The following is a 912,076-nucleotide window of genomic DNA, read 5'->3' as shown; positions in this document are numbered from 1 at the left end:
AAAAGAAACTGATTCTCTTTTACTTATCCAACGCAGGAGGATCAAGTACATTATGTACCGAATACTAACAGAAAAATATTTTGTCGCAACACAATTTTCGACCTCATCAAATTTATGTTTTTAATGTTATCACTGTCATGACATTGTAAATATTTTTGACATCACCCTTCTCATTCAATTATTTTCAATCAATAAATATTGTATTGACAGAAACAAATTAAAAATTGTTAGTAATTGAATCTTTCTCAATTCATCTCTCTTTTGTTTGAAACAAAAAATAGACAAAAATATGAACTTGATTAATCTTCTTGTCCAAATAGAACGAACATTGTATGGACAAGTTGTGATAATTACTTGATAGTGGTTATTTGCTCACGGTCAATTCTGGGGATTACCGTTTGATAGAGCGAATACTAAAACAATCAAGTTCTACTCTTGACCCAGTAAAATTTTATTCTTTCGATTGTTGATGTATTTTTCGACATTGATATACAAATATTTTCCGGAAATCTTACTCGATGCCATTAAAAATTGGAAAAAATAACAATTTTTTATCTTTGTCGGTGTTGACCTCTCATGAATGATGATTGAAATTTATTTTGGGACGCGTTTCGGTCTCAGTGGACCTTCGTCAGCCCTAAGTACAGATTTTAAATGAAAGTTCAAAAACAGGAAAAACAGTCTCTCACCTAGAGTGGACAATTTCGAATGAAGGCAGAGATTGAAAACATAAAAACATAATTCGCTTTCGCGGGCAGATGTAATGGAGCGCCAGAAGAAAGCGAAGACAGCCAGACACTCCAAAATACAAGCCTACTACATCGAGAGCGTTAATCAAAACCAAATTCTGTTTCGAAAAGAACTTTATTTCTGTTATCTCCAACCAACCGTACTACAAAGACCGTGTCCTTTGTGAAGCGTTTTCGATCAAGTTGAATGATCCTTGCTTGAATAAGCAGATCAAATTCGCTGAAGTTAAATTTCTGTAATGGAGCATCTGTAATTCGCTTTCTTCTGGCGCTCCATTACATCTGCCCGCGAAAGCGAATTATGTTTTTATGTTTTCAATCTCTGCCTTCATTCGAAATTGTCCACTCTAGGTGAGAGACTGTTTTCCTGTTTTTGAACTTTCATTTAAAATCTGTACTTAGGGCTGACGAAGGTCCACTGAGACCGAAACGCGTCCCAAAAATAAATTTCAATCATCAATTTTTTATCTTTTCTACTTGCAAAAAAGGTTTATGATTTGTGAGTATGACGTATTTTTGTGCATCTATCCGATGCAGGTGTTTCTGATTAGGCTGAAAAGGATGATGTAACGAGATTTTACGTTATCCTGGTGGCGCGGGCACAGCGGCGAGCGGCGCGTTACGCGCGTTTTAGAAGCCCTTTTTGGGGCGAGCGTTCACTCCACCAGCGCAAGAAAGGGGAGCCCAAAGTGACGCGCCACGGGCAGTCTAGTTCCACCAACCTCGGCACCAGCACCACACTAGCGCCAAAAAACGATTCCCTAGATAGTAGTAAGGAAAACCTTCTTTCGCGCCTACGGAAATACGACATTGCCAAGCTCTTCTTTGCCAAGCATTCCAGACTTGAGCACTTGCCCCAGAAACCCCGCCTTCAAGGTGAAATTACTAAATGCCACGGGCAACAGTCGCAAGCTTAATTACAGTACGGCGAAGGGACTTGGGCTTCCTTAATTTGCGCTTGCCAAATCCTGTGTTTTTAGATTCTAAAACATGGTGAAAAAGTTCATCCGGCTTAGCCTCGGCGATTCTAAGTTGAATAAGAAAAGATGCAAGATGTTTTGGGTAATAATAAAAAATTGTTATTATAACACTTTTTATTGTCAACTGGTTTTCTTGGTTCAACAAACCCGGGAAAAATAATATTTCATTACTGAATTTAGGCTATATTTATATCGCCAATAGCCAATATCATATTGGCAATATGATTCTATTGACGGGTATACCAACTTAACAACGAGAAATCTGAGTTCTTTGGAATCATCAGTAATTAGCCACCACAAATGGTGTTTTCATGCAAAAGCGGATGAAAGGAAAAGATGATGCTATTTATGCTATCGTCGGATTTAATTAATTATCTCTGAATAAGTAATTATAACTTTGGGGCAATCACTAGAATCCCGATTCAAAGTAAACCTTTTTTATCTTTTTGTCTTTTTATCTCGAATGTAAATTCAAAGTACCGTAAAAACGCTGTTTAATGTTTTTGAATAAACTAGAATAAACCGTTATGTAATGGTAATAAATGGTATCAAAGGTAGTTCATTATCATGAAATTGACACCGTTGGTAGATAGTGATTGTTTTTCGTTGGAAAAATTTACAGACTAATTCGCTCGTCCCTCGTCTATTTGGTATTATGTTTGGCTTGCTCTAAAGCTGAGAGGGGCCGTCCGCCAAATCCGATAATAATCATTTTTTGAAGGTCTGGGGGTGTCGTTACTGCATTGTGGTCAAAACAGATTTCGCCCAAAATTGGCGTAATTAGACGACAATTCTAAAAGGAAACAACGTGCTTTGTGGTAAGCACCGCCACTCATCATATTACGTCGACTCAACACCTCAACAACTCAACCTTTTTTAACGTAATCTAAGAGTACTAATCTTGTTTTTTTTTTTAATTAATAATCTTTGAAGATCATTTTATATTTTCTCTGAAGATAAATGCCTATTAATTTCCGCAAAACAAAAGATTTCAAAGGTTCAATAGTCATATTTTATGCTTGGTACTTTGTTACAGTAAAAAAACTTAGAAATGTGATTCTCTCATGCAGCGAAGACTTTACTAGTAATAATTATCCCTTTCATTTTAAACGAATACATGTATTTTAAATAATATTTATTTTGAATATCTGGTATTTAATGTCATTCGGAGTCGAGGAAAAAAAGTGTTTCATTTTAAGATTTTTGATGTTTTCTCATTTTCTCTCTGTTTGCATTTGTTCATTTGAAAATCATGGCGGGGTACCTTGAAATGCGTCAGTGATAAGGCCGCGTCCCAGCGGGGGCCTCTTCTCGTGTCAGTTGTCCATCTCTTGCACAAAAATCTTGGAGGAGGGAGCTGGCCTCTGAACCTCAAAGCGTTTTCGCACTCGTCTTTTCACACGCACTTTGGATAAACGTAGAGACTATAAATTACAAAAGAACTAGAATCAAAACAAATATACAGAACGAGAGAAAAACTCACAACCCCGCGGCTTTCGGGTCAATAAAAGCATGACAGAGCTAGAGGAAGATGATATCTTCTTGAGGACGGACGACAAAGTCTATTTTCAGGTGCATCTTTTGCCAAAAATATCTTTTTTAAAAGTATTAAACGTTTGATTTCCCAAAAAGCAATTGGATCACATCTTCAAATTTAGCAATTTCCCGTTACTGAAATCGTAATAGATCTCACCGATTCTATTTAGTGCACAAAAACGCATGAGAATAAACAAGATACGACGAAAATCTGCTTAGCAGCTGGGTCATTTGGAACGAGAATTTGCTATGCTGAGAAAACTCAATTCAGGAAAGAGGTTAATTCTGCTCCGGGTCAAAAAAGCTTTTTAATTTGAAATTTTTTTATTCAATCAGTCTTAAATTCATAAAACCTCATTAAAAGCCCCGTCGAAGGAGAAAAAGTCGGTCCTCCAAACACCCCTGAATGCGTTTTTGTTATCAACCAGGCTCTATCACTCCGCGCGCTTCACGAAACCTTGACCCATGCGAAAGAAAACAAACCGCACAAGGTAAAAACGATATAATTAATCCTCCCGGATTAACGATTTTATGCTCCAATAATATTTTAGCGAGGTCAGAAAAAGATCAATTATCAAACGCCGCTTACTGAAGAGCTCAAGCTCATAGCTTGGGTCAATTAAATGATATGAAACGCATTTCAAGAGCATTTTAGGAACATTTTTTACAAATAACTAGCGCTATAAAAATGCTTTCTGTCATCTAATTGACCCCTTGTTAGCTAAGTACGATGTAAGTTACCATTTTTCGCTATCAGATTCTCGCTTCGATCAGAATCTGAATTTCGATTTAGGAACGCCTAAATCTTCGTTCAACTTCCATTAACAAAAAATTCAAGCAGCCCTGTTCCTCATTATTGAACTCGTTTTAGACATCAAAAAGTGGATCCTCCCACGCAAAAACTCTTCTGTACGGAAATGCTGTGCAGCTGTTGCATCAAACATCTGGGCTTTATTTGTGCGTCCTGCCGACGAGTCAATGTACAACGGATAAATTGGCTTTCGACGTGGGCCTGGGCGACAATCCGAATGACGAAGCTGCTTGGTGGACTGTTTCTTGCGCGTCGAAGAACAGATCTGAGGGTGAAAAAGTCCGGGTCTCCGATGACATCATTTTATCCTCCGTTTCTTCCGAGCGATATCTCCACTTGAGCAACAAAAATGACGTTAAAGTCATCGAAGACGAGATTCCCATCACCGACGAGCATGGCAACGAGACCGGCGAGGTCGAGAAAATGAACCGAGAAGTAAAACTAGAAAACTACCTTGCCCATGCGAGTTTCCAGCGATCTCTTTGGATGATCGGCCCGATTCAGAGCGAAGTGAAGCAGGGATTCGTTTGTGGAGGCGATGTACTGAGGCTCTTTCACGGTCGAAATTCGGACGACTGCTTGTGTAATTTGGATGTCAACGATGTCAACATTGACCCAATCCGGACTGCGATCTATTACGAAGGAGGCAAGGTGTCTATCCGAGCGCGCTCACTTTGGCGTGTTGAACTTACCAAGATCAAGTGGTTCGGAAGCCATCTTCATTTTGGCCAACAATTCAGGCTGAGACACATGACAACTGGAAAGTTTTTGATGATGCGAGCGGACAGAAATCTCTTTATTGCGGAAAAGGATGAGCATGATTGGACAGATGAAGCGTCAATTTTCTGTTTCCGTCAGAACAAGGACAAGATCGAAGTGACAGGCGAATATGAACCTGAATCGATGGGCACGGAAGAGATTAAATACTCCGAATCGCTAGTCGTCCTTCAGCACTGTTCCAGTGGACTCTGGGTCACCTACCAGGCCCAGGAAAACTCGGCGAAGATTGGCAAGCAAATTCGTCGAGCGATTGCTCATCCAGAAGGTCACATGGACGATGCATTCGCTGTTGGAAGATCTCAAAGCAATGAAGCGAAGACAGCCATGGTCATGCTGACGACTGTCACAACGATCAAAATGTTCTTGACACACATGATCAAGAATTTCCAAAAGATCAAGGACCTCAAAACCGCCGCCAACGCCGTTCATTTTGTTCCAAAAGGAAAGGCTAATCTAGAGGTGCCATTGGACGATATGGAACTTCTGATCCAAGACTGCTTGGCTTACTTCAACCCCGACGAGGGAGAAACTGACGAAGAAAAGCAGCAAATCGAACGACTCCAAAGATGCCAACAGGATCTATTTCAAGCGGAAGGCATCGTTGATTTGCTCTTGAAAGTTATTGATAAGCTGACCGTTTACACAGCCACGCAGCATCTGCAGTACCTGCACAAAGATCAAGTCGAGCGACTTGAACTTCTTTTGGTCAATGTTTACAAACTTCTCGCCGGAATCATCCGCAAAAATCGAGCAAACTGCGCAAAGTTCTCAAAAAATCTCGACTGGCTCATTGGTCAGCTTGATGCCAGACAAAACGCTTCAGCTGGTATTCTCGCAGTTCTTTCAGCGGTCCTCGATGATTCGACAGAAGTTCTCAACATGGTCAAAGAGCGCCACATTGTGTCCATCATTTCCCTTCTCGAGCGTCACGGACGAAACCCGCTTGTCCTCGACGTTCTTCAATCGCTATGTGTGTGTAACAACATCGCTGTTCGTTCCAATCAAAATCTCATTTGCAATCATCTTCTTTCCGATCGAAATCTCCTTCTCCAAACAACAATGGTCAACCAAATCGTTTCAATTCGACCGAACTTATTCGTTGGCTATGGAGAGCGCTCAGCTCAGTACCGAAAGTGGTATTTTGAAGTTTTGGTAATGCAAATGGACGAATGTTCTCTGAACCAAGCTACTCATCTTCGAGTTGGTTGGGCAAATACCTCTGGCTTCGCTGCCTATCCCGGCGCTGGAGATGGATTTGGAACATGCGGCGTTGGAGATGACCTGTACTCTTTCGGTTTCGACGGATTGAGCCTATGGACTGGACATCGATCGAAATACATCAAACAAGACAAAGTCGAGCTCTTCAAGAAAGGGGATATCATCTCTTGCTGTCTTGATTTATCAGCGCCGTCAATGTCTTTCCGAAAGAACGGAAAGCCCGTTCACGGTATGTTCGAGCGATTCAACCTTGAAGGGATGTTCTTTCCCTGCGTTTCGATGAGCTCGGGTGTCGTTGTCAAATTCCTCCTTGGTGGAAAACACGGTGAATTTACATTCATGCCACCACCAGGATACGCGCCTGCTCATGAAGCTCTCCTCCCTGAGAGAACTTTGACTGTCGAAACAGTCCGTGGCCACTATGGAGTCAACGAAAACTGGAATCTGAATGGACCGGCAAAAACGTTGGACCAAGCAGTTTATACGCCGGATCCGATCGACACTAAAAACACAGAGCTACCAAAGGCGCTAGAACCTATGCTCGACAAAATTGCCGAAAATCTTCATGAAATTTGGGCTTTCAATCGAATCCAGGGTGGTTGGACTTTTGCGCTTGTACGAGATGATCAAAAGAAGCAAAATCCGTCTCTTACTTCATTCGAGCGTCTTCCAGAAAGCTTGAGATCTTTCAACATGACCATGGTCGAGCAAAACTTGCGAACCATCATCGCACTCGGCTATCACGTCGGCCTTGCTGATGAAGATGCTGAGTACAAATTACGCAAGCTCAAGCTTCCAAGACAGTATTTGATGACAAATGGTTACAAACCGGCGCCACTGGACTTGACTCACGTTCGACAAAGCGACAAAATGGAGCAGCTTGTGGAACTACTCGCGACAAATTCCCACAATGTCTGGGCATCCGAACGAATCAAACAAGGATGGACTTACGGTTTCGAACTTGATGTCAAAAACAAACGCAACTTTCGACTTGTGCCATTCGCCTTGCTTGATGAAAATGCAAAACAAACTAACAAGAACTCAATCCGTGAGCTCGTTATTACTTTGATGGGCTACGGATATGCAATCGAAGCTCCAGATGAGCGGATGACAACTTTAACGAAGAAAGACGACGAGCACAGCGACAATCCTCGCTTTCGAATGTTCCGCATCGAGTCTGCTTATGCTGTTCGATCTGGCAAGTGGTACTTCGAATTCGAAGTCCAAACCGATGGCGAGATGAGAGTTGGTTGGGCAGCCCCTGAAGTGAAAGCTGACCAGCCAATTGGCTTGGACGACTTGAGCTACACTTTCGATGGTTTCAACGCGGCCAAATGGCATAACGGCCAAGAAGCGTACGGTAAACGATGGAGAGTCGGCGATGTCATCGGCTGTCTACTCGATTTTGATGAAGGATTTATCTCATTTTCTCTCAATGGAGAACTGATGATTGACAACCAAGGCGCAGAACTCGCCTTCAACAACATCCCTGATGACATTGAACTCGTACCAGTCGCATATTTTGACGAAGGTCAGCATGGAATCCTCAATCTTGGCAAAAAACCTGAGACTTTTAAATTCTTTCAAATGTATGGTGTTCAGGAGGGTTTCAAGCCGTATTGTCACCAGATCAGCTATCCACTCCCGATTTGGTACACGAAGTCACTCCCAAGTTTTTCTCCAATCTATGAGCATGACCAGCTGAGAACTATCAGAATTCAAGCAGGAATCACGACACCACCAATTCTCCGACTTCAATACAAATCCTTTTCTTCTTCATCTTCAAGAGTCGTTGACATGCCGAACTTTATTTACTCACGACTTTCGATGCCAGTTCGAATCTTGGAGGTACTGAAAAAGCACCATCGGATCGAGTGAATGTCTTTGACGCACCTGAAGAAGTGGATCAGTTCGATCGAGATCTTGATATTCTCAAGGAGCGTGAGAAGGAAGAAAAACAAGCAAAACCGAAAACTTCTCTTGGACTGAAGCAACTCCTCAATCGCCGGGGAAAGAAAGAAGAAGAAGAAGCTGAGCTATTGCTAGCGGCAGGAGCATCTCAAAAACACAATCGATTGAAGATGGATGTGTTGCCTTCAATGACTTACAATTTGGGCGACTACGAGCATCAAAATCTCTTGGCTGGTAGCCGTTACGTCTTCTCTGTCAAAGTCTTCCCCGGTCAAGAAGCTAATAATGTGTGGATTGGCTGGGTAACACCAGAATACCATTCCATGAATCCATCCATATTTGACGATCGTCATCATATCAAGACTGTGACGATGACATTTGGTACTGAACGTGGTGAGATCAAGGAAACCATCTGCCGAAGCAATGCTTTTCTTATCAACGCCGGGATGGCATTATCCTCCCAGAAAAGCGATAAAGATATGAACGCGGGCTCGACAAGCGGTGGTACTATTATCTCGTGCATTGTGGATGTCTCCAGTGGATTACTCAAGTTCCGCGCAGGGGATAAAGAGCTTGATATTGTTTATCAAGTTGAGGCAATGACCCAACTTTATCCTGCGTGCTTCTTCAAACCGAGCACATACAATTGCATTCAATACGAGCTCGGACGAACAAAGAAGGAAATGCCGATCTCCGCAGCTATGCTCAAGGCTGACAGGCAAAATGTAGAGCCAAGTTGTGCTCCTAGACTCCAGGTCCAAAAAATGCAGGCAGTCAACTGGGCCAGAATGCCTCAGGATTGTCTGACTCCAATCATTTCGAGAAATAAGAAAATCCGTGATGGATGGAAGGTCCAAATTGAGAAGCCAATGCAGTTTTGCGCTGTCTTTCTTCCCGAAGAAAACCGCTCTGTGGATATTCTAGAGCTGACTGAGCATCCTTCTCTTCTTGAATTTCATTTATCGACGCTGAATTTATACAAAGCGATGTGTGCACTTGGAAACTTTAGAGTCGCACATGCGCTTTGCAGTTACATCGATCAGCAACAGTTCCTGTATTGCATCAAGTCATCTTATCTTGATGGAAGGCTTCGGGAAGTTTACCACGATCTTTTGATCGATATCCATCTTGGTGCTCATGCGAATTCACGAGAGCATACTCAAGGAGAATTTATCATTCCGCTGACCGAAGAAACCAAGCAAGTCGCCTTGTATGAAGATCCAGAAGTCAAAGACCCTGGACTTCCCGGAATGGGTCGATTCACTTCGCTTCGACCAGATATGCGATGGAAAACAGCTAACTTTGTCGTCCCAGTGCAGCAATATTACACAGAAGTACCAGCGTTCCCACTTGATCTTCTCAAGCATCACGTGATTGAAAACTTGATCAATGCTGTTTCATCCCAAACATCGCCTTACAAAATGTACGCTGGTGGAACTCAGGAACATTTGTTCGTCCCGCTGCTCAAAGTGTGTGACAAACTTCTTCTGATGCAAATCTTTGACGATGAAGACCTGGAAAAACTGCTTACAATCATCCATTCCCGCTATCTCGGATCAAAAGTGGAAGGATACGAAGAATTGAAATACAGAGTTGGAGAAGGATTGCTACAAATGCGTCTTTGTGAATCTATCAAACTTGCACTTTGTTCTCTGCTTCACCATCTTTGCGACTACCAGCTGAGACATAGAATCGAATCGCTTGTTTCCTTTGCTCATGTCCTCGCGGGAGAAATGCAGAAGAATCAGCGCGAAAGATACGATGAGGTGATGCACTCCATCAATATGTCTGCAGCAATGACCGCCAAGATGACGAAAGAATTCCGATCGAGTCCATACGATCAAGCTGCGACAATCATTCGCTTCAAAAGCGAGGATGACGAACTCGACAGTCCTTGCCCAACGAACATTCGCCATATGATGTGGAACTTCCACAATGACTTGATGATGCACTGCGGCGAATCGATCCCAGAACAAGACGAAGAGCTCGAAGATAATTCGATGGTCAACAAGATAAAGCGAATGGGTAAAGCTCTTTACAACTGCTTCAGCCCGAAGAAAGAAGAACTCGACGATCTTGAAATGGTCAATATTCCGATTCACAATCTGCAGCAGCTCATCGCTGTGACAGCGGTTCACTGGGCGGAAGAAGCGGTAATCGAGAACCCGATTCTTGTGCGTGAGATTTTTGCTCTTCTTCATCGACAGCACGATTGCGTTAGAGAGCTTTGCCGAGCTCTAGAGAAGACTTACTGCATTTCTGAAATCTCCAAAAACGACACGATGGAGCTGATTTCTGATCTTTCTCACATCCGCTCTTTCCTCGCAGTTCAAATGGGAAAAGAAGAAGAAACAATGATCACCCAAGATCTGAGTCGAATCATGAACAACTGCGTTTTCTACCAACATCCGAATCTGATGCGTGCACTTGATATGCACACTACTGTGATGGACATTATGGTCAATGTTCTTGGAGCATCTGCTGAAGTTGGAAAGCAAGTTTCGACCGCGGAAGTTCAGTTCCCGAAGATTGTCGCTGTGTGCAGTAGATTTTTGGGATACTTCTGCAGAATCTCGAGAGTCAATCAAAAAGCGATGTTTGAGCACTTGTCTTTCCTGCTTGATCATTCAACCTTCGGTCTTGATACGCCATCAATGCGTGGATGCACTCCACTAGATGTTGCTGCTGCATCACTCGTAGACAACAACGAGCTTTCTTTGCAAATCAAAGAAACTCATGTCGAACTTGTTATCAAATATCTTCGAACTTGTGGTCTTCAATCTTCTCAAACTCTTCTAGAGCGAAACTACCCTGACATTGGTTGGAATCCCCTCGAAGGAGAGAGATACCTTGATTTCTTGAAGCAAGTCGTCTTTGTATCCGGTGAATCGGTTGAAGAAAATGCTAACTTGGTCGTCAGACATCTCATTCGAAAACCTGAATGCCTTGGTCCAGCATTGCGAGGAGAAGGTGGCCAAGGTTTGCTCGCTGCGATGCGGGAAGCGATGGAGATCTCGAAAGATCCAAGCCGAGACACAGCAAATATCGACGCAAAGAGGAAAATCTACCAAGATGAAGAAAATGACGACGAGGAAGAAATCCATCTTGGCTACTGTATCCTTTCCTTCTATTCGTCACTTATTGATCTTCTTGGCCGATGTGCGCCGGAACAAACGCTGATTTTGCAGAACAAATCAGAAGCGCTGCGAATCCGCTCTATCTTACAATCTCTTGTTCCGCTTGAAGATCTTGTCGGTGTCATCTCACTTCCATTCGACTTGCCTAGAGTAGAACCAATCACGGAAACTGTTATTCAGCCAATGATGAATTCTTGCTTCGCGCCTGAACACAAAGCCGCAATGCTGCTCTTCCTGGATCGAGTTTATGGAATTGACGATGTTGATTTCTTACTGAGAATTCTCGAAGACGGATTTTTGAACGACATCCGAGCAGCTGCACAGCTTGATACTCAACAACTTCATGTTACTGACATGGCGTTAGCTCTCAACCGTTATGTTTGTTCGTCCATTCTTCCAATTATCACCAAGCATGTTCATCTTCTCGCAAAAGCAGAGCACCGAGATCAACTCATTGACTCTGCGCTTCATGCAATTTACCGACTTTCGCAAGGTCGAGCGATGACAAAAGCGCAAAAAGACTTCATCTCCGAGTGTCTCTGCGCTATTGCGGGAGTCATCAAGCCTATCTTGATGCACAATCTTCTCAGAAAACTGACTTTTGACATTCCAAGTTTATCTCAACACGTTGTTGTACCGATTCGAATGCTGACTCTTCATTTCGAGCGCTCTTGGCAGTACTATTGCTGCCCAGATGGATGGGGCGAAAATGGCGTTGCATCCGATGAAGAGCGCCATCTCACGATGAGGCTCTTCTGGGGTCTCTTCGAAGCTCTCGTGAAGAATTTCGATCCTAACATGGTTAAATGGGCGCTTCCATGCCTGTGCGCGATCGGAAACGCTCTGCCACCAGATTATGCAGTTCCGAGTCTCGCAGACGACGGAGCAAGAGAGTGTCAATTGGACAAAAATGGCAACTACGATCCAAAGCCGATAAACACTTCCGGCCAGCGAATTGATCATCGATGCGACGAGTTCATCGAACGATACAGTGAGCACCTTCACGATATTTGGGCTTCAGAAAGAATGGCAAACGGCTGGAGATACGATCCTATGTTCAACGATCAGACGAAGGAACATCCTCTTATCAAGCCGTATGGAAACTTCACAGATCGCGAAAAGGACGTCTATCGAACGAACATTCGCGAGGCTATTCGAGCCCTACAAGTTTGGGGATGGAGAGTCGACCGCCGAGGTATGCATAGTGGCAGTGGAGGACCAGCAGAATTTGGAAGACGACCATCAATGTCATCCAAGCCTGATTACGTGGTCGATTCCAGCAAGGGATACACACCAAAACCCACTGATTTGTCCGGAATCACCCTCACTCGGGAATTCACGGCGATTGCCGATTCTATGGCGGAGAACTTCCATAACATCTGGGCGAAAAAGAAGAAAATCGAACTTGAGGAGAACGGAAAATCTCATCCCATGTTCGTTCCTTACGATACGCTAACTGCCAAAGAAAAGGAAAAGTATCGAAACAAGGCCTACGATATGCTCCGTTTTATTCAATTCTCCGGATTTGTGTTGAATAAAGCAAGTAATGATGATAGCTACGACGCAAGAACATCTCAAGAACGTCGATTCTCGTTCATTTTGCTTCACCGATTGCTGGAATTCTTGGAACTAGCGCGAAACTACGTAGAAGAACTCATGGTCGCCATTACTGATCATCGTCAAAATCAGCACACGCAAATCCAAGCTATCAAAAACAACGAAACAGACATGGAAATTGAGCTCGGCGACACTCTTCATTTCACTTCTGATTCTGTGAAATTCTTTGCCAAAGTCGTTTTACCACTTATCCAAAGTTACTTCAAAGCTCATCAGCATTATTACGTCACACCAAAGAGTGCAAAAAATGTCGGCATCAGTGCCTGCAACAAGGAAAAAGAGATGATCGTCACTCTATTCTGTGCTCTCGCGGCTCTTATGCGACGAAAAGTAAATTTCTTTGGTGAAGATGCTGAAGTTACGGTAGACTGCTTGACGAACCTGACGAGATGTATCGACGCTGCGACTGTCATCAAAATGGGTCCTGACCACGTCAAGTCCCTCCTTGTCGTGTTTTTCAACGATGCAGCTGTTGACATCGAGCTTGTTTTAGATTCAATAAGGATCTGGCATCTCGACAAGAAGTCCGTCGCCCTTAGAGCTGCTCACTGCTGGCAGTACGCAACGCAAGCGCTGATTCCAATCCTGACAAAATTCTTCAATCATGTCGGTGACAACGAGTTCGGGCGAGACTTGCTAATTGAAGAAATGCAAGTCGCTTGCTATAAAATTCTCAACGCTCTTTATCCTCTTGGAACTGCCAAGAATCATTTTATCCCGCATTTGAAGACTAAAAAAGTGCCGGAAGATGTGATTGAAACGATGGAAGATCTTCTAGAAAGGAACCGATCAGCTTTTGGAGAATGCCTCGCTGCTCTGGCAAACTGTTTCCCTGTTGCCTTCCTCGAACCAAGGCTGAATCGATACAACACTGTTTCCGTCTACAACGCGCTTTCAATCAAAGATCGACAGGTCCTCGGTCTGCCAACGCGAATTGAGCAGCTTGCCCCGAATCTTCCGACATTGAAGATTCTGCTGAGAGATATTGAAGATTTAGCAGTCTCTGGAGCTCGATACGATGATGCACCTGAAATGATCGATGTCATTTTGCCCGTGATTTGCTCCTACGTACCCAACTGGCTCGAAGAAGGGCCAGAGGGGAAGCCAGAACAGCCAAATCACTGCACAGAAATAGGCATCAAACATGCAAACGATACCCTTGGAAACGTCCTCCGATTAATTTACAACAACCTCGGAACTGAAGAAGCCCAGTGGATGAAATCCATCGCCAATTACACTCAACCTCTTATGGCGAAGTGCGGTTCTGACCTGCTCTATTCTCACTTCCTGCCGATTTTAGAAAAGACTCTCAAGAAAATCGAACGAACAGCTGCAATCGAGGAAGACATCAAAAGCGATCAGAAAATTGCCGTTGGAGACGTTTCCGATCTTGAAATGATGATGCTTGAAGACTTTGGTTTTATCTCGCGAGATATTTACGCCTTCTACCCACTTTTGGTTAGATTTATTGACAAGAATAAGATGGATTGGATCGCGACAAAGAATCCAGAAGCCGAAAGTCTGTTTTGGAAGGTTTCAGAAATCTTTGTCGCTTGGGCGAAATCCGTCAATTTCCGTCGAGAAGAGCAAAATTATGTCGTTCAAAATGACATTGACAACATGGCTGTTATCACATCCGACATCACTGCTCACAAACTTAGACGACATCGAGAAAAGCTCAAGCGTCGTGGAGAAATCTACTCTTGGGGAACTTCTTTGATTTGCGTTGCACCAAAGCGGCTGTTGCCTGTTGGGTTGAATGTTTGCGTCGCAGGCGAACACAAAATCGTGCAAGACGCAAAGATTCGACTTTTGAAAAAGAATCTGAAGCAAATGTCATGTATCACATCAAAGAAGAGCTCGAATACATGGAACTGGAGGATGAGTACGAGTTCTCCGGCGACGATCTGGACAAGCGAGCTGAAATCATTTTCCGTCTTGCGAGAATCCACTGCCATCTTTACAAGATCGAGCATCCGGAGGACAAGGGACGCGCTGTTTGGGAGAAACTCATGTCGAAATCAAGGAAGAAAGCAGTTGTTAGCTGCTTCAGAATGACACCACTGTACAATATGCCTGCTCACAAGGTCATCAATGTCTTCATCAAATCCTACAACAACCTTTGGCTTGCAACGGAAGAAAGAGATTTTGCTAATGCACTTATTACCGCATTGACGAAGCCGCAAAAGACGATTGGGCAGGAAGAAACTAAACCAGATGACCCGCCTAAAGCGCTGAGCGATCCTCTTTTCCAAATCATTCAGGTGTTCAAAAAGAATGCCGTTCAAACCCCAGCAAATGAAAACATTGAAGCAGATCCTCTCTACCTTCATTACGCGGAGCTTATGGCTCGATCTATTGGACCTTCAGAGCTCGAAGGCGGAGAAGATCAGGAAGAAGATGATGAAGAGGAGGAAGATGACGGAAACTTTGAAGACAAGGAAGTCGAAAAGCAGAACTTGCTCTTTTGTCAAAGTCGTCTCCACGAAAGAGGAGCTGCGGAGATGGTTCTTCTAGTGATTAGTGCGTCGAATGGAAAATTATGTGACATGGTTGTGGCATCACTTGATTTGGGTATTTCCCTGCTTCAAGGTGGAAACGAGACAGTTCAAAGAAAGATGCTTGTTCACCTTCAGGTAAAACTCGAGACAATTAATAAGTTTTCAGAGAAAAACTATGAATTCCTATTATTAAAATTTCTCTTAGGAAAAACGCGATTCCAAATTCTTCACATCCCTACAAGCTCTCATGCAACTCTGCAACGTTCTTGATCTTGACGCTTACGAACGATCTATCAAAGCTGAAACGCTTGGCTCTCAGCAAGCCTCCCTCGAAGATGCTGAGAACAAAGGTACTTTTTTCGCTTTATTTCTCGATATCATCGGTTAATCTGGATACAAAAAACATTGCCAATTTATTATATCTGGAATTAGGAGCTTCGAAGATAGAACCTTACGTCATTGATAATGATGAGCCAGGTGGTAGAATTTATCAATACACAAGTTATTTATGGTGTGAATATCATACGCACTGGTACTGTCATGATATTGTTAGGCACCATAAAGTAATTTCACAGTATATTTTATACTGATATTTTTGCTCAAGCACTGCGTCAAGTTCTGCGTAACTACCAAAGCCGCTCACCTAATCAAATTTACGACGAGAACTTAACAGAAGCTAACTCTTATTTAGGCCAGCAAACAAAGTTCACAATCATGCTCTTTCGATTCCTCCAGCTTCTCTGCGAAGGTCACAATGAAGACTTCCAAAACTACCTAAGAACACAAGTCGGCAACAACATTTCAATCAACATCGTCATTTCAACCGTCGATTACCTCCTTCGCCTGCAAGAATCAGTGTCTGATTTCTACTGGTACTACAGTAGCAAGGACCAAATTGACGACCAAGGAAAGGAGCACTTCTCATCAGCGATTGAAATGGCTAAACAAGTTTTCAACTCGCTGACTGAATACATTCAAGGGCCTTGTTTCTTGAATCAAAATTCACTTGCTCATTCGCGTCTTTGGGATGCTGTCGTTGGTTTTTGGCATGTTTTCGCGCAACTTCAATCAAAGCTCTCAAAGGACTCTGGGAACTCTCTTAATCTTCTATCAGCCCTTCTGGATTTGCAGCAAGATATGATCGTTATGCTACTGTCCATGCTTGAAGGAAACATTGTCAACGGAAACATTGGTCGCCAATTGCTTGATACTCTCATTGAAGCTCAACAAGACGTTGGCCTCATCATCAAGTATTTCACCATGTTTTTGAAGCTCTCCGAAGTTGTTGAAACTGAGAAATTTAAAGAAATCGACCAAGAAGGCAAAGGCATCATTACAAAGCGCGAGTTCCACAAACAACTGGAATCAGCAAAGAACTACGACCCAGAGGAGATCGAATATGTACTCAAGTGCATCCAGCCCGATGAAAATGACAAGTTCAACTACAAAGATTTCGTCGATCAATTCCACAAGCCAGCTGAAGAAATTGGCTTCAATTTCGCACTTTTGCTGACTAGTCTTCACGAGCACAGTACAAATGACAATCGATTGGATAAGTTCCTTGATATCGGCAAAGAGCTTTTGGACTATTTTGAATCGAATTTGGGACGCATTGAAATTCTCGGAAAATCAAAGAGAATCGAGCGTATCTACTTCAATATCCAGCAAAGCTCTCTTGAACAGTGGGAAAAGCCACAGATTCGAGATTCGAAACGAGCATTTATTTTCGATGTCATCGCCGAAGGTGGCGAAAACGGAAAGATGGAGGAATTCGTCAGCTTCTGTGAAAATACGATTTTCGAGATGCAACTTGCAGCGTCAATTTCTCAAGAAGGCGATGAAGATGGCGATGAAAACCAAGATCAAGGCGAGAATGAAGATGAAGAGCACGAGATCCAGCGCCACAGCTTTTGGGACTCTGTCAAACATCAGTTCAACACGATTATTGGAAACATAGCCTATGTTTTCACGGCAAAATTCTTCAGAAAAGCGTTCAGAACGCTGCGGCATACGACTTTGCGCGATTTTGTCATATTTATTTTCATCGTCATTTATCGAGCAATAAAGCTATTCGGAAGGATGCTTGCAAGTGTTGGCAAGTTTGTTGGAGAGTGGCTCATTTTCTACCTTTTCTCTGGTTGTCTGATTGAAATGATGAAGGAAAACACCATCACTGGTGTGATTGAGGCCATTCCAGAGCCAACTCAAGATGGCATTGGCACTAGACACGAGGATGATGTCGAGGATGACGAAGAAGAGGAAGAAGAAGAGGAGGAGGAAATTGAGGAAGAATCCACTCCGGTCATTGGCCAGGCACTTGGCCTTACCTTCAAGTCTGATGGCACGGCCGCCTTCACTACTTATGTCGAAGATAAGTCCTGGAAAGGATTCGGCGACCAAGACTTCGACGAAGCAGCCCGCAACCTCGGCATGGAGTACGACGAAGCTGCATTCAATCAGCAAGTCGAAGCTCAAGCTCTTCGTGCTCGACAGCGACGAAATTCAGAAATTGGCTCTTCTAAGAAGCTCAAATCGAAAGACAAGAAGAGTTCTTCGAGCAGACTTGATTCTGAATCTGGAACTTGGCAGACGTACCGTGAGCCTTGCCCTCGACCGCTTAAATATACCAGCATCGAAGAAACGAAAGAAGAGGTTTCTCCCTGGAAGCTCCGATTCCAGGCTTTCTCGACTGCATTTCTGGCGTTTTTCGCTCGAAATTACTACAACTTCAAATCTGCAGCTTTGATCATCTCTTTCTTACTCAACATCATTCTTCTCTCTCTTCGCTGGGAGTCCGAAGACGAGCTGGCTGAGGACGAACATGTCATAGCTGAATCAGAAGTTTTCGAAGGAAATCTGGACGATCAAGAATTCGGGGATGAAAGCAATGAAGTCCTTGTCTTCTCTGATTGGATGTTTGAAAATGTCAATGAAGTTTTCAACTGGTGCGCGTTCTTACACACGATTCTATCGCTTGCCAAGCTTGTTTCTTACTACGAGTTGAAAGTGCCTCTTTTGATCTTCAAGCGCGAGAAGGACATCTCCAGGAAGCTAGAATTTGAAGGTCTGTACATTTCTTGTCAGCCTGACGAAGACGATTTTACATCAATGTGGGACCGGTTGGTCATCTCCTGCCCACACTTTCCAATGTGCTACTGGGACAAGTTCGTCAAAAAGAAGGTCTTGGAGAAGTATGGCGGTCAATTTGAACGAGATACTGTCTCTGAGCTACTGGGCTTGGACACTTCCGTCAATTTGAATATCTCTCCAAAAGAGCGACAAGAAGCTGAAAACGCAGAAAATCAAAATAAGGGGCCACTAGCGTTTATTACTGATCACGACTGGCGATATGGTCTCTGGAAGACTGGAGTTGTCTTGACTGACAGAACGTTCCTGTATCTACTTGGATACACGGCTTTCTCTTTCGCCGGTCATTTCAATAGATTCTTCTACGCTGCTTCCTTGCTCGATGTTGCTTTTGATGTCAAATCACTCCAGGTAAATCCGAATTGACTTGATCCTTTCCTAACTTTTTCTCAGACAATCATGGCCTCTGTCACTCACAACGGAAAACAGTTCATGCTCACTGTCGGTCTTCTTGTTTGTGTGATTTACTTGTACACTGTTGTTGCATTCAACTTCTTCCGGGACTACTACAACAAGGGTGAAGATGGGGAGGACGATTGGAAGTGTCAAGACATGCTCTCTTGCTTCAATTTCCATCTGTAAGCTTTCTCGACTCAAAATTAGTTTTTAACAAAGCTTTAAAGTTACGCCGGTCTGCGAGCAGGCGGTGGTATTGGTGACGAAATGGACCCACCAGGAGATGATGACTTCCTCGCTCGATTTGCTTTTGACATCACATTCTTCTTCTTCATCATCGTCATCATTCTTGCTATCATTCAGGTAAAACAATCGCTTAGAATTCAAAATAACAGTTAAAATAGGGTTTGATCATTGACGCTTTTGGAGAACTTCGAGATCAACAAGAACAAGTCAAGGACGATATGGAATCAAAGTGCTTTATCTGTAAGTTTATTTTTTTTTCATAATTTTATCATCTTTTTAGGTACTTTGGGAAAAGATTTCTTCGATCAAGTCCCCCACGGTTTCGATACGCATACGATGCAAGAGCACAACTTAGCTAATTATCTGTAAGTACCTTTACATGATTTCATATTCTTCAATCTACCATTTAGATTCTTTATTATGCACCTGATCAACAAGGACAAAACCGAGTACACTGGACAAGAATCATACGTTTGGAACCTTTATCAAGAGCGCTGTTGGGATTTCTTCCCGGTGGGTGACTGCTTCCGAAAACAGAATCAAGAAAAAGGCTTCGAATAATAATTGCTTATGTTATTCTCCGTTCACTGTTAAATTAATTTGTAAATAAAACAGATTCAGTCAAAGCTTTACGCGATTTTTCGCCGACAGTATCAAATATCCAACTAAAGGGACAACAATAGCAAGCGCAAACATGATTCGAATATTTCTTCTGGCATCATTATCTGGATTCTTTCTCGATTCGAGTCGAACAGTGGTGGAGTCATCGCCGGTATGTTCTTCTTGCTTCGGAGAATCATCGGAAGAACCTGAACTTGTCATGTCTCGCACCTCCGTAATCAACGTAACTGATGATGTTTGGTCGTTTGTCCCTTCTCCCCTATATTTTTCTTCTGGTGAGTCGACTGCATTCAAAGCAGCCTCGAAATCTGCGGGCTTATTTATTGCGGTTTCAACCAAACTATCCATTTTCTCGAGAAGAGAAGTGTGGGTTGGAAGATCTGTCTTGACTTTTTGCGTCTGTTCTCCGTCATATTTTGTCTCTGAAAGTGACTTGACTCGATCACAGACGAGATCATCGAGCGGAATAAGTTTCTCTTGATCACTGTTGTTCCCGTCAATATCATTTCCAAATTGATTGATTTTTCCGTTGATGGTGTGGATCTCTCTAAGTGATTCTGCGTTGTGTACCATTTGCGCACTACTCTCTACCCACTGATCGATCTCTTCGCTCTTTCTATCTTCTCTTCTCATATCAAAACCGAAATTATCGGCTCCTGATTCAGAGATTGAACTTGTATCGCCACCTGGGCTCCAAGAGTTTGAGGATGCAGTTGCCTCCGATTCTGAGCTTGAACTTGAACTTGACGAATCGGAGCTTGACGGCGAGCTACTCAACGAAGATGCATCAGACTGAAACTCTTCCTTTCTAAGAGCCTTGACTAACGTCTCATTTGAGTCCAAACACTTTTGAACATCTTCAACAAGTTGAGTAAAATCAGCGCCCAGTTTCACCTGGAGATTTCTGGCGCAATTTTCTGTGGCTTCAAGAATTTCTCGCTTTTGGACCTCATTATTGCCGTCTAGGAAGATGTTTATCATCTCTGGAATCGAGTTAAGCTCTGCGTTGATGACAGGGGCGCCGATAACCTCTATTTGATCATTTTTACTTATGTCATCGTCAATCAGCATAATTTTGATCTTGTTACAGCGTTCTTCAACCAAGAAAAATTCATACTCCAGCTTTTTCCAACTGTCCACAAGGTTTTTGAATATATTGGTTCTGTTCTCAATCGATCGTTTGGTTTTGCTCATTTGATCCGATACAACCGATGACTCTGAGCTTGACGACGAGCTACTCACCGATGATGCATCAGACTCGAACTCTTCATTTCGGAGAGCCCTGACGAGAGTCTCGATTGAATCAAAACCTTGGTGAACATCTGCAATAAGTTGACTGCAATCAGCACCGAGATTTGCTTGGAGTTTATTGACACAATCTTTAGTGACTTCGAGAACTTCTCGCTTTCGGATCTCAGCGTCACTCTCCTTCCTAAAGAATTTGGATCCACAGCTGAGGGAATTTGTCTTACCTTAATCTATCAGTCATTGGGTACTGCTCGACAGACTGGGCGAGCACTTTCTGAGCCCACTGGTCAGTATCTTCAACTGCCCGCTTGAGCTTTTGAACTTGTAGTGCCGATTTCGAAAGGGCCACTTTAGAATCCGTGATTCGTTTTCCGATATTATTGAATCGCTCTCTAAGTGCCACAAATGACAAGGAGAACTCGGTGTCTTTATCGATAAACCCATGCTCATTAAGCTTTCGTTTGGTTGACATCAACTGCTCGAGATCGTTTTTGACCATCACAAGATCAGTGTAGACCTGAGTAACCGCAGCTTTTGCTTCTTCAATTGTCGTACCACTGAGAGAGACTGCTTTCACTTCTGTGGTGGCTAGTTGCGCTTCGGAATCGGAAAGTTTAGCTTCGACTGATGAGGTTAGGTCTTTCGTGCCTTCTGGAAAACGAAGAACTTCGATCTTTTCTTTGAGTGAAGTGAACTCTGGAAGATCTTTGTATTTTTCTTCGAGTGAATCGACCACATTCAAGGCAATCTGAAACTCTGCGGGTTTATCAATTGCGCTTTCTCCCGAATTCTCCATTTTCTCAAGAAGAGAAATGTGGGTTTGAAGATCTGCCTTGACCTTTTGCGTCTGCTCTTCGACATCTTTAGTCTCTAAGAGTGCCTTCGTATTCTCCATCTTTAGGACACAAATATAATGCTGCTTTTTGCCGCACAAGCGTTTTATATTTACACACGTTGCATGCGTGTCATAAATCAGAATTACTCATTAATCTAGCATTCGGAATGCTGCATTCTTCTTATATTTGCTTTCAGCTCGATTGAGCAAGAAAGGAAGAGTAATAATATGATTCTTATGTGTAAATATTAGTTATGCTCACCAATTACCAAGATAAATAAGCTCTTATCATTAGAGTCTTATCATTGTCAAAGACTCGAAAAATAACCCCTCGAAGATATGACTGCTAATGATGACTTTATTTGTATGTAAAGCAGAGAATATCACGCCTTTGAGCGGTATTTTAGTGAAAGGATGAGGTACCCAATCAATCGGAAGCCAATGGCAAGAGCAAACATAATTCCAATATTTCTTTCGATATTGTCCGGGTTGTACCCGAACCTGTTCAATATTGTCTCGCCACTTAAGTATTTTGTTCCTGGAGGGTAGAACTCTTCGCATTTTTCATTCGAGCTTCGAACCTTCAAAAAGTCATAAGAGTGTCGAAAGAATCGATATCTTACCACATTGTTAGCATCGTTTGTATTAACAAACTCAGTGTTACAGTAACCAAGGTTCTCCCACTGTCCGCTGTAGAGATTTTCCGACCCGTAGTAAAACCATGACAGGTACTTAATCCAGATGAAGTATTTCGGAACCGTGTCCGATTGTAAAAAGAATCCGCCAAAAATCAGCATCGGCAGCATCATCGGTGAGGCGATAGCGTTTGCTGCTTCGACTGACGGACTCAAAGCTGAAATCAAGTAGCCATAGCCAGTCGCGCAGAAAGCTAAAAAAGAGCTTTTGAAGACAAAGCGTCTTTGAGACTCGTACCGATTTGGAATAAAGTCAGCCATTGTAAGAAAAATGACCCGGCAGCAGGGTTCAAGCCGACCATATAATACGTGATCGCGGTATAAGCAAGGGGCATTAAAATCGTGAAAGGAACCAAGGCTAACATATCCGCCATGATAGCCGTCCAAAGCTGGTAGAGACCAGAATAGTACTCGCGTCGCAAAATGATCGCCATTCGTGGGAAGGTGAAGACAACGAGGAACATGTAGTTGAACTTGAAAATCAATTTAAAAATTGAACTTATTCCTAAACTTACAGAAAAAGAGCAGACATATGCAAAGAGTGCGCCGTTAGAGTTGAAAACATCCTTGGAATCGTATGGTTGTATGGTTGGATTAGACGTGCTCACACCTAAATTTTATTATAGATCAGTACTTCCCGCATAAAAGCTTACCCGGCCGAGCAGGGCGCAAATAAATGAGCCCAATGACTAATGCAACAACAAGATTCTGCATGATTTTGATCACAACCAATGTTTTGTCCCGATACTGAAAGAAAACTGTATTAACCCAGGCAAAGAGGATTATCAAAGCATACCTGAGCGATCATCCCGCGAATCAAAACTTTCCAAAACGCATAAAATGGATTTGGCCTGAATTCTTTCGACGCCTTGATCATTTGTTTCACATAATTATCCGATCCGTCTGTTATTAGTTGATTCTCCATGGCCATTGCGTATTTTGATTCTTTGTATTTGTCGCAGATCTGGCCGATTCGGACTTCATTTGCATCCTTGTCGCTGGTTCCTGTTTCCAAGTCCTTGAATTTCGAGATCTCGCGGATAAAATGATCGGCTGGAATACGCCTGTTTATTCAATCCAGTCAGGGACAGGGCGAAGCCGACCCGAAGAGGAGGCCATGCCTGTTTATTCAATCCAGTCAGGGACAGGGCGAAGCCGACCCGAAGGGGAGGCAACGCCTGTTTATTCAATTCACTCAGGGACAGGGCAAAGCCGACCCGAAGGGGAGGCCATGCCTGTTAATTCAATTCAGTCAGGGACAGGGCGAAGCCGACCCGAAGGGGAGGCCATGCTTTTCATTCAATTCAGTCAGGGACAGGGCGAAGCCGACCCGAAGGGGAGGCCACGCCGAGTTAATCGATTCAATCAGAGAGAGAATGTAGCTGACCCAAAAGAGAGGCCACGCCCGTTTGTAAAATTAAGTCAGTTATTCTCTCTCGTGCTCGATGCTAGTGTTATTAGCTTCGCTAACTCTCTCCTTTTTCTGACTACAATAAATGCTAAGCTTATAACCCTCAACTTAATCTTAGATTAAACTCAACTACATTGCACCGCGGTTTAAAATCATTGACGAGGCTGAGAAATTATTCTTTATGTCGATTTTATTGCAGGATTGTAGAATCTGGACGTACAGGGCAGTATTTAAAATCTGAGAATATTAAAATTGATTTAAGCCCGAGTTTCTTGCTTCGAAGAGTTAAGCGCAGACCGGGCGGGCGCTCTCGCGAGTCGAGCGAATCTCGGGCCTGGGGCCTATTTCCGATTGTCGACGAATCACGGCGCATTTGCGAGTTACTAACACTATCATCGAGAAAAAAGTAATAGAAAGAATAAATTTATCTAGACACTATGGTAAAGCTATCTTCGTCCAAGAAATCGTGTTCATTTATACTTAATCGCATATTGTGAGAGCAAGGTTGGAATTTCTATAAATTAACTAGGGACCTTAGACGCATATGAATTAAATTATTTTAAATGTGTCCGGGGAGAGCGAATATAGCAAAATCCGCCTGGATCTTCGGGTCGGCTTCGCCCTGTCCCTGACTGGATTGAATAAACAGGCGTGGCCTCCCCTTCGGGTCGGCTTCGCCCTGTCCCTTACTGAATTGAATAAACAGGCATGGCCTCCCCTTCGGGTCGGCTTCGCCCTGTCCCTGACTGGATTGAATAAACAGGCGTGGCCTCCCCTTCGGGTCGGCTTCGCCCTGTCCCTGACTGAATTGAATAAACAGGCGTTGCCTCCCCTTCGGGTCGGCTTCGCCCTGTCCCTGACTGGATTGAATAAACAGGCATGGCCTCCCCTTCGGGTCGGCTTCGCCCTGTCCCTGACTGGATTGAATAAACAGGCGTGGCCTCCCCTTCGGGTCGGCTTCGCCCTGTCCCTTACTGAATTGAATAAACAGGCGTGGCCTTCCCTTCGGGTCGGCTTCGCCCTGTCCCTGACTGAATTGAATAAACAGGCGTGGCCTCCCCTTCGGGTCGGCTTCGCCCTGTCCCTGACTGAATTGAATAAACAGGCATGGCCTCCCCTTCGGGTCGGCTTCGCCCTGTCCCTGACTGGATTGAATAAACAGGCGTGGCCTCCCCTTCGGGTCGGCTTCGCCCTGTCCCTGACTGAATTGAATCAACGAGCGTGGCCTCCCCTTCGGGTCGGCTTCGCCCTGTCCCTGACTGAATTGAATAAACAGGCGTGGCCTCCCCTTCGGGTCGGCTTCGCCCTGTCCCTGACTGAATTCAATAAACAGGCGTGGCCTCCCCTACGGGTCGGCTTGGCCCCCTGCCTGACTGAATTGTATGTGCTTGCGTGTCTTTATCCCAGACAGATTCATTCCCAACAAGTTTTCAAGCAGTTGGTCTTCCAGTTAGTGAGTCCTCCGGGAGGTCCTCCGGCGGAAAGCGGCGGAAGTTGGCCAAATGTGGCAATATGTGACCAAGCAAGGCTATTTATTTTTTTTTTTTATATTGGTCTTCCAGCAGTTTGTCTTCCAGTAAGTGAGTCCTCCGGGAGGTTCTCCGGCAGAAAGCGGCCGAAGTTGGCCAAATGTGGCAATATGTGACCAAGCAAGGCTATTTATTTATTTTTTTTTATATTGGTCTTCCAGCAGTTGGTCTTCCAGTAAGGAGGTCCTCCGGGAGGTCCTCCGGCAGAAAACGGCCGAAATTGGCCATAAGCGGCAATAACAAGCCAATCATAGCTCTTTATTTTATTTCTTTTTTGTTTTTAAATCTTGGTCTTCCACGAGCTTGTCTTCCACCAGAGGGGTCCTCCGGAAGGTCCTCCGGCACAAAGTGACCGAAGTTGACCTCAAGTGGCCATTTACTGACCGAGGAAGGTCATTTATTCATTTATTTTAATATTGGTCTTCCAGGAGGTCTTCCACCAGCGAAAGTCCTCCGCTCAGTGTTTTCCGACAAACAAGAAAGTTCCAAACTTTTGTTCATTCTAGGGAAATGAGAGCGAGGCCGGAAGGTTTGAAGGTGGATTCTAGGGTAAAAAAGGGCGCTCTTTTCATTGGTTACCTCCGTTTTGCCTGAGGCGGAGGATTGTTTAACAAACTTGTGAAAATCCTCCGGCCCAAAATGAAAAATCGCCGATTTCGAGCCAAAACACGTGACCAACCCCTACTTTTTTTCCAGATTTGGAATCCCTGGGATCCAAGGAACAAGTAGAGGTGTCGAACTCGACGATTCAAAAGAGGGATGAAGACCCATGTCGGAACCTAATGATCCGCAAGATTCTATCGACTGTTTCCTTTCTCATTTCCGCAGATTCCTTCGAGAGTCGCAAATCGGCGTGAAAGTTCAAATGCTCGCGAACAGTCAATGCTCCGACAAAATGATCGTCTTGTTGGATATATGCGCTGATTTTGGAAATCTGGTCTTTTATCGGCGCTCCGGCAATGTTGATGCTTCCTTTGATACTCAATGTCTCCACATTTCGATGCGTTAAGGCATTCATAAACGTCGATTTTCCAGCTCCGGAGCTGCCCATGATCGCCATGATCTCGCCGGACTTGGCGGAACCGGTACATCCAGTCAAAATCGTCTTGGTTACTGTTTGCTTACTGCAACAACCCGCATTTGGCTTCTTTACTTCTGCCGTGACTATGAAAGAAATGTTCTAGAAGAGCTCAATCAAAAAAAGTCGTAATTTACTAAATTTATGACCCGTTCACGACGGGGGCAAAGAGGTCGTCTTAGACCGATTGTCTACGCTTTTTATCTATATTGGTATCTGTTAATTTCTGATCTTCTGAGAAAACAGAGAGATCTTAATTTTAACATCGCCTAAAGGTTCCAAAATAAATTGCTTTGTTTGCATTTATAGTCAGCAGTTTACAAAATGTACTTCAGAAAAAATGAATTTTACACTATCCTTGACTAGAATTTCTAATAAAAATAGCCTCGCAAACCTGTCAAATCATTCCAATCGACCTGCACATTTTTCTCTCTTCCGAAAACGCTCAGCTTTCGCTGATCTTCGAGATCAACCATCTCTGAGTTCGTCGCGCTGCCAACTGCACTGTCCCCTACCCCGTGGGCGTCCATTTTTATAGAGGCGTTGACGTTCGTATTCTTTGCTACGTTGTTACTCTCTCAAGACGCAACACGGACAAAACATGGGTACTAAACCGAGAAATTTTTAATAGCCCAAAGCTGTGTTGAAAATATTTTGAGGCGGTGCTCGATTCGGATCAGTGGTGCAGAAGAGTTCGAATTTTGAATTTTTATTGTCAGGAAACAGTTTTTTGAAGAATTTTTCAAATATATTTCAGCGTGTATTCATACCCAAAAATAAGGCGCCACATTGGGGAATTCCACGAAGGGAGTTGGCGACGATTCCTCTGCTGAAACCAACCAGGCCTTCTGTTTTCAGGAGGCTTTGGAGAACTGATCGTCCTGATTTTGCATCAAGATCGCATTGATATCTTTGAAGATCGCAATAAACGAGTAAATGAAAGTCTTTTTACCTAGTCTTGACAACATCCATTGGATTCGTCACTCCCCAAGACAACAGACCGGCAAAAGCACCAGCTATACAAATTCTCGTCGGATCTTCAAAACCCTTGTCCAGCAAATAAATCCCAAAGATTGTATACGGCAGATAAAAGCAAGAATAACCGACGGAATCGCGAGATAGTTGAGTAAAAAAGCCGCGGAAAAGACCAGGTACTCCAGAACGAGTGAAGATTTTTTTCGTCATTTGAAAAGGCGAAACCATGTGTTTTCCTTGAACTCTTTGGCACTACAACACCATTCTCTTTCTGCATGCAAAAATGATAGCAACGAACCTGAATTTTGATTAACTCAACGGGACTGAGACAAGAAACGGCGCATCCAGCCGCAACTCCACCGACCCACATTTCCCCATTGTCGGATCTTCTGGATTCATAGCTACTTGCCTAACTCCTGCATTGTACGCCGAGAAAGCAACTGCATTGACTAGAGCGACACTTCCAAGAGGAAACAACATCCCCTTGAAAAGAGATTTCGCCCCTTCTTTTGCCACCATCGTCTTCATGCAATTAAAGACGCCTGAGTACTGTGTGGTTGTTTGGAGCCGAACCTTGACTGTATCAAAAGGATGGGCAGTGATGACGCTCAATGCTCCACCGACACCTCCTGCGAGAAATTCCCTTCTGTCGATCATGAGTGATGAATTCTTATGCTCTCTTTTAATTTGTAATGATTGTTTTTGAGAAAGTACGAACTCTAATTTTACAAATATTTGTCGCTGGAAAACCGCCCAGTTTGTCAACAAAAATGGATTTTTTCTATATTTCTGACCTGATTTCTTTCAGATGCTTTTTCTATCATTAACTATATAAAGTTCGTGAAAACATATAAAACGAACTTTTACGGAACATTTTATCTTGTTTCGAATCGAATTTTTAGCAGGCCAAAACGTGCTTACCGCAAATATACGGTCGACAAATTGGGGTCTCATCAGAAAATTGCTGCTTCTCGCGGATCAAAGCTAGGTGCGATGAAAAAAATTCTAGGAGTAAATTTTATTCTGACAGTAAATCTATTAATTATTGATACTCTCAGTTAAGCCTTATTTAGTATCGAAAATCAACCACGCCTGGAAAAATTGAAGTAACTAGGTATCAAGGATGGCGTCGAGGAATGAGCGGTTACTCGGGCGGCTGCACTCAAGATGACATTGATAACGAAGTCTCGGCTGCAGAATCGTCCGAGAATATAAGTGGCGTTGGATGGATTCCCGCTTGGTACACCGTGACGAACATAGAAGACAACCCGGCCATTGATTCCAGTAAGTTTGTTTTTGTATTAATTTTAACTGATTGAAACTCTTTTAGATTCGCATTTTTGCTTTGGAAGCTACACGTTCGAACTTGATCTAACCCAAAACGGAACCACTGAATACCTAAGCAGCTTTGAGCATTCTCTTAGGGGTTGCTGCACAATTTCACTCACCAAAGATGACGGTAGCTCATTCGGTGGTGAATATGGATACAAAGCTTACGTCAATGATGTAAACAACAGTTCGCCCCAGTTCATCTCTCCTCCGATTTGGTATATGCTTGACGGCTGTGGCGGACAGACCTACATGGTCAATCCAGTCGATCCAGAAGGCGATACTGTCCGATGCCGTTGGTCGACATATGACGAGGCTAGAGCGATGTCCTGGAATACTGGTCTCCAGCAGTTCTCCCTTGATGAAGAAAACTGCATCGTGACTTACCACCCTGAGTTCGATCAAACTGGGGAACTTCCCCAGTGGGGAAGGCTCGAAGCCAATTGCGATCCAAGTCGAAGACTTCGATTCTAATGGAAATCTTTTGTAAGAGCTATTTGCAAATTTTTTCTTAAAAAATATTTTTAGGCACTCGGTCCCTCTATCATTCGTCGCCGTTGTTTTTACTCCTGATTTAGAGGGGTCAAAGTCCTCGATAAATAATCCTCTTTACGCAGGAATACTTCAAGGAACGGACGATCATGACGAAGATCACGAAGGTCGACGGCGCAGATCTTTGGACCATCCATCTCAACAGGCACGATCAACTGAGCCGGCTCACTGTCTTGGCAGACCAAGCTTCAGTGGAAACTCTCCGGCCCAAGGAATGAAGCTCTCGTGGAACTGGTCGCCAGGTGTGGAAATTGTTATTGATTGGGACGCATCCTACGAAATGGGCGGAACTACTTTCTACGATATCACTCGATACCAGTTCTCTCGTCCGACAGGAATGACTTGTTCAGCTTTTGATAGCAAAGGACAAGCTACCTGCTCCTGGTTCCCAACACCTGAACAAGTTGTTCAAGGAGATCATCCACATTGCGTTGTAGTCTACGATAGATTCGGTCGCGCTTCCGATCGCCAGTGCATCACCATTCGACTCGTCGACATCGATGAGTGCGCCACTGGTTCTCACTCGTGCACTCCTCTTGAAACTTGCACGAATACAATTGGTTCCTACACTTGTCCCTGCATAAATGGATATGAGAAGGATGCAAATGGCGTTTGTGTTGATATTGATGAATGCTCCAGGGAAACCGACACGTGCGATCGGGTTAAAGATAGATGCGAAAATCTCGTTGGTTCCTTCGAATGCATTCGTCTTCCAATGCCACACACCGACGCCCTCTTGACTATTCAAAACTGGATCGATATGACTGCTGATGTCGTAGCTTCGCATGGCAGAGCTGGAAAATTCAGAGTTCGAATTGACAAAATCCTGCGAAACGGTATTTTTACTTATGATCCGAACTGCACACAGGCTTTCAATGCCAACTTGCTTGGTCAAAACGACTTTGCTGTTTGGGAAAAGATGCGGTCCGTTCAGATGACCCCTGTACTCAAACTACAAGAGTTCAAGCTGGATTGAACGCATGGGTCGATAACTATGCTTGCAAAGCGAATAACAACAAGAGAGAAACGAAACGAGTTTCTAAAATTATCGAAAAACTCACAAATCCTTACTGTTGAAAACTTGATTTGAGAATATAATCAACTGAATATCAATAATTCTCGTCAAAAATAAACAAAAATATATCAGCTTCTTCTTTTTTATTGAAATGAAGAAGTTTTAATCTTTTTATTTGCAAGATATATTGGTACGAATAAATGAAACAGAGTAATGCTGCAAAAGAAGAGACCCTGATCCAGTTTCTCTTCTTGTTCGGTGAATCGAAGGGCGCTGACCGTTGATAAGAATATATTTACTTAGAAGATGTCGTCCTTTTGGTATGAGCTGGTAGGATTCAAATTTTCCTTCTATTCGAAGAACTGTTGCTTTGGACGGATTGATGATGAGCTTCGTAACCCTGATTATTAGTAATTTTTTGATAGTAATAAAGCGCTCTTACTTATTCTTATTTGTACAGACATTGTAAATTCGGTAAAACTGCTGATTGTCGTCAAACGTTTGCAAAGAAGAAATCCTACCGTGGATGAATTTTCTAAAATAGAAAGAAATCCAATAACTCGGTGTCGGTAGAAGATCTTCATTTACTTTCGAGGCTATCAATCTTAGTTTATTTGAAAAGGCTTTGTTCTTCAAATCCTTCGATAGCCGTTCATAAAGCGTAAGCTCCACCAAACGCAGTTTCCCTGCAAAAAGAGTGTATTCCAGTAAGAGCGCTCATCGCCAACTTATCGGCCCAAAGAAATGAACTGACAAATCTGTCAGAAATGTTCTTCGCTCCGCCACCAAATGCTAGCGCTCCTTCGGAAATGAATGGCTTCTTATCATTTTCCTTGCTCGTTTCTGTCCATAATTTTGCTTCATCTTCGTATGCCTTGCAAGTGGCTTTGAAATATAATGATTTTAAAAACATCAACAATCTTCAATAAGCCATTTCATAAAACGAAGAAGGGCTGATAAAGTCCTTGACAGTCGCGTTTCGCCCGTTGAGAGTGTAATGATGGTAAGCTGCGAATTCTACCGGTGGCTTTGTCTCGAGAAATTTTGAAAAGTAATTGAGCGCTGTAGGTCCTCTCCCAGTCGTCGACGGGCCGATCAACTTGGAGCTGTGGAAGCCTTTGCGCGCAAGAATCAGCTTCAAAACTTCAAAGTCGTTTGCTTGTTGCTCAGGTGTCATTGTGTAGTTGAAATGATGAAGATAAGAATTCGGCTCATTCCCAAGCTCAAAATCCGGAAAGAAGTTTTGCTCCTTGAAGAAGTCGAGAAGTAATTCTACATTTTTCGAATTCCAGGATCCGTCTTTTGAGCGAGAGTTGAGATTTAGTCCAAAGAGCATTCTCTTGCTTGTATTTCTTGAGAAATTGATGAGTTTTTCAATGTCCTCTCTGTAAAGAGTGACGGGAAGAAAAGGCTTCTGAATTTTATGAAGACTTCGAAGATCACAAATTTCTTCCGGATTTGAAGCATTTATAAACGTCATTTGATCTGCTCTTTGGTAAAAATTATTCTTTGGGAGCAACATCATTTTACCAACCTAGTTCCGCCGAATCTTAAATAGCCAGGTCTCAAAGCTGCTATGTATTTTATGAAACGGGAATTTTCAAAAACACATCCTTGGTTGTTAAAGAAAATACCAGGACCAGCCGCTATTGATATCAAATTCTCTAAAAACGGATTTGTTTGCAAAGATTACAGAAACAGTACCGGATATTCTTGGTGATCGATCCCAAGTTATCTGAATTCTTCTCTCTGTCAAATGCAGTGATGCAGTTGCAAGCAATAAATTGCTGATAAAAAGACAAAAGACCATGACAAAACTACTAGCTTACTCTAGCAAAGTCAAAGTTAAAATTGGTATCGGTAGGTGTGATTTGGCACCCTATCAATATTAAAAAATATGTGGAGAATTATGAAAGTGTTGTTTGTATTGAACTTTTTGGAAAAGATGAACAGAGCAATAGTAAACAGTCAAGTTAAAACAGGGAAATCATGTCAGAGAGAGAAAGTCGCTTTTCAGGGGAAGGATGGAAGATTTCGTCGAAGATTGATCGCATTTCTTTTCGAAGATGTTTTTCAGCGATGAAATTTCGAATGACTCGGTTGTTTTCGAATTTCCATGTTCCGGTGAGCAAAACGTAGAGAAGAGCTCCTAGCGCCCAGGAGTCAGCTGATTCGGTTGAAGAAACACCATTAGTGAAGATTTCTGGTGCCCAGTAGTCGGGAGTTCCTCGAGGAGTGGAGGAATCACTGATGACGGAAGCGCAGCCGAAATCGATGATGAAGATTTGAAGAGTTTCAGGATCGATGAGGATGTTCTCGTCCTTGATATCACGGTGGGAGATACCTGCGCTTTTCATTTCGTCGACGGCTTCGAGAACTTGTTTGAAGATGAAGAGAGCCGCTTCTTCGGAAAGAGCACCGTGTTGACGGACGAAGTCGAAGAGGTCAGTGACGTTGTCGACCTTTTCCATGACGAGGACGAAGGACGATTTTCGCTCGAAGAAGTCGATTGGCTGGACGACGGCTTCGGAAGCTTCGGCGGCTTTGAACTGAAAGTAGATTTCGGAAGGAACTTGACGACCGTCCATGGAGATGTATTCGGAGACGCAGGTCTTTGGAATTTGCTTGATGATGACAGCTTCGCCAGTGGAAAGGTCGAAACCGGAGTAGACGATGCCATTGGCGGATTTGATGATTTCTTCTTCGATGGTGAAGCTTTTCGAAAATCGTTTAGCATCGGCAGCGATGATTTCAGATTTGTTGAAAGTGAAAGTTTCTTCTTCGGAAGTGTATCCGGATTCGATAGAGTGTTGAGACATTTTTAATCTTTTTGCTTTGTGTTTTGTTTTTGTGATAAGTCCCATAGACAGGAGATTGCTTATATAGATGGGCAGAAAAGGGCGCCAGAGTCAACTGGTGGCAATCAGGTCAACCCAGGTGAACAATCAGGTCAAAGCGCCTATTCCGCGAAGGGAAACTGATGACCAGCTGACATTATTTCAGGCTTTCGCTCGCGGCAAAATCACTTTGAAAGTTACGGCTCCTCTTTGGTCTTTGTGGGTAAGTATTGTTAATAAGTACTTTTGACAAGACACAATAAACAATTTTTAATACACAGAAGTAAGGTCAAAATGTTTGTTTATTGAAAATATGTTTCACAAATCTGAACTAATGCTGATTTTGGTTCTTCGAGCAATGACAGATTTCTTCATTGAGGCTCGACCAAGATTTTGGAAAACACTTTTGACTGCACTATTTCTTCGTTTTCCTCCGGTTTGAAAATTTGCATTGAAAGCTTGTCGTTTTCTGAAGTTAGTGACGCATTTCTGTCGATGAACGAGTCGTTCTCCCAGTATCGGAATCTTCTTGAATATCCACACTTTCAACATACAGAAAGTAGCAAGGGTCATCTGAATCAATGGCATTCCAAAGGCAAAACAATAGAACTGAAGCAAAGTTCTGGCAGCTCGTTCAATTGGTGCACTTTAATTTTCTGTGTTTATTCTTTCATAATGTTGATGCTTACCCTAAAGCTTGAGGAGGTTCTACAACGACGTCATTGAGCATTCCAAATACTGTATTTGAAATACAACGAAATTCCCGACAAAGGTTGGTCCCCAAACTCCCAAGTAAGTAACTAAAATCAGCTCCTAATTTACAGTATTATCGAGTAAATTACCCATTGTATCAAACCAAAGCAATTCAACAAGCATGAAGAGGATGGGAGCGAATTCTTTGTTGAAGAGCACCCACCTCGGAATCGGAAACGGCCGAGACATGTCTCTGTAGCGGTATCCAAGTCCGAACCATTGTGTCCACCACGTAAGCGCAACAAAAAGCCTCATCGGAGTCTGAATTTTAAACATATTGTCGAGTGCCATCATTTGCAAGGATGCCATTTGCAACATTTTACCTGACAGTTGAATAATAACGACAGAAGTTTGTTGACAAACTGAACTTTGCCTCCAAATCCATCAATGATGAGTTCTCGATTGAAGTTGACGTAAATTGTCATACACACGGCTAAGAAATTTCAAATATCCTTTGACAGAACGAAGAGACTCACCGATCGGATAGTAGGATCCACTGAAAAGTGCTCGTATTCCTTCCCATTTTATAGTGACAAGAGTTAGCGCCGATGACCAAAGAGCCAGAATGATTCGAATGATGATGTATGTTCTGTCATTGGTGACGAGAGTTGAGGAAATAAAATTCATCGCAGGTTCTTGGCCGAGTTTACAAGCTTGCGCATATTTCTCCAGTTTCGTGAGGGGCTTTTCTCCGATAAGTTTCAAGGGGTCGATGTTTTTACGCACCCACCAAGTGAATGCATAATTTGAAAGGGCAAGGATTTGAAGAGTAATTACCACTAAAAACCGGTAAAAATAATTTGAAAGTACTTGCGCCAGATTACGTATTGACAAATTTGTGTACCATTGTAGCATCACCTCTTTAGTAAGTCCCTTGTCGATCCAGTATTGAGGAATGGTCTCATTCCAGTTTGGCCGAAAACCAATCATCCTTTAAATTTCTGTTTTAATTTTTAATTTTGCCGTAGTTTTGGTACCTGGAAACAAAGACGAATTCCTGTAAACTAAATTAATCTGTGTTATCAACAATATGTTACATAATTCTAGAGGTTATTTTGTTTTTTCTTGGAAAATGTTGACCTTTCCTGGAATTCGTCGGATTGCTTTAATTTTTAAAAGTTGATTTTGTTTCAAAAATGACTCAAGGAAAAGGAAGGAAGGCGAAAAAGTTGCGTAAAAGGGCTCAAAATTGAATTCGATCCGATTGAGATCAGACGAAAGGCCAACACTGCCGTTGAGCTCAACTCAGCAGGTTTAATCTTGCTTAGTACAAATTCAATCACGTCTTCTATCAAGGAATCCCAGTGATTTTTTGGCCTTTTTACCAGTTCGACTTGAATCTTTTGCTTTTAAAATAGCTCCAGCAATCTTTATAATTTGCCCCCAAAATGCTGTACTGTTAGAAAATAATATTCATACAAACAAGCTTAGCAAATGTATATCTAAGTTCAATTTCATCATTAGAAATTATCCAGCAAAGCAATTCGACTCAGTCAAAGCCGCCTAGCTTTTAATACTGATCTTTCTATCAAATCTGGCGGATCATGACAGCTCAGGTGGCGCTCCAGAGCGGCGCGCGCTCGACTGTCCGATGTTTTTCACAAGGATAGTACCGATTTTTTCGTGAATCTTCAAATTCTGAAAGAGAAACATATCCTTGAATCTGGCTTTTGGAATTCGTGGAACAGAGAAACAACAAAATAAATCTTGTCATGGTCAATGTGGAGACTTTTCTACTTGGTAAGTTATTCAAGCCATTTTATTCTTCAAATTTTTTTACAAAAATAATAAAATGCAGCATAAAAAAAGTAAAAATAGGCCACGATCTTCGATAAATTTCGCCGTTATCAACTTTATTTTTATTTTTAGATAAGAAATTTCCCGCTTAGCCAAACTTTTGATGAACAAAAATTGAATATTTCTACTAACTCAAGATACCTCAAGAACTATATTTTGAGTAAATATCAATTGACCCGTTGGATTGACCAGTTTAGAATTAATCATGTCTCATTTTCAGGGTATTTCAAAAAGGTTTTTCTTTCACATTGCAATACGAAGTGATCCCCTTAAGAATTTCCACTCCGAATATGGCCAAATTTTAGAGCCGCATAAATCCGCGCTTTATCCGTTTGTTTGAACCCGGATGATCCTCTGCAAATTACACTTTCTGATGTGAAGCGGCAATTAGCAGCGCCACTTTCAGATTTTCAGATTAGCGCAAATCGCAATTCGAAATTATTTCGAAATAATTCGCCGTGTTCTGAAATGACGGTGCATGCGGCGAGAGCGGATCGTCTGTCGCAAAAAAAGCGAAACTCGAAACCGCCTTCTGAAACGAGTACTGATCCCTTCTGAGCGCTCGATGACTGGGTTCTGTCTTCGACTCATTTTGGAAGGCAGATTTCCCTTTAGAGACGACTCTAACTGGGTATATCCGGCAGTCTATTATTGTGCACGTAGATTTGTACAACTGGGTCGCTAATCCTGGGTAAATTCAGAAATACGGATTTAGGCGAAACGTAAGCCAGGGTTTTTGGGATTATTTTGGAATCTATGGAGCTTCATTTTTAAGGGGATAAGCATCGATAAGCCCGATTTACAAAGGGACTTTTCTGCGGAGTTAACGTAGTGACGCCCTTATTTTATTATCCCAAAAGAAAATTCAAAACCCTACTTTTGCTTTACTCTCATTTTTAGTTTGACTCAAAAGTTCAGCCCCTAAAATTTTCGAGCTTCAACGTGCCTCTCATTTCTATGCTAAACAGAGGTCAATTACGTGGCCTTCCAAAATCATTATTCCGCTGACTCTAATGATCACAGTAATTAGCAAAAAATGAGTTAGAGAAGTAGGAGAATCTGCTGATCTGCTTCTTTCTTTTTTCTAATTTGCGATAAACAGGGTCCACGACGTAAGCTGACTGAGAAAGTGGCCTTTAGCGCGTCCGAACTGGCTGGGCTTGCCCTTTCTAGCGCAGCGTGTACTAGTAGAACAAAGGCAGAATTCTAAAATGCGTGAAATTCGAGAGAGAGACAGCCCCGTTTTTGAAATTTTGAAAATTTTATAGCTCCTTTTTTTTCAATTTCTTTTTCTGACTCATCGTTTTCATTTTTGTTGAATCGATCTTTTTAGACTTCAAAATTCGTTATTCTAGCTTGTTTAGTTTTCTGATAAGAACAGAACAAAATTATTTTATTTATTTCATATCTCTGGAAGACTGAGTAAACAAAGGGATGAAAGTTATGGAACAAAACTTTCTCGCAGCTGCGCAAAGAAAAGAAAGACGAAAAACGTTGTTGGTTCTTGTGACAACGTTGACGTCGGGCATTTCGCCTTTCGCGTCTTCCAAACAAGCGCTCGTCCCCTTGAAAGCCCTCTAATCCCCGAGTTCAGTCCCACCCTCCAAGTTCAGACTCACTCTTTTTTGGAATTTCTTATTAATTTTAACCCACTTTCTAATGCGATCCAAATCGCTTCAAAAATGTTGAAAATTTTAATCGTGTCATAAAAATGCCAAAAATGTAAAAGAAAAATTAAAATTTTAAGCGGCGCTAGAATTCACGTAAGAAGACGTGTCTTCCTCTACGTTCTAGGACTGATTAAATCACTAACTAACTAATTTGTGATTTTCAGGCCTTGGTTTGTCAGAAGCTAGTCGGTTATCGAGCAAGTTCAATCCAGCACGACTAGCAGCGATTGATAGACCATGCGAGGAGGGCAAGAATTCCACAGGAATGGAATACCATAAGTCGGTACTTCGACAAATTGTACAAATAGATTTAATTTTTCAGCGTTTTTCGATTTATCTGAAATAGGTTGTCTGAAATGGTTATCAACACCTCCTCTATAAAGAGGCTCAATTTAATACTGAGTTGTTCATACTAAACTTAGCTATAAAAATTGAGTTTTAACTCGTCAACTCTAAATTCCGCAAAAAAGACTACCCTTCAAAATGTCGCCCCGACGGCCTCTGGGAGCCGAAGCAATGTGATTCTTCCAAATGCTTCTGCGTCAACCCCCTGAGCGGCGAAATCGACATCACAACCATCGCAGCTCCAAGTGCCCATTTGACGTGCGCGGAAATGTGTCTCGGAGGCGACTGGACGAAATGGTTCAACACAGATGATCCAGTCACGTTGACCGGCGAGCTGCGCCGCGGCGATCTTGAAACGCTCGATCGAGCAAGGCTTGAATCTAAAAGATTATGCCACGCGCCGATCGGATTCAAGGTTTGTTTCCTTGCTGCTATAATTTTCTTTTCTAAAGCATGAATTTTCGTTCACACGAAGACTGATTTTTGTTTTTAGGTCGGTTTGGCCAGCACACGATCTTCTATCGACATCGAGAATGTTCCTGGACTCTTTGTTGAATATGAAGGACCAACGATGGGTGTGCGCTGCTATCCAAATGACAGTAATTGCGACGACTACATCATCAAATTCTGCTGCCCCTTGACCTCTATCTGTCACTGGTCGGAGTGGTCAAACTGGTCTAGTTGTTCTTCCACATGTGGGGAGAAAGGAATCCGTCATCGAGAAAGAAAAGAACTGTTCAAGCCAAGGAATATCGATGAATGCCCAGGTAAGGATTATGAAGTCGAGGACTGCGGTTCAGATTCGTGCTGCGCCGTCGATTGCGAATGGTCTGCCTGGGGCGAGTGGAGCGAATGCAGCGCCGGATGCCACGGTGGCTCTCGAACCCGCAAGCGGGAGAAAGGAACGGAGTTATTAGAATTTGTGATTATGCTAATCGGCGCGATCACCAGTCATCGCTGATGCAAATTGATCGGATATAGAGGCCGCGACTTTGAACGTCGCATTATGAGAGTTTAAATAGAAATGCCAGATTGCTGGTTAGAATCCACTTTGTTTAATGAAAAAAATCAAGTAACCTCAAGTTAACTCCTAAAAGTAACAGAAGCAAGTTGCGGAGGATCCTGCTCTGGTCGTCCTGAGCAGGAGGAGACATGCAATCCAGATTGTGGCGTGTACGGCGTCTGGGACGGAGAAGGCAAGATTCCATTGATTGAAGATGTTCTAATGTTTGAAATGGTTTAGGATGCACCTGCGACGCGGGTTGGTTTGGACAGTGCTGTCGCGAGGAAGCTGATTTTTCAGACGAAATGACCGCTGATGACGCCGGAGCCTTCTCCTTTCAAGATCGATTTGGCGGTCGCTTTCCATCCCGTACTTTTACCTCCTCGCTCATTAGCGCGAATATAATTGATGAAGAAGAACCGGTTGCTGACCCATGGGCCGATGCTGTTGAAGCAAACTCAGCTGCGGAAAACGAAACTTGCCAGAAATTGATGAAGCGGGAAGCGCCGCGCAACGGGCAACTCACATGCCAGCGACATCGTCAGACAACTTCCATCGCATGCAGCGTAACGTGCAATCCAGGCCACGATTTTGTCGAAAAACCAGCGCACAAGTATTTTTGGTAAGCTCAACCAATATTTATTTTTTTCTTTAAAATTGAGTCAGCAATTATCTCATTCACTGTATTCAATATGGAGAAAAGAAGCTATTCCTACATCTCTGTTGCTAATTATTGAAAATATATTTTAAAATTGCATTTTCAAAGCAATATTTTAGTAATTCATCAGTCAACGTGTATTTTCTAGCCATCCTTCCGGGGTCGTCTTCACAAATCCTCCAGGGAGATCGCTCGATTGGCCGGACTGCACTCGCAAACATTCCACGAAGGGACAACGCTCTGACATTTACATGGAGTACAAGTTGGAGGATGGAGATAATTGCGAGGAGAATCTTCACGAGCTCAAACAAGCGTTCAAACAACAGAGCCTCAAACAAACAACAGATGGAATTCTTGCCTTGCTCCATGGCGAACCTGTGCTTCCTGGGTTCGAGTAAGCAGATCTTAATTCGTGCATAGTTCAATTTAAAACGTGAAGAAAGGGTGTAAACACGCAAGGTTTCTTTGCGAGATTAATTCCGTGGATTTAGCTTCTTTACCCGCGTCCGAATGCGCTGCGGAAGGAAGGAGGAAGTGCTCAAGACGGCTCAAGTCGAAGATCAAAGGCCGGTGTCGACGCTCATCTCCGCACGATCGTCCGGCTTCGGGAATCTAGAACCAGGTACTAGAAACAAACTCTCGTCAACCTAAACAAGCATCTCCAATTTTAAGAAGCGCCCTCTCGAACTTTGCTCTCCAAAGAGGAATTTCGCCGCCAGAAAAAGAAGGCCAACAGAAAATCGAGACGACAAGAGCGAAGAAAACAAAATCGCAAAGATAGATCAAGGCGTTCAATTGACAATTCTAGTGTATTCGTCGAACTTAGACTTTTGCAGTTCTCTCAACAAGGTAAAATTCGAAGATACTTACGTACATATTACACTTCTATTCAGCATCTTCTTCAACAACTTTCAACCTCCCCGCCTTTCTCAGAAACCATTTCAAAGCAATGAACTCAACCCTTCTCGACCTCCGATCTCACAAACGTGGCAAAGAACATCTTCTGGCGAGACTACAGCTCGCAGAAATCGCCGACGATACAGTAAAAGAAGACCGCTGCCTAAATGGAGAAGTGAAGAGAATTCATGATGGCGAAGAGATTTGCGGTAAAATTTAAAACTCATTAGCACTTTCTCTTTATGCTTTCTTTAATCTAGTGGCGTGTCCCGCTGGAACTTATCAGAAAAGCTCGCAGTGTCTTCAATGTCCTGCTGGAAAGTTCAATCCAAAAGAAGGCCAGACCAATTGTAGGCAGTGTCCAGCTGGTAGTGAATCTACAGTAGCTGGTGCCAAGAGTTTATCAGACTGCTAAAGTACTCTTCTCATCCAACGGAATTCATATTCACTTCAAGAACAATATGAATATTCAAAAACTGAAACTTGAAAATTGAATCGCCTGTACATCTTTTATACATCTTACTGTACATAATAATCAACATAAATACTCGATCATACACACGACTAACATGATTGTGTGTGAAACATATTCTGCGCAAGAATCAAGATTCGCAATAAAACAATATTTCTACAAACTGTGCGGGCGAACCTGAATTATAGAAGTGCAAGAGTTTAAAATTCATAGAAACAGATTTGCTCAAATGGGTCTTAGTAGAAAAGCACTTGCCATGGGAAGGAGGTATCAGATGAAAAGGAGAGGGATTGCAAGCTAGCAATAAACTGTTTTAACAAAAAAAAAGAGAGAGAAACGTGAAATTTAAACAATCATCCCAAAAATATAGCAGAGATAAGATACGAAAGCGCGATGTTCGCTCCGTCCGGGGGCATGAATGTAACGAAACGATGCTCAAACTTCCGATCTTCTGCGACTACTGCGACGATTACATTTTCGGCAACGATGCGTTCCGTTGCCGAGCATGCAACGTGCTTATTCATAAATCCTGCATCTCCCAGGCAAAAAGGTCAAGCCGCTTATATTGCGCCATGTGACTAAAAGCATTGTTGTTCAACCTTTTTCGCGCAGATAATCTTCGACTGCCCAGGCGTCGATCATGGGCGCGCCGCCGAGGGCTCAACTGTTCACGAGTACCGAGAGCGCGTCGTTAAGAACCCGGCGCAATGCGATCAGTGCGGGGTTATGTATGAAAATAAAGTCTTTCATTGCGCGCACTGTGGCATCAGGGCGCACAAAGATTGCTTGAATTTCATTCCTTCTACTTGCGGCATGGCTGGTGATCAATTACGGGGAACATTGCGTATTACGGTGAAAATAAATGTTGCATAAAAACATCGAGCATCAATGTTCTTTCAGACTTATTTCGACGACAGTAGATTGACAGTACATGTTCATGAAGCAAAACACATCACCGCAATGGACGTGAATGGAAAATCGGATCCTTACGTAAAAATATCCTCCTACCATCGAGGGAGTGGTTGGTCAGATGGTTCAAAAACGCGAACAAGGAAGAAAACGCTCAACCCGAACTGGAATGAAAAACTGACCGTTTTCCTTGACACCGCTGATACAGCTTGTCGAGTGCTTATTGAAGTGTATGATTGGGATGGGTTTTCGGATGATGATCTTATTGGCGGATTCTCGATTTCAGGAAATGAGCTGATGAAAAATCCGGCGGATGGGTGGTTTAGATTGTTGGGAAAAACCGAGTCGGTGTTTTATAATATTCCTGTTGGATATTCAAAGGAAAAACTTGAACAGATCTGGGAAGAAATGGATGAGTATGGGACAGAAGATTGAAAGTGTTTTTTAAGTAATATTAAGTGATGAAGGAGAAGAATCTGGAACTGCTATCACTGATTTTAACATTCAAGGTAAATAAAAGATTAAAAGAGTTGCATTTATAAAAAATGCATTAGGAGCAATTTCAAATGGGTTTTTTGGACAAGTTCTACTTGCAATCAACGACGACGACGAAAAAGTGGCCGTGAAGTGCATGAGCAAATTGAAAGTCGCTTCGAGTGGTGCGATCAACGACGTTTTCGCTGAACGGGATGTGATGATTAAAGGATCGCCGTACATTGTTGAGCTTTATAGGGCCTTCCAAGATACGGAAAATTTGTACTTTGAGCTTGAACTCTGCGAGGTTGGCAGTCTGCTCGATCTTTATGGTAAAAAATGAAGAAAGTAAAATCTTGAGCTTTTTTCAGAGTTCTACGAAGGTAACATATCGGGCACATCTGCGAAATTTATTCTTGCCGAGGAAAGTTTTCTTAGCTTCTGCAGAAGGTTAGGTATATTTCAACAAGACCTCTATTTTTGGATAGGAGATAGGGTCATAGAATATTTATATTTTGAAAACAGAAATCAGATCATTTGTGCCATTGAATTTCTCCACGGTATCTACATAATTCATCGCGACATTAAACCTGGAAACATTCTGATTACTGGCCGTCTTCACGCAAAACTTGCTGATTTTAACATGTCGAAAGATCTGTCTCAATCTGAGGATCACAAAACCACAACGCTTTGCGGATCCCATGGCTACATTGCGCCTGAGGTTTATTCTGGCGCCAGGTATGGCATTAAAGCTGATGTATGGGCTTTCGGAGTGTTGATTTATGAAATGACGGAGAAGAAACTTATGATTGAGGCTGAAGACTCTACCTCACTCAAACAGGTAAAATATAAACAGACCTATTTCATATCAATTGATGACTTAAATCTGCTGATTTTAAATTTCTATTCTCAATCTTAAGAAAACACTCGAATTCGAGCTGGACGGCGATACAATAGAATCAGACGCAAAAGAACTGCTTGTAAAAGCATTGAAAACGGCACCGAAAGAGCGCGCATCAGCAAGAAAACTGAAGCGCACCTCGTTTTTCGAAGACATCGAGTTCGAAAATCTCCACGAACAAGATTCTCCAATCGATTTCGCTCCGCCTGAATTTGGGCTGGATGATCCGCAATCTCTTAGGAACTGGTTAAAACCATGAAAGCCGCCTTGATCATACAAAATATAACCAGCAAAAGAACTGACTCTGACGCAACAATTCGACAAAAAGATTTCAAAAACTTCGACTTCTCCGTTTACGAATAATTTCAATTCACTTTATTTCTAACTTTGTACGAGTTGATGTGTAATTCGTCGTATACCGAATTCGCCAGGAAACTTGACCGATCCATAATCGTCATTGGACTTTTCTTCTTTCGATCGGCGGTACTTTTCTTCTTGTTGCTTTTCCAATTATCTATTAGAATAATTCAAATAAATAGACATTTACCTGACAATAAGGCATTGCGTTAAATAGATCCAGCGGCGTTTTCGTCACTTGTCTCTCTTGAACAACCTTGGACTTGGAATTTTTGGGCATTTCTGTTTTCACGCGGAGCGAGGCTGTAATGTGCCGTGTGCCCTTTGGGCCCGTTGCTACTGGGGCCTTGCCCTTGGCAGACATGGATCTCTCGGTGCTATTTCCGAAATCGTCCATTTTTATGGATAGCGACAAAAGACGATGGGATTATGATTGTTTGAGTAAGCAACGAGAGCGATAGAACATATACTCGTTGTATTTTATTGCTGCAAACCACATATACAAAACTGCAGAGAGTAAATATTAAGTCTTCCGTTGCTGAAGTTCTTTAATTCAGAAGCTCTCAGATAAATAAAAGAATAAAGCGTCAAATTTCAATTTTTCGAATTTATTAAAATATATATTAAAAATCTACACCAGTGAAAATATACAGTTATAAACAGAATGTGCAAGGAAATATACAGTAACGGACAAATTTACAAGTTGCACTGGGCTTTGATAGAGAGAAAGCTATTAACAAGCTTGGAGAGCTTCAAAGAAACGCGCTCCCGGACGAATTCAGAGTTAACTCCTAGCTTTTTGTGCGATCGGACAGTGTCGGAAATGGCCAACTCTTTCTTTGTCAATTCTTGTCGGACAAGATCGTTCATAACTCGAACTGTATCGGCGATAGTAGTGAAGACGACCATTTCAGAAGGGGTGTATTCAAGCTCTCGTTGAAGCATGCTGAGTTCGGATTCGAGAGAGACGAAGAACTCATCGATCGGAGCATTGACGTTAACTGGGTGGTGTCGTCGTCGTCGGCTGCTGAAGACTTTTCTCTCAAGAATGTCGTTTTCGTAGACTTGCTTGACAACATTAGACAAGTTGATGAGGTTCTTCATTTGGTGGTTGCTGCAGAAGTGGTGGAAGGATCGAGCCGAGATGACGGCGACGAGTTGGAAAACAACGACTATGTTCATGGCTTCTAGTTAGTTTTTCTCGGATTCGCAAGTGAGTAAATATTGAAAACCAAACGGTTGATTGATGGAGAAGACCTTGGCAGCGGAAGTTAAATACTCGGAGGGAGGAGGCGCGCGAGGGAGCAACAGGCGCGCCGGATTCGAAAAGTCAAGGTGCGCGCTGTTAAAAACAGGTGCTACACACACTTCCTGGAAGCTAGAATCATTAGTGGCAAGGTGTAGCTTGTTTCCTTTGAGGATTCTTTACTCAGACTTCGTATTTCAAATACGGTATTTGCTTGAATGACATCGAGACTTATTCACATTTTCTTGACTCAAAACAGGATCGGAGCATTCAATTGGGAAGTAAACAGCTTCTTATTTTAGTGAAATGAAATTTTTTTATCATAGCTAAAAAGTATTTTGATAAGGTATCTGACAGCGAATGAGTTCACTTTAAATCCAAATTCTAACTTGGGTCTTTCAAGAAATTCTCAAGATCAGCATTTTCTGATAAACTGTTTTGATCAAGAGTACTATAAATCGATTTGATCTCGGATCAAGGCCAAACACAGGTCATAAAATTGACTTTCTCCGAACTCGGTCACGATACCGATCTGACCTTGAATTTCTCGGAATTGTCTCCACGCCGCCCCAATTTCATCTCATTACAAGCTCATCCAATTATGAAATTCTCCACAGTTCTTCCTCGTTCAAGCTTGCATCTTCGTTATCATCGTTATTTTTGCCAACAACAGAGATTATGGCAAAGTATCAACGACAGAAGAACTGTTGTGGTGTTCGATAAAAAGGTGGCTGGAGAATTGATTTGTAAATCACCCTTTCGAGCGAAATGACTATTTTGGTTGCGCAAGATCGCCACTTCATCCGACCGGTTCAACCAACCGGTATTTCCAATACAAATGCCTCTCAAATCCAAGATGAAATCTGTCCCTCCCAGCTCGGTTTATTTTGAAATAAAAGAAGAGATATTAATACTCCCTCTTGGAAACCAAAGTCTTCAGCCAAAAGAAAGTCAAACCGCAACTGCTTATTTTGACCTGAGATATATTCTGACCTCTACAAGGGGATCCTTTCCGCCTTTGAGAAAAAAAAGGACTTGAACGCTTTCCAATTCGAGATTTGATATTTTCCACTTGGACTAGCGCCTGTTGCCGGACTTTGCTCCCGTTTCCGTGAAAAATCCGGATTCCGGGCTTCGATTTAGCAAATCGCCAGTTCAAGTCAACTGATTTTAGCCATGTTCAGAGAGAAAGGATTAAGTTTTATTCTTGTTGGATTTATTTTGAAAGGCAAGTATTTGGATAATCGTACAGAAAGTGTTGAAAGTTTAGGTAATGTGGATATAGGTAAAAGAGAGCAGGTAAACAAGATTCTTCATTTGATAGGCAAAATATACTATTTTTAGGCTTCTATATAAATAAATATGAATATGGTGTTAGACTCGATGACACGAGAAATGACAGTCGAGTAGCTCGAGTACAGTAAAATGCATCATCATATTTTAGTGAGGTAGATCATTGATAGTTTTTTCGCGTATTTTGGGCACGATAAATGGGGTTGAACTGACTTGCTATTGTTGCTTTTTGAGTTATTCGAAGGGACAAGCGCCGGCTAGTTCGTTTCCGTTTTGCAGAAGTTCCTGGGCGGTGAAGTGGCCTCCTTCCACGCATCGTTCAAGTCCGTGGCCTTGCACTAATTGAGCGAGGAAACCTTAATTAGAAATTAACATCACCAAATGAATAGGGAATGAGATCAAACCTCCGATGAAGAAATCGCCGAGGCCTGAAGGATCAGAACTGCTCTCGATCACGTCCACTTCGAATTCGTGCACTTCATCGTATCCTCGAGCAACTACTGTCGGCCCAACTCCCTGATGAAGACAGTAAGGTACTGTAACGATGCATTGACGATTATACCTGTGTAATGACGACTACGCGCGGTTTGTTCGAGTTGACCTTGGGCAGAAGGCACATTTTTCGCGCAATTTCTGCAAGATCTGTCGTTTCAAACTCATTTTCTTGGGCAAAGGCCACGGCAGTCTGAAAAATTATCATTTTCAAAATGTTCTCTCATCAATTATTCAATTTCCCGCTACACTCATGTTAATAGAGGCTCTTTTGTCTTGCTTACTGTAATTTATACAGTTATACTCGGTGTTCTTTTTTATGGGAGGAATGAATTTGATTTGACTCTGATTTGGGTTATTAATTAAACATGTATCGATTATTTAGCGCTCCTGGATGGAGGTTTTGTTTTTGTATTTTTGGGATATTCTTCTGAGATGGGGAAATGGGCTTGTTGTCAAGATTCTTCTGCATAAACATGCAGGTGCCTGCCCGCGGGGCCCGGGCGATTCGTAACGCTCGCTATGGTCGATGGTGTGGGCGACTGAACGAGTTAGTGCGAAGTTTAGGAATTGTTATTTTTAATATTGTCCTTCCTAAACAGTCCACTACCTCATTGTGTCATGTTCTTTAACGATCCCACTCGTATATTTATCGCGCTCTCTCTCTCTCTCTTTGTCTCTTTTTTTTGCATTCTGAGGAAAATTAGGGGATGGAGTCGATTGTGGATCGGTGATGGAGAAGTAGATTGTGGAATAGCGCTCAGTAGTTTTTTATTAATAGTTCTTGAGCTATTACAACCACTACCTCAACGACACCAAGCCGATCTGAGTTTTTAGAGGGAGTCTCCCTCAGGGAGAAAAGTGGGTTCGGGTTTCTCTTCATTGATTTCCTCCTCGTGGATTCTCTCTTGCTAAATTTTCAAGAACTGAAACGGTTGGTAAAAGTAAGCTCTCGCAAGTGGTATCTCTCTGATGCGAGTCCGGGGCATCCATGGGGCGTGGGTTGGTTTGGCGAGTCAGGGGTTAACCTACTCTTCTGTTTCTTTTGGGAGTTTTAATCGGGGTTCTGGGGGATGGTAGGGCTTTGTTGGGCCACGTTTGGGGGGAGCGGACGAGGTGAGAAAATCGCCGCCTTTTGGTCCCCTCTTTTTAGCAGCTCTGTGCTCCCGGAAAGAGGGAAACCCAAAATGCGGCGGGCAGCAGCAGAAGAGCCTGAACTTGACAAACGCGCCCGTCCCTGGGGGCAGCGCAAAACGCAGACGGCGCTGGGCGAAAATTAGAAGGACCGACCGCCCCCACTGGCACCTGCTTCGATACCAGTGCTAATGCCGGTTACATATAAAAAGTATAAACTAGTCAGGATATCTCAAGTCTAATTCCTCCAAAAGACGCATATCGTTCTCTATATGCATGTATCCAAAATAAGCAGAAACGACAACTAATGTACTGATAGTATTAAGAATAGACTCCACTTCTAATCGCCGAAAAGAAAAAAAAAAGAAATCGACAAAAGAGCCCATTGTTTTAGACGTGGCGTTATTGTGCCGGATGATTAACCTTTTCCACGTGTAACTAGGCTACTAGACGAAAAAAATGATCAAAAGTACCACTGAGGTTTAATTGGGGTCTTACCTCTGCATTGGTGAACAAAAAGTCGACGTATCGAAGGACTGCCAGTTGAGTGTCTTTGTACAGTCGGCAGAGCTGGGGATTTCCAAGTGTTAGCGCGAAGGTTTTTCCCTTTTCAGAGGACATCTCACCGACTGCCAGTGCTGTTTCAGGACAAACTAGAATCGGGGATCGGAACTGGTTATTTTTTCTTGTTTTTTACCTGTTAGGAAAAGGCCGGGAATGAAAAAGTATTCAGCTTCCTTGACTCGGTTCCAATTCTCCTCTGAATAAATCAGTTGAACCTTGGCTCTGGTTTACCGGCGACTAGAACTAGCGTAGCGGCCACTTACCCAAGTCCAAGTGTCTTTGTTTGGAGTAAGCGTTTCCTGCTGACAGGTGAGTAATTTGAGTAACGCTGCTGGAATCGACGGACAATTTCGCCACACAGCCGGTGGAGTCGCTTTCTTGCTCGTAAAAGAGGGGCACGATGCCGGCAGCGGCGCAGGCTTCGGAAATACGCTTGCCATTAGCATCAGCTCCCACGGCGCCGATGATGGAGGTGACTTTGGGGAGAGGAAGCATCCACTAGAAAAATAGAGTTAGAGCGGTGTTCGGTCAATGCTCCGGTTAAAAATGAAGGGAGCTTTCTGGAATCACGCCTTGGTTGATGGAAACTGTGACGGTGTTCATACTGAAACCCGGATGTCAGTGAATTTACCTGTGCTACCCGGACCACATTTAGGGCTCCTCCGCCGGGGAGGAATTCCGTTGAAAACCAGCCACATAGTTCATCGTAAAGGGAGATCTGTTTTTCGCCGGCGACGGATCGAGAACCAGCAGTCAATTCAAATCTGAAATACGCCGTAAAGAAATGATTTCATTGGCGAATCAATAATCAAGAATAATAACTGAGGGTCCAATAAAGTTACCTGTCTAAATAACCGGCTCCAACTTTGGCCTTGATCTCCAGCAGCGGCAGACCGAATCCAACGAGCATGTTTTCACTGAAAATCAAGGATCAGTACATTGAGAGGAAAATTCGACTACTCACGTGATGATAACCTCTCGCTTGATAAAGTCATCCTCGTCCTCCGAATCTTCATCAGACGAATCTGTCGTGTCCGATTCGCCGAAAAAACTCGTGTCAGAATCGACTTCTTCTATTAACTCCCCGTCCTCGTCAGAATCGTCGTCGGAATCTTCTTCCTCAGAGTCGTCTTCTTCTTCTGAGCTGTCGCCGGAGTCTGAAAAAACCCAATTTTAGAATCTCAGTAAAATAATCAGTAAAATGACATCAATATCTAGTAATTGATCTAGTAATTGATAGTTGAACAATAAGAGTAAAATTGTGGAAACAAAAAAATGCGAAAAAAAAATTCTCTGGGAAAAAAAGCAGCACGTGCTCTGGACTTCCTCTTTTGAAAAAATGAAATTCTGAGTGAGTAATTTCACCAATAGCGAGGCGGCAATGAAGGCGACTAATAACTTCTCGAAAAAAAATCTCAGATGCTGGCATACGTCATCGATGACGTAGTCATTTTCATGTAAGAGAAAATGAACAAACCATAAATTTTGTTACTTTTAAATGAATATAAGTTTTTTATGCTGATAAGATTTGACAGATCAATAATAGCTACTGCCCGTAATACTCGTCTTCACCTACCATTAAAATCTAAAAACTATAACATAAAACATGAAAATCTCCTACCATCAGAGTCTTCTATAGAATCTTCATCTTCTGATTCGTCCTCTTCATCCCTTTTTCTGCTCTCGTCCTCCGAGCTCACCACGCCTCCCATTTCTTTTCTCTTATTTGCTTTTTTTCTTACAGTTAGTCACTCTTTCTGTAACTCTTCTCGCGCTTGATAAAATTGGAGCTTGAAAAGGAGGCTAATTCGGTGGTGCCGTGGCGGGCGGTGGTGGTGATTCGCCGCTTTTTGTTTTTCTCGTTTCTCTTTCTTTTTTTTTGCTGGCGTTTCTCGATATTTTTTATATTCTACCGGTGTGCGGGGGTCGCCCTGGCCTCTCAAGAACTCTGAACACCACGTGAAGCTCCTATGCTACTAGACCGCGGTCGCCACCACACCGCGGTAAAACGCCGGTGAGATTCGCACACGGGCGCGAACATCCACCATGGAAACTCGCCACCACACTTTACTACATCGCCCGGCGAGAGCCCGGTGGTGCTGACTCCACCAACGCCAATCTAAAAAATTCAGCAATCAACAACGATTTTATACACTTCAGCTCACAAACATACTTTTTCAGGCGGTTTATTCTTGATGATAATCAACAGCCGCATCATGAAATCAACGAGGAGAAAAATCAACTTTTAGATCGATTTTATTTCGAATGAATCTTCATTGATTACGTTGACTTTGATCGAAAATACATATAATTTATTATAATCAAGGTCTATGTATTGATTTTATTTTGGAAATTAATAGATAACAAAAAACAGTAAATGAAAATCAAAAAGAATGGTCTAAGGAGGACACATGCCACTTGACGCCCTAAATACCATCGGTCGTGTAGAAGCCTCTGTCAGACTGTAAATAATCTCACTGCTTGTCACATTGTTGCCATCCCATTGCAGTGATTCTACTTCAGCTCTAAAATCGACAAAATAGTGAGCCAAAACGCGACGAGATTTACCCATCTGGATCAACACCGCCAACAACAAGAATCTTCTGACCAAAAGAGATCACTCCCGGTCCTTTCACACCCTAAATTTTAAATATTAGCGCAAGTTCTGACCTCTGTAAAAACCTTTTGAAGAGTCCCAACGTTCGACCAAACATCGTTTCGTAAAAGATGAATGTCCAAAATGTCCACAGAAGTCGACGGATCCTTCCCGCCAAGAGTCAAAAACCCATTCTCAACCTCCACGCATCCTTGAGCAAAGGACACTCCCGGATGGTCAGCAATTTCTGTCCAACTTGAAGCTCCGAGAATCTCGACTTTTTGATTTCCACCACTGTATTTGCTTTTGACAGCAGTTGGAGTCCCATTGTACGAGACAAGGCAGCCAGAGTAGTGATCGTAATTTGATTGGAAGCCAAGTTGAGTTACTGAAGTTCCGTCGAATATTTCGCAGTCCGTATTTGGTGCAGAGCCGAAACAGATCAGAACTTGAAAAATGAAAATAAACTTATCCATGTCAACTTCCATACTGTAAGATTTCGTTGGTTCAACAACAGTCAGGATCGACGAATGACTCTGAACTTTTAGATTGAGCCTGACAGAGAGCTCAACGAATTCGCAGCAGTGAAGCATCGCAATCTGAAAGTCAATGAGAAAACCTTATTTATCGACGAATTGTTACCTTGTAATTATCAGTACTTCCGAACAAGTATCCGATCCCTTTCAAGATCGCATATTTCGATCCAGCTACATAGTTATCGTTTCCACTAACAGCTGGGGTTTTGAAAAACTGGTCTTCAACCGTTCCGTCGGCTGAAATCAAAAAACTAATTTGCGATTGCCCGTTCTTTCCAGACAGAACCATGGCTGTATCACTCGTCTTTGATTTCAATTCCGATTTACATTCAACCGTTACAGCATCTACAACGCTCGTTGATGTAGAAAATCTGGGGAAGGTGAAGGAATGGTCGCATATTTTTCGCGCTCCAAGCACATTTCCGGTCGAAGTAAGATTTTTACCATTCATCACGTTAAACGTTTTAGTGTCGACTTTTATGTCGCAGTCAACAAGATTGACATCGTGTTCAATTGACGCTGTTGAAGCATCGATTGTAATTGTATCTCCAAGTTTGTCTCCCCTAAAATGATGAAAAAGAATCTAAAAAGACCCTTTCAAACCTCTTAGAGTTAACATAACTTCTGCTTCACGAGGAATCGAGGCAGATGTAATCAAACTTCGAGAAAGTTTTGCTATAAAAATTTTTATAACAGTGTCACTCAGATCCTTGATTCAAACCTTCTTTCGACATATTCAGAGTCTGAGTATTTGTTTCAGTATTATTACAGAAGAGTTCTTGTGCCGGCGACAGAAACATATTCAAACCATCAATTTCTGTATAATGAAGAATAAAAGCTGTCGATTGATTGAAACATTTTTCGTAGGAGATCTCTAATGTCTTTGATAGCTGACACTCATTTGAAATCGCCGTATTCGCAGTAATGTTCTCAGTTGGTGAAACATACAGGTCCGTAAAATTTGTCGAGAATGCGGGTTCCAGCGCTGAGTAACACGTCTGATTTAGCGAGAGAACCGCATGTGTTTGATTGCAACTTAGGTCAAAATATTGACAACTTGAAGCTTTTGTGATAAAAAATTTATAAAAGAGCAAAAGCAACATTTGTTTCTCTCTGAACTCTGAATTTTTGTGTATATTTTACGGGTATTATGAGCATAATAACTGTTTGTGCAATCATGACGATCAGACGACCATCGTTAAAGCTCAGACAGGATCAATTAAAAATATGCAGATCCGGCATATTTTCTCCTCAAACTGCCTGACAACTGTCTGCTTTCTTGCGTTAAATTGATATCAAGCTTTTTGTGTACTGGTTAATATATTCTAACTAAAGATTGAATAAAAACGGAAACGAAACTCAACTAAACGTACACTTTGCGTGAAAAGTATACAGTGTTTCTTTTGGTTTTTACAAAATTTCGTTACAGTAAGATGTACTTTACAGGCATAAGGGGTCAAGTGCGTGTAGTTTAAATGTTTTTTTAAAGATAGGAATGTCTTTTTTCCCGCTTCAAGCGATGTAAGCAACATCTGAATTTTGCGGCGGACCGGCCCGGGCAGCGGTGGAGGAGGCGGAGTAGACGTAGATTCACTGTTTCTATCTTGTTTTATCTGGTCGCTGAACGGACGGATTGGCAGCAAGCGATGACCCCCTGATGCTAGAGCGGAGATTCATTCCGAAGCTGAGAGTTCTTTGTAGAGGACCAGACTCGTATTTCCAAAAAGGATGAACACGCCAAATATCAAAACTGAAGATAAAAAATAAGAGCTTGACTGTTAAATAAATTACTTACTGATAAAAGCGCAGAAATTATCGAACGATTTATAGTCCCAATTTTCCATTTTCAAGTGAAACATTGTTGGGAAAATCATAATTACAGTCGATCCACTGACAGCGCCAGCCAAAGCCAAGAAGAGGCCGAAATCCGCGTTACTGACGACGACGCAAAAGACAAACAAGTAAATTGAGACCATTAAAGTGTAGAAAATCGCAGCCGGGAAAGGTCGGCCTTTTCCACGAGGAAGGTCGAGCTCAGCGGGGACAAATGGCTGAAGAATAAATTGGATGAACAGAAGAAAAAGTCGGATTTCATACCGCTGGAAAACTTGGCATGAAAGTATGAATGAGTTTCCAAAGCGTGCTCCTAGCCGGGTAAAGTGCGAGTGGAATTGAAAATATGATGCAAGTCATAACGAGAATGTTGCAGACAGTAATTGCGTTCGAGCCATCTGTGTGAATAAAACTAGAAATTTGGCTCACACTTTTGGTCGAGCTGTGCGTTTTTAGTACCTGTAAAGTTGGATCAGTTGGGGCTGCGTGTGATTGAAGAATGACGAGTAGGCAAAGATGGCAGCAGTCATGTACAGAACAGTGCAGGGAATAAGCGCGCCGTAAATCACTTAAAATGCACTTCAATTTAGCACCTTCAAAAGAGGGCCGATGAGTCAAACTCAAGACACGCCTATTTCAGTTTCTCTTACCTTTGTTCATTCTCTCCAAGGATCGAGTCTTGACTTCCGCAAAAATAGCCAGCACGTTGCAATGACTCATGTACGCAAAGATCAAGATTCCAGCGGAGAAGATCGACTGCGAGCTGAGATTCACAAACTTGACTTCGCACTCGGTCGTGATGTTGTGGTTGAATTTGATGATGTCGGAGTTGTTCTTGTTTCTAAAAGGATAGTCGATTCCTGGATCTTCGCACATTCCAGCGACTTCAGGTTGTTTCGCGACAATCATAACGACAAAAGTACCCATAGCGAACATGCCAATCGCTGAGGTAAAACCAAGAAAGTCGATTCGCTTGCAACAGCCAAGTGGGAAGAGAATTAAAAGAAAAACTGAACGAGGCTTGAAACTTGTTGAATAAAATCTAGCTATTTTTGAATCAAAGCCTTTCCTAGAAAGAGCCAAAGAGTTCCATTATTGTACCATTGATTGGTAATCTCTGCTTCTTCGTTGAACATTTTAACGATTCCAATGGCGATATCTGGCATTGTATCCTCAATTAAAATTATGATTGGTTATGAATCCTAAGAGCTTTACCTTGATAAGAGTCATGTAAGAGCAAATGCATGAGAAGAGGTAGAACAAGATGCAAATATTGTTCATGATGAGCACTTTCTTTCCGAAAAGAACACAGGCTATATCTTCGTAGGAATAAGCAATCGGGTGATCTTTACGTTTCAACTCGTCGTTTCCGAATTCGGTGATTTTGATGTGCTCCAACGACGTCATGATGTGATCATGTCGGCTTTCCATGATATCTTCAAAAGCAATGTAAGAAAAATTTAATTTAGAAAACTGTAAAAGAAGAAACCCCGGGTGCTTTACCTTCACAATCATCATTCATTTCATCGTCGAGCGTCGAGTTGAGTTTCTGCATTTCGTTTGCGTTGTTCTCCGCTTCCCATTTGTAAACTCTTGTTGCTGATTTACACACCAAATTCTAATCAACAAAATAATCAGAACAGTCAGTTCTTTTTCGAATCAAATTTGCCACGATACTAACTTAGTGTCAATCATTCAAGAGAGCACGAATGGGTTGTGAGTCCGAACATCCGCGACATTTCGCCTAATTCAAGTTAGGGAATGAAACGGACAACAACCCAGGGTTTAAAAAGATCAACGAAGATACCAAAATTAATGACAAACAAGAAAATCAACAAATTTTCAGTTCTAATTTCTCACGACCAAAAAATAAACTCAACCACCCCAAAAACTCACTTACCAAAGTAAATATCGAAATCGCCACCACCAGAACATTAAACACCATGTAAGGAATGATCCCCATATTTGCAGCGACAGATCCAAGTCCGATGATGCCAGATCCGATCGCGACATTCTGAATTCAAAAATAAGAAAACGCTGTTGACCTTTTCTGCTTTCAAACTGAAAAAGGCCCTCATCTGACTTTTCTTACGTAACAAACGTTAAACTCATTAATTTTATCTTTATGACCAATTTTTAAAGCGCACTATTAATAAAAGAAAAACGCAAAAATTGCCAAAGGAGTTCAGATATTATAATAAAATTTCAACTTACCAATAAATTGAACACCGATGAAAAGTAATTAAGCCAATCTGCCACGGTCCAATTCATTCTCTTCTGTAATTATAAGTCTCTAGTTACTCTCGGAATGTAAAGTTCCTCCTCTTGAGTTAATCGCTTGGCGAGGGAACTGCCACGTCGTGGGTTCAAGGATCAGGTTCGTTTATTTTCAACTGTGATGGTATTTTCTTCAGTGTCGTTTATTATCGGTCAGAACGGGGTCTAAACCCAGCAAGGCGTTAGTTTTTTAATTGTTCGGAAATTTTTCTCGCTGGGTAGAGGAGAAGGGGCTCTAACAAAAGATCGAACGTGTGAGTCGAATACGAACGAGAGGGAGATTTTCAGAAAGAGAGGGTCTCAATTTAAAAGAGCCACGAATTCAAAAGAAAATTGAGATTCAGAATAGGGCAGATTTTCAATGGAAGGTGTTTTGCCTTAGAGGCGTCAGGAAACATATGCGTGCGCATGAATCTTAACACCCGAAGGGCTTTAACATGTTTCTCCTTTAATTCTAGGGTACTTTAGGGGGATTTTAGAGAAGCTATCGGGTTTTAAAGGGCCCAAGCTCATTTTAAAACGAAGTGCATGTGCAAAGTTCTCATCGTTTTCTTAAGAAACCGTGAAAAAAAGAGGGATAGCTAGACAGGAACTTGGATCAGAGCCATCACGTTTATGGAAAAATACCGACAAGCGAAGCATATTAAAAAATGGCGTAATTATAATTTCGTAAACCGACCAACTCAGACCAATAAAAAGATTCTCAAAAACAGAAGATTCTCTTATATTTTTGGTATTCTAGCTGAAAATGTATTTCCCACTTGGTTTAATGGATGAATTTCTAACAGTAGTCGCTCTTGTTGAAATATTCTCTTTATGGAAAGTTGAAAATACTTTGTCTGAATTATGTCTATCAAAACAGTGCATTTTCATCACAAAATCGTTGTCACGCTCTTTTTTTTCTCTGAGCATCATCACATGTCGTCTGACCCCCTCGTTAGAAAGCAGAAAAATTACGAGGGATGTAGCCTCTTTGATCACCCTCCACATAATTATCTCTTCCATATTTGGATAATTGTAAATTAAAGTTATTTTCCTTGCGGCGACTTGGACCGGAAGTCAAAAGTTTTATCTGCTTCTATAACTTTTAATCGCGAGAAAAACACAGGGCATAAATAGGTCTTCACTGAAATTCCATCTCTTTCTCGTTATTGAAAAAACCGTTCGTCATTTCAAGTGGGCTTGTAAGAAGATGATTAAACTTGGGCTCGAAAGTGTTGACACTCTGGCTCGCTTCTACTCAATTTTCAGTTTCAAGCGCGAGCCCAATTCCCAACTTAGCACCCTTTATGGACATGAAATGCCGCGTTTACCTGAAACAGTTACATTTCTCTCGTCATTAAAATATGTGCAAAGGAATTTTCGATGGCTCTTGTACTTGCTGGTAGATAAGAGGCTCTTTTTTACATTTCAAAGTAAAAAAATACTATTTTATTGAATTCTTAGGAAATGATTCGTTTACTACGCTCTGGCAAGTGAGGATTCAGCACAAATAACGGTATATTTTTACGACAATTTCAGTTATTCCGAATCACCTCCGCTAGTTAAAAGCTGCAAGACTTCAACTTCAAACTCACCTTTTTGAAAGGAAGGCGTGGCGTACTCTACTAGTCTCTGACTTGAAAGAGGTAAGAAGCCTGAGAGATGGCTGCTTTTATCCATTCGGAATGCAGCTTTGACGTAAACTATCTTTGGTTGCTGATCAAGAAGGGGAAGGAGGAATCCGTTGTTGTTTATTGTCTTTCTCACGATCGAAGAATATGATTGTTAATTAATCTTACTTGGAATCAGATATTAATTCGAGGAGAATTCTCTTTTTTCTGCTCAATAATCACATTTTTGAGGAAAAAACCTCTGAAGGCGAAGAAAAAGATGGTCTATCTTGGTAGATGTAGCGAAATAAGAGTCCTCCTCTATGTCTTCATTTCGCTGATTCTCTTTGCGCTTCAAATTATCATAATCATGTTATTCAGAATCCTGTCTATACGGTATAGACTATTGGTATAGACTATACCAATCTTGATTTGGTTTTCAACAAGACAATAAAATTAACACACTGTAGGACCTGCATTAACGATGATAAAAGAATCCCATTTGTAGATTTTGCGGATTTGGTTCGATCATCTTTCAAACAGATTGGGACCACTCATTCCCGTAACTGATCATGGACTTACAGATAAGTACGTAAGAATCTCTTCAAGGCTCCCTAAAGAATGCATAAAAACAAGCTCAGGCCTTGGAACACGGCTCTTGTCAGCGGAATGAACGGGAAACTTAGCCCTTGACTTTTCTTTCGGGAAGAACGCGCCCAAGTTAAGGTTCTTCAATGACCTGCCTACTTACCAGCAACAGGAGTGCCCCCTGTTTTAGCTCAAACAAGTTCAGTGCTATTGAATTCGTTAACCCGATAACGAGAGCGGGAGCACTAAGTGCTCCCAGAGCTAGTTGTTGCATTGTGATTTTCTTCAATATGGAGGTAATCCAAAAATTCAAAAAAACTTAAATTCTAACACCTATTCCTCACTTAGTTTGACTTTAAGAAATTTTCATACTTTATATTTAATCCCTTTTTTTTACAAAAAAGGTGCAAATTTTTGGAAAATCGTCTCGAGAACTCAATGTTACATAACATTCATCAACAGAGCGCGCGTTCTTTTCGCGTTTTTCCTCACAAAATAGAGTTCTCAAGAGTTCTAGACCGAGCATTTTTCAAAATTACGACGAAAACCCCGTCTTACAGACCGAGAAAGCAAGCAGTTTTGTCCTCTTTTTGCTTAAAATTGTTCTAGATGGCCTGGGTGCACTAAGTGCTCCCGCTCTCGTTATCGTATAATTTCAAATTCGCGTTATCGGGTTAACATAGAGTTTTCATGCCCTGATGATTTCAAAAAACTTTTTGTGGGGCCGGAAATCGTAAAAAAACTGCTAGTGCAGTTTTCTCCAGCTCGTCAAGACGAGTCGAATGATGGGTCTAACTCCTGATAATTCTAAGGATTGACCGGTTTACCGGCTGGTTACCGGAAAATACGTTGTCACCTGCCGTTTTTGTTCTAGAAGTGATAGACTTATGTTTGACACCGGAAATTGTTCCTTATAGTCAGTTCTCCTGCAGGCTAAAAGATGAAGAGTTTATCAATACTCTGAAGAGAGTTATCACTAAAAACAGTAATTTTTACTAAAATTATGTTGTTGCTGCACGTTCCTAATTTCTAGTCCCATTTTCGCGAAAAATAGTATTTTAGTGATAACTCTCTTCAGAGTATTGATAAACTCTTCATCTTTTAGCCTGCAGGAGAACTGACTATAAGGAACAATTTCCGGTGTCAAACATAAGTCTATCACTTCTAGAACAAAAACGGCAGGTGACAACGTATTTTCCGGTAACCAGCCGGTAAACCGGTCAATCCTTAGAATTATCAGGAGTTAGACCCATCATTCGACTCGTCTTGACGAGCTGGAGAAAACTGCACTAGCAGTTTTTTTACGATTTCCGGCCCCACAAAAAGTTTTTTGAAATCATCCCCTGCAATGAAAAGAAGACAAATAAAAAAGTGAATTGAATTTATTTTTCTCAACAAATAGAATCATATAACCTTTCATAGGTTAGATATTCGTGTAAATCTCCGTCTGGAGCTTATTTCGCTTCGGCTCTTCTGGATAAGAACACAGGAGGGTCGCAAACGGACTAAGAGCGAAAACACGTGAACGCTCTCGTTCACGTTTCGTGGCATACCAGTGTCTAGGCAACAGCCTTCTGAAATTTTGATAAATCGTTGGTCCTTATTAATATCCGAAAGTGAATCGAATATGAGCTTACCGAATCTTCAGGTTCGAAGGATCATCGTTGCCTCTTGGTGCGGAAACCTGCCACTGGGCCATCGCAGGAAAACCTGCAGCAAATCGCGCATCCATTGCCAATAGATACTACATATCCCAGCAGTACCTAGACGCAATGGGAATCGCTTCTCTCATAAACACCCTAAAAAGGATAAAATGTAAGAAAATATCAATGAATAAATTTGGCACTCAAAAAGAGGGGAATCGGGACAAAAGTCTAACCCAACTCCTGTGATAAACATGTCTAGTGGACAGTAGTAGTGCTAAAAGGAGTAGTAAGAGTTCTCTTAATCTTGGAAAAAATTTGAAAAAATTTTGATAGCAGCTTCGTGTATTCTGAAAAAGTGAATTCTGAGTCGCAATCTGAGTGATCTCAAAGCGGCGCCGCGTTTCCGACTCGTTGATTGGTCAGTTCCGGATGCGCATGTGCACCTTATGGGCCATTAGGAGGGGCGGAAACATACTGCACTTCGCCTACGATTCTTTGCTGCTTCTACCGCTGGACTAGTGCCTGTACTGCACCCCCGAAAAGACCTGGTCACAATTACGCCCTCTAGCGTGCAGAGGAGTATTTTTTTTCATTAATTTCCGGTGTCGATAAAGCATCAAAGTCGAAGGTTGTAATAAATACAACTTGTAATAATTTAGAATGAAGACAATTTTCAAAAGCTTGGACAGATTGCCCGAGGCGCGTGATATTTATATAAAGACTTCTTCCATGTGTGATTCCTTTTTGCCTCTTTTCCGTGATTGACTGATGAAAGGATAAGGACAAGCCGTGGTCAAGCGAGTTTATTTTTGGAGATTAGAAGGAGAAATGACGAAATGTATGCTAAGAAAGAAATTACTGTAATTCAGGCGTTCGGCCAGCAATTGAGTTACTTATTAAATGTTTTTGGCCTTGCTCGGTTTTTGATCAGCGGATCGAGATTGTCTCAATAAGCTTTAAATAAAGGATAGGGCAGCATCGAATAAAATGCGAGTCTCATTTTCAGAAAAGGCAAATTGCGACTTATTGCTCTCCGCAAGACCGTCTTTCCTCTCAAAACAGGAGCTAATTAATTGAATCACCGTCTCAACGAATATTTTTGAAGGGAGATACAACAACTCCTCCCCCACCAGATGTGTCGATTTCTAGCTCATAAAATATTAAACCAGTCAGACAAACAGGCCGAGCTTGGAAAAATATAACCTGAATAGAATTGGACAGAGAAAGGAAGAAATAACGAGATTTCGAGTCTTCAGGTAATTAAAAATCTTGATTCTAGTGTTAGGACTTCGGCAGACGCTTGTTACGTCCCCGAATGTCCCTGAATGTCCCTGAATGTCCCCGAATGTCCCCGAATGTCCCCAAATGTCCCTGAATGTCCCCGAATGTCCCCGTCGGAAAATTTCTGGTCCTTTAGAATGTGCCCCTTTCTGACCCCTTTAGCTCTTGATTACATGGATAAATAGTTTATTTTATCTAAAGTATACATTCTGTTAAAATATTTATCCGCGGAAAAAAGTTATTCAGAATTATTCAACAGTCGAATTTCTGCTGAAACGCGCGCCACGGTTATAATCAGGCCAGGGGGCCTCCCGTTCTCTTACTGGGCGCAGAAGAGACACGCATTGACAAACACGCCCGAGGGCAGCAACTTGCTCAGAAGGCTAACATCCCCTGCCGTCGCAAGAAAACAAAAAAGAACTAACTAGATAAGCCGAAGAGACTGCCCACCCAAAGATTAGCCAAAGCCATTGGGGTGTCAACTGCGCAATTTTTTTTCTATTCTGATCTTGTCAGACTCGATCTGACGAAAATCTTTAACTTTATTAAATAAGATTTTTATCAATTGCATTTTAAAGCAATATTTCTCTTCACAGCGAAAAAGTGGCCGAATCGATCATCTCAAATCATCATAATTTACCCTTCAAGATTTTCGCCCGTGCGGAAATGATTGATAAATAACCTCATCGTCTTCCTGAAAAGAAAAATTGACTTCGACTAACTATCTTCAATTTTTCTTGTGAGAGAAATTGTCCCACTGTATTATTGACCGTAGTTGACACCCTTAAGTCAAGATACAAATTACGCAGTGCGGCTCGCCATCGCTGCAGTCACTGTAGCCTACAGTCTTGCGGTATCCACACATTCGTCAGGGAAGAGTTGTCGAGCATCGTGCAAATCATGTGATAGATAGATAAATTAACGCACTCTGTTTATTGCAACTCGCTGTTCGTTTAATGAAGAAGAGAGTGGTAATTTTCACTTGCTTCTGACTCTCGTTAAAGTTGATTGAAAAAAGAAAGGAGGAGCAAAATAGAACGACGAAAAAGACAATCAAAGTGCAATTACAATTCGAACCAGCAGAAGAGCAATTTATAATCAGAGAACAACTCGGTCGCCTTCTTCATATTCAATATTCAACAAGAGATAAACGAGCTGAAACACACTAAGAAAAAATGGGACAATATGGGTCGAGATTGGAGCCAAATGTTGAGCAGAAGAGCTTTGAGAGATTCTCAGCTGTGACTTGTTCCGCCCAGGGCTGGAGACCAAGTAGGTAATCGACGATTGGAAAATATCCTGTAAGAATCGCAATCAGCTACAGTCAGTTATTCGCTTCATTTTTCATGAGAAATCGCCCAGCAATTATGCTCTCTTTTCAGAAATGGAAGACAGACACATCACACTAATGGAACTGAACCCCGGGGTCTTCCTCAGCGCAGTTTTTGACGGACACGGAGGAGCGAAGACAGCAGAATTCGCTGCAAATCACATTCACCAGATGATCAAGGAAAGTCAGTTCTTCGAAAAGAGCGACTACGCTAGAGCCTGTGTTGAAGGATTCATTCTGTCAACGGGATCAATCTGAGACGATTATTTACAGTGTCATTTTTAAGCGTGTCTTTTGCGCTCTTAAAAGAACTGTAACATCCAACATTGAAGTAGAAAACAACTTCCTTATAATGATTTTCCATTGTTGATCCCTGTTGAAAGACGGATCGATTGATATCGCAAAAGGTAGAAGAATGTTCTGGCTCGACCGCCTGTGCAATTCTCATCGACTCGGATCAAGTTTATTGTTCAAACATTGGCGATTCGCGAGCTGTCGCTTCTATCGCAGGTAAGCCTGTACCTGCTGACCTTTGGCATACTTTTTTGCTCACGCGATCGTAACGTTATTCAAAATTCCTATTGACGCTGTTCTTGTCGATAACTATTGTCAATATTGAAAAACTTGCGGAATCTCTTCATTGATTTCTAAATAGATCCTTTCAAGGCCACGTCTGTCCGCTGAGTTTCGACCACAAGCCAAATCGAAGGGATGAACTGAAGAGGATCGAATCTGGCGGAGGGTGGGTCGAGTTCAACAGAGTCAACGGTGCACTGGCCATGTCAAGGGCTCTTGGAGACTTTTTCTTCAAACAGAATATTGACAGGCATGGTTAGATACTGTCAAGTTTGCTTGTTTTCTATAAGTTTTCTAAAGGCGTGCTTGATCCTTATTACTTCTGTATTAAACTATAGGAGAGTAACTATTGAATCAAAGTTGGCTATTTTCTTAGTAAGTCACAAGTTCACATCTTTCTTTTTTTACGATTTGTCTAACCCGAGCACTAAGCCCACTTCACAAGCAAATTGTCACAGGTGAGCGCCTTGAAAGAGTAACACAACGGTTGACACGTCGTTTGATTTGTAGCGATACCCGATGTGATAATCTGCAAGCAGAAGGAACTTGAGTTTCTCGTTCTCGCCTGCGATGGCGTTTTCGACATGATGACCAATGCTGAAGTTATTAAATTCGTGCGGAACAAGTTGGCACAGAAGATCCATCCCAAGGAGGTTAGATTACTTGTTTTATTGTGCCGCGTTGAAGAAAAAGTTCAAGGCAAATTGCAGTAAATCAAAATTCACTTGAATTCCAGCTCGTAATTGATTCTTGACAGGGAAAGTCAACATAGTTCGGCAATGATTTCAACTGTTTGTTCAGCAGTGTCTTTTTTAGATCTGCCAACGCTTGTTGGAAGTGTGCATCGCCGAACAACCCTCGACCTCACTGCCTGGCTGCGACAATGTTACAGTCACAATTATCTTCCCGTCTGATCTCGCTTCCATTTATAAAAAGTAAAGCGTTTTTCAAAGCTCATTCTAACTTTGTAAATTCAGATGTGCAAAGCCAAAAAGTTCAAAGAAGCCAACTTTAGCAATGTCCGATTCCGATTATGCTGCTGCATGCGGAGAGAATAGCGCGTAAATATAACTGTACATAAGACTAAAATAAAACGAGCTCCGTATCAATTTGGTTCTCTACTCTACTGTGCTGGAATTTTACAGAACAATTCCAGGGAAGCTTTGAAGCGTCAGTTTCACATCTTACAGTGATGAAGTAGGGATCAAGATCGCCCTAATTAAGCCCCACAACAAAGAAGTAATAGTGACTGGATCAAAGAGCAGTAGTACAAATTGTATCGACGTGAGATTTTCCGCGTGATCGGCTTGGCCAAAGGCGCTCGCCTCGAATTAGATCGAGTTTTGATTTTACGACCCGTTCAATTTAGTAATTGTGCCGCCACGAGCGGTCGATAATTTGTTGATTCAGCCTAGTAAGTCGGAGACAATGTTTGGTACCCTTTTTAGAGCTTGCTTGAAAGTTTCAAGCGCTCTCCCATGAATTTTAGGGATCAATTACAAGAATTAGGCTTCTCGAAAACGTCCAATAAGCATTTTTTGTCTACAATCGGGTTCAAGAATAAAACCATCGACCCTTCGATGACTTTGAAAATCCTCTCAAAGAACTGTTCAAAGGAGCTGGATTAAAATAGCAAGACAAAAATAGCGAAATTTCCATTTTGAAAAACTCAATTTCCCAGCCAGTTCAAGTATAACTAGCTGCTTGAAGGGATCAGCAACGTCAACAAACTCCTTCCTTGTGAGATCAAACTCAGTTTGCTCGATTGATCCCTTCCTCAATCCACGTGGCGAGGCGCGAGAAATCGAGCAGCTGCTAACTCGGACGTCCGAGGATCAAACGAGGCTCACGCGGACAAAATTATTACTTTTACTTCGATCTTCAAGGCTTCAAGCGGAAATGAGCTACGGCTGTTTGCTTTTTCATTTCCGAGGGATTACCCTTAGGACTCTTCTTTGAGGCAACAAGATGCGTGTAAGATGCGCGGCTCAAAGGGAAGATACATCCGGGCGTAAGAAAAGTAAATTAAAAAAAAAGAAAGAAACATGTGAAAATGTCTGGCTCCTTTTGCCAGACTCTGACAGTTAGGGTTAGCGTTAGGGCAGTCAGAGCCAGCTTAACTTGCTCCTCTCTAGTTGACCATTTCAAAGGAGGACCTCTACTACAATTCTGTTGATGAAAATCATTAGATCAGATCATCAACTCTTACTCATAAATCACTAAAACTCTCGATACAAATTTACACCCATCTTATCTCGTGCGCATCGCGCTAATCCCCTCCCTGTCACTTTACTACTCTTAGTACTTTCGCTCAACACGCGTTTTTATGACAATAAAATGTCACCCTTTTAAAATTTCCCCGAAATTAAAAAGAAACCTTTTTTTTGAACGGCGTGATCGTCAAAACTTTATGGAGCGAAAATCGTCCGCACGGGTCTCTTTTTTTTTCTTGGCATCTTATCAAACGATTGGGGCTCTTGGAGACGAGGAATTTTCAAGCTTGAAATCTTGGAAAAAGCCTCCTGGGTTTAGGAGATCCTCGAGGTTGAAATTTTATCGACATCAGATAATTTTTAGCATTTCCAGCAATTTCCAAAACGCACGTGCAGTTTCCGGTTTGCCAAAAATTTTCCATAAAGATGAACCTGAAGCCAAAGCCTGAAATTTTCAACCAGCAAGTTCTGAATTTTCCGCGAAATTCGACTTCGACAGAGAGATGCGCATCGCGGGTGGCCTAATTAATCCGCTAAAAACGGCACTTGAAAGGGGAAGAGATACATTTTGTATCGACCGTTGATTTAGCGGAAAAATATAATCGGCGGTACTGAAGACGGATTTTTGGGGGTACCTACTGCCCTTGTATTTTTGGCTTTGAAGTAAGCGTTCTATGAAGTCAATCAGAAATCGATCTTCAATTCAAGATTCGCATTTGGACTTCGATTCTTTGAATTATTCATTTTAAATCTAAAATCTAGCAACTAGAATCAAAAATTAAAATTCCAAAATCCGGGCTGATCCCTTCTACTTTATCGTATAATTTTGACACTTGTCGTTCTTTTCTAGCGCCGCTTCTTTCTGTCAACTTTAATTCCTCCACGCGGTGAACCAAAAAGCGAAACCTCCTAATTTTCAATCTTTCAATCCAACCGTTCCTTTCTTCTTTCGCGCGGAATATTTGTGGTCTGGTAGAAGTCTCCAATTGTGGCAGGGTGAAAAAAAAATTTTTTTTTCTGAATGGCTCATCTGAAAGAGCTTCTCAAACTGTATAAAAAACGTTTTTACAGTCTGCCCAAATCTTTGAAATTTTCGAGATTTGGACTTGTCAGAGGTGGAAATTCCGAAATTTTAACTGCTCGTAGAGCAAAATTTTTCCATAACAAATTTTTTTTTCTATTTTTTTTCGGAAACTCTATAGTCGAATCTATGTGCTCGCGAAAATTGAAGCAGATCGGGCAACATTTGGGCTGCAAAAATTTTTTTTTGAGGATTAGTTTTGCATTAATTTTGCAAATATAAAGCATATACTTTTATTTAATTACAAACTACAAAAAATTAATCAAATAATGCTCTAAAGTCACTTGAGGTCATTTGAGGTCATCTGAGGTCATTTGAGGTCACCTTTTTTTAGCCGGTAAATTACATATTTTTATTTATTTGAAACATGAAAACGATTATTTTATCAATTTTAAAAACAAAAAATAATTTTTATACCGTGCATATGTGTAAGATGCAAATGTAAAAGCACTTTAAACTAAAAAGAATGAGGCATGTTGTGTTTGTTCCTTCTCGTTTTGTTCTTCTTTTAAAAATCTTCTCAGTCAGAAAATCCAGGCATTCTGCGATGAAAATTTCCTTAATATTTTTAAAATTTAAAAAAATAAAGATACAAGCAATTACTTTTTTTTCTCGACGGCATAAGAGAGAGTTTAGAGCAGTCAAAGAAGATTGTTTGACGATCTGAAACTTTAACACTGAGGATTTCGACCATATTTTTCATGTTTATAAATACCTTTCTTTCGTTTAGGAAGACTCCGTGGTTCTGCATAACTGTCATTCGCTGTTAAAATTTGTTTTTCGACGCTCTATTAAAAATAATTTAAAAGGCAAAGATTTCAGATAGTAAGATATTTGAAGTTACTGTAAAATATTCTTTATTTAAGGACTTGTTTGCTTAATATCCATTTTTCGAAAAGAATGATGCCGGGGGCAGGGTCCTTAAATCTAAGCTTCTATGAGTATCCTCAATTTTACCTGAATAATTGAGACGATTAATTGACGAGCATAATTGTCTTTCAGATGAACTTTATCTGGCGAAAAAAAATGCTGTTTGAGGCTTCTGAAGAATCGGTACTCAAAAACATTCAATTTTTTAGTTCTATTTCCAATTAAATGAAAACCTCTTCCTGTTTTACTCGATAATAGTTAGCTAAGCTAGGTACTTTTGCACTTAATATCTTCTTGAGCCATTTTTGTGTTGATTCTTCAATTGTTCTAAGCGGCTTAGCAAGTGGAAAAGGTTGAACAAAGAGGATTTTTCTTGCATTCGTAAACAGCGATGTAAGGGTTCTATGTAAAACCTTTGAAAAGTTCTTTTATTTTTATTTTGTTAATTATCTTTATAATCGGACATAGATAAAAAAAATGTTCTTGCGACGATTTAGATAGAGAAAGAACTATCCTGAATTGCTTTATCTAGGTCAACATCTTGGAATGCCAGTGTTGATGCCTTCAGAATATTGTTGTGTCCAGCATAGACTAGAACTGTTCCGGAGACGCGCGAATGACAATTTGTATGGCAATTTTCGCATAAAAATCTCTCCGGTAGATTTTCACCATAGTTCCAGGCATTCCGGCTCTTGATTTGAAGAATTGGTCTTCTTTCCTCATCGCAGATTTGTCCTACTTTCATCAGGACTGCTAATTCAGTTAAACAGGCACCAGAATATGACGTAATAATCCAGTTTTTTTTCTTTAATTTGTGTTTTCCGAAATATTTTATCTAAAGTGGTGTTTGAATAATTTCTTACTTTAGCTAATGAAACACATATATAAGGGGACTCCGCGGAAAACCAAAAGCAGGTCGCACCCTCATATTTTGAAAATTTTTACGCGTCTACTTAAAGATCTCAAGATGCTCATTCAGAATCGCGATTAAAAATTGTATCGGGGGCATCGGGATATAGATATGATGGCCGCCGAAAAGAGGCCCACAAACCATAAAATCGAATTTTTCTCGAATTCCCAATACCCCCGATATGATGTTTATTCGCGATTCTGAACAGGCATATCAAGAGCTTTAAGAAAATGTGTTCAAAATTATCTCTCCATAAGGACGCCCCCATTAAAGTATTTTTTCCGCGTAGACCTAACTGTTCTATCATCTTTTTATATTCAAACAGTCCTGTGAATCTCCGAGAAGGAAATTTGTTTTTCGTATCCGAAGAAACATGGTCGGCGCCAGCACTCTCGTTCATGCCCTTTGAACCATAAAGACTCCATAACTAATGTATGATATTAAGGATAGAACATGGATATTATGGATAGAACATCGGCTGAGCGCGGCTGCCCGTTTAGCGCCCCGCCATGACCGTTTTTTCAGAGACCCGTCAAATCTGAACGGTAAATGATTTTATCTTTATTATTTTTGCTTTATGATCATCAAAGCCTATTCTTTTATACAAACAATTTGAAAATATCAAAATGGGATAACTTGGTCAAAGTCTCGGAATGAGAGCGACTCTTTCAAAGCCCTCTATAAAAATCTAAAGATTTATTTTGAAACTCAGACTAGAAATAAAAGGAAAGTAGAAGTGAAATAGAAGACTAAAAGTGAAGAAGTCGGAGCTCTACAAAATCGAAGAATATAATTCATCGTTCAGATTAGACGGGTCTCTGAAAAATATATAACGACGGGGCGCTAAACGGGCAGCCGATCTTATATTTTACGCTTAAGATGGAGAAAACAATTTTTCAATTAACTAGTTTTCCATTTTTCTAACATAGATATTGCGCTCATTTTTCTGACCTGTGTCGAGGCATCACCCATGTTCCGTTATGAGAACATACAGACAGTTTGAATCGATGATAAATATTAAATATCTTCTGTGTTTCAGGATTTGATTGAAGAATGGCTGTTTTATTTTATAGTCACACGGGCAATAAAAAAAAAATTATAAGCATTCTGAATTCAATGATTTGATTTCTTCTTTCTTTTGCCTTTCTTTTACTCACAGAAAAGAGAATTTCAAAAACAAGAATTAACAATTAGGAATATTTGTATTTAACAACGAGGAAAAAAAATGTAATCGTGATATTTCCAGATCAGGAAAAACGGACTCTTTTCGATTCAGCATTGACTTCACTTGAATGCTGTGCGACTCTTTTTGATGGAGTTGTTTTATTGCACACCCAATGACTTAAATTTATGAACTGTATTTATTAATATTGCCATACTTAATTTTTTTGAGTTGATTTTCCTTGATCTCAAGAATATTCGACGATGTTATTTCTGGTGTTCCAGCTTTGAATTCTTGCTCAATTCTTTAATAATTTTTATAAATAATTTTAAGCAACAAATAATTTTAAAGATTTTTTTTAACCTGTTGAGCACATAGACCGCGCAATCACGATTCGTTTGCGGAACATTTTCGCGTTTTTTCTTCCAAGGGCCCTGATCATTCAGAATTTTTCCAATAGTATCAAGAAGTTTTTTTTTCGAACTATCAATGGCGTTTTGATAATTTCCAATAGCCCCATTTGTATCATAGACAGTAACTGAGCGAGATTTGACATTAACGATCAAGAGTGCCGCGTGGTTTTCATCTTTTGATGACAGCAATAATGGTGCACAAATTTTTTTTCGTTTCTTAAGGCTTGGGTCATTATAAGTGCCTTGAGTCATGTTTCCGACGGAAGATGTAGGATATGAGCAAAAATCTGTTTCTCGAATTTTAAATTCGGACAAGATAACGATTTTGACCCCGGACTTTGGAAATTTCCGCTTTCAGAGAAGATTTTGATATTTCGCTTAAGAAAAACAGAAAATTAGGTTTTAAAGCTCTAGAGTCACACCTTTGGCGGGCCACAGGGTAGAGGATACTGACTGTTTTATTTGTATTTTCTAATCTTAAGAGCGCAATCTTAATCAGGGTTCTCTAGAGCATATAGCCCTGTTTTAGTTAATGACGTTCGGTCGTTAAAACCCTTAACTGAGCTTGAATATCTGTTGCAGAGTAGACGTAATCGCTGATTGTTTGTTTGTTTGATAATTCTCGAAGATTGACGGGTCTTCTTTGAGGCTGATTTTTATTATCAATAATTATTGTTCCGTCTTTCTGTCCGATTTTTCTGGAAAATGTGTTTCCAGAATTTCGAACACAGAGACTAATTTTTCCACTGGAACAGAGATCGCAGCTGCAGACTATGTCTTTTGCATAAAGAGCTCCTCTTGCTGCGTCGAAGTTTATCATACGAATCGATTTAATTGACGGTATGTTGAGATTTACGGAAGATTTCGTGGTCTCTTCATTTTTATTCTTGAGAATGGCATATTCTCGCCCAGCAAAATTTTGTTTTGCGCGTTTTTCTTTTTCTTCTGTCCGCAGCTTCTGCTCATTTTCCTTCAAGAATCCGAGGCATTCATCAAGAGTACCACAGCGATTTACAAGTTTCGCATTTTTTATCGTGGTAGCGCAGTGACTATGGGCGCCATCGACGAGGCCTCAGAATTCTAGAATTAGTTTCGCGGAAAAAATACCTTTTCCATGGCGGCTGGTTTTGAAAATATAAGTTCTCCGCAGGCCATCGTTATTTGAAATGGCATGGTGAAAATGTTCCCTCGATTTGAATTCAGAGCTCGCATTATGTAAAACAGGGTTCGGGAAATTCAAAGATCTTATAAATCCGCAAGATCGAAATAGACCATTACCTACCGACGAGCCATAATGGAATTATCGTCAACATTAAAATGCAAATTTTAACCCTTTCGAACCCTTTCAGAAATCCTGTTAATGACTGTGAAATTTATGTTTCGATTTTTAAAATTTTCAACAATCATTTTTTCCGCCTCAATCGGCGCTCCGGCAAATTTCTTCTCCATAAGAAAATGAAAGTATTGCATTTTTTGTATTTCGTTTTCATTCCATCGAGCGACCGCCGTTAAAACGTTACAATTCAATCCAAGGCGCCCGGCTTGAAGATATTCATGCTATTTTTAGGGTTCATGTAAACAAGCCAAGCGAAATTAATGAATTTTCTGATCCCGAACTGTGACGCAGTATTATTTTGAAGAACAAACGTCGAGGCGTAGTCAAGCTTTCCACGGGTCTCAGAAAGTTCTTGCTTATAGACACACTTGACGTATTCATTCGATACAATTTAAGACCCTCGGCTCAAGATGAAGACTCCCTGGCTTAACATCTCCATGTTCATATACTTTAAGATCTTCTTTATTTCTGCTCTTGTCGATGCTATGGGCAAGTGTTTCTCTCGTCATACTTTTAAGCTGATCGAAGAATTGCCGTATTGGCATTTTACCGCGAGTTTCGCTACCAGAAACAAAAGCTGTCTCAGCTTTAACTCCAGCTTTGAGGAGTTCGAATCTGTCAAAGGCAACGGTCTCGTCAGGATGCATTTGTACGACTTTTTCGAATATTTCTCGATCAAAGTCTTCCATAAATTCATCCGGACCAACGCAACTCTTGTGAGTGCAGTCGCTGCAGGATGTTGAATTTTTTTGGGTGAACAAAGCAACTTGTCTTCTTTTTACGATCAGTGACACAATATTGTTTGTCCGTTGTTGCACAGGTGCTCCTTTCCAAGATTTCTTTGAAATTGAAGCCTGCCAATGCGGGAACGTCTTATGGAGGGGGGCTTTTTTATCCTCAAGATCTTGTTAGGACCTGTTAACGGATTCTGCGATGAACTGTGATATCTAAGAAAAGAGTCTCCTGTCCTAATTTCTTTCCAAGGCTCTGCGCAGCCTTCTCATAAGTTCCCTTGTTAAGGCAGGACTAATAAATGGTCTTAATCATATCATGGTGTGATTTCCATTACAGTGACAATAAATTTATAATAATTCACGATTTAAGACCCTATCTCGCAGGCGCATACAACTTGCGTTGTACGTGAGGGCGGAATGTAGTAAAATGGAGTCATACTTTTGAACTCCTTCAAAGTTAGGTGTGTAAGCTGTGGATATTCACTAATAAATTCAGCGTGAAGTTCTTCAAGAGTTTTTTTCAGTATTCTTCTCGAAGTGGTCAGAGACTGAGTCGTTGGTCGTAGCAAGTCAATTTTATGGGTTCGCGTATCACATTTTTCACGAAGATATTTCAAGACAGTGCGGTCAAGAATTAAGGATTCCCTTAGAGTTGCTTTCTTTTGACTCGGATCAATGAAAGCTCTCTCGTCAAGAAATGCGTCTATTGCCGAAACAAATATAGGATTATAGACATGATGGAGATCGTAAAATTCATTAATTTTATAATCCAATCTAATGAAATATTCGCGGCTTTGATCTGATTGAAATTGGCATAATTTTCCCCAGATTCTTTTTCATCTGCAAGCTTCTTCAGTTTCTTTTTCTAAAGCGAGGTCGCTCAACTTTCCGATATTTATAATAGGGTGTTTTTCCATTTACTCTATCAATATTGTTTTGGACTTTTTGACCGGTCCTTAATTCCAAATGTCGAGGAAAGAACATGAATTCTTTCTTGCGAATTATTTTCTTTTAATACCGCTTTTAAAATCACGTTCTCATTTTTCCAAGTTGATTTGTCAAGCATATTTTTCATTATTTCACTAGAATTATAATCTTTTATAAATTGTTCTATTCTTTTATAAAATTTTCTCTTCACAAACCTTGGTAAAAGCTGCATTTTGATGAGAGTATTTTGATTCTGCTCACTCAGGTTTTGCATTTCACTTTTAATTTCCTCGGTTGTTTTCAAAGTTGACAGAGCTTCCAAAATACTTGGAACGGAAGATGTACTGGCAATTTCTTCAAGTGCACCTATCAAGTTTTCTTTTTCAAGTTCAAGCCGCTCAGCGGGATTTTCATCTATCCAATCAGGATCAGAGTCATCTTCCTCAGAATTCGTCGTTTTATTCTTTTTAAGAATAGAGCGAGGCTGAATGTTTAGTTCCTGCTCTTGGTTCTGTTCAACACTTCCTTCCTCTTCTCTAGAGGCGCGTGATATTTTTTCGAGACGAACGTCAGCATCCAAATGCTCTATCGTTGATTTTGATAGAATCCCGACTTCTTGAGGCATAAAAAGCATCTGCTCACTTGCCTCGACATTTTTCGTTAACACTGTAGGCAAATTTTTTGATGAATGCGGTGCCTCTTGATTTTCAAGAAGATAAGGCTCTTCAGATGATTTTTGCACCCTGACAGGTTCTTCTCTAACAGCTTGAACTAGACCGGAGCCGAAGTCATCTTTGTGATTACTCACGTGGTCTTCAATATGCTCTAATGGGATCCTCTGGCAGCATATAAAGCAGGTTGGCAAAACGCATTGTCTGATCTCATGCTGTCGTTTTACCCGGCCATTCTGTTTTGTTGGACGACTTCCACAGCATTTGTAGGCATCTTTTCTCTTCAATAGCTTCACATCATAGTCTTTGCTTGTGACGGAAGCCGTACAGTTACCAAGGTGATTATTGTATAAATCCAAAGAAGAAAAGTGCTTTTTGCAATCTTATTTTTGATAAGAACACAGCATACTTAGACAATCCTGATAATTATTATCTTTCCTGTGCAGACTCGACCAGAGCATATTTTAACATGATCATGAAATGCTGAGGCAGTAGAAGATGTTGGAAAATTATTTCCACATTTACGACAACAAGAGTATCCTTTGATGGATTTTAACAGCGCTCAAGCTAAAAAGCTAGACAAGTCCTGGGATTGAACAACGGTTTCCCGCGTCCGGCCGGGGTGTGCTACCACTGGATCAACTCGCCGAGATCTCTATCGAGATTTTGAAATGATACTCTGAACGGTCGGGCCTGAGCGCTGCTAGGACCCATCACCTTTATAATTGGACAATTTAATCGATGGACGAGACGTCGGTCCATTGTATCTATTGGGTTGTAAGCGGTCGTTTGGGCAGACAAGTAAAGATAGAAAAATTTTTAGGTAAAATATTTTTCATTCTTTGAAGGTCTGTTCAAAAGGCCGCCTACCACCCTTTTTGTATTAAGCTCTTTAACTAAAAACTTTGCAAAAAGTTTTTCTGCTTCTTTCGCCGTAAAAGCGGGAGAAGATTTCAGCTTAAGAATGTTAGAAAATTCTTAAAAAAAAACGATTATACCTTTGAGAGAATATCACCTAATTTTGACTTTTTCTTTGACGATATTATCTTTGTCACATCATTGATTATTTTCGTGGCAAGTTTATCAGTCATTGATAGAAAACTAAGCTCTCTTAGAGAGTCTGCAGACCGTTGATCGGTGATTTCGACCGATGCGGCGATCTCGCGGAGCCTACTTCTTGCCAGAGCTTGCCTTAAGCCTGTTGTTTTTGCTTTTGATTCTTTCTTGAACGCGTTTCTTAGGGAACGAGTTGAAGAATTTGTTCTGGTTAATGGAAAATTCTTCGTCCGACTGCACTCAAGAAGACTTGGTCTATGAGTGCTTGGTTTGCGTGCGATTTTTTGGAAGCGTGATCGTGTGACATTTTCAGTTTTCGTAAGCGCCTCAAGGTGACCATTTTGCGATTGTTTTATCATTTCCATCGTTTCTTCGTGATCTTGCAGATATTGATTCTCCGGTGTGTCCATCGAATTTTGAATTTCTGTCCCGTTGACATGATTGTAAGTGTAGTCGGAATCTTGTATATCCTCACTCACATTTTCATGACCATAACTTTGCAGGTGCGAAGAGCAATCTGCTTCCGCTCCTAATTCATTCACTGAAGACGTCGATAATTGAATTTCTGAATCCTCATCAATCGTAAGAGAACTTATATCTGGCACAGAAGGCGCTCGTTCGTTCATTATGTCGAAATCTGATGAAGATGGTACACTTGGAACGCATCCGTTCATTATGTCGAAATCTGATGAAGACGGTACACTTGGAACGCATTCGTTCATTGTGTTTATATGGTCAAGATCAGGGTCTCGAAAAATACGAGGCCAGGCGGCAGCCACAACCCACTCATACTCTTTTGGTTTCCACCTCTTAGAGACCCACCTCCGCTGGCCGCCAGGGTTCAGCGGCCACTTGGTGATTCATCTTGCGTTAACGCGACCCAGTCCGAATTTTACATTATCCGAGGCTGAAATTCGGTCTCCAGTGGAATCCAGCGGCCAGCGGCTGGCTTTGCCGCCAGAGCGTGGATTCGAAAAATGAATGGAGGCCGTAAGCGAAGGGCGCGCGGAGTATGAATAAATCCTCGCCGCCGCATGGCTGCCAATTTTTCGAAACCCTGGTCAAGATTCATCACACTTGGAACTCGACCATAAAAAACCTCCGTTAAATCAGTCAGTTCAGAGTTATTCGCCTGAACCTCATCGTGGGAATAAACAGAAATGGTGTCAATATTAAGAATTGACGGAGCTGTGCCAAGCGGTTCATTTAGATTATCAAGTCTCTCGAGATCAAGAACACTGAAATGCAAAATTAACTTTAATTCAATCAATCTTGAACGAATAAAAACCTTGGTACTTGAAGAAGATTAACAGGAGCTTCATTGGGGTCAAAGTCATAGTTAGACACAGCATCAATAGAATCGATATTCATGACGCTTGGCGCTGGACCAAGTGCGCATAAATCATCTGGTGGTGGTTCAACAGGCATCATAGAGACGCCAAACTCGGACATCGTCTAAATACTTTAACAATTAATCCTTATCCAAGATTTTATCGAACAAATTGCTTAAGGGTAACAATCACGTAAAAAATAAGGAAAGAGTGAAAGAAAAGGATAAACATCGTAGAACATTGACATCATAACAGAACTTCTCATCCACGACGACGACTTAAAAAAGAAAAATGAACTCCACATCATATAATTCGATTTTACCACAAGTTTTTTGGAAACAACGATGTGAGAGAGACAAATTTTCCACACAGTAATTCGTAATAACCCTGATGTCGTCCACCTTGATTGTAAGATCGTCTTATTCTTTGTTGGAGACGTAGCTCATCATATGCACGATGAAGTTGATATATTCTGTAGTCTAAACACCTCGTCATTTCCAAAACATCTATTGTTTCTTTAGATATTTGATTCCAATTTGAAGGCTTGTCAAGTTTTTGGAAGAAAAAACTTTTAACCAATCGTTCAGCTTTTAATCTGAGCCATTCTTTCGAAGAGATCGTCTTAAATATAACAGCAAGCTCAAGAGGCCTCTTAACCATAAATTTTGCAATTTCTCGATCGTCTAGATCAGAGCTGGTTATTTGATAACTGTCGTCACTCGAAAAGAAAAAGAATTAATTTTTAGAGAAATTTTGGAGACTTTTAAAGCGCTTACTTCTATTATCTTTTTTCTAAAGCTTTCTGAAGATGATTGAACGAGACGAACGCGAAAGATAGAAAAACGACGCGTAAATATTAATTCGCACACTAAAATTTTTTTGACAGATCATAGGACGCGAATTCGACAGCCATGATCCCGATTATAATCGAAAATTCATATGATAAGCGGTACCGCACATTCAAAAGAGCAATTTATGACAGGCCCGCCCTGAAAATGGAAAACGAAAAACGACTCGACAGTCATAGTGGCTTCGGTTCTTTCCAATATATCTTCTAATGCCCTGTACATTTGCTTTGGAGCAAACTCAGGGAGTTGGCTTTGCACGACACGAGACATCATAAAGGTAAGATTCGCCATGGTCCCCGAGCCATCATTTGACACTTCGAAGGAATTAAGGAATCGTGGGATTTTTCCAAGGTATTGTTTTCGAGCATCCATGGTTTTAACTAAGCAGATCAATTTTTATACTTTTGAAGCAATAATCAACGATCAGAAAGCAGAAAAAGCGGGTGTGCGCTCCGCGCCTGTCTTAAAGGAAACCCGCAACTTTCTAGAATTGATGGCCTTGAGGGCGTTGTTGAATTCAGGTTATAGGGACTTTTGCTGATTTCTAAAATGGTCTTTATAGCCTCGATGGCCATGATGTCCTTGATGGCCTTGTCGACAATCTCTTTTTCTTTTATCGCCAGAGAGAAATGAAAAAAATCGGTCAAAACGAAAAACACAAAGAAACCGACTTAAGCCGACCACCCACCGACCAAACCCCACCACCGATCAAATCAAAAAAATCCATGGTAGGATCGTTCGGTGCCAATATAAACCCCACCATTTCCGACTAGGTCGAGTTTTTGGTCGGGTCGATGGCCTTGATGGCCATGCTGGCCGTGATGGCCTTGATTGCCTTGTTGACAATTTCAGGTTCATCCCTATTAAAGGTGTAACGAACGTAAGTGATCTTAATTCTCGGTCCGAGCCAGAGTTGCAGATTTTTGAAAATTTTTTGTGAGCTGAGCTAGCTGAGCTGTGGTCGAAATTGAGCTGAGCTGGCCCCTTGAAAAGCAACTGAGCTGAGCTGGATTTTTCGAAAAAATGAACTGAGCTGAGCTGAGCTTGGGCTAATTTGAAAATTTTTGAGCTAAGCTGAGCTGACAATTTTTAAGCTGAACTGAGCTGAGCTGGCCCCTTGAAAAGCAACTGAGCTGAGCTGAATTTTTCGAAAAAATGAGCTGAGCTGAGCTGAGCTTGGGCTAATTTGAAAATTTTTGAGCTGAGCTGAGCTGACAATTTTTAAGCTGAGCTGAGCTGAGCTGGCCCCTTGAAAAGCAACTGAGCTGAGCTGGATTTTTCGAAAAAATGAGCTGAGCTGAGCTGAGCTTGGGCTAATTTGAAAATTTTTGAGCTGAGCTGAGCTGACAATTTTTTTAAGCTGAACTGAGCTGAGCTGACCCCTTTGAAAACAACTGAGCTGAGCTGAGCTGAGCTGGATTATTTCGAAAAATTTGAGCTGAGCTGAGCTGAGGTTTATCTGTTAGTTTTTGAGCTGAGCTGATGATTTTTCAAACTGAGCTAGCTGAGCTGAGCTTACAATTTTTTCAAGCTGAGCTGAGCTGAGCTAGCTGAGTTGAGGTTAAAATTGAGCTAGCTGAGCTGATCTGACTTTTCTCGAAGAACCATTGAGCTGAGCTGAGCTGAGCTGGCCCCCTTGTAAAGCATCTGAGCTGAGCTGAGCTTGGGCTTATCTGAAAATTTTTGAGCTAAGCTGAGCTGACAATTTTTTTAAGCTGAACTGAGCTGAGCTGACCCCTTTGAAAACAACTGAGCTGAGCTGAGCTGAGCTGGATTTTGTCGAAAAATTGAGCTGAGCTAAGCTGGGGTTTATCTGTTAGTTCTTGAGCTGAGCTGAGCTGATGATTTTTCAATCTGAGCTTGCTGAGCTGAGCTGACAATTTTTCAAGCTGAGCTGAGCTGGGCTAGCTAAGTCGAGGTTAAAATTGAGCTAGCTGAGCTGAGCTGACTTTTCTCGAAGAACCATTGAGCTGAGTTGAGCTTGCTTTCTTCAGAAAAATTAAGCTGAGCTGAGCTGAGCTGACCCTCACCTCGAAATCGCTGAGCTGAGCTGAGCTGAGCTGTAGCTCATCTAGCTCATATAGCTCACCTCAGCTAGCTCACAAAATTTGTAACTCTGGTCCGCGCTATTCCGATTTACGGAAAAATGTAAAATGAGGGAATTATAATGGCCTAAATTCCCTTTTATAATTTTAGACTTGTAATAGATATATCTGTTTAAAAAATAAGTCAAACGATAATTATAATAAATAAGTATAAGAAGGACCACCGAACATACTGTTTTTTCAGAATTTTTCTGCGCGAGGCCCATCTAGGCCAAAACCGTGGGGAAGTCTTTAAAGCATACCTTCTGTCTTCGTTTGAATTCTACTTTCTTTGGAGTCAGTCGTTGGCAGGATTTCTTCTGTTTTTGATTTTTCTGCAATTAACAAGCGTCTTATATAATTTTAAGAATAAATATATATATTTAGTATACCTGTCACTGGTATCGAAAATTATTAACAATCTTTCTCTTAGCTTTCTCTTCTTCTCTTTCAATTTTGTGTGTTTCACAGAATTAACTTTCTCGAAGTGAACTGCCAGCCAGAAATTAGTTTGGAAATTTTTTCATACTGTGATTTTGATTGATGCATCCATTAAATAATCATTAATGAGCGAGGTAGTTCCGGAATCGCGAGCGCATGTGTACACTTCACCGTCGATCGATATTGAAACAAAAAATTTTCAAAATCAAATGAGCAATATTTTTGCTCAAAATTATTATTTTCAAAATTAAAAAAATAAAAAATGTAATTTAACGGCAAAAAAATTGTTCTCAAATGACCTCAGATGACCTCAGATGACCTCAAATGACCTCAAGTGACCTCAGAGCACTATTTGATTACTTTTTGTAGTTTGTAATTTAATAAAAGTATATGCTTTGTATTTGCGAAATTAGTGCAAAACTAATCCTCAAAAAATTTTTACAGCCCAAATGTTGCCCGATTTGCTTCAATTTTCGCAAGCACATAGATTCGACTATAGAGATTCCAAAAAAAAATAAAAAAAAAATTTTGTTATGGAAAAATTTTGCTCTATGAGCAGTTAAAATTTCGGAATTTCAACCTTTATCAAGTCCAAATGTCGAAAATTTCGAAGATTTGAGCAGACTCTAAAAACGTTTTTTATACAGTTTGAGAAGCTCTTTCAGATGAGCCAATCAGAAAAAAAAAAATTTTTTTCGACCTGCCACAATTGGAGACTTCTACCTCTGCTCTTTTTCGCCTTTCCGTCGATTCCACTTGAAAGGTCTCGCGACCACAAAAATCAAAGATGTGTATTTATTTGTTGTATATTGCCACGCAGAAAAGGGGGATAACACTTTTATAAATAAGGATTAGACTTCGAAAATTCTCACCTTTGCTTTGCCGGAAGTGGGGAGGACTTTCAAGTGGACTTATCCGCCTGTCGTTATTTCCAAGTAAGATTCATTTTTTTAAATTCTACTACCCTAGTAGGTAGTGGCTGTCTCGAATAAAGTATGTATTAGTTACTTATATAATGTGAGTATTTAGATAGATAACCATAAGCTGGTAATTTTTCAGGACTTTTTATATTAAACATAAGATTCCCGGATGATAACTCTCGATTATTTCATCCATTTTTTGATTCCAAAACGTTTACACCCTTAGATAAAAATGATTTTCAAAAACCATGGCAGGATGTTTATTTCCTTGTTCCTGACCTGAGAAAGAAGGGCAGGCCCGATGCTCCTTCACCCAATAATTTGTTGATTGTGCTCTGATCTCCTTTGATGTACCGCTCGAGCGAGCTTGGCCGACCTCGGCCAGCTGGGGCGCTTGCTATTTTCCGCCCTCGCGCGCCATTTCCCGGCGCTGTTTTCTCGGATTATAAAACTTTTGCTTCGTCCGCTTCGGAAGCATACAAACTCAACAAACAATTATTCTAATTTCAAACAACCTTTCAACAAGAAAAATGACTACCGAGAGATTCGACTACAACACTTTCTGCGAAGAACTTTTCAACCTTCCAATGAAGAACTCGTCCATGCTCGACGATGATCGCTGGGCGGACATGTCTACCCTCCGCTGCCGAGAACTTGTCATGCAGCCGGCGAAAAAGAATCTGAAGAACCAAAGAAAGAGAACCAGAAGAAGCCGTCAAAGAATTTCATCACGAAATTAATGAAGCTCTTCGCCTGCGGAGTTGAAAAACCAGAAGTTGTTGCTCCTCCACCAGAGTTGAAGAAAACCCCAATGACAACCAAACAATCCGACCCCTGCTTTCGCCTTGTCGAGCTCAGCTACCAAGCAGAAATGGTAAAACTTCAGGAAGAAATCGAAAACCTCAAGGAACAGAAACGCACTCTCGTCATCAAGAACCGACAAAAACGACTCAGCCGAAAGATCAGAAAGGCGAACATCGAGAAAGAAGCAAATTCTTCATCTGGTGTTTCTTCAATGGACTCTTCAAGCGACCTTGATGTTCTTTTTATTTGCTGATTTGAATTTTCACTCTTTTCTGCCTGTAAATTATTTATTGCAAATATCTCCAACATAATATATTTCGAAAAACAAAACCTTGTTCCATTTTCATGTTTGAGCGAGACTTGTATTCTAGCAACGGTATCAGGGCATTTATACGGATTAAGAACCATCTTTGATGCTAAATCCTTTGAGTACGATCAGAAGACCGTCCCGATTGAAGTGGTCTGCCTCTTTCATGATTCCGAGTTCGAATCAATCACCCTCAGCGTCCTTTTGAGTACTCTTGAGGCTTCATCCCTCAATCCTTGAATAGTGTGCCAATGATTGATAATGAGCCAGCGACCGTGACTACTCAGACTTTTATTTTGCCCAGACTCATAATAGGTTTTCTGATGGTTTGTTTACTCGTTGATTCTACGCCTTCGAAATCAATTCGTAGAGTACATATACTCGTCAATTCTACTTCTTCCATTGTTGAACTTTTCTAATTTATCACCTGAAAGAGCTTGTGATGAAGATAACAACGAAGACGTCAAGGTTCAAGAATTTCTAAATGCGAGAATAACCGATTTAAGCTATTTTATCACGGGTTTCAATTTACTTGCATCAGGTGCTGGCCTTGCTTGCTGTCTCCTCGAAAATTTTGGTAATAACGATTACAGAGGAAACCTTTGAAAATGTTTTTAGTTCTCGAACACGAGCCACCATTTTCGTTGAGTGAATTTCGAAAACGTAAGAAAACACCAATTCAAGCTGCAAATTAGCTATATTTTTAGCCAAAATACTCGAAATCGCAGCACAATCGGCGTCCCTTTTCGTTACTTTCCTCGTTATCCTCTCCTTGATCATTAGGAAGAATGGTGAGATTTTCTTGTGAGACGAGTTGAGACATATCTTTTGAAGGGTTTTCTAAAGTCGTGTCCGCGATTTCGATATTGGATTGCCTTCTCTCTGGTGGAATTTTCATCTTCTTTATGATCATGTTTCAACATGTTTAGGGTTCAAAATGCACTTGCAAAAATACATAATAAGTCATCCGCGAACCCTCTGAAAGATCTGATGTCTGAAGGAGAGGATTCGATCTGGCACTGGTCCGTCACAATCTCTTTCGCAATGCTCATCCTCAATGCCGCTCTGAAAGCTGCTTCTGCCGGATTGATTCTTGCTCTGCTACGGCTTTTGAAATGAAAGACGACCAGCAAGATTTTCCAAAACGATTCAAAAGCCGTCCAAAAGGTCAGCAGAAGTGGCACCTATCGAGCTGGTACAACAGCAACAACTACAGGTTCAAAAGATTGAGCCAGACAACACTTCGAACCGCTGATTCCGGGTTCTCACTTTTCAATAAACACTCTTGCTTCAGATTTGGGAACCTTTTATTAGTCAGATATCCAAAGAATAAAAAACTTGCCCTGTAAAAACTCACCTGCAAAATAAAAAACACAAACGATTGAAGAACATTTTTAATATTTATTGTTGCGATAAAAAGAATGATCAAACACCACCTTGTGGCCGGTATTTTTGAAGGAAAGAGTAATTAGGAATGGTAAACAAAATTAGGTCACGAGAGGCCAAAAATTATTTCTATCTGAGGTCAGAATATTTTTTAAAAAGAAGAAATCGTACGATAAGGCGGTTCCAGGCTGAGTACGGCGAATCCAACATTAGTTTAGCAAGTTTAAATTAAATAATAATAAAGCAACGATCAATTCTGTAGTTAAAGGTTTTAAGGTAAAAGCGGAGAGGGGAGGAGCAACAATTGTCTAACAATTGTAAGACATGAGGATTGGATTGAATTTGTCTTGAAGCAACATTTCGGCGGCACGCTGACGCTGAGGTGTACCTTAAAATTCGTTGTCTTCCTTGCTTTCAGAAATATTTGAATTACCTTGAGTTGACATAGGAATTGAACTTGGACGGAGCAGGACAACGACAGAAATAATCACGTGGTGAACGTCGGAGAGCGTCGCCGTGATCTTCGACGCTAGAATCGGGCAATGAGGCACTTCCTTCGTCGTTTCAACGAGGCAAATCATATGCCCGTCGACTTGACAGACGCAGCAGTTAATTATTGAACTAGAAACAAAAATAGAAAGTTTCTCCTTCCTCAAATAAATCGTACCTATTACAACGACGCAGGGAGGCTTCGAGATCAGTCGGGTGAAACTGGAAACCTCTGTGCTGAATGTGTTCATTCATGTTGCCAATAAAATAAAGCGACAGCTCTTTTGAATCTTCACAGCGCTCGAGGAATCCCAACATTCCTAAAATTAATAATAGATTTTCTTATATCAGCATCAGAGGATCGATTATTGATGAATTTTCAGCCGATTTTTCAAATAGCAAACCTGTTCGCGCCCAGGTCCCTTTTGCCGTCCCCACTTCAAGTTTTTTGCAAAGCATGCTTTGAAGTGTCTCAACAGGAACGTATGGATCGCCTCCAAAAGAAGAGACGAAGGTATTGCAGATGTAGTCAGATCTGATCCATATCTAGGCAATCATTTACGACCAAAAGAGACTCCTGTTCTTACCTCTCCCAGTCTGCCAACTCCGCACTGTCCCTGGTTCATCACATCAGCAATGACGATCTCCATTCCAGGAAGAATACACCCTGCTTCTTGAAGTGTTGCGCAGTATTTCGAACCTCTAGCTGAAGATTTGATCCTGCCATTCTTGAGTCCAGTCAAATCGACGCAGGAAGTCCTCAAGGGCCTGGCAATACCACTTCTCAGTGAAATCAGAGGAGAGGGTAATAAAGAAGTGGAACAAGAAACGGCCCGAGGACTGAGTCCAACTGTCTCGAGGAGCTTGGAAACGCGCGAGAGAACATCGGCGTCTGGACGAACATTTTGGAAAACAACTAAAAGATGAATAATGAACGAATGAGAACCGTCAATTACCGTTGAAGCTTCTGACATTCGTCAGTTTTGCGGTGGCGATGCTCTTCTGCTGAACCCACTGAATCTTCTTAGCAAAAGCGGCGCCAATGAAAACATCTCTTGCATGAGGAATGGTATTTTTGATCCATTCGGGGAGATTCTTCTCTATTTCCGCAACCTTGTGCCAGACCAGACTGCACCCGGAATGAACTGGAAGAGAGATGAGAGTGAACAAACCGAATCCTTGCATAGGATCTACGGCTAAATCCAACTCGCGGCCTGGGTACACTTCTGTCTGATCTTTCAAACTTTGCGATAATCTAAGCAAATTCTTCCAAGTGAACTGCCGCCCGACAAGAGAGCCAACTGGAGTCACTGTAAAGTCAAGCAAGCACTGAAGCTCCAGTGTTGGTGGACAGTACGGTATTCTCGCCAGAGATGTATTCGTCATGGAGTCCATTTTACTTGGATTTTCGATTTCAACAACATGAAGATGCGGAATGGCTTCAGTTACTTGTGCGTAGAGCTTCTTAGAAGCAACCATAGCAAAGCTTGCTTTGGATTCTTCGGCAATAACTTTGAAAGTTCCCAAATGATCAGAACCTGCGCGGACTGGAACAGGTACAGCTCCACGATACCAACAGCCGTATATCGCACAGAGAAGTCTTATCGGACAATTGTAAGCGACAAGAACCAGGTCACCATGTGCTACTTCATGCTTTCCCAAAATGATAGATATTCTTGTTGACATCTTGTGGAGTTCTGGAGCTGTCAATCGCAGTCCCTTCGGTCGTGTTCCTTTTTCAAAGGGCTTCGAGAACTCCTTCGATCCAAAAACGTCTATCAATGGATGTTCGTCAGGCATGTCGGAGTTCTGCTTCACTCTGGACGCCAATCGTTGAGCAAGTGTCTCCATCTGGCCAGTCTTTTCCTGAAGAATGCGTCCAGAAGCGTAGCTGAGTTCAGTTCCTGAAATGACCGCACCACAGACCATACCAGCAGCACCAACAACGCATCCAGGCGCGATCGAGCTTGGTAAAGATGTTTCTAGCGTTCGCCAAGGCAAAGAAAGGCAATAAATACTCTCCAAATCGCCAGATGAATATTTCGACTCAATCAACGAATAGTCAAGTGTGCCATCTGGATTTTGAGGAAGAGAGAAAGGAGCGTGAAGAGAAATGGAATAAGGACTGATACCATGTAACTGCACCAATCCATCAACAACTGAATCGACAAGACCAGAGATTTGCTCGTCGCTGAATGAGTCAGAACTCAACTCGGCGGAAACAACAAGTTTGTAAGAGCTAGCGATTCTAACCGTGTAAACGTGACAGCGCTGACGGAAGATCATGGCGCTCTTATCAGCTGTGATGATTGTAGCAAGTAGATCCCACTGAATTGGCAAAATGGAAATGTTTGAGTTTGCATCAATATCTGCTGCTGCCACCGGAAAGTGCTCTTCCGCGCTCGAAATGATGAAAACCTTGTCATCAAGTTGCGCTCCAATCAGGCCTGTATCTACCCAAGTTCCTGGCACACCAGTTATGCTCATATTGAAAACGTTATCCGACAAAGTTGGCAAGTTAGCTAAATGCTTTTCCTTCAGCGCATCTGAACGAACCCAGATTTTTCCAGTGTCTCGATCGAAGCAAGGGACGACTTTCTTTTCGTCGTCTTTTTTCTCCATCTTTGCGCAGATCAGTTGTAGCTCAGGAGAGATGTCTAAATAGCCAGGGAAGAGAATGCATTTCGGGCTCGGTTCAAGATGTAGCTCAATAAGTCCTGATTGCAGCATGAGGCGATCCACCAACAAAGCTGTTGAACTAAAGCCGCTATTGGTCGGATTAGCAGACTTAATCCTTCCTAGAAATCCAGCTGTATCGGACCAAACGATTCCAAAGAGCGCTTCCGGCTCAATCGCTATTCTGCGTCTGATTTTATAACACGCGCTGACGGCGTAATTAAGACACGTCGGGTGGCGGCCATCGATCAAATTGATAGCCTTCAAATTCGCCAGATCGCATGTGAATGCCAAGTCTGTTGCACTCGCCCAGGAGAACTCACGCGCGCGGCAGAAAATGTCACTGATGCCGTGGCGATCCGCGATGCGGCACCATACTTCTGGACTTTGCTTGGCCAGCTCGGGTGGAAGTATGAACAGTTCACTTCCAACGAACAGAGGTAGTAAAACACCGGAGATGAGGAATTGATTCGAGTGCGATTCTAGCGACAAGATACGCGAGCTAGAACTCAATCCAGTTGCTTGAGCCATAAGGCCAAGTTGAATCGATAAGGACTCTTGAGTGGTTGTAATTGTTGTTATTTGACCACCAGAACTCCGGAACATCAATAATTTGCCGCTGGAAACGCGGGAGGGCTCGACCCGCCATTTTGCTGGAGGTAGCGTTTTGGAAGGAACCGTTACTTTGATCGAATTCCAAAGACTGAAGCGTTTCCCTTCGTCTTTCTTCCCGGAATTCTTGGCAAGAAGGGGCGTGGTAAAGACACATTGAACATCGAGACTTTTAAATTGAAGCATCTCGCCTTTTGTACAGTGATCGGGCTGGGCGACACTGATTACGTTCACACCAGCCATCAGGCAACCAAAGAAAGCCGTGACAAAGTCGAGATCGACGTGAGGAAAGGAGAGTGCCACAGTTTTTCCCGCAGCAATCTGGAGCGATTCTTGGATCTGTCTCGCCACCGCCTTGATGCGATTGAAGAATTTCATTCTAGACCAGCATCGAATTTTCCCACCGGCGCGCCAAGTGGTGATCTTCCCGCCACCGATAAGGATAGACTCTATCAGTTGGCTGCTCGCTTGCGAAGATAGCGCCTCGCCGGAGAGAACGTTGTTGACCTTTGGGGCGGTAGCGGAGAGATTGGGAGCGCGGCGGGGTGAGCGGATGCATATCGTGTCGCGGTAGTGATCCGATAATTGTAATTCTAAACCAGAATCTTGAAGAAGGAGCAGAAGGATTAACCGCCCGTGAATCAGAAGTGAATAGTAGGAGTTAAATTCTATACAACGACCGCACGTGCAAGACTTAAAATAGCAGCCTGTTCAACAAGATATTTTAGTCATCAACTATTCACACTGTCCGCTAATTTTCACGCTCATTTTTGTTCTACAAACCTTTGGGCTTTCGAATCGCTTCTAGCAACGATTTGATCTTGGGCTTTACGGCCTTTTGCGGCGAAACTGAAGATGAAGAAACTGACATTGGCGCAGGCGAATTTCTAAGTGGACTGGGAGCAAGATTAGGCATCGTTTCATTTTCAGGGACGAGATCTGGCTTTGAAGATCGATCAATGCTAGAAGGAGCTTTCTTCGTCGAAGAAGTATTTGAAGAGCAGCAATCGTCGTCGTCATCGGTTTCTACATCGTCGAGAAGAACAGAGGGGAATGACTAAGAAAGATTTATTAACCGAGGACACGGAGGAGAATTGAGAGATTTGATGGTTAATTAAGATGTTCCCATTTGTTCCAAAAAGGTCAAAATCAAAAAGGTTACCCCTTCTAAATGTATTCATAGTCTGCGGTAGCTAAAAATGAGAATTAATTCTTTCCGCTTGCTTGGCAGCTGTCCAAGAAAAGACCCAGAGTGCACGAGGTGCCACCGTGGTGGGAAATGTCAGCGCAATATGCAACACCACTACTGTAGAAGCTACATTCAGCGCACTTCAGATCATTCCGGATTAAGTTGGAATTTGAGGTCACGCGCGAAAGTACTTGGGTCAGATTTTCAGGAAAAGGGATGGCAGCGAAGGGGCTTGCGTAAACACGGGCCTTGACTAAGTGGTGCTTGAAATCGTGCCAAAAAAGCTAGAATGCTTTCTAGTTGAAGTGAAAGTTAGAATTACGCGAGTTCTGTTTGGTTTACGCTCAATCTGGGTATACAACGGAACTCATGATTTCAAGAGCCATTTCTTAGAAATCGGAGAAGTCCTGTAAGAGATCGATTGAATCCAAGTACCTCTTGCATGAATTAATCCCTAAAGAATCCTCTCCCTCTTGACATTGAGCCAGAAATGCCCCCATTACGGGGGTGCTGGTTTAAAAATTAAAATTTTAATATAAAAATGCATTGAATATTCATAATCAGAAGCTCCCGCTGCCAATCCAGATATAGTTTAGCGCTTGTACGAGTTTAATTACAATATGGACAAATGCGGGCAGCGCGCCAGCGAATGGGTGATACACATGTTTTTGCTCATTACAGATAAGTAGGAGCATCAGAAGGAGATCCTGTTCTGGTTGATGGATCCTCAATGAACTGGTAAATAAAGGTCTCAATAGGGGGCTCTCGGAGTTTTCCCACCTTATTTCTGTAGCCTCTAGTACAGCGAAATGGGGACGTAAAAACATAATATCCCGAGTAAAAGTTTGTAAATGAACCCACCCTAAATTTTAACAGATCAATAACTGGGCAATTAGAGTTTTAAAAAATTTCACACCGGCGCAATAAAAAGTGCTACAAAATCAAGAAATTACCTGGTTGACGAGGTTTTCGATAAATTGCTGTGCATCGGTTGGGCTCGTTAAAATCTCCTTGGATCCTTTCTTTCTTTTTTCGCTTTTGCTCCGCGGCGGAGGCGTCGGCTCCACCAAATCCTCGGTCATTCTTCTGATTGATTTGGGGGAGGTTTCGATCTCTTTTTCTATCGTTCACATTCTATACAAAAATGATTTTGGTAACTCAAATATATTTCTAATTCAAATAAGGAATGCGCAATAAATAGCGCGTCATTAGATGATCGAGAACCCGTCAAGGTTTAAATATCGATTCAGGAAAAATAAGCTTGAGAATAAATAAACTTTCTTGGAGCAAAGAAAAAAGTTACTTTTGATAAAAAAAACTTCACGGTCGGAAAGTTTTTGAAAGAGTATTTGCCCTAAGCTGCGAAAGAATCAACAGTAAACTATCCAAACAGCCTGCCTTTCAAAAGAGCGACGTGAACTTGTCAATTCATTGGATTATGGAACGATGTGATGAAATTGTGAATTAGCGGACAAGCAAGGTCGTGTTTTTGTTTAATAAGAACGAGGGCGTTTCGTTAATAAGGGCATTTTTGACAAACAACAGACTTTTAAAGAAAATCATCAGTCTGCGCCGCCTATTTTATACGAACTATAAGGGGTTTTATATTGCAAAAGCAAGACGAAAAAAGCCTTTGATAAAACTGCGTTTGCTTTAAATTTGAGTAATATTTCATGATAAATTGTGCGACGAAATTTATCGTAAAATTTTAATTTTACCTCAGGAAATACGACGGTTTCTTAGCATAAATCATTCTTAAAAATCTTCGGGGTCTCTTTCAGAAATTCTCTCGATTACCGAAAAATGAACAATTTTGACACCAGCAGGGGTGAAAAACGCGAAAAAATGCAAAAAAGCTACGCTCAGTGTGGAACGCGCCAATTGCGCCAGCGCCGGTGGGCTCGAGGGCGCAAGTAGAAGAGAGTGAGAGTAGAGCTCTTCTCTGCTGGCTTCTTTATCTTTCCTTTTCGTTTTTCAAAACAGGGGATTAGTTGAAAAATTTATGAAATTAGATTTAGACGGGCGAGTGGGGGAAATCAGCCTTGCGGTGAAAGCGGGAGGGTGAAAAAACATCGAGAGGCAAATTAACAATTTTTATAAGCGTGGAGAAAAAGAGAGCCCGGTTCCGGTTTGTTAGGTTGATGAGTTGGGGCCAACACGGTCTAAAATAAGATAGCAGGTGTGTCTATTTCACCCGCCTGGGATCAATTATGCATCACGGTTGTTTAGAAAACCAGTCCACGGAAAGAGTCAGAAAAATCTGAGTGTAAAAATATTTTGAAAAATCCAAACTGAATATCTCTTTCTCTAAAAACCTTTCTGAGGTTGGAAGAAATAAGAGTTTATATAAATATGTTTCTCGAAGCGGGGATTATTAAGTGTCTGTAGATAACATAAGCGGCTGTAGAAATTGATTCTCTGGCAGCCTCTTAATACTGTATCATCTGTATTAGATGCTGTGAAAAGCATATTTCTAAGTCGTAGAAAAGGTAATCGAAATTTGATCTTGGCAGTCTATACATTTTTGCTCTTGGCGCGAGTTGGAGTGAGTTGTGTATCTGATAAAGTGCACTTGAAAAATCCATCTCGCGTAGTAGCAAAAAAAAGTGATGAATAATTCGACCACCCTTAGTTCCCGTCCTACCACTGTACAGCCGGTTGTTCACGAGGTAGCTAGATACCAGAATACCAAGTCGGTCCCCTGAGACCCGTCATTAATAAAAAACCATGAGCGAAAGTAAATATCGAAAGTAGAAAAAGAGAAAGATAGTTTGAAACGAACTCTAGTGGGAATTATTAATGAGTTGGTGTATATTCTGTTTGATAGTTAGTTGTATACTTGTTCAAACTAATTAATCGCTGATGGATGATTCGGAGTCGAGAATGATTAAATTGAAGATGATACTAATCAATAGCTTCAATTATAATATTTTAATATTTACTTTTAGTTTCAGAAGACTGTTTTTTAACTGAAGGGCTGAGGAAAAAGGGGATAACATTTTATTACAGTTGTGCCATCTTGAGGCGTGAAACTAAAGGGTTCAATAAAGCCGTACTTAGGAAGGGATTTGTTCGATTTTTTTTTCGGCGAAGCAACAGATGCAAATTTATCCGCGAATCGTTTGATAGCTAATTGCAAAGGCCCCCCTAAAGCTCATTATACATCGATTTAGCCGCCAAGTCTATCTGAGGACTGTCATCTGACAGGGGAAGAGGGAGAAAGCTTCGTCTTCCTCACACGTGCTTCTGATTTTTTGACAGATGGGGACAGAAAAGACTTGGCAGCGCTTCAGGAAAATGTCATTTTGTCTGATTATTTTTCCCTAGAAATGAGTAAACCTAGAAATCATTTGACTGATTGATACTCTGAAGATGGCTTATAAAACTGACCCTATGTCCTGAAAAGGTCCTAAAAACTCAGAATCTGAATCTGAAATCTCTAATGAATCAAACACTCTGAGCAAGCCGCTATAAATCAGCGCTATGAATCCTTTGGGACGGATCGCTAGCCATTTCTGTCTAATTGGTACACTATTTTTCGTTTCCTCTGATTATTCGCGAAATCTGTAGATGAACTAATACCGAATATCAAAGGGGAAAGAAGAACAATTAGTTGTGGTACGAGTCTTTTTTCATTCATTGTGTGAATTTTGGTGAGAAGAAATTTTTTTGGCCCTGGTTGACTTTTTTACTTTTACAATTTTTCAATGGGCCCTTGTTTTTGTTCAAAACTCGATTTATTTTGCGGAAATGTCACAGCGCTCTGAAATTAAGGTCAGTCGAGCGATTCACTCAACGGGGAGCATCACTCCTCCCAATCGGAATAGCTATAAAAAGGGTTGATTTATAAGTTCATCTTTGGCAACAACTAGAATTCAATTCAGTTAAAACAGTCATTGCATAAAGGCCTTTTTTCTTTCTTCACAATTTGTCCGATGCTTGTTGAATTTCGAAGACGTCTTCAAATCGAGACCGCAATCGGTGCAAATAAAAGTCCCGTGAGAGGCGCGCTCGTGAGCGTTGCGCTTTACATTGCTGGTGAATTTTTTCGTACAGAAGTTGCAATCAAAGTCGGTGATGTTGAAATGCGCCGCCACGTGATCTTTAAACTTGAGCGCGTTGCACATTCGCGTTGAGGTAAATTTGGGTTACCAATTTTTGAGATAAAAAGTGCTAACTGAACACGACTGGGAATAATCTAATATTCGTTGTTGATTTCAGTGATTTTAGCTGAGTCAGATAATTTGATTGAGAACCCGTGTCAAAGATAGCATTCCGCGCTCCTATTTTCATGAATACTGTAATGCCTCTGCAGCGCATAATCAATCGAGGCCTGATAATTACAAGATGGATATTTGCACTTGAGACAAGCCCGAGCAGAGGGTTTTCGTTTTCCCATTCCATGGAAGCTCGCCTGGTGTCTGAGCAACGAGCTTTCCGAGTTGGCGACAAATTTGCAGTCAGCGAAGTTGCAAGGAGTGTCACTGTAATTGTGCTTTTCTTTCATGTGCTGGGTGAAGCAGAAGTTGTAGTGCTCTGATGTTTCTTTGCAGACAGTACAGTAGACTTAAAATTACAATTTGGCCTTGCATGGATCCTCTCTTTACCTGTAGGTTTGAAAAGCTCCCAGTTAAAGCTCTCCCGATGCTCGTAGAAAAACTCGAATTGATCTTTTGGAATTCCAGCTCTTTTCGCTATTCTTTTGAATTCTTTTGGAATTTTCACTTCCTCTTTCTTTCTTGATTTCTTTCTCTTCTCCTCGATATCGACGATTATTTTCGGAGCTTTAATGATTTTGAAGCTCAAAATTCGAGTCTCAGTGTTTTCTTCTTTGATTTCATCTTGAAAGGTTTTTAGCGTTTCTGAATAGTTGTTGCTTTCGAAATAATTCAACAAGAACTTTTCGATTCTTCTTTTACTCATTCTTAAAAAAAGAACTTTAAATTTCGCTACACTAGAATTAAAGCTCTTCGAATAATTTGAAAATTTCAGATGCTGTGATGAAGCTGTTTTTCTTTATAGCTTCCAAGATGACTTCGTATTTTCTTTCGTTCGCCTTGATTTCTTTTATTGCTTGATAAAAACTGGCAGCGATGATTTCTTCTTGCTTCGTTTCGTCGTCGGAGAGCTAGAATAAAGATTTTAAATGAATAATTTAAAATTAATCTTTTTTTAAGAGGACTCTCTAGAATTTAGATCAGCGAAGTTTTCAGAGATGTTTGGAAAATGAATGTTCTCTAGTTATGACGTAGCGCAAGGATGAATCAAGAGCAAGTCCTGAACATCGGCTTAGCGGGTGTATCCTGCGCAACTGCTGGATTATGCGTCCATGTAAATCTCCCATTTTGTCAGTAAATTCTATAACGACTGTAGCCCTTTGAAACTGCGATGGTTTTTCAACAAATCTCTAATCGCGGGCAAGTGCGACCATTTCCCGTTGTCATGAAAGACATCATAGTTCAAGAGGGGTTTTCTGGCTGGTATCGAGGAATTACTGCTTCCCTGGCTCGAGAACTCATCTACTCATCTCTTCGACTCGGCTTGTATGAACCCTTCCGGGAGCAATTTGAGCGTGGGATCAACAAGGAATCCGATATTCAGCGAATTGCTTCGAGAATGGCAGCAGGTGCCACCGCCGCTGGACTGGCCGCGACAATAGCGCATCCGACCGACCTTTTCAAAGTGAGAGCGCAGGGTTATCAAGGAAAACCACCACCGCTTTATAAACTGGCGAGGGAAGTCGGGGGAAGTCCATTGACACCGTTTGTTTTATATTAACCCAAGCTGGGGAGTCTATGCTCTCCGACCACAGTTATCACAGAGGGTTCCCTAAACTACCAGAATGTAGCTTAGGGTCTGATCTGTGGCGTAGGGGTACTTAGAAAAAGTTATTGTCACATGTTCTTTGACTTATGACGTCATTAAGCCGGAAAAACCCGATTTCGCTCATTTTGACCCCTTTTGGGGAGTCTATGGACTCGGAGTACAGACATCATACAGTGCCTCAATGCAGCTAAAATAAGAGGTAAAGGTCTATTCTGTGGCGTAGGGGGGTTAAAATAATCTCAGGATGTCCTCATCCCTTTTCTAGAGGGGTTCAAAAAACGGGTGGATAATATAAAACAAACGGTGTCATTGAGATGGGCGAATTATTATGAAGGTGTTGGAACAAGTGTTACTAGAGCAATGAGGAAAAAGGGTTGACATTTGAATGGTTTCAACGCCAATATTTGGAAAAACTTAACCCACGAAAGCATTGGAATCACCTACGTAGCCGTCTACAACGAAGTCAAAGATTTCCTCAAGAAAACACCCGATCATCATCAAAACTCGATGAAGTCGTCCTCCCTCCAGAATTTTCTTCCATTTTTACATTCGTGGAAAGATAGCGATTACGACAATTACGGTCATAATTCTGCACCAAGCGAGGCTGAGCGATTGGGACTGATTTTCTGCACAGCGATTATTACTGGCTTTGCTATCACTTGTTCTAGGTTCAGCGACATTTTTTCAACAAATATGAAAAGAACATTTTAAGCTCGCCATTTACGAATGCCAGAACTGTGATAATGACCAACCCTGGGAAGTTTAACGGTTTGTTTCCAGCTCTAAGCTACATTCTGAAAACGAATGGGCCGCTGGGATTCTTCCGTGGATTTTCTGCTCAATGGGCGCGACTTGGACCGTATGCTCTGATTCAATTTTGCTGCTGGGAACAATTAAGATACTATGCCGGCCTTAAACCTATTTAATAAAACTTTATCTACCTTTGATGCGTACATTCGAGCAATTTGCAGGTCACGTGAATTCGTTTTTTCCTGGAGCCTTTTCAATAAGGAATAAACTGTTGTTCCTTCAGTTCCATTGAATACTGCTTCCGCGGCTTTCCCAGCGACGGAATATAAAATCCAGCTCTTGAACTTTTCTTCGTCAGAAGTCGAGGTCTTCTTGCCCGTTTCTGGGAGATCGACGACTTTTATGTAAGCGTTGAGCTTTAGATCTGCGCGTTTTTGGAAAGAGACGAGGGCTGGAAAGACGGAAAGAGACTCAAAATGAAGGAGTATAATGAGAAGATGACCAGCTTCGTGACGGTAGATTCGCTCGCTTTTTGCAATTTCTGGAATTTCAACTACTAAAACAAAGATTTGGGGAAACTATTCGTTGGGGTTTTTTCTACCTCCATGGAGAAAATTCTCACAGCGCATGAAGTTCTCCACTTCCGTCAATTTACTGTTCTTCTCACATTTGTACTTTTGGAGATAACCATCGTAAATCTTCAATTTTCGTAAAATCACGATTTTTCCGCAAGTTCACCATTTGAGCTGTAAAAGGCAAAGTACCGAGTAACGTCTTGCCCGTTCCCACAGTTGCTCGATACATTGTTTCTTTTCTGTCTTCCCCCGCGGCGAGTGTGGAATCCAGAGAAGTCTCGTGACGTCACAAAAACGACGTTCAGTGAGTAATGGAACGACGTGAGGGCGTAAAAATGCGACCAGTCTAAAAAGAGAGAAGCGTTAGTGTCAAAAGCACTGTTGCATAGATTGAAATAAGTGAACTCATCGTCATTGACGCAAAAAATCTATTCTCCCATGCTCTGAATAATCTCAATCGTCAAGTATCCTTTAGTATACTTTCTCCCTTTTATAAACAACTTGAGTTGAATGAGTGTTTCACAATCTCTAGAACACTTGTCGGCCAAAGTGTTTTTGGCCATTTTTTAAAACCTGATTTCAGTTTGAGTTTTTCGAAATCAGAAAATGAACGCAATCAAGCCGCTGCCAGAGATACCAAAGATCAAGTCGCCAATGCCTAATGCAACTGGCGAGGGACAGAAAGAAGAACTGATTCAAGAGGGAAAACAGATTATCGAAGGAAGAATTCAAATTTCACACATTATGTAAGCTAATAGTATCAAAAGTATAAAATAATTAATCAAATTTGTAGTGACTGTAATGACGACGTTTTCTGCTGCAAAGTGAGTCCTTCCCAAAAACTCATTGCGATCTGCACCAACAAGGGCTTGGTCATCATTTACCGCATTTCGGACGGACGAAAACTCCACAATCTAGTTGATACAGACACAAGACAGAAAAATCTACCAGCAGTTACTTGCCACTGGATAAATGAAGATAAACTTGTCGCTGGATATTGTGATGGAAAAATCAAGGTGAGTCTATTTCGATTCTACAGCTTATTCTTATAAAAACGAATATTCTTATCCGGTTGCAGATTGGCCAAACAAAAAATAGCAGATTAGAGGCTGTAAATGGGCAATCGTTAAAGAAGCTTATCGTACAATTGAAAATGATTATTTTCAGGTCTGGAATGTCAGTAACAGCCAGTGCTTGCAAACAATCGAAGAAGATCGAACAGTTTACCAAACTATGGTCACCCCAACGCAAGATGCTCTCATCACAGCTGGAAAAGATTCTGACATCCATGTTTATGACCTCGCTTCTCTGCAGAAAATTAATACTTGCAAAGGTACCCTTTATCCCATTTTCCCTTCTTAATTCATTCCAAGCTTCTCCATCATTGGAGCGCATGGACGGACACCGAACCGCAGTCTACGCCCTAAAGCATCATCCAAATGAAACTTGGAACTTTGTCTCGGGCGGATGGGACGATACCGTTCAGTTCTGGGACCGAAGACAGGAACGCGCCACGAAACGCATCTTCGGTCCTCACATCTGCGGCGAGAGTATTGACATTGACCCCAACGACCAGACGATTTTGGTAAAAATAATAACTAAGACCTCTTTTAATAGCTTTTTAGACCGCTTCTTGGCGAAGACATGATGGAATCCAAGTCTGGGACTATCGAGAAGGAACCCTTCGCAAAACTATTCTCGGTAACGAAATTCATTCTCTCTACTCCTCCCAACACTAATTCTAGAGCACCCAGACGAAAGAAGTTCCTACTACACGGCCCAATTCGTCGGTACCGATTCCTTCCTCGTTGGCGGAAGCAACAAAAACGTCTTCAAAGTCAAAGACCAAAAAATCAGCACCGATTTGGCCGTCGTTTCTGAAATTTCAAGCGGCGTTGTTTGCTCCGATAAAGTGTAAGATAATCTAGGTTTGAAAACACGGCTGAAAAATTTTTAGGCGATATCAGCAAACTGGCGATGGAATTAATTGCCGAGTTGCCTATGGTTACGGTTCGAAAGTCGCCATTGCGGACGTTGCTGATGTCGAAAACCATGGAACTCTCATCTCTTCCCCAAAGTAAGAAAAAAGCAAAATCATGAGCCGCCACAAAAATAACAATTGTCTATTGCCGCTTCTTTTCCATTATTCCGCTGAAAACACTGTAATTTATACATTTTATATTCACAAATAAATATATTTTCCTAACAAATAGGTTGAATAAGACTACAGTTTATTACAAGATAAAGGCAGGAGTTAGATAGAAATAAATGGAAGCTAGAATTATAAACGAAAGCATCGAAGACAGAGCAGAATAATCTTCCTTGATCTCAAATTACAGTAATCAGGAATTGACCCATTTTCTCTCTTCTCCTCGAATGAGCAAACTGTCCCGCTCTTTTGCTGCGACTCTGTTCGTATCTCCAGCGGCAACTCTGACCCAGCGCGTTCCCTGGCCACAGGAGGAACAACTGGTTTTGGGATATTTTGAAAATGTAATTGCTCGTTGAGTTGGGCAGTTTTTACACTGGAACCAACGCTTTGTTGCTTCTTTCCAGACGAGGTTGTGGTTTTGCTTCTTGCAATTTTCGTGAGGACTCCAGTAGGTGTATTTGCAATCTAAAAATAAGCTAGTATTCAATCTCCAATAAATATCGACTTTGAGTGCCAAAAATTTCCTTTAGTACGATTGCTATCACTGATAGCCTATCAGCTTAGTCCCACGCTGTGAGACGCCTAATGCGCCCTCTTTTGGCTACAGTTGTGGGTAAAATCAGATACGAAACTAGATTTATACAGACATTTCTAAACATTTCTATTTATAAAATGAAAACCAAATCGATAATTACGATTACGGAGTCGCCACATTCATTCACATGAATTTGTAATGTGTGAATTATAATATTTCTGTCACATAAAATTTAATGCTATTTCTTGAATGAAACACATAACAAAAGTACCTTTGCAAGTCACAACTTGAGCATCTGCCTTCATAACACCATCCATTTTCGTCTGTCTTTCCTCCTTCTTCTCCAGCACGGAAAAGTAGAAATCCTGCTCGGCGGACATCAAATCCTCCACGCTCGCATGGTACTTCGACTTTTTCTCCAGTATAGCTTTGATATCGACGCAGGAAGTTTTCTGTCCCATAAAGGTCCGTTCAACTTTTTCTTTCTTCTCTCCTATGCTTTGAGAAACGCGCTGGAGAATTTTAGATTGTTTATTTTCTTCTGGACTTTTGGCGTTTTTGCTCTTGAGAACTGCCGCTGCTCTCAATTTTCGCCGCTCTTCGACAGATTTTTATCATTAGAGACTCCAAGCTTCGAAAACAGCGAGTTTCCCATTTTCGGCCCTCCCGTTAGATTCAACCCCTTTGAAAGGCCGCCTCCAAGAGTAGGAGCGTTTCCACCCTGCGACGCTTTTTTAATCGCTTCCTCTTTTTGTCTCTTCAGTGCTTCCCTCTTTCTAGCTGCGAATTCCTCGTTCTTCTGCTTCAAAAGCTGCGCTGCGGAAATGCTGGACACTTTTGGATCTGGAGCTTTCATTCGTTTCGAAGCCATCAGACTTTCATTTTCGTGGGATCTTCCCAAAGCGGCGGCAAGCATTCGTCCTCCGTGCATCGAGCTTTTTACCATGACATTCGTGTTTTCAGCCGGCATTTTTCCAGCTTAAATCATCGTTAAAAACGCTCTTCAAAAAGTGGTAAGTACCTGGAGCGTTCATGACAACGATTCCAGGATTCTTTTTCATCTCCTTCAATCCATCTCTGACGCCCTTGTTCGCATGACTTTTGGCCAATGAATCAAGCATCGAGTTCTTGTTGCACGCTGGATTCTGCGAAGGAGGAAGCGCTTGGAAAGTCTTTCCACCAGAGAAGAAAAAGTCGCCTTTGGTCTTTTGCCACGCACTTCCAGCGCCAGAAAGACCGTGCGTGCCAGTTTTTGCGCTCAATTCGCCACGAGCGGAACTTGCTCGATTCCACTGCTTCATCACATGATTCGGACAGAGTTGGGAGACGCTGAGATTCACGAACTGCCGGCAAGGCTGCCCTCTAGAATTTTTTTATGACAATAAACAGGAAAGTGATCTTACTGTGCTGTTTTCGATGTGCAAGTGCCCAGATCTGCGGAGAAGCCCATGATTTTGAAGCAATCGGGTCCCTGGAGCATGAAAGTCGGGACTTGTTCGTATTTGGAATCTCCACGGGCGGGCATTTTCTTCGGATTGACGACGAGGCAAACAGCTCCGACTTGAGTCTTCCAGTATTTTTTGTGGTTCTTTTCGAAGGTTTTCAGAGGCGAAAAAAGACGACAAGGGGCAAAGCGCGCGAAGGGATCAATTGATGATGATTCAATAAAAAGTATCAGGGGTAGAAATCGAAAATTCTCTCACTAGAATTATGATAAAAAGGAAAAAAGTAGGGCTCGTCCGGGATTTGAACCCGGGACCACTCGCACCCTAAGCGAGTATCATACCCCTAGACCAACGAGCCAACTGATCATTATACAAAATAAACAATTCATATCTCAGCACTTCCTGTGCCTCCTCTGAAAACCCTTGCCTCGCCAAAAGCCATGATTTTGATCGTTCTCGGAATGTCTCTAAGATTTGATAAGCTGAAAATCGTAAAGGGGTTTCCTTTCTTGTCAAGAGTTTGTGGCTGCACTTTTTGGACGACGATGCCGATCGTGGCGAAGTCGACTTTTTCATCCGCCCCAGTCGCTAGAAAGTGGCAATGCGTGAACTTGGCCAGGCCGATGTGCGCTTCTACTTCAAGATGGGATACTTCTCGGTTTCTGTCAATGATTTCTAAATCGATCGGACAATTTATATCAAGACATTTCCAGTCCTACTGTAGGACTCCTACATGTCCGAAGTTAAAATCATTCCTGAGGACAATTCCTGACAAGCCGCATACTGCCGATTCTCCTTCCGAAATCGACAGCTTCTGCAATTTCGTCTCACTACTCGTCCCCGCAAGACTTGAAGCAGTTTTCTTCGTACTCTGCATGACTCCCATGTCCATTGCCGGAGCAGATTTCTTCGATTTCTTCTTTGGCGAAAAATCAAAGTTGGTTTTTGACGATTCTGGAGCTTTGGTCGGATTCTTTGGAAGATTCTTTTTCTTGAGCGGTTTGAGAGAAGCAGAAAGAGAAGATGGCTTTTCCTCGAAAATATTCGTTTCTTCTTCTTCGTTTTCTTCTTCGAAAATATTCTTTGGCTCTTCATTATTTTTCGTCCGTTTCGCTGGAGAGGAAAAAATGTTGTCGGATTCGTCTTCCATCAGCTCATTCATCGGTCTTTTCCGCCTGTTCTTCAGCTTGAGCAGTTCCATCTTTTTCGCATCTCTTTCGGCCGGAGTTGGACCGGCAGCGTAGGCATCGTGAACTTTTCTCCGCGACGCTTGATTTTGCTTGACAATGTCGGAATCGGCGATTTCTTCGGTTTCGACTGTATCGAAGCAGGAATCGAATACTCCTGCCAAGTCATCATCGGACGATTCGGAATCGGACATCCCAGAGATCTCCCTTTTCAAAGTCTAAAATTCTGAAAATAATTAGATTTTTTGGAAAAAAATTTAAGCTGGCTCAAACAGAGCTTAAAGCTGAGGAAAGTTCGAGTTCATTTCTTTATGTCTCTTTAGAGCTCAAACTCGAACTTGTTTCAGAGCAAAAAATTGGCAGTAAATCTTCAAAAAACTGCTCAAAATGTCGATAGAATTCTTCATCCCTTCTTTTTCTCTCAATTCCCCATTGAATTGGCTCTAGAGTTGCGCAATGGTTGGGCGCTCACTTTTTGCGCGTTTCGCCCACGCCGCGCGCACTCAGAGAGCTCCGAAATAAGGAATTCGCACTTTCCGCGATTTCGAGAAAAAATAATGAAATGACTTGAAAGAAAAGCAAAAACTAATCATGCCTGCAAGTAGAGCCTGGAATTAGAGACCCTTGAAAGAAGATCAAAAACGAAGATGGAGCTGGAAGAAGAAGATAATTTTCTGCCAGAAGACGAGTTCAAAAGATTCGTCAGAGATGTGGAAAATAACGACAGTCTTTATTTGGGAACGACGCTGAGAGAAGTCTACAACAGAAATGTAAGTGTTTTCATTTATTACAATAATCGAATGCGAAGGGATATGTCGAATTGAATATCTTGATTTCTCATTTTAAAAAGCTCATTATTCTTTTGAAAGATAATTTTGTCTGGTTTAAAAATGACTGAGGCTAAAAAATTTCGTTTGGAGTCATGAAAAGATTAAATATTAACGCTTTTATGAATCCTTTCATTTTCGAAATTCCAATGAAGCTGGAACGGGCTCTTATTTGACCTCTTTCATTGGAAATTTTTCAGCAACATTTTTGATGCATTTTCGTATTTTCAGCTTCACGATCTCTTCGAAATCCGCCTGGCCACGCGAGTAGAACACTACGACACGCAAATCGAGTCAATCTGCAATCATCATTACGGAAAACTGTCGAATGCAATTTACGAACTTCGCGAAGTCACCGATCTCGTCAAGAAGCTACAGTCGCAAGTGGCCGAGATCGATTCTCAAACGAAGGACACTTGCGAAGAGGTCGTCTTCAAAATGGCCGAGAAGCAGAAACTTCAAGTGCAGCGAAAGAATATTTATATGTCAATCGAGCAACTGGAAGGTCTACTGCCGCTTTTTCAAAAGTTTATCAAACTCAATCAACACATGAAGAAAGAAGAACTCTATCGCGCGTTGAGATCTATTCAAGAAATTAGCGAAGAGCACCTCGAAAAACTCCCCTCAAGAATGAAGCTGAAAAAGTACCTGCGAGATAATCTTCTAGCGAAGCAGAAGAAAATATACGCAGACAGTGAGATTCTCCTCACAAATTGGCTCGATTCAGCGCGCGCCAATTCCCTCATCGTCGGAAAACTCGCGATGGAAGAAGACGAAGACGAACTCAGAGCGCTCGATTTCAAGCCGATTTTCAAATGCCTCCAGATTTCAGAGATGCGAGGCATTTCAGTCGATTTCCATCACAATTTTATCGTTCAACGAAACAAGCAATTTACCCAAATTGTTTCATCTCCACTCACGAGCGTTCAAAAGCTAGAAGAGTATTTGAACAGTATTGTGGGATTTATGTACATAGAAGAAAATATACAGGTATGCATATTAAAAACAAGGCCCTAACCTAACCCCTTCCTTATTCAGAGTTCAAACAAGCACCTATCCGAGACCGTGGCTCAAATGTGGCTAAAATTCGAGGACCGCATCGTCACCAACATCAAGTCCTATCAATCCCGGATAAACGATCCTATCGAATATGAAAAAGTCAAGAACCTCATTAAAAGCCTCCGCGTCGCGCTGAGGCGAATTAACTTGGAAGCTAGCAGCCTATCTAGTGTTCAAACTATGCTTCGCGAACAGTATCTTGAGGTCTTATTGGGTAAGTTCTCTTCCTTGATTTCAATGAAAAATTAATAATTAAAATAGCCCGCTACGGTGAATTCTTCGACCTGATCTTGAAGCAAGACAATTTCGCTCCCCTCATCGTTTCTTGTCAAGAAGAAGAGCTCGAGATCTTTACCCTTTTTCCGTTCAACTCTGAAGAAGTCAGTGGCAATTTTGGCACGCTAGAGTCGCCTGGCTACGCTGGAAACAAATATCCTAAGAAGTTGCCGTTCTCCAGAATGGTCCTCCGTATTTTCGGCCGGATGAAGGAATTCATCGACGAGTACTTTTTGTATTTCTCTGGCTCCGATCTGAATCGAATACAAAGGGATGATCAAGCAAGAAGGGCGGTGATTAGCCTCATCAAACGCGCCCTCCGGCAGACCATCAAGACGAAACTCGATCAGGACAATGTCGGACTAAATGAGCTAATGCAGGTACGCTTGCACTGGGATAAAAAACCTCCTTCAATTCTTTTTCTAGCTGTCGATAAACGTCGGATGTCTGGCGAGCGCTTGTTCAGAGCTTTGTGTTTACATTCAGAAGAAGACGTTTACAGAAGAGCCCGCTCAAGTCAAGTCCCTGTCGAATATTGGAGCTCAATCCTTCAAAGGTTTGTCTTCAAGGAGTTTTCTCATATTACTGATTTTGTAAAGATATTCGGGCGGAGATTCAAATGCAAATTCCTCCGCGAATCAAGGCAAAAGTCGACCAAATCCTCGAACTTGGTTTCGACGAATTCGACTTTACGAGCGAAGAGGATCCGACCGGGCCTAGTGATCATATTCGTTCAGCCATAGATTTCCTTCAGAACAATCTGAAAATGCTGTCGAAACTCTCCCGCCAAGTTCAAGTAAGATTTTTCTCCCTTAGACTTGACTTCTATCTTGGAACTTCTATGGTTTGTTTTCGACCAATAAGAAATCAGTGTTGTCTGTTTAAACTAATCAAAGACCATCAAATCCCATAATGACTCCACATCGTTTCAAACAAGACACCTTCAGGAAACAACCCTCTTCGTCGTCTGCAAACACATTGGTACAGTACTAATGGAATGGCTGACAGAAGACGAGGAGCCTTCGATGGTATCAATAAACGGACTACGGCAAATGTTGATTGATGTCAATTATCTGGAGTTTTTCGCTGGTGACGCGATTCCAGAGTTCTCAGAAGCCACGGAAACATTTGTCGCGATCCATCAGCTGTTAGATTTGACGATCAAGAGCGACTGGCCGCAATATCTTTCTTCCTACGGTAAAAAATCGAGTACAGTCAGTTTTCACTGAATTTTCATTCAAGGAAGCGCAGAGTCGCCATATTTGCGAATTCAGCCGAATCAAGCGCGACAAGTCTACGAGAAAATCATCCGCTACCAGGAAAATGAACAGTCTAGCTCTGGGTAAGCTCTATTCTTATATTTTTTCTGCAACGGAAAATTCTAGCGGAGGGATGATCTCGGCATTGAAGCAAAAGAATCGCGACGCGGATCGAAAACGACTCTGGGGCGAAATGATCAAAAACTCAAGCAGCTGGAAACTGGCGCTACTGGCAGCTAGTACTGTTTTTTAGACTTTTTTGTTTTTCAGTTAACACTCACCGAAATTCCACATTATTACCTTCATCTCAATTTTTATTTAAAAAAGGCCTTACCCGTCGATTTTTCATTCATGACATGTTACACCCTGCTATTCCTTCAGCATTTACGAAATGATCCATAAATATGAAAATTCAGAAAACTTAAACAGTAACTCTTTTTTTTAAAAATACTTTTTGGGGTCAGGTCAGGTCGTTTTGGGTCAAAGAAGTTATTTTGGGGTCATTTTTAGTGCTAAATTTTAAACTTTTTTATAGTTTTTTGTGATAAGTTATCATTGGAAAAGTTCTAGAAACATTCCCATGCTATGACGTCCCCAGTTGTAAAAAACGGAGGCAGTGGCGGCGTCTGATTGGCCCCCGCAAAGGCAGGGCAAGGAATTAACCTGCGTCCGGGTCGAAAACTAGCGAGAATAACTTACTGTCAGTTCTTCAGAAGTCCGAGAACTGCTTTATCCCACATTTTCTTCTTTTCTGCGCTTGTTTTAGGAGACTTAAAAATAACCTTTATTAATTTTAGATCGTGTCCTTGCGGTACGATCAGCTAGTCAGCTAAAGGTACGTTTTCAGTAAAAAAAAGTAAAACAACCATTTTCTAGAACATGTTTCTAGCGTAAATTTATAATAACTAACCAACCAGTTTCTCTCAAAAAGTGCAAGCTAATCAGGCGCCTTTAGCCTTTTCCGGTCTTCAACCTTTTTCTCACCCTCTCTCCGAATCAACAGACGACGACATCAGCGCTATAAGATTTTTTTTTGTTCAAAGGGAAGTGACAAAAATGGCTATCTAAAATGAACCCCGCACGAGCATCAAGGTGAGAGCTAGAAATGATAAGGTGGTTACGTAACAATCTAACTTTGCAGAGAACGAATTTCATCATTCCCTTCTACTACCAACAATGTCGAGCAAGAATCTGTCGCTTGTTTCTTCCGGCCACCAGGCCCGTCAACGAGAGATAAACCATAGGCCGGGCCCTAAGGGCTCCAAAAAAGGTGAAAAACTCCCCTTTCAAGCGTGATTCTTACACATTTTCAAAGGCCATGGTCAGAGTAATCAATCAAAGACCAATCAAAACCGAAATTGGGGTTCGAACCGGGCGAGCAAAGGCTACCCGATGCCCTCCGCTGGAAAGCAGAATTTAATCGCTGAAGCGCTTGACGATGGACCGGTCATGCAGCCGGGGAAGAAGAACAACTTCAATCATCTTCTCAGCTTCCAAGATTACTCTGGTAAGCAAATCCCTCCTCCCCCTTCAATGATCAATTATTCTAGCTCCAGCTCATTCAAATAACTCCTCTTCTTCTTCTCACAATCGTCGAACTCGATACAACTCTTTCAAACGACCAATGCGCTCAAAGGTGAGTGTCTTCCATGATCTTCCAAATTAAAAATTCCTTCAGGAGGATTTTGTGCAAGCAAACTCTCAATTCGTCATCCGCGAAGGCTGCGAGCTCGAAATGGAACCATTCAAGTACGATCCGGACTTGTCCATTCCTTGGAAATTCATTGAAGTAGCTCGATTCTTCTCCCAGGAGCAAACCGAGTGTCCGATCTGTCTCCACCCGCCCATCGCTGCGCAAGTCGGTCGCTGCGGCCATGCTCATTGTTACTCCTGCATTTTGAAGCTGCTCACCATTTGCGAAAAGCCTCAATGTCCAGTTTGCTTCGGCCACATCAAAAAAGCAGATCTTCGTTCAGCCATCCTTGAGGTCGAGAAACGCCCACGAAAGGGGACCAAAGTCGAATTCGTCAAAATGAACCGAGAACGATCCTCCGTCGTCGCCAAAATGGTATCAACGAAGATCTCCGAGAACGGGTCTTTCTTCGGTCGATATGAGCGGATTGTGGAAAAGAAGGCGAACGAGATTATTTCGAATGTGCTGGACCGGGAGGAAGCTGAACTGGCAGTCCAAGAAGTGGACACAGAAGAAAGCGAGCGGCCGTTTATCCAACAAGCAAAGCAGCTAGTCGCGCAACGAAAAGGAGAACTGGAGAAAATTGTCTCGAAGAACAAAAACTCGAAAATGCAAGAAATCGAAATCAAACCCAAAAAGGAGAAATCTCCTGCCGAGGAAGCCAAGAAGGTTGAAGAAGGCAAATCTGAACCTGAAAAGCTTCCTCCCAAAGAGCAAACTCCGCAGCAAATCGCATCTGAAATCATCTCTGATCTTCTCGGAAAAATCAATTTCGCAGAAAAACGAGAAGAGAAAGAGCTCACTCCTCCAATCAGCTTGAACGATGTTGAAACCAGCTCGATCGAATCCGACGATAGCGACAACAGCTACTACTTCTATCAAGCGGTCGGATGCACCAACATCTTTCTCGGATCTCTGAACGCAAAGTGCATGACTACAGAGTTTGGAACGATCAAAGATGCTCCTGAGCGATTCTCAGCTTCGCTTGTTGAATTGGAAGATTTCACCATGGAAATGGTAAGATTTCTTACTCTTTTGCTTTTTCTAGCTATTGTTAAGGATTTGCGAAAGCGATTCCGCTATCTATCTCATCTTTCTTGCGGAGAAAGCTTCTCGCTTGCGTATGTAAATATTAACGACCTTGGATTGTCCAAGGAAACTCTCGAAAAGCACAAGAGTCACATCACAGCGAAGAAAAAGAAGATCAAAACTAAGGATCGACAAGAAAACAAAGCTTCTGCTGAAATTCAGGTAAATCAACTCCCAATCACTGCCCTTTTATCCCTGTATTAGGAATACTATGACCGGGAGCTCTACGGAAAATACCGAGCTCCGGAGTTCGAAATTTCCTCTGAAGAAACCTTCCCCGATTTGATGATTAGCCAAGAAGAAAGCCCAGAACTCAGTCCAATCAGAGCGGTTGACGCTCCAGTCAAAAGTATTTCCGGCGCTTGGGCGAAGAAATCCAACGCTACTTTCGATCTTGAAGCTGATTTCGCTCCTCTTGGCGGTGGATCCTCTCCCCTTCTTCCCGGCGGAAGCAGCGGCAGTTTTTGGGATTCAATGAAGAAAACATCCGCTTCTGAGAATACAAAGGGACAGGCTAAAAAAGCGCCCACTTCTCCAGCTGCTTTTGAGCAAGACGGTAATAAATACTCAAGTTTTCAATTCTCAATTTTTGTCAAGACTTTTTGCCGCCACCAACTCGAACTCTCGGCGACGAATTCGCAAAAGCTCTCAATGCCGCAGCGGCAACCAAGGCCGCGCCCAAACCCGAAGAAGACAAGAAGCCGAAACGCGCCCAGAAAAAGAAGAAGGGCATCGTTCTCGCTTTCTAAGATAAATTTCACCTGTTTCACAAATCTAACCTACCAAACCATACTCATATTCAATGTTCTAGGTCAATTCATAGTGTGACTGGTCCAGCTCATTAATAGTGCCTGTTTTATCAATGATCTGTACCACGTTTGGACGAGTTCAGAATAAATTTAAATCTTTCATAAAAAACGCCTTTTGAAAGTTTTTAAAGAAAGCAATTTTCAGAAAGATGTTTCGAGAAATTCGAAGGCTGAATAAAATCCAAAAGGGAGCACTTTTTATTTGCGATGTTCAGGAAAAATTCAGGCCTAACATCAAGGTTCGCAAATCACTCTAAAAGAGCAATCAGGAGCAGAGTTGTTAAGTATTTTGACCAAATGGTCGCCAGCACTTCGACAATGTTCAAATTCGCCCAGATCATGGAGTACCCAGTCGCAGTAACGGAGCAATTCGCCAGGGGACTAGGGCCTACTGTTGAGGAACTCGCAGATGTTCGCCCCTTTGTTCTTTCTGACAAGACTCAGTTTTCTATGATGACTCCTGAAGTTGATGCATTCATGGAAGAGCACAAGCCCAGGTTTAGCGCGTTTTTGGCCTCTATTTCATCGGTCCCTCAGTGACATCTTCATCTGTGGCCTAGAAGCCCACGCTTGCATTCAAGGCACAGTTCAAGATCTGATCGAGCGAGGAATCAAGACTCACGTGATCATGGACGCAGTGAGTGCCTCTCATCAGGTCAATAGATTCTCCGCCTTCCGGGAGATGGAAAACATTGGCGCCACTTTAGTCACCTCCGAGCAAGTCATCCTGCAGACTCTTTCTGATGCCAAACACCCAAAGGCAAAGGTCAAAGATCGAATATTTCTTAACATGAGTAGCGAAAAGTTCTCCTTTGACCTCGATCTTAGTTCAAACCTGCCCAGCAACTGCTTATAAAATATCCGATGCAGGACTCTGGCCTAGAAGGATTCTTTTAATTCTACTGCCTGTTTCTCTTGCTTTCCGCAATTCAAACATAATTTATTCGAACGAAACTCTATTCTTGAAACTTCTCTAATTTCCCATCGCCTCATTCTAAACCTTTCAGAGCGCTGAAATACTCGAAAATGAATCAGAATGATAATGAAAGAATCAATGCTCCGATCGTTCTTTCATCGGATAGTGAGGAAGAGATGCCAAAGGGCGTTCTTGAGGAGCTGGAAGAAGATTATGAGCCCGCCAAGAGACGAAAGATTGAGAAGATAGACACTAATGTTATCACGATCGAGTCTTCAGAAGAAGAAGAAACAGACCCCGAAAGTGAAGACAGGTAAGACTTTTTTTATTATTGAATTTCGTAAATATCCTTAACACATACAACTCAAGTGACATTGTCGAGAGCAAAGATCTCTTCATTGATGGAAACAAAGTTGGTCAACGATGGGCACCGCCGAAGAAAGAATTGAAGCCGCGCCGTGCGAAAAAAGCTGAGCAAAGGAACGTACTTATCCGTGACTTTCGTCTGAGGAATATGGCCATGCCGAATCGAAATCTCAAAAGCGAAACGCGTCATCCGATCCCAGTCGTGATTGACAGAAGCGTGGCTGAGTTCTTCTACAAGCGAGATCTAGGGTACGAATCTAAGGAGAAGATGAGACTCACCGATTCCGATAACCACGGTGGGAAATATGATGGTCTAGTTATGAGTTAAAAATTTTCACTTTCTTTTCGCAACTTACATACACCTTACAACTTACATGTATTTGGAAAATTTTGTTAGCGTGCCATTTTTAACTCTATTAGTCTCGACGCTCGTCCTGCGGACTAAAGGAATCGAATACAGCGCTCACTACTATCTTGAGCAGATACATGATGTGATGTACCTTAGCTACGAAGGAATGATTAAATTCTCCCGGTCATCACTCAACGACATGCGAGACAAGAATCGAGAGCACTTTGGAATTCCGCCGTTTCCAGTGGAATTTCTCTGCGGATGCGACTGCGAAGATGGCTGCTTGACGATGAAATGTCCATGCAAGAGGCGAACTGTCATTCAAAACAGTTCGAAAAAGAAGCACGAAAGTTTGACGAGAAGTACTGGAAAAATGCGGATGCTCAGAACGTAATCGGCTATGATCCCGAGACCGGTCTTTTGACAGAAAGTACGTTGTATCCTAACTCGACAACGAATATCTTGCCTACGCCTTCAATCTACGAATGCAACAAATCCTGCAAGTGTCATGATCGGAAAGTCGTCTACTGTTACAACAGCATGACCTCGAAAGTAAATTGCCGATACAAGACCGAAATCTTCCTAACAACGGACAAAGGCTGGGGATACCGGGCGGCAGAGGACATTCCCGCTGGAGCTTATATAACCGAATACACCGGTGTTGTTCAACCACATTCGACGCACTTCGACCCGGAAGATCCAAGTAAGAAGATTCAAATGAACAAAGACAACGCGGTGGAGATGCTCGATCATTTCTTTAGAGAGTCACTGTCCCTCGTGGAGGAAAAACACAACGATGGCTCAAAAGGAGAATTGAACAAGTTCGATAAAGAAATAGCTCGGTGCACTTTGAAAGATAACGGCAAAAGTGTACGAAATTATGAGTTCACAGTGGACCCAGTTCTTGACATAATCGAGAGGTTTCGTGAGAAAAAGAAAAAAAGTCCTCTCGATTGGTTAGCAACAAAGCACGAAGGTGAAAGCCCCTGGAATGTTGAGGACAAGTACGAAGAGGAGCGTATCAAGATCGACGGAAAGAACTCGACCGAGCTTATGAAATTGTACGCGTACGATCAGGCCTATTACGGAGGATTTTCGATGGATGCGAGTGGTTATGGAAACGAAGCTAGGTTCATGAATGGCTGCTGCAGCTCGGATTATTCTGTAAGTCTTAATTTTACGATTCAAGAAGTCAAAATGAAAGAAGAGCATTTTTAAAGGTTTCTTTAGAACATCATGATTGTCTTGATTTACGATAATCGGCAAGACCAGCGATTCCCGAAGATCTGCTTCTTCACTTGCAAGGATGTCAAGGCGGGAGAAGAGCTCGAGTTCGATTACGGCTACGGTGAAAATTCCAAATACGAGTGTAATTGCAACGGCTGCAAAAATAGGAAAAAATAGACTAATCTGTCATCATCACTACTGCTTCACAATCTTCATTGAAATCGCCTCACATTTTTCACTGGAATTTACGGATACGAATACAAACTGCCAATAAATAAAATGAAATGAACGACGTTCGAAGGAAACCAACTTTGAACAGAATGTTTTTCGAGATTTTTTTACGAGGCAGGGCATTTTGATTCTCATCTTCTTCAGTCAACTTTCTCCTGGATTTGTGACGTTCAATGCATCTAAAATTAATTTATTCGATCAGGGTCCATACTTGTAATGCTTCCGCCGTGAGGCTACGTATCTCAATGTCGTATGAATTTCTTTCCATGCCAAAAGATGGTTGATCACATAATTGCTGTGACGACCTCAGAGTCTTCATGCTAGCCGCAGAATTTTTAAAATATTGAAAAGCCAATTTCATGCAGCTAAGTGTATTCAACCCAAGACGATTTTGTGGCATTTTTAATAAAAACAGATTTCTAAGAGTCGCAGACTAAACCACTCTTTGATCTTCAAATACAGGTTCGAATTGTTTGATGAGAGCAATGACTGATTAAAGCTACTTCCTTCCTTTCCAAATGGAATTACAATTGTAAAGATTCTGGAAGTAACAAACTTTCCCTTTTTACTTAGATAAATCGGGATTTTCTTCGTTCAAAATATATCTGATAGAGATGATTTCAAAAAACTTTTGTGGGGCCGGAAATCGTAAAAAATCTGTGAGTGCAGTTTTCTTCAGCTCGTCGAGACGAGTTGAATGATGGGTCTAACCTCTGGTAAATCTAAGGATTTACCGGTTTACCGGCTGGTTACCGGAAAATACGTTGTCACCCGCCGTTTTTGTTCTAGAAGTGGTAAACAGATGATCGACCCAGGAAATCGTTCCTTATAGTCAGATCTCCTCTAGGCTCAAAGATGAGGCTCGTATCAATACTCTGAAGAGAGTTATCAGAAATGGGACTGAAAATCAGGAACGTGCAGCAACAACAAAATGTACGTAAAATTTACTGTTTTTACTGATAACTCTCTTCAGAGTATTGATACGAGCCTCATCTTTGAGCCTAGAGGAGATCTGACTATAAGGAACAATTTCCTGGGTCGATCATCTGTTTACCACTTCTAGAACAAAAACGGCGGGTGACAACGTATTTTCCGGTAACCAGCCGGTAAACCGGTAAATCCTTAGATTTACCAGGAGTAAGACCCATCATTCAACTCGTCTTGACGAGCTGAAGAAAACTGCACTTACAGATTTTTTCCGATTTCCGGCCCCACAAAAAGTTTTTTGAAATCATCAGATTTTAATGACAGAGAATTACGTTGGTATTGATATTCGTAAGTAGACAGATCCTTACTTTTTAAATTAAAGCTAATCCGACCTTATGTGATATCCAGAGTGAAAGCTCGTTAGGCGATTACAGAAATGATCCGGATCTGTGCGAGATGTTTGATTCAAGTTTCTTGGAAAGAAAAGTCGATGACATAAGTAAGATTTTTGCTTTCGCCATCTTCTTGTTAATCTGGCACTCCGTGAGAATAATTCTGTGAACAGAACTATTCTGTGGAAAACAGAATTATTCTCACCATAACACCCCCTCCCTTTCCGGGAGAATAATTCTGTGAAAAATAAAAATTATTAGACGAAAACAACTTCTATTCTAAAAATATAGAAGTTGTTTGCTGCCAAAAACTCATTCAACATTGCGAAAAGAACCTCCATTTACCCAGCGCTCTCAAATGTATCCAGTGAAAGCGAAGAAAATGTAATGAATCTGAGCAAACCAACGAACAAAGTTGAACCTCATCAAGATTTGGAAGCCAAGAAAGCCAAAAAGAATGATATCTTTTGGAAATTTCGCTGTTGCAGATTAACTTTAAGTGATTCAAAATAAAGTTTATTTGCTTATCAATAAACTTTTATCAGAAAATTGACAATAATGTTGGCGTTGATTGTCGGCGTTTTGGTGGCGGTGGCGCCATTTTTCGCCCGCTGCTCGAACTCACTCTAAACGCGCCGCTGACATTTCTCTGATCATCACTTCGAACCACAAAACCTGCCGCTACTGGCAATATTTTCACTTTTACTTACGCGTGTTTGAGACTGCCTCGTCGCGGGAGTACTCTGGGAGAAAGAGAAACAAATTATGAAGTTCCTAGGGGTCGATCCGAGAAGATGCTGGAACCCGAGTAAACTTTTTCAAAAGGAATCTGAAAAACCCGTTCCGAGACCTGCGAGTAGAGATCAAGTTATTGACTGGTTCAAGAAGACTCAGAAGCCGAGAAGAGTCGTTTATCAAAAGGATAATACCATTTATCCATGGTTCCATGGTAAGCCCGATTTTTTATTGAGAGAGAATATGTTTGTCAAAGAACATTTCATGTTGCAGCTGCAGGTATCTTGGCGCGTCCTCAACCATGTCCGATAGCGTCTTGATTAAACCCTTCAGGTGGTTGATATCCTTCATCTGGTCGGGTAGATACTCGGAGGAAATGATTTCAGCGATGTGGGGTGCCTGGCAGTGGGAATTTATCAGCACGTCGTCGGTATTTTTGCAGGTTCCGCAGCCGTCTTCAGCAATTTTTAGCAGCTAAAAAGGTTGAAGAATACTTTTTTCTTTATAAAAAATACCGTTTTGAGCTCATCTGTTAGAATTATCTCCATCGCCAGTGAAATCTTCAGGGATTCAAGCATGCTAATATCGTCATGAATCTTTGCCGTTTGGAATTTTATGTCATAAAATTCGGCGACTACTCCTCGCTCAAGTTGAAAATTGACAAGTTTTTCTCCGTGGCCCCTTTCCTCCGTGGCTCTGTCTTCAAAGAAGTGAGCTAAATTTGGACGGCGATTTGTGTGGAACTTGAATTTTTGAGCGAGAGAGTAGTAGAAGTAGGAGGCGGTGAATTCTTTGTTGATTTGCGCGTTTAGGAGTTGGTCGAAGTTGCACTCGTCGCGGGTTCTAGTGCGAAATCATTATTTCTGAGGAGATGTACGTGTAGAATTACCTCTGACTTTCTCTAGCTCTCGTTTGAGATCCCCATTCAGCTTCATAATCCAAATGGTTTGTTCGATTTTCTGGGTTGGCAAAAACCACGGATGCAAAAAATAAAATTCGCATCGTTTTCTCGCTCTTTCTAATTTTTCGCCCCTTTTATGGGCTTTTTGTTTATGATGTCTTGAGTACCGCGTAAATAGTCCAAGCAAATATAAGCAGCTTCAACCTTTATTCCACTCTTTTGTGTACTATCTTTGTTTTCAGGGTTAATATCGCGGGCAGAAGCGGAGGAGCTACTTGGCGAGGATGTGGAAGTCGGTTCGTTCCTCGTTCGTCTCTCAGACAAGGTCTTTGGCTACACGATAAGCTTCAAGGATGAAGAAAGGATCAAGCATTTTCTGATAGACGCGTCGAAGCCGAAAAAGGTCAAGTTCGACGGAAGCGCGGAGAAAACGCACAAGGACCTCGCCGCGCTCGTCGAATACCACCAGGTAGGAAATCGAGAAATCAAGGAAGAAAGTGATGATCATGTTTTCGGTTCAGACAGCGCCGATCAGCCCCGCCGGAGAGATACTCAAGCATCCTCAGGGGCAAAAAGACGAAGACAAAGCAGACTACTCGGACCTCATGTCAGACTGAACCATTTCTCAAGGCTCACTGTACTTTCTGACTGTTATTCTATTTTCATGTACAAAAACTAAATCACGAATTCTTTCCTTTTTCTTTCCGGCTTCGTATAGTAATTATTACTAATGATTTATTAGCAATGGAAAACTAATTGCCAAGAAAAGTATGCATTAGTAGATGATTTGCGTCTTTCTTATTATTTATATTGAAAACACTATCTAACCTCTTAAAAATGACGATTGAGCGCGGCGATTATTTTAAAAGAAAACTGATGCTTTATTTTTCTTTCTTTGAAGAGCCTTCATTTCAAGGCGCTCCGCTTAGAAACTGACGTTGAGTCGACTTCGAAAAGCTTGATTTTTTTTTAAATTATTTTTTTTTAATAAGAATTGGTGCGGTGTGTTATACCACACTTGCACCGTTGGTAATTTATTAGAATAAATTATCAGATATATTCAAATGCGCTCGGGGCAGAATAAAACGACCAGGGCTTCTTAAAAGATAAAAATAGATCCCCACTGAGATATTATTTTTTTTAATAAGAGACAGAGGGGCCGGACAAACGCGCTATTGCATGCAGCTAGAGATTTTTTGGTATGTTACTTTTATGAATTTAAAATTCAATTATCTTTACGAAATTTCTTATTTATTGTCATATCTATAATATTAAAAAAATATTTTTTTAATATTTATTATTTTTTTAATATTGAAAAATTTTTTGATATTGAAAAATTGAAAAATTTTTTTTAATTAATATTTTTTTTTAAATAATATTAAAAAGTCCCAACTTCAGATTTTTCATTATTATTCAAGACAGTCATTTGATGATATATGAAGGAGAATATAATTTGTAGTCAATAATCTTAATTAGTAGCCGACTAAATTTCGCTGAGTTTACTTTTAGTCATGGGATAATTATTTTTCTAATAATAGATTTCAATCTAAACGGAAAACGAGATGCATGGGAAGCTTCGATTTCTGCTTAGAATATTAAATATAAAAAAAGCTATCGATCGAAACTCGGTTTGAATTTTATTTTCAAGATGAATATCGACTTTTTTCTTTTCTGCTTTTTAAATATTAGAATTGAGGCAGAATCGAGTGTGGTAATATAAAAAAAAAGAAGAGGAGGTATTTTATTTGCTACTAGCCTGCTCGAGCGCTAGGCCACGAGATTAGATTAATAAATATTTAATAAAATATAATTACAGACTGAAGACGAGCTGGCCAAGTTGAGAGGGCGACCCCCAACCGAATTTAATTAAATTTTTGAAAACGCTTTTTGCGACCTCGGGCAGAGTTAAAATATAATTTTATTTCGATGCTGGATAGAACGCGCCAGTCTTTCCGAATTAGCTTTTTTCATTAAAAAAGACTGCCTATACAAAAGCTTGTTTAAAGAGAGAGCTAGAAAATAATAAAAGAAAGAAAAAAGTAGGTGGCAAGAGAATTTTTTTATAAAAAAAATTGATAAAAAAGACTTTGAACAGCTTGATTTTCTTGTATTTTCTAGAGGTCTTGGTTAGGGTTAGCCTTTCCCGGTTAGGATTAAAGTTAGAGTTAGGGACTCCAAAAGTTCTTGGCTTGGCAACCTGTGTCCAAAACCTGAGTCAGGGCCAGAAAGAGCTCGAATGAAATTTCAAGCCCTGAGTCAGGTTTTGGACACAGGTTGCCGAGCCAAGTTAAGGGTGTATCTATGAAAATTCTTCAAGAAAGTTTTAATTGAAAATCAGCTCTAATGATGACTACTCCCTTATTATCTTAAAAGCGCTAACGAAAATAATTGAAAAAAAAGAAGCTAATGAGCGGAATTATTCGAGAGAACAGAAAATTAAAAAGGGCGCTAGAATTTGGAATTATTTCTCGCTTGAGTGATTAAATTTTTTTCTGGATGACAAAATTTTAGTAGCCAAAGAAGTGTTTTGCGCGCGGGGAGGATTTGGAAAGATTGCGGAGATTTATTTTTTCGATAAAGAGGAGTAAAAATACAGAGAGCGGGAAAAGACGCAAAAAAGTAAGTTTTAATTGAATTTATGTTTGGTTTATATGATAATAGAGTATTTGATTAGAGGGGACATAAATTCAAAGATTTTAGCGAGTTAGTTTTCGACTCAATTAATTAATTGAAACTTGATTTGAATTAGTGAAACAAAAAGTGAAATAAGAAAGAAAAAGGAAAGAGAGCGTAAAATTAAAGTTTGAAAAAAGGTTGCGTAAAATCGCAATCAGCCCATTTTTGGAGCGGCGGTGGGTTACTATTTTTTTAAGGCTGGCCTGATTTCTCACCCCTTAGTCAAATAATTAAATTATCGCCCGTCTAGTTGTAAACACTGGCGAAAATATTTTTATTCCCTTTTTGGACAGAGCAAAAAACAAAGGAAGAAAATAAGAGAGATTTGAAGAATTTTTATGCTTTACTATCCGGTAAGAAATAAAACCCAGTTTGGTTACTTTGATAGACTTTATTTTTGAAATTAACAAAACATAATTGAGCTTTAATGCGCTAGAGTTGCTTTGGGTTATGTAAGGGTCGGATAAGGGCTAGGAAATTTATGTCCGTGGTCGGCAACCTGTGTAGAAAACCTGAGTCAGAGTCTGAAGATCAAAGCGGCTTCGCAAGAATTTTATTGATTTAAACTGTTATAATTTCAATCTTTTCTAATTTTCTAACCTAACCCTAACCCTAACCTGACTCAGGTTTTCTACACAGATAGCCGACCCTAGTCCTATCTTGGGACCCTTCAATTTTAGTTTAAAGTCTGAGGTAATCGTAATTTTTTGTCCAGCTTAGAAAATATTGATTTTAATTTTGCTTCCTTTTTCTTCATTCTGAACTTTTGATACTTTTGGTATCGATGAGTTTTGTATTTTGTTTGTCCTGGCTTTAAAAAGCGGAGGAAAATAGAAGTTAAAATTAAGCTGTAAATATTTAATTAGCAAATATAATTAAGAAAAAAGGAGAAGATAGGAACGAGTTGTTGCAGAGAAGAGTTGTTATTTTCATAAGTAATATATTAAAAATAACACTTTCGCCAAAACATCGCGGCGGTTTAGGACTCAAACAAGATTCAAATTAAATTGGAAAGCTTCGATTCTATTTTTGACGCTTTTAATTATTTGATAAGGAGACGAAAATTGGTTTATTTTGGCTAACGAAAATAAATTAAGACGCTTTACGAATTCGCTAGAATAAGAAAAGAGAAAAAGGTACGAAAAATATTAAAACGAATAAAGCAAAAGCAAAAGCCCGGTGCAAAAAAGATAATACTAAAAATGAATAATTAACTTTATTTTTGATTAAAAGATTGAATATTTATCCAACGAAGCCGGCAGAGGAACAAAAAGAGAGAAAAAGAGAAACGAGATTAAGATTGGTTTTAAATTCAAATTTAAAATTCGCGATTTGGAAAACTGGAAAAAAAAGAGAAAAAGAATAAAAAATTTAACAGATTTTTGAGCGGCGATTTTTCGACAAAAGCCGAAAAACAAAACCGAATTAAGCCGTTAAAAGCCATCCTGGTAAACTGATTTTGAGCTGTTGAAAAAAGAGAAAGTGATTTTCAAAGAGATTAAAAATGCCACAATTTTATGACTTTTTACCTTTTTAAATTCAATAAGGAATCTGTTTTTTTCGAAGACTTTCGAAGTTAAAAAAGTAGAAATTATCTTCGTTGATTTCTTAGTTGTCTGGTGAATAATTTACGTCCTGAGCAGTAGTTTAAAAATCAATAAAAAACTAAAACGGCGATGTAGTGATTCTAAAGAATGTTAAAGAAATAATTTTATCACTACAAAAGCTAAAATAAAAATGATGCCTAAGCATCAAAAACGCGCCATAGCAAAGAGAGTGAAAGAGCTTTTTAATACATTTTTCTTTGTGAATAGCTTGAAGATTTAGCTTTTCGAAAAAAAGAAAAGATAAATAAACGCTAAATTAATTTAGCGCTCAAACAAAATAAAGAAAATATGGCTCCAGCGCGTTGCCATTTATACTTAGTTTTACCACTTTTTAAAATGGCAAAAGAGATATTTGAATTTGAAATTCGTTTTAGTAGTTTTAGTAAGAGTTGTCAACAGATTTGAGTCAGCACTATCGTGTGTAAACTCTGCTTCATTAACACATTTTAAAATACTTAAATGAGCAAAAAGAGAATAACACATACAGAATCAAGTTTAAGAGTATTCCAATAGAAAATATTTCAAAACGAATCCAATATCTATATTCAAGATGGTCCCCCTTTTAAAGGATTCTAGAGGTTAAAATTCTTCAAATTGGGGACTCTTTTGATGGATATTGAATACATTAACCCCTATACGGGAGCCCGCCTAAAGAACCCCCTTACGGGAGGTGTACAATTTTTGTCGATTTGGCCTTTCTTTTGAGATAATCTTCTGAAAATTTCAGATTATACTAAAACGAATATTCTCTTTTAAACTGCACTTTTAGATTTTTCGAAAACTAAAGATTTAGTGCTAGAATTTGCTCTTTTCATAATATCATTATGTCATTTTTTTATTAAATATTCATGATACCACTCTGAAAGTATGATTTTCAAATTCTACATACTTGAAAACCTATAAATAATATCTAAACAAGACCTTAGGGATCTCCAAAAAATGCTGTCAGTTTTTTTCTTTCCTCGGAGCGCGAGGGTGGAGGTGAGAAAAACGGTACTTGTGCAGTGCTCGCGTGGGTTATCACGTTGAAATTTTGCGGAAAGGTGTGTAAGGAGTGCACAAATACTCATTAGAGTTTTCAGGTCATTTCGATTCACCGGTTCCATTTGGCTGGCGATTATATCCCGAAATCGACAAAAATTGTACACCTCCCGTATAGGGTGTCAACATCGATTTAGTAAGGGTATCTCTTATGAGTCCAACAATTTATCAAATCGATGTTGACACCCTTAAAATGAGGGCCCCTCAGAAATTTTTGCCCGTTAAAATAAAGATCCCCTTATTTACTTCTTACGAGATAAATGAATGATCCGTTTAGCCTAAATTTTAATTTCTCATCGAACGACAAAGAGTTAAAATATTTAAAAAGAAATCAAGATAAAAAGTTGCAGCCAATTCTTAATTCCAATTTGAGCCAGTTGGCGATTAAAAATTCCCGCTTTCTTGTTTGTAGATTTTTGTATTTGAATTGAATCAAATATTAACATAAGTATTGATTTTAGTTTGTGTGACTTAGTTAGTTCTATTTAATCAAACTCTGGCAAATCTCAACTTACGCGATTCAAGGCAGAGAAAAAAATCTTTTCTTCAAACAAAAAATAACCAGCCACTTTCTTTTAGAATAATAAAAAGAATATCGAGATGGAGCCAGAGGTCGTCGAGGATGATTTCCAGCGCTTTCAAAAGGAGAATCATGACAAATGGAAGCTCATCGATGAATCGCTAGAAAAATGCCTCGAAATCGACGGTCAAGGAGAAAGTGTTTCGTTTCAGGTAAAAAAGGATCATTTTTACAACTTCCTTGCTATCGACCAGCGACGAATCAATAATTTTAAATTTATTGCAATTTAATTATTTCACTGCTGCTCGTGGAGGCATTAAAACCGCCTTCCGCTGCTCTTATTTAACGTTTAATTAAATTGAATAATTAATCTGATTAAAGCCGCCCGATCAAAGAACATGAATTCAATTTTATGACTCGTTGGAGAGTCATTTCGTCGACAATAAATGGAAGTAAAAAATAAGGAATAAAATTGAAGTTGAATAGTTACCAGCAAAAAATTGCAAGAAAAAGGAGTCAATATTAGTTTTCGTTTCAAAAAGATAAATATTAAAAGCCAATTCTGTCAGTCCAAAATATCCAATCTTTGCTTTCAATTTTTGATAACCGTGAAACAACTGTTATTGAATATTATATAATATAATTTCTTCAGTTAAACCGATTGAAACACTTACTGACGAAGGTCTCAAAATTCGAAGACTTCCGCTTTCACTGGTCATCCCTTCGGAATTGCTACGAAAACGGGCAGCGAATAAAGAAGAAGGACTCATCTACAGATCCTATGGAAGAGCTTCTCAGTCCAAACTCGATTTCGAAAGACTCAAATTCGACCTCTTCCGACGTTTCTGCGCAGGAATGCTCGGCTGACAACAACGAGGAGAAAATCAAAAGTGATGATACGATCGAAATTGATACAAATAATACAAACGAGAACAGCAATGGAGCTGCTTCGTTGATGGAGATTTTCGGAAAAGCGGGATTTCCAAATGGCATTCCAGGATTACCAGGTTCGTAGAAAGAGTCAATCTGTAGCTAACTTCGTACAGTTCAAGCGCTCAACGGGCAAATACAGAATCCAATTCAAGCCCTCTTCGCTGGTCAAAACCGACCGTCACTCTCAGGTAAAAGAGGTTATGCCGACCCGAATCCTTAATTTTTCACCAGAGCTGGTATCGACAACATCCTCAATTCTACGAGAAAACTCGATGAATTCGTTGAATATCGCCAAAGCAATGGCACCAGAGCAGAATGTTCCCGAGACTGTTCTCAAAGTCTGCACACACTGCGGAAAAGGCTTCGATGATGAACTTCAATTACTTGGTAAAATAAGCTCTTGTAGATGATTTTTGACAAAAGTTCTAGAGCACGTGCAAAAAGAAGTCCAGTGCCAGGAAAAGCTCAGAATGATTGGTTTACGATTTTGCCTTGTTTGTAGAAAACCATATGATAACGTAAGATAAGACTCTGAAATCCATTTTTTCAAATACCCTCTTTAGATTCGCAAGTGCAAAACACACTACACGAACTACCGAAACAGCTCTGTCAATCCTCGAGAAAAGTCGAGATTTCTTCATCGAATCTTGGCTGATATCATCCGCTTCCCAAGTGCCAAAGACCTTGAGGATTACGGCCCTAGAATGCCTCTTACTCCAGATTCACTTGGCCAGGTGAACCGCCATCAAGCTTATCAAGTAATATATATAACATATTCGAAATATATCGTTTTGATTGGTCGAACAATCAAAATTTATTAATTTATAATTTATAATTTTTGTAAAATAACAAAAAACGTTCAGAAGGAAATCCAACTTCCCCAAATTCCCCAAAAATGCCGAGCATGTGATCAAACCTGTTCTTCGCACAGTGATCTTCTCGGCCATTTGGTGATGACAGAAAACTGCCTTGCACAATACAAAATCATCGGGAAGCTCTACTGTTTCGTCTGCGACAAAAGCTTCGAGCACGAAAAGCAAGCCGAAACGCATTACAGAAACTCACTGTACAGCGGCCATCAACAAAACCGATCCATTCACAAGCAGTACTTTGACTTAATTCGAGAACGAAAGACGCCAGGAAAACGAATTAGCAAGCTGCCGGCCAATCTTTCTGGTAACTTATTTATTGGGCGTTCTCCTCGTTGATTTCAATTTTCAGATTACTCGATGGACTTTTTCTCTGGCAATCAATCCGCAACAGTCTCAACTTCTAACTCTCCACCGCAAAACAACCCAATTTCAATGACACCACTGTTTGATCCTTCCTCAGCTTCAACCCTTCCTGTTCCAAAACCTATCAACGAACTCATGTGCTTAATCTGCAAGGAGAAATTTCCATCAGAAGAAGCTCGTTTTGCTCACCTATCAGATCCGACCGTCGCTTGTCATACAGAAACTCCATTAACTTTTAAAACAGTCTGCATTCTCTGTATAAAAGACTGCGAAACGGTTAGTCAAAATCAATTCCCTATTATTTCAGCTAAAAATCATTCTAAGGAGCAAAAACTATCAGCACACTTACGACTACACCGAAACGAATGGCACCAGAAATACTACGAGCTCTTTTATCGAAAACGGCCAGGCAAAAAACGTCGCTTGTCTGACGATATCGACATGCACTCGGCCTCGCTCTCCCAATTCATCTCCCAAAACTACGCCAACGAAACGAATCTCATTCCAAATTCCTCCTCGAGTATGCCAAATCCTCTACAACTCCCGAATTCATTGTTCAACACGAACGTCGCAAAAACTGAACCGCTCTCTGAATTCCCAACCCTGCTCGAATTCTCAGGTCACTCACCAATGCAAACTTTGCCGCCTGTGTCTTCTACGCCACTGAGCCCAGGACTGAAAACTGAGCCAGGCGTTCAGCTCAATGCCTAATTTATTATTTCTTTTGTTTATTTACTGCTGTTGAAAGAAAATAAAAACGTTTTGAATATCAACTTTCTTCAAAGCTTCACCAAAGGTCTCCAGCGAAGCAGAATTCTTTGCAGCTGTTGAGACAGACATCTGGTTCTGTAGCAAAAAGAACTGGGTACTGAAGAGGCGGATCTAACTCGCGGATGTGGTAGCCTTTTCCATCTTTGAACTTGTTTCATAAAAATATTTTTTTAGTAAAACGGATTTTTTCCAGTTATCAAACACTTGCATGAAGCATCATCTTCAATTTCAACTCGTTCGATTGTTTCGCCGACGAGCAAGATGTGATTTTCAAACATGAGTGAGGAAACTTGACTCATTCTCTTTCGATAAATTTCAATAAACATGACTTTTTCATGATCTTACCCGACTAAGACGGCCAATCCAAGTGAATTCAAAGGTCGAATCATTCCGGCCAAAAACATGAATGTCTTGGACGGCATTATCGCCATTATGACCACCAAGAATGAAACTTTTATCCGTCTTCAGATCCGAAACAACGGCCACGTCCGATATTCCAGTGACTTCGGGAAAATCGGCAATGGTAGTCCATCCATTTCGACCCAAGATTTCAGCTTTGTTGTTCAAGGAACCGTCGGCATTGACACCACCAACGGCGAAAACCTGAACACATTAGTTCCTAGCAGTTGATTTAGGTGTGATTTGCCTGTGTCTAGAAATAGGGATGAAAATTGCATGTGAAAATTATGGTGGAATGAAATTTTCAATCAGAACTTTTAATCGTGCAATTTGAAATTTCTGAAATTCTGAAATTTTAAAATTTTCAACCTCAGTCTGAAAAATTCCAACGCCTCCACGTCGATGAGAAAACGAGGTTTCTAGCACGATTTCGACACTATTTTCCCCGTCGAACTCAAAGCACGCTGTATCCTTGTGGCCGAAGCAGAAGTAAATTACTAAACGCATTTTATTTCTAGGCAAAGAACACTCGCCATTTACCGTCATCTTCGAATCCAATTTCGTTCTCAATCAAAACTGCGGTTCCATTGACTTGATCGAAGTCGTAGCCAAGTTCGAGGTCTGAAACATCGATCTCACTGAATTCGAGCTTTACTTTATTCTCTCATTTTGCCCTGATCTATTAGTTAAAACTCGTGACAAGGTGCCTCTGGTGGTCCAGTGAAGAAAGCAATCTGCCTTGGTGTTGAGGCTCCGCCGTACATAAATACTTCCGGACGGTATTAAAAGTAAATTCGAAATAAAATCATCAACTTTAAGACCACATTCCTTGTTCCTTGAATTCAAAATAGAACGCTTTATCAAGTACCATTTGATTTCTTGGTCCGTATCTGCGTCTTTCAAAAACTTCGCCATCTACGCTAGTCATTTTTCCTTCAATTCGATGTTCGTTGTCGAGAATCATCGCATACTCTCGGCATTCATAACTTGAGTCTTTACAGGGACAGCCGCCAACGCATTCGCTTCGGCAGGGACACTGCTTCATTTCGTTCAGAAATTCTTATCCCGGTTAAAAACGTATTGACTGTTTCTAGCGCTGAATTTTTAACCATTCCTTGACTACAATCAAGCACGCAAGTATCCGTCTCGCAATGAGTAACGCAATAGTCCTGCTTTGCAGTAGCTCGGTGCATACAGTAATTGTGCTCTCCATTGTTCAGAATGTCAGTACACTGGCAAAATGGGCTCGGGCAGCCTTCACAGCCGCCCGGACAATTTTCGCCACAGGGACAGGCAGGGCCGCAGCGGCCGAATTCAGCGACGCATTCGTACTGGCAATTCTGGTCGGCGCAGCTTCCGTAGCACTCTGCAAAGTCAGCTGCACATTTATCATTGCATTGAGCAGCTGCTGTCTCGTCCCTGGAATAATATTAGAAGGCTCTCGGTAGATTTTACGCACTGGCAAAGTTCTTCAGAGCTGTTGAAGGCGGAAAAGACGTCTGAGCCAGCAGCAAATAGGACTGGAAGACTCAGACTTGGTAAAACTCTCATAATCTCAGTTTTCGAAATCTGACAGACTGGATTTCGCTTCAGTTATGTTTTAAGGATGTGCAAATGTTCAGTTTATCGAGAGTTCCGAGTTGAAATTTGAAAGACATTAATTTTTATACTGTATGAAACATGAAAACACGTTTCTTCTTACGCTCAGGTTCACCGGAGATCACGTAGCATTTTTTAGAAATTGAAGTAGAAAAAGGAAAACTACAGTAAATAGGTAAAAAGAATGCTGAATTATCTAAATTAGTTGACTCGTCAGCAAAACTTTAGTCATTGAAAAATTATTCAAGCTTAGAGTTTTGAGTCAACCGAACATTATTCTAGTGTTTTCTATTCATAATCATGTTTTGAAATTGATTTTGATGATGTTTTTGTGTTTTTTCAAGCAGAAACGTTCCAATTGAAGGGGATTTCCTGTAATTATTCGATGATTGAAGCTGTTTTCGAGCTATTTTTGTTAAACAAAAGGTCGGCATCGCCCAAAATCAATAAAAAACAGAAAGCGCGCCAAGTTCACAACGCAGCTCGCCCGGGCAAACAGAGTTTTATTGACTTGATTGTCGACGACGTTGATTCCTTCGTTGCGCCGAGTGCCGAGTTCATTGGCTACTCAGTGGAATGGCGCGCCAGGGACGGCCTCTGACTGGCGATTTTAGAGCTCTGCGCGCAAAATGCCGCGCGGGCAACCGTTTCAAACACGGCGCCCTTTGCCACTTTTGAAATCGCCTTGAATCGCCTATATAAAGAAGACGCGGAGAGACAAGAACTCAGTTAGAAAAATTCCTTTCTTCTTTTTAACTCCACTTCACCATGAGAGCAAGAGAAGGTAAGCTACTGACAGTTTTTAAAATAAAAAGAAACAGTGAAAATCCCAAATTTATCGAAATATTTTCCCTATTTTGAACCTGTTTTGAACCAATAGGGAAGAAACGATACCAGAAGAAGTAAAATTAACGCGTTTGTTTCTAGTGATGAATAAATTTCCAACTCCAGTTTCGCCCAATCGAAGCTGACTTCGCAACATTCCAACGCATCAAGCAACACTTTGACATTCCAGCCAACCCATCCACGGACGAACCTGGACCGCTAACCTTGGTGCTAAAGGGGTTTTTCACCAAGCTGCTTACTGGTCCTTTCCTCCCGATGAGTTCTTTTTCGCACATTTTTTTGAGCTGACTTTTTCACAACTGCCTTATTTTTCAACGTTGGTTACGTTATATGACTGTTGAGGTCATCAAACCAAGCGTGAGTCTTTTTTAAAACTGCTAACCTTGTCCCGCATTTTTTGAATTTCAAATGATAATTATGTTTTATTTGCTCACTTATTCCATTCCAGCATTGAACTGTTCAAACTGCCACTTTGCCGTTCTGGAACACTTTTTTTATCAAAGAAGTGAATTTAGTCGGCAGAGCTTTCTCTTTTTATTTGCGCCTAATATATATTTATGCTGCCAAAAAGGTCTTCGATTTTATTGTTGTTATGCATCAAGCAATTAGAAGCTCTGAGGTTTTATTTACATTTTCAGAAGTATTGAACAGAATCTCGTTGAATAATTTAAATTGAACTTTTCTTTCATTTTTTCATAATGAATTGCATATCAGCTCCGTGATTGCTTCTTGAAGATCGTGTTCGAACCAGATCTTGAATGAATGTATAGATGGGTGATTTTAAAAAATGTCTTTCTTACCAAAGGTACCATTAATCCCATGGCAGTGAAAAAGCCGAAATTGGCGAGTAGTAGTCGTCGGAACTGTTGATTTCTGAAAGCCTTTGCCTGTGCTGCTGGATCATCAAAGCTGCCAATCACTTCTGGATCGTCAATAATGTCGTGCAAAACTGGAAACAAGGAGGAGAGCGAAATGTACAAGAAAATTCCAGCCAGAGCTCCGAAGAAATATTCTTCCGAATGCTCCAGCGCTGGTTTGAGCAGCATTCCAAGAATCACCCCTATAATAAGATTTCATTGAGAAAGAAGGATGATTTTAGAACTTACCGACATAGACGAAAGAAACGGCGCCGAGCGATAAAAGATTTTCCCAGAAGTGGTTGAGCCCGGCTTTGCTCAGGATCACCGCGTCGCCGAGCTTTTGGGGGATGAGCTTGATAATCATCGCGGTCAGAATCGCAATTCCCGCGCCCAGCTCATCTGTTAATGTCAGCGCAAAGGCTTAACTAGGGTCAAATAGTCCGATCATCAACCTTCAAAACCGAAAGAAATTGGACCCTTTCCTATTCCCTCGATAAGACACTCGATCGAGATGCAAAGCAGTAGAATCCACGCGACCATATCGACCTTGTGCCACTCTTGCTTGCCGTGATGCGAGTCATGTGACGATTTTTTCTCCGATTTGCTCGACCCACTCGTTTTTTCGTCGTCATCTTCGACAGGCAAATTGACAAGAGGAACTCCAGTATTACGGCGCTGCTTCAATTTCGCGTAGCTAGTGATAAAATGTTAATGGTTGATTCGTATCAGAAAGTTTTAGAGGAACCTTTCTGGTCAAATATTGTTAATGATCTTGGCAAGGATTTCTAGCAACATATGGAAAAGAGGAAAAATGAGGAAAAAACTTGGCATTTTCTAACTGTCAGATTTGAAGAAAAAACTGACTGAGGTCTTATCTGGATAAGAAGACCTCCAGTTCAAACCTACGGCCAGATGTTTCCATTGTACTTACTGTTCTCCATCCTTTTCGAAATCTCCATCACCGCTCGTCGATTCGTCCTTGCTTTTCGCATCACTCTTCTTTTCGTCACCAGATGTTTCGCCATCAGATGAAAAGCCCTCGTTTTCAATTTCCGTAACCGCGCCAAACTTTACTTTCGATTTCTTGGGCGTTTTTTCGTTTTCAATCGATACGTATTTATCGACATCGACTTCCGTGACATTTTCCTCCGTGATCGTCCCTATGAATATGTCTCGTTAATCTGCGGTTACTACAGGAGCTTGGACAAAGTCCACCGGAATATTCAATTGAAAGTTCAGGGAATTTTATGTTTATTCAGAGGGAAATATCTTTGGCTATCATAACCTCAGTGCAAATTTTTGTCTATTTCGTCAAAACGCACTACTGATAGATAGCTTTTATTGGAGCTCTTACCATTTACAAGCTGTCCATCATTCTGATTTTGATTCTGCAGCTGTAGATTTGACTGGTCTGCCAGATACTTCAAGTTTGCCTGGTAAATCGATGCTTTTCCTGAGGAGGAGTTAGTAGATTCGACGGGAAAGGAGCAGTTTTCCGGCGAGCAAATCGGAGCTCGGTGCATTTGAGCACGATTCGTTGACATTTGCAGATATGGTGGAGTTAAATCAGCTTTTTATTTTGTTTCCGAATCAAGGTTATTTTACTCCTTTAGGAAGTGAACAAGTTCCTGACTCCAAATCAGTGGAGTGAATCATTGAATCAATCGAGTTTATCGACGGCGACTCTTGCCTCGACGATGATGACAGTAATTGAGGAGTGCTAACAGAAGGTAAAGTGTGCGTGGAATTATGGGAGGCGTGATTTGATAGTTCTGATTTGGGAAAGAAGCCGCTGTTGTTGCAGTTTTGAACAGGAGCTAAGTGCTGATGGCCGCACATGGTGGAGCAGCGATTTTGTACGGAAGGGGGAGTTGGTCGACCGTGAGGCGCAATCGGAGCGGCCGCGCTCGTTAGATTATGATGCGAATGGGTGTGATCAAAGAAAAGGTTGCAAATTTTGAGACCGCTTGGATTCTATTTCCGATCATAAATTCGTAACCCTAATCAGTATTGGACAGGTGAATCGATGCGAGCCTACTCATCGAGGAGGTCGATACACCTGAGCACATTGAAATTCTGGATCTAGCTGAATTCTAGCCTCAACACAGCAAAATAAGTCAATCAAACTTTCATCGATTCGCTCAAAGACAAGAGTCTTTTCCCAAAATTGAGTCTTGGGAAGAGCCTCTAGTCGAGCCTTCGAGTTTGTTATTATTGGTTAGTCATGCTAAATATTCAATCCCGGAATAATATTATTGTTTTGAGGCCGTTCATTTGCGTATAGAACTTCTTTCGCTCAAATGGCGAGCTGCCGAGTTCATGACAACTAGGCGGCGCCAGCGATTACGCGGAATTAAATGCCGATGAGCCGACGACCTTCTTTTAACATAAGTGCATGCTGTGTAAGGGTACATATACGGGGCGTAACCAAATGAATGGCGATGACATTTGGATTTCGATCTTTTTTGGACCCTGTGGCTTGAACTATAGTGTTGGAAAGGCCAGATATTGGAGACACCAAGTTTCGAACGTCTGTTGATGACGACGTCTGTGTTAGTGTGAGCAAATCAATCAGTTTTCAGTTCAATCAAGAAAGCAATCAGTAGCAATTAATAGAATCAGACGGGTTGGTAAGCGATTTACTCACGGAATGCCTGAGATGCTCGACGCTGAGCTAGGAGGATATTTGCTTGGGAAGGAACGCGCTTTCTTGTTGTCGGAATATCACTGCCGCCCCCGTCTAAATTAAAAGTTGAAGATCAGGTTGAGAAAAGAGCTGAATTACCGATTTTGTCGACAGAGAAGGCGGTTGGGATGTTAGCCATTTTCGCGGCGACGGATATGGACTAAATTATGAATTTTCCCAATATCTAATAATTTGACATGTGATAGTGCTTGATTTATGAGATCGTTAATACTGGAAAGGATGTTAATTTTAGATGACAGGGCGGCATGTTGAGTTAAATTACTGTATAAGACGCGTATGAGTTCCGTGGTTATAAAAAATAATGAATTCTAGCGTTGCTTTTTCTTCAAATATTTTCTATGCGCATATGGCAAAATATTTTTCCTTGTTTTTTTTTCTTTTGCTACGACATTGAAATCTTACAGCGCACAAATTGAGCGCAAGGTTATTCTTATTGCTGACTGTAAACTTCACGTGATTTGAGGGTCTGAAAGTGGCCTTTTGAGAGGCGTGTTCGAGCCGATTGTACCTGCTGTCGGTTGCCATACTTGCGCATCTGGATCAGAATGTCTTCGTCGTTATCTTCAAGCATGTCCTCCGGGTTGTCGAGCTCGGCGAGGTGGGTGCCATCTTCGTTGGAAAATGCGATTTGGAGGAACTAAAGAGGTATTTTAAGATGAATCTAGTGACTCTTCCGACAGAATTTCACCGCATATTTCTCAATAATTCATTGAAAAAGATGATGCTATTTATCTAATTACAAATTAACGATGTTTCATTGACGTCGATTGCTACTCATCACTAAGTCAAAAGAGTAACAAAACGAGAGGCATAAACTTCACAATCGATCCTACAAAAAATGACCGCCCTACAAGAAAACCAGTGGTCGACCTTGAACACATCGTAAAAGAAGACATTCCGATTTGGGAGAATCAAAATCATCAACTAACTGACCTTTTGGAGATCGTAGAAGATAATCGTGCATAAATACAGAACGCAGACGACTGGTATAAATTGCTGCGTCCCACCAATCGTCAGCGTGCAGAATTCTACGAAGAAATCAAATAAGCGTTATTCTAGCGCCTCTTACTGTCTTCCAAGTTGCCTCCAGCTCTCCCACCAGGGCTGCCAGGACAGACCTGATCGCAATCATCAACAATGACGGATTTGTGATCATAGAAGAGCGTTTTCTGGACATTTTTGTAGTCCCCGCATTTGATCGGATACTTCTTTTCGGCCATCAAGTCGAGTGATTCCGGTATAAGTTGGAAAACGGTGACACAGAGCATCGTTCCCATAGCCAGCGCAATTAAATAAGTCATAAGGTCAGTGTACCAGGGTTTTCCCATTATCGGGTTGAGAAGAAGTGTCACCTTATTAACGCGTTTTAACGGAAGTTCAGAGCTTCAGTAAGAATTTCGGAGTAAGAATTGTTACCTTGGAGAATAAAACAAAGGCAGTTGCACCGAGCATGGCAGTACTCCACTGTAACACATCCATCTTCCCATTTTCTTCCAGCTCTTTATAGCAATCGCCACCTCCGCCACCGGCGTAATTTGTTGCGTTCGGGAAAGTAATGACATCTAAAACGAAATTGAATCTTTTCTCTGAATGTCGATACATGCTGATCCGACAGAAGCAGTTTACTATCTGACAAGAAATCGGATAAATGTCGTGGATAAAGGCGAGATTGGGGGAGTAATTAGGTCTTTATTGCTTTGGCAAAGACACTTGGTCAAAATATGAACCGATTGAAAGTTTAAAAAATATATTCAAATTCAAAAATAAACCAAAAGTTACCTAGTGGATTATTTTCAAAATCCATCTTCACTCATCAAAATCTTCAAAACTCTATCTCGTAAATCTCTCTTGGAATTTTATTCTACCACTTTCTGCAATTCTTTTAAATCATCCGATAAAAAGGAACGAATTGAGAAAGTGGGAGAGTTTTGGATAGATAGCTTCACTAATATTTGAAGTCAAATGTCAGATGATTCTCTGCTCCCAAAAACCAAACTTCAAGGTGAGAAGTGAAAATTCTAGGAGTGAAAATTCTGTGATCTGAGATGAATAAAGAGAGCATAGGATAAATACAGTCATCGCGGGCCGTTCATATATTGAATGGGCGATAAAGAAGGGGACGTATTTATGCTCGTCTGGGAGAATAAGACAGGAGCCTTCACCTGTCCATTCGGCTTCCTCTCTCTCTCTGGGGCCGTGGTGGAACAGCTGGCTATTACCTTTTAGGGAGCTCATGATCAACAGAGCCTCAGGATTCCCCATGAGTTTCTCTGTCAGAGTCTATCTCTGGCGCGTTTCTTCGCTTGATCTATCTCTAATATGCCAGCACTAGAATCATCGCGCTAAGCTCACGTGTAAAAAGAATTAAGACTTCCGCGGGTTTTCCCATTTCCAGTCTTGATCCTTTCTCAGAATCTGATAACTATTTATCATTAAGGCGATCCTGTGGAAATAGCTCCTGCTCGCCCCTGTCCCTCAGGGAGCGAAAAAAAAACTAAAACCGCTGAATATCCGATTTCACTGGCATTACTCCGCGTTAATTCTTATAAGTTCGATATCTTTTGCAAAAGAACAGAACTAACTTTACCGAGCAAAGATACTGAGCTAGCTTTCATTCACAATAAACAAGTCAAAAATTGTTAAAAATTCTAATTCTTTATTAAAATAATCAATTTCAAAGCTTCATAAAAAGACATACCATCACCAACCCAGTCTTTTATCTTCCCAACGAGACCTTCTCGACTGCCTCCCATCTCTATTCTTTTACTTGAAAAGACAACCTTTTTGGAGAAACTATTTCATGGAATTGAAATAGCAAAGGGGAGAAATGAAGAAGTGGCACATTTTCAGATCCGATTGTTCTACCAATTTTTTTCTGCTTTATATAACTGTGCTTAGTCTGGCTTATTCTATTGGCAGTGGATTAAGGTAGTCTGTCGCACCAAAATCCGAACGGTAGATAAACTTTTTTCGTTTTCACTGGAGCATTTTTTGTCGAAAATCTTACATTTCAGTTCGTTCAGAAAAATTGCAGCATCAAAAATGGTCTCTTGAATCATCGTTAACGATTTTTTGGGTGTGTTACAGTGCTGGAAGGTTCATTTTTGGTTTGATCTTCCGTCTTGATTCACACGCTCCAATTTCGATTAGCTACGGGTTGGCACCTGCCAGGGAGCATTTACTGTTTGTTATTGGCAACAGCTTACAGTATTGACTTCTCCAATCATTTTACTGACGATAGTTCTGACGTTTTTTCGTAAACAATGATTTGTTGTTTCAAATGAATGAATTATTGACCTCACTGATGCGATTTTTTTTGCAAAGTTTTCAGAAATTTTCACGGGCGGAAATTTGAAAATCATTTTTGCGTCAGCGACGAAATTATGTGTTGACTTTCGGAAGGACACTGCTCGGGCTGATAGTCGTAAAAATTTATAAGATCGCACTTCCGCCAATTCCTGTTCCGAATTCCTCAAGGTTATTTAGTTATGTTATGAAATAACAATAACAGGGTAGATAAGCATGCTCGTTTTGCATGCCATTTCATCCTTTTCCAAGCAGAATGTTGTTTTGTTCACTAATAGGATTAGGAAGCTCCCCAAAAGCTTCAAAATGAAAGGGCTTAATTATCAGTTTTCAATTATCATTATAAAGGTCAAGTCATTTTTTGAAAGGATAATTATAAACCTCTGTCTTCCGTATTTTGCCGAATATCAAGAAAAAATGATGAATTTGTGATTTTTTAAACGCGATTTGCTCTATAATTGCAATTAAAACATTTCTCGAACAATGTTTTTAATTTCGAAAAATTGCCAGACCCTTGGCACCCAAATGATAAATAAACTTGAATTTCTGCTAAATATCAAAAAAATTGAAATTCGTTCGACAGCTTCTCGATTTTTTTATGAGAATCTTATTGAGATCTTTTGTAAAAACTAAACTAACTATATACTCATTCATTGTATTTATCCTTTACTTCTTTTGAGCATTCTAATACGACCATAGAATGCTGCCAGTCAATGACATTTACGCTGATTTCAAAGTTCAAAGCAGTTTTTTAGATTAAATAATAAGCTCATTTTTATCAGAGAAATCAATTAAAATGCTTAAAACAGCATTCAATTAACAAGTTGTTTGTTGCTCAAAGGATAAACATTGAGGAGGGGAGCACTGGGATGAAGGACTAAAAAGCAAGTCTGATTTCTTTCAGTAGAGCCATCAGCTAGAGAAAATAATGAAGCTCTCTGCTACGGTTATTTCATCCGTAGCTTCTCAAGCAGCGCTCAATAGGAACCCAAATGGACAGGAAGATATCGTCTACACGCCTTTGCAGGTACAAAATAAAACAAATCTTCTTTTTTATCGGTTGATTTTAGGCAGAGCTTTTCGAATTGAACGGTTTGGGCTCAATTCCTGACATCTTGATCAGAGACGGAAACGAATCAGATGAGCTTACACCAAAGGAGCTTGAGAAACAATTCGGTTCTAACTTTCGCGATGAATTGGACAGGCGTAAAGAGAAGATGGAGAAAAATGGGGGTACCAAGGGATTCATGAACGGCGAAACGATCGACGGAACCTTCGGCGGAACGTGGCGAATTATCCGCGATATTAATGGAATATGGCATGTGCCAATGTTTTACGGTGATGGCCAGGCTTGGGTCGACAAGTCAAGAAATATCCCTTTTTGGGGAGATCAAGCAAATGTTGTCATGTCCGGAAAAGCGATGATTGCGAAAATCCAACAAGAATTTGAGCGCGCGTCTTGCCTTACTGTCGATGTTTTTGAAGAGGAAGCGGCAGTTCTTGCCTTTTTCGCCAGTCTTGACACTGATCCAAATTACGACACTAGCAACGGCGGCTTCATCCATCCTCTCTACGCTGATCCATCGACCCGAAACAACATGTCTCGTCTCCAAGCCTTAAATTCTAGCGGTTGTTGGTCATATGTTGGCCGCGTCTTCCAGAACAACCAGCCAATTTCCTTCATCGACGAGTGGTGCGCCGGTAGTGTCGAAGCTGGCCTCCACGAAACGATGCACGCGTTAGGTTTCCACCACGAACAGTCCCGATATGATCGAGACTCGAGAATTTGGATAGATAACAATGTTTGCCCGAACGCGAGTCTTTTCAGCGCCTTGAGTTATAAAGTCCCTCGTAGCCAATGGCCAGACATGCTTAACCAGTGGGGTCGAGAGTACGACTACACAAGTATCATGGAATACGAATCTTGGGTCTGCTCCGCGTCTGGCACTGGTCATACGGTTGATGGATCGCTTGACTCTGCCGATGGAAAGCAGTGGAAACGATACGGATTCACTACACACGGAGGAGACTATATTCCTTCCGAGAGCAATCTCGACAAGCGATTTGCCATGTCCGACATTGCCCAAATTAACGAAATTTACAATTGCAACGATCGATCAAACGATCATTATTTCAAAACATACATGCTCTATTGTGACACAAATCCAGACCTTGCTTATCCTGTTGGCTGGCGATGCGACGGAAGCTGTGACTGCCCATCGAGTTGTTCCGATGAGGCAAACTGCAACATAGTCCAAAAAACTGGGACTGGCGGAACTCTTGGCGGCGGTGTCGGCTCTCTAGCGACTGGGGACTGGATGAATTTGGATCAGTTGAAGGCTATGTCAGTCGGCGTCCGTACTGATCGAGACGGTACAGTAGGCTATCCGTGCTCCAAATTTGGCTATCGAATCGTTGACGACGGCTCTGGAATCAAATGCGAATGTGCTCCGTGGGCAGGAAATGGTTCTGAATGGGGCTCGGACGTGGATCTGTCTGTCGAAGGAAATAACTGCGACCAAGTCCATCCAGATCAATGTACTAATTCTTGTTCCGGTATCACTGACGCTAACTGCGTCCCTGACATCACGAAAAACAACGGAGTCGATTGCTGCGCCGATACTGACACAGAATACAATATCGTCAATGGTGCTTGTGTAGAGAGGAATCGATGCGAAGATGGAACACATCATTGCATGTCCGAAGCGTATGGCGGCGAGTGCACCTGGACGACTGACGTTGGATACACTTGCAGTTGCCGACGAGGGTATCTCGGACAAGGTTGCAGTTACCGAGCTTTTCAGGAGAACGAGGGAGGGTGTAATAGCACCTGGGAAGATATTCTTATCGGGGCGAATGTTAACGAATTCCCATTTTACTCAACTTGTCGACTAAATGACGACGTTTGCACTGATACGAGTGATCAAGGACATGATTGTGTCGCAACCGCTACTTGTACTAAAATAGAAGAGCGATATTCCAAGGGGCTCACTGCCGGAACCTACACTTGTACGTGCCCATCAGGAGAGACTGGCGATGGAAAACTCTCAGGTACCGGTTGCTCTGGCGATGTCTGTTTCAACGATCCAAACTTGTGTCCAACATTGGATAACGAAGGAAATACCATCAGTACTTGCCGCGGCACTGGCGACGGAACTCATGTTTGTGAATGTCCGAGCGATACTCATACTGGTGATGCAACTGAGAACGGCTCTTGCATTAAGAAAGTCAACGAATGTGATCTTGGAACGCACGATTGTGGAGCAAATCAAATCTGCACCGACCTCGATGTTGCTTTCACTTGCGATTGTTTCATCAACTTCGAGACATACGGTTTCTCAAAAACCGGCTCATACGAAACTGGCGATCTTGTCTGCACTGACGTGAATGAGTGCGACACCCTCACCCAGCCTTGTGCTGTCAGAAACTCCGCCTGTACCAATCAAGTTCCAACTGAGTGTGACGTGAGCCAAGATTTAGGACAGTGCTCAAATTTCGCGAGCTACTTTGACCCAGCTTATGGAAGCAACTGCCCTATCAACGCATTTTGCAACACTCATACCTGTGCCTGCGATGCTGGCTTTGTTTCCTCTGACTTGGTGATGTTCTTGAATGAGGGTAGCGTGACATTCACTGGTATTGACTGCGACACTCCTGAAGCATACAACAACTGCGCTGTAGCCGGCGATGGAACTGGCTGCACTGATCCATTCTGCGACCACCAGTGCACAGATGCCCCTTGCGTCGACACTGGAGATCTTTCCTTCAATTCCGAGCTCGATGGATACGCTAAAGGATACATTTGCGATTGTGCATCGATTGGAATGTACGGAGATGGAATTGGCGGTTGCACCCCTGCCACATGCCCTGCCAATTCGTCGCCTATAGGAACTGGTTATTGATAAACATTTTTAAAAGGCTAACCGTAATCGGATTGCTAACCAAAAGCTAGACTCAACTGATACCGTCTTCCATTCTAATAGCTTCCCTGCTGTCGTCGAAGACTGGACCTGTACTTGTGATGAGGGTTTCATCCTTTCGAGCAGTGATTCGGGAGATGCAAAGGTAAACTACAGTTATTTCTGATTTTCCATTTTAATTAGAACCCTACTTGTGTTGTTGATCCCTGTGTGGCCCTTGCCTGTGACGCAACAAGTACGACCTGCTCTCGAATTTCCGAAACCGAGGCTGTCTGCACTTGCAACGATGGCTTCGAAACAATCATCGGCACGGACGACGCATGCCAAGACATCGATGAATGCACGTCAGGAGCACACAATTGCCCAGCGATAACTACTGCTTGCGTTAACAATGATGGCGGATTCGAATGCGGTAAAATTTTATCCAGTTATATAAAAATCTCTATTCTGATTATTGCTATTATCATTCCATGCATTGTAACTATATTGACTCCCATTATATTATCAATTAATTTTAGTTTGCAAAATAAATATTTTTCTCATTCAAAGATCCTTCTTGTTTGCATGATCTCATATATACAGATTATTTATTCGGCATATGGTTTTTTTATACTAAAGCAGGTGTGTGTATACGTGTGGAATGGGTTCGTCGTAGAAATAAAAATATCTTTATTGGAAAGCAAAAATGGCACAAATAATTATCACAGTAGTTAGTTATGTAGTTTTTAGCGGCTACTGCTGGAGCAAGTCGATAATACAATATTTAGCTGCTACAACAAATCGCAAAAAAGGATGAAACTCGATTTTGATGATCATTTTTTAACGATGCAGTAGATAGGAGAGGTTGCTTTGGCTGTGTGTTTTGAAGAAAGAGTTGAGTAGAACGAGAAGAGTTGAGTTAACGGTCCTCTGAAAGGTCTATCAAGTCTGGTATTTTGGGACGTTTTGCTTCGGCGATCGCTGCTTTCCACATATGAGCATTTACTGCGCCAAAGGCTTTGAATCGGTAGCACTCGCCTGAGTACTCGTCCGTCAAACTAAAAATGGGTTATTTGGGGTCTTTTCTGCAAAATGTTTTACCTGAACTCATCGGCATTTGGACATTCTTCCGAAAATACAAAATGAGAAAGAACCATTTGTTTCGCGCTATCTCTATGAAACTGTCTTCTGTCTACTATCCTGGAGAAGATAAAAGGGCTCCTCGACTCGTACAAAAGTAGCACGTTATCATTGCCATAGCCATTTCCTGAGGCGTTTGTCAGCACAATCCAGTACCGTTTCCAGTACTTGATCGCCATCTTCTGCCCCTTCTTCGCGTTTTTCTTTCGCATCAGGCATCCTTCTTGAATAATTGCTTCGGGAGGAATGTCGTCTGGAATGGAGAGTTTTTCCGAACGCGTTGAGAAATTTGATGATCCGTTGCTTCCTAAACTGCCTTGATTGGGCTGAGGACGGAGGCTTTGTTTCCGGGTACAAAAATATTTAACGAGCCTTATGGAAAAATAAAATCGGGGAAGCCCCCTCATCATTCGTCAAATTTGCCGCGCAAATATATTTCTATCCCGTTCCTTCTCGTAAAGCGCATACAGCTAATTCCATTTCCGGGCAAACTATTTCGCACGCCATTGATGCTCCCCGGCGAGGAAGATTGACTCAATGGATGATCATCCAGCAAACTCACTGTAGGCTGGTGTTCTGTACTCAAAAGCTCGTGATTGTGTCTGGGGGAGCGGCCGAGGGAGACTGTTCTTCTGTGACCACGGGTGAAGCGAGAAGTGACTGAATTTCGCGGCGCGGGATTGTTCAAGTCGTCCATTGTCCCGAACTTCTTCGACTTTTTATCAAATTTGGGCTGGAGCTCGTAACTTTGCTGAAGAAGAGATATAAATTTGCGAACCTGAGAACCGTTGGGCGGTAATGATTATTAGTTTTTGGGCAGCTCAATTGTGGGAAGATCCGCTCATTAGGCCAATTAATAATTCAGCTGCGTTCAATAGACAAACCTTGTAATTGTCGTCTTCCAAGAAGCGCTGCAGCTCGCTGATGTAGTCGAAACTTTTCAAGTAGGATTGTATGTAAGGTAGACTTGGCAAATCCGAGTAGTCGCTCATTTGAAACTCGCTGAAAATGAAAATGAAATATAAAGCTAGCTCAAATAAGTCTGGAGTGATTTGTTGTTGATTTCAGTCAGTTTACCTGATGAGACGTAAAATATTGTTCATTTTCATAACTCTGCTTTCTGGCTCAATTCCGTTGACGATCGGATTCGCTACGTCGATGTACGTCAGTTCTTTGAGAAACAAGCCCAAGTGCGGTATACAGGGAAGCTGGATCGCCTCGAATTTTTCCCTCAAAAGCTGGTGCCCGTCACCTTCTGGAACAAATTTAGACAGGACTTCGAAGTGTTTCCTGTCGGCTCTTGAGATCCTCGACCACGTATCGGTTAGCCGGTCAATTGCAACGTGTCTGAGCGCGCTTATGATCGCCAACATTCCGTGGTAGTTTGAAAAGTCGTGAAGTCGCCTGGCGATGCGAATGAACTGTGTAAGCACTTCCACTCGTAGTTTCAAGTTTTGCGTCTGTAAGATCACCGAGATGGCCCAGAAAGAAGTCCTGTTGAAGCGCTGCGTCATTTCGACCACGTTGGGGGATAGCTCCTGTTTGTTGCGCCCGCTCCATCCGACACAGGTCAACTGAAACCAAAAGCGTAAATATTTTTGCGAGCGGGTACACGAAGGTGAAAAATAAATAACAATGTGTTAGTAACCTCATTAGTCCGTCAACAGGGCAACAATGCGATCAATAATCCCGCGACTTATAAAACTGTCATTTGTCTTCATAAAGGCATCATTTTTATTGTAATAAAATATTTATAATATCAACAAAGAATAAATTTTAAGATAAGCCTGGAAATAGCAACCCCTTACTGTATATGTTTTCTAAAAAAGCATCTAATAATTAGCTCATCAGCGAAATTGGCAGACACGCGATACGCTCTAATAAACCACTCACTGATCGACAGGTGATTCCTCAAAAATACAAATTTCATTTTTATTAGTAGCGAAAGCCATAAAAAAGATAACCATAAACAAGGTCTGTCGGCTGCGTCCTTTCAATTTCGTGGAAGCACGGCTACTACTGTACTAACGAACCGTGACCGCGTGGCGAGACATTTATCGATTTGTGGAAATAAAGGTCACATGATCTGTTCTAAGTTTATTACCACTCCGGCAGATGGGAGGGATCGATTCTGACTTTGATTTCGGCCCGTTCATTAGACACGCGCCCAAAGTTCAAAAGACCAAAATAGGATCATTATTGATGCACATGTGTATTGATGATAACGAGCCACTGATGATCATAAATTCTGAATCAACGAGTCCCTTTTCCACTAATATGATGAGCGCTCACGTGTGAAAACACCGGCTAAAGAACATCATAATTGCATTTATAGGCTATAAAATTAAGTTGAGCCATGAAGTCAGTTGTAAAAGCGGGTCTTAGAGTCTGTTCTTTCTCCAAAAAAGACGCTGGGTCTTATCTTATTATAAATATGGCCCGAAGATCTTTACTTTATTCCGGTTTCCGATAAGCCGAAAGTCTTTTTTGGCCATTTTGATTGGTCGAAAAAAACCTAACTAAGGCAAGCTAAGCTAAGAAAGACTAACTGAATAAGCAAAAATAACAACAAGAAGAGCTTTTGACGTGAAAGGAAGTATTGATTTAATTCCATTAACTCTTCGCGCGTCAAAAGTAAAAAAAAAGGGGTTGACGATGAACAGGGCCATTCATAAAGAACAAAGCGGCGCACTGAAAGGCGTCACACCCCATTGAGACGGGATCAATGCGATTCTTTGCTCCAAGACAACGTTTGCGCAGAAAATAATAAATTAAGACTTCGCCAAAAAGTTCATGCTCTCATGCGGGGCTCCAAAAAGGTGCCACGCTCAAGATAGGTTTATGTGTTTTACTAGAGTCGTTTATACTTCCGCTCTAGGAAAAGAACACGGTTCAAGGTTAATTTCGAAAGGGAAAAAGGAAGCAGCTCTTCCTTATCCAAAATTGCTTCTAAAATAAACAAAAATCAAGCATGCCTTTACCCAGCCCCCTTAAGTCGACCAAAAATGGCAAAGGCCAATTTCAATAAGGAGTTGAGATTCGAAATCCTAGCACCCCCCTTTCTTGTGCTCATTAGAAAGTGCGCAAATTGGCCAAAAAATAAGGATGTAACGCACGATAAACGATTCAAAACGATAATTTGTTCTTACCTCGTCCGGGCGGATATTCTGAAACACTTCAAAATCTTCCTTTGTAATCTGTGTCGCTATATCATCTGCTGGAATTCTGGTGACGTCGAACAGCACCGGATCGAACATTTTCTCTCCTCCATCCGACGCCATTTGGCGAGGAGGAGACCGACACTGAAAATACCCCATTTTCGGATTTCTTCTTTAATCTCTTTCTTTGTTTTTTTCGTATTTTTCAATATACTGGCAGTTTTTTTATTTAAAAAAGGTGAAGTTCAAATTTTGAGTTGTTGATATAACTTGTCAAGTTATTTTGCTTCTTTTTGACAAGCTTGTCTTCACATTATTTTTCTCAATCTTTTTTGAGTTTTAAATTTTTGGTTTCAGTTTAGCGCCATGCTCGTAGTGCGGCGCACGCGCGCGCACTTGGCGCTTCACTGAAACTGGTGAATGAAAGTTGAAGCTCAAAAAAGGGATGATACAGGGTTTATTTTTTAGACATACGCGTATAGGCACGTACAGCTGCGTATCCACTTGAATATCGGTGATTTTCTTTTTGTGAGAAAACGGTAGAAAGGGCGCTAAAAATAAATACACAAAGATCTTCAACGACGGAACACGATTATTTATCCACGAGATTAAAACTGAAAAAGACGGTAATTGTAAGCTAGAGTTACGTGCCAAGAAAGCCGCTCGGCCTACTGGGCATACGTTCAAAAATAATATTCAATTCCAAGAATGGACTCTCACGAGTAGAATGGTCGGAAAAAATATAAATTTTCGATTTTGACAAAAATTTCAACTAGGGGGAAAATCATTATGTTGATCGTTTTAGTCATCATCGAAAACCTAGAAATCACCTGGAAAAAACTTCTTTTCATTGCCTGGGGCGATTCTGAGAGCATTTTTATGAATTTCCTACGAACTGCCATATCTCACGTTAGAGATGATGAAATCACGTGATTGATACATTTTTAAAAAGCTCAGTTTCTGAGGATTGGAGGAAAGAAAAAACAGGGAAACGCTCGTCTAAATTACCAATTGGTAATGCATTACCAATTTTGGTAATCCATTACCAATTTTTTGTAATGCATTACCAAACTTCCCGAAAAGTGCCAATTTTGTTTAGTCAAAGAGCCCTTGTGCGCTCCGCGCCTGTGTGATAGAAAACGTTTGGGAGTGATTTACTCATTTTTTGGACAAAAAATCAGAACTTATGAAAAAAGTTTGGTAATGGATTACCAATTTTTGGTAATGCATTACCAAAAATCTTTGGTAATTTAGACGAGCGTCCCCGAAAAAACATTTGAAAAAAGTTGATGTTGACTGGCAAAAATAATTATTTCAAATTTTCGGCCAATCAGAAATGTCGATTTTCCGAAATGATTTTTACGTTCCCCCAATCCTCAGATTCTGAGCTTTCGAAAGATACCTTCATCCCTTGGTTTCATAAAGTATAACGTGAGCTATGGCTGTTCGAAGGCGAAAAATTTATATTTTTCCCGGCCAATACGCGAAGCGGATCACAGACATAATTTACGAGAGTAACGGAGGGAGAAATAATGGAAAAAGGCCAAATAAATGAGCAAAATTTTCAAGATTTCAGAAAAAATGCACTGTTTTCTATTGAACTATTTGGAAATCAACAAGGACTAATCCGATAATCCTGGAAAAACGGCGGTCATAAATTCCCAGGAAAGCCGCAGGGGCGAACAAAGCAGGGGATGAAAAATCTAAATTTGTAATTGCTAAGTCCCGGCGCGGAGTCAAATGATCCCCGCTGCGATTTCCCACAGGTGCGGGTCTCTGTTTCGTGGCCGGAAAATAACGCGATAGCAGACCTTGAGGCTGTGGTTTTTTTTCTTTTCTCCTAAAGTTGATTGGAATTGGGAGATACCGCATTTGCGAAATATCAATTCGCCCCGGTTGATAATGGCCGAACCGCAAGACATACACAAAATACGCAATGGACAAAGATTGGAGAGATTAAAGCTCTTTTGCACACGAGATTCGGTAAGATGAGAAGTGGTCAATTAAGGGATAGTGGCGCGCGGTCGATCGTGTATTCACAGGCGCATTTCGCGATTTTCGCTATTTCTATTTCCTCTTCCGGTGATTTTCTATTTCCGTTCGCGGTCCGATCGCCGCTCTCGCCTTCGCTCTTTATCGCGAGAATTGGATTTGGACCTCGTTCGCGAGCGCCTAAAATTCAAATTCAACAGCATGTTACATAATCCCCTTGATATGCAAGCAGTGATAAGGGAACGTTCGGAATCGCTTTGATTTTTGGACTTACGATCTGCGCTTTCTATCCTTGCTTCTTCGTCGATCCCTATCCCTTCTTCTTTCACGATCCCTATCAGAAGCATCTCGGCTCTTTTTCCTATCCCGATCTCGTCGATCTTTCTTCTCGTGGCGATGACGAGAATCACGTGATCTCGATCTCGTTCGTGTTCTTTTTCGCTTTGGCCTTCAAATTTATCAGTTACTCGACAGTTCATTACTGTTTCTTTGGGCACTTACGAGTTCTTGGTAACCGCTTGTTCGATATTTGGTGAATCAGCAGCTATAAAATTCATCGTAAACATAAAAATCAATTAATTAAATAACGACCTTGGCAAATATGAAAGCATTAATTGATCACATGATTTAGATGAGTGGATTTGCTCATTTTTAAATGACCTTGAGAATCGAGAAAAAACTAACGAGCATGCCAAATTTCAAGCGCGGGATGACTAGAGACTGACTCTGCCTCATAAAAAATTTCTAGCAAGGTATTCGAGGAATGCGAAATAAAACAAAAACAGAGGCCCGTGATACGATAAAATGATCTTGATACAAATTTAATTTAAATATCGTCAGCTGGCTCGGTCAAGAGACGATAAAATATAGATGATCGATCAAATTCCTCTCTACTTTTTCCCCTTGCAAATTAAAAACGGAGTCTATTTGTCTCAGATAAAGGATTAATCTGACGTAAAATGGCAGGACTGTCTTCCGAGGACAACTTTTACCTGGACTGTTTTGACCACTGGCCAAGGGCGAGTCTAAATCTTGCGAACTGGCGTTGAGTTTTTTCAGCTGTTTCTTTTTGATTTCTTGCAGTTGCTTCACTTTTTCCATCAGCTCATCAAAAGACCTCTAGAATTACATCTCAATCTTACTCTTTTTGCTCACTTACAGTAGGATTCGTATAAAGCTGCAAAATCCTTATCGCGATCGCTTCAACATCTTCCGTTTTCGCATCGTACAGTTCGTACCACTGTTTGGGCTCGGTCTCTTCATCTGACCCGGGCAGCGGGATTTTGAGCATCCGAGCGGCCAGAAAGATGCAAGCACAGGCGATCACTTCCGGTTGATACTCGCAAAAGAGAGTAGTTCGAAATGAATCATTCATGTAGTTCCAGGCAGTCTGAGCATCGCGGTTTTAAAAATTGAAGGCAACAAGGAAAATTACCCGAGTAACACGGTTTTCCCCTTAGATAACTGGCTGGTGTTCCTTTTAAGACAACTTATTTAAATAACTCTTAGGCTCTTATCTACAGAAATTCACGGAAGTAAATAAGCTTTAGTACTCTGAAAACTTTTTGCACGCTCCTTTGAGCTCTTTAAAAATACTTTGATACCCACGAGCTCACAAAAACAAAGGAGGAAGATGATTTAAACCACTTTCCTGAACGAGATTTTCTTTGTTCCTCTCGGTTTTGTAGATCATATTCAGATACATAATTATGATCTTGTGAGGGTGCTGCACGTGGACGCAGAAGCCAAGTTCGACGATTTCAAATAACTCGTTCAAAAATTTTTTCTAACACCCCCTTTTTTTGTGCTCATTTGAAAGAGCGTGAAAAACTGGTCCAGAAAATGCTGGTCTTATCATCGGTGACGTCACGAGTGGCGCGCGGGCGCCCCTAAAGGTCTAATTAGGTCAATTGCGGGCTACGCGATTTCTCCGGTCATGCATATCGCACATGCATGGTTAGCATCTAGAATTGATCGTCGTGAGCAGGGCTACATGTCCCGGCCAAAATCGTCAAAATCGGACCACGTCTTCACCAGCTGGTTGACCGGCAAATATCTCAAAATGACAAAATCACTTACTTTTGATAAAGGCAACCTACCGATGGAAGTAGGGGTGGCCCCGGACTCGAGCCCGAGTTACTGCCGTATTCGGCCACTTAGTGCCGGAGGACCTCCCGGAGGACTCCTCTGCTGGAAGAAAAGCTGCTGGAAGACTAATATTGAAAAATATAAATACAAATAAAATTTAAAGCCATGATTGGCTAGTAATTGCCGTATTCAGCCACTAAGTGCCGGAGGACCCCTCTGCTGGAAGAAAAGCTGCTGGAAGACCAATTTTTAAAAATAAAAATACAAATATAAAGCCTGGATTGGCTAAATATAGTCGAATATGCCGCATTTGGCCACTTTCTGCCGGATGACCTCCCGGAGGACCCGCCTACTAAAAAACCGACTGCTGGTAAGCCAATATTTAAAAAAAAAGAATAAATAAAAAGCCTTGCGACATCTGGCATAACTCGATCACTTTAGTTCATACGCCAGTTCATACTTTTCAATCAGACTCAAAGCGAAGCCGACTCGAAGGGAAGGCCACGCCCGTTCATTCTTTTCAATCAGAGTCAGGGCGAAGCCGACCCGAAGGGGAGGCCACGCCCGTTCATTTTATTAAATCAGATTTAGGGCGAAGCCGACCCGAAGGGGAGGCCAATCCCGTTCATTCTTTTCAATCAGAGTAAATACGAAGCCGACCCGAAGGGGAGGCCGCGCCCGTCATTCTTTTCAATCAGAGTCAGGGCGAAGCCGACCCGAAGGGAAGGCCACGCCCGTTCATTTTTTTAAATCAGATTAAGGGCGTAGCCGACCCGAAGGGAGGCCAATCCCGTTCATTCTTTTCAATCAGAGTACATACGAAGCCGACCCGAAGGGAGGCCGCGCCCGTTCATTCTTTTCAATCAGAGTCAGGGCGAAGCCGACCCGAAGGGTAGGCAACGCCCGTTCATTCTTTTCAGTCAGAGTCAGGGCGAAGCCGACCCGAAGGGGAGGCCAAGCCCATTCATTCTTTTCAATCAGAGTAAGGGCGAAGCCGACCCGAAGCTCTTCTGGTGAATAAAAAGCTGCTGAAAGACTTATATTAAAATATATAAATAAAAATAAAATTTAAAGCCATGATTGGCTTGTTATTGCCGTATTCAGCCACTTAGTGCCAGACGCCCGTTTATTCTTTTAAATCAGATTAAGGGCGATTAAGGGCTTCAATCCAATTCGCATTGACTCTTATTGAATAAAATGATTAGACGTTGCCATCCCTTCGGGTCGGCTTCGCCCAGACTCTGATTGAAAGGAATGAACGGGCGCGGCCTCCTCTTCGGGTCGGCTTCGTTATTTCTCTGATTAAAAGAATGAACGGGATTGGCCTCCCCTTCGGGTCGGCTTCGCCCTTAATCTGATTGCAAAGAATGAATGGGCTTGGCCTCCCTTCGGGTCGGCTTCGCCCTCAATCTGATTTAATAAAATGAACGGGCGTGGCCTTCCTTCGGGTCGGCTTCGCCCTTACTTTGATTGCAAAGAATGAATGGGCTTGGCCTCCCCTTCGGGTCGGCTTCGCCCTGACTCTGATTGAAAAGAATGAACGGCGCGGCCTCCCCTTCGGGTCGGCTTCGTATTTACTCTGATTGAAAAGAATGAACGGGATTGGCCTTCCTTCGGGTCGGCTTCGCCCTTAATCTGATTTAATAAAATGAACGGGCGTGGCCTTCCCTTCGGGTCGGCTTCGCCCTTACTCTGATTGCAAAGAATGAATGGGCGTGGCCTCCCCTTCGGGTCGGCTTCGCCCTGACTCTGATTGAAAAGAATGAACGGGCGCGGCCTCCCCTTCGGGTCGGCTTAGTATTTACTCTGATTGAAAAGAATGAACGGGATCGGCCTCCCCTTCGGGTCGGCTTCGCCCTTAATCTGATTTAAAAAAATGAACGGGCGTGGCCTCCCCTTCGGGTCGGCTTCGCCCTGACTCTGATTGAAAAGAATGAACGGGCGTGGCCTTCCCTTCGAGTCGGCTTCGCTTTGAGTCTGATTGAAAAGTATGAACTGGCGTATGAACTAAAGTGATCGAGTTTTGCCAGATGTGGCAAGGCTTTTTATTTATTCTTTTTTTTTAATATTGGCTTACCAGCAGTCGGTTTTTAGTAGGCGGGTCCTCCGGGAGGTCATCCGGCAGAAAGTGGCCAAATGCGGCAAATTAGACTATATTTAGCCAATCCAGGCTTTATATTTGTATTTTTATTTTTAAAAATTGGTCTTCCAGCAGCTTTTCTTCCAGCAGAGAGGTCCTCCGGGAGGTCCTCCGGCACTTAGTGGCTGAATACGGCAATTACTAGCCAATCATGGCTTTAAATTTTATTTGTATTTATATTTTTCAATATAAGTCTTCCAGCAGCTTTTCTTCCAGCAGAGGAGTCCTCCGGGAGGTCCTCCGGCACTAAGTGGCCGAATACGGCAGTAACTCGGGCTCGAGTCCGGGGCCACCCCCTACTTCCATCGGTAGGTTGCCTTTATCAAAAGTAAGTGATTTTGTCATTTTGAGATATTTGCCGGTCAACCAGCTGGTGAAGACGTGGTCCGATTTTGACGATTTTGGCCGGGGCATGTAGCCCTGCTCACGACGATCAATTCTAGATGCTAACCATGCATGTGCGATATGCATGACCGGAGAAATCGCGTAGCCCGCAATTGACCTAATTAGACCTTTAGGGGGCGCCCGCGCGCCACTCGTGACGTCACCGATGATAAGACCAGCATTTTCTGGACCAGTTTTTCACGCTCTTTCAAATGAGCACAAAAAAAGGGTGTGTTAAAAAAAATTTTTGAACGAGTTATTTGAAATCGTCTTCGGCAAGGATCTTGTGTTCCATTTTTATCAAGTCTTTTTTGATCTCGTGATAGACTTTCAAGCCTTTTTGATCGAAGACCATCGGGATGCAGGGTTTTCCAAGCCGCTGCTGCTCCAACATATGGAAGACGTTTATCACGTCACGTGGCCGCCGGACGTCTTCTTCGATCTTCGAGGCGAGCCATATGGAGGCTTTTGCCGCGACGCAAACATCACACGTGACCAAACTTTTCGTAAAGTAGAATCGCTGGAAAATAACTTGAGCGCAGGCGATTGCTACTTGCGGTAAATCGAGGTAAATCCCGGCTTTTTGAATCAACTCCGCTCCGATTTTTCGTAAATCAATTTCTGTTTCTTCGTCGATTCCGTCTTCTCGCGATGGAGTGTTCTCTATTTTTTCCTCTAGAAATCATCATTTAGCCAAAAATCCAAGAGAAACACTGTACTTGAAAAGATGGTATTGTCCAGTTGTATCTCAATAGCGTGATAATCGATTCCATTCGCTTGAATAACCATTCTAAATCAGATGCAATGTTAATCAACAAAATGGAGGTTAAATTTGAATGATGAATGTGAATTTTTGAAGAAAGTTTTTTGATTTGAAAATAGTTTTTCAGTGAAATTTTAGTTAGGGTAACATGTTCTTTTTTTCAATTTTTGAACTTTAATCGGACCAAAGTACGACAGTTTTTGATTTGGAACCAGTGGCAACGAGGCGGGAACTCCAGTCGCATGAGATGAGATTTCCGGCGGATTCGGCATTTGCTCCGTCGAGTAGTCTTCCTGTATTTACGTCCCAGCAGGAGATTCGCCCATCCTGACCTGTTGCCAGTGCTAGTCCTCCACAAGGCTAAAAGAAAAGAGGTCAGATCTAGTTCAAAGAAGAAGTTATTTTCGCTGATCGCAGAAATTTAGAAAATTACCGAAAGAGAACATCTTGAGTAATCAGCAGTAACTCTGAAGTCGTTCTGAAGATCGCTGAGTGTTATTCGCACTTGCATCTGTCTTAGATCAATGACCGCCAAGTCGTTGTTTCGCGTCAATGCCAGTAACGACTGACCAAAATCCGCTGGAACAGCAATACCGGTCGGTCGACCAGACAAACTGATCACTTGCTTTTCATCTTTTGCCGAAGCTCGAATGTCCGTCACGTGAATTTGTTTGTTGTAATGCGCCGACATGATGAGTGAACCGTCCATCGAACCGTTACAGACGTCGATGCACTGGATAAGCATTAATTGAAGATTGATCAAATAAAACAGGCGGGTCTACCTTTGATCCAGGCCAGAGGGTTTTTGTGCACGAGGTTTTCGTCAAATCCCAAAGTCGAACTGTACGATCTTGTGAGCCTGTCACGGCCGTGCTTTGTGTTAGATATCGTGCTGTAGTTACAGGTCCCTGAAAGAAAAAATGGAAAGGATGATAGACCGACTTTACAGAGGCCTCTTTTATAACAAATCATTTCTTTTCTTTCCCTATAAAAATCGAACCTGATGGCCGGTAAGTGACTGAACAATCTTGCCCGAGGACAGATCCCAAACTCGCGCGGCTTGATCATTCGACGAGCCCAACAAGTGTCTTCTGTTCTTTGAAAAACTGAGACTCGTAATAGCAGCATTTGCACCTGAATTTATTCAAATCAATTCTCGTCCAATTTGATTTTTTGAAATCTACCTTTTAGTGTGAGAACAGGGGATTCGATTCTCGAAGCAGGATTTCTGACGTTGTAAATATTGACACATTTGTCTTCGCCAGCTGTGGCCAAGTGCGCCCCGTCAGGACTGAACTTGACCTCGAAGACCTCTCCATTGTTAGCTTCGAATTGATTGATCTTCTTGATCGGCGGAGAGCTCCTAGCGGTGTACGTTATTTTCGCATCCGGTAGAACTCCTTTAGTCGCGTCTCGGATCAGATTTTCTGCGTCGATCTTTTTCTGCAAATCCTTCAATTTTGCGGCAGCTATTGCTTCTGCATTCGCGTATTCGGCTATTTGCTCTCTCGCCCTGATTCTAGGGTCAAAAATTGAATAGTCATTAGTCGGTTTTCAGGTTGTTTTTGTAAATTTACAAAAATAACTATTTTTGTAAAATAGTTATTGCTGCGTTTTCCCGTGTTTTGGATATTTTGACCCTGTTCCTTAGTAGTTCTTTCGTCAAATGACCGTTTTCAGTTCTCAAATTTTCGCACTGTTTTTCCAGTTGCGAATATGCAAGCTGCAAAGCTGCATGTTCGTCGAGAAGCACTTGATGATTTCGTTTTAGCTCGCGAATCGCTTCTTCGCTATTTTCCGCGCCGTTTTGGTAATTTTGAAGTTTCATGTTTTTCTCGTCATTTTCAATTTGCAAAAGGCGGAGCTTATCGTCGAGTTCGGAAACGAGGTCTTTTTTTCGCGACAATTCTTCGGCCGTGGACGCTTTCGAGCGGAGAAGCTCGGTCAGTTCTTCTTGGAGATTGAAGCATTTTTGCTCGAGATGGGAAATTCGCGCAGATCTAACAGAGTCAGATTCGCCAGAAACTGCAGATTCGCGAGGGGATGAGCGTGATTCTTCGGCTAGGACTTTTTCTAGTTGCGTTTTCTCCTCTTCGAATCTAAAAATTGTGTTTAGGGGTCTTTTTGTGACAAAAAATAACCGAAATTACGATTTATTAGCATATGAATTCGTTTTTACTCACTTATCAGCCCTATTCTGCGCAGCATTTAGTTCTTCAATAAGTTCCAGCCAAACATCGTATCTTTGTTTTCTTTTCTTCAAGTTTTCTCTGATGAAATCTGTACTCATTCTACCTCTGCGCTAGAATTTCCTACAAAATGGAATTTCTCTCACGCTCGTTTATTCGCCGCGGAGCCGCCCAATAGCGAATTATGCGCCAATCCCCAATTCCCTAAACGACAGTTAGGTATTTTCTTCATGAGCTTCCAAGAGACATTTCTGTCTGAAAAAAACGAGAATTTAGCCGTGCTAAATTTTTTTTATAAAATGTGTTTTCTAGAACATGTTTGGGAAAAAATGTATTTTGGCAAAATTCGAATTTCAACTTCATTATTTTCAAAATGGAACTTAGCGACGTGAAACTGGCTGCAGAGGTACTTCCTTACGGTAAGTCTTTTAATAGTTATTTTTATATAATTCGTTATTGTAATTTTATTCATAAATTGTTAGTTTTAATAATAGAATTACTGATTCTAAGCTTCTATTAATGAAAAAAGATAAATTATACTTTATCCAATCAAAATTGAAGAAATATGCTGATCTGCTTGGCTTGCGACTGAAAAATACGTAGGTGTTCATACATAAAATTTTTGGAGCAATCAAATCTCCCAGTTACGCCAATTTTATTGGGAAATTCATTAAAAGTTTCAAATTTTTGAAAGAAAAATTTTTAGTTGTATCCTGTTGCGCCGTAAGCGTCGGCTACAAAGCTGCAAAAGGTCTTCTGAATCAAGTAAGAAGACTCGATGATGTGGAGAAACGAATCGGCACGGTCGAGCAAAAAGTGGAACAAACCCACAAGAAAATCGGCTACCTTTTTTCTGATAGAAAATCGCTCAAGGACAAGATCGATCGAACCGTAAGTTTCCTCCCTTTTTGTCGGAATTAATTGTGAGTTTTCAGGGAGATTCGATGAGAAACAGCAGCCTGAACATGATGAAGAAATTCACCCATTACGACAAAATGATCGCTACGAGCACGAATATTGCGACATCTTCTTCTGATCTTTCGGTAAATAAATTATTCTAGAGACATTTCAAATTGTTCATCCTTTTTTCAGAAAGATCGACTCCGAGATATGGATAAGCGCATTGCTGCAATTGACGCAAAAGCGAACGAAATTCTCGCTCGACAACGAGAATATCCCGGTCCTAGCACTCCAGCACCTTCTTCAACTACCCTTTCCGAGCAGAACTCAGAAGAGGAATCCGTCGAAATCGTCGAAGTCGAGGAAGAAGTGAGCGAGCGGTCTTGTCTCTCAGGCGCAACGGGTCTACAAGAATCTTTTCCCCCGCCCCTGACTTTTGAAAACCCTTCTCCTGCTCAAAATTGGGTTCATTCTCTCCCGATGATCCCAGCAGTTAGTGCTGGTATCTCGGTTACCCCATTGAAACCGGTGACACACATTCCGTTCAGTTTAGGGCTCTAAATTTTTTGTTTTTCAAGATTTTCTCTGTCAATCTTGATAGTTATCTGCCTAAAGAAATTCTCAGTATCCTAGAGCCCTTCTTTCAGACCCAACTGGTCATTCATTGACCCCTTGTCGACCCCAATTAAGGCGATAGCATCATTCTTCACGGCAAGTCCACAAAGTACGAAACCCCAAGATCCTCCCGTGTCGAAGGAGAGCTGATTTTCGGCAGTGGAGATGCTTCATTTTCGTCGATTCCCCTTCCTTCTGGCAATCCCCAAGTTTCACCTCTTGCATCATCAACTCCGCTCGACCGAGCCAAACTTTCTTCACTAAATCTTGCGCTGTTCCAAGCTCGCCGCGAGCACATTTGTTCCAGACTGAATAAAATTAAACAAAGTTCCAGCTTCCGTTCAACAAACTGAATGCTGGCTCTTCGTTACTATTTATTTTAAAAAATCCTATAGGACATATGTCTCTTTCCATTGTTGAGTTGTAAAAATCGTAGAATGTCATGGCTTTCAAATCTGGCCAAGCAGGGTGAGGCACTCCTGGATAATTTGGATAAGCAAGCGGGTGCAGCGATTGAAACCGCGGAGAAAAAAATCGAGGAGATAAAGGAAAAGCGAGAAAATGAAAAGTCCGATGCTGATTTTCCTCCACTCTCTGGTGGGATGGACCGGTCCGCTTCAATGACATCTATGAATCGCTCGTTCGGACCGGTCAGGACCGCAAGCCCGAAGCATTCAAGAAACAGCTCGAGGGATCTCCGGCTTGACCGAGAATTGACCAGTTCTCCCTCTCGTCTGACCGGTTCACCTAGGATGTCTCCTGTCCCTCGCCGCCCGGTGAAAAAAGATAAAAATTCCGATGATGAATCTTCCGAATCCGGAATGAATCTTCTCCGGAAGCCTCCAACGCCGCCTAGTGGTAGAACAACCCCGGGAACAAACTTTGGCAACGATAGCGAATTCGAAGTCGTCTCTGCCCCTGGATCCGTTGTTGGAGAAAGACGAGATGAACCGATGGACCTTCAGTTGGAAAACAAACTTTTGCGGCAGGAAATGAACTCGTTGAACATGGAGATTTCAAGGCTCATGGATGTTCAGAGCAGGGGTGGATAATTTGAAATCATTTCATTATTCCATTTTTTCCAGAGCAAAACTGGCTTGATGAATCAGTCTGAAATTTTCAGGACTGATTCGAATATATAAAAGATGATAACATGCGAAATTTCAAGCCGATTTATCAAGCCAAATTTGCTCTAGAATAAAATGGAATAATGGTTGATTTCAAAATATCCACCCCTGGTTCAGAGGAAGACTGAAAGGGAACTGACTCTGACGAATTCTGAGTTGCAGAGGAGAAGACAAAGTGAAATTGATGAAAAAGATGCTGAGTTAGGAAAGGGATTTATTATTCTGTTAGTTTACCGTATTGAGTTCGGAGAGGACTAGGTCTAAATCAAGATTCAGACTCTGAATTTCAGAGTCATTTATAAAGAATCATTTTGAGCTCTAAGTTAACGACTATCGTTGTTCGAGTTACTTATTCACCGTATCAGCTGGTAATATGAGAATTCGAACCTACTCAGCTGTTCCGATCTCGCATGGTGAAACATGCTGCATGTTACATGCATATTCCCTGATCTTATCTAAAAATAAATCTTCTTTGAAGCAGTAGCGATGAAAGAAAAAGAAACCCGCGCCAAGGAAATCGACGAGCGGGAGACTCAATGGGAAATCGAAAAGTCAACGCTTTCAGAAGCTCTTGCCAAAGCTCAAATTCTCCTCCAGCAAGAACGAACTAAAAGTTCGGAGGCTCAATCACAGGCGAGAACGTTCAAAACTGGCATGGAACGGATCCAAGTCGAATTTGAAGAATACAAGGTCAAGTCGCAGCGAATTCTTCAATCGAAGAAGAAGCTCATCGAATCGCTGAAAAATTCTGATCCAAATGCGCAAAAAGAAGAATCGGAAGTTTCTTCTGAAAACCAGGGTAACAAGAAATGATTTTTAAAAGTAATTATGTTTTATTTCAGCTCGCTGCGTAAAACTAGAAGAGCTTCAACATGAAAATGATTTGCTAAAGGATGAAAACAGAGCATTCGCAACTCAAGTAAGTTCTTTTTCCGATGCCCAAAGAAGTAAAAATATCATCAGATTCAAGACCTACGCGCAGATCTCCAGCAAGCTGAGTCTCAAGCAGCTGAGGACTTTGAACAATCCAGTAAGAATCTCATCACTTTGTAAATGTGTTAATTAGGAATTCTAGTGACGCGCTATAGCGAGATGGAAGTCAATTTCGAGCACAGTCAGCAGAGGCTGAATGAAGTTACGCCAGAGCTAGCGCGGCTGAGGCTAGAACTAGGGCAGAGCCAGCGCGAGAATGACGCAGCTAGACTTGAGCTGAGCAGACTGACGGCTGAAAAAGATCGTGAGGTGCGTTTCTATCAAATTACAATATAATATCCTCGTTGATTTCATCAAGTTTTAATAGTATTAAAGGAGCTCATTATGTAGCCGCGTAACTTACTATAACACAAAAAATGGGCGTATCGTAACATGTCTCTAGGATAGAGCAAGTTACATAACACCTCATTTTTTGTTGGACAAATCATGGCTGTGACTTAACCATCACGCGTTTTCTCGCGCCAGGGACTCCTTTATAAAAGAACATCGCTCTATATTTCACCTTTAATTTCCTTTTTCGGTTGAAATAACATTTTTCTCGATGAAAATTGGCAATTCAGATCGGCCGACTGAGGAGCAAAGTCATGTCGCACGCGTCAAACGCAGAGCTGGAAAAGAGACTGAGAGCGCTGACAGATACGCTGATTGAGAAACAAACGACAATTGAGGCACTTTCGTCCGATAAATCAGCTCTTTCGCTGGAGTTGGAAAGGACGAGAATGCGATCCGTAAGTACTCTTTCTTGATTACAGCGACCATTTCCTTTTGTCAATTAGTTAAATAACATCCATAGAATCACACACAAAACAGTTCGCCAGTCGTTCGAAAACGCGGTCACGTGGAAATCGACGCCGAATCCCTCATCACCGACTCTACCGACGACGCCGTCGGGAAAATTAAACGCGCTGTTGGAGCTCTCGATAAACTATCAATCCGAATTGGTGTTCTTTTGAAGCGGTATCCAACAGTCAGACTCCTCGTGCTCGTATACATGATCATGCTCCACGTCTGGGTAATAAACTTTCGCAGTTGATTATTGAATAATCAGCTGTTACGTAACAATTACGCTAAAATTTGTTTCTAGACAAGCGTTGTATTGGTGACTTATGAACCTGAACTTCACGGTTCCAACTACCCAACGCACCCAGAAAATCCTCACGAAGCAATGAACGCCATTTTACCAGATGAACCTGATGAGGGACTTCTTGACTGAAATTTTATTCAAAATCGCCATATCTATTCATCCCCCTTTCTATCATCTTTTTTACAGTTCAGAGTTTCGTTACCTTGCCTTCATATATTATTATGTGCAATATGAACATAGAAAGCCTTTCAGAAAATGTTTTTCCACCCTTTTTCTTTTCAGAAATCGCTAAACATGGAATACTTCACCTTCGAGTTTTCGTTGGAAGTTGCAAACAAAGTCGGCGGCATCTACCAAGTGATCAAGTCCAAAGCACCCGTTAGCGTTGACGAGTTGGGGTATTCCAATTATGTTCTCTTTGGTGCCAAGAAAAACGACCGAGCGTTGAGAACAGAAGTTGAACAATGTGAGTTACAAAATCCAATCATGCAGCGAACGATCGAAGCGATGCGAGAGCGAGGCGTCGGTGTAACAACTGGTAAATGGCTTATTGAAAGCGTTCCACAAGTCGTGCTCTTTGACATTCCATCCGTTGCCGGATATTTGGACGGTTGGCGTCGAGAATTCGCGGATAAAACAAAGATCAATGGACCATTCGAAGATATTGAATACAACGATACGATCCTCTACGGGTTTGTTTGCGCGTGGTTCATCGGCGAGTGGTTGCACCAGTACAAACTCGCCAACGAGGATCGAATTCCGCTGACTATTTGTCACTTCCACGAGTGGCTCGCTTCCGTGGGGATGATCATGGCGAGAATAAGAAAGCTTAACGTTGCGACGATTTTCACAACACACGCGACTCTTCTTGGCAGATATCTCTGCGCCGATCCCGCCTTCGACTTCTACACGAATCTCCACACCGTTGATGTTGATTACGAAGCAGGAAGGAGACAAATTTATCATCGATATTGCATCGAACGCGCCGCTGCATCGCTTTCACATGTTTTCACCGCCGTTTCTCAAATCACAGCAGACGAGGCCGAACACTTGTTGAAGCGAAAGCCAGATGTAATCACACCAAACGGGCTGAATGTGAAGCGATGGTCGGCTCCCCACGAGTTTCAGTCGCAGCATCAGAAGTCGAAAGAAAAGATTGAACAGTTCATGCAAGGCCATTTCTACGGTCATCTGGACTTTGACTTGGATAACACGATTTACATGTTCACTGCTGGCCGATACGAATACAGAAATAAGGGCATCGATCTCTTCATTGAAGCGCTCGCTAGATTGAACAAAAAGTTAATGGACGAGCAGAGCGACGTTACTGTTGCTGCCTTCATGATCTTCAACGGAAAGACAAACTCATTCAATGTGGAATCCCTCGAAGGCCAGAGCCAGTCGAAAGCACTTATAGAATCAACGAGAAAATTGCAGGAACGCATCGGCCAACGGATTTACAAATCTGTTACACAGGTAAAGAAAGCTTTTAGTTATCACTTTTCAATTTCCTTCTCTAGGGTCATATTCCAGAAGCCTCAGAAATTATCGGCGACGAGGACATGTACGAGATCAAATCAAAAGTCTACGGCGCAGAAGGTCGGCCTCTCCCTCCCATCACGACCCACAACCTCGTCAACGACGCAAAAGACCCCGTTCTGAGCAAACTACGTGAATGCAAGCTTCACAACAATTGGTGGGATCGCGTAAAGGTTATTTTCCATCCAGAGTTCCTCAAGCCGACAAATCCTCTTTTACCAATGGACTACATGGAATTCGCGCGAGGCTGTCACTTAGGCGTCTTCCCTAGCTACTACGAGCCGTGGGGTTACACTCCTGCTGAGTGTACTGTTATGGGCATTCCCTCTGTAACGACAAATCTTTCTGGTTACGGTTGCTGGATGGAGGAACACATCGAAAATGCCTGGCAATATGGAACTTATGTGATTGACAGACGATACCCGGTATGCTTTTCTTCTTATTTTCTCAATAAAATGATCATTTAGGCTTTTGAAAAGGCAGCAGAGGACCTGGCAGACAACATGCTTGGATTCTGCAAACAAACCCGTCGCCAGCGAATCATCCAGCGAAACCGAACGGAAAGACTTTCCGACTTTTTGGACTGGAAAAACCTCGGACGATACTACACAGAAGCACGAAAACTCGCCCTCGCGCGTGTCCTTCCAGAGGTACTTCGCAAAATCCTTTGAAGTTTTCAAAGAAATATTCAGAATATCCAGGAAGAAATTGAGCTCTTGCATAGAGCGAAAATGGGTGCTTTTAAAAGAACGCCTTCTCTTGCGAATTTGTCCATTGCCGCTTCTCCCTTCAACTCCAGACCTGCTTCTCGCCTCGCTTCGCAAGATGATGACGAAGACGGAGAAAGTTGATTTATTTCGCACTGATAAATCTTTTAATTTCGAATTTAAGAAAATAATAACGAGCCGATCGAAGACATCTACGACGATGATGGCACTTTGATGTTCTCAAAAGACATGAATGAAGTAGAAGAAAAGACAAAAGACCTTCGTGTATATTAGTAACTTCTGTATTTGTAGCAGACAGACTTCTGTATATAACAACTATAAAAACTTTCTGTTATTTCCGAATTTCACGCTTTGAACTATTGGTGCTCCTGAAACCGAATACAAAGAATGTTAAAACCACCCACATTCACCCACTCAATAACCTGAACAACAACGAATTTAACTAGACTTAAGAGTTTTTTCAGCAAGTCAATTCAATAGCATTTTATTTAAAATCTTTATTTCAACGCAGCTTATCATCCTCCATCACTTCTTGAATTTACAGTTAGGGCTAGCCTTTCCGAGTTTTTCTCTAAAAATCATCGAGACCGCCAGCTCTGGCTGTAATCGCATGCATCTTTTATCAGTTCACTTACAATGTGCCAATACAATTTACCTTTTCTTCCTCAGGTTCAACCAGACGGCTCTTACGAGTCGCACACTTCTATATTTCTGTTTTTATCTCACTCTAGCCATTATTAAAATAAATAGAATTAAACTTTGATAAAGTCATTCTCCTAAAAATAACAAAAGTAGAATGGAAAGTTCTGGTAGCTCTGGCCAGATTGCGTTGAGTAAGAGGGAGTCATCTTCATTCCGAGACGTTATGGACGAAGAACACGTCATTGAGGTTCTTTTCCTTCATCAATATTGTTACTTACCGTTGTTTCTTCAGGGTTGTGTTAATTCTTGGCAAAAGGCATACGATGAAAGACGACTAAAAATGAGAGCAGGCGTTGAAGCTGATACTTGTCCGTTGATGTTCGCATTTACCAAGCAGATTTCTGCTAGAATTCAAAAATCGACGAAGAAAAAGTCCAACAGTGGAAAAGTCGCCGACGATTCGATTCCCGTTTCAGTCGCAGTCTTTGCAATCAAACCTGTGTACGAAGCAGTCTTTGGAAAATGGATGCTGACTTTGAAGCGATCTTTTTGGAGAACTTTTGAGAGAATTATTAACGATCGTGCTCTTTGGAGTTCTGACGACTGGGATTGTGCGACGATCTTTCTGGAAAAGACGACCATAGGTAAAGCGATGTTTATATTTGCTAGAATTTACTGTATTTAGGAGAGATAGCGATACTGCATGAACTGAGGAGCCAGAAAAAGGAAGATCTGACAGCCTATTTTTTGAATAGCATGTTCAAGCTCATGAAGAATTTGTTTCTGAAGGTCTTCTTCGTCACAAGGGAAAAGAACGAAGTTCTTGTCTTCAAGCGCCAGACTTGGAACAAGCTCGTCAAAAATCATCTCAAATCAAGAATCGAAAAAGGGTGGATTCAAGAAGTGTCAAAAGAGAAAGTAAAATCGATGACAAAACATGGCATCAAAATTCCCAACTTCGGCTTTATTCCAAGTGGAGAGAAATTCAGACTCGTCGCCCCACTGAAGCAGCATCTTTTGCGAGTAGAACGCCCTTTGGTTATTTACAGAGACTCAGAAAACATGAAAATTAGGGAGCGAACCGCTTCGCAGGATGAAATCAAGGAAATCTTCTCCGCGAAGCTTCAATTTATCAGATGGATTGCTGCTACCGACAGTATCACAAGAATAAAGTCAATTTCTCTCCCGGAAGTTCTCCCATTCATGCAGAAAATTGACACTTCTTCCTGTGTTCTCGCAAAGACAGACGTCAAATCAGCCTACGATGGGATTCTAGCGTCAAAAGCATACAACTTCTTTCTCGGAAAACTCAACAATTTTTTTGGAGAAGTCGAGGAGCGAGATAAATTTAGATGGATTTTCTTCAGAAGAAGCGAACAATCCGGTAAAATTGAATACAAGAGAAAAGAAGAAATTTGTATCTTCGACGAGGAAGAATACAAATGTTTCCGATTACGAGACATTGAAAAGCTGTTTGAGTTCTTGAAACAAACTCCGATTCGATGGGGGAAAAAGTGCTATACGACGCGTTTTCTCCTTCATTCTTCGCCTCTTTCTTTTCCCCTGGCGGAGTTGTACATAAAAGATACGCTGAATGTGGCTTACAAGAAAGCAAACATCCCGGATCTTCAGATAATCCAGTACATGGACGATATCTTGATTCATGGTCAATCTAAAGAGCAAATCTCCACCTTCTACGACGCGCTGAAACCGCTTCTTCCTATGCATGGCCTTTCCCTCGAAGAAATCACTTTCCTCGGATACAACAAGAACCTCACCACAAATGCTGTGACGAAGAAGATCCGTCGGTATGACCCAGACTTCACCAAACGAATGAAAGCACCACTGCGAGAAAGAATCAATTACTTTCAATTTCTCGCCAAAAATAAACTTAACAGATGTCTTTGCCAAAAGATCATAATTGAGCTTGATGAAAAATCCACGAAACAAGTCGTCTTCGCTGTTTTCCAAGAAATCGCTCGCTGCTATAACGCCACAAGAAAGCATGTCCATCTTCAAAATGACCAGATTCACGAATTTCGATGCCCAGAAGAATTTTTCCACAAGTGTTTTCGTCTTGTTTATTCTCGGTTGGTAAGGAACGAGAAGAGATTTTTCAAAGGAGAAGACTTCTGGAAGCTGAAACGATCTTTTCTGCGAATCACTAGCAGATGAAGTCGAATATTTTCTGTAGCTGCTGTTTCCTTCGCAAATGCCGCCATTTACCCAAAAATCTTCATTTATGCCAATTTTTTGACTCAATGCTGGTTGGAAAGCCCGATTATTTCCCTCTCAAGCCACCCTTCTGATTTCCACGATTTTAAATCCCCCATTTTTCCACTGCCCATCAGTTGTCTCTATGGCGCAATTGGTTAGCGCGTTCGACTGTTAATCGAGAGGTTGCTGGTTCGATCCCAGCTAGGGACGCATCTCTTTTTCTTGGGATCATCTGTACAATAAATGGGTTCCACCAATCACTTAGCTAGAAGTTAATTTTTCAGAGAGATATTTCTGATTTCGTATAAGGAAAAAGTGGGAGAAAATGTCGCTAATCGACCAGATAAATTCGATGGCAGAGGATCCTGCCACGCTATTGAGATTTCTTGGTGATCCTGTTGTAAAGGTAACGAATCGGAAAGCCCTTTTTGCCTTTGATAGCATGGTTTTAGAAAAGATGCAGATTGGTGGCGTCCGAAACACTTCCCTACCTCATCAAAAAAGTCAACAGTGATTTCGAAAAATTCGCCGAAGTCAAGGACGAATGGCCAGATATTCTCAGAATTTTATCAAACGGGCTTGACGGAGGAACGATGCTTCGGCTTCTCGAAATGGCCGATCCAATGGACTTGTGTGCAGCTGTCCTTCCTTACTTCAATATCGCCATTCGAGAAGGGCTACTTCATGATTTATCGATGTACAACTGTAGTTTGATTCTGTCGTCGTTTTACGGTTTCAACGAAGAGTACCGCCTCATTGGGATAGAGGATACGGATGAAATGCCAGTCTCGACTGCTGATCCAAGTGGACTGAACATCGCGGAAGAAATGCCGCTTGCAAAAATGAAAGAACTCCTCATTAAAAATCACCCCTTTGCCAAAGCGATCCTCAGTCAGCTACAAATTATTGCGATCATTGTTGATAATTTGACGGTTTTTCGACCCTGGCAGGATATGAAGCAGGAGATATTTCATTTGCTCAATGGGATCATCATCAGAATTGCCAAGATTCCTGGATCTGAGGTAAAACTCAAGTTTTCTACAATATTTTTAACGATAACAAACATTTCTATCCAGCCATCTGATTGGCCCTGTATCGTTATACAGTACACTCGCACAATTTGGCCCTTTTTTGTTTTTGCGATATGTCGAAAAAGGGCCGAATTGTGCGGGTCCGAATTGTGTGTCTTTTAAACACTAGTAAACTTTGTTTCTTGTGTTAAAATTTGATGTGAAAATCGAATGGATAGTCTCATAGGAAATGATGCTCCTTTCCCACTGAATCGCTCCTTTTTCACTCGAACTGAGTCGAAACGCCGATCATCGCCGAATAGTCGAAGTGTTGGTCATGTGAAGTTAAAGGTGACAAGAAAGCCTGTCTATGAATGGATTTCAGTTCGTTCCTATTTTTGAAATCTGCTAAACACGCACACTCATTCACTCTGATCCTCAAAAAGGGATGTAAGATACCTAGAGATAGATAATTTTTTGCGCTTTTTTTCAAAATGAAGGAGAGAAAAACCAAGCCAAGGAAGAAATTAGGGTCAGGGGGGCAAATTGTGCGATTTTCTAACGTTTTAGCGAAATTCGAAAAAAGGGCCGAATTGTGCGGGGCCAAATTGTGCGAGTGTACTGTAATTCGTCAAAACATAAATTTCAAAAGAAATCTTAAAGCGCCCCTATCAATTGATAACGTGATAAGCGCAGCGGGAGAGCCAGGCCCGATGGCTTAGTTGGTTAAAGCGCCTGACTAGTAATCAGGAGATCCCGAGTTCAAATCTCGGTCGGGCCTTTTTCTTGCGATTTAATCCCTTTTTCAGTCTGTCCTGCGTAACTTCGACAACCCAGTCATCGGTCGTTTCTCGGAGCCAGAATTCATTGATGATCGAGAATGGAACGATACATTTGATGCGTTTATGGAATGCTCGAAAACTCTCCGATGCCATGACTTTTTCCTCACCTCGCTAATGAAACAAAACTACAGTAAGATTTTCAAATTCGAGTGCGAAGTCGAAGGTCTAATCGTCCACCTGTTGGAAAGTCCGCTTTATTATGTCTGCCGATATGAATTCCTGCTTGAGCGGTGGTCGCCACTGATCACTGCATGTCTCGAAGGTAGCAAAAGTTTCCTCGTCCAAGCTGCGATTCTCGTTTTACAGCGACTCTTCAGAAGATCAGGACATTCCCTCTACGACGTCGGGTGAGAATTCATAAAAATGAACTTCGAAATCAAAGGAGAGCATTTTTAGCTTCTGGGACGCGTTGTGCAACGTAGCCATGTTTTTCAACAGTCGAAGTATCCGCCTTTTGACCATTCCAGTCCTCCAACTCGCCTGCGAGAAACTACACCCCCGTGCAGCGTACTGCCTCTTCCTCCGCACTCTAACACCAAATTGCCCGCAAAAAGTTGCATCATTCATAATTCCCAGGATCAAAGATTTCCTTCTCTCTCCAGCTGGCCAAGAAATCGACCAAGAACTTATTTGGAATCGACTATTGTTAGAAGATACGGCTGAATTAGCGTCGAAGGCGGACTTTGTGATTCCTGTATTGAACTTGATAAAATCCCTAGAATTACACAATCAGATTCAAAAGCGATATAAAGCTGGCTGTATAAGGCACGGTTTAAAATTATTCTATCATCTTCAAGGAGGCGAATATAGCAACTGCATTTGATTTTAAACTCGAATAAAGTTATATGAGGTTCATACAAGATGATGTCCACGAAGCCCGAAAATATTATGAGCTCAAGGTCGAAGAGGGAAAAGATGCTAAAGAAAAAGCTTTCTTCGCCCAAGCCATGACCCAAATAGAACTCATTGGCTTCATTAATAACTCGATTCTTGAGCTTATGGGCTTGGATTTATTTGAGGGATATTACAATAAGCAGGATAGCGTCTACAGAGGACATGAAGATTTTTAACACTTTACTGCTTCAAAATTGAAATTTCAAATTGTCACTCCTCTTGTTCATACATCACTTTTTGAACTCCAATTAACGGATAATATTTTGCGTATCATTAGTGGTCTCATTTTCGCTGTTTCTAGCATGGGTAGCTTCGAGTACGATTCATCTGACATCCCCGACTCTGTGAGAAGCTACCTTCGGGGCTTCCAGAAGGCTGTTGATCAACAAAATGTTGATGAAATCCTCCAGGTATTGATTTCTTAGGGACAATCGTTTTACATATCTTAGAACTACGAAACCGATTGGAACAAGATCAACGAGCGCTACTACAAGACCACAGCTTGGCCACATTGGAAAGCAGTTGAAGAGCTTCTCGGTCCCGACGAAGTCTTCATTCTCCTCTACAAAGGTATCAACAAGATCGCTACTCTTTGACTCACTCTTATCATCAGAGCTCTATTTCCGCCACGTTTACATGCTCCAAAACGGGCCAAGCCACCAAGATCGAACTGATTCTTTCAATAACTACTGCGAGATTTTCAACTACATCCTCCATCCAGAAGACAACCAGCCTGTGCAATTGGAACTCCCAAATCAGTGGCTCTGGGACATCATCGACGAGTTCATCTACCAATTCCAGAACTACTCTCAATACCGATCCAAACTCCAGTCCAAGAGCCAGGAAGAAATCACTGCTATCTCGGACGCTCTTGATGAAAACGTTTGGGGAGTTCACTCCGTTCTCAATGTTCTTCAAACTCTTGTCAGTACTTCTCGAATCAACCAGCAGTTGAGCGCCTACAACGAGAAGAAATCAATGGATGAGGTTCACGATATCGGTGGTATTTTTGGTCAAACGCAGCTTTACAAAATGCTCGGCTATTTCTCCCTCATTGGGCTCCTTCGACTTCAGTGCCAGCTTGGCGATTATCACCAGGTAGAATGAACTTTGAGGGAAATTCAGAGCGTCGTTTCCGGCCTATGTAAAATTTTATTAATCCAAAAAGTCAGGCTTTGTTTAATCTGGATTTGTAGGCCATGAAAGCGATTGAAAATGTCTCGCTGCGAATGAAGACTACCGCTGCTTCTGACGCTGCTGATTGCCTCATTACTACTTATTATTACGAAGCCTGGTGCAAGATCATGACCCGAAAGTACCAAGACGCTATTGATGCTCTCCAGGAGGTTCTTCTTTACATTGAGCGAGGACGAAAAACGATCTTGAACAAGGAATCACAGGTGCTTTTGCCCGGTTTTCAACTGATTTTAATCATAGATTCAGTACAAAAACGATATGCTTAACAAGATGCAAGACAAAATGTTCAACATGCTCGCCATGTGTATCGTACTCTACCCCTGCCGAATCGACGAATCGCTCGAGCAAAGCATGAAAGAAAAGGTCACCTTTGACAAACTCAACAGAATGCAAGGTAAGATGACTGTCGACCTTGATCTTTGAAAAAGTGGGCGCGCCAATGGGGGATTCTATGTCAAAAATATAAAATTTTTGTTCCTATTTAACCAGGCATTTTTAAGACGGTGATGTCAAGATCTTTGAGGAAATTTTCAATTTCTGTTCGCCAAAATTCGTGAGTCCGACTCCACCAGCGATCGTCCCGCCATTCACCAATACTCATCTTGAGCCAACTGTTAGACAGTGGAAGGTCTTGGAAGACGAGCTCGAAGTTCAATCAAAAATTCCTGGCACTAGAAGATATCTCAAGCTTTACACAACCATGCCTCTTTCCAAGCTCGCTGGTTTCCTCGACGTTACTGGTAAGCTAATTTCATACATCTTCGGAATCCTAATCGTCTTCAGAGCCCGAATTGGTATCACTGTTGATGACGGCCAAGTACAAGCTCAAGAACGCCTCTTCGCAGTCTGAAACCGCCGATGACTTCCTCCACCCCGAAGTCGACTTTTTCATTGATGACAAGATGGTGCACATTGCTGATACTCGAGTCGGATCTCGATACGGTGAACAGTTCATCCGAAAAATCAACAAATTCATCGAAATGGAAAAAGTCATCACGAGCCAGTAAACTTTATCCAAGTCCAATAATCAACAACAACCAACTGCTCTAGCCCCATTATTAGGTTAAATTGAATTGTCGAAGTTCACTTCCCGTAATGTTCCTCGCACTCAACGTTGTTATCTGTATGCATCACTGTTCTTTACGCCCCTAGGAATTCAACTTGATTTCTAGGGGCGTTAAAGGGCGAGATTCGAACGAAAAATGAATGGTTTAATAAACTGAACTCAAGAATTATTCATACACTCTTTATTCGGACGGATGTCGCCGCCAATAAAGATCAATGCCTTGTCGATCTATCTTTATTGTCCCTATCTCTAAGGCGGGTCTATGTGACTTTTGGTGATCTTTTGCTTGTGATTTAATCCTTCCAAAAGTCATTGACTTGCAGTAATTTTCATTGACATGTGTGGTGTCTCCACTTCGGAAAGTAATAACTCGTCGTAAAAACGTAACGGGAATGCAGCTGGAATTGAGGCGGTGGTGTTATTTGTCCGGCAATTGAATTTATATCGATCCCGGGAAAATAAATCCTCGTGAAAGATTAAGAATTTGCACTTTGGCTCTAGGAAAAGGCATCTGAACCTACCGTTGTGATATTCCGATGTCTAAGTTCATGATAAAGATAAAGTAGGCCTTATTCAATATGGAGCCATCGTTACTGGCGTCAACTGTGTTGGTAGGTCATTTACAGTCGTTTGAGTACAATTTAATGAGTCAAGATATTCTAAGGTTTAGTCACTCCTTTTTGGCCCCGTGATTGTTCACAAAGGCGCTCAGTACTGTCAACTGGTCACCAATTCTAAGGAGCTTCCAGTTGTTTTCTGCTGAGTTGTCCTATCGAGAGCGCCCTTCCTCAAAAGAGCGCCCTGAAGTTTGGGGAGCATCTCTTGGTCAACACCAGGGGCTATATAAAGACAGCTTACCAAGATATCGAGATCTAGTCGAAACTAGAATTCCGAAATTTGAACATCCACCAAAATATTTTCGAGAGATAGCCCTTCACTCAGTTGCCCTAAATGGGAAGAAATACCCTCGATGTTGAGAATCCTTCTCATATGGGATCCAAAAATCTTCGAAACATTCTTCCAAACGATCTTCAGTTTCAAACGAGAGTCCCCCTCCAAATGAACATAAATATATGACCTGGCTAATAAACACGATCAAAATATGCTTGGCTATTTGGTTCGTCTATGTCTTCATTTTCGCGATTGGATTATTGTCTGATTCTTTTCAAGTTCTTGGTGGTGCATTTTTGAATGAAGGTATGATGCCCAGGCAGAGAGTAAATGATGGTCTTTTAGTGATTGAACATGCGGAAGCATATCTAGAAGACCCATTTTGCGGCCTCTGCATGGGAATTCTCTTGACAGTCCTTTGCCAGTCGTCTTCGACCGCCACCTCAATTTTCATCACACTTGTTGGATCAGGATTGTTTACCGTTAAAGTCGGTATTTACTGTATCTATGGAGCAAACGTTGGAACTTCTATAACGAGGTAATAATTCTTTATGCATCAATCATAAACTGTCGGTTGGATAATATTTTGACATCGATGATGATTGAATGCCAAAGATTTAAAATTTGATCTATGGTTGAAGCTCAAAACTGAGTTTTTCCTAGTACTCTTGTCGCTTTCGGAAATGTAGCCACACCAAGGGAATTCAAAGCCGGTATGGCTTGCGCCGCGATTCCAGCAGTTTACGATTATCTTATTGTGCTTGTTCTATTCCCGTTAGAAATTTGGTTCGACCTCATGGAGATGTTTGTTACAGCTCTCGCACCTTACCCACCTGAAGAGTGTCAGAAAGACCCTACTTTACCTGAATGTGAGCACCACGATACTGGTTTCGATCCTATTGCCGTTATTACAGAGCCGATTCAACAGTATATTTTGGTCATTAACAAGGCTGGCCTTGGAGAAAAAGACTACCATGGCAGCTTCGTTCAATATTGCAAAGATAACCTCACTGCTATTAATGAAACAGAGCATGATCCCTGTTTTTATCCGGACGACAGCAATTGTCCTCCAGTGAATGGATCAACATATATGACTCCTGGAGAAAGATACTGCTGTTTTTTCGGCGATTACCTTAGCGACGAGACCTTTTCCGTCAAGTTCACAGATTCCTGCATCGAGAAAGAAAAACACATGTTTGTTAATTCGTGCATGTCTGACGAAGCGATCGGTGGTATTTGCTTTGCCATTGCGTTTGTCCTCATGTATGGCGCGGTATGTTTCCCTTAGAACATAAAAATTTGTACATTCTATGAATTTAATTATACAAAACAATTAGTCGAATAGTAAACGTATGAAATAACTAAAATATTTTTAGCTCGTTGGTGTTGTCAAATGCCTCAAGTCGGTCCTTGAAGGATCAATTCAGCAAGTACTAAAGGACAATATTGACAAAAACCTTCCATACCCATTCGGCTGGCTTACAGAATATCTCTACGTTGTCGCTGGCTTAGTGTTGACCATTGCCGTCCAATCTAGTTCAATCGTTCTCGCCATTTTAACACCGATTGTGGCAATCGGTGTTGTGAGCATTGACCGAGCTTATCCGATCACCATTGGCGCTAATATCGGTACAACGATTACTGGACTCATCGCTGCCTTTGCGAACGCAAGTGGCAATTTCCACGATGCTCTAGCGGTCAGTAATTTCAACTCTAGTTTTTACAAATTGCATGAAGTAATATTAAAACCCTTCTAGGTCTCACTCTCCCATATGTTCTTCAATATCTTTGGTTTTATCCTGTTCTTTTTGATTCCGATTACTCGTGCTCCAGTGATAAAAGCGTCGAATTGGATAGGAAAAATGGCCAGTAAATATCGATGGTGGTCGATTATGTACACTATTCTTGCATTCATTGCTCTACCTCTTATTTTATTCCTTATCTCGCTCTTCCCCTTGGACAGTGACAAAGGATGGATCACTTCTTTCGGTAAATGACGATTTAATTCCTTTCAAATCTCACTCATTTGATAGTGATTATGTATCTTATTGCCGGTGGCTTCATTTTCGTCGCAACTATAACTTGGCTTCAGCAAAAGCATCCAAAGTTCCTACCAGAATGGTGGAAAAACTGGAAGTGCTTACCGGTCTATTGCAGATCTTTTGAAGCTTAGTAAGTAAAAGTCAGAAAATCATCACTAAGCAACTGATTTAGCGGATGTACCCCGAATGAAATACATGATGAAGAAGAAGATGAGGAAAAAGAAGACCTAAACTTAGATGAAAACGAAAATCTTGCAGTCGAAAATGAGGCCTATGAGGAGTACCAAGCCACCGGCGAAAAACCAAGCAAACGAAACACCGAAAAAGAGGAAGAGAAAAAAGAAGAGCACGGCGATGACTTTGCCACTGACTTTTGAACACCTGATCTAGTAGATTGTCTGAGACAATTTGTCTCAATTGCCTTTTTATAGTTTGGAATTAATATATCTCGCTGTTTTTGAATTCTTTCTGTATATTTAGCTTTAATAAATTATCAGAGATTGCCCAAAGAGAGAGAGAGAGAGATATTTTTTAAGGCTTTATTTGGTTAGAAAAAGAGAAGGAAAGGTGGGTTTATTCAGACGACTTTCTTCTTGTACGGCACTGGCTCATTTTCCGAAAGGCAGCGGAAGTATTCAGCGGTCCACTTCAGCAAGTCTTCAGGATCAGTTCGAATCGCTGCCTAGATTTGATAGCTGTTAGTCTTCCTTGATATCAACGAGCTCATTATCTCATAGAAAATGAGCTGACCAAACAGATATAAAACGTGTCTCTATGCAAATTATTTTCTGCAAATAGAATTTTCAAAATACCTTGGCATAAGCCTTGAGCATTTTAGGCAACTCTTCCGGAACTTCAAAATTGTCGTCCATATCGATCTTTAATTTTCTCTGTTTCTGATGGATCTCGCTTTGCTCTCGGCTTTGTCTTAAAATGTCGTCGAGAATAGGCAAATTTTGTCTGAATAGCTGCTGATCAAATATTCATTGTTTCCATTGAGACCGATTCGCTTTGATCAAATGAGGCGTCACTAGGGCAAGCTCAAACACTTGCTTTCAATTAGGGTATTAAAATAGGAAGTTCTAAATGCATCAATTGGTTTTCTCTGTTTGGATTAATATACCTGCGTTTTTGCTCGACTCGATTTGGTTTCTAAGGTCAAATTGGTACTGCAACGCCGTAATTAGTATTTGCATCGTGTCAGTAAATGTCAAGGCACTATTTTACGAAGAATTTACGAAATTTATTTTAATTGATAGATAGTAGAAAGTCTAAGTACAATAATCGAAAGAAGTAACGAAAACATGCGGTCCATATCCATGATGACCCTGCTCTGCAATAATATCAGCTGACAAAAAATTTTCTTCAGAATCTTTTTCAAGGTATTAAATAAATCTGAGAATTCAAAACATAATTAGAGGTAACCTCGCCTAGAATTATTCGTTGAATAGGATGATCATCACCAAATATCTGCCCAGGGAAAACGAAAATTGTTGAGTCCATCAATAAAAGTGACGAATAAGTAATATACTAAGGCAATAAAATTAAAAAAAAATACTAATAAAATTATTTGACTTTTGGGAAGCCGCCGATAAGAGACCACTTTTTCTTCCTCAATCGCCAAATTTCATTAAGTCGGCAATCAAGCTTATCATCCAATCCACCAATTGTTAGAAGATCTCCAGAGGGAAGCCCGAGTGCAGTGGTTCCATGTTCTATAGATCTTTAATGAAGTTATATATTTTTCGAGTCTATTTAGCTCCTTTCTACCTTGGATGCTTTGGCAGAGATTTCCAGCCGTCTTCTGTCATCATCTCAACTCTTCCTCTCGCGTCGTGTCCTCCTATCACAGTCGGATTATTGTTGTAAAGGGCGAATCCACTGTGCAAATGTCCTTTTTTTGTTCCAAAAGTAGATGTTGCAGTAAACCCATCGAATCGCTCACAAGATTGACCGATGCCAAAATATAAATCGTTGTCATTATTGAAGCAAATCAAAGCTAAAAAAGGTAATAAAAACTATTCTTTTTTGTAAAAAAACCTTCGCTGCCGTCCTCAATGGTGAGAGCAGCATGACCAAACCAATAAGTTCTGTTAAGTTTGACATTTAGTTCCGTGAACTCGCATCCGTCTAATCGAACAATCTACAGTAAACAGCATTAATATTTTTTCAACACTTGTTGATTACCTTGCTAGAATTATAACCGCCTCCGAAGAAGTGAAGTTGATCGTTGAGCAAAGCGCTTTTTGCGTTGTTGAGATACCAATGCCTTCGGTCATCGACTTCGGGAATGTTCAAATGCAAATTTGTGCTAATCGATCCATCGGCAAGCAGCGTGTAAGGTTTATAGTTTCGCCATAAACCATCGGGAATAACATTGATCTTCGTCGATAGTTCAGACGAGTAAATAAAGCTTTTGATTTCTGTATCACGGTCGAACTTGAAAACCCGTAATTTCATTCTTTCTTCGACTTTAAATTCAGGCACTACATTCATCGATGCAATTTTTACGCCATCTTCGTAAACATCGAAAATCGTCAATACGGAATCTTTTTCAAAAAGCTCGATTTTAAGCTTTTTTCCATGACGAAAGTCTCCCTTCAAGATGAGAATTTCACGGAAGAAGTCAGATTCTAGCAAAAATGAACCATTTGCGAAAGTTCCAAGGGTGAAGAACGATTTTAAATTGAAGAACTGGCACTCGATCATTTTCCGTCCGATTTTGATGGCTCTTTTTTGCTGAAAAAAAGAGTATTTTTTCAGCAAAATTCTTTCATACCTGCATTTCAAACTCAAGACTCCAAATTTCAGATTCATCAAATTTTAATTCAAAAGTAGAGATATGCCTCAAATGAGCAAGCGAAGAAAAGGAATCGTCCGGAACAATGGTAAATGGGTGCTTGCCAAAGATTCTTTTTGGTATTTGGGGAAAATTAGGTTGCGAGGCAGCATTTTTTGCAAAAGCTGGGAGCACATCGTCGTGAAACGCGAAAAAGGGATTGCTCATCACGAGCATTTTTCGTGCAGCTTTTTGTTGGACAAACTCGAGCTCGATGAGATCGAAGTTGAACTCGATTTCGAAGGTAGCGTCAAAAACGTAGTTCTGGATGTAAAACCTTTCGTTGTTGATGACTCCATTGCTGAAATATTCGCATTCGTCGTTTATGTTTCCATCCTGATCGGTGTAAAAGATCATCCGGAGAAAATAATTTTGAGAAGCAAATTGACTGCTCTTCGTAATTTACGAGGGAGCCGATCCACTCGCTGCCGAGGACTATAAACTTTCCCTTTGCTTCCAGTAACAGTGAGTACAACGTATTTGAAAGGACTACGCTTCTAGTCACCAGAAGAAGCATAAGTCGTCCAACGTCAATCAAGGGGATAACATGAACTGGGTCTAAATCCTTAAATTCAACTGGCAACGCAATTTCGTCTTTTCGCCATCCTTTCTCGAATTCTACACTTTTACTGATCCAATTCAGTGCCACAGTCGTTGAAAGCTTGATAAATCGGTCACCGAGCCTGATACTCATCAGATTGAAAACTCCGTTGAAGCTGATTGACGACACCTTCGAGTTAAAATGATTGCTAGCGATGAAACCATGACCTTCTTCGAAACGGTTCAAGTTGTATTCCGGCGCGTAGTAAAAGCATTTGTCGACTCTTCCGGTGGGTGAGCTGTTTTATGGTCAAGAACGCTCGAAATTTAAGAATCCTAAAATTGTCAAATCGATTCTAAGACCGTTCTCAAATAACAACAACTGGGAAAATCTGCACGTCCTTCTCTTTTCTTAAAACTTCGATTTGATGCGTTCCAATAGACGAACCGAAGTGAAAAACAAAAAATCCTGTTCTTCAAAAATATATTTCAAAATGTCTAAAAGGAAAGTTTACTTTCTAAACTGTCGATTAGGGATGAAAGTCGAAAGGAGCGAAGGTGCATCGGCTTCATTTATCTTCATCAAATTTCCCTTTGCATCGACCAAATAATGTGTTCCATTAAGAAAAGCGGCGCCTGTTGACTTTGTTTTGCTTTTAATTGTTAAGAAATTAATTGAGTCAAGAGTTGGATATAAAAACATTCATGAGGAAAAAGTGTGTCCTGCATTACTACAGTGGGTATGGTCAAATTAGCAGGTGGTTTTTTTGGCAGATTTCGACAAAATATGCTAAATTGACCATTTTCTCAAAAATCCGATTTTCGAGAACAAAATTTTCAAATCATCAAATTGGGTACTAACAAAGAAAAGGAACAATTTAGATAAGACGACATACTATATGAGTGAGTAATATAGTAACGTACACCAAAGGAAGCGATTTTTCGGAGCCAACAAGATTGCTTTATTTGGCCTACCGGCCTATCAAAACCCTATCCATCAAAATCATTCCTTTGGTGTCATGTACTCTTTTACCCGCTCATTTGGTGTCTCGTCCTATCTTAATTCTTCTTTTTCTTGGTTTACTCCTCAAATTGTTGTTGTTAAGTTATAAATTATATGAGTGAGTTTCAGGTCTGACCCGATGGGTCTCTGAGTAGTTTTTCAACAACTCTCCGACTGTCTTGTTCCTAATTCTCTGTGAAAACGACTTGTTTTACGTTAGAAAATGATTTTTGAGCATGAACTATTCATAAAAATCAAGGGAAAAAGACCTAGCCATTAACTTGCCATCAATTTGCCATCAGCTTTCCGGGATAATTCCTTCGGCAAGACAAGGCAATGCAAGTATTTTATTACAAACTTGCCATTTTACTTGTCATTGGCAAGTTGGTAAGTGGCAAGTTGCCGACTCGAGAAAAATATGGGCCAATATAATTTTTCCGGGAAAATAACGATTTTTAAAATTTTTTCGATTTTGAGCAAAATCTGCTAATTTGATCGCTGCTAAATTGACCATACCCACTGTAGTTCTAAGTGAGTACTAGTTGAGTTGTTCAGAGCCTCAAAAGTAGAGAAAATAAGCGGGAACCTCTTCCATTGAACAAAACCATCACGATTTTCTTGTCGTTTGGTGATCAATCCGATGCCTTCCTCCGTCTTATGGTGATCTTTTACAGTTGAAATTAAGGCGCAAAAGCTAATGAAAATCACCCTGAGCCAACTTTCCTTTAGCGAATTTAGTCTTTTTCAGGTCCCAAAAAGGAGTGAGCCTTTGCTCATTCTCAATTTTTTCACACTGATAAAAAGGACAAGGACATCCTTTTTGGCAATATTTTTCAAATGGGCAAACTTCTCCAGCAAAGTCATAAGATCTCGTCAGCTCAAAGCATATTAATTCACAAGGGCTGAAAGCTATATTTCTTTTCGATTGCAAAACAAGCGATTGGGAGCAAAGATGGCGACAAATGAAACGATCGTAGAACTTTTGCTTTTTGCATCGCAGCGCGTTAATTTCATTTTCTTTTTCAGAAAATTCTAAGGAAAGTTCCTTTGGTCTTTCTGGTAAGACGATTTCCACTGGTTGAGTAAAGTTCTTGCTTCCAACACAGTCATGAAGAAGATGCGCGCAGTAGTCCATGTCAGTATTCAGAAGGCATTTTTTGAAGCCTGCTTGGCAGACATTTGTCAAGTAAGTTGGTTGAATACGAGATGCCAGCATCGAATAATAATTTGCTGAGATTTCTATTGAACCGACTTTGAACCGAAAAGATTACCAATGAGGATGACAATGGTCCAGAAAATGCATCCTAGAACCATGTAAGTTGCAAACTGTCTATGCGTACCATTCCCACTGAAAAAGAAGGAGCATGTCAGATCGAAAACATTTTGCTTCTTTTATGATGACAGTACTTACTGACGAGCAAAGCGCTTCCAAGATTTCCAGAACCTCTCTTCCTGATACTCATCCGAAAACAAGCCCTTGAATTTCTCAGGCGCTGCTGATTTTTTGTTCTCTCTGTCTATGACTTTTCCAATATTCATTTTCTTTGCGTCTCTAGCATTTTCGATTCCCCTGTTGATTTTCTCTTTGATACTTTGGATTCTACGGCCTGTCTTTTTGATGAATCCAGTCTCGATATCATCATCTTGGTTATTATTCGCCGATTCGTTGAAGCCTTTTTTAAAGTCCTTTGCTCGTTGAAAAGCATTTTTCATAGAAGGTTCAAGCTTTTTCAAACTTGGGATAAAAACTCCCCCATCGAGCTCTAGCAGTGTCTTTTTTACTGTATCTGGAGAAAGTACAAGCCCTTCAGCCGTCTTCATCACAGCGCCGACACAGTGACATTCCAAGCATTTAACTTTTTGCAGTGTTTCGTCTTTTATTTTTTCAGCTACAATTTCCTCCGATCCATCAGAAAAATATTCCATTTTTTTGCTTGGTCTCGACAATCTTTTCTCTTGTTCACTCATCCACTCTTTCAATTTGTTCGTCTTTCTACGAAGAAGACGCGTACCCTGGGATTATTTCAAGCCCATCTGCCCTTCAACTCAGTTTAAAATAGAAGCATGAATCGGACGAGATTACATTCAATCTGTTGAAATGGCATCGATATTTTGATTATAATTAGTTTTAGTATAACATAATTTGTTTCGAAGTAATATTAATGGGAGGTGGAAATGAAAGTTTATTTTCAGATAAACACTAGAAGGCTTCAGGCGATCCATGTTCAATTCAATGATGAGCTCCCGATTCATTTTTAATTAATAAACGCCCTAAAATGAAGCTTTTTTCAAGTTTGATTGCATTTTCTATAGCAGAGAATAAAGCCCGAAGACCAAATGTGATCCTTTTAAACTGCGATGACTTCGGAATCGGAGACTTCCAAATATACAACAGAGAAGCGAAAGTACCAACGCCAAACATTGACAGACTTGGCAACGAAGGGGTCAAATTTCTCGATGCTCACAATGGCTCAAGTCGCTGTTCACCAAGTAGGTACATGCTCATGACCGGAAGATACGCGATGGCAGACAATGAGTACCGAAAAATTCTCCCTGGCGAGCCTCAGTTGGCAGAGATGTTCAAAAAATCAGGATACAAGACGGGAATCTTTGGCAAGTTCCAGCCATTGAGCTACTGGCTCGTGAATCAAAACGAAACTCGCGAGGAAACTCAAACAAGAAGACTTCTTGACGCCGAATTCCACGCAGAAATGAAAGGGCTCGGGAGGAGCTTCAGAAATCTACGCACATCAAACTATAAGCCCGGCATCTATGAGCAAAAAATAAGTCCTCTCAACCACGGCTACGATTACTCCTTTACGAACAGCTTCATTTGCTGCGAGCCAGGAGGATTCTACGAGAACGGAAAAGGAATCGAGCCAGTCGACACTTGGTTCAAACAACAAGCATACCCCGAGACAACGCCAGAAGATGCACCGAAACCCTACAACCCAGAGACCGGAGGCTGCACCACTTTCCCCACTACTGGCTACATGGGCGATGCTAGGCAAGATGAAAAATTTGACTCTGAAAGCGAAGACTTACCAATTTACTTTTGCAACTTTCCTCGGCAACAAGTCGCTATGAAATCATATGACACTCGTTATGCCGAAGAAATGACCATTCCCAAGCTTGAGAAGTTTATTGATGATAATCAAGACGAAGAGTTTTTCGTCTACTACGGAATGCGATCTGGTCATGGTCCCTTTAACACCCCTTTGCGATTCAGAAATCAAACAGAAGTTGGCAACTTGGGTGAAATGATCAGGGAAGCGGACGAAATCGTTGGAAAAATTCTCAATAGGTTGGAAGAAAATGGTATTGCTGACGATACGCTTGTCATGTTTATGACTGACAACGGACCAGCCATCTCTGCGGAAGATATTCTCGCTAGCTTTGGCCACAATCAGCGGCAGCTGGATCTTCCCAACGGAACAGTTGAACTGGCGGGCACGAAGAATAGCCAAGGAGAAGCAGGCCATAGAACGCCATTTTTATGGCGTTATCCAAGACGCTTTTCGCCAAAAGTTCTTCATGATCCGAAAGTACCAGTTTCTACTGTGGACATTTACGCTACTCTCGCGGAGTTGATCGAGTATGAATTAGGAAGGTGATAAAATTTAACAAAAAAACTGTCGCTTTTGATCATTATTAAATTACCAAAAAGACTGCAACGAAGCTCCAGACAGTAGAAGCCTCGTTGGATACTTAGAAACCGGAGAGGCAAAAGAACAACTGAAGAAAGTTCCGATAATGACGCATGCGAATATCAGGGGCTTGAATGCTTCACTTCGAAAAGAACAGTTTAAATACGTTCCCGGTCTAAAAAGTCTTCACAATTTGGAGAGGGATCCTGAAGAAAAAGATGTAATCCACCTTTTTTATTTATAAGATTACCGAGAATTTTTTTAGAATCTTTACGAAAAAGAAGGATATCAGAAATTCGTTGGGTATTTAGATTCTTACTTGAGTGACTATCTTGAGTACATCGACAACCGAGAAGCTACAACTGACAAGGGCGCAAACAAGGATCACTGTTTTCCGCGATTCAAGCGTCTGCAAAAGTATTTTTAAAGAATTAAAAGCTGCCAAAATTCCGAGTTACTATTCTGCTTCCTGAAAATATAAAAATAATACAATCCGATCAAATTTAAAAACGCGAGAGACTACCATTATTGAAATATCATTGAATTACAATACAGTTTAAAAATCGTGAAATCAATATGATCATCTAATGATTCTGAATGAGAGTAAACTGTTTACAATGATCAATGAAGCACTCTTTTTCGCGCCCATTGTAGGAAGAAATATTCACTTGATCAGTAAATCGTAAAAACGTCCCCTGACTTTTTGGGAGTAAGCCGCAAGAATTTCGTGACGCGGGAGTTGAAAAAGAGAAAAAAATGGGCCAAGTACCGTCTTATTTTGTTCATATCAGTAAGCTAAGAGTTTTTTTCGATTTGATCGGGTATTTAGAATCTAAATTTTAGATAATGACTTTTGCGATGGTACCTGCTCTAATATTCAACAGTGCCAGGCAATTTACACGGCAAAGGAAAATTTCAAATAAACTAATATACACATAGAAATACACTTTATTTTGAAAATTTAAAAGTCGGACCTTATCAAATTGGTCCCAGAAGACTATTACTGCACTCTCAGTAATGAAGCCAAGTCTGGATTTATCGCGCTAGCAGTCGCCATTTTTATGATCTTGGTCATCGTTCTCTTCGTATGCGTACAGGATAGATGGTAACAATCGAATAAATTTATACGATACACTGGATTTCTACCCTTAATTTTAGCATCCGCATTGATTCCGTTGCCCCGCATAAGGAATACGACGAAGAAAGGGAAAAGAGTGGCGGCTGGTTTTTTCAACCTGAATTCGCCAAACTCGAAGAGCCAGTTGAAGTCATCGAAACTGTCTTTCCCTCATTTCCCAGCAAGCCTCCTCCAACAGTAAGAAGAGAGACACTATCTCAATTAAAGTAACAATCTTTTCAAGGAGGAAACAGCAACAGGCTCGACGACACCAGAAATAACTTTTGAAACGCAAAAAGTTTATCCTAAATTGAGTTATGTAATCAAAGGTAGGAAAAACTGCCCTGCAGAGCTATTAGAGCTATTTTTAAAAAATGATTATAGAGAGTCCGCAGAAAGCACCGATTTCTCTCGATGAAGATCTTGCACCCATTTCCGACATTTATGAAAAAATGACAACGACTACCACGTCCGAGTCAGATTCCGATCTTTATGCGACTCCGAGAAAAGTGGGTAAGATTCCGCATATTGAGGAGAACACACTCTGCCCAACCGATTTCGAAAGCTTTGAAACTTATCATTAGAGACTGAAGAGATTGAAAATAAAGTTGATTTTTTGCATTTTTATTTTTTGTCGCGTATTTTGTACAAATAGATAAAGAGTTGGAGTTTTGGGTAAAGTGTTTTGTTTTCGCGTAGTAAGGATGAAGAGATCAGTTTCCTGTGTTTTCGTTTGTCTGAGAATTGATGGTGATGGAGGTGCGTTGCCGCTTCGACGCCGGATTAGAATGATCCTCCCCGGTTGAGGACGTTGGACTGGTCGGACGCGCTTGTTTGGCTGCTCGCTTGAGCGGCTGACTGCTGACTACCGACTGCGGCAGACTGATGGAGCCCGCCGATGGAGCCGGACAGGTGACTCCCGCCCGCGAACTGGGCTTGCTAAAACTTGAATTAGTCCGTTTTTGCAAATTGTAGGCAAAAAGAAGCTGCGAGCTAGCTTTTTGCGTACTTTTTATAGCAAAAAACTCACCTGCAAAAGGGCCGCTTGCTGATAAGCTTGAGTCGGGTCCATGTAGCCCATCAAGCCGGATGGGTCCATCGCCAGCTGGGCTGCCAAAAGCTCTATAAAGCGTGTTTAGAATTGAAAATAAGGGTTGATGTCTTACCTTGTTGCTGCTGAAGCTGAAGAAGAGCAGTTTGGTTCATCATTGGCTGGTAACCATAAGCCATTTGAAATCTAAACGAAACGATTAAATATTCAGCAAAACACATGGTCACTGATTAATTAAACTACCTATCCTAAGGCTACATAAATAAACGCCAAAACAATCAGTTGTAACTTGTAGTTGTGACGGTTTGCGTTTTAAAAACCTCTCAAACCCGATAAATTCTTGTGATTTTTCCCACGAAATCCTTTTTTTTCAACTGTTGCTCCAACATCAACAACGCAAAAACGGAAGTGCACAAAAGATAAAATTTGAAATAATGATTTTTTGAAATCAACGATTATAAAATAAATTGAAAACGGTATTTTTTATAACAACAAATACACTCAATAATGAAATAAACGAAAATCTGACACCAACAATTTGAGCGAACCTGTCTGAAGAGACTGAAAACGCCGACATTTTCAGTCAATAATAATTAGCTAAAAAGGTGATTTGAGTCCGGAGTGTTCATTTTAAAATTCTAAATTTGATGAAAATTACCCAGCATTTTGAAGCAAAGCAGCTTGTTGTTGCTGCATAGTCGTGTACATGCCGCGTTGAGCCATCATTTGGCTCTGTGGAGTCATCGCTGCTGATTGATACAATCCTCCAAGGCCGCCAAGTGGTACTAGAGAAAGGGGGTTACTGAAGGAAGAACTTTCATTTGAATGACTTACTTTGCATGAGCCTGGGCTTAGCGCCAATGTAAGCAAGGTTCACATTCGCCTTGCGACCATCGATAATTGGGTTGGGTTCTTGAATCGCTTTCTGGGCGTCTTCTTTTTTAACCATCGTAACCTAGTATGAAATAAGCTTTATCCAGAGAATACTCAAGAGTTTCTTACGAATCCATATCCTCGGCTCTTTCCAGTCTGTCGATCTGTAATCACAACCGCCTCTTCTATGTCTCCATAAACTTCGAAAAACTGTCGAAGGGAGTCGTCAGTCGTGTGATAAGGAAGTCCACCGACGAAGATCTTCGTCATGGTAGTGTCCTTTTGTTGAGGGCCGAGCGACATTTCCGGGCTTTTCTTACTTTGCTTTTCGTAAATTGAAGGTTCTTCCAAAATTTTTATGCGTCTCTTTTTGCGTTTTTGTCTCACTAGAAAGGTTGTTTTGGAGATTTTAGGTTTTGTGATTTGTGAGAAGCAAATCGCGGGGGAGACTTTATACAGTGCTAAAGCGCGGTGCCCTTGGACTCGCGCCCCAGGCGCTAAGCCTGACACCCGTCACATGCCCGCAGCTGCCACAATTGCCAATTTCAAAGGGGTCAACACCTAACGTTTAAGTTTACACCTTCCGCCCGCTTTTCTTGGAAACATGCATATCAGAGGATGTTCTAAATTGACCGGTTTTCTTACTTGTTACTCTTGAGTTTTTTCGCTCTTTTCATACGAGAAGAATAGTTTTTTCTCTATTTTAGTCTCTCGATTTTTGTTTGAAGCTAAGGGTACTTTCGGTAAAAAAGATAATCTGAAGGTGCTCAAATGGCGGAAGTCGAGAATGAAAGTATCGGGCGAGTTGATAAGCCTCGTTGACAGGACCTTGTTTACGGATTAAATACTGTTCCCTTCTTCTCTGACAGTTTAATATTTCTCAAGGAGGGACACACTTTCTGGCACCAGTGTAAATATCGTTATCCTCGAAAACTTGTTTGTAATTCTTATTGAACTTCTTATCAATAACTTATTGTCGGGGACTGTAACTTCCTTTTTCTCGATAAAAAAATTGTGAGACTTGTTATTAATAAATTACCTTTATGATCAGATCAAACCGGATCCGCCCCTTCTCTTATTTCCTCCGCGTCTTAGAATAATTTAGCGAAATGTCTCAATAATCAAAATTCTCAATGTTTTTTGGCAACTGCTTTCAAAATTCTATTGCAGAAATGGTATTGAGCGGCCATAAAGTGAAAAGTTCACGGCGGCGAGAGCAAATGATGCGCCGCTTCTGCCAAAAGAGTTCTTTTCCAACCGCATTTTTCGCCAAAGGCTCGCATTCGACACGCCACAAAGGAAGCTCCCCTTAACACTATAACGATCCGAGCTATTCATACAGCTTTTATGTGCTTTTATTGCAACAGCTTTTGATGGAGATTTCCATCGATTAATCAAATTGATGAGGGAAGCTTGGAAGAATTGTGCAAAGTCAAGCGGACACTTGTCGGCAAAACACGATCACAGAGGCTTATCACTTCATATCGTTTGGCCTGGCACCTATTTTTGGGCACACGGGAATTAGGACTGCCCGAATTCGCAAAATTTTCCGCCTCCCTAAAAATAGAAAGTCAAATAACCTTGAAATTTTCAATTTGATCCCTCGGGATTAGAACACTCTGGAGCTATAAATTATGCGAATCTTTGACGTAAATGAAATCTTATTCTACCTTCTGGTGAATATGCCAAAACAACTGCAGCGCGAATAATCAAACCTTTGAGGTACTTAACAACTTTCAAATCGGAAGTCATCCTCAACCCTTGTTTTCCTCCGAAAAGAAATCTATTGATTTTTTTGCTAAATGCCAAATATTCTTGAAGAAATCGAGAGAAGCTTGAGTGAGTCTAGCAAAGAGTTTCGACTTGGCGAACATGAGAATTTAGTTGAGTCAGAAGAACATCTCGCTTTCGCTCATGCCGATTTCGCTGCGTCTGTGAAGGAAAACCGAGAAATGACGGAAATCAGAGTGGATCTTCTACAAATCATTTTTCTATACGCTGCTTATGCTTTTTCTGCCATACTTGTATTCTTTGTTATACTGATGTTATTCAACTGCCGGAGCAGAAAGAAAACAGTTGTTGTTGTTCCTTCTGTTTGAGAATTTTTCAAATATAATTACAGTTGCCGAAGTTTTTATTTTCTATTCACTGTTTTGTTCAGGGCAGTAGAGGGTGAACAGTAGTCTACTTGGTGCTGAGTCTTCCAGTGCATCAGTAGGACAATTTTCTAAGAAGCAGGTAGACCTTTTCGTCGATTTTGATCTCAGAAAGCGAGTTTGCTTCGCCGTTCAATCGCATGAGCAGGCCTCCATATGAAATGTACACCTCTCTATAAAAAGGTTTACACCGAAAAGATGTAGTGGGCTTACAGTCTTGTAACAGTGTCCGCCTCGTCGCCCGAAATCCGGTAGACCAGTCCGTGCATGATGTAGTCAAAAGCAGCGGTTCTGGTGGACTTTTCTTCCCATCGTGGATCGTATTCACCAGCATCAGGCTCTCCATCGTCGTTCAAAGTTGTCGCCAACATCAATCGGAACTACAAAAACATGTCACTCAAAACACTACTCCAAGTTATCAGACGCACCTTATCACCAGGCTGAGGAGAGTAGAGCAACGAGTTAACATCAAGAATGAGCTCCATCTTGCTCGATTCGCATTCTGCGTGAATCCGCTTCACTCTCTCAAATTGCTTTCCTTCAGGGTCGATATCTTTGATGTTAAAAATCTCCTCGTACAACACTCCAGACATTCTTTTTTCTCGTTCTAAGCCAACAAAGCTTTCAATATCATAAAAATTATACTTTGAGTGGTGTGTTTTATTTTCAGTGTCAGTGAGAGTTGGAGGATCAATGGAATGTTGGAAGCATAAATAGTGAGATGAAAGAAAATATACAGTAAGAAAAACTAGTCGAAGAAGAGCTTCTTTCGAACATTATCGGTGATAGGCAGTTCTGATGCCGCTGTGGACTGGCGAAATGCGATAGGAGTGTTGCCATTGGATCGAGTTTGAGAACGAGTTTTTGAAATCATCTTCCATTTTTCGCGAACTTCGTTTGGATAGGCTTCTATTCTCTAAAAACAAAATATGAGGTGAAAAATTAAGGAGAAGGTCTTACATTGTACCAAGACATGACAGAAGAATATGCTTTCAGTTTCGCTCGGACAACATCTTTGCTAATTGAAATTTGTTTTAGTGCTTCAAAAACATCTCTGTCAGTTTTCGATGGTTTGTCTGCCATCAAGAAGAGGTTCTCATCATCTCCAAGCTGCATGTCCGTGAAATTAGAGCACAGCATATCAATCGTTGAATCCAGATCAGCTTGAGAGCCCCCCGAAGCTGAGCCGCTTTTCAGGTACTCGTTCATTTTCTCCAATCCTTCTGGTGATGTAATGTCGACGAACTCGTCAAGAAACGGCCATTTTTCGAGCAACGCGGTTCCTTGTTTCACGCACATCGGCCTTGTTATCTTTTCAAGACCTTTTTCATAATCTGTGACTCTGATTCGCCGCTGTTTCTCGCTCTGGACGAAGCGCATGTTCATCCTTCTTTTGGGCGTAGCTGATTGCACGATGGAAGAAGCTTTCGCAGAGGAGATTGGACCAGCTACTGCTCGAACATTTGGACTGTTCATCAGTTCCTCTTTCGTCAGCGAAGAGCTAAAAACACAATTGAAATCAAGGAAGAAAATGATTGGCGTTACGTGGTCATAATTCTCGGCGCAGAATCATCCGTTTGTATGATCGCAAGACAAACGGGCTTCTCAAATAAAAGATCTTCAACGTCTTTGCTCAATGGAGCCCTCTCCTCATCCTTTGCCACGATTTCCTCGGCCGTTTGATTCTCATTGTTCTTCATACTTCGCAAAGTTTCCCATTCCTTTCTCTTTTTGAAAAAGCGAATAGCTTTTAAACTCCTAAATAAAAATGAACATATTTCTCAACGAGTCAGTTTACTTGTTTCGGACGGCGATATGAAGAGGAGTGTCGCCTCTGGTGATGGTTTGTCTAGGACCGCAAAGTTTTTGAAAAAGATAGAGATTCACAATCCGCTGGGAGTATTCGCAGAGAAGAGATTTTGGCACATCAGGATAGTGTTTTGTGAGGTAGTTGTGGTCTTCAAGGAGGGAAAAGATCGCGTTGAGGATATTTCCAGCGTCGTACTGGCAGCAAATATGAACTAAATTTCATTTTTAACCCACAACAGACAAAAGATCGGCTCACCTAAATTCGACCAGTTACCAGGACGGTACGGCACTGGTGTATCCGCTTTCGATATCAATAAACGAGGATTCTTCATCACCTCCTCCATCACAAAATTGTACGCAGAATCCTTCTTCGCTTGAATCTCCGCAACGATCTTATTCAAAAGCGGCTGCTCTGGCGCTTTGAACGGCGACTTTAGCTCGCCAACGAAGTTTTTCGCCACTATCTCTTTCGGTTTTCGCAACGGACTTTCGTTCGGCCCTTGTGATCGAAAAACGGCCAACTCGGGGCGCGATGCTCTCGGTCGAACTGGCGTCTTCAAAACGCCTTTCAGCCAGAGTTCCGCTTTTTCGCGCTCATCAAAGATAGCGAATCGCGGAGCACTCGATTTCATCTTTTTCTTGTGCTCGTTGAAATCTTTCATGTTGTCGAAAATCAGATTTTCACTGTTTTCAAAACGCATCGCATAGAATTTTCCGTCTGACGGATTTCGAGGTGGAGTTTTTGGCGGCTCCTCCTTTGCCTCGCTGTTAGATGGCGCAGGAGTGTTCTCTTTGTTATCACAAGACTCTGATGAGCATGAAGACGTCTTGCTTTCGAAGATTACTTTGGCGATCTTTTTGACGACGATCTTCTTTGTCATCGCACTGAGAACTCCAACTAAAAAGTCTATTTCGCCCAATATTCAACGAATTTCAGAGCAAACCTTTAACTCCAACCTCCTGGCCTCTTTTCCGAATCTCGACATCTGGTAATTTGAGCAACTCTGCAACGATCTCGTCCATGTTGCTGAAGTCACACAAGCGTTAGCCTTTTTGATACACTTTAAAAGTTTAATTGGCAGTTAAACATGGCCTAAAAGATGGAGCAGATAACTGTTGACAGTCAGACATGCCGAAACTGAAAATTCATTTTCGTCTACCGGTAAAAGAAACATGAAAGAAGTGAATAAGATTTGTTGTCATTATCGGCCGTAAACAAAACACTCTCTGTCATCTCTAGTCTCTTCGTGGGCTTCTGCTTCGCGAGCGTCGCTTTTCCCGGCGCCGTTCGGGAGATTTCGATCGTTCCCGGCGGCGCTCCCGCGATCGGCTACGTTTTTTCTCGCTTCTTGAAGACTTGCGATCGCGGGATCGGCTTCGTTCTCGTCTTTTCTCATCTTTACGATTTGATCGTCTGTCTCTGAAAGAAATCAACTGTAGGAAAAAAAGTTGTAGAGAGAAAATACCTGCTAGAAGATCGAGATCGTCGGGATCGTTTTCGATCTTTGTCATCTCGTCTACTCCTATCTCGGTCTTCTCGTCGCGATTCTTTTTGAATTCTTCGCTCCAAACGCTCGTTCTTTTCGTCCATATCTTATAAAGATAATGCTTCAGTGGCGAAAAGTGTCGTCGTTACCTTTTTTGATCTGTTGTTGAATTTGATCAATATTCTTTTGGAACTTCTTCATTGTTTCTTTATCAGCTTTGTGCGATTCTAGCTCCAGTTTTTTCGCGTCGATTAATTCCTGAAACACTCATCTCTTCGACCTCTACTGGAACTTTTTACCTGAGGAATGCCATTAGGATTGGATTGCGCAGAAACCAACATTGGCCAGAGCTCGCCCATGAACAGCCTTGCGTTCTAGTGAAGAAAAGGGTTTAGTAATGAACTCAAACGGGCGGTGTTGCTTCTTGTCGGGAAGCGAACAAACCTCAGTAATTTCATTTTCAGAAGTAATTACTGTTTACTGTAACGAATAGTACGATATGGAAAGAGAGTGCAACTGGGTCCAGTTGGGAACAGTTTCAAACTGAAGAAAAAATGTTAATAACTGAGGTTAAAATTTTAATTTCAAATTGCGAATTTTCGTTGTTTTATTCTGGCGAGAGGGAGGAGGGGAATTACCTTGGCGTTGAGGAAGCCAGTAAGGTTGATTTGCACGACTTTTGGGTCTGGAGTGTTTGTTTCTTCGAGCTGATTGATAGCTACATTTTAGGTGCAAATTTTACTCAAAATAACTTGCTACATTTGCCTTTGAAAATTAAGTTTGAACCTTAGCATAATCGATGACGACATCGTCTTCGAAGCCGAGAATTTCCGTCAATTTTTCGTGCACCCACGGTTTCAACGCATCCAGCTTCACTTTCCGCATATCAACAGGTTCCGCCAATGCTTCAGAAAATTTCAAAGTCTTCATTAGCTTTTTGGTCTTATCGCCAAATCGCGTATCCTGGTCAGCGGTTGTACCGCGATAGTAACCTGCGTCGGTCATTCTAGAGCCGAAGGATGGATCATTTAAAAGGCAAAAATTAGTGAGCAATAAATATTTAAAAGATTTAATAGTGGTGGATGAACTTGTAAACAACAGTTTAGAAATTGAAGTTTTCAATGGTGGGGATTTTTAATTGATCAAGTTTTCAGTGGTGGTATCTTCGGGAATCTGTGAAATCGAATCGTTGACAAGTGAAGGCTCAATTACGCTGTAAAGACTCGCCACATCAATGAATTCCTCCAGGGAATCCACGACAATGAATTCTTCGTTGAATGTCTTCACCAACTTTTCGCAGGACTTCTGAAGAGAAACAGTGTTCTTTCGGATGAACATTTGCAGTTTCTCTGTGTATTCCTCTCCGGCGCTAAAAATCAATGTTTAAAACTGCCGCGGCGTGTTCTGATTGGTCACCTGTCAGAAATTGCCTGCTCGTCAAAAAGCTTGTCCAAGATTTGATCAATTAGGAACCAGAACAAAATCGTAGGCTTGTACTTTTCAAAGGGGAGTTCCTTTCGTTCTGCCTCGGTGACTCCCTTTTTCGGGTTAATTGAGACTTCACGCATGTGGGTACAAATGATCATTTTCTTCAAAAAGTCGACTCTGCATTTAATCCATTCCTTTAATAGAATTTTTTATATCAATGAAAAGTGAGAAACAAACACACCTCTTTACTAAACACGATAAGGGCTGATGTAGCTTTGTAGAAGTAGCCAGAGACGGCCCAAGATGAATTAACGTTGAAATCGTCCAGGAAGGTTTGAATCGGCGTTTTCAAAGAGCTCTTGAAAAGAAAATCTTTTTAGCAGCAGTTAATTATTTTTGTTTTTACCTGAGTTTTGAGGGTGTTAGTCGTGTACAAAATGTAGTGAATCAAGTGCGGCAAGAATTTCATGTTACTCTCCGGTCCTCCGCCGCCCGCATCAAGGTAGAATTTGCCATTCGTTGAAAATCGGTGCAGCATCAATTTGATGTTGTGAATAAGCCAGGTGACATCGGGAGATACGCCAGTAGCGTCGCGAACAGACTCGTTGAATTTCGCCATTTGGGTTGAGAAATCAGACTCGTTGACTTCAGGGCCCCACAGTGGCAAGAGCGCGTTGCACCGGGTACTAAAATAGTTTTAATTAAAGTTAAATTTCTGTTGATCACCTGTTGTTATGAAGGAAAGAAGTCTCCCACTCATCCCTGGATCGTTTAGCAACAACCGCTTTTTTGTGACACTCGTTGTGGATCAAATTGAAGCTGGACACTGTCTCAAAGCCGACGGTCTTCCTCGAATTCGCTTCAAACGGCTCGACAGTAGCTCTCTTGCAGAAACAGTAGATCGACATGATTTTCTTCGGTTCAAACTGGCATCCTTCTTTGCAGATGACACAAAGAGGCCCGTCTTCTGCTTGTTCGAGCTTCATTTTTTCGGATTTGCGGTCGTCAGCTTTGATGGTTCCGTCGGTATTCTCCGCCATACCGAGTTTGAGAAGTGTTTTCATACGATGCGATTTGCCGACTTTAGCTTTTTCCTTGCGAGTGGCCCGGCGGGCTTCAGAGACGCGCTTGAAAACATCACTATTGTCTCTGAGAGCTTCGAGAGCTTCCTCCGCCAGAGTACCTGAATTATTATTAGAAAAAGTAGAGTTGTAAGGACTCACCGATTCCGCCAGCAGCGACTTGTTCCAATCGATGCAACTCAGGAATTACCATTTCTCCAATAAGCTTCTGGCATTCAGGATGCCCAGTAGCGAGTCCAGCTAAAATCCGAAGAATAAATGGAAGAACGGGTCGTTCAAGAAGATCTTTCCATTCATCAGATGCGTAATTCTTATCCGAAGGTGTTTTAGCTCGCAGATAATCGATTGCCTGTCGAGGCAAATTTCTAGCGTACATGAGATCCTTCAAATGCTTGCCACCCGGGTTATCGGGCTTGAGACCTTTGAGGATGTCACAGAAGCACTCGAGGTAGATCTTGTGTTGTTCATCTTGAGACTCGTCAAAGCTAGATAAGTTGGAAAGGACGCTATCGAAATGGTTAATCAGCTGCTCCATGAGTTGCTCATCTCCGAATGATAAGAACGGGATCATTTCCATCAGTGACATGACGATATTTTGCCGCGACTGAACAAACTCGGAGTCGATAGCCTTAAGAAGCTTCGTCAGTTCGTGTTTGTGGCCTGTTTCTGTTTCCTGTCCGTGGGTTGCTGCTTCAGCTAAAACTCGATTCATGATTGCTAGGATGTCCTCGACGAGTTTTGCTTCTTTTGCTTCGATGCAGATGTTCAACAGTTGAAGCATGATGTTCAACATGGAAGCGGAGGAGTTCTCAGCGAGTGCGTCTCGGCAAACGCGAAGATGGACGCAGAATCCGAGCAATTTCAATCCAGCGCCAAGAAGCGGTCGTGATCGAGAATTAAGAGATCGGATGGATTCGAGTTTATCGAGAACCGTCTCCAATCCATTATCGACAGCAAGATAAGATGCTCGTTTGAAGATCTCTTCTTCATTTTGATCGTCTTCCGGTAGCGTCTCGACGAATTCTTCTGTCGCTTCGCCCATCAATCCTCGCATACGATAGATGACTCGCATTGGCACATTGGTCTCGTGGTTTTGAAGCCATATCTTTTTGTAGACATCTGCGACGGCCAGGTCAAGTTTGACGATTTTGTTCGAAACTAATAGCTCCAAGCTCGTATCGTCGTCGACCATCGCGATGAGCTCTGTATCACGGCAGATCTTGTTCTTCAAATCGCGGATTGTTTCTCCAACGGCCGAACTTGGATAAGGATTGTTGACCATTCGACCTGGTAGAAATTCTTCTTGCAGAGGATCTTTGTCGATTTGAACTCGGAAGGACTCGTCCTCGGTTGATTCAGGACGGATGATATTACAGAGTCGCTCGAAAACAAACTGACTCGCCTGGAAATCATCCTTAGAAAAGTGAGAAAGAGTTTTGAAGCAAATCTTGACAAAGTCACGTGCAATATCTTCGCCTCCAGAGGTCAGTGTCTCAAGGAGCTTGAGAAGACCATCTTGGGCGTCGTCAATCGCTTTGGTTCGTAAAGAGAGACTCTGCAGAGACTGAGATAGCCTCGCAGGATTGGCTTGATCATCTTGAAGGGCAGATCTTTCGATTTATCAATGATGATGTAGAGCAGTAGGACAATCGCGTCGAGGGTTTTCCCAACTCGAAGGTCAGTGCTAGAAGAAATCGTGGTCATCTGAGAATATTCAAGTTCTTGTTTCATCAACGCATTGATTTGAGACATCAAAAGCTCGCCAAGTCCTTTCAGTAACAAAGAAGAAAGCCCAGGCGCAAGTTCTTGTTCTTTTACAAGCAGAGTTCTGAGCAATCCAAGATACTCAACAGCATATTCTCCGGCTTCATTGACATATTTAAAGTAAGTCACCATTAGATCGATGATTTCGGTCTTCCTGTTCTTGGCCAAATTGCTGACAACATTACAAGCTTGAATTCTAGCTTCTTGAGACCATTTGCAGAACATAAGTCTTGGCAGCCAGTACGACTCTGGAACAGATTTTAATGATGGTTCCTCTTCCTCGTCGATTCTAGCAGTTGTGCGGGTTTCGTATTGATGATCAGGATCGCCATCTGCCCATTTTCGGAAATTGACGTCATAAGGAGATGGTGTTCGGCTCTCCTTGTTGTTTTCTTGGCTGCTGGTTTGCTTCTTGAGAATTGCTAGACAAGGGAGTAAAATTCCATTCACGATTGTCGTTCCAGATGAAACATTGTCACAGAGTTCTGACGCTTCGAGGAAGATGGCCATGGCCGCTTTGATTCGATATTCCCATCCGGAGTCTCGATATTTCAGCGATTGCTTTAGGAGCTCAAGATCTTCTCGAAGAAGAACATCCAGCCGTGCAATTGATTGATTTTGCTTGGCGAGAGAGATGATCTTTTCTTTGAGTCGTTCTCCTAGTTCTTTTGAGGCTTCCTTCGAGCCGCGAACAAGTCGACAGATTGCTCTTCGGATGAGCTTTCGTAAATTCGAGCTTCCAAGGTTTGGCGGAGATGAGAGAAGCTTTTCCACGGCGCCGTCAGCGATAAGAGCTTCGCGAACAGATGTTATCTGACATAGAGCTCGGACGAGAGTGAGATTGTTCTCTGCTCCATTCACAGCACAGCCGTAGCAATTTGACATCGAAATTGAGTCATTTTCCCCAGTTAGTTTCGGCGTTGATTTCACTGCATTCAAGCAGGGCTGGTAAATTCGCGTCCTAAAATCTGTCGAAAATTTTAAGTGCACTAAAATTAGTGCGCGAATTTATTTTGTCGAGACTTTAGTGACTTTCGCGTCTCTTTCGCGTGTGTCTCGAAAAGTGTCGAAAATAAGGGCTGCTGATTGGCCCGCCAATGAGCGCGGGCTCTTTAATTCTGAAGAATACGTAAGTTTGAGAATTTCAAACTTCGTTAATATTAGAATTTCAAAGAGTTTCAATAAAGTGGATTGGGTAATCGAGGGCGTGAATTTTAATATATAGTCAAAAAAGACTTTATCAATCCATTTGTTAATTTTCTTTATAAATATAAAGAAACAATCTTTCTGTGCTGGATTTGAATGATAAGCTTAGACTCTTTAAGTAATTAATTTTTTATTGAAGCTTGTTCTTCCTGCATTTTCCCTTTCTTGTCAATCTTCTTGTTGTCGTCGTTCGACTAATCTTCGGTGTCCTCAAAAGTCTGTAGCAGGAGCAGCCTTGTGCAGATTGTTAATATAATTCATAATTAACAAAATCATAAGGGAGATCTAGAAGCAGATTTACTCCCGATATATTTTACTCTTAAAATATAGCATTGCTTTATCCTAGAAAACTAAAAAAAAAACTTTGGGAGGAGTTCTTCATTAGCAGTTATCAAGTAAGCGTGAGTTTGGGAGGAGACCTCCCTTCTAAATTATCAAATATATGTGATTCTGTGAATAAAGAATTATATAAAGATACTGAGAAGAGCTCGTAGACCACGAAAGTAGGGGAAAAGGTCGGACTCATTACCAATTGATAACCCATAACAAATTTTGGTAATGCATTACCAAATTCGCCAAAATAGTGTCGATTTTTTTCATTCAAAGAGCGAGTGTGCGCTCCGCGCCTGTAAAATAGAAAACTTGTGGGGTGTTTTATTCATTAACTTGGCGAAAAAATAAATATAAATTGATAATCGAAAACCGAAAATTGGTAATGGGTTACCAAAAATTTCGACCGTTCCCGGAAAGTAGAACGTATCAGTCAAGGCTGCTCCAGCTTCAGAGACTGTTGAGGACAGCGATGAGAAGTTGTTGGACGATGACAAGGAGAAGAAAGGCAAAAAATGAAGAAAAGCAGGAAGATCCAGCTGCGGATGGCCCTGCGATAAAAAAAATTAGGGAGAAGACCTCCCTAGCAAAGCTTATCTTAGCTCATCATTAAAATATTCGACAAAAAGAATTTCCAACAAAAGTTGACTTTTATTCCTTTCAACTTTTTTGTTACCAAATAAGGACACTGGAAATATATATTTTTTTTCGCAAAACTGAAAAGTACTTGTTTCAAAGAACTGATACGCTCAGGTGAAAGAGGATGATCGATAACCTTAGCTGACTTAATTTGGTGGGGGACTGAAAACGATTTTTTAAAAATTAATTTGTGTCATACATTGTGGTATTTATGATGCATTGATTTTTAAATATCTAGCAGTTTCAGTTTGAAGAAATTCTTCCCTGACAAAAATCGTCTTCCATGAAGCTATCATCCGGGAAGAGCCCATTGGATGATGAAAAAGAGCCTCTTTTTTCGCGTCTTTAGTGTAGATCAGCTCTCGAAAAGTCACTAATTTCCTCAAGAGGAAAAATTAGTGTCATTTTAGTGCACTTAAGGCGCGAAAGACGCGAAAATGTCTCTAAAAAAAATTAGTGCACTAATTTTTTTTTCTTCGAGAGAAAATAGTGCGCTAATTTACCAGCCCTGCATTCAAGTTTGATCTTCTCTCATAATCTGCTAGTGTTTCTCGGCAAGCATTTGCTGCTCGAATCATTGATGTGATATCGTTATGACTTGTCTTGCACTCATTGTATTTTGTAACTAGTGGCTGAGCCTTGGGCTTTGCTTCTTTTTTACAATCCTCTTTGCCGCCGTTTTCGATTTCGTAGCAAGAGTCCTCTAGCTCACGTCGCTGGACAATTAGTTTTTCCCAGGTTGCGTCAGCTTTCACAAGCTGCTTTTTGAGTTCTACTTCTGCTCGCTTTCGCTCGTCTTCTGTTTCAACTGGATCGGCGATGGTGCAGTTTCTTGATGACATTGAAAGACTGAACTTGGCATAACGACAGAATCCGCACTGGGTACAAATGTAAGGGTCCCGCTCGTCGTAATTGATCATTCGACATTTGTGACACTGGAAAACATTCTCGCCGCAGTTGCCACAGATTCCTGGATCTGTGTGAACATTGTTCGAACATCGAGGGCAAGGAAGCGTTTCAGGGATCGAGTAGCTCTCGTCGTAGAAAGATGAAAACTCGATGATCAAGAAGTTCGCCTTGATTGAAACTGGAAGATTGAAAGTGACTTCTGACTGTCCCTGCGAGAGTTGGATTGTCTTCGCTTTCAACCAGAGTTGTGGTGAGTTCTTCAGCTCGATAATCGGGATGCTTGTTCTTGTCGTGTAATACAAAGTCATTGATTTCACATGTCGCGTTCGCTTCACATCGGTCAGCTTCATACTCACCCGCTGGATTTCCTGGCCGGCTTTGAGTTTATAAATCTGAGCGGTAGTTGTGTACTTTGTATCACCCTTGAGGCCCGTGATCGTTGATGATGTGAACTCCTCGTTCTGAGTGTTGCAAGAGAGACAAAGCTGGGATTCAAGATAAAATCCGCCGAAAGAAAGCTGCTCCGCAAGTCTTGAGTAAAGTAGCGAATTCGAATGTGTTGATAGTTGAGTCAACTGCGAATTCAAAGTTCTTGCAACAAGATCGCCGTATCCCTTGAGCGTTTCAGCCGGGATATTAGATTTAATCGTGAAGAAACCGAGGAGATCGGTGTACTGGATGGCTCGCTGACCAAACCGAATCGAAGAGTTGAACATTGTCCACAAAAACTTGACGAGTACCGGCTTTTTAGCATCAGAGCAATCCGCAAACAGCGTTTTCATCAGCGAGTGCATTGCCCATCGGACGCTTTCCGACTCGGAGAAGAGATTTTTTCGAACGAACAAGGGATGAGAAATGAGGCTCGATGGACGCTTACTGTCGAGAAATTTGTCCACAAAGTTTTCGCCTGTATTTTTGGCGCTTCCCTGGGATTTGGAGCGCTTACGTTTTTCGCAAATCGACTCGGATTGTTTTCGAGACTTTTGAGTGCCAATTTGAACTGGAGATACGATCACTTCAAGGAGCTTGATGACGTCCTTGTTGCAGCATTCTATGTTCGTCGGGAGATTGAGGATAAGCTCGATTATATGAGGACGATTTTCCACAAATTTTTGCCATGATCCTGGTCGCTAGGAAGAAATTAGTAAGTTGGGGGAATCGAAAATCATCAGTACCTTTTGAGCAATCTCAACAATTGACTTGAGTTCTTCGTAAAGCTCAGAGAGCTGACTGTAGGATAGATCTAAAGAGTCATTGTTCGCGTAAACCTGGAGTTTTTCGAAGCTCTTGATCAGTCTCTCCCGATCGAGGCGAGCTTTGAACTTTTCAGCCGACTGCGTAAAGCAAAGACCAAAACGCTTGCAGACATTAATGAACCACTTTGACGATTCCTCGCGGACGATGACTTTTATGACTAGATCAAGCAGCAGCGGTGGAACTTGAAGAAGAGCATCTCTTTCTTTTAACGCCTCAAGAAGACGTAGCATGGCGCTGACAGTGCCAAGTTTGTTGTTTGCTGAGTATTCTTTTGGAATAATGAAGGGCTTCTGATCTGCTTTTTCTTGCTCTGATGATTTTTTAGTCGTAGATTGTGAGTTCTTTGGCGTAACTGAGACATTGTCTCCAATGTAGCTGGTGAAAATATCGATAATGCCATGATTGCTGATTTGCTGAGAGATGATGGAAGTAAAATCATTGTTGAATCTGAGGAATTCGGAGAGAATAATAATATGAAGCAATGATTTAGTCTCCTTGATTTTTAGCACAAGGCTCGAAATGACGCTTTCAATCACATCGAGTTCATCTGGCTCATTAACGTCCAATTTCGACAGTGCAGCGAGAATCAATTGGTATTGGATTCGAACGTCATTCTTGTCATCAGCAACGATTTGGGAAATCAGCTTGATAGCGAACTGTCTTTGTCGCTCTTTCGAGAAGATTGGGTCTTCTGATGGAGATGTTTTTACTTCAGCAGGTGTGCTCGGGATATTTTCGTCTTGTTCTTTGTCGCTTTCGATTGTGTCCGGCACAGTTGGAATGGGTAGCCGGCTAATTGGTGGATCAGGACGCCGTTCATCCGCCTGAATAGATAGTGCAAGGGCAAGATCTGCGATTGAGGAGTCGTTGTCCTGGAGAAGTCGGTCAAGATCGATGCCTCTGATGTCACCAGGGATTTCGACCACAATTCCGTCATTCTGGAATCCTTCTCCGCCGCCTTCGAGGATTTCACTAGAGAAATCTTCTTCCTCCATATCTACATCGTTGTCATCATCTTCATCATCATCGTCCTCATGATCTTCGCCGTCAATCGTCCCCGTTTCATAATCGTCCTCGTCTTCATCTTCGTCGTCATCTTCGTCGTCATCATCGTCGTCGTCTTCATCATCATTGTCGATATCCATTATCCCTTCTTCGGCGACAACAGTATCATCATCGCCATCTTCATTTGTGTCTTCAACGCAGATGATTTCTGCGCTGTTTTTCGACGTCAAAGCACCTCCCGAGTCAGGAAGCTCAAATTTCAACGCTTCAAGAATCGCATCTTTCATCCCAAGAACAATTTCAGGTGATTCAGATGAGTAGTCAAAGAATTTCGTCGCATTCTCAAGCTGACTTGGATCAAGAAGACTCACCATGCTCAGAATAAACACAATTTTCCTCGTTATATCGCGGAAATTCGTGCATTGAGGGTAAACATCTGGTTTGTAGCAAGAACCAGAGGATTCGATGAGATCGTGGAGGGTCTTCGCAATGAGCTTGAACGCGTTCAAAGACTGGGTATTGGTGAAATAACCGCGGAAGTTTGCCGGACGGTTTTCCGCGACGACGTAAATTTGATCAATCAGGGTTTGCAAAATCATCCAGTCGAATTTTTTGAACGAAGGGAGCGCTTTAGCTAACTGAATATCACAGTACATGTCAAAGTCGACTGCGGGCAAGATTTCCTTGAACTGCTGAATCATTACTGGCGATGCAGTGTACGGATCGACGAATTTCCAAGTTTTTTCGAGATAATGCGAGCGCTGAGATGCTTTCGTAACCAAATTTGCTCCTGATACGTAGCTCTTTACCGCTGCCCATCGAAGGGAGTCAGAATCGTCTCGAGGTCCCTTGAAGAGGGACGACTTCTTGGCGAGTTTGGTGTCGTTTCGTTTTTTTCTCGTTCATAATCGCCCTGCGGCTGGTTTTGTAGAGTCTGATTGCGTCGACGACGATTTTTCGATCAGCACTTGGAGATGGGACGAACTCTAGAGTGATTTTTCCGTCCAAATTGAGAGCTTCTTCTGGAGTCAGAATAATGTCAAACCAACGAGCTTGAGTGACGTCCCCAACGGTGACAATTCGGTTGAACTGAGTGAGCTCGACGGAATGAGGAGCCGATTGAGCATCATTATCTCCAAAGTGAAGTCTCAGGCCACGAACGATCTTCGCTGTTTTCACCGAAAGAGTGAAGGGACCCTTCCATGTCACGTAATGCGAGTTGGTGTTATTTCCCGGCTCGAGACATCGACGAAGACGCTGGCGATTGTAAACTCGCTGCAGCTGGTTTGACTGGTACTCGAGCTCTGAGTCTGTGATGATTTCAAAATCTTCCAAGAAGGTGGGCGGGTATTCTTTGCTCGTTTCTTGGATTACAGGGACTTGTGTATTTTGAAGAGCCATGTTTTTCCAGTACTCGCCTTTCTCTGCTTGCGCTGGGTTGATTGTCCATCCTCGAAGAGCGCCGTCTTCTGCGATAGCAAGAATCGACGACGTTGGTTTCTCTGTACCGCGAAAGTTGTGAACGATCGCGGAAATGTCCAGAATTGGTCGAACATCCCCAAGAAATTCGACGTTGATTTCGCTCTCTGTAAACGTAATTGCAAAACTGTGTGGGCCGTATGAAGCAGTGAGCAAACCAGGATGACCAGTAGCCTCGCGGAGATTACGAACGTATTTTGCGCTCGACGTATTCCCAGAAGAAAAATTCGGAGCGAGCTTGATCAAGCCCTCTGCATCCTTGCTCTTCGCGTCCTTGTCGAAAGATCTTTTTTGTGTTAGCATTTCTTTCATCAGAGCGGATAGTTCTGGCATTTTAGCGACTGTTGACACTGACCAACAATTGTTTTCGAAAACAGGGCAGCTAAGAGCGAAGAAAACTTGCCTCTTGTGGGTGCCTTTCTTAGTGCTTCCGATCGTGTATGCAAGGAAAAGAACTCCAGTTTGAAAGGAATAGAAAATCGTGCCGTTGGAGCAAATCTGCAGATCGTTTTTGGGAACTAAGACATCGTTTCTTATCTGAACTTTTTCGGAGATTGTCACTTCTCCATGCTTGGATGCTTTATCTTCGTCGGTGACTTTTTTGATGAAGACGCTCTCTCCATCTTTTGACAAAACAAGGACTAGTAGATGAAGTTCGGTCCCAATGAAAAAATACGTAAAGTCGTGAATTTGGTCGCTCACTTTGAAATTGAAAAGTGGACACATAGGATCTTCTAAGAAATTGAAGATTTTTACATTTCTAGTGCTTGAGATCGCCAAATAACCGGGAAGTTGAGGAATCCAACGAGTTTGAGTGATAAAATCATTGCTCGGAGTATTCAAATGGAGGGAAATTTTCTCCCCAAAAGTACCATTATTTATTCGGTGGATGATTGCTTCGCGAATTCCACTCTGTAGGATGAATCGACCGTACGGAGCTGGTAGAACGTTCATAACTGTAAATGAAGCTGTATAATGACTCTGCCTCGAGACAGCGTTCGTGGAGCTGTTGGATTTTCGAGAAAGAAGAGTGGAAAGTGCGAGGAGTGACATTTTATTCTTGTCCTGGAGAACGACAATGTATTTCTCACGGTTTTCTTCAAGAACTCCGACAAAATTTCTGTGAATTGAATTCTCAAGAAGCACTTTTCTTATAGCCTCGTTTCCGTCAGGAGATAGAGAGGGTTTGACGTTTTCCAGCGCTCCTTGATTGGTCTGGAAATCGGCCTTGATATAGTTATTCACTGTTGCTTTTGTTGTCTTTTGGAATCTATCAAGCAGCGCTCTTGCCTTCTCTTCCGCAGTTTCTTCATCTTTTGAGGATGATTCTAGTGAGACGCAGACAGCTTCGATTTTCGGTATCATCTTTGTAAGAGCATCTTTGCACCTCTCTCTGATGAGTGGATTCGTTATGTTGATACTGAGCGTAATTTCTTCCGAAGCGTTGAAAATACCTGCCGATGTTCCCGTCTCGGGCTGCTTTTTGCCAGGAGTGACGCCTGGGGATCTTGGAGTCAGAGCAATGCATGATCGACGACCAGGAGTTCTGTCTTGCGCTCCGCAATCACAAAAGAATGATGAATGCTTCGCATAACTCAGGTTGTGCCCCTCATGACAAACGACAGCGCATGTAGAACAAACACCAACGCTGTCAACCATATTGCAACTGTGACAGTGGTACCAATGCTGGCTCTGGAACTCGCGCTGCGTGTGAGTATAAGTGCACAGTTTCGCATCTTTCGCTGCTTTCTCGCTCCGGGGTGTGTCTTGCTTCCCTCGGGTGAATTGACTCACGACATCAGACATCCAACGCGATTCATCGTCCATCGATAAATAAATCGACAGTTGAGTTAGGTACTCAAACGCTGGGTAGAGCTTTTCATTCTTATCGATCGTTTTCGGGAGCTCTTCCAGGACTTTTTCAATCTCTCGGAGAATGTGGACATGCCCATATCCTAGACTAGTCTCTCCCTCTCCAAATGATTCATTTTCTTCTTTGTCAGCTTGTACTAAATTCGCGATTTCAACAAGTTGTTTGAGATCATGCGCAGTTGCTCCTTTACTGATTTGCGCGATCAGCTCTGTGGCGATGCTTTCTAACAGCGTTCGTTCGCATTTGGCGTTGATAATTTCTAAAAGCTCGGAAACATCCGTTTGGGTGGCGGATTCTGCTCGAACAAGATTCAATAACTCGTCGGTGAGAAGCTTCATCTTAGTTTTTGTGACATCAGCAGATCGGTGAGTCAAGAGAATTTTCAAAAACTGGCATGTTAATCCGTAGGATTCGTTCGTGATCAAGACAATGTACTGAAAGATCTTGAGAACAGTTTCCTCGTTCACGAGAGTTTGATTAGGAAGAAGCCGCTGATCCAGCACAAGTCGGATTCCTTCATGCGAACCGATAATGAACGATCTCGTCACACTTCCTTCATCAAGGCTCAAATCGATTAGCTTCATGAGTTCGCCAAGAAGCAGTTCGTTCAGCAACGATTCTACTTTTTCATTAGTGGTGAATTCCTTCAAAGGAATTTTTTCGAGGTTGTTGAAGATCGACGAGTTTGCAAGCTTTACTCCGGCGATCACCAAGGCGTCGATGTTTTGCGCACTGACAGTTTTCAGCTGCTCGATTTTTTGGAGCTTCTCAATTGATGCTGTAATTAAATCGCAAAACATCTGGAAGGTGATTTTGACGATTTTTTCTGTGTTGTATTTTTCCTCGAACATTTCGGCCGCTGTTTCCAGCGCAAAAAGACCACCAACTCCGCCAATTGAGATGACGTTATCTTTCTTGACATTTTCGGTATTCTTGATGAGTGCGAGAAGCCCATCGAGACCAAATTTGTCGAATTTAAAGATGTTCTTCGTATCTTTGTAGCTTCCCCACTGCTGCGCCTCGTACATCTTTGTTCGGCAGGAGACTTTAGCTTGTTCATCGAAGTATTTCGAGCAAAGTAGTTGCAATGGGTTGTCGTCAGCAGTGTCGATCGTCTTTTGCGCGAAGAGAACGATGTTTTCGATGTAATTATTTATCACTGCGGCGCCAAAGTCGATGACTTTTTTCGCAAACTCCCCGGAATCATCTTTTTTCAATTGATTCTTCACCATGGCTAAGTAAAACCCAAGAGTCGTAGCGGTTTGCACGTCCCAACTGGCAATATCTCCTTTCCCAATTTGCGAACTGGCGAAGTCGAGGACACTGTCGATGGTCTCGATTCCCCCTTGATCATTGGCAAATATCTCCAGGACCGGATGGTATTGCTGAATGTTCAATTTTCTCGAAAGTCGCAACAAAAGGATGATGTTTTCTGGATTGATGTTTTTCAGCATTGATGCGGATAAATCCCGGAACTTTTCGTCTTTGTCAGTCTCGATCATGGAAATTAGCTGGGCCTGTAAGATCTCGTCGGTCATACAGTCTTTTGACGGTACGAGAGCTTTTTGAAGGTCGATCCTTCTTTTGATATTCCTTTGAGTTCTTCAAAAGTTTCTTCTTCAAGATGAACCTTGTTTTCAACGAATACATCGACTCGTGCGGCCATGATTTTATGAAACAAGGACTTCTGGATCTTCTTTTCTTCGTCTTCTTCTGAAAGGATGAAGTCGAAGAGATTCAGGATTTCGAAAGAATTGACGATCGAGGTCGAACTCGAGGATAGTTTCTCGAAAATTCGGAGGACAGTCGAAGCCAGGTTGTTTTCGGGAATCTTTTTGATTTCCAGTGTCATGAGGGCGAGGATGTTCATGATTTGCGCGGTTTTGTCGAGCTTTGCGCCGGCAAGAATTCCATCGATGGCCAGATTGAAAAACTGTTGGAGCCACTCATACTTGGTAGGATCGTTGAGAGATTTGATGAAATCGTCGATGATGAGGGTGATATTGAAGGAAAATCGCTCATCAGACTCGTCATAGATCCCGAATTCCTTCCAAAACTGACCGAGAGGGAATTTAGAAGTGTGTTTCTGGAAGATTTCCATCAGCGTGATGTTGAAGGAGACGCTCCGACGGAAGCGGAGATTGACGATGCTCTGGCGGAGGTTTTTCAACTCTTGGATGCTCAAACTGTCGATTTCGTCGAGAACGCGGAGGATATCCGATTCATCGTCGTCGTCGCACTCAGCGAGAGTGGCGATAGCGAGGGGAGTGACAATTGGCAGGATTTTCTCACGAAGATGATGGTTCTGCACGATTGTTTCTCCACTAACCCTGATGACAAAGATCTTTGCTTCGTATTCCGCATTTTCCGCAGCGGCGCACATTTTCGCCACGCCTTCAATCGACGCTTCATCGTTGCAAAAGTCAGTGAGGAAGCTCTTCCCGAGATTCTTCATTTCGTTGATGTTCGAGTTGTCGATGAGCATTTTAGACAAGGCGTTGATGACGTGGGTGAACATTTCATTCTGCCTCTCGCTCGGTAAGGTCTTGGAAGTGTAGGTCAGGAATTTGGAAGAATAGACGAGGGCGTTGATTCGAGGAGTTGAAAGCTTTTCAATGAGGGCTGTCGAAAATGCAAGGAGATGGGGCTCAGACACATCGGTCCATCGGCGGTAGACTTTCAGACTTTTATAGGCATTTTAAATAATACATTTTATAAATCTAGCTTATTATTTTTTAGAATTCGGAAGCCAATTTCCTGTGAATCGAGAAATCCGGATTTTCTTCTTTTGTTTTCTCAGGATATTTCTTGGTTCCGTTGAAAGAAACGTCAATGAACTGTTTCCCATCGAAGGACTTAGAAGATAGTCCATAGACAACTCCAATTGCAGCATAATCGCCCCAATTCGTGTTCAGGATTTTCAGCAAAAAGTCAAATTGATCTTGGCGGAGGCCGGCGTTTGAATAGAGTGCAAAAGAAGCCGCCAGAACGGCGCTTTCTTTTCCGATTTCGACATTTTTCAAGCTAGGGAAAAATAAAATATTCATGTTTGATTTAGGAAGGATTATTTTTGGCTTACCCGTCAAAGCAGCGCGAGTCGATTTGAACTCTGTGGCGGCTGTTTTTCTGGCGAATATGGGACACTAACTCAGCCCAGTCCATATTCACGGCAGCTCGGGCCGTTTTTTGAAGAGTTACGCAGGCACACGAATTTTCTAGAGATACTTTATAGATCGAAACTTGAAGTTTCAGTAAACAGAACTCATCAATTAATAATAACAAATGTAACAATTGTTAAAATAAAATTTTTATTTTTTTAACAAATATTTTGTCACAGAAAACAAGAGTACCCTATAAGATACATTTGTTATATCAATCATATAATTCTATGAACTCTAGAATTCATTTTTAAAAATAATTGTGAAGAAAGAGGAAGAGGTGCACAGTCAGTCTCTTAGCATTCAATTCATTTTTGTATTTACAAACTTTAAAAACTTTAGTTTTCTTTTCACACAAGCGTTTTTCAAGGAGAATCATTGACGAAAGTAAGCGAGGGCGGCCAATCACCGCGCGAAGGAACATTCAAGCTCGAGATATTTCGCAAAAAGGACACTTTTCTGCGTAAAATCAATAGTTAGAATCAATGAGGGAGCATGTTATTATTTATTTTATTCAGAGTTATCTCAGAAATTGAAAACAATCTCTCGAACAGCGAATAAAGTGATGATTTTTCAAATGTACCGTTTCTACTTCGATGTTGTAACCATTGAAATAAGTGTCATTTTATAATATCATTTTCTTGAATAGGTGTAAAATTTTTACTGCAATTTAAAAAACCCAGATTAGATAAGTCCATCGTACAAAGAAAGCGCACTGACAATTGCCGAGTCCAGTTTCGCCGCTTGAATAAACTCTTCTTTCGACAAATCCCCGTTTCCATCCTTAAAAAATTCTCATCACTCTTACATCAAAGTCTTTAATTACAGTGTCGACGAGCGAGAAGATTTTCTCGACCCTTTTCTCTGGCGTATTTTCTTCCAAGTTCTTGATCGCGTCGTCTCCGAACATCGAGAACATCGCCCTGACAATTTGAAGCATTTCTTCCTTTGTGATTGCTCCGTCTCCGTCGATATCATACAGTTTGAACGCCCCTGAAGATGGTCTCAAAAGCCGTTTTACAAAATGAAGCTTACATTCTAGTTTTTGCTCAATTGAGCCGCGGGAAGTCATCGAAATCGCACTCAGAAACTCCGTAAATTCGATCGATCCATCGCCGTTTTCGTCGAAATTTTTGAAGAGAAACTTTGAGAACTCGGTTGGATCTCCTTTTGGAAAGAATTGACAGTACATCTTCGTGAATTCGAATTGATTCATCGCCCCGCCAGGACTGTCAGTGTAGAAACATTCGTGCCAATCGATTATTTCGCTCCTGGAGACTAAAAGTTTGGATTGAAATAAAATTTATGGGATGGGCGTCTTACAAGGCGTGCTCTTTTCAAGCTCAAGAATCTCTTCTTCGCTCAATTTTGCCAAAAAGCAGCCCATAACTTCTTCCTTGTAGTTTTCGTATTTGAAAATTGATAATGATTTCGAACTCATTCCAGCTTTATATCTCCCTTTCCGCTAATTGCTAGCGCTCGTAAAACTCAATTCAGATCTCAATCAGTCGGAAGCGGGGTCAAATTTTCAAGCCCATTGGCATCATTGGTTCGACTGAAGTTGTCTTTGATGAAGTAATCATTGAAGACCCTCTAATGGAGCGTCTAATAATAATTATTTTTGACCGACTGCTTGTGTGTTCCCTGCCATAAATAAAAAATAGTCAAAGGTTAAAACCCTTCGTGTGGGGCCCCTGACAAGAAAAATAAAAACAGCTGCTATAAAAGCATTGGATAGAAGCTCTTGGTGGTCATTCGGATGATCCAGAACACAAGAGAATTAATTGAGAAATACTGGTGAAACTTTTTCCTACAGTGATGACACAAACTTACACTCCTCCCTACAATCGAGTTTATAAAATTTATATCCCCATACTGGATAAAGATAAATTCAATCTATAAAAGGAAAATGATTTTTTCCACTAGGAAGTACTCCACCATGACTACAGACCGCGAAGATCTTTAAATAGGCTTTTGGTACTTATTGTCATCATTTCCTATCGAAAAAATATATCATTGAATTCAATCAAAGCTCGTTTTTTCATCGAAAATATACGATGTTGTTAGCATTCAACTAGAACCCGTGAATCGAGGTTAATAGAGTTATTGAGCGACACACCCACCGGCTCAGAAGGCAACTCGCAGCTGGTGAAATAGGTTGATGATCTTTGTTGATTTTGCTTGAATTTATGAACATGTCACCGTCTTTTTATTAAGACTCGCTTTGGTATTTTAAAGGTCTACCCTAAACCGAGTGACCTACTTTTACGAAATCCCAAGTTATGGCCAAAATAAGCCAAAATTATGATCGATTTCGAGATTAAATTCGGGATTTTATTGAAAGATTGCCATAAAGCTTTTTGGCAGACATCGAGACATCAATTTGGCACACATTTAAAAAAGAAAACGATCATGGTGGTCCTGCAAAACTGACCTATTTCCTTTATAATCACGAAGAATTATAGCCTCTTCTTTTATGATTTATAGAAATGTTATCAACTAATAACTACCGGTTATTTATAGCTTTTGAGATTTCTGCATCTATTCAATCCTGTATTAATCAACAAATAAAGTTGTTTGCGAGTTGTTTTTTTACCGCAACGGAGTGGTAATTAGTTTATTTACGTAAATCCGAAGGATTTTTTATCTTTCTCGTGACTATTACTCCCACGAGAAAGACACGAAGGAAGATAAATAATGATAGATGGTGGAATTAACGATTCGAAAAGTAGGCGCTTTCTGATCCTTCATAAAAATGAAAACTGGTCCCGCCCAGGTTAGTGGGTCATCAGACCGCATCCTCGTAAAATTGTTATTCACAATAGCAATAAACCATTTTTAGATGGTACGTTTATTCAAGTGTATCGCAGTTTTTATTTTAGGCTGTTTCCGATGCCGTCGGAACCGGAAAAGTAGTCTGAAAGGGGCATTTCGTATCCACCACCAAACCAGTCAATCAACCAAAGATGGTCAATTTCGAGCCTGAAAGAAAATGCTGTTTGGAAATTTTATGACAGTTGGCTTACTTTGCCAGGAACCAGTCATGAGTTCCCATTGATTCCCAGTCTTTCATTTCAGGATGGTGTTTGAAAAGATTTCTTCTGGCGAGTACCCATTCTTGCGAATGAACAGGGACCTGAAAATTGTCGAAAAACGATCAAATTTAAAGCCTGTAAAAATGACAGTCTTTCTCAGACCCCAGCGACCCAGATACTGTCAAAAGTGAATAGAGAGTACCTTTGTCCAGCTTCCATTCAAAACCAAGCGAACACAGCGTGGATCTTCTGGATCATTTGTGACTGCAAATAAAGTTTTCATTGTTAGGAAACTTATGCTACCCTTATGTTAGAAAAAAATACCTGTGCCAGTTCCACATGGGCCCGAAGCGGCTTCTGAAAAACATGTTTTGAATCAATAACTACAATCAAGCGAGATAGTCTTTTTTGACGCTCCCACGAAGAGGATGAGAACCAAAAAGACTGATGATCTTACCTGAGACAGCAAGCGACGCATAATTGAAGGCTCGCAAATCTGCCATGCTTTGGTCTAGGGAGCTTACGAAAAAGTAGGGTTGACCTTTTTTCATGCTCAGAAAAATTGAATGATTCGAAAGTTGAGTGTTTTTCCAAGGTCACGTTCGATCTTGTTCTTCGTTTTCGAGCAAGTCCTGTTGAGTTTCCTGGGAATCCTTCCGCAAATGAGATAATATTTGAAAAGGGTCTGTCTGATTTTCGGATTTTTTGCTTGTTTTTAGACATGAGGTTATCGTAGGTCAAATTTACTTATCGATCTGGTTTTTTTCCATAAATCCGTATCTTTTATCGCGGGAAGAGTGGAGATCGTCGATAAGGAGCCCCAAAAAGTTCGTCTCATTAGCCAACGAGCAGTTGCAGCCTTGTCATCATGGTCAGGTCTTGGTTCTCTGAAGACCAAAGAGCCAAGTGTCAAATTTGCAAGAAGAAGTTAAATTTTCATGCCTTTCTCTTATCGTTTGTAAAATTCGAAATTTGGATTGTCTTGTCTTAGCGAAAGACGCGAACTTGGCATAACAAATCTTGAGATCTTTTGCGAGCTTTCGCGCAATTATCGATAATCTTCACCTTTTTCAAATTGCAATCGACCTTCAAGAGTATACTTATACCATCATTTTTGATGGTCATTAAAAAACATAACTGTCGATTCTAAGGAACTATTGTTATGATGAGGATTGTTTTGTTTACAGACACTTCTCATGCAGGATTTCCAGAGCTCTGTGAGCCACTGATTCTCGTTAATCCCGATATTATTATTCCGATTTCGGACTTTGCTCGGCTCAACTCTATTTGTTAGCAGCTGTCCCTAATGTCAAAGTCCACACAAGGGTACTATCGGCCTTCGAAAACAAGAAGCTGATTTTCGTGGAAAACAGATTTGAATTGAAACGAAAACCGTTCGGTGCATGCTTTTGGGCATTCGATACCATCAATTCTGGTTAAAAGAAAACCTACGACGTGACGCAACAGATCGCCACGGAGAGATCGCGTTCGACAATACGCCTCAGACGGCACCACAACTCCACAACGACCCCGAGAGATTCAGGCGTTAGAGAGTACCAATAAAACAACCCTATATAATTCAGATTGAATCGGTTTTCCTTATCATTCCGTAAACTCGAGAAAGATGTCAAGCAAAGAAGTAAGTTACTATTTTTTAATGGCGAAAGTATCGATTTTGGTGAAGTCTAAAGTTTGAATTTTGTGAAAATGTGACGGTTTTTTTAATGAAAACGATTGCTTTTGAATGCCTTAAAATGATTTCACAATAGATTCAATATGTTTTGTTCTTCACAAACGACCCCGAGGTGTTTAAACTTGAACTCAGTCACCCCTCATGCTTCTTTTTCAATGAAAAATTAACGCTTGTCTATTTTTAGGCACTTCAGCATTACATGAACTTGGACACCCGTGGCAATGTCCAAGCCATGTACGTCTGGATCGATGGTACTGGTGAATCCATGCGAGGAAAGACCAGAACCTTGACCAAGGTCCCCAAGGATGTTTCTGAGCTGCCAGAATGGAACTATGACGGTTCCTCCACTGGCCAGGCCGAGGGTTCAAACTCTGATTGCTACCTCAAGTAAGTTTCTTTGCCTTTATCCTTTTTTATAATATTCTAGGCCTGTTCGAATCTTCCCAGATCCCTTCCGAGGAGCTCCTCACATCCTCGTCCTCTCTGAGGTCCTCGACTCCGACAAGAAGCCAGCTGGTACCAACCACCGAGCTTCTTGCGCCCGAGTCATGGAAAAAGTCAAGGACGAGAAGCCATGGTTCGGCATGGAGCAAGGTAAGTAACTCTCCACCTCCACCAGACATAGAGCTACTGGCGCGCATGATACTTACATAACGGCTCAGCACAGCGCCTGACGTTTACTAAGATCTAAATAAGGAGATACGGTGCAGGTTTCATCAAAAATGCATATTTCGAAAGATCGCATCATAAAACAGAACCTCATTAAAACCCGGCCCTAATGATGAAACATCGTAAAACTAATTATGGGCGTTGACCTAGATACCAAATGACACACCTTTCAGAATGGACCATGCTCGACGTTGATGGCCACCCTTACCGATGGCCCAAGCAGGGTTACCCCGGACCCCAGGGCCCTTACTATTGCGCTGTTGGATCCAACAACATCTACGGCCGAGATGTTGTTGAAGCTCACTACCGAGCTTGCCTCTACGCTGGCATCCAGATCTCCGGCACAAACGCTGAGGTTATGCCTGCCCAGTGGGAGTTCCAGGTTGGACCCTGCGAAGGTATCGAAATGGGTGATCAGCTCTGGATGGCCCGGTAAGAAAGCATCAACGCATAAGATATCTCAATTCAATATCAGATACCTCCTCTGCCGAGTTGCCGAGGACTTCGGTGTCGTCTGCAGCTTCGACCCCAAGCCCATTAAGGGTGACTGGAACGGCGCTGGTTGCCACGTCAACTACTCCACCGAGTCCATGCGACAGCCAGGTGGACGAGAAGTCATCTACAAAGCTATCGAGAAACTCCGAGGCCGACACAACCTACACATCAAGGTAAAATGGCCTCGTAAAAATTAAGTACTTACTAAATGAAATCAGGCTTACGATCCACAAGGTGGCCGAGACAACCTCCGACGACTCACTGGTCTCCACGAGACTTCTTCCGTCATGGACTTCTCCTACGGAACTGCCAACCGAGGTTGCTCCATCCGAATTCCTCGACTCGTCGACGACCACGGCTGTGGATACTTTGAGGATCGACGACCATCTTCGAACTGCGATCCTTACGCTGTCACTGATGTCTTCGTTCGAACCACTATTCTCGATGAGACTGGTGACATTGCTTTCGAATATGAGTAAGTGAAGTCCTCTTATTACGGTTTCTAAAAAATCTTCAGTCCTTATGAACTCACCGCCCACATGAACCGAGACAAGACCGTCACCAACAAAGATCTCAAGCTTTCGACGGTCAACGAGTCTGCTGCCAAAGCCGCCGCCGAACTCGCTGCCAAGCTCGCAAGCACTGCTAAGTTGTAAACACCTTCTCTGTTGAAAACGACAACCGTAAAATTCTATGCTTTAACTCGACTCCTAAGGGAAAATAAATATTTTAATTCGAAAAATATCTTGTTGATTTTTAGGCTTTATTTTTTATAAAGACAGGGTTGAGGAAAACACGGCACAAATGAAAGAAGTAGGGAATGAAGTTTCATTCGATGAAGAAAGGAGGACTAAAATGATGAGAAGGATAAAATGAATAAATACAGAAATTAGTTAAAAAGGGTTAGGCTCTCCGCTGGTGGAGCAAATAGGCGATCGAAAGATTCGTCCTCGTCGTTGAAGGATGAAGATCGGGAGAAGGAGAGAAGATTCGGGTTTGGAAAGTGAAGGCGAGCCGATCCGAAGGGGTATGAAAGTTCGGGCTCCATCTGCGATCGGAAAGAAAAGATCTGGTCATCTCGTCGGTGAGGCTTGGAGCGGGCGAAAGAATTGAAAGAAAAATCATCCGGTGATGAGTTGCCGGAATCGAAAAGATCTGGTTTGCGGTGGACTTCGATTTTTGGCGCAAATTGGTCGAGCTTGATTTGGTCCAAGCGGCGGGAAAGATCGCTTAGATTGTCAGCGAAGCGAGGCTTGGGCATTTGCCAGGAGCTTGCGGCGGAAGATGGCGGAGAAATCGGCTTTGGTTGGGCACGAGTCGGCGTTGGTGGAGAAATTGGAGCGGGATAAGAGCTGGGCATTAGTCGCGACTGACGGTTGTGCGAGGAATTGTAAGAAGAAACTCGAGGAGGGGAAGTTCGCTTCGCGTTGTTCTGCTTCCAGGAGGAAATGTTTCGGCGAGGCTGAAGATATGCCGAAGTGATGAAAATGTGGTCTTCCTTGAAGCAAATTGGATGATCTTCGATAAGCATTTGCGCAACTTGAGAATCAGCAAATGTGACAATGCCGTAGAAGATGCCTGTGTTGTTCTGCTTGATCTGGAGCTCGTAGTCTTGGTCAACGAATTTCGGAAAGCCTGAATGAGAGATTAGACAACTGTTTTGAAATAAATTTAGCAAAGAATGCAAATGAGAATAATTGAAAAATAACTTACAAAGAAGCGAGATGGCGTAGTCCAGGAAATGCTTGAGACTGAGCTGGTCATTTGTAATAGACTTGGAGCGCAAGTAGACTGAGTTTTCGATGTGCACTACTGCATCAATTTGAGCATCAATTTGTTCTCCCATCTTCTGATAAAGTTTTCTGACCGGAAGAGAACTCATTTTGTTTCAAGTTTGATCTCTGCTTTGGAAAAGGTTTTTAGTGATTTGACTGGAGGTGAATGAGCTGTGAATGACCTCAAGGACGCGTGCCCAGATATGTATAGAGCCTCGAGTTGGCCACAGGATGGTGCTAAGGCGACAGAACTAGCTGCCAACACACGCTGACGCTGCTCCGGATCGGCAGCTGACGGATATTCAAAAATGTCACGGGACAATGTCAAATGCAGAGTGTCTATTTGATGTGACCGGTTGGTCCGGCGCGGCGGGACGCAACACTAAGACACCAGCTGCTGATTATTATCAATGTTCTATCACACGCGATCAGGAAAAGATTACCAGGAAAAGTGATCAAGAAATACACACTGTTTCATAACAGCTGAACACTACATTTCCGGTCCCTTTTCAGCCTCTTTGGCCAATGAGAGGAAATACGTATGTATGTAAAAAGAGTTTTCAGATTCCTGCCGAGTTTTCAGGTAATGCTTTCTTCGATAAAAATCCTCTAGAATATACATTATAAAATTTCGTAAGTTTAGCTTTCCTGTCATCATCCCTCTTTTGCTGAAAGTATCTGCTGATGAACCTGACAAAGAAGAAAGAACAGCCAAATTTCTGGAGGAACATAAAGAGGCATTTACAGTCATCCGGAATCGAATAAAAGCAATACTTTGACGATTATGTTTATATATTTTGAACTGTCTATTCAACAGGCTGACAAAAATGAAAAATGTGCTTGGATCGTTTGAATAAAAAATAAACTTTTCAGTAGTTTTATGAAAAATGAGTAGTTTGGAATCTTAGAAGTTCCAGTCATCGGTATCATCAATTTGAACGTCGCATTCGTATTTCTCGCGCTCTTCTTTTTCTTTTGCTGCTTGAATTCTTTCTGCGTGAGTTACGTTAACTTCCATTTCATCGTCCGCACTAGAATTTTGAATGAGTGAAATTGCTCTCTACAGATGAACTTATTACTTTACAACATCATTTTCATGAAGCTTATTGTAGTTTGCTCCTGCTCTGATTGGAAACCTAACCATATCATCCAAAAACATGGTCTTCAGCGCTTGCGGTTTGATTTTCGCCAGTCCAGGGAGCGAATCCGCCGCTATATCCGCCACGGAACCATCAAAATTGACTAATCGATGGGAGCAAAGCTTTGCTCGATTTTCTAGCGCTTTTTTTCTGTGATCAATCGCTGCTGGTTTATGCAGGGCTCCGGTTCCGAAGCCAGAAGGTTTGACTGGATTGGGGTTCCAGAAACTCAGACTGCGGCAAGACACAGCAGCTTCGTAGTTTTTCAAATGATCGTTACCGTAGCCCATGAATTTAGAAAACTGATCGGCTATGTTTAATTTGTTTGAGATTTGCATGAGTATTTTTACCGAAAGAAAAGTCGTCCATAAAGTGGTTGTATTGCTCCATATTCTCCCCTGGAATATATCTGGGCAGATTCTCATGCAAAAACTCAGAGAAGCTACTTGGCATGAATCCTGCATTGAGGCACTGTGCTTCTGGCTCTGGATACTGTAGTTCGCGCCGCTGAAGACTCGGTTCGAGCGAGAAATTTCTAAATTTGAGAATTTTAAAATTTTAATCCAGCTCTAAATTTGTTCCGGGTCAAGGGGGTCGTGCGGATTACAGCGGATTAGCCGAGGTGTAATTTTGTTTTTGTCACATTTTTACCTGAACTTTGACTGCTCCCGGGTGTCTAATCTTTTTGAGTAGAGGATTCGGCCAAGCGCACGAAACAGGAGCAGCTTTGAATCGCCCTGCTCACAAGTGACCTTGTTTGTTCCTGCTACGCGTCTAAAAGAACAGTCATTTACAGTTAACACGTCAGTTTGACACTGCCAACCATGTTTTCAAAATATTTTTTTACCTCGAGTTAAAATGGACCATATTTAGTGCCTGTCTTACATCTCCATCCGCTGCATCGACGATTTCTTTTATGTCCTTAGTGCTCAAATTCTTGAATTTTCCCAAGACTTTTTTCATAGCCGTCGCGGCAACTTTTAAAAACTGTACATGGCGGAATGTGACGAGCAAATTTGGATACAGCCGGGGCGTATTTGTGATTATGATTGTAGGGATGTGGGCCTTTTGAAGCGTTATTGCAATTTTCTCAAATTCTAGTGGATTCTCTGCGAGCGAATAGGGCAGTTCTTTAATGACGAGCAGTTGTTTCCGAGTTTCACTGCGGAAGAGAGTTCTTTGGTAGACAAAGCTCATGAAATCGCGTGCTGAAGGGTCACGGAAGACGGCGTAGGAGACGTCGAAGAGGTTTTCTTCCTCTGTACTTGAATCTTCTGCACACACATATTCTTATGATGGCTTAATGGGGCATTTTAGTAATTCAAATTTATTATTTGAATCGAAATGGGAGTCGGTTATACTTTTATTTGAGCCATTCCTTGGATATCGATTCTTTCTTCGTGGCAGACCGATTTTATAGCTGTTAGTTTTCCACAACCATTTGGACCAGAAACGAGCAATACTTTCTGAGTCGAGCTTCCGCTTCCTACAACTGATGCAGAAATCAGCCACGATCGGATTTCTTCAGCCTTCTTTTTTGTACACGCAAGTTCTTTGACAGGGATCGGTGCTTCTTCGCTGATAGGATGCGGTTTTGGACGGGACTTGATGATTCTGCGTTTTTTCGCTGGCGGATCTCGCGAATCTGAAGTCGATCGGGTTTGCTGGTTCTCACGCTTTTTGAGAACCCCTTTCGGTATCGGCGGAGCTTTGAAAGTCTGAGCGTCTCGTTCGGCTTTGCTCTTGGCTAGAGCCGCATCGAGCTTGGCGATTTCTGCCGAGTTATTGAAAATGTCATCATCGTCATCAAACGGGTCCTCTGAGTCGGAAGAAGATACGAGTTTATGAGCCATTCATTTGACTTTCTAGAGCGCGAAAATGAAGAAAGGGATTTCAAAGAAAGCTTGAATTCAGGAATATGGAAAGAACAAGATCAGTTGATAGGTGAATTGTTTGAAAGAAAGGAAAACTACGGAAGGGCTGGTTGTTTCATGCAGTTGAAGTTGGCACTACTGGCTGGGTCGTATTATTACTGACAGATTTTGGCATTTGACTTGGCTGATTGGTACTGAGCTGATTGTTGGGCTGATTCTCGTGCGAGAGCTTTCGAGAGTTTCCGCTCTCGCTCGCCTGGATTGTCGGAGTGTTTTTAGGCGACGGAGTTGCTGTTTGTATCTGTTGAGGGTTGGGAATCGGCTTGTGTCCGGGAGGAAAGCGAGGAAGATCTGCCACGGACAAACTTATCGTTCCTGAATAACGGAAATGATGCTCTTTCTCGCTCAGTGCAGTTTAAATTTACCGTCAAAAGTCTGCACATCCCGCAATGCTTGAATATACTCCGGTTTATTAGTCATTTCATCCTCTGAATCCGACCCTAACACTGCAAAACTTTCCATGCTGAAGAAAAAGGCAATTGAACAAACGCAACAACACGAACGCTTTAATATTTTTTATATTTATTTTCATTGTTTTTTACCCTGTCTTGGACCTGACCATGTTCCAAGAGTATTTACACAGTTTTGAGACCTGTTTTCAAAGAAAGAAATAAAGGGCAGCGATGTGGCAGTGTAGTTAGAAGGGTATAAAGTAAAATTAAATGAAAACAAAACTTAATCAAGTTGGACAATTTTTGAAATATTGGTTGCTATTAAGAATAGTAGTAAAATGTTGTGATTATGAATGGGTGGGCTTCTCTTTATATATTCAATTTTCTTCTCATTTTCTTGAAGCGGACGGGAGAGAGACAGAGAATGAGCTACATCTTATTCGTTTAATTGAATTGCGGGGAGAGGGATGGTTCTTTTTTCAGTGACAAGTTATTGTTGTATTGCTAAAGCTGGATGATGGTGGTAATGATAATTTACGTTTCGATCGTTTTATCCTCTGAAATCGGTTTTGAACTTTTCTTTTTTCCTTTGTTGATGTTTCAGGTGTCGGTACTCCTCTATGATTTCACTTTTTCTGACTGGAAGTGTCATCTCCTCAAGTCTAGCACGCAGACGGATCCATCCGAGCCACTGGCGCCCAATTTATCGCCTCGCGAGTTCCAGCAAATCTCGAAGAAGCCGCCTGTGCCACGATACGAGTGCACCAACTCGCCAGAATTCGTCGACCAAATGTGAATCCATCTGTCGAAGGAGCCAGACGCGAGTAATTTTCCGTCCGGGCTGAAGCTCACGGAGTATACTGGCTCTTCATGCTTGGTTAATCTGTGGAGACACGTGCCGCTATCGACGTCCCAGAGACGCACGGTGGAATCGAAGCAGGCTGAAGCGAGGAGGAGATCTTGATTGGGCAGCGGAGAGTTGCCGCCTGACGGTGACCATTTGATAGTGTAGATTTCACTTTGATGCGCGCAGAGATTGTGGATGTACCTCTCCGAGTTCGTCTTCCAGAGTTTCAAGGTCTTGTCGTCTGAGCATGAAGCGAGAAGCTCACCAGATGGATCCCATTTGATTGCGTTGACTTCGTTCTCGTGCCCAGTGAATGTCTGAAGGAAAAATTTACGATTTGAAAGCAAAGAGTATTGTTCAAAGGCGGTTTCAGGTGAGAAACAAAGAAATCTTATTTGCTGCTTCACAAATTACTTACGATAACCGGCGTCGTTCTGCCCATCTGACAAACATGAATTTTCTTATCAGTGGAGCATGAAGCAAATATCGTATCGTCCTTCCAATCGACATCGAGCGCCGGCGCTTCGTGAAATGGAAATTGCTGCTTGACTTCTGCATTCGCCGCGTCCCAAATGATCGTCGTTCTGTCCACACCGGCCGAGAGGATGTATTTCCCGTTTCGATTCCATTTCAGGGCGAAGATTGGCCCCGTGTGGCCGTGAAGGTCGCTCACGAGCTTCCCGTCGGTGGACCATATTCTTGCGTACCCATCGTACGATCCTGTCGCTAGTTGAGTGCCCGTACTGAATTTTCGAATGAAGATAAGGGGCTTATCTGGTGATATAATCAAATTGAAGATTTATATTTATTTTTGATCGAAGAAGAATATTTTTATTTCAGTAACGTACCTGTTCCAATCTAAACTAGTCACATCTTTGTTCGCCAAAGTCGGAGCTGGATCACGTGCATCAACTCGCCTCGTATGTCTCAACACCATCGAATCGCCAACGGAAGAACTCGAGTCCTGAAACATTGCTTGATTTCTGGAGACAAAGTGCTGCTTACGGTTAAATTCCATATCCTAGCCGTCGAATCTCCAGAACCAGAGGCAAGCAGGTCGGAATTGGGCGCCCAGGCACAGATGAAGACCTCGCTTTCGTGACCAGCCAGTGTCGTCACTCTTTAAAATCATTTAGAGCTGTTTTTTGGGACTGAAAATACCTGGACTGCGGTATGAGAACATCCGTTAGCGGCTCCAGCGGAGGATTCGCCGGCGCGCGTACACCATTTGGCACCGAGTTGTGGAGCCTGTTCGGCTCGTTGCTATTGTAGTTGTTTCCATTTTGTTCGGCCTTGATTTTCTTAATCGAATCGTTTCCTCCGCTTGTCAAAGACTCGTCACGTTGACGTTTCAGCTCCAAAGACTTTTGCTCTTCCAATTTTCTGAATAAAAATAATAATCATCAAAATAAGAATTTCTGGACGAAACTATTCTCAAGAAGAAAGCTAATTAGTAGCATCCATCAAAAGAAATATTAAGTATTTGAGCGGCCAACATAGACAGATGCTACGTCACGTGCTTATTGTTCTTTTTTCATTCTCAATGAATAAAAAAGAAGAGGACATACTTTTTTTCTTCTTCGGCGACGAGCTCGAGCAGCGCTTGCCGCCTTGCCATGACGATTTCGGGCATGGAAGCGTCAATCAGCGACAGTGCTTCTGTAGAACGGCCTTCTATTATGCTTCCGTCTTCGTTGAGCATTATTTCCGACTCGACATACTGGAGACCTTTCATCAACAACGCTGTTCAAAAGGGATAGAAAAATAGCGGCAACGAGAATTTTTATAAAAAAATTATAATGTAACGAATTTAGATAAGCATTTTTTATTGTCATTTTGAATCATTCGATGATAATAATATGTCATTATTTCAATTTACTGAACATTAAGAATATAAAATTCAAAAAAAAAAATGCGTTGAAACTAAAATCTCTTTAATTTTTATCATCCGAAAAATTGAGATTAGGATGAACAGTCCGTTTTTCAGCGAAAAGGAGGCGAAAACGGATAATTCGATGAAACGCAAAAGTGGTTCGTTCCAATTGGAAAGTTCGAGCGCAATTCTCAGGGGAGAATTTTTGTTTTTAAAATTATACAAGACTGAACTCGCTTGTTTTCGACTGTAATTCTACAGTAACCACTGTTCTTTGGCTTGTTTTTCGTTGGCTAGGGCTTTTTAAAGTGGAAAATAAAGGTATTTACGAAATAATACCAAATATTTTGAAGTTTTTCTTATCGAAAATAATTATTTCTTCGAGAAAAAACGCGAAAAAGAGCTCTGTAAATTACAGAATAAAACGGTGAGGAAAGAAGAACCAGTGACGCGTTGAGTGGAATGGTCGTCATGCTCATTTTCGATCGAAGTCAAAATCCGAGCTAGTGATTGGCTGACACTAAAATCGAAATTTCAAAAAGATGCGTCTGTGAGGGAGATTCGTTTTTCGCCCCGATACCCTTAATTTTCTACTTCCTTCTTGTTCCCTATTTGTTGGCAAGGGTCTACTTCATCTTCTCAGCTAAAGCAGGGGTGAAAACCGGCGCAAAAAAGCCGCGGAAACCGGCATTTTCTGATCCCATTCCTATTAGCGCCGCTGGAGGGACAATTCCACCTTTGACACAGGCTTGTGTGACATTCGATTCCTCCTTGAAGACATATGCGGAGTGAATGTATCCAGACTCCTGTAGATATCTGTATACCAAATAGTTGATTTCGTCACTTCCAACGCTCATTTTTTCGCATTATTTTCGTCCCATTCGTTTCCCAATAATTTATTCGCAATTTCTCGTAATTTTTCTCTTTCTTCCGACTGTATTTACTGTAGGAAAGCGTCACTTTTACTGGAAAAAAAAACTCAGAAAGAAACTCGGGGAGAGATAGGCCGTGGAGCGATGGCCGCGCGCTGGGGACGGAGGAGGGCAATCAGCTCCTGGAGGAGTGTGGTACTCGCCAAGCAGTGTGGTAGATTAGTCTGGTAGCGGGGCTGTAAAGGCGCGATTCGATAGGGCGCGCGCGCCAACGAACAACGCCCAAAGGCGAATCAGCTTTGAGAAACGAAGGAACGAGCCAATTTCCACGATGAATAGCCCCGGCAAAAGGGCCCTTTCACTACCGAGCTCTGTCGCGATGGACGAAAGAAAAAATAGAAACGCGAGCTGGAATAGGCGACGGCCACGTTTGGAAAAGAAGCTGCTACTGAAAAGAATATGCCCTAGAAGAGGAGGATGAAAGAGTGTCATTCGTAGAACGAGATCTTTTGGAAGCGAGGATGCTTTGGCGGGGAAAAGAATGAGGATAATGGATGGGCTTTTCTAGCTGAAGCTTGCTTGGAATTTTCAAGGATGAGAAGGGCGGAGTTCTCTATCGAGCAGAATTTATTGCGACAGAATTATACAAGACACAAAAGAACTTTTGTGGCAGTTTCTCTTTAGAATCGGAGCTTCTGGAAGAACCACTTGTTCTTGCCGGTCTTGTATCGTTCCTCGAACTGGAGCTTGACGGACTCGATGGCCTTTCGTTTGCCAGCCTTGTCCTAAAAACGAATGGTGAAGAGGTGAAGGGTTTAAAAGGGAATCTACCTTGATGCCCTCCTTGTTGACGACAGACTTGTTGAGGGGAACATCGACGGAGTATCGGGTGGGCATAAGGTGGTTGTAGTTGACGACCTGAAAAGAGAAGGGTTGAGTTTTGTGAAAGAAAGTCGGTAGCGGTCGCCCGCGAGGTCACAAGTCGTCATCCTCTTTTTTTCAAAAAGGAGTCAAACTTCACCCAGTTTTTCGATTTTTGTACGATTCAAACTCAAGCTTGAATTTCCCGAAACCCAGGAATTAAGGAAGAGCTGATCATTCTCGAAAAAGGTGCCTCAAACTACCTTCACAAAGGGCTTGATTCGGCATCGCTTGGTGATGCGCTTCTTGCCCATGTCCTTGGTCACTTTTCGTGGGTATCGGGCGATACCGGCGACGAGGGCGTGGCCGTATTGTCGGTCCTGGACACCTAAATTGCCAGATTAATATCACTGATGCTAAACAAGTTCTTACCATCGTCCTGTTGTTTGACAATGAGGGCCTTTCGTCCGGCGTATCGGCCAGCGAGGAGGATGACGACCTTTCCGGGCTTGATAAACTTGACCATGGTCGCTAGTTTGAACCGACTTGAGTTATCTGAATAAATGCGAACGTCGATTCATAAATTTTTAAAATTAAATTTAAAGTTTTAGAAAGATTAAAGAATTTTTGAGCTAATCGGTTGTATGGACAGAGAGACAGTCATCAACGGCTTCCGCCTCTAATTGCTGCCATTTGAGGACTCTTCTGATCGACCCCTGCCAGTGGCTAAACTCTGTGACGCTCCAGTCGCGCTCGTTGTAGCTCGGTTCGACAGTGTCCTTCAATTCAGGCTCTGGCAGCGTCGATTCCTTCCAAATGCCGCAGCTGATTCCGGCGAAGTAAGCGGCGCCACGGGCCGAGGCCTCGACGTCGACCGGGCGACGGAGCTGCTTGTTCGTCAAAGTTGCGATCTTCTCACAGATCAGGTTGTTTTTCGAAACGCCGCCATCGATCGTCAGTGAGCGTAGATCGATTTCAGTCTCGCTGTGCAGAGTTTCCACTAGCTAAAAGGAGAAATAAAAACGGGGAATGAAAAAGAAATTTGGGGTAGTGAATTCTGAGATTTTGATTTTCAGACAGCCAAGAGCTGATCAACATAAAGAAATTAATGCTAAAGGTCGCGAAACCAAACTCTTTTTTGTCATCACTAAATCGGAATGTGAATCGAATCAGGGCCAAAATAACCAGATAGAAGAGTGAATTTTTACCTGAACAGATCTGAAAGCAACAGAGTTCAAAATCGCCCTGGCGCAGTGATGCTTTGAAGTGTCCGGTCCAAGCCCCAGCAAAGCGCATTTCGCGGTTGGATCGTTTATCGGCGAGCTCAGTCCCCAGAGAGCAGGAATGAAGTGAACTCCTGCCGTGTGGTTGACCTCGCGGGCGACGGCTTCGGAGTCTTTTGGCGAAGGATAGAAGCCGTTTCGCGCACCCCACTCTACTGCGGCGCCACAGGCGTTGTCGTCGGCTTCTGCGAGGTAGGTGATGTTACCGCCTTCTTCGAGCTGCCAGCCGACGAGCGGGTAGGCGCCCTTGACGGAGGGGTACGGTTCAGAGCCGGTGTTGAGGTCGACGAAAGCGCCAGTGCCCATCGTGATCTTGCAATCGCCGACACTGATCATTCTTTCACCGAACATGGCAGCGTTGGTGTCACCAGCAATTGCGAGAATCGGAAGTCCGAACTCTTCGAATCTGCCGAATTGGGAGCCGCAAGTCGGTACGACGCGGGGAAGGCAATTGACCGAAATGCCCATCACAGCGAGTACGATTGGGGACCAGCCGATGGTGAAGGGGTCGTAGACACCGGAGCCAGTTGAATTAGTGATTTCAGAAATGTGCTCGTTTAGGTTGCCAGCGTTCATTTTTCGAATGATCCATGAATCGAGACAGCCCTAGAGAAGATTAAATGGCTAAAGAAGAACGTAGAGATCTTACCCAAACGATCCTGCCTTGTTCCGTTTCCTTCTTGATGCCCAGCTTCTCTCTGAGCCATAGCAAGCGAGGTACCGTCATTCCTGTCTTTGTTTTGACCACAGCGCCAGCGAGGAATCTCCTCGTAAACGGCTTGGCAAAGAAGTGAAGAAGGGATGAAGATTTGTTTAACATCATCAACCTAAGGAAATATATTCATGAGAGGGTAAATAAACCGTTGAAAAATATAATTTTCGATCAAGATTTTCTCAGACAGCCAAGAGCTGATCAACATTTTTGTTCTGCTAAGGGTCGCGAAACCAAACTCTATTTTATCATCATCGAAATTCAAAGTTCTGGCGTATTTCGTTGAATAATGAAGCTTTACCTGTATGAAGAATTGATGCTGTCGACAATCCTTTTGCACCGTACATCCTGCCATGTAATGAAGTTGTGGCAAAGTTTAAAACTTTCTCGATCCCAAAAAGTTCCCGTGTTTCTTTGCAGCGACATTCCGATTCCTTCGAGCTTGATTTTCTGCTCTTTTGCCCAATCAACAGCACTTTTGATCACATTTCTTATCGCGTTCCAGAGCTGCTCTGGGTCGATTTCCGACGCTCCTGGTTCCGGCACAAGGACAATGACTTTGTCGGTGAAGGAAGCGTGCTTTTTGCCGTCGCTGTCATAGACGACCGAGCGCACTGAAGTTGTTCCAACCAGAGTTGGTAAAAAAGTATACTTCACTCGCCCTTCAGAATGAAGTATACTTCATGAAGTATACTTCAGGGCGTTGCAGGGCGTTGAAGGGCGTGAAGTGTACTTCCGCCCTTCCTCTACTTCAGCCGCCCTTCCGCCCTTCACTCTACTTTAACTTGGTTCTGTCGGCCATCAGAATCCATCCGCCAGAATGTTTTCAAATTTTGCGCTTATTGGCTCTCAGGCGCCATGATTTAAATCACGCTGATTGTTGAAGATGAACCGATAGCTAAAGTATACTTCAGGGCTTTGAAGGGCGCGTGAAGTACACTTCACCGCCCTTCAAGAATGAAGGGCGCCCTGCAGATTTTTGAAGGGCGAGGAGAAGTATACTTTTTTACCAACTCTGGTTCCAACATCCAGGGCGACGACGTATCTCATTTTCTCTTCTATCGCGGTTTTGAAGCAGTGGAACTGGCGAAAACCAGAGCCGGGTGTAGGATTACTTCTTGTTTACTTATTCGATGGATTTTGCGAGAGACAAAATCACTTTGGGGCGTTCCGATTTCTGATTGGATGATTTTCGAATTCCAAGATCTTCCGTAAATTTCTGTTTTCAGGATAGATGGGAAGGAGCGCTTCTGCGAGCTCTAGAAGCTCCCCCACGTGATCATTTTGAATGATGAGGAAGATGCAAAAGGAGCCAATAGAACAGTCTGTAATATGCGTCCGGAATGCTTTGGCAAATAGCTCGAAATCAAACAAAAGTGGACGTTTATTATGCAACCAGCGACCATGCTCCCAGGCGTGATAGTTAGCTCGGTGAAGGTCGGCGCAGCGGTACACCAAGTCCCATTCTGATTTGACGAGCTTTTCCGTCAGTGGCTGCTTTTTTAGGAGAAAGCGGCGATGAGCGAAGGGTTCAAGAGCTTTGGGAAGAACTTCTAGAGCCAGACGGGAAATGAGCAGTTGCCAGGAAGTGTCAGAATTGGGGGCTTTTCGAAGACGGCGCCAAAATCGTTCAGATTGAGGGAGAAAAATCGCTTCTAGCCAGGAATTTGAGGGAAGGTGGTGACGGAGGAGCTTTCGGAGAGCAGATTTGGTGATGCCAATGAAGTTCTGGCCATTTTCGGAATAGAATTGGACTGGTTCTTGAGCTAGAAATGAGATTCAGGACATTTGTTGAGCGAAATGGAGATTTATTTGTTAAAGTATGCTAAAGTTCGAAAGTCGAATGAATAAAAATCAAACCTGAAGGCAAAATTTCCAGCTGAACATCAACAATCTTCTTCAACCGCAATTGTTGAATAATTTCAATTAATTTTTCTTCTCTAATTTGCTCATTATCACTTTCTCTTCTCAATTCGGCCGGGACGAGCCCTTCCATAAACGTCGGAAGAATTTAAAATTGAAAAAGATAAGTTTCGCATTTCTTCGTAGTGGCGCGCGCGTTGATTGGTCGGGAGCGCCGTGAGCGTGACTTCTGCACTGGTTCGGTCCGAAGCTGACTCATTTCTTTCTCCAGAGCCCAGAAAGCGTTCTCTCTGGGACTTGGTGCGGAATGGAGACGTCATTCTCTCAGAAAATCGACTGATATAAAAGAGGAGAATCTTTACTGACGAATTTAACTTGCAAAGCTTCTCAATCAGATGACTGCCGCTCAAGATCACCAATATGTTCAATTATTCGCGAGCAGCTTTCTTCCACGTAATAATATGATTGAAATTGTCTTGTAATGCATTATATAAAGCCTTTTCCCTCAAAGTCAGCCACATTTCACTCAGAACAATTTTGAATAATTTTAAGAGGAAATCGGTAAATGTCTTCTTTGCAAACTACGGATCTCATTTCTGAGGACCCGGTGGCAGTGATCATAACGAATCAGCCAGAATCATACTCTTACAAATCTTCGAACGGAGATTTTCGATACGGCCTCCTCAGGAGCTGATCCGAAAGAAACAATCATGAAATATTTTGTAAAGATTCAGAGCAAGGAGCAGCTGCGGCGCTGATTTGAGCCTGACGCTCAAAGCATACTGCTGCCCATGCTTTCTCCATCAATCCACCCAAGATGGACTTCGACGTGGAAATTCGTGTCTTTGTTGTCTTCTTTCTCTAGCGTTCTCAACAATACCTATTGGCGTTAGTTTTCTAAAAAGAGCTAATGAAGTGTAATTTTAGTGCTGCTCTGCTCAGGGCTCTAAATCTGAGGCGAAAATCAAAAGTCCGGTCTGTCCAGGTCCGGGCACTTGGCCGAAATTTACAAGTCTGGTCTGGTCTGGTCCGAATTGGAAAACCCGGACTTTAAGTCTGGTCTAGTCCGAAAAAGTCCGAAAAAGTCTGGTCCGAGAAAAAAGCCTAAAAATCCGGTCTAGTCCGGTCTAGTCCGAAAAAGTCCGAAAATTTTTCGAATAAAATACAACAAAAACTCGATTTTTTTTTCGAAAATTTTTCTACGCAGATTTTTCTACGGGTTACTCGCGCGGAGACCCGTGCGAGTAAATCGAGTAAATGGGTAAAGGACAATCCCGAGCTACTCGCGAAAATTTCGACTAGAAAGAAGAAAATTCGCTCGTCTGATTGGCTCGACAAAAAGGGTTGCGGGTAATCGCGAGCTACTCGGGGGAAAGGAGAAAACAAGTAGCGCGGGTAGCCCGTGAAAAGACTCTCCGTGCGAGTAACCCGCTGAAAAATCTGCGGGCTGCCCGGAAAAACAATGCCGGGTAAAACCAAAGGACTCGAAATCAACAGCCATGGACAGTTGTGTTTTTCTTGGTTTATATTTTTCGGACTAAGTCCGGCGAAAAAGGCAAGTCTGGTCTGGTCTAGTCCGAAAATTTTCTCAGCCAAAAATCAGAAGTCTGGTCCGTCCGGCCGGACTAGACCGGACGGACTTCGGACTAAGTCCGAGCCCGGACTAGTCTATTTAGAGCCCTGGCTCTGCTGCATATTGCAATTTTTTACAACAAGCAATTCTTCTTGGCCCTTCTGGTGGTTTTATTGACCCATCGACCGTTTTTTTTTCGGCAAATTCTTGTCTTACGATTAGTTCTTTTTTGGCACCTGTTTTCGTAAGATACTCTTCAAGATCCGTTCCCACCAGGGATGTGGATAAGCAAAAATTTTCCTTTGTTTTGCGCTGCGATTGCGGAAATTTTTCGAACTTCTTTTGCGCTGTTTTGCGCTGCGGAATCCGAAAATCGCGCAATTTGCGGAATTTTGCGCTGTTTTGCGGAAAATCAAAATTTGTTGATTTTGCGAAAATTTTGCGGATTTTGCGCTTTTTGCGGAATTGCGGATCGGGCAGATGAAACGCAATTTGCGTAATTTTGCGAATTTTGCGGGATTTTCGCGCATTTTGCGAAAATCTGCGAATTTCGTGGTCTTTTTGGCCCCATTTATTTCTACTTGAAATGAAGAAATTTTAGGGACATTATTCCGAAGTTATACAAAGTTATTTTCAAGGTTTTCAAAAAGAACCATAATTGAGCTGAAAACGATGATAATAAAGATTTATTAAATGATGGGTGTGGGTGGGGTTGGGGACAGAACTGAGATTGATCAACTCAGAGTTCCAAGCCTTTGTCAAGCCCCTTAAATTTAGAAATCAAGGAACGGGGCTGAAACGGCCCGAAGGGCCGTCAAGCCCCTTAAATTTAGAAATCAAGGAACGGGGCTGAAACGGCCCGAAGGGCCGTCAAGCCCTTAAATTTAGAAATCAAGGAACGGGGCTGAAACGGCCCGAAGGGCCGTCAAGCCCCTTAAATTTAGAAATCAAGGAACGGGGCTGAAACGGCCCGAAGGGCCGTCAAGCCCCTTAAATTTAGAAATCAAGGAACGGGGCTGAAACGGCCCGAAGGGCCGTCAAGCCCTTAAATTTAGAAATCAAGGAACGGGGCTGAAACGGCCCGAAGGGCCGTCAAGCCCTTAAATTTAGAAATCAAGGAACGGGGCTGAAACGGCCCGAAGGGCCGTCAAGCCCCTTAAATTTAGAAATCAAGGAACGGGGCTGAAACGGCCCGAAGGGCCGTCAAGCCCCTTAAATTTAGAAATCAAGGAACGGGGCTGAAACGGCCCGAAGGGCCGTCAAGCCCCTTAAATTTAGAAATCAAGGAACGGGGCTGAAACGGCCCGAAGGGCCGTCAAGCCCCTTAAATTTAGAAATCAAGGAACGGGGCTGAAACGGCCCGAAGGGCCGTCAAGCCCTTAAATTTAGAAATCAAGGAACGGGGCTGAAACGGCCCGAAGGGCCGTCAAGCCCCTTAAATTTAGAAATCAAGGAACGGGGCTGAAACGGCCCGAAGGGCCGTCAAGCCCCTTAAATTTAGAAATCAAGGAACGGGGCTGAAACGGCCCGAAGGGCCGTCAAGCCCCTTAAATTTAGAAATCAAGGAACGGGGCTGAAACGGCCCGAAGGGCCGTCAAGCCCCTTAAATTTAGAAATCAAGGAACGGGGCTGAAACGGCCCGAAGGGCCGTCAAGCCCCTTAAATTTAGAAATCAAGGAACGGGGCTGAAACGGCCCGAAGGGCCGTCAAGCCCCTTAAATTTAGAAATCAAGGAACGGGGCTGAAACGGCCCGAAGGGCCGTCAAGCCCCTTAAATTTAGAAATCAAGGAACGGGGCTGAAACGGCCCGAAGGGCCGTCAAGCCCCTTAAATTTAGAAATCAAGGAACGGGGCTGAAACGGCCCGAAGGGCCGTCAAGCCCCTTAAATTTAGAAATCAAGGAACGGGGCTGAAACGGCCCGAAGGGCCGTCAAGCCCCTTAAATTTAGAAATCAAGGAACGGGGCTGAAACGGCCCGAAGGGCCGTCAAGCCCCTTAAATTTAGAAATCAAGGAACGGGGCTGAAACGGCCCGAAGGGCCGTCAAGCCCCTTAAATTTAGAAATCAAGGAACGGGGCTGAAACGGCCCGAAGGGCCGTCAAGCCCCTTAAATTTAGAAATCAAGGAACGGGGCTGAAACGGCCCGAAGGGCCGTCAAGCCCCTTAAATTTAGAAATCAAGGAACGGGGCTGAAACGGCCCGAAGGGCCGTCAAGCCCCTTAAATTTAGAAATCAAGGAACGGGGCTGAAACGGCCCGAAGGGCCGTCAAGCCCCTTAAATTTAGAAATCAAGGAACGGGGCTGAAACGGCCCGAAGGGCCGTCAAGCCCCTTAAATTTAGAAATCAAGGAACGGGGCTGAAACGGCCCGAAGGGCCGTCAAGCCCCTTAAATTTAGAAATCAAGGAACGGGGCTGAAACGGCCCGAAGGGCCGTCAAGCCCCTTAAATTTAGAAATCAAGGAACGGGGCTGAAACGGCCCGAAGGGCCGTCAAGCCCCTTAAATTTAGAAATCAAGGAACGGGGCTGAAACGGCCCGAAGGGCCGTCAAGCCCCTTAAATTTAGAAATCAAGGAACGGGGCTGAAACGGCCCGAAGGGCCGTCAAGCCCCTTAAATTTAGAAATCAAGGAACGGGGCTGAAACGGCCCGAAGGGCCGTCAAGCCCCTTAAATTTAGAAATCAAGGAACGGGGCTCAAACTGTCCGGTTTTATTTTTGCCGGCAAAATGACCGGTCGGTTAAATACGAGATCGGGTGATTTTTCAGTTTTTCTTCCACGAATTACCGCCGAAGATGATGAATGCGGATTTGATTCGGAAATCTTCACAATTAACATCAAAAAAATGTAGAAATTCTACGCCAAATCCCGCAAAATTGCCTTTTGGGGACTGCAAATGTATTGAGATTTTGTGGAATTTTCGCGCAAAATGCGCTTTTGCGCGCAATTTTGCGGAAAAATTGCGGAAATTTTTGGGGCTGATTTTGCGCTGTTTTGCGCTGCAGAATGAAAAACCCCGCATTTTGCGCTGTTTTGCGGATTTTGCGCTGCGGATCCACATCCCTGGTTCCCACTAGCTTTGAATTCAGGGATTGGGTTTTATCACAGCGAACCAGCGAATGGAAATACGACAGAAACATGGAATAAATGGTAGCATGTTATTGTACGTAACAAATTTGAGCGACTGATTACTGAATATTTCTCAGGGATTTTTTTGCTGCTTTCTTTTGCCTTCACTGTGCAATGGTCCAGCACGAGCGAGAAGTGAACTCATTGATGTTCTTGTCCGTTTTGAAATAAAATGGAAGATTCTACCCAAAGATTTATTGTTTCTTACAGGCCATGAACTTATGATTAGGAGAGCCCAGCAAGATATTCTCGCCCCAAATAACGAAGATCGACGCCATAGTAAACTCTGCGCCATCGTCGAAGTAAACCTGTTCCATTTTGTCAGAATTAGAGAGGATTCGCAGGACTTCGCTTCCTAGAGGCATCTTGTCATCTAAAAAGTATCTTAGAAATGAGCAGCAAAAATCTTCCTTTACTGGGGAAAAACTTATTCCAAAAGAATCTCCAGGCATGTTTACTTCCAGCAAGGTAGATGGAGCCATCTGGTGCATTCCAAAAATTGTCCATTGTAGGAGAACTAGCAATTGTCCGAGTAAATGTAAGATCTCCGTTCTCGAGGATCTCATAAACGCCAATTTTGTCATCGTAGCAGTAGATGACAAGCACTTCTGTCTTTCCGTCAATCTGAAAAGAATAACGTCAAAAAGATCGGAGAAAGAATCGCACCGTTCGAGTAGTGATCCCATTTGCCATTCCAATATGATAAGATGTTTTCAATTCGCATTTTTGCTCGTTACAGTGAGCGACGGAACCGAGCTTGAGAGTTGAATATTGCTCGATCATTCTTTGGATAGGAGTCTTGTGCGTTGAGTAAAAATCATTTGTGCCTAGAAGTTAATCAATGAATGTATAAAAAGTATGTATCTTACAGTAGAACTCATCGGGCCCAACAGCAACAACATCATTGACTGATCTGAGAACGTCTGGGTTGATGAAGGATTTGATCCAAACAAGCTCATTCGTTTCAATTAGATATTCAAACTTCTCAACTGCTTCCACCGACAAATCCTGGTGGTGGTTAACAATAAAGACGTAGATTTTGTCACCATCTTCGAATAAGTCCAGGCCGTGGGGATTGAGTTTGAGATCCTGTGACGACTTGATGGTGACTTCTGTGAGACGAACTGGCGAAACGTTCAGGTCCATGACGTAGATGGCACTTGGTGCTTCATTTTTGATGAAGGGAGGGTATGGGCCGAGGCCAGAAGTGATGAATGCAAGGCCATCGGATGTCGTGGCGATGTCTTCAGCACCGTATTCTTCGAGGAGGTAGTGGCAGTTGTAACCTGATTATTTGAAATTTAATCAATCATATCAACGGTTTCTTATTTTTACTTACCATCAAAATGTTTTTCTTTCTGCAAGTTCTTATCTCTCCATAATCCGATCGTAATACTGTATCTCTGCAAGAATATTCCAACAAAAATACTACAGACGATTGTCCTAAGAGACCCCGCCATGGCTTTTTTTTATAAAATTTTTCGCTCGTTCGAACAGTAAAAAGATCGTTTTATGGGCCGTTGCTCTAACAGTGAGTCATTAGATGAAGATGAAAGATTTTTTTATTTTGCGGATCGATCAAATAAGCGGTCATTAGGCGTTAGAATGTTGTTTTCAGAGGGAGGGAAGCAATCAACGATATGCTGTGGGGATGAACAGAGACTGAAGTTGGAACATACGGAGATCTTTCGCCGTCGATGTCGAGAAAGACTTCTTTGCTCGTCCTGAAAATTGTTGTCTTCGTAACTCTTTGATTTTACTCACGATTTCGGAATCATTTTTAAAGATGAAGTTTTTATCCTTTGAACCTCTGGTATTTCTTTCTCCAAGTTCGTGACCGTTTTAAGATCGCTCAATCCAAGAAGAAACTTTGTTATCGTCGCTTTCGATGTTGATTTCAAGACGAGCAGGGTCATCAAAGGTTGACCCTTTTCGTCGAATTCTTGGAGAGCTCTGTTCGTTCTAGCCGCGCTGTCGTAGTTAAAATGAGTGCCAGTCGTGAAGATCACTCCTGTAATCGGCCCATTAATCGTTTTCACCTCTTCTGTTGTTTCATCCATGTATTCTAAGGATCCATCATACTTTCTCAAGTTGAATATCCTCTGTACAGCCATGGCAATGAACCTATTGCTCCCCAGACTTGATCGATATTTCTCCGATTCAAAGTCAATGTCGGCTGCGATCCCCCACATGCCACAAAGAAAAGAAAAACGTGTCTGAGACTCGTTGGAATGAATTTCCCAACGCAGGATGGTACTTGGAGTAGGACTCCCATTAGCGAAGATGATCAGCATATTTTGAAGGAGATTAGGATCGTTGTGGATTCCAAGGACGGTGTAAACGATGGTCGCTGCGAGCGCATTCCCAGAACCTCCAGGAATTGGTACGAGACAGATTTGTTTAGAAGCTTGTTCCGCATCTTCTCGGCTCATGATTCCATTGACGACTTCATGAAAGAGCCCGTCGCCAGAAACGACGGCGATTCCAGTGTACTCGCCAACCTTCAAGTTCTTGGCAATCTCTTCCGCGTGACCTTGATGCGTCGTCGTAACAAGTTCGTGTTCGATTTCTGCTTCAGCCATGATCGGTAAAAGTTGCTCACGAGCGATTTTCGCAGCGAGGCCTTTACCAGAAGCGGGATTTACAAGGACGAGATATCTTCGCTTGAGTGGAATTTCTTCAGACGAATTCTGTTTATTCGAAAATCGCGCTGCAATTTTAATTTTTGTCGCCCAAAGATCAGATTCTTCGTACGGGATACACAATTATCTAGTTTATCAACCTTTAAAAATCAAATATTTATATATCCCAGATTGACAGTTGCTCTTTTGAATCTTTTTCATCAAGCGTCATCAGAATTTTCTCCCGCTTTCGTTCTTTCCCACCGAAGGCTTTCTTTACGAACGGATAATGGAAGACGCAGAGTTCCACTTTTTCACCTTCCGTTTGAACATGGACACCTGAACTTCAGTTCTGCATTCTTACTCAATAATAACCTGTTATATTCTGCAACTGCGCGACAAAGCCATTTTTCCCATCTTCTCTCAAAAAATAAAGCTCACTTTCTTGCAATTTCACATCAAAACGGGCAATTTTTGAGGAAGAACTCGTTCTCTTGACGAAGAAAAAGTCCTGCAACAAATAGCTCATTTGAAAAATCGAACTTTTTTTTTGCTGAGGAATGTTTTTAGTTCGGAGGGGCGGTCGATTCTTTTCTCAAACAAATGCTCATTTTTCGTTTACTCTGCAGGAAAATCACACATTTAATAATTATGGCTTGTTTTATGCAAATAACTTTGAACGGGTTTTCCAAGGAATTTTTCAGTATTAGCTCGAGGTTCAGTTGACGCACTTTTCTAGTGACTCGCGGGAACACGACTTTAGATGGTGAAAGCTGTCTTCGTGCGATTTATTTCTGGACTCCCACCTTTTGAGGGCGAGACCGCAATGCAACAAAATGGCAATGATAAAGTTTCCTTAATTTGTGTTTGAAGTAGGCATGTTCTATCTTTGATTAATAAAAAAGAATAGCCATTGTTCTCCTTGTTATAAGCAAAACATTGACTTTTAGTCTTTATATCGGAATCATTTTATAACTCATGAGAGACCTTCATGTCCCCTGATTTATGTATCAGTTTCCACCTGCTTATGTCTTAGCGCACCTTGCCTCATGTTCCGACGATGAAATTGAAGTGAATAAGATTTCATACGAAGTACTGCACGATACAGTATAATCGTCCTCCCACGTTGCGCAGGCACCGCAAAGGGTCAAGCCTTTCAGATTCCAGTACCATAGGAAAGAATTAACACTTCTGGAAACCAATTTAGGAAGTCTCAACGCATAGCTGGGCAATTAAGATTTTATACTCGTCACAGACAGAGATATACTGACTTTTGCTCAACGACGATCTTTCAAAAAGGTAGGAATTCTTGAAAACAGGTGCGTGTCTTAAATCACAAGTTTTGGGATTAATAGACCTTGAAAAGGCAATAAGCACGTCTGGCTCGTGAGTTCTTCGGGTCAGAGACGTCGTTAACTGATTCTCCTGATTTATTTTCAAGCGAATCCTCCACAGCTGCATTAATCGCGAAGCCAGGAGACACTAGAATGGACCAGTATGCAAATTCAGAAGCAGACCTCAATCCACTCACGAGAGAGTTCTTTGGCTTCCCAGGAAATTGTTTGGTTTTAGTATTTTGAGAGTAAAAGTAAGAACAAGAAAAGAAAACGATTGAAAGCCTGGCTCCTAGCTGTCTTTGTTTTTTGCGTTCTCATTATGTTCCAAAGGAAATTTTGAGAATTCTACTGACCGTTTTTTGACAGATAATTTGTGAAAGTCAAATACTATCATTTATATGGTCTTCAAAATTATTGAGTTTATTTCGAAGCGTCAAGAAAAAAGCCACAAGGCCTCAGTTGATTTGCAAGAATACGATGAAAGAAGGTGAGATCGGCTACAGGTGAGCTTGAAATCAAGGAAGAGAATGGAAAACTTTTAGGTGCAATCAATGCCAGAAAAAGTACGGTGGCCTGCTGTGCCATGCGTGTTTCGTCGAGAGTCCACATGCCTCTCATAAATACACCCAAGTCAAGGTGATGAGCGGAGTGAAGCCTTGTCACTGTGGAAATATGAAGAGTTTCAAGCGCAAGCCGACCTGTAACAACCATTTGGCGCAGAAGGGCATTCTCAAAAGCACAAGAAACATAGAAATTAACGTAAGAAAATCATTTCTCAAACATAACTTATCAAAATCACTCAAAAAGGGATTCGTGATTCCAGTAAGTCCAGATGGCATTCCGATGGTTCAATTCGCAAGAAAAACGAAAACTGGCGATGATAAATTGGAATTAATCGCAGATGGGATGGCGAGTGAACGAAAAAAGTCACATGTTACGTTTTTGAAACAGTAAGAACAATTTTAATGAAGAATGAAAATCTTCAATTCAAAGCTCGCTTTACGGACACCCTGGATATCCCCCAGTGCCTGGTTCTCGACGAGCAGAAGGGCTGGATCCACTAGAAATGGCCGTTGAAGAAATCATATCATCCCAGGAAGGGTTGTCGACAGGATACCACCTGAGCGTGGATTAGGAGCTCGATTTGATAATGAGCGGGAATTCATCGCTCTTTTCCACTTTTCAGCCGCAAATAACTCCGCAACCCAGCCACAGTCGAGTCAAGAAAGCTACGAAAACGACATGCTGTATGGATTCAAGCGAAAGGAAGGTGCAGAGAAGGGCATGAATTTCGCAGACGTTGTGCAGCAGATTTCAGAAAAGTCAAAATCCGATAACCGAAAAAGATCTACAGCGTATGCTAAGGGTTGCACAATATGTTCATCTACTTTTTATGAAAATGAGAAACGAAAAGTTCAACTCTTGAATCAGTTCTTCCATCAATGGCGCGTAACTCGAGAAGTTGCAGTGTTGTCGTTACTAATTCTACTGACTCTTCCTTGATTCCAAGCACGGACTCGTCTTTTTCCTCTAACAGTACTTACTCAAATAGGTTTGGAATAATGGGAGAAAATCAAGCTCTTCCACCGAGAATGCGCTCACACTTGTGGACTAACGATTCTAACCCACTTTTCGATGTTCGGCCTTGGAATCCTGCGCTTGAATCGATACGATAATCAAAGAGTAATCTCTTCCCTGCAAATATCTGTACAAAGAAAGTCAAAATAAAAACCAAATACAAGTTCTACCGTTCTTTATAAAATCCAATTATTTCAGTCAAGGAGAACCTGCTGTGTTTATTTTTGATCTTGAATGTGAAGCTAGTCCAGTCTCTTTTGTATCGAAAAGTGCTTCAGTAAGATGCTTGATGCGATGAAGGCCCGTCTCATTTTGTTTTTAACAAGATTGAATTTTTATTTTTATACAAAAAATGAAAGAGACAATTAACTACACAGAATTTCTCGTGGCTCTTGAGGCAATTGGGATCATTTAATTGAAAATTGACAATTGTTCCTCTGAACATGATTTTAAATTGAACTCGTCATAATCCGACAAGAGTGTTTAGTCAACAATAATTCTGAGCTGGAATAATATTTTATGAAAAGCGTGCTTGTATGAATAGGGTGCTCCGGATGTCTTGTTGTGTGAAATCGTATCGGCTCTTTTTATCCAAATAATAGCGTTCCGCGACACTCTGAACAATCGCAGTAAAAAAACGAGAGAGAGGAAAAAATTAGGAGAAAAGAAAACAGTTGAAGATCCCATGTAAAGAGAATTATCGATACTTGGTCAAAAATTAAGCTACGTTCAATAAAGACAGAATGTTTAACTTTTAGATAGACATTTTTAAAGTATATTTTCGACCTGAAACTAAGCAACAGAAATGCGAAGAGAAATGATAGAATTAGGACCAACAAGGGTTGACCGAAGAACTGCATCGACGAGGGAAGAGTCCAACAATTTGAAGAATTATACCCAGAGACATGCATTTCTTCCGAAAGAGAAGAGGATGCCAGTCAAGGGAAGCAATATCAGATTACTCAAAAGGCAAGAAATATCGACCATTCCACTTTTGACACGTGATTTAAGAGACCCAACGTCAGATAGTCAACTAGACTCATTCGAGCTGCGGCCAAGGAGAACTGCTTCATCCAGTGTTTTACAAGAAATCGCCATTTTACGTATGAAATTTGACTTAAAATGACTAGTAGCATCAAGATCATTTTTGAAGCGTCACCCATGTTTGTGGAAGCAAAGCGCAAAACTGTGCCTCTTGAAAACTTCTCAAGTGAGCCGATTCGGAAGTCAGCGGCCACTCAGCGGACTCTCGCTGCTTACCATTCTTCAGGTAAGCTACTGTATCTCCTTCAGCTCCTCTAGAATCATCTTCAGACGTGGAAACGCTGCGAGAGAAGCTCCGTCAAAAAACGCCTCCAGTTCAAGTGCCTCAACTTGCCAATAACAGAACAGAAACAGGAAGTCCAAAAACGCCCAAAAATCGGCTAAGAATCTTCACCGTCGAATCGCCAAACATGCGCCCTAGAACTCAACTATTCCGGTAGCACGCAAAACTGTACTTATCTGATTTGTCTTTCAGAACTGGCTCGGTTTACCAAGGCTCGCATCGGCCACGCACAACTTTACCGATCCGGCGCTCGTTATCGGAGAATTCATTTGCTTTCGCAAAACAGAGCCCGATCAGAAGGGTCGAAGGTACTTTTTCTCGCACTTTCAGTCATTTTTCTTACTGTACTTATTTTAGAAAAAATGAGTCTGCGTGTACTTGGAACGACGAAGTCTTTTCACCAAAAGCCCTGAATAAACTGTTTTCAATCATTGTTTACTATCTTGATAAATAAAAAACCTAAAAGCTAAATCAATTAAAAAATCATAATTAAATGTATCTTATAAAAATCAATATTTTAGAAAATAGTCTTCCTTGACTTCTGAAAAAAAATAGGTTTCTTCGAATTATTTTTAATGACTCATTATAATGACAGCTACAACTCCTCTGATTCGATGAAGTAAGTGGCTCGTTCTCCTTCTGAAATCGGGCCAGCCAATCAGTGCGCGCGCCTTTTTTGAAAGCGCGCGCGGAGCATCAAACTCTAGCAGAACACTTATTTTATTTGTCTTGCAGAAAAATGTCTCGCCGTTCGCTGAGACTTATCCAAAAGTCAGAGATACAGCCTGAGTCCGCAAAGTCCGACGAAGAAATTCGAGAGGAGATTCGTCGTGATTTAGGTAAGCAATTTAACTTTTCCTATAAATTTAATTTTACGCTTATTAGATATTTTGGTTATAAATTGAGTGAATCGATATTATATTCTCTTTTCTAGAGGCGATCCGTGCGAAGAATTTGGCAGAAAACCCAAATGCGTACGATGAGTTCAAGGAGACATCCGAATATCTCGACGCTCTGCCAGAAACTCCCAAGATCAAGCCAGTAAAAGGGAATTTGAAAAAATACCTAACAGAGAGAAAGAAGAGGGAAAAGTTCTTGCTCAGCTCGGCTGGACCTAAATCCGTCCCACCAAAGGCCAAGCCCGCTGAATCGCTGCCAACGCCAAGGGTAAATATTCGACCGTTTTTTGATATCATCACAACCGAAATCTTTAGGAAAAGTCAAAGGTCGTCAAATCGTTGAACTTCGCGCCGACGAAAACGCCTCAGCGAAAATCGACCAGAGCAGAGCGGAAACGATCCCCAATTCGAAATCAAGGAGGACTCCCGCCCAAATCGCCGTTTCGATTTAATCCGACAAGAACTGAGTCTCCGATGCGACGGGTGAACTTTGGCACAACCGATGACAAAAAGTTATTCGTCTTTGGGTAAGTTTTAGCACACTTGAAAACGGAGTTTAACAATTTTTCTTTAGTAAAAAGGAGGCGGAAAAGAAAGAGAACGAACCGCCAAAAACTCCAGTTCGTCGGCAACCGAGGAAGACGACGTACAAGCATGTTGTTGGCAACTACAATGTCAACAACTGCAAGTACGAAAAGATGAGCGCCCGGGACCGTCGAATGGCCTACTCCGCACAAGTCGACAAGAGGAACTTGCGAAAGAAGGGAGTAAAAGAAATCACCAAGCGAGGAAAGCCGGACAAGAAAGCAGCATTTGCGAAGAAACGCGAAGGAATCGTCGAAAGCCTTCGAAAGATCTAACTGTAACTCGCCTGCTCTCACACTTCACTCAAATCCTTGTACATTTATCACTGAAAAAATACAATAGAAAACCAAAAACAGTTCTGCGTAAATTATGCAAAGTACGCATCAGAAATTATGGCAAAAATGCTTTCTAGAATTTGACATTACCCGTAATTTTTCAATTAAGTGGCTCCTAGTTTGTTGAAATGGGAAATATTGTCACCGCTGGTCCCAACGAAGTCGTCGTCATTTCAGGCGGCTGTGTAGTAAGGGCGCCAAATAAGTTCATAGTTGATGGACGAGCCTGGAAATGGTGTATGGCGGATTCGATGCGAATGTCACTGGAAGTAAGTCCTATCTATCCGAAAGTATACAACTGTGCAACGAAGAATGGTGTGCCACTGAATATGCTCGCTTTTGTCCAAGTTAGATCCGAGACTTTTGCCTAGAGCTTGTGGAGAATTTCTTGGAAGGAAACCGTATGAAATTGAAGAAGTTGTCAGAAAAATATTTGAAGGTAAAACTGCTAAAACGACAGTGATAAATTATCACTGATAATGAACTTCAGGTCATATTCGAAAAACTTGCGGGGACTGGGAAAGTGAGCAGATTTCAAAAGAACGAGAGTCATTTACGAAGACCGTTATGTGCGCAGCAGTTGAAGATTTGCTGGCAGTTGGCCTTAAGATTGTTCGCCACTTGACTCTCTTAGACCTCAGTGACAACAACAGAAACATCTGACAGTCAAAACCACTTTCTCTGTTCATTGTAATTACCCAAATCAACAAAAACTACCGGCGAAATCAAAGAAGACGACTTCAATTTTAACAATAAATATATATTATATCTTGGAATACAAAAATATACAGCAATCGTGTGTACAATAAATTACATATATATAAAAGATGTTTTACATCTGATTCTGCTGGTTGTGCTGTCGATTGATGAAGGACTCCGACACTGTTCCAGTCAGGCGGCTTCCGTTCCAGTTGAGGGGAGAGTGCGGGTTGTGGAACGCGCTGTAGGGGTTCTGCTGATTCATCGACAGCATTGACTGATGCTGAGCGCTCAGCGAACTTCTTAGCCGAGGGCCAGTTGGAGACTCGTGTCCTCCTTCAAGGCTCATTTCTGGAATTTTGGAGTTCAAAAGGAGAACTTTTCAATAGTCAAAATACTTTCAGTCAAAAAAATAAGCCTTTCCTAGAGATGAGTACATCGAAGTGGTGGTGTGATGACTAAGTCGAGAAAATGAGCGACTCGGTCTTGGAGCAGGAAGCGCGGCGCACTGGCTCAATGACGAATGAAGGCTCATGTCAGAGAAGCCAGGGACGACTTCGCGGTATTCGACCATTGTGCCACGCGCAGGAATTCGTGGGTGCGGCTTTTTCTTCAAATGATCGGCTTAAATGTGATTGAGGGCGTGAAAAGGGGAAGAAACTTACAAGGAATGAAGACGCTTCTAATTCCGTGATCTTTTCTGTAGTGGATCGTCGCGCCGGCTTCATTTTCGCGGTACCAGAACTCCATGTTGCCGCCCTAAGTTACATTTAACCAAAGTCTCAAAGCATGTATTTGTTGACTTACATTGTAAGAGTTCAGCGATCGAACTGAATTGGAGGAGGAAAGGCTGAAGATTTCGTTCCTGCCTCGTTTGTGGTAGTCGACAGAGTCGATGAGATCCTTGAGCTTGGCATTTCGACAGCACATGTGCTCCAACAACGAAATCACCTCGGGTTGAGGGTTTTCAAAAACACGCTTCAGTGCATCTAAAAATACTCATCGTTGTCATCAATCAACGAAAAAAAGAGTACCTTTGCAGGAATAGGCAGCGTTGTGATTTTCAAACTGGATAAAAGCGATTTTGGGCTTGCCATCGTTCTTATCCGGAACTTGGGGGAACTCGTTCTCGATCAACTTCGCTGCATCGGGGCAGATTTTTGAAATAAGTTTTTCAACGTCGTCTTCTGTCACGTGATCGCTCAGCCTTCCGATGAAGAGTTTTCTCTTCTTATCTTCTTGGTTTGATTCCTTGAAAATAGATTATAACGGTTTCTAGAGCTCTTTTATTTCGAATAAATGAGTGAGTAAAACTGATAAGAAAAAGTCGATAAATTGACAATTTACCTCCTCTAGCTCCCAATGTGACGGCTAGAAACAATATTTATCTACTTGAACTTGCATTTTCTATCATTGTTGACACCCTTAAAACTTACCTTGATATTGAGTAAAACTGGACTTCCTTTGAACGTCGTTTTATCAAGTGCTTTTTTGTGGATCATCGGTTTCGCAAATCGAATGAAGGCAATTTCTTAGAGGTATTTTAGAAGATTTTTCTTCTGATAAAACTTACTCTTTTTGGTACCGTAATCCTCTTCTGGGATCTCCCTGTCAAAATGAATTTCGTCCTCAGCTTCTTCGAGCGGAATGTGAAGGTATTCGCAGAAATGCTTGCAGAGAGTATCTTGGGTCCAATCGCCCGGGATTTGCCCAACAAACTACAAAAATTACCGCTTTTTAAGATTAATAGAGAAATGATTTACCAGTTGGCGACATAACATATTGGTGGCATCGCCGGATCCTCCGCCGTTTGATCTCATTATCGTTGAAGAAGTGCGGGCGAACGTTTCTTTCAGCGTAGAATTCAAACAAAACTTGTCAAACGGCGTCAAAGTAACTGAAGCGTTGGACAAGAAAAGGGCTGACAACAACTGATGATCTAGAGATTATCGACATTTTCGAATTTTTTTTATTCAAAAATAAGGACATTTTCCACTAGAAACTCATTCTTGATCAGATCTTTCGAGGAAACTGTATATTTTTTGTCGAAAATGACAACTTGTGCTGTCAATGCGAGCTTTTCAAGCCTTATGTGATTCAAGAGTATCAAAATAATCTTAAAAATTGAAGGTTAGTAAGGAAATTTAATGCTTTTTCGGACAAATTTGACCAAAATCGTTCAAAATTTCCATCTAAAATGACAACTAGAGCGTCTTTATTGAGAGAATTGATGAATCAAAGTTCCCTGAATACTCCAAAACTGTCTTCATTTTGTGAATAAACTTGGCACCGTTTCTGGCAGGAGCAAATTTCACCCGTTACAATTTTATGGGGAAGCTTATCCCATTGAAATGCTGCGCCACTTGTTGTAAATCGTGCCTTGACAAGGGCGCTATTTGAAAAAGAATTTCTTCGAGGAAATTCAAACTCACAGACAATCCGTCTCGAGGACTTGCTCTTGATTTGATTATTTTGAATGTTGTTGGAAGGATTAGAATAAGCGACATTGCTTGACATTTTCCGGGGTAGAAAATTAATTTCCAAGCAAACATGTATCGTAATTATGAGCATCATTTTTCAGCTTTTTCAGCAAATCTCGCGGTAATCCGTGGCATCTGAAAAGTACCGTTGACTTTGGAGAAGCGCCAAAAAGATGAAAAATTTATCAAATTTTTTCCAAAATTCTGTATTTTCTTCGTAGCTTGATCGTTATTTCAAGTTCGTAAAAAAAGCGGGATAATTAAAAGAAAAGGAATAGTTTCATATTTTCCGCGAAAAGTAGGGTCCTCGAGATTTTGGATTGTTTTTCCAAGTTTACGATTTCTGGTACTTGCGAAAAATGTTGTTTACGGCGCCCTAGCGTCGCCAAAACTAGAATTTTATATCCAACACTTGGTAGTTATCCGTTTCGTGTCCGGATTACGTATCACTTATAATCATGAAGTGTATTTTCACAAAAAAGGAAAGCTAATCATCGTGCGCTGTTGACCCAGGTGCCCCGCGCGATACTCGGGTAAATACTGTCTCTCGAGCAATTACATATAAAAGCTACGAATTCGAAATGAATTTCAGAATTGGAATTGACCATTTTAAGATTCTTTAGTTGTTCGGAGCTTCTATTTGCTTTTGAATGATAAAGAAGTACCCGGAATTAAATTATTGATACTGACTGACCATCACAGTCTTCAGCGATAGACTATCATTGGTAGTTATCAAAAATGACTACTCTAATGGCCGGTCGGGATCAATAACTTGAATCACGTGAATCAGTACTGATTCGGAGGAATTCTAACTCCAGTCACAGACAGACTAATAAGAGAAAATAAATGAAAGTTATTCATCTGAAATATACAGTCAGGTTTTTATAATAACAATCAGTTAAATCCAGTATCTGACTGTATTCCCTCGATCTAAGTGTGTAATTTATTTATATCTATTTGTTACAGCAGTTAAAAATGGTTAGACTTTTGGTGCTGGTGCTCGGCGCCAGTCTGGCGCGGCGTAGGTGTCGCTGTTCGTCCAATCAGCGCCGCCGTCGAAAAACGCTGGCTACTACGGGCCCATTCAAAAAGTCAAGAAAGAAATTTCAAAAATTCACCAAAACCGAAACCGAACTTGAAAAACTTTCAAAAGAGAATTTGAAAAGAAGACTTTCTAGAGCATGTTGTTATGAAAAATGAAGAAGGAAAAGCATATGGCAGTTTGTAAAGAACGATGAAAAATAATTTGACTCCCGAAAATGAGGAAAAAGAGATGAACGACAATTCCGTAGATCCGGTAAGGCCACAGACCGGATCTTCCATTGGACAGAAGTTTAAGGGCATCGACAGGGAATTGACTCAGTGTCAGGTACAGTGAGATAGAAGGAGAATTCATTAGAAGATTATCAATTATAATCAAATTAACGCTTCTTCTATTCTTTTAGCGGAGATTCCCGTCTCACAAATGGATAATTTAATTACTGTATTTTTATTTTCAAGATTCTCAAAATAGCAGAATCAGAAAGCCTATTTTCGGAGCTTGTTTTCAAAACTGAAAGCTTTTCTTTTCAAAATTGCCAGTGGCGGGTTTTAAATTTGTCATCACCTCAAATTGTCAAGTTTTGATTATTTTCGGAAGTTCTTAGCCACCAAAAAATGTCCAGCGAAAATATTTAGAAGGGTTGAATTTCGCGTTTCGAATTTGAGAGTTGAAACTGAACCCTAAATTGCATTTAATTATTCGGGATCGATAAAATTTCGAAAATTCCGCTGCGTCTCCAGATGCCAGCTAAGTCAACTTTCACAAAAAAGATCAATACCGACCACTAACAACCTGCTTCTTTTTGAAAGTTTTGAAAAGAAAGAAATTTATTAGACGCACAAAAGATGATGCCCCGAATTCGATTTTCATAATTGCGAATTTGGCAAGTCTGTTAAAAATCTAAATTTTAAAACGCTTTTAGCAGGGTAAAGCGAATTTCAGATGATAAAACAGGTTAAGCTCTCTCGAGAAAATATTTGATAAAGCGTTAATTCGCGAGCTTATCGGTTAACTCTCCGCCGGACGCTTAGATTATTTTGGAACAGCCGTTTTAACCCTTACGCGCGTAATGGCAATTCTTCCGCCTGAATGCGTGAAAGGGTTAAAATGGCTGCTCAAGAGTCAACTCTTGATAAGCTTTTGCATTAACTCTTTTCTCGAAAGAGAGCTTAACCTGTTGTTATCATTAAATTTCTGACCAGCCGCTTTTTTCGTACTCATTCTGACATTTCTTTGTAAAATCTTAATTTTATCCTCTTGCTCATGCTATGACGGCTAGAAGCATCATAAGTATCAAAAATTGCCAATTTTTGACACAATAGCACAACCCCTTGCCGGGGCTTTCTTAGAAAAAAATTTATGTTCCGCTTCATTTTGTCACTTGTCAATTTACCGGGTAAAATTTCAAAGCGGCTTTGTTCGAACTTACACGGGTGTGACCTTGGACTTCCGATTCAAGCCAAAAAATCAGTTTTCACAAAGGCCCTAGTCTAAATCCTTGTTATAACTTATAAGCGGTATTTAATATAATGAATCATTCGTAAAGAATCTCATCTTTATCGAAAATCGGAACGGCTAAAAATTAAGTGGACATGAAGAATTTTCAGAATATCGGTACTACTACCGCCGATGATCGAATTTCCTCTCCGATAGATTTGCGGAAAAGATTAAATTTCCGCCCTGCATTCCAAATTAAGGCCCTCTTTTGCAAGCTTAAATTACGTAAATTAAATTCTTCTAAGCACCAGATAACCTTAAAAAGAGAAATGGCTTTAAAAGATCAAAGCTGTGTTTAGTTATTATAGTTTTATTTACGGGCGCGAAATGGCATGTCAAAAAGTGATATACGATTGGAGCAAGTTCTGAAATGCTAATTGAATTAATTTTAGCGGCGGAGAATCGTGGACAGGATTAAAGATCTCAACCAGTCGACGGCAGAAGGGAGTTTTAGTCTAGCGCCAAGATCGTCTTCTCATGACTCGATTCACACCTTGCTCAGAAGACAGGAGTCTACTGAGAGTAGGCACATTCCAGCGAAGGGTCGAACCTGAAATTTGAAATATAAAAAGGGCAATCTATTTTTCAACCCTTCTGAAAGACATCATCAAAGACATCCCCCGTGAGATCAAATGCGCACAATCAGACCGAAGCGACGTTGCAGAAATCGAGGAGCTAACGCGAGAACTTCAGGAAGGCGTTAATTTAGCGGTTGATAATTGCTGACTTCGGTATTTTTTACAGAGCGCGAAAATTGCCATCTCTGGATAAATATTTGAGATTATTTCGTTTTTACGCGTTTTACGGTGATCTTCGATTTTAGGATGAAATTTACTGCGCGTTTAATTTCAAATAATATTTGATGATGAAGAATTTTGATTGAAAGCCAATTTTGTTACGCGAAACAATTAATGATCAGATAAATCCAACTCAGGTGCTGACACGGGGAAATTAGCTAGAATCCCCGTTCTAAGAGCGCAACATTCATCGCTCAGATTTGCTTGCGCTCTAAATCCCTATCTCTCCCTCTCTATTCATGTTCACGAAGCCAGACGAGGTGCGTTTTCAAGCACTTTGGAGTGCCATTTTTTCATCTTCAAAAAGAGAAAATGCAAGCACGAAAAAAGGTGTCCTTCTTCGAGTTACTCCTACTTGATGCTATTGAGAATGGGCTCATGAGAAGGTTAAGACTCTTACAAGTTTCCTGTAATCTGTCAAAAAGAATCATTTTTGTTCTTTGAAGATTTGAGCCTAAAAAAGTCAATGACCCGAAATTTCATAAATGCTACGATTTTGCTAGGAAATGGGAATTTTTCTTTTAGTAGAATACAGTAGGGCCTCGCCTGTATTTGGCGAATCCACTCAGGTGGGCCGAGAAAAAACGCTGAGTTGGAAAAAGGCGGGATTATCAGGATACGTAGAGCGAAAAATTACTTCCTCATAAATAAAAAGAAGATCGACGATAATGAAAATTATGTTCAATTATGAAAAGAGTCGTTCTTATTTGCCATTTCGGTAGATTTAGCTAAGATTACTATGTCACGCTGATTGATTATGTAAAGCTAGAGCTTTTGCTATTATTACTTATTTGGCTATTCTAACGAAGCGACAGAAAGGATTTCACATCTATCATTTTATGCCCTCATCACCTAAATCGTCACGTGTGAGTGGCGTTTATCTCAACCCCGAGTCGCATATGTGACGTACTCTCCAAATTCATTATCCCCCGGCTACTCCCGCATTTCCCAAAATCCTGGATTTCCCAAATCCTGGATTTCTCAAAATCCTGAATTTCTCAAATCGCCAAATCAGGATTCTGCCGATTCTGGATTTTGGGAAATGCAGGATTGGGAAAAGCAGGATTTTGAGAAATGAAGGATTCAGCTAAAATTTGAAGTGGTCTCCTTTTGCCCAAGAAGAAGCCAATCCTGGCTTCTTCAACCCCGATCCTGGCTTCAATCATGTCTTCTCCAATATGACCAATGATTGGCAATATCATTGATATAATATCAATCATGGCTCCTCCATCGTCAATTCTGGTTTGTAATCGTCAATCCTAGCTTCACCGACTTCAATAATGGCTTCTCGAATGTCAATCCCGGGTTCTTCGACGTCAATCCCGACTTCTTCAACGTCGATCCCGGCTTCATCAGTTTGAATCAAGGATTTTCCAACAAGAATTTAATCTTGGAGAAGCCATTATCGACATTCAAGAAGCAATAATAGAGAACTGAGAAGCCGGGAGAGACATCTGAGAAGCAAGGATTGAAGAAAGTGACGGCCGGATCGGATTTTAGAAGCCAGTATTGACGCTGTAGATGCCAGGATTGACGTTTGAGCCACCAGGATTGACGTCTGTAAAGCTAGGATCGAATTTGTTGAAGCCAGGATTGAAGTTGGTGAAGCCAGGATTGGCTATGGTCCATAGACTATGGACCATAGTCTATGAAGAAGCCAAGAGAATAAAGTTATATGATCAATCAATATAAATTTTGTTAAGTAAGAAAACTAACTCAAATCTATACTAATCTGAGTTGGATTTTTAAACCAAGCAAGAAAACTTATTCAAAAGAAAAAAATCCTGCATTTCCCAAAATCTAGAATCGGCAGAATCCTGATTTGGCGATTTGAGAAATTCAGGATTTTGAGAAATCCAGGATTTGGGAAATCCAGGAATTTGGGAAATGCGGGAGCAGCCTTATCCCCCTTATGCTCGCTTCGTATCAAGCTCAATTGCAGTCCCATTTCACAAACAAGCCCCGAAATCGCCGTCTCCAGAGTAGTTATTTTAACGCCCGAAAAGACACAAGCAGCGTTGAAACAAACGAGTCAGACGAGTCAGACAACGCAGAATCGAGAACAAAACGCGAATTTGAGCTTGAGCTCGCAGCTAACACCGAGATCAACTCCTAGATCCCAGGCGACTTTTTCGACTGGTCTTCGTCAGAATGGATATTTGAACTCTAGCTTTAGGAGATCGACGGCTAGATCTCAGAGCTTCAGATCAAGGCCTTTTTCTGCTGGAAACAAAGGTTTGTTGCTTCAATTTTTATTCCACGATTTTCAAGTCCAATTTTACTGAAAGAAAAGTTTTTGATAGACTTTATTCCAGATCCTCTCCGCGCCACTGCTGACAGCATTTTCACGCGCCAGAGACCGTCAAACGTCACTGGGTCTCCAGGAGTTTTGGGATTGACCAAGAGTACCAAGCTTCTGCAGCAGTACCAAGGACCTTCGAGAAAGTCAACCGTGGGATCGGGAACCACTTCTGGTTCAACTACAAGTTCAACCACGAGCTCGGTAATTATGACGCCACGTGGCGAGGTCACTGATGGCTCGACTGGAGCTCGACCTGTCACTACTGATCCGGAAACGAGACAGACGAAAGCGCGAAAGCTGCCAAATCGCTCCCAATCATTCAGGTAATCGCCGCTTCCGACAACTGGAGGGCTTAAAAGTCTCGACTTCAGAACTGCCGAGGACAATCAATCCCGACAAGTCAAGTCAACCCGCGAAACTTCGATCATCTCGGGCTCGACAACGCGCAGCCAGAGTTATCAAACGCTAGCGGAAAATCAACAGTTCCGCTCCGATGAAATACAACAGAAATGTTCCACTTGTCAACCCGGCACATCAGCTGTAAGAAATTATGTTGAGCTTTTTATAGATAACTAGCGTATCTAATTGAGACTCGGGCGCACATCTTCGAGTTTCTATTCTTACTCTAACCTTTTATAGGGAATTTGAGCCAATCAGAGGGTAGCATAAGTTGTCTCAGCTAATCAAACTAAACTTAATTAACAAGCACTCCAAGAACCATCAAAACTAGAAATATGATCAGCAATTCAAATAGATTTCACTAAAAATTTTTTCTAGGTTCCAACACGGGCTGTGTTACGCTCTCCAAAAAGTTCATCGAGTCAAGGTGCTCGCCGTGCGCAAAGGCCGACAGGGTTTATTCACGGGTCTGACCCGTCGATTTCGATTGGCACCTCAGATGAAGAAGATGCGGGGATTAGACTGAACGGCTCAACCTTTAACGGATTTCGTTATCATGCGGATGAGCTGCAGAAGAGCACTGCTTCATCTGCCACGAGCGCGGGCATCTTGTCAGGGGAAGAGCCACCACCTTACCACGAAGTTGTCAGACAGAGAAAAGAGTACAGGTTAGTTGCTTCAGTTTATTACAGGAAAGATGTCTCTCTTTGAAAAGACGGTTGACATTTTCATCAGAGCGGGTGCACCGCGCACTGGCCCTCCCCGGGGAGCCCTTTTGTGATAAATTTTCAAAATTATAATTTCGTGTTTGTTAAGCGAATCGAAGATGATTTCATCCTCGGCGCACACGCCCCGGGCACGCCGCCACGTTTCGCCCGATTCAATCAACGCAAGTAAAATTGCCACCCCAAGCCGGTTGAATCTACGCTCTCGGCCGCAAGTTCGCCCCCAAGCCCCTGCTCCCGCCGCGGGCGTGCACCAGATAACCAACATTGACTCCGATAATTCTTCGAGAACGTCGAACAAATCCTCGGCGCGTGATACTAAATTGGCCCAGCAGAGCAAGAGCAAAGAAAGTTTGGAAGTGAAAACAAGCGAGATACCGTTCATTGATGGCAATTTGGTCAACCAATTTGATGCTGTTCGAATAAGGTACTCATCCTTGATTTCAACATTTCTTAAACCTATCGAAAGAAACAACTCAAGTCAGAGACATCTAATGCGCGAGCAGAGAAATAGCTACATTACTGCAGTCAACAACTCCAAGCCAGACTACAGGAAAGAGCTCAAATATTTGTAGGACAATTTTTATTGAGGAGAGGGCTAGAGATGTTTGAGAAAGCCTTATCTCGTGAACTCGAGGATAATATTTCGGGCTTTAGAATAAATCCCAGTAAGATTCCCAGTCCAAATAAATGGTATTAATTACCCGTAGTAAATCATTGAAGATTTGATAAATATGAGCTTTGAAAGCAGAAACGAATTCAAATTCTCACTGGAGTCAATTGGAGACGCAGTGTCAGAAAGTAACACTGGTGAAATCGCGATTCCCCTGGGACGCGCTGGAAGTATGGATTCTGTTCTGACAACGACAAAACTCTCTACTCATGACGGGTGAGTACATAATCATCTTCTCAACGCACACCTGTTTGCTTTCCTCTTTGGAATTTCAAGAGCTTGTTTGAATTCCTACAAAGTTCTGCTGAGCTATAAAATTGTTGACTAGATACTCTCTGGCGTTAAAATAATAGTCTAAGATAGATCATTGTCGAGTGATTTCAGAATTCGATGATCATCGCCGTAATTCGTTTCTAAATTTACAGCGGCAATAAAATTGTCCCGGCTCTTCTCTTTCAAAATCATAAGATCAAATATTAAATAAAATATATTTTTGCAGTATTGGCGAAGCTCCACCTAGCCGCGCTCACTCAGTGGATCGCGTTAACACGTCAGGTGCCCATTATCCGCGCAAAAGTTATGTCGAAGCCACCGGTGTTCCATCCAAGAGGATCCGCGGGCGGCCCCGATCTACAGGCAAAAAAGATGAAGTCAACGGGCTAAAGAGAAGGCCAAGTCTCAACAAACAGATGAGAAAGAAATTCGAAAACGTTTTTGGTTCAAAACCCAAGCAGCAGAACAATCTTGACTTGTTGACGAGGATACGCGAGATTCCGGAAACGATTTCTGGAGAAGTCTTCAATATTAAGGTACAATAAGGAAAAAATCATCTAATTTTGTTGCTAAAGTGGGTATTCTCGGAAACAGGCTGGTTTTGAATTATTTATGGATTGGATTACCCAGTAGCATTTAATTAGCGCCTTGATAGCATGTAGATGTTTGTAAATAAGTCTCAATTGCCAAATAGACCGGACAAAGTCACTTTGACTTCTTTTTCAGCGCAAAAGTTGGCAAGCAGCATTTGTGATGATTCACGCCGGTTACCTGTACGTTTGGAAGTGTCCGGAAATGTTCCGCAATACTCGTCACATGGTGTGCCAGACGAATGATCAATTTGCTTCTACTGTGGATATGTCCGCCCTGCTTGTAGACGTTTTTCTTGGTGGCTGCTTGTGCGACGTATCCTATGGGACCAAGAGGCATCATGTCTTCAAAATTAGCATCGACGAGCGCAATGAGCTGCTTATTGAGGCTTCAACGTAAATAAGCAATCAGAACTGTCGGTTTTTGACTTTTTCCAATTTCAGGAACGCCGAAATGAATGAGTGGGTACAGAAGATTAGGGAGCTCGCTCAGAAGTTTCAAAAACCAGAGGATCTGGAGGAAATGATCAAGAAGAAACTTGATTCCGATCCAAAGTACAAACGCGCTCCAAACACAAGGTAAAAATCTTTTTCTATGTCTTTTCTCCAACCAATCTAGACTCTCTATGGGTCCTCGCTCGCCATCTCAGCATAAAAAACGCAACCGAAAAACGTTCGGAGTCCCCTTAGCCGATTGCCCGATGGATGACGACCTTCCACTCGTTGTGACGACTTGTTGTCGTATCATTGAATCTCAAATCGAAACTGATTGCCATGGAATTTATAGAACTGCTGCCAACGAAAGAATCAAAAACGAAGTCGAGGTACAGCGCCCCACTTGGGGACGGGCCTTTTATTGTTGTATTTTAGGAAGAGATGAATAAATGCATGGACAACATCCATCACTGCGAAGCGTTGAAAGACGTCAAGATCGCTGCTAGTGTCCTCAAGAGCTTCTTTCGACAACTTCCAGACCCATTGTTTACGGATTCACGCTTTTATGCTTTTGTCGACGCCGTACCTGACGATACCTCCCAAAATATTGACGAGGGTAAGAATTTAATTTTACCTGTCAGATTTTACCGCTCTTCAAATATATGGCCTTCTGAACAAAAATCAAATTTCAAATTCTTTAGAATCGCTACAACGCATCCGCAGCTTGCTCATCACTCTACCTCAATATCACTACAACACGGCCAAGTACTTTATCACTCATCTGAAGAAAGTGGCGGACAACCAGAAGTTCACTGAAATGGACTGCCACAATCTCTCAGTAGTTATCACGCCTACACTTCTCCGCCGCAAAACGGATCCTAACGATTATAAAAAACCACCTCTCGTAAATGACGAAGCTAGAACACTCAAAAAACAATACAGGTACAACTTCACCGAATTGAAATTTTTACTTACTCGATCCTAGATTAATGAATGTAATAATCGACAAATCAAACTGGTTGTTTTCGTCTTCCACCACTGCACCACCTCCAGTCTCTCCGACGCAGCGTTCGCCCAGAAAAGACCCGCACAAGTCCGATTTGACGGAACTTTTCTCCAACTTGCCAAATATGTCCGCCTCGGCCGCATACAGCATCTCAGACTCGGGTTCGGAATCAGGAAGTTCAAAGACGAAGAAGAAAGGTCCCAGCTGGCTCAACAACTTTAGACGAAATTCAAAAGAAAATGTGAACAAAGAAGATTCCCTCTCGGAAAACTTTGTTTCTTGTAAGTTCTCTTTCTTGATTTCAGCCAATAATGATCCTCCCTAGCTCCAAAGAAAATCAAAGCCATACCTGACCAAGTGCACAAAAGCCGCAAAGAAAGATTGGAAGTAAAAACCCGATCATCGGCACAGAAAAACGCGAAGGGAACGAAGAGCCCGCGAAAGAATGAAATCAAATCGCAAGTACCCGCTTCGCCAGCCAAGGAAGTCAAAATCAAAAGAAGGCACACGGTGAACTCGCCCGGTTCTAGCTCTGGTGCACGCGTACCGCACGCAGCTGACGAGTTTACCTGTTAATTATTTTTTTTTAATTCTATTTCTTTAAACTCTCACCAACTTTAAATATCGCTCTAGAACTCTGTCTTACAGTTTACTGAAGCCCATTCACATTCCAATGCTTATCCATACTGTTTTCAACTTGCAGAAGGCCTGTAGTTAATATCCTAGGAAATTAACTGTAGTTCTTTTGCTCAAAACATATTCAAAAAGTTCACTTTCACTGTATGTCACATTATATATATTTATGTAAATGACACTCGGCCAATCCTTTTTTGAAACTTATTTATTACCTCAATGTCTCTGCAACAACTTAAAAAACGCCAAGGCATTTTGTTTCCACAAATAAATAATAAACCATCACAATATTTAAAACAGCCGTTGATTTTGTAGAAAAGGTTTATTTTTAAATAATTACAGATATGGAGGTTTGAAGAAGATTTGAAAATGTAGGGAAAAATGAGAAAGAAAAGAATTTTATCTTATTTATAATCGTTATTTTTAAGCTTACATGTACATGCTAATACAGAGAGGAGACCGTGGAAGATTTAAAGAAATTGAAAAATTCTAGTTGCAACTAGCATCCGCCAGTAATTGTCGTTGCTCGCCGCTCATTCCGGTGAACATGACCTCGAATTTGATCAGCAAATCTCCTTTTTGCGATGGATTTTTGGAGAGCGGCATACCAAGGCCGACAACTCGGATCTTGTGCGCGGTATCGTTGAGCGGCTTGAACTTGTGATGATGCTTCTTTCCGTCCAAAAGAGGAACAGTTACAGTCCCGCCGAGGAGAGCTTCGCGAAGAGTGATTTCTGCGGTGTAAACTGAAAATCATTTTTAGAATGGTACAATAAAACGGTACTGTACCTAAATCATTTCCCTTTCTTTTAAATCGCGCATGATTTGCCTCTTTCAAGACGAAAATGATGTCTCCAGCCGAGTGATTGGGTTTTTCGTCGCCTTCGTTGTTGAACGTAATCTTCGTGCCTTCTTTCCAGCCGGGCTTGACATCGATAGTGAGGATAGTTTCTTCTGGACGGTACACTCCTAGGACAATGAAAAATGGATCGAAAAGTACTCATTTACCGGTTGGCTTTCGACGACTTCTGGAAATCTTCATCCTTTTAGTAATTCCATGATAAAGATCTTCTAATGAAATGAAAAGATCATGCTCCAGCTTGTCGACCTTTTTCAACGGTCGGTGCTTCGCTCGAGAACCCATTCCGTTCGATCTAATGAGCGCTTTTTATCAAAGAAAGAGCTGAAAATAGAACTTACCCAAAGTCAAACCCGTTGCTTTCAAATGCACTAGAGCCGAATCCGCCGAAATCATCATGATCCATGAAAGAACTTCTGCTGCTGTTTCCGCCCATGCTGTTGAAATGACTTCCAAAGAGATTGTGCGCCCTTGACGATCCACCTCCAGCAGCGCCACCGAACATCATGTTGAATAAATCGTGTGGGTCGAAGTTTTGGCCGTATTGAAAATTGCTCGATCCACCACCGGCTCCTCCACCGCCGCCAGGAGTTCCATTGAGGCCTTCTTCGCCATATCTGTCGTAGATTTCGCGTTTTTGCTTGTCTTTCAGGACTTCAAAGGCCAAAGAGATTTCTTTGAACTTTTCTTCTGCGCCTGGACTTTGGTTCTTGTCCGGGTGGTATTTTAGCGCCGCTTTTCTGTACGCCTAGAATCTTACTTTTACTCGAGTGCTGATTAAATTCAACATAATTAAATAGGGAATATTTCATTAAATATAAACCTTCTTGATATCGTCATCTGACGCGCCTCTGTCGATCCCGAGAATTTGGTAAAAATCTCTTCCCATTTTTCGCTTAATTTTTGCAAATTGGAAAACTCCGTGAAATCAAAAAACTTTTATACGCGTAAATTGCCTACGCGTAATTAATGTTAACAAAAAAGTAACGGACTTTTCTTTTTGTTTGATTTTTTTTTTCGGGTCGAAAGCGAGGCGCGCGAATATGAGTTTTCGAGAATTTTCTAGATCAATTGTTCCTCACGCTGCGATTGGCTGCTTGGAAATCCAAGCGCGCTGATTGGACAGTGAGAGAGAAAGAATTTGGGCTGGGAAAATCCACGCCCTTAGAGCTAATTCGACAAAATTCTAGAAATCCGTGGATTCATTATCACTAGTCATTTCCTGGCGTAATTGAATAATCATAAAACTACTAATTTTATTATTTTAATCAGTCCAGATTCTTCTCGAATCATGAGGGAGGTTCAATTTGTCGGTGAAATCGACATTGAACTTCAAGGAGTCATCGGATCGACTGCATTTCTAGGTTTTTATCAACTAATTTCTCACTTTGAATCAATTTACAAGGGTCTAACATCGTCAATGACGACTTTACCGACGATGAGCAAAGTCAGCTGGTCATCGGCGGGATTGATGGATCTCTTGTTATTTATGAAAACCTCGAGAGCGCCGATCAAAATGGTGAAGATTCGATGATCCCTGTTTTCACTTCTAAGGATTATGGAATGATAGCTTCGATCAATCAAATCACTTCTGGAGATTCACAATGGCTTGTTGTTTTAGGTAACTGAATTGAAGGAAGTAGACCTCGTCCATCCTCTTGTTCTTCCGGTATTTTGATGGTATTCTTATAGGAAGAAACGGGTTACTGTCACTGACGAAATTCATCAGAGCTGATGACGGTAAGACAGTCGAAGAAGATGTCATGGTTTCGTACGATATTCTGCGCAATGCGATTATGATGGAACTGATCGACAATTACGTCATGATCCAGCTCCCAGAGGGAAAGTTCCAACTCTACAGCTTGATTGAAGACAGCGAAGACGTTCTCACAGTGATTGCTGTCAAATCTTGGGACATGCGAGAAGAACTGGAGAAAGTCAAGGAAGATAACGACAAAGAGGAGAAAATCACATTTAGCAACATAACGAAAACGGGCAAGAAAGGAAATTACATCTTCTCGGTCATTGCTCACATTCAAACTGACGATTCTACAAAGCGGTTGTTGATTTCCTTCGACGAAAAGAACGAGACCACATTGAGATCGTTGGCTGTTCCGAAGTCTGGTAAAACCGCCCCGCATATCATCGGAGAATTATGCAACCAGGATGGACAGACATTTTTCTGCTCGGCGGAAAAGGGCTCTTTGGATGCTTCAATTTTCAAGGAAAAATCCGCTAGCGCAATCACTTGCTGCGGACAAGTAAGATATCTCTTGCTTTCAGTTTTTAACAGATTGTTTGAAAGCTTTACAGTCAGAAGAACGGACTGTCATTGAGCGAAGAATGCGACGAAAACCTGTCGACAGAAATAACTGCCCCGATCATCTCAGTTTCAAAGCTTGATGTTCTCAAAGATGGAAATGAAGAACTCGTTATTTGTACGGACAACGGACTAACTTACATCATTTCTACAAATCCCAACCAAGATATAATCAAATATCACCACAGAAGGTAACCAAGAGTAAAAAATCCTAAAGCCAATTTTTAGAGGAATTCGATTCTTGACCGCGGGTAGATTTGGCGCTACCCCCTGTTTTGTCTATTTGACATGCAGAAATCATGTGCAGGTGTTTCGAAATGTACAGTTGCCCTGGCTAAGTTCAAAGGGGATCTTGGAGGTTTGTTATTTTTTCTTCAATTTTGTTTGGTTATGTTTTTAGCGGCTTGAAGATCATCCACAGATTTCCAAATTTTTCCGAGAAAATGGCTGCGCGACACCAGAGCAAAAGAAAGAAATGATGAAGAAGCTTCTTTACAGTTAAAGATTTAGAGCTTTTCCTGCGTTTTCTTGCACTCCCAATGATCACTTTAAAATTTATAGTATAAACTCTCAATGACATGTATTTTTTTGGTTTTAATACGAGTGAATGATGATTTGGAGAGAGCACGGTTATGAGAATTAGATTGCATCATGATAGAAAATTAGAGAATGAAAACTGTTAGAAGAGGAATGCGCACAGATCATTGGGAAAAGCGAAAATGAGAGTTGAAAACGACTTCAGAAATTCTTGAGCTTCTCATCGAGCCACACTTGGGTAAGATCTTCCAGGTCTCGAACATCGAAAACTTTTGAGATTTTGGACGAGTCGCGGAACTGATTTCGACTTCCAGAATAAGCCATCATCTGTCGAGGGGCTCCGCCATTAGGGGAGACGAAGATCAGAATGAGAGGGTACTGAACTCGCCCATCGGATCGCTCAAATCTTAATATTTTGTTATCATTGAAAGATAAATAAATAAGCTTCTTTCAATACAAAAATAAATATTAAAAAGCTGCTTACTTGCAAGAATACATGATGAAACGGGGCTGAAGATGGGGAAGCTCGTTCTGTAGCTCTTCGATATCGCCTATGTCTTCAATTTCGTCTTCAATTTGGACATCCATCGTTTCCATGTCGAGCTTGAAAATGATCGCAGCGTTGTTTTTCTCTTTTCGGAAACGAAACTTCTTCATTTTATCCAAAATCTGTAATTTTCAAGTTCCATTTGGAATTTTCATCCAGTTATTTGACTTACCTCAGGGCTGAACTTGGCCATGTCCGTATTGATCCCTTCATTGTGCATTTGATAACTGAGACTCATCGTTATTTTTTCTTCAAAGTTCCTTTTCTCTCTTCTATCGAGCAAATGTTCAGTCTAATCAATTGAACTCCCTAAATACCCATAAGCACCGCCTACGGGCACAAAAAGCGGTCGAATCAACTCTGCTCTGATTCACATTTCCTCACTCACTCGAATTTATTGATTTGCGATGGTGGATTGGACAAGGGATGAATAATAAAACTGGTTCTTTTTAAGCAGTTTAATCTCTTTGGGCGTACTTTTGAATGGACAGGGATAAGATCTCTTTGTCTTGCGTGAGTCAAGAGTAAATTCTGAGGTCGTAATTAGACTTGCGCTGACTCACATGGATAGTTATATTTATTTTGTCCGACTGAAAGTAGACACTTTCGACAGACGTTAACTTTCACAAAAGTTCGATAGCTATTTAGTTAGTTAAATGATATAACCTATATTTTTTAATTCAATTTGCGATCTTGTGTCAATAGAAAATTCGACGCTAATTTTGTTAAATGTCGCATGTGAATATCTCGTCACCTTTCTGAGTTTCCGTGAAATTCTAATTGCAATAATATTCACGAGCAGCAAATATATTTAGAAATTGCTCAGCGGAAGCATAAAGTTTCTGGAACTAGCTGAGACTGACGATTTCTTTCGAAATTCTCATTTTCAGTTAGATATTTTTTAGCAATAATTTGTTGAAAAGGTGCGATAGAGATTATATTTTAGCAACTACAAGCACTACTACTACTACCACGACGACGACGACTACTACTACTACTACGACGACGACGACGACAACAACCATAAATGAAGATGGCTTCTCTGGCAACTGCGGAGTCGGAAAAACCGTTTCAGATTTCAGTGCTCAGAGAGGATGCTCTCGTCCGATGGACTGCGCAGAAGGAGCTAAACTAGAGATTTTAGGAAGGGTCGAAAAGATGAAAAACGCTTTTGATTTTCCACGAAAACCCCTAAAAAGACGAGTGGCATTTCAAAAAACAGCGACGTTACGGGTTCGCTGGGAGAATAACACTTCCGCCAAGTCTTCTCGACCAGAGGTGGTCGATTCTTCTACAATTTCCGAGCGAGAGGAGGCAAGGAAACTTTCAAATGTGGAACGCTAAATTTTTCAATTTTTACAACAACGGGAATGACGTTCTTATAACGAAGAAATTCTGGAATACTGACCAGAAGGATCAAAGCTCATTTATCTTCATAGGTAAATTCGAAAACATAAAAGAACTTTTTCTAAAATGAAATTTAGTCGACAACATGAATGTTGCTGTTTTGCCAACGATGGTAACCTTCGCTGACCGGCAAACTAAACATCAGTGCTTTGACAAGTCCCACAGCTCGTTTGCTCGATCAAATGCGCACCAAAGTATCAAGCCTTCTTCATTCTTGAAAGCACTCAAATACCACGAAAAGAAGACTAATGGGAAGAAAGCCACTCTTGCTCGAACTACTGATGAAGGATCAAGAGTCGAACAAGCGTTGGAATATATCACGAATATCAGAACTGGATGGAAAAATGGAAAGCCAGTCTACGGTTTCCCTTCCCATAACCGCCGAAGAGAATTCTGAGTTAATCTCTTCTTGTTACAAAAATATATATTGTCTTATAAAACAGAGTAAAAGAGACATTTGTGGCAACATGAGATGATGAGTTGAGAAAGGTTGTTCGACAGTTGCATTTCTTCATTCTTTTTCGGCTCCGACGAAGGTGCCAGCGTATTCCGAGTGTTTGACACCGAAGGTGTACTTTGGTGGGATTTTCTTGTTCACAATCACCTGAGAACACAGGGTAAAGGAGAGGATAAAAAGGAAATAAAACCTGTTCGGGTCTGTGCGCACCCGGGCCCGGTTTTCGCGTACTATCAGAAGGCAACTCATTTCGCGCGGTCATTGAGTACTGAGGCATCTTCTTTTTGTATGTCGATGGATCAGTCACTTTGTAAGTGCCTGGTCCGGGCGTCTGAAAAACATACTCTTCCTTGATTTCAAGCGAACCATTTTACCTTTGCCAGATCTTCAGTAAATGATCCAGTTGTTGGCTTGAGTCTCATCGAATAAGCAGGAGTTCCTTTTTTGCTGATGTTTGCACGAGGGAGCATGTATGCCGCGGGTCCTACAAAGGGTAAAGCACTTGATCATAGTACTCAAAGTACCTGGAGTTTTGTTGGCATATCCAGATTTAGCTCGACCGCTGAGGGAATAAGCTGGAGCGGCTTTGTAAGCAGCCCGCGCGTCTTCATTTTTGTAGGTTCCCGGCCCTGGCGTATTGAATGCAGTTGCCGATTTTGATCGTGAGTAGATTGAGTACTAGAACTCTTAGATGAAAAGAAAAAAATTGAAGGGAAAATAACCTGTGGAGCACCGTTTCGCCCATGTCTTGTCAGAGAGGATTCAATGTTGAATTTCGGTCCTGGAGAATGATTGTTGGTGTATTCTTTGTGTCGGACTCCGAAGCTGTAGCTTGGAGCAATATTTTTTCGAGGGTCATGAGTGCTTCCAGATAAGCTTCCTGAAGATGGTGTTAGAAGAAAATCACGAGGAACTGATCATATAAGATACAGTTTCCTATCGTAATTGTCGAAGAACCTGCATGCTATTTGCTCAGTGCGGCTGAAAGCAGAATACACAATTCAAAGTTTGAAGACGCTTATTATCGCGCCCGCTCTAAGAGCAAATTCAATATTTAACCCCGTAAAATCACAATATTGCGGACATTTTAGGACCCTTTCGCATTTTTATGAGGAATTGACGCAAATCCTTTAGTTCAGAATTTCTGATAAGTTTGGGATTCTGGTTTCTGGCGGAAACTTACGCTCAATGTATCTTTTGTGAGGTGGTGCTTTGTCCACATGATCTGATTAGAGTTTGACAAAGACACACGCTCTCCGACGGGACAGGACAATGCCTCTCAATTTGCCACAAGAAATAATAACGGTAAATAGCGCGATTAATGAATTTTCTTCATAGATGAAAAGTGCATTTGTCAGCAGAAAAGTTCAAAGCTCTCTTAATATTTGCAAAAGAACTGTTGGGTGGGTCCTGTTTGAAATGTCTTGGGAAGTCGAAATTCGGAAGTAAGCGTTTCCGCCTCATGTCTTTATAGTCGTGCCGTTTTCAATGCTATCAGATAGTTTTCAAAACCATTTTAATGATATAAGGAGCGTCTTCGCGAAAACATAAACTTACCAAGTGCTGGTGGGAGGGCGTACTTTGGACCAGGGGATTTAAAAGCGGCAGAAATCGGACCACGAGGGCGGTGAGGACGCCAAGTTCCGACCCAGGGACTTTTTCGTGGATTAATTAATTATCAAAAGGAAGCTTCAAAATAAAAAATAACTCAAAACATTTATCAAAATTCAATTAATTCCCAAAATTCTAACACACAAAATGACCTCGAAACTACATTATTAATCCGTCGCCGTCGACCATTCTGAATCTTTGGTGCGTAGAAGGTCTCTGAGAGTATGCTCTAAAGTAGGCAGCCGAGCGCGGTGCACTTGGCTCGGGTGGTTTGCTTTCCAAATAAAAGGACTATTCTGTCGACGTTGACGCGAGTAGACTCAGATTTCGCTCTGTTTCCAAGGGAATCTCACTTCAGAGCAGCACCACCCAAATAATCAATCAAGACATCACGTTCGCAGGCTGATGAGGCGAATCGCAGCTAACTATCATGAACTTAAAACAACAATATACTCATCTCTCTTAATGAAAAAATCTAATTCACCAACAAAAGAAAATCAAGGAAGAGTGTCTTTTTATTCTTCAGGACAGGTAGAACACGGTGGCTTTCCGACGAATTCATGGCATCTCTTAAGGTTGTCAGATCTGTGCGAATCGAACATGAGCCACTGATAGATCCTAGACGGTGCTAAGAGTTTACAGCCAAGAACGTCTCCTTCTCGTGATTCAACTGTGACTAAATTCGCGACTCCATCTTTTGGGAACATCTGCACTCGGTCCTTCCCTAGATTACCTAAAAAATAGACTCATTATCCCCCGCCATATTCACCATTTGAGCTGTCTGCTTCACGAGGAATGATTTCGCAAGAATTCATCATGTAAAACTGGATCTGCTGCGGCGCGAGCTTGCCAAGAACATCGTGGAGGAGTTGCTCTAAAGAACGATGTTAGTCTTCCATGTTTTCATGAAAAACAAGACTTTGTAAATCGGCGCACGTTACTTGTCCACTAGCGTCAATAATTTTAAGAGCATGTTCGAAAGGAATCTCGAAAGTACTGAAGCTGAACGATTCTTCGTCATCATATAAGATCTTGTTCTCGACAAGCTCTGTGAAGATATAAGCAGTGTTGTCGCTGACGTAGGGCTCAACGCTGTCGATGTCATCAACAAATTTATGATCAACTTCCATGGTTGATATTTCTGCTTGGATTTCAGCTGCCAACGGATTTCCTTCCTCGTGGTCCATTTCAAGCAATAAATGCGACGCTCGGAGCGATTCCAAAGCAGAATCAGTAGACAACTGAGATTAAATTAAAATTACTTACATCAGCAGTATACGTACCGCCATATTTAGTCTATCGTTGTCAATGAAATGTCCCAGATTGATCGTTATTCTCCGGAAAATTTGATACGGCCTTGTCTGGTGTCGTAATAGAAATAATGGTAAAAATGTCTCTAGATTTTCTCTAAGGACTATCTCGTGACAATTTCCTATATTTAGTCTCAAGATCCGAGTCGCCGATGAATTCAAATGGCTCCAGCGCATTTGCAAATTTTCTAAAGTTTCCGAATGCGATGAGATCTAGGTAGTGATTTCGCGGTAATTCCTCGAGGAAAAGTTTCGGAACGAAGCGGGTGAAGGTATTCACTCCGTCATATTCGCCAAGCAAAGAGAAAATTGGAATAGAAGTTGAAGCCCATCGCTCAGAAGTGGGAGCCCAACCCATTGTGATGAGCCCAGAAATTGGGGTGAAGGCGCTCATCCTGATGTAGTCGAAGATGTGATCGCAAAGCTCAGCGTGGCACATTAAAAAGTTTAAATCGCCATTAGATCCTTCCTGCGCGTTCAACTCGCTAAAAGCTCCGTTGACAATCGATCGAATGTCCGCCACATGCGAGTTCTCGTTGAACGCGAAATCGCCATTGATCGCCACGAGGTTTTCAGTGAAATTGCCAAACTCGTACTCATTGAGCATGAAATCCCGGAAGCGCTCGTATCCTTTTGGGTCGTAGTAATCGCCAGATTCGGCTTTACCGGCGAAGAAAAGGACGTTTGCTTCGGAGCATTTTATACATTCAGGGGCGACCTGAATGATTCAAAGACTGAATAAATTACAAATCCCTCTCGTAAGAGCTCGTCAATCTACAGTTTTTATCATATTTTGCCAATCAGAATCTCACTTTATATTGATAAATAAGATAGATAAGGACTTCTCTTCCATCACAAACACTTTCTGTCATAACTTATGACTCATAAGTAAGAAGAGTCAAATATAAAATACTTTAATCTGTACCTGTGCCAACGACGTCCCGGCAATCACTGATAAAAGCTTCATAATAAATTTTCAACTGCACTTGCCACAAAATGAACCCGCCTTGCCTTTCCAACTTCCAACACATGTTTCCCTTCCCACCACGTGTCTAACTCTTACGCGATCTTTTAATCACATCAGAAGGGGAGTTTACAACCTGCCCATGCAATTTGTGCTGGAGCGATAACCCAATTCAGATTACTCTTCTTCAAGATCAAGTCAATTATTCTGAGCGAAAGAATCGATCTCGAGGTCGTTTCATCATCCTTGATTTATGCATTTGTTTGAAAGAATTGTCAATTTCTCTGCCGCGGCAAGAAACCGTAAAGAAATTATGGAAACTTGATGAATTATAAATGAGAAGACCGGCAACGACAGATTGTAAAACAGGCATGGTCCATGGACATGCCCTGAGATCGTCTATTTCTTGTGTATTATTTATTAATATACAAAAAAAAAGTAACATTTTTGCCGGTTTCACACATAGATAAAAGCATTCCATTCAAAGAACAGTATGTCAAATACTGTAACAGTAGTTAGCAAAAGTGGAAGGTTCAATAGGGGAGGATAGGAAGATTTGCGCAGTATAAAAAGTTGCAACTTTAGGACTGATGGAGTTTTATAAATTTGACAAATGGAAAATGCCAGAATTGAGAAAATATCAAGAAGAGTTTTTGCTCTTCTGATAGTTCACCTGACATTGAAAGTTGTAGTTCTGATTGAGAAAAAGGTGGCACATTTGATGAAAAGGGGTTTGGGCACAGTGCCCTAGGGAAAGACTGACTTTGCGGAAATGAGTTTTTACACAGTGGCAGTGCTTATTTCGCATTCTTGTCGATTTGAACTCATTATTTCTTCATAGCTATAATGGTGAATAAATCAGTATTCAGATATTATATTGACGGTATATTTTTATGTTTTTTTATGATTGGCGACTTGGTAATATCGAAGACATACAAATATGAATTGAATTTACGATAAAAATGAAGATGTCTGTCAAATATAATGAAAAATGAAGTTATCATATCCAAATTTGAAATTTTAATATTTCTTATTTCGTGAAATCGAAGCTCACCTTGGGGGTTTGACGACATCATCATATTCGGGCGGCTTTTCGCTCGCCATTTCAGATGACTGTGCATTTGCCGGTCGACCCAAACGGGATATTTGCGACAATTCGCCGCTAAAGTATCCCATATTCTACAAAAAGCAATGTTACGAGAATCTTAAAGAAGCTAACGTACCGAGAAGAACCAGAATCTTTCCTTCTTGAAGATGAAAATCTGCGCGAATATGTACAGAAGGCCAAGGCCAATGAGGGCGGCAAATGCGGCCATGAGAGCAAACCATATTCTGATTAATAGATTTCCATCAGAGTAAACATGGGAGACAATTTGGAACGGAATCGATTCAAAAACAACAGAAATATAGCTCTTGCTTGGTCAGATGAACAAGCTGAATTTTCCACTCGATTTGCGCTGTAAAAATAAATTCAAATCACAAAAGATTGAATTTATTCTCAGCTGAGATAAGCAAAATCTAGCTTAATCAGATTCTCCCGTTTTGTGCCCATTCTTTGGCGAGATTTCTTCAAGTTCTACAAGTTCTCCAAAGAATGGGAGGGTCAGATAAAAAAACAGACAGATAAAACTATAACAAACGAGCAATAAAATGGTTGGTCTTTCGATTTGTTAGCTTGTTTTATTTAAAAAACAATAAAAACGCGTCAATAATTTTCAATTTAGAGCTTATCAATCTTTCACAAAACATCGCCCAGATCAGGGCACTTAGACAAGCTAAGGGGTTTTGGATGAATTTGAAGCGGATTTTAATGGATTTTCGAATGCGAAAAGAGATTCCATTTATAATTCAGCAATCTTTCGATCGTTCGTCGATTCTTAGATCATTTTTAAATAAAGGGATGAAAGATTTGAAGGAAGATCTCAACAGAAAAACGGGTTTTCGTGGCTAAAATTTCCAATTTCTCGATGGAAATCCTTTCCTAAACTCCTCGTTTGTCTTCAACGCCTCTCTAAAATCCGGATCGAGTCCAGTCGGGTCCTTTGCTTCGCCAGAATCGGCATCCCAATGATCATCTTCTTGATTTTCATCTGAAAACAAAGTCCTCAGCAAATCGTCTTTGCTATCTTCATCCAGTCCCTCATCATTCATCTAATCTTCTATCTTCCTCTCTTTTCCCGGCGATAATTTCTCAAGTAAAAAGCTTTCCTCTGAGCTTGACCGGCGCTTTGACCGTCGTGGAAACTCGCAGTTTTAGTTTGGCACCGCGCTGCAGCGCGACCCGACCGACCTCCCACCCGCCACCGCTGATTGGCCACTCCCACGGGGCTTCCCCCTTTTTCAGCTTCTTTCAGTTCAGCGCAACGAAAAAAGTCGAAAAACCGCAAATCCCGGGTTTCACTTACTTATTCATAACTTTGTTTCGCTCTCCTTTGACGCGCTTTTTTGCGGTTGGATTCTAATAACTTTTTATAGAGTCGACCAATTTTGGAGTTCTTGGGCGCAAAATGATCCTCGTTAAAAATAAAAATTTTCCAATGCATTATTTTTCCGATAAGAGTACCTTAAAGTACTGATAAGAAGAAAAAAAGCGATATCTTCAGTTTGAGATCATCTTTTGGAGTCGCTATTTAGAGACGCGTCTTTGATTCTTTCAATTTCGTGGCTTCCCGAAGCTCCAATTTATTCATCAAGTCGCACTGGATACACGACGTTTTCCTCAAACCGACGTTTTCCTCAACCGACGTTTTCGTTAAACCGACGTTCTCGTCAATGGTCAGAACGTCGGTTTGATCAAAACGTCGGTCTAATGAAAACGTCGGTTTTCCCTAAAAATGCGTGGGCGCCTTGAATTTGGCTTAGACTCAGCTTGGAAACCGACGTTTTCGTCAAACCGACATTTTCATTATGTTTCAAAACTTAAATTGTTAAGCGTTAAAGTGTAAGAATAATTAATAGTTGCATTAAATGAACTAATACAACTAAAATATATCTTTTTAAAATGTATACAAGACTGATAAAATGTAAGAAGATCATTTTACCGCATAAATTATGTAGACAAATGTTTGTCCGATAAACATATCGACTTTTATTAATATTTATTTTTTTACTTTTTTATTTTTCTTAATAATAAATTCTGTTATCATTTTTCAAAGTTTACAATTAAATTTTTAATCCAAAAAGAGCCCATTCTCATTCGCTCTGATTGCCCCCGCATTTTTTAGGAAAACCGACGTTCTCATTAAACCGACGTTTTGATCAAACCGACGTTCTGATCATTGAGGAGAACGTCGGTTTAACGAAAACGTCGGTTGAGGAGAACGTCGGTTTGAGGAAAACGTCGTGTATCCAGTCGCACTTGACCTTTTCGAAGCGTCAGATGATGCTTTTATTAGCTGGATCTTGTGATTGAAAGGTCACTTTATTTTATTCGAAAAACACAGTTTACAGAAGTAAACGAAAATAAACAGGGCAATAAAGCGATTATGCGGTCGAATTTGCTTTTAATTTCAAGAAAGAATAGGCAGTTATTGGATAAAGAAGAATTTTTCGATTAATTTTAAAAAGGTTATGTATTTGAGTGGCAACTTTGGTTCGAAAGCTGAAGATATTCTTCGAGATCTTACGAGAACTATGGACCATAGACTATGGTAAAAATGAAACACATGTTCTCTTGCAGAGTTTGAAAAAATGGTGAGCGCGAGCGAGTGAGCGAGCGCTCATGCTCACTCGCTCACCATAAAATTCCGGGCCGCCGCTCCCGCTCACTCGCGCTCGCCAACAGTCATTTTAATTAATACACCCTGGAGACAAAGTATTACGATATTTGAGAAATTTCTCTTTTAATCGCGTTAGAATGCCCGTCATTGTCTTTCTAAATTAAATTATGCGTTAAAAATTACAATTATGATAATTTTCAAGGAAATTCTCGCTAGAAAGGCCCCCGAAAGCTGCGAGTGAGCGCGAGCGAGCGAGCGAGCGCTCGTGCTCGCTCACTCAGCAAAAATATTTCGGGTCTGCGCTCACGCTCACTCACTTACGAAAAAAATTGAAGAGTGTCTGCTCGCGCTCGCTCACTCACAAGAGCTATGACCATTTTTTCAAACACTGTTCTCTTGATTGCTACATTTGTATTTTTCCACCGCATGTACCTAGGTACATGGCGTGTTAACATTTTTATTCAAGCTAGTTGGAATGGAGGGGAAATTAGCAGATGTTTCTATCGCGAGTTTCTTCGCTGTCTTTTTTCTTCAAAGGGGCCTTTGAGTCGCTGTTCCAGTTGAAGTATCTGAACATGATTGTTTGTTATTTTAATATAAGTAGCAGGCGAAAACGCACTTTTAATCTGGCCGTGTTCTGAAGAATCTCCGAGTTTCGTCTCATAATTTTTTGTTCTTTTCTGAACTTGACTTCCATCCGAAGAGTCTCTTCTTCCGTCGTCTGTAGATCTTCCTCGACCTCGTCAACTTGGTGCTGAAGCTCGCGACATTTCGTCTTCAGAATTCTGTTTTCTCGTTGAGCCTCGTTTGCCATGTGCATCAAGTCGTTTTGCTCCTCCAAGTGTTCTTCCTTGATTTTTTTTATTTCTTGGAAAAGACTAAAAATTTAATTTACGCTTTTATTAGCATTTTGAGTCAAAATTGTTGACGGTAAGAATCTTACCTTTTATTTCTTTCATTTAATAATTCTATTGTTTTCTCCAGTTTCAGACGCCTATTTTGGTTGATCTTTTCTTCCAAAATAAGCTAAAGACAGACATTACTATTTTCTCTATCTCCCAGGCGGCAATTACCATGGTAATCTTTTCCGTCAGTGCGTTCAATAATTTTCTAGCGCATGAAAACGGGGGCGCCTGTAGCCCAAGCTTGTCAAATGCCTTGTCGAATCCTCCCAAAAGCTCTTTCTCTGGCTTTTTCTCCTGTAATCGCCTTGTCAACTGGACGTTGTGTCTATAAAGCTCTTCGTTCTCTTCTTCGAGCTGTTTGATCAGCTTCAAATAACTCTCTTTTTCCTTTTTGTCAATCATTTTCTGCTGCATCTTTCCTGCCAACGCAAGAAAACGCTCGCTGCAGTGATTTTTTACGATCATTTGCAGGTGGCCTCCTTCCGTTTATCTTGTCCAGCGGCGGTTTCATAAGTTTAATGGTTTCTTCCATGTTTGCACACAAAAGATAATCTTCTGCTTCAAACATGCCGATTCTGACAGCTGCTGCTAGAGTCTCAAAAAAGAACTGCCATGTCTTTTAAGAACAGTAAAGCGGAGTAAATTCCTTGAGAAATTTTGAAAATCCCGTGATTCGGTGAAAGATAAGGATAAATTTGTCGACAAAGTATTAATTGTCTTTATCAGTTTAAATTTGGCAGTATAATCGATGATCAATTTTTTTGAAGTAAGGGGTAATATCAGCGATAGAAACCATACATTATATATTTAATGATTCGATATTGGTATTCAAATCGGGCTCATTAAAAAACCTTCGATGCCCCCTTTTCCACTGGTTGTGCTAATGATCCTGGAGCGCGAAACATATGGAAAAGGGTACCATCATTTTTACCATAAATGGTGGCAATTACGCTCCCTCGCGCGCCATCTGCCGCTGCCTCGGATTGATGTGTTCCATCGGATATAAAAACGCGCTCTCACTAATGATCATCACTCGCTTCCATTTCCAAAAACAAAAAAGCACCTCAACTTATCAACAAACTTCAAAATGCTTTTTCCTCTTCACAATCTTCCAACTTTTCGCCACCATCGTTGCCACTCCGATCTCTTCCAACAACGTCGTCAACCTCAACTGGCAGCAGCGACAGGCTTTCATCAAGCTCCGCGGACGACGATTCCGACCGCGAAAATGCTACCTTACATATTGCTATTGAGCAATTGACAACGAAAAGCACCGAAAATGATTGACATTGGATTATTTCTTTGGCACTTGGCCGTTTTTGTAAAAGATTGCAACAGAAGCTGGTTTTCTTTTCGCATTGTTTTCAAGCTCTCGGATGAGCTCTTGACTTGTTCCTCTATCTCTATCTTTGCCCTGTTTATATACACTTTCTGCAGATCCATTTCTTATATTATCCGACTCTCTGTAAATACAAGAAATCATTCCTAAGTCGCTTGTTTTTGAGAATGTTTATTTTGAATATAGATAATAGAAATTCTGTAGATTTTGAAACTAAAGAGAAAGATGATGATGATGGTTTTAATAGGCAGTTAATAAACACATTTATAAATGAAAGCAATGAAAAGAAGTACGGAATGCTAGAATCAGGAAGAGGTAAAGCAAACAAAAAGCGAGGTTAGAGATCAGTTACTTTCGGTGCTTGGCGGATCTTGGTCTCAACTGGTGTCGAGGAAAAAATTGGAGTCATGGTTGTAAGATGGGTTGGTTTTGGCGGGAGCTCTTGTTTCGGCCGAGGTAGATTGGGTTGTTGAGTGGTATTGTTGTTACTTGGCTTTGGGAACAACGGGCGGCGAAGAGATGCTTTCCGGGCGAAACCGGAAGCCTGAGGGACTAAACGATAAGTTAGGAAGACTTCGATGGAGAAAATGTAAAACGCGTAAATGTCTAGACTTTAGCTTTGAGCTACCTTTTATGACAGTTATTGGGGAAACTGGCTCTGACGTTGGTGATGGTGTTCTTCTTTCGGGTGTCGACGGTTTCTCTTTCTTTTTCCATGGAGAGGTCTCGGGAGTTGGGTGCTCGTTAATGAACGTCATAGCATGCTCAAGAAGTGTCCCGATTGAATCTAAAAGTGGAATTTCCAAAGTCGTATCCGCCACTGAAAATAATCCTACCAAGTCGTTCTCGCTGCTCGTCAAGAGAGCGGTCCAGCTCTTCGCGTTCAAGTGCGTTTTCGCGATGACGTTTTTCCATTTTAGCGTTGAAGAGGCGCCGCTCTTCCTCTTTTGAGAAAATAAATAAACGAAGGAAAACTGTAAGTTACCTCTTCTACTGATATAAACTGACTCGTCAGTACTCATCGCGCCAAAATGCAAACTCATGGGTCGAAGAGCCCGTGACGGCGATCTGCAATTATCCATCCACGAGTTGAAAACTTCTTAACTGAACTTCGTGAATAATTAATAAAGTTTGAAATAACCTAATTTATAATTGAAATCAATAGTAAAGAGTAGAGAATAAGTGGCAGTATACATTGTACAGCGGAATTCCCAGATATGGATCGTGTAAATGAATATTGTTCGAGCTTTAGACAAGGAATGATCTACCATCTACATCCATCATATCGCTAAAAATTTCAAAAGTCAACAATATTTCATGGGGTTCTACTCACCCGTTGGCAACATCTTCGAAACTTGCATTTCGCTTCGGCCCGTTTTCGACATTGTCTTTCACTTTATATGTAACTCCGGTAAGGCTAAAATCATCAGTTTCAAATCAACAAGGAGAACTTGACTTACCAATAACGATCTGGCGGAATTCTAGGGCCGGAGAAAGGCTTGATTGCGGGGAGTGGAGTGGAGTTTTTGGACTTTGTCATTTCTTGAAGCAGATCAATTCTAAAACGGAAACTTGAACCGATCGATATTCAAAGCGGATACTCTACCGTGGAGGCATTCTACCAGTTCGATCGCCTCGATTGGACACGGCCAGTTTCACATCGTCCAGGTCGATTTGCTTCTTGCGCGCGTGGTTTGAGTAGACTTTTGCCTCTTCCAGTACTTCTGTCGTGTACCTGTAGGAGAACTCGAGCATTTGCTGGACGACTCGGTCTTCGTATTCTGTCACTCCCATGTCCTTCAAAATAGCTCGCATGGCCAGCTCATCTGTCGGCAGCTTGTTGCCCTTTGAGTTCCCACTCATTCTAAAAACGAGAACATATTGTAACTAGAGAATTACACGAGTGGCAGTATCAGTAATTTATTTATTGAAACTCTGCTTTTAGTCTATTCAATTCAGCTAATTCTTCAGGAGTCAACTTCGTCTCATCGTCGCCGAGCACCATTAATTTGATCAAAACAGCTGCTACATCTACATTCAGCGAGTTGCCAAGCAGAGCGTATCGCTGAACATTTTTTTTATTTGAAGACAATCGAGAACATTGTACGTTTTATTGTTATCATCTAGTCATTATTTTGTTTGAAGATAAAAATATTCTCTAACGTAGAACCTATTTATTTTTTCAAATTGTTTAACAAGTTTTTTATGGAAAAATAGAGTGAGTTGTAAACCGACTTTATTACACATTACCTGTCTTGTTGTCAGATCTGGCGGGAAAGAAAAGTCTTTGGGAAAGCCCATAAGGCCAGCAACTTCCATTTCTGTGAAGTATCTCAGCTCGAAATCTTCCGGTTCTCTATCTTTTGTCCGATCATTTGGGTCTACTTTTTCCATCATGTCGATCATCGATCCAGTTCCTACAATCATGATTAAAGAATGAGTCTTCTGCAAATAGATCACCTTGGGCATATTTTCCGTAAGCTTTGGTAAAACAAATACTTCTCGAGCTTGAAGTTCTGACAATGTCCAAAACGTTCAGGAATCTCCTTTTCAACTGATCGGTTAAAACATAGATTTCTTTCCAGACTTCTTCTTCAAAGTCTAAATCTTGAATGTATCGCTCGAGCGAGTGAATCTTCTCCTTTATTTTGAGGCCAAGAATCTGTGAATTGGCGTCAGGGCCATCGTGTCGCACAAAAACGTCCATATTTTCGTACATTTTGACACTTGCTTTTGGAATTTCTCGCGCTAAATAAGGGTAAAATATATCTTCGGACTCCTTTGGAAATACCTTCATTTTCCGCTTTCAAATGATCGGCGATTTCCTCTTCATTATCTGACAGGTCTTTTTCTATTTCTTCTGTCCCTTCTTCTACTTTTTGTCGCTTACTTTCTGGTTCGCCAGTGCTCTTTTTCTTCCAATTAATGACATACGGATCAAAATGAAACTTCATGTGCTTTCCCCTCTTTGCAATAAGAAAATATCTCGCTCTTTGATTCGGCGTCCCCAAATCCGTCGGTGAGATCAAAAACTGTCTGTAGATAAAGTTTCTACTGTCCAGCGCCGCTAGTAAGTCCTTGCAGGTCTGAGATTTCTCGAAGAACTTGACGTTTTCCATGATGATATATCGGGGAAGGAATTTCTTCTTTGAGGTCTTTATTTTTTCAATAATGGATAGAAGCGGCTTCGTGCGCGGATCCTCTTTGTCTTTTTGCTTTCCGTTGCGGGTAAAGGGTTGACAGGGCGGCGACATGGCAAGAGTGTTGTAGCCTGAAATTAAAGGAAATTTTACGGCTTCGGTAGAAATCTTACAGGAAGTTTGCTCCCAGGGCGCTGCATTGATGTCCGTGTTGATCACATCTTTCTCCATGCTCATATGATTGAGCTTGTAGCAGCTTGTTGCGTTGTTGTTGATATCCATGGCAGAAAGAACCTGGAAGAAATGATAACTTGGATTGAATTCATAGTGTTTTCTTAATGTATCGAAGAAATAAATTCTTCGTGTAGAAAAGATTACCTTGTACTCAATTTCAGTTGGTGCTCCTTTGAGATCATTTTTCGCCTTCTCAAAGGCCGCATGGAAACCACCGATGCCACAGAAGAGCTCTACGACTTTCAAATCAGGCATTCTGAAATGATGGAAGGATAATTTATGCCTTTCCAGAACGACATTTGCAAATTACAATAAAATTAATTTAATCGAAAAATCTCAAACAGGAGGCGGGCGTTCTCCTTTTTGAGATAATTTTGGTTGAAAAGAAGCTGCGCTAGAATCGTTCTCTTCATGTGATTTCTTTTCGTTCTTGAGTTCTTTCATCATTTCTACGATTTGACGGACGAGAATTCGATTCTTTTCAGCGTCGATTTGCGTTTCTCCTATAAATAGCCCCGTTATATAAATTTCTTGATGAAGTTCTTACTTGGTGGCTCTGGAATTCGACCATCAACAAAAGAAAATTGCGGGACTCTTGAATCCAAAGCAGGATGAATTTCAGGGTACTCTACTAGCCGTCGCTTCTTGTCTTCGTTCATTTCCCACTTTCCTTGCGGCATCTAAAGCTCTCTTTTAGCACTAGAATATTGAGGGATTCCTATACCTGAGGCCATTTGTTTCGAATCCTCCAATCTGCGTCAATCGTATGCGATCGCGGAGCCTTATCATCGAGAGGCACAATCTTGTCGATTTCGTCAAGGTAATAATATCCACGGAAATCCCAGTGCCTCTTGTACCCAAATCTGTTGTTGTAATAATACTTAATTAGGCAAAGCAATAAAAAAATGACGGAAATAAATTGATCGATACCTTGAATCTCCTCCTATCGTTTCGCTCAAGAAGAGATGTCAGGCCGAATTTGCGCACTGATAGTCTGTTCATTCTGCAGGAGATAAAATTGAGAAAGAAGCTTACAACATGCATAATTATTATTCAGAGGAAATAATTAATCTACGTAGAGTGACTTTAGCAGCATAATAAAATCATATTTTTTGGTATTATCTGTGTATTATTTTGTCAGGAAAAGAAGTTATTTATATATTTTATTTGATAGAATCGGAATGATCAAGAGCTTTTTTCATCAGCAATAGAAGTTCTCAACGAGACGGAATTTCATTTAGCTCAATTATGATGGTGATTTCTTCGTCCGTTCATACATTTCATCTAAAAGCTCTTCTAGACGAGACGCATCTGCTGATGATTCTTGAGTAAATGCCAGAGTTAGGTGTTTACTGGCCGCCTTTCTGTCTGTGTAAAAGCTGCCGTTTGGCCCAAGGTCTTCTGGTTTTGACGCTACTCCGTGAACGATGCAATCAGCCCCTTCTTCTGCCCTGAAAAGATATTGAAAGAAAGACAGCAAATAATGGAGCTTACGTTCTGAGCTTATCCTTCATCTTTTCATGGAAATCTGGCATTGCCCCTCTGAGCGCAGGAGTATCCGCCCAACCAGGATGCGTCGTCAAAAACTGTATCGATGGATGCTTCTTCGCCCAGACATCTGAATATAATTTTGACAATCTGAGAGAAAGAGACACAATTGGTTATTATCATTCCATTATCATAATAGAAATATTTTTGCTATTATTAGCGTCAATTTTGATGCTGAATTGACCATCATTTTTATGTGAGTCGTGAAAGATGATGCTAATACCTAAGGTCTGTAGCCTACTGAATAAATCATGACCTAGAGCTCGGGTTCTAGTGGCTTTACCTGTAATGACTACTTGTTGTCGTTTATGCTTGGCATAAGCTTTGGTCGCATCAAACCCAGACTTTTTCCACTGCATGTCTTCAAGCTCCAACGCCTGGCTATACATTCCTCCCGATGTTACTGTGACAACTCTCGATCCCTCCGCAAGCGCTTGTGTTTCGATAAATCCCTTCGTCAAAATGTACATTCCAAGTGTATTCGTCGCAAAGTTGATTTCATACCCGAACAAGTTCTCTGCACGGTCTACCATACAGCCTGCATTGTTCACCAGAGCGTACAGTTTCCGTCCTCCAAGGTGTTCGGTGAAGTCATTCACAAATGTATGAACAGTGTCCGATTTGGAAACATCCAAGATGTGGAGCTTAACGTTGTCGGCGGAAACTTGAGCTCGGGAAATAATTTCGTCCAGGGCTTTCTGGCCTCGCTCGGGAGACCTACAGGCAATGTGGACTTCTGCACCCATCTAATACAGACGTAAATCGGGGAATGGAAATTCTATCCCTCACCTTAGCGAGTTTAATAGCCGCTTCGAATCCAATGCCCGAGTTTCCGCCAGTAATGACGACAACTTTGCCTGTTAAATCATCCTGGAGGGGTTTGAAAGTTTTCTGCGCTTTGATAAATGCGGGTCGCGTAAAATCACAATATCCTTTTATCCCGAAACTGAGCGCGCGGAACCAAGACATCTGAAAGAAATAGAGTAGAAAACAGGGAAGAATCAGCGATTTGAAGGACCAAAACATTCTTTAACTTGGAAACATGTGATTTCGGAAATGAAGAAAGATTAAGACTTATCAGTTAGAAATTTGTTTTAAATGTTGAGTTATGTTGTGCTAAAGATGGCAAGACAGTGAAATAGTGAATTATTCTTTAGTAGATTCGTAAATATCATCCAATATCGCAACGAGTTTTTGTCGATCGGCCTCAGTTTCCTGAGTTCCAAAATAGTGCTTTGCCGCGGGTTTTCGGTCGGTGTAATATGTTCCAGACGGGGCAAGGTCAGATTTGTCAGCGGCGGCGGCGAAGAAAATACAGTCAGATGATTCTTCAGGGCTAGAGACAGACATTAGATAGAAAAAGAAAATATGACTCGTACCTTCGAATGGCTTTAGCTCCCAAATTGTAAATAAACTCTCCGGGGACAGTATAAAACGGCGTGTCCTTCGCTGCCTTGGTGTTACAGTAGCCTGGGTGTCCGGTACAGAAGTAAATGTCAGGATATTGCGCAGCCCAAACATCAGTGAGAATAACTTGATGGCGTTTTTGTGTGCAAGCGAAGGCGTAAGCATTGATTCCGTTTTTATCAAAACTTCCTTTTTCAAAGTTGAGATCTTCAGTTACACAAGGCACGATCATCATCGAGCTGGAAGTTGTAGAAAAAACACGGGAACCAGCAGAAAGGGCATTTGAGGAGAGAAGGCTCTTTGTAAGGATGTACATTCCCAGAGTGTTCGTGGCGAAATTCATCTACAATTTTATAAAGAATCTTTCACGATACCGAGTAGCGTTATGTTATAGATCGAAATATCCTCCGGATTGAAGGATGATGACTTTCTATCAAAATAATTGTTGAGTCATCACTCATCCTTAAATTTAGAGAGAATTTTCATCAGTTTCATAATCTGTTCTACCATTGAATCATGTCCAGTCTTTGATTTCGACGGAAAAACGTGTTTCATAATCTAATTTCTATTCCAACATTTAATATTCTCGTACCCATGAGATTCAGTTTTTTCCAAAAAAGAATCAAAGCGAAAATCATCAAAATAATTGCGCATTTACCTCATAGCCCTGGCTATTCTTCTTCCTTTCGTTGATTATTCCACCTGCGTTGTTCACCAGACAATACAGTTTCTCTTCATTTTCCTTGAGCATTTTTGAAAAATCCGCCGCGAACTTATGAACATCTTTGCATTCGGAAACATCGAGCAGGTGGAGCTGCACTTTTTCTTTTGAAACATTTGCTCTTGAGACGATTTCGTCGACTGCAGCGCTACCTCGCGACTCGTTTCGGCAAGCAATGTGGACATTTGCACCGAGCTAGAACGAGAACTTTATTTCATTCTAAAGACATTGTTAACTTACTCTAGCAAGTTTGACAGCTGCTTCAAGACCAATTCCAGAGTTGCCTCCGGTGATCAAAATCGATTTTTCGGACAAATCCGTTGTGATAGGTTTAAAATCGCGCTTCGCCATCAAATAACAAGGCGAGAACTTCATGTACTTCAATACTCCATCAAGTCCGCAAAGAGCTGTTCTCACTAGATTCGCCATTCTCTCTGATTTTCAATATTTTTTTGCTTTGAAAGTCGAAAAATACTGCGATCTTGGTCAGAGATGTTACGTAATAGCTGGCTAATGTTGCGCGAAAGATCCGTACATCTAATCAATGAATCTACTGTTTCCACAGTAGCCGGTTGTATGTATTGAAGACTATTTGGCTTTATTGAATCAAAAGAATCAGAACGTACCGGTGTAATTAACAGAAATAATAATCATACATGTAATCAAAGGAAAATTGAACAAAAAGGATTTTTATAACTTATTGCAGCCCAAGGTCTTTGGCAACGAGGGCGGCAGTGGTCGGATGCATCGATGGACGATTCTTTTTGAAAGTTTCCACCGCTCTTGGCAGCGCGAGGTCCCAATTCTTCAAGTCTCGGTACAACGGTCGTGTGAATTTCATACGCCCCTAGAGAAAGAGTCAAATGAGGTCAAAGACGAACTCGGGGGCAAATTTACCTGTTCGGTGACCATCGCCAAAGCATTATCAATAGCTGGCTTGAATCGTGATTTGAGGCCAAGGTGAATCCATCGGAAACGCACTTCCGAGTTGTGCGACTCTGAAATGCCCTTATAAACATCGGACATTTGCTGAACCTGCTCGGGTGAGAAGGAACTATCGAGGACAAGCTGGTCGAGGAATTCTTGAAGCTGACCGGAATTGAATGAGGCAATATCATCCGCACTTGGAGCACCGTCACCTGCGCGCCACTTTTTCGCCAGCTGAAGAATCTGTTAGAAAATCGGCGATTCATTTTTCTCCAAATTCGGAAAAGTATGAGAAAAGGAACGCGAAATAATCTATGAAGTATGATCTCCCCGTGAAATGGCTCAGCCGATCCATGAACAAAGGTTCGACTGGAATTTGAATTCAAGGGTAGAATATTGATCAAAAATTCAAGAGCCGGGAAAGAAAAAGCATCAAAATTTTATGATTTTTGAAACTTACAGCGGTGCACACATCCTGTAGGCTTGTATCGTACTGTGGCTTAGGAACAGGAGGCATTCCAGTGTTGTTGAACCAAGCATCCCAGTCGACCTTATTCAAAATAGCGGTATCTTCTTCTGAACCAGAGAAGTGCTTGAAAAGAAGGTCCTTCCATTGTTGAGTATCCAACGCTTTGTAGGAGAATGCCTCGATGTAGGCTTCGAAAAGTGATAGAAAAATGGCTCAATAAAAGTTTTTACCTTTGAGGAATGCCTCAAACTTAGGAACACTCAAAAGAGTCTCAAGATGGTACAACAGCGCGAAACCTTTTTCATAAGGAATGCTCGAAAAGGCGTCGTCGGGGTCGATTGACCCGGATTGCTTGATCACCAATTTGGTGAATTCATGCGTTTCGCCCAAAAGCTCGACTTCCTCGATTAAATCTTTATTGAGGTACTCTTTTTCTATCACCGTTGCCTTTGAGAAAGCCTTCAAACTTAGGAATGCCAACGAGCGACTGGAGGTGGTAAAGAAGCGAGAAGCCTTTTTCGTATGGAATCCGGGAGAAAGAATCGTCTGGGTCAACAGAGCCATCGTTTTTAATCACCAGCTTGGTGTACTCATGCTCTGCTCCCAAAGTGTCTACAGTTTCCACAAGGCCTTTTCAAGGTTCTCAACTTTCTTGAAATCAACGAAGACTACCCCGAATCAAAGGGGATAAAAAAGTGTACCTTTCCTGTCCAGCCACCAATTGCCTGGAACTCCGCAGTCGGCCTATTGTAAATTTTCTCGACGATCTTTCGCTCAACGAAAACTGTATGTCCTTCGTTGAGCCAGAAATGCTGCCAGTTTACGTTAGTCACTAAGTTTCCTGTCCAGGAGTGGGCGATTTCGTGAGCAACGACGTTTGCGAGAGATTTGTCGCCGGCAAGAAGAGTCGGAGTGACAAAAGTCAGGCAGGGGTTTTCCATCCCTCCGTAGGGGAAAGAAGGAGGGAGGACGAGAAGATCGTACTGTCCCCAAACATAAGGGCCGAGGAGGGACTCTCCCGCCTTGATGAAGTCTTCAGTCTGCGAAAATTCAAAAGCAGCCTTGTCGACGAACTCTTTCTCCGACCAGACTCGCGATCGAGGGCCAATTTCTCGGCTCTCCAAAGCGCCGGACGCGATCGCGACCAGATAGGAGGGCATAGGAACATGTTGGGAGAAGTAAAAAGTGTTGACAGAATCGGTTTTCTCCGTCTTATCGTGTTGGAGATTGGCGCTCATCAGGGCGACGAGAGGAGCAGCAACGGAGACCTTGGCCGTGTACTTGATCTTGACTCCAGGAGAATCTTGGCAGGGGAAGAGAGAGCGGGCGTGAATCGCCTGGCACTGGGAGAACATGTAAGGGTGCTCGCCACCGGCGGTTTGCTCCTTTGTAAGCCACTTTGCAAGGATACTCTTTGCTTATCAATGATTTTATTGAAATAGATATCGAAAAATTTGACTATGAAACTAATGAAGTTTCTTTTTCGAATTCCAAGAAAACACAGAAAAATCAGTAGCAAATTTAAATACCCCGATAAAAAACATAAGTATCCATTCCTGAAGAGCAGAGCATTTCTCAGTCGTGTTGTAAAAGATCTTTACGACGAGATCTTCTCCTTTTGGTGGTGGAACATCAGGAAGAACAATGATAAGCGGTTTGCCTAGCGCTTCTGATTTGCCATTTTGGCCAGCTTGGCCGAAGGAAAACTTCATTTCGTTTCCCTCGATCAGGACTTTTTGAACATCCAGTTCTCGGGTATCCAACATGAATGTACAGAGGCCTTCTTCGAGGACATCGCAGGTCAATTCCGCTGACCCTTTGACCTGTTTGAGGGAATAGTCGATAGTCCAGTCGAAATGGATTGATTTCGTTCGAATTTTGGTGATGTCGCTGAAGCAGCATGGATCATTCTCGAATTCGACCATTCTCTTTCTTAGAAAATGAAATCAGCGACAGTAATTACACCTTGTAAGTAATAAAATGGAAATAAGCGGGCTAAAGAGGACATAAAAACTAAGTGTATTTGCACAAAGCGGTATGTTTGCACTTTTTGAGTAAACAAAACAAAAATCGCTGCTTAGGGAATCGATTTTTACGGAATTTCTAGCTCTAGAATCATAGAATTCGCCCCTTGGAAATTAAAAAAACTCTAAAAAAAGGTGGAAAAATTGAATAAATGCCAAAAAGAAGCGGATTTATTCCCACATAATTTTCATGAATTCTTCGACAAATAGATTGAATAATAATAATTGAATTCCGTCAGTAATTGAATGATTTTCTCGTCAAGAAAATTTTGATTTCGGAAGACTCGTTTTGAAAGTAAGAAGCGAATCCTCTGTCTTCCAGCAGCGCGCAGAGGGAATGCGTAGGCGATAAATTTTTCGCCGATTTGATAAGTCGGGAAAAGGTCATTCCCTGCGAAACCGGAAAACGAAGACGTTTGTCAAAAAGAGAAAAAAAAGATGATAGACCCAAATCATGACTTAGCATATTACGCTATGACAAGGAACCAGAATGTCGTTGATTCACTGACATACTGGCAGATTTGGTACGTACAAAGCTCAAAATTTAATTGGAAACTCATCATTTTTAGGGAGGAAAATGGGCGAGACAAGCTCAAACCCGAGCTGAAACTAAAGACCGAAGCGGCAGTAAAACGATTGAACCGCCAGTTGAGAAAAAACGAGCAATATCTGGAGCAGCTCGATGTGCTGGAAAATGAAGCGGATCTGGCACTCAATTCCGGGGTCGAAAACTATCCAGAAACGGCGAGAGCGATCAAGTCGAAGAAGTTTGTCCGTCACTGGAGCGTCGAGGACAAGATCTTCTTTGAATTGGAAGAGACCACGAATAGGCTCATTCCGAAAGAGCCTTTTATTCATCATTTCTACATGGAGGGGCGGGATGGTCCGCGAGTGTCCGTTGAGCTAAACGCTAAAAGTAAGTCCGAAGTACTCATATTAAGTTTATTTGACTTTTTTAGGAATAAAGGCCGCAGTCGTCGATAAAGAGGGGCATAAAATCAGAGAACCACGAAACCACGTGTATCTGAAGTTTGTCCCATCTGGAATGACTGAAAGAGACGAAATGGAGATGGTTGTGGAATTTTACAACAAAACGACTAAACAAAACGTCGTGGATTTCATTCTGATAAAAAACAACAAGAGGGAAGAGAGAATCTACCTGCGAAAAATGCTGAAGACGAAAAAAGCGATAGACTACGGGAAATCCAACTCGCTGGTAAAATACGTCAACGTCGCGATTGGCGTCCGAAGGTGGTTCAATGCAGCCGCGAAGAAGGACATTTTGGACGAATATGACAGCAAGAGGAAAGAGCTGACGGCCTCAATCGACAAATCGGACTGTTTCAGTTTCTCTCCTGGACTGAATGAGTTCAAGGAGGTTTGGCAGAGGAGTGAAGAGCTAATCCTGCGTCTGGCTAACATCAACATTGCCTACGATGAGTAAGTTCCTTCAATTCTAGTATTTTGCTTAAATTTATTAGGGATCGAATATTTGCGGACCGCGAAATACCAGAAGAGATCCAATATCCAGACGATTCTCGCAAAAACAAAGATGCCCAAAAATCGTCCAATTGATTGGATTACAAATCGGTAAACAAGCTCTTCTCATTTTCCAATTTGTAATCCAATCTTTAGCCAGAACCCTTCACAATCTTTTATTGCCACATTATCTTCACAACCAGCAAAAGTTGCCCGACCATACGCAACCTACGCCCTCCCAGCTCTCCGAAATTCAACCCCTTCACCAGCCGAACAAGTTCACGAACAAACCGAAAAACCCAGCCAAAATCCAAAAAGTGAAGAAGTTTCTGCACTCAACGAAAATATTGCTCTCAAAAAGGATCAACTAGCAGCACTAGAAAAAGCCTACAAATTGGTGGGATCGAAGCCTCCTGTTTCTTCAAAGAAAAAGCTGCCGAAAAAAGGAAAAACTGCAAAAGACCAGCTTTTTCTTTTCGCCAGAACTGAACTGTCGCCAATTCGACCCCTACCGCATTTGGAAGCGATGATGTTAAAACTAGAGCTACTAAAACTGCGAAACGGCCTCAACACTGAAATCCTCACTGCACAAGATAAATTGGAAGAACTTCAATAACCAAGTGCCTTATTTTCTTCACATAAAATCACTGTCAATTCAAGCCATATTCACTTCAATTTCACCCTGCCAATTTTGAAAAAAAAATTCGGACTTCACTGCTGCAAAAAATAAATTTTGAAGACCTAAAAGAAAACCTCCTATATTTTCCCTATCAGAACGAAAATGACAAATGTCGAGCTCGTGTGTGAAATTCTTGATCAGTTCGGATTCGAAAGCGATCCAGTAGCCAGTTTGGGTAAGCCGCGAAGCTCGGAACAGGCATAATTAGAAAATAGAGAAAAATATTCAGCAGACGGAGGAGGAAATTAACAAGTTGAATGATCAAATTAGCGAGTTCACAAATGAGGCAAAAGAGTTAGCTGAGAAGTCCTCTGAATTGTCAGAAAAGACGAGGGAAAGCGAGAATTCTCAACTCGTCGAGCTCGAATCTTCACATAAAGCGCTGTTAATTCATGTCAGGGATGGAAATTGACGCGTTGGTTTACTCTGAGTCCACAGTTTTTTTTTTCAATCGATCGATCGAGTACGATCAGGGTTTCTAGATCGGTTTCTCTCGTGTTTACGAAGAGGGTTTTTGATCAGCCAGTTGATAACAGGGGATCAAGCTAAAAATTATATAAACTAAGGAAAATGGTCCTTGGAATAAATAAACCCGCGACGATGGACATTCCGCCGACTTATGCTGAGGAAAAGGAATTTAAATTTTTGCCCTTATTTCTTGTTTATAACAATTTATTACATTGAAAATTCCTTGATAAGCTCTTTCCGGATAGGGTAACTCAAGAAGATATCGACCTAGAACAACAAAACATTGAAGAGAGACTTCAAACTCATGCTCAACGCATGGCAGGTAGAAACCAGCGTTATCTTCATCAATTAACTCGAATCGCAGAATTTCAAGTGGAAGAATCCCAGTCTCGAGCGTCTCTTCTTTCCCTCACCCGCCAATCCATCAACACTGGATTCTTTCTCTCCCTCGTTGTCTTGTGCTTCGTTCTTTTTGCAATCGTCTGGGAAGAAGAAAGAAGTGTGCAGAGTAGAATGCAAATGGAGCACATAAAAGAAACTCTTCCCTGCTGCGAGTATTTTGGCGAGCAATTCATGGGCCTGAGATCAGCTGTCCGCGTTCCAGCCGGCAAAAATACAACGATAAGGTAAACAAGAGTAACCTTTGAAGCTTTCTATATCCAATAATTCTAGTTCTGTCGAAGAAGTAATCCACTATTGCGACGAGTTAGAGCTTCAAATGATCTATCACTCTGACATCAGCGATTCTCTTTCAACCTGCGCCGTGCATCTTTACGGAACAGAAAATGTCAAAATCGGCGATTCAAATTCAACCCAATTCGAAATCGAGCCGGCGATCTGGGTGCGTCACAATCGGACAGCAGCGGCCATGTACGACTACATTCAACACGATTACACGAATGCCAAGAGAAAAGGCTACGGACTCTGTCGATTTGAAGGCTCCTGCGAATCGTTTTACAATTATGTGCGCATTTTCAATCTTGGCCCCCAACTGTAGAAACATTTTTACTGAATAAAATCAAACCGTATTTTTTATACTAAACCTCATTTTCCGACCTATTTTTCCACAAAAATGCATTTTCCATCCCTCAAAAGATACTCTTCAACGAGCTGGAGCAGATTTCCTCCGACATCAAGGACTCCTCCGAAAACTTTTCAAAAGCGACGGAACACTACTCAAAGCTGAGAAAACTGTGTTCCAGCATTTCAGCGACTGAAGCATCAGGGGTCAAAGACTACGTCGATGAATACTGCCGAACTTGGCAGCGAGCGCTAACAGAGCCGCTCGAACAAGCTGTAGCTGTTGAACTCGCCAAATTAGGATTCCCGGATAAATTGAAAGAAAACAAGTACACAAAGGCCGACACAAAGGCTCTTAAAAATCAGCTGTGCCGGTTGGATGATCTCAACCTGCCGAAGCATCTCGCTTCGGGTCAAAAAGCAGCGATTGTAGCACTCGTCGCGCCGCTCAGGAAGAAATTTTCAATCTTCTTCTACTCCGCAAACTCAAAATTAAACGACCCAGCGAAACCGGAATACTTTCTTTCTATTATTTACAAGTGGATCAACGAGTATCAAAACTTCATCACGACGATTGCGGAAGAAATTTTTGACGAGTTCTCGGCCTCGATTGAATTCGTTGCAGAGCTGTTGAGAATTGCAGCGCGAAAAGTCGAAGACGATTTTGAATTAGAGCTTGATGATGAAGTTTTCAGTCATATCATCGATGAAATCATTTCGAATGACGCTGAGTTACAGCTGTTTGAACCTACTATCGCAGAAATGCACAGGCCTCTTGCGATTCTGGAGCATGACGATATTGCGGCGAGGTAACGAAAGAACATTTTTGACGGTTTACGAAAGTTGACTTTCTTTTAGATGGGTTGGCTTGGAGCTAGTGTCGTCCAGAAAAATGCTAGAGGAAATTATCAGTGGAGAGTTTCCGATCAAATCAGAAGAAGTAGCGATGCAATTCTTTGATATCCTGCAATTAACTAATCGACGATGCCAGTGCTTGTCTCAGAAAACCCGGACAAAGTTTTATTTTCAAGGAAATCGTTTATTTCTAGCGCTTTTCCATCTTCAATTAGGTTGAAGTGCTAGCGTTTCATTTTACGATTTACTTTTTATTATCAGAGGCAAAGTCATTTTTAAAGAAATTGTTGAATTGTTCGTTCTGTTTGGTGCAAATAGGTCTCGAAATACTAACTTTAAAGGGTTACATTTCATTTTATAATTGATTTTTATTTTATTTATTTTACATAATTTCATTCAGTTTTATTAGGCATAAACATAGACAATGTTAAATAGTAAATAGTGTACAGATGAGAAAGTAAAGTTAAGAATTTCTTGGTTTAATAAACAACGCGGGTCTGGCAAAACGATAACCACCCGATAATTATTTATAAACTGGGTATACAAAAACTGGCGAGGTTCACAGGAAGAAGATACTTCTCAAGTGTGGCCCTATATTATATAAGTTATATAAGATATTAAATAATTTGTAATTTAATAGGTTCAACATCTTATCTTGAAAAATTTAATTAAGAAAAGTCATTTTATATATTTTCTATGTACTATTCAGTTTTAAATTGGGTACACAAGCTTTGCAGAAAATTTCAATTCAAGAGAAAGGTCATTTTATGAATTAATATCTAAAGTCCAAAAGTCGCCAAGAACTGCTCGATAATATCAGCGTAAACGTAGACGAGGACTCCGACGATGAAGGCGAGCATGTAGGGATTGACAGCGTGCTGTTCCATGTTCTCTCTTGATTACTCCTCGTTTTTTTTTATCTGAGATATAAATCGATAAGCGTAGATTGAGATTTAGTTGGATTTGTTTTCGAGCTGATCGAGTCTTTACTCTCTATTTGGCTTTCTTTTGTTTTATGCGGCGGTGTTGGTATTGAGCGGATTCTTATATGACTTGGTATCTAAGCTCGTAAAATAGCGCCCCACGAAATGCCCCTACTAAACAGCCAGGCGGAAAATCATACCTTTTGTATTTCGCTCCTTTCCGATTCTTATCAATCAGGAATCGAAATTTACAACAGTAGCAATATAAAAAACGAGTGCGACAGAGCTTGAAATTATCGACGAGTTCCGGCTTGGTTTGATTCAGCTCTCTGATGTGGGGTCGATTTCGTTGGATAAAGTCTGCGCGATTGTGAACACGATTAGCTGCATTCGGACGAGTCTAATCGTATGGGAAGAAGATCGACCCTATGCTCAGCCGTTGAGGGATAGCCCACGCTTTCAGGTAGATTAATATTCAAATTTATCAATTGTAATCAATGTTTCTATTCAGGAAAAATATGATCAAGTGATTGCGAATGTTCTTGCGTTTGAAACGGCCCTGACGAAGCAAATCGTCAACAACGCATATCAAGACATCAGGTAGTTGGAAGTAAATCAATAGTTTTAATTTCCTTTGATTTATTACTGTAGCTTATTATTACTGTAGTGACGCGCTGTATGCGTATAACGCGGGAAAATTGGCGCATATAAAGGAACTGGAGCAAGTTTCATCGTCGTTGCTGCCATCTTTGTCCAAAATACAGGTAGAAATCGCCTATTACTGTCATCTCACTTTTGATAAGATTCATCTTCAACTCCTGGAAACAAATCTTCTTCCTGAAAAGAGCCGCCAAACTTGCGAGCAACTAGCGATAGAAGTAGACAAGCATTTGGCGAAGAAACTAGTGTCATTCGAAACGATTGTAACAAGCAATCCTCTTGTCAGCTCACAAATTGAATCAGACCTTCTTCATAATGTTTTTTCACTGTTTTCGAATTCTTTACACGGCTCCGCAGAAGGTTTCTTTACAAAGACGACCGAAGGGTTGAAGAAACTGAGAACCTTAGATCAAATTGGAGAGCCGGATATTTGCTGATCCCTTTTCTATAGAAGAATAAAGTGCAATATTGAAAAGCAGCACGAAGCTGATGTTTTTGCTTTTAGAAAAAGTAAAATCGTTCATGAATCGGATAATCCGAAACGGCGGTTTAAAAATCAGCATTCGGCGTTATGCCACTGATCCGTTTAAAATCCTTGGTGTTTCGCGAAATATGTCCAAGAAACAAATCCACACCGAGTACCTGCGAAAATGCATGAAGTGCCATCCAGACATTTTCCCCGACGATCCAGTCAAAGCGCAAGAATTCCAAAACCTGCAAGCCGCTTACGATAAAATCATGAACTGGGAAGAGCATCAGCAGTTTGAAACGAAACAAAAAATGGAACAAGAGCGTCAAGAAGAGCGGGAAAAACGACAAGAGCGCCCAAGCACGAACTGGTTCAGTAATCCGACTGCGAACGAATGGGACCCTGATCGGCTCAGATTTGGGGACAGCATTATCGAAAATAATATTGATAAGGGATACAAACAAAGAGCTTTTGGCGGCGTTTCACAAATTCGAACGGATTTAGGAAAGGATGGTTTCAGAGGGCCGGAGAGACAATATCAAAATCTTGATTTCAATAGAAGATATGGGAAAGAAGTTATAGGAATTGGTTGAACATTATTGGATGCCTAGCAAGATATCTCGTCAAAATATACCTATTTGCTTTCAATTTTCAACCCATTTGAAAGATGATGATGTCGGACTATTTGGTGCTGCTTGGCGAGGAGTAAAGAACAAATTTGCTTCTAAGAAATAACCTGTCCAGTTCTTATTCTTGCTTCAAAAATAAATAACCAGATTCCAACAAAAGCTATTTTTTCTCTATCTTAGAATGGGTAAAAGTAGGCCTCGTAGAACATCACTAATACCTGACGATATTTTTGGAGAACAGGTAAAAAGTTCTTTTCAAATTTGATTTTAACGGTACATTAGGTGCAAAAAGCGCTTAGAAAACTAAAGAAAGCGACGACAGAAAGACTGTACATTTCACTGAAAGATGAACTCGAAGATATGACGAAGGATGAGTTCAAAATCAGACTAGAATCCATGTGGGACGCCGATATTATCGAGGGAGAAGAGAAACGCGGTAATTTTACATTTTTCCCAAAGAAAGACGACGGGAGAAAATCGTCATCGGACTCGGCCGGGTCCGTGCAGCTGAAAACGCCAAAGAAAAAAGGACGACCTGCGAAAAAGCAATCTTTGGCGGATAATAGCAAAAATCGGTCTATAACTGAGTGGGTGAAAGTAACGCCGAAAAAGCAGGAGTATAAAGAGGAAAATGGACAAGATTCATCAGAGGGAGAGGACTCAGATGCTTCAATGTGAGTTGTATTTTTCAGTTTATTATCAGTATTATTAGTAAGAAAGAGTCCAACAACAACAGTAACTAATGATGGATGTGCCGTTTACATTTTACTCCTTTTAATTCATCGTTCTAATATAATGGATTGGTGAAATTTAGTGACTAGCGTATATATCTGTACCATGATCCAAATGAGGGCGCTATATTCTCAGGCGTGCGTGCTCAGCATGGGACTATTGACTAGAGATACCCAGCTGTCACAAATCTATCATTGCTGATTAAGATCCAATTTTACGATAAATAAAAATCTTTCTTTTTACTAAATGGAAAATTCAGTGATGAAGATGTTCAAATCTTTGTGGACTCCAGGTTCGACGACGATCAAGTTATTCCAAAAATCGATCCTGCCAATGGTAAACTATCATACGTGCTTATCTATTCTATCATTGTGTTTAGTTGAGTACTTCATCGAACGCCAAGGCGATCCAAAAACGCTACCTCGCTCTCCTCAAAAATCTGTCGCTGAGAAAAAGCCCGAAATCACCCTTCTAAGTAAACGGAATTGGGACACGACCGATCCAGACGTCATCCACTTCCGCTGCTACATCAAACTCCTGCGCAATATCATCCGACGAATGAAAGAGGAAAACCAGCACGGAACAACCATCAGTGCTATTGACAAGTACATTCAACAGAATTTCTGGCTCGAGGGAGTCGAACTCGGTGAATTCAAGAGCCAATTGAGGCTGGCGATCGGGAGGGGAGTTACTGCGAATTTGCTTGTAAGAACGAGCCATGATTCCAACAAGTTTCACAGGATCGAGCTCGGAAGCGATGATTCTGAAGATGAAGAGGAGAGTGAAGAGAACTCTCAAGGTCGGGATGGAGACAAGTTTAAGTTTTAACCATCTATTTCAATAATAAACGTTCTTTCGATCCCAAACTAAAGCAGCTCCACCAATGCCAATTTGCCTCAATTGCTACGGCACCGCTCGATACAACCTAAAAGCAAAGATGGAGTATCTGATTTCCTGCCGATCCTGTGGCAGCTCTTTCCATCCTTCATGCATCCGTATGACGCCAGAATGCGCTAGCTGGTGCTACAAAAATTCTTGGGATTGCGACGAATGTAAACTTTGTAGAATCTGTAACGACCCGGTTGAAGGCGAAACAGGCCCGTACAGTGGGTCGGTTTGCTCGCAATGTGATGCAGCAGCTCATTGGAAATGCGAAAAAGTCGGGCCCAGCAAAAAGATGAAATATCTCAACTGCTCGGAGCACAAGGATTTCAAGCCGAAAAAGTTCGCCAAGAGTACTCATAGCGTCCGAAGACCTTCGATGATCAAATCTGAGGTGATTTCAGAGACGACAGAAGAGCCAAAAGGTGTAGAAAAGGGCCTCCACGACGCAATGAGCAAATACTTTACTCCGAGCCCGGAAGGAAGAAAAACGAGAACAGCTCAAGGTCACGTGAAAGAACAAAAACAGCGAAAAGCAGCCTTAGATCCTCAAGAACGTCCTTACAGACCAATGATTACCGCTGCGGATCAGCGACTCTACCGACAAGTACGATGTCAAGCAATGGCTCAAATGGGCGAAATGGTGGCCGAGGAAGATTTACTGACGAAACGATGCCCCGCGAGAATTCAGTTTGCGCAGTATGATATTGTCACGTGGTATTCAAGTCCGTACCCAGTCGAATATGCGAGGTTAAATAAACTGTATCTATGCGAGTTCTGCTTGAAATATATGAAGAGTAAAAAAGTAGCCGAGCGGCATCGCACGCAGTGCAAAGAATTCCACCCACCGGGGAAAGAAATTTACAGACACGAAGGTCTCTCAGTTTTCGAAGTAGACGGGAATGCCGCTAAGTTTTATTGCCAGAACTTGTGTCTCCTTGTCAAGCTCTTTCTCGACCACAAAACGCTTTACTACGATGTTGAACCTTTTCTGTTTTACGTGTTGACGAAGAACGATGAAACTGGATGTCATCTTGTTGGTTATTTCTCAAAGGAAAAGGCCTGTCAGCAGAGGTATAATGTTTCCTGCATCATGACTCTTCCACAATACCAGCGATCTGGATATGGCAGGTTTCTGATTGACTTTTCTTATCTTCTCTCCAGAAAAGAAGGACAGCATGGTTCTCCCGAGAAGCCGCTTTCCGACCTGGGGCGAGTGAGTTACCACGCGTACTGGAAATCCGTTGTGCTAGAATACATGTCAAACTTTGACTCCTCAACCCTCTCGGTCGTTACGATTGCAGACTCAACCGGAATGAGTCCACACGATATTGCATCAACTCTCCAGCGGCTGGGCATGCTTGAGCGTGATCCAAAGACGAGGAAATGGAAAATTCACTCGCGACAAGATCTCATCGACGAGCACAAAGCTAAAGAAGCCAAATCCAATAGGCCTCGATTGTGCGACGAAGCGTTGAAATGGACCCCTCTAGGAATTTCCGTCATAGAAGAAGAAAATTCAGAGGATGAGGAGAAGAAAGAATTAAGCGATGTTCCGGAAGAGCAAGAAAAAGACGATGATCAAGAGGACAAGAAAAAGTCAGTATTGGAGCAATTGAAAGCAGAGGAATCTGCCCAATCGAGCAACCCGGATCAGACGCCGAAAATCAACAAGAAAAAGAGAAAACGGCGGACGAGGGATTACGATTGGAATACAAAGAAGCGGAAAACAAGGAAAGCTACAAGGTAAATTTCTCTCTCACAGAAAGGGCACTTAACTCTTTTTCTAGTGAAAGCGAAGATGAGCCAAAAGGATCAAGAAAGTCCTCAGCGACTTCCTCGAGCAAAATCACTGACGATGAGGAGTCTAGGGACACCTTCAACGCATTCGATGATGATTCGAATTCGAGAGGTACCAGATAAAAACCAAACGAAATCAAAAATTATTCAAAAACTTCAGATCCTTCCTTTCATACTTCTGCAACTCTTCCCCGCCGCCGCTTGTCCCGCCGATCGAAGGATCTTCACGCTGACGACTCCGACTAAAGCTCTTTCACAAAATTCCATCTCAATTTTCTGTTTTCCATTATTTTCCAACTTACTGAACTTAGAAAAATTATTTTCAAAATCATTACGCACCAACTACCACTTGTCATTAACAGCCCCGTTAATTCATACTTTACCAACAAAATTGCTATCTTTAAATATCTCACATGACTGCCAGATCCATACTTTAATATTTATCGTTATTCGCATTCTATCAAATCGGAAGTATACAATTAGCCTGGGTCTCAGACCCAGGATACCCCTCAGAAGTGACGCCTGGGTCCAATTCCAAGGATTTATTTAAAAATGGGCATTTTAGGCAGACTTCTTCGATTGATTCTCTGAAAATTCTCAGATCTATTTGCCCCTTACCACGGGGCTCCGCCCCTTAGGTCCTAAAAAGCCGGGGTCTAGTCTAGGGTTACTTAGGGTTACCTTCAGTAACCCTAACTAACCCTAGCCTATCCCCCTCATGTGAGTTTGTTCCGTCATTTTTGCAGGTGCCCCCTAACACTAACCTTAATTATTATTAGATACTAGACTGCTTATCAATCATTTATAGGAGGAAATTGTTTTTTTCTTCTAATAACGCTCATTTCCTAAGTTTTGGACCCAGGCGTCACTTCTGAGGGGGTATCCTGGGTCTGAGACCCAGGCGTCACTTTTGAAATGAATCCTGGGTCTGAGACCCAGGCTAATTGCATCCTTCCATCAAATCAGAATGGCTCGTGTCAAGAAAAGAATCGAGGGGATCAAGAAGGGCCAAGGCTCTTCGAATCCCGATCGAGCGGTTAAAAATGCTTCAATGCGATCTCGAGGCACCATCAACCGACTGAACATGTACAAATCTGGTGGACGAGCAATTCGAAATCGGGACGGCAAAATTGTAAAACCCGCAGAGTTCCAGAGCCAGCTAAAATCCGGTGCAGTCGCTCGAGTTGAGCCGAACAGAAAATGGTTCGGCAACACTCGCGTCATCGGACAAGAAGCGCTCCAAAAGTTCCAAAAAGAGCTTGGAAACGCGGTCAAAGATCCCTTCAAGGTTGTGCTGCGCACTTCAAAGCTTCCACTGTCTTTGTTGGATGCAAAACCTATGGCGGGAAAGGAGAAAGTCCATATTTTGGACACAGAGCCTTACAGGTACCTAAAGGAGTCAGTTTAAATTCAGTTTAAACCGTTCTTTAGTGAGGTTTTCTCAAAGAACAGGCGGAGAAAACGACCCAACTTGAGTTTTGAAAGCTTGGAACAAGTTGTCGAGAAAGTCACAGAAAAGGAAGAAAACTACGATATGGAAGGAGATCAAGATCTTGTTCGAGAAAGTGACGGAACATTCGACCATCAGAGGTAAAAAAAAACTTGAAAACAGAAGTCATGATTCGTTAAGAAATCCATTGTTGAACGCTGGTCAGTCCAAGCGTATTTGGGGCGAGTTGTATCGAGTCCTCGACTCTTCAGATGTCATCATTCAAGTGCTTGATGCTCGAGATCCACAAGGCACCAGATGTCACCACATCGAAAGATATCTCGAAAAGGAAAAGCCACATAAGCATCTCGTCTTTTTACTCAACAAAGTCGACCTGCAGCCTATCGCTGTCACGAGAAAATGGGTTCAGCTTTTGACCAAAGAAAGACCAACTTTAGGTAGATTTTTTTTTCAGAATTTGATGGAATCTAATCATAATCTAGCCTTCCACTCGTCTATTACAAATCCCTTCGGCAAGGGTGCGTTGATTTCGCTTCTCAGACAGTTTGCTCTTCTTCACAAGGACAAAAAATCTATCTCCGTTGGTTTCATCGGCTATCCAAACGTTGGAAAGTCATCTGTTATCAACACCATGAAGAAAAAGAAGGTAAGTGCCTCATTTGTGTTTGAGAATCGACTTTCTACTCTATCTATCTACGTTTATCTTTTCTATAGGTCTGTAACGTTGCACCTATTCCTGGTGAGACCAAAGTCTGGCAGTTCGTTGCACTCACAAAGCGAGGTAAGAAATCTCCACAAAAAAATATCACTCACGACAACTTAAGTATTCCTCATTGATTGCCCTGGTGTTGTCTACTCCGGTCAGCAGCATGACGAAACCGAACTAGTTCTCCGGGGCGTCTGCCGAGTTGAAAATATAGAGGACCCTCCTTCTCATGTTCCCGAGGTTCTCCGAAGAGCTGAACATGTTCACTTGGCCAAGTTGTATCAAATCACTGGCTGGGAAAAGGACGAGACTGGAATTGAATTCCTCGAAATGATCGCTAGAAAGCGCGGTAAACTGCTCAAGGGAGGCGAACCGGATGTTCATTCTGTCGCGAAATCCGTCCTCAGAGACTGGCAATACGGAAAGATTCCGTACTTGACTCAACCAGATCCTAACTATGTCACAAAGGTAGGATTATAGCTCCTAAATCAGTAAATATTTGCTCGTTCCTAGGAGAAAATCAAAGAAAAAGAGCGGCCAGAAAGCGAGGCAGATAAGAAACAACGAGAGGAAATTTCCAACAAGCGAAAGGAGATCGAGGCAAAATTGAATGTGGAACAGGAACTTGATGAAATCAAGGAGAAGAACATGGACGACCCAGAAGAGTACGGTGCCGATGAGGGCGAATCTGAAGCAGAAGAAGAAGAGGAAGACGCTCATGAAGACAAGGAAGAGATCCCTCAATCATCTAGCGGGCCAGTTTCGGAAAAAGATCTAATTATGGCCAAACTTGCCAAGCTGAGAAAAGCAAATAAGATGGGTAATAAAGAACTGTCTTTACTCCAGTTTACACAAAATATTGTTTAGGTATTCTACAAAGGCAAGACGCTGTTAATCGAAATGCCGCTCGTAAAAGAAAGATGGAGGAATCTGTTGATTTGGGCAAAATCGCTCGCGAGGCTGACAAAGAGGAGAGAAAAGCCGCCGCGCAAAAGAAAAAACTCGATGAAAAATTCAAGGACGACGAAGAGGAAGAGACACTGCCTGGCGTGGGACTCCCTAGGCCAAAGGTAAAACAATTCTTTTCGCTTCCACAAATAACAAATTTTTGTAGGTTCAAAAGGAAGGCACCGCGAAGGAGCGAAGAGCTAAAGAGAGAAAGGAAAAGGATACCAAGGGAGAGAATTATTATACGAAAGCGAATGTGAAGAACAAAAACAAGGATAAGAAGGTCCAGGAAGAAATGAAGGCCAAGTTCAAGAAGGGAAACAAAAAGGGCCAAATGAGGAAGTGATTTTTTCTTTTTTGTTCTGTACAAAATCGAACCTCTGGAAATATATTTATATATTCGAGCCCTATAAAATCATGCTAAATAATTGCCGTTTATAGAACATGAGATGCTCGACAAGGCAGGAATCTTAGAGAAATGGACAAATTACTGGCTCGGTTGGCAGCCAAGATACTTTTCGCTCGAAAATGGAATACTTTCGTACTATCAAAGTGAGGACGAAGTCGTCAATGGGGCCAAGTCCGCCATTCGGTAAGACATCTGCAATTTGAGCGAATAATTACTTAGTTGGCTTTAGAATTTCTGGTGCCGATGTACAACTTGACCCGGTAGATCCGAGACGCTTCGACATCAGCATTGGAAATGGGCAGCGTTTTTCCGTGCGCGCTCAGAACGAGCAAGAACGCCAATCTTGGATCATCGCCCTGGCGGCGACAAAGCAAAAGTCCAACGAAATTGGTGGTCTCAAATCCACCATCAAGCGGAGTGACAAAAGCGAAAAGGTCACCCGCAAATCCACAGAGCTCAAACTCTTCTGCGATCTCCTCAAGCAGCAGACTACCGATCTTCAAGATTCACTCGTTATCGACGTCGAGAAAGATGAAAAGATAGATCCACAAGCGCTTAACGAAAAGACAAAAATGCTCTCTGCCACTTGCGATACGTTTCTGAAAACGCTCAACGATACTATGAAACTTTTTGAAGATGCAAAAAACAGCATCAGCAGTCCTCCCATGTCGCCTAAATCCGAGCGAAAAGGATTTCGCAGAACACCAAGCACCACTTCTTTACCTGTAAGCTAGCTATTTTCGTCGTGCTCTCGTTAAAAATACGTTTAGACTGGACTCCAGAGCCCCAATTTGCCTAGAAAAACTGATAACTTAAAAACCCACCGTCGTACAAACAGCTCCAACGTCACTTTTACCTTCCGAGATCGTTCTGATTCCCCATCGTGTTACGACACTCGTTCCTTGCACAGCTTTCATGGTGCAATCAGCGAGCTTGACACGCCAGATACGTCCGAAACTGCGAGTCACAAACCTCTCGGAAGGAGGAAAACACCCGATACGCTCAGTCTCGATTTGAGTAAATCGAGCAATTGCATTCAAGTCAGCGAGGATTCGATGACTCCTGAGTTCGAATCTCCAAATGAAGATTTCAACCCTCCAGCTATTGAATCGAAAGAATCAGTCAGTGTCAACGACTTACCTGTTGAAACTCCTGTCGTGGAGACTGAAATCAAGGAAGAGAGCGAAGAGAAAGTTGAAGAATCGTTGGTCGTGGAAAAGATGTTTTTCAACGAGATCGAACATTCCTTCGCCAAAATCTCGATGATTCATAGAAACGAGGAGCTCGAAGTTCCTGTTGATCATTTTCTCTCAGCTGCAGGTAGCTTGAACAAATTAGTAGCGGATCAGCATGTGATTTTTAAGGTGACTTGCTTCCAATTCTCGATAAGCTGGGTTCAAAAGCCTTTGCTCCGGTAAAAATGGACATCAATGGTAACATCACCAAAATCCGGAAAAAGTGCGACTCCGAAGCAAACAGCTTCGAAACACTCCAGGACATAATCAGAAGCGAGCTATCGACAGGAACGACGAAAGTGTCAAACTCGGCTACAGATGCAATCATGTGGCTGAAACGAGCGCTTTCGTTCGTCGCGCATTTCCTCGAAAACATTGTCAATGGAGAGAAAAATCTTACTACGGTCAGTTTAGTCCTGAAAACGTCGGACTCATAAAATCTTTAGGCGCTGCAAAAAGCATATTCTGTAACCTTATCAAATCATCACAGCTGGGTCGTGAAAGGTGTCTTCGCTCTTGCTGTCAAAGCTGCCCCAGATTACAAAGACTTTATTAGGTACAGCAACCAATGTTTTCGATCATCAAGTTTTTTAGGGCTCTCTCTTCTGATACCGCAGATCTGGAATGTGCGACTTTTCAGAAGACGCTCCACGCGGCCCTGTCAGAATATACTTCCGCTCTGCAAAAACAGCTTTCAAATCTGCATTCATTTTATTTATCTAATAACCTAGAATCTAATAAACTTGTGTAATCATTCAAACAACATGAAAATCCATCTATCTGGGTTTTCTCCAAGGTGTTTATTAGAGATTATATTTTCTAAAAGTACATATTCGAGTTCTAAGATGCAGAAATTGTTATCCGTGAATTTCTTCTATTCTTGTCAAGAGTTGTCAAAAATTCTACCCTTTTTCGATATAATTTTGCCATATTTATTCAATTGACAACATTGCCTGAAGTCTGTTCATCGTTTTGACAGGAGCATCGGTCGAATTTGTCATTGGCATCACTTGTATACTTCCCTTTCTAACTGGTGGAGGCTTTTTAGTGGCGATTTTCTCGGCTTCGATATAGTTTGAGAGATCTTTCACGGTCGAGATTCTATCGATCCTTCGCAGGGCCTCGACAATCTTTGGATATTCCGATTGCACCAGATGCACAGGAAAGTTGACTACAAATGCTTCTCTTTCTTGCGAAAATACGAGGAAATGTTCGTGTTTCGTATGCAGCAGCGAATTCAGTCGCCTGAGAGGCTGTCTGTTGGAGACTTTTGTGAAGTTGAAAAAATCCCCCTTGCTGGAAACAATGTATATATCGCTTTTTCCCCTGGAGACGCTCGCTTCTATGAATTTTTGCTGCAAGAAACAGGCAAAGTTTCTTTCAAAAATCCGGGATTACATTTTTTAACGACCTTTTGAACGTACTTGTTGGAGATATCAGAGTTGAGAAGGATAAGATTGTCAGTAGCGTCCGATTGTGCCCAGCCAAGTTGAAACCAGTTTGCTCTGTTTGTCGTCACTCTCTCTGGAATCGCTTCGTTGCCGATTTCCTATTTTCTCCTTTAGTTGTGGATAAGAGGATATACCTTACCTGAAACCAGTTTTGAACCTTTTTGGCGCTGATCTCTTTATCGTCCGCGATACCGAGAAGCTCAGAGTGTCGCCTGCTCAAATAACCCGCTGGAACAACTTAAATAACCTGTCAATCCAAGATCAATTTTTGTGAAAATAAAAAAGAATCAAGGTGAAAATCTTTCCTACACTTTTTCTCCTGAAGAGTGTTGTTATCGAATGAAAAAGACGTATCAAAGACATCATCATTTTCCTCTGTCATAATCAAAAAGCTTTCCGTTTCGGGTTCTCCCCTCTTTGGTTTTCGAATTCAAAGTCTCAAAGTGGCACTGGAGTAAAATCAAAAGTGCCACTTCAATTACAATATCTAACATAACTCTGCTATTGGAGATTTCACAGTTACTGAAACACGAGAATGACATTTTTTCCAAAAGATCATAAAGCTGAGCTGCTCAAACACCGAATTTCAGAAAAAGACTGCCGCTCTCCAAACTCAAGCAGAGCAAATTTTCCGCTATGATAAGAGCAAAAACACTTCCGTTATCGACTATTTATTAGTTTTAAGGAGCAATACAGTCATTTTACTGTACTGAGCAGTCCTTTATATTACTTTTTTTTGTCTAGTCGAAAAATAAGGATTGAATAATTGTAAAACTTTAGAAATCTATTTTTTATTTTAAATTCTTTACCTATTTTCTTCGGATTCTTAGGAGCCACTGAAGGTCTTCTAGTGATTGTATTTCTCCTGTTCCCGGAAGCTCTATTTTCAGGCTCGGGGCGCTCCGCTAAGCTTCCTAAAGCCATTGTGACACTTGCAGTAAAGAAAGTGTTTATTCAAATGCCAGTCCTCTTCGCTATTTTTTGCAACACAAACAAACTTGTAATTCCTAAGCTACCCTGACAAGTACTAACACTTCATTCTTTCCCAAGATCATCTTCTCGTTCCCTGCTTCTGTGACAGAAGTTCTACCCAAGTTCTCCACTAAACATCGACTTGATGGTTCCATATTTATAAAAAATCTACAATCTTGGGTGCAACTTCCGAAGACTTAAGAAAGATACTCCTTCGAGCCTGTCCTTGATTTCTTCGAGCTAGCAACGGATTCATTGTCTGTCGATACTTTCTCATGCTCTTCGTCGACTTCTGGAATTCTGTTAAAAACAGACGCTCTCCGGAGATCTCTAAGGCTCTCCATTTTATTTTCAACTTTGAGTTTTTGGATCTCGTGGCTCTACGACGGCGTGAGAGTTTCTCTCTTGTCCGAGTTGTGCCACTAGCAGATAGCATTTTACGAGGAGACGGAAGCTCCGCGACACTGAATAAACTATTTATCTCTCGTTTTTATAATTCCAGTTTCTAGTAAAACGTCCTTTCTTGTGTTACGAGTAGTTCTGAACAGATTCTTCGCTGACTCCAAGACTTAAAAATCTGTCAACCAGGACAAACATAAAAATCCCAAAGATATTCAGCTGAAATTTTACGGCCGAAGAAATTTCAGAAAAAGGTCATTTTGAAAAAGAAAATGCGTCTCAATTTTTATAATTTTCGTTTCTTACTCTTCACTGAAAATCTGCTCTTCATCTTCCTCAATTGCTTCGAGTTCGAAGAGTCCAGCTGAAACAACTCGCATAATTCTAATAAAAAGATCTCTCCGTGCCAGTTGCGGGCTGCACCCTCGACAGAAGACGATTTTCAAACATTTATTGCGCTAATGATGCTCATTCAAGACACTGAACAAATCGAACTCGACAGCTAAGTACTTTCGACATGCAAGCTGGTCTTCTTCCCAGCTGACCTCAAGTGTTCCCAGTTTTTTTGGGGGAAACTTCAGAAATATAAGTTCTGAGCCTCATCAGAATATGTAAGAGTCAGGAATCCTGGCTCAGGATCTTGAGCCATTGAAAGAAAAGCCACGTAGCCCTAATTAGGGTTAGGGAAGAGGGAGTACCTACTGGGTTAGGCTTAGGGGCTGCCGGACCGCTAACTCTCTATTAAACCCAAGTTTACCCTTCTGCAACAGAACTTCTGCTTTAGTAGGGAACAGACAAGATCAGTTTTTCAATGAGAATTTATTCATGAGGTTGAAAACAGACCTACTCTGAGTTTTCTAGACAAAATGATCATTTCTTCACCAAGATTCTAGACAATCTACCTCAACAATTTCCAACCACCGCAGACTCTCCTGGCAAGAGACGCATCTGACCTTCAAAATTGCCACGAGAGTCGCGTAAAGTTCATCCTCACCAGAGATAAGAAAATCGGCGCAAAGTTCGCGTGTCCTGATCGCTGACGCAAAAAGAACAAAAAAATAAATGGCCTGTGGCGGAGTCCCAAGCTCAAGGAAAAAGTTACCTCCCCGCCGTTCCTGCGCTCTAATTCGCCAAAGCAACTTGCTCTGACGCAAACCCCAGACTTCACAACGACAAGTTTCCAAAACGAACCGCGTCGGAGGGTTAAACTCAGAGATAATCCAAGAAGAACCGGTCGAAATTTCAAGGGAAGAGGAATTTCACCTTTTTTTCGTAAAATGATGAAAGAAGAAATGAAGCGCGCCGATTGGCTGGCGAAAATGATGCGTCACGTGACGCCGACCAGTGAGCGCGATTCTCAGCAGAAATTATTCACGATTTCGGGAAAATACAAAAATTTACATCGTTTTCCAAAAGAAGAGAGTCGACACAGCTGATTGGTCGGCTACGCGAATCTGATTGGCCGAGGCAGAGAAAGGGAGCCCAGAGGGAAGAGGGCACAAGGTGGCGCCACCCACAAGAAGATAATTGTTATTTCAATTAATAAATTTTTGGAGAAAAAGAGATTTCATGGTGCTGCGATTCTGCCCAGTCTGCGGTGGATTGCTGAAGGTTGGAGGGCACGGACCAAATGTGCAAAGAATGGAGTGCCTCACGTGCCCGTATATTCATAATATTATGTAAGTAATAGTTTATCAGATTTTATGTTTATCAATATTTGATTTTTTTATCCTCTTTTCATTAATTATCCCTCGATTTTTGTAATTAATCAACACTATCACGCAATTTCAGCGATTATCGTAAATTTAATTTCATTTTTATCGTTGTTAACCACAGTAAATCATTACATAATACAGATTTCACTTCCAAATAAAGGACTAATCTATTCTTACTACAACAGTAAGAGTTTACAGATCTGTGTCTTATAGATTTTGGATCCGAAACTTCGATCAATAGAAAGACTGCTTCATTCATTCAGAGATAAACCTAATTGCTCCTTACCGTATAATTTCAATCTTTCGTCCAGTTATTCAATTTACCCGTAGTTCAACTTCTTTTGAAGAATTTAAATATTGATTCAAGAGAACGAAAGGAGATCAAAATGAGCAATCAGTTCATTCTTTTTGAAACCATTTCAAAGCAAACAAAGGCTTTGAGCATGTCTAGCCAATGAAATTTATGATCATTTTTATGAAAAAGAGAGCATCCTTTTTGATCACCCGACTCTAGAATTCTAAAAAAGAGCTAGCGTAGATGACGTGATAATTAGCGCGTCCTTGACACTAAATTTATCAACTCACAACTGCTATTTTTCTCACCGCGCTATTTTCGCGTTTCTCCATTCTTTTTTATTTTCATTAGAGAAATGGAATGTTGAAAATTCATCTGTACCGTTCAGGGAGCCGCTGACCAACAAGAAATTTCCCCGTCTGAAGGAGCTGCGGGATGTGATGGGTGGAGACGCAGCTTGGGAGAACGCCGACTCCATGGAAGAAGCGTGCACGAGAGAAGGATGTACCAATCGTCGAGCGTATTTCTTTCAGCTTCAGACGCGTTCAGCTGATGAGCCCATGACTACTTTTTACCGCTGTACAGTTTGTGCTCATCAGTGGAAGGAATAGACCGCTCATTCCTCTATTTATTCTCTGCAAAACTGCCCCTCGAAGTATACTTATTCTAACCCCTTCGTCTTTTCAGCCACGCTCCTAACCGAGCCACGAAGCTCCCAAAATGCCTGTAGTCCAGGACAAATACACCATCGATGTTACCAACCGGTTTGGTATTTCCGAGGACGTTGTCGAGGACTCAGGTGACGAGATCGAGAATGTCGATCCTTTTGCTATGATCAACGAAATGCAGGCTCAAGCCGAGGAAGCTAAGAAGCAGCCCAAGAAGAAGGTAATAATTTCGAACTTCCGGATGTGGGATGCTTAACCATGGTTCTAGGTTCAGAAGAAGGCTGCCCCTGCTCCCGAAAAGAAGGAAGCCCCCGTTGAGGACAAGAAGGTCGACAAGAAGCGAGGACCAGGTGGAAAGCGTGAAGGAGGACAAAGACGAGACGGACAACGACCACGAGGCGACCGACCACCCCGAGGACCCCGAGAGGTTAGTTTCTCTACTCCTTTCCTTTTGCCATATCATTCCTTCAGGGAGGTGACGTCGATGGAGCCCGAGAAAACCGACCGCGACGCGATCGTGGCGACGGTGAGCGACGCCCCCGTCGGGATGGTGAACGACGACCGCGACGTGAAGGAGAAGGTGGACCCCGACGATTCGATCGCAAATCTGGCGATCCACGATCTTCATACAAGGTAACAATCTTCCCTCTCAGCCCTTCCTAACACTACACACAGGGTTCCGACAAGCGAGAAGGCGCCGGCCAGGGCAACTGGGGCACCGAGAAGGACGAATTGAAGGGCCAGACTGAAGCTGTCACTGAAGAGCGACCCTCTGAGGAGAAGGCCGAGGGCGAGGCCGCCCCAGAAGTCGAGGCTGCTGCTCCAGCTCCAGTCGAGGAGGAGGACAAGACCATGACCCTTGAGGAGTACAAGAAGCAAAAGAAGAACGTTATCAAGAACTCAAATGCCCGCACCGCTGCTGCTGCTGCTGAAGAGACCGATCAGAAGGAGGTGAGTGCTTTCTTAATTGATCCCATTACTCATAATTGATTTCAGTTCAAGCGAGAGAAGAAGGGACGAGCTGCTCGATACGAGTCTTTGGACTTCAACGCCGTCGCTTTCCGACCTGCTCGACGGGAACGAGACGGTGACCGAGACAACCGACGAGGTCCTCGACGAGATAACCGACGACGAGATGAAAAGGTAATAGCATTAAATTTCTATATCCCCCTCAAACATGATTTTTAGCAGGAGTCTGGCTTCAACCTCGCCGGCGACGACTTCCCCTCTCTCTAATAATCTCTTGTCGATTATTATCGGGTAAGAAATTACTCTCCTCCCCTTGAACCCTAAACTAACCCGCTTCCTTCAGGTGTATCCTGTGACCTGGCCTTGGTCGGTCTGCTTCGTGGCAACTCTCGAATCTACTCTCAAAAATTAGACCAAAAATAAACAAAAAAATCGAAAAAAACTCTCCAGAAATTGATAAAATTTTCTTTCTGTGCCAAAAACCACTTGAGCCTACTCCCCTTCTCCGTATTTTTCTTAAAATCACACCTTTTAACTTCACTCAATTGAAAGCAAATGATGTCCTTGTTTGTGTTCAAGTAGCTTGTCAAGTTATCCTGAATCGATACTCGTATTTTGAACATTAAAATTCATAACTAGAATCGTTCTAGTAAAAAAATGAAGGGGCAGTTGGTCTTCTAGGCATTCATCGCAGGAGCAGGTGTTCTTATTAGTTTCTACATCTCCTGAAACTCCCCATACCACTGTTATCCCTCAATATCTTCCTTAGAGTTCGTATCAAAACATTTTCCTTGGCTTCTCGCCAGAATCCATCCTAGACCCACCGCATTTCCTCCAAGTTTTCTCACCACCTAAGTTCATGAAAACCAAAACAATCATAAAACAACCGCCACCGCCGAGTAGGAATTATTCATAATTATCAAAAGTGCTCTCTCCTGACTACTTAACTGTTGGCAGACCTTGTGCATTATTTTCGTCATACAATCTAGTGCAAGTTTTATTTAATAAATTATTGGTTCATCAACAATCAAAATTATTATTAATCGTTGTTGCGTTTTTGAAGATGTTGGATCCAGTCGATTATCGATGCATTCATTGCTTGGCTAAAATGAAAGAGATTGTTACGCGTGAATCAAAGACGCCAGGGCTTATTTCTTGTCCCAAATGTACGAAGTTGAGGAAAAAGCCGATTTCTGGGCAATTGGGTCGCTATTCATTTGCATTTTAAAGCTAGAAAAGAGTTGAGTGAACCCTGCTTTCAGTGATCATTATTTCGAATACCCCGATTTAATCATCATCCTCGATCTTCTGGCGATGAACAAAAAGACATTCAATCACCTCGTTTTCAATAAAAAATTGGGGAAACGGCCCCTTCAATTGGGTCTACTGGGCATTCTTTGTGATGCATTTCGACGCTGGGCGATGTCTGATCAATGGACAATGGATAGTTTTACGTTTAACAATCTACAGGACGTTTATCGAACGCAACTGGATTTTTATGAGTACGCGTTTCTTGCACTTAACGCTCATTTAGTTAGGTAAATTAAAAAAAAGCTTAGAACTCGAACATATCGTTATTTAAGTTTTCTGTCCCTTGTTCCCTTCGCTTTGACGTACATGTCCTCACAACTGGCCTCATTTTCCCGTGCGTTTCTCCTTGCCTTATCTATCAAGATCGCCTTCATTCCCCTACTCATCTGGACGCCGCGCAACATTTTCTACCTGCCATGCGGGCTCGCCTTTGTCATCAGCTTCTGTTTCCAGGCGATGCAGATTACCTCTCTTCTTCAAATTTCCGAAAAGAAACATTCGGCAAGAGTCTTTCTTTTCGCCGTAGCCAACTGCATGATTTCTACTTTTCTTCAGTTCTATTTGTATCTACCTAATCAAAACTCATTCGAACTGTAGAAACCTAGCGATCTTTCCCGTTTAAATTCGGTCTAATAGACAGTCATGTCGGACACATCTGATACCGAGAGCACCAGTAGCGAAAGCTCCGTCAAACAGGAGCCAAGAGAAGAGCTGTCGATGGAAGAAGGCTGCTCTATTTGCGAAATTGCCGATGCCAACGACGTCGACCCTCTCGTTTATTGCGACCAATGTAATGTTGCTGTGCACAAGCTGTGCTACGGGATTCAAACTATTCCGTCAGGAGACTGGTACTGTAACACTGTATGTTAGAACATTTGAGGTCGCTATCTTGATTGACTTTTAGTGTAAATACTGGCGAAAAAGGAGATCAAAAGACCCTTTAACGAGCATGAAGCCGCTCAAATGCGTACTCTGTTTCGATGTAAGAGGCGCCATGAAAGAGGTCTATCCAAAGAGAGGCAGCGACGATACTTGGGCACACATTCTTTGCGCCCTTTTCTTCGAAGAAGTTCAGTTCAGAGATCCAGAAACGAGCAGCGGTATTTCCCATATTGAGTCGATTCCTCACTCCAAAAAGGTATCAGACTAATCCCTTATTTTCAAATATATTTCTTTCCAGGTCACAGCAGAGAAGAAATGCGAGTTTTGTACCCGAGAAGGATATCTTCGATTCTGCGATTGCGGCTGCGGCAAAGCAGTAAGTTTTGAAAAACGAGTTGGCTTCTATTTGTTAATTTTCAGTTTCATCCCTCCTGCGCATCCAGAAAAGGCCTCTGTCTGATGCTAGACAATTCACAAATCGAGAGCAAGCAAACAACGGAATTCTTCGTTTTCTGCTCCCAGGAAAAGTGCAAAGATAAGAAGGCGGCTCATTCGAGGCATATCCTAGAAACGCTAGAACGTAAACGAAAGGAAGATGTGAGAGTAAGTAACGCTAGCCATGAATTTGGAAATTAATGTTTGAAAGTTAAAGGATGCGGCGAAGAGAAAACAACTCGAGAAAATCAAGAACTTGCCAAAGGTAAACTCAACGTTTCCAGGTACCGGGAGGCCCAAGAAATCTTCAATTCCAAAGAGAAAAAGCTCCGACGATGGCTCTCTAGTTTCTGAAAATGGTGAATAGAGTCAGTCGATACAATCTTTTACAGTTGTTTTTGAAGGAAAGAAAGTAAAGCTCGAATCAAAGCCAAAAGTAGACGATAAAACGGAAGCGAACGCCTTGAAACTTTTAAAAGAAAGCTTCGATGAATTCACTAACATCGCCGAGAAAGACGACTCACTTACGCCGATGAAGATGTTTTGCAATTTCCTGGATCGACTTGATGTAAGACTATTGCGTTAAGGGTAAAACATCAAATCGGAGCGGCGCGTCACGCTAGATCAGCGCCCCGCCGTGACCTACTTTTCAAAGGGCCGTAACTTCTGAACGGATACACTTTTTTTCAAACTTTCTTTTGGAGTGAGATAATTGAAGCCTTTTCTCTTTGCATACTAAAAATAAGCGAAATCGTAAACTTAGAAGTGGGAGAAACTGACATGAGTTGGTTAAAATCTATCTCCTCTCACAATTTTTATCCGATTTTTCTGAAACTTAGACCAGTCAGTAGAGCTTCGTTAGACCTAAAATTTGGTTTTCTCAGATCGAATTTTGAAGGTCTCTAAAATTTTATATGATCGCTTGAAATGAGCGCTCTCAAGCCACGCCCGCTTTTCTCTGATAAAAAAGCGGCGCGGTTCAGCACTCATTTCTAAGGATCATATAAAATTTTAGAGACCTTCAAAATTCGATCTGAAAACCAAATTTTAGGTCTTACGAAGCTCTACTGACTGGTCTAAGTTTCAGAAAAATCGGATAAAAATTGTGAGAGGAGATAGATTTTAACCAACTTATGTCAGTTTCTCCCACTTCTAAGTTTACGATTTCGCTTATTTTTAGTATGCAAAGAGAAAAGGCTTCAATTATCTCACTCCAAAAGAAAGTTCGAATAAAAGTGTATCCGTTCAGAAGTTAAGGCCCTTTGAAAAGTAGGTCACGGCGGGGCGCTGATCCAGCGTGGCGCGACGCTCCGATTTGATGTTTTACCCTTAAGTGATCGATCTTTTATCGCTAATTTAGGAAGAAGAGCACAAATGCCACCCAAAATTACGATCGACACTTCAGTCTCTCTGGGGCATGCATTGCGAAGCTTTGAGACTCGAACATGAGCTTGAAGAAGTTCGAAAAACGCAGAAATTCATGGAGACGCAAATCGAGTTTCAGAAACAGATAGGGTTTTCTGATATTCCAACGTTTCCATACAAGAACCAAATCATAAATCCTTATTTACTACATAAACGCGTACAAAGTCATGAATGATCCGCCAAATGGACACTACTCGCATATGAACGGACACAGCAGAGACTCTGATGTTTCCGGTAAAACCATCTTCTTCAGCTCTATCCTAACCGATTCTAGATACGACAGGCGAAGCGATCGAAAACGGCGACTCAAACTCGACGGTCTCAGCCCAGTCCTCCCAATTCCGGGAAGCTTCTACCACAGAACCCAGCGCCAAAAACTGAACTCCTCCTCATTGCCTCTATTAAAAATTTCTGAACTTCGTTTCAACATGTCAATTTATCTTATCATTTACTATATTGCTGCATTTCCCTTGACTTCACCGCTCAGCATTCAACTTACTTGTGCTAAAAACAGCTGAATTAGGGCCCGTTGAGAATGAGCAAAACTAGTGAAATCTATCTGTAAATATCGAAGAGCTGATGCCTTCTCAAAATAAAAATATCAAAAGACAGAAACGATTTAAAAAAGAAGTGTTTTAAAAGATTCTTCTTCCTCTCTTATTACTCGCATAAAATTTCGAATTTAAAAGTTTGCAAATTGAAATAATCGCATTCATTTCAGCACCACGTCTCAGCGTTTATCAACGTTTACATAAAAATTTTCAGCCTCGCGGAAATCTCGGAGGCTCTCTTTTTGTCGGTTTTCCGACCAGTTTCCATTTTTGTTATTGCGCCACCAAACAAAATGATAACTTGTGTGATACAAAAATGTGAAAGCGTTTTAGAATCTCATTTAGGCGACTTTGCGGCGCATCAATTCCACAATAATATTCATCCCTTTTTAAGCATTCAGGATTTGAATAAAACTTACAGACTAAAAAAGAGAGACAATTGTTAAAAGAGAGATAGCAACGAAGAGAATGGATTGGCTTGTGAAAATTCTGCTCCTAGGGAGCACGAAGGCAGTTCTAATGGATAAAGACTTTGGGGTCATGTTGGATATTTATAAGTCAAAGGAAAGTCAGCAGGCTATTTTACCCGACAATGAGAATTACTCGGGCTGGTCATCTTGGAATAACTGGTCCCAATGCACAAAAAGGTGCGGTACAGGGCGACAATCTCGCTACAGAACTTGTAAGACAAACATCGATGAAGCATTCCAGCTCTATCTCGTCGGCGATTTATCTTTCGAAGACTACCTCAAATTGACTCCAACGTGCGAGGGCTCTCCTGTCGACCACCGTCCGTGCAACAGACACGTTTGCGGCGCCAGCTGGACTCCTTGGCAATCATGGTCCGCTTGTTCGAAGACTTGTGGATTCAATGGTGAGCAAATTCGACGGCGAGACTGTGCGATGGAAAGTGCAAGTTCCAAAACTGCTTTTTGACATCGAATGTGCCACTGAATATCTACCTAAAGTCGTTCGCCCAATGCGAGGGGATCAGGACCGAGATTCGAAAATGCTCCGTCAGTGTTTGTCCGATTGCTTTCTTTGATAAGTCGGAATACAAGCAGAAACAGAAAGCTATTGAAAAAGGAAAAGAAATCAGCAAATGGACGGACTGGGTATCCCAAATCGTTCTCTTCCAAAAAGTTACTGAAAAAGTCGAGTACATGATAACAGCCAAAACAACTGCATACTTCCTGAATATCAGATGGAGCAACCATCTTCAAAATCCAAAAACAGAACTTTTCAATACCACCGCGAAAATGCTTGAAACTGCTATTGACAAGTCAATGCTTACATTCGCCGGCTTTAGAAAAAGTCACGTGATTCAATTTGCAAAGGATGAGAAATCGAGATCAGAAGATGATGAACTGGGGACTTATGTTCGATTGATTCTAAACTTTGACACGATGGATACTCGGGGCAACGGAGAAAAGATTATGGAAGAGTTTCAAGGACGCCTGGCGATTCTCGAGAGCCGATGGAGAGAGTGGGATCTTCTCGATGTTCTTCCAGGGACACTCGGATTCCAGGTTTCCGCTAGAAGCGAGGATGTTGACGAGTGCGAAGAGAAAAGCTGCTACAACGAAGGCATCTGTGTTGATTTGGCCGGGGATATTGCCTGTAGATGTAAAATGGAACACTATGGAAAACGTTGTCAACACACACGTTATCACACACCTCCTGCGCTAGAGATTCCGTTTGTCTCTGTCAGCCCGAAGGAAGTTACGCTCAAATGGGTGCCACCTCCAGAAGACCCATCCATCGGAGCAGAGGTCGAGTATATTCTCATGAGCGCGGATAACGGCGTCGAAAGCAAAATCCCAAAAAATATCACCGATCTAACATTGAATGTTAACCCTGAGCAAGAATACAAACTCAGGTTTCAAATCATTTATAAAAATGGATTGAGATCATTCATTCGTGAAGTTCCATTCCGCGCAGCACCAGAATTAGATAAGCCATTCGTCGTTTCAAAAACTCATGATGCTATTCGACTTCAATGGAGGGCAAAGGAAAATATTCAGCAGTATCAAATTTATATATTGAATAAATTCGAGGAAGGAGAGGATCGTCTGCAAGAAGTTCTTTGGCACGGAGACGAGAATGAAGCGTATTTGAGTGGATTGCTGTCTGATCATAACTACCGACTCGCTCTTCTTGGAGTGGTAGAAGGAGGAGCCACGAATACAGTTGAGTTTGATGCTAGAACTCTCCTCGCTCCTCCAGAAGTCGACTGGGACAGCTCAAAAGTCGGCTGGACATCTGCTGTCATTGAATGGGCAAAAGTACCAAGAGCAAACGGATACAACGTTGTTGTTTACCAAGGACTTGCATCAGTCGAAGAAAATGAGCTTTACCGAGTCGAGCTTCCGCCTTCTGAAAATAGCGTAGATATTCAAGGACTGGACTACGAAAGCACATACACCTTGGACATTTCTGCCATCTCGAAAAACGTGAATTTCACATCCAAGATCAGTTCTAACTCGTTCACGACAGAGGCTGAGCTTCACCTGCTCAATAAGGTTGTTCCAGTTCAAGTTCGAAATATCAAAACTACTGAGGCAGAATTGTCATGGGTGTTACCAGAATACAACATCACCAAACAAACTTTATATTTGGGCACAGACGGAAAATTCGACCTTGACATCGAGGCCAATAATTTTATCATGGATTCCTTCTCTCCGTTTCAATCCTACGTTGTTTCGGTCGAAATCGTCGATGAAAACGGATTGTACTCGGACCGCGGGGAGGGCACGACGTTTACCACCGCTCCAGATTTTGGACATGTTATTGCTACAGCAACCGACGCTTCAATAATTTACCGATGGAAGGCCGTGGAAAATGCGCGAAAATATTACTTTAGGGTTGACAAAACGGAAGAATTTCAACCAATTCGTTCGGAACAACTTGTTTTTCGCCGGGAACAGCTTGAGCCAAATACGGAGTATCTCTTTGAAATTTACGCAGAAATTGATGATGATGTTCAAACTGATTCTGTTGAGTCAATTGTTAAAACTGCACCAGCGTTGGGTCAGTTTACAATTGAGCTTGATGAAGAAGATCGATCAGGAAGTGCGATTATGCTTTGGGAAAGCGATCTTACCTTTGATGCGATTTCTATTTCATCAGAACCTCCGATTGCTCAATTAGAAGGATCCGAAGAATTTCTTATTTCGTCTTCAAAGTCTTCATTTAAAATTTCAGGAATGAAACCAGCTACTCATTACCAATTCTTCTTCCAAGGTGTTCGTTATGACGACGAGTCTGAAGTCCGCAGCCCAGTCAAAACGGCAGAACTTATAACAGCGTTGTCAAAGCCAGTCTTTATCGAGTCATTGGATTCAAACAAAGTTACTGACGAGATGATCAGGGTGAACTGGCGAGGAGTAGCAAGAGCAAACGAGTACGAGATCAAAATCGACGATGATGAAGATCGCAAAAAGTTCATCTCAGCTACATTCGAGCGAAGTGCGATGTGGAAAGGACTCCCCCCAGATGTAGAGCACCGAATTCTCCTTCGGGCGATTTCATCCCAAGCTCCACCTTCGGAATGGGCTGAAATGACAGTAACCACGCGATTGAGTTCCCCAGAGCTGTCTGTCAACTACGTAGCACCAGATAAAGTTGGTCTTATTATTTCAAATGTTAAATCAGGCGATGAACTGTTTGCTCAAGTTGCTACAGACTGGGAAGATCTTAACAGCATCAAAACTTATCCAATGTTTGAAGCTGATTCGCCAATCGTAGAAATGATGCTTGACGATTTGACTGCAGGAACTGATTACGTCGCTAGAATTCGTGTCAGAAGTGGAGAAACAGGATTGCTAAGTTTTCCTGAGTGGACTGATGTAAAAGTATCAACAGAGCCAGATGTGCCACAATTTAGCTGCGTTCCCCTCTCAGAAAGTATCTCTTGTAAATGGGCTTCAAAAAGTGATCGAGTTAAGACGGTTGAGGTTCAGTGGAATCAAGGAGGAGAACCACAAAAGTTCACCACATCCGAAAATCCCTTTGAGATAGAAAATTTGACGCCATATGTTAATACGAAGCTCCAAATCAAATCCTTTGCTGGAGAAAATGAAGAGTATTCGGCGACTGAATGGACTGAAGAAATAGTTGTTAGAACAGAGCCAATGCGTCTCGTCGGCCAAGCGTTGTTGGATAATCATGTTGAGGATCTTAAATCAGAATCGAGCAAGATTGAAGACTTTTTGAGAAAATCTTTAGCGAAAGAGCTCAAAAAAGATGAGATACTCGACATTTCTCTTATAAATGTTCTGAATGACCCCGAGAATCCAGAGAAGAAGTCATTCGTTATCTTTGAAGTTGATTTAGGAACAGTTGTGAATGACAAACTCATGGCTAGGTTTAGTCTCATGTATCCGCACAAATCTCCTGAAGGTCTTCAAGTGATTTCCGGGAGCAGAGGAACTAACTCTGTAGGCATTGAATGGGATCGTGCACAAAATGCCGTTCAATACGAGTATCTTTGCAAATGTGAGAGCATGCAAGATTCTCAACGAACCGATACAGTTCGAAAACCATCTGCAGAAATCGTCGATCTTTTACCAGCGGACGTGTGCAGCGTTAAAATCAGAAGTAAAATTGATGATATTTGGTCGCTCTGGTCCGAGCCGGTTATGTTTTCTACTCTTCCTTATCCGCCAATGGTGAGGAAAGTGCCAAGTCAAACTTCCTCGCTTCTTATTGAAGTACTCAATCCTTACAAACGAACAAAGGGATACGAAATCAATTACTACTGGTTCAACAGCTATGGTAAAAAGGAACTCCCTAAAAATCCCATTTACGCAGGCGAAATCATGCCCGAATTCGTCGATCAAGAAAAGCGTGGAGAAATAATTGTTCAACAAGATCGTCATGTGATAAAGATGCCGAAGATGCGTTCTGGTACCAAGTACTACATGACCGTCAAGAGTTTGATCGATCAAGACGGACGAATGGATGTCTCAGAAGAATCTCAAATTGTCGCTCTTCAAACTGGGCCAGATGCAGTCAAGCCATCTTGTGAATCTGGACTTACAACTGACAAAGAGCTGGTTATTAGTTGGCTTGATGTGAAGGGCGCCGCTCAGTACCGAGTCGAGCTTCGAAGCTTTGGTGTCAATGGCGATCTTGGTCCGATTCTCAAGGAGAAAACTATCATCGCTGAAGATCAGTTGGTCAGAGGATCGCATTCGTTCAAGATTTCACCACCGGGTGGCATGTCAGGAATCGAGTACCAAATCTCCGTCTTTGCAATATCTGATAGCCGAGAAGTATCCGATAGCCATTCTGTTGTGTGTGAGTTGAAACCGTCCCCACCTGAGTTTTTGCAAATTCAGACCTTCAAGCCTGGTGTTATCAAAATTGCATGGCCGGAAGCGTATGGAATAGTGAGCTACGATGTAAACGTGAAGAATTCAGACAATGAAGTTGTTTACGAAGAGAAGGAATTCCCCCTTGAGAGCGTGCTCGTTCATGATCTTGCTCCGGGAGAAAAATTCTTTGTCGAAGTCTATTCGGTTTCCGCTTCTATGAAATCATCGCCCGCAAAGAAAACTTTCAAAATTGTACCTGAGGCACCGTTGGTGAAAGTTATTCCAAGTGAAGATGAAGAAATTGAAATCTACTTTTCAAAAGTTCTCGGGGCTGAGAACTACATTATCGCGATGTTTGACAATAACATGGAGCCCGTTTCAGGCATCGCTGAGTTTGGAACTCTTCCTGCTGATCATCCAGGAAGAATAACTTTCCATAAGCATTTATTGACTCCTGGCATTGTTTACAAACTCGCTGTTGGTGCTGTTAATTCTGGCGGAACTTCAAGTCCAAAGCTCGTTGATGTTATTTTGCCGCCACCAAAAGTGGTGTTGGAAAATATCAAGGCCATCGATGGGTCACTAGAAATATTCTGGGAACGAAGCGAAGGAGCTAGAAGATATGAAGTAAAAGTCTTCCTCGTCAAATCTGAAGAGACCCTGAAACAGACATTTATAACCTCCGAGCCTTCTCTGAAAACTCAACTCTCGTCCAAACTTGCCTATCGGTTTGAAATTCGTGGAGTCAATGAAGGTGGCAAGAGCCAAGCAACAGTAGGAACGTTTGGTATGGACATTCCGGTTTGGATGCAGTGGGGAGCTTGGGGCGAATGCAGAAGCGATGATGGGAAGAAATGCGGCTTTGGTTCTCGAATTCGTTTGAGACAGTGCTCGGTTTTCTCGACATCAGAGTATGGAATTACAGAGCAGTTGCTTACTGATGAGTGCGAGGGCGACAGTGCTGATAAAGAACCTTGCAACGCTGGTGTTGACGATTGTACAGAGCTTGAATCAGTGACAAAGCATAAAAAAGTAAGCAGTAGTTCCTCCGAAGAATCGACGGATAAACTGACTGATATGCAGCTCTGTGAGAACTTTGCTGCTTGTTGCTTGAAAAACCAACCAAGTGGCCTTGACAGCTGGATGAGTGTCGATTTGGAGGGACGAAAAGAAGTTTCCGCAGTGCGAATTATGCTTGGGGAAGATTTGAGATCATTTGAAATTCGAGTCGGCGAAACCCCGGGAACTGGAGATTTGTGTATTGCTCAGCAGGAGACCTTATCAGCGATGCAGATTCCGCAAGTGATGCTTTGCACGAAACCGTTGCAAGGACGATTTTTATCGATTCGCAAACTTGGTTATGAATCCATGACTATTTGCGAGATTGAAGGCTGGGGAAGACCAGTTAATGTTTTCTGGTCTGATTGGGCTGCTTGGTCGCCATGTTCGCGTACGTGTGGTGCTGGAATGAGGCAACGAACGAAAGAGTGCATCGGCGGAGATATCGGAGATGAGGGCTGTCGAGGACTGCCAATTGAAGACGAGGAATGTTCTGATGGGCCGTGTGAAGGTGAGATTAATCTTGCATCGGTAGGCTTACCGGACTAAATTTCGACCCATATTTCTAGCTTAGTTGGGTGGTCATATGACACAGTTTTAGAAAGCCTAGCTTCTGGGCTTTCATGTGGGTACAAATTCAAGGGGTCTGGGTCATGCCCGCAAGGCAATTCATGGGACCTGAAGTCCCAAAATAGGTACTAGAATCCTTCAAACTATTTTTTCAATACCCGTCCGGGCTCGAGAGTAGTCAAGAGTCATATATTTAGAAAGCTCAGGCTCTGAGCTTTCAGTAGAGATCAAGAAATCTTAGTGCCAAGCGGTTTGTGGCCAACTGGAGGCGCTAGAAGTTAGCGGTGAAAATCCGGAAATGCCGGAAAATTCGGTTTTTGAGTTCTAAACTCTACAATTATATGTATAAAACATATATAAACAATAATTAATGCATTAAAAAGTTGAACCGCGGTCGAACCGGGTGGTCAACCTGGTGGTTCATCGTGGGCCATATTTCCATGTTTTTGAAGGTTTCTTGAGTTGAACCACCCGGTTCGACCGCGGTTCAACTTTTTAATGCATTAATTATTGTTTATATATGTTTTATACATATAATTGTAGAGTTTAGAACTCAAAAACCGAATTTTCCGGCATTTCCGGATTTTCACCGCTAACTTCTAGCGCCTCCAGTTGGCCACAAACAGCTTGGCACTAAGATTTCTTGATCTCTACTGAAAGTTCAGAGCCTGAGCTTTCTAAATATATGACTCTCGACTACTCTCGAGCCCGGACGGGTATTGAAAAAATAGTTTGAAGGATTCTAGTACCTATTTTGGGACTTCAGGTCCCATGAATTGCCTTGCGGGCATGACCCAGACCCCTTGAATTTGTACCCACATGAAAGCCCAGAAGCTAGGCTTTCTAAAACTGTGTCATATGACCACCCAACTAAGCTAGAAATATGGGTCGAAATTTAGTCCGGTAAGCCTATGCATCGGGACTCAGCACGGTCGACTTTTCCGGAGAATCTACGTCGCTTTTGACCGATGGCTTTGCTACAAGGAAAGGATGAATCGTTTGTCGTATGAATTTTTTATTGAAGTGCAATAATTCATCCATTATTTCAGTTGCTTTAGCACATCATACACTTACGAGCCTTTTGTTGAGATCAAGTTGGCGCAGAAATTTGAAATCCACTCAATAAAGCTTTCTTCCAAAAAGCTAATTCCATCACTAGAAGTTTATATAAATGATAAACTCTGTAAATTTACTGATGTTGGTGAGAATCTCATACTCTGTGACGAGTTTTTACTTGGCGACACTGTGAAAATTCGCGTTTTCGGGATTGAAACACAGCTCGATTTATGCGAAATTGGCGTTTACGGAAGCTCTCTTGCGCAGTGGATGAATTGGTCAGAGTGGAACGAGTGCAAGAATGACTGCCACTTTGGAAAAAGAACTCGAGAGAGAAAATGCTCTGGCGGATTTGAATGTCACGGAGAATGGACTCAAGCAGACTGGTGCAACCGAGGAATTTGTGAAAAACATAGAAATCTATTGAACCAGAAGAGCGAAATCCACCTCGATTCTGCGTATGATTTTGCTCCAGGAAGTCTGGTTGCTGATGGAGAAACTGATTGTTTGAAAGCAACTGCGGAAAGGAGCACCTGTTGCGCGATGAGCCGAATCACTACTGAGCCCTCTCTTGCTGCTAATCTCGGGAAATTGACTGAAGTGAATACTGTTCGAATTCTTTTGCCGGATAAAATCAGCTACAATAGGCTGCAAGTCAGACTAAGTACGACAAAAGATGTTCATAAATCGGCTCTTTGCGCGGAAATGGTATGTTTAAAAACGTCTATCATAAATTTAATCATTTCAGACCGGCCTTACCGGGAAAACTGGACAATGGGTTGAATTTGTATGTGAAACAAAAATGGTTTCCACGTGGGTCATCGTCACGATTCCTGAAAGTGCTACTTCTCTAGCATTATGCGAAGTCGAGGCTTACGGTGCTCCTATTCGTTCTGAGGTACTATTTTATATTTATAAATCAAACGAGAGCTGATTTAGGTTGAATTGATTCAATCCGACGAGGTGAAACTGGACATGTGCATCGACCAGCAGTTTCAAAAGACGACGATGCGAGATTTGACATTCGAGGAAAAAGTCGACATTGTCAAGCTTCACAATGCGTACAGACGACAACTAGGCGGCGCAAATGTTTTCCAAATGACTTGGTCAAATGAGCTTGCAGATAATGCTAGATTCTTTGCCAAACAGTGCGAATACAAAAATTCAGTCAAAGGTTAGAGAAATAAAAGGAATATAAATTTAATTTCGTAGCTCTGGCGAAGAAAATCATCGACTTCAATTATGGCGAGAGTATTGCAGCTGTGGAACATAACACTGAACTTGTCGACTGGGACCACGTGGTTTACGATTGGTACACTACCGAGCGCTTCTATGATCCCGTGAAACAATCATGCTCAGGAGATTGCCGACCTTATAGAAACATAGCGTTCTGGGAAAGTACTGAAGTTGGTTGTGGCATGGCAGAATGCGAAAACCTTTTTGACGGAGAACAAACATTCGAGAAAGGAAGAATGATTATTTGCCAGTACAGAACTCAAGAAAGGAAGCGAGAAGCTCCGTTCTTTCAGGGTCCAAGCTGCTCTTATTGCGGCCCAAATTCTGTAGGCTGTGAAAATGGCCTATGTGTTCCTAAGATAATTGACCAAACGTGCGAGTTTATCACAACCACAAATGCGCCAGCTATCATAACCACTCCTGCTCCAGCAACAACGGCTGCATCCCTTCCATTTTTGGATCCGCAAATGACCAAAGCCCCAGAGATCCAAAAACTCATGCCGAAAAAGCGCTTGCCATTTGTTGGAACCCAACGAAACGGTTTCATCGATTCACAGAGTTCAACATCTTCAGAATCAAAATGGTTTATCAGAGTTCCTGCGGCGAAAGGATATGAAATCACTGTTATGGAACTTGAGCTTGATTCAGAGTGTTCAGACTCGCTGATTTTTTGGGACGACGAGTCAAACGCAGAACTTTATTCGATGCGATCATGTGATCCGAAAGTGCTAAGGATGATGATGACAAAGGAACCTGTCGTTTTGAAGGCGAATAAAATCAGATTGGAATTCAATCAAAACTCGCACCTGAGCGTTCGAGGAAGCGGCTTCCGACTTTTCTATGATGCAATCATAGACGAGAACAGTCCTCTTTTAGCTACTTCTGCGCCAGACTTGTGTGCGCTTCTTCAACCATGCGGCGTCGGTGGAAATTGCAATAACGTCGATGGCGACTTCGTGTGCGAGTGCAAAGATGGCTTCAAATCTGTCAATGAAGGTCACGGGTGCATGGATGTCGATGAATGCAAAATTGCTGAGGAAGATGACGATCTGCAAAAATTCTACTCGATTTTCTATGCTTACCCAGATTTCTACGACTTTGCCCTCAATGGAATGATCTTCAACGCTACGGACGATGATCTCAGACAAATTATCGCTGGCTCAGGAACCAATTTGAAGAGCGCTTCTTCTGAACAAATTGTGTCTGTCGGAGAAAAGCTCAATGATTGCAGAGTCTTTTGTGCAGGCGCGGAAAACGAGACGAGGTGTCTTTTGAAGTGTATCACAATGGATTACGATATTACTTCATTTAACGATCAGCTGATCATGCAGTTGCCGTTGTGTATTTCGAACTGCCGGTTAGTCTTTTTTATATTAGAATTTATAAAATGATATTTTAGATATATCGAAAATATTGATGATTCTCTTGCTTGCTACGATACTTGTGTAACGAAAGAACTCAAATATCCAGCAGAACTTGCATCCGAACAACGGGAATTCATGGCTACCTGCATGTTGGAAAATCCAAATGTAAAGTTCGAAACTTGCGGCGCTGTTTCGGCACTATCCGCAGTTATCACTAAAGAAGATGACGAGAAGAAGAAGACACAGATGGCAATGAGATGCTGGAATAAATGTAGTGGCGCTAATAACGAAGCAGAGTGTTCCGTGGAGTGTCTCAGTGAGACTCTTGCACCAGGTACGAATTAGGAAATGTTTCAGGTCTCAATATTTTTGTAGAAGTACGTCAACTTGCCTCTTGGATTTGGAGCTGTTCAGCTGCCTGCCAGGACACAAATAACGGAGCTTTATGCTTTACTCTTTGCTTCCAAGCTAAATCTGAGCCACTTATCGAAGAGTCTTCAGTGGCGATGCTTATGGACTGTTCAGAAATATGCGCAACATCTGATGCTAATTGCGTTGTTCGATGCCTCGTTCCAGAGCCAGAAATCCGATCGCTAGCACAAGAACATGTTGTCTCAACCCTTGTCCATTGCTTCGAAGAATGCAAGGCAGAAGAAGATGGTCTTTCCTGTGTCATGTTCTGCGTTGATCAAAGCCCGACATCATACATCGTCGCCTGTGCGGATGAATGTCACGTGTTCCACGAGCCAATACTTTGTCAATATCGCTGCGTTTTTGGCTTGATCGAGAGCGACAGCTTTGCAAGAATTTACGAAGCTGCAGAAAAGTGCCAGCAAAAGAAAGCTGATAACGCTGCTGAGTGTTTTATTGACTATTTGACCACTGGAATGAATATGCTTTACACCCCGTTGCAAATGATAGGCTGCTCTGAAGCTGAGCATCCTGGAGAAGCGGCAGTTTGTCTTCGCTCTCTAGCTCTGCCTACTCCAGCGGGAGATACAGTCATGGAAATATGCCTTGCTGACTGTAGCTTTGGTTCTGCGGATGGCCGTTGCTTTGTTGGCTGTCTCCTGAAAAATATAAACGCTGGTATCGTCCTTAATATTTCACCAGAAAGCTCAGAAGTACTCGGAGACACAGTTCAAAAATTGATGACTTGTTTCAACTCGTGTCAGCACTCGACTACGTCTGGTTCAAGTTGTATGGCCGAGTGCATATTGACAAGCCCGAGCAGGCAAAGTATCCCGTCAATTTTACTGACATCAATGTACGACTGCAGTTTGGGCTGTGACAATGTTGATTGCGTTAACAAATGCTTCAACAGACAACTTGATCTGCACTACGATCTTCTTTTCCATATGGCGATTGATTTATGCGATGGTCAATGCAAGAAATCTGACACAGTTTGTCCCGTTAAATGCGTTCTTTCCCGAATCCGATACAGTCCCGATGAAATGATCGATGTCGATAAAGATGTTATTCTACCAAGCTTAATGTTTTGTGGAACCATGTGCAATAGTAACGATATGAGTTGTCTGCTAAAATGCATCTCTCAAGAGACAAATATGGCGGTAAGAATTCCGACTATAACGATCGAGGAAAGCTCCGGCGGTGGATCTGGCGACGACGAAATTGAATTTATCGAGGTCGAAACACTCAATACTTTCTTGGGTAATGAAAATATTGACGAAAGCAAATTCAAGGCTTTGAAACTTTTGCAGAAGTCTTCTCAAGAACTAACTTGTTCTCTTTTCTCTGAGTGCAGAAATGATATCGGTACTTTTGGATGCTCGTGTCTGCCAGGAATGAGAGAAGTCGACGATCACTGCATTCTTGGAGACTTTGGCTTTGGTCCCGTTCTTCCAGACATTTCCGCTCCCGTTACTCTTGTTGATGAGGAAGGTGAAATTTCCAATGTCGGTTTTCCATTTGCTTATGGAAATTCTCTCTCGGCACCGACAGAATGGCGCGTTCAAGTCCCTGATGCAGTTTCTTATCAATTCGAAATCGAAACGCTCGATCTTGATGACATTGTCGACGGATGTGATGACTACGTTGAGATCTTTGATGCTTCTGCACCCGACGAAGCGATCAGAATTGACAGCTGCAAGGGTAGCACAAGAAGTCAATACTACCGACGTCGACGAGAAACGAGCTACGGAGCCTCTCATGCGGAGATTTCCGAGCGCATCAATCTCTTCGAAGTTTCTGAAATCGTGATTCGTCTTTTTGTCGACCCTACTAAGGCACAGCGTCGCGGTTCAGGATTCAAGCTCATCTACAAATCTTACAAAGATCAGTGTAAGAGCAACAAATGCATGCCAGATACTTTGGAAGATATGAAGTGCCACTCACGCCTCGACGATTTCATTTGCGAATGTCCTCGCGGATATGTTGGCGATGGAAAACGATGCTGGCCTCTCATCGATGTCAAGCTTGAAGAAACCTCAGGAGTCATCGAAGGCTTCTTGAATGAAGCGGCTTTGAATCGTTATATTCTCAGCAACTATTTGGCTGAGAGCTATCACGTGGAATTTATCGCTGTCGAAATGGAAACGCGTGATTGTAACGACCACGTTCTCGTCAGTGATGAGCGCGGGCAAATGCAAATTTGCCCGTACGATTTGAGAAACGGCTTGAAGAGAACTTTCTTTGGAAATAATGTGGTAATGCAAGTTGTGCTTACGCGAAATTACGATACACCATTCCAAATTTTCTTCAACGCTAATATTCCAACAACCACTACTACCACAACAACCACCACGACCACCACCACTACCACAACTACTACAACCACAACTACAACGACTACAACTACAACGACTACAACAACGACTACGACCACAACAACGACCACAACAACTTCAACAACAACAGATATGTTCGATAAACTCGGTGCTATTTTCGGTAAATACGAGGCGAATATTACCACAACAACAACGACAACAACAACTACGACGAAATCGACCGAGTGCTATCTTGGTATGCTTGAATTTGGACTCCTCATTGAAATCGATGCCAGACACAATCCAGTGAGCGTAATGGATACCTTCCAGGAGAAAATTCAAAAGTCAATTTTGGAGAATACAGATGGTGTGACTGAAGCTCAAGTTTATTACAGTCTTGAAGAACAGACAGAAAAGAAACGAGGAGACATAAAGTTATTTGCCACATCTATCGGTTTCGAGATGACTTTGGACAGTGAATTTGACGTAAAATTGTTCAAGAAGGCAATAAAAGGAGAGATTGTCCGATTTACATCGCACAAAGCCCACGATTTTATTCAGGAACAAGTTCATTAATATTATAGACAACTCAGTGTGTACTAAATGACGGCATTACTGTTCTGAAACTATAAATTTTTAATGTCACAAGCGGTAAGTGACGCCTGTTTATTCATCAGTGACTGCTCAGAAATGAACTTTGGCAAGGTTGCGTCTTCCATGAAGCTTCTTGATTCTTACGCAGTCAAATGCCCTTCAGACGCAACGACAACCACTTCTACTACAATGGCATCGACAACAACTTCATCTTTCAGAGAGTTCGAAGGAGATTCTCCACTCGAGATTAAATTCATCGCTTCTCTCTCTATCGATGAGCTTTTAGCCCAAGAAAACATCAGAAAGCATTTTATGAATATCTTACCTAATCCCGTCGTTACCCTCGACTACAACGATGGAATCGATTATGAAGTGACTGTACGTCAATCACTCGGACAGTTACCCGAAAACCTCATCGGAAACATCGCCAAATCAATCTATGATATTCTACCTGGGCTTGAGCTTATGGGAGTTTCTGCGTGGTCAGATACAGTTTCGGTCGACTTCGATATACAGACAACGACAGGTTCTACGGCAACAACACTTTCGACAATCACGACTCAATCTATGTTGAAATCAGACATGATCAAACTTGAGGATAAAAGCGACATGGTTTATTTACGATTAAAGCTGGAGCATCTCTATATCGAAACAAAGGACTTCCGATCAGACATTCGGGCGCTTTCAAGCGTCTTGGCGGATCAGCTCCGTGCTTTTTACAATAATCTCGCGACCATATTGGCGACGAACACCAGGCCAAAAGCGCAGGAAGACTTCAGCTCCGGTTTCGAGGTCAACGTTCTGTTCATGGTTCTATTCAATGAAGATCACTGGAACTCGAATCACTTCGATAACTCGATGCTGACAGCTCTTCTTCAATCTGGTTGTGAAATGCTCAATCAACAGACTTCTGCATTCTACATTGTCGAAGATTCCTTTTCATTAGAACTTATCGGTCCGGATATCATTACCTTGGAAAAGGTTAACAACGTTTTGCCAAAACGAGGATTCTATGATCCAAGAGAAATGAGGACTACAACGCCGTCGATGACATCAACAACTACTCCACAGAAAAGTGTTTTTACCCGAATCATTTCGTCAACAACAGCGGTTATGACATCAACGACATCATCAACATCAACGACGACGACATCAACAACGACAACATCAACAACAACTACATCAACGATTACTACCACGACAACGCCGGAGCAAACCATTACTAGACATTTCATCATTCTAGACATCCTTTACCAATATCTTGAATCCGATATTGTGGAAGAAGGAGAAGTCTGGCGAATTCTCGATGGGCTCGTCGAAGTCATAGAATTGGAGTACAGTGACATTGCTCGACTACTGATTCTTGAAGAAGGCAACTTCGACAAATACTCTTATTCAATCGTGATTACTACAAAGTCGTCTGAAGCTCTTCCGATCGCTACTCTACGATCTTATTTCCGCAGCGCTCTTTCAACCTATCCATCAGTAAAAGGTCTAGATGCTCGATATCAAGGAGGAATAACTCAGTCTTCTCCCGATGAAAACAAAATGACAACACTAGAAGCTCAAGTTCAAATCGATCTTCTTTCCTCTGACGACATAATGGATTTTGATGAAGTGATGGGCCTAGTCTGGGACGCGCTACAAAGTTTAACAGGGCAGATTTCACTTTATCAGATCACAGATTTGATTCCTGTTGATGAACGAACTATTCGAGTACACGTGACTTTCGATGTTAATGTGATGGAAAATGCACCAGATGATGATATTAGACGGATGATTGAATACGAGGTTGAATTTATTACGCAATACGCTGGCCTAGAAATATCAGACTTATTCCTCGAAAAAATTGCTGTTCTCAATGATACAACAGATGTCATCTCAACAACTTCTACAACGACTACAACAAAAAGTCAACAGCGAACAACTCCCGCTCCCAAAACGCCATCAGTTTTGAAATTGCTCCAGGCTCATGTCCAAATGTAAGACTTTATTAAAAAACAACTTGCCAAGCATTAATTATTTAGGTACGAAGGCAAATCAAAAGCAAAGTCACCAAAGAAATCTAAGAAAAAGTCCTTCAATCCGATCCAGATTGACATCCCTGTCGCTTTCGAAGCTACAGGAAATGAAGTTGTCGTTCAAATTTCGTTCGAAGCTGCTCTCAAGAAGAAGATAATAATCAATCGGCTTGAAAACGTTGGGCGACCGTATCAAGGGCCGACTCAAGAATCCTCCATTCCAGGAATGACGCTGCTTTCTGTCAGCCCACTTACAGAAGATGGTCTTTGGTCGGCAACCTTCAAGATCCAAATGGGCTCCGAAGATCAGCCACTGGCCGAGATTGATACGATTCTGAACGCAAGAATGATCACTGAAAAACTCTTCCCAACTGGCCCTGCTACAAAACTGAGCTAAAACGCTTTTGAATTCTATCTGCCTGTAAATAAACCTCAACATCAATATCACAAATTTATTCTGGCAGCAAAAGTAAAACTATTCTTGCGACTCCTTGTCTGAGTAAATAAGTTATTTGAAATAACTTAAAGCAATCGCATTTAAAATTCAGCCAACAGGATACGTCGACATCGTGGCTCTTGTAATATTTTTTACTAAATCATCCTTTTTCATTCAACTTGGCCTTCAAGCTAATTAGAAGAGTGCTACAGTAAATGCTGAGAACGCATTTAAAAAAACAGTTTTCAAATTAACAAGGTGTCTCCCAAAGTACTCTTGTCCGTGATCAATCTTTGGATTATGAGCGTATTGAACAAGGCCCCTGGGAGCTTTGCCGTTCAGATTCTGCAGCTTTTCAGAGCTTTTTGAATCTCTTCCAGCCTTCTTCAACTATCAATTATCAGCTGTTGTGCGCATAATCACTCTCAAGTGCACAAGTGTACATTTTTACTACCGGAGAATGATTCCGTTGACGATAAAAATAGACGCCAGCACCATTGACGCTCATCTCATTGACGCTTAATTTGCTCATCTCGGTGGCGTATTTACTTTTACGATCTGATTATAAAAGTCGAGGGCACAAGTTCAGAACCAGAAAAAAATAACCAAGAAATGAAACTTTTTACCCTCTCCGCTTTATCCGCCGGCGTTTCTGCCCATTCCTGGATCGCTTGCACCGATTATTTGGAGAAGAACGCAAGATACTACGACCACGATCTTTGCCGAGCGTGGCCTCGAGATGCTCATCAGTATGCTCCAATCGGGCAGACTTTCGGTGGAGACCGAGGATTCGACCATCGGCCCAATTCGGGATCGTCTCCTTGCAAGTCTTCCCGAAACAACAACAACTACCAGAGCGGCCACCACTCGACGGTCTACTACCAAGGCCAGCAAGTCATCCTCGCTCATCCGATGAAAAACCACGGAACAGGACCGTGCACGAACCCCTACATTCCCGACAACGGAAACTGGATCTACGCAACTGCTCAAACCAACCCCGGTCAAGCTGACCAGGTCTTGAGCGTTTTCAAACAAAACGAAGTCGCCAACCTCGGAAAGTCGCCAACTGGCAATGGAGTCGACACCGAAGCTTATCCAAAAGTGGGTTACGCCAACGCTCCTGCTTTTTGCGAAGATACAGATAAATCTCTTGGAACTTACTCTTTCAACATCCCAGAAGATTATCCAGTTGGAAGCTACACTTTCTCCTGGGTTTGGGCTTTCAACCACGCAACTGATTACTACTCTACTTGTTTCGAAGTCGAAATTGTAGCCGACAAAGCTGCTAGAGATAGCATCATTCTCGGGCGAGGCCAAACTGATACTCGGGCCATTTGCGATGCTTCTGGCACATCGACTGGAGAAAATGGATCAACTGTAGGCTGTGATGGCAGTGGACCAACTGACGCCCCTACGACGACCACAACAGAAGAAACAAGCACTGGAGGCGGTGGAAACAACCACGGAACTGGTGACGCAGAGATTCGAACTAATCAAATGACTGGAAACATCATCCTTCAACCAGCACAAGGAGGAACAACACGACGAGAAATCCACGTCGTCTTCTTTGGCGAATGCAGTGACGATGCCGTTCCCAACTTTTGGTACGCCGACTTTACCGGAACAACAAACGGTGACGGATCTCTCCTTCGAAAACGCCGCTCAGACGGATCTGGAATGAGCGAAAAACACTTTGTTCTTGTCCAAACTGAAGCTGAAGATATACAACGAGCGAAAATTGGATTCCACTGGGGATTTAGTAATGATGGCTGCGAGCTATTAGAAATGCCTGCTGTTGTGCATGTTATTGATTCATAATCTTATTCTTTTGTAGACAGTTTTTGAACTTAAATAAATTTGATTTGAAAATGAATAATAAAGTGTTCCTTGTGGTAACTATCAACCACGTTGTCGTGTACTGATACGGAAGCGGCTGTCCTGCAGGAATTTTGCTCGATCTCTAACTCTAGAATGCCAAGCGAAAATAACGAGAATCAAATTTAAAATTTGCGTGGTTTTATTTGTGATTTGAATGCCGGAAAAAGGCGCGACGCGGGGTTAAATAGCAGCGAGATTCAATCAGTGTTTTTGAACAAGCGGTTGTTTTTGAAAAACAATTTTTCTTTTGAAAACAAGGAAGAGAGCCCGTGGCTTTCTTTAGCGGTTTTTCTTGCGGGAAATCCTTTCGGATCGATTTCTTTTCGGATGATGAGCTGGTCGAACTTGCCAAGCAAGTTATTTTCAAAGGATTTTGAAGCCGGCGCCGCGCGTGACGAGATAAAACGCAAATTAATTTTTTTTGATAATAAAAAGCAGAAAATAATAACAGCCACTAAAACTTCTCACTATGTGACCGTAGAAGTGACTGTTAATTAGGATTGAAATATAAAAAAGGATGAGAAAAGAAAAAGAATATGTACAAAATTTTAACAAATAAATTGAATAAAATTTGGTCAGGATTTTATAAAATAAATTTATCAAAATTGAAATCATAGAAGAAGCAAATTCCAAGGAACATACCCGGGGGAAGTTACTGTCGCGGTTCGCACCGTATCTTCTCTTACGGATGAGCTAGTTTGCGACAAGCGGACGCACTGACAGAGAGTTTGTCCGACCCCACGGCACCGAGATGATACGACGGTTTATCGGCTCGTTGGAGTAGTTGTTGTTGAAGAAGGTGTTGACGGCTATCTTGTTGTAGAAGTTGAATCGTATGAACTGTCAATAATCGAACTTTTAAAATCGCAAAGCAATGATAAGAAATATCAATAAATAGATTAAACATGCGGTTTTGCGAATTGCATATATTTGATGAATGGACGTCAGATCGCACTAGAATAGTCAGAAACAAATTAAGATTTTTTCCAAAGTATGCGTACATACACATTAATCCTAGACTGAATAAACCCTTAATTAATTTCCGACCCGTTGATTATGATGAGAGCATATGAGCATTCCAATGATAAAAGTAGAAATCGTAAAGAGATGACATGATGATAACACAATTTTGGGTCAATCTGGCTCGTAAAAACTGACCATCTTTTCATTTTGAGAAGAATATCGTGAAATGATTTTTGGAAAAATGTCTGATCAATTTGGTGATACCAAGCTGACAAGACAAATTTAAACTAACGTAGAACCGAATTGACGTAAATATTTGGCCGTGAAATAAATTTTTTGTGTTGCTTGAGGCGTTGTTCCCTAAGGATATCACTGTGACCTTCCATGGGTCGCAAACGAGCATCTTTGTCGCCTTTCTTTTTCATATTTCAGTTTCAAAGTCTGGAAGAAAAACAAGAACATTTTTACGCATCGGATGATTTGGAAATTTTTTCAGCAATTCTGTTTCGATAGATGCCTGTAAGATTGTCTTTGAACAGTTATGAAATTTACAGGGTAAATCATAAAAAGCGCAAACAGTCTTTAGCTCGGGGACAGTAAGTTCGTACAACGTTCGCTCTTTTTGCACTCTAAAGACCGCAAAAAAAAGAAGTTGTCCGTTTCTCGATTTACGCCAATTCGGATATTCTCTACGAATAGTTTCCTTCACTTTTATCTGAAGTTTCGCCCTTGATTCCTCGAGATCAAAGTCCTGATTCATTTTAAAAAGAATGAATAAAAGTGAGTCTCTTGTTAATTCGTTTAGTTTGATAAATATACCATTTTCAACATAAGTCTCCTCTATGTCGTCTGTATTTTTCCATTTATCATTTAGATGTTCAAAAAAGTCAAGATCATGATTTTCCATTTTAATTAGAATTGACATGTTTTCCAAATTATTTTCGACTGTAAATTTTGCAATTTTACGCTCGACAACGGAATCATCAGATTTTTCCCTTCTACGTTTAAGAGCAACTAGCGGATCAATTTCGGGCAATTTATCATACGATGTCAAATTAACAGAAAGCTCAGAATCAGAACTTGATTTCTCGGAATCAAGCACAATATTTGATCCATTTCCTACTTGATTCAAATCAGGTTCTTGATTACGATAAATTTTCGGTAATGGCATTTCTATCAAAAGAGTCGATGAGGATGAAAAATTTTCTTGTTCTGAAGAAGAACTAGACCGCTCCCGATAAGATTCCGATTGTAATGACTGATCTGACATTTCAGAGGATAAAGGTTCATGCGCTTTTTCCGATTCTTTTTCTGTAGAGAAATCTTCATCAAACCGACCAAGGGAATCCTTCGAAAAAAGACAGTTTTCAGAAAAAATTTCAAAAAGCTCGAGATCATTTTCTTGTGGTTTAATCACAGTCTTGGGGTATTTTTCAACATCATTATTCGTCTCTAAAATTGAATTTCGCTGAGAATAAATTTTTATATGCTCTGCATGTCGCCTAAATTCGTCCTTATCATTTTTAACAGTGTACCAGAGACCACTCGGGGATTTAAACGTTACTTCATAAGGACCTAAAAACGGGGGAAATTTTTCGCGGAAATTTTTGATAAGAACTTTATCGCCTAAATCATATTCTTTGAAACGGGGATTATCAAATTTGATCATTCTTTTTTGCTTTTCTTGTTCAATTTTTGCACGAATTTCCCCAAAGTTGACGTCGATTTTATCTCCATATGTACGCCAATAAGGGTCTTGAAAATGATGACTGCTATTTACACCAGTTTCTACACAAAATGGGGTTGTTCCGAGTACTGTATGTAAACTACTGTTTATTTCGTGAACAATTTCAAATAGAAAAATATCCCAATTCACCCAGTTTGAACGAGCCCTGAGCCTGGCTTTTATTGTTCTATTGACGTTTTCAACTTGCCCGTTAGATTGGGGATGACGCGGGGGAATATAATGCACCCCAATTTTATTTTCTTTCAAAAATTTCTCAATCAGAACGTGTTCTTTGGCGTTATCTAAAACCATATATTTTGGAAATTTTGGATTTCTAAATAAAACGCTCCGGAATTTTTGCAGTAAATAGTCCGATTTTTTAGAAGATAAGGGCTCCGCATAAACTTTCTTGCTAAAACCGTCAATAACCACCATAACATATTTATGACCAAAATCAGTTTCTTGAAGTGGACCGATTAAATCGAAGTACAAAATTTCAAAAGGGCCGCTTGGTGTTTCAGATTTACCTAGAGGAGGTTTGTTAGGCTGTAGATTTGGTTTTGAAATTTGACATTTGTGACATGATCTTATAAAGCTCGCGACCGTATTTTTTAATCCCGGCCAAAAATACTTCCTAGAAATTTTTTCGGCTGTTATATCGATTCCAAAATGAGAGTGATCATGATATTCGCTGCAAATTGTTTCGGTCAATGCCTCGGGGACGCAAAATCTTTTTTGATTCGCTGGAGAATTTATAGCTAGTTCCCCGGATTCAAGGATTTCAAGGTCAGGTCTACGTAAAAAGAATGGGTAAAGCTCACTTGGTGGGTTATTTGGCCATCTATCAATACTTACAAAACGTCTAACTTGTGATAATACTCGGTCAGATTTTTGAAACTCTACAAATGATTCAGGGGTAAATTTTATTTGATTGATTGAACAATTTAAAGTATTACGACTAAGGCAATCACTGATTTTCATTTGATGAGTCTTTCTTTGTTCAATTCGAAACGAAAAGCCTTGAAGCTCCGTAAACCATCTCTGAATTTTTAAATTACTTGTCTTGAAGGATTGAGCGTATTTTACACAAGAATTATCAGTGATCCAAAGAAAATCGACATAAGCAAGATAAGCCCTCCATCGTTCCATACATGTTTTCCCACTATAAAGCTCTTTTTCCAATGTCCCGTATTTCTGTTGTGCCGGCGTAAAATTAAGCGAGTGGTAAGCTATCGGTTGCAGGCACTTATGCGAATGATGGTGATTTTTATTTCGCTCCGCGCAAAGATAAAGAACTCCACCGAGACTATGATTTGATGCGTCAGTCTCAAGTACAAAAACTCCGTCATTTAGTGGGGGAATTTTAAGCTCAAGAGTGTTATGACAGATGATACTTTTGAGCTTTTCAAGTGAAATCGTTGCCTCTTTTGTCCAACAAAATGAACCTCTGTACGTTTTTGAAATTTCCACTCCGAGGGGTGCGAAATTTTTAATAAATTTTCTGTGCTGCGAAAGAAGTCCAAAAAGTGATTGTGCCTCCTCACGGTTTCTTGGAATAGAAAGATTTTTAACCGCTTCGATTTTGTCCTGTGATGGCCGTATTCTCCCGTTGAAAATTTCAAAACCCAAAATGCATGCTTTACGCTCAAAGAAACTCGCTTTATCAATATTTATTCGCAGATTATTTTGATCTAAAATTTGAAAAAATTTAGTTAAATTGGCTAGGTGTTCTTCTTCTGTTCTTGAATGGACAACTAAATCGTCAAGATATGCGCAAATTTCAGTTTTTGGCGTGTCTCGTAAAATAACATCCATGCATTTTGCGAAATGAATAGGGGCATTTTTAAGACCCATTGGAAGTCTTTTCCAAGTGAATTGTCCGTCTTCAGTCGAAAAAGCTAGTTTCTCTCGCGATTCCTTATCCACGAGGCACTGATGAAACCCTTTGCGCAAATCCACACAAGAAAAAATAAGGCTATTTTCTAAAAACCCTAAAACGTCCTCAATTTGTTGCAACGGATGATGCTGCTGAAGCGTAAATGAATTTAATTTTCTGTAATCAATACATAATCTGAATGTTCCATTTCTTTTTCTTACGAGTAACGCAGGGCTATTATATGGTGAATTAATTCGCATTATCATGTCTTGCCGAAGGTAGGAGGAAAGAGTACCGGACATTACTCCCCGCAAGGCGTATGGCGTTCTGTACATGTTGCTACAAATTGGGCGATCAGTTTCCAATTCAATCGAAAATTTTTCAAGGTTCGAGACAGGCAAATCATCGTCCTCATCTTGAAATAAATGGGTGTACATACCAAGAAGACCAAAAAATACTGGCTGATTGCTTTTCGATAGATCGCCTATTTTCAAGCGCGAAAGAAGAAAATTCAGATCTTTTTTTGAGGACTTTATGCTTGCGATCTCAGCTATTTCCGCCAGTTGTGCAAAGGCCGTGCCAGCAGGAATTTTAACTGTAGAATTCAAGGGATTTATTACAAGAATACGAAAAAATGGATTCTCGGGATCAACTCTCTGAAATGATTCTATTAATTCGAGCTTCGAATTTTTGAGCTGGCTTTTTTCTAAAAAAAGGTTCATTGATCTTTTTAAATGAGGAATCCTCAAATCGATTATTTGCTCACTTTTGCCTCTAAATGTGTAATTTTGATCAGAAACGGCATAAAAACTGTCATGCTCAATGTTATTAACTTTTGGGCTTTTTGATGAATTATTACATAAACTCGCCATTCGCTCGATGGGACCAGATTTTAATAGACGATTACGATGAAGATTGATCATTATTTCATTCGATTTGAGTGCTTCCGAACCGAGAATTGCCTCACAATTGTCATTTACAATGTAAAATCGCGATTTACCCCATTTTTCCGTTTTAACATAAAAATCACATTCAACATAACCAAGAATTTCAATACTTCCTCCACCATAATTTTTAGCAAAAATATCAGGGGCATGAATTTTAACATTATCGGGAATAAATGATTTGGGCAAAAGATTAAGTTGGGAACCTGAATCGACGAGCATTTTTATTTTCTTTGAAAAAATTGTCATTTCTACAAAATATTGTAATCCAATGCGAAAAATTGAACAAGTCCTTGGAACTGGTGCCTGACCAGGGCTTTCAGTTCCGTTTACTCGTTTTTTGAAGTTTCTTCTCCCTCGACCCGAGCAGCTCTGTAAATTCTGTCGGGATTATCGGGACAAGCCGTTTTCATGTGGCCTTTTTTCTGACAAAAATGACAGGTTATAAAGGGGCAATGCGATCTGAAATGAGTGTCTGTGTTACAAAATCCACAAAATCGTCGAGGCCTTGGCCGATCTGAGTTTGGCGCGCCCAAATTTCGACTTTGAAAATTCCGTTGCTGGTCATTTTGACGCGTCAAACTCTGATCGTTGCGGCGATCAACTTCCAATTTTGCAATTGTCGCCGTTAGCTTTTCGATTTGATCATGAAGCGCACATGCCCGTTTTTCCGCCGCCTCTTCTGATTTTTTCTGTTCAATTTTCAATTGAGCAATTTGATCTTCGAAGGACATTGTCGATTTCGAAATTAAGTCAGAAGTCGACTGGAAGAACGAGCCAAGTTTCGCGTCAATTTCGATTTGGGCAATTTTGGGGATAGTCTCATTTCGTTTTCTTTTGTCAAGAAATTTGGAAATTTCCTCGGGGGTTTTTTCAAGCATACACTGATCGCGAAGAAAATTCTGCAGTTCGGGCGTGAGCGATTTTCTAAATTGCGCGTCGATAATGTATTCTCTCGCGTCCGGTTTCTGCGTTATTTTCTCCGCAACCGTTTTTACACGTGACAAAAAAATCTCGAACTTTTCATTATTCTCGCTCTTACGAGCGAGATTTTCCATTTTTTCTTTGTTCCGAAGGATTTTTTCCTCAGGCGATTCGTCGCCAAAAACAGACGTCAAAAATGACAATTTTTCCTCAGCTGATTCAAATCCGTAAAGATCTTCCCCGTATTCCCTAAGAAATTCTGGCTCGCATGAATTATAAACAAAAGAACTTGACAGGCGCGAAAATTGAGCCTCGAGGTCCTCTTTGTTTTCGGGTTTGTTTTCGGCGAGAGATTTCTCAAAAATCCATTTTGCTCGCTGTAATTTGTCTTTGATTGAAGAGTTAATCAAATTAAATTCAAAATTTCTCATTCCTAATCTTATCATCTGATTTGGGGAAACCGAAAAAAGCGCATGACTCTTGTACAGTACCTCTTCAGGAGTTGGAGTCACCATGATACGGAAGCGGCTGTCCTGCAGGAATTTTGCTCGATCTCTAACTCTAGAATGCCAAGCGAAAATAACGAGAATCAAATTTAAAATTTGCGTGGTTTTATTTGTGATTTGAATGCCGGAAAAAGGCGCGACGCGGGGTTAAATAGCAGCGAGATTCAATCAGTGTTTTTGAACAAGCGGTTGTTTTTGAAAAACAATTTTTCTTTTGAAAACAAGGAAGAGAGCCCGTGGCTTTCTTTAGCGGTTTTTCTTGCGGGAAATCCTTTCGGATCGATTTCTTTTCGGATGATGAGCTGGTCGAACTTGCCAAGCAAGTTATTTTCAAAGGATTTTGAAGCCGGCGCCGCGCGTGACGAGATAAAACGCAAATTAATTTTTTTGATAATAAAAAGCAGAAAATAATAACAGCCACTAAAACTTCTCACTATGTGACCGTAGAAGTGACTGTTAATTAGGATTGAAATATAAAAAAGGATGAGAAAAGAAAAAGAATATGTACAAAATTTTAACAAATAAATTGAATAAAATTTGGTCAGGATTTTATAAAATAAATTTATCAAAATTGAAATCATAGAAGAAGCAAATTCCAAGGAACATACCCGGGGGGAAGTTACTGTCGCGGTTCGCACCGTATCTTCTCTTACGGATGAGCTAGTTTGCGACAAGCGGACGCACTGACAGAGAGTTTGTCCGACCCCACGGCACCGAGATGATACGACGGTTTATCGGCTCGTTGGAGTAGTTGTTGTTGAAGAAGGTGTTGACGGCTATCTTGTTGTAGAAGTTGAATCGTATGAACTGTCAATAATCGAACTTTTAAAATCGCAAAGCAATGATAAGAAATATCAATAAATAGATTAAACATGCGGTTTTGCGAATTGCATATATTTGATGAATGGACGTCAGATCGCACTAGAATAGTCAGAAACAAATTAAGATTTTTTCCAAAGTATGCGTACATACACATTAATCCTAGACTGAATAAACCCTTAATTAATTTCCGACCCGTTGATTATGATGAGAGCATATGAGCATTCCAATGATAAAAGTAGAAATCGTAAAGAGATGACATGATGATAACACAATTTTGGGTCAATCTGGCTCGTAAAAACTGACCATCTTTTCATTTTGAGAAGAATATCGTGAAATGATTTTTGGAAAAATGTCTGATCAATTTGGTGATACCAAGCTGACAAGACAAATTTAAACTAACGTAGAACCGAATTGACGTAAATATTTGGCCGTGAAATAAATTTTTTGTGTTGCTTGAGGCGTTGTTCCCTAAGGATATCATGTACCGCCTGCATATTTCAGGAGAAGAAAGGAAATTGTCCACCTATTAGGTGTGAAATATTAAATAAGAGGAGACCTCGCCGCTAGAGTGAGCACTATAGTTTCGGTTTTATCCTGAAGCGATCTTTGTCTGAGTCAGAAGAATATATCTGCAGGCGCTTAAATCAAGCAGCTACGTGAAACTTCTGCAACCTTGAAGTTCTATAAACAAAGCCTTCTTTACTTGAGTTGATTGGATTTTATATTCTCTGGGGAGAGAAAACGATTTCGCGATTATGATTGACATGAGCTCAGGACCGGGATCAAACGAGGAAAAGTAAAAACACGGCGATGAATTTTTCACCTGAACTTGAAAATAGAGAATTTGTGGAAATGTCGGTTTCGTATCAGAACTTGGGATGACCAAAAAATATGATTATTTGACTGTGGGAATAAATTCCTCATTAATCATTGTTAAGAATTCGTACTTTTTTGTCGCGTAGCATAATTGTCATTTATCAAGATTGATTTAAAAATAAGCGCATTTTATGGTCATCGCTTTATGAACTCTGAATCTGAAGCATTTTATCAAGAAGGGATGGAAATAGGTAGAGTTTGAACTCGTTAAAAGAAGATGAAGATTATTCTGAGATTCTGTCCCCAATCGGCGAAAAATGCATGGTCGGGGAGAATTATAGATTTCTTGCAAACTGTAAGTTGGATTTCTCTATTTGAGTTAAACAATCACGATCAGCGATTTTTGATTTCAACCGCGAAAAATCGAGGGAAATGACGGTTGAACGCTCAAAATGGATCGCCACTGCAAAAGGGCTTTCAATCGCGTTACTTGGTGCTGGAGTTGGGTACGGCTGTCAGTCTGTTTTCGTCAATCAACTTGCTCAACAGGAACAGATTCATAAATTTATCTATCTTACCGTGATTCCAACATGCATATTATGAGCCTGCTCAGGATCCACCGATCAATGCTATGGAATCGCTATTTTTCCGCTCTGCCTTTCAGACTGGGGTTAATAGTGTTCTTCATAAACATGTCAATTCGTGGCTGCAATTATCATAAATTATTTTGACAGATGAAAAGCGATGTCGACCCCGGTAAAAGTCGTTAATATTTCTTCCGGCAGCATTAATCAAAAATGTTCATATGGTTCCGCCAGAAGGTTCACTATCATTAATCACCTATAATTAGCTCATGAACTCTTGGGTAACATTTTTCAGGATATCAAATAAGGGTTTTCTCAATCGCCTTGTGCTATATTGTCGCGACCATGGCAAGTTTTCAAGCCTTCACGATGATTGCCCCAGGAGCGGCGCTTGGTACAAGATGCTCCACTCGGACATTCTTTGCGATTTTGCTTTCTTTCTTTTGCTTGAAAGAAAAGATTCTCAAGTTGGAGATATTCTCCGTAAGTCAATTACATAAATCAACGAGACATTATGATTGAGCATGATCGTTAGGTCGTTTTCTGTACGATCGGATTGATTTTCTACGCTGGCGATTCGATGACTAGGAACATGGATGTCAATAATGGGTAGTTATCATATGGCAGACTTTTGAAAATCAATTACTGTCATAGATCTTCTCTTCCTCAAAATGTCATCACAGGTCTAGGCTTCGGTCTTTGCGCCGTCGCTGGGCTTTCAAGAAGTATTGGAATGACGATGTATCGGAAAATTAAAGGTATTCGCAGAACGTTCTGAGAACCAGGCTGTCAAATCATCTGATCTGAACTAATTGCCTATTTCTTCGTTTTAGGGTCCAAAAGTCTTAAAACGATAAATATTTTAGTCGAGATCGATCCAGTCACGATCGTGCTTGTGCACTCTGTGATGACTGTAATCGCCGTCATTCCGATTATGCGTAAGACAAGTTAAATGCATTTCTTAGTAAAATCGAGTTTAGTCGAGTTTGAAAGCTTCAGTTTACCGAAAACCTCATCTGGCTGGGTTTACTTGGTTGGTGCTTGTTGTTCGGCGACTATCGCTACTTTCTGCAGCAATTGGTCCCTACAGGTTAGTGGTACATTGTAAGCTGTGTTTGTCCTTAATTTTTAAAGTTTCACCGGGCACTTGGAAACACACCGAGTGGCCAGCTCAGCCCCAGTAATAATTTAAACACCACTGTGGTCGAAAACTTGAAAACTTTGCAGTCTGAAAAAACACTAAGAAATTATTCAGTATATCAACCCTGGACTCGCTTCTGTCGCACAGAATACTGACATCATAGGATTCGTTCGCAAAAAGCTTCGACATAAGAAGCATATTTGTATGCAAAGAATTTGATTTTGACAACGAGGTCAGTTTCGGTAACATTAGAACATTTGGTGATTAAAACGCTCCCGTCTGGATTGGAAATCGCCGCAGTTATTTTTGTTTTACTCGGGACAACTTCATTACCACTTTTCCGATACTGGGAATCGCTCAAGGAAGGTTGCCAGTAGTTCCATTACAAGATTACCTCGCTACTTTTTGACTGTACTAATTCAATTGGTTTGTCAAATGTAGTCAACCCTAGAAAAGAAGGAGCGCGAGGACGAAGATGAAGATGCTAAAGCCCTTCTTAAATAATTATTTATACTGCTTTCATAAAGGCCTGTACAAAAAATATCATTTTAATAAATTATTCAGAAAAATATACACTGATAAATTCTGATATCAACTAGGAATATCAAAATGAATCTTTCGGCACTGCCGTTTTTTCGTAGGAACTTAAGATTTATAAGCCGAGAATAAATAAATTATTGAACAGAGATATCAGATAGTGTAACAGGCTTCCTAGAACCATCCTTTCGGCAGATAATCGATATTCATATGATCTTGGATTCGCCTAAATTTCGTGTGAAAACACGGCCTTGAACAAATTGTACTCACTTGACTCGTTCGTGGAGAGCAACACCAACGACTTGCTCGTTGAGCCAGCAGTCGTTGACCTGGGCCATGAAGATTCCGCAATCGCCGGACTTGGTGCCACCTTTGCCTGGAACATCGGCGAAAATGTGGTTGTAGTATTGCTGCTTGTCGCGGAGGCACTTCTGGAAGTTCATGTAAAACTCCTGGCAGTGATCTGGTGGAGCTTGCTAAATAATGAACTTGAGCGCGAATTCAAGAACTTATCGAGTTACCCAGTAAGTGTTAAGCTTGGCCTCGGCTCGCTGAGCCCGGGAAACCTTCGCTGGTCGCTTAACAAGACCTTCAGTACCCCAGATCTTCCAGATATCGGCACCAAATGGGACACCATAGGGGAACCAACCGCCCTTGGGAGTTCGGTCGTGAGTGGGATGAGTGGTGTCGATGCTGTTTGGCCACTGGGTTGGAGGTTTGTATTCCTGAATCAAAAATTAGATCAAAAGAAAGTACAATTATTTAACCTTCAGGAACCAGTTGTACTGGTTTCCTCCATCGTCGACTTCGGAGTGGTAGACCTTGTGTCCTCCCATCTGAAAGAAAAGGAGTTAATAGACTAAAATTCATGTTGAACATTTGCTTGGTGTATTTTAGTTTAGGAGTTTATAAAGCAAAGGGAAAGTAACATATTTTTTGGATATGAAATTGTGAATGGCAATTTTTATCTTTACTTTTTGGTTCTCAAACAGGGGGATAGGTTGCAGATGGAAAAGTGGATGTTGGCAGGTCAATATCGATATCAATGTCGAAATCGTGGGCAGAGTACAAATCGTCGGGAGCTACTTCGGGCTTTTTCTTCTCGTCTTCGGCTTCTTCCTCCTTTTTGTCACCTTTGCCGCCCGAGAAGGTTAGTGATTCGTAGTGCATGTCGATGTCGGTGGTATAACGCTCGGCGAGTAGGTTTTTGATTTGGACCTTGTTGTCCTGTGTCGTATTTGAAACTGACAAAAAATAGAAATGAGATCGAAGAAGGGGAGTTACCGAGAATAGGGGCAGTTGTCCGCCTTGTGAACGGATCTACTTTGTCGTTATTTCTGAACTTGGCCCATTCTTTTTCGCAGACACTTTCCATGCCTCTAATCTTCCTCCGACTACGCTCGTTGATTTCCGTTATACCAGCAATGTCGACTTGCCGATCGCGATTCAGTTTATTTGCCTTCTTTTCAATTTCTTCTAGTTTACTATAAAATGAATTTTACTTCACTTTATATGTGAGGCAACATACGATTGAATACTAGCGACTTCTTCTATGTTACCAGCCGTCTCCGCGGCATCTCGCATTTTGAGCAGTGTTGTTTTTTGTAGCGCAAAGTTAATTGGATTTGTTCTATGTTTAGCCTTTTCTTTGACCATTGTGTCTACCTCTCTATCAGTGATAACATGTTTTTTCATTCTCTCGAGCTCTTTTTGCTTCTTTTCGATTTCTCCGACTGTTGGCAGCCCGCTCTTTAGACAGTGTTTCTTCCAGAAATCGAACTCGCTGAAAGTTTCAACGGTCAGTTCTCGTCAGGTAATTTCTACTTACGTATCAGACCAGTCGCTATTTGAAATGAAGCACATTCTGAAGGGACGGTCAGAGTTGCCTATCCTCAGGAGAAGAGTTTTGTTTGTTTGGATTTTCGTTGCTTTTGGATCACCAGGGTCTAAAACCGGTCAACAGAGGATTCATTGAGGAGGCTAACGAACCTAGTTTATAAGTTTTCGAGCTTTCTCCAGTATCCTTTATTTCTGCGATTCTATATCGAGCGCCAGACTCGTCTCCAAGACCAATAGAGACACGAACATATGTTCCGACAACTAAAACAAAATTTGATAACATAAAGAGGACAGATTTGTACTTGTATTTCGGAACCAGGGCATGTGCATCCATTGGCAAAGTCTGAAGCGCGACATTTTTGCTGGCTTGAGCTCTTCTTTGGACTCGACTTTTTTGCGTTTTCTAGCGAGCTCTTCATCTTCTTTATCGTCATCCGAGGAGCGTCTTCGATCATCATCTAGAGAGAAAATTTAAACTTTAAAGGCAACTAGAATATCTTTACCAGAGTCAGAATCAGAGCTAGCTAGATTATTGCGTGAATCATCTTCATCCTCTCCTTCCGAATCAGATGAAAAGTAATCGCCGACGTTGAGTGGCCCAGAAGAGCTTTTATTTGCCTCTTTCGCTCGCTCCTTCTTTTCGCGCTGTTCCTTCAGTCGGCCTAGAGCTTCGTTTTGATCGCGTTTTTGATTTCTTGCTCTCGCTAGAGCAGGATCAGAAGGCCTAAAGGATGCAATAACGCTAATGTTCAAACATTTGTTTTGCGCTTCTTACTCTGGAGAGCTAGACTTTTCTCTTGCTCGTTTTGGAGAATCGTCGTCATCATCGCTATCCGGTTTCTTTTCCTTATTTCGTTGCTTGATCCTCCTTTCAATTTCCCAGCGTTTCCTCTCTGCTTCTCGGCGCTCACCTCTGGCAAAAAGAACCTGTTCTCGTTCCATTTCCGTCATAGCCTCGATCTGCTCTCGATCCTTTTCATCACCGATAAGATCGTCTCCGAGCCCGTCGTCGAACTCATCCGACTACAATAAGAACAAGCTAGTAAGAAGCTCTTGTTGGTTCTTTCAAACCGCTTCGGAATCTGAGTCAGAATCATCCTCGATCTTGGGCTTGTTGCGCTTTTCCTTCTTGATGCGTTTGTTCTTCCCATTAGTGTTCCACTCGTTATCGCTATCGGAGGTATGAGATTCAGAAGTGGCAAACTTTGAGACTTTCGGATTGTCCTCCTCTCCACTAAAAAGCGCTGCAAAAGCGTTCTCCTCGTTGTTTTCTTACCTGGAGTCATCCGAGTCTTGGATACGACGCTTGCTCATTAGATCATTCTTGATACTGCAAATATATTTATTTTAATTTCTTGAAGCTTTTTCATACACTTATATGTATTGAGCCTGCACAAATGGTTATATGCTGCGTTTTTCTTTTACAAGAGATACAGATAAAAGCGGCGTTTTAATAAGAAACATGTTGAAGAAAAATACAAAATTTTTGAAGAAATAGCTGGCAGATGAAGAAATGGACAAGGTTGAAGAAAGTTTTATAAAATTGCAAAAAAAACATAGATAAAAGACAGTAGCGGCGGTTGTTGGTTGTTTAGGGACTTTGAAAGAATGGATTTTGACGCTTTTCCGATGTTGGAGTCAGCTTCGACTGGTGGAGAGCCTTTTCTAATTCCTTTTTTAGAGTGAAGATATTTTTCAAATGAATATTGGTAATCGTTAATCGATATTTATATACATATTGAGACGATAATTCATCTCAATATTGGATTATATAAAGAGGATATCTTTCAATCTTTCCTTAGTTTTTGACCTGAACCAGTCCCGTTCATGGACAATCTGATTTAGCTCGTTATCTGAGTCCCATATTTTGCGCTTGAGGGCGGCGATCTGCATGTTTTTCATATTCAAATCGGTAAGGAGCTTGTTATTCTCGTATGTGAGCTGCTGATTTTCTAATATCAGCTCGTTTAGAAGGGTTGAACAAAGAAGCCAGTAGCATAAAGCACGAGATACAACTCAAGGCGCTCGCAAGTGATAATATTTAGATATTAACACTAGCGCAAAAAAGTAGCCAATAGAAGTTGACAGGAAAACTATTCTCCCTCCTAGGTGAAATCAAGGAGGAGTACCACTATATTTACGAAAGTAAGTTAGTGGCAGTTAATTGTTTACTAAATTATCGCACTGATAATTCATCTGAATAACAAATTCTAGCGCGGGAGCTCGTAGATAAAATAATAAAAAATAACTGTGACAACCCTAACCGTTGACAGCTTCACGTCCAAGAAGATACTGAGTGTTGTGATTACCTCTAATAAGTGCACTGATATCTCCATTTTTCTCGTTCGTGTTTTTCCTGTTTACGTTATTCGCCGCCATCTCTACTATTTCTCCCCGCTCCCACTTTCTTGCCTGATCAATTTCTAAAGCAGAACTAGGTTTAGAAGAAATCGCGGCTCAGAACACTGTCCCTTGTGCTCCTTTTCTGCCGATCGCGACTGAATAAAATATTTTCGTCAGCGAAAGTATTCCACGGACGGCAGGGTTATCGACCAAGCTGCGCAATTATTAATCGAAAGAAGAAAAAAAAAAGAAAATTGCAGGCTTTGTAGGCCGCGTATAGAGAAATGGTCAAATATTTGTAGGTAGCTTGATATTAATATATTCACTTACAATCTGCATGATTGCACGAGCATACGTCAATTCTGCTCATAATTTAAATGACGAGAACGATTATTTTTTGGCGTACAAAAGGGAATACCTACAATTTTAGGGTCTTGAATTATTGATGTCCCCGCTTTAGACAAGGGCGTTTGACAATGAATGGCTTTTAGGCAGACAGAAAGAAAGGTTCACTTCAAAATATATTTTTAGATAAATAGCAGTGCAGTTCATTGAATTTCTAGTGATTCACTAACGTGATTCTCAAGTGCGCGTTTTCTTAGTTTACTAAGGCTTCCGAAAGTCCGGAATTATGAAGAGTTAGGAAATTGGTATAATATGGCTAGTTAAATGAAAGAATAGGACACAGTAAAAATGTGTCATATTCTTGGTATCGGCAAATTAAGAACACTTAAATTTAGTCGGTGCCGAAGTATTTTTTGCAGAAATGAAGTGGCGGCGTTGGATGAATTTCACTGGTGTTGATTCTTATCTCCGGATAGGCCTTGTTGATTGCTCGGATTCCACAAGGAGTAGCGAAGAGCGTCAAAAGGATTATATTTTCCAGCTGAACGTTATGTTCCAAAAGGACTTGTTTAGGTCAACAATGATGCTCAGATTTCTGTGTGTTTCGGAATTAGGATGGAGGACCTTTCCCTTTGACAGCTTCAATGACTGTTAATCCATGAGTTAGAATAGGATACATCAACAAAACGGTGCGCTTTTCAACATCTGGCGGAACTTTGGCATAATACACTTGCGCCTTGCGAGTATCTTCATCTGTCTAAAGTTCGACGTTAATTACCGCTCAAACAAAAGCAATTGCATAAAATGTCATGTCATTGCGCTACCTGTATGAGAATCTTGCCAATTCTTATGGATCTGCAGCAGTCGCGCAAGCCTTGCTCCATCGCTTCGCCGGATCGGATAATTGACACTCCACAAGAGCCCTTTTGAAAAGCCAGTCCTTTGTATTCGACTCCATTTGGCGTCACAACCGTCGTTTCCTACGAAAGAATATTCAAAATATGGCATAAAAAGTTACACTTTTATTGGTATCAATCTTGTAGGAAGTTCCTACTAGGAAGGGTTTTCTCCTTGATATCAGTTATTCACAGTGATGAAATTAGCGAAAGAAAAAACTGACTCGTTTGTCTTTACCTTGTAAGGAAGTTGATTGAGCCCTTCTTCGACAACAAGACGAATTAGCCGATCAGCGGAGAATACAAAGTCAGATCTGGTGCTTTGAATATCTCTGAAATTCAAAAATTTACGCTTCACTTGTTTTCGTTTCAAAGCGAACCTGATGATTGTCTGCAATCTTCTGATCTGATCGGTGAGTTGTAGAACCTGGACGTTAAGCTCCGCCGAGTAGTCAAGTTTATTCTCTGTCATTGGGGTATTGGTCAGACGCCTCGTTTAGCGAGTGATTTTAGCGCAACTTGGCCGAGCCCTTGCCTGCCTCTGTCGTCGGCGAAGGCGTACGTGAGGTATCCAAATCCACATTACACATTTCTGATTCCACACTTACAGTGCCCTCCGCGTTGTACGTCATGCTCCTTAAATTTCAAAATCGTAAAACTCAGGGTTAGTTATAACTTGTAAGTAAGATAGAATCAGTGATCAGGAGGAGTATCAGTCAAGCAGTAAATAAAATTAAAGCATTTTGCTTATTTTTGGACTTCAACAACTGTCGGTTCAATATTGTAAAGTCCCTGGACGACGGTTTGTCGCTCAATCAGGGCTAGGTCTCTGAAAGAAAAAGAAGATAAATGACGAGTACTGGTTGGCTCCTTTTATACCTCTGCGCCTGCTCCAAAAGTTCCTGGCTAACCGTCATCCCCTCGTTACTCTCTACCGCAGCAAGCTCAGCCGAGTATTTTCTCACGAAGTAGCTTCGGAAATTGTAATCGTTGAATTTCTGTGACGTCTTCACGGTTTGTTTCAAGACCTGAATCAGCTGGGAACGCATTCTTTTTCTTATCTTAAAACTGATTTTGAATTACTTGCGCGTTCTAAAAGTCAATATATTTTCTTTCTACAACCCGTGTGACCTGTGATATTGGATGTTTTGAACTCATTACAAGATTATTCGTGAGCTTATGTGATATTTTATGTAAAGAAGAAAGAAGATCAAAACACATGTGTTGTTGCCAGCAGTTGAAAGAAAAAACAATGTAAATGTAAAGGACTATCCGTAACAGGCATTTTTGATGCAATTCAATTGAAATTAGAATAAAACTATTGGAACACGATTGTGGACAGCATGGCGGAGAGACATTGCACAATATTTTCGCCATTGAGGACCTCGGACTGCTCCTCCAGATGTCGCTTCGGGTCGATCTTGCCATAGTTGCGGATGTCGAGCTCTTCTTTGGTCAATTTGGACTCGTCGTCGATGTACTTTTTGTAGTTTTTCGCAAGTTTCACCATTGCTTTGATGGATTCGGTATTTCGCTCTTTGCACTTGTCGAATGGCTCGATTTTGAGCGAATCTTGCCACTTAGAGAATTTCTGTTATTGACTGACCTAGAAGAAGGCTCACCTTAGATTTATGCAAATTCATCAACATCTGCTGTTCATGTTCATTTTTTCTGTAAACGATAGGCATTGAGTAATAGTTTCTGTTCAGACCATGGATCAGCGCTAGAATCATGATTAGTTTCTTGATCCTAGTCTTTTATACCTTGGATTGATGGCTTTTGGAGATGACCAAGGTTGGAAGTTGTCTGGCGAGGCTCAAGGCCGAGCATGATACTCTGGGTGGAGATTGTTCGGAAAGCGTCGATGACGACTTTTCCCTTGACAGATTGAATTGGATCAATGACGACAGCGACTAATTTTGGCATAAATTATTATGAGAAACGATCTTGTGGTTTCATACCTGCTCGCTCGCTGAGAGCTTCGAAAGATTGTTGAGTATTGACGTCAACACCTGATAACCAACAACCAAAGCCGGGGTGAGAGTGATACCACCCAACAACCATCTCGGGTCGACCAGTTTGCTTCAGCATATCCAACATTTTCGCCTGGAAAACTGGGTCTACGGCTTCGACAGACACTCCTGTTCCGGACTGCGGCATGGCAAAGACATCTGCAACTCTAATTCGCAGTAAATTAAGGCGAAAGAAGCCAATGTGTGTACCTGACGGTGTAGTCATCGACGAACTCGCCAAGCATGAGTCCCATGACTTCGAAGGGAACTCCCGCTCGGCCGTGTTTCATCATTTTGAGCAGCGCCAAACTGGAAATGTGAATCTGCTCGGCTGTATCGTACTGCGTGGCTTCTAAAAATATATTGTAATCATAGTAAAAACGGTTTCCCGTTACCTTGACCAGCAGCACCCATGCCGGGTCCACCACGTCCAAGTTGCAATAATCTATCCATCTCTTTCTATAACAAAAAAAGGGATGAAAAGAAGAAGTAGTTCAATAGATTTTTTAATTTTGCAAACTCGTCAGAAAACAGAGAGCTGAGAAAAAGAGAGCTAGAGTAGAGAGTAAGGGCAGTAACAACACAATAATCCAACATTGTGTTTGAATGAAAAATAATCAAAAAAATTGAACTAAAATTTATTTTAAGCCGTCGGGTTGGTGCGGTTCGATTCGGCTTCTTTTCTCGCCGTGTCTTGGAGCAGTTGGTGGTCGATTTCCTCGGCGGGGAGACGGACGTAGCGCACCACGGAGCCGCGGATGAAGCAGTTTTTCACAGAAAGCAGGTGCGGGTATTTGTCTGAAAAGGGTAGATAAAGACATGATTTGGAGGAAGAAAGGGGAACCTTGCTCAGTGACGAAGATATCGTTCAACTTGATGTTCAAGTACTGGTCGACTGAGTGAAGCGTGCCTGTGATTGCCAGATCGTTTTTGAGCTCGACAGTGACTTCCTTGCCAACCAGCGATTTGAAAAATGAATAAAACAGCATTCTATAGAGCCTGTATTTAAAAAAAATCTGCGGAATGAATGATTACACAACTTTAAAGGCAGTTCATAGTTACAGACTTACAGTAACAAAAAGATTCGAGGCTGAAGAAGAGCGTGGAAATAGTTTTATGACAGATCAAAGAGTAGAAAATAGATAAATAAGGGGTGGAAATCATGCTTTTTCTCGATTGACGACGGACTCGTCGAATTGGATCATGAAGGTAGTGCCTTTATGCCAATGCGTCGTTACTTTGCAGGGGAATCCGCCGGCACAGAGAGTAGCCTCAATGACTCCACCAGCAAAAGCGGCGCAGTTCAGCGAGGATTTATCTAAATGACGGATTAACAGAGATTCTAGACCAATTTTCTTACCTTTTGGATTTGAGATATATTTACAAATAATTGGCTCTTTCTCGATTACGTAATAGTTTCTAGGGTCGTCAGCTGCTTGTTCAAGTTTATCAGCTTCCTGAAATATGAAATAACGTCAGGAAAGATTCCTTTGAGTACCTTGCCAAACAGTTTCGTCCACAATGTCTTTTTGATGAATAGCAAGATGTCCAAAATTTTGTTATCGCGCTTGTTTTTCTTGGTGCAAATTTTAGAAAAGCTTTGAAACAGGCAAGGGTACCTTTTCTCTGTGATATAGCAAGTCAATACTCCTCCATCCGACATCTTTGCCCATTTCTGCGAGCATATCTGCCACATCGTCTAGCGAGTTCGCTCGATCCTGGCAATATCTGACCATTTCAGCGAAAAGAAGTGTGTACAGACTGAGGCTGAACTCCTGATTCCCCTTGCTCAGGGGACGCTCGAGTATACTCTTCGTCTCGTCACGTGACATTTCTCTGAAGAGGGGAAACTCAAAGATGGGTTACGAACAGTATTAGGCATTGGTCTAGTTTGTGGAAGTTACAGAAGTGGTTTGATTATTTTCTACACGTAATAGTCATTTTGATTTGATTTGCTCGCCCTCGAATTCTTTGAGATGCATGAGCGATGCGTAGCCAAAAAATAGAGTTTGGACGAACCAGGCCTTGCAGAATTGTTCCTTGATGTTCTATAAAAACTCATCATCTCCAACCCGAGAAACTGGTCTTTTACCATTTTGGATGCAAGTTTATACGCATAAATAGCCTCGCCAACATGCGCGGCAACAGCGGCATACCACGTGACTTGCAATAGAACAGGGTAGTTGTCAACGAGCTCCCTGGTCAGCTTGCCTAGGATTCCGAGCTCTTTGTGGGGCACTGAAGATGGCTCGTAAACGCACCAGCCGAGCAAGCTCATTCCGAAACTGATCGGCAAGACCCACCAGATACTCGTCTTTTTGAAAAATTCGATCTTCGTCATTCTATATGTTCTCCTTTTTGAACCTGAGTTTAGATCCCATCTATTAATAAAAAAATGTCTGGCCGAAAAGACTTCACTCTCTACACTAGCGCTAAGAACAACGAGTACTGAAAGATTGAACCCTACCGCCAACAAAAATAAGGCAACACATTCACTGAGTAAGAGTCCCTGTATCTCAGCTCAAAGAATAAATCCAGGACGTTTGAATTTTTTGAGTATTGTTTTTATGAAAAATCTTGGATGAGAAATTGCACAGTTTTATCAGTAACAGTTACATAAATATAAAAGAAAAGGTATTGATGAAGAACTTGAAGGAGGACGGGTGCTAGTGGTTGTGGTCGTGATTTTTTAGATGTTCAAGGCTACTGTTAGGCGGAAATTTTCCGGGATGAGGTCTCTGATGCGCTTGAAAACGACGCTATCGATGCCCATCGGCACGGTGAAGTGGACCGTGCAGCGAGTAAGAGGGAATTCGATCAGATATCCTTAAGATAAGGCCAGGTTATCAAAAAATCTTTGACGAAATATTGACCTTTGATGCACTTCATGACAATTTCCGCTCGTCTAAGGCACCAAGGAGCTGTCATAGTTTCATGCATCGTGTTTGTTAGAAGCAGGGGAATCATTAACGAAGCCAAATCCGCCTAGGAATGCATAAATACATGGAAATCAAATGGGTCGATCACCTTGAATGCTTCTTTTATGGCCAATCTGAGTGCTTTAAAAGTCGGATGTCTCGATTCAACCGACTTTTCCGTGTGCAGTTTTCCGACATATAGATGGAACAACACGTGAGCCGAGGCAGAAAGGTTCGAGTGACGAGTGATGATTGGAAAATCCTCTGGGAAAGAGTCAACTTTATCGGCAGCGAGGATTAGCTGTTCGTCAATAGAAGGGAATAGAAAATCCGTGTTTTCGATGCAGCTTCGGCGGACTTCGTCGAACTGCTCATCGATGTACCCTTCAAGGACGATCATTAGTCAGTAATGCAGACAATATACTGTACTTACGGATGGAGGTATTTGTGACAGGAAAAACGATCCCAGAAGGCCTTCCAGCAAACAAATTAAACAAACTCTCCAGTCTTGCTGTTTTTGAATTCCTTGGCGGTTTTATTTCTTCTGCAAGATTGCATTGAACTAATCTCAAGTTTTGCGTGAGCTTCAGCTGATTTCCCAGGTTCACAGTGAATGACTCTTGATTTGGAGGAATGTGATTTTCTGGTACTTCGACCCAGTCGCCTTCTGTAACATCTTTGGGTTTCAAATTTCCACGAGCAGCTTCTTTGATCAATCGCTCGGCATTAAAGATGAACTCGGCGCGTTGTTTCTGCTCTAGAATCTGGATTTCATCCCGAAAGTGCGACTCAATGCGTTCCCGATCATCGAGATGACGTTTTATCGTCGCATCGACAGAGGACTCGCCGAGTTCTTTTTGATGCCGCTCAATCATCTTCTGGATCGAAATTCCTCGATTCTTTACGATGATTTTACGCTGATTCCGCATCCGTTGTTCCAACTCGATCACGTGAGTAACCGCCTCGGAGTTGACGAGTTTCTCCATGATGTTGTATCGGCCCTGGTCGAAGATATCGATCTTTTTCTTCTGCTTACTCGGCGTTTTTCTCGATTCCTCGAAGTCTTCCAAAAGATCGTCAAGCTCGTCCATATCAAATTGCTCTAGAACCTCATCCTCAGCGTACTTCTCAAAGTACAGCTGATCGGAAACTCGTCTTATCTCCTTCTCAAGCTCTCCAGCAACCCCGTGGCTCAACCCATGACCGACAATCAGCCTGTGAGCGAACTCAGAGGGATTCAAATGCCACCGCTGAGCCGGACAAATCGTCTTGCTTTTGGGAACCTCGAGTTCCAAATCACCCACTTTTAAAGTCACCGTTTCAGAATTGACACTGTCTGACATTCTGAGGAGATCGGGAAATAAATAAATAATTTATTGGAAATTTGGAACATTATCTTTGAACGAAATTGAAGAAAATAGTAATTGAAGAGGTAAATGAAGGCTGAAGCAGGTAAAAATAGAAACGGGAGTGATGATACTCGCAAAATTTTGCAAAGATTTGCGATAGACTCAAAAACAGAATTCAGCGCGAAAATAATAATCCTAGAGAATGCGAAGAGTACGATGAAGCTCATTTTTCATCAGTGGATTTCAGTCGACGTATCCTAAAAAAGCAAGTGAAAAGATTAATCTTAGTGGCGGTTATTTACCAGAGGAGCACCAGGAAGATCTGCAGGGGTCTCTTCGTCTTCGCTGTCCTCGGTTGTTTGAGGCGGAGTTTGAGAAGGACTGATTGCATTAGAAATCACCTCACTGATTTATCTCTGTTAGAAACAGCTCTAGTGAGAAACGAACCTGATAGGAGTGAACCACTTGCGAAGAAACTCGTTGATTCTAGCAGACTTCTCGTCCACCAAATCGGTCAGTGATGCGCGTGTTTCTAAACTATGGTTAAATCAAGATCCGAAACAACTTTCTTACCAGTCAATTGTTGTTTACAGTCGTCAACAAAATCAGTGACTTTGATTCGGGTTTCATGAAGTTTTCCAACGTTGAGATCTTTTCGTTTGTATCCTCGGCGGAGATTTCGTCGGACGTAGACGTCGTAGTCTTTAACAATCCGGCAGATGATGTCTTAGAAAGAGATTAGACGCTCAATCATTTTAAAATGACTAACCTGATGTAGAGATTCCCGGAGTTCTCTGAGTCGCAAGAAACATGCCAGCTTTCTTGACGAATCCATATGCGTCTTCAGCAGAGCCAATCGTGTACGGCTCATCGTCATGCGCAACGAAATCAATTTGGTTTTCGTCCAAAAACTCTTGATCAATGATCCAGGGCGCATTCTGGACGACCTCATCCGCGTACTTGCAGTGCCGGATGGCCTCGTAGCGTTCTGTGTCGGTCATGACGGTCCTGCCCTTGAATTTGTGGGTGACAGCGTCTGAGACGACGCCAACCATTAAGTAGACGTTTGGGAAGGCTTCTTTTGCTTGCTTGAGTTGTCGGGCATGTCCTAAAGCAATTTTTATGCGATACAAAGAAGAAAAACTTACCTGCATGAAACATGTCATAAATTCCATCACAGTAGACCCTGACTGGGCGGCTCGCTGTTCCAGCAAGTGCCTCTTCTCTGCCAATTCGGACGAAATTTTCCAGTCGCTCAGTTTCGAAGGAAAAGGGAGCTTCCAAACTTTTTTGGACTCTTGGCTTCTTTGTTTCGTTATTATCGCCGTTTTCAGTTTCAGAGTTTGTGCGCTTTCGACCGGTCATTTTTGCCTAACTGAACGGTTTATAAAAGATCAAATAACAATATTGGAATGATTTAGGGTATTCTAGAAACGAACATAGGAATAAAAGGGAAAAATGACAAAAGCAAAAATCGAAAAGAAATAATCAGAAGAAATTGTTAATTGAAAGTGGGGGTTGAAAGATCAGTGCATGAGGAAAGTTGTTTGGTAGAATCAAGAGCGCAGAATCATACAGTTTTAAATGATATATTCGGAGATGAGTTCGAGGGGAAGGCACATAAGTGGAGGCTACATTCCACGATAAAAAATTAAGTAAAAATAAATAAACTTTGAAATAACAACGAGCATTAAACAGTGAAGAAGAACGGCGCGGGTTATCACGTCCTTTTCTCAGTTTTTCATCAATAATTTAACAGAATCGTTTATAAAAAATATGAAAAACGAGCCTGGCGAGCCATCGATTCCGATTTCACCAATTGAGCAAAAAGTTGTACTCTTCTTTCTTCGTCTTGATTAACTCTTCCGTATCCGAGAAGTTCTGACTCTCGGGCTCAGAATCTTCCTGCTTCGGAATACTGCTAGGGCTCTCTTCTTTTTGTTGCCTCGTGATTTCTTTCACTTCAGGTAGGGGCGCTTTAGGCTTATCCTTGATCGTCGGGACTGGAATTATTTATTCAGAACTGGTTCCTTGGAATCAAATAGAATCGATACGCGTTTAGTTATTTATTTGAAAGAAAACGGATTGAAGATGAGGATTTTTTTTTCATAGGTCGATGGTTGCATTTAGCGAGTTGACAGAGTGAGAATCAAGTGAAGAGGTACAGTCGCCTAGAAAAGCGGGATTTATCATACCGTTGTTGTTGAAGTCAAGTCGGGATGGAGGTGGAGTCGGCGTGGAAGGCGTCAAAGAGGATGAAATTTCAGAAACGTCGCTGATTCGACGCGTTGAAGGTGCTCGAGGTGGTGGTGGAGGCTTTGCTCGACGAGGAGGTGAAGTTGTAGAGGGCTTGTTAGAACTTTTAGCTGAAGACGGAGGAGTTTCACGGGAAGGAGGAGGAGGGGCGAGTTTCTTCGGCCTGGAAGACGAGGGAGTGCTCGTTGCACTTTTCGTTTCTTGGACGAACCCCTTGGTGGAAGCTGCTGTTTCTAGCTGCGCATTGATTTTCCCCATGAAGTCGGAGTTGTCCTTGGCTGATTTGATAAGTGATGGTTTTGCTGAACGAGAGGCATTAAATTGGAAGAAATGGGTTAAAGAGTACCGCTAGTTTGTTGATCATCGTCCAAAATGTAAAATTCATTGATTTGACTTTGAGTTTCCCAATGAAAAGGAGCTGAAAACCCGTCTTGGATATTATTTTTCTTCCCGTAAAAGCCCTGGCCGGTGGTTATCTGTCGCTGAGGATAAATTCCCTCTGAAAATTTTGCTTGAGAATCTCAGAAAAATCATTTTTGTCCGACCTGTTGGGGGAGAACGAGCTCTACTGTTCTTTCGATACATTCGTCTAACATTTTCGGGAACAAAATGTCCGTCGATAATGTCTTCTTGTTGCTTTGTCGAGAGCTTATTCCACTTTTCTCTCGTGTAAGCTTGCTTTACTTGCTCGATTTCGCTCAGAATACCGGCTGATAAAGGATCAAGCTTGCTGAAATAAGCGGCTAATCTTCGATCTGCTTCTTCTTGCGAGCAAGGCATTCTAAGAAGAGTAATTCAGTGACATTATCTTTTGATTCTTTCGGCAGTTTTGTTTGGCAGTACAGCTTCTCTATTCTCTTTCTTCACCAATCTCCGGCTTGGTCTGGCAGCTTTTCTGAAAACGTCAATTAGGAAGGAGGCTGAAAAAGAGGATTAATTACCAGTTGCTGATTTAAGCCTCTGTGTAATCTCTTTCCACATCTTTTCGTATTCAGTCTCAAACTCGCTCGCTGTATTTTTGTCTTTGATCAATAAAACATTTTCATAGTTTCCGATAGCCGCCTGGCGAGTCCAGTTCATTGAGCCAGAGATCACAAGTTGCGAGTCTATGATCGCGAACTTGTGATGAAACAGCCCGTGCGTGTGGTCGTGGATGAACTCGCATCCTGCAGAGGTGATCTTTCCAAGCTTTGAACCAGTCGTCATCATGTACTCGCTGTCAATTATCAGTCGAACTGGAAATGTGTGAATACATGCAGAGAAAAATATTCATAGGTAAGTGGTGCTAACTAAGTAACGACCGATGAGGATCACCATGATTCTAAACTTGATAAAAACCGAACCAAATGATCTCCCGCTAAGATATGATGCTCTCTGGCGGCATCTTACGGTTGCTACCCCGAATAAATATCCGCAGAAGAGCTTGTTAATTTGTAAAATAAAATGAAACTACAGTTTCAGGAGACTCATCTGAATTAAAAAAACAAGATATAGATGATAATCAAGTCCCCATTCTTGTCGATTACTAGAGTTTAAGAATACAAAAGTACCTCTGACTCCTTCTTTCAATTTGTCCAAAATCGCTTGTGTAAGTTCTTCTGAAGTTATTTCAAAAAGAGCCAGGTCAATGGTTCTCTTGGCATTTTGAATAGTTCGTACGAGCTAGAAAAAATCATTTTAATTTTTTTGGATCTTGCTAAAATAAGCTTGTCACGTCTAAGTACACGTACCCGAGCCAATGGCGCATCTCGATCGTGGCAGTATGAGCAGCTATCGTCTCTGAAATCGATGAAAAATGAAAATATTTTGAACTGCCCACCTGCACTTCGAAAATAATAAGTTCCAGCAAATAATTCTTTTATCTGGGAAAAAGAGCGTTTCGATTTCGAAAGGTTTTTTTAAATGCGCATCGCGGTATTTTTTCAGTGCCAGGGCCGCGCGGAGATGGCTAAATATCAGCTCGAACTGTTGATTGATTTTTTCTCTCTTACCAGACTCTTCGATTTTGATAGATTGCATAGCCGAGAAAAGCTACAGCAGCTACTGTGGCTGATGTTCCAAGAGCAAAGCTTTTGACCAAAGATTCGACCATTCTTAGAAGAAATAAAGATGCCAGCAAGATTTGATTTCTGATGCGAATTTGTTCAAGTTTGAAGAAGAGAAGAAGTGATCTCATAGATGATGATCGATCCAGTGTTGTTTCCTGGAAGTCTTGTGCCGCCAATATCATCCTCTAAATCCAGCTCAAAGTGGCTAAGAGGCAGCACTCGTGCATTGAGCTTCCAGTATGCAAAGAAGGGGTCAAGCTGGACCGATGTGCTTCGTTTATGAAATGCTAGAACAATGGGTTCAAAACTGATGAATTTTGAGTTAGTACCGAGAAGACATTTGGAACTTTCGTTTTTCTTTAAAATCTCAACCACTGTTAGAAAAAAATCATTCCAGCTGGAGACATCTGGGTACAAACAATCAGCTACCAAGACAATATCGATGCGATTCATGTTTTGCAAGACCTCCTTATCACCCCATTTGAGTCTCTTCACTTCTGTCTTCGCCACTGTCTGGTTAATTTCCAACGCTTTCTGGGCGGAAAGCAAGCCAGATTCAAACCCATCCGTAAAAACGACCAACTCAGCTTCTTGCGCTGCCACTAGCCCTGGCAGGCCACAGCCGCAGCCAAGTTCAAGCACTTTCTTATCGCGACAGATGCCTAGCTTTTGAACCACTGCGGATAGAACTACTGCGCTCGCCCACAAATGCGTCCCGTGATAATTTATATTTTCACCGTCCATTTCGTCTGGAAGCGTTTCTACTACTTCCACTCGTACATTTTCGTGAAAATATTTTCGAGGGATGAATTTCATTCTGGAATTCAACATCTTATATACCGGTATTTAACCAAGCGGTGAACCCGCGGTAAACTGTGGTTCTTGAACGATTTACATCTCAATTTTTCCTGCAATATTTGGTAGAAATTTCGTATAAATTTGGAGCTATGTTTATTTTTGTCGTTGTTTGACAGGAGAAAAGTTATTTCTTTATAATGGCAGTACAAAATATGAATTCAAAAATGAAATTCGTTCAATATTTTTCCTAAACTTTGATCTTCTTATAAGTTGGCATGATTCTAGCTTAATTTGCTAGCAGAAATAATATATTATTTAAACTCAGGAGACAATATACAGTGTGGGAAAGATGTAATGTAGAGAAACAGGGAAAAACAGGCTCGACTGGATCTTTTTAAAGTTGGGGACGAAAGAAAGAGAAGGAAAGGTGATAGCCACACGCTGTGACGAAGGGTTCTGATTCTTTTGTTGTTCTTATTAATTTCCTTGAGACTTTTGGTACTCTGCGAGTTTACGGTAGTATTCGGCCCATTGCGCAGAGTAATCCTGGTTGCCACCAGAAGCCGGCTGAATACCAGTTAAGATTACAAGAGTATTAAGAAATATGCGAAAAAGACGGATGTTCCCATACCTATCTTGTTTATATCTATTACGTGAAATTTATGAAAGTAACTTACCGCTGCGGATGTAGCTGGAGCAGCAGCAGCGGCTGGAGCCGCTGGCTGTTGTTGCTGAGCAGCTAAGCTAGCCTGGTAGCTCTGGGGCGTTTGCCCTGTCTTTCTGAAGTACTCTTCCCACGCTTTTGAATAATCAGGTTGGCCACTAGCCGCGGGAGCAGCAGCTGCTGCTGGAGCTGATTGCTGTTGCTGCTGAGCGAGCTAAACAATATTGAAATCAAGGAAGAGGATCTCTTATTTCTACCTGAGCGTAGTACTGCGCCCAAGCAGCACTGTAATCCTGTTGCTGTCCACCTCCGTTGCTGCTTCCGTAGCTGTTTTGTCCAGTGTAAGAATAACCGGTTCCAGAAGAGTTGTTGGCGATGGCAGCGCCAGGCGGAGCAGGACCGCCGACCTTTTCTTGAATGAGTTTTTGAGCATGAGCGATTTGCTGCGAGTTGCCGCGGATAGTGAAGTATTTCCAGTCTGGGTGCTCGGCGGGTGGATTCTTGTTGATTTGAACAAACGCGCCGGTCTTTTCTTTGATGCTGTTGATGGTCTCGCCACCTTTGCCGATGACGACTCCGGCTCGACTGGCCGGGACGGGGTAGTCGACTTGCTGTTCTCCTCCTCCAGCGTGGTGGCTGTTCATTGCGTCTTGTTTTACGTATCTTTTGCCGTCGAATACCAGCTAAAATCCAAGTTAGTCGGAGGAGAAGTTCTAGAACCGTACCTTTGGCATTGGCTGCTTGCTTCCTTCAACCTCTTCCATCTTCTTTCGCACGACTTCGAGGACTTCTTTCTGCGCTTGGAGACATCCCTCTTTCGGTCCTATAATGTAGCACCCTCGCTCGAGAATCTTTGGATCATCAGGGACAAATTGAATACGCGTCTAAAGAGGTTAAGCGATTATAAAGAAGAGAGACAAGTACCTGCGTTTGCTCTTGAATTCTGTTGATAGTCTCTCCAGCTTTTCCGATGACAACTCCAACTGACACTTTTGGAATCATGAAAGTAACTTGGTCCTGTCCATCGGGGACTTTTGTATGAGTGATGTTTTCCTTTGCAGCCATCATTTTATGCACCTCAGCGACAACCAAATTCACCTAGAACATCTTTAGAGCCTTTCACCCGTTGGAAAATGTACCTTTTCTGGAGGACCAGCAATTCTAAGCGGCTTAGGATCGCCAGTATTGACGGTAGAATCCAAATTGACAGAGCAGCCAAATTGGGAACGGAGATTTCTCAAAGTATTGCCACTTTTGCCGATGACTATTCCACACTTATCGTGTGGGATGATAATCTCTTCCTGAAAACAATGAATTGATTTTGATGATTTATCTTGGTGAGTCATTATTTTACGCCCAGTTCCGAAAAATGAAACACTAACCTTGAGAATAGAGAAAAATCTGTCAAAATAAAATAAAGTAATTAGCGCAATAAAAGAGTTCTAGAAACATACCATGACGTTTCCATCGATTGACGCGGTAGCAGCGACATTTTGATTCATCAATTCGTTGGCCGACGGTGCTGGATGTCCGTTGTAGCTCTCTCCTTCTTTCACCGATCCGCGAGCGATGATGTCTTGGAGCATTTTCTTCGCCGCTGCGATTTGTTCGGGGTTCCCAGTGAGCTAGGGGCGTTGAAAATGGCGTAATGAATTCATACTCACTGTGCAAGGTCTGGTAGTTCCACCAGTACTCTGTGGCACCACAGCGACGCGGCAACCGGAATCGGCTTGGATCTTCGTAATTTGATCTCCGCCACGACCAATGATCAGCCCAACCATTGCATCCGGCACGGGGTATTCCTCAGTCGTCAAATTTTCGCCGCCGAAAAGGTCGTTCATCGGCCGCTTCGCATCAGGAGGACCGTCTTGGGTGTAAAGTTGAGGAGCTCCGGTCGTGCCAAAGTCTTCCATGCCACGCTCTCGCTTTTGCAAATTGAGAAAAGTTCGTTATAAATGTTTCGAAGCTTCGAGACTGGGGATTACTTGCTGGGACTGATTATTTATACACTACGCTTATATAAGCATAATGATACATAGACACAAGGATGGAAACTTAATATGATTGATTGTTCCAATGTGCGCGTTTGAATATTGCAGTTCTCGAAATTATGTTAAATCTATAATTTAAAAAGTAAGGACATCTGCAGATATTTTCACTTCATCTTCCATAATTACTTGATGGGCTTATGATAATTCGGCATTTCTCTTGGCTCAGTCTACTCAAACTAACATCTATTCATATTTAATAACTGGTAGTTATCTTATCAATAATAAGTTATCATTTAAAAACTGGTTCAACGTTCCTTAAGATTGTTTCCATTTTCGACAGCGCTCATCTTCCTTTCTTGTTTTTAAAAGACGCCCTTGAACATTGATGTTACTTGTGAGTTCTCTCTTTTGCTCTTTTTCGACCTTGAATTTCCTGACCCCTAATTTTGGCCCTCAAAGAATTCCTATCAATTTGGCTTTCAACTTGATTCTTATCAAGAATTCCTTGAGAGCCAAATTAAGCGATAAAACTAACTGGAGATAAATGAATTCGTAATAACTTCCATGTAGCAGAAATAACATGGTACAGGGAAAGTTACCTTTTTGAATCTTCTTTCGATAAAGAAAGAAGATATATTTTAATTCATATTTCGATTTCATATTTTCCGACCGGGTGAGTATGTGTTTTTTCTGGTAGTATATTTTAAGTTTTTCATACAGAAACTTTTTTGATCAGAAAAAATCTTTTTCAGGCAAAATTTCAGGCGAAAAATCTGGGAAACAGACAGTAAAATGTCGAATTTCAGAAAAGGTTTTTTCGATGCCAGAATCGTGGTGTATCAAAAAATGGGTACAGTAATACTGTTATTTACAGCTTTGTCGGACAGTGACTGTATAAATTTCTGGGCAGTATGCGTGAATACTCTGTACAAATATAACTGTGTCTCTTTTTTTTCGAAGATCGGGGGAAAAGCTAGAAAAAATGCGACCCCAGGGACGTGTACCTTGTTTTTCAGAAGTGTTTTTCTGTGAATTGAAGTTTTCGACTTCCAGAAGGGCTCAAATTGAAGATGGACGATAATAACTGTCTGAAATTGTGACTTGTAAAAATGCTGCAATTGTTTTATCGTTTTTTTTTTCTTTGCACCAGTGAAAATAGACGGCAAAATTTCAGATTCAGGGGAACAGAATTTCGAATCTCTGAAATTTTTGATAGTTTTTGAAAGAAAAAAAGCACTGAAATAGTGAGAAAAAGGCACTGTTCTATTTTTCCGTAGCCTCCTACTTCAGCTCTACCTCTCGACTGGGGCGGGAAGGGCTACTAATAGTGACTCACTGAGAAAAAAGATCAATACGAAGAGAGAATTCGCCCCTCGGGCGATAGACTGTAGTAACAGGTTTTTTTTTATTCTGCTCCAAATTGGTGGAGCGTTTTTGGAGGTGTTAGAGTCGAGATATTTCAATTCTCTCTTTTGCTCCAAGTTGGGGAGGGTCTGTAGTATGTTAATTAAGCTTTTGGTGTCAACACCATAACTGGTGGTGGAGTAACCAGGTGGTCAAAAATACACTAAAATCATAGGAAAAAATCTTGATGACGTCATTACTCCACCACCAACACTGGTGTTTGCTCCAAACATGTCAAGAATGTTTAATATTGATCTAAGGAACACCCCTAAGTGATGAAATTGCATATCTATAGACTGTAAGCATTTTTCAATTTTATTAAGTCCCCCACGACCAGTCGGAAATTCCGGATTCATGACGTCATTGCTCCACCACCAGTGATGTCGATGGCACCAAAAGCTTATTTAACACACTACAGACCTTTCTCTACATGACACAAAAGAGAGAACTAAAAAATGTTGAGTTTAAGGTAGTCAAAAGTGCTCCACCATTTTGCAGCAGTATAAAAAAAAACCTGTTAGTGCAAAAAGTGAAAAAGTGAAATGAAAAGAGGTTGAAGGTTTTTGGTTTGAAATGATTTTTATATTTAGGGGTTGGCACTGATTTTACGAAAAATTTGCAGTGAACAGATATAGATAGAATTGTATACAGAGAGAGAGAGTGGGGTGAGATAGGTCTAAAAGAAGAAGCAACTCTGGTAGAGGGTGGACTTCTGCTTCTTCTCGGGCTTGTTCCCGTTTCTGTCGATGAGGTATTTGGTATCGAGCATGTTGTCGATTCTTTCTTCGTACTCGCGCTAGAATTTCATTTAGTTTAGTAAAAGGGGATGAGATTATTTGCGAAGCGGGATAAATAAAGCTGGATGGAATTAAAATTTAAATTAATATGCGCTATTTTCCTTTATTAATAAATTTCTTGTTTTCACCATGAATCACCATCAGTTTTTTTAGTTTTGATTCAAACTACTTTTTCATCAAAATACAAACCTTCAATTCCTTATAGCCAGGATGCTTAGTGTTTAAAATGTACTAAAACATAAAAGCATTTAAATTTAAAAAGCGAAGCAGCGATAAATCAAATATATATAAGAGCGAAAGAAAACTTACCGGGTTGGCAGCTGGAACTTCTTTGCACCAGTTCCGAGCGCGGGCAGAAGCGAGCTGGGCGTATTTCATCGCGTTTGGCATGGAAATCGTTCGGTTACAGCGCGCGAATCCGTGGCAGAGGTAGTAGCACAGACCCTAGAAATTTAAGGTTAGAGGGTTGAAATCATGGAGGAATCACGATCGAAAAAAGCGACACTATGTGACAATATCACTGACATAGACTATGTCCTTTGTAAATGATTACCTGGGCTGAATCAGCGTTGAGCTTGTTCTCATCGTACAGGAAGTAGTAGTGGGTCGGGATGCTCGTGCCCTGGGAAGAGAGTTAATTTTAGGGAGAAATCGGTAGGGAAATACCTGAATGCCCATGGAGGATTGAAGGTAGAAGTCGAACTTGTCACTGCTCGTGATTTCAGTATCGACGACGGTACCAGCTGGGAGATTCTTTCCTTTCCCGATTTGTAGATCGGGATTCATTGATCCAAATCGGGTGTTGTGCATCTTCGACGCAACGATGTACGTTATTTTCGGGCTAAAGAATTGATAAGAACAGGGGCTTAAAATGACTTAAGTCATTCTAAAGAATTACCAGTAATCATCTTCAAGTTCCCTGCAAGCATTTTGAATCGCTTTCACCTCGAGCGTCATGACTTGCGCCATGTCGGCTTCGTTGACTCCCGGGCGGAAGAAAATGATGGCTTGGGGCTTTTCACGGGTGAGCTTGTAAAAATTGACGAGCGCGGCGGATTCCATTTCTTCCAACTTCGTGGCGAAGTTCGGCTCCGAGGTCGTCCTAGCCACCATGTTGAAGGAAGTGGCGTTTTCGTCAAAGCTCGAAGCAAGAGTGGCGATTGTGACACCATCCATTTGGGGCTTGTTGATGTCCAGGGCTTGAATCATCACCGGCACCTCGAAAAGCCTCTGGCTTTCGGGTTCAACGGCGAGTTTTAGGTCGACGTAACAGGAGTAACCGCCCAACTTGGCGTTGATCTTCGCCAGGAGCATTTTGCAGAGCTGGCCGTTCGCGCGCTCGAGATTTTTCAGCACCAAGCACTGGGTGAGCAAATCAAAAGTTCTCTCCGCATATGCTTTGATCTTCGAATAATACTCGGAGAATTTCTTGTCGATTACGCATAGAACGAAGTCGTATCCTTCGCCTTTCGCCCAGTTTAGGTAATCGTAGATGTCGCCGGGGTTGACACTATTGACATGGTCGCAGTGCCCGAAGTCGCGCATTCCAAGCTCAGCGGCATTTCTGCGAAGCAGTTCGGAGAAATCCCAGATCTTGTTCGTCGGGTTGAAGTGCTGGACATTCATGTACATGGCCGTCCATCTCTTTGCCTGGGCCGGTTTTACGAAGCAGAGCGGGTTCCAGCTTCCATTACGAATTTGAGCAGTGCCATTTCCGTAATGAAGCTCTGGCGCATCTAAAACTCGGGCGTCGGTTCGCACCATTTTCTCGTCGACCTTTAATCCGGCGATTTTGAAGTCTTGTTCGAAGAGCGCTCGTTTCTCGTTCATCGCGTTGCCAATTTCTCTAAATGTGTCAGGCGCCGGTTGGGAAGAAAACTTGATCATAGCCGCCACTTCGCGATCAGCAAGCTTTCCCTTGACAGGTTGACGGCCCATGATGTGGCAGAACTCAATGGGATAGTACTCTGGCCGGGCGTTTTTGCCAGCAGTGTTGATGCACGGTAGTTTTGGAAATCGAAGCGGACCGTACTTGTTTCTGTAGTAATCGGCCACGTTTTGGCTGTATTCTGATCCATCGTCGTGACGAACTTTGAAGCGCAACATCACCGCGTTCTCTCGAGAAATGTCCATTACTTTTCGGGTTCTCATTCCAGCTGGGGATTTGATGTTGATCAGGAGACCTTTGAGCGCTGTAAGAGCTGTGTTGAAGAATCGCGGATTCGCCCAGACGTCTTCCCTGTCCACATGCACTTCTTGTGTCATATCTGCAATAAAGTCCAGAACGTGACATGGCTTGTAAAAGACCGCGGCTTTCGTTTTTGCTTGAATTGAAAGTCCGCCCATTGTGTTTTTCACCGTGACGTTCAGGCCTTTCCAGGCGATTTTTCCCGGTGCGATATCGAATTTTGGAATCGAGTTGTAATTCGCTTCCGTAAGTTCTGGGTAGTAGGTGCTGCCGACTTTGATGTGGCCGAGCGCAAATTTGTGCTTGATGATGGTTTCTTTCACGTGCATGATGATCGGGTCGATCGCTACGCCCTTCTCGAGGCGATGCATGGAGAGTTCCCAGATTTGCGAAAGGTCGTTCGTGCAGGTCAATTTCGCCGCAAATTCGCCTCTGTGTTTCTGCCAGCGGAAGGGAACCATCGTTTCTCCATCGCTTATGTATTCGAAAGAATAAACCTTATTTCGGCCGTCGAAATAGCAGCGAGGAGGAACTGTATGATCGCTTGAACTCGAGCTGGAAGATGACGAGCCGGGTGGTGAATTTCCTTCGACGACTTTGAGCCACTCGCTGAAGAAAGCCATCGATTCTTCGAGGCTTACTTTCTTCCCATGTTCGTTCTTGTCTTTTTCGTATCCACTTTCGAAGCGGTATTCAAACAGCTTCAACTGCCTAAAATTAGGTAAATGACTTGATTCTGTTGCTGTTGACTTACTGATGGGCGATGCTCGTTTTATAGTAATTCGAAGCGACTTGGATTCTCGCACCTTTAGTTCCTCCAGCATTCTTTGGGACCATTTCCAGCACCTGCATTCCTCTTTTCTGCTCTCGCAGATAGCCTTTTTCCGTCCCTTCGCTGTCCGTAGATTTCATGGTTTTTCCACTTTCTCTAGAGCCAGAAGTGCTGTCTTGTGGTGTGTGGTTGCCACTGCTCGACGAACGTTTCTGGTAGCTGGCGCTTTCGCTGCTGGTCATTGTATCGATTGTCGAAGACTCAGTCATTCGCGCTCCTCTTCCTCGTCCTCGACCTGATGATCTGGGTGGAGCATCGTACTCTGAGCGGACATCAAGATCCGTCATTTGCGAAGACAGGGACTGAACGTCTGAAAAGATTAAAAACTTGGCATTTTAGATTTTTGCTTACCAATATCATCGCGCTGAATTCTAGCGGCGCGGCCTCGCCCCCTGCGATTTCCCTTGTCCATTCTTTCAGTCCGATTTTTTTTCTCTGAAAATATATCTCTTATTATTCGCACGTGAAACGGTAGGTTTAGGGTAGCTGTCAAAAGAGAGAGTAGATATCATTGGTCCGGAGCTGCGTTGGTGGTCTCGAAAAACTTCCCACTCCTCCGGCAATCACCAATAAAATGGGGTCTTAGGGTTGTTTATGACTCACGTTTACGTTATTTTTTCTATCTCTGAAAGAATGATAAGACCATTTCGCGAGTTCGGGCCGTTTTAAACGGTCGAATGACTCGGCCCTTTTTCAGCCTCAGCCCAAGTCACAACGGCTCCGCCTGTGTGAGAATGACTTGTTTTTGCTTTCTCTCGCAATTTTTATGCTTGTGTTTGCTTTCTCTTATGTTTGATCTTGTCGACAGTATTTGATTGTTTGATAGGCTTACGTAATCAGTGGAATGTGGCTTTTTTCACTTGTCTCTTATATTCGCGATTTACTTCTCTGTTAATTTTGGCTCGAATTCAAAAAGAACGAATTCCCAATTTTTGAATTTGAATTAAAAAAAAAGTTGAATGGGGACTTCCAGGGGAGCGGACTATTGATCCGAAAATTTGCCACGCTGTTAAGACCTATTGAGGTGGATAAAGCGATTTGATTAGCCGATAGGACCCATATGACATAAAATTGAAAAAAATGGTTCGATTCTTACCAAAAAACAGCTCTCTTGGAATTAAAGTAATTACCACTAGTACCGGTACTCAGTACAGTTTCTATCTAGAAGAAAATTTAGTACAATTTTGCGCTTCTAGATCATACTTTTTCTCAGCTACAGTCTAATAGACTGATTTACTTTCAGAATTGGTGCATTTGCAGACTCCTAGACTTGACCAGTTGTTCCTAGAAAAGAAAATGCTTATTGATGATTGATGTTCTCGAAAATTATCAGTTTCTCACAAAAATGAAAGTTTCATCTCATGATTTTGGTACATTTTGATACAGGCATGGAAGTACAAGCAACACAAAAGAACCAGTGGACTTTCTGGTCAATTATTCACTTTGGAGGGATTTCCTATTTTTTCGCGCGAGCCAATAAAATTGCCGCGCTGTTCATTCCTTCAAAATTCCTCCGAGAGAACGAAAAAGTGAAACGAAGGCTTTAACTTTCGTCGTTTTAGAATGGTGTCGATAGACATTTCAGATGATGATTTTGTGTACGAAGAGGAGTGTCAGCGAAATCCACACTCCGTCCAGACCTGGCTCCGGTACATTGAGCACAAGCAGGATGGAGGTTTTGAAGGATTGAACATGATTTACGAGGTGAAAATTTTGATCCGGAAATCTATTTCTTTACCTGAATTTTTCAATTTTTTAGCGAGCTTTGAAGCAACTTCCTGGATCATACAAGCTCTGGTACAAGTATCTCCGCGAACGAAGAAGACAATGCAAGGGTAAAATCATCGTTCGTTTCAGCCCTTTTTCATCACCTTTTCAGGCCTTTCCATCCAGCATCCCTCGTATGAAGACGCAAATAACGCTCACGAGCGCGCCCTGGTCTTCATGCACAAAATGCCTCGAATCTGGATCGACTACGGCGAGTGGTTAATGCGACAAGAATACGTCACTAGAACTCGACGAACATTTGACAGGGCTCTTCGAGCGCTCCCCGTGACTCAGCACAATCGAATCTGGATGGTCTACATTAAATTCTTGAAAAGACATGACATCACCGAAACCGCGGTTAGATGCTTCAGACGATTTGTGAAGCTCTCGCCCGAATGCATTGAGGAATTTATTGACTACCTGCTCAAGAACGATCGAATGGATGAAGCTGCGAGATATCTTTCAGGCACTGGGATGAGATAATTTCAAAAGAAGATCATTTATCTACTATCTTTATTCTGAATAGGCGGTTCTTGTTAACTCAGAGCTTTTAAGTGTGCAGTTTCATTTTAATCGTATCAATATTTTTGAGTAAAAAAACATGACTATAACTCTGTGTACCAGTACCCGAATTTTAAACTATCAAAAAGTGCGACATCTGTTAAATTTTCTACACCTTGAAATAGTCATTTTCATGCCAATCTGAGACATCGTGAACGACGACAATTTCAACTCCCGCAACGGTAAATCGAAGCACCAGCTGTGGCAAGAGCTCTGCGATCTGATCGCAAAACATCCTGACGAGATCAAGGGATTGAACGCCGATGCGATCATTCGTTCCGGCTTTAGAAAGTTTACAGATCAAGTTGGGGAACAATGGTGTCTCTTGGCCGACTATTACATCCGACAGGCGTTGTTTGAGAAAGCCAGAGATGTTTATGAAGAAGGAATTCAGAGTGTTAAGACTGTTAGAGATTTTACGCAGATTTTTGATGCGTTTGCGGCGTTTGAGGAAGAACTGATTTCTAACTCTATGCAGGTAAATCAGTTGAGATTCTCTTCAGAATTTATCTTCATGTTCAGGACGTAACCGATGAAGATGAACTAGAAATGCAGCTTGCTCGTTTCGAAGACCTCCTTGAGCGACGACCCTTCCTGGTCAATTCCGTTCTTCTTCGCCAAAACCCCCACAATGTCCACGAGTGGCTTAAGCGAGCCGAGCTTTACAAAGAAAAACCTCGTCAGTGCATCAATACATTTACCGAAGCTCTTCAAACTGTCGATCCGATGAAAGCAGTCGGCAAGCTTTACAAGTTGTGGGTCGCGTTCGCCAAGTTCTACGAAGAAAACGACCAGATCGACGATGCTCGGACGATTTTCGAGAAAGCGGCGAAGGTGCAGTTCCGATCTGTGGACGATTTGGCCGCTGTCTGGTGCGAATACGCCGAGATGGAACTCCGTCAAGAGCACTACGATGGTGCTTTGAGCCTCATGCGACGAAGCACCGCAATTCCGAAGAAGCGAGCGAAGTACTTTGACAATTCCGAGCCCGTGCAAAACCGTGTCTACAGAAGTTTGAAGCTCTGGTCTATGTACGCTGATTTAGAGGAGAGTTTTGGCAACTTCAGCAGCACAAAGCAAGTGTACGAAAGAATAATTGATTTGAAAATTGCAACGCCGCAGATTATCCTCAACTTTGCCTTGTTCTTGGAAGAAAATCAGTATTTCGAGGAGTCTTTTAAAGGTAAGAGATACTGAGTAACCCAGATCGTCTCTGAGACCTCGAGTTTGCGTCTTACTCAACCTGACATTTTGCTAAATACCAAGCCCTTCCCCTTGTCTTGAATCATCTCCCTTTCTCATGAGTTTCTCTTCCCTGTCAGTTTGTGCTCGACAATAACAGTCTATTTTAGCGTACGAGCGAGGTGTGGAACTCTTTACTTGGCCTCATGTTTTCGACATTTGGCAGACGTATCTTGTCAAGTTCCTCGATCGCTTCAAAGGAAGCAAGTTGGAGCGCGCGCGAGATTTGTTCGAGCAATGTATTCAAGGAATGCCGACAGAGTTCTCGAAGAAGATCTTTTTGCTCTACGCAAAGTTGGAGGAAGAACATGGGTTGGTCAAGCGATCGATGGATATCTACAAAAAATCTATTGAAAAAGGTTAACACTGCTGCTGCTTATTCAATTTCTTACTGATTATTTCAGTCAAAGAGGATGAGAAACTCGAGGTCTTTACGATCTACGTCAAGCGGACGGCGGAACTGCATGGGATCACTGCCTGTCGACCAGTTTACGAAGACGCTATCAACAAGCTCAACGCTGATGGAAGCCGGGAAATGTGTATCCGTTACGCTGAGCTCGAACGGTAATCCTCCTACTTATTTTGTCATTTTTAACATTTCAATCAGAAAACTCGGCGAAACGGACCGAGCGCGGGCTATTTTCACCCATGCTGCGAATCTGTGTAATCCAGACGTTCACAAGGACTTTTGGTCCAAATGGGAATCGTTCGAAACTGAGCACGGAAACGAAGATACCATTCGCGAAATGCTCCGCGTCAAGCGCCAAGTCGCAGCTACTCATAACACTCAGGTCAATTACATGGCCGCTGCTATGCTTGCTCAAAATGCTGAACCGACTGGTACAATCGCCGATCTCGCTCCTGATGAGGAAGATGACGGCGATGGCGACATGAGAATGATGGAACAGCAAGCAGCCCTGTTGCATGCGAAGAAGGCGAAAGAAGTCGAGGGTGGAAACATCCGCTTCGTCGCTTCAAGCACCAATGCTCTGCTCAAGAAAGATGCTCCTCCAGCCGAAGCTGTCGGAAACAAGGATGAAATCAACCTTGATGATGACGACGACGACGATTCTGCAGGAGAAGAGCCATCAATGGACATCAAGAAGCAGACCATTCCTGCAGCTGTCTTCGGAAAACTTGCTGAGGACAACTGAATAAGCACATTTCCTTGAAAGTTCTTTGATCACTAGTAAAATTGCAATAAACACAGCCAGCAATCTTAAAAAAAGAGAAAGAGTTATCTGTTACTTGACGATTGATAACTCTTACACAAACTTGTTTACAACATCTATTGTTCACGTGAAAATGTGCCTGCTCTGGAAATGTCTCGTAAAACTTAAAATGGCAAATACCTTACGTCACTTTGGAGGCCCTACTGTGGAGCCATCTTGTGGAACTTTCCGTATATAAATACGACCTCCCGAGGCATAGAATCAATCTGGAAAGCTTTTCTCGATTAGCACATCTTTTTCATTCTTCTCCTTGCTAGTGTTCATGGGACTCTTTGATAAGAAATCTAAGCATGTCAGAGAACTTGTAAAGGTAATTTTTTACAGTAATATTATGTCTATCATTTAATTAATAATCAACCTGTTTCTTAAACTTTTGATAGTACACAATCGCATTCGATGGAAACGCTCCACTGGCAAAACGAGCTGACTACCGACGAGCCTACTCGACAGAATACGTAAACGTCATCGGAATGACTGAAGATTTCAAGTTCATCACGGAAGAGACGCCCCTCAGAGTTGTCAAATCCTGCGACAGTGTGAGTATCATTTCCTATTTGAAAGTATGAATAGAATCGTTCAGGTGGATTTGCTAGCACAAGATCACAACCAAGGAATTCTCGATTTCGCTCGGTTCATGAAAGATATTCGCGACTCCATCGTCGATGGTGGAATGATGAACGTCTAACCACTTTTCTATTTATGTGTCTGTTCTCGACAAGAATCAACTTGTTCTTTATTTGAATGTAAAAGATTTATATAAATAAAACAAAGCGCATATTCATTGAACATTTTAAACTCCAAGAAGCTTCTGCATGATGAGTCCAGGCGCAGAGTACAGGAACAGGCCGAAAAGGAGCAGGACTAAGAAGAAACAGAGTCCCTTGATGAGCCACCATTTGAATCTGAATTCGTAATACAGAATAAACAGGTTAAGAGAGCGTTAAACTCCTGGAGATTCGGGTCTTTAAAAATCACAAATAAGAGTATATTTCCTTCTTCATCAGGAAAGATACATCACATAAAATGGGTCATCATTTCGACCCTATCCTAGTATCTTCTGCATGATCAATCCGGGCGCAGAGTACAAGAACAATCCAAGCAACAACCCAATCAAGCCGAAAATAATGATTTTGATCAACAACGATTTGAACCTGAATACAAACGAGATACATTTTTCAATTTTGATCGATGCATCAAAATTTAACATGACAAAACAAAAATTACTGTCTTTACCGGACGCAGATGAGGTATTGAATGGATTTGAGTGGGGTCATGAACCACACGAATGAGGTATCAGGGCGGTTTGGCTTTTCAAGTGGATCCGGTTCTTCTCGACCGCGACCAGCTGGGGCCTTTTCAGCTTCCTCGAAGGTCATGAGGTGGATTTCTGCTTCAACCTTCCCCGTAACTTCTTTTTCACCAGTCGGGTTTGCTTCATCCGTCCGCAGGAATGGCCACCAACCTTTTATACGCCGCAGTTGGAAGAGCTAAGATATGATGGCTTCAAGTAAAATTTAAAATTGAAAATTAAATACCGAAACAGTAGGAATATTTCCGTTTTCTAGCGTACAAGTTTCTACAGTGCAACTTTTCGCTGTCTTAGCGCCTCTTGGCATTGCATTGAGATCAAGAACCATTTCTCCCAAGAAATCATCGGCAGAAAAGTGATCCGCATCCCACACTTGCAACGTCAGCCTTGCTGGAAGCCTGAACTCTGTTTCGTCCCATGATAAGACGGATTCCTTCTTCGAGACGACTATCTTCTGCTCGGCGACGAGATAATCAAACTAGAAAGACGCAATTACATATTTTTTCAACTCTGGCAAACCTAAGCATTCTATATTTTTACGAGTGAGATTAGCATCAAAAGTCAAAAGGATGAGTCTGTCATACGGTGGTCTTTAAAAAAGCTGTGCATTGGATTAACTGACGCAGGCATTTGACATATAACGTAGCAATATTGTGGAATTATACTTGGCAATTTTGATGGGTTGATGATTTACGCCCTTCGTGTGAAATTCACGTAAAAACGTGAATTCAAGTTGGCAGGGAGGCTACGTAAATAACTCACGGGGAACATAAAACGCCAGTTGAAGTTGCCTTCGCCCGTTAAACTTCGATAGTGAATGTCAGTCTCTTGTTTATCCTCATCCAAGCCGTTTATCCAGCCTTTGACGTAAATATCTGACATTTTCTCGCCAGTGAACACATCGTCGTCTTCACAAATGACTTCATCTGTGTTCCAAATGATTACTCTCAGTTCGTATTTCTTCGGCTTTCGCGGTGAAATATCGACTAAAGCAATCATCAACAAAACCATCAGGCAAGATTTCGTCACCTGGCGGACCGGGTGCAGGCATGTCCATCGGAAACATATCAACCCACATCTCAACCTTTCCTTGCTCGATGCCCGGATTTTCTGGATTATAGAGTCCTCGACATTCTACGTGCTCTGGAACAAGGCTCACTCCAGCTTTCGGCATGTCATGCCAGTTTTTGAGAGCGATCAGAGCGGCATGCTCAGATGTGGCTTTCCTAAAATAATCATAGAAATGGCTAAGAATAAACATTTTTACCTTAGACCATTCTCGTCTTCGATTTCTTGCTGGCCAGTGAATGTTCTTTTGCCGATTCTAACTTTTCCATTTTCAAAGTAAGGACCATCCAGTTTCGCTTCTATTTAAGTTTTTAAAAGAGAGGTTTTGTGATTAAGAACCTTTGCAAAGTTTTGTTAGAATCTGCGTCGGCTTTTGTGGATCTCTCCACTGATTATAGCCGAAGATTGCATATCTTTGACTGTAGCCACAAGTAGCGCGATGCTTTGAATAGAATCTGTTCTCCAGGTCGATCTGAAGATTGTCAATTTAAATCAAATCTCTTGAATTACCTTTGTTTCACCAATAAGATCATCTCCAGAAAGCAAATCCCAATCAAACACTTGAACTGATAGCTGAGAATCCATAGGGAATGTGGCTTCGATGTCGAAGCACTTCCCGAAGACGGGATTTAACTGTTTGCTCACGTAGTTATCCTTGTCGTTTATGGTAGTTCCGCCGAGAGTTATTTTTAGGTAGGGATCAGCCTTTCCATTTGGATCCATTGGATGGAGATCGTTACATTGTACAATATATACACGGCAAAGGACATGAATCGGCTCATTTGAAGGAAGCCCTAAAGAGTTTTGAAAGCGCTAAAACTCGGTAGCTAACCTTTGAACATTCCATTCACTGGACAAGGCTGCTCAGAATCCTTTGGAACAGGCATGCGATAGATTTTAAAGCCACCTTTGAAGCCTCCCACGACTCGGTTCTCGTCTGATCCATCATCGGACATCTGAAATAAGTTGAGCCTTTTCGAAAGTCAGAAACATGGAAAAATCATTGAGAAAGATCGTATAAAAAAGTGCGGTTGATTGAAAGATATAGGAATTGTCAAGTGGTGCCTCGAGAATTCCTCTGTATCTCGGGTAAATATAACATGCATAAATAAAGATTAACTTACTTCATCTCGCGTCTAAATAGTAGGTGAATTGTCTATCAATTATCTCATTCAGTATTTTTTAACTATGAGACTGTCCTTGAGGCCTTTCAAGTCTTACCTTTCCTCTGTAGAGTTCAAATGAATGGAACAAATCGGTGAAGCCATTGAATTCAGGTTGCGCTTCAAGTTCTGCGTCGAATATTTTGAGCTCTTCGATGATCTTAGATTTCTTTTTACGACGATGCGAAGGAGTCAAGCGCTGAGCTTTCTGGACCGCAGACATGATGTTTCCAGCAATCAGCTTTTTGGCACCAGGTTTAGTACTGTTATCACCGCTTGTGTGGTTAGGTACTGTTTCATAGGTTCAGGCAGAGTTTTTGTTAGTGTTTTGTGCAAGGTTAGATTTCACCCAGGAGAGTTAGTGTTTAGAATAAAAATCTTACTTCCTCTGGTTCCTCATCAACATTAGGAACATTGGCTCCCTCAAAATCAGGGTCTGACTGAATCTCAGGTGGCTTTGGCAACGAAGGCCGGTTCAGTTTTGACGTTCTCGGTGTCTTTTGAATTTTTGAAAATCTTAAACCTACTGAAAGTGATCCGTTACAAACGAATATAGATAATTGTCGAGTAAGAACCTAGCTGATGATTGTGTTTCACTATCTACAGGGGGATCTTTTGAGTTCTCCGCAGCATTGTTGCCGTTTTCATCATCAGACGCAGGTTCTGCGTTTTGTTCGGCTTCTGCTTTGTCCGCTTTATTCGTTTCTAAGAACAGTTAGATTGGGAATATAAACTATTTCAACCTTTTGAGGCAAAGTACTTGCTCCACCAGTCGAGCGCAACTTCGTCCGTGGCTTCTTCTTCGTCATCTTTTTTTGAATCTTCGTCGATTGGAACAAGGACCGCTGATTTTGTCTCTTTTGCCGCGACATTTTGACTTTCGTGAATTGATCCCTGAATGACTAAACTTGCCTCATCAGCAGCAAGGGAGTGTTTGGGCGGACACGTGTAGAAAAATTTGGATACATTCCGAATGATATGAGTTCCAAGGAGAATATCTTGGCCAAATGTTCGCGTGTCTTTCGCCTTGATCGTTATTGGAGGACATAAGTACTGATTGTCGGGAAGCTCGACGTCTTCGATAAATTTAATAGGTATGCTAAAGTTGGGATTTTTCTTGTAGTTCTCGATGATTTCTGATTCAATCGATTTTCCCGCGATTTCGACTTCGACTCGTGGGTGATTGACTGCCATCAAATTCACGCGCTTGAGGTCCCTGAGTCCCCAGAAAAGAACTTCAACGCGATGAGGTGCTAGAATCGGTCGGATTCCGCGAGGTACGGAGACGCAGACGCCCTGTTCTGTGATTCTCTTGTCGACAACCTTTATGTCGTTTTCTTTCATGGGAAGACCTTTTGACTCGCACCAGATTCTCCACAGCTTCTTTTCAAGAGTTCTTGAGTCGACTGGTTGTTGGAGAAGCTCGAAGCAGGCTAGAACTTCACCAGCTCGTACTGTTCCTCTGTAAACTTGATACCAGTCCAAAGTTGGTGGGAAATTCGGCTTGTCGTATGGATCGCCGGCCATTTTTACAACTGGTTTGGCGATCAACCGCCCAATGTACTCCGCTTTTTCTTTTCCGCCTTGCCCTAGAAATGACATTTCTTCGTCTTGGTCGAAAATTTCGACAATGACCATCGGCGGATCGTTTTGGAAATCTTCTGCTTTTCCATACATTGTTATGTCAGTCATTTCAATCATCTCGTCCCACGTGGGTGAGAGGGTCTTATCAATCACTTGTGTTCTTCCGACACATGTTGAAAAAATGACCTTTGCGAAAGGATCTGATAATCCCGAGCTATCCGCAGCAATAAGCCCTCTGCCTTGGAAAAGATGGCTGCGAAGAACGAATTGTTGTCGGTCTTTGTAAATGATAAATGGAGGAGGGACTCCGACAGGGAGTCCCGGTGGAAGATCGTAACCGTTTGGAAGGCCTCTGAGGTAGTCTTTTTGTTTTTCGCTAGGCCAAACCACATGTAAATTTCTAGTTTCGCTTGAATTGTCCAGCCAGAACTTCCAAGTCCTTTGCGACCAGGAAGGGTCAGAAAGCGAGTTTGAATCTTCCCACAATGTTTCCCACTCTCTTCCTCAACGATTGAATGAAAAACTTGCCGAGCGCTTATTTTGGTAAAAGCATGCCGCTTTCCTCCTCGAAGCATCCAGATAATGATGTCTGGAACAGAGTCTTGTGGCTCTGCCATTAGTTTATTGAGCGTAACGAGCAAGTCATTCGCCTGGGCAAGTTTTTCGTCAAGATTTGACTTTCGAACTTTTCTGACAGCCGCAGCTTCGTTTGATACTCGTTCGATTTCGCGGAGACATAGACGCTGACGTTCTCGGTCGAGGCGAGTGCGTCCAACTGCGCTGGCTCCTGAGATTGAGTTTTGATGATGACAACAAGGAGGGATAAAGTTCATTGAATAATATCGAAATTTATATACAGTCAAAACGCACAATTCCGGAACTTTTTTTCAGCGAAAATGGCAAAATCTCCGGAATTGTGCGGATTTTCGATAAAAAATTTTTCTCCTCTCAAAAAATCTGTTTTTATGGGGTCAAGCTCACTATGGCCGAACCTCGAGGCTGAAACCGAGTTTTCGAGGTTTCCTCCTTTGAAAATGCGATGAAAAAGCAAAGATTTCATAAAACGGACATTTTCTTTACAGAAAAAAATGAAAAATCCAAAAACACAAGCTGAGATTCCCAGTATTTCTCTTAAAAAATGCCCGAAGTTCGATTTTTTTTCGAAAATCTCCGGGATTGTGCGATTCAAAATTTTTTCGGCTCACCCCTAAATCTCCGGAATTGTGCGTTCCGGAATTGTGCGTTTTGACTGTAGCTCATATTATCTGAAACTCATTCCTGTCTGATTTCCAGCCGACTTAACAAGTCTGAGATACGTAGCAGTCCCGTTGGCAAGGTCGTCCATTACCGCTCTGAGTCGTCTTTCGGGATGCTCTTGTTCAGTCCTCGTCATTTCTTCCACATCGTCTATTCCTTCCCTCAGCTTGTCGCAAACGCGCTCCAACAAGTTTGTATTGTACAGTCGCCGCTTGTGATCGTGCCAGTAAGAAGTGACATAGCAACACGGTTTACGCTCGTTGAAAGGCATATGATAATATTGTTTGTCGTTTGTTAATGGACGCATGGAAGGAGTTGTAGAACGGCAATCTGCAGCAGCTTCTGCGGAAAATGAATGAACCGACATGTTCGATTGACTGATAAGACTGTGGACCGAGTTATTAAAATTTTTAATAAAGTGTTTCTAGAACGTCTGTTGACATCCCGACCATTTTATCATTTTCAAATCAGTTCGACTATTTCTTATCTAAAGTAAGCATGTTTCTCCAATTTCCCTGTTATCTTTAGTCAAAAGACTGTAGGCCATAATTTAAACTGTAATTTAACTGTATCTTCAGAACATTTATCAACAAAAAATGAAAGCTACCAAAAAATTTTGGAAGAGGATGAAAAAATTTCTGATCTGTTCAGCAGGGACCAACGACGAACCAGAGGGTCCTCCCATGGTGCCTTTGGCTAGGTAAGAGTTTCTTGCAAAGAAATATTAAAAAGTTGAAAGTTCTCATAATTATTTTAGCGCTCGGGCCACCGATACGGTTTTCCGAAAGCCGCTGCCCTTGGGTAAAAAAGCGACAAAGCGACGACAGCAGGAGAGGCCTAAGAGCGCAAGATCTTTCTCGTCCGTTAAGAGCTTCCGGCTTACGCCATTCGCCAAGAACTACGATGAAAATCGTGAAAAGGAGGAAATCGCTGCTGAAATTTTGGACTCGCTGCTCTCATTCATCCCAGGTAAAATTATTAGATAATCCTTTATGAAATTCAATTTAGAAGAATTGCCGCCAGTCACTCGACCATGGTCAGCATCTACGGTCCGCACTGTTGTCAGTGAGATGACGATTCCATCGCCAGTCGAGACTCCTCGGGAAAATTCGGAGCCAAAGGTAAGAAAAAACAAAATTTAATATAAAAACAATATTTTCTAGTCAATCTGGCAAAAGATCGCCGCCTGGCCAGTATTGGGACTTAGAAAAGTGTCGCCCTCCGTCTGGGGCGAAGTGAGCCCACGAGACAACCTTCGAATCTCCCCCTCTTCAGTCGGATCTACTGAGCTCTAGTTTTTTTCGTTTGATATGAAATAAATTTATTTATTTAACTCTATATCTTTCAGTTTTTTAATCTTAAAAAACTGATGGTCGAATTGGTTGTTATTTGATATTCGTTTGATTCTAGCTTATTTGAATAAGTGATTAAAGATAGGATAACTCGTCCTTTTTGTGTCAGCATCATCATGATCGTCATCAGCGTCCTTTTGACGATCACTTTTTGAAGGAATATTTTTTCCATCCACGACATTTCCATAATTACCAATCGATACTTCAAAGCTAATCGGTTTATCAGTCGCTTTTTTGTCGATCATTGATGCTTCGAGGAAAGTTGTAAAGAGGAAGAACTCTTCTACTCTTCCCAGACTGTTTTCGGAGAGACTTTGAATCGGTCTCGGCTCTGCTTCATCATCAGAATCTTCCATTGCATTGTCATCAGCTGCCTCGTCGATCAGCTCAATATGACAAGCAACTACTAATCGGCCACGGAAAGCAACTCCTTCTCCGATTCCATCATTCAATTCTCCATGCTCGCCAGTGACAGAGTAACCTCGCGGAGAGCCGTATAAATTTATGTACGTCGGGCCAAACGTTGGCAGGTATCCTTTATCTCCTTGATTGGAGATCTTTGACATGTCCAGAAAGTGAGTGGCAATGACGCTGTCTTGCATCCCGTCGTTTCGAACTTGGATCTGAAAGATCGAATAATGAGCAAGGCGTAAATGAGTATATCTTTTACCTGAACTCGTTGACAAAGAGCTGGAAAGAGCTCTGTAAACTGCAGCATTTCATTCCATTGAGCTTCGTAAGTATGTTCCGTTGAAGTCCTTCTTTTCTGCCCAGCGAAGGAAATTTCTACATACGGATCGATCAGATCCCTGTTTTCGCCCTTGATCACCGACTTGATCTTGCCGACCGTGTCGGAGGACATTTTCGGCAATCCTTCGGCGTAGAAGACGCGGAAATAATATCGCGCCATTACTCGTTCGGTAATTCCATGAGGGAGAAGAAGATTGTTTTCTATGTCGTCTTCTTTGTCATTATCAGTAGGTTTGATGCTTCTGAGCATATCGCCTTTTGCCAACACGGAGATGTCCATCTTCAAATATCCTTTGCAAGCGGCGTTTTTTCCGTCGGTCAAAATCGCCCATCGATGAAAGAATTGATGATCCGGTGCTTGAACATGGTTCAGTGTAAGTTCAAATTAACTCAAGATTAAGATTCAGAAAAATTGAATATTCAGTGAACCGAGCCTTCATAGACTGTTCGGACGTCCATTTTGAAGCGGCCCACGAGAGTTCCACTTCGAAGCATATTCTTTGAGTGCAACACCGTCAACGTCACCATTTTGTCCAAAAACACGCCGCGTGGTATGTTGAAATCAAAGACGAATACTTCGTTGTAATAAGGGCAGTTCGTGGAGGACTTTTGTGATGTAAAACGGCACTCGTCGCCGACTGTAATGAGTGAGAACGGCAGTTAATAATTGATCTTTCAAATGAAAAAATTGGTAAGTGACGAGTACTATCAGCGATTGATATCTTATCACTTTTCCTTTAACTTCCACCACTGGATCCATGTTCGTTCCCATCAGCTGACGGGCTTCAATGACAGTAATTGTGACTTGGAATTGGTTATTCCTGAGTCCGATTTGACTCTCGGACGCCATCTCTGGCTTTGAGCGTTTGTTCGTGCATGGTTCCGTGATGACATTATTCGAAACGATTGACTGTCCATCGCTTAGGGGATCTGTCTGCGGCATCGGCAAATGGGTTTATGATTTAGTAGGATGAATAATGAATAGCGCTCAGAAAAAAATCAGGTCGAGAGAGCTTTTTATTCAAGTTGAATTAGCATTGACCGATGCCGAAATTGAATTGACGCTGCTGCTGCAAATGAGGTGGGATCGCAGTTATCGGCTTTCTGCGGCTAATTTGGAGAATAACGATAATAGATTGAAAGTGCTGGAGACTCGCCAAGAATAGAAATTTTCAAAATTAGAGCTTGAGTTCGGCAGAGATTATTTTTTTGTTAGTTATGGTTAGGGTTAGCCCTGTCCTGGGAAGAGTTAGGAAGAACGTGCATTGAAGCGCGGTTAGAGGATTCTCGTGAGTCTACCGGGCGCTGCTTTTTCTGCAGCCCGATGGCCTTCATCAGCCCTTTGGACCTAGTAGATTTAGTTTTAAATGTGACGCCTTTCAGCGGGGGTAAATTTTCTGAAGACTGAGCTTCGCATGCGGGAAAGAATGTGGACGATCTTCGTTCGAGACTTTCAATTAATTCTAACTTGTCATTTTCGGGTTATTTTGACTCAAAATTTTTGAGACTCATTCCTAGACTTGACAATTGGCGATCGATTCTCACAAATATCTTTATTATTAGCGGCAATAAGCGGCATCAAATCGAGCTCGTCCTTCATTTTTTCTCTCGGTTGAATTATTTAACACAACAACTCACTTTCGTGACAGGTGGACATCTACTACGACCTTGTTTTCAAGGCGCCCGGACAGATAGATGTTAGATGATGTGGAAAAGCGGTAATTTTTCGGCGGCGAAAAATTACCTGGCTGGAACATTCAGCGATCCCTCTTCAAGAATATCGGCGTGCGAAGCTTTCCGATTACGTAACCTTTTCAAGCCCGAGATGCTTGACATAGCGATACTGTAACATAAAAATTCAGCATCTGTAACTGGTGAAATCAGCAGTTCAGAACAACGAGTAACAAAGAGAAAAAACGACGAAAAACTCATGAAACTTTTTTTATACTTTCTCTGCGTTTAACCATTTCATTAAAGAATTATTTTATAATTTTTAATTAGATTCAATTAAAAAAATACCACAGAGAAAGCCTTTTTAATCCGAGTTCGAAGAGCACTCTCTTGCGCCCTCTGAGTAAAATGAATTCGTTAAAATGAAATCATGGAAGAGACGTTAGTTACAAAAGTAAACCTTGGAGCTGAAGCCCGTCGCCCCGATTTCGAGTTTTTCGACGAACCACTAATCATGTGATTTTTTTGAAAAGAAAAAAAAATTGGTGCTATTGAATGTTAGTAAAAATTCTCACAACGCGAAATTTACCGAGCGTCGCTTGTTCGCGAGCGGATTAAAGGCATGTTTTCACCAGTATCGGAGCTAGTAATAGTAAGCATAAGTATCTACCGTTACAGTAATTGTTAGAATGTTTGTTTGAATTCAGAAAAGAACGGGCCAAGTGTTCGAAGGATCATCAATGATCCGGCCTTGCGTGCATTATTCAATTCGGGTGTTAATTTTTAATGCAAGACGAAGAGCCCTGTAGGTAGATAGATATGTGTAATTAGATAAGTACCGTAGTGAGCGCGCATCTGACTCTTCGTCTAGCTCAAAAGCCGAGTTTGGCCGGCCAGATGGGCGGAACTCCTCGGTTTGCCACGAACCAACGGTGCCATCTGGGGCCGAGTAAGTCAACGTCAACCTGAATGAATGAATTATGCAAAGCCGGGTGAGCGCGTAAAACTGTGACTTGCAGTCTGCGGAGACGCACCTGATTGTTGCCTGTAACGCACAGTTATTATCGTCTAGAAGCGTTTCGGAGACTTCAAGGAAGCCGACTTTCACGACTTCTTGGAGGACCATGACAAATCGACCAACCACCTTGTTTCGGCCGAAAACAAGACTGTTGTAGAGACAGACTTCGATGACATCGCCATCTTGGACATCAGAGGCGACAGGCCATTCGAATTTCTCCCCGAAAAGAGCGTCAGCGCCACAATTTTGCAATAATCTCGTTGAATGAGATAATTCTTCGGAAAAACATAATTTTCAATAACCAAAGAAATCAAGAATTCTACCTCTAAACGTAATTTTTGCGACCCTGTCTCCATGTCCCTTCAGCCCTGAAATCGAGTGCAAAGTCAGGGTAAGACTCATTGTTTGTTGGTTCTTCTTTTTTTCTTAGATCTCTATCTATTGAAAAATTCGGGGTAAGAGGGACTCGTCTGCCCTGCTATCCGGCGGGTGACCAGAATGGCCGGACCAAGCGGGTGACAAGTCCGCCCTGGCCAGACTGCCCTTCTACGCAGGGGACTGCGAGTCTCGGTGGGAAATTGCTAAGTGACCGTACAAAATCTTGATCATAAGGGTGTTCCGACAGTGCAGCTTATCTGCACTAGGTTCATTTTTCAGAGGATCAAGAGCATTTTTCTTCAAATATTTTCAGGAAAAAGGCTATTTATACAAAAACGAATATGAAGATTCCGAAAATCGAGTTTATAACTTCTGAAAATGAAAGTTTCTTCATGAAAACATGCATCAAAGACCATCCTCTTCTTATCTAATTATATAACAGCTGTCTTATGATCTTCTTTCCTGTTTGAATTTCCTTTAATGTTCTTCCAGCTGATCTTCTGACACTTATTCTTACCGTCACGGTGAAAACAAGTGAGCTGTACGCTATCTTTGTAAACGCTCCTGACTGTAAAGATGAATCGTTGATTACTGGGATGTGGCAAAATCTCTGAGCCTGCTTTACCAATTGGCAAAGCTTTTTTGAGTTTCGAAAATATCTCACTCATTTCTTTTACTTTCTGATTGAACGAGAAGGACAGAACAATTAAATAGCTTTCCGTTAGGTGAAAACATAAACGAAGCATCTGTAATTACTCCGACAAAGTCAGAAGATCAGCTGGAAGAAAGTTAAAAGAAAATTCAAACAGGAAAGAAGATCATAAGACAGCTGATATATAATTAGATAAGAAGAGGATGTTCTTTGATGCATGTTTTCATGAAGAAACTTTTATTTTCAGAAGTTATTACCTCGATTTTCGGAATCTTCATATTCGTTTTTGTATGAATAGCCTTTTTCCTGAAAATTTTTGAAGAAAAATGCTCTTGATCCTCTGAAAAATGAACCTAGTGCAGATAAGCTGCACTGTCGGAACACCCTTATGATCAAGATTTTGTAAGGTCACTTCGCAATTTCCGACCGAGACTCGCAGTCCCCTGCGGAGAAGGGCAGTCCGGCCAGGGCGGACTTGTCACCCGCTTGGTCCGGCCATTCTGGTCACCCGCCGGATAGCAGGGCAGACGAGTCCCTCCTGACTCAAAAATTCTAGTTCCGATAATGCTTCATGGTTTCTCTGATTGCCGAGGGCGTGAGGTTATCGGTCTTGTGTTTGGTTTTCGGAACGGCTCTAGCCCAATCAAGCACATACATTATTCAACCTTTAGGAGCATTCTTTGCTCCGCGGCTCCCCTCCGGTACGTCCATCTATAATTTCACAAAAGGAGAAGAAATCGACGGCCCAGCCGGCGGAGCTCGCTCAATTACTCCTTGTTAAAATCATTTAGGATTGTTGCCGTAGGGGTAGAATTGTTTAAGACAAAAAAAAAACGATTAACGCTTATATTTCCTATCTGTGTTTGACCTTCTGTTGCAGTAAGAATGGTAGTATGGAATTTTTCTTTGAAAAATAATCTTCGTTGATCTCACTCAAGTTTTTCTTCCGAGAAATCATTTGGCACGCATTCAAAGAAGATCTGCAAGAAGACATAGATCTTGTCGGAGCCTGGAAAATTGACATCGAAGTAGAAAAATGGAATGTAGATCAAATAACCAGCAGCAATAACAGCCGCTCCGATCAAGTACTCCAAGCTGCAAAAAGGATCAAGCAGCTCTTTCTTTGCTCAATCCCTTTTCATAATTGATCCTTTCCTTGGCTGCATAATTATTGGAATGAAAATCGATGCCAAGTTGGTAATCAAGCTTAAAATGGTTCTTTAAGAATATAACCTCTTTCTGCATTTTTTATGTGAAAAACCCATACTCAGACAATCGGAATGATCTTTTATAAGTTTGAATAAACGTTTGAATAATGAATTTAATTCTGTTTAATCTTCAAACATTCCAGAGGAACTCGGAATTCCCTCTTGTCCTTTTTCTTAGCGCTTTTGAGGGTTAACCTTGATTTCTTCCAAAAATACCGGTTTCAAATCAACCCCGTATCGGAATACAAAAATACTAGCAAACACTCCGCTCGCTAGAATCCAAGTCAAGGGCGAGACATAATCAATAAGCGAGGCAATATTCGTCGACTCAGGAATCACCATGATAGTCGCAATGATCAGCAGAAAGCTTTGGCCGACGAGAGGCGTCTTTCGCTCGTATGAAATTAGACCGAGATGCTTAATTTGCATTTAATTTGAGAATAATTGACCATAATCTTGTCAACGCTAGACAACTATTTGCATATTCATAGGCCGATAAAAGTCTTGCGGACAACGGTCTAGCGAGACATGAAAATTGAAAAGCCAAGAAAACCTTCGGCAGCTGGTTTTTTCGCGCTCCGATGAAGGGAATTCGCGAATATGCCCAGCAAATACCATTCATTGATCCAAGAGTACTCTAATAGAAGTTTTTCATGCCCGAAAAGATATTATCTTTGTTGTTATTGAAAACTTGACAGCGCGATTCCAGCGGGAATAATCCACGAAAACGAGCCAAAAATTCGATCTCCGAAAGTGACCGCGACTGCTGATGACTGCAAAAACTCTGCTGGAGTCATCACCGTAAAATATGCAATATTGACGGTAACATATATGGTCGTCGTGAGCAAGATCGAGGCGCCAATGATGATTGGAATATTTCTGCTAGGATTCTTGATCTCTTCGAAACACTGGCACACGCGCTCCCAACCGCCATACGACCACATACAAGTGTAGAAAGCCACAGCGTAGTCGGCCACGTTGGTTGAGCTGCCCTCGAATCCAGTTGATAAACTCCCTGTCTGACCAATGATGATATTGTAGATTCCAGCGCCACCGATCATGCCCAAAACAAGGATCTTACCCGCCATTGTTACGATCTGCAGCTTGTTTGAAAGCGGAACTGAGTAGCCATTCATTACTGAGAGGAGGAGAACAGCGATGAATGCGACCATCTTTACGAGTATCTGAGGCGGATAGCATCCGGGGTAAAACGGCGCTAGAATATTATCCGCCAGCGTGAGTCCGACGATGACCAATCCCGCAGGGCCATCTATTACCGACCAGAACCAGCAAACAAAGTACGCAGGGACTGGGCCAAATGCTTCGTGCCAGTACGCTCAAGTAGGCTTTACTCAGAATATAGACAAGTTTTCCAATATTCAATTTTTCGAACAAAGCGCCTTAAAATTATCAATATTCAAAGAGCCGTTCCGTAAGTGCCACCGGATTGCCTTATTAATAAGGCAACTTCTAAATAACTGAAGCCACACAAGATCGCATTTATACCACATGCTGCCCAAATCAACAAACTCGCACCTACGGAGCCAGTGTACCCAAGCACCAGCGTTGGGTTTGTGAAAATGCCAGAGCCAATAGTAGAACCTGCGGCCAAACTAATGCCGCCGATGATTCCCAATTGTCTCTTGAAAGTATTCTCTTCCATGTTTAGCTGTTTCTGGTGCAACAGAAGCCCCCAAAGACAAAAAGTACCGCGAACAAATATTAATTTTGCATTTTATGGAGACATTTTTTGACAGCCGTGCAAGAACTCTACCCTGCAAAAATTAAGCATTCAGAATGAGATTTATTTCTCTCTAGTGTTGGATTGAAATATTCTTTTGTGTTCGAAGTTCTTCAAATAGCCATTATCTCCACATGTCTTCCAGCTAAAAAATTAGTATTGCTCTGAAATCGTTCGCCGAAAAATTGCTCTTACGGATGAATTGTCGGATTAAGTTCTTCATATGAATAAAAAGCAAAATAATCGGAAAAACAAGATACAGTCCAAGAACGATTATAACCAGCAGGTACGGGACACTGAGCTAAATACGCGTTTATCTCTTTTTCGAAATCGAAAATCTGTCAGAAAAAACCTTTTCAACCTGCGGGAAAAGCATCACATGTGTTTAACATAAAAGTTAGGCTGCTGTTAGTTGAAGTTTGGACGAGGCAGTCCTGACATTTAATGGAGCCTGCAATAATGGTATGTGAATAATTGAAAAGATTAAGAATTACTGAGCACCACCGGCTCACCGGGTCACTGGCTTCAAAGTCTGACCACTGCATTAGAATAATAATTTGCGACCTCGTCACTTGGAGAATATCTCATCTGGGTTCTGCCAACTAAACCCCGATAATGGACCGTTATTAATGGTGTGGGAGAAGGTCCTCTCCTCTTAGGCATAGTAACTGGCTCGAATGGCGGACAAAGTCCCCGGAGAAGTAGTGCAGTGGTAGCACACCGGTTCATGAACACGGAGGTCCCTGGTTCGACCCCAGGCTTCTTCAATACTTTTCACTCGCCTTTGCCTGATCCTACAAACTGGTGAAGACAGTGGGTTGTCTAGGTAGCCAAAACAAACCCTAAGCTGAGATTGACAAAGGTTCACTCAGTAGCTCAGGAGAAGCTGAAGGTTGGGAGGGTTGGTAGGCTTGTAACGGTTGGGGACCGTGGCACCAGACAAAGAACCAAAACCCAAGGCGGCATATGTAAGACGAGTTGTTAGAGCAGTTACTAGGGAGTTGTGGGAGAAGGTCCTCTCCTCTTAGGCATAGTAACTGGCTCGAATGGCGGACAAAGTCCCCGGAGAAGTAGTGCAGTGGTAGCACACCGGTTCATGAACACGGAGGTCCCTGGTTCGACCCCAGGCTTCTTCAATACTTTTCACTCGCCTTTGCCTGATCCTACAATGGTCAATTCTTTTTTTTAAGCTTTATTAATATTTTGTGTGGCAGTTACTGTAGTCGTTACAGTCAGTTATATTCTCGGAACTATCATTAGGAGGAACATGGTGATAAAAATATCAATAAGAAAAAGGATCAATGCGAAAAAATGTGATTATTTACAGAAAAATCTTTAAGATTCGTATTGCGGCTTGAGTTTCCACCGCCTGGTTTTCGGATCCAAGACCGCCATCTGCTTCAGAACAGCTTTGAAAACTGCCTTGTCCTTTACATTTCCATCGAACTTGGCGATTAAATCGTCACTCGTGGGCCCTCGCCAAAACTCTTCGATGTAATTGCGAAGATTATTCGCCAATTTGTAGTTTGGATTCAGCTTTGATTTCTTCAGAACATTATCTGGCAAGGCTATGGGCGCTTCTACCTCTTCCTCCACGGTTCTTCGCTGGCGCATCTTTTGAAGGAGGGATGAGGAAGATCCTTTCGTTTTGATCGACTTGACTTTCGGCTGTCTAAGGTTCTTGTGAAGGGCGGCCACCGCGGCTTTAGCTACTTTTTGGGCTTCTTCGTCGATTCTTTTGTAGTCTACAAAAGTAGAAATATTATTTTGAACTCATCAAAAATGTATATCGCTTACCAGTGCCCTGTTTTATCGCCGCTTGATCGACTGCTGTGTCCATCACGCACCCTGCTTTCTTAAACAATCTCGCTAGTACCCAATCCTCCGTCTTCCCGTAGTCCTTCTTCTCGCCAACATCGATTTTCGACGAACTCTGGAGCCCTTCTATCTTCTCTCCGTCAATCGTATCTGTCTTTTTCGGCTTGAGATGAGGAAACTTTTTGTAGACCTTTTTCAAGCTCTTTGAAATCGAGCTTTCTTGTGCTTCTGCAACTTTTTCAGCTGCTTTCTCCAACTCTGTCTTTTTCTTCTTTTTGTCAATCTTGATATCCGCGCCGATCATTTTCAACGTTTCTGCCGTATCTCCCTTGCCAAAGAGCAAACATGCCATGGAAGCTTTGTCGAATAAGCGCTGATCGTTGTGCTTGTCGGATAAAACATGCTGGGCCACGCTGTGCTTGTAGATCTGACGCTGATAGATCCATTCTTCAATGCTGTCAGTGGTAATTAGACGGTAGATCGCGACATTTTCTTTTTGTTGAGGGCGATGGATTCTAGCCGCAGCCTTAAAAACTATTTATTGATGAAGAAACATTGAAAAGGTACCTGTTCGTCCTGTCCTGGATTCCAATCAGGTTCAAATATTACAGTTCTAGTCGCCCCATGAATGTTTAGCCCGACGCCTCCAACACGCGAAGTCAGCACCATCGCAAATGCTTCTGGCGAATCGTTGAACTCATTGATGAGCATTTGGCGGGTGGCAACAGCTGTCTGGCCGGAGATTGACAGAACTGGGACATTGTTGCGATTGCACATGCCAACGATCATTTTTAGCGAAGGCAAGCACTGGCAAAAAACTGAAAAGTGCTCCAATTTTTAATTTATTATTTTCTGATAAAACTTACCAAGCACTTTTCTTTTTTGCTTTCTCCAGCCACCCAGAAGCGAGAGTAATGCTTGCATCTTTCCACTAACTGTCGGGTTTTTAATAGAGCGAGAAATTTGTTCATCGGTAATTTTCCCCGTTTCAGCATCTCCCACAAAATAGGGATGCGAGACCAGCTGCCGAAGTTTTGCGAGAATTCCAAAGCAGTGAGCGCCCTCTAGTAGAGCGTCTTTGACTCGTTGAGTCCCAAGATAACTTCTGTAGACTGCTTCTTGCTCCTCGGTCATCTTTATGAACAGCGCGTTGTCGGATTTCTCTACTTTGACGAGGTTGATGTCTGATTTCAATCGACGAAGCAATAGAGGCTTGACAATCGCTCTCAGCTCCTCGGCACATTTCAGCCCGGTCACGATTTGCATTTGATTAGCACCAGCCAAACTCCCTTGCTGAATAGGAACCGCTAGTTCTACTGAGAAAACCTCTAGTTTTCCTAGCAATCCAGGCTGGACGAAGTCGACCAGGGACCAGAGTTCTGTGAGCGAGTTCATGATCGGCGAGCCTGTTAGGATGATCCGCTTGGTCGAATTGATTCGCTTGATGTTGCGAGTTGTCATGCATTTTGGATTTCGAAGCCTGAAATCAACAAGGAGAATGCACAAACGAAAAGCAAAAGTGCTATCCTACCTGTGGCCCTCATCGCAAATCACCATGTTCCAATCAATGTCCAAAAGCCCTGATGCATCAGAACGGACTTTTTCATATGAACTTATGTAAACATGATTGGGTTTGATTCTTCCAGAGTTGAATATTTTGACTTTGATCGCTGTATTCCACTTTTGAAACTCTTGCACCCATTGCTTTTGAAGCGTAGCAGGGACAATAATCAGGATATTGTGAAGCGTTTTGTCGGCAAATAGGCCGGATAGAATCGCAATAACTTGAACAGTCTTGCCAAGACCCATTTCATCGCCCAAAATCGCCCCTTGACCGTGGCCAACGCGTTTCCAAAGCCAGCGGACACCGTCCTTCTGGTGGTCTTTTAGCTTATCCCAGATCGACAAAGGAATTGGGAGGCCTTCAATTTTTTTAACTTCCGAAGAAGGTATATTAGAAATGTCTGGATTGTCGAAGACAACAGCTTTCTTCTTTGTGCTTTTCGGAGGGCGATCCCTCTTGCGCTTCTTACTAGGACCTGGTTCTGATTCCGAATAGTCAGACTCCGACTCGTACGACTCTGAAGCTTCATCTGGGCGTGCTTCATAATCCGAAGCATCGTCTCCGCTCAGTTCTGCTTCATTTTCCCCGCCCCACTCTTCCGAATCACTCATTTTTTCTAAATCCCTGACAAAAATAACAATGTGTTTGAATTTTGTGGTGATGTATCAATGTATTGCCGTGATGATATCACTATTTTACAAGTTTACAGTAAACATATCCGAGTATTATCCGTTATTTCTCCTGTAGGCTACATAAAATGGCAGTATCCTTTTAAAATTTATCATAAGCTTACAGGAGAACGTAAATAAAATAGCAGTGGCGAATATGAGACAGAACTAGCAGCAGAGAATTGTTTCTCATTACTTCAATTTTCGTAAGCATGTTCTTTTCTTCTCGAAGGTGCCAGTGTCGGGATAGGTGAAGTGCCAGGAGGAAGGCTAGTTGATGCGTGTGACTAAATTTGAAGCTTCAGAAAGAGTATTAGACAGATATTACCTTTGAAGTGTCCAAGTTCACAGAATTTGGCGCTAGAAAATGATTTAAGTAAATAGAAAATAGATAAATAAAATAGACGTAACTGTTACAGAGAATCTTACCAATACTTTCAAAATAATTATGACTTACGAACAGGGACAGCTGGGCCAATTGAAAAGCTCAATCTGTCCCTTGGACTTCTACGCGGATCAATGTCCGCGGTTATGGTTTCCTGGGAAGACTCTCCAGTAGTACACTCGCCGGATTCATATTCGATGTCAGTTTCGACATCGAAGGTGTAGCGAAGAATTATCCGGTTGAAACGCTCGGGAGTCTTCTGGTAGCTTTTCTGGAAGTACTCGCACATTTCCAGAGAGCGCATCATTTCTTGATTGAGGAAATACTCCTGCACAACGTCTTCAGATGTCTTCCCAACATCAATAACGAATGGCTAGAGAGCGAATGTTTAAAAAACTTGGAAAATCTATCAAAACAAACCTTGTAAAACCACTTGACAGCGGTAGCGTAGAAATCTTCGAAGCTAGTCACGTGGGCAAAGATGTCTTCAACGATGATGACATTGTACTTGCTCTTTCGCAACTCTTTCTCCATTTTTAGGAAAAAGTTTTCGCGCTTTTCTCGCTTCTCGTAATCGGTGAAGTCCGGATCCTATAAATATAGAAAAAAGTATAAAAATCAAGTGAATTACGTCATGTTTGTCTTCCTTGAACTCGTCGACAAAATCAAGCCGTTTCACTTTTTTGCCGTTCGCACGCTCCATTTCTTCAATTTTTCTGGCTACAGTAGTTTTGCCTGAGCCTGAAATATTTCAAGTAGAAATATGCTGAAGACACAAAACCATTATTTTCTTACCTGGAAGACCTCGAATAATCAAAGCAACTTTATCACCCTCAATCTTTGTCCTGATAAAACGACTTTGGAAAAAGTCTCGGTCAGTGACTTTTTCGCCGACAGGCTCAGCAATATCTTGAGTATTTTTTTCTGCCTGAAAAGCTTGGGCTTGCGCACGGATATCTTCAGTAAGTGCATTTACTTCTGACTCAACTTGTGGTGGCTGAACGTTTTCCTGAGCTTTTTCAGGGACTGAAGCAGTCGCAGGTTCCAAGTTCGGAGGTGGAACATTAGGAATTTGATTCAAGAAATTATAGGGATCTCTGGTTGCAAACTGTGGAATAAGCCCAGGAGCGGCAACAGGTGGTGGCGCAAATGGTGGAAAAGCCGGGTGCATAAAAGGAGGCACAGGCGGAGGAATCGGAGGAACAGGAGGACCCATTCCGGGCGGAGGGCCGGACATGAAGTTGAAATTAGATGGCTTTGGCGACGGAGAAGGGCTAGAATCTTCGTCTGATGAAATTGGCACTTCTTCCAGTTCCGAGAGCTCGCTTCTCTTATCAGAGTTTTTCTCTTTTTCCTCTTCAGTGTAACTGCGTCGGAGAGTCGCTCTTTCAGAACTTTTGCGAGAGTCGCTTTCAGATTTCTTCTTCGATCTTGAGCGCTCACGCCGAACTGAGCTAGATCTGGATTTATCGCGTCTGCGAGATCGTGAGCGGGATCTCGAGCGGCGACGACGGTGACGGTCTCGCGATCTTGATCGAGAGTGCGATCTTCGTCTCCTCCGAGGACTTCTTGATCGGCTTCTGGATCGTCTTCTTCGAGGGCTTCTTGAGCGAGAGCGAGTACGGGAACGACGTCGTCGACGGCGCTCACGGGATCGAGAGCGGTCACGAGATCTAGATCGAGATCGTCGCTTCTTTTTCTTAGCAGGTTCTGAAGATTTCTCGTTCTTTTTAGGAGTCGGTTCAGGTGACTTTTCAGCAAGCTGGGCTTCGATGTCCATCCTCAATTTCTTCTGAACTGGCATCTTTCCGGAAACCATCTTCAGACCTTCTTCTGCCAACCTGAATTTAATGTTATTGAAATTATAGAAAAAACCAAGAAATAACTATAACAAATAATTTATTATTTGATTAATATTATTATTTGAAATAAATAGCATAATGAGTATACTTTTTAGTTCTTGCCAGTCTCTCCTCCATCCTAAACGGACTCATTTAACACCCTTTTGTTTTCCAAGTTTTACCTCAGTTGAGCAGCAGTTTTAGCATGCTGATAGTTTGAGATTTCTCTCTGCAGCCTATTATTTTTGATCATTTCTTCCCTATCCTTGTTTGTCGCAATTACGCTTCCTCCCATTTTTGCAAGACCAGCATTGATTCTTGTTTGAAGCTCTTGCTGTCTCTCCCTAACGGCATGTTGATTCGCAATTTGCCTGGCTTTTTCTTCCGCAAATTTAATCGCTTTTTGCCTTTTCGCTTCTTGCTCTAGGACCGACGCGTCCTGTCTCTTTTTCTCAGCATCTTTTTGCTGAGGTTCTAGTCGCTTGATAAACTCATCAGATTTCTGCTTTTGGAGTTGCTTTTTCTCATTTCTTTTTGCTTCAAGTCGTTTGTTAAGTTCTTGAGCTTTTTGAGCGGCGATTTCTTGAGGGCTTGGCTCTTCTTCGTGGGTGCTAATATCCATGTTATCGTCATCAGAATCGTCGATCAAGATCACGGAGTCATTTTTTGGTGGATTGCGCGGTTCAGAAGCAGTTTGGCCTCGATTCTCGGATTCATCAAATTGCGGTAGTTTTTTAGGAGAAGCATTTGCTGCTTTGTTTCGCAATGTTTCAGAAGATTCACTCATACCCAAGGTCACTGAGTAAACATTCTTTGGCGGTCCCTCGTTTGGAAGGGCTTTCCTCACGCTAGAAATGGAATTGATGGCGTTGGCTCTCAAAGTTTCAATGCTCTGAGATTCCAGAGCCTTCTTTCGCAACGTTTCCGGGGATTCACTATCCGTGGATTCCTGTCGTTTTCGTTGAAAATCGTGTTCTTTCCTCTTAGCCGAAAGCGCTAACTCTTGCCTCTTTCTGTGCAATTCTTCGCGCTGCTTTTGAAGTGCTTGACGCTCACCTTCAAGTTTCTTCCTTTCTGCCAGCATTCTTCTACTTGGCATCGTACCACTATTACCCAACGGACTGAACTCGTTCACAGTAACTGTCAGCTGTTGAACCTGAGAATCCGGAGTCATCGGTAAATTGTTATTCGGACCAGGTTGACTCGGTGGAGTTTGGCGAGGATTCGACACTGGTCGAATATTATGATCCTTTCTCTGTCTATTAGGAGAACGAGTGCTTTGGGGAGGACTGCGCCTTCGAGGAGGGGTTCTACGACGGGCTGGCGGAGATCTTTCACGACGCTTATCAGCGGAAGAATTTTCACGGGAGCTTCTTTCTTTCGACGTGTGAGATGAGCTTTTGTCACGAGAAGGACGTCGTTCTGGTGATTTCGATGAGGATTTTCGGCGCTCTGATCCTCTTTTTCGTTCTATAAATGATAGACTGACTGTTAGAAGCGGGAAAAAATTACCTTTGTCCCGTGACGGGCGACGACTTGGAGATTTCCGTCTCTCTGGTGAGTCCGCAGACGATCTACCTTTCTTTCTGTCGCGATTTGGTGAATTCCGGCGTTCTAGGGACCTACGACGAGGCTCTGGTGACCTTCGGCGTTGAGAATTCCATTCAGGAGATCGACTACGTGGTTGGTCTTCTGCGATCCGAGACAACTCTTGTTCTCTTTGTTGATAAGTTGTTCTTTCTGGTGGAGTCGGATCATTCCAATTTGTTGGTGGCTCAGCTGACCAGTCATTTTTGCGACTATGCCATTGTTGTGGATCTGGCGACTTTCCTCTAAGAGCTTGATCGCTTCTTGTCGGAGGATCATTCCAACCAGATGACGGCTCTAGAGACCACCCTCGATTAGCCCGTGGAGGAAGTTGACGTGGATCTGCTTGAGCTTGCTCGTAATTGTAAACGGTTCCGCTTGCGTTTCGAGTTCGATTAACTACAATTGGTGGATCTCGTTGCACCAATTCCTCTCTGTTCTCCTTGTTGTCTCCTTGACTGTAGTCGATCAGTCTCTTCGGCGGGGAAATATTTTGACCCGGGCGGACACGTGGATCGATCGGCGGATTCGGCTCTTGAAATTGTCTCTGACGAGGAGTGGTTTCTTCAGAAGGAGGCTGATTTCCCAACAAAAAATTTTGTCGTGCACTATTCCGCCAATCAAGTTCTGCTTTTATTGTTCTTGCATCTTCGCAGATAAGATTTAGCGCTCGTTTTGAACTTGTATATATTTCGATTGCTCTATCTATTTCTGCTTTTGGTCGACGAGACGCTTTCAGCGCGTTGACATTATCAGCAAACTTATTTAATTTTTCTACATTTCTTGGATTTTCTGATCGCTGAACAAGAGATTGCCAGTGTTGTTCGAGGGCTAGAATGATTTTGTTCCTTTGTTATGAGTTAAAATGGGCATAAATTCACCTTCATTCGAAACTCTTTTGATGATGTTTATGATATTATCCTTTTCGAGAAGATCTTCTTGGATGAGCCTCTCTTTTTCTCGGGCAAAAATTTCTCGTTGAATCTCTGGTCTTTCGTCATAAAACTCGGGGCGTCCGATGAACGATCGCATTGGCTTTTTTACGGGTTGAAAATTGGTAAAATAAGAACTCTTAGGGTTTCTTCAAATAATCCTGTTTAAACAACAAGCAGCGCAGTGTTATTTAGTGCGCCTGACGCGCTAGGAGATCAATCGCATTCTACTAATCGTAAACATTAGTGTGTTGATAGTGTAATGTGGAAAATACAACCGATCCTGAAAGAGCGGGTTGCGACTATTGAATAGAGCATCAAGCTCGAGGAAATACCAAGGCTTCGGCGGTTCGTCAATCCAACCACTTGCTGCCTGGGGATGATTTTGAGGAGGAGGCCTTGAAGGCGAGTCTCGATGGTTCTGATGCCCATCGAAACGATGGGCGTTAGACATGATTAAGACAGTTTACCGATTTCTCTAAAGATCTAAAAGTTCCAATGTTAGTGCAGAACAATATGATTTTGGAAAAATTAGTGCGACGCAGTGATATTATTGCTTTCTCTCCATTTTCTCTCATTCCATCTTTTTAGATTTTTCAACTGAAAAAGGAAAAGGACCGCCAGGAAGGGAAAAAAGATATCTAGAGAAGAAAAGTTAAAAAATCCGTTCCTTGTTAAAAGTTGACTTTGTTGGAATTTGTACGCATCACTTTCACCCACGTCGATCCATCTGTAAACTGATGAAAAACTCACTTCCATGTCACTTACCTATATTTTTCCGGCTTCACCATTTCGTAGCCATAAATATCTCTTATTGATAGCCCAAAGCTCCCTCCCTGTCCTATTTCTATGACTGTCGGTGTTTTTGAGTAGTCCATCCTTCCCTCTTTATTCTTATAATTGAGCAAGGCATTGATCATGTTTTGCCAAAGGATTTGTCGGGAAAAGAGAGTCTTGGGAAGCAAGTATTGCAAGTTCTTTGCTGAGTAAAGGTCTACGCTTTGATACAGGTTGAAAGGCTTCGTCTTGGAATTCAAATTTGCGAAATTCCAGACATCAAGAAATGGCTCTCCACCTTCAAGTTCGGAGAGCAGATTGGATAACTTGTCCGCACTGCGCTAGAATCCAGTGTTTTTCGGTAGAATACAAAATTAAACAGTAGAATGTCTCTGAACGCCCCTATCTGCCTGTTATTTTCTCTAAATGAATCTGATTGTTCCTCAATGTTCGCTCGAAATTCCGAAATGTCTCTAAAAATCGCGAAAACTCCCTACTTTTACCACCATGTTCCCCATTCTCAAACAACTTCTCACGGCAAAATTGAATACTCCCGAAAGGAATGTATTACTCCGTTGAACTTTGCCATAAGAAGTTGCCCTATTCTCTCATTTTTTTAAGTTCAATACTTAGCCATATTTTACTGTAGAAACCTAGAAGTTCAATAATATGTGCACAGATGTTTTCTTACCTGAAAATGCATCGTATTTAGCGCTGGATAATTCGGAATGACTTGAACATCCTTAATGTTATACTTATTCGCTTGTCTGGCAATGTACTGAATGCCAACTGGGTGCCCTGCGATCAGGATGTTGTATCTGTCAATTCTAGCCGCCACATCGACTGTCGTTGGGATCCCATACTCCTCATGCTCTGGAATGAGCAGCGCATCTTCAAGTGTGAATCCCCTTGTCTTTGAAACGTAATCTCTAGCATCGTGGCAGGCCAAATTAATCTTGTGCCTGTTCTTCACGGAGCAAATGGCAGCATGCGTTTCCATCTCCTTCTCGGAAGCCGCTACTTCGTCGCATAAAAAATTCGCGATGGCAAAAGCATCTTCTGTCGTTATCAAGTTCGAAACGACCAAAGCGGCTAGTTCTCCGATTCCAAATCCAATGGCGACTTTTAGCTTTGAAAAGCGAGAGTCGGTACTGTAAAATTCTCTGTACGCGCAAAGATTGAGTGCCAAATTTGCAAGAGTTTGAGCACGGAAATCTGTTTGAGAGAAGACACTTTCTGAACGATAGAGCTCTTTGGGGATACTGGTGATGTCTTGGAAGTCGGGGGAGGAAAGGTATCGACGGCCGATGCCAGGGAAGTTGCGACGTTTACCTGGAGATAGGGATGTAAATGTGAAGCTTTTCTCTTTGAAGAAGAGTGACGAAGATAAAACGGAGAATCGGGGGAACACCGCTGTTTATCTTGGATTTAGAAGGAGGAAATGAAAAATAAGCAAGTATGAAGGCTTTAGCATGAAAGCGCATTTTTTCAGCTGTGCATAAATAATTCGCCAATTTAAATTTGAGCTGAGATTACCCTCTCTACAAATCTTGAGAAAAATGGTCATCTCTTGATGATCATTTTCCGCCCTACTGATAAAAGAGCGTGATACAAATTAAGATTCGGAATTCGGTCGTTGTTGATTTCAAAAATCAAGCAACACATTTTACATCCCTACCAGAAAACAGCACAATCGCATCGTCTGGTTTGTATTCGTTCAAGAGTTCCAGCTTCCAAGCTCCGCGATTAGATTCGTCGATGATGTACCTTCCATCGTATCGCTTTGGGGAGGCTTCGTATCTTTCTTCACCGGAGAATCTGTTCAGCTTCTTGGAAACATTACTGTTTCTTCGCAAACTCGACGTCCGAACAATTCGCCGCAAAATCTGCCCAGTAAGCATTCTTAACAATTTTATAGCTTTAATTTCCCACCCAGAACAAAAGATATAAACCCATCCCCCGCTGGGTCGATTCCTCCCCAATTTCAATGTTCGAATAAGGAGTTGAAACTTACACACACGAAGAAAAAAAGTTAGATGCTAGATTTGTCGGGGCTCAATGGAGAGAGCTTGATAACTTGGGGAGAAGAGTTCAGATCTCATAATGATTCTGGGATGTATTTCTTTGACGAGAAAAATATCGATTGCCAAGGTAAGAAACGCTCTAAGATTGAGGTGTAATGAGCGCTGTCAGTGAGCGCCTCTCATTAAAATTTGACACTCGTTAGGGTAGGAGGTCTGCCAAAGACCTAGTCTAAAGACTAACGAAAAATTCTAGTGGGAATAATCGCTCCATCTGAGAGCGCAATGTTCATGCTGAAAATCATTTCGATCTCTGGAGAACAAGAGTGCGGAAGCTTCGTCCGTTTTCACCTCGGAACGCAGGTTTCTGGACCTTCTGCAACTCCAAAACTCTGCACGGATAAAAACGACGGGCAGCTCCTCATCCTCCCTTCTGATAAAATCCTCATAAGATTGAAGACTGATGATACTCCCCTAATTGATGCTCAATTTCAACTTACAGCATGTGAGCTTTCAAAGCTAAATACAGTCACTTACAGTTGATTGTTCTTTCAGACGAGCTGTCAGGCGCAGATCATAAATGCCACGAAGGTTTGTTCTCTTGTGATTCGGGAAAATGTATTCACGAGGATTTCCTCTGCGACGGGAAAAATCAATGCCCGGGCGAAGAAACCGACGAACTGGCCGAAAACTGTCCCGTAAAAATAGCACCCCCTGTGGCGATGAATAATAAATCAAAGGCGGGAGGACTGATTCTGGCGCTTTTACTGTCAATCAGGAATCAGGGTCGGAGAAACACAATTTGGCGTTTTATGAAATTATTAGTAATTAATCATAAAACAGCTCAGGTGGGTTTCGGAATTGGTTGGGAAATCTTGCTCCCGCTCTCTCTGGTCTTGAAAATATAAACCCATTGTGTCATACATGTATGGATAGAGCTTTTAAAGATCTAGCAACTCTGCATTGGAATTCCCAATATATGAAAAATTATCAGTTTTATCGGAGTTTTTCCTTCAAAACTGGGTTGCATTTTTTGAAAATTGAACAGCACCGGGCATGAATTTAGAGTTGATTTCAACATTTCAAACGCCTGAAAACCGGTAATTTTTGGATGATTGGGCATTCAAATGCAGAGTTAATCAATCTGAGGGAGATAGAAAAGAATCTGATTCATAATTTTGGTGAAAAACCGATAATTTAGATTAAAACCGGTAAAGAAAAACCGGGAATTTCTAGAGATATTGAAAATTCCAATGCAGAGTTTGTAGAGCTCGAAAAGCTCTTTCGATACATGTGTTAAACGATGGGGGTTTATCAAATAAGTCCGGAGCTACAGCCGGAGCAAGATTTCCCAACCAATTCCGAAACCCACCTCAGATCCATTGACAGCGTAATTTTGATCGGTTTGACGGGCGTATTTTTGTACAGAAAACATCGGAAGAAAAGAAGGACGATTTCACCGAAATGGAAATTCAAAAGAAGATTTGATATTGGTAATGATTTCGTTCAGAAAAAGTTGTTTAGAATTAAAATCTTTAGACGAGATAATAAGAAAATCTGAAGAGATTAAAAATGATCAACAAGCTGTCAAATAAAATTGTGCTTGAAAGTTTCATGCTGACAAGAAATTATAGAATTTACGATTTGTTGATAATCATTTTATTCCAAGTTCTACTCTCTTTTGAAAATATTCTTAATTTTCTCTCTGGAGACTTCTTTATGACTTTTGCTTCTTTTCACTCAGTGGCGGAGCGTTTCGCCTCTCGGCCAATACAAATTCGCGCTGCTGGAAAACCAGTTTTACCCCTGAAGAAACACCCTATCCACCTATTTGCAAATATTATAGCAGAGAAAATGTCGGAAACCGAAAATCCAGCAGTGGTAGAAGCACTGGCGAAGATGTTCCCGTCGGACGATCCTCTCGATTCTGTCGATTTTGACGTTACTCAATATATAAATGCGATGTTTCCTAATGAGCAGAGCTTGAGTAACTTGGATGAAGTGATTTTAGAGTTGAGTGAAAGGATAGAGCATCATGAAGGAGCGGTTCAATAATAATGAAAGAAATTATTTGATTTTCACGCGGCTGGGGGCGAATTGGGCCTGCCTCGTAGCATGAGAGTCGCGAAATTCGTTGAATTCCAATAGGAAATGGCCAAATTTTTGAACCAGAAAACAGGTGAAGTCTCAAATCTCATCCGCGAAGGCCACCAAGACGGAAAACAATCCGCTCAAATGCTCGACGAAGCCCAAGTCGACCTCCAAAAACTCGTCTCCTCAATCATGGAGATCAAAACCAGAGCTGAAGAATCGGAAAGAATGGTCTCCGAAATCACCCGTGACATCAGACAACTCGACCAAGCCAAAAGAAATCTCACCGCTTCGATTACTACGTTGAACCATTTACACATCGTGCTTGATGGAGTTGAAAATTTGGAGAAAGCGACGACGGCAAGGGATTATGGCCTTGTCGCGACGCTTTTACCTGGTGTTTCGAACGTTATTGAGCATTTAGACGTTTACAAAGACTCCGTCGAGGAGATTCAAATCGTCACTCAGCGCATGGCAAAAATCCGCACCGATCTCTCAACATTCGTCACCAAGGACTTCTCTCAAGCCTTCGCCATTTCGTCAAAAGAAAAGCTCGATATTCAAAATGTCAAGTCGGCATGTCAAGTCGCCGATTGTCTTGATGTTACAGTGAGGAATGAAGTTATTAGCAGTTTTATTGTGTCGCGACTGTCCGAGTACAAGTTGCTATTTGACTCGAGCCAGGAAGTGGCTTGGTTTGACAAGATTGACAGGAGATTTGCTTGGGCGAAAAAAGCGCTGATGGACGTAGAAGGAAGATTCGGAGAAATCTTCCCCGCTTCATGGGAGATTTCGGAACGAGTAGCGGTTGCTTTTTGCAAATTGACGGTAGAAATGATGTCGAGCGTTTTGGAACAAAGACATCACGAACTCGACGTAAAACTTCTTCTCTTCGCGATCCAGCGATCGAGGATGTTCGAAGAGCAACTTGCGAAGAGATACAGTGGCATTACAATCACCGGCAATCAAACGAAACCCGAGCATGAGGGGCCGAAAGAATCAACAAATCCTTTTGAGAACGATTTTGGATCCGAAAGCGGTAGTCAATCAGAACTCAGCGAAACGAAGCTCGACGAGAAACTAGCGAAGAAGGAGAGTCCCTTCTCTAGAATGGTCACGTGCGCGTTTTCGAATTATTTGTCAATCTACGTCAATGCTCAAGACCGTTCGTTGAAGGAACTTGTGCAGCGATTTGTTACTGATTTTGCTATAGAATCTAGCCAGACTTGCGAAGTCCTCCCTAGCTGCGCTGATCTGTTTGTTTACTACAAGAAATGCTTGGTTCAATGCAGCCAGTTGTCGACAGGAGAGCCACTTTTGAATCTTTCCAAGATCTTCGCCGCGCATTTGAGAAACTACGGAAACAACGTACTTATGAATAATTTACCAATCAACACCAAAACTACCAACGCTGCTCAGGTAAGAAAATGAGTTAAGGACACGGATGGATATTTTCTTTTCTTTCAGTCAGCGTTATCCCAAATGACTGCGTTACTGAAAGAAGAGTCGGCGACGAGATTAACGCGGCATGATTTGGCTCTGACTTGTCTCTTGCTCAACTCGGCGGATTATTGCATAGACACGATCTCAGCACTGGAAGATAAGCTCATTGAGAAGGCCAGTCCTGAGTTCAAAGAGAGAATCGGTAAAATATTTCTACTTGCTGCCATCGTCAAATTGCCTCTTTCAGACTTCTCTCCCGAAAAAGACCTCTTTTCCGACGTCATCAAAACCAGCATCGGCCTCCTCGTTCAAGACACCGAAGGAGCTTGCGGACCCGCTTTCCAAGCTCTTTTGAAAACAAACTGGGCCGCCTTCCACAATGTAGCTGGTAAGTAGCTTTAGTTACGTAACGCTTCCGTTGAGCATGAAAATTTAGATCAATCTGCTTATGTAACTGCGATTTTGAAGCATCTGGAAGAGCAAATTCCGTACATAAGAGATTTACTTGCAAATGCGAGGAAATATTTTACTCAGTTCTGCATCAAATTTGCCAGGTAAGCTCCCTGATTATTTGGACTAAGAGCAGGTCTTAATCTTTGAATCCTAGCTCCTTCATCGGCAGATTTACATCAACGCTGTTCAAATGCAAGCCAATCTCCACCATCCCCGCGCAACAATTACTTATTGATACACAAGTTCTTCATTCCGCGCTGCTCAACTTGCCTTCCATTGGTTCTTCAATCACTCGCAAGCCGCCACTTTCCTACACAAAGGTACCTTTGTCTGGCCCCCTCTCTGAACTCTGCTTACCGTTTTCCTCAGACCGTGAGTTCAAAAATGTGTCACGCAGAAAACATCCTCAAAGTGGCAATGAACGACCACAACGACCCAACGCAATTCATTCAAAATTTCAAAACGCTTCTTCCTGACGGCGATGCTGATACGTTCAAGAGGATTATTGACATGAAAGATCTTCGGCGATCCGAAGCGACTTCGCTGCTAGAAAAATACAGAGGAAATGTGACCACGGCAGAGGATACGGAGCAATACAGCTTGAGAAAACTAGAAAGACTTATTAAAAATCGCCTCTAAGATGCGTCTTCTAATTATTTAACAATATTTGTGCAATATCTTCATTTTTCTTGTCACACACTGTCCGATTTCTTCAATCAAATAGCAATTCACCTTGATTCTCCCTCGTTTAGCTAGATTTATGAACAGAAGAAAACGAAATCCTTCAAATTTGAAACCATCCGAACGGAGAATCATGCGTGTTCCCTATTTAAATTATTATGGCAATATATTCATTTAAAATTTCTTATTTTTAAACCCAATGTTTTAGAAAATGGACTCTCCATCGGATTTGCGGGCTTTAGCCGATGGGAAAAAGTACTCAGAAACAATCCAAGCTGCGATGCGCGTCCCAAGCTGCATTTCGCTACAGGGATTTGACAGTGACGATTCTCCAGTGCATGAAAAGAAGCCCTTCGAAAAGATTATCCTACGTACTCCGCCTACAACACTAAAGCTCGACGACAGCTCCTGTTGGAATCTGCGCAACTCAAAGGTTTATTATATTTGTTTGTTTGATTCCACGCTGCGGGATTGAACCATTTTTCAACAAAAAGCGACAAAAAGGATTGATCCTTTATTTGACCTGAAAAAGTAGCGCGCTAGAGGGGTCGATCGGGTGATAAGATAAAGCCATAAATTTAGATTTTTTCCTGGCCTAAATTTATCAGACCGAAAATATTGAAATGAGGATAAAAATGAGAGAGGGACTTGAGAAAGACAGATATGAAAAATTTGTCCAAAGAAACATTCTAGCGGCGAAGAATTTTAATGAAAGAAGAAATAATGTAAGAAATTTTTAAATGCTCTTCTGTTTTCATAAGTCTGCAGTATATTGCTGGCGCAGTGGCCATAGCTAAAAATATGAAAAAAATAAATATAACAAGGATTCTTGATTGAATCCAGTGGATTCACCTAGTTGATTTCCTCGCAAATATCGATTTTTAAAATTTGATTATCAAATAAAAACTCTATTTTACAATTTTATAAAGGAGAATCCAGCAGCGCATGAAAACACAAATCCCTAATTATCAATCAGCTAATTGCTGATTAACTTGAGAACAAAGAAATGTTCAGGGGCCGGGCGACCCAGCACCATCGGCCAGGCAACTCGTCGATAAATCAATGCTGCAGCTGAAAGAAAACCTTCCCATGGAGGGAGGCATCGAGCCCGCTTCGGATGGCGACGTCTTCCTTTCCGAAAACAGTCAAGTGATGGACTCGTCGTTCTTCGATCAAATGAGCGAGGTGGAAAAGCTGAGGCACCAAATGTTCAAGGTGAACAGGCGAATCACAAAGCTAGAGAGACTCAACTCGTCGCTAATCGAGCAGAAGCAAATCGCTACTTACATCGCCATCGCTGCCCTTTCACTTTCTGTTTTTACCCTACTCGTCCGAAGAAGTCCATGATCAAAAATCGAGATCTATTCCGAAGAGTCTTCTAACTTAAACTTCAAGAATTATCAAAGTGTTCTTACTAAAAAACCAGTCAACCAACAAAGAATTCATCATCATCATTCAAAGTCGTACCTTTCTATAAATTTTATGTAAAACTCACTTTCGTCGAGCATCATTCATATTTTTTCACACACAAAAAGCAAAAACCAATCAGTTATCTGCCTCTGTAACAGTACAGTATATATTTGTTTGCAACTAGAACAAGTAGCGGTATGTGTTCACTCTCAAAACTTATTAAACTCCTTCTTTTCGTAAATAAATCTTTTTTGATAAAAATAAAAAAGGTGTCGTTACTCTCATTTTTACATGTTTGAGTGATTACTAACAGTATTTGAGTGTTTACAGATGCATAAAGGAGGTCAGCAGATTTATGTGATTTTACAAAAGCTGAGAATTCGTTCGTTAATTTCTTCGCAATTGATTTTTGAGCGCTGAGCACGTAAAAATTGACGACAAATTATATATGCCCTTTACTTTTAACTCGCGGGCTTGAGATAAAGAGAGAGGTTTGATGGGAGGAAAGTCGAGCGTTTTGACGAATAGCGCGTCCAGCGAGCATAGGGATGTCTACCTGGATATTACGATTGATGAGATTCCGGCTGGAATCATAGAGATAAAGCTCCGGGATGATATTGTGCCGAAAACTTGCAGGAGTTTCAGAGCGCTTTGCTTGGGAGAGAAAGGCAAGGGTTTGAGGACGATCTGTTGCTAAGAAAGCCTAAAAATGTGACCCCTGAAAAGGACTGACGTTCAAGGGCTCGAAATTTCATCGAATCATTCCTGGCTTCATGGTTCAAGGCGGCGATATTACAAAGGTTCGTTGTTCAAAAAGGAGTTCTGTGATCATCTTTCAGGGAGATGGAACTGGCGGTAAATGCATCTACGGAACGAAATTCAAGGATGAAAACTTTGACCTCAAGCATATCGGACCTGGAGTCCTTTCTATGGCGAATGCGGGTCCAGATACCAACAGCTCTCAATTCTTCATCAGCCTCGACAAGGTATGTATGCCAGCATAACTTTTGCAAGACAAATTGAAGACCGACTGGTTGGACGATAGACACGTCGTCTTCGGTGAGGTGAAGAGCGGCATGGATGTTGTGCGACTCATGGAAAAAGCTGGAACGCAATCTGGGTCGTGCACTAGGCTTGTGGAAATCATAGATTGCGGAGTGCTTTAATTGAAATTATAACGAAGAAACACCAATTGACAATGTCAGTCTTAAATTCATATCGATCAATTTTCGGTTGTTCGGCAAACTCTTCCTGTTCAAGTAAAATAAATCAACCGGTAAAAAAGACTACGTGGTACACGTTGATTGGCGATCTTGTGTCTCACGCAGAATTGAGTAATATTTGCTCGTTAGTCGATTCTGTTTACGTTCTCAGAGAATTTCTTAAAAAGGATTTTTGTGAAAAAATGTCGAGAAAACTCGTCGATGAGCAATTTGATCCATCGTTCCCGAATGACCATCCAAAGAACTTGATTCCAGGTAGATACTCATTTAATACCAAGGTTAATGATTCTCGAAAGAATTATGCCGTCACTTTTACAACCTCGGCTGGGCGACTGGAACGGGTGGCGGGATCTCCATCCGTGATGATGATGATATTTACATAGCGCCCTCAGGCAGGTGGTCGAAATTTTTTTGAAGAAAGTTTCTTAAGAAAACTTTAAAAATGACCATCGAAAGGGGTTCAAAAAGAGCGTATCCGACCTCAAGATCTTTTTATGACCGACATGGCCGGATCTAAGTTTGAAAAGCCCTGTGATGAAAAGCTCAAGCTCAGGTATTCATTTACCCCTCTTGTTCTTTTCTCACTCTTCCTAGCGAGTGCACTCCACTTTTCATGAACGCGTACAATATCAGAAATGCAGGGGCGGTGATGCATTCCCATTCTTCTAAAGTTGTCTTGGGTGAGCGAGTTTGATTCAGTCTCAGCTTTGAATTTTGATTCTAGCGTCTTTGATATTCGGAAACGAGTTTAGAATCAGCCACATTGAAATGATCAAAGGAAAGAGTTCAAGCTCAGCAAATTGATAGACAAAGAAACATGAGCTAAAAACTCTTACGAAGGCATTAAAAAGGGCAATACTGGTGTGAGCTACAAGTATGATGAGGAAGTTGTCATCCCTGTAAGTTAACTTGAAGATGATGTTTTGAACAAAGTCCGTAGATAATCGAAAATACGCTTTTCGAAAAAGACCTGGAAGAATCTATGGCAAAGGCGATCCGCGACTACCCCGAATCCAATGCCGTCATCGTCCGCCGCCACGGAATCTACGTCTGGGGAGCGACCTGGCAACAAGCGAAATCGCAAGCGGAATGCATCGACTATCTTTGTGAAACAGCAGTGGAGATGAAAAAGATCGGTGTGCCGATTTCCGGTGGCAGCACTGAAGTTTGAAAAGTAAAAGAAATCTTATTCATCTGCGTGATTCTGTTTTTGAATAATAAACCAGCTCAAATATAAAGTCAGTCTTTTCAAAGTGGGATAAGGATAGCAAAACAGTTTTGAGAGGATCTTTTTCAAAAAGAAAATTGAGATTGAGATGACGACAAACCTGGTAAGAGGCATTTAAAACTTCAATTATTTTTGGAAGAAAACATGCAATTTAAAAAGTCATATTTCCAGTCAGAGTCCGTAATTGCATCCCTGAGAAAGTCGTTTCTCAAAATCGACCGAAATGGCGACGACAAACTGACGATTGAGGAGCTCCGGGAAAGCATAAAAGCCAGCGGGTCGTAACAAAATCTATATAAGCAGGGGTAGCATAGTTAAGTTTCGTCAAACGCAGTAAAGATGGGTTTACCGTGCGGATTAGAAGAAAATGTTAAGAAACTTTTTGCGAAAATCGACTGCGACAAGGATCAAGCATTAGATAAGGATGAGCTGAAGATTATTGTTAGAGAATAAGGGTGCAAAACTGATCTTCTACCTAGTTTTAATAAAATGTCGAAAAACGGTATTACCGTTTTAAAACGGTAGATTGAAAAATTAGGACCCGAATAAAGCCAATTTCGAAAAAGTTGGAGTCGAACTAACTGAAGAAAAACTCAACGGCATGGTCGATGTAAGTTCTCATTACTTCCACTAGGTTAAAAAAATCTTCAGAAAGCCTTCACCGACATGGACAAGAACAAAGACGGGAAGATCACTCTCAACGAATTCCTCGCCAGCTCCTGGGCTCTTGTTCTTGGCTGAAATTTCAAATATACGAGAAACTAACAAAGCTATTTTTTTGTAAATGAAATTTATTGTACAGCGCGCTCAAGCATGGAATCAAGTTTCTTTTCTTGTTAGTAAAAAAATCGAAATGTTACGGTTAAAAAGTTTTCAACAAAAAGTTTGACGCAATAATCCCCTTTCACGGGAGCTTGGTAAACGTCTCAGTAACGTTCCAATTCTGCTGCACGCCGAGTTTGAATGATTGCCACTTATTGAGATTGCAGACTCGTGTAGGGCTAGGGACACTGTTGTCGCAGCAGTGGGCGCATCGGGAGCCGCCGCCGGAGTTGGGGTGACATTCGCCGGCGTTGTAGCGCCAATCACTAGAAATTAATTTCAGCACTAAAGTTGACAAGAATTATTTAATCATTCATACGGCAATAATAATTATGGATCAGGGTATAAATTGCGTTTTATTATCGTCAAGTGTATTGCCTTAAAATTTACAAAGTCTTCACTTGTTTCTGCTATTATGGCTCTTAATTATAGGCTATAATTTATAGGTTTTTAATGGAATACTTACGGAACGGAATTCAAGCAAGAAGTAACCTGCTTGCATCCCATCTGAACCATGTACGGTTTCGCGGCCTGTCGCCTTTCAATCGTAAAGCATGAATTTTCGTCCCCACGGCACTCCAACATCGCACCACTCTGAATGCACTTTGTCCAGGGGTCCTCTCCGCTGTTTACATCCACGTTTACTGAAAAATCTCGCTCAAGAACTTTTCCCTTGTTTAATAAAAACCTGAGCACGTGAAGCAATGCTGAAGCTTTTCAGGATTTGCGGCCGTGTTTCCTGCAGTGCTGACTCTGTTCTTCTCCGTTTGGACGAACTTTTTGAACTCATCTGGGATGCTCTCTAAAACTTCCTTCGCCGTTTCTTGGAATTCAATCTCTTCTTGCGATGCTCTGAGGGTCGGTTGTTCTGCTCGTGGGGCGAGATTGAATCGTCTCTCAAGATCTTTAATTTCCTCGGCGGAAACTGGAACTCCCTTTCTTCTCTTTCGCTCAAGTTTCTTGTTGTACTTCTTCTGCGCCTTCCCGCTCCCGTTTTGAGCAGATAAAAGTCCGACGCAAAGCGCCAGGAAGAAAAACAACTTCATCCTTTCCTCTCTTTCAAAATGGTAGAAGATGACTTCCGCATGAAGATTTAAATGAAAGAATATGGTGACATCAAGCGGATGATATCGGCTAACGAGGATCAGGCTCAAGACCGGATCCGCTTAGCAACTGCTGCACAAACGTGTTTAATCGTTTAGAAATGAGCCCGAGCGGCCGGTTTTCACGTGTACCTAAGTTGTTCTAGCTCGATCAGCATTTCGAAACGAATTTGAGGAAAAATCGATCGATTTTACCGTATTTTTCAATTTCCTGATTTCCTTCAAATTCAACAAAACATACAAATCGCCGCTTTTTCCCAAAAAACATCGACAAATTTATCTTCTTCGAGAAAATAATGAAATAAGATGATGATTTCAATCCTCTTTTTAACCCTTGCGCAAGTAAGTTCCAATTTGAACCAAGAATTTTAATTCGAAAAAACTGGATTTATTTTCCTCACCTGTCATAAAAAATAATCTTTGATGACGTTTTCTTTGACCTGCGCATGTTTTAACCCCTGTCGGCCTCTGGGCATTTTGATTGTCAGAAAAAAGAGCTCTCCAATTTGAAAGTCAGTAGCAGTTGATCCCCGATGAGATTACTCGCCGGAGTTGTTTCCGCCGCTTTTGCGCAGAATTGCGAGCCCTTGGCTGACGATCCCTTTTATTCGGTAAAACTAGAGCGGGTCTGAAATAGAGATGGAACTTTGATTTAAGAGTATTGCACAAGCAACGACTTTGAATGATTGTCATTTGGGTTCGATTGCGAATAATGAACAGTGCAAAGTAAAGTGCCAAAATGGCTGGGAATTAAGCTCCAGGTCTTGGAGCCATTGGGCTAAATGCAAGGTCAGTTATCAAAGAGGATTTTTTATGAGAGAATTTTTTGAGTCTTTTTGGCTTTTCAAATTAAAAATTTTCAGTGCAACGCTGATAATGCTTGTCACTACACTTACGGCGGCAACTGGGGAAGCGGAGAGCAAAACAAGTTCCCCGAGTTCGGATGCTGCTTGAAGCCGGACAAGAAAGTTGGATCAACGTCTCAGAAATCCACGCTCAACAGAAACTACGGTCAACGATATGCCGAGGGTGATGCGAGTTTTGTCATGTTCAACTTGTTTTTCAAAAATACTGCAGCAGAAGCGACTGATGGATATTCATTCTTGCTCGTCATTCCGACCGTTTTGCCAGAAGATGTCACTGTTTCGGGTTTCTCACGATTAGAACTCGCGGATATCTATCGAGATGAGCAGAAGGGGCAGACTCAAGTTAGATTAAACTCCAAAGCGGGATATGAAAATCTTGCAATTGATCAGAAGATGGCATTGATCTTCGCTCTGGAGGTGGAGTGAAAAATTTTAACAGCTTAAATCACTTAACACTCTAGTCAAACGGCGCTACAAATGTAAAGGATTTCGCTGACACAAATGCCATTCATGCCTATTTTTACTCTTCTCGATACAACTGCTTCTGCGCTGGCAACGATGCTCTTTGTCATCATCTTGATCCTCCTGCTACGAAATGTATGTTATTTCCTTCACATTGAAGGCTTCGATTGTCCTTTTAATCAGTCTGTAGTTTCGAGTTTCAACATTCAAGTCTTTGGAACAACCAAGTACGGGAAGGAGCCTGTCAAAAACCAGATCGTCGAGATCCTCCAGCGCTACGATATTGCTACTATTCAGGCCTGCCGAAAACACCCAACAAGTTAGAAATTTATTTTTATAGGAAATCCGTGATTCTACCCAATCTGCGTTCCCAAATCTCGTTGGTGACATCAACCTCGCTGACGACAAGTACGATTGGTTCACTGGAGAGCGACAAGGAACAACCACGAGCAAGGAACAAGTTGGATTCATCTGGGATCGGAATATGTTTTCCAAGGTATTTTTCTCAATAGAACTCTATTTCAATGTGCATTCTCAGGTCGATGGATACGATTTCAACGATACGACAACCGCCTGGTTCGAGCGACCACCAACAGTTCTCGTTCTGGAGCGCACCAGCCAGAACGCACCTAATTTCAAGACTCAAAAAGTCGGAATTATCTCTGCTCATTTGAAGCCCGTGACAGGAGTGACCAACATGGACACAGAAAACGAGATCAATCACTTGAAAGATGTCGAGGACGATCTTCGAAGCCGTCATCCATCTCTTGATGACGTCATCATCGCTGGCGATTTCAATGCAGACTGCGACTACGTTCGTGATCCAGAGGATTTGACGCTCTTTTCTTCCGGGACCAACTCGTGGCTCATCTCCTTTGATGACGATACAACCGTGTCGAGCACGATTTGCGCGTACGATCACATTGTCCTCTCTGGTCAAATTCAGAACAACGTCGTCGCCGGCTCCGGGCAAGTTTTTGACTACCAGAACTACTACGACACTGATTCGATCTTCTACGACGGCGAGCCGATCACTGAACAGATTTCTGATCATTTCCCTGTCGAGTTCGAGTTTTTCTAAAATCCGGAATAAAGAGCTACATAAAGGGAGCTTTCATTTTTCCTGAAAATCATCTCTTTTTGAAATCGAGTTCATTACTCGGTTTGCTAAAGGTCTTTGGAACTTCGAGGAAAATTATTTAAAGGAGACCTTGTTTCAACCGCAAGCGGGGTAAATCCCCTTAGCTGAGGATACTCTGGGAATCACTTCAATTAGGTGGTACGTCTTTCGTTTACCGGTTTAGGTGGCGCAAGAGCCTAACCACCATGGAATTAAACAACTATAAATACCCATCTCTGTCTTGGAGAAAGCATCAAAATCGAAATACTCGATCCAAAGCAAAAAGAAACAACCTCCAAAAATGAAGCTTTTCAGTCTTTTCTCTCTTGGTGCAATGGCCGCCGAAACTGGCTTGAGCAGAAACCGACGAGAAACCGAGTTTACATTTACTGGAGAAGAATCTGTTGATTTCTTCAACGAGTTCCTTGCTGAACTCACCGGTAAATAAACCCCCCCCCAAAGCAAGATAAAAACTGTTTTTAGACGGAACTACTGATGAACTCGACCAATTGATCTTCAATCTCAGCGGTGGAGAACAATCTCGCTTCATCTCCGAAGTCGAGTCGCGAAAATTCCGACAATTGAAGGTTGTCGTTCTCTGGCTCCAAAAAGAGCAAAAGTTTGGCCGATACTGCTACTACGGATGCTACTGCTTGCCAGAAGGATCCCACAACATCGCTGGTGGCGGATACGGCAAACCAAAGGACAACATCGACCGAAGCTGCAAGGACTTCAAGCAGTGCTACCACTGTCTCAAGAACGAATACGACGGCGAAAGAAGCTGCATTGGCGAAGAGGTCGGTTACGGATTCCAACTTCTCGAGGAAAACGGAGTCAAAACCGTCCAATGCACCAACAGAGAAGGCTCTTGCCGACGAAACGTTTGCGAGTGCGACTTGGCGCTCGCCAAGGGACTCTCTAAATTCGAAGACGAATGGGAAGAGAAATACCACTCCGTCAAAGGTGGCTTCAACCGAACTGAAGAGTGCATCCCCGGCGGTGGCGGAAACGGCTACAATCCAGCTGTCGGCTGCTGCGGAGACAAGACAACCTTCCCCTTCAACGAGATTGTCCGAGCCAATCAATGCTGCGATGGACCCTTTGCCAAGCCCGCTGGACAGTGTTATTAAAAAGAAGTTTTTTAACATGGAAACAAAAGATAATTTTGAAGATATCTTTCCATTCAAACTGTTTTCTTATCAATAAAAATATCCATATTTACTCGACCATTTATTGACCTATTTGCATTGCTTGAATCTGATGATTAACAGTGGACAAACAGTATTTTCCCTTTTTCGGCAAAAGAAATGCAAGAAAATGAAAAAAACATCGCAGATCATCAGTTGATGTTAAAATATGATCAGAAAAATTGAAAAGGATTTTCTAAAACGGAGAGGAAAAGTCAGAGAATGCTTTCAATGCCAAGGGTTAGCAATTAAAGAGCCACAAATATTTGAGTGATTATTCCTAGTTTCACAGAAACAATGAGAACTATCCATTTTCCTCCCAAAACACGATCGTATTGTACTATATGCGCAGCAGGTACCGCTCTCGTTCCCATTCGCGAGCAAACGACCGATGCTAAATTTATATGTCCAAAGAAAAAGTGCAAGAAAACGTACAAATTCGTCGAGTTTTTCAATGCAACTTGCTGTGAAGACCCTCCTCCAAAAGAGCAAACACCATTTGAGCAATTGAAAACCTTGCAAGATAAGCTTCAGATGGCTCAATTGATGGAAACCGCGATGACGGCGCAAGTAGAACGAGCGAGAAAGTATCTTAGAGAATGTGAGGATAAGCAAAGAAAACTTGCCAACGAGTCTACTCGTATAGAATCTGAGATATTATTGATGACAAATGAAATTTGCAAAAAGAATCGTAAGATTATCTTGAATAAGCTGGCAAGCAAACTCTTTTTTTAGAGCCAAACACTTGCAAAGTATGCTTTGAAAACTACAATGAAAACGATCGTCGGGAGTCGACGATTCCATGTGGTCATAGATTTTGCTATTCTTGCTTGACACAGTTGTACGAGTGTGGAATTTGCCGAACCGGTTTTAACAATAACCAGATCATCAAACTATTTTAATTGTTATTCTACCAGTTCAAAATTGTTGCAACTTACAATAAAATTTTAAAAGAAATATTCACTTGAGTAAAGCAAGCTGTGTGTTTATTGTGTGATATTTTACAAATAGATAGCGTTCTGAAATTGAATGGGTTAGGCAGATTGAGGATAGCTCTTAGCCGCGGGCGTCGTCGACTACCTCGTCGTCGGTTTCGACAACTCGGCGCTCAGCTCTTTGATCTTTTCCTTTTCCAAATCTGTCGTTTCGGATCTCTCCTAAAATATCATTAGAAGTTTTTTCTTATGAGAAGCAGAGTACCTTAATCGAAGATAAACTAGTGTCATTCTCCGATTTCGACATTTTCAAGCCGTTTTTCTCGGGAGTCGTTGGAAGATTCAGTGATTCATCTATTCCAGAAGCCTAAATAAACATGTAAAAACAGATAAAAAATGAACGTTTCTTACATTGAGGGTTGAGTTATTTGAGTTTCTTGAGTTGTCAAAGCTTGCGCTTCGTTGAGGATTAATCGGAAGATAGCCTAGTGGTGGGCGCTTGGTCTTTTTCTTGCGCGAGAGCTTGTTTTTAGCAGTTCGCATCTGAAACGTTTAGTAAATTTACTGGCTTTAACTTGTCGACTTACAAAGTCCCTGATGTTTTCGCTTGTTCCAGTCGCGTTATAATACTCGACCAAGGGATAATGAACGAGTTTCTTCTCATTTGCCTTGCCATACAAAAAGCATTCTTGACAGAGATCATGTCGGAATCGCTAAAAAAGAAATGGTGAGTCTTCCTTGATTTCAATGAAATTCTACCTTGAGGGATTTGTATCTAAAGCCAGTGAAGTCCTTATTGCTACAGCATTGGCATTTGACATTATGAGTGACTTTCTCGGCTGAAATCAGTCGGTGGAGGACTGGAACCCAGACCATTGATTGAGGTTCAAGTGAGCACCATTTCATGAAGTCGTCCATGTGAAGGGTTGGACTCTTGGGATTTCCTCTGAAAGGCGAATTTGATAATTAAACAGTGCAGTTAATAATTCACCTGTATTGGAAGCAGCTTTCGACAGTCGGATCCACGTTGAGTTCGCCTCCGACAAAGGCGACGTGTTCCTTGAGATGGTATGGAATTTGCACCAGCGCGTAGACAAGAGCTTTGAGGCCTTCCTTGTTCATCGTTTTCTTCGCACCACTGGCAGCGGTGAAAAGATATCTGTACTTCTGCTCCAGCTGCGCGCCGCACAAAGCAACGAGGCCAACCTTGACACAGAGAACTGGAATGGTTCCTTCTCGCTTAGGGTTGAAAACGGAGAGTAGCCAATTGAGAGTCAAGTCGGCCTAAATAATTTATGATCGGGAGAAAATTTATCTGGTTTTTACCTGTTGAGCGCGCTGCTTAGAATTTTCGTACAGATCATAAAGAATCTCAGCCAAAACGATCACCTCGATCGTTGCATTCGGATCAGGAGAAACAGTTCTGAATGCCTTCTGCATATTGTCAATGTTGAAGTAGTCCAAAGTGAGCTTCTTCTGGATTTTACGGAGCTTGATGGCGGTTCGATAAGCGGAGAAGCGCATTTTGTTGAGAGTTTGTAGACCGTTGATGAACTCGGTCAGGACTGGGTGAGTCCATACTGTCTTCTTTGTCATGTGATTAACGTAGTAAGGAACTCCGTTGTCTTTTTCTTGACGTTCCCAGTCAACTGGCCTGGTGTTAATGGCGTCATTCGCCTCGGGCTAAATACGAGTAGACATAATTCTGAGTTGATTTGGTTACCTGGAGTTTTGAACTCTCAGCACTGCTTCTTGCATTTAGGGAAATATCTGGTTGGAAAGAATCGTCAGGTGAGTCTGGCTGAGACATCACTGGCTCTTCTGGAATCATGACCGTGACTGGCTCTTCCATGATAATCGAAGCTGGCCGAGAGGCACTCTTTGAGCTTTCTTTTTCCTTCTTTGCGCATTCCCATCGTTCGAGAACTGTGTCGGCGTCTCGTTGAAGCTCGGAATATCCAGCGAGTTCTCCATTGAGTTGCTTTTTCATTTCAGAAATAAAGACCTCTCCGGCCTTCACATCGTCGGTTGGGATCTTTTCGCTGTGCCGATCACAGATTTCATTGATGATTTGAATCTTTTCTTTGAAAGATTTCAACGACTCGATTTTTCGTAGAATGAGCTCTTTTCGTGCGTTGACACTTGTCTGCAAATCTGTCCAGGCGTTCTTGAATATGATGAGTGATAAAGTTGAAGAGTATTCATTTTACCTTTGTTTCAGACTGTCTGTCCCTCAGATTTCCAAGGACTGCTTGGGTAGAGCTCTCAAGCGTGGATTCTTCAACTCCGAGTTTTTCAAAACTCTTGAGCGCGTCCGCCGAGCTCTCCAAAGCTGTCTCGATGACAGATTGCTTCGCTTCCATTTCCACTAGAAGCATTCCACAATCATTCGCCTTTTTGTTGAGAGCATCTTCAACAGATGGAGAGGAGGACAAATCGCCGATTTCGGAAGAAGGCTGTTTGGATACAATCCAAGCTGCGTACTCTTCAAGGCTGCCGGAGATGTTTCGCCAGTGATCGACGTCGATTTCGATGCGCTTCTTGACGGATTCTGACCGGTCAAGCTTCGCGGAGATTTTAGCGTCAACTTCATTGAACTAAGATTTATCATAATAGTCGTTGATTGCTAAACACTGTAATTACCTTTGAAGATAAGTTGTAACTATCAACAGTGACGGAAATTTTCTCCAGTGCTTTTCGATGCGATTCAAGCTCTGCTTCAAGATCCTTAAAATACTCGTCAAGATCCATTTTTTCTCTTTATTTTATTAAATGGCCTTATAAAAGAATACCTCCCAGAGAGTATCCAGATATCTCATCTTTTTTTTCTTAATAAAATTTGTGGGAACTTGCTTCAAGCTCACTGACCAGGCCAAACAAAACGGCTTTTATGAACTCAAAAGGATCAAAAAGCCTCTTCCGCGTGCTCTCAAGAACCCTCGGTTTTAGAATGAAAAATTCGAAATCTCAAAAATACAAATCAAAAATCGCAAAAATGGGGCAAGTGATTTTAGGCGCATGAGTTGGCTTTGGACCGCGGCCTAAAAATGGAAGGTTTTGTAAATTTAAAATTCCGGGAGCACAAAGAAAACAATAAAACGAGTAAATTTGGAAAACATAAACGGCCTAGATGCCAAAACAAAGGCGATTTTTTACGTTTGAGTTTCCAAGAATAGAATTTGAAAATTCCATTTTTTACCTTTTCGAAGCTCTCTAAAATGAGCGAAATTCTCTTGGAGATTTCACTCGTACTTGCCATCGGCTTGTACTTTAGTTTGTAAAGTGCGACTGCAGCTTTGATTAGCCAGTCGAGCTCAAGCATCTCTGCAAATTGATAAGCACTGCTTTTTTGTCCTTATCAACTTGTTTCTAATCAATTTTTCGCTTGAAAAAGATCCGCTCTTCAAAATGGGACCTGGAAAATAAGAAAAAGGGAGGATGCTTTTTGAAACAAGATAAATCAAATCCTCCCCGACAGGAACAATTTGAGAGGCAGGGGAAACCCTTTGATCGCTTGAAAGGTCATAAAGTCCGATTAATTCCCCAATTTAGTTAGCTGGCTTTATTCTCCCGTTCTCTTATTGTTACCCAACTTACAAGGGAGAGGTCAATTTTTAAATCACTCCAGCTGAGATTGTCGAAATCTATCTCAGTAACATTTCTTTTTTCTTGGCTATCACTCAGGAGTATATTCTCTGTGCTCTTCGAAATCTCTTGGGTACTAGAAAAATCAGAACTGCTCTTGTCACTCGCCAAAAAGAGCGAATTCCGATTTCGCCAAAACTTTGGCCTTCTCATTTTTCAGTTTTTCAAAAAGCAAAGGTTCCAAGAGATCCAGGTTCCGAATGAAAAATGTGACAAGGAGGTGAGATCTGGGCTGGGTTGCACCGGATCGTGACCTCACGGGATTTCAATAATTGACACGGCGATCGCCTCAAATTGCCCGTATCGGAAGTGCTTTTCACGGAATCAATTTTGCGAGAAAATAAACGAGCACAATCGTATTTTCATTGAAGTGGTCAAAACCGCGCCCCGGGCCAAAGATACTATCTAGGCACATTGCCAGAGGACCATTTCATATTTACAACATACCGAGCTAGCGGTCAATCTGGCAAGAGCTTGTTCAGCCTCGAAGATCACACGCTGCGCCTCCATTTTTCGACGGTCACCCGCTGCGCATCGCTCAAGTCTTGTCGTAGTTTCATGACGACAGATTCGCAGAGAATATCTTCCTTGATTTCGAAGTTAAAGCCGTATGTGTCGTTCGCTTCGTTGACTTCGTGGCGTATTTGAGATTGCTTGGACTCAATTTCGAACATGGAAGAATTTAGTTTCTAAAGATACAGTCATTTTCTGTCAGATGAGTTTTTCCACACCTCATATTGCTCAAGAAGATCATGGCTTTCCTCAGTAGTATTGGTAGATCTATTCTCAAGAGTAATGAAGGTCTGGTGAGCAGTTTCGAGCTCGACAACCAATTGGCTTTGAACCTCTTTGATGGTTTTGGAAGTTTCCTTGACGATCTGAACGTCTGTCTTTTTCTTTTGGATCAAAGAGTGGATCTTTTGCATCTTTTCTTCATCTTCCTCAGAAGCGCTCTCGTCAAGGAGGCATTTTTCGAATGATTCTAGACAAAGTTTATGCTCAAGTTCTCATAATCACTGTACCTATTTGCTGCTCCACAGTGTTGATAGAAGCTTGGCATCCATAAACCATAACTGAGCTCTTCGCAAACTGTTGTACGCTCTCGTATGTTCTCGTAACTTCTTCGGATTTCTGCTCGTCAGTCTGTTCGATCTTCATGATTTTCTGATCTTCAAAGTTGTCGATCAAATTCTGGGCCTTTTCAAGCATCTCCTGCGCTTTTGAGTCGCCTTTTCTCGGACTGGTGGCTGGTTCTTTCGCCTAAACGCCCATGATGTCAATTAAAAACATACCGATACTATCTGGACCCTTTTAAAAAATTAAGAAATTGCCTCAAAGTCGCTTTTGGATGCAGGCAAAAAGGAGAGTGTATTAACTAGATAATTAATAATTGAGGACGCTCAAAGAACACAGAAAAATCGATGCTCTTTGCTGTGCTCAATTTCCATATTAATTTTGCATTAGCAACTACAGTACCGAGTTGTACTTACCGAGTTGACTTTGAATTTGAGCGCCTTGAGACGATCAGCAGCGTCCACCACCACGTCGTGCGAGATGTTCTCTGGTCGCAAGTCTTCAAGCAAAGTATTGCACTCTTTCTCAAATCCACTCCAAATCTCTGCAACTGCATCGAACGCGTTTTTCTTCTCGGCATAAGTTTCCTCGAGGGCCTTGTATTTGGTTGACGCGATAGTGCGGAGATTAGGATTGTCTTCGTCGTTTTCAGTTTCGAGATAAGCTAGGATGAATTAATATAAAGATCAATTCAAACTTGAGTAAACCTTTGACCTCGTCGAGCTTTTCTCGTTGGACGGAGAGAATCTCTGCTTGTCTAGTGATGTACTTAGGATTGCTTACTCCAAGGGTCGAATCTTCAAGCTCAATCTCGATCTTCGAAAGCATGATGTTGATTCCTTTGATGTCATCCTTGCTCTCACCAATTTCCTAAGAAGCGGTTACTATAACGGATTAAAAATGATGAACGATTGAATCACCAAATGTGCGGAATTATAAGATGCCCGATTCACCGGTTGAAATGATTGAAATTGATTGATTTATTTTTGAAAAAAAGGATGCGAAAAATTTTACCTTCACCGAGTGCCTCTCTTTTGGAATCGGGACATTTTCCTTATTAGAAAAGATGGGCGAAAGTTCTGGCCGTTTGGTGACCGAGATCTTTTGGCCCGCAGTTTTTGCCCGGCTAGGGGTAGATCTCGTTGGTGTCTCAATGACCGACTTATCTGCTTCTGCTTCCGATTCTGAGCTCGAGCTCGAACTTGAATCGGAGCTTGAGCTCGAAGAGCTTGACGACGAGCTACTCACCGATGATGCATCAGACTGGATTTCTTCATTTCGGAGAGCCTTGACGAGAGTCTCGGTCGAGTCCAAGCCTTGGTGAACATCTGCAACAAGTTGAGAGCAATCAGCGCCGAGATTCGCTTGGAGTTTATTGACACAATCTTCAGTGGCTTCGAGAACTTCTCGTTTTCGGATCTCAGCGTCACTTGCCATCCTTAAGAATTTGGATGCATAGGCGAGGGACTTTGTCTTACCTTAATCTGTCAGTCATCGGGTACTGTTCGACCGACTGGGCAAGCACCTCATGAGCCCACTGATCAGTATCTTCGACCGCGCGCTTGAGCTTTTGAACTCGTCGTGCCGATTTTGAAAGGGCCACTTTAGAATCCGTGATTCGTTTTCCGATATTATTGAATCGCTCTCTAAGTGCCACTAATGACAAGGAGAAGTCGGTGTCTTTATCGATAAATCCATGCTCATTGAGCTTTCGTTTGGTTGAGATCAACTGCTCCAGATCGTTTTTGACCGTCACAAGATCAGTGTAAACCTGAGTAACCGCAGCTTTCGCTTCTTCGATTGTCGTACCACTGAGGGAGACTGCTTTCACTTCTGTGGTGGCTAGTTGCGCTTCGGAATCGGAAAGTTTAGCTTCGACTGATGAGGTTCGGTCATTCGTGCCTTCTGGAAGACGAAGAACTTCGATCTTTTCTTTGAGTGAAGTGAACTCTGGAAGATCTTTGTATTTTTCTTCCAAGGAATCGATCGCATTCAAGGCAATCTGGAACTCTGCGGGTTTATCCACTGCGGTTTCTCCCGAACTCTCCATTTTCTCAAGAAGAGAAATGTGGGTTTGAAGATCTGTCTTGACCTTTTGCGTCTGCTCGTCAACATCTTTAGTCTCTGAAAGTGACTTGACTCGATCACGGACGAGATCGTCCAGTGCAATAAGTTTCTCTTGAACACTGTTGTTCTGGTCAATATCATTTGCAAATTGCTGGATTTTTTCGTGGATGGTTTGAAGCTCTCCAAGTGATTCTGCTTTGTGGACCATTTGAGAACTGCTCTCTACCCATTGCTCAATCTCTTCGCTCTTTTCATCCTCTGTGCTGGCTCTGATCTTTCTTTGAGCTTCTGCAATTTGAGAGTTGATGTTACTGGAAATCCCCTGTCCTTTCTCTTCAAGATACTCGCTCATGATATTGCCGTCTAGGAAGACGTTAATCATCTCTTGAATCGAGTTGAGCTCTTTGTTGATGTCAGCCTCGTCGATAAGCTCTGCTAGTTTTACTGTATCCGCGTCAGACTCTTCAAGTGCACTCTTGATCCTGTTGCTGCGCTCTTCTACAAGGGCGAATGCATCTTCGAGCTCTTTCCAATTGTCCACAAGGTTTTTGAAGATATGCGCTTTGTTCTCAATCGATCGCTTAGTCTTGCTCATTTGATCGGATAAGAGCGATTCCATGTCGTCCACATTTTTACTCGGGTTAGGCCCTTTCTGGATTTCTACAGACCAATCGGAGATCATCTTGACTACTACTTCCAAATCCTCCAGTTCAGCATCGAGCCGGTCGTACATGTCTAATTGCTCCTCTAATTCATTTGGATTTACTGGTAGCCGATCAGAGTCTAAGACGGCATTTGCTTTCTCCACAAAGTCGATTACAGTCTTTCCTTTCTCTGCTAGTTTGATGGACAGTTCTTGGTTGGTCTTGATTTGCTGAAGTCGCTTATCCAAGTCTTTACAATCTGCTTTGAGATTCTCAGGAACAGAGTTGACAAGTTCGAGGAATTGGCCTTTGTCCGTTCCATTGTCGGTTTTTTCGAAATCTTCGATGATCGCTTCGGCTTCAGCTTTGACGTTCTCTATTTGTTCTTTCAGAATTTCGATGCTGCTCATAATTTCGGCGAATTCGACTTCTGAGAAAAAGGGATGGAAAAGATAAAATATAGTCGATGGGAATTAAGTTTAAGTGAGGAAATGCGTGACAAGTCACTCCATAAGCCTCCGGGCTCAACTAGGCCCGGCCCCAGGGGAGCACTTTGAATAGCTCCAATAAAATCAAACTAAAATAATCATCTGTGAACCCCTTCAAAAATGTCACGTTGTAAAGCAGCAGTTGTGAAAGCTAGGTTTAATTGCGATTAGCGCTACATAAATTTACATTTTTCCATCCCGCGTTCCTTCCAAAACAGATTCTTCGAGCTTCGATACCTCATGCGATAGATCCTCGCAGGATCTGACTGTGCCAACGTAAACTTCCTCGTATTTGTGCAACGATACTGACCACTCGGACAGTTTGTGTTTGCGCTCATCGACCATCTTCGTGACTCGCTTCCACTCTGCGTCGAGGCTGGAGACACCTGCTCTGTAACTTTCCTGAGCAAAAGGTCAAAGCTTTGCAGTGATAAAATAGCAGTGCTGTATATTTTTAAGACTTTCCTTTTTCATATCCCAAGAATTTCAATTGTGGAATGTTTCTTTCTTTGAAGAAAACTATTCTAGTCGAAATTTATATTTTGCTTATTTGGGAATTGAAATCAAGGAAGAACTCGCCATATCGGCGCGAGAACCGCGAGATAATCGCCCTGGATAAGTGTTTTGACTAGTCAGTCTGTCGAGTAACAACTAACGAGTATATATTTGTTGCTAAGGTGATTTGACCTTTCCTGTTTGGTTTTGGCTCGGTCAGCTAATTCCTCGCCATGCTGAATAACTTCTGAGACGAGCACTTCTTTCTGAGTAATCACTTCGTTCAACTTCTCGTACTTTTCAATGTTTTTCTCCAGCTGGTCTTTCACAGTCACGTTGAAGGGTTCGTTTGACACCTGGTTTTCCACTTTTTCGAGCCACTAGAATACAGTAAATATCCAGACAGATAAGAGGATGGGATTTACATCGCTGAGGAATTTGAGCTTTTGCTCATAATCGATGGATAGATTCAAATCCTCAACCAATTCATTGAGTTTTTGAATTGCTTCTTCGAGCGCATCTCGACATCGCTTCGTGGCTTCGCTGATGGAATCGTCTGAATATTTAAATCATTTTTATATATCGACAAGTTACTCTCGCCAGATTAATATTTAAGGCCCAACCGGCGTTTATTCGATATATAGATCCTCTTATCGCTCAATTTATCGTAGAAAAAAGGGTTGAAAACGCATGATGTCTCTATTGATGATATTCACTCTTAATGCCAAAGAAGTGCTCTTACCTCCTGTATTGAACTCATCAAGCGTCTTGTAAGCCTTGTTCAAGCTCTCTAGATCTTCCTCAGCTTTGCTCTTAGTCCAAGTCAATTCGTTGACGCCGAAGTCGTCGAGCATCTCCTGGCACCACTGCGAAGCCGCTCGAGCCTCTTCTTCGATCGTTCTGAAAAATGAAATATAAAAAAGGAACACGTCGAACGGTTTTCACGGTAGACCAGCACTCGTTAAACATTCATCAGTTGCTGCTTCTCGGCAAAAAAAGTAATGCACAAATTAATAATGGTATTCAATAATTTATCATCTGATGCAATTACCGGCAAAAATAGTGAGTTTTATAATGATATCTCTTGGCGACAATCTGATATGAAAGTTCTGTGGTTATGAAGCGTTCAGAGAACGCGGGGGCAAACCACTATTTAGGTGTACACATCGATTTCAGATTGATTTTCCTCCCGCAAATGAAGAAATACCGACGCTTAGCGTCACTTCAAGGCCACGCTTCTTCTTTTTCCCCTAATTGGCGATTTTTTATCATTCATATTAGATTTAAGCTCTTTCAAAACCTTATGAAAACTAAAAAAATAAATTTTAATTCACGCGGTGGCGTAATTTTATCTTCCGCTGACAATCTGATTGGTCAACTGAAAATTATCTCTTAAAACCTTTTTTCGTTCTAAAGAAGATCGGATTTATACATCTCTACTAGTAAAAATGCAGTATTTTAGTATCGCCCGAGGCGCGTGGAAGGTACGATCTAGGCGAGACCGTCCTCCGAATTAGCGGGAAGCAATTATTCCGAGATCGATTTAAAAGCGGCAATAGCCGATTTCAACCCGCTTTTCCATCTCATTATTCAAGTAAGCTGCTTCACTCACTTTCGACAGCTTCACCTTTTCATTCTATCTTTTTTTATATTCAATACCTCTCTCGAAAGCTGGAGGGGATGAACAAGAACTCAGTGGAACTCGAAGCAACAAAAAAGCGCAGTCGGCAGTATTGATCATTTTCTTATCGATCGAGCTGTCTTTATCACTTACAGTACACCTTATTTAGGTGCACTTAGCTACCTCATTAGCTAAATTAGGGCTACTCAGTGGGGACAGTATAAAGGATAGGTCATTTCAAAGTACTATAAAAAATAAAGAGGGGCTTTCAAAAGGATAAGCCCTTTATCAACCGACATTTTTTATATAATTTTTATATATTTATTTGCACAATAAAGCCTATTTATAAAGAACAAACGTTTAGAAATTGAGAATTCTTGGGGTCGATTGAACTTCATTTAAAAGTACCTGGCTATCCCTTCCAATCTATGACTCGTATTCTGCATGTCTCTGAATGCCTTTCTATCTCCTTCCATTTTAACTCTCTCGCCTCGCGCGGGTTCAGGACTTCTCCGCCGCAGAGGTCTACTTTAGGAATTTTTCTTTTACTTTTTGCAATAACTCAAATAACTTGCCCGCTTTTGCTGCTCAAACGTTTGATGTTTGCTATTTGACAACACGGAGCAGAGAAAAAAAAATGAATCAGAGCTCCTCTTCCGTGCCTTCTGGTGCTCTGCCCGCAGGTGTGTTGGAGCAACTCCACTAGAAATTTAATGGCGCTCGAGCGAGCCGATTTATGGAACGTCACGAGGCCATGACAATTATTCAAACGATAGAAGATTCACTGTAAACGCTCGAATAAAGAAAAAATACACCGAGGACTTTTTGGTCGCTTGTAAAAGAGTCAAGTTCTAAGCGTTCAAAATTTTTCAATAAAAAAGCCGAACATCACGGCCATTGATGGACATGAACGGAAGTACTTGGGCACAAGCCAAGCGATTTTAAGGCACACTGAAAAATGGCTTCCGGGCTTATTGATTTTCTATCATAAAGATATGTCCTGTTTCTATCAGAAAACAGACGAGAAGGCTGGAAATAGGGAGAGACAAAGGTAGCCAAAAGAGTTGGAAGTGGTTATTTCAAATAGCTGTATAAGAACTCAGTATCATATCAAACCTTTGATACGATATAATCAATCTTTCAAGAAGATCTTTTCCTGGAGAAAAAAAGCTGCAAAAAGAATCTATCGCTGAGATCGGAACTTCAAGAGCCGATCAAACAATCCCTGACATTTGCACATTAGCCATAATGACATTCCACGATTTTCTTTGAAAAACTCGAGCACTCCCTTAAAAATTAGACCCGAACTTATTAATATGCCAAGTAATGTTATTTATATTTCATAAAAAGCGCATTAATCTGCCATAGATGGCGTCAAAAGACGCGCAAAGTTTGGTTTCAAGGGTGGCGCGCGAGGGTTAAAAATTTCACTAGGAACTTGAATTGGGGGGATTTAATATAGCCCAAGCCCCTTAAACTTTTCATCTACCTAACCGCATTCAGAAAATTTTTAGACAGAGATTATTTTTGAACATGTTTATTTGAAGACGATGATTTTGAATAAATTTGTATTAGGTAAGGAAAGACATCTGTGGGAAATCGGAATTCGGCGGAAATGGAACCTGTCAAATTTTTATGCTATTTACCGCGAACGACTTCCGAAATTTTTAAGTGCGAGTTGTGGACCCCACAATGTGGAGTCATTGAAAAGCAAATTAAGGGAGTTACCTATAGAAACCATAAGTGTCTGTACTTTGATAATTTTAAAGAATTTTACTTTAAAGTGAAGCCGAAATTAAACAATAATCTCCATCCATTTTTTGATGTTGGATAAACGCATATGAATACGCAAAATATGATAGGATAACTTTAAAATTTCAAAAGCTGAATTTGGAATTTCCCTAATCCGGAAATTTTTCTCCGAGCCAAACACTGGTGGAGGGTCCTTGAACGCGAAAAATGACCTTGGCTATCCTCCAAATTAATAAAAATTTTTAGGGTTGTTGTTGCTTTTTCAAGTGGGCCACCCACGGAGCTTCAAGAAAAGGCGATTCCGGAAAAGGTTTAGTTAGTAAATTTGAGCTTTTTAATGAAAATATTGCTCAGAGGAGATACTTGCGAAGGAGTTACGTATGATACTTGCAAAAGCTGCCAAGATCTGCTTCAAATACAAGTTGAAAGTAAGAAGTTCCTTCTAAATTTCCCCTTTCATAATAAATTTTCAGGCGAAAGGGGTTACTCGGAAAATGAAACTGGCCGCCGAATGCCGCCGAGGATGAAACGAATGGCCAAGTATTGCCGAAATCTGTGGGAACCGGCTGAGCTTCTCATAAAATCTCCTACTTCCGGACGGACACCCTTAATTATTCATCCCCACTAAGGGTTTACGGGCTTAGCCTCTTTTTCACACAATTTTTCATCTTGTCTTGAGGATGAAAAATTCGTGAATCGCGATCTTTTTAAATAGGCGGCGTGTACCCTTAATATCGCGCTAAATTTAACTTGACACCTGTCGAGTGTTTCCTAAGGGGATGCGCGGGGCGTTTCCGGCCCTCTGTACTTGTTTTCCAACCTAGACTCAGCCAGGTGAAGTTCCTCCCATCGGAGAAGCCCTGTTGCCGCCGCTTCAGCCGTGTTTGTTTCACCGGTGTTTGCTACTGACCGAAAAACAATTGAAAACAACGAAAAGAAAAACTTTCTCAAGCCCCTTACTTCACATGTCATTCTATCGCTCTTTATCGATGTACCCCAAAAACTACTCATATTTCCTTCCCATTTTCTGTCTGTTACGTCTTGAGCTATCCAAAAAATAAAAAAAATATGCGAAAAATATGTCTTACTGTTCATTTTCTAGCGCTTTGAAGCGGAAAAGAGAAAAGCGGAAGCAGTGACAGGTCATTTTCTCAGCGCGGGGGTGATCGATCCGTCAACGCTCCGGGAAACGCTCAGAGTGAAGCGCCGAGCCAAGGAAAATATAGATAAGGCTGTACCATTTGGCAAGTGATGATTCTAACACCTGTGTGCTCTTTGATAAAAATGGTGCATTTTTTACTTAGAAGCTAGAAAAAAATATAAATTCATAAAACTTACTCGGTGGTTTTATCATCGCTTTGGCTTGATTGAACGATTTGCTCAGTGACAGTATCTTTGATTTTCTCAGCGACAATGATTTGTTCTGCTTCGTCAGCAATCTGCTCCACCTTTCCGGAAGTTGATTCCGCCTCGGAAGTGACAGTAGTTGGCGTGTCGGTGAAGCGCAGCTCGCCCGTTGATTTTCGAGTTTCGACATTCAAAACGACCATTGTTGACTCTTCGTTGATTTCAGAGGATTTGGAGGAAACTGTGATGCTAACGGGTTCAGGAGAGGCAGACTTGGCCTTGACTGACTCGGCCTCTGATTCCTCAGATGCAGAGCTTTCAGAAGTTGAAGGTTTGGCTTCTTCCTCAATTTGCTGAATCGGCGAAGGAGTAGCGACAGGCATGTCAACGATGACTTTCTTGACATCAATTATCTCGTACGAAGTTGTCACACTTGCAGTGACAGAGTTGACATCAATCTTCAATGATTCTGTGTCGAGTACTTTTTCGGCAATGATGATTTCTTCCTTGTCTTCCAAAAGCTTGACGTTTTCAGGAAGAGGGTCAACATTTTCTTGCTCGGGCTCTGGGGTAACTTCTTTTTGAGGTTCTGGTTCTACTGGTTTCTCGGGTTCCTGGGCTTCTGGCACAGCTTCTTGCTGAACTTGCTCTGTTTCTGGCTCTGGCTCTGCTTGCGGTTCGGGTTCGGGTTCAATTATGGGTAGAGGTTCTGGGGATGGAGTTTTCTGCTGCTGTTCTTCTTCAACTTGTTCCTCAGAAATCTGCTCCTGAATTAAATCTGAAGTCGATTCCCCTTTACTGATCAAGACTGGACTAGAGACAGTCTCTCTGAGAAGAGGTTTAGGAGAAGAAAGAGGAGAGTTAGAAAGAGGAGGAGAGATTTCTTCGATCTTGGACAGATCCATCTGCGCCTCGTACCATCGTCCTTCTAATCCAGTTTGACAAAACGCTAACCAAATTAAGTTTGGTTGCCGTTTTGTGAAAACTGGCCTTGAGGATCGAACACTTCTACGGTGTCCTTTTTAGCAACAGTCTCCACGATCGTGCAACCATCGCGGAAATTGAACTCGTTCAGGTTCGCACCATCTTCTGGTGGATCTTGTTCTTGAGACTGTAAAACGCTATCTTGGGAACTTGCGAATTCCTGTGAAGAAATCTCCTGAACAGTTTGCGAGGAGGCGAAACTGAACTCGCCAAAATGGGGAATGTTTCCCACGTGAGGCACATCCGCATTCGTTGGAGTTTCAGCTCGATTGTCTTTTCGGGGTTTTCCGAAATTGGCCTTTTTCTAATATTCTATTCCCGTATCCGATTTTCTTTTTTACCCATTCCTTCGACATCAGTTCCTTCCGTGCAAGAATAAAACGCATCAGTAGAAGTATTATTATCCTCCACAGCCGTGTCATATTCGCCACCAGAAGTGGCTGTTTCATAGCCAGCTTCTGTATCAGTACTGATATTTCCAGAAACATTCACTCCTTGTTCATTATCTTCTGCGCTTTGTGTTCCGGCAATGGAACTCTCCTGGATGTTCTGCTGTTTGAATTCGACCTTGACTGGTTCTTTCCACTCATCGTCTTCCCAACCTTCCCAGCCGGAATTCCATTGGCCACCGCTTTGTTTCTCTTTATTTTCACTCATTTCCGGCGCCGCGGGGGCGTCAGCGCTGACTGAAACAGGCTCGTCAACCTTGCCCTCGTCGCCAACTGTTGAGGAGCTGTGAACAGTTGCCTTTTTCATAGATCACTGTATTGCGGTGTGTGTAAATCAAAACTCACAGCTTTCTGATTGAAAAGTTCAAGGTCTTTCTCAGCTCTTTCCTGAAGCGGGTGTTTCACTCTTTTCAAGATCTGCATCAAGATCATGCGAGCTCACGCTGATAGAAGTGTGTTCTTCTGTGAATCGAAGAGTATCACTTGACTCGGAACGCTTCATTTCTGTGATCGTTGTTTCAGTTGTAACCTCGATTTCTGTCGTAGAAACCTCCATCTGAAGTTCTTTCGATTCCGAAATGACCTCGTCAGGCTCACAGTAAACACTTTGATAAAATTTACAGTTAGCAAGAGATTATTTTACTGTATGACTATTATAGACATCATAGCTGTCTGGTCCATCGTCTTGAAAGCAGGCAAATGTGTTTCAGCCCAATTATTATTTATAAATTTTTCCTGAATCTGTCAGAAACGGCGTTAGTATTGCTTGAATCAGGGTCGTACGACCCAGACACGTCAACAGAGTCCATAGTTGTCATTGAAGGACTTGCTTTTATGGTCGATTGAGACGTCGTTTCAGCATCCGAAAGTTCATCCTCTTTTGCGTCATTTGTAACCTGTATGTCAATTGCGGTTTCTGATGCATTTTCTTCGTCAAAATCGCCAGAAGAGCTGACGAGCTGCTGAATCGAGCCTTGCGAGCTCATCTCTTTTGTTTCTTTGGGGATCTCTTGCAAATTTTCTTCTAAGTTTATTTCTTCCTCTTTTGAGGAAACGACTGGATCGGCCTCTGCAGGGGTGGTGATAACAGTCTGCTGCACTAAAAGTTCAATTTTAACACTGATGACTTGATAGGAAAATGATTAGGCTGGATGAGTTGGTATGATCTTCAAGATGAGAAACCATAAGTATATTTAAGGGTAAAACATGAAATCGGCGCGGCGTGGCTGCCCGTTCAGCGCCCCGCCGTGACCTATTTTTCAGCGGCCCGTCAAATATGAACGGAGAGAGTATTTTTCATAATTCTTTTTGCCATATGATCATCAAAGCCTGCACTTTGAAAAAGGCAGTTTTGAAAAGAATCGTGAGCGTAGAAGTATGAAAAAATGGGATGACTTGCTCAAAGTCTATCTCCTCCAACAATTTTCGTCCGATTTTTTCCAAATTAGAACCATTCTGTAGAGCTCCGTCTACTCTACAAATTCGTAGACTAACTTTTTAAATTTTAATCTCATAGATTATTAGACGGAGCTTGGAAATGAGCGCTCCCTCGAAAAAAGACATAAGCAGGAGCGCAGCGTGTGAAAAAGGCGGCCGCGGAGTGATAGCGCTCATTTCATAGCTCCGTCTAAAAATCTGTAAAATAAAAATTTAAAAAGTTAGTCTACGAATTTGTAGAGTAGACGGAGCTCTACAAAATGGTTCTAATTTGGAAAAAATCGGACGAAAATTGTTGGAGGAGATAGACTTTGAGCAAGTCATCCCATTTTTTCATACTTCTACGCTCACGATTCTTTTCAAAACTGCCTTTTTCAAAGTGCAGGCTTTGATGATCATATGGCAAAAAGAATTATGAAAAATACTCTCTCCGTTCATATTTGACGGGCCTCTGAAAAATAGGTCACGGCGGGGCGCTGAACGGGCAGCCACGCCGCGCCGATTTCATGTTTTACCCTTAAACAAATAAAAACATATATTTTTCAGGCAGTAATAACAGTGAGCACTACTAATTATAGATAAGATTTTTCCGATATTCACAGAACAAGTTGACTTACCTTCAGTACTTTCGCTTCTGTAGCTTGCGAAGCTCAGAACTTTCTCAGATCTGATCTTCTGGTTTTCTCCAAAAGAAACTGCTTCAGAAGATTTCAGTTCTTCCAGTTTTGGCTCATCCTTTTCGACAACGAATTCAGGCAATTCTTTTTCGCCTTCCTTTTTCAAGACAACTTCGATTTCATTTTCTTTTACTGGCTCAAATGGAATTTCTTTGAATTTTGGAGGGACGTCGAACTTTTCTCTTTGTTTCTCTTCCTTGATTTCATTCTCCGTGACATTTTCTGGGGAAATTTCTGGTGTCGAGTCTTCCATGTTTTCACGGTTAGTTTCTTTCTCTGAGTCGTGAACCTGAGCAGGTGCCTCTTCGTTGATTGCGACGGGATCATCACATTTTTCGCGAATTTCGCTTTCATCAGCCTCATGATAAGATTTGGCTTCTTTCTGCGCAGACTGTATGATCTCACTAACTGTCAAAGCCGCAAAAGATTCAATTTCTGCCGCCGATCGATCTGAAGCTACGGTAATATCATCTGCCGCCGCTGCTGGAGATACTGTGTCTTCTAATGACTCCTGCAGATGAGGTGAGTCAGGTTGGAGCTCAATAGCTTCAGGTGATAAATCCTCTGATTGCTCTGGAATTTCAGCAGTTTCGTTTACAGTTTTTTCAGTTTTAACTTTTTCTTCGGTCCAATCCACCTTACAAACAGATTCTTGAGCTTCCAAAGTTTGATCTTCTCGAGGCTCAGATTTTTCTTCGGTTTCGACAGGTTTTTCATCACTATTTCCGACAGATTGTTCTTCAACAACGGCTACTTGTGGCTGATGGTCGTTCTCTAGCATTTCACCTTCTTCAGCCAAAGGCGCAGGCTCAGCATTTTCTGACTCTTTCACGGAAATTTCTTCTTGTGCATTTCTATCAGCTGTGGGTTCCATGAGCTCTGGTTGTTCGGCAAGGCCAACTTCTTCTTGAGTATCCAATGGAATCTCTTTTTGGTTCTCTTGTTCTTTATTTTCGTTTTTAACTTCGTCATTAGCAGATTTTTCGACTGAAGATTCAACCACAGTTTCGTGAGTGTCCTCAATAATTTCACTTGGCATGGTTTCTATCTCTTTCTCAGAACCATCGAGCTTCTCTTCAATTTCGGCCGGCGTCACTTTCTCACTCTCGGCTTCTTCAGATAACGAGCTCGCAAGTGGATCTGTATTAATTACATCTGCATCGTGGGAAATGCTCTGGGAGGGCTCTTCTAATTTGGAAACCGCTTCCAAATCGCATTCTGTATCTATCGCTTTCCTTTCGTCAGCTTCTGTTTTTTCAACAGGTGATGAAACTTGGTTCTTTGACAGCTCAACAGGAAAGTATTCTTTCGCAGAATCGGATGAGTCGATTTCTTGGGCTTCTGGAGAGTCGATCTTGAAGTTTCCTTTTAAGCGTTTTATTTTATGATTAATGGAAAATTCGTTTCATCGACGGAAATTGCTTTTTAAAAAGAATTTTTTTTCCATTAGACAAAATTCTTCTAAAATATCTATAAAGACATGAAACTCTTATTATTATGGTTCCTCTAAAAATATCTCAGATTTGATAAAACGCTTCCTAAAAGATCTCTCTGATCAGGCATCCTTTCCCTCTTCTCGATTTCTTCCGTAAATCCATCCATGAGCTCATCGAGTTCCGCTTCCAGTCTCGCTTTTTCATCTCCTGACTTGAGAAAGTAATCTTCAGCGTCGATTATCTCAGGTGAGCTCATAGAAGGCGCGGGTGAGATCGTTTTCTCCTGCACGTGATCGCTGAACGCCACCGATTTACGCGGCTGTGCCATGGTTTCTGCGGTTAAACCTGCCGGCGGAGAGATCGAGCCGAATAGGTCGTAGTCGACGGCAGGTACGGGCGATTTTACAGTCGGCGAGGCCATCATATCGAAGTTGCCATAAAGATCGAGCGATGAATCTGTCAGCTCATCTTTTAGTTCAACGGATTCATCCAGCTGGGCGATCTTTCCTTCCAGCATTGCGATTTCTTCAGACTTCGGTGAAGGTGGACGCTCTGAGATGCTCTCTTTAACATTTTCAGTAGATTCGGTGAATCCAATACCAGAATCCTCCATTGGAAGATCTTCTTGCTGTGGAGGTTCTTTCGGAAGCTCTTGAGGAACGATGTCAGGTAAATTTATTCCAGAATCCTCCATGTTCTTCGGAGCTTGAACAAGGACTGGAGAAGGAGATTTTGTTGGCAAGTTTTCTTCGATTTTTTGAGATGCTTCCGTCGCAGCTGAATTTAGTTAAAAAATTGAAAATCAAGCTCGATTCTACCTTTAATTTCGTCCAAGTCTAAAATATCAAAGTCTTCATCCTCAGTTTTCGATTTTTCTTTGACAATATCGTCCACAATGTTATCAATAACTTGATCGACCAATGGCTGTTTCTCTGGCTGCGAGTTTTGCCTCTTCAAACTCTTGAAAACGTCCTCAACTTCTTCTCTTGAAATCTTTCGAACTGTCTCTGGGGTTTTGACAATCTCAGAAGCGCTCTTCTGCTTGAGGATTTTCTCAGCGACAGTCTTGATTTCTTCTTCTGCCATTTTTCGGTTGTTGATTCTCTCAAGCGCAACAAATGCCTCAGTAGCCTCCGAAAAGGCTTTTAATGAATTTCAAATGCACAGCGAGCTTATCACTCCTTCAACTTTCGTTTCAAGCCTCTTTCCCTGGTTTGCGCGACGCGCGATGAACCCTTCATGCCAGGTGATCTTTTCTGAGACGCTCCAGAGGCTTCTTTCACTAGAATTTTTAGTAAGAATGATGATCTATGGGAACATTTATCAAAATGTTTAAAATGACGGCTTGTTGTTTTATTGATTATAAATTATTATTAAAAATTTAAAAGCCACAGCGAAAATTGCTGCTAAAACCTTCAGTTGGTGATTTTTAGAAGTTAACCTTCGCTAAGCGGGGGTTGAATTACGAGATTCAAAGTGCGAATCTGTTGAGCTTCGCATCTGCCCTTCAACAGCTGATTACTTACCCGTAGTTGTCCTCCTGAACGCGCTTTGCTTCATCAATTCGCTTCGCCAAGGCTTCTTTGAGCTCCATTTCTCGGACAATATCATAGCTTGGCGTAAAGTTCAGCTTGAATTCGCCACTAGAAATGTCGTTCAATGTCTCTTGGGTAATTTCATCATTGCTTTCGGGCTCTTCTTTTTGCGACTTTTCTTCAACTTTTGAGTTATCTTGGCTTTCGGGCTGTTCATTCTCTTGAGGAGCTGGCTCTCCAGGCTGAAAATCGTCGGATCTTGGGGAGCTTCGATCAAGGGCCCTTAAAAATTCCTTTAGAAAACAGTATTTTATTGATTATCAGTGAGATACTTTTAGTGAAAATTATTTCAACTGAAATTTTCGCAAAATTATACCTGAAAAATAGGAAAAGACTCAAAAAGGCGACACCAACTGGAATACTTAAAATTCGTAAAATATTTCCCCAAGTTAACTCTCTTCGTGAAATTGCAAGCATTCTCTACTTTCTATAAAATTCTCTCCAATCCGACATGAAAGTACAGTTATGTCAGTGAAGTTGAGCTAACAAAGCGAATGTTTACTTTTTATGAAAGTTTTGGTTCCCGAGGTCAGGTTAAATGAGTATGAGTTCAGTTCTAGTTCAATGACTCATTCGGATAATTTTATGCTGAAGATTTATAGCAATTAAATTAACAATTTTTCTATTAAAAAAATATTACCTTTGATTGTTATCATCATTTTCCTTCTCTTCCATGATGCTTCCACAGGAGGATCTTCCCCTCCGAACGTGTCCTCCTTTTAGACTACCAGTCGAAGTCTTGCGCGTTTGTCGTGGCGATTCTTCTGTTTCAGACGCGGATGTCTCCTGCATTGCTCGCACTTGGTCCTCAGTTTCTTCCGCGACCAATGAGACCATGGGTTTGAGTGCGATGTGGTGCCTCTGAGTTCAGGAATCTAACACTTCCCCAGTCCTTTTTTTCATAAACTGAGCTAACCCGAACTCGAATTAAACCCAAAACTTGGGCATTTTTTTGGTTCCTTTCCTGTGGGAATATTACTTCGACGTCACGTGGGTCGACATTTTCGAAGTTACCTGGCTCAACAAGCTTTTAACAATTTTTCATTAATCCAAAACTTGTACTGAGTATACAGACAACCTAACCCTAACCCTAACCCTAAATGATCAAAAATAAACTGTTTCCTTTGGCGAAGGTGAGGGTGGTGGCGGAAGTGAGCCTCCATCAGTCAACAAGTCAATAGATCCGTGCAGAAGATCCCTTGATCCGCCATATTTCTCCGCTCTCATGAGCTCATCCAGGTCCGAAGGCAGCGATTCATCGGAGTTATAAGATTCTAGCGAGGAGGAAGAAGAGGAGGAGGAAAGAGGTTGCTTTGAGAAAATAGGATAGAATAGCGAGGAAATTCAGAAGGAATAAAAAGGAGGAGTAGAGAGAAGATGGAATTACCTGGTTTTCCATAATTTGGTTCCAGTAGTCGATTTTGCTTTTGACTTTGGAAATCAAGCTGATGTCTCGGGGATCGTCCAAAAGATCTAGCAGCTCGTAAGCGCAGTCATTATACTCCTGTTGTCAGCGCTTAATTAACTTTCTAGCACGGTCTTTTTTGCCAAGAAATATTGCTCAATATTCACGATTTTCAGATTTTTTTCTTCGAAAAATTTAACTCTATAAAAATCTAGTTTATAATTTACGGTGGCAAATATGTCGTATTTGTCTGGTAGACACGTTTAATTATGTTAATTCTGGCAGACTGCACCCATAACTTAGTCACTTTGTTTTGTAAAGATAAGAACTTTTAATCATAAATTTTTGTTCATAAAACACTTAATCTATTATGCCCTACAGCTTTAATGACGATCAAAGTTTACCATAAAACGTCACCAGATGAAGGAAATTTTAAGCACTGTTCCTGTAGTAATGAAGTGAACCTTTCTTTATCTCTTTGGAAGGCCTTTTCGAGCTGAGCCTAAAATAGTTCCTTTGAAAAAAGATTGAAGAAAAGGTGTGAGTCTAATGACAGCTGGAACTCCGGAAGGCACACGTCTCTAGAACTTTTCTTCTTGCCTCGGTGTACTGCCCTTATCAGCAAGCTCAAACTCGGCGTGAGTTTATCGCCATAAAACATAATCGATCAAAAGACCCGACTCAGGGCTGTCAATCTTCTGTGCTTGAAAAATATCACGAAATTACCTCTTATTACGAATTTGTAATTCGAAAAAAAGAGAGGAAAAGCGAAAATTAGAAAGTGATCATGGCGTTATTGAAAAGTGTTGAAACAATAAATCAGGACAAGCTGGGTGTCTTCGGCATTAAAATTTACGCGGTAGAATTAACCCCTCAACCTGGGCCGCGGTTAGCCTTCCGCAAAAAAGACGTCAAGTTCGAATGAGGCTAAAGCTGCTAATTCGCGCCTTCGAGGACGATAAGAGCAGTTCTGAGTTAATTTAAGGACATCTAATTAAATCTCCACTACAGTAACAAATGTCTAGTAGACAATTATGTAAGACTCATGAGAAATTTTCTGTTAGTTACAATTCTCCACTCAACAACGAGCATTTCCCCTTACCTCTCCAAATCTCACCTCAGTCAGCTCGAATTTCGCCTTGGCCTCTTCAAACTTTTTCAACCCGCTGATCTTCTTTTCAATTTCCTCGTTTCTTCCATTGACAACGGCCATCACGGCCTTGCGGTCCTCTTCTGTCGACGAATGCATGGGGAAATCATCGATAATCTTGGCTACAGAATCGACTGCATTTTTCAACTCAAGAAGAGCATTTAGCAAACTTTCGCTGTTTTCAAGCGAAAAATCTTTGATCCGGTTGATCTTTCAACATCTAGTCGTGGGATTTCAGTATCATGGTACACGTTTTTCAAGAAGTACCCAGGTGTGACTTGTTTTTTCTTTGATAAGGCACCGAAAAACAACTCCTTACAGAAACATCGTTACTGAAAATCAATCAACCAGTTCCTAATTTTTCGACTTTTTCTCCAATCAGTTTAATCTGTTCGTACCACTGATCGGTCACCCCTTGGAACTTGTCCATCACTAGAACTCCTAATCTCTGCTGCAGCGCCTCCACCACGTGAGCAGTGACCCGGAAGAGCTCCCAAAGCTCGGCGGAGATTTCATCCTTCAAATCTCGTCTGATAGACTCGACGTTGTCCCGCAGACTTTCGATTTCCCGGATTCTCAGTTCATTTTCATCGTGCAGTTTTTGTAGCAATTCGACTCTTTCCAAATCATCCTCCAGATTAACACTTTCTGCGTTTTTCTTGATTTCGCGAATTTTCAAAATCAGCTGGTGAGCTTGCTCTTTGAGCTTGTTCGCGCCATCCAGCGTCCGGCTTATCATTACGGTTTGGACGAGGCTTTTTAGGCTGGACCGGGACGAGATAGAGCCTTCTGCGTCGTAATCCTTAAGCTCCTCGTACAGATAACTGACGTAAAGCTGAATGCATTTCGAGTCGGGCTTTTCCATCAAATCGGCGACTTCTAAAATGGGCGCAATTTTCAATCGCTCTTGTGCCACCGTGAAAGCTTTATTTTTGATTACGAAACGGTAAAATGAAAAAACTTCTGCTGCAAAATTTTAAGTTGAACCTTCAAGTTTTCGATTAAGCAGCTGAGGAATTTGCGTAATTACGTAACCTTTGCCTAGTTGAATCCGCTGCTCGGCCGAAAGGTCGCATAACTTTTCCCAAGTAAGTTCCTTCTCCAGTAAGCCGTTGTTCAACAAGATGGCGACGAAGATCTTCCCATCTACCCAGCAGCTTTTGAAGTTGTAAAGCGGGAGGACATATTGGTGGATTTGGCGTTTTACCCAAGCCATGAGAATTACGTCTGGGGCATGATCTTCGTCCAAATCTACGTTTTTCATCGCCAATTTGACCTGAAATCGTGAAAAATGATAATTGTGAAAATTTTGATTTTTATGATTTTTTTGCTTAGTTTTGGCCTAGTCAGCGTTCAGAATCTGAAATTTGAGTTTCTAATTAGAAAAAACTCTTCTCGACTTGTAAAAATAAAGCCAAGTGGGCGTCCTTCAACATATCCTGGTGCTCCTTTAATTGAATGAAATTTGCCAGCTTTGCAAATTGCCAAAATTGAATTTGTCTAACTCGCAACTCTTGAACATGGACGTCCTTGTGAGCCTGATGGATAAGATAGCCGTTTACTTAGCGCAACAGATTCAGAGAATCCACCACGAGTATGAAATTTAGGAGAGAACAAAAAGGGGATAATCGCATTTTCTAGGGCGGCACAAGCGGAAGAAATGAGCTGTTTTCAGCAGTGCATTACTGCAGGATTTCCGAGGTTAGTTTGAGTGCCAGAGTAAGGCTTTCTCAGCGTTTTTAGCGCTGATTTTTAATTTCATGGATCGATTTAGATCTCGAAAAATCTCCCCGAAACGAAGAAAAGAAGAAAAATCAGAGCATCATTTTCACCCTCCTTCTCCTTCAAATCAAGGAAGACGCTTATCCGAAAATTACCCGTATCACTCGGCCGCGGAGTCATATCATAATTACCCACAAAGTAACATCCACCCTCCAAGAAGATCATCAGATGGAGAGAGCTTGATGAATTCATTCAATGGCTCTTTACATAGCTCGTTTGGCAGGAAGGAAAGGCGGACTTTTTTCTTTTGAAGTAAGGCCGAGTCTTCTGATAAAAAATGGAACGTCCCTCTTATCAGTTTCCGCCCCTCGCACCAAGAAAAATATTTTCACGAAAAGAGAGTCCCGTTACGGTTATTGACGGCTCTAGCACTAGAAGAGCCATTCGTAAGTTACGCCGAAATTCGAGCAATGCTGGCTGTTGAAGCATAATTATTGATAATTTAAGCTCTTGAGTTTCGCTTGATAAGGCTTTTCGCTGCCTTAAACCTTATCATAATTTTAGAAGAGTGGCAACAACCGCCGAAGTACTCGACTTATCAATCAGTAGGAACGGGCTATTTAAAACGCGCAACAATGACCTTTTTCAAGAGGACATTTCGGACATCAAAGAATCTAATTATTAGCTCTATAAAAAAGGACCTGGTTTGGATCTAAGCCGTGAATCAGCATTTGGTTAAAAAAACTATCTTCTGCAAAATCAAGTTCAATTGAAAAATAAAGTGTACCTGAAAGTGGTGTAAAATTGTCCATACGATTCCAAGAGTGATCTTTTCATTTCCGGCGACTAGTTCGGCCGCTTGAATGTTGACAAACTCGACTTGATTCTTTTCCAGGGTATCGAGGCATTTATTTACGTTTGTTTTTGAGTGGATATTTGATGAGCCTCGCTCGGGTTTCTTAAATGTACTGTCAGGTTTTCTGTAATTATACTGTATTAGCAAAAGTGACTTTTGAATCAGACGTTTATGTGTTCTTGAATCAAAGATTTTCTGAATGAATTTTTGAATAAAAAATAAATTTATTTATTCATTAATTTTTAAAATCAAGGGCTCCCATTCAAATCACGTGGGAAGATTCGTCAATCAGTTTTTTTCCCTTCACCTGATGCAAAGACGTTGGCAAATTCTTAATTTATCAAATGAATAATCTAAATAAACAAGAATAAAGCCAGAAAATCCACAGTACTCGTTGTCAAATATTCATAAAACGAAGAAAAAAATCGCGAGAGCATAAAACTCGCGTTGACAGATTTAGAGCAAGTCTGACCTTTTTCCTGGTCATACTGTACTATCTTCCAGTAACTTACGAGTTTTGAAGTGGTGAAAAAATTAACAATCTTCAGCAGCCGTTTTCCATCCCGCAGATCTTCGAATAAGTTGTCAATCGGCTGGTCTTTTACCGCCGCGGAATTAAGAGCCTTCGTAAATGTTCTGGCTTGGATTTTTTCGATTTCATCGGACTGAGAATTTATTCTGTCGGCGAATTCGTCCTTTTCGTTATTTTGCGTTTCGTTCTGGGCCATTTCGTTTTTAGCGCATTTCTGAAAACCGAAATTTCGCATTGTGAAAATGTTATTTTGAGTTTCCTCTCGTTAAGATAATAAGCTAAAAAGAGTCGCGGGAAAGGAGATCAGTTAAATCAGCCTGGAGTTAATTTTAGACAAAGATCTCCGAATCACGGCTCCCCACAGTGCAAAATCAAATGTCAAATACAGTCAAAATTGAGAAATAAAGATGACTTTTTTGTTCAACTAATTTTTTAATTAAAATTTTTTCTTTCTCTATTTTTTCGCAAAATTCAAGTTCGAAGTTCGAACATTCATTGATCCATCTTTCTCTTTTTGAAAAGAACTTGTGGGCGCTTTTTTCAAGTGTTTTTTCTCTCTCTCTTTGGGAGAATCGTCAATTCAATTCGAAAATGTTTCATAATGAGCCGTATCAAAAGGGATTAATTAGGAAAGCGACAAAGTGGTGTGTACTGGACAGGAACGGAGGGGAAGGGGGAGAATTTGCTCAGCGTTAGAATTTGTCGAAATTGCGGCCAACGCGGCACTTCTATTGTCTCCATCTATTGTCCATTATTATCTTGTAGTTTTGTATTTTTGAGAGAAGCAAAGAGATCATTTCAATCGAGAATTAAAAAAGACTGACACCTTGATCTACTTATAAGTTGTATACAAGAGCTTATGATAAGTTTAACTGAATCTATTCAATTATAACTTTTTCAGAAGGACTAAATTGTAGGGCAATTTCAAGCTGAATGCCTGCCCTTCAGGTTTATACAGAAATTATTCTATATTTCTAAGCAAAATTGTTTATTCAAGCTCTTCAAAAAAGCTCAACAAAATTTGCCTATCTGAAGTACCGCCTCGTTCCGCGCGTGTGAGTGGGGCCGATGATTACCAGCTTATATGCCCGCTTATTCAAACCTTCTCTTTCTCTGACTGAGACCCTGTTTGGTAAATTTAATTTAATATGGTATTATCTTCGTGATTTCCTCTCCCCTTGAAATTCCATTCTGCTCGACAGTTAGCCTACGGCCAGACCTTTTTGTAATTGTACGTTTGGTTTGGCAAAAAGGATGAAAACTAAGAAGGTTCTTGAAAGCTCCAAGATCTTCTTTGTAAAATTCTTCTTCTAGTTATCTCTCGTGTTTTTGTTAAATAAAGAATTTTAAAGGGATACAATTAAACTTGGCGCCCAGATGCTGGAGCAAAGCCTGGAGAAGCGCCTCCACCACGCAACTTCACGTGGGTGGAGTAACTCAACCGAGAAGTGAATAACCCAGCGAGCATACCATACGTTATTTATCTTAATTATTCCAAAAGAGCCGGCTGAACTTTAAATTTAGATTTTTCCAAGTTGGGAATCATTAGGGTTAGGGTTAGGGCAGGGGTCTAAATTCGCAGTGCGAATTCGCTATATTGCGAAGCGATGCGAAGCGAAGCGAATTCGCTTTCGCTTCGCTTCGCACTGGAGAGCAGAATTCGCTTCGCTTTCGCTTCGCAAAAAATCCCAAATTTTCGCATAAATTTTCGCACAGCAAGCGACTTTGCTATTCGGAAGATTCTTTATCAAAGAGTTGGAGAGGGGCATTATTGATGCCGTTATAAATTCAAGTTTTCTCAGTCTTGTCAAGACGAGTCTAATGGTGGGTCTAACTCTCCATAAATCCAAGGATTGACTGGTTATCAAGCTGGTCCTACCCCGGAAAACACTTTTTTATTGTAAGTGCTGTAGATAATCCTCTATTTTTGAATGATCAGAATGATCTTTATGAACAGGGCTTATCTAGAATCGAAGATGATCTCATCTCCTATCGAGCAAGGGTGACCATTCGGGCAAGAAATCGTCGATTGGGCATCCGAATGCCCGGCCGAAATCAATGGCCAAGAGTTGCGCCGTCCGAATGCCCGGTCGAGCTGGTGATGGAATTTTCAATAGATTAGGGCTAGAAAAATAAGTTTCGAAAGGCTTTTGATTCAGTTAGAGGAGCAAGAGAGCAAAATTAGTTGTAAAGAATGCGAATTTTAAAAATTTTCCTCGGCGCGGGCTTGACCAACTGCCCGAAAGCGCTGAATTCCCCGAAAGTGCCGAACTTGCCGAAATGCCCGAAAAGCCCACTTTTGCCCGGCCAAATTAAAGGGGCTGAGCCGTCCGAATGCCCGGCCGAACACATTTTGCCCGAAAATTGTCCGTTTTCCCCGACTTCCCGATGCCCGAATGGTCACCCCTGATATCCAGTTTATAATAAACTTTATTACTAACTTGGAATAATCAACAGTTAGACCCACCATTCGGCTTATATTGACGAGCTGAAAAAAGTACAGTAACAGATTTTTTGTAATTTTCTGCCCCAAAAATAGGTTTTTGAAATCATCTTTTCTTTTGAGTGTCTGATTGCTAAAGATTCTTGCCAGAGAATGCGTTTCAATTCAAGCACAAAAATTTTCGCTTTTTTTCGCAATTTTCAATGATATTTCGCTTCGCTTTCGCTTCGCACATGGGCGAAAAATTCGCTTCGCTTTCGCTTCGCAAAAAATTTGAAAAAATAGTTCGCTTTCGCTTCGCTTTCGCACTAGGATTTCGGCTGATATTTAGACCCCTGGTTAGGGCTAGGGTTAGGGTTAATAATAAACTTTAAAACCGTAATTATTTTTGCTTTAATTATTAATTAATTATTAATTAATATTAAATATGATTAATATTTTTGAAAATCAATTTTTTAATCTTAATTTAATGCTTGAGACTCAAAGATTTAATTAACGTTACAGTAAGATTCTTACCGTAAGAGTAAACATAGAACGATTTTGGTATGAATAAGAACAGTCCTTCAATCAGAATTCAGAAGGTCCCCGTCCACTTGACCAATATTTGTGTAGTAATTGCTCGCTAAGTATGATAACGCAAATTTCTCTTTGAAAAAAATCAACGCAAAACTGCTTTCCCATGGATTTTTCAAATTGAAAAACGCTCTCTAAAAATCGTGAAAAAATCTCATTCCTGAAAACGTGTAAATTTGAAAGGCTTCCTATTCTAGCTGTAAAATATGGGCAAACATGTTCAATTGGAGCATGGGCTTCCTTATGTCGAATAAACTAGTGTTTGAGACAATTTGACGCGGAGAAATATTTTAAGACAAATTTAAAGGGCTTTTTATTAATTCGGTCGGTAAATATGAATTATCCTTAAGGGGGAGGTCGACGAGAATCGGGATTTCTGTAACCAAAAATCCGGAAAAACCTGCTTAGATAGGCGAATTCTGACTTTTCAGGTGGAAAGAAAAGTGTTTGAAAAATACAGCGGCGAAAACTAGAAAAAAATTTTTTTCGAAAAAATTTTCAAAAAATTGGGTCAAAGTGGGGGTTACTCGTAACCAAAAAATCTCGAAAACGGGATATTTTTTTCTTCGTCTAATTTATTAAATAGTAAGTTGAAACCCTTAAAAATACAGCGGCGACAATATAAAACGGGCTGCTTTTATATAAAAAATTTTTTATGTTTACTAAAAATATGCGATTTTCCTAAAAATCGTCATTTTTGCTCATTTTTCACGGAGAATTTTACCAAAAGCGCCGAGACTCGAAATTTTTTACTGATAATGATAAGAAAACCATTCAAAAACAATATCTAGTGAATAAAAATCGGATTAAGATTGTTTTTGGGTGAAATAACCAACTTTACAATTTTGTAAAATCTCGAATTTCAGACACAAAATCGAAGATTTTGTTAAAAAAAGTTAGTCAATGCCCAAAAAGCTGGAGACCAAAAATGTTCCTTTTTTATTAAGGAATCCAAAAATATAACCAAAATTTTGAAAAAGCGAAAAAATTTTTCTCGTCGACCCCCTCCTTAAATCTATCGTAGTTTAGAATTTTCTGATAAAAAATAAAGCAATTTTTAAAGGCTGAAAATTATTTGCACTGAAGGTGCGGCTCCTTATTCTGATTATTTTGGTATAAAATAATATATTTATTTGAGAAATATGAATTACCTTTTCTTTAGTTTTCCTTCTTCTAACCCTAACTTTGGGCTTTTTTTCTTTATCTCTTTCATTTGCATTGTTATTCTCTTGCATATTTGACGCTTTTTTGACGGTCGTTACTGAGATTTGGGGATTGTCAGCAGAAAAGTTTGGAATGTGTCACGGCTGTTGGCTCTCACTCTCTGCAAACACAAGCCAATTCAATTGAACAGCTTACACTCAATCTTTATCTACAAGCATTTTAAAGCTATTATAATTACTGTGCGTGTCCTCTTGTGTATGTGTCGATTGTGTAGTGAAATTTCCTTGATATAAGAAATTAGGAGGCAGAATGCCCGGAACGCATAAAAATTCTAAAGCGCCTTCTTCTTGAGTCTATAAATCACTGCCTAACTTCAATATTGAGAATATTGAGCAAAGAGAATGGCGACATTTGCCGACTTTGCCCTTCTCATTTACAGAAGTCGCCACTTTTATGTCCTGGCGGAAAGGGACTCGTAAATCATCCGGTCTTAAAGCTATCTTCATATCTTTTTAATAAAGATGGTGATAGAGAAAAACGTCATCAAAATATACCTCTAAAAAACTCCTCTGTCAGTCGTCGCTAGAATTCTTTTTATAAAAAAAAACGTTGACACTGAAATATCTATTATTTACATGCACCTGATAATTTCATCGTTTGCAAATATCACCACTCGTCATTTACGAGATAAAGCCATTTTAAACGCTGCCGGAACTTGAATGTTCTGAAATTTCATTTTCATTCGTTTTTATTGTGGCTCGAACTTTGTCCCAGATTCTGAGAAAAGCAGACTTTACGTTGCCACTTATCGCGAACTGCGTAATAATCCCTTCTGGGAATGTGAAGCTGCTTCCGAAAGCACTCCTCATTTAAAAGCTACTGCCGTCGTTAAAATTCCAGCGCCGCACACTCCGCGCTCGTGATTTCTCTCTCTCTTTGCTCTCGAGCGCCGCCTGCGCGCGCTGCCGAGTGACGCTATAAAAGCGCGCTTCTATTTACATTTGCTCATATAAAATCATCCGATACAGGATATTTGATCAGTAGTCTCAAGAAAGAGAAACTTCATAAAAGAAAGTATGAAATTCGCAACTGCCCTTATCGCTTCTGCCGCCGCTTTTGATCCTGTCAACTGGCCAGGACAATCCGACGAAGATCCATGCGGAACTCAGGTTAGTTTTTATGATAAAAATGAGAAAATCTTAACAAGAAACAAGCTTCAAGCTGCGTCCTAACCCTCTATCTTTAGATCCAATTCGAAAAGACTGCTGTCAACTCTACTTGCACCCTTGATTTCAACGGCTACAACCCATGGAGAGTCTTCCTCGGTGGTGAATTCATCATCGACGAATATTCTTTCACCAACTTCGACGGTATCGGATCCGACACCATCGATGTCGTGATCTTCTGGGAACAATCTTTCGATGCCTCTACTGGTATCCTCAACAACGCCACTTGCGGAACTGACGTTGACGTCACCCTTTCCTGCACCGACGAAGGCTACGCTCTCCCCGGCCTTTACTTCATGGAAACCGCCAATGACTTCCGAATGGCCAAGGAATCCAACTACAACTTCCAGGTAAAATATCTCAAAAAACCTGATTTTCAACTCTTTTATCAGGTCGCTGGTGCCCAGCCCGGAGATGTTGTCGCTATGCAGCTCAATGACGCCGTCGGAAACGGCTTTGCCTGCATGAACTTGACCACCAACTCTGGTGAAATCAACGTTGACGGCATCAACGTCATCCAAGATCCATGGGGTAACCTTTACTCTGATACCGGCCTCGTGACCATCAACGTAAGCGTTTTCTCCGTATACAAAATCTAACCGTTACTCCTCAGGTCGCTGACTATGCCAGTAGCACCGTCAACCTCTTCACCACTCAGCAGCCCGGACAGCCATGGGAGCCATCCCTCTGGAAATCCTCTGTCAGCAACTAAAGCACTCTAATCTGCCAAAATTGACAAACTGTACTCGATGAATTACATATAAATAAATCAAAGAAGCGCTAAACTCATGTTTTTTTATTAGATAGGGATTTAAAAAACTGGCCGACGAGGGGCACTCGGGCGATTTTGATACGCACTCCTTCGATTTTGATGGAGAGGTGAAAGTAATCGATCGCTTTGGGTCGTGCTCATGGAAGTTCTACTCATCGGATCTTGGTACGGTCTGTCGGCATAGGGAACTCGATTTCGCTCAGGAACAAGTTTCGAAGCCGAAGCCCCTTTGTGACTCGCCATAATTTGTCGCACTCGCGTTTCATTTTTGAAAGAATCAAGCTTGACTTTGGTTTCTTTTAGTTCTTTGAGCGCGTCTTCTGCGTTAAAAACTGCCTTCTTGGTGCCATCGTGTCCGGTGTTGAATTTGAAGTTGTCGAATTTCTCAGACCTAAGATCAATTAATCGTATCTGACGTATTTTCCTGTATATTACTTGTAATTTAACTTCTCGGTGGTTGCAACGCGCGCTCGCAGCTCGTCAAGGTGCACCATGTAGTTTGAAATGTCGAAACCTCTATGTCATGGATCAAATTTTCCCAGGCGTAATCGAAATTAAATTGGTACTCAGACTCTTAGTCACAGAACTTCTATGGCAGAAACTTAAGTAAACATTGATTACGATAAAATATTATTGATCTTGATCATATTCATTCTTTTTCTAGGAATAGAACGTAAGAGGAAAGTAACTTATTATTGAAGATGACCAATTTTTGATGCCTCATCGAGCTTAATACAGTGAAACCCCAACTTAAGGCCGAGCAACTTAAGGCCACTTTTTTGAAAAATCTCCGAAATCTGTCATCCGAAAAAAATCCAACTTTAGGCCACTTTTTTTTCAATTTTTATTCACAGATTCACTTTTTAATAAAAAAAATCGTTATCTTCGGCTGCTTCTTTGGCGATTTTGAAGTCGATGGCTTTTCAGCGTCGGCATCTTCTCTCACTTGAACTTGTGGTACTTCTTCAACCTCCATCCGCGTCGGAATGTCTTTTCCATCATGTGTCTTTCGAAATAGCCCATTGATAATCTTCTTTGCATCACTCTTCTCCGGCGTCTTCACTATAATCTCTGCATATCTTTTTTTCTCGGCCAATGTCATGCTGATTCTCGTTTCTTCTTGCGACATGTTTGCAGCAAATTTTTTTTAAGAGAATGAAAACATAACCGAAGGTTTGATTCAAATGGCGCATTCAGTTTTTACAATTCATACTTGGTTCGTGCGAGAAATTTCTGATAAGGCCCTCCGCCTTTCATTTTTGATTCCCATGATTCAGTCCCTTACTCCAGAAATAGAAAAATTTTAGCTTCATCCAACTTAGTTGTAGAATCACCCAACTTAAGGCCACTTTTTAAATTAGCTGTCATCCAAAAAGTGGCCTTAAGTTGGGGTTTCACTGTATTTGCAAAACGCTCGACTGAATCACGGGCCCATATAAAATGCCGTACTATTTTCCTCACAGTGCAGAATTGATAAAATGCAACGATTGAACATTTGGTCCAGGGCTGGCAAATTAGGGTCCTAACAGCCGCACTACCGAAAAATTGTTAGGGTTCTAACTCAAAATTAGTGCGAATTAGTGCGGCATCCCCGTCCTACCCGTCCTATTTTTTTTCCTTGATATTTTTTCGTCTATTAGGACTGAATCGCCGCCCTAACCGTACTAATTATGAGGCTCTTTTTCATCATCCAATCGGCGCGCGCTTCCCACCAGGCGCGGAGGACAAATTGGTGGAAGATTGAAAAAAGAATAGAGCTGAATGGATAAGAAAAACGAATGACCCGCCATGATTGGCGGACCAATAAGCGCGCGCCTCTTTTAGGACGATTTTAGTGCGGCTTTTTCCAACTCGTACTACTCGCACTAAAAAGTTATAAAATGAGAATTAGGGTTCTAACAATAGGGTTCTAACTCAAATTAGTGCGGCTGGCGGGACCCTAATTTGCCAGCCCTGATTTGGTCAGTGATAGGAGACTTTTGTGAAGAGCAAACTGACGATTCTGTTTTTTCCGGGTATTTAGCATGTTTACTTGGCCTATCTGCACTCGCTGGAATGGGAATTTTACTCTTGACTGGCATTATACTTTGTATAATTTCCTATTTGATCTATTACATTCTTTGGTCGAGATATTTATGTATCGTTAGAAAGAGAATCAAAGAAAATCCTAACGCAATGCCGCTTGAAGAGTAAGTTTTAATAAATATTTATAAAAAATAAAATTCTTTAGAGCAGCAACTGAGCCGAGATTCCATTACTGGTTTTGTGGAAGGTATTGCTACAGATGTTGTGTCAAATGGAAAGTAGATGATATTGAAAATCATGTCAGCGGCTTGGAAAATGACAGAGAGCAACAAAACTCTGAAATAGACGCGGATCAAGTCGGTCAACTCGATAACCCGTTTGAGGCAATCCCTGTGGAAGATTTGCCTCCACCTTACGAAGAGCCTGAGAACCCTTATTAATGTTTTCCAAAAAATGATCCTTTCCTTCTACGTTTCGGTAAATTACCGACATTGTACTTGAAAATGCTCCTTCTGATTATCTTTAAACTTTCTGTGTTTGATTCTGATCGTAAAAGTCGATCATTTTGCTCCTTTTTCTGAGTTGACAATAATTTTTTTTCATCGACAAGAATGTCGTTACGAGAAATTATATCGGTAAAGAGCTCATTGTAAGAACTCGAGTCCTTTATTTGCTTGGCAACTTCTCGCAATCCTTCTTCATAAGGCTTGGCACGTTCTCGGAGAATCAAATGGCTTTGATACTCGAAATGACTTGCGAAGGAAACATTACAAGCTGGGCAGAAATACTCGAAGCCGTCCATCTTTTGAATCGTTGTTGATTTCTTCCCAGCGTAGATGACTGTATCCTTGTATTTCGGAAGACGCCAGGGCTGACATCTTGGCTGTTTCGCTTCAGCCTTCATTTTTTGCTCCTGGATTATTTCTTGTCTCGTTTTGCGCTCCTTTACATTTTTCCGAATGCTAGCAATCGACGAGGTCGCTCCAAATTGCGTCGCTCGCTGGATCACAGAAGAACCTATGACACTGTCTCGCTTTTGAAAAGCGAGCGACATCCGTCGCCCATATACAGATGTCCTCCCTTATTTCTGGTTAGTCATTCGTTGTTTCACTCGAAACTTATGAATTTTTGAACCAGGCCTTGAACCATCCCTAATAACAGTTCCACATTAACTAGTTTGTCCCCACCGTTTTGTTTTGAGAGTCAAACTCGCTCTAGAAAAACCTCTAAAACTCAATTTTGTGCAGTTTATTTTTATTTTCAGTAAAGCATTTTTGAAAAAGCTATCCTTCAATAGCATCAATAACAATTTCCTCGTCATCATCTTCTTCTTCTCTGACAACGGATTCGTCGATTTCTCCTGTTGAATCAACAAGTGGCTTGACGTCCATCGCTGCAATTTCCTCAGGGGACTTGTATCTGGAAGAAATTTTTAAAAAGAGTTATGCTGAGAGTGTTTACCTTGGATCGTCCAGGCCGAAATTGAGACCTCGATCAAGATCGACAAAGATTTGTTGAACACCTGTTTCTGGAGCTCTGAGATGTCTAAAAAGGCATGAAATTATTTCAATTCTATTCTGACTTGACCTTACCCGTATGGAAGAAACGCGCTCTGTTTGCCATTTGAAGACATGTCGTATCTTTGTTCACAGGAAAAATGGAACATCATGTAGACGAGTTTTCCTTCTGTGACTTTCTGCCAATTCATGACGTTCTCTGAGCCAGTGGTAAACATGACTGCTCGGTTGTGTCTTGCTTCGATAGTGATATTCTTCCCAGTGACTGGATTAGAAAGAAGTAAATTCCCGCCTTTGTGAGAGTCGGACAGGAACCAAACAACAGCGTAATCAACATGAGGAAGTCGAGATTTTTTCTGTTTCTTCAAGGAAGAACCAGAGCCAAGGACGACTGGCTTGGTGTAAGCCGGTTCTTCGTCTTCTTCGGCTGCGTGGTGCATGACAAAAGGAAGTGGCCATGTGAAGTAAAAATCGCCGTTGCCTTTGAAGGTCTTGATGACTAAAATGAAAATTAATATCATCATACATTTTCCTGAAGAAACTTACGGGCATGCGGAATATTTTGCATGAGCGCTGGAATGGCGTGATCGTAAAGACTAGGGGACCAGATGGCAGCTCCGACGACTCCTTCCTCGTGCTTCATGTGACCAAAAATGTCAATGGCCGATCCTGGTTTGCCTTCATAAGATCGTTTTTCTTCGACCCACTCGGTCTCCTTTTTCTTGAATTCATCCCATTTCTTTTTTGCTTCTGGAGAATTTTCCTCGCCTGGTTCAGATTTTTCCAGCTTAGGCCGTCTTTGCAGGTGCTCTCTTTCGTCGTCTGATCCTTTGTAAATCATCTTGTCCCATCCTGGATACGTGAGGGTATTGAAGTACAGATCCCAAATCGTTCGATGGTCTTTTCCCTTCTTCCCGACATGATCGAGCATGTAAAGTGCGATCTGCAAGACTTGATTCTTTACATCGTCCATGAGCAAATCATCGATGATCAAATGACCGGGAACTTTGGCGAGGCAGTTTCTAGCTGAGGGACGGGCCGAGTTGATGAGTTCTTCACGGCGGATCCAGAAGTCGCCATTTGGCTCGAGAGCATTTCCAACAGCGGTTTCGAGGTAAATGTGCGCATGGAGGTGATTGACGAAATCTTTGTCAACTTTTTCAGAGTTTTATTTTGAATGATTCAATATGTCAAAAAACGATATCAAATGAAAATATAGAAAATTTAAACTTTTCCTTGATCAATTGGTTTCGGTTTCACTAGTTGAGTATCAAGTTGACTGTAAATCGAGCCAACAACGATCAGTAGTCCGACCAAAAACTGCGCAGCCGCTGCCCAAACATTAAAATTTCTCTTTCCATCTTCGCTTTCGACTATTTTTTCCACATTCTCCTCGTTGTCTTCTGTTTTGGTCACTCTCTGCCTGACGCTATCAGCAGCCATTTTGAAATACAAAATGAAAGAGAGAGTGTTTTGTTTTCAGAAGGTTGATATTTGAAAAATGCCGGCGCCGCCATCCTTGGTCACAAAACCAAAGTTGAACCAGAGGTGACCGGAGAATTCGGTTCGCTGCCTCGGGCGTTACTAGGGGGGAAAACGGATTCGGTTGGCCCAACTCCCGCCGAGTATAAACGTGCAGGAGGTGTTAAGCCGAGTGAAGGAGATGCAAGGGACCACGCCGCCGGTGTGAACTCCTGCAGAGACAGCTCCTGTCTTATTATCAACTAGGGTAAAATTTATCGCTGATCACGATTATGAAGTCGTAATTTGTTATTAATGTCAAAAATTCAAGATGAATCTCGCTCTGGAGTATCCAGATCTTGATCGACAGGCCCCTCTTATTCGTAAATTCAGCTTGAAGAAATCGTTTGTTGACCACAGAAATGAATCAGGATGAAAAAATCTGATTCTGGTGATGTCCATCTTCGGGCCATTTTCTTTCGAATGCTTTTCTTGATAGACTTATCTTCTCAACGGCCTCTTTGACCTGTGCAACCCAATGTCATGACAATATCATAGTTACTTTCAAACCGGAAGTAATTAAGATTGTTACTTTGATTCAAGCAGCTGATAATAATTGGAAGTGATTTATTTCGAAAATCTATCATCAAAAGACTTTAACGATAGCGCCATCAGAATCAGTATGAAATTTTACCCTGTCATGGAAGTTTTCAGAGAATTCTAATTCTTAGTCTTCCATATTTTCAGTTTTGAAGATCATCTAGACCGTGCTTGATCACAATTCCCGACTCAAGATGCCCCCAGTTTATGTTTACTCAAGGACTCACACCGAGTCTCGGTGACCGAGACTTGCTCCGACTTGGGCCCAGGAGCAGTCTTTGCAGGAGTGCACACCGGCGGCGTGGTCCCATGCATCTCCTTCACTCGGCTCGACACCTCCTGCACGTTCTCACTCAGCGGGAGTTGGGCCAACCGAATCCGTTGTCACCCGTTACTAGCGCTCCGTCATATTTCCAGCGGTTAACGTATTTTAACGTGCCCTTTTTCGGTCAGCAACAAAAAAAACTCATTTTCAGAATTGTTATGGGGCAGACTTCATCAGAAAGATGAGATTTCTCCGGTCATACATGTAATTAATTAAAATGAACTTCCACGTTAATGATTACGAAAGCTAATTATCCTCTTCATAATTTCTTTGTTTCAACAAATTGTTCAAAATACCAATTTAGTTGAAAAAACATCCCTTAGGCTTATCAAAAGCTAAGAGAACTCATAAACTATCAGCAATTTCAATCTCTCCCACCGGTTGTTTCTCCAAATCATTTCTACCATTCTCCAGCCCGGTGGGTCCACTCGATCGGCCGCGCTAAATCTATTTTGGCTCTTGAGTAATTCACACAGCAAAGGAGGAATTATTTTTCTGAGCCATCGCCAAGCTACATTTTATATTTTATAAACAAGCGCTCGAACAATCTTTCAATTTGGCAGTTATTTGTTTTTCCTACAAAGCAGATTCCTCCGGCACTTAATCATTGCTCGTTAATGCAATTAGGAGAAAATTGCAATCAAGCAGATTTTCCTCTCGTTTCGAGAATGCCCTAATAAGAGGTCCTATATTCTGTAGATTTCGATGAAGAAGCATTAAAGTTGCAGCGGTGCCAATTTCGAATTACTGTCCTTTTTCAAATTGACAAGGGACGATGTTGGTTTTTGATAAGTTGCGTGTGATCGATCGGCGGCTCTCCCACATGATTTTCTTTCAATGCCGCCTTGCCGCCGACATCAGCACTGAGCCATTAGCGGATTAGCTCGACAGGGATTACTACTACCGAGCGGCAGGTGCAGCGCCTTCCTCAAACCCCCTTTTTCACCGTGACTTTCGATTTTTAGCTAATCATGAATGATCAACAGAGGTCCCCTAGGAATCCTAGGCTAGGATTTTCGACTAAAATACGAAATTTGGATTTTCGATAAATCTGGGAAACTAGGGTAAAAGATTGTCGATTTTCAAATGAGAAGCATCTGCTAATGACTGTTCCTTCCCCTTTTGATATTCCTGCGAATACGAAGCTCGATGAAATTCTCGATTTCGTAAGTCAGTCAAATCCCCTGTTGAATTTTAGAATGTCTTCTCTTCATTGTGCCCGTAATTATGAACAATAACGTCTTTGTGACCAAAAGTTCCGGAAGATTTATCATTCCCTTTTACGGGTTTACCGGACTCGCGCGGCTCCTGCCTGTCTCACTTATTAACAAAAAAACGAGTTAGATAGGAACCGGGATTGTCTAATCCCCTCGTACCTAAAAAGGGATAAACCGAAGCCAATTTCCCAGTGACAATTCGAAACAGGATTTTGCGAATGGCAGGAAGTGAATAAAATAAATTGTCGAAGGAAAAAGGGGGAATGTGATTCCACTTTGCTAAAGGAAGGTGTTAAAATAGCCACGTTTGGATATCCGAAAGTCGAGCCGCAACTTCCGTTTTCAAAAGAAAAATAATGAAACTGATAATACACAAAATAAATTTTTATCAAAAAGAATAAGTCGGAGAAAATGGGAGATCTTTGATGTTTGAAAAAGGGGTTGAATTTTTTAATCCTATAAAAATGATGACTCATTTTTTTGGGTCAATTTTGATAAAAATAGAAAAGTAAAGAGGACAAGATCTGTGCTTTAGAAAGACTCAGCCAGAAGATTTGAGCTTGTAATAAGAAGAAAGCATATTGGTGAGCGTGTGATTGTATATGGAAGTGGTAGGGGTACAATTTGGGGACCGCGATAAGCCCACCGCGGGAAATCAATCGGACTATTTATTCTGGCTGACCGGTGCCGTGTTCGGATCAGCTTTGCGCGCGTAACCATGAATTACCATGACCATATAAGATTTCGATGCTCTTTAATCTCAGCTTATCATCCTACTGAGAAAAACTTATAAATCTTACTGTACAATTTTTTTCTTTGAGACTTAGATTTCAAACTATATTTTAATTAGCCTTTTGAAAAAATCTTCTGTAAGGAGACCCTTATTTTGCTTTAAAATTTGTATTTATAAAAAATCTACAATTAATGGTCTCCAATTTATGTTTTCGATCTCACAGCGCAGCGGAAACTAAACATACAGGACCTTTAAGTCTTATTTACTTCCGGTTCAGATTAAGATTTAGTCCTTAGCAGGAGCTGCTAAGAGAATCACATATATTTTGACGGTATATTTTGAAAGCATGATTTACCAGAAGAAAGAGATTTTGAAGCGATACCTTCAGAAGGAAACCGAGCCAGTTTCTGATTCGTCCTCGCCTTGCAGTGATTTTTGCGTCGACGATGGCGCTGTCGACGAGTGGTGGCGCCGCAGCGCGAGCACCAAAGCCACTCCGCCACCGAAGCCATGTTCCACCTCCTGTAGCACCTTCGACAATTACCCCCGAGCATTTACATCACTCAAATCAAACTATCACAGCTCAAAAGCAGAAACTCAAAGCTCCAGCTTTGATAGCAACAACAATCAACTTTGCTTTTTTCGATCAGAAAATTCAATCGAACAAGAGATGGAGATGATATGTCAAAAAGTAGAGAACCAGCTCAAAAAGGAACCAAGAACTTTTCCTCCATTTTATGGACAAAAGTTGAGCACAGAAATTCAAGGAAGAGTTCTTAATTTCAACCGAAAACTATAAATCTATCCAAAAATGATGAAGTCTGATTTTTTTTAAATCATATTTTTCCGAAAAGTTATCTCTAATCACAACTTTCAACTCGTCTTTAGCATCATCCTCATGCACATATAAGAACTTACGAAAGCCTCAATTTCAGCACCGATAAATCTCCATCCCTCCTCGGTCGGAGCCACTTCTCAGCCGGTATCTTTGACTCCTTCTTTGGAGAAGCTTCAGAAAACACTGAAGCGCAAGCTCGAGCAGTCCGCTAGCAGTAGCTCTCCTATGTCAGCCAAACGGTCCCGAAAATCAAGCTCAGATGAAGCGATAGATTTGAGCTTCAAAACTACGGACAGTACTTCAGAGACGTCTGCGGAAGAGATTCCAAATGCGCCTTCGCAAGGAGCCAAAGATAATGATATTCATGGTAAGTATATACGAGCGTATTCCGACGTCTTTTTTTTATTGGAAAATATACAGGATAAGATTAATCATCAACTGTTTTACGGGAAGAATCTCACTAGTTTGAAGAAGAAAAAAATTAATAAAATCATATTTTTGAGAAATTAAAACGGCCTAGAGATCTGATAAAAATTCAATTCTAGCTGGAATCTCCAATCGAAACGTCTGGCGACCCCCTGGAATCCCCACCGCTCCAGACCCAGCTCACCTTTTCCAGCAAAATCTTCCAGCAAACACTTCTTCAGCTCCAAATCCAAAAGCCCTTGCCGAGCTCCTCAGCATAATCCGCAGCAACGGTAAGCTAAGCGTTTTCAAACCACAGCTTTAAAACGGCCAGCTTTTGCTTGGGCGAAGCTACCCAGCTGAGTACACGCGCCAAATCAGACGCGGCGGTCTCTTATCGCGCTTTTTCGGTGATAAGGTTAGAATAACAGTAAAAAAGGACAAGCTCAGAAAGGTTTCAACCTCAAATAACAAAAAGAAAATACTTAGAAAAGGAACATACAATCATAATTTAATATATCTTATTATATTGCCCCTTCATATAAGATTTTTGGTTATATGCAGTCTCTTATAATTTTTAACAAAAATACCGAAACTAAGCATCACTTTTTCTTTAGCAATTATTTTATAAGTATGTTGGACAAGGATTTTAAAATTCATTTTCAATGCGTCTCTGTTGCTGCTTTTACGCTCTATCACTTTTCATAATTACAATAACTGTCTCAGATCAAAATGTATACATGTACTTATGCATGCTATATTTAAATTTAAATCCAGCAAGTGCGTTTTTGCATGAATATATACAATTGCATTTGTCTATTTTTTGACTTTGGGAAAAGTATGAATCAAGTTATGAAATGCTTTCATAACTCGAATCAAGCAATAACTGCGCTAAATCTATTGTCTCTTGCGCCAGCAAGCGCTGCACTTCATTTGAAATACTTTTACCGGACCTCAAAAAAAAGCAGCATCAGAAAATAAGTACACTACCCTTTCCCCACTTTTTTATGTAAACTCTTTTGTAATCGATTGCTATTTGCCTTTAATTATGGGGGTTTTGAAAGCTTGCATCCACGAGTGGGGGCGCATGTTTTTTTACGCATGAAAAGATAAAGACTTCGATTCTTAATCAAGACGTCCTGATTCATGCGTTTTATGAAAACTGATAGTTAGAGATATGAATATTTTATTTAAAAAGACGCTTACTGAAGAGAAACATTTAGAAAAACGGAACATGGAAATACCGACCGCGCCAGCCCGTTTTCCGCCCGCCACTTTGGGGCGCCATTCCGCTCCGTCTCTCAACCAATCGCCGACTGGCCCGTACGGTCCCCTGCGCCTCGGACACACTCCTCAGGCCCTGCCGTTTCCTTCCATGCGTCCGGGAATGCTTCAAACACCGCCAGGGATAGGACAAAGCCTCCCCGCAATGCAGCAGTCAAATCCAGCTCTCGGCCTCCTGAATCTTCTCAACAAATCGCCATTGCTTGCAAGTCTTCATTATCAACAGCAGCAGCAAAAACAAGCGGCTCATCAGGCGATGTCTGCGAATCATAGACCGCCAGTCAGTCTGAACAGCCCTTCAGTGATGGATATCTATCAACTGGTTTCAATGGCGAGAGATAGTTTGAAACCAAAAGAAATCGTAAGTGCACATAAAACCATATATCTACCAATATTCCTTAGGAGGCACGGGGTCAAATGGTAAACCACTACCACCAAATAGCAGTGATCGAGCAGCTCAAGAAGCAGTCGGCTATGATAACTTCTCAGGTGATTTTAGATGCTGATTATACAATGTTTTATATAAGACATCAAATCAGTGTTCACTGATCCATGAATCTGTAGCAAGGATTTGAGTTCTTTTCTCTGTGTGCGATTCCTCAAATCATACATTAATCTTTTTAATAGCACCACACTCGACAATATAAATTACAAAAGTACTAAATTCAATTGCTTTAAAATTGCTCAATCTCCATCCATACTCCACTGCAGATTGACAGCACTCCACTTTCTTACCATTATTTTCAGATTCAGCTAAACAACTTGCGAAAGATCTGCCAAGGAGACAAGGGCGGCCAATACAATTGTCCGAGTTGCCTAACTTCCTTCGTCACACTGCGAGAACTGGAGGTAAGACAAAAATATCAATTAGACGTCGCGTTTTGACCATTTTACAATATGCGAAATCTTCAAGACATAATCCTGTAATTTCTGTCGCATCTGATCTAATAGGCATGAGGATCATTTAAACAAATTAAGCATAAAGGCCAAGCTATAGTTCATTCATTGAACCTATATTTCGGTTCATCGAAATATGTTCACCGGAGAAAATTTACGGTTGAAATAATGATGCTTTTTTTTAATGATAGGCTCGGAAATATACCGTAGCTGAAAAATATCTCTAATGCATTGTTTTCCATGCAAATCGAAGGCACTAAATCTACGGAAGGTTTTTCACTTCCTTATCCGCTGGAAAGAATGATTCCAGGTTTTCGCTCACAACAAATGCTCAAGTACTTTCGATGGATTAGCAAAGGGCGCTGAGGAAGAGACTCAACCTTTTTTTTTCTTGGCGGCCGTTTTTCAAAATTGAAGGGCCCGTCTTCCTCTCGCGTCTTGATTCCCTAACTGGGTGGCGTATTTTCACCAAAAACTGGCTAAAACGCTCAGGGCCCTCAAGTGTCCAACAATCAGCCACAATGGGCTCACATCGAGTACCTAATCAAACAACGCCGATACTTGACACAGAGTGTTGCCAAAATCCAACATCATATTCTTAGACATTATAAAAATAGAACTTTTCATCTTTGGCGCTCTTAAAAATTTCATCTCTTCAAAAATGCATCCCTTCTTTTTCAATACCAGTTCTATAAAACCTTATAAACACTCAATCAAATTAAATCTAATCATCTAATTAAGTCTCATCGACGAGTAATCCACGGCGTTGTCGATGACCATGTGGCACACGACGAGGCAAACTCGGAAGAGTCGTCCGGAAGCGTCTCAAATGACAAGGTAAATCTTTAATTTTCTAATTTTTCTAAAAGCTCTATCAACCAGCTGTATATTTTTCCTCCTCGAAACTTCAAAGAGCAAAGCCTGACAGCTTAATCTGTAATCAGAAAGATAGGACAGGAAATTTTTTGAAACGCGCTAGGAAAGGAAGGTTTATTCTGTTATCTGTTTAAATTGTGCTTTTCGCCGGTTTACGGGTTATTATCAGACGTGCTTATCGCGTGTTGCTTTAGCTGGACAGCGCCCGTCCTTCCAACCCACCGACACCTGCTGCACCGAGAGTCGGCCAGGGTTATCAAATCTGACAGATTCGCAAATCAGCATATACAGCACTGCTTTTCGACGTCTACCACCTTAGTTTCAGAGCAAATAGACCTCGAAGTTGCTTTATTATTTATGGTTAGATTTAGCCAGGGATCGTGGTTTCGATATTCTGCCTTTGTGGCATTGATCGGTGGCTTTTCGTTAATCGTTTTCAGATCGTCAATCCAATAATAAAATATAAAGTATGATCCGGCTGATGATCACTTATTCATTGCGTCTTTTTTTCGACGATTTCGATTTGTGAAATTGATCGAGTCTCCGCAAGAGTCTGACGAGAAGCTGGAATTAGTTATTCATGAGTAAAAAAGGGGAAGTCGATTCAATTCACTCCCCACTTTGTTAATTTTTAAACCAGGAGCATTTCAAATCTACCTGCTCACCTGCGGGACTAAAGAACGTTGATAAAGAATAATTACCCAAAGCAGCCGCACGGGGATTTAAAGACACATACACAGTCGAGAATTCTTACGTTCGATTTGCTCAAAGCAACATCTGTGAACTTTTATAAGTTTTAACAATAGTAGCGTTTTATACCACTATTTTCAAAGCCAAAAAGAAACCGTAATTTCTTTTCAATATTTTCCTCGTTGATATCAATCTCAAAGTATTTGCATAACCAACCTCTGTGGGAAACTCATTCTATAGCGATAAGTGCAACAAGAGTGGAATTAATTGCATATTCTTCAGGAAATACGCATGTGGTAATTGTGGTTTATGATTTCACACGGGCTTGTTTGGTTTGTGATTTTTTCTAGCGCCCGCAGAAAATGAGAGGGGCGAGTCGCTTATCGGCCGAACCACAAAAACAGATACAGAACCACGCAGAATTAAAGTCACACTTTTCAACACTGATAAGAATCCGCCTTCTTTTTTTTACTTTTCTTTTGTAGATTTTCGAATGCCACGTCTGCCAGAAAGTTTTCAAGCGGTCTTCGACGCTGTCAACTCACTTGCTGATCCATTCTGATACGAGGCCGTTCCCGTGCCCATTTTGTGGAAAACGATTTCACCAGAAGTCGGATATGAAGAAGCATACCTACATTCATACAGGTTCTTTCTCATCCCTTTTTTTTTGACGCTCTAACGCGTTAATTTCAGGAGAAAAGCCGCACAAATGCCGCGTCTGCTCGAAAGCCTTCTCCCAGTCCTCGAATCTCATCACTCACATGCGCAAACACGCCGGAGTCAAGCCTTTTGCATGCGATCTCTGCGACGAAGCCTTCCAAAAGAAAGTAGAGCTGCGTCGCCACACAGAGGCAGCCCATAATGTGAAGACAAGATAAACATTGTCGCTAGAATTAATTAGCAAATGAAGTAACTAATTAATTATACAAGTCTGAAAAGGACTTGTCCATCGTCTGCGAATCAACTCACTGATTTAAAACTTTAAATACTGCTATAATTACTGTTATTATTATGTCACTTCCGTAGTTTGTAAATTTTTTTACTTTCGATTCAGTGTCTTCTTATCTGTTCAAAAACTCATCACATCTGTCTATACAAAAATCATATTTTGAAAATGAAAACTTGCATGAAATAAACTCTCGTTCAGCTATCTTCTGACGTTTTTGACACCATAAAATCATATCAAGATTTTCGTTCGCAAGCTAAATATTTGACCATTTTCCCTCGTAGCAAAAGAAAGATTCAGTCCTGTTCTGAAGGAAAAATGGGTAATTCACCGCCACAGCGGCACGGTCCTCAGCCTCATGGTCATCAAGAGATACACAATCCAGAGACCTACGTTATGATAGCCAATCTAAAAAATAAGGTTGAAAATTTGGAAATGCGCAATAAAGGTCTAAAGGTATTCTCGTTAATGAATTTTTATTTATATGTAATTCAATATAGAGAATCTACAACAAAAGTAAAAGAACTGTGGCCACTCTAACTCAAGAGATAGAACTTCTGAAGATGCAAATTGATCAAAATCGACGGCCCGAAATTCATCAAACCACCAGGAGAGGTCATATAAATGACATTATATTTTGAGACTTCATATTTTTTCACCCATAAAAGAGAGTTTATCGCTGAAAATGACGCTTACGAACAAGAGGAACGCCAGCTTGAGGCAGAATTTCAAGCAACCATTCGAGCCACGCAGGCGAATGCCGGTGCTATAATCCAGGCGCGAATAAGTAACGAGCCCGTAATATTTACAGTAGTTTCTGACTTCCTCACTAGATTTGGACAAGTTCGAAAACTGCGTTATTTGCACACGTCAATACGATAATCAGGGTCATCATCGTGTCGTCCTTCGCCCCTGTGGCCATATTGTCGGAGAACGATGTTTCCTAAACTGGGGAGGAGACAAATGTCCCTACCAATGTGAGTTTGTTGGAGGTCATCAAAGAATTTATGTCGGAGTGTGAGAAAAGATCCAATTTCTGTTCAGTTAATTTGTATGCTTTGCAAAAAAATTTGTTTGAGGGCTCATTTTTTGAAGATTCTGGCTCATTCAGAGTTCGATCAGATGGGAAACCAAAGCAGTAACGAGGCTCATGCAGAGAACTGGCGATTGAAAGAAGAAAATAGCAATTTAAAAGAGGAAAACCAAAAATTGCAGCAACAAGTCAACGAGCTTCAGGTAAAGCTGACAAGTCCGCTAGACTCATAATTACATAAGACGACTCTCAAAAGCACGGAAAATTTGGTCAGTGATCTGAACGACTTGGTCTGCGATGCATATTCTACGAGAAATCAGCCGATTCCCATGCAAACTCAAAATAGATTCATGACGTATATGATGACTTCTCAAAATTCCCGGACTAGGCAACGTGACCTAGAGAATGAAATCGCTCAATTGCGGCAGTCTAGGACTAGAGTTGGGAATGAAGCTCTTGCTCTTAGACAAAGTATGCTTTCTTTCTCAGAATTTCAATCATTTCATTAGATTTGGACAGATTAGAAAGCTGTATCATTTGTACAGAACCCTATGACGATGAAGATCACTTCCGAGTTGCGCTAAAACCATGTGGTCATATTCTAGGTAGATCAAGTTGTTCTGAATAAAGCTAACGCGAAATTTGAAGGAAAAAGCTGTCACGAAGACTGGGGAACTGGCAGATGTCCGTATCATTGCAATGGAATCGACGGCCACTTACGAGTTTATCTCAGCTAGAAATACTTTTTTATGAAACTGTAATAATAAATTTTATTGATATTTCACGCTTAGGAAAAGGTAGAGTTTTTTCTCAAATACCCTGTCGAAAGAAACTATGGAAACAATCTTATAATCACAGAACACTGCAAATAATGCCAAATCCTTGTCAATAAATTCATGCTTACGAAACCAAAAAGCTTCTCAACTAAGTGAATTTTTACTATTTTCAATGGGAAATATAATTGCGAACAATATTGAAGACAACAAGAGGAACAAAAAGTCGACCAAAAATGAAGTTTATTATCAAACATACGAAAGAGAAATTGATACGCACATTGCAAAGCTTGAATCAGAGATTGCATTTTTGAAGGGGAATGGAGCAATGAAAAGCAATGGAGGCAGAGGAAAAGACAATGAAATCGAGCAGTTGGAACTTCAAGTTGGAAGACTGATGAGCCAAAATGAAGCATTGAAGAGAGCGAATAATGAAGATAATGCAGTTCAGCAGAGTCAGATTCAATCGTTGGTCGATCAAAATGAGAAATTGCAGAGAGAAATAAAATTGTACCGGGAAAAATCGATGCTCAATAAAACAAGTATCAATAAAACTCAATCAGAAGCCTCCGCAAGACCGAATTCATCAAGACCAACAGTAAATGAAGCTGTTACATGCATTGTCTGTTATGAATCCTACGATTCTGGAAATCATAGAAGAATAAGTCTTCAGCCGTGTGGTCACATGATTGGGTTTAAATGCCATAAGGAAATCGGAAGGAATAGATGCCCTTATAGCTGCGAAAACGTGAGATCATATGAGTCAGAAGAAGATGAAGGTGATAAAATGTGTTATTTTTATTATTTAATTGATGATTACATAGACACTGACGCAATGAGAATTTGCGTGGTGTGCGAAAATACTTACGACGATAAGGACCACTTCCGGTAATAATATTTTCATTCCATTATGGAATAACTGCTATTAGCAGTTATTAATTGGTGTTTTAGAGTTGTTCTCAGACCATGCGGACATATGCTTGGATCAAAGTGCCACCAATCTTGGGGAATAGACAAGTGCCCATATAGCTGTGGGAGAGTTGATGAAGCAATTAAACTTCAATTTTAAAATCTGCTTATGCGTACCTAATAAATTCTAATAGACAATCATCTTCGCTCTTGATGATTAGGAACGGTAGCTGTAAAAGCGGGTGACAGCGTCGGATCTTTTCTAATTATCAACTTTTTCCAATTTTTTCAAGAAGGTCAAGGAAATGCCAAGAAGAACTATTTGCCTAGAAAATGCTCAAGTCTCAGTCGCTGCCGAGTAAATTCAAGAGTTTTTTTTAATATTTTCTAAGTTAGACCTTTAGATTGAGATTTGAAGCCCACATGACTACAGTCACAAAAGCAGTCATTGAAGATATCCACCTCCAAAGGAAGGGGTAAAACAGGAGACTGACTGTCTGAGAGAAATGAATTTTGGATAAGAAAGCTTATGGGTAGAGTGCAGAAGAATATAAAATATGAACTTATTCTCGTTTTGAATATTTACCACGCCTATTGAATAAGAGAAAGGAAGATAAACTCAACAACAAATTGATAATTCAAGCCTTTTTCCAGTCTCCGTTGATACTGTTTGACCCTTGAAAAGTCGCTGTAACGCGATGAGGAGACCAAAAATCTTCCATGATATCATCGTCCTCGTCGACGGGTCAGATTCTTACAACAACAAAGTCTGCGTGGATGGAAAAGTAGACGGAGCAGAAGCTTTCACTGCTACCCAAAGGATGATTGATCGAGTACTGCTGCCTGGTCTGCGAGAAAGACTTGGTGACGACAGAGCTACTTTTACGATGGTGCAGTTCTCGGGCATCAAACAGCTTGAACATTGCTACGAACCTGGAAGCGGAGGATTGACGGAAGATGGCCTCATGCATTATAAAATTGAAATTGAACCGTGCACTCTTGAAGCGGCTGAAAGAACTGTAAGTCATGATTGCTCGATAATACTCGGTATAATATTTATCCACAGATCTTTTACGATGATGGTCTAGATGGAAACGGACAGCTTTTCTTATGCCTTCAGGATCTCAATATCAAAGGAAACTTCATCGAAGGCAAGTTCGAGGAAGCAATTCAAACAAAATACCAAAGAAAACGCTCGATGATCATCGTTTCCGACGAAGAATGGGACATTCTCACCCTACAAAGTGCTTTTGGCGGCAAAACTGGAGAAAAATCTCATGTTAGAATAACCATGAAAATCAAGTGCTTATAATATTCTTCAGATAGCGAAAGTCAACCGAGAAAATTACGAAGTCTATCCAATTATCGTCCGGCCAAACGAATATCATGATCTCGAGGATGATTTTATTAAAAACGAGCTTGCATCAAAACCCGAAAACTACAAAAAAGTATTCACTGGAAGATTCGATATCGAAATGAAGCAAGCGCTGGAAGAGATCATCCGCGAGTTTCGGTAGCTTCTAACCCTAACCTCACCGCTTTTCTAATAATATTAAGATATTCTGGATAAATAAAAGACTTTTTCTAAGGTATATTTTGTCATCTGCGGTTTTTGCAGTGCTTGAGTTGCCATTGTATTTCTCATTAAAAATGCAAACTTTGAAGACTCCAAGACTCTTTTTTCTGTCTCCCTAATTCAAATCTAAAGAGAATCATCTGGTCGCAGGAACTTCTTATTTCCGCGGATGAAGTTTGTTTATTTAGTTCAACTGATAAGTTCAGTCGTTTTTGCTGAATCACGTGATTGTTTGGGCTTCTGAATTTCATAACTAAAAAGTACACAGATCATTTACGAAGCCCTTGTTAGTAACTTTCCTGTTTTTGCTTTCAAAGGATTATGCTCTTTAGTTGAGAATAAACAGTCGATGAAATCGTATCGAATGGACGAACTATCAAAGTATGATTTCTAGTCAAGTCTTGTCGCTTTACAGTTTATAGCTCGCTGAAGAAGTTGAAGGAAATCATCGCGAAACAAAAGTTTGATCAAAAAGCCGGAAGGACAAAATATCTGTCACTCAATGCAAGAAACTATTTATAAAACCACCTGTTAAATAAATTGACTTTTTTTTCTATTTTTGAATGTAAAAAGACGACATTTGATAGCTTCAATATTAATATAATTACAGTAGTAGCTTTGTTGCAAGAGAAAGTGCAGTTGAAATATTATTTGTCTTTGAAAAACGTAAAGTTGGAGTCTTTGGAAATGAGAGGGAGCAAGGAAAAGGAAGTTGGTCGGGATCTTTCTTTGATAGCATCATCATCGTTGAGGGAGATAGAGATAAAAGTAAAGGCGAACTTAGACAGTAGTAGTGGAGAGGAGGAGTCATTGAAGAATTTTGAAGCACAGCTGGAATGAACATAGCAAGAACATGAGTCATCAGTGGTGAAGTCGAGTGTTGGGATTCCTCCTCTGAAAATAGAGATGAAAGTCGGTTCTAGGATTTTTTGCTTACCGGTGGAGGAGGTCGAGCACCACGAGGGGGAGTCGGAAGAGTAGCACTTCCATTCATCTATAAAAATAGTTCAGTTTTTGACTAGAAAGTGAGTCAAACCTTCGATGATCGAGCCGCTTGCACCATCAGTTCCGGTGGCGGTGGAGGCAAATCAAAGCCAATAGAGCGATTCGATTGATCGCCTTGTTCGTGCACTTGGCTTGACAGCTGTTTGATCTGGGAGATGAATGGAGGTGGAGGTGGAAAATCGCCACGGCGGAGTGGACTTGCCGGAGCTTGGTTTGGGTTTGAGTCGTTGTAGAAATTTGTCATTGGAGGTGGTCGATGGAGAGTTAATTGCGGTTGCTGGGGTTTGGGAGCTTGGGGGAGGTTTTGAGCGGGAGGCGGATGCATTATTGCTTGATGGACTTGGCCAGTCGGAGGCATCGATGGAGGAGCTGGCTTTTTCGGCGACTACGGAAATGTTTTAATTGTATTTTTTTTTGTTAATTTAGTGAGATCAAAATGTTGCGTGTGTAATAAGAATTACGCGTTTTGTAAAAGCTCTCACCGATTGGAGGCCATCAACTTGGAGTGTCTCCAAGCTGTTGGGTCTCGAATTCGACACCGGAAGTGGGCCAAACGAGGGCGGACGTAGCGACAATAATGACGATGGCCTCTCCACGGTCGAGATCGTATTTCTGTAATTTTCGATCATCTTTAGGCCAAGTTTTGCGAGTCGTAACGCCGTGATCCACTGAAAAGTTCACGGTCACAATTTTGTTTTCGTAAAAAATGGAGTTACCTTGAGCTCGTCAAGTTGATCTTCGACAGCGAAGAAGCGAATGCGCTCGTTTGGGTTGTTAGATTTGTTCATCTTTGTCACTTTCGGATGTCGAACTGCGAAGCCATTTGCTAGAGGCGCCTTGAACTTTGACTTCCATTCGACGCCTCGGAATAGGAGCATTGCTTGAAGATCGACGATTTCCTCTGGCGCTTTTTCGCGAGCTGATTCTTTCTGAAGGAGACTTTGTAGAACTGTATTTCGAAATCATTTTTTACCTTGAAAATAAGCAGTTTATGACCTCGAAGCTCAATATATTTCTTGTTCCATTTATCCTTAGCGTCGTTTTTGTAATAAACAGTGTCTCGCACAACGCTCTGGCCATCGTACCCCGGGTAGTTGAAGCCGCCACGATCGGGGAACCATCTTTGGAGGATTTTGTGTCGCTCTTCTCTACTGGGCTGGCCTTGGGCTTGCTTTCGCTCGAGGATTACCTGTAATTAGCTTGTTACTCGGGACAATAAAAGGATAAAGTTACCTGTGGATTGGAAAACAGGAGCCACTTGTCCTTTCGCTCGAGGAAATGAATCTCACAAGGTGTTTGTTCCCAGTTTTGAATCACCTTGAAAATTGGTAAAGAATGAGGCAAAAGAAGCAGATCTTACCTCACAAACATTTTCATGCTCTTCTAAAATACGCTCCGTAGCCAATTCCGGATTGTATTCAAGCAGCGAATGTTTTGCCGTCAGCCTGACTCGGTGCTTTTCCGCCATAAGCTGGGTGATATATCGCACGGACATGCCCTTTTCGACTGGGATCAGTTTGTAACTCCCTTCGCCGGAGAAAATTCTCACGTGCTCAGCAGCCTAGGAAGGCATTTTAAAATCCCATAAATAGAATGTTCAAACATCCAGGACAATCACATGTTAATTTGATTTTTAATAAGTTAGTAGACATTGAACAACATTCAGCACCTCATAAGGATTAACTGGTTTCAGCTGTGGAGGAGGAGAGGGAAACGTCGTGTCCGTCGAGAAACCCGAGTCCCTGCTGAAGTCTGTATTGACAGACACAGCGGGAGACGACTTCTTATCAGCCACAACATTATGCCCTGCCGAGCAGCTCAAGCTGACGAAGGGGGGCAACGGGTCAACGTCGTCTCCGTCACTTGATTGATCCGACGTCAGTACTGCGATGCCCTGCACAGTTAGATCATTAGTAAGTCAGCCGTTTATCGAGGTCGATAATAATTATTATTTCAAATCAGTTTTGAGAGCTCATGGATCAAAATTAAATTTCTGGACATAAGCGCCCTCGTTCTCTCAACCAATCAAAAGAAGATAGCCGCAACTTCTGATTGGCTGACAGAAGGAGGGCGCTTTAGCCCTTTGGATTCTTTTTTTTCAAACTGATGTTTTGAGTGCTCAAAAATCCAAAGATCAAACTTATTCTTCACCCACAAAAGAATGCAGCATTCTGAATGCTAGCTCGAAATGCAAGAATAAGTGAGTCTAATCGTTTCTAGTGCAAATTTTTGTCTCATTCAATACCTTGATTTTCTCCATGAAGTTGTTTACTTCCGGATGCATCGGTTGGGTGGTCGGCTTTTCAGCAGTGGGCTGAGAAGGAACTTGGACTTGATGTTGATTAATCTCAGCTTTCTTCTCAGGCGGGATGTATTGACGATTGCGCAAAATAGTTGGCGTCTCGGCAAACGGTGGTATCCTTTGATGATCCGACGGCCCGTCGAACATCACTTTCTCACTCGGTCTCGCCGTTACAGGAGGCGTCAGCGCGGGAGGAGGAAATTTAGGCGGCGGAGGAGGCATTTTCAGCGAGTCGGAACTGCCCGTGCTCGATACGCTCGCCTTAGGCGTGTTTGGCGGTGGAGGCAAAACTTGTTGTAATCTTGGTCGGACTGGGGGTTTTTGCGGCGATGCTCCAGCTGATTGGAGAATTTGCGGGGGCAGCCCTGGTTTTGGGAGCTTTCCGACTTCGGGAGCCTTACTCGGGAAAGAGTTGAACTCGTTTTCCTCGATTTCAGCTGACGATCGGAAACTCACCCTCTTCGCAGTTTGAACTTTAGGCGGCGTCGTAACCAATCTATTGATCATTTCTGACGATTTTTTTCTTGGCGGAGTTTGTTTTTCAGGTTCTTTCGGTTTCTCGGGGTTCAAATCGGAGCCCAATGAGTTGAGGGAGTTCATAATCTGGTCCAGGCCATCATTATACGTTCCCTATAACATTCATTCATATTTTTCTTTGAAGACAAAAAAATCAACAAATCGGGACTTATCAAAAATTCACGAGCCACACCTGTCAGGCAACTCGCTACCCAACTGGCAACATCACCGATAATCCAATAAATTTGACAAGTTTGTGGTTTTATGGTCGCTCATAAGAAGATTGAGTGGGGGTTGTAATTGGGATTTTTGCTTGGGATTTCTTACCTCAGAATAGGATGAGTCGGGTGGCTTTTGTTGTAACTTGGGCGGTTTAGGCGGCGTGACCTTCTTGATCGTTTGGAAATCATTGGACAAGTCATTGGAGAGGCCGAGGCCGCTTTCAGCGGAGACGGAGGATTTCTCAGAAGTCACAGAAGTGCTCGAAGCAGGTTCAGAAGGACTCGTATCGAATCCAAGTTCACGGGTGACCGCATTCAGGTCGTTCAGTAAATCGTCTAGCGCATCCATATTCGATTCTGCTGCATCTGAACACGCCATTTTAATTCACTCTTTAACTCTTTGTTAGAAGAGGTGATATATGAAAGAAAGAGGGATTCTGTTTGAGGTTCCACTCAAAAATTGAATGAGTGATTAATTGATAATTGAGGCTATCTTGAGCCTTGAAGTCTGACGATTCAGAGGTTCAAATGACTGCGGCTTTCCCATCTTGCTTTTATTACAGATAAATTAATAACTAACCAATAGTAAAAAAGACAGTATAACCGCAGTATTTTGAACATCTGAATGGTAATAATCTTGAAAAGCCAGCTTTACAATATTGAGTATTTTTCCCACAGTCGCTGAGACCTTCTCTATAAGACCCTAACTAAGTAAAAGCAGGATTAAATTCCGGAAGCCTATTGTACATTGTACAAGGAACAGAAAAACTTTACATAACAATAAAGTTGCTCACAAAATCGTGTTGCTACATAAATACTCAGACATAATGAGAGCGGCGCACGTGATTTCTGACTACTGCTACTTTTCTACTGACTGCTGCTGAGCCGGATGATCCAGCTTATAATCCTTCGGCGCTGCGCTCAAAGACGCTAGCGAATTCCAGACGCACTTTTATACCAAACTCGCGCGAAAAGAGTATTTATGAGCTTATTAAGTATTTTCGTGTGGAGGGGCGTGTTCTTGACTTAAAACAGGATAAGCCCTTTTGTTGAAGGCGCTATTGATTCTGTTTTTGACATTTTTTTTTCGAATCGCGAATCGATTTTTGGCAGCGAAATTTTCGCAAAATGCGTTAATAATTCAGCCCGGCGAGCTTTTAAATTGATAATTAAACACATCCTCAAATGCGACAGGCCAATCTGTTATTTACAGGGCCAATGTCAGAAAGTCACTAAATGTCGAATGAAAAAAAAGATGAGACACAATATGTCACATATGCTACGATAAGGAATAGACTTTTCTGAAAATAGAAAGCTATTATTTCAAATCAAAGCTTTTAAATTAATATTGCGATAAAAACAGTTTCAGCGGAGTCATGAGAAAAACCGCTGAGCTCAAGCTTATCATAAATCAAAGAAACACTCAAGTAAAACGATTGTGAGCAAGTTTAATACACAACGAAAACCAAGCTGCTTTATGAGAGATCCACGCGTGTTTTGTTTATATTCAAAATCGGCCGCATTTCGGTCTTTCGTTCAAAATCACTCAAATGGACCATGTTTCGGCGTTTTATCGACACCTGAATGTCTACATTGATTGAGACTCTACAACAGCAGTTGAGCTTTAGCTTGTTCCAAGTTAAACAATTTTTATCGCCTTTTTTCCCAAAGTCGTTTTGTGATTGTTCACTGACGAAGAATAAAATTTATGAAAAATGGAAGATGATTCAAAATTTAAAAATTCAAAAACGCGTTTTGACAAGCAGACCGACAGAAAAAAAGTCTGACAGAAAAAAGTTATAAAAATAAAAGAGCGCGGCGCCGTAAAATAATCAAGATCAAAGCGACAACCCCTAGCCGCCGGTTTTCATGTTTCCCCTCTGTCTTTTCTTCTATCTTTTACCGATTCGTTTCTCTGTAGAAGGATTCTTTTTTTGGTGGATTTGCTTTCGAATTTGTGGTCAATTACAACTCTCTCGGTCCATTTTTAAAGTTACGATGGCGATAAAAAATGTGATTATTCACATGGACAAATATGTATTACCAATAGTAATCACCAATGCTGTAAGTTGAATGGAATTCGCCAAATTTGGTAAGGGGACGAAATAGAAAATACGAAGCGAGAATGAACTGAATTCGAGCGTAAAATTGGACACCAAGACATAAATAATTGTAAATAAGAAGTCTGCACAAACAACCTTTTTTTATGCTGACTTGAGAATACAAATTCCTCAGCGCATATTTCATCTAACGCAAAAATCTATAATTTCTATCAAGAATATTTACAACTGAAACTAGAGTGAAAATATGCCAGATAGAGAAAGTTTGCTAAAGTCGTAACTTTCATTTTCCTCATTTTTTGAGGACCTGTTAATTTTCTTTTCTTGAAAATTTGGCTCCTTTTGTCCCTTTTCCGCGCTTTTTTGGCTTGGGTCCACGGCGCGTTTTTCTTTAATTATTTCCGTGTTGCTCCTTACTTCGAAACTTGAAAGATTGGAGACTCCAAGCGAAAAAAGCACTTTTGGAAAATCGATCACGTGTTTGAATGATCATACAGTAAAGAACATTGGGGGATAAGAATTTATATTACGCTCACTTTCCATATGTTCCGCCGCGCATAAATTACACGCCTGATGTAAATTTAATGCCGCGAAATCGCACTAGACCCAGATTTTGTGGAGCACCGCGGAATTTTTGTCCAAATTTATTCTTTCTGAACTTTTTTTGTAAAAAAATCTTTAAATTTTCAACGATATTTAGTCAGAAAAAGCTATTTTCTGACTTTAATATGATTTTAACCGCAAAAATGATCCAAAAATATGCATTTTTACAGCAGTAAACAACTCATTTTATTATATCAATACACAGAAAGCTTCATTTTACTATATAATTTAGATTTTCTTTAGGAAATATATTATTTTATTGAATTCATTTATTACCTAGGTCATGATGAAATTATTTTTTTCTTAGTTGGATTATTTTCTCCAAAATCTTCTTTTAAATCTCTTATTCAACCTTCTTTACTAATTTATTTCTTCGTATCTCTCTTATAAGATCAAAAGATAAAACTTCTTTATTTCAAATTTCTTTTATTTTTAGTTTTTCTGGCTTCGCTCGGGTGATTCAGCAGTTTTAGTGGCGAGTAGTAATACTTTTCAAAATGGCTGAAAAATTGAGAAAACGCGCGTGCGCCAGCGCCGTCGGACTTTTTGATTGGTCCATTCGGCTGATGACGTCATCGCGGACAGCCAAGCGGGGGAGCACGGGCCAACGCGCCCGATCACGCGTCGCATAGATTTTCAAAAAAACTCTTTTTTGCTCAATTTTCAGGTTATCAAAGCACTTTTCGGAAATTATACTGTGTCAACTCGGTACAGCCACGATTGAAGAGCCTTGCTTGATATTCAAATATAATAAACATTCGAAATTTAGCGCAAAATTCAGTATCTTCAATTTGAAAGGATACTCAGCGGAAAATACTGAATTTTCGCGATAATAATTGTAATGTATATTTTAGCTAAAGATCAAGTAGAACACGGCTATCCTAGCTGTACTGAGTCGACACAGTATAATTTCCGAGAAATACTTTGAAAATCAGGATATTGAGAAAAATAAAGGAGTCGATAAAAATCAGAATTTCTTCTTTAAATATTTTGATAAATCAAATAATTCTATTTAGTAAAACACTTATTGCTGATAACGTTTCAGTGATAAGTAATCAGCCAAAACTCCATTTTTGCTAACATTGAGAGTAAAAGCTTTCCCGTTTCAATCTGTCCTTTTTATCTGTTTGTGTCCACGTCAAATTTGGCTGGTACAGATAGTGCCACTTCCGTGACTCCTTTGTTGCTGTTAAATTTGAAAGAGATCCTTCATTCAAAAACGCGTCTAAATTCGAATAATTCTGTTTGAACTTTTCGAGAGCCGCGAATTTCGGCGCCTTGAAAGTTTGAATTCAAGAGCCAAGATCCTTATCTCCAAATACTAGTGTAATGTACAGTCATGCTTCACTCGAAGAACGGCTACCCCAATTTTCTGGAGTTTGAAAAATTTGGAGTACTTTTCTGGAAGTTGTAAAAATTTCGTAGGTTCCGTTTGGAGCAACGAAATTTCAAATCGATTTTTAAGGGTGTTAGAGTAATAATTAAGGGTAACTGACCCCGGCAAAAGAAAGAACGGGCCCGGGCCCACATTTTTGCCGGGGTTTGAGGCCGGGAGGCCCTTAACACCCTTAAAAATCGATTAGAAATTTCGTTGCTCCAAACGGAACCTACGAAATTTTTTACAACTTCCAGAAAAAGTACTCCAAATTTTTCAAACTCCAGAAAATAGTAGCAGCCCGAAGAACAGAAGAAATTGGCCGCACCCGAAATTGTAAATTTGAAAATTTATGTTTTTCAAATTTGCTTTTGAACATTCATCTTGGTGATTTTCCTCGTTGATTTCAGCACACTGACCTTGAAAGGTCAAAGCTTGGTACTCAGGAGTGAAATTTTAATTTATTCGTAATAGAGGCAGTAAATAAGAGCAGGGTTCCAATTTTGCTGAGCGATGGAGTGGATTTTGAGCGGAGTGGAGTGGAGCGTGAGCGGAGTGGATCCACTCCACTCCACTCGCTCAGCCTATATTTTTAGTATCCACTCATTCGCTCCACTCCACTCCAACCTGTAAAATCTACTTTGGAGTGGATTTTGAGTGGATGGAGTGGATTTTGAGCGGATGGAGTGGATTTTTGTCTTTAGCGCCCCTTTTCTCGTATTGTGATTGGAGACCGAGTTTTGTCCATTTTTAAATGAAGAATCAAATTCTCTCAGGGGATAATCAAGAGAATAAATCACTGATATAATATCAGGGTCAACCTTCAATTTAGGACCAACTCCTTCATAAAAGTTTGATGGTCAGAAAAATGAAAGGCTTCCTCACGGCGTGCAAAGAAGACTTCGGTTTCTGTCTGCTCGTGGGGGCCCGACCTTTTTCAACCTCTCTTCTTTACGCCCCCTCTTTCTCTTCCTTTCACCCCCTTTCTTAAAACCCCTTTTTTCAGAAAAGGAAAGGCTTGCTCACGGCGTGCAAAGATGACTTCGGTTTCTGTCTGCTCTTGGGGTCGAACCTTTTTTGTTATTCTGCTCTCTTTCAACCTTTTTGATAACCCTCCCCCCAACGACCCATTATAATGGATTATGAAATGCAAAAAAAAATTTTTAATCGCTCAAACTTCCCTAAAAATCCGCTCAAAATCCACTCAAAATCCACTCCGCTCACCCACTCCACTCGCTCAACCATTTTTTTGGGCATCCACTCACCGCTCCACTCCGCTCAAAAAATTTTTTGGGCTATCCACTCATCTCTCCACTCCACTCCAAAATTTTTTCGGCCAAAATTGGAACCCTGAATAAGAGCGACAGCGTAGAGAGATTCATTTTGAAATCGCACTGATCTTTTAGGCTCATTTTTTAGAAAAAAGAATTTTAAATTTTCGGAAGAAAAGAATTGACCCTTTCATAAAATCGTCAGTAGCTTCGTTCCAGAGACATCTTGAGCCCAAGAATATCGAAGGTTTCTCTTGCACGCTTCCGATCATTACTAGAGCTATGTGTTTGAAGTTTTCAGGGCTATCTTCCTTCACCATTTCAGAGATTCGTGAGGAGAGGTCCATACTCTTTATTGGGCTCTAGAATTCATGATGCCCGAAGTTGTCAGAAGAGCCAATCTTGATGAGCCCTTACCCATGTTCTCGCCTTTTCTGGATGATATTCTCTGCTTCCTAAGACGATTGACAGAAAATTTTTGATTTTTCGATCGAGGAAATCATGCTTGATTTTTTCCTGAAGAAAATTTTTATTTTTACTTTCTCAATAAAAACAGCTACCGGCACTCGAGTTGAGTATTTCTTTTGTGGCTTTTCTTCCGGTTCAAAGTTTACCGCCTTTTTCGCTTCTTTTCCCTTCGCTTTCTAGTGTTTCGAGCTCAGATATGAGTTGTTACTGGGACGGTACCTTTTTCTCCTTCAGTCCTCTGGGCGGCATCGTTATCAGAAAGTGTGAGTTTTATATCAAATTTGAATCGATGCTGTCCAGACAGAAGGGGTAGTACGATTCCTGATTGTGTGTAAATACTGCGTCACTATAGCGACTATGCTCTGTATAATTGGAACGGTGGTCCTAATCTCTCTGAAAAACGATCGACAAAGGAGATCGGAAATGGAAGATTTCGTCAGCAAGGAAAAGCGAAACTTGGCGATTTTGCAATGGCTGCGAAATCTGTTTGTCTTGGGGAGTGTACTTTGCGAGCGATAAGGAAAATTTTCACAGCGATCGGACGAGTAAATACGGAACCACTTTCGGGGTATTTGCAGTTTGATTACCATAATTTGCAATATTTATAGTTTCTTCTCTAGAATAATAACTGTGACGGTCCTTTCCAAGGGTTCAGCCTGGCCGTTAGACTTGTGGGAAACGGGGCCAGTTCAACTTAACGCACAATTAACGTCACCATGACGTGCTTTTAAGGTTAACGAAGTTTTCCAGCCCACTTCCGCCTTAAAGACCCCCAAACACCATACCTTTTCAGAATCAGTAGAAAATTTTAAGAATTTTGACCATTTAAAATTTTAGAAAACTCCACTTCCGGTCTATTCTAGAGCCGGAAGTTGACCAAATTTAGGTGTTAGGGTGAAGTGTGACCTATCAAATTGATGCTCAGAAGATTTTGTATCATCCTGTAATCAATATATCAGAAGAAATAGTCCCAAATATGGTCAAACCGACCGGTAAAATCATGTAAAAATGGCATAAAATGATGAATTTTTTCAGTTTTTCCGGTTGGTTTGATCCCCGTCGGTGTTCACTCTTTTCTCAAATGATAGGAAATCATCTGAGCATTAATTTGATGGGTCACACTTCACCCTAACACCTAAATTTGGTCAACTTCCGGCTCTAGAATCGACCGGAAGTGGAGTTTTCTGGAATTTTAAATGGTCAAAATTCTTAAAATTTTCTACTGATTCTAAAAAGGTATGGTGTTTGGGGGTCTATAAGGCGGAAGTGGACTGGAAAACTTCGTTAACCTTAAAAAAAGCACGTCCATGTTCTCAACCTTAGTGTATATAAACAAGGGTTTGAGCATACTGAAGGGTACCATATGTTCACCAATAAAGAATATAAAGACAACTTACCACGCAAATCACTTATTTTATGCTACAACAGTAATAAAGATTGAATATCTTTTAGAATTTGATTCACTTTCTTGTAGAGATGAGCTCACAATTTGAATTTCTTATGACAGGTACGAGTTGTCTTCCAAAGAATAAAACTACCAATAATTTATTGACAATAACACTTTTACCGAAAATATCTTGATATTATAGAGACGCAATTCACAGCAGTCCATCAAAAAGATTGTGATCCTTATTACAACCATCGAATGGGGAGTGTTGTTGTCTACAACAGCCAAAGACAACAGCTTCTTACTGTGAGATACCAGAACGACGACATTAACTGTTTCGAGTGCGAGGAGCATTTTACAGCTGAGCATCATAGTCTAGGAGAAGTTTTGACGACTACAACTGTCAAAGAAGATAAATGCTGTTTTTTCTGTCCTTGGCCGGTAGGTTTTCGAATGCACACTTCTTCTTTACTATAAAGTCTATTATTCGTTTGTTTAAAGACGATGCGAGAGAAAGGTATTTTCGCTGGACAGGAGCATCTTGGAAGTTTAAGGTTATTGTGAATTTCTGTAGATAAATTATAAATAAAAGTTAAGATCGAAGTACAACTGGGCCGAACCGGTTACTGGAGAATTGATTGACTCTCATTCAAATCCTGTCTTTGACTTCAACTTTCCAAAACGACAGAAACACCAAATTATTTTTAGGTTATCTATAATTCTGTTAAAAATATTAACGCTTTTTCCCGTTTAGCCAAGGAGGGAATGAAATTGCAACTCTGGACAGTCAAGTGGAACGCATCACTGAAAAGAAAAAAATCTTATTCTTCAAGGCTAAGATGCTGAAAGACCGCAATTACATTACTACTGTGAACTTTCCGCGACATCTGCCGATTCAAATCAAGCTTTGTAAGTTTTGTTAAATTAAAAATAATTGACCTACCTGTCTTCAGGTCTATTGATGAAAACAGCAATGAGGGCTCATGAAATTTACATAATTGAAAATCCGAAACCCGATGACAATTGAAAACCTTGAGAACCAACTGTCATCCACTATTATTTTCATTTATTAATAAACTAAATCACCAGCATGAATCCGATGACTATCAATTGAATCGATTCAATTCTTCGATTTCCTAAGCTTGGAGCATCGTTATCACTTATCACTGATAACTTATTAGAAAATAAGAATTTCATATCGAATATGAATTGATACTTTCCAGATAGAAGGGGTAGTACAATTTCTGGGATCCGGGCGGTGCAGGTACCAAATTGGTACCCGATAAGGAAAATTTCCACAGCGATCGAACGAATAAATACGGAATCACTTTTCCAATCTCCCTGGCAATAAAGCGCCTTTATAAACAGGATATTTATGAAATTTCCCAAAGATTTCATAATTTTCTCTCTAGAATAGTAACAAAGATTGAATATTTTTTAGTATTTTACGCAGTTTTTTTTAAGATGAGCTCGCAATTTCAATTTCTTGAGACAGGTACGAGCTATCTTCCAAGGAATAAAATGACAAAAAACAACCGAAACTATCTTGATATTTTAGAGACTCAATTTACAGCAGTCCATCAAAAAGATTGCGAACCTTATTACAACCATGAAATGGGAAGCGTAATCGTCTACAACAGCCAGCGACAACAGCTTCTTACTGTGAGATACCAGAACAAGTGCCTTAGCTGTTGCGAATGCGATGTGCAGTTTTCAGCGCACCATCATAGCCTTGGAGAAGTTTTGTCGACTACAATTGTCAAACAGAACAAGTGTCACACGATGACTCGCATCTGTTCTGTTCTGTTCTGCCAATGCCCGGTTGGTTTTCAAAAACACACTTCTGCTATTATTTACCGTCGATAATATTTTGTTTAAAGACGATGCAAGAAGAAGGTATTTTCGCCGGACAAGAGCAACTTGGAAGTTTAAGGTTTTTGTGAAATTCTGTAGATTAATTATAAATAAAAGCTCAGAACAAATTACGGCTGTTGCAAAACACCTACAGGAGAACTGATTGACTCTTACTCAAATCCAGTCTTTGACTTCAACATGCCACAGCCCTCATTCTCAAATCGACACGGAGAAGAGCAAATTATATTCGGGTATTCATAATTCTGTTTAAGATATTAACGTTTTTTCCCGCTCAGCCAAGAAGGAAATGTTATTGCAACTCTAGACAGTCAAGTGGAACGTATCACTGAAGAGACCAAAATCTTATTCTTCAAGACTAACATGGTGAAAGACCGCAATTACTTCGCTACCGTGAATTTTCCACCTCATCTCCCGATTCAAATCAAGCTTTGTAAGCTTCATTTCTTTAGCAAGTTCCTAACCAATTTGTTTTTTCTAATAGGTCTATTGATGAAAACTGCGATGAGAGCTCATGAAATTTACCGAATTGCGAATCCGAAACCATCAAGCAACGGCGGTGGAGGAAATTGATAAACCAAGTATTATACACTTTTCTTTTCATTTTCTAATAAACCATATAAACAAGAAAACATTCTAATCCGATGACTATCAATTCTTTGATTTCCTAAGCTGATATGCATTGTCAGCTGTGCGCATTTCCGACATGCACTTGACTTGGGTCGGTCGGCGATCAGCTGACTTGGTTGTTTTACGACGCAGCGAAGGTGCCAGAAGCTCATACTTTCATTCAACCCCAACTCAACGTAACCCTGCCTAAGAGATATTCACAGATTTGAAGAAGGAGCTACTGCAGCTAAGAGAAGGATTAGCTCCCTACCGGCTCAAGAATTACTCTCAGGTGAGTAAGCGTCCCTTGCGTAAGCGATGTGCAGAAATAGAAATTTCTGGTACAGGCTTAGGTGCTAAGTGTTAACTTGCTACCCGCGTCTTAGCTCGTCTATCTGCACACATCTATGCGAGATTTTTAAAAATAATATGCCCAGGCGCTCCAGTTTTGTACTTTTTTGAGTTGCAGACGAGAGATCTAAGAAGATTTGAGCGAAAATTCTCACTGAGATGTCGATAGCTTTTTAGTTGTACTTTGAAAATGTTAATCAAAACTATAAATAGACATTATGTCCCTGTACACGTTTAAAATGAATCATTATTATTGAGTTCTTACAGAAATCATTATAATTTCATTTTTCAGACAATACGATATCGACACTGCCAAGTGACCAAACCCAAATGCATTTTTCCCCATCCAAGGAGGGACAATGTCACGCTTCTGACGAGCAGCAAGTTGCGCTTGTCGAAGCTGAATCCACTTTCGATGGCTCCGGACTCGCCACCCGTGATGCCGTCCCAGAATCAGCAGCTACTGCTGCAGCACACATCTCTTTTGGGTACGAGATGAGCGCGCAGTCTGCTAATTCTAACAATAACTCCAACCAACAGGTAAAAACATCTCTATAAATCTAGTTTCTAAAACCCTCATTAGGAAGGAGATGAAGAGGAAACCGTAGAAGCTGAAGCTGAAGCTCCGGAATCCGCTGAAAACCCCGTCGAACAGGTTGCTGAAGAAGCGCAGCAAGAAGAAGAAGAAGAAAACATTGAAGGTAATCAGTTTTCTTTTGTCCTTTTTTCTTATCTTGAATTTTAAAAATAGGCGAAGCAGTTGAGGAAGCCGACCTCGCAGCTGATAACGATGACGTGCAAACCCTTTACTCTGAATCGATCGCTACTGCTATTTCTGCCCTCGAAGATGACGCCGAGTCTACCATCACTGAAGGTTCCACCTGGGGAGATGACTTCTCTCCTTGGGAGCTTCAGGTCAAGGCCAACGAGTTCACCGTCCGCGATCTTGTCACAATGAAGAAGGAATACCAATTCCGAGTTGTTGCGGTGAACAATGCCGGTCGATCTCAGCCATCAAAGGCTTCCGAAATCTGTCAGCCCCGACCCGACCAGAAACGACCCTCGCCACCACGAGCTCTCAAGAATGTCGGCACCACTCCAAGCTCTATCTCGCTCGAGTGGGACGTCCCTGAGAATGATGGTGGCGCTCCAATCCTCGGCTATGCAGTGCAAATGCGCGCTGGCCGATCCAAGCAGTGGAAGGAAATCGCTGTTGATGTCAACGAAACCAACCTCCATGTTCCAGATTTGACTGAAGGCATGGACTACGTTTTCCGCGTCCACTGCTACAATATTGCCGGTATCTCTGACTGGCATGAAAATCTCGACCCTATCACCGCCAAGTGCATGTTTGATCCTCCTGGAGTTCCTCGATCTCTTCGAATCATGGATATCACCGCTGAAGCTGTCGAGCTCAAGTGGAGAGAACCAATCTTCAACGGTGGTACTGAAATCACTGAGTACTGCATTGAGCGCCAGGACAAGGGTACTCCCAAGTGGAAACTCGTTTCAACCGTCCCTGGCGATTCTAAGCAAGCTATTGTCAACGATGTCACTGAAAAGGCCGAGTGCCGATTCCGAATCTACGCCAAGAACGAAGCTGGTATCGGTGAAGTCTCCCAGCCTACTGAATATGTTATGATCCAGGATCCACTTTCTCCTCCATCCCCACCATTTGATGTCCAGTTTGTCCAGATTGCCGCTTCCTTTGTCTCTCTTAAGTGGAAAGCGCCCGCTGACAATGGTGGATCTGACATTCTCGGCTACTACATTGAGCGAAACATGGTCATGGCCGATGGTACTGAAGAATGGGCTCGATGCGCCGCCACCAAGGGCGACGAAACTGAGGGTAACGTCACCAACCTCCGATCTGGCCGAGAATACAAATTCCGTGTTGTCGCCTATAACTGCGCCGGTATGTCTCAGCCATCGGATGCCTCCGCTGAAGTTGAGCCAAAGGACCCCGACAACAGCCCATGGCACAAAATCTCGGCCGAGAATGTCACTCTCATTGCTGGACAAAAGTTGCGCATCCGAGTTCCATTCGGTGGATCTCCAATGCCCACACTTACCTGGCAGAAGGATGAACGCGATTTCAAGAAAGAGCTCGGAATCCGACTTCAATCTTCATCTGCCGAATCGTCTATCTTTGTGGCTGCTGTTCGACGAGAACATCAGGGTCGATACTGCGCTGCTATTGAGAATAAGATCGATACGATTTATGCCACTTGCCGTGTCATTGTTCAGGACCGACCTGGTGCTCCACAGAACCTTCAGATCGGCGAAGTCACCAAATCTACTTGCAAACTCACCTGGACTCCACCACAGGACGACGGTGGATGCCCAATCGAATATTACTCCATCTTCAAGCAAGAAGAGGGACGCCGAACTTGGGGACTTGTCAATCCCGAGGTTACTAAGTGCGAGTGGAAAGTCGAGGAGCTTATCACTGACACAGTTTACACCTTTAAAATTGTCGCGCACAACAAGGTCGGTGCCGGTGAGCCACTCATCTCTGGCGAAAATACCAAGGCTATTGACCCCGTCGATCCACCAGAGCCACCACAGGATCTGATTTCCAAGGATGTTACGTCATCGTCGGTCACTCTCCGATGGAGCCGACCTGACCGAGATGGCGGAGCAGCTATCATTGGATATTGCCTCGAATTCGCCGAGAAAGACACTGAAGTCTGGAACCTTCTCTGCGGCCAACTGGACGGTACGAAATACCAGTGCCGAGAACTCATCGAAGGCAAGGACTACGAGTTCCGAATCGCCTCGATCAACCGCGAGTTCCACTCCAAATGGGCTTACTGGCCAACTGCTATTCGAGCCTCTGATCCACTTGCTCTTCCACAAATCGAAGTTATCAAGTCTAAAGAAGCTCAGGAAACTTTCGAAGCTCGAGCTGGTCGGGATTTGAAAATCGAATGCAACGTCTTTGGTAACCCTTACGCCAAAGTGTCGTGGTATCATATCGATGAGGAGGGACAGAGTCTTCAAGCTTCCGAGCAGCGAGCTCTTGACATCTTCTCTGCCATTTTGGGTATTGTCCAGCCTGAAGATATTCCACCAGAGCTCTTGACTCACGTTAGCGCCCCTACAATCGACAACCTTGATGAAGGTTACGAAGGTGACGAAGCCGGTGGCGCTAACAAGATCGTCCAGAAGGGGCAAAAAGAAGAACTTCCACCACAGCGACAAAAGGGTGCTGCTTTCTCCACTTTCTTGGAAGCCAAGGACTTCCCTATTACCGAAGAAAAGGTTGAGCTTACCGTCGAAGTCAAGGATGAGGACGCCGCTGTTGTCTGGAAGCGAGATAACAAAGAGCTTAACTTGGGCGAGAAATACATCGCTTCCGCTGAAGGTCTCAGGCGAACTTTGACCATTACTGGCGCTCGACTTACTGATGCAGGTCGATTCGGTTGCTACAAGGGTGTTAACTCTTTCACCGATGCCGTCATCACTTTCCGAGATGAAGATGGAAAATCTCAAGCTGATCTTGACCGAGAAGCCGCTGAAGCCGAAGCACGAGCTAAGGATCCTAACCGAGCCCTTACTGTTGCGGAACAGAATGAAATCTTTCTCCAGCGACTCTTCAGCGAATCGCAGCCAAAGCTTCTCGAATCTTCCGACAAAGTCACCGTCTCTCAGACCAAAAAAGATTCGAAGAATGGTCATTCCGAGCTCATTGTCAAGAACTGCACTCGAAAGAACCGAGGTCGATATTTGATCATTGCCGAGAATAACCAAGGACGAAACTATGTTATCGTCAACATGAATGTTTTGGACGTTCCCGGTGTTCCTCAGGAACCATGGACTTACTCTGACCCATGGAACAACGCCATCACTCTTGAGTGGAACGAGCCTGAGGATGATGGTGGAGCTATGATCTCGGGCTACACTCTTCAGCGAAAAGAACTCGAGCGACAAGCTCTTGGCTGGACTGTTGTTGCAACTAACATCACTACAACCATGTACCGCGCTACCAATCTTCGCGACGACAAGACCTACCAGTTCCGAATCGCCGCTGAAAACAAGCTCGGACACTCACCATGGCTCTGGTCTCGAATTTACAAGCCATCGCTGCCCTTTGATCCTCCAGCACAGCCTGATGTCCCTGTCCTTACTGACATTCTCGTCGGACAATGTCGAGTCAATTGGACTGAACCCGCTAACGGTGGAAGTCCAATTCTCGGCTACTACCTCGAGAAAAAGTCGGACCAAGGAGAGAAGTTCATCAAGGTTGTCCGAAAGAAGATCGAAGACACCTCTTACTTCATCAACGAGAACTTGTTCGCCGGCAGAACTTATCAGTTCCGAGTCATTGCTTTCAACGAAGCTGGCTCATCAAAGCCCTCTAACCCAACTGCACCAACTGCTATCGAAGATCCAACTTACGCTCCTGGCAAGCCCGTTGTTCGAGTTTCTGATTCTACCAAAAACTCTGTTCAACTTGAATGGAACGCTCCTGAAAATGACGGTGCCGTCGGCAAGGAAAACCTTCGATATACTGTCGAGCAGCTTCTGGAAGAAAACGAATGGTCTGCTCTTACTACCGAGCCGATCAAAGAGTGCCAATTCAATGCCACTGATTTGAAAGAGCATGCTCAGGTAACTTTCCGAGTGAAGACCGTCAACAAGGCTGGTGAATCCGAGCCCGCTCTCATCAAAGAGGTCATCGCCAAGGATCGATTTGAGATTCCTCTTATCAAACTTGACGAAGAATTCGAGCGTGAATCTGTACGACACATGGCTAACAACCGATTTTGGCTCAAGGCATCCGTTACCGGACGACCCTTCCCAGAAATCATTATCAAGCATGGTGATAAGATTCTTGATAGCGAAAACGCCCCTGAGATCGAAATCTCTACTGATCAGGTTACCGGTCGACTCGAAATGTACATCCGACGCCCTCAGCGATCTCATCACGGTAACTACAAGATTACCGCGCGAAACTGCGTCGGCAGCAAGAACGTTACCACAAACTTGAACATCTTGGACGTTCCATCTCCACCAGAGCACGCCCGACCCGCTACTGTCACGAAAGACTTCATCCAGGTCGCTTGGAACAAGCCTCAGGATAATGGCGGTTCTCTCGTCACTGAGTACGTTGTAGAGCGACGTGACATGTCGATGCATGCTTGGCTTCCATGTGGCAAGACTGAGAAACTCAGCATGGAAGTCAACACTGTGCTTGAAACTCAGACTTACGCCTTCCGAGTTTGCGCTGTCAATGCTCAAGGCCGCTCAAAATGGGCTGAGACAACACCAGTTGTTTGCCAAGATCCCCTTCATCCTCCAGGACGACCTGAGCACGTCAAGGTCATCAACAAGCTCGACGACAACCTCGTTCTCCAGTGGGTCACTCCACGAAATAATGGCGGTTCCAAAATCAAGGGATACATTGTTGACATGCGACACTATCCCAAGAAAGAGAAGCCAAAGAAACCAGAGCCTAAAGAAGGCGAGGAGGCAACTGAAGGCGAAGAAGCTCCAGCTGAAGAAGTCGAAGAAGTCAAGCCCGACACTCCCGAGCCAGAAGTCGACCTTGAGTCCATGTCTCCTGAAGATCGAAAAGCCTACGTCAAAGAGCAAAAGCGCCTTGAAAAGGAGCGACTTGCTGCCGAAGCTGAGGCGGAGGAGAAACTCTGGAAACCATGCAATAATTTGCTCATCCAGCCACCCAAGATCATTACCGATGCTATCGAATATAAGGTCGAAAAGTTGGTCTTTATGGAAAAGTATCAGTTCCGTGTCAAAGCTGTCAATGATGTTGGCGAGTCTGAACCTGCTATGACTCAGATTCTCACCTCCAAGGAAGACGATTGTGAGCCAATTATCAACATTGATGTCGGTGTTCGCAACGTAATCACCGCTTACAAGGGCGATCTTGTCTCTGTTCCGGCTTACGTCCACGCTGTGCCACCAGCTCACGTTACCTGGACTTTCGAGTCTCTTGATGGACCTCGGCTCATTACTGAGACTCCCAAAGATCTTCCTGAGGGCCAGGAACCAGAACATCATGAGCTCCACGTTATCGGCGACAACAACAACCTCGTCATTCGAAAATGTACTCGAGACGATGTCGGTTTCTACATCTGCCGAGCTGTCAATATTCACGGTAGCAAGTTCTGCCGAGTCCAGCTCGATGTCAACAGCGTCGCTTCTCCTCCACTCAATTTTACCATTGATGATGTCACTGCGGACAGTGCTCAGCTTGATTGGCGACCACCAGAGGATGATGGTTCTGATGATGGTGGTGATTCCATTATGAACTACGTTGTTGAAAGACGAGAAGGTCGCAAACTCGAATGGATCAGCTGCTCTCAGACTGTTGTCGAAACCAAATACCGAGTAACCAAGCTTCAAGAAGGAGTTGAATACCACTTCCGAGTTGCAGCTGAGTCTCGATTCGGTGTTGGCGAATGGGCTGAACTCGGTCCAGTCGTCGCTAAGAACCCTTACGTTGTTCCCGATGCTCCAAGCACCCCCACTATCGAAGAGAATCGAAAGGATTTCATCATCGTGACCTGGAATCCACCAAAGAACGACGGTGGCGCGCACATCGAAGGTTACTGGCTCGAAGTCCAGGACACTGACAACATCCGATGGCGAAAAGTTCAGCGAGCTCCGATCACCAAGCCACCAATGCAAAAATGCGAATTCCGATACACTGATGTCATCGAAGGCATTGAGTACCGATTCCGAGTATCTGCTGTCAATGCGGCTGGAACTGGTGCAGTCAGTGGTGTTTCTGAATACGCCCTCGCCTCTGATCCCATCTTCCCTCCATCTACTCCCGGCAAACCAGAGGTTGACGACACTACTGACAATTCTATTTCTCTCTCTTGGTCTCAACCAAGCAAGCTTGGTGGAACTCCGCTCATTGGTTACATCATGGAAATGATGGACGAGATTACCTGCGCCTGGCAAGTTGTCTCATACCAATCTGAGGAAGATCGAGCTGCTAAGGCGGCCAAGGCCGAGGAGGAAAAGGCCAAGGCCGCTGAAGCAGCTAAAGCTGCTGAAGAAAAAGCTGCGGCTGAGGAAGAAGGCAAATTTATTAAAGCCTGGGCTGCCGAAAATAACATCGAAGGCGATCTTACTGATGAACAGAAAGAAACTGCTGCCGATGCATTCAAGAAGATGAAACTCAAGGAATCTCTTGGCCTTGGTGGCGGTGAGACTTCCCAGAGAGTCCGCGCCAAGGTTGCTCAGAAGAACTACGATAATGATGATTTCATCAAGCAGACTATGTTCACCAAGGACAATCTCCGAAAGGGTTTCAAGTACCAGTTCCGAGTGAAGGCTGTGAATAAGGCTGGTGAATCATCATTCTCGTTCTCCACTCCTCCAATTGAATGCCGAGAACTTATCGAAGCTCCACTTATCAGCATTGATGCTGGTCTCCGAGACGCTTTGGTTATTCATTCTGGATCCACTCTCCGAGTGAAAGCTACCATCGACGCTCGACCAACTGCTACTCAGAAGTGGCAATTCGAAGAGAGCCAGCCAATTAGCGAAGATGCAAAGATTGAGTCTACTGATTCAACTTCCACTCTCATTATCCCAGCTGCTAACCGAAAGCACTCTGGCAAATACACATTGATTGCTAAGAATGCTGGTGGTGTTCGCCAGTGCGCTTGCCGAGTTATCGTTCTCGATACTCCCGGCAACCCACAGAAGCTTCAGGTCGTCGGTGTCACAAAGAAGTCGGTCAAACTTCAGTACGAGCCACCAGCACTCGACGGTGGTGCTCGAATCTCTCACTATGTTGTTGATAAGCGACGAGAAGATATGCGAGGATGGACTCGAGTCGAATCCGTTATTGGCGGTCTCACCTACCAGTGCAATGACGTTCTCGAGAATGAGTCTTACTTCTTCCGAGTTTCTGCTGTTAACCAGGTCGGCCAGGGTGAATTCGTCTATACTACTGACCCAGTCATCGCACGAGATCCAGTTGGTCTTTCTGAGCCACCACTTCACCTCAAGATCAACAAGATCACTTCAAAGACCTGTTCTCTCACCTGGAAGGCTCCAGAATTCACTGGTAATCTTCCAATCACCACTTATCAGGTCGAAATGCTCAAGAAACGAATCTCTGCCGATGAGTTCTTCCAAGACGAAGCTCACGATGCTCTCGGTGAAAAATTGGAAGCTGCTGTCAAGGCTGCCGCTGAAGTCAAGCCCGCTGATGGTGAAGCTGGACCAACTGATGTTTCTAGCCCACCTGGACCAGTCTCTGTAATGGACTCTGGTATCGACAATATCACCCTCGGTTGGGTTCAGCCAAAGAAAGCTGGCATTATCAGCAGCTACATTGTTGTTGGTATGAAGGGCGGTTCTACTCAGTGGGAAGAGTTCGATGTTGTCCACGATACTCGATACAAGGTCACCGGCATCGCCCAAGGCGAATGGACTTTCGGTATCATCGCTGTCAACGCCAAGGGTAAATCTGCCCCTGCTTCTCTTCCAATGATGGAATTCGACGGTCAGCATCCACCAATGGTCGCCTCTGAGCACCGAATTACATACGAAGATTATCTCGCGACCAAGCCTCGAAACAACGATGGTACTCAATCTCCTGAGCGACGAGCTCTCAAGCAGCGACGACTCACTAAACGAGATCTTGAAGTCTGGGAAGCCTGCAACAAGGTCATCATTACCGATACCGAGTACACAGTCAAGGGCCTTAAGCCAGGCTCGACTCCTTCCTTCCGAGTAATTGCTATCAATGATTACGGTGAGTCAAGACCATCCAACGTCGTCGGTCCCGTTACCTGCAAGGACGACATTATTTTCCCTGGAATCGAAGTTCTCGGATTCAAGGAAATTGAGAACAACATGAAGCTCGATATCAACGCAAAAATCACCGGTAACCCGATTCCGGAGGTTGAATGGCTCAAGAACGATCAGCCAATTACTGATCCACGAGTCAAGGTGAAGAATGAGGTTGGCTCCAGTAACCTCATTATCGACGAGAGTGTCCGAGACGACAAGGGATCGTACACCGTTCGCGCAACTAATGCCGCTGGCGTTGGTTCTAAGCAGATTATGGTCGTCATTCTTTCCAAGCCTGGTGCACCTTCTGGCCCAATCACTCTTGCAAACTGCACTGCTTCCTCGCAGTCTATTACTTGGCTTCCTCCAGTCGATGACGGTGGATGTCACATCAGCCACTACATCGTTGAACGATGTGTCACTGACCGACAGTACTGGGCTCCAGTTGGTGAAGAGCTCAAATCTTGCGAAGTTACTTCTACAGAGCTTCACAAGGGCAAGCACTACATCTACCGTGTCGCTGCTGTCAACCAGTACGGCCAAGGTCCTTACCTCAAATCTGAGCCATTTGTCGCGAAGAACTTGTGCGAAGTCACTGGCCGAATGGAACCACCACTCGTCGATGGCGTTCTTCGAGATTCCATGACTGTTCGATGGGATCCTCCAAGTGACAACGGCGGAGCTGCTATCAATGGGTACATTCTCGAAAAGCGAACTCGAATCCAGCGAAAATGGACTCGAGTCGTTCATGAGCTCATTCCCAACGAAGAATATCGAGTTCGAGGTCTTAACGAGGGCACAGAGTACCTTTACAGAGTTGCTGCTGTCAATGCTGCTGGTACTTCTGAATTCTCTCAGCCTTCTCTTGGTGCTATTGCCCGACCACCAATTCATCCACCAAGTGAGCCAAGAAACTTTGCCGTCCATGACAAGACAGACAGCACTGTCAATCTTCGATGGAACTCGCCTGAGGCTGATGGCGGATCAAAGGTCCGAGGCTATTTCATTGAAAAACACTACGAAGGTACTCGAACCGTTCCAGAAGATCCTGAAAAGGAGCCCGAGGAACTTTGGGAGAAGGTCTACGGCCATGAAGTCCGCAGCCATGACGTTACTGTCAAGGATCTCGACCGATCTAAAAGATCAAGTTCCGAGTCTTGGCTGTCAATGAAGCCGGTCAGTCTGAACCAGCTACTCTTGAAGAATACGTCGTTGTTGAAGAAATCAAGATCGACCCTGAAATCAAACTCGATGCTCTTCTCAAGGATGGCCTGACTGTCAAGAACGGCAAGCAGCTTCGACTTGTTGCTTATGTCACTGGTCGACCAGAGCCAACCGTTTCCTGGAAATTCAAGGGAGAAGATGTACCAGAACTTGCTCGAATCGACAGCTCAGTCATTAACCACACTTTGACCATCCGATCTTCTGAGCGAGAACACGCTGGTGTCTACACAATCACAGCTCAGGCTGGCGAGAAATCAATCTCTGCCGACATCAACGTCAACGTTTTGTCCGTTCCTGGTCTCCCTGTTGGCCCAGTTAACTGCACCAATATCGTCAAGGATTCAGTCACGCTTGAATGGCAGAAGCCAGAAGACAATGGTGGTACTGAAATCACTAACTACATTGTCGAAAAGCGAGAATCTTCTCGACGATCCTGGACAAAGGTCTCGATGTCTGTCACTCGAACAAAGATTGTCATCCAGGGCTTGCAGCCTGATGAGAGCTACATGTTCCGAGTCGCCGCTGAAAACGTCATGGGCGTTGGACCTTTCCTTGAGACTGCTCTTCCAATTACTTCTCGAGATCCTGTCGGCACTCCTGCTCGACCTGAAGAGCTCAAGTATGAAGATGTCATGCGAGATCGAGTTCTTCTTAGCTGGAAAACTCCTGCTTTCGATGGTGGTGCTCCAATCACTCACTACGTTGTTGAAAAACGACGAGTCGGTCAGGAGCGATACGTTGAAGCCTCCGAAAAAGCTTTCTCTGACTGCCAGGCTACTTTAACTGGATTCTCTGAAGGTGACAACTTCGAATTCCGAGTCATTGCTTTCAACGAAATGGGTGCTGGAAAGCCATCCTTCCCCACCAAGCCTTGCATCTGCCGAGATCTAATCATTATGCCAAAGCTCGACCTTGATTGCCGAGAAAAGCTTATCTGCCGAGTTGGTAACTCTCTCCAGATTCCTGCCTTTATCGGTGGCAAGCCTTCTCCACGAGTCACATGGACTCATAACAACCACGAGCTTCCTGCTGCTGATCGAATCCGAACAAAGAACACCGCAACTACCTCAATGCTCTCCATCTACAACGCCGAGCGAAAAGACTCTGGTATGTACAATATCAAGGTCGCCAACAGTGCTGGTGAGAAATCCGCACGAGTCGAAGTCGTCATTGCTGACAAGCCTGCTCTTGTCCGCAACCTTGACGTTGTTGAAGTCACTCGTGAGTTTGTTCTCCTCAAGTGGGACGATCCTGAAGATGACGGCGGTGAGACAATCTCCAACTACGTCGTTGAAAAGAAGGATATGCAGCGAATGATGTGGCTCACTGTCAACAACGCCTGCCTCAAGAACGAAATCCGAGTTTCTAAGCTCAGAGAAAACGGAGAATTCCAGTTCCGAGTCATGGCTGAAAACAGCTACGGTCTTTCCGATCCTGTTGACACTCCCACTGTGGTCATTCGAGATCGATACAAGATCCCAGATGCCCCTGACAATGTCCGAGCCAAGGAAACTTTCAAGGACCGTGTTCTTCTCGAATGGAACAAGCCATATGATGGCGGCAAGCGAATTCTCAACTACCGAGTTGAGAAACGAGAGACTCAATCCGAGCGATGGATCCGAGTCACAAAGGAGCTCATCACTGAGAACAAGTACACCGTTCGAGAACTGCTCGAAGGAAACGAGTACGAATTCCGAGTTATGGCTGAAAACTCCATTGGTCTTTCTCCGGCATCTGTTCCATCCAAGGCTGTGCTCTGCCGAGATCCAATCAACCCACCATCTATGCCAATCAACATTGGTGTAAATGCTATCAAGGGCAGCACCGTTTCCATTAGCTGGAACCCACCACGACACAATGGAAACTGCGCCATCGATGGATACATTGTTGAAACAAACAAGGTCGGCACTGACGTCTGGAAGACCTGGTGTACTTCTGAAACTCAGAAGACTACAAGCTTCCTCATTCCTGACCTTACTGAGTCGTTCGAGTACTACATTCGAGTAAAGGCTGTTAATGCCGCTGGCACTTCCGAGCCCGGAGTTATGCGAGATACTGTTGTTGTTGTCGAAAAGCTTGCTCCACCAGAAATCACTCCCGATGGCAACATGGTCAACGAACGAGTAGTCAAGGCTGGTAGCGAGCTTGTCCTTTCAGCCGTTATTTCTGGTACTCCAAAGCCAACTGTCAAGTGGATCAAGAACGACCCCGTCAATGGCGATAAAGAGATTGAGTCTAAGCTTATTCAGACTCAGGACAACCGAACTAAACTCATCATCGTCGACGCTCAGCGAGCTCACACTGGCCGATTCTGCATTCAGGCCGAAAACTCTATGGGCAAGAAGGTTGCTTCCTGTTTTGTGTCCGTTCTTGACATTCCATCGCCACCACGTGACATGAAAATCACTGAAGTTCACGCTGAGTCTCTTCGACTTTCTTGGAAGACTCCATCTGACAATGGCGGAACTGTTATCAGCCACTACCGAGTTGAGCGAATTGCCAAGGGCGATGGAAATCAGGATTGGAAGCCTATTGCTCTTTCTCACAAGAAGAACAACATTGAGGTCAAATATTTGATCGAAGGAGAAACTTACCGATTCCGAGTTTTCGCAGAGAACTGCTTCGGTATGGGTCGACCAGCTGAGACTGATGAAGTAATCGCTCGAAACCCAATCCATCCTCCATCTATCCCACAGAACTTGGAAGTCACTGATATCGACAAGGATAACATCTCCCTCGCATGGAACCGACCTGGTCGAGATGGCGGTTCTCCAGTCACATCTTACAGAATCGAAATGTGCACTGAAGAAGAAGTCGAAGATGAATACGGCGAGAAGCAGACAAAGATCAGCGCATGGGAAGACTACAAGACCGTCTCTACTTTCAAGTGCACCGTTACTGGACTCATGGAAAATGTTGCCTACAAATTCCGAGTTCGAGCCATCAACGAAGCCGGTGAAGGTCGACCTGACTCAACTATTCCAGTTGTTCCAACTGCTAAGCTCATTTCTCCTTCAATCAACATCAACGTGAAGATCCTTGAAGGCTTGACTGTTCGAGCTGGTTCTACGATCACAGTGCCCGCCATGGTAAAGGGTATTCCTGCTCCGGAAACCGTCTGGGCAAGTGCTAGCGGCGAGCCACTTGAAAGCACTGAGGAGAACCGAGTTGAGATTCAAGAAGAAAAGGGATCTTCTATCCTTTTGATCAAAAAGGCTCAGCGAGGCGACACCGGTGAATACTCTTTGACCGCCAAGAACGATGCTGGTGCAAAGACTGCTGTCATTCACTGCACTGTTCTTGATCGACCAGAACCCCCAGTTGGACCCATTCAAATGGAGGAAGTTACTCCAGAATACGCTGTTATCGGCTGGCAAGCACCAAAAGACGATGGTGGAAACACAATCTCTAACTACATCGTCGAGAAACTCCAGCAAAAGCCTGTCAAGGAAGGCCTCCCACCACCAAAAGAACAGTGGTCAATGGTTTCTTCAAAGGGCAGCCGAAACAAAATCAAGGTCCCCCGACTTATTGCCGGCAAGTCTTATCTCTTCCGAGTTCGAGCTGAGAACAAATATGGCGTCTCTGAACCACTCATTTCTGAGCCTGTCATTGCAAAGCACTCTTTCGAACCACCACAGAAGACTCTCCCACCAAAGGTTGTCGATATCATCGAATCTGCTTGCACTGTAACCTGGAAAACTCCTGAGTCCGACGGTGGAAGCCCAATCCTTGGTTACACTATTGAGCGACTCGACAAGGAAACTGGCAAGTGGGCCAAGTGCAATCACGAGCCAATTCTTGGTAACACTATGCGAGTGAAGGGACTTTTCGACGGACGACAATATCAGTTCCGTGTAACTTCCGAGAACGCTGGTGGAAAGTCTAAGCCATCTGATCCTTCTGAAGTTTTTACTGCTGAGCGACCAGTTACTGCTCCAGGCGCTCCATTCAACATCAAAATTCTTGATGTTTCTAAGAATTCTATCACCGCTACTTGGAACAAGCCACTCAAGGATGGAGGAAAACCAATTCTTGGTTATTTCCTTGAGCTCCAGCTGTATGGACAGGAAGACTGGAAACGAGCTAATCAGAACGCTTCTCTCTCTAACACCTACAAAATCAACGGTCTCAAGGACAAGCAGAAGTACCGACTTCGAGTTTGTGCTGTCACTGAATTTAGCGAATCTGAGTGGGCTGAGCTTTCTGAAACTGTTCAGTGCAAAGATATCCTCATCGAGCCCGAGGTGGAAGTTGAACAAGGTGTCCGAGGTGTCCACAACTACCGAGTCGGTAACATCGTCAAGGTCGGAGCAATCATCCGAGGCAAACCCGCGCCAGAAGTCACTTGGAGCTACAAGGGCAAACCTATTGAATCTGAACGATTCTTCTTCAAAGAAACTCCCCTCGGTGTTGAGATGAAGATGAAGGACTCTGTTCGATCCGATTCTGGTGATTACATTGTCACTGCAAAGAACGAAGCTGGCGAGGCTAGTGGAAAGATTTCCATCAATATTCTTGACAAGCCCGGCCCATGCCGAAATATCCGAACTAGCTATCCTTCCAAGGGTGGCTGCGTCGTTTCTTGGGATGCTCCAGAGGATGAAGGTGGCACTGAAGTCATCAACTACGTCCTTGAAATGCGAGAGCCACAGCAACCAGGATTCAGCTTCATGGGCTGGTCTTTGGTTTCTTCCGAAGGCACCAAGCGAATGATCAAGGCTCGAGGCTCTGAAGGTCACGACTACTTCTTCCGAGTTACTGCCGAAAACAAGTGCGGTCAAGGTCCATCCGTCGAAACCAAAAGCCAACTTGCATGGTCGATCCATTCGTTAAGCCAATGCCTGTTCGAGATGTCAAGATTCACTCTCGAGGCAAAGACTTCATCGAGTTCACTTACGAACGACCTGAATGGGATGGTGGAGAGCCAATTTCTCACTACAAGGTTCTCGGAAAGAAGGGTGCCTCCAAGGAATTCGAAGAGCTTGTTAACCGAGAAGCTTTCAAAACCAAGCGAATCAAGGTCAGCTCTGGTATTGCCGAAGGTGACAGCTGGACATTCTCCGTCGTTGCCACGAACAAGGCTGGTAACTCTGACCACGTGACTGTCGGCCCTATTGAAATGAAAGATGACGCCGCTCCACCAACTTGCGAGATCGCTACCAAGCTCGAGAAGGGCAACTTGGTCGTCAAGGCTGGCACTACCCTAAAACTTCTTGCCAAGGTCTCTGGAATCCCATACCCTGATGTCAAGATCATGAACGGCGATAAGGACATGTTCAAAGTGCCAAAATGCTCGGTTAACAACAGAGAAAATGAAACTGAGCTCGTCATCAATGGTTGCGCTAGAGAACACTCTGGCAACTACAACATCGTTGCTACCAACGAGTACGGAGAAGCTACTGCTACCTGCAACATTACTGTTATCGACAAGCCTGCTCCTTGCACTGGTCCTATTCGATTCATTACTGTCATGAAGGATAGAATGACCCTCTCATGGGATTTGCCAAAGGACGATGGAGGAACTCCAATCACCAACTATTGCATCGAAAAGGCCGCTACTAACAGAATGGTTTGGGGCATCGTCACTGAATCTATTCGAGTTCCAATCGTTACTGCACCTCATCTTGTTGAAGGAAATGAGTACATCTTCAGAGTTCGCGCTCAGAATAAGATGGGAGTTTCTCACTACATCGAATCTAGCCCAATGGTTGCTAAGAACCCCTTCTCTCCTCCTTCAGCTCCACCACAGCCTGAAATCACCAAGTTCACCAAGGACTTTGTTCAGCTTAGCTGGGCTGAGCCAGAATCTGATGGTGGCAAATCCATCCTCGGCTACTTTATCGAAAAACGAGAAAAGAAGGGTGTCAGATGGGTGCCATGCAACATGCATTCCGTTCCTGACCGACGATACAAGGCTCTTGGACTGTCTGACCAGATCGAGTATCAGTTCCGAATTCGAGCTGAAAACGAAGTTGGTGTTTCCGAGCCATCCATGGTTTCCAAGCCAATCAAGCCTCATGATCCTATTGTTGTGCCACAAGCCCCTTTAGGCTTTAAGATTGTTGATCAATCAGCCTCTTCTGCATCTCTTTCTTGGGCTGCTCCAGCTTATGATGGTGGATCTCCACTTATCGGATTCGTCCTTGAATACTGCAAAGAAAAGGATAAGGCTTACAACTTGTGGTCTCGAATCGATATCAAACCGTCTATTCGAGTCAGTGGCTACACCGTTGCTTCTCTCAAACCCGAGGAAAAGTATTTCTTCCGAGTTGCTTGCATTAACAACGCGGGAACTGGAGAATACGCCGAGATCGAAGAGCTCTTCCAGCCCGAAGACATTTCTATCGAGCCCTCGATCGAAATTGCCAGAGAATTCCAGCAACGAACTTATATTCGAGCTGGTCAGCAACTCCTTCTTCAGGCTAAGTTTTCTGGTCGACCTGCTCCAACTGCCAAATGGTCGAAGGTTGGCGAATCTATCAGCCGACGAGCTGATGTTGACATCAAGGCTGATTCTACTTCTCTCTTGATCCCAACTGCTGATCGAAATGACTCTGGTCGATACACTCTTACGGTTTCAAACGAAAAGAGCTCTGCCTCAGTCAACATCAATGTTACTGTCCAGGACACTCCTGGTAAAGTCCAAGATGTTGTCGTCAAGGATGTCACTGAAAACGGTTGTTCCATTACTTTCAGCGCTCCAGACAACGACGGTGGTGCTGAAATCACACACTACAGACTTGACAAGCGTGAGTCTGACCAAAAGACCTGGTCGCGAGTTGATCACGAGCTCACCCGACAGTCTGTCAAGGTCGATAAGCTATTTGAAGGCAAAGAGTACTATTTCCGAATCGTCGCTGTCAACAAGTGGGGTGAAGGTGTTGTCTTTGAAACTCTCAAGGCAACTCGAGCTCGAAAGCCTCTCACCGAGCCCGGACCAGTTGGCCGACTCCAAGTTAGCGAAATGGCTAAGGACCGATGCACTCTTACTTGGGAAGCTCCTGCTGATACCGGTGGATCCAAGATTACTGGATACACTGTCGAAATCCGACCAAAGGATGCTGACAATTACAGAACTTATCGAGATATCATCGATACCGAGTGCACTGTTCACGGACTTGAGGAGAACTCGAAGTACATGTTCGCTATCAAGGCCAAGAACGAGTCTCTTACCGGTTCTCGACGAGAAACTGAATGGATCACCGTCAAGGAGCCTGCTGAGAAGCCCCTTATCAACATGATCAAGGAAATGCATGTCAGAGCTGGCGAGCCAATTCAGATTGACGCTCTCGTTTCTGGTGAGCCTAAACCATTCGTCCAGTGGGTCGATGGTGAAACCATGGAAGAAATCGCCGAAACTGATCGACTTTCTACCCAGCGAACTAACAAACGAGCTACCATTCTTTGCATGAAGTCTAACCGAGGAGATTCTAGAATCTACCAGCTCAATGCTAAGAACAAACACGGTGTTTCTTCTGTCAAGTGTGAAGTCACTGTTCTTGATGCTCCTACTGTTCCAGTCGGCCCAATTGTCTTCACTGATGTTTCCGTCGACTCTTGCACTCTTAACTGGGAGCCTTCCGCTGATGATGGTGGATGCGGTATCAATGGATACATCGTTGAGGCTATGGAAGTCCAGGTTTCTGGCTGGAAGACTCTTTCTTCCACTGTCAGCCGATGCGTCTACCGCGTTGACAAACTCAACAAGGGCTCTGAGTACATCTTCCGAGTTCGAGCTGAAAACAAGGTTGGCCAGTCTGAATCGCTTCTCTCCGAGAACATGGTCGCCAAATACCAATTCAATCCACCAGAAGAGCCAAGATCGCTCAAGATCGTTCGAATCACTCGAGACTCTTGCCTCATGTCTTGGGAAGCTCCAGCTAATGATGGCGGTGCAACTATCAAGGGTTACAACATCGAACGCAAGGAAGTTAACTCTATCCTTTGGTACAAGGTCAACAAGGGTCTGATCAAGCGACGAGAATTCAACGACATTTCTCTCATTGAATCACTCGAATATCAGTTCCGAGTTGCTGCTGTTAATCAGTGCGGACAGGGAGCTTTGTCTAAGCCAACTGAGCCTGTTTGCATCCGAGAGCCTTGCGATCCACCAATGAATCTTGAAGTTGTCGACGTTTCCAACAGCCACGCTGAAATCTCCTGGAATGAACCACGAAAAGATGGTGGTACTCGTGTCGTCAGCTACACGGTCGAAATGCGAAAACTTCCTGATGGTCTCTGGTGGGAGAAGGCACATGCACGCTATCCCAACAACCACGCCACTATCAAAGAATTGGAAGAAGGTGCTCAGTACGAGTTCCGAGTCTGCGCCAAGACTATCGCAACTGTTTCTCCTTGGTCTGAGTCCCTTGGTCCAGTCCTTGTTCGACAGGAAATTCTTCCTCCATCTCTTGATGTTGCTGGACTTGATAGCAAAAATCAGCTTGAAATCAGAGCTGGTGAAGAGCTCGTTATTGATGCTAAATTCCAGGGCAAGCCAAAGCCTGAAATCAAATGGATGAAGGGTGAGGCTCCACTTGGATCTTTCGGTGAAAGCCAGACCATCAAGACATCTTTGAACCGATCTGTCTTCACTCTCAAGAATGTGAACCTCTCTAGCGGTGGTGACTACGTCGTTTCTGCTAAGAATCCATCCGGCGAAGCTGTTCAGAAGGTCAAGGTTGTCATTCTTGACAAGCCTGGTCCTCCAGAAAATATCAAGATCTCTCGAGTCTTTGCCGAGAAACTTAACCTTTCTTGGGATGCTCCTGCCCTTGATGGTGGTTCTGCTGTCACAAACTACGTTGTTGAGAAGCGAGAAACCTCTCGACCAACCTGGGTTGTTGTTTCTTCGGCTATTGTCTCGACTGACTTTACTGTGCCCAAGCTGATTGCGCAGCACGAATACGTCTTCCGAGTTACTGCTGAAAACAAATTCGGTCTTGGTCAGCCAAAGATTTCTGAAGCCGTTGTTGCTAAGAATCCTTTCGGTCCACCAAAGGCTTGCAACCCACCAATGATCCAGAACTCGACCGCTTCCACTGTCACTCTTTCATGGAAGGTCCCATCTGATGATGGCGGAAAACCAATTTCCGGTTACTACGTTGAAAAGCGTGAGACTAAGAACTTCCAGTGGTCTAAGGTCAACCGACGAGCTGTTCTTGATCGAACTTACAAGTGCGGCGGACTTTCTGAAGGAACTGAGTACGAATTCCGAGTCATTGCTGAAAACAGCGCTGGTCTTGGTGACCCATCTGGACCTTCTCGATCTGTTGTGGCTGCTGATCCAACTTATCCACCAGCACCACCAGCCTTCCCCAAGCTCGCCGATATGACTCGATCATCTGCCTTTATCAAGTGGACTAAGCCCGCCTACGACGGAGGTCTAGAAATTACTGGCTACAACGTCTACATTGCCAAGCCAGAAGACCCAGAAAAATTCGTCAAATTTGGCGCTTCTAAGGTCTGCAGCGTCAATGTTACTGGTCTTACTGGCGGCCGAGAATATCGAGCTCAGATTACTGCTGTTAATCAGGCTGGCGAATCTGAACCCTCCGTTCTCGAAGAGCCTTTCATTCCAATTGATATCGTCGAAGTTCCTGAGATCGAGCTCGACGCCACTTGCCAGCGAACAATCATGGTCCGAGCAGGTGCGCCAATTCGAATCTACGCAAAGATTTCTGCTCGCCCTGCACCCAAGGTGAGCTGGAGCAAACTTGACGGGGAGATCGCACTCAACCGTGCTGAAATCAAGCAATCTGATTGGGATGCTTCTCTTGTCATTACCGAGGCTACTCGAAATGATACTGGCAAGTACATCATGCTCGTTGAAAACAATGCTGGCAATAAGCAAGCCCAAGTGAACGTTCGTGTTCTTGATTCTCCTGGCCCAGTTAATGCTTTGGCCGTTAAAGATATCAAGTCAAACACCGTACAACTTACCTGGGAGCTTCCCGATATTGATGGTGGATCTGCTGTCAGCAACTACATCGTTGAGAAACAGCTTTCCGGACGAAAGGCCTGGTCTACTTTTGCTACTGAAAATCCCAAGTGCTCCATCAACGTCACTGGACTTGAACTTGGCCGAAACTACAACTTCCGAGTTCTTGGTGAGAACGAATATGGTGTCGGTGCTGGCGCTGTGATCGGCCCAATCCGTGTCTGCCAGACTCCTGGTCCAATCACAAAATTCGAGATTACCGCTGCAACTAAGACATTTGCCAACTTTGTCTGGGCCAAGCCAGAATACGATGGCGGCTCTAGAATCACTGGATATCTCATCGAATGGTGCAAAAAGGCCGACTTTGATGCAAAGAAAGAAAAATGGATCGAGCTCAACTTCCAGAAGAACTGCATCTACAAATGCACTGGTATGGAGATGGACGTCGAATATGTTGTCCGAATCTCGGCCAAATCCATTGCTGGAGTCGGTGAGCCACGAGAAAAGATCATCGCTGGCCGAGATCCATCTGAAAAGCCAACCGTCAATACTTCTGACTACCCAAGCAATACTGTTTATCTTCGAGAGGGAACTTCCAAGAAGATCAAGATTCCTTTCACTGGTAAGCCTAAGCCAGAAATTCGATGGAAGAAGCTCGAAGAAGATGATCTCTATGTCACTGTCAAGGAGGATTCTCGCACTGAAATCGACAACTCCACATGGTGTTCAATGTTTATCAACAAGAACGTGCACAAAGAAGATGCTGGTTCGTACCAGATGATTGCTTCGAACTCTGCTGGTGAAGTTTCTGCTAAGATGCGAATCGTTGTCCTTGGACGACCTGAGCCTGTTGAAAAGCTTGAAATCGTCGAAATCAATGCTGACTTCGCTCTTCTCAACTGGAATATGCCGAAAGATACTGGCGGAGCTGATATTTCTGGCTACACTGTTGAAAAGCGAGACAACGACTCCTGCAACTGGAACTTGGTGTCGAATTCTGTCAGCAGAACTAATTGCCGAATCTCTGGCCTTGTTGCTGGACTCGAATACACTTTCCGCGTCATGGCTGAGAACCGAATCGGTCTTTCTACCCCTGTTGTGACTGAAACTGCTCTTGCCAAGTATCCATTCGCCGTTCCATCTGCTCCACAGGATGTTGCCATTAGCGAGATTCACAAGGAATCTATGACCATCGACTTCAGCCCTCCACGAAAATCTGGCGGCTCACGAGTCACTCACTACATCGTTGAATTTAGAGAAAACAACTCTCAATTCTGGAAGGAAGGATGTGAAACCAGATCGACTGAAGGCCGAGTCAACGGTCTCATCGAAGGCCTCGAGTATCAGTTCCGAGTTCGTGCTTGCAACATTGCCGGTGCTTCTGAACCTTCTGATCCAACTTGGTGCGCTAAGGCTCTTGATCCTTGCGATGCGCCCTATGATCTCAAGGTTGATGACATCACCGCTTCTACTGTTTCTCTTTCTTGGGTTGGCCCTAAGTACACTGGTGGTCACCGACTTGCTGGTTACGACATCGAATACCGAAAGCATCCCGGAAAGATCTGGCAGAAGGCCAACTTCACCGGCGTCCAGACCCTCCACTACACCGTCACCGACCTCATCGATGGCTGCTGCTATGACTTCCGAGTTATCGCTCGCAACACTGCTGGCTGCTCTTCCAAGCCTTGCAAGCCAGTTGTCGAAATCGACGTTAAGGATGTCTACATTCCAGCTTCTGTTGAATTCGATCAGACTCTTCTTGAGGGCTGCACTGTCCGAGCTGGCCAGGATATCTTGATTACCGCTAAGATCAGCGGCAAGCCTATCCCACGTGTTGCCTGGATGCACGGTAACGCTGATGTCCGCGAAAACGACTTTGTCAAGATCACCAACGGCCCCAAGACCTCTGAGCTCTTGATCAAGGATTCAAAGCTTAAACACGCTGGCGATTACAACTGCACTGTTTCCAACCACTACGGAACTGCTAGCTTGTCTTGCCATATTGCCGTTCTCGACCGACCTGGCGCTGTTGACCAAGTTAAGGTCTACGGTGTCACTGAAGAACGAGTCCGACTTCAGTGGTCTCCACCAAAGGAAACTGGTGGCAGCGAAATTCAGCGATACATTGTCGAAAAGCGAGAAACAAGCCGACTTATTTGGACTACTGTCGATGATGATTGCAGACAGACCAACTGCACCATCAAAAGATTAATCAAGGATAACCAGTACATCTTCCGAGTCAGTCCCGCAAACAAATACGGAACCGGATATCCTAAAGAATCCGAAGCTGTTGTCATCAAGAACGACTTCACTGTTCCAAGAGCTCCTGGAAAGCCAAAGATCGCCGCAACCATGTCTGACTCTATCACCATCACTTGGGATAGACCTACTCATGATGGTGGCAGCCAAATCACTGGCTACCAGGTTGAGCGTCGTAACAAGAAGAACATGAACTGGGTCCGCGCTCACAAGAGCGCTGTCCACGAGTGTCGACTTCGTGTTGCTCACCTCCAGGCCGGTAACGAGTACGAATTCCGCGTTTCTGCTATTAACAAGGCCGGTGTTGGCGCTGTATCTGAAGCTTCTGACTACGGAACTGCTCAGGATCCACTCTACCCACCATCCAAGCCTGGATCGCCAAAGATTGTTGACTCTAACAAGAATATGATCCATCTTCGATGGGCTAAGCCAATTCATGATGGCGGTGCTCCAATCAAGAACTACATCGTCGAAATGGCTGTTCAAGACGCTGCTGCTGATGATATCAATTACCAGCCAGTCACTGCACTTCCAATTCCAGATACTGAGTACAAGATCACTGGACTTGATCAGAAGATGATCGCTTTCCGAGTTATTGCTTGTAATGATGTTGGGGCTTCTGACGCTTCTCAGGACTCTGGATGGGTCACTGCCGACGATATTGTCGAGCCACCAATGTTCGAGCTTGATGTCGAATGCCAGCGCACTATGATGGTCAAGGCCGGCGCTACGTTCCGAATCAGCTTGAAGATGAAGGGTCGACCAGAGCCAACTATCACCTGGAGAAAAGCTGAAGGCGACTTGAACGAGCTCGCTGTTGTCGACACTCAGAAGGGTCGATCTACTCTTATTATCGAGCGAGCTACTGTTCTTGATTCTGGACGATACGAATTTGTTTTGGAATCTGCAGCTGGATCTAAAGATGGCGCTGTCTCCGTCAGAGTTATTGATGCGCCATCTGCTCCACTCAACGTTCGCGTTGCCGATATCGGAAAGGATGATGTCAAGCTCACTTGGGATACTCCTGCCAATGACGGTTGTGCTCCTATCACTCACTACATTGTTGAGAAGAAGACCGCTGATAAAAAATCTTGGACTACTGTCACGGACAAGTGCGAGCGAGAAATGTGCGTTGTCAAATCTCTTATCACTGGCGAAAGCTATTTCTTCCGAGTCAGAGGTGTCAACAAGTACGGCGATGGTAAAGAAGGCGTCACCGAGGAGCCATCGATCATTGCTTCTAAGCCTGATCAGCCAATGTCTATCGATGTTGTCGAGATGACCAAATCTACTGGCCAGATCGCCTGGACTAAGCCACTTTCTGATGGAGGATCTGCTGTCACCGGTTACGTTGTGGAAATGGCCCTCTCTGTTGTTGGTGCTGAAACCTGGCTCGAACAGGGCACCACAACCAAGAACACCTACACCTGCACCAACCTCAAGGAGGGTGCTGGTTACGTTTTCCGAGTTATGGCCAAGAACGCAATCGGCCTTTCTGAGCCTATTGAGACTCGATTGACTGAAGTCGCCAAGGACCACATCATTGCTCCTGATTTGGATATGCGTCAACTTTACATGTCCAGCTACACTTGTCGCGCTGGCGAGAACGTCGACCTCCGAATCCCAGTCATCGGTAAGCCAGCTCCAGTCACTCGATGGAACAACTCCGAGGGAACCTGGAGAGAAACTCAGCGAGCAAACACAGAGATGTTCACTGAGAACGGCATTCTCTACACTCGACTCCAGATCGCCGATGCTGTCCGATCTGATGCCGACGAATTCGTTCTTACTACTAAATCATCTGCCGGTGAGAAACAATCGAAGCTCCGATTCGTCGTCTTGGATCGACCATCTATCCCCGTTGGACCAATTGAGTTTAGCGACGTCAATACCACTTCCGCTACTCTTACCTGGTCTGCACCAAAGGAAGATGGCGGCGCTCAGATTGCCAATTACATCGTCCAATGCCGCGAGTCCGACTCTGACCAATGGGTTGAAATCGCTGGTACTGTTGTTCGAGCTTGCTACAAGGCCAAGAACTTGCGCGCTGGTTCTGAGTACAAGTTCCGAGTCTTTGCTGAGAACCGATTCGGTAGATCTGATCCTCTCGTCTCTCAGAACTTGAAGGCTGAGTGGCCATTCCGAGCTCCATATGCACCAAGTGCCCCAACTGTCGTTGAAGCTAGCCGAAACTGGATCAAGGTCAAGTGGAACGAGCCAGCAAACAACGGTGGTGACAAGATCACTGGCTACCTCTTGGAAAAGAAGGAGCGATCTGCTCTCGTCTGGACTTCTGCCGTTCGAGGCTCACTCAAGGCTCTCCAAGCTCAAGTCAGCAACCTTGCTGATGGTGCTACTTACGAGTTCCGAGTTTGCGCTGAAAACCGAGCCGGTAGATCTAAGTGGTCTCAAGCTTCTGAAGGAATCATGTGCAAGGATCAATGCGAGCGATGCGGCAAGCCCGAACTTCTTGAACTTGGTCGAACATCTTCTTTGATCGCTTGGGAAAAGCCTGCGTACGATGGCGGTGCCAAGATTACTGGCTACACCATTGAAAAGGAAGAAGAAGGTAACAAGGGCCGATGGCTCAAATGTAACTTCTCCAACGTTCTCGAGACCCGATTCAACGTCACTGGCCTCGAAGAAAACACTGCCTACAGATTCAGAGTTCAGGCAAAGAACGCTGCCAACACTCTTTCTGAATGGTCCGAGTCCTCTGATGAGATCACGCCTAAGGATGAAATCACTTCTCCCAAGGTCTTGATTGATGCCAAGTACAAGGATGTTGTCATGGCCAAGGCCTGCGACAGCCTTAAATTCATGGTTCATCTCCAAGGAACTCCTCTTCCTCAAGTTAAGTGGACCAAGGATGGCAAAGATCTTGTTGAAACCAAGAACGTTCGAATCCGAAACGATGAGCGAGAAAGCTGGATCGAGATCAAGGAAGCTTCCCGACTTGATACTGGCACTTATGGCGTTTCTGCCCGAAACATTGGCGGTATCGACAATGGCGAGATCCGAGTGCGAGTTCTTTCCCGACCTGGACCATGTGACCACCTCACTGTCAAGGTTATGAACAAGACTACTATGCGATTGAGCTGGGACGCGCCAGTTGATAATGGCGGAGCTGATGTTTCTTCTTACACCATTGAAAAACGAGAGACATCTCATCTCGCCTGGACTTTGGTTGGCTCTGACATCACTTCTACCAGCTACAAGTGCGCTAACCTTTTCGAAGGAAACGAATACATCTTCCGAGTCGCTGGTGTCAACAAGTACGGCAAGGGTGAAGTTATTGAGTCCAAGGCCGCCAAGGCCAAGAACCCATACGATCCCGCTAGCAAGCCTGGCTCTCCTGAAGCCTCAAATGTTGTCGATGGCTCTCTCACTCTCACCTGGACTCGACCTGTCGAAACTGGTGGCGCTGAGATCGAAAACTACGTCGTCGAGAAACGAGACAAGGACGGTATGCGATGGGTGCGAGCCGTCAAAAAGCGTGTCTCCGAATGCCGAACTCGAATCTCCGGACTCGCTATGGAGCGATCTTATGAATTCCGAGTCATTGCTGAGAACGCTGCTGGCCAATCTGAACCTTCTGATCCATCACCATATGTGCACATGGTCAATCCTATTTATCCACCATCTGGACCAACCAATATTCGCGTCGAGACTTCTACCAACACTTCTGTCACTCTTGGCTGGAACAAGCCTAACTTCGATGGCGGCAGCGATATTATTGGCTACGCTGTTGAGTACGCTATTCAGCCCGCTGAAGGTGTCGAAGCTGAGTACCAGAAGATCATCATCCGCAACACCAACCTTCACTACACCATTCCCGGCCTCTCTGAGTTGAACAACTATCTCTTCCGAGTTATTGCTTTCAACAATACCGCTGAGTCCGAAGCTGTTGCTCTCTTCGATCCATACAAGCCGCAGATCATCATGATCGCTCCCGAGATCGACTTGGACTGCTCTATCAAGCAGGCTCTCAAGGTCAAGGCCGGAGTTCCTCTTCGTATCAACGGAAAGGTTACTGGCAACCCTGCCCCATCCATTTCCTGGAAGAAGGACAACATGCCACTCCCAGATCGCGTCTTTGTCGAATCTGGCATGGGCAGCACTCGACTCGAAGTTGAGAAGCCCAACCGAAACGACTCCGGCGCTTACGCTGTCACCATCTCCTCCTCTGCTGGATCCAAAGAAGTTACCGTCAACGTCGTCATTCAGGATACTCCCTCTGCTCCTACCGACATCTGCATCAAGGAAAAGAGCACCGACTACGTCACTCTTCAATGGAACGCTCCCGTCAACGATGGTGGATCTATTGTCAGCAACTATGTCATTGAGATGAAGGAATCCACCAAGAAAGCATGGAAAACCGCCGCTGAAAATGTCACCCGACAGAACTTCAGAATCGAAGGACTTGTCCGAGGCCTCGTATACTTCTTCCGAGTCAAGGCCGTCAACGAATTCGGCGAAGGCCCAGCTTGCGCTCTTGATGAAAGCTTCCGAGCTTCTGGACCACCTGGACCAGTTGGCCGAATCAACGTCACCGACGTCGGAGATGGATATGTTGCTGTTGAATGGAACAAGCCAGAGGACGATGGCGGAGCCAAAATCAACAGCTACAAGGTCGAATACAAGCAGATTGTTCGAGACACTATCAAGGTTTAATACCTTTTTATGACTGTACAATCTTTCCTGTAAACTTTATTTATCCCCGCATAATCACAAATTAATTAAAAAAGATGGAATATGATTTCCACAATCCCAAATTAGCTGGTTATCAAAAAATCCTTGGGTAACAAAATCCGCAGTCGTCTTTTCACCTGCACTTTAGACTTGGCAGCTTCAAGCGCCGTCAGTGCTCTAGAAAAAGTCGTGCTCGGGCCCATGGGTTGAAAAATAAAAACCACCAGTTGGGCAGCACTCCCACTTATTCTCTAAAAATGTGATTATGTGAGAACCTGTTTTTGTACTGCGATTGATGTTTCAAATTTTGTGCACTTTTTTCTATTCTGTTCTTGTTTTCACTGTACCCAGCTTTGGAATTCAACTATCTGAATAAAAAACATTTGGAATGAAACAAAGGGTAGTTTGTTTATAAATTTGCAGGCTGTTTTTACGATTTATTGCAGACGAAATTCTTATCTAAATCATACTGGCATCGCCCATGGGCAGAGTTGAGATTTTCTGAACGGTTTATTTTTAGGACATTTACGCATCAAATTGACATGAGAAAATCAGCAGACGAAATAAAACGAGGATTTTGTATCATTTTTGTGATTCTACTTATTTCATGGATTGTCCCGGAGAGTTGGAATTTCTCGATCTTTGTGAGGAAGAAAATCAGAAGCAAATTCTTCAAAGAAAGACCATCGAAATTATCGGTTGATCGAGAGCTTGCGAAGAGCTCAAGAACGCTTGAAACTATTCTTGAAGAGACCTGACTTGCTTTATTTTGAATAAAAATGACAACTGCATCATTTTGAAATTTTGGCATGGGAAGAGAATTGCACTTTCTCCAGGTGAACTTTTGCTTGATAGAGAATTGGCAACGTTGATTCGTATTTGACGGTCAAACACGGTTGTCTTCGCGTGTGTGCCCGAAGCCGCGCGCATCTGATGTTGTTTATCTGTGTGTCCGTTGCAAATGTTGCTCTCGGTTGTAAATTTGTGTTATTTGCTTTTCGGTCTGTAGTTACTGATTGACTTGCAGCGGCGATGGAGGCAAGAGCTACGCGGGTCGTGCTTACGCCGCAAGCGGGTGCAAATGTTGCCGCGGGCGAGTGGGTGAGATTCCTCAACGAATGCAAAATCCCATATCGTTCGTTTCGTTTTTTTGTTAACTTCCACAGAAATTGGTGGTTCGCTGCGGTGATTCGGCTGATTTAACTTTTTTTTCGCTAATTTTTCGATTTGATTTTCGATTTTTTTTGATTTTTCTTCAATCGGTGATGAATACGGGATGATGAATCACACATATCTTTTATATAAAAATCGTAAACCAAGGAGTTAAAAACCAGGCGCTTAAATAACACAGAGATATGAAAAGAGATCGATCATCCCTTGGAAGACTGACGTAAAGAACGCAGAAATTGCCTCTACTGCTTCCATGAGCCTGAACTCTGCTGGCTCAGATGATGGCTCGGAACCAGCAGTGCAACATCCAATGAACCCAAGGGTTGAGGCTAAAATTAAAGGTAAAGAAATGACTCAAACGTTCGAAATTGCGCGAATGTGAGACTTAATTTTTGCCACCCGAAATGCAAATTTAAACAGTGACTGTCCAACAACGTGGTTTTCATGCCAATTCAAAATTGCAAATAAAAATGATGATGACTAAAGAATCCGTAATTCATCATCTTGTGATCTGACATTTGGACATTTGCCGTAGCTGTACTTTTATAAGTGCATTTGATATCATGTAAATATCCTTGTCGCAAGAGGGTAAAGGGTACTGTTTGCAATGGAACTAAATCAAGAACTTCAAATATTAGCCGAGCAATTTTGGCATGCCCACTTTGGTCAGCGCTTTTTCGGGACTCTTCCTTGATTTCAAGATGATGATACTTCAAATTTACTAAAACCGAATTTAGCGCTATGCCTCAGAACTGGATTGGTGATGAAGCAGGAGAACGGCCAGCGGAAGTACACAAATCCTGCGCTTACTGGAAAGCCGGAGAAGGGGACCGAAATCTTTATCGGAAAACTGCCACGAGACTTGTTCGAAGATGAGTTGTATCCAGTACTCGAAAGCTACGGCCCGTAAGATTCATGGAAATTATGCTCATTTTCATCTGATGTCTCTAGCGTTTTCGAGTTACGAATGATGCTGGACTTCAACGGAAACAACCGTGGATTCTGCTTCGTCACCTATCAAACAAGAAATGAGTCTCAAGCTGCTCTCAAAGGAACTGTATTCTCTAGAATATCATCGGAAAACTCACCTCCAGATCTTTAAACGAGTCTAATTATGCTCGAAGTTATGTACACCAGCAGCCTTATCTGTAGCTGTGAATGTGATTTTTTGAATCTCCCACGCTGCGTGAATGTGTCAGATCTCTAATTTTGTTATTACACCCTGTTTTTTTCGCGGAAATGCGGAACGAAACAGTCGAGAGAATGGATTTATTCTCAGTAAAATTCGAAATGGTCGAGAATCCAGAGGAAGGAATCAATAATTTTGAAATCAGAAAGGGAAGACTACTCGGCGCTTGCCAATCGGTGGACAACTGTAGACTCTTTGTCGGTGGAATTCCAAAGACAAAGAAGAGGGATGAGATTATGGAGGAAATGAAGAAAGTCACAGAGGGTAAGAATCGAGAGTATTATTTTCACAACTGCTTATCTCAGTTTCTGAAACAGAGTTATTTGCTCTGCTTTCACGAATATTTATCTAGGATAAATTTTTCCATTCGAAGCTTCCAGACCCTTTCCCTTTTTTAATATTTCTGTAGGAGTCGTTGATGTCATCGTTTATCCTTCTGCTGCGGACAAAAGCAAGAACCGAGGATTCTCTTTTGTCGAGTACAAGGATCACAAAGCTGCCGCCATGGCTAGAAGAAAACTCATGCCCGGGCGAATCCAGCTCTGGGGACATCAGATCGCTGTTGACTGGGCTGAGCCAGAAATTGAAGTCGATGAAAGGTAAAAATGGTCGCTCTTGAATACTTCTTCAATGATATTTAGCGTGATGGAAACGGTAAAAATTCTCTACGTCAGAAATCTGATGCTCCACACGAGTGAGGATACACTTGAGGCGGCGTTTGCCAAGGTCACCGGAAAGGGAACGATTGAACGTGTCAAGAAGATCAGAGATTATGCATTCGTACATTTCAACACGCGTGAGAATGCTCTCAAAGCGATGAAGGTACAATTAATCATCATTATCAAATAGCTGAGTCTTCATTACATTTCTTCCTAGGAGCTCAACAACGGCATGATCGACGGCGCTCTCGTCGAAGTCGTCCTTGCTAAGCCTGTTGATCGAGATAGCTACGTTCGTCACTCCCGAGCTTCGGAAAGAAAGGTCATCCAAACTCCTCAGATGCCTATGCTTTTGGCTTACGGAGATGCAACTGCTCAATCCTTGGCTGCTGCTCAAGCTCAGAATGTCTACGCAGGCGCTCCACTGTACTATCAGATGTACCAGCCAGCGCTCGTGCCAGAAGGGGTAAGCTAAAAGCTGCTAATTTCCGTGCTTTTAATCGTGATTTCTCATTTTCAGCGCCAATCAGCGTTGCGCAAACCGCGAGGGGCAGGAGGCACCCGCCCACTGGGTGGCCGGACCTATATAGGGTAAGGAATGAAACACAGCACGTGATTGGCTAAAAATGACATCTAGTCAGCCCATGCGTGCTTCGGAGAGTTCTGATTGGCTCTCATCATCATCTGGTGCTCCTGGTCCAATGAGCGTTCAGGAAATACGGGAGAAGCCCCGCGACACCACTCATCCCTACGCCTACGCCAATCTCGAGCGGCACGCTCAACCGGTCGACCAAAACGCCCACACTGCTCCCAATCCAGCGGCAGCGCAAACTCACCTCCTTTCAACTCTTGGAGGAAATTTGCAAGCTGAATCAATTGGGGTCCCCAGTTTACCAATTACATTCATGCCAGGTAAACCATCTCCAATCTAAGTGAACAATAACCGATTCCTTCATAGGTTGGGGTCAAAGTCATGTACTTATGCCACATAACCCTAGCGAATGGGTCTACCCTCAACCAGGTAAATCTCAATTAATCTACTGAATTCTAACATGATTACAGATGGTAACACGCAGTGGATGCCGATGGTCTTCAACCCCTGAAGAAGCGCAGTCGCTCGCTGCCGAAGGAATCCTGGCCCTCTTGGGTATCCAAGGTAAGAGAGTCGATTTAAGTTCTTAAAAATTACTCAAATGCACAAATTCAAAAATTAACTCATAGTCGCCCATGATTACGAGTAGTCAGCCCGATCGACTATTGTCTGTAATTCACTGTTAATAAACTAACATCCACCCGCTACTCTCTGATTCTATAATAACTCGCAAAAGATTCAAAAGGAAGCTTAGATTCAAAATTCGCATTATCTATTTCGCTCGATCAAAATGCCCAAATTCTTCGATTCAATGATTCCTATTCTCGATTTTTTAAATTGAATTTTGAACCCGTAGTTGCTGAAGATGCACAGGATAATGCGCAGTCATATCTTCCACAAGTGGAGAACGAAGTGCAGTAGATTATTGCTCTCGTAAATAACCATCAGTCGAAAGAATAAACTCATGAAAAGGATATTTACTGCTGTAGTTGAAAATCTATTTGAAATCATGGATGAGTACCCTGCAGGAGCAAAACGAACAAAAACTTTGAATTATTGGAATAATTTTTTATCCAATAGTCTAATGCATAAAACATAAACATTTTATTGAGTATAAAAATAGAAAATTTCAATGGGTAGAAAAGTAAATCAAGAGAATTGTCACGAGTGTCACGCAAGTTGCTTCAGATAGGTTGCGGCATTTTCGATAATAACAAGATCTTCGTTGTTGAGCGAAGCCGAGCACATCGGGCAATGTCCGTCAGAATTGACTAGCTCGGCGAGGGGTTCAATCAAAGCGGGCGACTCGCAGGTTGGGCATTTGGTGAGGTCCTCCACAGTCACATGGCGGCCGGTGGCTATGCAAAAAGGGGAGACTTCACGGCAGAAGGGGCATGTTAGCTGAAAATGATTAATAAACGGCGAAAAACTAGCTTTAATTTACCTCATACGAATCGAACTTTTTCGAACAGAACGGGCAAGGAGTTGCTTCAGCAGGTGGATCTTCTTCATTGGCTCCTCGACGATCTCGCACGAGTTTCTCAATAGGCCGTCGATACTTCTGATCCACGGCTTCTCTGAATGATTTTTAACAATTCATCGAGGCTTGTGCGCATTCTTACCGATATTCTGGCCTCATGAGTAGCGCCGCGTACTCAAAAGCGGACCGTTGAAGTCCAACTTTATTACATTCGATGACCGTTTTTGTGAGCAGTTGAACAATGTGCTTGGGAAATTTCGAAATGCTCTTAGCCACGCGAGTTAACAATCTCGCAGCAGTCATGTGATCATTTCTAACGGAGAGTGTCGGGCGAATCAGCAAGTATGAGTGAAGAAGTAAAAGCGATGAAGACATTTCTGCGGGGAGGCGGATTCCTCGAATGCGCAAGTCTTTGTACATTTGAAACAGGAATTCACGACCTTGAAATACTCGATTGAAATCATGGAAGATAATTGATATTTTACCTTTTTATAATCGCCTTTCAACTGATGATCGCGGGCAATGATGATAGCCGTAGAGGCCGCCTCTTGGTACTGATCGAGTGATACATAGAATTGGAACAGAAACTTCGCATTTTTGACTAAAATAATATAAGGATTGCATTTTAAAGAGAATTAAACCTGTCCGTCATCATGTTGGCCAAGCAAAAGTCCAAAAGAGTGCGGCTGAGCTAGGGTTCCGCACGATTGGACCAAAATTTTTCATTTTAATAAAATTTGGAGATTCCACCAAAATAATGCCTAGAAATTCATTCCTGGCCTCTGTTTTTCCAGAAAATCCCCCTTCAGCCCTTTTAAGGGCTTCAAAGTATATTTTGCCAAGGAGGCCTGCTGCGCGCTGATTGGCTGGCGCTCTTCGCGGGAATATGAATCGAGTACTGCACTGCACCGTCACCCTGGAGTTGGCTGAGTGGTGAGCGCTTCTCTTCGCGCAGACGAGATGGCGAGCTCGAATCCAACCCGTGTCTCATTTTTTCAAAAGCTTTCTAGCTTGGAAAACACGGATGGCCATTTCAGCCCCGTTCCTTGATTTTTAATTTAAGGGGCTTGACGGCCCTTCGGGCCGTTTCAGCCCCGTTCCTTGATTTTTAATTTAAGGGGCTTGACGGCCCTTCGGGCCGTTTCAGCCCCGTTCCTTGATTTTTAATTTAAGGGGCTTGACGGCCCTTCGGGCCGTTTCAGCCCCGTTCCTTGATTTTTAATTTAAGGGCTTGACGGCCCTTCGGGCCGTTTCAGCCCCGTTCCTTGATTTTTAATTTAAGGGGCTTGACGGCCCTTCGGGCCGTTTCAGCCCCGTTCCTTGATTTTTAATTTAAGGGGCTTGACGGCCCTTCGGGCCGTTTCAGCCCCGTTCCTTGATTTTTAATTTAAGGGGCTTGACGGCCCTTCGGGCCGTTTCAGCCCCGTTCCTTGATTTTTAATTTAAGGGGCTTGACGGCCCTTCGGGCCGTTTCAGCCCCGTTCCTTGATTTTTAATTTAAGGGGCTTGACGGCCCTTCGGGCCGTTTCAGCCCCGTTCCTTGATTTTTAATTTAAGGGGCTTGACGGCCCTTCGGGCCGTTTCAGCCCCGTTCCTTGATTTTTAATTTAAGGGGCTTGACGGCCCTTCGGGCCGTTTCAGCCCCGTTCCTTGATTTTTAATTTAAGGGGCTTGACGGCCCTTCGGGCCGTTTCAGCCCCGTTCCTTGATTTTTAATTTAAGGGGCTTGACGGCCCTTCGGGCCGTTTCAGCCCCGTTCCTTGATTTTTAATTTAAGGGGCTTGACGGCCCTTCGGGCCGTTTCAGCCCCGTTCCTTGATTTTTAATTTAAGGGCTTGACGGCCCTTCGGGCCGTTTCAGCCCCGTTCCTTGATTTTAATTTAAGGGGCTTGACGGCCCTTCGGGCCGTTTCAGCCCCGTTCCTTGATTTTTTAATTTAAGGGGCTTGACGGCCCTTCGGGCCGTTTCAGCCCCGTTCCTTGATTTTTAATTTAAGGGGCTTGACGGCCCTTCGGGCCGTTTCAGCCCCGTTCCTTGATTTTTAATTTAAGGGGCTTGACGGCCCTTCGGGCCGTTTCAGCCCCGTTCCTTGATTTTTTAATTTAGGGGCTTGACGGCCCTTCGGGCCGTTTCAGCCCCGTTCCTTGATTTTTAATTTAAGGGGCTTGACGGCCCTTCGGGCCGTTTCAGCCCCGTTCCTTGATTTTTAATTTAAGGGCTTGACGGCCCTTCGGGCCGTTTCAGCCCCGTTCCTTGATTTTTTAATTTAAGGGCTTGACGGCCCTTCGGGCCGTTTCAGCCCCGTTCCTTGATTTTTAATTTAAGGGGCTTGACGGCCCTTCGGGCCGTTTCAGCCCCGTTCCTTGATTTTTAATTTAAGGGGCTTGACGGCCCTTCGGGCCGTTTCAGCCCCGTTCCTTGATTTTTAATTTAAGGGGCTTGACGGCCCTTCGGGCCGTTTCAGCCCCGTTCCTTGATTTTTAATTTAAGGGGCTTGACGGCCCTTCGGGCCGTTTCAGCCCCGTTCCTTGATTTTTTAATTTAAGGGGCTTGACGGCCCTTCGGGCCGTTTCAGCCCCGTTCCTTGATTTTTAATTTAAGGGCTTGACGGCCCTTCGGGCCGTTTCAGCCCCGTTCCTTGATTTTTAATTTAAGGGGCTTGACGGCCCTTCGGGCCGTTTCAGCCCCGTTCCTTGATTTTTAATTTAAGGGGCTTGACGGCCCTTCGGGCCGTTTCAGCCCCGTTCCTTGATTTTTAATTTAAGGGGCTTGACGGCCCTTCGGGCCGTTTCAGCCCCGTTCCTTGATTTTTAATTTAAGGGGCTTGACGGCCCTTCGGGCCGTTTCAGCCCCGTTCCTTGATTTTTAATTTAAGGGCTTGACGGCCCTTCGGGCCGTTTCAGCCCCGTTCCTTGATTTTTAATTTAAGGGCTTGACGGCCCTTCGGGCCGTTTCAGCCCCGTTCCTTGATTTTTAATTTAAGGGGCTTGACGGCCCTTCGGGCCGTTTCAGCCCCGTTCCTTGATTTTTAATTTAAGGGGCTTGACGGCCCTTCGGGCCGTTTCAGCCCCGTTCCTTGATTTTTAATTTAAGGGCTTGACGGCCCTTCGGGCCGTTTCAGCCCCGTTCCTTGATTTTTAATTTAAGGGCTTGACGGCCCTTCGGGCCGTTTCAGCCCCGTTCCTTGATTTTTAATTTAAGGGCTTGACGGCCCTTCGGGCCGTTTCAGCCCCGTTCCTTGATTTTTAATTTAAGGGGCTTGACGGCCCTTCGGGCCGTTTCAGCCCCGTTCCTTGATTTTTAATTTAAGGGGCTTGACGGCCCTTCGGGCCGTTTCAGCCCCGTTCCTTGATTTTTAATTTAAGGGGCTTGACGGCCCTTCGGGCCGTTTCAGCCCCGTTCCTTGATTTTTAATTTAAGGGCTTGACGGCCCTTCGGGCCGTTTCAGCCCCGTTCCTTGATTTTTAATTTAAGGGGCTTGACGGCCCTTCGGGCCGTTTCAGCCCCGTTCCTTGATTTTTAATTTAAGGGCTTGACGGCCCTTCGGGCCGTTTCAGCCCCGTTCCTTGATTTTTAATTTAAGGGGCTTGACGGCCCTTCGGGCCGTTTCAGCCCCGTTCCTTGATTTTTAATTTAAGGGGCTTGACGGCCCTTCGGGCCGTTTCAGCCCCGTTCCTTGATTTTTAATTTAAGGGGCTTGACGGCCCTTCGGGCCGTTTCAGCCCCGTTCCTTGATTTTTAATTTAAGGGCTTGACGGCCCTTCGGGCCGTTTCAGCCCCGTTCCTTGATTTTTAATTTAAGGGGCTTGACGGCCCTTCGGGCCGTTTCAGCCCCGTTCCTTGATTTTTAATTTAAGGGCTTGACGGCCCTTCGGGCCGTTTCAGCCCCGTTCCTTGATTTTTAATTTAAGGGCTTGACGGCCCTTCGGGCCGTTTCAGCCCCGTTCCTTGATTTTTAATTTAAGGGCTTGACGGCCCTTCGGGCCGTTTCAGCCCCGTTCCTTGATTTTTAATTTAAGGGGCTTGACGGCCCTTCGGGCCGTTTCAGCCCCGTTCCTTGATTTTTAATTTAAGGGGCTTGACGGCCCTTCGGGCCGTTTCAGCCCCGTTCCTTGATTTTTAATTTAAGGGGCTTGACGGCCCTTCGGGCCGTTTCAGCCCCGTTCCTTGATTTTTAATTTAAGGGGCTTGACGGCCCTTCGGGCCGTTTCAGCCCCGTTCCTTGATTTTTAATTTAAGGGCTTGACGGCCCTTCGGGCCGTTTCAGCCCCGTTCCTTGATTTTTAATTTAAGGGGCTTGACGGCCCTTCGGGCCGTTTCAGCCCCGTTCCTTGATTTTTAATTTAAGGGCTTGACGGCCCTTCGGGCCGTTTCAGCCCCGTTCCTTGATTTTTAATTTAAGGGGCTTGACGGCCCTTCGGGCCGTTTCAGCCCCGTTCCTTGATTTTTAATTTAAGGGGCTTGACGGCCCTTCGGGCCGTTTCAGCCCCGTTCCTTGATTTTTAATTTAAGGGGCTTGACGGCCCTTCGGGCCGTTTCAGCCCCGTTCCTTGATTTTAATTTAAGGGGCTTGACGGCCCTTCGGGCCGTTTCAGCCCCGTTCCTTGATTTTTTAATTTAAGGGGCTTGACGGCCCTTCGGGCCGTTTCAGCCCCGTTCCTTGATTTTTTAATTTAAGGGGCTTGACGGCCCTTCGGGCCGTTTCAGCCCCGTTCCTTGATTTTTAATTTAAGGGGCTTGACGGCCCTTCGGGCCGTTTCAGCCCCGTTCCTTGATTTTTATTTAAGGGGCTTGACGGCCCTTCGGGCCGTTTCAGCCCCGTTCCTTGATTTTTAATTTAAGGGGCTTGACGGCCCTTCGGGCCGTTTCAGCCCCGTTCCTTGATTTTTTATTTAAGGGGCTTGAGATCGGCGTTGGACTCTGAGGTGATCAATCTCAGTTATGTCCCCAACCCCGCCCTCACCCATTGTTGTAAAAAGTCAAATTATCCAAGATTTTTACTTTGTTATGGTTTCTATTTAAAATTTTATCGAGAAAGGGCTTTTTCACCAACAAGGACAAAATCGCGGAAGCTTAGAATAATCTTCCTTCAAATCGACTCTTGAGAATGTCTTCCTCATCAGCCAATCAGAGCGCGCCTCCTCAATTTTCACATAATGATAAATAATGGATAATTTTCAAATGGACAGCACATAAAAACCTTGAATTTTTAAATTTGTTTTTGCAGATTTGTGATTTTTAGGGTTGATTCTATCTACAGTGTTAAAGAAAAGTTTGTGCTGCCACTAGAAGTATGAAAAACCGAGAGAAATCGGCGACTCCGATGGTGAATCGGAATATTATTGTCATCATTTTTTCGCCGTATTCGAAAACCCATAGTTTATAAAAAGTCTATTTTTGATATAATAAGGATTCGGATTTTGAAAAATAAGGTCCTCCAATCGTGCGGAACCCTAGGCTGAGCTTCTCATCTTTCGCTTCTCCAACTGTTTCAATCGCCAGCGAGATATTTTCATCATCAGCGGATTTTACTCGGAGGAAGTGATTCAATGCTCTGTCGTATTCGCCTGCTTTCAGGAAGAACTTGCCAGACTAAACAGGATTGATTAAGATTGTTTTTAGCTAAAAATACCTGTAGGAAATTGCCATCGTTTTCAAAGTGAATCGCGATCGATTTGAAATCATCAATGCCCCCTCTATTTCCGATAATTTCAGCGTACGTCTCCATTTGCGAGTGCTGCTGGGCCAGTTGGAAAGCTTCTGTGTTACAGTCAGAAAGAACGAGAAACTCAATGGCGCTGCCGTAATCGCCTTTTTGATGTAGTATCGAGCTATTCTATCGGCTCCCTCAAGCGAGCCAGTTTCCTTCACAATTTCTTCAGCTTCAAGAGTCCTGCCCGAAGAAAGCAGCAATCGGATTCGAGCGTCTTCGTCTCCAGCTCGGCCATACGCAGTCAACGCTTCATCGATCTTGCCTTCGGCCTCTCGAGTTTTTGCAAAAGCCATGTGGATCTTGACAGCGTCAACTTTATCAATAATTTCAGCGACTCGATTCGATTCCTTGCCCTTTAGAAATGATGCGGCAGCTTTTTCCCAGAACTCTCCTTTTACATAGAGCATGCCAGCTTGAGTGTACTGTTTCATTTTGTCTTGATAAAATATTGTTAAAATTTGAAATATATTTCAAATATACCTAGGATATCAGCGCATTCTCGCTTCAAGACCTTTGAGCTAGAATTGTTCGCCAGTTGAAGACCTCTCCTCAAATCGCCCATTCTCAACGAGCATCGAGCGATTCCAGAGCTCGCCAGGAATAACTGCTCCTTCGAAAGCGTCTTCGCTCCGTCTTGAATTGCTCGTTCGTAATTACCAAGAGCGCCTGAGTAATTTCCTTCAAATTCTTGCTGCGCAGCGTATTCACGAGCAATTTCTGGTATTCTCTCTGGAGCGAGTCGATTTGCCAAGGAGAGCGATTCTTCCCAATGTTGGAGATCTCTTCGAAGTTCTAGCGCAGCAATAGGCTCGCTAGATTGCAAGAAAGCTTTCTGCGCGACGTCAAAGTTCCTCAACAAAACTGAGCAGGCCCCGCGTAGGTAGAAAATATCTTCTTCGTTTTTAATTCCATCAGATTCAAAACCATTCCCGCATGTTGGACCTTTTGATAGAATCGCATCGCTGCCTCTATTTCGATACACCTAACTGCACCTTCTGCGGCTTTATTCCACGCCTTTGGATCGTCAAGTTCGGCGCATATTTCTTGAGCAGAAGGCCAGTTACGCAGTCGAATGGCATTTTCTAAGTCGCTCATCTCAGCTGGCCCGGATCCTTTATGAGAAGGAAGGGTGATTCGGTTAAGTTTTCCGGAGCTTGTCTGAAGAAACAAAAGCCCGGAAGATAGTAATAGCGGCGATTGCCCTTTTGGTTTGCGTCCGATCGCTACTTGTTCGACTTTTTGTCCCTCGACGTGAAGATCGTGCACGGAAAACACCACCAGCTGGTTTTGATTATCCCAGACTGTAAAGACATGCGTCTCCACAGCGTCCCAAAGGCAGCCATTTACCCGTCCAGGGAGCTCGCCAACTTCCATGAGAGTATCATCTCCAGCTGTGTAGACATAACCCTTGTTGACATCGTCAATGAGAAGGGTTCTAGCACCGGAAGTATCGCAATACATCGCGGTGATCGTCTTTTTGACATCCAAGCAGTTTACTTCTGTCCATTCATCGAGGAGAAAAATCTCAATTTGCCGCCACTTGTCGCATAGATGAGCATTTCTCCACGAATTTCAGCTGCGATGATGTTACCGTCTTGAGACTTTCCATCGGGGAAGATCTTCACGGATTTTTCAGGCGTCATTCCATCATCGACAATCAAATGCAACTGAAGGCGACCATCACTGAGCAATCCAACAGCGTAATCATTTCCAACCGAAACGCGTTTTACAGAGCCAACGTATTCTTTCTCCGTCAAGCTTCCATCATCCAGTTGATGGAATTTCGCCTTGTTGTTGAATCCGTAGCAAAGATCTGCAGGGCCAAGACCGACAAAGCTGGGCTCCATGCCAAGCTTGATCTTTTTCGATTCCGTGTTTGGTTCAAAAAGCGTCATTTCCGACAATGAGCTGAGATAGGCGAGTTTATTCCCATTACTTTGTCCCATAACAGTCAATTCCGTCAGAAAAACGTAGATCGTTCCGGAATTACTGAGTGCGGCAATGAGCGCGCCATTGTCCGACCATTGGATGGCCCTAAAGCCGCCGGCAGTTTCGTCAGGAATCGGAATGATCGAATCCGTCACTTTCATATTGGCAACTGAGTGGACTCGAATTGAATCTTCTCCAGCTGTTGCAAGCTTGATCCCATCATTCGTGAGCTTCATAGAGCTGCAGAATTCAGAGTGATCTTGAATGTTGAAGATTTCTGTTCCGATTTCAGCAATATGAGTAGAAACGCCGATAAGTCTTCCTGTATCAAAGGCGATCGCTAGATATCCGTCGCCATACCAACTGTAGGAAATGATCTTCCCATAGCTCGCTTGGAAAGAAAGCTCGGATTGCTCCTCCCCTTCGTATCGCCACAGGAAGATGGAGCGTTTTTCTTGAAGGACTGAAATCGTGTCTGGAGCATGCGATCGCTGGTCGCTCTTCATTGAGCCAAATTGAAGATCTTGTGGTTCCGCTCGAAGTCGTTGTGAAACAATAAGGTCTCCTTTTGAGTCATTAACTGAAATCATCCCGTCAATTGATGCCAAAGCCAGTCGGTTATCTTTTGACCAGACAGCGTGCGAGATCTTTTTCCCGTGTTTTCCCAAGACAGGTACTTTTTTATCGGTCTTGAAATCGACTAGAATCAACGATCCTTTACTCGTCCCGATAGCCAGCGAATTTGTATTCATGCTCCAAGCCTGGCAAACGAGCTGATCTTTCAAATCAAACTCAATCACCCTCGATTGCTTGTTTGACATCATCAGGACGGTGAGACTCTGCGACTTGCTCGGAATGATGGAGAGAATCTGCCCGTCAGAATCCCACGCGATAAGAGCTTGCTTTGCCGCATTCTCGGCGACTAATTGCCCCGACCGGTCCCAGAGTTTGACGCTGTCTTTTGACGCAAGAGCCAGGACGCTTCCTCCGCGGGATTGCCACGCAGCAGCGTGAGGACTCAGTCCTCGCAGATCGAACAGAAGTTTCCCAGACATTCTTAAAACATAAATTTAATGATTTCGAAAAAGTTTTCAATATTATTTCAATATACAGAAATTTGTGATAAATTCTAGTCAAGTTTTGGGTTAGATAGATGCGTCAAAATATCTGGAATCCCAGTTGCCGATTTGTCGACCCCGCTCCCTTTCGGAAGACAGGAACTGATGCAGGAAACAAACGATTTGGCACAGAAGTAAAACATGAAAGTAGAAACATCTCCGTATCGTATGAAACTGAAGCCAGTAAAGGAAAGCGCCTTGGCAAACGCGACTGGGAGCAATTCTGCGTCGAGGGTGACAATCGGGCTTGTTCGGAAAAGAAGGAAGAGGAGGACTTTGCTCAACTTTGAAATCGTTGAAATCGCTAGAAAAACAATGATTAGCTCTAGAAATTGATTCTTTGTCCGCACTTTTAGAAATTGAAGCAGAAAAAGACGCTTCACTTTGAGCATTTTGCTTCACCAATTCCTGTCGTTTTCGTGTGAGCCTGAAAAGACCTTAAAAATTGCCCAGAAGAGTTCAAATTAGACCTGGCCCATTTGACGAAGTCTTCGGTTTCAGACAATCCCTTGAGTTCTTGATCAATTTGAAGGATTTCCTTATGCGCCTGGGATGGCGACTTGAATTGTTTGAAAATGAAAGTCAGAAGAATATCTATCGTTGTAACGAAAATCACCGCCAATGCCAACATTTTGTCTGAATGAAATGATCCCTGTAAAATATGCATTCTAGAGTCGTATGCTGTAGGCATGTTTGCAAGAAAATGATCAGTTGCTTTTCGTCGCATTTAGCGAATGAATTTATTTCTAAGGAAAAGGCAGTTTGTAACTATACAGAAGCTTCTCCGCAACGGAGTTCGTTTTCTCCGCGCATCTGTTCACAAAAACATTTGTTTTGAGCTTTAGCTCTGCAACAGTTGTAGATACAGTAACAGTTATCGTAACTAGAAGCTCGATTTCGATGAACACGAAGCCCGTAGTTAAACAGGATAAATGCAAATTAGTTCAAAGAGTTGTTTAAAAGTTTGAAATTGGAAAGAAAATGGGGAACTATTCAGTTTTGATTTCAGTCGTAACTTGCGCCACTGGAGCGATTTCTTCCTCGCTGCTTGTTTTGGAAAATGGAAGCGGGCTGAGCGACTGCGCGTCCGAAAGAGGAGAGTCTGAACGGGAGTACGAGTCCACTCCGGAATCGGTTTCCTGGAGAGAGTTGAGCTTCTCCTGACGTTTTTCTTGCACCTGGCGGACGAAATCACGAACCTGGAAGTATTTTTGAATTATCAGACTTCTTCATTTTCGATATTCGCACTGATAGGGGTTAATGACGAACCTGATTGAGCATTTTAGTCTTGATTGCTTCGTCGTCATGAAATTCCATATTGCAGTCTATTTCCAACACTGGAATATCGTGCATAATCTCTTCGTTACTAAAAATATAGGATAAATATGCTGTTTTTCCAAAAACTTCTTCAGAAAAATCATTAGGGAAAGACATTTTCAATCTTGTCTTGGGCCTCTGGTTGGCTTGGTTGAAAACTTACTGGAATTCGCGATTGTGAAGCCACTTTTCGTGTTTTTCGTGCAGCTGGGTGAGGTACTCCAAGGTTACGCCCTGTTCTTCTGGCCGACCTCGTTTTGCCATTCGCTTATCGCAAACTTTGGGATCACAACGAAGGTAGATGAATCCATCCAGCTGGAGATCGCCAAGGGATTCGAGGAGATAAGTCGACCAGTCTTTGTAAATGGCCCACTCGGTCTCCGTCATGAGTCCGGTTTCGAAGCAGTTTCGTGCAAAAATGTAGCTATGGAAGAAGTTGTCAAATGAGGGGAGGTTGAAAGGGGGTTGAAAACGTACAGATTTGAATACACGCTTCGCTCGTTTATCGAGCACGAGACCGAGGATGGCCGCTGACGGCGCATTTTCTCGGCGTGCATGCGCGTCACAAAGGTGAAGCTCTCCATAGTGTAGGCCCAACGCTTAGGGTCAGTGTAGAACTTGCCCAAAATCTCTTTTTTCGCGTTTTGCTCCTAAAAATGGACCGGTCAATTACTACAACAGCGACTTTCAGAAATTACAACAGCGAATTTTTATAAATGAATTTTTCAAAATGGAGATGGTTCTTAGGGATGCTCGGGCGTGTTTTCTGTACGATATTCAACCCCTGTTAGTACTAAATCTAACTACTTACCGGTCGGAATGGATCGAACGTTCAGACAAACGAGCGACGGTCCTTGGCCCAAAGGGCTCCCGCTGCAAGCGCATTCGCGAGAGCAACGCAAAACTCTGGAAAGTGTACGACCAACGCTTAGCGTCGTCGTAGAAGAGCTTCAGCAAGTTGCCGCCCGATGAGCTTCCCTTCAAAAAAGAAGGTGTCAATTCATTGAAACACGAAAAAAGGACACAAAAGGGGGAAATTTTAGGGGGTCGCGGATGCGGCGAGCCGGCCCGCGGGAACAGCTCAATTTCAGAAAAAAATCAGTCCGAGAACCAGCCCGAGCATCCAGGAGTCGAAATTCTGAGTTGAAAATGGGGATAAATGAAAATGATAAAAGCATGCAGGGTTTGAAAAGGACCGAAGTGCATGATTCCGGTTCTCTAAATGTCACAAATGATCCTCATTTGAAAATTTTCCATAAGGCTAACGTAAAACTCTTTAGCAGGAGGAGTTGAGAGCGAAATTCGGCGAGTAGGAGACGGAATTTAGATCATTTTTGACATTTTAGAGAGACGAAATCTTCGTCCGTTTAGGCTTCATGAAGAGAACAGTTTGGATTTGGGCTCTTTATGAAACCAAATTTATAAATGTAAATGTATATAAATGAGTAAAGAGTGACTTTACCTCCAGCTCAACAGGCTACAAAATTTAAATTTTAAGCGGGAGTGTTTTAACAGTTTACTCAACTAATTTTAGACAACGTCTTTTTTACTCATTAAACACTCATTTTTTCGTCGGTTTTTTTCCGCGGACGATTTATGATGTTTTCGGGAGCGAAATTTTACGAGTGGGAACTTACATTTTTGCCCTCGATCTGGGTCCAGGTGGAGACTGGTTCCGGTGTGATTTCCCAGTCTTCAGTTCCAGCCGCTTCTTCGAGGATCTTGATGAAGGTCGATTTTCCAGTGGCTGAAAGCGGTGAATTTATTCAACGAAAGAAGAAAAATAAATTAACCCGGATTTAAATTATCGATTACGTCAACGGCCAGAAGATTCCAGGCCGTTTTTCATTATATATTTCTACCTTCTATAGAATCTAAACCTTCTTTTGTCCATCATTTTGTCTATCAAATGACTGTATAAAAAGCTTCTCTATAAAGAAAAAATCCGGACAGCGAGTTCTGTTCAATAAAAAACTCGTCTGTGATTCGCCCAGGGCGAAGAAAAGTGCCCGCCCGCCGAGTTTAATTTTTTAGCTGACTGTAGATTTGTAGCCGGTCATTTCAAGAACAGTAAACTGTGGATTTCAAGTATTTGTGACTTACCAATGTTCCCTTCAATGCTGATTCTAACAGGGTTCTTTCGGGCTCGCTTGATAAGAGGTTCCATGCTCCGTAAAGTGCTTCTAAAAGGACAGTATTTAGATTTACAGTTAGATTTTCAGCTGACAAAATGCAAGTTCAATGCTTTTAATAAATTAACTCAAAAGGAAAAAATCCGAACTTGAGTTTATACAGTAAATATTGATCATTCTCTCTTATTTGCCTAGGTACAGTAACTCGGATATTGTATCAATATCTCTGGCTCAAAATTTTGAAGATCAGACTGTTGGGCTCTCTAGGATCCAAATTTGAATTCTGAGATAAGAATTGTTCGAGTTGAGAAAAGAGAGTTTGAAAAAAAGGAAAAATTGAAATTAAAAAAAAGCAGAAAGTGCGCGCGCGCCACAAAAATGCGCCTTATTTCGTCGCTAGAAAGCCCGCCAAATCGTCATTTTCGAATAGAAAGAAAGGCTTTCGGCGCGAAATCAAGACTTTTTAGAACGGTTGACAGTTTACCGACAGATTTTGCTACGAGTCACGAGCTTGGAATTTTTCTAAAACGCAAATTTTAGAGTAAAATTCTTACAAAAAGGGTCGATAAGAAGACCATCATCGTCAATTGAGAAAATAAATTGATCTTCGAATCAACACTTTTTGTAGAAAATACTCGATTTATAGTCGATCTTTTCTCTCAACATAAAACACCTTCGCTATTGAAGAAATATTCTAGCGCCCTTGAATTTGAAATGTATGAAGTCCCCAGAATATCTAGAAATTTACGAACCTCAACAGCATTTACTAAAAAATTCTCTCTTTGTTCTCGAAAAACTTTCGCTTTTTTGTCTTATTTTCCGCGTGCCAAAATAAAATCTGACAAATCAGAGAATTTCAATTGATTTTTTTACAAATGCCATTTCTTACCTCTTTTTTGAAAAGTTGGGTTTTTTAAAAATTTCTTATTTTTTCGATCTTCTTTTTTTAGATCTGACGCGTTTTTTCTGAACCGTTAGCAGGAGCGGCTTGAAGAGGGATCGATCCACTCAGCACGTGGCGCAGGGCGCCAGATTCCATCACGATGGAGTTAGTGGGTTAATTCTTAACCGCATGGGACAGAAGGTGTATTCCACTGCACTTAAGGACTTTTCAGCTAAATAACTTCCGAACGAATTGTCCAAATTAGATGAAAATTAAAATGGTTGTTCCTTCACTTTATTGGAGCATGTCTGCCAAGTTTCAAGGAATTATCGGATACCGACCGCCCTCTGCACCGGATTATATGCGGCCTAATTGCCCTCCCGCTGAGTGTTTGCACATTGAAACCGAACCAATATCAAGAATTTCTTGTACTAAAAGGGCTTTTATATGTTTTCGAGACTACTGATTTCAAATATTGACTTTACCTTGTCGAGAAATCTAAGTAAGAGATATTTTTTGAATTCACCCATATAAAAATGGGATTTTTTCTGCAATAAGGAAAAGAGATATGAAAATTTTGAAAGCAGATTTGAAATCTACACCCCGAAATTAGTATTGGGTATAATTTTCAAGTTTATCCAATCAGTAGTTTTCTTAAGTGCAGTGGAATACACCTTCTGTCCGAGCGCCTTTATCCCCCGATCTGTCCCATGCGGTTAACCTGAATGGGCACTCGTAAAAATCATCACGAAAACAGGTCGGCTGATCGACGATGGAGATGTTCATCAATGATTTGTCATATGAAAATAGGTTTATTAACGCTTTTAAAAATAAATATTTTTTCATGTTACAGATAGTACAGGAGCAGTTACAGTATTTACAGAAACATCAGACAAAGAAGATTGATCCTTCTTTAGATTTTCTCATTTGATCCTCTTAGATACATTTCCCAGGCGATTCCGGGCATGTCTTTCCTCGTAATGATCAATTTTGAAGTTACGATTTCATCAGTTGGACTTCCCTCGAATCCAACCAGTAGTGAAAACGACTAGAATAGAGATAATTACAGTAAGCGCATTGAAAGGATGTTAATGAGAGCCCTGGCGCGGCTCCAGAAATCAAGGAAGACTCACCTTTTTCGACTTGATCGTTTCTTTCTTCTTGTTCACGGTAAACAATCCATTAGCAGTGGCAAAGTGGAATTCAACACTTTCCGCAAAGACATTTTTAAAGGAAATGGGAATTTGCGTCTTTGCCCTGAGGGAAAACGGCCCGAGGGGTTGGGGCACCGTGCATTCCGACACCAGCGGGATTTCGTACTCGCCTCCTGCGTTCGAATTCAACGTTATGTAACAATTTTGGCGACCTATTTGAGTCGGTTCAAAGGTCACTTCGAAGGTGATCTCGGTCCCGTTTGGTGGCGATTGCGGCGCGGACACAGACTTTTCATGCATAAACTGAGGAGAGGAGCATTTGATGATGAAGTCGGTCTTCTGCCGTGTGTAGGATCGGATGCGGATCGTCTTGGTCTGTGAGCTTCCAAGCGGCGCAGAGAAGGAAACGACTGGTTCTGGATCAGCGAGTTTCGCGGTGAGCAAGAGTGGGAAGTGGAACGCACCTAGTTCCGGTGTAAAACAGGTGATTGTTCCTTCTGTTTGGCCTGTTTTCAACGGTTGATAGTCAAAAGTGCAGGAGCCGGTGGAAAGTGGAGGCACGTGGAAAGTCGGTGGAACGATGATATCCGCTAATTTGCTATCCCAAGTAAACACGACCTCTTTCGGAAGAGGATTGGGTATTGAAACTGTGTGGGAAACAAGCTGGCGCACTTGGGATGAAAGCTTAATCGTTTCAGACTGCGGCTTTGGCTGAGTGAATTTGAAGTTGACCTGATACGCGATAAACTCTCCAGTGGACGGATTCCTAAAGGTGACCTTCGCAGAGACCAGGCCTTCTTTGAAAGAACTGACTCTGAGAGTATAAGCTCGTGTTTCTAGCGATCCAAGGTCAATGTGATTTTTGCCATCAACAACAAGGCTCGCATCGAATTTCTCTGGCTTGATGGGCTCGATTTCAACAGCCAAGCGTTGTGTTTTCTTCAGCCAGTTTTCGACCCTGATCTTTTCTTCGTAAGCGCATTTTGCCGGAATATCCCGCTGTGGAAGATTAATAAGTTTCGGAGGCTCGGAAATTCCCTGAAAAACGTACGCTTGCCCTTGGCCATCTGGAAGTTGAAAGAACAGATTCGCCTCGTGCTTGTGACTTGAACTTGTCATTTCCATCGGAGTGTAGGTAAAATTCATCGATCGCTGCAGCTGAGGCTCGATGATAAGCAGATCGCTTTCAGGCTGCCAGAAGTGAGCGTAAGCACCGCGAAGTTGAACTCGCACTGACCAGCGTTGATTCGTTGGGTTTTTAAGAGTGATTGATTTCGTATCGCTTGTACGCACTGTAGCGTTGAAAATAATTGGAGCATCTTTTGTCAGTGTTGGTGGAAGAGAACTGCCTGTAAGAGTCAACTGTAGCGGCTGTGAAAGACCTTCGATTTCGCATCTGACTCGTTCTGCGCGAACATCTCTACTGACATTCTTGGGTGCAAAAACAACGACCAGAGGCTGTTGAGTTCCTGGAGAAAGATATCCTTTAGCAGGACTGATGGTGAAATATTTGCCCAGAGCTGCAGTGTCCCACTTGAAGCTTGCACCAATATCGCCCGTATTTTTAATCATGACTCGTTTTTCACTTGTCGATCCTTGAATAATCGGACCGAAGGGAATCGCGTCCAAGTCAAGCTCCATCGAACGCGCAACGCAGCTTCCGGAGACAGTGACAAGCTTCTTCAGTTGACCGTAAGCTTCGAGGATTATATCAGTCTTGAACTGCTGGATGCGGGTTTTTGGTGCGAATACCACCTCTATCTCTCTTGTTTTTCGAGGTTCCAGATGAATCGCCTCTCCTGGAATGAACCCAGTAAGGTAGAATGTTCTCGAGTCTTGAAGAACTTCTTCTTTTGAATTCATCTGCAGATGAAAGTCGACAGGAACAACGGATCTATTCACTATTGTTAATTTCTTTCTAGCAATCGCACCAAGCTGACGCGCTCCAAGTTTGAGTTCGCTGTCTTTGAGCTTCGTTTTCAATCCGATAGAAAGATTCACACCAGTACCAGTCACCGGTAATTTGAATTCTGAAGCTCCATTGACGATGAAAACGATTTCTTCGGAAAACTCTTGGGCAGCTTTTGGCTTAAAAGACACAAAAACGTTCGTTGACTTCTTTGGCTCCAAAACGATCGGTTTGAAATCAACCTCAATCCATGATGAAGCTTCTGACTTGGCCAAGTCTAAGGAGATCTGTTGATCGGAGGGGTTGGAAATTTGGATCTGTGTTTTGTAAGTTGGCATACCCGGTTCGTAAATGAACCGAGACCCAAAGTCAAGTTGAGAAGGATTAAAAAGAACGGGTGGGCAACGAGCGGACCCTCGAACAGCGATATTGAAAGTCTCTCCAAATTGAACTTGAATTTTCAAATCACACCCGTCCAAAGTGCTTCCAGGTCGCGTTGGGGAGTAGGTGAGAATGCCCTCAACAGTCTCGAGTGGAGGTATGACAAGATCATTTTGAAACGCTAGTTGAACCTGTCTTCTGAATTTCTTTGGCAAATTGATATCGATGGCTACCGCATGTTCGGACTGATTGCTGATTTTTAACGTTCGCATGACTTTTGTATTGACTTCGACGACGCCGAAATTAATCGGATTTTTCACTTTCGGGTTGAACATTACCGACATGCCGTTTTCTTCATGAGATGATATATTTACCGACATTTCATGTGCAAAAGCCTTGACGTAAACTGACAATGGTGAAATTTTGCCATCAACAAGGATATTCAAAGGATGAGCGAGTTCACCAGGGAATTTGGTTCTCACCGACACTTCGACTTCGATACTTTCTTTTGGCTGAATAATTCCAGATTTTTCGGAAAGCTGTAAGTCCCAGCCAGCAGCTTGAGTTGCTTTTGGATCGTCGTTGATTTTGAACTTGACGGGGGTGGGATCTGGGTTGACGATTTTGAACGATTTCTTCTGCGTATGATTGGCGATTAAATCTGGGAAAGAGATGTGCGTTGTATCGACGATCAGCACTGGCTCTCGAGGCATTGCTTGGACGCTGATGACCTGTTCGATGTGGCCAGCTTTAAAGATCCAAGTCTCGATGGATTTTTTCGAGATTTTGGACGAGTATTCAAACTTTAAGATTTGCTTGCGCCCTGAAAGTAATGAACCCGACGGAGTATTGCACACTAAAGATTCATCAGCATCCGTATTGTTTCCGATTCGTTTTGTTAGAGACCACGGAAGATCGTCTCCGGTAGAATTTAGGATCCAGATTGAAGTGATGTATTTCTTTCCAAGTCCAACTGGCTCGAGTTTTACTAGAAGTTGCTCTTCATTTATTCTTTCTAAAGAAACCTTGTGTTTGTTGAAATGAGGAGAGTGAACTTCAGGCAACATGAACTGCACCCCCGGTGTGAATCCAGATCCACTCAAAGCCATTGTCAGAGCACCAGAATTTTCCATGTTCGGCACGCGGCAAAATGCTGTCATATCATAATCTTTCTTTTCTGTTGGATTGAAAAAGACACTGATCTGCATTGATTCGCCTTCCTTGAGCCTTCCGGAGTCCGGATGGAGGCTGAAAACTGGGTCGCGCATGTTGAAGGGCACAGCTGTGTGAATATGCGATCTGGAAGCTGTTGAAGGCCTAAGGCTCTCGCCCGTGTTTCTGTCAACCAAGTCAAAAGTAAAATCAACGATTGTTGAGCCAGTATTCTTGAGAGTTATCTCTTTCCTCGTTTGATTGAACAACTCGACTTGCGAAAAGTTGACTTCTTCAATTTCTAGCTCTGGTCTTGAATAATCGACGATTCCAGAAACATAAATTGGCAAAGCGCGAGCATCTCCATTTGTTTCATATTTTGGTTCTTCTTCTGTTTCAATGACTTTTTCCTTGGTTCGTCCTCCTGATGCGTTTTTGCCGTCGATCCATTTGATTATTTTGAGCCGGTCATCCCATTGAACCGTACTACTTTCTTCCTCGTAAATAATCGGTAAAATCGTGCATTCCACAACATCGCCGTCAAGTTCGATCGTTTCCGATGATTGCAGAGCGACGAGAATGTCAATGGTCGACTTAGCCGGAATATGCCCAACAGAGGGCTCGAACGAAATCGCGTGATGCTCATCCCATTCAAATCGGACTGCAGAATTGAGATTATTCGAAATCGTGAAGCTCTTTCGTTGCGTTTCGTTTATTGCTATTCCACCAAAATCAAGAGCAGCTTGCGAGTATTTTCCAAGAAGATTAGTAGGCAATGACGGGAGATTTGTCAACATAACGTCAGGTTGAATACACTCGCCGAAAAGCAAAGCTTCGCTGATTTCAAAGTCGTTGTTGATGATTTTCATGGCGAGCTCAGCTTCGAAGTTGCCGATATCAGCAGGGCAGAAGAACACTTCAAGGATCTTCGTCTCTCCTTGATTGAGACAAACATCAGTTCTTTCATTGATGATTTCTTCTTTATCCATAATTTTGAATGCGGGTGAGTCTGAAATCGCCAGCCGTGCCCTTGCTGGGAGTCTTCCAGTGTTTCGAAGCTGTATGTTTGTTGAAGTCATTTCTCCAATCATCGCATTTCTAAAATTAAGTCGTCTCATACCATCGGTAGGGTTTGCGGCAGGATGGACAAGCTCTACTCTCGGCAAGTAAGCTTCAGCTTTCATCGTAAAAACCAACGGCTTAGCTTTTGGTGCGCCTTCCACAGCCGCTTCAAATAGGGCGCAGTATTCACCAATTGCTTTTGGCTTGACTGTTACTGTTACAAAAACACTTCCATGTGGAGTGATTTGACCCCGTGGTGGGTCAAATTCGAAGCTGTCTGAAACCCGTTGTCTGTCTTTTGGAATAAGTGGTTTAACGGAAGCGACGAAATCGCAGGGTAGTTTCGAAGGGTTGAGGATCTTGAAGCGAACGGAATTCGGAACGCCGACTGTGGAAAACGGAAAGTTGAACTGACTCTCCATCTGGCCATAGATGCCACATTGCAAGTCAAAGAGTGGCAAATGAATTGCTTCTTCGATTGAGTGAAGAATTCTGTGTTCTTCAAAGATCGCTTCGATATTCTTTGTGTCAATAACTGGCTGGCATCCTTCTGCAATCAGTTTATAGTTGATTCCTGCCGGGCTTTTACGGACATCTCTGTCTGCGATTTCAATGGCGATGAATTCTTCGAATTTCTTTGACGCCTCTACATTGCAGTCAACATTGATGACGATTGATCCTCCAACCGGAACATTTCCATAGCCAGGTGAGATAATAAAAGGCCCATGAGCGAGCTTCATAACTTGTGTCTGCTCTCTAGTCAGTTGACCAGGTCTTCTCGACTGAGCGGAGCTCTGGCGCGAATCTTTGGTTCTCTTCGGCCGCTCTGACTTTGGTGGAGAGCCAGGTTTAACCAGTTTCGAAATAGCGAACTTGAAATCGAATTCTCCATGATTTTCAATCTCAAAGCTTCGTTTATGATTTCCATACGGAACTGGGCCGAAATTGACATCTTTGGAAGGCGTGATCACATATTGAGAAAACACTGATCGAGCGGAAACTTTGATCGGAATCGCTGCGATAGTTTCGCCGATTACTGCTTCTATCACGTGACATTTGATTATCGGAAGATTAGCCAGGTGGAACTCTTCAGGTGGGTTGAAAACGATGTTTACTTGCATCGGCCTATCGTTGGGCAATAAAGAGCCCTGCTGCGGCATGATTTTGAAAAAGCGCGACAGTTCGCTGTTGAAAAGATGATCTTCGAGAGTAAATTTGAACGAAATCTCATATCGCCCGCGATTTTTCAACGTACAAACTTGCTTCATTTCATCATGAACCTTGATTGTGCCGAATTCTAGCCCGCCATCGCAGCCCTTTGGAAAGCTCATGTCCATAGCTACATCGTAAGCTTCTGCGAAAACTGGAATCGTTTCGGATTGACAGTCGCCGATGATATTGTCAGTATCGCTCACGACAAGGCGTATGTTTCGCTTGTGGTTCTGAGCTTTGAGCGCTCTGAAATCAAGGATGAAATCAAAAGTTTCCTTCGGATTGATAGTTCCCGAATCGCAATTTCTTGAGAATTCGTCGCCCAGGTTGTCCAAGCCTTCTATTCTCCAGTTTATTGGGAGATCAGTCGGATTGAACAAATGCAAAATCTGACTCGATAGACGATGGAGCAGAACTTTTCCAAAGTTAATTGGTTTTCCTTCGCCGTTCCATGATATTTGAACTTCTGGGCGTACTCCGGTTACTTGAACGGGGAAAATCGCAGGAACAGGGTTGTCGGACACGCAGACGATAAGAGCGTCATCGTGAGTTCCAGAAGATTTCGGGAAAGCATTTATTGTCAAAATCTTCTTCTCAAACGGAGCCAGATTCATGTTGAACGGTTCAAGTGTAAAAACGGAGTCTCCTTTTTTCATGGCAAATGTAACTTCAGATTCAAGGGGACCAGAGTTGACAATTTTGAACTTAGCAGCGCCAGAATCTTTTTCCTTCGATTCCATCTTCCCAATGAGCGCCGGTTCAAATTTGACGATTGTTTTCTTTTTCTTTTCGACAAGAGTCCCGACTGGTCGGACAATTCCATCTGAACTTTCGACTGACTTGGGTGGCATGAAGATTTTCTTGATATCTCTGACAATGTCTGGGAATACGCAAACTCCACGGACTGCTATTTTAAAGACTTGTCGTGTGCTAACTGTCTCGAATGAGAGTTCTCGATCGATAGTTCCGACTTTGTTGCAGTCGAACTTGACCCTAAGCGTCACTTCTTCGCCTGGCTGTAAGACCCATCGATAATCCTGCAGTCGATAAAATTTGTCTTCTGGCTGCGTTTCTGCTTCCGGGAGTGGCGATGGAGTTGGGCGATCTGTTTTTGCTCTGCTCGCATTGCTGGAGCCTCTTCCCTTACCTCGATTTTTCTTTGAGCTGCTTGATGGTTTGTCACTTGCTTCCGTCATTACTGATTCTGTCAGTGATTCTTGAATACGATCATCTGAGTGGATATTTGGATCGTCTTGATTCAAAGCAATTAGATCGAAGAACTTCGGCTTGTCGTAATAAGGCGGTTGGCGTCTTTGCGGCTTTGGAACGACCGTGAATTCGATAGGCTCAGGAATTGGTGGTCCGTTTACTCCAAGACCTAGGTCGTCGTCTACTTCTTCAACAGTTGGTAGCTGTTCGTAGATTTTTTCGAGCGAGGGGGGCTCGCACTCGGCTTCAATTTCGATCATAATCACGCCGACTTCTTCCTTTTTCAATTCGTTCTCAATCTCCGCCGCAATTCTTTCTTCCTCGGCTTTTATTTCTTCCGGTTTTAATCTTGATTTCACTTTCTTCGGCGACTCATCTTCCTGAGTCTGTTTTACTTGTGAGATAACATCTTGTTCGACCATATTCCAGTATTTCAATATCCACTCTACTTTATCACTCGGCTCAAGTTGCGTTTCAGCAGCATTGAAAAAGCGGAGCGCAATTAGTTTTTCAGCTGGTGATTGTTCAGGAAGATCAGTTTGTTCTGAGATTTTTCTGCCTTTTCTCCGTCTAAATCAGAGTTAAACATGAAATCTTACAGAAAAGCAAAGTGGGCAAGACCGTCTTGCCAAGACGGTTTCTACATTATGAAAAAGGCTCATTAGAAAATTTCATTGAAATTTTAAAATCAGTAAATAATAAAAATCATGAATATCAGAATTTTTCATGCATCGGTTACCCAAGATGCAGGGATGAAGCAACACTCTCGGCTCGAGAGAGAACGCGATCCCGTGTTGGTGGTGGTGCAGTGCTGTTGAAAAGTATTAGTGAATGTTTCACACTTGCAATTTAATTTGATGACTTCGACTGTACCTGTTTTCTCCCATTGAACTTGAGGCTCGACTAAGTCCTGGCTGATCGTCAGTTACTCGGCCTGAAGTTTTGTTTAGCATTTTGAAACAGTTGGAAAAATCGTTAGAAGCGAAAAATGGGGTTAGTCAAAATATATTATAAGAAAAGTATATCGTTGTTTTTTTTCTAGTGGGCTAAAAGTACCAGGCTCGGCAATAGCCACCGCTGTTTTAACTTGACTCCATTTACTTTTCTCCTTCTTCCCAGATGGGGCCTCATCTAAAAAAAGAACAAAATGGCTATTTCTAAAAACAGCTGAACAAGAAAATTCTCCAAATTTTCTTTCAGAAATATTTTTGATTCGAATTTAAAAAAATATTCTTTCATGGCAACTATTTAAAGTTTACCAGTAGATGGCGCGCGCGTATCACTGAATAGCGAGCGGGTGGATTGGCCCCGGGCGAGTGCGCCGCGCGGTACGCTCTCTGAGCTACGCTCCACTTCCGTCTCAGAGCGATGTCGTCGGTGGGTAGAGGATTCCTCCACCACCGACGCAAGTTTTAAGTTTTCCTTACTTTGTCGGCTATTTAAGCGAGCTCGCGGAGCTAAAGTTAGAATTCCAATTTTTTATCGAAATTTCATTTCAATTTTTACCTGAAGATTTCGTCGAGTCGCTCTTATTGAGATGCAATTTTGAGCCCTTCCCTTTTTTCTTCGCGCTTTCTGCTTGGAGCTCAGCTAGTCGTTCGGCTTCTTCTCGCTTTTTCTCTGCAATTCTTTTTTCCTCAGCGATACGTTCTTTCTTTTTCGCAAGTCTGAAAATAAACCACCTTAAAATATTCTTTTCATTTACCGAATATTGTCAATTCGTTTCTGTTCTTCTTCTGGCAACGCATCGTACTCGTCCTCGGTCATATCTCTGATCATTTCCATCTCCTTCCTGACCCGTTCTGCCTCTTCCTCTTCTGCTTTGCGCTTTGCTTTTTTAACCCTTTCCAGGTAATCTGCCATGGTGAGTGGCAAATGAAACACCCGAAGATGTTTTCGATTGTTAAGTGCTTTCAGCAAAACTTCCATGCTGTCCTTGAGCTTTGTCAGAAAACTCGACTCTATTCCGTCGAAAATCACTCCTTTGTAGAATTCTTTTTCTTGAAGTTTTTCTGAGATGATTTCAGCGGCGAGATCGACTGGTAAAACTGTTGAGACCAGTGGGCGGTTAGCTTCTGCAGCGTCGGTAAGTTCGCTTTCGAGACGCTCGATGTTTTTCTGGGGAAGAAGGCTTTGGACTTTTGGCTCTTCCGGGATATTCTTGACCTTTCCTCCTCTTCTCGACGGCTTGCTTGTATTCTGAGTGACACCGGTTCTCATAGTCATCACAGAGGCATCATCTCTCAACGCAGGAGCTTCCTTTGTCGTATCTTCTGATTCCAATGCATTCATTCTTTCCTGTTCCAATCTTCTTGACTCTTCTTCGCACTTTTCGCGAGCTGTTTTGCTCGCAGCTGATTTAGGGGACTGAACTGCACTCGCGAGTATTTCATCGATGGTTACAACAACAGTATCGTATTTTTCAGACATTTGCTTTGCCAAAGTTGACTTGCCACTGAACGGCGCTCCCCAGATAATTCCACTGAAACCAAGTCGATTTCGCGCAGCAAGACCTTCTGGCGAATTGTCGATTCCAGAGTGCTTCTCCAACGCGAGCTCGAGAGGGTCCTTAGGCTCAGTTTTGATCAATTCGTCGTCTTCTGAAACGGAAGGAGGAGTCTCCTCTTTGATGTATTCGATAAAGGGTAAGCTCTGCCCGGGTCTTCGAGTCGGCATTCTTACGTTTTGGAATGCATTAAAGTTCTTCTCGGCCAAATTTCTTATCATCTCTTCTTCTTTCAAATATTTCTCATCAAAGTCCAACGAGTAAAATTCCACCTCGACTTTTGAATTATTTTTGATGCTGAAAGTTTCTGTTGCTCCCGCAGAATCAGGCATAATGGGACCGAGCTCAATCGGTGATTTGGAGAAAATGAGACTTGGACAAACTCCAGAGCCAGAGACGTTAAATTCCATTCGTTGGGTTGAGTTGTCGACAAAGATGAGAAGATTTTCTTCGAAAGTGCTCTCTTCTGTCGGCATGAATTCCACCTGAACTGTAGATCGTTCTCCCGGCGCTAGAATGCCTTCTTCTGGAAATACTTGAAAGATTCGCGGGAGAGGCTTTTGAGCTTCTTTCAGTGCCTTTTTCTGGTGCAATGGAAGTCGAGGATCAATGAAGAATCTCTTGTCTTTGTACTTTTGCCATTTCCAGGATGACTCAACCTGCAGCTCATTGTAGAGTTGCACAGTCACGACTTTTACTCGACCACATTCTACCTCGCCAAAAGCAACGTTGATTCTTGGCTCTGGAGTGTTTTGTTTATCCAGAGTGGCTAGAAGTCTAGGCATTGTAACCAAAGCTTTTATATGAAGATTCACTACCGGTCCTCGCTCGATTTGAATAGGAACACATACTGGACCGACTTGACCAACTGGTAAGTCAACAGATCGTGGATCGAATGTGATTTCTACTGAGACGGTATGACCCGGCTCCATTTTCCCAATTCTAGAGACTTCGCAAAAGAAGCCAAAATTATCCAACTCCCGTACATCAGGTGCAAAAGCAACAGGCATGTCTCCGAAATTATCGATTCTAATGAGTGCTTTTCGAACATCACCGAGAATAACCGGTCCAAGATCAAGCTCATAGTCTGCCAAATAGAAAGGAGGTCGTTTTTGGTAGATCATCAGCTCATGAGCAGGCATATCCTGGGCTTTTGCCGAAATGATGAGTCTTTCTGCTTCTAGCTCGATTTCCCGCTCCGAAATATCCGGCCGTTCCTTCTCCATATCTCCACGAATATGATCGATGATAGCGGAAAGATCTTCATCTCCTCCTTTTCTAGGCAAATCAAGAGATATTCTAGGGAAAACTGCATTTCCAGTAATTTTCATCTCAGCCGGAAGAAAATCAGCAACAATAAGAGAAAATGCTTTCTCAAAGTTGTGCGGGAAGCCAGGAAGATAAATTATCGTAATCTTGGCCTCTTCAAAGGATCCAAGATGACCGTGAGTTGGAGATATGAAAAACTCGTCGTGATTGATTGCTGACAAATCTTTTATTCCTCCCAAAAGGGAGAAATCAAAAGGAACAAGAGAAGTATTCTTGAGCGTGAATTGTCTCTCGGCCAAACTGTCGAACATCACTTTTCCAAATTTTATCGTCTCGCTTGACACACTGTATCTCACATCAGCGGAAGCTCCAGCAATGTTCAGCTCGTACTGTGGCCCGCCGTCTACTTCACAAACAGCTCTACAGAGAGCATTGATGTCTTGATGACCATTGAATAGAATTGTTGTTTGAATTTGCTCTCCAGGCTCCAGTTTGCCGAAAATTGGACGAATGTCAAAAACATCGTCGATACCTGGTAAATCTCTGGCTAAATCAGCAAGCTCAGGTTCTGTTCCGTCAGTATTCGTGGCTTCACGAGAAGGCGCACTTGTACCAAGCCCAGATGCAGATCGAACAAGAGCGTCCTGTTGCTCTTTTCGATTTGAAAAAACTCCCAACTCATCGTCAATCTCGAACCACCAGCGATATTCTGTCGTCATTGGCGATTTATTCGACATTGTAACAACTGCTGCTTTTTCAGTTCCGTTTCTGATCGGGCCAAAGTTGATGTCCGCGTGATTGAACTCGATATTCGGAAAGTTTAGTTCGCCAACAAGCTCGACGACATCCTTACTTGGATGATCTTTGTAATCAATGAGAAGCTGAGAAATTGTTTGTGAAGATCTGTAATGCTTCTGGAAGCCAGTATGGAAAACGACGTTGACTTCTACAGTTTGGCCAGGGGATAAAATGTGACTGACACATTTCTCACCAACTTTTCCAACATAAAATGGCGAAACAGTTTTGAGATCAAAGCGTAAATCGACATCTCCACTGTTTGTAATTTCTGTCGATCCTTCAACATCCTGAAGCTCGTCTTTAGTATCCTTATCGAATCTGAATTCTAGTTTCTTTTGAGAAATAAGAAGGACTGGTTCGATGAATTGACAGTGAATTGGAATGCTGAAGATTCGCTCTCGTCCTTTTTTCCGACCGATAACAGCGTGGCATTGGAGTGTCTCTCGAACTGTTCCAGGTTCCGGCGATAGGCCTAAGAGCTTGACTTTGATACTTTGCCCTGGTTCCAACTCAAAATCCATCTTTGACAGCTCGAAAATGCTCTGTGGTGGTGGAGGCAAGTCAGGTGCGCTTTTGAATTTTACATCTTTTGATCTTTTCCGCTCTTCATAAGCCCTTCTCTCGTTAATGTCTCTTTGCGAAAGTCGTTCGTAACCGGCTACAAACCAAGTGAGCGCATGATGCCTTCTTCCGAAATTTGTGAAGGTGATTTCTTTTCCAAATTCTCTCGTAGCAAATTGACATCCCAGATCTAACCCTGCTTTTGGTCCGCCCAGAGCCGGTCGGGCCACGATTGTAGTACCGATTCCTTTTGCTCGAACAGGAATAATGATCTGATTTGCGTGTTCAACATCAATAACCATTTCATCTCTAAAATCAAGGGTATCATCAAGGACTGCGTTTATTAAAATCTCAGCGTGTGATTCTGGCTCCACAATTTCTGGGTATTCGAGCTTCCAAATATTCTGATCCTTTCTCATTGACACAGATATTTTCGCAGGAATCGGAGACTCATTCTGCAGCGTGATTTTATGAGGATTTTTTTGAGGCACAAGCACTTTCACATTCCCTAGATCTACTTTTGTCTCGATAGGAATTAATACAGGTCCTGCAACAGTGCCAGTTATTGTCGTCATCAGCGGTTCATCTATTCCGGCCATTTTTAAGCCGACGGTGTTGTTAAACGCGCCAAGTTTGGAAGGCGTTACTGTTATTGGAACGACAAAATTTGAATCTGGATCCACACAGCCTTCAGGATAAAAGGACTCAACTTTGAGGGAAGCATCAACAGGAGGTAGAAGTCGATAGCGCGCGGAAAGACGAGCATGGTCATTTTGAAGAGTCAAAGAGGCGTGGTACTCATGGCCGAGAAATAAGCAGCCAATGTCGAGAATGCTTTCTGTAAGCTGAACCGGTGGTGATTGGACTTGAGCCTTTATCGGAAGAACTGCAACACGCTCAGCTATATTTGGAATGTCGACGTAGACAGATCCTTCAAATGCTTTCTGTTCATCTCCGTTATAAACCAGTTCGAGCTCCACTGACTCCTCTGCTTCAAGAAATCCCTCATTGATATCGAATGAAATTTCTCGCGCTGTCGACTTGATTACAAAATTCACAGGAACGAGGGAAATGTTTTTGAGGGAAATTGTAGTTGATTTTTCAAAACTCGTGGAGATCAGGCCGAGATTCAGTTTTTCAAGTTCGAACGACATGCTTGGAGCAATAACTTCACCAGAAACCTTGAGGCTCAACTCTGTATTTGTCCCATCGATTTCAAACTTGAATTCTTCTTCGAATGATCCAAGAAGCTGCGCATCAATCGACAGGTTGATTAGTTGATAACCATCTTTCATGACAATCCCTTCTGTTGGATCGAACGAAAATTGGTTCCGAATTTCTGATTTCTTTTCTCGAATTGAAAAGATTCCCTCAATTTCCCCGCGGTTTTTCATCACAATTTCATAAGTGTGCTTTGAACCGACGAAAATTTTTCCAAGATTGACAGAATCGTAGCTCAGCCGAAGCTGCGGTCCGATTCCGCGAGCTTCGATCGTCAATGGAATTCGATTTTCGCGACCTTGAATGTCACAGAAAACAGTTTTCTTATACTGTCCGATTCGATCTGGCTTGAAAACCACGTGAACCTCCATTTCTTTGCCCGGAAGGATGATTCCTTCGACTGGCGAAATTTCCAACTCTGCTTCTTCTAGCACCATTGGATCTGTAGAAATCAGATCTCGCTGGTTCTGGAAGGATTTTGTGAGGATAGAAATCTTATCAGCAAGCTCGGGATTCGCGCTTTGTTCTTCAAGAAATCTTTTTCGTTCCTTGTCTTCTTCCGCTTGAATTGATTCTAGCGTCGCAGTTTTCGCTATATCTTCGTCTTCCTTCAATGCGTAGCTTGAAAAGAAGTACTTCACGGTTTCGCTTGAGTTATTCATTATCTTGAAGATTTGAAAATTCGCCATTTCAATGTAGGTAGGCATTATTGAAATACTCTTGTGAGACAATCGCGCATCGATACTGATTCCATTTCCTTGAAGATCAGAGAAAATTTCTTCCCCTGTGTCGTAGGAAATTCTCATTTCCGCCTCGTACTTCATCGCGAACAGGGGACTGAATTCTACCGTCATCTGCATCAACTGCCCAGGTTCAAGTTCCCCGCTTGATGGACTCGCTGAAAAAGCTGCGGAACTGAAGCCAACTGTGAATCTCGCGGTATCTGTTCCGATATTTCTCAACAGCAGTGTCTTCTCTCGACTCATTTTGACTGGGGAGTCGCCGACGTCGATCACATCAGGAAAATCAACGACTCCTCTTGCTCCAATGCATTTGATGGGAATGATGAACTTCTCCCGCTCTGATGTCACGATGATTTCATGAAAATAATCCTTCACTGCGTCTGGAATAAACCGGAGTTTGTAAGTACTGGCCATTCCAGGAGCCACTTTCTTCGCATGATCTGGCGGAGCAATCACTTTGAAATACGGCGAGTCCTCTGCTTTGACCCTTACGAGTCTTGGTACTGCGTCCTTGTTTCGCAATTCAAGAGGAAGCTCATAAGTTTGAAATGGCTTGAAATTCTGGAACACGAAATCAGAAGGATAAGGCTGGAAAATGGTCTGGTCAAGGTCTACTCGACAGGTTTTCTGGTACGATTTATCGCCGAGTTCCAGGAGTTCGACGATTTGGGGGACTTTCATGTGGCGATTCGTGTTAAAACGGTCGTTTGTGTCCAAACTCATGGATGAAATGTACTTTTTTGATTCAACAAAGTAAATTCAAAACAAACTACAGATAAAAATCTTTGCGAGAGTAATGTTTGTCGATCTTTCCTGAGATGGCTTGATCTTCTCAAAATTCTCATTTTCTGGTTCTTTAATCAACACAGGATTCCTCGGCGCCACAACATAACTGACCATTGATTGTCGAAGATCATCGGGTAAGTTTGAGTGGTTTTCCGAGATAACCACGGATCTCTTCATTTTTAGATTTTTTTCTCTTGGATTTTAATCCGTCATTTTAACAATTAAAAAAATCTCGGAGTTAGTTTTTTGAGATAATGACGAAGATTTCTGGTTACTACGGAGAGGGAAAAGAGCGCGTTGCTATGGCGATAATTTTGAGGCGATGGGCAAGAAAATAAATGAAGAGTTCTTGGAATAATTTTATTCATTAGATTTTTTCTTGAAGTTTTTGATAGTCTTTTGAATCCAGGACAAACTCTGACCAATGCTGGTATAAACACCCGCTTGTCCTTCTCTTCCACAGCCGATACCTCTCGATACAACGCCGACTAGAGTTGCATGTCCATCCACATCACAGATGAGAGGTCCACCAGAATCGCCTTAGGAGAAGTTTAAATAGGATTCTTCAACATCAAAGCTACCTTGGCAGCTATCAATTTTTCCGTCGAGCAGTCCATCATTATCCAGATCTGGCATCCCCGCATAAATGTTAAAATCTAGGATAATATTATTCCTCAGAATACGCAGGAAGAAAAACCATGTTTATAAACGTCACTGTTCATGAACGCTGTCATCGGCTCTGTCTTCAACTCCACATAATTTCTGCTCATGATATTTACTCCAACTTCAAGAATAGTTTTTGATTTTTGGGGAAACAATATAGTCACCTGATTGAAATTCCTGAAAAGCACCATCGCCTTTTTCATACAGCGAGCCTCGTCCAGCAGTCCAACAGGCTTTCCCGTCTTATTTTCAGTATAAAAAAGATGAGAAAAATTCTTACTTACGGTTTAATTTTTTAATGTCCGACAAGCATGGATATTGAATACCATATTCTTCGACTGACGGAATCTTGATCAACGCTTTCATGGTTCTTTTGATGCTCATGCTTGAAAAATTACTCATAAAAAACCATAATCCATATCATATTCTTCCTGTTCAATCGGTCGATAATTCGATTGAATAGTTAGGTACTCAGGATGAAGAAAAATTCTCTCTGTGGTTATATTGACTAGCGTATTATTTGGAGTTTCAATTTCGATTTCAAGGTTATGAAAGTCATATAAAAAATTATAGTCGAGACAATGAGCAGCTAAAATATATATAAAACAAAATTAAGAGAAAATAAATAAACCTGTAGCGATCCATTCATGGGAAATAACAGTAGCTCCACAGAATCTCAAGTAAGCAAAACCCGGCCAAGTTTTTACGCTAGCTTTTTCGCCATTTACGATTCTCAGATGTTTTCGCTCGCCGGTTTCATTTTCTCTTGCAGAACATGTCGTCAGATTTGATTTAATTTGATTCTCCAGTGGCTCAAAGGAAGGCATGCATTTCAGGTTCAACTCGGCGAGGCTTATTTCCAAAATATCATGATCTCGTTCATACTTATTCTCCCTCTCGTACTTCCAGTCTTGCGCCCGGAAAGTCCACTGGCACAAGGAATGCTTGCAAAAACACGCAGCATAAATGCGAGGGTAGATTTCGCCTTTCATTTTGACCGGCTGATTGTTTGTGCATTTTATAATTGCCCTGCTTCTTCCGTTCTTGCCATGCTTGTAGTTGACTCTGAATTCATGGCTGATCGAGAATTCATCGCAATCGAGGCCGTCCTGTTTTCGTCGTATGGCCTCGCAAGTTCCTAGCTCTCTTTTCAGTTCCCAGCGATTAAAGCCTCGAAGATAGATGCATCTGGAAGTCTCTCTTCCCTCGAGAATATGATTTTCATTGCAAGTTAGAGAGCACTCATTATTTTCGCATCTTATTGATCCACCATCGATGTCTGTTTCGCTTTTTGGAGATTTCAATTTGACATAATTATGACGAAAATCTTACGTTTCCTGAATCTCGAAGACCTTATCAATTTTTTAAAACTTTTATCTTCGACGCTAAAGCAAAATTCGAAATCAAAAGTACAAAATATCTCATTCTCTGTTTCACTACCAGCCTCCTTCGCCTTTCACCAAGCTTAGCTGCTAAATGTCAACGAAAACAATCATAAAAACTTCTTTTTCAATCCTTTCACAGAAAACACTTCTCGCAAGATCAGATATCAGTTTTTACGAATATCTTGAAGGATGATTTTATGAGGAGTTTATATTTATTGCCGAAATGTTGATAAGATAAATTTTGAAATGAAGAAATTCGAACGAACGATGACAGAATATAATTGTGACGATACATGTGAAATAATGATTAAATAATGAATGAAGTCTACTCTTCACCGGACAAAATTGACTGGAAGTAGAAGGGTTTGAAGATGATTCCTTCTCCGTGGTAGAACTTGTCGTTGAACTCGACCCAGTGGAGACGCATCGCGTGCAAGAATGCAGAAAGACCTTGAAAAAATAATTAAAATTCGTCCTGATAAGAGCTCTAATACCTTCCATGCAAATGAGAATACCAACAGAGAGACATGCGAAAGCCCAGAAGACCAAATAGCTCATGATCGCACCGACAGAGCCAGAGCTAGACATAGAAAGACCCATTTTCAAAACCATGTTCCAAAGGACTTCCGACAACTCAGCGTGAGCCAAGGACAGGGCCCAGAGACGAAGGTAAGAAGCAGTGTGCGAAATGCAACCAAGCGCGAATTCGATCGTGTGAATAATCTGCAGAATCGCCATTCCGCCGATATCGAACTCTTCAACTTCTTCTTGAGGCTGTTCTTGAGTGTTTTCACGCGCAAGCTCGTCTCCGTCGAGGATTCCTTCTGTATCGTCGTTGCCTTCGATTTCAACTCGGACTCCGCCAAAATTGGCCGTGCTCCGGTTTCGTCGGTCCTTCCACTCCTTGTACTTGATGTACGGCTTGGCACAGAGCATAACTGGCAAGCTGGCAAAGGCGATGAAAAGCAAGAACTTCTGAACCAATCCTTGCGCCGTCGCTTCTCCGTCAGCATTTAGGGAACCGTAGACCCATGTGTTATCATCCTTTGTTGGAGTCTTCAACATGAACATGCCAATAAGATTGATCAACAAAGAAGGAGCACTGCCAGAAGTCGTTGCATCCCAGAATATCCACTTGATGAAGATAGTCAAGCAGAGATAGACGAAGATGCAGCCCATGAAGAGACATCGAGGAATCCACTCCCAAATGATCGTCACGTGATCGTTGAAGTGCTTGTGGTTAAAGTAAGAAAGAACCAAGCCAAAGCACATGTGAGTGACTCCCAAGATAACGGAGCCCTTCATCTTGAACGAGTCGATGAAGACGATCTTATTGCTAGAAAGCTGCCAGATCGGGTCCATTCCATAAGGATACGGGCCGTCAGAGGTGTAGTTCGGGTTCAATTGGATCGTAGATTCAGCGGGAGCAGTTTTCAGCCAATCTTCTATGCCCGGTTGGTCACTGACAGTCCAGTAAGAGCCGAAGATATTCAAAGATTTGGAGAAAATATCGTTGTAGATAAAACCGGCGTAGGTAGAGAACAAGCCCATGAGCAGAATGATATAGCGTCCGCTAAACAAGATCTCGATCATTTCGTTCAAGTCCTTTTTCCGCCCGATTTCATTTTCCTTCCAACACATGAATGCAGCGACCAAAGCCATGATGATTCCGTGGCCCATATCACCGAACATAACTCCGTAGAGGAACGGGAACGAGATGATGGTAAAGAAAGCAGGGTTAATTTCGCGGTAGTCAGCGACGCCATAGGCTTCGATGATGGCCTGGAAACCGGTGGTGAATTTGTCCGTGCGGAAATACGTCGGAGGGGTCATGTTCGTCTTGATTCGGTGAAGAATGGAGTTGACAGAAGCTCCGCAGCGCTCAGTTCCACGACGCAGGGCTAGTTGTATCCGATCAATCTCAGCCACTGGGCACCAGATTTCGCCAATCAGGCATCGTTGACCAAGATCAACGGAGAACATATTCAGCGAGTGGTAAATTGCAGCGACTTTTCGAACCTTGATGAACCAGACTCGAATGTTTCGCGCGACCTGGGCGAGGATGCGATTTCGCTGCTCGTTCGTCGTTTTCAGAACTTGATCGAGGTCTTGGATACGGGTCATGACATTCATAGCGACTTCGCGGCGCTCTTGAGGGTTTTCCGGGCAGGGATAGATCGAGGCTTTGAGCGACTCGCAGATTTTCTTTGTTCGGCTTCTGAGCTGTTCACCTAGAAAAGTCTTGCAAAAGTGAATCTACGCTTTGGGGAATACCTTGGTAAAAGATGATAAACACGGACTTGTGAACTTCATGTCCAGTAACAGGGTCTTTCAGGGGTGTATCGATTTCGATGTGACGCAAAAATACATTTCCTAAGAAACATTTCTTAAAACAAATCGATCGAAACGGAATTCTAACCTCGGCAGGCTCGCCAGAGTATTCGTTCAAAGAGCGGAATGCGCTCTCGGACAATGACTCCAGCAATGAATCCAAGTCGAAGAGGATTGGTAGACATCTCCTCATGTCCAGTGCTATTCTTGGGCTCAATTACAATCCAAAGAAGATGTGGCAAGGGCCGATGATCTACCCACTATTCTAGTTTTTTGCGTAAAAATTGATACTGATACGTGATTTGTTTAGCACCTTTTCCCCTACACACAATTTTCAAGCGGAAGCGACTAGTACCGTCAATTGTGAGCGGCTAAGCCAACACCTAATCGGCCCAAAATGGAAACGAAGAATGAACAATCAGACTTATACAGACTTACAAGACGAATACGAGGAGATTAATCAAAATTCACCAAATATAGTTGAAGGTTTCATGCTCGGAGAATACTTGGAATGGGTAATCATCAAATAAGAACATGCACGTGACAAGAAAATTAAGAAAGAAAAACGCCTTGGCCGATTTTTTGTTTCCGAATGCGTTTTTCCTCGTGCAGCAAATCAGAGCCGCGTGAAACATGAAAAATAACAATATGAAAGTTTTTAATGGATCTGAAGTGAGCGGGCCTGTTCAGTAACCGAATTCTTTCTTCTTCGCCAGTTTCGGGATCGACAGCGCCCGGTCGTTGCGCTGCGAAGTCTTGGGCTTCTTCGAAAAAGCTCTGAAAAGGGGTTGAAAGATGGCTACTTGCTCAGACTGACCTGGGTTTTTCGGAGAACGTGCTTGAGCTCCGTCAATTCAGAAAAGTTCTTATTTAGCTGTTCTTGATTCTGCGAGACTTCGCGCATCTGCTTCTCCAGCTGTTCCAGGTCGTTTTCCAAAGGAAGCGTTTCCTTAGGCAAGGGAGCTTCGGGACTCTCATTGTTGTCGATGACCGGAATATCGGCTTTTGAAGCTCTTCTTCCAAGTAGCGAAGTTTTCTTTCCATCTCGTCGCAGCGGCGAAGTTCTGGAACAAACTTGCGCTGGAACGCGGAGACATCAGCGTTCAAGTCGCGAAATTGAACCAGACCAAGTTCGCCAAGCTCAGAAATGCAGGAATAAGCGGCATCGGACTAGGAAAAAATGAAACGAAAGCCAATTTTATCAAAATTTGAATAAAATCATCGGTCTAAACTTGAGTTTTCTTACCTGCAAGAAGAGCTGTGCTAGGCACATCTCTTCCGACCGAAGAATCGACGACATTTTAGATAGCGAAACAGAGGCTTCTCTACTCCCTCAGTCCACTTCGCTTCTGAATAAAAAGAAAAATAAGATGTGCGGCCAGAGGGGAAACTCGGGGTGCGAAATCAATACAATGACAGCGCGTACGATTCCCCAGGGAACTATAAAATGAGCAATGCGACGAGCTTTAGGTAAACAAAGTAAGAAAGTCAGAAGTAAACTCATTTCATGACTTACAATTTAAGAAAAAAAGAAAAGAGGGTGATTTTTAATAATTTATTAATTTCAATATGGAAAGTACGGAATGATTTCAAGAAGCAAGGTCTGAAACGATGATGTTTTTTTAAGAGAAGCAAATGTAAATTCTTTTGTAATTTAGGGAAAGAGCAAGCGACAGAAATGAAAGTTCAGTTATTCACCATTTATTTTTTATATAAGCAAATTAATTTTTATGTTTCAAGAAGCGAGGATGGAAATAAAGAGTTGAAAAAGTTTAGGCGCTAGATATTCTTTGTTTGAACAAGGCACGGAAAATTTGATGTTGCGAATTTCAAATATACAAAAAGTACTCGAACGATAAGAAAAAAAAAACGTAATGAAACAGGATAAGATTTAAATAATAATTACTACTAATTAAATAAAAAGCAATCAAACTGCTGTCTGATTCTTTTGATCGGCGGCGGGTTGTTCTGAGCTCGTACAGTTGTCATTAGTGGTAGTACAGTTTTCCGTTTTTGCAGTAGCGGTAGAATCGTTACAGTTGTCTCCGTTTGTATTACAGTAGTTGTTTTGATAGAATTCTTTCGCCGCTTGGAGGTCTTTTTCTTCAACGATAGAGGTCAGGCGGTGGGCCGAGTTGAAGCGGTTTTTCGATTTGTTCCGTCTTTTCGGGCTAAAATTACTGTAATCGTTGAGAAAAAAGGCTTGATGATACCTTTGATCAGTTGTTAATGACTCCGATTTTGACCGATTCGGACTTGATGCTGAGTCTGATTTTGGCTTGTAAAGATCCTGAAGAGTTTGGCCAGGTTGAACTTTGAGTCTTTCTGCGGCGGATATTCGATCTTTCTTTGATCCTCCTGAGATGTTTTGGAGAAGAAGGGATTTGAAATTCGCTGTGTTATTCTAAAATCATTTTTATTGGCCGCTTCTTTGGCAAGATATGAACCTTTGTCAAGAGATTCTTCGCGCGTCTTGAATCCGAGCGGCCTCTAGAAGATAAGCTTTGAGTGGCTCTCAAGCCTAAGCCAAGTCCAGCTGGTCTTCTTCCAGGCGAAACTGACGAAGAACGGATTGGGGAAAGTGAAGCAGGGGAAGAGGTTCGTTCGAAGACTTCATCGTCTTCCGGTTTTGGCAGCGGCTCGGTTTCAGAAGTATCTGATAAAGCCCGGTTGGGATTCTCGATGACAGTGATTTCTTTCGAAAGGTTGAAAGAAAAGAGCTTTTTTTTTGGTTGCTTAGCAAGAAAATCTTATCAGTGTACTTTCGACCTTTTCCTATCGAGTCTTCTTCTAGCGTGCTGTCACTTTTCGCCGGGCTTGAGGGGGCTCCGAAAAGAATCTTCTTCGGTGAGACTTTTCTAGGGCTTGAAACTGGCGAAAGAGAAACCTTTTCTGGCTCTGGTGAAGAGAAGGTTCTAGCAGGCTTTTCAAATGCCTCTTCTTCGCCGTTTTCAATTCGTTCGATCTTTGAGCGGCGGTGGAAAAGTCGCGCAGCTAGTTCATCTTGCATTGGATTGCAAGACGATGGTGGGAGGGGATTTTTAGTTGGCGATTTTGGGATGTTCTAGAAATAGAAATAGCATTTTTTGGGTGATAATATTTGTTACCTTTGGAGGAGATGGAAAAGCGAACTGCTCCAAATTTGAGGAAATGCCTGATTCTGAAGCGTCAGACGGCGTCAGTACAGACATTTCGCAGCTATTGACAGCGCTCAAGTAGCTGTCCGATAGACCAACGAGTGTCGAGGGCCTTTCAATCAAGAGCGGCTCGGGCGAGGGACTTTGCGGTTGCGAGTCAGAGTGCGAGTTTGGGATTGAATCTGAGCGTGAGGGTGGTGGTGGTTTGGGACGCGCGAAGAGGAGCGGCTCGGAATCCGTCGTGCTGAATTCTGATTTTGCTGATTGTAGCAGGGGAGAGAAGGTGCGATGGTCGCTGATGGAGGAGTGATTATTGAAGCGAGAGTTGTGCTTCATGAGGTTATGATCGTTCAGTTCTTGCACACAGCGATCAGGAAGAGTTTGAATCGTGCTGCCTCCCGTCCAATAACCGGAAGAGCTTTCATTGTTTTCTGCCTGTAGCACCAAGCTGTTCATATTTAGCGGTTCTTTAATTTGCGTTGGAGAAGTGGCCGTCAGTGTCGAGTTTAGATCGCCCAGTTTTTCAGGCTGCTTGGTGGCTTCTTCTGCTTCTTTCGAAAGGGTTGACGGCTGGCTTGGGATTTGTGTGGACCTGTCTTCTAACGATTTCTGATCGAGAAAAGTAGATATAAAGCTGGATCTTCGATCATCTTCAGGCGAAAGTGCGACCGTTCGATTTCGTCTGCGCTTCTCTCTGAGTCGCTGCTGGGTGCGCCGTGCGATCATCGACCGCCGGACCAGCGCAAGCCGCGTGTCACCGAAGCCATGAATGTCAGAAACAGAATGGGTGGTCTTGGACCGCTCCGGGGATGTCGAAGCGTCGGAATCAAGGAGGAGACGGCCTTTGCTCGGTGGTAATTGAGCGGCGCCACATGTGGCGGTCGTGTTTGTTCTTCTGATTGTTCTTTGCGGGTCGGTAGGATCGACTTGTTGATGATTGCCGAAGATTGGAGAGGGGAGCGACTCGGATGGACGAGTACTTGGTGGGTTGATTATCATTTGCGTCAGTGGAGAATTGGATTGTGCGGAATTTTGTCTGAAACAGTAGTCAAATGGTGGAAAAAGGGCTTTGGGCGTATTGACCAGCTTTCGCAAATGATCCACGATTTCAAGAATACGTACCGTGGCAGTGATAAGAGAAGAATATCGCTTTCAAGCGACCTAGGCCTGATCATCGATCCAGATCGTCCATTTCTCACTTCAAATGGCTGAAGTAACGGATCCTCGTTGATGTTCAACTTGCTCTGACAGCGTTTATTTTAAATGTCACAGAAGTTGGGGGATCCATTTTCTCCGAGAATATCCATCATGGAGAGTCCCCCAAGGGCGCAAATTGTAGCTTAGGGTCTAATCTGTGGCTTAGGGGGGTTTATAAGTTCTAGTGATAAGTCATAATTACGTAATATTACGTAATTCATCCTGATATAGAGTAATTACATATAATATTGATAGAAACGTCGATTTTACCATCAATCGACGTCATTTTTCTTCCTTTTTTTCGTCTGAGGTCAGTTGAGGTCACCTGACCTCAAATGACCTTTCATTTCTTTCTGCAAGGAACTATAATGTCCCATACATCATTTTGATTGTTTTTTGATGCTGATTAAAATAAACGAACATAAAAGGTCATCTGAGGTCACATGACCTCGATTGACCCCAAAATATCAAAACTTTACATCTGATACACCATTTTCAATGGTTTTTCGACTCTTTTTTGATAAAAATTAATGTTTCGGGCCGTTTCAGCCCCGTCCCTTGATTTTCAAATTTAAGGGGCTTGACGGCCCTTCGGGCCGTTTCAGCCCCGTCCCTTGATTTTCAAATTTAAGGGGCTTGACGGCCCTTCGGGCCGTTTCAGCCCCGTCCCTTGATTTTCAAATTTAAGGGGCTTGACGGCCCTTCGGGCCGTTTCAGCCCCGTCCCTTGATTTTCAAATTTAAGGGGCTTGACGGCCCTTCGGGCCGTTTCAGCCCCGTCCCTTGATTTTCAAATTTAAGGGGCTTGACGGCCCTTCGGGCCGTTTCAGCCCCGTCCCTTGATTTTCAAATTTAAGGGGCTTGACGGCCCTTCGGGCCGTTTCAGCCCCGTCCCTTGATTTTCAAATTTAAGGGGCTTGACGGCCCTTCGGGCCGTTTCAGCCCCGTCCCTTGATTTTCAAATTTAAGGGGCTTGACGGCCCTTCGGGCCGTTTCAGCCCCGTCCCTTGATTTTCAAATTTAAGGGGCTTGACGGCCCTTCGGGCCGTTTCAGCCCCGTCCCTTGATTTTCAAATTTAAGGGGCTTGACGGCCCTTCGGGCCGTTTCAGCCCCGTCCCTTGATTTTCAAATTTAAGGGGCTTGACGGCCCTTCGGGCCGTTTCAGCCCCGTCCCTTGATTTTCAAATTTAAGGGGCTTGACGGCCCTTCGGGCCGTTTCAGCCCCGTCCCTTGATTTTCAAATTTAAGGGGCTTGACGGCCCTTCGGGCCGTTTCAGCCCCGTCCCTTGATTTTCAAATTTAAGGGCTTGACGGCCCTTCGGGCCGTTTCAGCCCCGTCCCTTGATTTTCAAATTTAAGGGGCTTGACGGCCCTTCGGGCCGTTTCAGCCCCGTCCCTTGATTTTCAAATTTAAGGGGCTTGACGGCCCTTCGGGCCGTTTCAGCCCCGTCCCTTGATTTTCAAATTTAAGGGGCTTGACGGCCCTTCGGGCCGTTTCAGCCCCGTCCCTTGATTTTCAAATTTAAGGGGCTTGACGGCCCTTCGGGCCGTTTCAGCCCCGTCCCTTGATTTTCAAATTAAAGGGGCTTGACGGCCCTTCGGGCCGTTTCAGCCCCGTCCCTTGATTTTCAAATTTAAGGGGCTTGACGGCCCTTCGGGCCGTTTCAGCCCCGTCCCTTGATTTTCAAATTTAAGGGGCTTGACGGCCCTTCGGGCCGTTTCAGCCCCGTCCCTTGATTTTCAAATTTAAGGGGCTTGACGGCCCTTCGGGCCGTTTCAGCCCCGTCCCTTGATTTTCAAATTTAAGGGCTTGACGGCCCTTCGGGCCGTTTCAGCCCCGTCCCTTGATTTTCAAATTTAAGGGGCTTGACGGCCCTTCGGGCCGTTTCAGCCCCGTCCCTTGATTTTCAAATTTAAGGGGCTTGACGGCCCTTCGGGCCGTTTCAGCCCCGTCCCTTGATTTTCAAATTTAAGGGGCTTGACGGCCCTTCGGGCCGTTTCAGCCCCGTCCCTTGATTTTCAAATTTAAGGGGCTTGACGGCCCTTCGGGCCGTTTCAGCCCCGTCCCTTGATTTTCAAATTTAAGGGGCTTGACGGCCCTTCGGGCCGTTTCAGCCCCGTCCCTTGATTTTCAAATTTAAGGGGCTTGACGGCCCTTCGGGCCGTTTCAGCCCCGTCCCTTGATTTTCAAATTTAAGGGCTTGACGGCCCTTCGGGCCGTTTCAGCCCCGTCCCTTGATTTTCAAATTTAAGGGGCTTGACGGCCCTTCGGGCCGTTTCAGCCCCGTCCCTTGATTTTCAAATTTAAGGGGCTTGACGGCCCTTCGGGCCGTTTCAGCCCCGTCCCTTGATTTTCAAATTTAAGGGGCTTGACGGCCCTTCGGGCCGTTTCAGCCCCGTCCCTTGATTTTCAAATTTAAGGGGCTTGACGGCCCTTCGGGCCGTTTCAGCCCCGTCCCTTGATTTTCAAATTTAAGGGCTTGACGGCCCTTCGGGCCGTTTCAGCCCCGTCCCTTGATTTTCAAATTTAAGGGGCTTGACGGCCCTTCGGGCCGTTTCAGCCCCGTCCCTTGATTTTCAAATTTAAGGGGCTTGACGGCCCTTCGGGCCGTTTCAGCCCCGTCCCTTGATTTTCAAATTTAAGGGGCTTGACGGCCCTTCGGGCCGTTTCAGCCCCGTCCCTTGATTTTCAAATTTAAGGGGCTTGACGGCCCTTCGGGCCGTTTCAGCCCCGTCCCTTGATTTTCAAATTTAAGGGCTTGACGGCCCTTCGGGCCGTTTCAGCCCCGTCCCTTGATTTTCAAATTTAAGGGGCTTGACGGCCCTTCGGGCCGTTTCAGCCCCGTCCCTTGATTTTCAAATTTAAGGGGCTTGACGGCCCTTCGGGCCGTTTCAGCCCCGTCCCTTGATTTTCAAATTTAAGGGGCTTGACGGCCCTTCGGGCCGTTTCAGCCCCGTCCCTTGATTTTCAAATTTAAGGGCTTGACGGCCCTTCGGGCCGTTTCAGCCCCGTCCCTTGATTTTCAAATTTAAGGGCTTGACGGCCCTTCGGGCCGTTTCAGCCCCGTCCCTTGATTTTCAAATTTAAGGGGCTTGACGGCCCTTCGGGCCGTTTCAGCCCCGTCCCTTGATTTTCAAATTTAAGGGCTTGACGGCCCTTCGGGCCGTTTCAGCCCCGTCCCTTGATTTTCAAATTTAAGGGGCTTGACGGCCCTTCGGGCCGTTTCAGCCCCGTCCCTTGATTTTCAAATTTAAGGGGCTTGACGGCCCTTCGGGCCGTTTCAGCCCCGTCCCTTGATTTTCAAATTTAAGGGGCTTGACAAAGGCCGGGAGGAGCCTGAGTTGATCATTCTCAGTTGCGTCCCCAACCCCGCCCACCTCCATCTGATTTAAAAATTTACTTTGTCCCTATTTTTGGTTTTTTTATGGTTTTTATTTTATTTTTTTTTAGTTAAGTTTCGTGAAATTATCGAAGGGGCCTGAATGGTGGCCTTATTCTGGAAAAAAGAGAGAGAGAGTCTAGAAAGATGTTCTTCTCTTTCAGAAAAGGGAAACGGCCCTTTAGAAAAGGGAAAATGGCGATTTTTAGAGAAGTTCAACTTTAGAGGTCAATTACGCAATAATGACTCATCTCTAGAATTTTTAAACCCCACCATGCCACAGATTAGACCCTTAGCTACAATTTCCACCCTTTGGGAGTTCCCTGGGATGATTATTTCGCGAGAAAATCGATCCCCCAGCTCGGCCGTTTTTTGTGACATTTAAAATAAACGCTGTCTCTGCAGTCTGACTACACTGAAGATAATCATCGCTATCAAGAATTTATAGCAAGAGACAGACCTTTGTGGACGGCTTTTGATGGCGAAGAGACGGCGTTCTACATGAGAGGGCGACCTGAAAGGAGGAGTGGAGACGACCCGCCGCGGCGTGTTTTGAAGTTGCGCTAAAAATAACATAAGAATCGGGTTGGTTTTAAAATAGATTTATTCCGCCGCTAGAATATTATTCAATATTATCTCAAGATTAATGAAATCAAACTAGCAGCCGCTAATCTAAGATTCGGATAAATATTGATCCGGTTTTGGTACTCTTCTATGATTTCAAGATTGCTTACCTGATGTTTTCGGATTTAGACTTTTAATTTTCTCCGTGAGTGCATCTACGCGAACGGATATTTTGCGAATTCGTTCGTTTCGAACCCAAAGTTCGCCAGCATGCTCGCCGAGGATTTCTTCCGCATGGCCGGCGAGGCAGGAAAGTTGCCGGATAACATTTGTCAAATTCTGGTTGCATACGTCTGTGGGAAGGGATGATAACAGATACCCTAGGTCTGCGTTATCGTGTTTGGTAATTCTACGCGCAGCGGGAAATATAATTTGATAAGGAGATCGATAAGCTCATTCCCCGCGAATTCAAGTTTCTTGTGTCCTTCTTTTACTGGAGCTATTGCTTGATTTTTCATGAGAAAATTTTGTTCCAGTAGCGAGAAAATTGAATGACATTTAAATTTACGTCCATTTGAAATACCGTTTTTATGCGTTTGCCGCGCGTGCCTCTAAAAATATTATTACCTTCGTTGAGTGATTTTCTATTTTACCGCTAGAGCTAGAATTACCATTTTTTATTCTAGCTCCTCGAGAAACAAAAGCACAAGCTTGGTAAACAAAAAATGCGCAGTTTCAGGTGCTCAAGTGCGCGTTACTAGTGTAGGATAATCTCCCTGAATCAGCTATCTTTCTACAGTAAATAAACCCGGCTACAGGCAAACATGAGAAACCCCTGAGCTTTTATTCTCAGCAGCCAAGCCGGAGGAATTTTTCGAGTAGCTTGCAATTTGCAAATATTTAAAATTTAATACGAATAATCTCGAAGCTTCAGATTTGATAAGGCATTTCTATCGCCAGTTATCGGGGTTTTATTAGAAGAAATTTAATACCAAAAGGTAAAGAATTTCATCTAAAAATCAATCAATAATTGGCGATAAGATTTTCCTACCAAATCAAATTCTTATCCATCTAAAATGTTTGCGAGCTATTCGGAAACAAATCACATCTGCTTGATCATAAAATCTAATGGATTTTGACAGCCAGCCACTTACTTTTGTAGTTGTAACTTGTTCAATTTTGGGCTGACAGACCTTGCTGAGCCAGCTCAAAAAATCTAGCTCAGCTCAGCTCGATTTTTGAGCAAATTTCGCGAAAAAAAATCTGGCTTACGTAATGCTTGAGTTTGTTTGCAGTAGAACTTGTACTGTAAACTAGGGCTCGCCAAGAAAACTTAAAACTGTCAGCAGTTATGTTTTTCTTGTTCTCCATGTTCTAAAACCCAAAACTCCCCATAAAACCATACCCTTAAAGTCAGGCGAAAAATTTTTAGAGCGAATTTTCGATAAAAATGGCTATTTTTCGGGTACTGATTGGTTTTCTATAAAAATAATCAAACGAAATCTTAAAAGAGCGCTTTTAATTGACTTCTACTTGTAGCTTAGATTCTGAGCTTCAATTTAAGGGTTCGTTGAGGGTCTGATGACAACATCTTCTGAAAAAAAATTGGTCTTTTCTGAAGAAAAATCGAAATTTCAGATATTTTTTTATCAGTTATTCGAATTTTTTTCATGGTTAACTTGGATTCTCCGTAGATCTGAGATTAATCACCTATAGAACAGATCATTGCGCTTTATTTGCGCCCTTTGCCGCGCGGGGGCAAATTGGGGAACTCGAGATATTTAAGGTTTTCTAGGTTGAAACGAGGCCAAAAAATGGTGAATTTCAAGGATTTTGAGCGAAGATTTTTAGTCAAAATCCTGATTCTCCCCTTGAAAGTACCTAAGGTAGCTTATTTAAAAGAGCATAAAAAGTTACGCTAAAAAATTGAAAAAAATATTGAAATTTCCGAAAAGATGACGTCATAGCACGTTATTGAAGTCCAAAAACTGGAATTTCGGCCTAGCTCTAGAATTTTTTCCCCAAGACTTACGAGTGACATAAGCACATCATTTGAATCAGAAAAGAACGGGGATCATTTTAAGATAAAATTCGTAAGGGAGAATCGACATCGACTTTTTTTTGGCGAGCCCTACTGTAAACAGAAAATAAGCAGTGAGAATATTTGCAAGGCCATTTTTCCTGCTAATGATGGGTTACATTTTTCCTTCGAAAAAAAAACTTGACAAATAACTCTCCTCGCTGGTAATAAATCTCGCGCTAATTATCATCAATCAACCGCCTCTCAACATTTCTATTTAACCCTCAAACACCCGTAAAAGGTCATAAACCGAGGAGGAGGCCATCGATAATCGTCTTTTCATTCCATCCCTTTTCCTGAGAAGCTTTCGAAGGGCGCCGAGTTTTGCTCTGATCGTTCGACAAGAAGTTCCGGCTGGATTCGCCGCTGGGCGAAGGGCTCATTTTGGCTCCGAAAAAATAATCTCTTGTCGCTTTTTGTTTGTAATTACAGTCAGTTGAGGTCACCAACGGTCAATTTTAATTATACGCCTAATTAACAGGAACTTTACAATTCTTTCTTTTTGCAAAATTAAAAAAAAAACGCCACGAAATCGATATGTTCGACAAATAAATCAGCGACATTCCATATTTTTCCTCATTTTTCTTTTAAAATCAGTGATGATTCACTTTATCTTACTTCTAATAACATTTTCAAATATACACGATTAAATATTTCTCAGTGAAAAAGATTATTTTTTAGCGAAAGTCTGAAAATTGAGATTTTCCAACTATTTTCTTTCGAAAAATGCTAAATTTCGAAGCCTTATCATTATCCACTAGAATTGTTCTTTTCTCCGGTCTTCCTCAATTTCATTATTCTCTTAAAAATCTTCAGTTCTTCGTCCAGAAATCTCTTGAAGAAAAAAATGACGCCCGAAAGTGAGTTTCTAGCGCTGAGTCAAGCGCGTAGTAGAAAAAACGAAAAAATTTCGAAATCGCTGAAAGCAGCTCAAGTCAAAGAGGGCGCGCTCTTCCCCGCGGCAATTCACCGCGAGCGGATAGTGCGCCCACGCGTTTCATTTGGCGCATGAATTTTTTATGCATTTCTTTCCGTTTTTGATAGTTTTTCAAGTGATGCCCTGTACCTTTAACTTTAATTTTATGAAAATAGGTCAATTAGCGAACTACCTTTGTATTTTCTCTCAGAAAACATATTTTTGATGAATTAACACTGAACTAACACAGCAACTATCCGACGAAGTATTTTATCTGACCATAGATTTCTTATTTCCAACATCAGCTATCCTTTTGACCCGTCAGTTCCCAAATGCTTGTACACAACAGAAACGTAAGCCGCCCGCTAAATTAGATTTTCACACTTCTGTCAGGTGCTTCTGACGCGACATTTTAAAATTTGGACATGAGACTGGAGCGCCTGTAATTGAATCCTCTCCCGACCGAAATCCATTCCCAAAAAAGCGCCCTAAAATTTCAAGAATCCAAGCAAGGTTGCCCTTGATTCAAATTCACGATCACTTCAAGTGGAGTATCAGCCAACATCGTCCCTCTCGATGATCATGTTTGATTGTTTATTCAAAAAAAATGTCACATGTGCAAGAAAGAATTAGGGCAGTAAATAGGGTTTAGGCTTCCTCCATGTCAACAAGGTCTTGCCAGTGGGTGACCGAGTCGTCGTTTTCGTAGGGGACTTTGTTTTTGTCTGGTTGGTACATGTGTTTTTGGGACTTCATGTGTTCCTTTTTTCGCGATTTTTAATATGATCCCTCTTTTTAAAAAGTAATACTGTTTTCGTTTAGTTAATACAGTTCTCCTTTAGTTATTTCAGAAAATTTGTAAATCGCATTCCTGAAGACGATTTGGCTCAAGAAAAGTCTTTCCACATTCGCATGCGTGGCGCATTTTCAAAGGAGGAAGGGTCAGTGGAGTCTCAGGATGCTTAGATTCGTAATGTCGTCGCATTGAAGCCCAGTAAATTGAGCTGAAGAAACAGTCCTATTTTTGAGTTTGACAAGCGAACTTCTACTGAATTATTTTCATCAATCACTTTTCAAACTCCTTTCCTTGTGCATAAAATTGCGGCAATAGTACGGATTTAGCGGTGGAAGACCCTTGTCCATTCGCATTTCCGCTTTTCGCTTATTCGTGCATTCCATCAACCGCGCGTTGAATTCTGATTCACCCGCTGGTGCGGGAGTTGGCTCTAACCGCTTCAATGTATTCCGGATGACTGGGCGAGCGGGACTGGGAGTTCTAGTGACGAGAAGATTGTCATGAGTTCGCTTTTTCGCCAGCTTTGGCTTGGCATGATCGGGGCCGATCGACGGCTAATGGCGGGTTTCGCCGCTCGTCGGAGAACTTGAGCTAAAATGGGATGAAAAGGCGGTTGGAAGAAAATTTTAATACCTTGTGATTCAAGAGGAATCATAGACATGGGTGGGGGTTCCTCGATGACGGTCTTAACTGGAGACGGTTTTCTCTTCGTTGATTTCGATTTCGGCAAATTCACCCGGAGCCACTCTTCCGCCTTTTTATGCCCCTCCCGATGGGCGCTGTAGATTTCGTCGGAGGAAAAAGAAGCGGAGCAGGTTACGCATTTCAGTTTTAACTCGACCATCTGAAAAAGAAAAAGTTTCAATAGAGGATCATGGCTGATTATAATAAAAATCTAAGGCAGCGAGGAAAAATATTTTATATTTTTTCAGGATCATCAGGTCGTTGCTTTCTTTCAGGAACTTTTTGAAAAGAGGGACATTTCACGCTGTTTTCAGGCCAATTTGAGGAACCGACGTATCCATAGGGTCTTCGTCAAAAGCAGACATTTCGAGTGAGTCCATCGAGGGTACACCGGCTTCCTTCGAGGGAACTTCTTCCAACGGTAGGTCGATTGTAACTGGCATCTCTTCTGATGGCAGTTCTGGCTCCTTTTCGGGTTCTTCGGAAGCGTTGCTTTCCGGGCTATCAGGGCGAGGGGCGATTGCAGCAGCGCGACGCTTCAGAGCTTGGCGAGGCGATGGAGTGTAGACTTGTGGCGGTTCCTCCTTTTCTTTCTTGTACTCGTCATCGGATCCACTGAAGTATTCGCCCTTTCTCTTGTGGCCGCGTTCGTGATGCCGGAGATTGGAAATTTGACTTTGAGAAAGTGGGATTTAGTTTGGCCTTGAAAGATTTAACTACCTAAAGAATTTCTTGCAAACTTTGCATTGAAAAGGTTTTTCGCCAGTATGAAGTCTGGTGTGATTCTTCAAGTGCTGTGACTGGATAAAGCCTTTACCGCAGACCTTGCATTGATAAGGCCGAGCACCGGTGTGAATTCGAACATGGGTGGTCAGATGAGCTTTCTGACGGAATGTTTTGTGGCAGTGAACGCAGAGATAGGGCTTCTCGCCCGTGTGACAGCGTTGATGTTGGTCTAGTTGCGCTAAAATGAGTTAGGTTTCGCAAGAAATGAATTTGTGATTACCGAAGCTGCGGAATTCCTTATCACAGTACTTGCACTTCTTAGGCTCGCCGTTCGCATATTCTGATCTGTCCACTTTTGAGGGAGTCATAGGCTCTGGCAAATTATCGCTCACGGGATGAAGAGCCAAATCCACCATGCCTTCTGAATCTGGAATAGCTGTGCTTGGATAACTACGTGCCGCCTTAAAATCTGTCATTTTTGGGGACCAGTGAGTAGTCTTACCTGGGCATAGGATTTTCTAGGGGTTTTTATAGGAGGCGAGTTCTCAACTCCTGGGTCGTATTCTTCGTCTTTCTCATCAGGTTGGTAATCGTCGTCAGAAGTGAACTTTCTAGCTCGAGCTGGGATTCGCAATTTTCTCTTTGGTCTTTTTCGATCTGCAGGTGGCTAGAAATCATGATAATTTTGTGTTCTCACGAAAATAATTTGTATACTTTCGGTTTTATATACGGCTCATTCTCATTTTGAGAGCAGAGCTTCTCAAATACCGTGAATGGAACATTCAGAAGATCATCGAGCGGCTGCATCTCTTGATGATGCGGAGGAATCTCTTCAAGCTCTGGAGGGCCCGCTAGTTCTAGAGGAGGAGGTCCATCATCTTCGTCGTCTTCATTTTCAGACATTTCGGGAATGGATTCGGTTTCGGCATTATTCCCAGTGACTGGTTCATCGTCCGAGAAATTCATCGGATCGTATTTGTCCTCTCGGTCTTTATGGAAGAAATGAGCATATGTAAAAGTGTATTTTTCATATAAAATATATAGAAATACAGGTTTATATATAAGTCGATATGAATAATTATATTCCAACCTTCTTCGGATGCAGGGGTTGATTTCATCTGTTCTGCATTTATTTCAGTCTTGACGGCCGAGAAGTCGAAGTTAAAGTCTTCCGCCTCGGGCTCTATAAAAACAAGAGTTGACGTATCCGAATAATGCAAGAAAAATATGCACCTGATTCGCTCTCATCGCTGTCATCACTCCCGCCATAAAGATGGCTGTAGTCTTCTAAGTCATCAATGTCGAGTCCGACTTCTTGGAGTTTCGTGCGTTGGAGTTCGCGGCACCAGACAAGAGCATCGTCGTGGCCTTTTGAGGTTCAATGTTGCTGTCATAAAAATGGCCTAGGGTGCATTCAGGGGTATATTCATAAATTAGTCATTTTGAGCGAACCGGTTGTTGGCTAATTTGACTGATTATAAATCCGATTTATAAGGGTTTCAGGATTCTAGGGTGAAATTATAAGGGTGCATGAATGAACTTTCCTTTTTGATGCGCGTCTAAAAGCCATTGAGACTTGAATTTGACCTCGCAAGTGGCACAAGTCAACGCATCTCTCATGTCGATCTCCGGAATGGACACTCGGGGAGTTGCTGCCGCTAAAAAAATTGTCGATTTTTCTTGTTATTCGCAAAGTTGAAAAAAGTGGAAATAAAGAGGAGTGGCGCCTGGGTGAGTTCTCGTTGTGTGGTGGAGGAGCAAGAGTGGCGCCTTTGAAATTTCGTTGCCGCGGGCCCGGCTGGGGACTAGCCATGCGAGAATAGCGTAAATGCACAGTACTTGTGCGGTCAATCTACCCGCCCGTGAAACTCTTTGCAGCTTGAGATTAACCCCGATATTTAGGCCAGGCTGACTTCGTAAATAAACAGCCGATTTGATGGGTTTCACGATGAAATCATAGAAGAAAGCCTCTGATAAAGCTAACTGAGTCTTCATCTCATATCAGTTCTGGTAGATTCTATGAAAGCAAACTTCAAAGCGAAACGTAAATCGATTAACATAAAAAGACCAGATTCTCATAAATCCTGAGTATCGAGAATTTACTCGATCCGGTGCGAAGAACAAGATAAAAGTAGATTGAATGATGCAGTAAAATATTCGATTCGATGACTGTAGCATCATAACAGTACCTTGAGATGTCGACTCTCTATATCCATCATCAGTGGCTTCTTCCTTGATTTCAGTCAGAAACGCAGTTTGCTCAAGGTTATCATCTGGCATTTCCAACAAGCTCCGAAGCTGAAGCTTCATTTTTGCGCGTCAAAAAGTGAATTCTTTTCTGAAGAGATCTGAAAGATAAAAATGATTTTTGCACATTTAACAATTTTTAATAAATGAATGAAAATTAAAGAGTGGGGGAGACGTCATTTTACCCTTACGTTTTCGTGATAAGATGGGATGGGATGAAAAGTGGTGCGTTCTCTAGAACGGAATAGTAATCCGGGTTTCTGTGAAATCTAAAAGTCGTCGAATCAGGGGCAGCGATCGAACCACCAGACGGGGCGCCCAATGAGCGCGCCTGATTCTTCTCCTTGTTTTCACTTTTCACGATTTTCACCTTCTTTCCCACGCTGTTTCAGGCCTGCCTTACGATTTCCGGCAGTTTTAATCTCTTGATTAACCTCAAAAACCTCATCTTATAAAAAAAAATAACTAGGTTGAAAATTTTTGCAAAAAAGTTCTTCTCCATGATTTCACTTTATCTTTTCCCGATAAATAATTTGAAGAAGGCATTCTCTGAACAACGAGCCTGTCATATAAATGCTTTCTTCCCTTTTGTCATTTCAATTAAAGATCTATAAAAAAAGTAATAAAAGATCATTTCATAATTTTAGATATCTTTATTTAAATTGTACAGATCAATAACAAGGTACAAATAATTGCGGTCCACTTGTTTTTCATGAATTGCATTTTAGCGTGTTAGTGTTTTTATTTGTAAAGATTATTGATTGCTCCAAATGGTTACTCGCTACATTTTCTCAATATAAGAATCATTCAAAATGCTTCAAGTAATCCTCAATTATTGTCTTTTTATAGAGAACCCAAGATCGACCCAAGATCTCAATCTTAAAATGATGGTTTGGTCCCGGATTGATCCAAAAAACATCCTAAACTGGTCTGTTTTTCAAAGTGGAAATAACCTCGTAGGAGAATAACCCCGTTAGCTACTGCATATTGCTTTGAATAAATTTATAGAACGTTTCCAAGGGCAGTAGGATCTCGTGGTGTTCGGCTATCACAGTCGTCAAATATAATATAAATTGACGATCGTTATCAAACATTGCAGCCAGGTATAAAAACGACAGGAAGGCTAATAGCGTCCTCAGCATCCGTAAGAGTATTTTCCTATTTTTAACCAGCGTGAATTTGGCGTATTTTCAAGAGAGACGGAATTATGTTTCAAGTTTTGACACAGCAGGCAAAACGATTAAGGCACTCGGGCTTTTAAACTTCATCTTATCTAAGCCTGAGTTCACGAAAAGCCTTTTGAAAGTATCGTGCTACTGGTATTCTCCATTTTGCTTGTTGTATCCGATGCATTTTGCCTCGCTGTTGAAGTGAAATGGCAAAACGGACTCGATTTGATCCCCTCATTCGGAATCGGAATCGTCGTTGGAATCTTCGCCATTGCTGCTGGAAGTATAGGAATCGTTGCTTCGAAACTTCACACTCCACCTCCATTCTTCAATAGATTCAGAGCTGCTGGATGTCTCGTAAGTATTCTCCCTTCAGTGTTCATTTTCTGAGAGATCTAGGGCAATTTTTCTGGATCTCTTTCGATCATCGGTTTCTTGTGGATCTTACCATCCCTGGCTTGGCATGTCTACCAAGTTTCCATGTACCCTTCCTACTGGGAGGCCGTCTTAGGAAAAGGTATGAACATACCGTTCCGTCTTGTCAAAACATTTTTAGCGATTTTGATCTCTTTCTTCACATTTCATGGGATTCAATTCTTGAGTATCATGGTCGTCATGTTCGTCTCTTTCTTCTTGGCCAATTTTCACGGCTCATCCTGCTGTTGTCGCGTAAATAACACTGATCATTTTCTTCGATAACATTGATTTTCAAAGGATCCATTGAACCTAACGACCGTGGCGCCTCTGTCAGATCAATTCCTCGGCGAAAATGTGCTTCAAACTGAACCAGTTCCTCCTACTCAACCTTCAGTCAACACTGTAGCTCAGCAGCAACCCCAGCCCTTGACGCCCTTCCCTGCTCCTTCTCTTTACCAATCTTACGAACAAGACAAAGCGATCGAGAATCCAGACGTTTTCATCTTTCCGGCGCCAGGAGACATGGAAATTTCTCAATCTCAAGCTACTGGAACCCCCGATAAGGATAATAAATCTGAGGCCGTCCGAGCAACGCAAATATTGAGCGCAGTTGAGGAAGAAGATGCAAAAGACGAAGCAGAATTTCAACTTTAGATGGAGAAATCGATGGTGGACGAGAAATCCGAAGCTTGAATTTGGAAGCTTATCTTTTCACTGTTATGATTTTCCAGAAAAAATTTTAATGATAAAGTTCATACTTCACTCAAATCAATCAAGAATATCTCGATAACTCATGAAAGAATGGTGCACCAAGTTCAAACCGGATCTCAACCCTTTGATAAATCCAGAATAGTCTTCCTTTCTTTATAAAGCGCCTGATTTCCTCACTTTTTACCAGTTCATTTTTCGAACAAATAGACTCTTGAAAATGTCTTTTTATCGCTCATCTAAGCTTCGAAACGGGAAGAAGATCACTAGGTTCCGACATGGGTCTTCATCCCTCTTTTGAATCGTCGAGTTCGACACCTCTACTTGTTCCTTGGATCCCAGGGATTCCAAATCTGGAAAAAAAGTAGGGGTTGGTCACGTGTTTTGGCTCGAAATCGGCGATTTTTCATTTTGGGCCGGAGGATTTTCACAAGTTTGTTAAACAATCCTCTGCCTCAGGCAAAACGGAGGTAACCAATGAAAAGAGCGCCCTTTTTTTACCCTAGAATCCACCTTCAAACCTTCCGGCCTCGCTCTCATATCCCTAGAATGAACAAAAGTTTGGAACTTTCTTGTTTGTCGGAAAACACTGAGCGGAGGACTTTCGCTGGTGGAAGACCTCCTGGAAGACCAATATTAAAATAAATGAATAAATGACCTTCCTCGGTCAGTAAATGGCCACTTGAGGTCAACTTCGGTCACTTTGTGCCGGAGGACCTTCCGGAGGACCCCTCTGATGGAAGACAAGCTGGTGGAAGACCAAGATTTAAAAACAAAAAAGAAATAAAATAAAGAGCTATGATTGGCTTGTTATTGCCGCTTATGGCCAATTTCGGCCGTTTTCTGCCGGAGGACCTCCCGGAGGACCTCCTTACTGGAAGACCAACTGCTGGAAGACCAATATAAAAAAAATAAATAAATAGCCTTGCTTGGTCACATATTGCCACATTTGGCCAACTTCGGCCGCTTTCTGCCGGAGAACCTCCCGGAGGACTCACTTACTGGAAGACAAACTGCTGGAAGACCAATATAAAAAAAATAAATAAATAGCCTTGCTTGGTCACATATTGCCACATTTGGCCAACTTCCGCCGCTTTCCGCCGGAGGACCTCCCGGAGGACTCACTAACTGGAAGACCAACTGCTTGTAAACTTGTTGGGAATGAATCTGTCTGGGATAAAGACACGCAAGCACATACAATTCAGTCAGGCAGGGGGCCAAGCCGACCCGTAGGGGAGGCCACGCCTGTTTATTGAATTCAGTCAGGGACAGGGCGAAGCCGACCCGAAGGGGAGGCCACGCCTGTTTATTCAATTCAGTCAGGGACAGGGCGAAGCCGACCCGAAGGGGAGGCCACGCTCGTTGATTCAATTCAGTCAGGGACAGGGCGAAGCCGACCCGAAGGGGAGGCCATGCCTGTTTATTCAATTCAGTCAGGGACAGGGCGAAGCCGACCCGAAGGGGAGGCCACGCTTTAATTCAATTCAGTCAGGGACAGGGCGAAGCCGACCCGAAGGGGAGGCAACGCCTGTTTATTCAATTCAGTCAGGGACAGGGCGAAGCCGACCCGAAGGGGAGGCCACGCTCGTTAATTCAATCCAGTCAGGGACAGGGCGAAGCCGACCCGAAGGGGAGGCCATGCCTGTTTATTCAATTCAGTCAGGGACAGGGCGAAGCCGACCCGAAGGGGAGGCCACGCTTTTAATTCAATTCAGTCAGGGACAGGGCGAAGCCGACCCGAAGGGGAGGCAACGCCTGTTTATTCAATTCAGTCAGGGACAGGGCGAAGCCGACCCGAAGGGGAGGCCACGCTCGTTAATTCAATCCAGTCAGGGACAGGGCGAAGCCGACCCGAAGGGGAGGCCATGCCTGTTTATTCAATTCAGTCAGGGACAGGGCGAAGCCGACCCGAAGGGGAGGCAACGCCTGTTTATTCAATTCAGTCAGGGACAGGGCGAAGCCGACTCGAAGGGGAGGCAACGCCTGTTTATTCAAATCAGTCAGGGACAGGGCGAAGCCGACCCGAAGGGGAGGCCACGCCTGTTTATTCAATTCAGTCAGGGACAGGGCGAAGCCGACCCGAAGGGGAGGCCACGCCAGTTTATTCAATTCAGTCAAGGACAGGGCGAAGCCGACCCGAAGGGGAGGCCACGCCTGTTTATTCAATTCAGTCAGGGACAGGGCGAAGCCGACCCGAAGGGGAGGCAACGCCTGTTTATTCAATTCAGTCAGGGACAGGGCGAAGCCGACTCGAAGGGGAGGCAACGCCTGTTTATTCAAATCAGTCAGGGACAGGGCGAAGCCGACCCGAAGGGGAGGCCACGCCTGTTTATTCAATTCAGTCAGGGACAGGGCGAAGCCGACCCGAAGGGGAGGCCACGCCAGTTTATTCAATTCAGTCAAGGACAGGGCGAAGCCGACCCGAAGGGGAGGCCACGCCTGTTTATTCAATTCAGTCAGGGACAGGGCGAAGCCGACCCGAAGATCCAGGCGGATTTTGCTATATTCGCTCTCCCCGGACACATTTAAAATAATTTAATTCATATGCGTCTAAGGTCCCTAGTTAATTTATAGAAATTCCAACCTTGCTCTCACAATATGCGATTAAGTATAAATGAACACGATTTCTTGGACGAAGATAGCTTGACCATAGTGTCTAGATAAATTAATTCTTTCTATTACTTTTTTCTCGATGATAGTGTTAGTAACTCGCAAATGCGCCGTGATTCGTCGACGATCGGAAATAGGCCCCAGGCCCGAGATTCGCTCGACTCGCGAGAGCGCCCGCCCGGTCTGCGCTTAACTCTTCGAAGCAAGAAACTCGGGCTTAAATCAATTTTAATATTCTCAGATTTTAAATACTGCCCTGTACGTCCAGATTCTACAATCCTGCAATAAAATCGACATAAAGAATAATTTCTCAGCCTCGTCAATGATTTTAAACCGCGGTGCAATGTAGTTGAGTTTAATCTAAGATTAAGTTTAGGGTTATAAGCTTAGCATTTATTGTAGTCAGAAAAAGGAGAGAGTTAGCGAAGCTAATAACACTAGCATCGAGCACGAGAGAGAATAACTGACTTAATTTTACAAACGGGCGTGGCCTCTCTTTTGGGTCAGCTACATTCTCTCTCTGATTGAATCGAATAACTCGGCGTGGCCTCCCTTCGGGTCGGCTTCGCCCTGTCCCTGACTGAATTGAATGAAAAGCATGGCCTCCCCTTCGGGTCGGCTTCGCCCTGTCCCTGACTGAATTGAATTAACAGGCATGGCCTCCCCTTCGGGTCGGCTTTGCCCTGTCCCTGACTGAATTGAATAAACAGGCGTTGCCTCCCCTTCGGGTCGGCTTCGCCCTGTCCCTGACTGGATTGAATAAACAGACATGGCCTCCCCTTCGGGTCGGCTTCGCCCTGTCCCTGACTGAATTGAATCAACTGGCGTGGCCTCCCCTTCGGGTCGGCTTCGCCCTGTCCCTGACTGGATTGAATAAACAGGCATGGCCTCCCCTTCGGGTCGGCTTCGCCCTGTCCCTGACTGGATTGAATAAACAGGCGTGGCCTCCCCTTCGGGTCGGCTTCGCCCTGTCCTTGACTGAATTGAATAAACTGGCGTGGCCTCCCCTTCGGGTCGGCTTCGCCCTGTCCTTGACTGAATTGAATAAACAGGCGTGGCCTCCCCTTCGGGTCGGCTTCGCCCTGTCCCTGACTGAATTCAATAAACAGGCGTGGCCTCCCCTACGGGTCGGCTTGGCCCCCTGCCTGACTGAATTGTATGTGCTTGCGTGTCTTTATCCCAGACAGATTCATTCCCAACAAGTTTACAAGCAGTTGGTCTTCCAGTTAGTGAGTCCTCCGGGAGGTCCTCCGGCGGAAAGCGGCGGAAGTTGGCCAAATGTGGCAATATGTGACCAAGCAAGGCTATTTATTTATTTTTTTTATATTGGTCTTCCAGCAGTTTGTCTTCCAGTAAGTGAGTCCTCCGGGAGGTTCTCCGGCAGAAAGCGGCCGAAGTTGGCCAAATGTGGCAATATGTGACCAAGCAAGGCTATTTATTTATTTTTTTTATATTGGTCTTCCAGCAGTTGGTCTTCCAGTAAGGAGGTCCTCCGGGAGGTCCTCCGGCAGAAAACGGCCGAAATTGGCCATAAGCGGCAATAACAAGCCAATCATAGCTCTTTATTTTATTTCTTTTTTGTTTTTAAATCTTGGTCTTCCACCAGCTTGTCTTCCATCAGAGGGGTCCTCCGGAAGGTCCTCCGGCACAAAGTGACCGAAGTTGACCTCAAGTGGCCATTTACTGACCGAGGAAGGTCATTTATTCATTTATTTTAATATTGGTCTTCCAGGAGGTCTTCCACCAGCGAAAGTCCTCCGCTCAGTGTTTTCCGACAAACAAGAAAGTTCCAAACTTTTGTTCATTCTAGGGATATGAGAGCGAGGCCGGAAGGTTTGAAGGTGGATTCTAGGGTAAAAAAGGGCGCTCTTTTCATTGGTTACCTCCGTTTTGCCTGAGGCAGAGGATTGTTTAACAAACTTGTGAAAATCCTCCGGCCCAAAATGAAAAATCGCCGATTTCGAGCCAAAACACGTGACCAACCCCTACTTTTTTTCCAGATTTGGAATCCCTGGGATCCAAGGAACAAGTAGAGGTGTCGAACTCGACGATTCAAAAGAGGGATGAAGACCCATGTCGGAACCTAAAGATCACTGTAGCTTTTACAAGTGATGAGGAGGAAACTGATGATGGCCGCGCTGGCGGAAATGCTTCAGATTCGGATGATATTCCCATTTTGGACTTGATTCGTACAGTAAGACATGATGAACCGATTGATATTTTGACGCTGCTGGAGATGGACGAACAGGTCAACCAGAACAAGAAAGATTCAAAAGGTAAAAAATGCTCATTCCAGAATCGCGATCGAAGAGGTCATTGAAACTTTCTAGATTTTATTTCAGCTGTCCGATATTTTCACGACTTTCTTCAGTCGATCACCGTAAGAGATTCGAGAGCTCGTATTTTTTAAAAAGCTAGATTTTTAAGGTAACGACTAACTTTTTTTTTTAATTATCATAAAAAGGGTTAACATCTGATAGAAAAAACAATCAGATTGGGTCGATTGGTACTTGTCAGAAATCGGCCTATCCGCTTGTTTGAGTTGTCAATTCCGGCAATCTACTCTTAGAGTCCCGATTTCGCGATGATCAGCTGCAGCGCGAGAGCGCGATTTTCCGTCCCTAAAGGAAAAAATAGCGCAGCGCTGATTGGCTTCTGTCCCAGCGCCTTGGCCAATTCGGCGCAAAAAACTGTGCGCGCCAATTTTACAAATTTCCCTTTTTTAGTATTCTGTCTGTTAGAGAAAAAGGCGTAGGAAATGAACCTACTGTATCGGCTACAGAGAACTTCCTTTTTAAAACTAAAATAGAAAAACATTGAAGAAAAGAGAGATTTTCATTAGAAGTAACTACCTGATTTGTACCTTGAAATCAAATTCATATCATTTTGATTTTCAGACAGCGAAGAGGAATTCTTTCGGGCGATGGAGTTGATTCCACGGGCGCGGTTGACAACTGCGTTTCTTGAGTCAAACGCGTCTACTCATGAGTCCGTCTTTGGAGCCATCGCTGAAATCGTCGACAATGCATAGTAAGTACACTCTTTTCTCCCCATTTCAATCGAATGTCACTGACTTATTTCTGTTCAGTGACTCTGGTTCCCCAAAACTCGAGATCGACATAAAAAGCGTGGAAGAAAACGAAAATCTTCAAGGAAAAAATTACATTTATTTCCGCGATCTAGGGTATGTCCCCTATCTGTAATCCTCTTTTCTACTCCTTTTTTTTCTAGCTGCGGAATGACGTCGAAAGAAATGTTCAACGTCATCGCTTATGGCTACTCGAGCAAGAACGACAACCCAGAAATGATCGGCATGTACGGCAACGGGTTAAAATCTGGCTCGATGAGAGTTGGAAACGACTGCCTCGTCTTGTCGATCAAAGATGACGAGCTCTCCGCACTCATGATCTCTCAAACATTCATTAAATCCTCTCATGCTGGATATGAGAATGAAAATGTAAGAGTTATCTCCTCTTCCAGTGCTAGAATGTCTCCTTTTTTTTCAGAACGAAGTAATCTGCCCTCTGCCGAGCTGGAAGATGGTCTACGAAAGCGACGGGTCGGTCAACTATCGCCCCATTTACGATCCATCAAAGCCAGAAAAAGACGAAAAGATGCGACACGAGACAGAAGTCGATCTTATCACGAGCTACTCGCCCTTCTCCAACGAGGAAACTCTTCTTGGTAAGAAACCTAGTTTTAGTCCTTTCTTTGAAGATTCTTCAAATAAAATTCCATTCTAGAGCAATTTTATGGCCTGGAAAGCCAAGGAACCATCATCATTCTTTACCAGCTCAACCTGAATGAAAGTGGCGAGCCAGAATTGAACGCTGAGCTGGACGACAACGACATTCACGATGTTGGAGATCATGGAAACGCGGCGAAATCTCTCAAAGAATACCTCTCAACCCTCTACCTCAAGGTGAATTCACGCTTTTTTCGTCTTTTTCATCATATTCTTAAGCCTAAGATGCAAGTCTTCCTCCGCGGCGAATTTATCCGCCCAACTCGAATCTACGATCTGATGTACGAAAGACGCAAATACAATCTTCCAAAGGGCAAATTCCGATCGACGGCTAAGTCTAAAATCGCAGACTTGACAGAGCAGAAAAAGAAGAAATTGAACAAGATCAAGAAAGTCAAATCTGAGGTAAGCACAGTAAACTTTTTTCCTTCGTACGAAACTTGGGCTTTTTTAAAGATAGTTCGCCGGAAACTAAACGAAATCTGATTAATCTTCTAAACTTACCCACGGATCTATAATCTTGATTAACTCATTTTCAGATCGCCACTTTGACGAAAGAAGGGTCCACCAACGCTAGCTCTCTCCAGCAAATTCGCAAGCTCAACATGACAGTCGACAAGTACGAGAGTGACATTCGCCGCTTCGACCTGGAAATCAAGCAAAAGGAAAAAATCTCCAATGTCACCGATTTCACCCTCACCCTCGGCTACAACATCCGCGAGCGACAAAAATCCGGGATCCGAATCTTCTCTAAAAATCGCCTCATCGTTGAAGTCGAAGGACCGGAAATGGCGAAATGGCCTCTTGGTGTTTTGGCGGCGGTGGATGTTCCAGCAGCGTTGATGCAGCCGAGCATGAGCAAGCAGCGATTCGCGGATGATAGAGAGTTTAGGTACGTTTGATTGTATGTTTATTACTTTATTGGTTGTTTTATGGAATGATCAATTTTGAATTCAGGACTCTTGTGAAGTTGTGCCAAGATCGCGCGCACGATTACCACAAGCGAATCAAAATCGAGTTCGAGCAGTGGTGCCAGTTCGGCTACCCCACCAGCGATCCATTGTGCGAGAGACAGGAAACCCAGGCGACAAACCGGGCGGTTGAGAAGGTAAAAAGCACTTCTCGACCTACTCTTTTCAACATTTTTAAAGGCTCAACCTCCATTTTTCCGGTGCACGAGAGATGACTGCGGCAAGTTCCGAAAAGTCAATAATCCAGACGATGCGAATCCTGCCTATTTCATCTGCATGGATTTGACCGATCCTGTAAGTACTCTCAGTCAAGCGTTGGTCAAGCCATTCTTGTCACCCAGAAGTAAATCCCACTTTGTGTGTGCGAGCCAAGTGCTAATTTCTAGCGACTTTCTTATTACTTTGTAAAGAGAATTTTCTTAACCAAAGATATTTATGTTTATTTATTATTTCGTTCAGAAATACAACAGCTGCAAAAACGCCGAAGAAGTCATCACAACGAAATCGCTCGAGATGTTGCCCGTAATCAAAAAGGAATCGCGCGATGTCGAAGAAGTCGCCGTTTCTCCCGAGCGTCGAAAAATCCAACGGCCATCTGCCAAGACAAGCGAAAACGGCAACGGCGCTACGACAAGTGCGAGTGGAAAAGCACCGCCAGTGATTCGCGACGCACCGATTCAGAACCGAGGTCGAATTATTTCGGATTCTGAGGACGACGAGCCTATTGTCAGAAAGAGAAACTTGAGAAAGAGACGCTCTGGACATGGGCCAGTAGGAGCAGAGGTGACTTCTGGCTTTGATCGACACAGAGCAGTGATTGGTGACAGCTCGGAAGAAGACAACAGCGATTATGGAGGAAAGAGCCCACCGGTGAGTCTGCCTTGATTCCAAAAAGGTTTTACTGACCCTTTTTCTGTAGCCAAAGCGCCGGCATCGCAAAGAATCGGAGGAAAACTTCGAGGAGCGTTTGCTAGAACTCGAGCGCACTGTTGAAAAAGAAAAGGCTGCACGAGAGAGAGTAGAGAAGAGAGAGAAGGAGTACATGAAAAAGCTCCATCAAACGGTGAAGAATTTCTTCCCGTCAAGCTGGAGGGACAAGCCCGGCCTATGCCACAAGGATATCGACTCCTGGAATCTTGATGAATTCAAGGAGAAGGAGGATGCGTGGCGAAAGGCTTACACCTTGGTAAGAGGCCATTCCTATCAGTTACACAACTAACTAATTGTTCAGGACCTGAAAGACACGATGGCCCGAGCAGGGAAGAAAAAAGTAGCAACTGCGAAACGCGAACTGCTCAGAGAAGTCTTCGATCTCATTCAATCCACCAGCGATCAAAAAGAGCTGATTCAAAAAATCAAGGGCGTGGACAACAAGATCGGCGAGGAGATCAAAAAATATAGCAAAAACAAATAATTCATAATAATGCTATCACATGTTTCCCAAATAAGACCTAACTACTGCCATAATTCTATTGCTTCTTGCTCCATTTTTATACGATATTATTCCCAAATTTTCCCACGCAAAGGTTGAAATTAAAAAGCTAATATTCTTACACTGATAAAAAGATATGTGCCTGAGACCTTCACACTCGAAAAAAAAATCTTCTAGTTCAAACTCTAGCGTTGCTAAAGCCCGTATTCTTTTTAGATTGAATGGAAGCTATCAATGCAACATTGCGTAGGACGCCGGACATTGTAAATTTAAAGTCGTGCACGCTCGCGACATCGAAATCGGATAAAAATCAAAAGAGCTTCATATGTGGGAAGTATGTGATCCAGTATGACGAGGATTCAAAAGTGCGACTGTTTCTTTCAAAGAATGGTTCCTGTCTTAGAACCATTACACTGCCAGGAAGGATAACAGGTGTGTAAACTCCTAGACTGTTCTATTAAGAAATTCTTAGTAATCGAGCCATGGGAAGATGAAAAAATCATCTTCTGCGCCTTCGAGAGTAGAAAAACCGACCACTGTGGGGAAGTGCACCTGCTCTCATTGAACAAATCGTTGACGGCGATCCGAAAATTCAAAATAAGCTCCGAAACCGTCACTCACATTCGCCCCGTTTTCCTTCGCCCAACGCTGTCTCACAAAGCTGCCCTTCATCCAGATCTGATCGACTTCCACGGACTTGCTGTTTTCGCAACCAGTTCTGGAAACATCCTCTTTGTCGATTTAAATATCGGTGAAGATCATCGTATGTCTCCTGCGCTCACAGACTTGGAATACCTGGACGTAGACGTCATTTCAGAAGTAAGAAACGATCTCTACAAATCCGACTCCTGCCCAGCTGTCTTCGAGGGAAACCATCGTAGATCGCAAGACGCGGCCATTTCCACACTCACAGTCGCTGTCCAACAGTCACTACTGCTAATAGGCTACGAGGACGGAGTTGTGAGCTTTTACGCGCTGAAAGAAATGAGGTCGATCCACGAGAGTCCAAATGAAGACGAAGAGTACGGCGTCATCAATCGGATCATCATCCAAGAGCCTGGAAACGACCCGAAGAAAGTGTGCTACATGTGGCAGTGCTCGCAGTTAGACGAGCAGGTGCAGCTAGAGATGTTTGCGTTGGAATTTCGAAGGCGGCATCCGACGAAAATTGAAGAAAAGGAAAGGAGGATGTTTTACGATGAGTTGGTGAGCGTCGGACATAGATTCTCGTTTTGGCAACAGGGAAAACTCACAAGGTAAGTGATTCTTACTAAGAATAGATTTCTCTCTTCTTTGATTCGAGTCTCAAATAGTTTTTAACATTATTTTCTCTAGCGCCTTTGCCGTCGAAAACTTCCACGAGCATCCATCTGATTCCGATAGTTGGGAAGATGCAGATATTTATGCCACTCCCAGCGAGAGCTACGTATTTTTCGGCGTCGAGGAAGACAAATTCCGCATTTACATGTTCGAGCTCAATGGATACTACAACGCGCGCTGTCCTGCGAGTTTGGGATCAAAGTCGAAATGGGATCGTCGATTCTTTTCAATTCTCAACATTTCGGTTGAAAAGCCAGAGGACATCAGAATCCAGTCGAAGTTTCTGAAACATTTCGAGTGCTCCGACCGCGGTGGGCCGCTGATGATGACCGAATGCCACGTGGAGGATCCGACGGAGCCTGAGAGCATAACATTCACACTGGACGCGATCATCGACAATTTCTACGAAGAGAACATCGTCCATAGTCGGCAAAACACGGCGCTAAGGCTACTCAAGAAGCTCGGAAACATGGAGGAGTCGGCTAACGAGGTTCACAAAGAGCTTGAGTTTGCGCGACTGACGCTGAATCAAGTAAAAAAGATCAGTGGAGGCTACAAGGATACGTATTCGATAATGGACGCCATTACGAACTTGTCTTACGATGAAAAGGTCGACAGTATCCTCACCAGCGCGCTGTATTTTGGTCATCTTGACGACTTGACTAAATTCTATGGCGAATCTGCAACAGATAATGAAAAGTCAAAGGCATATCTGTGGGGCAAAGAGAACATAAAGCGCATCAAGAAGCGATTCAACAAGCTCATCGCGATACTGTACGTTCCTGTAATGCGAACTGAGCAACGATTCAACAGGCGAGAAACTTGGAAGCAGCTAAAAGTTATCGAGCAGCTTTTCTTCGATCTTCATCGATTCTACTTGACGATTTCGAACGCTGAAGATTATTTGACACGAGGTTGCCAAATCAATCAAAAGTATGCAGATGTCCTCGCTTTTCTCGTGAAAAGCTCTATGTTGCCCGAAACTGAGGATCGCTCCAACTTCGGCTGGAACTACGAATGCATCAGGAACATTTACGGCAGACATCGAAACGGCAAAGAAGACGCGCTAATGATCGATTTGGTCGTCAAAATGGTTGAAAAAGTGGCTCATTGTGAGTTGGAGACTTGGAATAAAGCGATGCAGTACCCTCCGCAGTCGCTGAAGTGCATCATCGACCTGATTTTAAACATTGACGTGCGTCCTGTCATCACTGGATCACTTCTGTGCTACGCGATTCTTGATATCCTGCGGACAAATGATCTGACCAAGAATGAAGCGCCGGTGGAAGATCAAATCTTTGCGGTGCTCAACGCACTCGGCATGAATCGTAAACTCGTCAAATACATTCAGGCCTGCTGGTTCTTAGATAATGGCTACTACAAAGAGGCCGTGAACTCTTTCAACAGCGGGTTAGCCGAGCCAATTGTCTTCACTCACCACTGGACGCGCATTTGCTCGATTTTGCTCGAAAATGACCACGTCAAAGAAGCCTTTGCGATCTCTTCAATTCACACGCCAGAATGGAGCTCCTCAGCGGAACTGCTTGAGATCACCTACCTAAGGATCGACATTTACTTGGCGAACAAACTTGTTTTCGAATGCGTCCGATGTATTCAACAAACGAGAGCCGAGGATCCTTCACTGGACTGGGAAAACGCCTTCATTTACATGGTCAAACATGCCCGAGCACAGGGACTTCTCAGAGAACTATTCAGCTGCCAGCTCTCTTACGAAGAACAGCAGCTTGTTTTTCAAGGATCTCCAGATGATCAGTCGACTTCTTTGTATAGAAAGCTTCTCAGCTTTTCATCGCCGATGCCAGTAAAGCCTACTCTCAAAGGAACGCCCCACCCGCTCTCAAGAAAAAGACTCCAAACTCCCACCAAGGCATATTTCAGCCCCATGATGCGCGATCGAAGAAACTCATCGATCTTCCAGGAAAAAGACGACATCGCACAGGCCCTCTTTTCGTCGCCCAGTGTATTGCAAATGAAAAACCTGATTCAAGAGCCGAATTCATACGAGCAACTCACTTTGCCTCCAAAGCCAGTTCAGAGCTCTCTGACCAACTCTCAGAAATCCGAGCGCGAGGATCGAGTCCGTCCAATACGATTCAAGTCAGAATCTTCAATGGAATGCTCCGGTCTTGATGTTTCTATGGCCAGTACGTCTTCTGAATCAGCTGTCGAAAAAGCAGTTGAATCAAATATCTCGACAGAGGGAACTGACTCTCACCAGTCTGGCTGCATCTTCCCCGATTCCCACTCGCAAGAGAAGGCTCCGATTGAAATTATCGACGAAAGCGAAGACGAAGGTGTTCTTCAAACATCTCTTGACAAGGAGATTGATCAGAACAACGCTTCTGTCTACGATACACCCGATGTGTCGATGCTCCGACCTGACAGTGTCAACTCTAACAAATCTGAAACGGTCGCTGTTCAGGATGAATCTTCGAGAAGTTCCAATGGAACTACTGGTGCTGTAACCATCGACGTCTCTAGCGTGAACCAGCATCAAGAAAAGCAAGAATCGCAAGAAAAAGCTGCTGAGAATGGCTCGGAATCGGAAGAAGCCGAAGTGCTGGATCAAATTCAAAAGGGTCCGACTGACTCAGATTTGGAAGAGAATCCATCAATTATCGCCATTCCAGAGATGGTCAAGGTAGGACGAATTTTGATTTGATTCTTTTCTAACATATTTGTTGTAGAACCCGGATGTCGAAAGAGTCGGAGCAGAATTACGAAAAGATACGTCGATGGATGGTGATCGCATGACTGTTTCTGATACCGAAAGCATGGCACAAGAAGATCATCTGCTCCTGAGGCGACATACCGTCCACATGAGCGCTTCTCAGCCTTTGAAAGTTGTGGAAGAAATGAAGGAAGACCAAAATGAGAAAAAGAAAGACGCGGAGGCGGAAATTGAGAAGGTCGAAGAGGAGGAAGAGCAAACCGGGCCAGTCACACCACCGAACGATAAGAAATATGCAAATATGAGCCAAAACTTTGAGCAAGAACTAGCTGAAGTCGTTGAGAAAGAAGTCGAGTCATTCGAAGTGGTCGGAAAAGAGAATGATCGGCCAGACATCCCTGAAGAAGAGCCTTTCGTCGAGGTTGAAATGGTTCAAGAGCCGGTGGTGCAACAAGAGCCTGTAAAACGTAAGAAAAAGTTGTCAACGGGAATTGAAGGTGTCACGTATCTAGAATCATCGTGTGACGAGGATGAAATCGTACCTGATAGCGAGATGCCAGCTTTGGAGCCGGTCTTGGAGATGCCAGAGGAAGAAACAGTTGCGGAGAAAGAAAGTCACGACTTACCCGCTCCTGACGAAGAAGGAAAAGCGGTTGACGATGAAGTCGCTGAACTAACTAAAGCCGATGAAGATTATTTCAACCCTGTTGATCAGCAATCGGCATTGACGAAATCTGAACTTCTTCAGAAACTTAACGAGCTTGAGGACGCTGAACGTAAGAACGCATCCGAGATTTTCAAAACTAACTTTCATTTAGCCGGAGATCTGCGAAAGCTTCACAAAGTTTTCTTCAACAAGATGGCAGTCGTTTCGAAAACTACCAGAGGTAATCATGCGTTTTTATGATTCGATTTGTAACTCTTCTTCTAGCGACGTATGAGAAGAAAATCCGAAAACACATCGAAGACAGGCTGGCCGAAATCGCTCCTGGAGCAGCTCAAAGTAGCAGATCATCAAGCCGTGCAAGCACTAGCTCGAGAAAGCGAGGAACTACTCCAAAGCCCGTCGAAAAGCAAAAGAAGGCTGCGGCGACTCCAAAGAAATCAAAGTCCTCACCGCCGTCCAGGTAACTCTTAAAACCATCATTTCTTTTTTATTACCGTTGTTTTTAGAGTTGACACGCCGCTAAGACGCTCCTCACGAATCAGAAACAAGTCTGAATCTGATATGTCTGGAAACGAATCGGATGCTTCTGTCAGTTCCGTCGGCTCAGCTCGGTCTAACAAGTCGACAAAATCAACTGGCTCTCGTGCTAGTCGTCGGACTAGAAAGCCTTCTGCTGCGAAAGCACTCACGCTCAAGCCCGTTCCTGAGAACGAAGAGCCTCTCTTTTCCCCTCCACGGGCTCTGAGCAAGAGCCAGCCGAAAGACGGCGACCAAGAAAACGTCGAGCCCATTCCCTTTTCGTTTTCGTAAGTGTCCTCTTCCTTGATTTCATTTAACCAAATGCCTTTCAGAACCCCTAGTAAGCGCGGAAGAAAGCGTTCAGTCGATGATCTCGAGGATGCTGCGCAATCGCCCGCCAAGGCACCTCGAAAATCAGCCTCGCAACCCGTCACCAGTGAGCTCGTTGCAAATGAACCTACGGTAGGCAAAACAAAGTTTGTTAACCTTTAGCTTTTATTCTTCAGACGCCGCTGAGACGAAGCTCAAGGTCCCGACGAGGCTCTTCCCGCTCACAAAACTAATTTATGCTCACTTAGAACACATTTTACATAGCACTGCCTTTTGAATCTTCGAAATAAATAATCACAGATTCACTTTAAAAATCCTTATTGAAGAAATTCGCGAACTTCGCAGATTCTTCTAGACATGTGTCTCATCCCTTGCTCTTTTTTCTTTGATTGAGAAAAATATTGAGCAGAATAAGGAACTCATAAAGTCTTCGCCCGTCTACGCTTTCTGTCTTGACTGGCGATATTTTGACGAAAATGAGAAGCAGGAAACCCCAGCTGAAGTGAGCAAGAAACTCGAGCTTCCTTTCGATATGATTATCTTGTCCGATTGCATTTACTATGAACGTAAGGACTCGTATTTTAACTATAACTGACTCATATTTAGCTGCTGTGAATTGGCTGTTTTTGACACTAGAATCGCTTGCCAAAGAAAACTGCGAGATCTTCATGTCCATGGAGTATCGGCCAGAAAAGGTCCCGCTGGTGAAAGAATTCTTCCAGAAAATGAAAAACGCAGGCTTCAAAATGTCGATCGAAAAAGAAAATGTTCCAAAAGAACTGCGATGCGATGACATTGACATTTTTAAATTTGTTCGATAACTTTGCAATACAATTTTATTCTTAATTATTTCTTTCACTTTGCATTCTTTAGATAATGAAATTGAATCTTTTGTAAAAAAATGGGAAATCAACTAACGGGCCTTTCTCCTTCCCAAACTCAACCGATCGAGCATTATCTCCAACACTACCTTCCAAATGTGATTTGGTCGAAATGCTCAATCAAGAGTCACATGGGCTCGACCCGATTTATGAAAGTTGCGAAGCTTGAGCACGAGGTGGAGAGAGAAATCGTAGTAAAGATATTCGTCGCGCCAGAGAAACAAGATGTCGACCTGGAACAATATGGAGAGAAGATCAGAGAAGTGGCCAAAGAGCTCGACGAGTTTACTAACTGCTTGCCGTGGGCACTGGTGCTTTCAACGGAACATGTTGGGTTTCTCATCAGACAGGTAAGAAAATCAGATTTCGATTTTTCATCAAAAATTTCAAGCATATGTCTCGATCGCTCTACGATCGTCTCTCCATGCGACCATTTCTGACGATGGAAGAAAAAAGTTGGATCACGTATCAGCTGATAAACGCTCTCGCGAATATCCACTCGAAAAACATCGTTCACGGCGATTTGAAGTGCGAAAATGTTCTACTGACCCAAGACGACTGGCTTGTTTTGGCGGACTTTGCCCATTTCAAGCCTTGTAACTTGCCTGTAGATAATCCAGCCGACTTCACTTACTTTTTCGACACCTCGAGAAGAAGAGCAGCGTGTCTAGCACCGGAGAGGTTTTTAACAAAAGACAATGCGTGTTCTGAAAGGTTTGAATTTCCGATTGAAACTATCGCATCAATTAATTAGAAACGAGATAACCGCTGAAATGGACATCTTTTCTGCTGGTTGCATCATTGCTGAAATCTTCCAAGACGGGAATCCCCTCTTTTCATACGGGGATCTCCTTTCATTTGTGGAAGGAAAAGCGCCGAATCTATCAAACATCCCAGATGGCTACAGGGAGATGGTCCAGTCGATGATCAAGAGATGCCCAAATGATCGACCAACAGCGCAGGATTTGTTGTTTTCAGACATCTTTCCCGCCAGTTTTAATGGATTCTTGTTCAAGAAAATGACGGCCTATAAAGACAGGGAGAAACATCAGTCAAAAGGTAAACTTTATCTCAATCCTCAAGCACGAAAGAATTCTAGGAACGCGAGGAGACGATGTCATTCGCCGCCTGAAAACCGACCTGAAAGATTTTCTCTCAAAGCTTTCCCGGGAAACACTCGTCATCCCTCTCAATCTCATCCTTTCCGCCATCCGCAGCTGTGATTTTCACCAGTCTTGGTTCGATGGATTCGATATTCTGGTGCAAATGTCGACGAAACTCGACTGTGTGATTGTTTTGGAGAGAATCATGCCAACTCTATTGAAATTTACAAGAGAAAGCGACTCGAGATTGAGAGCTGCTTCTTTGACTGCCTTGCATCAGATAGTTTTGAACTTGGATACTGCCGGACTGAGTGAACAAATTTGCGAACAAAACGCAGAATATTTATTGAAGGTAACTAAAAAAGTCAACTTCTGAACCTCAAAAAATAATTTTAGGACTTGAAAGATCTCGCCAACGATGACATGTTTCATGTGAAGCGTGTTTATGCAAAATACATCGGAACGTTTGGCCGCTTTTGCTACCTTCTCTCGAAGCGATGCGAAGATGATCATGTCTCTGAAACCGTAAGAACCGTCATCAACGATTGCGTTACAAATGTCATGACGGACGATTCCGCCGAAATCAACCGGGAGTTCCTTCACAGTTCGGTGATAGAGCTTGCCGAAGTGTTGGGCGCAACGAATATCGGAGATACAATTTTGAAGCACATGATTACCTATTTGAATAAAAATCATTCCTGGATGCTCAGAGCGGAAATGTACAATTCTCTGCCAAAAGTATTGAAGGAAAAGGTTTAATTACATTTCAAAAAAGATAAATTGAATAAAAAATCAAACCTGAAATAGTCGATCGGACTCTCCGGCGATTTAGTCGACGTTCTCCGTGGGCCGATTCAAGAAGGCCTCACCGATTCCGAAGATCCAGTCATCCTCGCCGCTTTGAAATGCTTCACCTGTTTGGTAGAAGCTGGACTCATGTCGAAAAGCCTTACTCTTGATGTTGCTCATCGCGTGACTCCTTTTCTTCTTCATCCAAACTCGGCAATTATGCTCACAGCTGCCCGATTCTTCGTCACTCTTGGTCAGATTATGAATACAGCAGAGAAGATGGTTAAACTGGTTCCAGTCATTTCGAAGTTTTTGAAAAAGAAAAATCACGCAGCGTTGAATTCCCTTCAGACGTTCTTGACGTTCCTTCGTCCACCTCTATCAAGACTTGTTTACGAGCAAATAATATCCAGTTCATTCTCAAGAGAGTTGATAAAGCTTCTAAGAGACTATCCTCATCACGAGCTAGATGAGCTGGAAGATCTCGTCAATTCCGAAGCTCTGGATGAATTTCTCAAGGACACATCGAACTCTTCGAGCTCCTGGGAACTCGGTCAAAAGAGAAGAAAATTCGCAAGTCTCCTCAGCCGATTGAATCAGATTCCGATGACAGGGACTGATCGAGAAGCGCTTGAACTTATGTCAACCTTGCTCGAAACCCGTCACCTGAAAAATCAAGCTCGAACGCCGATGAAAACGACTTCTGGCGTCATTTATCTGGACGAAGTCGAAGGAGAGCGACAACGAAGACCATCTCGAAGCATGGGCTCCGGGAAGATCAGAAATGTCGCCCATTTGAAAGTCGAGCTGAGTAAAAATGAGAAAGAAAAGAACGTCCTCGACAAGAAAATCCTCTGGGCAACCTCTTACTTCGAACATAACTTGCCAAAGAAGGAAGAAATAAAGAAAGAAGGCACAAAAGTGATTAAACGCTATTCGAACTCGAAGATTGCTCTACGAGAAATCGTGTACGAGAAGCGAAAGGAAATCAGAGATCAGTTTGAGGAAGATCTATTGGACGTTTCTGACGAGAATTTCGACGGTTTTGATGGAAGTTCAAACGACCAGTGGCTTCCACAAGGTCGTCTTGTTGGGCACATCCAGGAGCATACCGGCTCCATTAACGAAATCACTGTCAATCCAAAGTGTTCATTCATGTGTTCAGCTGGAAACGACGGCTTTGTAAAAACGTGGTCGATCGATCAATTCTGGAATTATTCCAATCCTTCTGAAGCGTTGAAATCGAAGAACCAGTGGCGCCCGGACTCCGAAATGGCGATCAAAAGAGTCCAATTTTGCGACAATTCTAAAATCGCCATAGTCGCGCAGAAAGAAAAGCCAGACTCTTTATCGACCGGCAGTATTTGCTACTCAGACATTGAAATGTTCAAGACTCCTCTATGGAATAAAGTCATTGACGCGAAATATGGAATCGTCACTGATCTTTGCACGACGCAATCGGACAAGGGGCAGATTTTTGCGGCCACCTCTGCCGGACAGATCTTGTCGCTCGACCCGAGGAGTAAACATACAGTATCTCAGTCGTACGAGCTCGAACATGACGTGCGTCTTGGTGGCTTGACTTCAATTTGTTCCGATAAGCGACAACAATGGCTTGCTGCAGCGACTGCTCGAGGATCTGTCGTTGTGTGGGACTTGAGGTATCAACTGAGAGTGATCAACTTTCAAGCGGCAGAGAGGAAGATTCAGAAGATTCTTCCAGTACCTGGGACACAGTGTGAAGTGGCTATTAGCATCGATATGAATAACGATGTCGGCATTTGGAGCTTGAACTCTGGATTCAGGCAAAAAGCATTTTGGTCCGCCAAGGTAATAAGCTACAGAAGTATCATGTCTACAGAATTCCATTTAGGGTATCCCTCCTTTAACCACTACAGTGCACAGCGGTTACTCTGCAACTTCCATGGTCTTTTCTCCAAGCGGCGGGGTTCTTTTCACCGGTGGTAGTGATATGCGAATTCGTGGGTGGAATCTTGCCGATGCCAAGAAATCAAGAATGGTGGTTAATTCGGCCAGTTCTCAAGCGGAGGGCCATCGCTACGATGTCACATATTCCGAGAGAAAGCTCGAAGGAATCGAACTGATAGAAGAAAACAGGGATAACATCGTCCAAGTAGCGCTAGAAGAATCAGACTGGGGACTGATCGGTCCACCACCGGGTCACTGGGATGTCATTTCTTCATTACAGTACATTTCAAAGGTAAAGAAAGTCTATCATCAAGATCTCATCATATGTTCAGAGTCAAACGGGCGACAAACTTCTGGCATCAGCTTCCCGCGATGGCTGCATAAAATTGTGGAAATAAAAACAAAATTCATTCTCATTCAAAAACTGTTCATAAAAAGTTCTACGTCATATTTACTTCATTCTCAAATAAGGATAAACTATTAATAAATTATTCGACCTTCAAAACAAAGTCAAAGAAGAGTTTTCGCTGAAAACCTTTCCCTTATTCAAAATTCTCAATTAATCAAAGAAAAAAATCGAAGGCAGTGTGCGCAGATCGCGCTCATTCTCCCTAGCAACACAAAAAGACTTACTAAGATACCAAACAAAACGCGTTTTTGTGAATTTTTTTAATTTTCGCAAAGCAATCTCTAGAACATCCCTTATTTTCCTGAAAATAAAGCAGCAGAGAATCAGATAATCAGTTTACGAAAAAAATGGGCCTCGATTACTACGCAATTTTAAATGTGCCGCGTTCCGCGCAACTCTCGGACATTCACTCGGCGTACCGCAGATTGGCGCTAAAGCTTCACCCGGACAAGAACAAAGATGGAAAGAGCCAAGACGGTAATTATCGAAATAAATGTTCGTTGCTGATCTTTTGCTAGAATTATTCGCTCGAGTGGCAGAGGCATACGAAGTATTGAGACAGCAAGATTTGAGAGCTATTTTTGATCAGTTTGGCGAAGAAGGCTTGAAAAAGGGACTCCCACAGGTAATTTCCTCAGTTTTAGAGCTCCCCTGAATCATTTCTAGTCAAATGGTGGCTGGTCGAAAGGATACATCTTCCACGGTGATGCTAACAAGGTCTTCAAGGCGTTTTTCGGCACTGACAACCCTTTCGCCGATTTTGCCGTAAGTCTATCTTTAGTTTTCTGTTCATTCATTCCTAAAATTTCAGGTGCCCGATGCTAAAAAAGGAACTTTCGGTGGAAAAATTCAAGATCCAGCAATTAAACGCGAGCTTTATCTGACGCTAGAGGAACTTTACCTCGGCTGCGATAAGAAAATGAAAATATCGAGACACGTGATGAATGAGGTAAGGGACCACAAGTCGAATTATACGCTGAATTCGTTTAGGATGGACACACATCATCTGTACGCGACAAAATTCTTTCAATCAGAGTCAAGCGCGGCTGGAAAGCTGGAACCAGAGTCACTTTCAAAGAAGAAGGAGATCAAGGACCAAATACTATTCCTGCTGATATGGGTACGTTCTTCCTCCAAGATATAATAGCATCAATTTTTCAGTTTACATTCTGAGAGAACGAGAACATGCTCTTTTCCAGCGACGAGGAGACGACTTGGTCTATAAAGCGAAGATTCCACTTGGCCAGGCACTTGTCGGATGCGCCGTGGAAGTTGCCACTCTTGACGGTCGACTACTCACTATCCCTATAAATGATATCGGTAAGTCTTGCCATAAATCGACGTATCTATCCTTCTTCTAGTTCACCAGACGTATACAAAGACAGTCTTCGGCGAAGGAATGCCAATCACGGGCGAGGACGGCAAAACCGGCAACCTCATTATCGAGTTCGACATCATCTTCCCCGAGAAGCTCTCTCCACCCGAAAAAGCGCTGATCAAAGACGCCCTCCTCTCGAAGAACCACCAGCTCAATTAGCTAATTAACCGCTTTTTATAATATAAATATCTGTTTACATGCTAAAATATATTTTCATAACAAAAATCAACATTTTGTTCAATTTTTTATTCAGTGGGCAGGCATTTAGAGGAAGATTTCATTTTTTGAAGGAATAATTAGGAGATCATCGACTCTTCCGAGTAAAATTGGAGAATTGGAGGCTAATCTAAGGTCCTTAGACTAAGGATTGACGACTCTTCCGGAGAAAATTGGGGCGCCATATTCAGGCAAATTGGCGTCCTCGGTTTTGAGAATGAGGCGGAAGTAGAATGGTCGGTCAATTTTGACTGGCATCGGGAAAGATCGGTACATCATTGAGAATGCGGTAACAGCAGCTCCTTCAACTCCGTTTTCATCGACGTCGAATTGGACAATGTGCTTCGCTTCGTTCAAAGATGTAGTTGGGTCGTTATCGCCATAAATTGGCTCCAAATGTTGACCGGGGTTCATGATCGAAGTGCAGTTCTTATCGTAAAGCATGGTTTTCAATTCAAGCTCGGTCGAAATCGAAAATTTTGGCATGAACAATCTGGCGCGGCCCAATCTCATCTTCTTCACAACTGATTGGCTTTCTCTGTTCATTAGCTCGAGAAACTCTTTGTGGTCGCTTTCGGTCTGAAGAACTTTGTCCGGCATCCAGATTTGAAGAGCCGAGAAGGTTTTCTGGTCAGGAGCGAATCTGTCATCATCTTTTAGCAAAGCAAGGGGAAGGTCAAGCACTCTGAATGGTTTCTTCGCATCCCAATCGTAGAACATGTTGAAGTGGTCGGTCCCGACGAATCCATCTCGCTCCTCGCATGGTCCCTCGTTCATTTTCCAACAAATGGTGGTTGGACTGAAGGAAGAAGTCCAGCTTGCTTTGAAGTAAAGGGTAGAAATGAGCAGGAAGAATGTATCAGGGTCGATTGGCTTTGGAAAAGCTTGTGGAATCTTTCCTTTTGTTTGTTCGTCAATGAAATCATTGATCTTGGATGGATTTTGAAGAGGATTTTTGAAATCGAATGTTTCAGATATTTGCCCAATTTCTGTGGAAGGTTCTGAACCATTGATCGGTCGGTAGAAGATTTTATTTGCCATTCCCAGCTCATACAAGTCTCCAGCGTATTTGGTGATTTGATTTTCAAACCGCTGAGCATCTTCGTTTCCAAATGCTTCCTCGAGCTCTTCTCGTGCTGGACCAGAAGTTGATTTCTGGAGAACTTTGATTGCACTGAAAATATTTACTGGCGATACGGCGATGTTTTTGGAGAAATCTGTGTTTGAAAGAAGATAACTAGAGATGTCGGTAACTCTTTGTTTTACGGCTTCTACTTCGGCGAAAAGTGGATTTCCGCTGGGAAAAGCGCTGCAGGGATTGGCGAGTGGGATGAGAAGTCCGGAAAGTTTCATTTTTTTCGGAAGTCTCTCTCGTTTTTCTGGTTATTTGAATGACTAGATTTAACGTAGACACTCAACTTATATCCCTGCCGGAGGGAGATTTCAGGTGGATGATTGTAAGTGCCCACACGATGCCTCCTACGAAACGATCAAGTGCACCTTGCCTTCTTAATTACTTCAATCTAAATAATCTGGGCTTTCTGACGCCAAGTAGTTAGCTGTCGATATTTCTTTCTTTGAAAAAAACAAGCAATAATAACGTCGGAATTTAAATAAATAGTAGTTTATTTCATATAAAAATTATTAGTTGCAGTAAAGATTCAAGGTCGTGGAGTTGCCTTCAGATCGGATAAGATGCTCTTCTCCGTCGATCATCTTTGTCATTCGGTCGTACTCGACCGAGCAATCGGAGTTGTAAGAAAAATCCTAACCGTTCACAAAAAACTTCCAAATGAAATAACAAAATTTTGTTCACAAAAAATTGTCTAGAACGGGCTAAATTTGGTGAACGTTCCTGAGTACATGTTTGACTTGAGAAATCGTCGCCAGCAAGAATCTCTTTGTAAAGCGTATTCGACGTGATGTCGTAAACTCTCCAGTTGTTAGGTTCATCAACGCTGGCATCTTGCTCGATGAGTCGCAAATTTTCGAACCTGTTTGATGGGCACACTTCTCTAGAATTGATTTAAGAACCAGTTACTATCTGAAACGTACCTTTGTCCCATTAAACTTTGAGCTTCGGTTTGGTTCAGATTTTCGGAGTGGAGAGTTCGATAATAGGCTGGGATGAAATACTGCGCTGCGACCTCTGAAAATGTCGATAGTTTTCAAAAATCTTCCAAAATTCGTAGTACTTAGGCAAAGAGATTGATGAGGAGGCTCGAGTTTAGTTTTATTTGATCCTTCTATGTTGACTTTGCCTGTATTTGCTGCGATGAAGTCTTCGATACTTGTCTGTTAGGAAAAAATTGGGATGTTGGAAATTATGTTCGAGGCCTACCTTATCATCTTCATTGTATTCATGCAGCTGTAGTTTGAAATCGTCATCACATATGCAACATGGTACCTAAATCACTCCTAACAATGAGTTTGAAAGGACTCTTACCATGACAATACTGGTTTGAGTAAGCCAAGGCACCACACAAATGAACACGATTAAAGCTAGCCCCAAAGGGACAATTATCATCCAGTAAAAGATAAACTCTCTTTTCAACTAAAAAATAAACTTTACTTTTCACGAGTAAAAAGCCAGGTCACCTGTTTATCGTCTAAAAGATCCTCTTCTTCATCATCGTACTCATTGTCGTCATCGGAAAAGCCATCCGAATCGTAATCGCCGAGAAACATATCATCATCATCACAAGTAATTTCCAATGTTGGAGCTTGAAGCAACGATATCTTTCCCATTCTTTATTATTCAGACGACTGGACGAAAGAAAGTAATGAGAAGAAAATTATAACCAAACTTACCTCTGTTACGGGGAGAACGGACCGTTGGAGGTCTTGACCTGAAATGAAAAACAACTAAAATCGGCTGAAGGAAAATTAGCATTCTAGAGAAATAAGGGTCTTCCAATTTTCAATGATTTTTAGTTGATTAGTCCTCCTTGATTTCAGACTGAATGATACTGTATCATTTTCTTTTCCAGGAAAGACCATGTGGCAAAACAAAAATGCCGAAAAAAATTATTTCTGAATAAGGTGATTTTCGTGGAAAAGAATTTGGGTCGTCAAAGTGGGAAAATGACGGAATGGCACTTATGGAATGTCGGAAGTCCGTTAGCTTATCGTTATCAAAGTTGCCAGCTTATCGGCAATACGTGTTCATTTCAGGCGCTAGAATTTTTCGCGGTCATCAAGGAAGGGCCCGAACGTGGGAAGCTATTTCAACAAAGATTTTCTTCCGCGAAAGAGGCTTTTCTTCGATGAAGTTTTATGGAACAACGATCGTTTTTGGAACGAAAAAACGTGAGTAGTTAAATCTCACAGAGCTCAACTTGTAAAATCCTCTACTTTTTGACATGGTCAGTGATATAAACCACGCTTCTCTTAGAGACTAACAAACCTCCGCCCGACAGCTTACAAACAGAAAACGAACGCTCACAAAATGTGCTGCATTGATTTTCTTTGAAAGCTGAGTTGACCCTTAGTGCTTGACAGCGATTTTCAACGTGCTCCTGTTTGTCGAACTTGTCATGGGTCCTCTCGTGAGAAAGATTAAGAACGAAAGAGGGTGAACAGAAAAAGTTCACATTGCAATATCTACTTCACTCTTTCGAAGCAGGAAATTCGGATGAAGATTGCAGGGAAACTGGGAATTTCGCTGTTGACCTGAAATATTCCAAAATAGTTCGATGCGATAAAGATTTTATTGAGCAAAGCAGAATCTTTTAAAACATCCTTTAGTACGTCATTGAGAACAAATGTAAATAGAGCAGTTCGCTTTTGACCTGGTTTATGGCAGACATTGACATTCAGCCCTACTTTTTTAAGAAAAGAAATGGTTTTCGATTTATATTTTCAAATTTTGATAAGTTTTAAAATTCAAATAGCTTGAAAGTGAGCATCTCTTCTGCTGAAATACTGCATCAGCAATCCGGAATTTAGTCACAAATGTTTGGCTAATCCAATCTTACAAGAACTCTACGTTCACTTTTCATTGAATTCATTTTTAGGCAAGCTGTGTTCTATTACAATAATTTGGAAAGCCAAATTTTTCGACTTTATATCTAATAAAATACCGTATAAATCGGTGTGCAGTTAGACAAGAGATTGAGAAATATATATTTTAATCTAGTTGAGGCTAGTTCCAGCTTTGACCCAGGGTTGCCTCCATCCGGTTGCCAAGATAGACAGCTTTTTACAAGGCCATTCGATCTTTTTTAAAAAGACAATAACAATCGTACGTCGCGTGATGTAGCCCCTGATGTCATTTGAGAATAAACCAACAAGTATAAATTCTAGCGCTCTTGAAGTTCAACAATTTTATTCTCAAAAATCTGCGTTGGAAAAGAGCCAGAAAGAGAAATAATTTTCGACAAATTCCGTAGAGCGAAGACTGCATAAAATCTGAGTTGTGACATTTGCTCAAATCAACTGGGCGCAGATTCTTTCTCAACTGGCAGCGGCGTTATTTGAATTCGAGAGATATTGAAACAACATATTCACGATATTGAGGAAATCATTGTTTTGGATGGAGAAGAATTTTGAACAGAGAATGTGATCGATGGGAAGGGTTAGAAATAAAGAAGAAGAGGCCAAGGCGCTGCAGGAAGCAGCGCAAAAGGTAATAAACGAGCAGAATTTTGTTTGTGATGGATTTTGAGTCTGAAAATTTTCTAAAATCTGAAAATTTCAGGAAAAAAACAACAGTTTTTATTTATGAGAGACTCGGTCTTTTGATAGAAAACTTGACAGAATAAGACTAAAATTGTTAGTTTTAGAATCTAAAATTTAGATCAAGTTTTGAATTATAAAAGTTATGTAAAATAACCCTAACCCTGAACTAGAGTTTAGCTAGTCAGAATATTCCGGACAGTAATATACTACTGAATCAATAAAAGTTTTGTTTTCTCAAAGATGAATATTTAAGTATTACGACCTTTATCGCTACGACGTCTTCAGCTTTCGTTATCTGCCAATACTTGCTTATTTTCTTTCTGTTGCAAACTGTATTATCACTGTTGTTATTTGCCTCTATCCCGGCTGGCGAAGGGACGATCAAGCCGGTGCTAATGTCAATGTCAAGGTCAGACTCTGATTTTGGGAATAGCGATTTTTATTTGACAAAAATTAAGGGTATCTTTCTTCTTGACGGGGTTTGGTTCCGCTGTACAATGAACAGTATCATTCGTATTCAGGTAATGATAGATTTTTTTTTGAAATTCGGATGTTCGAAAAAATATTTGAGAAGCATCGTTTTTACTGCGCTACAAACTGGAATGAGTAAATTGTGGTTTTAGTGCGATTTCTACGCTAAGTCTATCCTGGGGCTCCCTGCTTGGGTTCAAGTGATGCGGTAAGTCTGCTCCACGTTTGAACCGTTTTTTGAAAATTTAGAGGTCGGGACACTTGGGGATTTCGGAACTTCTTCGGTAACACATGTTTTTAGTACGTTTTCTGTTGCGTCAATTGTCACTTCTGCTCTTGCCGCGTTTCTCGGGCTGATACAAGGAGATTGCTCTAACTGGGCGGACATGAGTCCGAGAGGAAAAGCTAGAGTCGGTAAGTTAGAGATTTCTAGCGCATGATTGAGACATTCTCTCTAGGTATTCTTTGTGGATGCTTAAATTTTGCCACGGGAACGATGCTTGGAATATGCGTGTCATTGTATGCATCGAATATTTTATACGAATATGAACATCCTCATAAAGATCAGCGATTCAGGAAACTAGTCCAAGCTCACTATAATTCATAGTCTATGAACCCTCAAGATCATCGAAAAGAAAATGAAAATTGATTTGGACTCATTAAAGTTATGAATTCGGGCCGTGTATTTATATGGGCTGGGGAATGATGTTTTCAACATACATTACTGGAGCAATCTATTTCTACACCGATTGGAGGAGGTAATGCTAATTTTCAGCTCAATCTTTTTTTCTTTCTCGAGCTCACTGGTATTCTTCAGTAGACCAGGTTATCTTGGGTTACAATGTTGATAAAACATTTTTTTTCAATGCTGAGCGAGATATAAGGCCAAAGATCGATTCAAAATTTGTTTAAAAACGTTTCGATAAATTTAAAAATTTATGTTATCTGCGTTAGCGCGCTCTAAACGAGCTCCAATTTGCATAAAACAAATCTCCCGCTTCCGAAAAAATCGTCTCACACACTTTCTTGATGACTTTTTCTCGAGCTCAAATTATGCAATGACCTCGTTTACGATGGAATATAAAGGAGTTTTTAGAGCTTTCCGGACGGGCTGTTGTAGTGACGATGCGCACGATTTTAAAGAACGGCAAGTTGAGTCGCCGATGGAACCAAGGCCTCCACAGGTAATGATGCAATAAGAGAAATTTTTAATCATCGATGTTATTCTAGCAATACGCGCCGATTCCCGTTGCAGAGTCGACAGCAGAGTCCACTTCAGACTACTCATCGGCGAGTCCGTCCGTGGCCGGCAGCGCACCGTGGTTGTAGTCAACTTGAACCGTTGTTTTTTCAAGCTCTTGAAGCTCCGTTTCTGTCCAGTTTCTCACATTTGATCCAACACGAATGCCTCGCAAATTATCTGCTTGTGAATAAAGTGCCTCTCTCAATTGAACTTGCCCTACTTTTTTCATTTTAGGAAAACACAGCGAACTTTTTTAGGTTTTGCCTTATGCAAATATAAAGACAATGGTAAATATTGACACATGAAACTTGACATAGTCCCCTGCTGAGATCGATGGGAGCGGTCAAGGAGACGGGCTGAGGTATAAAGAGGCGGTTATACCGAAAAAGGTCATTCAAAATAAAATGAAACAAAAATGAAGAAAATCAAGTAATAATTGTTTTTTGAATATCTACTACTATTTGATGTTTTTCATGAGATACTAACAACTTTGTCCTCAACTCAGACGAAGACTGTAAAATCTTGATAAAATCACCTGTGAAAATATATTTCGTCCATTTGGACTTCTTGAACCATACCTTGATTATGACCTGAAATTCAGCTTGAAATTCAAGCCTAGAACAAATATGAAAAAATAACAATGTGTTATGATTTATTAACTGAATACAGTATAATCCTGAACTCTTTAACATTCTACTTATACTTCTGTAACAGAAGTTCTGTTTGAAAAGCTCAAAATTAGTCGATAAAAAAGGACCCTCAGTGAACCTAACACCTTTAATAATCATGCTTTCAGTTAATCACCAAGCCCAATCGTCACCAAAGGAAGTGATCATTCTCGTTCCAGTCATTATCGACGCGATGACTCTTTTCGTGAATTTTCGATGTCAGCGCCACCTTTCGGCGTTCGCATGCGCCATCCACGCGCGCGCTTAGCACCGCGCGTTTGGCTCCTTGATAAGGCCTCAAACTCGAGACCAGTGATTTATATATACACATTTCCTTTTTTGTCACTTCCAAATCGTCGAAAAGTCAGAGCAGTTGTAATGGGAAAAATGATGCTGTTGAAGAAACTTTTGTTGTTTTTGCTGATTTTGATGATAAAAGCAGAGACTGTTTTCTATGGTAAGCAGAAAAAAAGGCTTTTTTCTAGTTGCAGTGCAAATTATACTGTAGTACCGAGATATTATATTGATGGTGAATGATGGTGGTTTTTATCTGAAATAGACATTAATTGAGTTATTTTTATAATTGTTATTTCAGGAACATTAAACGCAATCTTGTATTCCAGTTATGTATATGAACTTTATCCTTTTATTTGTATTGATTTAATCACGACCCACGCGAATAATTGAATATTTATTTGGGGAATTCGTTTTTTTATTGTGGTGTTCAAAATGTTGACTAGAAACTTCGTGAATGAAAAGACATCGCTAACCGGTTTTAGATACTGCTCAAAAGCTGGATTGGTACGTGAACATAACCGAGTTCCCGGACCATATCCAGGCTCAACTGGAAGACAAACGAGTAAGTCCCCTTTATTGCTTTCTCTGAAAAACTAAACTCGTTCTTTCAGTCCGTCCGAGGCTTTTCTCGATACCCGAATCCGCGCCCAAGCGAGCAAAAAATCCAAGTGCGCAAGTTTGTTCAGATGAAGCAGCTGATCAACTTTATGCTTGGAGCGAAGGCGATGGGACAATATGACAAGTGAGTTGATCAGTTGGGGGCTAATTGCGAATTACGGGTTCGGAAGTATTCCACCCTGTGGTTTGAGAAATGCATAATCCTGTTCGTGAAAAAGGATCCTCACGGTTTTCTCTTTTAGATTTTGCGGATATGGTTGCTGGTGCTTTCCGGACGGATCGACGGACATTATGGTTGGAAAAGGACCCGCACTTGACCCAATTGATAGGTAAGAATCCAGTTTTTAAACCCCTAGTTCCCTTGGTAGATGGTTCCGAAAGGATGAGCCGGCCCGAAAGTTCTAGTAAATGTTCACATTTACTCCGTTCGAAAATTTTACAATTTTACAGCTCCAGGAAAATTCTCGCTTTGTTATAAGTTTCCAGCGCGCGTCTAAACGTCCGATCAAGCGCTGGACCGCGCTGCGCGCTAAACTTTCCCATTCCTTTTCCGAAATCAGAAGGACTCATCAACCACGGTGAGGTTTATCGAGACCAGCTTTTTCGTGGGGAACTACCTCTCGTGGTCATTTCGTCAAATTTGCCTCTCGTGGCAAGTTGCCTCTCGTGGCCATTTGCCTCTCGTGGTCATCACGTATCTTCTAACGAACCTTAGGGTATCCAAATTGTTCTCGAAGAGGAGATTTCACGCACCTCATATTTTTTAGAAGTCAGGTTATTCTCGAGTATTCTATAAAGAAATATCAAGATAGAATATTTTTTTGAATAATTTTATTATTTTCTGTCAGAAAAAAACTGGAAAAGAGTATGACTTTTGATCAATTCGTTCATATTTATTAATAATTTCTTTTGGCTTGTCTCAAGAAATAATATCCCAGTAATACCCATGCTTCTCGAAGTATTTTTGAAAGAATCTTTCACACCCAACTTATCATCTGAATGCCTTACGTCAAATAAGCCGATACGTGATGACCACGAGAGGCAAATGGCCACGAGAGGCAACTTGCCACGAGAGGCAAATTTGACGAAATGGCCACGAGAGGTAGCTCCTCCTTTTTCGTTTCTTACAAATTCATTTTTGACTTGGGGTTGGATTGAGACGTGCAGTTTTTGGGACTATTTTTGATGATAAATTTTAACAAGGAGTTTAAGGGTTAAAAAATTTTCAGAAAAATAAAGCTTTAAATAAAAAAAAAACTTTCGGCAACGGTAAAAAAAGAGGCCGAAAAGGCTCATTAGTGGTAATTGAAGCAAAACTCGAATGAATGTGAATGAAAATTAGTCCATATGGGTACAATTATGAGCTCATCTAATGCGCTTTTTTAGAACTTGCTTTCACTTGCGACAGTGCTACAAATGCTTGGAGATGGAAGGATGCGACTACAAGGATACAAGATTGGGTCCAACGGGTCAATCCGATTAATGAAAATTTTTAAGGTCGAGAAAGACCAACATAGGACCCATTTTCAGCTATTCTTTCAAAGCCGAAATTGATGATATCACGGGCGAAAGAAATATCGTTTGCGGTAAGTTCAAGCTTCGAATAGACTTACTGTGTCGATTATGGTATCTTCACGGTATCGTCCACGTTGATTGATCAAAACACAAGAATTTCAAATGCCACGGCAGCGTCTTTGTGCCAAAACCATTCGCTTACCATTGGAACAACGGTCGTTTACCTCAAGCATTTCAGATAGCAACCAAAACTCGTGTCGGCGAAATCTTTGCGAGTGCGACCGAGAAATGGCCCGCGGAATCGTTCAAGAATCTTTGCAATGGAAGCAACAGCTCCACGAAAGGTTTGGTTTTAATCGTGAGCAAATGTGTTCAGGTGGTGGGCAGCCCAGCGCGCCTCTTCAGGAAAAATGGAAGTTTAATGGAACCAAGGACAAACAGGAAAGGGTCCAAAGGACTCCAGTTCCAGGAAATCACTACCTGGAAAGTTACCCTAAGCCGGCTAAAACAATATAATACGGCGGTATAAAGACGTGTGCGATTTGTTATTTCGAATCGGGATTTTACGCCTCTCAGCACGTCAGACTGTTCACCGGAGGTTCTGAATTATGCTTCCGGAAATCGGCTCGTGCCCCTTATCAATAATAATTAGTCAGTACCAGTCATTTATTCCACGTTTCGTTTTATCTTACAAAAGTTAAGCTGGAAAATCAAGTCAAAAAGAACAGTAGTTCGAATTTAGTTCAATTTTGAAGGGTTTGGGAACGAATTTATTCTCCTTATCGCCTTTTCTGACAGTCGCTTCACCTTGACTATTTTTCTATTTTTCCTCGACCCTCGAAAAAGCCGGAACAATGCTGTGGAAGCTATCCAAAACGTCACCCCTTCGACGCTAACAAGAGCCAATGCTGCGACAACCGCCTGGTCGGAATCGGAAGCTGCTAGAAACTAATAACTAGTACTTTTGACAAATGTATATAAAGAAGAAAAATAATAATAAGCCTGTACAAAAATTCTAACCGAAGAAAGCCGACTTTGATTTTTTCAATCTGTAAGAAATTGAATTATTGAGAACAATTGAACAATAAAATCTTGCTCCTGCTAAGGAGCTCTGTTTATACCTGAAAACATTTGTTGATTTTCTCATTTCACAAGGACCATAATTTTGAATTTATATGGCCATTTTTATTTTTTTCTAGGACAACGACAGTTGAGAATATAGATGTACTTACACCAGAAACGTACTTTCGGAATCTTGTAGCTTAATATACAGTGAAAACCCAAAAATTGGCCGGGTTTCATATATAAATTCCCGAAAAAAGCGGCCAAATTTTGGGTTTTTTGCCGAAAGAATTAAAATAAGAATGACTAAAACGCTTTAAAAAAACTAAAATTGATCAGAAATAGCATCACTTGGGCCCAATTTTGATGGAAAATTTTTTATTTATGAAAAAGCGGCCAATTTTTGGGTTGATTTCAGGTTCCAAAAAAGACGGATTTAAACAAAAAGCGGCAAAATTTTGGGTGGGCAATTTTTGGGTTTTCACTGTATCGAGATCTTCAGGACTGTATCGGTTTTGTATATGTCGCAAATGCATACAGTGTATCACTGATTTATCACAAAAAGTACTCATGTTACATGAGTCATGTAGCTTCATTATCTGTTCTGAACTAATCTCGCTTCCTAGAATCCGCTGGATCCCGCGTTATGTTCAGCGCGTAACTTAGGCGGGCTCAATTAAAAATTATGGATCTCAAATAATGAACAGCGCGTTGCGCACGTTGTCCGCGATCTAGTGTCGCCGGAATCTGATATAATCAAGCCGAGCACCGTTCAAAGCCTAAGCCGATGATTTTGTATTTAGGGACTTTTTTGTTTTCGCTTTCGCGCAACGAGGCGCCTTTTAGACTATAAGAAAGCTTCCGGAACTGGTATTTTTCAGAACTGTTACAATGTTCTATTGATTTTTATTTCAAGGCGAAAATAGTCATTGAAGAAAAAACTCCTGGGATACTATTTAGCGCCGAGAAAGAAATGCGGTGTACTCAAGGAACAGCGAAAAGCCGCGATAATTTCGCACCAAGAGAAAATAGCTAGGACTCCATTAATTTCTCCCCGGGTAAAAATTGTATCAAAAGGTTTATGAACGATCTAATCTTTGAAAAAACGTGCCTAACGCTTGAGCATCAACCGGGCAACTCAAGTAGCAATCTCCTACCCATAAAAATTTCCTAACATACTCGGTAGAATAACAAACACGCGGCTCGACAATCTGAACTGTCTGAATCTCGTGCGGTTACAAGATTATGAATTACAGCGAAGAAAAAATGCATGCCGCTACGATTAGGGCGCATTGCTAAGTGACAATTGACATTTGACAGGACAGGCTGGCCTATTTGGTTACGGAATATGGAAGGTGCATTTTTACGTGAAATCAATCGGACAAAGAGAGCTCTAAAATAGGGTTGGCCATCTTTGGGTCGAGGTCACGTGGGGTGAAAAATTTGGTCATATTTAGGATGGCCAACCCTACTCTAAAATGATCAAGAATCAATTTGGTGCTGCTAAATAAGGGTTAGGATTAGCATTACATGTTCGGAAATATACTTGTTCTGGAGGTAGAAAAAGATGGAAATAACGCAAAGCTCTTAAAATTGCCGATTACAACAGGCACCTGTCCCGACTTCATGGAACGTATTATTTTGAACTCATGCGGATTTGCACTCATAAATCTTTCCTAGATGTCTACTTATCTGCGCACGTTGGCACGTTTGGTTACAAAAATTACGAATAAGAAAACCCTCTAATCTACCCTAAATATAACTTTTTCTACAATCAATTAAAGACATTTTCGCACTAGATCATTTGCCACGTCAGTCTCTCAAATTAGAGCTTGAAATCAGAAATTCCCTCGTTCAAAAATTTCTCAACATAATTTCATTTTAAATCACTGCGTTCAAAAAGTAGGGGAGAACACGTCGATGTTCAAATGCTGCTTTAAGCGGTGTTCGACAACTCTACCATTTCTTTTTTGATGAAACTTTCTAAACCCGAGCTGCTGCGCTTGTGAAGAGCTTTTCGCCACATTTCCACATTTTAAAAGAGCATGTAACATCATTCTCTTGCGGCCGAGTGCTCTAAGTGCTCGTCGGGGCCTTCCGGTCCATTCAATCTAACTCCTTTCGTAACAATAATAACCGGTCATTTTCCTTCGCCGTAGATTGCCGCTGAGTTTTGTGAACTATTCGTCGTGGTCAAAAACGATCATCTTAGATGATAGATTCATCATCATTTCAACAGTATTTCAAGAGTTTTAGCGGTAAGAAAGAATGAATGAACTTTTAGTTCATAGAGTTTTTTAGCGAAAAAACGAAGAATCATTTGGAAATTGCGTCTTATAGACTTGCTCTTTCGTATTCAAAATATTTATTATCGAAGTTTTCTTGAACTGGGAGCCGTCATTTAGAAGACCATCCGGGTGAATAATGACCATTTCTGTTTGAAAAATATTTTTCGCCGAGCAAAAGTGGCGCTTATCAGTTACGTCTGTGCCAAAACCGGGCTGATTGCTCGGTGTTTCTTATCGGCGCGCTAGAATGGAAGCAAGGAAGCAACTCGGTTTTGGGAGCTGTTAATTTCGCGAGCAAATTGTCGCGAACTTTTAAATTTGATCAATTTCGATCAGAGGATGTGCCTAACGTGCACAGGGCGGCGGAAACGGGTTAATTTTTAGATCTTGTTTTGGGAGTCGAACTCAACAGAAAATAAATGAAAATTGATTGGCTTTCGGATCGATTTATTTATTTAGTTAGAAGTTCATTTGGTTTGGTTCTTGAGATAAATTGAAGGCGAATGTCGTCTTTTGGAATTCGAAGAAAGGGATGAGCTTCAATGTCCATATTTCCAGCAAGTCTTAAAAATCCAATTTTTAAACACCAAAAATTTGGTCGTACCTCTTTATTTCGAAATTTTCCACCAAAGTCGTCGCAAATACGAAATACTCCTCAATTGCCAAGGATTTTCCGATACAATTTCTAAGCCCAACAGAGAATCCGCAAACCTTTGGGTCATTTACGAATTCGCCATTTTCGTCGATGAAGCGGTCAGGGATAAATTTAGAAGGCTCACGGAAGTTTTTGGGATCGTGCATTATCGCCGTTAGGGACCCTAGAATCTATTGGCTATTATATTTGATGATTAGTGCACCTAAGATTTGAGAGTTCTTGGGAAAGGTGAACCCTTTGATTTTCGTGTCTTCAGAAACCATATGAATGAGTGTGTCTGTCACCGGATTCAATCTTCTGCTTTCGAGCAAGACAGACCTCGTAAACGGACAGTTCTCTTTCTTCAAGTCAGTATCCATCGAACGAGCAGCTTTGATTTCTTCGAAAACTTTTTGCTGAACGTCTGGATGATCTGCTAAGATCATTGATAACCATGTCATCGTATTTCTAAATATATAAAGAGGGATTCAAGAATATAAGGCTTACGCGAGAGTGTCGCTAGCACCAAGGAAAATGCCAATAATTGTCGCAGCAGCGGTAAAGTAGCCCCATTTTGGTTCAGTTTCTGCGTCGATTAGCAGAGTATCTAAACAGTTTTTAGGAGAAGAATGGACAGGTTTATGGTTACCTAGATAATTTCGCGGATTCGACGGGTCAAGTGTTTTTCGTTGCTCTTTGATGATCTTTTACAATTTTATTTTCAAGAATAAAATCACTCAAACCTCAAAAACATAACCATGAAACTGTGGAACCGCGTCTTCAAAATGTCTAACTGGAGTTTTACGCCAAATTTGATTGTAGTAATCACTTTCGTTGACCTTGAGAAAGATCTTTTTAAATTCAATTTTGTTCAAAATCGCATTACCCAACTCGGCACAATATTGCTGCAAACTTGCTTCAAATTGTAATGCATTAGTCCAGCAAAATAGCCGTCGATATATTCCGCGATCTTCGTAAACTCAGGGTCTTGGAAATCGTAATTCAGTCCGAAAGCAAAGCCAGAAGTGACATTCATGCTTCCATTCATGAAGATTCTTCTAGGGTCAATTCCAGTTGGGGATGCGCCAAGACGATTGAGTTGAAGGCAGATATTTTCGGCTGAAGATTCGATGATCTCCGCGATTTTATTTTTCCCAACAAGTCTCTACAAAACACGTCAAAACTACTAAAATATCAAAATAGCGAGACCTTCATCGTATCATGCCATTGAACCCTTGATTTCTTATGAAACTGATCGTATCGTCCATCAGCAGTTCCAGCTCTATCTCCAAGGCCATTCTTGATCAGTGGATCATTTACATCCAGCAGAGAGTGGGGAATCTTGTGGTAGTCTTTTCTGTCGAGCATGTTTTGAATAGTTTTGAGCGCTGTTTCCGAAAACTGGCGATTTGAGATCTCGCGCTTTGAGAAGGCTTCTTTCATAATTTCAAAGTCGGCGATGATGAAGAAATTACTTTGAAAGGAGTTTTCCACGAAGTTGACAAGTCATTTAGCTACTCTCTTAAAACTTTCCCTAAAAGTGGATCCAGGAAAAAGACGTGGCCTGAAGATCTCGGGCAATTTCCCATCATCAAGGCCCTTTTTCAGCACCTTGAAATTCTCATCCCTCGTCTGTGGAAAGTCATAAGTAGGAATCGGATGAAATACTGAATATTTCAAAACAAAATAAGCAACTTTGCAAAGTGCATAACATCCAGCCACTGCTCCAACGTCATAAAGTAATTTCTTTCGATCTCTTTCGAAAAGAATAAAATGAAGCTTTTCTCTCAGATCATCCATTTTTTCATTCTGCTCGTTAAAAAAATATTCTGGTGATGTTTTGTCATCTAGCGAAAACTTGACCCTAGGGCTTTGTTGGGCTTTCAGGGTGGTCGATTCTGTAGTACGATTACTGTAGGTAAGTGACAAATCTGATTATAAGTTGATGATTTTTATTAAAACTTTATAGTGGACAGTTTATTTTTTTCTCGGAATAAATTGGAGGCGAACATCATCTTTTGGAATTCGAAGGAAAGGATGAGCTTCAATGTCCATATTGCCAGCCAGTCTTAAAAATATTGAATTTCTTGTACTCAAGAATGAAAGTTTTCAGACCTTTTGATTTCAAAATTCTCGACCATACTCGTTGCAAATGCAAAATACTCTTCGATCGCCAATGACTTTCCGATGCAATTTCTGAGCCCCACTGAGAATCCACAGACTTTTGGGTTGTTCACAAATTCGCCATTTTCGTCGATAAACCGATCGGGAATGAATTTCGAAGGCTCAGGAAAGTTTTTAGGATCGTGCATTACCGCCGTTAGCGACCCTAGAATTTGCGAGTTCTTCGGAAAAGTAAACCCTTTGACTTTTGTATCTTCAGAAACAATATGAATGAGTGTGTCTGTTACGGGATTCAATCTTCTGCTTTCCAACAAGATCGACCTCGTCAACGGGCAGTTTTCTTTTTTCAAGTCAGTATCTATTGAACGAGCAGCTTTGATTTCTTCGAACATCTTTTTCTGCACTTCTGGGTGATCGGCGAGGACCATCGAAAGCCAGGTCATAGTGTTTCTTAATATAAATAAAGGCAAGTCGCGAGGAACTTTTCTTACGCCAATGTATCGCTAGCACCCAGAAAGATAGCAACAATAGTACAGGCAATTGTAAAGTATCCCCATTCTGGGTCGTTTGATGCGTCGATTAAAAGAGTATCTTAATTTTTCAAGAAGATCGATCGAAGATTTCAGTTCAAAGATTTTGTACCGAGAAAATTTCGAGGATTTGCAGGATCAAGAAGTTTTCTTTGTTCTTTGATCATCTTGATTAATTTTAGAAATGTTCATGTCACCTAGCTCTAACCTTGAAAACATAAGCATGAAAAAGCGGGATAGCATCTTCCATATGCCTGACAGGAGTTTTTCTCCAGAGCTCACAATACAAGTTACTATGGCTTAGCTTTTCACGGTTCTTTTATGAATAATAGCTATTCAAAAAGATTTAAAACCGTATCCCAAAGAGGAACCATATTGTCGCAAACAGCTTTCATATTGTAATGAAAAATGCCAACAAAGTAACTATCAATGTACTCAGCAATCTGTTTGAATTCTGGGTCTTCGAAATCGTAATTCTTTCCGTAAGCAAAACCAGAAGTGACATTTATGCTTCCATTCATGAATACTCTTCGTGGATCCATTCCAGAAGGAGATGACCCAAGCCTCTTGAGTTGAATACAGGCATTTTCTGCCGAGCTTTGGATGATCTCAGTTATTCGATTTTTGCCAACAAGTCGCTAGAAAAGTCACTGAAGATTACACTGCGTTTTTAAATTTACCTTCATAGTATCATGCCACTGAGCTCTGAATTTCTTGTGGAAGTGGTCATAGGGTCCTTCGGCAGTTCCAGCTAAATCACCAGCGCCATTCTTGAGCAGCTGATCATTCTCGTCCAAAATAGATCGTGGTACACTGTGGTAGTTTCGTCTTCTCAGAGTATCTTTGATACAGAGCACAACTTTTTCTGAAAACTGACGATTAGAAATTTCGCGTTTCGCGAACGCTTCTTTCATGATTTCGAAGTCGGTAATGATGAACATGTCACTTTCAAAAGTTCTCATAGATTTGTCCCAAAGAATCATCCTATTTGAGCTTTTTCCTGAAGGTAGATCCGGGAAAAAGACGTGGTCGAAAGATCCTTGGCAGTTTTCCTTCATCAAGGCCTTTTTGCAGCACCTTGAAATTCTCATCCCTGGTCTGTGGGAAATCATACGTCGGAATCGGATGCAACAGTGTATATTTCAATATGAAATGAGGAACTTTGCAAACTGCATAAAGCCCAGCTACAGCTCCAACTTCATAAACCAGTTTTTTGCGGTCTCGTTCGAAGATGAAAAAAAGGAGTTTTTCTCTTAGATTATCCATTTTTTCTGATAGTCGTAAAGTATATTTAAGCTCCTGGCTCCGTATTTTTAATCGATCAAAAACTTGACCCTAGGGCTTTGTTTGATGAAGGATTCTGTAAAGAGAAAGTGCAAATATTGCACCATTCGTTGTTTAAATTTAAGCTGAAGTTTCGTTCTAGAGCAAAACATAGTCCATCCATAAATAACCGTGGTTAATGCTTAGTCTGACTCAACGCATGCTCGGGGAATATATTCAGCAAAAATTCGTCTAAACGGATTCACGTACTGAACAACGTTTTGCATCAACCGCAAGCGTGTTTCCATCCCGCTCTGGTAAATGTTTTCCTTGTTTTGATCCTCTCAAGAATTCCGTCCATCCATGTCAGCCATTTAATAAAAGTAAATAATGCGCAGATTATGGGCAAGTCCTTGCGCAACGGGAAAAGAAAGGCTGCTATTTTTAGGGAACATAATTTTCGATCTGTTTGAAAAAATGTGACTTTTGATTTCTGAAAAGGGAGGGGACTCCCTTACGTGAGACTTTCATTTTTACTCATTAGCGTAAGAGGCTGGAATGGGCCCCTCCAAGGAGCACGTTCTATAATTTTTAATTACTGTATTTTTCTTCGATTTTGTCGGTAAAGAAGGAAGTGTGAAAGGAAAATGATTTGCGATATTATTTTTGAGATTTTCATTCCCGAATTGAACTGGTAAAAAGATGGTGGATGGAACACGGTTCTTTTGAAAATGCTGCATTCGCTGGACGATTGCCGATAACGGGCTGTTTTGGACACTGGAGTGGCAATTAGCGTCCCTTGTGTAATGGTTCTCCAGCTGGCACCAGCGTGACCGCGCTTCGACATGAGTTCTTCTTTTTTGCGTTTCTTAGTTTACGTCACGGCTTCTTTACCGTAGCTCCAGTGGGAGAATGTTGACATTTTCTTGAAACGATACTTGATTAACTTCCTGTCAGATAACTCGAAATTATCTAGGCCGTCATTTTTTCTGGGCCAAAGTTTCAGTACGAGGTTGACTCAGTTTCGGCGTAGAATGTTAGAAAAAATGTTGAATATCAAAGAGAAATTCAAGTTGGTGAAGAGAAGTTGTCCACCTGGACATTTGCCGATAAACCAAGGGCCACTTGCGCGACGTTTTAATACTTTTTAATCTCGTGGTTATTTGGTTCTTTTTTCTGGGTTCTGGCCAGTTGCACACGTTGCTGTAGAAATGAGCATTGGATGAGCATGAATTTAGACTAAGAATTTTGTGTGAAAATTGCAAATGCTATCTGTAGGAGACATAGGAAAGGTTTCCTGCATCTTCCGATTATTATGTTTAAACATCCGTCGATTCCCGCATAAGCATCTGTTTCTTTCATGAGAATGACAATTATGCTTCCTTGCATAAATTGCTGATTTAGGCTTAAAGTTTTCAAAAATGAAAATTTTCGTCCATTCTACGCTTTTCGGAGCATGTCTGTCAGGCTCACTACGGTAATTAAAACATTTATTTCCTATAATGATTTCTCTCTAGGGATCAGCCTTGCAAAACTTCTATCGAATCTTGCAAGAAAAGCTGCGATGATATCTTGTGTCTCAATAAATGCAAGGAAATCTGTGCAAAAGAGGAAGAAGAGTCATTTTCCATTTTTTCTATCGGGGTCCCATACAACCAGGTCACTTGCCCGAACAGGCTTGTTTGTACAATTTTATATAATTATTATTTCAAATAATCCCTCAAGTAATTTTTATTGAACAATCATGAAGCTACGTTTTTGAGATGCCAAGCGAGCTAATTCGCCCTTTTTCTATTGCTCAAGATAAAAAATTTGAAGACGTTGGATACACTTTTCTGAATGATATTTTCTATCTTCTTGGCGGTTACCAGAATTACCGAGCGATCGCTACAGTACAGAACAGCGAGTATATTCTTCTCTCCGAGACATTGCCATTCAATTTCTATACTTACACCGGAGCAAATGTTAATATAAATAACAAAGGTTATTTAATTTCTATCAACCTGAGTTTTCATCTTCACTAGCTCTTATGTGCTTTTCGGACTCATCGGGAAACTCATGCATGACATTTGATGGTCAAACAGCAAGGTCATTAGAAAATACAAAAAAAAAAATAAATCTTGTTAGAGAATTAGGAAAGAAATCGCGATTTAACCATCAATTTGGTTCGTTGTGTGAAAAGAACGGCGTGGTTTATGGTGGTGGTGGTCGAGAAGATGTGAACACTATCGAATTTTATATTGGAGATCAATGGCATTACAATCCTGCTTACGACAATCCGTAAGCTCTTTTGTTTCTTATGAAATATTTATGAATATTTTATAAGGGCGGGCTTCCGGGAAAGCACTTGCTTGACGGTTCCAGAGGGAATTCTTTACTTTGGCTATCCCAAAACTTACCTATTCAATACTGAATCCTTGACATGGAAATCTACCGGGGATGCGGTAAGTCTGGCTTAATAAGCCACATAAATTCAATTTATTATGTTGATGATGATCTTGCAGAAATATATTTCTAGTGGGTTTATGGAGCTAAAATAAGATTTGTTAACAATCAAATCTGGTCATACCAAGGCTACTACAATAACTACAACCTGAGGCTCTACTGGGATGGTGATAGAGTTACCGAAGGAGACCGAAAAATGCTACCAATAGGCTACGAAGCACCCAAACCAGTTATTCTTGATGAAGACGAATTTGCTCTTATTGAATAAATTGTACTTAATTTAGTTCTCCTCATTAGCTCAATAAAATTCGCAAATACTTATTCAGATTTATAAGCAAAACGGCTCCTCATATGTATTTAATATGGACTATATCGTCTGATAACACAATAAGAAATTTTCTTCTGTAGAAAGTTTCTAGACCAATTTTGCATTCATATCTCAAAGCAATCCATCGAAAAATCATGGAGGAGAATGATCTGTTTCCATGCAGGGTTTGATAAATTTTGCTGTCAACACAACGTTCTCGTCAGCAAGTAATCTAAGATAACTAATCTTGTTCTATCTATTAGAGTTGCTAACAAAAAATTGATCTCGGGATAAGCTTATTTATTCTTTTTTATTTCCAAAGATTATCAAGTGAGTTGAGTAGTAGGCATTTCTCACGCTCCCAGATCATCAAGTTATGGCAGAGTCTTTCCCCTAGCGAGCTTGCCAAATAATTTTCTCGCGTAGTAGACTCACCGTTGTATTTTCAAAACGACTTTATGACTAAAAGCTCGTAAATATCTGCACATTCAAATTACGCGGAGCGAGAACAAAGCTAAAAGATCTTAATAAATTGACGCGATCGAGAAAGGAATAACAAATAAAGATGGTGAAGTTCGCGGAGAAATGTAAAACGATGAAGGCATCGACTATCGCCAAATTCTGCACAATAATCAGGTCTGACCTCGTCTAAAATCAATGACTAAAGAATTCTAGCGCTACTATCGCCATGATCGCGTTAGCAACAATGAGAGGCGATGTGAAATCGTACTGGAGATGGACTTTTGGACTCTCCCAAAGGTACTGATCAATGTTCACCAAATCCCCTTCCTTTTAATTTCTAGTGCTTATTTTCTCCTCCATGTTGGCTTCTGGCTATCAGTCCATATGAAACGAGCAATGTATCTGGGTCAATACAGTCTTGACGAGTTCGCCAATCTCGAAGCCAGGCGATTTTTTCTTTCAATTACTCTTGCCACAGGTAAGAAAATCCACCTTGATGATTCTTACTTTTTTCGTTTAGTGGCGTTTTTGTTCTATTTCTTTTCTTTGATTATTTATGGCATGTCCTTCACCGCAGATGGGCCAACATTTTACCCAACAAATAATCACAGCGGATTCTTATTTATTGGCTTGTCAGGTGAGAAACAATTATGGCAAATTTCTCACTATTTTTAAGCAATTTCACTTGGTGCTTACATTTTCGCTTCCGTGGCGATTGACCGGTCAGACGGATTGATGCTTTATGTAACAGGATTTCACGCCCTTCGCAACTCCAAAAGCGTTCCAAAAGAACAGACCTACCAAGTCATTTCGCGCCAACAGTCTAACAGACAACTGCGGCCTTCTCAATCGCAATCAACAATGAAATCGACTGGAAATGCGACGAACAGCATCAGCCAGCACCAGCTAATTGTCAATCAGTCAAACCAAACAAGCCGCGTTGCCTCCTTTGCTGATAGAACATCGACAAAATATGATTCGCTACGACACGATTCAAGCAGCAAAACTCTACCTAAGCCAACTACTAAACCTCTACGTAAGTGAATAAAAAATGAAGTAGCGGGTTTATATTTTGATCGGTTGTGTTGATTATTTTTCCTCTTGGCTGAAAATTCAAACTTAGGATAAGAAATCTTCTGTTTTTTTGATTTACCAATCGTTTAATCTTTTTTATAGAAATTCAACCAACTCGCCAATCCCACCACAACTCAACCATCAGTTCGCCAAAAAACACCTCGTTCGACGAATTCGAACACTAACGAACACAAAACACTGAAAAACAAGCATTTACAAAGCAATGATTCTTTTATTTCTGTTTATAAATAATAAATCATCTTCGAGTTCAGCTATTTTGCTCCATCACATTGATGAGCACATCGAGTTTGCGTACACGAATGTTCCAAGATCTGATCCAGTTTTTCCAAGGCGGGCAGTTTTCATAAGTCGGCTTGATACTCTCTAAGAAGCCGTCTTTGATGTATCCAGTGCCGCTCGAAGATCTGGCGCCAGTGATGGGATCAGCAAGGGGGACGTGAGATGTGGCACATTTGGCGGAGAGTTTATCGACCAGAAAACTTTGGAAGAACTTGTCAAGAGCTTGCATGAACTTCTTTCGACGCGCGGAGAGATTGGCCTGTTTTTTCTTTGGAATAACGTCTGGGTATTTGACTTTGCCCTCGATGATTTTCATCATCAGTTCTGAACAAAAACGATTAGGAACCTAAGTTTATATAAGAAAAATACCTGGAGTAAGCGGTTCGCCAGTTTCAATAGTCGTCGTTGTTGCTGTAGTTGTGGTTCCCGTTGTTGTCGTATAAACAGTTGTTGTTTCTTGTTCATCTTCAACAATAGCATCTGGAGGACTGTAACTCGCCATCGTCTCTTCAATCCACTGAGTCATGGCCGAAACCCTAGTGTAGACTCCAGGAGCATTTTTCATCGCGCAGCCCCAACCTCTAGAAACGATTCCTTGAACCACAGGGCGACCATTGCTCGGGCAGATGAGCGGCCCGCCAGAATCGCCTTAAAATCAAAACTCATTAGCTTTCGAGCTCTCAAATCTACTCGAGAAAATTGAATTTACCTTGGCAAGCGTCTCTTCCACCGTCGGTTTCTCCGTCCTCGTCTTCGTCAAGAACTCCAGCGCAGAACTCATAGTCGGTTTCGAGAATATCTGCATCTGTTGCGAATGGACGCCATTTTGGTCTAAAAATTAATATATTTTATTGATATTTTTTTTTACCGTAAGTAGAAGCGAGAATGATCCACACAGTATTGATCAGACATGGCGTTAACATTTACTTCTTGCAAGATCTTTGCTGTTTTATCCGCAGACACGTAGCCCCAACCAGCTGTATGGCAACCTGCTCCTTGCTCGACGTGTTCTGTTGGGAGACAAGCGAAATCAAAACAGTCTTTACAGTCGCTGAGCAAGGGTTTTTTGAGAACAATAATTCTATTGAAAAAGTTTCAGTAAATCGCCCTTTGAAAACCTTTTCCTAGGAGCATTAGCCTTGAGAGAAGGAACCTGAACAAGCGCAAGATCCGCATCTTCATGGAAAATTATATTTGTCGGCGATAAGGAAAACTCTCCAGCATCTTGTTTGTGCAAATGATAGTCACCAAACCACACCTTCAACGTTTTGTAGTAGTCTTCAACATCAAAGCTGGATGATCGCTTTATTGAGTCAAAATTATTGTAAAAGATAGAAAGATTGTTTTTATTCAAAACTCCTAAATAATCAAATCAACGGGTCTAAAAATTAAAAAGCAAAAAGATTTTTTGATCAAAGGCAACAATTAATTTTCTAGACATAAAACTGACAAAATCATCATTGACTTTTTCCTGAAAACAGTGGGATGCCGAAAGAACCCAATTATCGGCTACAATGACACCTCCACAATAATGCTTGTATGCTCCTCTTCTCTGAAATCTTGCCATGAATGGCCACGCTTCCTTATTCGCATTGTATCCTCCGATGATTCTCTGAGCTTCTTTATTCGAACATTTCAGTCCAACTGGTAAGTACGGCGAAGAAAGACCTCTAGTTTGGTCAAGTTCTCTTTGACCCTCTGAATTACTACTGGCGTTTGCAGTTGCTAAAATGACGGTTGAAAATTTCATATTGAAAGATTCTGATTTGCAACTCCGTCTGAGTACAACTCTTGAACCCGAAAAATGGAACTCGGCGATGGAGGCGCTGTGGATTTGTTTTTGGTAAAAACGGTTTAGGATGTCGTAAGCCTTTAGAAACATGGAAGCGGCGTAATCCTTACATCAAGAAATCTGAAAGATGTGTGTATCTTTGTTGAGCATACAGGGGCTTTGGCAAAATTGTTGATGGTGAAAATATGTGGAAAATAGATTCTAGGAAAACACTTACTGCAAATGATCCTTTATTAATGATAAATGAAAATAAATGACATCTAAGGTTTTCAAAAAGCCCGACTAATTAGGGTCCCTAATTTAGGGAGTGAACAATGCATTTTCAGTTATTAATTTTCCATTGAGATTCAGTCGGATAAAATCTGCACGCGTTTTTGGTTGAAATGTCTGATGATATCAGCTGAAAATCACCACAAAGCGGGCCATTTGCAAAATAACCGTTTCGAGGGAAACAACCGCAATTCTCAAACGGAAAATCGACAAGATGATACTACTTTCGTCCTTTTTGAGAGAAATCGAAAAAAATAAAGAGATCATTTTTTGCAAAATTATTCTCATTATCATTATTATGTAAACCTATTCAATTTGAATATTATTTTCTTTAGTAACTAAAGTTTAGTTCGACAAGAAGTAGCGTTTATTCACAAATTTTGAATTCAGAGAATATTCGGAATGGGTATCGATGCGACCATTGACGACTCCGCAACCTTCAAGATGGACGAAGCTCTTTCCTCCAAAATCTTCTGTTCAGTTTGCACGTTCATTCTGGAGGTAAAACACTATGATGAATTTAAAAAACTTTTTGCAAGCAGAATTCTAACGTGGTCAGATTTTCAGCCCGTAAGAAAGCCTGCAAAATTTTGAGTCGATTCGACCAAATCGTTTTAAAAATTTTCTAGAGAATGACGTCACAAATGACGTCAGAAGGTTACAAAAAGCCGAAACTTTGAGTCTTCATTTAACGGCGTTCCTGCTTGAATTTTTCGGTGTTTGATAGCTTAAATGAAAGCTTTTTAATAACTGCACTAAGGTTTTTACGGATTAAGAAAAAAATTTTAAAAAACTTGGCTCTAGAATTTTCCGAAAAAAAAATTTCGACGAAATGAAAAATCATGAAAAACCTTAGTACAGTTTTTCACAGGGATCAATTTGAACTATAGAACATTAAAAAATTCCGTCAAAAAAGCCCAAAAAAGTGACTCAAAGTTTGCCCAAAATCGCCATTTTTGACAACTTCTAGCGTCATTTATGACGTCATCGTCTGACGGTTTTCGTCTGAGTCTGGTCCAGTCGACTCAGAATTTTACGGGCTTTCTCCTGAATATAAAAATAGGCAAAGTCAGGATTTTGCCTGCAAAAAGTTTTTTAAATTCATCTATTTTTTGATAATTGTTCAACGATCTTTTAGGACCCTGTTTCGCTCGTTTGTTGCGGAGCCCACCTGTGCTCCAAATGCTGCGACGATGTTCGACGAAGTCAGTATCCGAACTGCCCGCTTTGCCGAAAAGCTTACTTCATGTCGACAAAAGGGTATTTGATGGCGAGCGTATTGAGCACTGTGCGGCTCGTGTGCGAGAATGCCGACTGCCGGGCTTCTGTTCCTTACGACGAATACGAGGCTCACAAGAAGAGTTGCCAGGAATGGGCAGAAAAGGAATGTCCAGAATGCAAAAAGGCGACTTCAGTGAAGAAGTCCCACGAGCATTTGGCGTGCTTGGAAACGCTGGCGACTAAGCTCACTGCGGCGGAGGAGCAGATCAGAGAATTGAAAAAAGAGATCGAAGAAATGAAGGAGGAGCAGCCAAGAAGATCAAAAAGAATAAAGATTGAACCAGGGACTGTGAGCGAAGGGGCTTCGACTGTGAGAACAGAACGAGAACGAGAGAGTGCCGATCCCGAGAGAAAAGCCAAATTGGAGAAAATAAGAAAAAAACTTGGAAGTGCTGGCGGTGCTGGACATTTCTTTCAAAATGATAGATCTTCTCGTTATGGAGGTCGACATGTGATGTTAGAAGGAAATGTCAGACAAATCTTGAAATTGCTTTCGATGGGCGAAACGAAAGTAAACTTGAAGGAAATGGAGTTTTTTTTTTCTAAGAAATTAAAGATTTACGAGAGAAAACTCTTTCCGAAGCTTCATAGTGATGAAAAGATAGAGGTCGCCGAGAATGGATGGAGTCTCAGGTTCAAAGGGAGTGGAAATCGCAGACGTCCTTATCGTCTCTGGATCTGGACAAATGGTAAATTATAAGTTATAATTTATAACAATTGTAATTACGAATTTCTAATTTAATTTTAGATGGCGCAGTACGGTTCAAAGCGGTGGCGGAGGAAATTAATATCGACAATGGAGACGAAAAGAGCAGTTCAACGATCAAAAGTGAGGCTGATGGTCCATACAAAGAAGGAATCATGTTCAAATGCACCGAATACTTTTGCTTTGTGAGATTCAACATCACTATTTTGTAAATAAAATTCGTTTTCACCAGAAGTCTTCTTCGAGAAATTGCAGGAAAAACGTTCATAAAGGATAAGAATCATCATTATGAAAAACTTAACATTCTGCATGAGAGAAAGCGCCACCTATCGAGCGTAAAAAAAACTTTCTCTGACGTGTTTTGCGCTGCGCGTGGGCTGGCCGCTGGCGCTGGGGTCTCGGATTTCTACTACGATTTCGCGCTTCCGTTCAGTTTTTGCGCGCCAATTTCGACGCCACTTCCGGCTGAAATTACCGGAATGGAGCACCACAGTTAAACCCAATTAAGAAAATATTTTTGGTTTTGAAGAGATTTTCCCAAGAAGAAAGAATTGAAAATAATGGAAGTAGAGAGTAGCGAAGGAAGAAAAAGAAATGATCCTGTTTGGCTGAATGTGGGAGGGGAAACTTTTTGCGCAAGTGTAGAAACGCTGACTTGGCATCCTGGAACGTTCTTTACCGGTTTGTTTCGAGAAGATGGCGTCGGAATCAAGGAATGGATGGAGAATTATGAATTCAGACTCAAATGTTTTTGATTTCGTCGATATTCTTGAAAAAAAAGAAAGAAATCTTTCAATTTTTATCGTAAATTGCGAGAAAAAATATTCATCGACAAACGTACAATTTGGCATTTTAGCAAATTGCATTTTTAGCAAAATTTAGCAAAAGTATTATACTTTCTCGATGCATAAAACTTTCCGTTGAAGCCTCCAATTCCACGGCCGTGACCTTTTTCACCCCTCAAATTTAAAAACAGAAACGCGCCACTTATACACTTATGAACTTCTTTTATTTCCATCCTCCTTTGAAGTTCGACTCCCAAAATCGGATATTTATCGACCGCGATCCGGCCTTATTCAAAGTCATTCTCTATTTCCTGCGAACGCGGCGAGTTTCATACCCTAACGATACAGATCTCAACGATTTGCTCCATGAGGTCGAGTTCTTTGGCATTTCTGAGATGAGCAACCGAATTCGGCCCTGTTTGGCGACGAAGAAGGAGATTTGCGGCGGGATTATTTTCTCGGAGATGCTTCAACGCGCAGAAGTAACAAATGATCCGGTAAGCTCTTGTTGCCTAATCCAAATGGGGGTCACCTAAAATTCTTCCATCAACAACAAACAATTTCCAGTTTAATTTTGACTTGAGCTTCTTCGAATCGATCAAAATTCCTTTATCTTTGATGCATTCTCTAGCTCTTTCTACATAATTCATTGCAGCATAACTGTAACTTTGTATTCAGGTCTGCGCAGTAGCTGGCCACGGCCCAGTACTAACTGTAGCCCATACAAAATACATCGAATTATTTCGCTACGAAGAGCACCACGGTTGGCAATTCAAGTGCGCCAAGGAAATTCAATACCCACCTGAAAGGAACTAGGCTTGACTTTCTTTAAAAATATCTAATCTGAAGCGATTTCCGATGTAAAGCCGTACAAAGAATTCAAATCAAATGCAACTCGCCGACAATGCATTCTGGCTCCAACGATGGCGATCACTGTATAATTGCGTATTCCTACGACTCCAAGATCATGATCCTCCGCGTCATCGGAGATGAATTCTTCGAAGAAGACTCCCACGATTTCGACCCTTCCAGAGCTAAAAGGCCGATTTCCACTTATTCGAGCTCATCAATCGGCTCGTCGGTTCCATTAAGAGTCGAGCACTTGCGTTTCATCGGAACGCAGCTGATGGGCGTTTCCGAGCGCTCGGAGAATATCGCGTTTTGGAATACGAAACGAAGGGGAAAATGGCAGCAGCAAAAGTTGGAAGACACGATTTTATGCCTTGAAAGTGTGAGCACTTTTGTCTACATGGGATGCGACAGCGGAAGAATTCATTTCACTGATTTGGAGAAATTTCCATTGAGGACAAAAGACAACTCGCTACTGGTGACGGAGCTGTATACTGACCCAATGAAGGAACCAATAACCGGTAAATTATTCACCCTTTTTTGAACACACAACTCATGAATAAATTCCAGCGCTGGCGGTGTCATACGATCGCAATCCAACGCAAGAGAAGCACTACGATTGGGAAACGCTAGAACTTTGTTATGGGACTAGAGAAGGCACTGTTCGCGTTGTGGTTCAATCGCCAGGGTTTAACAAGTTTGGACTTCGTTCTCTTCAGCTTTTGCAGACCTACAAAGGTACCTAGAATGATAGATTTAACAGGACCCTATCGAATTCGTTCCTTTAGTCCACTGTTCTCCGATCACAAATGTTGCTCTTTCGGGCCGATTTCTCATCTCCGTCTGCGCATCAAACCACGTTCGTACTTGGGCGATGACCCGATTTCGTGGAACTCTTTCCACGCAGCCTGGTTCCGCCCCCTTCGCCAACTTCCACCTCACTACCACTCAAACTTCGCCATCTTTACCTTCTTCGATAAAATGCGGGCCCTACGGAGACGTGGGTAACTCTGACGAAACGCAGATCTTTTGCCAGTTGCCTATGCAGGTAACGAGTTATTTTCAAGATTAACAATTCATCACTCAAGTGGTAGCTTTCGGACACACTCCTCGTGAGAGCAGCGGACAAAGGCGCTAGAATTGGAACTCTGACGTCTGTCAATGGCTCCCCGATTACGACATTCTTGAGTCATGATTTTGAGAGCCTTCCGAGAATGGGACTCAAGCCGTTCCGACTCGTTATGACTGGCCACCTTGTAATTTTAATTAAAACATCGGTAGAGTCATTCTAATGCGCATTTAGGACGGCTCAGTGCAAGTCTGGGACCTGACCAAGCCGCTAGAACAGTACCAAATGCCCCAGAACATGCTTAACCCGAACAACTCCACAACTGGTGGCGACATTACAACCCAGGAACTAATCGAAATAGCCCAGAAAGCTGACGAAGCCAAAATTGCCCTTACAAAAGTCGCGCATTCTTCATAAGATGGAAATGATCCTTTTCAAGAATCCTGCTTCTTCCAATTCAAATACCTGCTGTCTTCAACCAAAATTACTGTTCGTTCGTTATGTTGAAAGACGGTTTTTAATTTTTGTTATTTTAGATCGAGGTTGAAAACGAGTTTCAAATTGAAACTTTCAATTGAAAATGCCTGAACAAGAAATCAAGCATTATCATGGAAATGATGGATCCGATGATAGTTCTGATGATGAAGACATGGGTAAGTCGAGTATTTTCGCTTTCGATGATGGTTATTTATATTCAGCTGACGCTTCGATAAAGAGTATAAAAGACGAACTCGCCCTGAACCCTTCCAATTACGACAAACACCTAGAACTAATCAAAATCTGCAAAGAATCCGGCGAACTAGACGAATTACGCACTGCCAGGGAAAATTTCGCCGCGATCTTTCCGCTAACCGAGAAGCTGTGGATAGAATGGATCGCAGATGAAACTTCACTTACGGAAACAGAAGAGGAGCATGAAAAACTTGTTGAGCTATACGAAACTGCCGTGGGAGACTATTTGTGCCCAGATTTGTGGCTCAATTATTGCCAATATGCTCTGCGATGGCTGGGCGCGGAAGGTGGCCTTGGGAAATTCAGAGCGCTTTGTGAACGAGCAATTACTCAAGGAAGGGGATTGAGATTAAAAATAATAAGCTGAATAGAGAAATGATCAAGTTATGACTAGAAACGTCTTATTCTGTATAATACGAACTATTTTGATTTGAAAATCCTCGTTGAAAGTTGGTTTGCACCCAGAGAAAGGTGCTCCAATTTGGGAAATCTACCGCGAAACAGAAACAGCACTTGACGGAGAGGACAAAAAAGAACGCGTGACGAAAATCCTGCGACGTCAGGTTGCACTGCCACTGTACGACAACGAAGTCGCATTCAAGGAATTGAAGCAAATCGATAGCGAACTCTGGAAAAAGGTCAAATGCGACTACGACGCGGCGAAGATAAAGTTGAAAGAGATCGACGAGTTTGAAGCGAAGTTGAGATTGACCGACAATCCAAGTGAACTGGGCGAGATTTGGAAAGAATACCTCAAGTACGAAATCAAGAAGTCAGACCCAGTTCGCATCGAATTTGCGTACGACCGCGCAACGACGCAATTATGCTTGAATCCAGCGCTTTGGCTGGAATTCCTCGCATGGGCGAAGAAAATAAAAAGTCCAAATTTGCGAAAGATTTCGGTGCGCGCCGCGAGAAACTGTTCTTGGGATGAGAACCTGTGGCTAGAGAGATTGAGCTTGACGGATGAAGATCCAATGAAAGTGTTCGACGACGCTGTGGAAGCACTAGAAGGCGTTGGCATTGAGCGGTTACAGGGCTTGCTCTGGCAGCTTGTGTTAATATACAGACGCCGAGCCACTCAAAATGATGATGACATGGAAGATTCTCTGTCGAACATAAGCGATGACGCGAAGAACGCGTTCCGAACTGCTGTCAAAAAAGCAATCCAGATCAGCCTCTCGTTAAGCGCCTCAGATCTTGTCCAAGAGTTCGAAACATTCGCCGCAGAAGTAGAAATGGTCTTCTTCGACGAATTGCCACGCGGCCGATCGAAATTTGAGAAACTGCTGAAGTCGAACTTCGGACAAGACGGTAAGAATTGGGTGCGTTTCGCTGAATTGGAGCAATTTCACGGCGATCTTCAGCTCGTTCGCAAAATCTATAAAAAAGGAAGCGTTGAAAAAAATTACTCAAAGTAGAAATCTCAAAGTGGTAGTAATTGTTGTAATTTCCGGCTTTCGACTGGTTATTTTTCAACGTTATTGATTAGGGATTATGTTTTCGAAAGTGAACTGCTACGATATATTCATGAAAGCGTTGCATTTTGAAAGAATGTATGGAACACAAGAAGACCTTGAATCGACGGTGTCCTCCATCGCCAAGAAACAAGAAGAAAACATCAGAAAGGAACAAAAAGAAGCAGCGGAGAAGGAAAAGGCTCAAAAACGAGCAGAAAAACAGTCGAAGAAAATTGGAAAGAAAGAATTCAAGGTAATGAGCTCGTTTTTCAATGGTTGAAGCTCAACCTTTTTTTCTCATGCTTTGCAAGCAAAAAAAAAGAAGTTTGATAAGATCAATGATAATAAAAAAGTTGCTCGTTTTTTGCTGGGAATGGATCCAGCAGCCTCCTATCAATGAGAGTTTATTGAATAGCGATAAAGAATCAGACTCAATGCGTTTTTTTAGGCAATGGCTTTTGTGAAGCAGATTGATGAGAGTCAAGGCAATTCAGATGATGCAGCTTGTATTGAGCCAGAGAGAAAGAAACACAAGAAAAATCCAAAACAGAATGGCGACTCTGGAGCATCTGTTTCTCCCCAAAAGTAAGTGGCGTACCTGTTTTCTATTGATTTACAAATTTGTGTCCAGGATGGAAACGGATTCTTCGGAATCAATGAATCCCCCAGCTGGTGATTTCAAAGCGCCAATGCCGATGGCCCCGCCTATGGGGTTACCTGTTGCGTTTGGTTCCAAAAAGCCAGTTCAGCCCAAAAAGCGCCCGCCGCCCATTCAAAAAACCGACAATAACAAAAAACCAAGCAAAAATGAAGAAAAAGAAGAGCTCGACCCTAATCAGCCGAAATTCAAACATGCCGAAACTACCGAGGAGAAAGAAAGAACTGTTTACGTGTCAAACATGGACTACAAATTAAAGAACCCGGAGAAGGAGTTGAAGAAGATCTTCGTCGGCTGCGGCGAAATCGAAGAATTCCGAATGGTCAAAAACGGCGTTCTTTTCCGAGGATATGGATACGTTCTTTTCAAAGAGAAAAAAGGGCACGATAATGCATTGCTCAGAGACAGAACGAAGATAAATGGACGGCCGTGCTTCGTTTCAAAGTTTTCGGAACCAGGCGACAGTAAAAATAAAAAAGGTACTTTTTTGGGAAATAATAATCGAGAGGAGCACTCAAATATCAAAGAGCCTCATGCTCTGTATATTCGCGCATTTTCGAGTATCACGGCCACTTATAAAATCAGCTACAACTGTGATATACCGCGCGCCGGTGACTGGGGCTTTTGTGTCTAAAAACAACATCCCCAGACATCAAAACAAGTAACAACAAGTATCTAAACACGTGTATCAATTCTTCTTGTTAAGACTTCAAGTTCAATGATGGGAAAGAAGACCATCGAGTTTTTGTCAAACATCCGAAACCACTGTCGATCGACGAAATCCGTCAAGTGTTCGAAAAGTGTGGCACCATAATAGGCTCGGTTGGAAAAAAAATCAAGTTAGTCCTCGTTGTCTTCGGCATCCAAATTTCAAAATCCATCCGTAGCCACGAGGCGGTTAATCAGGCCGACTTTGATTTATAGATGTCCATTAACGTCTTCTCTGTGCCTAATGACAGGCGTATAAATAAAAATCCACCTCGGGGGAGGACCAATGTTGTTCCTCAAGGACAAAATACTTTATTTCAATTTCGAGTTTTTCAATTTTCCAACTATGATAAAAAGACACGCGACTGCCAGAGACACGAGAGGGAAGAAGAAAGCCGTTTTTCTATGTTGAATTTGCAACAGGTACAATTATTTATAATGGCTGAGTTATGGGCTGATTAAACATTTTGCCGACAAAACTAACTTAGCTAATAAACCGTAAAATACAGTCCTGTTGACATCTGTTTATTAGCTCTCGAAGCGACGAAAGCAAATTTGATGCTCCATCAAAAAGAAGTTTTTGGACACGTTATTGAAGTTCTTGTCAGGCAAGGTTGACCGTATATTTTTTTCTGAGCGCTTTCTGCTGCATTAGATTTTTTCAACGCGAAAACTTGTTTCTGGCCTAATTGCGCCAATTCTGAAAGTAATGGGTTTTTCTCCACGCCGCGGCGGCTCGCGTGCCGGACAATTATTCGTGTTAGTTATAACCTCGTAATTGAGTTTTATGAATCGTCATCGATCACGGAGCCGAGAGAGGATTATCAGTGTCACAACGGTGAACATGCGGTAGATCAAAGAGCAGCGATTTTCTTACTTTTTTCTACTTTCTTACCGCTCAGAATTCCTTGAAGACGAAAAAACAGACATGTCGTTTCTTTTTAGCAAATATTTTTACCCGTATCGAGAGAAAACATACACACAGTAGCCGATAAGATGAGATTTGTTCAAGCTCAAGGAGATACTAACAATGTGGGGGATTTTAATTTCCGCTGCGAGTAGCTGAAGCGGAAGGGGGCAGGTTCCGGGTGTATTAGCGTGCGGGCCTTGTGTTTAAACATCGGATCATGGCTGTTGATTTCGAGTCCTTTGGTTTTACCCGGCATTTTTTTCCGGGCAACCCACTGATTTTTCAGCGGGTTACTCGCACGGAGAGTCTTTTTCACGGGCTACCCGCGCTACTTGTTTTCTCCATTCCGCCGAGTAGCTCGCGATTACCCGCAACCCTTTTTCTCGAGCCAATCAGACGAGCGAATTTTCTTCTTTCTAGGCGAAATTTTCACGAGTAGCTCGCGATTATACTTTATCCATTTACTCGATCTACTCGCACGGGTCTCCGCGCGAGTAACCCGTAGAAAAATCTGCGGGTTGCCCGGAAAAAAATGCCGGGTAAAACCAAAGGACTCGAAATCAACAGCCATGCATCGGATAGTTATTTATGTTTTTGGCGTTTTTGATTGGAAATCAGTTTTTTATTGATGAAATGGCGTCATTCGGGGAAAAAGATTTATTGACGCTAGGTTCATCAACGAGACCTTCAGCAAAGCTCAACCCTAAGATTGTCGATGAGACAGAGGCCTTGTATTCCAAGACTGCCTTTTTCGAGAGGACTTCTTGGAAAGATTGTAGCCCCTGTGTTAAGAATTTACGCACTTTTGGCACAAGATAGTCAAGGTGTAGGCTCATTTAGCTGAGGCGACTTTGCAGGATGCGGGAAGCGATTAGCAGATTTAAAAATCGCGATTGGCACCTTGTTCGAGCTGTAGTACTCGCCTCCGGGGAGTAATCCATTTACGTAGAGATTCAATTTTCGTTATTGAGTGAAGTCGTGGAAGTCTAAGAGAGTCTGAACGTCTGTAAGGGAGTACAGTATTCACTTTTTCTTCTATACGCTTAGTGGCTACTATCAACAGCGCATAAAAAGTGCCCTATTGACAGTGGCTTGACGAGATTATTTACTAAATGGTGGTTTTGTCACTTTTGTTTGTCTTTTTCGGACACAATTGCGCGATACCATCCGGCTAGACTGCCATAACTCAAATTCTCAGAATTAATTGGAACAAGAGCTTATTTCCCTTTTTTCGTTTTATATAAACAGGTAGCTGGGGGCGGACATCCGCGAATTTACCGCATCGTACTAGTCTGACACGATTAGTTTGGTCACCAGAGAGCAAGCGCCAATATTTGCGATATATGGTTAATATTTGGCATAATTATCCGCCAGCATTTGTTCAAAACAGGCTCCACAAAAAACGCCAAAGCGGCTGTAAACAAGATGATCTAATCGTCTTCAAGTACCTGTAGCTTTTTACAGAGCTAGAATTAAAATAAGAGATCAAAAGAAGACAGAAAAAAAGAGAGGGAATTGGCTTCCTGAGAAATTATTTCAGAGAAAAGCTTTTTAAAACTCCCTAAATACAAGTATTCCTGTAGTATTAATAATAGGGGGTATCTCCTTAATTTATCTTCTGAAACTCCGGTCTATCATTTCGATCCACCCTTTCACAGACCATAAAATCCTCGTGTTTTCCCTGCTCGACATTTATGATGATCCCAAATCGCCATAAAGCCTCGAAAATGTAGCGATTGGAAAAATCCATGTCAAGTTTACAAGTGCGTAAAAATCGACCCAAAAGTAAATTTTGCGGCGCAAGGGTTCCACGGCGCATTCCATTTTTTTCTTCGGGGCCTGTAAAACGCAAATGGCCTTGGCAAATTCTGCGGCATTTTTGAGAAAACGAAGGAGAGAGAAAAAATGCGCGTCACTGCATATTTTATTTTTTCATTTTGGGAGATTAGAGCCGGAAAATTATTAAATCGCCCCTCGGATCGTAAAATACATCTTCCATAAAACACAGTGGCGTTGAATAAGTCTTAACGTTGAGAAAATATTTCCTCCCGGATTATCTGGTGACAGGTAATAGTTTTCGCCCGTAATCGAGTGAAACTTGGGAACGGTGGATTATTCTGGATCTAAACTTAGCGAACGAAAGGGCGTGGGAAGTGTCAGAGGTTTGAGGCTGCTCTTTTTCTGAAATTGCCATTGCAATTTTACTAGTCAGACTTCAGTCATTTTCGAAATACTTTTAAATTTATAGAATTGAGTAGTTCAGTTTTCAAGGGGATGGCACTTCATCTTGAATCATTATTTTCTTGGTCATAAGATTCTTTTCGTCTGAAATTTAATTCTTTTCGACCCTATAAATTGTCAAAATTTTAACCAAAATTTTGAGCTTCCTTGAGATTTTTATCTGTAGAAGATATCTATCAAAAAATCAAATGTCAGCATTTATCCATTTTAGCGCAGATGCAGATTAACCACCACCCAAGTTTATTGAATAATAGGCATAAGCTTTTGAATTCTTCTTTTATTTTCTTTATTCGTGCGCGCTGCTATGCGAGTAGCGCGGAACTTTACGATGTGCTAACGAGCAATCGGGTTGTACGCTTGCGCACTAAAAACTTACACCTAGAGTCTTATTCCGCTCAAACACCGGAAATATTTTGTCGCTTTTCACCTATGACGTGTTCTACAAAAGCCTACTGATTAAGAGATTTCTGTCAGAAGATTTTCATGTTTTACTTTTTTAAGGTTAGTTCTAAGCGTAAGCATGTTGTTGTTTTTAATAAGTATGTTTTATTTTACCCTCATCTTATTGGGCGACTTTCAATTTAAGAGCTTTTGATTGGTTGATTTTTCGTACTTTCGTAAAATGCAAGTTTTTTATGCCTCAAATGATGCACCCCTTCTCTAAATACACAAATGTATTCAATCAATATGTTTTCTGATTTCACGGTCAACCCTTAAATACAGTGACCCGCCAAAGCGTGGCAAACAAGCTTCGGACGAACCGAAGATTATTGATATTTCAAAGACGGCCTACGCAACACCCAGGAGTAAATTTAATCTAGGCAAAGAGGGATGACATTTTTATGGCTTTATTGAGTACCCTCGCGAGGGCGATAATTCATCCTCCAAAATCAGTGCCGAGAAATATCAAAAGTAGCGCTCAAGCAGCAACAAAGAAAGCTACTAGTGTCCCTTCCAAGCCAGCACCTGAACCAGTGTCCGAGGAGAAATCCGATTCCGGAGAGAAATCCCAAAAGCCCAAAAAGGCCGGCCTCTCAAATGCCGATTTTGCGAAGTTATTTTCCTAATAAGTTCACCCCCACATCTACTTGTCTTCTATCACACATTGGAAAGATACAACAGACATTTTTAAAACCTTTTTCTTTTTAGAAAGATTATCAAAAAAAGTGTGATCGAGCATCGAAATCGGAATCGAGAAAGAGAATGGGAGCATGTACCTCGACAGCGGCGGGTAGCAGTTCCGCCGAAACATGCGATAATGTCTATCGAATACGACAGCTGGATGAAAAGTATCGAAGAAAGCAGCTATTTATACTTCGCTTGACGGACAAGCAAATAATCATAATGCGCAAAGGAAGACGAGAAAAGCCGGAGAAAACTATTTCGGTAATTTAATCCTTCCTCTAGCAATATAATAATATTTTTAATATAGCTATATCCGGATAGCAATTCTCTATATGTGCTTCGTTACGGAATTCCAGAACTCAATCAACCTGCCATTCTTCTTGAAGTAAAAGGTAGTGTATCAACTCGACCACTCTTTTCTAACCACTGTTCTAGGGTTCCGAAACGAGCCAGACGTTCAGTATCTTTTCTATTGCAAGCGCCACGAAAAACTCTTCGAGCAGCTACAGAAGAAAATCAGCGAAGCGAGTAAGCGAATTTCTCGCGGGACATTGCGTTACACTCCCGTTTCAACGCCGACTCCGACAACTCCCGGTCACAATACAAGCCAGCCGAGCAGTTTTCATTTGAACGGGTCGATTCATACTCATAGTACGCCGCAGATGGTCGACCCCCTTGCTTTGCCTCACTTTCAGCCGGGATCGTTGGGGACGAGTAGTCAACCGCCGCCTGGAGATAATAATTATGTGAATACAGAGCAACCAGTTGTTCCTCCTCAAACTCCAAGGAATAACTCATCGGTACGTTTTCTTTCTATCAATTTATTTAGTTCTTCTATGTGCCAGAGAACTACAACCACGTTCTCTAATGATTCTCTTCCTTGATTTCGAACCGCCGCAAACTAACTTTGAACTTAAGTTTGGTGGCAGCAGATTCAACATGCCGCTGTCACCAGTAGCCGAAGACGAGCAGCCACTGAATAACATGGACCAGGCGAGTGGAAAATTCGTCCTTGACCAGCCGCCGCTGACACGGGCAGAACTTCAAAAGCGCCGCATGGCACCGCCAAAGACGAGTCCGCCGAGCACCTTTGAGCCCAACTGGCCTGGGATGCCTCCTCAAATGCGTTTTGGCAGTGGTTCGGTGAGTATTTGAGTGCTCTTTTATTACAGACAAAATTTATAAAAATTTTGCTAACAAATGTTTTATTGAATTCTCGCTAACAACTAATTTCGCTTAAAAAGAAAAAAAAATCATTTCAATTAACAGCTGAATATCACGCGAGTAGTTGATTTACGCGCGATTTTCAGTTTTTCTGCGGTTCCGGAGGCAATACAGACCGAGACACTGTAACCTCGCGCACATCGCTTTCAACCCGATCATCTGGCTTGCTGAATCAGTTATCGGCTCGCTCCGATTGTGAGCCACTGCTAATGCCTTCCAATGTTTCAACGCCAAATCCAAATCATCACATGGTAAAATATAATCAAACTCAACTCCATTTATTAACTCGAGCCTTGACCATCGTAAACCAGCTAAAAACTCGATCTACAAGTCGTAGAATTTACAGTACACATTGAAGCTCCTAAACTTCAAATATAATTTGTTTCTTTTGAAAGCAGGAATTTTACTATTTTCGGAACAAATATACTGACCCATTCTGTTCAATTCTTAAACGTTTTTATTCGAAGATTTCATAAAAAATGCCCTTCCAAGATTCTTGACAAGAAATCGACATGTTTTGTCATGACTTTGGTTTTCTTGATTTTACCGTTTTTGCGATAGTGAAAATCAATGCCTACTCATAATTCTGCACTTTACCCTTTCGCAAAGTTGACAAGCGTGTCTAGGCGAAAGCTCAAAGCATACAGAGCGTTGTGTACCGCGCTGTCAAATGAAACAACACGCGCTTCAAGTTGTGTAGTCGAGTTCACCCTGGCGTTTTCCCATGGTCGCGGATTAAGCATGGAGATCAAGTGGCATTAGATCTTAACCACAAACTTCAGAGATTCAAACAACACAACTCGAGTGATCCGATTTACGTTCAGCCCAACCAGCCCGATGAGTTCACAGCACCAAGAACGCCTGGCATTAGTTCCTTCACTGCTCCTCCCCAATCTTGCAAGGTACTACTAAAATACAACAATTACTACTCTGTAGTACAGAGTCTGTACTTCTAGTTTTAAGTAGTACAACAAAGACTACCTGTATTTCAATACCCTAACAATCTATTTTAGCGTTTTATCTTTCCTCCCATGGACGCATTAACGCGACCAGAAGGCTCTTCGATGAATTACGTGACCGTGGAGCACAATTCTATGTCATCCTCAAACTCAACGCCTCGGACACCGAAAACGCCGAGCGCCACCGTCCAGTACACCCCCGTCGACTTCCAGAAAACGGAAGAACTCCACCGTAGTCAATCGATAACGCGTGTGGATTCAACGCGCTCACGCTCCGCTCTCCTCCCTCAAAAGAACTGAGAAGGATATATTCTAGTGTCAATTTAATTTATTCTGTCAAATATTGTATTTATATTTCTACCTGGCTCAATTACTCAACTACCACTTTTCAATCCCTTTGAAAAAACACCAGCCTATCATCGCGCAACACTGACCCAAAAAACGAACCCAAAAAGCAAAAACAAAACTCAAAAATACAAACGTTCAACCTATCAATTGTTTTATTCCATGTGTACCTTCTTCTTTGACCTCTTTTTGTTAACCTATCGCAGGAGAATGAACAAGGAAAACGACTCGCTAAAGATATTAACCCATAAATACGAACTTTAATCCTTTGCAGGACTATTTTGTGTACCAGTTGCTGTCCTGAAGATTTTCGAGTTGGCATCGACGTTAAAAAAATCTAAAATCGACAATCCGGGCTTTCGATTCTGAAGTTTTATATCCAATTCAGGACCCTCACTGTCGATGTTAAGTTGAAAATTTTCAGGACGACTTGAAGTAGTCGCAAAGTTACTACTTTGATATTTTATGACAAATGTTGTTATGAAAAAAATTGCTGTGAAGCTAAAGACGAAAAGAGAGTGAAAGATTTACACTCAAGATTTGAGAAATCACTCTTTACTTGAAGAGCAAGGTGCGTTTGCAAACGCACTTGGGTTTCCCTTCGCGTCCGTCAGTTCTTGATTTACGATCATTCCATAATTGTCAATAAAGAGCTCTTTACTTCAGTTCCAGTTTTTGTTAAATGCCTTGAAACCCTAATTTTCTGACTACCGGTTGCAATTCCATTTTGTATTTCTGAAACTTAATTTCTGAACTAATTTTGGTGCGAAATCCAAATCTTTCTTTTCTGAAAACCAACCATTTTTCCTGAAGCTTTGAACAAAAAAAATGTATAAAATAATCATATAATAAATAAAATCCATCAGATAATAAATGAATCGGCTCTTGAGGATAAGAAAAATCGCTCGTGCTAGAATTGGGCCTCAAATTTCCTCGCGGTCGTTTTTGAACAACCCTGAAGTCGATGAAGAGGGGAAAAGATTGAAGAAAAAGCTGAAGCAAGAAGAAAATTTGTACAAAATCCTGGATGTTCCGCGATTCGCAACGTCAGAAGAAATCAAGAGGCAATACCGCCATCTTGTTAAAATCCACCATCCAGACAGAGGAGGAGATGAAGAACTGTTCTTGAAGATCAATGAAGCTTACAAGATTCTTAACGATCCGGAGAAGCGAAAAGAATATAATTTGAAGAAACGCGATAAGGAGGAAAAACGCATCTTTGTTGATTCGAAGTCGAAAGAGGAGCTCAGACACATGAAATTATCGGAGATAATGGATAAGACGCAGTTATCGTATAGACACAGAAGCTTCGAGGGCTTCAACTTGATTCTCGGCTTGGCAATGCCGAAACCAGCGGCGCCGCTTTTCGCCAAAATGGTGCCGCTGATTTGCTTCGCCGATTTAGGTAAAGGAGAATTTTAAGATCTCTTCTGATAAACCCTTGGGAACTTTAATTCTTGAAAAAAATACACTTGTAGGTGATAATTTATGCGAGAAACGATTCTCTTGAGGAATAATCTTTGAAGGAATTATGCTTGAGTAGCTCTAATTCGCATGTATAATTATTCAGAATTTAAAAAATTAAATCGTAAACGCGTTTTTATTACATTCTTCTTTCAGAATTAATCTTCAAAAAGGTTATAATTGTAGACTCTTCATCTTTTAATCATTAATAACAATAATAAAGTTACACAAACATGTGAACTTTTCACATTCTCATACGTATTTTTAAGCCTTACTATATTCCTATATGAGCGGCAATTTCGACCTGATAATCGACGATTTCTCAACATATCTTGCTTCGTCTCCAAGTGGTGCAGAAGGCCACACTCTTCGGTATTCCTTCTTTACTCTTGTAAATACTGCCGCAATTATTGGAACGACGTTCTGGGCTGGCTGCCATCACTATTTTGTCAAAATGCTTCAGCACTTGAGCTACCCGACTTTCATGTGCTACTCGATCAGCTATAACGAGGAGAAGGATGAAATGGTAATGATTCTAGCGGATAGCGACAAATGGAAAATGTGGGCGCCAAGAAGATTGTTTGTCACGGTCAAAGAAGCGTCCAAAATTGACTTTGAACCGGGACTTGACAATGTCGATCAGGGAATTGGAGGTAGAATAAAGGTAACTCCTTTGTCCAGTGGACAATGTCCACTACTGCTTAAAATTTTTGCAAGTCGAAAGTTTATGACCAGTTGCTCGTTTGCAGCCAATTAAATCGATTTTTAGTCGATCTCTTTTGATCTCCCCTGCGTGCACAAATTTGGCATTCAACAACTCAAAACTTCATTTTTTGAAAAAACGACGAAAGAAAACGCCTCCCGCGCTCGCCAAGCCGAACTGATCGTCGAACAGCTAAAGTCGAAGCATTTAGTCGTCCACATTCCTCACAACCTGGCGCTCAATAGAAGCGTTTCAATCCCAACAAATGTTCCTCTGTTTGATTATTTGGAGAAGAGAAACTTTGTGCGCAAAAGTTCTGTGTTTTATAGCTTTCTTGGGCACGAAAGATCGCATAGAAAAGCTGACGATCCTAACACTCAATTTTCATGAAAAATATGTATTTAAATATCCCAAAAATGATTCGTGTTCTATTTTTAGAATGGTAATCTATCATCAGGCGTAGTAATGAGAATTAAAAGAGAGAATGAACGCCATATTCCGCAAACTCCGTCGAGTAGCCACCCTCCGCCGCAGTCTCTTTATTCTGATATCCGTTAGCGTCCTCTTCTTAGTCCATCTCAATCAACAATTCTTCAACGAAAATAATGCGAGTTCACAAAACTACCCGTCGATTCAGCCGTATGCCCATTTATTGCGCCAATGTCCACAAGTGTTCAAAAGCTCAGAAAAATTAAAACGCAAAGTTCTGTAAGTTATCAATTATCAATTTTAAACTATCAACCGAGTGTTTTACTAGATTACTGTCGACGAACAGATCCAGATGCGACAAAATAAGGAGTTTTATCGAGACCGTGAAATTCGAGTTTATTCAAGTTTCCAAATTCGATGAGGTAAATTTCACGAAAATGATTTTAAAACTTTTCGTCTTTTAGATGTTAAAACTTTCGATTATAATTTCAGACGACTCTTTTCGAACACGATTTGCCCCAGTTTGCTTCCGTTATCTTCTGTTCCTTTCAAGATCATAATGAAATCTCCAAGTACGAATCATTCTATGCCGCTCTTCAATCCTATCAGGTACTTTTTCATTCTAATAATTACTCGGAAAAATATTCTCATTTTAGTTGAAACATTCCATCGGAAAGATTATCATCGCCAATAAAACCGACGAGCCCCTATCTTCAATTCCCCACGTGACCACCACCTTCTCTGAGGAAATCGGAGAAACGCCCTTTCTTCTCCATGATTCCAGCCTGCTGCGCATCACCAAGTCGCACAAAGATCATTTTCTTCTCACCTTTCATAAAGGAACTTTCCACATTGAAGTTGAAGAAGGAGTTTTGCATGAAAAAGTGACGCAGAAAATAACTGGTGATAAATGGAGTACCGGTGTCGCGCATATTTGCCAGAAGGTAAAACATTTCTACACGAACGAATAATCAATAATGAACCGTAGCAATCTGATCCTGAAACGATCATCTTCGGCATGGGAGCCGAGTTCTTCGTCAATCAAATGCTCCTCCTCGATAGCATCTATTACACGTCGAAGGGGATACTTCAGAAACCGCTGGAGAAGAATATCCAGATCGACATCGATGATATCTTTGTCGGGGAACCCGGAACGAGAATAGGTGTTTCCGACGTGGATGCTATGATCGCTTTTACGGACAAGTGGAAAGAACAAATTCCTGGTTTCCATTTCGTCGTCGGATTTTCGGGCAAATTTTTCAACAGAGGAAATGATACGGAAGACGCGGGAGATGCGTATATTCTTGAAAAACGAGGTAGAAAGACGAGCTTTTCAATTCAAAATCCATGGAATTTAAGATCATTTCCGCTGGTTCGGCCATATGTTCAGTCATATGAAATCGATCATGTTCGAAGACGACGATAGCTTATGCCGATACATGGCTGACAACAAGGTAATTTTTAACCCTTGTCCATCTTCTCTCATTTCTTTCAAAGAAATTCGGCGTCAAAAATCAACTTCCATTCGAAACTGGATATGCTGTCGCGCCTCATCATGCTGGCGTTTACCCTGTTCATGAACCGCTGTATCACTGCTGGAGAGAAGTCTGGGGAGTGAAGATAACTTCGACAGAGGAATATCCTCATCTGTACCCAGCTACCAAAAGAAGAGGTTTTCTTCATCAAGGAATGGGATTAACAAACGCATTATTTTATAACAAATGACTGTCATTTAATGACATAGGATCGTAGTCATCTTTTTACTCTATTTTTAACCTTTTTTAATTTTTCATGAAGACAGACAAATTTAACAATGATATATTTTACCTTGTTATCGTTTTTCTTTATCCCAAAAATAGGCCTCCAAGTCCTCCCTCGTCAAACCTGCCGCCTCTACACGCACACTCAGTACTACAAAAAGTTCCCCAACGGACCACAAACGCTCGAATCCTCCATCCATGGAGGCGAGCTTTTCTCGCAACTGCTCCTCAATGAAATGAACATCTTCATGACACACGTTCAAAACTACGGAGGGGATCGTCTGTCGCTTTATACTTTTGGAAATGCGTTCGAGTTCCTGTTCAAAATGACCAATCTGCGGCTTGTTCAATTGCCCACCCAGCAACTTGCTGACAAATATTTCAAAAACAACCCGAACGAGGCCGAAACGCCAACTTGGACAAACCCTTGTAATGACAAACGACACTTGGAAATTCTTCCCGAAGGGAGAAAAGACAAGTGCAAGAATCTTCCTGACTTCGTCATCGTTGGCCCTCAGAAAACTGGTACTACAGCGTTGATGAACTTCCTCAAGCATCATCCCACCGTTCTTTCTTCTTTTGATTCTCCAACGACTTACGAAGAACTTCAATTCTTCTCTAGCCAGAATTACAAAAACGGGCTCAATTGGTACTTAGATCTCTTTCCTGACAGACCAAAAGAAGAAAAAACGATGATCTTCGAAAAATCAGCCACATATTTCACTTCAAGCCCGACGATTCCAAGAATTAAAGCTCTCTTGCCAACGGTGAAGATAGTTTCGGTTCTTTTAGAGCCCGGTGCTCGCGCCTACAGCTGGTACTTTCACCAAAGAGCGCATAATATTCCCGCAGCGATGAAATACAGCTTCATGGAAGTTCTCAATGCGAAGGAAGGAGATGATTCGCAACTGTTAGATCTTCAAAATGTAAGAGAAAAAATCTTCTGAATTTGTGGGCTGATTCTCGTTATAAGGATCTTTGATTAGCTCAGGCTAAACATGCTGTTTTATTATTCGATCAGGCTCTTATTGGCTGAAAGTCCACATAACTTCCATTTCTAAAATGATGATTCTAGCGCTGCCTTGCCCCTGGTAACTACGCAAAGCACCTTTCAAAATGGATATCAGCTTTCGAATCAAATGTTGTAATTGTCGATGGCGACAAATTAAAAAGCGATCCCATCTCGGCGATGAACGACTTCCAGCATGATATAGGGACTCCTACTTTTGTAGATTACTCGAAGCTAATTGCGTTTGATGAACAAAAGGGGTTCTTCTGTCCTCTGGAGGGCGAAAAGACGCACTGCTTGGGTATATCAAAGGTAATCAAGCTCTTTTCAAGTTCTGTAAGAATTTTAACGCCGTTTGAGGGTCGGAAATATCCAGATATGCCAGAAGACTGTCGGAAAGCAATTGATGAGTTCTATGCGCCTCTGAATTTAAATCTGAAAGAATTGCTTACAAAACATGAGCTACCGTATCCCTCCTGGCTCAAGTAGAATCTTTGCCCTTGAATCCACAATTTAGAATATTATATTTTACTATTCCTTGATGCTGCTCGACTAACCCGCCCGCCGATACCTATAAAGTCTTATAAATATGTTCATACAAACTGTGCATTATTATAAATTCTGTATCATAGAAATACTAATTCCATTTCGAGTCAAAGTTGCTCCTACTGACCTATTCTCCAATACTCCTTGTAAATTATGAAACATTTGCGAATATCTATTTAGCCGAAGTTGTTCAAATTTTCTGATTTTAGATGATTCGAGATGCGATTACGCTCGATCCGCAGATCCGGTACTGGGTCATTGCACCAATTCTGGTAAAAATTCAGATAAATAACTCATTCTATAAAGATTCTTTTAGATCATCACCTTCTTATTCGGGCTGATCCGACATTACCTGATGATTATTTTGAAAAATGGTCCAAGCCAGGGATCTCTTGATTCTGTCAAAACCATGCAGACACTTCGAAGGTAAGAGAATCTCCTGAAACATCTGATAAATTGAATCTAGGTCCGCTCTTCTCCGGGAAAATGGCCACTTTTTACCAGCCAATTCCTTCGAAATCCGAAAACGTCATCTTATTGGCGAGCAGGGAGCTCTCACTATCGGCAAGGATACTGAAGGAGCTGTGAAAAATCCGATGCAGGACCCTTCTATGATGGGGGATCAACTCAAAGGCCAAATGACAAATATGCTCCCGATGATCGTCATTGGAGGGTAAGCCGTTCTTCGAAGATGCCTTTGATGAGCCATTTTTAGATGGGTTTCTTATGCCTTCTCTGGCTTCTTAGCTGCTCGTGTTCCTTTTCCATTGACGCTCAGATTCAAGCAACTGATGCAGCGAGGCATTGACTTGTCCTCCCTCGACGCTTCTTGGATTTCCTCAATGAGTTGGTACTTTATTGGTGCTTTTGGAATGAGAGGTGAGAGAGGCTTCAAACGCTTTTCTTTACTGTTTGCTCCAAGGTGTTTATGAGCTGGTTCTTGGTGAAGACAACCAGGCTGATCAAGCTCGAGCGATGCAACAACAAATGCCAGGTGGCGTCGGCGGACAAATTCAAGACGAACAAAAAGCCTTCAAAGCAGAATGGGAAGCGCTCAAAATCACCAACTACAAAAATGCCTTGGAGAATGTGGAGAAGATGCTCTTGCAAACATAGAGGAAAATAAAAATTATGAAAATAGGCCAATTTTAATAACTAACTGTATGAATAACGAAAACTTCTTCAATTCCTTCATTACTGTGTGTTTCGTAATAAAATATGAGTACTGATGTAGATCTAAAGTAGTATGAAGCTATGAGTATCTTCTCTTTTCTTTATCTGATGTTTTTGTCATTGGTTAATTATTTGATATAATCATACTTATCTCGATTATATAGATGTAACTTTTGAGTATTTTTTATTCAATATGTATACATGTGCATATTTAGGCTTACCGGACTAAATTTTGGCCTATTTTTCTAGCTTAATTTGGGGGTCATGTCACATATATTTAGAAAGCTCATGTCCTGAGCTTTCATTTGGGCACACAATCAAGGGGTCTGGGTCATGCCCCCAAGGCAATTTATTGGACCGGAAGTCCCAAAATAGGCACTTGAACTCTTTAATCGATTTTTCGATGTGTTTAGGAGCTCTAGAGCCTTGAGGAGTAATTGTGGTAGAGAGCTCAGACTCTGAGCTTTCTGTAGAGCCCATAAAATCTAGCTGCCCTCCGGTCTAGCGGCCTCTATTAGTCAAAGAAGATGATAATATGGGTATTATTCGACAGGAACCTGAAAGGAAATTGAAAAAAAAACCACCCGGTTCAACCGCGGTTCAATTTCTAAAGACTCACATATTGTTTATAGTTGTTTTATAAATATAACAAGTAAGTTAAGAATACGGAAATTCGACTCGAAACCTGAAGATTTCCAACTGAAGCACTAATTAGGTCAACTTCTAGGGCCACAAGAGGTCGCTAGACCCGAGGGCAGCTAGATTTTATGGGCTCTACAGAAAGCTCAGAGTCTGAGCTCTCTACCACAATTACTCCTCAAGGCTCTAGAGCTCCTAAACACATCGAAAAAATCGATTAAAGAGTTCAAGTGCCTATTTTGGAACATCAGGTCACATAAATTGCCTTGGGGGCATGACCTAGACCCCTTGATATTGTGCCCAAATGAAAACTTAGCTTGTGCACTTTCTAAAACTGTATCATAAGACCCCCCAACTCAGGTAGAAAAATCGGCAAAAATCAGTCCGGTAAGCCTATGCATATTATTCTTGTTGCTTATCTGATAAAAAAAATACAAGATCTTGCAGGAGAATCTCTAAAAACATGGCATCTTCAAGCATTATATATATTATTCACGTGAAACACAACTTGAGGAGGATTAAGAAGGCGCTAGATAGGAGAAGATGAGGTTTTAGAAGGGGCACGAGCCATAACCGAAGAAGTACTGAGCCGTGTCTTACTGGCGCCCTTTTGGTTGAAAGTAGAATCTACAAGAAGAACTTCCTATAAAGGCAAAGCATGGCCGACTTAGATAGCTCTTCGGTCGTTCAAGATATTGAAGCAGCATATGACTCGATTCAGAGAGGAAAAACATACCTTTCGTCTGATATCTCAAATGAAAGGACTACTGACTTTCAATTAAGCCACGGGATTTCATCAAGGACAATGCTAGTAGAGGGCGAAATAGGGGCCTTATAGGAGCTCGGTTTTTCTTATCGCATTTAACTTGCTGGTAAATCTTGCACAGGCAAAGTATTCCTACACTCTTCACACCTGTAACAGATCCGAATGAGTTAGCAACTGGAACTGCTCACATCAAAAATATGAGAGTCAGGATTCGACTTCTGAAAATCGCACTAGAAACTCCACTCTACATATCGTTTCTAAACGCAACCTTCGAAAATATTTTTGAGGATCGCTCAGCTGATTTTGAGCTTGGTTTGTGGTCGGGTTTCATCGCAAACAACTCTGGTTTAATTACGACTAGAAACAATGTTTGACGTAAATTTAGTAACATGGACAAGTCGTGACAATGAAAACCTAAATAACTGGACGTTTGGCGTAGCAATAAATGGTTTATTCTATAAATAACTATGAAACATAATCGATAATTTAATTTTAGTGACAAGGACTATCATCATTCTTTCCTTTTGTATCTTACCGTTTGAGATTGTCACAACTTTCTACGACCTGAATGTCTCGATTGCTCTTTTTCTAGGCGTTGGAATATCGAATATAATCGGTAAAGTAATAATCTGTCTATTGAAAATTTTGATTAAAGAATTAAAATTAATGATAATTTTAAAATGGCACCTTATCAAATGACATCATAATTTAACCTCTTTGTAATCGTATTTTTATCCACTTATATTTTTAGACGATCTTTTACTCAAAGAGGCAATTAAAGGGCTGAAAGAAGATTGCTCACTCACGAGACAAGTGACCTGCTCGAATGATCTTCATACAAGGACTGGGTAAAATTATATCCTGTTTAGAAAAAGCAAACTTAATAGTGATATAAGTTATCCCAGAAGGCAGCTACCATTTCTTGATAACTGGCACTGTTTCTCTCTTTCTTGGACTGTTCTTCTTTCTTATGAAGACTTACATTTAGATAATGAAAGCTTGTTATTTTATATTTCAGACTTGAAATCAAGGAAGAGCCTAGAACCCAAAACATGCTCGAAAAATTAGTATTTTTGCTAACTCTGTCTCTTGGAAGCCCCACATTGCAACCCCTGAATAACTCCTGCCCATATGTCTGCACTTTTGAGTACATGCCCGTTTGTGGAAGCGATGGAGTAACTTATGCCAATGCTTGCGATCTCAGAGGTCACAACTATTGCGAGGCGCTGAAAAACAAATCTGCGGACGTTCACCTCTTGCATGAAGGAAAGTGCGATAGCGAGAAAATCGAGCAAATGTGGAATTCACTCCGAAGAAATGATTATATTATTGTCGTGTTTCTTTGTATTCTCTCTTTACTTGTTATAGGACTTTTCAGGTTCAGGAATACAGTACCCCGACAAGTTCTTATAACAAGATAAGTCGGATTACGGTCAAGTAACAATCTATCTTCCTGTATAAAACCTGAATTGCGAGCGAAAAATGATCTTTCTCGCGAATAAGAAGTCTTCCTTTTTCGAAATTTCGATCCTGAAAACCTTCGGTATTATGATATGTGACTGTAATTATGTTGTTATCAGTCCGCTTTTACACCAGTTCTTACCAGTTTTAGCTGATGACGTCAATTAAAGTCCCCGCCCTTTTATCTGAAACTTCTTGAAGTGTCCTTGAATATATTCTCATCTCCTCGCGTACTTACCTCAAAGTTTCTGCAGTACAGTAAGCCTCACATTGGCAAACACTCGACGTCTTAAAGTCACTCGAAAACAAACAAACATCTCTTATAAAATCTGCTCGATCTCCATTTTCAGATCATATTTTCCGAGACACCAAAAAACCGAACTTCAAACATGAAACTTTTTGCCGCAATTTTCGCCCTTGCCGCCGCCAATCCTGCTTGCAGACGAGTCTGCCCGATGAGCTACGATCCCGTTTGCGGCTCTGACGGAAAGACCTACTCGAACAGCTGTGAGTTGGACATGCTTGCCGAATGCGCTGGTCTCCCGATCGAGAAATTCCACGATGGAGAGTGCGAAGCAGCTTGCAGTGCTTTGCCAGTTCCAATGATGTACATGCCTCACTGCGGATCTAACGGCGTTCAGTACAGCAACCGATACGAATATGAATCCCTCATTGAACACAACTGTATTCCCCACACTGTCACTGTTACAGACGGACCATGCTAGAGTTAAAAATACAGCCAAGAACAAAGTTCTACTCTTTTATTCTCTATCAGCAAGGCATAAAAGCGTCTTCACGCCACAAAATGATTATCAGTTCGAATTAGATGAGAGTTGGGAAGCCGGATTGATACTGTATCTGTAGATCTGCGCTCATGTATTTTCGGTCTTTGATCTCTTCTCTGGCGAGTTTCAATCGTTGGAGCTCCTGCTCCTCTTTCATCTTGTTCTGGCGAGCTAATTCGATCATTTCTTCATTCGCTTTTATTTTTGCTCAATTGTGGTTGAAGCTTTTCATATAAATTAAGATATTTTTCGACTGTCAATGTCTTGTAAGCTTTATATCCATCAAAATGTATAACAATTTCAGATCTTAGAAGTGAATAAACCATTCCTTCAGCGTCCTCAATCCTCTTGTCCAAATCAGCCAATGCTTCTTCCTCACTCTTCAGAATGCTTTTCTAATCATCATCATTTCAATCAAGAATATATCTCAGAAGTTACCCGGATTGTGCTCAGTTTCGTCTGAAAGCAACATTTCTCTTCCTTGAATTCGTCGAAAGTCATGATCTTCTCACACTTTCCAGCAGGGCAGACAAAGCAGCGATCTTCTTCGTCGAACATTCGGAAAGATCGGTAATGACAATCGTCGCAGAAGTATTGAGCGTAGAGTTTCCCATCTTGCTGGAGGATAGATTTCTCGGCGGAAATCGACGAACATTCGCAGTACTTCCATGTTCGACGGGAGAATTCGAAGGTCTTCATGCTTTCAGAGGGTTAGGTTTGATACACTTGCTATAGCAAATTCGATCATTTCTTCATTCGCTTTTATTTTTGCTGAATTGTGGTTGAAGCTTTTCAAATAAATTAAGATATTTTACGACTGTCAATGTCTAACAAGAAGTTAAATAAGTGAATAAACCATTCCTTCAGCGTCCAAAATATATATTTTGGCTCTTTACATTTAACAGGGTAGTCCATACGGCACAAACGCTCACAATTTTTACACTTTTGTCTAAATTGGATTTAATTTGTCCTAATCGGAAACAATTTGAAAAGAGAAAAAATAAATTTATCGCATAAATATGGGTCTTATGGTTTTTTTGAGTCTAAAATAAAAGATGAAATATTGAATAGATAAAAATTATGAAATTCAAAAAAGCGAATAACCTAACCCTTTGCTTGGAACAAGAAAATCTGCCGATATCGAAGGAATTTCCGTCGGGGACTTGGATTGTTGCTTCCCCATTTCTCTTTTTTTTTTGCCTTTTCGTGTTATCCTAATGATGTGAACGAGCGAAAATGGTCGAATGAGGATAGACCAAACGTGCAAAATGTTATCATCTTACGAATAGGCGCCGAATCTTCATGAGTAGGCCACAGTGATCGTTTTGTTTCCTGTAACCAGCGGAGTTATTTCGATATCAACTTGATACTGGTTCAATCTTTGTTATTCTGTGAGCTTTTGAGAATATTTTGGAAGTTCATGGCCATGAAAAACGTAATTTTACGCAGAAATTGCGAAAACAGATTCCAAGCGCTTGCGCTAGAAATATCCTTTGGCCTTTTTCTGATTTCTCGCCTTTTCCACGACATTGATATTAGATAAAGACCCACATAAATGACTAGGCTAACCTTTTTGCTAATCTTTATAAAGCTGCGCATTTTTGGCGAAACAGTTTTATGAAAAAAGCGAAAATGAAACTCCTTTTTGTTTTCCAGGTTTCTTTTTGCTTCGCTAGAATTGAGAAAAGACGAGAAAGAGCAGCGGATAATGACGCGATTGATGATGTTTTGGATGCAGTTGATAGGCTGAATTCATGGACAAATCTTTATGCTGTGAAATATGCAAAGCAGGTACTTTGGGAGGCGATAGAGAATATTCAGTACTAATTTTGCAAAAGGAAAATTTGCGAAAAATGAGCGAAAAGCTGAGAAAACAAATGGTCGGCAAGATGCAGCAGTGCAGAGAACACCCAAAACCCAAGGAACAGAAACGCCGAATGGAATCGATTGACGTTGGGGTGATGGAAAAGTTGATATCTCCGGAACTCGCGGAAAATGTTCGATCTTCCTTTGGTCCGCAGAATCCCCTAGAAGAACTGGCAGGAGTCAATAAATCGCTTACGAAGTTGATCAAAAAGCAGCTTTCCCAGTGTAAACGATTCAAGCATTTCATTCGCCTTCGGTAAGAATCAGAAAAAAAGACTATTTTAGTTGATAAAATTCTAGTGATACGACGATGAAGCAGTTTTCCCGAGCTTTCTTGCGTCTTCAGAAGAACCAAAAAGAACGGCTGATGGAGATCAGCGGGCGAATGCAACAGGACGAATATTACCTCGAAGAAAGTGCTTTTCAGGAAGACGCGATTTTAGCTGAGGACGATCTGGACAAGCTTGAATTTGACTACGCTGATTACGGTCTTCCTGGAGACACGGATTTTTCGGAAGGTGCGATTCCTGATTCCGCTAGAAGTCTAAAAGTTGAAGGAATCGTTTAATATATTAAGTTTTTTGAACATTATAATGTGCGATTTCGAGGAATTTGTCGATAATAATGAAAGTTGTGTGACGTGCTGAATGTCGTTCATTAAAACTATACAACATCTAAAAGATTTATTAACTTTTATGGTTTCTATACGAGAACGAAATACAAGAGCCTCTATTTCAAATCGAAGTTCCTCGTCGAGTTCCACCCGCGAACATCTCCGCCCGATCAGGAAAATCAAGCTCCAAAGAAGAAAAAATCTAGTGGAGTTGACCAAGAACTTCTTGTTTCAACAACTCCAGCAGCTGTTGTGATTCGCTCAACTACCCAACGGTAAACCTCTTCGATTTTCTCCTCATTTATTTCTAGCCATGGTACGAAACGATACGTAGAGCGGCAGAGAAGAGTTCTTTCAAATGAGCGAAGAGGGAAGAAGGAAAACACTGACAAATGAATATTCAGAAAACTTTCACTTTTGAAAGCTTGAGAAATCCTGCTCTGTACTTTCCAATCCTCGATGTTTTACTGTTTTGCTTCTAGCCGTCCATAAAATTGTACAAAAATGAAATATGGAGACCGAATAAAATTCGCTTGCTAAAAAATGATAATTTACGACAGACTACGACGCGTGCCCATGATTCTGAATCACTTCTCAAATACAGACCACTTGATTTTATCAAAGAAGCAGTTAAACATTAACTCTATTCAAACAGTATCGCAGCGCATTGAACGTGAAATAAAGAATCCACGATTTTTTGAAAAACGCGGAAGGAAAAAAAGAGACTTGCGAAGAGAGAAAACCAGATCTTTGAGCGAAGAAAAAGCGGAACAAGATGGGAGGCTGGCATGCCGTAGAAGGGTTTATCAGCGAAGCTGGGAAGCATTCGACCTGGGCTGGGAAATTTTATAACACTTTTTTCGATGTTTTCAGGCTGTTATTTCTTGTTTCGATTGTCGACAACACTTTCAAAGGTAAATCAAAGGAGAAGAAGCAGAACAAGGGATTCGTAGAATTTTGGGTTCTTGATTTGTAATTTAAAAACTATAAAAACATAAAAATAATCATCAAACTATTATTTTTCGGGAGTCACACTTTGGCAAATCCTTTATAAACTCTTCGACTACTACATTAATCCGGTCTATTAACGATAAATCAATTATTAGATAAAAAACTCAAATGCGATACAAAAATGCCTGGTTGCAATGAAATGTGCACGAATAGATTCCTTCCCATCGATGTCATCGTTTTCTGGGCCATTCAGATCTTCACGTAAGGATATCTTCTCTCCTCCTTGCTGTTTACACAAATGTTAGTGTTTGTCTTCCGACAGTAATCTACATGACTTACGTTGTGCACAAGACGAAAGAAATCAAAGACGCACGTGCGCGAAAGGAAGAAATTGAAGGAAAATTACGGGAGAAACGAAAGATCGAATTGAATTTTGAAAAACGATTTATCAAGGCTTGCAAGGATGAGATTATTTTGACTGATGGGCATATCGCGGCCGAAACTGAGCAGATGGAGTTTGTTCTTCAGGTAAAACTATTTATTGAAAGCATTGAAATCATAGAGGAAGATCTTTAGATTAATTTTCCATTTGATATATTTTTTGTCAAGGATGATAGAGCAGTATGATACAGTCTACTTTTCCCAAGCTTGAAGGAAAAAAACACCTGGGTCCCGGATACTATACTCCGGATGCGTAGGACAGACTGAAGCACAATTCAGTAGACTAAGACTTAAACTTTCTTATGTCATCGAAGAATCATTCGAATTTCAATACCTATTTAAAGAAAGTCACGAGTTTCTATTTCAGGATGTTGAAGAGGAAACGAAACTGCTGGACGAGAACGCGGAAATCGAGGAGAAATTGAACAAAGATGGGATTATGGCGACCAAAGCCATGGACCAGTCCAATATGACTCCGCCCAAGCTCTTCCTTGGCTATTTCTCCATGGTAAGTCGCTTCGTTTCCTTCCGTTTCAGCTTTCTTTTCTATGGCGATTCTTGACTGAAATTAATCTTTCAAGGTGTTGTGCAGAACGCTCATCGAAATGGCTTTCATTTCGTTCTACTTCAAGGTGTACATTTTCGACCTTGTCATGCCAAAGGTAAAAATTGAAATCAACGAAGAGAATTTCACTCTTCTAGGTTTACTATTGCGACGCAACTCCATGCCTCTCCATGACGGCCTGTTTCGTCTCTAGACCGAATGAAAAGACCTACGTTCTTCATATCATGTTCATTTTGGCTTGCTTCACTCTTGCTTGCTCCATCTTCGAGCTTCTCAATCTCGGCCTCTCTGCCCCAGTCAAAGCATGGAAAAATCGACACAAGGACATCACCAAGGTAGTGCTTTTGATCGCCAACTTTGATTTCAACGATATTTAGGACCCCCGATATGCTCCAGAAGAACACACTATCATCCCAACTTTTGCTGCCTAATTTTCTCCGTTGTCTTTGTTCGCACTAGCTTTTTAAATAAATTAAATAAATAGAATCCTTTCTTTTCGGCCCCGAAGAAACCCGGGCCCTGAAAACCGAGAATTTCTGCCAAAAATCGGTCCATCTTCCCAAATTCATGATTTCACGAAGAGATTGTCCGATGATTTTGACGCGGAAAATCCGTTTCCTTATTTGCGCGCGGCGCACTTCCGTCTATCCAAAAATCGAAAAAGTTACGATTTTACTAAAAAGAGAATCTTTTCATTACAACATAGAGAATTTATGAAGATGGAGACAAAAAGCTTTTTGCCTGAGAGAGGGGTCTTCGGTGAGTTTTATTGAATCCAAATTAAAAAATAAGAACTGATAAAATACGATATTTTGACGTCAAAATATAAATCAATCAATTACAGTCATTTTATGTAAGGTCGTTGTTTAAATTCTTGAATTTAGACTGGGACAAGCACACCAAACTGATGGAGCCAAAAAGAGAGCCGACAGGTAAGAAAACGGGGCTGAGAAACGGCGGTACTTTATATATACATTTCGGAATCGGGAATCGCGCGAAATTTAGTACTTACTTCGCGGCGGTTTCGCGCTGAAACCGCAGCAGGATCAAAGGCGCGTTTTTTCTGGATCCGGATTTATCAAAATCATCGGGCGGCGGATCCTGATTTTACGCGCCTCGCCCGGTGAAAAACACCAAAAATCACAGAAAGTATATAATTTCAGTTTGATAGGCAATAATTTCATTTGCCACACGTGGAAAAACAGAGCTAGAAACACACCTGAGCAGCTTATTTTTGGTTTGAAAGATAAATATTCTAGGGCTACGAAAATAAAATATATTGGAAAGGTAATCTTGAAAATGAGCATCATTGATGACTATCCGCTCTTTTGGAATAGAGCCTCAATTCTAAAAAAACGCTTTCGTGGTCAATGCGCATCCACCGCAATATCAAAAACATCTTGTTGAATTTTTACACATGCGTTTCCCATATGTATTAAAAATGGTGCATTGGTGCTGAAGTTGGGAACCGCAATAAATTTTGGCACCTCGGGTGACCACCAGGACATCGTCTTTTGGCAGCTTACAAACGATCTTCCATCTGGGCTAAGACTCGTCTTCCTCGGCGAATAGAGGCTTGTTGCGTTGCTACTAAATCCGAGGCGTAAATGGTGTGATTTTCTCGGCTTGTAATTATTTGATTAAGGGTCTTCCTAACAGTTTTCCGAAAAAGCCATGTTGAAAGCAGAAGTTCTTCATTTTTTCCATGTTTTGCGACCTAATATAATTACGAAAAAATGCATATAGGGTTAGATAGAGTGAGGGTTAGGGTATTGTGGGGTTTTGCTAGTAAATCTAAGGTGTAAATGGTGTGATTTTGTCGGCTTGTAATTATTGGATTAATAGGTGAACATCAAAGTATTGCGAGTAATGGCATTTCGAGCTGCCAACAGGATTTGCGATGCAGGTGCGGCAGCTCATCGACGACCGGGGTCAAGGTTTCTTCTTTCTTCCGATTAGCCGTCTGTCATCGGATATCCACCACCAGCCGCGCTGCATTAACCGACAGCAGCACTTCTCTAGTGGAACACGCATTTTTGTCGAATCGCGAGTTTTTTTTTTATTTTATTGAGCACAACTACAGTCACCTTGACTTCGTCGGCATAAATCACTTTGAGTGTGCGTTTGGGCACGGGGCCGCGCTAATTCTAGTTGGTTACGAGTTTCAGGACGTACGTCTGCTACTCAAAGTGGGAAATGAAGATTCATGGCGACAATTGGCTCTATTTTCCGCCTTGACTTATCATCTGTCTTTGTAAAGATTGCTGTTTGGAACAGAAATCGAGCTATTCTCGAGCTTAGGATAAGGAGAACATTTTTCCCAGGACTCGCTGTCTGATAGGATGGAACATCTTATCTGTAGAATAGACTACACCTGTAGTATTTCAGCTTTCAGGAAGGTGAGCTCTGTTTCACGCTGAAGAAATCAAATGAGAATCTTGCGCTAGGGACTTCTTGAATTTCCATGACCATGTTTAGTATTTGTGTCATTCTTAGTTGAGCTCGAGTAATCTTGGAGTTAGCACTCCGGAAGCGACCCTCCTCACGAGACGGTCCTCCTCTAAGCTCATGTGAAATCCTGTTGTCGCCGGATATCCGTCTCCATTCAGTACAGCATCTTTGGCGAGCTGTAACTAAGCTCGGATTTTATGCTCCAACTCGCCGAGTCGATATTTACTACAGATAACAGCCATTTTGGCTTATAAAACCAGGATCTGCTACAAGGTACTTGTAGTAAATCAGCGATGTCGATCAAGAATTTTAACTGAGAAGGGGGTCTCTTTATGCTTTGAGTTCAAATGGTTTATTTTAAGAGGAATCTATTCAGGCTAACTTGGACGTATCTTTTGATCAATTTCACCCAAAGATAATGATATGGTTAAAATGATCAGTAGGGCATAAAATACATTAGTTTATCGTGTTAAAGGATCAAATGCTCTGTAGTTTAGCTCTGACTAGTCAGAATTACTAAATACAGTTGAGAATATATCGTTATAATGCGAATAATGCCCTAGGAATTCGGGGCTTCTTATTGGCTAAAGGAGTTTTTTGATCATTATTATTGGCCAATCTAGTGATTCAAAAGTAAATTATATTTTTAAAAATTAACTTGAATGAAAAAGACTAGTGTGGACAAAGTCGGATTATTTGAATTACAAATCCTATTTTTGGAAACGGTATCCTGGGGTTTGGCGATATTTAACCTCTCTTGTGGGTTTAGGGTTTATGGGGCTTCCGAATAGCCCCGTGCGCATTTGTCAAAAAATACTATGAGCGAATTATGAGGTATTAAAACCCCAGCGTGCGTGAAACTTTTCTTCCCTCAATAAAAACAAGGAAGTCTGTAAATATCAGGATTTTGGAAGCAAGAAAAAAAAGGATCAATTTCGAACGGAAAATGCGCGCAACAACTTTGGAAGTGCAGTTGAGCAACAAAAAGAAAACTCAAGGGCTCGCAAAGGTGGAGGTACTTGATAACGGATATTTTCGTTTTCGGTCTTTTTTGGGGCAGAGAGTGAGTGAGCTCACCGGGCGTCAACCCGCGGCCTGATCAAAGCGCTATTTAGACAAGTTTCACGCCGTTCAAGAGCCCAAGCATCAAATTTATGCCTCCCCTTGAAGAGCCCAAAAGGGGACTCAAAAGGATAACACCGACCTGTATTGACTTGCAAAAGGGTCTTCATGAGAACTTGAAATATAAACACTGATTGCTAATCAAGCCTTCATTCCGCCGCATGCGAACTTTTTTCGCTCGGATTTAGAGATCAGCTGTCGATTTTGATAAGTGTCTTGAATGCAAAATATTTTGATGTAGTAAAAACTCGGTATTCGAGCCCAAAATGTGAATTTTATGCTCATTTGCATGCACCTCCTGTATTTCACCATTTTCGCAGATTTAAAAAGCGACAGATTATCGCATTTTCTAGCGCGTTTCGTCCTTTTTTTCGCTTTTTCCCAAACAGGATTTCCTTGTTAGCGTTTTTGCTTTCCTAGCTAATACGTCTCCACTTTTGCTGCCACTTTCTGCTATTGGCATTTGGCTATTTTCGCGGTTGGTCTGTTGTCGCCAGCTGGTCTCCCCCTCTCTCTCGGTTTTTTGCTCGTTCGTTACTACTCCGAGGGCGCTCGCGAGCTGTGTAGTGGAGGAAGGGATCGTTGAGGATGTCCGATTTCGCTATAGCTCCACCGAGAACGCGCTCAGTGGTGTGGTGGGCGATCCCAAAAGGAGCCTTCTTCGTGGTGTAGTAGAGCGCGAGAGCAGATAGCGAGAGCGCTCTGGCGTCGCGCGCTGGGCATTCTTTACTTCCTTCTCTGTCCCGTCTAAAGGCAATGTTGAACTAACAAGGGTGACGGTACGCGAGAAACCCAAAACAACAGCGGAAGTGCCCAAATCACTCTGAAAATTCAACAAAACCGGAAGTAAAGAGATAAAATAAAAACCAGCCTTTTTCAAACCAGAGATTCAAAAATAAGAAATCAACAGTAAAAAATCTTCATCGACGAAATCGTCAAAAATCATCAGTCGAAGAAAAGAAAGTAAAATCGAGAAAAAAAGCTTCGGAGCTTCAATATAGCAGGTATAGCGTCAGACACGAGTGGTTTCCGGTTTCCGGACCACCGCGGCAGGGGCTACCAACCTCCGCCAAGTGGTTTTTTATGACCAGGGTGACACATCTCATACGCTCGGACGGGGGACGAGATTCAATTGAAACAATTGAGTTTTCCAAAGAAGATTTTTAAGTTGATATTACACGGGTATTTTCATCCGTCAATCGTAAACATTTTTTTTTCAAAGCAATCAAATAAGTTGGTTTCAATATCAAAATAAGGTTTTTTTTATAAGGTTTAAGGTTAAATTCTTCCTAAAAATTTTCAACTAAATTTTGAATCTAAGGAAAATTTAAAATTTCCTCGAATTTTTTTTTAACCCACTCGCGCTGAAAGGCTCAAATATCGTCCGGATCGTCCAAACTCATGCCCAAACGTAGCAATTTCTCGCGATGTGCGGATTTAGAGCCTGAACCGGAGGTGGATAATTTTGCACCTGTGCGGCGGCACTGACGGAAATTATGAATCGCACTTTCCTTTTTCTCGCGTCAGCAAGGCGCCTCCACCACCGCCAAACGCCGCACCCTGAAAATGCGTCAAAATCGGACAGCAACGGATGCGTCGCGACTTTTTTCGCCGAAATTTACAATTACAAATTACAATTAAATGTTTAACAATCAGAATAGAACTTGAATTTCGTCCTAAATCGATGTTTTCGGGCCATTTTTAAGGTTTGACCGCTAAGAAAAGCGATTTTTCTTGCGGAAAATTTCTTCAAATTTTACATAGTGACACCCTTAATTCATCACCTAAACCCAAAGATAACTAATTGATAAAGTCCCTAATATGATTCATATTATATGAAGAAAGATCAAATTGATGATCGTAAAAAACCGTTAATTGACCTTTTATTTGGCTAGTTTTAATATTTTCCCGTCGGAAATGCTCGTTATTAGAATCGGAAGTGGTCTCTATTGACGGCGGAAAATTAAATTTCCGATTTGATCAGCTCACCAGGGAAGCTTATTTTCTTAAATTCAAGGTGACGACAACGGAGATCGATATATATATTACAGCTCCAAATTAGCGGAAATTTGACGGCTCACGCGTGGAGGCAAAGAGTAACGATATCGATTATTTTTTGAGCTTTTTTCTTCTTTCGCTTTCTTCTTTGACGAGGATTTCAGCCGTCGGTTTTGACCGTGAGAAGGTCGAGACGTAAACTCCAAATCCGGGAGAAGTCAATTGTGCCATACTGCGTAAACTTACCGTTTTTGACAAATGTCGACGGGTTTTCGACAAGTTACACAACAGCAGGGACGTTAAGTACCTTTCGCCTTTTTGAGTCATTTTTACGCATAATTTTATCGTTGAATTTTCATTTTCTTAATTGAAAATTTAAATTTTAGCAGTTTGATCGAGGTTTTGGAGAATTTCGAGACTCAGAATAACCCTAAAAATGGCCAAAAAATTTGACTAAAAATAATCTACGTTTTTCAAATATCCGCCGAAACTGGCGAGACTTCCGTCGAGAATATATTTGAAAAAGTTTTCGAAAGAAAAAAATGTACTTCCGTTTGAGCGCATTCAAAGTCTGTTAGCATTGAGCGACCGGAAATGCACAATCTCCTTTTCACTTGAGAAGCGAGAAGAATTTTCGCTCTTTGGCACACATGCCTCAGGCAAGTGCAAACACTCCAGTGGGCGAAACACGCGAAGAAAATAAGGCGCGCGCGGGGAAATTCACTTTTCAAGGAAGATTTCAGGGCAAAAAAAATGGTTTCTAGTAGTTTTTGAGTCATCTAAGAAGCTTACTAGTTCAAAAGAGGGCTTTTTTGACGCCTTAGATCATCGCCAGCTACGAGTGGCAAAACTAGCGCCCGTAAACGCGCCGTTTTGACGAGGAAATAAAATTTACGCTTTCATCAAAAAACGGAAACCGACAAATATTTACCACCATCTGTCAGTCAGGTGACCACTAGATCTGAAAATTAAATTCTCACGTCTTCAAAAAACAAACGTGGAGAATCCTCCCCGAGTCGCTGTAAAAATCAGTTGAAATTGAATTAAAAAAGTTAACGGAATAGCTTAGTTTTCTTGTCCAATTTCCGGAGGTGAAAATCGATCGCCCATAAGGGTGTATCGACTTCTTTTCACAACCGGAAGCATGGGTATTGAGCCACACAGGAGGGTCAATGTCACCTTTTAAATATTTATTAATAGCTCTGACTCAGCGCTCTGGAGCTCGCTGTGTTTCGGGAGGCCCATCCGCGGGAAATGGGAAGTCAAAGTAACATTAACACTCTTTTTCTAACACTTTATGAAAAATGAAGCGGATCGCTGCTGAGAGACTTGATGACAGAAGCTAATCTCAACGGAGAGGAATGACCGTAGTCGACCTCGAGTTAGTAGAGAAGTTACTATCTTTGTTACAATTATTACTCAAGAATTAATAGACTAGGAAATTAAGTTCTAGTGGATATTCTTTGTAGTAAAATATCATTTTCGGTACATCAGAGTAGAGATGAATATCTAAACTTTTCTTTGAATGAGTTTTTCTTTGAATTAGCACGGTGATACCCTTATTTTTTGAAGAAGATTGTGAGGGCGAAAAAGTAGTAGAGGAGATGATTTTCTCATGGAAATTCTCTGTAGAAACAGATGTTGATAAGGTCAGATGTTGATTATGTAAGGCCAATTAACGCCAATTTGAAAAATAGTAAGGGAGGGGCCGAGATAGATACATGTGTATACGGTTATTTATTCCGATTTGGGATCAGAAAGCTGGCAATTAGTTCGTGGCAAATTGATCTTGCGCCAAGTTGTGGGAAACTCAGCAGGTGCCCGAATCGGGTACGACGGAGGCACCGGTTGAGGCTCTCTCTTTTTTACTAATTGAGTAGAAATAGAAAACGGGAAATGCAATGAAATTGCATTAGAGGCAGGCTCGCTTGTATAAGTTTATACGGATAATATAGAAAGAGGAAATCAAATTCTTTTCCAAAGGAAAGGATCGCACCGTATCACAAAACTTCCCCACCTTCGGATTACGACTAGCGGCTGCGTTTACTCAAAATACCCTTTTGCGCGAAGCACTTTCCCTCTCAGAGCTTTTCATTTGAATAAGCTGATTTTTCCACATGTCGGTACTAAACGGACGCCGAAACGGCTAAGATCATTGATATCCGAAATCATTATCAGGTGGCTAATTTTTGGGCGAAAATTTGTTGAAAATTCAATTTTTTGAGGTTCTTTCTGAACGATATCGATTAAAAATAGTCGACTAGACAATAGTTTTGGGAATTTTTTGCCAGATTTTAGCCATTATGGCCTATTTGGAATTTTGATTGTTGATTTTCAAGGCTAAATTATCCGAAAAAGAGACAAAAAGGGGACTTTTAGTGATCGAAATCGTTTTGGAAGAGTCTCAAAATTTGCTTACATCCGATATCTCCGAATTAAAAATTGATCGTTTGTACAGTTATTCGCGAGAAGGATCGGGCTCGTCCCTTCCAAATGCGTGAATGCGTCAATATTTCAAAAGGGGACACGATTCAGCGATATTTGTGTTGCTGAATGTTTGATGCCTCTGCGGTCGCTAAATCTGTGGCACTTCCACATTGAGTGAATCAAGTCATTATTTTTTCACCAAGTGTGGTCAGATGCTTCTAAATATTCATCGGATCCAACTGTCGTTTTTCTGACTAGTTGCGGTGTCAACCTGGCCCTACTGGCATTCCGCCCCGTCTTAGAATAGAAATACAGCCCTCGCGACTTCCCATACGTAGAGCAAGATTCCTCGAGCGCTTCCGAAAAATATTTGGTTGCAGGAAGTATGTTGTCAGTTTTGGCCAACAATATGCCTCTAATCTTATTCCTACAATAGATAGCAAGGCATAAATTGCCAACTGAGTAGAATTCTTCGCAATATTATTCTTCAATCTTATTTTTAACTCTCCAGCCTAAGAACCGTATCTTTCGATCTTCTAGGGGTAACCAGGGAAACAAGTAATATCCATGTGGGAATTCAATTAACCCGGCTGGCCGCGTGTGCCCAAATATCCGACTGTACCGCAAGGTTTACGATACGCCCTTGAAATCAAAAAGTCATCCGTTTTTTGTCGGCCGCGGTGATCTTTGGACATCCGAAAGACTAAATAACCCCGACCGCCATTAATAAAACACCACATCCACGAAGCTCCACTTTCGCTTTTTATTAATCGTTGATTTTTTAGATTTTGAAACAGACAACAGCAGATCCAACAGTGAACGCAATACAGACAGCGAGAAAAGTGGCGCCGACGATAACAGCAGCGAAACTATGGTTCAGGTAGCCTTGGGAGGGACGATCATCGAACAAATGCCCAACCACGCAGAGCTACCAAGCCCAGGACTCATGGCGCCTGCTTTATGGCGACCAAGTGCGAATGAAAATCCACCAGGTAACCGATCAAAATAAGCAAACTTCCGGAAGTCCGCTGCTTTTTCCTTGACAGGGGGCAAAATAAGGGGGTAGCTATTTCAGCGGAACCCTTAGACTGGCAGTAGCCCAAGGTCCAATATGGAAATCCAGTGAAAATCTGTTCTGGGCGGAACCGGGGAAAGAGAATCGAGTCGCTGAGGGAATACGTAAGTTGTATTGGTAAACAATGTTTCTACTTTGGTGTGCCTATTTGGCAAATGTCACATATCCGACAGCCCGGACGACTGAAGGCTGCGCTAGATTAGAAATGACGCAACTTGGAAGTTGGAACTGGTTAAGATTTTTGCAAAATAAATTCCTCGATGATCGTTAAAAAGCGCGATTCACATTCGCTAGAAATATATAACATATGCATGGGAGGAATCTACGAGGACATCCGGAGCATTTTTCGTCGCGGTTTTGGCGGTTACTCGCAGAGGGTCCCTGCTGCTGCCAAATTCCTCGCCTTTAGAGGGGCGAAATTAAACACTGTAATGTGCCGAGCGTTAACAATAGAATTTGCCGCGCAAAATGCATGTTTTAGAAGTTCTTTTTCGAAAATTCTGATCGAAGGGGGCCAAAATTGGCAAAACTTGCCGGATGAGTGGAAGGGTCAACACGTGTTTCACCGGAAAAGTGTGTTGATTAGGGCCATTGGAAATGTTTATGAGCGCGGAAGGGCCATAAACACCAGGGTGGCTATTTTGGATTTGGGGGTTTGTTGGAATTGGATTGGATCCAATCCAATAAGGTTTGGATGGAATTTGGATGGCCCGGGTACCGGATTTTGTTGGGGAAAATTGGGCAATTGGGGGAAATTGGGGGAATTGGATCCAAGAAGAAACATATCTCTAAACTATGCAAAAAAAGGGGAGACACTGAATTGTGCCGCCCTGCGCCGCCTTGCGCCGCCCAGCCTCACCGGGTTTGAAGATATTTGGCCTTTCAAAGGCCATAATTTAAGCTTTATATGTCAACTTAGTTATTCTCACTTATTTATATTGTCAAACAGTTAAAATAAGTAAAACCTATAATTTAGGGTGCCAGTAGCGTTGTTCTCAATCAAATTCAGATCTTGCATGAAATCACTAATATATTGAGCACGCGACGGGCCAAAGGCCCTTACGCGTGCATTTTCTGGTAGAGAACTCATTGGGTTGGCGGGGCCCAACTCTCGCTCTTGTTCAGAACTCTTTCCTAGGTCATGGTTTGGTCGAATGAGAGTCGATTGGTTCCGGACCGGGCGACGCTGGGCGGCGCAGGGCGGCGCAAGGCGGCGCAGGGCGGCACAATTCAGTACCCCCCCAAAAAAGGGTTATTTTCATGATAAAAATGAACAAATTCGGATAAAATATCATCTTTTTGACTCCGTTGGTCCTCCTTTCGGATAAAAACTTACTGTTTCCCTTCTTTTTAAAGTAAAAGAAGCCTTTAAAAAATTGTAAATCCAATTGGATACAATTGGAATTGGGGATAATTGGGGAATTGGGTAAAATTGGATTGGATTGGATTTTGGATGGATAGCTCGGGCTTAAAATTTATTGGATGGAAATTGGATGGCTAGACCCCAAAATTTTGTCCAAAATAGCCACCCTGTAAACACCCCGATCCCCGAGCGAAGGAAAAAGAGGCGAAAATCAAACACCGAGGAAAGAATTTTTACAATCACTCCAAACACGCGTTTTCTGTTAAAAAAATCTTCAGCTCAAGCGTGGAGAACAAAACGACGGATTAACTCGAGGTCATAAAAAAACACGTAATGTTTCTCAACTGTTACTGTTTCCATCCTTTGATCTCAAATCTTTCCTCTTCGAATTTGAGTCAAAAGTTGTATTTTTCTTGGGGAAGTCAATCATTGAGCCTGTTACTAGTAGCTTGTTCAGTGGATGGAACATCCGGTAAATTGTCGGGTGAGGAGCATCGTGTTTTCACGCAAAATGTATGATTTCGCAGCGTAGATAATCCCAGAATCTCGCAGCGAAATAAAACATGCCAAGTTTTTTTCTTGAGAAATTTTGCGAAAGGGCCATTTCCAGCTGCTTTTTTGGCAATTTTTCATGAAAAAACACCTTTTTGAAACCTTTTTTGTTTAAAATTTACCAAAAAATCCGACCAAAATTTGCACTTTTTCAAAACTAGAATTCTTAGAAAATGTTGAAGAGCTCATTCCTGGATAATTAAGCTGGCTATGTTTATGTTGAATAATCCTGGCAATATTTGCCCGTAATCGAATAAGAAAAATAATCCCGCGTCCGGCCTGCCCTTCTTATTCCGGCCGCTTACCTCCTTAAAAACTTTTAACACCCGCACGTGGTGGCGGAGGCGGAGGAAATGAAGACGCGCTCTTGCCACTTGGAAATCTCTCACAACAAGTAAACAAAATTGCCGAAAATTAAGGCCGAGAGTTGAGGGGATTGAGCTAAAACCTAAGGAAGCCGGATGCACCTGTCGAAAACTCAATATCCTGTCGGTCAGGCGCCTTCCGCCGGAAGACGTGGGATCATTCCATTTAGCCAGGATATTCATAAAAATAGCTTCCGAAAAAATCCTCTGAATTTTCTAAAATTGGCATTTTTTTTATTAAAAAATGCTCTTGAAAATGATAATTTCTCAGCAAAATCGATCCTTTATCAACAAAAAGCCTTGAAAAAATTGCCTTTGACGAAATTTTTTGAACCTTTTTTTTGGCCTAAAATCGACTTCAATCGCCATTTCCGCTTTTCCGTTGAGCAGAATCGAGCTTGATCGACAAGTTCAAGCGGAAATTAATTATTAACGGAAGCTCTTCTGGTGCCGGAAGTGGCTTTTCAGCTCGCCACGCCGTTGGGAGAGCTCCGCTACTCTTAAAAAGATACTGGAAATGTGCTAATTAGATGATGGTTGCTAGGCTGACAATTTGACAAACACACAAGTGGGGCGTACTTTGTCATCCCGGAAATGGCAAAAGCGAGGAAATATAATTTATTTTTAGAAAAGCTGTTGTCGCGTTAGAATAATGAGAGAGAGAGCGTAACTGGCAGCACTTTGTGGTGACAATTATCATAAGTATGGCGGGTCTTAGGTGCCAATTGCTTCAAGTGGCAGATTTCGAGCTGCCGGAAATGATCGGATAATGCTTTACTTGAACTGATCCCCGCTCTCTTGGGCCAATTTTTGATGCTTCCAAGAAATTTTCAAAAGAATAAGCGCGTCAATTAAAAAATGGGGCGAAAATATCTTCTATTGCAAAAATTTAATGAAAAAAATAACGAAAGAAATAGAGATTCATTTGATAAAACTTCCGAAAAAGGTTGAATAAGGATAGACTCAGCGGCTAGTCATCTGACTCTAATGAAGTAGGGTTGGATCCATAACGAGGCATTGAGCCGGATGTTCCACCGGAAGTGAACAACTAGACTGGGCGGCGCGAGTATCCCAAATGGTGGTGGTGCAGACTCCCCGGCGGTGTTCACTCAAGGAAATATTAATTCACTCATTTGCTCCCTTGAGTAAAAACGGTGCCGAGCAGTCTACTTTTTACGTAAAAGGATTTTGAACGAAAAATAGGTGTTTTCATTAAAGTCTTGACATCATTTTTCAATCAGCATTTTCTCGTAGAATTAACAAAGTGATACCCTTAATTTATTTTACCAAAAGATAGCTGAAACCCTTAACTACTGTCTTTAAAAGCTTTTAAAGTCATGATACCCTTAAAGGAGAAGATGTAAACTCACAATTATCTTCCGGTTAGAGTTTCAGAATCAATCCATTGACGCTAATGAAATTGATACTCAAGCGGATCTCCGCTTCCGGCGAGATCAAACTGAAGTTTTCTCTCAGTACCCGAAGTGTTTCTGGCGAGAAAGAGAGAGAGGAAGGTAAAAAATTGAGAGTAAGCTGGTTGAGGTGTCGGAGCAGCCGGTTAACCCGTTTACGCCCTGTAAATCTGAGAAAGCCGCCTGAGCGCAAACACCGAGGCCGGAGCAGGGTCATCCGCTCGCAGCTGGTCGAGCTTAGACCGATGCAACAATTAGACACCACCACCAAAAGAAGCGACGCCACTTACTCTTCCACCTAGTCAAATCTCGCTAAAGTAGTGTCAATTATCAAAAAGCAGAAAGCTAGAAAAATAGAAAAACAGACAAGCTCAACGTTTTCTTTTTGAATTTTCAGCTGATTTTTGAACTGAGCGAAACTTGAAACAACTATATTTCCATCTGCGTTTATAATATTCTTCCGATGCGAACAGCGGTTGGCAGCGGATGTCCACTCTTAGTAACGCATTCATTAAAATCAAGAGCTTCATCGAATTTACGGCTTTTAATCTCTCCAGCTTTGAAGAGAGCTCGACCTTGAATTTTTCGATGGGAAAAATGAACGGTAAAATACCATTTTCTCCGTAGATTGAAAATTTTTGATTGGAGTGACATGAAGTGGCCGATTGGAGTAGCCGAGGAAGCGAGCGTGTTTTCGGCGATAATATGTATATTTAAAAAGATGAAGTATTGGCGGATAGGGGGCTGGGCAAACATATTAACTGCTGCTTCAAACGCAGCCTTTCTCCCAGCGATTCTAATACACAATAGGAATTTTTTGGAGCTTCTTCAAGGACCTATTACGAAGTCGACTCGCAGAAGCGTCCATATTTTCAACTCCCAAAAACGGAAAATCGTCCCCAAACTCGGGAATAGGTCCCAAAAAAAGAACTTGGAAACGCCATTTTCCGAAGCGCTCTAGTTTGAGAGTGAATCCATGGGAAGCGTAATTTCGCGCCGGATATTACCGACCGGGCTCTCAAGATCGCAATAAAGCAAAGTGAAAAAGAAAAGCCTAAAGTTGAAAACTTCCCTATCGGTCCACTTGTGCGGCGATTTTCATCACTTTGGCTTTCCCATGAAGTCTAATCGCACTTCCTCCGGACATTGGGTCAGATTTATCAACTCCCATCAAGTTTGAGAATTGAGAAAGAGGCAGAAAGAAAAAATAACTTCGCAAATTTAGAACACAGGGCAGTGCCCGTGTTCAAATGGCGGCGGAACACCGCCGCGCCGCATTCTTGCGCGTCATATTTGTCAGTTTCCAGTATTTTGTCTTTCTCGAGTGTGTTAGATTTTGCGCTCGAAAAAATATGCGGGCGCAACCCCTGTCCGAAAAAATGTGACAAAATTTTGACGCGTGCCCGTGAATATACACAAGCTACTGGCTCAGTTCCTTTTTTTCGTGCAGTAACCGCGGCGACAAAGGGGCCCAATGTCAACCTAATCCGGCACCTTTACCCGGCTCCTGTCAACTTTCACAACAGGCTCTGCCGCGTACTTACTTTTCTATACACCCATTTTTACGTTACTAGAAGCCCACAATATTAAATCGACGATATTAGAGTCAAAAATTTTGACTCGAAATGGCAATGTCTTGGAGACAGTCTTGGGGAAGGCTTCTGCCAAAAAGTCAGTGTTTTATTACTCTGTCAAGAAAAAAAAAGAAGCTCGGGATTATCCTAATCATCTTTTACGTCTTTTTAATGTCCGATTTCAGCATCTCCGACCGAAAACGCGAACGGCGTGCCCGAATGGGCTCTGATGAAGTCCGACTCTGCGCCAGGAAGCCGCCAGGTCCAACTCTGGCAGTTCATCCTCGAGCTGCTCAACAACCCGTCACAGTACTCCGACGCTATCTGCTGGAACGGCCCGGCAACGGTAAGCCATTCTAATTTTTCCGAAAAGGTTGCTAGTTAGTAGGGTAAACTGAGTCGCTCGCGCCTCGTCCGCATAAGTGTTTATTTCCCGAAAATATTCCAAATTTTAAGTGTCAAAATTATGGCGTCGCCGTTAGTCGTTATTTCCGCGTCAAGGATCATTTTTTAGCGCAGTCCTGCCTAATGTCCTAAAAATTCAACCCCTAACACTCCGCTCTTGAACGTAAGTGGAAATTTACGCGGCTAACTTTCGCGATTTCCAAGATTCAATTGCAAATACATTCTTTTTTTACAGTTGTTCTTTGATATAAGACCATTCTGGAACGGACAGTCATTTGATCGCCTTTTGAGGCTCGAAAATTCGCGATTCTGGTGTAAAAAAAACTGTTGACACTTGCCTAGTGCCTTCAGTGTTTCTTTTTGGCTCATCCGTCAGGGTCGCCTTTTGGGGGTTGTAATGACGGGATTACACATCAGCGGCGCCTGAACAGTGGGGCCGATCAAACCCGTCAACACATGTTTTTTTCCGAAACTCGAAATTTCCACATTTTTTGAGAATGAGAAACACAAGAAACATTTGCTTTTTTTAATTGGGATTCATGTAACTTCTAGCGGTGCAAATATGCAAGCATCAAAGGCCCCGCCGCGCGGTGAAAACTTATAAAGATGGATCACTAGAAAATTAGAGAAGCGGCGGATAGCCAACCATTAACCGCCAGAAAGCAGAAAGATGGGGGTCATTTTTGGCGCATGAAGCCGCAATTTTCGGAAATTCTTGACATTCTTACACCTCGTGAGACAACCAAACCCCACATCCGTCTCATTCTCAGCACTCACGGAGGGAAATCATTCACTTTCTAATAAAAAAAGAGGGCGAGCTTCTCTTTGATTCTTGAAAAACCGCATTTTGAAGGCAGCTATTTCCCCCGCCATCCGAAATCTGCAGTATCGTTAATTTGTCTTTCAGGGAGAAACCGGAGAATTCGTCATCAAAGATCCAGATGAAGTTGCTCGGCTCTGGGGAAATCGGAAATGCAAGCCGCACATGAACTACGACAAGCTCTCACGTGCGCTGCGATATTATTACAACAAACGCATCCTTTACAAAACCAAGGTAAACTCGATTACTCGATAATTGATACACATAAAACTACAAAAATCCTTTAATCCCTAATGAGAATTGGCCTGAGCCGCGGGCTCATTAGGTGGAAAGTCGCGCTCGTTAGGCGACGATTCATTTGAAAAATAATCTTTTTCAACAACTCGACGGTGGGCTTGTTGAAAGTGCTCAACGAGCAAATATTATTATCTAATGCCCAGAGCGCCTAGAGCCCAGTTTTTCGTTGCATAAAACTAAAATCTCTTCAGGGAAAACGCTTCACCTACCGCTTCAATTTCCGAGAGCTCAGTCCTTACGGAGCCGCGGCTGGACTGATAGACAAAGACGAAGCCTCTCCTCTCCCTTCGCCACACATTCCAAATGGCCACTCGGACAGGGAAGACGACTCTAGAATCCCAACTTCTTCGACGAGTTCGATCAAGGCGCCTGGCATGGGCAACTTGCCCTTTCCATACGGATCCAACGCGACGCTCCTCGCTGCCCGAGCTCAGCTCCTCCGAGCGAATCTGCTCAATATGCCGAATGCGCTCCACGGACTCGGACCAGGTAAGAACTCGAAATTTGTCTCGTGATTAATGATAAACGAACATCTTCCTTTATTAAATATGCAGACGTGTAGCTACTAGGATCTTCAATTTATCATGAGGGACACGTGTTGTTTTGACTCACGTGCTCAATTCCAGAGCGCGGCCAAATTAACATTTCAATTAAGGATCGCCTGGATTTCCACCCATCTCCCCACGATTGCCATTTTCTCCTCTGCTTCGATCTGCCTACGCATCATCACTACCAACCACACCTACATATCCCGGTTTGAGCCCTGGTCTCGGCGGTTTCAGCCCAATGGCGAATCCAATGACCGCTCCAGGCCTAGGCCTCGGCATGAAACCCAGCTTCTCTTTCGATCCCGACCATATTCGTCAATATCACGGTGCAGACAACAGAGACATCAAAGAAGAAACCCACAATAACTCTGGATCGGACGAAGATGCTCAGGACAATCGGCCAAGCACTGGCCACTCAAGGACTAGCAGCGAGAGTCAGAATCCACCTACCTCGACCATCAGCGGCCATACAATTCCTCAAATTCGACTCGCTCCTGTCCCAAGTCGCAAACGTTCAAGGTAAGATAAAAAATTTATAAAGGATTAGTGTTAATTGCTGCTAGAAAGTTTTAAGAATGAAATTCAAGTGAAAAATCAAATATTCCTTTTAGCCAAACCTCATCGTCCGAAAGTTCCCACTCCAAACGAGCGCAGTCATTGAGTTCCGATGCAAAAATCAGCGACTGCGGGGCATTGAATCTCGTCAAACACAACCGCCGACCGGTGCCCATCAACGAAGAAAGTGACCAAACGGTGCCCGAGGTGAAATCCGAAGCGTCGAAATCGCCCGATACGATAAAATCAAAGGGCTCTGAGGTAAATATTCTTTCCTGTACTATCTCTTGGTGCTAGAAACGAAACCAAAATCGACCCAGAGAAGATGATGTTCTTCTCTGGAAACATTCGATTTATAAATTCTTATACTTATGAGGTGTTTAAGGTGTACGACCATCATTTCGAGGACTTGATGTCGCCCTCGATTGAGGTTGCCACTAGGCTCAATGCTGGCCTGAATCTACACAGTCCCGGCTTTGCAGGTGCTTCTTACTAATACAGTTTTCGAGAGATGACCTCTCAATCCCTATCAAAATTTATTGGCTTTACTTACATGTGAGTTGTAGCCTCCCGCCGCACACCAATCCGCTCCGGATTTATGATCAACGATCTGATCCAATCTGGCGCTAGGTCAGGAGGTCCCGGCGGAGTCTTTGAATTCCCAGCTCTCTCTGGAAACACGGATCACCTCTCTACGGATCACCACTCAGCCAAATCCGAGGAGCAATCGTCGCCGTCTTCGGATCGATCTCGATCCGTGAGTCTCGAAACCGACCAATCTGATGGCGAACAACGAGAAGTCATGGAGAGTTAATTCTTCTGTATGTATTTCTAGTACAGTATTTTTCAAGTTTAGCTTCAACCTCTACCTACAGTATGAATATTGTGTATTTTCTTTTCCTCTTTCAATTCGTTACGATTTAATTTCGCCCTCTAAATGCGTAAATATCTCCCTCAAAATTTGTACAGACAAAAAACAACCCTGAAAGTTCAGTAAAATTAAACAAACAAAACACAAAATTTCAAGAAACCAAAAATCTGATACAGCCTGCTCGTGTGCCCAAACTTTTAAACAACCAAACCAAACCAAAACCAGCTTAGAAAATAAAAACTATAATTTATGTAAAAATGGCCACAACAATTTCTGACCGAACACTTGCCTGGTGCTAGCTCAAGAATAGCCAAAGGACGTTTCAAAAACAAAAAACAATACCAAAACCGCACTTTTGTTCTTGTGTTATCTTTTTTCTGGAAGATACAGTTATCGAAAATAAATATTCGAATAAGTTTAAACTTTCGTTGTCGAATTATTTTTATTTGCAGGGAACAGAATAAGAATTAATAGACTGTAGCACCATTTTTATCATTTTCGAATCCGAAAATCCTAAGTAATGACAAACAAATTTGGAATAGCAGGGAGCAAAATTAGAAATTAGAAGTGGTATTTGAGGAGTACTGAAAATATTTTGGGTCGGCACTGATTCCAAGCTTCGGAAACACAAATCGCCCTGGCAGAGGGTTAGTGTTTGACGGGCGGAAAATATACAAAAGCGCCCTCAAATCGCCATCTTTAACGCTTGAGTCTGGTGTGTGCTCAAAACAAACGGAAAGAATGAGAGGAAAACCGGTCCCTTTCTGGCCACGTCTAGCACTGTGCCAATTTCCGTAAAATTAGATAACTACACACGCGCACGATCCATCATCGCACTAAACAAGCGTGAAAATGCTGATCGATGAGCGTTGTTTTTTCGCCTGTGTGAAAATACCCGCTTATTTTCAGTGATTCTATTTCCTGCTTTATACAGGATGAGCGCGGTATTCTGGTTAATTGAGAATCAATAAATCAAATTAAAAGATTCTCAAGAAAAAGTATTCTTCAATCTACTAGTAGATCTATTCGGAATTGATAAATTAATTTTCCATATTTTCGTCTAACCAGACTGTATTCTCCATAAAATCAGACATCAACGGCTCGTAGACAGAAATCATCAGAATTTTCTGATGAAAGAAAGAATATTTTTAAATTATCTTCAAGCCAAGCTAACGAGCTGGCTCGAAATGCCATATTTACCTGAGTAAAGAGTTGCTCAAGTTAACCTGCTCAAGCGCAACTGGCTCAAATTGAGCTCAGCTGACTATTCACTGAAACAAGTTGACCTGAGTCGAACTGGCTAAAACTGAGCTTACCTTTTTGATATACAAGATCCTCCTTATTACTTTCTGTTTTGTTCCATCCAAACAAGATGTCAAACAAATACCTCGATCATCATCATCATTGATGATTCATCAAAGTACGAAAAAGCTACATCTACAGGTAGCTGCCAAGTGTATATAAACAAAATGTCCTGTTCGCGGACCGCAACGCATAATATTCCGCTGTGAGGATCTTTTTCCTAAAAATAGCTCAAACAAAATGGAAATCCTTTTGTTAGATTACGGCATGTCGTGTTTGTTTGGGCTTTGACGCTAGAACAAGGCGCGAAGTGGGGCGGTACTTTTCCTTTCCGCCGAAGCTCGTCACGAAGAGCTGACATGTTTGAGGCATGTCATTAACAAGCTTCGACAAAGGAAGGTGTATTTTGCAACAGATTAATCAAGATAGTTTATTTTGCGCCGCCAGTTCCCGCCGTTTTGTTTCTTTTTACAAAGACTTTTCAGCAGCGTGCGCAGCGAAAGAAAAAGCATGAGAACGATATTTCCGGCCAGGGTAAAGCTGCCGCAAATATACAAATCCAGGCTGGCGTAGGACCGCTTAGATGTGTCAAAACTCTTGTAGTTCCCATAGATCCTGTCAGAGGATAGAGACATTATCAAATTGATTATGGTAGCATGTGGGATTTGGCGATGTTTGCTTCACATTCTCCTTCATTCTGGTATTGGTATTTCTAGTATATTTTCTCTTGCTTTATTTCTACTTCCAGGGATGGTTTTTTTAAATATTTCACTTACTTTCTCGAAAGTTAGCTTAGAGAAAAACATCAAACCTTTCATAATGAATGAACTATTATGGTTTCCTAAAACGCATCAATAATTACGCAAATTTGAGAGGCGGTGGAGGTGTCTAAATCACTGCGCTCCACTCTTCATGGTGGAATTAATAAGTCATTATCGCGGAAATTATCGGCGATGTTGGATGGGGTGCGAAGGTTGTCGCCTAATTTGCCGGATATCGGTTTTGCCGTTTTTTGGTGAGGCCGCTCGGAATTGACTTTCCAATCCTCTTAATGACTTCATCTGCGCCCTAGTGGCGCCGGAATTCCGCGACAAAACTCACACCGGACGGTCGGTCCAACCTTCCACCGGATTGAGATCCGCAGGAAAGAAATACACGCCCTTTTCGAAAGGTCAATTTTTTCAATTTGATAATTTGAGTTTTCTCATAACGAAGCGTACCCCTTGAATCACCCCTGAATAAAAATAAACAGTGTGAAAGAAGGAAACGTTTAGATATCCGATCGGTGCACCTTATTGCACAAACCGCATCAAGCTCAATTTATACAATTATGATCACTACGTTGAATCAAAATTCGATTAATCCCACTTCACCTTGAAAACATATCTCCTTTCTTCTTCCAACAAATTATCGTCAATTAGCACAATCAAAATTCCTTCGAATTGATTCTCCTTTTTTTTCGCCCCTTGTGTTGTGAAAATATTTGTCCCATGCATGGGTACAGTTTTGAAAATAACCGGAAGGATCGGCAAGGCAATTAGTATCCTCTTTCGAAGATGTCATAGCACAAGAGGTCGAAAAGGTCTGTTTCGGTTGAGGCCTCTTCGACACTAATTTCTTGTTTGGGAGACACACTTTCATTCCTCTTATCCAGCTAACACTGTATTTCTTACATCTACGATACATAAGTGAGAAGTGTCTTTGCCCAGAGTTTTTCCGAAGACTTTTGATTAGAAATTTACGCTTCATAATTCTCGCGAAAGTCTCAAAAAATGTCCAATATTTTGACGTTGAACCACATTTTTGAAGCTTCATTCACAACTTTCTTCAGAAAGGTGGATATATTATGGACAGTAATGTAAGAAAGTATCTATTTCTTCCTTTAGAGCTATCTATGAGTAGAAAGAGCATCAAAAACGCAAGAAAAACGAACGCGAAAAGTGTAAAACCCGACCGAGCGGTGTGGTAAGGGGGCGCCCGTGTGCATAAAGCGGAAATGGCAAACGCGAATCCTATCCGATCGGAAACCCGCTCCGCCAATCAACGTTCTCCGCTTGTTAGAAGGTGGCGCACTTCCTTTTTCATACACTTCAGAATCTGTCAGCAAGTGAACGAGTTACAGTTGGTCATCTGCTACTAAAGCAGAGAGGCTTCTAATACTGTCTTGAAAACGTTAAGGAGAAATGGCTTTTTGCGGATTCTTTTGTCGAGAATTTTGACGCTTTCCCAGGCGCCTGGAAAATGGGTGGTGGTGGTAAAAGGGTGGAGCTTTTTCACAAATACCTTTGATCAGAGCTCGACATGAATATCTACCGACTTTGTTGACTTTGGGACTTTTTGTAGAGGCCATTTCCCAGCACTTCTAATTGCCAATTACCATTCCTCAGAGAAACCAGCCTGTTCTTTTTGCCGGTATATCTGAAATCTTTCAAAAGATATTTTTTGCAAGAAAAACATTTCACGATGGTTACCCTCTCAAAATCGCAGTACTACTACAAGACCCTTGCGACTAAATTTTGGGTCTATTTATTATTTCAAAATTCATGGCACATGATCGTCAGCCCACAAAGGGGGAAATAAACGAATGTTGTTGTTTGTAAATTAGCTGGTTGAAAGAGTTAGCCGTGGCGGAAAAGGCCAGCATTCTAATTTTCCGACGCGGGAAAGAGAAATTTATTTTCCCAACTTCTCAATTTTCCACAACTTGAGCAAATTTACATTTATTCGCCGAGAAACATCATGTTTAACATGTTTATGGCATTACAATTCTTCAAAGGCGGCGGCCGAACGAGAATTACTTTCGGAAATCCAAAGCGTAATATTTTATGTTTTCCACTTTTGGCACGCTTTTATTACAGTCATCGCGCTGTAGATTCTTCTACGGGATCCGGAATCCGGACGACTTTACCTGGGTCTTTGACCGAGAAGCTATTTAGAAAAGAATTTTCTCGTTGACGGATTTATTGCTTTTCTGGGCAAATGAAAGTGACAGGAAGCAAATCTGGATGGGATTATGCGCGGTCCTGGTGAAATTTGCGAACTGTCTTGTTCTCTGCCAACTATCAGAGGGCCTCCTGTCCCAGCTTCGACAAAATATAAACAGATTCTGCGCAGAAACAAACGGAACTCGGTTTCATTGAGAAGAGGCAAGAGTGGACTCTTCCGAAAAACAAATCATGAAAATAAATCTATGAAAAAAATTTGACTTCAAAAAGTTTTCCACAAAAACAGATAGAAATCATAATTATCAAAATCTTTCCCTTATTTGGCCGGCGCGGGTGACCTTATTCGTAAATAAAACAGCGGCAAAAGGCGTAAATCAATCACACTTGGCTTCGGAGGTGGTGCTCCTTCATTGTCTGGTCGACAGTGTTGCGTTTTTGGTATTATGAAAAGGGATGGAGCGGCGTCAGGAGCCGTCAATTTTCACGACTGAGCCCGTCCGGTTGGCGCCTTTGCTAAAATGTTTAAACGAAAATGTCGCGTTTCCTGCATTTCAACGCAGGCGCATCACACTTACATCCTTTGAATTTCGCCAAAGCGAGACAGCAATGAAAATGCACGCGGTTTCACACGCCGACGCAAAGTTAAATAAACCCAACCGGACGTTTTCAATTTCGACAAAGATGTTTGACGCGCGGTAATGGCCAATTAGGGGTTGAAAGATTCCTAGAAAGAACTCATTGATGGTTGGATAAAATCAAGAGGTTTTGTCAAAGTGGGCTACCGTAAGCCTTCTATACCTGCGGAAATCATTTCGGAGCCTACAGGTACTATATTTGGACTCGTAGTCGGGATGTTCTTAAAAATATTGCTAGTAGAGAAATCGACATTCGAGTGAACACGTTTTATATAACATTTTTCTTGTCAAATGCATTGTCTAACATCATCTTGATATATGTAAAATTGTATTTGAATATTTTGCAAACGTCTTGTACCCAAAATCCTTGAAGATATTCCCATCTTCACGATTGCTAAACACGTAAGTAACAATTTTGATCAGTACTTCTTTCTTTTGTTTGTTAAAAATGCTGATTTGAGTAGATTCTGAAATGCTGCGACACTGGCCTTTTGTGTGCTATTTCGGAACTGATCGATTGAAATGAATCGTCTGGCTGCGCTCGCCTCTTGGTGCCAGCTTGCCGCCACCACCACCAGAAGGAAACGACGACCGCACTGCAACAACATAAATAGATTAACAATGGAGCCAGGCGACAACTGACGTCGCTTTTCTGATTTTCCTTCCTTCTTTTCCTGTAATTGAAATACACAACAAGTAAACTATGTTTTTCTACTTAGACTTCTACTACTAGACTATACGGTATATACGGTATAGACTATACGTTAATTGAATTTATTGAAGACAGTCTAGTAATCGTGACAATTCTTTCGTTTTCTTGTTTTCAAAATTTCAGTTTTCAATATAAGACATCTTTCTTCTAGTTAAAATTATTAACTAATCTTAACTCGAAGAAAAATTTTGCATATTCAAGCTGATCATTTTATTTTCCATATTAACTGAACAAAGGTCGACTCTCGAAATATAAATCCAGAGTTGAACACTTTATGGCGCGACTGAGTCGATAAACTCGGCAGGAGATGCTACCTGCTGCGAGAAATAACTAGCAAAAAATCATGATACCAATCAAACGAACAACGAAAGATACAGGTGATAATATTTCCATTCGATAGAATCGGAATTCACGTTATTTTTCTTGCAAACGAAAGAATGATAAAAATGTATTCATAAAACTGCATACGCTCTTCTTTCAAGTGGCTTTGGCAGCGTGACCGATTCAATCTTGCGGTCCTCTTTTTTCTCGCGCTATATTTTTCGCGGATTTTCGCCGCCTAATCCAAAGAAATGGAAGTGCCCCTTCTATGACTAGCCTTTTATGTTTGCATAGGGGAGAGAGGTAGTCGTGGCGTTTTCATACTTTGGGTGCGATTTGGCGGTTTTGCTTTTTCACGCGCTTAGGATTCACCACGGATTCTAGTATCAAGTGTGGCTTCCATGCAGCAAATGGAAATGGAAGAAAAAAAAAAGTCACACCTCGGTACCGAATGCGGGCGACCGCACTCTGCGCCCGGAATATCCATCTCGCGGTCGGCTCAGCCTCGCACAAGTCAAAACAGATCGGCCAACCGGCATCACAAATACTACTTACAGTACTTCACTCAAGTCGTAAATATAGTTGAGCAGGTGGTAAAGAAGGAAATCGAGGTGTGAAATTTTGGCGCAGGATGAGACGCTAGAAATTCGAGCGCCGGAGCTGGATTCTTTTTCCTTCCAGATCTTGAGCTCAATGGAAAATCCTTTTCTGGGTAAATTTTCAATGCCTAGCCAAGAGATGGAAATAGCAATGGCTTCAATTTTATTAAAAAATAAACAAGCGTTAATTATATTGCGATGGTAGTCTTTGTTGATTGCATCTTTGCAGATGCTTTAGCATGCTTAGATTCGCACCAAGTTTTCTTTCATAGAAAAGAAGGTATGACTTATACTTTGTCAGAGCTTTATAAATAATGATGAGCTCCATTCTTTATTTTATGCTATCATTCATGCTCTCTAGTCGAAAAAAAATATTAAAATATGCTTGGCTTTTTACTCATATGGTCGATGTCCAGTTTCTTGAGGAAAATCAAGACAATCAAGGTTGATTTTATAGAAAAAAACACATTTTTGGTGAGAGACTTTCAGAAAAGCCACTCTCTGACTTGATGATTACAGTATTATTCTTAGGTTTATTGCACTTGACGCGATCACTGTGTAATTGAACAAAGGATTCAGCTGCAGAACTTGAGGAGACTACAGTATCGTTTCAAATAGATAGGAATCACTATATGTTCTTTGGAAGGACGAGGGTAGAAAATATTGTTTTGCTCACACGTGGCAATTCTAGCAGTTGTTTCAGTTGTTGCGAAATTAATTGTTTAAAAGTGTTAATTTTAATAAATGAAATCTCTAGAGCTCATCGTGACCTTCTTCGTCATCGTAATCTTCATAATCCTCGTCTTCGTCGTCGTAGTCCTCGTACTAAAAATCCAAGGTTATATGATGAGTTCCACTTCTGGAATTCTTACGTCTTCATCATCATAATCGTCTCCTGCTCCATCATTGCCCTCGGTACCGTCGGACTCAACAAAAGTGATGAGAGCTTCGAGAGATCGATCGCCTTCGTATTCAATGACATCAGAATCCTCTCCCTTGGGGAAGAACTTGATCGTTGGGAAACCCTGGACATCGACACCTTCGAATTCGTTGGCGGTAGCGTCGGTCTTGGCGATAACAACGTCGTCTCTATCAGCAAAGTGCTTTCCAAGCTTCTCGTAAGTTGGCTCGAGCGCTTTGCAGTGTCCGCACCATGGGGCGTAGAATTCAACGAGGACGTGTTTGGCTGGATCTCGGACGGTCTCTTCAAAGTTCTTGCCGACAATGACGAAAACTGGTCCATCGTTAGACTCGGGAACATCTTCGGACATCAAATGTCGAGTAATTTCACCGCTTTCAACACCGTTGACGAATCCGGCCAAAGAGGTTGCGGAGATCTCCTCGCTTGGTGGCTTGAATTTGGCCATGGAGTCGCCCATTTGGATGAGACGGACGGCTGGGCAGTTTTCTTGAGTGAGGCCGAAGAATTCGAGAACACGACCGTTGTCTTCAACGTCGCAATCAACAACGACAAAGAGAGTTTTGCCCTACATAGCTTGATTACAAGAATGTTCTTTAATGATTATTTTTCACCTTGAAGTCCTTGGCAGCAGCGGCCATGGCAGCGTAGTTATCATCGTATCCTTCAGCAGATTTGGCGGCAAAGAGAAGAACATGCTGAGTAATATCGCCGCCGAAGATCTTTGGAGCAGTTTCGTCGTTGAATTCGTTGACGAGAGGAAGAGACTCGGAATTGACAAAGGCGGTGATTTCGTCGGCGTCGTTGGCGCCAGAGTAGTCGACTCGGTTGTCGTCGAACTTCTTGAAAAGGGCGATTTTGCCGGCATCGACTTTGAGCTCGGCGGCGGCGGCTTCGTCGAGGACGCCAAAGACGACATCATCGATGGAGTCGGCGGCGGCGATGAATTCATCAGTCTTTCTATTTAAAAATGAATAAAATGGAAAAGATAAGGAACTGTCTACCCGTTAATCAAGACAATAACATCGTTGTCGTCCACAGCTGCTTTGGCTGCATCAGCGCCGCTGATCTCAATTGCCGGAGGTCCCGATTTCTTAATTAGCCAAGAAACAATTTCGTCGGCTTGTCGTCCACCACCGTACTCGATTCCATTGTCTCGGTTGCCGTTTTTGAAGAATTTCAAAGTTGGGTATCCTCCAACGTCAAATTCTCCGGCGAGGTCGCCTTCTTCAGTAGCATCAACCTTTATGAAGAAAATTAGTGGAAAAGAAAAGGGCTGAAATTACTTTGACAAGCTTGATTTCAGGATTGGATTCGGCGAGTTTACCAGCAGCAGATTCGTATTCGGGAGCGAGTTGTTTACAGTGACCACACCACGGAGCATCTAAAAAATAGTTCGAGTGAAATCCTGTTTGTTTCCGTGTTGCTCTAATCATGAAAAGAAGCTGTATGTAACAGATTCTGTTCAAAAAATGATTGGTCAATTTGTTGACTGTTTTAACCTTTTTCTATTTGTTTCGGAAAGGTCTGGTTATTCAACAAAACAAATGCCAGTTATTTGTTCAAAACAGCAACTTCTTTGCTACTTACAGAACTCAACAAGGACGAAAGCGTTGTTTTCAAGAATTTCGTCAAAGTTTTCTTTAGTTCCAACAAGAACTCCTCCTTCGCTGGTGATTTCTGCTGCCACGAGGGCTAACAATCCGATTATCGCTTTCATTCTAAATCGAAATAATTGATACTATTCATGAATTCATTGAATAGCATATTTAAAAATCATTAATGAGCTACCGCGAAGCATGATTTCCGAAAATGAAATTCATTTTTATTATAAAAATTTATCTATATTTCTGGCAAAAATCATTTGTAGCTTCTCATTCATCACTACCGAAAATCAAGACACCTGTTTTCAGAAAAAAATGCCTTATTTTTTTAATTCTAGCGCTAAAAAATTCTTGTTCTGTCGATTTTCCGTCGATCAGTAACTTCATGAATTCTCTGTCTTGAGTCAGTGAAGTGGTGCTTGAAAAAATGTGTCGGATTTTTTTGAATTTCCTTGATTAGCTCCTCCGGGCGGTGATAAAAGAAGAGTCGAACTTGCCTAGTCATGGCCGAGCCACAATTTTAATTGGGCGCGCGACTCTGACGCAGCACCGCTGCCCTGAAATCTAACCGAGAACCAAGCTACTGCACTTTTTCATCCCTCTTTCCTGATACCAGCGTCCGTGGCACAGTTTCACTACACTCATAGATTGCACTTATTCCTGATTTTTAATAGACCTTGTTTTTAAATTGAATTTCCCAACAGTACCATTTTTATAGGCTATAAAAAGCTTCCAGAAAGCCTAACCCAGACTGGGTGTTTACTGTAACAGTAAAAAAAGGTCGTGCAAATAATAATCTAGATTTTTTACTCGAAGCAAACCCGTAACTCCCGCTGAGAATGTCCATAGCGCCATTTTTTGGAAACTCATAAATACGACGCTACCGTTTGAAATTCTTAAAAATTATAATCAAATGAAAACTTTTTGATCAACCTTCATTAGTACCTTCTGGCCCATTCGTCACGAGTGAGGGTGTTTTTCATTCTCACAATTTATTGTAAATTTTTACTAATTCTTTATCAAATGATGTACAGTGGGGTCCCTGATGTACCAGTTAGAGTGAATAATCAAGCCTTTTGATTGCTGCTCATGAACCATGAATTATACTTTAAATTTTACTTCAGTTTATTAAATGATCTCTAAAATAATATGAATTCTTACTGAGTCATTCTTTTGGTTACTCCCTCTCTCCCTGTTCTCAAATAATTCTTCCTAAAATAAAGATAAACTCCAAAAAGCTCCTTTTTCTTTGTTCGTTCAAATTTTTCTCCATGAAAGTGTCCTTCAACATTTCATTATAGAAGAAAAAAATGTCGGAAGAAGGCGATTTCAACCCTGAAACACAGATTGTGATCAAATCTATAGTCAAGGGTCGAATTCGATTTTGAAACGTATGGATTTCGTTTTAGCGGTTTTGAAAATATAAATATAGAGCCTTTTGCTAGAAGAACTTGATGACAGGCACGCTAAGGAGACGAAATATTACGAAGACATTTTTCAGGTTCAAATTCGAAAGAGAAGTTTCAATTAGTGATTTTTGCTTTCAGAAACGCATTTCCGAAGCAGTGAACAAAAAGAGGATTAAAAAAGAAGTGAAGAAAGAAAGAGACGATTTGGACGACCGTCACGAAAAAGAAAAGAGTCGCCTTTTATTTTCGGAAAACGACGAGATCATCCTCGCTAAGCTCAGTCTTGAGGAAAAAGAATCAATCGCAGATTCAAAAGGAGAAGAATCAGAGAAGAGCGAAGAAACGAACGCTCAAGTGGAGAAGGAAAGCAAACTTTCGAAAACGGCGAAGAGGCGACTCAAGAAAGAGCAAGAAGAGAAAGAGAGGAAGGAAAGAATCAAGGCTGCTATTGATGAGGAAAAGACGCAAAAATATAATCTGAAAAAAGTATTTTGAGGGTAATAATTTTGAGCCCAGAGCTCGACAACCTGTGTTGAAATTCTGAGTCAGGATCCAGAAAAGACTGCGCGGTTTTCATAATATTCTTTCGGGATCCTGACTCAGATTTTCTACACAGGTTGCCGAGCCTTCTTTGAGCCCCTTTTCAGCTTTAGGAACAATTATGCTAATTATAGCTTTGTAGAAAAAAATTGTCATGTAAAAATTTAATAAGTCCGTTGCCCGCGGCCGTTTCAGTTCTTTTTCATAAAAATATTTTTCGATCTGGGATTTTTCTATTCTAAAGTTTGCGACTTGAAAAAGGAAAACGAGAAATTCCTGCGCGGCGAACTGACCCCAGCGGCGGTGGAGAAGGAGCGTCTCAATAATTTACTCAAGCAAAATGGACTCAAGCGAAAGTCGGTTCCCAGCGACGGTGACTGTATGTTCTCTTCTCTCGTGCATCAAATGAAAAAGAACAGGCCGAGAATTTCGGTCGAAGAATTGAGAGAAATTGCGGCCGAGCATTTATTGAAGAATAAAGAACAGTTCGCTGCGTTTTTGGAATCAGACATAGGAAACGGCGGTATTTTTTTACGAAAGTGAGATGATTTATATTTGAATATTTATTTGAAGGATCATACGTTGGTCTATCAAATAAGTGCTATTATGTTTTCATTTGATCAGTAATACAGGTATAATTTGAAAAATTTTCTGGATTTCCTCGAGAGGGCTGACGACCTACGGAATCTAATTAGGCAAGCTTCTGTTTCATTTTTTTTTTTTGAGATTTCAAAGGACAGATTCCTATTTTATACCTTTTAAAAAGGGCGCGAGGAGAAACCTCAGCGGGATTCGTAAATTTGCACTAGATAAAGGAGATCTGGGTTATCATTTGATCGTCATTTTTGCTTTTGAAATGTGACCTAGTCAGGCAACAATTTCAAATACTATAAATCTAGGGTTTACACTTTTATATTTCTTTTTCAAATAAGATCGATTGCTAACTGCTCAAGAAAGCACCTAAACGGACTTGTGTTCAAATAAAATCTCGTTTTATTATAATATTTTTGGGAATAATAAGATTCAAGATCAAAATCAGTGATTTTTAGGATTTGCAAAAGATCGGAATCTCTTCCCAAAATTTTCGCATGAAATTGACCGAAAGTTTATATTTTTGATGACGCCGTGATAGAGCTGTACTGCCAGAAATTAGTGAACGAGCCAATCTGGGGAGGTCAAATCGAACTGACTGCTTTGGCGGCTGCATTAGAAACGCGGATTCGTGTCATTCAGGTCCGTCCAAAATCATTCTCGATTGACAGATTTTTCAATGCCGTGTTTTTGTAGGCCGAGTCACCGAACGAGCTTTTCTTTGGCGAAGAGAAAAATGACGAAGAGAAACTTTTGACGATTATTTACTGCCGACACTTGTACGCTTCGGGAGAGCATTATGATTCTGTCGAGGCGATTTAGCTGACTTTTTCGCAATATATTTATAATCAAGCAAAATTGATTTTCAAAAATTTTTTTTTTTAGAAAATGGGACGAGTTTGAAATCGGCGTCGCGCAAAAATGAACGGGCGACATTTGCCTGTTTGGCTCAAGCCAGAAAATGAACACCGCATAACTCGCCAAAGACTGCGTTCACTGGGACCGGTTTCTGATCTTTCCAAGCCGCTTGGCTACAGTGAAGATGTCTCGCAATCGCTACAGTCACTTGTTCATGGAACTCCTATCGCTGCTGTTCAACCACTAAGGTAAGTCAACTAAGTCACAACTTGGTGATTATTTGAGATATTGCGAGAACACAATAATTATTATTGATGACAGTTTATTTAATGATAAATTATTGTAGGCAGAATGCAGTCTCTAGGATATTTTTCGAGATCTGAATCATTTCATAAATGAAGTGAAGATATTATAAAGGAGATTTTTCGTGAGCAAGTGATTCTTGATGTATTGAAATCATTTTAAAAATATAACGCAACAAAAGCGAAGGATTGTATTTATACGCTGGAAGCAGATGATTTTCTTTGCAAGTGCTCAGAACAGTTGTTTTGCAGCAGTAGATCGCCGGCTGCATTTCTATCTCCAATAGATGCCTATCATAGAATCGAATCTCGGCACTAGTAGTGACTCACTACAGATTAGCTTTAACATTGCCTTTTTCAGAAATACACATGGTTCCAAATCACAAGGCGAGCTCCAAAGCCATCGCTACGTTCCTACCCGTACTGACTCTCCAAATCTGGAATTTGGTGATTCCGAAACTGCCTCGCTTCCTGACAGTACTGCTCGCCATGATTTCGAAGTTTTTCAGCCTACAAGGTAGACCTTATCCTCCGCCCTCCCCCGAAAATCCTCTCCTTATCGAAAATTTCCTTCCCTTATCCTCTTGTATCACCTAGCGCTAGAAAAATACCCGAAACAACCTAAAAGCTCATCAGAGTAAGATTGAAAGGGTATTTATAAGTGTGAGAGGATTTCACGGTCAATTAGCTTCTTTGTTTCGACTCTCTCCTTCAATGCCTGAGCCCCTCCAGCTCGGCCAGAGTCAATAACAAGCAGGAATAAGAATACCCAATTTCCAATAATTTTTCTTAGGCAAGCTTGGACCCCCGCTGCGCAGAGACGGAACATTTCCACCGCCTTGCCTCAACAACCCCTCTATGGTTCGTTGCAATCCTTTGACAGGTCCAGATTGTTTCCATTTTAAAAGTCGTTGAAAACTTTTCTTTTCAGTTTTATTTTTACCCCACACTCGCAAGATCATTCCAGCGCACTGACGAGGAAAAACCTCCGATACCACCAGAGGCAATCGCTGCCAGAATCAAAGCCGAACAAGGAAAAGTGATTTACGACTTTTTCATTATGAAAGGATTTCATTCTTTTTTAACTAAAATTTCAAAATATTTGCATCGTTTTTATGCTTTGTTTGAAGTTAGCTGGTCATAAATCCGTCCACAGCGTAAAAAGACATTCCTGAGTCAGAGTCGAGATCGATTGGACGTCCTGGTCGGGAAGTTGAGCTCGAGCAAAAAGGACGAAGACTATCGATCAGCCCAGCAACGGCGCCGTCGCGAAGGCACTTTGTCACCGCGCAGTACCGAGTACTCGCTCATGATTCAGGCAACGGTTTCGGAAATGCACTCATTATTTAGTATTTGTACTTTTTGCTGGCTTATTCACCAGTTCAAAGATGCGGAGGAGGATTATTTTTGTCAATATAAATCAAAAGTGATCAAATTTTCAATTTTTTTATGACACGGTGCTATCGGATTCTCATCAGATAATTGAGGTTGGTTTTGAGGATTTTAAGTAAGTCAGTGATATTTGAAGGGTCTTCTCATGGTCTTGCCTACTACGAATAGCACTGTAACCGACCCCGTCATGATGTCTGGCCATATTTTAAGAACATCGTAAACAGAAAAGGCCAAAATTGTCCTGCCAATTACTTGAAGCTTATTCATACGCGTGTACAACGTCAGAAACGTCCAAATTCCATCTCTTCAATTTTAATGAGTATCGGTCTCTTCTGATACTTCCAATTTTACAACCCTACCCAAGAGGATCGTATATTTTCAATTAAACACCGCTCCCTGCCCCATTCAGCCCTCAATATAGCAAAAAAAGTTCACCTTCCCTACAAAGATGTTTTGAATAAAAATTTTTATTATTTGTCGAGTAAGCTTGAGGGACACGATCAAAACCAAGCGTTAGGAGGCTCGTGCGCGATCATAAAACTTCGACGGATGAGATTTTTTTTTCGTTGTTTGAAGGAGTTTTTGAAGAGTTTGAATTGAAGAGAAATTGGATTTGAGGAATTTGGAATCGTAGAAGAGAATTTTGAGGTAAATGCCTTTTTTGGTGTCAAATCAGAAGCTTTTTAAAGAAGCGTATTCCAGTTTTAATATTTAATTGACAGACGCGTCAAAAGTTGCGTCTCGTTGTCACATAAAGTTGTTACCATAAAGTACAGCGTCTTTCTCTTTAGTGAAAGCTTTATTTCGTGCACACAATTCTCTTTTCAAAAGAGCGCAGAAGCACAAATAAAACGATCAAATTTGATTCTCCGCGACGTTCTACCATTTGCTCAAGAATCTACGAATTCCAGCGCAAATTCATAACCAGAACTAAGTTTGCAGAGAAAAATCAATAGAACGGAAGGCGTAGTATAGCGACTTTTTGGCAGTTCTGTCACGTAGAAAAGACCTTTATCGCTCTTTTTTTGTTTTCATAAGAGATCGAACGAGAACCTGGGCGAAAGTTTACAAGGTGATTAACCTTTGATTTTCATATGCTAATCAACTGGCAACAATTACTTTTAATTTTTTATTGGCCCTAAAAGTCTTACTTTTTGGAAGACTCATGAAAATGATCATTGAAAGAACTATTTTGTGCTAGAAATTAGTGTTCTAAATAAATAAACAAGATTCTCATCATAATCACAACTATTTTTCTAGCGCCATATACAGCCAGAGACGCTCAAGAGGAACCAAAAAGAGAGAAAAATACGTTTTCAATCAATAATCATTCGAATGCGCTGAGCGAGCGGAAATAGGGCTCATAAAAAATGGAGCGACCCAGAAGCTCTTTTCGAAAATTTTTTTCAACGAGGAGGAAGAATGAAATTCCGGAAGAGGATGATTTGTTTCAAAACAAACGATCGTTTTCGGTCATTGATCGTCTGAGGCGATTTTCGAGGAGAAAAGATAAACTGAATGTTGAGAAAATTCATTCAAGGTTTGGAGAAAAGAATGGTCTAATTTGTATCGAGAAATTCTAGCGAGATGTTTGTCCCACCAGATTTAAACCGTCCCAAAGTGGTCTTTCGATACAGAAAGCATGCGCCAGAAAACGAGGCACGGATCAATTTCGAGCTTCATTGTTCTCAAAATCTCAATCTGTTAGCTCAGAACACACACAAGTCTTTTTGAGTGGATATTTCAGACATTTCAGACGTTTCAGGGTGTCCCTGTTGACTTTTACGCTCCATTGATTTAGACCTGAATTCAGGTGCTGTTTAAACAACCAGAATTCGTTTAATTTATGATTTTACTGAAGTGTTTTTACATTTTAACGAACGGAATTTATGACGCTAGAAAATCTTCCGAGGTTTTTCTTCAAGAATACCAATAATTTTTGACCTGAAATCATCATTTTCCGTCTTTTTGAACACTTTTGTTTACGAAACTATGGACAAATTTGTTTCCCCCCACAGGAAAACAAATGAACTCATTAGTTCGAAAAGGCAAATTTACTCTTCCCAATAACAGTAATCTTGGGGGAAAAATGAGCTCGGAATTGATCCATCCAAGCGCGAACAAATAATGAAACGCTCTGATGGTACATTGGTTACAGTAATCCCGCGGCGCTCCTCTCGTGAGAACGTGAATAATGTTGTTCTCCCCGTGGACGCTGCTGCCTCGCACATGAATGCAGCAGGAGAGGATAAAGCTATTTTTATTAAATTATATTGACATACCTTTTACGCTTTTCAAAAATTCAGGGCCTGAATTTCAGGCTCAATGACAGTCAGAGATTTTTGAAGCTTAGTAACACCCCCAAAAACAGGAAATACAATTTTCAATGTGTAAATTTGTCAAACGAGTATCCCAACCAAAAGCCCCCAGAAGTCAAACCGTCCGATTACCCAGCGAAAGTACCATGGCCAAGTTACAAGCCTTAGACCGTTCCCTCTCAAGCAGAATCGCAGAAAGCGAAAAGGCCCGGGCTCAATCTTTCCCTTTTATCGACACTTTTACGATTACTACAAAGGCTTCATTTTTTCTCACGTTCATTTCTTTTTTGTTATTTTACTGACTATGGCGCGCGGAGTGGGATTTACTCGCTTGGATTACTTGTCATTTCATTTTGAATACGTGTGTTTGAATACGGCATCGGTATCTTTTGCGCTCGCCTCAGTGGATCACTGGATGAGTAACTTTCTTATTGTGAAGATTTTTAACAATTTAAAGTGTGATTGAAAAATCAGAAACATGAAATACCACAATAAGAGAAATTCCACAGTTTTTGGGGTCGAGATGTCAAATCAGTTTTTAGTCATTTTTCATTGAAAGTTTATTGACCCAAAAATAGCAAGCCACCAAAGTAGCATAAGATTGAGCCACCATCAGCGGCCTAGAGGGAAGAAACGGCTTTCCGTAAAAGAAATTTTCCGAAACCGAACTCAGAGAGCCACCCATGTCAAACCTGGAAGCGAATCTGGATACGAGCCTGGCCAAAGCTCCGCATCCGATATTTCGACAATTGGAAAAAATGACAAACGGTATGTAACATATCGAATCCCTATTTTTAATTTATTCGGTAGTTTTCTGGCAAGAAGAAGATGGTTCGCTCACCATGACGCGCAGTCGACAGCATTTGAATTTGAACCGATGAAGAATCTCTTCGACAGAATGAATCGAAGATCCTACATTGCTACGGGAGCATCAGCTGCTGTTTTCAACTCAGCGCTAGAATCAGAAGTAGGCTCAGAAGATGAGCTGCAGAAGCTGGCGAACTCGCTCGTTTCGGACGCTGGTGATGGTAAATCCAACAAATTGGTCGTCTCCTGTCCTCAGGTAAAAATAAAAATAAGGTTGTTTTTGCAAACTGTGAATTTAGTTCCGCAACGAAATTGGAACTGAAAAGGAAGTTGTCCTTCCAAACGTCCGTCCTGAACCGATGCAGCGAGGGGAGTACAGACAGGTCTTAGATACAGGGAGAACAGCGACGGTCTTTGAAGGATTGGGAAAACCTGTAAATGGTTTCCTCCTCGAAGGTCAAGATCACGGGCAAAAATATTACTCGAAATACTTTCTTGAGAAACCTCACAGGTAGATTCTTTCTTATTTCGAGAAATTTATATATCGTTTTCGAAGTAATTACATCGGAGAAGACGAGAGATACGGCCCAGTCTCTATCAGCATAAGAAGAGAAAAGCGCGAGGAAATCGCAAGGAAGGAAAAATCAATCAACCTTTATCGAATAATCATCAGAACTGCCAGTTTATATGTTCTTCGCGGATCAATACTGGAGGAGCTTATTCCTCTTGGTCGCAATTCTAGCCAAGTTTCACAGGTAAAGAATTAGCCATAAAGTGATTGTAATTTGTCTTTATTTTTTTCGGTTTCCCTTGTTGTCCTTACACGCAAATAAGCTCTACTAAAAGTCAATTTAAGCGAGATTGCTTGATGCATATTCTCCCCGAACTCGACATCTCTGTTCTTCGCCGATGCTCGGAAGACGCAAAAGACTTGCTCCAAAAACTCGACGAGAAAGCAGAGCAAGAACACATCAAAGTCGGCGTGCTTCTCTGCAAGCGAGGGCAATCATCTGAAGAAGAAATGTACAACAACACAAATTCTGAATATCTAGACGATTTCATGGGCGTGCTGGCGAACAAAGTAAGGCTCAAGGGTTTTACTGGCTTCAGAGCTGGTCTGGATGTTCGCGATGATTCTACTGGAATGTATTCTTATCACACAACTCACCGGGAGACGCAAATCATGTTCCATGTCTCCACACTTTTGCCCTTCTCGTCACAGAACTCCCAACAAGTAGACAGAAAACGCCACATCGGGAACGATGTCATTTCGATAATTTTTCAAGAGCCAGGGGCGAAGCCCTTCTCCCCAGCTACAATAAGAAGCCAATTTCAACACATTTTCATTATCGTTCGCGCCGTTCCGACCGTCTCTGGCGGCTTAAATTACCAAATATCAGTTTCGAAAGCGAAATGCGTTCCTGACTTTGGCCCCGCTGTGCCAGCGGATGCTACTTTCAGAAGAGACAGTGTCTTGCGCGACTTTCTGCTGACAAAAATCATCAACGGCCGAAATGTCATTCCAAAAGTGGGAAAATTTGCGAACTTGGCAATCGATATGCGACGCAAATTTCTCCGAAATATATTGGAAAATTGTTCGTTGGACGCGCACGGAATCGAAAATTCTAGCAACCGGTTTTCGATCTTCAAGCGATCTGAGAAGAGAAGAGCGAGAGTTCCAGCGGAGATCGAATCCCGCGGTGGGGTGATTTGGAAAGTCGAAAGTCTAGTTCCTGCTCATGGGGCAAACGCGAGGCTGTACACTTTCAACTTGGTACTGTCGCACGAGCAGATGGCGCTTGTCCTGCCGCAGAATGGGAACGGATCCGACCCGGGTATATTTGAAAATACAGTTCCAGGCACTGCTGTTTTCTCGATCTATCCAAAGGCGCTGCTTGGTTGGACTCTTTATGGCGACAAAGATCTTGTCATTTTCTACGGGACCGGCGACTTTATTCAATTCTCGTTGAAGAACAAGAACGACCGATCTGATCTCATTACTCGTCTGGATTTTGTTTCCCGCGGCGTTCACGGTCTCTATCCTCCAGCTTCGGCGACGAGGACGATTGTTATCAACAGAAAACAGCCAGGGATGCAACTCGGATTTCACATTTCCTACGAAGGCTTTGTCAATCAAGTAGACGAAGGAAGCGCCGCTCACGACGCCGGTCTTCAAAAGGGTTCAAGAATCGTCCAAATCAACAGCTCTATGCTTGCGAATCTCAGCCACAACGACATGATCGAGTGTCTCCGCTCCCTCCCACAAGTTGTTCTTTGTCTATTGCCTCCATCCCGTTTGACCGGGCAGAGCAGGTACACTCCTCGTGATGTCTGGACACTCGTGCCAAGGCTCCCAAATATTCAGCCAGAAGACGCTCCCTTGGAGGAACCGGAAGAGCATTTCACCGATGACGATGACTCACCAAACGTCCTTGAGAACATTTATGACATGGTTAAATCGGACGATACTGCTCACACGAGCCACACAGGAGATTCCAGCACAGAAAGCGATGTGGACCGATTTGAACTGCAAAATACGCACATTATGTCCGGCGAAACGCTCCCTTATCAAGCAGCAGCAATGCACAAGGAAACCTTCAGAGACAAGGTTGAAGACATCGTCCGACGGCAAAGCCCCAAGATATTCGAAAGAAGAAGGCGGTCGATGGACTATTCGGCCAATTTTCAGAGCTCACAGCCAGATTTGACGTCAACACCACTGCAGACTTCTGTAAAAAGCACGGAAAAGGATCAGCTGACAGCTTCAGCTCTTCTCGGATTGAGTGAGAAGACCTTTTCAAAACAAAACTTGGATAGCCACAACCAAAGCAGCAAATTTCCAACACCAAGAAACAAAATAATTAAGTCGCCAAGGAACAGTTCACCCAGTCCTGCTCAGAAAAGCACTCTTCCGCGGCATTTAGCATCGATACGAAATATTAGGTAGATATTTTTACGAAATATTCTTGTTTATTACTCGTTTTAGGGATAATCCCGTGGTATTTTGTAACTTTAAAAACGGCTCAATGCATTATCCACCGAGCAAGAGGCGGCCTGGGCGGGACCAATCGAACCCAAGACAAACTGACAGTAACAAACTTCAACAAGACCTTCTTAATTTAATCACAGGTATTTTTCAATCAATTTGCTTGCAGTAAAAACCCGCCCTAGAACCACTCCGACCCGCAGAAAGCCAACGAACACTAGAAAATAGCCGTGGGGAATCAACAGATGACGAACTGAGCCCACGAAAGTTCAATCACGAGCACCTGACCGAAGCTGATCGTCAATTCTCCGAATTTCACCAGAATCCGAGTTATACTCGTCGCGGGCGTTCTCCTGCGAAAAGACCAGCGAAAAGTTCCACAAACGGGGCTGATGATTTAGCTCGCCAAGTCGAGGAGTTGAGAGTTCGTTTGGATGAGGTAAAGCTCTTAAAATAAACAGAAGAATTGAACTTTTGTTTCAGTTTGAGGAGTAAAAGTTTTGTGAGTATTTTTAACCCGGAAATCAGCATTTTTAACTGCCGAAGATTTGTCATTTCTTAAAATAGCTCCAACTAACAAATTCCAAAACCCTCTTATTTGAAATAAGTTATTTCCAAAGCCTTACCAAAAATTAAGGAACAATCGCGAAACCAACAACTCGAAAGCGAAGTAACCACCCTTCGCCAAGCTAACCTGGCGCTGAACTCCACCACTAGCAACTCTACTCCGAAGCCGCGAAAAATTGACTACGTCTGAAATTAAAAAAGAGACAAAGTGCAATTGCCCATCTACCTCGAAAACACACTCCATTCTTTCTTTTCCTCCTTCTTTCATCATTCTGAGCATTTTATTTTATTTTCATGCTTATTTTTATCACTGGTTCAAAAAGACTCACAAAAAGACGATCCAATTGTCGAAATCTCTCTCGTTCATTCACAGATATTATTACCTACTGCCTTATTTGCTTTTAAATACAGTATTTTTCGCTCAATTTTAATCAAGAAGAATAAAATATAAATAATTATTACGATGGTTCTTTCTTTATTTGCTCAACGCATAATTCACCAGAAGATAATTTAATGTCAAAGGGAATCAGCGGGATAAACAGAAAATGTAGCATGGATTTTCCCGGTGTTTAGACCAAACTAAAGTTCGCAACTTAAACTCTCCCTCTTTCTTTCCTTAGAGCCGAGAAACTCTTATTTTTCGTCCTAGAATGCCGCCAAAAAAGAGATTCCCAAACTCGCGCTTCCAGCCTTCGCGGATCAAGAAAATCATGCAGACAGACGAAGAAATCGGCAAAGTAGCCAAAGCAGTTCCAGTCCTCATCTCTCGCGCGATCGAACTCTTCATGCAAAAACTCCTCCACGATGCTGAAACGGCGGTTAGTCAGTCGAAGACGTACAGAACGATTTTGCCACAGCATATCAAACAAGCGATAACAAATACCCAGGTAAAAAAGGGCCCTTTTGAAGAGTTGAAAATTTATGTGCTTTAGTCTTTGAACTTTCTCTCTGGACTCGTGGAAAACATCCCTGACCTGCCGCCTAGTGACAAATCGACACCAATTTCACGAAAACGACCGTAAGTCCCAATTTAGAAGAGCTCGCTTGAAATCCTTTCTTCAGGCACCCGAAAATGTCGAAGCAAGAACCCGCCGCTTCCTTCATTCACCCATCCGTTATCGTATCGCCTCCCATAAAACGGGAAAGATCAACCGACGAAGAGCCCACTCCTGAGCCCGCTCAAGTCTCACCACTACCACTCTCAGCAGCAACAGCTACGACAAGCTACGCTTTCAACGACAGCAACCCGCAAACAACTCCCGACTCGCTCACGAAGCCGACCATTCCCGGTTAAAAAATTATCATAGCTGTTCATTTTTGTCCACTGAAGAAGATTGTTACAGTCACTTTCATTTTTAAGTTTAGGAAAACTCGAAAAGAACGATTGTTGTAGTTGATAATAAACGTCTTTACTTGCCATTCTAGCAATTAAAGATTCACTTTGACATTGAATCTTTAATTTTGTTTTATTTACAGCTCGAACGGGATACAGCGATGTCCAGGGAATGTGATTTCAAAAGAAAGGCCTTCTTCGTCTTCAACTTCTAGCCAAGGTCCCATATTTTTCGTACCATCAACATCAACGAATACATCTTTCCGCTCAAGATAGACGTTTATTGTGACCTTGTATCTCTTCCCATATTCCATTTGAATGATTTCAAGTGGTTCGCCAAGATTCCAAAACGAATATAGAGCGAACTTTGAATCAGATCTTCCTTCCTTGGCTCGAAGCTCATTGATTCCATACTCCTGAATATAGAATTCCCCACTAGGTCTGTGATTATAATCAACTCGAATCTCCTGGGCGCTAAATAATATTATTTGAACAAATTTTGAAGATTATAAAAATGAACTCACAAGCAAAACTCTATCTCTTCGTCTTTAACACAAGCATCTTCGTCACCAAAATGATCATCCCATATCATGGATTCTGTGAAGAAAACGAACAAACCATAATTTCCTCCATGATACATCACCCATGCGTATTTCTCTGGGACTTCAGGAATGATATCAGGAATGTCGAACTCCCACCAATCACGATAATCACGATCCTCACGGTCAGGCACATTGAATATATTTCTGTGGAAATATCTGAGCATCAAGAATCCCCTAACGGAGTACAAGTACTTTACTGGGCACTTATCATGAGGCTCGCCATTGCCATCCCATTCAGCTTCCACGGCATCTTTGTAGTCAGCTAACGTGTGACCCAAAAAATCATCATCTTCATCTTTTGCCGAGACCATGTACTCATCAATCTGTAGAAAAATCATCGCTCGTCGAACCATATCAGGGAACTCTTCTGAACCATCTTTCAATTCTTCAAGCTTCTCAAGAAATCTCGGCGCCCACTCAATGTCCTTTTCGTGTTTGTCATGAAAACATTCGAAAAGACATTTTTTCATCGGAAGAGAGTACTTGATCATCGAGGAGTCACTATCAAAATCCTTATTGAACGGTAAAAAATGAATGTCAAAAACTACCTCTTGTTGCTTAGTTCAAAGTCGAAGAGAGTTTTGAAATACGGAAAAGTCTTACACAAGAAATCTATCTTGTACGATTTAGCATCATCTTCAAACTGGACAATTATTTCTTCTACTGGAACATCTTTCGGCTTTCCTTCTTGAAGAGGCTTCATAAAAACATCACCGGAATGAGCTTTATTCATTTCTTCGTTGGTATCTTTACTCATAATTTTGTCTTTTCTACCCTAGTGATGCTCTATTATAAGATAAATTTTCAGAAAATTTTGAAAACATAGTTTTAAAAATCTCTCTAGTTGCTAGTGTCTAGAGTCTAGAGAAAAAAATTCTGATGTCCAATTTGAGCTTGTCTGCAGCCACGATCAAATTGGTAAGTAACGTTGAAGATATACAGTGTACCTACAAGGTATATTATACACATTGAGTTGTCGTCCTTTTTTTAAAATTTAAATAAACAAAAACTGAGCCTGCCAATTTATTCTGACATGAGTCGACACGATAAGAGGCTTCTAGCGCCCTCATCTTAGCGCGTCCTTACGCTTAATGGTTGAAGCTACAACCACTTCAATATTCCAATGATTGATCGAACGCGCTATCTCACGCTTTTAATTCTAGCAGTTTTGAGCCTTTTTACTTACAATACCTGGCAAACGCGTAATGGAAAGAGTTAGAGAATTAGATATGAAATCGCCGAAAGAGTCTGATATCTTTTTGCTTATATACAACTCGCATTAGGGCTTTTTCCAAGACAAGACAAATTTTAACTCTTGCAAGAACTTGAGCTCGACTTGAATTCATCCCTTAGACGAGTGGAGTCACTAACGAAAAAGCTAGAGAAGTCAAAACAACCGGCTCCTTCAATATTTGATTCTGGCAGTGGGGACAATATCTTGTTAGAGACCATAGATCTGAACTATGAAGACATTGATTTCAAAGAGGAATACAAGGAGAGACTTGAAAATAAAGAAAGAGTTTGTCAAATTATGGAAGACGAGGGACTGTACAATGATACATTACTGGAGGAAATTGACAGTGAAACCCTTGCGGAACATCATTTACGACTCGTAGTTGACGAGAAGCATCAAATTTTGTACTGTGAGCTGCCCAAAGTCGGCTGTACAAATTGGAAGCGTACCATGCTCCAGCTCATTCACCCAGACACCTACGGGAAAATGAAAGTCGAAGACATCAAATCGCCTCACGGGAAAAAGGGTGAGGATGGCTACAGATACCTATCGACCTATCCAAAGGAGCAGCAAATCTTCATGTTGCAGACATTTTATAAATTTATGTTTGTCCGGCATCCCCTGGAGCGACTTCTGTCGGCATATCGTGACAAGGTCCGTTGAACATCAAGATGCGCCGTGTTTTACACGATAATTTTTTTATAGGTGCAAGACAACTATCTCCGGCAGAATTTCGTCGCGAAACAGCTTCAAGAAATAGGCCGGTTTTAAAAGCTTATTGCTAAAATATTCTTCTCTGGTTTCGAAAACTAGCAAAAGGTGACGACGATTTTCTCCAAGAAGCAAATGTCGAAGGATTCCATCAATTCGTAAAATATCTGATAGCAAAAGGTGACGATAGAAAGTATGGAGCCCGGCAGAGACATTGGGGCCCCTATTTTCAAATTTGCAAAGTGTGTTCGATCGATTGGAATTTTATTGGAAAGATGGAGACGTTGAATGAAGATGTCGAATATGTTCTCAATGACATGAATGTGAGAGATTTGACCGACTATCCGAAGAGGAATAAGACCACAAAGTAAGTTACATCGCAATATAGACCTTCAGATACTCATTTACTTTTTGCAACTCTTTATTTAGCCACTCAACTTTGATGAAATTTTATGAAAATATTGGAGCTGAAAACATACAAAAAATCTACGAGCTGTATCGATTAGATTACGAGTTGTTCGGCTACGATGTGCCCAGTATATTTCTGAAATAAACTTCATTTATTTTTTCAATATTTATATCTTTGTCAAATCTCCCCATTCGAAAGCTAGAAAAAGAACCGATTTTCTATATGTGGTCAAGGCTGGAAACCAGAGATTTGCGTGTCTTTCATCATGAAAGTTTGGGAAAGCTGACGCTGTGGGACTAAAAAAGAACTGGAAGAAATTACTTGAAAGAGGGGGACTAAGCTGTCGATATCCGTGACGAAGATGCCCGTAAACCATTTTTACCGTTTTCCTCCCCCAAAAAGCCTTTTCTCAGCTAACGAACACTTGCTATGGCTATTGATATAGAAATAGAGACGGGTTCAAATAAGATTGAGCAGCCGAAAATTCAGGTAGATAAAAATAGGAGCGAAATTGATTAACACTGGTTTTGAAAGTGTCTGGACTGTCACTGCATTGGGGTTCTCAGGCAAAAGGATGAAAAGTTATTTTTGTGCCCAGAAGAAGTTTTGTCGACCCGAAGCATTCACACGCGAAAACGAGATTTGAAGGAGCGGTAGCGTTTGTAACCCCGATTTATCAGTTCATTTATAATTGTCGGAATACAATTACCACCTCATTACAGAAAACCCCTGCCATGAAAATAGTCAAGCAGAAACTAAGTTTTGAAAAACATGGATTCTCGACGTCTCCTCAAATGGCAACCTATCTTACTAATGGTTCACTTTTCTGGATAACCATCATCCTCATAAGTACACTTGAATTCGTTTTCTTGATTCATTTTTGTAAGCGAACTGGTACTCTTTGCAAAGATCGCGAGGAGTCACCACTTTTCTGACTTCGACTTGTCACAGAAACTACAAGAAATGCGTGAAAATCACTCCGATGGATTACTGCGGCTTTATGATGAAGGAATGTCACGAGACAGGAGAATTCATCTTTCCCGAGCCAGTTGCGAAGATCGAACACGCCAAAGCTCAGCCGCTCATTTTTACCGAAGAAGAAAATGAAGTGAATCTCCGACGCTGTCAAAAGAAACAGTTTTACGATCAAAATATCTGTCGCCATCTTTGCTCGAATACGCTCGTTTTGGAATCAACAAAGACTAATCCAATCTCGCCCTGTGAATCGATTTGCTTCGAACTAACTCGATCTTCTCAATCAGCTGGAGAAGTTTGTCCAACTCAGAAATACTGTCAAAACGGCTGTCCTTGTCCGTTCTATGAATGCGAAAAAATCGAATCGCGACAGAAAATGATTCCTGTTTTTGATTTAGAAACAAACTCTACAGGCTCAGTACCGGATGCAGTAAAGACTGAATCAAATGGTGATGTCAAACTGATTACTGCTCGCTGGGAAGACCGAAAACATGAAGCAAGAGAATTTCGAAAATTTATTTTTTCCGATTTCAATGGAATTGTTAAAAATGTTAATGCTACGGATTCTTTCTTCTCTTATGAACGTTTTTTATGGAAAAATATTTTCGGTCAATCATTGAGATTCCCATATTAATAAAAACGCGAAAGTCAATGGGCGCAACATTCCTCAATGGTGAGCATTACTTGGTCGATGCTATTGGAAATCTCCTAAAAGTCAAGGAAAATGACTCTTCTCCGACATTTATACCGACTCGTCGTAAAAGAATGTAAGCGCGTTTTTTAGTACTCAGAATATTTTGCGTGTTAGAGGATTCTTCGTTTTCCACTATGGATCGTCGATTGGAACACATCACATTGAGATTCGCCTGAAAGAGAAAGGCAGTACGATTTTCCCCGTCGTTGTTATCTGAAAAAGGTCAAAAAATAAGCGAGAATCCATTTTAATCAACCTTTCTTTTTGACCAATTAAAAGTTCTCCAACCGGAAGAGCTGACAAATGCTTCTACTACGCTCCCGATTACAATCTCGGCCGATTTGAAGAGGCCCAAGGTTACATTGCCAGCAACCACTTCAACGCAAAAGTCTCTTCAACGAGCTTCAAAGGAGTATTTTACTTGATGAGTGTAAGAATGGGCGACTACTACATCAAACTTTCAACGACTTTGGCTTTGAATAGAATTCGAAAAAACGAAGAATTCGAAAAAGGCTGGAGAAAAAACGAAATCAAGCTTCCGCCGGAATTTCGCGACTTGGACCCAGTTCATGTCGTTCCTTTGACAAGAGTTCAAACTGATTTTTTCAAACTAGTATAAAAATAGACGTGAAGTTCGAACTTCGAACTCAGATAAGAACGATATGGGAAGGTTGCTTTTAATTTTAGTTAGCAGGAGTATCGTTCTTTCAAACACTTTGTATTCCTTGTTGTTGGAGGCGGAGGGAAAGTTTCTGACTCTCGGCAGCGAGTGGATCGGCTCACTTGTTGAATACGAAGAAGAATCTATCTGTTATTCGAAGTTGTTTGCTTCAGACGATCCTTACTACACAGATCGAGGGGCATTCCACAATGACGAATGCGAATACTTTGGCAACGGAATCATCAACGACGAGAAAATCTTTTTCCAAAACTATGTTTTTGATTCTCTATTTGAAATCGAGTTAAATTTCGGAAAGGATTTTTGATATTTTTGAGATTTAAATGCATCACTACATGTATCTTAGACTCCTAATTACAAATCTAATAAAGAACGAATCGAGATCGAACTCGTTCAACAAAAAGCGGATAACAAAATGCACGTGACAAGCAATCCGTTTTTTGCCTTCCATGACGATGTCTTTCCTGCCTTTTCCAAAGACGCCGTCTCTCAGCCACGATTTCCGGCAGCCTCTCATCGCAAAACAATTGTTCCCGACGATTTCTTTTCTTCGTTTGAAGAATTAAGGGACCTTGTCGAGCAAATTTTTGCGCAACTTCACGAACGCTTCATTCATTTTCGACTTGAGATATTTTGAAAATTCTTTTTGATGACATAATCTACGGACACTCTTCTTTCTTTTGCAGCTTTCAGCTTTTCTTTATCATTTGTAATTCAGTCGCTATAGCCGAAAAGAGAAGTTCAACTTCAAAGGGATTCAGCACTTTCATTTTTCAAGATATTAAATTATAATTACATTCACCGGAAAGCCCAGACAATTCTCTACAAAACTTCGCTTATGGGGTTATGATAACAATTACCTGTCGAGATCAAGGCAAGCTTTCACGGAGTGGATCGGTTCCACAGCGGGCGTTCGCGCTGCGCGAGGGATGTTTTTGGCTTATTTGCACATGATTCCCGCAAAGCGCGCGCTAATAGCTCCGGATTACTGATTCTTACCACTCATTCAATGATTCCCCATGAGCGAAGTTTTGTAGAGAATTGTCTGGGCTTTTCGGTGAATGTAATTATAATTTAATATCTTGAAAAATGAAAGTGCTGAATCCCTTTGAAGTTGAACTTCTCTTTTCGGCCATAGCCACTGAATTACAAATGATAAAGAAAAGCTGAAAACTGCAAAAGAAAGAGGAGTGTCCGTAGATTATGTCACCAAAAAGAATTTTCAAAATATCTCAAGTCGAAAATGAATGAAGCGCTCGTGAAGTTGCGCAAAAGTTTGCTCGACAAGGTCCCTTAAAGCACATTTCGACTGTCGAATTGAACCTTGATGGAACAGATACGTTTATGCTCGAATTCGAGGCTCCTGCAAATTACAGCGAAGAAATAAAAATTCTTGAGTTGATTCTCTTTGATGGAACGACTTTATTACTCTTTGGAATTTTTCAAAATGGCTCGTTTTGGTTAGAGTCTGATTACTTCGAAGACCGCTTTGTTATCCAGTCAAATGCATCAGACTCGAAGGATTTGGCTTTTCATTTCAATTCGACGAGTTCAGCGGACTCGTCTTATCTCGAAGTCTTTCAGGAAAAGTTTAAATTTTATTCTATTATTTTAATAATCTCAAGGTTGTTAACTTCATCAGAGTGGAAATAAAAATGTGAATGAAGATTCAAAAATCAAAATAACCGGGCTTGAAAACGTCGCGAACAAAAAAGTCCGTATTCTTAAATTGGACCGCACTACAAAAATCAAAAACTTTGTCCATATTCAAGAGACTTCGCAGATCAATGTCATACTACCGAATTATTCTGGCAACAAGAAACCCTTTGCATTACTGCCCGATGGGTCGAGAATCAACGACATCTTCATCGACAGTCCGATCGATTTTAGCCAAAACATTTCTGCATATGCTTTTTTCTCGAGACACGCAGTGGTCAATGGTCGGCTTCATATTTTTGGTGGATGGTTCGATAACTACAAAATTGCACGATTGGACGGATGCCAGTTTACAAGATTATCTCTTCGCCTTTCCTTTAATTTTGAACAGGGTCACTCAGTTATAACTACCGATGACGGCAGCATAGGTAAAATTCGATTTACTTTGAAGAAAATTCGAAATTCTCAGCGATTATTTGCTTCGACTATGACAGTGACAGAAAATGCCAGTCATTCAATGAAGAGGCCATCACGGAAACTTTTGAAACAAATAAAGGTCACCATTTTGGTGAACTGGGCCTCTACAATGGCCGCGTGATTGCAATCGGAGGATGGGACGCAAACGGAACCGTTGAGGCATTGACGGAAGATGGATGGTCAACTCTAAGCGAGATGAATCATAAAAGGTAGAAATTCGAAGGCAAAAGCTCTTTGTGTAAAAATTTTAGATGGATCGCATATTTCTCTGTGGTTGAACTGCCTTCTCGAAGTCTTTTAACCATCGGAGGACTAGATCAAGGGACATATGAACGATTGAATGAAATCTGGGAACTGATGAACGACAAATGGTCATTAATCGGCTCGCTTTCAAAGGTAAATTCATTTCTATTTTATATGTTCACTGCTTTATTTTTACGTTTTTAGGCTGTATCTTATTCATCCGCAATTTTTTGGACAGCTCTATCTTCGTATTTCCTGGCTATCTGGACGGAGATGAAGCTCCGATTCAAAAGATTGAATTAGGTCAAGGTTCAGGACTCTTTTTGTGCTAATAAAAAGTATTCATGCTCAATTGGGTATATTCGGAGCCTCCAAAAAGATTCAGCGAGTAAATTCATCAAATCTCAAATAATTGCAGAGCAACGAAACGAAGTTTACTATCCGATTATTTTTGTAACACCTGTCAATGAGTTCACGAACTGCGAATAATTTATAGAATAAAAAAATCAATCAATAGAATTCTACATTTACGTTTGTCCTATTTGAGAATGAAATCAAGGAAGAAACTTAACTGCAAGAAAGAATACTGCTGAAGTTTGCAGCTCGAAATCTTTATGTGTCCTTTTGTGAGTGGTATATTTGTTGAAGACAAGGTAGATAACTGAAGAACTATGAGCATTACTTTGATGAAAAATGAAACAGTGTTAAAATTAAAATTCTAAAAAACTTGGCCAGTAGAAAGCCTTCCAAAACGGCCATTGCAACTTTGCGATTTTCTCCAAAAACGGTCGTTCAGGCATCGTTAGATCGATACAGAGTTGATTCTTTGAACCAGCTTCTGTTAGAGAGAATCCTTTGATATTAGCACCAGCTTTTTGCCAGCCGCAACTGGAGTCAAAATAGCCACATACTTTTTGCTCAGCGACGCAGTACTCTTTTAGCGCTTGAGTACGTTGTTTGAGGTTGTCTTTTCGTTTTTGTAAGTCAGGAACGCTTTCGAGTTGTTTCCAAAAAGTCGAGTTGAAATGGTCGAACAAATGAAGATCGAAAGAATTCCAGTTTTTGATATTTTCTATCGTCTTTGGCGATAATGGAGATTTTTTATCGCGCGCGTTGACGACTAAGGTGACGACTTCATCCATGGTGAGGCAGAGCTTGTCCTGCACGAGGATCATACTTTCGAGGAAATAGTCACTGATGAGGACGAGGTCAAATCTTTGCTCCATGTATTCTATCGATTGCTGAAAATAAGCAGGATCCACTGAGTTTTGGTCGAATCCAAGGTCGTGAGCTTTTTTAGGGTCATTTTCGTTGGCAAAAATATGATTCAAGAATATTCAATTATCGATATAAATAAGCCCTTTCCCATGTGATTTCTTGTATACTCATTATAATGACTTCCGGGAGAGTAGAACTGCTCTGGATTTGAATAGAATGAATCAATATTTTCCGCATTTTTGAACGCTTTAGTAGACGTTTTAAAGTACTCGAATGTAGACTCGTAAAGGTTTGGAACTGATCGGAGAATCGTGAAAGTAAAAGCGTTTGGAATGAAGTCAAAGAGTTCGGGAGACGCAACGAGGTGGTTAGCAATGACATTGGGTCGTTCATCCTCTTCGTAGAATGGGCGGACCATGTCGGGGCGGAAGGGTTCTGGATTGTAGAATCTGGCGCCGTTGTGGCGAGGCATTGCCAGATTTAAGCCGTGGTTGACGGTGTAGCTAAATGAAAAGTAAAACTTAAGGTTTATTGAATAAACAGCGATTCTAGCGCATTTCTTTTTTTCTTTGCTTTGAAAAGTTGGCTGAATTCGTAAATCGGATTTGATTAAACTTACCGAAGAAGAACATTTTGAACACTGGAAGACGCTGTTTTGTGAGTTTTCACGAAAATAACATTTTTCTTCGTCTCCTCGCAGCTTTTTCTTTCCTCATTTTTCGCCGCTTTTCGACTTTCGCGGATTTGGATATTTGTTTTGAATTCGATAATAGTTGCGCTTCTCTTTTGCAAAAGAACGAGAAGAAAGGAACACAGTACAATCGCAAGGTACAAGTTTCGACGACTGAGAAGTTTCTTCATTGCTCGATTATTAGTTTGAAGACTTTGATTTTCAATTGAGGCTTCATATTCGCGTCTTTCTGTCCTTTGTCGAATTTTCTTTGTTTCTGAAAAGAAAGAAAAGCTTTTGGATGAATTTCAAACTCAAAATTTAAGACAGCATACTTTATAAACACTTAAAAGAAATTTATAATAAATCTCAAATTGAAAGACACATTCGAGATGGCGAAACCATTTTTGATATGGTTTTTCGTAACATTTTATAGAGAAATAATATAGGTACAGGGAACAACAGTCTTTTACAGGGTACTGATAGGAAACTATGGGATGTGCTGGTCATTTCAGAAAAGCTGAGAAATCAAATTTATACTTTTGGGAATAAATTAATAAGTTATTCAATCTGAGAAATGAAGAAATTGGCGGACAAGATTTTGAAATCGTAACATTTTATAGATAAAAAATATTTTTGCTATTGACGTCTTCCATCTCTCTTATTGAAAACTGAAAAATCGATTCATCTCGGATACGAGTGAAGTACGATTTTACAGTAAGCAGCGGGACATTCTCAGATTCAAGAAACCATAAAATTGGCGAGTCGAAATTTGGTGCGCCAAATCCTCATTTTGCGCCGGCGCGTTGATTGGTTCGACGCTATTGGCGATGCCATTTCGATGGAGAATCTCGCCAAGACGAAACTTTAGCCTTCCGCCGAAGAGAAGGAAAAAGGATGAGAGAACTTAAATAAAAGAGAACTTTATCGTTGATTGTTGCAAATCAAAAACTATGACCCTATGAACAAGTTAAATTTTTCATTTTTATTATTTATTTAAACTTAAAATTAATTATACAATTTTCAATGTCTCAAACCCAAGAAAAGATGTTCGAATTTCCTTCTCAGTCGAAATCTCCTCGCTGAAAATCTGTCTGGCCGTCGATTTCTTCAAAAAACTCCGCCCATCGAGCCGGACCCAGACGAGTGTTGTGGCTCTGGATGTTCCAATTGCGTCTGGCTTATGTACACGGACGATTTAATTGAGCACTTCGGCAAAGAGGTAACAAATAGAGTCAACATTCTTTTGTTTTTACGAGTCTTTGGTCTCAACTTTGAGAGATAAATTTTGTTCAGGGACTGGAGGAAGCCGTGAAAACTATTAAATCAGAGGTGACGGATCCAATGATTCAGCAATTCTTGCTCATGGAATTAAAGATGAAGAAACTGTGACTGAAACCCTTTTTTAGAATTAATTATTTCTAGAAAACCACTGTGAGTTCCTGTATTTATTCAATTCATTCAATCAGTTTTTGATTTTTCATCCTATATTTTTTTTCAGAAAAAACGGCTGGAGATCGTAAATCGACAAAAAATGTCGGACACGCGATCTCAAGGATCGAGTCGTTCGCGCAACAAGGCGCGTCTGCCCCTGCCTTCGCAGCTTAGTAACACTGGCGAAGTCGACCTTCTCAGCCAGTTTTCGGGCAATTCGGATCCTAAAAGCAAGAAGTCTTCCAAACGAAGCAAAAATCTACCTCTTCCTTCTGGGCAAGGTGACGCTGCTGGCGACTTGCTCTCTTCACTTTTGGGCGGCTCCAGCGGTGATAACAAGCCTCTTATCAACTCTATCTATCCCCATTCAGAAACAAGGTCGAACAATTCCAAATCCAGTCGTCGAAAGAAGCTGCCTCTCCCGTCCAACGGCGCCGAATCATCCCTTCTCAACGATTTCCTCGAGCCATCATCTTCAACTTCAACAACTAGCAATCAGAACAGATCAGGGAACCGACTTGCCCCATCCTTCGCCAGGGAAAAGAGCCACCTCTCTTCAGGATCGCATACTGTCGAGGGGGAATCTGGTGCACAGGACTTGCTCGAAAGACTAACCAACTTGAGTTCCAGGTCTAATGAATCTGGATCGAAGAGATCTATCAACAGTAAGTTCGAGGGGTTCTCTGGCAAAGCCCCTAGAAAACTTTCGAATTCCAAACATGTCCTTATTTCCAACCCTAGCAAATGGCTCTCGAAGAAATCTTCCCAAGCCTAGTCAAATGGGCAAAACTGACGATCTCTTGAGCATGTTCTCCAGTACTCAGCCTCAAGAACACGACTACGACTCGGAAAACATCGTCTACGAGCCTGCTGATGATGATGAAGCCGAAAACGAAGGTAAGTGATGCTTTTTTTGAACTCAAGAAAACTCAAGATTGAGTTTTTTTATGTATTTTATATTGTGGTTTGCTGTGTTTTAATTCATTTTATTTCAAAAGATTACTTTGATGAAGGTAATCCGCCGATGTCGCCAAGGGACACTTTGAAGGAAGCTTCGGATGTGTTGTCCATTCTCAGTGGACATGGAGGTGGCATTAAGGTACGCTGATTAATTAATAAATAAACATTTAATGATTGCCAATTTTAGCCGAGCGTGCTAACAGGCCGTGTTAAATATTCTGACGATGATTCCAAAAGCATGTCTTCAGCAGGATCCAGGGAGCGGCCAGAGAGGTTGGGCTTTAGCATGAATCCTTCATCGAATGTTAATACTTTTTAGTCAAATATCTGGCAAGGGCTACATCTCGGATAAATCATCAATGGTTTCGGCTAGTAATCAAAAATCGTCAGGTCTGGCGGCAAGTTTGACGAGTTCTGGCCATGAGGGAAGGCAGTGGAATCAGAATCGAGCGTATTTTCTCCGAACAGGTTTAGGAAAAGAAAATTTCTTTTGTTGAAACAGATTCTTATAGCTAAACTACGCGAAGCGAAGAAAAACTCGCCCCTCGGCAAGTGGCTTCCCGGCGGATCGATGTCGTCCTCCACCCGTTCTAAAAATTACAGCAATCGCGACGAGGAAGAAGAAGAGGAAACGCTAGAATCGGCTCCGGAAGCGGACCAAGCATTTGTCGAACACCTTCAGCTCGAGCTAGAGGAAGCGCGGCGGATTATACGCTCGCACGAGCAAAAGATTCTAGCTCTTCAGGACGGGTGGAGATCATTCTGGAATTCGTATGACGATTTTAGCGCGTATTTGCAACGGGATGCGTGATAGTCTAAGACAAATTCTTTCTTTAAAATATGATCATATCAGTGATTAGTTTTGCATGATCAATAATTTATGATTTGAGGCACACACGTGATTCTTTCCGATTGTGCCAGGGTGATTTCATCTGATTCCAAGACTGAGCTCGGCTGCGAGCTTAGTAGAGCCTTTCGCGGCTTCACGGCTTACTTTCGACTCTTGAGGCGACCAGACTTGAAGGTACTGTCTGACTTCAGCTTGAGAGTTCGACATAACCCCAACTTGAAATCGTGTTTGTGTGTGATTCAAACTTACTACTAAACTATTGCCGAAAAACCTTCAAGCTCGTGGCCAAGCTCGGGCAAAACCACCATCGAAAATCGTGTAATAATTTGGCTCTGCGCTTTCACTTCATCCCCATTGCTAACCCCATCATTTTTGGCCTTTTTGAGTCGCTGTGAGTGATTTGCTCACTTACTCGCTGTTGCAGTAAATGACCTCGAAATCAGTGCTGATTTGATTAATTTAAAAATATCACAAACAACAATCTCGTACCCCGGAATACAGGATGAAGTTGAAGCCGCCCGCGAATCGTGCATGGAAGAAGAATGCGAACGCGTCGAAGCTGAGATTGAGAAAGAAAAAGTTCACAATGAAAATCGACTTTTGAAGGTTAGTTTCTGCTCTGGCTATCATTTTTTCCGCTATTTTAGGAAAGAAATGAGTCTGTCAGTCAAAAAATTGACAGAATCACAGATTTATTTCAAAATTTCGATGCAACTTTGTGTGATTTTGAGACATACGATCGTTTGAAGGTTTATTTTTTTCAGTTATCGGAATAACCTTTATCATCGTCACTTATCCTCATTTATTACCTCCTCGAAATTTTCTTTCTTTTATAAACACCTTGTTTAGGTTCAAATACAAAATTTGGAGCGAACAAAGAGCAACTCTCGAATTCCCCCTCTGAAGGAAAATACGCGCTCGATGAGCAATCTGGACCGTCCTCAAAGCTCAACGATTGCGATTCAAACCGACGAGCTCCGAACTGTCAAATCGATGGGCGATGTTCTTACTTCCAATGCGCTTGTTAGAACTTCTTCATTGAGTGATATTGAAAACGCAGATCCAAAACAGCTTACGAATGAAATCGTACGTACCAAGCAAATTCACCTCTTTTTATTTCCGTCCATTTCAGTCCGAAGCTGGTGGCCTCGTTATTTCCTCCGTCGCAACTGGGAAAGAAATCGCCATTCCCTTTGAAAATAAACCGACTAGCTTCAAGGTAAACTGCTCGAAATCGATAGCTTTAATGGGTTCAGAGCGGCTAGTCCGTTATGTAACTCAGTGTGCCTCGGGCTGCGCGGAGGCGGACGATTTTCGCTCGACTCTGCGCCCGGCGCAAATTTCCAGTTCAGTGTCCTGCCAACCTCGGCGAAAGCCGCTTTGCATTTTTATGATCGAGCGCCAAATACATAGAGAAAACTCCATCTACTGTGTCTTCACTGAGTTTATTCTAGAGTTGTCGTAGCAGGAATTCGTAGCAACGAGGCACAAAAAGAACATGGCCTCATCGTTGACCATAGTCGTACCCTTGGACAGTAGCTTCTCAAGAGTTACTGGCCAAGGATACTCTCGGACTCCGTTGAGAACCCAGTAACTGGTGTGCAGAAGAGCTGAGTGCTCGAATTTCCCTCTACGATCACTCGGTATTGTATTTTCTATCTTTATTTTTACTTTTATGTTATTTTTTTTTTATGTTATTTTTACGTTAACTCTGTCGGTCAAGGTATGAGCCGAGCGGCGTGATTTCGCCCCTCGTCACATTTTTCCTAGTTCTAGCTCCCAGCCCTTATTATCACGCGGTCTAGGGGGATGGTCCTGGGCGGCCAATGAGAACACCGTCTTCCCCGAAAACTGCTGGCCGGTTTTCGAGGCAACGGATGCTTCCAAGGTCGAAAACATAATAACATGTCCGCAGTAACGGACTTTGCGCACAATCTCCTGCGAACCTGTTGATGAGAACGACAACAGTTGATCGCGGTTGTAGATCAAGTCAGTGTAACGGAATCCGGACAAGCCGTTGCGCACTAGACTTAGGCTAGCCCCATATCAGATTTTTTCAAATTTTATTTTCGCGCATTTTCAACGAAAGATTTTCGTTGTAAGATTCCGAAAGGTTTCTTATCCCAAGTCTCAATCAAACCTTGATAGTGTAGCACTCCTAGAATCTCCATCTTTCAGCAATGACTACGACAATGGAGGAACTAAAAGCCAAGATTCTTGTGGCTCAGACTAAACTCGCTACCTACACTGATCGCCCTGCCACCACGGATGCCCAGGTTCAGGCCAAAGCTGACCTCGAAAAGGAGATCGCCGATGCCAAAGCTGAACTCGTCCAACTTGTTATGAGCGCCGGTCCAGCTACTTCCGCCAGCTCGGGTTCTTCGGACATGATTCATTTGGAAGGCCAACTATTGTGCCAACACTTGCAATCACTGCCCAAGTTCACCGGTGCCAGTGCCGAAGATGCTAGCACGTTCATCAACAAAGTAAAAGCGATTATCCAGTCTTGCCGAACTCTCGACTTTGAACGCATCTACGCTTCCATTAAGCCTAAGTTATCGGCTAATGTTTTGAAGACGCTAGAACTTGCTTCAATTAAGAGTGAAAGCGACCTTGTCAAGTGCATCCAAACCAATTATGGCAATGCTAGCAACGTTTTCCAACGCTTGGAAACATGGCAAAACCGACCGAAGCCATTTAATAAGTCGTTCTCGACCTTCCATGCCGAGTGCGTTGCCCAGCTAGAGCCGATCATCCAAGGGTACGAGGAACTGATCAAAGCGAACAAGATCAAAGCTGACCCTACGCTTACTTCCTACACTCCGACATTTCATGATGCTTTTAACCTCCTCGTCACGATGAAGACCTTGCACTCGATCCGCCAGGAGTCGGCCGAGTTGTACAGCTCCATCGTGATCGAGTTGAGTACGTTCTCATCCCCGGACCAGCTTGCTGCGAGAGCTCAGGCACTCAGCGTCCAGACTACTTTCTCCTCGTGCAATGCCGCCGAGTCGAGACGCCCTGGAAACCAGTCTAACAAGAAGGGAAACAATTCCAGCGCGAAGAACGACAAGCGCGACGACGACGATCGTCACAACAACGCTCAGTCGAACAATAATCAGAATCAATCCAATAATAACCGACGTCGCCGCCGTAATGGCAATAACAATGGTGGCCACGCTGGCAACGGCAATGGTCACAACGGCGATAACCGCCAAAACAACGGGAACAATCGTTCCAACAACGGTGGTAACGCGGGCAATGGGAACAACGGCGCCAAGGGTAACCCAAACAATCAGTCTATGTACAGGCGCCACGATGGCCCTAATTACCCTCCTCAAATGCGTCGATACCAATCAAACCCTGCCTATGGTCAGCAAGTCTACGGCGTCAACGCCGCCGAGTCGGCCGATTGCGCGCCGCCACAGGGATACGAGCACTTTGAAAGTCCGTATAATCCTAACGCAGCCCCTTTCGTGCCACACAATCAGATGTACAATTACAACAACGCATCTTACTACGCTGACCCTCACCCCGAGTATTCTTCAAAAAACTAATTGGCTCCGGCGGAACATCTGATTTCGTCGGACTTTCTCTTGCCAAAGCTGCTAAGCTTCCCGTCTGCGGTGGCTCCTTTTAAACATTGTTCGGCCAACAGCGAAGCCGTCTACCTTCCTGTGGAGTTCATTCAACGCCATAAATTTTCTGGCCTTTGGGTCCCGTGCTTGTACGATACTGGCAGCTTCGGAAGCCTAATTTCTGAGCGTGCAGCACGCGATCTCAACCTCAAAATTGAGCCGACTTCACAGAAAGTAAGGGGATCGGCGCTGAAAACCGCTGTATTGGCGTTATCAACACCAGCATTCGCATTGGCCCACACGCAATGTTCCCAACTACCAGGTGGTTTGTACTTCCGTCAAATGCGATGCAAATCCCGGCTATCATTGGTAGACATCCTCTTTTCGACCGCTGCGGAGAGATCATTCAAGTACTTGGGGATCGAAAATTACTGTTACGTGCTTATCACGGAAACACTTTAGCTAAGATTCCGTATGTGAATAACCCCAAGTACGAGAGTTTCTTCCAGTGCTTCGATTCTGGCAAAACCTACGCTGCTTACGAGTCCGTCACTGCTGTCGATCTCGTCGAGATCGTCAAGAAGGAAATCGGTGCCAACATCCACATCGGCGACAATCCCAGCAGAGCCAAGCGAGTCGCGCAGATTGTCCTTGACAGACGCCCAGCTTATTCAACTCCTTCTCGCCCTGTTGGCAAATTCAAAAGCTATGTGGCTGATATTGACACCGTGCCTGGACAAACGAAGCACGTCCCTCAATTCCGAGTAGCGCAACGCCATGTACCTGCGATAACAGCTGAGTTTGAGAAGCTCAAAGCCCTGACTGTTCTAGTTCCAAGCGATAACACGTGCGGCTGGAACACGCCAGTGGGTGGTGTTCTTAAGAGCGATGGTTCAACAAGACTAATCCTCAATCTCAACCTCACTGTTAACAAACTTTTAGTTAACAACGACACGTTCATGATTCCGTCCATCGACGCTGAAGCCGAGATCCCTCCGGGCATGATATTCTTTGGCACGATCGATATATCGAAAGGCTTTTGGAATATCGCTGTTCGAGAGGAAGATCAGGTCAAGCTAACCGTGACTTGGAATAATGAAACTCTCAAATTTACGCGGTTGCCTTTCGGGCTCCGCACTTCCGGTCACATTTTTTCTCGCGCTATTGCATTTGCTCTTCGTGGCATGAAATACCGTGAGAACATCAAAGTATATGTGGACGATATCCTCATATTCGCTTCTGACTTCGATACCTACTGCGAAACACTGATCGAGCTCCTCGACAAAATACACGAATACGGTTTTGTCGCTGGAGGCAAGAAAACGTTTCTGCTTTATGATGAGGTAAAATGGTTGGGCCGCATTGTCAACACTCATGGAACGACTGTCGATCCCGACAACGCCGCCGCTATCCTCAAGATGACCCCTCCGACTGATTACAAAGGGCTTCAAAGCCTGATTGGCCTCTGTAATTGGATTCGTAACTACTGTTCTGTCAAGCCGATGGACAATGTCGCTTCTGAGTCATTCAGCGACATAATGAAGCCAATTACTGGACTGCTGAAAACGAATCGCCCCAAGTCAAAATTTACGTGGTCATCGGAAGCGTCGAAGGCGTTCAACAAGTTAAAACAGAAACTTGCATCGCCAGCGACTCTATGGTTCCCGGACTTCAACCTTCCCTTCTGCTTGGTAACAGATGCTAGCTCAGCTGCTGCCGGCTGGGCCCTGCTCCAAGTCGTAGATGGAAAATCTAGAATCGTCCGAATCGGTTCAAAAACACTCACAGACACTCAACGACGGTACTCTGCCACTGAGCGAGAAGCCCTCGGAGTTGTTCTAGCTGTTACCGATTGCCGTGTTTACCTCACTGGTCGCCGTTTTATCATCAAAAGCGACCATAAAGCCCTCAGTTTTATTGACGCGAAGACAAGTAAGAACGACAAGCTCGCCCGATGGTGGGCCTTCCTCTCACAGTTCGACTTTTGCGTTCAATACCTCGAAGGAGAGAAGAATTCCTTGGCTGACTATTACAGTCGCCCGTCAAACGAAAGTACTCTTCGCCCGACTTTCAACGGTGAATCGATTCCAGCCGGTCAATTTCACGATTTCCACGGGTTTCGGATTTATGTTCCATCCTGGATCGATCTCTCCAAACAGCCGAAAGTACATTTCGATGCCAACGAATTATCGATGTCTAATGGAAGTGACCTTGTTGCCCATGTGTGCGACAAAGTCCCAATCGAGAGTTCCCTGTGTCAAAAGACGAGTATCACATCAGAACAGTATGCCTGCGAGCCGATCAAAGACGCGATAGATGCGTTGAGACACTCCAAAGCATTTCAATCTGACTCGAAATGCGAAGAATCGGCCTATCTTGCCCGCGAATTTCGTCATCTTAGCTTATGCGAAGATACTGGTGCCTTGCTCCATCAAAAACGCATGTACATTCCCGCCTCTCTCCGTCCAGACGTGTTAAGATCATATCATGATAACTGTAATCACGCTGGAGGCAAGAGAATGCTCGAGAAAATGTCGCATATGACTTGGCCCAGTCTCGCAACTGATGTGACTAACTACGTCAAATCCTGCCCTTGCCATCATGTTAGCGGTCAACGTGGACGTCATCAAGACCCCGGTTTCCGCCCTACTGTCAAAGGCGAACGGCCCTTTCAGCGTTGCCACGTGGATTTTATTGAGCTTCCGGTCAGCCGATCAGGCCTCCGGTACGCCGTCACGATCCTCTGCACTTTCACGAAATACCTTATTGTTGTTCCTACCCGTCGCTGTCGCGCAGTGGACGCAGTAAAGGCAATTACTGAAAATCTACTCGACGTTTATCCCCAGCCAGAAATCCTGTCGACCGACCGCGGCACGCACTTTACGAGTCAGCTCAATGCCGAATTTGCACTCGCGAATAAGTTGAAATGGCGATTTCACTGCGCATATAGACCTCAATCTTGCTCACTCCTCGAGTCTCGTCACCGAGAGCTGAAAAATGCTGTCTTTATCATGGCGCATTCACTCTCGGTTGACTGGCCGGTTGTGCTCAAAAGAGTCGTCTTTATCATGAATGCAATGCCCAACAAGAGCACTCGCGTGTCGCCTCACGAAGCCGTTTTTGGTACTCCCCCGCAGCTCTCTGATTTCGATAGAATGACTGAGATGCCGTCGGGCGTTAACATCCCTGATTTTCTCAAGCAGCGAAGAAGAGTTACGAAGCTACTCTACGATAAAATGTCTATTTGTCAGCAGCACGCTGACGAATCTGTGCTCCGGAACCGTCCAAGAATCACCCCTGAACCGTTAGAACCTGGCGACGAAATTCTGATCAAACGCGAAAACTCGACAGTCGCGAAGTCGTCCAAATGTCGCTGGCTTGGCCCGTATTACGTGCAAGCTTCAAACGGATTCGTTGTCCAGGCCTCTGACGAGGAAGGTAATTCGGATTGGTTCCATCGGTCCTCTTGTATCAAAAAGATCAAGAGGTTCCCACATCTTGGTCCAATTCCATATTTCCCTGCCCTCAATATTCCGCTGCCAAATACCACACCCAACCCTCCAAAAAGTCCAATCCCGCTCGTGGACCCTCCTCCTGATAACCTAAGAATTGATCCGGAGGCAGTGCGCCCTGAAAATGTTACTCCGCCACCTCCCGATCAAGAGGAAACGATTTACTTTGACTGTGAGGATCCTGCGAACACGACAGTACAGCCCGCTGATTCTACTCAGAATACCGTTTCGCCGGCTGAAAACCGTCCTCCGGAACCCTCACAGTCACCCCTGACAGTTCCTGCAGATATCGGAAATTCTAGCGCACCGTCAGAACCAGCACCTGGTCCTGCGCGCGTTGTGCGCTCCTACAAAAATCCCAGGCTTCCAGCCCCCTATGCTACGCGGCCCGTCACGCGAAATCAGCTTTTGAAGCAAGCCCAGGCAAAAGACCGCTCGGAAAAACAGGCCCAAGAAACCCAGGACCAAAAAGTGGCCCAGGAACTTGCGGACCAAAAACTTGCCCAGGAGCTTCAAAAGAAAGAAGTCCGCCGCTCGGACCGAAATCAGAGTTAATGAATGTCCCCTGGTCGATTCGATCGATTAGTTCACTGCCTGGAGGCATTTCACTGTATTTCAGTGTTTGTAGCCAGTGTCCTAGCGTTCTTCTCTTCCTCTGCATTCATTTTACTAACCATGTCCTATCGTTATCACTGTTCCGACGGTGATAACGATTTAGTAGTCCTTTTTCATTCCCATAGCCATAATTCGCCTTTCTAGAACATGTCTGACAAGCCCATCGCTGACAGCAACACCCTGGACGAACTGCTCCGCGAGGAGCACAGTGCCGACGCAATCGACATTAACGCCGACGACGAGCTGACCACCCAAGACGAGCAAAGTGGTCCCTCGCTCTCGTTCGAAGCACCGGTCCCGGCTTTACCGGCATCAAGCGACTTCCGCGCTGCCCCTGGTTACGTTCCCCCAAGTCCCGAAGAGATTGAAGCCGCGGAGCGCATCCTCGACGAGAAACGCGCTGAACTCTATGCCAAGCGTGATGCTAACCTCCGCCGTGGACCCCGATTCATGTACGGCACCTCCAAGTCGTCCCCATCATCGCGAGACTCAGGTCGGTCCTCTTCGGAAGCCGACTCTGGTGTCCCCGCATTTTACAACCCAGGTTCGCCCCGATCTGAGACTCGAGCTATTCAGCCCAAGAAGAAGCTCAAATCCATCGTTGTTGTCCCGCAAAAACCGGGCGCAAGGTTGCGAGCCTTCCACGTAACGCGCCTAGTCCTGGCCCTGGAAAAATCATCGTCCCGATCACCCAGCCGCGCGGTGCGGTTGGCTCTGGCTACCGCATCGTCGACGCGCCAAACCGCGGTAACATGGCGATTTCTATCAATGGTGGTGCGAATCGAGCTCCAATTCGAGCCCCAGTAGCTCCATTGGTGCCCCAGAATCAGCCCCGTGCCCCACTCGCCGGCCTTAACCTCGACCAGGATGTGGCTCAGGCTCTCGGTCGACTCACCGCTGCAAACTGGGTCGATCTCCTCCGAAACTTGGGTGGTGACCCGCAAAATCAACCTCAGCCCGCTCCAGAACCCGAAAATCCGGTCAATGACCAGATTCAGGGCCCTCGGAAACATGGTATGCTCGTCACGGCAGCCAGCACCAACACTGCTGCTAAAAACACAGTGTTGAGTTGTTGTCCCTGTTCCAGAAGCACGTCACCGACCTTGACAAGCCGGAATTCGCCGAATCCGACGGCTGGAAGGAGATCAAAGAGCGCGCCAAAGTGCTCTTTGCGCCAAGTTCTGATCTCGGCTTTGTTGCGACCAATGTGGTCCTCGGCAAGCGCATGAGCGTCTGCAACTTCGTCAAGAGCTACAACCCTGCCGCCGCTGAATTCTTCAACTGCGATTGCGATGAATAATCGGACTCGGACATGCTTTGCTCTGTATTTTACTGCCCTGCTCTCATATCACTGCTCTTACAGAACGAACGCGCCGGAAGGCATAATGGGTTCAGAGCGGCTAGTCCGTTATGTAACTCAGTGTGCCTCGGGCTGCGCGGAGGCGGACGATTTTCGCTCGACTCTGCGCCCGGCGCAAATTTCCAGTTCAGTGTCCTGCCAACCTCGGCGAAAGCCGCTTTGCATTTTTATGATCGAGCGCCAAATACATAGAGAAAACTCCATCTACTGTGTCTTCACTGAGTTTATTCTAGAGTTGTCGTAGCAGGAATTCGTAGCAACGAGGCACAAAGAACATGGCCTCATCGTTGACCATAGTCGTACCCTTGGACAGTAGCTTCTCAAGAGTTACTGGCCAAGGATACTCTCGGACTCCGTTGAGAACCCAGTAGCTTCCATTATTATTTCTCAAAACTTTTGAAAGAACAGACCGCATATAATTGATTTAGGTGGCGATTCTCGGCTATTGGATGAAAGCCCTCATCCTCAGAGAAAGTGACTTCTCTGGCTCGCTGTACAAACATCTTTGAGTAGAAAGTCTACGAATCCCTTCATATATTTCTCCTTTTAGAAAAAACGCAACTAGAGAAACTATCCTCTGTAATGCTACTTTACATGTCTATCTGTACAAATGTCACAATCACTTATTTATTGTCCCGACTGAGGGATCACCAAAAATCACTCGTGCCAGGAGATAATCGTTCGTTTACCTATCTGCTACACTCTTTCTACATGACATGAAATAAATTACGCATTGGCTAATCTATAAATTCTAATAAGTTATTCTTTAAGAAAATATGAAATGAGTATAAGCCGAGGGAAATATATAGTCTTGGGCGAGGCGAATATAGTATGCACTGCCCTACGGCGTGATCTTCAAAAGGTACCGAAAGACAGTAGCTAGATTTATTGATAGTAAACTTTCAGGAGGTACTTTTCGATCGGTAACTATTTTGATTGATTGCTTGATTTCTTCCTTGATTTCATTTTTTCACATCGATTAAATTTTTACTCTTGAATAGAGTTTAACAAATCTTTAGGCAAATCGATGGGACTCGCACGATCCCCAGGTGGACGAAGATCCCCAGATCCAGATATTCCAGGAGCTCAAATTAAAACTGAATCAAGCCCAAGACCTATCCGAAATCCAGCCACTGGACTATCTTGTTCCGTTCTTCGAAGTCATCCAAAGTGAAGACTTGCTCGGGCCAATTACTGGTCTCGCTCTTAGCACCGTCAATAAGTTTCTCTCGTATGGATTGATCGATCCTGCTCATCCGCAGAGTTCTGAAGTGGTCGAAAGGCTGGCTGAAAGTGTGACGAGAGCGCGTTTTCGCGGAACTGTTCCTGCAAACGATGAAGTTGTTTTGATGAAGATTATTCAAGTCCTTCGAACTCTTGTTCTCACCCCAATCGGACAGCTTTTGACGAACGAAACTGTCAGAGAAATCATGGTATCCTGTTTCAGAATTTGCTTCCAAATGGTTTTCTCTGAACTGCTACGTAAAACAGCGGAGCATACGCTTGTCGATGTTGTTCAGCTTCTGTTCTCTCGACTGGATAATTACAAGGGGAGAGCATCGATGCTAGGGTAGATGCTAAAAGAAAGGGAATTTGGATGAACGAACTATTCAAAGGAAAGCGTAGGGTTTCCGAAAGACGTTCTCGCCTGAGTTCAAAATCTTCCCTCACGGCTGCTTCTAGCCCTGAAGAAGCTCTTGAGGAGCCAGTAAAGACCCCAGTTGCCGAGTCATTGGAGCCGCCACAAGAGTCGATCGAAGAAGAGAGTCATGATCAGCTAAATGAGACAGAAGAAGGCGATGACAACGCGATTGAAACTGCTGAAGAAGCGACAGAAGACCCTGTCGTCCGGGACTATAACATGTCCACTGCTGAGGTCGGCATGGCGAATCCAGAAGACGATCCTGTCATCGTCGAGTCAAGCGCGCTCCTAGAAGACGAAACGGAAGAAAGCAGACCATATGGTTTGCCACTTGTCGTCGACCTTTTCACTTTTCTCGCCTCGCTCATCGACCAACATGAGCGGCAAAATCCCGACTTGATGATCAAAACCGGCCTTTCCTTGATCATGGTTGCTCTTGAAGTCGCTCGCGATGACATTTCTGAAATTCCAGAGCTCTTGGAAATCGTTCAAAATGATATCTCGAAGCATTTGTATCAAATGCTCTCATGTGATAAGCTTTCTTTGGTAGCTTCGTCTCTTCGCGTATCTCTCCTGCTTTTCGAAGCTCTGAGGCCTCATCTGAAGTATCAGCTCGAGGAATATCTCAAACGAATGTTGGAGATCGTCAAAGACACCAAAAACCCCAACTATTCTTACGAGCTGCGCGAGGTTATCCTTGACAGTCTTGTCCAGTTCTTCCATCTGCCTGGAATGGCAACAGAACTCTATCTCAACTACGACTGCGACAGCCACTGCAGTAATTTGTACGAAGATACGATGAAGCTTTTGTCAAAACAAGCGTTCACCAGTGGAAACATCATGCTTTCAACGAACCTAATCAGTCTTGATGGCCTCTGTGCACTTGTCGATTCAATCGAGGAAAACTGTAATTCCGACAGCAAGACCGACGGTAACACGGAAAAGAACACTAGCCCGTACAATTTGGACAGTGGAATTATGATCGCGAAAAAAACTTTCAAGAAGCAATCATCTAATCCGCCAAGATCAATTCGAGTAAGCACTCGTGCTCCTCCAAGATTTTCATCAAACCAGCCCTCTGTCGAGGAAATTCTGATCATCAAGCAAAAGAAGAAACTCTTCGCAGCTGGCACAGAGCTTTTCAATCAAAAGCCGAAGAAGGGCATCGCGTTTTTGGAAGAACAAGGCCTCATGGGTTCAAAAGATTGGCCAGCGATTGCCAAGTGGTTGCGGACGAATCCTGCTTTGAGCAAGAAAGAGATTGGGGAATTCATCTCCGGTCGGCACGCGGGTGAACTCTTGACGGCGTTTTTGGACACGTTCGATTTTACCGGCCAGAGGATCGATGAAGGCCTGAGAAGCTTTTTGAATACTTTCCGATTACCTGGCGAAGCACCAGTTATTCAGCGACTGCTCGAGGCTTTTGCCAGACCTTGGCATGAAGCTAATGGCAACTGCTTCCATAATGATGATTCTGTCGTTGTTTTAGCTTATGCAGTGATTATGTTGAACACAGATCAGCATAATGCGAACGTAGCGAAAAACGCGGAGCCGATGAAAGTTCAAAACTTCAAGTCGAATGTTCGCGGTTGCGACGGCGATAAAGACTTTGATCAGGACATGCTCGAAGCGATCTTCAACAACATTAGAGACAACGAAATCGTCCTCGCCGAAGAGCAAAAAGGCTCACTAAAAGACGACTGGATCTGGTCAACCATCCAGCAGCGCTCAAAATTGCCAGAAGGAATCTACATTCAAGTTCCTAAGCCGCAAATGTACGACTCTGAACTTTTCGAAATTACTTGGGGGCCGACTGTTCACGCTCTTGGCTTCGCATTCGACAGGTCAAACGATCCGTCGATCATTCAACGAGCCGTGGCTGGGTTCCGCAAGTGCGCAAAAATCAGTGCATATTATGGAAAATCCGACGTTTTCGACAATTTGATCATCACTCTCTGTAAGAAAACGCAACTTTCGACCTCTGCAGAGGCCCTGGAAATTGTCTCTACATCGCTGGGAACGAATTCGAAGGCGAGATTAGCTGCTCGGGCAGTTTTCACCTTGTCGAATCGGCATGGCGATATTATCAGAGAGGGATGGCGAAATATTCTTGATCTGTTGTTGCCTCTCTTCCGCAGCAACTTACTCCCGGAGGACATGGCTCACGGAGAAGACTTTGTTGACGGGCAAATCTTACTCGTTCGGGACGAAGCGAAAGTGCCACAAAAAGAAGGCGGCGGTGTCTTTTCATCCTTTTATTCAATGTTCACAGGTGGCGCAGAAGGTGGCGCTAAGTCAGAATCTGACGCTGCTCTAAAACTCGCAAGAGAGTTCGTTATTGAACTTCAGCCCGAAAACATCGTGACTGAGTCCAAATTCCTTCGGCTAGACTCGCTGCACGAGCTTGTGAAAACGCTCATTATTGCGTCGCGCAGTGCGGAAACGCATGAGTCATTGGGTACGCACTACTCGGAAGAGTCTGCAGTGTTCTATCTTGAAGTTCTCTTCCGCATCGTTGTGCAGAATAGAGATCGTATTCTGAGCTTCTGGGGCCAGGTTAGACAGCATCTCGTTGACATCATTTCGTCCGCTACCGAGCATACTTTCCTACTTGAACGCGCTGTCACGGGACTTCTTCGACTGGCCATCCGACTTCTCCATCGAGAAGACCTTCAACAACCCGTCCTTAACTCCCTTCAAATCATCCTCCTCGTCTGCCCGAAGATCATCCCTCGTCTGTACAGACAAATTGCCTATGGACTCCACGAGCTTTTGCAAAAATGTGGCGCGGATATTCATTCCTCAGAAGACTGGTTCACTATTTTCCTTCTTTTGAAGACGGCTGGAGCAGGTTTGCTGCTTGAATCGAAGAAAGAGAAGGCGGAAGAAAATCAAGGAGAAGAGGAAGGAGCGGAGCAGCGAAGTTTGAACAACTCGCGGGCTGGATCTGAAGCAGACCTGAGCCAAGCTTCGGGGATGTCAGATAATGAATCTGAAGGAGGCAACGTGTCTGATCGCGGCTACACAAGTGATAACGACGCTCCTGCGGAAGCTACAATCAGATTGGTAATGAGGCCATATATTACTCTCTTACCTGTTGAATAGTAAAAATAGCGTCGCCATAGGGTGCATGCAGGATTTAGAACAGGCGATTCTGAAATTTACTTTGTAATATTTCAAAATCAATTTCTTTGTTTCTGTCTCCCATTTGCTCTAAAACTTAGTATAAATTTAGAACGGAGTAGTACGCCAAAAAAGCCTCCACAAAGTAAGCGTTAATGTCGCATGGGTTCTTCAAAAAATTGCATCCTCTTGATTCAAGTCGATTTTACTAAAACTCACAAATACGATAATCAAACAATCAGCAACAGATTTCAAATCATCTTACATTAATCACTCACAAACTTCAAAGTTTAGCACCGATTTTATAAAACAAAAACTTTAGGAATCAACCGAGGGGCAGAATGAGTTCTCACTCGCCTATCACACTGAAGTCGGCCCACATGATCCAAGGGCTCTTATCCGAGCCACAGAATCCCTTGCTTTCCTCGTCCGAGATACCGCGCATATAACACCAGCAAACTTTGAAATTTGTGTCGATACAATTCGAGCGTTTGTTGAAGGTACAATCATTTTATCTTTTTTTTCTTTCTCACATTTTTATAGCTTCGATAAACGGTGTAAACAAGAACCTTACACCTTCGAAAAAGTCATCACGAAGTCGAAGAAAGCGTAGCACATCTGAAAAGACGACGGAATCCGCCTCAACTGAGGACTATCAAAAAGTCTCAATGCAACTTCTTGAGTTGCTACAGACTCTTCATACCAGAGCAGGGCGAATTTTCAGAAGTTGGAATGAAGATTCAATCGACATTAACAACTTGTGGGAGGCTGGTTGGTGCCCGCTACTCGAGGTTTGCTTTCTACCAGTCTTCTTGGGTTAGAATCATCTTTTTCTAGGGAATCGCCCGTATGTGCTGCGATATTCGACGTGGAATCCGAACGCATGCATTCAATTGCCTATCAAGTGCGCTGCTTGTTCAAGATCTTCAAGTTCTCGATGGCACTCAATGGGAAGCGTGCTTCCACAAAGTTCTCTTCCCCTTGCTCACTAGATTATTAGGTAAGATTTTTCTTTTGTCAATAACTGACGAAAACAAATCAGAAAACATTTCACCACATGACCCAAATTCAATGGACGAGACCAGAATGCGCGCTGCTTCACTTTTGTCGAAGGTCTTTCTTCAACATCTGAAGGATCTGCTTACCTCTCCGACATTCAAAGCATGCTGGCTCACCATTTTAGACTTTATGGACAAATACATGCGCGTTGGTAATCGAGATTTACTGGTATGCTGTTTTTCGGAGGCATTTTTTTATCTTTTTCCCAGTGCGAGGCGATTCCTGAAAGCTTGAAGAACATGCTTCTGGTGATGGATACCGCTGGAATCTTTCACAATCCTGACACTGGTTACACCGATCTGTGGCAAGTCACTTGGGACAGAATCGACGTTTTTCTGCCAAATCTCAAGCAGGAGCTTTTCAAAGGTAGATTTCCTCAAAAACATTCATTTCATCAAATTTTATTTTTAGAAACGCAACAACCAGAGCACCTCATGCCACCAGCAGTTCCAGAACTTGAAAGAGCTCCTGGTATGACTCATCAAAATTTATTGACGATGAACCAAGCTGCTGATAACATGGGAACGACCATTGGAATCGCTGCTAATCCCCTTTACGCAGCTGCTGCGCCAATGCTCGCGGATCAACAGTAAGCTTCTTTCAACCTCAAGTTCTATTATTTCTTAAGACCTGTGGTTACATCCCCGATCCCCGCTGCGGCCTCTCCAGTCGCTTCTCCGACTCCAGAGGTCCAGCAAAACCCTGTTGAAGCGAAACCAATCGAAGTTGAACCAACAGTTGCCAGCCCTGAAAGTCCGCCCGTCGAGCCCACGCCTCAAGAATCGTCTTCCACACCCAGTCTTGAAGAAAACAAGAGCGCACCCGCAAGTGGCAACTTATTGTTCGACCAAAGCGTTCTCCAAGGAATCCCAAAGCTCGAATCACCAATTCTTGCGCCACCAGTTTCCGAATCGAGCTCTGCAACTCCTCCACTGACGGGATCCGACTCTCTAGCTGCAGTCATTGCAGATTTAAATAAGACTCTTTCGCAAGCTCCCTTACCCGTGACGTCTAGTGCCACTCATATTCCCGGTAAAAAAGCCACCCTCCTCCGATAGCGTTTGAAATCTCTTTTCAGAGTTCACTGGAGCCTCATCATTCTTCCAATCCAGCGCGGCTGAACCCGGTTCTGTTTTCGACGAACTCGAGAAAGGCCAACCCGATCTTAGATAACCATTTTTTACTATTTTAACTATTCTTTTTTCTTTATTTCTTCTGGCGCAATGCTCCTGCTCAAGTTCTTGTTCCAGTTTCTTGTGACCCAGCCAGAGTCTGCGACTCTGCTTCACTTCGGTGACGATCCTTATCAGATCGACTCTGTTTCCCATAATATTATGTGCAATAAAAGGTAACTTCATTAACTACGCTTTCTTCATACAAGCAGTACTACAGAGTCTGTAGGTCTGTAGCTACAGACCATAAGAATGATCAGGAATGCAGGGACCGATGTTTTAACTGACGTATCGTCGCTAACTCTGCCTCGGAATAAGGCTTGTAGGCACTTTCAGTGTGTCTAGGAGTAAAAAAATTGGCTAAACTGACCTCAAAAGGACGACCCTGACCTCAGCCTCCACGGATTGTTGTTAGACTGATATTTGGAACAAAATTTCTACTACCAATCTCGCATAATTTTGATAATCTCGCAAAATACTACGTAAAAAATTCAAGTAACTGAATTCACCAGGATTCGCAAAAGCCAAGAGCACTTATTGCTTCCCAACTCCGGAATGCGATAAACATGCAAACCGAATTCCTCTTGACGTTCATTTCCCTTTCTAAAAAGACGCTGATGATGTTCAATCTTTACAATTGCTCCCCGAACTCGGTGGTCGAGCGTGGGACGATCCATTTTTTTTACAAATTGAAAAAGAAAAAAATCCTACTGCCTCAGACAGAGAGACCAGCTCGTAAAATTGAAATCAGATTAATCAACAAAATTTCTCGCACCGTTGACTCCCTCTAACATTTGTGGACAAGGAGAGATAGAAATGTAAGCAGATTGATATTGGCTTTTGAGAAAAAGCGCGGTTCTTGTGGGAATGGAGAAAAGGATAAATGACTCGTCAAACGTGAGTATTTTGAAAGTTGACGGCCGGATTGACTCGTAAAAATGCGTTTGAAATATTTTCTATGTTTTTCGCTTTTACGCTTGTTAAATTTGAAAGTGATGATGTAGAAATCGAGACTTGAAACTTTGGAAGTGATGAAATTTTTATAGTCCTAAGTTACTTCCTTCCATAAAGGTGTTTTTATCAGCGAGTTTATTAATTTATGAGAGTTGATTAATTTGCGCTCTCTGGGTGGCCCGTTCTCGTCGATGGCATGATGCCACCATCCGCTCATCTGCCTTTATAGATAGCGGAAATCTTTTCTCGATTTTTTTTGAACTGGCGAAAGAAATGTCGAGCGTTACCCTCACTTTCCCGCACTCACAGCTGTGACTTTCAGGGTAAGTCAAGCATTTTCTCTCTCAAAGGGGTTTTGTTTTACGTTTTTTTTTTCTTTCTGGGAGAAGAGATAAGAGAATCGGTAGGTGGTCAGTGACTCTTCTGGCGTTTTCCTCTGCCCGTGGGTGGCGTTATCGGAATTAATTTCACTACCGTAGTGACTGAGCCCTGATCCAGCTACTTTAACACTTGGAGGATTAGCACCATCATTTTGTGGTTCATCCGTCGCCCTCTGAGAGATTTCGCGCTAGATTTTCCTCTTTTGAATTTGTCCAGCGCTACTCAATCATTTTCACCACCAAGTGGACAAAAAGCCAGTGCGGTGAAATACGGGAAAAACAGAGAAGATCACCGGCCCACCCCGGACGAGAGAGAGGACCAAGTGCAAATATCCATTTTACGCTGTTGGGTGGTAATCTGCCACCCAGTGGGGCCGTGTGGTCTCGAGAAATAACGCCAGTTTAGACATAGCCCCTCAACAAAGATGACCCAAACAGTCCCCCTAAACGAAGGGGAGAAAACTGCAAACATAGAGGAGAATGCGAGTAATCGCAAGGAAGACTTACGTACTAGAGAAGAGCGTGTGAGAGAGACTGATAGAATCAGTGACTATCCGCGGTGCGACAGTGACACGATGCCAGAGACAGATTCTGAATATACATGTGAAGATAGTTCTCGAAGTCTGGTGCAAAATAACTCCGAAAAAGTATTTACTCGCTATATTTATTTCCTATGTAGTATTATAAGATCAATTTTTTCTATCAACTTTCTAGTGCCTCATCCCTCAGCCAAAAAAGAGAAGATTAAAGTACGATGTGAAGCATCAATGGCACAAGTTTCTGTACCGCCTTGGCAGTTTGATCGAAAGGCAGTCCTCGTTTTCTGTATTCTTCATATTCTCATTCCTAATCGGGCTCGTCGCAATAACGTACTGTGAGAATGACGAATTGATAGTCTACTCGAGGCAACAAAAAGTTAACCCAGGTGAGATGCATTTTGCGTTATGAAGAAAGTACTGTAGAAATAGGCTTGATCATGGCTTCAGTAGGCCCTTCCTAAATACAGTAGGTGTCAAGTGAAGGATCCTTAGCACAGGAAGTCGAACCACACGTCAATTTCAGGGGTCAACGCAACGTGGGGTAATTTTATGCTGAATGTGATGACACATGCGGACGATTCGAGAGAAGGCATTACAAAGTCGGCACTTTTACATCATCAAGCCGTGGTTCAAGCTGTTCTTGCTACATCTGTTTCCTTTTTTGAAAGGTAAATCTTAAAGTTTTTAATGCAACTCATGTTAATGGCAAAGAACATGGACAATCGAGAGCCTCTGTCACAAAGCAACTGGTTTCAAATTGAGCGAAGACATTGAACTCACAACGAAGCTGGATACCGAATTTTCCCAGTTTTTTCAGAACGATTTGGCTCCATGCATTGTCGACACGCCCCTCAATTGTTTCAGTGAAGGCGAAGATCTTTTGATATACAACAGAGAAAAATATTGCCTTGGCACCGATGGAAAATTTTCTTGGGCTGATGACACTCCTTGTGGATACTCCTCATTATCAGGCCTCTCTGACTTCTCGAGAAAGATTTCTATCGACGAGTATTTCGAAGATAACGATTCGCTCTTGACATCTCGTAGAATCTCATCGTCAAGTTCATGCAATAGCGTTGGAATCTCTCATTCAACGGAAAGAACTATCAACGATCAAGGATACCTGCAAACAACTATTAACCTCATGGCGGCAAACTCTCTCTACGACTTCTACTCAAACACGCTCAGCAATCAGCCCTTGAAGAGAAATTCCGCAGGACGACAAGGTAATAAATTCCTCTTTGAGTTAATCATCAAGTCATTAGTTTTCTGGACGCCCGAACTCGCTGCAGAACTTTTGGAAACTTTCCTCAACAATGTAGAAAATGTGGTTGAATCTCACGAAAATGCGTTTTTCTACTGTCCAAACTTCGTCCAGCTCGAAAATCTGAATATCAAAGAAAGGTAATATCGATTTTGAATGGAGAGAATCTTATTTTTACTCTAGCTTTTTGGCGGTGACCCCATATTTGATGGTTTCAACCGGGATTGTCTACTTTATCGTCGCTGTTTCCGGGCTAAGTCACCCTCTTCTGTTAAGCGCTATTTTCGCCATTTCGAATTTCTTTGTTTTTGGATCTTTTACAACAGGGTGGTCCTCCATCATCATCAACTACGCGCTTTCTGTGAGTCCTAGTGCAATAATTGTGCTCCCATACCATTGAAATTCGCTAATTGCCAAAATCATTATCATTCTTTAGGCGAAAACTCACGCTGAGGCGAAATTGGACCCATTTATCTCGCATGTTGGTGGTCCGCTTCTTCAATCTATCGCAGGTGGTCTCATCCTAGGAGTCGTTGCGACATTTGGTCACCTGTATCGAGCTAAAAATACCACTTCTATGGGAGAAATCTTCATCCACACCTTTCCAACCATCGTTTTATCGATGTCCTCTCTTTTCGGGCTTGGATTAGTTTACTGGACGAAAACTAACACGACGCTCGAGCATTTTGGAAGTGAATTCTTGATCATGTCGATTTTCTTCATGTTCTTCATCATTTGCATCGTCCCGAAAGTCTTCGAGGTCCACCGCCTCTCGAAATACATGTCCAATCGAACCAGGTATATCTTCTTTTGACTGGCAGAAGCTAAAGGAATCTTAGAGAAATAATGCTGCCACACAGGGCGAAATTCTACTGCACGCTATTATGGGCGGCGGTGAGAGTGGTCCTTGCTGTTTCGATAACGATCCTGGCTGCAGTCGGTCTGGCGCTTCGATTCGACATCTCTGTCCGCAATTTCGATTTCATTCCGAAGACATCTCACAATTATGTTGCGGCGCGTATCCAAGGAAAGGCTTGAATCTCAAGAGAATCTTTAAAATGGAACATATTCTCCAAAAAATCGATTTTATATTTTGATGAAATTCTCAAGTCTTCATAGAAACGTACTTTCCGGTCCATAAAACGATGCTGGAACTCGATGTCAACGAAACGACCGATTTACACGATGAATTGGCGAATGCTCATCGAATCGCTTCATCAAGTCAGTTCCATCAATCAATGTCGATCGACAAAGAGTTCTGGTTTTACAACTTCAAGACCTGGGTCGACGAAAAGGTCCGCGTTGAAGACGTGACGGAATGGGAATGCAGAGCTGCAGTCAACCGTCTAAGAAAGAAAGATGTCCGTCGAGATTTGAAAGCATCAGATATTACTGAGTCCATTGAGAGAATTCTAATCTACGCTATCAACAAAACTGGAAGAAGGGAGAAGACGTTCGATCGCCAATCTGGAGAGTACGAGACGCTTTTGGCAACCTGGATTTATCTGAACCGCGCCGAATTGAGATTGAAAACAGAGTTTGAAATATTTGGCTGGATTCCGTCTTACTCCGAAATCATCAGCAAGAAGAAAAACACAATGATGCCGCTTGAAAAGTTAAAGAACTGCCCTACCACTGCTCTCAATAAAATGCTCGACTACAGGCCGTTTCAAAGAAATGCGAAGAAAATGCTCAAACTGCCTGTGCGATTAGTTGTTAACGATTTTGGCTTGAAAATGGATGACTTTAAAGATTTCCAAGAAGTAAGTCATATTTTATTTGAGAAAACTTTTGACACTCCTATTTTCAGAGAATCTCTATCGAAATGAAGCACGCAAAACTCACTGGAGCAGAAATCGACGCGCTCGGATATCTACAGAACGTGACCGATCCATCTACTATCGCCGCCTATGCCGGCTTCGTCATTCTTGGCGTGTTTTTAGGTGGTCTTATACATGCAGATATGATGTTCTCGTTTCTATCGGTGAGTTATTAGCCCGTTGATTATAAATCAAATTAGCGAAAGAATCTGACTGTAATTTATTTCGACAACTATCGTAGGTTGCGGTTTGGATTGTCTCGTTATTTCAAGTCGTTGGGCTCACTTCATTCTGTAATATCCCCTTCAATCAGCTCACTCTGGCTGGGTGCTTGCTGGCCTCATTATACCCGGCGGTGTTCTTGTCCTTGAACAAAGTCGACGTTCCATTAATCAACACCCCGCAAATTCAACTTGGCCTGGCTCTTGTTTGTTTTTGTCCGCTGATTTTTCTCCTCTGCTCGCCATTTTCGGCAATTTCAAGGTACATCCCTCATTTTTCTCGATTTTTCTAATGAAATTCGTAGCTATTTTGGAGCTCCTCTTTCATTCGGCGTACTAGTTGCAATGTTGAACTCCTCCTTGGTCGCGCACTTGATCGGATCAGAAAAAGTTGTCATCTCTTTCGATTTTGCCGCGAAAGTCAGCCACCAAATATTCAACATCAACCTCAGCGAAGACGACCGCAAAGTGCTTAATTCGCTGATAGTGACTCCAAAGAAAACGCTCCATCTTGTTGAGCCACCTTTGGAGGCCACTTCTAGCTCGCTGGATCGAGATCTGAGGTGAGGATCGATTATACAGTCGCTGTGCCGCTCATTTATAATCAAGCATTAAAAAATCTTTTAGTACTTCCGAGTCCAGCTTATCGTGATGGAGAATGGAGCTCCAGAAGGTCGCATTCCTTGAAAAATAAATAGTCAAAGTTCACTGCTTTTCCTCCGGCGTTTCAACTACCTCAACTACTGCTATTTACTGTATTTGTATACACTTTACCGTTTGGTCTACCTGTTACTGTAAATATAGAAGCCGATGTACAGAGCTCTAGTTTTCGAATTAGTTTATTTTATGTACTGTAGCGAGTGTGAGTATAAACATGGAGAGAGAAAAGACTTTGAGAACAACGAGGAGTATCAGGATACTCAGTTTTGGGAAGTGAGAAGAAATGAATACGAGTAGGAATAGTTCTAGTGCCGAGTGATTGAGAACACTCAATGAAATGAAAACCTTACTTTACAAATATACGGCAGTCAAAAATTAGCGAAAAGGTTATCGCTAGGTTTCGTTTTTTTATTCTTTTTTACATGTTTGCTTAGATTTCACCGGTTCCGACCAATTTTGTACTGGGCAAGTTTGCAGTTTAACCTGTGCAGGACACGTGGAGCACTGTAGGTTTCGATGAAGATCGAATAATTTTTACGAAATCGAAGCTCTGCTCTGCCAGTTTTTGCAGGTTTCGGAATAGTTGTTCGCGTTTACCAGCGTTTTCGATCTTGCTCATTATTCTTTCATCCGTTAGCCAATTTATTTGTAAATCAATCGCACGCCCTTAAATAATATTTTCACCCGTAACATGAATTTTCTAGCTTACCTTCTGCATGAACTCTGTGTCTATGACATGATCGTTGAAAATAAAGACTTCTCTTTTTTCGATATTTTTGCTTTCTCTTCTTCTTCTTTTCCTCTTCCCAAGTTTTTACAATGACGATTTTAGGCTACATTCTTGTTTAGATCCTCCTTGATTGTTAACCCCTTCTACCTTTGGAATATAAAGAGGTTCAGCTTCTAATTTAAAACCCAAGCATTCTGCAAGTGAGTCAGCATTATTTGCGAGATTCTTGCCAAAGTCAATCATCGTTCTGTAACATTTCTTAAACAATCACTCATTTTCTTGTTTTAAAATGTCATTTCAACCTCTTTTATCCAAGGCGTGTAAAATGTATCTGACTGTGGAAGCCCGGATGCAAGTGAGAACCAGTCCAAGTCCCTTTTTCTTCGTCTTGTCAATGAAGTTACTGGACTGCTGAGGTCTAGGAATTCGTCGAAATTCGTGTCGTTAGAATACGGCTTGAATGGTTTATCATGGGGCCTCTGAACCATGATTATTTTAGAGTTTATTCGCCGGATGGAAATTCAATACCTCTGAGCCTTTACTTTTCCCATCGCTTTTAGCACACGAAGACTTTCTTGGTTGCCGAACTGCAGATCCGAAGTTGTTGACTTGTCGGCTATTCGTGTATCTGGCCGAGATAGTTACCTTTTTCTTGGATCACTAGTTGTACTAGCTACATGTGGGATGTCCCGCTACGCCCATAAATTAGAGCCCATGACCGAAAATCAACTAATATTTCAATCGGGCTTATGGCTCAGGGCCAAGGGCAATTATACCCATCGACCTTTTGCACGAACAATTGTTCAATTTGGAATTGACTTTCCAAATGTCGATTACAGTTGTTACCGCCGCGTCACGGCCCTTTCAAGTGTGCTTGTTCTCGACTCAAGTACCACTCCTTCTGATTCTAGCACAATTATTGTCTAATGTCAAGATCAAACGTCTATTACGTCATTTACAAAGTTTCATCAAACTAGCATTTTTTGTGAAATAGTGACCCTTAGCGAAAGAAGCAAAAGATGTCCCCAGAGTCTTCTTTCTATGAACATAACTGTTTCATGTGAAGCTCGCTTTTCACTCCCCAGTTATCCAGTTAGCCGACATGCGAAGGTGTTGCTCGATCAGTACTCTGTCTTGTGGCCTTCTCTCTTTCGTGGGAGTTTTATTCGTCTCTCTCTCTTCTCAGTACTCTCTAACTTCTTTCAGCACTGTAAACACAACGATGTTTCAGAAGAGTGATGGGGCTAGTAGCGCTCAGCTTTTGTTGTGCTACTCCTTGGTTAGGCACACGCTCCAGTAGTGGCCTCCTCCAGTCGTTCTCCCTGTGTGCCTAGAGCGCCGCTGCTCGTTTTTTCCACCACCTTCTCTCTCTCTACCTTCGTCCTTTTCGGTGGGCTCAAAGAAGAAACAGCTAGTATTAAAACTTTTGCGAAATTTTAAGTATGCTTTTCAGCAAACTCTCGTTGGCGATTTTGTATGACAGCCATAAAAAGCATTCCGAGCTCTTCTGAGCAAATACTACGAGTCCGGCGGACTTACTCAAATAAAGTAGTAAGGAGACGATCCGAGATGAATTGGAAATTTCATACTTTTCGTCCCTTTATGGAAGGACAATCAGGTCAAATCAGAGGGGGTAATTTATTGAGTACGTTCCATCGTATTGCGCAAACAAAGTCGCGGATTTTTCCACCGCAGACGAGCTCTCATTTGATGGAGCCTATCCATCACGCTGTATTCGTGTGAGTTGAGCTTTCTTCTTAATTAGCACTGCTAGAAGTCCAACTGTTTAGATTGTGTCTTGATCGATCGGAAACGAAATAGAATAACATGAAAGTATGAACATCAAAAATGAACGTTTTTATGAGCATTTTTCGTCTAGTGGGCTTTTGGAAAGCGCTTTCTCCGTCTTGGTATCAACTCGATTCGTTTCGCTGCTGTCCCTGTATTGACAAAAATACAGTTTGAAGATGCTAAGCGGGAGATTTATTACACTTCTTGTGGAATTCAAGGATACAGGAAAGAGTTTTGAGAGACCCACTTTTTCAGCGATTTTATTCGTAATTTTCTTTTGTAAAACTTTCTACAGACCGTATATGGAGGAAAGAGTTGCGCAAAACGCAGCATTCTTTACAAATCATTAAGTTTAAAACTCTTGATAAAAGGACTATACAGCCGTGAAGCTGGATTTTTGCGATTCCCCTGGGTATCATTTTTTCGCCGTCCTTGATGGCCATGTTGGTTCGTAAAAGATACTAAGCCAAAGATACTCAACATGTTTTGTCTCTTTAGATTACCGCGTCGCCCAGTACTGCTCTAAGAACTTACCACAGTTCCTCGAGAAGAAGCTCGGCTCCCTCATTAAATCAGGTTCTAACTGGATGTGGCACTTATCTGCAATTAGGGATCGAACGCAAATCACCACCGGGGCACCCAAAAAATTTTTTTCTAAACTTATAAATGAAAAAATGGGTTTTGAGGCTCAGGCTTTTCAAATATGAATTTTAAATTTTCATAGGTGTTGTAGTTTTTGAGTTATTACACTTTGAAAAATAAAGAGAGAAGAGGAAAAGGGCCAATGAGAAGCGCGCAGCGCGGAGAAGTGTCACGCAAAGGGTGGCGCTCCGGGGCGAGAAGCTTTTGCCGCGACGCGTTTTGACTTTTCCTGCGAGCGAGCCCGCGCCCTGACCAATAGAAATTGAAAAAAAAATGGTCTCGTCGGGAATCGAACGCGCTTCACTAAGAAGTCCCGTTCCTATCAGATACCAACTGAGCCATACATTCCTGAGAGTGTGATGGCTTTAACCAGATCTCGACGAGAATTTCTTTCAGGGTGATCAAAATATCACTTCTACAGATAGTCTGCATATGAACTGTACTGCCGAATCTGTTAACTTCTCAATACACGTGGTCGGTAAAACCGACCACGGCGACTTTGGCCCTCAATAACTTCGAATGTGGTAATCCGTTTGACCCAATTTTTGCAATGTATACTCATATGAACAAATCAAACCACTCTGCGAAGTTTCGTGAAGATTCTCAAGAGGGATGGCGTTTTGCACGAGATTTCTCTCACGCTCTTTATCGGAAAATCGGAAAGTTATTTTTCCGTGATAATTACATAAATGGATAGCTGAGTGTTCAAGCTTTCTAACAGTATCTTTTTCGCCTTATTATCTTGACGGAAATATGAATAAGAGATCAAAACCTTCGGTGCTATTTTTCGCACTCAGGATTCGGCGCGCCGCGCGGGGCTGAATAATGCCTGGTGGTCGGTTTTCCCGACCCCGTGTTTTGAGCGCTTAGTCGCGCGCCCGTGTATTGAGAAGTTAAGCCTAAAATCATGTGATAAAGATATGTTTTAGGGGCGAAATTTACATAATTCCACAGTTCCATCTCTAGATAACTTCTCTGCGAAAGCGCGATCGACATCACTGACACTTACCTGGGATGTTGCTACCAAACCAGACTTCTACAATATTTTGATCAATCCACCGATTCCCAACTTTGATGGAAATATGGTCGAGCTTGAGAGTCCGCTGTTACTTGACGGTGCTACTCCAAACACAATCTATTCGATCGTTATGACTGCCACTTATTCATCCAGTGGAGCTTCAGGTTATCACGGAAAGACAGACAAGGTCTTCAGTATTCCCAAGACGGCACCACTTCTCGAAAACTCAAGAGTCGCCCTCCTGCAGTCATCGCAGATCGCCATCGCTCTCGGTTACGTTATGGGTGCCAAGGATCTGCGAGTCGTCGTGGAACCACCAATTGCATCAATTACCAACGGGCTCCAAGGTGGCTTTGCTAACTTTGTTCGACTCACTCAAATGATCCCTCTGACCAAGTACGAGATTGCGATCTCAGCACTTGTCGCTAATGCTGAAACCGACGCTGTCATTTTCACTGAAGAAACAGCACCAAGCGGAAGTGGAGTTAATATCGAGGAGATAACGTCTTCTTCGGTTCAGGTATCCTGGTCCGCCGTTGAGCACGTGATTCGATATCGAGTCATTTTGAAGAAGGGATCACTTGATTTTGGTCCCCGTTCCTTGATTTTTAATTTTAAGGGGGGGGGTCGACGAGAATTTTTTCAGGGGTGATCGTAATTTCGCTTGTACTCATAGTCTGGATATGAAACTTATATTTTTGGAATTGTCAGATCCTCCCGAATCTGTTGAGCCTAAAAACATTTGATAAAAATGAGATTTAGGGGGTGAAATTAAGAAAAATGTGAAAAAAATCGCCATTTTTGGTGCATTTTCGCGAAAATGCCCCTACTTTGAGGGGATTTTTGACCGATTTTTTCTGGCGAAAATTTTTTCTAGTTTTCGCCGCCTGATTTTTTCAACCCTTTTCTATCCACCAATAACATCAGATTGTCCCTATCTAATCCGGTTTTCCCGCATTTTTGGTCACAGAAATCCCGATTCTCGTCGACCCCCTTAAGGGGCTTGACGGCCCTTCGGGCCGTCTCAGCCCCGTTCCTTGATTTTTAATTTTAAGGGCTTGACGGCCCTTCGGGCCGTCTCAGCCCCGTTCCTTGATTTTTAATTTTAAGGGGCTTGACGGCCCTTCGGGCCGTCTCAGCCCCGTTCCTTGATTTTTAATTTTAAGGGCTTGACGGCCCTTCGGGCCGTCTCAGCCCCGTTCCTTGATTTTTAATTTTAAGGGGCTTGACGGCCCTTCGGGCCGTCTCAGCCCCGTTCCTTGATTTTAATTTTAAGGGGCTTGACGGCCCTTCGGGCCGTCTCAGCCCCGTTCCTTGATTTTTAATTTTAAGGGGCTTGACGGCCCTTCGGGCCGTCTCAGCCCCGTTCCTTGATTTTTAATTTTAAGGGGCTTGACGGCCCTTCGGGCCGTCTCAGCCCCGTTCCTTGATTTTTAATTTTAAGGGGCTTGACGGCCCTTCGGGCCGTCTCAGCCCCGTTCCTTGATTTTAATTTTAAGGGGCTTGACGGCCCTTCGGGCCGTCTCAGCCCCGTTCCTTGATTTTTAATTTTAAGGGGCTTGACGGCCCTTCGGGCCGTCTCAGCCCCGTTCCTTGATTTTAATTTTAAGGGCTTGACGGCCCTTCGGGCCGTCTCAGCCCCGTTCCTTGATTTTTAATTTTAAGGGGCTTGACGGCCCTTCGGGCCGTCTCAGCCCCGTTCCTTGATTTTTAATTTTAAGGGGCTTGACGGCCCTTCGGGCCGTCTCAGCCCCGTTCCTTGATTTTTAATTTTAAGGGGCTTGACGGCCCTTCGGGCCGTCTCAGCCCCGTTCCTTGATTTTTAATTTTAAGGGGCTTGACGGCCCTTCGGGCCGTCTCAGCCCCGTTCCTTGATTTTTAATTTTAAGGGGCTTGACGGCCCTTCGGGCCGTCTCAGCCCCGTTCCTTGATTTTTAATTTTAAGGGCTTGACGGCCCTTCGGGCCGTCTCAGCCCCGTTCCTTGATTTTTAATTTTAAGGGGCTTGACGGCCCTTCGGGCCGTCTCAGCCCCGTTCCTTGATTTTAATTTTAAGGGGCTTGACGGCCCTTCGGGCCGTCTCAGCCCCGTTCCTTGATTTTTAATTTTAAGGGCTTGACGGCCCTTCGGGCCGTCTCAGCCCCGTTCCTTGATTTTTAATTTTAAGGGGCTTGACGGCCCTTCGGGCCGTCTCAGCCCCGTTCCTTGATTTTTAATTTTAAGGGGCTTGACGGCCCTTCGGGCCGTCTCAGCCCCGTTCCTTGATTTTAATTTTAAGGGGCTTGACGGCCCTTCGGGCCGTCTCAGCCCCGTTCCTTGATTTTTAATTTTAAGGGGCTTGACGGCCCTTCGGGCCGTCTCAGCCCCGTTCCTTGATTTTTAATTTTAAGGGGCTTGACGGCCCTTCGGGCCGTCTCAGCCCCGTTCCTTGATTTTTAATTTTAAGGGGCTTGACGGCCCTTCGGGCCGTCTCAGCCCCGTTCCTTGATTTTTAATTTTAAGGGGCTTGACGGCCCTTCGGGCCGTCTCAGCCCCGTTCCTTGATTTTTAATTTTAAGGGGCTTGACGGCCCTTCGGGCCGTCTCAGCCCCGTTCCTTGATTTTAATTTTAAGGGGCTTGACGGCCCTTCGGGCCGTCTCAGCCCCGTTCCTTGATTTTTAATTTTAAGGGGCTTGACGGCCCTTCGGGCCGTCTCAGCCCCGTTCCTTGATTTTTAATTTTAAGGGGCTTGACGGCCCTTCGAAAAGGGCTTGACAGAAGGTTTAAACTTTAAACTCTGAGGTGATCAATCTCAGTTTTGTCCCCAACCCCACCCACACCCGTTTTCATTAAAATTAAAGTTTATCCAGTTTCTTGCTTTGTTATGGTTTTTATCTTACAACTAACTTATTTATTTTTTAATTTCTAATTATGAAAATCAAAATTTTTAAAAAATTTACTTATTATCATTTCTTTTTTTGGCTCGAAAAATTGTGTCTGTGCATTTTTTGATCTTCTTGTTGAAGGAAATTCGATTAAGGACCCCCCTCCCCGTCAACAATTTTCGAAAAATCTGTTTGCGGAATTTCACAAATTTGAGCCCGGAAATGGATTCTACGGGTCAAAAGTCGATTTTGACGCATTTTGGGAGTCTATCTCGACTCGCATTTAAAAATTTGACTTTTTGGAAAAAAATGACGAAAAAGTACCCGGTAGGTGAAAATCCCGTTTGTGGTCGTAAGGTTAAGGGAGTTTTACTGAAGAAAGAAAAAGAAGCAGATAATTTATACCCACGAAAAAGGGCGTCTCCCCAAGTTCCAATAGCCTGGTTGTCAATTGATAGGACCATGTCTATCTGGTGGGGCGGGTTCGAATCGCGGCGCGCTCATCTTTTTCAATTTTTTCGTGCGCCTCTCTCTGGCGCCTTCGCGCACGCGCATTGACGCGGGCTATGCGCTTTTGCCGCCGCTTCATGAGTCATACTTCAGAAGTACAAAAGGCAAGCGCAACCACGCGCCATCGATTTTCAATATTTTTCTTCGAAAATCCTTTTTCCAATGCTCATTAACCTGCTGTTATTGGCGCAAGATTGCGCGTCCACAGGAAGCCGCTGAAACCGACAGTTTCCGGGAAACCGGAAGTTGAAATACAATATGATTATCATATTTGAGATCAGCATAATCGATTTACTATTTTAATTTTTAATATAAAAGGCATATCTTTATTTTTAAAAATTCCCATTTTGATTTGCGTTCGATCCCTATCTGCAATATTGTTTCAGATGCAAGTGCGGAAGAAATTTCTTCCGAAATAGAGCGCGCTTATCTCGAGTTCGATCGCGAGATTAGGGCCAGTGGTCTCCGTTCCGGAAGCACGTGTTCCTCTGTGCTGATGACGCCGAAGAATTTCATCTTTGCGAATGTCGGGGACTCAAGAACGCTGCTTGTGGGCACGGTTCGAACTTTTGTTTTTAGATAGTGAACAAAACTATTTTGAACTATTGAATAGATGAGTCTTCTGAGCTCAAGTTTTCAACAGAAGATCATAAGCCGATGGATACAGAGGAAAGAAAACGCATTTATGAAACTGGCGGCTTTGTAAGATACAATCGAGTCAATGGAAATCTTGCTCTCAGTCGCGCTTTTGGTGATTTTGGTACATCATCGAAAGATATAGACAGAAATATCGCGTCTTCCAAATCTTCTCAAATTTGACAATGGATTTAGATCTCAAGCCGAATTCCGAAGGAACATGGCCCTCAAGACGCTACCACGACCTCTTTCAGCCAGTCATCGCAGCACCAACCTGTACAATCATCCCTCGCGAAGAAAGCGACAGTCTACTCGTTCTCGGAAGCGATGGCGTTTTCGATGTTTTAACCAGCGCCGAAGCGGCGAAATATGCACATTTTGAGGCAAGCGTTTTCGGGAAAAACGAAGAAGTAGCCTGGAGAATGGTTGATACGAGTTTCTCTCGTGGTTCGATGGATAACATAACGGCGTTGGTCGTTTTCTTGAAGGATAAAGAGTACAAGGTAAAATGTCAACTGTCATGTCGAAAATCACTTTTTCCTCAATCTCTTTTAGATGCCCGAATACGTAGCTCGTAATGATAAAGCAAGAAAGCTGATAGAATCAACGATAGAAGAAATCTTCGCGTCTTCCAAAACACCAGCAACAACCAAAGAAGCAGTTCAAATCTGGCAACAAATTCTGTCAAAACTAGAATCCGAAAAGGCCCTACACGATATTCTTCCACCCGGAGCAGGGCTTTCTTCGCAACTTTCCCTTATCCGAAGTATCTTTTCTGCCAAATTGAATTTGAAATGAAAAAATATATTTTGAATATTTACACAGAAAGTGAGAATTTTCTTGAAATCTTGAAATTCTCCGATGCCGGTTGGCGCATTATTTTTTTTGTGTTATTTGAATTTATTGAGCAATACGATTTATTGATACAACGAGTAGACAAAGAGGGAGCAGGCGAAAATGTTTCACGCTGACTTTTTCATTTTCCCGTTTCAGCTTTTTGTCGGTTAAACACTGTGCTGACAATGTTGCTTTTTGGTTTTGGACATATTGTATTGTAAGTACAGATTGTTTTTTGGTATTTAACGAAGCGATAGTGAGTGTTTTTTTAATTACGAAGACTCTATATCTTTTGTTGGTGTTTTTTTTACGTGCGGCACAGTTTTTAAACACACACAGACGTAATCTATAATACGATAGTAGAGACTGGTCTCGTCTTGTGCTGAGGATACAATTAATTTATCCTAAATAATATGCTTTTCTTTGCTTGAATGTGTGTTGGTTTTTTTCTTTTTTTTTACTTTCTGTAGCAGCTATCGGATGAACCGGAGGAATCGGATGAATCTCGCGAAGAGCTCGAACCCAGTCGATTGCGGAAGACAGATGATATTCTTCAGAAATATTTAGTTGGACTTGATCAGGGGGATGTACCTTTGGTTGATGCTTTTCAGAGTTGAGGTAAAAGACTTGGAATTTCTCTTGTGCAGAGAGGCTATGGACATCGTCGGTGGAGGTCGTATCACACGGGAGGGATAACTGTAGCTTGAAGGTGAACGGTGACTGAGAAAAAACGATCATATAAGTTGAAATTAGACTTCATTTCCTGTTAACTGAAACGGAAATGCCTTTTTAGGGACAATTTTTTTTATAAATCTAAGTCGTACCTTTAAAAAAGAGGCAAATTTATAATAAGTCACGAGTTTCTTGATAGTGGTTTAATTTTGGTTTGAATTCTATGTCATTATATAACCTTCTTTACGTATGAGTTACGGTTTCTTTAGATAAACACAAACTAAACTTTAAAGGAGTTAGGTAAAGACTTCCCGGAAAGAGCATTTCCATTTTGGATAAGTTAGGAGATTCAGCTCCTGTATATGATATGTTATATACAGTATATCTATCTTTAACGATTTTAGCTAAAAACTGTACTTCGAACAACAGATATTCTGGCTCAGAATTTATTTGAGGCCTTTGAGATAGAAAGAGTATATCTTCAAAGAAAAGATCGTGTGATAAATCGTAGTTATCGATGCATAATTTACACACTCCAGTGCATTTTTAATTAATTTTTATTTCACTGAGAATATTCTTAAGAATTTGAGATGGTTACCTTGAGTCATAATGGCTGTTTTGGTTTGGTTTCTGAAGACACTTGACTGGTTGTTGGCTATTTGGGCTTTGAGTAGAAGCGAGCGACTCGTCTAAGGGCGATCGTCTGGGCATCTGATCCGACTCTGTCATTCTGAATGGATAAGATTCACTTTCAGATTCGCTTTTCTCTCGTTTGAGTCTTTTGAAAAGAGCGGCGGTCTTGGGGGAGGGTTCTCTCTTTGACTCTCTTCTACTTTCGCTGTTGACAGGGCACTTAAAAGAACTCAACTTCGCCGTACCCTAGAGCAATGTGGCGGTCCATCTATCTTTTCTGAGTCTGACACGGACCGTGCTGTCGCCTCCAGTTGACAAAAACGATCCTCGTCCCCTCCCTCTTTATTCCTTTCTAATCTGACTCCGTCCCTCCCTCGCAATGAATCGCTGGGCGCGCTGCTCTCTTACTCGATTGTTATTTTTTCTCTATTTAGGGCGAAACACAGGGGCAAGTGTGCGTTCGTGCATTGTGCCGCGTTCCGAGCACTGTGTGCGTGCGCGCCCAAGAATCAACTCTCTCGTTTGTGTTTTTGAGACTCGACGCTGGCAACTTTCAATTTCCGTAGTGAAATCTCGTCAGGAGCGCTCTCCTTCTCCCGACTTCTTTCGATGAAAAATGATTCGTCAAGCATCGCTGCTCAAATTTGACGCTTATGATAACCAGAATATAACCTAAAGATTCTCGACTTAGGCTTCCAAGAAAATCAAAGATCTTTGGTGCCGATTTCTAATTAAAACCGACAAACTTCGACCGGTAATCTCGTCGATAGTTAGTTGAAAATCTTCAGCAGTACAATGCCTCTGATCAGGGTTCTAAACGGACATGTCCGTGTACGGATTTTATCCGTGTGTGTCCGACCTAAAAGTAGGATTATTGAAATATCTGTGCCGAGGTCAAAAACACACTCTCGGCTACCTTGAGGGCTGAAGTCTGTCTGTTTGAAGGCCCGAAGGCGAGCTAGACGGTTTCGGGCGACCTGGGTCGTCGACTTTGAAGCCGAGAGTAATCCAGCATGGCTTAGGCGACTTTGGAATGGTGCTCTCTTTGACCTAATCCCTGCCGGCTGTAACCTCCGGAGAATTTTAAATCTTACGCCTCAATAAACAGCGAGTAACACCTCTTTATCTTTCAAATTTACACACTCATTTTTAATTTTTTGTGATTTTGAAAATCTCTAGCCTAATTTCTTTCAAGATTTTTGCAATAACCTCTATTTTTTGAGCTTTCTTTAAAAAAAATCGCGACAAAAAATGCCTAAATAAAGATAAATGAACTGTAATACAAACACCGTCGTTTGCCAGTAAAATCTAATAAAAAGACATTGAACAAGAATTATATAACAGTAACGTTATCAAGCAAATATCGATAATACCGGCTTTCAATAAGAAAAATCATACATTCAATCATTCATTTTTTCATAAAAAATAAATATTTATAAATCCACTTTCTCTATCCAAAAATAAAACAAGTTCTCTTTCTTACATATCAATTTGAGCCCGTAAAATAGTGATCTGGCGAAGGCTAAAGTAGGTAAGAGTAAGGTCACGTGTACACTCAGACTGGCGGCGACGTGCCTCCAAAACTGCCAAGTTCAATTTATTGCCGGGCACGGATCACTCACTCAGCGTGCTATCACCAGAATCGTCAAATTCCGCGCCAATTCTATCGCCTTCTTATCTGCTCAGCATGAACTTTTCCTTTTTCGCCAACATCTGTTTTCCTCTGAAATCAACGAGGAGAGCAGCTGTACAGTAATAAACATTCTTCAAGTCAAGAGGGGTTAGTTGTAAGACAGAAAAGACAGCTCTGAGACAACGTCTTTTCATACTGAAGTAAACTAAAGTACAGTAGCTTTATCCGTAGAAAGTTAGTTAAATTAAGGAATGTACGCTCCGATGGAGTAGTATGTAGAATTTAATTTGATATAATTAGTCCTTTTATCCGTAATTTAAAACCAATATCTGATATCTGATTCACAATTAACCCAGATGTAGAAGGAAAATTGACGTCAATCGGATATTGAATCTTTAAAAACTTTTTACAACTCATAATCATCGCTGGTAGCGCAGATGAAGTTGGGAAAACGGCGACAAAATTTGACTGTGAATTTTGACCAATTACGAGCCTAAGAGCCGCCAACGCGAATATTGTCGCTTCCCGCTGCTTTTCCTGAGTTACTACCCTTGAGTTGTAGTTGGTAGGTCAAAAGTAACAGAAGGATTACTGAAAGGGATTAAATTCACATCAGCTGTTTGAAAAAAAAACAGCTGGCAAAAAGAAAGCGCGTTTCGCTGGTTTTTCAAATTGCCTCGTAAAGTTAAAAAAAGTTCCCGGATGTGAGTCTTTTTTTTTCTTTTTGAAGAGCCGTTTGATGCCAGACAGAGCTTTTTCGTGTAGGCTCGCGCGGCCAATCCAAGAAAACAGCAACTACACGTCAGCTCTCGCCCTTTTCCCAGATTGTTTCCCGTCGGCTATCTTTTTTTTTATTGATTTTTCCCTATTTCCTCCTTAGAGAAAAAATCCTTAGAAAACATCCTTCATCTAATCATATTATTGATTCATTTCGAATATTTACCCTCACAAATACAATTATTACAAATTTACTTCTCGTACAGGTCTTTTTAGTGTTTCTAGGAAAATTAATTGCTGGTCAAAACATATTTTACTCGTTAAAATAGGGGTCCCATTTTATAACTTCTTGGAGGTTTTTATTTTAGCGGATTTTCAGAAAAATTCCTGTAAACCTGAAGAATCTCATGTAAGAAGTCTGTAGAAGAAAATCCGTTAAATTGAGACCTCAAGACGTATTTATCCGATAAAATGGGGACCCCTTTTGAGGTATTATCCGTAAAAGCTTGAGCTTTTTGAGCTGAAGCAATAGACAGTCAAGATACATCGAATCATAAAAGAAAGAGAAACCGGAGTCTTGGTCGGTTTTGTTTACTTATCCCAGCTCACTTCTTTGTGTTCAGTCCCAGTCATCGCCTTTTTTGTTTTATTGTTCTATTTCTTTCTATTTTGAGAGTCAGGTGACATCTCCCCGTTTCCCCACTGTCAGAGAAATAACGATTTTCTTCATTTTCAGAGGATGAATATCTTCCGACTTTTCGGAGATTTGTCGCATTTGGCGGCGATTGCCATCCTGCTCCTCAAGATTTGGAAGACGAGATCGTGCGCCGGCGTCTCTGGAAAGACACAATTTCTCTTCGCTCTTACATTCGTTACAAGATATCTTGATCTCTTCCTCCATTTCGTTTCTTTATACAATACAGGCGCGTTTCAACTTTTGAAAAAATTAGCAACCGATTTCTTTCGCTAAAAGTGACCGGACCGAAGATTCGCTTATCTTCAATTTTAAGATCCTTCAGCCAGAAATTTTCGCTACAGGCTTTTATCAAGAAGAATAGTCCCGTAAAGGACTGTAGCGAAGATTCGCTTCGCTTCTTTTCGTTTCACCGAATATAAGCCAAATAGAATTTCGCTACAATTTTCTCCCTCTTCGCTTCATTCTTTCTCCGAAACGATTTAATTTAATTTTCACTACAATTACTCCTTTTTCTTTTTGACAAAATGTTGTTGCGAAAATTCGCTTCGCTCAAGGAACGAATCTTAGCTTCAAACAGGGTTCTCAAGGGAAAAACTTGTCGAATAAGATACTGTCGGTTTTTCTATAAAATTTTGTTTTCTTTTGCTGAAACGATTTTAAAAGTCATGAAGCTGATCTACATCGCTGCGTCCATTTTCACATGCTATCTTATTTTCTTCAAATTCAAAGCGACTTACGACGGAAATCACGATTCGATGCGCGCCGAATTCCTCATCGTCCCCGCTGCCGGCCTCGCCTGCCTTATCAACTCAAAGTTCGACGTTATTGAAATCCTATGGACCTTCTCCATTTACTTGGAAGCTGTTGCCATTCTTCCACAGCTCTTCCTCATTTCTAAGGTACTAGAAGAGAGAATGAATGTGTTCCAAACCCGCTTTCAGACCGGAGAAGCCGAGACAATCACATCGCACTACCTGTTCGCCCAAGGTTCTTACCGAGCACTTTACATTCTCAACTGGGTCTACCGATACTACTACGAAAACCACGTCGATGCGATCGCCATTGTGGCTGGAGTCGTTCAGGAAGGTTTCGATTTTTCGCAAGAAATATGAAATGTGCTCATTTCTCCAAAATATGCCGACTTTCAGGGGAATATTACGAAGTAGCAAACAAGCTAGTAGAGGAAGGTCTTGTGGGAATGATAGCAGGCTTTCAAACTTCAAGAATTCGTTTTGTATGCCCGAATCTGCCCCTAAAAGTTGGCCTATTTCGGCGTTTTGAATGTTTTCCACCTTCAAAAAGAGGATCAAATTGAAACCAATGATCAGACCATTCTCTACTGTGATTTCTTTTACCTCTACATCACCAAGGTCGTCAAGGGCCAGAAGATCGTGCTGCCCGCATAAGCTGACTTAGTGCAATTACTCAAGATGTCGAAAAAACTACGGATCCCCACAAGAGAAAAAAATATCCACCAAAAATATCGTTACTCCCTATCGTCAACAACAAAAGCTAGTCCAACCATCGACTGAACCTTCCTGTACACAATTCAGACTCAACACTTTTCGACTTACTGTAGTACCGGTAGTGCGCGTGTTCGTATTTCCTAGGCATTTAATTTATGTGCAATTTTCTTTATTAGTCCTACTTTACTATTAACACTTCAAACAAAAAATATGAAAAAATAAACCCTAAAAATGAAAAACCCTTTGCCCTTTCGTTTAATTTAAGTTGCTAAATTATAGTATAATTTTTATGAAAATATTTTGGCATTGGAGATAACGAAGAGAACAAACTCGGAAATTCAAGTTTTACGAGTAAATCAATATTTTGAAACTTGAGCAAGATCGCAAGATAATCCGAAGCGACCTAATTTTGATCAATTGATTGCTTTTTGAGGCTTCTTATTTTCGCAAGATCGATTTAGTATCCTTGTCAGCTCAGGTCTAACCTCGTGAGACAAAACATAGGGTCACGAGACCAGCATTCACGCAGGTCTTTATTCTTTTCAAAGAACACTTTTCTAAAAAATAGAATCTTTAGCGAAAAAAAAACTAAAGAGAAAGGAAAGAAAATCCGTGTGAAAAATAAACCAGCAATCAAGGTAATTTTTCGTCCCAGAACATCGGATTTTTCTTTGCTAATGTATTGATGGTTCTGTTTGTAGCTCTGAGATTTGAGAATTGTCTTTTTTATTTATACGCAGTTTGAAAACTCTGCGACGGCGTTGGCCCTTGGCCAGGTGCTTTAGTCGATCTCCTTCGTAGCGATCCTCCTGCCTACTTTTTTATCGAGAATTTTCATTTTCTGTGAACACGTCCAATAAACCAGAAGTTAGAGAATATGCCCGATGATACTCTTCCTCAGTCACTCATTTTCGCAAAAGTAGATGTTATGTAAACTGTATTTTTGCTAGAATCGAGTCATAAGATTAGCAGCTAAAGGGAACCCAAAATCTCAAGGGCCAGAATAGATATTTTCTTGGATTCAATTAATTGAAATTCTTCCATAGAAGGCATGATCTATCTAGTTTTGAATATGATATTTTATAAAAGAGATTATGCGAATCTCTAGAATGTTTTCCCATGGTATCAATTATTATTCCCAGATGATTTAGTTATCAAGTAACAAGGTTAGATTTGGCACGTTTGCCGCAAAACTAAAACTAGGGATTAACTACTTTCACCTTGGAGTTTCGTCAAAATAGCTTCAGCGCCTTTTTGGCCATTTCCTTATCTTACTCTTTCTTCCTAGAAATGTTCGTTCGAAAGGCAGCTGCAACTGTTGCGCGCCGACAACTCTCAATCCATGAGTATCTCTCCTTCAATTTGCTGAAGGAGTATGGCGTCAAGACTCCAGAAGGACACATGGCGACTACCCCAGAACAGGCCTACGAAATCGCCAAGAACTTGCCTACTCCTGACTGCGTTGTCAAGGCCCAAGTTCTTGCTGGAGGACGAGGAAAGGTAAAATATAGTTCTCAAAGGGCAAGTTCGATGATTTTCTAGGGATATTTCCGAAAGAACGGCGAGCCCGGACTCAACGGCGGTGTCAAGATCGTCTACTCCCCCGAAGATGCCAAGGCTTTGGCTGGTAAGCCCTTCCTTCCCTGAAACATCTTCTGATAATTTTTCAGACCAAATGATTGGCGCTGATCTTATCACCAAGCAGACTGGCGAGCAGGGACGACCATGCGAGAAGGTCTTCGTTGTTGAGCGACGATACCCACGACGTAAATGAAATAAAATTCTTCTCTGATTCTTACTAAATTATCAGGTGAATACTACTTCGCCATCACCATGGAGCGAGGAGCCACCCGATTCGGCCCAGTCTTGGTTGGATCCGCTTCCGGTGGTATGAACATCGAGGAAGTCGCTGCTACCAACCCTGAAGCCATCATCAAGGTATACCAGACTCTGGTTAACTGAATAGTGAGATGTTAAATTAGGAACACGTCGATATCGAAGCTGGTCTTCAAATCGAACAGGCCAAGCGATTGGCTGCCAAGATGGGCTTCCCCGCATACTCTCAGGACGAAGCTGCCGACTACTTCATGAAGATGTACAAGCTCTTCAAGGAAAAGGTAGTCATCTTTTCGTTCTCCTTGCCATTATTCTTAGGATTGCTCTCTTCTCGAAATCAACCCCCTCGCCGAAGACTCTACTGGTGAGGTCCTCGCCATGGACGCTAAAATCAACTTCGACTCTAACGCCGCCTACCGACAGAAGGACATCTTCGACCTCCGAGACTGGCGACAGGAGGATGAGCGAGAAGTCGTCGCTGCTCGATCCGACCTCAACTACATCGGCCTTGACGGCAACATCGGCTGCCTCGTCAATGGCGCCGGTCTTGCCATGTCTACCATGGATATTATCTCCCTCCACGGCGGCTCTCCCGCTAACTTCCTCGATGTTGGAGGTATGATGTCCTCTTCTAGTGCTAGAGCCATCATTGTTTAGGCGGAGCTACCGCTGACCAGGTCAAGGAAGCCTTCCGACTGATCACATCCGACTCCAAGGTTGAAGCCATCCTCGTCAACATCTTCGGCGGTATCATGCGATGCGACGTCATTGCCCAGGGTATCATCGCTGCTGCCAAAGAACTCGAACTCAAAATCCCCATTGTCGTCCGACTCCAGGTAGAAAAACACTCCCCGGCTTCAGTAGCTATTAATATTATAGGGAACTCGAGTCGATGACGCCAAGGCTCTTATCGGCCAGTCTGGCTTGAAGATCCTCTCCTGCGACAGCCTCGATGAAGCTGCCAAGATGTCCGTCAAGATGGCCGAGATCGTCAACCTCACCAAGGACCAGAACTTCCGAGTCGACTTCTCCCTCCCTATCTAAAGCGCCTTGGCCAACCAAAAACCCATCTATTTATTTCTTGAATACTTTACCGTATCCAAACTACAACAACACAACTACTACCGTTTTGAAATTCACATAAAAGCAACAGAAAAATACCTTATCCTTGTTCGATTACTGTTTCTGCCGTTCACGATTTCTGTCCAACTACCTGAATACCTGAAATCTTCAAGAAAATAAATAGTGTACAGATTTTGTAGCGGCCGATGTTGTTTTTAATTGTTCCTTCTCTACTTTTTATTTACCTCTAAATTCGAGTTCATTCAAAAGGCTAAAAAATCTTCAATTCTCAGCACAAAACCTCAATAAATAATCCTTTATGTTCATATCCACTTAATTCAATAGCTAAATTACTATTTAAAATAACTGTTGTATCTTTCCTTAATTTCTCTTATTTTCTCTTTTTGAATCTTTATTTTCAATTCTCCAAAATTGTTCCACAAATGCCGTTGATCTTCAAGTTCCGTACGTTTCTAAAGCACTACTGTATTAGCTGTTTGAAATAAACTCACATTCAAATTCGATATTTTTCCAAACAGCGAATATTTAATAATATTTGAGGTTGATTGAGTTCTGTTTTTCTTTTGGATGCTTGGCGCTAAATGCAGCAGGTTCGACTTTTAGCAAGAATGTTTAGTCATTTGCAGTGCATATTGATAGCCTAGTAATGAGCATAACTACAGTAGCTGTCACTTGAAGTTGTATTCTTATTCGCTTAATGATCTTGTAAAGTAAGATTCTTGGCACGTTTAATTTGCAGTCCATTTCGGAATTGATCAAAGGCGCCTCGAGTTATCCCAAGGGAGGGGTTGGCTTCCGTACATGCGTTTACCGCCAAGTTCCTCCCAGAAGAGATGCATCATGCCGCCGAAAAAAGGTTGATAGAGAAGAATTCATCAATTTAGTAGTTGAAACTTTTAGAGATTGAAAAAGACGAACATCTGAGAAATCATGTTTTGAGCATTATTTTCTATATCCTGGTTCTGTTTTTTGGAATTGCGTTCTTTTCTTGGCCACTGGATTAATTAAAGCCTACCCTTTTTGATAGTCGAAAATTTTCTCAAAATCTCTGATCGAAAATTTTGAGACTGACTTGAGATTTACAAAAATCTTTAGTCAAAACGTGCTTAAATTAATCCTCAAACAGTTCCATATTCGATCCGATATGAAGACGTTCAACAGAACTGGCATCGAAAATGTTCATACTGGAAGAAGAGGTTAATTCTTCTTATCTTACTAGACTTGTTCAAACTTTTTATAGCCTGACAATAAATTTGAATTCAAGGTGAAAATGATGTATTTGAATTACAGTCAGTTACTGTCACATTAATTGTTCAAAAAAGTGTCTAATTGAGTAACTCATCTTCCTGCGAATTCGATTATGAGAGGTCAACTTGAAACTAATGAAGAAATGCCGGGACGGGCAGGCTATGGCCACATTTATATCAAGAGGTTAACGTCTTGATATCTCTTGTTGTGAGCTCCACTCGTGATGTCCGACAAATGAGATAAGCAACCCGCTTTAGATATATTTATTTGGCCAGAAGGAAAATTGTCTTTATCAAAAAGAGAGGAAAAACTTTTATTTTTATTTCCGAGATACTAAATGAGAAGACGCTTCTGGTGAACTTTGGTAATCAAATAATTCGCAAATATGAGCGTCGCTTAAATTCCAAAGGCACCTTAGTAGTCGTAGATAAACGGTGACTCTTTAAAATATCGAGTATCGGGCACTGGACACTATCATTGTTTTTTATTCTCAAAACATAGTATAAGAGAAGATTTCAAGATGATTTTCTGCTTCCTTGCTGTTCTAGGTACTCATTTATGATTTCATAACAAGAAGAAATTAAAAGGACTGTTTGAAAATATCCATATTTGAGTTGAACTTCCCCTCGTGGTGCGAAGCGCTGCGCGTATCTTTCATTTGCTTTTTCATTTTTTTAATATTTGAATTCATAAAATCGATGTCTAGCCAGCCAGAAGTGGGTGCAAACTTTACAATAATTACGTGTTTAATAATTTATCGCCATTGACGAACGCTGGAACTCAGAGAGAAAAAATTATTCTTTTAGCGAGACAATATGAATTAGATCTGAAGAGATCAACGAGAGAACTGCGAAGAAAAAGAGCGAACTAAAGAAGCATTTCTATGTTTTTATAATGAAGAAGACTTTATTCCAGTATTTTTCTGTCTTCTGCTGGCTTGTAGGAAGGGGTTTATATGCAGATACTTTTGCTCACGACAAAGATATTGTATAAACTTCATTGAAGGATTTATTCAAGCGAAGAGATGCCTCGGAGACTTCTGGAATCTGCATGCCAGTGGCGTAAGTTTCATCGATTTATGAGAGCTTATGAAGTTTTTGTGGGGGAAAGAATTATACAGTCAGATATCATTCAGTACGAGACAAATTTTTCTGAGAAAAAAGGGGAAAAACGAAGTTATGCCAGTCTTAAATCCTGATTTTTTAATTTCGCGCAAGAATGCAATGCCTGTAGATATCTGCCTGTATTTATTGAACCCACTGGAACTTCATTTGCTGTCCAAGGGTGCCGTCAGAGGTGTGACAGGTGAAGGGATCTCATAATTCCACTCAAATAATCGGAAAATAGGAAGTCAGGTGCTTTTGTTCCCAAAAACGGCTTCCGTAAATTAAACACTTTCCACTTTTATTCTTACTATGTTCCTATCAACTCCCATTCACGTGGACGGAACTAGATGTTTAAAGTTCTGGAGAGACTTTTCGTAAACCAAACTGTCCAGAAATATTTTGAAAGTAGTGAATAGCTTGACTTAGACAGGGCGTTATTTCGGAGGAAGTCAAATGCCAACTCAAATGGTTGGCAAACGTTGTAAATTTGACGGGCCCTGGAGCTCCGTGCCTGAACTCTCTATCACCCGAGGCGGTATTTGCCCACACCAGCGACCAAATGATTTGAAATGATTTTAGGGAAACGTGATAAAGGTAAACCGCAAGTTGTATCCGCTCTTGATCGAGTGTATTCTGCATTTTTTATCGTTGCAATTAACTTTCAAACTCTTTTGAAAGCAACTCTTGTAAACGTTCGCCGATTGTGTTTTATGACAAATTCTGATTTGATCTTGAGCATGTTTGAAATTTGGCTGTCAAATATTGTAAACATTTTACAGTCAAACCTGCACAGGAAAACTCCTGACTGATGATCTTTCTGCATGATTTAATCCATTTTCAGCAAATCATAAGAACTGTTCTTTCTAGTCCCAAATCATCCAGACAAAGATCGCCAAGCGCAAGGAATGCACGGTCATAGACGGAAACGTCCTCCTACTCGAAGCAGATTCCGACGACTTCGACTTTTCTGGTCTTCAAAATATCGAACGCATCACTGGAATTCTCCTCATATCTAACCTTACTGTGGATAATTTTTCGATGAAATCTTTGAGAGTAATCGAAGGAAATAACGCTGATCACAAGTCCCTCCCCGAGTGTCGACGAAATGGATGCTCCTTGATCGTGAAAGACAATCATTTCAAAACCTTTTCGTTTCCAAAATTGACGGAAATCAGCAAGGGCGACGTCGTTTTCAAAAACAATCACGAGCTGTGTTACTTTTGGAATAACATAGCCTGGGCTCAAATTCTCCATTCTGATTATAGAGCAGCGGGGCGTGCGTATTGGCTTGATAGGCATGGTCATATCTGAAATACTGGCTATGTGATACGATTATAATTAATTATGCTCTCACAATGTCCCAAGAGTTGTAAATCAATTATATCAACCACATAGCCGCCTGTATTTACTAAGCAGTGAATTTTATTCAAATGTTTCACAAGGTCATTTATATTAACAAAATAGCGTAGCTCAGAACTGACCTCTTGCAAGAAAAAAATGGAGCAAGTGTCCAAAATGCGACAAAGAGTGCAACAACTTTTGCTGGCCAAATGGGCATTGTCAAATGGCCAATTTGTACTGCCCGAACTCCAATTTTAATGGAACAGTGAATAGATGCTCAGCTTTGCAGAAGGAAGAGAAGGATAATTTTGCGGTTGTAAAGACACCAGAAGAATATTGCTGCCACAGCGAGTGCAAGGGAGGATGCTCAGGTCCCAGAGCATCGGATTGCTATCTTTGCAAGAACAAAATCAACAACGTAACGGGCGAATGTGTCGCTGAATGTCCTCGATTATACTCGCAGAAAGACGGCTTTCTGGTACGAAACGAAGATGTCCTGTACGAGTTCGGGAATCGTTGTCTGTCGCGTTGCCCTGTCAACACGTTTGTCTACGATTCCATGTGCTTGACAGAGTGTCCAGATGGACACACTTATAAAACAGATCAGAGCGGAAACGGAAACGGCCACTGCGAGCCGTGCAAAGACGGCCACTGCCCAAAACCATGCGTCGGGCTGAACCACTCAAAGGTAACCACATGCCGTCCGACTACTATAAATATCATAATTTCAAGTGGGAAAGTCAAGTTCGAGCAAAATTCGCAAAAGAAGTAGCGAACATCTCAGCCGATTCTTTCGAAGTTTCGTGGGCTGCAACACTCAATTCCAAAACAATCACGCTTTTTGAAGATTGCGAAGTTGTTATCGGCTCGCTTAGTTTTCTTGTCCATACATTTTCGGATACCAAAGAGCATGGAGTCGAAAAAATTACTGAAGAGCATTTGAAATATTTGAAAGGGATCAAAAGAATCATGGGATACTTGGTGATCGAAGTTTGGCCTTTCAAGAATTTTGAAGCGTTTGGAAATCTCGAAGTTATTGATGGCTTCCACGGAAAACTTCATTCACAAGTCAAGGGCTCAAGTTCCTTCTTTTCAAAATTGAGGATGAATTTTGAATTTGAACTCTTACTAAGGCGATTCAGCACTGTTCATTTCAGCCGGCAACAATCGAACTCACAATCGAAGTGAAACTTCTAAAAGCGTCGGATTTAATGGACTGAAGAAGATATCCCACGGAAATGCGATCCTGATTGAGATGGGCGAGGCGTGTCCGTTGAAGACAATTAACTGGAAGAGTATTCTCAAGAAGCCAGTTCCAAGGCCAAATAATAGCTATAAAGACGGAGTTTATATCGCTAAGAAATCGTCTGTTATAGCGGCCCAGGATCCAAAATCCGAGTGTGTGAATTTTCAGTGCCATCCAGGAACGCTAGTAAATTCATTTATGAAAGTTCATTCGACAACGTGTCCATGCGTAATAAGTTAAACTTGAAACATATATATATATATATATATATCTTCATATCTTACAAACATTAAATTTAAGATTATGTTAACTTTAATTGACGCAGAAAACGACTCGAGGTTGTTAAAATAATTATCAGCGGAAAAAGAATGTACAACTGATGGTTGCTGGTCAGATGACGCATTTGGCTGTGTCAGGTGCCGGAACGCAGTTTACAATGGAAAATGTAAAAGCTCTTGCGACAAGGAGCTCGAAGAAGATGGAACTCTTCTCTATGAAGAGCTTGTTTATGACGAACTGACTGAAGAATCAAAACGCCAGTGTCAGCCGTGCTCGCCTCTTTGTAAACTAGGTTGCTTTGGACCAAGTCCGCAACAATGTCGCGCTTGCAATTACGGGTGGATAAGCGGTGAAGACAGCTCATCGAGCTCTTCAAGAGGCCAGTTGGAATGCTTGGCCGAGGGCGAATCCTGTCCACTTGATTATTTCATGGACGAAGAGACCAAAGAGTGCAAAGTCTGCAGCACGCGCTGTACTGCACAAGCAGGCTGCACTGGCGATGGCGATTTCCTTGGAGCAGGAGGGTGCAACCATTGCGATGGAATATCTGTTGAGTCGACGGAAGAAGGTTCCATGCATATTTGTCGGCTGAGGAGCCAGGTAAGACACGGTCACGAGTACGAGGTATGTCGAAAGAGAAGGTTATTTTCGGTGATAGTTTCTGCCAAGCAGATTTTCCTTCTAACGGTGAGCCTATGATAAATTTTTTTATCATAAAGTACCTAAAAATATGGTGAAAATATACTCGACAGAAGTTGATGAAAAAGAGATCATTGACTGCCCAAATTAACAAGAAGACAGAGATAGTATGAAACTTTTTAAGGAATGCCCGGAAGATCATTTCAAATGTGATATGCATCAAAATGAAACCTGTCAATTGGAGCCGGAACTTCAAAACATTATCGATACGCTTGAACCTGAGAGCATTTGCTTCCAGTGCTCCCTCAAATATACAGTGAGTCTTAGTTTAAGAGATCTTTCTCCTTACATATTTTGAACTTCAAAATTTTTGAAGGGCTGCAACAAATGCAACGCAGACCGATGCCAGCAGTACAAATTCACCAAATGGATTTTGTGGGTGGTTGTGGTTGTATTGGCAATTTTCCTCGGCCAATTCATCGGACTTACGTTGTACAAACGCCATCTGATTCAAAAACGAGACCGGGATGAGCTAGAGCCACTGGCGTTGCTCCCTCCAAATCTTCAAAAACTTCTTTTGATCAAAGAAGAAGCCCTAGATTTGCGCAAAGAACTTGGAAAAGGAGCTTTTGGAGTTGTTCACAGAGGATTGTGGCGACCTGATTTTGAAGGACAGGACCCCAAGATCGAAACAATCACTGTGGCAATCAAGACCCTCAATGAACCCAAAGCCTCGATTCTAGAGGAAGCGATGACAATGGCCGCTTGCGAGCATCCTAATCTTGTCCAGGAAATTGTTACATCTCTTTATAAACATGATTATTATTTGCGAGAATGGCAAAAATAATAAATAAAGAAACAAGCAGAAGTAACACGAAAAAGCTTATCGGCATCTGCCAAAGTGATCCACCGAAGATCATAACTGAATTCATTCCTCGTGGCGACGCGCTGAGCTACATTCGTCGAAAAAAAGAAAATGTCCGTCCAGCACAACTTGTCAGCTGGTGCCGTCAGATTGCCGATGGAATGGCTTATCTTTCGGAAACAAAGGAGGGACAAAAGCTTGTACACAGAGATTTGGCAGCGAGAAATGTTCTAGTCAAGACTCCTCATTATGTCAAAATTGCTGATTTCGGACTTGCTCAACTCGTCAAGGTTTATCTGGAACAATTTTAACGCAGACTCATGAATTTCTTTAGACTAAAAACTCGGAGTTCAAAGAAGTGGGAGGACGAATGCCCCTCAAGTGGCTCGCGGTTGAATGCGTGAAGAGAGGTATTTACTCGACGAGATCTGATGTTTGGTCGTTTGGAGTTACCATCTGGGAGTTGCTTACATACGGAAAGAAGCCATACCAGGTTATTGAAAATAAAATATGGTCAAATTAACATAAAACTAGAATGTGCAAGCTTCGAAGCTGATGATGTTGCTCGAGAGTGGCGGAAGACTTGAGCAACCTGACAACTGCTCCACAGAATTCTACACACTTATGCTCCAGTGCTGGTTAATTGATCCGGCTCAAAGGCCGATCTTTACTGAACTGGCCGAGAAACTTACGGAATGGGAAAAAGATCCGACTCGTTATGTGACTCCGTCTTCTTTCCGACATTCGTCAGTCAGAACTCAGCTGACGTCACTGGGATCCTCGCTTCATCAAGAAGACTGTATAATCACTTATTTTTTTCTGTGGTGAATTAAGTTTTAGATTTCGATGAACCAGATTACATAGACGAAGATGATGCTTGCGATCCAAATAACTACATCAACGAAATGGAGGGAGACTCCAGAAACTCGCGAGAAGAAAGCTACTATCAGAATGCAACAATAGAGCAGCCACAGCCAAGGACACCATCAGACTTTCAAAGCGAATCTTGGCTAGATCCTGTTCCTGTCCAACCATCTTGGCGCCAAAAGCGCCATCACAATTTTAATTCCAGTTTACCTCAGGTAAAAGATCCTGGGAGATACAGTAGTTGACCGTTTTATAGACCTCAACCTCATCTTGGGGAAGCACGAACAACACCACTCCGACAGAACCTATGTACGCCAATGTCAACAATAACTTTGAGCCGCTCCATCATAATGGTGTTCAAAAACAAGACGACGTAAAGAACGATTCGGAAGTCTTCAAAAAACCGGAGAAACCGCTTGGATCAAGAAAACTAAAAGATGATGAAAAAAGAGCTCTGATAAATGGTTCGGATGAAATTGAGGAAACCTCACTTTCGTAAAAATTAATTGTATTGGAAAAAATTAGCGATTCTACAGTTCCTTGCCATAATTATCACCTTTGTGACTTACTCAAAAAGCTTCTGATTTGAACGGATATCTCATTTTGCTGTTTACTTCTCTATACAAACTGTCATAACAACTGTATAATAAATACCACTGTATAAAGATACATAATTGTATATTATTATTGCATAATTGCTGGATCAATGATTTCACGCATAACAACGCAGTCTTGACAGTCGACGAATCCATTCTTGTCGCATAGGGAGCACTGGAGCTCGGCGAGCTCGTTTGAAGTAATTTTCTAAAGTAATCAAAGGTCATCAACAGCAGTAAATAAAGCAACCCTACTTTCTTGCCGTTGCACTTTGTACAAAGAAGCTTGCCAGATGCTCGACATGTTTGGCAATGTTCTCGCTCCTGAAACTTCGAGAAATGTTGAAGACGAATCCTCAAGTCGCCGCAATCAGAAAGCGCTTCCAGCTCGTTGATGCCTTAACTCCTTGTTGATTTCAATACCAAACCGTTATTTATAACCTCCAATGTAGATGCCATCGATGTAAATTCTCGGCATCGGTGGAAACTTGTCTCCACGATCAAGCCCAAGGCGCTCCCAAAGACCTTCTTTGTGGTGCTCGAAGTTGAAAATATCACGCTCTTCATAACGAACCTAAGAAAATTTGAACCTTGCTAATAATATTTGTCAAGCTACCCGATGACTACGAATAATTGCAACTGCTCTTTGACAATTGGCAATAAGCTCTCTGTTGACGCCCAAAGATGTCGAGTAAATGACCACTTTATTTTTATCCTCTTCCATAACTTCCTTTTGTTCATCTTCGTAGCTGGAAAAGCTCAAGTTAGAGAAGATTTTAAAAATTGAAAGCCTTACTTGAAATGCATAATACCCGCAGCGACACGATTCCTTACACCCTTGATATCGCCAGCTGCTTGTCCTTCGTTATCATTAAAAACGACGTTGTGGTCGCCGGTGAAAGCGCCAGCTACCGCAGCTTTGTCACCAGCGAAGGTGTTCTCGGCGCCAAGAACGTAATTCTTGTCGAATCGGTCGAGATCTTTGTTCGTAACCATAAACGATCCTTGTTCGATCTTTTGTCCGCGGAAAGCAACATCATGTCCCTGAACAGCTCGAGACGAACCAGACGAATAAGACGAGTAGCCGGAGCTCGAGCGAGCATTGACCGGCCTTGGCGCAGAATCTCCCCAGTTGTCGTCTCCCCAATCGTCGATTCCTCGTCTCTGTGCCTTTCTCTTTTGCTTTTTCCATCGCATAAACTCCGCAAACTCTGAGTTTTCGTCCTCGTCCTCCGATTCATCCGAAACAAGTCCTTTGTTAATCATTTTTTGCTTCATCCTCATGAATTTCGCGTACTCGTCGTCCGAATCATCGTCAGAGTCAAGATCCTTCAATTTTTTATTAATTAGAAATTCCAAAATTCAGCTCTTACCACTTTCTTTGACCTTGAAGCTCGACCATTTTTGACCATAGCTTTTCCAGCTTTTCTGTGTTGCTTCTCAATTTTGTCAAAATTGTTACTGAAGCTTTCGAAATCGTAAGGATCAATTTTGTTTTTCTCTTTCTCCTCTTGCAGCTTCTTATCAACTTCAGGATCGCACCACCATTCTTCGGCTTTGAAATTTCTATTCTTTAATTTCTCTGTTGGGTCAGCATCTTCCTCGTCTTCGTCTTCTTCTGAAGAGGATTCTTCATCGGGGAGAACTTTCATTCGTAGAAGACGGTCGGTTTCGGCGATGATTGAAGCAACTTGCTGATGACCGAATCTGGTGACATTGATTCCATTGCACTGTTTGCGGTTTTCAAATGTCATAAGGAAGAATTGATCATTTTGATCAATATGAATCATGAAAACCGTCCCTGAAGAATCGTATCTCCGGGTTGTAAGCCAGCTTGATCTGCTGGCCCACCTGGTCTGATTTTTCGAACTTCTGTTGGCCCCTCGCCGCATAATTCAATACCCCAGGATTCGCCTTACATTTTTGTTAAACTAATTGCCTCCAAAACAAGTTCTTACCCTTTCTGCGCACTATGTCAAGAATGATCGTCTCTGACGCCTCTTTCTCTTGCAGATTTGCTTCGAACGGCCGCGACATGATTCCTAAGGAGCTCTTTGAGGTCACTCGCCGTTCAAAATCAGAGTTTGGCTTTGTCTTGTGATTGCTAATAAGGGATGAATTCTTTCTGTGCGCATTCAGGGAGTAGGTGGTCGACCCTGAGGGTGAACAAATTCTGAGACTGAGCCAGATCATGTTTACTTTTAAACCACAAAGGCATTTTCGTGAATTTGGTTACACTAATTATTACAGAGAGTATTCCAAAGTCAACTCCCGTCGTTGTGACTCATAAATCCGAAGATTTTATTACAGTGACGATACAGAAATGAACATAAAAGTTGATCTACAAAAGAAACTTCTTGTATTCTAGACACTTTGATGATCAAATCCGACCTTTGCGGTTATCTGATGAGTACTTTCTTTCAAGTTGTTTTTGTGTCCCTAATTTCATCATGATCATCTGTCTGTAAGAAGTTGTCTTCTCCACATGAGCTCTTTCCACACAAGAGACTTTCATTTAGCGCTAACCTCAGCGGAAGCTTCCACTTTGATGGTTGTTTGTATTTTTGTTTATGCGCATTGTCTGGTCAAACAAAAGCAACTGGCGATGAGAACTTGCGAAGATATACGAAAATTAACGATGCAATCTGGCACCAAGATCGTGCTATAATTCGCGCACTCCGTCATTTCTGTATTTGAGGCAAACAAGTGTTTGTGCATTCCATCGACTGGTAGACCCGGTCATTAGAATTTTTTTTACCTTTGGTCGTCTCTTAGGAAATTCGAAATTATTGAGGATTGTTCGAGACCGATTACTGGATATTATGAGGGTATTATCCCCGTCGGTGTTTTTTCGAATAAGCATTCGTCGAGCATTTACGATGATTGAAGAGTTCATTTCACAAAGAGCCTCCCAGACAGCTGTGATGACCTTTACGAGCGAGATTTCAAAAGTGAATTTCCAAAATCTCTTCCCCTCCTTTTTTTGTGCATTTCGCCACATAAGCGAAACATTTGTTTTCAAATATTGGAGACAAATAAGGGGCAAAAGGCGGAGTAAACAGTCATCCCTGCGGTTTGAGCATGGATAGCGAGTGCAAATGATCATCAAAGCAGGGCTGTTTCGAGTTTGACGTGTGCTCGTGACTTTGAAATTGCATCTTTTTTTGTGACCCAAGTTGAAATGAAAATCGTAAATTATCGTTTTTACAAAATCTTTGCAACATTCACCCCGCAACTTAACCCAACCAAAACCTAATCAAGGCCCTTACCTTACCCTTATGGGAATTTGGCATTTTAATAAGTTGTTAAATCATGTTAAAATTTGCTCATTGGCACAATCGTCAGAAGCCACGAGCGTTAATTGATATCTCGCTGAGATTGTGTCAAATCTCAAAGTATGAAAAATTTGAAAGCCAGCGCCGCACATCAATCATCGACTTATTACCGAGCATGTGCCTGACGCTGGAAGATTTCCAGCGCCGGATCATTATGTTCATTTGAGTACTTTGTCAATTTCTCGAGCGTTTCCGGACATAGATTGTCGACAAAAAAATGGGCTCATCGTGCGCCCTCTCGTGCCGGCAGCCGAGCTAGGTAACCTTGGCCGGTTAGACGAAGAAAAAGGACCTCCACCCCTCCTCGTGCCCAAATAAACAAAGAAAGTGGCTTCTCATAGCCCGATTACTTCAGAGACGAAACATCTCGTCCCGATGCGGACCTAGATTCTTACAATTTTTAACAACGTACTTCATCAACTACTAATTGAGAGCGTAAACAGCAACAGAATAGAAGGATGCGCTGGCGTTTACTACTGATAGGCACTCTTGCACTAGCACAAAGGTAGGAGTCAACCTTATCAATATTTTTTTATGTAAATGTTTAAAAGATTATAAAATTGATTTGTTTATAAAAATAATTAAATAATGAATTATATATCATAAAATGATCATTTATTTCATAAACCAAAAATGTCATAAAAGTTCATTGACCTCGATTTAACTATTACCCATTTTTAGAGAACTCAGAGAACCAGGCCGTCGTCAAGGTCGTAATGCATACAAAACAAGAAGAAATCGTCGCTTAGACGGGACCCGCCGTCGACGCTGGGGAACCACAGAGCCGTGAGTACCTTATTTCACTAAAACGTTCTTATTTAATCCCACTATTGTCAATGACCTTGGACTAAATGTTTACTTTTTCAACTTTGATGAGACACTCTTTGGGTCGAGTTGACAAAGAAAAAAAGCACATTGTTGTGTTCTGTTTGATGCGTTGGCTCCACGCCTGAACGGCTCTTTGAGCCTACAAAAAGGCGCAGTCCCAAATCCCTAAGTCCTTAAATCCCCATAAACTAACATTATCTAGTCTAACGGGCCCTCATGTTTGCGGCAATGGAGACAGAAGATATTGCTGCGCAGGTTGGAGACAACATAAAGGATCCAGCGAGTGTAATATTCCGATTTGCGCTCCGAACGCGTGTGGCGATGGAATTTGCCACAGTCCTGGCATGTGCCGCTGTGCCGATGGCAAGCTCCGAAAGCGCTGTAACGAGGACGAATTCTTCGAGACGGAAGCCCGCTGCTCGAGTCCTTGTCAGAATGGCGGGCGATGTATCAACGGCGAGTGCGAATGCCCAGAAGGTTTCACCGGTGCTCACTGTGGTCAACCTATTTGCGGGGCAAGTACTAATGGAGTAAGTGGCTGCAGAAATGGTGGTCGATGTATTGGAGTTGATAAGTGTGCCTGTGTCTATGGATTTTATGGAGATAACTGCGAAGTTGACTATCGAAGAGGACCTTGTTTCGGAAAGATTGACAAGGCGAAAAACGAATGCTCTAGTCAAGTTTTATCCGAATACTCAACGAAAGAACAATGCTGTGCCACAGTCGGACAAGCGTGGGGAGATCCATGCGAAGAGTGCCCAGCTCGACCTGGTAACTGCGGCCGCGGCTATGACTCAAACTGCAATAACATTAACGAGTGTATTGATATCAACGGAATTTGCAAGGGTTGTAAATGCAGAGATACGATCGGAAGCTTCGTTTGCATCGCTCCCGAAGGTTTTTACTTTGATGAAGACAAAAACGAATGTCTCGATCTTGACGAGTGCGCTGACAGCCCATGTGGATCTGATAATGAATGCACCAATCTTCCTGGAGGCTACTCTTGTGACTGTGCTGAGGGATACATCAAGACTGTGGACCAAGATGGCAAACAAACTTGCATTGACAACAGACCAGGTACCTGTTTTGAACATGTTTCAAACAGCGTCTGCACTGATCCTCTGAGCAAAATGCTCACAAAAACTCAATGCTGCTGCCTTGGCAACTTCGCTTCCAGCCCTGGTCAATGCTTTCAAGGCCAAGAATCTTCTGGAATCGACAACTGTCCAACTGTTGGAACTGAAGCTTACAGTATGCTTTGCGATAATGCTGAGACTATTGATCCCAAGAATCTTGGACCCGATGGCTCCGGACCTGACCCAATCACTGATATCTGCGAGTCAAAGGGACTTTGTGAGAAGGGCGTTTGCATCACTGATGAAAAGGGCATCCCAATGTGTCTTTGCGATAATGGCTACGAACCTGAAACTGTTGATCTCCAGTGCCGCGATATAAACGAATGCGAAACTGGAGAAGGACAGTGTGATAACGGACGATGTGTCAATACCGATGGAGGATGGTACTGTGAATGTGATGCTGGATACGTTCCAAGCGGAAATGGCCAGGAGTGCGAGAACATCGACGAGTGCGCTGAAGGTCTTGCTCAGTGCGCCAATGGAAAATGCATTGATAGAGATGGTACATGGGCTTGTGCGTGCGATGAAGGCTTTCAGCCTGACCCTCTTCAGCGAAACCAAAAATGTATTGATATCGATGAGTGCAATATCGGCGGAAACAAATGTGCAAACGGAGTTTGCTCAAATGTAATTGGAGACTACCAGTGCGTTTGTGAAGTTGGCTACGAGCGAGGACCAGACCGCAAATCTTGCCATGACATCGATGAGTGCGCTAATGACCATGCTTGCATCAATGGCGAGTGCAAAAATACCCCCGGCTCATACAGATGCGCTTGTAACAAGGGATACAAATACAATCCTGAGCAAGGAATTTGCGAGAATATCGACGAATGCGAGTTCCATCCTTGCCAGGGTGGTACCTGCACTGACACCGACGGCGACTTCAAATGCGAATGCGGGAAGTACCAGATGCTTGATGCTACTGGTCGAAGATGTGTCGACCAGCCAAATGGCCAGTGTTTCAGATCATCGAACAAGAATGGACGTAAATGTGCTGCTGACAGCATGCTTCCTAACCAGATGTCAAGACAAGACTGCTGTTGCCACGCCGCTGAACTCGACCGAACTTCCTCATTCAGACTCAACAACAAATGTGATGTTTGTCCTGCAGTAGGAACATCAAATTTCAATGAGCTTTGCAAGGGATCTGAGAAGCCAGACAGTTATTGCGATTTGGAACTCAATCCATGTGGCAACAACGGTCAATGCTACGATGTCGATGGAGGCTACGAGTGTCAATGTGATGAGGGATACGAGCTGCACCCATCTGGAACTCTTTGTATTGACACCCCAGAATGCGATACAAAATGCCTTAACGGTCTTTGCACAGAGCTTGACGGCAGCTTCGAATGCGTCTGCCCAAGTGGACATCACTTCAACGATAAAACCGGAAGCTGCGATGACGACGATGAATGTCTCGAGCGACCTTGCTCTGGCGGCCAGTGCATAAATGCTCCTGGAGGATTCGAATGTGTTTGTGCTCCTGGACTTGTTCTTGATTCAACTGGTCTCATTTGTCTCGACAAGAGAGAAGAAGCTTGCTGGCTTCAGCACGAAGATGACACTTGCGTTGACAATATTCCTGGCCGATACACTGCTGAGCTCTGCTGTGCTACTCAGGGTAAAGCATGGGGTGACGAATGCGTCGACTGTAGTGAGATTCCTCTTACTTGCAGAAAGGGTTACGTCTTTGACAGAGTCGCCGACCGATGCGTCGAAGTTGACGAATGCCAGCTTTTCCCACAGTACTGCTCAGGCAACGGCGCTAAATGCGTTAACACTGATGGATCTTTCTACTGCGAATGTCCAAACGGCTTGACCCTCGATGATTCTGGAAGACGATGTATTGACACACGAAAGTCCGTCTGTTTCCCCAACTTCAATGCAACTCATCCATTCTGCCACGATGCATGGGAAGGTCTCCATTCTCGACAGACTTGCTGCTGCTCTATTGCTGGTGAGGCTTGGGGCGAGGGAAATGAATGCCGAGCCTGCCCACGAGAAGGAACTCCAGAGTATGATGAACTCTGTCCCTGTGCTGATGGAAATTGCTACAATCCAAACCCGAATGACCGAGAAAACTGCAAACAGATCAACAACTGCTTGGAATTTCCTGAAATTTGTGGCGAGTTCGGCGAATGTAAATTCAACCCTGAAGATCCCTCGGATCTCTGTCAATGCGCTCCAGGATTTGGAACAACTGATAAGGGCTTCCCTTGTGTCGATATTGACGAATGTGCTCTTCTTGGAGATGATGCTTGTGGTGAAGGAGAGTGTGTCAACACTCCAGGAAGCTTCAAGTGCAAGTGCAAACCCGGCTACGTTTTAGGAAACGATGGCGTCTGTGTCAACGATAATGAGTGTTTGAACAATGTTTGCTTGGGAGGTGGCAATTGTACCGATACCGAGGGAAGTTTTGAATGTTCTTGCCCTCCAAATACGCACCTTGCTGATGATGGTGTGACTTGTGTGGATGATAACGAGTGCGACTTGCAAATTGAGCCTTGCATCAATGGACGTTGTATCAATCTTATCGGCGATTGGAAGTGCCAGTGTCACAGCGGATACAAACCTACTCCTGATAACAAAGGGTGTGTCAATACTAACGAGTGTTTGGACGACAACGGTGGATGTGAGCAGCGCTGTACCGATACAGAAGGGTCATTCATCTGCTCTTGCCGAGATGGCTTTGAGCTCTCTCCTAACGGTTTCGATTGCATTGATGTCGACGAGTGCTCTGAAGAGCCAGCTATCTGCGGCGGCGGAAAATGCGAAAACTTGGAAGGATCTTACACATGCCACTGTATCCCCGGCTACGAGCTTGTATCAAACAGACAGCTTTGCATCGATGTAAATGAGTGTGATATCAATCCAGATATTTGCGTTCACGGAAAGTGCACAAATACGGAAGGCAGTTACACATGCGACTGCTGGGATGGTTTCTGTATCTCTCCTGATCTAAGCCGATGTGATGATGAGAACGAGTGTGAGCTCGGAACTCATATTTGTTCTCCTAATGCAGAGTGCAATAATAATGTTGGTACGTACCAATGCCACTGTCAGACTGGATTCGACGGAGACGGAGTCGACTGCTCTGACGTCGACGAATGTGAAGCGGATACTCATGGTTGTCATCCAAACGCTGATTGCATCAATATCCCTGGCGGCTACAACTGTGAGTGCCACCCTGGATACGTTGGCAACGGCACTGAATGTGCTGATGTTATGGACTGCGACCAAGATCCAAACATTTGTGGACCTCATGGAGTTTGTGTCAACTCTCCTGGTGACTACAACTGTGAGTGCGAATTCGGATATACTCCAAGCTACAATGGCAAGCGATGTGAGGACATCAATGAGTGCAAAGGAGATAAACCAGTTTGCAGGAACGGAAACTGTGTTAACATGGACGGAACTTACGCTTGCGAATGCCACGAAGGTTATGAATTGAACGACGAAGGTGACCAGTGTGTTGACATAAACGAATGTCGATCAGAAACTGAAGATACTAGCATCTGCCTCGGTGGAAAATGCAGAAATACTATCGGCTCATTTACTTGCGAGTGCCCACCAAACTACACTTACATTCCAGGAGGCAGCGGATGCGTCGACCTGAGACAAGGAAATTGCTACGCTGAAGTTGAATACGGAACATGCTCTGATCTTATTGGACCAAACACAAGACGAGCCGAGTGCTGCTGCTCTGGTGCTGGTTTCGGATGGGCTGAAGTTGAAGACACAATCGAAAGTACCTGCGAAGTTTGTCCAGCTATTGGATCTGCTGAGCACCTTCAGCTTTGCCCCTTTGGCCCTGGTTTTGAACCCGACAGCATTCGACTCATTCCCAAGGATATTAACGAGTGCTCAGCAATGGCTGGCGCTTGCAAAGGAGGAAACTGCAGAAATTTGGACGGCAGCTACGATTGCAACTGCCCAGATGGTTACGAGCTCGACAACACTGGTCGAAACTGTGTCGATATCAATGAGTGCGAAAGCGAGGAAAACCCATGTGGACCTGGTCAGTGCATCAATCAGCTAGGCCACCACCAGTGTGTTTGTGAAGACGGATACATCCCATCAGAAGACGGCCGAGCCTGCGAAGATATTCGAATGGGCGAGTGCTTCAAATCTTACAACCCTTTTATGAATCTATCATGCGATAATGCGTTCAGCTTCAAGGCAACCAAAAAGGCTTGCTGCTGCGCTAATGACCTTGGAAAAGCTTGGGGAGATAGCTGTGAAGAGTGTCCTCAAGGAGATGATCGAATTGCTTTCTGTAAGGATGCGAAATCTGCCTGTGACCAGATTCCAGACCTCTGCCGAGATGGTTACTGTATTGAAGATCCCGGACATGACATCAAATGCGAGTGCAGACCTGGAATGACTCTCAAACCAGGCTCATACGAATGTATTGATAACGATGAGTGTGCTGATCCTAACACCAAATGTCCACAGTTCTCCCATTGCGTCAACAAAAAAGGAAGCTACGATTGCATCTGCGATGACGGTTTTACTGAGCGAAATGGTGTCTGCGTCAATATCGATGAGTGCTCGATGATTGAAGGAACATGTGCTAACGGAAAATGTACTGATACTGTTGGCGGCTTCCACTGCGAATGTGACAACGGTTATGAGCCAGAGAATGACAGCAAGAGCTGCGTGAACATTGATGAATGCAACGACTACCCTAATATTTGTGGATCTCCCGGTGCTGTCAAACACTGCATCGATCTTGAAGGAAGCCATAGATGTGTCTGCAATCCAGGTTATGAGTTTGATCGCGAAGACCAAGTCTGTGTCAATATCAATGAGTGCGAGCGATTTGCCGGTCATGACAATATCTGTCAAAATGGTGACTGTGTCGATATTGTTGGCGGTTTCATGTGCGACTGTGATGATGGCTTCCAAGTCAGTGATGATTCCAGAACTTGCGTCGATGTTGATGAGTGCGAGGAATATGGCAATCCATGTGTAAGCGGCGAGTGCATTAATCTAAACGGGAACTACACCTGCCAATGCGACCCAGGTTACACTTTCAATGGCGAGAGCTGTGTCAATATCAATGAATGCCAGACTGTTCCTGGACTCTGCTCGCACGGTCACTGCGAAGACCTTGAAGGAGGATTCCAATGCCACTGCCCCCATGGTTATACACAAACCTCAGATGGAACTGACTGCTTCGATGAGCGCCAAGGCAAATGTTTTGTTGGAAGTCGATCTTGCAACAACGATGCTCTCGGACAGCTTCTCACCCAGAGCCAGTGCTGCTGCATGTGTAACGGCGATAACAGTTGGAGCTACCGAGGAGGTTGCGGAAAGTGTCCTGCCGAGGGATCTGAAGCTTTCAACCAAATGTGCCCAGAAGGCTGCGGAATGTCGACCGGACCCGATGGACATCCAATTGATATCAACGAGTGCGATCTGATTGATACTGCTTGTACCAACGGAACTTGCGTCAATACAGATAGCAGCTACAAATGCGACTGTGGCAAGGGATATCATCTCGATGCTGATGGCACCACTTGTGTCGGTAAGCTTGAATCAAGAAACAACAAAGTGCTAACAAGTTTAAGATACTGATGAATGCAGTGCTCTCGTTAATCCCTGCGGTCGAGGCGAATGCTTCAATGACGAAGGTGGTTTCACTTGTGAATGCGACGATGGATATGCACCAACCGGCCCTAACGGATCCTGCCAAGGTATTAAAATCCTATAAATTGTTTAAAGTGCAAAATTTAGATATCGATGAATGTGCTACTGGTGCTCATCAGTGTGCATACCGATGCAAGAACGAAACACCACAAAATGGAAAGTACTCTTGCCTCTGTCCATCTGGCTACGAACTCAAACCAGACGGTCGACACTGCAAGGATATCAACGAATGCGCTCAGTAATATCAAGTTATTTTTTCATTTGCAGTTATCCTCTTTTCAGAAACCCTGATCCATGTGCCCTCAAGGGTCAAGTCTGCAAGAATTTTGTCGGGTACTACGTCTGCCAATGTCCAAATGGAATGCGACGAAATCCTGTCACTGATCAATGCCAAGGTAGATTTTCTTTCTTAGTTTCCTTGACTTATGAAAAATAGATATTGACGAATGTGCTGAAAACGCAGACCTTTGCGACAATGGAACCTGTATCAATAAGCCAAACGGTGGAGGTTACTGGTGCAAATGCAAACCTGGATTTGTGGCCAACAATGATATGACCAAGTGTGATGGTAAATTTGACCTGCAGATTTCAACCGAAAATAATATTTTAAGATTCTCGTGAATTTATGTGCTACACAACAAAGGTCTCTGGAATGTGCCTCCAGACATCCGCAACAATGTCTTCCGCCGCTGTTCGATTTGATGAATGCTGCTGCTCTGGACATGGTGCTGGCTGGGGCGATGGACGAGCTCAAAAGTACAACGCCGTCGAATGCAGATCGTGTCCCGATAAGGACTCAGCCGCTTTCCGAGAACTCTGCCCAGCTGGAATCGGATATGACAAGAATGGAAATGTAATCAATGACTGTGATGTTGTGCCGAACGCTTGCGAGGTGAGTTATTCCTCAAAACTATTTGATAAAAATATAATTAAGAATGGTATTTGTGTGAACAATCAACCAGGCTTTACTTGTGAGTGCGACCCAGGCTACACCATCGACGAAACTGGCACCAAGTGCATTGGTATGATAAGCATGATGGAAGGAGATTTTTATTGAGTTTGTAGATATTGATGAGTGCGCTACCGACGCCCATAAATGTCCATCACCAGCTATGTGCAGAAATACCGATGGCGATTACGATTGCATTTGTCCAGAGGGTTACGAAATGATTGACAATGTTTGCGTAGATCTCGACGAGTGCAAGTAAGCCTTTCTTTCGCAAAAGCCGATTTGAAATTGCCCATTTTCTAGGACAAAGAACAACAATTGTCAATACATTTGCACCAATACCATCGGATCGTACGAGTGCGAATGTCCAATGGGTTACAAAAAGCGCAACAATGCTTGTGTTGATCGAAACGAGGTGGGAGTTAGTGACTAAAATACATGTGTTTAATGCGTTTACCAAAGTGCGATGAGCAATTTAACATTTGTGGTCCACGCGGTATCTGTGTTAATGACCCTGGCTCGTTCCACTGTATTTGCAAGCGCGGGTATAGACTCAACGATAGTGGTGATGAATGCGTTGATCTCAACGAATGTCAATCACGTAAGTTAACAAAATAGCGTCAAGCCAGCTTTACGATTCTTAGGATATGGCTGCCCAACTGGCTGTTTCAACACCCCTGGAGGATTCCGATGCCCGCAACAATGCCCACCTGGTTACATGCACTTCCGAGGAAGATGTGTCGATGTCAATGAATGTAACTCTTCTCCTTGCGGCGCTGGCCAAGTCTGCAACAACTTCCGCGGATCATTCCAGTGCAACTGCAGAGCGTAAGCTTCCAGTTCTTTTGATAACTATTAAAAGATAAGTGGCTACCGAGATGCAGGCCAAGGCTGCTCCGATGTAGATGAATGCCAGATCAACGGTGGAACTTGCTCAAACGGTTGTGATAACGAAGATGGAAACTACTCGTGCACTTGTGGACCTGACTCTTACAAAGCTGGAAATGGCTACTGTATTTCAACTCAGCGTAGCTTTACTCAGCCTGGCTACCATCGGGTAAGAGAACCTGTCAGAAAATCTAAATTAATTATTATTTTTTAGGGCTGGAACGCGGGTAAGCCTGCCGGACGAGGCCCAGCAACTGCTCGAGTCATTGGCGGAGAACGACGATGCTACGGTGGATCTTGCCACAGCAGACGTCATGCTAAACGATACAGACGAGATGTTGAGAAGAACATCACGACTATCGTTGACAGCATGGATCCACAAGCCGCAATCATCGAAGGTGTACCAATTGAGGTAACAAAGAATTCACTAGAAAAAAAGGATTACTCATATTTTAAAATAGATCGATCTGACTCGAGCTGATTACCTCAACGAACCAACTCGCTTCATGAAGCTTCTGGAGCTCGTTCCTTCTCACTCACCTCTCAAGCAAAATGTCCGGTATCACGTGGAAAGCGGCAATGGAAAAGGAATCTTCAAGATTGTTCAGCATCAAACTCATGCTACTCTTCTTGTTTCAAAGGATAAAGTAAGAATTTTCGAAAAAATCACTTGAAAAATTGATATTTTTAGTTCAACACCCTCCATTCCGGAAGTTACAACCTTGTCATCAAGGGCATCAGCACTCTTGACGATGACGTGATTGGAATTCTTTCTGACAACGTAGACACCATCCGGCGCGATCTGCAAAACCCTCTGCCTGGTCTCGAAATCTTCATCTCCGTCGACAATACTTCCTTCTAAGAAAAATAAGTCTTCATTCAATTTCTGAATCAACCAACAACAAAGTGTAAACATGTACAATTTTCCAACTACTCCTTCTGACTTCTCGACCAATTTTGACAATAAAACCACAGTGACAAATAGTCTGTAAAATAGAAAAACCTATGAATAAATATCCAACAATTGTAAACAAAGTGTGTGTTTGAGAGTCAATATCAAAGCGATGCAAACGCAGGTTAGGTACTTTGATAGGGATCTTTTGTGCATGCACTGGGATATTCAATGGGCTGACTCCTAAGGCGCGGCTGATAATCTGTCTCTCGTCGAGTAATGGTCCTCCACGGCAGCTGACTCTTCCAAAGTCAAAAATCTTGAACGCCTTGACCAGTTTGAAATTAGTCGCTCCCGACCCTACGAAACCCTCAAATAACGAATATTACGGTGAGATTTTGTACCGATTTTGTTTAACAGAGATAGATAACAGAAGATTTTAGAGGGATCGTAACGACTATGGTTGCTCCAGATTTTACGGAGCGTTTACAGAATGTTGCCACTAGGCAAGGAGAGCCCGTCGAACTTTCAGGTAAGAAAAAAAAACGTAAAAGATAAAATGTTGTTTTTGGCGATGAAAAAATTTTTTGTGAAATAAATTATCTCAAATAGTAAATCAAATTTAAGTCACGGTAAATGACAACGATGCCGTCATTGCCTGGTTCCGTGAAGGTGCCGCGATCCAGAATGGGGGCGACTTTGTAATCTCTTCGTCCGGCAACCGACACACCCTCTCAATCACTTCCCCCTACCCCGAAGACAGCGGTGTTTTCACCGTCACTGCAAGCAATGCTTCCGGCAAGGCTACTTCCACTGCAAGCCTTTTCGTTGAAGCCGCTTCCTCTGACGAAGAATACGCTGTCCACCAATCCACCCAGAAAAGTGTTCAAAAGACTACTGTAACGGAATCTTCCACCTCCGTTAAAGCCGTCAAAAAGTCCGCCTCTGCCTCTTCCAAGAAAATCGCCGGCTTCCAGCCATCTGCTCAGCAAAACATGTTCGCCAAGGTCTTTATGTCCGCCGAAACTGGTCTCAAAAAGGTCAAGAAAGTCAAGAAAACCAAGGTTGAGTCTTCCGCCGAAACCGAATACGAAACCGTTGCCGAATCTTGTACTGAAGCCGAATGTTTTACTGAAACCGAAGCCAGCTCTGTCGAACAAATTGGCTCCATGACCAAGATCTCTCCTCAAGTTCCCCGAAAACCAACCGCTCTTGATTTGATCAAAAAGCCCCAGATCGAAGTTTCTTCCCCACTTGGAAAGAAGCGAGAGATTCAGGGTTTCCGATCCGTCAAGTCTACCACCGGCAAAATTCACCAAATCTCTTCCTCCAAGAAGGTCGACATCAACATCGATCGAACTAGCAATCAGCAAATCTTGTATGGTGCCAAGTTCAATCCAGGTGGTGGAGTTGTTCGACATGTCACTGCTCCCTCTGGCCCACGAAGTCGAGAAGCTTCCGAGGAACGACGTACTAACTATGCAACTAGCAACTATGAATCCGAGTTCGAGCAGGTTGACATTGACGACGAAGAAGAAGCCGGAAACGAAGAGCTTGTTGAAGTTGATTCTCTTCCTGCTACTCCTGAGCCCGAGGATAATGCTCCAGTTGAAGACGAGCCACAAGAGCCATTCGCTCCTCGATTTGAAATGCCACCAGAGGATGTTGACGTCATTGAAGGCGATGTTGCTATTCTCCAGGCTCACATTGCTGCATGGCCCGAGCCAGAGATCAAGTGGTACCGAGAAGGCGCACTTATTGACAACTGCGAGGACTACCAAGTTTCATTCGAAGACGGTATTGCACAATTGGTTATTCGAAACTGCTATCCTGATGATGCTGGAAAATTCACTATTTCCGCTAGCAACCAGATGGGTACCTCTTCCAGCACCTGCTTGTTAGGCGTTAAGTCAACCTCGCAGTGCGAACGTGACCAATTTGAACAAGTCTACGAAGAGTCCGCCAACGAGTCTGCAAATGAATCTGGAACTGCTACTTCTGATCCAGATGATGAATCCGTTATTGTTAAGCGAACTGATGTTCTTTCCCCTGTCCACGAGGGCGCAGAGGGTCTTCAATCTCCTGCTTCCCCCGTCCGACACCATCAAAGCCCCGAACAAGTCCTCGAAGAAGCCATGGAAATCGTGACTCAAGCTGAGCAGCGACTCGCGGCCACCAGCCCCGTCGCCGCTAGCCCAGTTCCAGCTGCTTTGCCACCAGCATCTGGTGCTCCACGATTCTCTACCATCCCTGACCGATGCGTTCTCCTCCAGGAGGGCGCAACTCAGATTTTCGAGGCTGTTGCTCCCGGCGCTCACGTATTTTGGGAGCGCGATGGCAAGCCAATCATCGGTGGATACCGAGTCAAGGTTGAAGAAGACGAGAAAAAATGCAAGTCTACTCTTACTCTCAACATGGTCTTCCCCGAAGATGCCGGCGAATACGTTGCTGTCGCTGCAAACCAATTTGGAAAAAGCACTCATTCCGTTTTCTTCCTTTCTTCTGAACACTATGCTGCATTTATGCGCAAGGGTGGCGAAGTCCCCACTGGTCTTACTGACTACACTACTGCTGAGTCATCTGATGAACTTGACTCTCGTGGTCGCCGAGAGAATCTCAAGAATATCAAGAAAGGCGTTGGCATCAAGAGTGGTGGAACCCCACTTGGAACAAGATCCCCCTCGCCAAGACTTCGTTCAATGTCTGGCTCACCTAAACGAGCTGCCTCTCCAGGACAGGGTCGTCTCTCCACTCTCGACCCCGCTGACATGAGCAAAGTCTACAAGCCTGTTTTTCTCGTCAAGGCCGTCAATCAAGAAATTACTGAAGGCAAGGCGACTCGAATTAATATTCGCGTGACTGGCCGACCTCCAGCACAAATCACTTGGCTGAAGAATGGCGAGCCAGTTCAGGAAGACGACACTCACCGAATTATTATCAAGGAGAACGGTGTCGAATCTCTTATTTTCGATAGCGTTACAGAAGCTGATTCTGGTGAATACACTGTTGTTGCTGCCAATGTCGGTGGAAAAGCTGTCTCTAATGCTAAGATTACCGTCCTCCCATCTGAGGAAGCTCAGCGACCACAGATTCTTGAGAAGCCAGTTTCTACTAAAGTCAACGCTGGAGAATCTGTTCGACTAGCTGTCTTTGCTGTTGGTCGACCAACTCCCGATATTTGCTGGCTCAAGGATAATCAGCTTTTGATTCCCGAGAAGCATACCAACTACCAGTTCGAAGGTGTCGATGGCCATGGTTTACTCACTATTGATGCTGCAACCAAGGCTCATGATGGTTGGTATACTGCCACCGCTATCAATCGAGCTGGTCGAGATTTGTGCCGATGCAAGATCACCGTTTCTGCCGATGAGAAGAAGCAGGACGCTGCAACTGGACGAAAATTCCAGTCCTCTCGAAAGGGGCTCAAGAAGAAGGCCGATGCGAGCCCTGGTCGCCACACTGGCAAGCTTACTCAGGCTCCTGAGGACTTCGACGAAGCTGATCTGTTCGATAAGAGCAAGAAACAAAAACCAGTTTTCAAGAAAAAGATCTCCAACATCAAGACGAAGACTCTCGGCGAAGCTACTTTTGAGTGCCGAGTTACACCTATTGGTGATCCAACTATGAAAGTACAGTGGCTTCTTGAAGGCAAGCCACTTGAAAATGCCAATCGAATCCAGACTATGTTCGAGTTTGGCTACACCAGCCTCACTGTCACTCATTGCTACCCTCGCGATACCGGTGTGATCACCTGCCGCGTTACTAACGCGCATGGTGCTGCTGAATCTTCAGCAACTTTGATTGTCAAGGAAGATAGAGGCACTACCTTTGCTGCCGCTGAGGGACGAGCTATGCAGCTCATTGCTGAGCGCGAGAAGAACTCCCGAGCTGATTCTGAGTCTCCACCATACGCTCGATCACCAACGAAGGGCGATGATGATGCTCAGTTTGCTCCACAGATTGTTTCTATCCCAGATGATTGCAAGACTAACGAAGGACAGCCTATGCGATTCAAGGTGCGATGCACTGGAAATCCCCAGCCAAAGGTTGAGTGGTACCTCAATGGTCAGCAGATCCGAAAGTCCAAGCGATTCACCCTCTGGAACGACGGACTTCATCATTTGGAAATCAACCCTGCACGAGCTTACGATACTGGGTCACTCGTTGCTGTTGCTATCAACAAAATCGGCCAGGCTCAGGCCAGCTGTTGCGTTGATGTTGAACCTCTTGGAGACCTCCGATCGAACCTCAAGCGTGTCGATAGCTCTTCTCCAGACTCTGCTCTTCGAGCGATGCGAATTGACCGAAAGGTTGATACTGAAAAGCGAACTGCTGAGCTTGGTGAGTACAAAAAGTCAAAGCGAATGAGTTCTAGCGTGAGTGATGCGAATTTGAATAACTCGGACGTCAGTTTGCTTGAGTACTTCCAACAAGATTTGCAGCTTGCTGGAAAGAGCCAGAATAAAAACCAAAACCACGTCGAGGTTTTATCTGGCAACACTTCTTTATTGTCTGACTCGCTCGAGACTGAGTCGATGACCAGTTCGACCACGCCGATTCCGGGTAGTCATGACTTTTATGAAGTGATTCAGCCGAAGAAAAACTTAAATACTAAAACATCAAAGGCCAAAGCCGCCTTTACTGGAGCTGCAGTAACCACTAACAAATGGAAATATGAACAAGAGCTTTTCACTGCCAGACAAAAGCTAAAACCTGCCAAAATAACACGTACCGCTTCCCCTTCCTTGACTTTAGGTAATAAGAATCAGTATTTACTCATCAGGAGACTCATTAGCAACATCCTCATTTAGATCAACCTATAAACAAGACCTAATTATCACGTCAAATCAATCAAAAGTCATAGCCAAAAGTTCATGGAGTACTTCTTCCAGAAGAAACCCCACTTTCCTCATGACAAAGTGACATAATTCGTCATCCACCGGCACTCGTTATCACTAACTTAACACTAACCATGGGTGCTAATCAATATTTTGATTAATTTACACACCGTCTTAACACGTCAATTGTAGAAGAAGTGCAACTTCGAAGAACTTCCATGAATGCTTCTCCTACAAAAAGCCGACCATCGGCTGCTTATGACCCAGAACTTCGTGAAAAGTTCCACAAGGTCAAGACCGAGGAGCATCAGATGACTGCTGCTCGAGTTACCGTGCAAAAGAAGCCTGATCATTTCGACCAAAAGGATCAGGAGGAACTTCTCAAGAAAACCAAGCGAGAACTTGAGCACTGGGAGACTCCCGAAGAAACTCCGTCCCCTATGGGCCAGCCTGATCTTCCTAGCCACGCTCTTCAGGTCGAAATCCCTGATTTCTCTGATATCAAGGCTAAGGATACCGAAAACGATTTGTTCCAGCCACCAGTTATCACTGAAAAGCTCAAGGACATCAAGTTCGACTCTGACACTGACGCTACTATTCGAGTTCGATTCTTTGGCTCGCCAATGCCCGAGCTCCAGTGGTTCCATAATGGTGTGGAGTTGTCCATGGATACCCGACGATACTGGAAGTTTGTCGACAACAGCACTTGCGAATTGTATATCTTCAAGGTCAATGCTCAGGATGAAGGTCAGTACGCTGCTCGTGTCTCCAACCGAGGAGGCGAAGAACTCTCTACTTGCATCGTTACTGTCAACGAAATCAAGCGAAAGATCTTGGAAGGCCCTCGATCCCAGGAATGGTCTTCTGACATGACCGCTCGATTCGAGATTGTTGTCTCTCACAAAGATGTCGAAGGTATCTGGATGAAGGATGGAGTCGAGATCGCAGTTTCTGACAAACACTTTGTCGAGGATATCGGCGGTGGACGACGACGACTTACTATTCAGAACTTGAAGAAGGTCGACGAAGGAATTTACGAGTACGTGTATGCTGGCGACCGAGCCGCTGCTACTCTTACCGTCAACCAGGCGAAACTTGAGATCTCTGAACAGCTCCGAGATCAGTCTGTTCTCGCTGGTGAGGTTGTTACGTTCGATTGTCTTCTCACCGATGAAACTTCTGACGGAAAATGGTTCAAAGATGGCGAGGAAATTCAGGTCTCTGACAGACTTCTTGCTATTGCTGAAAATCAACGACAGATGCTCATCATTGAAGATGCCACTGAAGAAGATATCGGTGTCTACTCCTTCGTTGTTGATGGCGCTCAGACTTCTGCTTCTCTCGCTATCCAAGATGCTGTCCGAATCGTCCAGGGTCTTCAGCCTTCTGAGGCTGTTGAAGGCGAGCAGGCTGTCCTGGCTGTCGTCATCGAACCAGAGTCCTACACTAATGGTAAATGGATGAAGAATGGCGCCGAGCTTCAGTTCGACTCTCGAATGAGCTACGCTCAGCCACAAGGAGGATTTAAGGAGCTCGTTATTCGAAATGTCAACTCCAACGACGCTGGTGTTTACGCCTTTGTCGCTGGCAACCAAGTCACTGAGTGTGAATTCGGCATCGTCGAGATCAATGTCCTTGAACCACTCAGAGATCAGCAGGTTGAGTTGTCTGGAGAAGTTCTCTTCGAGACGCTTCTCTCTCATGTCAATGTTGTTGGTACTTGGTGCAAGAACGATGTTCCTATCAAGATGGAGGATGAGCGAGTTCAAGTTTTCATCGACGAAAAGGTTCAAGCTCTCTACCTCAACAATGTCGTTCCAGAAGATGCCGGTGTTTACTCCTTCTCTGCCGGTGGAAAATCGACTGCTTGTGAGCTTCTTGTTGCTGTCCCAACTCCCAATGTCGAGTTCAAGCATGGACTCCAGGATGTTCAGGTCAAGAACAAGGAAAACGTTGTCTTCCAGATTGAGCTTACTGCCGATGTTCCCGGCGCTTGGTTCAAGGATGGTCAGCCAATCGCTGATTCTGACCGAGTCAAGTCAATCACCGAAGGCGTTGTCCGATCTTTGATCATCGCCGAAGCTGGACCAGAAGACGAGGGTGTTTACACTTACGCCTGTCAGAACATTCAGTCCTCTGCTAATTTGTTTGTCGAGGTCGCTTACATCATCCCCAAGAACTTCAAGGACACCAGTGTTGCTGAAGGCGAAACCGCTGTTTTTGAATGCGAAGTTACCAAATCCGACCTCGAAACTCATTGGTTCCGAGACGGAGTTGAGATCGATGTTTCCGACGATAAATACGAGATCATTGTCCAGGGACTTTCCTACAAGCTTCTCATTCACAACTGTACTGTTCGGGATAAGTGCGAGATCGTCTTCCTTGCTGCTGATGAATCTGTTGCTGCTAATCTCCAAGTCAATGCCGCTGAAATCATGGAAGATGCTGTTGACTGCGTTCAGAATGAGGGCGAAGACGCTACTTTCTCCGTCACAACCACTTCCAACGCAACTGTCTTCTGGACTCGTGATAATGTCCGCATTAAGCCTAATGCTAAGTATCAATCCCGAATGGAGGGCAAGAAGAGTTTCTTGACCATCAAGAATGTCTGCGTTGAAGATGCTGGTTCTTACACCTGCCATGTTGGCTCAACTGAGTCGACCGCTGTTCTCTTCGTCGAAGTTGCTGAAGTCAAATTTGTATCTTCCACTAACATCGAAGTTGCCGCTTCTTTGGATAAGAACTACGCCGAGATCGAATTCCAGGTCAACAAGGAAGGTGCCGAAGGTAACTGGTTCCACAACGGAATCCAGGTCAACATCGAAGAAGCCAAATACAACTACGTTGTCGACCGAACTTACCACAAGCTTATTGTCAAGGAACTCGACATTAACGACTCTGGTGAATATTCTTTCAAAACCGGAACTCAAGTTGCTACTGCTTTCTTGAACGTCCAGGCCAAGGAAGAACCCGCCAGTTTTGTCCGAGAACTCTCTGATGCTGGAGCTGATTTGAGCGAAGATGCTGAATTTTACGTTGAAGTCGCTGGTGTTCCTACCCCAGTTGTGACCTTCTACAAGCAAGGAACCCAGATCATGCCCAGCGGAAAGCACGAGATCATTCAGGAAGGAAATGTTGTCAAGCTCATTGTCAACTGCTGCACTGAAGCTGATGTCAGCCAATATTCTGCCACTGCTAAGAACTCAACTGGTACCGTCATGTGCAAGGCCAATCTCAACATTGTCGAGAAGAAATCTTGGGAGCAGGAAGAAGAGCAAGTCCAAGAGCCAGCGCCTGAGCAGCAAAGTAAGTACCGTTTTTCGCTTCTAATTTCTATAAATATGCTTGATGTTCCCTGCAGGCGCAGGTTTTCTTGCTTTTCATCCGTTCTATCATCATTAGGCTCAGGTCACTCAATCGTAACTAGACATAGCTGGCTGCATTGCCTTTTCGACTTCATCTCTCTTCATATTTTTCGTGAATTTTGGGGACTCAGGTGTGTTCGAAACGTGCAATGCAGCCCTGTTTGACTTGTTTTGTTTTTATATTATATTTTGCTGACAGTATAATATGCTACTGTATCGCTTGCAAAGCGAATGGAAAATAAGAGAAATGAACCAGTTTTGATAACAAAACAGTGAGACAAGAGCGATGCAAGCACGTTTCAAGAAGGCGTCAACTGGAGTCCCCAAAATGGTGAGTTATCATCTTTGTCTCTTTATATGTTTGATCTGACTTGTTAATTTTTTCAAATTATTTATTAGTAATTTAGGCCTTGCCGAGATGGTTCTCTTCTCACCTCGAATAACGCCACAGAAGTCAAAGTTTCCTTTTCTGTACTCATCTGGATCCGAATCCGATTCGTCTCGACCAGCATCGGGGCGCAAGAATCGAAATCCAAATGAAGAAATGATCCAAAAACTTCTAGCCATCAAAGAACGGCTGGAAGACACATCCGACTTAGAAATCTCTGAGAGCGCAATGAGAGTCCTTCAGGAAAGAGGCAGTCGAAGAGGATCAACAAAATCTTCGACAAAATCTTCGCCACGATCGTCAGCTTCAGAAGGCGCGAAACCCGACTTACCAAAGGCCCAGCCTGCTTCGTCCAACGAAACAAAACGAAAAGCGGAGACAATTTCGACAAATTTCACGATTCCGAAATTACAACCAAAGGCGAAGCCAGTCGAACAAAAATCGGAAGGCACAAAAGTCGTCAAATTGACGAAAAAGAGATCAAGCCCTGTTCCGCCAAAGCAAGAACAAAATGCTCAAAAAGAGGTGGCCGCGAAAGGACCGACTAAAGGAATGAACGCAGTTTCAGCCGGCGGAAAGTTGTTCTTGACCGAAAAGCCAAAACACAGAAAAACTCCAGACTTTGAAAAGCCAAAAATCTCGTTGGTCAAGTTGGCAAGAGCTCCGATGTGGCCACAAACATCAATACCTCCTCGCTCAACATCATCGCCGTGAGCACAAAACGCGAAAGTCCCGAGAAAAAGATGTTTTCTTCCTCAAATAAAGTCAGCGTTGAACTATCAATTCCTTCAATAGAAAAATCTCAGCTGAGAATCGGATCGCTGAGCTCACCGAAAAAGCCCCAAAAGATCATGGAAAATGAACACTCTGAAAAGAAAAAAGATTTCATCAGAAGATCTGAAGAACGACCCTCTGTCACCAAACCAGCTTTTCTTCAGCCGCTCAGAAATTTCCAAATCGCGCCAGAGCAAAATCTAGAATTCGATATGATTATCAACGGATTCCCGAAACCGTCTCTTTCTCTCTACAAAAACTCAAATGAGCTCAAATTGAATGAGTACCGCAAGAAATGGATTGGAAACAAAGTTTCTATTACCATTTATCACGAATATTGGCGCCAAGAAGCTGTCTTTACCGTCATTGCTGAAAATGAAGCTGGATCAGCAACAAATGAATGCATCATTTACTCCGATGAGCCGTTTGAAATGATCGAAATCGTCGAAAATGAAGCTGAAATCGACTCTTCTGACATTCCAGAGCTCTCTCAGGAGCTGCGACTCGAGCAAGTTGATGTTGACATCGACGAAGACTCCCTAACATCTGAAGACTATTTACCTCGGGAGCTTTCGCCAATTTTCGAAGTCACTGAAGATGAGCTCACTCGATCCTTGCGCTCAGCAGCATCTTCGCGTCGCTCTTCAATTCGATCTGTTGAATCTATTCGATCAACTCTAACGATGCTGACTCCGACGCAGTCTTTTGTTGTTGAACGAAATCCGGAAATTCAAGATCTCACTCCTCTATCCACCATTTCCGCTCCTATCTCTGAGCGTGATGATAAAACACCAACACCAGAAAAGAACCCCGATGTGATCGACTTAGCAGAGGCAAATTATCGAAATCTCCTGAAAAATAGAGCGGCGGAAGTTTCCATCGTCAATGATCTCCAGAGCACCGACGAAAGCCGACACGATAGTCGCCGAAATTCGCTCGTGTCTCTCAGCACGATCAATGGTGATGACGACGCTATTTCCTTGGACTCCTATGCAACAATTGACCCACCAGAAGAACCCAAGTATCGATCCACTGAGGATTTGATGAGCTTCGTTTCTAAAAACTTCGTCGAAAAAACGTCTTACATCACCGACACGACCACTACTGACACTGAAACTGACACATCGACAGTTTACACTCCCGCTACTGGGACAACAGTAGCATCACCAACAAACACTGACCTCTTTCCAACGCCGACGAGTACAATGAGACCTGCGCTAGAATCACCAGTTTCAATGACTAGTGGCTTCAGTGAGAAGAGTCGTCAGGAATTCCAGTTGAGAAGGGCAAGCCGGGAGAATTTGCTCTCAAACGAGACGGAAAGTGAGCTAGAGACGAATTTATCGATTAGTCTCAACACTAGGAACGATTAGAAAATTAACTAAAAGTTGCATAATAATTTTGAAATATAAAGTAACGGAATCATCTGAAAGAGAAAAATAAATGAAAACGGTGATTTCTCGGTTTATTCGAAATATTTTCTTATCAATAAAAAGAACGAAAAGAAAAATGACCGAAGAAGAATGCCGAAAAAAGGAACGACAAAAGAGCTTCCAGCAGAAATACCGTCTCACCCAGAGATTCATCGAAGACTCCATCAAAGGCAACGCAACCAACCTTGAAATCGCAAGGCGAGAGTTGAGAAACGCTCAACTCGGCCATAACAGTGTCATTGAAAATGAAGATTTGACACGGAAGAATCTTCTCTCCGATTCCGAAGTCTTCCTCGACACAGACGACGACGGAATGGACACAATCTCCGAAATCACGATCGACTTCGGAGGACGCAACACGAGGAATGAGTTTGAAATCGGAAAAGACTCATTCGGAAAACATTTTGTTGACCTTTAGCACCTTTTATATACATTTACATCGCCAATCACATAATTAATCCTGACATGTTTAACTTTGGTTTTTTGAGTAGGTCAAAAAACAAATTTCAAAACTCGTGGAATTAGAATGAGCGAGACTGACGAATATGGATACCACGGATTTCCAGCGTGAGAACCATATTACGAACACATGTTTTTTTTTCTATTTTATAATCAAGCTTATGTTCAAAAATACTAACAAATTTTCTCATTCCACCATTCTAATGCTCTCCCTGCTTTTATACCTGCTTCTTTTTGCAATTTTCAATAAACAATCTTTTGTATAGAAAAAAAATCGCTTTAGTAATTTTTAGCAGAACGCAAAGTTGCATCTTTCAGTACCAGAAACAGGCTCTTTTGCATTTTTCCGCTTATTATAATTTCTATAATAATGTAACCTTCGCTAACCCTTACTAATAGAAACGCTTCTTGACGAGCTTGAAGATCTTTACTCGGGCGAGATCGGGGAGTCCAGCTTGCCACCTTTGAGATACTCAACAGGCTCAGCCCTGTCCCCGATTTTCTCAGAAGGATCTGGCGAGACCTCGCCGATCACACCCATCCAAGGTGAGAGTGATTTTGACTCCGTTTCGTGAAGGTATTCTTGATAACAATGGATAAAGCAAATGGTTATCCAATTATGACTTGAAATTTTAAAAATTAATTTGATTTAATTTTTATAATATTTGAAAAAATATTTATTGAAGAAGAAATTTTAATTGAAAATTATGCATACCTGACAAGTCATTATCTTCAAGCGACGGTCAAACAGACTCTATCTACAATTTTGACTCTAGTACCCTCGGTGAGCCATCTGATACCAATCATATCACGTTTTGGTAGATAGATCATGCACAGTAGCAGATTTACTACATACAGGGCACTTTAGTATGACGATATTGACTACACTAGAATCAGCACAGCTTAACTTGTCACTAACATAATGATAAACAGGTAACAATTAACACTTGTTATAGTGGATGCGCCAATTATCACTCGAAAGTTCGAGAACACATCTTGCAAAGCTGGTGAGCGTGTTGTCCTCGAAGTTGAGTACATTGGAAACAACGTTGACGTTGCCTGGTATCGAAATGGAACTGCTCTTGATGCTTCTAGCGGCCGTGCTGAAGTCGTTAATGACATCGGCTACACTGCTTTGATCATTTCTTCTGCTGATCATCTCGGATCTTCTGGAAACTATTCCGTCACTCTCCAGAACGCAGCTGGCTCTGCTTCAAATGCTGCTGACCTCACTGTCGAGGGATCTCCACCAGAGGTTGTTGAGCGACCAGAGGGCGGCAACTATAAGATCGGTTCTGAGGTCAAACTTGCCGGCAAGGTCGTCGGTCAGCCAACCCCACAGGTTCACTGGGAATTCAACTCGGAAGAAATCATCGACACCCGATTCAAGATGTACCAAGATGCTGGTTATTGCTGCTTGGAGTTCGAGTCCGCTACCGCCAAGGATAGCGGCAAATACACCATGGTTGCCGAAAACGAGCTCGGCGAGGCGCGATGGACCGTCACCATCAATGTCAGTGTTGATGATAGACCAACATCTGCTTCCTCTCAGCGTTCAGTTGATGTGATCACCCACCAGCGGCTTAGCCAGGATGGTCACGTAGTTGTCACCAATGAAGAGGTCGAGGTCGACCCGTCAACTCGCCCAGCGACTAAAAAGATATCTCCTCCAATCGCATCTCCTCCAGCTTCGGCCAAACGAGAGACTCCCCCAGAGAAGAAGAAGGCCGCGCCTAAACAACTTCCTAAGCAGGAGGAGAAACCAGAAGAAATGCCCAAGTTAAAGCCTATTAAAACTAAGCCTGTCGAGGCGGCTCCCCCAGCTGAAAAGATACAGCTGAAGCCAGCTGGTAAGGGTGTTAAAGAGCAAGAAGAGCCTCTTAAATTTCCTGAACTCAAAAAGCGCGCAAGCCCAACGAGCCCAACCTCACCAGATTTCATCAAATTTGACAAGGTCGAAGAAGAAAAGAAAGCCCGCAAGTCAACTAAGAAGCCCTTGAAGCTTAACATTCCCGGCAAAGAAAAGCGAACTTCTGTCAACGCTGCACGACTTTCCAAGCCCGTGGAACTTCTCACTCCTCTTCCAGATGCCGGCAAACCTCTGTTTGTCATTGCTCCTGAAGACGCCGAGTTCACCATCGGTGAAGCCGCTGAAGTCAAATGCCGAATCGCTGGTGATCCCAAGCCCGAAATCCAGTGGTACAAGGGCAAGTGGGGCAAGCTCAGCGCTGTTGGTCGAATTTCTATCGACTTCAACGTTGAGTCTGGAATCTCTACTTTGAACATCAAGAAAATCCAGAAGCCCGACAAGGGAACTTACCGATGTGTTGCCAAGAACGACAAGGGAGAAGCAGAAGCTAGCTTCACTCTCAATGTTGTTGAAAAGGCTCAAGTACGAGAGTCTGTCGATCGATTTGCTCTCAAGCCAAAGAAGCCCGTCGTCAAGGATGATATGAACGAGTTCGATACCGTGAAGATGCTCCGAGATGTCGATCCCAAGGAATACGAAAAGTACGCCAACCACTTCGGTGTCAAAGATTTCCGACACTTGCTCACCACTTATGAAGAAGTGGCCGCCAATGTCGAGTCGGAAGAAATCGATGAAGTCGAAAATCTTCCCACTCCCGAATCCGCCATCTCTTTGGTTCCCGAAGAAGAAATCTGGCAAAAATGCATCGAAGCCGTTGGCAAAGAGCCCGTTGACATTCTCCAGGATATTCGAGATGTCATTGCTGTTGCCCAGGGTGATGCTATCTTTGAAGCTGAGATTCGCATCAATGTTCCTAACGTCGACGTCAAGTGGTTCAAGGTTTGTGCAGTTCTACAGCAGATCCAGATTTCAATTATTTCTAGGAGGACACTCAACTTGAAGAAGGCGAGAAGTACCACATGAGCCACGATGGTGAAAGCCACTCGTTGGTTATCAAGAACGTCACCGAAGAGGACAAGGGTGAATACCGCATCGAAGCTGGCCCAGCCAAGTCTACCGCCAATCTTGAAGTAAAGGGTGAGTCACGCAAGCCGCCGCAAAAACAGGCCAAAACACCTGTAAAAGTCAGTAACAGGCAAAGCCCTGTTCCCAAAACTGAAATCAAGAAGGAAATTCAAACTGCGCCCCCTAAAACTATCGTAAAACAAGAGGGTAAGATGAGCATCATTGCATTTAAGAAATCCCCACGGATTCTTGTGCACCAGCATCATCGCTTCCATTCTAGTAGGCCTTGAAAATTTCTTTCAAAGCACACACAGAGTCACTTCCATATTTTATCATAATTATTATTATGATAGCACACAGTGTGACAAGGACCACTGAAAGCTTCGGATTCATTTCGCTTCTTTGAGTACAAATTAATTAAATTGAATTTTATAGTTCCGCCAAAACCTAAGGTTGTGGAAGTTCCCAAACCACAGTCCCCCGTCCAGATAGACGAGCCCGGTAAGCTCCACCGCTCACCAGATTCCAAATAAAATTCTTATATGGAATTAATTCCCATTTCAATCCCATTAGATGGGCCATTTAAATTTTATCGCTCATCCAGTCACATAATATAGCTCTGATATTATGTAAACTATCGCTCGCTTCGCATTTATGACAATTTCTTCACAGATTTTTTTTTAGCGAGAGAGGAGATTCCTAAACCGAAAGAAATCAAAAAAGTTGAGAGTGCACGTGGTAAGACAAAACGCCATAAAATTTTGCGCATCCGCCAAAATCACCAAGTTTGATAACATAGAAGACGTTATCAAGATTTTCTTTTGCGAATAAGCAAAATCCTATTCGTAGCACCTCCATATGATCCATGCGCTCCTCATAAGCAAAACAGGCATAAAAGAAAATTTTATGCCTAAAAAAAAGATACGCACATCTTTTTGGTCAGGCTAGTCCGACTATCGCTTTCGCTTTTAACGTTTATCAATCATCACTTTTCAGTTCCATCGCCCGAGCCTATTATTGAAATCAAGAAGGAGAAACCCGTTGAGCGTGGTAAGAATATAATCAAAAATAAAGTGATGCGATATCTTGCATTTATATCAAGAATTTACTGACAGTTACTTAATCAAATGCCTTAGTTAACAGAGTTTCCCCCGAACCAGAAGTTCTGTCGGAAACTCCCCAGAAATCAAAGGGTAAATACTGCCACAAATCGCACAAACGCTCATTCCGCAAATTTACCATTTTCCAACGCTCGACAAAAAGAACATTTTTTGTCAATCATTTTGCTCACGACTTAATGATTCTCCGAAAAGTCATTCACGAAATGTCTTTTCCTCCCAACACGACCCACTAACCAAACCACAAACAAACAAAAAAACTAATCCGTTGGCGATGACTTCAATTACTGAGAGAATTCTCGGTTCAATTGAAAATCCGCGACCAGTACATGGTGAATCATCAAGTATCTGGAATCGTTCTTTTACTGTTTATGAATTCAATCAAATGGAAAATCCTCATGATTAAATATTTTAATTAAAATTTCGAAAAAAAAACAATCCAAATTCTAAATCTAAATTCAACACACAGAGAGAGCAAAAACACCAGAACGACCGAAGACACCCGTCGAGCGGCCAAAAACGCCACCTCCGCCGCCACGCACTCCTACTCCTCCTCCACCAACTCCACCGCCAGGAGAGCCAATTTCATTCGTCAAGGAGTTGAAATCTACATCAGCGATGCTGGGAACGAAATTCAGCTTTTCATCAACGACGAATTATGCCGACCTTGAAGCGACTTGGTACTTGAATGGCGAAAAGATCCCGATCTACAAGACAATGGCAGAATATTACAGAACGGATCAAGGGCAAAAATTCCCATTTGTTGCTGTCAAATCAAAGGGAAACAAGCATTCTCTGGAATGCGACGAAGCGATTGAACGATTCGCTGGAACATACACGGTCGAGGTGTCAAACGAAGATGGTGAAAAGGCGAAATCTGAAGCGCAACTGAAAGTGCTTTATGAGCCACCAGTATTTTTGAAGAATCTGGAAGATCAACATGTTGATGAAGGAAAGAAGATCAATTTCATTTGTCGAATCGACGATCCGAATCAAGAGGTGGTCTGGTATTTCAGGGTAAGCTTATCTTCCCTTGATTCTATAAATAAAACAGTTTTTAGGATTCAAGTGATCGAGTTACGTACATCAACCCACGTGACAAAGCTTCAAGCTTCAACGTCCAAGAAGATGGAAAGGGTGGACACTCATTGTCACTCACTGCGAAGAAATTCTTGGAAGGCGAAGTCACCTGCAGAATGGATTTTGGCAAATCGACTGGTAGCCAACGAGACTTGCTCATTGCAACCAGTGGTAACTTTCCGAAATGGTTCTCATTTCGTAGAAGCAGTTTGGGATGTAAAGAAATGTGGAGGACTTTGATAATTGCGATATTTTGACTTCTTCGATGAAAAAGCATGAAAAATATCTTTCAAGTCGTCCATACATCATTTTCAGTTACTCTGTGAATGATGATCTTGCCTCCCTTCTGTGACTGTACACTCAATTATTGCAACTTTATCATTTCTGAATATAAACTACAAAACATTAGCAAAACTGACAGTCATCGCCAACGGTAAACAACACAATGCTATTTTTAATTTCCCGCTTTCTTATAAAACCACGCTTAAATCTTCAATGTGAACAACTGGTTCAGATTGTCCAAGGAAACCAATCTTGATCATTATTTTTTTATCAAGATTGAAGAAAGTACACACTCAAAGTCACAGTACTTTGTCAGTTAAAGACACGAATTGCGTCTCAATAATCAAGAATCTCGATTCATGATTATTGATTTTCCTGCATCAAATGGCACGGAAGAAATTCTCCAAGACATAGCAGATATCTCAATGTCAATCACTTAAAAATGGATATCATATCAAACATAGCTCCACCACCGAGATTCGACTCTCCACTCCGAGACCTTGTCAAGAATCGACGAGACCGAGTTGAGTTTGAATGCTCTGTTTCCGATCCTGATGCTCCTGTTGTTTGGTTCAAGGGCGACCGAGAACTTCGACCTGCTGCGGAATACGATTTCGAATCTAAAGGTAATATTTTCCATGTTCCAAATACTCATTTTTACAGGTCGCGCGAGAAAGCTTGTCATCAAAAATGCCACTTTCGACGATGCAGGACGATATTCTTGCGAAATGGGAGAAGAAAAGACCAGCGCTTCGTTGAAGGTGAACGAGCTCGAGCTCAAGGTTATCAAGTCTCTCGCCAACGTTGAATGCCCACTCGATGGCGATGCTATTTTCGACACGGTTCTCAACTCAAAAAACGCTGAACCTCTTTGGAAGAAAGATGGCGCTCCTCTCCGGGAAAGCGATGACGTTGAAATGCTGGAAGAGCAAGTTGAGGGTGGAATACGATATCGACTTATTTTGCGAAAACAGACTGTTGACGACTCTGGAGAAATTACTTTTTCTGCTCTAGGCAACCAAGCGAAGCAGAAGGCTTCGCTCAATGTAAAAGATTTGCCTCTTGGATTCACTCTAAACATGGACGATCAAATCGTAAAACCTGGAGAAACCGCACGCTTTGAAACAAACGTCACTCGCCGGGATGCAGTTGCTAGATGGACTGCTGGTGGAAAGCCGGTCCAGAATAGCGCCAAGTTCAGAGTTACCTCTCGTGGCTTTACCAGGAAATTGACAATCGAAGACTGTGACGGTGTTAAAGATAACTACGAAGTTGTCTGCACAGTTGAGGAGGCAGGCGAGACTGCCTCGACCAAGGCCAATCTGAAAACCAGTATGTTCACATTGCAGATTTTTTTTATTGCGTCTGCGCTATTTTCGAATGTATACATCAAGAATTATACATTTCACGGTTTCAAATTTTTTCATGAATTATATTTTCTAGTTTTATATCATTTTTATTTTAGCTGCTCCTGGATTCGCAAAGGGAATCGAAGCCGAGACCCATGCCGAAGAGAACGACAAATGCGTCTTCATCGATTGCGAGGTTGGAGTTCCAACTACCGAGGTCAGTTGGTACTACCGAGGCCCAGCCTTCGCCAATGAGCTCTCTGATGCGGAGTTCCCAATCAACCAGACTGCCGAGCTCTGCTGCGATGTCAACTTCCCCGAGCTCGTCGTTGTTTGGGACAAGGACGGCCAGGAGATTCAGGATGGTGGCAAGTACAAAATGGGTACTGATGGCTACCGACGAACTTTGGCTATTGCTGATGCTGACGAGAGTGACAGTGGTGTTTACACTGCTACTCTCAAGGACGGTACAAAATCATCCGCCAATGTCAAGGTTGTTGCTGCTCCAGCAATGACTTACACTCCTCCGCCAGTTTACCGAGGTACTGTTGAAGGATACGAGCTTGATAACAGCTGGAAGAAACTCTCCGACACCGACCGACTTAGCGTCAAGGCTAACGGTACTAACAGAAAGATCGAAATTAGAGACGTCAAGGCTTCTGATGCCGGTGAATATTGCTGCGCCACTCCTGATGCCAAGACTTTTGGACGAATCTGTGTCGAAGCATTCAAGTTTGTTCGCGCTCTTGAAGACACCGAAGTTGGCGAGAAAGAATCTGCTGAGTTCTTCGTTGAGCTTTCTAAGCCATCTCGAAAGGTCACCTGGACTTTGAACGGTAACAAGATCACTTCTGGAGGCGATAGCGTCCTAAGAAACGAAGGCAAGATTCTCACCTGCATCATGGACAATGTTTCCATGGATATGGCCGGAACTATCGCTGTTGAAGTTGAACACATTCGATGTGAAGCTCAGCTCGCTGTTACCAAGGACATCAAGTTTACTTCCAAGCTTGAAGACAAGTTTGCCACTGAGAAAGAAGATGTTGTCTATGAGATCAGTGTTTCCTCCGTTGATGCTGAAGTCACCTGGAGCGCCGATGGCGAGCCAATTGCTCAAGTCGATGGTAAATACACTATCCAGAAGGACGGTCGAAAGCGACGACTTACCGTTCACAATCTTACCAAAAATGATGCCAAAAGTACGCTGCTCACCTCAACGACCTCTCTGCTGGCTCTGCTTTGACTGTTGAGGATGCACCTGTTTCTTTCACTTCTAACATGATGGATGCGGGTGCTGCAGAAGGCAAGGTTGCAACATTCGAATGTACTCTCTCCCGAGATGTTCCAGTCAAGTGGTATAAGAACAAGGATGAGATCAAGGCCGGCCCCAAGTACGAAATGGCCGCTGACGGACTCAAACGAACTCTTACCATTTCCGATGTTGGCTACAATGACGAGTCTAACTACAGCTGCAAGGCCGAAGATGCTAAAACTACCGCTGCTCTTACTGTTCAAACTGTTGCAGTTGAGTTTGTCAAGAGCCTCAGCGACTTGGAAGTCACCGAGGGAGACGAAATTGTTTTCAATGTTGAACTCAATCTTCCCGATATCAAACCAACTCAGTGGTTCCAGAACGGCATGGAACTTACTCCTAAGTCTCCTCGAGTTACTATGGAGTCTGAGGGTGCTAATTTCACTCTCAAGATTGCCAACTCCAACATCATGGACAACTCTGAAGTTATGTTCAACGCCGCAGGTGTTCGATCTCTCGCCAAGGTCAAGGTCAACCAGGCTGCTCTTCGATTCACCAAAGCTCTCGAAGACAAAGAGGCCGAAAACAAAATGGCCTCTGTTGAGCTTGAATGTGAACTCAGCCGAGCTAACGCTAACGTGCAGTGGTTCGTCAACGGCGCTGAAATCTTCCCATCCCGAAAATTCGGAATGGGCATTGATGGAGCTAAACGATCTCTCGTTATTCACGACATCTCCTACGATGATGCTGCTGAGTACACTTGTGATGCTGGCGAAGTCAAATCCTCTGCCAAATTGAATGTTATCCCAGCTAACATCAAATTCGTCACTCCACTTGCTGATTCCGAATGCTTTGAGCGAGAAAGCTTTTCCTTTGAAGCTGAGATTACTCACGTCAACATGGAGGGCAAGTGGTTCTTCAATGGTGAAGAAATTGCTGCTTCTAAGAAGATCGAGATGTCCGTTCAGGGAACTGCACACATTCTTACCATCAATGACGCCACTCAGGAAGATGCTGGAGATTACAAATTCGTTGTCGAAGGTGTTGAGACCGCTGCCAAGCTTGCTGTCAAAGAAATTCCAGCTAAGTTCGTTAAGCGACTTCAAGACGAAGCCTCTACTGAGAAAGAAGAGTGTGTTCTCAGCTGTGAAGTCAATCGACCAAACGCTGAGGTCGTATGGAAACTCAACGGCGAGCCAGTTTCTGCTGGTGATCGATATGATTTCGTTTCTGATGGTCGACGACGAGCTCTCGTTATCAAATCTGTTGTCCAAGAAGACGAAGGTAAATGGACTTGTGATGCCGGTGATGACGAGACCACTTGCGAACTTGTTGTTGGTGGCCGAGACATCCGAATCACGAAGAAGATGATGGATCTTGAAGTAATTGAGGGCGAAAAAGCCTCTTTCGAACTTCAAATCTCCCATGAAGATGTTGAAACTCAGTGGCTTATCAACGGAGAAGAACAAACTATTGGTGATAACATCGATATCCAAGTCGAGGGCGACGACATGTTATCGTCATCGATAAGGCTGATCTGAAGATGTCTGGTTCTATTGTCTTCCAGACTGACGGGGCCAAGCAGGAAGCCCGATTCGATGTTGTCGAAGCTCCATGCGTTTTCAAGGCTCCTATCAACGACATCACTGTTCTCGAAAACGAAAACGGTGTCTTTGAATGTACTGTCTCAAAGGGCGGTGCTGAAGTCACCTGGTTCAAGGGCCGAACCAAGCTCCATCTCTCTGACAAGTACGAAATGGTCGCCAAGGACTTGGTCCGAAGTCTTATTGTCAAGAATGCTTCTTTCGATGACGAAGCCCAGTTCAGCTGCCAAGTTGGCGACAGCAAGTGCGCTGCTAAGCTCTCTATCACCACCATGCAAGTGAACATCCTCGAGCCATTTGGTGATGAGACCAAGACGGTTGGGGAACCTCTTGAGCTCGTTGTCAAAGCATCTGAAATTGATCAAGAGGCACGATGGATGATCAATGGCATTCAGGTCCGAGCTGACGACAATGTTGAATTTTTCGTTGATGGACCTAACTACGGCATGCGAATCAAGGCTGTTTCACTTGAAATGTCTGGTGATATTTCTGTTTCGATCCTCAATGCTAAGCACACTGCTGCTTTGTCTGTCAAGGAATCCGCCGCTAAGTTCACCACTCCATTGAACGATATTGCAGTTGAGAACGCTACCAAGTCTGTTACTTTCGAAGCTGAGCTCAACCGAGCGAACGTAAATGTCAAGTGGTACAAGAACGGTGAAGAAATCGCTGCCAGCAGAAAGTTCGACATGATTAAGCGACAAACCTCTGTCAAGCTTATCATCAGCGACGTCAACTATGATGATGCCGGTGTCTACGTCTGCGACTGTGGTGATGACCAGACCGAATCTGCTTTGGAAGTCACTGACCAGAATATCACTGTCGTCGGTGCTGGTATCCAAGATACTGTTGTTATCGAGCGAGATACTGCTGAGTTCGAGATTGAGATCTCTCACTCTGATATTCCAGCTGTCTGGATTCTTAAGAAGGGCGATGAAGAAGAAGAACTTGTTGCTTCGAAATCTGTCGAGCTCGGTGCTTTCCGAACCGTTCATAGCCTCAAGCTCTATAATTGCGAGCTCTCTCAATCTGGTGAGCTCATCTTCAAAGCTGGTAACCTTGTCACCAGCTGCAAATTTGATGTCAAGGAGCCTGGTGCCCGATTCACTAAGCGACTTGCTGACCAGTCTGCAACTGAAGCTGATTCCGCTGTATTTGAATGTGAAATTTCTCGACCTAACGCTGACGTCAAGTGGTTCCACAAAGACGTCGAAGTCGAGGCTGGCGATAAATATCAGATCGAAGTTAGCAACCGACGACGAACTCTTATCGTCTCCAACTGCTCGTCTGCTGATGAAGGAGACGTCAAGTGTGTCAGTGAAGATGATGAGACCATTGCGCAGCTCCAGATCGAAGGACGAGACATCAAGATCCTTAAAAAGCTCTCCGACATGGAGGTCACTGAGGGCGAGTCTGCCAGCTTTGAGCTCGATGTCAACTACGAGAACGTCACTGGCTCGTGGGAAGTCAACGGCATCGCTGTTGAAGATGGCGACGTTTTCGAAACTTCTGTCAGAGGCAAAAAGCATATCCTCAAGGTTAAGTTCGCTGCCACTGAACACACCGGTATGGTTGTTTGGACTTCTGGCCGCGTCAAAGGAACTGCCAATTTGGCCGTTCTTGAAGCTCCACCAAGCTTCGTTCAGCAGCTTGAAGACAAGGTCTGCGAAGAAAAATCTAAGGCTACCTTCTCCTGCCGACTTTCACGATCTGTCAAGACCAGATGGCTCAAGGACCGACGAATCCCTATCCAGGCTTCTGATAAATATGAGATCGTTGATACTGATGGCCAGCGAACTCTCATCATCAATGACTTGACTTACGATGACGAGGGAACTTACACTTGTGATGCTGAGTCTACAAAGACAACCATGACACTGACTGTCTGTGCCCGTGATATCAAACTCAAGGCTCAGATGTCCGACTCTACCGCTGCTGAAGGATCTGTCGGTGAAATGAGCTTCGAGCTCACTCACACTGAAGTCGCGGTCACTTGGTTCCGAAATGGTCAAAAGCTTGCCAAGTCTCGAACTATTGAGATGGTTTCCGAGCCGACTGAAGATGGCTGCATCTACAAGCTTCTTGTCAAAGAAATCGGACAAGATGATGGTGGAGTTATTTCTTTCAATGCCGAGGGTATTCAGGGAGAAGCTAGCCTTTCTGTCTGTGCTACTCCTGTCGACGTTCTTGAGGAGCTTCCGAAGACTGTTGTCAAGGAAGGCGACGAAGCATCTATTTCTGTCACCGTTTCCGACCCACGAGCAACTGGACAATGGTTCATCAACGGCGTCAAGCTTAACCGAACTGATCGAATCCGGCTGGCCAATGATGATGGAAAACATACTCTTACCATCAAGAACGCCACTCGAGATGAAGCTGGCGAAGTTGTCTTTGTTTGCAACAACGCCAAGTCAACCAACGAGATCATCGTCAAGGAGCCACCAGTTACTTTTACTCGAAGCATGATCGATCAGTCAGTCACTGAAGCGTCAATTGTTGAATTTGAGATCGAAATCAACCGACTCAACGGCAAGGTCGAGTGGGTCGATGGTCAGGGTGCTGTAATTTCCAACGAAGGTCGATTCGAGATCGTTTCTGAGGGACGACGACGAAAGCTCATCATCGATAACGTCCGGCTTTCTGATGCTGGTGAAATCACCGTTCGAGGCGTCAAGGATGAAGAAGATGATGAAGTCAACTCTGCAGTTGCCAAGCTCGAAGTTGCTGCTCGAGATGTTAGAATCCGACGACACCTCCAGGACCAACAGTGCTACGAAGGAGAGCAGACCGACTTTACCTGTGATACTTCTTTTGCAGATGTCAGCCCACACTGGACTATCAACGGCCAGCTCCTCCAGGAGTCTGAAGACGTTGTCTTTGAGCAATCTGGAACTCGCCAGCGACTTGTCCTCAAGAACGTTCAGCTTACTCAGGCTGGCAAGGTCGAGTTCTATGGCAAGACCGCTGCTTCTCTTACCGTCCTTGAGTCACCCGTTGATTTCACAGAAGAGATGGATAACATCGAAGTTGAGGAAAAGACCCAGGCTGAGTTCAAGTGCACTCTATCTCGAGCCACTGCTCAGGTCAAATGGTTCAAGGGACGACGACTTCTCAAGCCAGGCAAGAAGTACGAGATGATCGAAGATGGGCCTCACCGAATTCTCCGAATTCCAAAGGTCGAATTCGCTGACGAAAAGGACTACTCTTGCACATGCGATGATGCTATTGTCACTGCTAAGCTGAAAGTCCAGCCAAGAAACATCCTTATGGTTTCGAACCTCAAGGACGTCAGCGTTTCAGAAGGAGAAACCGCCGTTTTCGAATGTGAGCTTTCTCATGAAGAAGTTGACGCTATCTGGTACCGAGATGGAAGCCGTATCATCAAATCTGCTCAGGTTCAGATGGAGACAGACGGCAAGATTGCCCGACTCACCATCAAGAACACTTCTGAAGACGAAGATAATAAGTCTGAGATCCAGTGCAGAGCTGAGGATGCTCTTTCTTCTGCTATGCTCATGGTGAAGGGACTTGATCTTACGATTGTTGAGCCACTCAACGATAAGTATGCCTTCTCCATGGGCGCTCAAGCGGCTTTCTCTGTCAAGGTTAGCCAGCCAAACGCGAAGGGCGAGTGGTACCTCAACGGAAACCAGATTCGAAAGTCTGCTGACATCGACATTCCATTGGCCAAGGGAGAAATTCACAAGATCACTTTCGCCAAGGCTCACAAGGGAATCGTTGGCACTCTCAAGTTCCGACTTAGCCGAACTGGAGAAGAATGCCAGGCCCACGTCAAGGTCTCTGGTGACCCATGCAAGCTTGTCCAGTCTCTTCCCAAGGAAATCACTGGAGATCTGGATATGCCACTCGTCTTTGAAGTCAAACTCGACCGAAAGCCCGATCCCGAGTCCTCTGGATGGAGAAAGGATGGAGTTCCTCTGGAAAGATGGGATCCACACTACAAGTTCCAAGAACTTGATGACGGCAAACACCAAAAGCTCATCATTCCCGTTGCTTCTGCTGAAGATGTCGGCCACTACTCATTCGACACTGGAGATGAAGAGTCAACTTGTGCCGTCAGCATCAAAGGTACCAATTACCATACAATCATATGTCCATTTATTTGCACGAAAATTTCCCGTTCGGGTACATTTTCGCTATTTTGGGTTCGCAATTTCGGGTGCAAGGTGAGAATGGTGCCGTCATGCGGCTGTGAGGATTATCGCCCTTGGCCGGCATCACAGTACAAGTATCGCAGTTTAACTACTTGGGCATCACTCCCGCAGGGTCATATGCCCAGTCCCACACGCCGCAAGGCAAAACAAAAAAGCCTCAGAGCTTGTCTGAATCCGAAAATAAGAAGAAGAGATTTTATAGAGAGAAATCTTCCCGAATTATTAAACTTTATCGCTGTGGGTTCACTTCTTATCCTTCTTGCTTCCCAAGAAATATTTAATCTCGGTGAGCGAAGCGAAAAGAAGTTCACCCTATGCGAGTTTTCGACGATTTATTTTTCGGGTTCGGACATCTTCTGGAGCTTTTTGTATGAGGGAATCATTCTCACCAAGCACCAGATCTTCAGCACGAGCACTTGAATATTTGTTCATTCTAAATATTCACATGAAGGCCATTAAGAATTCAATGCAATTCTTTACATGAGAAATTATCAGAATTTCTTTAAAGTACGAGCAAGAAGCTTCCAAATTTATTAAATTTGGTTATAGTCATTTAGCCGAGGAAATTTGTTTAATTTCTTCGAAGTATTGTTAAATCATCACATCTATTGTGATTGATTTTGGGTGTCAACATAATTGATCTCAAAGTAATACTTCTTATAATAGGAAAAGACGGAAAGCCGCTCGAAAAACCAAAGGGTAATTTGAATTGAGGGTTAAACTTTATGTCCATAGTTATTGAGACATGGTTCTACGCCCAAAGCAAATTACAAAAAAATGGTTCTTCTTCATGCACAAAGCCAGTCACGAAATATTCAATCCCAGGATATTTCTTATTCATCACTATATATATATTTCATCACAATTACTATCATACAATAAATTAGGATTTGCACCACCACCACCCCCACCTCGTAAGTTGCACCGATTCAAAATACTCACTCATAAAGGATACACTCATCATCTTCGATTACCAAAGGAAGACTGATGAATTTTCTGATCGTTTCGATCGATGTGGCAATCCTTATGCTAAATTAAAATCTTTTCGATTACTATTACTGTCAATCGAAATTCATACCCCCTACCTTCTCATCTATCACTAAGTTCATGAATCTTTGCTAGAACTTTTTTCCTTAGCTCTGGAGATTGAATTCGTGGAAGGTCTTGTCGATGAAATGATCCTCGAAAACGATAGCGCTACGCTATCTTGCAAGTTAAACTCGGATGCTAAGCTCCGAGAAGCTCCAGTCGTTTGGTATCACGACGGAAAACAAATCGGCACCGATCAAATTGATCAGTACAAGATTACTGCTGACGGGCGTAGCCATAGTCTCACCATCCGAAAAGCCAAGTACTCTGATACTGGCATGTGGATGGCAAAAACTGGCGACAAGCACACTGAAGCTAAAGTAACTGTTAAAGAACTCACTCCCGTTTTCGAATCTGGACTCTCCGACCGAACCGTTCGACTTGGCGCTGAAGAGACTACTCTCTCCGTTGTTGTTTCTTCCCCACGGGCCAAAGTCATCTGGAAGAAGGTAAGAGGCATCTGCTTTTGAAAAAATATATAATCAAAACTAGGATGACGCTGAAATCACCGCTGGCGATAAATTTTTCATGGATCAAGACGAAAAGAACCGATCTCTTACCATCAAGAATGCTGAGATGGAAGACTCTGGCAAATACACCTGCCAGCTCATCGGTGGCTCTGATACTTTCGGCAAGGTTACTGTCCAAGACTCTCCATTCGATACTGAGCCACAGGACAAAACCGTCTTTATCGGAGACGAAGTTGCTTTTGAAGTTCGAACTAAGGAGTCTTCTGCTGCTTGCGGCTGGTCTGTGAACGACGAAACTCAGGATGATCAGTTCTTTACTCCTCCTGCATCTGGCTTTGACCGAAAACTTGTCATCAAGTCTGCTGCTGCTAAGCACACTGGCAAGGTCAAATGCCACGTCGTTGGATATGAAGACCGACCAGTTGAATGCGCCTTGAAGGTCATTGAACACCTCAAGATTCAGAAGGAACTTACCAAATGGTCTGGCAAGGAAGGTCAGAAGGTCACTTTTGAAGTCGACGCTAACAAGGCTGCTGATGCTACCTGGTACGTGAACCGAAAGGAAATCTCCGACTCTCGATACGAAGTTACTGCTGATGAGGGCAAATTCGCCCTTTCTTTCGTTGCTTCTGTTGATGACGACGAAGCCAAGATTGAAGTGACTCTTGCTGGAGAACTCAAGGAGTTCCAGACTTCTTCTACTACCATGTCTGTTGAGTCCAAGGGTACTGCACCTAAGATCGGTTCTTCCGAAGATGCTTACATCCTCTGCGGCCAGGCTGACAAGTTCACCTTTGAAGTCAAGGGCAAGCCGGTTGCCGACGTCACTGTTGTTCATGCTGATACTGGCAAGGAAATGACTGTTGAACGCGATGCTGAAGTCAAGGTTAACAGAATTGTTAACTTCGCTACTGTTGAACGATCTGATGCCGGTGCCTACACAATCACCGCCAAGAACGAGAATGGCGATGACAGTGCTGTTATCAACGTTTTTGTTGTGGACAAGCCTTCTGCTCCAGTCAACCTCACTGTCACTCGAATGACCAACAACTCCTGTGGCTTCTGCTGGAACGCCCCTGCTGACAACGGTGGCGCTGCTATTATCAAGTACCACGTTGAATACAAGACTGAGTCTGAAGACTGGACTCGATCTACTGTCGCTGTTGAGGAGACTGCTTTTGTTGCACGAAAACTCACCAAGGGCGAACACATTGAAATCCGCGTCGCTGCCGAAAACAAAGCTGGTATGGGTGAATTCTGTGACATTGTTGGCCCCAACGAGATCACCGACGGTGTCTTCCCACCTGGATTCCCCACTGGAATCAAGATCGACCAGGGTGGAGTCCGAGCCAATAAGGTTCCTCTCTCCTGGGAAGCCCCAACTACCGACGGTGGTGCTCCAATCACTGGCTACATCGTCGAAAAGTGCATTGATGGTGCTGACAGCTTCGAGCCATGTGGCGAATCTGCTTCTACCAGCTTCGATGTCACCCAAGTTTCGGCGGGCAAAATGTACCGATTCCGAGTCAAGGCGCAGAACAGCGCTGGTGTTTCCGGTCCTTCTGAGCCATCCGCTCAGGTGCGAGCCGAAGACCCCAACAACAAGCCTGACGCTCCAACTGGTGTTACCGCCCAGAATCCAACTAACAGCAGCATCGACGTTTCCTGGACCGCGCCATCTGGCAACCCAGTTGACCAGTACATCATTGAGGCCCTTCAGCATGGCACTGATGCATGGGCTAAGGCTGGCATCTGCCCAGCTGGCGAATCTGCTACTACGATCGAAGATCTTGTCGCTGATACCAAGTACTTGTTCCGAGTCTTTGGCCAGAATAAGGAAGGCCTATCCATGCCATCTGAAGTTTCCAACCCATGTGTCACTCTCGCTGGCGAAGCTCCCGACATTGAACCCAACCTTGTCGCTGAAGAATCTGTATTCAAGGTTGTCAAGGGCCAGCCACTTCAGGCCAAGATCAAGGTCGTTGGACGACCTAAATGCGAAGTTGAATGGACGAAGAACGGTGAGCCTTGGTTCGAACATGCTCGATATGGTGGCGGTTTCGCTAACATTTCCGTTCCCGCTGCTGTTGAAGGTGACTCTGGTGATTATGAAATCGTCGCTAGAAACCGAGCTGGTGAAAAACGACTCGCTTTGAAGGTTTCTGTTCTCGACGCTCCTGGCCTCTGCACAGACTTGAATGTCAAGGTTGGCAACACTCTCGAGTTCACTTGGACCAAGCCTCTTGAGTCCGGTGGAGACCCAATCAAGGAATACATCGTCCAGCACAAGCAGGCTGAATCGTCAATCTGGCAAGAATCTGGCCGACCAAGTGGCGAAGCTTTCCCCTTCTCTGATCTTCCATTGAACAATAGCTACGAGTTCCGAGTCGCTGCCGTCAATGGTGCTGGAGAGGGTGAATTCGCCGAGTACGAGAAACCTGTCTTCTATGGCGGTGGTAAGTTTGATATAAAAAAAATCGATCTAAGATTAGAAGCAAAAATAATTAAATAGCCGTAAAAATAGTAGTCCGCTTATTTTACGCCGCTTATTTCAGAGTACCTTTCGAAGCTGAAATGCCAAAAGCCCTAAAAAGGGCAAAGCGTAACGTGTTTTTCTAAGCTAAACCAATTTTCTTGTGAAAATCGTGTTCTATTAAGAAAAACCAAAACCCTTACCGGAATCTGTGCCAGCAGGTAGACCCCAAGAAGGTCTTGATACTTGCAGCAGCACAGTATCGCGTTTATCCGGAAATTTCCGCGATCAGATGGTGCAATGTAGCGAAGACTTTGGTAAATGCACAAATTCACTGAATTTGATGAGCACCAAAATCTATTTCACGCACAAACACCATTGGAAATTTATTATGCACACGAGGATAATATTTTTATCCCGATCCCGGTTGTGAATCCACACCACAATAAGCAATTTACGCTTAATTTGTTTTAGGCTTTTACTTAGATTCTAAGTATTAGAGTGTGGTTTGCTTTTGTCGTCAATCTCAGCTCAAGAAATATTCTCAATCTAAACTTGTTGAGTGGATCACGAGGGGTGATCCTTACAGCTGCTAATTAGTATTTAATTTAGTCCTAGACCTCGTCCTTAAATTTACATTTAGCAAATTTAAAACTAGAGACTAAACAGAGCATAAAATGGCTCCTTTACTGGAAGATCGCAGGCGATCTTCGCAGCTTCACGATTTGAATTCTCTTGAGTTGAGATACGCCCCTGGTTTTTACAAAAACCGCATAGATCTTCAACAACACTTGATAAACTTAATCTTCAAGGTGTCGTTTCCAACCTTCGAGTCGTCAAGACAACCAACGATTCCGTGACTCTTGCTTGGGAGCCTCCAGCATCTGCCCCCGTCACTGCCTCTGGTGGTTACATGGTTGAGATGCTCAAGGAAGAAGAGATTTACTACCAAGTCTTCAGCCCTGGAAAACCATCCAAGAAGCCCGAATGTCTCGTTACTCCACTCGAGTACATGTCCAAATGGCGATTCCGAGTCAAGTGCATCTCCGAAGCTGGCCCAGGCGAGCCATGCGAACCAACTGAATGGGTTGCTGTCGAGATGGACAAGGTTCCACCATCAATCGAGCTTTGGGAAGGTGCCGAAAACGGCCTCGACGTCAAGGTCACTCAGAACCGAATGGTCATGCCCGCCAAAATCCAGGGTAAACCTCAGCCTGAGATCTCTTGGGTCAAGGATGGCTTCCCACTTTCCGTCGACTCTCGAGTCGGCATCAAGGATACTGAGAAGTCCTCTACCTTCACGATGAACGACCTTAACCGATCTGACAGTGGTATTTACATCATCACTGCTGAGAACGATAACGGCAAGGCCGAAAAGCGCATTTCCGTCAATGTCATGGATCGACCTGGTATCCCAGAAAACTTTGATATCACTGATATCACCAAGAAGAGCTGCAAGCTTATCTGGGAAGCGCCAAAGGATGCTGGTGGAACTCCTATCCGAAACTACCTCGTTGAAAAGCGAGAAGTCGGCCGACAGGTCTGGGGCAAGATGTCCGCTGACGTTAAGCCCGACGCCACTTCTTACGTGGCCGAGCGACTTGTCGAAGGACGCGAATACGAGTTCCGAGTCTCTGCTCGAAACGACATCGGAATGGGTGACGGTGCTCTTTCCGCTCCTATTGTTGCTTGCTACTTGTTCGAAGTGCCCGAGCAAATGGATCCCCACAGGTCTTGGACACTTCTATCTCTAAGAACGGTATGGCCATCAAATGGGCCGAGCCTGAATGGGATGGTGGATCTCCAATCACCGGCTACTGGGTCGAAATGTCCTCGCCCAACTCCAACCGATGGAGCCGAATCAACAAGAAGGCTATTGAATCTGGCAAGCGAATGTTCAAGGTCACCAACCTCAAAGAAGGCCGTGACTACATCTTCCGCGTCTGTGCTGAGAACTTGGCCGGTCTTGGTATCTGGTCCGAGCCCTCTGAGCCTGAAGTCGCCAAGGATCCCGAATCTGTTCCTGGCCGACCAGGTCGACCAGAGGTCCTTGCAGTTGGAGAATCTACTGCTACTCTTAAGTGGGGTGCTCCAAAGACTGGCAAGGTCGAGCACTACGTTCTTGAGATGCGAAAGCGTCCTCAAATCGACAACGCCGAGAAAGAAGCTGCCAAGGAGGCCGCCAAGGCTGCTGCAAAGCTTGCTAAGCAGGTCTTCATGGCCAAACTTCCTCCATTCAAGGAAGTTGAGATCGCCGCTCCTTCTCTTGAGCTCGAAGTTGAAGTTAATTCCAACAACACCGACAACATTCACTGGAAGAAGGACGGACAGGTAAACAAATTTACAAAACGAACAAATTTTAACTCCGTTTTTAGCGACTCAAGCAGTCTGACAACGTTGAATTTGTCACTGACGGTAATATCCGCCGCTTGATCATCAAGAAGACAATCTGCGAAGAGGATGCTGGTGTCTACACTGCCAAAGTTGGCGCCAAGAAGACCGAATGCCACGTTAGCATTTCTCTCTTTGGCCAGAACGCCTCCAACAACACCAACGCTAACAACAACAACGACAAGGACTTTGACCTCAATGGCGAAACCGTCGCTATTGTCGAGCCCGCCACTATGGAAAAGGAATATGAACTCGAGGAAACCAACCCAAACACGAACAACAACAACGCTGTGAAGATCGAGGCTGCAGTTGACACTGCAGTTGAGTTAGTCAACATTGAAAAATCCCACGAGCGAGTTGTCTCTAACTGCGACTCTTGTATTACAGCCGCGGCAATTCTTGAAGCTGAGCGGGAACCGGACACTGACAAAAAGAACGGACAGGCCACGGACAATGACAAACCAGATGACATGCAAAAGATCAACAACAGGTCAATTTCAAATTATAAGGAAGTGTTTACTTTTGTTTCTAGGGCTAAAGATGTCAAGTATCAAGACCTGTTGGACTCTGCCTAATTTATTAACCACCAGAAGATTTTCCTTCGAGTGTGAAAAGTAGTGCATTGCGACGATTAGACTTTCCTGACCTCTCATGTGTGGAAGTGTGAGGGGTGAGTAGCCGCAAGACTAATCTCCACTGTATCTTCGTTTCTCACTTTTCACTGTAAAATCATTCTAGCCCAACTTTCAATTTTCTGTTGAAACCCCTTTCTCAACTACTTTTCTACTTACTTTCTATTTCGTCCCCAAATTAATCATTTTGTACCCGAGGATATTTCTGCCTCACCAAATTAAATTATTCTGATTCGCAAAACCTTGTTGTCGAAAATGTTTGAATGTGTTTATTGGAAAGAAAACGTAATTGAGCAGATTTGAGGATTTTGTTAGAAAGTACTCATAATATCATAGTGTGCTTTTCCGAGGATGAAATTGGGTTCCACCAGCTTCACTTTCTCCAGGCACGCTTCTCGACTTGATCCAGAGCTCATTTTCAACATCAGTACGCCAAGGACGAGAGACCACTCAGTTCCTTTTTTGCAAATGATCAAAACTCGCTTGTCTTTCACGCTGTCCACGGACTGTCTCTTCATTTCATTTGCTACCATTTTCGATAGATTTAGAATTGATTCTTTTGACTTACCATTTATGCGAATGATTTTGTCTTCGATTTCAGGAGCGTCTGGAAGATTGCACTCGTTTGCTGACGATTCTGCGATGATGATTTTGTCAATTTTGAGATTGTGAAGATTTTCTTTCGTTACTTGCTCTTGTGATCCGACGAATGTTTTATCTGATAGCTCGAGAGGCATTGTCTGAAAGACGATTTTGAAGGTGCTCTCGCTAGAAATTTTCTCTTACCAAAATGTTTTCTTGGACTTTTCTTCTTGTCAAATTCGGAGAAAACGTTGCGAGAAACGAGTACTTTTTCGTGAATCCGCGATATCCTCCGTCGAGTATTTTTACTTTGTTTCTTGAGCCCCAGTCCGAAAAGTTCTCAGCGAGCTTCTTTATCTGATCCTTCGCGCCTGTGCTTGATTTTGAATCTTCGTCGAGAATTATGATATTTTCGATACAGTCTATCTATGAAAAAAATAATGCTTTACTCATCTTACCAATTCCAGCTTACATTTATATTCATTGGCTTGAGGAATTCTTCCGAATTGCGTCTTACATATTGTGAGAATTTAATGTGAGCTGTTCGGTAGTCTTTAATCGATCTTAAAATCAATTATCACTCGATAAAAATCCAAAAAACTGACCTCGTATCCAAGAGTAAAAGAAAATTAGGCTCCGCTACTCTTGGCCTCCCACATGTATCCTGCGCGTTCAGTAAATTGTAAGTCTCTGTTACTGATATAAATTCCACCCCAGCCATGGCGAACAGAGTTCGAAATTTGCTGGCAGTACTGCCACGACTGCCACTGGCAGCTGCCAATTTTGGCAGTCACTTGGCAGTGGCAGTTACACTTTTCAAGGACTGGCAGTTACTGGCAGCTGCCAACCGACTGCCACTTCAAAAGATATTAGTTTTTCTTTCTAGAATGACAAAGAAAAATAGCGTAAATGACCAAATTTTGCTCCCGAGACCTATTTTATTCCATTTTTCGGGAGACACTGAATTGTGCCGCCCTGCGCCGCCCTGCGCCGCTCTGCGCCGCCCTGCGCCGCCCAGCGTCGGCCGGTCTTACCGGATCCGAAGATATTTTGTCTTTCAAAAGCGGGAAATTTAGATTTTCGTGTCAACTTAGTTATTTTGACATATTTATATTGTCTTAAAATTAAAAAAAGGTAAACCCATAATTTAGGGTGCCAGTAGAGTAATTCTCAACCGAAGTCCGATTTTGGAATAAAATCACTAATTAATTGAGCACGCCACGGGCCAGAGGCCCTTACGCGCGCATTTTCTGGTAGAGAACTCATTGGGTTGGCGGGGCCCAACTCTCGCTCTTGTTCAGGATTGTTTCTTAGGTCATGGTTGGGGCGGAAGAGAGCCGGATGGTTTCGGACCGGGCGACGCTGGGCGGCGCAGGGCGGCGCAAGGCGGCGCAGGGCGGCGCAGGGCGGCACAATTCAGTACCCCCCCATTTTTCTTATCAAAAGAGACATTTTTATTTATGATAACGTTTCTTTTATATTGCCAATTTGTCAAAACGACTGTTTTGAACTTAGTTTGACTTTAAAAAATTTTACAAAAAGTATCGAAATCGGCAGTTTTTTGCTGTCAACTGGCAGCTGCCGATTTCGGCAGTCACTTGGCAGTGGCAGTTGCAATTTAAAAAAGGCTGGCAGTCACTTGGCAGTGGCAGTCGCCATTTTAAAAAAGCTGGCAGTCGCTTGGCAGTGGCAGTCGCTATTTCTTTTCAGATTTCGAACTCTGATGGCGAATTATTCTTCTGCACCTATCTCAACAGTAGTTTACGAGAAAAGCAGCTAATTAATACCTTATTTGAGAAAATTCGTTGCTTAGCGACAACACATAAAACTGGGAAAGTGCGTGACTTTCCCTTCGCTTACGCTCAATTATCAAAACTGATGATTCTCCGCTAATTGACCAAAACAATTCTCGAGATTCCAGAAAAAAAAAATCAGCTTCATCAGAGCCGCCGAGAGACAAATTAAAGAGACAAATTGATTAAGAACTGTATTTAATTTTTTTTGTAAAATACAGTTCTTAATCTCATGAGTTTTTAAAATATATATATTTCTGTATTGATTATATATCCAAAACTGAGTATGTACAGTGAAAATAAGCCTTTTTATGCCGCTCATTCTTCCTCATTGAAATTGTCTTGTCCTACCGATACCCTTGATGAGGTTTGCTCATCTGCGGTTTCAATTTGGGAGGCGTCAAATTCCTCCGCTTCGGTTCTCATCTGGTTCAAGTCGGGGAGAATCTGATGCTTGGAGCCGACTTTTGGGTTAGATTTCTTCTTGATGATGGGCATGTTGCTTGCGATGCCCTTTGGAATTCCCTTGTTTGGTGCCTTCAATGCTTTTGGTGTGCGCGAGTTCGCCTTCTTGGGAACAGGGGCTTCAGCATAGGTGGTCTTCGCCGACGGCTGAACTGGTGTCTTGAGCGGGCGCGGGGAGTTCATCGTTCGCGTAGCCATCTGGGGGACAGGCGTCTTGATCGGGGGCAAGGGAGAGTCCGGGTAGGGAGTTCGTGGTGTTCTTGGGCTGTCTCCCATCACGCTGAAAAGATTATTAGAATAATAAGATCGCTTTATCTTTACCTAATAGCGCCGCTAGTCGTTCGCATTGGCTTGATAGTAGACTTCCATTGGGGGTTCATCGAATGCTCGCTTCCATACGGAAGTCGTTTGAGCTTCGTATCTCCCACGCAGATGTAGGCCATGCCATCGTGCAATCCTCGCTGGGTCTTCACTCGTTTGCCCTGAAATGAGTTGAGAAAAGAGTTCATTGATTAAAACTTACGTCAAGGTTGTAAAGTCGTCGGACGGCAAGAGATCCTCGATCTCGGGTCTGGGCTCGACCAACGGTGGTCGAGATTTGGTTCAAAATCTTCTGGAAGCACTCGGTATCCTTCTCATCGCTGGCGAGCTTTCCGCGGAGAATGACGGAGTAGTATCGGTGAGTGTCTCCATTGGCGAAGATGTAGAGAGTTTTGATGTGAGGCTTCGTGCTCTCCTAGTTGAAAGTCGTTAGATTGGGCTTTAGAATTGAGTTTTACCTTGATAGTCTGATAGTAGGAAAGACTATCCTTGTAGTGCGAGCGAAGATCGGTAGGCGTCTTCCTGTAATGCTCAGCAGCCTTATCCCAGTGCTTGACGGGCTTGACATAGATCTCTGAGTCTCGACGCAGTTTTGAGTAAGTAGTGTGGATGTTTCGCAGTCGGGGCTTCTTTGGGGGGCTGTGGTTCTTTGAATAATCTGCCTTCTCCAATTTAGCCTAGGAAAAATATCAGCTTCTTGGTCTTATATCCGCTGATTACCTTAGTTGATGCGATGTATACGCCTCTATCCTTGAGTTGCTCCAGTTTCTTGATGCGGGTGCCGCCCTCTGGTGTAAATAAATGCCTGATCGCAGAACGTAGATGAAAATTATTGCGCAAAGAATCTGTCATTTGTGTCATAAAAACTTCCATTGCTTCTGGGCCCTAAAAATTGACCATGTTACACGGCGAGGGTTAAAAAGTGAGAACCTTGACCTTGCTCTTGGGCACTGTGAACAGCTTTGGTCGTTTATGCTGATCTCCATTGACATAGACTTGAATTTTCTTTGCGGCTTCGTAATAACGATCTTCTAGGCATCGCGCACGCACCTTGTTCCGGAGGGGAACCCTTTTTTTGGGATGAGAAATCTTTTCAGTTTTATCCGCAGAAGAAATCGATCTACAGTAGCATGATCATTTTCTCATGATCAAAATCTTAGAAAAAAACTAAAGAGGGAAACCTTCTGTCTTGATTTCAAAAAAAATTAAATCTAAAAGTCAAATTCTCATCACTTTCCTGGTAGGCATTGCAGGCGGGTTGGCTATTTTCGAACTGAAGAGGGCTTCGCGGACATTGTCCCGCAGAACAACAACGGGACCGTATTCTAGAGAAAAATGGAAAGATTTGCATAAAATCCCAAAAACAATTGATATCTGTCCTCTATGATTTTTTCTCACCGGCGTTCCATTATTTTTCTAACTGAAGAAGGTCAAAGTTGGCTGTTAGTTTATTCCAGACTGATTTGTGACTTCATGGGTAACTTTGGAATTCATGAGAATATGTCAGGTGCTCGACACTCGATGAAAAAACCGATCAGTTTTGTCCAAAAATTGAGAAAATGAGAGCTTTCTCTCTCTTATCACTTGTTTTTGCATCAGACGATTACGTCCGCTTTCCGGCAATAGGCGATTGGGGCGGAGCCGATCCTATCCCAGTCATTTATCCAGGAGGAAACCGTTATTCCCAAGAATGGGGAGCAGCAAGCATGGATAAACTCTGCGGCGAGAGAGATTGTGACTTCATGCTTTCCCTCGGAGACAATTTTTATTGGGATGGAGTTTACAACATCGATGATATCAGATTCAATGGAACTTATGAGAATATCTACGGGTTCGCGTCCGAAAGAGAAAACATCAAAAATCTAGACTTTTACCAATGTCTTGGGAATCATGATCACAGGCGAAATGCTACAGCGCAGGTCAGACGGTAACCCAACTGCCCAAAACGCAGTTTTCAGGTTATTTATTCACATCAAAGAGAGACAAATTTCAAGTTTCCGGATTTATGGTACTCCTTCACGGTATGACTCAACAATACTTCTGGGTTCTGAAAACGGGTTTTAGATTGAGAAGCCAAAGTTCAGCGTCAAAATCATGATGATTGACACGGAAATCATGATGGGAAACGTGAAGAAACTTCCTGAATACCCAGATCGAGACTATCAAGAAGAACAGAATCAGTGGATCGACAAAGAGCTTGAAAACTGCTACGCTGATTACTGCATCGTCGGCGGTCACCATCCAATCTACAGCGTCGGAAATCACGGGCCAACCGAAAAGATCATTCGATATTTACAGGTAGCCTTCGTTTAATGGCTTATGATTACAAAGTTTTAAGCCTCTACTGGAAAAACATCATGCTGATGCTTACATCTGCGGACACGACCACAATATGCAACACTTCCTGGGCAAAAGGATCCATTACTTCGTCACTGGGATGGGCAAGGCAATCAACATTTCCCTGAAAAATATGAACCACGAACTGAATCCTCAAGCTGACTTCGATTACTTCTCAGTTCTGAAGGGTGAACGACTTGCTATTTTGGTAATTATTTTGTCGAAACAATCAGTAACCAATAATTTAAGCTGATTGAAGCTAACGAAGAAGAAATGAAATTTGACGTTGTCACTGGAAAAGGAAATTACTTTTATCCGAGAACACTGCGAAAGAAAACAAAAGTGTAGAAAGTTTCTCAATCATTTTCGAATAAAAATATTTCAAAAAATATCGTCATTATTTATTAAACTATTCATCGTCAGATTCAGTCCGTTTTCGAATGTTTTTCCGTCGAGTTTTCTTGGCAAAAGTCGTTTTCTCGGGAGTTTCATTGCTTTCGATTGATTTTTCGACGAGACTTGAGGCAGCTTTCGCCTCCAGTTCTTCTCGCCAGTCGTGTTCAAAATGCGTGATTTCTGCACCTTGTCGATCTGAAAAATAGGCATAAGTTTGCTAAACACTAATTTACCTGAAGTCTTGGATGTCTTTGACTTTGAGGTTGATTTTGATTTGTTCTTTGAAGAAAGTGTGGGTTTCTTGAAAACGAGCTTTCCATCGCGTTCTTCGTCGTAGGGATCTTCCTTCGGCTCCTTTCTATCGCGCATTTCAGCGAGAAAAGATAAAGCTGCTTTTTTATTATCTTGTGATGAGCTCAAAGATACATCGCTCAAGTCATACTAAAAGCATGTGAATACAACGGCGACGGAAAAAAGTACCTTTTTGAATTTTTCGGGATTTTTGATGTGAGATGGAATTCGCGGAGCGCGGCGCTTTCTGCAAGGTCTCGAATTCGGCCTCTCGAACTGGTGCTCCTTGATTGAGCGGCACTCTTTCTTTGAAAATCTGTCCAGTTCTAGTCAGAAATTCACATTCGCTGTACTTTTGACCTTTCACTGACCTTCCAAGGACGGGGCTTCTCTGACGCCCAGTCTGGTCTTTGAACCAGATGAGATTGCTGCGTCGAAAGCGGATTCTAGTGCAGATTTCTTAGAATTGTATTCTGATGATTTTGTCTCTGTGTCGGCCATATTCTGAAAAGAAAAAAGGTTGAAAATCGTCACCAGCATTATTTCTATTCTACAAGTTCTGTTGCAAGTTTTCATAGAGCGAGTCAGGTTCGGATTCCGGAAGGGTCGGTAATTGAGATTTCTGACGATCCTCTTTGAGCGGATTTTCCATCAAATCGGGGTTAAAAAATACAAACAGAAAAATAGCTATCAGAAGAATCAAACACAAGAGCAGCAACAACTCTTGACTTTCAAGCGGCCTAGTCATGTGAGCAGCCATCGATACTTTTTCTTTTGGCGCTTTTTCGGGCTTCTCAGGCAAATCATTCTCATTTTCGGAGGTTTCGGAGTCTGAGTTTTCGGGAGTCTCGGGCTTTTTCCGCTTTTGAACGCCGAAATTCCACGCTTTTTCGTACTTTTCGAGCATTTTTGGACCCAATCAAGATCTTTAAAAAAAGTTTGAGTGATAAAATCATATGAAGTTTTCTTTTTCATTCTTTTCTGCATTCAATTTATTGAATTAATTCAAAAGAACAGAACAGAAAAACAGTCATTTCTTTCAGTTGTCTTTCTTCATGAATCTGGCCAGAACATTCTTCGCCTGCTCCTTTTTGACGATCGTCTGTTTGCTTTCTTTTTCCCTCTTTGCCAGCAAATGCTTCTTGAACGCAGCTTCTCGCATTTTCGACTTTCTTGCTTCCTTCGCTCCGGTTTTGCCTTTTCCTCGCTTTCGTACTCGAGGTTCGAACTTTCTATCCCGCTTGAATCCAACTCGTTTCAATTGTTCTTCGTCGAATTCTGAAATTCAAAAGTCAGAAACTCCGAGAATCATTGAGAAACTACCTTGAGCAGCGCCAGGGTGGCTATTTTGGACAAAATTTTGGGGTCTGGCCATCCAATTTCCATCCAATAAATTTTGACTCCAAGCTATCCATCCAAAATCCAACCCAATCCAATTATTACCCAATTCCCCAAAAATCCCCAATTCCAATTAGATCCAATTGGATTTCCAATTTTTCCAAGGCTTTTAGTACTTTGAAAAGAAGCGAAACAGTTAGTTTTTATCCGAAAGGAGGATCAACAGAGTCAAAACAATGATTTTTTATCCGAAATTGTTCATTTTAATCATGAAAATGACCCTTCTTTGCATAGTTTAGCGATATATTTTTTATTGGATCCAATTCCCCAATTTCCCCCAATTGCCCAATTTTTCCCAACAAAATCCGGTACCCTGGCCATCCAAATTCCATCCAAACCTTATTGGATTGGATCCAATCCAATTCCAACTAACCCCCAAATCCAAAATAGCCACCCTGAGCAGCGCTTTCGTCCAATTTCGCCAGCAAGTTCGGATCCAAACAAATCGTATCCGCCGGCGCCTTTTCCAGTAACATTCTAACTTCCGTCTCCGCCCGCTGCTTTTTAGTCTGGAAGGGGTTGTACTGCCAGCTGTCTGGATTTGGTTCTCCCGCTCCAGGAGCGAGGATGCTTTCGAAGCCCTTTTTGGAGCCGATTCCGAGCACGTCTTCGTACGGACAGAAATCAAGGGTGGTTGGAGTGAGAGCCGTTTTGTACTGCATTATTGGCTGTGTGCATTCTTCTTCCCAAGGATCTGCAAAATCAAATAAGTCAGAAATATTGATCAAGATTTTATTTATTTTTTCATACAAGTAACAGTCGTTACTGACGATGACGACACCCCACATGCTCGTGATGCATTTCAAAAATTTTCATATCTTTGTTTGTAAAAGCATAGAAACCTATGTTTAATGAACAACTATGGCCAAAAGAGGGCGCTACACTTGACCTCCCTCAGCGGGGCGCAAAATCTGATACAAGATCGAACCAGCCTAGATCAACCACACTTTTCTCTCTTAGTAACTTACGTTTCCACAATTCCACAACATTGGCAAACGAAGCCGCCAGCAATCCTCTCTGCGAGTACTGTAGCTGATGCGCTCCTCGAGGCAATCTTTTCGTGCTCAAACACTTCCAAGTTCGCAAATCCCAAATTTTCAGCGACGCGTCTTGACTTGAAGTCGCCATATATTTTCCGTCGCTTGAAACAGCCGTGGAAATAACATTACTCTAAAATTCGAAGCTGATGATCAGAAAAAAAGGAAAAGCTTACTTTGTGGCACAACATCTTTGCAACGAATTTCTCGCTATTTGGCGACCAAAGAGTGACAGTTCCCGTCGTGTGGCCAAGATGGATGATCCCGTTCGTTCGATTGTTGCAAATGACATTTAGACTTCCTTCTTCGCTCACTCGCTTGCAGTAGATTTCTTTTCCGATTGATATGTCGATGTAGGAGAGATAATCTAAAGCAAATTATGAATAAAGGTGATCTTCTTGGCATTTTCTAACTTAGTCTGTTAATTGAAGCGAGTAGAAAATGATAGGGCAAGTAATTCATCTTGTTCACTCTATCCGTTTTCTTCAAACAGTGAATTTCTGTCCCCTGATTATCGTAAACATAAGTCCACTTTTTCTGCGCTACGGCCATTAGCTTTTCATTTTGGAGGAAAATCGCGTCCTAGAAATTTGAATTCAGAAAAAGAAGGCAAAAAATGAGCCGACCGAAATCTTTTCTTTTACGGAAAACTCGCATTTTGGCATTTTTGTGTAATGATCGATCATGGCCACGTGACCAAGCTCTCCAGCCAGGAGAAGATGTCTTCCGCTAGAATAGAGATAATAAGGGTGGGAAGAGCCTTTTTCAAGGTTTACCTAGCGTCGTATCGAGCAATATACGGGCCCATGTCCAAATCGAGCGAGAACTTCTTCTGCATCGTCTGGACATCCGCCACTTTTAGAATATCTTTCTGAGAATAGATTTTGCCCGTTTTCTTCATCGCTCCATGTTCTGTCGGCTCAAGAATTTTCAGCATTTCGGCCTTTTGCGACGCATTTTTCGCCCGTTTGTTGATCGTTTTCAAGTCTTTCTGTAGCCTGAAGAAAAAAAGGATGAAGCGAAAAACGAAAGGACAAAGGTACCTTATATGAGCAGTTCTCATTTGAACCTTATTTTCGTCTCTGAGAAATTCTTTTCCACTCGGAACCGGAGTCGGTCCAAATCTATCTTTTTCATTTTCTTTTCCACCCTTTTTTGAGGTTTGAATTTCTGGGGTCGGTTCTTCAAAGAGTCGTTTTTGAGATGATTCTTCTTGCTCCTCTTCCAGGTTTTCTTGAAGGAATGCTCTTTTACTCGCCATTTTTCGACGATTTCTGAAAATTAGGAAAATTTAGAGATGATGAAGCCGGCCAATCAGGGTAGAGAGAAGTGGAAAGAATTGAGAAAAGATGTTTAGTGAAATAATGATGAGTTTTAATTTCGGTTTGTGTCTGAAAGTTGAGTTTTCGGCCATAAAAGAGAATGTTCAATGATTTTTTCAAAGAAGCATTTTCTAGAATATTCTGGAAATTTGATGTATCGATAAACGGCCAGACAATCTTCAGGTTCAAACCGTTTTCCTGCTTTTTAGATAATATCGCGAGAACAAGAGAAATCGCAAAGTGTGCGCCAAGTTCAGCGTCGCAGCCAATCAGCGCGCGCCATTTTAAGAGAGTCGTTTGAATTCTGCTTTTTCGCTCCGCCTTGGCACCAGACTTGAGATTTTTATTTTCAGAAAATTGAGGCAAATTTGCAGAGTGAAGCGGATATGTCGGAGAAGAGAGCTGCCAGCAGTCCCCGGACAGGTCAGAGGAAAAAGCCGCGAAAAAGCGTTCTCAAGTCGGAAGTAAACGGACCTGTCCGGCGATCCGAGAGAAGAAAGTCACGAGTTTCTTTCGCGCCGAAAAATGAGGTCAAAGGTGAGTCTTTTTTGGGTTTTGATTTCAAAATATATTCAAACAAAATTGAACTATTTTGAGAAACAATCATTTTTCGATCATCCATAAAATGCTTGATTGACTTGAGTTGATTTTTACTAATCACTGATTGCGCTAGAATTCGATGATTACACCTCTAACTCGTCCGCCAATAACTCTGCTGCAAAAGATATTTCCGTGGACAAAGAAAACACGATGGACCTAGGATTCAAATCGGGAGAGGAAGGGCTGAGGTAAATTGCGTGGGCGAGTAGGTTGGGCTCTCTCGCTTAGGGAAGTTTCAAAATTTTGTGACATGGCAAAAAATTTTTTGAATTTTCAAGTCGATCTTGTTAAGTGAGAAAAAGAAGCATTTTGATATAGATTTCATGGAATTTGAGTCAGTATAATGGAAGTTATTGCTCATTTAGTGTCTAAAAATAGCAAAACTTTGCGCGCAGTTTCTGACTCATCCGTGCATGGAATTTCAAATTTTTCTGATAAATATATCACTCCAGGCCTGAACTTCATGTGTTTTTATTTGTGTTTTTGATTAGGGAATCGCCGGTAAAATGCATATTTATTTGATGGTGTTTGGTGATTAAAAATCGGCTGAAATTTGAGACGAAAACAGGAACGCGCAGCGACAAAACGGCCTCGAAATCAGGCGCTGGAAATAAAGCTCATCCCATTTTCAAAATGAAAATTTCGGAAAGGAAAGGGCAGCGACTAAACGGGGTCGAAATACGGCACCACAAAATAAGTTTGGCCCATTTTCATCATGAAAATGATCTTGAGTCATTTCATCCATGTCTCCCCAATTTCGCCTTTTCCAACAAATAAAAAATCGGTCAATCCTTGGAGTTATCAAGTGTTAGACCCACCATTCGACTCGTCTCAACGAGCTGAACAAAACTGCGCTATCAGTTTTTCAACCTCTTCTTTTACAAATATAGAATCAGACCTTCCACGTCGACGAAAATCTCCATCAAGTTCTTGCCATCTGCCGAGCTCTGATCTCGCCCGATGAAAACTTTTGATAAAATAATGAAAACCAAAAATGGTTCGGCGCTACAATAGAGGATGCACCATATATGGTGTTCTTCGGGCCGTTTCAGCCCCGTTCCTTGACTTTTAATTTTAAGGGGCTTGACGGCCCTTCGGGCCGTTTCAGCCCCGTTCCTTGACTTTTAATTTTAAGGGGCTTGACGGCCCTTCGGGCCGTTTCAGCCCCGTTCCTTGACTTTTAATTTTAAGGGCTTGACGGCCCTTCGGGCCGTTTCAGCCCCGTTCCTTGACTTTTAATTTTAAGGGCTTGACGGCCCTTCGGGCCGTTTCAGCCCCGTTCCTTGACTTTTAATTTTAAGGGCTTGACGGCCCTTCGGGCCGTTTCAGCCCCGTTCCTTGACTTTTAATTTTAAGGGGCTTGACGGCCCTTCGGGCCGTTTCAGCCCCGTTCCTTGACTTTTAATTTTAAGGGCTTGACGGCCCTTCGGGCCGTTTCAGCCCCGTTCCTTGACTTTTAATTTTAAGGGGCTTGACGGCCCTTTGGGCCGTTTCAGCCCCGTTCCTTGACTTTTAATTTTAAGGGGCTTGACGGCCCTTCGGGCCGTTTCAGCCCCGTTCCTTGACTTTTAATTTTAAGGGCTTGACGGCCCTTCGGGCCGTTTCAGCCCCGTTCCTTGACTTTTAATTTTAAGGGGCTTGACGGCCCTTCGGGCCGTTTCAGCCCCGTTCCTTGACTTTTAATTTTAAGGGGCTTGACGGCCCTTCGGGCCGTTTTAGCCCCGTTCCTTGACTTTTAATTTTAAGGGCTTGACGGCCCTTCGGGCCGTTTCAGCCCCGTTCCTTGACTTTTAATTTTAAGGGGCTTGACGGCCCTTCGGGCCGTTTCAGCCCCGTTCCTTGACTTTTAATTTTAAGGGGCTTGACGGCCCTTCGGGCCGTTTCAGCCCCGTTCCTTGACTTTTAATTTTAAGGGGCTTGACGGCCCTTCGGGCCGTTTCAGCCCCGTTCCTTGACTTTTAATTTTAAGGGGCTTGACGGCCCTTCGGGCCGTTTCAGCCCCGTTCCTTGACTTTTAATTTTAAGGGCTTGACGGCCCTTCGGGCCGTTTCAGCCCCGTTCCTTGACTTTTAATTTTAAGAGGCTTGACGGCCCTTCGGGCCGTTTCAGCCCCGTTCCTTGACTTTTAATTTTAAGGGCTTGACGGCCCTTCGGGCCGTTTCAGCCCCGTTCCTTGACTTTTAATTTTAAGGGCTTGACGGCCCTTCGGGCCGTTTCAGCCCCGTTCCTTGACTTTTAATTTTAAGGGGCTTGACGGCCCTTCGGGCCGTTTCAGCCCCGTTCCTTGACTTTTAATTTTAAGGGGCTTGACGGCCCTTCGGGCCGTTTCAGCCCCGTTCCTTGACTTTTAATTTTAAGGGCTTGACGGCCCTTCGGGCCGTTTCAGCCCCGTTCCTTGACTTTTAATTTTAAGGGCTTGACGGCCCTTCGGGCCGTTTCAGCCCCGTTCCTTGACTTTTAATTTTAAGGGGCTTGACGGCCCTTCGGGCCGTTTCAGCCCCGTTCCTTGACTTTAATTTTAAGGGGCTTGACGGCCCTTCGGGCCGTTTCAGCCCCGTTCCTTGACTTTTAATTTTAAGGGCTTGACGGCCCTTCGGGCCGTTTCAGCCCCGTTCCTTGACTTTTAATTTTAAGGGCTTGACGGCCCTTCGGGCCGTTTCAGCCCCGTTCCTTGACTTTTAATTTTAAGGGCTTGACGGCCCTTCGGGCCGTTTCAGCCCCGTTCCTTGACTTTTAATTTTAAGGGGCTTGACGGCCCTTCGGGCCGTTTCAGCCCCGTTCCTTGACTTTTAATTTTAAGGGGCTTGACGGCCCTTCGGGCCGTTTCAGCCCCGTTCCTTGACTTTTAATTTTAAGGGCTTGACGGCCCTTCGGGCCGTTTCAGCCCCGTTCCTTGACTTTTAATTTTAAGGGCTTGACGGCCCTTCGGGCCGTTTCAGCCCCGTTCCTTGACTTTTAATTTTAAGGGGCTTGACGGCCCTTCGGGCCGTTTCAGCCCCGTTCCTTGACTTTTAATTTTAAGGGGCTTGACGGCCCTTCGGGCCGTTTCAGCCCCGTTCCTTGACTTTTAATTTTAAGGGCTTGACGGCCCTTCGGGCCGTTTCAGCCCCGTTCCTTGACTTTTAATTTTAAGGGCTTGACGGCCCTTCGGGCCGTTTCAGCCCCGTTCCTTGACTTTAATTTTAAGGGGCTTGACGGCCCTTCGGGCCGTTTCAGCCCCGTTCCTTGACTTTTAATTTTAAGGGGCTTGACGGCCCTTCGGGCCGTTTCAGCCCCGTTCCTTGACTTTTAATTTTAAGGGGCTTGACGGCCCTTCGGGCCGTTTCAGCCCCGTTCCTTGACTTTTAATTTTAAGGGCTTGACGGCCCTTCGGGCCGTTTCAGCCCCGTTCCTTGACTTTTAATTTTAAGGGCTTGACGGCCCTTCGGGCCGTTTCAGCCCCGTTCCTTGACTTTTAATTTTAAGGGGCTTGACGGCCCTTCGGGCCGTTTCAGCCCCGTTCCTTGACTTTTAATTTTAAGGGCTTGACGGCCCTTCGGGCCGTTTCAGCCCCGTTCCTTGACTTTTAATTTTAAGGGGCTTGACGGCCCTTCGGGCCGTTTCAGCCCCGTTCCTTGACTTTTAATTTTAAGGGCTTGACGGCCCTTCGGGCCGTTTCAGCCCCGTTCCTTGACTTTAATTTTAAGGGGCTTGACGGCCCTTCGGGCCGTTTCAGCCCCGTTCCTTGACTTTTAATTTTAAGGGGCTTGACGGCCCTTCGGGCCGTTTCAGCCCCGTTCCTTGACTTTTAATTTTAAGGGGCTTGACGGCCCTTCGGGCCGTTTCAGCCCCGTTCCTTGACTTTAATTTTAAGGGGCTTGACGGCCCTTCGGGCCGTTTCAGCCCCGTTCCTTGACTTTTAATTTTAAGGGCTTGACGGCCCTTCGGGCCGTTTCAGCCCCGTTCCTTGACTTTTAATTTTAAGGGGCTTGACGGCCCTTCGGGCCGTTTCAGCCCCGTTCCTTGACTTTTAATTTTAAGGGGCTTGACGGCCCTTCGGGCCGTTTCAGCCCCGTTCCTTGACTTTTAATTTTAAGGGCTTGACGGCCCTTCGGGCCGTTTCAGCCCCGTTCCTTGACTTTTAATTTTAAGGGGCTTGACGGCCCTTCGGGCCGTTTCAGCCCCGTTCCTTGACTTTTAATTTTAAGGGGCTTGACGGCCCTTCGGGCCGTTTCAGCCCCGTTCCTTGACTTTTAATTTTAAGGGGCTTGACGGCCCTTCGGGCCGTTTCAGCCCCGTTCCTTGACTTTTAATTTTAAGGGGCTTGACGGCCCTACGGGCCGTTTCAGCCCCGTTCCTTGACTTTTAATTTTAAGGGCTTGACGGCCCTTCGGGCCGTTTCAGCCCCGTTCCTTGACTTTAATTTTAAGGGCTTGACGGCCCTTCGGGCCGTTTCAGCCCCGTTCCTTGACTTTTAATTTTAAGGGGCTTGACGGCCCTTCGGGCCGTTTCAGCCCCGTTCCTTGACTTTTAATTTTAAGGGCTTGACGGCCCTTCGGGCCGTTTCAGCCCCGTTCCTTGACTTTTAATTTTAAGGGGCTTGACGGCCCTTCGGGCCGTTTCAGCCCCGTTCCTTGACTTTAATTTTAAGGGCTTGACGGCCCTTCGGGCCGTTTCAGCCCCGTTCCTTGACTTTTAATTTTAAGGGGCTTGACGGCCCTTCGGGCCGTTTCAGCCCCGTTCCTTGACTTTTAATTTTAAGGGCTTGACGGCCCTTCGGGCCGTTTCAGCCCCGTTCCTTGACTTTTAATTTTAAGGGGCTTGACGGCCCTTCGGGCCGTTTCAGCCCCGTTCCTTGACTTTTAATTTTAAGGGCTTGACGGCCCTTCGGGCCGTTTCAGCCCCGTTCCTTGACTTTTAATTTTAAGGGCTTGACGGCCCTTCGGGCCGTTTCAGCCCCGTTCCTTGACTTTTAATTTTAAGGGGCTTGACAGAGGCCTGGAACTCTGAGTTTATCAATACTAGTTACGTCCCCAACCCCACCCACACCCATTGATATAAAAATTTAAAATATTCTTGTTTTATACTTTATTATGGTTTTCATTTTAAATATGAAAAATTTGTTCATTTGAAAAGATATAATTTTTTCATCTCGCTTTTATTGAGGTCATTTGGGGCCACGTGACCTCGACTGACATCGGAAGAAAAAGAGGATGAATAAAGACGTCGAAAAGACAGCCAAAAGTGGATTTTCTAAGGTACCCGCCAAGAACACCATATATGGTGCATCCTCTATTGTAGCGCCGAACCATTTTTGGTTTTCATTATTTTATCAAAAGTTTTCATCGGGCGAGATCAGAGCTCGGCAGATGGCAAGAACTTGATGGAGATTTTCGTCGACGTGGAAGGTCTGATTCTATATTTGTAAAGAAGAGGTTGAAAAACTGATAGCGCAGTTTTGTTCAGCTCGTTGAGACGAGTCGAATGGTGGGTCTAACACTTGATAACTCCAAGGATTGACCGATTTTTTATTTGTTGGAAAAGGCGAAATTGGGGAGACATGGATGAAATGACTCAAGATCATTTTCATGATGAAAATGGGCCAAACTTATTTTGTGGTGCCGTATTTCGACCCCGTTTAGTCGCTGCCCTTTCCTTTCCGAAATTTTCATTTTGAAAATGGGATGAGCTTTATTTCCAGCGCCTGATTTCGAGGCCGTTTTGTCGCTGCGCGTTCCTGTTTTCGTCTCAAATTTCAGCCGATTTTTAATCACCAAACACCATCAAATAAATATGCATTTTACCGGCGATTCCCTAATCAAAAACACAAATAAAAAAAAACACATGAAGTTCAGGCCTGGAGTGATATATTTATCAGAAAAAATTTGAAATTCCATGCACGGATGAGTCAGAAACTGCGCGCAAAGTTTTGCTATTTTTAGACACTAAATGAGCAATAACTTCCATTATACTGACTCAAATTCCATGAAATCTATATCAAAATGCTTCTTTTTTCTCACTTAACAAGATCGACTTGAAAATTCAAAAAAATTTTTGCCATGTCACAAAATTTTGAAACTTCCCTTAGAGCAGGGTGGGGAAAGGTCAACGGCACGGCACGGCACCGCGGCACGGACACGGCACGGCACGTGCCGTGCCGTGCCGCTCCTTTCAGGGGGTGGTATGCGGTCATGTGGGTACTTTACCCACACTCGCTCCACATGATGAATGTGGGTACCAGTACCCTCATTGGCTTTAGTTTCTGAACGTGGGTACTGGTACCCACATTGGGTTAAGATTTTGAGCGTGGGTACCAAGTACCCCTGTTGGCTTTCTTCTTTGAACGTGGGTACCAAGTACCCTCGCCCGCTCTGCACTTTGAACGTGGGTACTTTAAAGACCGATCGAGCGAATCGTCGACACACTCCTAACTTCTGCGATCAATCTGGCCATAACGCACGGCATGAGCCACGAGTTGGAAGCTTTGAGCGCGCAAAGACAAGTGAAAAACCATTCTATCCCGGATCAAATCAAGCTACAACAACAACGACTACATCAAATCAACTCAAAATTTTATCAGGTATTTTTATTTTAACGAACAAACAGTACTTTGAACAAACATAAACATAAAAAGTGAACTGAAGTATCAAAAAACAAGAAAGAAACAGAAACTAGAAATAGAAAATAATATCGAAAATAAACAAATAAAATTGCCTGATGGAAGATTATCACCACGTTTTTGACAAATAGTTTCAGTTTATAATCCTAACCCTAACTCTTATCCTAATCCTAACCCTAATCTTATCTCTAAAGATCTACAAGAAGTTCCCTAATCCTATCAAAATTAACATCCTTATTTTTTCTAAGCTTTAACATTTTAATCAAATCACGCGCTCTCTCGTGGCTTCTCACGGATTTCTTATTTGGGGCCCTACTCTTACTCCTAAAACTAACCCTAAAATCAAAATTTATCATGTTAAACTCCTCAGCGACAACCCTAATTCTATCTAATGTTCTAATTCGCCTACTCTCAACTAATGCTTCCTTAATTCTCCTATTAAACCTCTCAACTACATTGCTAGTCTTATCTAAATATACATCAGAATCTAAAATAACATCATCCCAACACAAAACCGACCTATGACTCGAAAACCTCTTCCCTAATCCCTTTAAAATCTCATCTAATTTACCTATCATGACTAAATTATCCTCAGTGACACTAAAATATTCCCTAGTCTTATTCCATTCCCTCAAATACCCTATGAAATCAACAACGAAATTCTCATTAACATAAACTAAGTTCCTACAAATACTATACATATCCCTAATCTCTCCTAACCTACGATTTTCTACGCTTACTCCTCCTAATCTAAAATTATCCTTCTGATTCTTACTAAAATGAAAAAAACAATTCTTTAAAAACTTATGTCCTACTATATCCCTAATACTATTCCTAAGCCCTAACTCTGAATCCGTGAGCAGCAAATTACAACTTATATCCTTACCTACAATTTTTTTATAAACTGAAGCCATATGGCCAAAAACTCGGCGATAATCTTCCTCAAATCGGCCACGATGAAGACAGCTGAACAGTAGGGTTGACTTGTAGTCACCATCTTTTGTTTTAATCCGACAGAGAAAATTGCACAGCTGATCAAAATGATTGCCCCATCCACGCCAAGAAGTTCCATCTTAATTTGATTATGATTAACAGTTCCGTTTGAATTTTTTTTGAATGATTAACAGTTCCGTTTGATAAAAGTATCTTTTAGATTGGACAATCTTGGACCTTCAATGTCGATGTCTAGTTGACAATCTTGGACCAACAACGTCGATGTCTAGTTGACAACGATTTTCAATACGGATTTCTGAGTGAGGTAAGTGATAAATGAAAGTAAATGAGGATGTAAATGAGATTCATTTTCACACACCTGCTTGAATTACAGAAATATCAATGCACTGTTTAATTGTTTCTTCATCGTAGAAGTATAAGTCGGCCCCTTCTTTATGAATAATTGTTCTTGAATTAACCAAAAAATCCTCTGGGTTGAATTCGAAATCTTCGATGCTCTCCAGTGCTTCCCGCACAGGGGAATTGGCTTCACGATAATATCGATATAATTGTTCCCATTTTTGTTGATTCGGGAAATTCGCAACAAGCTCATCATAAGTATAGTCATGAGAAAGAAGCTCCAATATTTGTCGCTTGATACTGTTAGGACTTGAAAATCGGAGTGCTTGAAAGTTATCGTAAAGATAAGCTTTAATCTTCGTAGTAATTTCTTTCTCCATATTTTCATTATTGGGATCATCATCATTGCTAACGCAGGTATGACGAACTTTTTCTTGAGCTGGATTTGGAACGAGCTTGTAGAAGGCCTTGTCGAAGAGAATGCTTTTATTGACATTTGGATTGATGTCCAAGTAGGATTGTTGTTTGTCATTTTTTCTCTTCTTCACATTCATAAATGTCAGGGCAGGATCGATGCTGACATCGTATTTTTTCGGACAAGCTTTGCCATCAGGAGACAGCTTACAGCATTGATAAACAAATTTTTTCTTCGTAGAAAATGATTTTTTATATTCAGATCGACGACCATCATCTATCACCAAATGTGTTCTGTTCATCCTTGATGTCACAACAGCTTCCAAAGTTGGCGTCTGATTCGATTGTTGAGCATATTCGTTCGACTCCTGAGCGTATTGGTTCGACTCTCCACAAGCCATGGGAAAATTCTCATCAACTTCAGTAAATTCAATTTCATCCTGGATGAAATTGTAAGAAGGACTTCGTTGATTGAGAATAGCATCCAGCTCATCATCGGATAAAGAGTCATCATTTGCTTGGAGAACAGAGGGTTGACCATTTCCATCTTTGCAGCCATTTTGTTCATTGGAAACTGGGGCCTTTATAAATTTAAATCATGAAAAAATTAATATTATCAATACCATTAAGATTCCGTTAATTTCATCCTTTAATTTTTGTAGTTTTTCAACAGACAATTTGCTTAAATCACTCATTCTCTTAGCAAGTGGTAGAGTCAAATTGATTAATAAATAACAGTAACAAAAATGCTCTAGAGAAAATACCCACGTTCAAGTCTCCAGGCTTTCAGGGGTTTTTGGTACCCACGGTTATCAGCAAGAGTGAGTGTGGGTACCGGTACCCACGTTCAAGGAAGAAAGCGAGCGTGGGTACTGGTACCCACGTTCAAGAAAGAAAGCGAGCGAGGGTACTGGTACCCACATTCATTTATAAGATCGAACGTGGGTACTGGTACCCACATGACCACCTACAACCTTTCAGGGAGTAAAGGTTTGGACACGGCACGGTGCCGCGGCACGAGAAAATGAAGCACCAGCAAATTCTCCTTGAATGATTCGTTTTTGGGCCGGATGATAGGAATTTTCGATAAGCGCTCTCATTTGGGCGCTGCATTTTGCCATGAACTGATTCATGAATCATCAAAGGGGTGAAAAGGGAAAATGTGAGGGGAGCCCAACAACAAACTGCTTTATTTTCCTATGAGTCAAACTTCATCCAGCGCAGAGGTATCTTGAGGTAGAGCCTCGCTTACCTCTAAGCGCGAGAGCCAAACCTACAGAGAGAGGCGATTTTCTGGCAGTTAGATTTTCTGGCAAAGGCGATTTTCTGGCACTGCCAGAAAATCTAATATGCCAGAAAATCTAACTGCCAGAAAATCGCCTCTTTTGATTTTGAATCTACAGTTAATGATCCTGGAAGATAAAAAAACGCAGAGAAGAAAAGCTCGGAATTCATCTTCTGAGAAATAGTCAGGCGCGCGTGAGCTCAAAAACGAGGAGATTTCATATCAACAACTTTTGGAAGCATCCAAATCTTCGTTGAACAGCGGAAGGAAAGGTCTTTCAAATATGACTGATTTTCACACAAGACTCGCATCTTGGAATTGAGATTTCTGCGCTAAAAATAGAATGAGGGCAGCATCCGCAGTTCGTTCTTGCTGTTTTCGAAGTGACAAACGGGTTAACAGGCAGCTGAAAAGTTAGATTTTGATTTTTTTGAGAAAATGGAGGATGAGGAAGAGATTCGGATAGAAAAATGTTATAAATGACACCGATTCCACCTACTTCTGAGGAAGAATTTTCAGGATAGTTTTATAACAAGTTCAGTTTCAAAAAGCATTAGCGTGCGGCATTATCTCAGTGGCTGCTTACTGTGACCAAGTACTCCAAATCAGATGCAAATAACACCGGGTGATTAACACAGAAATTCCCGGAAGAAGCTGATTTATGTTTGCTTCAGCCAATAATGTTGAATAAATGGGTCAAAAGTGGCCTTTGTCAATGAAATTTCATAAAACATGTAAGAAAACATTGGTGGTACTTTCGAAAACCCTGCCTGAGTAACGATTCAACAAAACTCAAAACAATGCATCCTTCCTCGACAAAATTGCTTCCAGATCATATGCTTTCAAAGCAAAAAAGCGAAGAAAACGATTCTGTTTTCTGAAAACAACGATCCTGACTTCCGTTTCAAGATGCGAGTCTTGTGTGAAAATCAATCATATTCGAAAGACCTTTCATTCCGCTGTTCAACGAAGATTTGGATGCTTCCAAAAGTTGTTCATATAGAATCTCCTCGTTTTTTTTGAGCTCACGCGCGCCTGATTTTTTATCTGAAGAATCAGAAGATAAGTTACGAGCTTTTCTTCTCTCCGTTTTTTTACCTTCCAGGATCATTAACTGTATCTACAGAATCTATTCAAAATCAAAAGAGGCGATTTTCTGGCAGTTAGATTTTCTGGCATATTAGATTTTCTTGCAGTGCCAGAAAATCGCCTTTGCCAGAAAGTCTAACTGCCAGAAAATCGAACTGCCAGAAAATCGCCTCTCTCAAACCTACACACCAACGCAATTTACCTCAGCCCTTCCTCTCCGGATTTGAATCCTAGCGATGGACCAGGAATCTCCGTCCATGTTCAATATGTCAACTGCTCCAATTGGTTCTAAGCCTAGGGAAGTCCTGGACAATACACTTGGTAAGCTTCAATTTATTTGAATTCAAGAATCATAATCGGTATTTTCAGATCTGATGGGCGGTGGAGACGACTTTTCCTTGACCCAGAATCGTCTTTCTGTCACCAGTCAGGCGACTCAAAATTTTCTCCCAAAAACGCCAACTGAGAAAACCCCGCTCTCGCCAGCGTTCCAACTCTCTCCGTCGCCGAAAATCCCCTTGTCCGATCGCAAGAAAAGAAACGCCCCAGTCTTCTTCAACAAGTCCACCAGCGGCGCATTTTCCAGCGCGAAATCGACAGCTACGCCAGCTCCTCCAGTCCCGAATCTCCATCAACGCCAACGAAGCAATCAGAATCAGATAAAGAAGTGGACTCTGCGGCTGCTCTAAGGGCGAACCTAGCTGCTCTTTTCGCCTCCACAGGTGGCTCCAGCCCTGGTTCCGGTTCGAGCGCAGATGATGAAGGGGAAGGAGAATCTACTGAGAAAATGGAAAAGACGATGGCCTTCTTCCATGATTCAGAAGAGCCGACAATGTGTGCTGATAGAACGATCGCGCTGGAAAAGACGATGGCGATGGATGAAACGGTCAATCTTGGTGGCCAGCAAAAGAATTTTGACAAGACTGTCTTTATGGAACAGACAGTCATTGGCAGTCCAGGCAGTCCCATGGGCGATTACGAGGAAGGATCAACGGAGATGTTTACTCAAATGGAAGCGAAGGCGGCACAAATGGAGGAAGAAGAGCAGAAATCTCTCGCCCTCGAAAAGTCTCTTGCCAAGCCAGTTGTCATCACTCCAAAGGCGAATAAAAGCCTTCAAAATATTCTTGAGTAAGTTGCCGATAAATTTTCCATATTTAAACTTCTTTCTTTAGCAACCCTCGAACTCCAGAAGACGTCAAAAAGATCGCCTCGTCGAATATGAGCTCCGCGGCTCCGTTTGAAATTCCCTCGCCGAAAATAAGATCGCCACTTGTCGACTTCGACGGGATTTCACGAGAAATCGACCTGCTCAACGGCAACGATTACGCTCCTCCGACTCCCGATTTCGGTCGCTCTCGCGGTCGACAGGCCCTAATGCGCGCTCGTGATTCCCTTGGATTGGCGAAACATACTCAGATGAAGAAGTTTCAGCGGACGGTGACGGAGCAGATTTCCACTAATTTGAGCATCAACGTTTCTGAGAGAACTGCGCTAGAATCGCTTACCCCCGTCGCTCCAAAGCGACTTGACTTGACTGAACTAGGGGCATGCGATTCCCTTGGAAGCATTCCACAACTCGACTTGGACTCACCAACTGTGGCAAACGATGTCGAAATGGAAGAATCGTTGGTGACTCCAGACACGACTGAAGCGATCCAGTCGAAGGAGGCGATATCGAATGAGAAGACCGAGCAAATGCAGAAAATGACGATGAAGATTGATCTGCTCGCGGAAAGTAAAACTGCTGAGATCAACGCTCGCAGCTTGATTGGTGACAACACAATGGCGACAACGAGCAATTTCGGGGAGATTTCGGAACTGCCAGATGTACCTGATCAAAGTGAAGAAATCGACCGATTCGTCACGTAAGAAATCATTGTTTCTGACCCTTGTTCACCCCTCGTTTTAGCGATATAAAAGCGGCCTTCGATAAGCCACACCCAGAGATCGTCATGAAGCCACTTCCGGCAGATCGTCCTCACCCTGGAATCATGGACAACCTTCTTCTCCAGTCGAAGGTGGAGCTGGACAAATATCTCTGCGACAAGTTCCTGCGAGACATGAAAAAATGCAAGCCAGCGCCTGTCAAATTCCACTACGCGCGGGATTTCGACCAGTTTCCAGTCGATCTCGAGAAGGTGATTGCTGCTGCGGAGGAGAAATCAAGGAAGAGTGCTTACGAAACGATAATCAAAATCCAAGGCGATTATCTTCCTCTTCTCGGTAAGAACAATTTCTCTTTTTCAATATCGTTATAATCTTCAAATAGACAACGTGAAGCTCTACAAATCCGAGGCCGAAAAAGTCTTCAAAAAAGACGAAGAGCTTACTCCGATTCTTGCCGATCTTGAGGTCGAACACGAGAAACTTCTTCGTGAAGAAGAGGATCTTGCGAACAAAAAACGATCACAAGAGAGAGCTCAATCTCAAACTGATGTACTTCAGAAAGAGATTGAGGAGCTAGAGCGCCAGTTAGAGGAGCAGCAGGCAAAGGTACTCGTCGCAAATTATGTTCATTTGTCTAATTATTGGTAGATCGACGCGATTCCAGAAGTAAAACGAATCAACTGGGATGAGCGATGCGAGACGGTCGCGAAGAAACACAACTTCCGATATTGCGCGGCGCCGTGGGAGATGAATCTCTTCATCGATGCTCGCCTTGTTTTCCGAGGCAAGACGATGCAGTTTGAGCGATGGCCAGTCAACGACATCCATCACATCTCCATCAAGCATGCAGCTTTGCGTTCCTTCCGCGCTCCAAGCCTGCAACCTGGAAAGAACTTCAGAAAACTTGATGATCACTTCATCGAATTTCTTGCGGAGAAGGGTAAGTTTTTCTTGTGTTTTCGGGTTGTAAATCCTTTGTTTGTAGCAAACTCGATGAGGGCACAAGGTGAGCGCATGACAGCGCGAATCTATCCCTTCATAAACAGCCACAACGAGATCTATCTGCAAGCGCTGGACAAGATTCTGAACTTTATGGACGGATTTGATATTTTCTTAGATACAAAATTTTTTTTTATCGATAGCGTTCTGATAAACGCTATTTTTTCATGTTAAATTTATTTATAACTCGTTCGAATCCTTTCTCAGAAAGTCAAAGAGAAACAGAATCTACTATCATCCGGAAACGCAGATCATCCGGGTTGTGTTTATGGTCAGAACCCTTCAGATGACCAAATTCCACGTCGGTTTCAAACTTGACTTCGAAACATTGGCCTTCTCCTTCGCCGGCGTCGTTGATCCCATGTAAGCCAGTGACGATAATAAACGACGTGTTTTCACCCTAATTTTAGCGACCAGTACAAAGCCGGTGTCACGAAGGACATTGAAGATGCAGTGGCGACTGTTGACACGAGCAACATCAACTACTTGATCGCCTGCGCCGAAACTATTGAGGCTCTTCCCAAAATGGGCAGCCTCAACTATGTCAAAAGTCTCTACGACAACTTGAGACCATAAGTTCACCTCTTTCACTGTATATTTTTCACTTTTTCACATTCCTGTAACTCTCACGTTCCCTTATTCTCTCACTTACTGCCTCACGACAAACCTCACCGAAAGTTCAATAAAGAAATTTTCGTAAAACCAAATCAGCATCTATTGTTTCGATAGCATTTATTATCAAATAATAGTTTGTACAAAGCACATGTTCAATATTCTTATTACAGAAGATCTGGGCTCGGAAGAAGTGTAGATTAGCATTTTTTAGCGAATGAAACTCAGAAAAATAGCAACGCAGAAATAATATTTAGAGCAAGCATGGCCGCAGAATTCAAGCGGTTAAATAGTTTGTTTATTCTTTTGGCTTCTCTTTGGCATCTTTTTTATCCTTCTCCGCCTCTTCAAAACTCGGGGGCTGGTCTTCTTCTTTCTGCTCGTCTGTAGTAGCCTCTGTTCTGGTAGTTGTTGCTACTGTAGATTCACCAGGAGCAGCGGTTCCTGGATTAGTGGACGTTGGATTAGAATGCCTCTTTTGCAAGTAGCTAAGAGCCTCTTCCTCCTTTCGTTTTTCTCCGGAAGGTATCGCTCGTTATAATAAACCAAACTTCCTCCGCTTACGACCAAAAGAAAAAGGATCACCAGCGCTGCTTTTGTACTTGAACCGAGCCCTTGCTTCGGCGTTTCTTCTTCGTCAAAAGCTTCAAAGTCATAGACGCCGTAGTCTTCTTTGGGCTCATAAGGACCGTGGTTGTTTAAATTTGGCCCGTTGTTTCTTCCGAAGCCGCCTCTATTCCCGTAGTTGTTGTTTCCATAATTATAGTTGTAGTTGTTCCTCGCGTTGTTATTTCCCTGGTAGTAATCGTACGCGTTGTGGTTTCCGCCTCCACGGTGGTTTTTAAGCTGGACAGGGTTGTTTCCGGGCGGCTTCCACTCTGGCGCAGAAACAGACCAGTTTTCATTCGGGCTGCTTCCTCCGCCTCCAGCCGCGTAATTAGAGATTTTGTTCTTCTGCATCTTTTTGAGCTGATTTTTCCATTTGTTCAGATCCTGGATGGCTTCATCCCTGGTCGATGCGATACGCGGAACCTTGGGCCCCTTGGACGAACGAACTGCCTTGTATCCGATCTTGAACCTCGCGCCAGGCTAAAATTAACGATTTATAAATTTCTTGTTGATTCGGCATATTCAAACATCAACTCAAATTACTGAGCAACATTCCGAGTCCGCAGGCAAAAAGGTCAATCAGAATGACGGTGCTATTTTCGCCCAGGAGACGCGGGTAACAAGATATAATTATCCAATATTCAGAAGATTATGCTCTCCGCTCGTGTTAAACAAACACACAGATTTTCAAAAACGTCAGTTATGAAGTAACAACGTTTTCCAAATTTCTAAATTCTGAAAACAACTAGAAAGGTATTTCTAAGTGCTCCTCAAAAAAGGGGGTTTTCTCAAGTACCCTTGATGCTCGCACGTACATCTATCACCATTATCGTGCTGAAATCGCCTGTTTTTACCCAAAACTAGAGGACCAATGCGCTTCTATACACGTTGGCCGGTCAATTTGATTATAAAACACCAAAGACAATTTGCCGCATACAGCGTTAATCTACCATGGAGTTGAGCTCTAAGTGGAGATAAGAGAATCTGAGCGTCGAAAAATGCATAGGCTTTATTCGACGCTCAGTTCAGAGCGCGCCTAATTTTGCGCCAGCTGTGTCTAGCCAATCAGCGGACATTTTTCTTCCGCACATAATTTCGAGATTCGAGAAAACGCCAAACATAGGCTTGGCAAAATTTCTAGAATCCCCCGACATCGCATTGCGCGGGAAACGGGGAAGGGGGCCCAGGGACTTTCTCCATCAAGAGTAAAACTCCATGGTACTTACTGGACCCTTGTAGTGGATCAGCATCTCAACGTCGGTAGAAACGAAGGCTGGAATTCGGACGTTCTTTCCGCAGAAGAGTGGTGTCTGGAATTCTGATGGTTTTCCTGGAGTGTTTTGGTCGGTGACTGATTGGGATATTTTTATCGGAGGGAGGTCCTTAATCTCTAATATTGTAATTTAACTAGCTTTTTGAAGCGAGGTAGACAGGCCCGATGGCTTAGTTGGTTAAAGCGCCTGACTAGTAATCAGGAGATCCCGAGTTCAAATCTCGGTCGGGCCTTTTTGGTTTTGTCTTCTAGAGCAGAGGTGCCAGCCTGTCGATTACAACAGACCGTAGCCTACAGGAGGTGAAAAGCTATTGACTTTGAAGTAACGGGATCAAAGACGTAGATCTCTTCGCCCATAAATTCTCTCAATGATCTTCTTTTACGCGAAAAAATATCCGTTCCTTTTGCTCCTGGATCGATTCTATCGTAAATTCGCAGTCCATTTCCTCCACCACAGGGAATGTCAACAACTTCCGGGAGAATCTTCACATAGGAACCGTGATTTAATTTCAACCTAAAGTACGATTTATGAATAGAAAAGCATGAAGGCAAAAATCGCAAGATCCAACTTTTTCAATCTATAAAAAAGTGACACCCTTAATTTATAGTATCAAAGAAAGTTTAAACCTAAATTTAGCGCCTTGAAATACGAATTGAAAAGGTCGTGAAAAGAGTTCTAATTCAGGACATGTTTAATTTCGCTTTTATGTTTCCCGCAACACAATGTTTAAAAATGTCAAAGCTGCTAGGTAATGTTTAGAAATGTTTTCAATGGGTAGTTAGAATATAAGTTTTTCCCTCAGTGGCTAGTCTAGCTCACTGAAATACGGTTGGATAGACGGAGCTTATCAGAAGTTCCGTGGATTAGAAAATTAACCCATCCGGACACGTAACGTTGTGATCGTTGACCCTTCCGCTCTCTCTAATGTGGTCATGTCAAATTGAAAGTTATTTCCAAAACGATCGCACGATAAATTCGTTCTACGAAAAATTCCGAATTTTTCGCCTCGTCCCAAAGAGGATGAAGGTGTTAATTTTAGAATTTAGCTGTAAGCTGGAGCTTTCGAACACGGGATTTTCAGAGATCTTGTTTGAAGAAAAAGTGGGATCCTTTTCAACTTTGGGAGCATCTTGAAATTCGACAGATAAGCTGGACGGAAGAAAAACAATATTCTCTTGTGATTAGATAAGCAGATTAAACAACGATAACGTGTACCTTACTTTCTTAAATACGTGGAAGCTAACATAACAAGGCTTTTCGAGTCGAAAATTTCAACCCCATCTATACGAGATAGACTTTTTAAATTACTTTTTTATTGTAAAATTAAAACCTAAAGATCATAATAATAATTAAATTTTGAAGACGATTCAAGGTGAGACCCTTAAATTCGCCAAACTAAACAGATTCATTTGAATTTCCTTGCCTTGGCACTCTCCCTGTCGACCTTATAAATAGTAATTACACCCTGTCTAATGCTCTATTTCCCGCGAAAATGACGATTTCTTGCTTCATTTTTTCTCTGTTTTTCTTTCGTTCTACTCACGTAAAAGTACAATCTTGCTTCGCGCTGCCTCTCTTAGGGAACCCATTGGACATGAGATAGTTGGTTTTATCAGTATGGAGATCCTTAACCGACATGCACTGTGTTGCATGAACCATCGAGTCATCTCTGTGCAACACTGCCAGTATCAAACAAAAAGCCCTGTATAAGCAAAACCCCATTTAGCAGGCTCTTTTACACGGGCGAAATTCAAAAAACAATATGGCTGAAGAATAAGTAATTTGAAAGTGGCCAAACGAAATGGCGAAACCATGCGCGTTACATGTTCTTTCAGCCCGGGGCTATTGCATTCTTGCACTAAACTCGTGGCCAGTCGTATGTGGGCGATGCTCCTCAGTGCAAGTACGACGTTCTCTCAAAGAACCCTCATTGAATACCCTCCAGCTCATGCAAAGGGCTTACGTTTACGCATTTCAAAGCCTCGTGTTCCGTTAGGGTTAACAATAATTAGCAATGCAGAGTCGCAGGAGCCCTGATAACAATGGGTTTAATTTTCCAATTAAAATTAATAATGATCACTATGTCGGAACGAATATAAACAAAGACATCATCTTATCCAGAAAAAGCAGGACTACAAGATTCAATTCAAACCAAACCAAATTATTTTCAAGCTTTTCCGAAAATTCCATTAAGAAACTAAATGTTCTAAAAACTGTTTCATGTTCTTAATGTTCCATTAATTCCTTAAGAAAAGCTTCTTTATTCATGAAATATTAATGACAAAAAAAGAGCAAAAGGAATGGAAGAGAACGGTCCAAGTTGGACAGTCAAACATCGTATGGGTGGCATTCATTGCATCTTGATGAAAGTATTTTTTGTTAAGTTTAGTGACTTGCATCAGAGCGATAGTTAGTCCTAACTATTAACACCCCGAGACAGGGAAAACGTGTGCCCACCCTGACCTTGGTTCGAGATCGTAGCAACTTCTTCAGTGAAAACGAGTTGATTTTTTTGCCTTCAAGAAAGAGAAAGAAATTAAGAGATTCGCAGTCGAAGAATAGGAAAAAGAGAGAATGGTGTGATGGTTGAACGAAGAAGAATAATAAAAGCCAAGAAGAAATCTCCCTGTGAGATTTGCGAAGACGAGCTTGGCAAAGAAGGTTCTTTTTACAATCGAGAGACGAAAGAATGTGACTGTAAAAAGGATGAAGGATATTTATTAGGTAAAAAGGTGCTTTGAAGGGTTAAAAGTGGATTTAGGATGCGTCGTAATTTTCTTGCATTTAGATAAGGCGAACAGCAGGTGCATCAAGTGCTCGGGCAACGGGGCCTTTATCAAATTTGGAAAGTGCCATTGCGGTGCGGGCAGCGTATTCCAAAATGGAAACGAGATTCATTGTACTTGTCCGATAAAAACGACGTGGAATGGTCATCAATGCGAGTCCATTTGTGACGAAGAAGGGCATTTTACGCTGGAAAATGGCGAATGTGTCTGCCAGACAGATTATCTAGAATCAACTGATCAAACATGCGTTCCATGTTCTGGCCCAACGGCTCATCTCGTCGAAAACACGTGTTCTTGGTAAGTGAAATTCGCGAAAAAGATATTATCTAAAGAAATAGCGGGGAAAATCACCTAAAAGATGGATCGAAGTGCATCGAATGTGGTGGCCCGGGCGCTGTTGTAGTCGACCACCAGTGCTCGTGTGAATTACAGCATTATCGCTTGTCTCCTGCAGAGAAAGTTTGCCACTGTCCTTCAGACTTTGTGCTAACGCCAACTGGAAGTTGTCTACCGTGCGCAGGAGGACATGTGTCTAATAATAGTTGTACGTGTCCAGAGGGTCATCTTTATAGCTCCTTTAGATAGGTTTCCGAGGATCAGCTATTCCTTTAAAAGATATAACTTATATCATATAAGATAAAACAAGACCCCTCCTACCGACAAATTATAGCAAAAATATCAAATCAAGAAACCTCAAAAACTGTTTCCTGCATCAAATGCTTTGGTGGTGAACTGGATAACGAAGAAAATTGTACATGCCCAGAAAACCACGTGCTTTGGAAGAGCGAAGCAAAATGTGTGAAATGCTTTGGCGATGGGTCATCCTTGGATCAGATAGGTGGTCAGTGTACGTGCGAAGGGCCTAGTCTGCTGAGTTCTAGCGGGCAGTGCGTAAGATGTTCTGGACCAGGAGCTTCGCTTCAAGATGATCAGTGCCACTGCGAGAATGGCATTTTGAATTCTGAAACTGCCACTTGCGTAATTTGCAATGGTCCTGGAAGTTATTTAACGAAGAAAGGAAAATGCAAGTGTAAGAAAAAAGTCAACTTTCTTCCGAGGGAACTTGTGTGCCCTGCTTTGGCGACAGAAAAATACTCGATGGGCTGGAATGCATTTGTGACAGTGGATTTATTCAATCCGAAACTGGAGAGTGTATTCGGTGCGAAGGAGAAGGGAGTTTTCTGAGAGGCGATAAATGCTCCTGTGATCACGGTAAACATCAATATCTCTTGTCCCCGTTGTTGCCTGTTTCTAAGTAAGGAAAGCTAACGTGATTATTAGAGTTTATTTTATCTGGAAACAAATGCGTTAAATGCCACGGCGCTGGAAGTTATCTGACCCAAAGCGGCAATTGCTCCTGTCACGAAGGATTCATCCTGTCCGACGATAGCAGCTCATGCACGCGTTGCGAGGGGCCGGGCGCGTTTATCAAAGGGCAGGATACAAAATCATTTGATTTACTTGAAATCGTGCAGCCATTTTCGAATTTGGCCAAATTCATCGGGAACTAATCTCACGGGAAATAGGGTTTCTTTTTTAATTAGCGTCCAAGGCGTCTCTCGTCTGACTGCTCCCGTCTGAGTTAAGTATCCATTCACTGAGACAACAGGTGCGCCTGCGACGCGAAATTTTCCATTTTGAATTTCCAGAAGATCGCCTGTGTTTCCTGCTTTGGCCCAGGAGCCGCACTAGACAAAAATAATAATTGCGTTTGCGGCGATCTCAATTCCTTCGCAGATCCGGAGAAAGGGTGCACCTGTAAAACTGGCTATCAGAGAAGCAGTGAAGGCACCTGCATTCCGTGCGAAGGAGCGCTAACAGAAGAAGACGAATGCATGTGCCCCGAAGATACGTTTCTAACCTCTACAGGGGCGTGTATAACATGTCCTCCGGGGTCTACTGTAAATCAAAATTATTCCGAGCGCATGGGTACTGCAGGTGAAATCTGCGTCTGTGAAGAAGGAACTCAGTTATAGGGTTTGAAATATCCTAAATAAAACTCTAAAAATGAAAAGTTTCTGTTAGTTGGCCTAGATGCCTATAGTAGGAAGATAAATAAGAGGTCAAATTGAAGCAATAAAACCCTAGTTTAGCTCTCCCCAGACGCCAGTCAATGCTTACCTTGTACAGGACCTGGATCAGCGCTCGACGAAAACGGTGTCTGCTACTGCACAGGAATCGTTGTTAACCCTATTTCAAGCTCGATCAATATCTAAGTTTTTCACTAAACAACGTTTTCAAGGCACTTTTTATATGAAAGAGCCAGGAGTCTGCGCAATGTGCGCTGGTGGTATTGAAAATTCAACCGCCAATGAGTGCACTTGTCCGGAAGGATCAATGGTCTACGAAGACATCATGTGCATTCCTTGCCAAGGACCGACATCGGTTATGTCTGCGACAGGAAATTGCGTTTGCGATGAGGAGTCAGCCATACTCAGCCAGGATAAATCAACCTGTAATTGCAGAGTGTATTTTTTGGAAGCAAAGATGACCTCGACCTGCGTGTCGTGCTTTGGCAATGGGGCGTACTTGAACGAGCTGGATGAATGCCAGTGTCGCAACGGAAGTCAGCTACGTCAAGGAGATTTTTGCGATTATCGTGAAGAAATTCGTAGAGAGCCAGATTTCCAAGAAACGACAATGGAAATGACAACTGCAGCAATCACCGCCGAGTCGGATGTTTCCCTGATTATTATTCCTTGGGTTCTTTTACTGCTTTTGTTATTGATCTTATTGCAGTTTTGCTGGCTTTATTGTAAAAGAAATATTGTGACAAAAATTCCAATCGAAGAGAATAGTGCTAACGAGCCCGAACTGGATGAACTTATCGCTCCTAAATCTACAGTGCCAGTTGAGAAGCCCCAGCGAAGAGTAAGCACACCTGTTGTTATACCACCAACACCGGAACCAAGGTTTAACTTTTCACTTTTCAACACATCTATCAATCATTTCTTTTTTCAGAACTCAATTCAACACTGCCGGAACAAGCACTGATGTCGAGTACAAGCCGTTATCAAGAGACCAGGAGATGCAGACTTCGATGAAATCGTTGGCATCGGTCTCCTCGCAACAGTCGTCTTCCTCATCTTGGACAATGGCAAACACGCCGATCATCCCCCACACAATCCAAGAAGTCGAGCAGCAACGGGAACGAGAGCCAATTTCACCACCTCAAGTCGCTGTCAACATTGTAGGCGCGAACGATGCCATCGCCAATTGGGACTATCAGCGCGACGTCGCTTACTATATCGTGAGCTGCATCAAACTCTACGACGATGACAAAGACGAAAGAATGGTTAAACTGTCTCCCGAAGAAACGCAAACACTCATTCCAGCTCTTCAAGCTGACAGTGAGTATCAAGTTCTAGTGACCGCGTTCGACTACGACAACAAATACAAATGCTCTCAACATGTCCGTGTCGTTACCAAGGGAAGCCCTCCTGGTCCCCCACAGCGCATCACTTTTGACAACATAGACGACCAATCTGTTCATGTCTCCTGGGGCGAACCCCCAGATATAGACACTAGAATCACCAAATATCTCTTCCTCTACTACCCAACGAAAAATCCTAAGCAAAAACAAGTCCTGCCACTTCCTGGAAGTCAACGAACAATAGCAATCAGCAAATTGAAAAAATCAGAAGAGTACACCTTCGAAATCCGAGCTGAAACTCGATGGGGCCTTGGTGAAGCTCAGACAAGTACAGTAACGATTGACCAAATGAAAAGCTCCGACCGAAACAGCATTTTCTTCGCGGAGTCGATCAGTGACCTAACAAGACAGCTTTCGTATGATCACGTGAACAAGATGAGAGAGGCTCATGTTGTTGAAGAAGCCAGTGGAGGAAAAGATAGACAGCGCACTGGGGATTTAATTAGCTCGCAGGACTTGTCAATGTTCGCCCAAGTTGAAGCAGATACGATTGGGCCACGTGATCAGACCGGGTCGAAGACAATGGCGAAGGTCACGTTGACGACCGAAACTATCATCGGAAGAGTGGCTAAACAAGAAGTCTCTGCACAACAACAATCTCAATCATATAAATCATATAATCAATTAATTGAAGAGACGCAGATGTACAGAAAAATAGAAACTGACGGAAATGAGGATCTTCTTCAGTCTCTTGGACCAAAAGCCATGGATCTCATGAAGGATCAACAGAAGCAAGAAAAGGAGGAAGTTATTGTCCCCGTTGACGTAGCTTCAAGCTACGAATTAGACTCGGAAGTGACAGATGTTCTCCGGGTCCAGCTTAGGAATCAATACCAGCCTCTTTACGACGGTAAGAGAGTCAACTTTTCTATAGATCGAATTACAGTAAATTTTAAGATACAGAAGCCTATCCATCAAGCCTCGATGACGAGCCAGTAAGCACTCTCAATAGCGAACAAGGAAAGGCTTCACATAGAGACAAACACTTACAGCATTCGAATCTTACCACATCATTATGAATTCGTGTTTCGGCCGTCATCTTTCACAGAGGCCTAAACATGATGATTTGTGAAGCCCCTTTAGCATCTCATTTTCAGCACCTGGCGGGAAGGGGCGGAGAGCCCGCTGACGATTCTTCAGAAGCATACGTTTCTGAATACCAGTCAGGTGAGATCTATCGAAAAATTTTTTTTCTATAAATATTATAGAGGCAGACGAACCGAGAAGTGGGAGCTTCCACTTCGAAAACCTGATCCACACGGAAGCGACAGAGAGACAGTCACTTTTACAGGAGGAATCGATTGCGAGAATGGAGGAGAGAATTCGACAGAGCTCGAATTCGTCTGAACTGGAAGAAAGTGCTCATCAATCGCGATTATCCGGTGAGTCTGACCTCAAAAGCCTTACTTACCAAATTCTAGTGGCAACTTGCATCGAAAAGCAAGAAGGAATTCGCATGAGAGGGTCAACAACTTCGAATCAGTCCCGTTCCCAGGCTGATCTTTTGACAAATGTCTACGAAAGCAACGCGATTTCAGCAGCAGAATCGGAGGCACAAAAGGCGACTTTTCGAAAGAGCACGACAGAAGTTTACGACGCTTACAAACATCAACAGAAGATGAATATTTACGAAAACATCTCATCGGGAAACATCATGGAGTCGATTGGTTCCATTTCAGTTCATTCAGAGTGAGTTCTCTTAGAAATTTAGTTCGCTGAGAAAAAATTCTAGTGACAAAGAAAAAGAAGAGGAAACTCGAAAAAACTGGACATTCTCACTGTAAATACTACTATTTTTCCTTGCAATAAAACAATAAAATCAATCAAAAATTCTTGAGAAAATTCTATTCAGATTGCGTCACAGCTCGCGGCCAATCAGCGGGCAGTTGAAAAAAATTATTTCTTGAATGACTCATCCCTCGCGAATCTAGAGAAGTTCAAAAGAGAAGTGAAAAAAAAGAAAATGGATGAGTTGCCAAAGAAAGTCGATTTTGTTGTTTGCGGGACGGGTCTTCCATGCTCGATTTTTGCAGCTGCCTGCGCTAGAATTGGAAAATCGGTGCTGCAAATTGATCGGTACTGCGTTCTTCATCATTATTTTTGCAAAATTTATCATTATTTTTCAGAAACACATTCTACGGCTCAGAATGGAGCAATTTCAACATGAAAGAAGCCAAAAGCTGGAAGGCCTCTTGCGAATCTTCGAAAGTAATTTCCAACTTGAAATTCACTCCTTCCGAATGCTGGGATACGTTTGAGATGTTCCTCAGGACCGAGCAGTACCGCTTCAACATAAACGTCGACAATTCCCCTTTATTTTCTACTGGAAAAATGACGGAGCTTTTGATTCAGTCAAAGGCAACGAGATATTTATCCTTCAAAAACGTAGCTTCGCTAAAAACGGTCTACGAAGATGAATTCATGTCGGTTCCAGCTTCCAGGGCTGATCTTTTCGCGTCGAAACGAGTTACAGTCATTGAAAAGCGAAAAATGATGAACTTCCTGACCAAATCACTGCAAGAAGAACCATCCGAAGAAATTTCAACTTTCGATCAGTTTCTAGAGCGATTCAAGCTCACAGAAAAGCTCAAATCCTTCGTCAAATCTTCAATAATTTTCTCCAACACCGAGGATTTATCACTTTATGACGGATTGGCTAAGCTCAAGAAATTCATCAGCTCCCTGGGAAAATATTCCGCAGCTTCTGCTTTTCTTTACGCTTCTTATGGATCTGGAGAGTTAGCTCAAGCATTTGCTCGGATGTGTGCGGTTTTTGGCGGGATAACGGTGCTAGAATATCCTCTCAAAGAAATCTTTCTCGAAGATGACCTCGTAACATCGCTTTCGATCTCCGTCCCAGAATCTTCAACGCCCCATAAAGTTCGATGCGATCACATGATTGCAGAAGTAAACTACCTCGAATCATACCACAATAACACGGAGGAAGATTTTCATCAGGTCATCATCATTTTGACTGACGACGACCTCAAGAAGATTATCAAGGATGAGAAACTCGCGCTGGCGGAAGATTCTGGACCAGAACCAGATCATTGCATCATTACTGCTATTGTCGATGGTCATCATATCTGGGGACTCGCATTAGGAAAAGGGTTTATGTTCTCTTATAACGCTCAGTTACCCAATTAATTTTTTCCCTTCTCATTCACAACCCTTTGAATCAGACAGTAGTTCCTCCACGACACCAAAAGGAAAATCAATCGTCACTCTCCGATGCCGCCACAAACCCACTCTCGATAAATTCTCTTCCAAGTTCGCCACCGATTCTCTTTGGCAAATGGAATTCACCAACTCCAAAGTCCACCTCAACGATCTTCCAGCGAACGTACAAGTTTCTCCTACAGTTCAATTCGACCCAGATTACGATTACGCTGTTTCCTGGGCCGAAAATCTTTTCAAAAAGCTTTGTCCGGAAGAAGAGTGGCTACCGCCCATGCCGGAACCGGGGGATATCATTTTTCCAACGGATGAAGAGGGCGAGAAGAAGCCGGAGGATCCAAAAGATGCCGAAGAATCGAAAGATTCAACAGCCAAAAACACCGAAAATTCCTCACAAGAAGAATCCGCAAACGCAAAAGAGACCTAAACATGATCAAAAGTCACATACACCTATTCTTCATTTATTCTTTTTCGTTATTTCTGTACTATCTTTTATCCAGTAAATTCATTATGTAATAAATTATTTACTATTCATTCTCAGATGCTCAGAATATGCCTAAATCGGACTCGTTTGACCCTCCCACGAATCTCCCACCGTTTCATGAATGAAGCAACTGCTCTCAGGTGCCAGATCATTCCTCTTTCGCAAATTCAAAAATGCCAGAATCCTAGAGCTTGAAGCGAACCCGTCTAAAGATGCACTCAAGAAGGCGTATAAGGACAAATCCCGTGTTCTTCATCCAGACATGCCTACTGGAGACGAAGCGAAGTTCCAGGAGTTGAAAGAAGCGTATGAAGTGTTGGAAGAGCTGAGAACAAGGCCGTATTCCAGAGCAGCGGCGGGAAGAAGCGAGGAAAGCCCTCATGTTGCCGCTCATCGGGAAGCTCAAAGGTTGGTTTTGGAAAAAAACTCAACAGGGGCTTTTATGAACAGATGTTCCGTGCTATAGCAGTAGATAAACGGACGATAAGAATGATAAGATTGATATGCACCTTGCAAAAATAGGTATTTGGTAACCAAATTTTGGTTTGATTGGAAAACAGATTGTCGCTCTTGCTCAAATTTTTCTTAATAAGAAGGCGGATAAGGGCATCAAACTCGCTGTATTCATTTAAAAATGAAGACAGATATTTCTTTTTCTTTCGTATTAACAAAACGACTGATCACCAGTATTAAAATGCTACATTTTAATGTATTTTTCTTAGAAGATTTGTTTCACTTGTAACCAATTACCGTTGAAAGTTTCAACTTGGAACTGTTGGAGCGCCAACAAAACCTCGGAATAAAATGAAACCTGAAAGTACCGGTACGCATTATTTTAAAGATCGTAGAAGGTCCTTGCGTACAAAATCGCGAATAAAATCTATTTCCCAATCATTTCAGAAAAGCAGCAGCAGAATTGAATACGGCCCGCGAGAGTGCAGTCCAGGGGTGGATATTTTGATTTCAAAAAGTTTTTCCATTTTTCTAAAAGGCGGGATTCCAGTTTTTCCATTTTGCCGAAATCGGAATGAAGACGAATCCCATTTTGGAATCCTATTTTTTCAAATGGAAAAAAGGAATAATTTTTCATTCCGAATTCCGAATTTGATAGGGCAACGAAAAATCCAGATTTGAAAAATGGAATAAGGAATGATTCCATTTTCCGTTTTCATTTTAAACTTATTGATTGCGAATACTTAGCGCTCGAGAACCCCTTACCTCGGCAGAACTCAAATAAATAAAAATAACAAGGATCTAAAAAATAAACCATAAGAATTGTTCAACAAGAACCAATTTGATTTTTATAAAGAATGGGTGAGGGCGGGGTTGGGGAAAGAAGCCATTTTTCCGAACATATAAGGTGAATGTTCGCTGCCTTTGTCAAGCCCATTTAAAATTTAAAGCCAGGGAAGGGGAAACGGCCCTTCGGGCCGTCAAGCCCATTTAAAATTTAAAGCCAGGGAAGGGAAACGGCCCTTCGGGCCGTCAAGCCCATTTAAAATTTAAAGCCAGGGAAGGGGAAACGGCCCTTCGGGCCGTCAAGCCCATTTAAAATTTAAAGCCAGGGAAGGGGAAACGGCCCTTCGGGCCGTCAAGCCCATTTAAAATTTAAAGCCAGGGAAGGGGAAACGGCCCTTCGGGCCGTCAAGCCCATTTAAAATTTAAAGCCAGGGAAGGGAAACGGCCCTTCGGGCCGTCAAGCCCATTTAAAATTTAAAGCCAGGGAAGGGGAAACGGCCCTTCGGGCCGTCAAGCCCATTTAAAATTTAAAGCCAGGGAAGGGGAAACGGCCCTTCGGGCCGTCAAGCCCATTTAAAATTTAAAGCCAGGGAAGGGGAAACGGCCCTTCGGGCCGTCAAGCCCATTTAAAATTTAAAGCCAGGAAGGGGAAACGGCCCTTCGGGCCGTCAAGCCCATTTAAAATTTAAAGCCAGGGAAGGGGAAACGGCCCTTCGGGCCGTCAAGCCCATTTAAAATTTAAAGCCAGGGAAGGGGGGGAAACGGCCCTTCGGGCCGTCAAGCCCATTTAAAATTTAAAGCCAGGGAAGGGGGGGAAACGGCCCTTCGGGCCGTCAAGCCCATTTAAAATTTAAAGCCAGGGAAGGGGGGGAAACGGCCCTTCGGGCCGTCAAGCCCATTTAAAATTTAAAGCCAGGGAAGGGGGGGAAACGGCCCTTCGGGCCGTCAAGCCCATTTAAAATTTAAAGCCAGGGAAGGGGAAACGGCCCTTCGGGCCGTCAAGCCCATTTAAAATTTAAAGCCAGGAAGGGGGAAACGGCCCTTCGGGCCGTCAAGCCCATTTAAAATTTAAAGCCAGGGAAGGGGGGGAAACGGCCCTTCGGGCCGTCAAGCCCATTTAAAATTTAAAGCCAGGGAAGGGGGGGAAACGGCCCTTCGGGCCGTCAAGCCCATTTAAAATTTAAAGCCAGGGAAGGGGGGGAAACGGCCCTTCGGGCCGTCAAGCCCATTTAAAATTTAAAGCCAGGGAAGGGGAAACGGCCCTTCGGGCCGTCAAGCCCATTTAAAATTTAAAGCCAGGGAAGGGGAAACGGCCCTTCGGGCCGTCAAGCCCATTTAAAATTTAAAGCCAGGGAAGGGGAAACGGCCCTTCGGGCCGTCAAGCCCATTTAAAATTTAAAGCCAGGGAAGGGGAAACGGCCCTTCGGGCCGTCAAGCCCATTTAAAATTTAAAGCCAGGGAAGGGGAAACGGCCCTTCGGGCCGTCAAGCCCATTTAAAATTTAAAGCCAGGGAAGGGGAAACGGCCCTTCGGGCCGTCAAGCCCATTTAAAATTTAAAGCCAGGGAAGGGAAACGGCCCTTCGGGCCGTCAAGCCCATTTAAAATTTAAAGCCAGGGAAGGGGGGGAAACGGCCCTTCGGGCCGTCAAGCCCATTTAAAATTTAAAGCCAGGGAAGGGGGGGAAACGGCCCTTCGGGCCGTCAAGCCCATTTAAAATTTAAAGCCAGGGAAGGGGGGGAAACGGCCCTTCAGTACTTGAAAATCCCATGTTTCGCCAATTTTGCAGATCAGAGTTTTAAAATGAAATAACTGAAATTAAAAAATGGAATAACTGGAATCCCATTTTCCAAAAATACATATTTCTCACTGTGGAATAACTGGAATCCCAAAAAAATGGAAATCCCATATTCCGAAAATGAGCAGACCGTTTTTTGGGAAAAGTGGAAAATGGAATAATTTCTCATTCCAAAATGGAAAAAATGGAAAAACTGGAATTCCATCCCTCCGAAAAATGGAAAAACATTTTGAAATCAAATTATCCATCCCTGGTGCAGTCAGAATTATCTTCGTCCTTGCATTAATTTTCATCGGCACCCACTTCATGCGAAACAACTATCAGTACCAAACAGACAAGATCAGACAAGAGCTGAAAAACGACATTGAATATTTCGCAAAAAGAAGAGGAATAAGTCCGAACGAAGCGCTTTACGAATACTCGAACTATTACAACGCATATTTGAAAAGAAAAGACGGGGAGCATTTTATTAAGAAACTCGATTTCGACGATGTCTTCGATCTCGACGAGCGCTACAAAAATCTTGATGGTTATTATCAGAAACGACTTTTTAATCCGCCATGGAAATATTGAAAACTCAGTTCGATATTTTTTCTCTTTTGAAAAGAGTCTTTTCAATAAAAACTTTCGACAAAATTATGATTTAGAAATGATCTGCATTTTCAGTTTTCATCGAGAAATTCTGGGTAGGATTCATTTGCACAATAGCTTCATTTGCACAGAGCTTCATCTGCACAAGAGCTTCATTTGCACATTCTGTGCAGACGAGGCTTTTGTGCCAGTGAGGCTCTTGGACAAATGAGTGTCAAATTTTATTTTTTATGAAAAAAATTGAAATGTTGAAAAATATTTTGAGAAAATTAAAACTTGTTTATTTGACGCAACTATTTTATCAAGTTTTTTGTATCTTTAGTCAAACATAGGTGTAATTAAATTATCTGGAAGAGTTAAATGAAAAGTTTGATTGTATGGAGTAGGTCTGCCAGACGCCAGAAAACTACGAGTATGTCGCGTTGACTCATCTCCATTTTTGAACATAGCAGTAAGTTTCAGCCAGAACCAATTTCATAATAAACACAAATGAGTTTAAAATCGATTGATTATTAAGAAGGGTTCATACTATGAACTAAGAACTTCATAGAGAACACAAAATAAGTTGTGATCTGCTAAGAATGATTTTTACCTTATTTGAAAAATTTTCCGAAGAAAAATAGTATCGTCGGCAGCCAATAAGCATTCATTGAAAAAGCCCACGGAATCGAAACCCTCATTAGCACAGAGCCTCACTGGCACAAAAGCCTCTTTTGCACATATTGTGCAAATGAAGCTCTTGTGCAGATGAGGCTCTGTGCAAATGAAGCTATTGTGCAAATGAAGCCTACCCAGAAATTCTTGTACAGCCGCTTGTATGACTGCAAAAATCGCTCCGCACATAAATCCAATAATGAGTTTTCCCCACGGAACTTCAATCTTCTGGCCAGAACTGCTTGTATCTGCTTCAGTCGACTCCGATGAGTCAGTCCTAGAATCACTTTTTGCTGGTAGAGTAAATTGTTATCTTACTTGTTCGAGATGACATCGTGCTTTTTGTTAAACAGGTCTTCAAGATCCTGCATATCATCCGACACCACCCTTGATATGACAGACCCTTGAAAAATTCCTAATGAATTCTATATCTTATTTTCCTCAAGCAACGCAGATTAATATTTTGAACTTTTCCTTGTCCATTGATATAGATGCTGCAGCAGTTGCTCATGTCCAGCAATTCGTAACATCCTTCAATAAGTGACTCACTGTATTCAGTAGACTCTTCGTAGTTGATGATGTTGTAGCAAAGGGTGCAAAACCTGTCCTTACAAATCTCCTCTCTATTGAAAATCTCGGCACAACTCGGTAGAAAACAAGAGGAGAAAATAACTCCGGTTAGCATCATCTTCATCGTGTTTTTATTTGATCTGATGATTTGTGAGGGACCTGCTGGGACATCCTTTATCTAGAGACTTAATAAACAAACGATTCTTTTTTAGACAATGTTTCGGACAAATGGACCAGCTCGTTTCCTATCACTGACTGTAGAAAGCGCGAATGCCCAGCAAGGCGCAAAACGAATCCGTGTCGGCGGCTGGAAGCGCATCAAATTCAACCCAAATTACTACCCGGTTCACGAGTACGGAAGCCCAATTTCCAAGCAAAAGCCAGTCTGGCAAAAGAACCCACGGCTGCCCAACAACGCATACAATGTTCACAAATTCTTCAAAACCACGAATTTAAAGAATGTCCAACGAATCTACGATGAGGAAGAGGGCGAACGATATTTGCGATCAAACGAGTTTGAATCGAGAATGACGATGGCAGATGCTCAAGAGAACGCGTCGAATAGATTTGCCAAGGACACGGGCACTGGAGAGCATCCTGGAATCGTTCCACTACACGTAAGTTCTATTTCAAGGCCGCTTTTTCAAGTTCATCACTTTTAGACTTCGGTTAACTTCGGCCCCTTCAGCTGCCCAATTCTCAAATTTCTCGACGACCGCTGGGCCCAAACAAACCGCGACAAAGGCCGCCGAGGAATGATGCAAAACGTCATGTATTCAATCCGTCAAATTCAGCTCGAAAAAGTCGCTAAAATGCGGAAGAAACACCAGCCAGCGCTTGACGATTATGCTAAGCTTGAAGAAGATCTGCTTATTGTCACGGACTTGAATGTAAATCGAATAAAGTCGAAATTGGCGCAGATTTTAACAGAAGAATCGGAAGGAAAGGAAAAGTTTCTGCCCGATGATATTTATTTACGAGTTGGGTCGTTGAGCCCATTTGGAAAAGAAAAGGGAAAGGAAGTTGAGGAGCATTATCAAGAGGTTCTGGACAAGATGGAAAAATATAAGGAACAGTTCTATAAACCTAAAAATGAAGATGATCGCATATTTTAATGTCGATAAGTCGCTTCGGTTTTCTTCTATTTTTTGTTAATAGAGTTCTAAAACTGATAATAGAAAGCATCTTTATCAATTGAATTGGACCCCTACAAAGTCGTTATGCAAGCAATTGATAATGTCCGACCAACTATTGATTTCCAGCACATACGAAAAGGCACAGTCGGACAAGTCATCGTCGTCCCAAAGCCAATTGAAGAAACTAGAGCCATTGACTACGCTTTTCGGTGGATTATTGAAGCGACTCAGACTCCTGATGTTACCAAAGAATTTGCAATCACAAAAGGTAGAGAGTTCGCGCCTCTTTTTGGAATATATTTGTTTTAGGTCCTCTTGCAAAAATGAATATGGGATTGGACAGATTGGGCAATAGAGAACGACTTGCTGAAGAGTTTTTAAGAGGTAGAATGCTTCTGAATATAATTGATTTAACCTTTCTTTAGCTGCCGAGAGTAAAGGATATTCTTTTAATAAGAAGCTTGCTCATCATAAAGTTGCAGAAGCCCAGAGACAATATGCTCAACTGTACTGGTCTGGAAAGCTAGTTAAATAAATCATAATTAATACTTTATTAAAACCATTATTTGGGAATTTCTGATGTTACGGTTGTATTTTAACAATAAGGACAGTGACTTGACTAGCGCATACAATCAATTTCAAATTGTCGCATCATTATATAGATATAGCCTATATCATATAGGTACATTGTTTTTACTAAAGTCATGAGTTTTTGAGTTTTGCAGATTTCTAGGACTGACAAATTTCTAAATATTTTCATTTTATCAAGAACAATTAAGTAATTATTGACATATCATCGGCATTCAATCAGATTCGAACTTTTGCGTCATTTCAAAAGTAATAACTTTTTTCTTTATGATGGAAAAATGTTTTTTGTTCTCTTTATACGTATACTATTCAAAGTACAATCGTATAGATGGCGATAAAGTGGAGGAAATATGCACTTGTCTACTGACGTCTGTGCCAGGCGGTCTGTCACCTGGAGATTCATATCAACTGATCGAACCACCCTTTTAGAATGTTAACGCACCCTGAATGCATTCTCTCCCCTGAAGTTGGCGACTTCCCTAAATCCATGACAGCGTATGCGATTTTGTCCGAAAAGAAAGAAGTTTCCTTAACCCTTAAAAAATACCCGGCGATTGCCGAGTTCCGGCATTTGAAGCGCGTGCGACCCGAGAAAGAATCCGGAAAGCTGGAGGTCTTAATTTCGCACGAAGAAATCGTCGGAGAAAATATAAGGGCTGTCCAAGTACCTTTACGAGCGCCGATGAGCCAAGTTGAGTGGCGAGTTTCCAATGACATTTGGCCGTTGAACTTGCCAAATGTAATTGAAACGACGAAGTTGATGGAGAAAAAGTATTTTTCTCAGAAAGAGTTGGAGAAGAGAGAGCATGTGATTAGGTTCAGAGGTGCAAATGAGACTAAGATGATGTTATTTTACCTTTTTTACACACGATTTGCATCTCAAAAACTGGATTATTGACCAAAAACGCTTTTAAATACGAGGAAGACGAGCAAATGCCCCCTCAGGCCGCTATACTCGTCCGGGACTCGCCAGATTCGTCAGATATACTAACTGAAGCTTTGGAAGATATAAAGAAGAATCCCCTCGGCCATGTAGCGCTCAATCTCGTAGCGAAAGCAGCTGGAATGGGAGAATACATTCTAACGGGTTTGGAAGTCTACATGTATAGAGAGCCGTGTCTGATGTGCTCGATGGCTTTGAGTCATTCTCGTATCAAACGATTGTTTTTTGTGAAAAAATGCGGCACTGATGGCTCTTGCGGAACTCGAGAATCTATTCATACTCTGCCGGCGCTGAATCACCGATTTCAGGTGTTTTACGGTACGTTTTTATCAGCGCTATCAAATTTTTTTTTCTTGAAGGAGGGTTCGAAGACCGACGTGGTGAAAAGCGGAAGGCGGAGTGAAGCAAAGCCAAAATCCATCGCCTTGGCGGTTAGTTAAAAGGTTGAACTGCCTGGTTGATAAATAGCACAAGAAATACCGGTTGTGTAACAATTTATAAGCGGATCATCCTTCTTTATTATTTACTTCTGCGCGCACTGGCCTGGCCACCCCCAGGCACGCTAGAGCCAATCTTTACGTTTTGAATTTTTTAAGATAGAGAAATCGAGATACAGTTAGTATGTGGCTAGTCGAATCATTGAAAAGAAGGAAGTAGAAGAAAAGAAAAGAGAGAGAAGAGTCCATGAGTAGCGCCGATCTTGAATGTTGGCATGGCGCTCTTTCCCGGCAGAATGCTCACAGGTCAGAATGAAAACTAATTAAAAGCTTTGATTTATTAAAAACAAAATTATTCATTATTAATTGGTGCTTAGATTGCTCACATCCCGAGGTCTTCAAAACGGCATGTTCCTAATCCGCGCTGGTCGCGGAGGACGAGACCCTGTCGTCTCTCTCGTCGCCAATGAAGATGTCCAGCATTTTGTTGTGACGACAAGTCCTGTTCACTTGTGCATGAAGCTCGACGGTGGGCCGTGGTTCGTCGGGCTCGATGAGCTGATCCGCCACTACTCCCACCGTTCGCATGGGCTTCCCGTTGCACTGAGAGAGCCCTGCATTGGCGATTCTATTCCTCAAGTGTTGTTGGCAGCTGGGCCAGATACTCCGTTGCATTTAGCCACGAGAAATAACGATTTGAACGCAATAAGGTAAATATTTATTTCTTTCAAAAACAAGCTGATAATTCAATTTCCGTGAAGTGCCATCGCTGGTGAACAACCAGAACTGCTCGAATATCGTGACCGGGCAGGACGAACTTGTCTCCATCTCGCTGTTCTCGGTGGTGACATGGCCACAGTAGAAACTCTACTGCACGTTGGTTCGAACGTTAGATTGCCAGATACAGATGGGAGCTCTGCGATGCACATTGCCGCCAGAACTGGCAATACCGAAGCGATTATTTTGCTCCACAAGTTCAGAGCTGAGCTAACCGCGAGGGCGCACAAAACCGGCTGGCAACCGCTTCACGAAGCAGCCTACACAGGAAATTATGAGGCGACCAAGCTGCTTTTGGAAATGGGAGTACCGGCTCACCCACGATGTCAGCTAGGAAAGACACCAGCGGAATTGGCCAGAACGAGGAATCATACGTAAGCATTTTAGCTCACTTGAGCAGGTTTTACCAATTTTTAGGCGAACAACAACTCTTGTGGAAAGCTGGAGCAAACCAAATACTGTTTCTTCCCGAATTCATTCGAGCCACTTCCTCCATGGAGCCATTGATCGAACGGAAGCAACGAATCTTGCCCTGCAAAACGGACCCGGTTCATTTCTCGTTCGCGAATCCCGTAGAAGACCTGGAGAGTTTGTTTTAACAATGAACTTTGGAAATCACGTGTACAACTACGAAATTCGCAACAGTGATCATCTTTGGTTTTCAATCGACGAAGGGCCTATGTTTGAAAGCATCGAGCAGTTGATCGAGTACTACTTACAAGCTGGCGAAGGTCTTCCGGGGAAATTAACGAGGCCAATTGAACCTGTCGACCAGGCGACAAAGGGCCTTAAGCGATTGCAAATTGCGCAGAAGGGAGGGCAAAACGGAGGGAATCATCACTACGGGCATGGGTCGCCCCAGCACTCGCCTGGAATGCCTCCGAATCAACACAACTTTAGTAATACGAATGGAATGAATAATGGCTCCTCGATACTTCCCCCTGTTTCTCATCGAGGGAATATCATGATGCCCCACACGGATATTCCCGCTAGACGAGCAGGTCCGCAGCATCACGAGCCTCCTCCACCACAGCAACAAGCTGATCCAAATGAATTTCAAGGAGCTCAGGCACCTCATATTCCTCCTGAATCGCTCGAAATGCTCAATCCTCTTGGAGAGGGAGAGTTTGGTTCCGTAATGCAGGGCGTTTGGCATCCGCCAGGGCCTCATCAACCTCTTCCCGTTGCGATTAAAACACTTCGAGCTGACTGCCTCGTTTCTGGAGAAAAGGAATTCGTCAGAGAAGCAGCCGTTATGGCACGATTACAGCATCCCAGCATTGTGACACTCTATGGCGTCTGCCGTGAACGACAAACAGGAACACTGATGCTCGTCCAAGAGCTACTCGAAGCTGGATCAGCGTTAGATTACATTTTGAACAATGCAAAGACAGTTGGTCTCGAAGAATTCAGAGTTTGGGCTGCTCAAATTGCCGCTGGAATGGACTATCTCGAGGAGAGAAAGCTGGTTCATCGAGACTTGGCGCTGCGGAATATTCTGCTTGCGGGGAAGAGACGGGCAAAGATCTCTGATTTTGGACTGTCGAGAGCGGTTGGATCCGAGTCCGATTATTATAGAGCGAAGCAGGGCGGCAGGTGGCCTGTAAAATGGTAAGTAGATCAAGTTTCCTGGCGAGCTAGAATTATCTTGTTTTAGGTACGCTCCAGAATCAGTCAACTACGGCCAATTTTCCTCAAAATCCGACGTGTGGGGTTTTGGAATCACACTTTGGGAAATGTGGAGCTGGGGAGCTCCTCCTTATGGAAATCTTCCCGGAAGCGAGGTAATTTGTCAAACATTGCTAATAACAAAAGTCTCTAATCAAGTGATAACAATAATTTCAGGTCATCAAATGGATAGAACAAGGCGGAAGACTTGTGCAACCGAAACACTGTCCTGACAAGGCATGATCCTTTTCTATCGTTCCGTTTAGAACTAAACATACAATTTAGGTTTACAAAATCATGCGCAATTGCTGGGACTACGAAAAAGAGCATCGGCCTACTTTCCGCGAGCTGCTCACGACATTTAGACGCAACCCAGATTACTTCGACTTCCACCTAAGCTAAAACCGAAATTATTATCCCAACTTCACAAAAACTAAAGCCATCATTTTTATCTAAATAAAACTCTGTAATATTACTTCTGTATTTCTTGCTTTCTTGCCTATCATCAATTCAAAGTTCTACTAACTTCTACTGTCACTATCAACACTGTGCAATTACTACCAATCAAGTTCCAAAAGTCAACAGATAAAAATGTATCCTCATGAAAAGAAGAGAAGGTGCCTTAGATTAATTTTTGAAATATCGCCGTTACGAATCATTGTTTAAAGAAAACTGTATTTTTTGTTTCAACTTTTGTTAAAATAGTCTATTATATCCAAAAGAGTTCCACTATAAAAATCAAGTTGCTATGATTCTTGAGTTAGTCTTCCTTGATTTCAGTGGACTGGGATAGAAAACGATGAGGCTGTAGTTGATTGAAACGGAGAAAGATGAAACGCAGATTGTTGTGTACATACGATGGGGAAGGCACTGAACTCTGCAAGACAATCAAGCGGCTAATACGCAATCAGTCCATCAAAAACAACTTTGTTCATTCTCGTTCTCAGACTCAACTTCGCCTCCAGTTCCAGGTCAGTTATTTCCGCCTCATTTCTTCAAAATATTCTTTACCCAGTTCATCCCTTTTGATCCCACGCAGTTCCGCTCAACATCACTATCTACCGTCCCCTATCTTCATATCTACTTCGTCACTTGCAATGATGTGGATGTGTACAAGAGAACGGTTAAAAATGACATCGCAAATTGGTTCAAAACTATTGAAGAGAATAATTCCAACTTTCTCATAATCATCGGTAAGTAACAAAATTCAAATCTCAAATATCAATTTTCATAAATAGTAAATGGCGAGAGAAAGCTTCAAATCCGCTCTTCCGTTGCAGACAAAATCAAAGGAGACTTTCTTTCAAAATACGTGAATCGATTGGTAGTCCTTTACGAGCCCTACCGAGACACGCCTAAATCCCGCGAGGTAAGTTTAGTTTTTTTGCAAAAAATTTATTGCAGTAAATGATTGATAAGTATTGCGAAAAGTAAAATTGGTTTTGCGGCATTCAATGAAGGAATAAGGCACTGGTAGAAGTAGAATTAGATAGGGAACTATTTTTGGAGCAATTCTAGCGCAGCCTGGTGTTTTACGCCCGCGATCTATTTATACAGAAATTTGCGAATCAGATAATAAGGGATAAATACATGTTGATCGTGAGGCATAATTAGGCTGCTATTTTGGCGGGTTATCTCCGAAATGAGCCATCTATTCTAGCTCAATAGTTAAATCAATGTCTCTCGACTTGACGCTCTGTCAGTAAATGAATATGAATAGCTAGGTCTATAATAAGGTCTGTCGCCTCCTCCCGTCCGCGCTAGAATTTGCTGGAGGGAGTTATTATCCGCGCAGAGGTTGAAAATACATCGGAGGAAGTAGTTTCTCCAGCGCTTGAACGTAACAAAAAGGAACACTCCGACGAAGGACAGAAAAGTAGTGATGACCCAGTGAGTGTTGCTGATTTTCTGCGTAGATTTACTTTGAGTGATAGTCTCAAAATGATCTGTCGCGTGATCATCGATGTTGTAGTCGGAGCCGATCCTATCGTCGATTGGACGGAGAACATTTGCTTTTTGGTTCTTTTCTTGTTCGGCTATTGCTTCTTTAATTCGCTCGAGCTTCATGTCCTCGTCAAGCTTCGCCTTTGCCTCTGAAATATTTTATTTTATCCGATATATTATTTGATGGGCTTACGAACTCGGTCGCGTTCATCACTTTCTTCGCAGAATTTTGGATTCTCCTCTTTTTCATCAATTATTTCATCAATAGCATCAAGCAAGTCGACTTCTTTTCCTTGATAAAAACAGGTCTCTCCATCAATATCCAGGACAGGATCCAACAGCCAGTCATGGGTTCTAACATAGTCAGAAAACCCACCGAGAGATTGGCAATCGCAGGCAATAGGGTTGCCTTTCAGGTCGACTCGGATTATGATCGGATCGGTGAAAGCCGAGAACCAGAGAGGGTCGATTCGGTGGATTCTATTGTTGGCCAGGTAGAGATACTTAAGATTGTGGAGAGAAAGGAAGGTCTCCGGATCGATGGTGTCAATCTACGATGCCATTTAGTTTCACTGAAAAATATGATCGTTTACCTGATTATTCCCAAGATAAAGTTTTTGAAGATTTGTCAAATCTTGAAAATTAACTCGATGAAGAGATCTGAGATTATTGTTTGTAAGCACAACTTTCTCCAAGCTGTCCATATCCATAAACATCGAGCCAATCTGTGATAGCCTTGATCAAAATGTTATTAAGAGTTTTTATGAGCTCACTTACCCAGTTTTCGAAAGAGTAATGATCTTGAGGCTGTCGAGAACATAGAAATCATCTCTGTCAATTTGAATATTTTCGTTTCCGTCCAAGTTAAGTTCGATCAACTCTTCCATGTTTTCGAGGGATTCTTCATCGATAGTTGTGATGTCGTTGTCGCGAAGGTCGAGATGTGCAGGGTTCATAGCCCCGATATCCTCTTAGAAGTTGATTTAGGCCTAGTTTTTTGTGATTGACTTACTTGGGATGGTGTTCAGATCAACATCTTTGCAGTCAATGAACCTATCTGAATTAAATTTGTCACAATAGCAGTCTTCCGGGCAAAGATCTTCTAGTGAGTCATAATCATCATCGTCATCGTAATCATCGTCATCGTAGTCGTCATCATCATCGTCGTCATTGTAGTCTTTGTCATCATAATTTTCTTTTTCCGGTGGTAGAGCAAATCTGTCGATCTCTTTATTTTGTTCTCTGTAATTATCCGGATTCGCGTCTGGGGATAAAGGCTCGAGCGGCGATTCAGATTGCTCCATAACATTGACTCGAACAACCATCTTATCTTCCTTCACCTGATCGTTGATATAACTTTGCGCGATGCACGTGTAAGTTCCGCTGTCCTCTAATCGAGCTTTTGGAATGAAGAGGGTACCGTCTGTTCCATCTGTGCCCACGTCCACATCTTTCTCGGGCCCAGACGCACTCGTAAAGAACCAACTTATATCCGGGGTCGGCTCGCCACGCGCAAAACACGGAATTTTTATATCTTCATTCAAATTCACGGTAACCTCGTGAATGTCACTGGTAATTACAGGTTCAGAACATGTAGTAACAATTTCATCTTTCTGTAATTCCGTAAGTTTTCTGCGCTCATAGCCGACGGGTCCTGAGCAAGTAGGCATGTTATTATCCATCAGGTCCCAAAGCTTCTTTTCGTTAGCAAAGTCAATGAACTTCTGAATTCCGCAGTTGCAGTTGATTTGATTTCCGTCCAAGTATAATTCTTTCAAGTTGTCGAGCTCAGCAAACCACCCAGTCTCAACTGTTGTGAGCCTATTAGTTTATTGTTATTATTAATCACAAGGATAAGCCGCTAACCTGTTCCCATGAAGAAATAAACGCTCCACCTTTTCATTCGTTTCGAATGCATTAGCGTGGATGAAATTCAATTTGTTCGAATTCAAGAAGATCGCTTTGAGATTTTCTAAATCGGCAAACATAAGTCGCTGGACGTATTCGAGCTGGTTCTCGGCGAGATTGATTTGTTCGAGTTCTTCGTTGTCGTAGAACACATCGTCGGGCAGTTCTGTGATTGCATTATTTGACAGCCATAAAATTTTAAGATCCAAAAGAGGGCTAAAAGCTGCTTGATCGATGTGAGCTAAGACAGGTTTACGGCGATTTGCAACGCTCATAAAAAATTCTTAGTACGATTATGCCAATTAATTTGAAGATCGTTGCTGTGCCGATAAACCTTTCCTATATTATTCCCATCCAAGTCCAAATACACTAGATTTTCAAGTGACTCAAAACTATTTGCGTTCAGTTCTTTGATTCCATTGCTTTTGAGCTGTAAATGAGTTGTCGACTCTGGTATCTGACTGACCAAAGTCCAGCTGAAATCGGGAATTTCGTTACATTTGGCGATGTTATCCCTGGGGCATTCGCACCAGGATGGACATTCAAAAGTGCTACTTTGCACGCTGTTTTGAGGTTAACGCTTGATCGATTCTAGTTACTGGCCAAGTTTTACCCGTCACCGTCGGGTTAACCTCTTTCCTGATGAGGCCAAAACCGGCTCTGGACAACTTCATTCTCTCTTATTTAGCATCAAGGCCGCTCGCTGAGTTATAAAACCTCTAAGATCACCCAAAAACTAGCGTCTTTTTTATGTCATTTGCCCGAAGGGCGGGCTCAACTAAACACCAAAATTCGCAATGAGTAAAGCCCGTTCTTCCTTTCCTTTTTTATTATGAAAGAGAGAATAATGAATGAATTCACCACTGCTGAGCCTTTTGTTGATTATGAAAAGACAAGAGTCGAGCTGTTTGTGTTTAGTCTTGGGCGACGCTGTGCGATAGAATCATCGACTTGACCCTTACACATGTGGAAATTGCATTTACGCAGCTGCTCAATGCGGTCAGGGTTGAAAGGGAGTCCAGGAACTCGCAGGAATGGGACTTTTGCAAGTTCTTTTTGCTACAAGAAGAAGCTGCGATTCTTTATGAATCTCTTGGTAAATCTTTCTCGAGTTATTTTTATATCAACATTAATTAGCTTTGTATTCTGACGCACTGATACAGTATGATGAGTTGGATGCAATGCTCACACAGTACCTTGAAAATGCAAAAGGTAAGTTAATTAGCAATAAGATCAGAGTTTTCATTATAAAAATAGTGGGTGCACGACCTCACTGGCTTTCGAACTTGCTCAAAAGCGATATCACACGGTGGGACTCGTTTCAGCTGGAGCCAAATTACACGCTGGAGCAAGTGGAGAAAATCGCGAATAGAACGGCGAGCTTGTTAGATTTGCGGAACTACTTGTTTTCGCGGCGTGCGCGTTTGCTAAGCCAGCTTCAGCTTCATGAGGAATTAGCGAAAGCCTCGTTGGTATACGTGTCTGGCACGTTCCAGGAGCTCAGCAGTTTGACCACAATCAAGCCGCAATTTATTCGGACTTGGGCGGTTCTAGCTGGCTTTTCCGCCTTCCAGTTGGTGGAACGTGCGGATGCGCTAACACCGGATGGCCACACTAGAATCACTACTAATGGCGCTGCCCTGCTGGATCTTGCTCGCGGGCATTTATTTAAGCTTGGGGATGCTCTTGGACTGGCGGAGGGTAGCCCAGCGGTGGAGGACATTGAACCCTTGATTGCTGGGTTTGTCAGCTTAGCGGTCGAATCCGATCAGGAAAGGAATGGGTGAAAAAAACCTGTCATTTGTTTGAAATTTTCAACGATAAATTATGAATAACGACACTAAGACTGGATTTCATTTTCGAAATTTCAATTAGAAATATTCGTTTGAAATCAACAAAGAGCACTTTATAATAATTACAATTGTTTACCCAAAGAAAAGCCCTGACGACCCAAATGGAAATGGCGAACAATCCCTGGCTGCTGGCCGCCAGGAAATTACCAGTAGACTGGAAATGGCCCTTTCAAGTCCCTCGAAGTTCGAAGCTTTCTACTTGAACGTCTGCTCAAAAACCATGGACGAGTTCAAGAGAGTTGGGCGTGTTAGAACTGGCATCTTAGTTGGGCGCGATCTTGCAAAGTTTCATTGCCGCCGGGGAAACTTTGATAAAGCAGAAGAACTTCTTCTCGAGTTGCTGGAACTCTTTCAGAATGATAAATGGTCTCACTTAGGTCAGAGTTAAACTAATTGGAAATTTATGAAATACACTTCTTTCGTTGTCATTTTAAATATTTACATGCAAAACTCGAAAAAGTCCAGCTTGTGAGCAGGGAGCTCGTTGAAGTTCACAAAACAACTGGCAATCTTGTCAAAGAAGCGTCTGTTTATTATTCCATGTCGGCAGCTTCGAACGATTATTTCCGAATGTTTTATGAAACAATAAGCGACGTACAGAGCGCGCAAACGCTGCAATATCCATTGGAACAAATCAGCCGACCGCTCTGGGCGCATTGTACTCCATCGTCGAGGGTGGACATCAAAGATCAGTTGAAAATCCAATTTGAGTTGTACTGTTTATTCGATCTAGGGCAGATAACCGCAGAAGTTTGGCTGGAGGAGGTGTCGCAAGAGGCAAACCGTGATTTCTCAATGCTAACGCCAAGTGTTGCCAGCAACAGTATGGTCGATGTCTTCTCTGTTGGCAAAGCAAGCACTGCGATTTCCTTGCCAGCTTCTTACGCAACTTCGGGGAACCCAATGGACTTTGCACAGATCGGTCGATTTTCGTCAAATGAATCGTCGGACGATGGATTTTTCACGCACAACAATCTGATTCAATTCAACGATACCGAGAGTGTCTCTGGTCCTGACTTGAGATACTTTGCACACGTCGATCAAAGGTCGAAGAGGACTAGAATGGTAGGCATTTCTTCCCCTGCGCTGCGAAGAATAAGGAGCAAGAAAGGAAAGAGCCTCCGTTCAACATCAATGATCGAGCAACCGTCTTTTCCTTCACCATCATTGAGGTCGAATCCCCGCGAAGTCAACCTTTTGAAGGGTGCTAACAAACTCGAGTTCGATGTGGATTCTTCCACAGCAGGCCGTTACAGTATCTCCCGCCTCTGTCTTTTTTATGATTTGGATGGTGCACGAGCAGAAATGATCAGCAGCCAACTCGATCCGCCAGTACACATCGAAGTCATGGACAGTGAGCCGGTTTTAACGATGAATCTTCAAAACGAACGACTCTACGCCGGCGTGTCGAGTACTCTGGAGTTTTCAATTCTTGTAGGCTCCAGACCGCTGGAAAATGAGACCATAACAGTCATCGTCTCGAGAGGACTAAAAGTTCTGTCAGAAAAAGTCGCGATGAACATAAAAACGCCGAGTAGCAAATGCACCCAAAAGAATATCGTCGACTTGGAACGATGGTCGAATCAGATGACGTTGCAAATCCCCTTTGCTGCGAAGAGATCTGAAGTTTCCTTCTCGCTCGAGGTCAGGTGCCCTCTTCACTGTGACGAGTCTGATTTTAATGGACTCATTTCTGACACGGGATCTTTAATTGAAGAAGAAGGCGCTTCCGAGGACGAAGAAGACGGCACTGGAGCCGGCGGTAATGGGAATAACATCAAACAACACCACGTGAATATCGAACTCCAATCATCTGCCAAGCACAACACGTTCAATCTCAATTTCATGCTCCCGTTTGTCATCAAAGCTTCTACCTATAGTAAATTTCTGTCGCTCAACATTCAAAACCGCTCTACTTGCCCTTGGTCTATCAAATCTTCTGTAGCTCGCTTGCTCTCTGACAATGATCCTTCCCGTAAGTCCCTATTTATCCAACGACCGTTCATTTTTCGTTCAGCCAAATGTCTTAAATCGCTCAATTTAACAGATGACTTCCAACTCCTGCCAAGCCAAGGATTCAAATACCTTTGGCAACTGCCCCACTCCTCGCCCTCCCCTTCCGCTGCCATTTCCGAGTTTGTTTTTTGCTTCGAACTTGAGGCAGAAGACATTGTCTACAAGTATGAACATTACGAAATGCTCAACTGCCTCAAGCCCATGTACCGAGTTCAGGTAAAATTAACCAAAAAATATTTTAACAAAAAATTTTCTTCATAATAATTTATTTCGTCGCAGCATTTAAAGTTGATGCAATTAGCGCAACAGAAGATCCAATAAGTCCGATTAAGAGAAATGCCATTGAGGAAAATAATAAAAACTTCTTTGCGTCGGCACTGTGTTTGTCGTCAAGCGCCTTTTCGAGGAACTCGTTTCCAGCTTCAGTAAACGCAATTGTATTTGCGCAGACATCGTCAATTCGGGTCAATCTCATGCTGCTTTCTTTTTCCAATGCGTTGAGTTTCATGAATAGTTCCAGAGTTAAATCTTTTCAAGGCTGGCATTTATTTATCTTGGGTCCAAAATAAGACTAAAAAACTTGTTTATTTCGGCCCAAACCTAATTTATCCTCAAGTTTCTTCATATTTGGATCTTCGTCCTCATAAATAGAATACTCTTCCGGCCCATTTGGTTTCTCAAAACTGTCGAGGAGGCTTTTTGCTGCGATGAATTTCGCCAGATGTCTTGTAAAAATCTCATGGATGACAATAAAATGTTGTTGTTCGATTCTTTTTTCTATTTTTGCCGCTATTTCATCCACAAAATGCACGGGCTTATCACTTGTTTCTTCAGTCAAATTTTCCTGTAGCAATCTAATTGATTCAATATCCTCTTCGATTATTTTTATCATCTCGTCGAAGATTCCAAATTCCGATGATTTGATGACTCCGCTTTCGTAGTTTCCAACATTTTCATCGAAGATATCGACCTTTTCTCCAAACTTGACGAGTAAATCGTAAATACGCGCGATTTTTGAGAGTTTTTCCTCTATGAAGATCTCCGAATTCAACATTTTTAGTTGTCTTCGCCCAAAAATAATATTAAAACGAGCTTGATTCTAGCGAAAAATCAAAATTTCCTTCAGTACGAAACAGAAAAACTGGACGATATTACTGGTCTGCTGCCACTAACAATCAAAGTCAAGCGTTGTTACCCGACAGAACGAGGGGAAACGGACGCGATCAGCTGGCACATTGCTGATGATCGCTCCGCTTGGGGAATATCTGGTTTGACGTCGGGAGTGATGCACTTTGGTGCAGAACATAACCTCCTGCAGTCAATTAAAGTCGACTTGATGCCGCTGTTTATGGGCGACCTGCGACTGCCTATTCTCTCGCTAAGAAGACTTGTACAGAAAACATCGACGAGTACCTCCGAGCATGACTCATCTATCAGTTCCATCGATGGATCCTCTTACAAAGGTTTTTCTCAACCCATTTTTGTCAATAGAAAACCGGACTTTCAGGCATGAAACGGGTGAATTTGGAAGAAGGAGATGTCGAGTTTGCCAATCCGTTTGAGCTCATCGTTACATTGTAAAACAATTCAACCTTTCAAAGTATCCAAATCGAATCTCAAAGTTTACAATTTTACTTCTTCGCTTTTGCTCTTCGTATCAAAGTATAATTTATTACAATTCAAATATGCTTTCTTTCCTTTCTGCAATACTTAACTTTTCAGTTCGTTTCTTTCATTCAAAGTATTCTATATTTTTTGATAATTTTCATTTCAAGCTTCTGACAAAACAACTTATAATTATCTATTTTACCTATTTCTGCAGTTCTAACTTTTTTTTCAATACTTTCGCCTTTGGCCACCAATGTTCAAAAAGAAGAATCAACATTTTCTCTTTCAGAATGGGTATAAAAATACCAGTCGTAGTCAGAACTAACGATGAGCTGACCCTGACTCAGTACGTCGGTCGACAGAGGGATCGAAGAGTAGACCATGGAAATGTACGAATCAAGCCGGAGACGAGGGTTCTCGAGGTGACAGAACAACTGACGAATTCTGGGCCGAATATTGATGAAGATAGAGCGGAAATGATGGCAGAAACAATTGATGGACCAGAGGACTCTAGTTTGCGAACAAATGCGGACAATAAGTACTTCAGCTCAAAGTAAAGTCTTCCCATTCGAAAAGAAAGCTTCAATTCGTTGTAGGAAGTACGATCATATCCGACTCAAAGGCAGTGAAACAGCGACAAAGGGATACTACCTCGCCGGAGTGGTGAAAAACGGCCGACTGGTGTTATTTCCCGTTCGGACCACTTTCCAGCTACGCCCTAGTCTCGGCTACATGGATCGCGCCGTCAAAATGGTAAAAGAAATAATAATCCTCTTTTGATAAAAAATCACTTTCAGATTGACAACAAAGATGGTGACAGCTCTGACGACGAATCCAGCTCAACTCAAAAGATTCGAGTTCGAATTAACCGAACAGAAACGGCCTCTTCTCACGCGCCCGTTAAAACATTCACCTCGCACAAACGAGAAGTCGAGGAAGAGGCTTGGAAGAATCTGGCTGTTTATCCGGTGGAAACGCTGAACGAAAGCTATGATGCTTCAGAAGCGCATGTGAAGAATCAAGAGTACGCGCCGATCGAAGCGTATTTGGAAAATATGTCCCACAAGGAGACGAAGAAAGACTCCGAGTACGATCGAGCATTGCGTGACAAATTGATGGAATATCTTTGGGACGGACAGGCAGCGAGCTATTCTCATCTAAAGGCCAAATTCGGCGACTACTCGGAAGAGGATCTGAACGACAATTTGAAAATTCTCTGCTGGGCGGTTCGAGGCTACTTTACTCTTAAAGGATGCATCAGATACCAGCGAGATCAGCGAAGCGACATGGCTAGGGATAAGGTCATCTCGGCACTGAATGAACTCCTCGCCCCAAACGTGCAAATCCCAGTGACTAAAAGGGACACTGTGGCGAAACTGGCCAAGACAGAAGGTCAAATTCAAAATTGGCTGCTTCTGGTTCCAGAAGGAGAGCCAGTTGATAATGAACTCACGCAGGAAAATGGGCGAAAATGATGAGTTACATGAGTCCGTCTGCTAGACAAGGAAAATACCATGTTTTTCATAGAATATGTTTTCATTTTTTATGCCCTTGAAAAGGAACTTTCAAATCGCCTGGCTCAACGGGCAGAAGCCCTGCGTCGCCGGACGCTTTCGAAGAGTCCTTCTAGATCCCCCGGGCGCGCGCCAAGGGGTTTACGCTCTCCGCCACTTCAGAATCGACAGCCCCAGGCAGCGAACGTCGAAGTAAAACTAGAGAGAAGGGATGAGACTAGCGCAAATCAATCGAATGGAACTACCAATGGACATCCACAGGTGAAAATGGAGCGACTCAGTGGCGATACTTTCCAAGGACATCCGGGTCAGAACGGACAAGTTTTGGGATGATTTTTTATTAGATAACAATTAAACTCTTATAAATGTCTATTGTCAAGAAGTAAAGGTTTATTTTAGCTTGAAAACAAGGAGGAAAAAGTCAATTTTTCGGATGTTTTTATGCTTTTGGTTTTAAACAAAATAGACGTTCTAGAATATTCTGACGTTTGGAGATTTCTTGAGTTTTTTGCGAGAATTCATCCCTCTAAGACGACAACTCGTCTTCTTTCACCCCAAAGACCGACCCCGATCGTTTAGTTGGCAGCAACAGTGCCGGCATCTTCGCTGGTCCGGCCGAATCGGACGCTGAAATTGACAGGAGAAGAAAGTCGATCATCCGGTTTCTTGAAAACAAGGAGCCGCCGATCGGGCGAAAGCGCGATCTCATGAGCGCGCTCGGTTTACAGAGCATCGACGACGTAGCGACCACGATGGTAGATGGAAGCGCGCTCGTTGCTTTTCCGCATTCGATTGCTTTCTGGTCAGTTTGGGTTAAAAGGGGCTTCAGAATTTATTCAAACTTCTAGTGAGCGAAAGGAAGACGCATTTATTCTTCAAACAATGGCTGAAATGGTCCAGGCCCAAGGCAAATTTCGAAGAGCAGCTGTTTTCGCGATCACTCAGAAAACAGACCTCCCGATCGACACGAAGAGTTTTGACCAAACTCTGAGGAGGTTTTGCTACTCTGCTGGTCAGTTCTGGAACGGGTCGAAATTTGAAACAGGGAGATAATGTCAGCAAATATAAAATTTCCTCCTAAATTGAGAGTAATTTCGCGTCAATTAGTAATCGAGTAATTGAAAGTAACTTTTGCTTTGTTAAAAATTCAATTGAGATTTGAGTAGATTTCAACTCAAGCAATTTAATATTGAGACAAGTTTTAGCAATTCATGAAGGGGGCTCAAATATTGATAAGGGTACCCTCGCCGAGAAGGGTCATAAAAACCTACTAGATCATAAAAATTATAGAATAAAAAACTGCTGTACTTAGTAATGATAATGAGTTACTTAGTACCTAAGATCTTGTTTGTAGGTGATCGTATTTAATAATTAAAATTAATTAGCGTTATTTTTTCTACTAAGATCGTGTAATGTCGCTATAATTTGCCCGAGGCTATTTCGACCCTGCAAAAGGTACCCGAAGCCAAAGTAATAAAACAAAATTGAAAACGCCCACGCAATTTTCAATTCTGACTCGCGCGCTTTTATGACTCATCGCGCGCTGCCAGTTCTCTCGTTTCGTTGCTTTCCTTCTTTTTTTTTTCAAGAATTCAATGCTTTAGAAACAAAATCGAGAAAAGATAAAACAAGAAAAATGGTCTCTGCTACAGCCAACTTGGAAAAAGCGAAGAAAATGTTAAGGAATTGGCCGGAAAATAGCGAAAAACTAAGAGGATCGAGTTTTAACCCTCGTTTTCACCCTTTTTCGCGCTAGAACTAGCCACTCAAATAGAGATTTATTATTATAGAACGAGTAAGAATACTTTAGCCGCAGAAATCGTAATTTTGGCGGCTAGACAAAAAGTAAAATTATTTCGAAATGACGTAATTTTAGCTTTGGTTATATTTTCGCATTTGAATTGAATTTTTCGGCTATCGAATAACTTCAATTCGTAGAAACAATATTATTTATCTGGAAATTGGGCATACAAAGATAATGAGTCAAAATCCACTTCAATAATGATTCGATCGATTGTCCTTGAATGGACCTTTCTGTATTTGGATATCGCTCAGAGTCTGAGCCTCAGACTACTGTGTCAGTACAATCCTCTTTTATATATTTTTGCATATTGAAATCATGTTGTATTAACACTTTTGGAGCCAATTTCAGCGAGGATGGAGTGATTGCTTTTCCAACTGATACGCTCTACGGAATCGCCACCTCAATCTCCAGCGAAATTGGCTATCGCCGCATTTATGACATCAAAGGAAACTTGGCTCAATTTTTTTCTAAAGGAAAATGTTTCTTTTTGGCTTTTATTGATCCTCTCTAGGAAGATGGTCGTTAGTCAATCAAGAACAAAATTGACGACAGTTCAAAATTTATGGGTTTTAAAAGTTATGAACCCAAATTATCGATACATACGTAATGTACTTATAATTATAAATTGAGCCTGAAAAAGGTCGTAGCGAGGCAAAACCCGTCGCGGTTTGTTTCTCCACGATTGCCCAAGTTCTTCACTACCTCCCGAATTTGGACAGATTTAAAGAGCTACTCAGGCACGGCCTTGGCAAATATTTATACTGAAGCTGCTCGAGCTTATCGCGCCGAAATACGCATTCGACCTTTCGTAATCCACACATTTCTTTCTTTTGGTTTTGTACTCCAGTTGACGAAAGGTGCTTGTGTTCGAAATAAACACGGAACTTGGCGAAACACCCTTTGCCAGGCGCACACTTACTAATGTGAATTTTAAATGAAGAATAGTCGGGTCTTATTTTGTAGAACTATGATAATCGCGGAATGCAATATCTCACTAGCGCTTGAATAATTAATCACGTGATGAATATTTCAAGCAATCCGGTGATGATTTTCGAAAAATATTTTCAGGCCAAAAAATCACTTTTTAACTGTTAGTGCCATCTTCACCGCCGTCTCAAACCGAGTCGAACGGTATATGTATCGCTTGAAAATTCTAGAGTTTCGTGTATTTCCGGTCAAATTTACGAAATTCTAGTATTCCACTGCCGTTTTTGATACAGAAATGGTACTATGGCATATAGCATATCAAAATGACCGCTAGGACGTGAGGAGTGCAGGGGTCTCAAAAATAAGTACTTTTGCAAAGAAAAGTACCTAAAAATAATTATTTTGTGATTTTTAGCACTAAAAATATCAAATTTCAAGAAATTTTCGATTTAAATGTAGTTTTCTTTGTAGATTTATTTATAAGAGATATAACTTGATTATCCATCATGCTTTCTGCCCGAAAAAACAATAATTGATATTTTTAGTGCTAAAAATCACAAAATAATTATTAGTAGGTACTTTTCTTTGCAAAAGTACTTATTTTTTGAGACCCTGCACTCCTCACGTCCTAGCGGTCATTTTGATATGCTATATGCAATAGTACCATTTCTTTATCAAAAACGGCAGTGGAATACTACAATTTCGTAAATTCGACCGGAAGTACACGAAACTCTAGAATTTTCAAGCGATACATATACCTGGCCTCGGAATTCTGACCTGTCTAAAAACCTGAAACAGGTCCTGTTTCCTGTTTTTGGACCCTGTCCTGTTTCCTGTCTTGCATTTCGAGACCAAAATAAACCTGTAAACAGGCCTGTTAACAGGAAATACAGGAAATACATGAAAACACGCCTGTTTACAGGGACAGCCCTGTAAAATTGAAACAGGCCTGTAAAAAATTGCAGGAAAACAGGCGAGAAATTCGGAAGATAAGGTATTTTTCGTAAAAATTTTCTTGGAATTTCTTTCAAATATGTTATAAAGAACCTTTTATAGTTGAAACTGTCTATAGACATGATTATAACGAGAAAAAATTCTTCATTTTGATTCTTCAAGGAAAAATTAAAACCCTGAAATTTGAGTTTACAGGCCTGCAAAACCTGTGAAACCTGTAAAACAGGACCTGTTCCTGTGTATTTTATCCTGTCCTGTTTCCTGTTTTGCAAATGGGCCAAAAACTAAAATCCCTGTTCCTGTCCCTGTTCCTGTTTACAGGATTCCGAGGCCAGACATATACCGTTCGACTCGGTTTGAGACGGCGGTGAAGATGGCACTAACAGTTAAAAAGTGATTTTTGGCCTGAAAACATTTTTCGAAACTTATCCGGTGTTCTCATTTACTTGTTCACAATTGCCCTTTTTACTTATTCTTATATGCGTTTAGATGGGCAATAATAAGGCACAGATGTCTAGCCTTCATATTGTTCAGCATATATATTCATATAGGTATCAGAAAGATACGCAATTGTAAGTTACTGTGTTTGCTCTTTTATGCATTATGCTATTTACCACGTGATAATTTAGTTTTCAGTAAGTTATCAGTTCCACTTTGGCTAAGACCCTTATCAGTCGCCTACTTCCTGGAGCAGTAACTCTTGTGGTCCCGCGAAGCCATCTTATTCCAGCTCATGTCAATCCAGATTGCTCTACGATTGGCATCCGCATTCCTGACAACACGATTTCGCGACTGCTCTCTCGCCGCGAGCCACTCTGTTTGACCTCGGCCAATAAGTCAGGGGCGAAATCGGCCCTCACTCGTAATGATTTTGCCGATCTCCATCCCCTGCTCGACGCCATTGTCGAAACAGAGCTCGGCATTCCAACGAGCATGTCGCGCGCGGGCTCAACTGTAGTAGGAAAACGGTCGAACCAAGACTCGAGCAAACATGAACAAAGCAAACCATTTTTATGTGTAGGAGTGACTCCAGCGCATATTTTGACAGTGATTGTCGAGGGAGTCATTGTTCGCTTCACGGCTTTGCGTAACAATTAAAGCTAGAAGTAGAAATTGTTCAATTACGAGAAGTTTTACTGCTGACAATTGAACATAATCTCATGTATTTTCGTATATTTTTTAACTAAGAAAGTAATTTTCTAAGATTTTCGCGCCTCAAGTTGATTATTTTCACAAGTCAAAAGTGGTTCTCTTCCTTGATTTCAACTTTATTTTAGTCATGTTTTGACCGTTTAGTAGAACTCGATTTCGATGCAAAAAGTTACCTCATCAGAAGAAAGGGCTGTGCTTTTGAACCGACTGTTGCCTCCCTTGCTGCAGAAGGCTTCACTTCTATTTAGACTTTTGTGACTTCAGTCATGAATTTTGATGGTTTTTATTTTAGAAATCGGGCGATTCTCATTGTGTCTGTAAAAAATTGTCGTGTCGATGGAGGGTTCCTTGGCACTGCGGGCGCTTCAGTTGAAAGCTTACGCAGCGGCCATTGATGCCCTCCGTGTGAGTGATCCGCTCAGTCCGAATGCTCAACAATTGGTTGAATCCTTGAAGAAGACCTTCAAAATCTCAGAGGTATTATCCTTCAAACTTGTCTGTTTTTGCTATTATGTTTTTTCAGCCGAGGCATTGTGCTGAAGTTCGCCGCGCTTGTTCCAACAGCGATCTGCGCAAAGTCGAGCAGCAAGTGCGCGGATGCGACACCTCGACTGCTTGGCTTCGTCGCGTCCGCCGCACCGTGCCAGCTTCGACCGAGCCGTTTGGCATGGCGACCATCGCTCAACGCAAACTCGCTGATGACATTCTCAAGAAGATCGAAAAGACGCGGATGAAGCCAAAAGTCCCTGTCCCTCTTCCTCAAGAAGATACTGCCGCGAACGACTTGCCAGTTGTCGAAATTCCTTCAATCAGGAGCAATTTCGAACCGTAAGATTATAACTTTTCTGCATCTTTTTCAGCTTTATACTTTTCAGTCTGGCAAACGACGAAACGCGGATAAAACTCCCCGGAGGAACAGTGATCCGCATCGGCGAGGAGAAACCTGATTCCTCCAGTTCAAAGCCAGGTCGTAAAAGAAAAAGTGAAATCGTCATCAAAGAGGTCATCGAGGCCAAAGTTCCCACGATCCGTCCCAAGCGCGATCGAAAACTCCCCAAGAGATTTCAGCGCAGCCCGAACAAGTCCACTCAGAAGGTGAAGAAGGCTGTGTCACGATTACGGAAACAGCTGAACGTCGACCGAGCGCGGTCAAAAGACGAAGTCAAGGAAGAAAAGGTCGAAGCCAAGACGGAGCCAGTTCAGCTGTCAACCATTGTCAAGACAGAGCCTCCAACTGGTGCGATCATCATTCAGCAGAATGGCCGTCGACTTTCGCACAAATCCGATAAATCTGAAAATTCAACTCTTCCTTCTGTCATCATCAAATCCGCAACGCCTCTTGCAATTCCGGTGCCAGTCACTTGCTCCAGCTCGAAAGGAGCGCCAACGTCGGTAATTCAGTCGCCCCCGGTCGCCCAAAGCTGTACTATCGTTACCCTGCCAGTTACACAGGTAAACCATCTTTCTACCTTCTTTCTCGTGAGCGCTTTATTCAGCCGCTAAGACGGAGCAATCCTTCGACGCCCTTCATGATGAACGACATTCTCGGGGGCGGAGGTGGTGGGCCGCCTATCGCGCCAAAAGGCACCGCCGTCATTTTACCTAATACCGTCGCTTCACGACCAGCTGGTGGCTCGATCATAAAGACTCTTCCCGAAATCGCTCCATCACGTGTAGGGGGGACACCCGAGGCAAGGCGCACGCCTACGCGCCCAGAGCCAAGTCCCGTAGCTTCCTCCTCGCGGCCTTCCTCTGTAGGACACCAGCGCCAGTCCACCAAGCCTACTCCGCACTCCTCTCTCGACCTGCCAATTAGTTACTCAAGGGGACAAGTGACGCCTCCCACCGGTCGACTCGGTGCGGCTGATCATCATTCACTGCGTCAGCTCTCGCCGATTCCACAACCGCGTCAGGCGCCAATGAGAATTGTTCCCATGTCGCATAGTACGGTAAGTCGCCCCTGGGAATCAACAGTTTTCTTAGCAAACAACACATTTTTTAGCAATTTCCTCAAGCATTCACCTTGCACCAGAGTGGCGCGGCGATTCTAGCGCCGAATCCTCACGAGCTCCATCGAGCATCCGTTCTACACAGTTCTCTAGATCAAAGTTCACAACTGCTCCGCCCTCCGGTATGTGTACTCGATTTCTCTAGAGCACTTGTGTTTTTCATTCGAAAAAGCTACATTTTTGCTAAAAAGAGATGTTGTTCAGATGCACCAGCTTCGTATGTCCCAACCTATGATGTCAAACATGAATCAAACGCTCCAACCCCTGCTCCACAGCTCGACAATGGGCTTGCTGAATCCAAACCTAAATGTCAAGCTCCAGAACGGGACCAACTACTATGCTCTTGACCGCAAACTTAACTCCAACAATCGCTAGCGATTTCTAACGCGCGATTTTCTTATTTTTCTCTTTTTGTTGATCCGTTTTCAACTCAAAGTTTTCAAGTTTTGCTCAAAAGAAAAGTTTCTTGATAATTTGAATAATCGCGCCACTGCTTCTTATTTTCTATTTATTGGTGCCATTTCGTGCTTTATCCGCCTTCCCAATTTACAGAAAGAGAGATAGTTCTATATCTCTCTATATCAACGACTAAACATTCTACTATCCGTTACAATTTTATCGTTATTCAAGGTTAAAAATTTCAAGCCCCATTTCAGTGAAAATTCAAAAAAAAAATGTGCCCAGAAATAGGGCCTTGGTCACTCTTCTGTCTACCAGACTGCCAGTCTATGAGACAAAATTAAAGAATCAATTGTGACTTTTCGTTGAAAAGTCTCTTAAAAACCTTATAACATCAATCTGAAATAATTTTTATTATTGCGATTAAAATAAATTGTTCACTTCGAAACTTGAAACAATTCTTTCAGACAGGTTTAATTACTCGAATCGGCAATGGCAGCTATGCAGGGTGGTCCTACCAGTGGCATTCCCACTTTGGCCATGGCCTCTCTCTACGTCGGTGACCTCCACCCCGATGTCACCGAGGCGATGCTTTACGACAAGTTCCAAGCGGCTGGACCTGTCCTTTCCATCCGCGTCTGCCGAGACATGGTCACTCGACGATCCCTCGGATACGCATACGTCAATTTCCAGCAGCCAGCTGATGCTGAGCGCGCTCTTGACACCATGAACTTTGACGTCATCAAAGTCGGAGGTCGAGAAATCGTAAGTTACAACGTTGAAATCATCGAGAAATAATCTCAGGGAAAACCAATCCGAATCATGTGGAGCCAGCGTGATCCCTCCCTCCGACGATCGGGCCAGGGCAACGTCTTCATCAAGAACCTTGACCGAAGCATCGACAACAAGGCTCTCTATGACACCTTCTCTTCCTTTGGAAACATTCTTTCTTGCAAAGGTTCGTAGCGTAACAGTAGTCTCTTGCGTTACAGACACTTAGTTGTCTGCGATGCCAATGGATCCAAGGGCTTTGGTTTTGTCCACTTCGAAAGTGACGAGAGCGCCCAGCGAGCTATTGAAAAGGTTAACGGCATGTTGATGGAAGACAAGAAGGTCTTTGTCGCTCGATTCAAGAGCCGAAATGACCGCATGCGCGAGTTCGGCGATGCTGCCAAGGTAGAACCGTATTCCACCACCACACTCAACCTAACATCTTAGCACTTCACCAACTTGTTCATCAAGAACATGCCCGAGGAGTGGGACAACGATGAGCTCCTCAAGAACTTCGAGACTTTCGGCGAGGTCATCAGCCACAAGGTGATCGTTGACGAGGCGACCGGCAAGAGCAAGTGCCACGGTTTCGTTTCCTTCAAGGAGCACGACCAGGCCGAGGCTGCTGTCGAGATGATGCACGATAAGGAAATCAATGGAAAGGTGAGTGTTTTATCGCGTTAAAATGTGGGTAATGACCGCTTCAAAAGAAATTGTACTGCGGACGAGCACAAAAGAAGGCAGAACGATCCAGCGAATTGAAGGCTAAATACGAAAAAATTAAACAAGAACGAATTCAGAGGTACCAATCAGCTTCCATTTTCTCATCTTCACCTCTTTTTAGATACCAGGGAGTCAACCTCTACGTCAAGAACTTGGACGACTCGATTGATGATGAAGGTCTCCGAGAGGCATTCAAGCAGTTTGGAACCATCACTTCGGCCAAGGTTATCACAGATGAAAACGAAAAGGCCGAGATTGGTACCTCCAAGACCGAAGCTCCCGCTGAAGGCGAAAAGACCGAAGGTGCCGCTGAAGATGCCGAAGCCGCCGGCGACGCTCCTGCCCCCGAGAAACCAGCTGCCAAGAAGGGTCGATCCAAGGGATTCGGCTTCGTTTGCTTCTCTTCCCCGGAAGAAGCCACCAAGGTAGAAGCAATTTCTAGTGAACATGTTCTTAGTGTCATTTTTAGGCTGTGACTGAGATGAACGGACGAATTTTCGGTGGCAAGCCACTGTACGTTGGACTTGCGCAGCGAAAGGAGGATAGAAAAGCCCACTTGCAGCAACAGTACATGCAGCGTGTCTCTACTGGAATCCGCATGCAGGTAATATAAAAAGACCACGTTCGTTGCAAATTCTGCCCTTTCTTCAAGGCTTTCATGGGCAACCAGGTTGTCAACCAGAACTTCCAGCCCCCACGATACATCCTCCCCACCATGCAGGGCCAGCCCGTCCAGATGTTCCCCAGGGAACTCCCATGGTCCGAGCTACCCCAAGATGGGCCCCACCAAACCAGGTGAAAAATTTTTACCGCCAATTGTTTTTCTAACCATCTTTTTCTGCAGCGAGTCCAGATGCCAGGCATGGTCCGAGGACGAGTTGCTCAGCAGGGTGGTCCTCAGTTCCGACTCACTCCAAGTGTTCGAAACGTGCAGATCCCCAACGAGGTGATCCAAATGCCCCCTCAGATGCCCCACCAGAACCAGCCCGCCGGTGACCAGGGACCAGAGACCCTTACTTCGTCGATGCTGGCGAACGCCAACCCACAAGAGCAGAAACAGATGCTCGGTGAACGACTTTTCCCTCTTATTCAGGTAAAAACGGGCTTTTGATTATTTAAATACTCGATCCTCAATATAGAGCATGGCTGCTACTGACCTCGCTGGCAAGATTACCGGTATGTTGCTGGAAATCGACAACTCTGAGCTGTTGCACATGCTGGACAACAGAGAGCTGCTCAAGTCCAAGGTGGACGAAGCCGTCTTGGTCCTCAAGCACCACCAGCAGGAGCCTATTCGTTAAGCCAGCTAGGTTACGATCCATTCTCTTCCGATTACCGGAAGAGTGAGATTCAATTTTTATTATTTGGGACATGAACTGTAACCTCTTCGTGCTCCTTCTCTTTTCCCCTCTGGCACCTTTCTCCCCAACACAAGCGTGGTACCATCGTCGGCCACCCGCATTCTAGACATTCATTTTTAAATACCCTTCAGAAAAAAGCAAAATTTCATAAAAATCGTGACCTTTTACGATATAAATTTATATAGGTAAAATGTCCAACGCTAGTATTCTGTCCCTCTCGCTCTCTGCCCAGTGTCAGACTTCGCGACTTTCTCGGTGCACCAAAAAATGAAAAAATAACCATTCTCATCTTCATCTGTAATTTATCGCTATCCTGGTTCGGACGCTCAGCTCAGCTTGCCGAAATTCGGTTAGGCAAAAGCGAAAGCAGCTTCCATTACCAGGTGTTTCTTATTTATTTATTTCTGCACATGGCGCCGTCGCGAGTAGGCCGCTCACCCCAGCTTATCTGCGTCGGAAAAAGCGGCTCTTTGCCTCTCATTTTCGGCCGCTGGAGAGAGGGTTGCCCACCCCGAGGGCGCGAAACCTCAACCGAAAATCTAGGCCAATTCTGTGTGTCCAATACTTGTCCCTGACGCCATCAACTCTAGTGCTACCGATTGAATATCGCTCTGATCACCATTACGGCTTTACAAAAACGAGTTGGGCATCCTACGTCGGCATCGATGTCGCCCAGTTCAAATTATCAAAAATAATAAAAATCATAAAATTATCAAATAGAAAATCTCAATCATCGATTCTGGGAGTGTATTTCTTGAATCCTGGTCTGTCTATTTATTTGCAGGCTATAATAAGCTAATATTCTCAAGCAGGAATCAAAATACCAGCTTATGCATGTTCTACTAGCTTACTGCGAGTTCTACTCGTCCCTCGCGAAATTGATCTTTGATATCCTTCGTCGGTGTCGATATTGTCTAGTTACAATTATCAAAGAAAAATATAAATCATAAAATAACTAAATCAGAATTTTAAACAAAGAATCGTGTGCGGTTCTCTAGAATCCTGATGTGTCTATTTACTTGTAGAGCGTCAATGAGTTAGATTTTCAAGCAGGAAGCATGGACGAACGAGTTCAGGATTTGTTTTTTGAATTTTAGCTAAGAAAATGTAAGTAATGTGATCATTTTTCTAAAGCAAAATATCAGACGGTCGAGCAAGTTGACGCAGCTACAGAAGAAATCCCTAATGACGCCATTGGTTTCTTCATTCTTTGGGGTTTTGTCTTTACTCTCATCTTCTTGGGAATTGTTCTTGAATCGATAAAGAAATACCAAGCGAAGAAAAAGGTACTCAAGAATCACGTCACTTTCATAAATTGTGACAGTCTAAGGAAACTGACCCAGAATCGAGCGCGGAAGAAGCTCCCGTCGAAGTCGAAGAAGTTGAGCTTCAAGCAGTCGCTAGCACTGAAATTTGAAAATCTTAAACTTGCGCCGCTTTGTTTTTTTACCACGCTTTTGTACAAAAAAATAAAAACAATCATTTTCATGTTTTCGACTATTCAATTTATTCAAGTAGCTCAGGAAGGACTTCAACTTTCTTTTTCGTCGAGTCTTTCTTTTTGATTTGATTGAGAACGGTATCAGTGATTTCGTCGATGAGATTGTATTCAACAATTTGACGGACAGACGATTGAAGCATATCGTCAACTTGACTTCGTCGGCGAATCTGTTCTTTTTCGTTTTGAACGCGGAGGAATTCGTCTTCGTCTGTGTCGTAGGTATCATCAAATTGAGGGCTAAATAGAATACTCAATTATAAATTCACGAAGATGTCTGTTACCTTGGTGTTCTGAGCGAATTTTTTCTGCTTCCATCGAAATATTCCTCGTCATCATCGTAGGCCAGTTTTGGATCTTCGGCTTCGACAGGGTCTAATTTTTCAAGCACAGTTTTGATGTTCCAAATTCGAACGGAAGAATCGTAACTGCCCGAGATGATGATGCCCCCAGGGAAAGTGTAAAGACAGTTGATTGCATATTTATGTCCAAGAAGAGTAGCTTTTGCGTGAAGAACTCGTGGATCAAATACCTAATGTTGTTTTAATTCTAGGATTTTTTTATTCTCTAGTACCTTTATGACTCCATTTCCGTCTCCAGTGACAACAACTCCATCAGAAATCTTCATCGTGCTGACCATGTGTTCATGGCCATTTTCAAACGTTTTGATGAAATCTCCATAATCAGCGGACCAAACTCGAACGCTCCAATCCGCACTGGTGGACAAGAGAATTTTATTCTTGAGAGCGATTTGAGTGATAGAAGAAGAATGACCCTTCATTGACTGGATAAATTCGCCGCTAGAAATGTCCCATTTCTTGATGCTGTGATCAGAAGAGCCGGTGAAGAGAGAACGACTGGCGACATCGAGCGCCATGCAAATTACTGGCCCGGTGTGACCTTGGAATGTGCGAAGATAAACTTTCAAGGGTCAATGTTTCATCTCTTCATTTCATCTCTACCTTATAATTATGCATTACTATCATTGACCCTTTCCTCCACTTTTGATGGCCCAAATTCTCGCAGTCCAATCGGACGATCCAGTTATAAGAAAATCCCGAGAATCACCACAAGTCTCAGTTGTCAAGAAGTTCTTCTCCGCCGTTTCTGCTGGATCGTCAAATAGAAGATTGAAGCACGTGACCGAGTGCTGGTGTCCTTCAAATTTTCGTATGCTAAAAAATAATAAATAGTATTTATGATTTTTAACGTAGACTTACAGAGAGCCAGTTCGCAGATTCGCCATCGCTACAGTTTTATCATAAGAAGAAGAGAAAATCAAATCGTTGTTTATTGTAATTTTCGTCATTACATGAGAATGATGCTCGATTGAAAGCTGGCAAACTCCATCCGCGATTCGCCATATTTTGATCGTCCGATCAGCGGAGGCAGTCACTGCTTGGGTTTCCTGCTTCTTTTTGTTGAACCAGAAATCGCAGCAGCAAATGTATCCTTTGTGGCCTTCCAAAATCCTCTTCGGTTCTCCGGTAGAAACAGACCAAACGATTGCTTTCAGGTCATCGGATCCAGTCAAGATAAGTTCACCAGTCTATTTTTATAGTTAAATACAGTATTAATATTACTGTCTGCCAATGACCTAAATCCACAATGCCATATTGGAAAGTTCATGGATTGAGAGATTCAGGTCATCAGAGGAACGTCATTCCCCGGCTCTTGTACAGAAATTTTAATAACAAGTCAATCTTGCTTCCCGTTGCTAGTAACACAAATTCCTGGATGATAATTTGACGTTGTGAATTATTAAGATTGAGACTAGTATAAAGATGGTGTGTTCTATCTTTTTTCTTCGCAAAAATAATGTTGCTAAAGAATCTTTGCTCTCTTTTTACTCTTGCTTGGGGTTTTTCGATTGCCGATCTTCAGAAATTCCAACTAGATTGCATGAGAAGTATTTATAATTGCAGAATTCCGAAACAGTAATTATTCAGTTTTGATGGAGAGCCGTACGGAATGGGATATTGCCAGATTCGACTATTTTAAAGCGCAAGGAGACTGTGACAAAGTTCTTACTGCGTATATCGATAAATATAAGGACGATTTCGAAAAGGGAGATCATGATCTTGAAGAAGAAGCGCCAGACTATGCAGAGGATTACTTGAGTCCTCTTTTTGGATAAAAAAGCTGTTACAACGAATAAACAATAAATTAAAAGTGGTTTGAAAAAGAGTTGCGAATTTGGCTTTATTTTCGTTAAGCTGAGCTGAGCTGCCCTGTGTGAGAAATTCTCTGAGCTGAGCTGACCTATTTCGGAGCACACTGAGCTGAGCTGAGCTGAGCTGGCCATTTTCAGAGGTCATTGAGCTGAGCTGAGCTGAGCAGACCTTCTTTTAAGGTCGTTGAGCTGAGCTGAGCTGAGCAGACCCTAATTTGAGCTGAGCTGAGCTGAGTGAACTGAGTTGAGCTGTTTTTACTGTTTTTTAGTAGTGAAATTGTGTTAGAATTATTGAGCTGAGCTGAGCTGAATGATACTTGTCTGAGCTGAGCTGAGCTGAACAGATCATGTTCGAGAATAATTGAGATGAGCTGAGCTGAGTGATTATTGTCTGAGCTGAGCTGAACTGAGCAGATAAATTCGTTTTCGAAAATCAGTGAGCTGAGCTGAGCGACTGCTCAGCTCACTCAGCCAGCTCAGCTCACTCAGCTCAGCAAATTTGCAACTCTGGTTTGAAAGCGATGGCTGGATCCTGGATAAAATAAGCAGCTATTATCTTGAACCCTGAAGAAAGGGTGGATACTAGAACATAAGCTCCGTCTCGCATTATTAATATTAAACCGCGAAAGGCGGCTTGGAACAACCTGAACGTGTGCAAACATTTTTTATAAGAAATGATATTAACTTGATCGAGTGAATAATTCAAATTTTCGAGTATAAAAGAAAAGCGTTTCTTCAATAACAATCAATTCAGTATTACTACGAAAATGAAAATATTTAAAAGTCTAAGCGTTCTTTTTGTTTTCGCAATCGGTTTTTTTATTGAGGAACTTCAAAAATTCCAGCTCGATTGTATAAAAAGTAAGAACGCTACATTTTTTATTTTATGAAATCTTGTGTTAAAAAAATAAGAATGTTAAAATATTTTTTTAAGTTCAGATGGAAATGCGTACAAAAACTTTCTACAGATTCGATTATTTCAAAGCCCAAAAAAACTGCGACAAAGTAATAGCTATTTACATCGATAGATACAAAGAGGACTTCAAAAATGCTGAACATAATCTTGAAGAAGAAGCGCCGGACTATGTACAAGACTATTTGAGTCCATTTGGTTAGAATAAAGCTCGACGAAAAGTTTTTGAATGATTGTTAACCTCCATCGGCCAAAATGTCCATTTTGGACATGGAGTACCTTACGACGCCTGTAACTCCCTGTAATCATGGTCAGATCATAAGGAGACCCGGACGTTATGGGCCTCAAATTCGGTGGACTTTCTGGTGGTGAGCTTAAATTGAGGTCCCTCTGTAGAAATATTTAGTGCAACGGCTTTGAATAAAAGCAATCAAAATTGAGAAAAATTAGTTTCTGAGAAAAATACTTGCGGCAAAGATCGAAGAATTCGCCACGGTTTGCTTCATGAATATTAGATTCTAAGGATGCTCAGCAATAGGATGTTATTAATCACGAATAGTAATAATTTGATTCTATGAATAATTTGAATTTAGCAGAGTATAAAGATGATGCCCTTTCTAAAAGAAGATCATCTCAATTATCACTTTTTTGTTCAATAATGAAGCTAGCAAAGATCCTTAGTCTTTTTCTTACCTCCGCGATTTCTTTTTCCATCGAAGATATTCAAAAATTTCGTCTTGATTGCATGAAAAGTACGGAAGAAAGATTGAAATTTAGAATAAAAAAATTTTTCAGTTCAGATGAAAAAGCTTACTACGAATATGTACAGATTCGACTATTTCAAAGCTGAGAGAAACTGCGATAAAGTACTAAATATCTACATCGAAACATTCAAAGACGATTTCAAAAACGCAAAACATGATGTTGAAGAAGAAGCGCCAGACTATGCCAAAGATTATTTGAGTCCTTTTGGATAGAAAAAGCCTGTTAATTTTTGGATAAATAAATCATATACTTTTCTAAAAGTAATAAGTATAAGTGGTTCGCGTCGCGTGAACTTCACGTGTACTGGCTGTTAGACTCTTAATGACTCTTACAAGTTGTAAGAACCAGCAGTGTGAATAATTATTGGAATGTCTTGAGACTCTCAATAATTAAAAATGGCTTGAGTATAAAGATGAGGCTTTCTTGACGATGCTCAAAAATGATGTTGATACAAAGCTTGAGCTTTCTTTTTACTCTTTCTTGGGCTTTAACGATCCGCGACCTCCAAAAATTCCAACTCGATTGCATGAAAAGTATTGTTAAAATCAAAATTGATCTGACAAATTGCTTTAGTTCTGATGGAGACGCGTACGAAGGATATCTATGTATTTGACTATGCTAAAGCTCAAAAAGACTGTGATAGAGTTCTCTCGGTCTATATCGAAAGATACGTAGACGAATTCGAAATCGAGGAGAATATACACGACGAAAAGCAAAGAGCAGATTTCTCTGAGGATTATTTACCTACCCTTTAATAAAAAAAAAGAAAGGGGCTTTGTTCTTTTGGGCTTTACCTTATCAATAGCGCAGCAATTGACTGATCTCTCATGAGACTGGCATGTATGCTCTAAAAACTTGGATTTCTTGTTTCTCTGCAAAACACCTCCCATCGTTATTTTTATGAAATTTTCGAAAATGAATTCATTTCTGACCACTTCCATTGCCCAATTTTCTCATGAATTTATAATTACTCCGATTGTCTTTGCGAGCTCACTAGAACGAACCCAGCTTTTTTTTATGTCTAATAAATAACCAAATTTTTAAATAAACCCTGCAACATAAGAAAAGCTGCTCAAGCGAAAGCTTCAGAAAAGAAGAGCTCATTGACTGAGAATATTTTTGAGTCCTTATTTCATCATTTTGTTGGGCGTTCTCGCTGAGTCTTGAAGTTTCCTCAGAAATAGACAGATAAAAATTTAATCTAGGGCAAGTTACTCGATAGTTCATACGAGAAACGAATCATAAAATCACGAAGAAATTTTTTCAAGAGACATTTACCTATTTAGGTTACATTATTCTGGTAGTAAGCCTTCTCGAAAGCTCAAAAGTAATAAAACTCGATGACCTTAATTCATCATTAACGCCTTTTATAACCGAGAATCATTTCAGATTTAGTTACCTCAAAATACAAAAATATGAGTTTTTACAATTATATTTCGCTCGCCTTAGGTGCCATAGAAATATTTTTGTTTCCTCTGATAACTCGAGGTTTTCCAATGATCCAGTTCATTTTTGAAGAGCAGAAGTTATTTATGAATGAGACTTGCAGCGAAGAGGATATTCTTCAAGGAGCTTACTGCGAAGAAGCAAAGGCCGTTTTTGGTGAAATATACGTAAGAAAAGAATTTTTAGAGATAATGAATTGCCCTTCAAGAGTTCAATGCTGATTTCAATCAACGGTGGAACATTTATTCTTGGTTTTCTGTATCTGAAAATCGGCGCTGCCTACCTCCGCCTTATCATGGGAATTCTAATGACCGCTGGTCTCTTTTGCATAAGTTTATATCAAACAAATCCGTATTTATTCTTCGTTGGAACAATGCTTAGCTCGACAGGGGTAATCATGTGGATTCCGTTGAACACAATGGTTGGTCCGATTTTCAAGGAGAACTCGTCGTATGTGGTCTTATTTTTGTCGGCACTGGTTGTTGCCTCAGGTGAATGCCTCACGGCTCATCAATTTTTGCATGAATGGATTAAGGTGCTCCTTTTTGGTATGGAAAAATTGCCTACCAGTCGGGCTACCCCCTTGATTCGTATATTTTCATTTTGGCGTTCATTTCTATATTGATAACCATCCGGACCCTCTGCCTTTTTCCATCTCAACCGATTCCCAAAGATCTTCCTGACGACTTCTGCATGTTCCGAACTTCTTTTTTCGGCAGAATACTCGCTCGAAACAAAATCGAAGGTGAAAAAGAGACAACCGAAATATCTCAAGCCCCAACATGGCGCGAATGTCTTCCTTACATTTTTCACCCGATCAACATTGTAATGACAATTTGGGATTTCCTTGGTTTCTTCCGCAACTACACCTTTCTGGGTTGGATGGTGCCTTGGCTCAATCATGGTTTTCACAGCCATGTCATCAATTGCGCAGGTAACACCACATGCGAAGAGAACATTCATCAGCTGAAATCACGGACGATGGATTGTCTTGGTTATCTTCAAGTTTTGTCGCCTGTCCTTCCTATTTTAATGATGCTCAAATTGAAATGGAACGTCAGCAGATATCCAAAGACATACCCGATTCCTCAGCTCAAGGAAAATGTGAGCAAGTTTTCGGTCATTCTTTTTCAGTTTCGTTTTTAGCTCAACAGGCTTGTTACTAATGGAATCATCGTCACTCTTCTTGGCATTGCTATGACTCTTATTCAATGGTTTCCTATCCCAGTTGCATCTTCTGGCTACTCAATACTCGCTCTTATATTGTGGATTCTTCACCTGACTTTTATGAATAACTGGTACATTGTGTTTTTATATCAATTCAGCCCACCTCGAATAATTCCTGTGATGTACGCCGTCAAATTCATATTCTTTCCCATCTACTACGTCAATAACCCTCTCTACCGGTTTGCTCATAAACTTGAAGCAAGCATGAAACGTTTAGGTCGATTCTTGCAAGAGACGACGCGGACATTAACTTTTCCCTGGCGAGTTGGGTTTCAATTACACTCGTCTTGGTTGCATCAGGAGCACAGATATATTTTTATTTCTTTAGTCGTAAATTCTTGCGCGCGAAAGAACGCGCCTTTCTCTACTTTCCAAAACCTAGCAAGTAGGATACTACTTGTGCGCTGCATTTTCTTTGCCCTGCAATCAATTGATTAAAATGAGCTTCGCTATGTTTTTATGTGTAATAAATATATTAATGCAGGTAAAAATAAGCAACGCACTCTTTCAGCAGATGAATTAAGCAGGGATAATGTTAGGCTTCGGACTCTTCCTTGTTTTCAGTGGAAGAAGGAGTGGCAAATGTTGGATTGTCAACTGATGGCAAAACGTTCCAGGTATCCACTTTTGGCTGGATCTTCTCAACTTGGCTGATTCTAAAAAAGACGTTTGTCCATAGAAACATTTTACTTAGAAGAAAAGTGGAAAAGCATGCAAAAAACTTTCAAGCAAGCGATTTACGTTTGAACTGTTTGTTGAGTTGGTATCATTGGCGGAAGAAAGGTTGATTTGAGTTCTGACTTTGGGCCTTTTTCAATTCTGATTTTTTGGCGCTTGTCGATTTTTTCCAATCGAGCGCGCATGGAACTTTCGAAATTTTCCAACCTCTCCAGAGCTTCGTCTTGTTTTCGCGTGAACTCTTTCATTTGTCTGTTGATGCTTTGTTTCAGGCCCTCGACGTCCAGCTGCGATACAGCGCCTCGACCACGCGGCATGTTTGTTGGACCAGCTCGGCCTTCTCGTTTTTCACTAAAAAAAGGTTCAATCTCAATTCCGGAAACGAATCTTACAGTTCTTCAGCTTGTTCTTCAATAAACTCCTCAAGTTTCGTCAGTTTTGCATGAATCTGGTGAGTTATCTTCTTCAATTGTGTCTGAAATCGGCCTCAACAACTGAACAACATCACTGGCTCACCTGTTCTGTTTCCGGGGAATCATCATCCCAGTCTTCCCGAAGAGGAGAGCATTTGGTCTCGAAGTATCTACTCAGCTCAATTTTCTCCTCATCATTGAATTCGTGAAGGTGTTCTTTCAAATAGATTGCCCTAGAAACCGAGAGTTAAATTGCAAGACAGACGAAGAGTTGCCTTTGCATAACTGCATTGGAATGGGCATTGTCATAAATACGCTGGAAAGTATCAGAAAGCAGCGCGATGAAGAGATTCAACAGGAGAATGGCGCAAAACATCAGGTAGCTTCCGACAAGAATGTAAGTCATTGGTTTGTTGGTCTCCATCATGGCATCGTAGGGCCATTCGTCGACAAGAATCAATCGGTAGATCATGAACAGCATTTCGTCGGTATCACCTTAATTTTTTATTAATCCAATGATCAGAAGACTGATTTTTACTTAGAATTTCATCTTCTTGATTAGAGTGCCCCCAGACGAGATAAAACGCAATCGCGTAGCCTCCATACAGAACCAACCACATCGCACAAAACTTCAACAAATCCCACATCATTTTCTGGATAATGACAATAAATGGGCCCATGAACAGCGTCACTCTCATCAATTTAAAAGCTCGCGCATAAAGCACAACCATTGTAAAAGCAAAAAGCGAGTAGTGCACGCGATTAATCGACGAAACCAACTCACAGTCTTCAACATTTAATCTGCCAAAGCAAGCAGTGCTATCTTCCAAAATTGTCACACCCGGATCATTATTTTCAATCGGAACGATCTCTCGAGCATTGAAGAGTCCCACAGCTGCGCTATGAATGCTGAGCGCGAGGAGCAAAAGAAAGTTACAGAACCAGTCGTAATAATTCCATCCACTGCTGAAGTAATACATTTTCTCAGCCTCCAAACTTTCTTTCTCGGACTCGATGAACTTTGACTCGTGCTTTCTCATCGGATGAGAGTATTTTGCGTCCTCCTCGACTTGGACGATTCTCCACGACTTGTACTCTTGCAGCTTGTATTTTCCAATCTTGTACTCGCGTATTTCAATGCCAATAACAAGCCCAGTGGTGACAATCGCTAGAACCAGGAGAAGCCATCTCCACCACTCATCATCTTCGTAGATGTACGCTTCATCCGCAGCTTTTGAAACAGCAATCGTCGTCCAAAGACCGATGAAGAGAAAAGTCAAAAGTGCTTCTTTATAAAACGCCATTTGTCCGTATTTTGCCCAAAGAATGTCGATGAATTTTTGAATGATATTATGAGTCACAAGATCGAGTTTTCTCTCGTTCACGATGACTTCCAAGATGTTTCTAGCTCTAGAAGCGCGAATAAGCTCAGCGGATGAAGGCAAGAGTTTATCAAGCCAAAAGTATTGATTGCGATTTCTTCTGTTATACGTCCACAATTGATTCAGCGCTTCCGACGCTACTTGCGGCATTTTGGATGCCATGACGGTTAGGCAAATATTTCCGTACTTATCTCTTGTAGTTGCATCAGCGTTTTTCTCCAGTAGGACATGAGCGCTTACAGATCTATCCAACTCAGCCGCGAGAAAGAGAGGAGTTCTGTCGTGATAGTCACGTGCCTCGATGTCAGCGCCAAGTTCGAGGAGAGCTTCACAAGCGTCCGCAGCATCGGCTCCAGCGGCCATATGCAGCGGAGTTTGGTTCTGAGGAGCGCATTCTGGATCCAGTTGAGTGCACAGTTTGAGGTTGTGGACAACTGGCATGTTGACATCTGCTCCTTGAGAGGCAAGAAAATGAATCATTTCGACAAAATCGTGCGCCGCCGCCAAATGTATCGGCGCCCGTCCATAATGATCAACCGCGTTGACATCGGCGCCGAGTTGAATGACAAATTTTGCAATGTCAGTATCCCACTCTCTTGCGATCGCGTGCAAAATCGTTTGTCCGTAGATATCTACCAACAAAGAAAGTAAGTCTCGCGTTTCGCTCTCTAACAAGTGGGAATCTTACCCCGCGCGTTGATGGAAGCTCCTTTTCCAACGAGCTCGGAGACTTTTTCAATGTCGATCTCATCATCTTCGTCCCACTCATCGTCCACCTCGATGAAGATTTCAAGCAGCTGTCGATCTTTTTAGCGCGGTCAGAAAATTTGTGAATATTTGATCGGAAGGCAAAGCTCTTTGTTTCAGAAAAAATGAGTATTTGCGGAACAAACGCGGTTGATTTCCTTCAGTTCATACGAGTACCCTTAGTGTCTAACTGACCAATTAGTCAAACAAAGAACGCCTCAAAATTTGAAAGATCACAGTTCAACCCTTCGTTTTTTGACTAGGCATTTAAGGGAGGGGTCTGTTATTGCTGCGAAGTTACAGAAGAAAATATTGACCGATGCCTAATTCAGGAGTTTTTGCAACTCTTGATACTTCGCGAGAAAGAGTATGTTGCTTTCCGCTCCAAAAAATATTCTACAAAAATTGTTGAAATCGGAAATTTAAGCTTTAGCAACCAACCTCTGGATCATTCTTGAGATCTTCAAGTGCTCCTTTAAAAACTGTGCTCGCAAGTTTGTGCTTTCTTCTTCCTTTTGTAAAAGCCGTCGCTGCCAGAGCTGCAACGCCGAAAGGATTCGGCGATTTATTGCTTGAATCTTCTTCGTCGGACATCTTTTGAACTTATTTCTCTCGTTTTCGAAGAAATGTCATGTTTGAGTGTGAACGCAGACCCAATTATGGACGAGACATTCAGAAGGCCCTTTTGTTTGCCGTAACCATGGAAAACCTCCGTTTTTACAATTGAAGTGGGACAATTATAAAAGGATAAGCCTTATGAAATTTCTGCGTGATTAGTTTTCTCAGAAATTTGCTTTCAGAAAAGTCTCAGGAAGTCATGTTTGACCCTAATTTTTGCGGTTTCCAAGCAGAAATCATCAAAAATTAGGGATGATGATGGAATTATTTAATATTGTTTTATTGGTTTCAAGTAGAAAATTGAAGCAAAGTGACAAGTTGGAAGAGTAATGGCGTCTTTTTTTGGTGCGGCGGTGGTGGTGTAGTTGTTGTTGTTGCAATAATTACGGTTCTTCTTTTTCTTTTTGGTCTTTTTTCATTTTCGTCAGGTGATGCTATTTACAACGAAATCGAGCGAGAAGAGATAATGATAGATATCCATCAACAGGGAGAAGATTACAGATAAGTACAGTACAGTAGCTTCCTGCCTGTAGTTGAGTTAGACTATCACACAACAGCCGCCATCACCATCAGATTTTTGCCCTTTGGAGCCTTTCTGATTTGGTCGTTTTCCGCCTTGTCGGTTTATTTGTCGAACCAGATCGTCAAACATTTCTCGCACCTAAAAACTTATTATTCCTTCTCAACAAACGGGGTACAAACGTTTATTTTGGATTTGGCTGATGTCTCCATAAACTGAACATTTCCCCAGGATCTCGCTAGAGCTTGTCCTTGTTCTCTTCCAACGGCTCTTTCTCCTTCGAGATCGCATTTGTTTCCGACGAGAATGAGTGGGACGTCTTCAGCATCTTTAACTCTAAAAATGATGAGTCAGCAAGCTGTTTAAATATAATAAAAATCACCTGAGAATCTGCTCGCGAATTTCATTGAGGTCTTGAAGGGTGGATTGAGATGTTATGCTGTAAACAAGGGCGAAACCTTGTCCATTCTAAAAACAAATTTATTGACAAAGAAGCTTTTACGACACTTACCTTCATGTAAAGATCTCGCATGGCAGTGAATTGTTCTGTTCCAGCTGTGTCAAGGATTTCCAGCATGCACTAAACAATGGGATTAAGTGTAAAATCTTCACTTTTTTTGAATCGATCATATTTTCCGCGGAAAATTGTCGATTTAGGAAAGTTTCGTCCACAACTTTGAATCTCGGATATAAAAGTCTAGTCGACATTCTTGGGTTAAGACTCAGGTTGTCCAAATAAAGGTGTCCTTTCAATATTTTAACATTATTTTTGCGCCTCAAAGCTGAGATAAAAAAGACATCTGATGAAAAATTTAAAGAACTGACTAACCGTCTGGCCATCTAGCTCAATTTGCTTTCTGTAACTGTCTTCAATGGTTGGGTCGTACTTCTCGACGAAGATGTTTTGGACGAATTGGACTGTCAGGGCAGACTTGCCGACGCCGCCAGACCCGAGGACGACGATTTTGTAATCCTTGGTCATTCTTAAAACAGTTGGAATTTGAAAAGAATTCTGACTTCAACATGAGCTTGAATTTCAACTAATAGCTGCCTGGCCAAAAATGACTGACTGAGTGACATTTTGACACCGTAAAGGACCCTCTTCTCTGTTTGATTAGCCTCTTACTGAACAACTGATTGAAAAAATCATCAATAAAATGACGCCAAAATTAACTCAGTTCTTATTTTCTTCGACTGTCGACGATTTATCTCTAGGATCATCTTTCAAGCTCGATTTCAAGTCTTTCTCTCTAACGCGTTATTCACCAGAGCCTCCATCGTAAAATCCATTGTGTGTTCAGTGACGCCAAGCGTGCCTGAGAGCTCGCGTTTTTCTTTGCTCTTTGTTTTCTGCTGTTCCCGCTAGTATGTTTTTTCAACGTTAAGAATTTATTTATTCCGCTAAAATGCTGCAAAAATGCGGAAAGAAAGGCCAGATCGACTCTTTTTCGCATTTTTCTCCGCAAAAAAATCGACTTTTTAATTATAAATCTCCCGTTAAAAAGGAAGGAAGCTCAAAAAGTATACCAAAAAGTTGAAGAGGGAAATCTCAAGAGCTCCTGTGCTAATTTAGTCTGAGCGTGAAAAAAGGCTCTCTTGAAAAATCTGACTCACAAAGCTGACAGGACAAATCTGCGCGGAAATATTTTAATGCGAGCTGCATAATTAAACATTAATAAATAGAATAAACACTTGAGGGGTCATCTGCTTTGAAGAGCTTTGGATCTTTGATTAAAAGAGACGGTCAGATCTTTTTCATGGATTTTTGATTAGGAATTCCCGACGTAAATAATACTTCTGAATTAAATTCTGAAAGGTTTTGTCAAATTTTTCTCTTTTTTCTTGTGCGATTTTCTCTATTTTCGAAGATATAAATTTATTTCATTAGCAATGGTAGAAATGACCATTTCTTCGTACTGTAATTAATTTGAGGGCTAAGTGTTTATCAATTGGTTCGTGGGGGCTAATAACTTCGCGCGCGGTGGAGGTGCTGCTGGGGGCGACACGCTGCGCCCGGCGCCGCCAATCACTGGAGCAGGCCGAAGTTTCAACCAAAGCAGAATAGCTGAGTATAGCAAGGCACCAGACGCCACCCGAGATAACCTGAAGAGAAAACAAACCGTTTTCCACGCGATAATTGATAACCATAAACGACCTCTTTTGCAGATATCATCAAGTTCGGCTTTTTGAATTGTAACTCAAAATAACTTGAATCTTCGCAATAGAATGTGGAGAAAATTCTATGAAAAAAATGAACAAGTTGATCGATTTTTCAATGCTTTATTTGCGTAAAAACGAGCAAGAGAAGAGTATTTAGGCAGCAAAAAAAAGTTAGCAGGTGATTTCAGTCGAGCATTTTTTCGTTTCTTTGTCGAATTTAAATCCATTTTTGCATTGAATCTCGTACGCTCGCCCTTTCCAGCACCAGACGAATCGATCGCACTGAAATTTTCGCGTCAGATGTCAAATTTTTGCTTGTTTTTACCTCTTCTGGATTAGCAATCATGACTTTGTGCAAGCTATCTCCCGCAACCATGCAGCTTTCTTCGAGGATCCAGGGTATTGACGGCTCGGTTGTTGTTTCGATGGAAGTTGTCGTTGTTGTTGTTTTGGCTGTCGTTGTTAAGTTGGTGGTATTGCTGCTTGTATGGATTAATTCAATTGCTCATGAAAAAAATATGAAATTCCTTCGTAAACTTATTCGTAATCCGACTCCTGTTTGAGACCTCAAACGCAGTCGTTGTTGATTCCATCTCTCCTTTCTTCCAAAAAATTGTTTTCAGCTGTTTTTCCTCGTTGTATCCAGACCCTTCCTCTGAGAACCCGTTTTCCTCCAGCAATACGAGATCAAGCGTATCCCCGTCCGCTATAAATATTCATTTTTATGAATTTATACTTTCAAATACTTTCAAATAAAGCTCTTCAGAATCGATTTCAATTGTTACGACCTCTAATTCACGTTAATGATCCTATATCTTACTTGTATCTCTTTTAACAGAAGAGCTTTTAGCCAATGAAGCGAGGAAGAGGACGAAAATAAAAAGCATTTCTTCAATTTTTTCAATCTTCGAATGATGAATTCAATTTCGTCCCGGTCATTTTTATACGTGAACCTAATAATAGCCGCCAAGCGTAATAATATTTGTATTTGTTCTGCACCGGATGGCCGGAAAAAGACTCAGCAAATACTGCTCCATCTGTTCAGTTCAATTGTTCCGTGAAAATATGTGTGTTTATTTGTTGTTAGAAGAAAGGGATGAAGGCATAATGGAAGGGGAAATGAAGTGTTTTTCATTTAAAAAAATGATCAAAGCTCATCTTTTGGCGCTTCTTCTTCCTCGTCTTTCTTTTCGATTTTCACTGATTCGGGCGTTTTCGGTTCTTTGTTTGGTTTATGTAAAGTTGTGGGAAAATGCATTTATGAATAATTACTTTAGTAATCATTCTACTGTTACTAGATTTAGTAATCTGTATGTTGGAATCGTTCCATCAGCTTACATAAACCCGTTCCTTCTTGGACAGGCTCATCTTCCTGATACAGCTCTGGAAAATCAAGCTCGTCATGTCTCCTTATTTCATCTTCATCGATATCTCTTTTCAACTCGTCCTCAAAGACTTCATCTTCTTCGCCAGGCATGTAACCTTCCATTGGCACTGGCTCTGGTGTATGTCGTTTGAGAGGAACGTAGATTGGTTCTGATCATTTTTAGGAGTTTTCTAGAGCAAATTTGAGATCGATACCTTCTGGAATGGAAAGATAGCACTCGTCGATGCGGATATCATTGACAGGGTAGTCGAAATCGTCATCATCGTAATCCTCTTAAAAGATGAATAAAGTGTGATTGAAGATGATCGAGCTAAACCTGGAAAAGCATCGAAGTATTCTGCATAATCCGGGTCTACGGTCGTCTCTTGAAGCTGTAATTTTAGAAGAACATCCCAACCGTAAACGACCTGTTTACAGATGAAGAATCTCGCAGCATATTTAATTACAGTCTATTTACGAGCTTCCAGCTTGAGCATAACCAGCAATCGAGTCTTTTTTAAATCATAAAGCAGACTATTTTTAAAACAATAGTACAAAAGAAGTACTCGCATGAAACATCCCAAAATTGACTGCAATCATCCCCTTATTATTAACTCTTTTTTATGAAAAGAAAACCATAAAGATGTTATTTTAAGAAGCTGTTTACATTTTTTTCTAGCGTTAAGATTGGGGTGACTTAATTTTGTCCTTGCGTCTAGAACAGAATGAAGTCATCCACGATCGAATAAAAAATCTTGCCTCCTGAAAAAAACAGAATGAAAGAGAAAGAGAGCGAGTTTTGAGATTTTCCGTGGCTATGGTCAGCGAAAACCTTGATAAACTCGCTTCCTAATTGAAAAAATACGAGATCGCGCAACTGTTTCCTTTGCAAACACGACGTGTTCATTGTCCAAGAATCTCGCCTCGTCGTAAAGCACGAAAAACTGGCATCCGTTCGTGTTGGGCCCGTTGTTCGCCATTGAAACCCACTGCTCGTCGTAATGTTTCAGGTCGAAGTTTTCATCGTCGAAAGTATCGCCGTAGATTGAAATTGAGCCCGTCCCGTCGCCGTTTATGATGTCGCCAGCTTGGAGCATGAAGTTTTTGTTGACTCGGTGAATCCGCGTCCCGTTGTAAGAGTAAACTTGCTCGTCGCCTTCTCGTTTGAGTCCTTGGCAAAGTGTCTCGAAGTTTTTCACGGTTTTTGGAACTTGGTCGCCGAAAAGACCTATGTCTACTGTTCCCTTTCAAGAGGTTGATAAAGATTGTCTACTAGACATCAAAATTGCCTGACGGCATAGTCATGAAGCTCAAGATCAATTTCACGGCTAATTTTTCAACCTCTTTCCTGCGCCTCTCCATTGACTGTTATATCCAAATGGGCTATTTTCGTTACTCTTATGGTTGGAACATTATCCTCTGCTGCTTTAATTGCTTTTATAAATAACAGAAAAGAGGACAAGATCATGTTTTACTGCTTTTAGTAACTGTGCAATTAAAATTGAGAACAAGAAATGAAGATCGGCTGAACATGCTCAAATCCCGGAGTAATCCCATCGCCGGGTGCCCGACCCTCGGGGGACTGGGACAGTGCAACAATAGCTTGATACGCTTCTCTCTTGTACTACCAGAAGAAGAGGGAAAGCATCTTCACTGTTTGATCCGTGCATTTTTGATAATTTGATGAAATAACAAAATGACAGAAAAGAATTACATGTGCAAAACACTGTACTATCCTCTGTATAGTAGAAACTTGTGTTGAACAAGGGCAATAAAGCATGTAACGGTTGATTTCAGATGGAAACATAAGCACTTTTAAAACACAATAAATATATTCTAAAGAAGATGAGTTGTAAAATATTCTTTGATGAGATATTTTACAAGGCATTTTATCTTGATAAAATTTCATTTTTAGAAATAACACTCTTTTTTACTTCTTTATTGCTCCAAAATTTTTGGAGTCCAAATGAAGCCTTTCCAGATAGGATAATTTTAATTTGATTCTTCCTTGATTTCATCTTGATAACTTTTCATTTGGATGATTTTATTGATTTTTAAGGATTGATAAGAAATGAAAGCAAAAGTTTTCTGAAGATAAATTGAGTAAATCGGCCCTGTAATTTTACAGTGAGCTGTATATAAATGAATATTAATATTCTCGTCCGTTATTTTTATTGTCAACACTTTGGTCTGACAAATGGACGGGATTTAGTGAAATTGAAGGCAAGCGAGTGAAATATCGGCGACAACGTCAATCATTTTGCGACATTTAATCCTGGAGCTACTGGTGTCGGGTGTTTCGGGCGGGACACGAAAGGTGGCGCGCACCGCCACAGGATCGTGAATGCCTGTCAGCTCTCCTGTCGGCTTAGCGGGCGCAGCTGGCCACTGGTCAACCGATTCTAGAGCCATGCACTTTTTCCGAAGAAACTCAAGCCTTCCGCTTGCTTTTTCATTATTTTCCAAAAATTATGATCGGCTCATTCTCAAAAGCAGTCGAGAAAGATTTCGAGCGCGATTGCGAAAAGTCTGATAGAAGCAAAGCGGCTTATTTCGTATTTAGTAGGTTCCCAGTTTCCAACACATTATTTTTGCGTCATTTTTCATAAAAATGACAACTTATAAACGAATAGAGAACTCATTCATCAAAACGGTGAAGAAGGTTAAGCCTTGTTACACATGTAGAGGGTAAATTTCTTTTTTAAATTCCATAGAAAAAGTTTTGTTAGTTTCACAGCATCAATGCAGAAGGCTCAATGGCTTAACGACGAAGACGAACGATCGCATTGCAATAACTGCGAGAAAAGCAGAAGTGATTGGATGAAAAATTACGATACAGATGCTATTTTTTCTTGTCCCAGAAAAAATTGTAACAAAGATTTGACGTTCGATGATTTCTTCAAGATGAACTGCTGTGAAGAACCTGTTTACGGGCACAAGTTCGAAAAGCTCAAAAAATTGCAATCGAAAGCATTCGAAAATTGTAATCGAAAGTGCAAACTTGACGCAGAAATTGAAGCAATGGGAAAGAAGCTTGAGGAACTACAGATCGAGCGAAAAAATCTAGAGGAAGAATCTTTGACAACGAATGTTGAGCTTCTGACTCTTACGACTGAGATTTGTGGCAAAGGTACTTCACTGAAAAAATATTCACTTCCTAATAAGATTATAGATGTTAAAAACAAGTTCTCCTGCGAAGTTTGCTTCGAGGCCTACAATGCCACTGACCACATCGAGATCGCGATTCCCTGTGGCCATCGATTCTGTCTTGGTTGTCTAAATCTGATGGAAGAGAAGATCTGCCCGACCTGCCGAAACGCGTTCAATGATGATCAGATGATAAAACTTTTCTAACTAAAAAGTTGTCCTCACAGAAATAAATTAGATAAAAATCAAAATTTTCGACTCGTTTTATTTATTGAAAGAGCCCGCAACGGCCAAAATTATCGCAATTATATCAAGAGCTGGAAAATGTCTTCAATGAGAGAATTAGCGACGATGAGTGCTCAACGATATCTCCTTCTTCGCGACCAAACTCCCCACGTGTTTGGATACAACCTGCAGAACGAGGATTACAAGCTCCGAAAGGAAGGCGGGGACGGTAAAGTAAATGTGAAAGCCATCATCATCGCCATGGCTAGCACCGAACCTGGTTCAGCAAGAATGTAAGTTATCAACGAATGAAGTAAATCTATAGTAGCTATTCTTTAGCCTTTGGACTGAGAAGCGCATCCCTGCGCGCGTCACTGGCAATCCAGTGGAAGATCACGTGGCCCAAAAGTGGACAAACGACCAGCGAGCGAGAATGCTGCTGAAGTACTTGTGGATGGTCCCCGCTGGTGATGGAAACGATCCAGATCGAAGCGACATCTACTACCTCCATCACTTGTAGGCAGTCGAATAAACATTTTCGCAAATAATTTTAATTTGTTATTTTCATACTTTTCGTTGAAAAATGCATGTTCTATTTGCGTTTCCTCATTATTCAACTTTGCAGCAGCCTGCAGGAATTTACCAAAATTGTAGTTTTCAAAATGGTGTGAAAAAAAACAAGCCCGGAATAATCGTACATAAACTATTTGGCGAGCATAGTTTTTCGCCATCTGCAGAGAAAAAGGAGGTACTCGGGTATTTCTGTCGGAATGGGGAGACAAGCCCGTGAACAATCCAGCCGCGGATACCGAGACTCACATCCCCACAAGAAATACGAGATTGTGTATTTGAAGTGCTACTGACACTTCTTTCGATCCAAGTTTCGTAATATCTGGGCTCGGCAACCTGTGTAGAAAACCTGAATCAGGCTTTGAAGAGCTAAAATGAAAAGCCGCGTAGCGGCTTTTTTGAAAACAAAACCGCATAACGGCTTTGCGACAAAATAAATCTTATATATTTCAAAATATCAGCGAAGCCGCTTTGCGGCTTCGTTTTCAAAAAAGCCGCTACGCGGCTTTTCATTTTTAAAAGCTAATAGCTCTTCAACTCCTGACTCAGCTTTTCTACACAGGTTCCCGATTTCAGCGTTATATTTGATTGAATAAAGCGATGATCTTTGGACGTAAATAGATTGAAATTATCTTCATTATTTGATATAAATCTTACTTTATCTTTGGATATAGATAGGTGCTTAAATTTATCTCCCCTTCAAGATGTTATCCAAAGCTAAAGAAGAAGAAAAAGAGATAGGGGGAAGCTGCCAAAGAAGAATTCCGAGCTCAGCTGTGCTCTTACCGAGATAACACGACGTTGGAATGTCGTAAATTTTCAGTCCCTTTTTTGGCCGTTACTCTCAAGGGTTCACGCTTTTTTCTTCATTTTCTTGTGTGTAGAAATGTGTTCATTGAAAATTACCAAACGAAGATGGGCGCTCTCCAGAAATCTCTGATGACTAGAGAATGTCTGGTAGACATCGACTTTATCGCTGATTCGGCAGAACTGAAAATGCTCAACACCACAATTACAGATTCAATTAATCGCTTTATATATTTTTCTAGTTTCTTGTTCTTTGATCAGATTAAGCATGGGATAAAATTGTCATGTGGAGAAATATGTTTAAATAATTACAAGATGAAATATGTAGCAAGACTTGGATACTGACTTGTTGAAAATCAATCAACAGTGGTGGCAGTCGCTCCACCGTGAAGAGTGCTCACCAGGACGCAAGAGATTCCATTTCGGCGTTGATTAATTGAGATCACTCTTTTCAGTGGGCTCTTGGCACTCGACTCGTCCTTTTTCAAGTCCTTTTTTTTTAACCCAGGTGGAGTGAGAAGTAGGTAGAATGATAGATGAATAAAAACGAAACTACGAAACTTTTTCTTAATAAAAATCGTTTTACTTCGCCCTTTTTTCAGGTGAATATTGTCCAAGAGAGTCCCAGGATCAGGACAAGTGCAGGCCTGAAACCGCATTTTACAACCGCTAACATCTCTAATTAGACCAATTAGAACACTATCATATTTGTACGATAATCTCGAAGGGGAAGTACGCCTCTTCCACATCCTCCCTCTCTCAGTCCCCCGTGCCATCAATATCTCCACCAAACCACATCCGAGATACTAATCGCCATCGAAAACCCAGCGACTGAGATTATAAGACTAAACTGTCTGTTTGTAGAATTTGCGAAAACAAGCGCCAATGATGTGACCAGTTGTTTCAAGGTTTTTTTAGAATTTGTTGGAAATTTCAAATGCGCGACTGTCTCTGTAATTATCACGGCATTGAACATTCCTCGAGCCTTTCTCGCAGGGAGAGAATGGCGAAATAGATGAGAATCGAAGAAATTATCCTCATTCAAGAGTGAACCGAATATTCTAAATTTATTCAAATTAATGAATATGGATTCAGGGGATAGACATTTTAAGCACAGTAGATTATGAAATGAAGAGTTTATCTAATTAATGATATTAAAATCATTGCTTCCCATCAATAAAATAAGAGACAACAGATTTCTATAATAAAATTACGACAGTGCTGAAAATGTCACGAATGTCACGAATGTAACGAATGTCACGAATGTCACGAAAACTCTAGAGTTTTACTGAAAATGTCACGAAAAAAACATGTTATCGTGACTTTCGTGAAATTCGTGACATTTTCAGTGCTGACCTAAAATTAGCATAATTTAATCTACCAATTGTATTAAAAAATCGAGCATAAAGAACTAATAAATCATCTCTGTTGGTGACAGTGAATTTCCACTCTTCAGATATCCAAATCAAAGACAACCGAGATTCCGTAGCCTTCCCCGAGATTCTCGGGCCGAGAATGGACCGGACGCGCGTGTGGTCAGTTTTATCTGGCAACAATGTCAGTAATAGGTACGTAGCGCGGCCGCTCGCGCCCCAGAATGCTGCTTTGATGTCGCCTAATACAATTTTAATGGGCGGCATGGGGACTCTTCAGAAACCATGGGAAGCGACAAATTAGGGGATTTAAAATATCATTACCTCCCGGAAACGGGCGATCCTGCTGACAGCTCGATGCTTTCGATGAGAACGTATCATTCAGAGCCACTTGGCAGCTAGAAATTATAAACAACGGTGGAGCAAGGAAAATGAGCTCGAAAAAGGAGCATCGATTCTGCGCAGCTTCATTAGCAAAAGCTCTAGGCGGTGGTCTGCATTTTCTGATGTTTATTGTGACTCTAATATTTCTCTGGAGGTGGTGATTTGGTGGTATCGCTGCAGCGAGAAGGTGCCAATTACGGACCAAAAAGCTGGGACGACCGCGGCGTAGCTGCTCTGCTACCAGTAAAGAAGCTTGCGCGGGAGGAGAAATTCCAGAAAATTAATGAATGTCGATGTCAAGTTCAGTCGCAGTTCGGTGTTCTCTAAGTCGGAAAAAACTATTTTTTTGAGATTAAATTTTTTTAAAAAGTGCTTTTAGAATTTAAGCCTTTCTAAGAAAATCTTATTTTTTTTTATGTTTTAACGTCAAATAATTTAAGAGGCGTAAAAACGAGACTGATGATTAGATGTGTCTGGGAGACAGATTGAATTAAGTCTCGAAAAAGAAGGTGAGGCTCAAAGGTAAGGGAGCGCGTTTTCTAATTTTGATGCGGTCTACTTCTGCAATTCGTCGCGGGCCCAAACTCTATAATTTCGCAGCCGTGCGAGGCCGCGAATTCGAAAATTCACGGAACACGAATCGCCACGCATCATCTTGCCAAAACATCTTCGCCACATTTTTTTTTCTTAGCATCAATACTTCAATAGAACTCAAGACTCCAGAAGAAGGAGCTTATCGATTTGAGTGATACGATAAATAGAAAACAATATTGCATACCGGTATGATTATATTTTTACATATGTTTATATCGAAATTGTTCATACTTCTTTGATACCAACTGTTGGTTGCACAGTGCTTCCTATCAAAGAGCAAATGTTAGGATAAGAGAACACCTTACCTTCAATGAGAAACTCGAGAAATCGCTTAATTACAGAGCTCGAAGAAATTTAGGCTAAACAATTTTTATTTATTCTAAAGAAGGTACAAACAACGCAAACAAAATATTTGCTCGACATGGTGGTGCTGGCCTCTTGGTGTTGTTGTTGGTCTAGCTGCGCGCTAAGACTGGCGCACGGGCGAAACTGCCTATTAAAGCATCAACGATACTCAACAGGAGATCCAGCGAGAGGCCAGCCACTCCACCACCACCGGCGCAATCAAAACAGCGCACTTCTTCTGCACCACTTTTCTGGAGAAGGAAGATGTGCGCTCCCGTCGAATCTACTTGGAGAACTTGACTTTTTTGAAGACCATTCCAATTCGAGTCTAAGCCTATTTTACTAAGACCGTAGAATCAAACATTTCCGAGTACAATTTCGATTCAAAAGTAGCCCTGTCTTACTGTGATTATTACTCGTGAACCGAAAAGCTATCTTATCACTGGCTCGGCAGCTATCTCCGCTGATACGGTCAGTCCTCGGTTTTCTAATGACCATCAACTACTACCACCCCGTTTCAATCTTATCCGCCTCTAACTCGACCACGGCCGGAAATGTCTCCTGTCATGTCTGGAATTCTGCCGCTAGAATTGATCAACGCATGTTTGCATTTTTATGATTTTTATTTTCAATATTTTCTGGACGTTTTTTTTTGTGCCGGTGTTTTAAATAAACAGGAAAAAAAAGTTGTTGAAAATTTTCGGTTTTCTTCAGTAATGTACAGCGATGAGTAGTAGGAAATATTTGAAATACAGATTCTAGAGTAGATGCAAGTTTTTGCAATGAAAAATATTTGGTGTGTATTTTTTGGTGATGTTGTCTTCTTGCGAATTCGTGAAATTATATAGCAATCCATACATATTATTGTAGCTCCTTCTTATTGCTTGTAATAAGCTTGTTGGGGCCAGCCAGCCGCCCAGGACAGACTCGTCGGGAGGCCGCCCACCGCGTGGGAGGAGAAGTCCACTGAGGAGGTGTAGGAACTGGGAAGGAGGCTGGCAGGGTTGAGCGCGGCGGATGTGGAGATGAAGGATTTTGAGTCGATTGACGATGCGTCAGGAGAGCCGCAACTGATCCGGTCAATCCAGAGTCGCTGATTTGATTGGCGATGCTACCAGTAAGCGTGGGGATGCCGGTGCTAGCCGCTGTAGCCGAATAGGTAGGCGAGTTGTCGGCATGACTGTCGGGAGAGGTGACGGTAGGAACGTGCGTGGAACTCAAGCCATTGGCGAGAACACCGGCGACACTGGCAGAAACAGCTTCTGATTGAACTTGGTGCTGGAGAGCTTCTTGTTCCAAACGAGAAGCTGTTGCTGATGCTGTCAGGCCAGGGAGACCGGCTGTTGGTGATCCAGAGGGCATTGACGGGACGCCGAGGTTGGAGCCGGGTGAGCGGGGCATGAGACCGTTGGATTGATTCAGAAGAGAAGAGGCGTTGGGGGAGGAGTGTTCAGACTGATCTTCCTCATCATCATCACTGAACGTATATTTAGAAATAGAAGACTGCGGCGTTCATGTCATCTTGAAAATGTTTGTAATTTGCTTATCAAAGCAACAGTTGCTTGAAAACTCAAACAGATAAAATTTTCAATACAGTTAAGGTTTTCACTTACCCATTAGGTCCGCCTTCATTATCAGATCCAGCGCCACTTCCACCATCATTTTCGACTTTGACTGAAACTCCTCCTTGCTTCATCAGCTTTTTGTATTTGGATCGTCTGTTTTGAAACCAGATTTTGACCTGAAAAGGAACGTTAAATTCTCTAATTCGCTAATTCCTTTCGGCACGTTACATCACATAATGAGCCAGTTGTCAGTAAGTAGAAGATATGATAAGCCGCTAAAATGGCTAAAATTATAGAGCTATGTAATAATGACACGTGATCACGTTCACAGTAATTACAAGTCTGAGCCGCAATTTGTGAGCAGCCTACATATAGCGTATCAATTACCCAGCCGAGAGTGGCACTTTGGTGATCTAACCCAGGCCTTATCGCCGCATTTAAATTATTTTCAACTATTATATTTAGTTGAACCGAAATTGCCATCTTCCCTCAATTGCCCAGTTCACGTTAAACTTTCTCAACTGAAAATTACTCAGAAATGAATTGAATTTAAGGGGCTAAGCCTTCCTAGAGTCAGATTTACAACTAGATTGTGGTCCAAGAATTAAGATATTGACACCCTTATGGTCTAAGGTTAGGGTTAGGTTTGGTGAACTCAATCTCTTCAGAATCATCTTTAAAAGGGCTGATAAGGTGGAAATATATGGAAAGGGCTAAGTAAAGGGGCTTTTTATTTTAGTTCTTCAGAAAATATTTATATATACCTAATCAAGTTTCGCCCGCGCGAAAGGCGGCAGATCAAAGTCGCCCCCGTTCAAAAACAAAATCTCTGTTTTCATAAAGCTTGTGGAATCTCTAGAAAAATTTCTCTAAGCTATTTTTCACATGGCATTTTTGTTGCTTGGTGGTGGAGATGGGCCACCGGATGAACAAATATAACTTGCCCAAGGAAGTCGGCGGCGCGCCTTTGAAGCGCTCGCGCCCGCGATAGAAAAATACAAATTTCTTCCCACGAGGCGACCGGTTGGTGCCACCGGAGCGGAAGGGTCACGTGATCGAGCTATGTTCCAGCAGGAAGTGGCAAGCTGACCGCGGAGAAAGATTCTAATTAATGGACAAGTGCTTTTTGCGAAAGTACTTCTAAGAATGCTTCAAAAATTTGGAGCCAGCGAGTTCTTCTCATTCAAAAATGAACAATATCGGGGTTCTATAAGAAGATCTGTCTTCCGAAGAAATCGACGCTTCTCGCTACCTTCCTTGCTGAATTTTATTTCAGTTTTATGTCGAAATCAAGGAAGAAAAAGCCGCCAACTGGCATTATAATTTCATTTTATCATGATCCAAGAATATTCAGTATTCCAAAATTCTCTACCACAAAAAAACGAGGAAGAAAGGGCCGAGAATGATTGAGAACAGTGTCTATTGAGGGTTATTTTCACACAGCTCGATGATGGAGTAGGACTAATACGCCCATCCATCTTCAATACAACATTGGCAAACAGCGGGAAAAGAGGAAAACGAGAAAATCTGGAATAGAGAGATCGTAAAATCAAAGCCCCCCTCTCGCTTCACCTCGGAGCACGAACTCAAAAACGCATAAAAATGCATCCTTGTCGCAAAAATCTTCATCCGTCGTAAATATTCCCGCTGCCGTTAAATTTAAAAAGCGCGAAAACGGAGAAAAAAAAATCTACCGACTACTGTACGGCTCCGTCTGGTCGATATGGTGGGTCGCCGCTGTTTTTTAGCCGCGCGACAAACTTCCGCATCCGGAAAGGAGTTTTTTCGTAAGACCTTACTACTTGGTACAAAACCACCACTACATAACTTAATTGTTTAACACAGAAGTTACATCGCTCACGCGTTGTTTTTGTTATCTTGTTTTGAGTTTTAAGTCCTTGTGAGAGTCTGCTATTTACGAGAAGCTCTCGCCAAGATTGTCAACTAGACTTTTCGACTTTTCTGGGAGTTGGGTTGTTCATCTGACTTTGGAAAATTTGTCACCGAAATCGGCGCAAATTCGGAAGTTTGATTGACAATCTTGGACCTTCATAAGCTGATTTCAAGTTGAGAGTCTTAGTTAATGCCTCTAGCCGGTGAATAAGAATGCAGATCGTGTTAAAAACTAGTGGGAAAGTCGTAAATACCCGAATCAGATGCTAAGCTCTGGGAATAACCATCAATGCTTCTGACCTCATGGGCGGATTACTGAGCTTCTCTTTTTCTTAAAAAATTCGAAATTCCGTAAACAAACTTTTGGCGAAAAATTTCAAGACTAGAAATCGGAGAGGGCAATTTTCAGATTTGTAAGTATGAAAGCGCGGAACCGGAGCTTTCATCTATCCGGTGCTAGAATGAATCTCTCACGGATATCTCGCAGTGAATTTGAGTAAGCAGGCACTCCTCTTGTGCCCCACACCTGCTGCAAGAAGAAGAAAAAAAACTGATACTGAGAAGAAATTGAAGAGGTAGGTATTGTTAATTATGCTCAAAGTTTGGTTGAAAATTAGTTATTTTCCAAAACCCTCAATTCTTTAATTATCGAAAATGCAAGAGTAAGCATTTAATAAAAAAATGTTACGAAAGTTAATACGCATGGTCGACATTTATGAAGTCGTCATGGCCTGTAGATTTACTGCCTCAAGTTGATGGCTCCAAGTTTACTATGAGAAAAAAACGCGCCGTTTGAGAATAAATCTGTGGCCTCTTAAAAAACCCCGTGTTTCAGGGGGCCCCCGTTAGATGGAATTAATGGGCGTACAAGTGGCTTTGTTTTTCTAGCTGGTCCAGAATGGCAAATTTACGGCGTAATTGGCAATGTAACACGTTCACGCAAAAATTAAGGAAACAAGTGTCTAATTGGCCAGTTAGCTAAATTATACCCTCTGAGATGGTTTATGAACATAATCATTTCCGTCTTCTGGTTGTTTGAGTCCGAAAGTAATTACACGATGATGTCCTTTTGCGTCAAAATAATTACCTAAAGCTAATTGATATACCGCTATCTAATAACGCGCATACAAAAGCGGATCATATCTTCTACTGAACTTTAATCTTTCGAGTTCAACGGCCTTTGAAAAAATCAAGGGAAAAATTACCTGTGTCTGTGTGAGCCCGAGCGAAGCGGCCAGCTCAGCACGTTCCGGCAATGCCAGATATTGCGTTTGATTGAAGCGTTTGTTCAGCTCCTGGAGTTGAAGTGAACTGTAAATCGTTCGTGGTTTTCGCATCTTCTTCTTTTTGCCCTTTGAGTCTGGCAGGAGCCCACTATCTGAAGAATTTAATAAGGAAACTTTCTTAAGAAGTATCTTTAAAAATTCATCTTGAACCCTAACCCTAACCGTCTTCTGTCGTTAACCCTGCACTAGAATTTCTATTAACCAAAATTCTGCGCATGTAAAAATCCGCCGCCCCTCTAGCGAAGTTCTAGAGGTGATAAGGAGGATGGAACATTATCCGGTGCTTGAGCAAATGCTTTTTTAAATGATAGATAGCACCTTGACCACAAAAAGTTAGCGCCGTTTGAAGTGAGTCTCATCTTCCGCTCTAATTCATTTTTCATTATTCACGCAAGACCAAAAGTCATTTTTTCTTCCGACGCTTCATCTTTTAGGAATCATTAGCTCTTCTCATGATTCTGTTTGTTGTTTATTCCTCCGCTGATGAATACAGAAGAAGGGGTAGACTTTTTGACAGACAGATGTTGAATCATCGGAGGATATATAAATTATATTACCGATGGTTTCAGCCGCTGATTCAGAAAAACTCAAAAGTTAAAGTGATAAAATTAAACTTTGCTTATTCACAAATTGATACTTTTCCAGCGTTTAAAATATATTCTCCAAGAACATCAAACTTTTGAATAATGGAAAAATTTCAACTGTTCATATTCATGAAAATTGAATAAAAGCTCTTTTTCGTATCAAGAGTACTCAATTTGTCGATCTTCGAAAAACAAAATAGAAATTTATCTCGCCTCGATTCTAAATTTATCAGCTCGATATCGGAGCCCTTCGTCAGTGTCCGATGACTCTTCCACTACTGCAGCGCGACTACTCCCCTTTCAAGCCCTTCTTCCCTCATGACTCTCTCGCGGCGAAAAAGAGATCCACCTGAGTGAGTGAAAGCGCCCAAAATAGAATTTCCACTTGGCCGGTGAAAAACTTTTCAAAAACAGACTCGTGATCATCACCGCGTTTTTTGACGTTTAGGAAAGTTAGATGATCACGTGACCGTCGAAAAAAAGTTTACTGTAGCCGTAGAAATACAGTATCTGTACCTATAAGTTCAGTAATCTCTTCGCGCGAAAGTTACTCGATCGCGATTCGGTTAATCCATTCGGGTCATTCTCGCGATTACCCTCCGGATTTGACCTTCTCAGAACTTTGTCAGAATATGACAATTTCATAATCTATCATTAACACATTTGACCTGTGCATACTACTCAACCCAACTCGATCCCGTCTTTGGAGAGGCATCTATGGCGACTGTTGCAAAAGCCGCTTTATCCGTAAATGAGGACGCCGCTCGTGGCAAAAACACTCAGCCGGATCAACGCCGGATCATCTCGGACCAGCGTGAAAAGCCACCCGCACTAGAATGCCCGTTACCGAGCTTGACGATGATTTATTGGGAATTTACTACTCACTCACCGTGTATAAAACGCATATTCTAGCTTACTTGGTCCAGAAACGCTAGAATCTGAAAGTGATTCTAAAGTTCTTTCTTGTCACAATCTATCCGATCGTTATTATTTTTATCTCGCGGTGGAGGGTGTTAATTACGCCCGTTTTACGACACATTAGCGGTACGGATTGGACAGTTATGGGCGCTTGCAATAAACAGGGACGAGTGGGAAGGGAGCCTGGACTGGGTAGAAAAAAAAAAGTGATTTTATGAGTCTAGGGGCCTCTTTGAAGAGAGTGTCGCTTACTGGGCACCTGCGACGTCGCTTCAAGGTTGCTTCAAAGATAAATTAGGAATCATCGCAGCCAGCTAGTCGCTGCAGCACTCACTCACCAATAAAAAGAGAGAGTCACAAAGTTTAGTACTTCTTTTTATCAAAAAAAAATCTACCTCACTTTATATCTATGAATGTATATAAAATCTTCTGTTACTAGTTACGTTGGAATGGAGCCATCACCACGACCCTTTACATCCTTATGCGCGACAGGGCAATTTAACTCGGGTATCGCTCCACGGGCGGATATTTTTACGCCAGATAAATTTTGTAAGAAATCTTCACTCAATCTCGCCAAAAATCGTTCAAAAATTAGTTTTCCAAGCAAAAGTTCGGGCAAAAAATAAAGAAGAAAATTCAACTCGAGTCTCTCTTTTAATTTACCCGTAAATAAAAATTCTTTCACTTTATCTTGGGGTAGGGGAGATCGAAGGAGAGAAATTCTTTCACCTCATGCCTCGTGACGGGAAGGGTTTATGAAGCCTAACCGCCACAAATATGCCCACCGCGGCGAGCCATATAACACCTTGCATGCCCTCAACTATGCCCAATGCGCATGGCCCCTCTGATGCCAACTATCGCTCTCCGTATTCTAGTGCTATTTATTGCCCGTCGATCCCGAAAAAACGACTTACCGAATGGGTTGTCCGTGAATCCAAGTGGCGGGTAGCCAGACTGGGCAAAAGCTGCATACTGTGACGAAGCTGCGAGGCCTCCTGTGGGGGAAGAATTGATAAGACTCGAGCTTTTTCAAGGGTCGAAAATTGAAGGAGAATTTTATCTTTGTTTCGAAAAATCTTCCTGATGGTGCAAAATTGGACTGAGTTTATTTTTATTTCGACCCATTCCTAGGATACGACGATGAGGAGTTATTATAAACGCCGGAGTAGTAATTGCTTCCTCGCGATGCTGTTCCATAGGCCGAGTCGGGATAGCCAGTGTAACCGTAGCTCATTCCAGCTGTCTCGTTTGAACCGAGCTGAACAACCATAATTAAAGGAGGGTGCTATCGCTGAGTGTCTTTCTGTTCTCTTTCTTTCGTTTTTCTCTATGATTCCTGCCTTCCGAGACCGTTATTAGCTGGAGGAGGGGTTGATAGTGAAAAATTAAAGGCGAAATTATGGGGGTGTAAATTATGGGTTTATATGCGGCTGGCGGGTGCTACCTACCATTCTCTATCAGGTACAATTACTCCGAGAGAGCGGCGGAGCTGCCCTAACCGGGAATTACGTTCGCCACAGTGGCAGCGTGCGAGCGCCCCCTAGCAGCCCCAGCGAAATCGAATCGGCCCGAGCGACCGGAGCGGGACGACGCCGATCCCAACCACACAGCGCCACCTATCACACTTTTACTCCACTTTCGCTGAGCACCAACTGCAGCCGTAAAACATTAACGCATGCAGCGATGCTATTATTGCTAATCATAACATAATCAGTATTTTTACCATGATTAATGAACCATATTTTCAGGTTTTTCAAGAATTTTCGGATAGATCTGTGTTCATTTTTTGTATTTCTTGAGTTTTCAATGTTATTTTCGATGATGATCCCTATTTTATGTTAGTTTATATATTCGTTTCTTCAAAGCAACTAAATTTTATATCCTACCAAAGGACAACTATAAAGGTAAGTTAGTAACAATAAAGCTTCACTTGAATGTTTACCAATAAAATAATTTACCGATTGTATTTATACAGCCAGTATAGTAATAATAATGGGCCATTATTAATTGGGTACTCAAATATAAGTTAAAAAGCATTGGAACATTAGTTTTTATGTGGAATCCGGATGAGCTCCTGAAGAGGAACTCGGAGGCCCGCGGGCACTCTCGGTGGGATCGCGAGGTGCCAATTTGCGACGGCAGCCGAAGAGGGAGCTTAGATAAGTTGATAGTTAATTCGTACCTGCACGAAAATTGCTACCTTCGTTGGCTAGCTGCATTAAACGCAGCTAAGCTAGCGCCTTTTCGGAGGTTAGGGCGAACTAGACATTGACAACTGTCAATTGTCGTACAGTCACGGCTGCTTCCGACCGGAAATTCTTGCGCAAAAGATCATGCAACCCTCCCTGGCATTATTGTTTCCAAGAAAATCAAATGTAAAAGCTGTCATTCTTTTTTAAAGGGGTAAACTAGCCTTCGTAGTTTCAAAAATTGATGCTCCTTGTTTCAGATAAGGTCCGAATAAAACAAGTTACACCTTGCGATATATTGATAAACACACATAATTGCTTTGAAAAGCTTGATAATATCATTCATCAGGTACTAGATAAAGAGGTTTGGTTCTATAAATACCAACTTGTTATATTTATCTCAATTTTAAAATAAAAATGCCGCCTTATTGGAAGTCTCTTTTTTATATAAAGAAAGTCATCCAATTCATGTTAACTTCAGAGGGTTAAAAATTTCAATTAGTGCAGAGAATAATTGATACTATGGCTTCCAAAACGAGCCGAATGATACATATTAACGGCGCTCAAAGTACAAACTAAGAATGAATAAATCCATCGAGCAAAATATATATTACGATTCCACTCGCTCCAGTTGGGCAACACTAATAGCTGCGGATAATGGTATTTAGCGCCATCTGATGACAGACGCTTCCGTCGACTCCCAGGACTTCTTCAAAAACGGATTTGAGAGGAAGTCGACAGCGCTTCAAAGGAACTTAACGATCCGGCAGACACCGCTCTCCCAAGCGAAGTCCGTAAACGACGCGGTCAATGTTAAATTTTGAAGGAAACATAGTAAATTTTAAAACTTATGAAATCATTAAGGGGGTAGACATCGTTCTACCTGATTTCATAGCAGAAGGAAAAACTGAACGGAACTTTTTCCACTTGGAAAATTTCAATACAATAAGCCTCGAACCTGGAGACTCGGAACTAATGGAAATCGAATGCATAAGCACTTGTCGATTCTCAAGTGTAAAATCGGAAATGAGCGAGTCCAAGTTGAGCTTTTGGTGCAGGTGCACTTGAGCTTAGCGACCTGCTGAAGACGAAGTGAGCACAATGAGCGATCGATGGGCCGAGCACTTCCTTGCAAAAATATTTTCACAAGCGATAAGCCAAAAAACCTATTATCCGCTTCAACACACTTTTTTTGACTGTTAACTTTTTTTCTTCAAGTCGATAAGTTCCAATTTCAGGTTTTATTTTTTTTAATAATTTTAAAAATATTTTTTAAATAATTTTTTTTAAAGATTTTTATTCCTCAAAACAGGCAAGTTTATACTAACTTGGAAGGATATGAATCAATCTCAGTGATAAAAAAATAGAAGTTCCATGTTTACCTTTGACTTGAGGAGTGAAGCGATAAGCTGGCCACGGTTCATTCTTATTTTTGAAGTTCTCTATTAGATGTGTTTAAATATATGTTAATAGAGAGAGCGAGAGGTGATACACTCCGATAACTACCAAATCCATTCATGCGAATATACTTTATATATGAAATTTACATAAAAGAAGGTAATCAATTGATGATTAAAAAGGATAATGCCGAAAGATGCGAAGTTCTAAGTAGATTTCTGTTATTCAAGAAAGGGACTATAAAAGTTCACAAAATAAATTTTTCACCGAAAAACATATTTAAAGCAGTAACACCCTTATTCTACTTTGAGAAAAAGTGTCTTTTTTGAGGGAATCTGAAGTTGTTGTCGTCTTTCGTGGGAAAGAAATTGCATTATTCGTTATCAAAAATCTCGAATTTAAGAAAGAGGGTTGAAAATCAAAGACAGGACTCACTCTAAGGCGGCATCACGAAAGATAAACAAGTGCTGCTCGAGAGTGGGCTCGGACGAGCGGGCGGAAATTCGACATTTTTTGTCGCCAGCGCCCGGTTCCCAGGCTCAAGAATTTTTCGAGACTTATTTTTGATAGTCTTGAACTATTCTCGACCATTTCAACTGAAAAAATAAGGGCGTCACGACGCTAAAATTCATTTTCACCGGAAATGATCAATAGAAAAGCTGTTATTATTATTGAAAAAGGCGTGAGAGTTTTGACGCCTTTGAACAATCAATAATGGCTTAACTCAAAGTCTGAGAATGGATTTACTTCTAGTGTCGACAATTGTCTTTTCATAAATCCGCGTTGAAATGTTCTAGTCCTAGGGCTCAGCGCGAAAGTGTTGGAGGTAATCTCCGCGGCTCAGCGCGTCTCACACGTCGCCGATCTCCGCGAAACAACCATAACCAGTAATTTGTGGATTCTTCCTCTTTGTATTCTTCGCTGATCCATCAGATATACACTTTTCGTAAAACACGGGTGGGAAAAAACGAGTCAACGACGCATGAAAGCGTGCGAGAACGGAAGTGGCGAGCACTTTTACGAGGTTTTCTTTTTTGGAGTTGATTTGTTTTTGCCTCATTTAGATACGCTGTTACCTGTTGTTCGATTATTTTGGATCATATCATTGCGTAGACGCTGTTCATTGATTTCAGTCAAAAAACGGGTTTATCATAATTGTAGATTTAACGAAGAAACTCCGTTTTTTACTTCCTTATAAAGATCTCTCTTGCTGTTTTGATGATAATATAAAATAAGGGTATCACTGTCTTAAAAGTAAAAAGACAAATTTAGATAACTCTTATTCTTACGAAACAGGCCTCCTTAAATATACGTTTGAATAACATTTTTGAAGAAAATTTGTTGTTGCTTGAAAAGAATTTTTTGAAGAAGAACCATCAAATATTACCGCGGTTGACCATGATCCAAGACAGACGTCACTCTTCAGGTTGAAAGCCGCTGCTCTCAATGAGCGTCTCAGAAGTTCTAATAGCTTTTGCCGCAAGAATGGTGTTCCCACCAGCGAAACTTTACGCCGTTAATCCTTTTTTCTATTTCTGCTGATTTTCGTTTTCTAGCTTCACGTCTCAGCAGTTTACCTGGCGAGTCGTTGTGAGAGAGTGAGCGGCGCGTTTTTGATCCGGCCTGAGCAGAGCTCAAGGTTCGCTGCTCAAAACAGATTGCAATAAACAAGCTAATTGTGGTGACGGATTAGTGGAAGCCAATTAATCAAGTCTGCATACAAAAAACTCAAGAAGTAGGAATTATGTAAAACGCGCGAAGGCATTTACGTGGGAGCGGAATCTTTTCGAAAAGATTTTCTTTTGCGACAATGTAAAAACGATGACGGATGACCGCAGATGCGTTCCTATAGCGTGAGAGGAAGGTGTCAACGCCCGGCCACTGATGGTATGCTGCTCACACAAACCTAAAAAGGGCGCAAGCCATTAATTACCTCAGCCTGTTCTTCGGTGCAAATTTTTGAGAGCTTTGAAAAGGGGATATTTTTCGACCTTAGAGTATTCTGTAGAGTTTGTAGATGCTTCAAAAATTTCCTCTCATACTATATGGTCCAACAAAGAACAAAATTACAGGCATTATACTCTCCTTATCACTGATAAGTTATCAGAAAATTAATCATATTCTTCCCTCAATCCATTAGGTTCTTTTTATCTGATGATATCATGTATAGATCGCACTTTTCAATCTATTCTTTTCTGCTTCGTCGGCAATTTTTGATGAATGATCTATCTGAAACATAATTACAATTTATCGAATCTTTCACTTCAATAAAGAAAACTGTCGTCCATTTTTCCGGTATTTTTCTTTTCAGTACATTTATTCGCAAAGTTCTATGATGTTTTTCGCAAGGGGCAAGAGCGAATTGACCCGTAACAAGGGTTCTCAAACGTTATCACCAATAATCAGATGGGCGGAAGTGCCTTTGATCATATGGCGCGGCAGGACGGCGAGAGTATGAATGGACATCAGACTAATTGGCCGTAGGGATAAGGAGGGTTCCTCTACTTCCGATTTTTATCAACGCTGGACACCGTGACGGAACAAGTCCGATACAAATCGCCCGGAAGAAATGCAACAAAACATCAATCATCATGGCGAAAGTCACAACTTCCTACTCGGATAAATACCTACCTTACCAAAGTAGACTCCCTAAAAAGTCCAAAAAGCTTTAAAATTAGGGGGGTACCCATCGTATAACTGTGTTTTCAAGACCAAGGTTTCTGCATCAGTAAATTTACTTTGACCGGTAAATAATTGCTGCAATTAATAAATTTCATCAGTTGTTAAAATGAAATGAAAGCGATACAAAACCTACAATCTTTTCTGATCTTGACCACTTGTACGGCAGGCATCTTTTTTGTCAACATCTTTAAATTGCTTAAATTGATAATTTGAATAAAGAATATTTATCACTTGACATGAGTTTTACAAAAAAACCGGCATTTGTTTTTGAAAATTACAGTAGAATTTGCCACAAAGTCACAAATAATCAGCAGCTGACCTTGAGCGTCTAATGAGTGTGTACGAATTTTTGATGTGCGCTGCTTGTGCGCATCGTTATTTCAGAATCTGAAGTTAATTTTCACAGGTGAGTGAGGTCGTTCCGGACCGGGGCGCAAATTCAAAGCGAGAAAATCATCAAACGCGCACCAGACTCAGTAACATTTGATACATTAAGACACATCGAACATTTCGAATGCCATTTTCTCATTATTCTGCTGAGCGGCAGTCTCTTTGATGAGCGGAGCGAAGCGAAAATGACAAAAAACGCTAGAAAGATCGAGTGACAGGCGTAATTATGGAAGATGCACTCGCTCGTGGAAATGCATCTTTCCATTCTTTTTGTATTCAAAATCGATTTTTTTTCTCTTAAAATTTATAAACGAATAAAAACTGAATAAACAGAAATCCATAGCATTCATCTTGCCCGGTCACCCTGAAAAACAAACTTCCTGACTTTCCTCTTTGACATTTTTTTCTTTAATTTTCGGGTAAGATTTGTAAGAAACAGAGAATTTTTATAGCAATAAAGCGGCCCCAAAGGACATTTGCATCTTTTCGATAGGAGCTCATAACGGTCTGGGCACCATACGGAACTGCGAAGCAAGACGGAACGGGCTCTTCAAATATTGCTCGCAGTGTATATATTCTGACGCTGGCGCATTTCTCTTTTATAAGATCACACGCAGAAGAGTCGACTCTACTTTTGACTGAAGAAAACTTACATTTGTAATCGCCCTTTTAATTGTTTTATTTAAAGTAAGAGACATTGTGTAGAACGAGCATTTTGGAAGATCACATCTGAAGATGTTCATAATCGTCCAAATGGAAAATCCAGAAGAAATAATCAAACAAGTAGAAGCTAACAACATGGATCTCCGAACATCACCTTGTCCTTATTATTTGCCCGAAGAAACCATTTCCTAATTCGAGAGCTAGAGAAACATTAAAATCTTTTAGTACCGCAAAGACAAACTAATTTATATATTCTCGTGCGCACTAATTTTTATGTTAAGATACTGGTAAGACAGAAATAAAGATTGAAAATGAGACGCTGCCATTGATCGGAGGAGAGAAGGGAACGAGAAAAGTATCAAAATTGATGTCGATTGGCCACAATCGGCGTCGATCCCTGGTGACCCCGCCTTCGTTGACACCTCAGCGGGATGTGTCGGACTTTGTCGAAGCTTTCAAATCTCGCCACTTATCATCCGGTTCTGCACCGAGTACCCCGACCAGTCGCCGTCGTGGATCCTTGCCCTGTGCCATTCCGAGAAAGACAATGAGCTGGTCGCAGAACTTAGAGAATCTTATAGAAGATCCAGCTGGAAAACTGGCCTTTGCTGCCTTTCTTCAAGATGAATTCGCTTCAGAGAACTTGAATTTTCTTCTCGCAGCGAAAAGGTTTTCGCAGCAAGTGAATTTCGTCGAGCAGAAAAGTAAGTCGATTGGGAAGACCCTCTAGTAAATCCCTTATCAATCAAAAATGCCGCTTCGGCAGCGTTTTTCCTTTTTGAAATGTTAACGACGAGCCCTGCATTTAGAGTCAGCAGAGGACGTTATTCTCAGATTCATCGGCGATAAATCAGAAACGCCGGTGAACCTGTCGGCTGAAATCGAAACTGGCATTTTCCGTTCTTTTGAGCGCGGCGAAATCAAATCGTCTCTCTTCGACGCTGCACAGGACGCAATTAGGAACTAGTTCTGAAGCTTTCAAATCATCAAAAAGGAACTACTAAATTGAGAGAATTCTCTTCTATGATTTCAGCTTCAAAAACTAGAAATAGGGACATGCTGCGATACGATTCTTATCCTCGATTTCTCAAGGAGCGGACTCAATTAAACTTGAATTTTGAATATTTGTCCTTTTTGCTGAATTTTGCGAGCCATGAAAAGTCAACATTATACAACGAAATATTCGACAGTTCCTTCAAAAATCTGACCGTAAGTGAAAATTCTATATTCTCCTCAGAACTTCCCATTCTAGTCAATAAAACAGCAAGAAACAGTCTTCCGAATCCTCGAGCATCGACGAAGATCTTCAAATTCCACCTTTTGCGATGCTTCGATACGAAAAAAGACAAAAAGAAGAAGAAGCGCTCTTCAATTAATTCGGAATGTTACAAAAGGTTTCAGCTTTTTTTAGCTCACCAAAAATAATAATGAAAAATTTAGGCAAAGAATCGAAAGAAAAATGCTCAAAAGTAGCTCGTAGTCAATCGCTCAAGGATAATTTTAAAAATGTATTTTTACATCTCTTTCATTGTTTTGTTCTTTATTTATGTCTCTCATAGAACTGATAGAGGTCTATTATTATCCTTGAAATAGACAGAAACACATGTATACGTCCAGCTGAGTACCGGCGATGAATTCACAATAGAAGCTGACGGTCACACTAGAACAATTGATGCACTTCTTCGTTTGTGCTTTTCAAATGTGCCTCCAGCTTGCTCTGTTCAGTGGTCACTTTCTGTCGCTTCCATCCGAACAGATGTTTTATCAGCGAACTGGCTTCAATTGAGCACTGCTACTCTTGCCGGGGCCAAGGTCTTTGGAGAAGTGAGAGTCAATTTAAAAGTAAGTTTCTGAAGTTTTTAATATAAACGATAAGCAGAGACCCCCCTTAAGTTTTCGACTCGAAATTGATCAATTCGATTTCTAGTTCAGAACTTTTGGAAGGGGCTCTTGTTGCTTGTTTCTTGCTGCAATTCGGATCCTTGCGCTTTTGAAAGGTTCAATTGTCCTAATCTATAATAAGGTGTTGTTTGAATCGGAGATGATCGAAGTGCGCGCCAAGCCGCATAAGATTTTATCCCAAGTAATCCAGCACGTCCTCCAAAAACTTCAAGGCAAGTCGTTCGGCGCACTTGCGCTCGGAATCAAAGAATCTCTCACTGAGATCATTAATGACACAGAACTTCAGTCGGATTATTACTCGATCAGTTGAAAATCACGGACGACAATGGAAAGCCTCTTCAAACAAGTCAAGTCGTAGCAGGAATGGCTCAAGAAACGGCTCTTTTATTTTCGAAAAAGACTCAGTTTCTGAGCAACAATCAGATATAGAAACAAATACAGTAAGAATATCTTCAGTTACAAGGTGTTCCAATAGTAGAAGCTCAGAAGGAAAGGATTATTCAATTTTTCAACTTTAAATTTGACTTGAAAAACGAACGAATCGAAAGTCCTAAAAGATATTTCTTTGGCAGAATTACTTGTATCACGTGGCCGGATTGAGAATCAACGAGGCATGCTGGATAAAGCAAATTTGGTAGGTAATGTAAAACGCACCACTCTTGATTCTGTCACAATTATCCTCACCGTCCACTTTGATTATTTGATCAAATAAGTTTACTAAAATATGTTTTTCCGGTTGATTTAATTTTATAAAAGGAATTGCCGGCGTTTCTGCGAGCTGAAGATGATTTAACGAGCGATATTCAACTGCTGTCTATTAACTGAAATGTTGTTTTTACTCAATAAAGGTGTCTAAAGACCTTGTTTTGTTTATTTTTGGTGCATTAATGTTAAAGACAATATTTGATTGATGATTTGCATGGTCAGACGTAGTCAGTTTGGCCTTAGAAACTGAATTGACAGAAGTATGAACACTGAATGCCAAGGGAATTTAACAAGAGAAGTTATTGGGATATGGCTTGATGAGTTCTTACCGAAATTGAAACGAAAAACAACTAGAAATGATAGGGACAGGCTTCTTCTATCGATGGAAAGGATGAATTTCCCGACTCAAAACTGGTTTAGCGTCATATTTGAGGGTGGAAAAGGAACATCTTTCTGTCAAAATGGAGCCAAAGAAGAATGGAATTTGAGCTTTACTCAGCGAAAAATTCTTGAGGAAAATCCAGAGTTACTCGGGAGGACCATCGAAAGGAGCGAGTTAGCAGAGGAAAGAGGGAGCTGGGAAAACTGTGCTTTGGGAAATATTATTTCTGCTGGAGGAGAAGCGATTGTATTGGAGCAAAAAATAGGAGGATTAGATGTTGCTGTTAGAATTCAAGCATTTGATTCGGCGCTCTTTACCGATTCAAGAATAAGCAAAAAATACGGCCTTAGAATCAATCTTTCAAACGGTAAAATACTTATCTCATAATAAGCAATAAAAGAAATAGATTACAAAAAGGCCGAGGGCGTAGAAACGCTCAATCACGCCGATCATGGGGGTAACCGTATTCCAGTTCATAAAAACGTGATTTCAAATCTTGCAAATATCGAAATTTTCGATGGACTGGATGTTGAGAAAGAAGATTGTCTTGGATGGATCACAATAATGGAACGATGTCAGACGAATTTGAGAACACATCTGAAATCTAATGAGCTTACCTTGGCTGAGAGGAAAAAAATTGCTATTGGAGTGATGGAAGGATACGAGTATTTAACTGAAATTGGAATCCATCACTTGGATCTAAAGCCGGAAAATATTTTGATGCTAAATGATGAGCCAAAAATAATTGACTTTGGTGTTCTTTTCTCAATGAATCGACGGGAGAGCTACAGAGAGATGGGATACGTCCGACGAGGAGCAAAGTGGGATCATAGCTGGGGACATAGACAGACATGTAGGATTTAATAATGAAGTGAAATAATAATTTTTAAGACTTCGGATCTCCTGCATTTTCTTCAATGGATCAAGTCAGTGACCATCACATGATGGAAAACTATTTAGATATTTTCGTATTCATACTTTCTGAATGGAAAACTGCATGGACACTGCTTTATAGACCTCTTGATTTAGCCGAAATGAGACTGATTGAAGACCTATTGGAGGTAAATTGATGAAAAGAATTTATTTCTGAAATTTAAGAAAGAAGTGCGATGCACGTAATATTTTCTATGGGTGTCCTATTACATCAGAAAGAATTTACGCTATAAAGAGAATCTCGAAGATTATTTGTTTACCAGATGCGATGCCAGATTTTTGCTTGGACGATCCAAATCTCACCAAATCTCTTCAAATGTCATTTCTGAAGCCAAAAATCACTCGATGCCTCAATATGGGTTTTCAAAATTTAACAAGAAACGTCCTCGACCAAAAAGAATCAAATCTTTGCGTCCCGATTTCTGTTGCTACTCTTATCTGCCATGCAGTCAAAAGCGATTTGAATTTTGAAGACAAAAAAGGTGTTTACAGTTTTGAGAATGTCTTCAATATTTTGACAATGATTCTTTATCCTCGAAGCATGGCTGGGCTCGACTTGAATCCAAACAAACTTGAATGCGAATTTCAAGAAAGCCAGATAGAAACTCTCCTCAAAAGAATGGAGCAAAGAACGTTTGTTCGTAGAAGTGGATGGCGCATTATGAGGGGATACAATAACGGTGCTCCTTGGTCCAAGTTTTATTATAAAAAAGGTTAATTTTATTAAGCAAATTAAAATGCTATCAAAGAATGCATAATATTATAATCTCGAAAAACTTTTAGTCTTTCTTCACGAAAATTATTCATTTGAACGCCCGTTGACTGTAACTGGCGCGTATTTGCTTGATGATGGCGAAGTTTTCTTTCATCAAATGGTCCTTGACAGAATTGAAAACGACGAATACATCCTCCAAAATACCCAGTTCAACGCTGGCGGATCACTTTTAAAAATCAAAAAGAGAGATGCATACTATGCTCGATACGATTTTATAAAGCACCAGTACGATCAGAATTTGGGTGAGTTCGTTTATTTCGGAGACAACAACGAATCTATGCGGCTGGTCAATGAAAATATTAATATGGAGGCGAACAAATGGTATCTTCTTCCTCAAGCTTACATGATCTATCTAACTGACGAATTTCACCATTGACTTTGTTAGAATTTTTGTAAATGCGCAGGTTTCTTTTTCTACTGATGACTGAAACTTCACCTTCAATACAACTGTATTGAACCACTTTTTTTCTAAGCTAACATCCTGCAAAGAAAAGACACAAGAATTGTTACATTTTAAGACTTTTATTGTCAATAATTTTCTCGAGATTCGCTATTGCGATAACTCTTGCGGAAGAGGTTTCGTCGAAATTAAGGTTGACTTGCTCCTGTCATAGGATTAGGCTCCGTGTTATCGTACCAAACGAAAACCCAGGCAAGTGCTCTGGAACTCCTTCGAAGGCATCTTGATCGTGCAGCCATCGCCCTCAACCTCGCAAGGACCCATTTTCGGGTCCCTTCTCGCATTGAAGTCGCCCTTTCTTCGGCGACTTGACATTTTTCTGAAAATTTAATGTTTCAAAAGTATTTTCTCTTGAAAATCATCTCTAAATTCGAGTCTTACCTTCATTTTCGCTCTTTCGGACTTGTGTAAACCCGCAGATTGACCATTTGAAATCTTTGAGCCCTGACATCAACAAAAAATCTAGAGAAAAATTCAAACATTTCGCGATCCCACAGCGCAGTAATAAAATTTTTGTCTTTTTCTCCCAGTTGTTCTTATCCTCGATAAATTTCAAAATGATTCATTTACTTTTATAAAATTTATTAAAATAGATAGAATAATCATATATAGATAAATAAGTAAGCAAGGCTAGAAACAGAATCAGAGATTCAAGGAATCGTAAAGAGCTCTTGGCAAGTGGCTTCTCATCGCAAGAAAGGAGATCTTGTTCCGTTGAGCTCGCGAGTTGTTGCAGGAAATTTCGTAGCCGCGTTGAGAAACCATCAGTTTGCAGTTCGTGTTTGGAAGGCCAAAGGACAGGAAGTTGTTCGCCTTGATTCGCTCTTCGACGAACTCAGTCGCTTCGTTTCTCTTCGTTGTTCCCCTGACGCGGCCTCGGCGAGTAATGGTCAGGTACTTTCCAGAAGCGAGAGCGCGGAGGAGAATTCGATGGCCGCGACCTGCTGGTTCAAGATGAAGAAGCGATGTGAGTCGGTTGTGCTTGTGGGTCTGCCGGACTTTTCCCTTCGCGTTGACGTCCATGAAGTGGCCTGTTCGGGCGTAGAGTTGGACTGGTCGGGTGTTGGCGCGGTTGAAAGCTGGGAAGGCGTCGCAAAAAGTGGCGAAAATGAAGACGATTGTCGGGATCAAATTCATGGTGTTTTTTCTATTTTCGCGACCGAGCGCCGGGTTTTTATCCGCCTAAGGCGCGCGCCCTCTTTTGGATGGCATCCAGCTGTGATCAGAGGAAATTACTAACAAGGATTGTTTCAAAGAAGGGATGAGATAAGCATCAGGCGAAATAGCGATCAGATTCAGATGGCATCTGCGTGCAAGCTGTTGCAAAGCATGTTTCGCGTTCGATGATCAAAAGCTCCTGGAAATTAGTCGCTAATTGCCTAAAGGATTCGTTTTCAACTGGGACGGGATGAATGAACTCGTGCTGAGAGAGAACCTGAAGGATCAAGGGAATCCTCTGTGATCTGAGAAACAGGTTCAAGAAACATTGCTTAACCAAATATTTTGAAGAAATGGCGAAGCAAAATATCTCAAAATTTTTGACTCTCAAATTTGATTTTGTCGATTTCTTTCAGCGCTAGAATTTTTAATGCAAGTACTTGCAATATATCCGCAATTTTTGGAACCCACTTCAGCCGTCGATAGCTCAGTTGGCAGAGCGGGAGACTGTAGAGGGTCAGCAGTTATCTCTAGGTCACTGGTTCGAATCCGGTTCGACGGAAACTTTTTTCGATCGCTTTTTTGGCAGATTATCTTTTCGTTGATTGTTGATAAAATTATGAAGAGTTTTGCAATGAAATAAATTAGTAAAACTAATTGTGTTTGTTATTTATTTAAAATCAATAATTTAAAAGTCAAAAACAATCAGACAGCAATCAAAGGAGACAGGAAACAAATCTCAGTGCCTAAAAATGATGCTTAGGTATTTTTTCTGCTTATTTTTTCATGAAATTTCTTGCGAGCAGATTGAGAGAATCGTTGGAGGCTCTCCTGAAACTATCGAAAATGTTCCATGGGCCGTTCAGATAAATATTATGCATCATTATGGGACGGACTTGTGTGGTGGAACTCTCATTTCGCCGCAGTTTGTCATTTCAGGTTAGTTTTCCATGGCCAAATATTTTGAATCTTTTCAAGCTGCCCACTGTTTCGTCTCCCAAAACTTCGAAGCTCAAATGCAAGAACCAGAAGCTGACCTGTCTCTAGTCTCGTTGGATGCAATTTCCGTCATCATAGGAAGCACACAAAGCTCCGTCTTTCAGAGTCGCGGCCGCTCAATGCAGCGATTTCGAATTGAGAAGATTTTCGTCTTTCCTGGATTTCAGATGAAACGAGTTTTCGACGACTTGGCGATTCTGCAGCTTGAGATCAATTCTACTGCGACGATTCAAGAGTTTATTATGCTTCCGAGAGAGAAGCATTTGCCTTGGGAAAGATGCTTTGCTGCTGGCTGGGGATTGATTGATAATCAAAGAACAAGGTTTCTCTAAGACATTTGACCGTAGATGTCTTTGTTCTAGGCCTGAAACACTGCATAAAGTACCCCTAACAATTCTTGAAAACAACGTTTGCAAACGAGCATGGCCTCAAATCGACACTCAATCTCAAATTTGCGCGATTGGAAAAGAATCAGATGGAGAGCTTCATGGCGACAGTTGCATGGTCATTTCCCTTTGACGCTCGTTTTTTAACAATAATTTAGGGCGACAGTGGTGGTCCTTTTTATTGCTACGTTGAAAACAAGATTTTGCTCGCTGGAGTCGTTTCGTTTGGAGGACGTCTTTGTGGGGACGCGGGAAAACCGGGAGTTTACACGAGAGTTTCTGCATATCGAGACTGGATCCAAGAAGTTGTTTACCATCTGGCCGTTGCTACGAAAGATAGACAGCTATTGCCTGTCTTGAAGTCTGGAGGAAGAAAAATGTATCTTCCGATTGGAAGTCTTATGATATTAAACGCTGTTTATAAAATATTGTGAATCACAATTTGCGATTATAAAATAATTGATCATAAGATTGAAAATCATTCGCAGACATATCTATTGCGTAATTTATTTTCTTGACGATCAGCTAAGTTATGTTTTCAGTGATTAAGAATCAAAATTTTTGATTCAAAAAGGAGCGATCCAAGGTTTATTCACATGGATACCAGCAGTAAGACCAATTCGTTGCCCGGTCAAACTTGGAAGATCGGGGTCAGCACATGTCCAAATAAGCTAAATAGACGATCATTGATTGAACAATTTTTATAATTATACGTGTGCACATTCTTCCTCCGATAGAATTCCCATTGGCTGCATCTCTTTGAATTTTTCCATGACAACAGGCATTGTCTCGTCAGTTACATCGAAGGTTTTCTTCCAAATATCAGTCATAACAACAGCAGGGTTGACAGAATTGACTCGGATCCCATCAAGCGCTAGATTTCCAGAGAGAGTGATGCTCATGTGATCTAGAGCCGCCTTCGTCATTGCATAAATCAAACTATCTTATTTATGATTTTAAAACTTTGTCTTAACCGGCGAGAATTATACTGTTTGTCGGACGCATGCCGGCGACAGAAGAGACATTGACAATAGCTCCTTTGGCTTTTTTGATAAAAGGAAGAGCTTCTTTAATCAGAAACATTGGGGCTTAGTCGAGGGATCTATTTTTTCTATCAAAAATTGAGCGAAGAGTGATTGCTCTGCTGAGAAAAAATAGCGATCCTGGCTTTGACATTGACGGCAAAAACATTGTCCGTTTCTTCCTCCGTTACTTGGTCGATGTTTCCTTGAGTGAGGAGGGCAGCATTGTTGACAAGAACGTCGATTCCGCCAAAGATTTCGACTGTTTCTTTTACCAATCGCGGAATTTCTAATACTACTGGTATGGACCTCCAAATGTATCAGAATTACCAGATATATTTGAAAGCTCCAACTCGACCACATGAACTCCCCCCGGTCCAATCTCTTTCAGCTCGTCATGAACTTGTTTCAATTTCTCTTTGTTTCTTCCATGAATGACCACGTTGTATCCTTTTTGGGCGAAAAGTCGAGCTGCTGCTGCACCGATTCCACAAGAGCTCCCAGTAATTATAACGGTTCTCGCCATCTTTTAGATTGCTTGATCCGAGTCAGTAGTCGGATTATATAGGCAGGCTATTTCTTTGTCCTTTTATTAACTCAAAGGGTGGTCTGACCACCATAGTTGTTTTACCCACGACCCTTGCTGACCCGACCCGTGTTAACCCCATCAGTCTTTCAATAACGAATCTATTACCGATTTATCAGCAAATTAGTTTTTATTATTTACTTTCATGATATTTTAATGATGAGAGTATTCAGCAGAAAGAATGAGCAATGATTAAATGTTACTTTATCGCGGCTGAAATCGAAGTCGAATATCAGATTTCGGGATGTGCAAAATATCATGAGCAGCAAGCGAGTGATCACCAGCAATTCTGAATGTTAGTTAATAAAATGAATATCCGAATATTTTAATTTATAAACCTGGTTATTTTAATATTTTCCACAATTTCTGTCGCAAAGCCGATGTACTTTTCGAGTGCGAGCGATTTACCAATGCAGTCGCGAAGGCCAACTCCGAATGGGCAGACTTTTTGATCTGGCCGGTATTTTCCGTTTTTGAGGAAGCTTTTTGCAGAGTTCATAATTTTCTATAAAAATAGTCCTATTTGATTTAATGAAATGTAATTAAAGCCATGAAATTTTAACTCTGACGATCAGGAATAAATTTTTCAGACTCTGGAAAATACTTTGGATTCAACATAATCGACGTGAGTGAACCTTAAATGAATCTATAATCTAAGAATACTGATAATTGCAAACCAATGACTGTCGAGTTTTTGGGAAAAACGACCCCTTGAACGACGGTTTCTTCCGAGACCATATGAGCAAGCGAGTCAGTGATTGGGTTTCTTCGCTGGTTTTCTAAAAGAACCGATCGTGTGTATGGAATGTCAGCAGGGTTTAAATAAGGATCCTTCATTCGCGCTTCTTTGATTTCTTCATGCATCTTTTCTTGGATTTCTGGATTATCTGCGAGAGTCATCAGCAACCAAAGCATTGTGTTGCTAAAATGGAGGTCAATCGGACGCTATAGATTGCTGAGCCCTATACCTAAGGGTGTCCCCCGTAGCAGCGTAAATGTTGATAATTGTGGCTGCAAGCTGAAAGTATCCCCAGCGAGGCTCTTCGTCAGCTCGTATTATGAGCATATCAAGAAAATGCCGGGGATTTTCTTTGTCGAGTCCCTTCCTCGCCTCTTTGACCTGCTCGAAAATATAGGTCATGAAGTGTGGCATTGCCTTGTAGAGCTTTTGAAGTGGCGATTTCGCCCAAAGATTGAAATAGAAATCAGACTGGCCGAACCAAGATGGGAACAGATCAAGAGTTGTATATTTCAAAGCAAGGTAAAGAAATCCATCGATATATTCGTCAATCCAATCACGCACTTGGAGAAATTCTGGATCATCATCTTCGTAATTCTTCCCGAAAGAAAAGCTCGTTGTTGTTGTCAATACCGTATTGATGAGAATTATTTTAGGGTCGATTCCCTCTTTCGTATTTCCTTTTTCTAAGAGTCTTTGAACAAGCTTTTGAGAATTTTCTTTGACGACTTCGGCCACACGATTCTTCCCAACAAGTTTCTAAAAGAGACAAAAAAGTGGTTGAATCTCTTTATGAAAAATACCTTCAATGTAGAATGCCAATCAGTTCTGCCGGATCGATGAAAGTCATCAAATGGCCCCGAAGCAAATCCCATGAAAAAACCCGGGCCATTTTTAAAGATCTTGTCATCTTCTCCAAGAATACTCGCAGCAATTCGATCAATTTTTATTCTTTTAACAATGTTTTGATATTCCTTTTTCACATTTTCCCCATTTTCGCGATGCGACATTTCCCGGCGAGAGAATGCCTCCTTCATTAGGTCGAAATCTGTGATGACAAACGTGTTGCTTGGCTAAGTTTTTTCTTAACTAATATTTATCGAGAAATCAAGGAAAAACTCGATTCCTTAGTGTTGACCCGGGAAAAATATTCGCGCGATAAACTTTCGGTAAAGTTCCATTTTGCATGGCTTTTCTCATGACTTTTGCATTTTCGTCTCTGCTTTTTGGATAATCATGTGCTGGAATTGGATTGAATATTGTCATTTTCAGCAGCGAATAAGTCGTTTTCACTGTCACGATCGCTGAAATCGCCAGAAAGGCCTTTCGAACTGTCGATTCTTTATTGCTTTCATTGAAATATTCTTTAGCTGTCTCTAAATATTCGGCCAATTTATCTCTTTCGACCAGGAATTCATACGGGATCATCGTATGCAGTTTTGACAGAATTTCCATTTTGTGAAAATGATGACTTCTTTATGCGAGCTCTTTCGATGCCCGAATTATTTGCGCAACAAAGAATCAAGGTCATGGGCCATGACTCATGGGAGTCTAGAATTACAGAGGTCAAAGCGGTAGCCTTCACAGAAAACAACAGTCTTTATTTTCGTTCATAAAAGATAAAGCAGTATTTTGTTCAATTTATGCAGTCAGGAAAACGTGATCGTCAGGAGTGAAAATGAACGAAGAGTTTTAATCAATTAAGAGGTTCAAGTTCCGCTTTAGTGCTTGTTTTTTTTACGGAGAAAAGATCGGAGAAAGGTCTCAAAAATCTATTACTTTCTGTAAGAGATATTTTTGTTTTATTCCATACGAGAATCGTAAACTGGATTGTCTTGAAAAAACCCAATGTGAAGAAAGCACTACTTCCAAATGCAACCAAGAGCATGCTAAAAACTTGGTTCAAAATACACAATTCTTAACAATCGTGGAAAAAAGCTGGGCTATTTGTAAATAACTTCAATTGAACCAGGCCTGGTAAATCCGTATTTCCAAAAGTCGTCCGAGAAAATATCACCACAGCCGTTGATAAAGCATGTTTCGGCGCCACAAACTTCACTGATAGAAATATTCTGAGGAAAAGCAGTTGTTCTCCAGGGCTGATACTCCTCCTCTCTAAAAGGGATGATCAAATTCGATTTCGATTAAAATTGTCCTACTCGGGATTATCCGAAGCACAAGTGATGCTTTCTGAAAAGTGGCAAACTTCAGAGTTGTGGATACAGGTCAAATATTTTAGGTCCAAAAAGCCGTTTCCGGCACTTCCAAAGCTCTCAACAGTATTGCATATGCAGGCTTCGTCGCCATCATATTCTTCTTCGTCTGAGCAGTAGCCGTAATCGCTAGCGGACTTTAGAGCATCGTTTGAGGAGCTCGAGTAGTCAACGGAGTACACATTCGAACTGTACTCGGGATAAAACGACGAGCTGTAGTCTGTTTCTGCATCGGCATTGTACTGAAAGTTGTTATCATTAAAAAGGCTTCTAGTCAACCCCCTTACATTGATTGCCTTCAATGTGGCTTTCTGATCTATGACAGTTTCCATCAACGAATACAGTGCCGTTTGATCGCAGTAATCAATCGCGTTGTTCCAGCCGCAGCAGTTGTTGTCCATTTCGTAGCGACGAAGGAACTTGTCAAAAGGACTGGCCGGATGAGTCGCCATTCTCCAGAAACGGACAGAGTCCTGTTTTATCTTCGCGTTGATGTCCTTAGCATTCACCGCAAAAGCTAAAGTAAAGGATTGTTTCCGAATTTGATTATTTTTCATTACTTAAAATCGAGGCGACAAGAAGTATCTGGAAGAAAAGAAGATATCCAAACGAAAAAACTAGCAGTGACTTTCGAAAAAACATGTATTCGTGATTCAAAACACAAGTTAACCCAAATAAACTGAAATAGACTTGAAATACCCTCCCCAGAAAATTTCTTCTTACGAGAAAAAAGATACAATAAATCCAACGAAGATGAAGATTACGCTGAGTTTTTTAAAATCTTCGACGTCGATTATTGCTGCATCTCGATTATTGCCCGATTCTTGTAATGCGTCGTATTCCTTCATAAGGTTTCCTTCTGAGACAACTGCGGAGACTTGTTTCTTGCAAAACCCTTTCCTGAATAACATCGGCGTTGCTACAGTAAATGCCCGCCCAAATTATCAACAATCCAGTAACAATCCCGACGGAGCAGAAAATCTTGATGAAATTTTCAGTATTATCAATCTTGTCTCTCCTGCTTTTAGCTGTTTCTGTTCCACCCATGCAAAATATTCTCTTCACCCACCCTGGAAACTTTATTTCATTTTCCGTCGCCATTTTCTTTCTTTTTCTCTCTCCTCTTTATTTTATCCACTATCGCATGTAATTTTTTTCCTTTCCCTTCAGCAAGCTAGTCACTATTTACGCTTTACAAACGGGCTCAAATATTGTCTTAAAATACACACAGCCTCGCTTACAATTACGAAACTCAGCAGTTCTATCCATTTTTGACGACAATGACATTTTATTCTTTTCATTATTTAAACTTCGTAGCGAAATTATTTATTGGCAGAAATTATAGCTCTGGATGATTTGCTTCTTCATTGATTCAGCGGGACATTTTCTCCTGTTTGAAATTTACGCCGCATAGAAATCTGTCGCCGGGCAGTTTTCCAATTCTTTTTTGCAACAGTCTTTCTTCGAATTAATTTTTCCCGGGCTTTTGCTTTCATTCGGGTTCATAAAATATTCCAAACTTTGACTTTATAAACAATAGTTGAACCTTAGCTAGTTCTTCCCGCTGCGACAACTGCCAGAAATCACGAGTCAATTTGATGCTTATTGACAAGCCGAAGAGGTAGAAGAGTGTGCTCACTTTCAAGGGGGTTTTGAAGCTTTTTTAAATTCGCAAAGAGTCAGAATAATTGTTTCAAAACTCCTAGTCAATCATGAGCGCGACGAGCCATCCAAGAATATTCTTCCTGAACTCCGAGGAAATCAAATCGCCGCACCCATTCAAAAAGCAAGTATTTTCATGGCAAACGTTTACCAGGTAAACATCTCTTCTGATATCGCCTGTAGAACGCCAGGGCTCTGACGAACTTAAAAATTGTTAAACCCTTTTGATCAGTTTAAATATGTACTTGTGACTGAAGCAAGCATCGTCGTAAGAATCATGATAGCAAAGAGGAGTGTCGTGGACACAAACTGTTTGCTTGAGATTTTCAAGCCCGGTCGATACTGAGCTGTCGGCAAACTGCTCAATCGTCGCGCAAATACACGATTCATCGCCGTTGTACGAATCATTTTCGTTGCAATCGACAATTTCCGAGTCAGAATCAGCGAAACTGTACAAAGAAGAATCATCAGGAGTACTGCCTTTCAACGAGTCTGTTTCATTTGAACTATAGCTTGTTGCATATTCATCATAACTGTAGTCTGAATAGCCGGCATAATCGTCAGAAAACGAGCCATCTTCTTTGGCATCTCGGAGGCTCGGATCGTACTGAAATTCAACTAGGATTTTATGGGCTAAAAGCTAGAAACCTTGATGATATTTTCGGTGACTCCTTCATCAATCACCGACTCCATCAAATCTTCGACTGCCTTTTGGTCGCAATAATCTATGGCGTTGTTCCAGCCACAGCAACCGCGGGAGGCCTCGTATCGCCGGAGATATTTGTCGATCGGGCTCAAAGGATGAACAGACATTTTCCAGAAACGGATCGAGTCCTGCTTCACTTTTGTCATTATTTTCTCGCCGTTTTGTAACAACACTAAAACAGCTCTGATGACCAGAGGTCCTCCTTATGTCTTACCGATTCCGACTACAGTAACAAACAAAAGCGAGCAACAAAGATAAGCCGAGAAAAGTGCCATTCCAACTTTGTTCTTGATGAAAATCATCACGTGTCCCAAGCAACTAAAAAACTTAAAGGAACTATGAGCCAAAAACTCGGCGTACGAAAAAATAACGATGACGGTTCCAAGGGCTTCAAGATATTTACTGACTCGTTGAAAATCGTCCACATCGATGATGGCAGCATCGTGGACCTCATTTGTTTCTTGTAGTGCATCTTCTACGTCTTTGAAGTGCTCGACTACGTCCGCGTGGTTCATGTACCAACCGAGTCCGATCCAGCCCAAGCCGAAAAAGACACCGACTAATGAAAAATGATGTCAAGATCGTCCGCAAGATTTCCGGTCGTTTCAACCGAAATTACAAAATTATTAAACGTACCTGTTGTATAAATCTTCGTAAAAACGATTTGCCATCTCGGCGATTTCCCATCACCTTCACTGGTCATTTTCTCATTGTCCTTCTTCAAACCTGACAACCAAAAATCAACATCTCTTTCTGCGATCATAGAAGACTAGAGGCGACAAAAAGGCTCCTTTGTCTATTCATAACATCATTTACCAAACACCGAGTTAACGACGTTTTTGCTTCATTACACAGATCAATAAAATAATTTATGACTAAATAATGCTGACTTACCTGAAATCTGATTGTTGCACTCGTCAACTTCCATAGTCAATTTTTAGGTTTTGTATTTTTGCTTGTCTCTTTCTCTCAAAGTCCCACTTGAAAAAATAACCAATGGCAGGAGTTTTTATTTTAAGAATGGCGAATTATCGCGTATAATTTCTTCTTTTTGTATTTGACTTGCTCTTTATCCGCTTCTTCTTTGTCTCGTAAAAACTTTGAACTTATAATTGTTTCTCAGATTGCCAAAAAATAGAAAATGCTTTCTGTCGCTTTCGTTCCAATTTATTACCGTTTCAAAGTGTGAATGAATGGCTCTTCTTTGATATCAACGATGAATAGTATCATCTTGAAACCTTTTGAAAAATGAGTCATTCTGAATGAACGGTTGTTAAGTCCTCCTCCCCCTTAATTTAACTCCTTTTGACTAAGATTTACGTAAAATTATGATACACGAGATTTGACTTGCATTTCGTAACAATGTAAGAACAATCGTAACAGTCGTGACACTGTCGAAATCTGCCAGCAACACACTTGGCGAAAATGGACAGAAAATCTCTAGATGCCGAATTGTCCGTTTAGCGAATTTTTCAAATTGTCTCTAGAATTTTTGTTGATGTCAGGGCTCAAAATCTTCAACAAGTCAATCTACGGATTTTAAATAGTCCGAACGAGCTAATACGAAGGTAAGACTAACTTCAGAGATTACTTTTCAGAAAGAGATACTGTATTTTAACTCAGTTTTTCCAGGAAATGAGGGCAGTGCACAAAATTTGAGCACTGAAGTGTGCGAATACCGACGACTGAGTGAAGCTAACTGCAGACGATAACGGAATGTCCGTTGGCTGGATCAAGTTTGCCTGGTACGACACCACGGAACCAAAAATGACCGAACACCGACATCTTTACTTATTACGAAACCTCTTCCAAAGTCGATCTCGCAAAGGCGAATCTCGAAAAAATTATTGCCAATAAATGCTCATAAAAGTAACAAGTACTTGTGTCTTTATCTTGCAGGATGTTTGCTTAGGATGTTAGAAGAAACAACGGTTCTACAGTTGTATTTTCAGTGAATTTTGAAATTTTCTCCTCTTTAAGAGGATAACCGGATCTTAGAGACGATAGAGTTCAGTTTTTATATGAAAAATAGGGTTCCTAAGCGGCTTGAAAAGCAAAAACAAGTCGTTGAGCCTATTTGGCGATAACCTCGTCCTAATTTCTTTTGTTAGCCGGCTTATCGCTTTCAATTAGGGCTAACTTGATTGCGCGCGCTTTCCGGGAATAATTTTCGACAAATTATTTAAAAAACCTCGATAATGCTATCTGTTCAGCTTTGATTTTTCTGTTTTTATTATTTATCAACCTCTCTCCAGAACTTCCTTAGATTTTCGACAATGGATGAAGTAAAATCACATTCTCGTGGCAAAATCCTAACCCCCAGGTTTCTCATGCTTATTAGAAAGCTCGTGATCTGAGGAGTCGAATGGTATGTTTTTTGGGGTCTGAGTCATAGAAAATGACGTCATTCTGGGTGACTGAAGAGGCATATGGGGTAAACCGACCGGGACCTGTAACTTTTAAGTGTGTACATAAAAGTATACTGATTTTGGGCTCATTAAAAAGAGCTGCTCGAGATCTATTTGCGGATCTATAAATCTGGGCAAACCAACCGGTTTTCAATTTTTCAGCACGTGGTTAGGTGGTTCTAGAATTTTCTTCCCTGGGAATTTTTCAACCCGCAAGTGCTCCGCAAATAGATCTCGAGCTGCTCTTTTAAATGAGCCTAAAATCAGTATACTTTTATATACAAAATTAAAAGTTACAGGTCCCGGTCGGTTTCAACCAATAACAGGGAACCTATGACGTCATTTGTGATGACTAAGACCCCTTACTTATACCATTCGACTCGCCAGATCACCGGCTTTCAGAAAAGCATAAGAAACATAGGGGTCAGGATTTTGTCCCGAGAATGTCATTTTCATTCATCAATGGTCAATGGAGCACATTTTATTATTCATAAAAAATCAGCGAATTTGATGAATTGGTTTCGTCGAGCACCGCTGATTTCACGACCTCTTCCTGGTTGAACCGTCACGTGACCAAAGAATTCGGCGAAACGAAGCGCAAACCGTATTTTGTTTGTTATAAAATAAAGTTCAAATAAGTGTGCTCGATTCTCTTTGTGGCCAGCATTAGCATTTACTTTTTTGCTCCAAATCTTGGTCTGGAACTCCGCCAAAATTTCAGCTCTCAACCCAGTTTCTTCCTCAGATTTTTCTACCAAAGCTAATCAGGGTTTCAGAAGACTCTGACGCAAAAAAACCGTCGTTTTCTCAGGAGAAAAGACACCTATTTCGAAGGTCAGAGCCAAACCTTCAGGATTAAATATTCACGGCTTTTGACAGCTTCGATTTGCTTTGAACTTTTCAATAAATGCCTCCTCTGGAGGGAATTTGAACTGCTCGGAGAAAGAGGAATAGAAAAATATAGAACTTGATGAATGGGCAAAAAATGATGGAATGGTTTGCGCGTAATCGAATAAGAGAGAGACAGGGGAAGTGAGACGGGACGGGGAGAGTAGGAGCGCTCTTTCTTGTTGTGAAACGTAATGAGAAAGCTTGATCTTGTCGTTCAGTCAAAAATAACAAGTATTTGAAAGTCAGCTTCTCCACGGCTATTTTTCTTTATAAATGCGTAGCTACCCTAGCTCTGGTTATAGCATGTTGGGTTCCCATGTTTTTAAGAGGCGATTGTAGCAATTGCGATGCACTTAGGGGAGCTGCTGGTTGAATCCTGCTTTACAAAGTGGTTATTGAATTGGTACTTCAAATGAACTCAAAAGCTCCCAAAACTCGTCAAGAGCGCCCAGCCCAAAATAGATAGAAGAAGACCTTTTAACACCTGATCAAGTCTTGCCCCGTGATGTATTAGCACTTTTTGTTCGCAGAGTCGCTTAGCTAGAGACTCAAACTTACTGTAATGTTATGTCATTAGCAATTTAACTCTAAAATATCTTGATTCCGAGTCTCAAAATAGACCATTATGTGGCGGCTTTCTAGCGTTTTATCGACAATTTTAAAAGTAAATTTCTTGGAGGCAACTTTACGAACGCTTCTGATACCTGTAGGAAAAATGAATTAAGGGTGTCCGTCGTAATTATCTATTTAAGCCGACTACTAGGACACTAATATAAACACCGGAAGGTCACCGGATGTTATTCTCTTCCGGTAAACTTCCGGAAAAGAATAACATCCGGTGACCTTCCGGTGCACTTCCGGTTTAAATCAGTCTTGTTTTATTATAAGTGAAAATATATAATTTATTATAAACAAATAAATATTTAGATAAAAACTTCAGTCACCAAATAAATAAATATTTAGATAAAAACTTCAGTCACCAAATAAGTAAATATAAAAATAAATCTCTCAATCTTGAATTCGCGCTCGGGAGAGTAGTAGGACGTGATCCTCAGAAGATGGCTCCCACGTGACGTCCGTCGAGCGGAGATAGTCATCCAGTCTTCGAGCCAGAAGTTTTCGCGCTCTTTTTTTCTTTTTTTTCTTATGTTGGCTTGAATAATTTCACGTAAAAATAATAAAGAAGGCTATGAAGATAAAACTCGTGCGATATTATTTTAAGCCCACCTGGAAGTCAACATAAGTGTGAGCTTCCTGATTTTTTTGCATTTTATACGTGCTTTTTGCTAAATCAATAAAAATGTTCCGAATATATAATCTCTCTTACCAATCATTTTGTAATCATGACCCATCAGGCGAATTGAATCGCCCTTCACCACATCTTTTCGCTGCACCCATCGTCCATTCTCCTCAAAATATCTTTTTGGCATATTATATAAGCGTTCATATTTGCAAAAAAAAAAAATATATATATATATCTCATGCGTTTCCTTCCGTTCACGACAAGGAATAAATATTCTGCCGGTCGTATTTCCTCATTGCCACACAGGAGGCATTCTCCCTTCGCGACTATTTCTTGCAAATTTATATCTTTGCTGTCCAAGGCGTCTTCAATGAAAATTTCACAGAAGAAGGGCTCCTAAAAATCTTAGAACAAGAAAAAAAAAAGGGCGAATTACCATGCAAGACTCGCAACAACGAAAATCTTCCAAGATCTTCTGCTTATTTTCACCGTCACTTATTTGGGGTTCTTATTTGAAAAAATACTCATTGTTCATTTGATTAAGAATCTTTCTTCTAACGATAAAAGATTTCATATTGAGAATTTGATTAAGATATTTTTATTAATGAACCACACCTTTCGGAAAAATTTTTCAATAACCCTCGTAGACCTTCGGTTACTCCGAGTCCAGTTTTAGTCCATCTAAAACCGCTCTCCCAGAGTAACCTTTTTGTTTCCTTGACGACATCATCGAGTGCTTGAACCGCTTAGCAGGTTGTTAAATATGCGTCGCGGAATAAAAAAAAAAGACTTACTGTTGACAAATGTCAGTTTTTGCATCTCTGCGATGAGACAGTTGGCCGGCTTCAGCTTTCGAATACAGCCTGCAATGAGAAGAAGATTCACTTAAATACGAGTTCAGTTATTTTTAAGGGAGCAAGCGGCTTCGTTCACAACTTGCGAACGCCGTTCGTTATCTTGTAAACACCGTTCACAAGGAGAAAATTTTGACCAATAATCGTTCACAACTTTTTTCATCACGTGTCCGAGCGCTAGAGAAACACTGCTCCTGTCAACCAAATGAGTTTTATACCAGAAAATGCTTGAAACGAACACTCATGGTAAGATTTTCTCCGTTGCGAACGGCGTTCACAAGATTACGAACGGCGTTCGCAAATTTCGAACAAAGATACACATACCGGCTGCAGACAACCAACACGTAGAGTAAGCAAGATGCTCCGCTTCGCCGGCTTTCTCTCCCTTATTTATGAATCCTCGATCCGCAAGGTGCTTGTTTGACAAAAAGTCGGGGTCAACTAGATCCCAGGGGGCGACTTCGATGGGTTCCTCGACGACCTCATGAACGTCGTCGTCCTCACGATCGTCGATGACCTCACGAACATCGTCGTCCTCGGCCTCGTCATCTTCGTCCTCAGGAGGAACAAGAGGGTCCTCAATTGGCCCCTCGTCAGGAAGCTCGCCGTCGGACTCATGACCGGGGTCCACCTCCATGTTCTCGCCATCGAGTCTTCGATGGTGAATAAATACTTATTTCCGGTATTTATAAATATAAACTCGGAAGTTCAGTGTTTATTAATATGTCATCAACAACTTCCGTTGTGTATCCGTTACGATATGAGAATAAAATTTAAGATTTGATTATTTTCAGTTCCGATCCAATGCTTTCTTTTGATAAATAAAAAGGATGAGCAAAAGAAAATTGAAGCAAAAGAGAAATGAGCACCGTTATCAATGGAGAACTTCTACCAGACGCAACCTTCACATATCCTTTTCGTATTTTGCTCAGTGGATCTTCTGGAGCAGGAAAAACTTATATCGCAAAACAAGTTCTTTTGAACAGACATCTATTTCAAAAGAAGACTAAACGAGTTTTCTATTATTATCCTTGTTTTTTGGAAGAAAAACCAGTGAAGTGGGATGATCTTTGTGTCCCTGTAAGCTACAGGGTTGGACTTCCTTCTCAAGAGGAAATTGACGAGATTCCGTCACATTCAACAATTGTACTCGATGATTTATATGAAGAAGCGATTCAAAGTCAAGCGATCGATCATCTGTTTCGAGTGACAAGTGGGAAGCGGAATTTAAATGTGATGATAATGACGCAAAATAACTATGCTCAAGGAAAATTCGGGAGAAACATCAAGCTCAACTGCAACGCTACCTTTCTATGCAGAAACTGTCTTGATGGGACAGTTAATAAACGTGCATGTAGTCAAGCTGGACTTCTAAAAGCTTACAAAAGAGCAACGGAAGAAAACAAGAACAAACAATATCCGTACATGTTTCTGGATCAATCACCCCGAGGCCATGCCTCGAGCTATCGTCTCTATACAGATATATTCACCGATTATCCGGTTGTTTTCTCAGTTAGCGGAATGAAGGCCTGCATCGTACCATACAACGATTTCAAGCAGAATTTCGATATTATCGCCAGAGACAATACTTTCGAAGCAGTCGAAAAGAAACATGAGAAGAAATACCCGGAGTGCAAAACTATTGAGTCAACAAGAGTCAAATCAAAGATCAGATGCGACAGTTTTACCGAAGACTCGTCAGAGTCGGAGGTTGAAAGGTCAAGATCCAGAAAGCGAAACAAGAAGTCGAGTAACGACAAGAAATCAAAAAGGAAAGCAAAGAAGCGAAGACGACATTCAACCTCAAGCGAAGCGTCTTCGGAAACCGACGAGGAAGAGAAATCAAAATCAAAAAAGAGTAAGCGAAGACGTCCTTCAACCTCAAGCGAATCAGATAGCGAAAACATCAGCTCAGACGAAGTCGATTCAAAATCAAAAAAATCGAAGCGAAGAAGAAATTCAAGCTCATCCGAAAGTCCAACCTCCGAAGAAGTCAGCTCTGGAGGATCAGATTCAAGCCCTGTACGAAAACGTGGCAAGCGCTCCAGCATTCTCAGCGAAAGTAGCGGAATTTCTCCGGAAGAATAAAGTGTCTAGTACTCATCGTCGCATATCCAAAAAGCGATTTCCTCGTCGACGATTTATTGTTGACACTGCATTCAAAATATTCCAGGGTGATCTTATTGACTACCAAAAATTCAAATACTCTAATCGACATCACGTTTTTATTCTTCTCATTATCGACTGTTTTTCACGTTATGTTTGGACAAGACCTCTCAAAACCAAATCTGGGAAGGATGTGGCAAACGCTCTCAACGACATATTTCAAGATTTTATTGAGTGGCCGAATTCTTTGATTACAGATGAAGGTCTGGAATTCTACAACTCAAATGTGCGCAAAATTCTGGATCGATATGGACTGCATCACTATAGTATCAAAAGTAAAATGAAGGCAGCGATAGCAGAACGTGCGATTCAAACTTTCAGAAAACGTATACATCTTTTCATGAAAAGAAACAGGACTAAAACTTGGATCGATGTTCTTCCGGCTATAACAAAAGGATATAATTCAACTCCTCATCGTTCAATTGGCATGGCTCCAAACCAAGTCTCATCAAAAAATAGAGCACAGGTTTTCACTCGACTATATCCCGACATTGACTTAAAAGTCAAGCCCAGACTAAAAGTTGGCAACGTTGTGAGAGTAAAAAAGAAAAAAGAACTTTTCGAAAAAGGATACACGCAAAATTGGTCAGACGAAGTTTACATCATCACGGACATCCGTCAAAGAGCTGGTATAGTTTGGTATAAAATTGCTGACGAAGAAGGAAATCGTCAACCTCGAATCAAGTATTATTTCGAACTCAATCTTGTCGCCAATGATATTGAATCTTTTCGGAACAAGAAGCAAGGAACTAAAAGTCCCTGAAATTTTATTTGATAACAACGAAGAATACTGTGTTCAAATTGTAAGCGCTGTCTGTAATCTTATGACCACTCCACGTGACGTTGGCATTGCTTTCATAACGTGTAACTCAATTGCTTCTTGCTATGGAGAACCGAATACGCTCATGATGGGTCAAATCCGTCCAAACGATAGGTGGTGCCATTTTTCCGACCAACGCTCCCTTTTCTTCCCTTTAAACGTATATAACTGGCGGGATACGACATTTTCAATCGACTTAGAAAGTGAACACGTTGTCCAACAATTTTCTCTGCAGATCCAGATTACAACAAGAGAATGAAAACCATTATTTCCGCGCTCGAAAGTCGACCAAAAAAATGGTTTCCCAAATCTCAGTCGGGCGCAGGAAAAAGAAAATCAAAAAAAGCTCCAACCAAATTAAAACTTACTCCAGCAAGAAAAAAACCTTCCTCAAAACCAAAGAAAAAAAGAAATTTTACAACAAAAGACTTGAAAAAGTCAAAGAAGTCGTCCAAAAAGAAAAGAGCATGAACTCTTACTATATTGCTAAACGTTTAGAACGTGTACAAAATTTCCTTGGTGTTTTCTCTATTGATACTCTTTCCACTCTTAATGAATATCCTGCTTTTCTCGTTGTTAATCTTTCACCGGAAAAGTCAAAAGGTTCTCACTGGATAGCACTTCGTATTGAAAAGTCAAAAATCGAGATTTTTGATAGTTTGAAATTAGGAAAATATCCAAAAGAATTAACCGACTTTTTCGGTGATCGTAAAAAATATTTTTATAAAAAAATTCAATCAGATGCGTCATTTTACTGTGGTTTCTACGTCTGTTTCTATGTTATCTTTCGCTCTCTTTATTCTATGAAAAAACTTTCCTCTATTTTTTCTAAAAATCTTACTGAGAACGATCAACTTCTTTTTGACAAACTCTCTCAAATTTGGTGATTAAAATTGGTGAAAAACGATCTTCAATCTTTACTTGTTTAGACTGAAACTATGATAGAAGTTGAGTACTACGACCAGAAAGTCGTAAAGCGTCACTATCCCAGAGAGGTAGATAGTTTAACCGGACGTCTTCATTTCCACTTCGATGCTGATCCAAACCTTTTTCTCGTCAAAAACAACATTGCGATTCATTTCACGATCGAACTTGACAAGAACTACATCCCCTGCAATGGATTCGCAAGCAAACAGTTTGGAAAAACAGAAGTTGCCGTGAATTCTCAGATAATTGATAACTCCAATTCAAAGTAAGAGTTTTTGTTCATAGATTAGCCTTACTTTTTCTCTTAGCGCGCATTATATGCTAGCTGATTATTTGACAAAGCTGACAAACTACGATCCTCAATATGTGATGACTGCTTTCCAGATCGAAGGGTACTATGACGAGTACAATTTTGAGACACTTGCGACAGATGCGGCTAAGGAAGAAATCAGAGACGGTAGGAGACCAGGCTGCTTTGTCAACTCCGATGGGAATTATGTTTACGAACTCATCTTCTTACCTACTCACGGATTCTTCCTTGAAAATAAACCTCTTCCTCTCAACACTGATCTATCACTGACGCTCTACCGTCTAAAGCATGAGTTCTCTACAATTTTTATTGGAAGCGACCCAAATGATAAGTTGCCGGCTGGAGAAGCTCTCAAAATAACAGATGCCTATGCAATGGTTGAATATGTGTCCTCTACAAGCTTGAGAAATCATTTTGCGAGAATCAAATCAAAACCGATCTCCTACAAATTCAATGACACTATGATAAAGACAATGGCTTTACCAAAAGGTCGTAAGCAAGTTCAGCTGCTCAATGTTACTGGTGGAAATACACCCGCGTACATGTTCTTTGGACTCATCAAAACAGATGCCTTGTTTGGATCGGATGCTTTTGAGTCCACAAATTTCAGTTTTCATCAGGATCTTACTCAAATAAACGTCACATTAAATGGGCAGTCGCTCCATGGATATCCTCAGGTAAGATAACATAGAAGAATAAAAAAAATTTATCATGTTTCTAGAAAATCACGAATCAGTATCCAATTCTCCCTTATTGGAAATTTCAAAATGCTCTTGGAAGAATCTCTCAAAGCAACTTGTCTTATGTGACATCCATGGATGCGTACAAGAGCAATGCAATTTTCGCTCATGAATTTGAGGGCGAGGAAATATCACAAGGATGGCTCTCCTTCACATTCGATTTCAACAAACCACTAGATGACGACGATGACTATCACATTGTTATATGGTCAATTGTGTCTGTCAAACTTACGATTGACGAACATAAACAAGTCGAAAAAACGCTATTGTAAAGGTAAACATAAAAGAATCACTGGTTATAAAAGATGCACTGACTAACCAGTGCTTTAGCACTTCTGGACTTGATTTTGTCATTTTCGTCATTCTCAAAAAGATGTTTGTCACGATTAAATCTTTCACTTTTCGATCACACAACGGAGGCGGATTTTTCAAAGTCAAGGGAACTTTTATCCCAGGCTTTGAGAGTCATTTTGACTATACCCAACCTGCTTCAGAAATCAACTTGAGAATGTATGAAAGGACTGCAGCTGAAATTTCTGAAACGTTCGCTACTCTTCTTTCCTTCACAGAATCTCATCAACCTGCGTCCGTCAACCTTACTTCCGAGTCAAAGCAATCCGACTGGGAAAGAGAGCACAATATCCCCGCTTCCTACACTTTCCGATTCAGTCGACTTCCGACTCAGTCAACTCCGACCCAGCTTTCTCCCATTCAGCCAACTCCGGCTCCGCTTTCTCCCATTCAGCCAACTCCGATCAAGCCAACTCCGATCCAGCCAACTCCGATCCAGCCAACTCCGCTTCAGCCAACTCTGATTCAGCCAACTCCTATCAAGCCAACTCTCATCCAGCCAACTCCCATTCAGCCAACTCCAATCCAGCCAACTCCGATTCAGCCGATTCAGCCAGCTTACGAACAACCAACTCCGATTCAGCCAGCTTCCGAGCAACAAATGGACATCTAATCTTTTCCTTTTCTGATCGTTTTCTGCTTCTTTACTCGAGTAATAAAATTTGGTGTTTTTTTTATTTCCTTGTCGTTCTTTCAAGCAGGTTCCTTTATTTATAAACATTCAAGACGCGAAGTTCCGCTCGAGTAGAATCAGTGGTCAAAAGCAGGCACTGAGTATCCAGCGCTTTTGAACCTCATAGAAGAATTCTTAGTTGATCTCATTCTCAACAAAAAAAATGTTCCGATGTTCCGAAGTCTCCTCAGCTGATTTTATGGTTCAAATTGAAGCCTTCGACTTTGAGCATAAAGGTTGTGGAGGAGTTTTTCACATTGATGCCATGTGCATGCCGCTTATCGACGTTCACTTTCCTGGTGGATTCCCAGCAGCAGAGCTTGATCTCCGGATAACAGTCTCGACAAAACAAGAGGTTGAGACGGAATTCCTTCAGCTTTTGGAATTTTGTCACTCAAAAAAGCCCGTACCAATAATTCTTCTTGAAAAAGTGCTCACTTCCGAGGGAAAAAAAGGGGAAGCAATTTTTGGTTGCTGGACGTTTCAATACAACTTCCCGATGCAACTCGAGCAGACTCCTCCAGAGGATTGTTCAAACTGTGGATCACCAATATTCAAGCTTGAAGAATGGAAGGTGACAAAGTATAATCATTGAATCTTCAAATGAAACTGTCTTTTCTTGTGGTGCTTTGCTTTTCTATACTTTCTTAGATAAACTGTGGTGCTTGCTCTACTTTACTTTTATTTTGTCGTGCTTTCCTTTGTAAATATTTTTCGGTGAAAATAAATGTCGGTGATAAATCTTTTTGTAGTTTTTTGAAGCAGGATCTTTTATTTATAAACAAAGGAAGCGTAGAAGCGGTGTCAAGGCTAGGAAAAGAGCACTGGTTAACCAGTGCATTTGAACTTCAGGAGCAAAATCGATTCTTCTCTCATTCGCAAAATGATCGTTACAATCAAAGACTTTGATTTTCACACCGCCAATAAAGGAGGAGTTTTCTACATCGACGCTTCAGTGATCTCGAATGACGATAAATTTTTTCCTGATGGATTCTCAGGAGAAGAAATTGAGCTCCGTCTGCCTGTTTCAACTAAACATCAGCTCGAAGTCGAGTTCCTTCACCTGCTCGAGTTTCGCCACACCAAGAAGCAGCTACTGATCGAGATCGAACGCGAGGCTCTTCAAACACTCTCTGAACAGATGAGAAATGAGCCAAAAGCGTACATTTTCAGGTACACTATGCCATTCCAACCTGAAGAAGAGCCATCTCATGACTGTCCCATCTGCGGTCAAGAAAATGTCTTCCAATCTCCGTCCGTTCTTGGATGGAACTTGCGTACAACTCCCGACGATGATGTTCTAACGCAGCCCGAGCAAACAGGAACGATTTACATCAACGAGGACTACCAAGCTGTTCCACCACCAAAAAAGTCTCGGAGCCTCTGAATAATCAAATGCAAGCTTTTTCAATTTCGGCTCTTTTCTGTTTCTGCTTCTCAAAATTTCTGCTCCTAAAAATTTCTGATCTTTCATACTTCTTTGTTTTTTCTACTCAATTTCTATCTGGTGAAAATAAAATTTGGTGAAAATATAAATTGTATTAAGCGTTTTTTTTTATGCAATCAAAGCAAAGAGATTTCAGAAATTTGGAATGTATTCGGTAAGCCAATGACAATAACGATTAAAAAATATACTGTTTCATTTTAAGAAAGCGGTTGATACAGAAGACGAAGTTGTCAAAACAGTTTTCATTTGATAAGAATTATATCCCGAAGTGATAACAACAATGTTTTTAATGATAGTGTTTCATTTTAGAATTCAATTTCCATTTTTGCAGAAGCGATCATAATGATAGATATAAAAATTTGAGTTTCATTTTTTGGATTTGATGAGAATTAAGAAATTTGAGATGTTAAATCGAGTAGAGTATCCAAAAGAGGGCGCGCAGAGTAGAAACAAGGTCACACTGAGAGTCCCGCTGCGTCTTGGTTTCATTTCATCTTTGTAACGTAGACGCTGCAGGTGAGAAGTTTAGTCAGATTGAACCCGCTCTTTCTGAAGCTTGATTGATTCTCGTGCTCGATCTCGACCATTTGAGGAATTTCGGACCAGCTTGGAATATTTTCAAGAAAGGCTTTCTTGGAAAATTTGTCTTTAATCAAGTGTGGCTCGATCGGAAGTCCAGTTGATATTTGAGGCCAGTGAAATCGGTAGCGGGAATCTGGATCTTCAGTCAAAATATTTTCCATGAGAAAACCGAAATCAATTTTGATTCGAAATACTGGAGAAATCACATCGAAGATGTCTTCGATGAGGCTGTTCAAATCAAAATTTTTATTTAAGAGTAATCTCAAATGAGCAGTTTCAACGATTCGCCCAGGTTTCGGAGGAGGTATGATTAGCCTGTTGTGAAGCTGACCAACTCTCTCGGTTTGTCGGAAAAAATCGAGCTCCTCTTCGGCGAGAGGAAGGTAAGTTCCTCCATATTCTTTTCGAAGCGCTTCAAGATCAGCTCGCTCTGATGGATAAAAAGGCATTTTGCAAAAAAGAGTGAAGCCAGTTGATATATATGCACCAAGATTTATTGAAATGGAACAGATTAAAGGATTTTACCGTCAAGGGTCAGTGGTTTACATGTCACGCCGTCCGACATGACTCGAAGTTTAACAAAAATATTCGAAAGAACTTTTTTTTCAATCGAAATCCGCTTAACAATATTGTCGTTGGTCGAGCGTAACATGCGAACTTGACAAGTATTATTTGTGGCAATGGTCCCTTTTAAACAGTCGAGAAATTCTTGAAGTTTGAGCTCGTGATTATGAGGAACTCCTTTCGTCGATCGCTTGCTCTCTTTCTTTTCTTCATCAAAGCCAAAGTACATCTTGTTTCCGAGGCAGACAAGGGCGCCGTTATTTGTTTGCCACTCAGCTATTAGAGTTTAAAATCCAGATGCAAAATGATCAAACCTTTGAGAAGACCAGGAGTTTTATGATTAAGAGTGGTGTCTTCAAGAACAATCCATTTGTGCCAAACTTGAAGAAACTCTTCCATAAGCTCCTCTCGAACACATGGTAGCAGAGCGGCTTCCATCTGTGACCTTGTTGTTTGTCCATCCGTTCCGCTTCGAGTAAACGCTGAAATATTTTTATAAGTGGCAGAAAATACAAACTTACATATTGCTAAGCTGTCAGTATCACAGTAGTTTAGCTTGTAGGACCCAGGTCTCAGGTATTTGTGAAGAAAATTGTAAACAAAGGAGAGAAAATGGAGTTTTGAATTTTGAAGAATAGCCACACCGAGAACAGTTGGCTTATCATCTTTGATCCGCAACTTGTCAAAAATGACCTCTGAAATTTCATACTCTCCGTTTTCTTGACAGAGAGCCTCCGATGATTTATAAGTTGGTTTAACAATAGATTTCTTGAGCTGTTTATCGTCGTTGAATTTTGTATTTGGACGATCAACTTGCTCGATCGCCTTCCCAAATCCTCCGCAATTTCCGATGGTCTTAAAAGCCAAAGCGAGAGCAGAGTTATTGGCATCAAGGGCGTTTACGCGACCATTGGTTATATTATTGGCATAATCGCTTAGACTTTTGGTCGCTCGAAATTGAGTAAAAGATCGAATATTTGTTATTTCCAAACCAAGTTCAAGATAAAATTTCACTAATGTTGTCAAGAGAAACATTTTCTTACCATTGTAAGTCTGAACAACAGTTTCCTGGTCGCACTTGCTTCCAGTTTTCTCAAACTGAGCTTTCATATATGAACTCAAATGCTCGTCAGTGATTTTCATACGCTGAATGACCGGAGGAAAATTTATGTACGAAATCTGATCAAAAACTTCTTTCGGACAAGAAACATCGGCCTCGATAAATCCGTATATCTCATCATTTTTTATTCCTTCAAGAATGCTTTTTTCTGATTCTTTCAGCTTGAAAATATGTCCCCAATATTTAGAAACTCGGTCAACATAATATTTATTTCGTCGGTGAACCCATTCACATTCTCGCATGATGTGAACAGTCCCTTTTCTGGACAAAATTCGACGTTTCTTCTCAAACCCATGGTCAATCTGACCGGGGTTGCAATCAACACAATATTGATGAAAATAACATCCTAAAAACTCGAAATAATGATGCTGTCCATCAACACAAGCGTACCCGTCAATTTTATAATTAAGGACCTGGTGCTCTCCCCTGAAATACTGATGCTCAAGTCGGACCCGCTCTCCATTAGTCTGAACCAACAAGGGGCTGAACTCGTCAATGTATGTAAGCCATTGAAGCGCAGCAAGAGAGTTGTCCGACGTCATTATGGATTTTCGAAAGACGGTATTGTCGATTTTCTGCCATCTGATACCTTATCATAAGAGTGAGCTCAGAAACAGTAAAAAAATTACCTGGAGTGGACGGTAATAGCATCTTCTGTGCGTACAAGTACAAAGCATTGAAGTCAAAAAAGACTATCTTTGTAAAAGGATCCCCATTTGGCGCGAACTTGGCATTTCTCGGAGCGTCCACCTCGGGTCGAAGCTCAGTGTAGCGAGAATAGACGTTTACCAGACCACCGATGATATTATCGCGGAGAAGTTTATGTTCTTTGTGACAAGTACGGTGGAAGGAAACTTGAAAAATATTATTAAAATCAATTTCACAAAAAATAACTTACATGTGAGCGGTGAATCTTTCGAATACCCTTCAAAAACGCACGCCATCGCAAATTTTGGTAGACTCATGCAAAAAGAAGGGTCAATTTTGAAAGTCTCAAAGAATAATTTGAATTGATTGTCGATGGCTTTCGCAAAAGGAGTGACATCTGCCAAATTGTAGTGCTGAAGCCAATGAGCCATGGAATAATGGGGGTCTCTTCTTTGATTTTTGTTAAATTCATCTTTGAAAATTTCATAATCTTCTTCTGAAATAGCTTTATTTTTAAGACTCGAGAAGAAATCCTCTCGAGGAGGAAAATTCTTGTCATTCATGATATCAAAAACGCTATGATATTTTTCATAAGGCCAAATCGCCTTTCCTTCGTCGACTCCTCCTTGTTTAAGATATCCAGCAAGATCAGTTGGAGTGCTAAAAAGTTTTGCATCTTTGAATTGATATTTCGGGGTTGACATAGAGAAGTAATGACTGCCTTTTTTAATACTTGTAAATTTGGACCCGTGTTTTTTCATCAAAATTGGGATAAGATACGGACTTAAGACTTTCAAATCAAACTTAGCACTATTGAAACCAAAGATGTCCATTTTTGCATAATTTGTGAGTTCTCGACGTAAATATCGGATTTTCATCTTTTGCTCAGCATGCACTTCAAAATTGTCAGCAACTATTGGGAGAAAAATACTACCTGAATTCATATCGATGTTTTGGAGGTTTTGAATCGAGTCTCTTAGCTCAGATGGGAGATAATTTTCTTCAGCGACTGCAAGAGATTCAATTTCGTCAACAAATCTTTGAACAAGCTCTTTTGCCCCGTCATTCTCGTCATTCCGTCGGATCAAGAATCGCTGGTATCCGAAGTTGCTTCCTATTCCGATTGAAAGAAGTCGAAGTTCAGAGTGAACTGTTGTTGACTTGTTGGTTTCTTCAATCTGACGCTCCATGGTCTCGATATCAAAAGTGACTTAAACCTTTTATTTTTTGTCATCATAGATGAAACTTACTAAATCTGGTTTTTCTGTATTTTCTCATCTCAGGTGAAAGAAACCCAGCTTGAATCGCCTCTTCAATCGGATTAATTGATGTACCGTAGACTCGTTGATTAGGAGTGATCTTTTTTACTCGCCTTTGACATCCCTTTTCATGATTCTGCAAGTATGATTCGAAAAAGGTTTCAAATCCACAGAGGGAGTTCGAACATTTGTACACATTGCCCAAACTGTTCATATCAAAAATATATCTTAGATTAAGCTTATTTGTGGAAAGAAGTTCGTCTTTATCAACAATAAAATTGAGGATCCTCGAGTTTTTATCGCTTGAAAAAGTTTGTAGTAGCTCAAGTTTGTAAAGATTCATGTGATTAGTGATTAATTGGAAAAAATTTACCTCTGCTGCAAGTTTTTTCGCAATTTTTGATAGATCTTTCGAAAAAACATCATTTGGTCCTTCAAAAAGACTCAGACCATCTATTTTGAATGAGAAATCATTTATGCTATTGATATTGGATTTCTTTCTGTATAATTTTGCGAGAAATGTGTCAAATGGGTAAAGATAAAAATAGCATTCACCCTCTTCGATTATAACGCTTGTTCTTCTCAGAACACTTTCCTCAAGAAGAACGAGTTTTATCGTATGTTTGAACTTAGATTTTACGTTGACAATGTCAAGGTTGTAAAATGCTATGATCTCTTCCTTGCTAAACGCCGAATGCACTAATGAAAGATTATGAATATGAGAAATAAATCGAGACTCTGCGAGTTTTCCGTCCTTGAATAAGGTTTTGAAATCGCCGCCAAATCTCTGGATCTCTCCCAAAGTTATCCATGGATTTAATCCAGGAAAATACAAATTATATCTCTTCATGCTCAATCAAAACGATTGCTCTTTTTATTATCGTTTTCCACTCGAGTTCACCTGCGCCACCGGCTCAACCAATACAACAAGGTCAACTTCCTGCTTATAAATAAAAATCAACAAAAAGGTATGGAGAAAAACTGTATTAGACAACAAGTGAGTAGGTTCCAACAGAGTAAAATACAGCTAAGCCGTTTTCAATCGAGAGGGCAAGCTCGTAGCCGTCGTTTTCAAGTCGGGATCGTCGTCGAGGAACTGAGTTGACCATAAGTACGGCTGAATCAACAACGACAAGGACTTTGTTTTCTTGCTCCGCGATTCGCGCACAGAGACGGTTGTCCAGATCGGTGAGGTGGTCCGATCCAATGGTCGTTTCCAAGGTCCAGCAATGACGAGGTCCAAGGGGAAACTTGACCAGTTGAAAGATCCCTGAGTCGCTTTTAACCAGGAAAAATCCCTTGAACTTGAGTATCCACGGTTCGCGCTCTGAGAAGTGATAGATTTCTTCCAAGAAAGGACGTAATTGAGGGAGTGGGTGAGATCGGGCGTTCCTGAGCAGAAATTCCAGTCCGGTGTTTGTCTGTTCGACCTCTTCGACCTCGCTGTCAGACGATTCCATCTCGGAAAAATTCAAATAGTACTTTTTCATTCTTTTTCTTCTCTACCCAGACTTTTTATTTTGAATTTCTAGCGTCGCAATTGAGCTCTGAACGCACACTGCGTAACCGGAAAGAACGCCACAAATCTGAAAGCACGCCGCGAAACTCGGCGCCATCAAGAGTTTGGGCTCAACCTCGAATTATAAAAAAACTCGTGCTCGCAAACTTTTCATCTAAAATGCCACGGAAATACTACCTTATAAATGAAGACTTCACCGAAGATGAGATTGTAATTTTCTGCCTGCAATGCAATAAGAAAATTACTCGGAATTTCGGTGTTTTTCATCCCGACGTGAAGTATGCAAAGAACGAAGAGGGAACGAAAGCTACAAGATATTCACATTGTGAATTGTGCAAAGGACAAGCGTATGTCCCTTTGACGCCCGAAGAATGGAGAGCTTTCGAGAAACAGGCTATCAAATGCGACGACGAGTATTTTTCGTACCCACTTACAGTTTCGGATTTCTGCAAAACTTTTTCGATTGCAGACTGCTTTGGATCACTGGTTACGAAACTTCGACAAAGAAGAATGGCTGCGAGACAGATCGACGATGAAGAGATGAAAAACTGCATGATTTGCCATGGAGAAGAAGAACCAATGGTAACTTAAACTTTTTTTCTTCACATTTTTAACGGACGCTTTTATTAGACACACAGCCCCTGCAAACACTTCTACTGCACGAAATGCTACGAGAAAATCCGACGTGAATTCAAAAGATGCTCCTTCTGCAATTTGCCGTTTGAGTACACCAACTTTATGGACATCGTTCATGAAACTGGAATCGAGTAAAACTTTTTAAACGCTGCAATCTGTCTTTCCCTGTGCACCTAGGCAAGCTGTTCTCAATAAAATCCAGTGCATGAAATTTAAGCTGCGTTAAATCTTGCAGGTGCCATATGGCCTAATGGAGGCGCTAGAAATGAAGATACTGATAAAAGCAGAGAGTTTTGGGCAGAAGTATCAAAATCGAAACACTCTTTTTGCAAGCAGAAAATGAATGACAAGTTCTCCTCCATGAATCTTGCTGACAGCGACGTCGAAAAAGAGAATAAAGCTGAATACAATCACATGGACATAGCGAGGTCCATGGAGCGTGAAGTGAGCGGATCGACGAAATACCTTGAGAGATGGATAAAACGCTCGAAATCTCTCCCTGGCCTTCTTGACTGGAGAGGTCCGGTCGTCATGCGCGGATTCAAGACGGACCTTCTTCAGGTCATCACGTATCCACTTGGAATGCAGGACCATCCATGCTTCTACAAAATCAACCTCGCGTCATGCCGATCAAAAAATTACGAAGGAAGAACCGTCAAAGTTCGGGAACGCTCGATGACAAGAAGTCGCCACGTCTCCGTAATCTTCCGCGGCAGCGGTGACTTTCGGCAAGTGATTGATACAGACGTGCCATACATTCGAGACGAGGGAAAAAAATACAAAATCAAGAATCCCAAATTCGATGTCGCCCTGGAGATCAAGCCTGATTTGACCATTGGAACCTTGCAAATCTACACTTACCAGCTGGAATGAAACAACGAAGACTCCCTTACTCGATTGACGAGTATCCATGTCCTGCTTTTCTCCCCTTTTCTGCGCCTTTCTCACTATCTTTCTTTTTCTTTGCATTTTTTTCCCTCGTCTCGGATGTATGGCACTGCTTTATCATTCTCAATAACTTTCCACATGTTTCTTTAGTACATCACTTTCTGCCAGTCTCCAAATAAACAAAGAAATAAAATTTCAAAAGTAATTTATTTATCGTTGAGGCAAAGACAGAGCAATCGACCCTGCATATTGTTTATAAACATTTTCTTTGATGAAGAAAAATGAAAGTGGAACTTTCTTTCCCAAAAATGAAAGTTTTCGGTTTTCCGAAAATTCTTGATTTTTGGTGAATTTTGACGCGAATTTTCCGGTGGAACCATTCATGCCAGAGATTTGTGTAATGATGACTTTTAAAGAGTAGTTCTCAAGCTTCAAAAAACAAGAAAGAAAAATATCATATCTCTGTTCAAAATTTTTTCTGACGAAAAAGAAAACATGTATATCAATATACATATTTTCAAATTTGGATGATTTTTCTCCAAAATCAAATATTTTTTCTCAGTTTGTTGTTTCTAGCTGTTTTTACCATTTTTAGTGACCAAACAACCATAAAGATCAATTTAAGCGAATATTACGACGGTTTTTGAAAAATCGAAATTTCAGCATTTTTCCGGAAATTCTCGATTTTTGGTCAATTTTGACGCAAATTTTCTGGTGGAACCATTCATTCCACAGATTTGTGTAATGATGGCTTTTGAAGAGTAGCTCTCAAGCTTCAAAAAACAAGAAAGAAAAATATCATATCTCTATTCAAAATTTCTTTCTGACGAAAAAGAAAACATGTATATCAATATACATATTTTCAAATTTGGATGATTTTTTCTCCAAAATCAAATATTTTTTTCTCAGTTTGTTGTTTCTAGATGTTTTTTACCATTTTTAGTGACCAAACAACCATAAGGATCAATTTAAGCGAATATTACGACGGTTTTTTGAAAAATCGAAATTTCAGAATTTTTCCGAAAATTCTCGATTTTTGGCCAATTTCGACGCGAATTTTCTGGAAGAACCATTCATTCCACAGATTTTAATAATAATGGGTTTTAATGAGCAGTTCTTAAGCTTCAAAAATCAAGAAAGAAAAATATCATATCTCGTTTCAAAAATTTTCTCTGAGGAAAAAGAAAACATGTATATCAATATACATATTTCCAAATTTGGATGATTTTTTCACGGTTTGTTGTTTCTAGCCTTTTTTGCCATTTCTGGTGAAAAACATCCATAAGAGACAATTTAAGCGAATATTTTGATGGTTTTCGAAAAATCGAAATTTCAGAATTTTTCCGAAAATTCTCGGTTTTCGGTCAATTTTGACGCAAATTTTCTGGTGGAACCATTCATGCCAGAGATTTTTATAATGATGGCTTTTAAAGAGTAGTTCTTAAGCTTCAAAAATCAAGAAAGAAAAATATCATATCTCGTTTCAAAAATTTTCTCTGAGGAAAAAGAAAACATGTATATCAATATACATATTTCCAAATTTGGCTACCTTCCGGCCAATAATATAAAGATTTGCGTTTAAACTCCCTTAACTTTTCATTTTTGATGTTTCTATAGTATTTATGCATAAAATATTTGTATATATTCCTGCAAACCTCTGAGATTCTTTATCTGGACTTTCGGTAGATAGCTTATGTTCTATATTATCAGTCAAAGAAAAGGAAGGCATTTGAAAAGGCAGCTAATATTTTTTCCGGGAATGGTTGATCGACAGGGAGGACGTCTGTTTACGCTGGCGAACTGCTCGAGCTAGAATGTTTGTTAGTTCAATTTTCTTTTGGTGTCTTTAACCTGGTTGCTCAACGTCTCGCTTGGTTTGAGTCTTTGTTGTCGCGGCGGAAGTCGTGCGAACTGATCCATTCCATGGAGGTCGGTTGACTGTTTGTGATTTTTGGCTCGGCAAGGCGGGTGGAAGTTTTCTTTGGAGCTTTTCGGAGGCCGGAAGTGGCAGGGTTTGCTGGCGAAACTGAAGGCGTAGCAATTGAAGAAGCGGCACTTGGTTTGCGAGCAGAAAGGCGAGCGGCGGAATTGTCAGTTTGACGGGCAGGAGTTAGATTGAGAGCGGAAGCAGCAGAGTTGACCGTCGGATCGCGTGTCGCAGTAGTCGGATTGTTGGCAGCAGGGGAAGCAGAAGACGGAGTGAGGAGATTGGTATTCGATCTTGGAGCGGTCGAGGACAGGTCAAGGGGCAAGGCGTCAAATGAACCGTCCCACTCGAGTTCAGGAGAAGGAGATTGTACTAAATATCATATAATAAGCTGTTTTTCAGGACATCTCAAACCTGGTAGGCTGCCTTGTGGCTGATGAGCTTCTGATTGTCGACTTGCTGGCGGTTCTGTTGCTGGTGGCTGATTTTCTGGCTGACGAGCGTGTCGGATGGTAATAACATGGACAATGGCTGAAACTCAATTTTAGTTTTTACGGAGCAGGAAATCAATTCACCTTGAATTACAAGACGAAAAACGAAGTAAAGCCAGACCAAAATCACTACGATGAGAGCAACCTCTTTTGAGAAAAACTTAACTAAGCAGTCTGAACTGGGTTCGAAAATTCGTGAAAAAGAAAACTCTTTAAGATTGTCTGAACCCTTGTTCTGCGTATGAGATACAAAAAAATCACGTCTGTCTTGCCGCTGTCTGTCTCAGGAGAAGTTGTTGTTTCCAGGCCTGTTTCTGTTGTAGCTGTCGTAGGAGAAATCGTTGGTATTGGTCTTCGACCCATCATTCTTTTTTACTCTCTGAAATTAAATAGAAATAAATGTTTAAGAGAGTGTCCTTTTAGATGAAGAAATTGATGGCGGCACACGGGATATTGAAAGGATGGCACACGGAGGAAGAGAGTGAATGTCCTGTAGATTGGGAAGAAAGAAGGTATTGAATCGGCACACGGGAGAAGCACACAAAGGTTGAGAGATGGAAGAAGGAGGATTGTCGTTTCGCACACAGGAATGAGAAGAAGAGCGGCAACAAAGATGTGAGAGCCTTCAAGTGAATTAGAAATGAGAGAAAATAATTTCAAAAAACTTACTTTGTTTTCAAGGAGTTTAGATGTCTTCTGGAAGATGAACAGGTCGTGAGATCAGCAAGTCTAAGTTGAATTGAGATAAAGTTTTTTTGATATTTGCTTACTTCTTCGTGGAGGTTCATTCTTTTGCTTCTTGACGATGAGGCAGACGAGGATGATCATCATCAGGATCGAGACGCCAACGGCAGCGAGAATTGAGATGTTCATAATCTCCTCGATCTTTGCTTTCATCGCCGGCTCTAAGAATCGTATAAATGGAGCTCTGTAGAAATATATCTCTCAAATTTAATGACTGTATGAAAGCTTTTAGTAAATGTGGCTTGAGTCGTAAATAGCAAAAATTCTTTATTGAAAGGCTTTACCTTGGCAGGAGCAAAATTCTTCAAGCTCGTCTTGGGCGATGTAATCGAATCTGTAGTCAGTCCACGAGTCGCACATAATCACCCGAGATTCAGTCTTTTAAATGAAAAAGTATTGCATTAAACTCGCTATCATCATTCAAAAACTTTCATGTCAACAGTTCTTTTCAGACTTCCTGAATTTTTGGCTTTCCATCTTCTTTTTTCTTTCGCCAGGTACCGTTCCACTTGAGCCACTCGGGCATCACGAACTCGTGCTTCTCGTTTGGACCCCATTCTTCATACTTTTTCTTCTTCTTTGGCTTGCTCTCGTCAACTTCCTGGATGTCTTCATCGTTCCTTTTGCCCTCGTCCTTTCTTGAACCTTCGTCTTCTTTGATTGTTTCGTCTTTTCTGTTATCTATTATTCTTGTATGAGTTCGAGACTAAAGAATTGAAATTTACCTTTCGGGTGAGGACTTCCCTGGGTGAGAATTCTCTTGCAGTCCCAGATCCAGGTTCTTATACGCACTCGATATCTGTACATCAGAATGAGTATGAGCCAGATCGTTGACCCGATTGCGGCTAAGTAAGATAATTGAAACTATCGCTCATACACTCGCGGTTACCTTGCAAGCAGGCTGCTTTGAGCAAGCTTGAGTTGTCCGACTTTGGATTGTCTAACAAAGTCCTTGTCATTTCCTCGGCTGTGCTGGTGGTGGACTCCCAGGGTAAGCCAGTCTTGGACGTCGAGGGAAAGTCAGTCGTCGAGACATCATCGTCTCCACCTGGGAGATGAACAACGAATCGTCTCATCTCTGAACCCAAAACTTGTTTAGCTCTTATTAAAAGTAAAGAGTTGAAGAGAAGATAATTTAAAATCGAGAAGCCGCTTGCGGCTGCGTAAAGAAAAAATCAGATGAGCTAAAAAAAAATCAAGAAGTCGCTCGCGACTGCGTATATAAGAATCAGAAAGACTTGCTTAATCAACAAGCCGCTTGCGGCTGCTGATATATGACAGTTTATCTCTATTTATTATTTATAGTCAGCCTAAGAATTTAAATTGAAAGGCAGAAAGGAAATTTCGATATTTCTCTTTTTGTTTCTCTGCAGAATGATTCTCTTTCGAAGATGCAAGTGCAGGGCAAAGTGCGTGCTTGAAATTGGCCCGCCCTTGAGCGGGCGCTCCGCTGATTCGCCTTTTCAACCCCCGCACGCGTGAACCTAGCCTGCGGCAGGCGCGCGCACCGCAGGACCAGCCAAACTGGCGCCAAAAAAAGCGCAGAGCGAAGCAAGATGAGAGAACTCGATTCCGAGCGCCCCTTGACCCCGTGGGAGCGAAAGATCATAGACGCAATCAAAAACGAAAATCTTCGCTCAGTTTCCGACCTATTCATCCTTATCAAAGGTATTTTAACAGCCGAAATTCAAAAGTTAATCAAATTAAAGCTGAAGTAGAATTCAACAAGGATGTCGAGCTAGCAACACAAATGATGGCCAAGATGAAAATAAACAACGAAGGAATGGAATGGGAAATGACCGCGAAAATGGATGTAGATACCGAGAACGAGGAAATGGAAATCGACAGCGTGAACAAGGAAATGGAAGTCGACAGCGTGGATGAAGAGATGGAATGTGATGGTGACCAGATCGACATGATGGAAGAGTAGAATATTGCAAGATCATTTTACTTTTCACGGAAAACATAATTGAAACGTTAACCTTATTGAAACTAGCTAATTCAAGCGTATTGTAACCTGCCACTTCAT

At 42.2% G+C, this 912,076-nt stretch overlaps 238 protein-coding genes, 7 long non-coding RNA genes and 5 other non-coding genes across 308 annotated transcripts; 126 read left to right on the top strand and 124 right to left on the bottom strand.

Moving 5' to 3' along the window:
• The first annotated feature begins 3,241 nt into the window (after positions 1-3,241).
• LOC145701697 (ryanodine receptor 2-like) lies at positions 3,242-19,644 on the top strand. Its single transcript, XM_081778913.1, is given in 13 exon segments — positions 3,242-3,301; positions 3,436-3,543; positions 3,616-3,756; positions 4,137-7,926; positions 7,929-14,549; positions 14,552-15,375; positions 15,446-15,590; positions 15,932-18,738; positions 18,781-18,965; positions 19,011-19,146; positions 19,188-19,269; positions 19,310-19,394; positions 19,440-19,644. Coding segments are annotated over 13 exon segments (15,135 nt in total). The 3' UTR covers positions 19,591-19,644.
• Positions 19,645-22,073: 2,429 nt separating this feature from the next.
• Positions 22,074-23,496, bottom strand: LOC145702622 (protein white-like). Its single transcript, XM_081779872.1, has 6 exons — positions 23,225-23,496; positions 23,082-23,175; positions 22,944-23,038; positions 22,667-22,901; positions 22,357-22,622; positions 22,074-22,314 (listed from the first exon to the last, which is right to left on the bottom strand). The coding sequence occupies exons 1-6, from the start codon at positions 23,357-23,359 to the stop codon at positions 22,117-22,119; spliced, it is 1,023 nt and encodes a 340-aa protein (XP_081635998.1). The 5' UTR covers positions 23,360-23,496; the 3' UTR covers positions 22,074-22,116.
• Positions 23,497-25,879: 2,383 nt separating this feature from the next.
• On the bottom strand, positions 25,880-27,085 carry LOC145704555 (ABC transporter ATP-binding protein/permease wht-1-like). The gene is made up of 2 exons (XM_081782009.1): positions 26,841-27,085; positions 25,880-26,532 (listed from the first exon to the last, which is right to left on the bottom strand). The coding sequence occupies exons 1-2, from the start codon at positions 26,974-26,976 to the stop codon at positions 26,117-26,119; spliced, it is 552 nt and encodes a 183-aa protein (XP_081638135.1). The 5' UTR covers positions 26,977-27,085; the 3' UTR covers positions 25,880-26,116.
• Positions 27,086-27,178: 93 nt separating this feature from the next.
• Positions 27,179-28,116, bottom strand: LOC145701696 (solute carrier family 25 member 48-like). Its single transcript, XM_081778912.1, has 3 exons — positions 27,746-28,116; positions 27,399-27,673; positions 27,179-27,356 (listed from the first exon to the last, which is right to left on the bottom strand). The coding sequence occupies exons 1-3, from the start codon at positions 28,076-28,078 to the stop codon at positions 27,200-27,202; spliced, it is 765 nt and encodes a 254-aa protein (XP_081635038.1). The 5' UTR covers positions 28,079-28,116; the 3' UTR covers positions 27,179-27,199.
• A 2,400-nt stretch (positions 28,117-30,516) lies between these two features.
• LOC145701695 (heparanase-like) lies at positions 30,517-32,057 on the bottom strand. Its single transcript, XM_081778910.1, has 4 exons — positions 31,852-32,057; positions 31,280-31,807; positions 30,760-31,237; positions 30,517-30,717 (listed from the first exon to the last, which is right to left on the bottom strand). Exons 2-3 carry the CDS (start codon positions 31,795-31,797, stop codon positions 30,970-30,972), a joined length of 786 nt encoding a protein of 261 aa, XP_081635036.1. The 5' UTR covers positions 31,798-31,807; positions 31,852-32,057; the 3' UTR covers positions 30,517-30,717; positions 30,760-30,969.
• A 233-nt stretch (positions 32,058-32,290) lies between these two features.
• On the bottom strand, positions 32,291-33,136 carry LOC145701694 (serine/threonine-protein kinase pim-3-like). The gene has a single exon (XM_081778909.1). It carries the CDS (start codon positions 33,134-33,136, stop codon positions 32,291-32,293), a length of 846 nt encoding a protein of 281 aa, XP_081635035.1.
• Positions 33,137-33,470: 334 nt separating this feature from the next.
• Positions 33,471-34,833, bottom strand: LOC145705652 (uncharacterized). The gene is made up of 6 exons (XM_081783134.1): positions 34,732-34,833; positions 34,384-34,686; positions 34,231-34,340; positions 33,997-34,168; positions 33,844-33,954; positions 33,471-33,800 (listed from the first exon to the last, which is right to left on the bottom strand). The coding sequence occupies exons 1-5, from the start codon at positions 34,760-34,762 to the stop codon at positions 33,863-33,865; spliced, it is 708 nt and encodes a 235-aa protein (XP_081639260.1). The 5' UTR covers positions 34,763-34,833; the 3' UTR covers positions 33,471-33,800; positions 33,844-33,862.
• A 3,015-nt stretch (positions 34,834-37,848) lies between these two features.
• On the top strand, positions 37,849-40,786 carry LOC145701693 (uncharacterized). Its single transcript, XM_081778908.1, has 9 exons — positions 37,849-38,134; positions 38,213-38,657; positions 38,817-38,915; positions 38,963-39,344; positions 39,529-39,774; positions 39,872-40,002; positions 40,053-40,229; positions 40,274-40,486; positions 40,538-40,786. The coding sequence occupies exons 1-9, from the start codon at positions 37,988-37,990 to the stop codon at positions 40,690-40,692; spliced, it is 1,995 nt and encodes a 664-aa protein (XP_081635034.1). The 5' UTR covers positions 37,849-37,987; the 3' UTR covers positions 40,693-40,786.
• A 394-nt stretch (positions 40,787-41,180) lies between these two features.
• LOC145701692 (protein kinase C beta type-like) lies at positions 41,181-43,292 on the top strand. Its single transcript, XM_081778907.1, has 8 exons — positions 41,181-41,291; positions 41,362-41,601; positions 41,650-42,074; positions 42,118-42,167; positions 42,213-42,464; positions 42,504-42,582; positions 42,658-42,973; positions 43,053-43,292. The coding sequence occupies exons 1-8, from the start codon at positions 41,181-41,183 to the stop codon at positions 43,290-43,292; spliced, it is 1,713 nt and encodes a 570-aa protein (XP_081635033.1).
• Positions 43,293-43,414: 122 nt separating this feature from the next.
• Positions 43,415-44,023, bottom strand: LOC145703883 (uncharacterized). Its single transcript, XM_081781280.1, has 2 exons — positions 43,581-44,023; positions 43,415-43,534 (listed from the first exon to the last, which is right to left on the bottom strand). Exons 1-2 carry the CDS (start codon positions 43,785-43,787, stop codon positions 43,415-43,417), a joined length of 327 nt encoding a protein of 108 aa, XP_081637406.1. The 5' UTR covers positions 43,788-44,023.
• Positions 44,024-45,597: 1,574 nt separating this feature from the next.
• On the bottom strand, positions 45,598-50,001 carry LOC145702334 (adenosine kinase-like). The gene is made up of 10 exons (XM_081779554.1): positions 49,741-50,001; positions 49,084-49,276; positions 48,962-49,036; positions 48,751-48,883; positions 48,383-48,617; positions 48,253-48,315; positions 48,054-48,208; positions 46,492-46,614; positions 46,334-46,445; positions 45,598-46,285 (listed from the first exon to the last, which is right to left on the bottom strand). The coding sequence occupies exons 1-10, from the start codon at positions 49,829-49,831 to the stop codon at positions 46,164-46,166; spliced, it is 1,302 nt and encodes a 433-aa protein (XP_081635680.1). The 5' UTR covers positions 49,832-50,001; the 3' UTR covers positions 45,598-46,163.
• A 516-nt stretch (positions 50,002-50,517) lies between these two features.
• LOC145701691 (uncharacterized) lies at positions 50,518-51,191 on the bottom strand. The gene is made up of 3 exons (XM_081778906.1): positions 50,802-51,191; positions 50,688-50,758; positions 50,518-50,644 (listed from the first exon to the last, which is right to left on the bottom strand). Exons 1-3 carry the CDS (start codon positions 51,189-51,191, stop codon positions 50,518-50,520), a joined length of 588 nt encoding a protein of 195 aa, XP_081635032.1.
• Positions 51,192-52,575: 1,384 nt separating this feature from the next.
• On the bottom strand, positions 52,576-54,090 carry LOC145702484 (solute carrier family 38 member 6-like). Its single transcript, XM_081779717.1, has 5 exons — positions 53,735-54,090; positions 53,544-53,652; positions 53,349-53,496; positions 53,047-53,302; positions 52,576-53,001 (listed from the first exon to the last, which is right to left on the bottom strand). The coding sequence occupies exons 1-5, from the start codon at positions 54,018-54,020 to the stop codon at positions 52,925-52,927; spliced, it is 876 nt and encodes a 291-aa protein (XP_081635843.1). The 5' UTR covers positions 54,021-54,090; the 3' UTR covers positions 52,576-52,924.
• A 25-nt stretch (positions 54,091-54,115) lies between these two features.
• Positions 54,116-56,796, bottom strand: LOC145702485 (uncharacterized). Its single transcript, XM_081779718.1, has 6 exons — positions 56,675-56,796; positions 55,299-55,526; positions 54,985-55,098; positions 54,588-54,702; positions 54,300-54,520; positions 54,116-54,256 (listed from the first exon to the last, which is right to left on the bottom strand). Exons 2-6 carry the CDS (start codon positions 55,353-55,355, stop codon positions 54,131-54,133), a joined length of 633 nt encoding a protein of 210 aa, XP_081635844.1. The 5' UTR covers positions 55,356-55,526; positions 56,675-56,796; the 3' UTR covers positions 54,116-54,130.
• Positions 56,797-61,428: 4,632 nt separating this feature from the next.
• Positions 61,429-63,477, top strand: LOC145702172 (putative protein phosphatase 2C T23F11.1). Of its 2 annotated transcripts, none has more exons than XM_081779382.1 (8): positions 61,429-61,740; positions 61,851-62,038; positions 62,182-62,308; positions 62,465-62,624; positions 62,807-62,832; positions 62,885-63,027; positions 63,191-63,309; positions 63,352-63,477. In XM_081779382.1, exons 1-8 carry the CDS (start codon positions 61,644-61,646, stop codon positions 63,437-63,439), a joined length of 948 nt encoding a protein of 315 aa, XP_081635508.1. In that variant the 5' UTR covers positions 61,429-61,643; the 3' UTR covers positions 63,440-63,477. The 2 variants fall into 2 exon arrangements, with proteins under 2 accessions (XP_081635508.1, XP_081635509.1); XM_081779383.1 differs by having other exon boundaries at positions 61,431-61,744.
• A 2,655-nt stretch (positions 63,478-66,132) lies between these two features.
• Positions 66,133-67,015, bottom strand: LOC145703790 (uncharacterized). Its single transcript, XR_014134388.1, has 3 exons — positions 66,384-67,015; positions 66,272-66,337; positions 66,133-66,226 (listed from the first exon to the last, which is right to left on the bottom strand). It is a non-coding gene; the product is annotated as an uncharacterized LOC145703790 (long non-coding RNA).
• Positions 67,016-68,596: 1,581 nt separating this feature from the next.
• LOC145702727 (uncharacterized) lies at positions 68,597-71,807 on the bottom strand. The gene is made up of 5 exons (XR_014134331.1): positions 69,446-71,807; positions 69,361-69,400; positions 68,974-69,239; positions 68,828-68,914; positions 68,597-68,789 (listed from the first exon to the last, which is right to left on the bottom strand). It is a non-coding gene; the product is annotated as an uncharacterized LOC145702727 (long non-coding RNA).
• A 9,033-nt stretch (positions 71,808-80,840) lies between these two features.
• Positions 80,841-81,854, top strand: LOC145704415 (uncharacterized). Its single transcript, XM_081781860.1, has 5 exons — positions 80,841-80,950; positions 80,989-81,059; positions 81,101-81,145; positions 81,190-81,273; positions 81,317-81,854. The coding sequence occupies exons 1-5, from the start codon at positions 80,925-80,927 to the stop codon at positions 81,409-81,411; spliced, it is 321 nt and encodes a 106-aa protein (XP_081637986.1). The 5' UTR covers positions 80,841-80,924; the 3' UTR covers positions 81,412-81,854.
• Positions 81,855-81,863: 9 nt separating this feature from the next.
• On the bottom strand, positions 81,864-88,700 carry LOC145704409 (disco-interacting protein 2 homolog B-A-like). Its single transcript, XM_081781854.1, has 9 exons — positions 88,553-88,700; positions 87,788-87,968; positions 86,429-86,702; positions 83,314-86,238; positions 82,945-83,273; positions 82,762-82,903; positions 82,536-82,677; positions 82,302-82,489; positions 81,864-82,256 (listed from the first exon to the last, which is right to left on the bottom strand). Exons 2-9 carry the CDS (start codon positions 87,914-87,916, stop codon positions 82,177-82,179), a joined length of 4,209 nt encoding a protein of 1,402 aa, XP_081637980.1. The 5' UTR covers positions 87,917-87,968; positions 88,553-88,700; the 3' UTR covers positions 81,864-82,176.
• A 1,566-nt stretch (positions 88,701-90,266) lies between these two features.
• LOC145704841 (uncharacterized) lies at positions 90,267-94,327 on the bottom strand. Of its 2 annotated transcripts, none has more exons than XM_081782308.1 (5): positions 94,149-94,327; positions 94,012-94,108; positions 93,602-93,966; positions 91,442-91,962; positions 90,267-91,400 (listed from the first exon to the last, which is right to left on the bottom strand). In XM_081782308.1, exons 1-4 carry the CDS (start codon positions 94,212-94,214, stop codon positions 91,795-91,797), a joined length of 696 nt encoding a protein of 231 aa, XP_081638434.1. In that variant the 5' UTR covers positions 94,215-94,327; the 3' UTR covers positions 90,267-91,400; positions 91,442-91,794. The 2 variants fall into 2 exon arrangements, with proteins under 2 accessions (XP_081638434.1, XP_081638435.1); XM_081782309.1 differs by having other exon boundaries at positions 93,602-93,963.
• On the top strand, positions 92,072-93,692 carry LOC145705237 (mitochondrial substrate carrier family protein ucpB-like). The gene is made up of 4 exons (XM_081782695.1): positions 92,072-92,165; positions 92,208-92,596; positions 93,089-93,328; positions 93,373-93,692. Exons 1-4 carry the CDS (start codon positions 92,094-92,096, stop codon positions 93,584-93,586), a joined length of 915 nt encoding a protein of 304 aa, XP_081638821.1. The 5' UTR covers positions 92,072-92,093; the 3' UTR covers positions 93,587-93,692.
• A 199-nt stretch (positions 94,328-94,526) lies between the features above and the next one.
• Positions 94,527-96,195, top strand: LOC145704840 (uncharacterized). The gene is made up of 7 exons (XM_081782306.1): positions 94,527-94,731; positions 94,779-95,001; positions 95,153-95,318; positions 95,359-95,570; positions 95,611-95,686; positions 95,731-95,899; positions 95,943-96,195. Exons 1-7 carry the CDS (start codon positions 94,592-94,594, stop codon positions 96,064-96,066), a joined length of 1,110 nt encoding a protein of 369 aa, XP_081638432.1. The 5' UTR covers positions 94,527-94,591; the 3' UTR covers positions 96,067-96,195.
• A 15-nt stretch (positions 96,196-96,210) lies between these two features.
• On the bottom strand, positions 96,211-99,498 carry LOC145701689 (protein MCM10 homolog). The gene is made up of 7 exons (XM_081778904.1): positions 99,232-99,498; positions 98,902-99,108; positions 98,545-98,832; positions 98,076-98,260; positions 97,694-98,034; positions 96,944-97,650; positions 96,211-96,602 (listed from the first exon to the last, which is right to left on the bottom strand). The coding sequence occupies exons 1-6, from the start codon at positions 99,496-99,498 to the stop codon at positions 97,256-97,258; spliced, it is 1,683 nt and encodes a 560-aa protein (XP_081635030.1). The 3' UTR covers positions 96,211-96,602; positions 96,944-97,255.
• On the bottom strand, positions 96,328-97,133 carry LOC145701690 (protein MCM10 homolog). The gene is made up of 2 exons (XM_081778905.1): positions 96,944-97,133; positions 96,328-96,602 (listed from the first exon to the last, which is right to left on the bottom strand). The coding sequence occupies exons 1-2, from the start codon at positions 97,131-97,133 to the stop codon at positions 96,328-96,330; spliced, it is 465 nt and encodes a 154-aa protein (XP_081635031.1).
• On the bottom strand, positions 98,404-98,475 carry TRNAP-AGG (transfer RNA proline (anticodon AGG)). The gene has a single exon. It is a non-coding gene; the product is annotated as a tRNA-Pro (tRNA).
• Positions 99,499-99,823: 325 nt separating the features above from the next.
• LOC145704836 (exocyst complex component 6B-like) lies at positions 99,824-103,145 on the top strand. Its single transcript, XM_081782303.1, has 9 exons — positions 99,824-100,074; positions 100,363-101,121; positions 101,170-101,404; positions 101,452-101,846; positions 101,893-102,022; positions 102,066-102,262; positions 102,414-102,663; positions 102,709-102,808; positions 102,852-103,145. Exons 1-9 carry the CDS (start codon positions 99,952-99,954, stop codon positions 102,976-102,978), a joined length of 2,316 nt encoding a protein of 771 aa, XP_081638429.1. The 5' UTR covers positions 99,824-99,951; the 3' UTR covers positions 102,979-103,145.
• A 308-nt stretch (positions 103,146-103,453) lies between these two features.
• Positions 103,454-106,256, top strand: LOC145704838 (E3 ubiquitin-protein ligase RNF10-like). Its single transcript, XM_081782304.1, has 9 exons — positions 103,454-103,560; positions 103,681-103,817; positions 103,867-103,995; positions 104,041-104,232; positions 104,276-104,361; positions 104,404-105,435; positions 105,478-105,669; positions 105,712-106,063; positions 106,105-106,256. Exons 3-9 carry the CDS (start codon positions 103,902-103,904, stop codon positions 106,254-106,256), a joined length of 2,100 nt encoding a protein of 699 aa, XP_081638430.1. The 5' UTR covers positions 103,454-103,560; positions 103,681-103,817; positions 103,867-103,901.
• A 106-nt stretch (positions 106,257-106,362) lies between these two features.
• Positions 106,363-107,275, top strand: LOC145704839 (isochorismatase domain-containing protein 2-like). The gene is made up of 4 exons (XM_081782305.1): positions 106,363-106,555; positions 106,602-106,813; positions 106,854-107,076; positions 107,145-107,275. Exons 1-4 carry the CDS (start codon positions 106,466-106,468, stop codon positions 107,211-107,213), a joined length of 594 nt encoding a protein of 197 aa, XP_081638431.1. The 5' UTR covers positions 106,363-106,465; the 3' UTR covers positions 107,214-107,275.
• A 23-nt stretch (positions 107,276-107,298) lies between these two features.
• On the top strand, positions 107,299-107,926 carry LOC145701688 (uncharacterized). The gene is made up of 2 exons (XM_081778902.1): positions 107,299-107,545; positions 107,602-107,926. Exons 1-2 carry the CDS (start codon positions 107,343-107,345, stop codon positions 107,924-107,926), a joined length of 528 nt encoding a protein of 175 aa, XP_081635028.1. The 5' UTR covers positions 107,299-107,342.
• A 95-nt stretch (positions 107,927-108,021) lies between these two features.
• Positions 108,022-109,445, top strand: LOC145702805 (histone-lysine N-methyltransferase SETDB1-A-like). The gene is made up of 2 exons (XM_081780076.1): positions 108,022-109,111; positions 109,178-109,445. Exons 1-2 carry the CDS (start codon positions 108,209-108,211, stop codon positions 109,349-109,351), a joined length of 1,077 nt encoding a protein of 358 aa, XP_081636202.1. The 5' UTR covers positions 108,022-108,208; the 3' UTR covers positions 109,352-109,445.
• Positions 109,446-111,274: 1,829 nt separating this feature from the next.
• On the top strand, positions 111,275-113,009 carry LOC145702902 (SH2 domain-containing protein 4A-like). Its single transcript, XM_081780197.1, has 3 exons — positions 111,275-111,673; positions 112,603-112,829; positions 112,882-113,009. The coding sequence occupies exons 1-3, from the start codon at positions 111,490-111,492 to the stop codon at positions 112,975-112,977; spliced, it is 507 nt and encodes a 168-aa protein (XP_081636323.1). The 5' UTR covers positions 111,275-111,489; the 3' UTR covers positions 112,978-113,009.
• LOC145702901 (ferritin, middle subunit-like) lies at positions 111,652-112,505 on the bottom strand. Its single transcript, XM_081780196.1, has 3 exons — positions 112,349-112,505; positions 111,975-112,302; positions 111,652-111,933 (listed from the first exon to the last, which is right to left on the bottom strand). The coding sequence occupies exons 1-3, from the start codon at positions 112,459-112,461 to the stop codon at positions 111,688-111,690; spliced, it is 687 nt and encodes a 228-aa protein (XP_081636322.1). The 5' UTR covers positions 112,462-112,505; the 3' UTR covers positions 111,652-111,687.
• Positions 113,010-114,898: 1,889 nt separating the features above from the next.
• On the top strand, positions 114,899-121,145 carry LOC145703986 (uncharacterized). Of its 3 annotated transcripts, none has more exons than XM_081781406.1 (10): positions 114,899-114,979; positions 118,264-118,416; positions 118,857-119,211; positions 119,251-119,325; positions 119,369-119,524; positions 119,567-119,655; positions 119,701-119,895; positions 120,001-120,313; positions 120,359-120,648; positions 120,697-121,145. In XM_081781406.1, the coding sequence occupies exons 2-10, from the start codon at positions 118,285-118,287 to the stop codon at positions 121,081-121,083; spliced, it is 1,992 nt and encodes a 663-aa protein (XP_081637532.1). In that variant the 5' UTR covers positions 114,899-114,979; positions 118,264-118,284; the 3' UTR covers positions 121,084-121,145. The 3 variants fall into 3 exon arrangements, with proteins under 3 accessions (XP_081637532.1, XP_081637531.1, XP_081637530.1); XM_081781405.1 differs by lacking the exon at positions 114,899-114,979 and adding an exon at positions 115,253-115,389 and having other exon boundaries at positions 119,701-119,871; XM_081781404.1 differs by lacking the exon at positions 114,899-114,979 and adding an exon at positions 115,253-115,389.
• On the bottom strand, positions 121,094-123,129 carry LOC145701687 (uncharacterized). Its single transcript, XM_081778901.1, has 8 exons — positions 123,002-123,129; positions 122,652-122,961; positions 122,411-122,578; positions 122,083-122,191; positions 121,912-122,039; positions 121,489-121,746; positions 121,352-121,445; positions 121,094-121,284 (listed from the first exon to the last, which is right to left on the bottom strand). Exons 1-8 carry the CDS (start codon positions 123,091-123,093, stop codon positions 121,160-121,162), a joined length of 1,284 nt encoding a protein of 427 aa, XP_081635027.1. The 5' UTR covers positions 123,094-123,129; the 3' UTR covers positions 121,094-121,159.
• A 1,475-nt stretch (positions 123,130-124,604) lies between these two features.
• Positions 124,605-129,555, bottom strand: LOC145702427 (uncharacterized). The gene is made up of 12 exons (XM_081779650.1): positions 129,334-129,555; positions 128,971-129,116; positions 128,624-128,906; positions 128,488-128,582; positions 128,063-128,191; positions 127,633-127,693; positions 127,495-127,587; positions 126,202-126,300; positions 125,779-126,007; positions 125,094-125,541; positions 124,788-125,047; positions 124,605-124,740 (listed from the first exon to the last, which is right to left on the bottom strand). The coding sequence occupies exons 1-10, from the start codon at positions 129,356-129,358 to the stop codon at positions 125,295-125,297; spliced, it is 1,407 nt and encodes a 468-aa protein (XP_081635776.1). The 5' UTR covers positions 129,359-129,555; the 3' UTR covers positions 124,605-124,740; positions 124,788-125,047; positions 125,094-125,294.
• Positions 129,556-131,676: 2,121 nt separating this feature from the next.
• Positions 131,677-134,777, top strand: LOC145704410 (uncharacterized). The gene is made up of 2 exons (XM_081781855.1): positions 131,677-131,887; positions 131,931-134,777. The coding sequence occupies exons 1-2, from the start codon at positions 131,789-131,791 to the stop codon at positions 134,760-134,762; spliced, it is 2,931 nt and encodes a 976-aa protein (XP_081637981.1). The 5' UTR covers positions 131,677-131,788; the 3' UTR covers positions 134,763-134,777.
• A 1,513-nt stretch (positions 134,778-136,290) lies between these two features.
• On the bottom strand, positions 136,291-140,983 carry LOC145704411 (ras-specific guanine nucleotide-releasing factor RalGPS2-like). Its single transcript, XM_081781856.1, has 4 exons — positions 139,049-140,983; positions 136,977-137,473; positions 136,784-136,901; positions 136,291-136,650 (listed from the first exon to the last, which is right to left on the bottom strand). The coding sequence occupies exons 1-4, from the start codon at positions 139,214-139,216 to the stop codon at positions 136,306-136,308; spliced, it is 1,128 nt and encodes a 375-aa protein (XP_081637982.1). The 5' UTR covers positions 139,217-140,983; the 3' UTR covers positions 136,291-136,305.
• A 136-nt stretch (positions 140,984-141,119) lies between these two features.
• LOC145704413 (cyclin-L2-like) lies at positions 141,120-142,826 on the bottom strand. Its single transcript, XM_081781859.1, has 6 exons — positions 142,705-142,826; positions 142,209-142,443; positions 142,042-142,168; positions 141,551-141,593; positions 141,324-141,497; positions 141,120-141,229 (listed from the first exon to the last, which is right to left on the bottom strand). Exons 1-6 carry the CDS (start codon positions 142,752-142,754, stop codon positions 141,148-141,150), a joined length of 711 nt encoding a protein of 236 aa, XP_081637985.1. The 5' UTR covers positions 142,755-142,826; the 3' UTR covers positions 141,120-141,147.
• A 3,091-nt stretch (positions 142,827-145,917) lies between these two features.
• On the bottom strand, positions 145,918-146,461 carry LOC145701686 (cyclin-L1-like). The gene is made up of 2 exons (XM_081778900.1): positions 146,381-146,461; positions 145,918-146,336 (listed from the first exon to the last, which is right to left on the bottom strand). Exons 1-2 carry the CDS (start codon positions 146,448-146,450, stop codon positions 145,918-145,920), a joined length of 489 nt encoding a protein of 162 aa, XP_081635026.1. The 5' UTR covers positions 146,451-146,461.
• A 31-nt stretch (positions 146,462-146,492) lies between these two features.
• On the bottom strand, positions 146,493-148,812 carry LOC145701685 (protein tipD-like). The gene is made up of 7 exons (XM_081778899.1): positions 148,608-148,812; positions 148,023-148,523; positions 147,609-147,943; positions 147,425-147,558; positions 147,207-147,332; positions 146,858-147,157; positions 146,493-146,784 (listed from the first exon to the last, which is right to left on the bottom strand). The coding sequence occupies exons 1-7, from the start codon at positions 148,712-148,714 to the stop codon at positions 146,599-146,601; spliced, it is 1,689 nt and encodes a 562-aa protein (XP_081635025.1). The 5' UTR covers positions 148,715-148,812; the 3' UTR covers positions 146,493-146,598.
• Positions 148,813-148,896: 84 nt separating this feature from the next.
• On the top strand, positions 148,897-150,493 carry LOC145704412 (uncharacterized). 2 transcript variants are annotated; one of them, XM_081781857.1, is made up of 5 exons: positions 148,897-149,032; positions 149,320-149,504; positions 149,549-149,656; positions 149,706-149,907; positions 150,204-150,493. In XM_081781857.1, exons 1-5 carry the CDS (start codon positions 148,987-148,989, stop codon positions 150,479-150,481), a joined length of 819 nt encoding a protein of 272 aa, XP_081637983.1. In that variant the 5' UTR covers positions 148,897-148,986; the 3' UTR covers positions 150,482-150,493. The 2 variants fall into 2 exon arrangements, with proteins under 2 accessions (XP_081637983.1, XP_081637984.1); XM_081781858.1 differs by having other exon boundaries at positions 149,706-150,068; positions 150,168-150,425.
• Positions 150,494-151,709: 1,216 nt separating this feature from the next.
• Positions 151,710-153,582, top strand: LOC145702959 (golgin subfamily A member 5-like). The gene is made up of 7 exons (XM_081780260.1): positions 151,710-152,054; positions 152,098-152,174; positions 152,219-152,285; positions 152,331-152,497; positions 152,809-152,976; positions 153,042-153,260; positions 153,333-153,582. Exons 1-7 carry the CDS (start codon positions 151,742-151,744, stop codon positions 153,459-153,461), a joined length of 1,140 nt encoding a protein of 379 aa, XP_081636386.1. The 5' UTR covers positions 151,710-151,741; the 3' UTR covers positions 153,462-153,582.
• Positions 153,583-153,616: 34 nt separating this feature from the next.
• On the top strand, positions 153,617-156,366 carry LOC145702200 (glycogen [starch] synthase, muscle-like). Its single transcript, XM_081779411.1, has 5 exons — positions 153,617-154,808; positions 154,853-155,296; positions 155,339-155,521; positions 155,564-155,717; positions 155,763-156,366. Exons 1-5 carry the CDS (start codon positions 153,627-153,629, stop codon positions 155,870-155,872), a joined length of 2,073 nt encoding a protein of 690 aa, XP_081635537.1. The 5' UTR covers positions 153,617-153,626; the 3' UTR covers positions 155,873-156,366.
• Positions 156,367-156,534: 168 nt separating this feature from the next.
• On the top strand, positions 156,535-158,675 carry LOC145702201 (uncharacterized). The gene is made up of 2 exons (XM_081779412.1): positions 156,535-156,885; positions 156,927-158,675. Exons 1-2 carry the CDS (start codon positions 156,582-156,584, stop codon positions 158,414-158,416), a joined length of 1,794 nt encoding a protein of 597 aa, XP_081635538.1. The 5' UTR covers positions 156,535-156,581; the 3' UTR covers positions 158,417-158,675.
• On the top strand, positions 158,595-158,668 carry TRNAN-GUU (transfer RNA asparagine (anticodon GUU)). Its single transcript has one exon. It is a non-coding gene; the product is annotated as a tRNA-Asn (tRNA).
• A 64-nt stretch (positions 158,676-158,739) lies between the features above and the next one.
• Positions 158,740-161,477, top strand: LOC145702049 (uncharacterized). The gene is made up of 5 exons (XM_081779260.1): positions 158,740-158,864; positions 158,911-159,480; positions 160,278-160,657; positions 160,707-161,075; positions 161,152-161,477. The coding sequence occupies exons 1-5, from the start codon at positions 158,784-158,786 to the stop codon at positions 161,378-161,380; spliced, it is 1,629 nt and encodes a 542-aa protein (XP_081635386.1). The 5' UTR covers positions 158,740-158,783; the 3' UTR covers positions 161,381-161,477.
• Positions 160,176-160,249, top strand: TRNAT-AGU (transfer RNA threonine (anticodon AGU)). Its single transcript has one exon. It is a non-coding gene; the product is annotated as a tRNA-Thr (tRNA).
• Positions 161,478-161,479: 2 nt separating the features above from the next.
• LOC145702050 (eukaryotic translation initiation factor 3 subunit L-like) lies at positions 161,480-163,636 on the top strand. Its single transcript, XM_081779262.1, has 7 exons — positions 161,480-161,614; positions 161,654-161,774; positions 161,818-162,302; positions 162,401-162,604; positions 162,648-162,795; positions 162,902-163,141; positions 163,185-163,636. Exons 1-7 carry the CDS (start codon positions 161,507-161,509, stop codon positions 163,406-163,408), a joined length of 1,530 nt encoding a protein of 509 aa, XP_081635388.1. The 5' UTR covers positions 161,480-161,506; the 3' UTR covers positions 163,409-163,636.
• A 721-nt stretch (positions 163,637-164,357) lies between these two features.
• Positions 164,358-166,900, top strand: LOC145702645 (sodium-dependent phosphate transport protein 2B-like). Its single transcript, XM_081779894.1, has 7 exons — positions 164,358-164,664; positions 164,704-164,896; positions 165,022-165,631; positions 165,735-166,055; positions 166,116-166,347; positions 166,392-166,530; positions 166,573-166,900. Exons 1-7 carry the CDS (start codon positions 164,541-164,543, stop codon positions 166,775-166,777), a joined length of 1,824 nt encoding a protein of 607 aa, XP_081636020.1. The 5' UTR covers positions 164,358-164,540; the 3' UTR covers positions 166,778-166,900.
• Positions 166,901-166,925: 25 nt separating this feature from the next.
• Positions 166,926-167,376, bottom strand: LOC145702643 (ropporin-1-like protein). The gene is made up of 2 exons (XM_081779893.1): positions 167,213-167,376; positions 166,926-167,082 (listed from the first exon to the last, which is right to left on the bottom strand). The coding sequence occupies exons 1-2, from the start codon at positions 167,270-167,272 to the stop codon at positions 166,978-166,980; spliced, it is 165 nt and encodes a 54-aa protein (XP_081636019.1). The 5' UTR covers positions 167,273-167,376; the 3' UTR covers positions 166,926-166,977.
• Positions 167,377-173,053: 5,677 nt separating this feature from the next.
• Positions 173,054-174,898, top strand: LOC145702493 (N-acetylgalactosamine-6-O-sulfatase-like). The gene is made up of 2 exons (XM_081779726.1): positions 173,054-174,649; positions 174,695-174,898. Exon 1 carries the CDS (start codon positions 173,059-173,061, stop codon positions 174,394-174,396), a length of 1,338 nt encoding a protein of 445 aa, XP_081635852.1. The 5' UTR covers positions 173,054-173,058; the 3' UTR covers positions 174,397-174,649; positions 174,695-174,898.
• A 501-nt stretch (positions 174,899-175,399) lies between these two features.
• Positions 175,400-176,130, top strand: LOC145701684 (uncharacterized). The gene is made up of 4 exons (XM_081778898.1): positions 175,400-175,534; positions 175,588-175,744; positions 175,791-175,875; positions 175,931-176,130. Exons 1-4 carry the CDS (start codon positions 175,491-175,493, stop codon positions 176,128-176,130), a joined length of 486 nt encoding a protein of 161 aa, XP_081635024.1. The 5' UTR covers positions 175,400-175,490.
• Positions 176,131-176,180: 50 nt separating this feature from the next.
• On the bottom strand, positions 176,181-178,625 carry LOC145702326 (uncharacterized). 4 transcript variants are annotated; one of them, XM_081779546.1, is made up of 7 exons: positions 178,510-178,625; positions 177,600-177,856; positions 177,432-177,552; positions 177,256-177,382; positions 176,713-176,783; positions 176,577-176,668; positions 176,181-176,481 (listed from the first exon to the last, which is right to left on the bottom strand). In XM_081779546.1, exons 2-7 carry the CDS (start codon positions 177,771-177,773, stop codon positions 176,260-176,262), a joined length of 807 nt encoding a protein of 268 aa, XP_081635672.1. In that variant the 5' UTR covers positions 177,774-177,856; positions 178,510-178,625; the 3' UTR covers positions 176,181-176,259. The 4 variants fall into 4 exon arrangements, with proteins under 4 accessions (XP_081635672.1, XP_081635669.1, XP_081635670.1 ...); XM_081779543.1 differs by lacking the exon at positions 178,510-178,625 and adding an exon at positions 178,116-178,386; XM_081779544.1 differs by lacking the exon at positions 178,510-178,625 and adding an exon at positions 178,116-178,363 and having other exon boundaries at positions 176,181-176,485.
• Positions 178,626-179,641: 1,016 nt separating this feature from the next.
• Positions 179,642-180,242, bottom strand: LOC145703830 (DNA-directed RNA polymerases I, II, and III subunit RPABC3-like). Its single transcript, XM_081781224.1, has 3 exons — positions 180,055-180,242; positions 179,840-180,006; positions 179,642-179,799 (listed from the first exon to the last, which is right to left on the bottom strand). Exons 1-3 carry the CDS (start codon positions 180,217-180,219, stop codon positions 179,682-179,684), a joined length of 450 nt encoding a protein of 149 aa, XP_081637350.1. The 5' UTR covers positions 180,220-180,242; the 3' UTR covers positions 179,642-179,681.
• Positions 180,243-180,258: 16 nt separating this feature from the next.
• Positions 180,259-182,518, bottom strand: LOC145703827 (ankyrin repeat and LEM domain-containing protein 2-like). Its single transcript, XM_081781221.1, has 6 exons — positions 182,380-182,518; positions 181,692-182,333; positions 181,425-181,647; positions 181,172-181,384; positions 180,587-181,127; positions 180,259-180,542 (listed from the first exon to the last, which is right to left on the bottom strand). Exons 1-6 carry the CDS (start codon positions 182,456-182,458, stop codon positions 180,375-180,377), a joined length of 1,866 nt encoding a protein of 621 aa, XP_081637347.1. The 5' UTR covers positions 182,459-182,518; the 3' UTR covers positions 180,259-180,374.
• Positions 182,486-183,948, bottom strand: LOC145703829 (serine/arginine repetitive matrix protein 1-like). Its single transcript, XM_081781223.1, has 6 exons — positions 183,715-183,948; positions 183,561-183,641; positions 183,222-183,296; positions 183,072-183,180; positions 182,902-183,028; positions 182,486-182,855 (listed from the first exon to the last, which is right to left on the bottom strand). The coding sequence occupies exons 1-6, from the start codon at positions 183,925-183,927 to the stop codon at positions 182,672-182,674; spliced, it is 789 nt and encodes a 262-aa protein (XP_081637349.1). The 5' UTR covers positions 183,928-183,948; the 3' UTR covers positions 182,486-182,671.
• A 26-nt stretch (positions 183,949-183,974) lies between these two features.
• Positions 183,975-188,397, bottom strand: LOC145703832 (E3 ubiquitin-protein ligase UBR4-like). The gene is given in 7 exon segments (XM_081781226.1): positions 183,975-184,291; positions 184,339-184,544; positions 184,592-184,708; positions 184,757-185,036; positions 185,077-185,533; positions 185,574-186,977; positions 186,980-188,397. Coding segments are annotated over 7 exon segments (3,801 nt in total). The 5' UTR covers positions 188,082-188,397; the 3' UTR covers positions 183,975-184,056.
• A 1,468-nt stretch (positions 188,398-189,865) lies between these two features.
• Positions 189,866-197,569, bottom strand: LOC145701683 (E3 ubiquitin-protein ligase UBR4-like). The gene is given in 3 exon segments (XM_081778897.1): positions 189,866-191,410; positions 191,456-193,378; positions 193,380-197,569. Coding segments are annotated over 3 exon segments (7,521 nt in total). The 5' UTR covers positions 197,433-197,569.
• Positions 197,570-198,629: 1,060 nt separating this feature from the next.
• On the bottom strand, positions 198,630-199,105 carry LOC145701682 (uncharacterized). The gene is made up of 2 exons (XM_081778896.1): positions 198,974-199,105; positions 198,630-198,918 (listed from the first exon to the last, which is right to left on the bottom strand). The coding sequence occupies exons 1-2, from the start codon at positions 199,054-199,056 to the stop codon at positions 198,630-198,632; spliced, it is 372 nt and encodes a 123-aa protein (XP_081635022.1). The 5' UTR covers positions 199,057-199,105.
• Positions 199,106-199,548: 443 nt separating this feature from the next.
• Positions 199,549-200,508, bottom strand: LOC145703213 (neuronal calcium sensor 1-like). The gene is made up of 4 exons (XM_081780539.1): positions 200,376-200,508; positions 200,088-200,330; positions 199,879-200,045; positions 199,549-199,835 (listed from the first exon to the last, which is right to left on the bottom strand). Exons 1-4 carry the CDS (start codon positions 200,491-200,493, stop codon positions 199,737-199,739), a joined length of 627 nt encoding a protein of 208 aa, XP_081636665.1. The 5' UTR covers positions 200,494-200,508; the 3' UTR covers positions 199,549-199,736.
• A 1,269-nt stretch (positions 200,509-201,777) lies between these two features.
• Positions 201,778-203,535, bottom strand: LOC145706015 (protein CREG1-like). The gene is made up of 6 exons (XM_081783525.1): positions 202,714-203,535; positions 202,545-202,622; positions 202,412-202,444; positions 202,290-202,351; positions 202,079-202,188; positions 201,778-202,034 (listed from the first exon to the last, which is right to left on the bottom strand). The coding sequence occupies exons 1-6, from the start codon at positions 202,808-202,810 to the stop codon at positions 201,926-201,928; spliced, it is 489 nt and encodes a 162-aa protein (XP_081639651.1). The 5' UTR covers positions 202,811-203,535; the 3' UTR covers positions 201,778-201,925.
• A 64-nt stretch (positions 203,536-203,599) lies between these two features.
• On the top strand, positions 203,600-205,688 carry LOC145706014 (glutamine synthetase-like). The gene is made up of 7 exons (XM_081783524.1): positions 203,600-203,726; positions 203,965-204,167; positions 204,208-204,374; positions 204,623-204,881; positions 204,925-205,117; positions 205,163-205,419; positions 205,462-205,688. The coding sequence occupies exons 1-7, from the start codon at positions 203,712-203,714 to the stop codon at positions 205,598-205,600; spliced, it is 1,233 nt and encodes a 410-aa protein (XP_081639650.1). The 5' UTR covers positions 203,600-203,711; the 3' UTR covers positions 205,601-205,688.
• Positions 205,689-205,715: 27 nt separating this feature from the next.
• Positions 205,716-206,880, bottom strand: LOC145703162 (uncharacterized). The gene is made up of 2 exons (XM_081780479.1): positions 206,658-206,880; positions 205,716-206,579 (listed from the first exon to the last, which is right to left on the bottom strand). Exons 1-2 carry the CDS (start codon positions 206,824-206,826, stop codon positions 205,834-205,836), a joined length of 915 nt encoding a protein of 304 aa, XP_081636605.1. The 5' UTR covers positions 206,827-206,880; the 3' UTR covers positions 205,716-205,833.
• Positions 206,881-207,490: 610 nt separating this feature from the next.
• On the bottom strand, positions 207,491-209,153 carry LOC145702453 (uncharacterized). Its single transcript, XM_081779680.1, has 5 exons — positions 208,706-209,153; positions 208,510-208,632; positions 208,209-208,393; positions 207,799-208,168; positions 207,491-207,750 (listed from the first exon to the last, which is right to left on the bottom strand). The coding sequence occupies exons 1-5, from the start codon at positions 209,053-209,055 to the stop codon at positions 207,624-207,626; spliced, it is 1,155 nt and encodes a 384-aa protein (XP_081635806.1). The 5' UTR covers positions 209,056-209,153; the 3' UTR covers positions 207,491-207,623.
• A 596-nt stretch (positions 209,154-209,749) lies between these two features.
• On the bottom strand, positions 209,750-213,934 carry LOC145700998 (F-box-like/WD repeat-containing protein TBL1XR1). The gene is made up of 8 exons (XM_081778224.1): positions 213,613-213,934; positions 212,600-212,776; positions 212,193-212,414; positions 212,037-212,151; positions 211,880-211,995; positions 211,450-211,774; positions 210,158-211,348; positions 209,750-210,107 (listed from the first exon to the last, which is right to left on the bottom strand). The coding sequence occupies exons 1-7, from the start codon at positions 213,759-213,761 to the stop codon at positions 210,833-210,835; spliced, it is 1,620 nt and encodes a 539-aa protein (XP_081634350.1). The 5' UTR covers positions 213,762-213,934; the 3' UTR covers positions 209,750-210,107; positions 210,158-210,832.
• Positions 213,935-214,456: 522 nt separating this feature from the next.
• Positions 214,457-215,240, bottom strand: LOC145703831 (large ribosomal subunit protein eL27-like). Its single transcript, XM_081781225.1, has 4 exons — positions 215,070-215,240; positions 214,901-215,025; positions 214,608-214,694; positions 214,457-214,561 (listed from the first exon to the last, which is right to left on the bottom strand). Exons 1-4 carry the CDS (start codon positions 215,161-215,163, stop codon positions 214,457-214,459), a joined length of 411 nt encoding a protein of 136 aa, XP_081637351.1. The 5' UTR covers positions 215,164-215,240.
• Positions 215,220-218,672, bottom strand: LOC145703828 (glycerol kinase 5-like). The gene is made up of 6 exons (XM_081781222.1): positions 218,493-218,672; positions 217,643-218,398; positions 216,934-217,246; positions 216,570-216,747; positions 215,846-216,526; positions 215,220-215,641 (listed from the first exon to the last, which is right to left on the bottom strand). Exons 2-6 carry the CDS (start codon positions 217,680-217,682, stop codon positions 215,270-215,272), a joined length of 1,584 nt encoding a protein of 527 aa, XP_081637348.1. The 5' UTR covers positions 217,683-218,398; positions 218,493-218,672; the 3' UTR covers positions 215,220-215,269.
• Positions 218,673-223,360: 4,688 nt separating this feature from the next.
• On the bottom strand, positions 223,361-224,699 carry LOC145703261 (serum paraoxonase/arylesterase 2-like). The gene is made up of 5 exons (XM_081780597.1): positions 224,535-224,699; positions 224,065-224,481; positions 223,862-224,022; positions 223,612-223,819; positions 223,361-223,568 (listed from the first exon to the last, which is right to left on the bottom strand). Exons 1-5 carry the CDS (start codon positions 224,653-224,655, stop codon positions 223,390-223,392), a joined length of 1,086 nt encoding a protein of 361 aa, XP_081636723.1. The 5' UTR covers positions 224,656-224,699; the 3' UTR covers positions 223,361-223,389.
• A 70-nt stretch (positions 224,700-224,769) lies between these two features.
• Positions 224,770-225,900, bottom strand: LOC145703450 (sphingosine kinase 1-like). Its single transcript, XM_081780810.1, has 2 exons — positions 224,960-225,900; positions 224,770-224,919 (listed from the first exon to the last, which is right to left on the bottom strand). The coding sequence occupies exons 1-2, from the start codon at positions 225,775-225,777 to the stop codon at positions 224,796-224,798; spliced, it is 942 nt and encodes a 313-aa protein (XP_081636936.1). The 5' UTR covers positions 225,778-225,900; the 3' UTR covers positions 224,770-224,795.
• A 1,438-nt stretch (positions 225,901-227,338) lies between these two features.
• LOC145703556 (uncharacterized) lies at positions 227,339-228,888 on the top strand. 2 transcript variants are annotated; one of them, XM_081780931.1, is made up of 6 exons: positions 227,339-227,483; positions 227,573-227,656; positions 227,696-227,912; positions 227,961-228,103; positions 228,147-228,254; positions 228,374-228,888. In XM_081780931.1, the coding sequence occupies exons 1-6, from the start codon at positions 227,473-227,475 to the stop codon at positions 228,654-228,656; spliced, it is 846 nt and encodes a 281-aa protein (XP_081637057.1). In that variant the 5' UTR covers positions 227,339-227,472; the 3' UTR covers positions 228,657-228,888. The 2 variants fall into 2 exon arrangements, with proteins under 2 accessions (XP_081637057.1, XP_081637056.1); XM_081780930.1 differs by having other exon boundaries at positions 227,340-227,483; positions 228,147-228,249; positions 228,369-228,888.
• Positions 228,889-229,252: 364 nt separating this feature from the next.
• On the top strand, positions 229,253-230,516 carry LOC145704179 (uncharacterized). Its single transcript, XM_081781617.1, has 6 exons — positions 229,253-229,700; positions 229,743-229,834; positions 229,885-230,001; positions 230,046-230,211; positions 230,251-230,366; positions 230,416-230,516. The coding sequence occupies exons 1-6, from the start codon at positions 229,537-229,539 to the stop codon at positions 230,469-230,471; spliced, it is 711 nt and encodes a 236-aa protein (XP_081637743.1). The 5' UTR covers positions 229,253-229,536; the 3' UTR covers positions 230,472-230,516.
• Positions 230,517-230,753: 237 nt separating this feature from the next.
• Positions 230,754-231,872, top strand: LOC145703768 (uncharacterized). The gene is made up of 4 exons (XM_081781155.1): positions 230,754-230,897; positions 230,993-231,225; positions 231,273-231,484; positions 231,532-231,872. The coding sequence occupies exons 1-4, from the start codon at positions 230,798-230,800 to the stop codon at positions 231,815-231,817; spliced, it is 831 nt and encodes a 276-aa protein (XP_081637281.1). The 5' UTR covers positions 230,754-230,797; the 3' UTR covers positions 231,818-231,872.
• An 822-nt stretch (positions 231,873-232,694) lies between these two features.
• LOC145702726 (uncharacterized) lies at positions 232,695-234,460 on the bottom strand. The gene is made up of 8 exons (XM_081779989.1): positions 234,340-234,460; positions 234,150-234,294; positions 234,013-234,107; positions 233,611-233,827; positions 233,384-233,565; positions 233,242-233,335; positions 232,994-233,200; positions 232,695-232,906 (listed from the first exon to the last, which is right to left on the bottom strand). Exons 1-8 carry the CDS (start codon positions 234,394-234,396, stop codon positions 232,710-232,712), a joined length of 1,194 nt encoding a protein of 397 aa, XP_081636115.1. The 5' UTR covers positions 234,397-234,460; the 3' UTR covers positions 232,695-232,709.
• Positions 234,461-236,126: 1,666 nt separating this feature from the next.
• On the top strand, positions 236,127-242,393 carry LOC145701681 (uncharacterized). Its single transcript, XM_081778894.1, has 9 exons — positions 236,127-236,425; positions 237,988-238,132; positions 238,197-238,288; positions 240,399-240,627; positions 240,708-241,017; positions 241,066-241,234; positions 241,472-241,761; positions 241,910-242,245; positions 242,288-242,393. Exons 1-9 carry the CDS (start codon positions 236,291-236,293, stop codon positions 242,391-242,393), a joined length of 1,812 nt encoding a protein of 603 aa, XP_081635020.1. The 5' UTR covers positions 236,127-236,290.
• Positions 242,394-242,570: 177 nt separating this feature from the next.
• On the top strand, positions 242,571-245,716 carry LOC145705397 (rho GTPase-activating protein 23-like). Its single transcript, XM_081782860.1, has 9 exons — positions 242,571-242,707; positions 242,991-243,300; positions 243,491-243,750; positions 243,799-243,933; positions 243,974-244,178; positions 244,225-244,405; positions 244,491-244,731; positions 244,775-245,076; positions 245,121-245,716. Exons 1-9 carry the CDS (start codon positions 242,664-242,666, stop codon positions 245,369-245,371), a joined length of 1,929 nt encoding a protein of 642 aa, XP_081638986.1. The 5' UTR covers positions 242,571-242,663; the 3' UTR covers positions 245,372-245,716.
• Positions 245,717-245,748: 32 nt separating this feature from the next.
• LOC145705393 (dnaJ homolog subfamily B member 4-like) lies at positions 245,749-247,189 on the bottom strand. Its single transcript, XM_081782855.1, has 5 exons — positions 247,111-247,189; positions 246,629-247,035; positions 246,437-246,582; positions 246,218-246,397; positions 245,749-246,174 (listed from the first exon to the last, which is right to left on the bottom strand). Exons 1-5 carry the CDS (start codon positions 247,174-247,176, stop codon positions 245,918-245,920), a joined length of 1,056 nt encoding a protein of 351 aa, XP_081638981.1. The 5' UTR covers positions 247,177-247,189; the 3' UTR covers positions 245,749-245,917.
• Positions 247,190-247,386: 197 nt separating this feature from the next.
• Positions 247,387-249,169, top strand: LOC145705390 (uncharacterized). The gene is made up of 6 exons (XM_081782852.1): positions 247,387-247,651; positions 247,693-247,908; positions 247,980-248,548; positions 248,593-248,798; positions 248,836-248,965; positions 249,008-249,169. Exons 1-6 carry the CDS (start codon positions 247,579-247,581, stop codon positions 249,107-249,109), a joined length of 1,296 nt encoding a protein of 431 aa, XP_081638978.1. The 5' UTR covers positions 247,387-247,578; the 3' UTR covers positions 249,110-249,169.
• Positions 249,170-249,181: 12 nt separating this feature from the next.
• Positions 249,182-250,175, bottom strand: LOC145705394 (glia maturation factor gamma-like). 2 transcript variants are annotated; one of them, XM_081782856.1, is made up of 4 exons: positions 250,080-250,175; positions 249,864-250,000; positions 249,629-249,813; positions 249,182-249,550 (listed from the first exon to the last, which is right to left on the bottom strand). In XM_081782856.1, exons 2-4 carry the CDS (start codon positions 249,927-249,929, stop codon positions 249,346-249,348), a joined length of 456 nt encoding a protein of 151 aa, XP_081638982.1. In that variant the 5' UTR covers positions 249,930-250,000; positions 250,080-250,175; the 3' UTR covers positions 249,182-249,345. The 2 variants fall into 2 exon arrangements, with proteins under 2 accessions (XP_081638982.1, XP_081638983.1); XM_081782857.1 differs by having other exon boundaries at positions 249,864-249,983; positions 250,080-250,151.
• Positions 250,175-251,548, top strand: LOC145701680 (uncharacterized). The gene is made up of 4 exons (XM_081778893.1): positions 250,175-250,215; positions 250,597-250,840; positions 250,896-251,130; positions 251,176-251,548. Exons 1-4 carry the CDS (start codon positions 250,175-250,177, stop codon positions 251,493-251,495), a joined length of 840 nt encoding a protein of 279 aa, XP_081635019.1. The 3' UTR covers positions 251,496-251,548.
• LOC145705391 (uncharacterized) lies at positions 251,509-253,538 on the bottom strand. The gene is made up of 7 exons (XM_081782853.1): positions 253,346-253,538; positions 253,113-253,211; positions 252,278-252,435; positions 252,080-252,233; positions 251,930-252,039; positions 251,746-251,886; positions 251,509-251,702 (listed from the first exon to the last, which is right to left on the bottom strand). Exons 1-7 carry the CDS (start codon positions 253,353-253,355, stop codon positions 251,610-251,612), a joined length of 765 nt encoding a protein of 254 aa, XP_081638979.1. The 5' UTR covers positions 253,356-253,538; the 3' UTR covers positions 251,509-251,609.
• A 115-nt stretch (positions 253,539-253,653) lies between these two features.
• Positions 253,654-254,563, bottom strand: LOC145705392 (uncharacterized). Its single transcript, XM_081782854.1, has 4 exons — positions 254,450-254,563; positions 254,086-254,407; positions 253,936-254,040; positions 253,654-253,899 (listed from the first exon to the last, which is right to left on the bottom strand). Exons 1-4 carry the CDS (start codon positions 254,453-254,455, stop codon positions 253,682-253,684), a joined length of 651 nt encoding a protein of 216 aa, XP_081638980.1. The 5' UTR covers positions 254,456-254,563; the 3' UTR covers positions 253,654-253,681.
• Positions 254,564-254,573: 10 nt separating this feature from the next.
• LOC145701679 (uncharacterized) lies at positions 254,574-255,462 on the bottom strand. The gene is made up of 2 exons (XM_081778892.1): positions 255,402-255,462; positions 254,574-255,194 (listed from the first exon to the last, which is right to left on the bottom strand). Exons 1-2 carry the CDS (start codon positions 255,441-255,443, stop codon positions 254,574-254,576), a joined length of 663 nt encoding a protein of 220 aa, XP_081635018.1. The 5' UTR covers positions 255,444-255,462.
• A 376-nt stretch (positions 255,463-255,838) lies between these two features.
• On the bottom strand, positions 255,839-256,877 carry LOC145705396 (uncharacterized). Of its 2 annotated transcripts, none has more exons than XM_081782858.1 (3): positions 256,664-256,877; positions 256,495-256,619; positions 255,839-256,273 (listed from the first exon to the last, which is right to left on the bottom strand). In XM_081782858.1, exons 1-3 carry the CDS (start codon positions 256,754-256,756, stop codon positions 256,081-256,083), a joined length of 411 nt encoding a protein of 136 aa, XP_081638984.1. In that variant the 5' UTR covers positions 256,757-256,877; the 3' UTR covers positions 255,839-256,080. The 2 variants fall into 2 exon arrangements, with proteins under 2 accessions (XP_081638984.1, XP_081638985.1); XM_081782859.1 differs by having other exon boundaries at positions 255,839-256,281; positions 256,664-256,858.
• A 2,050-nt stretch (positions 256,878-258,927) lies between these two features.
• Positions 258,928-260,641, bottom strand: LOC145702299 (uncharacterized). Its single transcript, XM_081779518.1, has 4 exons — positions 260,233-260,641; positions 260,103-260,185; positions 259,779-260,037; positions 258,928-259,728 (listed from the first exon to the last, which is right to left on the bottom strand). The coding sequence occupies exons 1-4, from the start codon at positions 260,527-260,529 to the stop codon at positions 259,660-259,662; spliced, it is 708 nt and encodes a 235-aa protein (XP_081635644.1). The 5' UTR covers positions 260,530-260,641; the 3' UTR covers positions 258,928-259,659.
• A 917-nt stretch (positions 260,642-261,558) lies between these two features.
• LOC145702300 (uncharacterized) lies at positions 261,559-262,533 on the bottom strand. The gene is made up of 4 exons (XM_081779519.1): positions 262,389-262,533; positions 262,240-262,347; positions 262,032-262,190; positions 261,559-261,955 (listed from the first exon to the last, which is right to left on the bottom strand). Exons 1-4 carry the CDS (start codon positions 262,483-262,485, stop codon positions 261,741-261,743), a joined length of 579 nt encoding a protein of 192 aa, XP_081635645.1. The 5' UTR covers positions 262,486-262,533; the 3' UTR covers positions 261,559-261,740.
• LOC145702301 (transcription initiation factor TFIID subunit 9B-like) lies at positions 262,534-263,289 on the bottom strand. Its single transcript, XM_081779520.1, has 4 exons — positions 263,010-263,289; positions 262,864-262,962; positions 262,737-262,820; positions 262,534-262,691 (listed from the first exon to the last, which is right to left on the bottom strand). Exons 1-4 carry the CDS (start codon positions 263,264-263,266, stop codon positions 262,652-262,654), a joined length of 480 nt encoding a protein of 159 aa, XP_081635646.1. The 5' UTR covers positions 263,267-263,289; the 3' UTR covers positions 262,534-262,651.
• Positions 263,290-263,304: 15 nt separating this feature from the next.
• Positions 263,305-265,033, bottom strand: LOC145702298 (tRNA (cytosine(38)-C(5))-methyltransferase-like). Its single transcript, XM_081779517.1, has 6 exons — positions 264,922-265,033; positions 264,717-264,837; positions 264,195-264,674; positions 263,864-264,151; positions 263,654-263,820; positions 263,305-263,468 (listed from the first exon to the last, which is right to left on the bottom strand). The coding sequence occupies exons 1-6, from the start codon at positions 265,030-265,032 to the stop codon at positions 263,328-263,330; spliced, it is 1,308 nt and encodes a 435-aa protein (XP_081635643.1). The 5' UTR covers position 265,033; the 3' UTR covers positions 263,305-263,327.
• A 50-nt stretch (positions 265,034-265,083) lies between these two features.
• On the bottom strand, positions 265,084-265,821 carry LOC145705689 (uncharacterized). Its single transcript, XM_081783177.1, has 4 exons — positions 265,708-265,821; positions 265,502-265,657; positions 265,325-265,457; positions 265,084-265,280 (listed from the first exon to the last, which is right to left on the bottom strand). Exons 1-4 carry the CDS (start codon positions 265,819-265,821, stop codon positions 265,114-265,116), a joined length of 570 nt encoding a protein of 189 aa, XP_081639303.1. The 3' UTR covers positions 265,084-265,113.
• On the bottom strand, positions 265,809-267,351 carry LOC145705686 (dehydrogenase/reductase SDR family member 12-like). The gene is made up of 4 exons (XM_081783173.1): positions 267,115-267,351; positions 266,609-267,071; positions 266,272-266,395; positions 265,809-266,228 (listed from the first exon to the last, which is right to left on the bottom strand). The coding sequence occupies exons 1-4, from the start codon at positions 267,349-267,351 to the stop codon at positions 266,024-266,026; spliced, it is 1,029 nt and encodes a 342-aa protein (XP_081639299.1). The 3' UTR covers positions 265,809-266,023.
• Positions 267,327-268,935, bottom strand: LOC145705687 (dehydrogenase/reductase SDR family member 12-like). Its single transcript, XM_081783174.1, has 4 exons — positions 268,694-268,935; positions 268,391-268,648; positions 267,705-268,075; positions 267,327-267,661 (listed from the first exon to the last, which is right to left on the bottom strand). Exons 1-4 carry the CDS (start codon positions 268,880-268,882, stop codon positions 267,472-267,474), a joined length of 1,008 nt encoding a protein of 335 aa, XP_081639300.1. The 5' UTR covers positions 268,883-268,935; the 3' UTR covers positions 267,327-267,471.
• A 90-nt stretch (positions 268,936-269,025) lies between these two features.
• On the bottom strand, positions 269,026-271,242 carry LOC145705684 (leukotriene A-4 hydrolase-like). The gene is made up of 5 exons (XM_081783172.1): positions 270,558-271,242; positions 270,297-270,481; positions 269,841-270,037; positions 269,351-269,614; positions 269,026-269,300 (listed from the first exon to the last, which is right to left on the bottom strand). Exons 1-5 carry the CDS (start codon positions 271,202-271,204, stop codon positions 269,151-269,153), a joined length of 1,443 nt encoding a protein of 480 aa, XP_081639298.1. The 5' UTR covers positions 271,205-271,242; the 3' UTR covers positions 269,026-269,150.
• Positions 271,243-271,315: 73 nt separating this feature from the next.
• On the bottom strand, positions 271,316-271,817 carry LOC145701677 (leukotriene A-4 hydrolase-like). Its single transcript, XM_081778891.1, has one exon. It carries the CDS (start codon positions 271,772-271,774, stop codon positions 271,316-271,318), a length of 459 nt encoding a protein of 152 aa, XP_081635017.1. The 5' UTR covers positions 271,775-271,817.
• Positions 271,818-272,237: 420 nt separating this feature from the next.
• On the top strand, positions 272,238-274,088 carry LOC145705688 (uncharacterized). The gene is made up of 5 exons (XM_081783175.1): positions 272,238-272,397; positions 272,443-272,789; positions 272,833-273,313; positions 273,355-273,463; positions 273,509-274,088. The coding sequence occupies exons 1-4, from the start codon at positions 272,312-272,314 to the stop codon at positions 273,446-273,448; spliced, it is 1,008 nt and encodes a 335-aa protein (XP_081639301.1). The 5' UTR covers positions 272,238-272,311; the 3' UTR covers positions 273,449-273,463; positions 273,509-274,088.
• A 37-nt stretch (positions 274,089-274,125) lies between these two features.
• Positions 274,126-279,002, top strand: LOC145703467 (RAD50-interacting protein 1-like). The gene is made up of 8 exons (XM_081780827.1): positions 274,126-274,206; positions 274,247-274,425; positions 275,595-276,328; positions 276,378-276,550; positions 277,582-277,760; positions 277,809-277,897; positions 277,965-278,061; positions 278,101-279,002. The coding sequence occupies exons 1-8, from the start codon at positions 274,134-274,136 to the stop codon at positions 278,392-278,394; spliced, it is 1,818 nt and encodes a 605-aa protein (XP_081636953.1). The 5' UTR covers positions 274,126-274,133; the 3' UTR covers positions 278,395-279,002.
• LOC145704482 (uncharacterized) lies at positions 274,730-275,530 on the top strand. The gene is made up of 3 exons (XM_081781934.1): positions 274,730-274,821; positions 274,864-275,125; positions 275,172-275,530. The coding sequence occupies exons 1-3, from the start codon at positions 274,815-274,817 to the stop codon at positions 275,494-275,496; spliced, it is 594 nt and encodes a 197-aa protein (XP_081638060.1). The 5' UTR covers positions 274,730-274,814; the 3' UTR covers positions 275,497-275,530.
• A 214-nt stretch (positions 279,003-279,216) lies between the features above and the next one.
• Positions 279,217-283,290, top strand: LOC145703111 (histone acetyltransferase KAT6B-like). Its single transcript, XM_081780423.1, has 7 exons — positions 279,217-279,296; positions 279,338-279,729; positions 280,047-280,123; positions 280,167-280,586; positions 280,660-282,415; positions 282,460-282,581; positions 282,630-283,290. The coding sequence occupies exons 1-7, from the start codon at positions 279,237-279,239 to the stop codon at positions 282,713-282,715; spliced, it is 2,913 nt and encodes a 970-aa protein (XP_081636549.1). The 5' UTR covers positions 279,217-279,236; the 3' UTR covers positions 282,716-283,290.
• A 121-nt stretch (positions 283,291-283,411) lies between these two features.
• LOC145703614 (uncharacterized) lies at positions 283,412-285,988 on the top strand. Its single transcript, XM_081780995.1, has 9 exons — positions 283,412-283,855; positions 283,901-284,059; positions 284,100-284,356; positions 284,402-284,565; positions 284,634-284,700; positions 284,744-285,093; positions 285,139-285,445; positions 285,493-285,695; positions 285,740-285,988. The coding sequence occupies exons 1-9, from the start codon at positions 283,437-283,439 to the stop codon at positions 285,917-285,919; spliced, it is 2,106 nt and encodes a 701-aa protein (XP_081637121.1). The 5' UTR covers positions 283,412-283,436; the 3' UTR covers positions 285,920-285,988.
• Positions 285,989-285,995: 7 nt separating this feature from the next.
• Positions 285,996-287,980, top strand: LOC145703616 (pleckstrin homology domain-containing family A member 8-like). The gene is made up of 6 exons (XM_081780997.1): positions 285,996-286,165; positions 286,212-286,707; positions 286,753-287,302; positions 287,347-287,621; positions 287,664-287,773; positions 287,812-287,980. Exons 1-6 carry the CDS (start codon positions 286,023-286,025, stop codon positions 287,966-287,968), a joined length of 1,731 nt encoding a protein of 576 aa, XP_081637123.1. The 5' UTR covers positions 285,996-286,022; the 3' UTR covers positions 287,969-287,980.
• A 76-nt stretch (positions 287,981-288,056) lies between these two features.
• LOC145704440 (uncharacterized) lies at positions 288,057-289,716 on the bottom strand. The gene is made up of 4 exons (XM_081781898.1): positions 289,478-289,716; positions 288,808-288,905; positions 288,642-288,766; positions 288,057-288,594 (listed from the first exon to the last, which is right to left on the bottom strand). The coding sequence occupies exons 1-4, from the start codon at positions 289,590-289,592 to the stop codon at positions 288,150-288,152; spliced, it is 783 nt and encodes a 260-aa protein (XP_081638024.1). The 5' UTR covers positions 289,593-289,716; the 3' UTR covers positions 288,057-288,149.
• Positions 289,717-290,989: 1,273 nt separating this feature from the next.
• Positions 290,990-292,865, top strand: LOC145705325 (DNA-directed RNA polymerase III subunit RPC10-like). The gene is made up of 2 exons (XM_081782784.1): positions 290,990-291,718; positions 292,438-292,865. Exons 1-2 carry the CDS (start codon positions 291,609-291,611, stop codon positions 292,658-292,660), a joined length of 333 nt encoding a protein of 110 aa, XP_081638910.1. The 5' UTR covers positions 290,990-291,608; the 3' UTR covers positions 292,661-292,865.
• Positions 292,719-294,128, top strand: LOC145705324 (uncharacterized). Its single transcript, XM_081782783.1, has 7 exons — positions 292,719-292,937; positions 292,986-293,144; positions 293,189-293,350; positions 293,393-293,668; positions 293,714-293,860; positions 293,906-293,977; positions 294,030-294,128. Exons 1-6 carry the CDS (start codon positions 292,770-292,772, stop codon positions 293,951-293,953), a joined length of 960 nt encoding a protein of 319 aa, XP_081638909.1. The 5' UTR covers positions 292,719-292,769; the 3' UTR covers positions 293,954-293,977; positions 294,030-294,128.
• Positions 294,129-295,605: 1,477 nt separating this feature from the next.
• Positions 295,606-298,346, top strand: LOC145705323 (uncharacterized). Of its 3 annotated transcripts, none has more exons than XM_081782782.1 (9): positions 295,606-295,858; positions 295,902-296,135; positions 296,178-296,255; positions 296,300-296,482; positions 296,532-296,673; positions 296,719-296,882; positions 297,675-297,824; positions 297,886-297,973; positions 298,014-298,346. In XM_081782782.1, exons 1-9 carry the CDS (start codon positions 295,640-295,642, stop codon positions 298,118-298,120), a joined length of 1,365 nt encoding a protein of 454 aa, XP_081638908.1. In that variant the 5' UTR covers positions 295,606-295,639; the 3' UTR covers positions 298,121-298,346. The 3 variants fall into 3 exon arrangements, with proteins under 3 accessions (XP_081638908.1, XP_081638907.1, XP_081638906.1); XM_081782781.1 differs by having other exon boundaries at positions 296,526-296,673; positions 297,675-297,827; positions 297,892-297,973; XM_081782780.1 differs by having other exon boundaries at positions 295,607-295,858; positions 296,526-296,673.
• A 7,774-nt stretch (positions 298,347-306,120) lies between these two features.
• Positions 306,121-312,195, top strand: LOC145701676 (uncharacterized). The gene is made up of 7 exons (XM_081778890.1): positions 306,121-306,140; positions 306,287-307,001; positions 307,042-307,191; positions 307,233-307,467; positions 307,506-308,886; positions 308,929-309,227; positions 309,269-312,195. The coding sequence occupies exons 1-7, from the start codon at positions 306,121-306,123 to the stop codon at positions 312,193-312,195; spliced, it is 5,727 nt and encodes a 1,908-aa protein (XP_081635016.1).
• Positions 312,196-312,309: 114 nt separating this feature from the next.
• Positions 312,310-314,631, top strand: LOC145701675 (uncharacterized). The gene is made up of 2 exons (XM_081778889.1): positions 312,310-314,195; positions 314,241-314,631. The coding sequence occupies exons 1-2, from the start codon at positions 312,310-312,312 to the stop codon at positions 314,629-314,631; spliced, it is 2,277 nt and encodes a 758-aa protein (XP_081635015.1).
• A 644-nt stretch (positions 314,632-315,275) lies between these two features.
• Positions 315,276-316,531, top strand: LOC145703813 (uncharacterized). Its single transcript, XM_081781204.1, has one exon. The coding sequence runs from the start codon at positions 315,283-315,285 to the stop codon at positions 316,486-316,488; it is 1,206 nt and encodes a 401-aa protein (XP_081637330.1). The 5' UTR covers positions 315,276-315,282; the 3' UTR covers positions 316,489-316,531.
• Positions 316,532-326,444: 9,913 nt separating this feature from the next.
• Positions 326,445-327,206, top strand: LOC145705200 (uncharacterized). The gene is made up of 3 exons (XR_014134564.1): positions 326,445-326,647; positions 326,690-326,799; positions 326,965-327,206. It is a non-coding gene; the product is annotated as an uncharacterized LOC145705200 (long non-coding RNA).
• Positions 327,207-327,558: 352 nt separating this feature from the next.
• On the bottom strand, positions 327,559-328,229 carry LOC145703620 (uncharacterized). Its single transcript, XM_081781002.1, has 4 exons — positions 328,155-328,229; positions 327,909-328,112; positions 327,658-327,863; positions 327,559-327,613 (listed from the first exon to the last, which is right to left on the bottom strand). Exons 1-4 carry the CDS (start codon positions 328,221-328,223, stop codon positions 327,562-327,564), a joined length of 531 nt encoding a protein of 176 aa, XP_081637128.1. The 5' UTR covers positions 328,224-328,229; the 3' UTR covers positions 327,559-327,561.
• On the bottom strand, positions 328,154-330,611 carry LOC145703615 (RNA polymerase-associated protein RTF1 homolog). Its single transcript, XM_081780996.1, has 10 exons — positions 330,503-330,611; positions 330,298-330,460; positions 330,002-330,249; positions 329,730-329,950; positions 329,529-329,684; positions 329,377-329,487; positions 329,216-329,333; positions 328,916-329,170; positions 328,672-328,871; positions 328,154-328,631 (listed from the first exon to the last, which is right to left on the bottom strand). The coding sequence occupies exons 1-10, from the start codon at positions 330,538-330,540 to the stop codon at positions 328,372-328,374; spliced, it is 1,770 nt and encodes a 589-aa protein (XP_081637122.1). The 5' UTR covers positions 330,541-330,611; the 3' UTR covers positions 328,154-328,371.
• A 367-nt stretch (positions 330,612-330,978) lies between these two features.
• LOC145703623 (uncharacterized) lies at positions 330,979-331,938 on the bottom strand. The gene is made up of 2 exons (XR_014134371.1): positions 331,536-331,938; positions 330,979-331,178 (listed from the first exon to the last, which is right to left on the bottom strand). It is a non-coding gene; the product is annotated as an uncharacterized LOC145703623 (long non-coding RNA).
• A 134-nt stretch (positions 331,939-332,072) lies between these two features.
• LOC145703618 (uracil phosphoribosyltransferase homolog) lies at positions 332,073-333,477 on the bottom strand. Of its 2 annotated transcripts, none has more exons than XM_081780999.1 (6): positions 333,346-333,477; positions 333,191-333,275; positions 333,049-333,142; positions 332,739-332,894; positions 332,548-332,671; positions 332,073-332,481 (listed from the first exon to the last, which is right to left on the bottom strand). In XM_081780999.1, the coding sequence occupies exons 1-6, from the start codon at positions 333,440-333,442 to the stop codon at positions 332,306-332,308; spliced, it is 732 nt and encodes a 243-aa protein (XP_081637125.1). In that variant the 5' UTR covers positions 333,443-333,477; the 3' UTR covers positions 332,073-332,305. The 2 variants fall into 2 exon arrangements, with proteins under 2 accessions (XP_081637125.1, XP_081637126.1); XM_081781000.1 differs by having other exon boundaries at positions 332,073-332,487; positions 332,554-332,671.
• LOC145703624 (uncharacterized) lies at positions 333,470-333,896 on the bottom strand. The gene is made up of 2 exons (XM_081781004.1): positions 333,690-333,896; positions 333,470-333,639 (listed from the first exon to the last, which is right to left on the bottom strand). The coding sequence occupies exons 1-2, from the start codon at positions 333,857-333,859 to the stop codon at positions 333,558-333,560; spliced, it is 252 nt and encodes an 83-aa protein (XP_081637130.1). The 5' UTR covers positions 333,860-333,896; the 3' UTR covers positions 333,470-333,557.
• A 79-nt stretch (positions 333,897-333,975) lies between these two features.
• Positions 333,976-335,340, bottom strand: LOC145703617 (ubiquitin C-terminal hydrolase PSMD14-like). Its single transcript, XM_081780998.1, has 6 exons — positions 335,218-335,340; positions 335,033-335,174; positions 334,772-334,989; positions 334,574-334,723; positions 334,433-334,533; positions 333,976-334,389 (listed from the first exon to the last, which is right to left on the bottom strand). Exons 1-6 carry the CDS (start codon positions 335,273-335,275, stop codon positions 334,129-334,131), a joined length of 930 nt encoding a protein of 309 aa, XP_081637124.1. The 5' UTR covers positions 335,276-335,340; the 3' UTR covers positions 333,976-334,128.
• LOC145703622 (U6 snRNA-associated Sm-like protein LSm2) lies at positions 335,313-335,833 on the bottom strand. Its single transcript, XM_081781003.1, has 2 exons — positions 335,667-335,833; positions 335,313-335,620 (listed from the first exon to the last, which is right to left on the bottom strand). The coding sequence occupies exons 1-2, from the start codon at positions 335,809-335,811 to the stop codon at positions 335,466-335,468; spliced, it is 300 nt and encodes a 99-aa protein (XP_081637129.1). The 5' UTR covers positions 335,812-335,833; the 3' UTR covers positions 335,313-335,465.
• Positions 335,834-335,846: 13 nt separating this feature from the next.
• Positions 335,847-336,655, bottom strand: LOC145703619 (trafficking protein particle complex subunit 5-like). The gene is made up of 4 exons (XM_081781001.1): positions 336,442-336,655; positions 336,321-336,398; positions 336,183-336,279; positions 335,847-336,140 (listed from the first exon to the last, which is right to left on the bottom strand). Exons 1-4 carry the CDS (start codon positions 336,652-336,654, stop codon positions 335,983-335,985), a joined length of 546 nt encoding a protein of 181 aa, XP_081637127.1. The 5' UTR covers position 336,655; the 3' UTR covers positions 335,847-335,982.
• A 29-nt stretch (positions 336,656-336,684) lies between these two features.
• On the bottom strand, positions 336,685-337,295 carry LOC145704755 (transmembrane protein 254-like). Its single transcript, XM_081782226.1, has 2 exons — positions 336,915-337,295; positions 336,685-336,870 (listed from the first exon to the last, which is right to left on the bottom strand). The coding sequence occupies exons 1-2, from the start codon at positions 337,161-337,163 to the stop codon at positions 336,760-336,762; spliced, it is 360 nt and encodes a 119-aa protein (XP_081638352.1). The 5' UTR covers positions 337,164-337,295; the 3' UTR covers positions 336,685-336,759.
• A 57-nt stretch (positions 337,296-337,352) lies between these two features.
• On the bottom strand, positions 337,353-339,081 carry LOC145704754 (ferry endosomal RAB5 effector complex subunit 3-like). The gene is made up of 4 exons (XM_081782225.1): positions 338,174-339,081; positions 337,850-338,124; positions 337,696-337,807; positions 337,353-337,648 (listed from the first exon to the last, which is right to left on the bottom strand). Exons 1-4 carry the CDS (start codon positions 338,829-338,831, stop codon positions 337,512-337,514), a joined length of 1,182 nt encoding a protein of 393 aa, XP_081638351.1. The 5' UTR covers positions 338,832-339,081; the 3' UTR covers positions 337,353-337,511.
• A 12-nt stretch (positions 339,082-339,093) lies between these two features.
• Positions 339,094-340,454, bottom strand: LOC145704752 (choline-phosphate cytidylyltransferase A-like). Its single transcript, XM_081782222.1, has 6 exons — positions 340,238-340,454; positions 339,859-340,197; positions 339,663-339,815; positions 339,537-339,621; positions 339,392-339,494; positions 339,094-339,346 (listed from the first exon to the last, which is right to left on the bottom strand). The coding sequence occupies exons 1-6, from the start codon at positions 340,452-340,454 to the stop codon at positions 339,323-339,325; spliced, it is 921 nt and encodes a 306-aa protein (XP_081638348.1). The 3' UTR covers positions 339,094-339,322.
• A 42-nt stretch (positions 340,455-340,496) lies between these two features.
• Positions 340,497-342,164, bottom strand: LOC145704751 (uncharacterized). The gene is made up of 5 exons (XM_081782221.1): positions 341,891-342,164; positions 341,692-341,844; positions 341,285-341,647; positions 340,879-341,092; positions 340,497-340,816 (listed from the first exon to the last, which is right to left on the bottom strand). Exons 1-4 carry the CDS (start codon positions 342,123-342,125, stop codon positions 340,902-340,904), a joined length of 942 nt encoding a protein of 313 aa, XP_081638347.1. The 5' UTR covers positions 342,126-342,164; the 3' UTR covers positions 340,497-340,816; positions 340,879-340,901.
• LOC145704753 (mitochondrial cardiolipin hydrolase-like) lies at positions 342,114-344,207 on the bottom strand. 2 transcript variants are annotated; one of them, XM_081782224.1, is made up of 6 exons: positions 343,337-343,489; positions 343,165-343,293; positions 343,076-343,124; positions 342,896-343,007; positions 342,287-342,580; positions 342,114-342,240 (listed from the first exon to the last, which is right to left on the bottom strand). In XM_081782224.1, exons 1-6 carry the CDS (start codon positions 343,435-343,437, stop codon positions 342,209-342,211), a joined length of 717 nt encoding a protein of 238 aa, XP_081638350.1. In that variant the 5' UTR covers positions 343,438-343,489; the 3' UTR covers positions 342,114-342,208. The 2 variants fall into 2 exon arrangements, 1 of the variants encoding a protein (XP_081638350.1); XR_014134493.1 differs by lacking the exons at positions 342,114-342,240; positions 342,287-342,580; positions 342,896-343,007; positions 343,076-343,124 and adding an exon at positions 343,723-344,207 and having other exon boundaries at positions 343,337-343,680.
• A 126-nt stretch (positions 344,208-344,333) lies between these two features.
• Positions 344,334-347,971, bottom strand: LOC145704749 (far upstream element-binding protein 1-like). Of its 2 annotated transcripts, none has more exons than XM_081782219.1 (10): positions 347,851-347,971; positions 347,157-347,220; positions 346,520-346,776; positions 346,310-346,480; positions 345,995-346,156; positions 345,780-345,953; positions 345,581-345,739; positions 345,113-345,538; positions 344,869-345,069; positions 344,334-344,758 (listed from the first exon to the last, which is right to left on the bottom strand). In XM_081782219.1, the coding sequence occupies exons 2-10, from the start codon at positions 347,191-347,193 to the stop codon at positions 344,669-344,671; spliced, it is 1,677 nt and encodes a 558-aa protein (XP_081638345.1). In that variant the 5' UTR covers positions 347,194-347,220; positions 347,851-347,971; the 3' UTR covers positions 344,334-344,668. The 2 variants fall into 2 exon arrangements, with proteins under 2 accessions (XP_081638345.1, XP_081638346.1); XM_081782220.1 differs by lacking the exon at positions 347,851-347,971 and adding an exon at positions 347,446-347,524.
• Positions 347,972-348,229: 258 nt separating this feature from the next.
• On the bottom strand, positions 348,230-353,051 carry LOC145704748 (protein argonaute-4-like). Of its 2 annotated transcripts, none has more exons than XM_081782217.1 (8): positions 352,900-353,051; positions 352,419-352,502; positions 351,990-352,377; positions 349,946-351,946; positions 349,714-349,888; positions 349,601-349,669; positions 349,357-349,491; positions 348,230-349,046 (listed from the first exon to the last, which is right to left on the bottom strand). In XM_081782217.1, exons 2-8 carry the CDS (start codon positions 352,477-352,479, stop codon positions 348,927-348,929), a joined length of 2,949 nt encoding a protein of 982 aa, XP_081638343.1. In that variant the 5' UTR covers positions 352,480-352,502; positions 352,900-353,051; the 3' UTR covers positions 348,230-348,926. The 2 variants fall into 2 exon arrangements, with proteins under 2 accessions (XP_081638343.1, XP_081638344.1); XM_081782218.1 differs by lacking the exon at positions 352,900-353,051 and adding an exon at positions 352,671-352,849.
• Positions 353,052-353,608: 557 nt separating this feature from the next.
• On the top strand, positions 353,609-356,871 carry LOC145703302 (pre-mRNA-splicing factor SYF1-like). The gene is made up of 8 exons (XM_081780642.1): positions 353,609-353,771; positions 353,827-353,902; positions 353,947-354,300; positions 354,542-354,873; positions 354,918-355,578; positions 355,748-355,996; positions 356,042-356,201; positions 356,245-356,871. Exons 1-8 carry the CDS (start codon positions 353,631-353,633, stop codon positions 356,789-356,791), a joined length of 2,520 nt encoding a protein of 839 aa, XP_081636768.1. The 5' UTR covers positions 353,609-353,630; the 3' UTR covers positions 356,792-356,871.
• A 115-nt stretch (positions 356,872-356,986) lies between these two features.
• On the top strand, positions 356,987-357,649 carry LOC145703306 (uncharacterized). Its single transcript, XM_081780650.1, has 3 exons — positions 356,987-357,179; positions 357,250-357,405; positions 357,450-357,649. The coding sequence occupies exons 1-3, from the start codon at positions 357,132-357,134 to the stop codon at positions 357,552-357,554; spliced, it is 309 nt and encodes a 102-aa protein (XP_081636776.1). The 5' UTR covers positions 356,987-357,131; the 3' UTR covers positions 357,555-357,649.
• LOC145701674 (otoferlin-like) lies at positions 357,590-368,443 on the bottom strand. The gene is given in 24 exon segments (XM_081778888.1): positions 357,590-357,771; positions 358,103-358,356; positions 358,405-358,656; positions 358,941-359,164; positions 359,208-359,404; positions 359,446-359,545; positions 359,586-359,718; positions 359,757-360,040; positions 360,079-360,202; positions 360,468-360,713; positions 360,793-360,925; positions 360,985-361,114; positions 361,153-362,358; positions 362,361-362,768; positions 363,266-363,636; positions 364,585-364,660; positions 364,694-365,225; positions 365,273-365,709; positions 365,787-365,999; positions 366,097-366,286; positions 366,586-366,819; positions 367,097-367,121; positions 367,863-367,988; positions 368,058-368,443. Coding segments are annotated over 24 exon segments (6,393 nt in total). The 3' UTR covers positions 357,590-357,659.
• Positions 363,835-364,587, top strand: LOC145703305 (uncharacterized). Of its 2 annotated transcripts, none has more exons than XM_081780649.1 (4): positions 363,835-363,950; positions 364,008-364,219; positions 364,262-364,371; positions 364,414-364,587. In XM_081780649.1, the coding sequence occupies exons 1-4, from the start codon at positions 363,847-363,849 to the stop codon at positions 364,543-364,545; spliced, it is 558 nt and encodes a 185-aa protein (XP_081636775.1). In that variant the 5' UTR covers positions 363,835-363,846; the 3' UTR covers positions 364,546-364,587. The 2 variants fall into 2 exon arrangements, with proteins under 2 accessions (XP_081636775.1, XP_081636774.1); XM_081780648.1 differs by having other exon boundaries at positions 364,259-364,371.
• Positions 368,444-370,362: 1,919 nt separating the features above from the next.
• On the bottom strand, positions 370,363-371,942 carry LOC145701673 (b(0,+)-type amino acid transporter 1-like). Its single transcript, XM_081778887.1, has 4 exons — positions 371,816-371,942; positions 370,981-371,615; positions 370,833-370,916; positions 370,363-370,696 (listed from the first exon to the last, which is right to left on the bottom strand). Exons 1-4 carry the CDS (start codon positions 371,940-371,942, stop codon positions 370,454-370,456), a joined length of 1,089 nt encoding a protein of 362 aa, XP_081635013.1. The 3' UTR covers positions 370,363-370,453.
• A 1,255-nt stretch (positions 371,943-373,197) lies between these two features.
• Positions 373,198-381,043, bottom strand: LOC145701672 (uncharacterized). Its single transcript, XM_081778886.1, has 15 exons — positions 380,765-381,043; positions 379,809-380,714; positions 378,479-379,766; positions 378,406-378,435; positions 377,251-378,296; positions 377,087-377,196; positions 376,876-377,046; positions 376,528-376,828; positions 376,399-376,430; positions 376,307-376,357; positions 375,370-376,067; positions 374,705-375,318; positions 374,406-374,656; positions 373,818-374,364; positions 373,198-373,765 (listed from the first exon to the last, which is right to left on the bottom strand). Exons 1-15 carry the CDS (start codon positions 380,913-380,915, stop codon positions 373,356-373,358), a joined length of 6,606 nt encoding a protein of 2,201 aa, XP_081635012.1. The 5' UTR covers positions 380,916-381,043; the 3' UTR covers positions 373,198-373,355.
• A 51-nt stretch (positions 381,044-381,094) lies between these two features.
• On the bottom strand, positions 381,095-384,606 carry LOC145703304 (uncharacterized). Of its 3 annotated transcripts, XM_081780644.1 has the most exons (6): positions 384,151-384,605; positions 383,271-383,494; positions 382,284-382,924; positions 381,584-381,933; positions 381,489-381,545; positions 381,098-381,401 (listed from the first exon to the last, which is right to left on the bottom strand). In XM_081780644.1, the coding sequence occupies exons 2-6, from the start codon at positions 383,491-383,493 to the stop codon at positions 381,347-381,349; spliced, it is 1,326 nt and encodes a 441-aa protein (XP_081636770.1). In that variant the 5' UTR covers position 383,494; positions 384,151-384,605; the 3' UTR covers positions 381,098-381,346. The 3 variants fall into 3 exon arrangements, with proteins under 3 accessions (XP_081636771.1, XP_081636770.1, XP_081636772.1); XM_081780645.1 differs by lacking the exon at positions 381,489-381,545 and having other exon boundaries at positions 381,095-381,301; positions 384,151-384,606; XM_081780646.1 differs by lacking the exons at positions 381,489-381,545; positions 381,584-381,933 and having other exon boundaries at positions 381,099-381,301; positions 384,151-384,600.
• A 1,190-nt stretch (positions 384,607-385,796) lies between these two features.
• LOC145703303 (vacuolar protein sorting-associated protein 53 homolog) lies at positions 385,797-388,441 on the top strand. The gene is made up of 6 exons (XM_081780643.1): positions 385,797-387,123; positions 387,172-387,349; positions 387,395-387,535; positions 387,584-387,701; positions 387,755-387,920; positions 387,970-388,441. Exons 1-6 carry the CDS (start codon positions 385,849-385,851, stop codon positions 388,237-388,239), a joined length of 2,148 nt encoding a protein of 715 aa, XP_081636769.1. The 5' UTR covers positions 385,797-385,848; the 3' UTR covers positions 388,240-388,441.
• Positions 388,442-388,492: 51 nt separating this feature from the next.
• Positions 388,493-389,929, top strand: LOC145702354 (uncharacterized). The gene is made up of 2 exons (XM_081779576.1): positions 388,493-388,714; positions 389,296-389,929. Exons 1-2 carry the CDS (start codon positions 388,493-388,495, stop codon positions 389,626-389,628), a joined length of 555 nt encoding a protein of 184 aa, XP_081635702.1. The 3' UTR covers positions 389,629-389,929.
• A 459-nt stretch (positions 389,930-390,388) lies between these two features.
• LOC145706117 (uncharacterized) lies at positions 390,389-390,960 on the top strand. The gene is made up of 3 exons (XM_081783637.1): positions 390,389-390,491; positions 390,531-390,677; positions 390,717-390,960. The coding sequence occupies exons 1-3, from the start codon at positions 390,465-390,467 to the stop codon at positions 390,855-390,857; spliced, it is 315 nt and encodes a 104-aa protein (XP_081639763.1). The 5' UTR covers positions 390,389-390,464; the 3' UTR covers positions 390,858-390,960.
• Positions 390,961-391,054: 94 nt separating this feature from the next.
• Positions 391,055-392,416, top strand: LOC145705463 (putative methylthioribulose-1-phosphate dehydratase). The gene is made up of 8 exons (XM_081782943.1): positions 391,055-391,169; positions 391,211-391,306; positions 391,371-391,467; positions 391,509-391,594; positions 391,639-391,693; positions 391,756-391,813; positions 391,855-392,245; positions 392,314-392,416. The coding sequence occupies exons 1-7, from the start codon at positions 391,097-391,099 to the stop codon at positions 392,083-392,085; spliced, it is 696 nt and encodes a 231-aa protein (XP_081639069.1). The 5' UTR covers positions 391,055-391,096; the 3' UTR covers positions 392,086-392,245; positions 392,314-392,416.
• Positions 392,417-392,927: 511 nt separating this feature from the next.
• LOC145705460 (uncharacterized) lies at positions 392,928-394,017 on the bottom strand. Its single transcript, XM_081782939.1, has 3 exons — positions 393,653-394,017; positions 393,431-393,608; positions 392,928-393,230 (listed from the first exon to the last, which is right to left on the bottom strand). Exons 1-3 carry the CDS (start codon positions 394,008-394,010, stop codon positions 393,047-393,049), a joined length of 720 nt encoding a protein of 239 aa, XP_081639065.1. The 5' UTR covers positions 394,011-394,017; the 3' UTR covers positions 392,928-393,046.
• A 578-nt stretch (positions 394,018-394,595) lies between these two features.
• On the top strand, positions 394,596-396,491 carry LOC145705462 (deoxyribonuclease-1-like). The gene is made up of 7 exons (XM_081782942.1): positions 394,596-394,678; positions 394,725-394,856; positions 394,931-395,350; positions 395,395-395,530; positions 395,586-395,692; positions 395,736-395,891; positions 395,934-396,491. The coding sequence occupies exons 1-7, from the start codon at positions 394,601-394,603 to the stop codon at positions 396,474-396,476; spliced, it is 1,572 nt and encodes a 523-aa protein (XP_081639068.1). The 5' UTR covers positions 394,596-394,600; the 3' UTR covers positions 396,477-396,491.
• A 292-nt stretch (positions 396,492-396,783) lies between these two features.
• On the top strand, positions 396,784-397,745 carry LOC145705459 (uncharacterized). The gene is made up of 2 exons (XM_081782938.1): positions 396,784-396,955; positions 396,999-397,745. The coding sequence occupies exons 1-2, from the start codon at positions 396,817-396,819 to the stop codon at positions 397,643-397,645; spliced, it is 786 nt and encodes a 261-aa protein (XP_081639064.1). The 5' UTR covers positions 396,784-396,816; the 3' UTR covers positions 397,646-397,745.
• Positions 397,746-397,878: 133 nt separating this feature from the next.
• Positions 397,879-398,656, top strand: LOC145705461 (uncharacterized). Its single transcript, XM_081782940.1, has 3 exons — positions 397,879-397,942; positions 397,987-398,393; positions 398,438-398,656. Exons 2-3 carry the CDS (start codon positions 398,000-398,002, stop codon positions 398,602-398,604), a joined length of 561 nt encoding a protein of 186 aa, XP_081639066.1. The 5' UTR covers positions 397,879-397,942; positions 397,987-397,999; the 3' UTR covers positions 398,605-398,656.
• A 15-nt stretch (positions 398,657-398,671) lies between these two features.
• On the bottom strand, positions 398,672-406,512 carry LOC145705457 (dystrophin-related protein 2-like). Of its 5 annotated transcripts, none has more exons than XM_081782935.1 (11): positions 402,730-402,930; positions 401,281-401,364; positions 400,848-401,234; positions 400,361-400,804; positions 399,964-400,320; positions 399,629-399,921; positions 399,397-399,583; positions 399,225-399,350; positions 399,049-399,180; positions 398,903-399,004; positions 398,672-398,859 (listed from the first exon to the last, which is right to left on the bottom strand). In XM_081782935.1, exons 1-11 carry the CDS (start codon positions 402,790-402,792, stop codon positions 398,779-398,781), a joined length of 2,256 nt encoding a protein of 751 aa, XP_081639061.1. In that variant the 5' UTR covers positions 402,793-402,930; the 3' UTR covers positions 398,672-398,778. The 5 variants fall into 5 exon arrangements, with proteins under 5 accessions (XP_081639061.1, XP_081639063.1, XP_081639062.1 ...); XM_081782937.1 differs by lacking the exon at positions 402,730-402,930 and adding an exon at positions 402,235-402,434; XM_081782936.1 differs by lacking the exon at positions 402,730-402,930 and adding an exon at positions 401,430-401,606.
• Positions 406,513-406,738: 226 nt separating this feature from the next.
• Positions 406,739-413,759, bottom strand: LOC145701670 (uncharacterized). The gene is made up of 8 exons (XM_081778885.1): positions 413,646-413,759; positions 413,109-413,501; positions 412,761-413,058; positions 411,762-412,698; positions 407,793-407,950; positions 407,476-407,606; positions 407,243-407,430; positions 406,739-406,952 (listed from the first exon to the last, which is right to left on the bottom strand). Exons 1-8 carry the CDS (start codon positions 413,757-413,759, stop codon positions 406,739-406,741), a joined length of 2,433 nt encoding a protein of 810 aa, XP_081635011.1.
• LOC145704098 (uncharacterized) lies at positions 410,150-411,464 on the top strand. The gene is made up of 4 exons (XM_081781533.1): positions 410,150-410,246; positions 410,670-410,733; positions 410,778-410,851; positions 410,897-411,464. The coding sequence occupies exons 1-4, from the start codon at positions 410,222-410,224 to the stop codon at positions 411,049-411,051; spliced, it is 318 nt and encodes a 105-aa protein (XP_081637659.1). The 5' UTR covers positions 410,150-410,221; the 3' UTR covers positions 411,052-411,464.
• Positions 413,760-413,925: 166 nt separating the features above from the next.
• LOC145701669 (uncharacterized) lies at positions 413,926-419,206 on the bottom strand. The gene is made up of 7 exons (XM_081778883.1): positions 418,989-419,206; positions 418,280-418,570; positions 417,942-418,035; positions 417,572-417,884; positions 416,853-417,530; positions 415,258-416,682; positions 413,926-414,302 (listed from the first exon to the last, which is right to left on the bottom strand). The coding sequence occupies exons 1-7, from the start codon at positions 419,183-419,185 to the stop codon at positions 413,926-413,928; spliced, it is 3,375 nt and encodes a 1,124-aa protein (XP_081635009.1). The 5' UTR covers positions 419,186-419,206.
• Positions 419,207-421,246: 2,040 nt separating this feature from the next.
• On the bottom strand, positions 421,247-428,391 carry LOC145701668 (utrophin-like). The gene is made up of 6 exons (XM_081778882.1): positions 428,181-428,391; positions 423,994-424,227; positions 423,789-423,812; positions 423,413-423,583; positions 421,891-422,179; positions 421,247-421,827 (listed from the first exon to the last, which is right to left on the bottom strand). The coding sequence occupies exons 1-6, from the start codon at positions 428,262-428,264 to the stop codon at positions 421,247-421,249; spliced, it is 1,383 nt and encodes a 460-aa protein (XP_081635008.1). The 5' UTR covers positions 428,265-428,391.
• Positions 422,440-423,241, top strand: LOC145704830 (uncharacterized). The gene is made up of 4 exons (XR_014134502.1): positions 422,440-422,497; positions 422,545-422,604; positions 422,678-423,071; positions 423,190-423,241. It is a non-coding gene; the product is annotated as an uncharacterized LOC145704830 (long non-coding RNA).
• Positions 428,392-429,201: 810 nt separating the features above from the next.
• Positions 429,202-430,195, top strand: LOC145702837 (uncharacterized). The gene is made up of 4 exons (XM_081780122.1): positions 429,202-429,362; positions 429,440-429,769; positions 429,812-429,988; positions 430,033-430,195. Exons 1-4 carry the CDS (start codon positions 429,270-429,272, stop codon positions 430,129-430,131), a joined length of 699 nt encoding a protein of 232 aa, XP_081636248.1. The 5' UTR covers positions 429,202-429,269; the 3' UTR covers positions 430,132-430,195.
• A 3,262-nt stretch (positions 430,196-433,457) lies between these two features.
• LOC145703293 (uncharacterized) lies at positions 433,458-434,890 on the bottom strand. The gene is made up of 4 exons (XM_081780632.1): positions 434,280-434,890; positions 433,809-434,232; positions 433,678-433,761; positions 433,458-433,635 (listed from the first exon to the last, which is right to left on the bottom strand). The coding sequence occupies exons 1-4, from the start codon at positions 434,704-434,706 to the stop codon at positions 433,500-433,502; spliced, it is 1,071 nt and encodes a 356-aa protein (XP_081636758.1). The 5' UTR covers positions 434,707-434,890; the 3' UTR covers positions 433,458-433,499.
• Positions 434,891-439,013: 4,123 nt separating this feature from the next.
• LOC145701887 (uncharacterized) lies at positions 439,014-444,209 on the top strand. Its single transcript, XM_081779101.1, has 8 exons — positions 439,014-439,274; positions 439,453-439,605; positions 440,536-440,957; positions 440,999-441,085; positions 441,344-441,445; positions 442,235-442,330; positions 443,545-443,704; positions 443,753-444,209. The coding sequence occupies exons 1-8, from the start codon at positions 439,133-439,135 to the stop codon at positions 443,935-443,937; spliced, it is 1,347 nt and encodes a 448-aa protein (XP_081635227.1). The 5' UTR covers positions 439,014-439,132; the 3' UTR covers positions 443,938-444,209.
• A 462-nt stretch (positions 444,210-444,671) lies between these two features.
• On the top strand, positions 444,672-445,787 carry LOC145704887 (uncharacterized). The gene is made up of 5 exons (XM_081782352.1): positions 444,672-444,792; positions 444,839-445,241; positions 445,281-445,509; positions 445,548-445,643; positions 445,687-445,787. The coding sequence occupies exons 2-5, from the start codon at positions 445,059-445,061 to the stop codon at positions 445,773-445,775; spliced, it is 597 nt and encodes a 198-aa protein (XP_081638478.1). The 5' UTR covers positions 444,672-444,792; positions 444,839-445,058; the 3' UTR covers positions 445,776-445,787.
• Positions 445,788-446,979: 1,192 nt separating this feature from the next.
• LOC145706200 (uncharacterized) lies at positions 446,980-448,852 on the top strand. Of its 2 annotated transcripts, XR_014134658.1 has the most exons (6): positions 446,980-447,078; positions 447,125-447,190; positions 447,406-447,739; positions 447,787-447,999; positions 448,043-448,677; positions 448,719-448,852. XR_014134658.1 is itself a non-coding variant. In XM_081783732.1 (5 exons), the coding sequence occupies exons 1-5, from the start codon at positions 447,026-447,028 to the stop codon at positions 448,235-448,237; spliced, it is 861 nt and encodes a 286-aa protein (XP_081639858.1). In that variant the 5' UTR covers positions 446,980-447,025; the 3' UTR covers positions 448,238-448,852. The 2 variants fall into 2 exon arrangements, 1 of the variants encoding a protein (XP_081639858.1); XM_081783732.1 differs by having other exon boundaries at positions 448,043-448,852.
• A 23-nt stretch (positions 448,853-448,875) lies between these two features.
• On the bottom strand, positions 448,876-455,501 carry LOC145706198 (uncharacterized). 2 transcript variants are annotated; one of them, XM_081783727.1, is made up of 12 exons: positions 455,280-455,501; positions 452,447-452,706; positions 451,547-452,233; positions 450,971-451,195; positions 450,662-450,862; positions 450,535-450,618; positions 450,275-450,490; positions 450,018-450,230; positions 449,784-449,969; positions 449,333-449,686; positions 449,234-449,290; positions 448,876-449,190 (listed from the first exon to the last, which is right to left on the bottom strand). In XM_081783727.1, exons 2-12 carry the CDS (start codon positions 452,687-452,689, stop codon positions 449,158-449,160), a joined length of 2,499 nt encoding a protein of 832 aa, XP_081639853.1. In that variant the 5' UTR covers positions 452,690-452,706; positions 455,280-455,501; the 3' UTR covers positions 448,876-449,157. The 2 variants fall into 2 exon arrangements, with proteins under 2 accessions (XP_081639853.1, XP_081639854.1); XM_081783728.1 differs by lacking the exon at positions 450,971-451,195.
• A 2,255-nt stretch (positions 455,502-457,756) lies between these two features.
• LOC145701667 (dynein light chain Tctex-type 5-like) lies at positions 457,757-458,475 on the bottom strand. Its single transcript, XM_081778881.1, has 5 exons — positions 458,337-458,475; positions 458,210-458,293; positions 458,067-458,165; positions 457,836-457,999; positions 457,757-457,772 (listed from the first exon to the last, which is right to left on the bottom strand). Exons 1-5 carry the CDS (start codon positions 458,364-458,366, stop codon positions 457,757-457,759), a joined length of 393 nt encoding a protein of 130 aa, XP_081635007.1. The 5' UTR covers positions 458,367-458,475.
• Positions 458,476-460,963: 2,488 nt separating this feature from the next.
• LOC145706202 (uncharacterized) lies at positions 460,964-462,008 on the top strand. Its single transcript, XM_081783733.1, has 6 exons — positions 460,964-460,999; positions 461,063-461,325; positions 461,385-461,437; positions 461,481-461,609; positions 461,655-461,809; positions 461,861-462,008. The coding sequence occupies exons 1-6, from the start codon at positions 460,969-460,971 to the stop codon at positions 461,947-461,949; spliced, it is 720 nt and encodes a 239-aa protein (XP_081639859.1). The 5' UTR covers positions 460,964-460,968; the 3' UTR covers positions 461,950-462,008.
• Positions 462,009-462,745: 737 nt separating this feature from the next.
• LOC145706204 (titin-like) lies at positions 462,746-477,598 on the top strand. The gene is given in 4 exon segments (XM_081783735.1): positions 462,746-462,876; positions 462,920-463,037; positions 463,088-472,341; positions 472,344-477,598. Coding segments are annotated over 4 exon segments (14,523 nt in total). The 5' UTR covers positions 462,746-462,831; the 3' UTR covers positions 477,450-477,598.
• On the top strand, positions 477,467-489,220 carry LOC145701666 (titin-like). The gene has a single exon (XM_081778880.1). The coding sequence runs from the start codon at positions 477,467-477,469 to the stop codon at positions 489,218-489,220; it is 11,754 nt and encodes a 3,917-aa protein (XP_081635006.1).
• Positions 489,221-490,350: 1,130 nt separating this feature from the next.
• Positions 490,351-493,823, top strand: LOC145702218 (APOBEC1 complementation factor-like). 4 transcript variants are annotated; one of them, XR_014134298.1, is made up of 13 exons: positions 490,351-490,507; positions 490,624-490,749; positions 491,146-491,314; positions 491,360-491,463; positions 491,724-491,861; positions 492,007-492,196; positions 492,239-492,419; positions 492,474-492,722; positions 492,777-492,847; positions 492,894-493,168; positions 493,215-493,277; positions 493,319-493,412; positions 493,705-493,823. XR_014134298.1 is itself a non-coding variant. In XM_081779431.1 (13 exons), exons 1-13 carry the CDS (start codon positions 490,504-490,506, stop codon positions 493,767-493,769), a joined length of 1,653 nt encoding a protein of 550 aa, XP_081635557.1. In that variant the 5' UTR covers positions 490,351-490,503; the 3' UTR covers positions 493,770-493,823. The 4 variants fall into 4 exon arrangements, 2 of the variants coding, with proteins under 2 accessions (XP_081635557.1, XP_081635558.1); XM_081779431.1 differs by having other exon boundaries at positions 492,970-493,168; XM_081779432.1 differs by lacking the exon at positions 493,705-493,823 and adding an exon at positions 493,478-493,549 and having other exon boundaries at positions 492,970-493,168.
• A 120-nt stretch (positions 493,824-493,943) lies between these two features.
• LOC145702500 (WD repeat-containing protein 19-like) lies at positions 493,944-494,820 on the bottom strand. Its single transcript, XM_081779732.1, has 3 exons — positions 494,471-494,820; positions 494,293-494,425; positions 493,944-494,249 (listed from the first exon to the last, which is right to left on the bottom strand). Exons 1-3 carry the CDS (start codon positions 494,746-494,748, stop codon positions 494,019-494,021), a joined length of 642 nt encoding a protein of 213 aa, XP_081635858.1. The 5' UTR covers positions 494,749-494,820; the 3' UTR covers positions 493,944-494,018.
• Positions 494,821-494,886: 66 nt separating this feature from the next.
• LOC145702501 (WD repeat-containing protein 19-like) lies at positions 494,887-500,656 on the bottom strand. Its single transcript, XM_081779734.1, has 4 exons — positions 500,522-500,656; positions 499,961-500,477; positions 499,786-499,920; positions 494,887-495,013 (listed from the first exon to the last, which is right to left on the bottom strand). The coding sequence occupies exons 1-3, from the start codon at positions 500,601-500,603 to the stop codon at positions 499,902-499,904; spliced, it is 618 nt and encodes a 205-aa protein (XP_081635860.1). The 5' UTR covers positions 500,604-500,656; the 3' UTR covers positions 494,887-495,013; positions 499,786-499,901.
• Positions 500,657-501,534: 878 nt separating this feature from the next.
• LOC145701659 (WD repeat-containing protein 19-like) lies at positions 501,535-503,025 on the bottom strand. The gene has a single exon (XM_081778873.1). The coding sequence runs from the start codon at positions 503,023-503,025 to the stop codon at positions 501,535-501,537; it is 1,491 nt and encodes a 496-aa protein (XP_081634999.1).
• A 51-nt stretch (positions 503,026-503,076) lies between these two features.
• LOC145706203 (uncharacterized) lies at positions 503,077-503,749 on the bottom strand. Its single transcript, XM_081783734.1, has 3 exons — positions 503,559-503,749; positions 503,439-503,515; positions 503,077-503,392 (listed from the first exon to the last, which is right to left on the bottom strand). Exons 1-3 carry the CDS (start codon positions 503,717-503,719, stop codon positions 503,100-503,102), a joined length of 531 nt encoding a protein of 176 aa, XP_081639860.1. The 5' UTR covers positions 503,720-503,749; the 3' UTR covers positions 503,077-503,099.
• Positions 503,750-503,804: 55 nt separating this feature from the next.
• Positions 503,805-506,615, bottom strand: LOC145706199 (deoxycytidine kinase 1-like). Of its 3 annotated transcripts, XM_081783729.1 has the most exons (7): positions 506,509-506,615; positions 506,043-506,152; positions 505,868-505,882; positions 504,883-505,055; positions 504,569-504,829; positions 504,358-504,454; positions 503,805-504,287 (listed from the first exon to the last, which is right to left on the bottom strand). In XM_081783729.1, the coding sequence occupies exons 1-7, from the start codon at positions 506,570-506,572 to the stop codon at positions 504,078-504,080; spliced, it is 930 nt and encodes a 309-aa protein (XP_081639855.1). In that variant the 5' UTR covers positions 506,573-506,615; the 3' UTR covers positions 503,805-504,077. The 3 variants fall into 3 exon arrangements, with proteins under 3 accessions (XP_081639855.1, XP_081639857.1, XP_081639856.1); XM_081783731.1 differs by lacking the exons at positions 504,883-505,055; positions 505,868-505,882 and adding an exon at positions 505,217-505,383; XM_081783730.1 differs by lacking the exon at positions 505,868-505,882.
• A 1,527-nt stretch (positions 506,616-508,142) lies between these two features.
• Positions 508,143-523,328, bottom strand: LOC145704738 (hydrocephalus-inducing protein-like). Of its 4 annotated transcripts, XM_081782206.1 has the most exons (7): positions 517,205-523,328; positions 517,006-517,166; positions 516,927-516,956; positions 516,373-516,433; positions 516,239-516,310; positions 508,554-516,069; positions 508,143-508,468 (listed from the first exon to the last, which is right to left on the bottom strand). In XM_081782206.1, the coding sequence occupies exons 1-7, from the start codon at positions 523,318-523,320 to the stop codon at positions 508,334-508,336; spliced, it is 14,091 nt and encodes a 4,696-aa protein (XP_081638332.1). In that variant the 5' UTR covers positions 523,321-523,328; the 3' UTR covers positions 508,143-508,333. The 4 variants fall into 4 exon arrangements, with proteins under 4 accessions (XP_081638332.1, XP_081638334.1, XP_081638333.1 ...); XM_081782208.1 differs by lacking the exon at positions 516,239-516,310; XM_081782207.1 differs by lacking the exon at positions 516,927-516,956.
• Positions 523,329-523,743: 415 nt separating this feature from the next.
• On the bottom strand, positions 523,744-524,430 carry LOC145701658 (testisin-like). The gene is made up of 5 exons (XM_081778872.1): positions 524,331-524,430; positions 524,211-524,288; positions 524,081-524,167; positions 523,965-524,039; positions 523,744-523,922 (listed from the first exon to the last, which is right to left on the bottom strand). The coding sequence occupies exons 1-5, from the start codon at positions 524,428-524,430 to the stop codon at positions 523,744-523,746; spliced, it is 519 nt and encodes a 172-aa protein (XP_081634998.1).
• Positions 524,431-525,615: 1,185 nt separating this feature from the next.
• Positions 525,616-529,085, bottom strand: LOC145704740 (V-type proton ATPase 116 kDa subunit a 1-like). Its single transcript, XM_081782210.1, is given in 8 exon segments — positions 525,616-525,881; positions 525,926-527,662; positions 527,706-527,804; positions 527,851-527,963; positions 528,445-528,539; positions 528,580-528,764; positions 528,767-528,932; positions 529,009-529,085. Coding segments are annotated over 8 exon segments (2,574 nt in total). The 5' UTR covers positions 529,063-529,085; the 3' UTR covers positions 525,616-525,756.
• A 223-nt stretch (positions 529,086-529,308) lies between these two features.
• LOC145703348 (uncharacterized) lies at positions 529,309-538,922 on the bottom strand. Its single transcript, XM_081780698.1, has 10 exons — positions 538,879-538,922; positions 538,420-538,508; positions 536,211-536,396; positions 535,937-536,039; positions 535,879-535,891; positions 532,022-532,146; positions 530,870-531,935; positions 530,210-530,826; positions 529,976-530,166; positions 529,309-529,933 (listed from the first exon to the last, which is right to left on the bottom strand). The coding sequence occupies exons 6-8, from the start codon at positions 532,072-532,074 to the stop codon at positions 530,284-530,286; spliced, it is 1,662 nt and encodes a 553-aa protein (XP_081636824.1). The 5' UTR covers positions 532,075-532,146; positions 535,879-535,891; positions 535,937-536,039; positions 536,211-536,396; positions 538,420-538,508; positions 538,879-538,922; the 3' UTR covers positions 529,309-529,933; positions 529,976-530,166; positions 530,210-530,283.
• A 628-nt stretch (positions 538,923-539,550) lies between these two features.
• On the bottom strand, positions 539,551-543,814 carry LOC145702991 (uncharacterized). Of its 2 annotated transcripts, none has more exons than XM_081780292.1 (11): positions 543,681-543,814; positions 543,432-543,590; positions 542,792-542,900; positions 542,476-542,615; positions 542,333-542,425; positions 542,011-542,231; positions 541,745-541,909; positions 541,523-541,703; positions 541,237-541,480; positions 540,466-541,191; positions 539,551-540,423 (listed from the first exon to the last, which is right to left on the bottom strand). In XM_081780292.1, exons 2-10 carry the CDS (start codon positions 543,550-543,552, stop codon positions 540,816-540,818), a joined length of 1,650 nt encoding a protein of 549 aa, XP_081636418.1. In that variant the 5' UTR covers positions 543,553-543,590; positions 543,681-543,814; the 3' UTR covers positions 539,551-540,423; positions 540,466-540,815. The 2 variants fall into 2 exon arrangements, with proteins under 2 accessions (XP_081636418.1, XP_081636419.1); XM_081780293.1 differs by having other exon boundaries at positions 543,432-543,575; positions 543,665-543,803.
• A 714-nt stretch (positions 543,815-544,528) lies between these two features.
• On the top strand, positions 544,529-545,860 carry LOC145703954 (uncharacterized). Its single transcript, XM_081781370.1, has 4 exons — positions 544,529-545,015; positions 545,058-545,175; positions 545,215-545,327; positions 545,373-545,860. The coding sequence occupies exons 2-4, from the start codon at positions 545,139-545,141 to the stop codon at positions 545,727-545,729; spliced, it is 507 nt and encodes a 168-aa protein (XP_081637496.1). The 5' UTR covers positions 544,529-545,015; positions 545,058-545,138; the 3' UTR covers positions 545,730-545,860.
• Positions 545,861-551,290: 5,430 nt separating this feature from the next.
• Positions 551,291-554,724, top strand: LOC145705789 (ATPase MORC2B-like). The gene is made up of 12 exons (XM_081783275.1): positions 551,291-551,423; positions 551,482-551,577; positions 551,625-551,850; positions 551,900-552,077; positions 552,137-552,315; positions 552,358-552,543; positions 552,678-553,030; positions 553,096-553,246; positions 553,290-553,403; positions 553,569-553,979; positions 554,029-554,295; positions 554,341-554,724. The coding sequence occupies exons 1-12, from the start codon at positions 551,317-551,319 to the stop codon at positions 554,521-554,523; spliced, it is 2,451 nt and encodes an 816-aa protein (XP_081639401.1). The 5' UTR covers positions 551,291-551,316; the 3' UTR covers positions 554,524-554,724.
• A 12-nt stretch (positions 554,725-554,736) lies between these two features.
• On the top strand, positions 554,737-560,375 carry LOC145705788 (uncharacterized). 2 transcript variants are annotated; one of them, XM_081783274.1, is made up of 10 exons: positions 554,737-554,973; positions 555,014-555,797; positions 555,877-558,523; positions 558,570-559,020; positions 559,066-559,329; positions 559,372-559,440; positions 559,485-559,680; positions 559,727-560,026; positions 560,072-560,201; positions 560,246-560,375. In XM_081783274.1, exons 1-10 carry the CDS (start codon positions 554,763-554,765, stop codon positions 560,300-560,302), a joined length of 5,109 nt encoding a protein of 1,702 aa, XP_081639400.1. In that variant the 5' UTR covers positions 554,737-554,762; the 3' UTR covers positions 560,303-560,375. The 2 variants fall into 2 exon arrangements, with proteins under 2 accessions (XP_081639400.1, XP_081639399.1); XM_081783273.1 differs by having other exon boundaries at positions 558,570-559,329.
• Positions 560,376-560,452: 77 nt separating this feature from the next.
• Positions 560,453-565,264, top strand: LOC145701657 (phosphoinositide 3-kinase regulatory subunit 4-like). The gene is made up of 9 exons (XM_081778871.1): positions 560,453-560,635; positions 560,676-561,300; positions 561,342-561,664; positions 561,705-562,009; positions 562,050-562,405; positions 562,450-562,806; positions 562,861-564,672; positions 564,716-565,063; positions 565,104-565,264. The coding sequence occupies exons 2-9, from the start codon at positions 560,971-560,973 to the stop codon at positions 565,167-565,169; spliced, it is 3,897 nt and encodes a 1,298-aa protein (XP_081634997.1). The 5' UTR covers positions 560,453-560,635; positions 560,676-560,970; the 3' UTR covers positions 565,170-565,264.
• Positions 565,265-565,480: 216 nt separating this feature from the next.
• On the top strand, positions 565,481-566,776 carry LOC145701012 (dnaJ homolog subfamily B member 13-like). The gene is made up of 7 exons (XM_081778237.1): positions 565,481-565,657; positions 565,699-565,805; positions 565,847-565,945; positions 565,992-566,129; positions 566,171-566,300; positions 566,342-566,500; positions 566,542-566,776. The coding sequence occupies exons 1-7, from the start codon at positions 565,528-565,530 to the stop codon at positions 566,715-566,717; spliced, it is 939 nt and encodes a 312-aa protein (XP_081634363.1). The 5' UTR covers positions 565,481-565,527; the 3' UTR covers positions 566,718-566,776.
• On the bottom strand, positions 566,776-568,149 carry LOC145701011 (serpin A3-6-like). Its single transcript, XM_081778236.1, has one exon. It carries the CDS (start codon positions 568,125-568,127, stop codon positions 566,919-566,921), a length of 1,209 nt encoding a protein of 402 aa, XP_081634362.1. The 5' UTR covers positions 568,128-568,149; the 3' UTR covers positions 566,776-566,918.
• Positions 568,150-568,382: 233 nt separating this feature from the next.
• On the bottom strand, positions 568,383-569,709 carry LOC145704130 (uncharacterized). The gene is made up of 7 exons (XM_081781568.1): positions 569,586-569,709; positions 569,373-569,540; positions 569,221-569,328; positions 569,116-569,181; positions 568,970-569,069; positions 568,830-568,923; positions 568,383-568,789 (listed from the first exon to the last, which is right to left on the bottom strand). The coding sequence occupies exons 2-7, from the start codon at positions 569,520-569,522 to the stop codon at positions 568,456-568,458; spliced, it is 852 nt and encodes a 283-aa protein (XP_081637694.1). The 5' UTR covers positions 569,523-569,540; positions 569,586-569,709; the 3' UTR covers positions 568,383-568,455.
• Positions 569,710-571,120: 1,411 nt separating this feature from the next.
• LOC145703644 (claudin-19-like) lies at positions 571,121-573,362 on the top strand. The gene is made up of 9 exons (XM_081781029.1): positions 571,121-571,401; positions 571,708-571,863; positions 571,913-571,975; positions 572,078-572,133; positions 572,227-572,339; positions 572,384-572,501; positions 572,591-572,683; positions 573,022-573,109; positions 573,156-573,362. The coding sequence occupies exons 1-9, from the start codon at positions 571,342-571,344 to the stop codon at positions 573,252-573,254; spliced, it is 846 nt and encodes a 281-aa protein (XP_081637155.1). The 5' UTR covers positions 571,121-571,341; the 3' UTR covers positions 573,255-573,362.
• A 674-nt stretch (positions 573,363-574,036) lies between these two features.
• On the top strand, positions 574,037-577,382 carry LOC145703066 (uncharacterized). The gene is made up of 7 exons (XM_081780378.1): positions 574,037-574,293; positions 574,616-574,695; positions 574,745-574,875; positions 574,994-575,080; positions 576,138-576,206; positions 576,282-576,337; positions 576,505-577,382. The coding sequence occupies exons 1-7, from the start codon at positions 574,053-574,055 to the stop codon at positions 576,780-576,782; spliced, it is 942 nt and encodes a 313-aa protein (XP_081636504.1). The 5' UTR covers positions 574,037-574,052; the 3' UTR covers positions 576,783-577,382.
• Positions 577,383-580,052: 2,670 nt separating this feature from the next.
• LOC145701010 (cytochrome P450 2C15-like) lies at positions 580,053-582,050 on the bottom strand. The gene is made up of 8 exons (XM_081778235.1): positions 581,460-582,050; positions 581,137-581,415; positions 580,994-581,089; positions 580,900-580,954; positions 580,758-580,857; positions 580,474-580,718; positions 580,221-580,434; positions 580,053-580,179 (listed from the first exon to the last, which is right to left on the bottom strand). The coding sequence occupies exons 1-8, from the start codon at positions 581,691-581,693 to the stop codon at positions 580,068-580,070; spliced, it is 1,335 nt and encodes a 444-aa protein (XP_081634361.1). The 5' UTR covers positions 581,694-582,050; the 3' UTR covers positions 580,053-580,067.
• A 136-nt stretch (positions 582,051-582,186) lies between these two features.
• On the bottom strand, positions 582,187-583,887 carry LOC145701656 (cytochrome P450 2C15-like). Its single transcript, XM_081778870.1, has 7 exons — positions 583,585-583,887; positions 583,276-583,542; positions 583,113-583,220; positions 583,017-583,071; positions 582,866-582,965; positions 582,366-582,824; positions 582,187-582,318 (listed from the first exon to the last, which is right to left on the bottom strand). Exons 1-7 carry the CDS (start codon positions 583,885-583,887, stop codon positions 582,228-582,230), a joined length of 1,383 nt encoding a protein of 460 aa, XP_081634996.1. The 3' UTR covers positions 582,187-582,227.
• Positions 583,888-587,311: 3,424 nt separating this feature from the next.
• Positions 587,312-588,726, top strand: LOC145702723 (uncharacterized). Its single transcript, XM_081779986.1, has 6 exons — positions 587,312-587,555; positions 587,595-587,678; positions 587,723-587,859; positions 587,902-588,018; positions 588,058-588,417; positions 588,558-588,726. Exons 1-6 carry the CDS (start codon positions 587,485-587,487, stop codon positions 588,638-588,640), a joined length of 852 nt encoding a protein of 283 aa, XP_081636112.1. The 5' UTR covers positions 587,312-587,484; the 3' UTR covers positions 588,641-588,726.
• LOC145702724 (uncharacterized) lies at positions 588,674-590,054 on the bottom strand. Its single transcript, XM_081779987.1, has 4 exons — positions 589,624-590,054; positions 589,465-589,586; positions 589,125-589,403; positions 588,674-589,079 (listed from the first exon to the last, which is right to left on the bottom strand). Exons 1-4 carry the CDS (start codon positions 589,665-589,667, stop codon positions 588,724-588,726), a joined length of 801 nt encoding a protein of 266 aa, XP_081636113.1. The 5' UTR covers positions 589,668-590,054; the 3' UTR covers positions 588,674-588,723.
• Positions 590,055-591,208: 1,154 nt separating this feature from the next.
• On the top strand, positions 591,209-593,038 carry LOC145702882 (uncharacterized). 2 transcript variants are annotated; one of them, XM_081780172.1, is made up of 4 exons: positions 591,209-591,318; positions 591,956-592,621; positions 592,682-592,787; positions 592,847-593,038. In XM_081780172.1, the coding sequence occupies exons 1-4, from the start codon at positions 591,220-591,222 to the stop codon at positions 593,014-593,016; spliced, it is 1,041 nt and encodes a 346-aa protein (XP_081636298.1). In that variant the 5' UTR covers positions 591,209-591,219; the 3' UTR covers positions 593,017-593,038. The 2 variants fall into 2 exon arrangements, with proteins under 2 accessions (XP_081636298.1, XP_081636299.1); XM_081780173.1 differs by having other exon boundaries at positions 591,956-592,629; positions 592,690-592,787.
• An 805-nt stretch (positions 593,039-593,843) lies between these two features.
• On the top strand, positions 593,844-596,006 carry LOC145702881 (SH3KBP1-binding protein 1-like). Its single transcript, XM_081780171.1, has 7 exons — positions 593,844-594,086; positions 594,268-594,398; positions 594,466-594,959; positions 595,009-595,176; positions 595,227-595,486; positions 595,533-595,694; positions 595,742-596,006. The coding sequence occupies exons 1-7, from the start codon at positions 593,985-593,987 to the stop codon at positions 595,922-595,924; spliced, it is 1,500 nt and encodes a 499-aa protein (XP_081636297.1). The 5' UTR covers positions 593,844-593,984; the 3' UTR covers positions 595,925-596,006.
• Positions 596,007-596,041: 35 nt separating this feature from the next.
• LOC145705228 (spliceosome associated factor 3, U4/U6 recycling protein-like) lies at positions 596,042-603,319 on the top strand. Its single transcript, XM_081782686.1, has 11 exons — positions 596,042-596,160; positions 596,206-596,571; positions 596,687-597,634; positions 597,732-597,952; positions 598,148-598,284; positions 598,331-598,836; positions 599,064-599,174; positions 599,423-599,488; positions 599,598-599,673; positions 602,940-603,037; positions 603,111-603,319. Exons 1-11 carry the CDS (start codon positions 596,088-596,090, stop codon positions 603,281-603,283), a joined length of 2,775 nt encoding a protein of 924 aa, XP_081638812.1. The 5' UTR covers positions 596,042-596,087; the 3' UTR covers positions 603,284-603,319.
• A 31-nt stretch (positions 603,320-603,350) lies between these two features.
• Positions 603,351-606,681, top strand: LOC145705719 (uncharacterized). Of its 2 annotated transcripts, XM_081783200.1 has the most exons (7): positions 603,357-603,602; positions 603,649-603,733; positions 603,777-604,141; positions 604,260-604,484; positions 604,652-604,816; positions 605,348-605,467; positions 605,579-606,662. In XM_081783200.1, the coding sequence occupies exons 1-7, from the start codon at positions 603,420-603,422 to the stop codon at positions 605,822-605,824; spliced, it is 1,389 nt and encodes a 462-aa protein (XP_081639326.1). In that variant the 5' UTR covers positions 603,357-603,419; the 3' UTR covers positions 605,825-606,662. The 2 variants fall into 2 exon arrangements, with proteins under 2 accessions (XP_081639327.1, XP_081639326.1); XM_081783201.1 differs by lacking the exon at positions 604,652-604,816 and having other exon boundaries at positions 603,351-603,602; positions 605,579-606,681.
• A 52-nt stretch (positions 606,682-606,733) lies between these two features.
• On the top strand, positions 606,734-608,440 carry LOC145702227 (uncharacterized). Its single transcript, XM_081779443.1, has 3 exons — positions 606,734-607,274; positions 607,603-607,997; positions 608,103-608,440. The coding sequence occupies exons 1-3, from the start codon at positions 606,743-606,745 to the stop codon at positions 608,424-608,426; spliced, it is 1,251 nt and encodes a 416-aa protein (XP_081635569.1). The 5' UTR covers positions 606,734-606,742; the 3' UTR covers positions 608,427-608,440.
• A 38-nt stretch (positions 608,441-608,478) lies between these two features.
• LOC145702229 (bifunctional heparan sulfate N-deacetylase/N-sulfotransferase 2-like) lies at positions 608,479-611,919 on the top strand. Its single transcript, XM_081779445.1, has 10 exons — positions 608,479-608,744; positions 608,794-608,887; positions 608,958-609,074; positions 609,122-609,409; positions 609,454-609,781; positions 609,825-609,919; positions 609,963-610,155; positions 610,328-611,151; positions 611,301-611,546; positions 611,595-611,919. The coding sequence occupies exons 1-10, from the start codon at positions 608,521-608,523 to the stop codon at positions 611,721-611,723; spliced, it is 2,538 nt and encodes an 845-aa protein (XP_081635571.1). The 5' UTR covers positions 608,479-608,520; the 3' UTR covers positions 611,724-611,919.
• A 12-nt stretch (positions 611,920-611,931) lies between these two features.
• LOC145702228 (ER membrane protein complex subunit 3-like) lies at positions 611,932-613,015 on the top strand. Its single transcript, XM_081779444.1, has 5 exons — positions 611,932-612,052; positions 612,097-612,206; positions 612,247-612,453; positions 612,496-612,659; positions 612,703-613,015. The coding sequence occupies exons 1-5, from the start codon at positions 611,990-611,992 to the stop codon at positions 612,894-612,896; spliced, it is 738 nt and encodes a 245-aa protein (XP_081635570.1). The 5' UTR covers positions 611,932-611,989; the 3' UTR covers positions 612,897-613,015.
• A 3,148-nt stretch (positions 613,016-616,163) lies between these two features.
• On the top strand, positions 616,164-616,579 carry LOC145702767 (uncharacterized). Its single transcript, XM_081780034.1, has one exon. The coding sequence runs from the start codon at positions 616,209-616,211 to the stop codon at positions 616,542-616,544; it is 336 nt and encodes a 111-aa protein (XP_081636160.1). The 5' UTR covers positions 616,164-616,208; the 3' UTR covers positions 616,545-616,579.
• Positions 616,580-618,230: 1,651 nt separating this feature from the next.
• Positions 618,231-619,038, top strand: LOC145701655 (uncharacterized). The gene is made up of 3 exons (XM_081778869.1): positions 618,231-618,395; positions 618,443-618,726; positions 618,771-619,038. Exons 1-3 carry the CDS (start codon positions 618,237-618,239, stop codon positions 619,036-619,038), a joined length of 711 nt encoding a protein of 236 aa, XP_081634995.1. The 5' UTR covers positions 618,231-618,236.
• A 725-nt stretch (positions 619,039-619,763) lies between these two features.
• LOC145702404 (gap junction gamma-1 protein-like) lies at positions 619,764-621,526 on the top strand. The gene is made up of 7 exons (XM_081779625.1): positions 619,764-619,997; positions 620,190-620,295; positions 620,340-620,562; positions 620,843-620,983; positions 621,057-621,137; positions 621,178-621,375; positions 621,418-621,526. Exons 1-7 carry the CDS (start codon positions 619,859-619,861, stop codon positions 621,469-621,471), a joined length of 942 nt encoding a protein of 313 aa, XP_081635751.1. The 5' UTR covers positions 619,764-619,858; the 3' UTR covers positions 621,472-621,526.
• A 138-nt stretch (positions 621,527-621,664) lies between these two features.
• Positions 621,665-639,297, top strand: LOC145703209 (uncharacterized). 2 transcript variants are annotated; one of them, XM_081780533.1, is made up of 10 exons: positions 621,665-621,799; positions 621,925-621,972; positions 629,824-630,030; positions 635,565-635,725; positions 636,692-636,838; positions 637,093-637,390; positions 637,557-637,968; positions 638,061-638,265; positions 638,390-638,486; positions 638,571-639,297. In XM_081780533.1, the coding sequence occupies exons 1-10, from the start codon at positions 621,754-621,756 to the stop codon at positions 638,816-638,818; spliced, it is 1,869 nt and encodes a 622-aa protein (XP_081636659.1). In that variant the 5' UTR covers positions 621,665-621,753; the 3' UTR covers positions 638,819-639,297. The 2 variants fall into 2 exon arrangements, with proteins under 2 accessions (XP_081636659.1, XP_081636660.1); XM_081780534.1 differs by lacking the exons at positions 621,665-621,799; positions 621,925-621,972 and adding an exon at positions 625,306-625,617.
• Positions 639,298-645,902: 6,605 nt separating this feature from the next.
• On the bottom strand, positions 645,903-648,064 carry LOC145703233 (protein disulfide-isomerase-like). The gene is made up of 6 exons (XM_081780568.1): positions 647,899-648,064; positions 647,595-647,692; positions 647,313-647,551; positions 646,923-647,268; positions 646,262-646,876; positions 645,903-646,214 (listed from the first exon to the last, which is right to left on the bottom strand). Exons 1-6 carry the CDS (start codon positions 648,026-648,028, stop codon positions 646,143-646,145), a joined length of 1,500 nt encoding a protein of 499 aa, XP_081636694.1. The 5' UTR covers positions 648,029-648,064; the 3' UTR covers positions 645,903-646,142.
• Positions 648,065-649,217: 1,153 nt separating this feature from the next.
• LOC145701654 (uncharacterized) lies at positions 649,218-651,304 on the top strand. Its single transcript, XM_081778868.1, has 7 exons — positions 649,218-649,277; positions 649,358-649,413; positions 649,460-649,807; positions 649,996-649,999; positions 650,034-650,375; positions 650,994-651,094; positions 651,149-651,304. The coding sequence occupies exons 1-7, from the start codon at positions 649,223-649,225 to the stop codon at positions 651,272-651,274; spliced, it is 1,032 nt and encodes a 343-aa protein (XP_081634994.1). The 5' UTR covers positions 649,218-649,222; the 3' UTR covers positions 651,275-651,304.
• Positions 651,305-651,341: 37 nt separating this feature from the next.
• On the top strand, positions 651,342-660,143 carry LOC145703231 (signal-induced proliferation-associated 1-like protein 1). The gene is made up of 13 exons (XM_081780565.1): positions 651,342-651,558; positions 651,974-652,129; positions 652,406-652,495; positions 652,544-652,646; positions 652,769-652,930; positions 655,996-656,090; positions 656,133-656,385; positions 656,429-656,640; positions 656,686-656,884; positions 656,986-659,072; positions 659,116-659,258; positions 659,301-659,554; positions 659,753-660,143. The coding sequence occupies exons 1-13, from the start codon at positions 651,374-651,376 to the stop codon at positions 659,870-659,872; spliced, it is 4,059 nt and encodes a 1,352-aa protein (XP_081636691.1). The 5' UTR covers positions 651,342-651,373; the 3' UTR covers positions 659,873-660,143.
• Positions 660,144-660,310: 167 nt separating this feature from the next.
• Positions 660,311-661,101, top strand: LOC145703235 (uncharacterized). The gene is made up of 3 exons (XM_081780571.1): positions 660,311-660,569; positions 660,615-660,700; positions 660,745-661,101. Exons 1-3 carry the CDS (start codon positions 660,333-660,335, stop codon positions 660,974-660,976), a joined length of 555 nt encoding a protein of 184 aa, XP_081636697.1. The 5' UTR covers positions 660,311-660,332; the 3' UTR covers positions 660,977-661,101.
• Positions 661,093-662,392, bottom strand: LOC145703234 (uncharacterized). The gene is made up of 3 exons (XM_081780569.1): positions 662,166-662,392; positions 661,540-662,118; positions 661,093-661,489 (listed from the first exon to the last, which is right to left on the bottom strand). The coding sequence occupies exons 1-3, from the start codon at positions 662,372-662,374 to the stop codon at positions 661,153-661,155; spliced, it is 1,125 nt and encodes a 374-aa protein (XP_081636695.1). The 5' UTR covers positions 662,375-662,392; the 3' UTR covers positions 661,093-661,152.
• A 552-nt stretch (positions 662,393-662,944) lies between these two features.
• On the top strand, positions 662,945-669,116 carry LOC145701653 (uncharacterized). Its single transcript, XM_081778867.1, has 14 exons — positions 662,945-663,505; positions 663,557-663,611; positions 663,665-663,929; positions 663,992-664,098; positions 664,859-665,442; positions 665,595-665,713; positions 665,920-666,070; positions 666,378-666,575; positions 666,666-666,824; positions 667,962-668,403; positions 668,445-668,661; positions 668,704-668,848; positions 668,900-668,998; positions 669,075-669,116. The coding sequence occupies exons 1-13, from the start codon at positions 663,149-663,151 to the stop codon at positions 668,996-668,998; spliced, it is 2,898 nt and encodes a 965-aa protein (XP_081634993.1). The 5' UTR covers positions 662,945-663,148; the 3' UTR covers positions 669,075-669,116.
• Positions 669,117-669,297: 181 nt separating this feature from the next.
• LOC145701652 (galactose-3-O-sulfotransferase 2-like) lies at positions 669,298-671,392 on the bottom strand. Its single transcript, XM_081778865.1, has 3 exons — positions 670,533-671,392; positions 670,055-670,416; positions 669,298-670,013 (listed from the first exon to the last, which is right to left on the bottom strand). The coding sequence occupies exons 1-3, from the start codon at positions 670,772-670,774 to the stop codon at positions 669,406-669,408; spliced, it is 1,212 nt and encodes a 403-aa protein (XP_081634991.1). The 5' UTR covers positions 670,775-671,392; the 3' UTR covers positions 669,298-669,405.
• Positions 671,393-672,078: 686 nt separating this feature from the next.
• On the top strand, positions 672,079-683,641 carry LOC145703232 (uncharacterized). 2 transcript variants are annotated; one of them, XM_081780567.1, is made up of 11 exons: positions 672,079-672,346; positions 672,389-672,682; positions 672,759-672,914; positions 673,031-673,116; positions 673,165-673,250; positions 673,297-673,445; positions 673,490-673,710; positions 674,317-674,433; positions 674,677-674,913; positions 674,960-675,046; positions 683,321-683,641. In XM_081780567.1, the coding sequence occupies exons 1-11, from the start codon at positions 672,118-672,120 to the stop codon at positions 683,399-683,401; spliced, it is 1,743 nt and encodes a 580-aa protein (XP_081636693.1). In that variant the 5' UTR covers positions 672,079-672,117; the 3' UTR covers positions 683,402-683,641. The 2 variants fall into 2 exon arrangements, with proteins under 2 accessions (XP_081636693.1, XP_081636692.1); XM_081780566.1 differs by having other exon boundaries at positions 673,016-673,116.
• Positions 683,641-690,077, top strand: LOC145703230 (Golgi-specific brefeldin A-resistance guanine nucleotide exchange factor 1-like). 3 transcript variants are annotated; one of them, XM_081780564.1, is made up of 11 exons: positions 683,641-683,754; positions 683,912-684,462; positions 684,519-687,600; positions 687,770-687,802; positions 687,980-688,157; positions 688,201-688,448; positions 688,495-688,884; positions 688,926-689,082; positions 689,128-689,305; positions 689,345-689,748; positions 689,795-690,077. In XM_081780564.1, exons 1-11 carry the CDS (start codon positions 683,674-683,676, stop codon positions 689,887-689,889), a joined length of 5,397 nt encoding a protein of 1,798 aa, XP_081636690.1. In that variant the 5' UTR covers positions 683,641-683,673; the 3' UTR covers positions 689,890-690,077. The 3 variants fall into 3 exon arrangements, with proteins under 3 accessions (XP_081636690.1, XP_081636688.1, XP_081636687.1); XM_081780562.1 differs by lacking the exon at positions 683,641-683,754 and having other exon boundaries at positions 684,353-687,600; positions 688,495-688,657; positions 688,700-688,884; XM_081780561.1 differs by lacking the exons at positions 683,641-683,754; positions 687,770-687,802 and having other exon boundaries at positions 684,353-687,600.
• A 577-nt stretch (positions 690,078-690,654) lies between these two features.
• On the top strand, positions 690,655-696,059 carry LOC145702596 (uncharacterized). Of its 3 annotated transcripts, none has more exons than XM_081779831.1 (14): positions 690,655-690,785; positions 691,629-691,869; positions 691,937-692,147; positions 692,285-692,429; positions 692,473-692,987; positions 693,027-693,165; positions 693,209-693,386; positions 693,462-693,823; positions 693,865-694,043; positions 694,136-694,788; positions 694,836-695,009; positions 695,087-695,328; positions 695,372-695,629; positions 695,694-696,059. In XM_081779831.1, the coding sequence occupies exons 1-14, from the start codon at positions 690,772-690,774 to the stop codon at positions 695,716-695,718; spliced, it is 3,336 nt and encodes a 1,111-aa protein (XP_081635957.1). In that variant the 5' UTR covers positions 690,655-690,771; the 3' UTR covers positions 695,719-696,059. The 3 variants fall into 3 exon arrangements, with proteins under 3 accessions (XP_081635957.1, XP_081635959.1, XP_081635958.1); XM_081779833.1 differs by lacking the exon at positions 690,655-690,785 and adding an exon at positions 691,034-691,165; XM_081779832.1 differs by lacking the exon at positions 690,655-690,785 and adding an exon at positions 691,264-691,575.
• LOC145702597 (uncharacterized) lies at positions 695,879-698,194 on the bottom strand. Its single transcript, XM_081779834.1, has 5 exons — positions 696,985-698,194; positions 696,759-696,935; positions 696,604-696,714; positions 696,436-696,559; positions 695,879-696,392 (listed from the first exon to the last, which is right to left on the bottom strand). The coding sequence occupies exons 3-5, from the start codon at positions 696,697-696,699 to the stop codon at positions 696,205-696,207; spliced, it is 408 nt and encodes a 135-aa protein (XP_081635960.1). The 5' UTR covers positions 696,700-696,714; positions 696,759-696,935; positions 696,985-698,194; the 3' UTR covers positions 695,879-696,204.
• Positions 698,195-698,622: 428 nt separating this feature from the next.
• Positions 698,623-704,745, top strand: LOC145704349 (protein phosphatase 1B-like). The gene is made up of 6 exons (XM_081781802.1): positions 698,623-698,694; positions 698,746-698,823; positions 703,668-703,835; positions 703,895-704,041; positions 704,113-704,420; positions 704,473-704,745. The coding sequence occupies exons 3-6, from the start codon at positions 703,778-703,780 to the stop codon at positions 704,713-704,715; spliced, it is 756 nt and encodes a 251-aa protein (XP_081637928.1). The 5' UTR covers positions 698,623-698,694; positions 698,746-698,823; positions 703,668-703,777; the 3' UTR covers positions 704,716-704,745.
• Positions 704,746-705,192: 447 nt separating this feature from the next.
• LOC145702859 (uncharacterized) lies at positions 705,193-706,181 on the bottom strand. Its single transcript, XM_081780150.1, has 3 exons — positions 706,025-706,181; positions 705,346-705,474; positions 705,193-705,305 (listed from the first exon to the last, which is right to left on the bottom strand). The coding sequence occupies exons 1-3, from the start codon at positions 706,153-706,155 to the stop codon at positions 705,212-705,214; spliced, it is 354 nt and encodes a 117-aa protein (XP_081636276.1). The 5' UTR covers positions 706,156-706,181; the 3' UTR covers positions 705,193-705,211.
• Positions 706,182-709,111: 2,930 nt separating this feature from the next.
• On the top strand, positions 709,112-711,448 carry LOC145702488 (ER lumen protein-retaining receptor 2-like). The gene is made up of 4 exons (XM_081779720.1): positions 709,112-709,332; positions 709,770-710,005; positions 710,048-710,188; positions 710,435-711,448. Exons 1-4 carry the CDS (start codon positions 709,149-709,151, stop codon positions 710,510-710,512), a joined length of 639 nt encoding a protein of 212 aa, XP_081635846.1. The 5' UTR covers positions 709,112-709,148; the 3' UTR covers positions 710,513-711,448.
• A 411-nt stretch (positions 711,449-711,859) lies between these two features.
• LOC145706173 (succinate--CoA ligase [ADP-forming] subunit beta, mitochondrial-like) lies at positions 711,860-713,669 on the top strand. The gene is made up of 8 exons (XM_081783694.1): positions 711,860-712,072; positions 712,115-712,199; positions 712,243-712,338; positions 712,383-712,510; positions 712,555-712,689; positions 712,727-713,024; positions 713,066-713,244; positions 713,288-713,669. Exons 1-8 carry the CDS (start codon positions 711,863-711,865, stop codon positions 713,450-713,452), a joined length of 1,296 nt encoding a protein of 431 aa, XP_081639820.1. The 5' UTR covers positions 711,860-711,862; the 3' UTR covers positions 713,453-713,669.
• A 655-nt stretch (positions 713,670-714,324) lies between these two features.
• On the top strand, positions 714,325-721,726 carry LOC145701651 (epidermal growth factor receptor-like). The gene is made up of 16 exons (XM_081778864.1): positions 714,325-714,347; positions 714,587-714,687; positions 715,745-715,800; positions 716,425-716,439; positions 716,713-717,140; positions 717,337-717,874; positions 717,919-718,370; positions 718,733-718,737; positions 718,791-719,311; positions 719,535-719,666; positions 719,727-720,131; positions 720,224-720,505; positions 720,550-720,708; positions 720,750-721,014; positions 721,056-721,297; positions 721,339-721,726. Exons 1-16 carry the CDS (start codon positions 714,325-714,327, stop codon positions 721,579-721,581), a joined length of 3,867 nt encoding a protein of 1,288 aa, XP_081634990.1. The 3' UTR covers positions 721,582-721,726.
• Positions 721,727-721,766: 40 nt separating this feature from the next.
• LOC145701650 (uncharacterized) lies at positions 721,767-723,895 on the bottom strand. The gene is made up of 8 exons (XM_081778863.1): positions 723,637-723,895; positions 723,474-723,592; positions 723,052-723,408; positions 722,475-723,007; positions 722,295-722,427; positions 722,120-722,252; positions 721,934-722,076; positions 721,767-721,886 (listed from the first exon to the last, which is right to left on the bottom strand). The coding sequence occupies exons 1-8, from the start codon at positions 723,869-723,871 to the stop codon at positions 721,767-721,769; spliced, it is 1,773 nt and encodes a 590-aa protein (XP_081634989.1). The 5' UTR covers positions 723,872-723,895.
• Positions 723,896-725,275: 1,380 nt separating this feature from the next.
• Positions 725,276-735,482, top strand: LOC145704418 (fibrillin-3-like). The gene is made up of 17 exons (XM_081781871.1): positions 725,276-725,518; positions 725,695-725,799; positions 726,044-732,507; positions 732,551-732,676; positions 732,717-732,867; positions 732,912-733,024; positions 733,066-733,197; positions 733,241-733,521; positions 733,564-733,651; positions 733,695-733,833; positions 733,882-733,993; positions 734,041-734,179; positions 734,223-734,406; positions 734,446-734,635; positions 734,681-734,878; positions 734,928-735,113; positions 735,158-735,482. The coding sequence occupies exons 1-17, from the start codon at positions 725,472-725,474 to the stop codon at positions 735,326-735,328; spliced, it is 8,826 nt and encodes a 2,941-aa protein (XP_081637997.1). The 5' UTR covers positions 725,276-725,471; the 3' UTR covers positions 735,329-735,482.
• A 135-nt stretch (positions 735,483-735,617) lies between these two features.
• Positions 735,618-754,622, top strand: LOC145704417 (titin-like). Of its 8 annotated transcripts, none has more exons than XM_081781870.1 (12): positions 735,618-735,748; positions 735,802-735,890; positions 735,986-739,699; positions 740,389-743,502; positions 747,015-747,161; positions 747,572-749,424; positions 749,469-749,622; positions 749,986-750,051; positions 750,235-750,288; positions 750,547-750,600; positions 750,687-750,743; positions 753,496-754,622. In XM_081781870.1, the coding sequence occupies exons 2-12, from the start codon at positions 735,818-735,820 to the stop codon at positions 754,620-754,622; spliced, it is 10,413 nt and encodes a 3,470-aa protein (XP_081637996.1). In that variant the 5' UTR covers positions 735,618-735,748; positions 735,802-735,817. The 8 variants fall into 8 exon arrangements, with proteins under 8 accessions (XP_081637996.1, XP_081637988.1, XP_081637993.1 ...); XM_081781862.1 differs by having other exon boundaries at positions 735,986-740,113; XM_081781867.1 differs by lacking the exon at positions 747,015-747,161 and having other exon boundaries at positions 735,986-740,113.
• On the top strand, positions 750,943-752,429 carry LOC145705227 (myosin-binding protein C, cardiac-type-like). The gene is made up of 4 exons (XM_081782684.1): positions 750,943-751,000; positions 751,138-751,685; positions 751,730-751,919; positions 752,158-752,429. Exons 1-4 carry the CDS (start codon positions 750,943-750,945, stop codon positions 752,247-752,249), a joined length of 888 nt encoding a protein of 295 aa, XP_081638810.1. The 3' UTR covers positions 752,250-752,429.
• LOC145705226 (immunoglobulin superfamily member 22-like) lies at positions 752,473-753,459 on the top strand. Its single transcript, XM_081782683.1, has 3 exons — positions 752,473-752,656; positions 752,694-753,362; positions 753,425-753,459. The coding sequence occupies exons 1-3, from the start codon at positions 752,473-752,475 to the stop codon at positions 753,457-753,459; spliced, it is 888 nt and encodes a 295-aa protein (XP_081638809.1).
• Positions 754,623-754,657: 35 nt separating the features above from the next.
• LOC145704426 (obscurin-like) lies at positions 754,658-756,172 on the top strand. Its single transcript, XM_081781883.1, has one exon. The coding sequence runs from the start codon at positions 754,658-754,660 to the stop codon at positions 756,170-756,172; it is 1,515 nt and encodes a 504-aa protein (XP_081638009.1).
• A 2-nt stretch (positions 756,173-756,174) lies between these two features.
• Positions 756,175-767,024, top strand: LOC145704419 (titin-like). Of its 5 annotated transcripts, none has more exons than XM_081781873.1 (6): positions 756,175-760,324; positions 761,298-761,324; positions 761,548-761,948; positions 761,992-764,422; positions 765,255-766,773; positions 766,818-767,024. In XM_081781873.1, exons 1-6 carry the CDS (start codon positions 756,175-756,177, stop codon positions 766,873-766,875), a joined length of 8,586 nt encoding a protein of 2,861 aa, XP_081637999.1. In that variant the 3' UTR covers positions 766,876-767,024. The 5 variants fall into 5 exon arrangements, with proteins under 5 accessions (XP_081637999.1, XP_081637998.1, XP_081638001.1 ...); XM_081781872.1 differs by having other exon boundaries at positions 761,992-764,425; XM_081781875.1 differs by lacking the exon at positions 761,298-761,324 and adding an exon at positions 761,077-761,109 and having other exon boundaries at positions 761,833-761,948; positions 761,992-764,425.
• Positions 767,025-767,708: 684 nt separating this feature from the next.
• Positions 767,709-769,906, bottom strand: LOC145704431 (serine/threonine/tyrosine-interacting-like protein 1). The gene is made up of 7 exons (XM_081781888.1): positions 769,835-769,906; positions 769,779-769,792; positions 768,653-768,774; positions 768,520-768,610; positions 768,252-768,473; positions 768,034-768,205; positions 767,709-767,991 (listed from the first exon to the last, which is right to left on the bottom strand). The coding sequence occupies exons 3-7, from the start codon at positions 768,766-768,768 to the stop codon at positions 767,777-767,779; spliced, it is 816 nt and encodes a 271-aa protein (XP_081638014.1). The 5' UTR covers positions 768,769-768,774; positions 769,779-769,792; positions 769,835-769,906; the 3' UTR covers positions 767,709-767,776.
• Positions 769,907-770,077: 171 nt separating this feature from the next.
• LOC145704428 (doublecortin domain-containing protein 2C-like) lies at positions 770,078-771,889 on the bottom strand. 2 transcript variants are annotated; one of them, XM_081781885.1, is made up of 7 exons: positions 771,866-771,889; positions 771,557-771,697; positions 771,347-771,511; positions 771,085-771,303; positions 770,829-771,041; positions 770,627-770,787; positions 770,078-770,585 (listed from the first exon to the last, which is right to left on the bottom strand). In XM_081781885.1, exons 1-7 carry the CDS (start codon positions 771,872-771,874, stop codon positions 770,159-770,161), a joined length of 1,335 nt encoding a protein of 444 aa, XP_081638011.1. In that variant the 5' UTR covers positions 771,875-771,889; the 3' UTR covers positions 770,078-770,158. The 2 variants fall into 2 exon arrangements, with proteins under 2 accessions (XP_081638011.1, XP_081638012.1); XM_081781886.1 differs by having other exon boundaries at positions 771,563-771,697.
• A 296-nt stretch (positions 771,890-772,185) lies between these two features.
• Positions 772,186-773,347, top strand: LOC145701648 (tartrate-resistant acid phosphatase type 5-like). Its single transcript, XM_081778862.1, has 5 exons — positions 772,186-772,545; positions 772,585-772,647; positions 772,691-772,924; positions 772,965-773,171; positions 773,213-773,347. Exons 1-5 carry the CDS (start codon positions 772,186-772,188, stop codon positions 773,309-773,311), a joined length of 963 nt encoding a protein of 320 aa, XP_081634988.1. The 3' UTR covers positions 773,312-773,347.
• Positions 773,348-773,351: 4 nt separating this feature from the next.
• LOC145704432 (uncharacterized) lies at positions 773,352-774,606 on the bottom strand. Its single transcript, XM_081781890.1, has 4 exons — positions 774,022-774,606; positions 773,840-773,976; positions 773,593-773,800; positions 773,352-773,554 (listed from the first exon to the last, which is right to left on the bottom strand). Exons 1-4 carry the CDS (start codon positions 774,224-774,226, stop codon positions 773,373-773,375), a joined length of 732 nt encoding a protein of 243 aa, XP_081638016.1. The 5' UTR covers positions 774,227-774,606; the 3' UTR covers positions 773,352-773,372.
• Positions 774,607-774,661: 55 nt separating this feature from the next.
• LOC145704425 (WD repeat-containing protein 46-like) lies at positions 774,662-777,387 on the bottom strand. Its single transcript, XM_081781882.1, has 8 exons — positions 777,129-777,387; positions 776,862-777,083; positions 776,712-776,814; positions 776,499-776,667; positions 776,262-776,452; positions 776,017-776,218; positions 775,443-775,742; positions 774,662-774,928 (listed from the first exon to the last, which is right to left on the bottom strand). The coding sequence occupies exons 1-8, from the start codon at positions 777,344-777,346 to the stop codon at positions 774,690-774,692; spliced, it is 1,644 nt and encodes a 547-aa protein (XP_081638008.1). The 5' UTR covers positions 777,347-777,387; the 3' UTR covers positions 774,662-774,689.
• A 321-nt stretch (positions 777,388-777,708) lies between these two features.
• LOC145704436 (uncharacterized) lies at positions 777,709-787,617 on the top strand. The gene is made up of 5 exons (XM_081781895.1): positions 777,709-777,944; positions 778,081-778,195; positions 784,386-784,566; positions 785,759-785,863; positions 786,575-787,617. Exons 1-4 carry the CDS (start codon positions 777,794-777,796, stop codon positions 785,792-785,794), a joined length of 483 nt encoding a protein of 160 aa, XP_081638021.1. The 5' UTR covers positions 777,709-777,793; the 3' UTR covers positions 785,795-785,863; positions 786,575-787,617.
• Positions 787,618-788,922: 1,305 nt separating this feature from the next.
• Positions 788,923-792,276, top strand: LOC145704423 (uncharacterized). The gene is made up of 9 exons (XM_081781880.1): positions 788,923-789,007; positions 789,056-789,817; positions 789,862-790,554; positions 790,599-790,912; positions 790,959-791,182; positions 791,225-791,516; positions 791,562-791,670; positions 791,783-791,938; positions 791,986-792,276. Exons 2-9 carry the CDS (start codon positions 789,474-789,476, stop codon positions 792,149-792,151), a joined length of 2,298 nt encoding a protein of 765 aa, XP_081638006.1. The 5' UTR covers positions 788,923-789,007; positions 789,056-789,473; the 3' UTR covers positions 792,152-792,276.
• On the bottom strand, positions 792,176-794,381 carry LOC145704433 (uncharacterized). The gene is made up of 2 exons (XM_081781891.1): positions 794,023-794,381; positions 792,176-793,276 (listed from the first exon to the last, which is right to left on the bottom strand). The coding sequence occupies exons 1-2, from the start codon at positions 794,044-794,046 to the stop codon at positions 792,602-792,604; spliced, it is 699 nt and encodes a 232-aa protein (XP_081638017.1). The 5' UTR covers positions 794,047-794,381; the 3' UTR covers positions 792,176-792,601.
• On the top strand, positions 794,229-794,302 carry TRNAT-AGU (transfer RNA threonine (anticodon AGU)). Its single transcript has one exon. It is a non-coding gene; the product is annotated as a tRNA-Thr (tRNA).
• A 2,054-nt stretch (positions 794,382-796,435) lies between the features above and the next one.
• Positions 796,436-797,531, top strand: LOC145704434 (uncharacterized). Its single transcript, XM_081781892.1, has 3 exons — positions 796,436-796,794; positions 796,859-797,153; positions 797,195-797,531. Exons 1-3 carry the CDS (start codon positions 796,653-796,655, stop codon positions 797,439-797,441), a joined length of 684 nt encoding a protein of 227 aa, XP_081638018.1. The 5' UTR covers positions 796,436-796,652; the 3' UTR covers positions 797,442-797,531.
• Positions 797,532-798,953: 1,422 nt separating this feature from the next.
• Positions 798,954-802,118, top strand: LOC145704421 (uncharacterized). Its single transcript, XM_081781877.1, has 7 exons — positions 798,954-799,768; positions 799,818-801,139; positions 801,187-801,249; positions 801,373-801,456; positions 801,498-801,671; positions 801,711-801,978; positions 802,022-802,118. The coding sequence occupies exons 1-7, from the start codon at positions 799,110-799,112 to the stop codon at positions 802,071-802,073; spliced, it is 2,622 nt and encodes an 873-aa protein (XP_081638003.1). The 5' UTR covers positions 798,954-799,109; the 3' UTR covers positions 802,074-802,118.
• A 32-nt stretch (positions 802,119-802,150) lies between these two features.
• LOC145704427 (rab proteins geranylgeranyltransferase component A 1-like) lies at positions 802,151-803,990 on the top strand. Its single transcript, XM_081781884.1, has 3 exons — positions 802,151-802,365; positions 802,416-803,399; positions 803,479-803,990. The coding sequence occupies exons 1-3, from the start codon at positions 802,253-802,255 to the stop codon at positions 803,891-803,893; spliced, it is 1,512 nt and encodes a 503-aa protein (XP_081638010.1). The 5' UTR covers positions 802,151-802,252; the 3' UTR covers positions 803,894-803,990.
• Positions 803,991-803,995: 5 nt separating this feature from the next.
• Positions 803,996-807,609, top strand: LOC145704435 (uncharacterized). 2 transcript variants are annotated; one of them, XM_081781894.1, is made up of 4 exons: positions 803,996-804,090; positions 804,139-804,358; positions 804,851-804,893; positions 807,247-807,609. In XM_081781894.1, the coding sequence occupies exons 1-4, from the start codon at positions 804,072-804,074 to the stop codon at positions 807,556-807,558; spliced, it is 594 nt and encodes a 197-aa protein (XP_081638020.1). In that variant the 5' UTR covers positions 803,996-804,071; the 3' UTR covers positions 807,559-807,609. The 2 variants fall into 2 exon arrangements, with proteins under 2 accessions (XP_081638020.1, XP_081638019.1); XM_081781893.1 differs by having other exon boundaries at positions 803,997-804,090; positions 804,131-804,358.
• A 1,395-nt stretch (positions 807,610-809,004) lies between these two features.
• Positions 809,005-809,915, top strand: LOC145701647 (uncharacterized). The gene is made up of 2 exons (XM_081778861.1): positions 809,005-809,417; positions 809,463-809,915. The coding sequence occupies exons 1-2, from the start codon at positions 809,016-809,018 to the stop codon at positions 809,913-809,915; spliced, it is 855 nt and encodes a 284-aa protein (XP_081634987.1). The 5' UTR covers positions 809,005-809,015.
• Positions 809,916-809,977: 62 nt separating this feature from the next.
• Positions 809,978-810,489, top strand: LOC145704438 (small ribosomal subunit protein uS7-like). The gene is made up of 3 exons (XM_081781897.1): positions 809,978-810,204; positions 810,246-810,320; positions 810,362-810,489. The coding sequence occupies exons 1-3, from the start codon at positions 810,021-810,023 to the stop codon at positions 810,469-810,471; spliced, it is 369 nt and encodes a 122-aa protein (XP_081638023.1). The 5' UTR covers positions 809,978-810,020; the 3' UTR covers positions 810,472-810,489.
• Positions 810,490-811,397: 908 nt separating this feature from the next.
• LOC145704437 (tRNA-specific adenosine-34 deaminase regulatory subunit ADAT3-like) lies at positions 811,398-812,000 on the top strand. Its single transcript, XM_081781896.1, has 2 exons — positions 811,398-811,785; positions 811,827-812,000. The coding sequence occupies exons 1-2, from the start codon at positions 811,458-811,460 to the stop codon at positions 811,868-811,870; spliced, it is 372 nt and encodes a 123-aa protein (XP_081638022.1). The 5' UTR covers positions 811,398-811,457; the 3' UTR covers positions 811,871-812,000.
• A 67-nt stretch (positions 812,001-812,067) lies between these two features.
• LOC145704424 (tyrosine-protein kinase HTK16-like) lies at positions 812,068-815,025 on the top strand. Its single transcript, XM_081781881.1, has 7 exons — positions 812,068-812,210; positions 812,282-812,614; positions 812,666-813,055; positions 813,099-814,292; positions 814,339-814,465; positions 814,527-814,586; positions 814,635-815,025. Exons 1-7 carry the CDS (start codon positions 812,152-812,154, stop codon positions 814,749-814,751), a joined length of 2,280 nt encoding a protein of 759 aa, XP_081638007.1. The 5' UTR covers positions 812,068-812,151; the 3' UTR covers positions 814,752-815,025.
• An 81-nt stretch (positions 815,026-815,106) lies between these two features.
• Positions 815,107-819,988, top strand: LOC145701646 (trafficking protein particle complex subunit 10-like). Its single transcript, XM_081778860.1, has 6 exons — positions 815,107-815,320; positions 815,365-815,542; positions 815,588-815,718; positions 819,120-819,297; positions 819,339-819,413; positions 819,459-819,988. The coding sequence occupies exons 1-6, from the start codon at positions 815,180-815,182 to the stop codon at positions 819,986-819,988; spliced, it is 1,233 nt and encodes a 410-aa protein (XP_081634986.1). The 5' UTR covers positions 815,107-815,179.
• LOC145705225 (uncharacterized) lies at positions 815,736-818,875 on the bottom strand. The gene is made up of 7 exons (XM_081782682.1): positions 818,815-818,875; positions 818,160-818,442; positions 817,306-818,114; positions 817,071-817,263; positions 816,887-817,028; positions 816,487-816,844; positions 815,736-816,442 (listed from the first exon to the last, which is right to left on the bottom strand). Exons 1-7 carry the CDS (start codon positions 818,873-818,875, stop codon positions 816,018-816,020), a joined length of 2,271 nt encoding a protein of 756 aa, XP_081638808.1. The 3' UTR covers positions 815,736-816,017.
• Positions 819,989-820,140: 152 nt separating the features above from the next.
• Positions 820,141-823,916, top strand: LOC145704422 (trafficking protein particle complex subunit 10-like). Its single transcript, XM_081781879.1, has 5 exons — positions 820,141-820,431; positions 820,515-822,029; positions 822,072-822,286; positions 823,197-823,533; positions 823,578-823,916. The coding sequence occupies exons 1-5, from the start codon at positions 820,215-820,217 to the stop codon at positions 823,649-823,651; spliced, it is 2,358 nt and encodes a 785-aa protein (XP_081638005.1). The 5' UTR covers positions 820,141-820,214; the 3' UTR covers positions 823,652-823,916.
• Positions 822,336-823,272, bottom strand: LOC145705223 (uncharacterized). Its single transcript, XM_081782681.1, has 2 exons — positions 822,671-823,272; positions 822,336-822,598 (listed from the first exon to the last, which is right to left on the bottom strand). The coding sequence occupies exons 1-2, from the start codon at positions 823,122-823,124 to the stop codon at positions 822,336-822,338; spliced, it is 717 nt and encodes a 238-aa protein (XP_081638807.1). The 5' UTR covers positions 823,125-823,272.
• Positions 823,917-823,962: 46 nt separating the features above from the next.
• LOC145701645 (uncharacterized) lies at positions 823,963-825,153 on the top strand. The gene is made up of 3 exons (XM_081778859.1): positions 823,963-824,231; positions 824,275-824,431; positions 824,476-825,153. The coding sequence occupies exons 1-3, from the start codon at positions 823,969-823,971 to the stop codon at positions 825,151-825,153; spliced, it is 1,098 nt and encodes a 365-aa protein (XP_081634985.1). The 5' UTR covers positions 823,963-823,968.
• Positions 825,154-827,053: 1,900 nt separating this feature from the next.
• LOC145701644 (threonylcarbamoyl-AMP synthase-like) lies at positions 827,054-830,292 on the top strand. The gene is made up of 4 exons (XM_081778858.1): positions 827,054-827,058; positions 827,345-827,443; positions 827,638-827,733; positions 829,552-830,292. The coding sequence occupies exons 1-4, from the start codon at positions 827,054-827,056 to the stop codon at positions 829,973-829,975; spliced, it is 624 nt and encodes a 207-aa protein (XP_081634984.1). The 3' UTR covers positions 829,976-830,292.
• A 1-nt stretch (position 830,293) lies between these two features.
• On the top strand, positions 830,294-832,877 carry LOC145705042 (uncharacterized). Its single transcript, XM_081782490.1, has 6 exons — positions 830,294-830,506; positions 830,553-830,857; positions 830,905-831,481; positions 831,526-831,978; positions 832,032-832,160; positions 832,243-832,877. The coding sequence occupies exons 1-6, from the start codon at positions 830,366-830,368 to the stop codon at positions 832,411-832,413; spliced, it is 1,776 nt and encodes a 591-aa protein (XP_081638616.1). The 5' UTR covers positions 830,294-830,365; the 3' UTR covers positions 832,414-832,877.
• Positions 832,878-832,902: 25 nt separating this feature from the next.
• On the top strand, positions 832,903-836,016 carry LOC145705044 (polyadenylate-binding protein 4-like). The gene is made up of 10 exons (XM_081782491.1): positions 832,903-833,202; positions 833,242-833,395; positions 833,438-833,613; positions 833,656-833,871; positions 833,919-834,010; positions 834,053-834,356; positions 834,401-834,535; positions 834,584-834,726; positions 834,776-835,024; positions 835,071-836,016. The coding sequence occupies exons 1-9, from the start codon at positions 832,930-832,932 to the stop codon at positions 834,879-834,881; spliced, it is 1,599 nt and encodes a 532-aa protein (XP_081638617.1). The 5' UTR covers positions 832,903-832,929; the 3' UTR covers positions 834,882-835,024; positions 835,071-836,016.
• Positions 836,017-836,368: 352 nt separating this feature from the next.
• Positions 836,369-836,780, top strand: LOC145704877 (uncharacterized). Its single transcript, XR_014134512.1, has 2 exons — positions 836,369-836,578; positions 836,617-836,780. It is a non-coding gene; the product is annotated as an uncharacterized LOC145704877 (long non-coding RNA).
• Positions 836,781-836,798: 18 nt separating this feature from the next.
• LOC145701643 (uncharacterized) lies at positions 836,799-841,531 on the bottom strand. The gene is made up of 6 exons (XM_081778857.1): positions 841,436-841,531; positions 838,011-838,339; positions 837,781-837,965; positions 837,365-837,711; positions 837,075-837,322; positions 836,799-837,030 (listed from the first exon to the last, which is right to left on the bottom strand). Exons 1-6 carry the CDS (start codon positions 841,529-841,531, stop codon positions 836,799-836,801), a joined length of 1,437 nt encoding a protein of 478 aa, XP_081634983.1.
• A 2,243-nt stretch (positions 841,532-843,774) lies between these two features.
• LOC145701642 (uncharacterized) lies at positions 843,775-846,801 on the bottom strand. Its single transcript, XM_081778856.1, has 8 exons — positions 846,780-846,801; positions 846,476-846,592; positions 844,944-846,419; positions 844,681-844,900; positions 844,509-844,638; positions 844,385-844,467; positions 844,056-844,343; positions 843,775-843,970 (listed from the first exon to the last, which is right to left on the bottom strand). The coding sequence occupies exons 1-8, from the start codon at positions 846,799-846,801 to the stop codon at positions 843,850-843,852; spliced, it is 2,457 nt and encodes an 818-aa protein (XP_081634982.1). The 3' UTR covers positions 843,775-843,849.
• Positions 846,802-847,430: 629 nt separating this feature from the next.
• On the bottom strand, positions 847,431-862,489 carry LOC145702324 (ras-related protein Rap-1b-like). The gene is made up of 6 exons (XM_081779542.1): positions 862,483-862,489; positions 848,502-848,664; positions 848,184-848,252; positions 848,055-848,140; positions 847,855-848,008; positions 847,431-847,813 (listed from the first exon to the last, which is right to left on the bottom strand). Exons 2-6 carry the CDS (start codon positions 848,652-848,654, stop codon positions 847,691-847,693), a joined length of 585 nt encoding a protein of 194 aa, XP_081635668.1. The 5' UTR covers positions 848,655-848,664; positions 862,483-862,489; the 3' UTR covers positions 847,431-847,690.
• LOC145704450 (uncharacterized) lies at positions 849,939-850,756 on the bottom strand. The gene is made up of 3 exons (XR_014134459.1): positions 850,653-850,756; positions 850,158-850,538; positions 849,939-850,114 (listed from the first exon to the last, which is right to left on the bottom strand). It is a non-coding gene; the product is annotated as an uncharacterized LOC145704450 (long non-coding RNA).
• On the bottom strand, positions 850,980-852,692 carry LOC145705212 (uncharacterized). Its single transcript, XM_081782665.1, has 6 exons — positions 852,540-852,692; positions 852,077-852,435; positions 851,536-851,626; positions 851,414-851,491; positions 851,171-851,368; positions 850,980-851,032 (listed from the first exon to the last, which is right to left on the bottom strand). The coding sequence occupies exons 1-6, from the start codon at positions 852,664-852,666 to the stop codon at positions 850,980-850,982; spliced, it is 906 nt and encodes a 301-aa protein (XP_081638791.1). The 5' UTR covers positions 852,667-852,692.
• On the top strand, positions 853,748-854,552 carry LOC145705210 (uncharacterized). The gene is made up of 3 exons (XM_081782664.1): positions 853,748-853,886; positions 853,928-854,328; positions 854,371-854,552. The coding sequence occupies exons 1-3, from the start codon at positions 853,810-853,812 to the stop codon at positions 854,550-854,552; spliced, it is 660 nt and encodes a 219-aa protein (XP_081638790.1). The 5' UTR covers positions 853,748-853,809.
• On the top strand, positions 854,645-855,090 carry LOC145705209 (uncharacterized). The gene is made up of 2 exons (XM_081782663.1): positions 854,645-854,863; positions 854,910-855,090. The coding sequence occupies exons 1-2, from the start codon at positions 854,670-854,672 to the stop codon at positions 855,088-855,090; spliced, it is 375 nt and encodes a 124-aa protein (XP_081638789.1). The 5' UTR covers positions 854,645-854,669.
• Positions 859,267-866,159, bottom strand: LOC145702323 (uncharacterized). Its single transcript, XM_081779541.1, is given in 6 exon segments — positions 859,267-859,706; positions 859,709-860,120; positions 860,257-860,384; positions 863,307-863,479; positions 865,804-865,907; positions 866,011-866,159. Coding segments are annotated over 6 exon segments (1,152 nt in total). The 3' UTR covers positions 859,267-859,520.
• A 6,337-nt stretch (positions 866,160-872,496) lies between these two features.
• On the top strand, positions 872,497-874,977 carry LOC145703134 (uncharacterized). Of its 2 annotated transcripts, none has more exons than XM_081780449.1 (11): positions 872,497-872,915; positions 873,021-873,303; positions 873,373-873,420; positions 873,464-873,605; positions 873,652-873,704; positions 873,805-874,053; positions 874,235-874,325; positions 874,400-874,464; positions 874,527-874,602; positions 874,671-874,747; positions 874,870-874,977. In XM_081780449.1, exons 2-11 carry the CDS (start codon positions 873,235-873,237, stop codon positions 874,936-874,938), a joined length of 939 nt encoding a protein of 312 aa, XP_081636575.1. In that variant the 5' UTR covers positions 872,497-872,915; positions 873,021-873,234; the 3' UTR covers positions 874,939-874,977. The 2 variants fall into 2 exon arrangements, with proteins under 2 accessions (XP_081636575.1, XP_081636576.1); XM_081780450.1 differs by having other exon boundaries at positions 874,671-874,751.
• Positions 874,978-879,002: 4,025 nt separating this feature from the next.
• TRNAY-GUA (transfer RNA tyrosine (anticodon GUA)) lies at positions 879,003-879,088 on the top strand. Its single transcript is given in 2 exon segments — positions 879,003-879,039; positions 879,053-879,088. It is a non-coding gene; the product is annotated as a tRNA-Tyr (tRNA).
• A 1,323-nt stretch (positions 879,089-880,411) lies between these two features.
• Positions 880,412-881,485, bottom strand: LOC145703729 (putative oxidoreductase SAS2370). Its single transcript, XM_081781123.1, has 5 exons — positions 881,264-881,485; positions 881,082-881,222; positions 880,901-881,002; positions 880,625-880,854; positions 880,412-880,582 (listed from the first exon to the last, which is right to left on the bottom strand). The coding sequence occupies exons 1-5, from the start codon at positions 881,457-881,459 to the stop codon at positions 880,478-880,480; spliced, it is 774 nt and encodes a 257-aa protein (XP_081637249.1). The 5' UTR covers positions 881,460-881,485; the 3' UTR covers positions 880,412-880,477.
• A 163-nt stretch (positions 881,486-881,648) lies between these two features.
• Positions 881,649-883,752, bottom strand: LOC145702995 (cytochrome P450 2A10-like). Its single transcript, XM_081780296.1, has 6 exons — positions 883,062-883,752; positions 882,488-883,017; positions 882,197-882,441; positions 882,089-882,154; positions 881,858-882,002; positions 881,649-881,808 (listed from the first exon to the last, which is right to left on the bottom strand). Exons 1-6 carry the CDS (start codon positions 883,293-883,295, stop codon positions 881,724-881,726), a joined length of 1,305 nt encoding a protein of 434 aa, XP_081636422.1. The 5' UTR covers positions 883,296-883,752; the 3' UTR covers positions 881,649-881,723.
• Positions 883,753-884,201: 449 nt separating this feature from the next.
• Positions 884,202-885,130, bottom strand: LOC145701641 (uncharacterized). The gene is made up of 4 exons (XM_081778854.1): positions 885,032-885,130; positions 884,759-884,988; positions 884,418-884,713; positions 884,202-884,373 (listed from the first exon to the last, which is right to left on the bottom strand). The coding sequence occupies exons 1-4, from the start codon at positions 885,111-885,113 to the stop codon at positions 884,202-884,204; spliced, it is 780 nt and encodes a 259-aa protein (XP_081634980.1). The 5' UTR covers positions 885,114-885,130.
• A 1,043-nt stretch (positions 885,131-886,173) lies between these two features.
• Positions 886,174-887,913, bottom strand: LOC145701640 (uncharacterized). Its single transcript, XM_081778853.1, has 7 exons — positions 887,734-887,913; positions 887,476-887,565; positions 887,200-887,398; positions 887,054-887,157; positions 886,782-887,011; positions 886,379-886,740; positions 886,174-886,336 (listed from the first exon to the last, which is right to left on the bottom strand). Exons 1-7 carry the CDS (start codon positions 887,765-887,767, stop codon positions 886,174-886,176), a joined length of 1,182 nt encoding a protein of 393 aa, XP_081634979.1. The 5' UTR covers positions 887,768-887,913.
• Between the last annotated feature and the right edge of the window lie 24,163 nt (positions 887,914-912,076).

This window comes from Oikopleura dioica, chromosome PAR (assembly GCF_907165135.1).
Source record: "Oikopleura dioica chromosome PAR, OKI2018_I68_1.0, whole genome shotgun sequence".
NCBI lineage: Eukaryota > Metazoa > Chordata > Appendicularia > Copelata > Oikopleuridae > Oikopleura > Oikopleura dioica.
This window is presented reverse-complemented; position numbering and strand designations above follow the sequence as displayed.

Excerpts from the sequence above, each read along its gene's own strand:
- LOC145704431 (XM_081781888.1), bottom strand. The coding sequence starts at position 768,768 with ATGGCTGGGGTGGAATTTATATCAGTAACAGAGACTTACAATTTACTG. Across the intron at positions 768,611-768,652 it reads CTTTTACTCTTGGATACGAG|ATCGATTAAAGACTACCGAA; the intron begins GTCAGTTTTTTG and ends ATTGATTTTAAG. Across the intron at positions 768,206-768,251 it reads AAGTCCAAGAAAACATTTTG|ACAATGCCTCTCGAGCTATC; the intron begins GTAAGAGAAAAT and ends ATCGTCTTTCAG.
- LOC145701677 (XM_081778891.1), bottom strand. The coding sequence starts at position 271,774 with ATGGTCGAATTCGAGAATGATCCATGCTGCTTCAGCGACATCACCAAA.
- LOC145701669 (XM_081778883.1), bottom strand. The coding sequence starts at position 419,185 with ATGGTCTCATTGGTCGCGGAAGAAACTGAGGACCAAGTGCGAGCAATG. Across the intron at positions 418,571-418,988 it reads AATGATGATAACAATCAAAG|GGCCCTTGATCGAAGCTCCC; the intron begins GTAATATTTTTT and ends GGAATTTTTAAG. Across the intron at positions 418,036-418,279 it reads GTTCAGGAGGACAACTACGG|TGAAAGAAGCCTCTGGAGCG; the intron begins GTAAGTAATCAG and ends TAAAAATTCTAG.
- LOC145704413 (XM_081781859.1), bottom strand. The coding sequence starts at position 142,754 with ATGTATCTGAATATGATCTACAAAACCGAGAGGAACAAAGAAAATCTC. Across the intron at positions 142,444-142,704 it reads AGGAACAAAGAAAATCTCGT|TCAGACTGCCTGGAACTACA; the intron begins TCAGGAAAGTGG and ends AAACCGCGATGC. Across the intron at positions 141,498-141,550 it reads CAAGCGGTTACCAAGAACTC|GCCAAAGCGAAAAAGAACAC; the intron begins GTAAGTGCCCAA and ends ATAAATTTGAAG.
- LOC145702354 (XM_081779576.1), top strand. The coding sequence starts at position 388,493 with ATGGACTCTCCATCGGATTTGCGGGCTTTAGCCGATGGGAAAAAGTAC. Across the intron at positions 388,715-389,295 it reads GGAATCTGCGCAACTCAAAG|GGGCCGGGCGACCCAGCACC; the intron begins GTTTATTATATT and ends AGAAATGTTCAG.
- LOC145703827 (XM_081781221.1), bottom strand. The coding sequence starts at position 182,458 with ATGGACGAGATCGTTGCAGAGTTGCTCAAATTACCAGATGTCGAGATT. Across the intron at positions 181,128-181,171 it reads GCGCCGAGAATTATGACCAC|CTCTTCGCTGACGAAAGAGG; the intron begins GTAACGCCAATC and ends TTGTGTTTTTAG. Across the intron at positions 180,543-180,586 it reads CTGTCATGTCTTGGTACAAT|AGAATAGAAGCCTATCCAAA; the intron begins GTAAGACCTTCT and ends TTTTGTTTTTAG.
- LOC145701648 (XM_081778862.1), top strand. The coding sequence starts at position 772,186 with ATGAGAGCTTTCTCTCTCTTATCACTTGTTTTTGCATCAGACGATTAC. Across the intron at positions 772,648-772,690 it reads ATTTATGGTACTCCTTCACG|ATTGAGAAGCCAAAGTTCAG; the intron begins GTATGACTCAAC and ends AACGGGTTTTAG. Across the intron at positions 772,925-772,964 it reads AGATCATTCGATATTTACAG|CCTCTACTGGAAAAACATCA; the intron begins GTAGCCTTCGTT and ends CAAAGTTTTAAG.
- LOC145703232 (XM_081780566.1), top strand. The coding sequence starts at position 672,118 with ATGTCGGACACGCGATCTCAAGGATCGAGTCGTTCGCGCAACAAGGCG. Across the intron at positions 672,347-672,388 it reads ACTTTTGGGCGGCTCCAGCG|AAACAAGGTCGAACAATTCC; the intron begins GTGATAACAAGC and ends ATCCCCATTCAG. Across the intron at positions 673,251-673,296 it reads TCCAGGGAGCGGCCAGAGAG|TCAAATATCTGGCAAGGGCT; the intron begins GTTGGGCTTTAG and ends AATACTTTTTAG.
- LOC145705459 (XM_081782938.1), top strand. The coding sequence starts at position 396,817 with ATGAAGCTTTTCAGTCTTTTCTCTCTTGGTGCAATGGCCGCCGAAACT. Across the intron at positions 396,956-396,998 it reads GTTCCTTGCTGAACTCACCG|ACGGAACTACTGATGAACTC; the intron begins GTAAATAAACCC and ends AACTGTTTTTAG.
- LOC145702767 (XM_081780034.1), top strand. The coding sequence starts at position 616,209 with ATGAAACTTTTTGCCGCAATTTTCGCCCTTGCCGCCGCCAATCCTGCT.
- LOC145704130 (XM_081781568.1), bottom strand. The coding sequence starts at position 569,522 with ATGGGAAAGATATCGTTGCTTCAAGCTCCAACATTGGAAATTACTTGT. Across the intron at positions 569,182-569,220 it reads CTCAAACCAGTATTGTCATG|GTACCATGTTGCATATGTGA; the intron begins GTAAGAGTCCTT and ends GGAGTGATTTAG. Across the intron at positions 568,924-568,969 it reads TCATCAATCTCTTTGCCTAA|AGGTCGCAGCGCAGTATTTC; the intron begins GTACTACGAATT and ends CGACATTTTCAG.
- LOC145702901 (XM_081780196.1), bottom strand. The coding sequence starts at position 112,461 with ATGCGAATTTTATTTTTTGCATCCGTGGTTTTTGCCAACCCAGAAAAT. Across the intron at positions 112,303-112,348 it reads AGAGCTAGAGAAAGTCAGAG|AACCCGCGACGAGTGCAACT; the intron begins GTAATTCTACAC and ends ATTTCGCACTAG. Across the intron at positions 111,934-111,974 it reads TAACAGATGAGCTCAAAACG|CTGCTAAAAATTGCTGAAGA; the intron begins GTATTTTTTATA and ends CAACCTTTTTAG.
- LOC145705237 (XM_081782695.1), top strand. The coding sequence starts at position 92,094 with ATGAATCAAGAGCAAGTCCTGAACATCGGCTTAGCGGGTGTATCCTGC. Across the intron at positions 92,597-93,088 it reads GGGGGAAGTCCATTGACACC|CATTGGAATCACCTACGTAG; the intron begins GTTTGTTTTATA and ends AACCCACGAAAG. Across the intron at positions 93,329-93,372 it reads TTTGCTATCACTTGTTCTAG|CTCGCCATTTACGAATGCCA; the intron begins GTTCAGCGACAT and ends GAACATTTTAAG.
- LOC145704751 (XM_081782221.1), bottom strand. The coding sequence starts at position 342,125 with ATGCCTTGCTCGCAAGAAGAAGCAGATCGAAGATTAGCCGCTTATTTC. Across the intron at positions 341,845-341,890 it reads AGCTCGTTCTCCCCCAACAG|AGGGAATTTATCCTCAGCGA; the intron begins GTCGGACAAAAA and ends CAAAATTTTCAG. Across the intron at positions 341,648-341,691 it reads CGATGATCAACAAACTAGCG|CAAAACCATCACTTATCAAA; the intron begins GTACTCTTTAAC and ends CCTCTCGTTCAG.
- LOC145703829 (XM_081781223.1), bottom strand. The coding sequence starts at position 183,927 with ATGACCGACGCAGGTTACTATCGCGGTACAACCGCTGACCAGGATACG. Across the intron at positions 183,642-183,714 it reads ACGATGTCGTCATCGATTAT|GCTATCAATCAGCTCGAAGA; the intron begins GCTAAGGTTCAA and ends ACCTAAAATGTA. Across the intron at positions 183,029-183,071 it reads TCAACAACAGATCAAAAAAG|ATATGGACGAAAAGAACGAG; the intron begins GTAACGACGACA and ends TATCTTTATAAG.
- LOC145705684 (XM_081783172.1), bottom strand. The coding sequence starts at position 271,204 with ATGTTCTCCCAGTGCCAGGCGATTCACGCCCGCTCTCTCTTCCCCTGC. Across the intron at positions 270,038-270,296 it reads GTTTGAAGGCTTTCTCAAAG|CCTACATCGAGGCATTCTCC; the intron begins GCAACGGTGATA and ends CACTTTTCGAAG. Across the intron at positions 269,301-269,350 it reads TGGCGATGGTCACCGAACAG|GGGCGTATGAAATTCACACG; the intron begins GTAAATTTGCCC and ends CTCTTTCTCTAG.
- LOC145704349 (XM_081781802.1), top strand. The coding sequence starts at position 703,778 with ATGACGCCGAAGAATTTCATCTTTGCGAATGTCGGGGACTCAAGAACG. Across the intron at positions 703,836-703,894 it reads CTCAAGAACGCTGCTTGTGG|ATGAGTCTTCTGAGCTCAAG; the intron begins GCACGGTTCGAA and ends ACTATTGAATAG. Across the intron at positions 704,421-704,472 it reads TGAAGGATAAAGAGTACAAG|ATGCCCGAATACGTAGCTCG; the intron begins GTAAAATGTCAA and ends AATCTCTTTTAG.
- LOC145703303 (XM_081780643.1), top strand. The coding sequence starts at position 385,849 with ATGCTCGACGAAGCCCAAGTCGACCTCCAAAAACTCGTCTCCTCAATC. Across the intron at positions 387,536-387,583 it reads CGCCTTCCACAATGTAGCTG|ATCAATCTGCTTATGTAACT; the intron begins GTAAGTAGCTTT and ends ATGAAAATTTAG. Across the intron at positions 387,702-387,754 it reads TTCTGCATCAAATTTGCCAG|CTCCTTCATCGGCAGATTTA; the intron begins GTAAGCTCCCTG and ends TTTGAATCCTAG.
- LOC145702201 (XM_081779412.1), top strand. The coding sequence starts at position 156,582 with ATGAGAGCAGGCGTTGAAGCTGATACTTGTCCGTTGATGTTCGCATTT. Across the intron at positions 156,886-156,926 it reads TCTGGAAAAGACGACCATAG|GAGAGATAGCGATACTGCAT; the intron begins GTAAAGCGATGT and ends TACTGTATTTAG.
- LOC145704437 (XM_081781896.1), top strand. The coding sequence starts at position 811,458 with ATGCCCCCTCAGGCCGCTATACTCGTCCGGGACTCGCCAGATTCGTCA. Across the intron at positions 811,786-811,826 it reads CCGATTTCAGGTGTTTTACG|GAGGGTTCGAAGACCGACGT; the intron begins GTACGTTTTTAT and ends TTTTTCTTGAAG.
- LOC145704752 (XM_081782222.1), bottom strand. The coding sequence starts at position 340,454 with ATGACCGGTCGAAAGCGCACAAACTCTGAAACTGAAAACGGCGATAAT. Across the intron at positions 340,198-340,237 it reads TTATGACATGTTTCATGCAG|GACATGCCCGACAACTCAAG; the intron begins GTAAGTTTTTCT and ends AAATTGCTTTAG. Across the intron at positions 339,622-339,662 it reads CTGTAAACAACAATTGACTG|AAACACGCGCATCACTGACC; the intron begins GTAAGAAAGTTG and ends ACCATAGTTTAG.
- LOC145703620 (XM_081781002.1), bottom strand. The coding sequence starts at position 328,223 with ATGGGAGGACACAAGGTCTACCACTCCGAAGTCGACGATGGAGGAAAC. Across the intron at positions 327,864-327,908 it reads CCAAGCTTAACACTTACTGG|CAAGCTCCACCAGATCACTG; the intron begins GTAACTCGATAA and ends TTCATTATTTAG. Across the intron at positions 327,614-327,657 it reads GCTCTCCACGAACGAGTCAA|GCGAATCCAAGATCATATGA; the intron begins GTGAGTACAATT and ends CACGAAATTTAG.
- LOC145702493 (XM_081779726.1), top strand. The coding sequence starts at position 173,059 with ATGAAGCTTTTTTCAAGTTTGATTGCATTTTCTATAGCAGAGAATAAA.
- LOC145701687 (XM_081778901.1), bottom strand. The coding sequence starts at position 123,093 with ATGAGAGTTTTACCAAGTCTGAGTCTTCCAGTCCTATTTGCTGCTGGC. Across the intron at positions 122,192-122,410 it reads ACGGACCAAGAAATCAAATG|CTCGAATTCAGTGAGATCGA; the intron begins GTACTTGATAAA and ends AATAAAGTAAAG. Across the intron at positions 121,446-121,488 it reads GGATTGGCCGTCTTAGTCGG|AGAATGAGTCAAGTTTCCTC; the intron begins GTAAGATCATGA and ends ATTTATCGAAAG.
- LOC145703450 (XM_081780810.1), bottom strand. The coding sequence starts at position 225,777 with ATGGCTGAAGCAGAAATCGAACACGAACTTGTTACGACGACGCATCAA. Across the intron at positions 224,920-224,959 it reads TTAAAAATGATTCCGAAATC|GACGAGCAAAGAAGTCTTTC; the intron begins GTGAGTAAAATC and ends AACAATTTTCAG.
- LOC145704749 (XM_081782219.1), bottom strand. The coding sequence starts at position 347,193 with ATGAGCGCTGTCGAAAATGGAAACAATCTTAAGGAAC. Across the intron at positions 345,740-345,779 it reads GAATTCAAGAGCAAACGCAG|ACGCGTATTCAATTTGTCCC; the intron begins GTACTTGTCTCT and ends TAACCTCTTTAG. Across the intron at positions 345,539-345,580 it reads GCAAGCAGCCAATGCCAAAG|CTGGTATTCGACGGCAAAAG; the intron begins GTACGGTTCTAG and ends CTTGGATTTTAG.
- LOC145701012 (XM_081778237.1), top strand. The coding sequence starts at position 565,528 with ATGGGCCTCGATTACTACGCAATTTTAAATGTGCCGCGTTCCGCGCAA. Across the intron at positions 565,658-565,698 it reads AGATGGAAAGAGCCAAGACG|AATTATTCGCTCGAGTGGCA; the intron begins GTAATTATCGAA and ends ATCTTTTGCTAG. Across the intron at positions 566,130-566,170 it reads CGAGACACGTGATGAATGAG|GATGGACACACATCATCTGT; the intron begins GTAAGGGACCAC and ends GAATTCGTTTAG.
- LOC145703134 (XM_081780449.1), top strand. The coding sequence starts at position 873,235 with ATGATTTCAGCTTCAAAAACTAGAAATAGGGACATGCTGCGATACGAT. Across the intron at positions 874,465-874,526 it reads AGCCTCTTCAAACAAGTCAA|CAACAATCAGATATAGAAAC; the intron begins GTCGTAGCAGGA and ends TCAGTTTCTGAG. Across the intron at positions 874,748-874,869 it reads TGCTGGATAAAGCAAATTTG|GAATTGCCGGCGTTTCTGCG; the intron begins GTAGGTAATGTA and ends ATTTTATAAAAG.
- LOC145705226 (XM_081782683.1), top strand. The coding sequence starts at position 752,473 with ATGGATATCATATCAAACATAGCTCCACCACCGAGATTCGACTCTCCA. Across the intron at positions 752,657-752,693 it reads ATACGATTTCGAATCTAAAG|GTCGCGCGAGAAAGCTTGTC; the intron begins GTAATATTTTCC and ends TCATTTTTACAG. Across the intron at positions 753,363-753,424 it reads CAAGGCCAATCTGAAAACCA|AATTATACATTTCACGGTTT; the intron begins GTATGTTCACAT and ends GTATACATCAAG.
- LOC145704434 (XM_081781892.1), top strand. The coding sequence starts at position 796,653 with ATGGTTGAACGAAGAAGAATAATAAAAGCCAAGAAGAAATCTCCCTGT. Across the intron at positions 796,795-796,858 it reads GGATGAAGGATATTTATTAG|ATAAGGCGAACAGCAGGTGC; the intron begins GTAAAAAGGTGC and ends TCTTGCATTTAG. Across the intron at positions 797,154-797,194 it reads GTCGAAAACACGTGTTCTTG|CGGGGAAAATCACCTAAAAG; the intron begins GTAAGTGAAATT and ends CTAAAGAAATAG.
- LOC145705461 (XM_081782940.1), top strand. The coding sequence starts at position 398,000 with ATGAGAACTATCCATTTTCCTCCCAAAACACGATCGTATTGTACTATA. Across the intron at positions 398,394-398,437 it reads TGAAATTTGCAAAAAGAATC|AGCCAAACACTTGCAAAGTA; the intron begins GTAAGATTATCT and ends CTCTTTTTTTAG.
- LOC145704755 (XM_081782226.1), bottom strand. The coding sequence starts at position 337,163 with ATGACGAAGATCGAATTTTTCAAAAAGACGAGTATCTGGTGGGTCTTG. Across the intron at positions 336,871-336,914 it reads ATAAACTTGCATCCAAAATG|AACATCAAGGAACAATTCTG; the intron begins GTAAAAGACCAG and ends GAGTTTTTATAG.
- LOC145701676 (XM_081778890.1), top strand. The coding sequence starts at position 306,121 with ATGGGTCGAAATTTAGTCCG. Across the intron at positions 306,141-306,286 it reads ATGGGTCGAAATTTAGTCCG|TTGCTTTAGCACATCATACA; the intron begins GTAAGCCTATGC and ends CCATTATTTCAG. Across the intron at positions 308,887-308,928 it reads TTGTGTATTTCGAACTGCCG|ATATATCGAAAATATTGATG; the intron begins GTTAGTCTTTTT and ends ATGATATTTTAG.
- LOC145703556 (XM_081780931.1), top strand. Across the intron at positions 227,657-227,695 it reads GAAGGTGAGATCGGCTACAG|GTGCAATCAATGCCAGAAAA; the intron begins GTGAGCTTGAAA and ends GAAAACTTTTAG. Across the intron at positions 228,104-228,146 it reads CATGTTACGTTTTTGAAACA|CTCGCTTTACGGACACCCTG; the intron begins GTAAGAACAATT and ends TTCAATTCAAAG.
- LOC145702724 (XM_081779987.1), bottom strand. The coding sequence starts at position 589,667 with ATGTCTGATCAATACTGTGTGGATCATTCTCGCTTCTACTTACG. Across the intron at positions 589,587-589,623 it reads CATTCTCGCTTCTACTTACG|ACCAAAATGGCGTCCATTCG; the intron begins GTAAAAAAAAAT and ends ATTAATTTTTAG. Across the intron at positions 589,080-589,124 it reads TGGCGAACCGCTTACTCCAG|AACTGATGATGAAAATCATC; the intron begins GTATTTTTCTTA and ends GTTTTTGTTCAG.
- LOC145702228 (XM_081779444.1), top strand. The coding sequence starts at position 611,990 with ATGATTCGAGATGCGATTACGCTCGATCCGCAGATCCGGTACTGGGTC. Across the intron at positions 612,053-612,096 it reads GGGTCATTGCACCAATTCTG|ATCATCACCTTCTTATTCGG; the intron begins GTAAAAATTCAG and ends AGATTCTTTTAG. Across the intron at positions 612,660-612,702 it reads TGGTGCTTTTGGAATGAGAG|GTGTTTATGAGCTGGTTCTT; the intron begins GTGAGAGAGGCT and ends GTTTGCTCCAAG.
- LOC145706173 (XM_081783694.1), top strand. The coding sequence starts at position 711,863 with ATGTTCGTTCGAAAGGCAGCTGCAACTGTTGCGCGCCGACAACTCTCA. Across the intron at positions 712,200-712,242 it reads AGATGCCAAGGCTTTGGCTG|ACCAAATGATTGGCGCTGAT; the intron begins GTAAGCCCTTCC and ends ATAATTTTTCAG. Across the intron at positions 712,339-712,382 it reads TGAGCGACGATACCCACGAC|GTGAATACTACTTCGCCATC; the intron begins GTAAATGAAATA and ends CTAAATTATCAG.
- LOC145701668 (XM_081778882.1), bottom strand. The coding sequence starts at position 428,264 with ATGCAAGAGAATAACAATGCAAATGAAAGAGATAAAGAAAAAAAGCCC. Across the intron at positions 424,228-428,180 it reads GAAGGAAAACTAAAGAAAAG|AAATGCGCTAAAAACGAAAT; the intron begins GTAATTCATATT and ends TTCGGTTTTCAG. Across the intron at positions 421,828-421,890 it reads GCTTAATCGAAAACTTGAAG|CTTTCACGGTGGCACAAGAG; the intron begins GTTCAACTTAAA and ends TCAAAAATAAAG.
- LOC145705324 (XM_081782783.1), top strand. The coding sequence starts at position 292,770 with ATGCCTGTAGTCCAGGACAAATACACCATCGATGTTACCAACCGGTTT. Across the intron at positions 293,145-293,188 it reads CACCCCGAGGACCCCGAGAG|GGAGGTGACGTCGATGGAGC; the intron begins GTTAGTTTCTCT and ends TCATTCCTTCAG. Across the intron at positions 293,351-293,392 it reads ATCCACGATCTTCATACAAG|GGTTCCGACAAGCGAGAAGG; the intron begins GTAACAATCTTC and ends CACTACACACAG.
- LOC145706199 (XM_081783729.1), bottom strand. The coding sequence starts at position 506,572 with ATGGAACCTCTTATCAAGCGAGCCCGAAAGAACCCTGTTAGAATCAGC. Across the intron at positions 504,830-504,882 it reads CGAAGCGTGTATTCAAATCT|CTACATTTTTGCACGAAACT; the intron begins GTACGTTTTCAA and ends CTTCTTCCATAG. Across the intron at positions 504,455-504,568 it reads CTTCACAATCGCGAATTCCA|TAACGAAGAGATTATGCACG; the intron begins GTAAGTTTTCAA and ends CTATATTTTTAG.
- LOC145701640 (XM_081778853.1), bottom strand. The coding sequence starts at position 887,767 with ATGGAAGTTGACGAGTGCAACAATCAGATTTCAG. Across the intron at positions 887,158-887,199 it reads ACCGTCATCGTTATTTTTTC|TTGCTTGGGACACGTGATGA; the intron begins GTACGCCGAGTT and ends TAAGTTTTTTAG. Across the intron at positions 887,012-887,053 it reads TGTTACTGTAGTCGGAATCG|TGTTGTTACAAAACGGCGAG; the intron begins GTAAGACATAAG and ends GAGCTGTTTTAG.
- LOC145702172 (XM_081779382.1), top strand. The coding sequence starts at position 61,644 with ATGGGACAATATGGGTCGAGATTGGAGCCAAATGTTGAGCAGAAGAGC. Across the intron at positions 62,625-62,806 it reads TTCAAACAGAATATTGACAG|CCCACTTCACAAGCAAATTG; the intron begins GCATGGTTAGAT and ends CCGAGCACTAAG. Across the intron at positions 63,028-63,190 it reads AGAAGATCCATCCCAAGGAG|ATCTGCCAACGCTTGTTGGA; the intron begins GTTAGATTACTT and ends TGTCTTTTTTAG.
- LOC145703305 (XM_081780648.1), top strand. The coding sequence starts at position 363,847 with ATGAAAGCTACCAAAAAATTTTGGAAGAGGATGAAAAAATTTCTGATC. Across the intron at positions 363,951-364,007 it reads CCCATGGTGCCTTTGGCTAG|CGCTCGGGCCACCGATACGG; the intron begins GTAAGAGTTTCT and ends TAATTATTTTAG. Across the intron at positions 364,220-364,258 it reads GCTGCTCTCATTCATCCCAG|AAGAATTGCCGCCAGTCACT; the intron begins GTAAAATTATTA and ends AATTCAATTTAG.
- LOC145702298 (XM_081779517.1), bottom strand. The coding sequence starts at position 265,032 with ATGCCTGATTTGAAAGTCGTAGAGCTCTTCTGTGGCATCGGTGGTTTC. Across the intron at positions 264,675-264,716 it reads GCCCTGGGAGCAAACTTCCT|GCTACAACACTCTTGCCATG; the intron begins GTAAGATTTCTA and ends CTTTAATTTCAG. Across the intron at positions 263,469-263,653 it reads CAGATCTGACAACAAGACAG|CGATACGCTCTGCTTGGCAA; the intron begins GTAATGTGTAAT and ends AAAAATGTTCAG.
- LOC145703986 (XM_081781404.1), top strand. Across the intron at positions 118,417-118,856 it reads GAGAAAGTGTTTCGTTTCAG|TTAAACCGATTGAAACACTT; the intron begins GTAAAAAAGGAT and ends TAATTTCTTCAG. Across the intron at positions 119,525-119,566 it reads TGATGAACTTCAATTACTTG|AGCACGTGCAAAAAGAAGTC; the intron begins GTAAAATAAGCT and ends CAAAAGTTCTAG.
- LOC145702229 (XM_081779445.1), top strand. The coding sequence starts at position 608,521 with ATGAACGCCATATTCCGCAAACTCCGTCGAGTAGCCACCCTCCGCCGC. Across the intron at positions 610,156-610,327 it reads AGGTTTTCTTCATCAAGGAA|TCCAAGTCCTCCCTCGTCAA; the intron begins TGGGATTAACAA and ends CAAAAATAGGCC. Across the intron at positions 611,152-611,300 it reads AACTGTTAGATCTTCAAAAT|CGCTGCCTTGCCCCTGGTAA; the intron begins GTAAGAGAAAAA and ends TGATGATTCTAG.
- LOC145704435 (XM_081781893.1), top strand. The coding sequence starts at position 804,008 with ATGCTCAGAATATGCCTAAATCGGACTCGTTTGACCCTCCCACGAATC. Across the intron at positions 804,091-804,130 it reads AATGAAGCAACTGCTCTCAG|AATCCTAGAGCTTGAAGCGA; the intron begins GTGCCAGATCAT and ends CAAAAATGCCAG. Across the intron at positions 804,359-804,850 it reads GCTCATCGGGAAGCTCAAAG|AAAAGCAGCAGCAGAATTGA; the intron begins GTTGGTTTTGGA and ends CAATCATTTCAG.
- LOC145702200 (XM_081779411.1), top strand. The coding sequence starts at position 153,627 with ATGGAATACTTCACCTTCGAGTTTTCGTTGGAAGTTGCAAACAAAGTC. Across the intron at positions 155,297-155,338 it reads TGATTGACAGACGATACCCG|GCTTTTGAAAAGGCAGCAGA; the intron begins GTATGCTTTTCT and ends ATGATCATTTAG. Across the intron at positions 155,522-155,563 it reads TCGCGCGTGTCCTTCCAGAG|AATATCCAGGAAGAAATTGA; the intron begins GTACTTCGCAAA and ends AGAAATATTCAG.
- LOC145703624 (XM_081781004.1), bottom strand. The coding sequence starts at position 333,859 with ATGCGTTCCCAGCTGATTCAGGTCTTGAAACAAACCGTGAAGACGTCA. Across the intron at positions 333,640-333,689 it reads CTTTTGGAGCAGGCGCAGAG|AGACCTAGCCCTGATTGAGC; the intron begins GTATAAAAGGAG and ends TTTTTCTTTCAG.
- LOC145701656 (XM_081778870.1), bottom strand. The coding sequence starts at position 583,887 with ATGATTCTTTGGGACAAATCTATGAGAACTTTTGAAAGTGACATGTTC. Across the intron at positions 582,966-583,016 it reads AAATCCTCGAAATTTTCTCG|ATACTCTTTTAATCGACGCA; the intron begins GTACAAAATCTT and ends TGAAAAATTAAG. Across the intron at positions 582,825-582,865 it reads GGTGCTAGCGATACATTGGC|AAACACTATGACCTGGCTTT; the intron begins GTAAGAAAAGTT and ends ATTTATATTAAG.
- LOC145703306 (XM_081780650.1), top strand. The coding sequence starts at position 357,132 with ATGGGACTCTTTGATAAGAAATCTAAGCATGTCAGAGAACTTGTAAAG. Across the intron at positions 357,180-357,249 it reads ATGTCAGAGAACTTGTAAAG|TACACAATCGCATTCGATGG; the intron begins GTAATTTTTTAC and ends AACTTTTGATAG. Across the intron at positions 357,406-357,449 it reads TTGTCAAATCCTGCGACAGT|GTGGATTTGCTAGCACAAGA; the intron begins GTGAGTATCATT and ends AGAATCGTTCAG.
- LOC145703954 (XM_081781370.1), top strand. The coding sequence starts at position 545,139 with ATGTACCCTTCCTACTGGGAGGCCGTCTTAGGAAAAG. Across the intron at positions 545,176-545,214 it reads GGAGGCCGTCTTAGGAAAAG|CGATTTTGATCTCTTTCTTC; the intron begins GTATGAACATAC and ends AAACATTTTTAG. Across the intron at positions 545,328-545,372 it reads GCTCATCCTGCTGTTGTCGC|GATCCATTGAACCTAACGAC; the intron begins GTAAATAACACT and ends TGATTTTCAAAG.
- LOC145704438 (XM_081781897.1), top strand. The coding sequence starts at position 810,021 with ATGCAAGCAATTGATAATGTCCGACCAACTATTGATTTCCAGCACATA. Across the intron at positions 810,205-810,245 it reads AGAATTTGCAATCACAAAAG|GTCCTCTTGCAAAAATGAAT; the intron begins GTAGAGAGTTCG and ends TATTTGTTTTAG. Across the intron at positions 810,321-810,361 it reads TGCTGAAGAGTTTTTAAGAG|CTGCCGAGAGTAAAGGATAT; the intron begins GTAGAATGCTTC and ends ACCTTTCTTTAG.
- LOC145705652 (XM_081783134.1), bottom strand. The coding sequence starts at position 34,762 with ATGCTACAATGGTACACAAATTTGTCAATAC. Across the intron at positions 34,341-34,383 it reads TGGATCCTACTATCCGATCG|CCGTGTGTATGACAATTTAC; the intron begins GTGAGTCTCTTC and ends GAAATTTCTTAG. Across the intron at positions 33,955-33,996 it reads GCTTTGGTTTGATACAATGG|TTACTTACTTGGGAGTTTGG; the intron begins GTAATTTACTCG and ends AGCTGATTTTAG.
- LOC145702596 (XM_081779831.1), top strand. Across the intron at positions 691,870-691,936 it reads TGCAAAATAACTCCGAAAAA|TGCCTCATCCCTCAGCCAAA; the intron begins GTATTTACTCGC and ends TCAACTTTCTAG. Across the intron at positions 693,387-693,461 it reads TCATCAACTACGCGCTTTCT|GCGAAAACTCACGCTGAGGC; the intron begins GTGAGTCCTAGT and ends ATCATTCTTTAG.
- LOC145702902 (XM_081780197.1), top strand. The coding sequence starts at position 111,490 with ATGAAGTTCCTAGGGGTCGATCCGAGAAGATGCTGGAACCCGAGTAAA. Across the intron at positions 111,674-112,602 it reads CATTTATCCATGGTTCCATG|GGTTAATATCGCGGGCAGAA; the intron begins GTAAGCCCGATT and ends CTTTGTTTTCAG. Across the intron at positions 112,830-112,881 it reads CGCTCGTCGAATACCACCAG|ACAGCGCCGATCAGCCCCGC; the intron begins GTAGGAAATCGA and ends TTTTCGGTTCAG.
- LOC145702881 (XM_081780171.1), top strand. The coding sequence starts at position 593,985 with ATGAGCAACCGAATTCGGCCCTGTTTGGCGACGAAGAAGGAGATTTGC. Across the intron at positions 594,960-595,008 it reads AATGAAGGAACCAATAACCG|CGCTGGCGGTGTCATACGAT; the intron begins GTAAATTATTCA and ends AATAAATTCCAG. Across the intron at positions 595,177-595,226 it reads GCTTTTGCAGACCTACAAAG|TCCACTGTTCTCCGATCACA; the intron begins GTACCTAGAATG and ends TCGTTCCTTTAG.
- LOC145701686 (XM_081778900.1), bottom strand. The coding sequence starts at position 146,450 with ATGGTTATTCAAGCGAATGGAATCGATTATCACGCTATTGAGATACAA. Across the intron at positions 146,337-146,380 it reads GGACAATACCATCTTTTCAA|AGGAAAAAATAGAGAACACT; the intron begins GTACAGTGTTTC and ends GATGATTTCTAG.
- LOC145702991 (XM_081780292.1), bottom strand. The coding sequence starts at position 543,552 with ATGAAGCTTCAGCTTCGGAGCTTGTTGGAAATGCCAGATGATAACCTT. Across the intron at positions 542,616-542,791 it reads TGGCTTTTAGACGCGCATCA|AAAAGGCCACGACGATGCTC; the intron begins AAAAGGAAAGTT and ends ACATTGAACCTC. Across the intron at positions 541,910-542,010 it reads TTCTGAATGTTCCATTCACG|CCACCTGCAGATCGAAAAAG; the intron begins GTATTTGAGAAG and ends CATGATTTCTAG.
- LOC145702643 (XM_081779893.1), bottom strand. The coding sequence starts at position 167,272 with ATGGACGACAATTTTGAAGTTCCGGAAGAGTTGCCTAAAATGCTCAAG. Across the intron at positions 167,083-167,212 it reads TGCTCAAGGCTTATGCCAAG|GCAGCGATTCGAACTGATCC; the intron begins GTATTTTGAAAA and ends TATCAAATCTAG.
- LOC145701887 (XM_081779101.1), top strand. The coding sequence starts at position 439,133 with ATGTCAGCCAAACGGTCCCGAAAATCAAGCTCAGATGAAGCGATAGAT. Across the intron at positions 441,086-441,343 it reads CGGCTATGATAACTTCTCAG|ATTCAGCTAAACAACTTGCG; the intron begins GTGATTTTAGAT and ends CATTATTTTCAG. Across the intron at positions 441,446-442,234 it reads TCACACTGCGAGAACTGGAG|TCTCATCGACGAGTAATCCA; the intron begins GTAAGACAAAAA and ends CATCTAATTAAG.
- LOC145705390 (XM_081782852.1), top strand. The coding sequence starts at position 247,579 with ATGAGGGAGGTTCAATTTGTCGGTGAAATCGACATTGAACTTCAAGGA. Across the intron at positions 247,652-247,692 it reads CGGATCGACTGCATTTCTAG|GGTCTAACATCGTCAATGAC; the intron begins GTTTTTATCAAC and ends TCAATTTACAAG. Across the intron at positions 248,549-248,592 it reads CAATCACTTGCTGCGGACAA|CTTTACAGTCAGAAGAACGG; the intron begins GTAAGATATCTC and ends ATTGTTTGAAAG.
- LOC145704841 (XM_081782308.1), bottom strand. The coding sequence starts at position 94,214 with ATGTATCGAGCAACTGTGGGAACGGGCAAGACGTTACTCGGTACTTTG. Across the intron at positions 93,967-94,011 it reads TGAGAATTTTCTCCATGGAG|TAGTTGAAATTCCAGAAATT; the intron begins GTAGAAAAAACC and ends TCTTTGTTTTAG. Across the intron at positions 91,963-93,601 it reads CTCGAATGTACGCATCAAAG|CTCTCCGACGACGAAACGAA; the intron begins GTAGATAAAGTT and ends TCTTTATTCTAG.
- LOC145704753 (XM_081782224.1), bottom strand. The coding sequence starts at position 343,437 with ATGGTCGAATCTTTGGTCAAAAGCTTTGCTCTTGGAACATCAGCCACA. Across the intron at positions 343,125-343,164 it reads TTATTATTTTCGAAGTGCAG|AGACGATAGCTGCTCATACT; the intron begins GTGGGCAGTTCA and ends CATCGATTTCAG. Across the intron at positions 343,008-343,075 it reads GAGATGCGCCATTGGCTCGG|CTCGTACGAACTATTCAAAA; the intron begins GTACGTGTACTT and ends GATTTTTTCTAG.
- LOC145701642 (XM_081778856.1), bottom strand. The coding sequence starts at position 846,801 with ATGCCTAGTCAAAAAACGAAGG. Across the intron at positions 844,901-844,943 it reads TCAAGAAGATGAAATTCTAA|GTGATACCGACGAAATGCTG; the intron begins GTAAAAATCAGT and ends TAAAAAATTAAG. Across the intron at positions 844,468-844,508 it reads ATTCCCCGGAAACAGAACAG|ACACAATTGAAGAAGATAAC; the intron begins GTGAGCCAGTGA and ends GGCCGATTTCAG.
- LOC145703261 (XM_081780597.1), bottom strand. The coding sequence starts at position 224,655 with ATGGCGGGGTCTCTTAGGACAATCGTCTGTAGTATTTTTGTTGGAATA. Across the intron at positions 224,023-224,064 it reads TGGGCCCGATGAGTTCTACT|GCACAAATGATTTTTACTCA; the intron begins GTAAGATACATA and ends ATTAACTTCTAG. Across the intron at positions 223,569-223,611 it reads TTGGAATAAGTTTTTCCCCA|ATGACAAGATGCCTCTAGGA; the intron begins GTAAAGGAAGAT and ends GATACTTTTTAG.
- LOC145701658 (XM_081778872.1), bottom strand. The coding sequence starts at position 524,430 with ATGAGCATCAAAAGAACCATGAAAGCGTTGATCAAGATTCCGTCAGTC. Across the intron at positions 524,040-524,080 it reads CAGTGACGTTTATAAACATG|ATTTTAACATTTATGCGGGG; the intron begins GTTTTTCTTCCT and ends ATATTATCCTAG. Across the intron at positions 523,923-523,964 it reads AAAAATTGATAGCTGCCAAG|GCGATTCTGGTGGACCTCTC; the intron begins GTAGCTTTGATG and ends ACTTCTCCTAAG.
- LOC145704840 (XM_081782306.1), top strand. The coding sequence starts at position 94,592 with ATGAACGCAATCAAGCCGCTGCCAGAGATACCAAAGATCAAGTCGCCA. Across the intron at positions 94,732-94,778 it reads ATTCAAATTTCACACATTAT|TGACTGTAATGACGACGTTT; the intron begins GTAAGCTAATAG and ends TCAAATTTGTAG. Across the intron at positions 95,900-95,942 it reads GTTGTTTGCTCCGATAAAGT|GCGATATCAGCAAACTGGCG; the intron begins GTAAGATAATCT and ends AAAAATTTTTAG.
- LOC145703813 (XM_081781204.1), top strand. The coding sequence starts at position 315,283 with ATGAAACTTTTTACCCTCTCCGCTTTATCCGCCGGCGTTTCTGCCCAT.
- LOC145703209 (XM_081780533.1), top strand. The coding sequence starts at position 621,754 with ATGAAGATGGAGACAAAAAGCTTTTTGCCTGAGAGAGGGGTCTTCG. Across the intron at positions 636,839-637,092 it reads GCATCCTTTACAAAACCAAG|GGAAAACGCTTCACCTACCG; the intron begins GTAAACTCGATT and ends AAATCTCTTCAG. Across the intron at positions 637,391-637,556 it reads GCTCCACGGACTCGGACCAG|GATCGCCTGGATTTCCACCC; the intron begins GTAAGAACTCGA and ends ATTTCAATTAAG.
- LOC145705457 (XM_081782933.1), bottom strand. The coding sequence starts at position 406,477 with ATGAGCAGCATCGAAATTCTGAAAGAACAAATAGAGAACGTCAAAGCT. Across the intron at positions 404,227-404,370 it reads AAGAGAGGCACTCGGTGAAG|GAAATTGGTGAGAGCAAGGA; the intron begins GTAAAATTTTTC and ends ACCGCTTCTTAG. Across the intron at positions 403,265-403,304 it reads CACTGTGGAGCAGCAAATAG|AATCATTCGAAAAATGCCTC; the intron begins GTACAGTGATTA and ends AACTTTGTCTAG.
- LOC145704738 (XM_081782206.1), bottom strand. The coding sequence starts at position 523,320 with ATGAGTTTGGACACAAACGACCGTTTTAACACGAATCGCCACATGAAA. Across the intron at positions 516,070-516,238 it reads GCTTCATCCCTGCATCTTGG|ACGGAGAAAAGGCAGAAAAA; the intron begins GTAACCGATGCA and ends ACTCTGATTTAG. Across the intron at positions 508,469-508,553 it reads AAACGATCAAGTCGAAAAAG|TCGTTTTCACTACTGGTTGG; the intron begins GTGAGTCTTCCT and ends TCTCTATTCTAG.
- LOC145703233 (XM_081780568.1), bottom strand. The coding sequence starts at position 648,028 with ATGAAAGCGATAATCGGATTGTTAGCCCTCGTGGCAGCAGAAATCACC. Across the intron at positions 647,693-647,898 it reads TTTCGTCCTTGTTGAGTTCT|ATGCTCCGTGGTGTGGTCAC; the intron begins GTAAGTAGCAAA and ends ACTATTTTTTAG. Across the intron at positions 647,269-647,312 it reads GTTATTGTCTTGATTAACGG|AAAGACTGATGAATTCATCG; the intron begins GTAGACAGTTCC and ends ATTTTTAAATAG.
- LOC145702453 (XM_081779680.1), bottom strand. The coding sequence starts at position 209,055 with ATGAGCTTTGTCTACCAAAGAACTCTCTTCCGCAGTGAAACTCGGAAA. Across the intron at positions 208,633-208,705 it reads ATGGTCCATTTTAACTCGAG|ACGCGTAGCAGGAACAAACA; the intron begins GTAAAAAAATAT and ends CTGTTCTTTTAG. Across the intron at positions 208,394-208,509 it reads CGGGAGCAGTCAAAGTTCAG|AAATTTCTCGCTCGAACCGA; the intron begins GTAAAAATGTGA and ends TCTCAAATTTAG.
- LOC145704423 (XM_081781880.1), top strand. The coding sequence starts at position 789,474 with ATGGAAAAGACGATGGCCTTCTTCCATGATTCAGAAGAGCCGACAATG. Across the intron at positions 789,818-789,861 it reads AGCCTTCAAAATATTCTTGA|CAACCCTCGAACTCCAGAAG; the intron begins GTAAGTTGCCGA and ends TTCTTTCTTTAG. Across the intron at positions 791,939-791,985 it reads GCCGGCGTCGTTGATCCCAT|CGACCAGTACAAAGCCGGTG; the intron begins GTAAGCCAGTGA and ends CCCTAATTTTAG.
- LOC145703828 (XM_081781222.1), bottom strand. The coding sequence starts at position 217,682 with ATGAGATACGTCGTCGCCCTGGATGTTGGAACCAGAGTTG. Across the intron at positions 216,748-216,933 it reads AGCATCAATTCTTCATACAG|GTTGATGATGTTAAACAAAT; the intron begins GTAAAGCTTCAT and ends ATATTTCCTTAG. Across the intron at positions 216,527-216,569 it reads AACAAGGCAGGATCGTTTGG|GGCTGTCTCGATTCATGGAT; the intron begins GTAAGATCTCTA and ends AATCTTCTCTAG.
- LOC145702723 (XM_081779986.1), top strand. The coding sequence starts at position 587,485 with ATGGTGAAGTTCGCGGAGAAATGTAAAACGATGAAGGCATCGACTATC. Across the intron at positions 587,679-587,722 it reads ACTTTTGGACTCTCCCAAAG|TGCTTATTTTCTCCTCCATG; the intron begins GTACTGATCAAT and ends TTTAATTTCTAG. Across the intron at positions 588,418-588,557 it reads GCCAACTACTAAACCTCTAC|AAATTCAACCAACTCGCCAA; the intron begins GTAAGTGAATAA and ends TCTTTTTTATAG.
- LOC145706117 (XM_081783637.1), top strand. The coding sequence starts at position 390,465 with ATGGTTCAAGGCGGCGATATTACAAAG. Across the intron at positions 390,492-390,530 it reads AAGGCGGCGATATTACAAAG|GGAGATGGAACTGGCGGTAA; the intron begins GTTCGTTGTTCA and ends ATCATCTTTCAG. Across the intron at positions 390,678-390,716 it reads TCTTCATCAGCCTCGACAAG|ACCGACTGGTTGGACGATAG; the intron begins GTATGTATGCCA and ends GACAAATTGAAG.
- LOC145701011 (XM_081778236.1), bottom strand. The coding sequence starts at position 568,127 with ATGAAACTTTCCGGACTTCTCATCCCACTCGCCAATCCCTGCAGCGCT.
- LOC145705394 (XM_081782856.1), bottom strand. The coding sequence starts at position 249,929 with ATGAGTCTCAGTTATCAAATGCACAATGAAGGGATCAATACGGACATG. Across the intron at positions 249,814-249,863 it reads TGGCCAAGTTCAGCCCTGAG|ATTTTGGATAAAATGAAGAA; the intron begins GTAAGTCAAATA and ends TGAAAATTACAG. Across the intron at positions 249,551-249,628 it reads TTCATCATGTATTCTTGCAA|ATTTGAGCGATCCGATGGGC; the intron begins GTAAGCAGCTTT and ends CAAAATATTAAG.
- LOC145701692 (XM_081778907.1), top strand. The coding sequence starts at position 41,181 with ATGCTCAAACTTCCGATCTTCTGCGACTACTGCGACGATTACATTTTC. Across the intron at positions 41,602-41,649 it reads GGGGAACATTGCGTATTACG|ACTTATTTCGACGACAGTAG; the intron begins GTGAAAATAAAT and ends ATGTTCTTTCAG. Across the intron at positions 42,974-43,052 it reads ACTCTACCTCACTCAAACAG|AAAACACTCGAATTCGAGCT; the intron begins GTAAAATATAAA and ends CTCAATCTTAAG.
- LOC145702427 (XM_081779650.1), bottom strand. The coding sequence starts at position 129,358 with ATGGATTTTGAAAATAATCCACTAG. Across the intron at positions 127,588-127,632 it reads CTTCTCTGTCGACAAAATCG|ACGGGGGCGGCAGTGATATT; the intron begins GTAATTCAGCTC and ends CTTTTAATTTAG. Across the intron at positions 126,301-127,494 it reads TCGAGCATCTCAGGCATTCC|GAAAAGCATCGATTTACCAG; the intron begins GTGAGTAAATCG and ends ACTCCTCCTCAG.
- LOC145704179 (XM_081781617.1), top strand. The coding sequence starts at position 229,537 with ATGCGAAGAGAAATGATAGAATTAGGACCAACAAGGGTTGACCGAAGA. Across the intron at positions 230,002-230,045 it reads CGCTGCTTACCATTCTTCAG|ACGTGGAAACGCTGCGAGAG; the intron begins GTAAGCTACTGT and ends AATCATCTTCAG. Across the intron at positions 230,212-230,250 it reads CCTAGAACTCAACTATTCCG|AACTGGCTCGGTTTACCAAG; the intron begins GTAGCACGCAAA and ends TTTGTCTTTCAG.
- LOC145703622 (XM_081781003.1), bottom strand. The coding sequence starts at position 335,811 with ATGCTGTTTTATTCATTTTTCAAATCGCTGGTTGGCAAGGAAGTCACT. Across the intron at positions 335,621-335,666 it reads TATCTTCGTCACTGAGCAAG|ACAAATACCCGCACCTGCTT; the intron begins GTTCCCCTTTCT and ends TACCCTTTTCAG.
- LOC145703644 (XM_081781029.1), top strand. The coding sequence starts at position 571,342 with ATGGGAAGGGTTAGAAATAAAGAAGAAGAGGCCAAGGCGCTGCAGGAA. Across the intron at positions 571,864-571,912 it reads GTGCTAATGTCAATGTCAAG|GGTATCTTTCTTCTTGACGG; the intron begins GTCAGACTCTGA and ends ACAAAAATTAAG. Across the intron at positions 572,134-572,226 it reads GCTTGGGTTCAAGTGATGCG|TACGTTTTCTGTTGCGTCAA; the intron begins GTAAGTCTGCTC and ends ACATGTTTTTAG.
- LOC145703615 (XM_081780996.1), bottom strand. The coding sequence starts at position 330,540 with ATGAGCAAGCGTCGTATCCAAGACTCGGATGACTCCAG. Across the intron at positions 330,461-330,502 it reads CAAGACTCGGATGACTCCAG|TGGAGAGGAGGACAATCCGA; the intron begins GTAAGAAAACAA and ends AGCGCTTTTTAG. Across the intron at positions 329,685-329,729 it reads TAGCTCTGATTCTGACTCTG|ATGATGATCGAAGACGCTCC; the intron begins GTAAAGATATTC and ends TTTTCTCTCTAG.
- LOC145705689 (XM_081783177.1), bottom strand. The coding sequence starts at position 265,821 with ATGCATGTTGTAAGCTTCTTTCTCAATTTTATCTCCTGCAGAATGAAC. Across the intron at positions 265,658-265,707 it reads ACGATAGGAGGAGATTCAAG|TATTATTACAACAACAGATT; the intron begins GTATCGATCAAT and ends TGCCTAATTAAG. Across the intron at positions 265,458-265,501 it reads TTCGAAACAAATGGCCTCAG|ATGCCGCAAGGAAAGTGGGA; the intron begins GTATAGGAATCC and ends AGAGAGCTTTAG.
- LOC145701690 (XM_081778905.1), bottom strand. The coding sequence starts at position 97,133 with ATGGGACAGAAAACTTCCTGCGTCGATATCAAAGCTATACTGGAGAAA. Across the intron at positions 96,603-96,943 it reads TCAAGTTGTGACTTGCAAAG|ATTGCAAATACACCTACTGG; the intron begins GTACTTTTGTTA and ends GCTTATTTTTAG.
- LOC145701652 (XM_081778865.1), bottom strand. The coding sequence starts at position 670,774 with ATGAAGAAACTTCTCAGTCGTCGAAACTTGTACCTTGCGATTGTACTG. Across the intron at positions 670,417-670,532 it reads GTTCAAAATGTTCTTCTTCG|CTACACCGTCAACCACGGCT; the intron begins GTAAGTTTAATC and ends CTTTTCATTTAG. Across the intron at positions 670,014-670,054 it reads AAGAAATCACATGGGAAAGG|TTGCCAACGAAAATGACCCT; the intron begins GCTTATTTATAT and ends TGAATCATATTT.
- LOC145703231 (XM_081780565.1), top strand. The coding sequence starts at position 651,374 with ATGAACGGGCGACATTTGCCTGTTTGGCTCAAGCCAGAAAATGAACAC. Across the intron at positions 652,496-652,543 it reads TCGTTGCAATCCTTTGACAG|TTTTATTTTTACCCCACACT; the intron begins GTCCAGATTGTT and ends TTTTCTTTTCAG. Across the intron at positions 659,073-659,115 it reads GCATCGATACGAAATATTAG|GGATAATCCCGTGGTATTTT; the intron begins GTAGATATTTTT and ends TACTCGTTTTAG.
- LOC145705210 (XM_081782664.1), top strand. The coding sequence starts at position 853,810 with ATGACAACTTATAAACGAATAGAGAACTCATTCATCAAAACGGTGAAG. Across the intron at positions 853,887-853,927 it reads CCTTGTTACACATGTAGAGG|TTTCACAGCATCAATGCAGA; the intron begins GTAAATTTCTTT and ends AAGTTTTGTTAG. Across the intron at positions 854,329-854,370 it reads GACTGAGATTTGTGGCAAAG|ATGTTAAAAACAAGTTCTCC; the intron begins GTACTTCACTGA and ends ATAAGATTATAG.
- LOC145704836 (XM_081782303.1), top strand. The coding sequence starts at position 99,952 with ATGGAGCTGGAAGAAGAAGATAATTTTCTGCCAGAAGACGAGTTCAAA. Across the intron at positions 102,263-102,413 it reads AACTCTCCCGCCAAGTTCAA|GAAACAACCCTCTTCGTCGT; the intron begins GTAAGATTTTTC and ends AGACACCTTCAG. Across the intron at positions 102,664-102,708 it reads GCAATATCTTTCTTCCTACG|GAAGCGCAGAGTCGCCATAT; the intron begins GTAAAAAATCGA and ends TTTTCATTCAAG.
- LOC145703235 (XM_081780571.1), top strand. The coding sequence starts at position 660,333 with ATGCCGCCAAAAAAGAGATTCCCAAACTCGCGCTTCCAGCCTTCGCGG. Across the intron at positions 660,570-660,614 it reads AAGCGATAACAAATACCCAG|TCTTTGAACTTTCTCTCTGG; the intron begins GTAAAAAAGGGC and ends TATGTGCTTTAG. Across the intron at positions 660,701-660,744 it reads CCAATTTCACGAAAACGACC|GCACCCGAAAATGTCGAAGC; the intron begins GTAAGTCCCAAT and ends TCCTTTCTTCAG.
- LOC145705392 (XM_081782854.1), bottom strand. Across the intron at positions 254,041-254,085 it reads AACGTGCGCCGATTTACAAA|AGCAACTCCTCCACGATGTT; the intron begins GTCTTGTTTTTC and ends ATCGTTCTTTAG. Across the intron at positions 253,900-253,935 it reads TGAAGCAGACAGCTCAAATG|GTAATCTAGGGAAGGACCGA; the intron begins GTGAATATGGCG and ends TCTATTTTTTAG.
- LOC145702299 (XM_081779518.1), bottom strand. The coding sequence starts at position 260,529 with ATGATCGTAAAAAATCACTGCAGCGAGCGTTTTCTTGCGTTGGCAGGA. Across the intron at positions 260,186-260,232 it reads TGACGGAAAAGATTACCATG|CTTATTTTGGAAGAAAAGAT; the intron begins GTAATTGCCGCC and ends GTCTGTCTTTAG. Across the intron at positions 260,038-260,102 it reads TTAAATGAAAGAAATAAAAG|TCTTTTCCAAGAAATAAAAA; the intron begins GTAAGATTCTTA and ends TTAAATTTTTAG.
- LOC145702726 (XM_081779989.1), bottom strand. The coding sequence starts at position 234,396 with ATGAGATCAAACGGCGGAGGATCCGGCGATGCCACCAATATGTTATGT. Across the intron at positions 234,108-234,149 it reads GGATTACGGTACCAAAAAGA|AAATTGCCTTCATTCGATTT; the intron begins GTAAGTTTTATC and ends AATACCTCTAAG. Across the intron at positions 232,907-232,993 it reads GTACTCATCTCTAGGAAAGG|ACGAGTCTCCAACTGGCCCT; the intron begins CTTATTTTTTTG and ends TTGAAGGAGGAC.
- LOC145704887 (XM_081782352.1), top strand. The coding sequence starts at position 445,059 with ATGCTTTGCAAAAAAATTTGTTTGAGGGCTCATTTTTTGAAGATTCTG. Across the intron at positions 445,242-445,280 it reads AACAAGTCAACGAGCTTCAG|ACGACTCTCAAAAGCACGGA; the intron begins GTAAAGCTGACA and ends TAATTACATAAG. Across the intron at positions 445,510-445,547 it reads AGCTCTTGCTCTTAGACAAA|ATTTGGACAGATTAGAAAGC; the intron begins GTATGCTTTCTT and ends TCATTTCATTAG.
- LOC145703066 (XM_081780378.1), top strand. The coding sequence starts at position 574,053 with ATGTCAGCGCCACCTTTCGGCGTTCGCATGCGCCATCCACGCGCGCGC. Across the intron at positions 574,876-574,993 it reads GCGATGGGACAATATGACAA|ATTTTGCGGATATGGTTGCT; the intron begins GTGAGTTGATCA and ends TTTCTCTTTTAG. Across the intron at positions 575,081-576,137 it reads GCACTTGACCCAATTGATAG|AACTTGCTTTCACTTGCGAC; the intron begins GTAAGAATCCAG and ends GCGCTTTTTTAG.
- LOC145702859 (XM_081780150.1), bottom strand. The coding sequence starts at position 706,155 with ATGACAGAGTCGGATCAGATGCCCAGACGATCGCCCTTAGACGAGTCG. Across the intron at positions 705,475-706,024 it reads AACAGCCATTATGACTCAAG|TCACCGTTCACCTTCAAGCT; the intron begins GTAACCATCTCA and ends GTTTTTTCTCAG. Across the intron at positions 705,306-705,345 it reads CTGAAAAGCATCAACCAAAG|AATATCATCTGTCTTCCGCA; the intron begins GTACATCCCCCT and ends ATATTTCTGAAG.
- LOC145703729 (XM_081781123.1), bottom strand. The coding sequence starts at position 881,459 with ATGGCGAGAACCGTTATAATTACTGGGAGCTCTTGTGGAATCGGTGCA. Across the intron at positions 881,223-881,263 it reads GGAGCTTTCAAATATATCTG|AAATTCCGCGATTGGTAAAA; the intron begins GTAATTCTGATA and ends CAGTAGTATTAG. Across the intron at positions 881,003-881,081 it reads TGTTTTTGCCGTCAATGTCA|AAGCCCCAATGTTTCTGATT; the intron begins AAGCCAGGATCG and ends GATCCCTCGACT.
- LOC145702645 (XM_081779894.1), top strand. The coding sequence starts at position 164,541 with ATGACCTGGCTAATAAACACGATCAAAATATGCTTGGCTATTTGGTTC. Across the intron at positions 165,632-165,734 it reads TTGTCCTCATGTATGGCGCG|CTCGTTGGTGTTGTCAAATG; the intron begins GTATGTTTCCCT and ends AAATATTTTTAG. Across the intron at positions 166,056-166,115 it reads ATTTCCACGATGCTCTAGCG|GTCTCACTCTCCCATATGTT; the intron begins GTCAGTAATTTC and ends AAACCCTTCTAG.
- LOC145701646 (XM_081778860.1), top strand. The coding sequence starts at position 815,180 with ATGAAACGCAGATTGTTGTGTACATACGATGGGGAAGGCACTGAACTC. Across the intron at positions 815,321-815,364 it reads AACTTCGCCTCCAGTTCCAG|TTCATCCCTTTTGATCCCAC; the intron begins GTCAGTTATTTC and ends TTCTTTACCCAG. Across the intron at positions 815,719-819,119 it reads ACACGCCTAAATCCCGCGAG|TCTTGGGCGACGCTGTGCGA; the intron begins GTAAGTTTAGTT and ends GTTTGTGTTTAG.
- LOC145703162 (XM_081780479.1), bottom strand. The coding sequence starts at position 206,826 with ATGAGTTCTCTTCCGGTCAGAAAACTTTATCAGAAGATGGGAGAACAA. Across the intron at positions 206,580-206,657 it reads CTACGCCATCTCGCTTCTTT|GCTTTCCGAAATTCGTTGAC; the intron begins GTAAGTTATTTT and ends TCTCTCATTCAG.
- LOC145705227 (XM_081782684.1), top strand. The coding sequence starts at position 750,943 with ATGACTTCAATTACTGAGAGAATTCTCGGTTCAATTGAAAATCCGCGA. Across the intron at positions 751,001-751,137 it reads AAATCCGCGACCAGTACATG|AGAGAGCAAAAACACCAGAA; the intron begins GTGAATCATCAA and ends TTCAACACACAG. Across the intron at positions 751,920-752,157 it reads CTTGCTCATTGCAACCAGTG|CAAAACTGACAGTCATCGCC; the intron begins GTAACTTTCCGA and ends ACAAAACATTAG.
- LOC145702995 (XM_081780296.1), bottom strand. The coding sequence starts at position 883,295 with ATGAAGGAGGCATTCTCTCGCCGGGAAATGTCGCATCGCGAAAATGGG. Across the intron at positions 883,018-883,061 it reads ATTGGCATTCTACATTGAAG|AAACTTGTTGGGAAGAATCG; the intron begins GTATTTTTCATA and ends TGTCTCTTTTAG. Across the intron at positions 881,809-881,857 it reads GAAAATATTAAAATAACCAG|AATTGCTGGTGATCACTCGC; the intron begins GTTTATAAATTA and ends ACTAACATTCAG.
- LOC145706202 (XM_081783733.1), top strand. The coding sequence starts at position 460,969 with ATGAGCTCGCAATTTCAATTTCTTGAGACAG. Across the intron at positions 461,326-461,384 it reads TTCTGTTCTGCCAATGCCCG|ACGATGCAAGAAGAAGGTAT; the intron begins GTTGGTTTTCAA and ends TTTTGTTTAAAG. Across the intron at positions 461,438-461,480 it reads GAGCAACTTGGAAGTTTAAG|AACAAATTACGGCTGTTGCA; the intron begins GTTTTTGTGAAA and ends ATAAAAGCTCAG.
- LOC145702597 (XM_081779834.1), bottom strand. The coding sequence starts at position 696,699 with ATGATTGACTTTGGCAAGAATCTCGCAAATAATGCTGACTCACTTGCA. Across the intron at positions 696,560-696,603 it reads AACCTCTTTATATTCCAAAG|CCTAAAATCGTCATTGTAAA; the intron begins GTAGAAGGGGTT and ends ACAAGAATGTAG. Across the intron at positions 696,393-696,435 it reads ACACAGAGTTCATGCAGAAG|GGCGTGCGATTGATTTACAA; the intron begins GTAAGCTAGAAA and ends ATATTATTTAAG.
- LOC145704838 (XM_081782304.1), top strand. The coding sequence starts at position 103,902 with ATGTCGAGCAAGAATCTGTCGCTTGTTTCTTCCGGCCACCAGGCCCGT. Across the intron at positions 103,996-104,040 it reads CCCTAAGGGCTCCAAAAAAG|GCCATGGTCAGAGTAATCAA; the intron begins GTGAAAAACTCC and ends ACATTTTCAAAG. Across the intron at positions 105,436-105,477 it reads AAGATTTCACCATGGAAATG|GATTTGCGAAAGCGATTCCG; the intron begins GTAAGATTTCTT and ends GCTATTGTTAAG.
- LOC145701672 (XM_081778886.1), bottom strand. The coding sequence starts at position 380,915 with ATGCGATCGTTCATCGGACGCCCCGAGTTTTATGACGAAAGACCAGAG. Across the intron at positions 380,715-380,764 it reads CAAAAGAGTTTCGAATGAAG|CCCTCGAACAACACTGGCAA; the intron begins GTGAATTTATGC and ends AAATCATTCTAG. Across the intron at positions 376,829-376,875 it reads CTGTCAAGTGGTTTTACAAG|CCATTCGTTATTGATGTTGG; the intron begins GTTTGTTTTGAT and ends TTCGCTCTCTAG.
- LOC145702622 (XM_081779872.1), bottom strand. The coding sequence starts at position 23,359 with ATGGCCATGGAGAATCAACTAATAACAGACGGATCGGATAATTATGTG. Across the intron at positions 23,176-23,224 it reads TTCGCGGGATGATCGCTCAG|TATCGGGACAAAACATTGGT; the intron begins GTATGCTTTGAT and ends GTTTTCTTTCAG. Across the intron at positions 22,902-22,943 it reads CATATGTCTGCTCTTTTTCT|TTCAACTACATGTTCCTCGT; the intron begins GTAAGTTTAGGA and ends TTGATTTTCAAG.
- LOC145701675 (XM_081778889.1), top strand. The coding sequence starts at position 312,310 with ATGAACTTTGGCAAGGTTGCGTCTTCCATGAAGCTTCTTGATTCTTAC. Across the intron at positions 314,196-314,240 it reads CTCCAGGCTCATGTCCAAAT|GTACGAAGGCAAATCAAAAG; the intron begins GTAAGACTTTAT and ends TTAATTATTTAG.
- LOC145702326 (XM_081779543.1), bottom strand. Across the intron at positions 177,383-177,431 it reads TAAGCCCAGGCTCATGCAAA|TACCACTTGGCGGCCTTGGA; the intron begins GTAAGTCATTCA and ends CCCTTTCTCTAG. Across the intron at positions 176,784-177,255 it reads GCTTTGCTTCAAAATGCTGG|ATTTCAAATGGCTTATGGTT; the intron begins GTAATTTTCATC and ends CGTTTCGTTTAG.
- LOC145705209 (XM_081782663.1), top strand. The coding sequence starts at position 854,670 with ATGTCTTCAATGAGAGAATTAGCGACGATGAGTGCTCAACGATATCTC. Across the intron at positions 854,864-854,909 it reads GAACCTGGTTCAGCAAGAAT|CCTTTGGACTGAGAAGCGCA; the intron begins GTAAGTTATCAA and ends GCTATTCTTTAG.
- LOC145704419 (XM_081781872.1), top strand. The coding sequence starts at position 756,175 with ATGTCTGGTTCTATTGTCTTCCAGACTGACGGGGCCAAGCAGGAAGCC. Across the intron at positions 761,949-761,991 it reads CCAAAGTCATCTGGAAGAAG|GATGACGCTGAAATCACCGC; the intron begins GTAAGAGGCATC and ends AATCAAAACTAG. Across the intron at positions 764,426-765,254 it reads ACCTGTCTTCTATGGCGGTG|GTGTCGTTTCCAACCTTCGA; the intron begins GTAAGTTTGATA and ends TTAATCTTCAAG.
- LOC145704418 (XM_081781871.1), top strand. The coding sequence starts at position 725,472 with ATGCGCTGGCGTTTACTACTGATAGGCACTCTTGCACTAGCACAAAG. Across the intron at positions 725,519-725,694 it reads ACTCTTGCACTAGCACAAAG|AGAACTCAGAGAACCAGGCC; the intron begins GTAGGAGTCAAC and ends ACCCATTTTTAG. Across the intron at positions 725,800-726,043 it reads CGCTGGGGAACCACAGAGCC|TCTAACGGGCCCTCATGTTT; the intron begins GTGAGTACCTTA and ends AACATTATCTAG.
- LOC145703619 (XM_081781001.1), bottom strand. The coding sequence starts at position 336,654 with ATGTCACGTGACGAGACGAAGAGTATACTCGAGCGTCCCCTGAGCAAG. Across the intron at positions 336,399-336,441 it reads TGCTATATCACAGAGAAAAG|AAAAACAAGCGCGATAACAA; the intron begins GTACCCTTGCCT and ends ATTTGCACCAAG. Across the intron at positions 336,141-336,182 it reads ATATATCTCAAATCCAAAAG|ATAAATCCTCGCTGAACTGC; the intron begins GTAAGAAAATTG and ends TCCGTCATTTAG.
- LOC145702227 (XM_081779443.1), top strand. The coding sequence starts at position 606,743 with ATGAATCGGCTCTTGAGGATAAGAAAAATCGCTCGTGCTAGAATTGGG. Across the intron at positions 607,275-607,602 it reads GATTTGCTTCGCCGATTTAG|CCTTACTATATTCCTATATG; the intron begins GTAAAGGAGAAT and ends CGTATTTTTAAG. Across the intron at positions 607,998-608,102 it reads GAATTGGAGGTAGAATAAAG|TCGATCTCTTTTGATCTCCC; the intron begins GTAACTCCTTTG and ends ATCGATTTTTAG.
- LOC145701647 (XM_081778861.1), top strand. The coding sequence starts at position 809,016 with ATGTTTCGGACAAATGGACCAGCTCGTTTCCTATCACTGACTGTAGAA. Across the intron at positions 809,418-809,462 it reads CTGGAATCGTTCCACTACAC|ACTTCGGTTAACTTCGGCCC; the intron begins GTAAGTTCTATT and ends CATCACTTTTAG.
- LOC145701680 (XM_081778893.1), top strand. The coding sequence starts at position 250,175 with ATGGACAGGGATAAGATCTCTTTGTCTTGCGTGAGTCAAGA. Across the intron at positions 250,841-250,895 it reads AACTAGAGATTTTAGGAAGG|TGGCATTTCAAAAAACAGCG; the intron begins GTCGAAAAGATG and ends TAAAAAGACGAG. Across the intron at positions 251,131-251,175 it reads AAGCTCATTTATCTTCATAG|TCGACAACATGAATGTTGCT; the intron begins GTAAATTCGAAA and ends AATGAAATTTAG.
- LOC145704410 (XM_081781855.1), top strand. The coding sequence starts at position 131,789 with ATGAAGCTCTCTGCTACGGTTATTTCATCCGTAGCTTCTCAAGCAGCG. Across the intron at positions 131,888-131,930 it reads TCGTCTACACGCCTTTGCAG|GCAGAGCTTTTCGAATTGAA; the intron begins GTACAAAATAAA and ends GGTTGATTTTAG.
- LOC145701654 (XM_081778868.1), top strand. The coding sequence starts at position 649,223 with ATGTCGGAAGAAGGCGATTTCAACCCTGAAACACAGATTGTGATCAAA. Across the intron at positions 649,278-649,357 it reads GATTGTGATCAAATCTATAG|AAGAACTTGATGACAGGCAC; the intron begins TCAAGGGTCGAA and ends GCCTTTTGCTAG. Across the intron at positions 649,414-649,459 it reads ATTACGAAGACATTTTTCAG|AAACGCATTTCCGAAGCAGT; the intron begins GTTCAAATTCGA and ends TTTTGCTTTCAG.
- LOC145705462 (XM_081782942.1), top strand. The coding sequence starts at position 394,601 with ATGAGATTACTCGCCGGAGTTGTTTCCGCCGCTTTTGCGCAGAATTGC. Across the intron at positions 395,693-395,735 it reads ACGATATTGCTACTATTCAG|GAAATCCGTGATTCTACCCA; the intron begins GCCTGCCGAAAA and ends TTATTTTTATAG. Across the intron at positions 395,892-395,933 it reads ATCGGAATATGTTTTCCAAG|GTCGATGGATACGATTTCAA; the intron begins GTATTTTTCTCA and ends GTGCATTCTCAG.
- LOC145705323 (XM_081782780.1), top strand. The coding sequence starts at position 295,640 with ATGTCGGACACATCTGATACCGAGAGCACCAGTAGCGAAAGCTCCGTC. Across the intron at positions 296,483-296,525 it reads AACGAAAGGAAGATGTGAGA|TTAAAGGATGCGGCGAAGAG; the intron begins GTAAGTAACGCT and ends AATGTTTGAAAG. Across the intron at positions 296,674-296,718 it reads CTCTCTAGTTTCTGAAAATG|GAAAGAAAGTAAAGCTCGAA; the intron begins GTGAATAGAGTC and ends TTGTTTTTGAAG.
- LOC145704433 (XM_081781891.1), bottom strand. The coding sequence starts at position 794,046 with ATGCTGATCCACTACAAGGGTCCA. Across the intron at positions 793,277-794,022 it reads TGATCCACTACAAGGGTCCA|CCTGGCGCGAGGTTCAAGAT; the intron begins GTAAGTACCATG and ends CGTTAATTTTAG.
- LOC145705789 (XM_081783275.1), top strand. The coding sequence starts at position 551,317 with ATGGAGTTGATTCCACGGGCGCGGTTGACAACTGCGTTTCTTGAGTCA. Across the intron at positions 551,851-551,899 it reads CTGGATATGAGAATGAAAAT|AACGAAGTAATCTGCCCTCT; the intron begins GTAAGAGTTATC and ends CTTTTTTTTCAG. Across the intron at positions 554,296-554,340 it reads GGCGAAAGGCTTACACCTTG|GACCTGAAAGACACGATGGC; the intron begins GTAAGAGGCCAT and ends CTAATTGTTCAG.
- LOC145705463 (XM_081782943.1), top strand. The coding sequence starts at position 391,097 with ATGTCGAGAAAACTCGTCGATGAGCAATTTGATCCATCGTTCCCGAAT. Across the intron at positions 391,170-391,210 it reads TCCAAAGAACTTGATTCCAG|AATTATGCCGTCACTTTTAC; the intron begins GTAGATACTCAT and ends GATTCTCGAAAG. Across the intron at positions 391,814-391,854 it reads ATGAGGAAGTTGTCATCCCT|ATAATCGAAAATACGCTTTT; the intron begins GTAAGTTAACTT and ends CAAAGTCCGTAG.
- LOC145701684 (XM_081778898.1), top strand. The coding sequence starts at position 175,491 with ATGATCTTGGTCATCGTTCTCTTCGTATGCGTACAGGATAGATG. Across the intron at positions 175,535-175,587 it reads GTATGCGTACAGGATAGATG|CATCCGCATTGATTCCGTTG; the intron begins GTAACAATCGAA and ends CCTTAATTTTAG. Across the intron at positions 175,745-175,790 it reads CCAGCAAGCCTCCTCCAACA|GAGGAAACAGCAACAGGCTC; the intron begins GTAAGAAGAGAG and ends AATCTTTTCAAG.
- LOC145701694 (XM_081778909.1), bottom strand. The coding sequence starts at position 33,136 with ATGTCTCAACACTCTATCGAATCCGGATACACTTCCGAAGAAGAAACT.
- LOC145704839 (XM_081782305.1), top strand. The coding sequence starts at position 106,466 with ATGTTTCGAGAAATTCGAAGGCTGAATAAAATCCAAAAGGGAGCACTT. Across the intron at positions 106,814-106,853 it reads ATGGAAGAGCACAAGCCCAG|TGACATCTTCATCTGTGGCC; the intron begins GTTTAGCGCGTT and ends TCGGTCCCTCAG. Across the intron at positions 107,077-107,144 it reads CTGATGCCAAACACCCAAAG|TTCAAACCTGCCCAGCAACT; the intron begins GCAAAGGTCAAA and ends CCTCGATCTTAG.
- LOC145701659 (XM_081778873.1), bottom strand. The coding sequence starts at position 503,025 with ATGTCTGGGAAACTTCTGTTCGATCTGCGAGGACTGAGTCCTCACGCT.
- LOC145701691 (XM_081778906.1), bottom strand. The coding sequence starts at position 51,191 with ATGGATAAGTTTATTTTCATTTTTCAAGTTCTGATCTGTTTCGGCTCT. Across the intron at positions 50,759-50,801 it reads ACGTTGGGACTCTTCAAAAG|GGTGTGAAAGGACCGGGAGT; the intron begins GTTTTTACAGAG and ends TTTAAAATTTAG. Across the intron at positions 50,645-50,687 it reads GGCGGTGTTGATCCAGATGG|AGCTGAAGTAGAATCACTGC; the intron begins GTAAATCTCGTC and ends TGTCGATTTTAG.
- LOC145704415 (XM_081781860.1), top strand. The coding sequence starts at position 80,925 with ATGAAGATAACAACGAAGACGTCAAG. Across the intron at positions 80,951-80,988 it reads ATAACAACGAAGACGTCAAG|CTATTTTATCACGGGTTTCA; the intron begins GTTCAAGAATTT and ends AACCGATTTAAG. Across the intron at positions 81,274-81,316 it reads CTTGATCATTAGGAAGAATG|GGTTTTCTAAAGTCGTGTCC; the intron begins GTGAGATTTTCT and ends TATCTTTTGAAG.
- LOC145703230 (XM_081780564.1), top strand. The coding sequence starts at position 683,674 with ATGAGTATAAGCCGAGGGAAATATATAGTCTTGGGCGAGGCGAATATA. Across the intron at positions 683,755-683,911 it reads TACGGCGTGATCTTCAAAAG|GCAAATCGATGGGACTCGCA; the intron begins GTACCGAAAGAC and ends ACAAATCTTTAG. Across the intron at positions 689,749-689,794 it reads TAGTGCCACTCATATTCCCG|AGTTCACTGGAGCCTCATCA; the intron begins GTAAAAAAGCCA and ends ATCTCTTTTCAG.
- LOC145702882 (XM_081780172.1), top strand. The coding sequence starts at position 591,220 with ATGGGTATCGATGCGACCATTGACGACTCCGCAACCTTCAAGATGGAC. Across the intron at positions 591,319-591,955 it reads TTTGCACGTTCATTCTGGAG|GACCCTGTTTCGCTCGTTTG; the intron begins GTAAAACACTAT and ends ACGATCTTTTAG. Across the intron at positions 592,788-592,846 it reads TCTCTGGATCTGGACAAATG|ATGGCGCAGTACGGTTCAAA; the intron begins GTAAATTATAAG and ends ATTTAATTTTAG.
- LOC145705391 (XM_081782853.1), bottom strand. Across the intron at positions 252,040-252,079 it reads ATATGCCAACAAAACTCCAG|GACCCGCGGCATACATGCTC; the intron begins GTACTTTGAGTA and ends TACCCTTTGTAG. Across the intron at positions 251,887-251,929 it reads TTACTGAAGATCTGGCAAAG|ACGCCCGGACCAGGCACTTA; the intron begins GTAAAATGGTTC and ends TATGTTTTTCAG.
- LOC145703831 (XM_081781225.1), bottom strand. The coding sequence starts at position 215,163 with ATGGTCAAGTTTATCAAGCCCGGAAAGGTCGTCATCCTCCTCGCTGGC. Across the intron at positions 215,026-215,069 it reads TGTCAAACAACAGGACGATG|GTGTCCAGGACCGACAATAC; the intron begins GTAAGAACTTGT and ends CTGGCAATTTAG. Across the intron at positions 214,562-214,607 it reads TCAACAAGGAGGGCATCAAG|GACAAGGCTGGCAAACGAAA; the intron begins GTAGATTCCCTT and ends ATTCGTTTTTAG.
- LOC145701666 (XM_081778880.1), top strand. The coding sequence starts at position 477,467 with ATGAAAGATGACGCCGCTCCACCAACTTGCGAGATCGCTACCAAGCTC.
- LOC145705687 (XM_081783174.1), bottom strand. The coding sequence starts at position 268,882 with ATGGCGAATCTAGTGAGAACAGCTCTTTGCGGACTTGATGGAGTATTG. Across the intron at positions 268,649-268,693 it reads CAGCTGTCAAACTTGCTAGA|CTCGGTGCAAATGTCCACAT; the intron begins GTAAGTTAACAA and ends TTCTCGTTCTAG. Across the intron at positions 267,662-267,704 it reads GGAGCTAAAGCCATTCGAAG|CCCTGAAGAATCATCTGACT; the intron begins GTACGAGTCATA and ends GTCTGTCTCTAG.
- LOC145703302 (XM_081780642.1), top strand. The coding sequence starts at position 353,631 with ATGGTGTCGATAGACATTTCAGATGATGATTTTGTGTACGAAGAGGAG. Across the intron at positions 355,997-356,041 it reads CAAAAAATCTATTGAAAAAG|TCAAAGAGGATGAGAAACTC; the intron begins GTTAACACTGCT and ends TGATTATTTCAG. Across the intron at positions 356,202-356,244 it reads CGTTACGCTGAGCTCGAACG|AAAACTCGGCGAAACGGACC; the intron begins GTAATCCTCCTA and ends CATTTCAATCAG.
- LOC145701696 (XM_081778912.1), bottom strand. The coding sequence starts at position 28,078 with ATGATCGACAGAAGGGAATTTCTCGCAGGAGGTGTCGGTGGAGCATTG. Across the intron at positions 27,674-27,745 it reads ATGCGCCGTTTCTTGTCTCA|TGCCAAAGAGTTCAAGGAAA; the intron begins GTCCCGTTGAGT and ends ATGGTGTTGTAG. Across the intron at positions 27,357-27,398 it reads ATGGATGTTGTCAAGACTAG|ATATCAATGCGATCTTGATG; the intron begins GTAAAAAGACTT and ends CGATCTTCAAAG.
- LOC145704440 (XM_081781898.1), bottom strand. The coding sequence starts at position 289,592 with ATGGCTTTAGGAAGCTTAGCGGAGCGCCCCGAGCCTGAAAATAGAGCT. Across the intron at positions 288,767-288,807 it reads AGGTTCAAAACTGGTTTCAG|GAAATCGGCAACGAAGCGAT; the intron begins GTAAGGTATATC and ends AGGAGAAAATAG. Across the intron at positions 288,595-288,641 it reads AACTCTGATATCTCCAACAA|AAACTTTGCCTGTTTCTTGC; the intron begins GTACGTTCAAAA and ends GATTTTTGAAAG.
- LOC145704425 (XM_081781882.1), bottom strand. The coding sequence starts at position 777,346 with ATGGCGAGTAAAAGAGCATTCCTTCAAGAAAACCTGGAAGAGGAGCAA. Across the intron at positions 777,084-777,128 it reads ATGAGAACTGCTCATATAAG|GCTACAGAAAGACTTGAAAA; the intron begins GTACCTTTGTCC and ends TTTTTTCTTCAG. Across the intron at positions 774,929-775,442 it reads GGACGAAAGCGCTGCTCAGG|AATTCGACGAAGAACAATTG; the intron begins GTGGCTATTTTG and ends TTTGAATTTCAG.
- LOC145705393 (XM_081782855.1), bottom strand. The coding sequence starts at position 247,176 with ATGGGAAGAGATTTTTACCAAATTCTCGGGATCGACAGAGGCGCGTCA. Across the intron at positions 246,583-246,628 it reads AGCAACGGGTTTGACTTTGG|ATCGAACGGAATGGGTTCTC; the intron begins GTAAGTTCTATT and ends AGCGCTCATTAG. Across the intron at positions 246,175-246,217 it reads AAGAAAGGGAAATGATTTAG|TTTACACCGCAGAAATCACT; the intron begins GTACAGTACCGT and ends AATGATTTTCAG.
- LOC145702300 (XM_081779519.1), bottom strand. The coding sequence starts at position 262,485 with ATGGATAATTGCAGATCGCCGTCACGGGCTCTTCGACCCATGAGTTTG. Across the intron at positions 262,191-262,239 it reads CGAGCAGCGAGAACGACTTG|ATTCAATCGGGACACTTCTT; the intron begins GTAGGATTATTT and ends TTCCACTTTTAG. Across the intron at positions 261,956-262,031 it reads CCCAATAACTGTCATAAAAG|TCCCTCAGGCTTCCGGTTTC; the intron begins GTAGCTCAAAGC and ends CTTATCGTTTAG.
- LOC145704427 (XM_081781884.1), top strand. The coding sequence starts at position 802,253 with ATGGATGAGTTGCCAAAGAAAGTCGATTTTGTTGTTTGCGGGACGGGT. Across the intron at positions 802,366-802,415 it reads TCGGTGCTGCAAATTGATCG|AAACACATTCTACGGCTCAG; the intron begins GTACTGCGTTCT and ends ATTATTTTTCAG. Across the intron at positions 803,400-803,478 it reads GGACTCGCATTAGGAAAAGG|TTCCTCCACGACACCAAAAG; the intron begins GTTTATGTTCTC and ends ATCAGACAGTAG.
- LOC145704412 (XM_081781857.1), top strand. The coding sequence starts at position 148,987 with ATGGAACTTAGCGACGTGAAACTGGCTGCAGAGGTACTTCCTTACG. Across the intron at positions 149,657-149,705 it reads CATCTTCTTCTGATCTTTCG|AAAGATCGACTCCGAGATAT; the intron begins GTAAATAAATTA and ends TCCTTTTTTCAG. Across the intron at positions 149,908-150,203 it reads CGAGCGGTCTTGTCTCTCAG|GCGATAGCATCATTCTTCAC; the intron begins GCGCAACGGGTC and ends ACCCCAATTAAG.
- LOC145701644 (XM_081778858.1), top strand. Across the intron at positions 827,444-827,637 it reads CGCATTTATGACATCAAAGG|TCGTAGCGAGGCAAAACCCG; the intron begins AAACTTGGCTCA and ends GCCTGAAAAAGG. Across the intron at positions 827,734-829,551 it reads AGATTTAAAGAGCTACTCAG|TCGCCTACTTCCTGGAGCAG; the intron begins GCACGGCCTTGG and ends GACCCTTATCAG.
- LOC145701651 (XM_081778864.1), top strand. The coding sequence starts at position 714,325 with ATGCATCATGCCGCCGAAAAAAG. Across the intron at positions 720,132-720,223 it reads CCGCTTGCGAGCATCCTAAT|ACGAAAAAGCTTATCGGCAT; the intron begins CTTGTCCAGGAA and ends AGCAGAAGTAAC. Across the intron at positions 720,506-720,549 it reads GACTTGCTCAACTCGTCAAG|ACTAAAAACTCGGAGTTCAA; the intron begins GTTTATCTGGAA and ends GAATTTCTTTAG.
- LOC145703293 (XM_081780632.1), bottom strand. The coding sequence starts at position 434,706 with ATGGACGATGTAAAGAATCAAGTCTTGCAGATCGCACTTTACATGCTC. Across the intron at positions 434,233-434,279 it reads GCAAAATATTCCGCATGCCC|TCATCAAGACCTTCAAAGGC; the intron begins GTAAGTTTCTTC and ends TTTTCATTTTAG. Across the intron at positions 433,762-433,808 it reads AGCGCGTTTCTTCCATACGG|ACATCTCAGAGCTCCAGAAA; the intron begins GTAAGGTCAAGT and ends ATGCCTTTTTAG.
- LOC145702049 (XM_081779260.1), top strand. The coding sequence starts at position 158,784 with ATGTCGCTAATCGACCAGATAAATTCGATGGCAGAGGATCCTGCCACG. Across the intron at positions 160,658-160,706 it reads CATTCCCTCTACGACGTCGG|CTTCTGGGACGCGTTGTGCA; the intron begins GTGAGAATTCAT and ends GAGCATTTTTAG. Across the intron at positions 161,076-161,151 it reads TATAAAGCTGGCTGTATAAG|TTATATGAGGTTCATACAAG; the intron begins GCACGGTTTAAA and ends ACTCGAATAAAG.
- LOC145702805 (XM_081780076.1), top strand. The coding sequence starts at position 108,209 with ATGCGACTGCGAAGATGGCTGCTTGACGATGAAATGTCCATGCAAGAG. Across the intron at positions 109,112-109,177 it reads GCTGCAGCTCGGATTATTCT|AACATCATGATTGTCTTGAT; the intron begins GTAAGTCTTAAT and ends AGGTTTCTTTAG.
- LOC145701645 (XM_081778859.1), top strand. The coding sequence starts at position 823,969 with ATGGGTATAAAAATACCAGTCGTAGTCAGAACTAACGATGAGCTGACC. Across the intron at positions 824,232-824,274 it reads AATAAGTACTTCAGCTCAAA|GAAGTACGATCATATCCGAC; the intron begins GTAAAGTCTTCC and ends AATTCGTTGTAG. Across the intron at positions 824,432-824,475 it reads TGGATCGCGCCGTCAAAATG|ATTGACAACAAAGATGGTGA; the intron begins GTAAAAGAAATA and ends AATCACTTTCAG.
- LOC145703234 (XM_081780569.1), bottom strand. The coding sequence starts at position 662,374 with ATGAGTAAAGATACCAACGAAGAAATGAATAAAGCTCATTCCGGTGAT. Across the intron at positions 662,119-662,165 it reads TTTGAACTAAGCAACAAGAG|TGACTCCTCGATGATCAAGT; the intron begins GTAGTTTTTGAC and ends GGATTTTGATAG. Across the intron at positions 661,490-661,539 it reads GAAGAGATAGAGTTTTGCTT|CGCCCAGGAGATTCGAGTTG; the intron begins GTGAGTTCATTT and ends AATATTATTTAG.
- LOC145702837 (XM_081780122.1), top strand. The coding sequence starts at position 429,270 with ATGAAATTCGCAACTGCCCTTATCGCTTCTGCCGCCGCTTTTGATCCT. Across the intron at positions 429,363-429,439 it reads AAGATCCATGCGGAACTCAG|ATCCAATTCGAAAAGACTGC; the intron begins GTTAGTTTTTAT and ends CTCTATCTTTAG. Across the intron at positions 429,770-429,811 it reads AATCCAACTACAACTTCCAG|GTCGCTGGTGCCCAGCCCGG; the intron begins GTAAAATATCTC and ends CTCTTTTATCAG.
- LOC145702218 (XM_081779431.1), top strand. Across the intron at positions 490,750-491,145 it reads GGTTGAGGCTAAAATTAAAG|CGCTATGCCTCAGAACTGGA; the intron begins GTAAAGAAATGA and ends AACCGAATTTAG. Across the intron at positions 492,848-492,969 it reads GGTGGCCGGACCTATATAGG|GAAATACGGGAGAAGCCCCG; the intron begins GTAAGGAATGAA and ends ATGAGCGTTCAG.
- LOC145701655 (XM_081778869.1), top strand. The coding sequence starts at position 618,237 with ATGAAACTCCTTTTTGTTTTCCAGGTTTCTTTTTGCTTCGCTAGAATT. Across the intron at positions 618,396-618,442 it reads CTGTGAAATATGCAAAGCAG|GAAAATTTGCGAAAAATGAG; the intron begins GTACTTTGGGAG and ends ATTTTGCAAAAG. Across the intron at positions 618,727-618,770 it reads AAGCATTTCATTCGCCTTCG|TGATACGACGATGAAGCAGT; the intron begins GTAAGAATCAGA and ends ATAAAATTCTAG.
- LOC145702404 (XM_081779625.1), top strand. The coding sequence starts at position 619,859 with ATGGGAGGCTGGCATGCCGTAGAAGGGTTTATCAGCGAAGCTGGGAAG. Across the intron at positions 620,984-621,056 it reads TCCTTGGCTATTTCTCCATG|GTGTTGTGCAGAACGCTCAT; the intron begins GTAAGTCGCTTC and ends TAATCTTTCAAG. Across the intron at positions 621,138-621,177 it reads TCGACCTTGTCATGCCAAAG|GTTTACTATTGCGACGCAAC; the intron begins GTAAAAATTGAA and ends TCACTCTTCTAG.
- LOC145706200 (XM_081783732.1), top strand. The coding sequence starts at position 447,026 with ATGCCAAGAAGAACTATTTGCCTAGAAAATGCTCAAGTCTCAGTCGCT. Across the intron at positions 447,191-447,405 it reads GAAGATATCCACCTCCAAAG|TCGCTGTAACGCGATGAGGA; the intron begins GAAGGGGTAAAA and ends ACCCTTGAAAAG. Across the intron at positions 448,000-448,042 it reads AAACTGGAGAAAAATCTCAT|ATAGCGAAAGTCAACCGAGA; the intron begins GTTAGAATAACC and ends AATATTCTTCAG.
- LOC145704421 (XM_081781877.1), top strand. The coding sequence starts at position 799,110 with ATGAAAGAGCCAGGAGTCTGCGCAATGTGCGCTGGTGGTATTGAAAAT. Across the intron at positions 801,140-801,186 it reads ATACCAGCCTCTTTACGACG|ATACAGAAGCCTATCCATCA; the intron begins GTAAGAGAGTCA and ends GTAAATTTTAAG. Across the intron at positions 801,979-802,021 it reads TCCATTTCAGTTCATTCAGA|TGACAAAGAAAAAGAAGAGG; the intron begins GTGAGTTCTCTT and ends AAAAAATTCTAG.
- LOC145706015 (XM_081783525.1), bottom strand. The coding sequence starts at position 202,810 with ATGTCTAAAAACAAGCAAAAAATCCGAAAATCAGACAGACCCTTTTCA. Across the intron at positions 202,189-202,289 it reads TGAATGGAAGCTGGACAAAG|GTCCCTGTTCATTCGCAAGA; the intron begins GTACTCTCTATT and ends GACAATTTTCAG. Across the intron at positions 202,035-202,078 it reads CATGACTGGTTCCTGGCAAA|GCTCGAAATTGACCATCTTT; the intron begins GTAAGCCAACTG and ends ATTTTCTTTCAG.
- LOC145705686 (XM_081783173.1), bottom strand. The coding sequence starts at position 267,351 with ATGTTTTGGTCCTTCAAATCGCTGATTCTTCCCTGTTTTCTACTCTAT. Across the intron at positions 266,396-266,608 it reads ACAACAAGTAGTCATTACAG|ATGTCTGGGCGAAGAAGCAT; the intron begins GTAAAGCCACTA and ends AATTATATTCAG. Across the intron at positions 266,229-266,271 it reads ATGAAGGATAAGCTCAGAAC|GGCAGAAGAAGGGGCTGATT; the intron begins GTAAGCTCCATT and ends ATATCTTTTCAG.
- LOC145702324 (XM_081779542.1), bottom strand. The coding sequence starts at position 848,654 with ATGACCAAGGATTACAAAATCGTCGTCCTCGGGTCTGGCGGCGTCGGC. Across the intron at positions 848,141-848,183 it reads TGCGAGATCTTTACATGAAG|AATGGACAAGGTTTCGCCCT; the intron begins GTAAGTGTCGTA and ends ATTTGTTTTTAG. Across the intron at positions 848,009-848,054 it reads ATTCGCGAGCAGATTCTCAG|AGTTAAAGATGCTGAAGACG; the intron begins GTGATTTTTATT and ends CATCATTTTTAG.
- LOC145704482 (XM_081781934.1), top strand. Across the intron at positions 275,126-275,171 it reads GGCAAAAATACAACGATAAG|TTCTGTCGAAGAAGTAATCC; the intron begins GTAAACAAGAGT and ends CAATAATTCTAG.
- LOC145704409 (XM_081781854.1), bottom strand. The coding sequence starts at position 87,916 with ATGACCGAGGATTTGGTGGAGCCGACGCCTCCGCCGCGGAGCAAAAGC. Across the intron at positions 83,274-83,313 it reads GAATGTCAGAAGCTTCAACG|TTGTTTTCCAAAATGTTCGT; the intron begins GTAATTGACGGT and ends TTCATCTTTTAG. Across the intron at positions 82,257-82,301 it reads AATTCCTATGTCAACTCAAG|GTACACCTCAGCGTCAGCGT; the intron begins GTAATTCAAATA and ends ACGAATTTTAAG.
- LOC145705325 (XM_081782784.1), top strand. The coding sequence starts at position 291,609 with ATGGTGCTGCGATTCTGCCCAGTCTGCGGTGGATTGCTGAAGGTTGGA. Across the intron at positions 291,719-292,437 it reads CCGTATATTCATAATATTAT|GGAGCCGCTGACCAACAAGA; the intron begins GTAAGTAATAGT and ends TGTACCGTTCAG.
- LOC145701681 (XM_081778894.1), top strand. The coding sequence starts at position 236,291 with ATGAAAAATAATTTGACTCCCGAAAATGAGGAAAAAGAGATGAACGAC. Across the intron at positions 241,018-241,065 it reads AATCGCTCCCAATCATTCAG|AACTGCCGAGGACAATCAAT; the intron begins GTAATCGCCGCT and ends TCTCGACTTCAG. Across the intron at positions 241,235-241,471 it reads GTCAACCCGGCACATCAGCT|GTTCCAACACGGGCTGTGTT; the intron begins GTAAGAAATTAT and ends AATTTTTTCTAG.
- LOC145704432 (XM_081781890.1), bottom strand. The coding sequence starts at position 774,226 with ATGAAAACTTGCAACAGAACTTGTAGAATAGAAATAATGCTGGTGACG. Across the intron at positions 773,977-774,021 it reads AGAAGCCCCGTCCTTGGAAG|AACTGGACAGATTTTCAAAG; the intron begins GTCAGTGAAAGG and ends ATTTCTGACTAG. Across the intron at positions 773,801-773,839 it reads ATCCCGAAAAATTCAAAAAG|TATGACTTGAGCGATGTATC; the intron begins GTACTTTTTTCC and ends ACATGCTTTTAG.
- LOC145701682 (XM_081778896.1), bottom strand. The coding sequence starts at position 199,056 with ATGGACTGGGCTGAGTTAGTGTCCCATATTCGCCAGAAAAACAGCCGC. Across the intron at positions 198,919-198,973 it reads GACTCGCGCTGCTTTGACGG|CTTGAAAAATGTCGAAATCG; the intron begins GTAAGCCAAAAA and ends ATTTTTCCCTAG.
- LOC145706203 (XM_081783734.1), bottom strand. The coding sequence starts at position 503,719 with ATGTTGGCATTGGCGGTGATTTTCGTTACAACGATAGATATTCTTCTG. Across the intron at positions 503,516-503,558 it reads GACTTCGTCAAATGGGCCAG|GCTCACACGAAAACGACAGG; the intron begins GTCTAATTTGAA and ends AGGTCTTTTCAG. Across the intron at positions 503,393-503,438 it reads TTCTGCTTCAATTTCTAAAA|CGATTTCAACGATTTCAAAG; the intron begins GTGCGGACAAAG and ends TTGTTTTTCTAG.
- LOC145703768 (XM_081781155.1), top strand. The coding sequence starts at position 230,798 with ATGTCTCGCCGTTCGCTGAGACTTATCCAAAAGTCAGAGATACAGCCT. Across the intron at positions 230,898-230,992 it reads GGAGATTCGTCGTGATTTAG|AGGCGATCCGTGCGAAGAAT; the intron begins GTAAGCAATTTA and ends TCTCTTTTCTAG. Across the intron at positions 231,485-231,531 it reads AAAAAGTTATTCGTCTTTGG|TAAAAAGGAGGCGGAAAAGA; the intron begins GTAAGTTTTAGC and ends ATTTTTCTTTAG.
- LOC145702484 (XM_081779717.1), bottom strand. The coding sequence starts at position 54,020 with ATGTTCGCTATGGGTACTTTTGTCGTTATGATTGTCGCGAAACAACCT. Across the intron at positions 53,497-53,543 it reads CAACTGATCCAACTTTACAG|TTTTATTCACACAGATGGCT; the intron begins GTACTAAAAACG and ends CCAAATTTCTAG. Across the intron at positions 53,002-53,046 it reads TAATTTCTGCGCTTTTATCA|TTTTGATATTTGGCGTGTTC; the intron begins GTAAGTAATTTA and ends TTTTATCTTCAG.
- LOC145703617 (XM_081780998.1), bottom strand. The coding sequence starts at position 335,275 with ATGGATAGATTATTGCAACTTGGACGTGGTGGACCCGGCATGGGTGCT. Across the intron at positions 335,175-335,217 it reads CATGGGTGCTGCTGGTCAAG|AAGCCACGCAGTACGATACA; the intron begins GTAACGGGAAAC and ends ATATATTTTTAG. Across the intron at positions 334,724-334,771 it reads AGCTCTCAGCGAGCGAGCAG|TCGCTGTCGTCATTGATCCA; the intron begins GTATGAAACCAC and ends TGCCAAAATTAG.
- LOC145703467 (XM_081780827.1), top strand. The coding sequence starts at position 274,134 with ATGACAAATGTCGAGCTCGTGTGTGAAATTCTTGATCAGTTCGGATTC. Across the intron at positions 274,207-274,246 it reads CGATCCAGTAGCCAGTTTGG|AGAAAAATATTCAGCAGACG; the intron begins GTAAGCCGCGAA and ends ATTAGAAAATAG. Across the intron at positions 277,761-277,808 it reads GGGATAGCCCACGCTTTCAG|GAAAAATATGATCAAGTGAT; the intron begins GTAGATTAATAT and ends GTTTCTATTCAG.
- LOC145705719 (XM_081783200.1), top strand. The coding sequence starts at position 603,420 with ATGGGAGCATGTACCTCGACAGCGGCGGGTAGCAGTTCCGCCGAAACA. Across the intron at positions 604,485-604,651 it reads TGCGTTTTGGCAGTGGTTCG|TTTTTCTGCGGTTCCGGAGG; the intron begins GTGAGTATTTGA and ends CGCGATTTTCAG. Across the intron at positions 604,817-605,347 it reads CAAATCCAAATCATCACATG|AGATTCAAACAACACAACTC; the intron begins GTAAAATATAAT and ends CACAAACTTCAG.
- LOC145702500 (XM_081779732.1), bottom strand. The coding sequence starts at position 494,748 with ATGTACAAAGACTTGCGCATTCGAGGAATCCGCCTCCCCGCAGAAATG. Across the intron at positions 494,426-494,470 it reads CTCATGAGGCCAGAATATCG|AGAAGCCGTGGATCAGAAGT; the intron begins GTAAGAATGCGC and ends AAAATCATTCAG. Across the intron at positions 494,250-494,292 it reads AAAAGTTCGATTCGTATGAG|CTAACATGCCCCTTCTGCCG; the intron begins GTAAATTAAAGC and ends AATCATTTTCAG.
- LOC145701673 (XM_081778887.1), bottom strand. The coding sequence starts at position 371,942 with ATGGAAGAGAATACTTTCAAGAGACAATTGGGAATCATCGGCGGCATT. Across the intron at positions 371,616-371,815 it reads TGGGTACACTGGCTCCGTAG|CGTACTGGCACGAAGCATTT; the intron begins GTGCGAGTTTGT and ends AGCCTACTTGAG. Across the intron at positions 370,917-370,980 it reads GGATTATTCCCGCTGGAATC|AGTACTCTTGGATCAATGAA; the intron begins GCGCTGTCAAGT and ends AACTTCTATTAG.
- LOC145701641 (XM_081778854.1), bottom strand. The coding sequence starts at position 885,113 with ATGTTTTTTCGAAAGTCACTGCTAGTTTTTTCGTTTGGATATCTTCTT. Across the intron at positions 884,989-885,031 it reads TCTTGTCGCCTCGATTTTAA|CTTTTGCGGTGAATGCTAAG; the intron begins GTAATGAAAAAT and ends CCTTTACTTTAG. Across the intron at positions 884,374-884,417 it reads TGTGCTTCGGATAATCCCGA|AGAGGAGGAGTATCAGCCCT; the intron begins GTAGGACAATTT and ends CATCCCTTTTAG.
- LOC145702501 (XM_081779734.1), bottom strand. The coding sequence starts at position 500,603 with ATGGGCGATTTGAGGAGAGGTCTTCAACTGGCGAACAATTCTAGCTCA. Across the intron at positions 500,478-500,521 it reads AGAATGCGCTGATATCCTAG|ACAAAATGAAACAGTACACT; the intron begins GTATATTTGAAA and ends TATTTTATCAAG.
- LOC145701667 (XM_081778881.1), bottom strand. The coding sequence starts at position 458,366 with ATGCCGCCCAGAGGACTGAAGGAGAAAAAG. Across the intron at positions 458,294-458,336 it reads GAGGACTGAAGGAGAAAAAG|AAAGCGAAGGGAAAAGAAGC; the intron begins GTACCGTCCCAG and ends TCGAAACACTAG. Across the intron at positions 458,000-458,066 it reads CAGAAAAGGCGAGAACATGG|AGTATGGACCTCTCCTCACG; the intron begins GTAAGGGCTCAT and ends AGCCCAATAAAG.
- LOC145703883 (XM_081781280.1), bottom strand. The coding sequence starts at position 43,787 with ATGGACGATTTCGGAAATAGCACCGAGAGATCCATGTCTGCCAAGGGC. Across the intron at positions 43,535-43,580 it reads ACGCAATGCCTTATTGTCAG|CAACAAGAAGAAAAGTACCG; the intron begins GTAAATGTCTAT and ends TAATTGGAAAAG.
- LOC145705228 (XM_081782686.1), top strand. The coding sequence starts at position 596,088 with ATGCCTGAACAAGAAATCAAGCATTATCATGGAAATGATGGATCCGAT. Across the intron at positions 597,635-597,731 it reads CAAAATCTATAAAAAAGGAA|GGATTATGTTTTCGAAAGTG; the intron begins GCGTTGAAAAAA and ends GTTATTGATTAG. Across the intron at positions 603,038-603,110 it reads CAGGAGTAAATTTAATCTAG|TGCCGAGAAATATCAAAAGT; the intron begins GCAAAGAGGGAT and ends CTCCAAAATCAG.
- LOC145705688 (XM_081783175.1), top strand. The coding sequence starts at position 272,312 with ATGATAGACCCAAATCATGACTTAGCATATTACGCTATGACAAGGAAC. Across the intron at positions 272,398-272,442 it reads CTGACATACTGGCAGATTTG|GGAGGAAAATGGGCGAGACA; the intron begins GTACGTACAAAG and ends CATCATTTTTAG. Across the intron at positions 273,314-273,354 it reads ATCAACATTGCCTACGATGA|GGATCGAATATTTGCGGACC; the intron begins GTAAGTTCCTTC and ends TAAATTTATTAG.
- LOC145704555 (XM_081782009.1), bottom strand. The coding sequence starts at position 26,976 with ATGGACGCCCACGGGGTAGGGGACAGTGCAGTTGGCAGCGCGACGAAC. Across the intron at positions 26,533-26,840 it reads CGATTGGAATGATTTGACAG|TCACGGCAGAAGTAAAGAAG; the intron begins GTTTGCGAGGCT and ends TTTCTTTCATAG.
- LOC145701650 (XM_081778863.1), bottom strand. The coding sequence starts at position 723,871 with ATGATCTGGCTCAGTCTCAGAATTTGTTCACCCTCAGGGTCGACCACC. Across the intron at positions 723,593-723,636 it reads TGACATAGTGCGCAGAAAGG|GCGAATCCTGGGGTATTGAA; the intron begins GTAAGAACTTGT and ends CAAAAATGTAAG. Across the intron at positions 721,887-721,933 it reads CAAAGTGCAACGGCAAGAAA|AAAATTACTTCAAACGAGCT; the intron begins GTAGGGTTGCTT and ends TGATTACTTTAG.
- LOC145703614 (XM_081780995.1), top strand. The coding sequence starts at position 283,437 with ATGGCTCGTGTCAAGAAAAGAATCGAGGGGATCAAGAAGGGCCAAGGC. Across the intron at positions 285,094-285,138 it reads ATCCTAACTATGTCACAAAG|GAGAAAATCAAAGAAAAAGA; the intron begins GTAGGATTATAG and ends GCTCGTTCCTAG. Across the intron at positions 285,446-285,492 it reads GAGAAAAGCAAATAAGATGG|GTATTCTACAAAGGCAAGAC; the intron begins GTAATAAAGAAC and ends AATATTGTTTAG.
- LOC145705225 (XM_081782682.1), bottom strand. The coding sequence starts at position 818,875 with ATGAAGTTGTCCAGAGCCGGTTTTGGCCTCATCAGGAAAGAGGTTAAC. Across the intron at positions 817,029-817,070 it reads ATTACTCTTTCGAAAACTGG|GCTATCACAGATTGGCTCGA; the intron begins GTAAGTGAGCTC and ends ATTTTGATCAAG. Across the intron at positions 816,443-816,486 it reads TGATGAACGCGACCGAGTTC|AGGCAAAGGCGAAGCTTGAC; the intron begins GTAAGCCCATCA and ends AAAATATTTCAG.
- LOC145701688 (XM_081778902.1), top strand. The coding sequence starts at position 107,343 with ATGAATCAGAATGATAATGAAAGAATCAATGCTCCGATCGTTCTTTCA. Across the intron at positions 107,546-107,601 it reads GACCCCGAAAGTGAAGACAG|TGACATTGTCGAGAGCAAAG; the intron begins GTAAGACTTTTT and ends ATACAACTCAAG.
- LOC145701693 (XM_081778908.1), top strand. The coding sequence starts at position 37,988 with ATGTGTCTCGGAGGCGACTGGACGAAATGGTTCAACACAGATGATCCA. Across the intron at positions 38,135-38,212 it reads ACGCGCCGATCGGATTCAAG|GTCGGTTTGGCCAGCACACG; the intron begins GTTTGTTTCCTT and ends TTTTGTTTTTAG. Across the intron at positions 40,003-40,052 it reads CTTCGGGAATCTAGAACCAG|AAGCGCCCTCTCGAACTTTG; the intron begins GTACTAGAAACA and ends TCCAATTTTAAG.
- LOC145701643 (XM_081778857.1), bottom strand. The coding sequence starts at position 841,531 with ATGGGAGGTGTTTTGCAGAGAAACAAGAAATCCAAGTTTTTAGAGCAT. Across the intron at positions 837,712-837,780 it reads CATCAAAAGTGGAGGAAAGG|TTTATCTTCGCACATTCCAA; the intron begins GTCAATGATAGT and ends GACCCTTGAAAG. Across the intron at positions 837,031-837,074 it reads AATTCGCTCAGAACACCAAG|CCCTCAATTTGATGATACCT; the intron begins GTAACAGACATC and ends TATTCTATTTAG.
- LOC145704417 (XM_081781862.1), top strand. The coding sequence starts at position 735,818 with ATGGTTGCTCCAGATTTTACGGAGCGTTTACAGAATGTTGCCACTAGG. Across the intron at positions 747,162-747,571 it reads GCCGATCACACCCATCCAAG|TGGATGCGCCAATTATCACT; the intron begins GTGAGAGTGATT and ends CACTTGTTATAG. Across the intron at positions 749,623-749,985 it reads CGCCAATCTTGAAGTAAAGG|TTCCGCCAAAACCTAAGGTT; the intron begins GTGAGTCACGCA and ends TGAATTTTATAG.
- LOC145702334 (XM_081779554.1), bottom strand. The coding sequence starts at position 49,831 with ATGGGAGGCGTGGTGAGCTCGGAGGACGAGAGCAGAAAAAGGGATGAA. Across the intron at positions 46,615-48,053 it reads TTTTGTTCACCAATGCAGAG|ACTGCCGTGGCCTTTGCCCA; the intron begins GTAAGACCCCAA and ends ATAATTTTTCAG. Across the intron at positions 46,446-46,491 it reads GCGTAGTCGTCATTACACAG|GGAGTTGGGCCGACAGTAGT; the intron begins GTATAATCGTCA and ends TGTCTTCATCAG.
- LOC145701695 (XM_081778910.1), bottom strand. The coding sequence starts at position 31,797 with ATGACGTTTATAAATGCTTCAAATCCGGAAGAAATTTGTGATCTTCGA. Across the intron at positions 31,238-31,279 it reads CGAAACGCGACTGTCAAGGA|ATTGTTGATGTTTTTAAAAT; the intron begins CTTTATCAGCCC and ends GGCTTATTGAAG.
- LOC145703830 (XM_081781224.1), bottom strand. The coding sequence starts at position 180,219 with ATGTCTGGAGTGTTGTACGAGGAGATTTTTAACATCAAAGATATCGAC. Across the intron at positions 180,007-180,054 it reads CTCCTCAGCCTGGTGATAAG|TTCCGATTGATGTTGGCGAC; the intron begins GTGCGTCTGATA and ends ATGTTTTTGTAG. Across the intron at positions 179,800-179,839 it reads GCGGACACTGTTACAAGACT|AGAGGTGTACATTTCATATG; the intron begins GTAAGCCCACTA and ends ACCTTTTTATAG.
- LOC145702050 (XM_081779262.1), top strand. The coding sequence starts at position 161,507 with ATGGGTAGCTTCGAGTACGATTCATCTGACATCCCCGACTCTGTGAGA. Across the intron at positions 162,303-162,400 it reads AGCTTGGCGATTATCACCAG|GCCATGAAAGCGATTGAAAA; the intron begins GTAGAATGAACT and ends CTGGATTTGTAG. Across the intron at positions 162,796-162,901 it reads CAAACTCAACAGAATGCAAG|ACGGTGATGTCAAGATCTTT; the intron begins GTAAGATGACTG and ends GGCATTTTTAAG.
- LOC145703616 (XM_081780997.1), top strand. The coding sequence starts at position 286,023 with ATGCTCGACAAGGCAGGAATCTTAGAGAAATGGACAAATTACTGGCTC. Across the intron at positions 287,622-287,663 it reads GAGAGAAAAATCTTACTACG|GCGCTGCAAAAAGCATATTC; the intron begins GTCAGTTTAGTC and ends TAAAATCTTTAG. Across the intron at positions 287,774-287,811 it reads GATTACAAAGACTTTATTAG|GGCTCTCTCTTCTGATACCG; the intron begins GTACAGCAACCA and ends CAAGTTTTTTAG.
- LOC145704098 (XM_081781533.1), top strand. The coding sequence starts at position 410,222 with ATGATTTTGAATAAATTTGTATTAG. Across the intron at positions 410,247-410,669 it reads TTTGAATAAATTTGTATTAG|GGTTGTTGTTGCTTTTTCAA; the intron begins GTAAGGAAAGAC and ends AAAAATTTTTAG. Across the intron at positions 410,734-410,777 it reads AAAAGGCGATTCCGGAAAAG|AGGAGATACTTGCGAAGGAG; the intron begins GTTTAGTTAGTA and ends AATATTGCTCAG.
- LOC145705044 (XM_081782491.1), top strand. The coding sequence starts at position 832,930 with ATGGCAGCTATGCAGGGTGGTCCTACCAGTGGCATTCCCACTTTGGCC. Across the intron at positions 833,614-833,655 it reads AGTTCGGCGATGCTGCCAAG|CACTTCACCAACTTGTTCAT; the intron begins GTAGAACCGTAT and ends CTAACATCTTAG. Across the intron at positions 834,011-834,052 it reads AAACAAGAACGAATTCAGAG|ATACCAGGGAGTCAACCTCT; the intron begins GTACCAATCAGC and ends ACCTCTTTTTAG.
- LOC145703618 (XM_081780999.1), bottom strand. The coding sequence starts at position 333,442 with ATGACGTACAACGCGGAGGGCACTGTAAGTGTGGAATCAGAAATGTGT. Across the intron at positions 333,143-333,190 it reads AGATTGCAGACAATCATCAG|AGATATTCAAAGCACCAGAT; the intron begins GTTCGCTTTGAA and ends TTTGAATTTCAG. Across the intron at positions 332,672-332,738 it reads TTGGCAAGATTCTCATACAG|ACAGATGAAGATACTCGCAA; the intron begins GTAGCGCAATGA and ends GTCGAACTTTAG.
- LOC145704436 (XM_081781895.1), top strand. The coding sequence starts at position 777,794 with ATGTCGGAGAAGAGAGCTGCCAGCAGTCCCCGGACAGGTCAGAGGAAA. Across the intron at positions 777,945-778,080 it reads GCCGAAAAATGAGGTCAAAG|AATTCGATGATTACACCTCT; the intron begins GTGAGTCTTTTT and ends TGATTGCGCTAG. Across the intron at positions 778,196-784,385 it reads TCGGGAGAGGAAGGGCTGAG|ACCGATCGAGCGAATCGTCG; the intron begins GTAAATTGCGTG and ends GGTACTTTAAAG.
- LOC145704428 (XM_081781885.1), bottom strand. Across the intron at positions 771,042-771,084 it reads CCTACTATCAGACTATCAAG|GAGAGCACGAAGCCTCACAT; the intron begins GTAAAACTCAAT and ends ACTTTCAACTAG. Across the intron at positions 770,788-770,828 it reads GACGACTTTACAACCTTGAC|GGCAAACGAGTGAAGACCCA; the intron begins GTAAGTTTTAAT and ends AACTCATTTCAG.
- LOC145701010 (XM_081778235.1), bottom strand. The coding sequence starts at position 581,693 with ATGAAAGAAGCCTTCTCAAAGCGCGAGATCTCAAATCGCCAGTTTTCG. Across the intron at positions 581,416-581,459 it reads AATGGCATGATACGATGAAG|AGACTTGTTGGGAAAAATAA; the intron begins GTCTCGCTATTT and ends CGTGTTTTGTAG. Across the intron at positions 580,858-580,899 it reads GAATCCGCGAAATTATCTAG|ATACTCTGCTAATCGACGCA; the intron begins GTAACCATAAAC and ends AAAACTGTTTAG.
- LOC145704411 (XM_081781856.1), bottom strand. The coding sequence starts at position 139,216 with ATGGGGTATTTTCAGTGTCGGTCTCCTCCTCGCCAAATGGCGTCGGAT. Across the intron at positions 137,474-139,048 it reads AGAATATCCGCCCGGACGAG|TTGACCTGTGTCGGATGGAG; the intron begins GTAAGAACAAAT and ends TTTTGGTTTCAG. Across the intron at positions 136,651-136,783 it reads TGGAAGACGACAATTACAAG|CAAAGTTACGAGCTCCAGCC; the intron begins GTTTGTCTATTG and ends TCTCTTCTTCAG.
- LOC145705212 (XM_081782665.1), bottom strand. The coding sequence starts at position 852,666 with ATGATCTTGTCCTCTTTTCTGTTATTTATAAAAGCAATTAAAGCAGCA. Across the intron at positions 852,436-852,539 it reads TGGAGAGGCGCAGGAAAGAG|TAGACATAGGTCTTTTCGGC; the intron begins GTTGAAAAATTA and ends GAAAGGGAACAG. Across the intron at positions 851,369-851,413 it reads CTATCTTTCCATTCCAGAAG|AACCAATCTACGTTCCTCTC; the intron begins GTATCGATCTCA and ends AAAAATGATCAG.
- LOC145704424 (XM_081781881.1), top strand. The coding sequence starts at position 812,152 with ATGAGTAGCGCCGATCTTGAATGTTGGCATGGCGCTCTTTCCCGGCAG. Across the intron at positions 812,211-812,281 it reads TCCCGGCAGAATGCTCACAG|ATTGCTCACATCCCGAGGTC; the intron begins GTCAGAATGAAA and ends ATTGGTGCTTAG. Across the intron at positions 814,293-814,338 it reads GGCAGGTGGCCTGTAAAATG|GTACGCTCCAGAATCAGTCA; the intron begins GTAAGTAGATCA and ends ATCTTGTTTTAG.
- LOC145701689 (XM_081778904.1), bottom strand. The coding sequence starts at position 99,498 with ATGTCCGATTCCGAATCGTCCGATGATGACTTGGCAGGAGTATTCGAT. Across the intron at positions 98,261-98,544 it reads AAATCATGGCTTTTGGCGAG|AACCACAAAAAATACTGGAA; the intron begins GCAAGGGTTTTC and ends ACCTTCGAAAAG. Across the intron at positions 98,035-98,075 it reads TGCACATCGAAAACAGCACA|AGGGCAGCCTTGCCGGCAGT; the intron begins GTAAGATCACTT and ends AAAAAATTCTAG.
- LOC145704422 (XM_081781879.1), top strand. The coding sequence starts at position 820,215 with ATGGCCCTTTCAAGTCCCTCGAAGTTCGAAGCTTTCTACTTGAACGTC. Across the intron at positions 822,287-823,196 it reads AGCCCATGTACCGAGTTCAG|TACGAAACAGAAAAACTGGA; the intron begins GTAAAATTAACC and ends AATTTCCTTCAG. Across the intron at positions 823,534-823,577 it reads CGATGGATCCTCTTACAAAG|GCATGAAACGGGTGAATTTG; the intron begins GTTTTTCTCAAC and ends CCGGACTTTCAG.
- LOC145702485 (XM_081779718.1), bottom strand. The coding sequence starts at position 55,355 with ATGAATTGGACCGTGGCAGATTGGCTTAATTACTTTTCATCGGTGTTC. Across the intron at positions 55,099-55,298 it reads CATCGGTGTTCAATTTATTG|AATGTCGCGATCGGATCTGG; the intron begins GTAAGTTGAAAT and ends TTTTGAATTCAG. Across the intron at positions 54,703-54,984 it reads CGATTTCGATATTTACTTTG|AATTTGGTGTGTAAATCAGC; the intron begins GTAAGTGAGTTT and ends TTTGTTGATTAG.
- LOC145701670 (XM_081778885.1), bottom strand. The coding sequence starts at position 413,759 with ATGGAGGTTTCTACGACAGAAATCGAGGTTACAACTGAAACAACGATC. Across the intron at positions 413,502-413,645 it reads AAGAACACACTTCTATCAGC|GCAACTGTTCACAGCTCCTC; the intron begins GTGAGCTCGCAT and ends TCTATGAAAAAG. Across the intron at positions 412,699-412,760 it reads AGAAGTGTTCGATCCTCAAG|AAGGACGATGGTACGAGGCG; the intron begins GCCAGTTTTCAC and ends AAACTGGATTAG.
- LOC145705042 (XM_081782490.1), top strand. The coding sequence starts at position 830,366 with ATGGAGGGTTCCTTGGCACTGCGGGCGCTTCAGTTGAAAGCTTACGCA. Across the intron at positions 830,507-830,552 it reads AGACCTTCAAAATCTCAGAG|CCGAGGCATTGTGCTGAAGT; the intron begins GTATTATCCTTC and ends ATGTTTTTTCAG. Across the intron at positions 830,858-830,904 it reads ATCAGGAGCAATTTCGAACC|TCTGGCAAACGACGAAACGC; the intron begins GTAAGATTATAA and ends TATACTTTTCAG.
- LOC145701653 (XM_081778867.1), top strand. The coding sequence starts at position 663,149 with ATGGAAGACGAGGGACTGTACAATGATACATTACTGGAGGAAATTGAC. Across the intron at positions 663,612-663,664 it reads GAAACAGCTTCAAGAAATAG|CAAAAGGTGACGACGATTTT; the intron begins GCCGGTTTTAAA and ends TTCGAAAACTAG. Across the intron at positions 666,825-667,961 it reads TCTCTCAGCCACGATTTCCG|AGTGGAAATAAAAATGTGAA; the intron begins GCAGCCTCTCAT and ends TAACTTCATCAG.
- LOC145705788 (XM_081783273.1), top strand. The coding sequence starts at position 554,763 with ATGGAAGCTATCAATGCAACATTGCGTAGGACGCCGGACATTGTAAAT. Across the intron at positions 554,974-555,013 it reads ACTGCCAGGAAGGATAACAG|TAATCGAGCCATGGGAAGAT; the intron begins GTGTGTAAACTC and ends AGAAATTCTTAG. Across the intron at positions 560,027-560,071 it reads CCCATTCCCTTTTCGTTTTC|AACCCCTAGTAAGCGCGGAA; the intron begins GTAAGTGTCCTC and ends AATGCCTTTCAG.
- LOC145703213 (XM_081780539.1), bottom strand. The coding sequence starts at position 200,493 with ATGAGTTCGAAATCATTATCAATTTTCAAATACGAAAACTACAAGGAA. Across the intron at positions 200,046-200,087 it reads AATTGAGCAAAAACTAGAAT|GGGCGTTCAAACTGTATGAT; the intron begins GTAAGCTTCATT and ends GACCATCTTCAG. Across the intron at positions 199,836-199,878 it reads TCTTCTCGCTCGTCGACACT|GATGGAAACGGGGATTTGTC; the intron begins GTAATTAAAGAC and ends GAATTTTTTAAG.
- LOC145702488 (XM_081779720.1), top strand. The coding sequence starts at position 709,149 with ATGAATATCTTCCGACTTTTCGGAGATTTGTCGCATTTGGCGGCGATT. Across the intron at positions 710,006-710,047 it reads AGCTCTTCCTCATTTCTAAG|ACCGGAGAAGCCGAGACAAT; the intron begins GTACTAGAAGAG and ends ACCCGCTTTCAG. Across the intron at positions 710,189-710,434 it reads TTGTGGCTGGAGTCGTTCAG|ACCATTCTCTACTGTGATTT; the intron begins GAAGGTTTCGAT and ends ACCAATGATCAG.
- LOC145705460 (XM_081782939.1), bottom strand. The coding sequence starts at position 394,010 with ATGAAGTTGTTTTTCTTCCTGGCGCTTTGCGTCGGACTTTTATCTGCT. Across the intron at positions 393,609-393,652 it reads GCATTGCTTCACGTGCTCAG|TAAACGTGGATGTAAACAGC; the intron begins GTTTTTATTAAA and ends GAGATTTTTCAG. Across the intron at positions 393,231-393,430 it reads TCTTGCTTGAATTCCGTTCC|TGATTGGCGCTACAACGCCG; the intron begins GTAAGTATTCCA and ends ATTAATTTCTAG.
- LOC145703111 (XM_081780423.1), top strand. The coding sequence starts at position 279,237 with ATGGGTAAAAGTAGGCCTCGTAGAACATCACTAATACCTGACGATATT. Across the intron at positions 279,297-279,337 it reads ACGATATTTTTGGAGAACAG|GTGCAAAAAGCGCTTAGAAA; the intron begins GTAAAAAGTTCT and ends ACGGTACATTAG. Across the intron at positions 279,730-280,046 it reads GAGGACTCAGATGCTTCAAT|TGATGAAGATGTTCAAATCT; the intron begins GTGAGTTGTATT and ends TGGAAAATTCAG.
- LOC145701657 (XM_081778871.1), top strand. The coding sequence starts at position 560,971 with ATGGGAAATCAACTAACGGGCCTTTCTCCTTCCCAAACTCAACCGATC. Across the intron at positions 562,010-562,049 it reads GGAGAAACATCAGTCAAAAG|GAACGCGAGGAGACGATGTC; the intron begins GTAAACTTTATC and ends AAAGAATTCTAG. Across the intron at positions 565,064-565,103 it reads CATTACAGTACATTTCAAAG|AGTCAAACGGGCGACAAACT; the intron begins GTAAAGAAAGTC and ends TCATATGTTCAG.
- LOC145704426 (XM_081781883.1), top strand. The coding sequence starts at position 754,658 with ATGATGGATGCGGGTGCTGCAGAAGGCAAGGTTGCAACATTCGAATGT.
- LOC145704748 (XM_081782217.1), bottom strand. The coding sequence starts at position 352,479 with ATGGACAAGGGAAATCGCAGGGGGCGAGGCCGCGCCGCTAGAATTCAG. Across the intron at positions 349,670-349,713 it reads AATCCTCCATGGGCATTCAG|GGCACGAGCATCCCGACCCA; the intron begins GTATTTCCCTAC and ends CTCTCTTCCCAG. Across the intron at positions 349,047-349,356 it reads AAGTTCCAGCTGCCAACCCG|CGCGAGTACGAAGAAAGAAT; the intron begins GTAAGTTTTCTT and ends ATGAAATTCTAG.
- LOC145704754 (XM_081782225.1), bottom strand. The coding sequence starts at position 338,831 with ATGGACGAGCTTGACGATCTTTTGGAAGACTTCGAGGAATCGAGAAAA. Across the intron at positions 337,808-337,849 it reads CCATAAAAGAAGCATTCAAG|GCGGATTTGGCTTCGTTAAT; the intron begins GTGATCGACCCA and ends ATGCATTCCTAG. Across the intron at positions 337,649-337,695 it reads TGTCATGAAGTGCATCAAAG|GATATCTGATCGAATTCCCT; the intron begins GTCAATATTTCG and ends CCTTATCTTAAG.
- LOC145701685 (XM_081778899.1), bottom strand. The coding sequence starts at position 148,714 with ATGAGTACAGATTTCATCAGAGAAAACTTGAAGAAAAGAAAACAAAGA. Across the intron at positions 147,944-148,022 it reads GAAAACGCAGCAATAACTAT|AATCAGGGCGAGAGAGCAAA; the intron begins TTTACAAAAATA and ends TTTTGACCCTAG. Across the intron at positions 147,158-147,206 it reads CCCTCTGGCCTGGATCAAAG|TGCATCGACGTCTGTAACGG; the intron begins GTAGACCCGCCT and ends ATGCTTATCCAG.
- LOC145706198 (XM_081783727.1), bottom strand. The coding sequence starts at position 452,689 with ATGGATGCGCTAGACGATTTACTGAACGACCTGAATGCGGTCACCCGT. Across the intron at positions 449,687-449,783 it reads AAGTTGATGGCCTCCAATCG|TCGCCGAAAAAGCCAGCTCC; the intron begins GTGAGAGCTTTT and ends ACATTTCCGTAG. Across the intron at positions 449,191-449,233 it reads GTGCTCGACCTCCTCCACCG|AGGAGGAATCCCAACACTCG; the intron begins GTAAGCAAAAAA and ends CTCTATTTTCAG.
- LOC145701679 (XM_081778892.1), bottom strand. The coding sequence starts at position 255,443 with ATGAAGCTTTTATCAGTGATTGCCGGGACGTCGTTGGCACAG. Across the intron at positions 255,195-255,401 it reads CCGGGACGTCGTTGGCACAG|GTCGCCCCTGAATGTATAAA; the intron begins GTACAGATTAAA and ends TGAATCATTCAG.
- LOC145703304 (XM_081780644.1), bottom strand. The coding sequence starts at position 383,493 with ATGCTTACTGGGCAGATTTTGCGGCGAATTGTTCGGACGTCGAGTTTG. Across the intron at positions 382,925-383,270 it reads TGCGATTGTGCTGTTTTCTG|GTAAACGTCGCAACTTCCCT; the intron begins GTAGGGATGTAA and ends CCCTATCTCCAG. Across the intron at positions 381,934-382,283 it reads TAAATACGATGCATTTTCAG|CGCAGTGCGGACAAGTTATC; the intron begins GTAAGAAAACAT and ends ACTGGATTCTAG.
- LOC145706014 (XM_081783524.1), top strand. Across the intron at positions 204,168-204,207 it reads AACTCTGATTGCTACCTCAA|GCCTGTTCGAATCTTCCCAG; the intron begins GTAAGTTTCTTT and ends ATAATATTCTAG. Across the intron at positions 204,375-204,622 it reads ATGGTTCGGCATGGAGCAAG|AATGGACCATGCTCGACGTT; the intron begins GTAAGTAACTCT and ends CACACCTTTCAG.
- LOC145700998 (XM_081778224.1), bottom strand. The coding sequence starts at position 213,761 with ATGAGCGTTGGAAGTGACGAAATCAACTATTTGGTATACAGATATCTA. Across the intron at positions 212,415-212,599 it reads GTCGCCGAAGAAGAAAAAAA|AAAATTGGAAGAGCAAAAGT; the intron begins GTATGTCCTCTT and ends ATTTTTATTCAG. Across the intron at positions 211,996-212,036 it reads CTAGGATATGGAATTTAACC|GACTCGAGTTCTTCCGTTGG; the intron begins GTAAGCAGCACT and ends GCAATGTTTCAG.
- LOC145705396 (XM_081782858.1), bottom strand. The coding sequence starts at position 256,756 with ATGGCCGCATTTGCCGCCCTCATTGGCCTTGGCCTTCTGTACATATTC. Across the intron at positions 256,620-256,663 it reads AAAGATTCTGGTTCTTCTCG|AATATGGGATACTTTAGCGG; the intron begins GTACGTTAGCTT and ends TGCTTTTTGTAG. Across the intron at positions 256,274-256,494 it reads GATGTCGTCAAACCCCCAAG|AAATAATGAGTTCAAATCGA; the intron begins GTGAGCTTCGAT and ends ATAGCTATGAAG.
- LOC145705397 (XM_081782860.1), top strand. The coding sequence starts at position 242,664 with ATGGATTCTGTTCTGACAACGACAAAACTCTCTACTCATGACGG. Across the intron at positions 243,751-243,798 it reads CTGCTTATTGAGGCTTCAAC|GAACGCCGAAATGAATGAGT; the intron begins GTAAATAAGCAA and ends TTCCAATTTCAG. Across the intron at positions 244,406-244,490 it reads CTCCCAAAATATTGACGAGG|AATCGCTACAACGCATCCGC; the intron begins GTAAGAATTTAA and ends CAAATTCTTTAG.
- LOC145702959 (XM_081780260.1), top strand. The coding sequence starts at position 151,742 with ATGAAAGAAAAAGAAACCCGCGCCAAGGAAATCGACGAGCGGGAGACT. Across the intron at positions 152,055-152,097 it reads AGTTTCTTCTGAAAACCAGG|CTCGCTGCGTAAAACTAGAA; the intron begins GTAACAAGAAAT and ends GTTTTATTTCAG. Across the intron at positions 152,286-152,330 it reads TGAGGACTTTGAACAATCCA|TGACGCGCTATAGCGAGATG; the intron begins GTAAGAATCTCA and ends TAGGAATTCTAG.
- LOC145705223 (XM_081782681.1), bottom strand. The coding sequence starts at position 823,124 with ATGTTGAATTCGGAGATCTTCATAGAGGAAAAACTCTCAAAAATCGCG. Across the intron at positions 822,599-822,670 it reads GAAACTTGAGGATAAATTAG|ATTTAACTCTGGAACTATTC; the intron begins GTTTGGGCCGAA and ends AGCCTTGAAAAG.
- LOC145703348 (XM_081780698.1), bottom strand. The coding sequence starts at position 532,074 with ATGATCAGGCCTAGGTCGCTTGAAAGCGATATTCTTCTCTTATCACTG. Across the intron at positions 531,936-532,021 it reads CTTCTCTTATCACTGCCACG|ACAAAATTCCGCACAATCCA; the intron begins GTACGTATTCTT and ends CTACTGTTTCAG. Across the intron at positions 530,827-530,869 it reads CTTTTCCATCTCCTCCAAAG|AACATCCCAAAATCGCCAAC; the intron begins GTAACAAATATT and ends TTCTATTTCTAG.
- LOC145702301 (XM_081779520.1), bottom strand. The coding sequence starts at position 263,266 with ATGAGTGGGAACTCAAAGGGCAACAAGCTGCCGACAGATGAGCTGGCC. Across the intron at positions 262,963-263,009 it reads ACTGGTAGAATGCCTCCACG|AATTGATCTGCTTCAAGAAA; the intron begins GTAGAGTATCCG and ends TTTCCGTTTTAG. Across the intron at positions 262,821-262,863 it reads ATTCCGCCAGATCGTTATTG|CCTTACCGGAGTTACATATA; the intron begins GTAAGTCAAGTT and ends TGATGATTTTAG.